Source organism: Loxodonta africana, chromosome 16 (genome assembly GCF_030014295.1).
Source record: "Loxodonta africana isolate mLoxAfr1 chromosome 16, mLoxAfr1.hap2, whole genome shotgun sequence".
In the NCBI taxonomy this organism is placed as follows: Eukaryota; Metazoa; Chordata; class Mammalia; order Proboscidea; family Elephantidae; genus Loxodonta; species Loxodonta africana.
In genome coordinates, this window is record NC_087357.1 from 69336371 (window position 1) to 70302821 (window position 966451).

Consider the following 966451-nt stretch of genomic DNA (forward strand, 5'->3'; position numbering starts at 1 on the left):
CTTAAAATAGTGAAATCTGAATGGCCTTCCCCCTAAGAGCCAGAACATGGTAAGAACGTCCACCCGTTCTTACCACTTCCGTTCAACATTGCACTGGAAGTTTTAGCCAGTCCAATAAAATAATAAATAAATAAAATTCATAATGATTAGAAAAGAATGAGTAAAACATTTTTTATTCATAGATGATACATTTGATATGTATGGAATCTAGAAAAAAAACACTAGAATTAGTAAGTGAATTTAGCAAGTCTCAAGACACAGGTCAAGGTAAAAAATCAATTATTTTTCTACACAAACAATTAGAAAATGAAATAAAAACACTTTAATGAAGCATAAAAATATAAAATATCTAGGAATAAGTTTAATAAAAATATGTGGGACTGCTACACTGAAAACTACAAAACAATGCTGAGAGAAATTAAGAAAATGGAGAGAGACACAAGGTTTGTGGATTGGAAAACTCAATATTGTTAAGATGCAATTCTACCCCAACTGATTTAGAGATTCAACGCCAATCCAATCAAAATCCCACAATTTTGTTTTGTTTGTAGAAATTAGCAATCTGGTTCTAAATGTAAAGGCTAATGATATAAAAATAAAAGAAACCAAGATCATACTGAAAAGGATAAACAAGGTTAGAGGGCTTAAAGATTTACTATAAAGCTCTAGTAATGACAACCTCGTGGTATTGAGGTAATGATAGACAAATTAATAAAACAGAATAGAGAATCCAGAAATAGAGCCACACATACACAACGCATTGACTTTTTTTTTTTTTTTTTACAAGGGGACGCAAAGCCTTTTCAAAACTCACGCTGAAACAACCGGTTAATTGTATAGAAAACCTCGGCCTCTACCTCACACTATACCCCAAAATAAGTAGAGATGTATAATAGATAGCCTCGTAAGCACATGAAAGCTGAACAATGAACAATGAAGACTGAAGAACTGACGCCCTTGAACTACGGTGTTGGAGGAGAATACTGAATATACCACGGACTGCTAAAAAAAACGAACAAATCTGTGTTGGAGGAAGTACATCCTGAATGCTCCTTAGAAGAGAGGATGACAAGACTACATCTCACATACACTGGACATGTTATCAGGAGGGATCAGTCCCTGGAGAAGGGCATCACGCTTGGTAAAGTAGAAGGTCAGAGAAAAAGGAGACCCTCAGGGAGAAGGACTGACACCGTGGCTGCAGCAATGGGCTCAAGCACAGCACTGATTGTGAGAATGACGCAGGGCAGGGTAGTGTTTTGTTCCATTGTAGAGAGGGTCCTTGTGGGTCAGAAGTGACTTGATGGCACCTAACAGCAGCAACGAAAGATCTAAACATAAAGGCTAATTACTATAAAACTTCTGGAAGGAAACATAGGAGATACTTTTACGACAAAATGCACTAACCGTAAGAGGAAAAAAGTAATAAATTGGTCTTTATTGAAATTTAAAACTTAAGCTCTTTGAAAGACACAACTAACAAACTGAAAAAAGCAGACTACAGACTGAGGGGAAATAGCCACAATATATATCTGACAAAGGGTTTGTATTCAGAATGTTTAAGGAATTTCTAGAAATCAACAATAAAAAGACAAACAACCCAAGAAAAAATAATCAGCATCACCAGCCATCGCTAGGGAAACACCCATTCAAACTAAACCGAGGTACCACTTCACACTCACTGCTAATATTAAAAAGACAGAAACATCAAATTTTGGTGAGGCTGTGGAACAACTGGGACTCTCATACATTGATGGTGGGAGTGTAAAATGGTAGAACAACCTCGAGAAACAACTTTAACAATTTCCTAAAAAGTTACACATACACTTACCTGATGACCCAGCAATTCCACTGACAAGAAATGAAAACATACGTCCACACACACACAAAAAATTGTTCAGGAATAAAGAGTATAAGCTTTCGTCGTAGTAGACTACAATGGGAAACAATCCCAACGTCCACCGATAAGAAAATGGATAAACAAATTGAGATATATTCATACAATAATACTACCTGGTGATTCACTTCTGAAAAATCAGTCACCGAAAACCCTGTGGAGCACAGTGCTAGGCCGACACACATGGGGTCCCCATGAGTCGGTGTCAGCTCAATGGCAACCGGTTTTAGTAACAACAAGGAATCAACTTTCATTACCCACAACAATGTGGACAAACCTCGGTCATTATGCCAGTCACAGAAGAGCTCCATTTATGTGTCATTCAGGAATAGGCAAAGCTAATTGATGGTTTTAGAAATCCGAACACTGGTGAGGATTGACTGAAAAGAGGCAAAGCAGAGTTCTCTGGGATGAAGGAAATGGTCATATCTTGATTGGGATCATGGTTTCTGGGTGTTTTCACTTGTCAGGTTTCGTGGGACTGTACACGTAAGATCTGTGCCCTTTGCTGGTTGGAAGTTATACTTTCATCAGAGAAGAGAGGGAGAAGAGGAAGCACTAGGCAGGAACATGAGTATGTTACTTCTTTTATTTATTTGTTTGTTTTTCTGAATAAGTATAGGTTTTTAACTCCCACTTCCCTACAGTTTCTCCCCTGGGGATTTCCTCTACTCCATAACCTTCTACCTCCTGGGCAAGAGGACCCTGGTGTCCCCAAGCTCTCAAACTTTACACATCCAATATGGAGCTTTCCAGTGTGGACTCCCCAAATCCGCCCCAGCTTCCCAGTCTCTTCCAAGGACACCATCCCTTCTTCCAGTCGAGTGTGCTTCATAATGTGAACTGGGCTTTGACCATCCTCTTCCTCCTTCTCACACCCCAGATCTGGTCACCTCTGGAGTCCTGTCCATTCTACTTCTCACATCCACCCCCTCCTATTGTCTCTAGTATGGCCTTAGATCTCCCCATCCTCTTCGTTTTACCTGAACTACTTCAGTAAACTTATAACTGCTTTCTATTGTGATCCGTAGGGTTTTTACTGGCTGATTTTCAGAACTAGATTGTCAGGCCTTTCTTCTTAGTCTGTCTTAGTTTGGAGGCTCCACTGAAGCCTAATCAGCACATAGCAAAGCCTCCACTGAACGATGTGTGGTATGAGGTCCACCGGCTGGGAATTGAACCCAGGTCTCCTGCATGGAAGGTGAGAATTCTACCACTGCCCTATTTTTGGTCTATATCCTGAAAATAATAGCGAGCTGTCTCCAGTGTTGGCGGTTTGAAGGTTCAGCCTTCAAACAAACCTACTCCTGCGTATCCAGAATGCGGACAAGAAATGCAGCCATTTTGTATCTATTAAAAATCAATTTCAAATTCTCTCATCTTCAGTTTAAGGAACTGCTATTATTTAAATCAATATACTTTTGTCCAAACAAAAGCCTTACAAATGATAATTCTCAAGATAGTGTTTTGTAAACAGTTGATTAAAATATTAATCTCAGTGCATGAATTATTACATTATCTTGTATAAATATTGTGTTTAATTTGATTAACACTCCATTATTATACAAACAATACTGGATGCATCACGTGAGCTGTATTTGAGACGGCAAATAGCGTTCTTACATGCCAAGAGCAGGACTTAAACAGTTTTTTGACAAACGTGAAAGTACCTTGATGTTTTTATTAGACAAAGTAACTTGATGTTGACTTGAACACATTTTAATTGGAATGTATAAAAAAATAGAGTATGAGACAGCCTAAAAGATCTAGCTTGGTGTTTTAAACTATCTTAGATTGTACGCTCTTCTTTCTCCCTTTCCCCACATAGATAACTCCCATCCACAACTCCAGGCAGGACCTGGAAGGGGCTGGCCATGTGGCCTAGGCTTGTCCATTTCCCTCTCTGAGCCTTACTTTCCATTTTAGTGGGTCGACCCATGATTGACACCAACTTCCAAGGACAATGGAGTTGGCTGATGGGAACTATACAAAGGGAATTTAGAAAGCCAGTGTCTGCAATGGACCAAAGGAATGGCGCAGGACCAGGTAGCCTTTCATTCTGTTGTACATGGAATTGCCATGTGTCAGGGGCCAACTTGACAGCAGCTAACAACAGTCATGAATGTGTTAGAAGTGTGAGCTCTGAACCAGGCTGCCTGGGTTTGAATCCTGCCTCTCTCTCTAGCTCAATGTTGAAACCTGAGCCTCAGTTTCTCCATTTTCAAAATGAGGATAATGACAGCATCTACCTGGTGGGTTATTTTGGAGACTAAATGAACTAGTTCCTGTAAAACCCTTGGCATGGTGGCTCTCTGTAATTGCTCAGTATACGTTAGCTAGAATTGTTGTTTTTTAAGATGATGACCACTCGTGCAAGCACCAGTCAGTCCTGTGTTTGGAGCTGTATGCCGGGAAGTCAACAGCACCTCCAACTTGCCACATCCAAACCCAGATTCACCATCTTCTCCCCACCTCCTCCTCCACATTTCACTACTTCTGCCATTTCAATGCTCTTCCCTCTTCTCCTTCTAGCTCCCAGCTCCACCTCTCTCCCTATCTCCATACTCAATGAGGCTCAAAGTCCACAGACCTCTTTCTGCCTCAGTAGGACCCAAACCCCCACCCTCTCCAGCCCTGAGTCAGGGTCTCATTGCCCAGGGCCATGTAGTGGCAATCCTGCCCCCACACCATCCTTCTCAGCCTGCCCTGCCACCACAGCCCAAAATACGCCCCCCAGCACAGCTCAGATAAAGCTTCTCTCCAGCTCAGTTAGCACCCATGGCTCCCCATTTCCTAAAAAATCAAATCTTGTCTCTAGCAGAGCAGCCCCAGCCTTCACCGGGAGATTTCCCCACCTGCCTTCTCTGCCACTTCTTCCCCTGGCGGATGTGCTTTTAAGGGGAAGGGCCAAACCAGTTGCCATGGAGCTGACTCTACTCACGGTGATGCCATGTGTGTCAGAGTAGAGCTGTGCTCCATAGGGTTTTCAGTGCCTCTTTTTTTTGAAAGTAGATTGACAGTCCTTTCTTCTGAGGTGATGCTGGGTGGACTCAAACTTTGGATAGCAGCTGAGCACGTTAACCGTTTGCACCACCCAGGGACTCTAAGTGGAAAGACCAGTACCTGGCTATTTCCTGAATACGCTGCCCACGCTCCTGACTCATGCTGTTCCTTCTGCCTGGAGAGTCCTCCTGAGTCCCTTTTGTGTTTATGACTTCCTTCTCACTCAGGTCTAGCTTCCAGGTCTCCTTCTTCAGAGCACGTAATGCCCTGCAGGCAGTACTGAGATCTGCCAGCCAGTCAGCTGTCATTCCATCCCTGCTGATCTGCCTTTTCTCTGCCCCACAACACGTAAGCAAGGCCAGTTACATAATTTGTGGGACCAGTACAAAAAAGGTAGCCCTGATGGTGCAAATGGTAAAGAGCTTGACTGCTAACAGAAAGGTCAGCAGTTCGAACCCACCCAGCGGCTCCTCGGGAGAAAAAACCTGGTTATCTGCTCACATAAAGATTACAGCCTAGGAAACCCTATGGGAAAGTTCTAGTCTTTAATCTAGGATTGCTATGAGTCAGAATTGACTCGACGGCACACCACAAGAACAGTGCAAAATGAAAATGCAGGGCTCCTTATTCAAAAAGTATTGAGAGTCTTGAAATGGACAAATCTACAAAATACCAGACCAATAATCCTCATAACTGCCAAGGTCATCAAAAACAAGGAAAGTCTGAGAAACTGTCAGAGCCGAGAGGAGCCTATGGAGTCATGACTACTAAATGCAATGTGGGATCCTCCATGAGATCCTGGAGCAGAAAAGACATTAGGGAAAAGCTGCAGAAATCTGAATTAACTTTAGTTAATAATAATGAATCAATATTGGTTCATTAATTGCAACAAATGTACCATGCTAATGTAAGATGTTAATAATAGAGAAACTGGGTGTTGGGTATAGGAGAACTCTCTGTACTACACCTCAATTTTTTTCATAAATCTAAAACTATCTTTTTTTTTTTAAATTAACATTACAACAACAACTAAAGAATCTGGAGATAGACACGGCAGAGCGTTAAGCCCAGTGCAGGTTCTGTGCTATCGCACAGTGAAAGCCCATGAAGCTGGCCCTGCCCAAAAGCCCTGCATGGTCACAGTCTAGCCCCCCTCGTTCCTGATTCTGCAGCCCCAGAACCAGGCCACACAAAGAGGGCGGTTTGCAAATGCTGGCTGAGGGAGAAGGAACAAACGAATAAATGGTAATGAGTGTCAAAGTCCCTGCCAGGGAAGGTCAAATGAATAGTTCCTTTATATGTTCCCAGCTAAAGGGACTCCATTAGCCCCTCACTTCCCTTGCCTCATAGTTAACAGAATAAGGGCCCAGGAAATAGTGAAGGTAGACAGCTTGGCAGTAATAATGATAACAATAGGATTACCAAGGGTGCTAAGTGCTTCACACATATTTTCTCCTCTTCCTTCAACAGTTCTCTGAGGTTGGCACATTGTTGTGCAAATGCAGTTGAGAATCTGAAGTGGTTTTAGAGACAATGAGTAAATTGTCCGAGACAGAGCCAGGATGTGAACCCAGATGGGCCCGAACCCAAGGGTTGTGTACCTAAACCAGTTGCCATTGAGTTGATGCTGACACATCGTGACTCCTGCTGTGCCCGAGTAGGACTGTGCTCCACAAGGTGTTTCAACGGTTGATTTTTCAGAAGTAGGTCACCAGGCCTTTCTTCCAAGGCACCTCTGGGTAGACTTGAATCTCTAACCTTTAGGTAAGCAGCAGAGCACATTAGCTGTTTTCACAACCCAGGGACTCCTTGTGGTCCTAATCACTGCTTATGCTGCCGGAACACCAATGAGAAGGCCCTGGTGGGGGAAGAGGGACTGAGAAAAGACAAGCGGGGAGTGGAGGCATAAGAGAAGGAGGGTGTCACAGTATTTTGTAGAGGTTAACCTACAAATGGAAACCCTGGTGGAGTAGTGATTAAGTGCTACGGCTGCTAATCAAGAGGTCAGCAGTTCGAATGCACCAGGCACTCCCTGGAAACTCTGTCAGGCAGTTCTACTCTGTCCTATAGGGTTGATATTGAGTTGGAATCGACTCGACGGCAGTGGGTTTGGTTTTGGTTTTTTTAACGAAATATACCCTACAAATATACCCAAGAGAATTGAAAACATGTTTACATAAAAATTTGTACACAGATGTTGATAGCATATTCATAATAGCCCAAAAGTGAAAACAACCCAGATGTCCCTCAACTGATGAATGGATAAACAAAATGTGCTATAACCATGGGATGGAGTAGTGTTCAGCTATGGTAAGGAATAAAGTGCTGATAAAAAAAAAAAAAAAACTGGATGAGCCTGTAAAACCTTGTACTAAGGAAGGAAGCCTGACAGAAAAGGCCATATATTCTATGACTCCATTTATATGAAATGCCCCGAATAGGCACATCTACAGAGACAGAAGGTGGATTAGTAGTTGCCATCGGCTGAAAGGAGGAGGGAATGGGGAGTGACTAATGGGTAGGGGATTTCCTTTTGGGGTGAGGAAAATCCTCTGGAATTAGATATTGGTGATGGTTGTACAACCTTGTGAATGTACTAGAAACCAGTGAATTGTACACTTTAAAATGGTTAAAATGTTACCTGAATTCTGTCTCAATCTAAAAAAAAAAAAAGAGTACAAACTTGAGATCCATTTTGTGTGAACTTGAATCTCCACTGCACTGTTTACTAGCTGTGTATGACTTTGGGTTCTGTGCCTCAGTCCCCTCGTCTGCTAAATAGGGGTATTAACAGGACCTATCTCATAAGGTGGTAACCCTGGTGGCGTAGTGGTTAAGTGCTACGGCTGCTAACCAAAGGGTCAGCAGTTCGAATCCACGAGGCGCTCCTTGGAAACCCTATGGGGCAGTTCTACTCTGTCCTATAGGGTCGCTATGAGTCGGAATCGACTTGACAGCACTGGGTTTGGTTTTGGTTTATCTCATAAGGTTGTTGTCGGTATATAAAGGATTTAGAACAGTGCCTGGCACAGATGAAGCACTCAACATTAACTATAGTAATATTGTTAACGATGGTAAAGAGTTAAGGACTCCATCCTTAGGCTAGTCCTCTTCCCAGGGCCCATGCGTTTAGGTCTGTCCTGGACTGGTTGAGTCTTGGGAGGGATCAGGAGCTCATTCCCACCCAAGATCCTGCAAACCGAGTCATCTGGGAGCCTCCTCTCCCTGACAACCCTGCGGCCCAGACCCACTTTTGGGCGGTCCCTAGACAGGACCTGTTAGGCGGAGTGTGGCCAGAGGGCTTCTCCCATCCAGACCAGCCGCCTTCGAGACTGAAGCTGCCGAGGAGGCTTCAGCTGCCGGGCGCCGCCTAGTGGCACCTGCGAGCACACAGGCATCGGCCAGAGAGGGAGGCGCCGGCTTAGAAGGTGACTGACTCAACGCCGCCACTCCCCGCAGAGCCCCCTGGCCGCTGCCTTTAAATCATTACTGAAAAACAAGTAGCTTTTATTCAGCCAGACTGGGGGGCTTTATACGTATTCTTCATAATCTTATGGGGTAGTTACCATTATTTCTATTTTACAGTTGAGGAAACTGATGCTTAGAGACGTTGAGTAACCTGCCCAGTGTCTCCCAGCAGGTAAGAGCAGCCCCGAGTCAGCTTGGATCCAGACTCCCACCCTCCTGAAGTTTAGGGGAAACAGGAGGGGGGAAAGGTAGCCCGTGGAAGCATCTGCAGCCCTCTCTAAGGGTCAGAGCTGGCTCTGGGACTGATTTCAAAGCAGCTATATTTCACAAGGAGTGCCTGGGTTGTGCAAACAACTGCTAACCAAAACGTTGGAGGTTCGAGACCACCTACAGGCACATCAGAAGAAAAGGCCTGGATATCTACTTCTGAAAAATCAACCATGGAAAGCCCCCAGTTCTACTGTGACACACATGGGGTTGCCATGAGCCAGAGTTGACACCATGACAACTAATTACATAACCCCCCCACATCCAGCTCAGCCCCCTCCCCAGAATCCCAAGAAAATGGCGGGAAGGTGGGAGACTCCTTCCAGGGCTCACTGCGCAAGGGCTGTAGGCCCTTTGACCAGTAGCCCCTCTCCCCCCTCCCCATTAATGTATCCACTTAACCAATATTGGTTATATCCTCATTATTACCAGAAACCATCTTAGGTGCTGGGTACATGATGCTGAACAGGAAAGACAGGGTCCTGCCTTCAAGCAGCTGACGGCCTAATTCCTTTTCTTAACTCACAGCAGGACCTCTTTGTGGTGAGTCTGATGGCACTGTGGCAATACCCTGGTAAATCTTAATCCAGCTACTCCAATGTGCCATCCCAAGGGCAGGGTCTGGCCCACTTTTCACCCACCCTGGGAGAAGGCATGGGCTCAGGGCAGAGTGAACACCCCCCTACCCCCCGCACCAGCTGGGGGCCAGCCTCTGAGATGCCTGGGCTGGAGAAGAACCAGGTCTGCAGGGAGGTTGCTTAGCTGCAGTGGCTGGAGAAGGCACATTCTCTGAGAGGTAGACTTGGATGGGGTGGGGGTAGGGGGTGGCAGGAGAGTTATGGGGGAAGTCCCCCACCTCAGTATTGGAGTCCTAGAGGGAAAGCAGGGCCCAGTACCTGCCATGGACATATTTCAAGAGTTGAGTTTTCAGGCTGGGGAGAGAAGTGGGGCAGGGACTGGCAGAAGGAGAGGGGGAATGGCCACCTTTCTTCCCACCCCCCCCCCCCATCTCCAGCCAGGACTCAAGCAAAGCCAGGAAATCTGACTCTTAGACTAGAAGGGCCTGCCTGGTACAATTTCTGCCTAACAGCAAAGTCCCAGGAATTGGAGTTTTTTTTTGAAAAATTTCCATATCCTTCTGGCCTTCTGATCTTCAGAGATCAGGGAGACAGCCTGTGCTCTTGACCTTACCTGGATGGGTGGAGCTGTCTGGGTGTGATGAGCTATTGACTCTCTGACCCACTGCCCTGCCTGGGCGGCCCCAGGCCAAGCTGAAAACAGCCTGTTCACCCTTGCCCACAGGGACCTTTCACAGTTGGCAAAGTCCTTCCCCAAGGAGTCCCACTCACTCCACCCATGTCCACCTTCCTAATCCTGGGTGTCCAGCTAGAGAGGGCTGGGAAGATTGACTGGCTACTTCTACCACCTCCCCCAGATGCTCCAGACCCCATCCTGTGGGGGGTGTCAGAGGTGGAGGGGACTGGGCACTGGGCAGTCCCTGCCTTTATCTCCAGGCCTCTAGGGAAACGGCTGGGACAAGTCTATGCTGCTTCCCTGCCCCACTCTTACAAACCAGAACCCCTGTCCAGCCTGCAGGAGTGGTCCCCAAACCCCCTCCCCCAATCTAGGTAACACCCTTGAGTACACTTTGGTTCTACTGCAGCCCATCCCCCACTGGCTCCTGGGCCTGGCTGGACCTCTCTCTGGCTTCCTTCATCCCTCCCTGAAGCAGCCCACTACATCTGTATCTGAGGGATGATTCCAGATACCAGCTCTGGAAGGAAGAAAATCCCAAGTAGTAAACAGATCAGGACTGGGAGGAAGGGGCATTCCTGCTGGCTGCTGGCTGCTGGCAGAAGGCTTCCTCCCCCACGGAGGGGCAGGAACAGGACAGGCTCCTTCTTATAACCCAATCCGGCCCCAGCTCAGATCAGTCGGTTTCTTTCAGATCCCATCTCCCCTGCCCCCTTCTCCTGCTCCTTCACTCACTTACTCAGAGCTGTCTGATCTTGGGCAGATGGCTTTATATCTCTGTGCCTCAGTTCTCTCATCTGTAAAATGGGAATACAAATGGTACTTACCTCAGAAGGCTATTGTAAGGATTATCTGAGGTGATACATATGAAGTCCCTAACCCAGTGCCTGGCACACAGTAAGGTCTCTAGTGGATCAATGCAAGCTGATCCATCCCTTCTGACGTCTCCGGGTTTCAGTCCCAAGACGCCATCCATCCACCAAACCACACCTGGCCCCGCATGCTCCTTGGCCCACCATTGGTGGTCAGGACTTCTCCCAGGAATCAGACAGGCCGGGAGGGCAGAATCTTAGAAAGATAGATTGTTGACATCTGTGAAGCCATTTCCACACATTTTTTCATTCAGTACTACAACTCCCTTTGTTGTTGTTGTTGTTGTTAGGTGCCGTCAAGTCGGTTCCGACTCATAGAGGCCCTATGCACAACAGAACGAAACACTGCCCGGTCCTGCGCCATCCTTACAATAGTTGTTATGCTTGAGCTCATTGTTGCAGCCACTGTGTCAATCCACCTCGTTGAGGGTCTTCCTCTTTTCCACTGACCCTGTACTCTGCCAAGCATGATGTCCTTCTCCAGGGACTGATCCCTCCTGACAACGTGTCCCAAGTATGTAAGATGCAGTCTCACCATCTTTGCCTCTAAGGACTCCCTATGAAATAGTTATTATCATTATTCTCCATTTTACAGATGAGAATGAAGGGAGCATCAGAATGGTTAAGTAAGTTGTTCCAAGTCACACAGCAGGTATGGGGCAGAGTCCAAGTTCACACTGGGTCTGCTTAGATTAGAGCTCAAAGTGCCTGACCTCCACCCTCTGCCCTACTGTAACCTGGGGGAGGAGAAGGGGGAGGCGTTTACAACATCCTGGAATCTGGGTGCTTGAGGGGGCTGATAGGGGGCCTGGCCAGCAGCTCTGCCCAGGATCATACAGACAAATAGGGCCAATCAGGATCATCCAAAACCGTGCCCAAATTCACAGAGCTGTTAACCCCAGCTTAACCAGAGCTTGAATGTTTGCGATTTTTCTCCTTCAGGGAGTCGTTTTGTGGCAAGAACCCCACATGCAGAAGTAATGAAGTGTAATGCAGAGCAGGGAGCCCAAAGGGAGAGTCCCTCGCTCCAGCAGAGAAGGCTGACAAAGCTGAGTCAAAGGATGGTGCATAGGTGTACAGGTAGTCCCCGATTTACGACGCATTTGAGTTACAAGGAATTGCACTTAGGACCTTTCAAAAAAAATACATCTTATCCTTAGTAATATGTACTACATACAATGTTGCAGTTCATAATTTGCTGTTATTCCTGGATGTTCATTTGCAGATGTTCAAAGATGGAATTTATAAAGACATTGATAATAAAAGGGAATAATAATGAAAAAAATTGGTGTTCGACTTACGTCAGAACCGATTTACAACAGAGTAGTCGGAATGGGGAACCCTGGTGGCGCAGCTGTAAAGAGCTTGGCTGCTAACCAAAAGGTGGACAGTTCGAATTCACCAGCTGCTCCTTAGAAACCCTATGGGGCAGTTCTATTCTGCCTTATAGGGTCGCTATAAGTCGGAATCGACTGGAGGGCAACGGGTAGGGTAGTCGGAACGGAACGCGGTCGTAAATCGGGGACTACCTGTATTACCTTCGTTTTTTTGAGACGAAGGTTGTGCACACTCCGCTCCCAGCGTTGCTCCACCGGCCGGGTTTTCCAAAGCCCGGGCGCTGCGCCTCGCACGGACTCCCCCTGAGGGGCCCCCAGCTCCGCAGAGGCCGCGCCCAGTCGGCTGCTGGGTCCCCCCTCCAGGTTCCCCTGCCGGCTCCGCCCCCGCCGGCCCGGGCCCCGCCCAGCCGCGCGCTGTCCTGCTCAGGCGCGGACTCACCAGGGCGGCAGGCGGGACTGCTCGGCATTGTGGCAGGCGGCTGGGGCCGGCGAAGGCGCCGGAGCCGCGGGTGGCGGCGAGGCGCGGCGGGGCGCGCACTGGGGCTCAGACCGGGCGGCGCTGGCCGCTGCGAGCGCCGCTGAGCGCACTCACCTTCGGCCGCACAACTTCACGGCCAGGGCGCCGGAGCCCGGGGAGCCCCGGAGCCCGAGCCGCGCGCAGCGGGGCGCTCCGGAGCCTGGCTGGAGAGCGGGCGCCGGACACCCATCGCGCTCCGAGTGCCGGGCGGCTCTGAGCGCAGCGTGGCTGCCGCTGCCCCCACGGAGGGCACGGGCTGGCGCGGCCGGGCGCCGGGGAGGACGGCGAGGAGGAGGCGGCGGCGGCGGAGACGGCGGCGGCGAGGCTGGGGCCAGGGAGAGAGCCCCGGGGGAGAGGCACCGGAGCCCGGCGGCGGGAGCATGTGGGCCCGGAGCGGAGCGCGGGGCGCGCTGCTGCTAGCGTTGCTGCTCTGCTGGCACCCGAGGCTGAGCCAAGCAGGTAGGGAACGCCTGGGCGAGAGGGAGGGGGCGAGGGGACCCCTTCGCTCACTCTGCCCGAAGTTGGGATGGTCCTTCGCGGCGCCGGTGCGCGCAGGGAAAGCCGCAGGAGCGTCCAAGTTAGAAGGCAGGTTTCTCTGCTCCTCCGAAGTGGGCGGTGGCGCAGCTACCTTGTTGAAGGCGCAGGCCAGGTGGTTAAAGTAAGCCGGAAGCTTTCTGAGCCCTCCTGGAGGCGTTAGCTTCTTTTCCCTGGAACAGGGTGTCTGAGTCGGGTCTATGCCTCCGGGAGGACCTGGTTCCAGGGAACCCCTGGCTCTCGCGCGCCTGGCCGCGGCGTCGAAGGAAAGCTCTCGCTGCGCTGGCCAGGTGCGCGCTTGCTGCGGTTCGCCGGCAACTTCCTGCTCCCGGTCTCGGCTCGCTCGGGCTCCAGCGCGCTTCACAGACACGAGTCGGCAGGCTAGAGGGAGAGAGCAAGAGACCTGGGGCGCACGGGAAGCGCCGGTGCCTTTCGGCCAGCCGGAGGAGGCCGGGTTGAAGGGCTTTGATAGTTGAAGGACGAAGGTTGAATCCCAGGCACACAGCTTTCTCCCCCAGATCGCAGGTCCGCGTTTCTGGAGGGATTTTCTTTCTTTTTTTTTTTCGTGGGGGATGGGGAGGAGGTACGTAGTGTATCCTGCGGAGTTTCCGTTTAAATGGGTCGTTGACATTCTCCCCCTCATTGGAGCAGCCGAGATACGCTCGCCTATGGACAGAGCTGGATACCTTAACCGGGTTGGTGGGCTCCTAAAATAAAGTCCCTAACCCCCCTCTCCCGCTGTGGAGCTGGGCGAGGCGTCGCTGTCTGGGCTGCGTCTTCCCGGGGAGCCGGTGGGCACAACATCCCTTTGGTGCTCAGCCCAAGCAGGTGGGCTGGCCGGGGTAGCTGGCCGTCTCAGCTCCCCGGAGAGGGGGGCGGGGGAGGGTGGATAGGAGGCGGGGGGCGTGGGACATCCTGCGCCAAGTCTTGTGAGTTGAGGCTGAGAATGGGGCAGGAAAGCTGATGCACAAAGTGGACGAGATGACGCAGCTCCCCCCCCCCCCGCCGCACCTTCCGCTGAGATGTTGATATCCGCTCCCCCCTCCCCATTAGCCAAAGATCCCTCACTCTGCAATAAGTGATTCCCACGGCCCAGGAGTGAGGGCTTGGTTCTAGCACATCCCCCGCTTTTTTTCAGCCGTGTTCTGCAAAGTTATGACACTCAGTCATTTGATCCTAGTTAATTATGATTTGGGCAGACTCTGGTATTTAAAACAGCGTTTTGAAGTTGGAAGGTAATGATGGGGGGTGGGGGCGGGCTGCTCAATGACCAGCCTTGTTTTAAAGGTTGCAGTTGGTGTGGGAGGTGCTGTGCTAGGTTGTTGGTTTCTGGTTTGAGGGTGTTTTGGGGGGAGGTTATTGAAGGGTTGGGTGAAGTCTCTGTAAACGGTACATGGGCAAGGTTGGGTCTTGGAAGCTGTTTTTATACCAGCAGGGCCTTGGGATCTGGAGTGAATACTGAGGTTACTGGGAGTGGGGGCTCGGGCAGGCAGAAGAAAGACCAGACTGGTTAGCCTAGAGTTCTCCGGGTTCAGCTGACAGGGCTAGGGGTTGGCCTGCCTTTCCTGCTTAACCAAGCATCCAGCCCCCACCTTCCCCAGAAGAAACCCCAGGCCCAGGGCTTTGGTGGATTTGGGTACAAATGGTGCCCAGCTAGAAATGGCCTCTAATACCAGGCTTTGATTTCTCACTTGCGAGTGGAGCGGTGTTGGAATTGTGCTCATTACTTAGTGTGCCAGGGACCGCCTGCCCACCAGCCTGTAGGGGGACCAGCTGGTGGGTCCGCCCGCAGCCTCCCTTTGCCCAGAATGTGTGGCCCTTAGAAACCTTGGGGAGGAAGAATATGCCCCTCCCTCCCACACAGCCCTTTTTCTCCAGTGCCACAGGTACAGCATCTTTCTTTCACAACGTTGTTAAGATTTCCCAGTGGCTTTCATTTTTTTTCCAGAGTCCCATTTCACTGGTGGGAAGAACCAAGGCCAGGGTGTTGGCTTTCCCCAAATCTTGCCTTGACTTGGCAGCAGGTCACAGACATGTATTGTATGCAGGGTTCCTGTCCAATAGCCAGGCCAATTCAGGCCACGTGGAACTGTCTGCTCACAGCAGTGTTTGCCTCTCTGCCATGAGCCTCAGATTTAGGGGAGGTGGGGAAAGTCATCCTCACAGAGGGGACTCTTTCTTGGGGGTGCCCAAGGCGATTCTCTCTCCTTTTTCTCCCCCCAAGCCCCAGGAGTATGGGAATGAGCTTTCTTTACAGCACTGATAATTTTTTTTTTTAAGTCACAAAGTTTGATGATGCAAAAATCAAAACCAGAACCATAAAACCCCAGAAGCTGAGAAGGAGATGTCAGCAAGTGACTGGCTAGGAGAGGCCACTTCAAAAGCCAGTCGGCCCTGGGAAGCTTCCCCCACCCCACCCCTCAGTCCTTCCTGGGGCTTTTGATGATCTTTTCTTTGGCTTCTGCCTGGGATGGTTGAGAAGGAGCTGATTTGTCATGATAACACTTCTTTTTAAAGTGCAATTAAAATCAGGGTTTTTCTTGTGTCTCTGCTTACTGCTTAGGCTGTGTGTGTGTGTGATGCCCGTTCTTGTCTGCCTCCACACTATAGCAAACACCCATCTCACTTAAACAAATAGAAAATCAAGTGTGTCTTAATGGGTTTTCTCGTTAAAGTGGAAGTACCACTGCATGGGAGGAATTTTGTCTGTAATCTCACTTCTTCCTCCTCTTCCTCCTTCCCCTAAACGGAATTCTGTAAGTCAAAATAAATCCTCCTTTTCTAACCCACTTATTTAGCAGTTGAAGCTTTGGGACAGGCCCTGACTTGCCCAGGGTCCCCTGGGGATTCAGGGGCAGAGCTGAGACTTGAACTCAGACCTTGCAAACCTCAGTCTAGCCCTCTGGGCCCTTGGTTGCACTTGGGGTGTGGACTGGCCACTGAGCTTCAGGTGTCGAGATCTTGAAATCAGACACCACCTAAAGATTAGTTTGGTTTGGTAGCTAGGATGGACTGGGACTTGTAGCAGGATGGGGGAAAGAAGGTTGAGCTGGGAGCAGGGACCCAGGGGAGATAGAGCAGGGCAGGGCCAGAGGTCCCAGGTGAGGCCCTGAGGCCAGGCAGGTGCCTGAAGGTGGCTCCACCCTTGGACCCCCCAGCACTTCATCTTCTCTGCAGCTGCCCCACCTGGGCAGGGTAAGACAAATAACAAGCCGGGCTTCCCTGTTACCATTCTTGAGCTCCACATCCATTTGTAGAGTCAGGGACAGGATGTGTCTTTACTCTTTAGGGTCTCGTTTCCATCCCTTCCTGCTTTGTTGAGTTTCTCCTGTAGGGAAGATTCTGGTGACCCTATTCCTGGCTGCCAGGCCTGACATGGGGCATGCCTCCCATATCTTCTTATAGCCACAAATGCCTTCTGAGGAGGGTGGCGGACTGCCTAGACTTTGGGGATGGGACTAGGGGAGGAGTGGACCCCCTCCACTCCAAGCACTTAGAGAGCAAGGTTAGCAGTTCTGATGGACAGTCCTGGGAGCCCCCCAGACCCTCACCCCAAGCCTATGGAGAGCAGTTAGCTCAGCCCACTGAGGCCTGAAGGAAAGGGAGGAGAGGCACAGTCCTGGGCTGGGAGGTGGGGCTTGTGGTGCTGGAACTGGACTGGGGAGAGTAGAGGGAAACCTCTGCCTGGGCTTGATGGTGGGTAGGGAGGAAAATGGGCAGGGAGGCCCAGCGCTTTCCCTTCTCCTGGCGACCTCCTCCTCCTCTTTCTCCTCCTCACCAGTTTCCTAAACAGCTTCCACAAATGGAGTCATTAAAGCTGTGAAGGCAAAATGAAACCAAGCAAGTGCTTTTCCGTTTCTTTTTTTTTTTTTTAAAGAAAAATTAAAAATACCGTAATTAGGGTAGTAGAAGGAGAGGGCAGTTTCAGGGGGGCCAAGGGAATCCGGCACTCCACCTTTTCGGCTTTGCTCCTGAAGTTGGGGTTGGCGCGCCACCTCCTGCCCCCTCTGGACCTGTCCTTAGCCAGGTGCCACAGGAATGTCGCCACGGCGGGACAAATTTTAGTGAGACAGGTCGGGGAGCCCCTTCTCTGGGCTTTTTGGGAGAAGACTGGCATCCCGGGGCTGGCCTCGGGTCCCCGCTCTGAGTTGGGTGGGGGACGCTGTGTCCCCGCAGGGCAGGCAGAAACCCGGGCTGAGCGCGCTGCCCAGCTGCCGCCGAGCGCTGAAAGCCACAGGTCCCCGCCGCGCCCCTTCCTCGCGGCGCCCCTTCCTCCCGGCTCCTGGTCATCGCCAAGGCTAGTGACAGCGAAAACATTTGCCGAAGTGCAGGCATTATTAGCCGCCTCCCTGCTCACCACCCCCAGCCCCTTTGTTTCTTCTTTCTTCTCTCCAAAAGCAGCGAGTTGCTGGAAGCTCCCAAATTTACCCCTTTCCACAAAGCGGCCTGATTAGCGTCGCTGCAGCTTGTGGGTTTGATTCAGCGCCACTGCACCAGCGCGTGGTTACTTGGTGTCCGTGGGAGCCTTGGCACAGCGCCCCTCTGCCTCCCAGCTCCCCTGCGTCCTCTGCTCACCTTCTGCCCCCTGTCCCCCGCCACCTGCCTGCCCTGTCCTAGCCAGCCGAGCTAAATCCCTCTGCTGGAGCCCCGGGAGCTCTCACACCGCGGCCTAGCCAGCCCACCGCCTAGTGAGGGAGCCTAGCCGCTCCCCTTCTCACCTCCCAGAACAGGCTGCCCCCAGCCCTCACAACTTCCCTGCCTCCGCCGCTTGTTTCTTGTGAAGAAGGCAGGCTTGGGGGTGTGAGAGTGCGTATTAAGCAGTGTGTGTTGGTGGGAGGGGTGAGAGTGGGTATTGAGGAGGCGAGCGGAGGTGGAAGTATGTAGTGGGAGGTGACGGTTGGGGTGTTGGGGTGTTAGGTGCATGGAGGTGGAGTGTGTGCATGGGTGTGTGCAGAAGTGGATGTGTGTGCTGAGGAGGGTTGTGCCTTTTGTATATGGGAATGTGAGATGTGGGTGGCAGTCTGTATGTTTGGGTGTGGGAGGGTGCGTTCAATATGCATATGGGTGCGGCTGGGGTGTGCTTGTGTATAAATAGGTGTGTGTAGTGAGGGGGACCATGAGTCACCACGAACAAGGGACACTCCAACCATTAGATTGTGTTGGAGATTCCTCTTCAGGGCAGCACCCAGGATCGGTCCCCTTCAGTGCTAAGGAGACCTCATTTTACCCTGCCCTGAGGGTTGGCCCTGGGGGGCACAAATGGTTTGCGCTTGTCTGCTAACCAAAAGGTTGTCAGTTTAAACCACCCAGTGGCACCATGGAAGAAAGGCCTGGCGATCTGCTTCCGTAAAGCTTACAGCCAAGAAAACCCAACAGAGCTCGGAATTGACTGGATGACAATGGGTTGGAAGGCTGTGAGCAGCGTTTTGCCTGGGTGCCAGTTCTCGAGTTGGGAAGGCAGAGGTCAGCTTCTGGAGCAGAGGGCACATGGGACAGGCCTGCCTGAGGGTAGGTCCTCGTGCTTCAGAGGGAGGAAAAGTGGCCAAAGATGGACCCTCAGTCAGCCCAGGAGCGTGGGCTGACACACCCAGGAGAGCAGGGGTCTTGAGTCCTGGGTCTCCTGAAGTCGGCTCCTGTTAGCCCAGAGCAATGTAGAGGGCTGTGGTTTGGGGATCTGCCCTGTGACCTGTCCAGACTCACACTTCTTCCCATCCCTCTCCTCCAGGTCTCCTCTGGACTCTGTTGGAGAAGGGGCAGGGGCATGGCTTGAGTCGCGGCATCTGCAATGGAGAGTAATATCTCAGGAAGGCGTGGCTGGGGCCTGGGACTCCTAGTGTAAGCAACTGAAAGAGGAGGAGGGCATGTACATGCACACACCCATGTGCTCACACACATACACACTGGACTCCACTCTCCTTACCACCTCCTTTGTTGGTGAAGGGCTCCCCAGCTTTCCAGTTCTGTCCCTACTAAGGTCTGCCATCACCTTGACTCTGGGATAAGATATGCCATTCAGAAACAGGGAGACCTATAGGAAAATCACAACCCCATGTATGTGCATAGTATTTAGAGTTTACAAAGCCCTTTTAGATGTGGGGCCTCACTTCTTCCTCCTAGGAACCCCACTGGGGTGGTGGATGCCTAGCTAGGAAGCTGAAGAGACAGGACTGGGACCCAGGTCAGAGCCAGAGCAGCCCTGGCCCTAGCCCTCAGGGAGATGACTGTCCATGGAGGAGGCTGATATTCAATCCAGAAAATGTTAAATGACATTTAGAGAGTTTCGGGTGCCACACAAGGGCCATGGGCAGTATATGCAGGGAAGAGCACAGCAAAGAGCGAATGAGGAGGTGATATGAACCAGACTTCGAGTCTCTCCTGTTCAGGTCTTTCTAAGAGCATTTCCTGAAGAGAGGGTGGCTAACTAGCTGGAGCACCTGGGCAAGAGTGTCCAGCCTTGGGCCTCTCCTCGTTGCTCTGGGAATTTGGCCTGATCAGCATCCACTCTGGCCGCCATCTTGGGGTGGGCACCAATCCTTGGTGAATCAACCCTTGGCCATATTTTCATTCCAGGGCTTCCTAGGCTCAACTGAATAGGTGTTCCTTGGGGTACCTGGCCCTCTCAGCTACCTCTGATTCCGTGGGATAGGACCTGGGCAGGGGACAACTCAAGAGAAAAATGTTTCTTTTTCTTTGATTCTCTCTCTGTGGCTCTCAAAAATGGAGTGAGCCCCCCCCCAAAAAAATAGTTCTGAAGGACTGGTGGAGATTCTTTTGGTGGTGGCGGGATTGGGAGGTGTACTTATTTGCCCTCTGCCACGCCCCCCGACCCAAGACCTCAAAGCCAGTAAGAAGGGAAAGACAGAATCCTCAGCCAGTTAGTCCCATGAGCCAGTGAGAGCAGGAAGGCTCGTTTGTCACCACTTCTACTAAACCCTCTACCACCACACACCTCACGTTACAGAAGCTCCTCTGCAGGCCCTCATTTGGGGGTACAGAGGGGTGCTTGGCGTTGCCAACAGAATTTTGAAAAGGTTAAAATAGCTTCTCAGCATTGCCACTTATGAACTCTGCAGCCTTGGGCAGCTCAGTTAACTGTGTTGTGCCTCAGTTTGCTTATCTGTGAAATGGGGAAAATAATGATAATATCATCATAGGGTTGTGTTGAGGATTGTATGACCTGATGCACAGTAACGTGCTCAGCATGGTGCCTGGCACATACTGAGCACTCGGGGATTGTTATGGGTACAGCCTCCTCAGGAGAGAACCCTGCAAAGCCAGAGACTTCCTCCCCAGGGGAGTGAGAAGGGTGGAGAGCAAGCAGGAGTCTCAGAGCCTGGTGGTCCAGTATCTCTTGGCCTTGGAGTTAGGAGGCTCTGGTTCTTCTCCTACTGTGTGACCTTGAGCAAGTCCTTTTCCCTCTCTGGGTCCTGGTTGGTCTCCCCATCTGTAAATTTGGGGTGGGAGAGGTGAAGGGATGATCCCTAAGGGCTGCATTTTTTTTTCCATCTGGTTCCATCTGAAGAGCCCCCAGCAGCCCCAAGAGACAGAGGTAGCCAAGGCCCAGAACCACTTGTATTTACAGAGGCCCCTCCAGAAAGTCAATATATTGACTGGAATGCCCTTGTGCACATTATGCAGCCCTGGTCTCTCTCCAAAGCCATAGATCACCCTCCAGGACCTCAGTCCCTTTTTACTGCTCCATAGGCATCTCCTGCCTCAGAGACCAAGAGCCCCAGACACCAAGCAGGCCCAGGAGGCAGAGGAGGACCCCACTGAGCAGGCAACCTGGGCTTGGGAGAAAAGAAGTCCTCGCCACCCTCCATCCCCCGGCTGAGGCTCAAAGCTGTGGTAGGAACCACCACCCAGACCTGGCTCCTGTGCCACGCACTGTTCCGTTTCTCAGAAGGCATGCGGTAGCTGATCTAGGAAGTGGGAGGTGAGACATGCTGTTCCCACATCAGGTAGTGGAACATCTGGTCCAGCCCTAAAGCCTGCAAATGCTGGGCTCTGATGTTCAGAGGTGGGCAGGACACAGGCCTGGACCTTAAGGAACTGACAGGCTTTGTGTGACTTCTTGATTACGAGGTATGGGCCATGTGCCAGGCCTGTGATGCTGGGGTTGGGGAGGAAGGGGGCAAGAGAAGCAAAGATGGTGCAACAGAGAGGAATCCACTCAATGAGCTGTGATGTATACATACTGGGAGGGGTCTGGTGTGGTGCTTAGAGGCAGGCTGTGCAGACTACTTGGGCTCAAACTCTGACAGTGCCGCTCTCTGGCTGTGTGTCTTAGGGCAATTTTAGCCCCTCTGAGCTTTAGTTTCTTAATTTGTGAAATGTAAGGAATAGCACCAATTTTATCATATTGTTGTGGGGATGAATGAGATCATGCATAAAAGTTGTTTGTACATTCTAAAGTGCTCAATAGCATTTATTATCATTATCGTCACCGTCGTCATCCTTATTGGTGACAAGTATTGGGTGTACAGTGGGAAATGCCTATGATATTGAGAGGAGGCAGAAGTTCCCAAGGGCCTGGGCAGTCAGGAAAGGCTTCCTGGAGGAGGGGAGGATGGAGCTTGACCGACCCTTGAAGGATGACTAGAGTTTGGCTAAACAGGGAAGGGGGCATTCCTGGCAAGGGGATGTGTGCTCACGTGATGTGAGGTAGGAACCCCTTGCACGTCTGCACAGGAAAGATTCTGGTGAAACAACGGACCTGCGTTGCCAGGGGGCCCTTCTTATGCAGCGAAAAGGGCCGAGGCTTCCTTGGAGTAAAAAGGATTTGAATCCTGAGTGCCTGGGTTAGGTGGCTCAAGCTCTCTGAACCTGTGAGACAGAGCTGATACCACCTACTGCACTGGGCAGTGGTTGATACGGGAGATAACATACATGCAGGCTATCACAGAGCAGGTGTGCCTCCCCCGAGTCCAGCTGACTGCTGGCGGGGGCTGGGCCCTGCTCCTCTCCTGGAACCTCTCTGGGCAGGTGAACAGGGGGCAGAGAGTCCCCAGAGGGCAGCTTCCAGGTTGTTCAGAGAGCCAGGGAAAGAGGCAGGAAGAGAAGAGACGGCTTTTTCTGGCCCCTGGTGCCCACCTGGACCTGCACCAGCCCAGGAGGTATCCCTAAGGTCTGGGAGGAACGCCTTCTGCTGAGATCACCCAGGAGCCTGCAGCCCCTAGAGGCCCTCAGTGGCGCCTGGAGGCATTATTGGCATCAGGAGACAGAACCGAAAGAAAGCAGCTCTGTAATGCGATCAGAGGCGCCTGCCTGCCCAGCCTGGGGCCTGGGCACCCATGGAAGATGCACAGCTTACAAGAAGTGGAGTTAGAATGCCAGGAAAGTGGTTCCTGACCCCCCGCCCCCACCCCACCTTCCATCATTCTGTGGCTCAGCTGGACAGAGTGAGACTCAGGGTTAGAGTAAGCAGTAACCTGGGGTTGGGCGGGGTACGTTATATGGGGCAACCTTGGACCCTTTCTCTTTCTTTGCCACCAAGCCAGGGCAGTGGGGATAGGAGGCAGGGTCAGTGTGGGTGGCGGCAAGATGGAGTGGAAACAATTAGGGGATGGGGGTGTAGCTGTGGCATTAGATGACTAGGAGGCTGGGTCTGGTTTTGCGCGTCCACAAGACCATGGAGCCCAGCACAGTGCCGGGCACACAGAGGTAGTCAGTAAGTATTTGTACAGTGGATGAATGAAGACTCACGGTCAGGCGTACTCAGCTAAGGGGCTGCTGTGATTCATTCCCTGCTGCGCGCTGGACTCGCTGCTGTGGACAGCTTGCCAAAGAATTAATTAGAAGATTCTCATTCCTCTGCTTAAAAGCTTCCCCTCCTGCTTGTCTGCTGCTTTCTGATTTTCTTTCCTTGAGCACTTAGTATGTACCAGACATGGTAGAAGTCAGAGCCAGGTCTTCAGTGGTCAGTCCCTAGCATTTTCGCACTAAGTCCAGTGGAGCCACGAAGCATTAACCAAGCATCGTAGTCAAGTACCCTCAGGCCCTTTGTGTGCAGACAGCAGACCAGCAGACACTCGCTGGGCTAGGAAACTTTGTACTTATCTGCAAGATGGGCTTGCAAGGCACAGTTAGTCCAGGCCTCTTTAAAACGTTTGTTTCCTACGTGCACCCCACTCCATTGATAACTTTTCTCCACCTTACCTTCTGGTGGCTCCAGGTAATGCCCACTACATGGATGTTCACCCTGAGGCCTCGAAGCAGGTGTGGGGCCAACCCCAGCCCCCCCATGACAACTGCCACCAGCTTCTTGGCAGAAGCTGGGCAGCTGCAGGGTCTGGCTGGCCAGGCTCACCCTGGCACCATGTCCAGTGTGAACATTCAGGGAGTGTCCCTGGGAGATTAAACATCCCCAAGGCCGTTGGCCAAGGTGGCAGTAGGCCTGGCCCAGATACCACCGTCACAGCTGGGCTCCTGCCGGCCTGTGCCAGGAGCCCCCACCATAGGCGGGTCTGGAATTCTAGCCTGGCAGCCAGGACAGCCATGACTGCTTGGCACAGTGACCCCTGCTGCAAATGTGCTCTGGCCCCACGTGCTCCTCGTGTCCATCCCATGTCCTGCATAGAGACTCACACACATGCGAAGGAGACAACAGCAGACAGCCCCGAACTGAGAATTGGGAAGCCTGGACCCTAATCATAGCCATGCAGCTAATTTGCTGTGTGATGTTTGGCTAGTCCTTTTGCCTCTCTGGGCCTCAGTGTCCTCACTTGTCTAAATGAAGAGGGTCAACCCTGGAATCAGAGAACCTGGATTTAAGATCTACAGCCATCACTAACTGCAGTTCTCTGGGTCTGTATCTCCTTGCTGTGAAATGAGATCCCTGATAGTTGGGGAGAGTCAATGGTCAATGAAGATCAGTTTCCTTTTCTCCCCACCTGGAAAGAAATGGATCCACAAATTGCTGGCTGCTTCCCTCCTCCCTCTTCCTTCTCCCTCCTCCCTCTTGACATGGAGAGGATTTCGGTAAAAGGTGGGGCAAAGGTCGTTCCAATGAATTCTGAGATTCTGTCCAGCCATCTAAGGCCATGACTATAAAGGCACCATGCATGTGGCTCAGGATGGCCCATGGGGTGACCTACCTGGGGTTATCCGCAAGGGGAGGAGCCCTCATTGTCTTCTACCTTTGGAAGGAGTGCTGGATTAGGAGTCAGGAAGCCTCAGCTCTAAGGCAAACCCTGTCACTGTGTGATAGGCAAGTTGCTCGCCTTCTTTGAGCCTCAGTTTACCCGTTGGCAAAAAGAACAAAAGAAACTGAATGCCGGGTAGGGCCAAGTGAGGAAACAGCCAAGGACGTGCTTTGGAAACTTCTCCAGACCCCCAGGGCCTGCAGATCTGAGGTGGAAGGAGGCGAGTGGGGCAGGGTCTGGTACCCCAGGACTTATGGTGCACGCTGAGAGCCGTTCACTGTGGAGGAGAGCAGGGGAAGGCCTACGTTTCCATTTCCCTGGCTGGAACCTGCCTGTTGGTGGGTTGGGCCCTGGCATCTCCCCGTGTCCTGGCCGGCCACGGTTATTGAACTAAATTACTAGAGTTTGGGCCAGTTCCCGTCCTTCTCTGTGCCCATCCCCTGCCACGTGCCACGTACTCCGGAGCAGAGAAGACCGAGGTGCCACGTCAGAGGAGGTTAGTGCTGGATTTGGTGCTGTCCAACCTAGCACGCCATCTGCCATGCCCACCAGAAATTACATAATCCCTCGGCCGGCTGCCCATTCTTAAAAATCAGGGCAGGCAGGACAGCAGGGAGTAGGGAGGAAGAATTTTCTTCTCTCCGCTTTGTTCCCTCCCAGCCCGCTACCCCCTTGGACCAGTCTTCATTCTCCAAGTTGCTCCCAGAGCCTGAGACATAAGTGCCAAGATAGAGTGAGGCTGAGGGCGGCAGGGGATGGGGCAGGCCTGGAAGACGCAGTTTGTTACCTTGCCTTGTGGACTCTGGGGCATCCTGCAGATGGCTCGCGGACTGCACACCTGTCAGGCAGCCCCTTGCCAGCCTCACTCCATTCCTCTGCCAGGCTTGGATGGTGTGGGGTGAGGAGGACAGCTCAAGCTTCTGGGAAGTAGGGGGAGAGCCCCTCAGTTCCTACAGAGATTTTCCCCTTCCAACATCTTAACAAAAGTAAGCATTTTTAATAACTAAATTATAACTGGTGGGTTCAAATGGCCAACTTTCCAAGCAGCTGGGCACTTAACCTCTGCACCGCCAGGGCTCCTTCACAGCCAGATACCACTGCCCACATATCAATCACTAGGACCTTTGGAATCAAAGAGACTCAGGATATAATCCTGTCTGTGTTATTTGTGTGATTTTTAGCCAAGCTGCTTTATCACTGTTGGCCTCAGTTTCCTCACCTGTGGAATAGGAATAAGGAAACCTTCTCATGTCTGTCTTGAGGATTGAATTAGTTAATGTGTATAGAGGACAGAGAAAGAACACATACCAATAAATGGTAGTTGTGATCGTTGGTACCCAATTCCGTTCTCTCTCTATCCTTTAAGAACATAATATATGATGACCAAATGGGATTTATTCCAGGAATGCAAGGGTTGGTTCAAAATTAATCCATTAATATTAATAACATACATCACATTAATATCATACACAGTATTAAGCTAAGGAAACAAAATCATCCATAGATGCTGAAAAAGCCTTGAACAAAATTCAGCACCCATTCATGATATACTCAATAAAATAGGAATTAAGAGATAATTTTTAGCACAGTAAAATATATATACCTTGGTCCTAAAGCTAGTGTATTTGATAAGGAAACACTAAAGGCGTTTTTACAAAGATCAGTAATAAAGCATGGATACCCACCATCTCTGCATTCAACACTGTACTAGAGGCATTAGCCAATGCAGTTAGACAAGAGAAATCAATTAGAGGCATAAGAATAGATAAAGAAGAAAAATTACCCCTACCTGATATTAATACATACTACAAAGCCTCTATAATTAAAACAGGGTGATACTGGTGCATGAATTGGCAAATACACCTGTCAAAGATAACAGAAAGTCCAGAATTAGACCCAAATGCGTATGGAAATGTGGTATATGACAAAGGTGGTGTTTCACATCACCGGGGTAAAGACAGACTTTTAATAAGTGATGCTGGGACAAAAGGGGAGCCAGAAAAATAAACTCGAAATACATTAGGAATCCAAATGTAAACAATGATATCATACAATTACTAGAAGAAAATATAGGTGAATTCCTCTTTAACCTTGGTTTGAGAAAGGCTTTGTAATTATAACTAAAAATCCAGGAGCAATAACATAAAAGATTGATAATTTTTATTACATAAACTTTTTTTTATTAAAAAAACCCTAAATAAAGTAAAAAATTCTGACAAATTGGGAGAAAATATTTGCAACATATACCGTAGACAAAGGGCTAATAGCCCTAGTCGATACAGTACTCTTTTTGTGTGTGTGTGTGTGCTTTTATTCAAAGTTTACAGCTAAAGTTAGTTTCTCATAGAAAAATTTATACACACGTTATGTGACCCTAGTTGCCCCCTCCATAATGTGACAGCACATTCCTCCTTTTCACCCCAGATTTCCTGTGTTCATTCAACCAGCTCCTGTCCTTTTCTGCCGCCTTATCTCACCTCTGGACCGGAGCTGCCCAGTTAGTCTCATGTATCTACTTGAGCTAAGAGGCACAGTCTAAATGAGTATCATTTTATGTGTTATATAGCCCAGTCTAATCTTTGTCTGAAGAGTTGGCTTTAGGAATGGTTTTAGTTCTGGGTTAGCAGAGAGTCTCGGGGCCATGACTTCTGGGGTTCCTCCAGTCTCAGTCAGACCATTAAGTCTGGTCTTTTTACTAGAATTTGAGTTCTGCACCCCACTCTTCTGCTTGGTCAGGGACTCTGTTGTGTTCCTTGTCAGGGCAATCATTGGTGGTGGCTGGGCACCAACTAGTTCTTCTGATCTCAGGCTGATAGAGTCTCTGGTTTATGTGGCCCTTTCTGTCTCTTGGGCCAATATTTTCTTTGTGTCTTTGGTGTTCTTCGTTCTCCTTTGCTCCAGGTGGGTTGGGACCAATTGATGCATCTTAGATGGCAGCTCGCTAGCTTTTAAGACCCCAGACGCCACTCACCAAGTGGGATTCAGAACATTTTCTTAATAAACTTTGTTATGCCAATTGATATAAGATACTCTTAAAGGTTGAGGGTCAAAGGACCAAAATCTGATGAAGAAATGGAAAAAAGGACACGCACAGACAATTCACAAAATAAGACATGTTGTTGTCCATTGCTGTCGAGTGGGCTCCAACTAATAGCTACCTTATGTATAAAAGAATGAAACGTTGCCCAGTCCTGCAGCATCTTCACGGTCACTGGTATGTTTGAGTCTGTTGTGGCTAATGTGTCAATCCATCTCATTCACGGTTTCTCTTGTTTTTTTGCTGATCCTCTACTTTACCAAACACATGAAAAAATATTCAAACTCATTTATTATTGCTGTTGTTAAGTGCTGTCGAGTTGATTTTTAGCTCATAGTGACCCCATGAGACAGAGTAGAACCACCCCATAGGCTGTAATCTGTATGGGAACAGATCACTAGGTCTTTTTCCCACAGAGCCGTTGAGTGGGTTCAAACTGCCAATCTTTCTGTTAGACACTGAGTGCTTAACAGTTGTGCCACCAGGGCTTCCTCACTTATAATACAAATGAAAACAACCCAGAGATAGCATTTCTCACTTAGCAGACTGGAAAAGGTTTTAAAAATATGACAACCCGTTCTGCTGGGGAGGCTATGGGAAAACAGGTCCTCTCAGACAGTGCTGGTGGGAGTGCAAACTGGTACAACCCTTCCGATAAGTAATTTAGTGATACCTAACAAAACTACGTAGGCACTTATCTTTCACCCCAACAACCTTACTTCTAGAAATCTCTCTTTAAGATATTCCTCCATCAACACAAAAATACATGTGCACGAGATTACTCATTGCAGCATTGTTTGTAATTGCAGAGTATCGGAAACAGCCCAGACGTCAGCAGAGCAGTTGCATAAACTCTGGTATGTCCATAAAATGGAGTACTGTGTAGCTATGAAAAAGAATGATGAAGCTCTCCGTGAACTGATAGGGACAGATTCCCAGGGCACACTGACAAGTGAAGGAAGAAAACACAAAGGTCATACGCTACCTTTCTGTGTAAGAAAGCCCATACCCAGACCTCTCCTCTGTTCTCTTTTGACGGCCTCTTGAATACATTCAGCTTACCCCTTGGATAGATGCCCCTCCCCACTGTGGTTATAGATCCAAGCAGTAAACACTTCTTGGGGGATGGGTTCTCTGTACTACCACCAAGAGGGGCAGGACCCACAAGTGCCATCCCTACCCCAGCTCTAACTGAATCTTCTGGCTCCACGTGGTCCTGGGAACATCGCTTCAGCCCTCTGGGACTTGATTTTCTCTTCTGTGACGTAAGGGATAATGAATCCTACACCATCCTTTCACAGAGAGGAGGTCGGACCGCGTCACACTTAATTCATGTGCACGATGTGGGATACAGTTTCATTTTCTATTTACCCATAGGGTCTGCAGGTTGCTTCTTGGGGCTCAGGTAAGCTCTGGAGCATCCTTTTCCAGCCCCTTACCCCCCCCACCACACACACACACACACACACACACACACACACAGAGCCCCATTCTATCCAGAGCTTCAGGAAGATGCAGGACATGGAGGTGACTACTTAATTTGCTGTTACTTTGACCAGTGGGGTTCCATCCACATACGCTACATCCGCATACAGACATGCAGTGGGCCCTCCAAGCCCCTGGACTCCCTCACACTCCCAGCTTGGGCACACGTGAGATGCCCACTGACCCTGCCCTGAGCTGGTTGGCCATTTTACATGCATTGTCTTTCTGTCCTTGTAATGGCTCTGAGAGGAAGGTCTTACCAGAGGAGCAAACTGGGGCTCAGGGAAGGGAAGTGACTTCTGGGTTTAGCCCTAGTCTCTGGACTCCAAATTCAGTGCTCCTTCCACAAGCCCACTCTACATCCAGTCCCCGAGGCAGCGACCAGGTCACATTCCCCGGCGAGCCTTCCTCGATGTCCCAGTGAGAGGTGGATGCTGAGTAATTTTTGCAGTGGCGGGTGGAGAGTGAATGGGAGAACTGGAACTGCTTTGTAAATGCAGAACCCTCCACAGAGGGAATTCTGATCTCAATATATAGCTGTTGATTGGTGGACAGAGCTGGGCTTTTCCCCCAGGCCTGTCATGCACGCATCAGGAAGCCCTCCCTCCCTGGCCTTTGCCATTTTAAGAATTCGTCAGAGAGCGAGCATGTTCCCGCGGGAGCTGGGGAGGAACATGGGTGGCCCCAGGGGCACCCCCAGAGTCCTGCAGAGGGTTGTCTAAACATTGCAGGCCCCAGTAGATCAGCAGGTCTGTGAGGGGAAGGGGCCGGACCAGGCCTCAGCCTCTACAGAGGAGGGGGCCTGGGGCAGGATGGTGGAGGGCATAATTGCCGGAAGGTCACACTCCAAGCCCTGAGAACCCTGCTTACCAGTCAATAAGTCGTTTATTACACCCTTGACAGTGTCTTCCACCACTGCCTCCCACTGGATCCTGTGGAGCCGGCAGAGGGAAGAGCAGGGCCTCTAGGGAGAGGCCATTGGAAGCTTGTGCTGGCCGGCCTGAAGCAATCCATCCTCCCCCGCCTTCTCATCTCAGCCTACTGAACAGGAGTGCTTGCCCAAGCCCCTGGAAAGAGTCAGCCAGAGGTTCCAGGGGACTCCCAGCGTCTCTTCCTACTTCCCTGGATTTCCTTCCCAAGGCTCCTTCTAGGGAATTGTGAGGGCTTGGGGGGAGGGCCATTTCTCAGAGCTTCTTAGGACATTAAAGGAGCACATGAGGGCCCTACATTCCCTCTGCTTTGGTCAGAGCTGGTCATGAGAGTAGCCTCATGCCATTTCTGGCTTTGCGGCCCCCTCACATGTCAAGGTGATGACCAGGTTCACAGGCATGAGACATTTCACATGCAAAAGGCTCTTTCACATTGTGAATCTGAACTGCTTGACAACCCCAGAGGTAGCCAGGGTGAGTGTGTTACTCCCCCTTTTACACATGGGAAACCGAGGCAGAGAGAGGGGAGACAGCTCACCCTAAGTTATCCCCGGATGTGCTTTGTCACTGCCTGATATTCCATCAGCAGCGGCCCCTCTCCACTCTTGCCTCAGGCTGCCGGCTGAGAAAGATTGAGCCAGGAAGCCTTCACTATTCTAGATTGTCCTTCAAGGGCACCCTGTGTTACCTCCCGGCTTAACTTCAGGGAACCCAGCGGGGCGTTAAGGGGAGCCATTAGGGCCTTAGCTGTGATTGATCAAAGAGGGTAGGGGTGTATTCCAGTTCAAGAACTCAACATTGTCTCCATGGCCCAGCAAGGGAAGCTGCTGACCCCCAGAACAAGCAGCCAAGCAGAGGCCATACAGGCTAGAGACTGGGCACCGCCAGCCCCTCGCCCTCCTGGCTGCACCACAGTCAAAGGTGGAAATCGGGCTGGGGCTGAGCAGGAGCAAGTCAGTGGCTAAGTTAAAAACCATTTCAGTGGTCTGTCTGTGGAGTCACCTGGTGACCCAGGTTGCCTCTCCTGGGCAGGGACAGTCCAAAGGCAGCCAGCCACGTTCTCTGCCTACTCCGCCCTCCCCCCACATCAGGCCCCTGACCCTGGGTACCTGGGCCACCTGCCCCATCCCCAGGGCATATCATATCCTTTCTTTGGAGGCTCACAATGTGTGGACAGCTGGGACCAGCCTTCTACAAGAGGGAAATTCCAGATCCCACCAAATTCCAAATTCCACAGCCTTATCTGGCGCCATGCTGTCTGGCCTTTGATGGGCTTCCTGGTAGGGGAGGAAGGACCTCCTCACCCTCAGAGAGATTATAGGGGCGGGGGTACCCCACCTTCCCACCCCCCAAGCTCCCTAGGTGTGTCATGACCTGGGAGGCAGCAGGCTTGTACTGTGGCAGGAACACCCATGTTGTTTGTACCGAGAGTAATAGCAAGAGGGAGTTGAAGGGTGGGGTGGAGGACAGAGTCGACCAGACAGCAGCAAGCATGATCCACAGTGACCTCATTCTACCCCATTTAACCCTTTCGGAGGTGAGACGCCATACCAGAGCAAATCCCTTTCTCTCTCTGAACCTCAGTTTCCCCATCTGTTAAATGAGAGGATTGGACTAGTGGATTCCAGGATCCCTTACAGCCTTCGGTTCTATGTTTTCCAAAGTCCTCTCAGCCTGGTAGCCTGTAGAATTTCCTGGGGCAGAAGATGACATCCCACTGGTCTATTCTAAGCGTTTCCTGTCTACACCAAAACCAAAAATAAAACCGAACCTATAGCAGTCAAGTCAGTTCTGACTCATTGTGACCCCATGTGTTATAGAGTATAACTGAGCTCTATAGGGTTTTCTTGGCTGTAATCCTCACAGAAGCAGATGACCAGGCCTCTCTCCCGCAGTACCACTGAGTGGGTTCGAACCGCTGACTTTCAGGTTAGTAAGTTGAGCACAAACTGTTTGTGCCACGCAGGGACCTGGTAAACTTGAGGGTTGACGATAGTGGGTTCTGCTGTCACAGTTTCCACGTCAGCAAACAGGCCTTGTCTGGAGCGTTTCCCCGCTGAACTTCACATGGCTAGTGGCACCTTCTTATCATTCAGCTCTTCACTAATATGTTCTGTCCTCAGGGAGGCCTGCCCTGATCCCTCTGCCTCTTTTTCTTTTTTCAAAGCACTTGTTACCATCTGGAATTATTATTGTGTATTCATTGTGTATTGTGTATTCATTGAGGTATTATTGTCTGTATTGCTGCTAGAATGTAACCTCCATGCGGGCAGGGCCCTGCCACTCACTCTACCCACTTCTCAGAACAGTGGCTGGACTGAGGAGGCCCTTGAGGGGCAGGTGCTCAGTGAATGAATAATCGGGGTTGTATGTAAGAATCTCTTAAAGTGTGTTCCTGTCCTTCCCAGCTAGAGGTTCTGGTGTAGGAAGTCTGGATGGGGTTTGGGTATATGGATTTTAACAAATCATCCTAAGTGACCCTGCTTCACAGCTCTTGTTAAAAAGAGACTAGCTCGATGCCATGGCTCTCAACCTTGGCTGAACGATGGGGTCACCTGGTAAGCTTAGAAGTCCTGCTGCCTGGGCCCCACCCCACAGATTCTGATTGTATTGATCTGGAGTCTGGCCTGTGTGTTGGGGTTTCCAGAAGCTCCCGGGTAGTTCCATTGTGCAGCTAAGATGGAGAACCCCAGGATCAGATCATCCCCAAGGCCTCTTCTGGTCCAAAGTTCTGTCATTCTTGGAAGGTTCTACAAGGTTAAGCCACTCTCTTTGTTCCATGTGGCAAACCCAAGCTTAAAACGGAGAGTAATCTCCCTGACAAACTCCTGCATGGATTAAAAAAAAAAAAGTTACTGCCTAGTCAATTCTGACTCATAGCGACCCTATAGGACAGAGTAGAACTGCCCCATAGGATTTCCAAGGAGTGGCTGGTGCATTCAAACTGCTGACCTTTTGGGTAGCAGCCGAGCTCTTAACCACTGCACCACTGCTCTGGATAAAGAAAGGGATGCCCAGTTTGACCTCTGCAGATGACTCGTGCGGGTTGCCTTGCGGCTTCTGTTTGCTGACTTCCCCAATAAGACTTTTTCTCTCCGTGCACGGCCCCCAGTCTCTCCTTTTCCTGGCAAGGCGGCCAAGTTATGTTGGAACCTGTCTCTTCTCCTCCCCTGATAGCACACAGTTTTTTAAAAATAAGATCTTCATTTACCAGAAGTTCACACCACAGTATATGTGTTATATGAGAAGCAGCAATCTTACGTTCACAGGGAAATGTTCTGAGACACAGTTGGGGGCTGGAGGAGAAGTGATTGCAGGGGGCGTACAGGAGGAGGAAGGGCCGGTTCTCGTGGACCGGAGCCGGTGCCCGGCACCGCTGCCCCAGCCCTGGTAGTGCCTTGCTCCTCTTGGCTCGGCCTGTGGCCTGTGGGGGAGGTGTCGCCGATCTGTGAGCTGACCTCAGGGCTGCTGGAAGGCTTGGAGCCGGGTGGAAGTGTGATGTCACCACGCACTCTGCCAGTTGGCACCCCCAGTGTGGCTCTGGGTCATTTGCATGTCTTCAGTTGGTTAAGAAGGTGCTGTTGCTGCTGATTTATTAGTTTGTCTCCTGCCTTGCCTAGGAAGCTGAGGGTGAAGAAGGGGTTTGGGAGTGGACTTCACCTCACTCCCAGGACCATCCTATCCGGCCAGAGATTCCTGCCTCTCTTCTCCCCCACCCTGCCCCTGCAGCTTGTAAATAAACCAGCACGTTCCAATTGTACAGGACTTTACAGCTCCCCAGGTGCCTTCAGGTAGTCCTCCCAATAGCTCGGCTGCTTGGATGTGATTACCTTGCTTTTGCAGAGGAGGTAACTGAGGCTTGGGGAGTTTGAGTGCCTTGTACAAGACGTTGGTGGCAGAGCTGCACCCTTACCCCAGGACTTCTGTCAGCTCTGCCTGCACCTGGTGGGGGGATGGTGGAGAGGTCCCTGTCCCATCTCTGAATGTGGCCTGGAATGTTTTTACTCTGGTGACCTTTGTTCTGATGGCCTTGAAAGCCAAGAGATCAGGGTTCAATATCAGTGTGCCTTGTGACCTTTAGCAAGGCTGATTCTCCCTCTGTAAATGGGTTTCCCGAAATGTAAACAAAAAGAGTTGGATTTGGTGGTCTCTCAGGGAGGTGGGGACCCTTTAGACCTTCCTGACAGGCTTTCAAATGTGTCCTGGCCATGAAGAGGAAGAGGGCCCTGCGGTGGCCCTGACACAGGGTCCGTGGTCCAAGGCCGATGCACTTGTAATAAATTTTGAGCCGACGGATGCAAAGCCGCATCCCGACCCTCTGAATAAATAAAAAGTTGCCCAGAATAACAGCCCAGAAAATGCTGGAGGCTCCAGCCAGCTCTCACCTTGGCCCCTCCTGTGAGCCATACATTTGCCCCTCCTCCCTGCACCCTACCCCCTAAGGTCCATCCCTCCAGCCCCGAAAGGAGGCACTGCCCTAGACTGGCTTCAGTTCACAGCAGCCACCAGGCTCTGCAGCCTGGCCATCCCCCACTGCTCAGCTGCCAGAGCAGCTAATGAGGACCAGGGCCTACAGATGACAGCTGGGGGACAGGCCAGCCAGGCCCTCCTGGACTGGGGGTGGGCACAGGGGAGCGTGCCTTTAATCCCCAGCACCGGCCAGAAGTCTCCTTCTTTGTCGAGACACTCACCGGCATTTCCTCCTCCAGCTCCGTCCCTGGGAGATGAACTAGCCCAACCCCAGCAGGGGCCCAGTCCACTAGAAAATTAAGACCAGGGTCCATGTGGGTGTTTACAAGATACTCCAGGATACGAAGGTTCCATAGTTGGATGTTTCTTTGACTCGTGTGTGTTTCCCGGCTCTCCTGTGATTACGGTTTAAGTGTCTTAGGGGCAGAGACGTAACTGTGAGTTAGGTCAAGCGTAAGATTGCAGACTGTTAGAGCTGAAAAGACGTCTTTATTTTATAGATGAGGAAACTGAGGCCTGGATGAGGGTGAGGAGAATCACTTGTCCAGAGTCACACAGCCAGCACTGGAGATCCTGGATTGGAATCCAGACCTGGAGCCTTGGCTCTTAGCCCCAGCTTGATGCACAAAAGCAAAAGCCAAACCCACTGCCGTCAAGTCAATTCTGACTCATAGAACTGCCCCATAGAGTTTCCAAGGAGTGCCTGGTGGATTCAAACTGCTGACCTTTTGGTTAGCAGCCGTAGCACTTAACCACTACGCAACCAGGGTTTCCCCCACTTGATGCAGCCCTCCACAAAGAGGACAGCTTGTCCTTGGGATTCAGCACAGCCCCCTCAGAAGAGAACCAAGGCTTCTGAGTTCTGTTCTTAGTTTATGGGCCAGCCTGGGAGAATGCACCCATCAGAAAACCTGCCTTCTGCCCTGTGAAAAGCAGCCATGTTGTAGGGCTTTACTGGAAGTGTTCAGGGACTAGCCCGAGATGTGAAGCCACTGGTATGGCCATCCTTGGGCTCCCAAGCTCTGTGAGAACCAGCAGGGAGGCCCCCTTGGGGAGAGCCTGGGGGATGGGAGGCTCAGAGCACCGCTCAGTGCACACCCCCACGTAGCACATTTTAGTTTTCACAGTGGGTAGCTCCATGGAGGATCCCAATGGGTCTGCAAGAGGCCACATGAGGGTTTTAGTCCCCAGTCCACAGGTGAGAGCACCGAGGTGCAGTGCAGTCAGGAAGTCCCGTGGATGAGCTGGAGGCAGAGCCAGTGCCTGGGCTGCTGGGTCTGGGCGTCTTGCTACCTGGCTGGGCCCCCTCCCTTGTTCTGTTTGTGGTCTGAAGCCTGAGGGAGGCCTTCCTGAGAGCTGGACCCTGAGAGGATTAGGTATGCAGGCCCCCTCCCCCAGCAGGCCTGATTCCCATCGGTCCTCAGCTCTGCTGGCCTAACAGACCACGTCCTCCCCTCGCCTCCAGTGCCCTGGACAGGTCCCTCCTCCCCGTCTCTGGGCTGCCGATGCAGGGCCTGGGTTGCAGGGCTCCCTGCCCTACTGCCTGCGCTGCCTCTGACATTCCGCCTAGAAGATAAGGATCCAGTCTGGCTCCTGAGTGCTTTTTTTCCTCCTTTCCAAATCTGTTCCCTGGTTATCTGCAGACAGCCCCTCACTAGGGGGCTGCCAGGGAGGGGCCCAGACCACAGAGAGGCAGGAGGTGGGGTGGACCAAGTCGTCTGCAGCCACCAACAGGCCCCATGGGCCAGACCTCCTGCTAGCCGCCTGTCTCTCTGAGGGCTTGAGGCCATGCCCCCACCATAGCCTGAGTCCTCAGCTCAGCTCAGTGGAGAGCCCAGGCCTGGTTTCCTGGGGTGGGACTGACCCTCTTCAGCAGAAAGAAGGGGGTGTGTGGACTGGGGGCCATGCCAGAGTGGGCTGGGATGGGGACGGAGGGTGGGATCACTTCCATGGTCAGCGTTCCTCAGCTTTGGGACTGGACAGTGCCCAGAGGGGATGTGGTAGAGGCTGCAGCCAGCCAGACAGCCACATCCTGTGGGAGACGCTGGCCCTTCCCAGGCAGACAGGACTGAGGACACTAGTGGGCAGGGGGTGGGGGGAAGATGTGCAAGAGGGTTCCCAGGGCCCAGCTTCCGGTTTTGGGCACTGGTCTCAGAGGATGGCCAGGGCTAACATGGACCCCTGGCCTCAGTGTGAAAAGGAGAGGCAGCTCCCTGGGCTTTAGGATGGGGGAGGGGAGAGCAAGAGAGGCACTATATACCAGGCACCCTAGACCAGATACCATGGTAGAACACCAGCCTTAGAGTGGCAGAGCTGCCCAGGGCCCTAGACAGCATCTGGTTATACCTGGCCAGTGTACAGACCGGGAGACCCAGTTCCAGAAAGAGAAGGGATCATTCCCATGTGGCCCAACCATGTTAGAGTCTACTCTTCCCAGTGTGTCTCGATCCCTACCACAGTGGGCGTTAGGAGGCCCAGGTCTGGGCCCACGCTTTGCTACTAACATGCTGTGTGACCTTGGGCAAGTTCCCTTCCCTCTCTGGGCCTCATGCTCTTCAGCTGTAAACCGAGGAAGCAGGTAACATATAAGAATTCCAGGTCCTGGGGTAGCCTGGGTGGGGATGCCAACTCACAGTCATCCTTTGGTGGGGGCAGGAGGGGACAGCAGAAACACCACCATTCTAAATCCTTTCAAACTTCCCAGTTACTGTGAAGATTAAATGAGAAATTGGAGTTGATGCCCCTGGCTTAAAGTAGCTTCTTAAAGCAGCTCAGGCCAGGGACTCCAGGACCAGGCAAAGCCTACTGCAGAGCCTGCACAGTTGTTTGTGAGGACTGAGGGGTCAGCAGCTTCCCCAGGAGTATTGGCTTGTGCAGGCTTTGAAAAACACCCTACACCTTCCCTGCCCCCAACCTCAGTTTGCCATCCCCACCCCCACCCTTCTTCAAAAACCATTTGGGGGAAGGGAAGCGATGCAAGATCATTTTTTATGGCTTCCTGGCCCCGGAGCCAGAGGGCTGAGGATTGGGTGGTGTGGGCTGGATTCCTGAGCCTCCCCCTCAGAGCCTTTCAGCTCGTAAATATGAAGCCGGGCCTGGGAGGAGCTGGCTGTTAAGCTGTCAGCAGAGCTCCCACTTAGAAAGTCGTAAAGCGTTTCTCGGATCGGATCTCGGAGATCCTAGGAGCTGGGCCCTGGGCTCTCCAACCCCCACCCTGACCAGCAGTGGCCTCCCCACTTGTGGGTGCTGGGCTTCCCCTGCCTGCGCCCCCATTTTGAACCACCAGTCCCTCATGCATCTTCCCCGGCTCCCACTGTTAGCTGTGCCTTGGTTTCCCCTCAATGCAAAGGAAGTCTGCTTATGCCCTCTTCTGGGGCCATGGTTGGGAAGGCCCAGGCTCAGGGAGCTCTGGAGTTCTTGGAGGCCAGTAGAGGCCTCAAGAGACCAGGACTTCTCCTGAGAATAGTAAAAAACCCATTGCTGTTGAGTCCGTTTCAACTTATGGCAACCACAGGTTTGTCAGAGTAGAATGGAGCTCCGTAAAGTTTTCAATAGCTGTAATTTTACGGAAGTAGATGGCCAGGCCTTTCTTCCACCATGCTGCTCGGCGGGATTGAACCACTAACCTTTTGGTTAGTAGCCAAGTGCAAACCACTTGTGCCACCCAGGGACTTTAGCCCCCCATTATTTATAGAGTTCCTTCACTGCACCTAGGCCCAAGGGGGACCCAAAATTCCGGGTTGGGAGAGAAGATGAATGCCCCAAAAGAGAGAGAATGTACCCTTTGAGTAGCTCAGAATAGTTGAGGTCTCCAAGGCTGGAATTAGTTAGGGAAGGCTTCTTGGAGGAGGCAGGATATGGGTAGGGTTCTAGAATTTGTAGAGGTGGAGGGAAGTGGGGCTCTGCCTGGGGGTGAAGGACAGCTAAAAGTTCCAAGCACAGGCCAACGAGCCCATACTTGATCCTGTTCACGAGGGAACCACGGAGAACCACAGAAGCCTTGAAAGCAGAGGTCTACCCTTGCAGAACAAGTGCACTTTCCCCAAGGACCCCTCCTTGGCCACCAAGACATATGCTTATGAGGACAAGCTATGGCAACAGACTGGGTTCAAATTCTGTCTTCCTCACCCCTTCACTGTGTCCTTAGACAAGTTATTTAACTCATGTTCCTCAGTCACAAAATGGAGTTAATAATGATCTGCCCATAATGTTATGAAGTTTAAATGAGATTGTGTAGAGAGGGTATGGGTCTTTGGAGTCAGGTGTCCTGGATTGGACTCTTAGCTCTAGCACATACTGACTGCAGGACCTAGGACAATTATTTTACCACTTGAAGCCTCAGTTTCCTCATTTGCAAAATGAGGGTAAAAATACAGTTAAATGAATAAGTATACAAAAAGCCCTTAGCATAAAACCTGACTCTTATTAAGTGCCAGTTACTGTGTTAGCTTTTATTAGGTAAAGTGCCTGTTCAGTGCCTGGCACACAGTAGGTGCACAGTCAAGGTTGCGTGGGAAGCCTCCTGCCTCCATCCGAAGCCTGGGGCCCCATGAGGGGGTGACTTTATTAGGGGAAGGAATGGTCTTTATTGGGACTTCTTAAGCCCTTTTTTTTTCCCTGAGAAACTTTGCTTACCTTAAGGCAGGTTAGAACAATAAAACGCCAGCTCAGTCCATTCTCATTTGTGGCCAGTTGGGTGGGTCTGGGGGAGGCGGGGTGGTAATCTGAGCTGGGAAGGACTGGAGAAGGTGGGAGAGGCCCCTGGCCTGGCAGGTAATTGGTGAGGAGGGGCCTCCTCTGTCTTCCCACAGGGGGGCGGGGAGAGAAGGCGGCTTCCTAAGAGTCGCCTCCTCGTTAACTTCACCACAAATAGCCTGACTGCCTGTAACTCCCTCAGGCAGAAATCTGGGGCTGTTCAGAAACTGAGTAAATAGTAGTGTGATCATTAAAAATAAGAAGGCGCTGGCAGTGCTGCCCCCCTCCCCAGGTGGAAAGCCTGCTTCCTGTTGGAAACACCAGTCTCCTCCCAGTGATTTGGAGGCCCAGGAAGGGACTGCTCGTAGAACTCAGGGATAGACTGTTCTGGAAATTACCAGCTGGTACAGAAAGGAACAATATAGTCAGGTAGAGTCCATCACAGACACCTGCCCAGGGTAGGCTAGCCATGGACCACAGAAACAGAACTGTTCATGGATCACTTTCCCACAGCTGCCCTCCACTGCTCTTTTCTTCCCAAGGCTTCTGATGACCCCAGGTTTGCTGCTCACACTCACCCTAGTCCGCCGTGCTTCCCCCTTAATTTCTGCTTGACGGTAGACTTTGCCAGGGATCTGAGGTTCCTACTTCAGGCTGTTTCTTTCCCATTGCCTTTTCAGTCTTTTGCACGTATTCTCAGAGGCTTTGGGGGCCGGCGGGGAGTTGGGTCTCCTCTGGCTCAGACTTACAAACTGAGGCCTGAGGACCCTCACTCATTTCTCTGCTCTTGAGACCCCTGAGGTGGTTGGGGAGAGGGCCGGCTCGGGTTCCAGTGGCCTGTCCTGCAGCCACCCTACACCCACTCTCAGCCCCAGGGTGTCTGTGACCCAAGGAAGGCTGACTTCTTACCTCCCTAAAAGTGGAGCCTGGAGAGCCTCTCACCTAGTAAACACCTAGCAGCCTGGGGTTTACAAGACTTTGGGGAGGATGAAGGGGCAGGTTTTAACAGAAGCCCTTGGAATGGGAAATCTCTTCCATAAAAGGTTAACAGAGGCACTGTGCCTTCACTCCCCTCCCCCCGCCTCCAAAAAAAACAACTCAGGAGAGTCCAGTTTTGGGGAACAGGTTCCTGAAGTGGCAGGAGGCCCAGGCTGCAGGGAATGAGTGAGGCAGAGTACCCGGCTCATATGCAGTATAGATGGGGCAAGGGACAGCTGGCCGCAGGCATCATGGAGCTCCTCATGCGTGTCACCAGGCAGACCACTTAACCTCACTGAGCCTCAGTTTCCCCATCACTAGTAGCTCCTACCTCACAGGAGGCTGTGAGGGTCAGTAAGAAGATTCCCTGTGAAGTGTTTACTACCAGGTCTGGCCATTTGGAAGTGCTCAGGAAATGTACACTGTTTCTCTCCATGTTATTATCAATATTATTATTTGATACTAAGGGGGACAGGGCCCAGCCTAAACAGCCGGCTCCACCCCCAGTTCTCTTCAGCAGTGAGAGAGCAGGGGGCCTCCTCAGGTGGGTGGTGGGTCTACAAGTGCCTGCTGAGTGAGCACTGGGGCGTGCAGGCCCCTGGGCTTCGCATAGTAGATGGGGCCAGACGGGGCCTGGGGTGTGACCTCAAAGCCCATGTGTCTTGAGTCACCATCACAGAGTGCTGTCCTGTTGTCTCCACATAAACACATCAGAAAATGTGAACCTTATAAACCACTGGGCCTGCCCTCAGGTGCTGCCCATTTTGGGGGTAGAGTGGCCTTGGGCTTATGGAGAGATAAGTAGGTGCCTCATGTGGGATGCTTGGACGCAGGAAAGGCGAGGCCCCAGGGAGCTTCAGACAGGTACTAAGGGGCAGCGCATTAGATACCTGCCTGCCTTCCGTGCCCCACCTTTTACCCCATCGTCTCTCCTTCCTTCTATGGATGCTGTGCCCCAAGTAGGAGCCCCAGAGACTGAGCGCACTTCTCACCTCCTTTAAGGGCCCCCTGACAGGAGAACAACCTCTGCCCCCTGCCCCCACCCCAAGAGGCAACTTCACTGCCCCGCCATTACGCCTGCTCCATTGTTGGATGACTTGGACAGCTGTTGGTGTCCATCCCTAAACTGCCTCCTCTGGCTTCTACCCCTGGCCCAGGGCCGGCAGCCACTGCCACGAAGAACACATCAAGTCCTCTTCTGATGTAACCTCCCTGAGCCTTGTTTTCTCCTCCCTCAAGACCCTGATATTCCAAGAAGGGAAGGAAGGATCTCAAGGTGGCGGGTGGTGCCCCCAAGAACCAGAAGTCCCTGCCGCGGAGGTGATGAGGGTGGCCCCTGCCTCTGAGGCCTGCAGAGGGCAGGTAGGGTAGGGGCAGGGTGGCCAGTCACGGAATGTCCAGCCTCCGTCCCTCAGCCTAGCCTTCTGCTCTCGCTGACTTCAGCCTCACAGGGGCCCATGCAGTCACTTCCTGTTGGGGTCACTGCTAAGCAGAGGGCAGCATCAATGACTTCCTCCCTGCCCGGGCAGACACCTGCTCCTTTCTGACCAAGGCATCCTCCCCCATACAAATACATGCCTACTACCCCTCCTCCACTCAGTCTCATTTTTAAAAGATCAGGAGGAGGGGAGGGGCGGGGGACAAGCAGAAGGTGCATTTGATATTTCTGGCCATCTTTTGGTCTAGACTGAGAATGCCTGTGACTACCGAGAAGCCAGAAAAGGGCTCCCTGACAGCTCTTAGAAGATGAGGCAGGCTCCCTGATCCCAGTCCCCAAGGGCCAGGAAGAAGGCTTTGGCTGGGATTCCTGCCTGGAGGCAAAGTGTGGGATGGCCCTCTAAACTTCTTTTAATGTAACGGCCTGGAAGTTCAAGATTCTGTGATTTTTTTTTTTTTTTTCCTGGACTCTCTGTTTCTAAGAGTCCATCATAATGGCAGAGTGTCTGGGTGGTGCAAACAGTTAACTCATTCGCTGCTAACTGAAAGGTTGGGGGTTCGATTCTACCCAGAGGTGCCTTGGAAGAAAGGTCTGGCTTTCTGCTTCCAAAAATCAGCCATTAAAACCCTATGGAACACGGTTCTGCTCTGACACACATGGAGTCATTGTGAGTTGGAATCAACCTGACAGCCACTGGTTATCATAGTGGCAGCTGCATGTTTGCCAGGAACACTGCCCCCTTAGGCTGGAACTATGTCCCTGTCTTACAGATAAGGAAACCATCCAGGCTCAGAAAGCCTGGCTGCTGTCCGTGTTTCTCCGAGCCTGTCTTCTAAGACTCAGTTAGCCATGATTCACTTCAGCTGGAGGGGAGGTTGCCCAGGCAGCCCTGAGAAACGTGGGGTGTCAGAGATGCCCAAAGGGCCCTACAGGGAGACTAACTAGGCGGCTGCAGGAAGAGCGCCCCCTGGACCTCCCAGACAGAGCTCTGGTTTATTATGAAGGCATTTGAAGGCCTTCTCAAGCACTCTGTTTCTCACTTCGGGTCAGGAGATAGAGGTGGCTTGCATCATGGAACTTGGTGGCTGGCTGTGTCTAAGCTTAGTGGTGTCTTCTGTGGTTCTGCTCAGCTCAGGGAACAAGCCAGAGGCCACAGTGAATGCGTGAGCCTCAGAGTCCAGAGCCGGCCTAGCTGCCCTTCCCCTGCAGAGCACCACCCAGGTAGCGCTGTGTTATACGAGTAGGGGGAGGCGCAGAGGCAGAGCAAACATGCTTATCCAGCATATGTAGCTTTGTCCCTGGGAGGATGGGCTGGACTTGAACAATAACTGTAGTAACTGGCAGCAAGACAGAGGCCGGTCTTCTTCTTGGCCTGGCACCGCCCCAGGAGATCTCTATCTTTAAATCACAGGCTGTTGGAGCTGGAAAGAGCCTCCCATTACCACTGCCCAAATCAAGGCCTGGAGCCATTAAGTGCCACTCAAGGACGCAAGATCATGATGGGGCTCCTTAGCCATTAGAGTGGGTGAAGGCCAGGTTAACACGAATCATAATAAACTTTTAGCAGTGGGGATAACAGCCCCGGCCGCTGCCTTGTTACCTAGTACATCACCTCAGATGACATGGCAGCCCAGAGAGGCCATGGGGCTGGCCCAGAGTCACAGAGCTAGGAGGTGTGAGAATCGCCCCGGTGTCCCTGGCTCTTGGTGAGATTCTCCCACTCTGTCTGTGCTCAGAGCAGCTGCAGAGAGGCCCGGCTTGCTGACCTGCTTGCTGAGCCTGAGTCCCTCCTTTTGGGGCCGCTGGGAGCACTGGCCTCAGACTGGAGTGGCCAGGGGTCCGTGGAAGTGGAAGTGAGCACTGTCCATGGGCATGGTGTTTGTTGCTTCACATGTGAGCTTACCTGCTCCTGCCTGTGGGGGAGATGACCCGCTTTGTACAGATGAGGAAATGAGGCTGGAGAGGGTAAACGATTTACCCAAAGCTACATGAACAGAAGTACTGGAATTCATGGTAAGGTGCTTTGAGATCCTCTAAGCTAGTTCAGCTGCAGGTGCAGGCAGGAAACCCATGGTGGGAGAGTGGACTGGAGGGGGTTCCTTTACAGCAGCCAAGGGGGCAGGACCGTCTTCATCTGGTTATGTCTTGCAGCATATGGTCCTGCCTCCCTGCTTCTCCGGGGGGTGGGGGTAAGTGCAGAGGGGCTACTGTCTACTTCTTTAACCCTCAACCCTCTGCATAGACAGGGAGTGTGGATACCAAGCTCCCAGGAGGCTTTGCAGCTGGAATCTGGTGATCGTGGATTCAGGCCCTCCTGTAGTAGTTGTCCCCTGTGAGGCCCCGGATGGCCCCTGCAGGGGGTCGGAGCTCTGGCGTGGCAGATACTGAGGAAAAGCTAACTAAAAAATGAAATCTACACCCAACCCAAGAGAAAGAAAAGCTTTATTATTGAATAAGCTTAAACCGGCATGCAGTCCATCACAGGCAATCTGCCAGAGAGATTGCAAAGAGAAAGCAAGCTTATACTCTATATAGTTAACAGGTACAGCCCATTACATTTTTTCAAGGTAATACTGCTAATTTGCTAGTATCTTTTTAGGATACCTGAAATTACGCTGAACTCTACAGGAAACTGGGAGGTAGGGGTGATCTTCCTTGATGATTGCATTTCAAAAGAGGAGGTCCCCAAGCACTTGTAGGAAACATCCTTGATTTACATACAGCTTTTCAAAGAGACAGGCAAAGAATTTACAGTTAAAGGTATCAGGAAGAACCAGGGAAGAGGGAAGCCTCTTCCTTTATTTTCAAGAAGGAGACTTAAAACCTCTTATTTTCAGTCTGTGCTTTTCCTTACACAGGCCAGGAGTGCCTCGTGGTTCCCAGAATCACACACACATCTGTAGGAGGGAGCTGGGTGAGACCGCGGCCAGGGAGAGCAGGGCATGTGTACCACCAGCTCTGTCCTGGGCATGGCGCTGCCAGCAGCAGGTGGGACCGTGGAACCCCTGGTGAGGCCCTGGCCCTTCTGTTGAGGATTTTGGGTGTAGGGGATGGTTTCCGCAGCTATGCACTGAGGCCCTCACACCTTCCTCCAGGGCTGCTCTGTCCAGTGGAACTTTCTGTGATGGTGGCAGTGCTCAGTACCTACACTATTCAGTATGGTAGCCACTTGGCACATATGGCAATTGAGCGCTGGAAATATGGCTAGTGTACCCAAGGAACTGAATTGTTAATTTTTGTTCATTTAAAATTCAACAGACACACGTGGCTGGTGCCTGCCATTTTGAACAGCACAGCTCAGAGGCTTCTTGGAGGAGGATGTCCATCAAGTATGGGCCCAGAGAGGGCACCCAGCCAGGGTTAGTTTCCCTCCCTGCCCGCCTGAGGGGCTCAGGAAGCCTTCACCACCCCACCTGCTCACAGCCCACCTCATCCCACCTCACCTGAAGAGCCAAGGCCAGAGAGTCCAGGGTGCACCAGAAGGCCCCTGTGACTGTCACCTTCTGCAACATGGAGGGAAATAACAGCTACAACATCAGTGGTCACGTACGATCATTGGTGGGTACTACTTTTGAAATCTCTTCTCTGTCTCATAATAATGACATTTATTGCCAATGTTTGTTGAGTGTTAGCCAAGCAGCAGGCACTGTGTAAAGGGCCTTATATGTCATGCTATTAACCCTTGGGGCTAAACATTGGCCCTCCTGTTTTATAGATGGGGACACTAAGACCCAGGAAGGTAAAGTGCCTTGCCCAAGGTCATATAGCTAGTGTGCAGCAGCCACAGGGGCGGATTAACCAGGAAGCAAGGTATGCACAGGCTGTTTATTTACTAATCAAAGATGTGGTGAAACCCATGTGAGATTGAAATTGTGCACTACAGATTGGGAAGTAGGCACAAGTCAGTCCCAGGATCTGCGCTGGATTTGTCTGTCTCCAGTGTCTGTAACTTTTTCACGACCCCTTACCACTCCCATTGATTTACCCAGCCACCTATTCTGCTGTGCCCAGTACTGGGATAGGCATTTTTGGGGACATGAAATTGTATAACACAAGGTCCCTACCCTTTGGAAGTCTCCTCGGAGGAACCCCATACACACATACCCTGTACAGAAAGGGTGAAGGCACCCTGGTGCACAAGCAGGAGTCTGAACCATGGTCTTCACGGGGTGGCTTGAGCCAAGGTCTGCAGGGGGAGGGCCAGCCCCCGAGACCACTCTAGCATTATGACTACGCCCCACACCTGGCTGCTCAGGTGTGAATCATCATCTCTTAACCTGACACCTGGCGCCTGACACATAGTCTAGCACCACAAAAGGCTTGCGGTAATCATCATTCGAATGAATGTTCTCTAGTGTTCTCTCTCTAGTGAGCGAGGTAGGAGAGTCACATCCCATTTTGCCGAGAGGAGATCAATACCTAGAGGATTGCCCGAGGTCATGCATGTGCTCAGGGCAGAGTAGGACTGGCCCTCAGGTCTCCTGACGCCTGCTCCAGGGCTCTCTCTACCTCCTGTACTGCTTTTCTGGGGTAACCAGTGAGCAGGTGGAGGAGAAACCCTCAGCCTGGGTAGTCAGAGAGGCAAGTTGTAAATATAAGAAAGAGGAAGGCTGCAGGCGGATGCTGAGAGCAGGGATGTCTGCTTCTGAGAACCCACGTTCTCTGGCCCACTGTGAGTGAGGATCCTGCCTGTCTCCAGACTGTTGTGCCTGCGTGCATATGTGTGCGTGCTCCAAGCTGTGCGGCAGGCGGTGCTGCTGGCGTGGCAGAGTGTGTCTGTGGCAGTCACGACACACGGACTGTCTCCAGCTCTCTGGCCCTCCCCACCCCACTTGTTAGTTCTCCGGCAGCCAGATGTCTCCCAGATGTTTCTCACTTCCTGCCTGGCTCCGTGCAGTGCGTGTGTGTGTTTATCTTGGACAGCCCACTAAATAATGACCATTTTAAGAAAAGCTTTTCATAACCCCGTTCCCACGAGGAGTCAGAGTTCAGGAAATAATCCCAACCCTATTCACTATTGTTCCCGGGCTCCTTCTCTCTGCGCACCCCCTCACCGGCCCTCACCCTTGGGGACCACTTTTGAAAAGATAATTTTATCCTACATGACGTGTCTTCTCTCTGTGCTGCCGGCTCCCTGGGAAGCTGGGGCTTGTGTTTTGAAGAGTGGGGTGAGGCTGGAAGCCCTGGGCTGGGTTGGGCAGAGCTTTGGAGCTTTGCTACTCAAAGTGTGGCCCACGGATGGGCAGCATGGGCATCCCCGGGAGCTTGTTAGAAAGGCAGAGTCTCAGGCTGCACCCAGACCTCTGGAATCAGAGTCTGGATTGTAACAGGACCCCAGGAGATTAACACGTACGTTCAAGCCTAAGAAGTGCTGATCCACGCCCCAGCTCTGCCTTGTTAATGGGGTAATGTGTGCCCACCCTGGGGCGAGAGGCCTTCCGAGCAGAACCCTGAATCCTCAGAGGTTGGGGGTCTGAACTGCCCATCTCGGGGGAGTCGGGGCGGAGGCAGGGGGAAGGGAGCCTAGCTAGCCCCTGGTGGGGTGAGGGAATGGATTGGTTCTGAAAATCTGCCATCCCACCCCTGACAACCAGTAGGGCAGCAGGCTAAGTGTTAACGCCAGCATGGCCACGCAGAATGTTTGAGGTTAAGGCCCGCCCTGCCCTCTGCTTCTTGGCTTCTGGGGGCCCTGCCCTGCCCCCAGCTGCCTTCTGGAGATTGGAGTGGCCTCACTTTTGCCAGGGTGGCACAGAGTTTGTGTTCTTCTGTCCCCATCTGATAGGACCTGTGGTCCTTCCTCCTATTAAAATAGAGCAGATACTGTCCTACACTGAGAGGGGGGAGGGGGCGGGTCAAAGGGGCCCAGGGGTGTGAGTGTGCTTCATGCACTGTCAGGTGCTCTCCAGATTCCTGGGGCCCTGTTTCCCCTCCACTCTTCCCCTCAGAAGGGTTTGCTGAAGACTTGGCACGCCTGGCTTGGGCAGAGGCGGTAGATGCCCTTGAGAGAAAGGAGACCCAGGCTTGACCTCGGGCAGCTGGTGGCTTAGCTGGGGAACTAGGCTCCTGCCTGTGGAAGGTTAAGTAAAAATCAAACCCCAGTTCAGGAAACTACCATTTGGTGAATGCTGCCCCTCATGGGAATAATTCATTCATGAACATGACGGGGTACTGCAGGCTGGGAGGTGGTGATCCTGAGGGGAGTGAGGGGACAAGCAGAGGACCCCAGGGTGAGAGGATCCAAAAGTTCCTTCCAGAGGGATGACTTTGTGGCTCTCAGCCCAGGGGAAGATGAGATCTTGGTGAGAGAGGGTCACGATGATCTGGGAGGTGTCCCTGAGGAGGTAAGGGCAAGGCAGGGAAATGCCCTCTTGGCACTCAGCTTGTTTTACACAGAAGATGACTAAGTCATGTGTCAGAGTAGGTACACATTAAATAATTATTGATGAATCAGTTGATGAATGATTGGGTGAGTGATGAAAGGGGGAAAGGGAGGGAGGGAGGGAAGGGCAAGTGGATGGATGGATGGATGGATGGATGGATGGATGGATGGATGGATGGATGGATGGATGGATGGATGGGAAGGAGGGAAGGAGGGAAAGAGGAAAGGGAGGGAGGGAGGAAGGGAGGGAGGAAGGAAGGAAGGAAGGAAATAAAGATGAAAGAATCATCCTAACATGCCACACCTTTCGTGTTGATCATCCTTTTGATCTCCATACTCACCATCTGTGGAAGATAAAGCCAAGAGTATTATAACCACAAGAGTGCGAGGAAGACTAAGGCCCAGACGCAGAGAGGGGAGGCCAGAGGCCAGATGACCAGTCCTTGGCAGAGCTGACTCCCAGCCAGAGGGCCTCATATGAAGAGTGCGCCTTTAACATATCAGTTTAGCTGTGCTCCCTGCAGCAGGGAGGAGTTGGCACTGAGTCATCTGTACTCCCTTGCCCATTCCCTGTGTGACCAAGGATCCACGCTTCCAGGCTTTCCAGGACCCGTCTGATCATGCCCCTGATGCTGGGAGAACGTCGGCGCCAGCAGTGTCTCAGCCTCTACCCTTTCCCCAGACTACAGAACAAACCCAGTTAGACAGTCAGTTGCCCTGATTGACCACTGGGGGCATGTCCAGGCCCAGCAACTTTGTCCAGGAAGCTTGCCACTTAACATTTATTGAGCACCAGCTGTTTGGCAGACCAGTGTCAGGTTCCCAGGGATAATGAGGATAGTAAAGGTCTGTCCCTGCCCCCAAACACTCTGGTGTCGAGAACAGAGATGGCAGCAGCTCCAGTGACAGAAACTCCCCAGAACAGCGGGGAAAGCTTCCTGGCCATGGTGCCTTTGAAGCTGTGATGAAGGGGTCCTAGGAGAGGGTGCTGTTCATCTGGCCAGCCCAACCAGTGGCAGCTTCCCCACCTCCATCGGTAATGTGCAGGAGAGGAGAGGTGGCTCAACAGGCCTGGCTTGTTTCTTTCTCACCCGCTGAGGGCGCCACTCTTGGACAAGCTCCCAGGCCTTGCAGAGGCTGTCAGCTGGAGGCCTCACCCTTGGTGAGTTCCCAGGCCTGACCCTCTGCACTTCAAACTTGGCCCCCACGCCCGAACACAGCTGGCTGTTCAGAGACCTGAGACTGGGCCCACCTCACTTCTGTGCCTCCAGGCCCTGGTATATCCCCCAAACTATAACTTTTGCATGGTTGAGAGTTTTATGCCAAAGGATAGTATGGCCGCCCACAGTCTAAGAGAAAGGCATATTTCCTAAGGAAAGGCATATTTCCTTATTTGGTTTGCCCTGGAATCTGGGGGGCTAAGCAAGGCTCAGTAGTGATTTGATGACCTCTGGGAGACCCATCTCAAGGCCTCAGGGAGAGGGAGAGAGAAGACAGGAATATCACCCGCCTTTGGCTAGCTGCCAAGTCACTTCCTCCTACGTGGTCTTTATTTGCCTCCTTTGTGTAATGGGCATGGACCAAATGACCCCTTCAAAGCCCCTCTTCTAGCCCTGCTTTGCCAGCCTTGTGATCTTAGGGAGGGGAGTGTTGGCTTCTTCTGGGACCCCAGGCCCCTGGCGCCAGCTCTCATCTCCTTGTAGGAGAACCCTGGGGCCTCTCTGGGTTCTGACTCCCAGGTGTGGGAGACCTGTTCAGCTCCCTGCACCCACACATACCTGCCTCGAGCGAGCAGCCTTGCCTGTGGCCTCAGCAGAGCTTACTCACGCAGGAGTGCCAGGAGGCTGTGCCACCAGGAAGGGGTGAGGAAGAGAAGGATGAGGCAGCACAGACAGACCCCAGAGAGAACAGGCATGAAGCAGGAAGAGGCAGAGGGCACTTTCCTCTCCCCCTTCCCATGGGTGCTTTTGGGGGCCAGAAAACTCTAGCTCCCCAGGTAGGAGGGGCTGAACCTCGGGCGGGGGGCCGGGGAAAGGGGTGGTCCTACCTTCCTCTCCTTCCCCCGAGTTGGCACTTTTTTCTCTGGATGTTAAACTCAGCTCTTCCTCCCTTTTTCTCCCATTCCTGATTGCCTGTTACATAATTTAAATATTTGGGCCTAAAGGGCTTCAATTACCCTTTAATTTACATTAGTAATTTATGTTTTAGGTAGAATGGACACTCAGTTAGTGTAACAGCCCCCAGTAGACCAGCTAATATCTGCTGTACTCGCTGTTCTTAAGAATCTCATCATTTTTACTTGCAGCCCAAGGTCTTTGTTTTAAAAGTGGCTCCTGTACAGGCTCCCTTCCGCAGAGCCATGCACACACACGGTGCACACAGGGCATGCCTGTACTCGCCTTGAACTTGGCACACTTGGGCAGTGGGCAGAAATTCCCTCCATATACAGGCTGGAATTAAGTCACCCTGCCTATTTAATATTGTCAGGTGCAATTTTCTTTATTACCACCCCCCTAAAAGACACACAGAGAAATATGTAAAAAAAAATGCACACCTAGTCAGACCCATAATCTCCACCTGTACGCCCTTTCTTGGTACTGCGGGCACTGTTGGGCACATCAGCTTGAATTTGCCTTGGCTGGCCAGCCCGGTGGTCCCAAACAGAGCACCCTCCAGCAAAGGGCCCCCAGCATGGTGTAAAGATGGGCCATGATGTGCCTTAAGTTTTCAGTCCTTCCTCGTGCCACCCACAAAGGCACCTGGCCAACTCTAGGGTTGAAAGCACACGAGAGAACCATGTACATGGCCATATTTCCAGGCGACTCATATGTCACGTGCTGGCACCAGCTCCAAAGCCCTCCTGGTCTTCTCAGGCACGCTGCCCACCTGGGCCTTGGCACCAGAGCCTTGTAGCCTGGGTACCAGCAGCCTGGCACGGCCTGAGCTCTCGCCCTAATAAGCCAGGCTGCCAAGGGGGCCCGCCTGGTTTTGCCAGCTCCCAGCTGCCTCTTGAATCCTGCCCAGCTGCCCCAGTACCACCTTGCAAGGGCTGGGGGCTCCCCAGGGGGCGGGGACAATAGTGATAAGGATGTCCCACGTTTAAGTGCATGTCCTTGAGCTTGTTCAGCTAAGCTGGACCCCTGGTCTTACAGGAACACACCTCACAGCTTGGTGCTGAGACCATGCTTTCTGGGCAAAGCTCTTTGGATCCAGAACCATCCCAGTTGCCATCTCTCATTCCAGAAGAGCCCCCTGGAGTGGTACCTGGCCCCCTCACCACCCCGTATCTTTCCCCTATTGCCCCAGAAGACTAGGAGATGGTTGTCCAGTGGGCAGAGCAGAGATTTGATTGGTGGGTGGTCCATTATATAGAGGGAAAAACCAAGGCTGCAGGGAGCTTAGGCCACAAGACAGAATGCTCAGAGAGTCCCACAGGGTCCTAGTGCCCATGAGGCCTCTTCAGAGCCCAGATTTCCCTCTTCCCACTCTGGAGCTCAGGCTGTGGCTCTGTTGCCTGGAATGGAGTGATGTGATTCTCCTCTCAAGCATGTGTCCAGGCTCGGGAGAGCAGCCCAAGGGAGTCAGGTGGGAGCATGGAGGCCACAGGTGCCCATCTCCCCATCCCCTCATGGGACTGCTGTGGCACCAGGCATCCACCACTCCTGAGCAGGGAGGGGCACAGGGAGCCATTCTGCTGAAGGCTGTGTCCGTGTAGTTGTCCCGGACCCTGTTGCCCAGGATGCCTTTAATGAGAGGACAGTGCCAATGGCGCAGGCCTTAGAGCCCCTTTCCCCTGACCCCCAGAGATGGTCTTGACCCCCTCCACACCTGTTCTGCTCCATCCACACAGGATGCTCCTTGGTCAAGTACGCCACCTGGGAATCCCCACCGTTGCCTCTCTGCCATCCTTGGCCTCTTCCTCTTCCCCATCTCTCTGGCCTGGGATGGGAGTTTGGGTCGTTTCTCAAGTCCCAGCTTAATTCCTGGCTCTTCCAGGAAGACTTCCCTGATAACCCCAGCCTCTCTGGGCCTGTATAGCCTGAGCCTCTAAATCTAGGGCAGAAGTGGCAAAAACAGGTCATCTTTGTGGGCAGTTTTGAGAGCCTGAGAGTGACTACCTGGTGTCTTCCATTGAGAAGAATTCTAAAGCCACATCTGGGTATATTTGGAAAGAATGTCAACATTAATTAGTGATGTCTGCAGTGGGTGTGGGATGGGAACATGGTGCCACTGATGCCAGGTATTTGCCATCACACATCCAGGGCCAAATTATGATGTCTTGTTATTGTTCCCTAGTGGTTTCACGAAGGGTTATCTCCTCCTAGCTCCCAGCACCCCAAGATAGATGATAGCTTTTCTTGTGAGCAGGAACATGTTTTCAGCTGTCCACAGATTCTAACATAGGTCTAGATACATAGGAATACTGAATACTTACGGCATGCCAGAAGTGGAAGAAATTCTAGAAGACTTGAATTCAGGGATGGCGAATAGGCTTCCTTTTGCCTATCAACTATGAACAAATAGTAATGACTTCCAGGAGCTGTGTTGATTCTGAGACATTAAGATCAGTTGGAAAGAGTGCTGTGATCGATTAATGATGTCTGCCTGGCAGCAATTAAACCGTGGTATTGCTGTCTCTCGAGCCCTGGTGGTGTAGTTAAGAGCTTGGCTGCTAACCAAAAGGTCAACAGTTTGAATCCACCAGCCACTCCTTGGAAACCCTATGGGGCAGTTCTGTTCTGTCCTATAGGGTCCCTATAAGTTGGAATTGACTCAATGGCAACAGGTTTAGTTTGGCTTATTGCTGTCTCTGTTTAATTCAATCTCCCAAATGTATTGCTGTAGAAACTAGGGCCCAGCAAGGGGTAGTCTGTCAAAGGCCACTTCATTGCTTGTCGGGGGTTGAATGATTGGATAATCCTAGCTTCTGCCCAGCGAGGTCCCCTATGAGGGAGTCAGGATAAGGAAGGCAGGAGCTTCTCCATCACGTGCTCACACATTCTCACTTGTGTTTAAGCCAGGAGCCATCAGGTCGACTCCAACTTTTGGTGACCCCATGTGTGTCAGAGTTGAACTGTGCTCCGTAGGGTTTTCAATGGCTGATTTTTCAGAAGTAGATCACCAGTCATTTCTGCCAAGGTACTGCTGGGTGAACTCAAACTTCCAACCTTTCGCTTAGCAGCCAAGCATGTTAACCACTTGGACTTGTGCTTACATATTCTTGTTCTCACTGAGACACACATGTGCACACACACATCCAAACATACACAGAAAACAGTCTCACACATACATGCTCACACACACACGCTCACTCTCATTCCCACACACACGCACACCACTTTGCTTTCTTTCCTGACAAACCCCATCCTTCCTCTGTCAGTCACTGGGACACAGAGGTGGCTCAGAGAAGCCTGGACACACTGATTTTAGTTATGTCTGTCTGAGCTGGTCCCTAAAGGTATGGTCTTCATAAGTCTTCGAGCAGTTTTTAAACTTCTACACTTTTACCTTTTACCCTTCAGTATTGTAGGTGGTTGCAATAGAAACAATCTGTAAATGGCATTTAAAGGCAAATTGGATTTTCTTCTGGCAGCTGGCCTTCAGGCTCACCGGCCACAGAGCACAGCTTACCTTTCTGTCTGTAAGAGCAATTTTCCATTTACCCCACGTTGGGAAATGAGAATCCTTCACGTGCCACAGTGTCAGGAAGTTGTCTCCACTTTAATAAGTTTGCTTTTTAAGTGCTGTGTCTCTCCAGCTTGTTTCACTAATGCCTGCAGACAAAGTGATTAAAATTTCAGAATGCACGTGGTCCATACCACGACCCTGAGCTCTGTCCCTATTTGAAACCCCTGACACACAGCCAGTCCTGGGTGGATAAAGGAATGAATGAACCAAGAAATAGCACTTGTCCTGTGGGAGTCTCACAGCCACACACTGGAGCACAGGCAGGGACAAATTTGGGATGGTATTTATTTTTCCTCAACATTTTTTTTTTCCTCCTGAGAAAACTTCAGAGACTGGGGATGTATATTTCCAGCCACTCGTTTCATTTCCTCTCAGATTGACCTCACTTTTCTGAGATTTTGCATCTTTAAGTGTGCCAAGTGTGATCGTTTTATAAGTAAAACCAAAACCAAACCTGTGGCTGCCGAGTCGATTCCGACTCATGGCAAGTCCGCGTGTCACAGAGTAGAACTGCTCCGTAGGGTTTTCTCGTCTATAATCTTTATGGAAGCAGATCACCAGGTCTTCCTTCTGTGGTGCCACTGGGGGGTTTGAACCACCAACCTTTCAGCTCATAGTCGCAGGCTTAGCCATTTGCATCACCCAGAGACCTTTTTCATAAGTAAACGAGGTGATACGTAGTGTATGTGTTGTTTTTTTTTCCCTCAGCAAAAAAAGTGACTTGAGATCAGAGTCGAAATCAAAGTCAAGGTGGAAACAACTCAGGTGTCCCTCACCAGATGAATGGATAAACAAAATGTGTATATAGACAGTGGAATATTATCCAGCCATAAAGAGAAACGAAGCTCTGATACATGCAATGACTTGGATGAACCTTGAAAACATTGTCTTCACTAAAATAAGTCAGACACAAAGGGACAAATGTTGTATAATCCCACTTAGGTGAAATAGCTGTAACGGGCAGGTACTTAAGAGCCTAAAGTAGATTAGTGGTTACCACGAGCTGGAGAAGGAGAGATGAGGAGTTATTGCTTTCAAATAAATTATGAGATTCCAAACCCTGGTGGCGTAGTGGTTAAGTGCTACAGCTGCTAACCAAAGGATTGGCAGTTCGAATCCTCCCGGCGCTCCTTGGAAACTCTATGGGACAGTTCTGCTCTGTCCTATAGGGTCGCTATGAGTTGGAATCAACTCGAAGGCACTGGGTTTGGTTTTGGTGTTTTTATCTTAAAAAAAAAAAAAAAGTATCTTATTATTATATTTTTCCAAATGTCTGTGCCTTTAAAAAAAGTGGGGAAAAACAGTTAATTCTCTTTCCAGTGGTGACTGAGTCTTGAGAGTTTTCTCTTTCCAAGCTCTAGTCCCTTCAGAGTTGCTCATCCGCTGTGTGACTCTAGACTGGTTGGTTGCCCATTCTGGGCCTCAGTTTTTTCATCTGTCCAGTGGGTTGATTTGGGAGCTGGGGCAGCAGAAGCCCTGATAGACACCAGGCTACAGAGGGAGGCTCCCTTTTGTGATTGGGTACCAGGGTGGGGCAGGGTTCCACCTGCTGCCAGCCGAGGGGCCCAGCATCAGCCCTCAGCAGTGCTGATAACAGCAGCACGTACCCTCAGCTTCACCAGCCTTCTGTTTACAGTGTGTTCCTATCTCATCTCTTTCTAATCTCACAATTACCCTGTGAAGGCGTGATTAGCGTGTGCATTGTACAAAAGAAGAAACGGAGGCCTAGCGAGGTTACTAATAATAGCAGCCACTAGCAGTTTATCAGCTTTTATTATGTCGCAGGCAGTGTGCTAAGCATGCCTTATCCATTGCCTTATTTAATCCTTACAACAGGGAGGTGCCATTTCTCCCATTCTGGAGTGGAGGGCACGTCCTCAGAGGAAGTGGCTTGCCGAGGGGACTTGCCTCATAGACAGCACTGTGAGCCATGGGTACAGTGAAGGTACTGGTGACATTAAAGTGTGTTCCAGGGAGAAAGAAGAAAGGCTGAGGGGCCCCAGAGACTCCCAGGGCCTGACTTAGAGGCCTGGCAGCCTGTTCTTCCCCAGGGAGTGGAGGGCAGGTGGGAGGGGGTAGGGTGCTTCGGGGGAGAACTCAAGTATAAGGAGAGAGGGCATAGCTCAAGTCTCAGGGTCCCAGGGTCTGAAGGAATGTCCCATCCTGTCGCTCTTAGCTCTTTGCTTCTTTGCACCTCAGACCCCTAACTCTCCCCCCACACCTACCCACCCCCCACATCATCACCTGCGGACTCTGGACCCTGCACTCTCTACTCAGGGGGAGCCGCAAAGGCCCAGCCTCCCCAGCACTGAGGATCAGAAGTGCCACACCCTGCCATGACAGTCCCCCCACCTCCTTTCCCACACCTGGCTGTGGCCACAGTAACCACCCCCTCCCTGGCCAGGCCCTGGCATAGATAGTACTGGTGTTTGGGCCTCGTGCCTGCCCTTCCCCCTACCCTGTGCCCTGGAGATCCTGATGCAAGGAGCAGCAACGCTGCCGTGGAGCTTCCCAGGAATGAGGTTTTCTTTCCACTCTTCCTTTTCCATTGCCTGGAAATACCTGCAGCAGGTTGGCAGGCTTGAAGGAAAGGCCAATGTGGCAGATATTGGGCACCAGGGCCTGATATCACTGACCCCTACCCCCCATTGCTTTGGTCCAGGCTCCAGTGGCAGGGGTGGAGGGTTTGGGGGCCGCTCAATCCCTGCACAGCCTGGGGCTTTGCCGCTCTCTCCCTAGGGCCCCGTGAAGCTCCCTGGCACCTGGCTGAAAGCCTTTCCAGGGTGTCAGAAGCTGCTGGCATCCCCAGGGCTGCCAAGGGGGGCAGGGCAGGAGAGCTGGGCAGTAACTCCTGGGACTTCGGGGTAAGACAGGCCCCACAAGGCCAGAGCAGCTAGCTCAGAGATGTCTCCCAGCGGGTGTTCAGAGAGCACCTGCCCCAGATGGGCATCACGGGGTGGGAGTGGGGGGCCCAGGGACTCCCTCCCTGCTCCAGGTATGTCCTTCCTGCCCACCATATCATTGCAACCCCACCAGTTGCCCAGCCAGGTGAGACTTACAGACTAGCAGCCCTGTCCCCCAACTCAGCAGATGGGGACACTGATACCTAGAGAGGACGGAAACTTGATCAAGGTTACCTGCAAGGTGGCAGTATTGCTAGGTCTAGACTCCCAGGTTTCTGACTCCTGGGTCAGTGCTCTTTCCTTGATAGCAGGAGGTAATGCAAATGAACACAAATTACATGCAAAATAGTCATGGCTTCCTACATCTAGAATGAGGGAGAAGGTATAGCCTAGGGGAGCTGATGGGGTCTTGTCTCTTCACAGAATATCGATCTGAAAAGGCCTGTGGAGGTCATCTTAGCCACTCCTCCCTGCTCCAAGACCTGGGCCGCACGGCCGTGGTGATAGGGGACTGCAAGGTGGCCCAGGGACTGTGGGCGCCTGGCATCCTGCTCCTGTGGGGGGCACAGGGCTGACAATACCAGGAAACAGCCAGAGGAAGCCTCCGGGCTGGGCCCCCAGAGAGTCTCCCAGGCGGTGTGGACTGGCGCAGAGAGGTTTTCTCATGCGCCCAGGGCAGGAGGCTGGCTCTTGCCAGGCCCCTTGGGTTCCCATCAATAAGCTGGCCTGAATGGAGAGGCTGGGTTGGGAGTGCTGGGGGTGGGGGATGGGGTAAAGATTTATTTCCTGGCTTTGGAACCAGTCATTCTCTCTGCCCACCCCCACCCCCCCCTCCACCTTCCTCTGGCCAGAGAACAATGGGGCATCCCCAGAGAGGCCTTCCTGTGGCAACAGGTGCACAGAGCAGGATGGCTGGCCAACACGCTCCCACACACTCTCAGCCGAGGCTGTTACGCACTTGATGAGCCCAGCCTGCTTCCTCTCCTTCCAGAACAGTAGGCCCCGGTCACTTTTTAGAGTCCCTGGAACCTTTGAAATAGCACAAGGCCCTGGCCTTCATTCCAATATCTGGGTCCAAGAAGTGTTATTTTTTTATACATATGTATCAGATGATGTTGCTGTATTGCCCCAAATAATGGAGAATAAAAAACCCCAGTGCCATCAAGTCGATTCCGACTCATAGCGACCCTATAGGACAGAGTAGAACTGCCCCATAGAGTTTCCAAGGAGCGCCTGGCGGATTCGAGCTGCCAACCCTTTGGTTAGCAGCCGTAGCACTTAACCACTATGGCACCAGGGTTTCCAATGGAGAATAAAGGCCTGAAAAATAATCACTCACAATCCCACCAACTACTATTTGCATATTTGTATATATGCCCAGGTTTATTTCATGTTGTAATCAAGTTTTATACCTTGGTCTCTTCACTTGTATTTGCCATGAGTCTTTCCCATGTAATTACATAGACTTCATAACTGGCTTTCTTAAGTAGCACTGGAGTCCTGGTGGCGCAGTGGCTAAGAGCTGTGGCTGCTAACCAAAAGGGCGGCAGTTCAAATCCACAGCCAATCCTTGAAACCCTCGGGGGCCGCTCTACTCTGTCCTGTAGGGTTGCTATGAGTTAAAATTGACTCGATGGCAATGGGTTTGGTTTTTTGGTAACATTATCAGTAAAAACCAAAACCAAACCTGCTGCTGTTGAGTCAGTTCCAACTCATGGCTGCCCCGTGTGTTACAGGTGGAATTACTCCAGAGGGTTTTCCTGGCTATAATCTTAGAGAAGCAGATCTCTAGGCCTTCCTTCCACGATGCTGCTGGGTGGGTTTGAACTGCCAACATTTAGATTAGCATCAGAGTGCAAACCGTTCGCGCCACCCAAAGACCTAGCACTACTAATAACTGAGAATAATCCATATGGAGAATATACTTTAATTTACTCACCCAATACTGCCATTGTTGGATGTTTTACTCTGGTAAATAACACTGTGTGGAAGATCTCTGTGCATACAGCTTGGTTGAGCTTCTCGAGAGAACTTCCCAGAAGTGGAATTCTAGGTCAAAAGACATGCCCTTCTCATGTGTGGTTCTGGACATGTGTTGACAGATGGCTCTGTGGATTTGAAGTAAGAGTCATCCCAAGTTGCCATTCTCAAAAGTCCCAGCAGACATGCACGGGTCCAGGAGGCGGTGAGAAGCATTTCTTAGACAGCATAGACTTCCAAACTTCACCAGGTCCCAGTAATTATGGGGGAAGGTAACCTGAATTAGAGACTAAAGGAGCTCAGGGCTCTAACGTCCGGAGTCCCTAACTTAGAAATACCGGGGGCCCTAAGGGACCTGCTTTCCAGACAGGCCACATTCCTTGTCCGTAATTAGCGCCATCCATCCGAAGTCAGACCTGGAACAGGCGGGAGCCCTTTAAAGCAATTTCCTCTTTTAATATTGCCCTGTGATCATTTAATTTCTCAACCAAGCTTTGTTCACTGAGGATGCCAAAGGCTCCTGCGTTCCACCAGCCAGGCTGAATTCTCACCGCTTCCAAAGAGTGGGTCTGACTTCCGGAAACTCTGCTGAGATTCGTTTCGCCTCTGACCGCTTGGAGCCCAAACAGAAGAGCTGCGTGTCCCTGTCCAGTACAAAAGGGGAATCTGTAGTGTAAAAGGTGTAGCTTTCAACAGCGGCTAGCAGGTCGCTGCTTCCCGCTCCGAGCCCCCACAGCGGGAAGGGAAGCGATTAGTTATTGAGTCATACACTGCGGTAGGCCCTGCACTGGGCGACTTTGTGTGTGTGAGCGTGAGTGTGTGTGGAAGGCATGTGGGAGAGGTGTCTCAGGTAATCCTCATATGAACTCTGTGGGCTTGGTATGATTACCCCATTTTACAGATAACGAAACTGAGGCTCTGAGTCTCAATGACTTGCCAGTATCCCTGCATGCCCCCTTCCTTTAGTAGCCACCAGGTGACACTGCATAAGAAGCTGGAACGCTCTGCTGTGATGTCATACCCCACAGGTGATGGCGTGAGTGGTTGTATGCCTGCCCCACCCCTGTCACTGTCCATCACACGCCCACTCCCTGCCTGGCCCCAGCTCCTTCAGGAAGGGAGACAGAGCTGAGCCAGCGACTCCTCACAGACCCCCCAGGCTGTCAGCAGCAGGGCTAGGAGAAACAGCCTAGGTGATTTATGGCCGCCTCATCTCCCAGTGCCCTGCCGGCCCAATGTACTTACTGACTAATGGAAGCACAGCGTGGAGGGAAATAATTCTGCCAGGAGCTGCTCCAGTGACAGGGGCAACCACCATTGCCTCAGGCCGAGGATGGGTTAGGAAACAGAGAGAGCTGGGAGAGGCCAGAGCCAGAGGCCCGGGAGGCACTGAGAGAACAGACGGAGCCCAGGCAGGGACTCAGGGTGTGGAAGGTGGCACTGCCTGGCAGCCCAGTCCTGATACCGGCGACTCCAGGGCCCCGGTGGGAAGCGAGAGGCGAGCCAGAACTCACTGTCCAGGTGCCTGCCAGCACAATAGCCTGTGCATGGGCTGTGTGGTTTTTAATATTCATAGAACATCAGTACTTCTTGCCTGACCCCTCAATGACAGAAGGGAAAGCAGGGGCCCAGAGACGGTCAGGGACTTGCCCAAGGTCACACAGCATGACAGTTATTGAGCTGAGGTGAGAGCCAGATCACCTGCATCCCTATGACTTCACAGGCACACTCAGGCCAGAGTGGAGCATAGTGGGATGAAGACAGACCATGAAGAGGGCAGAGAGAGTGGGAGGCCATGATGGGAGTGTGGCGCTGGAGAGGACGAGGAGTGAGGGGTTTAAGGAAGCTTGCTAAGGAGGGAAATTGGGACGGTCCAATAGCAGGACCCAGGAAAAGGCATCCAGCAGCCAGGGTAGACCATCTCGGCAAGAGGCAGGGGTATTGGGGGGCCTGGAAGCCCACCACCCCAATGGGCTGCTTCTGCTCATCAGCAGGTGCTTCCTGAGGGCTCTGCCAGGCACTGAAGGCCAAGCGAGGGAGAGTCAGCATCACCTCCAAATCTCGCTGTTTTCCTCCCCACTGGCATCAGCCTGCCAGTGTGCCCGGCCTCGTGTGGGAAGAGGGGAGTGCTACGCACCAACCCCAGCTCCTCCACCAGCTCAGCATGTGAGCCAGGCCAGCCACTCACCTCTCCCAATCTTCTGCTTCCTCAGCAGTTAAATGGGGACCATATGCCCACCTCCACAGGTAGGTAGGAGGTACCAACAGGGTGGTGACTATGCAAGTTTGGGCTAAGAGGAAGCCTAAGGGATTCCATAGACAGTTCAGGTGCCTAAGGGACCCTGGCGCCTCTCTTGGCCCCCTTTCCCTCCAGACCCACCCAGGCCAGTCATATAGGTGGCCTGTGCCTCAGTGATGTGTTCCGTCTGTGAAATGGGCAGGCTCCCGGCTCCCCTCCCCAGTCCCTGGCAGGAAGGCCTTGAAGGCAGAAGTCACCCGGGCTGTGTGGTGAGCAGGTGCTGCGCAGAGGTGCTGCGTGGGTTTGGAAGGGGTTGCCCCTGGCCAGGGCCCAGCAGCCATCTGGGGCCTGACCAACAAGACAAGCCAGAAGACAACCAGAGCCTGTTGCAAGGAGAGACAAGGCTTGGTCCTGTCCCTGGGAACTGGGGCAGGCTGTGGCCAGGTGTGCAGGGAACCCTGCCAGGTCACCGGGCCTCAGCAGCTTCCGCAAACACCCAGAGTGCCTACGTGCACCAGGCCTGTGCTGAAGCCCTTTTGTATATGTGCTACCTCGGAGGTGCACAATGTTCAGATACCCACTTTACAGATGAGAACGCAGAGGCCCAGAGACTTGAAGCAATGTGCCCAGGGACAGTTTAACTGGGAACTGTTTTTGAGGCTTACTTTGTGCCGGGCCTTGGACTAAATATTCCACACATGATCACCCTTGTTTCTCCCAGTTATTCTCTGGGCTAGGGACTTTTAACATCTCCATTTTACAGGTGAAGAAACTGAGGCTTGGGGAGGCAAAAATCACTTGCCTAAAACCCTCCAGCTGTTGGTGCTGAGATTCTATCCTGAGGGTTTCCACTGAGAGCAAGAACCCTCCCAGGGAGACGTGGTTTGCTCTCAGCCCTGGTCAAGGCAGGGCAGGGGTAGGGCTTCCGCCTCTTTGCCCAGGCTGGTGGAATCTGTACATTGCCCCATGCTTGTCTCTGCCCACCTGCTGGCCAAACCCAGGACAGGAAGGGGAGGACTTGCAGATTGGGGAACCATGGGGTGAAGCCCTGGTGGTCTTGAGGGTCCACAGGCCACTCTTTGCTCTTCTAAGCCCAGCCCTGCAGCGTTTCCAGGAAGCCTGAATTTTTCTTGAGCTGTGTGGAGGGGCCAGCTCCCTTGCCTGGTACCTTCCCTAGGGCCCTCCACGCCCAAGGGCTGGAGAACAGCACAGCAAGCATGTCCTGGGAGCAGGGCTTCAAACTGGTTCTTTCTGGCTTGACCCAGCTGAGAATTTGCCTTTCCGCCCCAGATATACAGCTTAACAAGACACCCAGGTGATTCTTATTATGCATAGTAATCATAAGATTATTATTCTTATGCATAAGAATCACCTTGTTAAAAAGGTAGATTCTGATTCAGTATATCTGAAGTGGGAAGGTAAATTGTCAGCAGGGGGTCGACATGAACTGGTTCAAAACCATGTTCTGGGGAGCATCCTTTTAGAGGAAGGGAAGGAACTTGTCCAAGGTCACATGGTTTGGGGCATCCCAAGTAGCCCTTCTCAGACATAAGGCTTTGCCTGGCTGGCTCCCTCCCATACCCATCTTGCCACCCCACCTCAGCATTGCCTAGGTGTCTCTGGGGACATCGGGCTCACCTGGCCCCACATGGGCAGCCCATCCTGACTCTCAGCCTCTCCCTTGTTATCTGCCACCTGCCTCCTGGGTAGGGAAAAGGAAGAAGGCCTTTGGATGCTTTGTTCTTTGGGAAAAGGAGTCCCCAGGGTATGCTGGGGTAGAAATGGCCCAGCCTCACCTTGTGGGCAGGTTGAGTATAGCTGTTCGTTGGAAATAAAATAATGACTAATCTTAGACTGGAAACGCTGGTGGCGTAGTGGTTAAGTGCTACAGCTGCTAACCAAGAGGTCAGCAGTTCGAATCCAACAGGTGCTCCTTGGAAACGCTATGGGCCAGTTCTATCCTGTCCTGTAGGGCCGCTGTGAGTCAGAATCAACTCGATGGCAGTGGGTTAGGTTAATCTTAGACCAGGACAGCTCTTTACAGTTTATAAAGCGCTTTCACATCCATGAGAAGAATGTGCTGTTCATCCCATCTGAAGATGAAAAGCTGGGGCTCAGAGAAGTGAAGTGGCTTATCCAGGGTCACACAGCCACTTAGCATATGGGCGTGGGTTTTCTGGGCTCCCCAGCCAGGCCTGTTCTTATTACTTTCACATACCTGACTCTGTTTACCTTAACAACGGTTCTGGGAGATCAGTGCGGCTCTCCCATTTTACAGAGGAGGAAGGTAGGGCACAGAGGAGCCTTGTGACTTGCCCGGGGTCATACAGGGAGGGGGAGTAGAACATAGCGTCTTAGCCCCAGCCAAGCTCAGCCCAAGGCAGTGGACCCTGGCCCCTTTCCAAGCTTGACCAGAGCCCCAGGCAGCTCAAAGTTGGCCCATCTTGGATGTGGGGGGACACCGTCTGCTGGGGACAACTCGGGACAATACAGTTTGCACTCGAGCCGGAGCCTCTAGGAGACAAACAACCCAATTAACAGGCAGGACCTTTGTCCTTGTCCCTTCCAGTGGAGGGTGAGGAGGACACACAGGGTCAGGCCCCTTGCATGGCCCAGCATAGGGGTATACCCACTGCTCTGCACCTCCTGCCCAGAGGGCGGATTCCCTGCTTTTGCCAGCTGTCTTCAGCTCCCCTATTTCCATGCCTGAGATCCAAGCCCAGCTTGGGAAACCACACCTGAGAAGACTGTGTTCCTCTCCAGGGGACCCACTCTGGGGGGAGGCACACAGGGGTGCTCTGGGACCCCCTCCTCTTAACCCCGGGAGGAGGTGGCTGCAGGCAGAGGTAAGAGGGGTGGGCTGGGCTTGGCTTCAGAGAGGCCTCTGGCACCGGGTGTGGCCCATGATCCTGCTGGCTGGCTGCCCTGTTTCCTAATTAAAGTGTCCTTTTGAAAATGCCCTCTAGTCCAGGCCCAGAGCTGCTGGGTGAGGCAGGCACCTCCCAGAGCTCTCCGAGATGTCTGTGCCTGCCCTGGATGGGCCCCTAGGCCGGGGACCTTTGCTCCTCCAGGTCTGGGATGGCCTGAGTGGGGCTAGGGAATGAAGTGAGAGTGGGGGACCGCAGGACTGTGCCCACCATCATCATGACTGTCCTCCTGGACCCACCTCTTGCCCTTAACCCACACCCCTTACTAAAGGCAGCACGCGTCCTTGTTAAAGTGCCTTGAGAGCTGGGATCAAAGGCATTATTGAAGAGGCTTGTTAGAGCCAGGGGGACGCCAGGGGCAGAAATCAGGGAGGAGGAGGAGGTAACACTAAGACTGAGTCACCACAGGCCAATTGTGGTGAGTGGGCAGTGGGTAGCTGGAGCCAGGTTTTCGGGCAGGGAGGAGAGTCCAGCCAAGAGGCCCAAGAAGGGGCAAGTGGGCAGCTCAGAGCCATGGATGCAGGGCATCTCAGCTGGTGAGCAAGGCTGTGTCTCCGCAGTCCCTTACTGAACTGCCAGCTGGCTCAGTATTGAGGGCCTGGGGATGGCCTTGAGTCTCCCACCAAGGAAGCCCAGAGTGGATAGGGCTAGCTGGGGTGCACTGTGAGTGGCAGGTCGGCAGTATACAGAGGAGTAAGGGCCACTCAGTTATTGAGGCAAGTCATCCCAACTCTCCTTGGGTTAAGTGAGAGTGTGTGGGAGTTAATCAGACACCAAGCAAACAAACCAGCAAACTCTTTGCCATCAAGTTGATTATGACTCATAGCGACCCTATAGGACACAGTAGAACTGCCCATAGAGTTTCCAGGACTGTAATCTTTATGGAAGCTGACTGCCACATCTTTCTCCAGTGGAGCAGCTGGGTAACTTCAAACCACCAACCTTTTGGTTAGCATTTGAGCGCTTAACTACTGGGCCACCAGGGCTCCGTTAATTAGCTAGGGGAAGATGAAAAATCTGCCTCATCACTTGATCGGTAGTAGCTAAGTGCAGTCCTGTGCTGAGAAAAAGTCTGAGGCCCTGTCCAGATGTGCTGTGATTGATTAGTGATGTCTGCCACAGCCTCAGGATGAGTCAGGTGGCCTGTTTGCTCGTAGACTAGATTTTCTCTAAAGCTCTTGTACAGTGTCACACTCTGAGATTCTGAGGCCAACAGGGCTGAGGCTGATGTGGAAAAGGCCTCCCACATCCTGGCTCTGTCTCTGGGGATCCTGAGATACCAGTTGAAATCTGAGCCTCAATTTCTTTGTCTCCAAAATGGACAGAAGGACTCAGCTGGACCTGAACTTGCAAACTATATAATTCTTGGGATTAACTGAGCCCTTCTCTGTGCCCTGCTGTGTGTCCAGGGCAGTGAAAGGCACAAGATGGAGTGTACCTGCCCTCCACAATCTACCCTAACATGGGCCCTGCCTCGAGCCCTGGATCTGCCTCTTACTGGCTGTGATTCAGGCAAGTTATTTAAGCTCTGAGCCTCAGTTAGTCCGATAGGGACAATGGTGACCATACCACACAGGGCTGCTGTGTCCGTTAAACACAGCTGCATGCAAAGCAGTGACCCCAGGCCAGGCCCAGAGGGCTCAGTGCCCGGCTGGGGACTCTGAGTATCAGGATGAAAGAGAAACCTCCCTTGGCTTCTTTGCCCATCCCTGACCTCGTCTTTGGGTGGGAATTTTGACGGGGGTGGGAAGGGGTGGTGGGAGGACAGTTTCAAAGCAACACAGACCCAGACTGTCAGCTCTCAGCTCTCCCCCAAGACCGCAGCCCCAGCCCTAGCCGGCTTTTCCATAAACTTCCCAGTCCCTCCCTCTAACCAGCCCCATAAAAAGGGAGCAGAGCGGAGGGAGTCCGGCTACAGACTTTGTAATTTGGCTTGGAGGCGGCTCCTGTTCGTTTTCACCAGGCTGTAATTACAGCTGGCACTGGACACCCCCTCATTACAAGCCTGGAAGGAGGACTCTAATTATAGCATGCTGGGTCCTGGCTGGAGCAGTGGGGGACCAGGGAGGAGGCCTGTGGAGGCTGGGAGGGACCCTGAGCCGGCTTGAGGGCCAGGGGCAGAGCTGGGGGTGACGAGGCCGTATACCAGCCTCCGGGGTAGGGCCGCTTCCCCAAGCTGCCTCATTTCTCCTGTTCCCAGAACCATCTGTGGGAAGGGTGGGGTGTGAATGAAACTGAGGCCTCTTCTTCAGGGAGAAAAGGACTCAGAGGAGCCCAGTAGGTACACCCATTCATACAAGAATCATTTATCTACCGTGTGCCTGCCTGGCACCGGAGGTATAGCAGTGAGCAAACACATGCCATCCAACCCAGGATGGCACTCAGTGCACCAGGAAGGCCACTGTGCCGGGTAAAATGTCTAAACTTTCGCACTGTCCGGGTCGCCCCAGTACTTCCCCAGTCCAGCAGGGGCTCCACAACCCTGCCCCATGGGTCCCTCGGTTTGTTCAGCGCCCATGTTGTTGTGTGTGTGTGTGCATCAAGTTGATTCCAACTCCTAATGATCTTATATGACAGAGTGGAACTGCCCCATAGGTTTCTAGGCTGTAATCTTTATGGGAGGAGCCCTGGTAGCAGAGTGGTTAAGTGCTCGGCTGCTAACCGAAAGATTGGCAGTTCTAACCCACCAGCAGCTCTGTGGGAGAAAGATGTGACTGTCTGCTTCTGTAAAGATTACCCATTGCCGTTGAGTGCCTGGTGGATTCGAACTGCTGACCTTTTGGTTAACAGCCGTAGCACTTACCTACTACGCCACCAGGGCTTCCCAGCCTCAGAAACTCTGTGGGGCAGTTCTGCTCCGTCCTATAGGGTCATTGTGAGTGGGAACCAACTCAACAGCAGGGGGTTTAATCTTTACAGAAGCAGATTGCTAGACCTTTTCTCCTGCAGAGCAACTGGTGGGTTCCAAACACCGGCCTTTCGGTTAGCAGTCGAGCGGTTAACCATTGCACCACCAGGGCTTCTTTTGGTTAATATCGTGACTGTCACCATGCATCTGTCCTGTAGTGTCCCGGGGCCTGGCTGGGATACAGGCATTGAACAAGGAAATACACAAATGAGTATGTAGCTTACAAAGGTGATGAGAGCAATAAGGAAAAATACCAGAAGAACCAGGGCCCCTGGTTTAGTTGGGAGGAGCACAGTCAGGGCAGGACTCTGTGAGGAAGTGACCTCTAAGGGGAGACCTGAAGAAGGAGCAGAATTAACCAGGTAATGGTGGGAGGGGGCAGCATTCCAGGTGACTCCACTAGAGGCCAAGAGAATGGGGGGCTTGCAGTCTGAGCACCTGACACTCGGCAGCGGCCCCACCCAGGGTGGAAGCAGCAGACAGTAGCGGGGTTTCTCCTGCATGTATTGGAAGGAACACTGGACTGGGAGTCTGGAGACGTACACTGCAGACTCAGTTCTGCCACTGAGTGCTGTGTGACCTTACACCAGTCACACCCTTGCTGGGCCTTGCCTTCCCACAGAGAGGCCCCTTCAAGGTCACAAACCCTCCCTCTCTGGCTGTACCCCTGAGGATATGAGGAGACTGTGGCCCCGAAGTCCTATTCAAATGCCACTTTTCGGGACACCCCTGCCTGTGTGGAGCAAGGGGGCTGTGCAGCTGGGGCAGGGGGTGGAGGCTGGTGCAGCAGACCGAGAGCTCCAGGCTGTCCTGTCCCCTTTGCTGAGTTATTAAGAGCCGCCCGGAAGCAGACACAAAGGGAATTGTCCTCAGCTGGAGTCAACCCCCAGCCCCCAGCCGTGAACAATCGGGGAGGAAAACTGAGGCCATTTGTCCAGCACGGAGTGCGGCAATGGCGGCGGCTGGGAAAATGAGTATTTCTCAGCTAAAATTAGCCACCTGCCAAACCTTTACATCAAGGGCAACCTGAGGCCTCTATTGTTTGGAGCTGGGGGATCTCAGGAGACTTGGGGGCAGGGGAGCTCAGAAGAAGCAAGTGACTGTCCCCTTTCCCAGGAGCTGGGCCAGACCAGCCAACACAGAGCCAGCCCTCGAGCCTCGTGGGTGCCCGGTCAGGTCAAGGACAGACGGACAGAGGGAGCAAGTCTGGCTGCCCATGCTCCCCGAGTGACAGTGGCTAATACAGCCTCTGGGTTCCCCATTTGAGACAGTCTCCCCTTCACCAGTGACATTTATTATACTCTGGACTAAGCCTGGGGGTCTGGAAGGAATTACAGGAAACATGAGAAAATAACTCCCCATCTTTTTCTGGGGGAAGGGCAGAAGCAACCATCTCTTTCCTCATAGAGGACAGTCGCTCCCTCTGGGGTAGCAGACCCGGCTTAGACACCCTCCTCTGCCACTTGGTAACTGTGTGGCGTTAGGCAAGTTACTTATACCCCTGGGTGACTTTAACCAAACAGTGGAAGTGGATGTTGTTACCAAACCCACGGGGTTGTTGTGAAGATTAAATTAGATAATATAGCTGATGTAGACATTAAGAGTGGTAATAACATTGATAGTCATGTAGCTTATATTTATTAAGCCTTTTCAATGTGCCACACATCTCTCCAAGCTCTTTAGTGTGTGTAATGGGCTTAATCCTTACTATAAATGTTACTAATATGCCTAGATTGCAGATAAGGAAACTGGGGCCCAGAGAGGATAGTAATTTTCCTGAGAGGTAACAAGAACGCAGGTGATGGCCATCGTTATCGCTGTTACCCGCATACTGGCTGTTACCCGCATACTGGCTCCCGATTCAGGCTTAGGTAGCTAAAGCTCTTGGCCCCATGCTACCATATCATTCCTTTCGTTCCTTTTGAGAAGTCCCCAGCTGAATCATAGACGTGCTTAGAGAAAGGGCGCTGACACATGTTAAGCACACTTACATGCTGTAAGTGTTTTCTGTATCTGTTCGGAGGCAAGAGAACGTAGAGCAGTGGACCAGTGTCAGCACCTGGGAACTTGCTAGAAATGCATGTTCTCGGTCCCCATCCCACACCTCCTGCGAGGGGAGGGGAATGAGCACACTGGGTTTTCACAACCCCTCCAGGGGATTCTAGTGCCTGCTACAGTTTGAGGACCACAGGCAAGGGCTTTGAGTCGGGGAGACTCTGATTCAAATGCTGACAACCCTGCCTCTGTGTTACTTCAGGCAAGTTGCTTAACCTCCCTGTGCCTCAGTTGCCTCATCTGCAAACTGGAAATGATAACAAGAGCCTTTTGGGAGGATGAAATTAATTAATGTATGTATGCCAGGTTCCTGGCACAGTGTCTGGGACTACTTAGTGCTTATAAATGGTAGCTGTTGCCAGTTAACTAAGTTACCTGCTAGGAGTGAAGGCAGTACTAATGGGAAAGGTGGATCTTTGTGGGCAGGGAAGCCCATGAACCCCAGACGGAGTGAAGACCCTCCTTTAGAGCCACCTGGTGGAACTGCGGGCCAGTTAGGGAAGGTAACCCCACTCCCACCCCAGGCTGAGGGGCTGGGATGGTTGAGATGGACATCTCCTCATTATCTGGCCTGTCCCTTCCAACGGAGCCTCCCTATCTTCCTGGAGCCGAAGGAACTTCCAGGAAGGCCAGAGATGCAGGAACTAAGTCAGGCTCCTTCTCCTCCCCTTTCTCAGGAAAAGAACAAAGGTTAGTCCTTTGAAAATTACAGTCTGGAGATGGGACCACAGGGTGGCGGTCCCCAAACCCTGGGCACATGACTGCATGCAGGGGCCCGGGCCCTTTCCAGGAGTCTGCCTTTGCCCTCCCCCTCTCCACTTGCATGTTTTTGATGGCTCTTCAGAGGCCTCCAGAGAGCAATGTGCTCCTCTTCTGAGCCTTCCTCTCTGAGCAGTGAGCAGCGGCTCCTGGGGCCAGGCCAGGCAGAGAGCAGCAGCTGACAGGCCCCCTCTTCCTGGCGGCTGCTCAGGACTGGGCTTGGGCAGGGCCCACTCAGCCTCTGGGGGCCCCAGGCCTCTGGTGAGGCACCCCCTGCCTGCTGTCCCCAGGTTCCCTGAGCTGCCTACACACTTTGGTGTCATGTTATACTTCTACGCCTCTGGCCCCCACAACTATCTGGCAGTGGGGCACAGCGGATGTCTTGCCCATTCTACAGATAAACAAACTGAGGCCTAAGGAGATGAGGGAGCTGGCCCAGAGTTACCCTCTGAGCTGGTGGCTGGCTGGGACTGTTCTGGGGTTTTCCTTCCACTGAGCCATGTGTCCAGACCTTATCTCTCCTTGGGGAATCTCTGGAAGGGAACTGACACCCACTGAGTGCCTATTATGTGCCAGGCTCTGGGCTGGGCACCATACCTATGTCATTTCATGAGGTCTTTGCAGCTGTGAGGAGGAAACAGGCTCAGAGACATGGGATGCTCTCCTGAAGTGACACAGTAGCAGAACTGGGGTTTGAATCCAGATTCTGCCGGCTCTGGAGTGCCTGCTCTTCCCATAACCTCCTGCAGCTTTTCAGGCTCTTGCTTCCCCTCCAGCCTCCCTGGGAGCCAGCCGCTCCTCTCTACAGGAGAACCCTCTCCTGGCCCACATCTGCCCAGCCTCCTGGCCCACATCTGCCCAGCCTCCTGGCCCCCTGCCCTTGCACCCTTCCTCTGGCTCCTAGCCCTGAGCCAAGGTGGCCCAGTGATTACATCAGCAGGTGCAAACAAGCAGGCGGGAGCAGGCACGGCGTCCCCGGGGGCTGGTGATGGAGCGCCATCCGGCCCCATGCGAGTCTGTTTCAGTCCCTCCTTCTAGCTTGCATCAGCCTTTTGCAGCTCCGTGTCATCAGAGTGGGCCAGGGCAGCAGCGGGGAGGCTGGGGCAGGTGCAGCTGCTGGGGCAGGGTGTGGGGTGGGAAATGGGATGCCTGGCTGCCACTGTGATTGTGGAAGAAAACTCTGGAGCTATTGGTATGTCAACCAGTACCCCTGGGAGCGCCAAGAAGGCATGCCCACCATTACTTATTATGAAAAGCAATGCTAAAAATTAACAAGACCCCAAGCCTGCCCAGCTGGCAAATTAGCTTCACAGTTATGACCTTGATGTTCCCAACAACCTAGGAGGCAAAGCAAGTAAAATTGGCCTCATTTCCCGGAAGGGAAGATTGAGACCCAGAGAGAAGTGGCTTTCCCAAGGTCATCTTACGAGTCAGTAACATTGTCAGTATATTTCAACCAAGAAATATGTGGGGTTATGGGACCCTGGAGAATGAGGAATCCCTACAGTAGTTAGGGTGGTAGTAGTCAAAGCCTGCTCCCTGGAGGAGGTGAGCTGGCTCCTTGACCGAGGAGGAGAAAGCTACAAACGAAGCTATAGATTGATTTCTGCACTGATGGAGGTTCACCAGGCAGTGGTTATCAGCATTCCATCACTCTGAGGCTAGGCCGAGGTAGATTGAGCAGGAGTGGGTGAGTCAAGATGTCTGGCGTGTTAACCTTGAACCTTTGCTGTGAGCCTCCCATTGGTGGGACTGAAGCTTATTCGTTACTCTTTATCTAGGCCCTACCTGGTCAAGAGGAGGCACTCAGATGTTTGATGAATGAATGGATGAGGAAGGAACAAATGAATGAATGAATGGGGTTGAGTCCCCACCTCCCTGTGGTGCACCAGAGTAGCCATGTAGGCCTCAACCTTGGTCATTGCCACCTATCTCCCCTTATTCCACAGCTGAGAACTCAGCTGTCTACCCCAGCCCAGGGCCAGTTTTCCCCACCACTGGGGCAAAGAGAGGCCAGGTCAAGAGTACTGGGCTGAGTGCCAGGATGCCCACATTCTGGTCTTAGTTTTGCCTCCAACCTACTGTGTGACCTGAGGCAAGTTACTCACCATCTCTGATCCCCAGAGTGTTCCTGAGAGCCTGAGTCTACAAGGCCTGCCCTCCCTGGGGCCCACAGAACCTTAGCCCCAGTTCTGCCTTGTGGACAGTGGCAGAGCAGGAATATGGATGAAGATCACAGGTGGCCGCCTTTCTCCCTCATCCCCAGGGACTGAGCAGGCACCTGAGTGGATTCCAGGCTCAGAAAGTCCAAGGAGATGCCCCTACTCAGTTGCAAGGGCCCTTCCACTCACCCTGGTGGCATAGTGGTTAAGTGCTATGGCTGCTAACCAAAGGGTCGCCAGTTCAAATCCGCCAGGCGCTCCTTGGAAACTCTATGGGGCAGTTCTACTCTGTCTTATAGGGTCACTATGAGTCGGAATCAACTCGACGTTACTGGGTTTGGTTTTTTTGGTATCTTCCATTCACCCACCACTGCCGGGAGCTCTCAGGAGCCCTTTCTCCTCCCTCTTCCCATGACTCCATCTCTGCCCATTTGTTCTCCTCTCTCCCCATGCTCCATTTCACAGATTGGCCAAGTCCAGAGTCCAGGTACCCCTTTTTCTCTCCCTGCAGTGGTTCCCTTTATGCCAACACAATGTCAACACACTAGGGGCACTGCAGCCATGATTGGCTCTATGCCCTTGGACAGGTCATCGCCCCTCTCTGGCCTAGGGTCCCTATCTGGAAGGAAGCAAAGGGGTTGGACTCAAGGTCTGTGGGCCCCTGCAGCCCAGCCTGGCCAGGCCCTGGGCTGAGTGCCTGCTGGTGACTGCTAGGTGGCCTATAGCCAGCACCAAGGCAGGGCCTGGCCCGGGCTGTGCTGATGGCAGTGGGCAAGGATTGCAGCCGGTTTTCCGTTTTGCAGTGTGTTTGGCAGTTGTCTCCCCACTGGTCCTCTGGAAGGAAGGGTTGTTCAATTGCAGAGCATGGTGCTGAGGAAGATGGGACATTTGTTCCTCGAGGCCTCTGAGAGCAAGCCTGACCCTGGGCTTTGCGGGGTGGAGCGGGGACACCTGGCCTGTAAAGGCAGCAGGGACGTAACCACGACCTGTTTGGTTAGCCAGGTAGCCCCTGTGCCAGAGGCTGTACCCGGGAACGTTTTGACTTTTCCGAGAGAAAGGGAGAGGACACTGGGCATCTTCCTGCCCGGTGCCAGAGGTGCCGAGCCAGCCTGATGTCATTTCCCAAGCCAGCTCCAGGCACCAGCTCTGCATCTCGGGCGCCTCCGATGACCTGGACACGGTGCCAGGAGCAGCCGGCTTAGCTGGCCCGTGCTGTCTGATGCGTGTGACCATGTTGCACGAGAGAGATGCCTGGTGCATTTTGCTTGTGGTTTGTCCTCACTTAACAGCTTTTAAAGGAAAACATTGGCCACAAAACTGTATCTGGCAAGACGCTGTCTAAGTAATAAAGTACTTGTGTGTCTAAAAAAGTCAGAGAGGACCCACATCCAGTGTTAATTCTGGTAAACTGGGGTGGGAATGGGGTGATTCTTATTTTCTTCTTTGTTTTTTTCAAAATTGTTCACAATGCACAGGTATTCTTCTTTGTCATCAGAAAAGTCCAAAAGAAGTGTCTTCACTAGAAGGAAAAGGAGGATTTATTTCAATGAAGTCACTCCTTGGGTGGCTAGTCCCCAGTTTCTATTTCTGGCTTTGGGCTCAGATGCTGTGTGACCTGAGGCCAGGCCACACCTTCTCTGGTCTCCGTCTTGGAGAGTAGTGATTCGATGGTTTCTGAGGTTTCATCAAGAGGCCCTGGGTGGTACAAACTGTTAATGTACTCAGCTGCTAACCAAAAGGTTCAAGTCCACCCAGAGGTACCTTGAAAGAAAGGCCTGGCAACTACTTCCAAAAAATCAGCCATTTAAAACCCTTTGGAGCACAGTTCAACTCTGACACACATGGGTTTGCCATGAGTCAGGGTCGACGCAAAGGCACCTGGTGTTTTAGAGGTTCCATCAGCTGGTGACATCCTACAGGATGGGGTTCCCAAAGGGGACCAGCTCAGCCCAACCTGTGCCCACCATCTCTGGCTGTTCCCCTCCCCTCCACCCGCACCTATTTCCAGAGGGACTGGGTGGCACTGCTGGAGGAAGTTCTGCATCCACAGGGGGCCCAGGTATACAAGCAGATGGGATTTTCAGGCCCTCAAGGATAGCAGACCTGTCCAGAGATAGACAGCAAGCAATCAAACAAATACATCAACAATGTAATTCCAGAGAGAGTCAAGCACTGTCAAAGACAAAAACAGGATGGCCTGGAGGTAGAGGATAACAAATTTACATTGGGTGGTCAGGCAGGCCTCACTGGATAGGTGGCATTTAAGCTGAGATCACAATGACAGAGTTAGGATATCTGGGGACCTGGGGACGGGGGAGCATTCCAGAAGGAGGAAATAGCAAAGGCCCTGTTGGGAGAATAAGCAAGGTATCTTCAAGAGACAGAAAAAAGGTAACTCAGACACAGTGAACGATGGACAAGCATCTGACGTTTAGAATTCAGGGCAAGTTCGGACTGTATTCCATGTGCGAAGGGAAGCCTCCGGGGGGTGTAAGCAGAGGAGTGATTCCTATTTTAACAGATTGCTCCCACTGCTTTGAGGAGAGTGAATTTGAGGGGGCAAGAGGGGAAGTGGGGAGCCCATGAGGAGGGTCTGGGCAGGAGACATGGGGCTTGCAGCAGACATGTTGTGGTGGAGGTGGTGGGCAGCCGTGTGGTTGAGGCACGTCTGGAAGATCTATCCGGTGGCATCGGGGGCCAGAAGGCTTCGGGGCCTTCCAGTGTCATGGGCTGGCTGTGGGAGAGGAGAAGGAGGTACCAGGAGGCTGAGCAAGTAGGTATGTAGCGGAGTCTGAAATGGCAACTCAGAACCAGCCCATCCCAACTCTGGATGCGGTAGAGGCTGTCAAATAAAAGAGCAGGTGCTTGGGGCTCTCAGGATGCCCAGGGCAGACTCTCATGGCTCGGGCAGAGTGTGCGTGGTCCTGTTGGTGTGAGCGTGTGCGTCTGTGTGTGATGTCCTGGGGGCCATGCCAGGCTGGCATCAGGCCCCCCCCAGCCTAGGCGGGGTAATGTCATCTCTGTTTGCTGGGACATCTCCGAACAAGTCCAGGGCTCAGGAAGGTCAGGCCTGCACAGGAATGGAGGCCAGGTACTGGGGTTAGGAAGCCGAGACCCTTTCCCCTCCAGCAAGCTAGTGAACTCTCAAATGACTCCATTTGCCCATCTGCAAAGTTGGGAAAAAAAAAAAAAAAGCTGCCAGCCTCTGACCCCTCAGAATTATTGTGGGTCAAAGGAGAGGCTTTGTGGTTTAATAGCAAGAGCTTTGGATCTGTCAGTAGCTGTAACCGTAGGCGTAGCCTTTCACGGCTCTAAGCCTCAGTTTTCTCATCTGTGAAATGGAACACCTACTTGGCAGCTGTTGTATTTATGATCATGTGTTATCACATTAAAAACATGCAGGTTTTTAATTATCTGGTGCCCTGGTGGTGCAGTGATTAAGTGCTCAGCTGCTGACAGAAAGGCCAGTGGTTCGAACCCACAAGCTGCACCAGAGGAGAAGGATGTGGCAGTCAGCTTCCATAAAGACGAGAGCCTTGGAAACCCTATGGGGCAGTTCTGCTGTGTCCTATAGGGTCACTGTGAGTCGATGGCAACGGGTTTGGATACATGAGAGTGGCTGTGGTTGAAGTGAGAGGGACGAGAGGGTTCTGAGCTACCTGAAAGGAAGAGGAAAGGGAAACTGAACGCCCCCCTCTTCAGGGCTGGGGCCTCCAGGCACAGTTACCTTCCCAGGCCTGGGACTAAGAAGAGGAACCAAACATTAGCCCTAGAGAGACCTAGGCCCAGCAAGGGGCCCCGTGGCCTGAGGAAGGGTCTGGAGGAGAGCTTGGGCCTGTGGTGTGGCATGCAGCCTCCCTAGGCCCTATCCCCGATGCCACTGTGAGTCTAGGGGATGACCAATGAATCAGCAACTGTAATGTCCCTACTTACTTTGTGGGTAGTGTGGCCCCCTATAAAATAGGGCCTGGGCTCCCTCCAAGGCATCTGTGCCTGCCCTGGGGCCTCCTCCCAACAGCTCTTCTGGTTGCCCCCAGAGCCCTTCCAGGGGAGTGGTTTCACAGGATGCCCCCTTCAGGATACAAGCTCCTACCCCAGCTGGCCGTCTTGATGAGGCCACTTCCTGTGGCCAGTACAGGAAGTGATGTCATGGGCACCGGCAGGTCTGCAGAGGGTATGGGAAAGGGGCTGTGCAAGGGGCCTCCTTTGTTAGGAATAACTTGATGTCCCCCAAGCCCGCCAGCCCCCATTTGTCATCAGTAACAGCCATTGTAACTGCCTCTGAGGGGGGCCCCAGCCTGAACCCCCCCAAGCCACCAGGCGCCAGGGCCAGATGGAGGAAGGTCTTTGTGTCCAGGGAGGGGTCCGTCCATGTGGGGTTTGTGTATTTTTAAAACATAATAATAAACTGGCCCCTCTCCCCCAACCCTCCCCACTCCCCACTGGGCATGTTAGCCAGTGGTGAATGGAAGAGATTTTCCATGCAGTGGGAGGCCAAGTCTGGCGGGAATTAGCCGGTGTCCAGGGACTCGAGAAAAGACTGTGATTGCTGATGATGAATGTCCCCAGCATGGGGTACTTCTCTCCACCTCCCCTCCTGCAGGCTCTCCCTCTCCCCTCCAGTCTTACCCCTCCATGTAGGCATCACCTCTCACCAACCAGCCCTGGCAACACACACCCTGCTCAGCTCCAGATGCCCCCCCACCCTTGTGCCTGGCCTTGTCACCCACCTGCGGATAAAAGCCAGAATCGGGGTTGCTCAAGACTCTGCTACCAAACTACTGAAGCCGCATGCTGAGGCCCCTGCCCTGGGTAACACGGTTACCAGAGGGGACCTGGCTGAGATGGGTGGAACCGTGAGCCTTCACCCATAGCCCTGCCAGGGCTGTGCTGTACCTCTGGGCCCTGAATCAGAGACTGGGCTCTGGCTGTTCACTCATTATGTGATGTTGCAGGAGTCACTTTCCCTCTCTGAGTCGCTGGAATGCAGAGCTCCAGGCCCTTCTGGGCATCAACTTTCTGAACCGGCTGGGGCTCAGGTGTCAGTAGGCTGAGGAACATGCCAGTGTGGGGCTTCAGGGCTCCCTACACACAGTTTAGCCTGAGAACAAGTCCCTGCTCAGTGCAAGGGGCCAGAGTTGCTGCCAGGCCTTTCCCCGGGCACAGCACTGGCCAGTTAATAAAACGCCTTTACATCCATTTCACATTTGACCTTCACAACAACGCCTCCAGGTTGACAGGGCAGCATCGATTACCCCCCTTTTTTTTTAGATGGGGAAACTGAGGCCCTGAGAGGTAAAGCGGCCTTCTTAAGGTCTCATGGTCCACAGTGAGCCCTTGAACTAGGCCTGCTATCCACCCATCCAGCCCGGGCCCCAGCCTCAGGGTCACGGTAAAGTCACGGTAAGGGGAGCAAAACCTCTCTGGGTTCCCCAGCAGCCAGTTACAACCTCCCATCCACTTCATTTCGGGCAGCTCAGGACAACAGCTTATTCACGTTGGTCCTGAAACCGCTGCCTTCACCTCCAAGCCCCTCATTCCTGCTCCTGTTTATTTGAGGGTTATGGACTCTAGCACCTCTTAAACAAGCCTGTGGGCCCCAGACTCAGCCCTGGAAAGAAGCCTCCGAACTGATAACATCCTGCTGTGGGGTAGAGAGGAATCCCAGGGTGGCTGAAATGGTTAGGTGTTTGGGTACTAGCCAAAAGTTCGGTGGTTCGAGTCCAGTCAGAGGCACCTCAGAAGAAAAATCAGCCAGTGATAACCCTGTGGAGCTCAGTTCTACTCTTACACACGTGCGGTCACCACGAGTCGGAATCAACCCCATAGCAACTAGGGTTTTTTTCATAGGTGGGGTGGAGGTGGCTCAGGCTCCTCCCCCTGCCCTGCAAGCTCCTCTCCGCTCTCAGAGGACAGGTGCCCTGTGTCTTGGACTCCGGGAGACACAAGGAAGGGCGTGGTGTGCTCCCTGCTTTCTAGAAGCAGCCACCAAAATTGCTAAGGAGCCTTTGAATTGCCTGACTCAAAATAAATTTCCCAGAAGTGGTGGTGCCCACAACCCAGCCCTGCTCACCTCACCTCCTGCACTTAAAGTAGACTGTGAACAAAATGGAGCTCGCCCATAAGGAAGCCAGGATGGACGAGAGGGTGCAAAACTGTGTCTTGTCGAGGGTATTTAAAAGAAAGAAGGCCTGGGAGGGCAGGCAGCGGCCTCCAGAGACTGCAGAGCTGTCACAGGGAAGAGAAAGTGCACTTGTTTGGTGTTAGAATTATAGCAGTGACTGAAACCTCAGAGAGCACATTGCAGCTGAAAGGAAGGAAGATTTTCTGTTAGGTCTGTCCAAAGGAAAACCTGATGGAGAAGGGCAGTGGTGAGTTCCCCATCCCTGGAGGTATGTGAGTGAAGGCTGGATGAGTTGTTGGGGGATGTTGGATGAGATGCCCTTTAAGTGACCTCCAACCCTCCAGTCTGTGTCTGGGTGAGATAACAGAATAGCTGACAAGAGACACCATACAGGCAGGGAAAAGGTAAATTAGATGTGAGAGTTTTAATGGCAGCACAGAAGGTCCCATCCAGAGGCTTTAGGTGACAGGGGTCATTTTGATCGCAGGCCTGGGTGGGTAGGCATGGGGCATGGTTGGGAAATCCCAGAAGCAAATGGTTACTCTCCTCCTTCCCTGGGCTCTACCCACACTCTGCCTTAGGACCACGGAGTGTGCTGGGTTTTTAAGGCAGAAATAGCAATGGCAAGAAAGGGACCCCATGTAAAGCAAATTTACTTTGTGAAAAAAAAACTGTACCCAACACAGCACTTTCATACCTTACCAGATTCCCCATAAAGTGTCCTGAAACCTCAGTGTTAGAACCAGAGTGGAGCTTGAGAGATGGACTCAGCCGGCATCCTTATTTTACATATGGGGATTAGAGGCCTAAGAGAGAAGGCCACCTAGCATTGTCAGTCCTCAGCTGGGATTAAAAAGGAAGAAAAAAACAGGACTCCTGACTTAAGTAGCTTTTCTTTTCCTGTCCTGCTTTTGACTATCTTTTGGTTACATCTGTGCACGAATTGTCCTCTTTTATACTTTCATCTCGGGATACCTAGACCACTCTTGTATAAGGCTTTATTTAAAGATGCAGTGCATTTTTGCAACAGTAGGCCCAAGTGAATTCTACTGTTACAAAAAACACATTCTATGGGAAATCTACGGAAATCCAGATCCAGTCTGCCAGAGGCAAGTTCTCCCAGGGGAACCCTGTCTCCGCTATTTCATTCTCTTCTGTGATTTATTCTCCTCTGTGATGATGGAGCCAGTAGGGAGAGCCATATCAAAGCAAAGGAGACAGGGACTGAGTTGAAAGCAGCAGACAGACATGGCTCAAAGCCCAGCTTTCTCCAACTGACCAAGTGATCCTAGTCAAGTCCCTCGATGCCCCCTATCATGTCTTCACCTGCTGAATAGAAAGGTAGTCCCCACCTTGGAAGTTAGGGGAGTAAATGAGGTGAAATCCTTGAAGCACTTGGCACGTAGTAGACATAAGTGCCATTTCCCAGCTTAGCAGAGACTCCAGAAGGCAGATTCAGGTATCAGAATACCTGGATTTGCTCCCCAGCTCTGCTACTTACTCGTTTTATAGCTTTGTGCAAACTACTTAACCTTTCTCAGTCTCAGTTTCCTCATCTGTAGAATGAGGATGATAATAGTACCTAACTCATAGGGCTGAGGTTCCCAAACTGTGTGCCAAGGCACCCCAGCATGTTGCAGCAAACTTAAAGGTGCTGCAGGATATTTTTTACTTTCAAGGGAAATGTGGCAATATTGGATGGCTCTCAGTTAACACAGAAACTACTAGCTCAAGATAGCTCAGTTTCAACATTACTTCGTGCTGTTTTCTTTAGACGACGCCACGTCTTTGCAAAGCTGGGTTTTTGGCATTTGCACATACTGTGAAACAAACAATGTGGAACAGTGCCCAACACGTACACACATCCCATTAGTAAGTAATTATGGCTAGTTAAGAATGAAATTAAAATATTTTTTCTTTTAATTTATATTTATTTTTTTCAAACGGCTGGTCACAATGAGTTGAAATCGACTCGACAGCAATGGGTTTGGGTTTGGGCTTTTTTTTGGTTAGTAGGTTGTTAGGATATACAAGGATATAAATACCTACTAAGTTGTTTAGACATAACTACTTAATAAACAGAACCATGAGGTATTTGTTTTGGCCTTGGGGCGCCGAGAAAAAATTACCGAGACACTGTTGTTATGTGCCATCAAGTCCATTCCAACTGATAGTGACCCTACAGTACAGAGTAGAACTGCCCCATACATAGGGTTTCCTATTTCCTAGGCTGTTACAGGAGCAGATCGCCAGGTCTTTTCTCCTGTGGAACCACTGATGGGCTCCAACCTGTGACCTTTTGTTTAGCAGCCAAGCACTTTAACCATCGCACCTCCAGGACCCCTTCACTGAGACACAAAGGACCAAAAAAGTTTGGGAACCTCTGTCTCAAATGTTAATATGAAGCACCCTCTGAATGATGCCTGGCAGGGTTAACACCCAGGAACCATGGTCTCCCTTATTCTTCTCTCTCCAAGCTGGCGCCCACAGGCCCTGGCTCAGCTGGCTCTCTTCAGGGACACCTGTCAAGTCTCCCTCCACCATGGGGCCTAAACCAGGACTGAGAAGCTGGGGAGTGACCAAGTAGCTAGGGCAGGGGGCCCTATTCAGCTTCTGTACACTCCCTGGCACCCCCTACACGCTGCTTTAATTTCCATTTATTGAGCACCTACTGCGTGTCAGCCAGCCAGAGTCTGTGCTGTGGTCCCTGGAGGGAGGGAGGGTCTCAGGTCTGCCATCAGTTCTTCCTCGTCTCCTGGGAGCATCTGCCTCCAGAATGCCCAGGGCGTGGGGACGCTGGCAAGGGGGCAACAGCGACAGCAAGCCAACCAGCCCAGCCCCGACAAGGAGGCCCTGCAGGGCCGCAGGCGTGTTCCTGCCCAGGCTGACGAAGAGGAGGGGTGTGGCGTGAGGGCGGGGCTGTGGGGCTGCCAGAAGCACGCCCTGCTGCACTAATGGATGTCTAGTGTTTGCTTTCCCCCGTCGCATCTGTGCCTGCTTTATAAATGAGCCGCATTAGGGTTATAAAACAGTCATAAATACAGCCTCCATTGCCGCAGAGACTCACGGCAGCTTCACCTGGGGGCTGGGGGTGGTGCGGTTAGAAGGCAGGAGGGCGCATGCGTCTTGTACCTGGATAGGCTGCACCCTTGTCTCATGGCCACTACCCCGGGGGGAGGCCCTTTGCCTCTGTTTCACAGGTGTGAGGTACCTGAGGCCAGCGCCCAAGGGTGTCTGAGTCTAAAGCTGAAATTCTGCCTTACCTCCCTGTGAGATGAGATACTAGTGGTGGGGAGGTAGGCATGGAGTTTGGCCAGCTCTGTGCTGTCCAGGGAAACCCTGGTGGTGTATTTGTTAAGTGCTATGGCTGCTAACCAAAAGGTCGGCAGTTGGAATCCACCAGGCGCTCCTTGGAAACTCTATGGGGCAGTTCTACTCTGTCCTATAGGGTCGCTAGGAGTTGAAATCAACTCGACGGCACTGGGTTCTGTTTTGCCTGCTGCCCAGATGCCCTCCTGGCCCCACCCTGCTCTCCCCAGAGCTGCCCATTGTGGCGAGGAGGCCACAGTGCCATCTTAGTGTGGGCACAGTGACCACCTCTCAGGCCACTGGGAGACCAGTGTCCAACCCTCTGGGTTGGGATCAAGTCCCCGCCAACTACCCAAGCTCCCAGGCCCTAGGGGCCTGCCAGTTTAGCTACAGAGAGGGTGTCTCCCTGACGGTCAGGGAAGGGGATGTAGGGAGCCCCAGCTCGACCTCAGGAACCCTCAGTGCTATGCCAGACTTGGCTGCCCAATCACTAGGTGGCCTTGGACAAGTCACTTGTCCCATCTGGATGGTCTTCAGCTTTGAAACGAGAAGGTTGGTCCAGCCCTGCTAGCCCTGTGAGAAAGCCCCTGTAAACTGAAGTCATAGCCAGTGCCATGGTGCTATTAAGATTGTCAGGTGTTGCGACACCTAGAGTATCATGGGGTATCAGGAAGTTTGGAGTCCTGGGCAACATCCCAAACTTTGAAATCTGTTTCTTGGGTTCAAATCTTGGCTCTGCCTCTTGCTAACCGTGTGATGTTGGGCAAGCTGCTTAACCTCTCTGAGCCTCAGTTTCCGCATCTATAAAATGGGGACAGTAATATAACATTACCTTATAGGATTGTTGCAAGAATTAGATAAGTTAGCTAAGTATTGAAAACACAGCAGCTAATTTTAGGTAAGCATTGGTTGTTATTTTGATGCAGCAAAATGTACCTACGATGTGCCTGGTTGTGTCCTAGAGACCCTTGCATGTTTATCTCACACAGTCCTCAAAACAGGTCAGAAAGCGGGGGGAAAGTGGCCATTTCCTGCCCTCTTCCAAGACGAAGCTTCAAGGCTTGGAGAAAAGGGCTCTCGGAATTAAGGGTCCCACGGCTGTGCAGGCTGGAGGTAGATCCACACTCCATCCTGCTGGCTTTACCTTGGCTTCTCCAGGTGGCGCTCCGCCACCCAGAGCCCAGGGCCGATGAGGACCAGGCTTGGTCTCAGTACTCCCAACATCCAAGTCTCAGGAGGGGCTCCTCGTCAGCAAAGAGAAAACCTGGTGCGTGACTCAGGCATGTTAGGCATGTTTGTTCATTCTGCTCTGGGAAAACCGTGCTCCCCTGGCCTCTCTGCCCATAGGGACATTCCCAAGGGCCAAGCGTGCCCCACTGTGGCCTCTGACCTGGGGAATAGTGCAGGATGCCAGCTGCCACGTAGGACTTCTGGGACCCGAGCCCTGGCTGAGGTTCTGGGGCATGGGGGTGGCGATAGGGGCGGTGACAGGGCTGAGGCTGGCAGGAAGGGCTGGGCCAGCGACCTCACACCCGCAGCTTAATTCCTTGTTTCCTCTGGAGCAGTTAGCAGAGGAGGATGAGCCTGTTTGTCCCTGGCTGCCCCATAGTTTGGCTTTGGAAAGTCAATTTTCCTAAGTGGATTGTGCAGCCTGGCCTGGCCTGGGTTCCCTCCCCTTGGCACTGATGAGGCTGACCCTCTCCCTTCCTGTTTGCCTCACCTCCTGCGGGGTGTTCTTTCCAGGGAGGCCTGCAGACCCTGGTTTCCATCTGACTCCCTCATGGGGTGTCAAAAAATTTAAAAGCAGACATCTTACTTTGAGTTCAAAGGGTTTCTCTTTCCCAGAAGCTCAAAATTAAGCGGAAAAGCCTGACCCAAACTGCAAAATTATTGACTTGTTTTTTCACCAGGAAATGCAGGCTACTCAACAATATTGTCCATTTGCCTTTTCCAGCTCAGAAAAGGTAGTCAATAACAAACTCATTACCTTGTGATTTAACGCGAAAGACCGTGTGCTGCTTTAATTTTTATTTCTAGAGGTCTCATAGGTACAAATATGTAAAAGGCCAAATTTTCCAGAGATACTTTTTTAATGTTACTTGAGAACCTTTGAGTACTTTGTCACCATGGAAACTTAAATACTATATTTGTCGTCGTTGTTGGTAGTCGCCATGAAGTAGATTCCGACTCCTGGCGACGCCATGTGTGCAGAGTAGAACTGCTCCGTAGGGTTTTTCTTGGTTGTGACCATTCAGAAGCAGATCACGAGGCTTGTCTTCTGAGGACCCTCTGGGTGGGTTCAGACTGCCAGCCTTTCAGCTACTGGTCAAGTGCTTAACTATTTGCACCACATGGGGACTCCACTGTCCAATTTAAGTTTCTGTAAAATCTCCAGTTGTTGAGAAGGAACCCCGGAAGACATGGCACCCAGACTCTCTGTTCACCCAGAACTAAAACCATTCCCAAAGCCAACTGTTTAGACAAAGATTAGACTGGACTATTTTTATAAGACATAAAACGATACTCGTGAAGAGTGTGCTTCTTAGTTCAAGTTAGATACGTGAGACTAAATGGGCAGCTCCTGTCTGGAGGCGAGATGAGAAGGCAGAAAGGGGCAGGAGCTGGCTGAATGGACATGGGAAATGCGGGGTGGAAAGGGGGAGTGTGCTGTCACATTAGGGAGAGAGCAACTAGGGTCACCTAACAATGTGGATATCAGTTTTTGTATGGGAAACTAACTTGAGCTGTAAACGTTCACTTAAAGCACAATTTAAAAAAGAAAAAAATTTTTTCCAGTCATCAGGAGTGTTTTTTTTATCTTCTTGCAGGGGTTTGCGCATTCCCCCAATTTACAAATCATAGAGCAATTAAGTATTGTATTATTGTTTTGAGCTAATTCAAAGGTTTATTTTTTTTTTTTAATAATTGTAACTAGCTTACTCTGAGCCACTTGTTTTTAGAAACAAAATGATCTCCCTGCATGCTTACAGATTAACTCCTCGAAATAACCCTATATATTCATTTCTTTGGGTTTTGATTATTTTTAAAGGAGGGGGTGGGGGAGGGGATTGCCTCAGGGCAGAGCCTTCCTGTGTTCCTAGCCTGTGAAGTTCCTCACATCTGGTATGGAGGGTGTGGATTTGGCCAAGGTGGGAAGAGGCACCCTGTCTGTCCACCTGGCTGGCTGGGGCTGCAAAGGGCAGCTGTGGCTTCGGGGTAGAGCTGGCCTGATTTGAGTTCCGTACTCAGCCCTGTTTCCAGCCTACCAGCACCCTGGCATCACCACGGGAAACTAGAGCAAGGCTGGGCAAGGGCAGGGCCAGGACAGGGGGCTTTGGGGAGGGCTGAGGGAGTATCCTTGCTCTGATAGATGGCCTCACCTCTCTGGGCTGACCTAACGTCTACATCTGTAAAGAAGTTAGGTCTTTACATCATAGAGCTGAGGCTAGCTCCTCAAGCCCTCTCCCAGCCTCTTAAAGCAGGGCAGGAGGCGGGCTGAGGCCCGGGAGTGCCAGGCCTCGCCAGGTCACAGAGAGCATCACTGCAGGCCTGCCCCATACCCCCTGTACCCCTCTGCAGTGGGCCCCCAGCAGCCCTCACAGAGCCCTTATCTTCCACAGGTGCTGATTCTGGCAGCGAGGTGCTCCCGGACTCCTTCCCATCAGCACCGGCCGAGCCCCTGCCCCACTTCCTTCAGGAGCCGCAGGACGCCTACATCGTGAAGAACAAGCCCGTGGAGCTGCGCTGCCGCGCCTTCCCCGCCACACAGATCTACTTCAAGTGCAATGGCGAGTGGGTCAGCCAGAACAACCATGTCACCGAGGAAGGCCTGGACGAGGCCACTGGTGAGCCCGCCCACTCAGCCAGGCACCCAGACCACTGGCACTGCGTGCCCTCAGATCCAGGAGAGGGGACAGAGAGGACACCAGGTCCCAGGTCTGACTCTGCCACAGGGTCTGTGTGGGACTTCCCACAGCCATGGTGCCCCTCTGGCCTTGGTTTCCCCTCTGAGGTTTGCCCTGGATCAGTATTTCCAGCCTGACTCGGTGACCATGTGCCACTGCAGTAAAGAACATGAATCCCTTGCTGAGCAGTTGTTCCATTTTCCACTGTCATTCCATCCCTCTGCCTACAGTCCCGTCCTAGGATTCTTTAACCCCTTCAACATTTGCTCATCTCCCTGTTTGACAAAAAGGGACATGCCTCTGCCTCACAGCCCATATGCCCAATAGCACCTGGTGTCCCCTAACCAGAATTTAGTGCTATTGTTATTTTTATAGTTCGTTTTTTCTGTTTGTGGAAAGTGAAACTGTTTTCCATTCACAATAATATGACATTTCCTTTATAAAAATAAATTGTTTTAGGTTAAAAAAAAAAAAAAAGAAATAGTATTGGGTAAGTGCTGGCACCAGGTGGTGCTGGGGTATAGCCCAAATCCTGAGGCAGAGAAGATAGAGGCTCGAACTTGGGAAACAGGGGAGGGGCCTGTCTTAGTTACCTAGTGCTGCTGTAACAGAAGTACCACAAGTGGGTGGCCTGAACAAACAAATTTCTTTTCTCACAGTTTAGGAGGCTAGAAGTTGAATCCAGGGTGCCAGCTCTAGAAGGAAGCCTTTTTCTCTCCGTCAGGTCTGGGGGAAGGTCCTTGTCTTTTCTGAGCTTCTGCTCCTGGGCCATCTTCTTGTGACTTGGCACCTCTCTTTCCCCATCTCTGCTCTGCTTGTTTAATCTCTTTTTTATCTCAAAAGAGATTGACTCAAGATAAATCCTACAGTAATCCTGCCTCATTAACGTAACAGACAACCCATTCGCAAATGGGGTTTCAACCACAGACGTAAACCAAAAAACCAAACCCGTTGCCATTGAGTCCATTCTGACTCATAGCAACCCTATAAGACAGAGTAGAACTGCCCCGTAGTGTTTCCAAGGAACAGCTGGTAGATTCAAACTGCTGACCTTTTCATTAGCTGCCAAGCTCTTAACCACTGCGCAACCAGGGCTTACCCCAGACATAGAGGTTAGGATTTACAACACATATTTTTGGGGGATACAATTCAACCCATTAACAGGGTATGAGACCCTTCCTTCTGAGGTGTGTGTAGAGTCCTGGGTGCCCCAAAGGATGGAGACAGAGCTGGGGCTCCTCACATTTCTGGGAGGCTGAGGGGCAAGGGCCTGCCCTGCAGTGACCCAAGTCTAAGTTGAGGGCTTGCCTGCCACCAGGCCCTGTTTACAGGGCAGGAACCCCTAGAGACAAAAAAGCCTTTCCCCGGGCTTAGGACAGGAGGTGGGGCCAGCAGAAGGGGAGCCCCAGTTGACCGCCAGGGCTCCTGCACCTCAGCGACCTTCCTTCTTTTTTCTGTTGTGTTATTTTTTACCATCTCTTTACTTGTTCCTCTTTCTGATGCTTTTCTCTTTACTTCTTTTTCAGCCCTCTCTTCCTTTCTTCTGTCTCCGGCCTCTTCCATCTAATCCCTGTATCTGTGTCTCTCCACAAGTGTTTCTTTCTTCCTGTCTCTCTCTCACCCTGTCATTCTCTCCTCTCTTTATTCTCTCTCTCTCCCTTCCTTGTATACACCCTCTCTTTCTCCCTCCTTCAATTTTTCCTTCTCTCTTGTTTTGCTGTGAAAAACACAGATTTCAAAGCTACCTAGGCTTGAAACCACACCCCAGCTGCCCCCCGCCAGCTGTGTCACCTTTGGGAAGTCACTCAACCTTTCTGAGCCCAGTTCCTCTATTTGTAAACTGGGGAATATTAACAAAAGCACTGGGCGGGGGGCTGGAATGAGGGGGTGCATTTCAGCCCTGAGCACAGTCCCGGGACCCAGCAGGTGCTCAGTAAATGCCTGTTTCCTCTACCCTCTTTTTGGATTTTTCTTGGTCTCAGCCAGGCGTCCAGGCAGTGAGGGGACAGTGTGCCCTGCTGGGGTCCCTCATGACCCAGCGATTATTGGTAATGGTAACAGCATGACTCTTACCCCTGTGTCACCAGGCCCTGCCAGCCCTGGAAATTGGGGCTCTGTTGTTCCCATTAGCTGCAAATCATGGACAATGGCCCTGCAGGCCACCCTCTTGGCCGCAATGGGCAGACTGGTCCTACTCCACCCCCAGGCGTTCCGGGCACTCTCTGAGGCCCTGAAAACAGAGGATGAACAGACAAGTGGGGGGCCTAGGAAGGGCAGGATGGACCCCACAAACCAGCTCATGCCAAGTCTGGGACAGGCACTCCCACCTCGAGTGTGCTGGCCCAGGCACCCTCTGCCACTCAGCCAGCAGGCTGGCTCAGGAGTGAGAGACCAAAGGCTTCCGTCCTCATCCTCTCTGCATCTCCTAGCTGCCGGTGACCATTGATAAGGTGTCAGCCTTCTCTGAGTGGTGGCCTTCTCCCTGTCCAACTGGTTGGGTGCTGCTTAAACCACCTTGGGTGGATAAGCCACTTGAAAGAGCTGCTTTTCCAGGGCCACAGCCTGAAAGTAAGGCATAGGGGCCACTGCTGTCCTGCCCTGGCTGTGGCAGCATCACCCCTCCACAGGCACATCGCAGAAGCAGCTCCTTTCCCCTTAGTGCTCCTCAGTGGCAGCCCCTCGGTGTTCCCCGTTTAGATCCCTGGCCGTCAGGATCGGGCTCTCCTCATCGTCTAGGTGTGCAGTGCAAGGGCCCCTCCCCCATGGTGCAGGAGAATTAAAGCAATAACTTCACTGAGAGAGGTTCAGAGAGGCCTCATGGGTGAGGGGACAGAGAGATTACCTGGGAAGACAGTGTACAGCTGATCTCAGCTCTGCTGGCAACTTGCTGTGGGACTTGGGGCCTGTCACCTGCCTACTCTGAGCCTCAGTTTCTCCAAATGGAAAGGGAAGGGGTTGGATGAGATCCAGATGGCCCGCCAGGGTGGTTCTGCATCCAGGCTGGGCTGGGCGCAGTGGTAGAGTAGTCACCATGACTTACTTAGATTTTATCCCTAATGTGTTAGTATGATGAGAAAACTGGGACTCAGAGAGGCTGAGTAACTTAGCAGAAGTCACACAGCTGGGGAGTAGGGTGGGGCCAAGATTCAAACTTGTCCAGCTAGTCAGCCCTACTCTTAACCACCATGCCACAGTACTGCATCATATGCAATCTGCAGTCCTGCCCCTAAGGGGCTTAACAGAGTCTGTGTACAGCTGTGACAGGATGAGATAGGACAACTTACAGCAAGGAGGAGCAGCTTTAGGAATTCTGAGACAGGCAAACCTGGTAGTCAGGGAGGGCTTCCAGGAGGAAGAGGCCTAAAGTCTTCCCACAAGCTTTGGTGAAGAGCTTGGGATGGGAGCCCGAACCCAGGAGGGCTCACTCCTTTCCTGAGCAGAGAGGACTTTGTGGAGGCACAGGGTTAGGAGAGGGGAGTGAGCAACTCCCTCTGTGTAAGCTAGTGGATCTGGTTATCCAGGGAGGCCCCTTAGGCTAGGAGAGGCCGGCTTTGCCCTTCTGCCTCACTCTCTTCAGCTATCCATTGAGCCCCTTTTCTGTGCCAGGCCTTGGTCAGGGCAATGAACAGGGCAAAGCCCCATCTCATTCTTCTTCAGGAGCTAGACAATTAACACATTAACACATAAATAAATAATATGGTTCCAGTAACGGTCAGCGCTGTGAGGAAATGGAGCTGGGTAAGGGAAGGGCAGTTACAGTGTTGAAGTAGGAATGCAGACGTGCAGTGGTGAAGTGCTGAGCAGTGCTTGGGTCAGGAGAGGCTTCCCACAGGAAATGGGGCCCCCCTGAGAACTGAGGGGTGACCTGAAGTTCACTGGGCAAAGAGGGGACTGAAGAGAGTTCCAGGCATGGCAGGGGACTGCATGTGACTAGAGGGGCCCAGCAAGTGTGGGGGACAGGGAGATGGCCAGTGAGGCCACAAGAGGTCAGGAAGCGGGTATAACATGCCAGCTGCTTGGGAGCTGACTCACATGGGCCCCGTGGAGGGTCTGGGTCTCTATGCTGAAAGCACTGGGGATGACATGCCATGTGTGCGTTTTGAAAAGCGCACACTAGCTTCAGGGGGAAAATGGTTTGGAGAGGCCAGGGTGCTTGCATTAGAAAGCCACTGCAGTGCCCAGGTGAGCGGAGATGGTACCTGGCCAGGTAGAGGCAGTGGAGCGAGAGAAGCTTTGGCAGCAGAGCCAGCAGGTCTTAGGGGTGGAGGAAGAGAAGGGTCCAGGCCAGTGCCCCGTGCCCCACGTGCCCAGACCTGCCCCGACGGCGTCTCTCTCCTCCTCCCAGGCATGCGGGTACGAGAAGTGCAGATTGAGGTGTCAAGGCAGCAGGTGGAGGAGCTGTTTGGGCTGGAGGATTACTGGTGTCAGTGTGTGGCCTGGAGCTCTGCAGGCACCACCAAGAGTCGCCGTGCCTACGTCCGCATCGCCTGTATGTCCCCCTGACACCCCTCCCCCCGGGTCAGTCCCCCCTTTCCCTTGGGTCCTGGAGAAGGGATTCCACATCTGTGGCAGCCTCTGCGGGCATCCCTGGCTGAAGATGACCCCCACAGAGACACCTAGGCACATGATGCTAGGTCAGAAGTTGGCTACTAGACCCAGACCCCAGGCCATCTCTGGCCCTGGTTTTCTAAGCCCCCCTCATTCTCCTACTTCTGTTTAAAGAAGCTGCCAGCTTCCTCACCCATCCTGGGCCACTATGCCAGGGAGGGAACCCTGTTCGCCCAACTCTACCTGGCGAAGCCTCGCCTTTGGGAAGGGAAATTCCACAGATAAAGACCAGGTGTCCCTACAAACAGTTCCCTAGGTGGACACTGCCACCTAGTGGCTAGAAATGGGCACTTCAGGCTCCCACTGCTTGGCTGACTGCCTGGGGACTCTCTCCCCTCTCCCAGACCTGCGCAAGAACTTCGATCAGGAGCCTCTGGGCAAGGAGGTGCCCCTGGACCATGAGGTTCTCCTGCAGTGTCGCCCTCCGGAAGGGGTACCTGTGGCTGAGGTGAGTGGGGTGTGGGAACCACTGCACATGGAGGAGGCCACTCAGGCCTGCTGTTGCCACCAGCCACGATGCCACAACATTCCAGAGCCCTCCCATTTTATAGATGGGGAGACTGAGGCTTGGGAGAGAGAAGGGAACTGCCACCTCTGCAGAACCCAGCACATGTCAGGTCCCAGCTGGGACAGGACAGAGCTGGGGCAGGAAGCCCTGGGGCTTCTCTGCCAGCCCATGCTCAGTATCCTGCAAGAGAAATGCCCATAGGCCGTGCACACTGTCTCTGCCTGTCCCACCCAAAACTCCAGGCCTCAGCATTGTGGAAGCCAGAGGAGCTCATAATGTGTGTGTTCAAGTGTGTTCCCACCCCACGGGCTGACCACTCCCCTCCCCCCACCACATTTGGGTATCTACCCACCCCTCCCTTCCACTCATGTTCCAGACATGCACCCTCTTTCCCACTCATGAGCCTGCACTGGGGGCCAGGAATTAGAGCAGAGCATTGGGAAACCTATGGAACCCTGTGGGACAGGGGTTGGAAAAAACCCTGGGCTGCTCGGGAGCTGCCCTGTCTGACCCTGAAACCTCGTACTGATCACTTAGCCTCCCACAGCCCATGACCTCATCTGGAAAATGGGCTCAGACAAGCACTCTGTTTAATCACTACCTCCTCTGGACTTCCACATACCGCTGGGTGTTAAGCCCACAGCAGCCCTGCAAGGTGGATGGGAAAACAGTACCGGGTGAGATGATATGACCACCCAGGGTGGCCCAGCTAGTAAGTAGCAGAGCTGGATTTTGAACCCAGGTCTGCCAGACTCAGGGATCATGTTCTTAGTCACCATTCCAGGCCACTCACCTTGTCTGATGGAGCTGATTTGCAAAGTTAACGAGAAATGCATGCTGCACCAGCTCGTAGCCGTGTAGTACTGACCACGAGCCAGGTACTGTGCTCAGCGCTTCCCGCGTACTGACTCAGTCAGTCCTCACAGCAGCACTACGGGGCATATGCCCTACGATTCCCATTTTACAGTGGACATAGTTGAGTCTCTGAGCCGTTAAGTCACTTCCCCAAATGGCGCAGCCGGTTAGTAGATGCTCCGCATAACCACTGTACTCTATACGGTGATTGGCGCTGTGCCTGGCTCCGCACAGGTCCTGCCTCATCACATCACTGTGGGTAGACGTGGACAGAACTGCTGTTCCTCTGTCTAGGCCACACCTGCCCCCTCCCCTCCGTAGTGGGCCCACCGCCCAGTTTCCGAGTGAGCAGGCACTGTGCCCTCATTGTGTCCCCTCCCCCAACCCCACTTCTGCAGGTGGAATGGCTCAAGAACGAGGACATCATCGACCCCACCCAGGACACCAATTTCCTGCTCACCATTGACCACAACCTCATCATCCGCCAGGCCCGCCTCTCAGATACAGCCAACTACACCTGTGTGGCCAAGAACATTGTGGCCAAGCGCCGGAGCACCACCGCCACTGTCATTGTCTACGGTGAGGGAGGCTCGGGATGGGGATGCAGGCACAGGCCCAGGAGGAAGAGAGGGTCCTGGGGCTGTATGTCTCACCTGGCCTGCCCTGCCCCGGGAGGCACAGCACCTGGCCACCTAGTGAACAAGTGGGGAAGATGAGGCCCAGAGAGGGGAGGTGACTTGACCAAGGTCACACAGCAAAATTAGTGGTCAAGCCAGGCCCTCCTGGGCCCCCAGCAGGAGCACTGCCTCCTTCTCTAGGCCCCTTGCCTGACCCTAAGGGAGAAACCTCATTCTCTTGGGGTCAGAGTGTTGGGGCAGGGTCCAGTCAGAATCCTCCAAACCCACCTGTTTTCCTAGCAGAGTTAGGGACAGCTTCCCAGGCCTCTAAGCTGTTCCCTGCTGTCCCCCTGGGCCCCATGGGCAGAGGGGCAGAGCCACAGTGGAGACGACTTTGAACTATTGTAATCCCAGTCCCGGGTCCCCATAACTCAGGGTGGCCCTGGGTACACGTCAGGCCCTCCCTGAGCCTCCATTTGCCGTTGTACAGTGGGGACGGGGAATAGTCAGTGACCTCCCAGGTCTGCCCTCTGGTGTGTAAGCCCTGCAGGCGTTGGGTTCTATCCAGGCAGTGCCAGGCCTGAGTGGGGGGCCTCATCAGGGGAGAGGGTGGAACTGGAGGGCAGGAGGTTCTCAGAGCCAGGCCCACCGGATGATGGGCATTTGCTGCCACTGCAGTGAACGGTGGCTGGTCCAGCTGGGCAGAGTGGTCACCCTGCTCCAACCGCTGTGGCCGCGGCTGGCAGAAGCGCACACGGACCTGCACCAACCCTGCTCCACTCAACGGGGGAGCCTTCTGCGAGGGCCAGGCCTTCCAGAAGACGGCCTGCACCACAGTGTGCCCAGGTAAGGGTGGCTGGCCATGCAGCATCTCCCCACCCCCAGCCCCACTCCAGCCTCATCCCACCTTCCCTGGTGTCAGACGGAGTCAGGACAGCCATTCTCTCCCCATCACCCCAGGGGCCCCCAGCTGGCTGGCCAGGCTGAACCAGATGCTGTGACCTCTGACCTCTTGTTCAGCCCTGGCCCCAACTCAAGCCCTGCCCTAGTCAGTTGGCAAGATGGAGACAGAGGCCCTGAGGGGCAGGCTCTTCCCTCTGACTGCCTAGCCTGGGCTCTCCTGCCCTCCAGGCCCAGGCTTCTCAGTGGCAGCCCCCAAGCCAAGGTCCCACAGCTGCCCAGAGCCACGGAGAGCCAGTGCTCTTGCACAGAACTGTGAAGACACCTTGTCTGTGGCCACGGTCCTGAAACATTCTCCTCTCTTTTTGTCTTCTTCTCACTCTGTGTTCCATCTGCTTGTCTGTTTTGGCCATCTGGCTGTGGTCCTTTCCCTTTGGCTATGTGTTTATGTGAATGCTGTGGTGTTTTTCCATGCTGGGTTGTGTCTTTGTGTGTGCACTGGGCTGTCTGGGTGTGTGACCATCTGTGTCTGTCTGTGCTCTCTGTCCCCTCGGCGTGTGTGTTCATTGGCATGGGGTCGCGTGGCCGTGCTATGGATTTCTCTGTATGGTGTGTGTGTGTGTGTGTTTATGCGTGCATACCTTGTCATGTGCACACATCTGTGATGCACGTGTCCCTGTGTGCGCTGCGTGGCTCCTCCAGTGGACGGGGCGTGGACCGAGTGGAGCAAGTGGTCGGCCTGCAGTACCGAGTGTGCCCACTGGCGCAGCCGTGAGTGCATGGCGCCCCCGCCCCAGAACGGAGGCCGCGACTGTAGCGGGACGCTACTGGACTCCAAGAACTGCACTGACGGGCTGTGCATGCAAAGTGAGTCCTCTGGGGGGTGGCCCTGGGGGTCTGGAGCCTGGTAAGGGACCCCCAGCCCACTCCCAGGCCTCAGTGCCCGGCTTGCAGTGGGGTAGCCCCTCGGGCCCTCTGCCTGCCCACTACATCCGTCATCTCATCTGCACCATTTCCCCATCACCTGCTCTGCCACCCTGTCACTTGCATCATTGTCTTTCCCTTTATTTCCCTCTGACAGACAAGAAAACTCTAAGCGACCCCAAAAGCCACCGTAAGTCTCATTTCATGGCTGTTCTCTTTCCTCTGTGGGACCCCTGGCGCTCCTTGGCTGGCTTTTCCAGGGTGTGGGGCATAGGGCAGCACAAGGGGCAGGGAGAGCAAGGGGCATCCCCCTACCAACAACTCCCTGTGGGGTCCCCGCCACCCAATGCTGCTTGTACCCATGTCTGACTGGCAGGCCCTTGGGCAATATCCTGACCCTGCCCTTACAGGGGGGAAACCTGAGTCTCAGAGAGGCCAAGGGACTTACCCAAGGTCCCATTTAGGAAGTAGGAGAGCTAGGATTTGAACCCAAAAATTTTTGTGGCCAAAGCTGGTGCTCTTAACCCTGTCCCCTCGGTATTCCTGTCTAGGACAGGGCCGGGGTCAGCCCCACACCTGTCCACCCCCAGTGCCTCTCACTGGACCTTGGCAGCTGAAGGCGAAGGCCTTCCAAGTTCTCTGTGAGTGCCTGCTACCCTGCATCCCCCAAGGGGCTTGTCCTCCAGTCCCCAAGGGGCTGTGCTGTTGCTGCAGTGACACCAGAGCAATAAGGCCACCATCGGCCAGCTAGCCTGTGGTGATTAAACCACCAAAACCAACCAAACCAAACCCACCGCCATCGAGTCGATTCCAACTCATAGGGACCCTATAGGACAGAGTAGAACTGCCCCACAGAGCTTCCAAGGAGCTCCTGGTGGATTCAAACTGCCGACCTCTTAGTTAGCAGCCATAGTACTTAACCACTATGCCACCAGGGTTTCCAATTAAACCACAGGTCCCAAATAATTCTGGAATCTTAAAATCAGCAGTAAGGTCCTTGGCCCAGCTCAATGGGGGACCAGGCTGGTGACTAATTAGAGATGGTAAATCAGCCGGCAGGTGGCCCCAGTGGTAGATCAAGAGCCAGAGCCAAGCCCAAGAGAGCCATTGCTGCTCTCGCCTAGGGAGATGGGCACCCGGCCCTGAAGGAGCTTCTCTGGCAGCTTTCTTGGGTGCCAGGGTCCTCTGGGGAGCCCTGGAATGAGGGCCTCTGAGGAGAGCCAGACGAGGCCAGGCAGGTGGTAGAAAGCCATGCCCAGGCTGTGCTGTGAGGCTCTGGTTGGCCACAGGGGATGGGAGCTTAGAGGAATCCAGGAAGGGAGGGCAGCCTCTCTCTCCAACAGCTCCCAGGGAGGGGAGAGAGTGGACAGGTGCTTCCTGGAGCTCCCAAAAGAAGTGGGCGGGAAGAGCAGCCATCTTGCTGGCCGCCATCTTGGCTCTACCAAAGCCGCCCAGTATAGTAGCCACTAGCTCTATATGGCTATTTAAATTATTTAAAAGTAAATAAACTTAAAACTTCAGTTCTTCAGTTGCGCAACAGCCACGTGTGCTAGTGGTTGTCTTATTCGCTAGCACAGATATAAAATCTTTCCATCATCATAGAAAGTTTTATTGGACGGCCACATAGACCCTGCCTCTCTGACCCTGGCAGCTTCTTGCCTGGCTATCAGCAGTTATGCCCAACTGTGCAGCAGCCTGCCCTGCCCCACCCTGAGCTGGGTGCCCTCCACCCAGCAGCCTGCCTGGGGAGGAAAGTGTAGCCAGGGTTGCCTCCAAGCCCCATTTTTCTCACCACCCACTCACCTTCTCTCTACCCCCATTGTTGTGCGTCTCATTCCACTCTCCCTGCTCCCCTTCCACCTCCATCTCCCACCCTAGAGCCTAGAATGGGAAAAGAGCTTAGAATGACTACTGGCGCAGATTTCTGGGAGCTGGGCTTTTGGTCTTATGAAAACTGCTGCAAGACTAGGAATGAGGCTCTCTGGGGTTTAAATCCAGCTCTGACAGAACAAACCATGTGGCCCCTGGGTCTCTGAGCCACGGATTCCTGTCTCTCAGCGGGGATCAGGGAGCTAACTCATGGGAGCGAACACATCTGAGAATGTGACACGTGGATGCATCATGTAGCCTATCGTTTGTTTGCCTCTTGTTGCCACCGTGGGGGGGAAGCAGAGCAGGGCTTTTGAGACCATTTCACTGATAAAGAGACTGAAGGCCAGAGTGGTTGCAAGGCTTGGCTGAGGTCACCCATCCTGTCGTGGCGGGGCTCGAATAGAAGCCAGTCAGTGCCCTGTCCATTGAGCACCTTCTCGTCTGTGCTAAGCACTCTGTTTGAGGTCATGGGGACCCCTGGGACTCAGTAGCTCCCCAGTGTCTGCCCCTCACATGTCTCTCCTGTCCCTGCAGTCCTGGAGGCCTCAGGGGATGTGGCACTGTATGCAGGCCTCGTGGTGTCCATCTTTGTGGTCGTGGTGGTCCTCATGGTGGTGGGGGTGGTGGTGTACCGCCGAAGCTGCCGTGACTTCGACACTGACATCACCGACTCATCTGCCGCCCTCACTGGTGGCTTCCACCCAGTCAACTTCAAGACTGCAAGGCCTAGTAAGCACCGAGGATGCCTGGGGTGGCAATGGGGGCAGTCAGAGAGGCGTGGCAGTGAGCCAGACCAGAGCTGGGGCTCCAAACTCCCTCCTGGGCAGAGTTTGTTCTAGAGATAACTGTGTATGTGAGTATGGACTAGAGGAATGTGGAAAAGGAAGGGAGTAACCCAAGCTGGGGAATCCCAGAAGGCTTCCTGTAGGAAGTGGCAGCTGAGCCTTTGGCAGCTGGACATGTGGGTGGGATTTTCCAGCAGGAGGGCCCCTGACAGGACCAGAGGGTGGGTCAATGGAGCATGGCTGGGTCTGACTTTAGCCCCCTCCCTGCAGACAACCCACAGCTTCTTCACCCATCTGTGCCCCCCGACCTGACAGCCAGTGCCAGCATCTACCGTGGGCCTGTGTACGCTCTGCAGGACTCAGCCGACAAGATCCCCATGACCAACTCGCCCCTGCTAGACCCCCTCCCAAGCCTCAAGATCAAGGTCTACAGCTCCAGCACCACCGGCTCTGGGCCAGGCCTGCCAGACGGGGCCGATCTGCTGGGGGTCCTGCCACCTGGCACTTACCCTGGAGATCTCACCCGAGACACCCACTTCCTGCATCTGCGCAGCGCCAGCCTCAGCTCCCAGCAGCCCCTGGGCCTGCCCCGTGACCCGAGTAGCAGCGTCAGTGGCACTTTTGGCTGCCTGGGTGGGAGGCTCAGCATCCCTGGCACAGGTGGGCCCCTGCCTGCAGCCCCTCAGCCTGGCCTCAGCATGTGGCCCGTCCCATCTCACAGAGGGGGGTAAAGTGAGGCTTGGGGCGGGGGGAGGGGAGAAGCAACTATAAAATAGAGGTCTGCTTAGGAGGCCAGGGTTCAGCCTGCCTCTGCCTCTCACCAGGGCAGGGAAGCATTGGGCCCGCCACTCTAAGCCTCAGTTTCTTCATCTGTTAAGTGGGAGTTTGTATATAGTTCAGCAAACCTACTTAGCATTGTCCTAGGTTTTAGCAGCGAGAGAAGGCAGGGATGCCCATCTCGGGTTGGCAAAGCCAGTGCTTTACAGCCTTATAGCACTTGACAGTTTTCAACACTGAGCTAGGGATGAAGCTGGCACTGGGACCATCAGACTCCAGATCTTCGCCCATCTCCACCCTGTAGAAAGTTTAGGCAGTGGTGGCTCAGTGGTGGAATTCTTGCCTTCCACAAGGGAGACCCAGTTTTGAGTCCCAGCCAGTGTACCTCGTGCACAGCCATGACTGTCTATCAGTGGAGGCTTGTGTGTTGTTATGCTGCTAAACAGGTTTTGAAGGAGCTTCCAGACTAAGGCAGACTAGGAAGAAGGGCCTGGCAACCTACTTCCAAAAATCAGCCAGTGAAACCCTGTAGATCACAACGGTTCCATCCACAACTGATCATGGGGGTGGTGCAAGACCAGGCAGCATTTTGTTCCATTGTGCATGGGGTCGCGGTGACTCAATGGCAACTAATAACAATGACACCCCATAGAAATGTTAGAGGCCCCTGTGTTACTGGAACAACCTGCTGTGGTCCGAGGCCTGGTCTCTCCCTGCACCCAGTCCCAGGCCCTCTTCTGCCACCCCTGCTGGCGATCTCTGGAGTTCCGGAGCTGTCTCTCTCTGCCCCAGGCTGAGGCCAGTCACCACCCCCATCGCCTGTTCCCCTAGGCTGCTGGCCTCCCTCCCACCCTCCCTGCTGACCTCCCTCTGCCCCCCAGGGGTCAGCCTGCTGGTGCCCAATGGAGCCATTCCCCAGGGCAAGTTCTACGAGATGTATCTACTGATCAACAAGGCAGAAAACACCCTGTGAGTAAAGAAACCCCGGGCTGCACCGCCCCCCGCCCCCCCCCCCGCCCCTTCGTGGCTGCTCAGCCCTCTCTGCCCCCTCCTGTGACTTCTCACCCAGGCCTGCCCACTTGGGCTCTCATATTACCGTCTGCTCATCTGGAGCCCTGGTGGCACAGTGGTTAAGAGCTATGGCTGCTGACCAAAAGGTTGGCAGTTTTAATCCACCAGCAGCTCCTTGGAAACCCAGTGGGGCAGCTCTACTCTGTCTAATAGGGTCAGGTCGCTATGAGTCAGAATCAACTCAGCAGCAGTCGGTTTTGATCATCTCTTCTAAGCCTGACCCTAAGGCCAGAGGTAGTCCTCAAAGGAAGATACTGAGGTTGTGCTATGTCCACATTTAAAACTTGCAAAACCAGCACCACAAATCGAAAAGCTAAGTATGGCAAAGGGCTGATAGCTTCACTGCATAGAGAGGTTTACAGACCAATAAAACACTCTTGAGTGCCCCAGTAGGAAAGCCAGCAGAGGATATGAACACATGATGCAGACACAGTGGCCTACTAGAAGGCCAACCTGATTTAAAGTCAAAGGAACGCTAATTAAAGCAGCCCTGAGATACTGGGAGGTTTTTGCTCACAAATTTGTGAAGATTTTTGTGAAATGATAATGCCTCGGTGTGGTGCCGGCAGGAGCCTGGGAAGCAGGCCCTCCCCTAGCAGGTTGGGGGTGTGAATTCGTACATTTCCGGAGGGCAGTTTAGCAACACCTATCAAAACTGAATTCAGAAAGTGCTGAGCCTTTAAAGACAGAGACCTGGCTGTGAGAGCGTGGCAGTGTAATAGCGGAAATCTGGAAACAACTTCAAGGTCTATGCCATTTTCTCCGCCTCTTCTTGCTGCCCCCTTGATCTCTGGGGATTTGGGGGCAGACGTGCCCTCCCTCACACAGCACCCTGGGGCAGAGTTGAGGGCCCAGCAGGAGCCCAGTGCCCCTGCTGAGCTCCACTGACCCCCTCACTGCCCCCTCCCGCCCCACCTGCAGCCCACTTCCAGAAGGAACCCAGACAGTATTGAGCCCCTCGGTGACCTGCGGGCCCACTGGCCTCCTGCTGTGCCGCCCAGTCATCCTCACCGTGCCCCACTGTGCTGAAGTCAGTGCGGGCGACTGGATCTTCCAGCTCAGGACCCAGGCCCACCAGGGCCACTGGGAGGTGAGGGCCAAGGCTGGGGAGCAGGCACCTCTTCCAGGCGGGCAGGGCCCAGCTATCAGAACCTGCCCTGGGAGGCAGAGTGCCCCTTTCTCCCTGCTGCTGCACCAGGACCCCTGGGGAATAGGGAGCCTGCATGGACCCCTCCAGACCTTGCCTGTGACCCTCCGCCCACCCCCACTCTCCCCCTGCAGGAGGTGGTGACCCTGGACGAGGAGAACCTGAACACCCCCTGCTACTGCCAGCTGGAGGCCAGGTCCTGCCACATCCTGTTGGACCAGCTGGGCACCTATGTGTTCACCGGCGAGTCCTATTCCCGCTCGGCTGTCAAGCGGCTCCAGCTGGCCATTTTTGCCCCCGCCCTCTGCACCTCCCTCGAGTACAGTCTCAGGGTCTACTGCCTGGAGGACACGCCAGTAGCACTGAAGGTAGGGCCAGGCCACAGGCACCCGTATACCCCCCGCACCCCTACCGGCCAGCTGCATGGTTCCTTCCAGCTTCCCCCCACTCCCAGGCTCAAGGTCTTTTCCAGTCACCCCCCACCATGGGCCTCATTCATTCACTTGTTAATTCCTCAAGCATTGACATGGCCTCCTCCTATAGGCTGGAGGCAGAAACCCCATGAAGTTCTTTCGCACAGAGGGGGAGAGGGCATCGACTGGGAGGGGTCTGTGGTGCCTGGTAGTGGGGGACAGTCTAAGCGGGCTTCAGCAGAGCCGACCTTTGACCTAAGCCCCAAGGGCTAGTAGGAGTCCAGGCAGAGAAGGGTGAGGGGATTCCAGGCAGACCTAGTAGCTTCTGCAAGACCAGGGAGGGATGGGGCTGGAGACAGGGCAAGGTACGGCTTCCTAAGAGCCTCGTGGCCAAGGCAGGGCGGTTGAAACCTATCCAATGGGTAAGGGGTAGACCTGGAAGAGACAAGTTCACAGGTGCTCTTCAGAAGGCCTTCTGTGGCTACACTGTGGGTGGAGAGAAGAGAGGTGGAGAGGCTGGGTGAAGAGCTGGGGCTGGACCCTGGGCAGTAGGCAGTGGCAGCCGCAGGAGTGGAGGGGCTGGACTCGGTTTGGTCGATAGAATGGACAGAACCAGAGATTGATGGGAGGGGCAAGAGGAGAGGAGAGGGGCCAGCTGACAGCCAGGCTCCTGCTTATGCAGTGGAGGTAGACAGCGATGCCCCCAAATGAGGGGGACCATGGCAGGAAGGGAGAGAAAGAAAGGGGATCAGTTTTTTCGTCTAGAGCTGATGATGGCAGGGTGTGGAACCCAGTGTTACCACCCCAACCCCATTCCATACCTACAGCCTCAAGCACCTATCTATTCCATCCCCAGGCCTCTGCCCAGCTCCCAGGACCTCAGTCTCATCCTAACTTAATACTGGAGGAATACACATACTTGGCCCTGTTTAAACCCTTTTTGTTTCTCCATCCTTCGATCCACTCCCTGCACCTAAGCCTCACAGTGCTTTCCTGCAGCCCCATACTGCCTTCCACCCATGTCCTGTGGTCCCTTCCAGCTCTTTGTCTCAGGTGACTTGTCTCACACTCCAAGTTATGGACTAATGCAACATGAATAAAAAGGCCCAGTGGGAGGGCATCTCCTGCTGGGGCCAGCTGGCCTGAAATTCCAGGAGGCCCACAATGAGTTGGAGGCTCCTGGGAAGTACTCTTGCAGCCTGGATCTCTTGGTACCAAGGCATTGGCTGATGCCCACATTTGGCCAGAGAATGGAGTGGAGATCAAGTGAAGGACAAGAGGGAAGTTGCCACATTTTGGTTTGATGGCATATTTGTTCAGCCCCCATCCAGCCACTTATCCATCCATCCATCCATCTGCCCATCCGCCCACCTGCCCACCCGCCCACCCACCCACCCAGCCAACAATCGGTCTGTCCCCCCAGCTGTCACCAATCCATTCATCATTTGTCTTTCTTATCGTTCATCTATTTATATACCTATCCATTTGTATATCTATTTATCTATTTACTTGTCTACCCATCTATTCATCTATCCAGCCATCAGTTCATCTGTCCATCCAGTCATCTATAATCCATTTATCCATCCATCTGTCCGTTCATCCATCTATTTTCCATTCATTTGTCCATGGTTTAAACCTTCTATGAGCACCTACCAAGTGCCTGACCCTGTGCTCAGGTGGGTCCCTGCCCTCACTATTACAGCCTGGTTCCCTCTGCCTGCATCTGGCAGACCCCCATCCCCACCCCCACCCCCCACCAACAGCTTACAGGAGAAAACAGCCGGTTGGCCAAGTATGACACTCTGCCTTCTGATTCCTCGCGGCCCACAGGAGGTGCTAGAGCTGGAGCGGACGCTGGGTGGCTACCTGGTGGAAGAGCCCAAACCGCTGCTGTTTAAGGACAGTTACCACAACCTGCGCCTCTCTCTCCATGACATCCCCCATGACCACTGGAGGAGCAAGCTGCTGGCCAAGTACCAGGTGAGGGCTGGGCCTAGGGGCAGGAGGGGTGGGTCCAGTCCGCCCTCCAGGCCCAGCAGGAGCTGCCCCCTGCCTCCGTCCTGCAGCTCTGCTGCTCCCTGGAGTCTCTCCTTGCCTCTAGATCTTACACCCCATGCTCCTGGAGATCCTCAGGCACGTGCCCAAATTCATTGCTACCGACAGCCACATGCACACTCCCACCCCGTCACAGTCCCATGTACACCAGCTTCAAAGAAGCCTCACCATCTATAAGAGTACACACCTGGCAGACTGTCTTATCTGGTCTCAGATGGGCCTGTCCCTCTGCCCTACCCATCCATGTGACACCATTGAATCCACGAGGCTTTCTCGGTCCCAGACACACATGTACACGCAAGCATTCAGACTTCTTCTCTCCCACATGCTCCGTTTCTCAGCTCCCTTCTGGAACTAAGGGTCTGTCATGGCCCAGCCAGCTAAAGGGCCCTTGACCTTGACCTTAAGGATGCCTCTGTTCATCTGGTTGGAGAGGCCTGAACTAACCCTCTGAGTGGTCCCAGCCTTCCTGGAGGACAGCCCCATGACCCACCTCTGCCTCCATTCCCCATGAGGGCAGGGCAGGCTGGGCCTCACCTCCATGTCCCTGGCCTGCTCTCCCCCACCAGGAGATCCCCTTCTATCACATCTGGAGTAGCAGCCAGAAGGCTCTGCACTGCACCTTTACCCTGGAGCGGCTCAACTTGGCCACCACGGAGCTCACCTGTAAGATCTGCGTGCGCCAGGTGGAGGGGGAGGGCCAGATATTCCAGCTACGCACCACGCTGGCAGAGGTGAGGCCCAGAGGACCCGACGAGAGGGGGTGGGGGCAGCACACAGACCCACTCCCACTCCTCATCTAGGTGAAAATGCCATCTCCATAAAGACATCCCCACCCCTCCCAAGGCTGAGCTGGGACTTGATCATTTTTTGCCAACAGCTACCATTTATTGGTCTCTGGGTGGTGTAAACAGTTAATGGACTCAGCTGCTAACTGAAAGGAGGTTCAGGTCTACCCAGAGGTGCCTTGGAAGAAAGGCCTGGTGATCTACTTCCAAATAATCACTAAAAACCCTATGAAGCAGTTTTACTCTGACACACATGGGGTCACCATGAATCAGAATCAACTTGACAGCCACTGGTTAACTGGTTCACCATATACTGAGTGCCAGCCATGCGTCTGGCATGTGCCAGGCGATGTATTATCTCATTAAATCTACACAACCACCTGGGGAGACAGATATGATGATCCCCATCTGGGAGGTGAGAAAGTGGGTTTTAAGGAGGGCAAGCATCTGTCCATAGTCACACAGCAAGTGAGTGGCAAAACCCACACTGGAACCCAGGTGGGAGCCAGGTCTGAGCCTGTGGCTCTCAACCACTATAAACACGGATTGAGGTTGACAACCCAGGCACCCCATGCACTGAGAAGAGCACTGAATACAGGTTCGGGACCCAGCCCTGCCTCTAACTTGGCATGTGGCCATGGGCAAGTCACATCCTCTTTTTAGACTCCATTTTCAAGTGTGTAAAGTGGGCTGATGTGGGCAAGATTGTGGCTGAGGCCCCTCAGGCTTCACTGTCCTGGGCCTGCACCAGCATTAGCCCAGGGCAGCGTTCTTGGTGCATATCCCCGAAGCTGGGAGTCGGCCTGCAGCCCTGGCCCTGAGAGCCAACCCTCAAGGGGAGAAGGCCTTTGACTGGGCTCTGGAGCCTGCCCGGGGAGGCGGTGGGAGGGGACCATGAGCCTCAATGAGCTCAGGGCCCAGGGCAGGAAGAATGGAGGGAAAGCTGCCCGGAGCCATGCCGGGGAGCCCTCTCCCCTCCTACCCATGCCCCTGCCCTTCCAGACAGCTGCTGGCTCCTTGGATGCCCTCTGCTCTGCCCCCAGCAGTGCCGCCGCCACCCAGCTGGGGCCCTACGCCTTCAAGATCCCACTCTCCATCCGCCAGAAGATATGCAACAGCCTTGATGCCCCTAACTCGCGGGGCAACGACTGGCGACTGCTGGCCCAGAAGCTTTCCATGGACCGGTGAGTGTCAGCCCTGCCTCCTCCCAAGCTACGGGCCACACCCGATCCCTTCGTCTCCAAGGGCTATCAAGGGCAGGCAGGCAGGCAGCCTGCCAGCCCAGAAACAGATCCCAGCTTGGTTTCCTATTGGCTGTGATCTGTGGCTGCAATCAAGCCTGGGCTCAAATCCTTCACCTGGTTTGGATGCGGGAGGTCACAAACCCCTGTGCCTGCAGGTCAGGGGAGCTAAAGAGCTGCTGGGAGGGTCGTTGTAGGGGGAGAGCACCCAGGTGACCAGCAGTGCTTGTGCCCTGTCTAAAAGTGGCTGCTACTTTTCAGTCCCAGCGGGAAGGCTGGCTGAGCGTTGCTAGATCTTTTCATTCTTCAGAAGTCAGAAATCTAGTTTTTTGTGTCAGACCTACCAATTTTTAAAGTTGTTAACTAATTTTAAAAAAAAAAAATTTTAGCAATGCAAGCCAAGCAAACCCCACCTGCTGCGCACATCCAGCAACATGCCTCCCATTTGTGTCCTTCAGGTTAAGTGCTTGCTGAGAGGTCCCGTCAGACACTCAGTGGCTTACAGCCAGCCCTGCTGGACTCTGGCGCCTCTTTCTGATTTCTGCGGCCCCTCCTGGTTTAGGAATCCTAGCTGTGCTCCCCGTGGTCCTCCTATTTGCAGTTTGGGTGCCCATGTCAGGTCCCTAAGAGCAGGGCATTTATTCAGGAATTATTTGCTGAGCACCTACTATGTGCCGGGCACAGTCCTAAGCACGGAGGATCCAACAGTGAACAAATACCACTCCCCCAGTTCCTGTGAATGTTACATTCCAGTGGAGGGAGCCAGACAATAGACACCCGTAAGGTACAGAATGTCAGATGGTGATGAGGGTTGTGGAAAAGAATAAGGCAGGGAAGAGGAATGGGAGAGGGGAAGGTCGCAGTTGTGGACCAGAGGGCCTCACTGAGAAGAGGACATTGATAGAAAGGTAAAAGAGGGAGCCATGCAGGTATCTGGAGGAGGAGCTCATGCAGAGGGAGCAGCCAGTTCAAAGGCCCTGGGGCAGGAGCAGGTCTGATGTCTTGGAGGGACAACAGGAGGCCCTGTAGGTAGAGTGAGCAAGGGGGAAGAGGTAGGAGACCAGATCAGAGAGGTAAGAGCAGGGCCATATCGGCCTTTTAAGACCTTTGGAGTTGCCATATACAAAAAGGGGGAGGGCTGAGGGATGGGGGCGCATCTTAGGCTGGGCTATGCCAAACCTGAGAAGCCTATTTCTTTGAGGAGTATCATGCCCAGAGCACAGCTGTGAGATGATAGTAATAGTAGCCTCAGAACCTGTCTAATCTCGGGGGACAATGTGAACCAAGATCAGCCCAAGGCTGATCCCTACGAGATAGAGGTCAGACATACCTCCACTCTTCAAACTTTTTACCAATTCTGACACCAGCCATTCCCTCCCACGACACTCTCTACTTCTCTGCTGGGTTCAGTAATTTGTTGCAGTGTTCACACTGAACTCAAAGACCATACTCACAGTTAAATGGTTTATTGAGGAAGTAACAGGCTACAATTCAGGGTCCGTATCAAGAGTGTACAACTTAGGGTAAGGATCAGGAAGCATGTGGTCTGGAAGGCTCCCCTGTAAGAGGAGAGCACACCCCTCCCTTCGTCAGTACAGGGCAGCTCTCTCAGCTCCCTTCGGCCGTGCAAGCAAGCAGGCCCTTCTCTCTGCAGAGCACATCCCTCTTAACTCTGCGGGCCTCCTCTCAGGCCCCACAGGACTGGCCTCCCTGTCTTCAGCCTCTCCACTGCTGACTGACCCAGCTCATAGCCAGTGTAGCAGTTTTGTTCAGCTCTCTTAGCAGCATTCTTAGCAGCTGGCTTCTGCCATCACCACTGGCAGAGCTTCCTTCTCTCATTGTCTTCAGTGTTACAGCTCTTAACCTTAGGAGGTTCCTTGCTTTCTCTCTCCGCTTCTCTTTCCTTTTTCCTCCTGCTTCTGTCTACCAACCTCTGAGGGTTTGGCTGCATATATAAGCAAACTCCTTGTCAGTTTCAAAGCATGGCCTTCCCACCAGGATCACGAACTGACCAATCCCCTCTAGGTAGGCCACAGACATTTCATTTGCATACTAGGCTATAGTCACTTAATTTGCATAAATATTTTGACCAGTCCCTGCAAGGTGCATAAAATAGGTTGATCACGGGGCAGGCTGCAGCCCAGTGCTGGATGAAAAGTATCAAACCCCAATTTGTTTACAGTTTGTGCAGGAAGTGTCAATCAGCTTGGACTAAAGTAACAAACCCTTTAGGGTAGAAAACTAGGGCAAAGGTAACTCCTTAGAGTTTAGGGGAAAAATCTCTTAAGGTGTTTTTCCAAAGAACCAAGGGAAAAGGCCGCATAAAGGAACTCATTTCACCACAGCGGCCCTTGGCGGGCAGACTTTGGGAGGCCGCCACGCTTCCGAGGGCCTTCCCTTCCCCCGTTACATGAAATACTGCTTCCCCTGCCCCCATCCCACATCCAGAATAGTGTAAGAGCCAGATAAAGCCGGACACTGACCCTGCGTGATTCCATCAGCAGCCAGCGCCGGCCAATGCCCAGGACGGGGCAGGAGCTCCGTGAGCACTGGCCGAATGAAAGGGTAAACCCCACGCCAGAAGTTCTAGAGCACTTAAAATGCTGGATAGGTATAACGGGAAAAATAACAATAGTATTATCATGACAGCGTTAAAAAAAACTCCAGTTGCTGTCAGGTCAACCCCAACTCATGCTGATGACCCCGTGTGCATCAGAGTAGAGCTGTGCTCCGCAGGGTTTTCACTGGCTGATTTTTCAGAGGTAGACCGCGGAGGCATCACCAGGGTAACGAGTACCCGGGGCAATCTCTAAGTTTGCGCACCCCCCTGCCATCAGGTATCAGGGAGATGGGGTGATTGGCCATCCAGCCTCGTCCGGCACCCCCTTGGACTCGTGCCCAGGGGCAGGTGCCCCCCTTAAGCACCCCCTCACGATGCCTCTGATAGATCACCAGGCCTTTATTCCAAGGTGCCTCTGGGTAGACTCGAACTGCCAACCTTTTGTTTATCAGCCAGATGTGTTAACCGTTTGCGATGCCCAGGGACTCTTTTACACTTTTTGAAAAATCGCTTAACGAAACCTGTATGGAGCAGATGCCATGTACCAAACACTGTAGTCAAAATGGGTAGGATTTATGCAGCTGTCAGAGGCCTTGTTCCTGCATCAAGGCAGTGCATGGGGCAAGACCAGGCAGAGAACGAAGGTGGGAGCAAGAGAATGGAGTGCTGGGTTTGGGCAGTCTCTCCTGGTACCAGTGTCTTTCAACAATAATAATAACAATTATGATGAACAGTGATGATGAACAAGACAGTGCCATGCCAGAGACAGCACTAGATCCTTACTTTATATGTCTGCAGGGTGAGAGGCACCATTCCCATCCTAAAGATGAGGAGATGGAGGGTCAGAGAGGTGCAGTGCCTTGCCCAGGGCTACACAGCTTGGAAGCAGTAGAGCCAGGATTGAGAGCCAGAACTGTGGGATGGCTAGAACCTACTCTTTCCACCTTCCAGGGCTCCCTCCACCTCCAGGCTCCTGAGAGGTGCTGAGTGTTCAAGGAGCCCAATCTTTCTCCCTCTGCCAGGTACCTGAACTACTTTGCCACCAAAGCTAGCCCCACAGGCGTGATCCTGGACCTCTGGGAAGCTCTGCAGCAGAACGATGGGGACCTCAATAGCTTGGCGAGTGCCTTGGAGGAGATGGGCAAGAGTGAGATGCTGGTGGCCGTGGCCACAGATGGGGACTGCTGAGCCTGTCCAGGACACGGGCTGATGGGACCGGCAGAAGGCGGGCACAGGGAGGCCTGGGGCAGCCTCCCAATGGGGACATTCAGCCTCTGCTGCCCCCAGCTCCCAGCTAGAGCGGCTCCTCTCCTCCTCCCCGTGCCCCAGCCCCCAACCACGACCAGCCTTAGAAAATCCATGTATTTTGTTGTCTGAGGACCCAGGTTCCCTCTCCGTCCCCGGCCGGCTCTCTCTGGCCTCAGCCCTCCATGCAGGGACCGGGGATGGAATGCAGGTAGGGAGGGAGAGGAGGTGGCTCTCCGACTCCCCAGCCTCCGCCCTGGGACTTCCAGTCACAGCTTTCCGTTTCACTCCATTTTCTTCCCCAGTTGCTGATTTCTCCCTTCTCCCTGAACCCCCTTCTCCTTCCGCACCATCTTGCTCTTTCAAGAGTTGAGTACAATTCAGACAACCTGCTTTCTCCTGTCCCAGAGGAAAAAAAAAAGAAAGCTTCAGACCGCTAATAAGGCTCAAAGAAGAAAAACACCAAAACCACAAGGGAAAAGAAAAACCCAGTTTCTTAGGAAACGCAAATTATTTATTATCCAGATATTTGGATAAGTCCTTTTTAAGAAAAAGAACATGAAAAACAACACACACACACACACAAAGATAGAAGACTCTTTTCTGGAGTGGATGAGAGTGGGCATGCACGTGGTTCTGGCCAAGAGTGAGTGTGTGTGTGTGTGTGTGTGTGTGAGGGAGAGAGAGACTGAATAGGGAACACATTGCTACTAATGAGTTCATCTTGTACTAAATTCTGGCCAGGCCTCAGTTTCCCCAGTTGTACAAGGAGTAGGTCAGACTGGGTTTTAGCTCAGTACCCTGTTGCCCTCTAAAATCTTAAGTTGACTCTGAATTTGTGAAACAAAGGAGCACTGTGGGCTGCAGTGGGGCCCTCCCTCCTGTAGCCTCAGGCAGATGCCCTCAGGCCCCTCCGGGGACACCAGGGCTCCGGGGCACCCAGGCTAAGCACTGCAGTGGAAGATGTGGCCGGGCCAGGTCACCTCTGAGCCAGAGGGAATGCTTCCAAGGCCATGGCTTGATGGCTCTTCGTGGGGCTCGAGCAGAGATGGGAAATGGGGGGATCCTCAGGGACACCTCTCTCCTAGGGTGTCCACAGGGAGCCAGGAACCCTTCCCCCACCCAGCAGCCTCTGGATCAGATGGGCTGGGAGGTTAGAACAGTTTCCTAATGCTCAGGAATCCGGAATCCGCCCCTCATGGGCTTCAGTTTCTGTAAAACAGGAGGGTTGGATAGAGGGGGGCCCCTCTAGCCGCAGGAGGCCGAGCTTCCTGGACTCAGGTGGGCCTTGAGGAATGAATTAGCAGTCAGCTCTGTGTGGTGGGAGGCTGAGAGGTGGGTGGCCTGGGGACAGGGGATGGAATGCAGGTAGGAAGGGAGAGGAGGTTTATAGCCCAAGAGTGGAGGAGGAAGGATGGAGAGCTATTTTCCCTGCTCTGATCTCCATGGGCACCTCCCTTTAATCCTCTTCTGGTCCTCCCGGTTTGGGAGATCTTGAAGTAACTTTCTGAATGGGACTGCTGGGTTGCCAGAGTGGAAGGGCTGGCAACCCAACCAGCCTGTTTCAGAATGTTCTGAGAGGCCAGCAGGGTCCAAAGTATGTGGAGGTGTGAACCTCCGTCCATTTCCAGGGGCAATAGCTGGACCGGGATCTACACCTGGCACAGAGGACTCACGGCAAGGCGAGTGCCAGCTTTCCAGCAGCTCTGTGAGCTGACCCCACAGGCTTGCCCCAGCAGGCCCCTGAGCCGCTTGTGGGACCAGCCTGGGCACATCCTGCCTTTGAAAGTCTTCTCCTGAGAGTAGGGTGGGTTTAAAGCCACGGTCCCAGCCAGCGTCCCTGCCTGGCTTCCCTACCATGGGCTTGCATGTTTGTGGGCGTTCTCACCACTCATCCAGCCCCGGGAGCAGGGCCTGGCTATGGGCGACCTGCCAGGAAATTTGAGGGAGGATTCCTTCTATCAGGGCTGCTGGATGGGCCAGGCCTACACTGGGGCTGGGACCTATCTGGGCCCCCACCTTGGACAGAGGCATCACGCCTTCCCTGCCAGAGATGCCCTCCCCTGTGGGCTTGGCCTCTGGTCACTTTACCTGAGAGTTGTGAGTATGGCTTTGGGCCACACCAGGAGGGGCTTTACTGGTGCCATTCCTGTCACTGACCTCTGAAGATGCAGGCCAATATGCAGCCTTAGGTTCCGAAGACTGGGGTTGAGTCCAGCTTTTCCATTAATGAAACGGCTGCGTGACCTTGGGCATGTCGTTGCCTTCTTGGGCCTCAGTTTCCTTTTTATACTGAGGAGGCCCTGTGGCTGCTGTCTGAGCACCTCTTGGGTTCTAATACACTGTGATTCTTGGCTTCTGAAGGGAACCCTAATAGGTTTCCCCCAAAAAAGTTGACCACGGCCTGCCATAGCCCTGCCCTCCCCAACCCCATTCAGACAAGAGCTCTTGGGGGTGGTGAGGACTGGCCAATCAGCCATGGTCCATTTCCAATCTGATTTCCAGAAATTGTGTACCAGGGTCTGGAGCACAGAACCAATTGGCTGGAGCCTCCTGGGAGGGTTCAAACTGTCCAGCTTTATAAGGAAAACACGGAAAGGTGTTCTGACTCCATCGATCTGCCAGACTGCTGTGACTGCATCCCCACGCGCCTGCCTCGGCGGTGGGGTTAGCAGTTCCTCCTCCTCCTCAGAACTGAGAGTCAGCCCCTGGTGTGCACCTACGTGGGCTTCAGGAACTGCTGACTAGATGCCTTTGGAGGCGTTCAGGCCCCGCATGTTTAGGTCTCTCGTCTCTGGAGTGTGTTTGCACATGCATTTTTGTGTGTGTGGTGTGTGTGTGTGTTTGTGTGTGTGCTTGTCTTGTGGGCACATCAGGGTGCTTGTCTGGGACCTTGTGAGTGTTCCCACATGTGTGGGGTGTGTGCATCCCAGGTTCGGGTGCCTGGAGTTGGTGCACCAGTGTCCTGCCCTCTGAGTCCACAAGGTCAGTCAGTGTATCTTCTACGTGCCTCTCCCTCTGCCTTCCCCTCTTGCGACGCCCCAGGCTCCTGAGTTGGGTGGCAGGAGTTCCCCAGAAAATGTGGGGGACACTCCCCATCTCCTGGTCAATCCAGACCCTCTGGCCCCCTACCCTCAGCCCCAGGCAGCTGAGCCAGGTCCCTTAGCTGGCCCTTGAGGGGAGGTGACCAGGAGCTTGGGTGCAGGGAGAAGCTTTCCTGGGGGGCAAAGGGCTGGACCCCTGCCTGGGCCGTGGACATGGTTATATGTCCGGGGGGTACAGGGCTCCAGGGATGGCCCCCAATCCCACTTCCGTTTATTCTGTAAACTACAACCTGTAAATAACGTTTAGCATTCCTATTGTAACAAAATTAATTTTTATGAAATAAATTATATTTCCTAGTCTAATAAAAAAAAAAAGAAATCCAGGTTGTATTCTGCTGTGTTCTTGGCTGCCTTTATATCAGCAATCAGGAATAACCTTCTGGCCCTTCCCAGAATTCCCACAGGGGGACAGTCACTATTGGTTCAAAGCTCTGGACCCCTGAAGGTGATCATACTCAGCTGCTTCATTTTACAGAAGAGCCCAGAGAGGTCTCAGGACTCTTCCATCAACACACAGCAAGTTAGAGCTGGGGCTGGGACTGGGTCCTGGTCCCTGCTCCCTGGGAAGTGCTCTCAGTGCATAAGCAGTTATGCAGTGTGCTAGGGGTCAGTCATTTGAGTCTGCATGGGCTAGGTGATGGGAGGGGATGGTATGCAGAGACAAAACCCCCAGCATCCCTGTCAGCCTCCAAGGAGTTTTGGAAGGTGTATCGTGGTTGGGCCTGAGGCTGAGGGGTCAGTTCACCTCAGAATCCTGCAGGCAGAAAAGGAATGATGGGCTGGCTGAGATCGTGTGACTTGGGGCCCACGGCTACCCTGCACGGTTGGGCAGGTTATGCACTGGGCAAGGGCACCACATCTAAGGGAAGAGGGTATGCCATTTCCAGATTTTAGATTGTGTATCTACTATATCTCCAGCAGATGGCAGCAAAGGGTCCTGTCCTAATAAATTTTGCCACAAATGCAAGGAGCACCTTTTTCTAATTTGCACCAAGGTGCCATATGACAGGTGGTCACCTCTGACCCGCGGACCGCAGGTCCCCCCGTGTGAGTTGAGTCAGGACACAACATTTCTTAGGGCACATTCCCAGCTCCATAAGTAGATCCCGTGGTCTCCTGAGTTTAGTGTGAGGGCACTCTGGCCCCTCCTGGAAAGTCAGTGGCCGTCTGCACTGTAAAGGCTCTGAGAAGGCCCGCATGAAGAAGCTGGACTCCTTGTATTAACAAAGGGTGTCCCAGATGTATTTGGCCTTGGAGTCGTCTTTCAACCTGCTCTCACCCTGAAGCATGTGATGCCCACAGGCCCCACCGGCTCTGACTTTCTGGGGTCTGTGCCCAGCATCACCGAGCCGTCCCCTTGGGGGTGGGAGCACTCTAAGGACCACTTCTGAGCCTGGAAGTACCAAGACAAGGGAAAGCCCACATCCCTCCTCAGGGAGTTAATGGCCTAGTGGGTGGTGGGACGGGGAGGACTGGGCAAGCAAGGCACACTTGCACACACAGCTGCACACACTCACAGGCTCAGGTTTCTATTGCTCTCTGGAGACCCAGAGTGCCTGAAGTGGGTCAGTCAGCGAGGACTTCCTGGCAGAGGCAAGTTTGGAAGAAGGATTTGTAGGGGAGAAGAGGAAGAGGACAGCACCCTGTGTGTGTGTGTGTGTGTGTGAAGAGATGGGGGTTGACTTAAGAAAGGAGCAGCAGCCCAGGGAGGGGGTGGGCAGAGTCAGGTGTGGAGGCAGCTATTTCATTCAAGTACCCCCTCACCCTTTTTATATGAGAGACTGACTTGATTTGTAAACTTTCACCTAAAGCACAACCAATAATTTTTTTTAAAAAGGTAGCCCCCACCCATAGGCAGGCAGACTGTTTGGGACCCCCCAGGAGTCCAGGGTTCTCACTCGAACCCCCTCATCCACCCACCAGCTAACCGGGCAAGGCATCTCCTTGCCATCTGTCCCTTGGTAGGTCACCTGAGCATAACTTGGGCAGCAGGTGGGGTGCAAAGAGTTTTAACCCGAAAAACACGGGAACTGGGTTCAAGTCCTGATGCTGTGTGTTCTGGGGGAGTCACTGTCCCTCCCTGAGCTTCAGTTTCTTCATAAAATATGGGGCTTGGACCTCCTGCTCTGTAAGGGGCCTCTGTTTGGTGTGATTCTGTAATTTAGGGTCCTGGTTCTAGGCAGAGGTGTGGAAGCCCCACCAAGGGGAACCTCCTCTCTGCACAGGCCCGGGGTGGGTGGGGGACAATCAGGAGAAGGTAGAAGAAGAGTGGTCCTAACCTTCTGGCAGCCCAGTGAGGTCCTGGGTCTGGCTCTGCCGGAGCAGGGCAGCAAGATGACGCAGCTGGCTCACGTGACCCCAGCCGGCCAGCCTGGCATGGCTTAGCAAGCTTTAGGCCATGAGCTGTTGTCCATGAAGGGTTACTGGGTGGGAGGGGACAGCCCTCCACTAAGGGGCCATAACCAACTGAAGCCAATTGCCATCAAGTTGATTCCCACTCACGGCAAACCCCTGTGTGTCAGAGTAGAACTGTGCTGCATAGGATGTTCAATGACTCTGGCCTTTCAGAAGGCCCATGTATCTGTCAGTTTGTCGTACTGTGGGGGCTTGCGTGTTGCTGTGATGCTGGAAGCTATGCCACCAGTATTCAAATACAGCAGGGTCACCCATGGTGGACAGGTTTCGGCTGAGCTTCCAGGCTAAGTCAGACCAGGAAGAAGGACCTGGCTGTCCACTTCTGAGAAAAATGAGCCGGTGAAAATCTTATAAATAGCAGCAGAACATTTTCTGATATAGTGCCGGAAAATGAGCCCCTCAGGTTGGAAGGCACTCAAAAGACAACTGAGCTGCCTCCTCAAAGTAGAGTCAACCTTAATGATGTGGTTGAAGTCAAGCTTTTGGGACCTTTATTTGCTGATGTGGCACAACTCAAAATGAGAAGAAACAGCCGCAAACATCCGTTAATAATCAGAATATGGACTGTACGAAGTATGAAACTAGGAAAATTGGAAATCCTCAAAAATGAAATGGAATACATAAACATTGATATCCTGGGCATTAGTGAGCTGAAATGGACTGGCATTGGCCATTCTGAATGGGACAATCCTATGGTCTTTTTTTTTTTTATGGTCTACTCTGCTGGGAATGACAAGTTGAAGGGGAATGGTGTCGCATTCATTGTCAGAAAGAACATTTCAAGATCTATGCTGAACAAAATGCTGTCAGTGATACCCATATGCCTGCAAGGAAGACCAGTTAAAATGACTGTCATGGATCGAAATGTGTCCTCCCCAAAACATCTGTCAGCTCGGCTAGCTCATGACTCCCACTAGTGTATGACTGTCCACCATTTCGTTATCTGATGCAATTTCCCTATGTGTTGTAACTCTTATGACTAGGATGTTAATGAGATGGATTAGCGGCATCATCATATTGATGAGGTCTGGAAGATTAGATAGTGTCTTAAGCCAGCCTCTTTTGAGATACAAAAGAGAGAACCGAGCAGAGAGAGATGGGGACCTCATACCACCAAGAAAGCAGTGCTGGGAGCAGAGCACATCCTTTGGACCCGAGGTTCCTGTGCTGAGGTGCTCCCAGACCAAAGGAAAGCGTCACAAGGACCTTCTCTCCAGAGAGAGAAAGCCTTCCCCTGGAAGTGGTGCCCTGAATTCAGACTTCTAGCCTACCGGACTGTGAGAGAATAAACTTCTCTTTGTTAAAGCCACCCATTTGTGGCATTTCTGTTATAGCAGCACTAGATGACTAAGACAACAACTGTTATTTAAATTTACACACCAACCACTAAGGCCAAAGATGAATAAATTGAAGATTTTTACCAAATTCTGCAGTCTGAAATTGATCAAACATGCAATCAGGATGCATTGATAATTACTGGTGATTGGAATGTGAAAGTCAGAAAGAAGAATAATCGGTAGTTGGAAAATAAGGCCTTGGTGATAGAAACAATGGCAGAGATCGTATGATAGAACTTTGAAAGACCAACGACTTCTTCATTGCAAATACCTTTTTTCAACAACATAAACGGCGACTATTTATACATAGGACCTGGCCAAATAAAATACACAGGAATCAAATCGACTATATCTGTGGAAAGAGGCGATGGAAAAGCTCAGTATCATCAGTCAGAACAAGGCCAGGGACCAACTGCAGAACAGACCATCAATTGCTCATATGCAAGTTCAAGTTGATGCTAAAGAAAATTAGAACAAGTCCACAAGAGCCAAAGTACGACTTTGAATATATCCTACCTGAATTTAGAGACCATCTTAAGAACAGGTTCGATGCGCTGAACACTGATGAAGGATATCATGCATGAAGAAAGCAAGAGGTCATTAAAAACACAGGAAAGAAAGAAAAGACCAAAATGAATGTCAGAAGAGACTCTGAAGCTTGCTTTTGAAAGTTGAGTAGCTAAAACGAACAGAAGAAATGATGAAGTCAAAGAGCTGAACAGAAGATTTCAAAGGGCAGCTTGAGAAGACAAAGTAAAGTGTTATAATGACATGTGCAAAGATCTGGAGTTAGAAAACCGAAAGGGAAGAACACACTCAGCATTTCTCAAGCTGAAAAAACTGAAGAAAAAATTCAAGCCTCGAGTTGTAATACTGAAGGATTCTATGGGGAAAATATTAAATGACACAGGAAACATCAAAAGAAAATGGAAGGAATACACAGAGTCACTATATCAAAAAGAATTGGTCAACGTTCAACCATTTCAGGAGGTAGCATATGATAAGAACAGATGGTACTGAAGAAAGAAGTCTGAGCTGCACTGAAGGCATTGGCAAAAAACAAGGCTCCAGGAATTGACAGAATACCAATTGAGATGTTTCAACAAATGAATGCAGCACCGGAAGTGCCCACTCATCTATGCCAGGAAATTCGGAGGACAGCTACCTGGCCAAAGGGCTGGAAGAAATCCATATTTATGCCTATTCCAAAGAAAGCTGATCCAGGCGAATGCAGAAATTATTGAACGATATTATTAATATTACACACAAGTAAAACTTTGCTGAAGATCATTTCAAAAGCGGCTGCAGCAGCATATCGACAGGGAACTGCCAGAAATTCAGTCCAGATTCAGAAGAGGACGTGGAACGACGGATGTCATTGTTGATGTCATATGGGTCCTTGGCTCAAAGCAGAGAATACCAGAAAGATGTTTACCTGTATTTTATTGACTAGGCAAAGGCATTCGACTGTGCAGATCATAACAAATTATGGAGAACATGCCAAGAATGGGAATTCCAGAACACTTAATTGTGCTCATAGATCAAGAGGCAGTCATTCAAACAGAACAAGGGGATACCGCGTGGTTTAAAGTCAGGAAAGGTGTGCATCAAGGTTGTATTCTTTTACAATACTTATTCAACCTGTATCCTGAGCAAGTATACAAGAAGCTGGATTATATGAAGAAGAACACAGTATCAAGATTGGAGGAAGACTCATTAACAACCTGGGATATACAGGTGCCACAATCTTGCTTGCTGAAAGTGAAGAGGACTTGGAGCACTTACTGATGAAGATCAAAGACTACAGCCTTCAGTACGGATTACACCTTAACATAAAGAGAACAAAAATTCTCACAACTGGACCAATAAGCAACATCATGATAAACAGAGAAAAGATTGAAGTTGTCAAGGATTTCATTTTACTTGGATCCACAATCAACACCCATGGAAGCAGCAGTCAAGAATTCCAATGATGTATTGCATTGGGCAAATCTACTGCAAAAGACTTCTTTAAAGTGTTCAAAAGAAAAGATGTCTCCTTGAAGACTAAGATGTGCCTGACCCAAGCCATGGTGTTTTCAGTTGCCTCATATGCATGCCAAGTCTGGACAATGAATAAGGAAGAGCGAAGGAGAATTGATGCCTTTGAATTATGGTGTTAGCGAAGAATATTGGATATACCATGGACTGCCAAAAGAATGAAAAAATCTCTCTCGGAAGAAGTACATCCTGAATGCTCCTTAGAAGCAAGGATGACGAGACTACGCCTTGCATACTTTGGACATGATATCAGGAGGGATCAGTCCCTGGAGAAAGACATCATGCTTGGTAAAGTCGAGGGCCAGCAAGAAGAGGAAGACCCCAAATGAAATGGATTGACACAGTGGTGGCAACAATGGGCTCAGGCATAACAACGATGGCGAGGATGGCACAGGACCGGGCAGTGTTTTGTTCTGTTGTGCATAGGGTCGCTATGAGTCAGAACCGGCTCGACGGCACCTAACAACAACAACAATATGGCCTTTCAGAAGTTGATCGCCAGGCTTTTCTTCTGAGGTGCCTCTGTGTGAGTTTGAACCACCTACCTTTTGGTTAACAGCTGAGTGCTTAACTATTTTTTACCACATAAAAAGGGAGAATCAGCTACAACTCCCTCCAATGGCTTGAGGTTAGAACAGGAAGACCTTATCCACTTCCGTTTAGTAAATTTTTTTAAGCTTTTGCCTATTTTAACTGACACTATTTGGGATGACATGCCTTGGAAACCCTGGTGGCATAGTGGTTAAGAGCTATGGCTGCTAACCAAAAGGTTGGCAGTTCGAATCCACCAGGCTCCCCTTGGAAACTCTATGGGGCAGTTCTATTCTGTCCTATAGGGTCGTTATGAGTCAGAATCGACTTGGTGGCAATGGGTTTTGGTTTGGTATGATATGCCTACAGTTAAACACACACACACACAAGGTACAAAAGAACAGGTGGAAAGTAGATTACCCTCCTTCCCCTGTCCCCAGCCCCCTCCATCCCTCCTCTGTCCCTGGCACCCAGTTCACAGAAGCAATTGTTACATTTCTTATCCACCCTTTCAGGAAGATCTGTGCTTCTATACACATATATTTGTACGTGTAAATATTTAAATGTAATGGATTTGATCCAGCAGTCTCAACCCCTTGAGGTAGAAACATGAAACAGCTTTATTTTTGCATTAACTGCTCTGAAATCCATTTTGCTGACACCCTCCTTCCCCGGGTGGCACGCTTCCTTAACGACGTCTCCATGGAGGTCCCTAACTTCCCCAGCCTTGCTGTTAGGAAGACAGTCTCTAAGGCTCAATCCCATCTATCTTGGAACTCCAGCCTCATCTGCAGCTAAAACCCTCAGAGCCTCCCAGGCAGAGCACCTGGAGGCTCAGGCTGCTTGCTCTCCTCCCCCCACCTCCCCTCCTCACAGCCTCATCCAACCTCCCACCCACCCCCAGGAGGAGTCGCTCTCCTCCCTCTTGGCCTCCTCCTGTGTCTCTCAATGGCTTCCACCTACACAGGGACACAGGCCTTCTTAGAACTGGGCCCTGGAGAACCGAGTGATGGTTCTCAGCAGGCTCCTGCTTCTACCTCAATCCCTGGGCTGCATGGAAAATTCCAGGGACAGGAGGCACCCCCCATCAGGAACTCCCAAGTCCTAGTTTTCAAAATACAAATGGCAGGGAGATGAAGTGTCCCTGCTTGTTGTTCACAATCATTAGGCAGTTATGTCTCCTGGGGCAGGGCTAGGCCACGCACACTGCCCTCTGGAGCCCTCAGTCTAGAGGGGGATGGGCCACAAAAAGGCAGACAGTCCAGGCAGCTCTGGAAGCTCAGAGGGCTCCCAGCTAAGCCCAGGGTCCAGAAAGCCTTTCTGGAGGAGGTGAGATCTTAAAACACAGGGGTTGGTTTCCCCAAGACGGCTTTAACACAGTTTCTCAATTATGCATTTCATGGAAGACACTTTTAGGCAAAAGTTTGCAGGAACCTTCTTTCATGAAACTTCTTACTAAGAGAAAAGGCTGATGCCTTTTTAGTAGGTGGTGGGCTAGACCGCAAGGCTGCTGTCTGCCAGAGGTGACACCTGGGTATGTGTGGGTATGGGTGGTTTAAGTTGGTGTCCTCTCTATGACCCTTAGCTGGAGTGAGGGTTGTGGGGAGTCAGGGTGGGGGGACAGTGCATCAGTGCTATCCCACCAGCTACAAGGAGCTGGCCCAGCCCAGACCTCATTGAGGTGGTTTGAATCTGTCCATGTGTTACTTGATCCAAGAAGCTTCCCCAAAGAGAAGGCCTGGGATAGCTGGAAACTCAAATATTTGTTGACCTAATGAACAAATCTGTCTTGGAAGAAGTACAACTAGAATGCTCCTTAGAAGGAAGGATGGCAGGACTTCATCTCACATACCTGGGACATGTTATCAGGAGGGATCAGTCCCCAGAGAAGTACTTCATGCTTGGTGTGATGGTTAAGATTGTGTGTCAACTTGGCTGGGCCATGATTCTCAGCGTTTTGGCAGTTGTATAATGTTGTGATCACTTCCCTGTTGAAATCTGATATGTGATCACCCCCACGATGGAATCTGCTGAGTAGTACCGGCGGGAGCGGGGTCTGTGGCTGCTCACTGTCCCCTCAGCCTTCATCTCTCCGCCTTCTACCACCTATTTCCTTCCTACTCACCTTGCCAAGGTTTTTGGATTGTTCTGGATCCAGCGGCTGGCTCTTGTCTGACCTCTGGTTCTTGAGACTTGAGGTAGCAGCTTACCTGTCCACCTTGGGAGTCGTCGATCTTCACAGCCTGCGAGCAAGAGTCCTGCTCCCTGACCTGCCAATCTTGGGTTCGCCAGCTCCTGCAGCTATGTGAATCAAGAGAAACTTTGCTGTCTTGCCTGCTGATCTTGGGATTCCTTGACCTTCACAGCCTGTGAGCGGGAGCCCTGCTCTCTGACCTGCAGATCTTGGGTTCACCAGCTTCTTCAGCTCCATGAGTTGGTAAAGGCCTCTATCATGATCCATGGACTTGGAATGTTCCAACCTCTACAATCTCGTGAGTGGTTTCTTTGATATAAATCTCTCTATATATATATTTATACACTTTACTGGTTTTGATTCTCTAGAGAGCCCAGCCTAAGACACTTGGTAGAGAGTCAGCAAAAAAGAGGAAGACCCCCAACGAGATGGATTCACACAGTGGTGGCAACAACGGGCTCAAGCATAACAACGATCATGAGGATGGTGCAGGACCAGGGATTGTTTCATTCTGTTGTACATAGGGTCATCATGAGTCGGAACCAACTCGGTACCTTATAGCAACAATAATCACAGGGGGCAAAGCACTGGGTGGGGGGGAGGGGATGAATCAGTCTGGACTCGGCCCAAGGAGCTCACCACAGAATAGAAAGGGAATTCCCATAGCTGGGGCACAAGGACCAAGTAGCAGGAACCCGCCTTGAAAGATGGTTACACTTAGGCAGGTGAAGATGGAGGGTAGGGGACCACATAATGATGTGATCACAGGTAAGGAGATGAGAAAGCCCAGCATGGGGAAGAGTGAGCCAGTGGACTCGGAGAGAGCTCAGGACTGGGCTGAGGGAAGGCAATGTTGACCCAGCTGCCACAGGGGCAGCAAGTGCATGGCCTCTACAAGGCCTCTGTTACAGATTGAGGTGTGTCCCCCAAAAGATATGTTGAAGTCCTAAATCTCCTTACCTGTGAACGTGACCTTGTTTGGAAATAGGATCTTTGAAGATATTATCAATGAGGTTGTACTAGAGTCCAAAAAGTCAAACCCATTGCCGTTCAATTGCTTCTGACTCATGGCAACCTCGTGTGTTACAGAGCAGACTGCTCCATAGGGTTTTCTTGGCTGCAATCATTACAGAAGCAGATTGCAAGGCCTTTCTTCTGCAGCACCACCAAGTGGATTTGAATCACCAGCTTTAGGTCAATAGTCAAGCGCGAGCCATTTGCACCACCCAGGGACACTTACTAGAGTAGGGTGGATCTTAATCCCATTTGAGTAGTGTCCTATAAAAGAGAAGAGACAGAAAGAGACAGACAGAGGGAAGACGGCCAAGTGAAGATGCATCAACAAGCCAGGGAATGCCCGGGGCTACCAGAAGCTGGAAGAGTCAAGGAAGAATCTTCCCCTAGAGTGAGCAGAAAGAGCATAGCCCTGCCGACCACTCTGAATTTAGACTTTCAGCCTCCAGAACTGTGAGACAATAAATTCCTGTTCTTTAAAGCCATCCACCGTGTGGTACTTTGTCCCAGCCAACCTAGGAATCTCAAACAGCCACCCATTCTAGGTTGGCGCAGTTCTGCTCCTTGATGTTGGGGTCGGCTCACAGAGGCCCCCATATGCTGGGCCTTGGGACTTTGTCCATGGCAAGGGTCAAAGCCATGAACGTTTCAGGGTCCGGGCAAGTCAGGCACGTGAATGAAGCAGCCACATTGTCACTTCACCAAAAAAAGTGCCCACTTGGCTGATTCTTGAAGCATTAAACTGTCTCAGCACTCATTTCCCACCTTTGTTAGCAGCAAGGATGTGAAGAAATGTGTCTCTGCTAGAGTGAAACAACAAGATAAATGCTCTCTAAAATCACCTTTCACATTTGGCCTCAATGTCAGAGATAATAGGGAGAAGTGGAAGCTGTGGCCAACCGGAGACCACAGGACCCAGATGAAGCAGAAGGGCCTCGCCATTTGGCTTTGCCTCATGGCTGCCAGGCGGGAACATGTGCCCAGGAATGCCCCAGCGTCCTGCTGTTAGGAACCAGCAGTCAGGATTTGTATCTGAAGTCACTCAATTTGTAATTGGCTCAACCTTTTTTAAACACCATGTGGGCCAAACAAGACCCACCAGCTCAGTACTTGGCACTGAGGGGCTGCAGAAAGTTTTGAAGCAGTGCAGGGTCAGGCTCAGAGCTGCCCTGGCTCAGGGGATCCCTGTCTGGGGCAGGACCCCGACTTCTGAAGCTTTGGCCCTCTCTGCAGATAGCTAAGGGCCCCTGCCTGGGCACTGGTTTCCCCAGTTACATCAGGGGGAGAGTGGTGCCTATCCCAGCTCCTTCCCTCCCTTGACCCCCATGGGATGGGTGGCTTGGGCTGGGCCTCCCCCAGGAGCCACTCCTCTGCCTAATGAAACCCGTGGCAGGGCTGCACCGCTAGGCCCCAACAATTGCCTTGCGACCAGGTGCCCAGAGACAGATGCCCAGCACCTGTAACTACTGTCATTACCCAAGGGGGACACACTGGGCAGAGGTTGCCCCTGAGGGCTGCAGAGATCCATCTGGATCCATTTCCCAGGCTCCAAGGATGGCAGAAGTGGGGGCCTTGGCCACCATCCAATCTATCCTCACCTAGTGCCAGAATCCCCTCCACAACGGCCCAGATGTGGGCATGCCTAGTGTCTGCTCGAATATCTCCAGAGATGGGGAACTCACTACTTCCTAATAGTAATGCACCCACTCTTCACTTATGGACATGGTTAGGTTCCAAAGACCAGGTGGTTACGTGAAAATTGGCATTATGCAAAAATAGAGCATGACTATATCAGATCACAAAATGGAGGATTTTTTTTTTTTATATCAGATCACAAAATGGAGGATGGCTACGTCATTACACAGCTGGCAAATTATATCATTATGTAACTGCCGAACCACTGAGAATCATGGCTCAGCCAAGCTGACACATAACCTTAACCATCACAGCCAGTGTTATTCTTGCTTCACATCTCTATGTTTTTAATGTGCAAAATAGTCGGATAATAGATTTCTTACTCTTGCTGTAAATTCGAAATGTTGCATAACGAGATAGTCAATAAGTGAGTAGTAATGACGCTCGTGGTGGTGGTGCCGTTGGGTCAGTTCCCACTCATAGCAACCCCCTGTGACAAAGAAGAACTGCCCCAGAAGGTTTCCTTGACTGTAATCCTTACAGAAGCAGATCGTCAGGTCTTTCTCCTGCAGAGCCACTTGGTGGGTTTGAGTAATCAAACTTCAGATTAGCAAGCACTTAACTCAATATTGCACCACGAGGGCTCCTGTAATAATAATAAAAATAATAGCTGGCATTTATTGAGTACTTACTTATTTTCCTGTAGGGGCTTATTTTACCCTCAGGAATTAATAGGGATAAGTCTCAGGCCTCGCACACAGCTAGACTGAATCTTCACCACACAGAGTCCATCCAGAAGCCCAGACAAGAGCCTCGTCCCCACCTGACATCTGGTCGACTTGAGAGGCCACTGCTGGCCTTCTGGGACTTTGTCCCTGGGGCACCGCGCCCCAGCCAGATCTGATCCCTTGCTGCTGTTGACCACAGCTCGGGAAGAACGATATAAAATGCCGCCAGGTGGCGCCCAATCACAGGTGCGACCTGGACAGGGATGGCTCTGGATCACCGCTGGCTGAGTTCCTTGGCGATCGTCTCATGTGCCATCCGTCTTCCTCAGTTTGTGTTTGCTTTGGTGTCTAATATGCTCTTTTAATAACTGAGAAATGATTAGGCTTTGAGCATACCCAACGCTGATAAGGCCAATTTACATAAGAAAGAAGACTTTATTCCCAAATGGGATTCCCTCTGCAAGTATAAAAAACCAAACCAAACCCGTTGACGTCAAGTCCATTCCGACTCATAGCGACCCTACCGGAAAGAGTAGAACTGCCCCATAGGGTTTCCAAGGGGTGGCTGGTGGATTCGAACTGCCAACCTTTTTTGGTTAGCCGCCGAGCTCTTAACCACTACACCACCTGGGCTTCTCCACAGGTATAGCAGTTAGGATTCCAACACATATTTTGGGGGAACACAACTCAATCCATAACAGTTGGTAGCCATGAATTCAGGGTGGCGCCACTGGCCTTGCTGGTGATTTTCTCCCATAGGACTCACTCACTAAGGCGTTGGTGGGTTCACCTGGGGTTGGCCACAAGGAAAGGAGGGACAGGGGGTTAGGGTATTGCCAAGAGTTTTAATGAAATGGTGGACCTTGGAATATAAGCTGTTTTAGGGTGGAAGAAAAGAGGTGGATGGAGGGGAGACAGAGGGATGAAGAACAGGAGTCTCCAGGAGGTCCAGAACTTTCTTAAAGTGGGTGGTTGAACCAGCACACAGTAAGGAGAGGTGGTTAGGTTCACAGTGGGGGATTTGAATTAGTGATGTGAGGGTAGAGAAATTAAGAGAAACCCTATGGGGCAGTTCTACCCTGTCCTATAGGGTTGCTATGAGTTGGAATCGACTTAATGGCACCCGGTAACAACGGTTATGGGTGATACCTTACTTCCAAGGATCCACATGCCCTGCTTACCAAAAACCAAAAACCAAACCCGCTGCTGTCAAGTCGATTCCGACTCATAGTGACCCTATAGGACAGAGCAGAACTGCCCCATAGAGTTTCCAAGGAGTGCCTGGTGGATTTGAACTGCCGATCTCTTCGTTAAGAGCTGTAGCACTTAACCACTTCGCCATGGGTGATACCTTACTTCCAAGGATCCACGTGCCCTGCTTACCCAAAGGATCCCAATAAACACTGGAAAGAAGGAAGTGATGACCCCCAGTGAGCAAGCCCATCTGGAGAGCATGGGCAGTGACAGGTTATAACCACAAGATGGCAGCATCCACCTGCGAAATCCCAGCATGGAACCCAAAGGCCTCTGCATTCAACAGGCTTACATCTGTGCTGGTGCTGGAGGTTCAGGGGTGATTAAAATCACCTGCACATACAGAGGCTATACAAAATACTCATGCTACTCCTGAATTGCTTAATCACCTGTGGATCAGAGATCTTTCTTGGGTAAGGGAAGAAGAGGAGAGCTTGCAGGACTCCAGTCTTCATAGAAGGGGTTTGTGTGACTCCCTACCCCGCCCCCCCCAACCCCAGCCACCTTTGATGGAACCCACGGGAGGGCTCTGGAGACAGAAAGGCCTGCATTTAAATCTTAACTCTGCCACTTATTAGCTGTGTGACTCTGAACAAGGTAATAACCTCACTGTACCCCAGTTTCCGCGCATGCAAAATGAAAGTAAAAATAATGCCTGCTTCATGGGGGTGTGCGGTGGATTCATTCAATGGTCCCTGGGGAAGGCAAAGCCAGAGCAGCTGATCAGTGTTTCCTTCTTTGACAGCAAGCAGTACTATTTATTGGGCACCTATGCTGAGCCTCATAGAAGGCTGTTATGTTGGTAGTATCACACCCTTTACAGGCGGGGAAACTGAGGCTAAGCTTGCCTACGAACACATCATCTGCATCCAAGCCCAGGTCTGTCTGACTCCACAGCACAGTTCTGTCCACCAAGTCAGGTGGCCACCCCATCCGGCTTCCTGACCAGGCCTTGGCATCACTCCCCCAGCATCCTGGGGGTCTTGAATCAAGTCCTTCTGTAATGGTTAGACGTCTTCTACCCAGCACTCAGAACCTTCTAGGGCATTTCCAAGCCCAGGAGTGGCAGGATATTTTTCTAAAGGACTAAAGTAATCAAATATTAGCTTGGTGGAGAGTGCTTTGAATGTTTTAAATTTTTCTTCCTTGCCCCCTTCCTTCTTTCTTCCCTCCCTCCATCCCTCCCTCCCTCCCTTCCTTTATTCTGTCCATCCTTTCCTCCTCCTTGTTATTCTTCTTCCTCCTCTCCCTCCCTCTCCACTCTTTGATCTCCTTCTCCTCCTCCTCCTCCTCCCCTTCGCCCTCCTTCTTCTTCCTGTGTGTTTAAGACCAATAAAGGCTTTTTTTTTATGGCTGTAGATGGTTGTTCTCATCAACTCTATTCAGTTGCAATAACCCACAGTCCTCATGGTCACCCCAGACACAGAGCGGGGGGACCTTCAAGGTGGAAAAGTGTGGCCACTCCATTCCTAGTCACTTATCAAAAAGGGCCCGTGTGGGTATAGGAACCCCCCACACCCCGCCCATTTTCCGGCCCCTGCTTTCTAATTCTGCCCCAGCCCCTGCTTTCAAGTCTGCCTTGTAAGAACACATGTATCTCTATCTAGCTCCTGCACTTGAACCTGGCTCCGTCTTTTCTGATCATCTGTCAGGATGGATATTTTTATTACCTCATCACTGAAGTGCCCAAGGGAGGAGACTTGCTCAAGGTCATTCAGCTGGTCAGGGGCAGGGGCAGAACTAGAACCCAGGGCTTCCACCCCCACTTGGGTGCCCTTCACCTGATGCCCTGCAGCCTCAAGCATTGCCTGGGAAGCTGAGTGTACTCAAAGCTGCCTGACTCATCTTGACCCTGAACTAGACACTCCCCTTGCCATCAGTCCAGATCCTGAAGGAGAAATGAGTCCACTCTGGCTGGGAAGCAGCCCAGCAGAGGCATTAGCTACCTGTTCCTCCCAACCCAATAACAACAGCAAAGAAGGCTAAAACCCAGGCCTGAGGAAACCCACCCCCAATAAGCCCTCTATGCATCTGCAGTAGGTGAAGTCCTTCCTTGGGAGTGAAGGGAATTTGCAGCAAGGGCTTGTCATTCATTATCACCTCCTTTGATCCTCCCTATAGTCCTTTTTTTTTTTAATAGTCCTAAGAGGAAACCCTGGTGGTGTAGTGGTTAAGAGCTACAGCTGCTAATCAAAAGGTCGGCAGTTCGAATCCACCAGGAGCTCCTTGGAAACCCTAAGGGGCAGTTCTACCTATAGGGTCACTATGAGTCGGAATTGACGCCACAGCAACGGAGAATGACAATAGACAACATAGTCCTAAGAAGAACCTTGGGTTTCAGATATGTTCAGTAACTTTACCATGATTCCTCAGCTCACAAGTGCAGTGCCAAGATTCACACTGGGGGCTTCAAGCCCCTTCCTGTCCTGGGTTATGGGGCTTGTTGGCAATTTAGGGTGCTGTTTCCCAAACTTGCCTGCTGGAGGAGCTTGTTCAATATATCGATTTCCAAGCCCCAGCCACGAACGACGCACTGAATTACTGATCGCATCTATTCATGAAGTATTTATTGAGTGCTTATTATGTGTTTTATTATGTGTCTGGAGCTGAATATACAGGATTAAACTCTGGGGAGCAGGGGAGTCGGGGAGCAGAGTCTCTAAGAAGGGCCCAGGACCCAGGTGAGTGCCCAGGGACTTTCAGTATTCAGGCACGCGTTTCAGAATACAAGAGCCTGGGACAGGGGTTGTGGACAGGGAACCAGAGGCTCGCTCTGACCTGGCTGAGCAGCTGGGATCCAGGGCTCACCCGACAGCACTGAACTGGCTGAGCGGCTGGGATCCAGGGCTCACCCAGCAGCGCTGACCTGGCTGAGCGGCTGGAATCCAGGGGCTCACCCGGCAGCGCTGACCTGGCTGAGTGGCTGGGATCCAGGGGCTCACCTGGCAGGACAGCCTGCACTGGTTACACGCAGGGGCCTGAGGTCAGAGCCTGAGGGCACGGCCGGCTGGTGGTGCTTCAGGACAAGCTCTGGGTCACCTGAAAATGTCCTCCCAGCCCCGGGAGGCCACGATTCAGCCTGGATGTGGGTCCTACTCCACCTCTGGAGCTGAGTGACCTTTGCAGAGTTGCCTGACCTCCTTGAGCTTTGGAAGGAAGACCTGTTGGGCTCCAAGAAGGAAGTGGACAGGGCCCAGGGTGGGAGCGCTGATACCTCCCCAACCCCAGAGAGCCCACCTCCGGCCGGATGGACCTGCCTCCTATCCCCTCCCTAGGTTCCTCTTCCTTCCCCCATCTCTCTCAGTGGCAGTGTCTGGGGAGGGTCTTCAACCACCACCACAGTCCCCCAGCTCCAAAACCCCCGCTTTGGGTTCTCACGATTTCTCTGTGAATGAAGGGCATTTTCTTAGTGTACGTAAGTGTGAATAGGAACATCTTAAGAAAGAAACATGGCTGGTGGTATTGGTCTGCATGTAACATAATCTAAACGGAAACAGCAAGCTTGCTGAGCAAATGCTGATTCCAGACAAGTCTCCTGTCCTCCCCCCACAACCAGATACTGCCCCAAACCCTGCTCCTGCAGCCCTGCAACTCCCTCCTGCCCACCACCTTCCCAGCCGTCAAATGGATTCTGACTCAGTGACAGAGTAGAACTGCCCCCATAGGGTTTTCTAGCCTGTAATCTTTACGGGAGCAGATAGCCAAGTCTTTCTCCCCCAGAGCCACTAGGAGGGTTCAAACCACCAACCTTTCAGTTAGCAGCAGAGCGCTTAACCATTGGACCACCAGGGCTCCCTTAGCTTCCCAGTAAGGCCCAGGTATTCTGGGTTGGGATATTGCAAACTGCACTGAACCCAGTTAAGGAGGCCAGGATGAGGGCTGGTATAGTTTAGGCTTTAGAAGAGTAAGATGAAAATAAAAACTTTGCAAATGAGGGTCTGTTTCTCACAGGTCTGCTGAACAAATAAGTCAGACCTTCCAGCCAAGTGGCTTCAGGCTCCAGTCCATCACCCTGAGCCTGCAGGGTGACATCCAGATGCCCAGTCTGGCTCTTGGGAGCCATCCGATCTCACACAGCCCTCCCCCACGGACATGCCAGGGTTCTCACACCTCCAGGCCTTTGCTGCAGCCGCTTTTGCCTCCTGGAACACAGTCTCAGCTATTAGCTTCTCAATGGGGTAAGCGCAGCCTTTAGGATTCCACTTCAGGATCACCTCTTCTGAGAAATCTTCCTCCCCCATTCACTCCCTTCACCCACCTCCATGCCCTGAGGAGGGGCTGCTCACGGAAGAGAAAACCAGGGACAACTTTAAAGTCAGACAGACAGTCCTGGGGTCAAATCCAGGCTCCTCCATTGTGTGACCGTGGGCCAGCTACTTAACTTTACAGAGCCTTCTCCTCTATAAAATACAGGTAATAGGGGCATGGGGTTGCAGTGTGGGCGAATGAGATAGCAGAGAGAGAGTGCCTGCTGAGGCTGGTTGCCCACCTGCTCCTCCCTGCCCTTTGTACACAGGCCTGCGGTGCTGTACTTGCTTACCTGTGCCTGCAACGAGGCCCCAGCCCTTTGCATGTGTGGGCCCATTGCAGGGCCTGACACGCAGTAGGTCTGCTTAATGAGTGGACAGCTGAGCCTCACCATGAACCGAGGCTGCCATTTGACTTGCTCAGAGAGCAGCACCCAGCATGGAGCTCACCCTTGCAGGGTGGGTGGGCTCGTGGGCAGGGCCTTGAGAATCAGATCTGGCTTTACACGCAAGCTGCATCGCGGCGTCCCCATGTAAACGAGGCCATGTGACTGTTAATGAGACACGGGATGTAAAGGGCACAGCCCAGGGGAAGGGTTGGATAAAGGTGGTGCCCTTAGTCTGTAAGCTGAAGTGAAGGTCTGGTGGCTGGTGGGATGGGGGTGTTCCTGAAACCTTTCCCTCACCACCTCCTCCAGCTGTGTGTTCTGTGCACTCAGCCACTATGCCAGCCAGGCAGTAAGTGTCTTGAAGGCAGTGACAAGAAGGCACTGACCTGGCACACGGGTGCTGGTCTGAATCTGTGAGCAAAGGCTGGGTGGCTTGGGACAGCTAAGGCTCTCGGGCAGGTGGTGGTGGGTGGGTGGGGGCAGGTGGTGGTGGGTGGGTGGGACCAGGAGGGGGCCAGGGAGGAGTGCGGTGGCATTTAAAGGCGGACTTCTGCCGGGTCTAGGGAGAGGACGAATGCTCTTCTGCGTCCGAAGGAGCACTCCTCTGGCTCTGGGAGCAAATGGGACCGCCCGAGACAATGGGGTCCGGTCCAAGGTGGAGGTGGAGGGGGCGGCAGCTGGGAGACCTGGCTCACCGCGCACTCTAAGGCGACAAAGTGACCTCGGCCAGTTCATTCCACCGATCAGCGCCTCACTTTCTCCACCTGTGAACCTGGGCGAATGTATACAGCCCAGCCCTGGAGCGGGAGCGCAGGGAGGAGACAAAGGAGAGTTTGCAAACGGGAAGCGAGGACTGGGCGGCCCGGGGCGGCCCGGGGCGGGGCGGGCGGCCGGGGCGGGCTGGGAGGCGGAGCCGGGCCCGCGGCCTCGCCTGGACCCGAAGTTGCAGTGGCCGCGGGCCCGGGAGGCTGCGGTGGCGGCGGCTTGGCGACAGTAAGTGCGGGCCGTGGGCGGGCGGCCGGCTGGGGCCCGCGGGGGGCGCCGGGCTTGGCCCACCGACACCTCTTCCGGCTCCTTGCCGCGCCCTGGGCTCGCGCTCGCCATGGCCGCCCTCCCAGGCCCTCCTGGGCGCTGCTGCGGCTTTCGGGCCCCCAGGCCCCTCCGGTTTGGGACCCCTCTGTATCCCCTTCTCAGCGGCCCTCTTCTTCCTCCTTGCTCTCTACCTCCCCCCAGCTCTGCCTGTCTCCCCCTTTTTGTGGTCTCCGTCTCTCCCCGCCAGCGTCTCTGTGCGCCTGTGCCCTGTGAGTTTCCTGACGCTGGACCTCACTGCCTGGATGTCGGGGGCCTGGGTATCCAGAAGGTGGCCGATGTGTTTGTACAAATTGGGGCTCCCGAGGCTGGGGGTGTCCACAACCCTAAAGCAGATTCTGACACGGCCTTTGGGCGGTGCCCTGTGCTTCTCAGCCTGCATTCCCATAGGTTAGCTTCCCATCCCCGTTTCACAGGTGAGGAAATTGAGGCAGGGAGAGGAGATGGACTTAGCCAGAGTCGGAAACTGCCTTGGAACCAGCACCCAGGTTTCCCAGCCCAGATGGGGTTCTGCCCTGGCCTGAGGCCCTACAAGCCTCTGTCTTTTTTTAGTGCAGGGGCTGCCCCTTGCTCTGGCTGCCACACAGGGAGGGAGGAAGGCCAAGCTGGCAGCTCCTGCAAGTGTTTTGAGGAACACACACCAGGTCCCAGCAGCCTATCCTGAAGGAAGCTCAGGCTCTTAACTTTCTTTTTTAATCCAAAAGTCAGTAGCTAGCTTTTATAAACAGTAATAAGGCTTTGCTCACTCCAATGCCCTGGCTTGTGACCCGGGTTAGAGAAAATTCCTGGCTTCTCCTTCAGAAGCTCGGTCAAGCCTGAGTGGTCCTCAACAAATAGACACCAGGAGCTGAGACTGGGCCCTGGCCAAGTGTGGGCTGAGTGGCCCACCGTGGGCTGCACACCCACCCCGGTAGCCAGGGTATCTGGAAAGAATCACTTGTCCACTCTGTATTGTCCTGCGTGGATCAGAATTACTTTTTACATTTTAGGTTACTAATTTAAAAAATTGCGTGTGTGTTGTGATGTCTGTTAGTCAGAGCTGGGCTCCTTGTGAATGAAGGCTAGGGAAGGACTCTTCTCAACCAGGGGAGTTTAAATAGACTTGCTGACTTGGGCACTGGGACCTGGGCATCCAGCAGCCTCCCGCCTACCTGCTCCTGGGTACATACTGCCCCAGCAGGTGAGAATATCCTGGCCGTAGGGTGTCTGTCCATTCAGCGGACATGGATGAAGGGCCTCTGCCCCTGCTCACAGCACAGCGGCTGTGCGGCCTTCAGAAAGGAGGCCTGTACTAGGAGCCAGAAGGCCAGGGTTCAGATTTCCAGCTCGCGTCTAGAATCTCAGGGAGGCCGAGGAGGCTGGCGTGGCCTCAGACTGCTCGGCTGTCGAATTTCAGTCTTGCCATTTGGTAGCTGTATGACCTTGGGCAGGTTACTCACCTTTCTGAGCTTCAGACCCCTCATCTGTGAAATGGGTTTTAGAGTTGTATCTGCCAGCGTAGTGGTTAAGTGCTACGGGTGCTAACCTAAAGGTTGGCAGTACGAATCCACCAGGTGCTCCTTGGAAACTCTGTGGGGCAGTTCTACTCTGTCCCATAGGGTCACTATGAGTCGGAATCGACTTGATGGCAGTGGGTTTGGCTTTTTGTTTTTTTCTACCAGACTGTTGTCAGGCCCAAGTGCTAGCCACAAATCTTGATATGCATGAGTGCCAGATTTCACTTTAGCTGTTGGTAATACTTACTGAGTGAACATGGGACAAATCAAGGGCCTTCAAAGCCTCAGTCTTTGCATCTGCCACAACCCATAGCCGTCGACTTAATTCTGACTCATAGCGACCCTGTAGGACAGGGTGAACTGCCCCCACAGGGTTTCCAAGGCTGTAATCTTTACGAAGGCAGACTGCCACATCTTCCTCCCACAGATCGATGGGTGTTTCAAACTGCCAACCTTCCAGTTAGCAGCTGAGTGCTTTAACCACTGTGCCACCAGGGCCCCTAGCATCTGCCAGAAGGGGGCAGTCATTCCTGCCCTGTCTACTGCCAAGGGCTACCATGAGGCTGTCCTGAGAGAGTGGACAAAGCTCTGTGCCCACTCTGCCTGGCCTAATGCTCAGAGCTGAGGCTTAGCCTCCTATGTGAGCCCCGGTGCCTTTATTGATTGATTTATTGACTAGGGAGGAAGCTTATGTAGAAGGGACTACAGTGTCCCATCCTCAGCATTATGGAAATATTCACCATTTATCAAGCTGCTGCCACATTGTGGGTGCTATTTAGAGCGTAGAAGTAGACATGCTACTTTGCAGCCAAATTCAGCAGCCAGCCAGCCAAGCCAGGTGACAAGCCCAGGATGCCGGGGAAGATGCTGACGTTCGTTCGACAGCTGCTACTTCGGACCAGGCCTTGCCGGCCAGTTGCAGTTGCTTCACAATTGTAAAAAGGCTTCCCTAGGTTTTTGTTAGTTGCCACCGAGGTTGCTCTGACTCATGGCAACGCCACGTACCACAGAGCAAAATGTTGCCTGGTCCTACGCCATCCTCATGACCATGGGTATGTTCGACTCCGTTACTGAACCACTATCGTTGGTGTGCTCAAGTCCATTGTTGTGGCCACTGTGTATTTTGAGTGTTTTCCAACCTAGGGGACTTGTCTTCCAGCACTGTATTGAACAGTATTCTATTGTGATCTACAGGGTTTTCATTTACTAGTTTTTAGAAGTAGATCACCAGCCTTTACTTCCTAGTCAGTTTTAGTCTGGAAGGTCCACTGAAACTGTCCACTATGGGTGACCCTCCTGGTATTTGAAATACAGTGGCATAGCTTCCAACATCATAGCAACACGTGAGCCACCACAGTACAACAAACTGACAGATGGGTAGTAGTCCCTATGTTTACAGATGGGGAAACCAAGGCTCAGAAGCATGATGACTTCCCCAAGGTCATGGCTGGCAATCTGGCAGCCCAGAATCTTCCATTTGTCTTAGTTGCTGCTATGGGTTGGGAGCGACTGTCTCCTAATGTGATGAACAGAGGCAGGGACCCAGGCAAGAGCAGCAAACCAGGCTCAGCCATTTACCTGTGACCTTCTACTCTTTGGGCCTCAGTTTCCCCACAAATGAAATGAGGTAGTAGACTATCACAGGTCACAAGTTGGCCTTCTGGAAGCAGCATTTGATGCAAAGGGAGTTTTAAATTATGATTTAATTTGAATGCCGTATTTTTAATTTTTGTTTATACTGTTAATTTTATTTTTTGAACACGTAATAAGCCATGTGGCTCAAAATTCAAAAGGTACAAAAATGTGCAGTGAAGTTCCCTCCCTCCCTGTCCCCAGCCCCCTCCAGACTTGGCCACTTTTTAGAAATTTCTTATATATTCTTCCAAAGATATTCTGTTCATATAAAAATAAATGTGTGTGTATGGGTATGCTCCTCCCCCTTTTTATGCAAATAGTAGCATATTCTACACGCTGTCTTGGTCCTTGCTTTTCTCATATAAAGTAGAAAAGAATTTAGGGATTATTCTTTGTCTGTTCACTAACAGCCCTGACTCTTTTTTCTGTGGCATAGAAATGTGAATGCCTTTAGGCCAGATTGCCTTTCTGAACTGATTGCCATAGGCCCCTCTGTGCTGCATTGCTTATGCCCAGCCTGTCCACATTTGTGTGTTAGCTAGGTAGCCCCAGGGGCGGATTATCCAATAGGCAAAGTAAGCATGGTGCTTACGTTGCTTACCAGATCATCCATGGTGAATAATTTCACTTTTTTTTTTACACATCAAAGATTCTGCCTCTAGGTATGGCTGGCATCTGTCTCTCTCCCAGCCCCACAGCACCTTCCTACAGAATCAAAGCCTCTTTTCAAATTTACAATCCCTGACAGGAATGGATTACCCAGGAAGCAAGGTTAGTATGGGCTTACTTGTGCTACTTCCTAATCTGCAGTGAACAATTTCACCATGTGGAATTGTTCACTACAGGTTAGGAAGTAAGCACAAGTAAGCCCATACTTACCTTGCTTATTGGGTCATCTGCCCCTGGTAGCCCCTGAGCGGGGGTGGGGGTGGTCTCCGAGGTCACTTACAGCTCTGACATCCGTCCTTCTCTGCGTCTGACTTCTGTCTTTCTCCCCGTTCCTTAAACCTGAAGCTCCCAGCCGGGCTGATCTTATAGACCCGGGGTGGGCGAGTCCTCAGCTGTCCCTAGACTCAGCTGCTGCTCAGCGTTCTGTCTCTTTCTCTTCCCACTCCAATAGTGGCCATTGTCTCAGAGGACAGCTTTCATCACAGTGCAAACTCCACCTACAGAACCGGAAGCAGCTCTCTACTAGCTGACCAGGAGACACTGCTGGAGAAGCTGCTGGACAGCCCGCCGTCTGGCCTGCAGAGGCCTGAGGACCGCTTCAATGGCACCTACATCATCTTCTTCAGCTTGGGCATTGGCTCCATGCTGCCATGGAACTTCTTTGTCACTGCCAAGGAATACTGGATGTTCAAATTCCACAACTCCTCTAGCTCAGCCACACAGGGGGCCGCCGTGGGCTCAGACATCCTGGTAAGGGCGTGTTCCTCCCAGGGGGCTGTGGGAGCAAGCAGCCTGGGTGAGCGAAGGGGGAAGCTTTACTTGGGATGCACCATTCCAGGGAGGTTTGCAGCGTGCTAGGAATACAGCTGTGGATTAGGAAGCTGTGTGGAGTTTAGTCAAAAGAGTTCTATTCAGTCCTAAGCCATGCCTTGTATTATGTATGAGTCTCGTGCTTAGTGTGGCGGGCAAGATGGAGCTGGATAAGGCCCAATTCCAGCCTTCAGGTTGCTTAGTTTTTAACTGGGAAGAAACTGCGAATGATAATTCTATGTAACAAAGTACAATACACCCAAGAATTCAGAGTCCATGCCTCCAGGGGTTTGAAGTCAAGAGTGGATTTAGTAGCATGAATTATGAAGCAGTGGCTAAAACAAAGTGGAAGGTCATTTTTCTCTCACATTCAAGTCTGGAGGAGGCAGCCTAAGGCTGGTGCCGTATTCTACGGTATCAGAAACCTAGTTGCTCCACCATGTCTGGATTCTATTCCCAAGGTCACCCCATAATCTAAGACGGCTGCTGGAGCTCCAGCCATTACACCAGTAGGAAGAAGGGGGGAGTGGAGGAAATGCCCCTTGCCTGTAAGAACACTTCCTGAAAGTAACACACACTGCTTCTGTTTACATAGCATTGGTCAGAGCTCGGTCATGTGACCACATGTGCTGCAAAGGAGGCTGGGAAATGCAGTCTTTATTCCAGAGAACCCATAAAACCACAAACCAAACCCGTTGACATCGAGTCGGGTCCAACTCATAGCGACCCTATAGGACAGAGGAGAACTGCCCCATAGAGTTTCCAAGGAGCACCTGGTGAATTTGAACTGCCAACCTTTTGGCTAGCAGCTGTAGCACTTAACCACTACGCCACCAGGGTTTCCAGAGAACCCATATATTCAGCTAAAATGGTAGATTCTGTAGTTATGAAAAAGGAGCCCTGGTGGTGCAGTGGTTAAGTGCTTGGCTGCTCATTGAAAGGTTGGCGGTTCAAACCCACCACCTGTTCTGTGGGAGAAAGATGTTTTGTAAATACTTACAGCCTCGGAAACCCTATAGGGCAGTTCTGCTCTGTCCTACAGAGTCGCTATGAGTTGGGATTGACTCGATGGCAGTGGGTTTGGTGTTTTCGTGTGGTTATAAAGAAGGGGAAAGAGTCTTGTCATGGAGGAGGGAACCCTTGAAGGAGGGGGGATTTGAAGAACAAGGAGGAGACATTCCATGTGGAAGAAAGAGCCTGGGCAAAGGCGTGACGGGAAGAACAGTCCGGCACGGACGAGCAGCAGCGAGGCGCTCAGTTTTACCGTGTCAGGGGTACATGTAAGAGAGAAGTCAGGTTGGAGCTTGTCGCCTGGACCTTGAATGCCTGGGTGAGGAGTCTGAATTGTTTTTGGCTGGCATTGGCACTAAACCCCCTCCAAGTGCTGCTCCCTTTCCGGGGTGACTTCTCCTGGGTCACTTTTTGCAGCTGATGTTGGCCATGTCTGCTCTCACTGGTTTCCCCATAGGCAGGGGAAACAGTAATTTCTGAAGGCTTCTCAGGGTAGGGGGTAACCAGGTGCCTGACCACACCCCTTCTCCTCCAGGGGTGCCCTCAGGGACAAGGTAGACCCCAGCCATACCCCTCCCACTAGCCTGGGGGCTCACCACCTCTCTCTGAAAGCACCTTTGAAGGAAAATCAGAGTGGCCTAAAACGTACCAACCCAGGAACCAGCCTAGGGATCCTGAGTGGGTTAGCCTGAGCTAGGGTGTGGGTGATGGTATTTTTTAAGACCCCCATCCAACCCCACCCCCATGATTCTGATCCCCACTGAGGGCCTGTTTCGACCTACCCAGGAGGAGATGGAGCAGTGGGGTATAAACCGTCTCGGCAGCTGAAGAGCTGTTATGGGAATGTAGACTCCATGGCAATTAACAGCAACAATGGTGTAGAAGGTTAGAGCCTCAGGGTGCTGTCCACTCCAGGAGCTTGTTAGAAACGCAGAGTCTCAGGCTCCGGCAGCCCTCCTGAACCTGCCTGGTGACAGGATCCTCAGGTGATGGACAGCCACGGTGGACTAGAGCAGCACTAGCTAGAGTTTCTGGAAACAGATGGGCTGGGCTCCAACCCTGCCTCTCTTGCTCTGTGACCGCCCTACTGCCTCGTTTCCAGACACGTAGAATGAGAATAATAGTACCACCAACTTCTTAGGGTTGTCCTGGGGAGGAAATGAATTAATATGTGCAAAAAGCGCTTCGTGCCGTGTCTGGCACCACTATAACAAGTGCTTTGTAAGGATTATCGTCATTAGCATTTGGGAGTCTGGGCAGCACAGGGATGGGCCCACACTTTTGAACCGCTGGTGGCCCTGGTGTGTTTCTAAGGCGCCAGGCTTAGCTGGGTGCTTTAGGTCTGTTTTTTTTTTCCCAGCGACTCGAGCATCCCAGCTTTCTGTTGGCCTCGGTAAACCATCCGGCCCGCTGGGCTTCCTCCAGGACACCCTCTGCTGGTTCCAGCCAGCGTCCAGCTGTGGGTGGCCCAGGCCTGGATTTTGTGCACCTGGTCCTGCCCCCCCGCCCCCCTACCCAGTGCCAGGAGCAGGCTGCCTGCGGGAGGGGCGGGAGCAGGCCGGTCGCCCTCACACAGTGGACCTTTGGCGGAGCTGCTCTCTCGCCTAGGCGATCCCAACCCAGCTGCAGGCACTTAGCATTCCAGGCCCTGCTCCGATGCTTTATTACTCTTTTCCAAGTGCTGGCAGGTGCGGCTGTAGTACCTGCGGCTGCCCGGAGCTCCTGGCTCTTGGCATCAGAGATGAGAGACCTGTCACCCCTCGATTCATGGGCCGGCTTTGGGAAGTAAGCATGCTGAGGCGTTTCTGCATTTTGTGGACCATTTTTCTTTGCCTAATTCCTCATTTCTGCCACCACGCCCCCAGTTCTTTCCCCCTCTCTTCCTGATTTCCCTTTGCGAGGTATCTGGTCTCCCCTGTCGCCTGAGGGCCATGCTAGGGTGGGTAAGGAGGTCCAGTGGGTCTGTCTCTACCTACCACCTGCAACTCAGTTAGCTGTGGGCCTGGATGTTTGGCTTTTTCCTGTATTTTCCTTTTAATGGGGAATTACCATTTGGTGAAGAATTTGACCCAGTAGAAATGTTTGCACAGATAACCCTCCCCCCGCCCCATTATGTTGCTTTCAAGGTCACCTCCCCTCCCAGGCGCAGTTCCTTTTGGCTGGACAATTTTTTTTTTGCAGGGAGGGCAGGCGGTGGGAACTGGAATGGTTCAGCAGGAATGTATCACTTCCTGCTAGCCCTGCCTTCTCCTCTCTGTTCTCTGGAATAAGAACTTCGAATAAACCCACCACATGTCTGTGGGCCCAGGGCCAAAAGAAACTAGAGCATAAACGAGGAAGAAGTGATACAAGAAGGTGGTGCGGGGGGAAGCCACAACGGCCACCGTTTCCTGTGTACAACCTGGGCCCACCAGGCTGGGGGGGTTGTTATGCATTGTCTCTCATTAACCTTGCAAGGCAGGTCTTATTCACCCTATTTTTTTCACACAAGAAGCCAGATGCTCAGAGAGGTAAAGGAACCTGCCTGAGATCACGCAGCTATAGGGAATTCCATGAAGAAATTAGGTGGATAGATGGCTGCAAATCTGGTCATACTCAGAGTGGTATATAGGAGACTGTTGTGGAGACCGGCCATCCCACCCCACACCAGGACTCTACGAGATGCCGCCATTCTTGCTGAGAGCCTGCCCTTGGTCCTGGCCTCTTTTTCTAGCCTGGAACCCCGGCCATCTTAGCTCTACCCCTGGGCACTGGATGCAGCTGTCAGGGTCCCTGCTCCCTTCCCCACCCCACCTCTGTAGCCTGAGGTCCCAGTGTCCCAGCACCTGCCTCCCAGGTCCTCCCCTGCACCTGTAGCTGTAACCCATCCCACTTCCTCTCAGTCTCCTCACCTTCCCTTCAGCCTCTCCTGCACACCTGTACTAGGGCCCGGGACAATAGCCAGACAAGCCCCCTTTCTGCCGCAGAATGGGGGTGACTGTACCTACTCCTGGTCGTTCCCTGCTGCGAGACCTCCATGGCCCCCTCCCCACACATTCCTCCCATGCTCCTTGGCCTGCCCAGGAGCTCCTCTCTGAGGAGGCAGCAGGACATGACTAGAATGTAGGTGGGACCTACAGTTTGACTTGGTGTCAGCAAAGTAGGGACCCAGGCCTGGGTATCGAACACTGCCCTTGCCTACCCTGAGACCACTAGGGGCACCAACAAGTCAGTCCCAGGGAGTCAGAAAGCAGGCGAAAGCACCTCTTAGTCTTGGGACCCTTGTCCAACTCCGTTCTTCTGAGCCCCCTCCACACAGCTCATGGGTCCTGAAGGCCCATGTTGGGGTGGCATGCTCTCAGCGCTTTGCATGCATGCCTCTTAACCCCATAGCACCCTTGGAAGGCAGGTACTGTTCCTATCCACAACAAGAATGCCCATTTCACAGATAAGGATGCTGCCCCAGTTGACTGTTAGCTCTTTGGGGGCAGTGATTGCAGCTCTCTTACTGTGTATTCCTGTGCCCCCAGCACACCTAGCACGGCGCCCAGCACATAGAAGTATGCTATTAATATTTGACGTATTACTTATTGTATGGCTGGTGAGGAAAGCTCCTTCACCTCCATCAAAGGGAGCAGACACTCATCTACGGGTCACAGTGGCTACCACTTAAGGGCTTATGATCTGTCTGGTGGCTTAGCACCGATATGAAGTAGGATTCCTACCATAGGGAAGGAAGCTAGCTTGGCCGGTTCAGCAGGAAAGGGCTTGAGGCTCTTCCTCCCCTTATTTACATCACCAGTGTCACCCTTGGAGCTGGTTCAGCCCCTGAGTGCCCCAAGAATGCAGGATGGCATGACTTGGGAGCTGTATTTATGATCAAAGGGAAGATACCTCACCTTGCTAGGAAGGGTTAAAAGCAACCAGGGTCAACTGGTTTAAAGAAGAGGAAGTTGGAGGATGGATGATCAGAGGTCTTGGCAATGATGGGCCAGCTTTACCAAGCCCATGCCTTGCAGCCCATACCCACCCCGCTTTGACCTACCGCCTTACTTCACCTACATGATGACCTGGTGAGTTAGGTACTTTCATCTCCAACTTCCAGATGAGGAAATTGGGGCTCAAAGAGGCTAGGCCACTGACCCAAGGTCATTTGCTGGTAAGTGACAGGACTAGGATTTGGACCAACATGGAGGTCAGCAGAGCCCAGGCTTGTGACCAGCCTGCTCTATGGCCTGTCCTTTGCCTTGGTGCTTCTCAGCCCGGATGGCACATTTGAATCACCTGGGGAGCAACTTTAAAATCTTCTGCCTGCCCCACGCCACCCCAGATTCTGATTCAGCCTGCGGTGGGGCCTGAGTACAGGCGTTTTTAAGCTTCCCTAGATGAGGCTTACACAGTCAAGAATGCCTTAGCGTAGTCAATAAAACACAGGTAAACATCTTTCTGGTATACTCTGTTTTCAGCCAGGATCCATCTGACATCAGCAATGATATCCCTGGTTCCACATCCTCTTCTAAATCCGGCTTGGATTTCTGGCAGTTCCCTGCTGTTGTAATGCTGAGACCGCTTTTGAATGATCTTCAGCAAAATTTTGCTTGCATGTGGTATTAACGATATTGTTCGATAATTTCTGCATTCGGTTGGATCACCTTTCTTGGGAATAGGCATATATATGGATCTCTTCCAATCAGTTGGCCAGGTAGCTGTCTTCCAAGTTTCTTGGCATAGATGAGTGAGCACTGGCAGTTGTCTGTCGATGTACTGCTGCAACCGTTTTTTGAATTATCTTCAGCAAAATTTTACTTGCATGTGATATTAATAATATTGTCTGATAATTTCCGCATTCTGTTGGATCACTTCTTTGAAATGAGCATAAATATGGATCTCTTCCACTTGGTTGGCCAGGTATCTGTCTTCCAAATTCTGTGGCATAGTCAAGTGAGCTCTTCCAGTGTCGCATCCATTTGTTGAAACGTCTCAATTTGTATTCTGCCAATTCCTGGAGCTTTGTTTTTCACCAGTGACTTTAGTACAACTTGGACTTCTTCCTTCAGTACCATTGGTTCTTGATCATGTGCTGCCTTCTGAAATGACTGAATGTCAACTGACCAGTTCCTTTTGGTATAGTGACCCTATGTATTCCTTCCATCTTCTTTTGATGCCTCCTGTATCATTCAGTACTTTGCCCATAGAATCCTTCAGTATTGCAACTTGAGGCTTGAATCCTTTCTTCAGCTCTTGCAGCTTGAGAAATGCTGAGAGTGTTCTTCTCTTTTGGTTTTCTAATTCCAAGGCTTTGCACATTTCATTATACTTTACTTTGTCGTCTCATGTTACCCTTTGAAATCTATTCAGCTCTCTTCCTTCATCGTTTCTTCCATTCACTTTAGCTACTCAACATTTAAAAGCAAGTTTCAGAGTCTCTTCTGACATCCATTTTGGCCTTTTTTATCTTTTTAATGACCTCTGTGTCTCTTGTGGACTTGTTTTAATTTTCTGTAGCAACTTGTAATTTGAAAAACCCTGCTCTATCTGTTTGCCTCTAACCTCACCGCCATCCCACAAGGACGCACCATGTCCTCATTCTGCAGAGCAGGAAAGTAGAGACAATAGTAACTTACTGATGCCACACGAACACCAGGATGAGGGGGAAGGGGCTAGAGGGAAGGGGCTGCAACCCAGCTGTATTTGAGTCAGCTTCAGATTTCCTGGGGCACTGGGCAAAAACCCAGTTTCCTAGGCCTGGCCCTGCTACCTCCCAAGGTGAGGCCTGAGCACTTTGTCAGGTGGTCTTGCCATGGCCAGCTGATGGAGTAGAGACCCAGGAACCTCCCATCTGTGCCACACTGCTGCTGCTTGAGAAGCTTGTACCCTTCTGGGTATAGCAGGTTTTTTTTTTTTTTAATTTATTGTGCTATAAGTGAAAGTTTACAAATCCAGTCAGTCTCTCACACAAAAACTTACACACACCTTGCTATGCACTCCTAGCTGCTCTCCCCCTAATGAGACAGCAGACCTCTCCCCTCCAGCCTGTATCCCCCGTGTCCGTTCAGCCAGCTTCTGTCCCCCTCTGCCTTCTCACCTGGCCTCTGGACAGGAGCTGCCCACATAGCCTCATGTGTCTACTTGTGCCGAGAAGCCCCCTCCTCGCCAGTTTCGTTTTCTGTCTTATCGTCCAGGCCGAGCCCTGTCTGGTGAGTTGGCGTGGCAGGTTGTCAATGCTCCTATAGGCTGAATCTCACTGCAACCCCCACCAAACCACTCGCTGTCAGGTCCACTCTGGCTCATGATGACCCCATGTGTGTCAGAGTAAAATGTGCTCCATAGGGTTTTCAGGGGCTTTTTGGAAGTAGATCACCAGGCCTTTCTTCTGAGGCACCTCTGAGCGGACTAAAACCTCCAACCTTTTGAAGAGCAGTTGAGCCCATTACCTGTTTGCACCATATCACAGCCCAGATCTCTCCAAATCCAAGAGATGTGTAAACTCCACTTGGCAACCCACTTTTGAAGAGTCAGATTCCAAACACTGGTGCTAAGTGAGTGGAATATCCGTCATGAACCCAGAACGGGATGGAGGTGGCCATCTGGGCAGGGCGAGGCTGGGCAGGAGGGGGTCAGGTTCCTGCCCCAAGGTGTGAGTGAGCGGTCTCCAGGCAGAGAAGGAGGCCAGCCTCCCAGCTGCCCAGTCACTCGGGCTGGCAAGGTTGGCTGCACTAAACCATTTTTTAGAATCAGAACCAAAAGTGAGTCATTTTTTTATTCCCTTATCCACCCTCTGATTCTAACTGCAGACCCAGCCAGCGTGCCATTCCTGATAAATACACCTGTGATGGCTTTTTCTTTTGCTTTTAGCTCTTGAGCATCCTACAGAGGGAGAGAAAAAAACCCAACCTGAAGTGCTGTCAGTCAATGCTTTTGGCTACCTTGACTTCTCTAATTCTCTTTTTATTTTCTCCCTGTACACTCACAGCCGCCTCTCCCCCGCACGGTGTGCCCTCACCCTCCTGGGCCATCGATCGCTCCCTCTCTGCCTTCGATTTTATTTCTTCTCTCTCACGTCCTTAGAATCCAGAGGCGATTTCCCCGACAAATTGGAACATGGCCTGGGCCTTAAGCGCTCAAGCATCTCTTTAACATGATTGATCATCACAAGTATCCAGAGAGCATAACCCAAATTAGAGTCTTTACACCAAGAAGCCCAGTGCCTCTGTTACCGTGAGTCATTATCCTGGAAGGCCTGTGGTGGTGGCAATGCCTGGGGGCCCCGGCCAGCCTCTTGCCATTCCAGGATCTGGTGTGTCTGCCCGCCTGTGGCAGCCTGTGGTTTCCACCCACGTGGGCCTCCAAAGAAAAGCAGCCTCCCCATGGGGAGATGGCCGTAGGAGGAAGTGTCTGCCGGGTCCGGCTAAGGACTCCCTTTTCCTGGTGGTTCCCTCCTATGGAGAGTGACTGGAGGACCCCATGCCTCCTCCCCCGTCCCAAGGCCATGTTCCTTGTCCTTTGCCCCCAGCCTTGTGACACTGATGCCTGCGGGGGCTGCAGAAGCCACTCCAGTCAGGCGAGGGTTATGCGGGTAGGTGGGGAGGTTTCATGGAAGGCCCTCTTCCTCCTCACCCTGGCCACGAGGCAGAGATCAGGCAGCAGCAGAAGGAGGACAGGCTGCTCTCCCCCAACCCCATCAGAGCCCAGGAGCCCTTGGGCATGGATGTGCCGGGCCTCTTCCCCCAACCCCATCAGAGCCCAGGAGCCCTTGGGCATGGATGTGCCGGGCCTCCTTCTCTGATCCTTCTCTCACCGTCTGTTCTGAGCCATTTCTTTACCCATTACGGGTCCAGCCTGAGGGTGCATAAAAACCAAACCCGTTGCTGTGGAGTCGATTCTGACTCATGGTGACCTCATGTGTGCAGAGTAGAACTATGCTCCGTAAGGTTTTCGATGGCTGTGACCTTTTGGAAGTAGATGGCCAGGCTTTTCTTCTGAGGGACCTCTGAGTGAACTTGAACGGCCAATCTTTTGGTTAGTAGCAGGGTACTTAACCTTTTGCACCACCCAGGGACTCTTCAGGGCACATGGGGAAATAAAAAAGAACAAAAATCACAGAGACTATCTTGTCCTTGTTAGAGAGCCTGAGGAAGGGGTGACAGAGGAGGGGATATAAGGGGTGACGGAGATAATGTCTCTGTTTTCCTTGTTTTCCGTGCCTGGTGATGTGTGGTGGAAAGGCCCTGGGCTTCAGGAGAGCTGGTTCTGACTCTGCCTCAGACTTGCTGGTGACTTGGGTACATTTCCTTCTTTAAGAAATGAGGTTAGATCAGGGCTCTGCAAACTTTGTATGCAAAGGGCCAGGCGGTAAATATTTTAGGCTTTGTGGGCCTTAGATCTCTGTGGCAACTGCTCGCCTCTGCCAGGGTAGCGTGACAGTAGCCACAGACAGCATGTAAGCGAGTGAGCTTGGCTCATTGGGTGCCAGGATTTAGAACAACAGGTGGTGACCCAGATTTGGCCTGGGGCAGGAGTTTGCCGAGTCGGGACTAGGTGCCCTTGTAGCTCTTCCCAGCAGTGGTGTTCCATGAGGACCCTGCCCTGCTTTAAGTCCCTGGTGGTGCAAATGCTTAACACTCTCAGCTGCTAACCAAAAGGTTGAGATTTGAATCCACCCAGATGCTCCTTGGAAGAATGGCCTAGAGATCTACTTCTAAAAAATCAGGCCTTGGATACCCTATGGAGCACAATCCTACAGTGGCACACACGGGGTCACCATGAGTTGGAGTCTGGCACTGGTAATGTTACCCCATTTTAGTTTTCTTTGTAGCACTTGTCACTACCTGGTACGTTATCCATTTGTCTGTTTATGTGTTTACTGATCACCTCCTCTACGAGACCCTTAGTTCCATGAAGGCAGGGAACTACGGCTAAGTCTCCTGTGTTGAGAATATTTACTGAACTCAATAAATATTGGCAGAGTGATGAATTAATCTGTGTTTGTAGAGGGCCTATCATGCTGGACCGGAGGGAAGGGAGAGAAGGGGAGACTGGTTATCCCAGGACTCTGCACTTTTGCCTAGCACCCAGGAAGTTTATAAGCCTTTCGTGGAGTCACCCACCAGGCTAACCCTGTTTCCCTGCCCAGTTAACAGGACACTACACTCCCAGCCTGAACACATAGGGGTACCCTTTATTTCCCTCTGTCCTTCTACCTCCACATTCAGTCCATAGGTAAGCCCTGTCAATTCTGGAAGTAAATCCCTCTAATTTTCTTTTCCACGCCTGTTGCCCTGGTCTAAGCCTCTCTGGCAGCCCGGCTTCCATCACGCCCCCTCCAGTCTATGCTCCGTGGAACCCACAGAAGTGATCTCTTTAAGACACAAAATGGGAGGCCACCCACTGTGCCAAATCAGGGCACAGCTCTGGAGACAGGTGGCTGGGTTTGAGCTGTGGTGACCTTGGGAGAGTTACCTAACCCCTCTGAGCCTCAGATTTCTCATCTGGAAAATGAATCTTCCCTCAAAGGGCAGCCGTGAGCATCGAGGGAATCAGTACGTGAAGTGCGCTTAGAGCAGCAGAGCACGGGGTTGTTGTTGTTAGTTGTCGTTGAGTCGATACAACTCCCGGCCACCCCGTGTGTGCAGAGTAGAGTTGCTGCAGAGTGTTTTCAAGGCTGTGATCTTTCAGAAGCAGAGGGCCAGGTCTGTCTTCTGAGGTGCTTCTGAGTAGGCTCAAACCACCAACCTTTGGGCTAGCAGTCGAGCGCGTAACCATTTGGGCCACCCAAGGACTCCTTGGAGCGTGGGAAGGATTCAGGAATTGTGCACTGCTACCAAGTTTCTCAACTAGTTAAAATCCTGCAGTGGCTTCCCTTTAAGATCCAAACTTCGACCATACCTGAATGCCCTGCCTTGTCTTCCCGGGTTAACCTGGTTTTTAGTTGCTTGATCACACAAAGTTCATTCCTGCCTCAGAGGCAAACATATGCTGTTCCCTCCATCCAGAATGCCTTTCCCTTCACTCCTCACACAACTGACTTTGTGGGTCTCTGCCCAAACGTCTCTTGGCTCCTCTAAGAGGCCCCTTCTCCTTCTCTCTACCTTTGCTAACATAGATCTTCCCTACAAGTCTCTATTTCAGCCCCCCATTTGGATTTTCTTTTTACTGCAATTATCATGACTTGCAGAGCCTTGGTGGCACAGTGGTTAAGAGCTATGGCTGCTAACCAAAAGGTTGGCAGTACAAATCCACCAGCTGCTCCTTGGAAACCCTGCGGGGCAGTTCTGCTCTGTCCTGTGGGGTCACTATGAGTTGGAATCGACTTGACGGCAATGTGTTTTTTTTTTTTTACTTGCTATGTACTCATTTTTTGCCTGCCTTTTCCACTAGACCAGGGACATCTGTCTGGCTCATCCTGGCATCCCCAGCCTCTAACAAGTGTTGGACACATATAATGTGCTCAGCTGTTATTTGTTGAATAAGGAATGCACTATAGGTGGCCAACTGCCTTTAACGTCTATTGAGTGAGTAAATGAATGGACAAATAAATGAGTGGCCACTATCACCTGCTTCTTGTCCTCCACTCCTTGCACTCACTCTTGGCCGGTGATTCCCTCTATGCATAGCACCAGGCATATCGTTTGCTATTCAGAAGCCTTCTATAAAAAAAAAAAAACAAAACTATAGTAGCCCCCTAAAAAAAAAAACACTGCCATCGAGTCGATTCCGACTCATAGTGACCCTATTGGACAGAGTAGAACCGTCCCATAGAGTTTCCAAGGAGCACCTGGTGGATTTGAACTGCCGACCTTTTGGTTAGCAGCCGTAGCGCTTAACCACTACGCCGCCAGGGTTTCTCCATAGCCCCCTAGTACCTTCTAAAATAAAAACCCTCCTTCAGCCCAGTACCTGAGACCGGCCCTTAATCTCCCCTCTCAGCCTCTCTTACCTCCATGTGTGCCTTCATTGAACCAAAGAGGAGCCCCCCGAGGTATCTTGGAAAAGGACCAAAAGAGAGGGGACAGTGTGTGGAGGAGCCCAGGGGAGGGGCAGGAAGGGAAAACTTCATGGAGAAAAGGGCATGACAGCTTGAGAGGCAGATGAGCTTTGGACACATGGGTCCAGCCTGGAGTTGGGGAGGTGTAGGGGGTGACCAGGCCAGGCCCGCCAACAGCTTGGGCAAAGGCGTGAAGGTGGGCTGCCTGGGGGGTGGGGCAGTGGTCACTTTTTTGTGTCTGGAGCCCTGGGTGGTTATGACAAGTCTTGGGAGATTGGGCTGGGATGACTGTGCGGAGTGGAAATGGGAGCCACAGGCAAGTGTGGAGATGGGGGGGTCAGCACATGGACTGAGCCTTGAGGTGAGGATGGAAGGATGAGCCACGGGGCCTTGGAGGAGCTGCTTGAGGACTCCCCTCTCGAAGGGGTTTTTTTTTTTTTGTATGCCTGAAAATGTTTTTATCTATTTTTTTAAATTGTACTTTAGATGAAGGTTAACAGAACAAACTAGTTTCTCAACAAACAGTGCACATATTGTTTTATGACATTGGTTAACAGCCCCACGACATGTCAACACTCTCCCTTCTCAGTCTTGGGTTCCCTGTTACCAGCTTTCCTGTCCCCTGTTGCCTTCTAGTCCTTGCCCCTTTAGTTCCATGTTGTTTTATGGGCCTGTCCAATCTTTGGCTGAAGGGTAAAACTAAGGGGTGACTTCATTACTAAGCTGAAAGGGTGTCCAGGGGCCATACTCTCAGGCTTTCTCCAGTCTCTGTCAGGCCAGCAAATCTGGTCTTTCTTTTTGAGTTATAATTTTGTTTTATATTTTTTTCTAGGTCTGTCCAGGACCCTTTCTTGTGATCCCTGTCAGAGCAGTCAGTGGTGGTAGCCGGGCACCATCTAGTTGTACTAGACTCAGTCTGGTGGAGGCTGTGGTAGATGTGATCCATTAGTCCTTTGGGCTAACCTTTCCTTTGTATCTTTAGTTTTCTTCATTTTTCCTTGCTCTTGAAGGGGTGAGACCCTGGAGTATCCTAGATGGCTGCTCACAGACTTTTAAGACCCCAGACGCTCCTCACCAAAATAGAATGTAGAACATATTCTTTATAAACTATGATATGCCAGTTGAGCTAGATGTTTCCCGAGACCATGGTCCCCATAGCCCTCAGCCCAGCAATTCGGTCCCTCAGGGAGTTTGGATGTGTCTGTGGAGCTGCCATGACCTTGCCTTGTACAGGTTGTGCTGGCTTTCCCAGTATTGTGTACTGTCTTACCCTTCTCGAAGGGTTTTGATTTGAGGCACCTGGAGTTTAGGCTCAGCAGGCCGCCTGGTAGTGGTGTCCTGCAGGCAGTGGAAATTGGTCTGAAAGCAGGTACTGGTGTGGAGTGGGGTCATCAAAGCCAGTGGTGGTGAGCATCCCGGGAAGGAGCTGTAGCAGAAGGAGGGGTGGAACTGAGGATGGAGCTCAGGAGGCACCTTGTCCGGGTGGCAGAGAGCCAGAGGGGGATGAGCTGATGAGGAGAAGAGCAGAGGGTAGCCTGAGGGGCATAAGGACTGAGACCAGGCCTTGGTTATGAGGAGGGGGGCTGCTGAGAGGACACTGGGGACCCTTGGAGGGAGTGTTTCCCCAGCCAGGCTGGGAGGCATCACAGCGTAAGCCGTTGGGGCACAGACTGCATCTTCAGCGAGTGTGGCATCTAAGGGAAGGAGCAGCCTGGTGCTGGAGGCAGCAAACTTGGCTTTCTAGCCCGAGGGAGAACTGAATGACCCTTCTGTCTGGTAGCGGGGGAGGAAGGACCAGCAGTGAAGGAAAGAGAAAATGCAGGCAAGAAAGCCGGGTCCTCAGCGGGGCACTGGAGAAGTAGCTTAGGCTGGAGGAAGAGCCCTTTTGCTCCAGAAAGCCTTGTCCAGGGCAGAGGGAGGTGGAGAAGAACATTCCAGAAAGCTTCAGGAGCTTTATCTTCTGGCAGGCATTTCAGAGGAGACTTGCATACGGAAATAGAGAGCAGGAGAAGACCTCTGAGTTATGGGGAGCAAGATTTATAGTGAGTGGCCCCTGTGAACACAGGCCTGAGCGTGGCCTGAGAGGCTGAGGAACAGAGGGCGGATGTTGGAGCAGCATGTGTCCTTGTCCTTAGGGTGCCTGCAGGGGTGTGTTTTGTCTGGCCAGCATTCCTCCGGGGCATATCTGCCTGAGTCCCACCCCAGCTTTGCTCTGCCTCCTGGCCCCTGGATGCCCCTCCAAGCCTAGCTGGCCCCTGGGGCAGCCATTGCCCCTCCCACCCTGTTCAGCCAGCCTTCCCAGCTCATCCATGCCCTTGGCCACACACCCATTTCCTTCCTTGGGCCAGGACCCCAAACACGGGGCCTTGGGACTCACTGACAGGACATTAGCTATACCCCTTATAGGGGCACCTGCCCTCTGCCCACTTCTTAGCCTGCCCAGGAATGATTCAGGCTGATGCTAAGAGTGAGGGCACATCCCAGCAACTTCCCAGGCCACAGAACTCGGCGATCCAGAGGCAGCAAGTTTGCCATGGCAGACTATTCTTGGCTCCAGCCTGCTTGCTGCTGCTAATTTCATGCCCCTGTGATCCAGGTAACGCTCTGCTGCCTTGAGCTGCCACCCCCAGGCTTGAAGTGCTTTTGCTCGCCCAGCAGGAGCCCAGCTGCCTCTGCTGCCGAGTTCTTGAGGTGGGGGCTGCACAAAGCTGCTCGCAGAAGCCACCGGGCGGTGCGGGCTCAGATTCTGCCGCAGCTCCTGACTAATTTGCTGCACTTTTTTCCGAGTGCCCAAATGGCGTTCAGGGGAGAGAAAGCTCAACCAGGGCCTGCCGGAGATAAACGGGCTCATTTCAGGGCCTCCCTGCCTGAAGAAACCTCTTTACCTGGACCCTGAGCCTGGAATTAAATTCTTCCAGAAGAGACGCTTAGCACGGAGCCTCTCAGCGTGGCGGAGGAGAGGAAATGTCCCCCGTCGTAGAATGGGCCTCACATCTGGCCAGCCGGCTGTAGTGGGCTTTTAAATTGCATTTGAAGAGAGCGTCTCCCCTCTTTCCTGGTGTTCCCGAACTGGGCCGGAGTGTTACGGATGAAGATGAGTTTCCTCTTCACCATCGCAAGTGAATTTTAAGTACCCACCCCCCTGTCCACGCCTGAAGAAGCTCGCTCATACTCGCTCGCCATCTTGGGGACCACTGGCGCCTGACACCCCTGGTCAGGCTCTGTCCACAGGCTAGATTTTGAGCCTTCCCCTCACCCCCCACCTCCAGGAGGCTCTGCTGAAGTTCACACAGTTAGGAGAAGGCTTGGCCATCTGCCTGGGGCTTCCTGATGATAATGTCCTACTTAGCATGGGCTGTGCTTATCAGCGGGACTGTCTGTCCATTTGGAGAGGCTGACAGAACTAAGTGCTTTTTTTCTTAATCTTCTCATTTTTTGTTTTTAAAGCTACCCAGATGCAAAGGCCTATGGACATGCCCAGGGAGAATGAGCAGTGAGGTTTGAGGAGACAGAGAGGAAAGAAATCAAACCCCACTGTTCGCTGGCCAGGCAGGTCACCTATGCTTAGGGGCTGGGGCGGAGGGAAGATGTTACCTGAGAGAGACGTGTCTCACATTCATGGAACCTCAGACCCTGCAAGCTGGGCCCTGTTTTCTTCAGGGAAGGTGTGTAGGCTTCTGGCCCCAACCACTGGGACATCCTTTGATCCCAGGGACAACGTGTGGGTTCGCACGTCTGTGAGGCAAGCAGCCTCGGCTAGGATGGCTGTTAAGTTTGTGAGGTGATGATAAATCTCTTCCCACCCCATCCTTGCTCTGCCTGCATCCGAAGTCCCCACCCCCAGCACTCACCAGGTGCACGCCTCTGTGCAGTTCATCCACCTTTGTTAGCCTCAGGCTCCTCATCTGTAAAATGGGAGCAGTCCCAGCCCTGTCTCTCTCTCACAGGCTGTGGTAAGAGCAAATGGACTGAGGCCTGTACAGGCCACATGTGAGCTGCTTTGTTCAAATTATCGGAGTTAATGGGTGTCTACAGTGCTCCCATCTCCTACTCCATTTCCTGGCAGGTGCCTCTGATGATCTCTGACGTCCCCGCTGCCAGAGGCTGGGTGCTGAGTGCACCTTGCCTCCTGAGCCTCAGGTAATTGCAGGTACAGATAATGCTGGGGAGATAGTTGAGAGTAGGGAGATTAGAGGAGACACTCAGCAGAAGAAAGGGCCGTGGATCTCCTGCCTGGCCCAGCCTGCTGAGGCAGAGAAATCAGCCCGGGGAGGCCTCCTCATCTCATAATGCCCTTGCCTGTTGTCTCTGTCTGCCTTCCAGCCCTGCCTTCTTGCTGGATCACCGTCTTTCACCTGTAATTACAAACTGACCCCCGGGCCTGAAGGCTTCACGAGCTGTGTAGTATAAACAGGGCTGGCGTGTTGCGTGGCCCTGAGGGGCTCCGTTCATATTCTGGTCTACAGGGATGGTGCCCCTGGTAGTTGTGCTGAGCACAGCTGCTTCTGTCATGCACGGGGGCCCCAGGCCATCAGCCTGATGATCATTTCTTCCCTTCACTCCTCTGTGGCTGGAGCTGGCCTTTGGGTTCCTTGTGTTCACCTCTGAGTGGTCACAGGGCACCTGGTGGGATAAATGACAAAGAGCCTTTTGAGGGAGCTCTCAGGAGTCAGACTCAGTGGAGGTGAACTGTGGCATTGCCCTGTGCCACCCCCTGTTGGATGGACGGTCCCCATCGTTTCCGAGAGAGCAGTGCTGTCACGTCCTAGCTGCAGTGTATTCATTCCCTGAGTAAAATGGGAGAAGGCAGCTCCAGCACCTTCAGAAGCAAATGAGATGAACCCAGGGAGGAAGTGCCAGGTGCACCTCCTAAAGTGCCTAATCAGGAACTGACCTTGGGGCATCCCTGATGGGTGTTTCTTAGGAAGGTGTTGTCTTTGAGAACAGAGCCTGAGGCCAGGCCTGATGGGCTGGTACTCTGCTAGGGAATGCAGTCCTGTGGAAGTAAGAGTGAGGGGGAGAGGGAAGTGAGGCAGGGATGGAGAGAGAGGACAGACGAGGTGCCCAGGACTGAGCCAGCCACAGGTTTGCGACACAACACAGTTGGTTGCTCTGGTATATGGAACATCTCCAGAGAAGCCATATGGTTATCAGGAGAGAGGAGGGGCACGTGACTTACCTGCTGGCTCCTCCCTGTCTCCTATTTCCTGTTGGTCAAAGTCTGCATCATGGGGCTCAGGGATATTACCTGGCCCCTCCAGCAGCCACTTGGAAAGCAAGAGCCCCTGGGAGAGCAGCCTGGTCAGTGCACAGGTGCAGGGGTCTCTCCTTGTCAATCAGTTCCTCCTGTGGTGGCAACAGTGACAGTAGCTTTATGACCATGGGAATGACCCCTATGACCCCTGTGACCAGGAAGCAAGGCAGGTGCCTGAGGGGCAGAGGGTGAGCAGCCCAGGGGTGGCCCATAAACTAGGTCCAGTTTGTTGAAATCAGTGCATGCCACTTCCAGAAATAATCCCAATCTCTGCAAAGGGTTTGGTGAGGAACAGCTAAGCGTACAGATGAGGTCAGCAAGCACAGCCTTTGGTCCCCTCGGGGTAGAGAAATTGGTTCTCTTGTCTGGCAGGAAGTTGAAAAAAGGATCATGAGCATCTGTTCTTGTTTTCATCAAGGAACTGAATTTAAGTTGAAACAGGAAGGCTACAATATTCAGGAAAACCCTGGTTTGTAGAAAACTAGCTATCCGAAACCCTCATGTATTAGTTTGCCATCTGTGGCTACATAACAGAATACCACAAGCTAAGTGGCTTAAAACAACACACATATCTCATCTCACAGTTTCTGTGGATCAGGGGTCTTGGCACGGCTAGGCGGGGTCCTCTGCTTAGGGTCTCACTTGATTGTCTGCTGCAATCAAGGTGTCAGCCAGGGCTGCAGCCTCAACTGAGGCTCAACTGGAGAAGGATCTGCTTCTACACTCACTCAGGTTCTTGGCAGAAGTCAGTTCCGTGCAGCTGTGGGATTGAAGCTTCAGTTTCTTGCTGGCTGTCGGCTGGAGGCCAACCTCAGCAGCTAGGGGCCATCTGCAGTTCCCTGCCATATGGGTTTCCCCAGCAATGCCACATGCCTTGTCACAGCCAGCAAGGGAGAGAGAGAGCAAGATGGGTGCTACAGTCTTATGTTATACAGTCACATAATCATGTACACGTAATCGTGTGTATGTCACCTTTGCCATATTCTGTTGGTTAGAAGCAAGTCACCCACAAGGAGAGGTGATTACACAAGGGGATCAACACCAGGAGGCAGGAATCATAGGGGCCACTTTAAGAGTCTGTCCACCACACCTCATTTTTCTAGAATTCTGCTTACAGGAGGTCCCTGAGCGGCGCAGATGGTTTGTGCTCGACTACTAACCTGAAGGTTGGCAGTTCAAATCCACTCAATGGTGCCATGGAAGAAACACCTTGGAGATACGCTTTTGTAAAGATTACAGCCAAGAAAACCCTGTAGAGCAGTTCTACTTTGTAACATTGAGGTCAGAATCGACTCTACGGCAATGAGTTGTTTTTTTTTTTTTTCTGTTTACAGGCAAAAGCAGCAAATAGTTAAAATAAAACCTACCACATGCTTATATCAGGAATTAAATTTTTTTTTAAAGTTCTGTGTAGGTGCCAAGTCATCCTAAGTCACCATCTGCAGCCTCTGATCTGTACCTATACAGAGATGGCCCAGGGCCATGTCCCCTCTACCCACCAGCTTGTTCTGTGAAATGGGCTCGGTCAACAGAGGGAGTCATAGCCTCATCCAGTTGTCAATGTTTTTTAAATGTTTCAACATTAAAAGAAAAGTTTTCTGCTTATATATCAACAAACCAGCACATTCTATTACCTGGAAAATCCCCATTCCTTAAAACATTCAGGGAACCTGAACCCACTCGGAAAAGCAAAAACAGAAATTCCCTTTCCCCGGTGATGTCCGTTCACAGACTTGCCTCGGGATGAGCAACCATGGACTGAAGGGAGCCTTATCCGGGGCTCAGACTGGGGGCAGCCTTGGCCCCCAGCTGCAGCCCTGTCTGTGCTTGGGAGGCTAAGCCCCCGCAGGCCTTTTCCTATTGCTCCTCCTGATGCCGGCCGGCCTCGCGTAGGCCCAGCCATTGTGTCAAGATGTATTTGACAGACTGCCAGGGCCAGTCCAGGCTCGACTGAGCCCATCAGGGCAGGAACAATGAGGGGCTCCTCAGAGCAGGACGGCCTTTTCTAAGGCTCATGGTTGATGGACCACACTCGCTGCGATTATCATTTTAATGGCAAGGGCCACTGTGACCTTATATTCAGGGTATAGATTTCAAAGACCACAAAGCACTTTGCCGGCTTAAAAACAGACCAGGGAACAGTATGTGCTTGAGACTAGAAGTTGCCTGTTTGTGAGGTCTCTCTTTCTTGGCCCCCAGGTTGCAATCATACTCTCCCCCCAAAAAAACAAAGCCCATTGCCAGTTGAGTCGATTCCGACTCATAGCGACTCTATAGGACAGAGTAGAACTGCCCCCATAGAGTTTCCAAGGAGTGCCTGGTGGATTTGAACTGCCACCCTTTTTGGTTAGCAGCCATAGCACTTAACCACTGTGCCACCAGGATTTCTCATACTCTCCCAGAGAGGAGAAATCCAACATTCAGCCCTCTGTTTCAAGGTCCGACTCAAACCTCACCTCCTCTGAGAACTTTTCCCAATCCATACTCATTCCTGTCCTCTCAAGTGCTCTATCCTCCCTTCCCCTCCCCCCCAAACTCCCTTAACACCCTCTGCCTCTGAACTGGCCAACCCCCCAACACACACACACACACACACACACACGCACACAGAGTTCTGACATCTTTTCTAGTGGTGTTTTGAGCTGTTACAAAGCCTTCACAGTGCGCGCTGTCTTACATCCCCAATGGGACAAGTTCCTAAAGAGTAAAAACCATGTCTTAGACTCTGGTGCTCCCTTCTTTGGCGGAGTTCTTTGCACATTGATAGATACTCAAAGTATTTCCTCAATTAAATTTCTTAAACTTTCCAAAGCAGAATACACACACAGCTTCTTCCTTTTTTTTTTTTTTTTTGTCGCGGATTGAACAGTGTGACTCAGATACAGCCCTTGTATTTGTTACATAGTAAACGCTTAATAAAAAAACCGAAAGCCCTTTGCCTTCGAGTCTTTTCCAAGTCATGGTGACGCCGTGTGTCACGGAGTAGACCTGCTCCGTGGAGTTTGCTTGGCTGTGATCTTCACAGGAGCAGACCACCAGCCCTTTCTTCTGTGGTGCTGCTGGGTGGACTTGAACTGCCAACCTTGAGGTTAGTAGTCGAGTGCAAACTGCTCGCGCCACCTAGGGACCATAAATGCTTAATACGTGTAAGCTATTTTCAGGGCTTAGAGCTCATCATTACTGACCTGCTGTTCATGGTGCGACACAGTGACCAAAGCCAAAATAGGTCAGCTCTTCTCAAGGGCTTTTTTTTTTAAGTTGAGTATATGGAGGTATAATGTACGCCAGTAAAGCCCACCCTCATCAGTGGACAGTTCTCTAGGTTTTGACCAGTTCATACAGTAGCCGTGCAGCTCCTTTGGCCAAGAGTTCCAGGAGAGTCTTCACCTCGCTATGGTCTTGTGCACTCTTTGTCTGTCACACCTGGGAGCTGATCCCAGGAAAATGCCCTTTTTCCTCATGCTGTCCAGTCCAGGAGCCACAGTCCAAAATGGTCCTGGCCTTTTATAGCAGCACTACTGAGGGAGCAAATCCAGACTTGGGGCCCAATGTATTCCTAAGGGGTCCCACTTGGCTGCAAGAACGTGAGGACATGGTTGGGTCATAACAAAACCGGTTTGGATAACCCTGCAATCTGACAAAGGACTAAGAAGGTCGATAAGGCAAAAGTTTTATTTTTTTAGAAATATACTGAGTCCTGCCCCCATGGCCTCAGTCCATGGGGGACAAGTAGACTGGGTGGAAGCATGGGCTGCAGAGCGTCAGAGGCCTCACCGAGGGAGGGACAATGTATTATCCATCCTTCAGTCCCCAGCATGGGCTGCAGGGTGTCAGAGGCCTCACCGAGGGAGGGACAATGTCTTATCCATCCTTTGGTCCCCAGAATGGGCTGCAGAGCGTCAGAGGCCTCACCGAGGGAGGGACAATGTCTTATCCATCCTTCGGTCCCCAGAATGGGCTGCAGAGCGTCAGAGGCCTCACCGAGGGAGGGACAATGCCTTATCCATCCTTCAGTCCCCAGCATGGGCTGCAGAGCGTCAGAGGCCTCACCGAGGGAGGGACAATGTCTTATCCATCCTTCGGTCCCCAGAATGGGCTGCAGAGCGTCAGAGGCCTCACCGAGGGAGGGACAATGCCTTATCCATCCTTCAGTCCCCAGCATGGGCTGCAGAGCGTCAGAGGCCTCACCGAGGGAGGGACAATGTCTTATCCATCCTTCGGTCCCCAGCATGTTGCTGCAGAGCATCAGAGGCCTCACCGAGGGAGGGACAATGTCTTATCCATCCTTCGGTCCCCAGAATGGGCTGCAGAGCATCAGAGGCCTCACCGAGGGAGGGACAATGTCTTATCCATCCTTCTGTCCCCAGCATGGGCTGCAGAGCATCAGAGGCCTCACCGAGGGAGGGACAATGTCTTATCCATCCTTCTGTCCCCAGCATGGGCTGCAAGGTGTCAGGGGCCTCACCGAGGGAGGGACAATGTCTTATCCATCCTTCAGTCCCCAGCATGGGCTGCAGGGCGTCAGGGGCCTCACTGAGGGAGGGACATTGTCTTATCCATCCTTCAGTCCCCAGCATGGGCTGCAGGGTGTCAGAGGCCTCACCGAGGGAGGGACAATGTCTTATCCATCCTTCGGTCTCCAGCATGGGCTGCAGGGCGTCAGGGGCCTCACTGAGGGAGGGACAATGTCTTATCCATCCTTCAGTCCCCAGAATGGGCTGCAGGGCGTCAGGGGCCTCACTGAGGGAGGGACAATGTCTTATCCATCCTTAGGTCCCCAGCATGGGCTGCAGGGTGTCAGGGGCCTTACCGAGGGAGGGACAATGTCTTATCCATCCTTCGGTCCCCAGAATGGGCTGCAGGGCGTCAGGGGCCTCACCGAGGGAGGGACAATGTCTTATCCATCCTTAGGTCCCCAGCATGGGCTCCAGAGCATTGGGCCTCACTGAGGGAGGGACAATGTCTTATCCATCCTTAGGTCCCCAGCATGGGCTCCAGAGCATTGGGCCTCACTGAGGGAGGGACAATGTCTTATCCATCCTTCGGTCCCCAGAATGGGCAGCAGGGCGTCCAGGGCCTCACTGAGGGAGGGACAATGTCTTATCCATCCTTAGGTCCCCAGCATGGCCTCCAGAGCATCGGGGCCTCACCGAGGGAGGGACAATGTCTTATCCATCCTTCAGTCCCCAGCATGGGCTGCAGAGCGTTGGGGCCTCACTGAGGGAGGGACAATGTCTTATCCATCCTTCAGTCCCCAGAATGGGCTGCAGGGTGTCAGGGGCCTTACCGAGGGAGGGACAATGTCTTATCCATCCTTCAGTCCCCAGAATGGGCTGCAGAGCATCGGGGCCTCACTGAGGGAGGGACAATGTCTTATCCATCCTTCAGTCCCCAGAATGGGCTGCAGGGTGTCAGGGGCCTCACCTAGGGAGGGACAATGTCTTATCCATCCTTCAGTTCCCAGAATGGGCTGCAGGGCGTCAGGGGCCTCACCGAGGGAGTGACAATGTCTTATCCATCCTTAGGTCTCCAGCATCCAGCACAGTTCACACTGGTGTCTGTTGAGTGATGGAATGAGTGGACTTAGGTTGGAGATGGCGGGAGGACCATACTATCTTGGGATAGATTTACTCATCCCTCGTAGGTGTCTGAAGACAGTGGGGAGAAGCCTCACCTCCCCACTAGTCTGCTCTCTGGGGGGGTCCCTCACCTCCACCCTGCATGTGACCTCAGTGGCCTCCTCACCTCTGTGCTTGCAGAACTACTTTGAGAGCTATTTCGCCGTTGCCTCCACCGTGCCCTCAGTCCTGTGCCTCACGGTCAACTTCATGCTTGTCAACAGGTATGTAGCTTTCAGGCCCCAACCTTTGTCTCTGGCCTTCTCTACTCCCTTTTTATCCACAGCTGCTTTTTTTCTGCCTGCTTAAGTCACGGCTACCAAAGTAGGGGGCAGGCAGCTCAGACTCATCCATGAAGATCAAGAAGTCAGATCAGTTACCTGGGCCTTGTTGATAGAATCCCCATTTAGGGGCTGGATGTTCACCTTCCAACCATGTCATGACATCCTGTCAGTAAACAGGTGGAGGCGTGTGGGGACACATGGGTCTTCCCCCTGCTTCTCTCAGGGAACGTTGGCCTTGTAGCCAATGGACACCATGTAGATGGAGTGGTAGGGCCAGAGATCAAAGCTGTGGAAGCTGGCATTTCTGAGAGCAGTTAGAAGCCAAGAGCCTGAGATCCCCCAGCTCCAGCTTTCATCACATGGGAATGGGTCACTTAACTGCTCAGTGCTAAGCTGGTGAAACCAGCTGATATTTTGACCATTCACAAAGGAGGCCTGTGGGGAGTTTCTGATGTTGTGTTGGTGAAGGTCTGAGAAAGCCTCCATCTGGATGCACCATGGAAGAAGGAGTTACCTAGGAGCTGGCCGGGCAAGTTAGCCTGGCCCATTGACCCCACTGCTGACTGTGGCCATCCATTATCAACTTAGGTTTACAAGGGCAACTTTGCCTGCATTTCCCCCATATTGCCACTAGGGGCTGACAGTAGCTACATGATGACCCAGAAACTCAGGCATCTCCTGGGCATAGCCTACTGCAACCTAGACCACTCATGGCAAACTCCCAGCTCTGACCAGTCTGTAGTGAGTGCCCGGATCTTTGACTGGCTTCTCAGGCTGAGTTTCTAGAGAAGCAAAACCAGTGAAGTGTGTGTGTGTGTGTGTGTGTGTGTGTGTGTGTGTGTGTATAGAGAGAGATTCGTATCAAGGAAATGGCTCACGCAGTTGTAGAGGCTGGAAAGTCACAAGTCTGTGCATCAGGCGTCAGGCTGGAGGCTTCTCCTGACTCACGTAGCTGCAGGGGCTGATGAACCCAAGGTCGGCAGGTCAGACAACAGGCTGCTAGCTCATAGACTGTGGAGGCTGATGAATCCAACATCAGGAGGTAAGATGGCGGCCGCTGGCTCAAGTCCCAAGAACCAGAGTTCAGATGATGATGAGCCAAATCCAGGATCCAGCAAGCTTTGCTAGAGAGTCCATATATATTGAATGCAAGCCATAGCCCCAAGGAAATTCCCTTTCAAACGACTGGCTGTTCGTAGCAGATCTTACTATGGAGGAGATTACCTTATATCAGATGTCATCATGGAGGTAATTACATCATTACATAACTGCTAAACTATATCATAATTGCCAAATCACTGAGAATCATGGCCCAGCCAAGTTGACATACAACTGTAACCATCATAGTCCACCCCTTGTCAACTTGGCACCTGTACAAAGCTCCTTAAACCATACATAATACCTAAATAAAGACAATTATAAAGTCATACTTGTGCCTAACATAATACAACTAACACGTATATAATGGAAAACGCACTAGCCCTGTTCACATCTTATATTTTATAAATGAAGAATACAAAATATTTGATGCACACATACAAGGAAGAAATACTCATAACAATGACAGTCCTCATTTCTGCAACTGGTCACATGGTCATGGCGGGTATTTAGAACTACCTTCTTCCACCACCCTTTCCATATTCCCTTTACCCTCAGCAAGCACCTCAGCTAGTTGTGGTTCTTTGTCTGGTGGGGTGACTCAAATCTTCATTCTTGAAGGGTCTGGGCCATTAGTAGTCATGTCGGAATTGGGTTGCTGTAGTTTTCCATTGATTTTAATCACAGGGCATGGTGGTACTAAGCGACACCCTAAGGGATCTCCTGCTTCCCAGACATACTCTTCTTTACCTCCATTTTGTAATATCAATCCAGTTTCCTCTGGGTGATCAGGATCAATCACACCAGCCAGTGTGGTACCTCCCTTCTTTGCCTGTCGACCCAGAAGCTTAAGAATCCCAAAGTGGCCGGGTGGCATTCCTCACTTTCAGTTCAGTAGAATCAGTGATGTGTCTCCAGGTGGGAGCACTCCTCCCTTTGGAACTAAGACCTCTAGATCTGCAGAGCATAGGGTTGTGGGGACAGGAAACAAAAATTTTGTGAGTGAGTCATTAGAAGTAATAGTGAATGGTGTCACTCCCATTTCCACCCCTTAATTCCTGGACTCATGAATCCTGGCTATGGGAGAAACAGCACTATATATTGGATGCTAGTTGAGAGCATATACAGCCTCCTGGAGAACATTGTCTTCCTCAAGGGGACCAGGCCTCTCCTTCATTCAAGGGGCTGTGGGTCTGTAAACTTGCTCAAGTCTGGGAATTGATTGAAGGGCTGTGGCTCTCCATTTTGGCAATTTGAGTTAGACTGCCTTTCACTTGACCTAGATTCTTCTGCTTGTACAAACAAACAAAAAAAAAAACCAAACCTGTTGCCCTCGAGTCAATTCCAACTCATACCAACCCTACAGATCAAGTAAAGATTTAGTGGATTTCCCATGTTTCACTCCTAGGGACACAATGACTGAGTAGCCAGTGTCATAAGTCCATACAAGTCAGACTATTCTGATTACTGCTTTGACTCTGCTGTCCATTACAGTGACCACACCTACTCTGTCTTAGTTGATTGAGTGCAGCCACTGGGTCCAGTCAGCCCCATTGTAGTTAAAAAACCCAGTGCCGTCGATTCAATTAGGTATCTTAATTCAGTTACGGCAGTCCCCACTGTCAAATCTGACTTACATAAAATAGCAATCACACCAGTCTTCAAGGATGCAGATCTCCCTTCACAAATTTGTTCCTCACCGCTGTGGTAAAATGTTTGTCCTCTGGGCACTCCATTTATGGGTGTATGGCTCTAGCCTGATAAATCCACTCTAACATGCCAGTTTCCCTAAGCCTTTGGGTATCTTCTTCTATAATAAATCAAGGCTGGTCTGGTACTTCAGCTTGATTTAGTGTAGGCCACCGTGTAACCTGTGCTTCAGCGACCCAACCAAATAAACTATTAGATTCCTTCCTAACCTCTCGAGCTCAAACATTGAAGAATCTATCCTTAGTGGGCCCATATCAATAAGCGCAGACTGATCCACCTTTATGTTCCTTGCACCATTATCCCACACTCTTAATAGCCATTCCCACACATATTCCTCAGGTATGTTTGCACATATTAGAAAAATCAAGCAGTTCTTTTGGAGTGTAACATACCTCCTCCTGGGTCATGCTTGGTACTTCAACTTTTGGGGCTTGCTGAGGCTTAAGCTTAGTTATAGGTCTAAAAGCAAATATGGGTGGTGGGGATGTGTTTTGATAACATTCAGCAACTGTCTTATAAGGCATCTGCCTCAGGCAATGCCCCAGGCTATGACTCAGATGCCGCCCAGATGATATCTCAGCCAAAGGGTCTTCAGACGCAGCTGGGTTAATCTCATCAGATGGACATCACAGTTGGACAGGATTCTGAGGCAGGTATGGTCTCAGGGAGGGTGCCTTGATTCCTTAGTGGTATCTGCTCTGAGTGCAGGAGGAGAGAGGGGACACCCTGTGTCTCCTGTGTGCTCACCCTGGATAGACCAGCCTTTCCAAACATTATGCTGTGGGGCAACTCCAGTTATCTATTGCTGCATAAAAAAACTAGTCCAAATCATAGCGGCTTCAAACAATAGCAATAATGAGCATCTCTCGTGGCTCTGGGGGTCACCAAGTCTTATCCAGTGGCTCAGGCTTGCTGTTTCTCGTGCAGTAAATGGGTCTGGAGCAGCCAGGGCCCCTTGGGCATCTCCCTCCGTGTTTCTTCTCTTAATGGCTCACATGTCAGCTCGGTGTAGTGGGACTTATACTGCATTGGGGCTGAAGGCTCCAAGAAGTGTTCCAAGAGAGCAAGGCGGAAGCTCATGGTTTTTGTAACCTAGTCTCAGGAGTCATGTAGTGTCACTTCTGCCATATTCGATTGGTCTGGGGAGTCACAAAGCCCACTCACTTTCAAGGAGACACAGGCCCCACCTGTCAATGGAAGGAGTGTCAAGGAATTTGCAGCCACCTTTTAAGACCCTCACAGGGGCCTGCCCACGTGCAGGCTGGAAGAGCGAGAAAGATAATGACCCTCAGATGGGCCTGAAGGCCTTGCAGCTCCTCTCACGAGCCACTGGCCCCTTGCCTGCCTCACCTGTGCCTTGCCCTGGCACACAGGACTATAGTCACTGTCCTGCAGGTGGGGGCACAGCCTCCAGAGACCCTGCCCCAGGAGAAGAGTGGCACCAGCTGCAGGGTCAGGTGTCTCTTCAGCACCACAAGACCTTGAAGGACAGAGGTGGGTCACTGGCACTACTGGCAGAAGAGTAAGTGGGAGAAAAGGCGGGGACACAAGAGGAGGAGGGCGAGGAAGAAAGGGGTGACAGAGCCATAGCAGTGGGGAGGCCTAGGCTTCTCCCTGCTCTGTTTCCTTCCCAGGCCTCTCATGATGCTCTCTGTCCCCTCCCTCGCCTGACCTGGGAGTGGGAGTGTTTTGCAGTCAGGATCCTCCCCCACCAAAACAAAAAAAAACACCAAACTTGTTGCCATCAAGTTGATTCTGATTCAGCAACTCTATAGGACAGGGTAGAAGTGCCCCATAGGGCTTCCAAGGCTGTCATTACGGGAGCTGACAGCTACATCTTTCTCCCGTGGAGCAGGTAGTAGGTTTGAACTACAGACCTTTTGGTTAGCGGCCGAGCATTTAACCACTGCGCTACCAGGGCTCCTTCAGGATCCCACAGGCTCACATAAATGCCTCATCTCTTTCCAAGCTGTGGGAAGACGGTTTGAGGCTAAGCTTTTTTTTTTAAGCTGTTTTTTATTTAATATGTGAGATTGAAATGTCTCCTTTTCTACCCGCCTGAAGAACCCTGGCCTTCCCCGACTGGCTTATCCATAATCGCCAAGTGTTTTATTATGTTAAGTCTGCAGCATCATAAATACTTATGAGGCAGATTTACATTTTACAGACTTTTGAAGAAATCAGACCCTTGGGGTCCTGAGCTCTCACAGCCAGGGAGGGAAGGTGGCACCTGGGGACAGCTGGCAGCCCTCTCTGACTCCCCTTGGTAGAGTGACCTGTCCCAAGATCCCAGGGCTGGGGTCATCTCGGCCATCCCATCCCAGAGAAGAACCATGGGCATCATCAGGGCAACACTTGTCTGGACTTTCCCTAAAGCCTCAACAGTGTCACCATCCCTTGGGCCACTTCGCCCGGAGTGGAAGCAGCAGAGGCAAAGCCAGAATGCTCCCATCAGCAGGTGTGGGCAGCTGACACGTGGCACCATTTCATAAGTTGTATGAGTGTTGAAAACAGCCCCGTACAAGATCCCTGTGGGCTGGTGGGAGCCCAGGGGTGGAGGCTGGGCCAGAGTGGTTTATGCAGTAAGCAATTAGCGGGCAGGAGGGAGGCCTCTGCAGGTAAGGGACCTTAGGGGATATAGAGGCAGCCTTCTAAATGCACTGCTTTTTAATTTAATGCGTTTGGCGCGTTTGCATCCTCATTGCCTACTCTTTCCTTGTCTCCCGCCCTGGGGCTGCCTGGGTAAGAAGTCCCCTAGCACTCTCCAGAGCCACGTTCCTATTCAAACAACGAATTACCTTGTAGTGACAAACTTGGGAGTGCTTCCGTGATGCCAGCAGCATTCCTGGAGTGGACTTTTTGTGCTCTGGGTTCATGAGGAGCTGGTTAGAGGCAGGGGCGAGTCCCAAGGTGGGCTAGAAACACTGCAGATGTTTACAGCTGGACTCCCTGTCATGCTGAGAGGGCCCAGAAGCAGGGAGGTTTGGCCCTGCCGTAGAAGCTGCTCCTGCACTGCTCATGTCCCTTGGTTGTCAATTTGTGCATCCAGTGACTATTCACCTACCAGGTCCCGATGCTTGGCACAGGATGTGATGGAGAATAGCCAGGCCCTGCCCTCATGGCACTGGTTATGGCCCCCAGTCTGTCCTTTGTCTCCTTCTTCCCCCAGGAACTGGTTCAGATTTTTTGAAATTTGACCCCAGCCTATCTCTCCACTTGAATTTCTTCAGATTTAGAATCATAAACTGGAAGGGACCTTCAGATTGTCTTGTCCAGCATCTTCTTCTTAAAGATGAGCAAATTGAGACCCAGAGAGGTTGCATATTTGCCTAGGGTCACAGAGCGAGTTAGTGGCAGAGCTGGGCAAGGGTCTGATCGATTGCATGACCCAGGCTCCACGCCCCTGCTGGCTCTTACTTTTGGGGTGGGTGGGCAGGTCAGGCTGTGTGACTGGGTTACTGCAGGCACCAGAGGTGAGGCCTGACTGCCAGCCTCCAGGACAGCTGGTGTGTGCTTACAGTAGATACATCGGGCCCCCCGGGATCTGTCCAGGTGCTGGCCTCCAAGGCTGCCCGCCAGTGCCTGCCCAGGCTGAGTTCCCTACAGATCCTAGGAGGGTGACAGAAGCCCCAGAGTGAGCCTTGGTGTGGGGCTCACAGAAGCCATCCCTGAGACAGGGATTTGAGTGCAAGTAGTTTATTTGAGAGGTGAAAGTGGAGAGTGGGGAAGTGAGACAGGCCAGGGAAGGCAGCTGATGAAGCGTACTTCATCAAGCCAGCTCCCAGAGGGTGACCAGAGCTCAGTGCTGCCAGGGAATTCTGGTAGCCAATGTAGACTGAGGGGTAAGGGAGCTGGGGTATTTATCCACTGACTTACCCCAGTCATTGGTTGAAGGTGTTCATTACCTGTCACTTCCAGCCTGCTTCATGGACCAGCGGATCCCCAGATGGTAAGAGGGAGGGCACATGGGCAGAGCCCTGACAGCATTGCTGTTGACTTTGACCATGTCACTCCCCAGCTTAAAACCCGAGGTACCTCTTTGTGTTAAGGGCACTCTTGGTAACAAATGACGCCTTTACCAGTTGCCATCGGGTTGATTGCAGCTCATGGCAACCCCATGTGTGTCAGAGTAGAACTATGCCCCATAGGGTTTTCGATGGCCAGTTTTTCAGAAGTAGATAATGCTCCATAGGGTTTTCAACGGCCAGTTTTTCAGAAGTAGATTACCAGGTCTTTATTCCAGGACACCTCTGGATGGATTCGAACCGCTAATCTTTTGGTTAGCAGCAGAGCATGTTAACCCAGGGACTCCAACAAGTGATAGAGATGCAAAATTGGATTTAGTCATTCTCTAACCGGAAAATTAAAGTCAGTTCTGCCTTCAGGCATATTTGGGCCTAGGGGATTGCAAACGTCAACAGGCCTCTGTCTTGCGCACCATCTCTGGGATATGTGTGCCTCTACTTGGCTCCCTTCCATAGGTAGTCCCTCCCCACGGAGCTGGCAAGACGACCAGCATCCCTGGATGCAATCACAGCAGAGAAAGAGCTTCTCTGCCGGTTTACCTGGACCAGACCCCGGGAAGACTGATTGGCTCTGCTTGAATTGTGTGCTAATCCCTAAATCAGTTCTTGTGGCCAGAGGCTTGGAACTCTATAATCACCCCAGATTGGGTGGTGTGCCCATCATTTGCAACTGGGCTGGTGTGGGCGATGTGGCTGACAACCTCTCTAGGATTTGGCCTGGAGGAAGGAGAGGTGTTGGCAGATCAGGACAGCATGTCCACTCCACACCCTACTCTTAGGACCAAGCCCTGATGGTTATCAGGGTGGACAAGGCCTACAGGATGGGGCTCGGTGTTCTCCAGACACCTCCCTCTGCACTCCAGAGTCAGTCCTCAGTCTGACGGTGCCATGAACGCACATCCTCTCTCTCACACATACTTGCACACACATACAGACACGTCTCCCCCTTCATCACTTATGTTTCAGCCCCATGATGTGCTGTGGCTCCCCAGTGGACCACTAACTTCCATCCTACAATGAAATGGCCTGTTTCTGGTATGTTTCCCCTTGGTCTGTCTTGCGTCCCAGGCATCTAACACGGTCCTTGGCACACCACCCCATTAGTTGCTCAATAAATGTTTGCTGACTGAACACATAGAGAGGACACACTTCAGCAGACTGAGTGCTGGGCGGGGTGGGGGCGTGGCGGTCAGTGGACCTGGGTTCTTATCCCAGCTCTGCCCCAACTCAGTGACCTTGAACTGTCCCTTCACTTCCTTGGGCTTCCTCCTCCTCCTTAGGAAGTGGTGGCAGCACCTGCTGAGGATCAGAAGGAAACTCAAACCCGCCTGTCGCTGCAAAAACGCTTTGAAAACATCCTTTATTTTTTGGCATTTCACACTCATCGTTTCAAACCCGTTTAAGTAATATGTGTCTTTTCTACCTTTCAAGTTTATCTTTCACTTTTTTTAATCCAAAATTTCTGGTATACTTCACCTGGCTTTTTGCCCAGTCCCCACCCAGTAGTTAGCTGAAGAATTAACTAAACCTTCAATCTGGTCTAATCTGATGATTTAAACAGCCTGTCTAGATGGTGTTCTCTCTCCCCAGAGTAACGCCGTGCAGTTTCCCAGAGCTGTGCTCCTTACCTCTCTGCCCAGGGCGGTGTCTGGGTGGATGGGGCCTGGGAGGAGTGTATGGATGACGTGCAGGCATGGTATTGGCAGTGTGAGGAGGCCTCTGGTCCTGGAGGGCACTAAAACTGGCATCAGCTGCAGTCCAGGACAGTCCGAGACCATCTCAGGTGAACTCTTCTGCCCTGTAGTGTCTTTGTGCCACCACGTTTCCTTTATTGCAGGGAAACACTAGAGTGTCTTTCTGGGGTCACAGCCTGGAGCAGACCTCCTGCGTTCAGAGCCCAGCTCTGCCGTTTACCAGCCGAGTGACCTTGAGCAAGTCCCTTAAGCTGTCTGCACCTCAGTGCCCTTATCTATGTGTGGGGTGGGTGAGAGCGCCTATCCTACAGAGCTGGTATGAGAGTTGAGTGAATGAGTACATAGCCAACGCTGGGAAGAGGGCCCAGCACCAGGTCAGTACTGCGTGAGTGTTTGCTTTGGTGGTAATGATTGTGTTCTTCCCTTCTTGCCTCCACCACACTCCACTGCTAAGTTTTGCGGGACGGAAGTCCAGTGGGTGGTTGCTGTGTTTAAACAGCAGACAGAGCCGGCAGGAGCTTGGCCCTGTGGCAGGAGGAGCAGAGGGCTTGCTCTGACAGCCCTCACATCCTGCTCTTGAATTTCACAGCAAGATTGCAAGATGCAGAATTTATTGAGCGTTTAGCCAGAGCCAGGCGCTCTTAGCACAGCTATAACAGAAAGACCACAGGTGGGTGGCTTTAATCAACAGAAATTAATTTTCTCACAGTTTAGGCGGCCAGAAGTCTGAATTCAGGGCGCCTGCACTAGGGGAAGGCTTTCTGTCTCTGTTAGCTCTGGGAGAGGGTCCTTGTCTTTTTTAGCTTCTGGTTCTCGGTCCCTTGGTGGTCTTCATGTGACATAGCATCCATCTTCCTCTGTCTTCGCTTGCTTGCCTAGTCCTCTGTTTTATGTCGCGAAAGAGATTGACTTAAAACACCCTTGCATTAATACTGCCACGGTAACCTAACAAAGAAAGCCCATTCCCAGATAGATTTACGATACATGTTTTGGGGGGACACAATTCAACCCATAACAGTTCTCCTCCCCGTTGTACAGTTACAGAAGCTGAAACCAGAGCAATTGAGTAACTTACCCAAGCCCACACACCTAGTGAGCCGGGAAAGCCGGATTCACACACAGGCCTCCTGACTCCAGAGGGGACACTGCCAGCCACTGAGCTCACCCGTGTCCTCTAAGGTGGCTCAGCAGTCCCGGCACCATGTGGCGAGGCCCGAGGGGGTGTCTAATCACCTCCGAATCCTCACCCCAGGGTTCCGGTCCGTGTCCGTGTCCTGACCTCCCTGGCCATCATGCTGGCCATCTTCGTGGTGATGACTGTGCTGGTGAAAGTGGATACCTCCTCCTGGACCTGCAGCTTCTTTGCTGTCACCATGGTCTGCATGGTGATCCTCAGCGGCACCTCCACCATCTTCAGTAGCAGCATCTACGGTATGACTGGCTCCTTCCCGATGAGGAATTCCCAGGCGCTGATATCAGGTGAGACCTGGGGTCCAGACAGTTGACCGGGTTAATCCACCTAGGGGCTCATGAGAAGGAGCCATAGGTGAGCACACGACGGCCCCTCCGGAAATGGAAACGTGTGTTAGGTGTGTAGGAGTCCCTGGGTGGTGCAAACAGTTAATGTACTTGGCTGCTTACTGAAAGGCTGGTGGTTCAAGTCCACCCAGAGGTGCCTTGGAAGAAAGGCCTGGCGATCTACTTCTGAGAATCAGCCATTGAAAACGCTGTGGAGCACAGTTCAACTCTGACGTACGTGCGGTCTCCGTGAGCTGAAATCCACTTGACAGCAGCTGGTGGTGGTAGTGGTGGTGGTGGTAGTGGTGGTGGTGGTGATGTTGGGTGTGTATCGTTTATCTATTGCTATATGATAACCCACCCTAAAACTTCGTGACATTTATTCTGTTCATAAACCTGCAATTTAGGCAGGGTTTATAAGGACAGCTCATCTCTGTTCCACTCGGTATCTGCTGGGCTAGCTCGTTACTGTGTGCTTACTGGCTAGGCTGGCATGTTGGTACTGACTGTTGGCTGGAAGCTCAGCTGGGACTGGGCTGGAGTTGGGTTATTCCTCACACGGACCTCCCTGTGGCTGGTTGAGCTTCCTCATGTCATGGTATCTGGGTTCCAAGAGCGAGCATCCCAAGGGAATCAGGCAGAAGCTTTATTTCCTTCTGTAACTTAGCCACAGAAACCATATAGCATCACTTCCTCCATAGGCATGAGCCTAGCTAGATTCAGGGAGAGAGAGCATAGACCTACACAGCTCAGCTGGAGATGGTGAAAGTCACATTGTAAGAAGAGCGTGTAAGAGGGGAGATAGAGCTGCAGCCATTTTTGGAAAATACAGTCTGCACTTCCTGAAACCAACATTCCTTTCTTTCCTCCCTCTCTTTTGCCCTTTCTCCCTCTTCCTGTTTTCCTCTTCTCCTCCCATTTGTTTATCTTGTCTCCTTTCCTTTCTGTCTTTTCGTCCTTTTTAATTTTATAGAGGACCTACTATGTGCTGAGGATTCAAAGATGAATGAGACCCCATCCTCTCAGGGGCTGATAGCCTATAAATAACTCCTCTGTTACCCCCTGACCTTGGCGTCTGGTGCACGGTAAACACCGGGGGAGGGCTGATGTGTGACTTGGGCTGTCCATCAGAGCTGGAGTTTGATGCTGATACTGAACCTGTTGTCTAGACCTTACCGATTTTGTTCTCTAAGCCGGAGCAGCATCCAGATGACCCAACAAGATAACAAGGGTCCGTAAGAGTGCTTTGCCAGGAGACCACAGCCCCCTAAAGCAAGAGTGGAGGCTCAGCTGCTCTGTTCTGTGTGCCTGCTTGAGAATCTGCTCAGTGCCGTAAATAACGCCAGGTACTAGTATGTATAGTATGTATAGTAGGGTTGACAAAGACTCTGACAAGTACACAAACCCTCTGCATTCCCATGCCAGTGCCAGACATCACTAATCGATTGGCATCTTTCCATCTGAACCTCTATATTCTTCTCAACACAGCACTTGAGGCAGTTACTTGAACTGATAAGAGTTTAGATGTGAGCTCAGATCTGTTTGCCACCTTTGATACAGGATTAGCCACTGGCTCTCTCCTGGGAAACACTTGATCCTAAAAAAAAATGGACTTGTTGCTAAATTTCCTGAGTACAGGCAATGTGCCCTTGGCACTGCTTCAGGAATGTCATCTCTGGGCCGATGGTACTGGCCACCACACACTGGATTTAATCCCTCTGTTACCTCTGGTTTCAGAAAGCGGCCCTTACCTTCCCATCTCCCTCCAACCTGCTAGAAGTTGTATTTTTAAAAATATAATTTTAGCCTTGCTGGCTGTCTCTCCAGGACCAATGACAAAACACGCCATTCATGTTGAAAAGCGGCCCTTCGTGTTCATCCGGCCACCAGAGTATCTCCTAGGGAAGGGAGCGAATTGCCACCGGGCCAGCCCCGACGCATGGCGACCCTGTGTGTGTCAGAGTAGAACTGCGCTTCGTGGGGTCTTCACTAACTTGATTTTTCAGAAGTAGATCACCTTTTTTTTTTTTTTAAGATCACGAGGCCTTTCTTCTGAAGCACCTCTGGGTGGACTGGAATCACCAACCTTTCGGTTAACAGTTGAGGGGATTAACTGTTTGCACCACCCAGGGACTCTCCAAATTTTTTACAAAGTCCGTTTTTAAAAAGGTGGGGGAAATTTAGTACTTACGCTTCAGTATTAATTACCCTTGACCCTAAACCATTGTCATGGCTATGTGAGGCCCCCCTCTCCGACTGTGAGCACCATCACCCTGGAGAGTCCAGGGGCTCTGATCCCCCAGAGGGCCCAGGCCACCTCACCAGCCCCAGTTCTTTTTTTGTCCAGAGGAGCCAATGTGTGGATTGTATGTGTGTTGGCATCTTAGGGAACAGCTCATTTGTTTTGTATCAGTGTTTTTTTAAGCCCCTCATTTGCATGTATTTCCATAACTGATGAGATAAAAGTAGGGAGTTATGAAGGATGAGCTCCCCGGAGGCCTGGCTTGTTGTTGATGATAATATTGTAAATTCTGTACAAGTTGGAAAGGGGGAGAGGAAAATCAACAGGCAGTGATGTTAAGATAGTGTTCCTTGGGGCATCCCAGGAATGTCTTAATGAGTTTAAACCCAGTTCTAACAAAACGCCCAGGTGGGGATTACAGCTTCTCAGATGTGGGCACCCTTTTGGCAAGAGGTTTACCCCGTTGTTGCTGCTTTGATGTGGGAAGGACAGAAATAGCCAAATACTTACTTGGGAATCAGAGAGGATTTGTATGTCATTTCTCTGTACCGGGGACTGTTCTAAGCGCTTGACATATAGTAACCCTTTTAATCTTCATAACAGCTCTAAGAGGTAGGTGTCATTGGCATCCCCATTTTACAGACGAGCAAAGGGAGACACAGAGCTGTTAAGTGACTTGCCCAAGGTCACACAGCTAGAAGTGGTAGAGCTGGGATCGGACTCAGATGTCCTGGTTCTCGAGTCTGCGCTCTTAATCACCATGCTAATTTTTATATCTTTGCCCTACCCTCAAATCCCAGCCTCTGGCCACCCAGGCTAATAGGAGCTTCTGTTGGGAGAGCTGCGGGAAGGATGGTTCATGAGGGCTGTGGCTGTTTCCTGGAGAGCCACAGAGATGTTGGCAGGGTGTGGGTGAGGCAGTGAGGGTGAGCATCACGGTGGACCAGGGCCTGGACTACCGCCTCCCACTTCTGCTCCAGGCAACAATGGCAGGAAAGTGGTACCAGGGAAAAGCTGCCTGGTGACGACAGAGCGCCTCGTGGCCACACATGGGCCAGTCTGCTGTTCCCAGGTTGGCTGTGTGCAGTCAGCCTTCTTGCCTCCATGAGAATCGATGTCCTTTTTCTCTGAAGTGGCTAATTCGTTCACTCAGCCAGTCAGTCCGGCATCTTCACTAGGCACTCACTGTACTTTAATAATAGTCCTGTCTGTGTATCCAGTGCTTCCTCATTCCTCATCCCATTTCCACCTCACTGCTGTCACATGTGATGGATAGGACAAGTATTAGCCCCACTTTCCAGGCAAATAAGCTGAGGTAGAGAGGAGTTCTATGGTCTGCTCACACTTACAAAGTACTCCCCAAGCTGGTGCTACACCCAGGCCTTCTGACACTTGGCCAGCACAAGGTGACTACCAGTGGCCGGGAAGGTTCCAAAGAAAAGCAAGACACATTCCCGGCCTTCCAGAAGCTGCTGTGTGATTGTGGCAAGGAGGGGAACTAGCATTTGTTGAAAGCTTACTGTGTGCCAGGCCCTTTCCCAACATCTCATTCAGCCTTCAAAGTAGTTATACAAGGCAGGTGTTATTACCTCCATTTTACAGATGAGTAAACTGCGGCTCAGGGAAGTCACTTTAGCCCACGGGGTCACACAGCTAGCAAGTGACAGAGTCACAGGTCAGACATGCATCTCTTTGGTTCCTGGACCCATGATCCCCAAGGCTAGGCTGTCTCCTGTGTTAGGGAGCAGTGAAAGGGTGTGGCAGCCCCACGGTCTGATGATACGAGGTGCATCCGAGACCTCGGCAAGAGGGGACACTCCAGGTGGTAGGGCCGTTGCACGCGTATGTGAGCGTGAGTCTATGTACGTGTGTGAGAGACAGTGTGTGTACGTGTATATGTGTGTATGTGTATGCGTGCATGTGTGTGGGAGTGTGTGTGTATGTATGTGTGTGTGTATGTGTGTGGGAGTGTGTGTGTGTGAGAGTATGTATAAGTGTGTGTGCATGTGTGTGAGAGTGTGTGTGAGTGTACGTGAGAGCATGTGTGTGAGAGGATGTGTGTGTATGTTGTGTGTATGTGCATACATGTGCTCACACGTGTAAGCTGTCCCAGCTGCCTCAGGTGCAAGTTCTGTGAGCTCATGGGTGGGAGACCTAGTGGGGTTTTGTAACCAGAAAGGGCTCCCCAGATAATAGCCCTGGAGGCAGCAGGAAAATCAAGGCTAGGAAATTCCCCGAACCTCTCTCCCAGTTTGCTTGGTGGCTGATTTGGGCCAGGGGCAGAGGAGAGGAAGCCCAGGGCTCTCGGAGATTTCTGGCCCCTGAATTAACATTTAGAGCCCAACAGGAAGGGGTAAAGAGAGACAGATGGTAAAGGTTAGAGATGAAACCAGAAAGTGGGTGGGGGAGGGGCTCCTGGAACCCATTTGCTGCCTCAGGCAGCAGCCTCTTAACAGGCACATTGGAGAGAAGCCCCAGACCCGGGGCTGGGGACATCAAAGAACAATACCCTCTTAAAGCCAAAAGCTTACATTGTAGAATCCCTCCATGTTTGCCAAGGTCTCGCGAGCTGTGAGAAACGCAGCCATTTTCTCAGTAGGAAGAATTTTTCATTTCTGTTAAACCCAAGCATCTCTGGAGGGACAAGGCCTGAGGTGCCAGGAAGATGGACCCACAGCCATGGCTCCTCCTGTCCTCCTTCACTGACCACCTCCGTGATGTCTACTGGTCTCTGCAGGAGGAGCCATGGGCGGGACCATCAGCGCCGTGGCCTTGCTGGTGGACCTGGTAGTGTCCAGCGATGTGACGGATAGTGCCCTGGCCTTCTTCCTGACTGCGGATGTCTTCCTCGCTCTCTGCATCGGGCTCTACCTACTGCTGCCCAGGCTGGAGTACGCCAGGTGAGGGCACCTTCCACTCTGTCGGCTCATAGTAGAGTTACGTTATATGTTTGCATTCTTACATCATCTAATTAGAACATGTGTCTGTTTTCTTGTTGTTGCCTGCCTCCCCCACTGGAGGTGAGACTGTGTGAGTTTTGTTCACTGCAGTGTCCCCCGTGCCTCAGGCTGTGACTTGGCCACTGGTTGTGAGACGTCTGCTCCCTCTGCACCCTCAAGCATTTGGAGTCTGCAGGTTTTAGGATGGAGAAGGCAGGTGGTAGGAGTTGGACTTGAGGAATAATAATAATGAATGATAATTCTTGTTCCTTGAACACCTCCCCAGCTCCAGGCATGTGTCCTATCTCATTTAATACCCACATGCTCTGTTCCTCTCAGGGTGCAGTACTACTACTACTGTTATTCTACCCCCCATCTGTCAGTTTGTCAGACTGTGGTGGCTTGAGTGTTGCTGTGATTTCAAATACCAGCAGGGTCCTCCACGGTGGATGGGTTTCAGGGGAGCTTACAGACTAAGACAGACTAGGAAGAAAGGCCTGGTAATCTGCTTCTGAAAAATAGCCAGTGAGAACCTTATGGATCACAACAGAACACTGTCCAACTCACTTGCTTTGGACACACTATCAGGAGGACTCAATCACTGCTGGAGGATGTCATGTTTGGTGAAATAGAGGGCCAGCAAGGGTCAGGGAGACCCTCAGTGAGGTGGATGGGTACAATAGCCACGACAATGGACTTGAACAAGTTGGCAGTTGTGAGGGTGATGCAGGACCAGGCAGTGTTTCATTCTGTTGTACATAAAGTCACCATGGGTCAGAGTCCACTAGACATCCGCTAACAACAACAACGTTATTACTATTATTCCCATCCACAAGCAAGAAGACCCAGGTTCAGAGAGGTTAGAGAACTTGACCGAGTCTGTTGCCAGTAGGAGCACAGCCAGGATCCGAACCTGGATCCCAAACTGTGCTTCTAACCACTGTCCTACGGGCCTTTCTCTCCACCGTATGGTATCTCTTTGCTTGCCTTGACTCTCTTGCTTTCTGTTTCTCTAGTTCCCCCTTTTTCTTCCTTGTTTCCTACTGCCGTTTAAAAAATAATAATAACCCTCAGCTTTTTCTTGTGTTTTATTCTTTTCCATGCAGTGTCTTATTCATTATCTTATTGGATCTTCAGATTAGCCTGTGAGGTAGGAAAGGCAAGAATTATTACCCCCATTTTACAGGTGAGGGAGCTAGGACAAAGAGAAGGCTAAGCGCTCTGTGGCCACAGAGTGTGTGAGCTGGCACAGCTGGGGACCATTCCAGTCCGGATCTTCCCCGTTCTACCAGGAGCCTGCTCTGTGCCTGCACTGAGCCGGGCAGGACATGTATACCTCTCTCAGTTGCCTTTGAGTTGGCTCTGACTCAGGGCGACCTTGTGTATAAGAGTATGGAACGTTGCCTAGTCCTGCACCATCTTCACGATTGTTGGTATGTCCACTGTGGTGGCTCTCGTGTCAGTCCATCTCACTGAGGATTTCCCTCATTTTTGCAGACCCTCTACTTTACCAAACATCGTGTCCTTTTCTAGCAATTATTTGGTCTTTTCTGATGACGTTTCCAAAGTAAGCAAGTCTAAGCCTTACCATCCTCGCTTCTAAGAAACATTCTGGTTGTATTTCCCATTTCAGAGCATTTAAGGTGGCCAACCATCCCTATTTTCCTGGGACTGAGGGGGTTCCCAGGACGAGGGACTTTCAGTGCTAAAACTGGGAAAGTCTCAGGCTAACTGGGACGACTGGTCACCCTAGTTTCGAGTCTTGCACGGGCAGGCCAAGGTCCTCTCCAGCCGGGCACGTGAGACAGAGAACACCTGGCTGTGCCATCCCTTGCAAGGTTCTGTTTCTTTGCTGATCAAAACTTAGGTCAAGACATCTGGGTTTACAGAAACTCATTTGAGGATACAGCTTGTAGAGACCTAGGCTTCGGGAGCTGCTCAGACTAAATCCTCCTTAACGGGGAAGCCACAGGTGCTGTCTCCTGGAGGGCTCAGCTGTCTCCCGGTCCGGTCCGGTCCGCCCAGGAAGGACCGAGCCTTACTCATCGCTGCACATTCGTTGATGTCAGATGTTACAGTTCCATGGTGGCGGGGCGGGGGGCCTAGAGGCCAAGGGTGAGATGAGCCTGGGAGATTTGGAAGACCGCAGGAGGAGGGGCTTCAACCAGACGAACTTGATGGGAGCTGTCTCGGAGCAGACTTCAGGCGAGGACCCAAAGCTGAGCAGAGGGGGAAGTAAGAATGTCCTGCTCCTGGGATAGTGATTGTGAAACAGGACAAAGGTCAGGCAGAAGCGCCCTGCTCAGCATCACGTGGAAATGTAATTCCGGGGAGAATCCTCCCCATGACTCACTTGCTATCTGTAGGCTTTTAGGATAGAAAAGCTGGCAGGAACTTCCAGTTAATCTCCTCCATAACTTAAAAGCTCACGGCTCCATTTTACAGAGAAGGAAACTGAGGCCGAGGAACAGGAGTGCCTAGCCCAAGGTCACACAGGGAGGCAGAACCCAGCTATCACCAAGCCACTGTCCCCCAACCGCCACACCAAGCCCTTCTGTTTGAGCTATGTTAGTTAATACAGCATTATGCCTCCTGGTTTTCTAGCACCTGAGGCCCAGAGAGGTCAAGTGACTTAGGCAAGATCACACCGCAAGGCAGAGTGACCCAAGCTTTGCACTGGTCAGAGTAACTGAAATTGAAAGGACTGATAATATTCGGTGTTGAGGGTATAGGGGAAAGGCCCTTTTATAGGTTACTTATTCTTTCAGTAAATATTTTTTGAAGGGCTGCTCTGTACCAGGTAGGGTGCTGGGGATTAGCTGTGAATAAACAAATGTGGTCATTGTCCCAGGGAGCTGCCTTCTACTGAAAGAGACACACAGTACACCAGTAACAAGCCAGCATGTGCAGTTATTACAGGTGTGGTCAGTTTTTTGAAGGAAATAAACCAGCGATAAACAGATTAATCAAGCGGGTTAGGCAGGGTGAATGGGAGGTCGAGAAGCAGAGATAAATTGGCACTGTTGGGAGAGCAATTATCAGTATCAAATTTTCACATGGGCAGACCTTTTAATCCAGCCCTTCCTCCTCAGAAACCTGCCTTACAGAAATGCTGGGGGAAGTGTGCCAGGATTTAGGGTTAGGGAGATTCTAGGCGACATTATGTGTAGTAGCGAAAAGCAACGTAAATGTCCCTCAGTAGGGGAGCAGTTCAGCTGTATGTCCATACAGTGACACATTATGCCCCAACCCAACAGAGATTTAACGTCACATGTATGTGTACTCCTGTGAGGCAGTGGCCACAAGATACTGTTCCTCAGGCAATTACATGTATGTATTTTTTATTTATGTTTAATAGTTACGTCTGTCTGTAGGCCCCATTTCACTGTTCTGCTGCACAAAGTTTTACAATGTGTACAGTTTGATCCCATCTTTGTTTAAGAAACGTGGCAACGCGTGCACATGTGTTCCTGTGTGTCCTGTCTGCACGTGGGTGGAAGAGTATGCACCAGGTTGTTAATAGTTGGTACCAGGTAGGAGCACTGTAGGAGGTGGGCGTTGAGAGTTCCCTTTCTGCCCTAGCATTTCTCGTCTGTATCATTTAAGTTCATTGTATCAAACATGTTACTTTTATAATTTAAAATAAATTGTATTTTTAAATGCTATTTTATTCCCACCTCCCCCCTCCAAAACAAAACAAAAACAGGTGAGCCGGGCTGGAACCCAGGCTGGCTGTGTCGTGGTCAGTGCTGGTTTCCTCTATCCCTGCACCTGGCATGGCCACCACCACAGCACAGACTTTCGGCCAGTGTCAGGTAGGACTGTGCAGGCCTTCCTCTGGCCATCAGGTAATGGCATATGTCAACTCAGGGGTCCTGGGGCTGATGGGCCCTATGGCCTTACATGCTGGGCCTAACTAAAGGTTCTGTTTTGAATACCCACCCCGGCTGTGCTGACTCTGAGGTCCCCTCAGTTAGTCTTATACCTCTCGGTTTTCAGATGCTTGAGACCCAGAGAGGTCAAGTGACTTAGACAAGGTCACACAGCAAGGCAAAGTGACCCAAGTTTTTGTACTGGTCAGACTAGCAGGAATTAGAACTGACAATATTTGGTGTTAAGGGTATAGGGAAAAGGCACTTTTTTTAGGTTACTTATTTGCTCAACAAATACGTTTTGAAGGGAAATCCCAAGTGAGCCTGCTTTATGGCTAGCCCTCTGACCACTTACCTTCTCTCCTTCCCACAGGTACTACATGAGGCCTGCTCAGCCAGCCCATGTATTTTCTGGTGAAGAGGAGTGGCCCCAGGACTCTCCCAATCCCTCTTTGTTGGCCCCCAGGTCCAGTAACCCCCACATGCCACCCCTCCGCCCCATCCTGAAGACTACCGCTGGCCTGGGCTTCTGCATCGCCTACATCTTCCTCATCTCTGCCCTCATCTTCCCTGCCATCAACGCCAACATCGAGTCCCTCAACAAGGGATCAGGCTCACTGTGGACCACCAAGTTCTTCGTCCCCCTCACCACCTTCCTCATGTACAACTTCGCTGACCTGTGTGGCCGGCAGATCACAGCCTGGATCCAGGTGCCAGGGCCCAAAAGTAAGCTGCTCCCAGGGCTTGTGCTCCTCCGGACCTTCTTCATCCCCCTCTTCATGTTTTGCAACTACCAGCCCCGCGTGCACATGGAGGTGGTGGTCTTCACGTCTGACATCTACCCGGTCCTCTTCACCTCCCTGCTGGGGCTCAGCAATGGTTACCTCAGCACCCTGGCTCTCATGTACGGGCCGAAGATTGTGTCCAGGGAGCTAGCGGAGGCCACAGGGGTAGTGATGTCTGTTTACATGTGTTTGGGTTTGCTGCTTGGCTCAGCCTTCTCTGCCCTACTCGTGCACCTCATCTAGGGCAGCGGCCAGGGCATCAGGGCCACGTGACCCTTCGGAGCCTCTGTAAGGTGGCGAGGAAGTGCTGGCAGGGCTTGGGTGGCGTGGAAGAAGGGGCTGGAGCTTCATGGGTGCAGAAAGCAGAGCCCACCCAGGCCTCATCTCTGCCCGCAAGGAACGAATGAACCGTCTTATGACATTCCAGGCACTTTAACAGGACATTCCGGAGAATAGGACCAATGAAGACGCAGTTCCATAGTTACAAAGTGAGAGAATCACTTTCATAGCTGATTCTTAACATTCCACCCTTTATGGCTTCATGCTGGTTTCCAGCTCTTCTAAAATGTGTTGCCAGTGTCTGAGCACCACTGAGTTGTTACAGAGCCAGTGTCAAAACCCAACCACAGGCTTTTTGCACTCTCCCAGCCTCGCTCCTTCCATCTGACAGGAGGAAGCCAGAGAATTCTAGAATGGAGGTCCCCTTGGGATGGCCAGGCCCCAGGCCCAAGCCCTGAGCCTGTGCAGACCCCGACATGCTGCTTCTGAGACACTACCCACTAACCAGACTGGAAAACCCAGAAAGACAGGACTTCCAGGGATCTTTCATTCCATAAACATGGTCTCTGGAGGGCCTCCCTGCCCCAGGGACAGAGTGCACAGGGCCTGCGGCCTGTGGCTTGGGTCAGAGAGGGGGTCTTTCGATGTTCATGTTTACAACATGTCAAGGCCATTGGTTCAAGGGCATAATAAATCCCTGGGTATTTGATAAGAACCTTGTTGGTGTACTAGTCAGGAAACAGAAGCATACTCCATTTGAGTCATTCGAGGATTCTTTAAGAGAAGGTATAGGAAACCCAAGGTGCACTATATTCCGGAACGGGCAACAGTGAAGTAGTGAGGGCCTGATGGGTAAGGAAAGGAGTCGTTCTAGAACCTGGAGATGTGACCTTGGCCTGGAGTAGGGGGCATGCCCAGCCTGCAGGGACCCTCAGGCGGGAGCTGAGGAAATGCATTCCCTCTCTTCCTCCCTCTGTCCTCTCCTCTGTGTTCCCTGTAGACTGAGCCACAGCCAAGGAGCAGGCTGAGTGGGTGGAGAGAGGACCTAGACGGGCAATGGAAGGCGACCGGCCCAGGGTCCCATCCAGAATGGGGCCAGCGAGCCCCTTCAGTGACCTGTTTTTTACCAAAGTCAGTAAGTGCTGTGAAACTGGTCAGCAGAATTGGCTGTGGTTTTGTCCTGGTTTGCTTTGGGTGGTTGTGTTTTGATGTTGTTGCTTCAAAGGACACCCCCAGGGTTCCGTTTCCCCACCCGGGGAGACACATTTACAATACCTGACATGAATCCTAATTTATATATTAGGTTCCTCGAAGGCCCCTCCTACAAGGCTGTTCCTTGGGGGAGCAGGCTGACTTGGGAATCAGAGAGAGAACAGAACTCCCTCAGACCAGGAGTTCCTTCTCAAGAACCATGCAGAAAGAAGAGCTTGCCCAGAAGAAGTGGCAGCCACGAGAGCACAAGTTGGCTGTGTCTGTCCAGCGTGCAGGCTCGGTGGGCTCCAGCAGCAGCCGATGGCACCGGGAAGCTGTCAGTAATCTACCCAGCGGCGGCAGCTTATATTCCCCGCCTGTCTCAGTCTACTACACAATGCTTTTTTGGCCAGAGAATTGAGGAGGACACCCTTGAGAGGTTTTCTGAAACTCGATACCTTCTCCCCTGAGCTTTTTTCACCCTGACTTTAATGATGTGGATGATGGCGGGGATTGCCTTGTTGGTGACTCATCGCAACCTCGGGTGCTTCAGAAATGGGCAGTGTTGTTGGTTTGAAAGCAAAACAGCAGTCTCTGAGAGCCCAGATGGGGTGGCCCTGGAGCTGACGCAAAGGAGTGGTGAGGGGTCTTGCAAGCTCTGTTGAAGAGGGGATAGCGTTCAGAAGAAGTAGGGGAGGAGGCGCCCTGTTGGTGAAATGATTTGAAATGAGCACGGAGTGAAGGGGAAGGGGGTGATGACGCAGTGTAGGGGTGCTGATGATGGACGAAATCAGCAGTGCCAGCTTCACTGTGCAGGGGCTGGCTGCTTGGCAGGGAAGGGGGATGAGCCAGGCCTTTGCCCACTCCTTCACTCGCCTTGGTGGGCATTTCACAAAGGATCACTCCCTCTCAGAGGAGGAGGAAGGGAAATTACGCCTCTCCAGGGAGAGGGGCAGATGGTGGCTTCTTCAGGTGTCCTTGCCTCATGACAGCAGCTCCTGGGGCTTGGCTGTTCTACGTCTCAAGTCTCCTGTGCTCCCAGCAGGCGTGTGGAAGCAGCCCACATGCTTTGGGGGGAACAGAACTTGCTGAAGAAAAGGTGATTCTGAAGACTTACCGTCAGTGAGGGGGTACTGGGGGGTCCCTGAGAAGTTGCCTTTGTCTAATAATTTTCTTTGATTTAATCCCAAGTGGCAGTGTCTTTTAGTGCATATTCTAGTATATTTCCAGACCATCCACATTTTCATTTTCCTAATTTTATTCAATAAAGCAACCCAGAGGCAACCAAACTAGGTGGCTGTTCAACTAGTGGATGACAGGGACTTCTAAGACAATGTTTGCGCCTACATGCACGGGGACGTGAGGGGGTGTGACCAGGGCAGGTATTACTAGCAAAGGCTTCAGCTGCCTTCTACCCAGGACTCTACGGAGGAGACGTGATGCAGGAGGAGGTCCCTGCAGGACCATGGCTTCTGGGAAGACTTAATGCTTTTATGGAGAACTCTAAGTAGAAGGAAGGGGGACAAACATAACTTGAGATACCTATTCCAGTGTTTATTTCAACACTCTGGGCTCCCTGAGTGAAAGCATCTCGTGTCTATGGTACCATCATCACTTCCTTGGTGGCAGCACTGTCAGTGCCAGTTTTGCCCATGGTCTGAGTCACTGCTGCCCACACCCACTGGCTGAGTCACCCACTGCCCCACATCCCAGTTCCCAGTCCAGCCCTGACCCAGGCAGGATCCCAGAAGGCCTTTCAGCACACACTCCCCTGCTCCCCTATAGGTAGACATTGGGATCAGGCACATGGCCACAGACCTAGGATCCAGGGCAGCCTTCCCACCATGCTGCCTCAATCCCTGGACCAGTAATACTGCCCTGTGCCAGCTTTACATGCATTATATCCCTCATCTGTAGATGAACATAAGAACATGGTGAGGTTGAGTAACTTACCCAAGGTCACTCAGGAATCAAACCTAGGTCTGCCTAAACTCAGAAGTCGTTGTCCATGCTGCCTTCTTGGTTGAGCCCTGACCCTTTCCTTGGTTCTTGGCACCTGTCACCCCTATTCCGTGCTCCGTGGTCTGGCTGGAGTCTTGTGGCAAACAGATGATGGATTACCCAGAATTCCGGCACCGACCTTGGACTATGTTGACCTGTTCAGGGTAGCTGCCTGCTGGACTGGGCCCCCATGGACCCTGACCCTGTGCCTACCGTCTTCAGCACAGGATCTTGGGCTGTTGACAGGCCCTGCCATTTGCCCAGTCTAGTCCAGTCCCCCAGCCCCTCCTAGTCCCACCATCCTCTTCCTCCCCTATGCCAGCCCCTGCTGCTCAGGTGCCTGTGTATGTGGACCTGTGTTGGGACAGCAGGCATGTAGGTAGGGCATAGAACATAGTTTAGGGGGTCAGGAAGTCTTGCCCCCAGCCCCATCAGGCACTGGCTGTGTGTCACTTAATCTTCCGGAGTCACACTTCCTCAACTGTAAAATGAGGATAATGGTTAAGTACCAGAGTTGTGACTGTCTGCTGTGCCACTGAGCCAGCCCATCACACCCGGTCACGCCCACGCACCAGCACACAGATCCACAGACTGCACCAGGGTTCAGGCCTATGGAGCAGGATGACTCAGGACACGTCCACACCCTCGGCCCCCACCCATGGTTCAGCCACTCAGGAAGGTGAAGGCAGCCTCAACCTGAAATAACAGCTGGCTGCTGGGGCTGAGACCCTAAAGGAGAGTGACCAAGATGGCCATACTCTGCCCCCACAACAGGCTCCAGCCAGCTGACCCACTGGCCCTGCCTGGGGGCCTGGCTGTACCCCACTGACAACAGTTTCTACCCTGGCCTGGAATTTAGAGGGAGCTCTGGGCCATAGCTTGGAATAGAAGAATACAGACACAGCCTCCAGTCACCCAAACCGAGGTTTGAATTCTGGTCCTGCCAACTAGCTGTGTCACTTTGGCCAAGTCTTGCTGGAACCCTCTTTTCTCTTCTCTAAAATGGAAAACCTCCCAGGGCTGTTGTAAGGATAAAAGTGGCCTCAGTATTCAATGTAAAAGTATCTGGCACATAGTACCAAAAACCAAACCCACTGCCGTCAAGTCGGTTCGTTTCTTGCACTTTTTGCTGCCACCTGGACAGTTTGCTGTGATGTCAAAAGCCTTCCTGTGGCAGATTGTGCCCTCTACCCCTGACCCCACGCTGTCTATCTTCTCCAGTTTTGACCCCCGTTGTTTGATGGTCAAGCCCCCAGCCTGGGTCTGCCTACCAGTCAGGGTCAGGAGACACTAGGCAGAAAGCTGGAAACCCAAAATACTAGACCAAGTGCACTCTGACCTTTGGCCAAGCCACTGCACTTTTTCCCTCTAAGCCTCAGCTAGAAAAACAAGCAGCCAACACCTATCCTACCTCCATCATAATACACGTGGATGCCCTCTGGAAAATGGTCATGTCGGAAAATGGTCCCGAGAGCCTGGGCTGGAGCCAGACTGGCTAGGTTTGAATCCTGACTCACCACTTCCTGGTACATGACCATGGTCCAGGTTAACCTCTGCCTCCGTGTTCTTACTCGGGCCTCATATGTGGTTATTGTGTGCAATAAATGACGTATTGGCAGTGCATAGAAAGTATTTATAATTGAGCATGGTACATAATCCATGGTAATTACCAGCTTCTGGGAGGCTGTGTGCTTCAGACCTTTCTGGTCTACCCGACTCTCCACTGTCAGTACATCACCCTCATTTCCCTTCCTTACTAGGTTCTGGGCTTGCCCCCTGAGCCCAGAACACACATTCAGCTGCTGGGTCTGTCTTAACATTCAGATGCTTTCCTTCTCTCCTCACCTACCTGCCTTGCCTACTTGCCTTTGATGGAGGCAGCCGGAAAAGCATTTCTTGCAGATGTGCCTCAGTTTCCTTATCTGTAAAATGGACGGCTTACATAGTGCCTACCTCCCAGGGTTGTTGTGGAAATTAAATGCACTAATCCTTATAAAGCTATGTGCCAGTGCCTGGAATGTAATAAGCTCCTCACACCTGTTACATTACTACTTCTCCTCCCCACCGCCCTGTGAGGCTGGCAGGTCAGGAGTTGTCCTCATCGTTTTTTAGATGAGGCAGAATGGCAGAGAACGTAACTCAGTTACTGAGGCTCAGGCTGCCAACGGCAGATCCCCTGACTCTGCAGTGAAATAGCTGCAGACGGGAAGTCTGCACGATGCTCTCAGAGGTCCACTTCTCCTGCTGGTGGGAGGGTCCCCTTTAGAGAAATGAGAATAACCAGCTCGGCCAACAGTTTCAGTCCTGAGGATCAGTCCCAGGACGCTGGATGCAGGAGGTGGCTTCAGACTGAATGAGTCAGAGAGCCACCCAGCTGAGGGGCCTGACACCGGCCTGCTGGCACCTCCACGAGGGCCCTCCTGAGGTCGCCCTGTCTCATTTGATTTCTGGTGCACAGTCACTGTGAGAAGTGCTGCTTATTGGGCACCACTCCAGGACAGGCATGTGCCAAGCATGCGGGTGCGTAATCTTACACAATCCATTCAGCCGCATTATGAGGAAGTAGTAGTATCCCCATTTTAGAGACGCCGAAACGAAGACTCAGACACACAGCTGCTAAGTGGCAGAGCTGAGATTGAAGCCCAGGTCTGGCTGACTCCAGGCCTCGGGCCCCACAGCAGCAGTCCTCATCAGCCTCACCTGACGTGCTCGGTACCCGCAGACTGCTGTGCCCACCCCCAGGGTTTGAAAGTCCCAGGTAGAACGCATGCTGCTGGTCAGGGAAGCCCGCTTCAAGCACCACTGTGCTGGAGCACCAAGGACTGGTTGGGAGAGAGAGGGCCCAGGAGGGAGTCATTAGAGGACCTAACGCACGGTGAACACTTGCTCCACCTTCCTTACAAATGTGCGCAGCCTCAGGGCAGAGCCTCTGCATTTTAAGTGCCAGACTCATCTTCTCCACCAACCCCCAAGGGTGGCACCCAGTGGCTTTACTCCTCATTCCATCTTTCCCACCTGCTCTCTTCAGCCCAACACCGTAAAGTCACAGAAGGGAGAGAGGAGGGAGGGAGTGAGAAAGGAAGGGGCCCAGGGCATGTCTGCCTCAGCCCATGGCTAGGAGATGACAAACTGGAAGGAGTCCGGGTCTCACCTCCTCCCAGGCCCTCCTCCAGCTGGGGAGCAGCAGGGTAGGGTGCGGGGCTGCCTCCTGCCAGGGGCGGAGTCACACCTTGTACCTGCTCTTGAGCTCATTAGCTGTTGAGGTGGTGGTAAATGTTTTTCATTTTGCTGAGTCTTTGCTGAGACTCAAAAAGGGAAATGAGCCATTACCAAACAGCAAAGCTTTTTGAAACAGAAATTCAATCGACTGCATTTTCTCATAACATTTTTTGAGCTAAGAATGCAGAGGTCTGGCCTTGCTTTATCAAAATTGTCTTTGAGAGTTGTCTCAGGCTTGCCTTCTGCTTGCAAAGTTCTGGGAGAAAGGAATAGGAGAGGTTAGATGCTAAAATGTGCCAGGCTGGTTAATGCCACACCAGATGGTATTTAGTGGCTGGTCCCTGGCTTGTTGTTGAGGATGTTGGGGACTTTCCCTTTCCTTGCCTTTTGTGGTTAAGACCCTCAGCCTTTGCCCTGTGGGGTAAGAATCGGCTTCCCCAATTCTTGAACTAGGGGGAGCCAGGCCAGAGGGCTTAGAAACAGGGGTCAGGGCCTGAGTTTGTCTGACTTTGGGCCAGTCGCTAACTTTTCTGAGCCTGTGTTCTCATCTGTGGGGATATCGATCTTGCATACTCAGAGTTCTGAGGTCAGAGTGCCTTGTAAACTGCACAGGTGTACAAAATATTAGCTATTGTTATTATCATTATACTGCCCTTAAACCCATTTGCACCCTATTCCAACAGGCAAAGAATCTACATGACCAAGGGAACATTACAGCCTAGAGCCCTCGCCCTCTCCCCCTCTTCTGGACCATGCTCTGAGTACCTGGGACTGCTGAATTCCTTGCCCCGATGGGCCCGAGGCCACTCCAGGGCCTGAGCAGACCCTTTCCTAGGTCCATCCTCCCAAGGCAGACGGCTCAAGACACTCCTAGCCTCCAGTAGTGGCCGTGTGCACGTGATGCAGGCAGTTTAGACATGTGAGTTGCATTGTTCATACTTGTGCACAACCTCTAGGCTGTGCACCATCACATTCCAGAGCAGAACTCTGAGGGGTCGGAGGATTCTAGATTGAAGCCTGGCCTTCCAGGCTGTTATAAAGCTGTATGTGTCAAGGCAGAAGGAGGAACATATTCTAAGAGTTTGTTACTTGATTTATAACTTTTACATACTCAGACACGTGGTATACGGGCCTCCGTTTGTACTCTTGCCCTAGGCCCCACCAATGTTAGGAGCAGGGCTCCTTTGTTACCAGAAGACTGAATTTCCACTTTCCCCTATTTAAGCCAGACAGACCTCTTATTTCCCTCCTCGGTCTTTCTAAATTCGCAAAGCTATGCCTTATTAGGGAATGTGGCTAGGTTTAGTAGAGATCGGTGGCAATTCTAAGGCCTCTCTTTCTTTTCTCCCTTAAACCATTTCTCATTCCCTAAGGACTCACAGGGAAGACCACAGCAGGGACCAAGGGTCCTCCCTGGTCAATGGCCCTCCTCTTCTTTGTCTCCCGGCAGTGGGGGTTTGTGCTACTTCAGGGTAAGATCGAGCTCCATCCTGCTGCTGCTGTGGTAACCCTAAGCCATGGGGACCAGATGATACTTAGAGAAGCCGTGTTTCCATCCGGGTCAGGAGGCCAGACCCTGGAAGCCTGGATTTCTGTGTAGGGAGCAACTACAGGAAGAGTGGTGCTGCCTGTTCCTCCCTCATCTCCATCCTGGAAGAGCACAGGGCCTCAGCTGGCAGAGGGGCAAACTCGGTTGGTTGAAGGTAACAGCCAGCCACTTCACCAAGATCATCCCATGAGTTGGGGCCCTTTCTGGGGGTAGAACCTGGATCTCCTAACTCTTCCTTAGACTGCTGCTGATGGCAACACTGTCCACACTTTGCTGCACATAAAACCCTTTACCCATCTCTCCTTCCCACTCAGATACCATCTGGCAGTGCAGACTCTGATCCAGAGGTGGGGTTGCTTGCCTCTGTGAGTTAAGCCCCATCCCCATCCCAGAAGGTTAATATAGGAATAGTTGCTCCTCCCTAGCCCCCAACTGGGCTCCTGGGGTCCTGGGAAGAGGCAGCAGCTGTGGAGGAACAGCTTTGGGTGCGCATCCCCTTCTGCTGAATGGCTGCTCATCTCACGTGTGCCCAAGATGGCTGCAGTGTGGAGGGGAGTGGGGGGAGGCTCGCACTTACCCTGGAGACCCTAAAAGAATCCGAGCAAATGCTAGATATGAGACATGAGCACTAAATCAGGCTCCAAATATAGAAAAGATCTACCGGTACTGAGCTGGGTGATGTTGGGTGCTACTGGGCAGGGCATGAGACAACGCAGAACTTCAGCATGTGGAAGTTCTTCCCTTTTCAATTGCTTCTATCCTGATTACGCACAAGAGAGTTTCAGTTTTGCGTTTGAACATCTTCAATGCCCCACTAAAACTTGCTACTCTGCCTTTGCAACAAAAAGAGGATCAGGCCTCAGTTCAAGGTCTTGCCCAGTAGGATTGAGAACGTTTTGTTTCCATTTGTATTTCTTTTTATGGTTTCTTAACTTCTCCTTATGACAAATGTTACTATAAAGTTTGCTTCATTTAAAGAAGAAAATTAAATAAAAAATATACAGGTGGTACTTGGGTGTGGTGAATATCATTCAAGTTTAGCACTGTATAGGCAGGGAAGCTGAGACCCAGGTAAAAAAGGCCCCAAAGCCCAGAATGGGCAAGTGTCTGGGATGTTTAGAAAGAACCTAGATAGCTGTCTGCCCTGAAAACCACAGTCTTCTGCTTGAAGGTGAACTGGGTAAAGTCCTTTCTAACTTCAGGCTCCCCATTATCTCCTTTTGGGATTGGTGTTTCATTATTTCCATTTTGGCTAAGAAAAATTAGAACTTGTCCCCTTTAAACTCAGGGCAGAAACCTGACCATTTCTCAGAGGCAACAGGCTCCAGACTTGGCCACGGAGTTAGCCATAACTGGTAGAGGAAAGAGAAGTGCAAGTAGAAGTAGAAGACAACGTCACAGTGCCAGGAATACTTTTAAGGACTTGAAACCTTGGGGAGAAGCAGAGATGTCTTCCAGATTGCCCCTGTCCTAGTGCACACAGCAGCACGTCCTTAACAAAGTCCTGGAGTCACACTCCAAAGGCCACTCTCCGATGTTGATATGACTTGCCACATGCTCACCAACCTTGAGCACGTAGTAGGTGTCAGGCACCTGGCTAAGCCCTTTACGTCCTCTCCTCAATCCTCACAAGAAGCCTGTAAGTTAAAGTCACCGGCCCTGGAGTCACACTCACACCAGCTGGGGTGGAAATCTGGCTCTCTCGCCTAGCATGCTATGTGACGTTACCAAACCAAATCCGCTGCCGTAGAGTTGACACCGACTCACAGCAGCCTAGCAAGGCAGAGAACTGCCCCAGAGGGTTTCCAAGGAGCAGCTGGTGGATTCAAACCGCTGACCTTTGGCTAGCAGCCGAGTTCTTATCCACTACACCGCCAGGGCACCATGTGAAGGTTAGTGCAAATTAAATTCCCTCCCTGAGCCTCAGTTTCCTAATCTCTAAAACGAGGACAACATTACACCTCTGAAGACAGTAAGGTTTCAGTGGAACGCTTACGAAGGTTAGGAAGTAAGCAATCAGCAGCCATGTTACTTATTATTCACTACTGGGGAAAGCGATACCAGGGAGGCAAAGAAGCTTCTGGAGGTCCTGCGGCCCCAGGTCACCAAGCCAGGCCGGGCCGGCCTGATTGATTGGCGGGCCCGGGGCTGCCTCGCCCACCCCCTCAGGGCCCGGAGCGGAGGTGGCGGCAGGGGCTGCGCGCCAGGGGCCCCGGGCGTCCCGCGGGTCGTCTGAGCTTCCCGCCCCGCCGTCTTCGGGGACTCAGCTCCGTCCTCCCGGGCCTCGCACTGGCCACTGGCTCCGACGGCAACGACACGTGGCTTCAGGCCCCGCCATGCCCGCGGCCAGGCGGCCTACCGACCCTCAGCCGCAAGGCCGTCCCGCCCAGTGCCGTGCGGCGATGCCGGGAGGGCTGCGTTCACTTACGGCGGCACAGCTCCCGACGCCGCAATCGCAGCGCCCGCCAACGCCTCTCTGGCCCGGCATCCACCGCACGGACCGAAACGGACGGCGAAGGCCAGCTTCCGGGCCGCCCGGGGCGCTCCAGAGCGGCCGCCACAGCCGCGGGGCATGCCGGGAGCCGGCCTCCACAGCCAACCCGGAGCGGGGGCGGGCGGTGGTTACCTGGCAACGGGGCGGGCGCCCAGGTGAGGAGGCGGGGCCAGGGAGGGAGGGCGAGCAGGGACGGAGGCAGAAGGTGGGAGCCCGCCAATCCCTGAGGAGCCTCGCTTTCCCCCCTGTACCCAGTTCCCTCACTTGCACCTGGACTCGGAGGAAAGGGAAGGTCATCAAGGCAGTGATGAAAAACAAGAACAAATAAAGAACTAATAATGACGTTGTTGTTGTGTCCCCGTTGAATGGATTCCGACCCAGCGACCTTACAGGACACAGTAGAACTGCCCCACAGGATTCCCTAGGCTGTAATCCTTAGCGGAGAAGAAGGATCTCCAGGTCTTTTTCCTGCGGAGCCGCTGTGTGGGTTTGAACCACCAGCATTTCAGTTAGCAGGTTGCGACATCAGGGCTCCTCCCATAACAATTACAGCCGAGAAAACCCTATAGGGCAGTTCTACTCAGTAACACATGGGGTCAGTATGAGTCATAACTCATACTGGACTCCACGGCCATGGGTTTGGTTTTTTTAGTTTTAGGATGGGCCTGGCTCTTTACAAGCATTCTCTCATTTTTTCCTCATTGTTCTTGTAAGGAAAATATGATTGCTCTCTCCAGTTTCTACATCAGTAAACCAAGGTTTAGACAGATTAACCATCTTCCCAAACTAACTCAGCTAGGGAGTAGCAGAGCTGGAATTTGAACCCAGGTGGCCTGTGTTCTTAACCAGTCAAGCAGTGAGCATTCCTTTCAATTCAGCAAACGTAAGTCTGCGCTCTTACTAGGCCCTGCAAGTGTTCCATCCAGGTTTTATGGGGCCTGAGGCTTATAGAATTTGGGGTGCCCTCTTGAATAAAAAGTTGCATAAAACTAGGTACCAAAAAGATTATTTGTTTAGAATGTAAAAGAATTCACCATAAAATACTTTTGCAAACTTTACAAAAATATATGGCCATATGAACACATTGCTAGGGGCCCTACGCAGAGGCATCCTTGACCCTGAGTTTGCCATTGAAGACGTCAAACTAATTTGTGGGCTTCTCTACTGCTCCCCTCCCAATCCTGCATCTCAAGTCCCTAGCAGTGTGTTGAGAAGGGCTTTTCTGGCTGTAGGAGCAAGCTTGGCCTGCTGAGTGAGTAACGCTGTTGGAGGCAGCCCTCAAACATCTTGAACAGAGAGGGATGGTCATGCTGAGGCAGGTTCTACACTAGTGGCTCTCAGGCAGCTACATCTCTCAGGAACTTGTTAGAAATGCAAATTCTCACATCCCATCTTACATTTATTGAATCAGAAACTCTGGGGGCAGGAGGTAAAGCCCAGCTTTGGGGAGCTGGTCTTGGGTTGGTTCCCTCCTGGACTCTGGTCTGCCAGGAGGCTGCAGACAATGCTCCAAAGGTAAGACCCTCTGTCCAGGACACTGTCAGCCTACCCTTAGGGTGGGAAGAGACAGAAAGGGTGACTTTGGCAATCACTAGACTTAAAGTTGCCCCAGTGCCTCATTCTGCCAAAAACTGGAGCTCAAAGTGGCTAGCTCCTTCTAATCCCTTGACCCTCCTCAGTCAAAACCAGGGCCCCTCTATGATAATGATAATGATAATGATAATCTCTTGTCACACCATTTACTTTTCCTTCGTGGCACTCATCATGAGTTGTAATTATCTGCCTGTGTGTTTTAAAACTTTTTATTATGGAAAATTTCAAACACAAAAGAAAACAGAAGAGTATAATGGGCTCCCCCCCACACCCATCACCCAGCTTCAACAATGATCAACTCCAGACTAAGCTTGTTTCATCTCTACCCCTACTCATTCCCCATCTCCCCGTATTAATTTGAGGTATCATATCACTTCATCTATAAAGATTTCAGTATGTATCTCTATAAGATAAGAGCTCTTTTTATAAAACAAAACCACAATACCATTATTACACCTAAAAAAATTAAAATCATCCCTTGATGTGTGATTATTGTGAAACATCTGCCTCCCTCTACTAGTCTGGGAGCTTCATGAGCACTTTCTGTCTTGTTCTCAGCTGTATTTCCAGTGCCTAGCACAGTGCCTGAGACCCAGTAGGCACCTAAGTATTTGTTGGATGAATGAATGAATGAATGAGAAAAAGGCAAAGGGAGCTGGAGGTTCGCCCTGCTTGCTTCGGATGCTGCCCTGGTCGCTTGACACTGGGGCACAATCAAGGGGCCCAGGAGTCACTTACTCTCCCTGGTGTGAGTGAAGCTGTGGAGCTGTAAACCTCTCTGTTTCTTTCCTCCTGACTTGCCTTCCGCTTAATTGGGCAGCAAGTCACTAATCCTCTCTTGGTGGCCGCAGCCTGCTCCCCCTGCGCAGCTAATTCCACCTTGCGAATTAATCATCATACTTAGCACTTTCAATAAAGGCTTTTCATTTTCAGAGCCCTGCTCAGGCATTAGCTGATTACTGTAATCTGTCTGACTCCCAAGGCGTCAACCAGGATGGCGGGGGAAGGCCTGGAGCTTCCCTTATCCTCTTCCAGCCTCAGTTTCCTTATTCGTAAAAAAAAAAAAAAGAAAAAAAAAAAAACCAAAAATTCTTTGCCCTTGAGTTGATTCTGACTCCTAGTGACCCTATATGACAGAGTGGAACCGCTCCATAGTGTTTCCAAGGAGCAGCTGGTGGATTTGAACTGCCAACCTTTTGGTTAGCAGCGGAGTTCTTAACCACTGTATTTGTAAAAAAAAAAAAAAAAGGGGGGGTTAATAATGCATTACCTAACTCAACCAGCATGGTTGGTGTAGGGATTAAGTAAAATAAAGTATGTAAAGTGCCTGCCACTGTTCCCTGACCCATATTATTCTTTTTTCCCAGTATAATTTGGGGTCCTGGTGGCACGGTGGTTAAGATCTATGGCTGCTAACCAAAAGGCCTGCAGTTCAAGTCCACCCGCTGCTTCTTGGAAGCCCTATGGGGCAGTTCTACTCTGTCCTATAGGGTTGCTAGAAGTCTGAATTGACTTGAGGGCAATGGTTTTTTTTTTTGTTTGTTTTGTTTTGTTTTTTTCCCTAACCCAACCAGCACAGTTGGTGTAGGGATTAAGTAAAATAAAGCATGTCCAGTACCTGGCACTGTGCCCTAACACATATTATTCTTTTTTCCCAGTATAATTTAAAGGTTAAGACTCCCGTTGGAGAGCCATACACATTAACATTGGAATTCAGCTTCTTCCACTTGAAATTAAAATTTTCTGAACCTCAGTTTCCTCATCTCTAGACTAGGAGAACAATGCCTATCTCCTAAGTTTGGAGAAAGGATTAAATGACCTTGTTTCCATCACAAATATTAGTTGAAGACCTGCTATGAGGTCTGGACTCTTCAGTTTGGTCTCAACTTGGCCACTAGCTGGTTGTGTGACCCTGGGCAAGTCACTGCCCCTCTCTGGGCCTCAGCTACCTCCCTTGTAAAACGCAGGTTACAACTAGAGCAGCATAGTGGGACCTGCAGTTAGGCAGACTTGAGTGAGTCCCAGCTGAGCAACTTGCTCAATGTATGACCCGCTGGATAAATTACTTACCATCTGTGTGCCTCAGTTAACCTATCTGTAAAATGGATCAGTGATGACTATTTTGGACCTTTATTATCAAGATTAAATTATACTTAGACATATATAATATAGTATAAGAGGTACCTAGCTCAGAGTTTTGTTCCCTTCCTCAAGTTTTAAAATTAAGGTTCAGTTCCCAGGTCTTTCCCACCCTTCTTCCTAAGAAGGGTTGAGATCAACCTCTGAGGTGCTCCCTATCTAAACATGGGCCCTGCCCACATGTACCAGCTTGGAGAGGTGCCCAGAAGCCCTGGTTCCTGAAGCAGTGCTCCTGAGCCAGTTCCAGCCAATGCATGGGGAGGCCCACCCACCTCCTCCTAGAGTCAGCTCCAGCTTCACGGTGGGGACTTACTTCTATGCTGATTAATTGCTTCATGGTTGATGGCATCTGTCCTCTGTAGTTGCACAGTGTAAAACCTCAGCAACTATTCATGGCAGCCCTGATGTTGAAAGTCTCAGTAACTGAAAAGAAGTGCATTGGAATACAGCCCAATATCAGGCACAGTGGGAGGAAGGAATAGGAGGTAGAGTCCTGTCCCTTTAGAAGGTCTTAAGAAGGTCTGTAACTCTAGTGTAGACAGAAGTCCAGCTCGTCAGGAGGGCAATGCCTGCATTCCAGATTGGAGTGGGGTGGTCCTAGCTTTTAATATCCACGAGTATTATGTCCGTCTCCCTAAGCCTCAGTTTTGCCATCTTTAAAATGTGAGGGTAACCCCTGACCTATTTATTTTTGTCTGGTTGTGAAATAAAGAAAAATCTTCAAAAGTCCTCAATGAATTGTCAAGTCTCAGAATCGACTCGATGGCAATGGGTTTGGTGTTTTGGTTTTACGCAGATACAGGAAACTGACATTATCCCATCCCCACCTCCCCAGAGTCATTCACTTACTGAGCACACAGTCAGGCAAAGGGCTAGTTGACGGGGATATAATGGTGAGTACAACAGGCATCTTCCTTCAACTTTAACACCTTTGGGGGAACAGAGGACAAAATGAGTAGCTAGCACCTTGCCAGAAAGCTCAAAGCCTCCTCCTTTCCCTGCCTCCACTCCTTCTGGAAACAGCAATAAGCACAAGCACTTATTTAGCACTTACTGTGGAGCCCTGATGGCGCAGCGGTTAAGAGATCAGCCGCTAACCAAAATGTCCACAGTTTGAATCTACCAGTTGCTCCTTGGAAACCCTAGGGGGCAGTTCTACTCTGTCCTATAGAGTCACTATGAGTCAGAGTTGACTGGATGGCAATGGGTTTGGTTTGGTTTTGGTATAGGACAGTAGTTAAGAGCTCATGCTGCTAACCGGAAGGTTAACAGTGGGAATCTACCAGCTGCTCCTTGGAAACCCTATAGGGCAATTCTACTCTGTCCTGTAGGGTTGCTATAAGTCGGAATCAACTTGACGGCAACGGTTTCTTTCTTTCTTCTTCTTCTTTTTTTTAATGTGCTGCCATAGGTTCCTGGTACAGTTTGTGCTCAAGTACTAGCCTAAAGATTGGTGGCTAGAACCCATTCAGCAGCACCATGCAAGAAAGGCCTGGCAATCTGCTTCCATAAAAATTACAGCCAAGAAAAACCTGTGGGGGCATTTCTATTCTGTAACACGTGGGGTCGCCATGAGTAGGAACCAACTCAGCAGCAGTGGGTTTGGGTTTTTAGTTTTAGATGCTGGCACTGGCCAAACCCATCTCATACATATATATATATCATTTAATCCTTTTTGCAAACCTATGAGGTAGGCACTGTCATCCCCATTCTAGAGATGAGGAAACTGAAGCTCAGAAAATTTAACTTTAAGTGGAGGAAGATAAATTCCAATGGATATCTTTTTGACTCTCTAATGGGAATCTTAGCTCTTAAATTATGCAGGGGAAAAAATCCTGAAAGAGACCCAGGATGGCTGGGGTTAGGAAAACTGGGGAGTGTGTGGCAGGTGTTGAAGGACAGGCATCGTTGGAGACCACCGATCCGATGCGCTTTTGGCCCAAGTCTCTCTAGGCTGAGCCCTGAGTCTTCCCTCCATAGCAGGGCTGCAGCAGGAGGTGGGGAGGGAGAGAGTTGTCATGCAGCGCTTCGCCTCCAGGTGGCGCCCTGCACTGCGGATCTGGATTCCCTCAGGAAGCAGAGCCCTGGGGGTTTTCCTGCAGCTGGTGAACCGCATGGCCCAGGGTGTTGGTCTCTCCCCAGTTTTCTGAAGGTCCCCAGACAACAACTCCCCTTTTCCCCTAAGCCACCTCTGCCCCAGCTTTGGCCAATAAGGGTTGGCAGAGCCCAGACTGGGAGCTCACACCTCGACTTCATCCTCCCTCCCAGCTCTGGATTTGGAATGGCCAACTGGCCAAGCCCTCTGCAGGGATCTGGGTGGGAACCTAGAGGGGCTTTGGGGACCCTCCAGCTGCTTCCCAGCTGCTTGACCATGGGCAGTTTATTCAACCTCTTTGAGCCCCACTTTCCTCATTTGTAGAGTGGAAGTCGATTTTATTTCCTGGATATTGCAAGAATTGAATGGCATATTGGTAAAGTGCCTGGCCCATTGCAGGTGCCCAACAGATTGGAACGATTAGAGTTATTACCGTGAACAGTGGCTGCCTGATGTGACTTCTGCCTGGCTCCCATTTCTTCTTGGTCTTTCTTATCTCATGATGCCAGTCCATCGCATTGTGCCTTACCAATCCAAAAAACCAAACCAGTTGCTTTCTATTTGATTCTGACTCAGTGGTGACCATGTCTTACCAGTCACTACCAATCTCTATGACACATCTCCTATGGACTGGGTACCATTTTGGAAAGAACACAGAACAGCGATGAAGCAGAGGTTTTCAGTCTCACTCTCTGAGTGCAATTCCTTGCCTCTACCACTTCTGTGTGGTCTTGGGCAAATTCCTTAGTTTCTGTGCTGCAGATTGTTAGCGCTCACGACTAGTTCTGGCCAGGGAAATAAGAGAATAATTGGTGTGTGTGTGTGTGAGAGAGAGACAGGGAGAGACTCCAGACCAAGACAGTTGGAGCCTGTGTACCCCCTCCGCCCTTCTCTTCCCCTGCCATGATGATCTGTGTATGGCCACAGGGACATGTGCAGCAGATTGTAGAGCCCTAAGATGGAAGCTGAGTCCTTGGGCAGTGTGAATGGTTAATGTGCTTGCTGCTAACCGAAAGGTTGGCAGTTCAAGTCCACCCAGAAGTCACCTCAGAAGAAAGGCACCTCTGAAAAAACAGCCACTGAAAACCCTATAGAGCACAGTTCTACTCTGACACGCGTGGGGTCATCGTGAGTTTGAACTGACTCAATGGCAAGTGGTTTTTACAGGTTAAGACGGAAGCAGCCTCGGTCCCCAAGTTGCCCTTGGAGGAGTGCCATCCCATCAGCATTGGACTATGTGTGAGCAAGAAGTAAGCTTGTGTTGCCACCGAGATTTCAGGGTTTGTTTATACTGCAGTATAGCTTAGTTTAACTCCACTCACACAGCCTCCCTGTGTCTCAATATTCTTGTCAGTAAAATGGGACAATAATAGTACCACTCTCTCTTAGGTTGTTGTGAGGATGAAATGAGATCACATATGTTGCACCTTAAGATATAAAATCTTAGTTTTTATAAGATACAGAAAAGTATGGAATGGCCTTAGGTGCTCAGAGCAGGAGGGACCCTTGGAGGACCTTGAACTCACTCCTCATGTTTAGATGAGGAGACAGAGGGTTAGGGGAGAAATGACTTGTTCGAAGTCACTTAGAGAGAGTGGTAGAGTCAGAGCTGCATCCTGGGTCTTTTGGCCCTTGCCTGGTGTTGTTTCAGATACACCTCAGTCCCTGTCCTCTTGATTAGAACCATATGTATATAATATGAAAATCTCACTAAAGATTCCATGCTAAATTCAGCTGTACTTAGGGAGACATCCATATAGCAAAGGTTCTTGGGACAGAAGAGGCAGAGGACCTGGGGGTTTGGGAGGTGGGCAGGGAAGGCTTCTAGGAGGTGGTGAGATTTGAAGAATGGGTTTCAGCAGGGAGGAGGTGAGGGCAGTGGCCAATGGCAGGGGACTAGGATAGTATGAGCCGAGGCCAGGAGCTAGGGAGGGCCGAAGAGCAGAGTAGTCCATAGAAGAGATGATCAAAGCGTGGAATATTTAACCAATCCCTTATTGTTGGACCCATTGGTTTCTTCCCCCCTTTTTTTTTCTCCCGATTACAAAGGGGCTACACTAAACATCCCTGTACCTACCCCTATGTATCTGTATATTTTGTGGCTGAGGTCGAGGCTTTGTGGACAAGAGAGGCTGCATTCAGGCTGGAAAGCTATGTTGGGCCTGTTGTGGGAGTGAGGCGGTTGGGGGTTTGAATGCTACGATGATACTTTGACTTAATTCTTCGGATCAAAATTTATAATTTCAGTCATTTTCTTACTTCATTTACCAATTTTAGCCTATTTATATGCCAGCCGTATACTTTTATTAAGCTAATTTAAATTTTAATCCTAATCTTTAAATCTCAACATTTATTTGTAAAAACTTTGTATCACCACCATAAATGAAAAAAAAAAAAGGTGCTAACTGCAATAAATGAAAGATAACTATCAAAATAAATACAATGAAAACAAACAAACAAAAAATATTATTAAAGACAGCCAGACAAAGTTGACTACCAGAGGCTGACCAGGAGGCCTGACCTCTTCTGGTCGAAAAGAGAGGGATTATCAAGTGTTACTTGGAAGGAAGTCCTGGTAACCTGCTTCCAAAAATTAGCTATCGAAACCCTATGGGGCACAGTTCTGCTCTGACACTCATGGGGTCGCCATGAGTTGGAATCAACCTGACAACTGGTTTGGTTTTTTGTTGTTGTTGTTTGTTTTGTCAAATGTTAAAGACGTGAGCACAAACTGAGACTTTCTCCTTTGCATGTTTATGTATAGACTATGATGGAGTTGAAAATAGAATAACTTTCTCACTATGGATTCAAAGAGATAATCTGAAGATGGCCTGCGTCTAGCAGGAAGTAGCTGGTAGACCATGTCTAGATGATCAAAGGCTGCCCCTTCTTTTAATGGACATTAGGATGTCTAGTGTGTGATGGGTGGGGCCCAGTAGGGGCTCAGGGCCTGGATAGAGTATGTCTCGCTTACTGTGCCAGAGTCCAGGTTGCGGGTTGTGGGCACCACAGTCTGTGGTCTGCAGTCAGGACAACCTTCATGGCACGTGGTCTGAGCAGCTGCACAGGGTCCTGCACTTGGAAGGGCCCCCCGCTTGCTTTAATGCTTGAGTATCACCTTCTTGAAATTCTTAGTAATCTTTAAAAAAGGGTCCCTCGTTTTCATTTTGCACTTGGCCTGCAAATTATGTAGCCAGTCTTGTCTGCAGTCACGAGAAGGTTGGGGTGGAGGGAAAGATGCCACATCTCTTCCTGAAGCCTTTCTTGGTGTCTGGTAGCAGTGACATAGGAGTCCCTGGGAGGCACTGATGGTTGGTGGTCTGAACCCATCCAGAGGCACCTTAGAAGAATGGCCTGGTGATCTACTTCCAAAAGGTCACAGCCTTGAATACCCTATGGAGCACAGTTCTATTCTGATACACACAGGGTCGCCATGAGTTGGAATTGACTCTATGGTAACTGGTTGGCAAAGACATTTGTCAGTCTTTCAGGGTTATAAGTGATCTTTTAAAAATTTTTTCTAATTGTACTTTAGATGAAGGCTTACAGAACTAGCTTCTCATTAAACAGTTAGTACATGTATTGTTTTATGACATTAACAACCCCTCGACACATCAGCGTTCTCCCTTCTCAATCCTGGGTTCCCTCTTACCAGCTTTCCTGTTCCCTCTTGCCTTCTAGCCCTTGCCCCTGGGCTGGTGTGAACCTTTAGTCTCATTTTGTTTTACCGGCCTGTCTAATCTTTCGCTGAAGGGTGAACCGCTGGAGTGACTTCATTACTGAGCTAAAAGGGTTTTGCCTGGGCCCCATACTCTGAGGGTTTCTCCAGTCTCTGTCAGGCCAGTAAGTCTGGCCTTTTTTTGTGAGTTAGAATTTTGTTCTACATTTTTCTCCAGCTCTGTCCTGGACCCTCTGTTGTAATCCCTGTCAGAGGACTCAGTGGTGGTAGCCAGGCACCATCTAGTTAAACTGGACTCAGTCTGGTGGAGGCCATGGTAGTTGTGGTCCCTTAGTCCTTTGGACTAACCTTTCCCTTGTATCTTTAGTTTTTTTCATTCTCCCTTGCTCCTGGAAGGGTGAGACCAGTGGAGTATTGTAGATGGCCACTCACAGGTTTTTAAGACCCCAGACGCTACTTTGCAAATCAGAATGTAGAACATTTTCTTTATAAACTGTTACGCCAGTTGAGCTAGATGTTTCCTGGGACCATGGTCCCCACAGCCTGTAAGGGATCCTTTAAGCAATATTTTAGTCCTGATTGTCTTGGATGCTTGAAACCTTTCCACAAATACCCTACCAAAGAGTTCAGACGACCTCCAATTTCCACAGCAGTCCCACATTTTAACAGTTCTCATAATTACAAAGTTACGTTGTCTAGACTGAGCCAGATCTGACTTCCCTGATTAGAAAGGGCTCTGGAGGCACAAAGGGGCATCAAGCACAAGAATGTTCAGCAAAGCACTGATATAACAGAAAAACAACCAGTGCGAGCATTCACCAGTAAGGGATGGCTACGTGACTGTGGCTTAGTCAGTCTACAGAACATATACCAGCAGATAGAAAGACGGAGGCAGATCTCTGTGTACAGATGTGGAAAGAGCTCCGGGATGTATTTTAAGAGGAAAAAAAGCAAGTTATAGAACAATATGTGCAGTATAATTCTATTATAAACAAAAATCAATTCTTTAAAATTTTATTAATTTATATATATGTATATATATAAAAACCCACCACCATCAAGTAATTCCGATTCATAGCAGCCCTATAAGACAGCCCTATAAGAGTAGAGCTGCCTCATAGCTTCCAAGGCTGTAAATCTTTACAGCAACAGGCTGTCACATCTTTCTCCCACAGAGCGTCTTGCTGAGTTTAAATCGCTGACCTTTGGGTTAGCAGCTCAGTACTTAACTGCTGTGCCACCAGGGCTCCTTCATATATATATGTACATATTTACATATGAGGTCCCTAGGTAGCACAAACAGTTTGCACTTAACTGCTAACCAAGAGGTTGATGGTTCAGACCCACCCAGTGGCACCATAAAAGGAAGGCCTGGTGATCTGCTTCGGTAATGGTTATAGCCAAAAAAAAATCCTATGGGGCAGTTCTACCGTGTAACACGTGGAGTTACCATGAGTCAGAATAGACTTGATGGCACCAGGTTTTCTTTTTTTTTTTTTTTTAATGATTATTATTTTACTATTCAATTTTCCCTCTATTGTTTGGCAAGTTATACATCAGCTTATCATTTTTGGGGGGTTAGGCCAGAGAGAGAATAGGCATCCTGGATTTATTAACATTTAGTATAATTCATATTTTTACCTGCTTCCTGGACGATGCAAAGACCTTAGAACATTTTAGCTCCATTTACCCTCTTCTTGACTCTTTTTTTTTTTTTTGACTCATAGGCTATTATGTTTTTTATTTTAATTCTGTATATGTATTATAAGCATTAGTTTTATTGTTTTATACAACCAAGATTCATTTGTATTTACCCGTTATTTTCCTTTCTATTGTTCTTCTTTCCTTCCCAAATATCCAAGCTTCCATCTGGGACCATTTTCCTTCTGCCTGAAGCATACCCTTTACACCGATTTATATTTTGAATCATTCATATGGTTCAAAATTCAAAAATACAGAAGTGTACCATGATCTCTCTCTCCCAACCCTTCCCCTAGGCAAAAATGATATATTAACACATATACAGATATATACATAGAATATTACTTGGAGAGATACACACCACGCTGAGAACAGTGGTTTGTCTACATGGTCTGAAATATTTGCGATTATAATACAGTTTTATCTTCTATGTGCAAAGAAAAGAAAGCCAGGGCCCAGACAGAAAGGCAGGAGACCCAGTGCTGACTGATATCTCTCACTGTGTCCACAGTGCACCCAGTCTCTCTGTGTTATATGTGTCCTCTTTTGGTCCTGACCACAGGCCTCTGGGCCAGGAAGAGGGGAAGGAGTCCCCATTCCCAGACAGCTATTGACTGTGACTCCCATTTTCATGAGTACTTACTATATGCTGGGTACCAGCTAAATATTTTATATTCATCAGCTCATTCAATCTTCACAACAGCTCCTCTAGTATTGCCACCATTTTACAGATGAGCAAACTGAGGCAGAGAGAAGTTAGATAACCTGTCCAAGGGGCAGAGCCAGGATTTAAACCAAACCCAAACAACCCAACTCGAGAATTCATGCTATTACTAACCCCATTTGACAGATGAAGAAACTGAGGTCCCAAAAGGCTGAGCCATATGCTCAAAGTCACAGTCAGTAAGGGCAGAGCAAGAGCTCACATCCAGGACTTTGAAGGGCAAAACCCATCTCCCCACCCCACCCCAGGCCATTAGTTCTCCTCTGCACATTTGAGTCATCCAGGGAGCTTTCAAAAATGTCTGTGTCCAGATGTCACCCCAGACCACCAAATGTGGATTTTGGATTCTATTTTCAGGCCACACCGCCCCCCACCCCCCCGCCAACCTCCTGGGAAAGTTTTAAAGTTTGCCAGAGCTAAGAACCTCAGCCCTGGCCAGCAGATGGGCAGAGCTTTGAGTTGGGCTGCCTGGGTTAGTTCACTCCAGGGTTTGGCCCTAACTAGCTCAACGACCTTTGGCAAGCTGCTTTACATTTCTATGCTGCCTCAGTTTCCTCACCTGCCAAGTTGGATAATCATCATATCTTTTCACATAAGAATTGAATAAAATAATCCACGCAAAGCACTTGGAAGAATGCCTGACACAAAATCAGCTTGAAGCAAAAGCTATCAATATTATCATTATTATTTGCTGTGTGACCTTGTCTAGAGCCTGTCCCTCTCTGGGCCTCAGTTTCTCTATGTGTGTGTGCATCCTGAGGTTTGGGCTGGGATGTGTCCCAGTTGGACGCAGCTCTAATGTGTCTGTGCCACTAATTAGCTGGCTGGCTCTCCAGCCTTCTCTGCCCACCCCCGCTCTGTTTGGAAGCCCAGGCTATCCCACTTTGCAGATCCTGCTGCAGGCACATGCTTGGAGAACCAGGGACTGGCTTCTGTGGGACGAGTCTGGCCTTGGATTACGGCGTTGATGCCTTTCACAGCCAGGATGTGCTGGGCTGTGTAGAGAGAAGTTGCCCACTGGGGTAGTGGCTGGCAAGGCTCCAGCTGCCCCCCAGAGAGCGGCAGAGGGTCCTGAATGGAGGGCCTCTCAGAAATGCAGAGTGGGGGACCCAGGTGGGGCTGAGGCCCGTGCCCACTTCTCACGAGTGCCCAGGGCACTTGGTGCCAATTCTTGCCACAAAGCACCATTCTGCACCAATGCATAATTCATGCCTCATGTGCCAACCTGTGCCAGCTTTAATTAGCTCCTAACTTTTTGTCATTCATTTTACTATGAACACCTTATAAATAAATTATGGAAGAGAGGAGTAGGGAAACGGGCAGGAACGTGAGGGAAGGCTCCTCCCTCTCCAGGCCACATGGGGCGGGGGGGCAGGGGGGACTGCGACCCAGGCTGGGCCCAGGGACACCCATGCTCCTTTGCTGGGGTTCCTGGGTGCCCTCTGCCCTGCAGATGGGTGGTCCCCGGCCCACCTTGTTTGCCTTCTCAGCCTTGCTCTTTCACAAGCCAAGTTGAGCTGCCACAGCTGTGCCAGGCTCCAAAGGCCCACAAACCAAACTCAGGAGCACACGTCTGGTTTATGGTGGCAGGCGCAGCCCCGGGAGAGGGGAGCCAGCCGGGATGGCGACAGGAAGCAACGAACAGCTTTCCACCAGCTCAGTGATGGGAATTAAGGGGAGTAGGAAACGCCTCATTGTGAGGTCGGAAAGGGAAGCTGTTATGGAGGCACCCAGAAGAGGGAGGCACTCATGTGTTTTAAAAATAATAGCCGGCCCTCATGGGGCAAGGAAGGACTTGTGAGTGTTGTTTTCACAGTTTATAAAGCACTTTAATGTGTGTTTTTGCTTTCGACCTAAATAGCTGCTTTGGGAGGTATTCAGGGAGGCTGGGGGCTGTTTACAATCGAGGAAACTGAGGCTCAGACAAGATGGCTAAGGCCCAAGTCCACTGCATCTTAGTCTAGTGAGCTTTGCATTATACCATCTTAGTCATCCAGTGCTGCTATAATAGAAATACCACAAATGGATGACTTTAACAAAGAGAAATTTATTCTCTCACAATCCAGGAGGCTGTAAGTCCAAATTCAGGGTGCCAGCTCCAGGGGAAGGCTTTGTCTCTCTGTTGGTTCTGGGAGAAAGTCCTTGTCATCGATGTTCCCCTGGCTGAGGAGCTTCTCAGGGCAGAAACTCCAGGTCCAAAGGATGCTCTATTCTCCTGGCTTTTGTTTCTTGGTGGTATGAGGTCCCCATGTCTCTCTGCTCACTTCTCAATTTTGTATCTCAAAAGAGATTGGCTTAAAATACAATCTAATCTTGTAGATTGAGTCCTGTCTCATTAACATAACTGCCACTAATCCCATGTCATTAACATCATAGAGACAGGATTTATGAAGGATGGGAAAATCACATCAGATGACAAAATAGTGAACAATCACACAATACTGGGAATCATGGCCTGGCCGAAATGATACACATATTTTGGGGGGCCACAATTCACACGGCTTCTCCTACATTTCTATGGAGAAGGTAGTGGGGACAGAAGGCACCCCAATGGGGGCTGGAAGCCCAGGTGGGATCAAATGGAATCCCAGGTGGTTGAATAGGCTGGACATGTTTAAAACAACAGATTTGGATTCCCTCCCTCCCTTGTTCATTAATTGACAGTGTCAGTAAGCCAGCTGGTTATTGGGTGTTTGGGGGTACAAAGACAGTGAAAAGGAGATACACTTTGAGCCAGGATGCCAGCCCAGACCACCCTGGGACAATGCACTGTCCTCCTCTCCATCCTCAACCGCAAGCCTATCCCATACCCTCACCCTCATCATCACTTGCCGAATGAAACCCAAGGTCCTCAGCATGGCATCGCAGGCCCTCCGTGGTTCAGTCCTTCCTCATTTCCTGAGACTCATCTCTCAGCTGTGCCCAGCATGCTCCTTAGTCCAGCTCTACCACACTAAACTGTTCAACAGTCTCTAAACTGTTCAACACCCGTGACAAATGCCCTTTCTGGCCTTTTCTTGCCAGATGCTAAGAACCACACTTAAGAATGAATCATTCCCACTCTCCTTTGGCCTACTTCTCTGCTTTGCCACCCTGACCTTGCTAGATTATAACTGCTTAGTATGTCTGCCTCCCTCTTGGACTGGGAGTGCCTCAAAGACAGGGGCTGGATGTTGTTCGCGTCCATGTGCCCAGTGTGCGGTCATGGGCCCGTTTCTCTTCAGATCCCTTCCCCACCTTCCTCACTGTGCTCTGTATCCCAGCAGACCTGACCCTGTATGCTGCAAGACCTAAAGTCCTGAGTCTGCTGGGGCCAGCCAATGGGAGGCCCCGAAGAAGCCAGTCTCTTCTTGCATTCTGCCTCAGACAGCCTCTCTGGCAGTGGCTGGGTTGCCTCTGAAGCTCAGCTCCCACCAGATAGGTCCACTGTTGTTTCATCTTCCACTGAGTGACCCCAATCCTGACAACTTTGCTTCCTCCCTTCCTCCAGCCTAGGGGTGACAGTAACTTCCCGCTGTTGCTGAACTCTGGGTGACCTACCATGCCCTGTTTGAATTCTCAGCTCTTTCATTGCCGTGTGACCAATTCTTGCATTGAATTCCCTCTCTGTTACACATTCGAATGGCTCTGTAGCTGACTGTACCCTGACTGACACCCCAATTTCTAGCAAGGTGTTTGGCACACACTGGGCACTTGACAAATGCCTGTTGAATAAGAGTGGCTGCCAAGAGGTCCTATGAAAGGAAATATGGTGTCCACATCAGAGGAGATGATGGTCCCACTGAGCTCAGTGCTGTTTTGCCCATATGTAAAATGGTTGTGGACCATTTTGGGAATCATAGCTTAAAAGAGATAGTGACAAACCAGAGAGAAAGGAGGTTTAGGGTTGGAAAAGCCTAGAAGAACACCTCTTCTAGTACTTTTGTTTTATGAATGAGGCACATGAGGCAAAGTGAAGTTCAGTGTGCAGCACCAAGACCATCCATCTAGAGAGTGGTAGGGTCTGGTGTAGAACCCAGATCTCCTGACTCCTGACTCTATCACCCTGTCTACAACCAGGAGTATCTGAAGGTGTGAAATCATAGCTCCAGCCCTGCCCTTTCCCCCCAAGTCCCGGACTCATTTGTCCCATGGCCTACTTGACATCTCCACTCAGCCATCACCAGCCTCTCACATCCAACATGTCCTGACTGAACACTTGGTCATTTCCCCATGGTGGCCCTCCTCCAGCGATCTCTGTCTCAGGGAACAGCACTTTCCATCCATTCCACAAGCCAGAAACCAGGGGGTCTCCTTGATACTTACCTTTTTATCTCACCCCCAGATTGCTCCGTCTCCTAGCCATGTCCGTTTTGACCTCCGAATCATCTCAGGCCAGGTGTCCATCACCACCCACCTGGGCAACTGCAATAGCCCACTGGAATGCAAGCTCCACCAAGATAGGGATTTGTGTGTGTGTGTGCATGTGTGTATTTTGTTCACTAATGTACCCTAAGTGTCTAGATTCACAGGGGTCAGCAAACTTTTTCTGTAAAGGGCCAGAGAGTAAATATTTTAGGCTTTGCAGGTTATACAGTCTCTGTTGCAACCACTCAGCTCCACTGTTGCAGTGTGGAAGGAGACATAGATAATACTTAACTGGTTGCTGGTTGGACGTGTCTTTGTTCCAATAAAATTTTAATTATAAAAACAAGTGGGGAGATGGATTTTATCTGTGGACAGCAGTGTGCTGACCCTTACTCTAGAAAAGTTTCTGGCACATAGTAGGTGCTACGTACACATGTATTTTTTTTTAATTTTTATTGTGCTTTAAGTGAAAGTTTACAAATCAAGTCAGTCCCTCACATATAAAATTATATAAAAAAAATTTTTTTTTTAACTTATATACACCTTGCTAAAAAAAAAAAAAAAACATACTCCCAATTACTCTCCCCCTAATCTCTCTCCCTCCACTCTCTTTTTGTGTCCGTTTTGCCAGCTTCTAGCCCCCTCTACCCTGTCATCTCCCCTCCAGGCAGGAGATGCCAACATAGTCTCAAGTGTCCACCTGATCCAAGAAGCTCACCCCTCACCAGCATCCCTCTCCAACCCATTGTCCAGTCCGATCCATGTCTGAAGAGTTCGCTTCGGGAATGGTTCCTGTCCTGGGCCGACAGAAGGTCTGGGGGCCATGACCACCGGGGTCCTTCTAGTCTCAGTCAGACCATTAAGCCTAGTCTTTTTATGAGAATTTGGGGTCTGCATCTCACTGTTCTCCTGCTCCCTCAGGGGTTCTCTGTTGTGTTCCCTGTCAGGGCAGTCATCGGTTGTAGCCGGGCACCATCTAGTTCTTCTGGTGTCAGGATGATGTAGTTTCTGGTTCATGTGGCCGTTTCTGTCTCTTGGGCTCGTAATTACCTTGTGTCCTTGGTGTTCTTCATTCTCCTTTGATCCAGGTGGGTTGAGACCAATTGATGCGTCTTAGATGGCTGCTCGCTAGCGTTTAAGACCCCAGATGCCATTCTTCAAAGTGGGATGCAGAATGTTTTGTTAATAGATTTTATTATGCCAGTTGACTTAGATGTTGCCTGAAACCATGGTCCCCAAACCCCTGCCCCTGCTACGCTGACCTTCGAAGCATTCAGTTTATTCAGGAAGATTCTTTGTTTTTGGTTTAGTCCAGTTGTGCTGACCTCCCCTGTATTGTGTATTGTCTTTCCCTTCATCTAAAGCAGTTCCTATTCGCTATCTAATTAGTGAATACCTCTCTCTCACCCTCCCTTCCTCCCCCCTCTCATAACCACAAAAGAATGTTTTCTTCTCAGTTTAAGCTATTTTGTAAGTTCTTATAATAGTGGTCTTATACAATATTTGTCCTTTTGCAACTGACTAATTTCACTCAGCATAATGCCTTCCAGGTTCCTCTATGTTATGAAATGTTTCACAGATTCCTTACTGTTCTTCATCCATGCGTAGTATTCCACTGTGTGAATATACCATAATTTATTTAACCATTCATCTGTTGATGGGCACCTTGGTTGCTTCCATCCTTTTGCTATTGTAAACAGTGCTGCAGTGAACATGGGTGTGCATATATCTGTTCGTGTAAAGGCTCTTATTTCTCTAGGGTATATTCCAAGGAGTGGGATTGCTGGATCGTATGGTAGTTCTATTTCTAGCTTTTTAAGGAAGCACCAAATCAATTTCCAAAGTGGTTATACCATTCTACATTCCCACCAGCAGTGTGTAAGTGTTCCAATCTTTCCACAGCCTCTCCAACATTTATTATTTTGTGTTTTTTGGATTAATGCCAGCCTTGTTGGAGTGAGATGAAATCTCATTGTAGTTTTGATCTGCATTTCTCTAATGGCTAATGATCGTGAACATTTCCTCATGTATCTGTTAGATACCTGAATGTCTTGTTTAGTGAAGTGTCTATTCATATCTTTTGCCCATTTTTTTAATTGGGTTATTTGTCTTTTTGTAGTTGAGTTTTTGCAGTATCATGTAGATTTTAGAGATCAGGCACTGATCAGAAATAGACATGTATTTTTTAATTGAAGTGGTCTCTTACCTTTATTGCCTCCCAATCAATTTCTCATTTTTCTAACTACAAATCAGTCATGTTATCCCATCCCTCAATCCCTACTCCACCTCCCTACTTTGAAGCCTCATGCTTAGAATAAAGATCAAACCATCGTCAAGGCCAACAGGGCCCTGCACAGTGTGGCCCTCCTTCCCACTCAGCTTTACCATGGTCCCTACCCTCTTTGTGCTCCATTCTCTCTGGCCTTCCTTCAGTTCCTCACATATGCCAGCTCCTTCCCACCACAGGGCCTTTGCACACGCTGTTTCTCATGCCTAAAACTCCACCCTCTCTCCATTGCTCATCTTTCAGATCTGAGTTCAGTGTCACTTCCTCCAGGAAGCCTGCCCTGATCTCCAAGGCTAGGTGTCATTAAAGCACTCTCCTTCCTAACACTGATTCCAGCTGTAATTTTGCCTGCTTGTGTGATTCACTGATTAATGTCTGGTTCCCCCGCTAGAGGAGCTCCATGAGGCACAGAAACCAAATGTGTTTTGTTTCCTCTCATATTCCAATTGCTAAGACATAGTAGCAACTATGAATGAACGGTAAAAAGAAAGAAAGAAAGAAAAAAAAAAAAGCTGGAGCTCTGGAATCAGTATACACTGGGTTCAATACCTGGCTCCACCACATGAGTAAGTTGTTTACCTCCCGAAAGCCTGTTCTCAGCTGTATAACAGGGATAATGACAGGACCTACGAGAAAGGCTGTGGGGAGGAAGGAATGAGTTGAGGCTCCAGGCAACTATTGTCAATATGCTGACCAGGACAGTGACAGGCCCAGGAGTCCTGTCGCAGGAGGAATAATTTAAAAAAATCATAACGTTAGCCTGGGTAGGAAAAGATCAAGGGCAGGCAATGACCCTCTTCAACTACAGGAAGAGCCAGGCCTATTAAATACGAACACCCCCAAAGGCCAGAACAAGGAAGTTACATGCGCAGCATTTTGTAACAATTAAGCTGTGGCAGAATGGAACCGTTAGAAGTCGTAAAATTGCCCGTTCCCGTAGGTAGGCAAAAAGAGGCGGGGAAACCAGCACTCAGGGTGCTGAAGGGTCTCCTGCGTGGCTGAAGGTGCATAGGTGACCTCAAGGGATTCTTTCAATCCGGGGTCCCCCATTTGAAAGCCCTTGGGGCATCTTGGGCTCGATTGACGGAGGTGGGCAGGTGGGAGCACATGAATAAGGTGGGCAGAGGCAGCTGGTTGGAGCGAAGCTCGGGCCAAGCGGCCAAGGAGTAGAAGGACCGAGCCCAGCGCGGCGCTCAGCAACTCTGGGAGCAGAGAGGGGGCGCTTAAAGCCAACAGATGGCGCGGGCTCACCGAGGCCGAGCGCTCGCTCCGGCTTCCCCGGAGCATTTTCCCGCTTGGCCGGAGGAATGGAGCCGGCGGGAAGCTGGCCGGGCCGCCACCCCTCTGCGCGCCCCTCTGCGGGACGGCGGGAGGCCCTGAGGGCACCGCTCTGGCACGCACCTGAGGCCGCTTCCGCTGGCTTCCTCTCGGCGCCTTCGGGGGATTCGTCGAGTTGCCACAGCAGCCGGTGCCATGACATCGGCAAAGAGCAGCTCCGTCGGTATTGAAATATTCACGCCCTGAGCGCCCGGGCCGCCTCTGCGCAGCCGCTGGGGGCTCGGGGGGGAGCCGGACAGGGGGCGCAGGGGTCTTGGCGCCCACCTTTGCGAGCGGCGAGGCCCGGCGGGTGCGGGGCGTGGCGGGAGGTGAGGGCGGGAGCGGCAGGAGGCGGGGCCTGGGGCGGGGGCCGAGCGGGGCGGAGGCAGCCGGGGAAAGTTGATCGCGGACTTGAGCTGCGGAGGCTCGGGAGAGAGGCGCGCGGGCGGCGGGCGCGAGGCTCGGCCAGAGGACGCGTCCGACGGCGGCCGGGCGCTGAGCTGGGCGGGGCGGCCCCGGGCATGGAGCGCGGGGGTGCAGGGCCACGGGGCGTGTGGACCGCGCCTCGTCCGAGCCCGTGGCGCGCCTGAAGTTGCCGCCGGCGGGCGGCGAGCGGGGGCCCGAGGGAAGCCCGAAGCGGCCGCCTGGCCGCGGATGAGCCTTCGCACCGGCGGCGAGACGCGGCGGCGGCCAGAGCGGGAGCAGACGGCCCGAGAGGGCCGATCCGGCGGAGGACAGAACCCGGGCGCGGCACGGCGCCGCTCGGCACACGCACACGGTACCTTGAGCCGCGCGCCGCCCCTACCCTCCCGCTTCCCTCTCCTTCCCCGCGCGGTTCGCTCCCCGCGCGGCAGGAAAGTTGGAACCGTGGGGTCGCGGCCGAAGCCGCCGCACCACTTGTTCCCGGCGCGGCCATCGCCCGTGGCAGGCGCCCTGCGCCTCCTCCAGTCCCGGGCCGGTGGCCCTGTCCCTGCACCACGCTCCGAGCCCGCGGCCCGACGCGCGGCAACTTTGATTCCCGGGAACTCGAATTCCCTCCGCCTTGGGCTTGAGAAGACAGGCACTCCCTCCACCAGGTTCGTGGGACCGCAAACATTCCGGCACATTTCTCTGCGTCTCAGAGAAGGCCCGGGTCTGGGGTGGGGAGAATTCCAGGGGTTAAGAGGGGGTTAGGATCCAATCCGGTCGCCTTTTGCCCTCTGAGTTTCCACTGAGCAGTGGAGGTGGAGCGGGGCTCACCGCCTACCGTGGGGTGGACAGCGGCGCTGGAGGGAGCTGAAGTCATGTAGCTCCCCCCTCCGCTAATCACCTCCTTGTGCCCTCGGGAGACCCCAGAGGACTCCTGCAACCTCCCCAATCCTTTCCGGCTGTTGGAAGACAAGTCCCTTGCGAAGATGGGAGCCTTGTGTGGCTCGCACCTCACCTCCCCCGCCCCAGGGCTGGCCCGCTGCGGTCCGTGCTGGCTGTCCCCATGGTCCCGCGCCCAGGAGCGCTGCCCCTCGTGTCCCCCGCAGGCCATTCCGGGCTGCGCGTAGAGCCCGCGCGTTCTAAGGAGGTGGCGGCGCCGGTCAGTGGGCACTCAGTGCTTTGGTTTCCCGGAGCCGGCATCTACGCCGGCTGCCTCCGTGCCGCGAGCGGAGATCCTGTACCCTCGCCGCTGGCCACCACCCAACTGCGACCCCAGCCCCAGCCCAGACGCAGTCAGCTTCCCAGTGAGGGGAAATGAGCCTTTCTTGGGTAACACGTCGCCCCTCCCCAGTAATTCAGAAAGCAGCGTCTGCCTGTTCACCGTACTTTGCCCTCTAGAAGTGGACCAGACATTGACCCTTTTTCAGCAAATGCCCCCACCCCAGTTTGGATTTGAAATAAACTGGAGAGACACATGGGGCTGGAGTGTGTGTGTGTGTGTGTGTGTGTGTGTGTGTGTGTTTTGGGCAGAGTCAGACCCTTGCATAGAAAAGAATGGCTGCCCCGGGGTGGAGGGTGGTTTGGGGCATGAAGAGCCTGGTTGGGGCAGGTGTGAGGGCCGATGAGTCAGCCAAGGGCTTGGGAGAGCTGGCTTGGAGTTAATGTGTGGTTCACGGTGCAGGAGGAGGCGCAACTTCGTCCACACCTATGGGGATGGGGGACCAGACGTCACCCTGCAGAGAAGGGGACTGGGAGGGGCCCCCCTTGGCTGGGGGAATAAGAATGGTTGGCACTGTCTCCCCAGGGCTGGGGAGGGTGGGAGGCAGAGTGCCCACATGGCAGGGAGTAAGTGTACCCCGCAGGCTGGGAAGGTGGCACTACAGAAGTGTCTTGTGTGAATGGGGAGGCTCTGCCTTGGGCGTTGGAGGGGCTGAAAGGCCAAGAGCTGGCGTGCTGGCCTCACCTGGGCAGGGGCCACCTACGCATGTCTGTTTTCACCTTCCTGACCCCGAAACAGCAGGACTCCTCACATCTGCTTGCCAGAGGCTTGATTTGAGGGTGTGGTAGCAGATGGTCTTGGTTGACTCCTTAACAGCTCCCCCATCCCAACCGATCTTACCTGCAGTTTTACCATTTGAGATTTATTTATTTGAGCTAAATATTTTAAAGGGCACCTTTCTGAAGTCCTATTTTAAATGCACCTGCTTCTGGGAGGTGGAGGTCTAGTGGAGCCTTGTTATTTCTAGTGGATAGTGTGGTCTGTGAACAGGCAGCGTCAGGCTCACCTGGGAGCTTGTTAGAAAGGCAGACTCTTGAGCCCTACCCTAGACTGCTAAGTCAGAATCTGTCTTGAAAAGATCCTTGAGTAATTCATGTGCACAGTAAAGTTTGAGAAGCTCCCGCCTTCTGAGGAATGAGTATTTCCTAGTGTCTTGATGTTGGTGGATGAGAACTGGACCCGAACTTAACTCCCTAGACAGTTGTGCTGGGCTTGGGTTAAGAGTTCACCTCTGGCTTCTCAGGGCTGCTCCCTGCTAATGTCAGGAGGACCTTTGTGTTTCAGGGAGCTTTACACAGATTCCAGTAGCAGCTCCACTTCTGGTGGAATGAAAACATGGCTGTGTGTGCTGCACACGGGCCACGGGGAAGTGGGCGGAGGGGACAGGGTTTCTGGAAGCTGGATGTACGCTCTCCTCTAGGAGGCCTGGGGCTGAATGAATGCTGTCCCCCAAGGGGAAGTCATTAAGCAAATTGCCATCCACTGGTCTGTCCCCCCCAGGTAGGTGGAATGGCCCATTGATATTTCCGTGGGCCACAAGACTCACGCCAGGATGCTCCAATAGGCTAATTTGGGACAATGCACAGAGAAGAGACTGGCTGTGCTTCACTTCTGCTGCCCTCGGCCAGTGGGAAGCCCCTAGCCCCGAGGGCAGAAGGGTAATGCCAATGCATGGTGGCAGGTCACTCCCCTGGTCTCCTGGAGGAATGACGACCCCGAAGCCAGCAAGGCTGGCCTGAGAGCTGGATCTGAAGGACTGTGGGAGCTATTTGGATCAGAGGCATGGTGCGTCATTGGTGTCACAGGTGAAGGGTCACAGCATGCCACCCTGGCCCTGCCAAAAGTGCACTGTCCTTCCCCTAAACTGACTCTTTGCCAGGAAGATGGACAACTCAGCCAGGGTGCAAAGTGGCAAGTGAGGGCTGTAGGGGGACACAGATTAGCTGAATCATGGGTTGTGTGGACAGTGAGGTTAAATGTGGAAGCATTCTCTCATCGATTTGAAAATCAGTGAGTTCAAAAGTAATTAATAAAAGGCTTACTGTTTTCTTGAATCCCGAGGTCTTTAAATATTCATTGCTTTAAAGTGTAAAGATGGTTTTTAAAAAGAATTTAATTGGCTTTGAACTCATTGGTTTTGAATGCAATTAGGGTGTATTTTTAAAAAATTCATTTGTTTTATTTTGGGCCTCTATTTGAGTTCTTCTTGGCACTAGTAGAAGCAATGTTTGTCCATTAATAGGTGAGCAGTGTCGTTTACAAGTTGGACTCTGATGGATAGGTCATTTTAGGATAGAAGCGTTTTGCCTCCAGTGGAAGAGAAGTAGGTTCTAATGTGGGTCTTACGTCCTCCAGGAAGCCTTCACTGACTCCTTAGGTTGGGTGGGTGGGGTGGGATGGAAGCTTGGGCTTCCCTCTCTCACTGTCCTTCCCTGTGACTTTATAACTCCATGTGGTCTGGCCCATCACTGGACAGTAAGCTTCTCCAGGGCATATTGTTGTCAGGTGCCGTTGAGTCGGTTCCGACCCATAGCGACCCTATGTACAACAGAATGAAACACTGCCCGGTCCTGCGCCATCCTCACAATCGTTGTTATGCTTGAGCTCATTGTTGCAGCCACTGTGTCAATCTACCTCGTTGAGCGTCTTCCTCTTTTCCACTAACACTGTACTCTGCCAAGCATGATGTCCTTCTCTAGGGACTCATCCCTCCTGACAACACGTCCAAAGTATGTAAGACGCAGTTTCACCGTCCTTGCTTCTAAGGAGCATTCCGGTTGCACTTCTGCCAAGACAGGTTTGTTTGTTCTCTTGGCAGTCCATGGTATATTCAATATTCTTCGCCAACACCACAATTCAAAGGCGTCAATTCTTCTTTGATCTTCCTTATTCTTTGTCCAGCCGTGGACTCTGTCTTATTCATCCTTGTGTCCTCGGTGTCCACCACACTGGCTGAGTTGGTGCTCAGTCACTTCTCATTGACTGAGTGAGCTGTTGCTAACTAATTGTTCTACCACCTACCTACAACCAATTTCGAGCACTCACGTTAGTTAATTTTAAGACTCTAGGCATAGGCCCTTTTAGTAGAGGTTGTGAACTCGAATGCCTAGAGGGGCCCAGAGGCAGACAAAATAGTAGAGCAGGGCCAATCGTAGTACAACAGGGAGCAGTGGAGACTGTGAGAACTGAAGAATGCAGGCCCCGTATAAAAGGGGGCGACTGTAGGCAAAACCCATCTATGTGACAGAAGTCAGGATAATGGTTACCTCTGGGGTGTGATGGTTGGAACACAGGGGGGTGCTTCTGGGGTGCTGGAAATTTCTGATTCTTGATCTGAATGTCTTCAGCAGTAGTGAAATGATCATTTTTGCAGAAGAGCCAATTCAGAAAAAATTAGAACATTTATGGGCCATATTTATTCTGATTCAATATGAAAGCAGCTTTATTGAATCCCACAGGGCAGAAAAATGCATATTCTTATCAACTTTATTGACTACAGGGTTGTCAGCGAGAAAATCAGCATATTTAAGAAGTAGCCGCACGGAGATGGCTTTCTAGTCTTTCATTCTGAAATTGGATCTGGGTCTGTCGTGGGGAGTGAGGCGGGCTGCTGCAGCTCCTCTCTGGCCAGTACATTTCAGCCACGAGATTCACGCTTGCGGGGCTCTGTCTCCCCTCGGCAGTGAAAGTCTATGTGGCCTTAGATTGCTAGGAGAATGCCAGATATCCCTCCTCAGCCTCAGGGGCTGCAGGCTGTGTCACGAGGATGACACAGCAGGCTCAGTTTTAGCGTTCATATTTTTACATTTCCTTTGCATATTCTAAAGCCCCACACGAGTGTAGATTATTATTACGATTGTAACCTATTCCCTTCGTGATTCTTATAAGGCAGCTTGGCGGCAGACAGAGCTAGGACTGAACACCAGCTCTTTCATTCTCCAGCTATGAAGCCTTGAGCCCTGTTTGTCATCTTGCCCAGGCCTTAGTTTTCTCATCTGTAAAATGGGAATCGTTTTCATTACTTCGTGTACTTGCTATGAACGTTAATAAGATGAAAACTGTATAGAAAGCCTTTTGCAAAGTGTCTGGCACACAGTACACGTACAAAATGCAGTAGTTTTATTATGATCCCTTTCGACTAAGTCATGTGCTAGGTACAGTATATTCTACTGACTGGTAAAAAACTGAATCCTCTCCTTATTTTGGGAATCTAACCATCTGTAAGTTTATAAGTTGACTTCTGCGTGAAAGAGATGTGTGTGTGTGTGGTTTCATTTTGAATTATATTACTAACAACATTTAAAACTCCAGCAGTTTCGCATAAAAATCTAGATTTCTGGCATCTCTTTTTAGAACTGGCAACGTTGGGTTTATGTTTCCAGTTGGCAGTTGTTGATTGGAGCTGAGTTGCAGCCCCTCTTTATTTATTTGTTTTTTTTTTTAATTTTTAAAACAATTTATTGAGGAATACACAATACAATAAACAAATCTTACATGAAATTGGTAAGTTTTTACATATTTGCATTTCTGAATTGAGGTATAGAATATTTCCAGTACCTTGGCTGTCTCCCTTATGCCCCTTCCCACACAATGATAGCCCACTCCAGAAGTAACCACTCTTCTGACTTCATTTTGACTTCTGTCATGCATATGAGCTTTGCCTGCAGTCCCTCTTTTAGATTCAGATGGACATACAGTCTTCAGTTCTCTACAGTCCCCACCATTCCCTATTGTCTTACATTTGACCCCACTTTGCTTGTTGGTAGTACCTCCTGACCACTTTAGGCATTTGAGTTTGTGACCTCAACTCCAAGGGCTGGAAGGGTCGTTAGAGATTAACTAGCCCTACCGTCTCTTATTTTATAGGTATGGAAACTGAGGCCCAGAGTAGGGGAGTAGGCTTGTCCAAGGCCCTCAGATGAACCTGTCCTGGGTTGTGGCTGGTCAAGGGCAGAGCCCTGCTCCTCCTGCCTCAGCATGTGATATGTTGAGAGGGACAGGCAGGTCCTTGTCTCCCAGCGCCCTGCAGCCCAGGCCTGTCCCTGCAATCACAGACACATGGCCTCCTGCAGGCTGATCAGCCTCAGAAGGAGTGAGTCTTTCTGGCCTGGGCCTTCCTGGAGATGCATCTTCCCTGAGGCAGGCTGTTAACAGCACTGACTTCCACTCTAAAGGCCATTCTCCGTTTGGAGAGGACCTGAGATGCCATTTGTGACAAGGGCCCAGCTCATCACCTTGATTGTGTCTGTTTCTTAAAGAAGGCTGTAATTTGGGAGCCAGTGAAAGTGAGGGTGAGAGGGAAGTAGAGGAGAGAGCAAGAGAGAGGGAGGGAAGACAGAGAAGACAAAAGGGGCAGCTGAGACCCCGCCTGGGACTCCGGTATCGCTGATCTGTTTCCCAAGGGATACTGCTTTTCCTGGTTTGCGTCAGGGTGGGCTGTGTCCCTCCAGATGACATTTTTAGCTCTGCCCCACTTCTGCTCTTTGCCTATAGAGATGGATAGGCGCCTTGCCATCCTGCCCCTGGATTCAGGGGAACTTCCTTCTCTTCCAGCCCTCTGCATCCTTCTCCTGCTCTGATCTGCCCTCTGCACCGGAATGAAGCTGATCTCACCCTTCTTTCCTGGGGCCAGGAGAGCTGATATAATTTCCAAGGAGCCAGCAGTGACAGAACTCTAAGCCAGGACTCCCTCGCCCCGTCAGTGGGACCTTGGGCTTTGTCTTAGAGGGAGCTGCGTGGGTGCGCTGCCTCTAGAGATCCCAGCACGTACTGAGCAGCAGGGTGAGGGAGCCTTCCAACCCAGTTCCTTTGTGCTTGCGGCTCTCATGTCCTGTGTTGGAGGAGGCCCTGCATTCGGCCATTCATTTCATCAATATCCAGCGTCACCTATGTACCAGGCTTTGTCTGGTTGCTGGGCATTCATTGAGAGTCGACAGCTGTGCTGTCCAGTAGAAATACACTGCAAGCCACAAATGTGTAGTTTTACATTTTCTAATAAACAGGTGAAATTATTTTTTCTAAGTATTTAATGCAGTATGTAAAAAAATTACCATTTCAACGTGTAACCAATATAAAAATTATTGTATTTTATTTTTTTTGAAATTACATTTTTCCTTTTTTATAACACATTATTGATGAGCTATTTTACATTCTTTTTTTTGTGCTAGGTCTCTGGAACCTGGGGTGCAGTTTGCATTTACAGTACATCTCAATTTGAACTTGGCACATTTCAAGTGCTCAGTAGCCACATGTGCCTGGTGGCTGCCATATTGAACTGGGGGAGAGAGACAATAAATACGCAAAGCAATTACAGATGGTCACAGATGCTATAGAGAAAACAGAAGGGGGTAATTCATTTGCCAAAGAGTGACACCAAAGATGGGGTGTCAGGGGAGGTCTCTAGGAGGATGAGCTCTATCCCTGTGGAGCCTGGCAGGGATGGGAGGGGAGTGGTAAGGATGGCGGGTCTTTCTCACAGCCCGTGTGTCCCCAGGCAGCCTCCTCCCAGCACCCCATCACACTCAGACACCATGGCCACCAAGCCTGGGATGCGTGCTTCCTCTCCACAGAAGACTGAGTACCCAAGTGCAGTGGGGTTGGAATGGATAACAGAATATTTTAGGAAACCACTTTACTTCTGTTGCTTTTTTTCCCCATCATCTCTGTGCTCTTTCTATGAGGAGGATAAAGATTAAATTCACCTTCACGTTGCTTTGTACACTCAGGGATTTTTCAAGCAGGGAGTAAGATGGCCTGGAAAGGAGGTTGTGGTAGCTTGGAGAATTTGAGGATCCAGTTCTTTGGTGGAGAAGGTTCTGGCCTGTCCACAGCAGAAGGGGTTGGATTCCAAAGGGTCTCAGAGTGCTTATCAGACCTGGAGGCCTGTCTCCTCTCACAGACTTGGTGTGGGAGGTGGGTTGTGTGGGAATCTTGGGGGTCAGAAAAGTCCTCACGCGTAGATTGTGTTGTAACTGGGTAAATGGGAGCCTCCCTTGCTGTGTGGACATCACCTGTGATTGACTCTGGGCTGGGGTGGAACATTCAGGTGCCTGCAGTGTCCAGGCAGCAGATGGAAGAGATCAAGGCTGGCTAGGGAATAACTCAGTTTGACTATACACTCTTTGCCCCGTCTAAAGGGGGCACTGCTGCCACCATTCTTGCCTGTGGTTGCTAAGCTGGTGTGCAGGACAAGTGTGGCCAGACACTTTGATTTTTTTAAAAAGAATCCAGAAATCCAGATATTTAAAAAAATGTGAAATATCCTTATTTTAGATGTTAGCAACTGATTAAAATATTTAAAAACATAGTGAGTCCATTCATTCACTTATCAAATGTTTATTGAGCCCTTACTCCATGCTGGACACTGTTCTAGGCCCCTGGGATCCATTAGTGAGCAAAACAAGGGCTGCTGACCTGTGGAGCATATATTCTAGGGGAAACCCTTCAGCAATTGGGATGTGGCCCATGGATGCCCAGTTTGTGACCTCTGTCATTGACTTAGAGAGTGTCAGAGCTGACAGTATTAACAGGAAACATTTATTAAACACTTACTGTGTGCCAAGCCCTGGGCTTAGCACTTCACATAAAACACCTCACTTTGTCTTCACAACAACTCTTTGGTAGCTACTGCTGTTACCTGTATTTTACAGATGAGACATTTGAGGCACAGAGAGGTTGAGCAACTTACCCATGGTCACACCGCTAGCAAGTAGTGGAGATGGAATTTGAGCCAAGGCAGCCTGATTCCTTAATCATCACTCTGTACTGTATGTAGAGAAGGCCAGTGCCAAATCTCTGCTTAGACAGATGGGAAACTGAGCCCAGAAAGGACAAGCGACCTAGCCTGGTTCCATAGGGAGGCAGAGTAGTCCTGGGTCTGGATCACTTCCTTTCATGAAGAGTTGCCAGGTGTGTTTATTGCTGTCTGAACTTCACCTGAGGTTGACCCTGGAGCAGGTCAAACATTTGGTACCTACAGAGTCCAGAGAGGGGATGGAAGAGAGTGGATCATGAGGACATCTCACTACTTAGAAGCCACAGGAGCAGGCCATCTGCCCTGAGCAAGTTGCATCTTTCTGGGGAAGACCATGTACTTCAGTGGTCTCTGTACTTGCCTGAATCTGGAGACCCTAGCTGGACCCCAGTTCTACCAGGAGGTAGCCTAGCGGGCCTTCTTGGCCTCAGCTTTTACACCTGTAAAGTGAGGGGATTGGGTGCAGTTACTCCTGTGATTTAATCCCAACCTCACACCTTTCCCCCACTATGGGCCAGGCTACCTGGTGTTCAGCCCTCCATATTTCTGGCTAAGTGTTAGTCCTGAGCTTACCTCAGCCTGGGCCTAGGCTCTCGGGGTCCTGAACCAGCTAACCTCAGTGGTAGACTGTAGACTTATCTCATTGCTTTATTATGTTGGTGTGTGCATGGTAACCCCGAGGCAGTGAAATATGTGAGCGTGCTGAAGAAAAATGCCCCTGGACAAACATTCAAGTGCTTTCATTCTCTGAGCTTTAGTTTCCTTGTCTGTAAAGTAAGGAGAAACCCCTCCTTGGCCAACCCTGTTGATTCAGGGAATGGGGGAGCTCTCATGAGGTATGTGAAAGTGCTTGGCAAAATGAATCATGCTATATGTATATTTGTCACTTTTATTCATTATCTCCATGTGTTAATGATTTGAACTGTGCTGAATTTAGAAGATATATGCAGATAGATATTTACATAACATGACAGTCTCTCAACCCAAACAGCATGCCTTTTGAATGGCTTGATGATTTATGCCCACTCTATCAATTTGACATCCATCTTTTTGGGAAGGTTCACAATTCAACAATTTTTTAAAATAATTTTTATTGTGCTTTAAGTGAAAGTTTACAAATCAAGTCGGTCTCTCACATATAAACTTATATACACCTTACTACATACTCCCACTTACTCTCTCACTAATGAGTCAGCCCGCTCCTTCCTTCCAGTCTCTCCTTTCCTGACCATTTTGCCAGTTTCTAACCCTCTCTACCCTCCCATCTCCCCTCCAGACAGGAGATGCCAACATAGTCTCAAGTGTCCACCTGATACAAGTAGCTCACTCCTCATCAGCATCTCTCTCCAACCCATAGTGCAGTCCAATCCGTGTCTGATGATTTGTCTTCTGGAATGGTTCCTGTCCTGGGCCAACAGAAGGTTTGGGGACCATGACCACCGGGATTCTTCTAGTCTTAGTCAGACCATTAAGTCTGGTCTTTTTATGAGAATTTGGGGTCTGCATCTCACTGTTCTCCTGCTCCCTCAGGGGTTCTCTGTTGTGCTCCCTGTCAGGGCAGTCATCGGTTGTGGCCGAGCACCATCTAGTTCTTCTGGTCTCAGGATGATGTAAGTCTCTAGTTCATGTGACTCTTTCTGTCTCTTGGGCTCATAATTACCTCGTGACCTTGGTGTTCTTCATTCTCCTTTGATCCAGATAGGTTGAGACAATTGATGCATCTTAGATGGCCGCTTGTTAGCATTTAAGACCCCAGATGCCACTCTTCAAAGTGGGATGCAGAATGTTTTCTTAGTAGAATTGACTTAGATGTCCCCTGAAGCTATAGTCCCCAAACCCTCGCCCTTACTCCTCTGACCTTTGAAGCATTCAGTTTATTCAGGAAACTTTGCTTTTGGTCCAATCCAGTTGAGCTGACCTTACCTGTATTGAGTATTGTCCTTCCCTTCACCTAAAGTAGTTCTTATCTACTATCTAATCAGTAAATAACCCTCTCCTCCCCTCCCTCCCTCCCCCCCTCGTGTTCTTCTCAGTTTAAACTGTTTCTCAAGATCTTATAATAGGGGTCTTATACAATATTTGTCCTTTTGCATCTGACTAATTTCACTCAGCATAATGCCTTCCAGGTTCCTCCATGTTATGAAATGTTTCACAGATTCATCATTGTTCTTTATTGATGCGTAATATTCGATTGTCAACAATTTTTTATTAAGTGCCTGCTGTGTGCAGGACATTGTGTGAGGCACGTTAAGACACCGAAATGGTCTTGTGTTCTGGGATCTCTAACTCTTATTCGGAGCACAGTGTCTGGACCAGTTCATTTGGGGTGTGTGTGTGTGACTGTGAGTGAGAGAGAGACACTGGTGGCTCAATGGTTAAGAGCTTCGCTGCTAACCAAAAGGTTGGCAGTTCAAATCTACAATCTGCTCCTTGGAAACCCCATGGGGCAGCTCTACTCTGTCCTATAGGGTTGCCATAAGTTGAAGTTGACTGATGGCACTGGATTAGGAAATTTCAGCATCTTGTTCCTGACTCTGGCAAAGTTTTACTTCTTTGCTCTTTCTCACTGACCCCAAAGTTCTCACCTTTGCCTGAAGCGTGACATTTGGGGCTGAGTTACCACAGGGATAGCTGCATTGTCTGAAGAGGATGGGAAGGGCATGGGGTATAAAAAGTGGGGGGTAGCTATGGGCCAGACCAGGCTGGCCTGGCTGAGCTGCCACGCCGAGCTGCTGCCTGCCTGAGGGCTGTTGGAAACTGGAGCTCAGGCCTGACAAGGGAGCCCATGAATAATACAGCGGGAGGGAAGCTGTTAACTAGGTGACCTCGTTGCACCTGCGTGTTTCACAGCTTCCTAGGAGCCACTTTGAAGGGCCTGGGTGTCAGAAGCGAGGGCAGAGGGGAATGGGAAACGCCAGATGGAGACAAGCTTCTCCCTTTTCCCTTCCTGCCTTCCTCTCAACTGCCCAGCTCAGAAGTTCACCATGTTAACGTGTCCCTCCCCACTCTGGCATTGACCCAGATGGCCTCAGCTGTGCGCATGCGCATGCTTGTGTGTGTGTGTGTCTGTGTCTGTGTGTGTGATCATATGCACGCACATACTCACAAACAAGTACTCTGAAGCCGCGTGCACCTGGATGCTTGCCAGGAATGGCTGCATTTACAAGTGGGTCTGCTCTAGGGCCCTGCCTCCCCTCCTGATTTCCAGATCTATTTCCTGAACTGGGTGTCTGGCCTGTCCCTGGTCTCTGGCACTGATGTGCTGGGTCACCTTTGCCAAGGTGGCCCCCTCTCTGGACTGCTTCTAACCATGGAAAATGAAGGCTCCTGAGCAGGGACTGTTTGATCTCCCGAGGGTTTAGGTTCTGATGGGGAAGCATTGCTTGCTGTGGGGGTGGGTAACCCTGGCTTTACCTTCTAATATTGTGGGGTCTGTCATTACTAAGTTTGTCACTGTAGCCCTGGCTACACCCATCTAGACCTGGCACATACCTCCCAGGCAGACAAAGTCTCTGTGGGCAGAGGTGAGCTCTTGAGGACAGAGCTAAGGGAACTGAGCTTAAACTGCAGCAGGAGAGGTTGAAGGTAGACTAAAGGAGAAACTGATTACACAGTGTGTCAGGGGAGGGATGGAGGGTGGCCAGACACTACAGTACATTCCCAAGGGAGACTGCCTTTACTTTCCAAGGGGCTGTTCCCCAGTCCCCTGGCCTGGGAGGTGGGAGTGGGTGAAATGAGTGGGATTAGATTCAGAGGGAAAAGCAGGCAGGAGAACCCCCACTCCCACCCCCCAGGACCTGGGATGGGAATGGGCACCCCAGCTGCCACCTCCTCCTCTGCCCTTAGTGCTATGGGGCTGACCTTCCAGGAGCTCCTAGATCCTCCTCCTCAGGAATGGGAAAGGGCTTCTCCCAAATCCCACGCTGCAGCTCAGCCTGCTTCCCCAGAGCCTTTGGAGACCAGGCCCAGCCACCCAGGCCTGGCTTGATGCCCTCCAGTCTTAGAAATGAGAGGTTACGTCCCCACACTCTCCACACCTCTGGCCACAGACACGTTTTCCTGCTTGGAAGAGATGGGAGCACGTGGGCTTCTTGTGCTCAGTCTGGGTGGTCTAGCCAGGGCGTCAGGCACCAGACCTCATTCTTAGCATTTGTGGACCCATCTCCTAAGCAAGAGGAAGTGCTTTGCAGCTCTGGAGCCAGACAGACCACCCAGGTTCAATCCTAACTCTTCTACTTACTAGCTTTGTGACATTAAAAATTAAATTAATCACTCTTTTCTTTAGTTTCCTTATCTGGAAAATGGGAATAAAAATTGTACCCACCTCAAATCGTTATTAAACCAGAAAACCTGTTGCTGCCAAGTCGATTCCGACTCATAGCGACCCTATAGGACAGAATAGAACTGCCCCATAGAGTTTCCAAGGAGCGCTTGGTGGACTTGAACTGCTGATCTTTTGGTTAGCAGCCTGAGCTCTTAACCACTACATCTCCAGGGTTTCCCCAAGGGTTATTAGAAAGATTAAATGAGTTATTGCATGCAGATAGGAGCCCTGGTGGCACAGCGGTTAAGCGCTCAGCTGCTAACTGAAAGGTTGACTGATTGAACCCACCCAGTGGCTCCGCAGGAGAAGGACCCCGTGATCTGCTCCGGGAAAGACTGCAGCATAGAGAACCCTGTGGAGAGTTCTAGTCTGTCACAAAGGGTCCCTAGGAGTCGGAATCAACTCAACAGCATTCAACAACAGTAACAATGGCACACAAATATTTAGAAAAAGTGCCTGCCACATGTTAAATGGTCAGTAAATGTTGGTATTTATTATTACGCTGCTGATACTCTCAGCTCCTGCACTGCAGGAGCTTGCAGTCTTGGGGGAGTCTGGGGGTGCCAGGAGTATTACACCTATGAAAAAGGCTATGTTGGTTCACAGGAAGGAGTCCTAGGGTGGTGCAAACAGTTAAGCTTGACTACTAACCAAAAGGTTGGTGGTTCAAAGCCATCCAGAGACACCTTGGAAGACAGGCCTGGCGATCTGCTTCTGAAAAGTCCCAGCCTTGAAAACCTTATGGAGCAGTTCTACTCTGCACGCGTGCAGTCGCCGTGAGCTGAAATCGATGGCAACTAACAAGAACTGTAACAGGTTCAAAGGAAGGGGAGGGGGGTCCTGGAATACTTTCTGGAGGAAGAGTTCCCTTGCGCAGAGGCTGTGGCTTCTGCCTGGGCCCACTAGCCCTGTGCTTCACATGGTAGGCGGGCTGAAGGAAGGCAAGGCAGTGCAGTGGTTAGTAGTATTGATGTTCCTACCAAGCCAACTGGGACTTTTTAAAGCATAACATACATACAGAAAAGTGCAGAAATCATACGTGTACAAGTTGGATTATCACAAAGCGACCACTCCCATGTCACCACCACCCAGACCAGGAGCATTACTAGAAGCTGCCTTTTCACCTCCCAGTTATTACCCTCCAGAGTTCACTCCTATCCTGACTCCTAACACCGAAGATCAGTTTTCTCATTTTGAACTTTATATAAATTGAATGATACAGTATGTTTTTTGTGATGTCTTCTTCACTCAGCTTGTTTGTGAGATTCATTATGTTGTTGTTTATGGTTACGTTTATTCATTCCTGTTTCTGTATAGTATTCTGTTGGATGAATATACAATGATTTATTTAGTCTACTGTTGATGAAAACTGGGTGGCTTCCGGGTTTTGACCATTACTAATAAGGCTGCTATAAACACTCATGTGTGTGCCTTTTGGCATTTCTGTGTGTATGTGTGTGTAAACAGGATATGTATACACACACATGCATTTCTGTGGGACGTATACCTAGGAGTATAATTGCTGGGTCCTAGGGTATGTGTACGCTTGGTTTTAGTAGATACTACCAGACCGTTTCCAAAGTGGTCGTACCAGTTACACTTCCGTCAACAAAGGTTGAGAGTTTTAGTGTTGTACGTCCTCATCACCACTTGTCATCAGTTTGTATTAGTTATCTATTACTGTGTGGCAAATTTCCCCAAAACTTAACAGCTTAAAACAACAAACATTTATCGTCGCATGGTTTATGTGAAGTACATTGCTTAATTTGCAAACATTTGGGGATTTCCTAATTTTTTTTCATGGCTGCTCTCGAGCTTAATTCTGCTGTGATCAGAGAACATAACTCTGAATGACTTCAATCCTTTGAAATGTTTCAAGACATACTTTATGGCTCAGCATGGTAGAGTTTGGTTAATTTTTCATTGTCCTGTGAGAAAGATACTTATTCCGTTAATGGTATGCAATGTTCAGTTTTGTCAATAAGGTCGAATTTGTCAACCATGCTGTTCAGGTATCTGTAGCCTTACCTACGGGTTTTCCTCTTTTTCTATCAGTTATTCAGAAAGTGTGTTGGAGCCTCCTGTTATGATGGTGGATGTCTGTTTTTCTTTCTAGTTTTGTCAATTTTCGCTTTATGTGTTTTGAAGTTGTGTTACTACGTAGGTAAAAATTTAGAATGGTTTTATCTTCTGGTGGATTCACCCTTTGGTCGTGTTGAAACGTCTGTCTTTATTTCCAATGATACTTTCTCCTTAATGTATAACTTGTCTGCTCCAGAGTAGCCAAGCCAGCTTTCTTTGGACCAGATTTTGCCTGGCATAATTTTTCATCCTTTTGATTTTGATGTTTATATGTCCTTATATTTAAGCTGTGTCTTTTATAAACAGAAAGTATTTTTTTAAAATCCAGTCTGTTCTTGTCTTTTAATATATTTATCCAAATACATTTAGTGTAATTACTGATAAATTACGTTATGTCTACTGTCTTATTAGTTGTTTTCTCTTTGCCTACCTGCTTTATCTTCCTTTTTCACTACTTCGTTGCCTGCTTTTGGATTCTTTGAATATTTAATATTACTCAGTTTTTGCCCCTATTAACATCTTAGTTATACAATCCTTTACTCCTCTTTTAGTGGGTACTCCAGAGATGATAGCCTGCATCCTTAAATTACTGGAGACAACATTTTACAACCCCTAAGTCAATGTCAACTCACAGCGATTAAGAGCTCGGCTGCTAACCAAAAGGTCGGCAGTTCGAATCCACCAGCTGCCCCTTGGAAACTCCACGGGGGCAGTTCTACCCTTGTCCCACAGGGTTGCTATGAGTCGGAATCGACTTGACGACAACGGATTTGGATGGTTTTAAGTCAATGGTAGGACTTTAGAACACCTGCCCTCCGTTTACCCTTCTTCTGCCTTTTGTGTTCGTGTCGTTATAGATTTTAATTGTACATATGTTCTGGAAATATTCCATGAGAAATTACTCTTACTTTCTCTTTTAGCCAGTATTCATTGACTTACATGTTCATCCTCTCTTATGTTCTTTGTTCTTCTCTGTAGTATTTCTGTTTTCACTTGGATTAGTTGTCCATTGCCTGAAGATCTCCCCTTTTGGTGTGGACTAATTTTAGTGTCTACTTAATTTTCTCAGTTTTTGTTCATGTGGAAATGTCATTTTACACATTCCCTTTTCTTTCTTGAGGTGAAATTCGCGTAACATAAAATTAACCATTTTAAATTGTACAAGTCAGTGGCGTTTTTACATTCATGTTGTTGTGCAATCACTACCTCTCCCTGGTTCCAAGACATTGTCGTCACTCCAAAAGAAAACCTCGTATTCATTAAGCAGCCACTCCCTATTCTTCCCCCCCACCGCAGCCCCTGACAACCACCAGTTTGTTTTTTATCTCTATGGATTTACCTCTTCTGGACATTTCATGTAAACGGAGTCATACAATACGTGGCCTTTTGTGTCTAGTTTCTTTCGATTAACATGTTTTTGAGGTTCATCCCCGTTGTAACATGTATCAGAACTTCATTTCTCTTTATGGCTGAACAATATTCCATATTTCATCTACCACATTTTGAACCACATTTATGCATCACATTTTATTTATTCTCATCTGTCGATGGACACTTGGGTTGTTTCTACCTGTTGGCTACTGTGTATAATGCTGCCCTGAACATCGGTGTACAAATATCTGTTTGAGTCCCTGCTTTCAGTTCTTTTGGGTGTATACCTACTAGTGAAATTGCTGGGTCATGTGGTAATTCCTTGTTTAACTTTTTGAGGAACTGCTAAATTTTTTACCATAGCAGCGACACCATTTTACATTCCTACCAGTGTTGGACAAAGGTTCCAATTTCTTAGCATCCTTACTAACACTTATTATTTTCTGTTTTTCTGATAATAACCATTTTAGTGGGTGGGAAGTGGTATCTCATTGTGGTTTTTATTTTTATTTCCGTACCGACTAATGATGTTGAGCATCTTTTCATGAGGTTGTTGGCCATTAGCATATCTTCTTTAGAGAAATATCTATTCAAGTCCTTTGCCCAGTTTGTCTTTGTTGTTGAGTTGTAGGAGTTCGTTATATATTCTAGATACTAAACCTTTATCGGATATATAGGTCCCAAGTATTTTCTCCCATTCTGTAGGTTTTTCTCTTCATTTTGTTGGTAAAATCCTTTGATGTACAAACATTTCTCATTTTGATAAAGTCCAATTTATCTATTTTTCCTTTTGTTGCTCATGCTTTTGTGTCATATCTAGGAATCTATGGTCAAATCCAAGGTCATGAAGATTTACCTATGTTTTATTTTGCATTTATAGTTTTAGCTCTTATTTTAGGGTCATTGATCCACTTTGGGTGTTTTATATGGTGTGAGGTAAGGCTTCAGCTTCATTCTTTTACATGCAGATATCCAGTTGTCCCAGCACCATTTGTTAGAGATACTATTCTTTCTCCATTGAATGGACTTGACAACCTTGTTGAAAATTAATTTGCTGTAGATGTATGGCTTTATTTCTAGACTCTTAAGTCTATACCGTTGGTCTGTATGTTTATAGACCATGTTGTTTTGATTACAACAGTTTTATAATAAGTTTTGAAATAGGGGAAGTGTGAGTCTTCCAACTTCGCTCTTTTTTTTTTTTCAGTGTTGTTTTGACTCTTCAGAGCTCCTTCAATTTCCATATGAATTTGAGGCTCAGCATTTTCATTTCTGCAAAAAAGCCTGTTTGAAATTTGATATTGCATTGAATCTATAGATCACTTTGGGGAGTAGTCCTATCTTAACAATATTGAGTCTTCCAATTCATGAACATGGAGGTCTTCCCATTTATTTAGGTCTTCTGTAATTTTTTTCAACAATGTCCAGTGTACAAGTCTTTTACCTCCTTGGTTAAAGTTATTCCCAACTATTTTTTTCTTCTGGATGCTGTTGTAAATGGAATTGTTTTCTTAATTTCCTTTTGGATTGTTCATTGCTGGTGCATAGAAACACAACTGATTTTTGTGTATTGATCTTGTATCCTGCAGCTTTGCTGAATTTGCTTATTACCTCTAATATATATATGTGACTGTGTGTGTGTGTGTGTGTGTGTGTGTGTGTATTGGGATTTTATATGTATATATGATGATGTCGTCTGTGAATGGGGATTGTTTTACATCTTCCTTTCCAATTTGGATATCTTTTATTTCTTTTTTCTGGCCTAACTGCTCTGGCTAAAACTTTCAGTACAATGTTGAACAACAGGGGTAAAAGCAGGCATTGTTGTCTTGCTCCTGATATTAGGGAGAAATCTTTCAGTCTTTTGACTATTGATTATGGTGTTAACGTGGATTTTTCTGTAAACACCCTCTGTCATGTTGAGTAATTTCCCTTCCATTCATAGTTTTCTGAGTCTTTTTATCATGGAAGGATGCTGGCGTTGGTCAGATTCTTTTTTCTGTGTCAGTTAAGATGATCATGTGGTTCTTTTCCTTTGTTCTATCATTGTGGTATGTAACATGATTGATTTTCGTATGTTAAACCATCCTTGCATTCCTGGGTAAATCGCATTTGATCATAAAGGTGAGTATTAAGTCACTGAACTGTATATGTGAAGACTTTGGACATGGCAGACGTTTTGTTACCTATACACTTATCACAGTAAAAAAAAAAAAAAAAGGGGGAAAACCAAAGAAAAAGAAGGAAGTCTTAGAGATTAGAATAAAATTGCTGAAATAAAAAAATTACAATAAAAGAGAAAAAAATTAAAAAATATGTATTGAATTAAAAAAGGTGGTTATTAAAAGATATATTATCTTTTTAATATGGTGTTGGATTCAGTTTGCTAGGATTTTGTTGAGGAATTTTGTATTGGTATTCATAGACCTTCACTTTAAATTTTTTTATTGTGGTGAAAATATATGTTACAAAACATTTTCAAATTCAACATTTTTCACATGTACAATTCAGTTACATTAGTTACACTCATTGTGTTGTGCAGCTGTTGCTGCTTTTTACAGATTATTAGCAGAAACTCAGCCCCTAAGCTAAGACTCCTCCTTTGCCCTCCCTCCTCTTTCCACCACTAATAAACTTTGGTCTTTATACATTTGACAATTTCATAAATGTGTGATCATACAATATTTGCCCTTTTGTTACTGACTTATTTCATTTAGCATGATGTTTTCAAGGTTTATATGTGTTGTAGCAAGTATCAGGGCTTCATTTCTCTTTATGGAAGTGCAATATTCTATTGTATGTATGTACCACATTTTGTATATCCATTCATCTGTTGATCTAGATTTCCATCTTTTGGCTATTGTGAACAGTGCTGTGATTGACATTGGTGCACATACCTTCACTTTTGAAGGTTTTTTTTTTTTTTCTTTTACGAAGTATAGCATTTTCTTCCTGCACTTTAAAGATGTCATCCCATTAATTTTCTTCTGGCTTCCATAGTTTCTTTTGAAAAGTCAGCAGTAAGTTTTATTAGTTCCTTTGAAGTTACTGTGTCTTTTTTTTCTCTGGCTTCTTTAATTTTTTCGCTTTTGATTTTCAACAGTTTACTTTGATTTATCCAGCTTTGTATTCATAACAATTCCATCTTTCAGCTTCTTCTGCTTGATTCCTTAGCTGCTGCTTTTTACAGCTTCAGAAATGGCAAATATCTCAAGGAGAAAATTGGTGCTATGCCTCCCTTATCTCTGGGATCTTGGCTCCTCAAGTCCTGGCTGCCTCGTTAGCCCCAAACTCCAACTGTTATCTCTGTCACCTTATGAGATGGCCAGACTTTTGCTGGCTTCTCCACTCTTATTCCTTGCCAATGCTCTGAGTGGAAAACAGGCTTTCATAAGGCTGGGCTCACCTCCATGAGCTTCCTTTTTGTCTGAATCTTGGCACCTCAGGTTCTATCTGCCTTGACAGCTCTCCACGGCCTTCAAGTGCATTTTTTTTTCTGTCCAGCTTTTCTTGACTCATTGAGGGTATTGATCTGCTACAAGTTATTTCATCATGGCTAGAAGCAGTACCCAATGGGGTTTTGAATCCCGGTTAATAATTTCTTGGCTATGTAGCCTTGGGTTCAAGACCTCTCAATCTCTTCATCTTTGAAATGGATATAACAATACTTGCATACTCCTCATCAGGTGGTGATGGAAATTATATAATAAGTACAGTGATTGGCAGATAGTATGTGCTCAATAAGTGGTGGCTGCCATTATAATACTAATTGTCGTTATTGTTCTTGATTTGTTTTACTATAAAGTAAGCAAAAACTCTTGGCAGGTGTTAGGGATTCCATAGTCAGACTTTGAGGCAACAGAGGGTGGCATTCCTTCATAGTCCCCAGATGGATTCAGGGACTGTCCCAGCCACCCAACCCCTATCCTTGCCCTAGCGAACATGTTATTGCACTCTCTTCTTCCTCTCTTTCTCCCTCGTCTCCTCCTGCAGTACCAGAGTGTGCAAAGCTTTCTTCTCTTTAGCTGCTGGACCAGTCCCATGCTCCTGGTGCTGTTCAAACAGAGAATGGGCTGTCTGGAGAACAAAGTGACCTTTAGGGGGAACAGAGAGGAGTCCTTCCAGCCTCTGCTCTGGCCCTGCTCTCTGTACCCCATCAGCCCATTAGTATGGTTTTCTTATGGGGACTGGTTTGAGAAGGACTCTGGAGGCAGCTTCCAGGCCCTTCAAGATGGATAATGCAGAGCCATTTCCCCTGTGGAAAGTCCTGGACCCATAGGAGAAGGGCACTGGAGGGCCACCTGGATGCAAAACGCCACATGAGGATTTGTGTAGTTTTAAATTTTTCTAATTTCCTCCATCATTTTGTTATGAAAATATTCAAACATCTAGAAAAGTTGGGAGACTTGTACGGTGAACATCCATATACCCTACCACGGGATTCTACAGTTTACATTTTGCTACATTTCCTTTATCACGTATTTGCCCATTTATCCACTCCTCATCCGTTCTTTTTTTCATCCATTCATCAAACCTTTTACATTTTGAATGCATTTCAGAGTTAGTCATGAATATCAGTACTCTTCATCTCTAAACACTTAAGCATATGTGTCGTTAAGTGGCCAACTACCTAAGTTTTCAATCAAGAGTGGGAATCTGAAATGTAATTCAGGCACAACAGCTCCTTATGGGAGAGCAGGTATGGAGGACAGAAGAAGAGGAGATGTTACCAGAGGGCTTTCACCTGGAAGACCTGGGGCTGTGATGGTGAGGCCGAGCATCCCTCTCACTTGCTAGACTGGGGGATGGGGTCTGTCCTGCCTTCTGCTGGACTCCTCACCCTCAGGGCAAGCTCAGGGCTGGTGCTCAGGAGGAGCTAGTTGTGTGAATGACGACTGAGTTGCTTCAAAGAGCAGAAGGTGACTGTGTGAATCCCGAGGCTGAAAGCCCAGCCAGGGAATTGAAGTGACTGGAAGGCAGACTGGATCCACTGGAAGAAATTTGTCTTTCTCTCTTCCTCTTTTTTGAAATAACAACTTATCTTCTACTTTTTTTTTAAATTTATTTTTGGGTTGGCAATATAGCACATGTAGAAAATTTAAAAGGTCCAAAAAAGAATACAGTGGAACATCTCTCTCGCATCTTCTCTCCTCCAGCCACCAGGGTTTTCCTTCCAGAGGCAGTCAGTTTCAGGTTTCCTAGTGTCTCAAAGGTAGCCTATGCACACACACAGAATAATAATGATGATGATGATGATAGCTGACAGTTACTGGGACATTGCCATATGTGAAGTTATATTCCAAGTGTTTTAATGCATTACTTCATTTGATCCACGTAGCAAGCTTATGAGGTAATGTATAAGGTACTATTATTTCTATTTCAGAGATGAAGGAAGCTGAGGCAGAGAGAGGTGAAGTGGCTCACCCAGGCTCACACACCTAAAAAGGGAGTGGAGCCAAGATGGGCGTCCAGCTGGTCTGGCTGCTCTCTCACCACTTGCTGTGTCCCTTTCAGCAATTCTCAGCAGCAGCTCCACCTAGAAGGTCCCTCCAGTGGCCTTGTGGGAGTGCACGCTCAGTGAGCCAGGCAGGCTGAAGAGGTGGTGAGCTCCCCATCCCTAGGGAGCATTCAACCAGATGAGCCCCAGAGGCTTCTCCACAAATAGCTTTGCTGCTTTTCTCCCCTAGCTTTGAATTCTGCTGCTCCCCTGACTGCGGGGCTCTGTAAGTCTACTCTTCTGTATACAGGGGTCTTTGGGTCATTAACACACTCCATTTAACCCCCAAATAGGAGCCCTTTCAGCACCTTATGAAGCAGGATGAGACCTGACTTCCTCTCCCTTTTTGGCAGGAGGCAGTGGTGAGGCACAGAATGGCCCTGGGGCACTGCTTGGTCTCACAACAAGGCTACTTCTGGCCAGGAGTTGCATCCCCATGCCCTCATCCTGATCCCCTGTTGCCCTTCTCCTCAGTGTTTAACCTGGCTTCTCGCCTCCTTTTTACCCCAATCTTCGCCCCAGACCTGGCCTATGGAGAACCTATATGCCTGGGGAGGTGGGTGGGGGCGTGTGGGAAGAGCCGAGTAAAATTCTTCACTGGGAACAAATCTCATTTTCAAGAAAGTCTTGACAAAATGAGGCATTAAATTACAATATTTCGGAGAGCATCGTAATTCTATTGCAGACAGCCCTTCATCATGGAATCTGAAAGCTGGGAAGATACAAAACTCATTAGATTAAAATAAACCACCTACTGCTCTGGAGAAAAGCTTATTTATCAATATCAATTTACTTATGATTACCCCGGCCTGCAATTTGTTATTTTTAAGAATTATGATTTGTGTATTGCTCATACAGATGTGAAATGCTTTTTCTTAAATTGAGTATTTTTTGAAAAGATATCTTTGTCCTTAGTAAAGGTTAGAAAGTGGCCACTGGGAAAAGGAACCCCCCCAACCCCCCCCCCAAAAAAACAAAACCCGTTGCCGTTGAGTCGATTTTGACTCATAGCGAGCCTATAGGACAGAGTAGAACTGCCCCATAGGGTTTCCAAGGAGCAGCTTGTGGATTTGAACTCCTGACATTTTGGTTAGCAGCCAGACACTTAACCACTATACCACCAGGGCTCCTGGGGAAGTGAAGAGGGTCAGAAAAAATAATTAAAAGAGTCTGGGGTAGGAGACAGTAAGGAAGTATTTGTGCAAGGGGCTGGTTGGGAAGGGGTGTGGACAGAGTGAACCAGGAGTCACACTGAAGTCTTTGGGTCTTTAAAACAGGCTTTTGATTCATTAAGAGGAAGAACTTCCTAATTAACCAAGTCTTCCAAAAGATGGAGTGAGTCCTGAGTAGGTAGTGAGCTCTCTGCCACTGGGGGTGTACAAGTCCAGGTGGAAGGCAGGATGCTGTAGAGTACAACAGTCAGATGAGGAACCAACTATAGTCTTCTCCCATCCTGGCATGCAGGGATTCTCTGAATTGGACACATTGGGTTTGGACAGTGCTGGGCAGCTCTACAGTGTGTAGGAGAGCTCTGGATTGAGCGTCAAAGAACCCATCATCTTGAATTTGTTGGCTCTGGTGCTCCTGAATAGTGACTCTGGAGCCAGGTGACCTGGATTTGAATCCTGCTGCTGTCACTTAGGAGAACCCTGGTGGCATAGTGGTTAAAAGCTACGGCTGCTATCCAAAAGGTTGGCAGTTTGAATCCACCAGGCGCTCCTTGGAACCCCTATGGGACAGTTCTGCGCTTTCCTTTGGGGTCACTGTGGGTCATAATCGACTTGACAGCGATGGGTTTTGTTTCTGTTTTTTTTGCTGTCACTTTCTGTTGTGATACCTTAGGTTATGGATTCTCCTTGAGCCTGTTTCTTCATCTGCAAAATGGATCAGTAACATCCCCATTACAGGTATTGGTGAGGATTTATTAAGTTGTATAGAAAGTCTAGCACATAGTAGGCACACACAGTGCGTTTTAACGTCTTTCCCACTTTCCTTTCTGGGCGTCAGTTTCCCTATGTGCACAAACAGCCTGTTGATGCACTCCAGGTCTTTTCTGGCTCTAGAATTCTGCCCCAGTTCTTCATTGTTCCTTGTGTGAGGAAGGAAGGTGGTTGGGGTGGGGACTAGGCCCCCCGCATCTCAAGGCCTCCTCAGATCTGTCCAGCAGCTCCCAACACCTTGGACTTCCTCAGTGCCACCTGCATCGAGGCCGGCGATTTTCCTGATCGAAGAACCAGCTCTGAGTTCTCCACATGCTTGGTCTGCCTTTGGGATACTGGATCGCCATTTCATAGGTGGGAAAGTGGAGCCCCAGGAGGAGAAAAATAGTGTGCTTATCTGCCTCCCCACAGCTCAGTGTCCCCACCCTCTGGTCCTATCTCTTGTGAGCCCCCTGGGAGCAGAGGGGAAGGCCTCCAGAAGTCTTGGGAGTTTGGCATTGAGATAACCTACTCTAGTCGCTCTTTAGGAGAGGGACTTGTTCTCTGGTCCCCCCTTCTCCTCTTTCTCTCTGTACCTCCTTTCCATTCTTTTTAACTATTTTTTAAAAATAAAATATATATAACACAAGTTGGCACGTTAACCATTTTTGAGTATACAATTCATTGGCCTTAATTATATTCACAGTGTTGTCCAACCATCACCACTATCTATTTCCTGAAGTTTTTAATCATCCCAAACAGAAACTCAGTACCCATTAAGCAACAACTACCCATTGTCTCCTCCCCAGCCCCTGGTAACCACTCATAAACTTTTGGATCTGTGCATTTGCCTATTCTAGATATTTCGTATAAGTGGAATCATACAATATTTGTCCTTTTGTGACTGATTTATTTCACTCAGCGTAATGTGTTCAAGGTTCAGCCATATGGTAGCGTGTATCTGAACATCATTTGCTTTTATGACTGACCAATATTCCATTGTATGTAGAGGTCACATTTTGTTGATCCATTCATCTGTTGATGGACACTTGGGTTGTTTCCACCTTTTGGCTATTGTGAATAATGCTGCAGTGAACATTGGTGTACAAGTGTCTGTCTGAGTCCCAGCTTTCAGGTCTTTTGCGTATGTACCTAAGAGTGGACTTGCTGGGTCATGTAGAAATTCGATGTTTAACTTTATGAGGAACTGCCAAACCCATGTATTCTTTTATATTTTCAGTCACTACTATTGAGCACCTGCTATGTTATATAGCCCTGTGTTAGGCTCTGAAGCTATCAAGGTGAATAAGGTATGGGACCTATGATCCTAGGGCAATTCATGGCCCATTGAAGGAGACGGATGTACACACACGTATACACACACAGTATGTGGAGTGTTCCAACAGGGAGTCTGTAAGAGGCCCAGTGGGATGGAGGAGGGCATGTGGAAGCCTAGCTGATGAAATTAGAGAAGACTTCTCAATGGAAGGGATCGTCAAGCTACCTGGTGAAGGAGGAGAAGGAATTGGCTGTGAATTTTGGGCCTGTACAGAGCTGGGGCTCAGTGACAACCAAATGGCTGGCCTTCTTGAACTTCAGCTAGGGCCTGGGTTTGAAGACATGTGCTGCCCTAGGCTCCAGAGCAGAAAGGTGACCTCCTTGAGTGGGCCCCAGTGTGAAGAACATCTGAGCAGGGGTTGGCAATGGACAGACAGATGAGAGAGCCAGCCAGAAGGCTGTGGAGGGCAGCTTGGCCTCCATGGTGGGTCCATTTACTGGGGAGTTGAGATTAAGGCAGTCGAGGAGGGCGGTGGCAGAAAGTGATAGCTTTGGGGCCTCAGCCCAGACTCCATATTCTTAGTTCAGTCCATTATACTGGGGTCCAAGTACGTTTGGGGGACATGCCTCTTATCCTTCCTGACTTTCATTTTCACCATCTGGAAAGTGGGGTGATGTTGCTACCTCCAGCATGCCGTGAGGGCCAAATGGCCTAAAAGCCTGGACAACAATCTAAGCCAGCAAGGGCAGGATGGTGGCATTGTCTGTCCTGGTGTGCCTCTCCCTGCAGTCCAGGTGGCAGGGTGGGCTGTGATGATCATGACAACAGTGGCATTGCTGCCGCTACTACTGTGATTAGTGTTTTGTGAATTGGACGGGAGAGATGGGGGACTGAGAACTGGGCAAGGAAGGAGAACATTTGACTTGATCGGATGCTCCCGCTTTGTGGGTGTGCTTGCAGGCTCTCTCAGGTGTGTTCTCAGTTAATCCTCCCACCCTCCCTACCAGGTTAAAAAAAAAAAAAACAAAACCCCAAACGCATTGCTGTCGAGTCAATTCTGACTCATAGTGACCCTATAGAACAGAATAGAACTGCCCCATAGAGTTTCCAAGGAGCACCTGGTGAGTTTGAACTGCTGACCGTTTGGTTGGCAGCTGTAGCACTTAACCACTACACCACCAGGGTTTCAGGTAGGTACTGTTATCTTGTTTTTACAGAGAGGAAACAGAGGCAAAGCAGGCGTTTGGACCTAGATCTCTTGCTCCAACCTTCAGGTGGTTCCCCGTTGGAATCCCCCCATCCCCCATCCCGCAATAAGACAGTCTGGTGAGACCCCAGTTTTCTCACTGATTTCCAGGTTTGTCAAGCCAGCACTGGATCTGCCTTTCACCCTTTGGGAGCTGTGATATTAATATGCATAAAAACAATGCGAAGAGCGTCTTCCACAATTTTGTGGGGAGGAAGTGACTGTCACAGGCAATCTGGAGAAAAGTCATCACTTAAAGGGAAAACTATCAACCGACTGTTAGAGCACGAGCCTTGCTCTCTCCCTTCTTCTTGCTCCCTGGGGTGGGGGGCTCAGCCCCCCAAAGGGAGGTAGGTGCCCATCTGTCTCTATGGGGATCCCCTCCCCCACTGACTGAGAGCAGCTTTTCCTGACTGGCTGGGGAGTTCGTGCCTGGACCTTCCCCAGACCGCAGCCTCAGGCTTTTCAAGCTGGAAGGAGCCTCCCCCATTTATTCGTCAGTCATTTTATCCATCAGATGCTCGCTGAGCCCCTATGATGTGCAGGCTCTGGGCTGGCTCGGGGAGGAGCTCAAAGCGTCAGTGAACCAGCCACGTGGACCAGAGCTCACTCTACGCCTGTCCAGTGCCTTAAAGCAGTGTGCATCACATGTTAGAGGACCCCAGACAGGATGGAGGGACACTTCTGCCTGGGGGGGAGAGAAGAGGGAGGGGCTCAGGGAAGGCTTCTCACAGGAGGTGACACTTGAGCCTCTCCCTAATAGGTGACGTCCCCATGTGGCCAGGGTGGGGAGTAAGGCCTTCTGGTTGTGGGGCTCTGCCCATGCACAGGCGTGAGCTGTGGTGTCCTAAGCGGGAGCGTGCCCATGAGAGACTGGAGAATGTCACGGAAGGTGTGCTGGAGGGGTGAGGACAGTGAAGGCAGGGAACCAGCTTGCTGAAAATCACAGTGGGAGAAAGAGACGCGCACACACACACACACACACACACACACACACACACACAGAATGAGAATGAGTTGGGATTATGCCTCAGGATGAAAGATGGAAACTTCTAGTCAACATCTGACTAGGGCTGTGGGTCCACTCACCCACCTGTAACTTAATATAATAGTGGGGGGAGACAGAGTTCAGGTCATTATTCCCAGGCATGTGGGTGAGGAGCCTGGGAGGGGCCTTTGCCTGGGACTGTGGCCAGCCGGAGCCCACCCTGCTCATCTGGCAGGACAATGCCTGTTGCATCCTGGATTTTGGAGCACCTGTGTGGGTGAGACACCTTGCATGCTCCTTTTCTCTCCCTCTCACTCACCCACACACCCTTTCTTTCTCACCTTCACTCCCTGAGTCCCTCCTGGGGTCCCGTGCCATGTGAAAGGCTCAGACTCTGCCACTGATGCCCTGGGTGATCCTTAGTGTCATTTGACCCTCTCAACCCTTAGTTTCCCCATCTGTGAAATGGGCAGAGCATCTGCTGTCTACACGGCAGGTTTGCAGTCATGGAAGCCTTTGCAGAGTTAAAGTCACCAGAGAGATGTTCTTGTGGTGGCTACCTGGATTTGGGGGTTATGGCTCAGGACCCAGGATGGAAACTGCTGGACGAAGGCTGTGCAGCATTAGGACTCCTTTTGGGAAGGTTTTGGGGTGCAGGGGCTAAGGATAGAGAGAAGTATGTGGAGGCCTGGAACAGGTGTGAACCTCTCCATCTGTCTGGGGAGAAGAGGGAAATAAAGAGTATCCTGGCCTCCCTCCTACCCCTTGGCCCTGGGGACCCTCCCCCAGAGTGGAGGAAGGAAGAGAGGCCGAAGAGTCCATGGTGCAGGTTGAACAGGTGGCCACAGGTCCGCCTGACCATTTGCACAGCCCCTGCGTAGTGGTCTTGACTTTGGAGTGTGTGGGGAGTCAGCATCAGAGAAGCAAAGAAGAGCAGAGCAGGAAATACCCAGAACACCAAGCCCACCTTGCACTGGATGGAGAGGGCCAGGACTTGCTGAGGGATCACCCAGGTGAGATGAGCTCAGGACCTGCATGTCTCGATTCCCATCCTTGGCTCTTAAACTGACAGCCTGGACACCAGGGAAGGCAGTCCCTGTGGGCCTCAGTTGCCTTGTTTGTAAAGTGAGCTTGGCTGCCCAGGTGTGCTTGCCATGGGGAATGGGCTTCAGGTATGGCAGAATGGACCAGGTGAGTCTCAGCTGCCTCATCAACATGGTTGGGGGTAGGAGGCAGGCCAGAGCTGTAAGCAGTGGGCCCAGCAGGAGGGTGGGCCTGCCTGGTGGGTGAACTTGGCCAGGTTGACGTTGATAAGCTTCAGTTTCTGCACTGTTGTTTTTACCTACAGACGAGTCACTCCTGACTCATAGCGACCCCATGTGCTACAGAGTAGAACTGTTCCATAGTGTTTTCTCGGATGGAACTTTTACAGAAGCAGTTTGCCAGGCCTTTCTTCCACGTGTTCGAACCACCAGCCTTTAGGTTCACAGCTGATCGCAGACTGCTTTCAGGAGCCAGGCATCTACTCTAGCTTTATTTTAAATGGGGGAATTTGCAGTTTTATTTAAATGCTAAAAGTAACCCAATGCAGATAGCTTAGGAAATACAGAAAAGCATGGAGGATAAAGCAAAAATCCCTGTAATCTTACCATTCAAACCTAACTTCTGCAAACGTGTTGTTGTATGTCCCTCCTGTCTCTCTTCTATGAAGATATATACACATAGAATTTGTGGTTCTTTTCTCAGTTAGGACCACACTATGCATACTGTTACGGTTTACATTTTCTGTTCAGCGATTTGTCACAAACATTTTTCTCTCAATAAGTGTTTTCTGGGCACATGATTTCCAGTGGCTCCTTGATTCCCTTGAGCGAATGTGCTGTAACTGATTCATGTAAACCCCTGTCATTGATCACTGAGTTGCCTGTTTTTACTCCTATAAACAGTGCTGTTGTGAACATCCTCGAGGTGGAAGTCTTCTTTCTGATTCTTTCCTTAGGGAAAATTCCTACCAGAGGAATTGCTAGGTCAAAGGGCATGAATGTTTTTAAGGCTTTAGTTTTATTGTGCCAAATGGCCTTCCAGAAAGTAGTTCTAGTTTATGCTAGAGGATATTTTCACAGAGCAATGAATATGTGGAATAGTCTGACTCAAAGCAGGAGAACTAACTGACCTTTCAGGGTCCCTTCCTGTTGTCATATTCCAGGTCCTGCCATTAAAGGAGATGGTGGGGAAACAAGCTAGAGAGACCTGAAGAGAAGGTGGTCAAAGGGGGCCCACCCTGCCGCAACCACCCCATGAGACCCTTTCCCTTGGTCAATACCTGACTAGGGCTCTGGGTCTGCCCACTGCCTGTAATTTAATCTAATGGTGGGGGCTGGGGGTGGGGGAGACAGACAACAAACCAAGAGATTAATATACAGCTAAAAAGCTATGAGAGGAAAGAACAGGTACAATGAGAAAACATAAGGATGGCCAGTTGTTGTGGTGGCTGGTTAGGGAAGGTCTCCCTGAGGAAGGGACAGTTAAGCTGAGATATGACAAAATAGGGGTTAGAGTGTAGTGACTGGGTTGACTTTCAGTTGGTCACACCCATAAGGCTAGTTTGATTGGGCTGGTACCCTGCTGTACCAGTACCAGTACCAGTTGCAGGTGAGTGAGCTCTAACTCATGGCGACCCCATGTGTGCCATAGTAGAACTGTGCTCCACAGGGTTTTCAGTGGTTGAGTTTTTGGAAGTAAATCGTGAGGCCTTTCTTTCAGTGTGCCCCTGGTGGATTTGAACCTCTAAACTTGCAGTTATCAGCCAAATGCATTAACCATGTGTACCACCCACAGACTCTGTACTCTGTTGTACGGGTTCGACTCGATGGCAATGGGTCTGGTTTTGGTGTTTTATATATACATATATACACATATATATATACACATATATATGTAGCCATGGTGGTTCAGTAGGAGAATTCTCACCTTCTGTGTGTGAAACCTGTGGGACACTGGGGTTTGATTCCTGAAACCTGTGGGAGACTGGGGTTTGGTTCCTGAAACCTGTGGGAGACTGGGGTTTGATTCCTGAGACCTGTGGGAGAGTGGGGTTTGATTCCTGAGATGTGGGAGAGTGGGGTTTGATTCCTGAGATGTGGGAGAGTGGGGTTTGATTCCTGAGACCTGTGGGAGAGTGGGGTTTGATTCCTGAGATGTGGGAGAGTGGGGTTTGATTCCTGAGACCTGTGGGAGACTGGGGTTTGATTCCTGAGACCTGTGGGAGACTGGGGTTTGATTCCTGAGACCTGTGGGAGACGGGTTTGGTTCCTGAAACCTGTGGGAGACTGGGGTTTGATTCCTGAGACCTGTGGGAGACTGGGGTTTGATTCCTGAGACCTGTAGGAGACTGGGGTTTGATTCCTGAGACCTGTGGGAGACTGGGGTTTGATTCCTGAGACCTGTGGGAGATGGGTTTGGTTCCTGAAACCTGTGGGACACTGGGGTTTGATTCCTGAAACCTGTGGGAGACTGGGGTTTGGTTCGTGAAACCTGTGGGAGACTGGGGTTTGATTCCTGAGACCTGTGGGAGAGTGGGGTTTGATTCCTGAGACCTGTGGGAGAGTGGGTTTTGATTCCTGAGACCTGTGGGAGACGGGTTTGGTTCCTGAAACCTGTGGGAGACTGGGGTTTGATTCCTGGCCAGTTCGCCTCACGCACCCATTTGGCTTCCCTATGGAGCCACTATCCACCTGTCAGTGGAGGTTCGTATGCTGCCGTGATGCTAAAACAGGTTCCAGTGGAGCTTCCAGACTAAGACGGACGAGGAAGAAGGATCTGGCGATCTATTTCTGAAAATTAGCCAGTGAAAGCCCTATGGATCCCAATGGTGCATCTGTAACTGATCATGGGGGTGGTGCATGAGCAGGGGGCCGATTTGATGGCGGCTAACAACAGCAAGCCGTGGTGTTTTCAGCCGCCTCATATGCGTGGGAAAGCTGGGCAGTGAATAAGGAAGACCGAAGTAGAACTGACGCCTTTGAATTATGGTGTTGGCGAAGCATATTAAATATACCGTGGACTGCCAAAAGAATGAACGATTCTGTCTTGGAAGAAGTACAGTCAGAATGCTCCTTAGAAGCGAGGATGGTGAGACCTTGTCTCACATACTTTGGACATCTTATCAGGAGGGACCAGTCCCTGGAGAAGGATGTTGCTCTTGGTAAAGCAGAGGTCAGCAAAAAATAGGAAGACCCTCAACGAGATGGATTGACACAGTGGCTGCAGCTGTGGGCTCAAGCATAACAACAATCATGAGGATAGTGCAGGACCAGGCTGTGTTTTCTTCTGTCGTACACAGGGTTGCTGTGAGTCAGAACCGACTCGATGGCACCTAACCACAACAGTATAACAAAAATATCATATCATGTATATATATATATATATATATATATATATATATATACACGTAACCTACAGCAATGTATCTGTCAGTTTTTGCCTCAATAAAGCTGCATAACAAATTACCACAACTATCATTATTGCTCATGTGTTTAAAGGATGGCTGGGGTCAGCGAATCTTGACTTGGTTTGACTGAGTTTGGCTCTAGGCCATGGGTTGGGTTCAGTCTACTCACTCTTCTGGGGCCAGGGGGCTGCCAGGGGTATGTTCTCAGGTTGAAGGGCAGGAGTGCAAGAGGCACACCCAGCTGCGCAAGCAGGTTTCAAGCTTCTGCTAGTGTCAAAGTTGTGAACGTTCCATTGGCTAAAGTAAATCACATGGCCGAGCCAAAGTAGAGATACTCCGCCCACTTTGAGAGCCCAGCATGGGTGTGGATGTGTAATTCTATGGAAGTGGAGTGAAGGGGTGGGCCAATAATCCAACCAACGACAGTGATGCACAAGGGGTGGGAACGAAGTTGGCAGGTTTGAGGCTGAGAGAAGGAAGGCTGGTGTGGATAAAATACCATGATCCTGGGGGTAAGGACGAAAGTAGCACTTAACTAGATGCATAAAAGGTGTTTGTTGAATGAATTAATCAAAAGAAGGTGTCAAGACTGAGTGGGTGGATGAAGGTGAATTTACTGAGATGGAAAGATGAGGACAAGAACCTCTCTGAAGAAATCAGATCACGGCTGGCACGCTAAGTATTAGAGACACATCTAAGAGGAGACATTAAGTGGGCAGATGGCTGTAGGAGATGAAGTAGATCGACCTGCAGGGAGCTGAGGGTCTGCTAGGACGAGGAGGATGTGTGCATGTGTGACTGCCTTGCGGCTGGGAGAGATGCCTCCCAAAGCTTGTAAGGCCGACGAGAGCTGAGGATCCCACTGCCAGCGGGGTCTAGCATGGTGTCATGGAAGAGCTGGAGTTTCAGTTGTGCCTTGAAGGTAGGATAGGATCTAGACATGCAAGACAGAGCCCGAGGGTGCTCCAGGCAGCGGGGACAGCTGGCCAAAGGCACAGGGGGAGGTACAGGGTGTGGTGACCCATGGTGCAGACACACCTCTCCTCCAGTGAGGTGGGAGTGCAGATTTCAGCAATAGGTGGAGCTGGACACAGGCCTCAGCCTGCTGTTACCCTGCTGGTGGGCGGAGGTTAGGAGGAAGTAGACATGGATCAACTCCATTCTTGCCTGATGTGGATGGGGACCCAGATCAGGAGCCTCAGCTGTCTGTTCTGAAACTCAAAAAAAAAAAAAAGTGAGTGCACAGTGCTGGCCGAGGCATGGGGATACCGGTTCTCTCCTGTCGTTAGAGGGGGTGAAACTTGTTGTACCCCCTTTGGAGGACAGCTTGTCAACAGCTATAAAAATACCAAACTTTTCTACTTCTAGATGTACCATGTTGTTGTGCGCCATCGAATTGATTTCGATTCATAAAAAAACAAAAAATTGCAATTGAGTTGATTCTGACTCATAGCAACCTTATAGGACAGTATTGAATATTAAATATACCATGGCCTGCCAAAAGAGCGAACTAATCTGTCTTGGAAGAAGTACAAACAGAATGCTCCTTAGAGCATACTTTGGACATGTTACCGGGGGGATGAGTCCCTGGAGAAGGACATCATGCTTGGTAAAGTAAAGGGCCAGCAAAAAAGAGGGAGACCCTCAAATGAGATGAATTGACCCAGTGGATGCAACAATGGTCTCAAGCTAACAACGATCGTGAGGATGATGGCACAGGACCACTCAGTGTTTTGTTCTGTTGTACATAGGGTCGCTATGAGTCAGAGCTGACTCAGTGGCATGTAACAACAACAAAAGACAGAGTAGAACTGCCCCATAGGGTTTCCAAGGAGTGGCTAGTGGATTCGAACTGCCGACGTTTCGGTTAGCAGCCTAGCTCTTAACCACTGCACCACCACCAGAGCTCCATCTCGACTCAAGCGACCCTGTATGACAGACAGCGCTTCCTAGGCCGTAATCTTATGGGAACAGAACACTAGGTCTTTTCTCCCTTGGAGTGGCTGGTGGGTTTGAACTGCCAACCTCTCAGTTAGCAGCCAAGCACTTAACCACTGCGCCATCAGTGCTCCTTAGATGTACTGTGGATGTACTCAGATATCAATAAACAAAAACCCAAACCAGTTGCTGTAGAGTTGATTCTGACCATGGGGAGCCCGTGCATGTCAAAGTAGAACTGCACTCCATAGGGTTTTCGAGGCCGTGACCTTTTGGAAGCAAATCACCGGGCTTTTCTTCTGAGGCACCTTTGGGTGGGTTTGAACCGCCAACCTTTTGGTTAGTAGTCAAGTGCTTAACTGTTATGCCACCCAGGGACTCCTAGGGACAAAGATATTCATGGTGGCTTTATTTGTCAAAATGAAAGATTAAAAACAGCCCAGATATCCATTGCCAGGAGACTGGTAAGGTTATGGCCTCTCTCCTCCCATAGAGTAGAACATTCAACCCCTGCTGAAGAGAATAAGGCAGCCCAGTATGTACTGAGATGGACCAGTCTCCAGGATATACTGTCTTACGTAGGGTAGCATGAATAGTAGGCTGCTGTGTGGAATTTTAAGGGGTGAGAAGACCCTCTATACTGTGTTCTTGTATGTGCATGTAATGTTTCTGGAATGGTACCTCTAGAATTGCCTCTGGGAAGGGAGTTGTGGGCCTTGGGTAGAAGGGAGACTCACTTCCAGCTGTACCCCTTTTTGTATAATTATTTACCGTGTTCATATATTAATTCCAAAAATAATAAAGTAAAATAAAGCTCCTTTTGAATGATTTTTTAAAAAGTGTAGGTCGAGGGGACTTAGATACCCCAGGTGTTCCCTGGAGGGTGCTGGATGACTGGGCCACCCCAGCCTGGGAGTCTCAGGTTCTGTCCAGCCCAGCCTTGCTGGCCTCACTTTCTCACCCCCAGGTGCCGCTGGATGGAAGCTTCACAGAGGGACCCAGGCAAGGGCACAAGAACAGAACAGCCAGCAGGTGGTCTTGTCCCCTCCTTGCAGATAGGGTCCCTCGAGTCAAGTGACTGTGCGTCACAGTCTCCTCCCCAGCTAGTGAGGGATTTGATGTGTGATCATAGGCGGCCAGCAAATGGCTTGTCAGTTAGTGGTCCTAATGGCGTCGTCTGCAGCCTTCTTGCATGCACGAGCCTCTCTGTGTGTAGTGGTGGTGAATAATCCTCAAATTGTATTTGATTTCTGCAATGTATTTCTGTATTTCTATTCGAAGTTGAGTGCATCCGATTTTATGGGAATTCTTACAGTTCAAACGAAATCGTGGCACCCTGCTGTGAAAATCTCTCACTCCAGAGAAACTGAATTGCCACTCAGATGGCCCCTCCTGCCCTCTCCCTTCCCCCGCTCTGTTTCTTCTTGTCCCCTTGCTTCCTGAGACAGAGGGCGTTGTGTTTCGACACCCTTCCTGCCCTGGCCTCTGTGGTGCCCCTGGCTGGGCTGTAGGGAGAGTGTCCTTGAGGCCCTGCCCTGAGAGTCAGGCCCAGAGGGGGCTGGTTTTGCAGAATACAGGAGTGTGCTTTGCTCTGGCAGCAACAAACCAAAAAAAAACCCAAAACTAATGTCGTCAAGTTGATTCCAACTTGTAGGGACCCTATAGGAAGGACGGTAGAACTGTCCCATAGTGTTTCCAAGGAGTGGCTGGTGGATTTGAACTGCTGACCTTTTGGATAGCAGCCGAGCTCTTAACCACTGCACCACCAGGGCTCCAAGGAAAATGTTTTCCAGCCCGTCTCCCAGGAAACCAGATGAGATGGGCTCATCTTGGTTTCTTTTTCTAGGCCCCAAAGGGGTTGGGGCACCCCTACAGATTTGAGGGAGCTTTGCAAGGTGCCTGGCTTCCTTCAGGTTGGGGAAATGCATGGAGGCAGAAGAAAGGGACCCTCCAGGGCTGTCAGGGGCCTGGATGGCTCGGTGGGCATCTTGTGGGCATGTCTGGAGGGGCTACAGAACCTATCGTGTGGGTGTGTGGGTGTGTGTGGTGTGTGTGTGTCTGAGAGAGAGAGAGAGGATGAGAACAGACTGGCACACACCTTTCTTTTTAAACTGTTGGTCCTGACCTGGGAGAAGGAGAACCCACAGTACAGGGCCAGACTCCAGACCTGGGCCTTGTTTCCAAGGCCTCCTGGTGCAACCTGTTCTGCTGCTCGCGGGTCCCTGTTGTGAGTAATCAGACCTCCTTGTCTCAAGTGTGGGAAGGGAGTGCCAGCAAGGCTTACAGGCCAGAGGGGCAGGGATCTCCCCAGTTGGGATGGTTACCCAGAAGGGAGCAAAGCGGGGGTTCCCTGTCCCTAGAAATGTCTGAGTGGCAGCAGAGGGAATACAGTGGACCCTCCCAGCTCCCAGAGTGTCCTCTGGTATTCAGACCTGGGACTGTGGGCTTCGGGGAGGCAAGGTAGAGAGTAGAAAAGAACTTTCTAAGCAGAGTTGTCCACCTGTTCACAGGCTGCTTACATAGTTTTAGTAGGGCGGACATGAACCAGGCCTCTGATTGTGAAGAGATTGTGTGTTTACTATAGAAATTTGGAAAATGCAGGAAATATGTAGAAAAAAATAAAATCACCCGTAATACACCACTCATATAAAACCAAACCAGTTGCCTTCTACTCACAGCGACCCCATGTGTGTGGAGTAGAACTGTGCCCCATAGTGTTTTCAATGGCTGATTTTTTTGGTGGTAGATTGCCAGGCCTTTCTTCCGAAGTGCCTTTGGGTGGACTCAAACTTCTAAACTTTTGGTTAGCAGCCAAGCGTGTTAACCATTTGCACCACCCAGGGACTCCAAAACCAGTTGTGGTGGAGTCAATTTCAACTCATGGTACATTAACAGTCCTTAATGTACTTAACCCTCCCCTCCACACACACACACACACACACACACACTTTCATATAAGTACACATCTATACACAGCCCTCTGATTCCTGTGCATGTCCCACAATTGAACAGTTCCCTGTTGGGCATCTGGGATGTTCACTGACATAAACAACACAGCAGTGAACATCTCTGTGATTTCAGGCTCATGCACAGCCATGATTATTTCCGTAGCTAAAGACTTGAAAGTAGATTGCTAGGCCACAAGGCTATATGTGTTTTCAGACAATTTTTGAATATTGGTGGGTTCTCAGCCAAGTTTCCTCAGTTCTAGGGTGTGGGAACCTTGGTCCCATCTCAGGGCTTTAAGTGCCATCTATATGCTGATGACTCTTGGGTTCATATCTCCAGGCTGAACTCAGGCCTGAACTCTAGTTGAGAGTATCCAACTGCTTACCAACATTATCAACAGGTATTCTAGACCAACATGTCCAAAATGGACTTCTGATCTTGTCCCTCCACCAGCTCCATCTGCAGCCTTCCCCTGGCCTGGTTAATGGCAATTCCGACTGTCCAGGTGCACCATTCTTTCTCTCACAGCCCACATTCTCTCCTTCAGGAAACCCTACCTTGAAAGTTACCCAGAATCTGCCATCCCTCCATGCCACCATCCTGGCCAGAGCCACCATCAGCTCTTGTCTGATGGTCACTGCAGTGACCTCCATACTTACTGGTCTGCCTTGCCCCCTATAGTGTGTACTTGACCAGGCAGCCTGAGGGCTCCTTTAAAAGCTGTCATTCATGTCAGTGCTTGGCTCCATGGTCTTAAGACCAGGACTCTTAGCTCAGTCACAGACAGTGGTCTACAAGGTGCCCCATGGCCTGGCCCACTTAGCTCTCTGCCTCCATCTCCTACTACTCTGCCCTCTGTGCACCCCATTTCAGTCACCCTGGCCTCCTCGCGGTTCCTCAAGCATGCTAGGCACACTCTGTTCCTTCTGTTTGGAGTGCTTTCCAGATATCCCAGTGGCTCACTGTCTCACTTCTTCAAGTTTCTGTTCATCTATCTCCTTCTGAGCCATACTCAGACTGCTCTTACCCTGCATCCCCCCCCCTTTTTTTTTCTTTTTCCATTGCACTTACTATCTCCTAACAACGATGTAATTTACTCACCTACTATGTCTATGCAGGAAATGTCAGCTCTACCAAGACAGGGGTCATTGTTCTCTTCTGCATCCCCAGTGCCTGGCACAGTGCCTGGCACAAAGTAGATAATGTCAGGTTGGACACGCCCTGAAGTGTGGTCAGACCCAACCTGTGCCCCCACTCCCAGAAGCTTCTCCTTGCAGCTCACCAACTCTCTAGGTATAAGTGGAGGCTTTGATTTGATTTGGGGTTTGTGATTCCCATGTGGGGGTGACTCCTTGGATGCTGTAACTGTACCACCTCCCTGAGCCTCCCCAGCCAGCCCTCAGCCCAATGCCTGTCTGAGTAGCACTCTTTATGGGCTGACAGCAGGAGAAGTAGAGATGAGTGGGAACAGGTGGGCCACTTCTGAAGCTGAGGAATTTTGTAGTCAGCTCCCATTGGTGACAAAGGTGTTAACCCCTTGAAGATGGTGCTGGAGGGAGGTGGTGGGGGGTAGGAGATAGAGGCTTGGTCATCCCTGGTGGTACTGGCTTCAGGGGCAATGTCTATGAGATGCCCACAGCCTGGAGGGCAGGCTAGACAGAGCCCCCTCCAGCCTTAGCCATGCCCCTTCCTCCTGGCACGTGCTGCTTGGCCTCCCTGTTGGCCCCAGTGTGCTTCAGCTGGGAGGCACATAGGATTCTCACCCAGGGTTGCTTACCGCCTTGCTCAGTGGATGCAGGCTCTGCCCAGACCCTCCCTATCTGGTCTCAGCCCAGGCCGTGCCCTGGGGGCGTGTCTGAGCTCAGGGAGGGTTGGGGCTAAGACAATGGTTTTGTTTCTTTGTCTTGTTCCTGATTCCTTCTCTCCCACCTCAGATGCCCTCCCTGCATTTCTGGCTTGGTGGCCAGGAGGCTGGCTTTGATGACCTTCAGATGGGGTTCAGTACAGACTTGACCCCTTATTAGCTCTGTGACCTTGGGCAAATTATTTAACCTCTTCAAGCCCCAGCTTGTAAAACACATTGTGAATCGCAGTGCCTTGACTGTGACAGACTCTCCGTAAACATTACCAGTAGCAGCTGCTGTGAAGTCAGTTCTGACTCACGGCGACCCCATGTGGGTCGGGGTAGAATGGTTCCATGGGGTTTTCAAGGGCTGCTTTTTCTGAAGTGGATCAACAGGACTTTCTTCCGAGGTACCTCTTGGTGGACTTGAACTGCCAACCTTTTGGTTAGCTGCAGAGCGCATTAACTGTTTGCACCGCACAGGGACTCAGTAAGTGCTAATCATTATGAATTCTTTAAACCTTGGGCAGCTTACGTCTCTTCTGCCCAGAGCCTTCTCTCACCAGCCTTCTACCCTGCTGCCTTCGCTTCCAGGATTTCTGTCCTCTGATCGCCCAGGGCAGTGACAGTCTAAATCACTATATGACACCCACCACAGATTTCTGGTCATTCTCATGCCCCCGCCTCCCCCCACAGTACCTGGCAGGGACCTGGCGTGAAGAAGGCTGTTGGGAAATGGCAGCTTCAGGGCTTCGGGGCCTGACTCTGTGTCTCTTTGGCAGTGTGTATGCTTGAAAATTTCTGGAAGGCTTCCTGCAAGAAGGGGGTCTAAGCCAGGCACCTAAAAGACCTAGGGAAAGCCTGCTGTGACCCTGCTCGCACCTCTGGGGCAGGTCTCTGGGCATTCGTCCCAGGAGCAGGTAGGAAGCCCCAGCACAGACGGTATGTCTGTGTGTCCTGTCCCAGTGCAGAGAGGCGAGGGTGGTGCAGCCTCACACGGTAGATGAGGCTGCGTGGCTCTGCTGGGTGGAAGGCGGAGGGCCAGGAGGCCTTAGGAATAGCTGTTGTGCAGGGCATAGCGAGGTCAGGCTGTCCCGGGGGACCCATGCTGCTTGCTGCAGCCCTGGTGCCCCGGGAATGCCAACCAGTGAAGGCAACATCTATCACGATGCCTGGACTGGAGGTCGGGCCCAGGGGCCTCTTCCCACTGTCATCACCTCCGCTTTCTCTGGGCCTTGCTTCGCTCCCCGTAGCCAAAGGGGCCAGGGAAAGAATAAGACCTAGGGATCTCAGGGCAAACCCAGTAGCAGAATGGATCCCCCTGGCCTGGCTACTCTGCTTCCATCTTTGGAGCCTGTGCCACCTCACCCTGAGGTCACGCCATGAGCAGGATGCAGGCAGAGTCAGAATGGAGCTATGATGGCCTGTTTCTGGGTACTCTGGAGGTGGCCCCTGCCAGTCTTGCAAAGTTGGAGTGTGCCCTTGACTGACAGATGGGGGCACTGAGGCAGTGGGGTTGCCTCTGAAGGGGAAAGGAGATGGGAACAGAAATTTAGGGAGAGGCTGGGGGTCCAGTGTACTGGGCAGTGTCAGGGCCTGAGCCAGCACTGTGGGAAGTGAGGCGTATAGTATGGGCGTGTGTTATGCGCACAAGCTTGTTCTTTGCAGACACCCATCCTGTGTTCATTGTGTTGTAGGAAAGCTCTTGGAGGGAGGGGCCACCCTTCCCCTTTTATAGATAAGAAAATGAGTCAGAGAAGCCACAGCCTGGTGGGATGGAAGTAGCATGGCATTTGGGGTCAGGCCGACTTGATTCCAATCCTGGAGTGACCCCAGCAGGGCCAGATTACCCAATAAGCAAGATATGCATGGGTCCAATTGTGGCTTCCCACCAACCTGCAGTACACAGTGTCACCTGTCCCCTACCACATCAAAGATGTGGTAAAAGCCATGTGAAATTGCTCACCACAGATTAGCAAGTAAGTACAATTAAGCCCTTGGGAACCTTGCTCAGTACAAGCCAGTACATACCGTGCTTACTGGTTAACCGCTCCTGGACCTTGGCAAGTCATTTAACCTCTCTCAGCCTCAGTTTCTTCGTCTGTAAAATGGGGGACACTACTATTTACTTCACAGGTATCTTAGAGGAGTGAGTAAAAATTATACCCGTGAAAGCCCCTGACCGGTGAGAATTGTCTAATTGTTCATTTTCTTCCTTCCTTCCTTCCACTGCAAACTTCCTGCAATGCCCGGCAGCATGGTGTGCACTCCCCAGCTATTTGTGAATGATATGCTTGGCAGATGTTGTCTTATTCTCCTCACAGCTGGTTTGGCAAAGCAGAGGGCTGGAGTTCTTCCTTTTTTTATTTTTAAGACACTCACTCACTGTTAGATGTCAGGTTGTCACTTAATTGCTGTGTGCCTCGGTTTCTCCACTTGTAAATCAGGGATAATGCTACCCATGCTAGCAGGCTGTTTTGTAGGATATGGTGGGATAAGGCAAGATAACAGATGGCAAGTGGTTTGAGTGTTTAGAAAAAGGCATCATGCCCAACCTCACTTGTAGTTAGGGAAATGCAAACGAAAGCAACAACACGGTACCATTTTTCATGCGTCAGATTGGCAGCCATTTAAGAGACGGATAACTTCCGGGTGGGCACGCAGGCCTTCTCCTACGCTGCCCGAGGGAGTGTGAACTGCCACAACCTTTTCTGGCTGCGTGTAATAAACGTTTACCTGCATGCTCTGCTTTGGGTTTAATTGACTCAGCAGTCCGACTTTTGGAGATTCAGATTCAGGAGAAATCAGAGTTCCCTACACAGTTATGTGCAGAGGGATGATGTCCACTGTGGCATTGTCTGCAGTGGCAGAAGTCTGCAGACATCAAATGCCCATCCACAGGGGATGGCTGTCTCCGGTATGGCACACCATACTATCAACTATCATTATAAAGAAAGGAGTAGATGCAGCAATGTTGACCTGGAGGGTCGTCCGTGAAATGTCATGATGTGAGAAAAGCCAGTTGCTTTGTGTAGAGGGCGACTCCATTATTCTAAAGGTAAAGAGCAGCCACGTGGTACCATCCGTGTATGTAATGCGATTATACATGCTTGAGTGTGAGGGAGGGCCTGGTGGGGTGCATGCCAGGCCAAGCCCACCCACTCTGGCCCTCAGGTGGGTCATGTTGGGCTCACAAAATATTACTCACAAATTTAATTATTTGCCAACACTTAAAAATTTATTTCATATAAGAAGCCAGATTTCTAGTTTCTCATTGAAAACGATCAGCAGCTCTGGCCACACTGGACCCGCAGTCCCTCTTGGCTAAAACACATTAGCAGATGCCACTTTTGGACAAGGCTTGTGGCCTGTAAGTGGCCATTGTCTCCACCTACCAGCATTTCCTTCATTTATATTCCCACCTGGGTCACTATTGACTTGATGGAAACCCTGGTGGGGTAGTGTTTAAGTGCTACAGCTGCTAACCAAAGGGTCGGCAGTTCGAATCCGCCCGGTGCTCCTCGGAAACTCTATGGGGCATTTCTACTCTGTCCCGTAGGGTTGCTATGAGTCGGAATTGACTCAACGGCATTGGGTTTGGGTTTTTGGTTTTGGTATTGACTTGATGGCAACAGGTTTGGTTTTTTGAATAAGTTTTTATTCTTCAAATGACCATTTCATACTTAGTAATTAGGACTTTCTTTGAAGATTTTTTTTATTGTGGTGAAACATACATATTTTAAAATCTGTGATCTTAATCATTTTTAGAGAGGCATTTTTAATACAATATTAGGAGTGTCTTGTTGGTCAGGAACCATCGGTGGTGGTCACCTCATTGTCCCCTGAGGAGACGGGCTGAGAGAGGTCCTGGATTAGAGATCTCAAGTCTGAGCACTTTCTTAATCTCTTGCCCCTAGATCTTGGCAGAGATGAGGAAGTCTCTCAAAAAATGTCCCCCTCAGTTCCGTTCACCTCCTCTCTGCCTTTTCTGATTATTTACTGATGAGGGAGGTGGTATGTCAACTTGAGTCCAGACGCTGCCCCCACCGCTCACTAGCCGAGGGTCTCTGGGCAAATCATTTCACGCTTCTAAGCTCCATTTCCGCCTCAGTAAAATGACCCTGACAGACGGTACCTTGTGAACCAGGAGGCAAGGCACACGGTAGGTGCTCACTGAAGGATGATGTACCCCTTGGCTAGGCCTTTAGGGGATGCGGAGGTGAATGAGCCGTGTAACCGCCCTAAAGGGGCTGAGAGTTCAGTGCGGCCCCCACCCCCATGTCACTGCTGGGCTCCGGGGAGGCCTGCTCCAGACCACACCCTGCCATCATGGGGCTGCGCAGCCACTGCCTTGGTGAGAGGGAGCAGCCCACCCACCCCAGCCACCCTTAGAGGCGGAATCCTGCCTCTGCTGAATGCTAGGCCCTTGATCTCTCTAGTGGGGAGTTCTCAGCCCCAAAGATTGGGCCCCAGCTTTCCATGGATGTCTTAGTCACCTAAGGCTGCTGTAATGCAAATACCACTAGTGCGTGGCTTTAAAAATCAGAAATTTATTTTCTCATAGTTTTGAAGGTTAAAAGTCCAAATCAGAGTCTTGGCTGTGTGGATTCCTTCCTTGTTGGTAGCCTTGGTGTTCCTTGAGTCCTTGGCATTCCTTGCTTGTAGACATTCCTCACATGGCGTCTGTCTTCCTCCTATGTGGTGTCTGTGTCTATTCTGTTCTTTTTATACCTCAGAAGTGATTAGGTTTAGAACCCACCTTAGTCTGATATGACCTAGTTAACATAGCAGAAAACTTGTTTCCAAACAGGATCACATCCACAGGTACAGGGGTTAGGATTTCAGTTTTGGGGGGACACAATTAATTTCACAATAGACTTGCTGTGGGACACTGGGCAGGTCACCTCCCCTCTCTGTGCCTCTCTTCCTGCCTCTGTAACACTCATCGTTGGACACTATGATCTGCTCTTCTTTTCATGTCCAAGGTTATAGGATCATATGGTGGATATAAAAGAACAGGAAAAGACATGCCTGCGGGGCACTTGGACTGGGGCATGAGGGTACTGGACCTGCCAAGCTCACTCTTGGATCACCATTTTCCCACTCAGCACTCATCTCCCTAACCCTGTCTAACTAGACTCTGTGGCTCATGGGGGATGCCATCCTGGGGGGATGCAATCCTGGGGGTGCCATCTGGGGACTGTGGTCCTCGGGGATGGAGGCAGCAGCCCATCCCTTTATCCACTGAGCCAGACTGTGTCGTGGACATATACTCTGTGCCAGCCACTGTGCTGTGCCCACGGACTCCCTCGACCAAGGCGGCCAGCCCCTATGAGGGCAAAGATGGCAGTCGTCCCCCCCTGCCCAGGGGTAACCTCCAGTTACTCTCAGGCCACCGTGTTATGCCCAGGATGGGACAATGATAAAACCAAGTGATACAGACTGTCTCTTCTTCCCCATTTTCCTTTGCCCCCTCACACTCTTTTGAGTTGATTGCTCTCCTCCCTCTCAGTCCCAGTTCTCCCTGGAGCTGTCGGGGCAGGTAAGTGCTGGAGAGCCTTGAAGAGCAGGGCACCACCAACTGGAGGCTTCTCACCTCTTTCTTCTTTGTGCCCACAGGAGCCATGAGGTGCCACATCACCACAAGCTGCCACTTGCTCTGGCTTTTTGTGCTGATCTCTGGGTGCTGGGGTAAGTGTGACCTTCTCCACATGGGGAGCTGGGCTGGAGGGCACTGGCCAACAGTGTGGCTTTGTGCTCTGGGACATCGGGGTGGGAGCGGGCAGCTCTAGAACCATGGAGACCTGGCCTTGCTGTGTAACTGAGCCGTTCACTTCCCCTCCTGGGCCTCAGTTGCCTTCTGCAGCACTCACAGGCCTGAAAATACCAGATATCCCTGGGGCCTGGGACTCCTGTGAGGGAATGGGAGGAGCCTTGAGAAATACTTGAGCTTGAAGGGAAGGCGACATCTGTGATGGTGAACTGTTCTTCTCTGGGATGCAGGGCCCGGCCACAGTTCAGATTCATTTCACAGCTATTTTTTGGGCACCCTGACCACAGTCCCTGGGTAGCGTAGGTAGTTTTCGACAGGCTGCTAACCTAAAGGTTACCTGTTCAAACCCAACCTGTGGTGCCGTGGGAGAAAGCCCTGATGATCTGGGTCTGTAAAAATTACAGCCAAGAAAACTCTATGGAGCAGTTTTCCTGTGTAACCCCTGGCGTTGCCATGAGTTGGAATTGACTCGATGGCAGCGTGCTTGGTTTTGGTTTTTACTGGGTGACCCTGTATGTGCCCACTGTGCCCGACCCTGGGGGTGTGGAAGAAAGAGCACATTCTCAGGGTGTCCGGATTCTAGTGGGGGAGAAAGACAAGTGTGGGAGTTATTATAATGCAGGGTAGATGGAGTGGTAATAACGATATACCTGGCCCCAGAGAAGCCCATCAGAAGAAAAGGTTCATTGGGTTTGCAGGGGCTGGAGGAATCCAGCCAGAGGGGAGGCAGTTCATCTGGGCTTTGAAGGCTGAGGAGAGGGTTTAGAGTAGGGGAGAGGGAAGAGGGGCACCCTTAGGAGGGAGCAGCCTGAGGACCAGCCCTCCTCCCTCTTGCCTGTACAGCAGAGTGCTGGCTCTGGCACCCATGGAGGAGGCCAGGAAAGGCCCGGGCATTGCCTCTCCCTTGGCTGTGGTGATCAGGTGGTGAGGAGCAAAGCAGCTCTGGGCTGCGCTGAAGGAGGCCAGGACAGCAGCATGCCTGGCAGGGTGTCCCTGGAGGCTGCTGTGTCCCCGGGGAAGAGCTGTGGGCACAGCATGCCTGGCGACACAGGCAAACACATTCCTGTGGGGGGCCCAGCTCCTGTTCTCCCCCGAGGGAGCCAGGGGAGTCTCTAGAGGAAGCTGCAGCCTTGAGCTTGTTCAAGTGCTAGCATCTCGCAGCCTGAGAGTCCTCTGAAGGCCTCCTACCCTGGCCTCCATGTTTGCAGGGATCTCTGCTGGAATGCCCCCTGTGATGGGGAGCTCACTCCCTTAGAAGTTGCTTAGGATTATGGCACAGCCTCAAGGACTCTGAGGAGGCAGAGAGGAGAGGAAGCTAAGAGCATCTCTCAACTCCTGACCCATTTTACCCAAGGAGAAACTGCATCCCCGAGAAGCAGCTGGCCCACAGTGGTATAAAACAGGGCCCAGCTGAGCCTCGATCAGGTCCCTGATCTTCTTTGGGGGCATTTGTCAGGATAGCAGCTCCTGTCTGCCTGTCTCTGGCCCCATTCAGGGAGGCTTCAGTCGGGGGTACCTGAGACTAGCTCTGGCACTCTGGGTCTGCTGGATGGGGAAGTCAGGGTAGCTTGCTCAGCCTCCCCGGGGACTCTGTGACCCTGGACACTCATACCCTTCCCGGCTCTGTTCCACTCACTTTCTTCATCTGTTAACAAAAATACAGCATATACATGAAAATAGACCAGGGCCAAGACCTTGCTGCCTTCCTTGGTGAGATGTGGGAGTTGCCCCCAGCTCTCCACATGAAAGATCGTTTGTGTATCCTACGTGGACACAGGAGAAGCATCATAGGGCTAGGACTTGTGGGTTACACTTCTGTCAAGGGCTTCCCTAGGCCAAGCTTCTTAACCTCTCTGCTTCAATTTCCATATCTCTAAACTGGGAATGATAAAAGAACTTTCCTCCTTGGGTTTTCAAAACAGCCAGACGAGTTAATACATATAAGACAAAACCAAAACCAAACCCGTTGCCATCGAGTTGATTCTGACTCATAGCGACCCTGTAGTGTCCCATAGAGTTTCCAAGGAGTGCCTGGTGGATTCGAACTGCCGACCTTTTGGTTAGCAGCGATAGTACTTAACCACTACATCACCAGGGTTTCCCCTAATGCATATAAAGCACCTAGAATGACGCCTAGCACAAATTAGGTGCTACGTAAGTGGTAGTTCTTTTATTATCAGCAGTGATCTTTCTCTAGTACCCGCTGCCATTGAGTCGATTTTGACTCATAGCAACCCTACAGGACAATATAACTGTTTCCAAGGAATGGCTGTTGGATTCGAACTGTTGACCTTTTGGTTAGCAGCTGAGCTCTTAATCACTGTGCCACCAGGGCTCCAGTTCTCTAGGGGGGCAAAATGGTACACAGAAAACAGAGACCTTAAGTGAGTTGCCTGAGTCCACCCAGCACTTCTGGGCCCAAGGAAGGTGAACAGCCTGCCCCTGGGCTAGCCTGCTTTGCACGTATTTACCAGGGTCCTTCTCTTTCTCATTGCTGCTACAGTGCTCTCTTGCTGATCCCTGTCTGAGGTGGCAATGTTGTTCCTTTAGCATGGTGGGGGCAGTGGCTGACCTTAGGGATTGGAGGGAGGGTGGTACTGCACCATCTTTCCACCTTGCCTTCCCAACACCTGCCCCTGTCCTCTGTTGCCTGGAGCATCCCACTGGGCCAGGTAAGCATCCTGCTGGGTTGTACAGGTAGTCCCCAGGTGCTGGGCGTGAGTTGTGTGGTGGGTTTCCTCACTGGACACCAGCATGCCAGGCTCTTGTCAGCTGGAGCTCCTGTGGGCCACACTGCACCCCGACCCCAATAGGACAGTGGTGTACAGAACCCCATTAGCAGAGAGGCAGAGAGGGAGGGCAGGGCTTTTGTCCCCATTTTAAGGCTGGGAAACTGGGGGCCAGAAAGCTAGAGGGCTTTGCCCAAGTTCACATCACACAGCCAGCGAGTGGCAGAGCGTGTGGGCCCTGACTCCTGGAAGGCTACTTTGGACTCCGGGTCCAGTGCCCCTTCCTTGTCTTGGGGAGGGGTCTGAATGTCCCCCCTGACGTGGAGCTCAGTGTGAGCGACTTCTCCCAAATATCCTGGTTCCCTTCAGCCCCTCTTGATCACTCTGATGCCTGGGGAGGTAGGACTAGACTTGGGTTCAGGCTCACCTGGGTTTGAATCCAGACTCTGCCCCTTGCCAACTTCCTTTAAGCCCTAGGAGGAATCCCTTTCTGCTACGATTCTGGATAAAGTTCACACTTCCTGGCTCGGCATTCACACACCCCACAATCTGGCAGGAGCCCTCCCCACACAACCACACCCCAAATCTGGGCATTCCCAGAACAGGCCCTGTGGACACATCCCACCCCTGTGTCTTTGCCCAGGCTTTGTCGCCTTCCCGCTGGCTTTTCCTTCCATACACCATGTGGAAATCCTTGTCATCCAACAGCTGCAGCTCAAATGCTGGGAACCTCCCCCAGCCTCTGTGGTTAAAAGCTGGATTCCTATTGTTAGCTGTCATTGAGTTGGCCCCTGACTCATGACGACCCCATACACAACGGAATTGTACAGTTGTGATCCATAGGGTTTTTATTGATGGGTGGGGGCTGCATTTGAGGTGCATTGGCTGGCAATGGAACCTAGGCCTCCAGAATTCTACCACTGAACCACTGCTGCCCCCTTCCCCATTCCTACTAGGGCATTTGAAATACTTAAAGTCATGCTTGGTAAAGTGGAGGGTTAGCAAAAAAGAGGAAGACCCTCAAAGAGATGGATTGACACAGTGGCTGCAACAGCGGGTTCAAGCATAGCAGTGCTTGTGAGGATGGCGCAGGACCGGGCAGTGTTTTGTTCTGTTGCGCATAGGGTTGCCGTGAATCAGAATAGACTTGACGATACCTAACAACAAAAATCTAGTGGATGTTACATCTACCTTTGTGGAGCCAGGTAGGGAAGTTCAAAGTGAGAGCTGGTCGGGGGGGCGGGGAGAAGGGCAGACCATGGAGGAGGGGGTGGATGGGCGGGGCAGGGGTGCTGAGCTTCTCCCCCTTACCAGAAAGCACCCACGCCCCCTTTCTACATTCACTCATGTTCCTGCTTTGCCTCAAAGTTCCTGAGGCAGCGGTTTTGTCTTCATGCTTTAAAAGTGGCTTTTAAGAGAATAAGCAACCTGTCGTTTCCCTCTCCCTCCACTGCCTCCCACCAGCTCCCTCTCGTCCCCAGATGCCGGTGCTGGCAGCTCAAGGCCACCAGGCCTCTGAGTGGGGTAGGCCTGTTCCAAGAGCAGGGAGCCTGCTTGGTATGTGGCAGGCGATTCCTCCCCGAGTCTCTGCCCAGCTGCCCGTGCAGAGCGCTCAGTGCTGATTATCGGCAGGTCCCGTAAAATAACATTTAAAAATGAACGATGCTGCTGCAGGTGGGTTTTTTTTTTTGTTGTTGCTCTTGCTGGTTTCCCTCCCCCATCAGCCCAAGCCCGCTTTCTGAATTCTCTCTGGGCAGCTTGGAGCCTTCTGCCTTAGCTTAGCCACTTAATGGTCTCCTGAATCTGGAGCCCAAGGCTCCCAGCAGGAACCAAAAATGTTCCTCTCTGACTGTGAAGGTGGCACTGCTATTAATACCAATGTTAATAACAGCTACCATTTATCGAGTGCTTGCTGTGTGCCAGGGGCGCTGCACTAAGCGCTTCATGTATGTAATCTCATTTAATCCCCAGGACAGCCATGGAATAAGTCCTGTGATTGCTGTTTTTCACATGAGTAAACTGAGGTATGGAAAGGTCACATGGCTAGAAAGAGGCACAGGCAGATTTCAAAGGAAGGTGAGACCCTTTACCACCAGCTTCTTTCTAAGGCTGTTGTGTGTGCAGGGGCCACAGGTTCCTGATATGAAAGGGCAAAGGGGTGTGTACGTGTGCACATGCACACTTGTGTGCGTAGGTGAGGTAGCCAGGGAAGGCTCCCTGGAAGAAGGGACATCTAAGATGAGACCTGAAAAATGAATAGAAATTTGGCAAATGAAAGCAGAACGGTCTGGCCAGGAGGTGAGAGAAAAGTTACAATGTTTGCAGGACCATTAATGGTATCTGCCTGGCTGTCTGAGCAGGTTTGGGGGAGGAAGTCAGGCTGAGGCATGAGAGATGGCCCAGGGCCTTGTCACACTGGCCTCTTGGGCTGTGTAAGGCTCCCAAGAACCAGGGCAGCCCTTAATGCTCTACTAAGACTCCAGGCGGAGGGAGCTGGAAAAGATGCCAGGGTCTCTTAGTTTTGCCCTTGTCCCCTAGAAGGCAGCTCAGGTGGGAGGGGGAAGTGCCCATCCTGATCCTCACCTTCTTGGTTCTCAAGCCTGGCACAAGCCCCAAGGGAGACCCAGGTCAGCAGACATGCAAGAAGGGAGAGCATTACCCCTGCCATGTTCAGAGCCCCTGGAGGACCCAGCAGGAGGCGGGGTGGCAAGTGCTGAGCAGTGGGCCTGCAAAGAACAGATCAGCCCCCTGGTTGGCAGTGCTGGGGGAAAGGGCCCTCACTTGCTTGCTGAAGGCCACTAGGAAGGGCATGGGGGGACAGGTGAAGCCAACCTCAGGGAGGCCTTCGTGTAGGGGACTGGTGGTATGGGGGGCCCAGCCCAATGTGGGTATCACCCTGCCTCTTCCAGACCCAGGCCTCACCCTGAGGTGGCCATAAGGCTGGCTCAGGGGCTGACGGCATAGCTTTGGAGCTGGTAGGTCTGGGTTCCAGTACAGCCTGCCCCACTTACTCACTCTGTGACTTGGGCAAATTACTTATTCTTTCTGAGCCTCGTTTTCCTCAAAAATTAAATGGGGATAGTGATAGTGCCTGCCTTACCGTGAGGATTGACCAAGATGATGTGAGTGGCTGGTACAGAGAAAGGGTTTCATATATGGCAACTGTTATTACTATTATTTATTCTACTGGATCAGCAGGCCATTTGTCCACATAAGAAATACGTTTTGAGGGCCTTCTTAATGCCAGACCCAGTTTTGTCACCAGGGTTACAGCGGCCAGCGAAGGAGGCAGTCCTTGTCCTTGCCAAGCTCACCCGCTGGGTCAGTGCCACCCAGTAGCAACACAATGTGAGCATACCTGCCATTTTCAGCTTCCTAGTCCAAGCTACACTGAAGGCATTGGCGAAAAGCAAGGCTCCAGGAATTGATGGAATACCAATTGAGATGTTTCAACAAACGATGCAGCGCTGGAGGCGCTCACTCATCTATGCTAAGAAATTTGGAAGACAGCTTCCTGGTCATCCGACTGGAAGAGATCCATATTTGTGCCTATTCCCAAGAAAGGTGATCCAGCCGAATTCGGAAATTATCGAACAATATCATAATATCATCCAACCACACGCAAGTAAAATTTTGCTGAAGATCATTTGAAAGTAGCTGCAGCAGTACATCGACAGGGAACTGCCAGAAATTTAAGCCAGATTCAGAAGAGGACGTGAAACCAGGGATATCATTGCTAACTGATGTCAGATGGATCCGGGCCGAAAGCAGAGAATACCAGAAAGATGTTTACCTGTGTTTTATTGACTATGCAAAGGCATTTGACTGTGTGGATCATAACAAATTACAGATAACATTGCGAAGACTGGGAATTCCACGACACTTAATTGTGCTCATGAGGAACCTGTACATGGATCAAGAGGCAGTCCTTCCAACAGAACAAGGGGATACTGCGTGGTTTAAAGTCAGGAAAGGTGTGCGTCAGGGTTATATGCTTTCACTATTCCTATTCAGTCTGTATCCTGAGCAAATAATCTGAGAAGCCGGACTGTATGAAGAAGAATGGGGCATCAGGACTGGAGAAGACTCAGTAACAACCGGCGATATGCAGATGACACAACCTTGCTTGTTGAAGTGAAGAGGACTTGAAGCACTGATGAAGATCAAAGACCACAGCCTTCAGGATGGATTACACCTCAACATAAAGAAAACAAAAATTCTCACAACTAGATCAATAAGCAACATCATCATAAACAGAGAAAAGATTGAAGTTGTCAAGGATTTCGTTTTACTTGGATCCACAGTTAACACTCATGGAAGCAGCTGTCAAGAAATCAAAAGACACATTGCCTTGGACAAATCTCCTTCAAAAGACCTCTTTAAAGTGTTAAAAAGCAAAGATGTAACCTTGAAGACTAAGGTGCGCCTGACCCAAGCCATGGTGTTTTCAGTTACCTTATATGCATGCAAAAGCTGGACGATGAATAAGAATGACTGAAGAAGAACTGATGCCTTTGAATTGTGGTGTTGGCCAAGAATATTGAATATACCATGGACTGTCAAAAGAATGAACAAATCTGTTTTGGGAAAAGTACAGGCAGAATGCTCATTAGAAGCAAAGATGGCGAAACTGCGTCTCACATACTTTGGACATGTTATCAGGAAGGATCAGTCCCTGGAGAAGGACATCATGCATGGTAAAATAGAGGGTCAGCAAAAAAGAGGAAGCCCTTCAACAAAATGGATTGACACAGTGGCTGCAACAGTGGGCTTAAGCATAGCAATGATTGTGAGGATGGCGCAGGACTAGGCAGTGTTTCACTCTGTTGTACTTAGGGTCGCTATTATTTGGAACTGACTCGACGGCACCTAACAAGTGGCTGCATTAAAAAAGTAAAAAGAAATGGGTGAAATTCATTTGAATATATATTTTATTTAACCAAATATACCCAAAATATTATCATTTTAAATATGCAACATAAAAATATTGAGATTTTAAATTCTTTTAACTTTTTAAAAAATAGTTTTTATCGTGCTTTAAGTGAAAGTTTACAAATCAAGTCAGTCTCTCACACAAAAACCCATATACACCTTGCTACACACTCCCAATTACTCTCCCCCTAATAAGACAGCCTGCTCTCTCCCTCCACTCTCTCTTTTCGTGTCCTTTTCGCCAGCTTCTAACCCCCCCACCACTCTCTCATCTCCCCTCCATGCAGGAGGTATCAACATAGTCTCAAGTGTCCACCTGATCCAAGAAGCTCACTCCTCACCAGCATCCCTCTCCAACCCATTGTCCAGTCCAATCCATATCTGAAGAGTTGGCTTCGGGAATGGTTCCTGTCCTGGGCCAACAGAAGGTCTGGGGGCCATGACCACCGGGGTCCTTCCAGTCTCAGTCAGAGCATTAACTCTGGTCTTATAAGAATTTGTGGTCTGCATCCCACTGCTCTCCTGCTCCCTCAGGGGTTCTCTGTTGTGTTCCCTGTCAGGGCAGTCATCGGTTGTAGCCAGGCACCATCTAGTTCTTCTGGTCTCAGGATGATGTAGTCGCTGGTTCATGTGGTCTTTTCTGTCTCTTGGGCTTGTAATTACCTTGTGTCCTTCATTCCCCTTTGATCCAGGTGGGTTGAGACCAATTGATGCATCTTAGATGGCTGCTTGCTAACGTTAAAACCCCAGACGCCACTCTTCAAAGTGGGATGCAGAATGTTTTGTTAATAGATTTTATTATGCCAATTGACTTAGATGTCCCCTGAAACCATGGTCCCCAGACCCCTGCCCCTGCTACACTGGCCTTCGAAGCATTCAGTTTATTCAGGAAGCTTCTTTGCTTTTGGTTTAGTCCAATTGTGCTGACCTCCCCTGTATTGTGTGCTATCTTTCCCTTCACCTAAAGTAGTTCTTTTCTACTATCTAATTAGTGGATACCCCTCTCCCACATTCCCTCCGTCCCCCCTCTCATAACCACAAAAGGATGTTTTCTTTTCAGTTAACTACTTCTCAAGTTCTTATAATAGTGGTTTTATACAATATTTGTCCTTTTGCAACTGACTAATTTCACTCAGCATAATGCCTTCCAGGTTCCTCCATGTTATGAAATGTTTCACAGATTCCTCACTGTTCTTTTTCGATGCGTAGCATTCCATTGTGTGAATATCCTGTAATTTATTTATCCATTCATCTGTTGATGGGCACCTTGGTTGCTTCCATCTTTTTCTGTTGTAAACAGTGCTTCAGTAAACATGGGTGTGCATATATCTGTTCGTGTAAAGGCTCTTATTTCTCTAGGGTATATTCCAAGGAGTGGGATTGCTGGATCGTATGGTAGTTCTATTTCTAGCTTTTTAAGGAAGCACCAAATCGATTTCCAAAGTGGTTGTACCATTTTACATTCCCACCAGCAGTGTGGTAAGTGTTCCAATCTTTCCACAGCCTCTCCAACATTTATTATTTTGTGTTTTTTGGATTAATGCCAGCCTCGTTGGAGTGAGATGAAACCTCATTGTAGTTTTGATCTTCATTTCTCTAATGGCTAATGATTGTGAACATTTCCTCATATATCTGTTAGCAACCTGAATATCTTCTTTAGTGAAGTGTCTATTCATATCTTTTGCCCATTTTTAAATTGGGTTGTCTTTTTGTAGTTGAGTTTTTGCAGTATCATGTAGATTTTAGAGATCAGGTGCTGATCAGAAATGTCATAGCTAAAAACTTTTTCCCAGTCTGTAGGTAGTCTTTTTACTCTTTTGGTGAAGTCTTTGGATGAGCATAAGTGTTTGATTTTTAGGAGCTCCCAGTTATCTAGTTTTTCTTCTACGTTCTTAATAATGTTTTATATACTATTTATGCCATGTATTAGGGCTCCTAACGTTGTCCCTATTTTTTCTTCCATGATCTTTATCGTTTTAGATTTTATATTTAGGTCTTTGATTCATTTTGAGTTAGTTTTTGTGCATGGAGTGAGGTATGGGTCTTGTTTCATTGTTTTGCAGATGGATATCCAGTTATGCCAGCACCGTTTGTTAAAAAGACTGTCTTTTCCCCATTTCACTGTTTTGGGGCCTTTGTCAAATATCAGCTGCTCATATGTGGATTGATTTATGTCTGGATTCTCAGTTCTGTTCCATTGGTCCATGTATCTGTTGTTGTACCAGTACCAGGCTGTTTTGACTACTGTGGTGGTATAATAGGTTCTAAAATCAGGTAAAGTAAGGCCTCCTACTATGTTCTTCTTTTTCAGTAATGCCTTATTTATCGGGGGCCTCTTTCCCTTCCATATGAAATTGGTGATTTGTTTCTCCATCTCATTAAAGAATGTCGTTGGGATTTGGATCGGAATTGCATTAAATGTATAGATCGCTTTTGGTAGAATAGACATTTTTACTATGTTAAGTCTTCCTATCCATGAGCAAGGTATGTTCTTCCACGTATGTAAGTCTCTTTCGGTTTCTTGCAGAAGTGTACTACAGTTTTCTTTGTATAAGTGTTTTACATCTCTGATAAGATTTATTCCTAAGTATTTTATCTTCTTGGGGGCTACTGTAAATGGCATTGATTTGGTGATTTCCTCTTCGATGTTCTTTTTGTTGATGTAGAGGAATCCAACTGATTTTTGTATGTTTATCTCATATCCCAATACTCTGCTGAACTCTTCTATTAGTTTCAGTAGTTTTCTGGAGGATTCCTTAGGGTTTTCTGTGTATAAGATCATGTCATCTGCAAATAGAGATACTTTTACTTCTTCCTTGCCAATCTGGATGCCCTTTATTTCTTTATCTAGCCTAATTGCTCTGGCTAGGACTTTCAGCACAATGTTGAATAAGAGTGGTGATAGAGGGCATCCTTGTCTGGTTCCCGATCTCAATGGGAATGTTTTCAGGCTCTCTCCATTTAGGGTGATGTTGGCTGTTGGCTTTGTATAAATGTCCTTTATTATGTTGAGAAATTTTCCTTCTATTCCCATTTTGCTGAGAGTTTTTATCATGAATGGGTGTTGAACTTTGTCAAATGCCTTTTCTGCATCAATTGATAAAATCATGTGATTCTTGTCTTTTGTTTTATTTATGTGGTGGAGTACAGTAATTGTTTTTCTAATGTTGAACCATCCCTTCGTACCTAGTATGAATCCCACTTGGTCATGGTGGATTATTTTTTTGGTGTGTTGTTGAATTCTGTTGGCTAGAATTTTGTTGAGGATTTTTGCATCTACATTCATGAGGGATATAGGTCTATAATTTTCTTTTCTTGTGGTGTCTTTACCTGGTTTTGGTATCAGGGATATGGTGGCTTCATAGAATGAGTTTGGTAGTATTCCATCCTTTTCTATGCTCTGAAATACCTTTAGTAGTAGTGGTGTTAACTCTTCTCTGAAAGTTTGGTAGAACTCTGCAGTGAAGCCGTCCAGACCAGGGCTTTTTTTTGTTGGGAGTTTTTTGATTACCTTTTCAATCTCTTCTTTTGTTATGGGTCTATTTAGTTGTTCTACCTCTGTTTGTGTTAGTTTAGGTAGGTAGTGTGTTTCCAGGAATTCATACATTTCTTCTAGGTTTTCAAATTTGTATGAGTATAGGTTTTCATAGTAATCTGATATGATTCTTTTAATTTCGGCTGGGTCTGTTGTAATATCGCCCATCTCATTTCTTATTTGGGTTATTTGCTTCCTCTCCTGTTTTTCTTCTGTCAGTTTGGCCAATGGTTTATCAATTTTGTCGAGTTTTTAAAAAAACCAGCTTTTGGTCTTGTTAATTCTTTCAGTTGTTTTTCTGTTTTCTATTTCGTTTAGTTCAGCTCTAATTTTTATTATTTGTTTTCTTCTGGTGCCTGTGGGTTTCTTTTGTTGCTCTCTTTCTATTTGTTCAAGTTGTTGGGATAGTTCTTTGATTTTGGCCCTTTCTTCTTTTTGGATGTGTGCCTTTATTGATATAAATTGGCCTCTGAGCACTGCTTTTGCTGTGTCCCACAGGTTCTGTTAGGAAGTGTTTTCATTCTCATTGGATTCTCTGAATTTCTTTATTCCATCCTTAATGTCTTCTATAATCCAGTCTTTTTTGAGCAAAGTATTTTTCAGTTTCCAAGTGTTTGATTTCTTTCCCCTGCTTTTCCTATGATTGATCTCCAGTTTTATGGCCTTATGGTCAGAGAAGATGCTTTGTAATATTTCAATGTTTTGGATTCTGCTAAGGCTTGCTTTATGACCTAATATGTGGTGTATTCTAGAGAATGTTCCATGTGCACTAGAAAAGAAAATATAGTTGGTTGCTGTTGGGTGGAGTGTTCTGTATATGTCTACGAGGTCAAGTTGGTTTATTGTGGCATTTAGATCTTCCGTGTCTTTATTGAGCTTCTGTCTGGATGTCCTGTCCTTCACCGAAAGTGGTGTGTTGAAGTCTCCTACTATTATTGTGGAGCTGTCTATCTAACTTTTCAATGCTGATAGAGTTTTTTAATGTAATGTAGGCTGTAATTGCAGCCCTGTCATTGGGTGCATATATATTTAATATGGTTATATCTTCTTGGTGTTTTGTCCCTTTAATCATTATATAGTGTCCTTCCTTAGCCTTTCTGAAGGATTTAACTTTAAAGTCTATTTTGTCAGAAATTAACATTGCCACTCCTGCTCTTTTTTGATTGTTGTTTTGTGGATATATTTTTTTCCATCCTTTGAGTTTTAGTTTGTTTGTATCTCAAGTCTAAGGTGTGTCTCTTGTAGGCAGCATATACACGGATCTTGTTTTTTAATCCATTCTGCCACTCTCTGTCTCTTTATTGGTACATTTAGTCCATCTACATTCAGGGTAATTATGGATAGGTATGAATTTAGTGCTATCATTTTGATGTCTTTTTTTGTGTGTTGACAGCTTCTTTTTCCCACTTGATTTTATGTGCTGAGTAGATTTTCTTTATATATTGTCCTTTCCTCATATTTGTTGTTGTTGATTTTGTTTCTGCTGAGTCTGTATTTTTCCCTTGTATTTTATTTTGATAAGTAGGATAGTTTTTCTCCTTTGTGGTTACCTTATTATTTACCCTTATTTTTCTAAATTTATAACTAACTTTTATTTCTTTGTATTGCCATATCTTCCTCTCCATATGGAAGGTGTATGATTACATTTCTTAGTCCCTCTTTATTATTTTAATGTTGGCTTCTTTTATATAATAACATCACCGTTACCCTGTGTTGGGCTTTTTTTTTTTTTTTAATCTTGCTTTGTTTTTTTTGTGTGTGTTTCCCTGTCTGGGTTGACTTCTGGTTGCTCTGCCCAGTGTTCTGGTCTTGGGTCGATACCTGATATTATTGATTTTCTAACCAAAGAACTCCATTTAGTATTTCTTGTAGTTTTGGTTTGGTTTTTACAAATTCCCTCAACTTGTGTTTATCTGGAAATGTCTTAATTTCACCTTCATATTTAAGAAACAGTTTTGATGGCAGGCAATTTTTTTCCTTCCGTTTTTTAAATATGTCATCCCATTGCCTTCTTGCCTGCCTGGTTTCTGCCGAGTAGTCCGAGTTTATTCTTATTGGCTCTCCCTTGTAGGTGACTTTTCTTTTATCCCTCTCTGCTTTTATAATTGTCTCTTTATCTTTGGTTTTGGCAAGCTTGATTATAATATGTCTTGGTGACTTTCTTTTAAAATCTACCTTATGTGGAGTTTGATGAGCATCTTGGGTAGATATCTTCTTATCTTTCACAATATCAGGGACATTTTCTGCCAACAAATCGTCAGCAATTTTCTCTGTATTTTCTGTTATCCCTCCCTGTTCTGGTATTCCAATCACTTGTGGGTTATTTCTCTTGACAGAGGTCCCACATGGTTCTTAAGTTTTCTTCATTTTTTAAAATTCTTATATCTGATTTTTCTTCAAATATATTAGTGCCAAGTGATTTATCTTCGAGTTCAGAAATTCTAGCTTTTACTTGCTCAATTCTGCTCCTCTGACTTTCTATTGAGTTATCTAATTCTGTAATTTTATTGTTAATCTTCTGAATTTCTGATTGCTGTCTGTCTATGGATTTTTCCAGCTTATTAAACTTTTCATTATGTTCCTGAATAATCTTTCTGAGTTCTTCAGTTGCTTTATCTGTGTGTTCCTTGGCTTGTTCTGCGTATTGCCTCATTTCCTTCCTGATGTCTTGAAGGGTTCTGTATGTTAAACTTTTGTATTCTGCCTCTGGTAATTCCAGGAATGCACTTTCATCTAAAAGATCCCTGGATTCTTTGTTTTGAGAGCCCGTTGAGTTGATCATGGCCTGTTTCTTTATGTGACTTGATATTGACTGTTGTCTCCCAGCCATGTATAAGTTATTGTATTAGTTTATGCTTGCTTACTGTGTTGTAGCTGCTTGCTTTGTTTTGTTTTCGTATACCCCTACGGGTCGCTTGAGTGAGCTAGCTTGATTATTTTCGCCTTTGGAGCTCTGGTGTCCTGTCCCCAGCTGGCTAGAGCTGTTATCAGGTATATCAGTCTAGGAGTCCATTTAGTTTTCTTGTATGAATTCAGCTCAGGTTTCCAGGTAGCTGATATCAAGTGTATGGTACAGGCTCTGTCCTACAGTCTTAGAGGGGCAAGGGTGATTGGCGTATATACACATACCTGATTGCAGCAGGGGGTCACGGTCTGAACAAGGCAGGGGGCTGAGAACCGACCCCCAAGTGTCTCTGAGGAAAACGTGTCTCTGTTCCCTAGAGTGTGCTGGTGGGTGGGCTCTGCAGAGGGACCATGGGCACCCAAAGATTTTGTTGTAGGGACTGGGAGGTACCAGTTATCCCTGGGTCCCTGTCGCGGGTGGCTGGGCGACCAAAGTGGAGGTACCAGTCCTTAGGTCCCTGTTGTGGGTAGGTGAGGACCTTGTTTAATAGGCAAAGCAATGTCAAACGTCAAACACCCACCTCTCCACTGCATAGCTGAAATGGTTGGAGTTTGCCAAAAGAGCCTATTCTCCTGAAATAGGTCCACACAGGTCCATGCAGAAGGGAAAGGTGCTCAAGGTCCACGGACGGTTTATGCCTGGACAGGAGCCGCTTCTGTCCTGAGCTCCCCCAGTTAATGGAGCTAGCAAATTATCTTTTCCCCCCAGTTGGAAAATTTTTTCCTTCCCCAAGGCCGGGAGGATGGCTCCAGGTGCTCACCAGGGCCTATCTCAGGCCCAGGGATTCAGCCGCTGAAGCTGGGTTGGGGGTGGGGGGTGGGGCGCGGTAAAATATATGCAAGTACTTAGCTTTTGCCGAGAGCGCCCTTCTGCTCAGGTTCCGGAGGTGTGAGTGGGCTGTGTGGCTGGCTGCTTCTCCCTAAGGAAACTGCGGCTGAACGCTAGGACCAGCCCGCCGCCACCGCCCAGGGAATGGTGCCTGAGGGCTCCCTGCGATTCAGGTCCGGCAACTCTTCTCCGCTTCGCTTCTGAACGATCTCTTCCTCCCCCTGCCCCTCAGTTCGTTGTCTAAGCCTGCCTTTGATGCTCAGGGCTCCCAGCTTTTCACAAATATACTCGTTTCACTTGTTTTTTCGGGTCTTTGTTGTAAAGAGGGCTCAATGGAAGCGTCTGTCTATTCCGCCGTCTTGGCTCTGCCTCGTTAACTTTTTTTATTGAAGTGAAATTTATATCACATAAGATTAACCATTTTAATGTGTATAATTCAGTGATATTTAATACATTCACAGTCTTGTGCAGCCATCACCACTACCTCATTCCAGAATATTTTCTCACATCAAAAGAAAACCTGGTACCCATTAAGCAGTCACCCCCATCCCCTCTACCCTCCCCCTCTGGGAAACACCACTCCGCTTTCTGTCTCTATGGATTTATCTATTTATGGACATTTCATATGAACGGAATTATGCAGCATGTGATCTTTTGAGTCTGGCTTCTTTCACTCAGCATAATGTTTTTGAGGTTCATCCATGTTGTAGCATGTATCGGTACTTCATTTCTCTTTATGGCTGAGTAATATTCCATTGTGCAGATGTACCACATTTAGTTCATCCATTCATCTGATGATGGACATTTGGGCTGTTTCCACCTTTTGTCTGTGTGAGTAATGCTGCAGTGAACATTGGTGTACAAGTGTCTGTTTGAGTCTCTGCTTTCAGTTCTTCTGGATATATACTTAGGAGTGGAATTGCTGGGTCATGTGCTAGTTCCATGTTTAACTTTTTGAGGAACCACCAAATTGTTTTCCATAGCGGCCGCACCGTTTTACATCCCCCCCAGCAATAGACAAGGGTTCCAGTTTCGCCGCATCTTCGGCAACATTTCTTTCTTTTTTTTTTTTTTATTGTTGTTAATTATGGCTGTCCTTGTATGTGTGAAGTGGTATCTCATTATGGTCTATTTTTTTTTCTTTTAATTTATTTTTGGTGAAAGTTTACACAGCAAATTAGGTTCCCATTTACCAGTTTCTATACATAGTGTTCAGTGACATTGGTTACATTTTTCAGTGTGTCAGCGTTCTCATTATTTCCTTCCTGGTTGTCCTTTTTACATTAATCTAGCTTCCCTGTCCCCATTTACCTTCTTATGTTTGCTTTAGGGTAAAAGTTGTCTGTTTGGTGTTGTATACTTGATTATTTAAGGGAGCACAGTACTCATGGGTAATATTGTTTATTTTATGAGCCAGTCTATTATTTGGCTGAAAGATGGCTTCTGGGAGTGGCTTTAGTTCCAAGTTTAAAGGATATCTTAGGATAGTGGTCTTGAGGATCTCCAAGTCTCTACTGGTCCAGTAAGTCCCGTCTTTTATAGGAATTTGAGGTTTGTTGTACATTTTTCCCGATTCTCTCCACGGCCATCTATTACATCCCAGTCAGAACAGTTGTTAGTGGTAGCTGGGCACCGTCTAATTCTTCTGGTCTCAGGATAGATGAGGCCGTGGTTCCTGTATGCTATTAGTCCTGTAGACTAGTTTCTTCTTTGAGTCTTTGGTTTACTTATTTCTCTTTTGCTCCAGATGAGTACAGACCAATAGTTGTATCTTAGATGGCCACTTGCAAGCTTTTAAGACCCCACACATCACTCACCAAACTAGTGTGTAGAACAATATCTTTATGAACTATGTTATGTTGTTTGACAGAGTTGTCCCACAAGACCATGGTCCCAAGCCTTCAAACCTAGTGCAGTGCAATGAATTACTTAATATGGCCCTTCTAGCCATAGTCTTTGTGACCCACACACAATGATTGAGTGGGACCATGCAAATAAGTGTATGAAACCCTAAGAAGGCAATTGGTGAATTTCGCCATCCCCCTGGGCTTAAATTGAGCCATCCTAGAGGCGAGAAGAGAGGATCTCACTACTACCAAAAAAGAAAGGCCAGGAGTTGAATGTGTCCTTTGGACCTGGGATCCATGTGGTGAGAAACTCCAAAACCAGGAGACCAAGAGAAAGAAAGAGAGAGAAAGAAAACTATAACCCTGAAGATGGCAACAAGCGGTGGCAGAGAAACAGCAGCAGCAGAGACAGGAGACTGGCAGGAGATGGCTCGGTGGGCATCCAGGCCCATGAAGGGAGAAAGCTGAGTGCCTTCAGGCAGGGGGCTTGCTGAAAGAGTAGGGTGCCCCTGGGCACTTGATGGAGATAGGTTTGCTGACCCATGGAGCCAGAGCTGAGTGCCTTCAGGCCAACACTTACTGGCAGAGTGGGGTGCCTCTAGGCACTTATCAGCAAGGTAAAAGAGCTCCATAACACTTGTCTGAGCAGGGCAGAGGCCGAGGGGCCAGAGAGAGATGTGGCTGCAGCATAGCTGAGAAGCTGTGCTAATGGAAGAACTGTATCCTGCATGTTCCTGAACCTGAATTATAACCTGTTACTTCCCTAATAAACCCCATAATAGTGAGTATGGTCTGTGAGTTCTGTGTGGCCATTGCAATGAATTATCAAACCCAGCGGAAAAGTAGAGAGTGCTGTGGGAGGGACAGCTGGTGTCAGAACTGGTAGAAAAGTTGGAGGGTGGAGTTATGGCTTGGGCTGTTGATCTTGATTCTCCTTCCCTTTTGTAAAGTTAGAGGTCAGACACCCCTACCACACCATTTTTACATCTAGTAAACCAAACCTGTGAGGTGTTTGGTTATGTCTAGGAAGTACAGTCTGCCCTCTGTATCTGCGTGTTCCACATCCGTGGATTGAACCAACGCAGAAGGAAAAAAAAAAAGTTCCTAAAAGTAAAATTTGAATTTGCCATGCATTGAGCACTACACTGAATCCACCAGAATGAAGTGCTGTGTCGGCATCCCCTGCTGTAGCCGTCCGCCATTTCACTTCACTGCTCCTCTCTTAATTTTTTTTTTTTTTCTCTCTCTAGCACTCATCATTTAAGCATTGTTCACCTCATGACTCATTTGTTTGCTACTGGTGTTGTGTGCGCTTTTTGTTTCTGTGAAAAAATGGCTCCTAAGAAGCAATGAAGTGGTCAAAACAATCCCTCAAAGGCTAAGGGTGAGGGGGTTGAGGAGAGCGAGAGGAAGGAGTTTCAGGCTAGTAAGGGATGGCGGCTGGTAGCTTGTAAAGCGCTACAGCCTCCAGAACTTCAAGGTCAAGGGAGAATCTCCATTGGCTGGTGCCCAGGCTGCATCAGCGTTCCCAGAAGGGCCCCAGGAACTCATAGAAGAGAGAGGCTACCTTCCAGAGCAAGTCTTCAGTTCTGATGAAACAACTATTTACATAGCATTTATAGTGTGTTAGGTATTGTAAGTCATCTAGAGATGATTTGAAATATATGGGTGGATGTGTGTAAGTTATACGCAAATGCTATGACATTTATATGTAAGGGGCTTGAGCATCTGTATGGTGTCCTGGAACCTATCCCCTGCGGATACCTCGGGAAGACTGTGTACGCAACTGTGTCCTATGTGCCTTATTATGTAAATGAATATATATGCAGCACACACAGACATGTATATACACATGCCTATAGGTATGCCTGGAAACCTTGGTGGCGTAGTGGTTAAGTGCTACGGCTGCTCCCCAAAAACTGGCAGTTCGAATCTACCAGGTGCTCTTTAGAAACTCTGTGGGGCAGTCCTACTCGGTCCTATAGAGTCACTATGAGTTGGAATTGACTTGATGGCAATTTTTTTTTTATAGATGCCTGTACATACACACCCATATGCTCACATGTGCCTTCCTATACACGTATATACATACATGTCTACCTATGGTAACCACACATATTTTTGGTTGTTATTACTGTTGTTGCAAAATTGTGTATGTTATAGCATTTTCCAAAATTGTGCTTTATTTTTGCGTACTTCTTAGCGTCATCGTTTACCTTGGTGAAGTTGTGCAGACTTTACCAATATTGAGTATTGCCTTTCCCATTACCAAAAATGACAGTGTCTACTATCTAAAAAGTGATTCCCCCTCCCTCCGTTTCCCATCTCTGGTGACCATCAAAGAACATTGCTTTCTGTGTGTATACCTATTCTTGTCTTTTTGTAAAAGTGAGACCATGCAGTATTTGTCCTTTTGTGATTGACTTATTTTATTCAGCATAATGTCCTCCAGATTTATTCACGTTATGAGATGTTTTGAGGATTCCATCATCCTTTATAGCTACGTTGTATCCCACTGTGTGTATGTACCACATTTTGTTTACCCATTCACCTGTTTTTGGGTACTTAGGTTGTTTCCATCTTTTTGCTATTGTAAATAGTGCTGCAACGAACATAGGTGTGCATGTCTATGTGTGTCACTGCCATTAGATATCTAGGGTATATACCTAGGAGTGGGATTGCTGGAGCATAAGATACTTCTATTTCTAGCTTTTTGAGGAAGTGCCATACAGTTTTCCGTGGTGGTTGTACTCTTTGTGATTTATTAAATGCTTTACACCCATTTTTCTCATAGGAAGTCTTTGAAATCCTGTGTGTGCTTTACATCCACAGCACATCGCAGTGTGGACCAGCCACATTTCAAATGCCCAGGACCCACATGGGCCTGGTGGCTGTTGTATTGTACAGCACAGAGTAGCTGACCACATGACTTGACAGCTGTCTGCCTGCCTACTGGGTATTATTTCTCATTTGCCTCAAAACAGGACATTGACCTGCCGGGGTCCTGAAAAGTTGGTGGTAGCACTGGACTCAGGCCCAGGGCCCATTACTCTTTGTCACCTTGCAGAATGCATGAAGCTGGCATGGGAGTGCGTGACTGACGCTCTTATCCTCTGACTTCCAGGCCAGGTGAACCGGCTGCCCTTCTTCACCAACCACTTCTTTGACACATACCTGCTGATCAGCGAGGACACACCTGTGGGTGAGTTGGAACAAGGGCTGATGATCATGGGGTGGGATGGGGTGGGCTCCATTCCCAGAAGCGAAGAATACCTAAGAGGTTGAGAGCATGTTCCACTTCTTATCAGAATCTCTTCCATGGCATCCCTGACGGGTGTTCATCCAGCCTCTGCTTGAATGCCTCCAAGGACGGGGCACTCAGTACTTCTCGTGATGGCCATTCCACTAGAGGGGAGTTCTAAGTGTCAAAGAGTTCATCAAATTGCACACAAATTGTGGCACATTTCTCTTCCATGTGAAGCCCTTGGAGATGTTTGAAGATGGCAGCTGTCGTGGAATTTGTTTTGTGGCCTTTTGTGCTTTTTTGTGATTATGAAGTTTTCTGCATTGAATATGCCTGTTTTTGCAATTAGAAAAAAATAAACTAGGAGATGACCACAAGCATCCTGGTGTCCCTCACCCCTGCATCACCCAGATCTGTCCTCATGGGCCCTTCTTGTGGCCTGTCTCCAATGCCCACAGTGTAAGATGTGTGCTGTGTAGCCCTGTGGCCCTAGCACACCTCTAGGGACCCAGAAGCTTCTCAGGAAATGATAGTTGAATTGAACAGACCCATCTTGCAGCTGTGCTGATGGAAGGGAGCTGGCGTTCTGGGCACTGGTGCCTGTGAACAAGTATACAAGTAAAGGCACCAAAAAAGCCTCTGCCATCAACCAAAACTCTGTTGTCCATCCTGCAATGCTTGTTGGTGTCCTTTTAGGGTAAGTGCCTGTGGTACTTCTTCACCTCAGGTCTGTGGGCGCCTACTCTCTGGGCATAAAGGGCAGTGGCTATGTGCCATAGTCGTTGTCAGTCAGGGCATCTGCATGGCGCATCTTTGTGGAATACCACTTGAACTTGAAAACAGGGAGGATGGTTTGGAGAGGGGATGGGGTATTAAGATATTTAACTAATTGCTGTTGTTAGCTGCCATCGAGTTAGCCCCTGACTCCTGATGATCGCATGTACCATGGGATCAGACCTTTGTGATCCATAGGGTTTTCAAATAGATCACTTAAAACACTCTTTGATACAGAACCAGTGTGGGTATATGATAGAGCAGATGCAGCATTCTTCAAAGGAAATCTCCACCTGAGGTGGGGAGCCCTAGGCAGCTGCAGACCCTCCACTGCTGTTCACGGGGCAATGCAAGCAGCCCATGAAGCGGTCTTTCCTTTTGCTCTTCCTGGTGGATCTTTGGTGCAGGTGGGTGCTGGGCACAGCAGGTGTGTTCCCCAGTGTTGTGGGACTTGTCCTCATGGTCCAAACCCTTTGCCCTTGAGTACATTTCAACTCATAGCAACCCTGTAGAACTGTCACATAGGGTTTCCAAGGAGCAGCTGGTGGATTTGAACTGCTGACCTTTTGTTTAGCCGCTGAGCTCGTAACCACAAAAATACCACAAGTGGGTGGCTTTAAAGAACAGACACTTATCTTCTTACAGTTTAGAAGACTAGAAGTCCGAATTCTGGGACTAGCTCTAGGGATAGGCTCTCTCTTTTGACTCTGGGGAAGAGCTTTGTCTCAGCTTCTGTTGCTCTGGCGTTCCTTGGTTTCTTGGTGATATTCGTGTGTCATGTGTCTCCCCCGCCCCTACTCTTGGTGCTTATCTGTGTGTCTGATCTGCTCTTTTTATAACTCACAGTGATTAGGTTTAGCACACACCCTGTGCTGATATACCCCAACTAACACAACAAAGAAAACCCTATCCCCAAGTGGGATTGCATCCACAGATATAAGGGTTAGGATTCCAACACATATTTTGGCGGGACACAATTCCATCCATAACACCATTTTAACCTCACCCTCCTGGAGAGTCCTTTGGGGTAGAGGGAGTATGTTTGGGGCAGGTGGGCCCATTGTGACAGATGTGTGACCAGCCACTAATAGACCAGGGTTGCTGGTTGGAGGAGATGAAGGCCTCTCCCAGGTCAGCAGTACTGGCACCATCTGAGACCTCGCATTGTTCCATTCACCCTGGGCGTGGGGTCTTCAGAGGCAGAGGTGGCACGGTGGGATGGCGTGGGTTGGGCATTGCTTGGCCACTGCTGGTGGTGACAAACCCTGGGCCGATGCCCACCTGCAGCAGGCCCTGCTCCAGACCTTTGGCTCTGACCCTTGATTGTCTTTTGCAAACACCAGGTGGTATTGATCAGCCTCCAGGAGCAGCTCCCAGAATTCGGGCACTTTAAGGCTGCATTTGGCCATCACAGAGTGGGGATCCATCCGGTGCAATGGGGATTGATCTCTGGCTCCAGGGGGCTGTAGGAGCAAGAGGGAGCTTAGTGAGTTGAAAGACAGCTCTGCTCATCTCTCTGGGCAGGGGTGGGTGGGTGCACCTGAGATGGGCCCTGCTGACCCAGCACCCTCCCAGCCTCCTCCCTTCCTTTTGCATCAGGATGGGGCAGCAGAGACAGGCCTAAAAATCATGAGCCCAGTTTCTGTTCCTTGCTGTGTGACCTTCAGCACAGCACTTCTCACCTCTGGGCTTCTACCTCCACATCTTGTTAATGAGATGGCATTGGAAAGATGGACCCAGCCTAACTGTGACCACTGGGGCCTTACATACTAATACTAGTGCTATCACTAATAATAATAATAACATTATTTTAGTTATATGACATATGTATATTATGTACTATTATGACAGCAACATTTATTGATTACTTGAGGCCATGTACTAAGTATTTTTATGTATTAATTTGTTTTTTAAATTTTGTTTATGAATTGGCAATGGAGTTTGGGTACAGGCTCTAATATGTAGTTTGTGCTATGTCGTTCCTGTGAATACACTCTCCTGGGTTGGAGGTTGGGACTTTAATCCGCCTTAGACCGTCTGAGCCTCTCCATTCTTTATGCTCCTGCCTCAATTCCTGGCAGTAGGCCAGTGGCCCTGTGCTCAAGAGTGGATGGGGCATGGCAGGGCCATCTGAAATCCCTTGCAGAGGCTGCACTTTCTGTTACTATCTCCTCACCTATCTTGGGCTCCAATTCCCTCTGCACAATGTTCTCTTTGAAGACCAATCTCCAGCAGGAGAAGACAGAAGCAAAATGAAGTCATTAAGTAGCTCTGCCTTTCCTGAAAGGGTCTGTTAACATTGCTGACTTCCTCAGATGGCACCCCCCATCCCCCAGCCCATGAGTGTCTTGCTCCAGATGCATGGGTGGGGCAGAACAAGGGCAGAACAATGGCTCAACCCTGGTCAGGCTGGTTGGCATCGGCCACCCCTTGGCCCTGGCTATCGCAGTGAGTGGCTACATGCGCCTTTAGGACAAAGGACACCCCTGGAGAGTGCTGTCTCAAGTTCACCTCCTGAATCCACTCCAAACACTGTACCAATGCTGCTCATATCCAGGTCTTAACAGCAACCTCCACGTTGCTGAATCCACTCATTAATTCTCAGACCTCATGAGCTTCTAGTGGTTGATGTTGTCCTCCTCCTTGAAATACTTTCTTCCCTGGGCTCTTGGGACATCATACTCTCCTGGTTCCTCCTGACTTTCTTGCTGCTCCTTCTCGGTCTCCTTTGCTGGTTCCCTTATATCTCATCAACACCTCTTAACGTGGGAGGGCTCCAGGGCTCAGCTCTTGTATCTCTATTTATTTATTTATTTAGTTGTTGTTGAGAATATACACAGCCAAATATACACCAGCTCAGCAGTTTCTACATATACAATTCAGTGACAGTGATTATGTACTTTGAGTTGTGTAACCATTCTCACCCTTATTTTCTGAGTTGTTCCTCCCCCATTAATACAAACTCAGTGCCTTCTAAGATTCCTATCCGATCTTTTGAGTTACTGTTGTTAATTTGCTCCCACCAGATAGTTCTTAAAAGAGCATAATGCTCAAGGCAGACATTTAAAAAATAATAATTTTTATTGTGCTTTAAGTGAAAGTTTACAAATCAAGTCAGTCACACCTAAGCCTATATACGCCTTACTACATACTGCCATTTCCTCTCCCCCCTAATGAGTCAGCCCGCTCCCTCCTTCCAGTCTCTCCTTTCGTGACCATTTTGCCAGTTTCTAACCCTCTCTACCCTCCCAGCTCCCCTCCAGACAGGAGATGCCAACACAGTCTCACGTGTCCACCTGATGGAAGTAGCTCACTCTTCATCAGCATCTCTCTCCATCCCATTGTCCAGTCCCTTCCATGTCTGATGAGTTGTCATCGGGAATGGTTCCTGTCCTGGACCAACAGAAGGTTTGGGGACCATGACCGCCAGGATTCTTCTAGTCTCAGTCAGACCTTTAAGTCTGGTCTTTTTATGAGAATTTAGGGTCTGCATCCCACTGTTCTCCTGCTCCCTCAGGGGTTCTCTGTTGTGCTCCCTATCAGGGCAGTCATCGGTTTTGGCCGGGCACCATCTAGTTCTTCTGGTCTCAGGATGATGTAAGTCTCTAGTTCATGTGGCCCTTTCTGTCTCTTGGGCTCATAGTTATCATGTGACCTTGGTGTTCTTCATTCTCTTTTGATCCAGGTGGGTTGAGACCAATTGATGCATCTTAGATGGCCGCTTGTTAGCATTTAAGACCCCAGGTGCCACACTTCAAAGTGGGATGCAGAGTGTTTTCATGATAGAATGTATTTTGTCAAGGCAGACATTTTTTACTAGCAAAGCGAGACTATTGTTTAGTTTTAGGAAGATTTCAGGGAATATTTTTGGTTTCAGGTTTAAAGATTATCTCAAGGCAATAGTTTCAGGGGTTCATCCAGCCTTCGTGGCTCCAGGAAGTCTGGAGCCCATGAGAATTTGAAATTCTGTTCTGCATTTGCTCCCTTTTGATCAGGATTCTTCTGTAGACTCTTTGACCAAAATGTTCAGTAATGATACCTGGGCACCATTCACTTGTTCTGGTCTCATGGCAAAGGAGGCAGTTGTTCATGGAAGCAATTAGCCACACATACTACTTCCTACTCCTATTCCTGACTCTTACTGTATTGCTTCAGGTGAATAGAGACCAATTGTGCCTTGGGTGGCCAATTGCAAGATTTTAAGACCTCAGGTACTATGCAACAAACTAGGAGGTAGAACAGAAGCTGTAAACACGTTATTAGGCCAATTAACTGAGACGTCTCATGAAACCATGACCCTAAAACTCCAGACCAAGGAAACAAATCCCATGAAGCGTTTGGTTGTACATAAGCAACCCCAGCAGCTACTCTCTCTTTCTTTTTTTGTCATTGTTGTAAATATGCCTGTCACACAACTTTTGCCAATTTAACTTTTTACAGGTGTGCAACTTACTGACAACAATTACAATAATCGACTGAGTAGCCTTACCCTTAGTCAATGTGATGTTTCCATCACTGTAAACTAAAACTCAATACTCCGTAAGCAGTAATACCCCACCCCTACCCCTGGTTTTTTTTTTTTTTTTTAAAAAAAAGCCACCAATAAACTTTGGTCCCTATACATTTGCCTTTCTTGTCTTTTTATATAACTGAGGCCATACAGTATTTGTCCTTTTGCGGTTGGTTTATTGCACTCAACATAATGTCTTCAAGCTCCATCCATACAGTAGCATCTATCAAGACTTCATTTCTCCTACTGACTGAGTAGTATTCCATTGTATGGATGTATCACATTTTGTTTATCCATTCATCTGTTGATGGGCATTTAGGTTCTTCCCACCTTTTGGCTATTGTGAATAGTGCTGCGACGAACACTGGCATACAAGTCTCTAAGCCTCTGCTTTTAAGTCTTTTGGGTATACACCTAGGAATGGAATTGCTGGGTCATATGGTAGTTCTATTTTTAGTTTGTTGGTTTCCACAAGAGCTGTATCATTTTGCATTCTCACCAGCAACTGATGAATGTTCTAATTTCCCCGCACCCTCACCAATATTTGTTATTTTATTTTTTTTAATCTTAGTCATCCTAGAGGGAAAAAAAAGGTATCTCATTGTGGTTTTGATTTGCATCTCTCTGATGGGCAATGACATTGAGCATCTTTTCATGTGTTTGGTGGCCGTTTGAATGACCTCTTTGTTGAAATGTCTATTTAGATCCTTTGCCCATTTTATGATCGGGTTGTCTTTTTGTTGTTAAGTTGTTGAAGTTTTATCTGTATTTTGGTTATTAGATTCTTTTTGGATGTATAGTTTCTGAAGATATTTTCCCAGTCTGTAGCTTGTCTTTTCACTTTTTTTGTAAAGTCTTTTGATGAACAAATGTTTTTAATTTTTATGAGGTCCCATTTATTTATAGTCTTTTGCTGTTTGTGCTTTTGTTTTTATATTAGATAATCCATTGTTAAAAGCTAGGTTCCCGCATTTACTTCTAAGAATTTTATGGTATTAGTTTGCACATTTAGCCTTGTATCTCTTCTTTATGTTCTTATTCCCTTGATGATCTCATCTGGTCTCACAGCTTTAGCTACTATGCTGACAACTCCCAGATTTTTCCACTTGGTCCTTTCCTAAGAGGAGACCCCGGAGTCATATTCAGCATTTCCTTTTTACTCAACATTTCCACTTGGATGTCTAAAGAACTCTCAACCTCAGCATCTCTAAAGCTGAACTCTTGGATCTCTCCCCACAAAAAACCTGCGCTCAGTTAGTCGCAACTCCATTGTTCCAGTTGCTCAGGCCAAAAACTTGGAGTCAGTCTTGCTTCTTCTGATCTGACTTAAGTGATGGATGGATGAAAGGTTACTCCTTCTCTTTCTTCCTCACCTTATGTTCAGCATTAGGGATGTTGGCTCTGTCTTCAAAATATTTCCAGAATCATTCCACTTCTCACCCCCTGTACTCCTACCACCATGGTCCAAGCCTGGATCATTCCAGAAACTTCCTAATGGTGTCCCTACATCTGCCCTTGCCCTTGCTACACTCTTTTCTCATCCTTGCAGCCAGAGTGGTCCTTTTCAACCTAAGACAGAGTATGCTCATGAGTTTGGCTCAAGTCTCTCCATCTCACTTGGAGTAAAAGCTGGCCTCCTATAATGGCATAAAGGCTGTATGTAATCTGGCCCCTGCTACCTCTCGGACCTCAGCTCCTACCCTCTCCCCTTTGTTCACTCTTCAGCCACACTGGTCTATTTGTAGTTCCTTAAGCATGAAAGGCCTGTCCCTAGCTCCTGGCCTGTGCAGTTGCTGTTCCCGCTGTCTCCGTCCATCACTCAAGTTAGATCAGTTGCTGCTCCCTCTGTGTAGCCTTTCTGAGTCTCTCCAGGCAGCCAGGCTTAAGTGCTGCTGCTTTTGCTCTCTCCAGAGCCTGATTTAGCCTCTCATTTACTCCTGATCGTGGTGCTGTTGTTACTTGGTGGCTTGCCTGTCTCCCTTGTTGGGCTGTGAGTCATTCCAGATGGCTTGGGCCATTCCCGTGTCCCCAGGGCCCAGCCCTGTGCCTGGCTCATGTCTGGGGCTCAGGATGCCTCTGGGAAGAGTGAATGTCTGCAGTGTATGGGTGCACAAGGGAATCTTGCAAGGCAGTAGCTGGGGGCTGGCTCCCTGCCCACCTGTCTGCCCACCATCCCTTCTGGAGTCTCAGGCCCTGTGCTCCCCTCCCAGGGGTGTGTCAGGAGTGAGGTGTTTGTGATGCCCCGGGGGTTGGCTGCTGGGGTGGGGGAGTGGGCCCAGGAGAGCATTTCCCCCAGATGGCACAGACGTTGTACGTGCTGGTGCCTTGTGAATGACGAGGCTGCACCGTGGCAGGAGTTGTGTTTTATCACCCCACATGCTCACCGGGACTGTATGTGGCGTATTTGCTTGGGGCCTTTGTGGTGCAGAGCCCTGGGTGATCCCAGGGGGAACGCCACAGACACAGCAGCGTGAGGCTGAGCTTGGAGGCACCAGGCTGGCCAGGAACCTCCGAGAGGGGTCCTAGACAGCATTGAGCTCATCTGCGTCAGGCTGCCACCCTGATCCTCATACCTCAGGACCTGAAGGGGTGGTGTCTCTCGAGGCTGGGCACTGAGGCACTCCCCCACCCCAAGTCTAAACACCCCAATGCTGAAAACTGCTCAAGTGCCTGAGACATGGAGTGAAAACTCCTTATCACAGCATTCCAGAGTCCTCCCTACCCTTCGGCCTGTCAGCCACCACTTTCCAAAGACGCCAGCCGCTCCCCAGCCACACTGGCCTCTCGGCTCCAACACTTCTCACTGTCTCACCGCTGTGCCTTTGCCTATGGTGTGGTCTTTCCCCTTCCCTGCCTGGAAAATTCCTCCTTACCTTCCCCAGGTGTCACCTCCTCTGTGAGGCCCCCACAACCTCCCCCATCCTCACCCCTTCCCTCAACTCCTTTTATTTTGTTCTGTTGTGGTAATTGTAACTTCCCACTGGACAGTTAATTTTTACTTATTATTCATAGTGACTTTATAATTAATTGTAATTTTAGTATGTATGTCTAATATAGCATGATATTGTGATAATATTAGCTGGCGTTTATTGAGTGCCAGCCCCCTGCCAGGGTCTTTGTTAAGCATTTTGAGTGCATAGCTTTTTGTAGACGTCAGAGTGTCTCTGAGAGGGAGGTGTCGTTATCTCTTTTACAGGTGAGCAAGCTGAACCTTCATATCCCCTGCGCTGAGCATGGTGCCCTGTGCAAAGTGGCCCCAGCAAATGCTTGTTGAATGAGTAAATGGATAGATGGATGAATGAATGAATGTTCGTTGAATGTCTTGTTGATTCCCCTCCCTTTTGGTCCCTGTCCCCTCATATGTCACCAAGGTGGGTGCACATGGAGCTGACTTCCCCAGGCAGAACCCCCAGCACCCCAAAAGCATTTTAAGCCACAATTAAGGTGATAATGCCCATGCTAATCACCAACACGAGTAAATTAGTCTTGTCAGGAGCCATTAAGGCGGGGGCTCGGGATTCATTAGGATGGATTGGGCCCAGGCAGCGCCTGGCACTGCTGCCAGTTGGAGCTGATTAATTTCTCTGCAAACTCCATCAATGCCCAGCTGTTTCGTCTGGACCCAGGGAGAGCAATTTTCAGGTGGGCTGACCCCGCATCAGCGTCTCAGCAGACGGAGGAGCTGAGCGCCTGCAAGCTCAGGGACAGCTCCCCACTGGGCGGCCCCCACTGAGTGGGAGGGGGGAGGGCGGACATGAATGGCGGGCTGTGTGGGCAGAAAACGCTCGAGGACAGGACTGCCAGCTGGCGGGGACTTGGGCAGGTGCGGAAATGGGCAGGTGTGAGGGGAGTCTGGGAGGGTTCTTGCCCGTCCCTGGGAGGAGTCTCAATACCTAGTATCTGGGAACGGGCTGTCCTTCCTTTCCTGTCCCCCACTTCTCTTTGTCTCTTTAAAAGAAAGAAATCATCTCTCAGGAGGGAATGGAGAACCATAGAGTGAAAATTATTTTTCTCTTAAACAGGGGTTTCTTGGGACTGACCCGGGGAGGGGGCTTGTGGTACCCTAGAGCAGTCCCTCGGCAGGGACTGGTGCCAAAGCTACAGGAATTGGGGCACCAGAGGGACGTGGGTGTCAGGGAGCCAGACATCAGTTGGGTGTGTACCGTATGCATGGTTTGACTACACCTGCGACCACCTATACAAAGGCTTCTAACAGTGTAGGTGCTGGAACCAGACTGCCTGGGTGTGAATCCCAGCCTGCCTAGCTGTGTGCCTTAGTTTCCTTATCTGCAAAATGGGAATAATAACACTAAATTTACTTCTTCTGGTTTGTGTGACTACTGGATGAGCAAATTGTAAAGTCCTTAGGATGGTGCCTGGCACAGAGCAAGCACTCAAAAATGGAAGCTGCTATTTCGCTTTACCTACTCATTTTTAAACTTGCAGAAACATACTTTTCAAAAGAACCTTTCATTTATCAGTCAGGCCTCATGGTTGCCCACTGGGGAAAATGCCTCTGGCTGTCCATTTTATTGGAAGCTACTGAGGACTCTCAGAATTGACTGAGCTAAAGGACCGAGCTTTGGAAGTTGGCTGGACAGTCTGGCTAGGCGACCACTGCTGTCAACAGGAGTGAACTCTACCACCCACACCCAGCAGCAGTGCCCACTTGGCCAAGCCCAGGACCTGTGCCTGTGTCCACACTGGAAGGGGGTGGGATAGTGAGGGGCAGCACCTCCCAGCTACACCCAATGGAAGAGTCTCCAAAAAACAGGAGGGGATGGGGCTAGACACAGCACCCATAGAAAGAGACAAATGTCCACTTATAACAGCAGAGATGCTGGCTATATTTCCATAAAAAAAAAAAATACGTTCTAATAAATACATAGCATTTAAAATTAAACAAAAATCTTCTTACCCCAAGATCACCTTAAGTACCATCACTGCCCTTCAGGGAGCAACGTGGCTGTCGTGTTCATGCCAGCTCATGGCGACCCTGTGTGTATCGGAGAATTTTTAGAAGTAGATCAACAGGCCTTTCTTCTGAGGCACCTGTGAGTGAACTCAAACCTCCAACCTTTCAGTTGGCAGCCAAGTGTGTTAACTGTCTGCACCACCCAGGCATAGAGTATGTTCCAAACCAAAAACCAAACCCATTGCCATCGAGTCAATTCCGACTCATAACGACCTTAGAGGACAGAGTGGAACCGCCCCAGAGGGTTTCCAAGGAGTGGCTGGTGGATTCGAACTGCTGACCTTTTGGTTAGCAGCTGTAGTCTCAACCACTGTGCCACCAGGGCTCCACAGAGTATGTTAGTCATAAATGCTAAGAAGAAATAATCAACTTTGGTTGAAGTTAAGGTCAAGGGTAGACTGTGGGGGTGGGGAGTATAACAGCCTCTATTCTCCCTCTTCACTTCTATCACCGTTACACCTGAAGGATCCTCAGAGGGCCTGGGTGAGCCCACTAGGACCCCCTGTAGTACAATCTGATGAGCACTGTTCTAGCCAAACAGCCCCCACCTTTACAGATGGAGAAACCGAGGCCGAGAGGGGGGGACTTGCCCAAGGTCCCCGGTCAGTGACTGTTGGATTCTGGACTGAACCCTGCCCTGACTCCACATACCATCTGCAGAAGAAATTCAGTGGAGCTTTGCCCAGGGGGTCAGACTGTGCCTTAGGGCCTGGGGGGAGAAACAGTGTCCTCCTGGGTGGGTGGGCTGTGAGCTTGGAACTTGCTCTTTGGATAAAGGGGTCTGTGTGCCTCATAGCTACCACAGTTTTGGGGTAGAGTTCTTGAGGAAGGGAAGGAGGGCATCCCAGTGGCCCCCAGGCTTCCTGATAGAAAGGGGCACATGGTTTTAGAGGGAAGAAGTGATCCAGTACCTGTCCAGCTGCTCAGATGCTGCGGTCCAGGGGCCTGAGGCCCTGAGACCTGATGCCCTTGCGGAGCAGGGATTTTACTCTTCCTTCTGGGAGATGGGGGGATAGCTTGCAGGACACTTGGAAGGCTCTGGATGCTTCTGTGGTCCTGTCTCCTCTCTGCTTTTCTCCTGGGCAGCACTGGCCCTCAGAGGAGCTCATAGGACAGATTGGAGCCCTCTTGGGATGTCCTGTGGGCAGCAGCCAATCCCAAGAGGCCCCTGCCTAGGCCCATCTTGTGCCTGTGACAGCACCAGCTGTGGACTTTCTGACAACACCCAGGCACAGGTGTGGGGTAGGGCCAGGTGCCTGGATGCAGCCACAGTAACACTAATGATAATGATGATGTGCCACCTGTCGTGTGGCCATGCCGGTAATGGCATGCACTGTGCACCTGTGCTGCCAGGCTGTGCTGGGGGAGGGGGTTATGTAGACACACATTGAAGATAACCAGGAGACTAGCAGCTATCATTTATTATGCACTTACTCTGTGTTGGGCACTGGGTAAGCCCTTCATACATATTGCTTCATTTAATCCTCATAGCAAACCTAGAAAGTGGATCTTAAAACGCCCACTTTACAGATGAGGAAGTAGAGGCTGAGAGAGGTTATATTAAGTAACTTGCACAGGGTCACGCAGCTTGCATAGGGGAGAAGTTGAATTTGAATCCAGTGCTGCTTAACTCCAAAGCCCATGTACTTAAGCACAACTCTGGGATTCTCTACGTGGGTCTTGCTTTTAAGGAGCTCCCATCTGGAGAGGAGAGGTGATCAGTCCCACCCCAGCCTGAATCAGTCTTAGTCAGGGTTCTCTGGAGAAACAGAACCAATAAGATACAGGTAGATATAGATTAAAAAAAAAAAAAAAACGCCAGTTGCCATTGAGTTAATTCCAACTCACGGTAACCCCGTGTGCCAGAGTAGAACTGTGCTCTGTAGGGTTTTCCACGGTCAGACCCCTTTTCCAAGGCATCTCTGGGTAGACTCGAACCTCCAGCCTTTTAGTTAGCAGCTGAGTGGTTTAACCATTTGTATCACCCAGGGACAGGCATAGATATATAAAAAGAGGTGTTTATTTTGAGGAATGGCTCATTTGATTATGAGGCCTGGCAAGTCCAAAATCTGTAGGTCCTGCAACAGGCTAGAGATTCCAGCTGTCTTGTGTCCTAAAACCAGTAGTCCAGGCGGCAGTGGGGAGTCCTGCAAATGCCCAGAGGAGGAAGGAGTTCGTTCTGGGCTCAAGGATGGAGAGGGCTTCATAGTAGAGGTGGCATTGGAGTGGCTGCGTTTTGACAGACTGAGGCCACAGGGAAGTCGTTTCAGAAGGTATGGAACAGGCCGACCACAGTGGAGCAGGCAATTTTTATGTGTTTTCAGTGGCAGAAATGGGTCGTTGTGGTTAAAAATAAAAACAGTAGTAATTTTTTAGTACTTGTGTTTTGCTAGTTAGGTTACCTGCGTGATCTCGTTTAATGCTTAGAGCAGTCATGAGAAGTCTGTTCTATTATTGTCTCCAGTTTAAAGGCTCAAAGCTATCAAGCAAGCTGCCCAAGGCCCCACAGCTAATAACCAGTAGGGTCAGGACTTGAATTCCAGGTGTTCAATCTCCAGCACCGGTGCTGGTGGCCCAACTGTTAAACACTTGGCTGCTCACCTAAAGGTTGGTGGTTTCAACCCACCCCGTGGCTCCACGGGAGAAAGACCTGGCAATGTGGTCCCAAGAAGATTACAGCGTAGAAAACCCCATGGGGCAGTTCTGCTGTGTCACACAGAGTCTCTATGAGTCAGAATCCACTCAAAAGCACCTAACAACCACCAGAACAGTGTGCTGCCCCTCCAGGTTGTGTTGGGCCCCTTCTCAGTTCATTACCCAGGAAAGTGTCTCAGGGACCAAAAGTCCAGACTGGGGAGGTGCTAGGTGAACGGGCAGCTGCTGCGGGGAGTGGAGAGTGGCCAGCACGGCTTGCTCTGGGATCACAGGCCCAGAATTGGGGTATGAGCCTGGGTCCCAGGCCTGGCACTGCTCCCAAGCAGTTGTGTGGGCTTGGGCAAATTGATTTTCCTGTCAGGGCCTCAGGTCCCCATGTTACACAGAAGGTGATAATCTTTGCTGAACATGACATACCGGAGTTGGAAATACTGCTGAAAAATGACTGTGGGGAAAATAGACAAAAGTATGAGGTTTGCCACGTCTTTTGCTCTTGGGTCCACGGCCTTTTCCGGTGACCAGCAGTGGTGGGGAGGGGGCCTTGGCCAGCTGTGCTGGGGCCAGGCAGCAGGTACCCCCATTAGGGGGCTGGGGGCTGGCAGATGAGCCTAGCCCAGCCATGCCTTTGGGAGGAGGATGTGCTGAGCTTGCAGCCAACCGGGAACACTTGGGCTCTCTGGGAACCAGCCGAAGGTGTAATTTATAAGAGCTGAAAATCCTCCGGCTGGTTGGGGAGACAGTGACAGGCAGAGCCGACTTGGAACTTGTCATTACTCCCCTCACCCCGACTGTTCTTTACAAGCCTCAGGGGACCTGCGGGCCTGACTGTCCAGCTACAGCTTGGCCCAGAATACAAGATCAAGTTGTGTTTTCAGCCTTGACCAAGGAAGAGTCTGGACACCCAGGGGAATTGTCCTTTGGTGCAAGGATCTCCCTCCACCCAGAGCCTTCCCTTTCCTCCTCTCCCCATCGGGATAGCATACCCAGCACTGTGTGGGAAGACACAGGGACTGTGCCCAGCTCCTGTAGCCAGCCCTGTACCCAGGACAGATGCTACGTACCTTCCCCCTCCTGGTCAGCCTCCTGCGTGCCAGGTGCTGTGCTAAGGGATTTGCATGCTTTGCTCATTTAATCCTCACAAAGCTCTGTGAGGGAGCTAGTTATTAAGTCCACTTTACAGATGAGGATGACTGAGGCTTGGAAAAGTAATTATTTGCCATTAAGTTGCTGGACTGGATTCAAGCCCAGGTCTCTCTCCCTCTAACCAGCTCTTCCCTGCCTTTCTAGCTCAGGCCAACTCTACCATTTATTGACTGTGCAACCACAGACAAGCCCCTTAGCCTCTCTGGACCTCTTTTTCCTCCTCTAAAAATGAAGATGACATACTTGCCCAACCAACTGCAACAGAAAACTTATAAAAGCTCTTTCAAAAGAGTTTTGAAATGAAATTGCTGTATAAATGGTCTTCAAGGGCCTCCTCTTCCAAGAAGCCTTCCCTTGTGTCTTCAGCAAATGTAGACTGCCTTGCTGACTACTTAACCTCTCTCTGCCTCAGTTTACTCAGTTGGAAAATGGGAATGATAATAACACACTACATAGTCATAGGTCTCTGATGAGGACTTAATTAATTAATGTTGGGCATTTAAAACTGTGCTTGGCACATAGTAGGCACTGATAGATATTAGCTATTTTCATTGTTGTTGTGGGCTGGTGCTAGGTAGAAACGGTTTGGGACAAGAATGATGCCCTGTATGGCCCAAGCCCACTGTGCTCAGCACATAGATACTTGGTGAGGTTTTATGTTTCCAAGGGGCATTTTCACTTTTCAGGTAGGAGAGGCCTAAAGGTCCCTGGTCCAGGAACCCCCTTGGCACAGCTGCCTGACAGCAGGTAGTACAGGCTCTGGGTGGGCCCACCAGGCAGTGAGCTCCACCTGCCTCTTGCCACTATCACCCATCTGTCCTGATCTGCCCCAGTGCACCCTGGAATCCGCTGTTCCCTCTTTACATGACGGCCATGCAGGGTCTGCAGTCTTCTTTTTTTAATCCAAGCATCCCCAGCTCCTGTAGCCAGCCCTCCTACTCAGGACAGACACTGCTTACCTCCTGTGTGCCAGCTGCTATGCCAAGGAGATTGCATGCCTTGCTCATTTAATCCACAGGAAGCCCTGTGAGGGAGCTAGTTATTAAGCCCATTTCACCGATGAGGAAACCGAGGCTTACAGTGGTTGTCACTTTCCCAAGGGCTCTCAGTCATTAAGTTGCTGAGCTGAGATCAGCCCCAGTCCCTCTCACTCTAGTACCAATTGTGCCCTGCCTCTCTGGCATAGGTTAGTGTGGGCAAAGGGGAGAACCTTCCAGCCCTGGGACTGGCATGGGGATCCTCACCCACCATCTCTGGCCTCTCTTCTACTTCCTCACTCTGTCTTCATACCAAGGGGGACAAGAGCCTCTCACTCTGGTCCCTTCTGGCCCCTTGACTGTGGGTGAGGGAAAGGGTGTGCCTCAGTACACCCCGCCACACTCATTTCCCATACCCTGGCATGACAGCACTGCCCCTGGACCCTCCTTTGTTGGGCCTGCTTGGCAGCAGAGCTAGGTAAGATGAGAGCCCTAGTGCTTCCTAGGATTGATTTGGCCTTCGAAGGGATAATTTAAGATAAATATGTTGGCATCCACCTGGGGTGAGATGGAGGGATTATTGAGTGTTGAACCTGCTTTGCTGCATCGGCTGCTTTTTGAGCTCTCTGGAGAAACCCTATGTTGGGGATAACTCAGCTCTGGTAGACAGGGAGGTGGTGTTTGTCTCCCACACACCCTCAACGAGTCATGCCAGCCAGGGCCCAGGCACTCGGCTCACCCCACCTGGGCCCCAAGAAGTGGCTTCCTGGCCCATTTCAATGTGTGTCGTTGTCCCTCCCTCCCTGCTCATCCAGCCCAACTTCTCACTCTGCACAGCCCCAAAATGTGGGAATTAGGGGCAGTGGTGCCCAGCTGGGGGGACCCTGTGTGGCCTCTGGCCCCCAGACTGCCTTGGATGGTCCAGATAGGTGGAGATGAGTGGGCCAGAGACTGCAGACACATTTCTGATTCCTGACAGCTGTTGCCCAGGCACATCCCCAGCCTCTTGCTGGAGACACCACCTCTGCTTTGGCAGATTTCAAGGGAGAACAGAGTGGACCCCTAGTGCTGGGACTCAGTGGGCTACTGGGGAGGCTCAGAGGGCCACTGATCCCTTGGGTGACCAACCTTGCTCAGTATGGATGCATAGGCCATGAGGTCAAGGGATCAAGGCCCCCCATGGGGCCCTGGCACCTCAACATGACCTGGTCCACCAGGTGTTGGTCCTGACCATACTTCTGCCACCCTTAGAGCCCCCTGGTGTCCTAGGGAACCGCTTGGAATGGAGACAGGGAATGGACCAAATTGCAGACTCTGAGGGCAGGGTTGGAGTGTGCAGGAGGCTAACAGTGAACACTGATGGCCTGCCTTCCTCAGTGTCCCCTGTGGTGCCCAGCACGGGAGGGGAACATGGGGAGGGGATACCTGGGAGGTGCTAGTTCTATGTGTAATGCTTTAAGTCTGTCCCTGCCTGAAAACACACTCGTTCCTGGGCTGCGACAGCCTTAGGGTGGGGAAAGCCTTGTCCCTGGCAGAGGTGTCCAGGAGAGGAGGTGAAGGGGGAGCCATGCTGCATGCAGGAGGTGCTGCCTGGGGACAGGAGGCCCTGTGTGGCACCAGGTGGCAAGAAGGTACAGGGACTAACCAGCAGCAGAAGGCCAGAGGGCAGCTCTTGGGTAATAATTAACATCTACTGTCCTGGGGTGAGGAAACCCTGGTGGTGTAGTGGTTAAGAGTTCGGCCGCTAACCAAAAGGTTGGTAGTTCAAATCCACCAGGTGCTCCTTGGAAACCCTATGGGGCAGTTCTGCTCTGTTGCTATGAGTTGAAATCAACTCGATGGCAATGGGTTGGTCCTGGAGTGATAATCTGAGGATGGCATCAGCTCTCAGATGGGCTGTCGTTTGAACACAGTAATGCCTCCCCTCATTCCTTGCTCATCCCTGTCCCCTGTCACCTCACAGGGCACAGAGTGTGATGGCAGCAACTTGAGGATGAGACACGACAATAGAAGCTCATGCTAGTGAGTGTTTCCTCAGTGCCAAGCACTGGGCATGTTGCCCAGGCACCTGGTCCTCACAACAACCCACAGAACCACTATTACCCCACTTTATACATGCGCAAACAGAGGCTCAGGTAAGTTAAGTGGCTTGTCCAAGGCCGAGGAGCTGGTTAAATGCCAGCGCCAAGGTTTGAACCCAATGGTTTGACCCCGGGGCAGGGCGTCAGTGCCCTGCAGAGCCCTGTTGCAGTTCCCAGCTGAGCCCTTGGAGAGACTGCCTTGGTGGCTTCAGGCCTCAGTTTCCCCATCTTTGTAAAATGAGCATAGTGGGCCTCATCCATCACATTCTTTTCTCTTCCATCAGTGATTCTCTAACTTGAGCCTGCTTCAGTACCATGTGGAGGGCTTGTTGCAATACAGAGTGCTGGGCTCGGTTTATGACTCAGTAGGTCTAAGGTGGTCGTGTTGTTAGTGGCCATTCAGCCCCCAACTCATGGCGACCGCACGTACAACACAACAAAATGCTGCCTGGTCCTGTGCCATCTCCATGATTGGTTGTAGATCAGACTGCTGTGATCCATAGGGTTTTCATTGGCTAATTTTTGGAAGTAGATCACCAAGCCTTTCTTCCTAGTGTGCCTCAGTCTGAAATCGTTGTTGAAGCCATTTCAGCGTTATAGCAACACGAGAGCCTCCCCTGACAGATGGGCAGTGGTTGTGCTTGAGGCGCGTGGGCCAGGAAACGAACCTGGGTCTTCCCCACAGAGGGGGAGAACTCTACCGCTGAACCACCATGAGGTCTGAGGTGGGGTCCAAGAATTTGCGTTTCCAACGAGTTCTTAGGTGCTGCTGCTGCTGTTACAGCTGGTCTGGGAACCTCACTTTGAGAACTGCTGCCCTCACACTGGAGCAGGCTCCCCGAATCTGGAGTCAGTGCTCCATCGTCTAGGCCCCTGTCTGTTCCTGCAGTCCCTGGCAGTGTCTGCCCTTTGAGCATCGTGCTGGGTTCCCTGGACCCACTCTTGCCTGCCTGCCCATCTTGCAGACCCCCCCCCCCCCCCGGGACGTCTCCTCTGTTCTCTACACCTCATCTGTGGCTCACTGTGGGGTGGGGAGGCCGGGGAGAGCCGGGAGGTGCCCACAGCAGCCTGCCCCCCACACCCCGCCTTGTGTGTTTACACAGAGCGGCCTCGCAGCAGCGGACATAATTACTCCTGACGGCCTTCATTAAAAGCTCTGGAGCAATTTACGGTCAATTAAGGAGAGGGAACTGCTTCCCTTCTCAGGCGCCACTGCCACCTGCTTCAGGGGGAGTCCTGCCGCAGGAGATGTGGATCAGATCAAGGCGGGGGCTTCGGAGACCGAGCTGGGAGGACCAAAATCACTGAACCTGCTGCCCTCAGTCAGCAGCCCAACAATCCATCTCCCGTGCTGGATGGAGCACGCTCAGTGTGGTTTGAGGGGCTGTGTGTGGAGGAAGGAGCTCAGTGCTGGCTCTGCCCCTACGGCTTCTGAGGCCCAGGCAGTTACTTCACCCCTGAGCCTCAGTATTTGCATCCATAGAATGGGGCTGGCCATGTGTGCTTTGCAGAGTTGTTGTGACTGTTCAGTGAAACTGGTGTGCACAGGGACGGCCCCTACCAGGTGCTCCGTAGTTGGTGGCTGGGGTGGTAATTCCTGTCCCCCCTGGGGAACCTCACCTGCCTCTGAGTCAGCTCTTGATCATCCGAGGTCCAAGGGACACACGGTGAACCTGGCTCCGTCACTGCCCTTACCTCTTGGGATACAGGAGATCAGAAGACGCTTGTGGGGAGTGCCCTGTGGCTCCTGGCTCATCTGAGCAGGGCCTTCAGTTTTACAGATCAGATCCATGGGTGAACAACCTCTTTTTTTTGCCTTAACGGCCAATTTAGAAAAATTAAAATGTTTGCCAGCTGCATTTTCCGCCATCTAAAATGAAAGTAGCTTCATCATATGCCATGGGAGGGAAATGTATATTTTTACAACTTAGATTGCTGACTTTATTGACTCGAAACATGTCAATGAGAAAAGTGGCACTGCTTTTTAGCTCCAAAAATATAAATATCTGGGTCTATTTGAGAAGTGGCAACAAGGAGACGGCGTTCTAAATTAGATCATGGGCCGTATCCAGAAGACAGGTTGCTGGCAGCCTGGGAGCCACAAGGGGGCTTGCCCCTACTCTGGCCTGGGCCATCATTTGTTGAGATAACATGTGAGCTGTGAAATGACGTAGGACACATGTCCAGCACAGAGTCTGGCACAAAGTCAAAGCCAGTGAATCTCAGCCTGCCTTCACCTGACCGGCCAAAGTGCTGTCTTTTCCTTTCCTGAAATCCGGTTACTTTCTGTCCAATCCTCTGCCCATTAAAAGAATAATGAGGAGTGAGGACAGAGCCAACCCCTACCTCCACACCATGCCTCCTGTTCTTCACCTTTGTAGAGGGTCCCTTTCTCAGCCTCCCTCAGCTTGGGGACAGGCGGGTTGGGGGGAAGGGCAGGAGGGAAGGTGGAGAATTTAGCATTCTACCAGCCAGCTCTCTCTCCTGCAGACAGTTTTCTCATCCACAAACTAGGGCATTAACTCTCTTGCTAGGAGGCGACAGTGAGTGTAAAGCCCCCAGGGCGCTCGAGAGCAAGGACCCTCGAGACCAAAGGCTCTTCAAGTTTGAAGGGCTGAGTTCCTCATCCTCAGACCCTCTGCTTCTGTGGGGCCGTGTCAAAGCCCAGGCAGCTGGGGTGGATGAGTTTCCTAGAGCTGGGTGACTTATAAGAACAGCAATTTATCTTCTCACAGTTCTGGAAGCTAGAAATCCGAATGAAGGGTGTCCGCCGGGTCGTGTTCTTTTCAGAGGCTCTAGGGGGAGATCCATTCTTGTCTCTTCTGGCTCCTTGACTTACCAGTGCATCTTCACAAGGCAGTTTTCCCTCTGTCTGTCTCTCTGTGTCTGTCCCCGTCTTCTATAAGGACCGCAGTATGATTGGATTAGGACCCACCCTACTCCTGCTTAACCCCATGTTAATTTAGCTGACCCTATTTCCAGACTGGAAACCCTGGTGGCGTAGTGGTTAAGTGCTACTGCTGCTAACCAAAGAGTTAGCAGTTTGAATCCACCAGGCGCTCCTTGGAAACTCTATGGGGCAGTTCTCCTTTGTTCTGTAGGGCCGCTATGAGTCGAAATCAACTCCACGGCAATGAGTTTGGTGTTTTTGTTTTTATTTCCAAACTTTTCACAGGTACCAGAGGTTAGGACTTCAAAAGATCTTTTGGGGGGACACAATTCAACCCCAAACATGGGATTTCTTGGATTGGTAGCTTCTTTTTGAGGAAGGTGTCGACATTGTCCACTATCTACCCCTTACCCTATCTTTTGAGCCCTCAGTAGAATATTTAACTTAATTAATATGTATGTTGTTGTTGTTAGCTGCCATCAAGTCAGTTCCAACTCATGGTAACCCTATGCACAACAGAATGAAACACTGCCCGGTCCTGTGCCATCCTTATAATCGTTGTTATGCTTGAGCTCATTGTTGCAGATGAGGAAACTGAGACTCAGAGAGAGTAGTTAACTTGCCCACGTTCATAGAACTAGTAAACAGTTGTCTTAGTCATCTAGTGCTGCTATAATAGAAATACCACAAGTGGATGGCTTTAACAAAGGGAAATTTATTTCTTCACAGTAAAGTAGGCTGAAAGTCCAAATTCAGGGTGTCAGATCCAGGGAAGGCTTTCTCTTCTGTTGGCCTTCTCATCAGTCTTCCCCCAGACTAGGAGCTTCTTGGTTCAGGGACCCAGGGTCCAAAGGACAGGCTTTGCTCCTGGCACTGCTTTCTTGGTGGTATGAGGTACCCCCTCTCTGCTCTCTTCCTTTTCCTTTTTATCTCTTGAGAGATAAAAGGTGGTACAGGCCACACCCCAGGGAAACTCCTTTTACACTGGATCAGGGATGTGACCTGGGTAAGGGTGTTAAAATCCCACTCTAATCATCTTTAACATAAATTACAATCACAAAATGGAGGACAACCACACAATACTGGGAATCATGGCCTAACCAAGTTGACACATATTTTGGTGGGACACAGCTCACTCCATGACAACAGTGGAGCCAGTATCGAAATCCAGGGCAGCCTGCCTGTGTGTCCTGCCTGCGAGGACTCAGGAGACAGTAAAATGGTCATTCCCCTGCCTTGCTGCATTTTCTGAATATTGCAGCTCCAGAGAAAGGGGGTCTTCTGAGACCCACCAATGATCTGTGGTGAGGACCTCTGTCAAACAAACAAAAATGGAGATATAATCATAGTACCCTTATCCTAGGTTGTCAATTCGGCTCAGCCCCACTGGGCCAGAGTGTGGATGAATGGTGTGAGCAATGCCAAGTACATGAGGAGGGGTTTGGGGTTGAGGGGACCTGAGGGGATCATTGATTGTTGGCCCTGGTCATGAGTTCCATGTGCCCCTCGCTGGCGGCATCTAGATTTTCTTGCCAGTTGAACTAAAAAATAATGACAGGGAAGTAAGTTACATTAAAGTCCTTTATACCCTGACATTCTTGAATTCAAATCCGCTTCTATCCTGTGTTAATAATGGCTGTGAGTCCCTGGCGGTACAAATGATTAATGTGCTTGGCTGCTAACCAAAAGGTTGAAGGTTCAAGACTACCCAGAGGCACCTCAGAAGAAAGGCCTAGAAATCAACTTCCGACAACCCTATGGAGCACAATTCTACCCTGACACAAATGCGGTTGTCGTGAGTCAGAATCGACACAAGGGCACTGTTTCTTTTTTGGTTTTAACTAGGTGCTAACACTTTATATGCTTTATCTAATTCAATCCTCATGACAACCTAGGCTAAGGGCACTATGATTATATCTGCATTTTTGTTTGTTTGTTTTGCGTGAGATAATCCCAGCATCTGGGAAAGTATAGAGCTACATTGTTCAATACCGGAGCTGTTAGCAACACGTGGCTATTTCAATTTATTACAATTAAATACAAATTAAAAATTCAGTTTCTCATTCACACTGACCACATTTCCAGTGTTTAGTAGCCACATGTGCTAGTATGCTGGACAGCGCAGATACAAAATGTTTCCGTCATCACAGAAAGTTCTGTTGGACAGCGCTGGTCTAGAATATTTCGATTTTATAAAAGTTTGCTCACGGTTAGCTGGTGACAGGCAGCCCCTGGATTTGAACCCCTGAGGAAACACCTGGGTTCTTGACCACCCTTCTCTGTACCCGGCTATCTTCCCCCTGGCCCTGAGGACAGAGAATACTGTCTCCGGTTAGCAGCTGGGGCACTTGAGGTACGAAGAGGCAGTGTGACCTACTCAAGGTCGTCCGGGAGGCTGGAGTCTGGTGGGTAATAGAATTTGAGGGCCCTGAGTCAGTGAGTGCCACCCAGCTCTTGGAACACCTGGCCGGGCCATTTCAGAGCTGGGGGCCCGTGGGCGTTATGCCCACCCCTCGGCCCGAAGGCAGCCCTGCTGGTGATGAATTTTTACAGCTGTTTACTTGAAGTTGTTCCATCCAGGAGTGAAATAACTCTCCCCACGGCCACTATGAATTTTTTGCTTCCCTGGGAAAAAAACAGCCCCTGTGATTGGAACATTGTCTGCAGTCCTGTCAGGCAGCCAGCAGTGAGTGACAGGTGAGAGAAAGCAAAGCGGCTGAAAGCCATTACCCTCTTACTTCAGTGGAGTTGGAAAAATAGTCATAAATTAGTGCCGTGTGCTGAAGGAGGGGAGAGGAAAAAATACGAAAAATAAAAAAACTCCTCCTTGAGAAAGTTGTAATTTTCCTCCCCCGGGTGGGAGGAATGAGATGTTCAGAAGGTAATGGCTAAGAAGAGCCAGCGTGTCACCCCCTGCCTTTGCTGGTCACCCTTGCTGCCACACCCCAGAGGGAGCCAAAGCCAGGCAGGGTGTTCCTGATGGACTTCACTCCCCCCACCCAGGCCACCTTCTGCAGGGGCCTGTGTGTGCGTGAGACTGTGAGTGTGTGTCCCTGCCTATGTGTGTGAGTACACACACTTGCATGCATGTGTAACTGTGTGTGTCCTTGCCCAGATGTGTGTGTGCATACGTGTGCATGTAACTGTGTGTATGTGTCCCTGCTCGTGTGTATGCATGTGTATGTGAGTATGTGTGAATGTTTGTCCCTGCGTGTGTGTAACTGTGAGTGTGTCCTTGTCCATGTGTGTGTTTGTGTAAGTGTGTGTATGTCCCTGCATATGTGTGTGCACATGTATGTAACTGTGTGAGTGTGTGATCTTGTCTGTGTGTGACTGTGTGTGTCCCAGCCCGTGTGTGTGACTCATGTGAATGTGTGTGACTGCATGTGAGTGTGTGTGTGTATGTTCTGATGTGTCTTTGGAGTGTGGTACCCTGTTCGTGAGCACTTCTCTGTCTCCTTGCACAGTGTGTATTTAAGGGTGTGCAGCGTCACTTTTTTTTCATAGTTTGCTTGTTCTACACATTTGTGGTGACTCACGTGGAGCCCCTCAGCCCACTGACAAGGCATTTTGAGGGGTGTGTGTGTGGACACACCCTGTGGGGGCTACAGACCACCTTGGAGGCTGGCATTTAGTGCGAGGTTTGAATCTGCTGAGAGCAAAAGGACAGCGTGCGAGCCCTATAGAGCACTTGTGCTCCGTAAGGAGTTATTTTATTACTTAAAGGATGCTGGCTCTTTTTTCTTTCTGGAGTGAAAGGTGTTCCTTTGTGGAGGTGGTGTGAGGAGGTAAGGCAGAATGGCTCAGCGAGCCCCTCTTGGAGACCCCAGAATTACGGATTGAAGGGTATCCTGCATCTGGCTGCTGGCAGCAGCCATCTAATTTCACAGGGATAAACTTACACTGAAGTGTGAACTTGAATAAGAACGTTTTGTAGGTGGATGATGTGGCCTGGTGGTTCTCAGACTTTAGTGTGCATCAGCATCCCTTGTGAAAACACTGATTTCTGGGCCCTACTCCCAGAGTTTCTATTCAGTAGGCCTGGGGAATCTGCATTTCTAACAAGTTTCCAGGTGATGCTGATAGTGCTGGTCCCAGGACCCCACTTGGGGAACCACTGATATACACCTACAGAACCCTTTAATGAATCCCAGTACCACAAGCCTATGAGGCCAGCCAGAGCGGTAGCGTGTGCAGTGGTTAGCAGTTAAGAGCACATGTTTCGGAGCCGACTACTGAGGTTCAAAGCCTGACTGCCACCTGCCACCTGTGTGTCCTTAGGCAAATTACTTAACCTCTCTGTGCTTTGTCTTCCAGAGCCATGAAGTGGGGATAATGATAATATCTGCCTCACAGGGCTGCTGTGAAGAAACTTACTTCGTGCAGGTAAAAAAGCTTAGACTAGTGCCTAGTACCTAGGTAACCTGTTGCCATCGAGTCGATTCTGACTCATGGCGACCGCATGTGTGACAGAGTAGAACTACTCCATAGGGTTTTCTTGGCTGTAATCTTTATGGAAGCAGATTGCCAGGCCTTTCTTCGGTGGTACTGTTGGGTGAGTTTGAATCGGCAACCTTTGGGTTAGTAGTTAAGCGCAAATTGTTGATACCACCCAGGGATCTTTAGTATCTAGGTAGCAAGATCATGGGGAGCCCTGGTGGTACAATGGTTAAGCGCTCAGCAGTTCAAACCCACCAACTGCTCCATGGAAGAAGAGACCTGGTGATCTGTTCCCATGAAGATTACAGCCTAGGAAACCCTATGGGGCAGTTCTACTCTGCCCTATAGGGTCGCCGTGAGTTGGAGTTGACTTGATGGCACACAGCAACAACAACAGCAAGGTCACACTTCAAGTTAGACAAAGCTGGAGTGAGAACCCAGGTATCCTGGCCCCCAGTTTTTGCACCTCTTGTCCCTGTACTCATCAAGTCTTTGTTATCTGGGCCCCTGGGTTCTAAATGCCCCTGTGTCCTGCCTAGCAGGTTTGTTCCTGAACCTCCCTTCAGAGTGAGTTGAGGCAGACCCTTACTTCTTCCTTCTCAGAAAGGAAGTGAAACAAACCCTGACAGCTGGGTCTGGCCTCTGCCCCTGCCCTCCACCACCCCCACCAGCACTCCCAGCTCTGCCAACGCAGCTCCACATCCTGCAGCAAAATCGCATTCAAGTCAAGCTCAGAACTTGCCTAGGGTAAAAACACACACACACACACACACACACACACACACACAACTGTGGGGCCCGAAATTTCAGTCCCCCTCTTTTTAAGCACAAAAGGAAGCTGGTAGAAAACTAGTTCGTACCTGTGCTGTCAGCAGCTGTGAGTCAGAGTCTCCCATTTGCCCCTCTGCCCCATGGAACCTTCTGGAGAATAGACTGGGGCCTTTTTGTGGAACAGGATCTCCTTGGTAGGGGAGCAGGGAGGGCAGAGAGCTGAATTAGAGGGGAGGATCCCCAGAGATTCCCATTCACCATGCCTGGGGTGGGCCTGGAGATGTGAATTTTAGGCAGGTTCTCTGGTGATGTTGACCTTTGCACCTTGGCAAAGGAGCCCGCAGTACAAAAGGAGTTTTTCCCTGGGTAAATGGAGACTCCCAGGGAACCACCTGGGCTGGAAGTGAGCTCCATTGGCTTTTGAAATATTGTTCTGTTTCACAGTGTTTCCCGAGGTCCTGCTGGGTACTGGAGATGCTTGGCAAACCCAGTAACCCCTGCCTGCCAGGGAGTCCCGTCAGGGTGGGAGGGTCAGACACTTCTCAGCTGACCATGACAGTTATCCGGCTGGACTTGGGTAGCAATGAGGAACAACCCAAGAGGGATGGGAGAGGACATGGGAGAGTGTGCCCAGTGGAAGGAGCACAGGCATTGGAGTCATATGCACTCCAAATCAGGGACCCCGGAAATGTACTGGACTCCGTGTCCTCATCCTAACGCTGTTGGTCTTTCCTAAGGATTAAAGGAGCTAAGGTGTGGGGATGACCCAGCTCAGTGTGCAGCTGGTGTGAACACTACACGGGGTCAGACCCACGGAGGAGGTAGGGTGTAAGCCAGGTCTTGAGGGATGCTGGGCAGAAATGAAGAGGAAAGACAAAAACTCAGAGGCAGGGAGTTCTTGGTGGTTGTTGGAGAATCCAGGGTTCTGAATGAGCATGAAATATAGCTTCACTCACGGCACTGTCCCCTTTCAGAAAGCTCCCTCTTGGCTATGACTGAGCATATCATCAGACAGCATTGGCTGCTCCTATGGGCTTCCAGGGCTATTCCTATGCCACCCGTGTTTCATACTTAGCACGCTATGTTCACTTATTAGTTTCGTATCTATTCTCCCACCTCCACAGGAGGGTCTGTCCTTGCGAGAGGGATTGTGACTCTGTTATCCTTGTTGCTCCAGATCCCTGTTTCAGCAAGCCCCACCGTGCCCCTTTTCTTTACTTTCTCTTTCTCCTCCATGCTCCTTTCCCTCTCACCTATCGCCTCTGTTACTGTCCACCTTTCCTCTCCAAGATGTCCCTCCCCTGGGCCTTGCCTCCCTGGACCCCAGGACCTCTGGGTAGTCCTTTATGTGGTACCAGGGAAATTCTCTCCCCCAGTGGTGGACACCTCAGCCCAGCCAAACCAGGCCCACTGCTCCACACCCTCCCCATGCTTGGTATGGACAGTCTCTTTCATTTTAAACTTTCTAATAGGTGTGCAGTGGTATCTCACAGGATTTTAATTTGTGATTCCCTAATGACTTATGATGTTGAGCAGCTTTTCATGTGCTTATCTGCCATCCATATATCTACTTTGCTGTTCAAATGTTTGTTCAATTTTTGTTGCTGTTGGGTTATTTGTTTTCTTATTGCCGAGTTTTGAGGGTTCTTGTATGCATCCTGGATACAAGTCCTTTATCAGATATCTGATTTACAGATATTTTTCCCAGTCTGTGGCTTGTCTTTTCATTCTCTTAGTGTCTTTTGAAGAAAAGAAGTTTTAAATTTATGCATTGTTCGGCCAAGCTTCTTGAAGGGTGTCCACTTGCTTGCTCTTGACCTCAGGTCCTTGTTTACTCCTCTGCCCTTTGCAGCCTGGCTTCTGCTCCTTCCACCCCACAGACATGGTGCACACCAAGGCCAGCCGGTGGCTTCCACCTTGCCCAGCTCAGTGGGCGTTTTCAGATCTCCTCTCCTAGGATGCTCCACTGCGTTTGACCTTGCAGACCACTCACCACCTGACCCCACACTGCTCTTCAGGCTCCCTGTCCCTCTTCCTTCTTGCTTCTCTCCCACCTCTGCAACCATTCCTTCATGGTCTCCTCCTACTCAGCATGGGTGCTTTCTGTGAATGTGCCCTCTGCCCTCTTCACGTGCTCTTCATGGTGGAATCACTATCTTCCACTTGTTCCACGACTACTTCCAAGTCAATGATACAAAATTGCCTTCCCCAGCCCCACCACCTCCTTGGGCTCCAGATGGACATGTCTAGCTGTGCCCAGGCAGCTGCACTAGGAGGGCCAGAGGCACCTCCCTCCAACATGCCCATATGTGAACTCCTCCTCCTCCAATGTGCCCTCCTCCTGGGCATTTCTCCTCCAGCTTCTTCGGCTCCTTGAGCTCCACCTTGAACCCATTGTTTTATAGCACCACACATACTCTGCTGTTCCTACCTTCCTGCCTTGTTCATACAGGTGCCGCCTAGGTTGCCTTTCCTCTTTCTTTCCCTTCCTGGATCATCTCAAGCTGACACTCTTCCAGGCAGCCTTCCTGGAATTCCTTCCCAGGGTCTGTCCTCTGTACTCTCAGGGCCTGCAGTACAGCTTAGCACATACCATATTACGTGGAAATGATCTGTTTATGTTTCCTTCAGCAGACAGCAATTGCCTGGAGGGCTGATATGACTTCTAATTCATGTTTCTTGCCTCTATATCCTGTACTCAGTAAATGGCAAGATAATAAAATTTCAGGGCTGGACAGCCTTGAACTTGTCTGCTCTTGGATCCATCCTTCACCTTCTCCGGCTCTTCTCTGAATGGCAGGGAGCAACCCTGTAGGCTCTTTCCTGGCCCCTGGGTCAGCTGGATTCCATCTGGATTTAGCCACTGGGAAGCCCTGGCAGGAAGGGAGAAGCCAGGACATTTCTCCTCCTCACTCGCTCGGGTCGTGGCTCCAGCAGTTGTGTCTCTTTCATGGCTCCAGCTCCGGCCAGGTGAGCCTGGTCCCTGGGCTCTAATGACACTATCTCCTGCCTTGTCCCTCCAGCCTGGAGCTGGTGACAGCTTCTTCCTGATCTCTGGGTTACTGCATTACCTCATTTGGCTTCTCAGCTCCTCCATCCCCTGTGGAACTGATGCCCTGAGTTGAAGTCCCTCTCTGTAAACACTATCTCTTGGGTGGACCCTCATTGACACAGACTATCAGGGATATGGAGGGCAGGCTCCCCTCTGCTTCCTGTCTGCTGCCCTCATCTTGTACAGAGCGTTGGCCAGGAGTCATTGATCAAATGAAGATGTGGACAAACGAATGGCAGACACACAGGCCCCAGCTTGCTCTGCCCCCATCCTCTGGCCGCAGGTCCTGTGGCTACTCCACAGCTAAGTGGGGCCTGAGCCCTGGTGTTGGGGTCACCAAGAGGGATGTCTGGAGCTGGGCTGAGTGGTGGGCAGTGCCAGTGACTCCATGTACTCTGTACCTGGCCCTTTTATCTGTTAAGCGTGCTGGGTGGTAAAAGCCAAAGTGGCCCCAGGTGGTGGGATAATAGCATTTTTAATTGTGCTCTGAATAAGATTAACTTCTTATCTGACAGTTTGACATCTTTATTGTTATTAATGCCCGAAAATAATGCATTGTTATTTTTATAAACTCCAAGGCGGCAAACATTTTATTTGGATTAAAAATAGATATATCTGTTACTTCCCCTCATAACCCCGGGCTGGAACTCAAGGTCCCCGGCTGGGGAGCAGGGAATGGGGTGAAGAAAAGCCACATCAGCCTAGCCACCTCCCAAGTGGCCCGAGGGGTAAGGCCCCAGAGCTGGTCACTTGGCAACAGCACAGCCAGGGCTTGGGTGAGCTGAGGCCCCCAGTCCTCCAGTCATCTCCTGGGAATACTGGTGCTCCTGGGGGCCTTTCCTGTCAGAAAGGAAGCATTCTGGGATATAGAGTCTGGAGACTCTGTATTATATAATGCATAAATATATATGCAATATATATACACACATATACACATGCCCATAGATGGGATAACCAAAAACAAACAAACAAACAAAAAACAAAAAACCAAACCTGTTGCTGCTGAGTGAATTCCAACTCATAGTGATCCTATAGGACAGTAGAACTGCCCCACAGGGGTTCCAAGGAGCAGCTGGTAGATTTGAACTGCCGACCTTTTGGTTAACAGATGAATGCCTAACCACTGTGCCACCAGGGCCACTCTGGAAGAACTCAGAGCCCCCTCTGTTTATTCATTTGTTCATTTGTAAGTATTTGTTGATCACCTATTACGTGTCAGATATGGTGTTAGCTGCTGGGTGTACTTTAGTGTGCTGGTCTTTAGAGCGCCTCATTTTAGAAGGTCGGGGGAAGAGTAAGATAATACAGAGGTCAAGAGCATTGGCTCTGGAGTCAGACTGCCTGGGTCCAAATCCTGGTACCCGTATGTCCCAGAACAAATTACTCAACCACTCCAAGCCTCAGTTTCCTCATCTGTAAAATGGGGATAATAAAAGCACTATCTTCCAGTGTTTGGGGGAGGATTAAATGCATGAGAAAACATTGGCTACACTACCTGGGGCAGAGACTAGCCAATCAGTTTTAGGGATAATTATTATAGCTGCTGTCTCATTGGTGTCAGCTGTTGCCAGGACTGGTCTGCCTGGGTATCCCATGGGACAGCTCTGAATGTGGGGGCTAGGCCCCTGAGGAAGGACTGCTGGAGGGTCAGGTGAGCCGTGGGAGAGGCCAGGGTCCCGGTTGAGAGCTGCCGACACAGTACACCAGAGAAGCCTGTGTGCCCTCCCCGCGTGACCCGTTGCCCTCTCCCAAGCCCCCGACACCTCAGCGTACCTAGTTGTTAGCCCAGCTGACAAGGTCGATAATGGCTCTGCCTCAGAGAGCTGGCGCCAATGTCTTTATCAAAGCCAATATTAATTTTCACTAATTAGGAGCTGCCGCTAATGAGCGTCACAGTTAATTTAGCTCATCTATAACCCAGGAACGGCGCCGTGCGTGTGCCAGGCTTCAGAGTCCAGGATGCCAGCGCTCCCTGCCTCCCTGCCCCCTCTCTGCAGTGCTGGGCACCAGCTACCAGTGCAGCCTGCTCCTGCACGGCCGCCCTGGCCAGCTCATTCTGCAGAGAGCCCAGTGGCCTCCACCTCCGAGGAGCCCCACAAGTGGCGCCTATGGGGTGGAGTTGCTCAGGAATGGGTCAGAGTATGTGCCTGCCAGCCCCAAGAGTGGGGTTTAATACAGAGGTTTTCAGTCTGGGAGGCTCCTCCTCACCTTTCTATGACAGTGCTCCTACTGAGGCTCTGGCACCGTTCTAATGCCTCTGCCTGCTACGTCCTCCAGGAAGTCTTAACAGACTACCCCAGCCCACCAAGACTGTTTCCTGCAGCTGATTGAGGCTGTCTTATGACAGTGTTTGCCATGTTCTCTTCTCCTGAGAGAAGGAGCATGGTGGTCAGAGGTGCCTGTGCCTCAGTCTCCTCTTTGGTAAAATGGGAGGAAATAACATGTTACTCTCAGGGTCATTGTGAGGGTGAGATGAACTTGCACTGTTAGCTGTTATCATTGCTTCTAACTCCCCCTAAGTCTTGCCTCTGTTAGATTCTCTCTTCCCTGGGAGAACTTATCTGTCCTGTGCCCACCTCCCTCCCAGCTCAGGGCATTGCTCAGAGCAAGGCATCTAGTCAGGAGCCCTGGCTGCCAGTGCAGTGCCAGTATTGGTTGAAAGAATGAATGGACCTGGGTCCTCATTTCTCCTCTCTGGGCCTTAAGTTTTCTCATCTCTAAAATGGGACCATTGGACTCATCAGTCTCTAAGGCAGCTCTTAGCTCTTCCATTCCACGATCCTGGGAGACTCTTGGTAAATACTAGTGATTGGATGAACGTGGGCCTCTGACCTTCACAAAGAAGACCAGAGCAACGACTTATTTGACCCTCCAGGCCCGAGAGGTGCTTCCTGGTTTCAGTCGGGGCCTGAGATCTGACACTGGTCTGAGCTGTGAGCCTCGGAGCAGGGCCATTTGTCTGGCCTAGGCATTGCTCCCTCTTCCCTCTCAGCACCCCACCCACCACTTCCGGGGAGTCAGGGCCGTGGTTGACCAGTTCACCAGGTAGGACACACAGTTATAGCCCAGGAGCTGCCCAGGACTGTTGGCCTGCCTCGCCAACCTCCTCTGGCCCTCCCTGGCGCCTGCCTGCCACATGTGGACATATATGAGGATCAGGGGGTAGGGGGTGGTGAAGGGGCAGGAGGGCCCTGGATTTAGATGCTTGAAGAACTCCCTGTTCCTACTTCTTTTCTCTCACTTCCTACTGTGCAGCCTGAGCCCTTGGCTCCTGAGAGGGGAGGGCTCAGGAGGGCGGGTGAGGACATCTTTTTTGCACTTATCACCTAGGAAAAGCGACCTTCAGGCCGAGCCAAGTTTGGGGGAAGTGCCTTCAGCCGTGACAGATTTGACTATAAATCTTTGGTATTAATGCCCGGGTTCCCAAGGACTGTCATCCTGTGTGCCTGCGTGACAAGTGAAAACTGTGTGCGGCCCATCCGTCACCTGGGGCTCCACCCCCGCTGGCTTTGCCTGAGGAGGGCAGTGGGCTGGGGGGCAGGGGTACAAAGGAAAAGGAAGGGTAGGGAAAATCTGGTCAGGTCAGGGGGCAAGGTTGCCCCTGGGAGCCCTGGAGCACAGTGCCTGAGGGCCCAAGAAGCCCAGTTTGGAGGCTGGAAACGCAGGGTTAACAGTGGGCAGGTTCCATGCCTGGCTCCCAGAGGCTTGGTGGGGGTGGGAAGAGCTGGGCCTTTGAGTTGGGGCCTGGGTTTAGCTCTGGCTCCATTTTCAATCTACTGTGTGACGTAGGCAGATTAGTTGACCTCTCTGGGCCTCAGTTTCCACTCTTCAAAATGAGAGTGTGGTCAAGATGATTTCCCAGGTCCTTCGCCCTTCTGAGTTCCCACCTCCCAGCTTCCGGGTCTTAGGGACTATTTAAATAGGGTATCAACAGTGGGAATGCCATTTTCCTTTCTCTTCAACCCTCTCACACATGGCATATGCAGACACTGGTGTTCATGGCTGGGTCTTTATGTGGGTGCAGGCGCGCCCACACGCACGTATACATATATCACTAACTCTTACATGCATACACACAGGGCTGGGTTACCCAATAAGCAAGGTAACTCGTGGGCTTACTTGTGCGTACTTTCTAATCTATAGTGGACAGTTTCACCTGTTTTTCACATCTTCGATGATGTGAAATTGTTCACTACAGATTAGTAAATATGCACAGGTAAGCCTGTCCATACCTTGCTTAATGTAAGCTGGTGTGTACCTTGCTTACTGGTTAATCCACCCCACTACACATACTCACAAATGCATACATAGACACTTATTCACATACATACACACACACACTCACATACACACTCACTCACACTCTTTCTTTCTCTCACACACACACTGACACACACACACACGTGTACACAGAAAGACTTTAACATCCTTGCTCTTTGAGGATGTTTGTTCAATATTCCTTGAACCCAGCAATATCAAGTCAGCAATTTGGGAGAATTCTGGGCTCATGGTAGAGGGGTCTTTAGGTGTCTCTAGTCCAACCCTCTCATTGAATTATAAGGACCCCAGGGCTCAGAGAAAGGAAGTGATTTGTTCAAAGTCACACAGCAGTTGACTGTGTGGGAAGTCAAAAAAGGCTAAACAATGTGTTCCAGGCTCCGATTTGCTTCTTAGGGCTCTCTGGAGAGATTTGGGGCTAGAACAGATACTTCCGGCCAAATGGAAAACCACTGACCCGGCTGAGACAGGCAGCATCGGGATGGGAACGCCAGACAGCTTAGAGAGGATTTGTCTGTTAGGTCTGTTCCCCCTTTACTCCTGTTTTCAAATTATTTTTTCTTTTCACTTAAATTGTGCAATATATCACATAGATGGAAGCATGTATAAGATCTGAACATACAAAATAAAGAATATTTTAAAAGCCAAACTTGCGTGTGCTCACCCAGAACATCACCAGGGCTTGAAAGCCCCCGCCCCCCCCCCCATAGACCTGTGCTTGCCTGGCCTGCTCCCTCCTCCTCAGGAGTTAGGACACCCCTCCTTTCAAGACTCCCCAAGAGCGGGAGTGCCCTTCCCCTCATGACTCCCCAGGAGTGAGGACACGGCTCCCTTTGTGGCTTCCCAGGAGTGAGGACACCCTTTCTGTCATGACTCCTGGGGAGTGAGAACATCCCTCCCAACAAGACTGGGGAAGAGGTGCAGAGAAGAGCACTGGGGATGTGTTAGAACTACTTTTCTCTCAGAAGGGCAGTGGTGGCTCAATGGTAGAATTCTCACCTTCCATGCAGGAGACCCAGTTGAAATCCTGGCCCAGGCATCTCATGCATAGCCACCACCCGTCTGTTGGTGGAGGCTTGTGTGTTGCTACGATGCTGAACAGATTTCAGCAGAGCAGGCAGACTAGGAAGAAAGGACTGGTGATCTCCTTCCAAAAATCAGCCGGTGAAAACCCTGTGGATCACAGCGATCTGATCTGCCACCCATCACAGGGATGTGCAGGACCGGGCAGTGTTTCGTTCCGTTGTGCGTGGGGTAGCCACGAGCCAGTAGCAGCTAACAATGATGGCAACTTTACGCTTGACCTTGAATGAGATCCCAGAGGATGTTGCTCTTCAGTCTTTGTTCCTGAGTGCTGTGCAGCATTGCACTTGGCTGCCAGTCCCACTTCTTGATCTGCTCTCCCAAGGCTCCCCTCCCACCTCTCTGACTGTCCCTCCTTGGTCTGCATCTCTGGCACCTCTGTCTTCAGCCCACCCCTTCCTCCCTCTACAGCCCTTACCTGGTCCTCACCACTCCATGGCTTCAAATGCCATATGTAAGGCCCAGATTTATAAACCACCTCCAGTCCAGCCCTGTCCCCCAAGCTCTAAACTCCTATGTCCACCTGTCTCCTGAATCCTACCTGAGGTATTTCTCAGGCATCTCAATCACAGGTCTAAGCCAGAATTTGTCTCCTTCCTCTCTCAAAATTCAGTTAGCGGTACTGGTTGCCAAAGCCAGAACTTCGCATGTAAGCCTTCCTGTTCTTAATCCTATTTATTAAGTTACTAAGTCTTACTGTTTCTACATCTGGAGTGTCTCTCACTTGACCTATCCCTTTCTTTTTCTGCCAGGTTCGTATCAGCTGTGCTTAGCCCAGATTGGCAAATCCCTTGCACTTATACCACATTTCTCCTATCCTGCCCATGCCAGACATCACTAGTCAATGTTTCTTTTTTTCTCTTTTCACCACAGTGTCCCAGGCAGCCATGACCAACCTATCAGAATTGGCACATGAGATGAAAGCAATTTGCTATTTGTGACCTAAGTTTCATGAAAACTTCCGAAATAGTCTCCTTGCCTTCGGTGTCTGTCCAGACAAATCTATCTTCTACTCGACTGCCAAAGGAATCTTTTTAAAACTACAAATGAAACCATGTTAGTCTTCTGCGTAAAATTCTCCCATAACTCTTCATAAAGGTCTCTGGATGGTGGAAATGGTTTGTGCTCCGCTACCAGCCTAAAGCTTGGCGGCTGGAACCCATTCAGCAGTGCAAGAGGAGAAAGGCCTGGCCATTGGCTTCCATAGATTACAGCCAAGAAAACCCGATGGGGCAACTCTACTCCGTAACACTTGCGGTCGCCAGGAGTCGGAATTGACTTGACAGGTTTTTTTTTTAATTATTCTTCTTATTTTAATCTATAGCCTTCTATTGCCAACAGGATAAAATGAAAGCTTCGCCCGGCATTCGTGGCCCTTCATGGTCCAGTCTCTGCCAGCCTCTCCCAGTGGGTCAGCCTCATCTCCTACTGCTGCGTCATTTGCCCCCTCCACTCCCGCCACGCCTGGGAGTTTACAGCTGTCTTGACATGTCATGCAACCTCATGCCTCTGGGCCTTTGCGTCTGCAGTTCCCTCTGCCAGGAATGCCCTCCCCTGTCCCTCTGTAGCTTGCTGTTTCCTTCTTGTCCTTCAAGATCTGTCTTCTTGACTCCCAGGCCCACCTCCCCCTGCAGAGTGAGTGGCCCACCTCTGTTCTCATGGAGCATCCTGAGCGTCCTGGCATCGCAGAGCTTGTCACCCAGGTCTGTTTGCAACTCTGCATCTGATTCATCTTCACAAGCCCAGTAGCTGGCACAGGACCGGGCACACTTGTAGTTGATTGGATGCTGTTGGGACAGAGGCTCAGATGCTTTATCTCTCACCACTCCCCATGCTTCTCCCTGGTCTCTGCTACTGCCCCCTAGAGCTGAGGGTCGCCCAGGTTCAGTGGGCCATTAGTAACTCCAGTTGCTGTGGAGAAATCTCAGATCCCAACCCAAAAGGCTGGATCAGTTTCTTCTCTGCGATTCTACCTTAAGCCAAGCTCCAGAGACTGCCCCTCATTCTCCCACTCCCTGACCCAGTCTTGGGAGGTGCTATGGCAGGGATCTTGGGGGCAGCTGGGGCTCTGGCTCTGAGTGGGTGGTCAAGCTCCCCACCAACCTGCAGCAGGTGAGGGCCACGTTCCTGGGCAGGGAGGAGGTGGAGGCTGTGGGCCAGTGATGCATCTTGACTGTTTGAGGTCAGATTTGTTGCTAATGGTGCCCTGGGCCTGCCAGGAGGGCTGGTCTGCCCTTCCCTGTAAGAAGGCAGGGGCTGAAATGAATCCTCCCACCCACCCTCCCTAGTTTGTGGGGGCTGGGCAAAGTCCTGGCTGTCCCCACTCTGCCTGTCCATACCCCACTCCCTCATCTCCAGCAGCCTGAGCTTCCAGCCATGAGGGCCACTGCCGACGCCTCTTCCCTTCTTTCCTACTCCTTTCTACTTCTTCCTTCCTCCTTTTCTTTTTCCCTTGCTCCCTTTCTTCCTTCTCTCTCTTTCCCTTTCCTCCTCTCTTCTCTTTCAATAGCGACCCTATGCAACGCCCCACAGGGTTTGCAAGGAGCACCTGGCGGACTTGAACTGCCGACCATTTGGTTAGCAGCCATAGCAGTTAGCCGTTATGCCACCAGGGTTTCCATTTCTTTATATCTTCTACATATCGAGCCCCCAAAGTAGAGTTCCCTGACATAGAGGACCTCATATCCCAGAATCCCTTGCTCCCTCCCCTCCTACCCACCCCTGCCCAGGAGAGAGACCTCTCACCCCATTCTCTCAGCCATGGGCTTTGACATCGATAACAGAAGTTTCTGACCCCTTGGGAAACCTGGTCTCTAGCTGTGGTAGACAGCTGTCGTCAGAGGATCCAGACCCCAGAGGTAAGGGAGAGGCTGCCTTCTCCACCCCAGGAGGACAGCAGTGGTGTGGGGTCCCCAGTGTTCAGGACCACCCAGGGTGGGGCTGCACTGATGGGCACTTTGAGGGGTCAGGAGCATTCTTGATGTTTTTGGGCTGGCGTTTCAGATCTCTGTCCCTCTTACCTCCAAAAGGACCTGGGTGGCTTAACAGGAGGAATTCAGTGTGACTGGCGTCACCGCAAGATAAAACATAGCCAAGTATCCGGAGGAAGCAGAGGGATTTGGTGGCTTTAAGCGCCTGAGTTGAGCAAATTACACCATTTGGGGCGTTGCATTTGGTCCTAAGTTTTCTGACAGTTAAATCCAAAAGGGAGCCACACAGAGGTGTTTCCAGGCAACAGAAAGTGTGCCCATTAATCTACAGAGACAGCTTTTCTCCCTGGAAGTAACAGATCGTGTGGGTCTTAGTAAAAAGGGTGTGGACTGACATGGGCGACAATGTCCTCGGCTGTGGTTTTGCAGAAGATGGGGGAATGCTGTTTGGTGGCCCATCTTTGTGTTGTCTGTGGCTGAAGGAAGGGGCCTAACATGAAGTCACAGTTCAGGGGTGCCCCGATTCCAGGCAGGACTGAGGCTAGGGCTGGGGGCTTTGCCTTCTGGGAGGCTCACGTGGTACCAGGTGGTTCTTAGGACTCGATGGCCCGCCCTGGCACACCCTGCGCCCACTCAGGTTCTGAAACCACACTCTCAACCTTCCCAAGATAATATTCAAGATGCTTACTAACCTCTTCAGCATGGGACACATAGATCTGAACAGACACTGGCTGAGGGGCTGGAGCAGGGTCCCCCAAAACCTCTAGTAAGAGGTTTGAGCTCTTTGGGTTGGGGGCCAGAGCAGCGGGGATAGGGAGTGCTTGGGGCAACAGCTCTTTATCAGCTAGCACATGGTACTTCAAGTGTTTAGCCACCAGCTTGGCCATTCTGGGGTCCCAGCTGGGCCTTAGCCCCGCCCCTTCCTCTGTTCCCTCTCTCTGCCAGCCTCTCGGTTCCGTTCTCAGCATCCCTCCCAGACTCAGCATGCTCATCTCTCCCCTTTGGCTCTGTGCTAGCTTCCTATGGCTGCCGTAACAAAAACCCCAACACAGTGACTTCAAAGAGCAGAGATGTATTATCTCACAGCCTGGAGGCAAGGAGTCTGAATGCAGGTGTCGCAGGGCCATGCTTGCTCTGTCCACTCTGGGGGACTTTCCTTGTCTTTCCCAGCTTCGGGCAGCCCCAGACGTTCCTTAGTTTGCAGCTGCAGCATAAGCCCATTGTCACATGGCCATCTTCCCCTCATGTCCCTTCTCGTTTATAAGGACACCACTTGGACAGGATCAGGACCCGTGTTAAATTATCACATCTTCAGTGACCCTATTTCCAAACAAGGCCATGTTCACAGGCACTGGGGGTTAGGAGTTCAACCTGTCTCTTTGGGGGGACACTATTCAATCCATAACGCACTCTGGTGCTTTCTCTCATACCCTTGCTCCCACATGCAAGTTTGCTTCAACAGTTATAGTGACAGCAAGAAGAAAGTCCCCACCCTTTCCTGGGGCTTCTCCATGCTTGATATGTCTTTATATGCATTAGCACATTCAGTCCTCCCAGAGGCCCCTTCTGGTGAATTGGATTATCACTCCCATTCTACAGATAGGGACACTGAGACTTAGAGAGTTTAAGTCCAGGTTCCAGGACTGGGTGAAGCAAAAATCACTCTGTTGATGGACACATTCACTCCCACACACTGCCTACATTGCTGTGTTCACATGCACACATGCACATACCTGTGTGTGCAAACACACACACACCCTCTCACATGCCTGATCTTACATCCTCACTGCCTGAGCTCCAGAAGGAGGTGCTGGTGTCTTGTCCTCCAGCCAAAGCACCCCTGTCACAGTCCTGGTTCTGCGATCCTCCCGCCATTCCACACCTCCCACGACCTCAGTGTGTGGCTGCTGTTGTCCCAGGGCCGCTACCTGGATGTGGGGCGTGAGGGCCTGAGGCACTGTGGCCCCATTACTCACAGGTGGGAGAATGGGAGAACAGTCGTGCCCCTCTTAAATGTCTCTCCACGTCGTCCTCATTAATACTGCAATGCCGGCATCACTCGCTCTTAAATAGCCTCATTTATCAACAAGCAATTTGCCGTGGCGAGGTGGCAGGGACGCAGATAAGCAGACGGGGCTGAGGTGCTTGCAAGACACCTGCCAAGTATCTTCCTCCCTCCTTCTTCATCTCCCGGGGGAGCGGGAGAAAGGAGGCAGTGGGCAGGCAACGAGAGGCGTTTTTCCAGCCTGGAGAGGAGCTCTCAGAATCACCTCTTTCTCTGAAACCAGAGGAGTTGGCCAGTCCAGGGCAGACATGGCTGCTGGAAAGACCTTGATCCTCTCTGAACCCCAAGGCTTGTGTGGAGCTCACAGTAGGTCCCCTGTCCTAGGGATCTATGCCTGTCTGTCTGACAGCTTCATCAGCTGAGAGCTCTGGACTGAGTCAGAAGGCCAGTGTTCCAGCCCTACTTTGCCACCTCTTGGCTGTGACCTTGGGGAAGTTGTTAACCTCCCAGTGTGCCATCTGTAAACATTAACATTGATGGTGGGCACCCTTGTCTTGTTTCTGATCTTAGAGGCTTTGGGTCTAAACATTGAGTATAATACCTGCTGTAGGTTTTGGTGTATAAATTCTGTTGTGCTAAGGAACTTCCCATCTATCACTAGTTTGCTGAGTTTTTATTGCAAGTAATTGTTGACTTATCAAATGCACTGATAGACTCCTCGTTTATGAAATGGGCCCCTCATAGTCATTGTGAGGACTGAATAAACAGTTTACATAAGAGTTCTTTGTACACTCTAAAGAGATATATTGTTAGGAATGCATTTGGCTGCAAGTCACAGAAAATTGACTTACAGTGGTATAAACAAATAGGGGTTTGTATTTTTCCTATAAAGAGAGGTTTGTTGGTGCAAACAGTTAATGCACTTCCTACTAAATGAAAGGTTGGAGGTTCGAGTCTACCCAGTGGTGCCTTAGAAGAAAGGCCTGGCAACTTACTCCTGAAAAATCAGCCATCGAAAACCCTATGGAGCACAGTTCTACTCTGACACATATGGGGTCTCCATGAGTGGTAATCGACTTGGCAACAACCAATTTTTAAAGGTAGGCAGTTGCTGGCTTTGGTTGGTTCGGCAGATGAATAACCCCATCAGAGAGCCAGGTTCTTTCCAGCTTTTTGCTTCACCATCCTTACTGCGTTGACCTTTTTCTTTGTTTGAGAAGACATTGCCACCCACACCCCAGCAGACTTTCTCTCACACCTCACTGGCCTGAACGGTCATTTTCTCGTCTTTGGACCAACCACCAGCCAAGGAGATGAGACTGCATGACCGATTTAGCCTAACTATGATTTATCTCCTGAGGTCAGGCGGTGGCCCTGCCCTGTCTGGGGCCGAGGGCCTACACTGGCTGCTGAAACAAGAGACCCAGTGAGGGGTGGTGGTGATGGGCTTGGTTGCTGGGCAGGCACATTCGCCTGTTGTCCTTTGGGTGACAAGCACTCAACTGGAGCCCTTTGCTTGCCGTCCTTTGTGCCCCCAGTACATTCAGATTCCCTGACAAAGCCATAAGCAAACAGGAAGTGTTGTCTGGGTTACTCATACTGGAATAGGTGGACTCAGCTGGCACACAAGAAGCCAAAGGTAACGTTGATTCATTTTCCTGGAGGATTGATTTTATTTGACAGTGGGTGGAGAAAGAAAACTTTATATTAAAACATACATGGGTGTATCAGGGAATAGAAAGCAAGATTTATGCTGATTTTTAGAACAGGGCCACTTGACTCTCACCTCCTGGAAGACGGGAGCCATGTCTATCCTGCTCCATGTTGTGTAGCTGCTTAATGAAAAGACATGGAGTAAACAATAGAGCAAATGAAGGTGCAAACAAATAAAAGATTAAACTCCAGGCTTCAAATTAATTTCAACTCTGAGGTCTGCTTCCTTGGGCCCCAGAGTCTGGAGGGATACAAGCTCCCTTCTCCTCTGCGTTTGGGGATGTTGGTGGCGGAGCCCTGAATTAACTAACAGGTTATTTGGTGGAGATCCCAGTGCTCTGAGAGAACAGACGAGAGGGAGGAAGAAGAGTGCTGGACCACCAGGGAAGGCTTCTGAGAGGAGATGGGCCTGAGCGGGAAAATGTGAGAACATGTATGATGACCCGGAGGAGGGGAGGAGCGCGGGGCCTTTGTAGCATGGGCCTGCCAAGGGCAGAGTAGGGGAAGATTGCGATGGCAGAAATGACGGGGCTTCACCTGCTCAAGGTTCCCACAGATCACCTCATACCTGGCCTCCGACAGAGGCAGGACAGGTATCATAGCCCTCATTTTAAAGGTAGAAAATGGAGGCTTGGGACATATCCAGAGTTACATAGTACAGGGTGTGGCTGGACTTGAACCTGGTCTTTCAAGCTCCAACTCTTATATTCTCGGACCATTTCTCATCATCTCAGGCCAAGTTCCCTAGAAACAGACTCTTAGATGGACATTTGTGAGCAGGAGGTTTAGCAAGGTGTGTGGGAGTGAGGGGGCGGAGTTGAGCAGAAGGAGAAGTTGACCCGCGATGCAGTTGCTACAAAGGCTCAGCTGATCTGCAGCCGGGATGGTGCAGATTGAGGCAAAGCCCCCAGGCATTTGTACCCTTCCCTCCATTGCTCACTAGGCACAGACTGCTCCTGCGAGAGGACGCAACTTTGAGCAAGGCTGTGCTCTGTGACCCTTCCCCTTGATGGCTGAAGCAGCTCCCCTCCCTCATCTTCCCAGGGTGGATCCGGAACAGGCTGTTTCCATTGCCTGGAACCGTCCTTCCTCCCCTCTCACCTACCCAACTTCAACTTATCCTCCAAGTCCAAGTTCATATGTCACTTCTTTTATCTTTAAAGTCTACTGTCAGAGATATATCAAAATGTAGGACAGTAGATTATCATTTGTATAAAAAAAGTATAAATACACAAATATATATCCGCATGCTTATATACACATATAACCAACCAGCTGCTGTTGAGTGGATTCTGGCTCGTGATGGGTCCGTGTGTGTCAGAGTAGAACCATGCTCCACAGGGTTTTCCTGACCGATTTTCCAGAAGCAGATCACCCGGCCTTTCTTCTGGGGTGCTTCTGGGTGGCCTCAAACCACCAACCTTTTGGTTAGTAGCCAAGCGTGTTAACCATTTGCACCACTGGGAAAATATACATACGCACACACAGAGAGTATATATATATATATATATATATGCTTGTATGTGCATAACGTAAACATATTGCTAGAAAGATACATAAGAAACTGCAAACAGCAGTTGCTTGTAAGGAGGCGGGACAGAAAAGGAGGGAGGCTTTTGTATCTTTTGCATTTCGAACGATGTAAATTATTTGTTGTTGTTGTTGTTGTTAGGTGCCATTGAGTCAGTTCCGACTCATAGTGACCCTATGCACAACAGAAGGAAACACTGTCCGGTCCTGCGCCATCCTTACAGTCGTTGCTATGCTTGAGCTCGTTGTTGAGCCACTGTGTCAGTCCACCTCGTTGAGGGTCTTCCTCTTTTCTGCTGACCCTGTACTCTGCCAAGCATGATGTTCTTCTCCAGGGACTGATCCCTCCTGACAACATGTCCAAAGTATGTAAGATGCAGTCTCGCCATCCTTGCTTCTAAGGACCATCCTGGTTGTACTTCTTCTAAGACAGATTTGTTCGTTCTTTTGGCAGTCCATGGGATATTCAATATTCTTCGCCAACACCACAATTCAAAGGCGTCAATTCTTCTTCGGTCTTCCTTATTCATTCTCCAGCTTTCACATGCATATGATTCGATTGAAAATACCATGGCTTGGGTCAGGCGCACCTTAGTCTTCAGGGTGACATCTTTGCTCTTCAACACTTTGAAGAGGTCCTTTGCAGCAGATTTGCCCGATGCAATGCGTCGTTTGATTTCTTGACTGCTGCTTCCATGGCTGTTGATTGTGGATCCAAGTAAAATGAAATCCTTGACAACTTTAATCTTTTCTGCGTTTATCATGATGTTGCTCATTGGTCCAGTTGTGAGGATTTTTGTTTTCTTTATATTGAGGTGTAATCCATACTGAAGGCTGTGGTCTTTGATCTTCATTAGTAAGTGCTTCAAGTCCTCTTCACTTTCAGCAAGCAAGGTTGTGTCATCTGCATAACGCAGGTTGTTAAAGAGTCCTCCTCCAATCTTTGTGTCTGGCTTCTCATATAATTTGTTCAGCATACAGATTAAATAGGTGTGGTGAGAGAATACAACCCTGACACACACCTCTCCTGACTTTAAACCAATCAGTATCCCCTTGTTCTGTCTGAACAACTGCCTCTTGATCTATGTAAAGGTTCCTCATGAGCACAATTAAGTGTTCTGGAATTACCATTCTTCGCAGTGTTATCCATAGTTTGTTATGATCCACACAGTCAAATGCCTTTGCATAATCAATAAAACACAGGTAAACATCCTTCTGGTATTCTCTTGCTTCAGCCAGGATCAATCTGACATCAGCAGTGATATCCCTGGCTCCATGTCCTCTTCTGAAACTAGCCTGAATTTCTGGCAGTTCCCTGTTGTTGCACTGCTGCAGCCATTTTTGAATGATCTTCAGCAGAATTTTGCTTGCGTGTGATATTAATGATATTATTCTATAATTTCCACATTTGGTTGGATCACCTTTCTTGGGAATATGCATAAATATGGATCTCTTTCAATCAGTTGGCCAGGAAGCTGTCTTCCATATTTCTTGGCATAGACAAGTGAGCACCTCCAGCGCTGCATCTGTTTGTTGAAACATTTCAATTGATATTCCATCAATTCCTGGAGGCTTGTTTTTCGCCAATGCCTTCAGAGCAGCTTGGACTTCTTCCTTCAGTACCATCAGTTCCCGATCATATGCCATCTCATGAAATGGTTGAATATCGACTAATTTTTTTTAGGTATAATGACTCTGTGTATCCCTTCTATCTTCTTTTGATGCTTCCTGCATCATTTAATATTTTCCCCATGGAATCCTTCACTAGTGCAACTCGAGGCTTGAATTTTTTCTTCAGTACTTTCAGCTTGAGAAACGCTGAGTGTGTTCTTCCCTTTTGGTTTTCCATCTCCAGGTCTTTGCACATGTAATTATAATACTTTATTTTGTCTTCTCAAGACGCCCTTTGAAATCTTCTGTTCAGTTCTTTTACTTCATCAATTCTTCCTTTTGCTTTAGCTGCTTGATGCTCAAGAGCAAGTTTTGGAGTCTCCTCTGACATCCACCTTGATCTTTTCTTTCTTTCCTGTCTTTTCAGTGACCTCTTGCTTTCTTCATGGATGATGTCCTTGATGTCATTCCACAACTCGTCTGGTCTTCGGTCACTAGTGTTCAATGCGTCAAATCTATTCTTGAGATGGTCTCTAAATTCTGGTGGGATATACTCAAGGTCATATTTTGGCTCTCGTGGACTTGCTCTGATTTTGTTCAGTTACAGCTTGAACTTGCATATGAGGAATTGATGGTCTGTTCCACAGTTGGCCCCTGGCCTTGTTCTGACTGATGATTTTGAGCTTTTCCATCGTCTCTTTCCACAGATGTAGTCAGTTTGATTTCTGTGTGTTCTATCTGGTGAGGCCCATGTGTATGGTTGCTGTTTATGTTGGTGAAAGAAGGTATTTGCAATGAAGAAGTCGTTGGTCTTGCAAAACTTTATCATTCAATCTCCGGCATTGTTTCTATTACCAAAGCCATATTTTCCAACTACTGATCCTTCTTCTTTCTTTCCAATTTTTGCCAATGCCTTCAGTTTCCAACTTTTGCATTCCAATCGCCAGTAATTATCAATGCACTCCTTGGAAACTCTATGGGGCAGTTCTACTCTGTCCTGTAGGGTCGCTATGAGTCAGAATCGACTCGAAGGCACGGGTTTGGTTTGGTTGTTTTTTTCTTGATTGCATGTTCAATCAATTTCAGACTGTAGCAGCTGATAAAAATCTTCTATTTCTTCATCTTTGGCCGTAGTGGTTGGTGCATAAATTTGAATAGTAGTCGTATTAACTGGTCTTCCTTGTAGGCGTATGGATATTATCCTATCACTGACAGCGTTGTACTTCAGGATAGATCTTGAAATGGTCTTTTTGAGGATGAACGCAACACCATTCCTCTTCGAGTTGTCATTCCCAGCGTAGTAGACTATATGATTGTCCAATTCAAAATGGCCAATACCAGTCCCTTTCAGCTCACTAATGCCTAGGATATCGATGTTTATGCATTCCATTTCATTTTTAACGATTTCCAATTTTCCTAGATTCATACTTCGTACATTCCAGGTTCTGATTATTAATGGATGTTTGCAGCTGTTTCTTCTCATTTTGAGTCATGCTACATCAGCAAATGAAGGTCCCGAAAGCTTTACTCCATCCATGTCACCAAGGTCGGCTCTACTTTGAGGAGGCAGCTCTTCCCTAGTCATCTTTTGAGTGCCTTCCAACCTGGGGGGCTCATCTTCCAACACTATAGCATACAGTGTTCCGCTGCTATTCATAAGGTTTTCACTGGCTAATGCTTTTCAGAGGTAGACTGCCGGGTCCTTCTTCCTAGTCCATCTTAGTCTGGAAGCTCAGCTGAAACCTGTCCTCCATGGGTGACCCTGCTGGTATCTGAATACCGGTGGCATAGCTTCCAGCATCACAGCAACACACATACCCCCACCGTACGACAAACTGACAGACGTGGGGGAAATTTTATTTAATAAAATTTTGTTCAATATAATTAAAATCAAATAATTGTTAAAAACACAAAGAAAATGATTGTTAAATCATTTGGTGGGGATGAGGCCTATCTGCTCACTTTTCTCTATATGACCCTTAAAACCAAAAACACCAAACTCGTTGCTATTGAGTCAGTTCCTACCTATGGCGATCCCATGGGCTACAGAGCAGACTGACCCATAGGGTTTTCTTGGCTGTAATCTTTATGGAAGCAGATTGCTAGAACTTTCTTCTGTGGTACCGCTGGGTGGAGTCAGACCACCAACCTTTAGGTTAGTAGTTGAGGGCAAACCGTTTACGTCACCGAGGGACCTATATGGCCCTTGTCACTGCTGTAATTAATTCATGGTGCGATTACTTAGTGAGAGTCCATCTCTGCCCCCAGGTCATAAGCCTGGGTAGGCCCACTACTGTGGTAAGCTTCTATCTAGCAAACCTTCATGACCATTTGAGGATTTCCAGTCTAATCTTCAGGCTGGCTGCTGCTTCTCTTTCACCTCTCTCCTTCCTCCACCCCATGCATGAAAAGAACCTACTTTCTTCCTGTTTTTGCTTATTAATGCTCTTTATGATCACTTATGCAACCAGCCTAGAGGCACTTTGCATAATATATACACCCTGTGCATGGGGGAGAGTCATTATATACATAATGTGGAGGAATCTGCATTCCCCTCGTGATGGCCCTTGCCTCTTTCTGGACCTTTCTGAGTCCACTGGCTGCTTACCCTGTGCCCTCAAAGAGCAGGGCCCTGAGCAGGGCCAGGCCCTGGAGGGTGTAGGCAGGTGGACCATGGGCACATTATTTCAGGTGGCTAAGTGAGTGCTCTGATCCCTGTGTGTGCAGGCAGCTTTGGGAGTGGGTGAGGGAAGCTGCACTCTCCCAGAAGATGTCTGAGCTGAAATGTGGAGGAAAAGGTATTTACTAAAAGAAAGGAGTTGTCAGGAGGGATCAGTCCCTGGAGAAGGATATCATGCTTGGCAGAGTACAGGGTCAGTGGAAAAGAGGAAGAGCCTCAACAAGGTGGATTGACACAGTGGCTGCAACAATGGGCTGAAGCATGACAACGATTGTGAGGATGGAGCAGGACCGGGCAGTGTTTTGTTCTGTTGTGCATAGGGTCTCTGTGAGTCGGAACTGACTCGATGGTACCTAACAACAACAACAACAACAACAGAAGAAAGGAAGTGAAGGGCCTTCCAGACAGAGGAACTTTGGCCTGACACCTTTTCCTGGAAACAGGATGCTGTGAATTTGGACATAGTTCTTCAAGAAAATGTTAGGAACCCTTCTATGCAGAAATGAGGGCTCCCAGCCAGCCCCGGGGCCTCTCTGATCTGCTGGGTTTGTCTCCAGAGCCTTTTTCTAGAGCTGCTCTGACCACTTTGACAGCTCTTACACTGTTCCTTTGGTTTTTGTATTTGTCTCCAGTCACCTCCCCACCCCAGTATTATATACCAGTGATCCATTTGATGTGTTTTGTTCCCTGGCTTGTTTTGTTGCGCACACTTAGTGTTATTTTACATGGATTTCTAGCTTTTGTTGAATGATTGGCTCTGGAAACTGTCACTGGAGCTGAGGAAGCGGCCCCATTTAGATGGGATACGTACTCCCTGCAGTTCCCCACAGCCCCCATCTGAACCTCTCTGCTCATCTACTTTTCCTTTCTGGCCACTATTGACTTTGAGCTTGTGATTTCATTGATTCCTAAAGAGACCACTTAAATAGCCTGAAAATGCCTTTGTTTCACTCTTGTCCTTGAAAGATATTTTTGCAGATTCTAGGTTGGTGTTTACTTTCAGCACATTAATTGTGACTTTGACACCAATTGTTGTCATTGAGAAATTAGCTCCCAGTTTAAATGTTGGTTCCTTGGAGGTAATCTGTTTTTCTTCTCTGGTTGCTTTTAAGATTTTGTTTTTCTTTGTTGTTCTACAGTTCTGCTATGACCTGGCTGTGTGTGAATTTCTGTTTACTCTTCCTGCATGGGTTTGGATCTGTGGGTTGGAGTCTTTGATCAATTCTAGAACATTCTAAGCCATTATTTCTTTAAATATTGCTTCTGTTCCATTCTTTGTTTCTGGAATCTCATTTAAGTGCTTCTTGGTCTCTTTGTTATATTTTGTTTCTGGCCCTTTGGGCTGCATTCTCTGGAGCCCTGGTGGTGCAGTGGTTAAGAAAGGGTGGCAGTTCGAATCCACCAGCTGCTCATGGGAAACCCTGTGGGGCAGTTCTGTTCTGTCCTATAGGATTGCTATGAGTCAGAATTGACTAGACTGTAAATTTTTGGGGGGGAAGGGAGCTGCATTCTGGATGATTTCTTCAGTTTTATCTTCCGATTCACCAACTTTCTTTTCAGCCATATCTAATCTTCTGTAAAACCAGTGAGTTTTCTGTTTTAATTATCATATTTTGATTTCTAGGAGTTTTGTTTGATCTTTTCTTTAAATTTCCTTGCTCTTATATTTGCAAGCCTCTCTTTAAGTTCTTGAAACATATGAAATGTATTTTATAGTCTATGCCTGATAATTCCAATATCTAAAGTATTTGAGGGTATGATTATGCTGTCTTTTTTTTTTTTTTTCTTCAGGTTTTGACTCATGGTGCTTTGTTTAGTGTGTGTGTGTCTGTGAGTTAGTCATTTGGCTGCAGGAGGGCGTAAGAGGGTGGGAGGAGGGATTCTTTGAGACCCGAGATAAAAGTGTGTTACTCCCGAGAGGATTTCTATTTGTTTTTGTTAAGCATATGGGCTCACTACTTGTCTGTGACCACTCTAAAATCTGTTCTTTGCTTTTGGATTTTTAGACACTCAGGCAATGGGAATTCAGGCTGCAAATACGTATGTGGGCCATTTGTGATTGTGAATCGTTAAGGGCTGTGTTCCCTTCTCTATTCAGCACCACAGCTTTAGAGAGGCTTTTTTTTTTTTTTTTTAAGACTTCTGGTGTATGTGGGAGTACAGATTTATTTCTAGTTCACCTTACACTAAGAGCAAGGTTCTTTGGAGTTTCTGCTTTAGTGGGAGTAGTTTCCTATTAGACTCCCTACCTTAGTGGGCTGAGGATGGGCTCTGGGCTTTTCCCCCTCTTCTCCAAGCCCTAGAAGCTCTGAAAACTAAAACTCAGATTTACCTGTCAGCAAATGACCTCGAGGCGTGAGCCTGCCTCTCTAGGTTTCTTGCTTCATTTAGCATTTGGCCCGAGTATTCCTTACTTTCTGCCAACTCAGTGTTTTATCTGGTATTTTTAGTTGTTTTTGGCAACTTAATCCCGGTACCTACACCATATTGCCAGAATTAGAAACCATGACCAATTAAACTATGGCCTATTTGAGGGCAGAGATTTTTTCCTTGTTATTTGTGTCATGATTAATGTAGACTCTCATTGTCTAGTTTGTTTCTGGCACACACCTGAGGCCACCAGGTAGACCCATTGTAAACCTTAACTGAGTAATAAATGAGTGATTAGGCAAGTGAATGCATAAGTGAATTAGTTAATAGAATGGAAGACCATCATATTACAGATGAGGAAACTGAGGCCAGAGAGGTCAGGTGACTTTCCAAAGCTACATAATAGTTGATAGCTGAGCCAGGGCTACTTGAACGAAGGCTCATTAAGGGCAGCCCAAGGCCTGGCTCAGGAACAGCCAACTGACAAATCCTTCCAAATTGGCTTGGGAAGTGATGCTAATAACCATTTAAATAGAAGACCCAGCCAGAGAGGGAGACCAGAAAGAGCTCAGAGTCTTGATCACAAGTTTCAGGAAGGGAATTATCCTCAATATTCAGGCAATGAGGGCACTGAAAACCATAGGTGCAAAGGTGTATAGGGCCAGTCTCTCAGCAGTTCCTTGGCTAAATGGCAAGGTGACCCCTCTGCTGCCCACCCTCATTCCCACTTGCGTGTCCTGGTCTCCATGTCACCAACACCCAGCATTTCCAGGACATGTGTCCTGAGAGAACCCAGCTCTGTCTCCAGGGGGCTGGGAGGCAGGGCCCTGATTCCACTGAAAAAGAGGACCTCTGGGGATGCCTGCAGTTCCATTCTTTGCCTAATTAAAAAATAAACATGCCCAGTTAAAGAACATCCATCCCAGTTAGGCAGGCCCCAGTCAGGTGGGGCAGTGAGAAAGCTGTCTGACGCTTGCTCCCTTATCTCTGCTCCTCCAACTAAGACAGCAAGATGCTCCTTGGAATGTGCCTTATAGAAACTGAGGCTGGGGTCCTCGGTATACATTTTGGCATTATAAGGACAACACTCCTTAAACAGTAATAACCGTATTGCCTTATGATTGCACAGTGATTTATCACTCATTCATTCGTGTATTTATTCATTCACTTATTCATTTAATGGACACTGACTGAAGGCCTGCCCTGTGGGGGACTCTGAAGATGTATCAAGGAGCAAGGGTTGCAGTCTTCACCCTCAGGGCACTCACAGTCAAGTGGGAGGTGCAGGCCAGAGGATCATTGTCTTAGTTACCTCGTGCTGCTGTAACAGAGATACCACACGTGGGTGGCTTTAATAAACAGAAATTTATTTTCTCACAGTTTAGGAGGCTAGAAGTCTGAATTCAGGGAGCTGGCTCTAGGGGAAGGCTTTTTCTCTCAGTTGGTTCTAGGGGAAGATCCTTATCTCTTCAGCTTGTTTCCTGGTTCCTTGGAGAGCTCTATGTGGCTTGACATCTCTTTCCCCACCCCCTCTGCTTTTTAGCTTCCTTTTAATCTCTTTTCTGTCTCAAAAGAGATCGACTCAAGGTACACCCTACCCTAATCCTGTCTCATCAACATAACAAGTGGGATTATAACCACAGACATAAAACCCACTGCCCTCGAGTGGATTCCCACTCATAGCGACCCTATAGGACAGAGTAAAACTGCTGGTGGATTTTCCAAATACCGACCTTTTGGTTAGCAGCTGAGCTAGAGGTTAGGACTTGTAACACATATTTTGGGGGGACACAGCTCAGCCCATAACATTCAGCAACACAAGAGTGTGAAGTGCTTTGATGGGCTCTGCCACGGAGCCCCGAGCTGATGCCAGGCTGCTCTGGGCTGTCTGGATTTATGAAGTACTTCCTCTTACGGCATTTGGCTTGACCCTTTCCGCAGCCTTCTGAGCAGGAACTGGTTGCTTTGGACAGATGTAGACACAAGTCCCAATGAGATGACAAGACTTGCTTGGGCTGCATTGGTGGGGCCAGGAGTGGAACCTGGGCCTCTAATGCCAATTTCAGGAGTCACACCAGACGGCTGTGGACACATTGCTTAACTGCCCTGAGTAGTAGTCTCTATGCCTTTTAAGAGAGTGTGTAGCCCCTGGACAGCCCATTGCTTGGGGTTGGGGGAGGACCCCAGAACCAATGGCTAGGAAAGTACCTCCTAAATCTCGGATGTCATGCACATATTTAGAGTTATTACGATTATGATCCCAGGTGCTCAGGATTTAGCCCAAGAGAAAAGCAGCTTCAACTGTCCCACCTCCCCCCCAGCTAAAGAGGCTCAGGTTCGCTACTCATGAAGCAGCGATTTATACCTGATAGGGAGATGGGCAGAATCACCCAGGGGAACTTTCTAGACTCGGCACACATGCATCCCTATCGCAGCAAAGATTCTAATACGTTCCTTAGGTGAGAATGGCTCATTTGTTTGTTCATTTCTGCCTTTACTCAGTTGCTCATTTACCTTATCCATCTATCCATTCATTTATTCATCCACCCAAACATCCATCTGTCCATTTATCCATCCATCCATTTATCTCTCCATCCGCCCCCCTGCCCCAAGAAAAGATGCCTGAAGTACAAACAGCCAGAAAGGCTCCCACCCCAGTCTTTTCTGAATTGTTATTTCCTGAACCACTAGTGTCCTTTGAAACACTGTTGGAAAAGGGGTTTCTTGGCTCAGTCAACCTGGGGAAAGTCATGTAGTCTCTACCATTTTTTGGAGCTTCACAATGCACGTTAGCTTCACAGTGCACTAAAGGCTCTGAGAAGTCCTGCAGGAAATTAACCTGATTCATCTTTTTTTTTTTTTTTAATGTAAAGTTCTCTAGATCTTTTTGCCCAAAGAACACTTTTTCTTTGGAATACCCATTAGTTTCCTAGGGAATTAATGATTCGTGAAATGCACTTTGGGAAACATTCCTTTAAGCACAAAATCTTTTTTTAATTATAATGACTTGCGTGGAATATTTATAAGATATATTATACATACCTGCCTTCTTATACAGGGATGACTCATCCTTTGGCACCTCCTTGGCACCTCATTGAGCACCATGACCAGAACGATCTATTCTGATGCACTGCCGCCAACAGGAGCAGCAAAGGGACCCAGATTATTTTACATTCTCGCTTTTCAGAGGTTTTTCTCTTTTTTTTAAAATATCTTTCCCCTATTGTGAGCAAGAGCCCTGGTGGTGTAGTGGTTAAAGAGCTTGGCTGCTAACCAAAAGGTTGACAGTTCAAATCCACCAGCTGCTCTTTGGAAACCCTCTGGGGCAGTTCTTTTCTGTCCCATACTGTCGTTATGAGTCAGACTCGACGGCAATGGTTTTTGCTTTTTTTTTTATTTTGAGCAGAAGCTTCTTTTTACTTCCAGTTATTGTCCTTCTGTTTGTTTACTTCCAGTTATTGTCCTTCTGTTTGTTTACTTCCAGTTATTGTCCATATACCTGCTTTGGATTTCTGTCAGTTGGAAAAAACAAAGAACCAGACTCATTATAATTGTACCTAAAATAAGGGTAAACAGGCTCTGAGTGAGGACCTGACCATATCTGTCTTTTTCCTAAGGGACTTAAAATTGGTGCATGTATTTTGTGCCAAGACTTTTAGCTGCTCCAAGGTCTTTGGGGCTAATTGCCTGCTTTTCATTTATGCCGTGTGGCAGGCTGAATAATAACCCTCCCCCAAAGACCTCTTCATCCAAATATATCACCTTACAGGGTAAAAGAGGCTTTGCAGGTGTGATTAAGTTAAGGCTCCTGAGATAGTGTCCTGGATTACCCAGGTGGACCCAGTGTTATCACAAGTTTTCATGTAAGAGAGAAGGTTATATGGACCACAGAAGCAGTCAGAAAAGGAGATGTGAGAGTGGAAGGAGAGGTTGGAGGTGCTATGGGGCCACCAGCCAAGGAATGTGGGTGGCCTCCAGAAGCTAGAAAAGGAAAGGAAAAAGATTCTTACCTAGAGCCTCCCGAACGAATGCGGCCCTGCCGACCTATGTTAGACTTCTGACCTCCAGAGTTATAAGAGAATAAATTTGTGTTACTTAAAGCCACAAAACTTGTGCTAATTTGTCACAGCAGCCATGGGAGACTGATACAGTCTGGGTAATCGAGCATCTGGGATGTGACCCTTGGATATGTGGAGTGTTATTGAACCCCCAGCTGAAGGAAGGCCTTCTGTGAATCACTGGGGCAGTACTGGCTAAGGACATTGCCTTTGGGGTCAGAGAGCACTAGATTTGAATCTCAGCTCCCCTTCTTCCAAGCTGTGTGACCTTGGACAAGTTGCTAAACCTCTCTGAGACTCAGTGCCCTCACTTGAGCGCCCTTGCAGGTTGTGGTAAATACTAAATGAGGCCTACATACCAAGTGCTTACAGAGTGTCTGTCATAGTAGGTGCTCAATAAATGGCAGTTAGTTGGCAAGGGCAGGATTAGGGTGAGGCAAACGAGGCATCACCCTCAGACTTGTACATGTGCAGAGTCAGACCCTGAGAGTGAACGCCTTCTTAAATTTTGTACCCTGGATGCCTCACTTGCCACTCCCTAGTCCTGGCCGTGGCTAGAGGGATGCTGTCACCCCACCCTTGCTCTCAGAGACTGAGAGCCTGGAAGGCCTCTGATTAGATGAGCGAGCCCCACACTCACCTAGAGAACCAAGCTCACAACACCTGTAACTGCTCCGTGGCTGAAGCAGCATGTGAGCCACTGAGAGGACTTGGCCTCATGAATGAAGGGGGTGCCTGGGCAGAGATGGGACACGGGAACGTGCCAAGCGAGAAGGCTGAAGGGGTGGGACCCTCCATGAGCCTCCCAGAGCCTGTGAGGTGGGGAGACCTTGCCAACTAGGCCGGACCCCCACTTCCCTGTCAAAACTTTTAAAAACGCAAACAGTAGCAAGAGTGGCATTTGCATAAATCTCATTAGAAAAAGTGCAAGTTTCATAAATCTTGTGATAAATTAGTGCGATATCCTTCTCAACGTGATGTATTAATTTTAGGGTAAAATGAATGGTGCTGTGATCATTGTGGGTAATTATGAGTCTCCCCAAAGGGGAAGTGATTTCTGGAGGGACTTTGCAGGCCTCCTCCTCAGTGGGAGGATGGGCGGGAAGCGGCAGCAAGGGGAAAGGTGTCTTCTCACCTCTCTTCTGATTGCCCCTTTTCTTCCTTTCTTTTTCTGCTGTTGAGAAGTGAAAAGCCACTGGCCCCTGGGGTTGGGTCTCTAAGTAAGTGATGGGGCGGGTGGGGAGGGATGGGATTCTGAAGTCGGGGCTTCAGATTCCCCAGAGGCAAAGGATCTTTTTTTATTGTGGTAAAAATATGTATAAACGACAATTCCACATTGTTTACATGTACCTTCCAGAGACATTAATTAATTATGATGTGCAGCCAGTACCCGTATCAGGTGCCGCATTTTTCATTTCTGGTAACAGATACTCAGTGCCTCCTAAACAATGATTCCCCCTCTTTCCCTTGCCCCCACCCCTGGTAACCACTAAGAAACTTTGGTCTGTATACATCTGGAGCCAAATTACCTTTGGAAAGAATTTTGAAAGGCCAGGAACTGAGCCCATGTAAGCTCCGACCCAGTGGTTCCCAGAATTGTGGTCCTGGACTAGCAGCGTCACCTGGGAGCTTGCTGGAAATGCCAGTTCTGCATCAGAAACCCTGGGAGGGGCCCATGAATCTGCATTTTAAACAAGCTGCCTGGTGATTCTGATGCCAGCTAAAGTTTGAGAACTGCTGCTTTAACCTGCTGGTTCTCAGCTTGGCTGCTCACTGGAATCTCTTGATGAGTTTTAACAAAATGGTGATGACTGGGCCTTGCACTAGACCAATTAATAAAAACAGAATCTTTGATGACTGCCCTGACAAGGAACACAGCAGAGAGTCCCTGATGGAGCAGGAGAAAAGTAGGGTATAGAGCTCAAATTCTAGTAAAAAGACCAGACTTAATGGTCTGACTGAGATGGAGGAACCCCAGAAGACATGGCCCCCAGACTCTCTGTTAACCCAGAACGAAAACCGTTCCCAAAGCCAACTCTTCGGACAAAGATTAGACTGGACTATAAGACATGAAATGACACTCTTGAAGAGTGTGCTTCTTAGTTCAAGTAGACACACAAGTCTAAATGGGCAGCTCTTGTCTGGAGGCAAGATGAGAAGGCAGAATGGGATAGGAGCTAGGTGAATAAAAAAAAAATCTGGGGTGGAAAGGAGAAGTGTGCTGTCACATTATAGGGATAGCAACTAGGGTCACATAACAATGTGTATAAATTTTTGTATGAGAAACTAACTTCAGCTGTAAACTTTCACCTGAAGCACAGTTAAATAAAAATGTTGTCAACGGGTCAATTCTGACTCATAGTGACCGTATAGGACAAAGTAGAATTGCCCCACAGGGTTTCCAAGGAGCGGCTGGTAGACTTGAACTGCCAACCTTTTGGTTAGCAGCTGAGCTCTTTAACAACTGTGCCACCAGGGCTCCAGGAGCTAGTTAGGCTTGTAGAATGTCAGGCCCACTCAGAGCTAGTGAATCAGAATCTGCAGTTTAACAAGACCCCAGGTGATTTGTGCATATTGGAAAGTACTGGTCTGTGGACAACCAAGTTCATCATCAGTCTGTACATCCAAAATATGTAGCTGAGAAGCTTCCTAGACACAACCAGACACCTTGAGGGACTGAGTTACTGGGGCTGAGGGCTGGAGACCATGGTTTCAGGGACATCTAGGTCAACTGGCATAACCTAGTCCGTAAAGAGAATATTCTACCTCCTACCTTGACGAGTAACATCTGAGGTCTTAAAAACTTTTCATTGGCCATCTAAGATACATCTACTGGTCCATTCACAGCAAAGGAGAATGAAGAAAACCAAAGACTCAAGGAAAATATTGGTCCAGAGGACTAACGGACCACATGAACCACAGCCTCCACCAGCCTATGCCCAGAAGAACTAGATGGTGCCTGGCTATCTACCAATTGCTCTGACAGGGATCACAATAGAGGGTCCCAGACATAGCGGGAGGAAAATGTAGAACAAAATTCAAATTCACAAAAAAGACCAGACTTCCTGGTCTGACAGAGACTGGAGGAACCGTTGAGACTGTGGCCCCCGAACATCCTGCTAACTGAAGCCACTTCCCAAAGTTCATCTTTGAGCCAAAGATTAGACCCATACTCCATTGCTATGGAGTTGCTTTCGACTCATACTGACCATATAGGACAGAGTAGAACTGCCCCATTGGCTGGTGAATTTGAACTGCCAACCTTTTGCTTAGCAGCAGAGCTCTTAACCACTGTGCTACCAGGGCTCCAAAAAGATTAGACAGACCTATAAACTAAACAATAACACACGTGAGGAAGGTGCTTCTTAGTTCAGTCAAGTATATGAGACCACATGGGCAACACCTGCCCGAAACCAAAGACAAGAAGGCAGAAAGGGACAGGAAAACTGGACGAATGGAAATGAGGAACATGAGGTGGAAGGGAGAGAGTGCTGGCTGACATATTGCGAGGATTGCAACCAATGTCGTGAAACAATTTGTATATAAATTTTTGAATGAGAAACTAATTTGCTGTATAAACGTTCACCTAAAGCACAATTAAAAAAAAAAAAAACATATAGCTGCCTGGCACAAAAAGGTGATGAAGAAACCATCAACTTAACCCGTCACTGTGATGCTACATTTTGGGCATTCCTTAGGCTAATGTTTGAATTGTTCATATTTACTGGATCAATAAAAAAAATTGTCAGAAAAGAAAAAAAACACAGAATCTTTGGGTGGGGGTGGGGCCTGGGCATCATTATTTTTAGAAGCTCCCCAGGTGATGCTAATACAAAATCGGGTCGAGATTTACTGCTTTAAAGCCATGATTTTTTTTTTTTTAATTGGGATTTAGAAATTTTTGAACAGGAAAGGGCAACAAAGCATATAATTTTTTCCTTTTTTTGGTCCATCTATGGAATTGGCCTAAGTTGAAGGTACCTGGGGTAACCTCACTGTGGTTAGGGACCCCTGTGTTTAAGTGTGTGGAGACCCCTGTAGGAGTCTTCTACCTCCCCGTTTGCCAAGTGAAAACATGACCTATGGCAGTGAGTCCCTAACTTGCCCATCCATTATAATGACTTGGAGATCTAAAAATCTTCCAAAGCCCAGGTTGTACTTCAACTGTGGGGTGTGGGGCACAGGCATGTTTTTTAACTCTCTGGGTGGTCCCAATGTACCAGCAAGTTTAGGAACTCTGACCTATAGATTTTCCTACTTTGTAGTTTCTTATTTGAGTCCTGAACCCTAAAGGAACCTCAGAAATCATCTAGACCCGGGTTCTCAACGTCAGCTGCACATTAGAGTCACTGGGAGTTTTAAAAGACCTTGAAGCTTAACCCTTGTGCATTGCTGGTGGGAATATAAAATGGTACAGCCATTGTGGAAAACAGTTTGAAGTTTCCTCAAAAAGCTAAACACAGAATTACCATATGACCAGCAATTCCACTCCTAGGTATATACCTAGAAGAATAGAAAGCAGGGACTTGAACAGATACTTGCACACCAGTGTTCACTGCAGCATTATTCACAATAGCCAAAAGGTGACAACAGCCCAAGTGTCCATCAACAGATGAATGGATAAACAAAATGTAGTCTATACATCAAATGGAATATTATTCAGCCATAAAGAGAAATGAAGCCCTGACACATGCTACAACATGAATGATGCTTGAAAACATTATGCTGAGTGAAATAAGCCAGTCACAAAAGGATAAATATTATATGATTGCACTTATGTGAATTATCTAAATTAGGCAACTCCATAGAAACAGAAAATAGATTAGAAGTCACCAGGGACTGCGGCCACCACCCCCTGTCAATTTGTTGTACTGTGATGGCTTGCGTGTTGCTATGATGCTGGAAGCTCTCCTACCTGTATTTTAAATGCCAGCAGAATTACCCGTGGAGGACAAGTTTCAGCAGCACTTCCAGACTAAGATAGACTAGGAAGAAAGGCCTGCTGATCTGCTTCCAAAAATTAGCCAATAAAAGCCTTATAGTTAGATCACAACAGAATACTGTCTGATATAGCCCTGGAAAATGAGCCCCCTATGTTGGAAGACACTACATACTGGCCACAACAGTGGACTCAAATGTATCAACGATCATGAAGATGGCACAGGACCAGGCAGTGTTTCATTCTGTTATACATAACAACACCCTGAGCTAGAGCCAACTCCATGGCAACTCACAATAACAACAAGGGCTGGGGAAGGGGAGAGTGGGGAGTTATTGCTCAGGTGTTACTGAGTTCCTGTTTGGGATAATGAAAATGTTTCGCAAATAGATAGCGGTGATGGATGCACATGTGGGTGTAATTAATGTCTCTGATTTCATACTTCATAGTAGTTAAAATGGCAAATTTTATATATATTTTACCACCACTACTCGTCTGTCGGTTTGTCATACTGTGGTGGCTTGTGTGTTGCTGTGATAACGGAAGCTGTGCCACCAGTATTTCAAATACTAGTAGGGTCACCCATGTTGGACAGGTTTTAGTGGAGCTTCTAGACTAAGACAGACTTCAAAGAAGGACCTGGCAGTCTAATTCTGAAAAACTCGGCCAGTGAAGACCTTATGAATAGCAGCAGAACATTGTTTGACATAGTGCTGGAAGGTGAGCCCGTCAGCTTGAAAGGTACTCAAAGTAGAGTCAACATTAATGACATTAATGAAAAGCTTTCGGGGCTTTCATTTGCTGATATGGCATGACTCAAAATGAGAAGCAATAGCTGCAATCATCCATTAATAATCGGAACATGAAATGTACGAAGTATGAATCTAGGAAAATTGGAGATCATCAGAAATGCAATGGAACACATAAAGATCGATATCCTAGGCATTAGTGAGCTGAAATGAAATGGTATTCACCGGTTTGAATCAGACAATCTTATGGTCTACTCTGCTGGGAATGACCAATTGAAGGGGAATGGCACCGCATTTATCTTCAAAAAGAACATTTCAAGATCTGTTCTGAAGTACAGTGCTGTCAGTGATAGGATAATATCCATACATCTACAAGGAAGATGAGTTAACACGACTATTGTTCAAATTTACACAACAACCACTAGTGCCAAAGATAAAGAAATTGAAGATTTTTGCCAAATTCCGCAGCCTGACATTGATCTAATTGATCAAACATGCAACCAGGATGCATTGATAATTATTGGCGATTGAAATTCAAAAGGTGGAAACAAAGGAAAAGGATCAGTAGTTGAAAAATACAGGGTCGGTGATAGAAACGACACCGGAGACCCACGGTAGAATTTTGCAAGACCAACAACTTACTCATCGCAAATACCTTTTTCAACAACATAAACAGTGGCTATACACATAGACCTCACTGGGTGGACTGTATAGGAATCAAATCACCCGCTACATCTGTGGAAAGAGATGATGGAGAAGCTCAGTATCAGCAGAACAGGGCCAGGGGCTGCCTGCAGAACAGACCATCAACTGCTCATGTGGAGGTTCAAGCTGAAACTGAAGAAAATCAGAGCAAGTCCATGAGGGGCAAAATATGACCTTGAGTATAAACCAAAACAAAACCAAACTCAGTGCCATCGAGTCGATTCTGACTCATAGTGACCCTATAGGACAGAATAGAACTGCCCCACAGAGTTTCCAAGGAGTGCCTGGTGGATTCAAACTGCCGACCCTTTGGTTAGCAGCCGTAGCACTTAACCACTACGCTAGCAGGGTTTCCATGACCTTGAGTATATCCCACCTAAATTTAGAGACCATCTCAAGAAGAGATTTGACACTTTGAACACGAATGACCAAAGACCAGATGAGTTGTGGAATGACATCAAGGACATCATACATGAAGAAAGCAAAAGGTCATTAAAAACACAGGAAAGAAGGAAAAGACCAAAATGGATGTCAAAAGTGACGCTGAAACTTGCTCTTGAAAGTAGAGTAGCTAAAGCGAATGGATGAAATGATGAAGTAAAAGAACTGCATGGAAGATTTCAAAGGGCGGCTTGAGAAGACAAAGTAAAGTATTATAATGAAATGTGTAAAGACCAGGAGTTAAAAAACCAAAAGGGAAGAACACACTCAGCGTTTCTCAAGCTGAAAGAACTGAAGAAAAAATTCAGGACTTGAGCTGCAATATTGATAGTTTCTATGGGCAAAATATTGAACGACGTAGGGAGTGTCAAAAGAAGATGGAAGGAATATAGAGTCAGGGTACCAAAAAGAATTGGTCCACGTTCATCATCCATTTGAGGAGGTAGCAAATGATCAAGAACTGATGGTATTGAAGAAAGAAGTCCAAGCTGCACTGAAGGTATTGGTGAAAAACATGGCTCCAGGAATTGACAGAAAGCCAGTAGAGATGTTTCAGCAAATGGTTGCAACATGCAACACTGAAAGCGCTTACTCATTTATGCCAAGAAATTTGGAAGACAGCAGGCAGCTAGCTACCTGACCAACTGACTGGAAGGGATCCATATTTGAGCCCATTCGAAAGAAAGGTGATCCAACAGAATACAGAAGTTATTGAACAATATCATAATATCACACACAAGTAAATTTTTGCTGAAGATCATTCAAAAGCGGCTGCAGCAGTATTTCGACAGGGAACTGCCAGAAATTCAAATCTGATTCAGAAGAGAACATGGAACAAGGGATATCATTGATGAAGTCAGATGGATATTGGCTGAAAGCAGAGAATACCAGAAAGATGTTTACCTGCATTTTATTAACTGTGCAAAGGCACATGACTGTGTGGATCATAATAAATTATGGATAATGTTTCAAAGAATGGAATTGCAGAACACTTAATTGTGCTTATGAGGAAGCTGTACATAGATCAAGAGGCAGTCATTCAAATAGAATGAGGGGATTCTGCATGGTTTAAAGTCAGGGAAGGTGTACGTCAGGGTTGTATCCTTTCACCATACTTATTTAATCTGTATGCTGAGCAAATAATCCAATAAGTTGGACTATATGGAGAAGAATGAGGCATCAAGATTGGAGGAAGACTCATTAACAACCTGTGATATGCAGATGGCACGACCTTGCTTCAGAAAGCAAAGAGGACTTGAAGCACTTGCTGATGAAGATCAAAGAGCACAGCCTTTAGTATGGATTATATCTCAACGTAAAGAAAACAAATATCCTCACAACTGGACCAATAAGTAACATCATGATAAAAGGAGAAAAGGTTGAAGTTGTCAAGGATTTCATTTTACTTGGATCCACAATCAACACCCATTGAAGCAGCAGTCAAGAGATCAAATGACGCATCGCATTGGGCAAATCTGCTGCAAAAGACCTTGAAGTGTAAAAAAGCAAAGATATCACTTTGAAGACTAAAGTGCACCTGACCTGAGCCATGGTATTTTCTATCACCTCACGTGCATGGGAAAGCTGGACAATGAAGAAGGAAGACTGAAGAATTGATGCCTTTGAATTATGGTGCTGGTGAAGAATGGACTGCCAGAAGAACGAACAAATCTGTCTTGGAAGAGGTACAGCCAAAATGCTCCTTAGAAACTAGTATGGTGAGACTGTCTCACGTACTTTGGACATGTTTTATCAGGAGAGACCAGTCCCTGGAGAAGGACATCATAATTGGTAAAGTAGAGGGTCCAGAAAAAGAGGAAGCCCCTCAACGAGATGGATTGACACGGTGGCTGCAGTGGTGAGCTCAAGCATAGCAACGACTGTGAGGATGGTGCAGGATTGGGCAGTGTTTTGTTCTGTCCTACACAGGGTTGCTTTGTGTCAGAACTGACTCTGTGGCACCTAACAACAACAACATATTTTAACACAATAATAATTAAAACTGAACAGAGCAGTAACATACTCTTGATGCTTGAGGCCCTCCCCCAAGGAGTCTGATGTAGTTGGTTTGGGGTGCAGCCTGGGCACCTGGGTTTCAAAGGTACCACGGTGACCTAACGTGCAGCCAGGCTGAGACTCCCTGGAGCCGTTGTTTGCGCCAGGAAGGAGGCCCAGAGTGGAAGGATGGCATAGAGATCACAGCCCACTAGTGGAGAGCCATGCTCAGGTGCTGCCTCACTGCTGGAGGCCCTCACCCTCCTGCCAAGGTTGCCATCACTCCTGAATTCTGGGGAGGGTGACTTTTGACCCTGGCTACCAGCTCAGGATGGGAGGGGAGCACCAGGTCCCTCCTGAGCAGGAAGGAGGCAGTGTGTGCCTAAGAGTGTTTGGATAATCTCTTTGTGAGCCTTTAAAGGCCTGCAGTGCTCTGTTTATTTTAATGATAATGTCAAGTTCAATTTGCCATCATTTTTCCACATTTCGTTTTGTAAAGTTAATTGAACAGTTCAATGAATTGAAAAGTTTCAGGAGAGGGGGGAAAAACCCACCCCATTATTATCACTGTTATTAAATCTAGTAACTACCACTTGGCTCTCCCAGTCCCAGTGACAGGGCTTCAGGCCCCGTGGGGCTGGGATTTGCAGCAAGGACTCTGAAAGGTCAAACAGAGCATTCCAGAGGCTCTTTTTTTTTTTTTTTTTTTATGGCTGTTTCATGCTCAGGCTGCTATTTCTGGGCAGAAAAAATATCCAGTCTACCATGGACGTTGGCTCCCAGGCCTCTGGGTCAGGGAACACCCTAAATGTTTTCTTCTTCTCTCTCAACCAGATTGTAAACTCTTGAGATCTGGGACTGTGTTGTACATACCCTTCTATCTTGCACCCACAGAAAAACCAAAACCCAGTTGCCACTGAGTTGATTCTGACTCATGGTGACCTCCTGTGTGTCGGAATGGAGCTGTGCTCCATATAGTTTTCAATGGCTGATTTTTTGGAAGTAGGTTGAAAGGCTTTTCTTCAAAGGTGCCTGTGGGTGGACTCGAGCCTCCAACCTTTAGGTTAGCAGCCAAGCATGTTGACTGTTTGCACCACCTAGAGACATCTTGCATCCATAATAGGTGACAGAAAGAATTGTAACATTATAACTGTTTTCACTGATAGGGCCTTACTGTGACGTAATGGCAAGAACATTGGATTGGGACCCCCAGGGGCCAACTGGAGTCTGAGTTCTGCCACCTGTTAGCGACTACCTGGGTGGCTGTGGACTAGTCACTGAGCCACTCAGCCCTGCTTTCTCCTTTGTAGGATGGGCTTGTCGGCCACATCAAGAACGGCAAGTGAATGTCACATGTGTAACTACCGCTGCATGCACCATCATGTCAGCTGTCACTGATGTCACAGTGCCCTGTCCTACCAAGCTCAGGGCAGCCTGGAAATCCTCCTCCATACAATGCCCACAGACCCGTGACCTGGGGCCAGCATTGGCACATGAACTGCAGCTCATTGCCAGACTTGGATTTGATTCTCTCCACAGACCCCTGAGCTTTGACATTGACTCCAGCCCCACATAGCACCAGAAAGGGGAGCAACTTACCCATGGCCATGCAGCTAGTGATGTCTGTGTGTAGACCAGGCCCAGCTCATGTTTGTTCTGCTATGTCCGGACGGCTGAGTCTCTCCATCGTAATAAAGGGGTTTCATTGAGCTTCCTTATTCCCAAAGCTTCTCCTGTGTCCTCTGATCCTATGTCCAAGTCCTCAAGCCCCTGCCCTAGGACTCCACAGAGCACTCATCCTGGAGGTCACAGCTTGTGAACAAAGGCCAAGGATGGGGAACATAGTTCTACATATACCCAGCCTTTGAGTAGACCCTAAACCCATGCTTGTTCTTCTCAAACGTTCCAGCGAAAGGCCAGGAAAACCATGGGGCATAATAGATATATAGATCTGTCCACTGGAATGTCAGCTCCAGGAGGGCGGGGACTTTGGTCTGTTTTGTTCATTGATGTATCTCCAGTGCCTGGAACAATGCCTGGCACAGAGCAGGAGCTCAGGAAGTGTTTGCTGAGTGAATGAATGACTGTAATGGAGGGATGGGAATGAGAAGGGCTGGTGAACAATCTCAGCTCTCCCATTCATGAGCTGTGTGTCTTTAGTCAAGTAACTTAACCTCTCTGTGACTGTCAGTTTTCTAGGGCTGCTGTAACAAAATACCAAAAAGTAGGTGGCTTTAAAGAATAGAAACTTATTTTCTCACAGCTCTGGAGGTTAGAGGTCTGAGTTCAGGGAGTCAGCAGCGCAGGGCTCTTTCTCTGTGGTTCTTTCCTTGTCTCCTTCAGTTTCTGTAGCTCTGAGCACTTGTTGGCATTCCTTGGGTTGTAAACAAGTCCTCACGTGCTCACTTCCCCTTGTGTATGCCTAGTCCCTTGTCTGTCCTTCTCTGTCATCAAATGCCACTCAGAAGGGATTAGGATCAGGGCCTGCCCTACCCCCCATATGACTCCATTAATTTAACTGATAACATCTGCAAAGAAAAACCCTATTTCCCAAAACAAGGCTATGTTCTGATAGCCGTTGGTGAATGGTAGCTCTTAAGTTACTGCGTTGCACCAGAAACAAAACAGCTCCAGATTTCTGAGACTGGGGGCCAGGTCCCTCAAATGTTGGCATTGAATGTCTCATCTTTTCTTCTGGGCCTTATTAATGAAACACACATGCGCACACTCTTCTTCCACCTCCTCCCTGCCCCAGAGCCTTCTGAGTTTGTATTATCCTGCTCTGTCTAATGGCTCCTTTCTCACTGGTTAACTAGAACCTACCCTTCTCTGACTCTTGGGAGGGAATCAGTGTTGCTTGCTGCCAGGTGATAATTGAGGTGTGGAAAGCCAGGTAGTGGAGGGGGGGCCCCCCACAGTTCATATCTCAAGGGTGCTCATCCTCAGGCCAGCCAAGTAACCCCAGAGCAGCCTGAAATATGAAGGGGTTTGTGTGGCCTGGGGCCCCCGTGAGGGTCAGCCTTTGTTGGACAAGGAGGAGGCTGCATTCAGCTGCTCATTTTTGGACTTGGTTAAAAGGCTTTGTGAGAAAAGCCATGAAGTAGTGGACGGAACATGAATTCTGAGCTTAGTCAGACTTGGATTCCAATCCTGACTCAGCCACCTTTAGCTGCATAACCTTGGGCAGGTCAATTCACTGCTCTGAGCTTCAGTTTTTTTCATCTTTATAGTAGGGATGTTAACCACTTTCTCTAGGTAATTTTGAGAAACATATGATAGGGTGCATGGTACCCAACAAACAGTAGGTGCTTAATAAATGCTATTTCCTTCCCCCATAAGGTTCATGCTATCTACTGTGAATGGACTGAGCTGCGGGAGAGAGAGGGCGTGAAGGTGGCCTGTGGGTTTTGGAGACAGAGTTGATTCCCTTCATCCAGGGCAAGGATTTTCTGATGAGAATGGGGGCATCAGTCAGTAAAGGGTGGCTTTGGAGTTGACGTGCTTCTCAGGAGAGTGGGGGGCTGAGGTCAGATCTCACTCTGCCTCCTCCAGGTCAGTGTAGGCAGGACCTAGAACAAAAAGCAAAACAAAACCCCAGCTCACCTGAGGTCAAACCCAGTTCAGGACCCAGGGGGATTAGAGAGAAGGTACCTGATGGAAGGCAGGGGAGTGGGGAGGGAAACCTAAAACAAACGAGATTATCCCCAGGAATTAAGGCACTTAACTGGCCTGTCTGATCCTGGAGTGGAGACAAACGACACTGCAGGTTCCAACCCCAGCTCAGGCCCTGGGGGGCTCCTCCTTGGGGAGAGAGGAGGACAGGAACTCCCGGCTATGGCAGAGACCTAGCAGAGGCCCCTCCTCGCCAGGAGGAGAATGAGTTTCCCTTCTGAACGGGGGTGGGGAGGTGTGCAGCAGGCTTGATGGCCATGGGCTGGAGTGGAGTGGCTATTCACAGAAAACCCTAGTCATAACCCATGATATTGGAATTTGGGGTTGGAGGCCTGCCATCTGCATCTCCTGGCTGGCTCAGCCACTTACCGACGCATGGCCCTACCCCAGGCAACCCTCTCCCCGCCGGGACCCCTACTCCCCACTCTGCAAAATGAGAAGGTGCTTTGTCTGTTTGGATCTTATTTCCAAAGCTCCTCAGCCTCTTCAAGCCATAACTGCTCCCTGTTTTTGTGCTTACCTGTAGATGCCACGCCTGTCCCTCTTGCTCCTGACTGCCATGACCGTGGCCCCTGGACAGGAAGGGGCAGAAGGTCAGCGCTAGTGTGAAGGCCTTTTCGCTCACAGATGGCAAAAGCTTGGTTCTCATGTGCCTTTTTTTTTTAGTGACTATGTGGAGCTATAACCCATAACCCCTTGCCGTCGGGTCGATTCCGACTCACAGCGACCCTATACTGGAAACCTTGGTGGCGTAGTGGGGCAGTTCTGCTCTGTCTTATAGGGTCGCTGTGAGTCGTAATCGACTCGACAGCTGTGGGTTTGGTTTTGGGTTACGTGGAGCCAGTGTTGTGAAGGATTCTGAAGTTGAATATGGACTCAACAGGAGAGGGTGCTGTGATTGATTAGCAATGTCTGCATGGGCAAGGGACTGGCACTGCTAGCTTCTTGACCCCAGAGGAACAAGGGTTAATCATGGAGCGTGGGGAGGGGAGAAGAAAGATTTGCCCAGTGTGTCCCGGAACATCGGCCTCCACCTTCATGAATCAGGGAGCACAGAGGAGAGAACAGTGACTCTGACTGAGAGAACTTTATGGCAGAGGTGGCGTCTGAGGTGTGCCTTTAGGGGGGACTTGGATTTGGAGAGGCAGTGAGAGAAGGAAGGGCTTCCAAGGCTGAAAGAACAACCGCAGAATGGGTGTGGAGCTGCACAAGGCGCTGTGAGCTGGGGGGACGGCAGCAGCCTGGTGGGCTGAGCCCAGGGCTGCAGTGGGAAATGCGACTGCCAGGGGAGGCTGGGGACACCTTGGAACGTGATTAGACATCATGGTGAGGAACGGGGTTTTAGTTCTGAGGGGACCCCAGGAGATGTTTGAGTAGGGTGTGGCACAATCAGAGGGATGCTTTAAGAAGACCCCACTGTAAGGAGAAAGCATGGTGTGTGCTTCTTACCCTTTATTCTTCCCACAGTACCCTCTTCATATTTTGGGAACAAACATAGCATTTATCCTTCCCCCTTCCAGAAAAAAAAAAAAAAAGCCTTGCAACCTGCCTTGCCCTCCTCTGCCAGTGGCCAAAGACCCGCAGCTCCCCAGGAGCGGTGTGACAAACCATTCCAGCCCTGATCCCGCAGTGCAAATAACAACAATAATAGTAAAGACAGCCATCTCAGTGATCAGCATGGGCCCAGCAGGGGCTGTAGGGAAGGCTGTGATTGTCTGCCCCTTGCCTGGAAGATGGATGTGGCCTGCTGCTGAGAGGAGATATGTCACTAGCCCTGAGCCTCCCAGGGACTGTGCAGCCAACTGAGCACGGCCCCACACCCACCAGAGCCCCTGGCTCCCGGATGGAGTACCTGACTCCCAGGATGGGATACACAGCCCCAGGATACATATCTCAAGATAGGATACTTAGCTCCCAGGATGGACTAGGCCCCAGGATGAGATACGTAGCCCCTAGGATGGGATGCATGGCCCCAAGGATGAGGTACGTGCCCCAAGATGGGGTACCCAGCTCTCAGGATGGAGTACATGGCCAATTCTGAGAGCCTGGACTCCCAGCCAGTGCCCAACTATGATTCTGCCTGCATCTCAAGCCAAGTGCTACAGTTTGGTCATTATTAGGTTTCTGTTAGGCATGCTTTTTCCTGTCCATTAGTGTGCATAATTAAGAATTAACTTGCTACACTCTCTCCTCTTGGTACGGCTCAGAGATCTTCATGACTTTGGGGGACTATCTTCTAACACCTCTAGGCAGGTGGTAGGATTCATTTATCTATCCAGGAACTATTTTTTGAGTACCTACTAGATGCCAGCTTCTGTGATAGGCTTAGAGATACAACAGAGGACAGGCAACACAACAAGCAAGGCCAGTGCTCCCATGAGAGTGCTGGGTGGTGGGTAGGGCCAGGCAATCCGTAAGTCAAGTGGATAAAGACGATAATTTCAGAGGGGTGAGGGCTGTGAAGTCGATAACAGACTTCAGATAGATTATCTGTCTGATTGAGTATTTGGGGTAGGTAGCTTTTGACCTGAGAGGTGAACAATAAAAAAGCTGGCATGTAGCAACATAGACTAGGAACATTCCCAGCAGAAGGCCCAACCGAGGCAAAGGCCCTGTATTCATTTCCTAGGGATATTTTGTTACGTATCTCGTAACAAAATACCACAAACTGGGTGGTTATAAGAACAGAGATTTGTTGTCCCACAGTTCTGGAGGCTGGGAGTCCAAGACCAGGGTGTTGGCCATGTTGATTCCTTCTGAGGTTCTGAAGGAGAACCTGTTCCATGGCTCTCCTCTGGCTTCTGGGAGCTCCAGATGTTCTTGGCTTGCAGCTGCAGCCTCACAAGGCTCCTTTTCTCTGTCTCCCAGCCCTCCCAGCCTCTGTGTCTCTTTTCCTCTTTTATAAGGACACCACTCAGATTGGATTAGGACCCACTCTCATGTTAACCTGATAACATCTTCAAAGACCCTTATTTCCAAACAGGGTCACATTTACAAGTACAAGGGTTAGGACTTCAACATATCATTTGCAGTGGGGGGGAGGGGGCACAATTCAATCTGTAAGAGGCCCTGATGCAGCAACAAACTTGGCCTGTTCAGGGGCAGAAAGGAGGCCCATGGGGCCAGAGTGGAAGTGAGCCCAGAGAGCCTGGTGTTTGATGCCCGAGGATGTGTGACCCCAACCAGAGCACTATGGCCTTGGCCATGATCAGATGTAAGTCATTATTTAAGTGCCTTAAAATTCTACTTTCTACCCATGAGTTAGGCTGGGCTGTAGCCTGAATTGGGTTGGCACAGTGCAGGGACCTCAGGCCCTCTGAGTTACCCTTCACCATGAGGGTAGAGGGAGGCCAAGTACACAGAGGTTGTCCAGCTGCACTGATTGAGCCTGGAGCCTTAAGACTGAGCCTTTAAATCATCCTGAGACCTGAGGAGCTTTTCCCTGCATCTGAAATGTGTGCCATAAACCAGACTGACTTACAGTCAGTCCTCACTGGTCCATTGTTTATGGCCAGCATCCTTTCTGATTGGTTGATGCTTGTACTGTGGCCGTTGTTAAATATTTGAATATCACCTGCTATAAACTAGCCAGGATTTCCAAGCCTGGCCATGCATCAGAGTCTTTTGCAGGGAGCGGAGGGAAGCTCTTAGAGAGTAGACTCGGGCTATACTCCAGTCAACTGAGTCAGCAGGGCCTGGGCATTTGTATTGAAACAAGCTCCCCAGGAGGCTCTGATGCTAACCTTTTTAGGGAGTGTCTTTTTTTTTTTTTTCTTATTTGGGTTCCCCAGAAGCAGATGTTGTGATGAGGATTCAAGTGCAAATAGTTTATTGGGGAAGAGGATTCCAGGAGACACAGGTAGGGAGGGGAATCAGGACATGAGAGGGAAGGCAATGAAGTCATGAAGATGCATTATCCATCAAGTTGCCACTTGGACAACTGGAGATTAATCCCAATGGGGATCTCTAAGACCCAGTGTAGAACAGGTATCTCTGAGTTACCCCCTCAAAAGGGGAGGAAGCTGGGCATTTATCTACCAACTCTCATCTCTATCCACCATCTTCTATCAGTCATTCGCTGAGTGCTGCTACCAGTGGCTTTAGTTCCTTGGCACTTCCAGCCTGTCCTGTGGGGGGATAGAGTGGACTCCGATGGCCAGAAACCCTCAAGCAGATTCATAGGGTCTGGCAGTTGGAAGTCAGGCTGGTGTGCATGGAAATGGTATGTGCTATGGGGTAATGGCTGAGGTACCCAGAATGGCTGAGGTACCCAGAACACTGCTACAGAGAGTATCCCACCTCCTATTTGTCCACCATACAGGGGGCACCCCAGTGCCTGTGAATCCTTAAGTATCCTTACCACTGGAGAGAACAATAGGTATTCTATAGCCCTGAGATCCTGGTATATTCTCTGTTTCTCAGGTGGGACCAAACCCAGAGTGTGGCCTCTGTACCCCAAGGTCATAGCCAGGGGTGATTCCCATGAACAGTAGGTTGGAGCTGGGCCCACAGATTATCCTCATTCTTGTCAAAATGGCGCAGAGGTCCCTGGAAGCCTTCCCTGGTGGAGACAAGCTTTGTTTTCTGGAGAAGCTGAGGCTGGACCCAGTTTCTGCAGAGTGGCAGAACATAGCTGGGTGGGGTGGGGGGGTAGGGGGGAGGGTATGTGTGCTGCCCAGCTGGAAAATTGTGGGGCATCTTGTCTTAAATATAATATTAAATCGGCACCTTTAATTAGTGCACTTAGAAAAGGTCACTAACAATTACCTGGGACACAGAGAAGGCGTGAGCAGGCAAGAGCCCGTGAGGAAGCCAAAAAGGACCATTTTGAGCAGCACATAATTGAGGGGAAAATGGATAAAAAGTCCAGGAAATTACAGGGTGGGTGACAGCAGCTGATGGCCCCATCCCTGTCCTGCCCAGAGCCCCCCCTCTTGAGAGGACCTGAGTTTTGGGCCTGGAGAGCCATTTGGGGTATTGGCTGAGTTATGTGACCTTGGCTGGAGGACCACTTAGCCCTCTCAAAATCCCTTGGCCAGCCTGGAGCTCAGCTCCTCACCCACCTTGGGCTGGGCCTGGAAGGAGGTTGGCAGGGGAGGTCTGCCTTGCGGAGTATGTGGGTGGGGGGTGAGGGGAGGCTGCAGATTTCCATGGACTCATTGTTGTCTTTGGACTGGCAGGGACCCCCAGTTTCCCCATGTAGGCTCTCCCCAAGGCATTGGGAAGTAGCTCAGTGTTTCTCAAACTTTGTCACTAAAGGACCCCTGAGGGCAAAGGAAAGAGAAGATATGTCCTTGGAAGTCTGGGGAGGCTAGAAATTTCTTTATAGCTTTCCATGGTGTTTTTAAAAAATAAACTAAATTTTACATTCCGCTCCTAACGTATTCCTGTTTGTTTTAGTATAAAATAATTGCTTGTCATTGAGCAATATGGACGCTTTGGGAAGATGTCCTTGGTTCATTTATGACTTCATAGATCTCCATCCTTCTCCATCTAGAAGGAACACTGGACTGGGAATCTGGAAACTTGGGTAGAAGTCCTGACTCTGTTGCTCACCGTCTTACTTTGGGCAACTTGCTAAATGCCTTTGTCTTCTGTGTCTCTAAAATGAAAGGTTGGGCTCCCCAGAGGTCGCTGAGGTTGTTCCAACTCTGTTCCATGGTTTTACTTCTCCTTCTCCTGCTTAGTACCTCCTCCCATCATCTTAGCTGCTACCATATCCAGTCTGCTGTTCTGATGTGTGACCTTGGTGAGGCTACTTTGCCTCTCTGAACCTTGACTTTCTAATCTGTGAAATGAGTAGAACAGTGGCTACCAAATAGAGAGAACTCATGTGAATGGGCTTAGCTTGGTGTCTGGCATGTCATAAATGCACTAAAATGACAAGTATCTCCCTTTTTAAGTGTTTGGCTTTCAGTTAGGGCCTGATAAGGTCATTCCCATGGAAGTCTCAAGCCTTGAGCCCACACATCAAGTGTTGAAATGTGAAGGCTATGGAACAAACATGGCCTCTGGCCCAGAATGCTTGAATTTGAATCCATCTTACTAACTGTGTGGCCCTGGTTAAGTTACTTAATCACTCTTCCTTGCCTTGTCTCTTAAGTGGAAATAATAGTAAAAATTAAGTGAGATAACAGTAAAAATTAAATGAGATAACAGTAAGGATTAAATGAGATAATACCCAAACCCACTGCCGTCGAGTTGATTCTGACTCATAGTGCCCTCTAGGACAGGGTAGAACTGCCCCATAGAGTTTCCAAGACTGTGAATCTTTGCAGAAGCCAACTGCCACATCTTTCTCCTGAAGAGCAGACTGGTGGGTTTGAACTGTTGACCTTTCTGTTAGCAGCTGAATGCTTTAACCACTGTGCCACCAGGGCTCCTCAAATGAGATAATACCCACTGCTGTTGAGTTAATTCCAACTGGTAGTGACCCTGTAGGACAGAGAAGAACTGCCCCACAGGGTTTCCAAGTAGCCACTGGCACATACAAACTGCTGACCTTTTGGTTAGCAGCCAAACGCTTAACCACTGTGCCACCAAGGCTCCAAGTGAGATAATAATAAGGATTAAATGAGAAATTGCTTTCCCCAGTGCCTGGCATATGGTTAGTCCTCAAAAATGGTAGCTGTCATTGTGTTAAAACTGAATTGTCCTTTTAAAAGTTCCCTTAGAAAAGCTTATTAGCATTCTTTTCTAGATAAAATTGTCAGAGTTTGGAATCCTTCCTTACTTAGCTTGATCTTCAGAGCTGTTTAGTAAATATGAGAGTCAGTATTTGGGGACATCCCACTTCCTAGGGTAAACTAAAGTTTTAAAAGATGCGATTTGCCTGAGGCCCTGGTTTCAAATGTAACCTCCCCTTTGAGAATCAGGTGAAGATCACAGACCCTCTCTACAGAAGATGCCTCACTGTATACTCATAGTATTTTGCACACAGCCCCTGGGGTGTAAGGACACCCTGAAGCTAAGGTGATCTGCTGTCCTGGTGTGCCTGTGACTTTTCTGGTTTTAGCACGTGTCCCAGTAAATGCCTCAGTCTCGGACAAACTAGGGCAGTTGACTGCCTTACCTGAAGGCTACGTAGAGGGGCTGTGGACCCAAGAGAAGAAGCCCTGTGCTAGGGCCTCTCACGCAGGGCTGCAGGCCAGGTATCCTGGCACACGGCGTAGCCTCTGGCCAAGGCTTTGCTTCCTTGTGCAGGGTGACACCCACCACTTCATTCCCTTCTTGAGGACAGGAATATGATGATGATTTCCAGTTAAAGGCACATACACCATGACGAGTGGGCAGGTGGAGGTGGGAGCCTGGGTCAGAGCCCAGGGACTCACAAGTGTCTTGGGATTGTCAGTGACCAACTAGAGGTTCACTAGGTAGCTCCTCCCTCCTGGGAGCCAGGTGCCAAGGAATGGCCCTGACCTTCCATTTCTGCCCTCTGCTCTCTCCCTTGATTACTCCAGGCTCCTCTGTGACCCAGTTGCTGGCCCGAGACATGGACAATGACCCCCTGGTGTTTGGCGTGTCTGGGGAGGAGGCCTCCCGCTTCTTTGCCGTGGAGCCTGATACCGGTGTGGTGTGGCTCCGGCAGCCACTGGACAGAGAGGTAAGGCCTGCCCGTACCCCTTTCCCAGGGAGCAGGAGCAGACCCTGGGGAAAGGGTGGCTCACCGTCTTCCAGGGGCTTTCCCCTGAGATTCCATTCTGACCCTGAAGTCATGTCTTCCTGCCTAAATGGTAACCCTCTTCAAGAGTCAATGCTGATGTCTTGGACTTGGAATGGAATAGGGTGGTTGGGGGTGTCTCTAAGTGTCACCATCCAATTGAATGGGCAAAGGGGACAGTAACCCTGGGCTCATTCCCTGTAGAACGGGGCTCTGTGGGGCACAGAAGTCTATCCCCCCCAAACAAACATTCCTCAAAGCGTGTTTCCAGAGAAGCAGGAATTGATGACATAAACAAAAACCAAACCAAATGTGTTGGCATCAGATTGACTCTGACTCGTGGTGACCCCATGTGTCTCAGAGTAGAACTAGGCCCCATTAGTTTTTCAGTCGCTAATCTTTCAGAAGTAGATCTCCAGGCCTTTCTTCTGAGGCACCTCCGGGTGAATTTGAACCACCAACCTTTCGGTTAGCAGCCAAGCACTTAGCGGCTTATGCCACCCAGGGACTTCAGTGACATGGTGCCCCTTAGCAAGTTAAGGTAGGGATTTGAACAAAACCTCAATTCCTGTCATCTTTTTACATTTGAGAAGGTGGCCCCAGAGATGTTTAGTGACTTACTAAAGATTACACAGCAATTTAGTGGTAGAACCAAGACTGGAATCCAAGATTCCTGACTTCTAATCTATTGCTCTTTTATGGAAGGAATCAATATCCTAATCTGCTTCATGAACACGTAGGTCAATGCTGATTTTTTAAGAGAGCCTTTAGAAGTCGAGCCCAGAAAAATTCCTGGGGCAATGCTGGAGGCTCTCCTGCTCCATTTAGGATGCAGGACCTGGAAGCTCCACCCACCTCTCTAACTCTCTCCTTTTCTTTCAGAGCAAGTCAGAATTCACGGTGGAGTTTTCTGTCAGCGACCACCAGGGGGTGAGTGTCCTCTAAGGCCCCTGCTGCCCTGGGAGGCATGTTCCTGGGCTTGGCAGGTTCCCTGGGCTCCTGGGTTGGAGAGAGGCCAGAGGCTGATGCCTGCACTAACTCTCTGCCCTTCTCTTGCCAGGTGATCACACGGAAGGTGAACATCCAGGTCGGGGATGTGAATGACAATGCGCCCACATTTCACAACCAGCCCTACAGCGTGCGCATCCCTGAGGTAGGAGCCTGGGGAGGGTCCTACTCAGGGGGCTGCTGCTCCCCAACTGTCTGGGGGTAGGCTGAAGAGTCAGGTAGGGACAGCAGCTCCAGCTCTTCTCCTGCCCACGCCTCTGCTCAGGCAGGTGTCAGCTCTGGGCAGGCTGGTGGCCATGCTGGACATGGGGCCCATCTGGCAGTCCAGAAGAGTGGCTGGGCCAGTGGATCAGTGAAGCCTCAAAGCTGAGCCAGGCCTGACTTGGTTGAGTCCCCAGTGGAGCCAGGGGTGGGATAGGAGTTGGAAAGCAGGTGTCGTGTCCTCTTTCCTTCCATTCGTCATCAAGTGTGGGCTGTGAGCAGGGTGGGTTGGCAGGCCTCACTCTAGGCCTTCTCACTTTGTCCAGAATCAGGTCCTCCAGGACACGGAGATGCCATGGTTCCAGAAAGGGGCTTTCCCCAGCCCTTTGATCCACCCCTCTCCCCACCAGTCTCCTTGGCCCCAGTTCCTTTGGGTTGTCTGTGTACTCTGAGTATGTTTGCATGAGTGCATGTGTGTAAAATCAAGCCATTGCTGGTAATTGAGAAGTACAAATTATTGCATTACAAACGGTTCGTTAATAAGCTGGCTGCTGGCTCTCGATGGCACCAGGGTTCTCACTGCTTGCTGTCCGTCTCCCGGGTGGCTGATAGTAGTCTTCTGGGTTGGCAGAAAGCAATTTAAAGACCCCGAAGGTGGTGGATAAAGAGATTCTAACCAGGTTGGGAGGCAGCAGTGCAGGGTTGGGATGGGAGCAGAGATGGAGTCCGTCCGAGAGGCAGGTTGGCACCCTGGCATTTGAGTTCTAGTTCCTTTGTATTAAAGTCATTGGATGAGGGAAGTACAGAGCCTTTTGGGAGCATCCTATTGAATTTATAGATGAGAGAAAACTGAGGGTCATCATGGGAGCGTCGACTTACCCAAGGTGACACAGCCTTAACTTTGAGCCTCCTAACTCCAGGGCAGACTCAGATTCCCTAGAGGATGAAGAGACCTCATCTCCTTCCCCCAGGCCCTGGCCCTGGTCCTGCCTACTCACTGTGCGTCAAGGATCCTACGCTTGTACCACATGGAGGAAAGTGTCAGATGTGCAGATGGGAAGGCCCAGAAGTTGCCCTGCCTTTCCCCTGCCCAGGGCAGGGGTACAGTAGGAAGAGCCGCAGTGCTCAGCATGGGGACACATTTCCCTGTGTTGTGGCCAGTGTGTCCAGGGACTGCAGCTTGGCTCCAGGCTGCCTCTCATTTGGAAGTCTCCCTAATTTAATTAAGGGTCTCTACGTGCCAGCCTGCACTCCGGGCCTGGGCTCAGAAACCAAGGGCACTGCTCAGAGTTAATGAGCCTTGGACCCATTGCTCAGCTGTCATCCTGGCAGGCATGGCTGCCCTCTGTCTTCCACATAGGGGGGACGCAGGCAGCAGCAATGGTGAGGGGATGAGGGGTCACATCCCTTTTCCCATGCCCTTGGGCCAGAGGCCAGCCTTTTCCTCTCCTCTGTGGCATGAGATGTGGCCCCTAACACCCAGGCCTGTTGGAATCCCTTGGGATTCTCCAGAGGTCTCTGCCTCCAAGGGTAGAGCCTCTTCAGTCATTCATTTATTTAACAAATATTTATTGAGTGTCTGTAGTGCTCTTGGCTCTGGGCCAGGCTCTCACTTTGCAGAGACCTGGGAGGCTGCAGCAATGGAGAATGACAGGATCTGGAACTAGAAGGCAATGGACCCCAGGTCTAGTCCCCTGCTCTACTACCAAGTTGCTGGATCCATTGGGGCATATCACTTAACCTCTCTGGACCATAGTCCTCCTTACCTAATATAAGAAAAATAAAAGGGCAGACTTGGAGGAATGCCCATGCGGCTTACTCGCTCAGTGTAAACATCCATGGTCACTTCGGTGGCCTGACACTTGATGCCCTGCTTGGGCTACCCAATGTGGCCAATGGAGATGTGGTGTCTGCTGGACAGAGGCCGGGCCACTCATGACCCAAGGTGGCCTGGCACTGACCAGCCTTGGCCTGGGATGGTCACCTGAGCTGGAACTTAGCTGCCTGGCTCAGGCTCTTGCTGGGGTGTCAACAAAGAGCCTGCTGGCCCCCCAGCCCAGAATTGAGCTTAGGGTCTTCTGCTTGCATTTGAGGCCGCTCTGGAAACTCTAGGCCCCTGCCCTTGAGAAGTGTGACTCTGTGGAGAAGCCCTGCAGATGTGAACAGGGTAAAAATGCAAGCCAGAGAAACTGAGTGCTGCAGACCCTGGATGGGTGAGTGCGGGGCTGTCAGAGTGATCAGAGAAATCTCAGCAGGCTTCCTGGAGGAGGTAGGTTTCTATCAGACTCTTGTCTAGGTGAGAAGTGGACACTCTGCGTTGTATTGTGGGACGAGGGAGACTGGAGGTCACAATACCTGGATTCTAGTCCTGGCTATGCCAACAACTGGATGGGTAAGACTTTAGACCTGTCCCTGCCCCTCTGCTGGCTTCAGCCTTAATGGCTGTCAAATTAGGGAGTTGGCCCAGGCCCCTTCGAGGGCCAACATCTATGACCTGAGGATGAAAACCAGTGGGAGAAGCATGTTCTTATCCTTAGTACATTATCGTTCCTCAAGGGATGGTAGAGAACCCCGGTGGCTGCAAGAGGGGCCTCTTCTTGAACGGGCTCCCATCCCTCCTATCCCAGGCCTGAGGGACTTGGTTTTCTGGGGATCATGTCTTCAGGCAGCCAGCTTTCATCAAAGATGGACTGTCTTCTAGCATGTCCCAGAACCCCTCAGGTGCGGAAGACCATAGAGCTCAACCCCCAGGGCTTCCCAAACCTCACTGCCACTGAGAGAGTTTGTTAAAAATGCAGCTTCCTGGGCCTCTCCCCTACCTACTGAATTGGGGTTGCTGTAGGGGCCTGGGAATGTACATTCTAACCAGTCCCCCAGGAAATTCTGATGGGGCATGTCTGGGACTCTCTGAGTCAGCCCTAGCACTTAGCGCTGAACAGCTTCTAAGACACGTGGTCTTCCACTTTCTGCTTGCATAACTCCAGGGATGGGGAGCTCAGTACATCCTCTGTGGACAGGGAGTAGATTGTGGGGCAGATCTCATTGTTAGAAAGTTCTCCCTCATGTAGATGGAGACTTGGAATTTGCCTCCCTGTAACTGCCTGTGGACTCTGGGCTTAACGGCCCCAATTATCAGGGCTCCTAGGGCTGGGGAGTGGAGCTTAAGAAGGTAAAAGGTAGGGGACAGGAGGCATGGAGCAGGGGGCTAGGACAACCAAAAGAGAACCTGAGTGGACAGGGGCCAGAGGAGTGCACCTGCCACCCTGCACACCGTACTGTGGGCCCCATTCTCTCTGAAGGCCCCGGCCTGGGCCCAGCCCTGCTTAGAAAAAGCCAGGCAGGTGTGTATTTGGGTTTGTTTGTTCTTGGTTCCCCTCCCACCCACCCCTCTCCCCTCGCTAAGCTGTTCTACATGTAATTATCCATTTTATCAGGGTGAAAGGCCCTGCAATTCACTTGTCGAAAGCCCTAACGAGGCAGCGTGGATGCTTTCAAGTCTGTAAAGAAAAGGGAAATCCTGCTAGAATTGGCAACTTAATTCACCAAGCCAGCCTCGACAGACCTCATTAAGTCTCCGTGTATTCATTTCAGGCTAATGGCTGTCATGCTGACTGCTGTTTGATTTGCTGTAATAGACTTTTATGGCGTTCCAATTTGCTCAAACGTGTTCGCCTGTGTCTGTGCCCAGCAGTGCCACTCCAGTACATTCTCGAGGTGCACACACCTGCCTCAATGACCTTCAGTGGGGCCCCTGCTCCACCCCACCCCCCTCCTCCCAGGACTCACCCCCTCGGCCCTTCAGGGGTGTGTGGGGAGGTGACCGTGAGCTTAGGTATTGGGACAAGAGGGTAGGTGTGAGGTTAGAAGTCAAATGGTGCCAGGTGGCTCATTAGGTCAAGGAGTCCAGGAGTGCCGTCTGGAATCTCAGGGACGGCCGTTCTGACAAGTTGAGCCTCTGTAGCTGGGGATTCAAGGCTTTTACTTATCTGTCCTCATCCTTCCTTTCTGAGCCTACCTCTCGGTTATCCTCCACGTGAATCCTTCCTGTCACCCCAAAGGCCAGTTCTCTGCATCTGACGTGTCTGCGTCTCTCTCTTTTCGATCTTTTTCTTTCTCTTTCGAACACACACACATTATGCTTTTCTAACTAGCACGGGAGTGTTTTCCCTCTTCTCTCAGCCTCAGTCATTTCCACGTGTCCTTCGAAGTCTCAATCTGATCCACTGTGTCATGAGCCACGCAATTTTTTTTTTTTTTAATTGAGCACACAAACATTTTTTGAACCAGTACCTAATAGGCCCCAGGGATCCTAAGCTGACTTGGCTCCAACATTGTCAGCTGCCTTAGCCAGGTGACTTAACCTTTCTGGACCTCAGTTTTATTTTCGGTAAGGTGGACACTGTGTGCCTGCATGGTTATTGTAAGAACTGTAATAACGTAGGTGAAAGTCCTTTGCTTGGTTTGTGGCTCGTAGTGTAGTCAGTAAATGGTGGAGATTAAGACCAGGGTCTTTGTCCTCAGGAAGATAATTTTACAGAGACGGAGACAAGTGCATGTCTAATTACTTCCAAATGTATTAAATGCCATGGTAACTTAGTCTGTGCAGAGGGCAATGGATGTGCTATGGACAGAGTGATCTGTTCTTTACAGGGGGACTATTTGTTTGGGACCTTATAGGATGTGTAGGAGTCTGTTAGGCAGAGAAAAAAGTTATGGTGTCTCTAGTATCATGTATTTTCTGAGATTCTTTAGTCTCTTTTCATGTATTGGAATTTCTCAAAGAGTGAGGTGAACTCTAATCCCTGACTGAGGCCCTGCAGAGGAGGGACGGTGGCTGTGTGGGTATGTGTGTCCCTTGCAGACTCCCTGCTGGTTACTTCATGGGAACAAAGCCAACCTGGAAGTGGGCCCCTCGGTCCTTGCCCAGGTCTCTGTACCAGAAAGGTCCTACAAGATCCTTGTCACCTGTGGCTTCAGGTGACCAGCTCTGAGGTAGGGAGGAGGCTGCTTACGAGGAAGGGTTGGAGCTGGGATGAGATAAAGGAGCTGAGATATTGAGGGTCCTTGCCTGAGCCTCAAAGCTGGCTGGCGCAGGGGTAGAGCTGGAATCTAGGCCTTCTGGCCCAGGGTCCCATGAGACCACACAGTGTCTCCATGCCTGTTAATAAGAATGGGCTCAAAATTAGTCGTTCCCTGTGCCTACTTGCTAGAGATGGGGAAACAGGAAAGAGAAGAGTATTCCTTGAGATCATTTTGTTAATGAAATAAAATTATTTATTTTTATAGTAGTGATAAAAAAGGCAAAATAAACCCATTGCCGTCAAGTCGATTGTGACTCATAGTGACCCTGTAGGACAGAGTGGAACTGCCCACAGGGTTTCCAAGGCTGTAATCTTTATGAAAGCAGACTGCTGCCTCGTTCTCCCATGGAGTGGCTGGTGAGTTCGAACCACCCACCTTTTGGTTACCAGCCGAGTACTTAACCACTGCACTACCAGGGCTCCTCAAAACCAAACCCATTGCCTTCGAGTCAATTCCAACTCATAGCAACCCTGTAGAACAGAGTAGAACTACCCTGTAGGGTTTCTGAGGCTGTAAATCTTTACAGAAGCAGACTGCCACATCTTTCTCCCAGTGATAGGCTGGTGGGTTCGAACTGCCAACCTTTCGGTTAGTAGCCGAGCACTTTAACCATTACGCTACCAGGGCTCCTTAATGATAAGTTTTTAGTAGTAGTAGTCATTGTCATTGTCATCGTAGCAGTAGCACTGATAGTTTCATGTGTGCCTAGCACCATGCTTTACTTGTGGAATCTCCGAGAACTCTCACCATCACCTTACGGGGTGGGTACTATTGTTATTCCCATTCTCCAGATGTACTCATGGAGGCAGAGTGTGACTGAGCCCTGGTGGTGAAGTGGTTAAGCGTTCCGCTGCTAACCAAAAGGTTGGCAGTTGGAATCCACCAGCCACTCCTTGGAAACCCTATGGGACAGTTCTACTCTGTCCCAAAGGGTCGCTGTAAGTCAGAATCGGCTCGGCAGCAATGGGTAGTCAAGGGATGGAGCCAAGACTAGAATACAAGTCTGGTTATGTGATTTTTGGCAAGGACCTTCAAATTCTGCTTGTAAAATGGAAATAACTGTATCTGCCTTGCAAAATTGTTTTGAGGATTAAATTCAATGAGGCCATGTATGCAAAGTTCTGAGCAGAGGGCCTACTATAAGAAAAAAAAAAAAGAAAGTGCCCGATAAATGGTTGTTTTTGCTGCTGTTTGTATGCCTGTCTCTCCCGCCAGCCTGAGTAGGGTCTGAGCTTGGCATCTTTGCATCCTCAGCCCCCAGTCCGGTGTGTGCAGAAGGTGCTCGATGAATGAAGGAGCTTCGCAAATGGGTGTTTGTGAGGATCAAGGGAACATTTGTACAAAGGTGCTTTGCCCCGGCCAGCTTGCTACGTGGAGATGAGGGGTCCCTTTATTGCGCACAGTGCGGAGCTGGGGTGAGGACCAGCCAGACTGGGTACTGAGCAGGAGAGAGTGTGCTTACACAGCCCCACACCTCCCTTGCCTGCCAGGATACTTGAGGGCCAAGCTGCCCTGAGCTGGCGCTCACTGGTGCCCTGTGTCGCCTGCCAATGCCTGGATCTCAGCATGGCACTACTGTCCTCTGTGGCTGAAGCATGAGGAGGCCAGACGAGACCCAGGGCAGGCAGAGGTGGACTTTGCCAAAGAGGCCGCCTCGTTAGCACCCACCGGGGCTGGCGGCAGTGCCCCAGCTGCCCTCCCACGCGGCGTGCCCATCAGACACTGAATGATTTATAAACTGCATCCTCAGGTTGCAATGGGGGGAGGGGGCTCCCACTGGCCTGTGCACGCCGTTCTCCCTGAGGTGTCAGCTCTGCTCATGAGAGAGTCGTCTCCCATGCCAGGGGAGCCAGCCCCTTGACAGGCCATATTAATTTATACCTCAGGGCCATGGGGCCCAGTGGCCCCCTCTGCATCTATAACCACCTGCCTATTGATCTGGGAGAGGGAGACCAATAAATCATCTTGGGGGCTCTGGACTCCTGCTGGCCAGACCAGAGTGGCTTGTTCTAGCCGGGTGGCAGCCCTGAACCATGTCTCTATGCCGTCAGTGAACACCCACAGGTGCTTGCTCCTTGTCTGGCCTCCTCCCTTCTGTCAGTGCCATGACGAACTTGCTGGACCCCTCCTCGCTCACAGCGGGCAGATGTCCCAGCCTGCAGCATCTGGGACAGTGAGCTCTGGGCTTGCAGCAGTGAAGTGACATATCCATGTGGGCAAAGCAGCAGGGCAGCCTGTTTCTGTGTAGTTCTGAGGCTCTGTGTGTGTGTGTGTGTGTGTATGTGTGACATCTAAATAGTATCATTTCCTGTATCTCCGAGTGTTTTCATTATCTTTCATTTGTCCTCATGACAGCTCTGTAGCTTACGGAAGAGTTATTCTTCCCATTTCATACATGAGAGAAATTGAGGCTGAGATAAGTTCACTGACTTCTCCAAGTCACCCAGAGTTAGAAAAGCTTGCAACTAGAATCATAGTCTTCTATCCAGTGCCCTGCCTTCTCCAGAAGCACTTTTTACTCTTTCTTATTTTCAGCACTTCTGTGGGTGTCTTTTTGTAAGACTTTGCCATGCTTGCTTATGATTTGACAGAAGTTGCAGGGGCGCGGCTGGGTACGCCCAGATGGAGGAAGACTGGCTGAGAACTCTTAGGTTCCATCCAAGGCTGCAGGCTGTCCCACAAAGTCCCGCACAGCTCAGAGGGTGCAGGGGAGGAACTTCACTCAGAGCTTGCTGCCAGCGCCCGAGGTGGAAACAGACATGGTCGTAGTGATGCCACTTTCTTGTGCCCTACAGGGTTAGTGTGCCCCCAGGGCCAGCCTCCAAGATCTCAGTCATCAGTTATGGACACCACGTTGGGAGGGGAGAGGTAGGAAACCCACCCACTCAGGCTAAACACCAGCCTCAGCCTCAGGGCAGTGAAGATTCAACATCTCTTTGGTGTCCGGGAGGGAATACATAGAGTCCCACAAAATCCAGGGCTCAAAGGAACTCAGCCCAGTTGTATGCTCCAAAGTTCCCAGCTCGTTCTCCCCCAATGGGATGAGGCCAAGGACTCCTGGTCCCCAGGACCCTTGTGGCACCTCCTCCTTCTTTGCCCATGGGGTCGGGGTCAGGGCTCCTCCACCACCTCAGTGTGGGAGCAAGAAACGAAAGGAGCCCAGATGTAATTAAAATTATTATTTTGTTTTAATGGTAATAATGTTCTTAATTACACCGGTTTCCTCGCCGATCCGAGCTGGGAGTCTTTGGGGGCCCATATAATTCTATCGCAATGACTGCGGGACCCTCTGCTGTGAATATGAAGCAGGGGCCCTGTGTGCAGAGCCCAGCTTTTGTGCATTAGGGATTCTCTGGTACGTGCCAGGACACCTTTTATTGTGCCCCCGCCCTTTAAGTAAAGAACCTCTAAATGGAAGTGGGTGAGAGCGGCCCGCTAGGAGCTGTTCCTGCTGCATTGTTAGGCTGTCAGCCTCACGTGCCTGGAGTCCATCTGTCGTCTGTCATCTTCCTTTCTCTTAAATGGTCTCTTCTCCCCCACCATGGAGTCTGTTGGAGGGAGAATGCTGGCCCCCTGCTGTACCTCGCTTCCTCCAGGAAGTGGCATCTCCTTGGACCCAGGGTGGAGGCAGGCTTAGGAAACCAAGGGTCTTGGAAGGCCCAGCCTGCCACGAGGAGCAGCTTTGGTGTTTCTTCATCCCCAGAACCTGTGCTGCATCTGAGAAGTGGGGACACTGGTCTCTGCTGTAGACATCGTGATGGAGCCCTGCACACAGAGGTTCTGGCTCCAGCCTGGGAGGCCATAAGCAAGGTGCTTAGCCTTTCTGAGCCTCAGTTTCTTCATCTATAAAATGGGGTTGTTGTAAAAGTTCAGTGAGAGCATGTATATAAAGCACGGCACGCATAGGGACCACTACTGGGTATTATCATTACTATGAAAAGTCCTCTGAGAACTTTGGGAAAGTTGCTTGGAAATTTAAGGAGCTCAATAGGTAGGAGTCCCTGGGTGATGCACACAGTTAATGTGCTCACTGCTGATTGAGAGGCTGGCGATTCGAGCCTGTCCAGAGGCACTTTGGAAGAAAGGCCCGGCAATCTACTTCCAAAAACTCAGCCATTGAAAACCCTATGGAGCACAGTTCTACTCTGACACACATGAGGTTGCCAGAAGTTAGAATCAGCTTTACAGCAACTAGTGGCTTTTGTCACTACAAGCTGGTTGGTTGATATGGGGTGTGTATTAGTTTTCTATTTCTTGGCTGTAACACACTAACATGAATGTAGTGGCTTAAAACAAAGCAAATCTATTGAGATCACAGTTCCCAAAATCAAGGTGTCAGCAGGGCTGTATTCCTTCTGGAAGCTCTAGGGAAGAATCCATTTCCTTTCCTTTTTAGCTTCTAGAGGCCACCGGCATTCCTTGTCTCGTGACCCCTTCCTTCATCTTCAAAGCCAACAGCATAACATCTTCCAATCTCTCTCTCTCTCTGACCCTCCTTTCTTTCTTTTATAAGGATTCTATGATGACATTGTGCCCACCTAGATAATCCAGGATAATCTCCTCTTCTCAAAATTCTTAAATTAATCATGTCTGCGAAGTCCCTTTTGCCATATAAGGTAATGTGTTCACAGATCCCAGAGATTAGGCCGTCGACATCCTGGGCGCCATTGTCCCAGGTAGTACAGGATATTAGCGGTCACGAGTTTACAGTCCAGTGGAGACAAGACATGAAACATGAAACAAAAACATGGGGGAAACAAAGGAAACAGTCACCAAGAATAGCTAGTAATAGGTCCAGGCTTTTACAAATAGACTGCTTGAAACCAGCACCAGAAGGGACCCTAAGGATGATTTAGTCCAACCATGCGTGCGGTAGATGGTCAGCAAATCCAGAGAGAGTAAAAGATTTGCCCACGATTACCTGCTAAGGCAATGACGAAACCACAGAAAACCAGAGGGAACTAGGGAAGATTACTGGAGCAGGAAAACAGTTTCCAGAACCCATGAACAGAGCCCATCTCTGTTTCCACACCTGTTTTCCAGGTGGGGCCTGAGTGCCCAGGGCCAGGCTAGGGTATGAGAAGGGTGCTGCCCCCCAAGAGCAGTGACTGGCAGTGCTGGGGTACGTTCTAGACACAGATCGCTGGTGCCCATGTGAGTGACTGACCACGTTGCTGGTATTTTTCCTGCTTGGGGAGACTCTAGGATTTGGTCTCAGCCCCTCTGCCCACCCTAACAAATTATAGTACTGTCAAAACAGCCTGGGGAGAGGCCTGCAAGCCGCTGCCCTCGCCCCCCCCGCCGCCCTCGTGACAGTGAGGCCCCACGCACAATAGGCTTGTTTTGATGTGTTTGCAGGCTGCCTGACCCACCTTGTTTTCTCCCAGGAGGTGGAAAGTGAGAAGGAGTGGTTGATGGAATTATTATAATTTCTCTGATTCTTTAAAAAAAAAAAAAAAAACTGATTCTTTAGCAGCCTTTAATTACTTTGCAACTTTGTGGCGCTGGCTGGAAGCCTTGAGGGGCTGAGCCCTCCCTCTTTGTAATAACCTTAAGTGGAAGCCTCCTGTCTGTCTATTAAAAAGCCTGCTCTTCTCTTCAGATGAGATGATGCTGCCCAGAGATTTCACCCGGGACATAATCACTAGGTACAATGTAATCTTCCCTGCTGACTGTCTTCACCATCCGTCAGACCAGCCCACCTCTGGGGTCCGCCAGTCAGAAGATCCCACTGCCAGGTCACATCCTTGTCCAGGCCTGCCCCCCAGGAGAGAGCAATGGCACACCAGACCTTTTTGCACTTAACCCTTCCCGTCTCTGTCACGCCCAGTCCGAGCCCAGCCTCGTCTCTCACCATTCTCAGCACAAGCCCTACGTCTCAGGAACGGGGTCACTCTCCTGCTGCCCAGCCGTTGTTCACACTGTGCCCTCTGTCCCCCCAGGATGCCTTCATCCAAGCCCACTGCTCCATCGTCCTTCCCACCATCTGGCCAAACCTACTCCTCCTTCCTCTGAATGATCTGGTGGAGGAGGAGAGGTTGGTCCTCTCATTATCCCCATCTTACAGATGAGCAAACCAAGCATTAGGGAAGCCAGAAGACTTGCCTATATTACCCGCCTTGGAAGGGGCTAACTGGTATCTGACCACAGGCCTTTCACTTGGACTTCTCTCTGAGGACTTGAAGGCATGGGTCTCTTTTAGTCCCTGCTCTTGGGGTTGCTCCCTATACCCACCCCATCCTAGCGTCTAAGCCTGGGCTAACCCCCTGCCTGCTGACCTTGGCCTGGGTGTTCCCAGCCCCCTCACGGGCAGTAGAGGCCAACCCAGCCAGGTCTGGGTGCTGAGCCTTCCTCAGGCTGGCTCCGGCCAGGGGACGGCCCTCCTGTCTCTGTTACCTGTCTGTGCACACTGAGGTGGGTGTAGCTGAGTGAGTTGGAGTGGGACGAGCTCTAACCTAGGCAGTAGCCCCACCGCCTGCGGCTGGGAGACTTGGGCACTTAGCTTTGCCCTTCCAGTGCTCAGTTTGCCCCTCTGTTAAATGGGACTCTTAGTCTGGGGCCTGCCCACCTCCCACCCACCCCCAAAGTGGTGACGGGGACAGGAAGGCCTGGAACGTAAAGTCTTATAAATGGATTAACCCCTGGAGTATTTTCTCTATAACTTCCATAAGTTTTCTTTCTCTCTCCCTCATCTTTTTTTGTTGAGCACACATATTACTTAAACGTACATATAGAGAAGGGAGCAATCCTAGGTGTTCAGCTCTATGAATAATTATTGCAAAGTGAACACTTGTGTAATTGCCCTCAGATCAAGACACAGGACCTCTTAGCACTTAGAAAGCCCCCACCCCCCAGTTCCTTCCAGTCTCTCCCCTCCCACTACATGGAACCACTGTTGGCTTCTAACCACGTGGATTAGTTTTGCCCATTTTCACCCTATTATATACATTCCATTAGTTTTTTTTTTTTTTTCTGTTTTGTAGTAAAATATCCATAACATAAAATTTGCCATTTTGACCATTTTCAAGTGTACAGTCCAGGGGCATTAATCACAATCACAATGTCCATTAGGTTTTCATTATTGCCTAAGGCCTGGGGACCTGGCAGCCAGCTTCCTCTTGGAGGTCACTTCTCACAGAAGGAGTACTGTATTAGGAGCCTCATAGACCTGAGTTCAAATCCTGGTCTCACCACTTATATCTGTCTCTAATAAAGTGAGCATAGTACTGACACAGGGTTACCTCTGTGCAGAGCACATAAGAGGTCAAGGGTCATCTCCGCAGGTATATAGGAGCTACCCAGGTGCTGGGACAGGAGGCTAGATGGGAGAACAGGATTCATGGGGAACTGGATGAAGAGAGGATGGGGTGAAACCTGAGGTGAGAGGATTTGTTTGATCCTTAGAGCAACCTTTCATGTTGCTAAGAAAGGTATGACAATCCTCATGCCATAGCCGGGGAAGCGAACCCAGACAGGTTAAGATGCTTGCCCAAGGTCATACAGCTAGTCCAGGATCTTGTTCTCTTTGTACTGCCCCCAAAGCGAGTCCAAATGCACTTGACCCCAGGCTACTCCACTCAGACTTTTGGATTTACAGTAAGGCTTCTGCCTTCAGAGGAGCAGGTCCCTGGATCTGGAGGTGGAAGGGGGAGGATGTGTGGTGATGGGAAGAATTCTTACGAAGTGACCTTTATTTTGTTCCACTGCACCTTCAGCCTCACACAAAGCTGCCGTTCATATCAGCAGCCCAATCTCAGGCCTGCACAGGAAAACGCAAAAATCTTTAAAGGCTCTTAGCAGTGACTGCTTTTTTTCCTTTCCTGGTCAGGGCTGCGGCAGAGCTACGGGGAAGAGGGGAGAATAATAAATACCTCTAAAATATAGCCTGACTCTCACCTCCCCCAAGTCATCAGATCCCCCAAACCCAGGGACCACCAGACCTTAAAAAACAACAACAGCAAAAAAGATCGCCCAGCACAGCCCCAAAGATAGAGATGCAACAGCAGCTATTGGGGCGGAAAGCCCTAAATGGTGTGGAAGTAATACCCAAAGTGTGCTGGCGATTACAGGCATTTCCACAGAGCCCCGCCTGGGCTGCGCAGGTCAGTGCCAGCCGCCGAGGGGAAGTAAATAAGCGCAAGCCGTGGAGATCCCAGTTAACCATTGCCATACAGAAGGGATGGGACCAGTCCCTGGTGATGAGGTAGGAGGGTGATAAAGAAGGCTTGTTCATTCATTCTTCCATCCATTCATTCATTCAACTAAATGCAGTCCCTACGATGTGTAGGAATGTTGCTGAAACCTTTCTGTGGTGCTTCAAGGTTGATGGCCGAAATCCCACAGGACTGGCAAGGTCTGGCCCAGCCCCCTCTGCAGCCTCCTTGACCATGCCTCTCCTCTCTGCCTTCCTGCCGCCTTGGACTTCTTTCCATTCCCCCAGTGCACCAAGCCCCAGAGCTTTTGCAAGGGCTATTTCCCTCCTCCCAGACCAGAGCAGATCTTTTTGTTCTGTGCCAGCAGTGCTGCATAGCTTTGGTCTTGGGATGCAATTATTCATTTGTTTGCGGGACTACTTGACCACTTATCCTCTCTCAGGACGCTGTGAGCTCTGAGGGAGCAGGGGTGCATCTGTGCGGCCATCTTTCTACTGTGGGGCCCTCAGGGCCTGGCGCTTTGTGTAACTGTGTCCTTTAAAAGAGAAATTCCACCAAGGAGTGCTGGGTGCCCACTCTCCCTCAGGCCCAATGCTGAAGGCAGCTCCAAGCTGAGCGCCCCACTCAGCCTGTCTCACCAGAGTTGCCAAGTGGCCCTGGGAGAAATGAGGCACCTCATCCAGGATTGTTGGAAGAAAAGGTATCATCTAATGGGGCTGTGGAAGGCAGAATAGTGGCCCCCCAAAGATGTCCACATCCTAATCCCAGGAACCTGTAAATGTGTCCTTATATGGCAAAAGAGACTTTGCAGATGTGATTAAATGAAGAATCTTCTGGTCGGAAGTCATCCTGGATTATCCGGGTGGGACTAGTGTATCAGAAGGGTCCTCGTAAAAGAGAGTCAGGGGGATCAGAGAAGGCGATATGATGACAAAACAGAGGTCAGAGAGGGAGAGAGGGGGTGATCTGAAGATGTTATGCTGATGGCTTTGAAGACAGAGGGAGGGGCCACGAGCCAAGGAATGCAGGCAGTCTCTAGAATCTGGAAAAGGTGAGGAAATGGATCCTCCCCTAGAGCCTTCAGAAGGAATGCAGCCCCACCAATACCATGATTTTAATTCAGTAAGACCCATTTTGGACTTCTGGCCTCTAGAACTATAAGATAATAAATCTGTCTTGTTTTTAAGCAACTAAGTTTGTGGTATTTTGTTATAGCAGCCATAGGAAACTAATACGGGGTGCTTTGGAGGCAAAGCAGTAGGCTCATGAACTGTAAAGTGCACCCTTCCAACTACACCAAACTCTAGTTCACTCACTCCCTTGAGGCCCTTTGGGCAGGAGGGTAGTGACACCAGAGACGGATTGTCAGGAGACAGGTGTGAGGCTGGTTCTGTTGGGAAGATCCAGGAGGGCCAGCCATGGTCAGGGACATCCAGGGCCAAGGAAGGCCCTGCTGAACCCAAGAGGGGCGATGTGGCAGGATCTGAGGACCTAGAGCTGCCAGCTTAAGGCAAGAGCCCATGCATGGAACTGAGGAGAGCGAGAGCTGGTGGGTGAAGGGCTAGGGAGTGGTGCTGGAAGCTGCTGCATCCCAGATGTGGCTGCCACGCTGTTGGGACACCAGGGAGACCCACACATTCCCCAGAGGAGGGCTCAGCGGGGGCCTGGGCTCTGGTGACCCTTCTGGGAAGTCTGGCCTCTTGGCACCAGCTCAGAAGCCAGGGAGAGGAGCCCTTGCTTGGTTTTCACAACAGATGCAGAAGTGTTGGTTCCATGTACCTGACTCCACTCTTCCATTCACTCATTCGTTCATTCACCTACTCATCAGACATTGCCTGGGTGCCCGCTGGGTGCCTGGCCCATGCTGGGTGATCCAGGCTTACCCCTGCTCACCCAGTGAAGAGGATGAGAGGCCCGGTGCTTAAGACCTGAGCAGATGCCACTGGGACTTGGCTCTCTGTGTGCCCATCCCAGCTTTGGTACTGCAGGAAAGCTGGGCCCTGCCCCCACCACATCCTGTCCTGGCTCCCAGGCCCTTTGCCCTCCCACAGCGTGTATGCACATCAAGCATGGCTCCCTCCAGGCAGCAGAGTTGAACAAATGAGCCCTAAATGGGCCTGGCAAATTGGTTCTCTCCGCTCTCTGCCATCCTCCATCACCCTGCCCTACAGCAGACTGGATCTACCCTCAGGCCCTGCTCTTGATCTGGGCCCAGAAGGAAAGGCAGAGGGACCTCCCCTATCTCGGGGCTCACAGCTACCCTGGGCTTTCTGGCTGCTTTTTTATTTCTGGGTGGATGGAGACCCAGAAAGACAGAAGAGGCATTCCTAGAAGAACTTCCACCAGCCTGGTTGGTTTGAGTTGGGTGTTATGGGGATGGGACAATACTAGGGACTTGGAAGGTGGGGAAACTGGGCTCAGGGGTTTTAAGGAGTAAGGAGCAGGTCTTAGGAGAACTGGCCACCCCCTCTGACCTCCTGTTTCGATTCCTGTTTATACCACTTGTTGGATATGTGGGATCTCCAGTTCCCAAGTTCCGGGATTCATAAACTCATTAAGAAAAGGGCCTGTGTCTTATACATTTCTTGTACCGCACAGGTCCAGGGTTACTGGAGATAGGGAAGGCACTGAAAAATAATCATAATAACAATAACAGAGACTATACCTGCAGTCACCCATGTAGTTTTTATGACCAATATGTAACGCAAGTAATGGGATTGCCCCCGTTTTTAAGATGGGGAATAGGAGGCTCAGAGGGGTTAAGTCAGTTGCCCATATCACAGGATAGAGCTGGGATCTGATCCTAGCCAGGTGACCATTGTGAGGTGTATGCCAGGCTCCTCATGACAGAGCTGCTGGGCTGTGACACCTTCTCAGGGTCCCCTCTTGTACAGGCCCAGTGCCATCAGCTGGCACAGGACAGAGAGGGGGTGGGATGGCCAGGCAGCCACTCCCAGTCCAGGAGGGCTGGGGAGGGTAGCGTGTTCCTGGAGAGCCAGCCTCCCGCCGCCTGCACCAACGCACGCATGCATGCACACACCTCCACCGCGGCGTCCGACCTGCCTCCCTCTCCCCCTTGTGTCTCCCTCACGGGTCAGCGCGCCGGAGTGCTAAATCATGAGCAAATTGGCCACAGTCAGCGGGAGGCCAGGAGGACACAGGGAGGGGATGCTGCCATCAAGGCCATTAGCACAGAGCTGGCCAGGCAGACGAAGCATAGCTAATTGGGAGAGAGCAGCCCAGCCTTCTCCACGGTGGGACGTGGGACGTGGGACAGGGTACATGAGTGAAATGTGTGTGCTTACTGAGAAATTCCCCAAACACTCACTGATTCATGGCATGGACACTTGGCTGAGCCTTCCCCATGAGAACACTTTTCAGGTGGGGACAGTTTCTCCCCTAGAAGAGGAGCAAGACTAGGATACCAGGAGTCAGACAGACATGGGTATGAATTCTGGTCTGGACCCTGACCCTGGACAAGTGATTTATCCTTTCCAAGCCTCAGTTTTCTCATCTGTAAAATGGAGGCAATCACAAAATCTACTTTCTAGGGCTTAACAGTAGCACTTAGCAGTAGGGCTTGCTTGGCACATAGTAGCTGCTCCATAAATTGAGAAAGGGCTGGGGGACCCCTGCACGTCACTTCGAGTGTAGATAGTAAAGCTCTGTTTGTACCTAGAACCAGAGACTATTAGGACTGGAGGGGACGTCTCCTCTACCCATGGCAACAATGTATCCTAACGGAAACCTGGACTGGGATTCCTCCATATATCTTTGGGCCTCTCCTCTCATCTCTCTGGGCCTCAGTTTACCCATCTGTGCAGTGGAGTTAGTGGCCTTGGTTTTGGGTAGCTACCTGTCAGGGTTGTTATAAGAAACAGATGAGCCGGTAGGTACGAAATGGCCTGTAAACTAGGACCCGCTCCCTGCTCGTGGCCCAGCTGAATTATACCCTCACACCTTGGTGGTATGTAAAGGGGGGTCTGGGTGGCATAGGGAAGACCATCCTGGGATATGCCACTCCATGGTGCCTCTTGGGATTTGAGTCTCCATGTTCTTTCCCCAAGGTTGTGGGTCAGGGAAGTCCGGATAATTGATGAGCGGAGGGGGCCCTGTGTTGGTAAAACAAGGCCCTGGGCCTCAGAGCCCTGTCTGCTTGGTGGTCCGGCTGGTGCCTCGGCACAGGTGTCCCACAGTCTCACCTGGAGGCCCGGGTGGGGGCTGTCAGGCGGGCAGGCCCATCCGTTCTGCACGGCTGGCCTTGCAGCTGGCCTGCGGCAGACTCGGTTTTTTTGTTTTTGGTTAAAAAGCCTCATCGGAGCGTTATGATATTGGAATGTGAAGGGTAATTGAGCTGAAAGCTATTCTCTTCCTGCGACCGGCGTGATAGGAGTGATTGAGGCTCCGGGGCCTCTGCATCAGGCTGGGAATTCTGATGAAAGGGCTGTGCTGAGATGGGGGGCAGCTGGCAAGGAGTGGAGCCAGCACCTCCAGGACCCTTGTCTTCGCCCCCTGGGGGCTACGCCCTGCCCTGTAGCATGCTTCCCTGGTACTCTGAGCTGCTGGGCCAGACCTTGGCTCACCTGGAGCAGATAGATATGTGTGGGACAGGTGGGGGTCTCCCATGACAGATGTTTGAGGAGGGGGCTGGGCTCCAGACTGAATAAGCAGAATAGTCTCGTGCCTTTGTCCCCAGCCACCTCTTCACTGCTTGCTTCTCTCCTAATAGAACATGTCCCCTGCCCCTACTCTATAGAGGGTCTCTTTTTCTACTTTCGGGATCTCTCTCTCCCCACGCTCTCCCCCACCTCTGCCATGTCAGTGTGAACAACCTCGGTGTTTTCTAAGCCAGTGCGTCTCAGATTTTAATGCATGTGTGAATCCCCTGACGACCTTGTTAAAAAGCAGATCCCAACTCAGTAGTTCAAGGGTGGGCCTGAGAATCTGCATTCTACCAAGCTCTCAGGTAATGCCGATGCTGCTGGTCCTTCCACCTCATGTTTTAGGCTCTAGGAAGCAATCAGGGCTTTGGGCTAAGTAAGAGTGGCCCAGCTGGTCAGCACAGGGCCAGCTGTGAGGGAACCACCCAGTGCATCAGCCAGTCCCAGCAGAGCCTCCCCCTGTGGTTGTGCAGGTGGTACACCGTGCAAGGAGGAGAGTCGGAGGAAGTCCAGCCCAAGCACTGCTTACGAAGCCGTGCGCTCTGGAGCAGGGTCACACTGCCTGGAGAAAGCACGCTTTCTTGGAACAGAGGGGCTGTTTGCTCACCAGGCTGGGTACTCACAGGGTAGGGTCCCCTCTGGAGGGGCACCTTTTTCTAATTTGCACAAAGGCACCATAGAGGCTTGGTCTTCAAGCTTGAAGCTGTTGCTGCATGCGAGTTTCTGCAGACCCCCGTTCCTCCCTCCCTCACACCCACCCAATCTCACGACCTCTCCTGGTGGAATATGGGAGTCTGAGGAGAAGGGAGAGTGGAGTGTATCGCCCTCATGCTTCAAGACTCAGTTTCTTCCTTCAGTCAACCCCAGGCTCCCCCCAGCACACATGAGGGGAAGAGCCCTAGAAGCCCACAAAGCAGGCACTGTCCTGCCTCCTGTGCCTCCTTGCCCGTGGAGCTCAGCTGGAGGGATAAGGCTAGGTCAGACCCCCTGTCCCAGCCTTGGGTGGGGACCAGGCCTGCTGAAGAGGGGGGCTGTCCTTGAGGGAAGATACTATTTCCCCCAGCCAGAACTACCCCCCAGCACGCATACATACACACATGCACACAAGCCCATCCCGCCCAAACTCAGCCTCTCCACCTGGTCCATTATTAATTGCCACACAGACTGAGCTGAATGGGCCCCATTAATATGTGCCCCGGCAGCTCTGAGGAGACTGGGCTTGTGCTGGGATGCCACAGCTTATCTCTCCCAGCCAGGCTTTCCTCGCACAGGACTCCACTGGCATATAACTAGCCCTCCTCGGGGACTTTTGGGCCCATGTGCCAGGCCCAGGAAAGAGTGGCGCATCTGTTCCCGCCTCTGTCCCACCGGCTTCCAGCCAAGCACAGGCCTTCCTCCTACCTCATGGGTGCCTCACAGCAGGACAAGCTGCAGGACAAGCACACTGGCCCCTGAAGGTGGCTAAGTCCATTTTCCAACCCCCTCCCCAGCCCCGCTATAGTGCCGCCTTTCCACTCCAGACCTGACTTTCCTCATCCCTCAGTGTTTTCAGCCTAAGGGCTCTGGGTGACTTGTGGGTGTCATTCGTCCTGTCTGGTTGGCACGTCACCAATGGGCAGGTATGCAAGGCTGGTCTCTGGCAGTCTTGCAGGCAGGCAGACCATTGTATCCTCTTGCCCTTGCTTTCTAAGCATCTGCCGCTGACCAGGGTGGGTGTTCCACGGCCGTGACCATCAGAAGGAGGAAGGAGTCTGAATGCTCATCTTCCTACCTCTCTGTCCAGGCAATGAATGGAGTCAAACGTGCAATGAATGGAGTCAAACGTACAATGAATGCTTAGCAGATACTTCCCATGCACCAGGAGCCCTGCTCAGCACTTCAGGCATCATTTCACTCTGAGACCACCTTAGGAGAAAGATGCTGTCATCTGCCTATTATGCAAATGAGGAGGCTGGGGTTCAGAGACCTGCAGGGACTGCCCAGGGCCACACAGCAGGCTATCAGACACCACAGTGTGAATGACACATAGTATAGTACCTCTCTTTGGATGCTTTCCTGTGACCTGGAGCTCTTGGCTCGCTGAAGTCATACTGGACAAATTCAGGCATCTCTGAAGGGTAAAAATCCTTCCTGTGTTGCGTTGGAATATATTTCCCTGATGCTTGCACCCATTGGTCCAGGTTTGCTGGCTGGGATTAGGATCAGTTTGTGATAGTACAATCCGGGGGTTGTGGGTTCAACCTACCTCCTTGGGCCCATTAGCACCAGCATGTGAATCTCTAACCAGCTGTGAGTGGCTTCTAAGGACTTATAACTGCAGCTTAGTCCTTGTGCTCCAGGACATCCCAGCTATAGATCCTTGGGCTTCATCTCCTCTTTCTTTGTGTTCCATGTTACTAGCTTTTTGCCAGGGAAACAATCTGCGTCCTTCACAGTCACCACTTCCTCCTTGAGGTCATTAGCCCAGCATCCCCAGGCATGGCTCAAGATTTTCTTGCTATGTCTCCCCTTTGCTGGGGGTGCCCAGACTTCATTGACATTAATTCACACTTCCAAAAATATTTTATTTCATCAATCCCAAAATGCATGTTTGCCCTTCTTTTTAAAATTTATGAAATTAAAGTTTGTTGAGTTAGTCACCTGCAGTCTTTGCACACCTGGCCAGAGTGTGACTGCTTTTTCTTCTTTGATCCTTCTCCCTAGGAAATGACTCAGGGCCCCTGCCCTTAAGAGTGTGGCCATGGCTTATCCCCCATCTAGTCCTAGGGGCAAAGCCAGGTGGGATGGTGAGGAGGACAAGGTAGGTGGTGAGGACCAGGAGCCTTTGTAGGCCATCACTGCCCTGATCCTCCTAGCTTTAGGCAATGCCCACATTTGGCACTTCCTGTGTAGACAGGAAGTTCAGACATCTATGACTCCTATAAACGCTGGGGTCCTAGTGGTTAAAAGCTATGGCTGCTAACCAAAAGATTGGCAGTTTGAATCTATCAGGCGCTCCCTGGAAACCCTATGGGGCAGTTCAGCTCTTTTCTGTAGGGTCACTATGAATCGGAATTGACTCAAAGGCAATTTTTTTTTTTTTTAATGAGTCGAAAATAGACTCGTTAGCACCTAACGACAACAACAACAGCATACTTGGCCTATAGCCCCTGAGAGGTGCAAACGGTATACTCAGCTACTAACCAAAAGGTTGGACGTTTGAGTCTACCAAGAGGCACCTCAGAAGAAAGGTCTGACTATCTAGTTTTGAAAAATCAGCCATTGAAAACCCTATGGTTTTCTTCTCTGACACACAGGAGTCAACTGGTTATGCTTGGACAGGTTCAGCATTAGCATGGTACCTCAGTGTCAGCCTATTTGCACCAAGATTTTCCTTATCCCCTGACCTCTGAGATTGTGGTTCAGCACTAAAGAGAGGAGCAGCAGTGTTTACATTTTCATTCTGCTCAGTGTTTGGTTTTCTAAGGTGTTGAAGAGTTTTAGGCTGGACTCGATGTTTCTCGTTCATAATCAGCAGACCCTCAGTCCCCAGGGAAACTACTAGCCAGACCCTCCCTGGAAGTGGGAGCCCCTGAGAGAGACCCTGATATCTACAGTAAAAGGCAGAAGGAGATGACATGATCTTATACACAGAAAACCCTAAGGAATCCTCCAGAAAACTACTGAAACTAATAGAAGAGTTCGGCAGAGTCTCAGGTTACAAGATAAACATACAAAAATCACTTGGATTCCTCTACATCAACAAAAAGAACATCGAAGAGGAAATCACCAAATCAATACCATTCACAGTAGCCCCCAAGAAGACAAAATACTTAGGAATAAATCTTACCAAAGATGTAAAAGACCTATACAAAGAAAACGACAAAGTACTAGTGCAAGAAACTAAAAGCGACCTACGTAAGTGGGAAAACATACCTTGCTCATGGATAGGAAAACTTAACATAATAAAAACGTCTATTCTACCCAAAAGCCATCTATACATACAATGCACTTCCGATCCAAATTCCAATGACATTTTTTAATGTGTTGGAGAAACAAATCACCAACTTCATATGGAAGGGAAAGAAGCCCCGGATACGTAAAGTGTTACCGAAAAAGAAGAAGAAAGTGGGAGGCCTCACTCTACCTGATTTTAGAACATACTATACAGCCACAGTAGTCAAAACAGCCTAGTACTGGTACAACAACAGGCACATAGACCAATGGAACAGAATTGAGAACCCAGATATAAATCCATCCACATGTGAGCAGCTGATATTTGACAAAGGCCCAGTGTCAGTTAATTGGGGAAAAGATAGTCTTTTTAACAAATGGTGCTGGCATAACTGGATATCCATTTGCAAAAAAATGAAACAGGACCCATACCTCACACCATGCACAAAAACTAACTCCAAGTGGATCAAAGACCTAAACATAAAGACTAAAACGATAAAGATCATGGAAGAAAAAATAGGGACAACGTTAGGAGCCCTGATAAAACACATAAACAGAATACAAAACATTACTAAAAATGACGAAGAGAAACCAGATAACTGGGAGCTCCTAAAAATCCAACACCTATGCTCATCTAAAGACTTCACCAAAAGAGTAAAAAGACCACCTACAGATTGGGAAAAAATTTTCAGCTATGAGATCTCCAACCAGTGCCTGATCTCTAAAATCTATATGATTCTGTTAAAACTGAACCACAAAAAGACAAAGAACCCAATCAAAAAGTGGGCAAAGGATATGAACACGCACTTCACTAAAGAAGATATTCAGGCCGCTAACAGATACATGAGAAAATGCTCTCGATCATTAGCCATTAAAAAAAAAAAAAAAAAAAAAGCCATTAGAGAAATGCAAATTAAAACCACGATGAGATTCCATCTCACTCCAACAAGGCTGGCATTAATCCAAAAAACACAAAGTAATAAATGTTGGAGAGGCTGCGGAGAGATTGGAACTCTTATACACTGCTGGTGGGAATGTAAAATGGTACAACCACTTTGGAAATCTATATGGCGTTTTCTTAAAAAGTTAGAAATAGAACTACCATACAACCCAGAAATCCCACTCCTTGGAATATACCCTAGAGAAATAAGAGCCTTTACACGAACAGATATATGCACACCCATGTTTATTGCAGCACTGTTACAATAGCAAAAAGCTGGAAGCAACCAAGGTGTCCATCAACGGATGAATGGTTAAATAAATTATGGTGTATTCACACAATGGAATAGTACGCATCGATAAAGAACAGTGACGAATCTGTGAAACAATTCATAACATGGAGGAACCTGGAAGGCATTATGCTGAGTGAAATTAGTCAGAGGCAAAAGGACAAATATTGTATAAGACCACTATTATACGATCTTGAGAGACAGTATAAACTGAGAAGAACACATTCTTTTGTGGTTACAAGATGGGGGAGGGAGGGAGGATGGGGGAGGGTTATTTACTGATGAGTTAGTAGATAAGAACTACTTTAGGTGAACGGAAGGACAATACTTAATTCAGGGAAGGTCAGCTCAACTGGACTGGACCAAAAGCAAAGAAGTTTCTGGGATAAACTGAATGCTTCGAAGGTCAGTGAAGCATGGGCAGGGGTTTGGGGACTATGGCTGAAGGGGACTTCTAAGTCAATTGGCAAAATAAATTCTAATATGAAAACATTCTGCATCCCACTTTGAAGTGTGGCTTCTGGGATCTTAAATGCTAACAAGCGGCCATCTAAGATGCATCAATTGGCCTCAACTCGCCTAGATCAAAGGAGAATGAAGAACACCAAGGTCACATGATAACTATGAGCCCAAGGGACAGAAAGGGCCACATGAACTAGAGACTTACATCATTCCGAGACCAGAAGAACTAGATGGTGCTCGGCCACAACCGATGACTGCCCTGACAGGGAGCACAACAGAGAACCCCTGAGGGAGCAGGAGAACAGTGGGATGCAGACCCTAAATTCTCATAAAAAGACCAGACTTAATGGTCTGACTGAGACTAGAAGAATCCTGGCGGTCATGGTCCCCAAACCTTCTGTTGGCCCAGGACGGGAACCATTCCCGAAGACAACTCATCAGACATGGAAGGGACTGGACAATGGGACGGAGAGAGATGCTGATGAAGAGTGAGCTACGTGTATCGGGTGGACACTTGAGACTATGTTGGCATCTCCTGTCTGGAGGGGAGCTGGGAGGGCAGAGAGGGTTAGAAACTGGCAAAACGGTCACAAAAGGAGAGACTGGAAGGAGGGAGCAGGCTGACTCATTAGTGGGAGAGTAAATGGGAGTATGTAGTAAGGTGTATATAGGCTTATGTGTGACAGACTGACTTGATTTGCAAACTTTCACTTAGAGCACAATAAAAATTATTTTTAAAAAAAGGCATAAGGAGCTGCTTTGGAGCCGGGAAGCAGGGGCTGAGACCCCTCCTGGGCCTGAGATTTGGGGAACTGAGTCAGCTTGAGGCGTCAGAACCTTCTGGAGAGAATCCAGTCAGCCTGCTCCCTCCCCCGCCCTAGCCTTTCCCAGAAGCCCTTGGGCAGGAAGGCTCTAATTGATGGACTTGTTCCTTGGTAGCTGTCACATGTCTTCAGTTCATTACAGCCCCATCTGCCTCTCACTGAGGCTACTCTCCTGCCAGCCTCCTGGCTGTGTCTGAGGAGAGAGCACACGCAACAAGAGCAGCTGGGATCTAAGACCCCAGAGATTATCTTGAAGAGTCCAATCAGGACAATGGCAGGCCCTTCTTCAGGGGAACTGAGTGTCAGGACAGAGGTGGGAGGTGGAACCTGAAGTGGCAGGTTAACCCTTAGCCTTCCAAATGTGGGGCATCGGACCACACTCAGCCAGGCACACCTCACTAGGGCAACCCTGTGTATGGACTTGCCCTGAGGTTCACTGGTGACACCCTGGGGGGCTGGATGGCGTTTCAGAGAGCCTGGCCTTTCGATTCACCAACCTGAGGTTTTCTCGAACTAAGGAGTAGAGCTTTCAGACTAGTAGTAGTAACATTGATCACCAGCGAATATTTTGTACTTGTCTGCTCTGTGATGTTCGCATGTTCTGGCACGTTCCTAGGGCAGGGGTGTGCACATCTTTGTAGACTGTGGCTCCCCATTACTGCCTGCAACATAGATGGTGCTCACTGAGTGTTTGAATGAGCAAGTGGCTGGAGCAGCAGCAGAACGTGCTCCAGAAATCACAAGATTCCACCTGTGGTCCCTGTGTCTCTGCCACCAGCCAGGTGACTTGGGGTGCCATTTAATACCTGCACGTTGAGGATACCTGCACTCCCTGCCCACCTTATGAGGTTGTCCTGATGGGAACATGCTTTGGAGACTGTAAAGGGCGTTTTATTGTTGTTGTTGTTGTTGATATAGACATAGCCCCTGTGCTCCAGCAACTTACAGACTTCCAGGAGGAGGAGGCCAGTGCATAGAGCAAGAGCTGACAGCTGAAGGCAGAGTGTGCCTGATGGCTAAGTTGAAGTTCAGCAGAGAGGGAAAGAGAGAGACCAGAGGCAGTTGGAGTGGGCGGGAAAGGTATATGAGAGAAAGTGGGACTTGAATTGGGCCCTGAAGTCAATAGGTGTTAGTCGTTGTTAGTTGCAGGTGAGTCAGCTCTGACTCACGGAGACCCCGTGTACAACAGAACGAAACGTTCCCTGGTCCTGCACCATTTTCACAATCCTTGGTGTGCATAGGTCCATTGTTGTTGCCACTGTGCCTTTTAAGTACCTTCCAACCTAGGGGGTTAGATGTTTACTCCCTTTTAATAATAGTGATAATAATAGTAAAGTTGACTAATATTAACTGATGCCTACTCTGTGCCAGGCACCTTACATGTATTTCCTCTATTAGATACAAGGTAGACATTATTGTCCCTGGCTTACACATAAGGAAACTGACAATCAGATTTATTAGCAATAGGTGGCTGGCCTAGGATTCTAATGAGAATTGGCCTCCTTTGCCCATAGGATAACATAACCTCAAGCCTTTGGCCAAGAACCTAGGACCCGGGAAATTCCAGATCTCCTCCTGTCTGCCTTTGTAGATGGATGGCACTGGTCATGGGTCCAGACAGGTGAGAGGACTGGAGAATCTGGACTTATTCATACTGTCTTGCCCTGCAGAGCCAAGGCCCCGGGGTAGTGGTTTAGACCCCAGTGGTTCTCTTGGGTTGACAGGGAATGCAGGTCCAAGGGACCCCACCGGTTGGGAGTCTCTCTCTAGCCCGAGGAGGGACAGGTCAACTTCCCAGCTGCCATGTGTGATCCCAGAAATTCATTGGTTTAAGCCAGGGCTTCTTACCAGTTTGAACCCCTGCTGAGAATTTCCGCTCCAAATATACTGAATCAGAATCTACATTTTAACAAGATCCCCAGGTGATTCTTAAGTTTGAAAAATTTTGAGAACCACTGCCCTGCTAATGGCTGTCAGCATTGGTCCCTAACCAACTGCATTAGCATTTGCCTGGGGAACTTGTTAGAAATGCAAATTCTCAGCGGGGTTCGAACCTCAAACCCAGTTTGAAGCCCTGGGGTAAGCACAGCAGCATGGGGCTTAAGAATTTGGGACAAAAAGACAGCTAATCTTTGCCTTTGGAAAGGACCTCCACCTAGACCATCCCAGGCAAGCTGGAAAATGGTTCTTTTTTTTTTTTTTCCTTTCTAGGATCAGGGTTAGGTTTAGGGGTTAGGGTTAAGATTCTGGTGAGGGGTAGATCTAGAAAAAAAAGATCTAGAGTTAGGTTTAGAAAGATCTAGAGTTAGGTTTAGATTTTTTTTTTTGGCCACCACTCTCCCCACTTCCCGCCTGGGTTTCCTGTTTCCCTTCGCCCAGCTTTCCTACCTCTTCCTGCCTTCTGAACTGTGCTTTTGGGCAAATGCCAACCCTTTGGTCTGGTATGGTTGATTGTTGGGAGGTGTACCTTCCTCACAGATGTTATCGTTCGTTTTATAGGCCTGTCTGTTGTTTGGCTGAGAGGTGATCTCTGGGAGTGGGTTCAGTTCATCGTTTGAAGGGTATCTAAGGGCCATAGTCTTGAGGATTCCACCAGTCTCTATCAGACCAGACTGAGGATTCCACCAGTCTCTATCAGACCAGCAAGTCTGGTCTTTTTTTTTTTTTTTTAATGAATTTGGATTTTGTTCTACATTTTCTCCCACTCTGTCCAGGATCTTCTATTGTGATCCTGGTCAGAGAGGTCAGTAGTGGTAGCCTGGCACCAACTGGTCCTTCTGGTCTCAGGCTAGCAGAGACTGTGGCTCATGTGGTCCGTTAGTCCTATGGACTAATTGTTCCCTTGAGTCTTTGGTTTTATTCACTCTCTTTTGGTCCAGATAGAAAGAAACCAACAGTGGTATCTTAGATGACTGCTTGCAAGATTTTAAGACCCCAGCCGCTATTCACCAAAGTAGAATGTAGGACATTGACTTTATGGACTGTGTTAAGCCAGTTGGCCTAGATGTCCCTGGAGACTAAGGTCCTAAGCCCTCAAGTCCAGTGCTTCAGTCCCTCGAGGTGTTTGGTTATGGCTAAGAAGTTTTCGTGACTGTGCCCCCTGTGTGCTGTATTATGTACACGTACAAGAGCTTGGCTGCTGACCAAAAGGTCAGCAGTTCGAATCTACCAGCAGTCACTATGAGTTGGAATCGACTGAATGGCAGTGGGTTTGGTTTGGTTTCATATATTTACAGTATATAAAAATATGTATGCAGAAAAGTCCACTGCCAAACCTATATAGGCTCGTGGGTGTCCTCCCATGCGCCATCCCACACCTGTTCAGCTTACATACCTGCCTGTGTATCTGTTCACAAACTATTGTCTGTTATTACTGTTGTTGCAGGATTGTGTATGTAATAGTGTTTACAGTTGTTGCCTAGTACTCTTGCGTGCCTCTCAGTGTCTTCCTTTGCCTTGGTCATATTGTACCCGGTTCTGCTTTTACAGACCAGGCAAAGCCATCTCCTCCTTCTCCTCTTTCTTCTTCTCCTTCCCTTCCTTCTCTCCTTCCCCCTTTCCCTCTCTCTGCCCTAAGATTAGAAGGTCCTTTCCCTGAGCTCACTAAGAGTCATCCTTCAGTGTAAATCTCAATTCCACTTGTTCCGATTTCTGTAGAGGTGATTCCGACATAGACTAGAGGAGCCTGAAGCCAAAAAGAAGGGGAGCAAAGTGAGTACTGGGATCTCGGCTGGAGGAGGTTTTCATCAGATATTTATTGGGCATTTACTGTGTCCACCTCCCTCCCTGAAGTTAGAGTCAGGGACCTTTTAAGGGATCCAGCCCGTAAGTACACGACAGAGACTTTAACCCTGAAATGACCACAGTGTCCAGATTTAAGGCCTTAGTTACAACCTTTGCTGTTCAAAATCTAGATATCTCAGGGAATAAAAAACTATAATTCAGACCCCTACTCTCTTGTTATTCAAAAAAATCATAGAAATTTAGAGTTAGAGGAGCCTTAAAGAATCAGATAACCCAATACACACATTCAACAGAAGAGGCAACTCGGGCCTTTTTTTGTTCAGGACTATCTGTTAGGCTCTACCAGGCTGTGTTTAACCTTAAATTTTATGGGTAATAAGTTCAACAAATACTTATTAGCTCCTGTGATAGAGAAGACACACAAATGACAACACAGCCCTACCTTCCAGGATCGGCTGGTCTAATGAGAGAGACAAGTGTGGCCCACAGGATTGTGAGCCACGGTGGCTTGGACAGGGCAAATGCAAATGCCGGTTGTGGGTCGCAGAGACCGGAGGCACTGAGGAGGGAAACAGTCTTCACACCCTGCTGAAGAGGAACAGGTAGGCCCTAGTACAAATGGTTAATGTACTTGGCTGCTAACCAAAAGTTTAGAGGTTTAAATCCACCCAGAGGTGCCTCGGAAGAAAGACCTGCCATCTACTTCTGAAAAATCAGCCATTAAAAACCCTATGGAGTTTTGTTCTACTCTGACATACACGGGGTCACCATGAGTCCGAGTTGACTCAACAGCAAATTTTTATTTTTTTTTTTAAATGGGAATGGATGAGATGGGTGGTGGGGCTACCCAAACAGGGGATCAGCTTCAGGAGGAAAGCACAGAACCTGGAAAGTGCAGAGTGTATTTAGGGGCAATAAAAAGAGGGTGGTGGAACAGACCCAGTGGACGTAAGGTTAAAAACTTAGGTGGAAAGGGTGAGCCTTGAAAACATTCTGCTGAGGGAAATGAATCCATCACAAAAACAAAAATACTGTGTGATCTCCGTTATATGAAATATTTGGAAATAGGCAAGTGTATAGAGACCAAAGTTTATTAGTGGTTATTAGGAGGGAGGGAGAAAGGGCAGATTGTTGTTGAAGGGGCACTGAGTTTCTGTTAAGGGCGATGGGAAAATTGGAAATGGATAGCGGTGATGGCTGCCCACATGATGCTTGTAATTAATGTCGCTGGGCTGTCCATGTAAAAATGTTAAACTGACAAATGCTTTGTTATATTTAAACAAAAAAGTTGCTGTCGGGTCAATTCCAACTCATGGCAACCCCATGTGTTGTAGAGTAGAAATGAGTTCCATATGGAGCTGTGATCTTCACAGAAGCCAATTACCAAGCCTTTCCTCTGTGGTGCTGCTGTGGATTTGAACCCCCAACCTTTCAGTTAGTAGCTAAGCCACCCAGGGACCTTGTTATGTGTATACTTTCTACAATTAAAAAAATAAATAAAATGTCAGAAAACAAAAACAAACAAAAAAGTGTAGGTTGACTGGAGCCATATTATAAAGGACCCAGTTTGGACCTTTCTGCTCTTCAGCAGCGGAGAGTAGTGGGCTTTGGAGCAGGAGAGGGCGCTCTAGAGTTGTTTTGGGGAAGACCTCTGGTGGCTGCAGAGGATGGATCAGGGTGGCGGGGTGAGGTGTGCAGAGATTCTCTGCCCCCACCCCCCATCATCACAACTGTCTAAATTCATAACTGTTTCAGAAAAGGTATCTTGTCCCACTTCCCATTTCCCTGCATTAGTTTTTTCCTGAGGTTTCAGAAAGCATATCTTTTGAGGCTCCTGCTGTTCCCTACTTGTTCCCAGGACAGGGTCTGAATTTTAACCATTCTATTTTCTCTACTGGTTTTATGATAAACAGCCCAATGTTTTCCAGTGCCTTTCCTAAGTGTGTCAGGCTGTCCCTTGAGGCATTGCCGCATCCCTCCTCTCCAAGACGCCCAATCTCATCCCCACCCCAGATACGTTAGCGTCCCCAGATCCTACTGGTTCCTTCCAAGTGGCCAGCACATCTCAGCCCACCCCAGATCCCTAAAATTTGGGGGCAAGTGTCCATCATCTCAGGCTGAATCTGGGTCACACTGCCTCACACACTACCCATGGAACAAACACCCTCAAGTTGACCAATGGACATTTGTCCTGATTTTTTGCGTTTTTCTTGCCACTTTCATGTCTGGAAGGACTGGCTGCCCCTAGCAATCACTAAAGCGCCGTCACTTTGCTGAGTAAAACTTTCCATCACTGTGGAAACACCCAGGCCAGTCTTTTGCTGCTGCCCTAGCCTTTTGTTGCTGATACAGAACTGAAATAACTTTATTTAAAACTCTCTGAGCCCAGTACTTTCTTGAATTATCTCTTATTCATAGGGTTCAGAAGATTCCAGCCAGCTTGATAAGCACTCCCATCTCCATTGCCCCCCAAAATCTACCATCATCCCCACCCACATCAGAACCAAAAGTTAAGTACATAAAATCGTCAGACCACCTGATCTGAAGTGTTAGACCCCAGGGACATTTTAATGCTCTTTCCCCTGCCCTGACTCCCACCACTACTGGCCCCATTGCACGGATGTTTGTTGTTGTTAGCTGCCATTGAGTTAGCCCAACTCATGGTGACCCCATGCACAACAGACCAGAATACTGCCCAGCCCTGCACCGTCCCCGTGAGCAGTTGCAGGTGGAGCCATTTCGATCCACAGGTTTTCACGGGCTGATTTCTGGAAGTAGATCACCAGGCCTTTCTCCCTAGTCTGTCTTACTCTGGAAGCTCCACTGAAACCTATTCAGCATCATAGCAACATGCAAGTCTCCACGACAGACACGTGGTGGCTGTGTATGAGGTGTATTGACTGGGAATCGAACCTGGGTCTCCCACCTGGAGGTGAGAATTCTGCCACTGAGAGTAAGGCAGGTATGGACACTACCACAGGCTCTTTTGCTTGGGTCCAGGGAGCGAGGCTTAGGATCTATGAGATTTGCTTTTGCTTGAAACTCCAGGATCCTGGCAGTCAGTGTGTTTGGAGGCCCCGCCCAGCTTGGCATCACCTTGGACAGGCAGAGGGAAGAGGTCCTTTGAGCTGAGGAAGTCAGTAGTTCTCAGCCCCATCACCCCTTCCTGCACAGGCGGCCAGGAGAGACCCCTCTGGGCCAAGCTCATTCTGCTGCAACCGGTGTCCTCCGCAGCTCTGCAGGGAAGCATAGCTGACTGCCCGCTCCATGCCCAATCTCTTCCATCCAGACTGCTCATTGCACTTTTTATGGCTTGGAGCCGGTGGTTTATGGAGCAGGAGAAAGACAGCAGTAGAACTGAAAGAAGGGCAGACTGGCTGGGGGCGGGGGTGGATGGTGCGTATAACCTCTGGTTAAATCCAAAGACACTGTATAAATTAAGGCGCATGTCTGTCTTTCCACCCCACCTTGCATTCTTGATCAGATCTCCACTTTCTGCCCCAGGCAGGCTGAGCTCAGAGTACCCCCCCGCCCATCCCGTGCAGGGCCAAGGCCCCACCTGCTTCCTGGGGCTTGTTGCAGGTGGTGAAGGGTCTCCAGAACCACAGGCACAAAGAGTTTGCTCATTTTCAAGTTCACCCTGTTTGTGGCATCATAGAAGGCTTTGGTAGCTGGGAAAAATGACCTTATTTTTATTTTTTTTAATTTTCATTGTGCTTTAAGTGAAAGTTTACAAATTAAGTCGGACTCTCATACAAAAATTTATATACACCTTGCTATATACTCCTAGGAAACCCTGGTGGGTTAGTGGTTAAGTGCTACGGCTGCTAGCTAAAGGATCGGCAGTTGGAACCCGCCAGGCACTCCTTGGAAACTCTATGGGGCAGTTCTACTCTGTCCTGTAGGGTCACTATGAGACTGAACCCACCAGGTGCTCCTTGGAAACTCTATGGGGCAGTTCCACTCTGTCCTATAGGGTCACTATGAGTCAGAATCGACTCGACGGCACTGGGTTCGGCTTGGGTTTATATACTCCTAATTGCTCTCCCACTAATGAGACAGCACACTCCTTCCCTCCACTCTCTCTTTTCGTGTCCATTTGGCCAGCTTCTGACCCCCTCTACCCTCTCATCTCCCCTTCGGACAGGACATGCCAGCATAGTCTCATTTGTCTGCTTGATCCAAGAAGCTCATTCTTCACCAGTATCATTTTCTATCCCCAAGTCCAGTCCAATCCCTGTCTGAAGAGTTGGCTTCGGAAATGGTTCCTGTCTTGAGCTAACAGAAGGTCTGGGGACCATGACCTCGGGGGCCCTTCTAGTCTCAGTCAGACCATTAAGTCTGGTGTTATGAGAATTTGGGGTCTGCATCCCACTGCTCTCCTGCTCCCTCAGGGGTTCTCTGTTGTGTTTCCTGTCAGGACAGTCCTCAGTTGTAGCTGGGCACCATCTAGCTCTTCTGGTCTCAGGCTGATGTAGTCGCTGCTTTATGTGGCCCTTTCTGTCTCTTGGGCTCGTAATTACCTTGCGTCTTTCATGTTCATCATTCTCCTTTGGTCCAGGTGGGTTGAGACCGATTGATGCATCTCAGATGGCCGCTTGCTAGCGTTTAAGACCCCAGACGCCACTCTCCAAACTGGGGTGCAGAATGTTTTCTTAATACATTTTATTATGCCAGTTGACTTAGATGTCCCCTGAAGCCATTGTCCTCCAACCCCTGCCCCTGCTACACTGCCCTTTGAAGTATTTAGTTTATTCAGGAAACTTCTTTGCTTTTGGTTTAGTCCAGTTGTGCTGACCTCTCTGTATTGTGTGTTGTCTTTCCCTTCACCTAAAGTAGTTTCTTATCTAGTATCTAATTAGTGAATGTCCCTCTCCCACCTTCCCTCCCTCCCTCCCCCCTCATAACCATCAAAGAATATTCTCTTCTCTGTTTAAACTGTTTCTCGTGTTCTTATAATAGTGCTCTTATATAATATTTGTCCTTTTGCAACTGACTAATTTCACTCAGCATAATGCCTTCCAGATTCCTCCATGTTAGGAAATGTTTCATGGATTCATCATTGTTCTTTATCGATGTATAATATTCCGTTGTGTGAATATACTGTAATTTATCCATTCATCCATTGATGGGCACCTTGGTTGCTTCTATCTTTTTTGCTATTGTAAACAGTGCTGCAGTGAACACGAGTGTGCATATATCTGTTCATGTAAAGGCTCTTATTTCTCTAGGATATATTCCAAGGAGTGGGATTGCTGGATCGTATGGTAGTTCTATTTCTAGTTTTTTAAGGAAGCACCAAATCGATTTCCAAAGTGGTTGTACCATTTTACATTCCCACCAGCAGTGTATAAGTGTTCCAGTGTCTCCACAACCTCTCCAACATTTATTATTTTGTGTTTTTTGGATTAATTCCAGGAAAATGGCCTTATTTTGAGACCACTCAAGGAGTCTTGAGGAATAGGAAGAAAGCTTAGTTGGTAGGGAGATACCCATTATCATGGGCTTTTGCTTTACAGAGCTGTGGGAGTAGGATTTGACCTTTGGCCTGGGTAGTAGGGTTTTGAGTGTTCCCTTAGCCCAGTGTTTGCTCTGGACTGGTTAGCTGGAGGAGACTGGCCCCTACTGGGACCACCTAGGTCGGGGCCTTGGTTAATGGTGCCAGGGCACAGCCAGGGCCCACACCTTACCCATGTGTCCTGGGAATGTGCTATTTATGTTAGGCAGATAGCATCACATTTTCACTTGGTTATCACCCAAAAATGCTGACCAGGCAGCTCTCTGCATGTGGCATTGAATTTGGACAACAGAGGAAGTGCCCATAAACAAAACAGACATTTTCAGCCCAAGACCCACAGTCATGTAAATCACTGAGGGAAGGGCTCACACTCCAGCTGAAGTTCTCACACTGTACTTTGAGGGATTGGCTGCTCTTGGCTCCACACTGGGCTGGGACTGGGGCAGGGAAAAGCTGTGTTCCCCTTGGCCTCTGTGTGGTCCCTGCCTGCAGGGAGCTTCCATTTCCATCAGGGGAGAGAGAACCAGAAACAGAAGAGACAGAGAGTGGGGAGGTTTTGAGGGCCAGTGGGGGAGATGCAATAGCGTTGGACAGGCAGAGGGAAGGCCTTGAACATGAGATGAGGTCTAGACAGGTGCCGAGGAGGTGATGGGGGCACACTGTAGGAAGTGGGCAGAGGAACAGAGGTGGGGATGAGTGTGGTACGACCGAGGCTGGTGAGGAGGAGACTGGTGTGGCCTCGTCATAGAAGGCATCATGGCTGAGGGAAGGCCCAGCTGGAAGTGACTGAAAGGAGCCAGGCTGGGGAGGGCTGTGCAAGGAAGGCAGAGGGGTTTGCCCTCAATGCAATGGCAGGTTCTGGAGTGATGTCATAAATGATGAGAGTGGGGTAGGGAGAATTATTCATGAAAACAGGAAGCAAGTAGGGTAAGGCTGTGAGGATTTGGAGTGCAGCTTGAGTTTGGAATGGTGCTGGGCACTCCATTTTGGGAGGAGCAGAGCTAAAGGGCGTGGGTAATGGAAAATGATGACCCATAATCAATCCGTAGTCCTTTTTTTCCATCCCAAAAGGGATCAGTGGAGTAGAGGGCACCCACTCTAATGGAGGGTTGTTGGGGGACAGGCCTTCGCGAGAGTATGTCACAGTGAGGTGAGAGGTTAGGAAGCTCAAGGGGCTGGGATGGCAGAAGGGACCAATCGGAGTGCAGTAGGGTGATTGAGGTGAGGGGACTATTGAACATAATAAGATGGTGAGGGTCTCAGCCATGCTCCTCGTGGACCAGGAGACCTCTGTTGTCCTGGATAGAGGACAAAAACCCGTTGCCATCGAGTCGATTCTGACTCGTAATGACCCTATAGGACAGAGTAGAACTGCCCCCACAGAGGTTCCAAGGAGCACCTGGTGGACTTGAAGTGCCAGCCTTTTTGGTTAGTAGACGGAGGACAGTCTGGCCTGTAACCACTGAGACAAGAGTCAGCACTGTGCTCTTGAAGGTTCCATGTTGCATTTGACGCCATGCATTTAACAGAACTGCTGCGGGAGCCAGCCCTGACCAGCAGACTGGTCTCATGCTTCCTCCCCTCCTTCCAGCTTCTACTGGGTCCCCTGTTCCTATGCCAGAGTCTCCACCGCTGAGGGCCTTGGGTGAGAGCAAGAGGCAAGTGGCCACCTTTTGGGGCCAGCAGCCCCTACTCCCCAAGCACAAGAGCAGCTTGGTGCTCTAATTGAATAATGTGTGGAAATAATGGGATTTTTCCCGGAACCATCGGTTATGTTTTGGAGCCAAGTCATAACGAGAAAGTCATTAGTAGTAATAAACACAGCAGAGAGCCTGGGACGCGATCCGTCAGGGGCCTGATGGAACCACTGGGGAGGGGGAGCCATTGCATTTGCATTTTCGTTAGCTTGTAGAATGTCAACCCCCCAGCCCCCTGAAAAATAAAGTCAGGATGTGAGAAAGCACATTAATACAAGGGATTTTTCTCTGGCGTCATTGATGCTGAGGACAGTGCAGCCGGTAATAGCTTTGCTTCTTTCTTAAAAACAGAGTGTTATCAAGGTAATTTCTACATCCTATCCCTCCTCACTTTACATGCCCCGGAGGAGCTTGGTAATGAATGAACTGTGCCTGCCTCTCCTGAGCCTGTGGGAATCTCTGGTTCCTGCCATCCCATTATGGGGCTCCGCCATCCCTCCCCAGCCCACCCCAACCCAGAAAAGATCCAGCTGAGGGCGGCCTGTCATTTACCCAAAATTTACAGTGTTGACAACCATATAAAACTAAAACCAAACCTGGTGCTGTCAAAAAAAAAAAAGGCAAACCCATTGCTGTAGAGTCAATTCCGACTCATAACGGCCTTATAGGACAGAGTAGAGCTGCCCCACAGAGTTTCCAAGGAGTGGCTGGTGGATTTGAACTGCCAACCTTTTGATTAGCAGCCAAGCTCTTAACCACTGCGCCACCAGGGCTGCAGTGAGGAGCTCTTACTGTGGGCCAGCTCTTACCGTGGGTGCAAGCAGTTTGCTTTCAGCTACTAACCTAAAGATTGATAGTTCGAGCTCACCTAGTGGCGCCAAGGAAGAAACTCTTGGCAATCTGCTTCCAGGAAAGATTACAGCCAAGAAAGCCTATGGAATGCACTTCTACTCTGTAACACGTAGAGTTGCCATGAGTTGGAATTGACTTGACGGCAACTTTTGTGTGTGCGTGGGTGTTGACTGATTTCAAACATCCCTTCATTTGCTCCTCCTGACTCTTATGAGATGCTAGTGTTATTATCCTGTTTCATAAAGGAAGACACTGAGGCCAAGAAGTTAAGTCAGCTAGTCACGTTTACCCAGCTGGTATAGGTCTGAGTTGGGACTCAAACCTGTGGTTTTCCCACTCAGATAGAGAGCCTTGCACACAGTAGGTGCCAAATAAAGGTGTTGGTTAATTTCTCTTTAAGCCCCCTTGAGTATGTCCCAGCAGCCAACATTGTCCATATCACCAGGTCCATTTTACAGATGGGAGTAACTGAGGTGCAAAGTCAGGGCCAATATTATAGAGTAAGGCAAGGAAAAAGATCAACCTTCCAGAATTCCAGAATCCTGATTGTTAGAGTTGGAGGCACCCTTCCAGCCTATCTGGTCCCACCCCCTCCCTTGACTTTCGGGGAAACTGAGGCCCAGACAAGAGAAGTGACTTATTCTAGGGCACACGATTGGAGGAGCCATTGCCCCTTCCTGCGAATCATTTCTCTTCCCACTCCCAACATAATTTTTACTGTTCCTCAGATTAATCTGATTTTAGCAAAACAGAGTACAAGGCAAGTGCATCAAGACTGTCTGATACGAAGGCAAATACGTCCTGGCAAATGACAGGCAGCTATGAGAGCTGCCTGCTCGGGGGATATGGAATGCGATAAACTCCAGGAATTAGCCATCAATCATAACCGTTGGTGCTTTCTTTTTCTTTAAATGAACACATTTGGGTTTTGAAACTGTACTAGGTGCTTTGGCTTGCCCCACTTTATTAAAAAAAAAAACTTTATTAACGCTTCATAAAAACCTTGTGAGGCTGGCAGGGCAAGAGTTCTTGCCTCTACAGTACAGATGGGGAAACTGAGGCCAGAGGCCGTGATTTGGCTGAGTTTACATGGCTGGTAAAGGGGCAGACTCAGAACCTGGGAGACTCGTTTAGGGATCAGAGAACTAGAGCCCTGGCTCTGTAACTGCTCTACACACTAGGCTTTGGACCCTGGGGAAATGGCTCAGCCTCCTTCTAGTAACCTAGAGAATTTCCAGTGCCTTCCACCCTTGTCCAGACATGAGCCCCCAGGGAGAATGGATGGGCGATGCTCCCCAAGCTGTGTCCCTACCGCTCACCACTTCCTGTTTCTCGCTTCCCAGCAGGTGGGTCAAGCAGGTGACAGCACCCGCTAGAGGGCAGAGGTCTGGACTCGTCCTCTTCCCTGGGCACCGCAGCCAGGAACCCAGAGTGAGCACCTGGTCTTGTGCCCCTAGGCCAGAACCGACTCCTCTGCCTGTCCAGGCTGGACCTAGCCTAGTGAGGCTGAGCCCTCCTGGAACCTGGCACTTTGCACCATGTAAACGTGGAATTAACCGCTCAGTATAAAAATCAGGGGTGTCACTTAAAGCACAATAAAAATTATTAAAAAAAAAAAAAATCAGGGGTGGCAGCACAGTGTAGAGCCTCGGAGGGCCACTATCCCGTGCTCCCTTCCTCTCTGTTTGCCTGTCTCTCTTCAGTGTCTTTCTTTCCCTGCTTGTGGCTGTGTTTGTTAAGACAGATGTCAAGCCTGATGAACTAAATGATGCAACATTGGAGATATAATCCTTTTATCTCCCATTTCAAAACCCAGTTTGTTAGTTTGTTCCTGCTGTCTCCGGAGGGCTGCACTGCAAACCCAGCCTCTCCTCATTGGAGAACGCTGCGTATTCAGGTCCCTCTAGCTTCTCCTCTCACCTTCTCTTCCTTTTCCCTCTTCTTGCTCTCTTTGCTCTCACCTCTCCTCTTCCCGTCTGGGTCTCTCTGTCCCTTTCTCTGTATCTTTCCCTTGTTTCTTTCTCTTTCTCCCTCTCCTGCTTGCCCCCCGACCACATTGCCTTTTCTCTCTCCTTGGGCACAGGTTACAAGTGGGTTTGCCTTCCTGGGAAACTGTTAAAGAGCTCCATCATCGAGCACGGGGGCTTCATAACCCTCTCTTTGCTACCTAGATCCTGGTTGGGGACTGATGGGGGAGGGGTCTCTTTTAACAAGAAGCCCCTGGGGCTCTGGGGGGTGCCCACCTCAACTTCAGGGCAGGCCAGGACCTTCTCCTCATTAAGGCTGTAGAGCACCAGGCTATCTCAGATGTTAAGTGTTCAGCATGGTGGGGTTTTCCTCTTATCTCCCCACCTCCAGTAGTGGGGCTGGAGGGGGCCAAGGCTGGATCTGCACTGTGCAGCCCATACTGTAATCAGCCTGGCCGTGGACCAGCAAGCATCTCATTTCCCATTGGTTCCCCGCATCTCACTCGGCAATTTCGGCTTGAATGGGTTATTCAGTGCAGTGCTGAGCAGTGAGGGTCCTGGGAGCAGTGCTTGTGTGACCAACCAGTGGACTGTGGTCACAGAATGTTCTACCCACCCCAGGCTCCCAGGCTTATTGCTACCAGCCAGTGGGGCCTGCTGGTGGAGCGGAATTGCTTTGTTTCCCTGCACAAACCACACATATGCTGTCGGTGAGGACTTAATATTCTCTCCACTAGTTCAAGAGCATCCCCCTCTATATTTCCCAAGGGATCAGATGACAGGGTTACCTTGTTTTATTGTTGTTGGGTGCTGTCAAGCTGCTTTTCAACTCATAGCGAGCCCATGTGACAGAGTAGAACTGCCCCTAGGGTTTTCTAGGCTGTAATCTTTATGGGAGCAAATTGCCAGGTCTTTTTCCTGAGGAGCCACTGGACGGGTTTGAAAGACCACCGTTCAGTTAGCAGCCGAGTGCTTAACCGTTATACTACCAGGGCTCCTTTACCCTGTTTTACCCTTCCCCTAGCCCATTCAGACAGAGAAAGGAGAGGAAGGCCTTGAGGTGGGCCTGGAGGAGACACTTTCAAGAAGGAACCTCTCCTACCCTCTCTAAGTAGAGCTAACCAGTGCTCCGGCTCAGGAATCCCCGGCAGCCCAGTTCTGTACTAACCCCAGGTTCCCAGGTAACGTCCCATCCCTTGGACCTCACTGGGGACCACATGCCCCTGGAAGGGTTCACCTAGAATGACACAGTAGATCACACTGGTGCCTTCTGCTTGCTGTTACCTGGGTCAGGTGCACACTTTGGGTAGGTGAATGGGTCTCCCACAGGTGCCCCACTGCGTTCATCCCATGGCCTGGCTCTTGGGATCCCACATTCTTCCTAAGGAGGTCCCACCCAACCCCATCCCCTGGTCCCCAGGAGGCAGATGAGGAGAGGCCCCAGCTATGCCGCAAAGCCCTGCCTTCCCTCGCACAGTCTGCCCGAGCTCTGCTCCTTAGCACACAATTCTCAGCAGCTGATGGCCCCCTTGGAAGCAGACAGTCATCAGGCCCTTATGGATCTTTCAAACCCCCTTCTGTCCCTAATAATCCCCCCTCTTGGGGCGGTATTGATTCCCAGCCGCCGGCCGCCTTTTGGTATGCCAAGGCCCAGTTTGGGGGGAATAAATTGCTGTACTGTCACTTTCACACAGCAATTACCCGCTCTGATTCCTCTCCTCCTGGGTCCCCACGCCAGCCACACTGCCACCCGCTTATTGGCAGCACTCTCAAGGCCTGGCCAGCCAGGTAGGGAGCCTGTGGACCTGTGAGCAATGGAAAGTTAGTAGGAGTGGAAACTTGGGGAAAGCAGGATGGTGCCCTGGCTTGGGCCTGGAGGGCAGGCAGGAGGCAGGCCCCAGGGCTGCAGGCTGCTGGGAGGAAACCTCTCCCCTCCCAGGCACTAAGCGTGCAACAGGGAGTGTGCACGTGATTTCGCACAGCATTTTTGTGTGCCTCGTTTGTTCACTTGTGAATAGAGAGCTTCCATGAAGAGCTTCTTCACCTAGCTTCAGCTCTGGCCACTTTGGGGATTTGGAGCCCAGACCCAGCTCAGTCTTTTACATCCTGTTAAACCTGTTTCCATTGAGTTGTTTCTGACCCATTGCCATCCTGTAGGGTAGAGTAGGACTACCCCATAGGGTTTCCAAGACTGTAATCTGTACGGAAGCAGGCTGCCACCTCTTTCTCCTGCAGAAGCAGGCTGCCACCTCTTTCTCCTGCAGAAGCAGGCTGCCACCTCTTTCCCTCTTTCTCCTGCGGAGCAGCTGGTGGGTTCAAATCGCTGACATTTGGTTAGCAGCCGAGTACTTTAACCACTCAGGAGTCCGCAGACATTGTCTTTAAAGGGCCAGATAGTAAATATTTTTGGCTTTGCAGGCCGCACAGTCTCTGTTGCAGCTACGCAGCTTTGCTGTTACAGAGCGAAAGCAGCCACACACGTATTTGAATGAGCGTGGCTATGTTCCAGTAAAACTTTGAGGGCGCTGAAATTTGAATTTTATAGAATTTTCATGTCATGAAATACTATACTTCTTTTTTTTTTTTTCAACTATTTAAAAAAGTAAAAACCATTCTTACCTGGTGCGTAAAACAGTCGGTGGGGTGGACTTGGCCCACAGGCTATGGTTTGTCAACCCCTATTTAGACCTAAGAAGGAGTATAAGGATATTTGAGTCACGACTCCCCTCCTCCCCATTTTCCAGATGAAGAAACTGAGCCTCTGAGAGGAAGTGTCATGGCCACGTGGAAGAGGAAAGTACATTATAACCAGGGATCTCTCAGCATATTAAGACCTTCTTGGGAGCTTCCATGTAGGTTACTCAGGGATAGGGGCCATTGTTTAAGGATTGACAATAGGGCTCTGGGCCGCATGATCTGGGGCTGAATCCCAGCTCTATCGGTTCCACAGTGTCTCGAGCAGATTATTTCATTTCCCCAGGGCTTCAGTTTCCCCATCTGGAAAATGGGGAAGAGTGGGCTAGCGGATGAAATAATCTCTAAAATCTTCTGGCTTTCAGAGTAATATTAATCTGTGCTTTGTGATTTCCAGCCCTTGATCCTCTGTCTTAGGGTCTTAAAGCACTTGGCGGTTCTTAGGCATTAGGCCCCCGCCACCTGCGTCCTCCAGAGGATGTCAGTGCTCCAGGGCTCTGTCTGCCCACAAGTCTTGTCCCTGGAGCAGCTGGTTCTCTGGGCTTTGCAGGGAAGCTGAGCTCAGCAGGCACCCACCTGGTCAGGAGGCAGACGAGATAAGGCCAGCCAAGGCCTGGCCACTGACACCTGGCGTGAAATTGAAAAGCACCAGACTCCTGCCTCCACAGTCCGGTGGCTGAGTGAACGAGGGCTGGGATGGTGAACGACACTGAACTGCCCGCTGGCAGCTGGGCTGGACTCCAAGTAGCCACACTTCAGTTCTCCTCAGCCCTCCTCCAGGGAAAAGCGCAGGGAAAGCAGCTTCTTAGAAGTTCAGCTTCTTTGAGGATGTGAGTGGCTCTGAGCAGGGAGCCCCCTTCCAGGGATTCTGGCGGGGGGCCTCCGTGGGCCTGGGGGTTTTAATAGAACTTGGTTTAGGTGGCCCTTTGGTTTTGGAGCAGGGGGTGCTTATCGGAAGAGGGGTTTGGGTGTGTGTGTAGACTGTGCCCTTGTGAAAGTGTGCCTGCCCCGAGGCCAGAATTGTGTGAGGACCTTGGTCGTTGTAATGCGAGGGTAGCAAGTTAGAACTTTACAGGATAACCCGGATGCACAGACTCGTGGAGGGATCCTCCACCACCTCATTCAGCAGGTGAGGGATCAAGGCCAGATTGCTAAGCACTGGCCCAGGGTGCACAGGGAATCAGGTGGGGGGCTTGGTCCTGGTACGGGTGCTCATATCTGGAGCCCAGGGTGACCCAGTGTCCCCCTGCCCCCAGTATCTCCACTGTCTGGAGAGCCCTGGAAGAATCATTGCTATTGTAGATTTGAGGATGGGGCCCTGGGCCCACTCCCCTTGCTCCATACTCTCACTGCTAAAGAACTAATAGGATGTGACATGTGCAGTGGCCTCCCCAGGACCCAGCCCCCAGGGGCACCTGGCCAACTAGATGGTTATTAGGGTCCATACACAGGTGACACTGCCTAAGCCGAGTGAAACCATGCCAGGTGATCTCCTGTGCAGACACCCAGCTCCTCATAGATGCTGGGGGTTACAAAGGATAAGGAAATAGGGAGCAAGACCACCACTTTTCTTTCAATCAATAAACTGAATTTTACTCTTCTGAATCCTTGTCCTTCTCCTGGGCACACTAGCTAGAGAAAGTTTCTCCCCAGTTAACAGATGGGAAAATAGAGGCCCAGTGGGATTCTAGGATTACTCTCAGGCCCTACAGAAGTTCGGGGGGCAGAGTGGGGGCTGAAATTCCCAGCATCCTATTCTCAGTGCCACCTCTACCCGCACACTGGTGTAAGTGAAGGTCCTTCTGGCTGCCGGGAACTATTGCTTCAAAGCAGGTCAGTTCTTCCCAAGTTGTTAAGTCCTGGAGGGCAGGGTGACCTGTGATCCTTGGGCCTCCCTGAGAGCGCCCTGCGCTTGTAAAACAAAGCCTGAGAAGGAGAAAAAGCATGAGAAAAAAGCCAACTGTAGGTGAGACCAAGCGGTATTTTCTATCCATTCGACCACCTCGATCTTTAAAGAGCTGGCCCATCTTTGTGGGATGGGGTAAGTTGAGGAGGCAGGTCTCAGCTTTTAATCAAAGTTACATTAGATGAAGCTTTTGTTATTCACCCAGCTTTATCAGAGCTATTTTTACTCTGAGGTTAGAAGTTAATTTTCCTGGTTTTTACTGGATTCTGGTCTGCACAGCTGCCACAGACATAGGCAGGGTAGATGATGGGAGCAGAGGAAAAGGAGGAGGTGGGGAGAGAAATCAAATCGAATAAGCTCACCTCATCCAGTGGACCCAGAGAGCGGACGGAAAACAACTTTAATAACAGGGGTGAGGTTCCAGAGGTGAGAGCAGGCTGGTGAAATCAGGCCTAATCAGCCCTAGCAGGAGGGGTTCCAATCACCCTGGCTTCACCGAGGGGAGGGTGGAGTGGAGGAGGCTCTGAGGTGGGAACAGGCTGGGGCTGGACAGCAATCAGGCCTGGGGAGCACAGCCTGGACCCCCTGCCCCTGCCCCCACCCTCTCCTCTGTGGTCTGGCTTTCCGGTGGAAAAGCTAGCAGACAGGTTAACCAGTTAGTGACCGGGACGAAGAAGAGGAATGACATACCCACCCCAGGTCGGAGGCCACGGGCGGAGTGCTGCGTGGCACCCTCTAAAGCAGGAAGTAGAGACGACCAGTGCCACAGACAAGACCCTGTCCACCACAGTGGTCTGGGGGAAGAAGATAGCCCTTCTTTTCTAACTTTCTCTTCAAAGGGGGGTCTTGTCATTTTAAGTTGACTTCTTAGCCAGCCAAAACCAAACCTGTTGCTGTTCAGTCGATTCCAACTAGCAGTGACTCCGTGTGAGACTAGAACTGCTCCATAAGGCTTTCTTGGCTGTAATCTTTACGGAAGCAGATCACCAGGCCTTTCTTCTGTGGCACCCCTGGGGGTGTTCAAACTGCCTATCTTTAGGTTAGTAAAAAAAAAAAAAGCAAACCAAACCTGTTGCCATCGAGTCAGTTCTGACTCGTAGCAACCCTATAGGACACAGTAGAACTGCCCTATAGGGTTTCCAAGGCAGCAGTCTTGACAAAAGCAGACTGCCACATCTTTCTCCTGCACACTTGCCGGTGGATTCCAACCACCAATTTTTGGTTAGCAGCCAAGGGCTTAACCACTGCACCACCAGGGCTCCTTCAGGTTACTAGTTGAGTGTAAACCATTTGTACCGCCCAAGGGCCCCAGCCAACCAGAGGCCTGCCAAATGATGTCCCAACTTCTTCATTGTTAGGGAGTCATTTTATGGCTAGGTTTAGAGGTTCGGGGGTGGCCTGTGGCCAAGATCTGGTGTCCATTTGTGACTGGTGCAGTGTGTGGCTTGGGGTCAGCGTGGGGCCAGGGTCAGGACTACCCCCTCTTTCATCACAGCAGTGGCAGAGAATGAGACGTGTCCACTCTCTAAGTTACTGTTGAAGGAGAGACTCATGCCACTAAACAGGTCTTCTGAGCCTTGGCCAGTAGCCCAATAGCAGCAGATGTAAGAACTTGAAAGAGACTTTCTCGCCCCAGCCCCGCCTGGCGTTTGATCATTTAATCTTTAGTTCCTGCTGAAAGGAGGAAAGAGGGTGCAGAGAGGACTGGAACAGGCATGGGTACTCCCAGGCTGTGTTTTCATCTCCTGAGAAAATAGCAGGCAGCGGGGGAAGGAGGAGCTATGGAGCTGCTATACCTGACAGAGGTCAGGGCCTAGAGAGAAACCCATTGGGCTGATTTTATGTACCTTTGTGTTTCATTAAAAGCCACCAAGAGACAGTTCACACCTTTAGCTCCCTCAGGTTGTCCTCAGAGTCAGCCATAAGCACCCAAGGGGTCTCCTGGGCAGGGCGGCCTGTCACAATTTCTCTTTTCTCCATAAAGGGGCCTGGTTCTTATCCCGAAACAGTGTTTTTACTATTTTAGCCTGATTTTTATCACCTAGTCCCTGGGTGGTACAAATAGTTAAAGAGCTTGGCTGCTAACTGAAAATTTGGAGGTTTGAGTCCACCCAGAAAGCATCTTGGAAAAAAGACCTAAAGACCTACTTTCGAAAAACCAGCCACTTGAAAACCCTATGGATCACAGGACTACTCTGACACACGTGGGGTCTCCATGAGTCAGACTCAACTCAACGGCAACTGGTTTATATCTCCCTGTTCGTTCATTTGTTCATTTATTCATTCATACATAACAAGAAATGGCTCTTGAGGGCCTTGTGTGTGTTGGATGCTGTTCGTAGCACTGGGGATTCAGAACCAAACACAACTGACCAAGTCCCTGCTGCTGGTAGCTTTCATCCTACTGGGGGAGATGTGAGGTCCAAGAGATAAATCTATGTTGGTTGATGGTCAGGGCCGTGAGGAAAAATAAAGCCAGGGAAGGGGCTAGAGTGGGATATGTGGTCCAGAAAGGGTCTCTGAGGACACGTGAGTGGAGAACCAGAGAGACGGAACCACATACCAGCATGGGGGTGGCAACTCCAGGCAGAGGGAAGGCGATTGTGGAGGCCACCCCCCATATAGTGACAGGCAGTACCAGAAGCGGGAGGGACACAGAAGTAAGGGACACTCTGGACATCTGGGAGTGGTATAGATGCCCCCTTCCCTGCCAAGGGAGTTTCTGGACCAGGCCTGGGTGAGGCCAAGAGCAGAGGGTTTGGAGTTTGTGATAACGGGGGAGTCCCAGCTTGCCTGTCTGAGGACTCCTGGTATCACAGCCTCCTTTCCTCTCTGACCTGGTGGCCAGATTCAGGGAAGGGAAGTCCCAGTTCTCCAACTTGCATCCTGTCTCGGTGCCTTGTCTCAAAGCCACCAGCTCCTTCTCTTTTTCATTGTTCTCAGGCTTCTCAAAAATGCCCCTTCTTCGTGGCTTTTCAGCCAAGTGTGCCTCTGTCCCAAGTATCTCTCCCGTTACCTTCAGAGCTTTGTGGAGAGGCAGTCGAAGGAACAGAGGCATTTATTCATGCAGAAAATATTTTTGATGGGCTACTGGGGGTGCAATGGTGAGCAAGGCAGTCTAGGAATTTCAGTGCAAGGCAAGCAGTGCCAGAACCCCTGACACAGGGGAGGAGCACCTTGCCTGCACACCTGTCTGCAATGCCTGGAGACTTCCCTCCAGAGCAACAGCTGGGTGTGCTTTTACCTGTCATTGTACCTTCACTGCTTAGCATGGAGTCTAGAACATCGTGGGTGCTCAGTGAATATTTATGGAGTGAATGAAAGGGAGAAACTTCAGAGCCGGTATCACTTACTACCTCACTAGATACGAAAATGAGCAGAGGATGAAGAGAGGGGTGTCCAGGATGTCATTTATCCAGTAAATATTTATTCCCTGCAGCCACATACTGGCCCTATGCGGGGCTCTGGGGACACAGTGGTTAGCAGAACCAGATATGGCCCTACCTGCATGAGGCTTAGAGTCTAGTGGGGAAGACAGAGGAGACAGAGGGCAAAGAGTTGCATAATTATAAAGGGAGGTCTGAGCCCTCAAAGAAAGGCCTATGGAGCCTGAGTGAATACAGCCAAGGACCTGACCCAGACTGGGAGTCAGAGAAGGTTCAGGAAGAAATGGCACTTGGTTTAGATGTGAAGGTCAAGTAGACCTTAATTGGGGTGGAGATGAAAGAATTCCGGGGGATGGACAGCACAGGCAAAGGCTCAGAGGCAGAAGGACACTTGGTTCGTTTGAGGAAGTAACAGTGGCCAGTGCTGAGTGAAGTGAAAGGAGCTGGAGAGGTAGATAGGGCTGGTGGTGCACGGCCACAGAAAGGTCAGCAGGAAGCTGCTGGAGGGTGATTGGAGGACAGGGCCGGGGTTGTGGCAACACAGTTGGAGGTGTGTTTCAAAGAGTTCATAGCAGCCACAAGTGGAGTCCACACTATAGGGAGCTGGAGAAGATGTGGGAGCCCAGTTAGGAGGCTGCTGCCGTGGTCCAGGTGAGAGATGGGGGTGGGCTGGGGAGGAAGAGGAGCAGACTAATATTTGGAGGAGGAAATGGACTGGACTTGCAAGGAGTACTCTGGTTTCTGACTTAGTAATTGCGTGCAAATCCCTAGGTGGTGCAAATGGTTAGCGTGCACCCGGAGGCACCTTGGAACGAAGACCTGGTGATCTACTTCTGAAAAATCAGCCATTGTGAAAATTTTATGGAGCACAGTTCCATTCTGAAACACATGGGGTCGCCATGAGTTGGAATTCTCTCATTGGCGGCTGGTTTTTGTTGGTTAACCGGATGCAGAGGGAATATATTGCCGTTCGTAGAGCCATTCTCACAGTTTCCAGGGGAGGTGTAGTTTGTTCTTGGATGACGTGAGTCAGAAGTATCTTTTCGACATTCGTAAGGAAATATCAAGCGGACAGTTGCTTGCTGGAACCCAGAGGGGACCTCCCTGGACGCTGGGGGCTCCTCAGCTGCTATGGCCAGAATGAAGGAGTCACTCACCCTGCCTGGCCCCAGCCAATGACAAAAGCCAGAGAGAGGGCCGGTGGAGTGGGACCCATCAGGGACTGGCTGCCACTCCTCCAGCCTGCTCGAGCCTGTCAGCTGCATGGTGACGGAGTGCATTTTTGCGAACCGTAATAGATTTGGGCTCAGCAGTGGGCTCTAAGTGCTTTTTGCCCTGATGTTAGGAAATGAGCGCTGGGGGCAGCGGGAGGGCTGGGGGTGGAGGAAGGAGCCCCGGGGACGGGAGCCACAGTCTGCTGGAGCCTGCTGCTTGCCTGCATAAATCCCTGTTTACCCGACAGCCACACACCCGCCTCACATCACACACTGTCACCCTGGCAGTGGGGGTGGGGGTGGGCCAGGGGGTTGGAGGGCAGAGAGAGAGGAGAGTGTGTCTCTGTATGAGGGCGGTAGACAGAGCTGGCCTATGGATTTGTTCTCCAAAGTCCGGTGGCCCCAGAGGACAGGACTAGCTCAAGCCCCAGGTGGGATGGACCGAGCCTGACAGCTTCTTCCCCCTGAATGTATCTTCTCCATCCTGAAGTCTTTCATTCTGCAAAGACCTTGGCCAGAAACACTAGCTCTCCTCCAAGTAGGGGGTACTGGGAAATAGAGGGAGCAAAGTCTGGAGCAGGCATTGGGGTAAGGCTGGGAAGAGGAAATATAGAGCCCTGGCTTGAGGAAAGAAACCCTGGTGGTGTAGTGGTTAAGTGCTGCTGTGGCGAACCAAAAGGTCGGTAGTTGGAATCCACCAGGCGCTCCTTGGAAATTCTGTGGGGCAGTTCTGCTCTGTCCTATAGGGTCGCTATGAGTCGGAATCGACTCGATGGCAATGGGTTTGGTTTGACTTGGAGAATCCAGGAGGAAATTTTAATCCAATACGCATATCTAGCCTACTTGTAGATCTCTGGCAGTGTTATCCAACGCCTAGCCAAAGAGGGTGCTGTGTACTCACCCACAGAGATACAGGGAAAAAGGAAGGAGTACAATCCACCAGGGTAGTACTTAGAGGTTGTCATCTCATCTTTTGAGGGAAAAACTTTTGTATAATAAAGACATCAGTTAAGATCAGAGTTGGGCTGCCCCTTATCAGATTACAAAGCCTGCTGCTCCCTGTGTGAAGAGGCCCCTGTCTTTGTCATATCTGCTTGATGTCACCTGGGCTCAGCCAAAGCCCCCAGAGAGTTCTCCCTGAGAAACCAGCTCTGAGCCTGGCTCGGCTTCCTCCGTCTTGGCTCAGGAGAAATGACGGCCTGCCTGCAATCACCATAATTGATAGCTTGGGAGGCAGAGACAGTAAATAATTTTTCCACAAGTTGCAAGAAGGAACGTAATTAGTACAGTTAACAATCTTAGATGATTAATTGGTTCATTCAGTAGCAGTGTGAATGGGGGAGAATGCAAGCAGGAGAAGGGGCTGGAGCCCCCCAAACACCTAGCTGTGGGCTGTGACCCACTGCTACTCAACCAGGACCTGGCCTCTGGAACAGCGTCTGACAGCCAAATGGCGTTGACCTCAGTGAGCGAGGACTCCTTGGGCCAGAGCGGAGGGCAGGGCCGCTGGGCAGGGGCTTACAGAGCACGGCCACGATGGCAGAGACTGAAGGGTGAGCAGAGCTGGATTTGGCTTCTGTGTTGCCTTCACCTGTTAGTCAAAGATCAGAAAACTGTTTTAAGTGGAAGATAATACTAGCTGATTCATATGGGAGGGGAGGAAACAACTGATTTGCAGAATTCTAGACTCCTGAGGTTGGAGGGACCCCAGAGAGGCCATTTAACAGTCTCTCGGCCACTGAGCTAGGCTGCTTTGAGGCATCACCATCAGAGGAGACTGGCTCTGATTTTAAAGTCCTTCAGGGAAAGATACTCTAAAACAGCGATAGCAAACAGCACTCAAATCAGGTACCAACTCCAGTCCACTGACAGAAGCCGCCTACGGTGCTGAGTCTGGGGTAAGAGCTCTGTGATTGTTTGGAACTGTCTGCCCTGAGCGTGGAATTAAGGAGAGGCAGTCTGCTTGCTGACGATGTACAGATCTACTCTAAAACCCACCTAAGTCATTCGGGCCAGTCTTCCTGTTTGTCCAGTATAGCTTTTTGGGACCTTACCCATGGCCCCATGGAAGTGAAAGTGGTCTTGACGGCAACTTCAGGGCACCTTGGAAGGGCATGAGAGACCGCCAGCACAAGAGCTGTAGACCTTGCTTGTCGGTGGTCCCTCTCTTGCCCTGGGGAGATTCATGGCCTTGGGACCAACCTGCCAGGTTTATCCCAGCTGTCCGCTGCCTCTACCGGGGTACTCGGCCAGATGGGAGCTGTTCCCTGGGGTGTTGGGGGCACGTGCTCTGGGATGAGCAGAGCTGAGTCCTGAGCTTGGCGCCTCCTCTTACCAGCTGTGAATAAGCCACTGGACCTCTCCAAGGCTGTTTCCTCATCTTTGTTGTTGTTGTTGCCATGGAGTCAACTCCGACTCATGGTGACCTTATATAATACAGAACAGAACATGGCCTGTCACGTGCCATCCGCATGGTCATTGGTATATTTGAGTCCATTGTCGTGGCTATTGTCAATCCATTTCATTGTGGGTTTTCCTCGTTTTCACTGACCCTCTACTCCACCAATCGTGATGTCCTTTTCTAGCGTTTGGTCTTTCCCGAAGACATGTCCAAAGCCGTTCTCCCTTCCCAGGAGCATCCTAGCTGTATTTCTTCTAAGACTGATGGATTTGTTCTTCACCTTTACAATGGGGAGAGAACCTCAGGGACTGTTGTGAGGACCAAAGAGGAGAAACTATGTATTACTTCTGGCATAGTCCTGGTCACTGGACACATTTGAGTTCTCTCCCCAGGCCCTGCTGAGGTTTGAGGTGAAACATTAAGACCAATCTGTCTGTGAGCCAGAGTCCCCGGGTGGTGCAAATCATTAGCATGGTTGGCTGCTAACAGAAGGTTGGAGGTTGGAGTCCATTCAGAGGCAACTGCGAAGAAAGACCTGGTGACCTGCTCCTGAGAAATCAGCCGTTGAGGACCCTGTGGAGAACAGCTCTCCTCTGACTCAGATGGGGTCTCCAGGAGTCGGAGCTGATTCACTGGCAACTGGTTACTGAACTGTGGGCAACCTCCTGAGGACAAATGGCTATCGCAGCCACACCCCTTCAACCTTCTCCAAGCCGTGCTCCAGCCCCAGGGCCCACGTTGGTCTTGTTCCATGCCCCACATCCCTGTCCTCAGGGCAAGAGAGCATATACTGGGTGTAATGGATTTGGGGGGGCCACCCTAATCACAGCCATGATTGGGGTGGTCACTAAGCCTCAGGGAGGGTTCTGGTGAGGGGAAGGAGAGGAGGGGAGGAAAAGCAAATGCAGAAATGTCTAGAAGAGGCTTCCCCCTCCACCACCACAGAGCCAGCCCCTACCAGCTGCCTCCCCCAACGAAAAGGCAAAGGCGCCCTCGCAGCAGCAACGTATACACATATTTGCAAGCTACAGTACAAACGAGCGGCAAACCTAATGACTCGTGATTATTATTTGAAGGGTCCCACTGCTACAGATTTATTTGTCATTTCTTGTAATAACACCGACGGTAATGAATTCATTTGTATTAATGTGAGTGTCACGCGGACTTCCGTCGAAATTCCGCATTAATTAATGTACCATTAAAACAAAGTGTCGCCCAATTAATATCAAATGGAGGTAAGGCTGCCAGGGTCCTCTTCATCTGGGTTTCATTTGTAATTCATCGTATTAGCACCCCACTTAATGAAAGTCATTTGCAATTCCAACCGATGGTCTCTCCCACTTCCTGGGGGAAGGCCAGTGTGCCCTAGGAGCTGCCAAGCCCTTTGATGGGCACCCTGCGACCAGGAGGAAGAGGACTGGGGGGAAGGAGTCTGTTTCTCAGTAGAACTGGCCTCTTGCATTCTTAATTACTGGAGAAAGTTGGGGAGACTCTCTGAACTTCCTGACCCAGTTGAGACGAACATCAACTTGAGCCACCCAGGAGGTGTGTGGAGGCACCTTTTCTGGATTCTTTTAGGGTAAGGGGGCTGATTTATTTCTTGGACAAGTGTGTTGGTCTTAACAGATGAGATTATGGCTGTCCTAGAAGAGGTGGAGCTGGGGCCAGCCCCCTTGGAGAAGGTGGAGGAGTAGAAGGCAATGGCATTGACGTTGTGGTCCATGTGGAGAAGGTGCCCGATGTGTTTGGCCCCAAGGCTGGCCCCACCCAGGGCCGAGGAGTGCTTCAGCTTCGTCAGGGTGAAGCTGGAGAAAGAGTTCTGAGCCTGGATCTCTCTGCCCTGGGTCAGCACCAAAAGGAAACCTTCCTTCAGCAGCTCCCAGCTCTTCCACACAGAGACCACACACAGGATGGGGAGGCCAATCTCCCCTTGGGGCAAGACTGGGTCAATCTCAGGCAACACCTTGGAGCAGGATATATCTAGGATTCTGGGCCCCCACTTTTTCCTGGGGTCAGCCTGGTGGTCTTCTCCTGGTCCTTGTGTGCTTGACTTCTAGCTGTTCTTGAGCCAGTATTGGAGCCACTGGGCCTTGGTCACCAGACATAGTATATGTCTCCCAGGACCTCTTGATTCCATCCTGTTTCTCCCACAGCACCCCTGCTCTTCAGGGGATCCAGCAGAGGGGCCCCCACCTCCCCAGAGCAGCAGGAATAGACACAGCTTCCCTGTCTGAGGCTTTGGAACTCCCATGACCCCTAAGGACAACATAGCAGGGCACCCTCCACCTCCCTAAGGTACGTTCCTTGGGTAGGTGGTTCTCCCTGGGCTGCCCCCCAAACAGGAGAATGTGCAGCTGCTGTCATTTGGTGATAATGAAATTTATAGCAGTGACAGCAGCTGCCACCGCAATTACTGTGGGACAGGCATGGGGCTAAATGCTTCCTAACCATTACTTTATCCAGGACCCACAAAACCAGGAAATAGGTGTCTTCATCCCCATTTTACAGATGGAAAAATAGATTCAAAGAGCTTAAGCAAGTTGCCCATGGTCACACAGAAGGGGGAGAGGGGATCAGGATAGGTGTCTGGGGCTGGTGCACTGATGTCTCAGTGTCATCCTGTCCTTTCTGGAATGGTTATCCATTTGGGAGCTGGCGAGACAGAGGCGCAGGGGGTAAGACCTCTGACTTCCTGGTCCACGGTGCCCTTTACTTTCCACCGAATGTCCTTCCACAGCTGATTCTTCACACCCAGGGGCTGCGCTTGGCATTCCTGGTGCCAAGTGAGCACCTGCGGCCAGCAGTGGGACATTTTGCCTATGTTTTGTCCTCCTGAAAGTGTCACATATCTCACCTGAGAGCAAGACTCTGAAAGAAAGGAAAGGGAGAGAACAACGTCTTTATCGATTTTCACTTCAGAACGTGCTACCTTTATATCTTCCTAAGAGAGTCCTGGAGCAAAGGGGCTGGCTTTGCAGCAAGAGAGCCTTGGATTAGATCTCAGGAAGGACTTACAATCATATTCTCAGAGAACAAGAAGGGAACATGGAAATAATGTGGTTCAGCTGCTTCATTTGGCAGACAAGGACACGAAGGCCAAAAATTTTGTGATAAGTCCAGGATCTCACAGACGCCTCATTTGACACTAGATCCTCTGACCCCTAGCCCAGTGCTCCTTTCACCACCCCACACTGCTTCCCAGAGGATAAGGATGATGCGGGTTTGGAGAGTCACCTTGCATCCTTGTTAGGACAAGGTAGGGGGAGACCAGGGAGTCAGCACTGAGGCGGGAGTCTGCAGCCTGTACTCAACCACCACAGATCACCTGTGTGGCCTTGGTCCTGTCCCCTCCCCTCTCCAGTCTCAGCCTTCCCATCCACAAAACAGTGACTGGGCTAGGGCAGTGCTTCTCAGCCTACCCGTACAGGAGAATTCCTTTGGGAATTTAAAAAACACAGAGAGCTGGATCCCACCCCCAGACTCGTCGAATCCATCTCTGATATTTTTTAAAAAGCTCCCCAGGTGATTCTAATGTGCAGCCAGGGTAGCACACCTTTGGACTAGGCAATTTCTAAAGTCCTTTTTATCTATGATAATTCCACTCTCTTTCCACCTATTGAAGCTCGATCTGTTTTCCCAAGACCCCCAGGGCCCATAGAATTTCTGCCACTGACCTCTCCCTGCCTGGGTCCTGTGCCTACCAAGTCCCCTCTCTTCCAGCCCTCACCAATCCTCATATCCCCTGCAGCCAGTGTGAAGCCTCCCCCAGCTCTGTCGCCCATAAGCCCCTAGGCATCAAGTGACAGGTCCCACTTATCATGTCACACTGCCTGAACCGTTGGCAGCAGTAGCCACAGACACTGCAGAGGCAAAAACTGCACCAGGCCTAGACAGCACTGCTCACGTCCACCCAGGCCACTCTGGCCTCCTTCATCCACCCCTTCAGAATGGACACCGTGGCTGTGGACAAGAGGGCGCCTGGGTGGGGAGGGCCCCCCGGGGGGAGAAGTGGCATTGCTTGAGCTGTCTTCTTACTCAGAATCCATTCATTAGCTGTAGCTTCCCATGGACATAAGGCCCGCCCCAAGGAGATTTGCATATTCATTTTGTTTTACATGATTCATCATCATGCAGGGGAATGTATTTGGGGCTGGGAGATAGAACCCCATTTGTGAGCAATGGGTTGTGCACAGAGAGCTGAAGGCAGTGTTAGAGGCGCTGCACACTCGGAGTGGGCCCCTTTGGGAGGGAGGGTTCATGCCACAGGGAGGGTTCCCCCAGGCCTTTCACCTGGGGCTTTCATCTCTGCAAAGAGGTGGGCAGGGACCTTAGCCTTCAGAGCCATCGCCTCTCCTAGATCCCCCTCTACTATAGTAACATTTGCAAAGCACTTTACAGTGTACAGACCCTTGTCTATGCATATTTCCACCCTTAACCCTACACCCCCCCTCCACAGGTAATAATAAGGGCACTTGTTTTATACTAAGCACTTTGCATGCCTTATCTTCTATAAGCCTCACAGTAACTCCATGAGACAAGTTTTATTATGCCCATCTAAATGATAAAGAAACTGAGGCTCAGAGGGGCTGCCTAACTTCCCTAAAGTCACACAGCAAATAAAGGGCAGAGCTGGGACTCAAACTGCGAAGTCCCTGACACCCTTACTCCCTCAAAGCTTCCCTTTATTATGTCTGCTTTCCTCCCCATAAATAACTACCTACAATTACTCCTAACCATTTTTCTGTCAGAAACATAAGGGGTGTGAGCATGGCCTTGTGCTATGTCGCTCTGTAAATGTGTGTGGGATGGGTGGATGGGTGGATAGATGGATGGATGAATGGATGGCTGTATGGACCTGACAGCACCTGATAACCGACTCCGCCGCTTCCAGCATCTTCCCGGTGACTACTGATACCTGTTGCCTTCTGAACCTGGACTTTCTGGTTGACTTAAGTCATTCAGTAGCAACCCCTTTAAATATCATCACTTCATCAGAAAGACAAGAATCTCAATTTTTCAAGGTCATCTTGGCCATCCCTCTGCCTCCTGGGCCTATTAAACTTCATTCACCCATAACCGAGAATGGTATCTCCCTCTGTCTCTCCAGTTCGACCCCACGTGTGTCCGAGTAGAACTGTGCTCCACAGGGTTTTCAGTGGCTGATTTTTCAAAAGTAGACCATCAGACCTCTCTTCCGAGGTGCTTCTAGGTGGACCTGCACCTCTAGCCTTTCAGTTAACAGCTGAGCATGTTAACCGTTTACACCACTCAGGGACTCTGAGACTAGTATAGTGTGAGGGTTAAGAGCTTAGGTTCTGGAGCAGCCTGCCTGGGTGTGAATCCTGGAGCTCCTGCTTAGCACCACAAGGCCTTGGGCAGCTTACTTAGCCTCTCTGTCCTTTAGTTTTCTCATCTGGAAAATGGGAACAGGAATAGCGTCTCCTTCACAGACTACCACGAGGATTTTAAAAGATAATGCACGTAAAGCCCTTAAAACAGGCCCCAATACATAGACGTCTTTGACAAATGAAAGTTCTTATTACCCTAACAAAAAACCACACCTGCTGCTGTCAAGTCAGTTCCGACTCGTAGCGCGACCCTAGGACCGAGTGAAACTGCCTCGCAGGGTTTCCGAGGAGCAGTCGACTGGTGCATTCAAACGGCCAGCCTTCTGGTTAGCAGCTGGGCTCTTTCCCGAGGCCCAAAGAGATTATTTTCTTATTTAAAAAAACCTCAAAGACTCCATGCATCTATCAGTCACCACTTTCCAGAATCTACCAGGTCTCAAGGCTACCTCATACCTCAGCTGAACCCTGTTTCTGTCCTGGTCTCAGCACCCCACAACCCTGGGCTCAGGGATAGGGTTCTGCTGACCAAAGCTCAGGGTGACTTTTTAAAGAAGGCCGTTCTATATGTCGCACCAACCGTTTCCCTGGATTTTTCTCTGGAATGTTCTGCCTCTCTGCACATAGTTGGGAAGAGTATAGTTCTGGCCTTTGATTTTTCTAAGTACTTTTCCCTGTTAACTCATCTGATCTCCACCCCAGCCTTATGCAGAAGGCATTGCATGAAGTGCTATACCCATTCATGGGTGACGAAACTGAGGTAGCAGATGTTTAAACGAGTTGATGCCCTGTACCAAGAAAGAAAGAAGTCATGCAGATTGTTGTTGCAGAACCGTGTGTGACCTAGGGCCTTGGGAATTTTTTTTTTTGCCCCCAATCAAGTCAATGTGTATGGAGGGTAATTTTTACCCAATGGATCCTGGCCTCTGATGTTGCCTTCCAAGTCCCTGCTGGGAGGACAAGAGGGGTGGAGTCCCTCAGCAGCCAATCAGATTAATCTCTCAGGTACGGGGAGGGATGGAGGATCTTCAGGGAGGAGCTTGGAGTGAATGATCAGAGGTAGGGAAGACTTTGGACAGCTGAGGATTGGATTCTTCAACTTCTCCATCTACTCTCAGTTATTCCTCCCATTCCATAGAGAGGAAAGTAGAGGGCCAGCCTCAGGGGTCAGGGTGGTGGTATTGCCTTGTATTGAAAACAACGTGTTGTCAGGGCTGGGGCTGGCCATCATGGGCACCAGGGCTGAACTGCCATTACGGCCCTTCCTGTCGCCTTCACTCTTCCCATACGGCCTTCAGTCAACTGCTGGGGAGGTCCACCAGCCTTTCACTATTTATGATGCATAAAACCCTGCATTGCCACCAACTGATCACAGCTCCCCCCACCCCCAGCACCTGTGGGTCAGAATGTGAGAGGGGGCGAGAATGCCAGGAGGAAGGCAGGAGCATGGATGGCTATGGAATGTGGATGCCAATAGAAGGTGGTGCTGGGGCACATTTCCTAACTCCAGTGTTGCTCATTCTACAGGAAGGTCAGTGGGCTGGGGGCGGTGGGGGGCGGGGGGCAGTCTGCAATGAGGGGGTGAAGAAAATTGCCTTGAGGCTTTTTCATCTCTGGTTAAGAAGGAGCCAGGGCCATTTCACACTTGGGTATCACACCTGGCTGTGGAAACTAAGCTTCTAAGAAGGAAGGCAGCCCCACATGCCCCTCTGATGACCTTCCACCAAGCCCTGCACACCCAAAGTGTGTGTGTGTGTGTGTGTGTGTGTGTGTGTGTGTGGCCTAGGGAGTACCTCATATGTGTCTGAAAACCCAGGTGGAATGAATAGCCTCTTCCTGGAAGAGAGGGACCATCTGTCCCCACTCACTGGCTGGTGAGATCTGCTCTCCAGGGGAAATATCAGAAGGATACTGGTGGAAAAGAAAGAAGCACCATAAGCAAAGCCCTAGAGGTGGGACCATGCTTTGGGGGCTGGTGCAGTCTGGCTGAAGCTGAGGGTCCTGGCAAGACAATAGTGAAAGTTGAGTCTGGAGGGGGAAGGCTTGATCAGACTATGGTGACGTTAAAGGCCTGGGGGAATTTGCCTTGGAGGTAAAAAAAAAAAAAAGAAACCACTGAGAGTGTTTGAAGAAGAAAAGCTGAGAGAGTAGTGCTTTAGGGCGACAACTTTCCAGGATCAATTACAGGGGCCTCAAGAGGGGAGACCACTGCAGTGGGCAGGCATAGGGAGATTCAAATTTTTTAATATATACTAATTTTTGCCAACCTAATTTATGTACAGCATTTAAAAATCAAATAGTACAGTTAGGCTTATAATTAAAAGCTGCCTGGCTCATCCCTTCCCACTCCTGATTCCTACCCTGAGACAACCTCATTCAATTTCTGGTATTTACCTTCTTTTTTCTAAATCACATGCTTATAAATTTTTCAGTTTTAGACATTATCCATTGACTTCCAAGTCCAGAAGATGAGAATTTCACTCTTTACGTACCCTCTACTTCATCTTTGCTGTACACACACACCCCACTCTTAATGTTCTCTACCCATTCTCCAAACATAATTATGGCCTTTCTTTTAGCTAAAACGGTATTTAGTCTAAACACTATTATGGTTACATAAATGTTATTCATACTGAACCACATAAACCCAGAAAACCAAACCCACTGCCATTTAATTGATTCTGACTCATTGCGACCCTGTAGGACATAGTAGAACTGCCCGGCAGGGCTTCCAAGGCTATAATCTTTACAGAAGCAGACTGCTGCATCTTTTCCCCGTGGAGCGTCTATTGGGTTCAAATCCCAACCTTTCAGTTGGCAGCCAAGTGCTTAACCACTGCACCACCAGGGCTCCTTGCTGAACCACATAGTATACCGTACACCCACTCCACACTTTCGGACATGGTTAGGTTCAAAAGACAAGGTCGTTATGCAAAAATGGAGGATGACCACATTAGATCACAAAATGGAGGATGACTACATCATTAGATAACTGCCAAATTATATCATTATATTAACTGCCAAATTACATCATTATGTAACTGCCAAACCACTGAGAATCATGGCCCAACCAAGTTGACACATAACCTTAACCATCACAGCCAGCGTTACTCTGGCCTCACGCTTCAGTGTGTATGCCATTAATGCACAAAATAGTCAAATAAATTTGTTACTATTGTCGTAAATGTGAAACGTCAGATAAGGAGATAATCGATAAGCTAGGAGTAGGTGTAATTATATTTCCTCTTTTGTTTTCCCTGGAACTGGTATTGTTTGCTTAGAGTTCTGTGAACCTATCATTTATTCATCCATAAACACTCTGACACAATTGAACACATCCTCTCAGTATATTAAAAGTAATTGATTTTTTATTTAGTGTGTATATTTTTCTTGGCAACATTCTGCTTTAATCTGGACTGGCTTTGCTCTGACTTGCTTGCTGTTCTGGAAGCCAGATGGCTAAAGAGGCCTGATGTGGGGTGATACGGGAAGGTGGAGTCACCCTGGGAATTCCTTTGCCGCTTTCCTGTATTGTATCCCCTGTTTCATTAGTCTTATATTTTCTTCTTTCTTGGTTTACACCCTCGTTTTGGTTGGGTACATTCTTCAGTGATTTCCTAAAAAAAGGGCTCTTGGAGAGTTTTTCTTTGTTTTTTAACTTTGTCTGAAAAACATTTTTATTTTACATACATATTTGTTGATAGTTTGACTGGGTATAAAACTCTAGAATGGAAATAGTTTTCCTTATAATATGAAAGGACTTCTCCTTTGTCTTCTGGCCTTTGTTGCTGTTAAGAACCCTGATGCTCTTCTGATTCCTGATCCTTTGTATGTGGCCTTTTGTTTTCTCTTGGAAAGCCTCTAGGATTTTTTTTTAATATTTAGTGTTTTGAAATTTAATGGTTTTATGCTTTAACGTGGGTCTTTTTTTCTGAACACATAGTGGTCTCTTTTGATCTGGAAATACACCCTTCAAATCTGGGAGATTTATCCTTATGTTATTTCTTGAGTAATTTCCTTCTTTTCATTTACTCTGTCTTTTTCTCTCTGGAATTCCTATTAGTTGGATGTTGGACCTTCTGGACTGCTCCTCTAATTTTCTTACTTATCTCCCACATTTTCCATCTCTCTGAGTTTTTGTTCCACTTTGGGGGAAATTTATTTAACTTTACCTTCTAACTCTTCTGTTAAATTTTTATTTCTAATAGCTCTTGCTTCTTCTTGGAATATTCTTGTTTCAAGGATGCTATGTCTTATCTCTCTAAGGATATTAAAGGTACTTACTGTTGGTGGTGTAGTGGTTAAGAGTTTGGCTGCTAACCAAACGGTCAGCAGTTCGAATCTACCAGCTGCTCCTTGGAAACCCTATGTGGCAGTTCTACTCTGTCATATAGGGTTGCTATGAGTCTGAATTGACTCAGCAGCAACAGGTTTGGGTTTTTTGGTTACTGTTTTCACTGGGTGGATTCTCTTTTACTACCTTTTCTCCTCTGTCTTTTACTTGAGAGGCTCTTCTCAAATGTCTAATGATCCTTGGTTGTCTGTTTATATTTAAGAGTGAGGCCACATTTAGCTGCCTGGAAGCTCACTGAATGTGTTTGGGAAGGGCAAGTTGGGGAGCTGCTTGTTAACTGGTGGGCTTCATGATAGGGTGATTAGGTGAGGACCTGGCTGTTTCTTTGAGGCAACCCCAGTGTATTGGTATTCGTGTTTTCTCTTGGGCCAGCTTTTCCGTCTCCTGCCCGGCACTCAGTGTGCTCTGGAGGCTAGTGGTTAAAGAGGCCTGATGAGGGTGGGGGTGAGGGTTGTATTATCATTCTGTAGATTTTCACTTGACCTCCCTGTTCTCAGCCTCACCTAGCTACCAGCCCTGAGTCCAGAGCTTGACTTGCTCAGCCCCTCCAAAAAGTAAACCTCCTGTCTTCTGCAAGAGTGGGGTCAGGGACTTGGGAGTTTAACTGCTGTTTTTAAGTATTTTCAGCCAGTCTTCCTATTTCTAGTCCCACTCCCTTCCTTCACATTCAGCATTACCTGGTGTCTCCAATTCCTGAGCTTTTCCAGGGTTCGGAGACTACAACTCTAGCTTTCACCTGTCTCCTAAGGCAGTCCATTTGTTTCCAGAATTTTGTTACCATCACCTACCTGCTGTAGGCTACTCTCTCTTTTATGAATCTTTAATTTATGAATTTTTAATTCCCTTATTATCATTTTAAGGAGCCCTGGTGGCACAGTGGAGCCCTGGTGGTGCACTAGTTAAGAGCTTGGTTGCTAACCAAAAGTCGGGCAGTTTGAATCCACCAGCTGCCCCTTGGAAACCCTATGGGGCAGTTCTACTCTGTTTTATAGGGTCTCTATGAGCCAGAATCAACTTGAAGGCAATGGGTTAACGGGTGGCACCGTGGTTAAGCACTCAGCTGCTAACTGAATGGTTGGCTGTTTAACTGACCAGCTGGTCCACAGAAAAAAAGACGTGGCAACCTGCTGCTGTAAAGATTACAGCCTAGGAAGCCCTGTGGGACAGTTCTTCTCTATCGTGTAGGGGTCTCTGTGAGTTAGGATTGACTCAATGGCACACAGCAACAACATTATCATTTTCGTGAGAACCAGAACAAAAATGGAAGTAAACAGATGTGTTCAATCTGCATGTTTCACAGGAAGCCCCAATTCTTTTAAAACACTTATTGAGTGCCTTCTATGTGTCGTAGTGCTAGGACTCAAGTGGTAACCATGGTAAATAAAAAAGAAATTCAAGAGAGATTTGAAATCAGAAACTCATATTTGTTCCCCAATGTTTATCGCAACATTATTGACGATAGCCAAAAGTTGGAAACAACCCAGTGTCCATCAACTGATGGATAAACAAAACGTGGTAGAGCTGTACAATGGAATATTATTTGGCCATAAAAAGGAATGAAGTACTGATACATGCTGCTACGTGGATGAACCTTGAAAACATTACGCTGAGTGAAAGAAGCCAGACACAAAAGGTCAAATATTGTATGACTGCACTTACATGAGGTGTCTAAAATAGGCAACGTCATAGAGACAGAAAGTAGAATAGAGGTTAGACCAGGGGTTGGGGGTGGGGAATGGGAAGTTATTGTTTAATGGTGTATTAAATTAGTTATCTAATGCTGCTATAACAGAAGAAACCCTGGTGGCGTAGTGGCGAAGAGGTATGGCTGCTAACCAAAAGTCGGCAGTTTGAATCCGCCAGGTGCTCCTTGGAAACCCTATGGGGCAGTTCTGCTCTGTCCTAGAGGGTCTCTATGAGTCAGAATCGACTCATTGGCAACAGGTTTTTGTTTTTTTTTTTTTTGGCTATAACAGAAATACCACAAGTGGGTGGCTTAAACAAACAGAAGATTATCTCTCACAGTCTAGGAGGCTAGAGGTCCAAATTCAGGGCACCAGCTCCAGGGGAAGGCTTTTTCTGTCTCTGTCAGCTCTGGGGGAAGGTCCTGGTCATCAGTCTTCCCCTGGTGGAGGAGCTTCTCAATGCAGGGACCCTGGGTCCAAAGGACACGCTATGCTCCCAGCGCTTCGTTTTTGATGGTGTGAGGTCCCCTGTTTCTCTGTTCACTTCTCTATTTTATATCTCAAAAGAGATTGACTTAAGACACAATCTAATTTTGTAGATTGAGTCCTGCCTCATTAACATAACTGCCACTAATCCCATCTCATTAACATCATAGAGGTAGGAGTTACAACACATAAGAAAATCACATCAGATGACAAAATGGTGGACAGTCACACAATACTGGGAATCATGCCCTAACCAAATTGATGCACGGTTTTGGGGAACACAATTCAATTCGTAGCAAATTGTATAGAGTTTCTGCCTGGGAAAAAAAAAAAAACCTGAAAATAGGTAATAGTGATGGTTACACAGTATTGTGAATGTACACTTAAAAATGTGAAACCAAACAGAGAAAGAAGGATTTGGAAATGCTGAAGGAAGAAATGGCTGGCCCTGGTGACTAATGAAGAGTGGAAAGCAGGAGACGGGGGAAGTCCGAGATCGCCCCTGTAGGTCAGGACACCAGCAGAAACCGGGGAGTCAGAGTGGCATTATGTAAGCACTTTGATGAATGTCTTCCTTGGATTCAGCAGAGCCAGTGCACAGCTGGAGAGCTGAGAGGAAGGAAGGATTCAGATGCAAGAAGTCTGAGCTGGCTCCGGAGGAGATGGGTAACAGCTGGGAAGGTAGCCCAGCCCCATGGAAAAGTCCTCGGGCCGTGTCAGGGTGTGTGTGACTTAGGGCCCAGCCTTTTGGGGCTCCTTCTGCCCACAGAGCTCGTACCTCCCCCTGGCAGCCTGCCCTGGTCTGCACCTGTTAGACTGCAGTGCACATCAGCAAGGGAGAGCAGACACTGGTTGAGTGTCTGACACTGACAGAAGCCGTGATGTGATCTTTCCCTGACTCCTCTGCAGAGAGGAGCTGGTCCTGGAGCACGTGTGTGTGCACGCATGTGTGTGAGTGTGGGTGTGCATGTGCATGAGCGCACACGAGTGTGCCCAGATGGGGCCACCAGAGACATCCATCAGGGCCTGGTGGGCACTTGCCTGTCTGGGGTTCTCTTCCCTGCTTCATTTCTCTCTTTGGACCTTGACCTGAGGTGGTGCCCAGAGATGCCTCCTTGCCTGTTTGAAGGAAAAACCAGCCCGTAGCTCCCATACTTCCCCCTCTTTTTTCCTCTTTCACCCTTCTCAGGAGCTGGACTGCCACAAAACCTCCAAAACTTCCTATTTGGAAGTGACACCTTCCCAAATGGCCCCAGGAGGTTCTGCCTTCAGAGTCACCAGTGAAGAGGCACCAGTTTTAGCATTCAGCAGAAACTCTTTGTTCTGGGGGCTCTTTGTTCAGAAAATTCTTTACTTCTAACTTTGATTCTTGTTACAGCGGAAACCCATTTCCTTATTCCCAATGAAAATGTGAACATGTTAAGGTACTCTCTTCTGAGGTTCTTTATGGGCTACACCTCCTTATCATCCCTCTCTTCTCCAGCCTAGACAACTGAAAGCACCCCTCTTTGGCTCCCACCAGCATCCCCCAGCCCTGCCATGGAGGGAGGTAAATGAATCAGGCCAAGCCACCCTCAGCTACAGGAGCCCCACTGAACAGGGCTCATTAGCCCACTGCCATCCTCCTATCTGGGGCCCTGCGGTTTGGACACAGACAGGTGACCTGGGCTTGAATCCTGATGTGACCACTTATAAGCTGTGTGACCTTGGACAAGTCATTTCTCTGAGCCTCCGTTTTCCTCCATCTGGGAAAAAGAGGTAATGAGATAAGATGTATAAAAATGCCAGTCCTTGGGCCTGATGCATGGTGGGTTGAATCAGTGGTAATTCTGATCTCTACCCCTCCACCGCCTCCAATTCTTTCCACCACCACCCCTCCGCCCTAGCCTCTGAGCAGTGCATACGTGTTCCACAAGGGTCTATTCCCAGCTCTGATCCATGGAGGTGCCCGCACCTTGCCGGAACTCCATCTGTCAGGAATTTATTACCAATGCATTTTATAACAGGCTTTATAATAAGATATTAAAGACTGTAGCAGCATCTGGCAAGCATTCCATAAATATTAATAATGCCTTCAGAGATGGCACCTACAGTGGAAATGGTAGGGTTTTTTGTTGACATTTGGTCAGAGATAGAGAATAAATATAATTGGTGAGGGGACACTGAAGATGAGAGGGTAGGTGTGGTTTTTTTTCTTCTTTCTCTCTCCTCCTACCTACCTTTCTCTTGCTTCTTCAAATTTGTCTACTTTTTCCCCCTTTGAGCACAGCTTTCACTCTACAATGTCCCCTTTTCCCCTTTCAGTTTCTTTCTCTCAACTTTGCTTCCCTCTTTCAAACCCTCTTTCCCATTTCCCCTTTGCTCCCCAGTCCTCCCCCTTTCATTGCTCCTGCCCTAGTTTTCTTTGCCCCCCATGGCTTTCCCTTCTGCCCTCCCCACTCAACCCCTTTCCCCTTTATTTACCACATTCTCCACCTCTGTCCTCTCCTCCTTCCCTGCTGCCTCTCTCTCTGCCTGGACCTCTTTCTCCCTCGCTGCACTCACGCTCCCACCCCGTTCCGGTGAGCACCCCAGCCCCCTCCATGGAAGCCCGGGGTGTAATGTAACTCACACTGCATGTGAGAAGTGAGCTATTTATCATTATTATTAACGAACAAGATCCCTCGTACGGCAGAACTTTCCTGGAGTCTATTCCCTTGTCACTCCAGGAGTAGCAAAAAGATTTATTTGTCTTGGAATGGCATGGGGTGGCCCATTTACAGCAGGTCCATCAGAAGTGATGTGGAGCTTAAATGAGGACTTGAAGGAGGCAGGGGCCTGCCCTGCCTGTGGCCTGCACAACACGCAACTTGCCGAGAGGGACATCTTGGCCAATGTGAGGCTTTTGAAGAGGATGATGCTGCATGGGCAGTGCATTTTGGGAGATTTCCCTTGAAATGATGCAGAAGCAGTGAGGGAGTAGGTACGACTGACTGGTGGGTGCCCCCAGGAAGGGGCACTGGAAGCAGGATTGGGGCAGAGAAGTGGGCACAGAAGTTGCTTCTGGAGGTCCAATGGGGCCTTTCCTCCAAACCCCACAGCTGCTCCCTTCCACTGAGAAGGTGGACCCAGCACCAGTTTCCACAATGAATGTTTGGGGAGAAGTTGCCCTAGAAAGCAGCAGGCCTGTTCCTAGCTGAAATGGCCTTTGGGCCCTCCCTCCACAGCCCTGGCCCACCCTGGCCAGGGTTCTGTAGACCCCCAAACCCTAACTCCGGATATCAGAAGGGAAACTTCTCCTTGGTCTCCTTGTTCCCAGGCGGGCAGAGCCTGACTCTGCTGGGCATCCCCCTCCAGGCCTGTCCTGGCTGATGGTGTGAAGGCCATGATCCACCTGTCCCCTGTCCTCCCCGCTGCCCTCCACCTGCCCATTTCCGTGGATGCTGATCATTGCCTAAGTGGATTTGCATGTTAAAGAGGTGTCTGGGGATACTTAAAAGGAAGAGGGAGCCGGCATTCATCCGGGCTGCTTTATTCTTCTCCCCGTTATTACCTCCCAACCATGCGGCAGTCATGTGCCCTCATTAGTAGTCTAGGTGCAGCGGCCAGGAGCTTTGCTTTCTGTGGCCCTGCAGTGGCCATTAAAGAGGCAGAATCCCAGCAGGAGAGGGTCCAGGTGAGCCAGGAGGCCTTGCCCGTGGCTGGAAAGATTCTGGGGATGCCAGGTAGAGCTGGGCCCCAAGAGGCTGGTGTGAGCAAAGGCAGTGCCCACAGGAAGGATGGCCCAGATAGTGTCGAAGGCACCACAGCCAAGGACAGGAAATGACTCCACACAGGGCATGTGAAGACCAAGGCTGAGGAGGCTCACAAAACCCGATATCTCCATTTTTTCTTCTCCGTGCTCCATTGCCCTCACTGCAGATGGGCTTCCACTGCCTGCCCATAACTTCTCTGCTACCCTCTAACTGGGGCTTTTGGCCTATCATAGTGCCCACTCCAGCCCTAACCTAATCTCTGTACAGCTTCCCACAGGAAACTAACTCAATTTCCAGTATTCCATCTGATTGGCCCATTTGGGTCAGGTGGTTACTCCTGGACCAATCAGATATGGCCTGAGTCTGAAGTCACTTGGTACAAACATGGCTGCCTAGATCACTCCCTTTGAGGAGAGCTGTGGGGACAAAGAGCACCTTTTCTTAGAAGGGGGGTGGGTGGAGAGGCAGTAATTGGCATTCTTTGGGTGAGGTAGAAAGAACACTATGTATGAATCAAGGCACCAGATTTCCAGTCATGACTGTCTTTTCCCATCTATAAATGGGTAAATTGGACTGGGTAATTGCTAAGATTCCTTTCAGCCCCTGCACTCAAGCCTTCCCAGAGTACTATATAGTCAGGAGTGTTCTTATTTAGGTTCTTCCTTTGCCTTTAGGTGCCCTTCTCACCCCTGGCTTAGACCCACCCTTCCTCTCACAGGCTGTCCACACCTATTGTGGAGGGTTTCCTGACCCTGTCAGGAGCAGCCATGAACCAGTGGACATGCTCTCTTTCTGAATGTGAAAATGCCCATTTGTCCAAGTTCATAGTTAAGAGACTCATTGGCTCTTTATGCTATTCCTAATGCCCCCTTTAAAATGGGGCTCATCCCATCCTGCCTGTGATATTTTATTACTATTATGGTTTATGGTTATAATTATAATTACAACTACCATTTCTTGACTGTTGCTCCATATTGCTATGTGCCATGCCCAGCAGGAAGCTTGTCTTAGTTATCTAGTGCTGCTGAAAAGAAACACCACAAGTGGGTGACCTTAAAGAACAGAAACTTACTTTCTCACCATTCAGGAGGCTAGAAGTCCAGATTCAGGGCATGGCTGGGGAAAGTTCTTCTAGTAAGTGCCAGTAATCCTTGGCATTCCTGGGCTTATGGATGCATCTGTCTCTGTCTCCTGTCTTCCTCTCCACTCTGTGTGTGTCTCTGTGTCTGTTCTGCTCTCTTTAAAGCTCAGGAGTGATAAGGTTTAGAACCCACTGTACTCTGGTATGACCTCATTAACATAACAGAAGAAACCCCCTATTTCCAAACAGGGTCATGCTTACAGGGACAGGAGTTGGGATTTCAACACATATTTTGGGGGACACAATTCAGTGCCTAACAAAGAATTTTATTTTTTATTTCCTTTGCATCTTATCACATGTAATTCTCACAGCCACCCCAGGAAGTAGGCTCTGTTAATAGTTCCATTTTACAGGTAAGGAAACTGAGTCCAAAAGAAGCGAAGCAGCCTTTTTCTGAGGTCTCCCAGCCAATAAGTGGAAAGGCCAGGATTTAAACTTAGGGGGTCTGACTGAGAGCTTGTGCTCTGAGCCACCAGGCTTTATGCCTGCAGTATACTTGGAAACTTAGACGCATCCAGCCCCATAGAAGAAATTTCCTTCCATTGAAGCTGCAGACCTGTGTGCACACCTGAGCATTTCCATGGAACAGCAGCCGGGTGCTCGGAGAAGCCCCAGTATATGTGCTGATGAGTTCCTTCCTCCTTGTTCCTGATTGAGCATGGCAACCAGGACTTGAAATGCAGGAAGTCAGCATTCTTTTCCCTCCACTGGCTTGTCCCTTCTAAGAATATGAATGGCTCTTTGCCAGGCCCATTTAAAACCCTTTCTAAGTTATGCAGAAATTAAATGGGTTTTCACTGCAGGGCATGAAACATAATTCAAGAAGGTCAGGCATGGGACCATCACCTCTTTCCCCCTTTCCACTGTCTTCTTGAATCTGGCTCTTAAATCCTCTAATCAGTTCCTCAGAGAGCCTTCACCCTGGACCACATGGAGTGGATGCGGGAAATGTCCTCGCCTCCCCGAGGCAGGGAGCTGGAGAGCTGACATTCTCGCAGGAGCCAGCCCTATCCTCCTGGCGCTGATTCCATGCAGGGTGTGCTGTCAGGCCACCACACAGGGGGCTGCTGCTTGGAGCTTGTCTGTCCCTTCTCGCAGCAGGAGCCGCAGGCCCTGGTGGAGTGCGTTGTTCAGGATTCAGGGCTTCGTTCTTGTGCCTGTGTGTGCTACACGTGTTGGCTCTGGGGAGAAAGAGAGGGTGAGGAAGAGAACTGTAGGTTAGATGAGAACCTCCTGAAGCTCTCATGCCCAATGCCAACATGGTGGGCATGGCAGGGCAGGGGGTGGCCTCAATGAGCCCAGCGCTGGGCAGTTCAGTGCCCTGGGCTTTGCACATGGTGAATTGGGGTAGGCATTAGCAGGGCACCGGTATCAGTCCCGGCAGGAAACTGCACCTCAGGTAGTTCCAATAAAGGCATTTCAGGGAGAGGACAACTTAGAGAGGGGAAGAGAAGGGCGAGGGGGGAAATAAATGATGTTGAGGCACCCAGAGGCGAACAACAGTGGGAAGGTCTTCCTACCCCTAGGGCTGAAGGGGTGTGGAGGGAAATAGTGTTACTGTTTAAAAAATAAATTAAAAAACCCAAACGCATTCCCTTGAGTTGATTCCGACTCACGGAGACCCTGTGTGTTACAGAGTAGAACTGACCTCCATAGGATTTTCTTGGCTATAATCTTAACAAAAGCAGATCACCAGGCCTTTCTTCTGTGGCACTGCTGGGTGGGTTTTAACCACCAGCCTTCCGGTTGGTAACTGAGTGCAAACCGTTTGCACCACCCAGAGACCTTAATATTACTGTTACTGGAGTCCAGTGAAAGCTGGGGCCAGGGCAAGGAGCTGCTGGGCTTAGCTGGAGAAGTAGGGAAATAATAGCCCAAACTCTTCTCCTGCCCTCCAAGCTCCTACCAGTGCCTCCCATTGACAGAATCCAGCTGGAAGCCAGCCAGCATGAAATCCTGGGGAATTCAGTCCATTGATGTGGGAGGGGGTGGTGAGGAGGGTAGAGCAGGATTCCCAGTGGATCTGCGGGGTGGGGACAGACAGACTGTTAACATTCAAGATGCTCCTTGACAGCTCTTTGCCCTGCCCTCGTAAGTATTCTTGTCAGCACTCCTCTAGAAGAGTCAGAAATTAAAATCACAACTCCCATCTTCTATGCTGGGCAGTTGCCTTAGTTATCTAGTGCTGCTATAACAGAAATACACAAGTGGGTGGCTTTAACAAACAAATTTATTTTCTCACAGTTTAGGAGGCTAGAAGTCCAAATTCAGGGTTCTGGCTCTAGGGGAAGCCTTTCTGTCCCTGTCAACTCTGGAGGAGGGTCCTTGTCTCTTCTGAGCTTCTGCTCCTGGACAGTCTTCATGTGGCTTGGTATCTCTCTTCCCTCATCTCTGCTTCTCTTGCTTTCTTGTTTAATATCTTTTGTATCTCAAAAGAGATTGATTTAAGATATACTGTATGTTAATACTGCCTAATTAACATAACAAAGACATCCCATCCCCAAATGGGATTATAAACACAGACATAGAGGTTAAGAATTACAACATATATTTTGGGGGGACACAATTCAATCCATAACTTTCCACCCTTTTGCCCTCCAAAATTCATGTCCTTGCCACATGCAAAACACATACACCCCATCACATCATCCCAGAAGTCTTAAATCAACTCCAAGTCCAAAATCTTATCTCCTGAAGCATCTAAATCAAATATGAATAAGACTTTAGGTGTATTCCATCCTGGGGCAAAATTCCTCTTCACCTGTGAACCTGTGAAATCTAGAATACAAATAATCTGTTTCCAAATTACTATGGTGGAATGGGCACAAGGTAGACATTTCCATTATAAATGGGAGAAATTAGAGGGAAAGAAGGCATAACAGGCACTAAGCAAGTCCAAAACCTAGTAAAACAATTTACAATGGCTCTCAAAACTTGAATATAACCCTGTGTTCTCTGAGACCATCTAGGCAATGGCCCCATCCTCCAGACTCTACGTGTTGGCTCTGCCCCTTGGATTCTGGGTGGAGGACCCTCAGCCCTGGGCTTCAGCTCCGTCTTCCAGTCCTCTGGAATGGCAACTCTGCTCCCTCAGCTTTAGGCAGCCACATTCTCCTAGTACATCTAAGTGGTGACCCTGCCCCTTTGGCCTCAGCAGGCCCTCTTCTCCTGCCCCTTGAGCATGGCAGCCCTGCTCCGTCAGCTTTAGGTGGTAGCCCCATCCCCCTGGCACACATTAACAGCACGCCCACACTCATGGTGAAGATCCGGCTGTTTGAAATCCAGGAGGCTATGAACCCACCCTTTGAGACCCAGGAGACTTTGGCCCCACCCTTTGAAACTGAGAAGATCCTGCTTCCTGTGTTCCTTCCAACAGTTCTGCTGATCTCTGAGCTGCTCCAAGGATGGTCTTTTTCTTTTCTTGGAGGACAACAAATGTATCTCCTTTGGCCTTTTTTCTGCCTGTAGAATTCCAAGGGGCAGACAGCATTCATTCCTTTCGTTCTTTCTCTGACCCCTTCAGTCTAAGCTGATGGGTTTTCTGCTGTGGTAGTTGGCTAGGTCCATCAGTCACAGGCTTAATCTCTTTAACAAAAGATTGTGTAGTCATTTCCTTGGTGAAAATTCTGGGACATGTGTCCTTAGTTTGTACAACAGAATTTTCCAAATCGTTAACTTTTGTTTTCATTTTGCACAGTTTGTTTTTAAGTCCATCTCTTTCCTCTTGCATTTTATTATAAGCAGCAAGGAGAAACCACAGAGCCCCTTTAAGACCTTGCTTAGAAATCTCCTCAGGTAAATATCCAAGTTCTACCTTCCACCAAACGTTTGAACATAATTCACACAAGTTCTTTGCCACTGCATAAAAAGCATCACTCTTCTTCCATTGTCCAATCACACGTTCATCATTTTCTTTTAAAGCCTCACCAGAAGCACTTTTAATGTCCACATTTCTAGCAACATTCTCTCTATAGCTCTCCTCACTTCCTTCTAAGCCCTCATCAGAACTGCCTTTGACATCCATAATTCTACCAACAGTCTCTTCAAGGCAATCTAGGCTTTTACTATTAGGCACCTTAAAACTCTCCCAGCCTCTACCCGTTACCAAATTCCAAAACCACTTCCATATTTTAGGCATTGTTACAGCAGTACCCCAGCTTTTTGGTACTAAATTCTGTCTTAGTTATCTATTGCTGCTGTAGCAGAAATACCACAAGTGGGTGGCTTTAACAAACAGAAGTAGATTTTGTCACAGTTTAGGAGGCTAGAAGTCTGAATTCAGGGTGCTGGCTCTAGGTTCTTGTCTCTTCTGAGCTTCTGCTCCTGGACAGTCTTCATGTGGCTTGGTATCTCTCTAACCCCCATCTCTGCTTCTTAGCTTGCTTATTTTAATCTCTTTTATATCTCAAAAGAGATTAACTCAAGATACACCTTACACTAATGCTACCTAATTAACATAACAAAGACAACTCATTCCCAAATGGGATTATAACCACAAACATAGAGGTTAGGAATTACAACCTGTATGTATGGGGGACACAATTCAATCCATAACAGTAGTTTACACTCATGAGGTCATTTACTCTTCACACCAACCCAATGAGAGATGATTAGAGAGGGCTCAGTGGCTCAGAGAAATTGAGTAACTTGCCCAAAGACACACAGCCACCTTGGGATTCCAACAGAGCTCTGTCCATCCCTGAAACCCTAGTACTTACCTGCTCTGCCTCCTTGCAGACTTGACTCTCTTTTAGAGATAAGAGAGAGTACTTGTTTTCCAAGCAGCTGAGATGGGGAAGGCAGACCTAGCAAAGGAAAAGCACGTTCGGAATCCCAGAGGTATGAAAGAGCCTGCTGGGTTAGAGAAGTACAAGGAGCTCCAAACCATCTAGACATAATGTGTGAAGAGGCGGTCAGGGCCAGACCATGAGGTGCCTGTGTTCTGTGCAAAAGGACATTGAAGGGTCAAAGATGATCTGAATGAGAGGGGCCTCCACTCTCTACCGCCTGCCCCAGGACTGGTTATGAGCCTGTCCACTCATTCCGACATTTGCCTGATGATAGAAGAGAATCAACAGACTCAGAAAGGAGCAGTGGTGATTCCAGGCACTGCTCTCAGGAGGCACTGGCCAGTCCAACTAGGGACCTTATAAAGAACACACTTGCCACAAGTGGTTATCCGAGGCTGGTCTTCAGACAAAGAAGCTGCTTGAAGGGGTGCAGGGCCCAGGTGGTGGCCAGCAGCATGGAGAGGTACAGTGATGTGAATGCCCACCTTGATTGGAGCCCTGCAGGTGTCAGAAGGGACACAGTCATTGTCCCACTGTAGAGAGGACATAGAGAACCGGGCATACCATCCACCCTCAGGGAACTTCCAAGCCAGTCACACACTCTTGGGTAGAAGGTGCCATCCATGCTGGAAGCTAACATCAATATCATATGGGAAAACCAAAAGCCATTGCTGTTGAGTTGATTCTGACCCATGGTGACTCTCTAAGACAGAATAGAACTGTGCCAAAGAGCTTCCAAGGCTGTAATCTTTACAGAAGCACACTGCTATATCTTTCTCCCATGGAGCGACTGGTGGGTTCAAACTGCCAGCCTTTCAGTTAGCAGCCAAGCACAGTAACCACTGCAGCACCAGGGAACAGCTACCAATGTTTTAGACAAGTGTTTAGTACAGGGCTTAAACTCATGGGCTTAGAATTAGCTAAATCTGAATTCCAGTCTGGCCCAGCTGTGTGACTTTGGGCAAGTTGCTTAACCTCTCTGAGCTCAGCTTCTGAAGCAGGACAAGAGCTATCACACAGAGAGCTCCTTGTTACAGAGTTGACAGTGGCAGCCTCTAACACAGTACCTAAAACAAAAAAAAAACCCGGTGCCGTCAAGTCGATTCCGACTCACAGTGACCCTTTAGGACAGAGTAGAGCTGCCCCATAGAGTTTCCAAGGAGCGCCTGATGGAGTTGAACTGCTGACCCTTTGGTTAGCAGCTGTAGCACTTTACCACACTACTAGCATATAGCAATCAATCAATGGGAGCAGTGAGGATTTTTACTTTTTGTTTCTGTGAATAACCTCATTTGATTGACCCTCAAATATGTCCAGAGCTTCTTAACTAAATTATGAGTAAATTGATTCCCTCATCCAACACTTACCAGGCAAAGCTTACATGCCAGGCACTGTGGGAGTGCTGGAGTCCCTGAGTGGTGCAGACGGTTCACATGCTCTGCTGCTAACCAAAAGGTTGGAGGTTCGAGTCCACGCAGAGGCACCTTGGAAGAAAAGCCCGGTGATCTACTTCTGAAAAATCAGCCATTGACCCTGTGGAGCTCAGTTCTACTCTGACACCCATGGACTCACCATGAGTTGAAGTCAAAACAGCAGCTGGTTATACTAGCTGTGGTGGGCACTGCAGAGATGAAAGTGTGCCATCAGACAGGGTGCAGACCAATATTTAGAAGTGATGTGCTAAGGGCTTTCATTTGGAATTCATTCCTTTACTCACAAAGGGCATTTATCAATCACCATGTGTCCGGCACTGTGCTGGGCAAGGTGGTTAAGAGCCTGTGGCCTCTGAGGAGCCCATATGCTATGCAAGAAAATAGGCACTGTGCACAGAGTTCTAGGAGAATTGTGAGTGAGAAGAGGCCTACGGTGCTGTGGGACCCTTCATCTGAAGAGTAGGGGGAGGGCCGTGGTGGGGGAGGGCCATGGTGGGGGAGGGCAGTGGTGAGGGGATTACCTGCCTTAGGTGGGTGGAAGGCCTCCATGAGGAAGCTGCCTCTAACCAGAGACCCCAGATCAGGAAAGTGCAAGATGTATTACATGGTACAGCAGAGGGAGTCATGGAAGGCTCCCAGGAGGTGGTGACACTTGAGGGGGTGCTCTGGGCCCCCTGGTAACAAGCTGCAATGGTTTGGGGATGGCATGCAGATACTGCTTCCCAGGGCAAGCCAAGTAACCTCTGTGATGCCAGGCAAAGCCCCCGTGGTGCCCTGCCAGGTCCCCGTAGCACATGCCTCCTTGCTCCTGCCCTTGAAACCTCTCCAGCACGCCACCTCCCAGTCGCCCTGTAGAGCAGCCTGGGCTGAGGCTTGGGCAGCCAAGGGGCACTGGGCAGAGGAAGCGAAAGTGCCAAGAAATAGGGGTTTGGGGACAGAGAGGCCCCTCATCCAGAACTCCAGGATGAGCTGCTCATCATTGGAACTGGCGCTGTTAACAGCCACCAGGAGGCCATCAAAAGGAGAAAAAAAATATAGATACTGCATTTTAAATTCCTCCGAACCCTCTTAGAATAAAAATGACAAAGCCCGGGGTCTGGTTGGCTGGAGGGATGTGGCTAATGGGCTTTGGGGGAATAGTCACCGATGAATGCAGCTGCTCTAGGCTCCCACTCACCCTTCTATTTGCTTTTCTTTCCCCCCAGAACACACCGGTGGGGACGCCCATCTTCATCGTGAACGCCACGGACCCTGACCTGGGTGCAGGCGGCAGCGTCCTCTACTCCTTCCAGCCCCCCTCCCAGTTCTTCACTATCGACAGTGCCCGCGGCATTGTCACCGTGATCCATGAGCTGGACTACGAGACCACGCAGGCTTACCAGCTCACCGTCAATGCCACGGTGAGTCCCGCATGCTGTGCCCGGACAACCAGGGCTTTGCCTCTTCCCTCCCTCCAAAAGAGCAACTTGACACTCCGGATGGAACTTTGATTCAGTTCTCTGTGAGTCCAGGCTCTGTAGTAGTGACAGTAGTAAGAACAGCGACGACAGCTAACATTACCGAGGGCCCATGCTGTATTCCTGGCCCTGTGTTGAACACTCCAATGGGTTGTCTCCATTAAACCTCACAATAGCCGTATGTCATAAGTATTACTAAGATGCCCATTTTACAGATGAGGAAACTGAGGCATGGTGCCAATTCAGGGACTTGCCTGCTGTCACCCAGTGCAGCCCGGCACCAGACTCTGCTCTGGTAACCACCACAGGGCGTTCACAGTGCATGGTGTCCTCTTGCTCTCTGGGACACAGGATGGAGGTGTCAACCCCAGCTGTGTCCTGACACCACCCAAACTGCAGGAAGCAGAGGGGTCCATGTGTCCTATCCTCCCCCACCTGTACAGTGGTGACACCTGCATAGTAGGGAGTACCCTTCTTTGCCAAGCTAGGTGCTACCAAACCCATTGCTATCAAGTTGATTCTGACTCATAGCAACCCTGGCCCCTGGGAGTCAAGGACAAGTCAGCCAGGGGGGAGGCAGGACAGGGGTAGCGCCATTGTATGGCTGACAGTGTGGAGGCTCACAGAGCTGAGAGGGAGAATGGGGGCAGGGGGCAAGAACCAAGCCCAGGTCACCTGACTCCCAGTCCATTGCTCTGACCACCATGCTCCTTGCCCAGGGGTCTCTGAGTCTCCAGAGCATTACAACTGCTTGGCCTTTGTCACAGCCAGCTGTTTTCTATGGCCTGGGGGCGGGTGAGCCACACCCTCAATAGGGCCCTGCCCCTGCACTGCTGTGCTCTGGCTGCTGCCTTGGGGCCCAGCTGGAGCCATCAGCCACGTCAGGGTGACACTGTTGGTCTTAGATTTCTGTTTACAAAGCACAGTTGAGAGCAAAACAAACTATGTAAGTCCCTATTAACCCTCCAGTGTCACTTCACGCCCAGCCCCAGGTCCCTGCAGAGCAGGAAGCCAGCTGGAGGCTCTGTTTGCAGGTCACAGAGACCAGATCCTGGGTATGGCACATTAGACAATTTTGAAAGATGGGGCCCCACCTGGCTTCGCCAATATGCAGAGAGCCAGGAAATACAAACCTTTTGCTTGAATTTGGCTCAGCAGCTCCTCTGGTCACTGCACATGACACCCACACTTTTCTCTTCCCCCGGTTAAGTTGTAGTTGCTGGGAGGAGACGTGGGCTGCTGTTTGCCAAACTGACTTCTGGGACTAAGGGCACTTGCAAGCCTGAAATTCACTTCTATGCACACACCTGTCCCTTCAGCACTCTCACACCCACCACGTGGTGTCCACCCATCACTCTCCCTTTGCATACACTTGGGCACGGAAGCACGCAGAGGCTTGCTCTTTCTTACTCTGACCCTGTCTCTGTGGGATAGAATGGTAAGAATACGTGGTAAGACGGGCATAGGGCCATTGGGACCTAGACCGGAGAAGGGTCTTGCTGGGCCATGCAAGAATCTGGGTGGTCAGGCTAGGCTGTCAAGGCTGGGCTCAAGCTGGGATGGTGAATGCGGTGAGATTGCTGTTAATCTCCCAGCAATCAGGCCTTGAAGTAGTGGAACAAGAAGGCCCTAGAACTACCTTCTGTAGCCATTCTGTGCCACCTGAGCCCTGAATGACACCACAGTCCCTTTCAGGGCTGTGGTGCACCATTGGCTGCTGGGCATGTCCCCAAGAAGATTCTCCTCAGTGGTGTCACAGGGAGCCATGTGGGTTCCTAGCCACCACCGGGTGAGTACCAGAGTGGGGACATGTGAGGATTTCCCTGAGAACAAGCTCCTACTTGCCGCAGGCTGCAAATTCACAGCAGGAAGCTTGGGGAGTGCCTGTGCCACCAAATGTGCCCACTGCCACCACCTTTCCCCAGTCACAGAGTCCAGGGTGGACTGGACAGGGCATCTGTGGTGGGAACAGGACTGCAGCCACAGGTGTGGGTCAGGAAGGGCAGGGGCCAGGCTGGACAAAAGCCAGCTGCCTGCTGATATTTGACAAAGGCCCAAAGTCAGTTAAATGGGGAAAAGACAGTCTCTTTAACAAATGGTGCTGGTGTAACTGGGTATCCATCTGCAAAAAAATGAAACAAGACCCTTACCTCACACCATGCACAAAAACAAACTCAAAATGGATCAAATACCTAAATATAAAATCTAAAACAATAAAGATTATGGAAGAAAAAATAGGGACACGTTAGGAGCCCTAATACCTGGCATGAACAGTATACAAAACATTACTAACAATGCAGAAGAGAAACTAGATAACTAGGAGCTCCTAAAAATCAAACACCTATGCCCATCCAAAGACTTCACCAAAAGAGTAAAAAGATTACCTACAGACTGGGAAAAAGTTTTTAGCTATGACATTTCCGATCAGCACCTGATCTCTAAAATCTACACGATACTGTAAAAACTCAACTACAAAAAGACAAATACCCAATTAAAAAACGGGCAAAGGATATGAACAGGCATTTCACTGAAGAAGGTATTGAGGTAGCTAACAGATACATGAGGAAATGCTCATGATCATTAGCCATTACAGAAATGCAAATCAAAACTACCATGAGATTCCATCTCACTCCAACAAGGCTGGCGTTAATCCAAAAAACACAAAATAATAAATGTTAGCGAGGTTGTGGAGAGACTGGAATACTTATACACTGTTGGTGGGAATGTAAAATGATACAACCACTTTGGAAATCGATTTGGTGCTTCCTTAAAAAGCTAGAAATAGAACTACCATATGATCCAGCAATCCCACTCCTTGGAATATATCCTAGAGAAATAAGAGCCTTTACAGGAACAGATATATGCACACCCATGTTCACTGCAGCACTGTTTACAATAGCAAAAAGATGGAAGCAAGCAAGGTGCCCATCGACGGATGAATGGATAAATAAATTATGGTATATTCACACAATGGAATACTACGCAACGATAACCAACAGTGATCAATCCAGTCCGTGAAACATTTCATAATATGGAGGAATCTGGAAGGTGTTATGCTGAGTGAAATTAGTCAGTTGCAAAAGGACAAATATTGTATGAGACTACTATTATATGAACTTGAGAAATAGTTTTAAACAGAGAAGAATGTATTTTTTGATGGTTATGAGAGTGGGGAGGGAGGGAGGGAAAGGGGTATTCACTAATTAGATAGTAGACAAAAACTATTTTAGGTGAAGGGAAAGACAACACACAATATAGAAGACGTCAGCACAACTGGTCTAAACCAAAAGCAAAGAAGTTTCCTGAATAAACTGAACACTTCCAAGGCCAGCATAGCAGGGGCGGGGGTTTGAGGACCATGGTTTCAGGGGACATCTAAGTCAGTTGGCATAATAAAATCTATTAAAACATTCTACATCCCACTTTGGAGAGTGGCATCTGGGGTCTTAAATGCTAGCAAGTGTCCATCTAAGATGCATCAATTGGTCTCAACCTACCTGGATCAAAGGAGAATGAAGAACACCAAAGGTACAAGGTAATTATGAGCCCAAGAAACAGAAAGGGCCACATAAACTAGAGAATATATCAGCCTGAGACCAGAACTAGATGGTGCCCAGCTACAACAGATGACTGCCCTGTCAAGGAACACAACACAGAGAACCCCTGAGGGAGCAGGAGAGCAGTGGGATGCAGACCTCAGATTCTCGTAAAAGGACCAGACTTAATGGTCTGACTGAGACTAGAAGGACCCCAGAGGTCATGGTCCCCAGACCTTCTGCAGGAGATGTTCCCAGTGCCAACTCTTCAGACAGGGATTGGACTGGACTGTGGGATAGAAAATGATACTGGTGAGGAGTGAGCTTCTTGGATCAAGTAGACACATGAGACTATGTGGGCAGCTCCTGTCTGGATGGGAGATGAGAGGGCAGAGGGGATCAGAAGCTGGCTGAATGGACATAAAAAGAGAGTGGAGGGAAGAAGTGTGCTGTCTCATTAGGGGGAGAGCAGCTAGGCATATTTAACAAGGTGCATAGAAGTTTTTGTATGAGAGCCTGACTTGATTTGTAAACTTTCACTTAAAGCACAAAAAAAAAAAAAAAAAAAAAAAGCCAGCTGCCTGCAAAAGCCTGACAAGTCAGCACCACTGCCCAAGAGGTCAAAGGACTTCCTGCTGAGCCTCCCCCTCTGTACCTGTCTGCCTGGTGTCCATTCAGGTCCCTGGCTGGGAGTGGTCACTGTGGGCAGTTCCCAAGCCTGCGCTGTGGGCCCCATGGTCTTGAAGTGTGGGAGACTGTCTCCCCCATGGCCCCTCCTCTCAGCTCCTCCTACCTCCAGACTCTACCCTTCCCTACCATGTCACTCACTCCCTATCCGGGAAAGCCTTCCCTTCACTTTTTTGCTGCCCCTGAGGACTCTTGAGATAACTAGGACTTCCTTCTCTTCCAAGGCTCTGCAGCTCTACCCCTGGAGAGTAGGAGCAGGTACTAGGCTTGTTGTAATGTGAGGAATGCCTGGGACTCATTGTTCAGTCATCCCAAGCAAACCAAAGGAGACTGTACCGAAGGACAGTCCCTCCTCAAACCTCAGACAAGACAATGCACAAACCCAAAGGTCCACAGAGGTCATTCAATTCAGCCTCTTCATCTCACAGATAAAGAAACTGAGACTCTGAGGGGGAAGAGAACTTATTCCAGGTTACTCAGCAAGTTAGAGGCTGAGCTGATGTTGGGGCCCAAAATCAAGACAGTTAAAGGAAGGTTTTCATACCAAAAGGACCTGCAGTTGAGTCCTGTAACACACTTACGAGCAGTGTGATGACTCTGGGCAAGTTACTTAACATCTCTGAGTCTCTGTTCACTCATATGAGTAATGGGGAAAGTAATACCTACAATTAGGAAATTAGAACAAGTCCACGAGAGCCAAAGTACAACCTTGAGTATATCACACCTAAATTTAGAGACCATCTCAAGAATAGGTTTGGCACATTGACCACTAATGACCAAAGACCAGACGACATCAAGGACATCGAGGAATGACATCAAGGACATCATACATGAAGAAAACAAGAGGTCATTAAAAAGACAGGAAAGAAAAGAACAAAGTGGATGTCAGAAGAGACTCTGAAACTTGCTCTTAAATGAAGAGTAGCTAAAGTGAACAGAAGAAATGAAGTAAAAGAGCTGAACAGAAGACTTCAAAGAGTGGCTCAAGAAGACAAAGTAAAGTATTATAATGACATGTGCAAAGACACGGAGTTAGAAAACCAAAGGAGAAGAACACACTCAGCATTTCTCAAGCTGAAAGAGCTGAAGAAAAAATTCGAGCCTCCCATTGTAATAGAGAAGGATCCTATGGGCAAAACACTGATGACGCAAGAAGCATCAAAAGAAGATGAAAGGAATACACAGAGTCGCTGTACCAAAAAGAACTGGTCAAGTGTTCAGCCATTTCAGAAGGTAGGATATGATCAAGAACTGATGGTACTGAAGGAAGAAGTCCAAGCTGCACTGAAGACATTGGCAAAAAACAAGGCTCCAGGAACTGACAGATAGCAATTGAGATGTTTCAGCCAATGGATTCAACTCTGGAAGTGTTCACTCGTCTATGCCAAGAAATTTGGAAGACAGCTACCTGGCCAACCGTCTGGAAGAGATCCATATTTATGCCTATTCCCAAGAAATGTGATCCAGCCAAATCTGTAAATTATTGAATAATATCATTAATATCACATGCAAGTAAAATTCTGCTGAAGATCATTCAAAAGCGGCTGCAGCAGTACATCCACAGGGAACTGCCAGGAATTCAAGCCAGATTCAGAAGAGGACATGGAACCAACGATACACTGATGATGTCAGATGGATCCTGGCTGAAAGCAGAGAATACCAGGAAGATGTTTACTTGTGTCTTATTGACTATGCAAAGGCATTCGACTATGTGGATCATAACAAATTATGGATAATGTTGAGGAGAATGGGAATTCTAGAACACTTAATTGTGTTCATAAGGAATCTGTACATAGACCAAGAGGCAGTCGTTTGAACAGAAGAAGGGGATACTTTGTGGTCTTAAAGTCTGGAAAGGTGTGTTTCAGGGTTGTATCCTTTCACCGTACTTATTCAATCTGTATGCTGAGCAAATAATCTGAGAAACTGGACTATATGAAGAAGAATGAGGCATCAAGATTGGAGGAAGACTCATTAACAACCTGCGATATGCAGATGACACAACCTTGCTTTCTAAAAGTGAAGAGGACTTGAAGCACTTACCGAGGAAGATCAAAGACCACAGCCTTCAGTATGGATTACATCTCAACATACAGAAAACGAAAATCCTTACAACTGAAACAATAAGCAGCATCATGATAAATGGAGAAAAGATTGAAGTTGTCAAGGATTTCATTTTACTTGGATCTACAATCAACACCCATGGAAGCGGCAGTCAAGAAATCAAAAGATGCATTGCATTGGGCAAATCTGCTGCAAAAGACCTCTTTAAAGTATTGAAAAGTAAAGATGTCACTTTAAGGAGTAAGGAACATCTTACGCAAACCAAGGTGTTTTCAATCACTTTATAAGCATGTGAAAGCTGGGCTGTGCATAAGGAAGACTAAAGAAGAATTGATGCCTTCGAATTATGGTGTTGGTGAAGAATATTGAATGAACCATGAACTGTGAAAAGAATGAACAAATCTGTCTCGGAAAAGTACAGCCAGAATGCTCCTTAGAAGAGAGAATGGTTAGACTTCGTCTCACATACTTTGGACATGTTGTCAGGAGGGGCCAGTCCCTGGAGAAGGACATCATGCTTGGTAAAGTAGAGGATCAGTGAAAAAGAAGAAGACCCTCAATGAGATGAACTGACACAGTGGCTGCAACAGTGGGCTCAAGCATAAGAAGGATCATGAGGACGGCGTGGGACCGGGCAATGTTTCCTTCTGTTGTACATAGGGTCGCTATGAGTCAGAACCTACTTGACGGCACCTAACAACAACAACAGCAACAACAATACTTACAAATGCAAATGAGGTGCCTAGCCCAGTGTCTGGCATAAAATCTAATTTGTCATGTGGAAGCTATTTTTATTGGCTGTTGTTATTCAACGGCAGCAGGCTTCTCACAGGGTTTATCACCGTCTGCTGTGTATTTTAGGGTAATAGGTTTCTGGTTTCCTTTCTCGGTGAGCTTTTTATAGGACTTAATTCCTATGCTTGCCTGGCCACAAGGGGATTCCTTCCCAGTCTCCTAAATGTCATAGGCCCTGGAGTGCCCCCTGCTGGCTCAGCCGTTAAGTCACTTGACCAGTAAACTCAGACCCCAGAGCTGGGACTCAAGTTCTAGAGTAACCCACTCTGCAGCCAAAGGACCTTTTTTCCTGAGAAGTCCCCACCCCAGTCATTCCCCTGCTGCTCTGGCACAAGGGGGACTGGAAGTGGATACGGATAGGGGCAGTGGCCACCTGGCTGGTACAGCAAAGGAGCTAAGGACAGCACCATCTCTTCATCCCAAGCCAGTCATCCTTCCCACCAGATGTCGAGGGTGAGGCAGGAGATCTGGCTTTAACCTGGCCCTGCTCTGTGATGTTGGTTAAGCCACCATCTTGTGAGCCTCACGAGTCCTGTTTGCGTTTTCCTGCACTGCTTAGAGAATGATTGTGGGATCTCAGACTTCTTGAGTTCCACATACTAATGCTCTACCTTGTGGGAGAGCTTGAGTACATATGTATGTGTGCACACATGTGTGCACGTGTGTCACGTGTGGGTGCATATACATGTGCATGTGTGTATGTGTGCATGTCCACAACATCACTCAATCTAAGGCTATGTCCTCTGTTTTTTCTCTAAGGATCAAGACAAGACCAGGCCTCTGTCCACCTTGGCCAACCTGGCCATCATCATCACGGATGTCCAGGACATGGACCCCATCTTCATCAACCTGCCTTACAGCACCAACATCTATGAGCATTCTCCTCCGGTAAGACCTTCCTGGCCATTGAGGGATTCTCTTTGAGCTGCTGTTAGGGATGGGAGCCATATTTGGTGGGATGGCACATCCTACCCCCTAATCCTTATGGATGGCAGTGATGGGTCTCCTAGCAAGTGAAAACCCCAACCCCCTTTTCACACCACACCCATGTCTTCACCACTCACTTCATCTTTAGGGGTTCTGAGTGACAAAGAACAAAGACTAATGCATGCAAAGGAGAGGGTTCATAAGGTTTTATGTAGAATGACAGGGACTTATGTGAAAAATCTAACTTGGGCTAGAAGGTAGATTTGGACTCAGTCAGGCTCCACAAAACATCAGTGTGGCCCTGCCATGTCTCCCACAGGTCGGTCTGCCTCTCTCGGCCGGCCAACACTGCCCTTTTGCTCAGGGCTCTACTCTCCAAGATGGCACGGCTTGCCCTCCATTCCTCACGCCCTCTCAGGCCCTGGCTCTGCCTTGTGAGCTCACAGCTCCTGCTGCCCCTCCTAACTGCTCAGTCTTTGGGTTTCTCAAGTACAGATTTCCAAGAGAGGCGCCTAGTTGGCTATGCCCATGATTTTGTGCTTCAAGGTCATAGGTCATCAGCTAGCCTGTAGACTGGCTGTCCTTGGACCATGTGTCAAGCCCTCATCCAATCAGCTGTGACAGGGGGTCTTAGAGAACAAACATGTCTGCCCACTCAGCTGGGCTGATGTAGGGCACCTTTCCTCAGCTGTGGGCCAGGCAGGCAGTGCTAGGCATCTCTTATCTGGTAGCCATCATGCTTTTGTGCAAATTAGGATAAAACACTTGTGTTGAGCAGATAAGTTAGGAAAAGGTGCTTCGTCTGAGCAGACACAACCCCTTAGAAATGAATCTTGAGGAGAAGGTTTTGTAGAAAGAAATATGTGGCCCTTCTTTTGGGGGAACTCAGTATGCTTAGAGGAAGGGCACACGGCTTGGAGAGTAACTTGGAGACCCCCAGCTAAGGCTCAAAGATGTCAAGGCTGTACCAACTCTCGAGATTGAGCGTGACGGGGGGGCTTACCTGGCTGGGGTGCAGACCCCGCTCCCAGGCCACCCCAGGTCAGGGAGGCCTGCCCCGATTTGGAGACCATGGTCTGCCCTGACCACTGGCATACTTGATTTGGCAACTTTGGAATTCTGTGCTTCAGTCTCCAGGTGTGTGGGGTAGTAATTTGGCTACTTCCTTCCCGGGACTAGGTGTGGTCTGGAGGACTTGGGTGTTTGAACCTGCTTTGAAGGCAGAGAAGGGAATCTCAGTACCCTCCACCCGCTTTTCTGTCTTAGGGTTCCATTGCCAGCTTTTGGGACTGAGGCTGTCTCTGCTTTGGCCAGCCCACCCCATTTCCCATGCCTTCCCCAGACCTCTTTCTCCCTACATGACTACCCCTCCCTATGGCCAGGTCAAGATCTTCTCAGCTCTCAGGGCTGTCTTACACACTGTCTCCTCAGGAGGGCCATGTCTGACCTTTCAGATGAGGCGAGGCCCTACTATCTGCCTCCTGTTCCCTGAATGTCTCCTTCTTGGTGCTCAGAGCTCTTGAGACAGCTTGCTCAACCTCTGCTTCCCTGCTGGGTTGGAAGCAGGGTACAGCAGGTGGGGGGCTGTTTGTGGGCATAGTCATAGCCGGGGCTCAAGAAGTTTGTATGAAGTGAATGAATGACTGAGTGACCACATGCACTGGTCAGACCAGCCCCCCACCATCCTCCGATCCTCATCATCCCTCCTGTCTGCTCTCTTACCAACCTAAAGCCCACCCACCCATTAGTTCCTAGCTCACTCCCCTTCTTTCTTAAATTTTTTTTCTGGCTTCATCCCCACCAGCCTGCAGAGAGCAACCATTCTCCCCTCAACTCTGATAGAATTTACTCTCTCTAGACTGCATATTTACCACTTAATTATGGTCTCCTCTGTAATGTTCACCACTGGGTAAGCGGTGACTTTATGGCCCCTGGTATTCAAAGGGCCTGAGTCCCATGCGTTGAGACCTCGACTGGGGCTTCCTTTGGGTCACTCAGGGCATCTAGCCAGAGCTGAGTTTGGAGAAGATGTGCAAAACCAGTTCGTTGATGGACGTAAGGGATAGGATGCCAGCTGGGCAGCCAGGGGACTCAGAGTGAGTCCTCACGCTGCCACTCAGCAGGTCTGGGGACTTTGGCCAAATCACATGCCTCTCCATGGGAAAAAGAGGATAATAACACTTGTAATAGTTTCTCTCTCACCTGGGGTTTTAAGGATTGAAGATGCCTGTGTAAAGCACCCAGCAAGTGCTTTATCACAAGCAGGTGATAAAGAGCAGTGGTTAGTGGGTTGGTCGGTCAACTGGTGATAGAAGTCAGACTGACCTGGAGCTTCCAACTCCATCTTCATCTCAGAGTCACAGTAGTCAGCAAGAGGGGTGTCTGTGGTCTGTGTCCTCTGAGACCCCCCAGTTTCTCTTTTTCTGGCATCCCCACACCTTAACAGATTAATACTCAATTCAACTATTTTGTGTTTCCATATCCGATCTGCAGACTTCTGAGCTTGTCCATTCATTTATTGCAAGTTTTATTCTTTAACTCAGCCATCAGGCATTGATTAAACCCCTTGACTGTGCAGGACCCTGTGCAAAGCCACACCCTGTCCTCTCCAGGTGGTTCCATGGGCTTCTGCTAGGGTGACTGAAGGTCCCGTGTCCCAAGAAACCCCTCAAACCAGCTGTCATCGAGTCAACTCTGTTGCAGAGTACAGCTGCACTCCGTAGGGTTTTCCATGGCTGATTTTTCCAAAGTAGATCGCCACGCCTTTCGTCTGAAGTGCCTCTGGGTGGACTTGAACCTCCAGCCTTTCAGTTAGCAGTCGAGTGCGCTGTTGCCACCACCTAGGGACTGCGAGAAACCCTTCAGACCTGGACCAACTGGAAGGGTTGCTCACCTTAGCTCCTACTCTTTACGTCCATTTTCTTCACATCTGAGAAGATTCTCCTTACGCAGGTGCAGGAATCTTGAAATCTCTTTGCCCTGCCAGGGCTGCCCTTTTGCCCCTGCCAGGGCACTAAAACCAAATGCCCAGGAGCTCCTGGAGCCCCTCTCCTGGAAGGGCAGTCTGAGCCCCCAGCTTGGGACATGACTGGGCTGGGGAAGCCAGACCAGGAGGCAAGTTGGGGGTTTCAGACTCCCCTGAGAAGCACCCCCAGAATCATCCTCAGTGTTGACACCCCTCTGTCTTTCCTCCCTGTCTCCATACTTGGAAAGAATTCTCAAGTTTCCCCCTTTCTTCCACAGCTTTTTTTACAGGCTGATTCTCAAACATTCCAAGCCTGGTTTTTCCAGGCTTCTAATCAGTTTCTGTGCCTCCATCGGGCCCTCCATGTCCCTTTAAAGTGTGGAGCCCAATTTAATGCAGAAATTCCCAGGCCAGGCAGAGCTGAACGCTATCACCTGCTCAGCCCAGGGGCCCGAGGACCAGGTGTGCAGCGCTCCCAGCCTTGCCTCTGACACCCGGCCTCTGTCGGGACCCCTCCCACTTCCCTCCACCCCCTCTTTATCTGAGGCTCCCAGCATGTATGGCTCTCTCTATCAGTGTATCAGGCCAGAATGCCTCATCTAAAGTGTATATATTACCTAATAAAATCCTTCTTATTTGGGATTATTGCATCAAATTTTAATTTCCTCACTCGAGCGGCAGCATGTCAGCCTGCCCGTCAGTGAAGGGCCGATAGAAGGTGAGAAGAGCGGATAAACTGCACAAATTACCGCCGGCCGATGCCTATCAGCCCTTTGACTGGAATTGACTGGAATTAAGGACTGAGAAATAGGATTTTCTGCCTCAGAATCTGCTGTGGCAGCTCTCGTCGGAAGTCCCCTTCCGCTCCACCGCCCTCCGCCTCCTCAGGGTGCCTCCCCCACCTGAAGGAAAATGCAGGTTCACCTTTCAAGTCTTTAATCCTGCGGTGGAAGTAGGGGTGAATTGGGGGGGCTCCCAGCTGAGCAAAGAAGATGGACTGGTCTCAGTGAAGAAGATGGACTGAACCCTGGATGCCTGGTAGTTCCCAGTCCTGGTAGACGCCCCATAGATCCCTGCTTTAGCTACTGTCCTGGCGAGAGCTTCTTTGAAAGGCCAGGTCACAGAAGGGGAGAAACATGGTTCCTTCTAGAAAAGTCCCAGCTTCTCTCGACTGTGCCCTACCAGTGCCCAAGCCACCTTGCGTACCTCGCTGTAGCTCACCCACCCCTCACCTTGGCACGCCCACTGGGCACAGAGCCCTGGACCCTCTCACCTACGCTGGAGAGCCATGGGGCCTGCCCCAGGCCACCCCTGACACAGCCCTCCAGTCTGAGCCACTCGCACTGCACCTACTTACAGCACCTGCTGACCCTAAGCAAGTCCCTGAGCCCTCTGGGCCTCAGTTTGCTCACCACTTGCGGTTGTGAGGAGTAAGTGAGAGAATCTGTTGACTGTCCAGTGCAGTGCTTGGCACATAGTAGGTGCTCAGTAAATGCTAGTTCTCCTTGTGGGCTGTTAGCTCTTCTTATAGTGCACAGAGAACTCCTTACCTCTGGAATGAGATTATTAATCTAGGGTGTCAGGGAGTCTGAATTTGCCAGAATTGTTTAGAAAAATATTGCGTGTATGTACATTGTCTGGGAAGAGGCACCTTAGCTTTCATCGAGTAGTTTGAAGCCTCAGTTAGTAACAACAGTCACTTTTACAGCATTTGTTACTTATCAGGCCCTGTTTCAGTGCTTTACATGTTTCACATCCTGAGGGATGTGATATCATTATACCCATTTTATAGATGGGCAAAACAAAGCAGTGAGAGGCTAAGTTACTTACTCAAAGGATTCAAACAGGCAGGCCGGCAACAGTCCAAACGCTTAAGCACCACGCTGCACCTCCATCATGAGGAGTCAGGACCCCGAAGACCTGCGCACCTGGCCTGCCCAACCATAGCTGCTCTGGGGACAGCTTCACTCCCCAGCAGCTCCCCTTCTCCTTGGCAATGTGGGCTTTCATGAAGGGAAGAAGCCCCACAGGTCCTGGACCTGGGCCCCCGACCAGCCTGCCTGCTATCCCGGCCACGTGCTGGTATGGTCTCAGCTGAGACCCCCGCTGAGAGCCAGCAGCAGGCAGAGCAGCTGCAGCAAAGGTGCCGCTCCTGGCCCTCCACCCCCTTGTCTTTGGAAATAAGTTTTGGTATATTGAAAATATAATCATCGAGACTGAAACAAGAGCCACGGGTTCCCGAGAGCCCTCACTTCTCCCCGTTAATTCCTTCTCATAATGTTTCCAGTCTTTTTGGCTGCACTTGTATTAAGAGCTCAAGGTTTTATTAAAAATGGATTTATTTACCCAAAAAGAGATGAAACTCCAAACTTTGTCAGGAGCCCATCAGAGCTCGCTTTGTAGAGGCTCCAGCATGGCCCTTCCCAGGGAGAGCAAGCCACCTTGTCCTTTGGGCCTGCAGCCCGGCCGGCCTCCTGTGATCCCTGTCCACCCAAGATGGATAGCCCAGGGCAGGATGCCCAAGGATGGCTCACAGGGCTCTGAGGACTGAGGGTTCATTCGCAACCAGGTCCTGTCTTTGTGCAGGTCACCGCTGGCCCTGGTCCTGTCCTCCCAAGGCACACTATCCTAGGTCCAGTCCATTCCAGCCTCTCAATGGTGCTACACCTGGGGCATGCAGCTGCCCAAGAGGTTTATTGCTTAGTGGCTCTCTGGAATGGTGCTCTGATAGGCATTGGGCCTGTTAGCCTGTAGGCCAGCCCCTGGCCCTAGAGAGCAGAGACAGCCTGGAGAACATATGTGGGATCCAGGCCAATGGGGCCTTATCAGAGGGAGCTGCCCCTCTGTGCAGAGAGCCATGGGTGTCAAGAGAGCCTTTCCTGGCAGCTGGGGCCTCAGGCTAGAGTTTTGTACCCTTAGGACCTCCTCCTGGGGGCAGACCCAGGCCTCTCCTGTGACCCCGGGAGGGGAAGACCTACTGAGGTCTCTGGGGTGATTGGGGTTGGGTAGTTAGTGTAGATCCTTCAAGTCTAATGCAGTGCTTCCCAAATGACCTCCCATGGACCTCTGAGTCCGGGGCTCTTAACGCTGTTACTTGAAAGAGTCTGTCTTCAGAGAAGAAAGCCTGGGAAGAACAAAAGCTAACTGCTTTCTTTACCACTTTATTATTTCTCGGAGCCTTTACTGCACTAAACCAAAAAGCCAAATCAAACCAGTTGCCATCGAGACGACTCTGACTCGTGGTGACCCTGTATGTTTCCAGGTGGTACTGCCCTCCATAGGGTTTTCATGGTTGTAACCTTTCAGAAGCAGATCACTGGGCCACTAAAGCACGTTGCAAACCTCCAAGCGAGGGGTGACGTACGAAGGTTTTCCCAAATCTTACGTGAGTTAATGCTTGTAAATAGTGCTTGGCCGTAGCAGCGTCTTTAATAATGACTGTAATCGTTATTGTGGGGTCCCTGGGTGATGCCGATGCCCTCTGCTGCTAACCTACAAAGGTTGGAGGTTCGAGTCTACCCAGAGGCACCTCAGAAGAAAGACCTGGTGAACTGCTTTCAGAAAATCAGCCATTGAAAACCCTGTGGAGCGCTGTTCTGCTCTGAAACACGCGGATTCGCCCGGAGCCAGAGTCCACTCCACGGCAGCTGATCTGGGTTTTCTGGTTTATCGTTATCCTAACACGATCTTTTACAGAGTTTTACAGAGGCAGCGTTGCCAGGCAGGCTGGGCACCTTGGAGCCAAGGTACCTGCATTTGAATCCTGGCTTCACCATTTATTCCTCGCAGTGGAGACTTGGAAAAGTTACTTAACTTGTGTGCCTCAGTCTCCTCCTCTGTAAAATGGGAATGAGGGTGGGATTTGTCTCATGGGGTTGTTGTGAGGGTTAAATGAGCTAATATGCTCAAAGTGTTCACAGCAAGCTGGGCACAGAGTGAGCAGACAGGACAGCTAAATACAGCAGGGGATCCTGGATTGACTCTTGGTCCAGAACAGAGCATTAGTGGGACAACTGACAACGATTTCCTGTGGTCTATTTTTTTTTTTTTTTTAATAGGTTAGTCAGAGTGGTCTTGATCATTGTATGTGGTTATATAAGAGGTTAACGTTTGGGGAAGCTGGAGGACAGGCATAGGGAAATTCTTATATATATTTTAAACTGTGCTTTAACTGAAAGTTTACAATTTAAATCAATTTCCCTTACAAAAACGTATACACACGTTGTCATGTGACCCTAGCTGCTCTCCCTACAATGTGACAGCACACTCCTCCTCTCCACCCTGTATTTCCCATGTCCATTCAGCCAGCTCCTGTCCATAGCAGAATTCTTTATACTGTTTTTGCAACTTTTTTGTAAGGCTCAAATTACTAAGATTACTCAAAATACTAAGTTAAAATATGGGGGCTGGGGGAGATAGCTGCTGCTTTTGTTGGTATTTCACAGTTTGCCTCATGACTCAAGTCCCTCAGAGCCCACTTTGGGAGATGCTAGTTTAATGGCCTCTTTCTCTCACTTTGTAACAGTCTGTTTTCTCCAGGGGACCTGGCCGGAGCAGCTGTCCTTCGGGGAAGATGCCGTCTGAGGAGGTTCAGTCAGGGGAGGGTCAGGGCCTGCCTTCTGCTCGGCCTGGCCTCCGGGCTGTGTTCAGCTCTCTGAAGGGACATTGCTCCTGAAATACTCTCGCCTTCCCTTAGCCAAATGCAAAGGGGCCCTGGATGCTGCAGCCCCGGGCCTAGGAGAGGACGGGGTGGCAGTTGTGAGCAACACTGTCTGGGAGGAAGATGTGGGGGCCTCCTTCTGTTCTTGTAGAGAGACCCGGAAGAGCAAGAGGGGAGGGATCGTGCAGCCCAGGGCCCCACCCCCGCCCAGGGCAGACAGCCTGCCTGCCAGAGAACAAGCCTGTCTCACAGGAAAGGGTGCTCAGATGAGGCAGGGGTACAGCCTGCAGACTCTAGCTAATGAGCAATGCGTGGTGAGAGATGGTCAAGGCCACAGGAGCCCTTCGTTGGACATGCATATGCTGTTAGATATGTCCTCAGAGGGTGGGGACAGGGCCTGTCTTGCTCTGCATCACCCAGGGAAAGCTGCAGGCTGGGGCCAGATCTCAGGCAGGCACAGGTGGACAGACAGACACAGCTGGCATGCACAATGATGTGACGGGGCCTGGTGAGAAAGTGAAGGTCATCCTGGGCTAGGGGCAACTTGGCAAGTGGTGGGGGTGCAGCTAGGATGTTAGGGTCCTCTCATGTGTACATTCATTTATTCATTCAATCAATTAATCAGTTCAATCAATTAGTCGATCAATTGATCATTCAATGCTTGAATGTACCCATTGTATGCCAGGATCTCTTCTTAGAAGAACTGTTTATGCCTCATAGCCTTTGCATGTACGTGCTGTTATCTTCTACCTGGAGCTCCTTTGTTTTTCATTTCCTCTCCCTGGCAAACTCCTACTCATCCTTCATGACCCGTCCTAAATGTCACCTTCTGTACAACCCTTTGCAGCTCCTCCAGGTGGACTTCTGCATTTTTTTTGGACCTTTCTCCATATGAGCACCCCGTATGCGCAGAGCTGCTGTCCGTGCACATGGCCTTGACCCGTCCCCACAGGATTCGTGCTTCTCAAAAGCAGGGACCCCTGATTCCCCATGCTGGTAGCCTCGGTTGCTGGCCCCTTGTCCACCAGTACTCCTGGGAGAATGAACAGGGTGTGGGGCAGAGCCATTTGAGGCAGGAACTGCGGGTGCACTGCTGTATGAGCAAGGTTTGTAGGGCCATAGTGGGGATACTCACTTTGGGGATTTATGGTATCTTCATTCATAATCGATCTGTGACAGTCTCCTTTACTTACACCCTAGGGAAAACAATATGCCTTCAGTGGGGACTACCCATAAAGTCCCAGGGTGTTTGCTGTCACCCATAGTAAGGTGGGAAAACAGACCAGAGAGGGGCACAGCAATTTGAGGGGAGGTCAAGATAGAGACTTGGTATCTTGTCTCCCTGATGCTCCTCCCTCAGCTCTTCTCCTGTGGGTGGTTCATCCGAATGAGAGGAGCTGGGGAAGGGTGGGTGGTGATAGCACAGCTAGGTTGCGCCTCTCCAAGGGACACTGCAGAGTTTGCCTGGGGCCTTCAGCTTATGTCCCAGGGGCAATGGGGACAGCTGAAGCCTGAGCACTTGGCACCTACTTCCTGGGCTGGCCTTGCAGCCAGGAGTCTGCCAAGGGACGGTGCCAGCACAGCTACACAGAAAGACAGCAGCAGCCCAACACAAGTCCTCTTCTCTCCCACCCAGGGCACGACAGTACGCATTATCACTGCCATCGACCAGGATAAAGGACGTCCCCGGGGGATTGGCTACACAATCGTCTCAGGTAAGGTCCAGCAGCCATGTGCCTGCACCTGAGGAGAGTCTGGGTGTGTGGGATAGACGTATGAGGGGACCTGACCCCAGAGAGAGCCCTGACAGAGGACCCCGAAAGAGGACCTCCTGGTTGGAGGATGAGGGGGACAGGTGAGGAGAAGAGGCACAGGGATGCCGATGGAGCCTAAAATGTGTGGGCTCTGTGTGGGTGATGCAGGGCAATAGGGGTGTGTACCATGGTCCAAGGTCTGAGGCATCAAGTATTTGGGGCTCTGGGCCCAGGACAGTGGTGGCTCCCATCTAACCTCCTTCATGGTTTTCTTTTCCTTACTTGATGAAAAGGTGGCAGCTTTCACAACATTTTAGAGCCAATAGAATTGCCACTTTGGCTGATTTCATGCTCTTTTCACAGTTCTGTCACATTTCCAACCATTAGAAATTCATTCCCACTTGGAATGTTGCAGGGGGAGGTACATAAGCCTTCCTTCCCACCCAAATCCCTTGGTTGAATAGGCTGGTGACTGAGTAAAGAGATGGTTCCAGGTGATGGAATCCCTGATGCCCCATCCCCTCCCAGAGTCTGACAAAATGGCAGCTCCATTGGGCTGTCCCAGGGCTGGGTGGTTTTGGGGCAAGGGAGCTGGTGAGAGTCCACCCAGGGACTCTGGTTCTGTCCCGCCCACCCCACCCCCTACTCCCTGCCCCGATACACACTCTATACGTAGCCTCTCTGCTCACCCCACTAGTCGGCGAAGGGCCGGCCTGGTGCATCTTGGAAGGCCAGGCTGATGGTCAGGATGTCAGGTCACCAGGCTACTTTCCACCCTGTTGCCCTACACGCCTCACACCCCTGAGAGCAGAGAGTAGCATTATTGGGGCATTTCTGCCTAAAACTCAAAAGGCAGCAAGGCGTAGTGATTAAGAATGTAGAGGATGGAGTCTGGAACCAGATTGCCTTGGGCAGATCACTTAATCTCTCTATGCCTCAGTTTCCTCATCCATAAAATGGGTGGTTTAAGGGTCAGATGCCTTATATATGTAAAGAGCTTAATTAATGCATGTGATTTATAAGTGATGGCTATTACTGTCACTGCCAATAGCTAATAATACCCTTGGGAAGCTGGGGATTAGCTGGTAGGAACACAGGAAATCAGAGGTATTATGGGCTCCCTGTGACCTGCAGCTGCTGGTGTGACTATCATTGTGCCTTTAAGCCCAGGGTACCCGAAGGCCAGAGCAAATGCCAGACTGACAGGAGTGTGGCTTTGGGTCTCTGCTGCCACCCTCACACCCCACTCTTGTTTCTGCATTCTGGTGCCTGGTACAAAGTTAACTCCAATATGTACTTGTGGAATGAAAGGATGGATGGATGAATGAATGTCATCCCTAGGGTAGTGGGTTCTCAAAGTCCACTATGACCACGAATTGGCTGGAGAACCTACCAAAAATGCAGAGTCCATGGCACCCACGGGTTCTCATTCCATAGGTTCTTCCTCACCCGCACACTAGATGGTTCAGATGCAGGTGGTCCATAGGGGCTGACCCTAGGGGCAAAGCCATTCCTAGGAAGGAGAGCTGTTCTGCAGGAAGACAGAGCCCTGTGGGAAACGGGACCCTCGGGGGTGTGCAGAGGAGGGAGACCTGTGCTGGTGCTGGTCTCCTTCATGAGTTCTGCAAGTTGGGAAGCAAAGCAAGTGCCTCCCAAGTGACAAGAGGCTTGTGCTGAGGACCTGAGGGAACATCAGTGAGCCCGACTGGCAATGGAGTTGGGGGGCCAGGATAAGGTGGCAGCAGGAAGGGGACACCTGGCTGGGTGGGGAGTGTCTCCTTATCTCCTCACTACCTTTGGGCTGGCTCTAGGTATGTCCCACCATGGTTGGGATAGAGAGCAGGGAGCCAGGACCTGCCCAAGGTCATGCCCAGACCGGGACCTCTGCAGAGATTCTGGGAGCCCATCCTGCAGGGCACTGGTCCATTCCAGGTTCCTTCTGGGTGCCAGGCCATCAGCCCCAGACTCTCAGATCCTCTCCAACCTTCAAAGCTGGCTTTAGCCAGCCCCACCTCCTCACCCGTCCCCTTGGAGCAGAAGACCGGAGGGCCGAGCTCCTGGGCTCTGGAGCTTGGGTCTGGGGACAATTGCCTGCAGTAGCATCTTGCGGAATTTCCAAAGGCATAATCTCCTGGTCCAGGTTCCCAAGTGCAGACCACGGGATGAAAAGGGAGACCCAGGGTGTGAAACCGCGGGGAGAGGGTATATATGGAGGTGAACGTGGGAGGCAGTAACTTCCAGGAGGTCTGGAGCACTTAGCATAGCTTCCCATTGCCAGCACAGATGTGCCTTGAGGGCTTTTAGAAAGGATGACAAATGGGTTTCCTCTCATATGTCAACTTTGATCGATCAGTAATAGCTGCTTGAAGAAGCTCACAAAGGAAGCCAAACAGGCTGAGTGCAGAAGAGTTCAGTGTTCGATTGGTAGGGTCTGCTCTGAGTGTGGAAAGGGTAGGCGCAGCACCTGTGGCAAATATTTGCCATCCGTGGTAAATCAGTACTTGCACTGCACTCACAGGTGGCCCTCGATTGCCCTCTAACCACCTCAGGTGTATTAGCCCTGCCCCTACCCTGCCCCCCCATATCCCTTCGGGTTGGCAAGCAGCTTGAGGAAAGGGCAGTTCTCTTTGTCTCCCCCAGCCATCCTGAGCACCAGCACAGCCAGACTGGCCCCCACTGGTGCCTGCCCGCCTTCTCCCTAGGAGCCTCAGTGGGAGGCTGATGGGCAGAGAGGGCAGAGTCCCCAGGGGAGCAGTTGGACAGCAGCTAGGATTTGGCCTTGCCTCTCGCAATTGGCTGCTAACCTAAAGGTTCATACCCACTGAGCAGCACCATGAAAGAAAGGCCTGGCAATCTTCTTCCTTAAAGATTGTTGTTGTTAGGTGCCATCGAGTCGGTTCTGTCTGGTAGAGGTCCTATCTAACAAAGAATGAAACACTGCCCAGGCCTGTGCCATCCTCACAATTGTTGCTATGTTTTAGCCCGTTGTTGCAGCTACTGTGTCAGTCCATCTCCTCAAGTGTCTTCCTCTTTTTCACTGACCCTCTACCATAAAAATTACGGCCAAGAAAACCTTATGGAGTAGTTCTACTTTGTAACACGTGGGGTCACCATGAGTTGGAATTGACTCAATGGCAGCAGGTTTGGTTTTGGGTTTGGTCCACTTCCCTCAGCCAGTGTAGACTTTGCTGCAAGGAACATTGTCTGCCAAGAGCCTGATCCCACGTACCTGCCTCTTGGTAGCATTTGGTTGCAGTCCTCCCTTAGGAGGCTTGGCCTATGCATGTCTGGCTTGAAACAGGCAGAAGGGGTGCCTCATGTCCTAGCCTTACTGACAAGGGGATCTTCATGGTTAACGGCCCCACGCTGACCCTGAGTGCACGGCGGAAGCCTATTCCAGCCTGAGGTGCTCTGGAATGTTTCATTTGAAGGAAAGACCCGTGGGCCTCGGAGGCACCTGGAGCCAGGCTGAGTCCTGAGGGTCACTGGTGTGGGTAGCCCAAGTCCCTGGGCACCTTGAGAGTCAGCGAGAGCTCTGTTTGTGATGGGTGAGTCCGACTTGAGCCCCACTGACCCAGGGCACACATTTAAGCTACCCAGCCACTCAGAGGCCCTGTCCGCTCTGGGCCGTTTATCAGGCCTGCAGCCAGGGGAATTTATGTCTGCACAGCAGCACTTTCCCCAGTACTAATGACCCCTCTGTTTTGCCAAGAACAAAGAGGCCTTCAGCCGTAAGTTATGGCTCCATTGCCATCAATTTCTTCTCCTCCCCTCCTGGCCAAACTGAGACTGAAGAATGACAAAGTTCTTTTCCATGGACAGCCTGGCATGGGCCCCATCTGCTCTGTCCCCTGGGCCTGCACTCAGCACACACCAGGCCAGTATTTTGTCCAGGGCCAGACCAGAGCAGGGCGCCAGGGAGCTCCCATCCCCAGCGGCAGGCTGGCCTGTGGTCTGAGCAGACACCCTCCTCCGGACTTTTCCCTCCCCTGCTAGATAGAAGGCATCCTGCCTCAAGGAACAGCTGCATCCTACCCACTGCACAGCGCAGAGCTTGGAGCCCAGAGTTGAAGTTTGAGGCCCAGCTCTGCCACCAGCCAGCAACATGTCTCTCCACCCCTCGGTCATCATCCATGGAATGGAGTTAATAATCCCCGTGGTGGATAAGATGATGCTGGAGAGGGTATACCAGTTGCTGTCAAGTCATTTCCAACTCACGGCAACTGCATGTGTATCAGTGGAACTGTGCTCCATGCAGTTTGCAATGGCTAATTTTTCAGGAGCAGATCGCCAGGCTTTTCTTCTAAGGACTCCAGCCACCAGCCTTTTGGTTAACAGCTGAACGTGTTAACCATTTGCACCGCTCAGGGACCCCTCAGAGAGATTATAAGGGGTGATATAATGTAAAGAAACTCTCAGGACCCAGGGGTCCTGAAGGCCCTTACTCATCCAGTTCTTCCTCCCTTTACTTGTTTATTCATTTCAGTGTGGAGAAGCGGTTGAGAGTGCAGGCTCTAGAGCGGCCAGTGTTGCCTGAGACAGTGGCCACTAACCGTGCTGTCCATTATGGTAGCCCACATGGCTATGGCACTCTTGAAATGTGGTGTCTTAGTTATCTAGTGCTGCTATATAACAGAAATACTAAAACTGGGTGGTTTTAACAAACAGAAATTTATTTTCTCACAGTTTAGGAGACTAGAAGTTCAAATTCAGGGCACTGATTCCAGGGGAAGGCTTTCTCTCTCTATCAGCTCTGGGGGAAGGTCCTTGTCTCTTCAGCTTTTATTCCTTGGCTCCTTGGTGATCTCCATGTGGCATGGCCTCGCTCTTCCCCTGTCTCTGCTCTCCTGCTTGCCTGTTTGGTTTGAGTACAAAAGATATTGATTTAAGACACACCCTATACTAATACCGCTCGTTAACATAACAAAGGCCACCCAAGTGATTATAACCAATACAGGGGCTAAAGTTTACAACACATATCTTGGGGGGACACCATTCAATCCATAACTTGTGGCTAGCCTGAACTGAGATGTGCTGTTTCAGGATTTCAAAGATAGTACAACAAGAGTCTGTAAAACATCTTATTATAATGTTTTATATTGATTATATGTCGAAAAGATAACATTTTGGATATCTAGGTTAAATATAAGGAGCCCTGGTGGTGCAGTAGGAAAGCAATCAGCTGCTAACCGAAAGGTTGGTGGTTTGAACCCACCAGCCACTCTGTGGGAGAAAGACGTGGCAGCCTGCTCCCATAAAGTTTTCAGCCTTGGAATCCTTTGGGGCAGTTCTATTCTGTCCTGTAGTGTCACTATGAGTTGGAATGTGGTTTTTCTGGTTTGGGTTAAATACAATATATTATTAAAATTAATTTCACCTGTTTCTTTTTAATTTTTTGTTTAATGTGGCTACTAGGGAATTTAAGATTTCTCATGTGGCTCACATTCTGGGTCTGTGGAAGTGTTGTTCTAGACTAGACTGCCTGGTTTCAGCATCTACCACTTACTGGCTGTGTAGCCTTCTAAGGGTCAGTCTTGCAATCTGTAAAATGGAGCTAACACTGCCACAAGCTTCACAGGGATGCTGTGAGGGTTAAATGAGTTGAGACATGGAAGCATTTAGAAGAACTCCTGATTTTACACCAAGTGCTTAACAAACGTGGACTCAGTATCTGCCAACAGTTGACTGGGTCTTTCCTCTGGACCAAGAACTGTACTAACATCCTGAGAGATGGGGGTGACGGAGGCACTGCCTTGGCCTGGAGAACCTGAAGTTTGGTCTGGGAGACGGACCAGTAAATGGGGGACTTTAATACCCTGGTGGAATGCTATGAAGGGGAAGTGGGCTGTGTTGATAGTTGTTGACATGGAGGATGGCAGCCTCAGGTTCTGTTGGTCTGTTCTCTCTACGTGTGTGCGTTTTGGAAAACATCTGTAATGAGAAATGAAAAGGGATCCATGGGAGGGGAGCCTAACCCAGCCGTCTTAGGGGCCTGGGGAGACTCTCAGAGGAGGGGTCATCTAAGCCAGGAACTGACTGGGGAGTGGGAATTAGCCAGGAAGAGAGGCGGGAGGGTTTGTTCCAGGCAGAAGGAACAACGCATACAAGGATGCAAGAGTGCGAGAGGATGGTCCACTCGGGGAACTGCAGTAATTTGGCAGGGCTGGGTGCACAATCCAGGGGAGGTCAGGGGAGAGATGAGGCCACAGAGGGAGGCAGGGCCAGACCATGCAGCGTCTGCATGTAGGTTAAGGGTGTGGCCTTCAGCCTGGAGCAGCTGGGAGCCACGGGAGGTTCAACAGGGAGAGATATGGTCAGGTATGCTTGGTGAAGTTCACTGTGGGCTGCGCGGAGCAAGTGGGTTAGGTAAGGGCAGGCGGGAGCAAGGAGGCCAGCTGGGAGGCCATTGGAGCATCCAGATGACAGATGGTGGCAGCCCTAACTGGCCAGCCACAGTTGGGAGACAGAGAGAGAGCCAAAGGAGGCTGAGGGGGCAGAGCTGATGGAAGGTGACTGAGGGGACAAGTGAGGTTGGACAAGAGAGGAGCCTAGGACTGGCCCTGAGATGTACCTTTAGAGCCCCGTGGGGCCAGAGAAGTCATACTTGTTCCAGAGAGACACTTCTCTTACCAGCCAAGTGATCCTGAGTTTCTTAAACTCTCAACGCATCAGTTTCCCCATCTCTTCATTGGTGCCAGTGGTGTCTTTGTCACAGAGTTATGAAAATAAAAGGAAATAAGACTGTTGATACAAAGTGCCTGGCACGTGGTGAGTGCCTACCGTGGACTGGTACATAGTAGGTTCTCAACAGATGTCAGCCACTTCCCCTGCTGCCCACCACCCTTCAGATGAGCACGTGGCATGCCGTCAGAGCCCGTATTACCACAAGCCAGGCTTACCCAGGTGGGCAGCCCTAAAGGCCCTAAGATCCAGGATTCTGCCCTGCCATCCTCTTCTATCAAGGACCCCAGACTTTTCATCCTTTTTTTGTCACCCATCACGGACAGTCCGTCTACAAGAGGCTACAGAACAGTGGTTCCCAAAGCAGCGTCAGCATCACCTGAGAACCTGCTAGAACGGCACATGCTCCGGCCCCGCCCCAGACCTCCTGAGTCAGCACCTCTGGGGTGGGGCCCAGCAATGTTTGCTCAAGCCCTGCAGGTGGCTCCGATACTGTCTGAACCCCCCACCATTGGAAGCATTTTCAGTTTCCGCACAGACTAGACTGATGAGCTCTGTCATTTGATTCTCTCCCTCCCGTAACTGACGCTAAGCAGACTCCTCGCCAGCATCAGAAGGGCCCTGGCAGCCCTGGTGTGTGTGGAGTTGTCAATGAGCCCATGCTGGGGCTTTCCACTCGCTTCCTGCACCCCAGCCCCCATCCCAACCTAGACGCCACTCCACTGCCTTTTCTCCAGGCTGAAGAAGTCTCCTCTCTTCCCTTGTCTGTGCCTGGCAGCCCCCACCCCTCTCCCCAGCTGAGATGTTCTTCCCTGGGCCTTCTGCAGCTCTAGAACATCCCCCAGAGTAGGAGAAGGGACCTCTCCTTCTGGGATGCCGCTACGTGCCAGGAGCTCCAGTACCAGTTGCCGTCAAGATGGCTCCGACTCGTGGTGATCCCATGGGTGTCAGAGTAGAGCTGAGCTCTGTAGGGTCTTCAGTGGCTGATTTTTTCAGAAGGAGACCGCCAGGCCTTTCTTTCAAGGCACCTCTGGGTGGACTCAAGTCTTTCAGTTAGCTGTTGAGCACTTTAACCTTTTGAACCACCCAGGGACTCTGTGTTAGGCACCAATGGAAACAATTTACTCCTCACAACAGTCTGTAGGAACATATTACTACTCCCTTTTGTAGATAAGGGAAGCAAGACCCAGAAAGGTTACATAGATTGCTACTGAGTGGCAGAGCAGGGATTTGAACCGAAGTCTCTTGGACTCCAGAGCACACCCAATTTCCATGATGATAGTGGCTTTCAAAGCATGGTCTCCACCTGGGAGTTATTAGAAATGTACTTTTGGGGCCTTGCCCACTGAATCAGACATTCTGGGATGGGACCCCAGTTGATACTGATGCCACTGGTCTGGGGACTACACTTTGAGAACCAATGGTCTAGAAGAGGAGCCCTGGTGGCATAGTGGTCAAGAGCTCAGCTGCTAACCAAAAAGTCTACAGTTCGAATCTATGAGCCACTCCTGGGAAATTGTATGGGACGTTGTACTGTATCCTGTAGAGTTCCTATCAGTTGGAATCCAGTCGATGGCAACTGGTTTGGTTTTTTTGGTTTGGTCCAGAAGAGCAGGTATGATCAACAGGGGAGAGTATGGCCCCCAAGGGGGTGAAAATTTGTCCTTGGGGGGCTCCAAAAAAATCTTACTCTTTTATGTATAAAGCACAGCTCTACATCCTGATATACATTATACGTACATATAGGTATGAAACTTCATGGGGGAACCAATTAGGAAAAAAAAAAAAAACCTCTGAAAAGGCTCCTTAGGGAAGGTGATAATGAAAAAAAAAAAAAAAACCACTAGTCTAGAGTAAGGAATGAGAGTGTCAGGGCCCAAACTCTTCATTCCAAGCCAGGTCACCTAGGGGACCTGCCCAGGTATGTTGGTGAAGGACAAAGTCCTCACTTGCTCCTCTCTGCATTTCACTTTTAATGCTACCAAGAAAGAGGTTCCTTGAAAATGCATTTAGTGCTTTGAAGGGAAGGCTGTGCTTGTGTGTGCGTGTGTGTGTAAGAGAGAATAATCAGGTACAGTCAGACATGCACAAGCTCCCACCCCCACATGTGCCAATAACTTAACCGGGCCTGGGCCATAGCCTGGTGGGGGACAGCTATCACAGGAGACCATCATGCGAAACACATCAAAGCCCTTGTGATTAAGCCGCTTGGCATTTTTCTCTGCCTGAGAAGAGAAAACTCAGGAAAAGCAGAGCAGCTCTGGAAAGCCGAATCTGACGCCACAGCCCCTGGCGTAGGGTAGCACAGCAAGTGCCTGGAGCCCCAGTGACTTCAGGGCATCTGGACAGGCACAGGGGGAAATGGCCACCTGCCTGGAGCCAAGAGGTGGGCAGGGAGGAGTCGGGCACAGATCAGAGAGGTGTGGTGGGGCCGGTTGGTGGAAGGCTCTAAGGCAAAAGCTGCGAGCTCTTGAGTGAGGCTGGGATAGGTGGGTAAACATGGGTCATCTGCTGACTCATCTCCTGGGGGTTCTGGAGGGATTGGAACATGAAGCCCTGAGACGAAAGAGCTCCAGCAGCAGTCTAGCCTTGTGGAGGGAAGACCGGCGGGGTCCTTGCACAGATGTGCAGGAGGGAATTCATCAGGCTCTGGTGACTTACTGAGAATAGATGGTGCAGGAAAAGGAAGAGACGTGGAAGCTTCTAACCTGCTGAGGATGGGTTTCTGGGATCCTGGTGGTAGCTGTGGCAGGAAGGGGTACATTCAAAAGGAAAGCCAAACTCTTCACAGCTGTGAGTGCACCCTTAGATCCATGTCAGTACAGATACCAGAACTCCTCAGTCCCTCACCCAGGGGAGACATCAGTAGCTGATCCTTCACATTTTCCCACTAAGCCTGGTGTGGCATCCAGGCCTTTCTTACTTCGCTCTTTGGCAGCCAGTTGGTACATAGGCATTCTTTCTCAAGCTGGAACCACTGCTCTGTCCAAGGCTCAGCCCGTTTGCCCCCCATGGATCACTTCTTTTGAAATCTCTGGGCACAGAGCCTCTTGAGAGCTTTTGTTCTTTTAATTGTACGGTCCATTGGCATATTATTTACAGTTCTCTCCCACCACTGTATGAAACAATATGTCGCATCCACACTGAATCCCTCCTGGTGATAACTCCCTGCACTTCGTTCTTCCCCTTGGTCTCCCTCTGCCTCTCCATGGGTGCGTCTTCCCTGCCAGCAGGCCCCCTCCCATGCCTTTACACACTCTAGGTTTTGTGATAAACCAGAAGGTCTTTCCTGCCCCGCTCCTGACCCTTTGTTCTTCCTCAGCCCTCTAATGAGGCCCTGGGTGCGCTTTGTCAGTAACAGTGACTTGCTTGTCCCTGGCTTTCTTTCCTATAAGTAAAATTGGTCGGTGGACTTTAAAGAAGTTTCTCTGTAGCACAGTTGGAGACCCTCACTTTACACACCTTCTCTTTCTCATGTCCCCTTCCTGGGCAGCCATCTCTGTCCCTTGCACAGGACGAGATAGCCTCCTGGATGCCCACCGCACTGTGGGGGCACCCCAGGCCTCTCCCTTAGGCCCAACAGAATCTCCTCTGCTATGTCTGAGTCCACTCTCCAACATGGGCAGGGGTGGGCCTCACAGGGCCCTGTAATTGGCCAGCTCAGCTCGGGGAACCACCTTCCTTCCAGCTCACCTGGCGTCTGGCAGACCGAGTCATGGCTGGGGTTGGCTTTGAGCTGGGGGGAAGGGGATCATTTTAGTCTGGAATCTCATGTCAACAGGCATTTGTCCTTTTCCTTCTTGGCTCCTGTCTGCTTTTCCATTTATCTCTAAGATATCACATCAAAGCCCTTGTGATTAAGCCGCTTGGCATTTTTCTCCGCCTGAGAAGTGAAAACTCAGGAAAAGCAGGGCAGCTTTGGAAAGCCGAATCTGACGCCACAGCCCCTGGCGTGGGGTAGCACAGCAAGTGCCTGGAGCTCCAGTGACTTCAGGGCATCTGGACAGGCACAGGGGGAGATGGCCACCTGCCTGGAGCCAAGAGGTGGGCAGGGAGGAGTCGGGCACAGATCAGAGAGGTGTGGTGGGGCCGGTTGGTGGAAGGCTCTAAGGCAAAAGCTGCGAGCTCTTGAGTGAGGCTGGGGTAGGTGGGTAAACATGGGTCATCTGCTGACTCATCTCCTGGGGGTTCTGGAGGGAGTGGAACAGGAAGTCCTGTATTGAGAGTGGACTTGGATTTCCAAGGGCTTCGAGATCTTCAGAGGGTCATGAAGTCATTGTTAATTGCCATTGAGTCGGCTCCAACTCATGGCAACCCCATGTATAGCAGAATGAAATCCTACCCGGTCTTGTGCCCTGTCACATGATCATTGGTTTATTTGAGGCCATTATTGCAGCTATTGTATAGTGCCCTCCAACCTAGGGAGCTCATCTTCCAGCACCATATTGGACTATATTCTCTTTGATCCATAAAGTTTTCATTGCTAATTTTCAGAAGCAGATCTCCAGGCCTTTCTTCCTAGTCTGTCTTAGTCTGGAAGTTCCGCTGAAGCCTGTCCACCATAGGTGACCCTGCTAGTATTTGAAATGCTGGTGGTATAGCTTCCAGTATCACAGGTACATGTAAGCCACCACAGTACAACAAACTGACAGGGTGGTGAACTATGAAATTGTCGTTGGCTGTTGTCAGGTCCTGTCCAGTCGATTCTAACTCATAGTGACCCCATGTGACAAAGCTGAACTGCCCTACAGGAAAATTACCCACCGTTTATTTTGTGTTCTCTTGCTCTCTTTCCTTGGGGCACCTCAAATACACGGAATTGATTTAAATAAAACTGTTCGCTCTCAGTCAACATTGGTCCATACATGGCCCTCTTTTATTTCATTAATTTTTAATACTATTATGAACACCAGTGAACTCATCAACCAGTCCAAGAACTAGGCCCTTCGCAGTCCCTGACCTCTGCCTGTATGCTCCACCTCCACCCACCTCCAGTCTCCTCAGTCCCCATAACCATAGCTTGAGTCTTGCGTTTTTTCATTCCCTTTTCTTTTAAAAAATATTTTGCCATATATATATAGATCATATGTTGCTTCAATTTAGCTTTATTTGAACTCTATAAAAAGGGTGTCGTGTTGTACGTAGCCTCCTGGGGGGTGTGCTTTTCACTCAATATTCTATATCCGAGACTTATCGTGTTGTTTGGTGTAGGTATTGTTTGTTTATTTTTACTACTATATATTTCTCTGTGATATGAAAAAAATACCAGTTTATTTATCTATTTCCCTGTTAATGGGTGTATGGGTTGTATTCTGCTGTTACCAACAGTGATGCCACGGACATCTTGTGCCTGTCTCTGAACATGTGTGAGAATTTGCCTTTGAGTTACGTGTGTTATAAGCCTTTTGCCCTCACTGCTGCCCCGAGTACAGCTGACTGCAGCCATCTCACAGGTGAGGAAGCTAAAACTCACAGTTATGAGAGTGCTTAGGGTCAGCTTGTCAGTGGTGGACTCAGGATTCAAACCCAGATCTTCCTGCTTCCAAAACCCACATTCTTTCTGCCATCTTTGGTTCTCAGGAGTCCCTGAGTGGTGCAGACAGTTAATCACTTGACTACTAATCAAAAGGTTGGTGGTTCAAAGCCACCCAGAGGTGCCTTGGGGGAAAGGCATGGTAACCTACTTCTGAAAGGTCACTGCCCTGAAAACCCTTTGGAGCGCAGGTCTATTCTGCAACAAATGGGGTCACCATGACTTGGAACTGACTCGACAGCAACTGGTTTGGTTTTTGGGGGGTTTTACTATTCTCACTGAGAAACCACGTGGCTCGTGTTGACCTGCTGGTCTGTATGCCAGACTGGACTCCTAGGATGAAGTCAATCAATCAGTGAGTATTAATTGAGTGCCTACTGCGTACCAGGCTCCATGCTAGACCCCGGGACCAACTGTGAAACAGAAGCCACTGTCCCTACCCTCATTGGAGCTCAGATTCTAGTGGGGATGAGAGATCATGAACCCATCAGCAACAACAGTGTTTCCTGTTAAGTATCAGGAAGAAAATATGAGGAAAATGAGAAGAAGATAACTGGGGTGAGGGGCCGTTTAGGAAACGGCGTCAGGAAAGCTGGTCAGGGGAGATTCTGGCTGCCTGCCTCAGCCTTGCTAGTCCACATGGATCGGGGGGATCCTTGTCTCTTCCACCGCAGAAAAGGTCTTGAATATCTTTTTGGGGTTTGAACCTGAAAGGAGCCCCTCCAAACAGCTCAGCTTTCCAGCTCCCTTTTTCATTCGACTCCCTGGATGACTGCTCAGCTTTCAAGGCAGTCCCTAGCCGGGGCTAATCTGAAATAAAAGTTTTTATTTATCTAGCTTGATACCTGGTGCAAGGTTAAATCATACAAGAGAAAAAGCAATAAAAGAGAAAGATTAAGTGTAAGGCGCCGTCTTAGGCATGCCCTTTTGCAATATGGTTACAAAGATATTAAGCCTGATGTCGCCCACAACCCCGCACTGCTGTTCCCCTGTTTCTCTGGGTTCAGCTGAGCTGGAGCAGGAAGGAGGAGGAGAGGATGGGGTGGGGGCCTAGGAGGGAGGCACCCCGTGGCACCCTGCAGAGAGGGTAAGCGAAGCAGATGGAGTCATAGTAGCTCAGCCCGTCAGCTACCTTCCACCCCCGTGCGGCGCTGATTCATGACTTCCCGGAGGAACAAAAACGTTGACATCTGCACCTACGTTGCTGTCAAGCGTATCCATGTCATGAGTATTTATTGTGCCTGCTATGGGCAAGGCACCCTGGGGAGAGACAGGGTGGGAGAAGCCTTAGTCACAGTCACTGCCCAAAATCAGCCTAGGCTCAAATCTCAGGTTACTTCTGTGTGTGCCTCAGTCTCCTCATCTGTAAAATGGGGATAACAGGGTCATCAGGAAAGACCAATTGCTAGAAAAAGTCATCATGTTTGGTAAAGCAGAGGGGCAGCGAAAATGAGGGGAACTCCTTCAATGAGATAAATTGACACCGTAGCCACAACAAGTGCTCAAACATACCAATGATCATGAAGATGGCACAGAGCCTGTCAACGTTTTGTTCTGTTTTATGTGAGGTGGCCATAAGTCGGACCAATTCAATGGCAAGCAACAACAACAACAACATAGGGTTATTGTGAGGGTTAGATGAGTTAATACGAATAAAGCCCTTAAAATGGTTCCAGGCACATGGTAGACACTGGAGAAATTTATCTATTATTATTAGCAGTGAAAAAAATTATAGCTGGTTCGTGACAAACATGTAGAAGAAAAGATACCTGGGTTCTTTAGCATACGGCTATTAATGGGGTCTCAAAAACTCCACATTTCACTGGCTCATGTCCTTCCTCTCTACCTACAGAGCCCAAGACTTCAGCTTTCTGTAAAATCCCCACCAAGTGTTGCAGGGCCCTTGGAGAGTAATTCTAAGTGACCTGCCTGGTCTTTTGCTCCTGCCCCCTTCAGGGTGTCCACTGCACAACACCACTTGAAGTGGATAACTCACCCAGCCACTGCTGCCAGCACCCTCCACAGCTCCCGGAGCTCCCAGAGCCTCTGAAATGGCCCAGGATCCCCTGGACCCTGGAGTCAAAATAGACCCTGAGCAGAAATAGGGGCTGCTTCTCTTCCCCACTGCAGGCTGCACGTGGGGTCTGGGCCTCACAGCATCGCTGCTTGAGCCCCTGTGTGTGACTCCCATGTAAACAGCCTCTCCAGGTCCAGCATGCAGCCCTTCTCCCTGTAGGGCCCCAAACCAGGGCCGCAGGATGCCATGCCACCCTCCCTACCCCGTCTTTCCTGCAAAACTCATGTTATAAAACAATTAGAAGGAAAGAAAGAAACTTTCTTTTTAGCCAAAATATCAGCTATTGAAAGCCCACCCACTAGTTCACTAGACACGTCCAGTGTAGACCTCAGGGAGAACCTAATTGCACGAGTCATTCATCATAGAAGCCTAAAGCATGGCATAGGTAATAAATGCTTCAGGAGGTCCGTGTGTTCTTGGGAAAGGCAGACTTGAACAACTATTTGAGAGACTGGGAAAAACGGCAGGTATTGCCAGGCACAAGGTAGGATGTGAGCACATGTTCAGTGGACCCCCCTCTCCAGCCCTAACACTGACTCGTGAGTTGAGACTCACATTGGGAGAACTCTGAATGCCAGACTAAAGAGTACAACCAGTGGCCGTTGTGTCGATTCTGACTCATGGCAACCCCGGATGTGTCAGGGTAGAACTGAGCTCCATGGAGTTCTCAGTGGCTGACTTTTCAGATGTAGATCGCCAGGCCTCTGGGTGGACTCGAACCTCCAACCTTTCAGTTAATGGACAAGCGTGTTAACTGTTTGCACCACCCAGGGATTAGACTAAGGAGCACTAATAGCATAATAATAATAGCTAACACTTCTTGGGTGGTTAGGAACCTATCTAAATACTTCATCTGCATTAATTCTTTTAATGCTACTGGTAACCCCATGAAATAGATACTCTTATTGTTATCCCCATTTTACAGATGAGGAAACTGAGGCCCATTTGCCTAAGGTCACACAGCTGGTGGGTGGTAGAGCCAGGAATTGAACCTGCAGGCAGTCTCCAGCATGCACACTCCTTTACTACCCCAGCCACAGCTCCCTCTGTTCCTGCCCTGAGGACCTGCCGGGGCTCTGGATTTGGGAATCAGGGGATCTGCCTCTGGACTTGGCTGAACTTTCTGTGCCCCTGCAGCCTCTCTCCACTGCTGTCAAGTGCTCTGCCTGAGTCAATTAACTGGCTGCCTCCATTCAAATATTTGACCAACATCCTGGAAACAGAGATTTCAGGGCAGATAAGTTCACACATTGATTGAAGTGAACAAACATTCTCGCACAGAATGAATTTATTGCTCAAAGCCTCATTCTGCTGGGCTGCCTCCATCCCAGCTTCCCCCCGACCCCCACCTCATCCCAAGGTATTTTTTTGGAGGGAAGAGGGAAAAAGAATCAGGCTGCCTTGTTTTCCAGCTCACTGCTGCTCCCACCCCTTCCCATAGCCAGTGCTCGTGGACACCCCTCTGAAGGATCACATCAGTGAAGACTATCGAATCCACGAAAGCAAAGGCTGAAGGGCACTTCAGAACAACGTTCAGCATAGCAAGGGTTACTTTAAAGGGGCTGGTGACTAGTTTTTCTTCATAAAGACAGTGGGAGTCCTAAATGCCAGCAAGAGCAATTTAAACCAAAAAAAAACCCAAACCTGTTGCCTTCAAGCCAATTCTGACTCATAGTGACCCTATAGGACAGGGTAGAACTGCCCCATAGCGTTTCCAGGGAGTGCCTGGTGGATTCAAACTGTCAAGCTTTTGGTTAGCAGCCACAGCGCTTAACCACTACGCCACCAGGGTTTCCAAGAGCAGTTTAATTGAGATTTAAAAGGACTACTTTGCAAATGAGGATTTGAGGTCCTGGGATGCTGTCTGTCTTCCTTAGAAGCCAGGAAGAGTCCCTGGGTGATACAAATGGTTAAAGCACGTGGCTGCTAACCAAAAGGTTGGAGGTTTAAGTCCACCCAGAGGCACCTCGGAAGAAAGGCCTGGTGACCTCCTTCCAAAAAATCAGCCGTTGAAAGCCATATGGAGCACAGTTCTACTCTGACACACATGGGGTCACCATGAGTTGGAGCTGACTTGATGGCAACTGGGTTTTTTAGACGTCTCTAGGGACAGGAGAGCGGCCCATTACCCACTCAGCAGATGTTTAGCAAGGGTCTCAGTGAGCCAGCCCCTGTGCTTGGGGGTCTAGGGGAGACAAGGTTATATACGAGCACACCACTCCGCGGAGAAGCTGGAGGCTTTGCTGGGGAGCGAGCATATGAAGAGTTGCTTGTTCTTCCCAGCAGTGTTTGCTGAGCGACCTGTGTTCACAGTAAACGTTTCAGGAGATCAGAGGCGGCTGGGAGTGCTGAGGGCTTGGGTGAGGACGCAGCTTCACCCTGATTCCCCAGCTGTGAGATGATACTCCCAAGAGATGATCTGAAGTCTTGCACAGGCCGGGCGTGAAATAACATTGAACCACACAGCGTGCCTTATTCCTGTCTCAGATTCTCTTTTCAGAATTGCCATTTCTGTCAGTTATGGCATGGAGCAAGTCCAGCTGAGTGCTCATGCCTTCAACACCGCTCTCACCTTTGGCTCATCTCTCCATCTCACAAAAAGGAAGCAGGCCTCCCAACCCTTCAGCAGACAAGCTGGTGGGGCTGAGATCTAACCACACAGGCTCTTTACCTGTTTTACAGCTACCCTCTATTTATGCAAATACACTGCTTCTCCATTTGTGATACTCTTAATAGCTTCTTCTAGAATGATTTTTAAATGAAAAAATTCAGTCAAAAAAAAAAATTAGTGTATGATAATACAAGTTGCACTCAGATGTGGCAGAAATCGTGAGGGTACAATCGAAATGGCTGCCGATGGGGAAATCCTGCCATGTAGGCTTGAGTGGAACCTCTCCTTCTCTGTAGGATGGGAAGGACAACAGAGCTCGTGGGGGTTCCTCTTCCTCCTTCTTATAAAGACAGTTGTTACATTTAGGATAATCCAGGATAATCTCTCCATCTCAAGACCCATAATGTAATCACATCTGCAAAGTCCCTTTTGCTCCATAAGAAAGCCCTCAGAGATTCTGGGGATTAGGGCTTGGATGTCTCTGGGCCATTATCCATCCTACCACAGCGTCTTTGGCCCTCTCTGAACATTTGCCCTACACATCTCTCTGCCCCACTGGTTCCCTCATAACCTTGCCTGGTCCATGATGGCTACACCGGCCTCTGCTCTTAGTGTGTCCTTTCAGCTCCTGTCTCAGCTGTCATCCATCTCCGTGTTCTAATTTTCCTGGAAGGGGTTAGGTGGACCAGCTCATCATCACAAGCCGTGTCCGCAATCCATAGGGAGCTGGCAGCCTGAGATAGTGTACCCCAGGCAGCTGGCACAGAGATGGCAGCAGGGCCATGAGTACAGTGGGCCCCCAAAACACCTAGTACATTTTCAAAGATAGAGAGACCGGTGGGACAGAAGAGAGCCCTCAGAACCAGACCCATGTACAAATATAGGAACTTGATCTATGTGAAAGGTAGCACCACAAATCAATGGGGGAAGGCTGACTGGTTTAGTAGCTGGTGTTGGGAAAACTAGCTCATATATGGAGAAAAATAAAGCAAGATGCCTACCATACACCATATACCAAGGTGGACTCTGGATGGATTCAAGACCTGAATGTGAAAGGTAAAATATAAAGCTCGTAAAAGAAAATGTGGGGTATATCTTTGTGACCTTGTAGTAGGAAAGGACTTCTTAACACCTAAAGAGCACGCGCCATAGATGAAAAATTGATCCACGTCAAAATTTCCAATTCAGTAGGATTATATAGGCAATAACAGCAGATGGCATATACGGAGATATTTGCAACAGTTATAAGCAACAAGGGAGTAATACCTAAAATACATAAGGAATGCCTGCAAATCAACAGGAAAACGTTGGGAAATCCAGTAAAAAAATACGCAAAGGGCATTCACAGAGTAGGAAACCCCAGTGACTAGTGGATATATGCAGAGATGTTGAAACTGACTAGAAATCGGAAAAGCTATTATAACGACCAACTCCCTTATGCCCGTGAGGGCACATTGAGCAAATCCTCCTGCTGCCTGTTTTCAGAGCTGAAAGTGGTTTTTAAAAGATGAATATTTACAGTTGATTGGATTATGTTGTTGTTGTGTGCTGCCAAGTCAATTCTGAATCATAGCGACTTGATTACAGGGAGCATTATCTTTAAACTCCAGTTAAATGAAATGGTATCCCCTCTCTACCCCCCGCCCCCCGCAATTCCATTTCTCTCGTTAAACCCGTTGCCATCGAGTCGATTCTGACTCATAGCGACCCTATAGGATGGAATGGAACTGCCCCACAGAGTTTGCAAGGAGTGCCTGGTGGTTTCAAACTGCTGACCTTTTGGTTACCAGCTGTAGCACTTAACAGCTATGCCACCAGGGTTTCCTTTGTCTCATTAGTAGACCCATATTACAAAAAAATGTGCTCAATTATTATGATTATATTGACAAAATTATATCAATAAATGTTTTGTGGACATTTATTTCTCTCTTATTAAAAAAGTGCCAATGTAATATCCTCAAATTTGCCTCTTGGCCTGAAATTTCTAAAATATTTACTAACTAGCCTTTTACAGAAAAAAATCGCCTACCCCTTCATTGAAGAATATACTCTTCATCAGTTGGGAGCCACAATTAGGTCGAAGTACATGAAATCTCCATTTTTGTAGGTCAGAAATGGTCAAATGTCAGCAATTTCATATGGTTCAATTTAGTAGATGTGCATATAGCAGAATAGACAAATCTTTAAAACCTAGTGTTGTGATAAATGAAATAGAATGGGATAGCATGCCATGTCTGTAAATAAAACAAAAGAAAGCAAAATTCATAAATAGCAATATAAGGTAAGTGATCCCTTCTTATCTATGGGCGATTCTTTCCCACGGATGCTTGATACCTCAAATAGTACCAAACCCTGTATATACTATGATTTGTCTTCTACATACATGCCTATGATAAAGTTTAACGTATAGGTTAGGCACCATAAGAGATTAACAACAATAACTAATAATAATATAGAATGATTATAACGATATACTGTAGTAAAAGTTGCGTGAATGCTGGAGCAGGACGACGTGAGATTTCGTCATGCTACGTACTCATTTGAACTGCACTAGACTTTGGGAAACTGAAACTGTGGAAATTGAAACCGCGAAGGCGAGGGGATGCCACTGTATTTCACAAAGATACATGCATACCCAGGGACATATATCAAAGCGCTGGAACTGGGACGTCTTTTGGAGAAGAGAAGAGGTGGAAATGGGGGAATGACGAGGTAAACCCAGTTGTAAGAACACTAACGTTTCTGGGGTAATCACCGTGCACCTGGCACCTAAGCAGCTAACCTGTATTAACTCGTTCACTCCTCACAGCAACCCTATGAGGAAGATTATTGCCTTTGTTCCCAAGGATGAGGAAATGAGCTCAGAGAGGTTAAGTAACTTGCCCAAGGCCACTCAGCTTGTAAATATCAGAGCTGGGATTTGGACTTAGGCAGTTTTGGCTCCAGTTTTAAAGATCAAATCTGAAGTCCAGTGAGCAGATCTGAAAAAGCAAATCTCCTTTTACCTAAATCCTATCCATTCCCACCCCCGTACCCAGGAAATCTGTGGTATTTCTCATCTTGATTCTCTGGGATTCAGAGCACCTACCTCAGCCTGTGGCTATCCCATAGGCACAGGGGCCAAAGCATTAGGAGGTCTGGACCCTGTCCCTGCCTTGGCCCAAACTAGAGTGAGGGGATATGCCACCAACAGGGCAAAGTGACTGATCTGATGCTCCCTGAGAAAGGGCTCTGGCATTAGCATATCAGGGAACAGCTAGGGGCTTTGGAACAGCTAGACACAAGTTCAAATCCTGACTCTGTACAAACTGCCTGTGCGACCTGGGACAAATCACTCCTATAAATAAAGATCACCATGCCTACATCAAAGAAGGGTAATGTTTCAGTGCCTGGCATCTATTAAGTGCTCTTTAAACTGCTGTTGTTCATGAGTTCATCAACATTACCTAGGGAACTGACTGGCTTTTCATTGTGCCTTCTTGACCAAAAGACCCTGGGAAGAATAAGGAGGGGGCCTGAGTTATCCTAGTTACCTAGATACCTGCCTGTTCTCCCTTTCTCCATCTTTCTACATCCCTCCCCTCCTTTAAAACTTATCTTTCTACTCACCCCCTCCAGAAACCCTTCCCTGACTACCCAGCTTGCATCACCTGCTTACTGATAGGAAAAGGGTTGTAACGCCCTGTCCCATTTGTAACGGGAAAGTTCAGACTCACCAACCAGTGTGGCTTCCATTTTCTCTCTGACCCCCAGCCCCCTACCCCATGCCCAGGGCAGTGCACCCCTGGGCCTCAGCCATCTGGTTGGCTTGATTCATGAGCACCTGCCTCCCTTGCCTGTGGTGATCACTTGATCCCTGGAATCCTCAGGCCGGGGCACCTTCCCCTGAGCACCTGCCAGGGCCCTTCACATAAGTTATCCATTCTAAGACAGCCCTGTGAGGAGCAGTTACGTTCCCATCTTACCCATGAGAGCATGGAAGTCCAACCAGCGTGTGGCCTGCCAGGAGCCCCATATCGCTTGTGGCATGGCCAGAAGTTGGCACTAAGCCACCTTCATCCCACATCTACAACCCCCATCAGTCACACCCCAGCCACCTCCTAGCCCAGAGGTGACCATCTGACTTTCCACCAGGAACACACTTCCCCCTTAGTTTTCCATGGAAACAGAAGCTCACGCCAGCCGGCTTCCTCCATGGCCTGTGTGACTCAGAACCACTAATTGGGCTTGGCTGACGTCAAGCCTGGCTCCGGGCAGCCCGTCCTGTGATTAGCACTGATTTTCCTTGGCACCAAGGGTAGTGCCTTCTGCTTGGCTCCACTCAGGGGGGTGGGAGGGTTCACACAACGTTTGGGCTCAGCAGGGAGAAGGGACTGGCCTAGGGCGAGAGCAGAAAACAGAAAGCTACCTGGACCCCGCTTCTCTCAGCAGCTATAATTAGAATGTTGATGGAATCCCATGTAAGGATGTCACGAAAGGCCCCCATAGACATTGCAGCTTATGCTTAACAACAAGCACTATCAGTGTCCCTATTTCAAAGATGAAGAAACTGAGGCTTAGAAAGTTTATGCAACATGTAGTCCTGCCAGACCAAGAAGTGGAAGAGCCAGGATTTGAACCCAGGTCATGTGAGTCTGAAGTCCATGTGCTCTCCATGGTGCCACACTGCCTCATTGGATCCTGGTGACAATCCCATCGTGTACAGACCCTGCCTATACTAGTCCCATTTTACAGATGGGTAAGGTTGCTATGGAGCCCTGGTGGTACAGTGGTTAAGAACTACAGCATGCTATGGCTGCTAACGAAAAGATTGGCCGTTCCTCAGAAACCCTATGGAGCAGTTCTACTCTGTCCTAAAGGATCACTGTGAGTCAGAATTGACTCAACAGCACACAACAACAACAACAAGCTGAGGCTCAGAGAGCCCACGAAGCTCAAGGTCATATGGTTGGTGATGTGGTAGATGCTGGACTGGCTCCTGGTCCAGTCTTTATTTTGTCCAGTATACACACTACTTTCCCATCCATCCCAGGAACCCCCTCACCCCACGTCTGGGCAGTAGGAGTGTGACTAAGAGAGGAGAAAAGGTTAGGGTTGCCCTGGTTGGTGTGAGAAGCAGATGGGAGGCCTGTTGTTGAAGGGGTCAAAAAGGGCTAAGTTGCTGAAAGTGTTGGGAGCCAGGCGGGCTTGCTGTGTTGGGAGGAGGGAGCCACGTAGTGATGAACTGCTAGGTTATAACACCCACTTCTCTGGCTGCTCCCCAACCCCCCACCTGCCTCCAGGCTGGGGGCCTCACCTCCCTGCAGCCCAGTGCTCCCTCCCTCACAGGTTGGGGACATTCGGCCGCTGAGGTCAGGTCTTTGTTTGAAGGACAGATAATTAATCCCACAAAGTAATCCCCAGAACATTTTGGCAGATTTATGGAGATCACCTCTGTCCCGGGAACTCTGCCTTACCATCTTTCATTTCCCAGGCAAAGCGAGTGACTTGTTATTTCACAGGCCCACGCCAACAGGAGCTTCATTTAGGGGAGTTCTCCAGCTGGAGGGAGATTGATAACCCAGGCCTGGACAAGAGCTGATGGCAGTACTGGGGTGGGAGGTGGGGGGAAGAGGCTTCCTCACACCTTTTCCTTCCCCCTGACCTCCATTGTTCTCCAAGCTGGGGCCTAGTTTCTGGGGTTTACCTGTCCAAAGGTTCCCTGGATGGCACAGTTAAGCACTCGACTACTAGCCAAACAGTTGGTGTTTCAAACCCACCCAGAGACACCTCGGAAGACAGGCCTGGCAATCTGCTTCCAAAAGCTCACAGCCTCGAAAACCTGCACACATGCGCTCGCCATGAGTTGGAATCAACTGGATGGCAACTAACAACAACAACCTGTACCAGACCACAGGCACCCAGATATCCTCTAGTCCAACCCTCCCAAGTCACAGATGGGAAAACAGAGGCCGAGAGCAGTGGGGGAGGTGCCTGTTTGTGCCGATCCACCGCAGCTCTCCTCCTGTCATTGCTTCTCCCTACTCTCCATTCCCCTCCCCCTGCTCTGCCCTGAACCTGCCACAGGTACAGGAAGCTGCCAAGGTCCATGACTATGGGTCTCCCCACCGCCCCCCAAGGTAGTCCTTGGAGCCTGCCTCCCAAAGGGGCTCTTTCTGGTGGGGAAGGGACGCAGATGTTGACCTGGCCCTGGAGGTCAGGGTGGTTGCTTCTGGTCTAGCAGCAATGCTTCTAGTTTGCGGGCAGTTTGGGAACTGTCCTCATCACTCTTGGTAACATAAGAGATTTGGGCTAATTCAATTATTCAGAGATATTTATTGGGCATCTCTCATGTGCCAACTGCTGGGGATATAGCCACGATGAGATAGACATGGCTCTTGCCTTCCTGGAACTTAGAGTTTAGTAAGGAAGACAGAAAATAAACAAGTAAACAGCTTAACGCATGAGATCTTTTTAGATAGTGAGGAATGCTTTCAAGAAAATTAAACAGGGGGTATAATAGAGAAAGCCTGAGTTGGGGGTCACACTGGGTGGTTGGGGATGACCTCTTTGATACAGTAGCCCTTGAGAGTGGTCTGAGCCTTGCTGGAGGAGGTAGCCACGTGGAGTGTGGTGGGAAAGAGCCCCTTTGGGAGGCAGGCACACGCTGCTCGCTGAGGCATGAATGGGCTTGGTATATTTAAGAAACAGAAAATTAGAAGAAGAGGTTCAATGAGACTGCAATGTGGTGGGGGTTAGGAGATCCAGGAATTCAGAGTAGGAAGTGGGGTCATAGAGCTGGATGTCCCAGGGTCTTGCAGACCAGGAAGAGGAGTTAGGGTTTTATTCCAGTTGTCCTGGGAAGACATCACAATGGAGTGACTTGATCTGTGCCAGGCTTTTCAATGATCACAGAAAGACCTGCTTTTGGAGAATGGGTAGGAAGGGGCAAGAGGAGAAGCAGAGAGACCAACCAAGAGGCTACCACGGTGGCCCTGGCGAGAGACAATCTCAAGTGCCCTTCCTCCCAGTGGTCTCAGGGTCTGTGCGTTTGTCTGTCTGGCTGCTTACACCTCTTCATCACCATCTCCAGCTTCTTTGGCGACCATCTCTCTCTTGCAGGAGGCCCTGGCTGTTCTGAGCCCACTGACCTCGCCTGCTGTTTCCTGCCCCAGCTTTTCCCTCACTGTCCTCTCCCAGCATTCCCAGGGCAAAGCTCTCCCATGGGCTGGGCTCAGAGCTTTTCTGACACACACACGGACACTCCTGCTCTACCCCACCCTCACAGAGCAGGGACCAGGCTGCAGTCTCTCAGAAGTGAAGGGGGCCTGGCTACAGCCCAGAAAGCGAGGGGCGGGGTGGCAGCACGTAGACAATACCAACACACCCTCGCCAACTTGGCAGACCCCGCTGACAGGGACAAGCATGGTGGGGTTGGCTCCTTCCTGATGCTCACATCCGGGCCTCAGTAATTAAAGCCATAAGTCATCTTCCAACCAGGGGAGCTGCAGGCTGGGGTGCCACAGCTGGCATTGCTTGGGGCTTTGTGCCGGGAGGGAGAGCAGGCACATGTGGGCAAAGGTTTGGGGGCCTGGAGATCAAAGACTGATGCCCCTCCTTTCTGGCCTAGGCTCGGGTGCGTGCTTGGGCTTTGAGGCTCCGCTAGTGCCAGGGGACAGTGCCAGGAGTTTCTCCACAAGCAGAGGACTTATCTCCTCCTTTCTATGGGAGCTGAGAGTCTCCAGCTTGCAAAACACCCTCAAAAGATGCCATCTGTCTCCAGAGGGATCCTCTGCGCCCATTCCCCCTCCAAACGTGTCTATTTACAGAGTTGGGGGTGGGGGTGGTATAGGGTTACTCCCTTCAGCTTTGCTGGGGAGCTTCCCAGGGGAACTGCCCTCCTCCCAAGGAAGTCTTGAAGTCCCTGGGTAATGCAAACAGTTAATCACTTGGCTGCTAATCCAAAGGTTGGCAGTTCGAGTCTACACAGAGGTGCCTGAGAAAAAAGGCCTGGCAATCTACTTCCAAAAATTCAGTCATTAAAAACCCTGTGCAGCCCAGTTCTACTCTGACACACATGGGGTCACCATGAGTCGGAATTGACTTGACGGCAACTGATGTTGTGTGTGTCTGTGCCAAGAAAGTAGGGGATGGTAGCCCAGGAGGAGGACCGAGAGCCCCTGTAATTGTCCTGAGGCCAGTGGGAGAGACTCTGAACTCTGTCCTATGGCCTGTCTTTTTCAAGGCAGTGGTCAGAGGCATCGGGAAGATCCAGGCTGCTGAGCCTTCTCTGGCCAAGGAGGCAAGGACGTCCCCCCTTTTGCGTTTCCCGCTTGCTCAGCAAAAGTTAGTTCCTGCCTGTGGGAGCCAAGGGGCTGGGAGTGCCTCGGGACACCCCTCCCTGCCTGGCTGGATCCATTCATCAAGCATTCTCTGAACACCCACTTGGTACGGGGCACTGGGCCAGGGTCTGGGGACATGATGTGACAGCTGGGGCTGAGGCTCCAGCTAGGAGGATGAGGGACTTCTGGAGGCTGGGTTGCCAGAATAAAATGGCCAGCCACCCCATGACACAGACACATACCCTTCCCCACACACCACACACACCCCCACATACACACACACACCACACACCCCATACACACACCCCGTATATACACACCACACATACACACACATGCCACACATACACACACCACATACACACACACCACACACACACACGCCACACATACACACCCACCAAACACACACATACACACACACACACACACCAGTGCAGGACCCTGGCCTTCATCAGAGGGATGGGGCCAAGATCACTGGCAAATGTGACCTATCTAGAAAGGGCAGAAGCTGACATTACCCTCCCGTGTACCCACCTCCCAGATGACGTTGGTTTACTATTTGCTGTTTTTGCTACAGATCTTTTTTGTTCTTTTTCTTGTTTGTTGTTGCTTCAGAAATACAACATCACAGATACTGTTGGAGACACCGTTTCTTTCATTTTCAGCGATGTCAGAGGCCTGGTATCTGGGGCTGAGTAGAAGGACTCCAGCCGCTGATCCTAATACTGCCTTCAAAACTGGGCTCCCTGGTTTGGGCTGTGTGTCCGGTGACGTTAAGGAGCCGTTAGTTTTGTTTAGTGAGATAATGGCATGTCTGGGTGCATTTTTTAAAAAGTCCTTTTCGGGGGTGCAAACAGTATTTCAGAATGAAGTGAAACTACTGTAATAACTTGAGGAAAAATTCAGTGGTGGGGGGTTGCCTTTGAGTGAACTAAGATTGGCAGGATGCTGCTGATTGTTGAGGCTGGGCGATGGATGCGTAGGACAGGACTGTACTCCGGTCTTTACATTTGTGTGTGTTTGAAATCTTCCATAGTCAAAAAAAAAAAAAAAAACTGTGTTTTTTTAAAGATGTGGTTCCCCAAAGTGCCAGGGAGCCAACCACTGGTCTGGGATCCACATCTGATGTGTCCTGGATGGGTCAGGTAGGGTTAAGAGCACCTAGACTTGAGGCCAACCCGTTTGGTGCCAGCTCTGCCTCCAATTTGCTGTGTGATGTTGGCCGAGTTACTACCCATCTCTGATCCTCAGTTCCCCAGCAGTAGAAGTTTGGACCTGATGAGCTCTAAGAACCCTTCTATTTTCCGTCTCTGACACTTGATGCATCAAACTTAGCGGCTCAGAGACCCTGCTGGAGGATAACTGGGAATCACATTTTTTTTTAATTGTGGTTAAATACTCATAATATAAAATTTACCACTTTAATCATGTTAAAGTGTGTGATTCAGTGGCATTTAGTACATTCACAATGTTGTAAAATTACCACCTTTATCTAGTTCGGAACATTTTCAACATCCCAACATGGGGCGGCACCTTTTATACCTTTGGTTTCCTCCGCGAGTTTCGCAGACCACCAGCCCTCCAAAATAGCCTTTGCAAGACAAGATCAGGTGGGAGGACAGTGAATTGCAGTGTCCTTGTCCATTTTAAGTCACAATGCACATTAAAGGCTCTGACAAGTCCTGCAGTAAAGATCCTGTTCATCATTTCCCAAATTTATTTGAACTTTTTTTTAAGTTGGCCTTACCTCTGGAGACGTCTGTGAGTTGGAATCAACTCAACAGCAGTGGGTTTGGTTTTTGGTGTTGGTTTACCTGTACCCGGTGGCTCCAGAATTCCCAGGGACACTCTCTGGGAAACCATGGCTTTCCTGTTTGCAGATTGAGGGCTCCTGCCCCATAGGACAGATGTGCCATCTTTTCTTGTATACGTAATGATTCTGACTCATCTTCAGTAGAACGTGAAATTTTTGATGTTTTCCACATTGCTGGGTGGGTTTGTATGTAACTAATTCTGCAGTTTTTCCCCTCAGGCATTCTCTGACCAGAAACATCTGCTTTGATGTTATACTCTGAGTCACTGACCAGATGCTGGAGAACCCTCCAACATCAGGAAATGGGGCCTGGCATAACCTGCAGCCTTCCTGTGGTGCATTCTGGAAGCCATGTTTCTGGGGAGGAAGAGGAAAAAGAACACAGGAGAAAGGCTTTGGTATCAAAAGGCCATGGGTTCAAATCTCAGCTCAACAATTTAGCAGCCATATGACTTGGGGCCAGTTCTTTAGCCTCTTACCCCAGTTTACTAATCAATGATTTGATTATGAAAATTAAACAGCATTGTATGCATCAAGTGCCAAAATTCCTTCCTTTGCCAATAGAATTTATAGTAGCAGCTAATATTTATTGAGCCCTTAATATGTGCTGGACACTGTGCCCAACTACATAGATGCATTACCTGCTTTGTCACATCAGCTCTATAAGTATTATCCCTCCCCCTTTTTTTTTTTTTATAGCTGAGGAAACTAAAGCCCAGAGAGGTAGGTAACTTGCCTGAAGTCACACAGTGGGTAAGGGGTGCTGCTGGGATTTGTACCCTGATCCTAGCCACTACAACGTGCTGCCCTTTTCAGAAAGATCAGAGTCAGATAAGGACACGTTGACCCTCTGAGCCTTAGGAACCTCACCTGGTCAGTATTTTTTGATCCTAGGATGACCTAGATGGCATGATGTCAGGCCCTATGTATCCTTGGGTGGACACTCATAGACAACATGGTATCTTAAATCTGAGAGTCCTCAGGGACCTCAAGTTTCCCTGAAGTCCTGGGCTCCCAACCCCCTCCCACTGAAGAGAGGGGGCACTGAGTATGCTGGACTCTAGCACCCCCATTTGATTCAGGCAGGGCAGCTAGCTTTCTTTTTGGCTGTTTTGTATACCGTAGCTCTGTGTAAGATTTTGTTTGCCCAAAGGATTTGCTTCTAAAACTAAGACATCTGAAAAACCCCTGCATAGAAAAGCTTCCTCTTTTTTAAACAATGGAAGATTAGAGGCCCAGAAAAGTAATTTGCCCTGGGCCACTCAGCTGTTCTCCCAAGCCTGGGCAGTTCTCTGTCCTCTTTTCAGGACTGGGACTGGCGGTATGGTAGAGGGGGGCTTTGCAGTCCCCAGGGAGCTCCTCAAGGTCAGTTACTGGGGCTGGTCCTGCCAGCTGGTGGCCAGTCTCTATGAAGATAACTGTGTCTGAGGCTGGCTCCCTGAACCTCGTCTGACCACATCTATTTCTGGGCCGCGGAGCCCTGACGGAGCACAATTTGATTCATAAATTACCCAGCTCAAGGTGTGTGTGATGGGCTCTCCTTCTACAGATTTGAAAGTCATTCACTCTGGAACTTGGCAGCACTTGGGGTCGGAGGGGGGCAGCCGTGGGGCTGCTGGCATCAGTGCTTGTGGAGAGAAAGTGGCAGAGGGGATGGGGAGGACTCAGAGACCCAGGGAGCACTGCTTTGTGCCAGAATCCACTCCTGTTGTCTCTGTGGATTCTCCCAGCAACATGTTGTTGTTGTTAGTTGCCATTGAGTCAGTTCCAACTCATGGTGACCCCACGTGAGTCAGAGTAGAACTGTGCTTCATAGGGTTTTCAAGGCTGTGACCTTTTGGAAGCAGATTGCCAGGCTTATCTTCTGAGGCATCTCTGGGTATGTTCGAGCCACCAACCTTTCAGCTAATAGTTGAGCACTTAACCATTTGCGCCACCTAGAAACTCTTCCCAGCAACCCTAGGAGGCAAAGTCTTTTATTATCACGGAGGAAACTGAGGCTTAGAGAGGTGAAGTCATTTGCCCAAGGTCATGTGGCTAGAAGTAGTGGAATTGGGATTTGAACTCAGGACTCTCTGATGCCAAACTTCTTCCCTGTGGTCATGATGATAAGACAATGAACCGAACGAGCAGCATTTAGAAGAAGAGGTCAGAGCCTGCGAAATAGGATTGGAAGGGAAGGTTTGGGGTGCCGAGCCTCCTTGTGTGCATCTACAATTGGCCTTGCACCCCACCCCCTGCCACAGTCTTTTCTGTCTAATGTCATCCAGTTTCAGTCACTGTGTAGTTCCATCTGCCCCAGGCCCTTGGTTCACTGCCCTTGACATGTAATCATACCTAATGCAGGCATGGCACTTTATAGTTTGTAAGCATCTTCGGATCCCTTGTTTCATTGAACCTTCAAACAGCCCTGCGAGTAGGGCTAATGAGGTAACTCGCTCCCTAGAAGTGAGAATGGCAAGACGTTATCTCATGTACTTTGGACATGTTATCAAGAGGGACCAGTCCCTGGAGAAGGACATCATGCTTGGTAAAGTAGAGAGGGTCAGTGAAAAAGAGGAAGACCCTCAACGAGATGGACTGACACAGTGGCTGCAACAGTGGGCTCAACATAATAATAATTGTGAGGATGGTGCAGGACCGGGCAGTGTTTTGTTCTTTTTTACATAGGGCCGCTATGAGTTGGAACAGACTGGACAGCATGCAACAACAACGAGGAAACTGAGGTTCAGAAAGGCACACAAACCTGGAGAGCTGGGATGTAAAAAGGAGGAATCCAGTCTCCGGACTTCATGTCCAGTCCTTTTTGAGTTCTGTGGTTGGCTTCTTTATAAGTGTGCTTTGTCCTTCCCCTGGGGGACACCAGTCTTCCCCATTAGGCAGAGGGCTCCCTGGGGACATTACCCACATCCCTCGCCCAGTGCCCACGTATGTGGTAGGTGGTCTCTTGTTGCCCCACTCCCTGAGAAGCCTCATCCCTGGCCTGTCTTCTCCATGTCCCATTGCTGTATCAGCCACTGAGATGCCAGGAGAGCTGGAGCTGGAGGGGAGGCACAGAACTGCCAGAATGACAGACAGCACACACCCCCGCCCCTCACACCTTTTTCTCCTTGGGCATCAGATCACTGTCCTCTTTGTTTTCTTAAGTGTCTCCCCTCCCATCTACCCCCCTCACCTTCTCTCCGCTGAGACAAGGCCTTTCAGATCATCAAATATAACACGCTGCTTATGTGAGGACTGAGATGGCTTTATTGGAGCCCGTAAATCTCCCTGAGCCCTGACGCTTTCTTGAGTGCCAGGCCTTGTGTGAGTTATTGGGCCAGGCCCAGTGGCAGGCAGAACAAGCACCTTCTGGGGAATGTGGGCTGGGGACTGGTGCTCCTAGGCTCCCAACCTTGACCCAAGGAGGGCCCCGGATGAGGGAAGGCATGCAGTTTTGGCCCACCAGCCCTGCCGTCTCGGCTCCGGCTGGGTGCGCCTTCCCCAGGTGGTGGAGGTAACCAGGCTGCAGGTGAGTGAGCAGGTGGGTAGCAGAGGGATCTGAGCCCACTGCTTTCCTTCTCCTTATCTTGTTCATTTTGCGGCCCGTCTTCAGCCCCAGGGCTGAGGAAACAGCCCCATATAGGCAAAACCAAGCCCACAGCAGCCAGGAAGGCTGTTTGAGACTCAAAAGACCCAAGTTCTAATCCCAGCATGGCCACCAAGTAAAGATGTGTTCTTGAACGTGTTGCTTCACCTATCTGAGCCTCAGAACAGGCCCCTGCCCTCAGGGAGACAGAAATTCAGTGTTAGTAAAGGTGGTAGGGGAACAATTGCTCTTTAAAGTAAGTTAATTAACAAATCAGCCTGCACCTAGCACCAATTTAGAACACAGAGACACATTGTAGGTTATTTGTTAAAGGAATTTGTATTGGCTTAAAAAAAAAATTGTAGTTCAAGTAAGTCAAGAGGAAAAGTTGAAATGACTCTACAGCAAATAGTTGCCTGCATCTTGCCCTGGAGCGGACATTCGGCAGCGTCTGGAGATATTTTTGGTTATCACAGCTCAGGGGCTGGCATCTAGAGGGTAGAAGCCAGGGAAGCTGCTGAATGTCCTGCAATGCCCAGGACACCCCCCACAACAGAGAGTTATCTGGCCCGAAATGTCAGTAGGGCCAAGGACGAAAAGCCCAGCTTCGGTATCGCCACTCAGAGGCGACCCTCGTCAGCATTTTGTTAACATTTAATTCCTTTCTCTATGTATATATACATTTAAACAACAACAAAAAAGAGTATCTTACTGAATTATATTATTTTGTGGCTCCTTTTTATAAATGTTTTGAGCATCTATCTTTTCAAGTCACAAATTTCTCTTCTGCTACATTATTTTTCATAGCTGACCAAATTCCGTATCATAACTTATTTTACTAATCCCCTATTGTTGGGCATTTTGGTCATCCTCGGTTTTCCTTATTAGACAGCACTGTGATGGACATCTTAGTAGCTGTTTGTGAGCACGTCCATGATTACTCCCTTTGGAGAAATTTTCCCAGTTGCAGAGTCAAGGATTTTCAGGAAGTGGAGAGATTTAGATGCCTGCCGTTGCTCCTGGTGATACCCATGAAAGTGCCTGGAGGACCAGGTCTGCCTTTCTGCAGATGCCCTGGTTTTACGGGGAGCCGTGCGTGGTGTACTGCTGTGGGTGGGTGGGTGGTAACTTGACCCTTAGCAATCCTAACATCATAATAGGTTTTACTAGCCTTGGCTACTCAGGTTTATGTCTCATAAATTGGAACCATTTATTAGTAAATTAATCAGAGTCCAGTTTGAGGCCTTATTAGGAGAGGTAATCATTTGTTGGTTTAAGTGAGCTTGATGAAAACTGTCGTTCTGTGAAAACGCTGGCAAGACAAGCAGACTGCAATTCGCACCTACTCAGGGCCGCAAAGGTTGTCTTTCCCCGACTGGACAGTAATAACAGCAATTAACTGAGGCCGCTCAGCTCAAACCCACACATCAACGTGGTTGTACCAGGTGGGCGTGAGAGACCCAACTGCAGCTGCTAATTGGCTGATCCTTCTTCATTGGCCTTGGCGCAGTTGTGGTCTCTATGACGTGTGACATTGTGAGTCACCCAGCACCATTCTGCCCGATGGCCCTTTACACCAGCCTCACAGTGGCCCCCAGACGTCCCTGCACGAGTCTCTCCATTCATTCAAAAGAACATTTATTGGCACCTACTGTGTCTCAGCTGGGCCCTGGGGCCGCTGGTCCCCACCCTCCTGGGCTTACACGGCAGGGGAGGAAGACAGACAGTAAGTAAACATCTAAACAGATTGAAAAGAGCCCAAGAGCAGGGGTGCTTTGGAGGAAATAGTACAGGATAATGGACTAGAGAGTGACGGGGGTGAAGGTCGGTGTGGGGTGGGGGGGGAATCCTGAGGGAGGGGTCGTCTGTGAAGGTGATATTCGAGCTGAGACCTGAATGCGGATGAGGCATCCCAGGTGGCTTTCTTCAGGGGAAGCTCTGGGGGAGGCTGCTGACTTTAAACCCCCCTCCCCAGGGTCTCCATAGGCAGCAAGCTCTCGGCGGGCGGCTTCCCCTCTCCTGGATGAAAGCCCAGTAACCCACACCCCTGGTTGCCATATGTTGATCACGGAGCTGTTGAATGCAGCCCTGCCCAGGTGCTGCTCAGGATACAAGTCCCTTTAGTCAGCAGGCAGCTGGGTGACAATTTTTAATTCATAAGATACCTTGCCCAGAGCCCGTATTTGGACTCCCGCTTTTCATTATACAGTGATACACGTCTGTCCCGTTCAGAATTACATGGCCCACTGGACAGTGATGGGCCTGCAGGCCAGCCTGCCCCAGTCGCCTAGGCGGCTTTGGCTGCTCACAGCTGTTTAATGCGGCTACCTCTGGTAGATATGTAGGACATGAACCCTTTAGCTTAGTGAGAACCGAGTTTAACTCCTTGCTTTGCCCCCACTACTGGATGACCTAGCATCAGTTATTTTTAACCTTTCTGTGCCTCGGTTTCCTCATCTGTAAAATGGGGGCAGTGAGACTTATCTCATGGGTGTTTTAAAAAAAAAAAAAAAAGGAATCCCTGGGTGTTGCAAATGGTTAATATCCTCAGATGTTAACCAAAAGGTTGGCAGTTTGAGTCTACCCAGAGGCACCTTGGAAGAAAGGACTGGCAATCTATTCCAAAAACCCTGTGGAACACAGTTCTACTCCGCAACTCATGGAGTTGCTATGAGTTGGAATTGACTAGATAACAGCTGTTTTTTTTTCCTCCGTGGGGGTTTTGTGAAAGTCAAAAGATATGCGTACAAGACACTTTGCATAGTGTCAGGCACAGGTAAGAATTCAAGATGTGTTGGCTATTCTGTGGCAAGTTCCCTCACAACTCCTGCTGAATGAGATGTATCCCCAGTTGGGACTAACTTGTTCTGATTTTCCTTCTATTCAGAAAACAGATGTAACAGAGAAGGGAGCCAAAATGTGCACCTATTACACGCTTTGCTTCATGATACGCACTTTACATACACGGTCACACCTAAGCCTCACACAACCCGCAGAGGTGAGAGCTGTCTTCTGTGCTGGCTCAGAGGATTTAGTGGTTTGCACAAGATCCCACAGCTGGTAAGTGACAGAGCTGTGGGTCACAACCAGGCTTTTGTGACATCCAGTAGGATTACACGCAGTAAGCGGTCTTCATTCGGGTGTTAATGTGATAGACCTTAGGTACAGGCTGCAACTAAAAGAGAGGCCACGGGTGTGAAGGGGTGCAGGGCTCAGTTCTGCACACCTGCCTGGGTACCGACCCTGACCCTGGGCCTGGGGAGTGCCTGCTGACCACACCAGAGGGTCTCAAGGATCACGGTCTCAGAAGTCATCTTATCCAGCCTCTGTGCCCGTTCAGGACTAGCATTGGAGTGGATGGATGCTTAGGCCCAGAAGTTCGACTAGATTACAAGCTCCTCCTAAGCCAAGCTGTCTTCTTCTTTTCTTTCCCCCATGACCCCAGCACAGGGCTAGGCCCAAGGTGCCCTTTGCCTTCAAGTCAACTCCAGCTCATGGCCACTCCATGTCTATCAAAGTAGAACTACTCCATAGGGTTTTCAATGGCTGTGATCTTTCTGAAGTAGATTGCCAGGCCTTTCTTCTGAGGTACTTCTGGGTGGATTCAAACCATCTACCTTTCAGTTAGTAGCTGAGTTCTTAACTGTTTACACCACCCAGGGACTCCGCCCACACCCCAGTGTGAGTTAATTGACGTTTTTTAATCACTGCTGAGGGAGGAAGCCAAACCCCAGGCCATCCTAGATAATGAGCATATTCTGGGGACTGCAGGACACAGCGAGCAGGAAAACCCAGCTCTTATCTTCAAGGCACCCTCAGTCTCTGGATAGGAGAGTTCGGGAAGCCGCAGCCTAGGGCAGCCACCATGCGATCTCCTAGAGGCCAGCCCGGTGCTCAAGGGCTCGGGGGAGCCAGAAATGGCACAGCCTCTGGTTGAGAGATAAGGATGGGCTTCCTGAAGCAGGTGACAGTGAGGTGGGTTGTGAGAATGGGCAGGATTCAGGCCGAGATGGGAGGCCTTGGTTTCCTTTACCTCTGAGGGAGGGGAGAGCAACGGCAGACGCAGGGGCTGTCAGCCCAGCAGAGCAGACAAAGCAATTGAAAGTCACCAGCCTGTGTTCCCCACGCACCACCAGCCACTCACGAAACTGCTCTTCACCCAAACCGGGCCCCACCATAGGTCAAGATGCTGCCGGCAGGATAACAAGGGGACAAGATGTGGGACTGATGAGATTTGGCAGAGGGCAGAAGGAGGGGAGACCAGCTGGCCTCAGAAGGCATGGTGGCGGGAGCCTCCCACGGCCCCCCGCCAAGTCTAGCCATCACTCCAACCTGTACCCCCACATCCAATGTCCCCCTACCTTTCCCACTTGTGCCTTTCTGCTTTTACACCTTTGGCAACTTATAAAACAGCATAACCCCTTGCTTGACTCTGCTGCGCCCTCTAGCTGCCACTCTGCCTCTTTTTTTAAAACCAAACTTCTCTGGGTCCCCACTTCCAGTAATCCATGCTCTCCTCAGTGTCTTTAAGTCTGACCTTTAGGGGTGCCTCAAGGTCCAATCAGTGGCCTTTGCTGGATCTTCCTACCCAGGTGACTAGCCTATCTGCGCTATTCACCCTCTTAACCATCTCTTTCTCAGACCTACTCCTCTCCTGCCTCTGGGCCCCCAGCACCACGCTGGCTTCCCACCTACTCTCTGTCTCCTTCATGTCTTGTGAGTTTTCCTGCTTGTCCTTCATGCAACCAGAGGTCTTCCATAAAGACCGGCGTTGCCTTAGGCTGCTTGTCCCTGGTGCCCTGTGTATGTCACCGGTGCCTATATGTCTGCAGCCCTGCCTCCTCAGTCTTGTCCCCACTGTGGGCCCCACCTTTTCAGGTACCTGGAAGGCATTGCCACATGCACACCCTGCTGCTGCGTAAAACTCTATCATAAACGGATTATCTAGAGCCTTCCAAAATATATATATATATATTTTTTTTTTTTTAGTCTAAGGCTCTCTCTTGCAGAAAAAGCAACTCTGTACATTGACACTTCATTCTGTGAAGGATATGGTCTTGTATTTGTCCCTTAGTGCAGGGCTGGGTGCACAGTGGGTACCAATGTGCATGGGGCAAAGACCTGTGACTCTTGAGTCCAAGCTAGCACTTTCCAGCCCTGTGACTTTGAACAAGTTATTTAACATCTCTGAGCCTGCCTCCTCACACATAAAATGGGTTATCTTCTTATAACATTATTGTGAAGATCAGATAATGTAACCATGCAAATAGCTTAGCTTGATGCCTGGCACCCAGTAAGTGCTCAATAAATAGTAGCTGCTGCATCACTGGGTGGTGCAATCGTTTAACGCGTTTTGCTGTTAACTGAAAGGTTGGAGGTTCAAATTCTCCCTGAGGCCCCTCGGAAGAAAGGCCTGGTGATCCACTTCTGAAAAATCAACAATTGAAACCCCCCTGCTAGACTGTACATGTATAGAATGTTTTGTTACCTATATACTTATCACAATTAAAAAAAAAAGAAAAAAAAACACGGAGCACAGTTCTATTCTGACACACATGGGGTAGCCATGAGTTGGAATTAACTCAAGGGCAAGTGAAAAATGTATTAATAGATAGGACAGTGAAGGCTGAGACTCCCCTTCGCAGCCTTTCATGACTTTTCAGGCTCGATTTGCATCCTCTAGGCCTCCCTCTTGCAAACCTGAGGAGATTTTATTGATGCCTTAAGCTCTCACAGGAGGTGGCTGCCCCAGGAGAACCAGCAGGGCCAGTAAATGACCTGCTTCTTCTCTTTTATCAATACTTTGGCTCATCAGTTCCCAGCATCCTTAGGGCACTAAAGGTGCACCCCCATTCCACCCAAGAACCCCTCCCCTGCCAGGTATACCCTCTCCCCGACACACATACCCACCTCAGCACCTGTTAACCCAGGTGATGCAGCTGCCCTTCTGCTTAGCAGTGGGGGCTGAACAGGTGAAAGGCATCCTGGTGAGCCCCCCCACCCAAGTCCCCAACCCCCGTGGGACTTGAATAAAGATTGTCTAGGAGACCAGAGGGCTGACTTTGTGGTATCAGTTTCCAGGATAGCAGAGAAGTACACAGCCTCCTGGGGAAGGGAGGATGATAGGATAGGGGGATAAAGGCATGAGTCAAGGCAGGGTCCCAAGGCTGGAACCCAGTCTCAGGGTGAGTGACAGAGGAGCAGAGGCCAGAACTCTGGGTATGAGGCTTGGGCCTGAGGGTTGTGTTTGCCATCCCGACCTCAGGCAGCCATCTTGTAACCTCAGGCCCTCAGTGGTGAGGCTTTCCTAGCAAAAATGTGGGATTGGCTCAGTGCCTCACTGGGCACACAGCTCTAGGCACAGGGCCCTGGTGGTGGTAATGGGTGGGCACCACAGCAGTGTATCATTTTGGTGAAGTACAGGCAGCCAACATTTGTTGAGGGCTTCCTATGTGCCAGGCACTGTGTTAACTCATTTTAATCCTCATGTTAACCCTCTGTAATCCACTTTACAGACCAGGAAACTGAGACCCAGATATGTTAAGTATCTTGACCAAAGTCACACAGCTAGTAAGTAGCAGAGCTACGATGCGAACTTATGCAGTCTCTCTCCAGCGGGTGTAATCTTACCACCTCTGTATTCCAGGTTGCTTCTCTTCAGGGACCTTAGCTCAGTAAGTAATTACACGTTCAATACTGTGATTATAGCCTTGATGTCCATCTTTGCTGTAAGACTAAAGGCGTGAACCTTGCCTGCTTTTTTCTACTGATTGCCTAACACCTGGTATACAGTAGGTGCTCAGTATGAACTTCAATGAATGAGTGAGTGAACTAATCAATCAATCAACTCATCTTTGAATGAGACATGCCCTTGGCCTCTCCTCCTTGGGGTGTGGACCCACCAGAGCCTGGCATCCCAGGGAGTGCTGGTGTTACCATGGTGACAGTAGTAGCATCAGAGTTGGTACCTTTCTCAGGTGGCCTTGTCAGCTCCCTGGGTAGAACCCTTTCTGGCTGTTGGTCCTGTGAATTAGTCATTCCTTCTCAGCAGGAGGCTGGAAGGTGAATTCTACATAGATAGATGTGTGAACTGAAGTGTGTGTGTGGCGTGTTGTATGTGAGTGTGTGTGAGTGTGTGCATGAGTGTGTGTGGTGTGTGTGTATGTGAGCATGTGTGCCTGGTGTGTGTATGTGTGGTGTATGAGTGTGTGTGGTATGTGTATATGTGTGTTGTGTTGTGTGTGTGGTGTGTGTGTAAGCGTATTCATGAGTGTGTGTGTGGTGTGAGTATGTGTATGTAAGTGTGTGGTATATGTGCGACTGTGTGTGTATGTGTGTGTGGTGTGTGAGTGTATGTGCGAGTGTGTGTGTGTTGGGGGAGGATCCCTGAGGGTGACCGTGTGCCCACTGGGGGTGTTTGCCTGCTGGTATATTGGAGCAGGGACCTAGATCAGGAGAGGAGGGGTGTTGTACCTGGTGGGGCCAGACTTTGGGCTGGGGATTGGCAGTGTGACCATGAATGGGGTGTAGGTTTTGAGGGGTGAGACACTGTTGAGGGTGCCATGGCTGATAACCCTCTTTTTCAAATGAAAAATTAACGCACATCACTTGACAGCGGGCTTCTGAGTTGTGAATGATTTACAGGAAAAACCTTACAAAGATAAAAATTGAATCCTATCTAGTTAAACGTTAGAGAGGTTCCTTTATTGGAAAGAATAAATATGTATGAAAACCTGGAATGGTGGGACACTGGGCGTGCGTGGGCCTGGGGAGGTGGGACCCAGGCCAGAGTATGTGGTGGGGAAGGTGTGGGAAGTAGAGGCTCCATGGTCTTTCCTCAGGCAGGGTAGCCCTTCAGCTCAGCCTTTCGGGGGCTCAGAAACCTGAAAGGGCCCTGCCGATGTTGGGGGCTCATCTCTGGGCTTCCTGGCTCTCAGGTTCAACCTCTGGCCCTTGGGGTGGGTCAGCGCTGGGAGAGGCAGGGACACCCTGCTGCTTGGCTGCCATCTCTGGGCAGCCATTTCCTACTCCCCCCTTAGCTTTCAGAAGCTTTTCTCCCTGGCCCCCATGTCTGGGCTGGGATGGGCTCCCCATGTTCCCCACCCCCCATGAGTCATCCCATCTGATCACCCTGTAATGTGAGCACCTGGTTGGGAGCTGCATCCGCCACTATAATGTGTCCCTGGCACATAGTATGAAAAAACCAAACCCAACCCAATGCGGTTAAGTCGATTCCAACTCATAGCAACTCTATAGGACAGAGTAGAACCGCCCAATAGAGTTTCTAAGGAGCTGGTGGTGGATTCATCTGCCGACCTTTTGGTCAGCAGCAGCAGCTGGACAAATGTTTGTGGAGTGAATGAATTAATGAGGGAAGGGGTGAAACCCCCAGCCTCCTGTTTCCCCAGCAGCAGAGCTTCTGGCTAAAGACCCTCCCTTACAGCCTCCTTGCAGGCCTCTCCTCCCAGTGCACAGCCACAGCCATACATAACCCAGCAGGCAGAGTACCCAGGTCTCCCCTGGCCTCTGCACCCCTGCCAGCACCCTATGTGGCCAAAAGATGAAGCCTTAGGCAGGGCAGGGCTGGTTGGCCCTGTGTCACAGCCCTCAAAGCCCATTGTGAGTGACCTGAGACTGCTCCACAGTCCTCAGCAGCCTGTCTCCTGTTCTAGCAACCCCCTCACATGCTGGGAGGACAGGGTGGGGCCCCACTAACCCGGGTGGGCATGGGCTGCCTTGCTGACCAACACAGACAGGTGACCCAGCAGAGGGTTGGCTGAGAACAGCCTCGACCCAAAGCCTAAAGGAAGAGGAAATTGTCTCCCCTTTGCTTTTTTCCTGGTTAATCTGAGAGAGATTATGAGCCCCTACTGTGTGCAGACTCATAGGGACCCTATAGGACAGAGTAGAACTGCCCCATAGAGTTTCTAAGGAGCACCTGGTAGATTCGAACTGCCAATATGAGTCGGAATTGACTCGGTAGCAATGGGTTTGGTCTTGGTTTTACTGTGTGCAGATCCCATTAGAGCTGGGGAAGGGGAGGAGCTGTCTACTGCTAGCCTGTGCTCCTGAGTTCTCTGTTGCTGCTTCCGCTGCTCCTTGAACCAGCATTCACTCTAAGTTATTAATGAGTCCTTAATGCTCAGAGGAGCCCTGGCCCAGCCACATGCCCTGGGCTCCAGCCACACCCAGGAATGCCTCTTTCTTGCAGGGAACACCAACAGCATCTTTGCCCTGGACTACATCAGCGGAGCGTTGACCTTGAATGGACTACTAGATCGGGAGAACCCTCTGTACAGCCATGGCTTCATCCTGACCGTGAAGGTGAGGCCTGGGCGGTGAGCATCTCATCCAAGCAGACAGGGGCCAGGGACCCAGTGCCCTCTGGCCATGATGCCAGTCCCCATCTGTGTCTGAGGCTCTAACCTCAGATGGAGGCTTCAGGAAGCACACTGCTTCTGCCATCTCCCCCTGTGCTGACTCCTGGGACTTGTGCCAGGGCCCCTGTCTGGAAGAGACCAGTATTTGTCAAGAGAGGGCTGTGTCAAGTATCCTGCTGGGCACTTTGCTTCCATATTAACCCCATGGCATGGGACTTTCATCTCCATTTCGGGGATGGGGAAGTAGAGGCAGAGGATGGTTAACTTACCAGGCTTGTGAGACTGTTACAAGCTGTAAATGCACAGTATAAAGCTCCAGCACATGGTAGGTACTCAGCCCATGGTCCTTTCTGTTATCCCATGATTCTAAGTTCCTTGTGCAGCCAGCTTGAATTCTTGAGTTTACCCTACTTCTGAGGTCTTGCCTCATTTCAGAGTCTCCCAGCTTCCCTAGGGCTATTACCTGGTTAGGAAGCAGCAACAGAGTGGTGAGGGGGCCGAAGCTGCTGGAAGCCCCACCCCAGAAGGTATGGTGAAGCCTCAGCCCCGACCAGCAGTCACCTGCCACTCACGCCAGTTTTAATTAAAATCAATGACTAGCTGAGCCATTCCTTGGGAAACCCATTTAGGGGTATGGATCCTGCCTGGGCCACAGGGTTCTCCCCAGCTCCAGCTATCGATTGAGAGGAGGGGGTGACTCAAGGACTGAGGAGAGGGGCCTGGGAAGGAAGCCCTTCCATTGGTGTGGGGAGGATGGAGCCACCCAGCCTGATCCTTAATTGCCTTCCTTGACCTTGAGAGGCCTGGAGCAGCAATGAATTTATTAGTCCCTACTCAGCCCCTGGCTCCCCCACCCAGCGCCAGCCTCCCCTCCTGGTCTCTGCTCCCCTTTTTGATGAGAGGGGTCAGCTCCAGTGGGGCAGAGCTGCTTGCTGGTCCCAGCACTGCCAGCAACTCACAGTGAGACCCTGAACTCAATTCTTCTATCTTGAAATAGAACGTGAGGCGAGTTCCCAAACTTGGGTGCGAATCTGAATCCTCTGGGGAGCTGAAAGGTCCTATTCCTGGGCCTCTCACCCAGAGCTTCTGGTTCAGAAAGCTGGGGTACAACTGAGAATGGGTGTTTCTGAGCCCCAGAACTCTCCCTAGGGGCCTATCCACTGGATGCCCCGATGCCTCAATCCACCTACTCCCGAGCCTGACCCAGACCCTCAGTGCCTAGCACAGTGCTCAGTGCATAGCAATTGCTCAATTAAGTCTTGAGTAACTGCTTGCACAAAATATCTTTGCCTCAGTTTCTTCATCTGTCAAATTGAATAGAGTCATCTGTTATCCCTAGTGAGTCACCAAACCTGTCTCGTCCTTCCTACCCCATGTCATCCTCTCATCGGGTTCTAGAATCCTACCGCCTGAGTTTGAAACCTACCCTAGCTGTGTGATCTTGGACAAGTTACCTCACCTCTCTGAGCTTCAGTTTCCTCATCAGTAAAATGAGGATACTAATGATAGAATCTTCCTCCTGGGGTTATGATGAGGATTTGATGGGATAAATTGCCTAAAGTGTACTGCCCAGCATTGAGAAAGCCCTCAGTAAACAATAGCTGCTATGATCATGGCTGCCTTCACCCCTGGGTTGCTCAACCTCCATCTGCAGGGCACGGAGCTGAATGATGACCGCACCCCGTCTGACGCCACGGTCACCACGACCTTCAACATCCTGGTTATTGACATCAATGACAACGCCCCTGAGTTCAACAGCTCCGAGTACAGCGTGGCCATCACAGAGCTGGCCCAGGTCGGCTTTGCCCTCCCCCTCTTCATCCAGGTGGTGGACAAGGACGAGGTGAGTCCCCAGAATGCACGGCCTGTCCAGACCCACAGCCTTTCCCAGCCTGGGCAGCCTGGGTAGGACGTTAGATGTGTCTGGAGACCCTGGGCTGTTAAATAGATACAAATGTTGCTGCACCCCTCCCTGCTACGCCCTGAGAATAAATAAGGCTGTGAAAATCAATGGGCTCCCAACACCCGGTGAAAAACATCTGAGCACACACCTCCAATGTGTACCTTTATTAGAAATTATATACATGACTGTCATACTAATACAGTGTGTACATTATAAAACATACACACAAAAAATAGAAAATTTACAAGGTAGAAATAGCCATAAGTATATTTCCCACACCCTGTTGGATCCTCTCGGCCCTCTCTGGGGTGTGTGCACCCCAAGCTTAGAGGCGCCTGTGTTCATGATAACTTTGAAAGAAAGCCTTATTTCTGCTTTTCATGTAATGATGACCCACCTTACCTGCGTGAGGAGCACAGGAGACTTAAGTGCTTCTGAGAGGATCCCAGGCCCCAGGAAGACTTGGAAGGGGCTCAGGACATTTGCATCTCTTTGCCCAAGGGCCTGCCCTGGCTGAGTCCAGTCTTAAAAGGAAGGGACATGGGCCATTAGTGAGTGAACATTTGAGGGGGACAGAGGGAGGAGGAGGCACCGGGACCCTCATAAGCCCTGCCCACCCTGTGGCCATCAGGTGGGGTCCAGGCCTGGACATTGGCTGCTTTGTCCTTCAGGACCATTGGCCTGCCTCCCACCCCGGCTCCTTGTGTCCCATCACCCCTGCCTGTCAGCAGCAAAGATCATTAATAGGACTTCTATTTATTACCGCTGCTCCCCCAGCCCGGTCTGCTCAGGAATTCCATTAGGTTCTCCAGCCTGAGGTGCTTCTCTTCAATTACTCCTCGTGCAGGACCCCAAGCTGGCCTTGCTCCAGGCTGGGCGTCCTCCCTCACTCCCCTGCCCCTCTCTGGCTGTTCGCAAACCAGCCAGCATGCCTACATTAGCCCTTCCCCCACATTCTGTCCCCATCTCCCATCAGCTTCTCTTCACTCATCGTGATCCCCCCAAGTACTCAGGGCCATGTGGGCACATCAGTCTTATAACGTGTGTGTGCACGTGCACATGTGTGTGTCTGTGTGTGCACTTACGCACATGCGCACCTCCATTTCCTAAGTTACTCCGTATACGTGTCTGAGATAACTAAAGTATGTACTGAGCACCTACTATTTACAAGGAGCCATTCTGGCCCCTTGGCAGAGTCCAGGAAGTATAACCTGTGGTCCCCGTCCCAAGAGGCCAACAGTGTGTTTGCACAAATATAACCAAACAGTTGTCTTAGAGTCTATTCTGACTCATGGCGACCCCATGTGTGTCAGAGTGGAACTGTGCTCCATAGGGTTTTCAATGGCTGATATTTTTGGAAATAGATCGTTAGGGCTTTCTTCCAAGGCTCCTCGGGGTGGTCCTGAACCTGTAACCTTTTGGTTAGCAGCCAAGCACATTAACTGTACACTACCCAGGGACTCGTGTGCAAATGATTGTGTCCATTTAAAAACATACACAAAATATAGCAAATTAAAAAGATAAACAGTAAGTCATCTTGTATCCTCCTGGAGTGCAGGCCTCTCCTTTTAGATACTACCGATACCCTTGGCTTCAGGGTAATACCACCACCCGAGAGAAGAAAACCATTGTACCCGACTGTGGCTCAAGGGTCCAGGGATCACAGGCAGTGAGGAGTCCCAGGGTTCAGAGAGAAAGGGGCAATAGAGGCTGGGAGGATCTGGGAAGGCCTTATGGGGAAAGTGGGACAAGGACTGAGCCTGGGAGCACTACTCAGGTGGTGAAAGGGAGCACAGAGAGGCTGGAAGGCTGGCTGGCCGGGCCAGCACCAAGAGACAGACACCTGCGGGTAGATCAGGGAGCAGGCAGTAGCCCGTGGAGTGACACAGGCTTCACGTGGAGGGCTGGTAGGAAGGTGGGCTGGGGCACAGCCCTGGAGAGCCTCAAATGCCAGGTGAAGGAATTTGGGCTTGATTTTGGAGGCAGCCCAAAAGGGAGGCAGCTTGTGTAGTAATTAATAGCACAAACTCTAGAATCAGGCAGGGCTTCTGTTTGAGTCCAGGCTTACTGCTTACTGTGACCTTTTTTTTCTTTTTTGTATGAACATATATTTTTTTCTTTCTTTTTGAACTTGTTTTATAGTGGTAATAGAACATTTGCCAGTTCAACCTTTTTTACATATACAGTCAGTGACACTGGTTACATCCATCGTGTCATGCACCCATCACCACTGCCTGTTTCCCAGTTATCCTAGCACCATTAACTGAAACTCAGTGTCTGCCAAGCAGTGACTCCCTGTCCCCTGCCTTACCACTCCTGGTAACCACTAACAGACTTTAGTCTCTGTGCATTTGCCTATTCGAGATATTTTGTATAAGTGGGGTCATATGATATTTGTCCTTTTGTGACTGACTTATTTCACTCAGCATCATGTCCTCAAGGTTCATCCATGTAGCATGTATCAGACTTCATTTCTCTTTATGGCAGAGTAATGTTCCATTGTATGTATATACCAAAAACTCATTGCTGTCAGCTCGATTCCAACTCCTAGTGACCCTATAGGACAGAGAAGAACTGCCCCATAGGGTTTCCAAGGCTATAATCTTTATGGAAGTAGACTTCCACATCTTTCTCCCATGGAGCAGCTAGTGGGTTCAAACCGCCAACCTTTCGGTTAGCAGCCGAGCACTTTCACTACTGTACCACCAGGACTCCTGTGTATATATCTACAAATATATCTACCATGTTTTATTTATTCATTCCTCTGTTGATGGACACTTGGGTTATTTCCACCTTTTAGCTGTTGTAGATAATGCTGCAATGAACACTGGTGTACAATCACTGTGACCTTTGGTGAGTCATTGAGCCTCACTTTACTCATCTGTTTAAAAAAAAAATCAAAAAGAAAAAGAGTATATCAGTCAGTCTACAGTGCAGTAACAAGTTAACCCCAAAGCCTCAGTGCATTGATACCACAGAAGCTTCTTTCTCAGTCAGGCTACTTGTCTGTCCAGCACGTGTTGGCAGAGAGACCCCCCCCCCCCGCCGCCCCACCCCGTAGTCACGTGGAACACACAATCTGGAATTTCAGTCATCTCCACAGTAGGGAAGAGACCACTAGAGGGCTAAGCACCAGCTCTTCTGTGCTTCATCCCAGAAGGGACATTGAGACCTCTGCCCACGGCCCATTGGCCAGACTAGTTACGTGCCCCCACTTCACTGGCCTGAAGGCTGGCGGTATAGGGGAGCAGTCCGCCACGTATTTGTCTCTGCCATGGAGGATCTCAGCAGGCACGTGGAGAGGAGGAGATAAGATGATGCGTGTGTAGGGCTTAGCATGGGGCCTGCCATGCCTAGGTGTCAGCCAACATTACCATCCACAGAGCTGTAGCTCCCTGGCTTCCATGCATAGGTGTCAGCCATCATCACCATCCACAGAGCTGTAGCTCCCTGACCAAGGCTGGTACGGGGAGCGTCTCCGCAGACACCCAGAACCTCCAGAGTCCTGCTCACTGTGACCAGTTGGGGGAGCTCAAGGTCACCCTGACCCCTTCAGTTTTGTCCGCAGCTCCCTTTGCTAGAAGCCCTGTCTGAAGTGTCTGCAGGAATGTTGAGGGGAGTCTCAGCTCAGCCTGCTTGCCTGTAGTGACTGTCCCTGCCCAGGCACTTATGCTGTGGTCAGGGAGCCCAGCACCACCAGGGACCATTCCCTGGTCTCCATCACTGCTTTCCCAAAGGAATTGGCCAGTCTCTGACCATAGAGGACTGGCCTTCTCTCCACTTGGGTCCCACTGCTCCAGGGCCCAGCGATGTGCAGAGAGAGAAACTAACAAGGCCATGGAAGAGAGGTGGCCTAGAAGGCTAGACACCCCCACTGAGGTTATCTGGGCCGCTCTCTGATTCCTGGATAAGAGGAAGGGATAAATCACTTTCTACCTCCAGACCTGTGGTGTGTGTCTCCCACCCCCTCACCCCTCTCCAGAGCTCTGGAGGGATTCAGGACTGTCCGGGTAAATGCTCCCCGGGCCCCATCTTAGGTGTAGAGGAAGGAGCCCCCACGACTAAGGGCCAGACCCCGGTGCACATGTGGAGTGCTCAACCATGTTGCTAGCAGGAAGAAAAGAGAGGCCCCTAGCACTTGGGCACTGCCTCAGTGTCCAGGATCTGGGAAAAATCGGGGAACCTCAAAAAATAAATCAGGCAGCTATTTATTAATGAAATTTTTTGCATAGTCTTTTCTTGCAATTCCCTTTCTGGAGGGAGAATACGGCCATTGGAATTTGTGTCTGGGTTGAAGGTGACTCAGGATTTGCTGGATATGGCCGCAAAATATGTTCACTGAGCAAATTTGGAGGCGAGAAGGGAGAGTGAGGAGAGGAGAGAGTCAGACACTTTATTCTAGACTATAGAACCACATGGTTCTCCCCTGCACTTACTACCATCGTGGTCTTACGATCATTAGTGGGATGATTTCATTTATGTCTGTCTCCCTGATTAGACTGACCCATCCGCAGTGGGGACCTTGTCTGTTTCTGCTCAGCAGTGCAACCCAGGGCCTGGTACTCTGCCAGGAACTTGGGAGGCCCTCCCGAAATATGTACTAGTTGAGTTAATGCAGGGTGAAATAATAATAGCTGTACCTGGAACAGATGTGGAAACCTTGGTGGTGTAGTGGTTAAGAGCTTCAGCTGCTAACCAAAAGGTCAACAGTTCGAATCTACCAGGTGCTCCTTGGAAACTCTCTGGGGTGGGTCCACTCTGTCCTATAGGGTCGCTATGAGTTGGAATTGACTCGACGGCAATGGGTTTGGCTTGGTTTTGGGGGGACAGATGTGATCTATCAAATAGAAATGAGGTGGCTCAGGACTTTTGCAAAACGGGGTCCTCAGTGGCCCTGTGCTAAAGCCCAGTTCCTTCTGAATTGGTGTAGGAAGGAGGACCTCCTCAGAAGCCCACAATGGGGCAGTAGAGGATACTGATGGGGAATGGAAGGAGAAGGAGGAAGCTGTTCAACCTCTCAGTCAGGACTTTGCTGTAGTTGCTGCCAGGCACTCCTTGGAAACTCTATGGGGCAGGTCTACTCTGTCCTATAGGGTCACTATGAGTCGGAATCGACTCTACGGTAGTGGTTTATGCCTAACATGGATGCGAATCTGATTCACAAAGACCAGATACAGCCTGTGCCATCTCCCGCAGAGGGGAGATTCTGCTTAGTCCTTTTCTGAACTCAGGCTCCGCCAGACCATTCAAGACAACAAACGGGCTTGAGATCGTTTCTATCTTCCAGGGACTCCATCTGCTTGTCAAGTCTCCTGGGTAATTTCTTCTCTTTTGCCCGGCTACGAAAAACTCCGAGAAGCCAGGGAAGGAAGGGATGGGGCTGGGCTGGAACCAACAACAGCCCATTTGTCCAGTGTGACAGTTGAGATGCAAATAGATGGTTGTGATGCAAATCACACACACACACACACACAAAAAAAAAAAAAACCCTCTCAAGGCAAAGGCCTGGACATCAGCCTGTGGCCTAGCTCATCTCTGAGTTTCAGATTAAAGGCTGTGGAGCCTCGTCTCCCTGTGCCCAGCTCCTGGGCGTGCCCTGGGCAGCCGCAGTAAATAACTGCCTACTCACCTGTGTGGATTCCTACCACATCCTTACCCCACCCCCTTGCTCTCAACGTATCATTTGTATCTTCTCCTGTTTGGTCAGCTTTTCCTCTCCAGCCCTTGCCTGCAGCCCTCCCCAGCTTCCCCATCAGCATGGGGTGGCTTGGTTGGGATGGCTGGAATTCGCTGTTCTATTGTCCTAAAAACCACTTTGCTTCTTCGACAAGTAGATGATCTGTGTCCTGGGTCCTCTCTCCGAGGGGTTAGGCTAATAGAGGGTGGTGCTTGAGATTGTCCCTGCCTCTAGCTGCTTTGCGAATACCAGCCAGGGTTTTTGGTTTTAAATTTGTTTTGTATTATCCACGACCCCTCCTGGTTTACCCAAAACCAAAGCCAAACCCATTGCCATTGAGTCAATTCCGACTCATAGCGACCTGATAGGACAGAGTAGAACTGCCCCATAGAGTTTCCAAGGAGCCCCTGGTGGGTTCGAACTGCCAACCTTTTGGTTAGCAGCCATAGCGTTTAACTACCGGTTGACCCAGAGAGCTCCTCGCACTCAGGAGAATGCCATCCATTTACATCGTATCTTTCTTCTCAGGAGTTAAAAGGGTTTTTTGAGCCACTTAATTTCTGTCTCACTTCTGACCCACAGCATCTCAGGTTGTTTTAGCCACTGTCCTTGAGAATAGTTTTATGAGGGAGAAGAGTTGGAGTAGGGAGAGGGGTACCATTATCCCCCCGACAGCCCTGTACTGCCATGGCTGGATGCTTCTGGGAATTGGAAAGGCCTTCAGATCTCATTCCTGCACCAGCCACCTGGCCTTTCTGAGGGACTATGTTGAAACTTGGAGTCCCTGGGTAGTACAAATGGGTCATGTTCTCAGCTGCTAACTGACAGGTTAGAAGTCCGAGTCCACCCAGAGGTACCTCAGAAGAAAAGCCTGGTGATCTACTTCCAAAAAATCATCCACTGAAAACCCTGTGAAGCACAGTTCTACTCTGACACACATGGGGTTGCCATGAGCGGGCATTGACTCGGCAGCAGCTGGTGGTAACTGGTACGTTGAAACCTGTGCAGCTGGGGGATTATTCATTCATTCACTTGAACATTGTTGCCCACCTAGTACGTGCCTGACGCTGTGGTAGGTCTGGAGAGATGGGGCTGAAGACGTGGTTCCTGCCCTCCATAACTTTATATTTCCTTCTAGTAGGGAGCCCACGGGAACAAACCAGCATCGTCTCAGGGGACTGTTGGCAAGACAATAAACAGAGTGAGTGATGAGGTGGGGAGAGGGGCTGTTTTAGACAGTGGTCTGAGAAGTCCTCGCAGGGAGGTGACTTTTGAGCTGAGGTAAAGTGGTGAGGAGGAGACAGCCGGGAGAACCTGCAGAGGGACCCCGTTCCGGAAGCGGGTGCTCCCCTGCAGGGTCAGAGGTCCCGACGAGGTCCTGTTTCTGAGGAGCGCAAGAGAGGTCTGTGTGGCTGTGCAGGGGAAGGGTGAGAGAACGGGAGGAGGGGAGGCTGTAGTGGTCAGTAGGGCCAGGCCTTGTCAGCCACAGGAAGATGTTTTTTGTTACTGTGACCCCAGTGGAAAGCCAGGGAGCTGACATGGTCTGAGACACCTTTCTTAAAGATCCCCCTGATGGCTGTGCTGAAAGTGGACAGTCAGGGGCAAGATTGGGAGCAGGGAAATGCAATTCAGTCTCCTGCAGAGGAAACTCCCACCCCCTTGGCCACCTGTTCAGCAAGCAGGTGCTTTCTGGTGTCTAACTTGAGGCTTTCATGCAGTTTAGCCATTTTCTTCTTAACATGTTTTACAGGAAGCCTAAGAATCTCCAACCCCCAGGGTTTTGAACACTGGCTACCGTGTTCTGCTTCTAGGCCTACCCCAACTGCCCAGAGAAGGTGGGAGGGAGAGCGGAAGCCGGGTTCTCCCTTCAGGTCTGCTGCTCACTCGCTGTGTGATTTCAGGCAGGCTACACCCCCACTCTGTGCCTCAGTATCCACCTCTGGAAAACCATGGGTTGGACCGGTCAGTCTTGTTGAATCTCCGCAAATCCTGACATTCTTTTTGTCTAAGAGGACTTGGATGGAAAGGGGAGTGTGCCAGCCTCGTGCTTCCACCTCACTCCTGCCGCTGACATCGGGCCCCATCCTCCTTTCCCTTGAACTTGCTCCCCCTTCAGGCACAGGGACCTGAGCCTCTGTGGGCCTCTTCCCCACCCCACCTCTCCCAGCTGGCACGCATGCTTGTCTGTCTGGTACCACCTGGAGCATTCCTTCACAGGTTAATAAGTTGGAGGCAGAGGAAGTGGTTAAAAATAAGGGCTTTGAAGTCAGGCTGCCTGGGTTCAAATCCTGGCTCTACCACTTTTGAGCTGTGTGACCTTAGGGAACTTATCCAACCTCTCTGATTCAGCTTTCTTGTCTGTAAAATGGAGACAATAATAGTACCTACCTCACAGAGCAGTTAAGAGGATTAAATGAGTTAATACATGTATTTAGAACAGTGCCTGGCCTATTGTTACTATGAGAGAACTTGGGTGGTACAAACCGTTAATGCACTCGACTGCAGACTGAAGGGTTGGAGGTTCAAGTCCACCCAGAGATGCCTCAGAAGAAAGGCCTGGTGATCTAATTCCAAAAAAACCAGCCATTAAAAACCCCGTGGAGCACAGTTCTACTCTGACACACACGGGGTTTCCATGAGTCGGAATCAACTCTATGGCACCTGGGGTTTTTTGCTATTATTATTACTCGCATCCCTGGAAGATGTGTGTATTGTTTTACCCTTTTCGGAAACGAGGAAGCTGAGATTCAGAGAAGTTAAGGGAGTTGTTCAAGGTCGCACAGCCAGTGGGTGGTGGAGTTTGGCCTTTAGCTCTCAATCCTTGGCTTCTGGAATGTGCTACAGGGCCCCCCATTTGTGGCTGCGGCTCCCACTCTCTCCTATCTCAGCAGTGGTTTCCAAATGCTGGTGATTTCCACTTCTGCGTCTCTGTAGAGGAGATGAGCTTAAGCGACAGCGTAGACATGAGTGGCCATATCACGTCAGCACACTTAAATATGAGAAACAATGATGAGAGTGACCACCTTAAAAGGAAGTGAGGACCCTTCCGCCCCTGTGGGTGGACAGTCAGCCTCCTCCAGCACGAGGCGGGTCCCCTCTGGGGTCCCTGAGGACTATAGGGTTGAGAATTCCATCACAGGGTTTGGGGTCCACTGGGCGGCCATCTCAGAGATTTGGTCCTACCAGGCAGGGACCCTCCACCTCCAGCACGGCTGGTGGGGAGGTGAGGGCTGGAGATGAGGTGACAGGGAGCGCCCGCACCACAGAGGTGAACAGAGACACGTCTGCCACAAGCTAATTCCACACGATAGTGTTTCAGGCAGGAGATGACACGATTCATTTGTTTGAGGGGCATAGAAAAAACAGATGGAATTGCCCACCTCCCCAGGGAGAAAACATCACCGAATAAACAGATAAAAGAAAGCAACTGACGGAGAAAATGCCATATTCAGGAACACCGGCGGGGAGGAGGTTAGGAAGGGAGATGGCAACCCTGGCGGTGATTTCTCCCCATCACCCTCCTCGTTTGCCATTCCACCTGTGTTCCAGCCCTGTCGGGAGCCACAGCTCATAGCCTTGTGTTTACATTTGTTTTCAGGCTTGTTCCTGTTGTGTCAGTCTGTCCAGCCTCTAGCTTCTCCAGCCGCCCTCCCCATGCACCTCTGCAAAGGTCGTGCTCACGGGTGTAGACCCTATGGGCCTCTCCCCAGCTTCCTTTCAGTCCAGGGGTTCTTAACTCAGAAGCCCACCGGCCCCCACCCAAGGCATTCAGGAACCTGGAGAAAGAAACAGATGCATCTTTATTTTCGCTAACCTCTAACTGAAACTTAGCATTTCCCTCGATGACGAACGTAGAAATGAACCACCGTGGTATCAGCAGTACCTGTGACTTTGACCCCAAGAGAAATCTCAGATATTTTCATATCATATCACACACGTGGCAAGGATCACAAAATACCCTTGACGCTCATCGCTACTTTGCAGTTCCAGCAGTTGGTAGACCCACTGCTAAATCTTACTATGGCATGCTTTAGGGAGGCATACACAACGGTGGCGCCATTTTAACAAATACTCCGATAACTGTATTTCAGAATAATTAGTTGCCTTCGTGACCCTGTGTATTTTACTTCATGCAATTAACCACGTTATTCTGAGAAGGCGTCTGTGGGCTTCACCAGCCTGTCAGAGGGATCCTTGATGCAAAAAAGATTCAAACCCCCTCCTTATCCCTCTGTCTTCTATAGTTATGACTTCACCCCGCTCCCCACCTCGGGCTTTTCCTAAGGCTGACATTCCGCTAGCTTTTAGAGCTGGCTTTCTTAGCCATTCACCCATTTGGGGTGGGGGCGTAGGTGCAGGAGGAGACAAGACCAGGCAAGCAGTTTGCTCCGTGTCACACACTCAGCTGAGAGTCCGTTGTCCAGCTCTGGACCTGGCAGGCCCCTGCTCAACTGAGCCCCCTAAGTCCATTAACCAGCATCTACTTCTTGGTGGCGGTGTTAGCTGCCATCGAGTCAGCTCTAACTCATGGCAACTCCATGCACAATGGAGCAAAACGCTGCCTGGTGTCTAGGGTCTTAAACGCTAGCAAGTGGCCATCTAAGATGCAACAATTGGTCTCAACCCACCTGGAGCAAAGGAAAATGAAGAACACCAAAGACGCAGGGTAATTATGAGCCCAAGGAATGGAAAGGGCCACATAAACCAAAGACTACATCAGCCTGAGACCAGAAGAACTGGATGGTGCCTGGCTACAACTGATAACATCCCTGACAGGGAACACAACAAAGAATCCCTGAGGGAGCAGGAGAGCAGTGGGATGCAGACCCCAAATTCTTGTAAAAAGACCAGACTTAATTTTTTTTTTTAATGGTCTGACTGAGACTAGAAGGACCCGGAGGTCATGTTCCCCAGACCTTCTGTTGGCCCAAGACACCATTCCTAAAGCTAACTCTTCAGACAGGGATTGGACTAGACTATGGGATAGACAATGATACTGGTGAAGAATGAGCCTCTTGGATCAAGTAGACGCATGAGACTATGTTGGCATCTCCTGTCTGAAGGGGAGATGAGAGGGTAGAGAGGGTCAGAAGCTGGCCGAGTGGACACGAAAAGAAATAGAGGAGGGAAGGAGTGTGTTGTCTCATTAGAGGGAGAGCAATTAGAAGTATATAGCAAGGTGTTTATAAATTTTTGTATGAGAGTCCGACTTGATTTGTAAACTTTCACTTAAAGCGCAATAAAAAAAAAAAAAAAAACTCTGCCCAGTCCTTCACCATCCCCATGATCGGTTTTGGATCAGACCATAGTGTTTTCATTGGCTGATTTTCAGAAGTAGATCACCAAGCCTTTCTTCCTACTCTTAGTCTGTAAGCTCCTCTGAAACTTGTTCAGCATCAAGCCTCCACACACAGACTGGTGATGATGAGGTGCATTGGCCAGGAATCGAACCTGGGTCTCCCACATGGGCGGCGAGAATTCTACCACTGAGCCACCAATGTGGTGACACAGTAATCCTAAGTCCCTGCCTCCCCCGAGGATGACCCTGACCACCCTAAACTCCCCCTGCCTGCTGATGTGGCCCCGGCATGGGCCTCCAGTGTTCCTATTTTCCAAAGCAATTCTAATTAGAAACCAAAGTCTAGACACAGTGAAGAGAGGTAGGGGAGATGGAGGGGCAGGCCGCCAGCTTCCCGTGGAGGCAGATGTAGGTTTTTTCAATATCTGTAGCTGTATGATTTTGTGATTATCTAGACCCTTCTTTTCCCTCCATTAGGGAGATAATTGGGATCTGGCTGGAAATCGCCCATCCCCTGGAACGGTGGATCAGGGCCCACTGAATCCCCCCGGGAGGTATACAGGAAGTGAATGGAATGCCTCCAACATTCTCTCTCTCTCACCCAGCTTGTGATTTCATCCGCAAAGTATGCTGGGAGGTAGGGGGGTGAGGGCTTTTGTCCAGGGAGCAGCCAAGGCAAGGCAGGTGAGAAGGAGAGGCCAGCATTGCCGTACCCCCACGCCTTATGCCGGTGGGACCCCACCTGGCTTTGCACCAGGACCCTAAACCTAGGTTTCTCTTATTTAGAGAAGGTTCTCTGGTGATTCTGATGTGTAACAGGGGCTAAGAGCCAGCCCAAGGGATGTCATTGTAGGCATTCCACAGCTGTACCTTGAGTGCCTGGTACTCTGGTCCCCAGGTGACCCTCTTTCCCACCTTTGTTCCCCCTACTCTCAGTCCTGACATTGGGCAGGGGTCTGTTGCAATCCCTGTATTGCCTCACAGCTTCAGCCCATATTTCTCAGGTCCCTCCCCCAAGATTTAAACTCTCCAGGAAAGTATCTGTTGACTTCAAAGCAAATCCATTCTGGAAGCGAAGCCAGGGGGAGCAGATCGGTCTGCCTGTGCTGTTTCCCATTAATTTCTCCCCAGTTGCCTTTGCCGAGGCTCTTATTATGCCGATAATGATTATTAGGATTTTTCTGTCCGTGGCTGCATCCCATGGTGCGATTCCTCCCAGCATGCTAAGCTCCAACCTCCCCAAGGATCAGAGGGTGTCCTCGGTGGTAATTCAGACACCTCCGAATTTAGTCTCGTCCATAAATCTAATTAGCATGCTATTTACACCAGGCCCCGTAGCCCTGCAAGGGGTGTGAAGCAGAGCCTATTGGCGGCTCTGGTGCCAGCACCCATTCCGCACCCCCTGCCTGCCCCAGTTCCTTTGGCTCCCCGCAGCTGGAGTCCAGCTTTCATGTTGGATTTGGGGAATTGGTCCCCTTCGCTTACCTCCCCTTTGGCCTCCTTCCCCACTGCCACTGTCACCCACACCCCTGAGCAGAGCTGGCCTGGATGGAGGGAGTGGGAATCACTTTACCTGAGGAGTCACGCACCCTAAATGCAGCGGCTGGGTCTTCCTGAAGACACCCACCAGGATCAGAAGCAAAACTAACAAACTTCATCCTCATCCCTCTTCCTCCCTCCATGGCCTCTTGGCTGGCCCATGTCCGCCATGGTGCCCCTTCACCGTTGGCACCAGGGAGCCCCGTTTAGCCGTAGAACATGGTTTGTTGCTCACACTCCCCCTGCCTGCCCCGTTCGCCACAACTTGTCACACCCCCACAAGCATAGACGGTGTGTTTTGTCAACCCCTTGCCTTGAAGGATGGGGTAAGCTCAGCTCAGCTGGGAGGTGTGCCCGTGTGTCTCACCCTATCACTGTGATCATGCGCTGTGAAACATCCTAATCAAGAAGTAAGAGGAAGGCAGAGAGCCCCGCTGGGCAGCTGTGGAGAGGGAGGGGCCCCCGGAGGTCACGGAGGAGTCCCACCCCAGGTCCTGTGCCCGGCTTCACTTTCCCGACCTCCCGTTGGCTCTGTCCACTGGAACAGACAATGGTGCAGAGACTGGGGGTGGGGGAGCCCTGATTTGTAGCACTGGGTGATCTCCTTGGTGTAATACTACTGTGGCTGATTTGAAACTGCCCATGTGATGTCAGCAGCCCTTATAGATCCTGGAAAGTCCTGGGGTGGGGACAGGCAGAGGTTTCAACAGCACTGCTATCACTGTGTCCCCGAAGGCATGGGGCAGGCCCTCCATCTCCCTCTCCAGCCCTCAGTATCTCCATCTGTCACCCACTTAATTTGAGAAAGGAATTGAGAGTGAAAAGAAAGGTTCAAAATCAAGGTTGTTATCCATTTGCATCCTGGCTAACAGGCATGGATGTTTTCCTGCCCTTTGTCCTGACAGATGCCCTGAGTCTAGTGTCAACAGGCAGATGATATTGCTGCTCTTTTCACATGAGCAAAACTAGGCTCAGAGAGGGCATCTTTTACATAAGATCACACAGCAAGACAAAAGATAGCCAATAGCTGGCTAAGCACTTGAGGTAGCAGGTGCCCATAGGCCTGGGGCAGGAAAGGGAAGAGATGTCCTAGAATGGCTTCTCCATTGATTGGGAGATGGGGATGAATTTATTCATTCATTTGTTCAACAAGTATTTGTTATGCACCTACTAAGTGCCAAGCACTATTCTAGGTACTACAGATTCTTCAGTGAGTACAATGGACAGAGTTCTGCCCTCAGGCAGTGTACAGTCTAGTGGTGGAAGACAGACACTAAAGACACAAACAGATAATATATATGATGACGGGTAGTAATAAGAGTCATGGAGAAAAATAAAGCAGAGCAAGGGGCTTCAGGGAGTACTGGGGAAGGGGAGAAGGTGATCAGAAGAGGCCTCTCTGATAAGATGGCATTTGAGGAGAGACCTTGGTGAAGTGAGATGAGGAGGCAGGTGGATATTTGGAGGAAGGGCATTCCAGGCCGTGGGAACAGCAGGTGCAATGGTCCTGGGGCAGGAGTATGTCTGCATATCAAGGAAGAGCAAGGAGACCCATGTGACCCATGTGTTGGGAGAGAAAGGGCTGTAGATTGTAAACTTGGGAGCCGTTGTCAGGACTTGGGCTTTCACACCCAGGTAAGGAGCAGGGGAGTGGCTTGATCTAATTGAAGTTTCAAAAGGAACATCTGGCTGCCAGGGGGTGAGTAGACAGCAGGGGGCAGGGGCAAAGAGGGACACCAGTTAGGAAGCAGTTACCTTAATTGAGATGATACATGGTTGTGGGTTGAGTCAAGGTGGTGCCGTGGAGGTGTGAGAAGTGGTCAGCTCCTAAATCTACTTTGAAGGGAGCCCAAGCCCATTGCCATTGGGTTGATACCTACTTATACCGGCCCTAAAGGACAGAGTAGAACTGCCCCATAGGGTTTCCAAGGAGCACCTGGTGGATTAGGGGACCAAAAGTTCAGCAGAATATAGATCTTAACCACTGCGCCACCAGGGTTTCCTTTGAAGGGCGAGTCAGGATTTGCTGATATTTTTTATGGGGATATACATATGATTATGGGGAGAGGAGGCTGAGGGAAGGAGGGAGTTCAGAATGACCACACAAGGGTTTGGCCTGAGCAGTTAGAAGGACGGGGTTCTTAGCTGTAGAGATGGCAAGGAGCAGATTTGGTGAGGCAAAGGTGGAATCTCAGCATTTCAAATGGAAATGTGGGGTGTGCTGGTAAACGTCCAGCTGGCTCTGGGTGAGGGCAGGGGTTGATTTGTAGCCTTTGGTGATCTCCGTGGCATAGTACTCCTACCATGGCTGATTTCAAGCTGCCAATGTGAAGTCAGCTGGATCTCATAGATCCCGGGCATTTAACAGTCAGTCCTCACAAGCCTATGGGAGCCAAGCCGGCCCCAGCCACCACCATGTGGATCCAGGCTGAGAGGAGGGCTGAGGGCACCGTAACAGTCACATTAGGGGAGAGGAGGATGAACCAGCAAAGACACTGAGAAGGAGCTGCCACTGAGGGAGCCGAGACCCAAGAGGGAGCAGTAGAGGATGGAAGAATGACTGAGGTGGTGGAGGGTTAGCAGTAAAGAGACTGGATTCAGGAGATGGACTGGCAGCCAGAGGAGGCAGCCGCCCCCACATCTATCAATCTTTGGCCAATTAGCATATGTATCTGTGTTTACTTTTCTCTTTTCAGCATAATGACTCCCTTTAATTGCCTTCATTATGGAATGTCCAATTCAGCTAACATTTATTTACAGAGCAGGCCTTCCAGGCTTTTTTTTTTTTTTTTTAATCCATTTGGCCCTCTTCTCCCACTGCCTCTGAAGCCCTCCTCTGGCACACTGGGTGGCTAACCTTCTTAGAGTAACTTCACCTTCCCAGTTCTGTGGGTCCATGCGGAGATGCTACCAAGTCCTGGTAGGGATGGGGCTGTGCTCAAATAAGGAGGTGGTACAAATGGTTAACGCGCTTGCTGCTAACCGAAAGGTTGGAGGTTCAAGTCCACCCGGAGGTGCCTCGGAAGAAAGGCCTGATGATCTACTTCCAAAAAATCAGCCATTAAAAACTCTATGGAGCACAGGCCTACTCTAACACACATGAGGTCGCCATGAGTCAGAGCCGAGTCAATGACAACAACAACAATAAGGTGAAGTAAAAATTCAATGAGTCTCTAAGGCTTTATGCTGAGTGAAAGAAGCCAATCTCAAATGGTTACATTCTTTGTGATTACATGACATTCTCAAAAGACAAAACTATAGTGACTGAGGATAGGAGTTAGGGGTGGGGGAAGAGATGCCCAAGGGAGTTTTTGGGGTGATGGAGCAGTTCTGTGTCCTGATTGTGATGGTCGTATCACAAGTCTATACATGTGGTAAAAGGTATACCAAAAAAGTCCATGTTACTGCATGTTAATTAAAAATTGAATTATAAATTATTGAGAACCCTCTGCCCCCCCCCCCAAAAAAGTTGAAGTGAGAGATGTTAGCATGAACAGCACTGCTAGCGGACTTTTAGGCTCAGGTAGCACGGTCCTTTAATTCAGCAAGAATGTAATACACACCTTCTGTTGTTGTTGTCAGGTGCTGTCGAGTCGGTTCCGACTCATAGCGACCCTGTGCAACAGAACGAAACACTGCCCAGTCTTGCACCATCCTTAAAACAATTGTTGTTATGGTTAAGCTGTGTCAAGCCACTGTGTTGCAGCCACTGTGTCAATCCACCTCGTTGACGGTCTTCCTCTTTTCCACTGACCCTGTACTCTGCCAAGCATGATGTCCTTCTCCAGGGACTGATCCCTCCTGACAACATGTCCAAAGTATGTAAGACGCAGTCTCACCATCCTTGCTTCTAAGGAGCATTCTGGCTGTACTTCTAAGACACATTTGTTTGTTCCTTTGGCAGTCCATGGTATATTCAATATTCTTCGCCAACACTACAATTCAAAGGTGTCAATTCTTCTTCGGTCTTATTCATTGCCCAGCCTTCATACACACCTTCTAGAAGCCGGAAAGCTGGGCTTTCAGTGGAGGACCTTGAATGCCATGATGAGTTCGAACCTAATTCATCAGGCAATTGGGAGCCGTTGATGGTTTTTGAGTGTGAGTGTGATATCATCAGAGCTGTGCTTTAAACTAACTAACCTGGCCGCGAGGAGGATGTGGCTAATGACCCAAGGGTGATGGCAGAGAGTGTGGATGGGGGCGGGGAAGGACTGGGATAGAGATTGGGGCCTGCTTGCTTAGATGTATGGGAAAGGCAAGGGTTGGGCTGAGCCTGGGGTTTGGAGTCTGAGTGATAAGAGTGACAGAGGCTCAAAAGGGCAGGCTGGAAGTGGGCTAGATGAAAAGAAAGACGGGATTTGCCACCATCAGCTACCCCTGGTGGGCAGTGGCCAAGCCTTCCTGGTTTTGTCTTTACCTTAACTTGATTCGACTTTTGAATGCCTTCCACCCACCTTGTCTGGTGTTTCTGGCTTTCTGTCTCCCTGAGTCTTTCTCTAGTTCTGTCAGTCTCTCTCACTATCCTTTCCACCCTTCTTTCTCAGTATCTCTGTCGCTAGTTTCTTTTTGTTGGTTTCTCACACATTCACAGTTGGTTCGTTCTTTCATTCATTCCTTTATCCATTCAGCCCATCATTATCGTGTGGCTAACACATGTGTGCCTTCAAAGGTGCAGACTGTGTTGGGCAGGAGGGGCCATTTGCAGGCCCTGAGCAACTGAGCCCAGATTTGACTTTGGTCAGGGTGATGCTGGGATGCCCACGGGCACCCATCTGCCTGGAACGCATATCCTGTCCCACCCTAGGACCCATTCCTCAGGGCATTTGCAGTATCTTTGTCTGCTGGAAAGGAGCCCCAAGGCTGGACAGCTCCTCCATGTCCCTCTTGGCTCCCAGAATCCCAGGACATCAGGTTCATAGACTTACGCTGTCTTGAGCTCTGCCTTCTGCACCTCCTGAGGACAATAGGATCCCTCATTTTAAAAGGAAGCCCAGAGAGGGCAAATAATGTGCCTGAGATCACAGAACATGGCAGCTCCAGGGGCTCTCTCTCCCTTTCCCCATGGCCTCCGCCCCTCAGCCCCCTTCCGGCCACCCAGAGGCGTGGGGAAGAAGAACTTACTGCTGGAGGAGAGGCAGCGGAATACCAAGTGGTGTGATTAGAGGCTGGTGATGTCCCTTCCTGATTTCCATAGGCGTTTAGATTTCATTGCTTTGCCACACATTTCTCTCTCTGTGGGAACAGGGAAGTAGTTTTAGCATGGTAAGTAGAGCCAGGCAGCTGCTGAGGGCCAGGCCTGGCTCCCAGTTCTGCACCCTGCCCCTTCCTGATCCTCGTCCAGAGGAGGACTTGACCAGAAAACAGAGGGCTGGACATGCATCCTCCACCTGCAGAGCCCCTGCCCCAGGAAGGAGCCCCAGAAGAAGGGCAGGACAGCCCCTGGACTTGGAGAAGACTGGGGTGCACACTCCTTTCCAGTGTTTTGGACTTCCCACACTTCCAAGAACACTTAGACCCCTCTTTAGCTCCCTGCCCCAACCCCAGCCAGTGGAGTGAGGGAGGGTCTTGAGGCCAGGTGCCAGGAAGGAGTACAAGTTGGCTGATTCTGATCAGAATTTCTGACCTTAAGGCTAGAGGTGTGGTCCCATGAAAGTGTGCTCTGTGCTGGGAGGGTGCCCAGGCCTTCAAGGCAGGGCCTCACCATTCCTTTGTAAAGACTTAGGAAGCACCATCAGCTCTGTGACCTTGGGCAGGTTCCTTACTCCACCTTTCTAAGCCTTTGTGTCTTCACCTGTAATTTGGGAACAGTTAGAATAGCAGCTTCCCCATAGCCTATTGTGAAGATTAGATAAGATAAATTTGGTTAAGTATTTAGCACAGTGCCTGGCACAGACCCAATAAGAACTCAATACATGATAGCTGCTGTTGGCATGATAATTGTTATTATAAAAAGGTTGGTCATGGGGTCCTCCATCAGGCAGGTGGGGTGAACCTGGGAAGGCCTCTGGAGGGGACATGGTCTGGCTCCTGTGGGGTCTTGGTGGGGAACATAGTACCCTGAATTTAAGAGTTCAGGCCTCATAAATCCTATGTGGTCCCGTCTGTCTTTTGCACATGAATTACCAGTCCAGGTGGCCTGCGGCCACAGCCCTTGTATCTGTGGTTGCTGGAAATGTCCCTGTGACCCTTGGGCCTTCCGTATAAAGCCATACCCACAGGCTCTATTAATAGAACCTAGCCCCTGGCCAGTCCTTCTAAGGCCACTTCTAATCAGTAAGGACTACTGGGCAGGTTACTCTGATCCCCGGAGGTGCAGGGCAGCCCAAACTGTGAGTCCCGCCAGAAAAAGCCTCCTAGCCAGAAATGGCTATTTGCTTGGGGGTAGAGACGTGTTGCTGTCGAGTCGATTCCAACCTGTAGCGACCCTAAAGGACAGAGTACTACTGCCCCATAGGGTTTCCAAGGATTTGAACTGCTGACCTTTTGGTTAGCAACCGTAGCTCTTAACTACTACGCCACCAGGGTTTCCCTCACTGGGACAGTGGGCTGCCAATTAGGAAAGCCAACCCAAAAGCACCTGTCCCTCATTTACCTTAATGTAAGTACCCAGTGCAGAATTATAATTCAGTCTCTAGAAGAGCTTCAGAGAAAGGAGGGAGGGAAGGAGGGGTGTGTGTGCAGGTGAGGCGCACCTGCCGGCCTTGCTGCGCCCTCCTCTATGGACGGATAATACACACATCCACCAGATGAAATTGACAGCTCTCTAGCATTCTTTCCCCAAAGTGCCAGCTGCCAATCGGATTGAATTAGATTTCACAGGGGTTTTTGCAATACATGGAATTCACCAGCAAATTACTCTTAAAGAGGGAAAATCAATCATTTGGAGCAGAGATAAGCTGAAGGCAAGGCAGCCTCGGATTGATCCCATCTGTGCACGCGTGCGTGGAATTCGACAGATAACCTGGGGAGGCGGGGGAGGCTGGCAGGGAGGGGGACAGAGGAGGGGGGAAGGAGAAGAGGGAAACAGGTAGGGGCGGGAGAGGAGGAGGAGCCAGAGGAGGCTGAAGATGAAAAGAGGGAGAAAAAAGGGAAATAGAAAAGAGAAAGTGAGAGGGAAAAGAGAAGGAGAAGGAAGGAAAAAAGAGAAAAGAAGGAAAGAAAAAGGAGAGAGGGAAGAGAGGAGAGAAATGAGGGAAAGATAAAGGAGAGAAAAGACTTAAGAGAGACAAAGCTGTAACAGAGGAGGCAAAGAGAAAGGAGAACAGAGAAACAGAGGGCCCGCGAGCTGGAGGAGTGGAAAAGCAATTTGAAAGAGCACGTTGTGTGTTAATGGGGCCTTAGAGAATCACCCAGTCCAACCACCTCATTTTACAGACCAGGGAATTGAGGCCCAGAGAGGCAAAGGGGCCTGCCGCAGTCACACAGCAGTGAGTGGCAGGTCCACAGAAAGCAGGTTCCTGACCACAGACCCTTGGAGGAACTGGGGAAGGAGGGTGTGGATAGACATGAGCCTGAAATCAGGGTGGCATCCTGCACCCAGGAAATGCTGGGAAGGTACCAGCATCCGTCCTCCCAAGTTTCTGAAACTTGTAGGTGACTGGGGGCTGAGGGGGAGTTAGGGGTGGAGACCAGATGCTTCCTTTCCTCTGCCCCATGGACTCTGGCATCGCAGAGAGCAGCCTGGGTGCAGTGGGCTCAGGACAGCCACCCCTGAATGCAGGCAGGGGGCAGAGAAACTCAGTGCCCCTCTCAGGCAGAGAGGGCTACAGGGAGAAGAAGAAAGCTTTGAGGTGAACAGGGTGAGGAGGGGCCCCCTCCTGCCAAGGTTCATTTCAGAATGTCTGATTTGGGGTTAATTAAATGAAAGGATGGAGAAAGAACTGACAAAGAATACATCTTCAGTGGGCTTTGATTTCCTGTCACTCAATGGCATAGATTAGACCACAGTGGAGGAGGGAGGGAGACCCACAGCCTCCTGCCCACTGGGTGTCCCCTCACCCCTGCATACCTCTCAGCCCTTGCCCCTCTCAGCCTGCCTTCCCAGTTCCTGGCCCAGGTTTAGAAGTCAGCCCCTCCTCAGGGGTACCTCCCCCACTTCTAGAACAGTAATAATAGCTCTGCTTCACTGAGTGCTTACTCCCTGCCAGGCACTTCACCAAGGTATTGCAGCTCACCCACAATAACCCTATCACGTAGGCTTTATTCTTCCCATTTTACAGATGGGGAAATTGAGACTCAGGGAGATGGAATCGTTTGTGCAAAATCACACAGCTGAAAAAGGGCAGAGTGTGGACTCAGGTCTAACTCCACAGTTTGTGTTTAACCACCACACTTGAGGGCTTCACCCCTGGGATCTTTGGTCATGGCACTCTTCTCTGGCAGGCTGGGGTCTGAAAGAGCATCCTGTGAGAGTGGCACTACCTCTGGGGGCCCATCTCGGCCCCAGACCCATTCCTGGCTTGGGCTAAGGGTCTCCTGCCAGGCCACAGGGCTCCCTGGGTGCTCTGTGGTGGGGCTTGGCCCTCCTCTTGTTTCACAGCCTTGCCCCAGCCCTGCCGTTTCACAAAGATGGCCTTGGTCCTTGCTGGCCTTCCCTAGTCCACCCTGCATTCGCCTAACCCTGGTCCCTCCTTTTCCGTCAAAAGGAGTGAAGACCCCCTCCAGGGGCACACCATGGTTCACAGGGTGGGGTGGACAGCATTTGAAGTCCAAAGGAAAGAACAGTGCCATCAGGGAGCTTCCTGTCTCTGAGGCAAGAAAACACAATTCACATACCGGCCACCAAAACAGGGTGGGGCAAGGTGACAACACTGCTTCATTTAGTCCTGTGAGATACTTTCTCCTCCCCACTTCACTGATAAAGAAACTGAGGCTCCAGGAGGGAAAGTGAGTTGCTCGAGGTCACAGAGCTAGGATGTGACAGAACCTGTCCCCCAACCTGGGCACCCAGTCCCTGACTCCTGCTGTCTTTCCACTCCATCACCGCACTGGATCCCCAGCGCAGATATTACCCTCACCCTCACCAATAGCAGAGAGCTGGGCCTCTTTGAGGAATGGAGTCGGGTTGGTGTCACAGGGAAGTATCACAGGGTGGGGAGAACCGGGGGAGAGTCGGGGGGATAAGGAGGTATCTGCAGCCTCGTGTCCCAAGAGGGAGTCTGGGAGAGGTGGGTGTCAGGCCTTCATCCCTTTCGTGGTCCCTTGGGGGACCAAATGTCTGCAGAAGGAAGTGCCAGTGTCCAGAGTCAGCAGGTGACACCCCAGGGAAGCCACACTCAGAAGTCAGGCCACAGGTTCTCGGAGAACCCAAAACACACCCCAAAACCCCAGCATGTGCCCCCTGACTTGCATCTCCTGAAATGCCCTGTCTGTGCCATTGTTAGATAATGCAAACAAGCACTCTCCCCTCCCAGGCTGTGGTGAGCTTGTGGAGGGCTCAGCACAGAGCTGATGACCACTGGATGGACGCAGGTCGGCCAGCTTTGGGGGCTGCAAAGAGACCAGCGGGAGGAGTCCTTTCAGGACAGTGCCTGCTCTGACTGCTCTCAAGGCCACCAGGGGCAGGAGGCGGGGGAGGGGGACAGGTTTGGGGGAGTTGAGGGTGGCAAAACAACCCCTTCTGGCAGCTGGCTGATAACGTGGGCCCAGGGCTGTAGTGATGCCCTCCACGGGGGGTGGGAAGGCTTCAGTAACCAGGAGCAAAGTGAGGCGGGGGTGGCATGGGGCGGAGGCCAACAGGAAGCGAGAAGTTATTTTATGTGTCCTTCCCCCCCGCCCCCCCAATAAATAAATAAAGCGGCAGCGTCTCAGCGGCCTCCCCACAGGCCACTGGCCAGCTCCCCAGCCCAGTGCGGGGAGCGCCGGCGCTTCGGCTCCAGGACCTGCGGCTGCCAGTTATCAGCCTTCTCATCACCTCTCCCAGCTGGAGGAGAACTTAATCCACCAGGCTTCTCTCCACACACGCTGGGGCTCCTTTTGATGTTCTTCTTTATCTCTCTTCCCAACAAAATTGCCCCTCGACAGCTCCAGCAGGGCCTCCTGCCTCCCCCACTGTCCCCTCCCCACCCCACAAAGGCCGCCTTGCATGGGCCCAGGCAGTGGGCAACGGCACAGGGAGACACAGAGCCCACTCTGGCTCCCAGCCCAGGGCCCTACCGGCTCTGTGACCTTGGGAGAGGTGCTTTCCCTCCATGGGCCTCACTTGTCATTTGTAGAATGGGGAAGGATTATATGCTGGACGCCCTGCAAGTTCTTTGCCTCGCACCTGGAGTGGTGTTGGTAGTGGGAGAGGACACAAGAGAGACCAGGAGAGCGGGTGCTTAAGCACTTGGAAATCGGAATCACAACAGACCCAGTTTGAAGCCTTTGTTGGTAGCTGTGTGACTTGAACAAGTTATCCTCTCTGGCCTCAGTTTCCTTCTCTGTAAAAGGGGTGGATGGATGCTGATGTCCTTGTGTTGCAAAGATTCAGGTTCAGGTGTGTCAAGCAGTGACTCCTAGTTGAGGCTTGATAATGGAAGCTCCCAGCTGAGTGCTAAGGTTAATCGGGGTTTTGCACCAACGTAGAGGACTGGGTGAACATCTGACATGCACACCCATCCCGAGGGGCTGACAGTTTCAAGCCAGGTCCAAGCAGGAATTGACCCTCTGGGCAGCTTCTGGAAGGAACAGGAGGAGCATTTGAGGGGACTTGGCCAGAGGGTGGTCCTGGGTCTCAGGACAGCAGTGCACAAGTGTCCTGACTGCAGTGTCAGCCCGAGTGAACTCCCAGCCGTTCCCTGGCCGCAGATCAGGGGGAAGTGAGCAGGCCTCATGCACTGAGCTCTGGAGACCTCCCCTGAAGGGGCCAGGAAGGCTGCGGGCTTGTCCCTCCAGGTGCTCCTCTTCCCACCAGGCCTGAGTCAACGCTGAGCTCGGCACCGTCTTAGCAGGCTTCCCATCCTTATCCTCAGCCTGCACACTTTGGTTACAGCCCCAGCCCCAGCCCCAGCCTGACGATTACTCAGCTTGCCCCTGCTGATCACCGCCCTATCTTGCTGGCTGTTTTCTTCGCTTGCTTAGACGGCTCCTTCCTTGCCTTGCTCTAACTTAAGGATGTCTCCGAATCACCTGCAGGGCTTGTGCAAACGCAGGCTGCTGGACCCCACCCCCAGAGTTTCTGATTCAGTAGATCTGGGTGCTGGCTCGAGAATCGGCATTTCTATCAAGTTCCCTGGTGATGCCGATGCTGTCAGTCCCAGGACCACACGTGGAGCACCACGGTTGAGCCTAGTGATGCTCATCCTTGGACACACGTTGGAATAAGTAACCGGAGCAGTTTACAACATCCCAATGCCCGGATCCCCCCTCCAGAGTCTGATTTCCTTGGTCTAGGGTACAGCCCAGTGTTCTGCTCAAGAGCTTAGAGTGGCTGGCTTCCCGTTGCCCATGAAAACAGTTGTGTCTGGGGCGGGATGCCCTCCCTCGCATCTGTCTCACAAGCTTCCCTACGTGGACCCTTTGCACATCAGCTCACCTGTCTGCCTCATCCATGCCTGTGCTTACAACCAGTCAATTCCAAATCCTGGGAGCCCCATGTGTGTCAGAGTAGAACTGTGCTCCATAGCCTTTTCAATGGCTGATTGTTCGGCTGGTTTTTCAGATGTAGATTGCCAGGCCTTTTTTCAGAGGCGCCTCTGAGTGGACTCAAACCTCCAACCTTTGGGTTAGAAGCCAAGTGTGCTAACTGTTTGCACCACCTGGGGACTCCTTTGCTTTGTTGTTAGGTGCCATCGAGTTGATTCCGACTCATAGCGATCCTATGCACAACAGAACAAAACACTGCCCCATCCTGCGCCATCCTTACAATCGTTGTTATGCTTGAGTTCATTGTTGCAGCCACTGTGTCAATCCACCTCGTTGAGGGTCTTCCTCTTTTCCGCTGACCCTGTACTCTGCCAAGCATGATGTCCTTCTCCAGGGACTGATCCCTCCTGACAACATGTCCAAAATATGGAAGATGCAGCCTCTCCATCCTTGACTCTAAGGAGCATTCTGGCTGTACTTCTTCCAAGACAGATTTGTTCGTTCTTTTGGCAGTCCACGGGATATTCAATATTCTTCGCCAACACCACAATTCAAAGGCGTTAACTCTTCTTCAGTCTTCCTTACTCATTGTCCAGCTTTCACATGCATATGATGCGACTGAAAATACCATGGCTTGGGTTAGGTGCACCTTAGTTTTCAAGGTGACATCTTTGCTTGTTCAACAGTTTAAAGGGGTCCTTTGCAGCAGATTTACCCAATGCAACGCGTCTTTTGATTTCTTGACTGCTGCTGCCATGGCTGTTGATTGTGGATCCAAGTCAAATGAAGTCCTTTACAATTTCAATCCTTTCTCCATTTATCATGATGTTGCTCACTGGTCCAGTTGTGAGGATTTTTGTTTTCTTTATGTTGAGGTGCAATCCATACTGAAGGCTGTGGTCTTTGATCTTCATCAGTAAGTGCGTCAAGTCCTCTTCACTTTCAGCAAGCAAGGTTGTGTCATCTGCATAATGCAGGTTGTCAATGAGTCTTCTTCCAATCCTGATGCCCCATTCTTCTTCATATAGCCCAGTCTCTCGTATTATTTGCTCAGCATACAGGTTGAATAGGTATGGTGAAAAAATACAACCTAAAGGCCCACCTTTCTTGACTTTAAACCAATCGGTATCCCCTTGTTCTGCCCGAACAGCTGCCTCTTGATCTATGTAAAGGTTCCTCATGAGCACAATTAAATTCTTCGCAATGTTATCCATAATTTGTTATGATCCGCACAGTCTAATACCTTTGCATAGTCAATAAAACACATGTAAACATCTTTCTGGTATTCTCTGCTTTCAGCCAAGATTCATCTGACATTAGCAATAATATCCCTTGTTCCACATCCTCTTCTGAATCCAACTTAAATTTCTGGCAGTTGTCTGTCAATGAATTTGAATTATCTTCAGCAAAATTTTACTTGTGTGTGATACTGGTGATATTGTTCAATAATTTCCACATTCTGTTGGATCAAATTTCTTTGGACTGGGCACAAATATGAATCTCTTCCAGTTTGTTGGCCAGGTAGCTGTCTTCCAGATTTCTTGGCAAAGATGAGTGAGTGTTTTCAGCATTGCATCCATTTGTTGAAACATCTCAGTTGGTATTCCATCAATTCCTGGAGCCTTGTTTTTCACCAGTGCCTTCAGTGCAGTTTAGACTTCTTCCTTAAGCACCATCAGTTCTTGACCATATGCTACCTCCTGAAATGATTGAACCTCTAGCAATTCTTTTTGGTATAGTGACTCTGTATGCCTTCCATCTTCTTTTGTTGCTTTCTTTGTTGTTCAATATTTTTCTCATAAAATCCGTCAATATTGCAACTCAAGGCTTGAATTTTTTCTTCGGTTCTTTAGGCTTGAGAAACGCTGAGTGTGTTCTTCCCTTTTGGTTTTCTAACTCCAAGTCTTTACACATTTCATTATAATATTTTACTTTGTCTTCTCAAGCTGCCCTTTGAAATCTTCCATTCAGCTATTTTACTTCATCATTTCCTCCATTCGCTTTAGCTACTCTACATTCAAGAGCAAGTTTCAATGTCTCTTTCGACATCCATTTTGGTCTCTTCTTTCTTTCCTGCCTTTTTAATGACCTCTTGCTTTCTTCATGTATGATGTCCTTGATGTTATTCCATAACTCATCTGGTCTTTGGTCATTAGTGTTCAATGTGTCAAATCTATTCTTGAAATGGTCTCTAAATTCAGGTGCGATATACTCAAGGTCCTATTTTGGCTCTCGTGGACTTGTTTTAATTTTCTTCAGCTTCAACTCAAACTTGCATATGAACAGTTGATGGTCTGTTCTGACTGATGATATTGAGCTCCATCATCTCTTTCCACAGATGTAGTCGATTTGATTCCCGTGTATTCTATCTTGTGAGGCCCACGTGTATAGTTGATGTTTATGTTGTTGAAAAAAAGGTACTTGCAATGAAGAAGTTGTTGGTCTGGCAAAATTCTATTATGCAATCTCTGGCATCACCCCTGTCACCAAGGCCGTATTTCCCAACTACTGATCCTTCTTCGTTTCCAACTTCCACATTCCAATCACCAGTAATTATCAATGCATCTTGATTGCATGTTTGATCAATTTCAGACTGCAGAAGTTGGTAAAAGTCTTTAGTTTCTTCATCTCTGGCCTTAGTGATTGGTGTGTAAATTTGAATAATACTTGTATTAACTGATCTTCCTTGTAGGCGTGTGGATATTACCCTATCACTGACAGCATTGTACTTCAGGATAGACCTTGAAATGTTCTTTTTGACGATGAATACATCATTCCTTTTCAATTTGTCGTTCCCAGCGTAATTGACCATATGATCGGCCAATTCAAAATAGCCAATCCCAGTCCATTTCAGCTCACTAATGCCTAGTATATTGATCTTTATATGTTCCGTTTCATTTTTGATGACTGCAGATTTTCCTAGATTCATACTTCAAATATTCCACATTCCATTTATTAATGGATGTGTGCAGCTGTTTCTTCTCTTCTAATTTTGAGTCATGCCACATCAGCAGATGAAGGTCCTGAAAGCTTTACTCCATCCATGTCACCAAGAGGCAGTCATTTGGACAGAACAAGGATACTGCCTGGTTTCAGATCCGGAAAGGTGTGTGTCAGAGTTGTATTCTTTCCCTATACCTATTTAATCTGTATGCCAAGCAAATAATCTGAGACGCTAAACTATATGAAGAAGAATGCAGCGTCAAGATTGGAGGAAGACTCGTTAACAACCTGTGTTATGCAGATGACACAACCTTGCTTTCTGAAATCGAAGAGGACTTGAAGCACTTACTGATCAAGATCAAAGACCACAGCCTTCAGTATGGATTATACCTCAACATAAAAAAAAAATCCTCACAACTGGATCAATAAGCGACATCACGATAAATGGAGAGAAGATTGAAGTTGTCAAGGATTTCATTTTACTTGGATCCACAATCAAGAGCCATGGAAGCACCAGTCAAGAAATCAAAAGTTGCGTTGCATTGGGCAAATCTGCTGCAAAGGACCTCTTTAAAGTGTTTAAAAGCAAAGACATCACCTTGAAGACTAAGGTGTGCCTGACCCAAGCCATAGTGTTTTCAATCGCTCACATGCATGCAAAAGCTGGACAATGAATAAGGAAGACTGAAAAGAATTGACATCTTTGAATTATGGTGTCGGTGAAGAATATGGAATATATCATGGACTGCCAAAAGAACAAACAAATCTGTCTTGGAAGAAGTACAACCAGAATACTTCTTAGAAGCAAGGGGGCAAGACTACATCTCACATACTTTGAACATGTCGTCAGGAAGGATCAGTCCCTGGAGAAGGACATCACGTTTGGTAAAGTACAGGGTCAGCAAAAAAGAAGACCCTCAACAAGGTGGATTGACACAGTGGCTACAACCGTGGGCTCAAGGGTAACGATAATTGTGAGGATGGTGCAGGACCAGGCAGCATTTCACTCTGTTGTACATATGGTCACTATGAGTTGGAACTGACTCAGTGGCGCCTGACAACAACGACAACTATTTTGAGGAGGCAGCTCTTCCTCAGTCATATTTTGAGTGCCTTCCGAGCTGAGGGGCTCACATTCCAGCACTATATCAGACGTGTCCCACTGCTATTCGTAAGGTTTTCACTGGCCAGTTCTTTCAGAGCCAGATCACCAGGTCTTTCTTCCTAGTCTGTGTTAGTCTGAAACCTGTCTGCCATGGGTGACCTTGCTGGTATTTGACCTACCGGTGGCATAGCTTCCCTCTGTTTGGGGTGATAAAAAGCTTTTGGAAGTGGATAGTGTCACTGAATTATAACTTAAAACTGGTAAAATGGAAAACTTTTTGTAATATATATTACCACACTAAAAAAAAATTTTAAAGAGCTTTAAGTAGTACGAGGAAGCAAATCCTCTCTGAAAGAATAAGCCTCCAACACAGGCCCCTTCAAGGCATGAAGAGATTAAGATCAGGTAAGTGTGGACTCACAATCAAAATTTACCCAATGCAGAGAAAACCAGCGTCACTCACACACAGGCACACACACAAAAATCGGCTCTTATTTCACTTTGCTCTGCTAATTAGTACTGCTAACTGAGTGTCCAGTGCAGTCTGCATTGCGCTCTGGTGCTGCAGTTAGAAAAGACCCCAGAATCAGGCCTGGATTCCAGTTTCTTTGGCCTGGGAGGCAGCATGGGGTTATGTGAACGTGCAGTGGCCTGGGCACTGGGCCTGAGTTTTTATCTCTCCTTTTGTGGCACTCCCTGGGAGACCTGGGGCAGCTCGCTGAACCTCTCTGAAATCCGTGTCCTCTGGAGGGGTCTCCAAACTCTGGTGTTCCTTCATCTCCACCCCCTGGCCCATGGGAAGAGGGCCACACAGAGTGGCACATGCTGAAGACCAGTCACTTCCTGAACACCTTCTGCGCGCGTGGTCTGTTGTGGGATGTACTCTGTCCTGGCCTGCTCTGTGGCCGACACTCCGGAATAACCACACGGGACTGTGACTCAGTGGTGGAGATACCCTGCAGCCATTGAGAAAAACGAGGCCAGTCATTTCTGGATTAAACCATTACTTGATGCTTATAAAGTGCACAGAACAGTACCTGGCAGTGAGTAAGTGCTCAATAAGTGTGTTGTTCACCAGCCCTCTATCGGTTCGTCATACTGTGTTGGCTTGTGTATTGGTGAGACACTATGAGCTATGTCATTGGTATTTCAAATACCAGCAGGGTCACCTGTGATGGACAGGTTTCACTGGAGCTTCCAGACTAAGACTAAGAAGAAAGGACTGTTGATCTACTTACAAAAATTAGCCAGTGAAAACTCTACGGATCACAACAGATTATTGCCTGATACAGCGCTGGAAGATGAGCCCATTAGGTTGGAAGGCACTCAGAATACATAGGGGCTGCAGCAACGGACCTGAGCACACCAACGATTGTGAAGATGGCTCAGGACCAGGCAACATTTCATGCTGTTGCGCGTGGGGTTGTCATGAGTCAGAGCTGGCTTCCCGTCAACTAAAAACAACAACATATTATTACAGTTGTTGTTAACATTGTCGTCTATAGATACAGTTATGGAACGACCTTCAAGCTCTAGTTTTAAGTAGAAAAAGTCCGACACAGCATTGTTGATTGTGTGCTGCTGTCGGTGCCCGAGTGGGGCACACACGCGTAACGCTCATGTAGGCTGGATTTCCCGGGGAGAGGGGCCCAAGAATGGCGTACTGGGGAAGGTCTTGGGCAGCTAGGGCAAAGGGAACATGGGGACTTGGATGCTGTTCTCACTTTTGAACCATTTGAAAAGTGTCCAGGTCTGTTTTTCTTTTTTTATAATGTTAGGATAATTAAAAACAGGACCCTGTTTGAGGTTGTTGCCTGCAGAGGTTTTATCTGGGCTCCTGGGAATAGGACTCAGGGATATGTCCCCTCTCCTCCCAGCCCCCTCGTGTTTGTGGTAGCTGAGTGAGGGTGGAGTGAGCTCGGGGAACAGAGCCCTGGCCCCCCACTTCTGGCCTACTCACCTTCATGCCTCTGTACCTCTTCCTCTATGTCCCTTCTCTTGGTGGGGGCTGCATAGGCCTCCCCACTCCCTGGCACACCTCCCTTTCCTCAGGACCCCCAAGATGTGGCCCATCCAAGGCCAAAGGGGCTGTTCCTCTCAGCAGAAATGGTCCTGGGCTCCAGCTTGGCCCGCCTCCCTTAACCTGACCCAGAATCTCACTGTGTATTTTCTCTCTGGTTCCTTCCTCCTCTCGATACCTGTCTGGCACCTTCTCTCTGTCTCCATATCCTTTGACTGACTGACTCCCACTGACAGAACTTGGTAAGTGAGCCTCCAAAGGGCTGGGGTGGGGGCTGGGGAGGAGCTGTGGCACAGGAGGGAGGGGGCTCCTCAGAGGGCGTACTCAACCCCCTCATTCCCCCTCAGCCCCCTCAGGTCCTGTGATCAAGGAGCAAATGTCCAGGGGAGGGAGAGGTGTTGGTGTCACCTGCCCAGAGCTGTCACACTCCGCCAGCTTTGCCTATTAGTGCCCTTTCGGGCATTTTACTGGTCCCCTCTGTCTGATGGGATGGAGTCCACGCCAGCGAGAACTGGAAACTCCACAGCTGACCGGGCCAGAGAGTCGTTACCTCCGTAATCCACAGGGAAGCCACTGCACACTGGGGGCTTCGGAGACCCCACAGCTTGCCTGGACCCCTGGGTTGGCAAGAGGGCCTAGAGGAGCTCAGCTCCCACTTGACTTATTGAGACGCTCCATACCAGTCACAGGGCATGGGCCCTGCCCCCAGACCCCGAGAAAAAGCTAAAGGCAAGAAGGGCGCCTGTTTTGCCAATTTGTAAGATGTATTTGAGTGCCTGTGGGCCAACCCCGGGGGGTAAGAGCCAGGTCACAAGAGTTCCTGAGATTTCTCAGGCTTGGTGGAAGGTTTTATTTCCTGGGCAGAACTCCCTGCCCCACGTGGGGTGGGAACTGAAGCCTTGCAGGGAGCATCCCCACTTTAACCGGGACCAGGGGTAGGTTCTAGGAGGGAACCCCTCAACACTCCCCAGGCAGCCGAGAAGAGAGGGTACACTTCCTTTGCCAACCACAGGTTCAGCAGAAAAGGACCCGAGTGCCCAGAGGGGTTTCGGGCACTGGGTGAGGGGTAGGCTCCCCAGGGATGAACAAGAAGGACATGTCCTCACAGCACTGATCGCATAGTGGGGCATCAGGCACTCAGTCAGGCACCTGCTGCAAGGCCAGGGGAGTGGTTGGTTACAAACCATAAGGTGCCCCCACTCCCAGGTCGAGGGGATACCTTGAGAGTCATTTTCCCCAAAACAGGCAGGCAGGAAAAGGAAGTTAGGTCACTTTCCAAGCAGGCCAGACTCAGGGAGTCAGGAAGCTATATCTCCCACCTTCAGCAGGGGACCGTTCCTTCTGACCCAGGGACTTGGGTCAATGGACACATTGCACACTTTGTATGAGGATGGTTGGGCAGATCCCGGGGCTCTGTGAGCTTGGCCACAGCCCTGGTTAGAGTGATCAGAAATACCCAGCCCAGCCTAGGGTGAGACACCCTGAACTGATGACTTGGGCCCCTGGGATATGAGAAGCATGATGGGTGTGGCAGCTCAGTGCTTGTCCTCGGTCCAGTGTCCCCCAGGTCACCACACTGGCCACAGCAAGGAGCACCGGAGCTCTCCTTGCCACTCAGTCTTCTGGGTTGTTCCCACTTTGTGTGTAAGCCAACCCACTGTTCATGTAGAGCTGTCCCAGAGTGGAGGGGGAAGCAGGGGTGCTGCTTCGTCCATGGAGCCCCCCATCTCAGCTTCTCTTGCCCATCCCCTCCTCTGCTGCTTCCTGCTCTGACCTGCCTTCCTCTCTTCCCTCCATCTCCCGCTGGGTCTCTGCTGGCAGACCCTTAGCCAGTTGGGGTCACTGGGGCAGAGGAAGGAAGCAAGAGATGGAAGAGCCAAACCACCTGGAAAGAGTATTGCAGGCATCTGACGGGGTGAAGAAGGGAGAAGGAACTGGAGGAGGCTAGGCCTATGAAAAGGAAGCCAGGCCAGGACCACTAGGAGACGGGGACAGGCTAGCCTTGCTCCTGCTCCGTCTCATCCCTGCCCCACCCACATGGCTCCCAGCTCCACTCTGGTGCCCTCAGCTGCGTTCACGCTCTGGCCCTTGGCCCCCTGTGCCCTTTCTGACTGGTTTCTCTTCCATTCTTGCCATAGGGCCTGAACAGCATGTTCGAGGTGTTCCTGGTGGGGAACAACTCCCACCACTTCATCATCTCCCCAACCTCCGTCCAAGGGAAAGCCGATATCCGCATACGGGTGGCCATCCCGCTGGACTACGAGACAGTGGATCGCTACGACTTCGACGTAAGCCCTATTCCCCATCTTTTGGGGACAGGTGGGTGGATTTCAGGGAAAGCAAGAGGCGACACCATCCCCTGACATCCCTCTGCCATCTCTCCCACCCTTCCTTCATGTGGCTGCTCAGAGAAGCCCGCTGAGAAGGGTAGGGACTGGGCAGAATTGTCCAGGAATTGAGTGGAGTTTTCCTAGGCACCACCATGGGGTCAGAACCCCCATCAGAACCCTCTAAAGCCCATCTCCTGTCTGCCCAGCCCCCTCAGCCACCCCTCTCCACAGAATCACTGGCCACCCCAGCCCTGTGGAGCAGTGACAGAGGACCTGCAAGTAGCGTACACCTGGAATGGGCAGTGACTGACCCAGAGCAGGTGGGGACAGGCAGACCCCAAGGAGGACTTAGGGGGATGAGGGCTCTGGGAGCATGTGGGGGCTCACTTGGCCCCCTACTCTCCACACCCAGCTCTTTGCCAATGAGAGTGTGCCTGACCACGTGGGTTATGCCAAGGTGAAGATCACTCTCATCAACGAGAATGACAACCGGCCCATCTTCAGCCAGCCCCTGTACAACGTCAGCCTGTTCGAGAACGCCACGGTGGGGACCTCAGTGCTGACAGTCCTGGTGAGTCCCCGCCCTCCTCCAGGGCCCCTGAGCTCTCTGGGGCAGAGCAGACCAGCAAGATTTTGTCCAAGGGGTCTGGGCAATGAGGGAAGGGGACGCTGTCGTGGTATAATCACCCATCTGGGACTCTCCATGATGAGACTCCCTTAGCCAGAGCAGCAAAGTCAAAACGGAGACAACTTGGAGACAGATGAGATTGGGCTGAGGAGGATGCTTTGGTTTTCTGCCTTTTCCCTGATAGGGACTGAGCCTGGGTGAGCCAGGAGTCCTGGAAGGCCCTCTAATTGGGGGAGACAAATGCTAGCATCCTTGAGGGACGACCTTCCTGGTCTGAGGACAGGCACCAGGGAAGAATGGGTTCCCTGATGCTGTCTGGGCATCCCCAGCTGCCCTTGGATGGGACTTGCCCTTTGACCAGTGACTCTTCCCAGTGTCCATTTGTATCAGTTGGTACTCTTGGTTGCAAGGGACAGAAACATTGAAGTGGTTCAAGCAAAAAAAATACATATAGGCTCATGCAACTCAAAAGTATAAGTGTAAATAGAGGGCCTGGACAGAGCGGGAGAAAAATGTAGAACAAAATTCAAATTCACACACACAAAAAAAGACCAGATTTACTGGTCTGACAGCGGCTGGAGGAACCCCCAGGACTATGGTCCCTGAACATCCCGCTAACTCAGAACTGAAGCCACTCCTTTCAGCCAAAGATTAGACAGGCCTGTAAAACAAACAATAACACACGTGAGGAATGTGCTTTTTAGTTCAATCAAGTATGAGACCAAATGGGCAACACTTGCCCGAAAGCAAGGATGGGAGAGCAAGAAGGGATAGGAAAACAGGATGAAGAAGGGATAGGAAAACAGGATGAACGGACATGGTAACACAGGGTGGAAAGGGAGAGAGTGCTGACGCATTGTGGAGATTGCAACCGATGTCACAAAATACTTTGTGTATAAATTTTTAAATGAGAAACTAATTTGCACTGTAAACTTTCCCCTAAAGCATAATAAAAATTTTTTTTAGAAAGTGTAAGGGTAGATTTCAGGCATAGTTGCATCTAGGCGCTCAATTGCCTTTAGTGCTGGGCTTTGCTTTTCTGTGTTGGCAGAGGGGCACTAGTACCTCTAGGCTTAAAAAAAAAACCAAACCCATTGCCACCAAGTCAATTTCAACTCATACCGACCCTATAAGACAGAACTGCCCCATAGGGTTTTCCAAGGAGCAGCTGGTGGATTAGAACTGCCATCTCTTTGGTTAGCGGTTGAGCTCTTAATCACTGTGCCGCCCAGGCTCCCCTCTAGGCTTACTCCTTACCAATTCATCAACCCTAGTGGGAAAAAAAAATGTTTTTTCAATAATTCCAGCGGAAGTCCCAGGGCTACTGGAACAGGCAAATTCATAGAGACAAAAGTAGGGTAGTAGTTACCAGAGACTGGAGGGGATGAGGAGTAAGGAGTTATTGCTGAAGGGGTACAGAGTTTCTGTTTGGAGTGATGAGAAAGTTTTGGAAATAGGTAGTGGTGATACTTGTACAACATTGTGAATATAACTGATCCCACTGAATTGTACATTTAAACATGATTAAAATGGCAAATTTTGTGTTCTGTAGAGGCTCGCTATGAGTTGGAATCAACTCGATGGCAATGGATTTGGGGTTTTTTTGGTTATGTAATTTACCACAATTAAAAAAAAAGTCCCAGAGCTGATTCTCATTGGTCTTGCTTGTTGAACCATCCTGGAACCCATAATTGTGACTCTGCTATGCCAGGGGTGGGTCAAACTCCCACTAGTGGAGCCAGGGATTGGGGTCAGCCCATCCAAATTATATGGGCTGAAATGGGGAACGAGGCTTTTCCAAAAGGGCTTCTGTTTCAAGAAGAAAGGGAACTGAGCGTCGGGCAGATCAAAGTGGTAGATATGTACTACACAAGCTCAGGATCTTGCCCATAGTAGGTGCTCAATAAATGCGATGGCGTTTAACTCATTCTTCCCCCTGCCTGCCCACTCTGAGTCCCCAGACCCCAGGGCCCAGTCTTCCATTTCTTGCTGCTCCCCACTCTACACAGAGACATCTCTTGCCTATACTAGGGCCCCCACTCCAAAATGTGTTTACTCTACAGACATATGGTATGAAACTGTATTGAGCCCCTAGGCCCTTCCCATCTGACAGTTATTAATATTTCAAACAGATGTTTAGCTAGTCAGGGCGTCAGATGTAAACAATAAGTAGGCTGCTGCTGCTGTTTCTGTCACCCTCTGCCTCCCCCAGTCCCTAGTTCCACCAGCCTTCACCAAGATGCTCCCTGCAATAAATCACATGATGCTTGAGGCTCCCTGAGCCCTCTTCCAGCCTCCCAGGCCCAACTGGACATTAAGAGCCAGAGGCCCCAGCCTTGTGGATCCAAAGAGAACATCTCCAGCCCCCACCACCTTGGAATGTCAGGGTGAAGGGCACCCAAGCAGCCTGGGCTTCAGGGCCTCATATGGGGAAGAGATCCCAACCCCCATAGTACTGGGGCCACATAGCCAAGAGCTCAGGTGTCAGGTCCAAGCTTGGTGGGTGTCAGGGATTCATTCCTGGCGTTCTTGCTGTGGGTGGAAGTTCTCACTTTGCAGTGCCAAGTTCCCAGGGTCCTGGGGAGGGTTTGGGGGTAGCCTATGGAGCAGAAGTGAGCCGTGCAGTGTGGGTAGGGCAGTTGGCATGTGGCCAGCCACTGGCGCCAATGACAGGTGGATAAGGCCCGATCCAGTCTGGGGTTGGCAGTGGGAGTAGGTGCTGGTGAACATGAGCCAAGGCCCTCAAACCCAGTGTCCACGAGAGCAGGTGCAGGTCCTGGGCCGCTGTGTACCCACCTTCTCCGTTCCCTCTCCCAGATCCCGCTGGTATTCAGCAGATGAGCCTCTGTGGCTGCCTGAGGGTCTCTGCCCAGGGCGGCTGACCCGGCCAGTCTCCAGCTGCTCGGTCTACCTGCCCAATGCCTCACCCACCTCCTTCCCACTCCCCAATTCCAGAGTATGTAGAATCGTGCAACTCTTAAGCACTGAGCTGCTGGAAACTGTTGATCCCCAGGAAAGGGAAAGGATAGTCACCCCAGTGTGTCCCTAGACATGGGGTGGCCTAGCTCAAGCAAATCCCCAGTGAGCCCCAGGAAAGGGTGGCAAAAGGCCCTGGAGTCTTGCCCTGAGCTGGCTTCCTCATTAGTCCATCTTTCCACCCTCTAGCACCTGATAGCTGGCCACACTTAGGAGGAGAGCAGGAGCCTGAGTTCTAGTCCTGGGTCTGCCACTAACCTGCCATGGCTCCCTGGGCCTCAGCTTTTCCATCTGTGAAATGAGAGAGTTGGGCCAGGCCGGGGGGACCCCCACTGCACATTAGAGAATCATCTGGGGAACTTTTTTAAATTAGCAACGTGCAGGCACCACCCTGCAAAGATTCATATTCATTAAATCTGGGCAGCGGGTCCAAGCACCAAGAATTTTTTAAAGGATACCTCAAGTGACTCTAATGTGCAGCCGGGGCAAAGCCCGGGCTGGAGGAGGCCCAGTGTCCTCAGCTCAGAAGTTCTACAAGGACTCACTGCACTTGGGTCCAGGGCCCACTGGGGGAGAGCAGCCTGCACATACACTTCCACGAGGACCCAGGAGGCTGTCCGCCACAGTGGCCTAGAAGCCAGTAAGGAGGAGGTACTTGTGTTAGGGGCAGCTCCTGGGTCCATCCTCAGAAAGGAACTAGGCCAGGTCCAGATTACCAAAAAACAAACCAGCTGCCATCAAGTCGATTCTGACTCATGGCAACCCCATGTTCGCAGAGAAGAATTACTCCGTAAGGTTTTCAAGGCTGTGACCTTTCAGGAGTAGATTGCCAGGCCTTTCTTCCAAGGGCCCTCTGGGTGGGTTCAAACCACCAACCTTTCAGTTAATACTCTGTTAGTAGGGACCTCTAGCTGATGTTTACTGAGTCTCTGCCTGTTGCTGAACACTATTTTTACACCCCGTAGCTCCGTGAGTGGTACAAACGGTTAATGTGCTCGGCTGCCAATAGAGGTTGGAGGTTTGAGTCTACCTACAGGTGCTTCAGAAGAAAGGCCTGGCAATCCAGTTCCCAAAAATCAGCCAATGCAAACCCTATGGAGTACAGTTGTACTCTGACACACACACATCACCATGAGTCAGACTCAACTCCACAACAACTGAAACTGGTTTAGCCCGTTAGTCTTCCCCACAACCCTGAGAAGTAGGCATTATTGGCCCCATTTCACAGATGAAGAAACTGAGACCCAGAGCAAGCCAGTGCTGAAAGTGGCTTCTGGTGCCAAGTTAGGATTTCTCAAAGTGAGGCCCAAGACAGAGTCCAGGGAGGGCAGAAGAGAGGGGAATAGATGGATGGGGATGGAGTCAGAGCTGGAGCCAGACCCCAATTCCTCTCCAGACCCCTGGTCCCACCTTTTCTCACTGCCACCACCCCTTCTCCCAAGCAGGCAGGAGGCCTAGCCCTGGAGGCCTTTCGGATGGTGTCAGTTATTACATAAATGCTAGAAGAAAAGTCAGAGGGAGAGGGGAGGGGAAGGGCCCTGTTTCCAACTCCTCTGGGGCAGAGGTTAAATAAGGGTCAAAGTGCATTTGCCCCAGAGACCAGAGCTGGTGGCGAAGGGGCCAGTCCCCCAGCAGGAACGAGGGCAAGCCAGGCCAGAGTAGTGACAGCCATTCATTCATTCATTCAACAAATGTTTGTTGACTATCTCCTGTGTGACAGGGCCTGGGCTGGGCACTGTGGGTCCAGAGGTGAGTGAGGCAGACACAGCCCGTCCTCCTGTCACCCAAGGTGGGAATCTCACCAGGTCAGTAAGCAGGAGGGTGGTTGGAGGAGGAGAGACCAACAAGGAGGAAATGGAAAGCTGAGAAGGGGGCAGGGTTTTAAGCCATGACAGATGCCAGAGGATCAGAGCTGGAGGGGTGCCTGGAGGACATCTACTCCCTGGGGTTGTCTCAAAATGTGTTTGAAGCAAAGCCCCTTAATATAGCATATAAACCAAAAAACCCAAACCCATTGCCTCGGAGTAGATTCCTACTCATAGCTACCCTATAGGACAGAATGGAACTGCCCCATAGAGTTTCCAAGGAATGCCTGGTGGATTCCAACCGCTGACCTTTTGGATAGCAGCCGTAGCTCTAAACCACTACACCACCAGGATAGCATATGAGAGCATGGATTTCACAGTCAAGCTGCTTAAGTTCGAGTCCTGGCTCTGCCACTTACTAGTTGGGTAACCTCGGTTTTTCATCTGTAAAATGGGAATGATGATTATAATACCTACATATAAGACTGTTGGGAGAACAAATTGAATTAATAAAATGAAATGCTTCAAACAATGCCTGGCACATAGGAAGCAGCATAGATGTGTTTGCCATCACCTTTGTTGTGGCTGTTGTTACTACTTAGTCAATGGAAATCTCACATGGATCATTACAGATATAAAAACCAGTAACAGTTTGGCTGAAGCTGGGCTGAGGGAAGTGGAGTCTGCCTGCTAAGCCTCCATCAGCCCTTGGCACAGGCACTGTTTAAACACCATTGATCTACACACACACACACACACACACACACACACACACACGTACACACACACACACGCCTGCCAGTTCAGTGATGGGGATGCTGAGGCCCCGGGGAGGAGCAATGACTTCTCCGGTGTCCAGTCAGGAGGTGGTGGCAGGACCAGATCTACAGCCCAGTCTTGGGGGGCCCAGTCCACCTGCACTGTTTGCACCTGGCACATGGCGTAGACACACACCTCACCCCACACTCCATGGCACTGGGAAGCCGAGGGGAAGCCAGGCCCTACCACACAGTGGAGATAAGCTTACAAAACTCAGGGCCCCCAGGAGATGCACAAGGCAGGGAACATAATGGATTACAAAATGGTTCTGATGTTTAGATGTCACATATTCCCCAAACGGCCTTCAGAGAAGCTGGGATATGCTGAAAATTTATATGAAGTCGAGAAGGGGAACCAGACCTCTTTATATCTCCACCTTTGGTCCACACCACAATGATAACCTCTTATCAGCGTGCAGAGATCGTGGGGTTCACCCACACTGCAATGATAACCTCTTATCAGCGTGCACAGGTCATGGGGCTCACCCACACTGCAATGATAACTTCTTATCAGCGTGCACAGATCGTGGGGCTCACCCACACTGCAGTGATAACCTCTTATCAGCGTGCACAGATCGTGGGGCTCACCCACACTGCTCGTGCCTGCGAAGATCTAGGTGGCACGTGGACAGGCACTGTTTCTTTGTTTCTATCGTGGTAAGCACACATATAACAAAACATTAGCCGTTTCAACGTTTTTTAGGTGCACAATTCAGTGATATTAATTACATTCATCATGTTGTGCAGCCATCACCACTATCTTTTTCCAGACTTTTCCATCACCCTTAACAGATGCTCCGTAACTTGTTGCCGTCGAGTCGATTCCAACTCACAGAGACCCTGTAGGAGAGAGTAGGACTGCCTCGTAGGGTTTCTAAGGAGCAGCTGGTGGATTCAAACTGCCGACCTTTTGTTTAGCAGCCAAGCTCTTAACCACTGCGCCACCAGGGCTCAGTGTCCCGTAAACAGTGATGTCCTCCTTCCCCCTCTGTCCCATCCCTGGTAACGGCTAATGGACTTTGGTTTCAAAGGACAGCCATTCTTAACTCTAATAGTTACACATTTTTTTTTATAGCTACATTCTTTTTATAGCAACCAGTCCCAGCTTTCCATTTATGAATGATATAATATCTTTTATAGATAAATTGAGTTTGGTAAAAAATCAGTTTATTTAGAGAGAATTGTAAAGTGAATAATAGTGCAGGTCGTCCCAGGTGTGGCAAAAATCACCACAGTGCTAGAGTGTGGGGAACATGAGGGTGATGACAGGAGACTCATTGACCAGACAGGTGACGTTGGTCACTGGTTTTCCTTTTCTTTGAAAGTAATCCCTGCCCTGCCCTGCCCGCCTCCCAGAGTTGTTGCTAAAGGAGAGTGGAGTTGGTGTCTTGGGTTGGGTTTCCTAGAAGGGACGCCTGAGACAGGGATTCTGGGGCAAGCGATTTATGGAGTGCTCTCTTTTCTCAGAAGGAAGGGTAGGGCGTTGGAAAACATAGGACCAGGCAGAGAAGGGGCTGAGCAAAGTGTCTTCAGGAAACCCGGAGCCCCAGGCTGATCCCCGCGGGGAGCTCCAAGAGTAACTTGCACCATCACACCACGGAGGTTGTGACTCGGCGGCCAGGGAGCTGGGCTGCCCCAGGAGTGGAGTGGGCATAATCTCGTGCTTCTCTGAGCAAGAAAGTTCCTGTCAGCCCAGCCCCACCCTCTAGAGAAGGGCACAGGTGTGAGCCTTTCTCAGTCTACACCCAGACCTGGGGAGTGAGTGCACCACCTGTAAAGCCATCTGGGTGGGGCCCCAAAAGCACCCCCTACATTGTCAGGACCTCCCAGACTCCCCTTCGGGCAGGTTTGGTGAAAGGATCTATTCCCTGGAAGAGAATAGTGGGAGGAGCTTTGAGAGGGGGAGTGGGGAGAGCCCACAGCAGTGCTAGCCTGGAAGGGCTTTCAGGCTCAAGGGCTGCCATTGCCTGAAGGCCTGGGAGGGAGCCTGCAGAAACCCTGGTGGTGTAGTGATTAAGAGCTAGGCTGCTAACCAAGAGGTTAGCAGTTCGAATCCACCAGGCACTCCGGAAACCCTATGGGACAGTTCTACTCTGTCCTACAGGGTAGCTATGAGTCAGAATTGACTCCACAGCAATGGGTTTGGTTTTTGGTTTTTGGTTTTTGGGCATGGCCCAGTTGGGACTCCTTCGGTGGTGCAAACAGTTGATGCGTTCAGCTGCTAACCCAAAGGTTGGAGGTTCAAGCCCGCCCAGAGGTGCCTTGGAAGAAAGGCCTGGCAATCTACCTCCAAAAAATCATCCATTGAAAACTCTATGGAGCACAGTTCTACTCCGACACACATGGAGTTGCCATGAATCAGAATTGGCAACTGGTTTTTCTGGTTCCAGGTTCAGCCAGCATTCTGCTCGGACTCAGCGAGGCACCTGGAGAAAGGCACAGCCTCCCTCTTCCCTGTGCCCACCAGGCAGTTATCGAGGGCTCTGTAGGGGTGTGAGAAGAAGTGAGAAGCCGAATTATGGCCAGAGGCTTTGGAATTGGGCACACTTGAGTTTGAGATCTGGTTCTCACACTTACTTGCTGTGTGACCTAAGAGAGGCTACTTTATGTCTGTGAGCCTCAGTTTCCTCGTCTATAAAATGGAGGTTCCTACCATCTGGGACTGTTGTGAGAATTCAGCCGGGAATGAAAAGCATCTGCCCAGCGTTGGCCATGCAGTGACAGCCCAGTTAACCTTCATGGGGATCAGCTCCAGCAGCGGATCTCTGTACCTAAAGGACCTGAGACCTAAAGGGAAATGGTTGGGCCCTGGTCTCCCTGCCTTTGCCCCATACCAGTCTATCCACATCACCTCTAAGAGCCTTTATTTCCTCATCTGCAAAATGGGCACAATACCTCCCAAGGTTGCCATAAAGATGATGGGAAATGATGGTTGTGAGGGCATTCTGGATGGCCCCCACCCACCGTCATCTTCCAGTCTCCCCAAGAAGCTTCTAAAGAGCCCCTGCCGGGCAGCAGGCTTCCTCTCAGACCACAGCCTGGCCTCCCCACCTTCTTTGTCGCAGGAGAGGCTGAAGTTATAGCTGCTTGCTCAGGGACTGTGAAATTCCTTCTCCCTGACCTTTTCTGGGATGTTATTAAAATGTTTCATGGGCAGTTGTGTCAGAAAAAAAAATTATGAAGAAAAGGAGAATGTTTTAATTTGCACCAGAGGCCAGGGCAGAGGCTGCTGGGAAGGCCTCCCCAGCCCCCACTCTGGTGGGGCCCTGATTCTGTGGCTCCTCACCTGTCCTGGGGAAAGGCAGCCATTTAACAGTGGCTTGGGGAGGCTGGGATAGAAGGGGCTGTCACCTCCAGCCTGGACATCTCAGCTGGGGTGGAGGGGCCTGGCCTTCTCACCTCTGCTCCCTCAATCATGGCAGCACCTCCCCCAGCCCGGGTTTTGAGCCCTTACAGCCCCCCAGGTAAAGCAAAATGAGTTTTTACTGGTGGAGGGCAAAGAGGGAGGACCTGGAGTTCAAAGACTCATCCTGGAGCCTCAGTTCTGCTCCTGGCCGTCTCCTTGGGTGACTCAGGGCAGAAGCTGCTTCCCTTCTCAGCACCTGCTCTGTAAAATGAAGAAGATGAGTTAAATTGTGTGTGTGGTCCCTCCCAGACCTAGTGCTTGGGCAGTCATGCCCAGAGGTAGGAGGGTGGCTGAGATGACTCTGAGGACTGGTACTACTACTGCTATTACTACTACTACCGTCGCTACTAATAGTAACAATACTACTACCAACACAGCATTACTACCACTAATACGATAGCAAGATAATCAACAGCTGGCACTATTGAGAACTAACTCTATCCATACACTTTTATATACATTATTTCTAACCTGTTAGGTAGATGCTGACGTTCTTATTTTACAGAGGAAACTGAGGCTCAGGGAGATTAAGTAACTTGCTGAGGGTCCCAGAGCTAGTGAGTGATTGAATTGGAATTCAAACACAGGCTGCCACACCACAGCCTCTTAGCCACTAGGCTGCCTGTCTTGAACACTCTGTATTGGGCCTCGAGCTTTGTCCTTTGAGTAGAGCTCAGAGCTGACGGTAAAGAGAGGAACTGGAACGTGCTCTCTGCAGTATGTCTATCCAGGTAAACAGGCCACAGGGTGGCTGCAGGCATTGTGTCCCTGAGTGACACGCTGGACCCTCAAGAGCCTTTTGGCATGATCAGGTGAATTTCCAACTGTTCGAGTCCCAGGCCTTTCAGAGGTCAGAACTGTGTGAGCGACTTTATTGATGGGAAAACCAGGGCAGAAGGACTTGAGCACTTTGCTCAGGGAAGCAAGGCAGCCAGAGGTGGTGTCATTAGGATAAGAGGGAGGATGCGGATGAATGGCAGTGAGAGCCGGGCCTCTGAAGGCTGGCCACATGGTCGGGGGAGGAGGCAGGTGGAGAGCACCCACACATGTGTCTGTGTGTATGTATGAGCACATGCAGTGTGAACGTGTGTGTGTAGGCATGCTGTTGTGTGCTTGTATGTGTGCGTGTGTTTGCAACTATGTGCATTCAGGGGTATGTACGTACATTATAAACACGTGTGTATGTGTGTCCACGCAGGTTCATATATGATGCTGGTGGCTCCCCATCCTGTGAGCTATGTGGCTTATTCCCTCTCATATCACCAGACTGCTTCATGATTCTTGCCTTCCCGTCTTGACTCCTGACCTGAAAACACGAATCGGGTGGGAAGGCCATGGGATATCTTATCCTGGGACCCTGTTGGACATGGAGTAGCCCTGCAGCCTGGCCAATCAGTGCCCAGGGCCTGGTGGGGTTTGTGGGTACCCCTAGACAATAGGAGAGTAGGAGAGCAGTTCAACCATTCATTCGTTCGTTCAACAAATGTTTATTGAACACCAGCTATGTTCAAGGCATGTGGCCCTGAGAAGACAGTGGTGACATGAGCCTCACCCTCGTGGAGCTTACAGTCCCCTAGGGAAGCCTGGCATTAAGGAATTATACTAAGAAATAAATAGCTATAGCAAGTGTCACTTGCTGTGATAGAAGATCAGGGAGCTATATGAACCTATAACAGAGCACTTGAACTTGACCCAGGGTCAGGGCAGACTTCCCTGAGGATGTGGCATGTGAGTAGGCATTAACTGGTGAGAGAGGAAAGGGAAGAACACTGGAGAAAACAGGAACCGCATGTGCAAAGGCCCTGTGGCTAGAGTGCAGTGAGGGGAGTGTGGCATTCAGGGAGGTAGGGTCCTGCTCCCATAGGTGGGGCTTGGCTGTCTCTCTTCCTCTCAAATTGCCGCCCTCCCTGAATGTGCCCATTGGGATGCTGTTCTAATAGTGGGGATGACATGTATCAGACCATCTGCCCTCTCTTGCTTAGTCCCTCCTTGTGGCCCATGGCAGGCATTTGGGAAACAGCTGGCAGAGATTATGCCAGGGACAAGCAAGGAGCCAGCCTGTTCTCTTACAGCATGGAGCTCATGTCTCTGGATTTGTTAGCTTCGTGTACCCTGGGCAGTTGGGGAGGGGGCTGAGAAAGGATAGCAGCTAGGAGGGAGCTCATCCCTGGGGCAGGTCTTACTATACCCCCAAGACCTTCTCTCCATACTCTGGGGCAGGAGGGGCGGAACACAGCAGGAATGGGCAAGAGATGAATGAACAGACATGACAGAAATCTTCCTCAGGCGGAGAAACCAAGGCAAAATATGAGCCCTGACAGGGCAGGGCTGTGTGTGGGCCTCGTGACCAGCTCAGGGTTTGCCTAGCCTTGGGGGAGAGCACCACCCCCAAGCTCCAGGCAGGCAGAATGGTCTGTGGGGGCTGAAGGCATGTCTCCTCACTCCCCTCCCTCGTGCCAGCCTTTCCCTGGGAAGCCAGGACCATCTTCAGCAGGTCGTAAGCCACCCAGGAGGACCTGGAGTCCTGTTTTACTGGGGTCTGGTCACTCCTTCTCTGGGACTTGGTTTTCTTCACTATCAAATGGGGCAAACAGTGCCTGCCCAGCCTGCATTACTGGTTTTCGGGAGACCCCGGCGAGGTGCAGGGACATGGATGTAAGTAGTTAAGGGCTTTAAGATGTCAGGAAAGTTTTTGTTATCGTTGGCCTTAAAGGGCCCAGATCTGGCTGCCCTCCGCCCTTGGGCCTGTGTTCAAAGCATAGTTCTGCCAAGATGGACCCTTTGATAAGCCACTGAACCTCTCATTGAGCCTCAGTTTCCTCTTCTGTTACTTGGGGAAGATGCCATAATAGAATCTTACCTGGGAGGTTATTGTGGGAACGAGAATGAAATGATTTATGAAGGTACTCAGCCCAGTGCCTGACCTGGGACATCCTCAGGAAATGTCAGTGAGTCAGGGCAGACTTCCTGGCTGAGCCTTCCTGGTTGCACCAGCCCTGGCTGGGGACACCAGGCCTGGAGCCTGGCCCTGCCCCTGGCAGCCCTGTGACCTGAGCCAGCTGCTGGGCCACTGGGGCCCTCTGTCCTCCCTTGTAAAATGAAATGACTGGGCAGGTGCACCTTCAATGTCATTGAGGCTGTAATTCAACTCGCTCGGCCCAAGAAGACAGGGGACTTGCTCTTGCTGTTGGGTTCCCTTCCAGCCATGCAGGGTCTTCAGGCCTAAAAGTTGTCAGGAGCTCTTTTTTGGGAGGCTCTGGGTGAATTAGCAGACTTACTACCACCCCGATGTGCCTCCCACCCTGTGAGGGTCCTCGCCCACACACCAGTCTCTAGAGCCCCCTTAACTGGCCTGCCCTCCCTGGTAAACGTCCCTGAGGCCTTCACCTCCCCACTTCTGCCATGTCAACTGAGACAGCCCGTACCCACTGGGTCAGTGTTGGCCCCATTGCTGTTTGTCCCCCTCCCTTTGTTCTCCCCCACCAATACCAAGCACCATTGTCCCCAAAGGGAAGTAGTGTGTCATGATGTAATTGTCCCAGCTGGCCCTGGGGATGGCCACCATCAATCCTGGAGTACTTAGAATGCAGCAAGCTTCTTCCATCTGGTGTCAGAGGCAGGACCTCTCCCTGGCTCTGTGACCGTCAGGGCTCCCTCAGCTTGCAGTCTCAGGGACTGATGGCCCACCCAAGATGTGGGAAGGCCACAGGTTCTGCTCTCTGAGGCTCACCCCAAACATCCCTGCATATTCCAAGGGGCAGGTGACATAATGAACAAGGAAAGACAGACCCTCAGAGACGGGGGCTTGTAAACGGAGCCCTGAAGGAAGGGAGGGAAGATCTGTGTGGATAGTTCAGAGAAGGGCTATTTCAGGCAAAGGGAGCTACAGGTGAGAGGCCAGGAGGCAAGGTCCTGGCTGGAGTGTTCCAGCAGGTGCAGAGGTGTGGGTGGAGGGCAGCAAGCAGCAGGGAGAGAGACTGAGAGGAGACCAGGAGGTGACAAGGGAGGGGAAGACTGGGGAGGGGAGCGCATTGGAGGTGACTGAGGGGACACTCGTGGTGGATCTTGTGGCTTCTGTGTGGGGAAAATGCCCAGGAAGAGGGTAGCGGACACCAGGGTGGAAGCTCCGGTTATCTTAGTCATCTAGTGCTGCTGTAACAGAAATACCACAAGTGGATGGCTTCAACAAAGAGAAATCTACTCTCTCGCAGCCTAGTGGGCTAGAAGTCCAAATTCAGGGCATCGGCTCCAGGGGAAGGCTTTCTCTGTTGGTTCTGGAGGAAGGTACTTGTCGTCAATCTTCTGATCAAGGAGCTTCTGAGGTGCAGGGATCCTGGGTCCAAAGGACGCTCTCCACTCCTGGCAGTGCTTTCTTGGTGGTATGAGGTCCCCAAGTCTCTGCTTGCTTCCCTTTCTTTTTATCTCTTGTAAGATAAAAGGTGGTACAGGCCACACTACAGGGAAACTCCCTTTACATTGGATCAGGGGTGCAACCTTAGTAAGGGTGTTACAATCCCACCCTAAACTCCTTTAACATGCAATTACAATCACAAAATGGAGGACAACCACACAATACTGGGAATCATGGCCTAACCAAGTTGGCACATATTTTGGGGGGATAATTCAATCCATGACACTGGGAGACCAGCTACAAGGCTACTGCAAGAAGCCAGGTGAGAGGTGATGGCTCCAACCTCGCAGGTGGTAGTGGAGGTGGGGAGAGGTGACAGATTCAAGACCCCTCCCTCCACCCACCTTCCTCTCCTTACCCATGCTCAGCTCTTGAAAAGGCCTCACCACCTCTTTTCCCCAGGCCCAGCAAGGTACATCCATCTTCATCTCACCTTACTGACCAGATGGGTCTGGCACCTTGGCAAACATTAAGTAAACAGGGCTTGACATCGGCAGACTGCCCTGTGCTCAGCTACTTGCCAGCAGATTGGTCTTGGGCAAGTTACTTCACATCTCTGAGTTTCTGTTTCCTCCTCTGCAAAGTGGGAAGAATAACTCTTATCCCAGCAATGGTGTGAGGCCTAAGGAAATGATGTACATTGTCCACTGTACCCAGGGCCATGGTTTTCCAAACAGCGGCCTCTCCCTGCTTCTGATAGCATTGGCTCGACTCGATCATTGCATAAAGCTGGTGTCAGAAATTGCCAACATGAATTATTAGTAAGTCTGGGAGATGATAACAAGGCCCAACAGGTAGGCCCCTTCTGGGTACTTTATCAAAACCCAGAGGGCAGGCAGGTCAGCGAAGGGAAGATGGCCCTCGGTCTTAGCCTGAGAAATCTTGGGAGCTGGACTTCCTGACAGGCTTGGCCTCTCAGTCTGTCCTTTGCCACCCACCCCACCTCCTGCTCCTTCTCCCCACCCCATCCAAAGCCCCCTCACTGTTGGCATCTTAATTGATCTCATTGTTCTCAAACCTCTTGAGACCTGAGACTCTAGCTGTGCTTAAAGAGAACAAAATCTCTTCCAATTTCCCCACCGTTTAAAAGAAAATTGAATTCTTTATCTTTAGCCAGGGGAGGGGGAAAGGGAGGCTAAAAGAGGAAGAATGTCTCCTGTATACACACACACACACATACACACACACACACACACCACACACACACACAGGTAAACACACACACACACCCCAGGTAAATAATCACCTAGCCCTCCTCCCTAGCTGGCCTGGAAGGCCTTTGAAGATACAGTTACCCCCATTTTGGGGAGTCCTGGCTGTACTTTTGGATCCCTTTAGTCTGCTCATGGGTTCAGCTCTAGTCAGAAGGCTTGGGGTACGGGGTGCTGGTGGCCGGGAGCTCGGGAGGCTGCGAGCTGGCTGGCAGTGATTGACGGGTCCAGAGTGTCTCTGTCTGTCAGGCCTCAATGCTCCTAGGCTGTGTGTATCTCTTTCATCTAAATACCAATCCGTGAAACCGAAATGAACAGAATGAGAGGTAGGACAGGTGCTGAGGAGAGAGAGAGAGAGAGCACAGAGGGCTAAAGCCTTCCCACCACCTCCCCTGCACTTCTGGAAGGAGCCAGGACAGGGCTTGTGGGCTAGGAGGCCACAGGGGGTTCCTGGCCTGAGCTGAATGCTGGCGGAGGGGTACTCTCCTACACCCTGAAGTGAATTGTCCCAGACCTTGTTCAAGGCCTGACGGATTTCAGCAAATTGGACATTCAACTAATTGATTTTTGGCAAATTGATCTAAAGCACCATTGCCTGTGGAGCCTTTAAAGCACTCCACAGCCTCCCTGTGTAGGTCCCCAGGATCTGCCATCCTTGACAAGGAGAACCTCTGCAGACTGCTCCCTGCCCTCTGGCCTCTTTGCTAAAACAAGAGGGTGCTTGTTAATCACCACAGTCCTGGCTAGTGGGTGTTGTGAGCTTATTAAACACTAAGCCTGCGCCAGGCACTTCACAGAATGTTACTCATTTCACCCCTACTGCCCCCCATTTATCCCCATTGCCTGTAGAAATGGAGGCCCAGGGAGGACAAAAGCCACCCAAGGTCAGCCAGCTAGTGAGTGGCCAAGGCATCACTGTTCGAACCCAGGCCTGTCTAACTCCAAAGCCCCTGGGTTCACTATTGTGGGCCCCCCACCAAGCTGGGCTCTGCCTGTTGTTGGGATCTTTGGAATCTACCTTTTCCAGGTGAGCTGGGGGGAGCAGCCAAGCGCCTGCCTTCGAGTCGGGAGCATCTCACTCATTGGTGACCTTGAGCTCTGGGGGCCTCAGTGTCCTCATCTATAAAATGAAGAGGCTGCTCTCTCAGGCTCCCCATGCTAACATGTGACCGTCTGGGCCTCCTGCTCCAGAGCCTGAGACTCCCTGTAGTTTGAGCCTGTTACAAGTCACCCTTTGGTGGCTTAGCAGCTGATCGTTGCCGCTCAAATAGTTGCTCAGAGGACACTAGAGTGAAGAAAATGGACCCCCCAGGCAAGAGCCACAGGGTAGCCGTAAGAATGGCCAAGGCTAGAAGTGAGTTTATAAATGCCTGTACAGACCTCTCCCGCCGTGCCATGTACTGGACAGGTTATGAGTGCCAGCTAGGGGTGACAGGGAAGGGATGGGCCCAGAGCAGCCAGCCACCCAGGCCTAGGCCTGAGAGTTTGTCTGGGAAACAGTTGGGGGACAGGCTGGAGTATGCAGAGGTTTAGGGAGAAGTTGAGCTGGGCCCGTGTATTTGGGGTGATTTAATCTTGCTGTATAAGCCCACAGGAGGGGATGGTGGCTGTGGTTCCTGCCAGCTTATTTCCCGCATGGCTCAAAGTCCCGTATGCCCACTAGGTTGTTTAATGTTTTTCAAACTTTTTTCTTTTTTTGCCGTGATCCATAGCAAAGACTTCATTTAACTTTGTGACCCAGGACACATACTCGTACATACATATCTAGAAAAAAAAAAAACACTACTTCCTTACTACATGTGATATGTCCTAATATTTTCTGTTTTATTCCACTAGATTTTATTTTTTAAAATGCTAGTCTTGACCCACTAAAGTGATTTCATGACCAACTAATGGGTGGTGACCTAAAGTTTGAAACAATCTTAGTAGGAAAGCATCCCTTGAAGGTGCCTTCTCTCTGCTTTACCATCTGATGATGATGATATTAGTTCATTTTTCTCAGGTGCTCTTTACAGGCACAGACTGATAAAGACCCTGGGTGCCACACTTAGACCACCCAGGTTTATCCTGACCTGACTCAGCCATTTCTTAGAGCTAAGGGATTTTAGATAAATTACTTGTATCAGCAATAACCCAATACAGTTGCCAGTAACAGAGACCCAAAAAATAATTGTTTAAGCAAGATCAAAGTGTATTTTTCCCTTGTATAAAAGCAGTCTAGAAGTGAGCAGCCTAGGGTGGTTCCTTCAAGGTTTCTTCTCTGCCATCTCTAGTGTGTAGCCCTTATCTTCATGGTCCAATATGGTTGCTAGAGCTCCAGCCATCCCATCCAGATTCCATACTGCAGGATGAAGAAAGTGAATAAGAGCATTCCCCGTCTCTTTTAAGGATCCAAACCAAACCCAAACTCTTGCTATCAAGTCAATTGCAACTCATAGCAACACTTAGGGTAGAGTAGAATTGCCCCTTAGGGTTTCCACGGCCGTAAATCTTTACAGAAGCAGACTGTCACATCTTTCTCTCTTGGAGCAGCTGGTGGGTTCAAACTGCTGACCTTTCAGTTAGCAGCGGAGTGCTTAACCACTGTGCCACCAGAGCTCTGTCTTTTAAGGATACTTCCTAAAAATGCCTTGCGAAGGGCGGGAGTTTGGGGACTATGGCTTAAGGGGACTTCTAAGTCAATTGGCAAAATTTATTATGAAAACATTCTGCATCCCACTTTGAAATGTGGCGTCTGGGGTCTTAAATGCTGACAAGCGGCCATCTAAGATGCATCAACTGGTCTCAACCCACCTGGATCAGATGAGAATGAAGAACACCAAGGTCACATGATAACTATGAGCCCAAGAGACAGAAAGGGCCACATGAACCAGAGACTTACATCATCCTGAGACCAGAAGAACTACATGGTGCCCGGCCACAACCGATGACCCCCCTGACAGGGAGCACAACAGAGAACCCCTGAAGGAGCAGGAGATCAGTGGGATGCAGACCCCAAATTCTCATAAAAAGACCAGACTTAATGGTCTGACTGAGACTAGAAGAATCCCGGTGGTCATGGTCCCCAAACCTTCTGTTGGCCCAGGACAGGAACCATTCCCGAAGACAACTCATCAGACATGGAAGGGACTGGACAATGGTTTGGAGAGAGATGCTGATGAAGAGTGAGCTACTTGTATCCGGTGGAAACTTGAGACTATGTTGGCATCTCCTGTCTGGAGGGGAGATAGGAGGGTAGAGAGGGTTAGAAACTGGCAAAAATGTCATGAAAGGAGAGACCGGAAGGAGGGAATGGGCTGACTCATTAGGGGGAGAGTAAGTGGGAGTATGGAGTAAGGTGTAAAAAAAAAAAAAATAAGCTTATATGTGACAGACTGACTTGATTTGTAAACTTTCACTTAAAGCACAAAAAAATTATTAAAAAAAAAAAAAGTACAGGAAAAAAAAAATGCCTTGCAAACTTCTTTCATTTTATTGGCCAGAACTTAGTCATATGGCCATGCTTAGCTGCAAAGAAGGCTGGAATATGTAGTATTTTAATCAGGTAGCCTTGTGCCCACCAGGGTTTCTGTTAATTTGAGAAAGCAAGGAACATGGATGTTTACGTAGTCTCTGCCAGATAACCTCTGTGTGCCTTAGTTTCCTTTTCTGGAGAATGGTGGTGATGATAGTTCTTTATAGATTTGTTGTGGGGGTTAAATGAGATAACACACATAAAGTGCTCAGCCCAGTGCCTGACACAGAGTAGGCGGTAAACAAATTAGAGGTGCTGATATGGTGTGCCTGGTGCCTTGCTAAGCAACTTACATTCATTATCTCATTGAATTCTCAAAACAACCTGGTGGGGCAGAAATTAGCGTCCACATTTTAGAGATGAAGTCACTAAGACTCAGAAGTTAGGTGTCGGCCAGCAGTCATACACATGGAAGGGATGGAGCTGAGGCATGAACCCTTGTCTGTAGGATGCCGGAATCCTTTCCCTTAACCACAAGGCAACACAGCTTCGTTGTAGAGACTAAGCCCTTCCTGCCCTTCCCCCCTACCCCCCAGTGCTGGGCCAAACCATAGGGTCAAGAGGTACGACAATGAGACTGGCCAACATCCCAGCTGGACCCAAAGCCAGATCTCCCTCTGTCCAGCCACCTCAGGGGCACCCCACCCAGAAAGGAGACAGGAGCAGGACAAATGACCCCCTCAGGAACTTGGAGTCAGAACGCTAAGGTCTTAGACTTGCTAAATGACCCTGGGCAAGCCCATTTCTCTGCGAGCCTCAGTTTCTCCATCCGCAAAATAGAATGCTCCTGAATCCTTCTGGGGACGTTTTTAGAATAATGAGGCCAGAGTGTTTTGAACTTCTTGGGAAGCAAGTCTTTATACCTGAGAGATAGTCTGTTCTCTCTTGGTGGCGAGGGAGAGAGATTCTCCTTTCTGTATTAGAAACTTCTGGCCACTGTGGGTGGGTGGGCGGAGGAGTGGGGACCCAAATGTCGGGGGGTAGGGACTGCTTCTCAGGTAGAAGCGCTCCCTGCACCCCAGCCCTTCCTTACACACACACACACATACACAGAGAACCTGGCTGGTTCTCATCGTCAGGCCCTGGGCTAGGCCAGCCAGGTGAGAGGGTATGGGGCTGCAGCCCTAAGCTGATCTCAGATCGTGGGTGATTTATATTCCTGCATTGGACTTTGACCTTAATTTCTCCTGTCGGTGGAAAAAAAAACTAAAAAATTTTTTTTTTTTTCGGTGGGGGGCTGTAAAATTCATTAGGGACTGGAGGGCGGAGTGATGGAGATGTCAGGGGAGCAGTGGGGTGGGTATATTTAATCTATCAGATGTGTGGCTTGCCGTTTAGGGAAACAAGAGAATGTGGATCAATATGGTTCATTGGCGAGGAGCACGTGCCAGCCCAATCAACGCCTGCCAATGACAGCGGGCGTGGGGGGAGGGCCACCCAGCTGAGTCGCCTTGGAGTGAGAACATGGCCCAGGCGCATGGGCATTGCCCAGCCCTCACCCAGTTACCTCTGCACACCTCCACACTAGACCAGGAGCTGTCTATCCCATGGGGGCAGGGAGAAGGGGGAGGGGAACACGGTGGTGAGATACAGTAATAGGGATGTGCCCATCCAGGGTTTGACTGCACCCCAGGGGGTCGACTGGACCGTCTTCTCCCCACTCCTTCCATCTGCTCGGCACACAAGGTCCCACTTAACCAAGCCTCAGCCGTGTGTGACTGTCCCACATCTCTCTCACACTTCCCTCCCCTCCTTGACCACATAATCCCAGCTTGATAGCTGGCCCCAGAGAGGCTCAGTCCCTTCTGATTATGAGTGTCTCTATCGCCCTCCCCAGCCAGCCACCCTCCCTCCTCCTGCATCCCAGGGAAATGGCTTTCTGTAGCCCAGTTTTCTTTGTTTCGTGGTCAGACGTGATTTTTTTTTTTTTAAGTCACTCAGTCGAGTCTTCCTGAAACCCAAGGACATGAAGGGATGGACAGACAGTTTTGTGGAGGCTTGGAAGCAGGATTGTTTTTCACTTTGCTCTGTGTGTGTGAATGTCAGCCAGACGAGGGTTCAGACCCCTGCTCTGCCAGCGACTAGCTGGGCAACCTGAGCACTGGCAGTGTGAGCACCGCAAGGGCAGGAGTCACGTCTGCCTAACCATCCTATCCCAGCCCCCAGCACGAGGCCTGGGTCTTAGGCAGGCTGCCGCACGAGCAGATCCTGAGACAAGGATTCAAGGCAGGTAGTTTACCTGGGAGGTGACCCCAGGAAACTCAGGTGGGAGAGTGGGGCAATGAGGTTCAGAAGGGAAGAGCAATAGAGGATGTACTGTGAAGCCAGTTACCACTGTGGGCAGCTGGGGTTCACTCCGACTGAGGAACCCTGGGTAGAGCATGTGCCTCCAGTTACCCCAGTCAGGGGTGAGGAGGCTGGGGTGTTGACCCACCAACTCCCAGCCCTGCTGACTGAGGGCAGCTTCCAGGAAGGGGACTTCCCACCATCCCAGCGGCTTCCTTCCTTCACTGGGAAAAGCCCGCAGGCAGAGAGAGGCACAGGGATTGCAGTAAAGCAGCCCCAGCAGCTTCTGCCACAGTCAGGCTTGTAGGAAATGTTCCATGAATACTTGGGGAAGGAATGCCAGGTGAAGCCTTGGTGTCCTCCTCTGTAAAGGGATGATCAGAGGGTCCATGCTCTTACACAGTGGCTGCCAGCTCACAACACCCAATTCCATAGCTATAGTAATGCTTTCATCAATGACGATGATGAGGAGGGGGTGGGCTGGAGGTGCTGCCTCTCACCAGGCTGCTGCCCCTTGCCTGGGGACATGGAGGCTCACTAGGCAGGTCCTTGCACTGCAGAGGGAGTCTGGGCTCTGACCTATACCAGGCACTGTGCCAGGTTAAGATTTTTGCCTTGTCCCTCAGAAGGTACCTGTTCCGGATGGCCCTCAGGTGCGTTCCTGGGAGGCCTTGAGTGGGTCACTGGCCCCCTCTGGGCCCTTGTTTGGTCATCTACACAGGGAGATAATCATGCAACTCCCAGAGGCTTGGGAGAGCCAGGTGAAAAGCCAGCACAGGCCCTGGGCATTTGGAATGTGTTGTGCCCCCTTCCCTATCCCCATCCTTGAAGGAGTCTTAAGTAGTAACAGAGACAGGTTGATAGGACATTGTACCAAGGATGGACCCAAACATTCCTCCAGTGTGGCGCTAAGATTTTCTCTCCCTGCCCCCTCCTCACTCTGAAACACCCATCTCAGACTGTGTCCTCCTGGGCCTTGCTCACTCTGCACCCCACTTGCAATGCCTCCCACCTCAGCTCAGAGTCCAGCCCTCCTCCTAGCTTTGGCTCCCACACTGCCTCCTCCAGGAAGCCCTTACTGACCAATCCCCGGCCCCTCTTCTCCCAGCCCTTGGACTCTTTTACTGCTCCTGCCTGTACTATCCTTTGACTCATAGCCTCTGGCCTTGCCAAGGCCTTTCTCTCGGTCTGTGTGAGAGCTGTGTTTCCTCGCTGGGACAGGGAGCTTCTTGAAGGTCATGGCTGCACCCGACACTTCCCCGGCCTCCTCACTGACCCTAGTGCAGGGCCTTGTGTGGCCGATGCTCAAGGAATACGAGGGTTGCCTTGCCTAGAAGTGACTAGGCTGATTCAAGAGGAGTGCCTGGGGCTGGGGAGGCTGCTTTTCCAAGCCTTGCAAGATCAGAACCACAAGTCTCCCAGGGCGGAGCTGGAGAGAGCCCATTCCAGTTAGGAAAACTGAGGCACAGGGACAGGGAATGACTTTCCCAAGCCACACAGTCAGCTAGGGATAGCACCGGCATCCGACATCCAGCCCCACTGTATAAGGTCATGCTCAAGAGCCTCAGCTTTGGAATCAGACCCCAATTCAAATCCCAGCTCTGCCACTTCAGCCGAAAGACCTCAGGGGAGTTACTGAAACTCATCTGAAAAATGAGCGTAATAATACAGAGTCAATACGAAGAGAAAATGAAATAATGTATGTGCAGTAATATGTGACACAGAGTAAATCCTCAACTAATTATGAAATCAAGCCACCAATCACTCAGGTTATTTTAAAAAGTTAATGAAATACCTTATGTAAATCACCTATCTTCATGCCTAGTATGTAGCAGAATCTCAGAACTGCTGTGTGACTTTGGGCATGTTGCTTAACCTCTCTGAGCCTCATTTTCCTTGTCCGTAAAATGAGGGATATTATTAGTGCCTATCTCGTAGAGTGGTGGTGTTGCTATCTGCCTTCGGGTCATGGCAGCCGTGTGCGCAATGGGCTGGAACTGTTGTGACCCAGAGGATTTTCATTGGCTGATTTCTCAGAAGTAGGTCAGCAGGCCTTTCTTCCTAGTCTGCCTTAGTCTAAAAGCCCTGCACCATGGCAACATGTAGCATCATAGCAATAATAGCATCAGAGTAACACACAAGCTTCCACTGACAGGTGGCTGCGCTTGAGGTACATTGGGTGGGGCTGGGAATCGGACCCAGGTTTCTCACGTGGAAGATGAGAATTTTACCACTGAACCAATACTGCCCTCTCATAGAGTGGTAAACCTGTTGCTGTCAAGTCAATTCCAACTCTTAACGACCCAAGAGGACAGAGAACTGCCCCACAGGGTTTCCAAGAAGTGACTGGTAGATTCAAACTGCCGACCTTTTGGTTAGCAGCCAAGCTCTGAACCGCCATGCCACCAGGGCTCCCATAGAGTTGTAATAGAGATTAAATGTGTTAGTACACATACAGTTCTCAGAATAATGCCTGGAACCCAGTAAGGACCAAGTAAGAGTGAGCTATTGTTGCTATTTTTGCAGTTACTGTCATCGGCTAGAGTTTCCTGAGCTATTGTTACATCAGGCAGAGTTTCCCTGTCTGTAAATGGGATTGTGGCTCTGGTCTTACTGGTTGTTTTAAGGCTTAGGGACAGGTTGTGCCAAGTGTCCTGGGCTCACAGAAGGCGCTCAGCAAGGGCAGTAATCTTAGTTATCCTCATGTGTGTGAGTGGAGTCTCCCACAACCCTCCTCCAGGCTGGTCCTGGCCTTTCCCCAGCAAGAGACCCTCAGGGGGCCCCTGGGTAGTGCTAGGTGTGGGCAGCCACAGCCAACCCCCCAGGTAGTGCCAGGCGTGAGCAGCCACTGCCACCCCCCAGGTAATGCCAGGCGTGAGCAGCCACTGCCACCCCCCAGGTAATGCCAGGCGTGAGCAGCCACTGCCACCCCCCTGGGTAGTGCTAGGCGTGGGCAGCCACAGCCACCCCCCCCGGTATTGCCAGGCGTGAGCAGCCACTGCCACCCCCCAGGTAATGCCAGGCGTGAGCAGCCACTGCCACCCCCCCAGGTAGTGCCAGGTGTGAGCAGCCACGCCACCCCTCCGGGTATTGCCAGGCATGGGCAGCCACTGCCACCCCCTGGGTAGTGCCAGGCATGGGCAGCCACTGCCACCCCCCCAGGTTGTGCCAGGCGAGAGCAGCCACTGCCACCCCCCCCCGGGTAGTGCTAGGCGTGGGCAGCCACAGCCACCCCCCACCGGGTAGCGCCAGGCGTGAGCAGCCACACCAACCCCCTCCGGTAGTGCCAGGCATGGGCAGCCACTGCCACCCCCCCAGGTAGTGCCAGGCATGGGCAGCCACGCCACCCTGACGGCCTCGGACATACTGGAATTGCTTTCCCTCGACGACTCCTTTAAGCACGAAGCTGCTGGCCACAGCAATTTGCTCCCCATCAATTTTTATTTCCTGGTTTTGAAATAAAGGGCAATAAAAAAGGAGTGGGGAGCCCAAGAACAACGTGGCTTCTGCAATAACAACTTGGGGACCCCATACCCAGAGCGTGCCCTGTCAGCCCCGATTCCCATCCAGCCTCCCCGCCCGCCCCATGACTGACAAGGTAATAAGTGGCTCCTGCTTGAACACCCCGTCCCCCAGGCTTAGCGCCACTGCCCCCCCACCTCACAGCCCAGGCAGGTGAGAGGGCTGGACGGCGAGGGCTCAGCACGTTTGCAGAGGACTGGAAAAAGAGTTTAGAACTGAGGGTGAGGATGATGACAGTGGTGTCACGAGAGTTGGTGTCACCCCCCAGCCCCCACCATGGACCTCTTCCTGTGCCAGACCATACAGAATCCTTGGTAGTGTTTTTTGTGTTGATGTTACTTGTAAATTGTAATTCCCGTATATCACTCCTTCTTCCCCTTTAATTACTATTTCATTACAAAAAAGTTATTGGTATAGGTTCACAAATACTAATTACAACAGTATTGTAGCTGAAACCCTGGAAAATTTGACAAAATCAGAAACTATAAAAACACTGGCAGCAGCGAAAACAACAGTGTATGCTTGTAGCGCGTGCAGACAAAACCTCGTGAGTCGAAGCACAGTTGTAATTGGGTACCAATGACAGCTCTGCCCGGAGGGCATTAGAAAGCTCAAAAAGTAAATTAGCGTAGAGTTTTAGCCTTGTAGGTATATTGATACATGTAAACTGGGCTTACGAAAAATGTTTTTATTGTTATAACTGATTACAAGGATATTTTTATAAAAAATAATAAATTTCTGCTGAAACACTGCACAAAAATTTTATAGACAGTCATTTTGGTGTCACCCCCTCTGACAGTGCCACCTGGTGCAGTGTGCACCTCCCAAACCCCCCAGTGTCGCCACCTCCTGGTAATGACAATACTAGCTCCACTTAACAAAACAGTTCCTATGGTCTAAAGCAGGGGTCAGGAAATGAAAAGATGTATTGTTTTGGTCAAATCTGCTGCAAAAGACCTCTTTAAAGTGTTAAAAAAGAAAGATGTCACTTTGAGAACTAAAGTCCGCCTGCCTCAAGCCATGGTATTTTCAATCACCTCCTATGCATGCGAAAGCTGAACAATGAATAAGGAAGACTGAAGAAGAGCTGATGCATTTGAATGATGGTGTTGGCGAGGAATTTGAACCTACCATGGACTGCCAGAAGAACAAACAAGTCGTCCCGGACGAAGTATAGCCAGAGTGCCCCTTGAAAGCGAGGATCTTGAGACTTTGTCTCACATACTTTGGACATGTCATTAAGAGGGACCAGTCCCTAGACATCATGCTTGGTAAGGTAGAGGGTCAGCGAAAAAGAGGAAGACCCTGGAGAAGATGGATTGACACATTAACAGCACCAATGGGCTCAAACATAGCAACAATTGTGAGGATGGCGCAGGACCGGGCAGTGTTTTGTTCTGTTGTACATGGAGTCACTATGAGTCTTAACTAACTCAATGGCACCTAACAACAACAACAACAACAACAAAGCCTCTTACAGATACCGCCTTTTTTAATCCTCACATCAACACCATGAGGCAGGTACTATTATCCCCATTTTTGTTGTTAGTTGCTGTTAACTTGGCTGTGACTCATGGCAATCCCATGTACAACAGAACAAAATGTTGCCTGGTCCTGCGTCGTCTTCGTGATTCTTGGCGTGCTCAGGTCCATTGTTGCAGCCACTGTGTATTTTGCGTGCCTTCCAACCTGGGGCTCATCATCCAGCGCCATGTGAGACAACATTCTGAAGTGATCCATAAGGTTTTCATTGGCTGGTTTTTGGAAGCAAATCACCAGGCCTTTCTTCCTAGTGTGTCCTTAGTCTGGAAGTTCAGCTGCAACCTGTCCACCATGGTGACCCCGCTGGTATTTGAAATACTGGTGGCATAGCTTCCAGCATCATAGCAACACACAAGCCCCCACAGCAGGAGAAACTAACAGACAGGTGGTAGGTCCCCATTTTACAGATGAGGAACCTGAGGGTCAGAGTGGTTATTACTATAGTTGTTCCTTTTCTTCTTTTTCCCTCAGTCTCTGCCTCCTCCTCCCTCCCTTCCTCTCCCTCGTCCTTTACCTTCCCCTTCTCCCTCCCCAACCCCAACCATCATCCTTTTGGGGTCCTCTCCTCCCTAGAAGTTGATCTACTTAAGATTTGAGACTCCTGGCTTATCTCGACTAGGAAGGACCTCTAAGTTACAAATATAATCTCCTTATTGTTCTTTCATTCATTCAGCTGTCCTTTGTTGAGGGCTTCTGTGTACCAGGCCCCATAGACACTGGGGGCCCACGGGGTCAAGGCAGATTCAGCTCCTGCCCTGAAAAAGTTTAGAGTTTAGTGGAGGTTAGAGCCAGGAAACGTTCACCCAATGTTTGTGCCAAAACCATGTCCTTCTCTGCCTCATATCCATCCACCACAGGGCCTGTCAGCTACAACTGCAAAACATACCCTGAGCCCATCCTCTTTCTAGGACTTCTCTGACCACCGGGCCCCAGCTCCACCTCTCACCTAGAGGACTGCAATAACTGCTTAACCTCTTAGCTTCTGCTCCTGCCCTCAGAGTCTGTGCAGAAGGCAGGGTAAGCTGTTGCCGGTGTGAATCAGATCCTGCCCCTTGAGGCCTCGGGCATGAAAAGGAGCCAATTGCCAGGAGATGTGGGGAGGAGGGTTCTGGGAACAGTTAAAAAAAAAAAAACTGGGAACAGTTAGTGCAAAGACTGAGTGTGAAGACTGAGTGGCAGAGGCAGAGTGACCGAGGGGACGTGGGCTAGGAGAGGGGGTCAGAGGTCACAGGCTGGCCCACACGAGTCCTTGGGGGCCACAGCAGGCGGTTTGGATTTTGTCCTGAGGGTGACCAGCTGGTGAGGGGTACGCTTGTACTGTCAGATGTACCCTCTGACTCTGAGTGGAGGATGGACTGTCGGACAAGAGCGGAAGCAGCAGACCTCCGGAGGCTGGGCAGGACTCAAGGCCCAAAGGCTAGGGTCTTACCCAAGGCAGCACAGCTGGATGGTTAGGGCAGCACCTGGACAAGAACCCAGGCCTCGCTCTCCCGTTCTGGTGGTGTTTTCATGATTCCATATAGGCACAAATTCTTGCACTGTGCCCCTCCGGGAGAAGCATATTTCTGAACTTCACAGAGCAGAAAGTCTAGCAGGGACAGCAAAGACGGCTTCACATATGTTCCGCCTGCAGTTAGTGACCATTGGGAATACTGGGTTGACAGAGATCCTGAGGTCTTCTCTGGACTCAGTGCCAGGATCCATTAGTAATGTCTGCCACAGGCACGGATACTGGAGTAATGACTGCCTTTATGTCCATCCCGGGGAGTCTACGATGGAATGAAATGGAGAAAGTCCCCTTCCGTTTCTCTGCAGCGCCCACTACCAGTCGGATCCCCCACCCTTTCCTAATTGCCCTCCCATTTGCCCCTCCCTCCAGCATGTGCTCTGAGCCACTGGGCCCAGCCTTCCCAGGAGCCCCACATATTCTAGGTCCCTTACATGCTCAGAAGCCCAAAGCAGGCACAGGGGCTTTTCTGAATGTCTCCTTTTCCCTCTGATCCACAGTGTCCCTGTCAGCTCTTCTACACCCTACTACTCACTCCCCGGCACCTTGCCCACCCAAACACGCATCCTCTTATCTCCCACACGAAATTCAACGGGAGGCATTTTTCCTAGAGCCACCATCATGTCCTTTCCTCCCAGGAGGGTGGACACCCTAGGAGCTCCCCTGAAGGTGCTTAGAGCAGCAGCTTCCAGCCATACCTAACACCACCATGACCCCCTTCCAGCCCTGGCTTGCTCTTCAGATTAGTTTCCTTCTCCTGAGGTGACAGCAGGGAAAATGAGGTACCAGGCATTTCCCCCGAAGTGTGGTATTTTCTGGCCATCAGCTTCTACCTCGTGTCCTAGAGAGAAGTGAAAATCCTGGTCCCCATGAACAGGCCATGGGGAGGCCACTCCAGTCTCTGGGCTACTAGGTCCTCCAGAGGAGTAACCCCCTCCTGCCTCACATGGGCCACCCCAGGCCCCAGAGCTTCCATGAGTGCAGTTAATCTCACGTAGTGTAAGGAGTTGTTCAGAGGGGCTCAGAGAATGATAAATGTGGAAAGCGTTACCAGCAAAGCGCCGGGGCTCCGTAGAGCTGTTTAAAAACTCATTCTCCCATGTAAATTTCTGCTCCATCAATCCTTATGACATGTCAAACATTGCTATTGTTTCCTGAACAAATTGTACTGCGTGCCCTTCTCTGAAGATTTGTGCATGGGAGCAGAACGGCTCACAGCCGCCGGCCTCTGTGGCTGAGACCCAGGGCTGCTGGGGAGGCAGCTGGGCCCGCCTTGCTTCAGAGCAGAAGCCCCGTGCGGGGCGTCCGGGCGAGCGTGCATGACGGGGTGCGGGCACTGGCGGGGAGTGATTGAGTGTGTGCCTGCCAGCCTGCTAGCCTGGGGGAGAGGCACACAGGTGGCTGGAGGGGGTATGGGACGCTGAGACGTGGGGCATGCTTGAGACCAAGGGTGGGCATGAGTCTGTGTGCCAGTGTGCCTGTGAGTGTGTGTGCAGTGTGTCTGTGTGTATGACTGAGCATGTGTCCGTGTGGCTGTATCTCTGTGTATGTGAGTGTACCTGTGTGTGTGTGTAGCCAGGTGGGGATGTGGAGCCTCTGGGTAGAATCTACCTGAGTCAGAGAGAAAGAAGGTTCTGTGGGAGTGTGTGGGGGTTGTGGGGAAGAGTATGGCAGGAGTGCAGGGAGGTGTTGAGGGCTACCTGAGACACAGGGAGAGGAAGAGAGAGCAGGGGCGTGCGTGTCTGTGTGTGTGTGTGTGTGTGCGCATGTGTGTGTGTGTAGTGAGGGGTAGAGGAAGCCTTGGAGTGGAGTACCTGAGCCAGACAGAGAAGATTTCCATGAGAGAAAGAGGGTGTGTGTGTATGTGTGTGCACCCGCACGCATGCATGTGTGTGAAGAGGTAGGGAGTGTGAGGATGCAGGAAGAGAGAAGATACAGGATGGGATTTTCAAGCTATAAAGAGTCAGAGGGTATTACAATATGAGAGAGGAAGGTGTCTGTCCCGTCAGGAAGGGACCAGCAGTACTGGAGTGCAGCAGGCCTCCCAGGGCAAGTGGGTGGAAGGTCAGAGGAGACGCGGTGGAAGGTCAGAGGATGTGAGAACATAGGAGTAGAGGAGTCAGGTGGGGGCACAGGCCCAGCGTCATCAGACAGGCATCATGAGACCGTCAGGACAGCAGCAAAGTGCAAGGACAGGTGTGCACGGGACAGTACATCTGCAAGTTGGGGGCTCTGTAGTGGGGCACGAGTTGAAGAGGGTGAGAGGTGGTGGCTGTTCCTGGTGAAAACAGGCTGGGCAAGCAAGGGGCTCTTGGGGAGGGGGACTGAGAGACAGAAGATCTGCCACTGTTGAGGTGGTGGCCTCCAGGGAGGGCAGGAGATGTCATAACGTGGGAGGGCAGGGAGCTGGGCTGGGCAGGGAGCCTGGGTGTACAAGGTGAAGGGGCACTGTGTCCAGGGTGCTGTGTGAAGAGTCTGCTTGGTCCGGAGTGCATTGGAGCCAGGTCAGCTGCCCTGGCCTTTGGGCTGGATTCTGAGTCCTCCCCTGTACAGGACCTAAGCCACTTGGAAAGACTAAGGCCAAATTCTGGGCGAGGGTAGAGGTGAGGTTTCCTTGAGGGCCTGTGGAAGGCTTGGGTGTCTGAGGGTTGTGGAACCACAGCCAGAGACCCCTGCCACCTCCATTGATGGGTGCTGCCCACAGAGCTAGGGGCTCCCTGTCCAGGTGGAGGCTGAGGAAGGGGACCCACTGTGGCCGGAAGGAGAATATTGCCTGTGGACAGCCCATCTGGCTTCTGCAGGGTGAGCAAAATGACCCTGCAGGAGCGCCCTGGTCCTGCAGCTGAGCTCTCAGACTACAGCAGACCGTCTTCCCCAGCCCACCAAGGGGGAAGGCAGTGGGGAGGAGTGGCTAAGAGCACACGCCTTGGAGTTGCCCATGCTGGGCTCATACCCCAGCACTTGGCTTAACTGGCTGTTCAGCCTTGAGTAAGTTGATTGACCTCTTAGAGCCTTAGTTCCCTCCTTCATCTGTAAGATGGGGTGATAAAGTGCCAACCCCCACAGGGCCATTGGGAAGATGGAATGAGATAAAAGGTAGGAAGAGCCTGGCACAGTGCGTGGCACCATCTTACCACCTCCTCACCCTAAAGCCCGGATTTCTGAAAGTCTGCATTTCAGACTTGGGCCGGCCAGTCAGGGCATGTGGCTGTCTCCCACTGCAGTCTCCTCCACTCACCTTGTCTTAACCTTTGAAATTTTTCCCCCTGTGTGTATTTATTTTTTTCCTTTTTGTCAGCAAAAGAAAATTACACTTCTGCCAGCATTGTCCATCATGGAAATAAGCACTTGCAGATGCAATTGTAAAGGCCCAAATGAAGGAATTAGTTTTGCCGGTAATGCCAGCGTTGGGGAGAATCAGAGGAGATGCCTTATAAATCAGGCACTCAGCAGTGGCCGACCCTGGCCGTGCCCTCTCCCCACACCCTGACCACAGGGACAGGCGCTGGCCTGCTGGCGGTCCTCCTGGGGCTCTCACTGAGGAAGGTTGACTATGATGGGAGGCAGGGACATTCTGAGACCCTTCCAGCCTCGTGCCTCAGTTTCCATGAGATACAGGTCAGCAATTCTTACCAGGAGCTACCTCAGCTTCTCGGTGCCCAGCCAAGTGACTGTCCTTTAGAGCCGGATACACCTTCCTGAAAAACTCTTTCCCCAGGACTAAAGATCACTCGCCATCAAGTCGATTCCAACTCATGGTGGCCCCGTGTGTGTTAGAGTAGAACTGCTCCATACGGTTTTCAGTGGCTGATTTTTCTGAAGTAGATTGCCAGACCTTTCTTCCAGGACACCTCTGGGTAGATTCGAACCTCCAACCTTTCACTTAGCATCCAAGCATGTTACTGCGCCATCCAGGAACTCCTCTCCAGGAACTCCTCTCCAGGACTACTCAGTCGAAAATAGCAGCCCCAGTCACCTTCTAGCTCATTCTCTGCTTTGTGTTCCTCATAGTTCTTATCACTACCTGAAGTGACATTATCTAGCTATTTCTCTCCTTGTTCACTGTCTAACTCCCCTTTCCAGAATGTAAGTCACATACCAGCAAGAGCTTTGTCGTGCTTGCGTCTGTGACTCGGCACAGTAGCTGGCACATTGGTAAAGCTCAGAAAATATTTACTAAGGGACTGAGCCAGTGTCTGACCATTGTCTTCATGAAGGTTCTGTTAGTGGTGTGCCAGGAATCTTCCCTGTGCCCCTGCAGATCCACTCTGTTCCCTTTCTATCAGCTCTCTGCCCCTCAAGGCTGAACTGCATGGACCATACCAGTGAGTTCTCTGTCCCTCTGTCTGTCACTAGGGTTTGGCCAACAGGGAGCTTCAGCAGGCGATCAGAGGTTGGGAGATCATTGGAGATGCTCTATGAATCCCAGCTCATATCCCTGGGCAATTCATGCAGCCTTGCTCTCACTGTTCACTGCCCACCATGGCAGCTACTGATGGGTGGACAGCAGCCCTGCAGGTCAACGCCGGCCCTTGGTGGCTGGCAGTGTAATCACAGATTTTGCTAAATTACATGAAGATTTTGAGCCCTGTGCTGGGTACAACAGAGGATTCAAAAATGAGTTAGACAGCCTTCTTCAAGAGGGGGGAAATGGAGCATACACAGGAAGTTTTAAGGAATAGCTGATGGTACTGCCTGTTCTAAGAGAGGTACAACCAGGGGTTCCGAGGTCCAGACCAGAGAGCCGTCAGGAAGCTTGCTAAGGGAGGGGGCTGTATGCTGGAGGTGAGTCAGAGTTTGGACAGCAGTTGTGGAATGAAGGGATGGTATAACCAGGTGTCTTAGTTACCTAGTGCTGCTATAACAAATTCCACAGGTGCATGGCTTTAATAAACAGAAGTTTATTCTCTCACAGTTTAGGAGGCTAGAAGTCGGAATTCAGGGCACCAGCTCCAGGGGAAGGCGTTCTGTCTCTGTCGGTTCTGGGGGAAGGTCTTTGTCATCAATTTTCCCCTGGCCTAGGTTCTTCTCAGCTCAGGGACTCCAGGTCCAAGGGATGCACTCTGTTCCTGGCTCTTCATTCTTGGTGGTAGGTCCCTTTCCTCTCTGTTCGCTTCTGTCTTCTATATCTCAAAAGAGATTGACTCAAGATACAATCTAATCCTGTAGATTAAGTCCTGCCTCATTAACATAACTGCCTCTAATCCTGCCTCATTAACATCATAGAGGTTAATATTTACAACACATAGGAAAATTGTCAGATCACAAAATGGAGAACAACTACACGGTCCTGGGAATCATGGCCTAGTGAAATTGATGCACGTTTTTTGAGGACACAAGTCAACCCATAACCCCAGGAAATGAAGGGGGAACAGCCTGGGATGTATCAGGGAGAAGCGGATGCAAGACCTCAAAGGCCAGCCCAGCTATGGAGAGCCTTGACATCGGTATGTTGGCCTGGAGCTAATTCAGGAGGCAACGGGGAGCCATTGAAGGGTTTTGAGCAAAGGAGTAAGATCATTATAGCCATTGGCTTTGACTTCCTGACCCTGAGCCTCTTACGAGAGCCTCGACAAGTCATAAAATGCACTAGCGTGCACCTGTGGGTGCCAACCCAGAGGCTGGGTGGGAAAGGTGAGATTCTTGGCCTGGTAGGGTGGGGACAAGAGGACAGGTCCCATTTTCTCTGCCAGAAAGGCACCAGGGGGTGGGAGAAAAGATGAGCACTCACCTGGAATCTTGGTTTGATGTTTTTTGAGGTCCTCATATGTAATATGAGGGCCAAGGAGGGTTGGCCAGCTGGGCCATCCCCTCCTGTTACCCCTGTTACCCCTGCAGCCATTTGCCATGTGACCTGGGCAGTCATCCCTCAAGGAGAGAGACATGCTCATTCCTAGGACTGACTTGGGCAGGGGGAAGGATGTTATGCGCTGAGGAGGAAATTCTTTCTTTCTCCACAGGCCTTCGGCCACTCCACGAACCCTCCTCCCTAAAGCCGTGCCTAGGCCCCAGGGTCACTGTCTGTTATTCTGTCAGTCAGTCATCCCCTAAGCAAGTCTCTGCCCTGGAAGGAGGTTTTTTAAAATGTGCCATCCATAAGCAGAGTGAGGATGGGGTCTCCCCTGCCACCTGCCCCTGCCTGGATGGGCAGAGAGGGAGGTGGGGTGGGCAGTGGAGCAGCCCTGGCTGAGCCCTTCGGGGAGCCGGGTTAACCAGGCAATTCCAGGCTCCAGGCCTCAGTGGCACAGGCCTGCCTTGGGGGCTGTGTGTCCTGCCAGGGCACTAAGTGGTTGAAAACATGGGCATATGAATCCCAGCTCTGCCACTTACCAGCTGTGTGATGGAAGGCAATTTAACGTTTCTGTGTCTCTGTTCCCTCATTTGTAAGTGGGGGTAGGAGTGGGTGGGGCTAATAACAGCACCTGCCTCACAGGGATGCGGTCAGAATTAAACAAAGCAATACATTAATACGTGTTGTGTAGACATGGATGAGATGTAGCTACAGACAAAAGAGACATAAGATGGAGAGGTAAGTAAGTGCCTTTCAGGAGCCGCCTTTATGTTCAGGCCCTGGGGTAGGCTCTGGGACTCACCAGCCCCGTGACTCTGCCCTGCCCTCAGGGAGCCCACAGCCTAGTGGGGCAGAAACACCTCAGCAGACAGTTTCAGTGCTGAGCCATAAGGGCTGAGGATAGCTGAGTGCAGGCTGGTGCCCTAATCCAATCTTGGGACTTAGGCAGGGCTTTCTACAGGGCAGGAGACAGGGAAGCAACCAGGCAGAGGGAGCAGGTGGGCAGAGGGTTCAGACTAGAAGCTGGACCAGCCATGGACCTGGAAAAGGCAGCAAAGCTAGACCTGCAGTGATGGGATGAAAGGAAGGGAGGAGGGGTTTTCTCCTGAGGGCATGACCCCCCCACCTTAGGTCCTTGGGCCAGCCTGCGGACTGGTCAGATTTGCTGCCTTCTCCCAGGCACAGGACCCCTGAGCTGGCCCCTCTGTGTCGGCGCAGGCTGCCCCCAGCCCTGGCAGGCCACAGAAGCAGCTTTTCATTTTATTATCCTGCTTCGTGCATTTAAGAAATGAAAGCCCTCCCTCTTCTCCTCACTAGTCATACATATTTCATAGGGTTAGTAGACGGTGGCCCTAAAGGACTCACAGATCTTCCCTGGTCAGCATTGCGGCCTGGGTGAGCAATGAGAGGCCCAAGGGGAAGGGGTCACTGTGAGACCAACAAGGGGGGAGGAGGGCAAGGTCATAGTGGGGCAGGGAGTCGGGGGAGGCGAGGATCTACCTGGAGAGAGAAGACAGTCCCATCTTGTCCCCCAGGCTCGTTGCCTTATCTCCTTGGGTCTCAGCCGCTTCTGGCACCAGAGCAGAAGGGACTGGACTAGAGAACTTCAGGGATCCTTCCTGACCTGATAGTCCAAGTGCAATTCTGTAGGATACCCACATATGAAAAGCTCGTCCCCAGGGACAGATCTGACCTTCCCCAGGGAATCCCTGGGTGGTTTGACTCAGGCCCCTTAGTGTCTGCACTGCACAGCACTGTCTACTCTGTCTTCTCCCCTCTCCCGACCGGCTGCCCACTGTCTCCTCCTTTGTCACTACCTCTCCTTCTTTGCTCCCTTCCCCTCCTGTTCCGTTTGTGTCCTCTCTCTTCTTATCGTTGCCCCTCCTCTCCACTTTTGCCTTTTCTCTCCAACCACCTCCTTCATACTAGAGTTTGCGCATTCATTTTTCAAGCATTTGTGAAGCACCTACTATGTGCTGGGCCCTGTCTGTGCTGTGAGGTGAGCCCGCTGTGCAGGCCTGTCCTCCTGGAGCTGACTCTCTGATATGAGCTGGGAAGAGACCTGACAGTCTCTTCCCCAAACTCTTTCTCTTGACAAATGATGCTGAAGCCTGGGAGTTGGGGGTGAGGAAGGCTGTTTGGTCACACAGCGCCTTTGGCTGTTGGCACTGGCCTGGATCTGGAGTCTGTACCACACTGACCCCTCCCCAAGGGGCTCAGTGGACACACAGTCAGCTCTGCCCAAGACCAAGCTGCAGTTAAGCAACAACAACAACAAAAACCAGACCCATTGCCATCAAGTCAATTCTGACTCTTAAGAGACCCTATAGGACAGGGTAGAAATGCCCCCATAGGGTGTCCAAGGCTGTAAATCTTTTCGGAAGCAGACTGGCAAATCTTTTTCCTACAGAGTGGCTGGTGGGTTCAAACTGCCAACCTTTTGGTTCACAGCTGAGCACTTAACCAGTGCACCACAAGAGCGCCTAAGCTGCAGTTATTACATTCTAATTATACCATAAACCAAACCAAAATCTGTTGCCGTCAAGTCGATTTCGACTCATAGCAACCCTACAAAAAAAAAAACAAACCCAGTGCCGTCAAGTTGATTCCAACTCACAGCGAACCTATAGGACAGAGTAGAACTGCCCCATAGAGTTTCCAAGGAGCGTCTGGCAGATTCGAACAGCCGACCCTTTGGTTAGCAGCCATAGCACTTAACCACTATGCCACCAGAGTTTCCCATAGCAACCCTACATACCACAAACAAACAAACAAAAAACCCAAACCCACTGCTGTCAAGTTGATTCTGACTCATAGAGACCCTGTAGGACAGTGTAGAACTGCCCCATAGAGTTTCCAGGGAGCAGCTGGTGGATCCGAACTGCTGACCTTTAGGTGAGCAGCTGTAGCTATTAACTACCATGCCACCAGGGCTCCCCACATACCATACCTGATAATTATTTTATCAATAGGACCAAAGAGGGCTTAGGGGTGGGAAGGTCCTTAGAAGGGGAGAATAAAGGTGGGATTACTACAGGGGTCTCCTCTCCCCTGGAGTAACCAGGCTTCTTTCCTTCTGAGAACAAGTTTTCCTCTTGGTCTAAAAAAAAAAATCAAACCCATCACATCCAGTCGATTCTGACTCATAGTGACTATAGAGAGGCGGTAACACATAGAGGCTAGGGGCATGTGGCCTCTGGAGCTAGGCAGCACTGCCCCTTTACCCACTGGGAAGACATGGACAAGTTATTTACCCTCCCTGTGCCTCAGTTTCCCTATCTGTCAGTGGTAATAATAATAGTAAGGGAACAGAGGTGTTCAGGAGTAGATTTCTTGCCTTCCATACGGGAGACCTGAGTTCGATTCCTCGTAAATGCGTTGCTTGGGTAGCTACCACCTCTCTGTCAGTGGAGGCTTTTGTATTCCCGTGACGCTGAGTAGGTTTCAGTGGAGCTTTCAGACTGAGACGGGCTAGAGAGAAAGTCTTGGTGATCTACTTCTGCAAAGCAGCCAGCGAAAACCTTGTGATCACGGCAGCCCAGTCGACAAGCGGTCACGGGAATGGCGCAGAACCAGGCGGCGTTTCGTTCCATCGTGTGTGGGGTAGCCAGCCCCAACTCACAGCAGCTGACAACAATAACGACAGTACCTGCCTCACAGGGTTGTTGTGAGGATGAAAGGAGTAACGTGCGTACTGCCAACAAGCCACTGTTGTTGATATCATCATGGGTGGCTCAGGGTGGGGAGGGGGTGGGAGAACACATCTGGGAGCCGGTCCCGGGTGAGTTATGTAACTCAGCATATTCCTTTTTACTTATTCAGCATGCATCTACTGAGAGTCTATGAGGTACTCAAGCCTTGTGGGGGCGGTGGAGAGGACAGGGGTCCACACACAGCCTGCTGGAACATAAGCTGTGGGACAGAGTGGAAATCAGACACAAGAAGCAGTCCTGTAAAACCAGGCCACTCAGACCCCACGGAAAGGGCATCTTTCTCTACAGCCAAGTTTTCTGGATCACCAAGATCTTAACCCATTGGGCATCAACTTTTTTTTTTTTTTTCATTTGAATCATTTGGGTGGAAATGCATTATTCACTTATCTCCCTCCCTGAACTGAATCCACTGAACATAAATGAGTTTTTTCGTGAAAATTCAGTTTTATTATAATGAACATAGAATTTAATAGGAGTTTATAGAATCTAGGAGCTTTAAAAGGAACCTCAGAAAATATTTAGTACAGAGGTCTTAAAATATATTTTTAGCAGCGGAACATTTATTCAGTTACGATGTCATAGAGAAGCCTGGTGCATAAAACAGATCTATGTGGACCCCAAGGTCAGCCCAAGGGCTTTCTCTCCTGGAGCTGGTGGCCGGCAGCAGTTTGTGTAGCTCCAGGGCAGTGGCCTGGGAGGGAGCAGAGGTCACATCTAGGGCAGTACAACATAGTATGTGCTTAATGAATAATTATTGAGTGAAAGAATGGATGGATGGATGGTATTAGTTAGCCTATACCGTGAATTATAACCATGTGAGGGACACTGCAGGAGCCTAGTGGTCTCAGCTACAAAAGTCAAAACCCACTCGAAACTATAACCATCTCGGAGAAGGGAGGAGATGGAGCGGGGTCTTACTTGGGTAACTTAAAGGAAGGAACCCCAGGCTGGCAGTTGGGAGGCCCAGGTTTTGCTCTACTCTTCTTCTGATCTGATTGTGACATAGAGTAGAGACAGAGTTACACTGGGCCCCGCGGGGATCTGGGCCTCAGTTTTGTGATCTGTGAGATGGGTGGAAATCTGTCTTCCTCATCACGTGGGATGGTTATGAGGATAAAATGAGGTCATAATGAACATGGATATTTTTTCAAAGACGTAAGAGAATAGTGTCGTTAGCTGCCATCAAGTTGACCCCTAACTCATGGAGACTTCATGCACAATGGAATGAAACACTGCCCAGTCCTGTGCCATCCCCATGACCTGTTGCGAATTGGACTGTTTTGATCTACGGGGCTTTCACTGGCTGATTTTCAGAAGTAGATCACCAGGCCTTTCTGTCTTAGTCTAGAAACTCTGCTGAAACCTGTCAGCATCATAGCAACACGCAAGCCTACACTGACAGGCAAGTGGTGGCGACACATGAAGTGCATTGGCCAGGAATCGAACCCAGGTCTCCTGCATGGAAGGCAAGAATTCCACCACTTACATCAATGCCCTCGTGATAGTGGTACAGACTGGCAGTGGCCACCACCCAGCTGGACATGCGTCCGGAAGGATTAGTAGACAACAGAGCCTCTAGAGCTGCCCTTTCCAGGGTAAATTTAAGTAGCCATTTTCGGCTAGTGGCAACTGTATTGGAAAGCAGAGCTCTAGAAAATCCAACCAAGGTAAAAGGAATGGTGTGAGAAAACCATGGGTTTGCTGTGGCCATTTCCTGATGGGATCAGAAGTCTCAGCTGGGTCTGGGAGTCATGACTTCTCATTCTCTTCTTTGCAGGCAACAGACAATGATGTGGGCACCTTTGGCGAAGTCAACTACTTCTTCACTGATGACCCTGACAGGTGAGACCCTGCCCCAGCCCCCTACAGTGGCCTTCTGCCAATCATGTGATCCGCGAAATCTCAGTGCCCAGGGAGGGTGTTGTGTCCCCTCCCACTCCCCACTAAAGCTCTGGATGGAGAGTCAGGACCCGTGGACGCTGTTGCTGGTTTGGCCTTGATTGTGGCTCAGTCTCGGTCATGTCCCCTAAACTTTCTGGGGCCTAGTTTCTCTGACCCTCAAAGGACAGCTTGTGGCTTTGTGAAAGATGACTGTATCTCTGAGAGACTTTGACTCACTAATGATAGCACACCACCGTCACCACCACCGCCACCACCACCGTCACCACCGCCACCGCCGTCACCGCCGCCGCCGCCGCCATCGCCGCCCCCGCCACCGCCGCCGCCACCGCCGTCACCACCGCCGCCGCCGCCGCCACCCCTGCCACCACCATCACCACCTCCACCACCGTCACCACCGCCGCCGCCGCCATCGCCGCCCCCGCCACCGCCGCCGCCACCGCCGTCACCACCGCCGCCGCCGCCGCCACCCCTGCCACCACCATCACCACCTCCACCACCGTCACCACCACCGCCACCGCCGCCGTCACCACCACCGCCACCACCACCGTCACCACCACCGCCGCCGCCGCCGCCGCCATCGCCGCCCCCACCGTCACCGCCGCCACCACTGCCGCCGCCACCCCTGCCACCACCACCACCGCCGCCACCGTCACCACCACCGCTGCCGCCGCCACCACCGTAACCACCACCGTCACCACCGCCACTGTCAACACCAACACCACCACCGTCACCACCACCGCCACCACTGTCCCGTCACCACCAACACCAACACTACCACCGTCACCACCGTCACCACCACCGCTGTCGCACCACCACCACCGCTGTCCCACCACCACCGTCACCACCAACACCAACACCACCACCGTCACCACCACCACTGTCACCACCTCTACTAGCAGCAGCTGCTGGCATTTGTCAAGTGCTTTACACATGTTATCTCATCCTCACAACTAAATATGGGAGGAACTCAGTGATAGGCACTGGTATCATCCCCGTTTACACACGGGGAAACTGCAGCTCAGAGAGGTTAAGTCGCTTGCCCAGAGTCCCACAACTGGTAAGTGCCAGGGCAGAGACTCTGCATATAATTCACCACTAGGCTACACTGCCTCTAGGCAGGAGTGGGCCCTAACCACACAGCCGCTGTTAGCCAGGTTACTTCCTTCACCATCCGACCTATGCCAACTTTGCCCTGTCACCCAACATAGTCCTGGACCGTCTTTTTCCCTTTACTTCCTAACATCTTCAGTTCTTCTGAGCAAAGGGGAAGCTCTCTCATTTTTAACATGATCGAAGGCCAAGTTGAATTCAAAGGCAGGTCTGTTTCTAAAAACGAACTGTCTGATACATCTGGAAGCCCAACAGAATGAGTAAGACAGTGGCTGTCAGTTTGGATTACGGGCCCAATTATCCGTGGATAATCGTTCGGTTCGCCTGGCCGTTCTCTGCCCCTCTGCCATGGGGGGGCTTCAGAAGGGGAGGAGGGAACCAGCAGTGGGATGAACGCGTGGGACACCCCGTCGCTTAGGGGACCTGCATCCGCATGGCCTTGTCCTGACCATCTTGGATCTTCTCATCTCGTCCTTCTCCCAGGCCTGGGCTTGTCCAGGCTCTGAGCCAGGCCCTTCCAGGCTTGTCCAGCCTCTGAGCCAGGCCCTTCCAGGCTTGGTGGCGGGCACCGGGCCCAGGTCAGAGCACACAGATGCAAACTGACAACTCAGAAGAGGCCCGGGAGGGCACACAGAGAGGAAGGGAGAGGAACGTGTCCCGGGACCTTGCTCCTCCCCAGGAGACATTCAGAAGCCTCTCACCCAAGGCTCAGAGTCTGTAGGTGGTGCAAACCATGAACACGCTAGGCTTCTAACCAAAAAGTTGGAAGTTCAAGTCCACCCAAAGGTGCCTCGGAAGAAAGGCTTGGTGACCTACTTCCAAAACATCAGCTGTTGAAAACATTGCGGATTCTGATAAAAACTGTCCATCAAATAGGTACAGAAAGGAAATTCCTCCACGTGATAAACAGCATCTCTACAAAGCCGTCTACTGGAAACCCTGGTGGCGCAGTGGTTAAGAGCTATGGCTGCTAACCAAGAGGTCGGCAGTTCAAACCCACCAGGCACCCCTTGGAAACTCTATGGGGCGTTCTGCTCCGTCCTGTAGGGTTGCTGTGAGTTAGAATCGGCTTGATGGCAATGGGTTTGTTTTTGTGTTTTTGGGGGAGGTTTATACAAACCCAACAGCCAGTATCATTCTCAATAGAGGCTGAAAGCCTTCTCCCTGAGAACGGGAACAAGACAAGGATGCCCTTTATCCCCACCCCTTTGTGCTGGAAGTCTTAGCTAGAACAATAAAAGAAAGGGCATCCAGTTTGGAAAGGAAGACATAAAACTATCCCTATTCACAGATGATATGATCCTATGCATATAGAACCCTAAACGTTCCACAAGAAAACTACCGGAACTAGTAGAAAGGCTCAGCAGAGTATCGGGATTCAAGATCAACATGAAAAAATCAGTTGAATTCCTATACACCAACAAAGAGAACTTTGAAAGGAAATCAGGAAAACAATACCATTTATAACAGCCCCTAAGAACATAAAATACCTAGGAATAAAACTAACCAGGGACAAAAAAGACCTATGCAAATAAAACTACAGAACACTATTACAAGTGACAAAAAGAGACTTACATAAATGGAAAAATATACCATGTTTTACATAGTAGATAGTAGACAAGTGTTAATTTTGGTGAAGGAAGGGACAACACACAATATAAGGGAAGTCAGCACACTGGACCAACGCAAAGTCATAGAAACTTCCTAGACACATCCAGAAGCTTGAGGGACCAAGTTACTGGAGCTGAGGGCTAGGGACCATGGTCTTGGGGGACATCTAGGTCACTTGGTGAAACATAGTTCACAAAGATGTTCCGCATCCTACTTTGGCGTGTAGCATCTGGGATCTTAAAAGCTTTCGAGAGGCCATCTAAGACACATCTATTGGCTCCATCCCATTCAGAGCAAAGGAGAATGAAAAAAAAAAAAAAAAAAGACACAAGGAAAATATTAGTCCAAAGGACTAATGGACCACGTGAACCACAGCCTGAGCCCAGAAGAACTAGTTGGTACCCGACTACCACCACTGACCCCCCTGACAGGGATCACAATAGAGGGTCCTGAACAGAGCAGGAGAAAAATGTAGAACAAAATTCAAATTGACAAAAAAGATCAGGCTTGCTGGTCCGGCAGAGACTGGAGGAACCTCCAAGACTATGGCCCCAGGACACCCTGCTAACTCAGAACGGAAGCCACCACTGAAGTCCACGTTTCAGCCAAAGATTAGACAGGCCTGTAAAACAAAGAATAACACATGTGAGGAGTGTGGATCTTAGTTCAATCAAGTATACGAGACCAAATGAGCAACACCTGCCCAAAAGCAAAGACAAGAAGGCAGAAAGGGACGGGAAAACTGGACAAATGGAAACAGGGAGCCCAGGGTGGAAAGGGGGAGAGTGCTAACACATTGCAGGGATTGCAACTAATGTAACAAAACAATTTGTGTATGAAATTTTTGAATGAAAAACTAATTTGTGGTATAGCTTTCACCTAAAACACAATAAAATTTAAAAAAAAACATACTGAGCACAGTTCATCTGTGACACACATAGGGACTCCAGGAGTCAGAATTGACTCGATTAGCAACTGGTCCTGGGACTCAGTTCCTGGAGCAGAAGAGATAGAATAGCTCCTGAGAGAGGACCCCCTCCCCTTGCTGGTTGCCTGGCTGTCTGCTTAAAGTGTTTTGGAATAAAACCATTTGAGATGGCAGAACTTCTGGCCATTACAGTTCTTAAATATCTAAATATCACCAATTGGCAGAAACATCGGCTTCACGGCAAGAGAAAGATCATTTGCCTGAATTTCCTCCAGTTCCTCCTGCCCTTTCAGTACCTGACCACTCCATCCCTCCTGTGATCCTCAACTCCGCCCACCTCCCCCAACCCCCTTTAGAGATAAACGTTCTAAAAAACCAAAAACAAACCCCTGATGGAGTGGGAGAACAGTGGGATGCAGACCTCAAATTCTAGTAAAAAGACCAGACTTAATGGTCTGACTGAGACTGGAGGGACCCCAGAGGTCATGGCCCCCAGACCCTCTTTTAGCCCAAGACTGGAACCATTCCTGAAACCAACTTTTCAAACAGGGATTGGACTGGACTATAAGACAGAAAATGATACTGGTGAGGAATGAGCTTCTTGGCTCAAGTAGACACATGAGACTACGTGGGCAGCTCCTGTCTGGAGGGGAGATGAGAGGGCAGAGAGGGACAGGAGCTGGCTGAATGGACACGGGGAATACGGGGTGGAGAGGAGGAGCATGCTGTCTCATTAGGCGGAGAGCAGCTAGGAGTACCTAGCAAGGTGTGTATAAGTTTTTGTATGAGAGACTGACTTGAATTGAAAACTTTCACTTAGAGCACGATAAAATAATAAAATACAATGAAAAAAAAAAACCAAAAACTGAACCCGGTGCCGTCGAGTCAATTCCAACTTATAGTGACCCTATAGGACAGAGTAGAACTGCCGCATAGGGTTTCCAAGGAGTGCCTAGTGGATTAAAACTGCCGACCTTTTGGTTAGCAGCTGAACTCTTAACCACTATGTCACCAGAGTTTCCAGCTGTTCTCAGAGCAAGTGAGAAAGAAGGCAGACTTCAGACTTCACTCTTTTCTCTCTGTCACTTTGGGCAAGGACAGGCTGGTAAATGCAGGCCCTTATCCACAAGCCTGCTTTAAACCAAGATGTCCTCTTTCTCCCTCCTTTCTGCCTGGCCAGGTTCTCTCTGGACAAGGACATGGGGCTTATCATGCTGATTGCCAAACTGGACTATGAGCTGATCCAGCGCTTCACCTTGACAGTCATCGCCCGGGACGGGGGCGGTGAGGAGACCACAGGCCGGGTCAGGATCAACGTGTTAGATGTCAATGACAACATGCCCACCTTCCAGAAGGATGCCTATGTGGGTGCCCTTCGAGAAAACGAGCCTTCTGTCACACAGCTGGTGCGACTACGGGTAAGATACCAGGGCGTCTTGCCATCCCACCATTCATCTTGTCCTTTCCTCTGTGTCTTCTTCTTCACCACCTCCCTCGGGAAGTCACTGCAGGGAGTGCTAACCTCCCACCCACCTTTGACAAAGGATTCTGCCCAGATTAGGGGTCAAATCTTGAGTCTGTGCCAGGGCTCCTCTGATCCCTACCTCATGTCCCTGGTTATTGAGTGGGGCTGCATGGTATCTGTCTCAGCTCACATCTCAGGTCACCACTGAGCAGAGGGTCCCTCATCTCCCTTGGTAAGGACAATAAGTGGGGAGCAGTCCCTTGTAAGGACCCCCTTCCAAGCCCTTTAGTACCTGCTTAGAATCAGGACCTACCACAGCTGGAAGGAGCCACAGAGACCCTGGGATATAAACCCTACTTTACAGAAGGGAAACAGGAGGGGAGAGACTGAGCCCAAGGAGGCTCAGTGAATTAGCAGCAGAGCCAGGACTAGAACTCAGGACTCTATACTCCAAGTGCCTTCCTGTGTCGATCCTCACCATGCTTCAGTGACCTTTGACCAGAGACATCTTATGTGCTTACCCCTGTCCCCCAAATCTGCCCACTCTAAGTGACAGGACCGAGAGCCTCCACTTAGAACTTGTTTCTAAAGCAGACAGGTAAAGGCAAGGGTGGAGGGGTGGGCATAGGGATACAGAGAAAACAGGACCATGTGCCCACCCAGCATGTCCTGGCACCTATAAGACCCTCGCCTCCCCTCCCCCACTCAGCTCCAGTCTCACCCAGAGTCATGGGGTGCCCTGAGGCTGTCTAGGGTCAGAGCAATCTGGAAAGAAGCTGATTAATCCAGCCTCCCCAGAAAACAATCGAGGGGTAGTACAATACCTGACACCATTCCAAATGCCTTCCGCCATCTTTGTATTCATGCAATGTGCATTTATTATACACCTACTGTGTGCCAAACACTGTGCTGGACTCTAGTTGTGCAACAGCAGTCAAATAACAGACAGCCTAGCAGGGCAGGCAGAAATTAAACAAGTCATTCCAATCAGGTGAGAGGGGACTGGTGGGGTGCACAGAATAGGGGTCCTAACCCAGTCGGGAAGGCTTCTGTTGGTTGGGGTGTTTGAGCTGGGACTAAAGGTGTAGGAGTTAGTCATGCCAGATATGGGATGACCCTCTCCATCTTTGGAAACCCTGGTGGCACAATGGTTAAGAGCTATGGCTGCTAACCAAAAACGGTCAGCAGTTTGAATCCACCAGGCTCTCCCTGGAAACTCTATGGGGCAGTTCTACTCTGTCTTATAAGGTCGCTATGAGTCAGAATCGACTCAGTGACAACAGGGTTTGGTTTTCTCCATCTTCTGGGTAAGCCCCAGTCTTCTTGCATTCTTCCCAGGCCCCCAGCCTGCCCTCTAGATTTCCAAGGCTACCCCCACACACCAGCACATGGAGGGGAGCAGGGTGTCTGTGGGGGCCAAAGAAGGCCTCCAGCTTAGGAATGGGGGCCTCCTGGTGTCCCATGACTGAGGGCTGGATCACCCAAAGAAAGGCGCTGTCCTGTGTGGAGTTTTTGAAAGGGGCCAGCCCCATTCCTGCCCACCTTCATCTGGCCCCAGGGCCTCTGGGGTCTCACGGAACCCTGTCTGCTCTCTCCCTTCCAGGCAACAGATGAAGACTCCCCTCCCAACAACCAGATCACCTACAGCGTCGTCGATGCCTCCGCCTTCGGTAGTTACTTTGACATCAGCACATACGAGGGCTACGGAGGTGCGTATGGGATACCCTCTTGGGAGGAGGACTCTTTTCTTCTCCCAGATAGATACCCTGGGCCACTCAGGAAGCTGCCTGGGAGCTCCAATCAGCTGGAGCAGCAAGTAGCCTGAGGTTGTCCTTCTCCAGGGTCAGGATCTGTGTCTTAGATCAGCCAGGTCTTTCTCTAGGTCTTAGGCCCATAGCCAGCCCTGCAGACAAGCAGGTGTGTCTGATGTTACTAGACTCTTTCTGGGCACCTGTTTCTTACCAAGGCTGCCCTGGGAAGATCCATGATGGTGGGGCCTTGTTGGCTGAGCTTCCCCATCCTTTGGATGGTCCTACGGCTACCTGCCAGCCTTCCCAACAACAATAAAAAAAAAAAAAAAAAAAAAACAGATGGTGTCCAATCGATTCCAACTCATGGAGACCCCATGTGTTGCACAGTAGAATTGCATTCCATAGGATTTTCAAAGCTGTGACCTTTCAGAAGCAGATTGCCAGACCTTTCTTCTAAGTGCCTTTGGGTGGGTTCAGACAGGCAACCTTTGGGTTAACAGTTGAGCTCTTAATGGCTTGTGCCACCCAGGGGCTCCCCCAGCCTTCCCAGGCTGAGGTTTCCCCTGGCTTTTCACCTCCTACTCCAGGCCTACTAGACCCACGCATAGTTCCACACTCAGGACCCTGCCCTGCTGTGGGTCCCCATCCCTAGAGCCCCAGCAGGGAATAGCAGCAGCAATCTCAAGTTCAAAGATCCCAAGAAACCATATCATTTTTCAGATGAGACAACTGAGGCCCAGAGACAGGGAATGACTTGCCGAAGGTCACACAGCAAAACTCATGTTTAGCACTTGAGGCTTTGTGTGATCTGGCCCCGGGCCGCCTTGCCAGCCTTGTCCCTTAGCACACCCCTCCGCCATAAGAATGCAGCCTCTTTGACCCCTGGTGGCATCTTCTCCCCATGCAGTGGTCACCTCACCTCCATGCCTTTGGTGAGTCTGTCCCTTCTACTAGAAAGGCCTTCCTCCCTGCCCCTGTGCCCTGCCTCCCTTGGGCAGTTAAGCCCATTACTTATGGCTAACTTTGAGGACTCGTTTGGATGTCCTCTCTGCTAGGGAGCTTCCCTGGCCCTTGAGGACCAGGTTAGGTGCCCCCAAGGCAGAATGAATGTGCAATTGAATGATCCAGGCCCAGTGCTCATTCCATTCGCAGAAATTGCAGCCTTGGCCTCAGATGTCCAGTGATTTCTACCTGTTTAATCCATGCCCTCTTTAGAACACTTTAGAAGCTTCCTGCCTCTGAGTGGCGGCACACAGCTCTCTCCTCAGCTAGAGGAATCCCCCTAGGGTTTGTTTTACTAAAGCAATGATTTTGTTTCCATTTTCCAAATAGAAAGTTGCAATTCAATATTGTTTTATGACTTGACACACTATAGATGGCCCCCACCCACAAGCCGACATACCTTCCTTTCCCATTTGAGAATCCAAGGCTTAGCACAAAGAGTAGCAATGGGATTTCAGGTGGGGGTTCAGGCATGAGCAAAGGGGGTTGGGGGGAGCATTTGAGGGCCGAAACATCTGTCTCAGCTGCCCCCAAATCCTGCCTCTCGGCCTATGTCTGAGACAGGGCTTTGGTGCCAGGAGTTCTTCACCCATCTGCAGAGTTCTGCTGAAGGTAAGGTCTGCTACACCACAGCCCTGAGTGCCCCCACCCCAAGGCCCAGAGCAGGCTGCTGGATGGCCATGAAGAATCCACATGGGGAAGTGAGTGAAGAGGGGAGGGAGAGAAGAGGGGGAGAAAGGTGGCAAGGGAAAAAAGTATAGGTCAGAGGAGAATGAGGGGGGTGGCATCTGTATCCTGCTGCCTGGCCTTCCTTCGTAACCCCAATGCTGGGCAATAACTGGGAGAATGCTGTGCTGGTCTAGGGGAAGAGAGTAACAGGGAGAGATCTAGAGGGCCTAAGGTGTGGTGCTTTCTCCGAGCAGCTTCCAAACTAATCGGGAAGGATTTTAAAGAAAAGTGCCAGGTGAGTGGGTCGGACAGACAGACAGTCTAGCAGGTGATAATACCTACTGGGGAGGTACCTGGGCTCAGACAAACCCAGGCTCCAGTCCCAGCTCTATCACTGCCAGCTGTGTGGCCTTGGGCAAGTTAGGGAACCTCTCTGAGCTTGGTTTCCTCATCTGTAAAGTGGGGCTAATAATCATTACCGTTTCATGGGCTCAGCACAGTGCCTGGCACTCTTCAGGCAGGCAGTAAACATGAGAGCATGAGGCTTCTGCAATTCAGGGTCAGGCAAGGCAGAGCTGGCCCTGGCACATGGCCGCTGTGCCTTCTCTGCCCATCGGGGAACCCTGGCTGAAGGGCATCTAAAGTCTGCTTACAGAGGGCCTGGGGGCCCTGTTCCTGTCATTTCAGTGATCAGCGTGAGCCGCCCCCTGGACTATGAACAGATACCCAACGGGCTGATTTATCTGACAGTCATGGCCAGGGATGCTGGCAACCCCCCTCTCAACAGCACTGTCCCTGTCACCATCGAGGTGTTTGTAAGTACCCGGGGCACTGGCCTTGCCCTTCCAACAGCGTGGTGAGTGCTTCCTAGAGCATCCCAGGCCTGCCTGAATCCAGTGGCAGAGGACTGTGTCCCCATATCCCTAGCTGACCCCACAGCTCGGGGAATTGCCTGACAAACTGTCCCAAATGCTAGCCTCTAGCAAATTCTGCCACTGCGGCAGCAACCAGCTTGGCCCACCAGGGAAGGCCCAGGGCCCTGGAACTTCAAGAAGAGACGGATTGTCCTGCTGTGAGTTTACTGGGGACCTCAGGACACCCTCTTAGGGGAATAGGAGCTGGGGGTCGAGCAGGGAGAAAATCTCATGGGATTCCTTCACTTACAGCCACACTCTGTGGATTTCAAGGAAATTACTGGAAGGCCATCTTCTCTCTTCTATCTCTCTATTCCTCTCTCTTTTTTTTTTTAATTCCTTTCCACAATTCTGAAGATCTAAAGGAGCCTGAAACCAAACCACAGCTTGTCTGACATGAATATCAAACACACCTTAGTGATTTCCGTGTCTGAAATTATCAGCCGCTGAATCCATCTCCACACTGGCTCATTGGCCCGTGTGTTCCCCCAGCGATCCTGGGATGCGGAGCGTGGCCTGACAGCGGGCCGCTCCCCCGTGAGACCACCCCACACACGGTGCGCACACACAGGCCCCCCCCTCCCAACCCTGTGCAGGAGCCTTGATGAAAGAGTTAGTGCATTACCGGCTCCAGGAGGATTAGATGAGAGTGTCAGGTTAGGAGATACGCTGTGATTTGACATAAACTCAGGACAATCTCGGCCCGGAGCAGACTTGCTGGATAACCTTCCTGTCACAGGCAGCTTTGCCAACAGCCGCTGGCACTGCCCAGACCTGGCTTTAACAAGCCTTGTCCTCTTGACCTGAGGCCAAAGCTCCAGAGCCTGGCTCTCTCGGGAGAGGTCCTTGTCTGGGCCTACTTGCTTGCTGAATAGGTGGAGCTGGAGATAATGGGAAAGTCAAGGATGATGCCTGGGGAAGAGGCTTCCAGGTGGGTGCAGCATTTACAGGTAGCATGGGAGGGTGGGGCTCCACAGAACAGGGTGCATCAGAGGGAGGGCAGAGAGGCTTGCTTCTAGAGTCCTTGTATCTGGCACCACAGAGGAGAGTTACTGAAGCCTAGAAACTTGGCCCATCTTTAGCCCACGGCCTACCACCTCCCTTAAAATGCTGAGGGTGATACCAAAGAAGTAGAATGTGTTTCCTGCCAATCATGACTGTGTTCTTGTATTCTTGACATGGCCCTGACCTTGACACTGGCCACAGCTCCCAAGCCTCCCCTAATCCTGGCCACACTCAGCCTTGACCAACACCAGCCATCTCTTTTATCTTTGTTACCTAGTGTTGCCATAACAAAAAATACCACGAGTGGGTGGCTTTAAAGCATAGGGATTAATTTTCTCACAGTTCTGGGGGCTAAAAGTTCAAATCAGGGTCTCAGCCTTGTCGATCGCTGCTGTGAGTATCTCTCCTAGTTTCCGCTGACTGCTGTCAATCTTTGGCGTTCCTTGGCATCTGTCTGCTGCCTGTGTGTCTCTGTGTGTCTTTCCTGCCCTTTTTATAACTCAGAAAGAATTAGGTTTAGGACCCACCCCGCTCTGATATAACCTCATTAATATAACAAAAGAAAACCCTATTTCTAAACCGAATCACACCCACAGGTACAGGGGCCAGGACTTCAGTACCCATTTTGAAGGGACACAGTTCAATCCATAGCACTTTGCAACCAGCCAATATCCTGCTATGCTCTACAGTACTGAATTCCTCCTGTGTTCAAGGTGCAGTAGCCGGTCCTGGGTGGATACGAAGATGAATGTGAACCTGCTCTACCCCCAAGGAGACAATGTGAATGGAGGGAAGAGTGTGGCTTTGGAGCCATGTGGGTTTGAAACCTGGCTCTGCCATCCTCTGGCTGTGTGACCTGGGATTAGTTCTTATCCTCTCTGAGCCTCAGTTTCCTTACCTGCAAAATGGGGATAATCATGGCACCTGCTTCATGATAGTGTCATGAAGATTAAATGAGCTCATTCAGGTGGCACCTGGCACCGAGAAATGTTGGCCGTTGTTCCAGCTGACAGGACAAGACCCAGCTGTCTGTAGTGCAAATGGGAGTTGCAGAGTGTAGTCTGGGGCCAAGAAGGACCTTTTCCAGGTTTTAGGGAAGCGAACGAGGCAAAGGGTAGGGGAGGTTTAGGGAAGTAAGGTGAAGTGTCCTACACCGGCCCAGGGATGGGCAGGCCTAATTGGCCAAATAGAAATTAAAATGTGTTGAACTCCAGTGACATGCTGGGTGCTTTCACATTATGCAATCTCTTTCAGTCCCATTTTACAGATGAGGAAGCTGAGGCTCGGGGCAGGACATAGCTGGTCCATTGTCACCAGTGCCTTCATCGTTTACCAGCTAGTAAGTGGCAGCACTAGAATTTGAACCTCGACCAGTCTGGTTCCCGAGCTTACACTCTTCCCACCACATCCACAGGCCTGTAGCTTTGGAAATCCCTGTCTTCACAGGCTTGAGACCAGAACTTCTCAAACTTCCTTGTGCACCTGAATCACCTGGGGGAAATGACTAAAATGCAGATTCTCATGAGTACCTGTTCAATCTGTATGCTGAGCAAATACTCCGAAAAGCTGGACTATATGAAAAAGAACAGAGCATCAGGATTGGAGGAAGACTCATTGACAACCTGCGTTATGCAGATGACACAACCTTGCTTGCTGAAAGTGAAGAGGACTCGAAGCACTTATTGATGAAGATCAAAGACTACAGCCTCCAGTATGGAATATACCTCAACATAAAGAAAACAAAAATCCTCACAACTGGACCAATAAGCAACATCATGATAAATGGAGAAAAGATTGAAGTTGTCAAGGATTTCATTTTGCTTGGATCCACAATCAACAGCCATGGAAGCAGCAATCAAGAAATCAAAAGACACATTGCATTGGGCAAACTGGCTGCAAGACATCTTTTTAAAGTGTTTAAAAGGAAGATGTCACCTTGAAGACTAAGGTGCACCTGACCCAAGCCATGATGTTTCCATAGCCTCATATAATGTGAAAGCTGGACAATGACTACAGAAGACCGAAGAATTGACACCTTTGAATTGTGGTGTTGGCGAAGAATGTATCATGGGCTATCAAAAGAATTAACAAATCTGTTTTGGAAAAAGCACAGCCAGAATAATCCTCAGAAGCAAGAATGGCGAGACTACGTCTCACATACCTTGGACATGTTATCAGGATCAGTCCCTGGAGAAGGACATCATGCTTGGTAAAGTCGAGGGTCTGTGAAAAAGAGGAAGACCCCCAACCAGATGGTTTGACACAGTGGCTGTAACAATGGGCTCAAGCATAGCAACGATTGTGAGGATGGTGCAGGACTGGGCCATGTTTCATTCCATTGTGCACAGGGTCACTATGAGTCGGAACCACTCGACGACACCTAACAACAACACGCGGCGGGTCTGGAGTCGGGCTGAGATTCCACGTCTCCAGCCGGCTCCCAGGTGATAGTGACACTCTTTCAGTGGTCTACTCTTTGAGTGCCAAGGCCTTGGAAGATCTACTCCCATGGGATTTTGAATCTCAGAGATTGTCCCAAACCCTAGTCCCCTAATCAACCTGTGGCTCAGCTAAGGAAAGAACCCCTCTCTGAGGGTCCTTTTCCTAAGGGTGGAGCCCCAGCCCACCCTTAGCCCCGTAAATGGGTCCAGAGCAAAAGGAAGGCCCAGGGGCTGGACCTTTTACCCCCTGTGAATGAAAGAGAGTGGCAGGCTGGCCTCTGTCCCTGATACTAGGAAGCAGAGTCTCCATGAGCAGGGGCAGGTGGGAGGACTCCGCCCTGCCCTCCACCCATAAGCCAGGTCAGCCCAGTGGAAGGGGCACCATTTTCGAATTCACTCAAAGGTGCCCTGGCTCAGTAGAGGTCTCCAGCTTCCTTTCAGGTACCACCCGGCGGCAGAAGGGTCTGACAACAAAGACAGATACACCTTGTCTGTGAGTGAACACTGTCTCTCTAGTGGGGCATTTGGACAGTGTCTAAGGACCACACTTGAAAAGGTCACCGCCTTTGGGTCAATTTTGCACGTGGGTGATTTTTAAGTAGCTGTCACTTGGCCAAGCTGCCGCCTTCCTCCGCCAAAGGGATTTGCTTCTCAACTGAAAAAAAAAAAAAGCCAGCCAACGATGAAGAAGTTGATGGTGGCACGGGTTGGGGGTGGGGAGAGGTAGATCAAAGAGCTGGAGCTCTGGAAGGAAGGAAGGAGGAGGCAAGAGGGGCCAGGTGATTCCTTTTCATCCACTGCTTGTTGGTTTTTAATAAAGAAGTCAAACTTGGTTTGTAGATTTCCCATTAGGGGACAATAAGCTTTTGGAGCGGGAGCCGCTGAATTAGAACTAATAGCGAGTGCAGCGCCAGGATCCGGGGAAATATCACCGCTAATAAGTTTCTGCCTCGTGCTCTGTCACTGACATTCTCAGCGCCGTTTCGTGCAGTCAAGCAGAAGGTTTGAATATATATGTATATGGGCACCCGTGCCCACGCCACGGGCCAGGGCCAGGGCAGTGCCCAGGTGCAGGGTGGGGGCATTGGATGTCAGGTGAGTCCAGAGACCAACAGCTCTCAGAGGCTGGGGAGAAGGGCAGGATGATGTCAGCCAGGGTACAGTCCAGATCCAAAGGACAGATCAGGGAAGTGGGGGGAGCATTCTTTCCTGGCCAGTGCAATCCCAGCAGACAGATTCGCTAAAGCCCCAAGGGTGGGCAGCAGCCCTGGTCCCTCTATCTCTTTCATGTCACTCAGCCAGAAATGACTGCAGCTCAGAAGGGCTTCATACAGACATCTAGCCCTCAAAGAACTTTCAGTTTTATGGGGAGATGAGCCCTCAGAGAGTGAAGCCCGAAGAAACCCATACCAAACCCGTTGCTGTCAAGTCGATTCCAACTGTTGGAGACCCCATGAGTTACAGAGTAGAACTGAGCTCCATAGGGTTTTCTCAGCTGTAATCTCACGGAAGTAGATTGCCAGGTCTTTCTTCTGTGGTGCCACTGTGTGGGTTCAAGTGCCAACCTTTAAGTTAGAGTTAGAGTGCAAATTCCTTGTACCACCTAAGGACTGCAGCATAAAGACTGCCTGGGGGGTGGGTGCTGACTCAGGGTAACCCCTGAGCCACTGAGAAGCTGCCAAGCTGGCCGTGCAGGGAAGGGGAGAACTCTCTGAGTCATGTGGGCCAGCAGGCCTCCTGAAAGAGAGGAACAGGAAGATACTGGTTGAGTGATTACAGAAGGCCATTGGTGAGGATGAGAGCTTTAAAAGGTCGGGAAGCTTTTCCCTGATTGAAGAGGAGGGAGACAGGGTGCTGGAGGAAGAGTGGGAGCAGGAAGAGACAGCTGCTGCCCCTGGGACTGGTTCCCAGGGAAGGGGCCACCCCCACTGCCTGGTTCAGCCCCTCAGCCATGCCCCATGCCGACCACTGTCTGGGCACCTGGGCACCTGGTCACTGGGGGGTGAAGGCTGGACCAGAGACGGGATTGCTACAGAACTGGCAGGTGGTGGAGCTCTGGGCCAGGCTTTGGTCAGGGGGACAGAGGAGCCTCCTTGCTGTGTGTGAGGAGGGGGCTGGCTGTACCTGCGTGCAGCCAGCCCCAGGGGAGGAGTTGATGTCCCAGTAACTACTCCATCTGCCCACCCCTGCATTCTTCCGTATCTTCTGGATTTGGGTGCTCCTTTCTCCCTTAGTTTCTAGGAAGGCTACTAAAACTGTCTGTCATCATCTTGGCTGAGCTGCAAGGCCAGGTCCAAGAGACCATCCCTAAGGTGGGGGCTGATGAGCTAGGGTGGGAGTGCTGGAGCAGAGCCTGGAGCTCAGCTGGAAGCTAGGGCAAGGAGTGAGGCTGCACGGGGGTAAGGAGGACAGGAAGAACTAGGGGAGCTGGGAGTTGAAGGCAATTTCAGCTGCTTCCTCCTTCTTCTCCATCGCCCCTTCATGACCCTGTGTGTTTCCCAAGGCCTGCCCAGAGGGACACCTGACCCCCTGTGGCCCCCACCAGAGCTCCTTGGTGCCCGTGCCTATCCTGCCCCTTGGTACCAGCCTTGGACAGCTGACTGGCTTGCCTGCCTCTGTGGCTGCTACCAGCCTGTCTGTTTCCCTTCCAGGATGAGAATGACAACCCTCCCACCTTCAGCAAGCCTGCCTACTTCGTGTCCGTGGTGGAAAACATCATGGCAGGTACGGGCCTGGCAGGGAGGGCAGGAAGGCAGGAAGCCTGCCTTCATGGGGCACCTGTTGTGTGCAGATCTGACTTTGCACACAGGATGGAATTCAAAGAGGGCCTCAGTCTTCCTCGTGTCTGTTTCCTATGCCCACACTTCCTGTGGCAACTGAGGGGGACCTTTGGAGATGTCCAATTACCTGCCAGCCAGCAGCTATTTACAGAGTACCTACTATGTGCAGACACTCCTCTGGGCCTCTGGGCAGACCCTCAGCTTTTCCTTCTGGTCCATCTGCCCAGGATGCTGCCGGGAGGCCATAGTGGGTCCTTCCAGGCCTGGGCTTCACCAAGCTAGCAGCCCTTTCTTGGCCATGGCAGTGCTCCCTTCCCAAGGGAGGGCAGTTTCTGCCCCAAGCACTTTTCTTCCCACCCCCACCCAGGTAACATACACCCCACCCCGTCCAGAATCGACTACATAATTTGCAGGGCCCAGTGTAAAATGCATTGTGGGGCTCCTTGTTCAAAATCATAAAGAATTTCGAGACAACTGCAGAGCATGAACTCAAGCAGGGCCCTTCTAAGCATGGACCCCTGTGGACTGCTGCTTGGCCCTGCAGAGCAGGGACTCCAGCCTGGGTATAATGACTCTGTGAGTCTTTACCCCAATCAGCAGATGGGGTGGCAGGAAGGGACTGTGAGCCGGAAGCCCTGGAGGGCACGGCCTCAGGATGGGGAGAGGCTGAACCCCTGGATCCCCCGGAGGTGGAAATGGAAGGTTAAGGCCTTAACCAGACATTAAGGAGAAAATAAAAGCCCTTACAATTCTGTGGGTGAAGAAGATAAAATAAGACGGAAATTGAGTACAATAAATCTCAACGAATTTAATGTGGAGCTTCATTTCTTTTTGACTCAAAGTAAAAGCTGATAGTTTGAGTGTATTTAATGTGGTGGCCAGCCAGGGAAGGGTAGGGACAGGCAGCGGTGTGCTCGAGCCCTGTGTCACCTTCCCTGCCAGCCTTGTCCCCACACAGCCCAGGGATCTCGGCCACAGGAGCAGTGGTTGGACCCACTCCTATCCCTGGGATGTCCTGATGGGCAGGCTTCCTGCCTCCCTGAGGGCTGGTCACCAGGAGGGCAGTGCACATGTCCTCCCCTCTGGCCTGGGGCTGTGAGCCCAGGGTGAGCAGCTTTCCCCCCATCCCACCCCACCCCCTTGTCTCCCGGAAGGAGCCACGGTGCTGTTCCTGAATGCCACAGACCTGGACCGCTCCCGGGAGTACGGCCAAGAGTCAATCATCTACTCCTTGGAGGGCTCCTCCCAGTTTCGGATCAATGCCCGCTCAGGTGAGCCCACCTGGCCCCTTTCCTCTGTGCCCTTGCCTCCCCACCCCCAGCTCTGGGATCTGCATCTGGACCAGGGTCTCTTTCTTCCCTCTCACAGGAGGCCCTCAATGTGAGCAAACCAACTTTGAAGACCTGGCTTTATCTCTGAAATACTGTGTATGATAACTGGCTTTACAAAAAACAAGTCCACAGCATGAGTTTATCACTTAACGATTTCTTCCAATGGAAAGAGCCCTATAATGTTTAAAATGTGTTCTGTTTTACCGAGAGCTGTTTACACACCACTCTCCAGGGACACCTTTATTCAAACCTAAGTCTCCTCTTTTGTCAGCTGCCGACCTCATGCTCAGATCCCCGCTCCTCCTCCTAACACAGTTGTTGGCCTTGGGCAGGTTATACTCTGTGCCTCAGTTGCCTCACCTATAAAATGTTATTGTCGTTAGCTGCCATCTAGGAGACCCCCAACTCATGACGACTCAGTGCCCAAGGGGATTGGACCGTTGTGATCCACAGGGTTTTCATTAGCTGATTTTTCAGAAGTAGATTACCAGGCCTTTCTTCGTAGTCCATCTTAGTCTGGAAGTGCCGCTGAAACCGGTTCAACATCATAACAACCTGCAAGCCTCCACTGGCAGAGGGTGGTGGTCGCATGAAGTGCATAGGCCGGAAATCAAAGCTGAGTCTCCAGCATGAAAGGTGAAAATATTACCCCTGAACCACCGCTGCCCCCACCTGTGAAAGGAGGTTGATCATACTAGGGCTGTTGTGTCCATTAAATACACTTAGACTAATTCCTGGCATGTAATAAGTGTTAACAAAATTCAGTTATCATCATCACTATTACTCTCTTTTTGTCTTTTCACCAAGGGACCCCCAGCCCCAGCTCCCTGCTCAGCCCATGTAACTCTCTTCTTTTTCCTTCCTCTCTCTGTATACCTCCCTCTAGCTCTCTCTCTTTTTTGAGGCTGGGAGGGAAGAAGGGGGTACAGAAAAAAAGCAACACAAGATACCCGCAGGCTTTTCAGCAGAAGCTGGGAAGGAATATGAGGCACCTGTACACTCATGTATCTGGTCATGCCAAATCAATGGGGGCTGCTCTGTGCCAGGCTCTGTGCTGGGTGCTGGGGGTACAGGAAGGGATGAGATGTATCCCTGCCTTCATGGGGTTACAAGGCACACAAGGCATCCCACATCAAAGTACCCGTTTCTGTATCAGTTAAGGAAACTCTAGATGATAAAATAAGGATCCTTGGTGGCACAATGGTTAAGCAGTTGGCAGCTAACCAGAAGGTCAGTGGTTTGACCCCACCAGCCTCTCCACAGGGGAAAAGACCTGGCTGGCAATCTGTTCCTATAAAGATCTCAGCCTAGGAAACCCTATGGTGCAGTTCTACTCTGTCCTGTAGGGTCAATATGGATCAAAATCAACTCTACAGCATACAACAACAGATACTAAAAAGATAAACCCTGAAATCTCAGTGGTTTAACACAATAGAAATTTTAATTCAAACAGCAAAAAGTCCAGTGTGGGCGTTCAGTGGGCCGCCTTCTCTGTGATCATGCCGAGACCCAGGCTTCTGCCATGTTGTGGCTCCATGGTCATCACAGAAGGAAAACAAGCATGGAGTATCATGCAAGGAGGTCTCTGTGGGCCGGGGCTAGAAAGGACATAAGTTACTTCTGCCCAGTTTCCATTGGCCAAAACCAGGCAACAGCTCCACTGAGATGCGGGGAAGGCTGGGGGATGTAGTCCCTGGCCTGGAAGCCACTTTCCAGCACTTACCCTGGGAAGGGAGCATGATTCTTTGGTGGACATGGGCCATCTCTGCCACAGTTGGTTGGTGGCCCAGGATGGCAGGAGGTCTCCTGTGTTATCTACCCCTTGGTCCAAGTCTGCCTTCAGCCTCTCTTTCTTGGAAGCTTGGTGAGCAAGTGACTGGTGCTGATGTCAGTGATGTTTACAAAGACTGAAGAGAGGGATCCGTGACTGAGACTAGAAGGACCGTGGTGGTCATGGCCCCCAGACCTGTTGGCCCAGAACAGGAACCATTCCCGAAGCCAACTCTTCAGACATGGATTGGACTGGACAGTGGGTTGGAGAGGGATGCTGGTGAGGAGTGAGCTTCTTGGATCAGGTGGACACTTGAGACTATGTTGGCTTCTCCTGCCTGGAGAGGAGATGAGAGGGTGGAGAGGGTTAAAAGCTGACAAAATGGACACAAAAAGAGAGTGGTGGGATAGAGTGTCTCATTAGGGGGAGCGTAACTGGGAGTGTGTAGCAAGGTGTATATGGGTTTTTGTGTGAGAGACTGACTTGATCTGTAAACTTTCACTTAAAGCACAATAAAAATTATTAAAAAAGAGAGAGAGAGAGGGATCCAAGGCCTCTCCTTCTACTTCGGAAAAAAATGCTGTATGTCAGCCCTGCTCTCAGGAGCATCTGCCCTCAGTGAGCCTACATTTCCAAGGGGCTCAGAGTAACATCATTAGCTAATATTAACCAGGAAGTCCCTGGGTGGTGCAAATGGTTTACGCAGTCAGCTGCTAACCAAAAGGTTGGAGGTTTGAGTCCACCCAGAGGCACCTCAGAAGAAAGACCTGGCAATCTACTTCTAAAAAATCATCCATTACCCAAAGGACTAAAGGACCACATGAACCAGAGACCCTGTCAGCCTGAGACCAGAAGAACTAGATGGTGCCTGGCTACCACCAGTGACTGCCCTGACTCTCTTCAGAGAGCCCTGGACAGAACGAGAGAAAAGTGTGGAGCAGAAGTCAAATTCACGTAAAGAGACCAGACTTAATGGTCTGACAGAGACTAGAAGAACCCCTGAAATTATGGCCCCCAGACGTACTGTTAACCCAGAACAGACACCATTCCCAAAGCCTACTCTCCGGACAAAGATTAGACAGGACTATAAAACAAAAAATAATACATGTGAGGAATGTGCTTCTTGGTTGAATCAGATACCCAAGACCAAATGGGCAGCTCTTGTCCAAAAGCAGGATAAAAAGGCAGGAAGGGACAGGAACCGGTCGAATGGACACAGGAAACCCAGGGTGAAGAGGGGGAGTGTGCTGTCACATTCTGGGGATTGCAACTAATGTCACAAAACAATATTGTGTATAAATTTTTGTATGATAAATTAACTTGAGCTGTAAACTTTCACCTAAAGCACAATTTAAAAAAAAATCAGCTGTTAAAAACCCTATAGAGTGTGGTTCTAGTCTGACACACATGGGGTTACCATGAGTCAGAATCAACTTGATGCCAACTGGTTAATATTAACCAGGTGCTCAACATGAGCCAGGCGCTATTCTAAGTGCTTTGACCAGTATCTCATTTCACCCTCCCTGAAGCTCTGTGAGGAAACCTTGGTGGCATAGCGGTTAAGTGCTACGGCTGCTAACCAAAAGGTCTGCAGTTCAAATCTGCCAGGCACTCCTTGGAAACTCTATGGGGCAGTTCTACTCTGTCCTATAGGGTCGCTATGAGTCGTAATCGACTCGATGGCACTGGATTTGGTTTTTGGGGGGGAAGCCAGGCTCGGCCCAGTTCCCCCACCCGAATGCAATGCTGGGCACCTGACCTTTCAGCACCCCGCCTCTGCCTCCCTAGCCGGGGACTCCATCTCCCCCAGGGGCCTTAATGATGACATGGACATTTTCTTGCTACCTTTACCCTCCTTCAGCTCTAAAGGTGTAAGCCTTTTCCTCTGAGCTCCTTGGTCAAATTAGCCGGGTCTGCTCCGTAAAGGTGGCCTTAATTGGATCTAATTTCCCAGACAGGAGGAGCAATCTATCATGCCGATAAGTTCATGTTTAAAACTTTTTAGAAATTAATTTCTTCCTCGCCCTGCCAATTAATCGATGCCACCCTGGTAGGGAGCACGGCTCAGCGGGCAGACCTTTGCCAGTCTTCTGTTCCTAGTCTTAATACCTTAGCTGCCCCCTGGCCCCAAACAGGCCAGAGGACCGGCCAGTGTGCCAGGGAGGGAAGTGTCAGGGTGGGAGGGACACTAGGGACCATCTGGCCCATCTCCCTTGTTTTATGGTAGAAGAAACCAAGCACAGAGAATTGATGTGACTTGCCCCAGGTCACACAGCTCACTCAGGCAATGGGGATACAAAGATAAATAGCACATGATCCCTGCCTTTGGGGAACTTTCGGGCCATTGGAAGGAAACTAACATTTTGTGGGTGTTGGGAGCATCGCCTGCAATTGTTTAACCCTCACAACAGCTCTTCCTGGAAAGGATAATAACTTCCATTTTACAGATGAGAAAGCTGAGGCTTAAAGAATTTAAGTAACTTTCCCAAGACCAAACGTCTGGAAAGATCCATAATCAGAATTCACATCTGAATCTCGCTATCCTCAAAGGGTGGACACTTTGTCACAGCCCACATGAGATGGTAGATGGCCCGACCACCGGAACGTGATGAAACGGGCTTGTACTGGCTCATTAGAGCTAATTGTGCATACGCATCTCTCCCCAAGTCCATGTTCAATGCCATCAAGTTGGTAGTTTAAAGCAGGCCTTGGAGGAAGTATTTACACCATGGAAATTGGCAAAGGCCTTTTTTTTTTTCCTTTGGAGGGCCGGATGTTAAACATTTACCAGCACACCGCTGCTAGAGTGGCTTCCCTTTTTTAGTTATACCACAATACAAACAAACGCCAAAACAGGTGGACAAAAATGGTGGTGCATTTTAAATGATTATATTTAACAGAATAACTTGTTCACACACTAAAAAACACAAGGCAATACAATTGTGTTATGCACATGGCAATTCAGGAAATTATTTTAAAACTATTCGTTCTCGCTGTACTCCAGGTTGAACTGTCCAGTAATGAATCACAGACTGGAACCTGTGTGAAAAACTTGGTATTTTTCAGTCCTGTGGCTGTATCTCTGTGACTATCTGAATAAACAGTGTCAGGCGCTATTCTAAGCTTCCCATGACATTAACTAAAGAAATTCCCACAGCAGCGCTATGCGTAAGGTCCTATTATTATTCCCAAATGAGGAAACTGAGGCACAGAGGGTTTAAGTGACTATGAGGTAATGTCAAAAGTGCGAACGAGAGGTGCTTTGTGGCTATCAGTCTGAGTCCGATGGCCCTCCTGCCCTGCTCCGCAGCCTCCAGCCCCCCAAATCAGCCCAGGTTTTCCCAGGTCCGAAAAGACCTCTTCCTTGTGGGGTTCTATTGCCCAGCTCTGGGGTACTGGTTCCCAAGCCCCCCACCTCCCCGAGCGCTGTCTCTGTCTCCTTGTCTCCTGGTGCCTGTTGCACACATACACACACTGCCAGGCCACGGTGATGTGGTCAGCATCTCTCTCCCTCTGGCCCACCATTCACTCACTCCTCTCCCCTGCAGGGGAAATCACCACCACCTCCCTGCTCGACCGGGAGATGAAGGCTGAATACATCCTCATCGTGCGGGCAGTGGATGGGGGTGTGGCTCACAACCAGAAAACTGGCATCGTCACTGTGAGTGCCCCTTCCCATGTCCCCTGCTCCCCACTTTCCAGCCAGGTCGCTGCCCCCAGCTCATCTTAAGCGGCACCCCAAAACCCCTGGGCACCTGTGTCCTGAGACTTTGCGGGCCCTGTGGGATTGGAGGGAGGCAGGTCCCAGCCCGTCATCGGCCAGTGTATCCCTGGGGCCACCTCAGCTATGGGGAAGAAAGGGAAGAGACCAAAAGGCCAGCTGCACAGGTAGCAAACCCAAGGTTTACTCCCTGCCTTAGCACCTGCCAAGACACAGGAGAGGGTCTTCCCACCAGCAACAGCAGCTCAGAGCAGGAAGCAGGGCCCAGAGGGTCCCTGGGGACTTGTCTTCACCGCCCCTCGCCACCCCAACCCAGATGATGCTGAAATGTGATGCCTGGGTTTCCCATCCCTGAACCAGTAGGACAATGAAGACCCAGAACCCCCACCCAAGGCCTGTTACTCCCCCAAAGGTGCTGCTGAGAGTAGAAAGCTAAAGGAAGGCAGTTGGGGGCCTTAAATGAGCTCTTGGCTGCAGGAGAGAAGAGCCTCCATGGAGAGGAAGCTCCAGCCACCTCCCCTCCTGTTCCCCATTTGCTTTCTCTAGCTCTCCCTGGCGACCCCTCTAAACCTCTCCCCATGGCCCTCGCCCCACCCACAGAGCTGCCCCCTTCCTTGCCCAGCCAGAGGGGCTGGGGTTGGTGCCCCTTGGCCAGGGACTTGCAGAAAAGTCCCCGGTACCCTATTCAGTCACAGGAGGCCCCTGCTAATAGGAATCAGAGCTCTATAAATAATTTACCTGGGCAGCAAGTGAGCAGGGAAATTGCTTAGCTTGTAGCTGAGACTGGGAAGCTCAAGGGATTCTATCAGATCCCCCACCTGTCAGTCACCTTCAGCCGAGACCAAGGATTTCAGGGGTCACCTCGTCCATCCCCCTGTCTCCTAATGAGTCACCTCCCTCCTGTCCTTGAAAATCCAGGCCCTGCTCCAAAGCCCCCAGAGTGGTGGAGCCAGTGGAATTAATCTCATGGTGCTCCGTGGGCTTCTGAGTGTTGTTACACCTGGTAGGTCCTGCTCTTGCCCATCTCAGTGAGGTGTGCTCCACGGCACCCCTTGTGGCTTCACAGGTAAACATCACTCTCCTGGACATCAATGACAACCACCCCACCTGGAAGGATGCTCCCTACTACATCAACCTGGTGGAGATGACCCCGCCAGACTCTGATGTGACCACGGTAGGTGGTGGGATGGTAGAACTGCCAAGACTGCCCTTCCAAGGGTGTTTTCCATTTCCATCATGAGCCCCCAGCCCAAGGACATCACTAGGGTTGGTGTCACTGAGTATGATGACTCATGGTGTCACCCCCCATGCTAAATACCATAGTATTGTGCTAAAACACCAGGAAATTTGACAAAATCCAAAAAACACCAGCAGCAACAAAAACAGGCATGCTTGTAGTGTGCAGACAAAACCACGTGATTCAAAGTGTGGTTGTAATTGAGTAATAACGACAGCTCTGACCAGAGCACATTAACTACATTAGAAGGTGCAAAAAGTAAATTAGCATAGTGTATTCTCACTAACGACAACAAAATAAATAAAATTTAGGGAAAAAGTGAATTTGCATAAAGTTTTAACCTTGTAGGTATATTGATACGTGTAAGCTGGGCTTATGAAAAAATTTTTGTTGCTATAACTAGCTAACTACCTAAAAAAAAAACCAAGCCTGTTGGCATTGGGTCGATTCTGGCCCAGAGCCACCCTAGAGGACAGAGTAGAACTTCCCCATAGTGTTTCCAAGGAGCAGCTGGTGGGTTTGAATTGCCGACCTTTTGGTTGGCAGCAGTATCACTGAACCGCTACCCCACCAGGGCTCCATAACTAACTACAGGAGTATTTTTATTAAAAATAGTAAATTTCTGCTGAACCACTGCACAGAAATTTTTGTAGACAGCCATTTCAGTGTCACCCCCTCTGACAAGAGTCACCTGGTATGGTCCGCACCCCCTTTGTGACACCACTGCCCTGGCCTGCCCAGGTGGGGTGGATGGTCTTTATGTTCTGTCTGCTGACTCTTTGAGCAGAGTTCTGGAAGCCGTCCTTGCAGGGTTAAAGGAGGCAGAGGCCGGCAGAAGCCCTCACCCAGCCCCTGGTGGCAGTGGCCTTCAGGCTGTATCAAAGGGCATTTCTGGCAAGAAACCAAGGAACCAGGATATGGGGCTGGTTCAGCTTGTCAGCCACACTTCCCCTGAAGCCCTCAGCCTGTCCTCAGGACTCTGACCACCCCCTTGGGAGAGGACCCCTCAACTCCTGCCGAGGCACAGGCCCTGCCCTCAAAACACACAAACAGCTCTGTCCCAGTACCTTTCCTTCTGACTCTGCAGCTAGCTTCCCATGCCAGCTCCCCAACAGTTGGCCCCCAGGACTGCCCCAGTTGGGGGTTTGAGGTTCACTCCGGGAATTCTCTGGTACAGGATTTGCCTGGAGCACCCCTGTGCGGGCGTGTCGAGGAGCTTGTATGCAAGGAGTGAGCCTGTGCGGTCAGCACTGCCCCACTCAGTGGTGTGAGGAGGGTAGACGAGGCCAAAGCCAAGGGCATCCATAACGAAGACCAGCGTCCCAGGGAAGCTAAGGCCATCCAGGGTCGAGCACCCCCTTGTGGCGAGTTTCAGAGACCTCTTGAAGTACTCTGCTCTGGAATTCCCATTTGTGAGGCCCTCTCCCCTCCCACTTTGCCCCATTGGATCTCATTTGGGGAGGCTTGTTCCCAAATGTCTACCCCATTGCCACGTAGCCAGCCCTGTGGTGGACATGAACCCTAATAGCTCAGGGAGTCCATTTACCGAATCCCTGCCACATGCCAGGCACTGTGCTAAGGGCTTCTCCTGACCTCTCTCATCTTTATTATAGCCTCATGTGGCAGGTGGAGTATCACTCCCATTTCACTGTGGAGGAAACTGAAACGCAGAGTTTAAGGGATCGGCCCAAGGTTCCATGGCTAGTAGTGTCAGGACTCGAACCTAGGTCTCTCAGATTTTGAGACAAGGAATTGGAAACCACCCAGTCCAGCCCTTTTGCCTCTGCTGGCTCAGCAGTGCCCTGGCTGGTGGCCCAGATCCAGAATTCCAGTGGGGTGGGGGAAGGGATGGCATCCAGCTCTCCAGGAAGGCAGCCCCACCCTGAGGCCAAGCAACCATGCACAGGTGATGCCTGACCTCCCTACCACATCCCCCCATCAGCCATATCCAGGAGTGACAAGGTCCACCTGGATCTAGGTGAGAGATGATGTCAACCTAGAGGAAAGAGAGAGGGAAAGGGGTTGGCTGGCACGCCAGTCCTGCCTTCCCTTCTATGTGTTCAAGATCTTCTGAACAGGCTCCCCATCCCAGGCTCCCCTCCAGAGATTTCAGTAGAGTGGGATGGGGAAAAGGGACCTCAAATCTGTGATTTTCAAAAGCCCCTTGGGGGAGTGGGGGGATTCTTTCTAGCCACAGGCAGGTTGCATACCCCAACCCTGGGCCTTTTCCACAGGTTTCGCTAAGGCTCCGGGCCTGGGTGGCTGCTCTCTGCTGCCACCTAGTGGACACTTGGGTGCTAGCCCAGGACAACCTCCTCCCCTCTCAGTCCAGCATCCCAAGAGCTGCTAGGCTGGGTGCCCCCCTCTGAACAACTATCAGGTCCACTCTTACCTTTGCCTTACGTTTCTAGGAAATTTTTCCCAGAGGGAATTAAGGGTTATCTGATAGAAGTGGCTCTGGGAGAAAGTGGCCAAGTAGCCTTGCATGGAACACCAGCCAGGGGTGCCATCATGGAAGAGTCGGCCTGCAGGGCAGAGAGTAGGTCTGCTGGGTGAGGGCTCCACTAGGCCTTGGGCAATATGGAGCTCTGGTCCCCAGCGATCTTCTCGGGGTCTGCAGCTTCCTTACGTCTTTTTCTAAGCCATGAGCAGGCACAAACAGTGGGCCAGGGGCCTGTTGCCCAGTGCCTCCTCACTCTCCAGGAAACCTGAGCAAGCCTTCAGTGAATGCCTACTGTGTGCCAGGCCCCAGGCTAGGCAGGCTCAGGGTATAGGAGGCAGCAATCCAGCCCTGCCTCCAAGGAGCTGAGGGAGGAGTGAAGAGTAAGCCCATCCATCAGTACAGAGTGAGCAGGCCCTTCCTCCCCAGCACGGGATGGGCAAAGGGCCCGTGGTAGTGTTTGAGACCTGAAAAAAAAATGTGATGACTCAAAAATCCAAAAAGAAAATGGTAAGATTGAAATTAATACTTATGTTACACACCTACCAAATGTAATATAGCAACTTCAATAATTATGAAATTTAGTGTTTGTAAGCATTTCATGACACTCAAGGGCAAGTTGTAGGTTAGATTTTCTAGAATTGTCAAGAATTTTCAAGCATTCGCTCAAATTCCCAGTTATGTATTGCGATGGCCAGGAAATGAGAAATCAAGATGTCCATACACTGATTGAGTTTGTCATAGCCAAATAATTTCAAAAGGAGTAGTCAGATATGTCTTTATAGCCATAAATGTATATATACATATATATATAAAAAAAAATTTTTTTTAATACATATGGATATATCTGTATATATGTGGGTATATTTTAATACCTTTGAGAGGGGCCCTTTGAGGTCTTCTAAGGCCTTGCCTTGGCCCTCAGTGAGGTAGGGGCTGTGGCTGAGGCGTGAGGAAAGGGTGGGGAGGGCTGCCAGGTGACATCAAGGAGGAGGTGATACGTGGATGGGGCTGGCCCACCTCTCTTCCCACACCCACTGCACTCACCCCCACACTGGCCGCTCAACTTCCTGAACCCACCAAACTCTTTCCCACCTCCGAGTCTTTCACAAGCTACTCCCTCCCGCCGCGTTCCTTGTGCTCTTCTTTCTCTACTACCCAACGCCTTGCTCTTCTGGTGGCTGGCTCATTCTCTTCCTTCTGTCCCAGCTTAAAATGTCACCTCCTCAAAGAGGTCCTCCCTGACTACCCTACTTCAAGTAGCTCTGCCACCTCTGCATATTCTGTTTCCTTCAAAGCTGCTCCCACAGTCTGAGTTTGTTAAGTTACTTCTTTACTAAGAGGCACTATAGTTTGGGGATTAAGTGTGCAGGCTCTAGTACCAGAATGCCTGGGTTCTAATCCCAGCTATAGCACTTACCAGCTGTGTGATCTTGGGCAAATTGCTTAATCTCTGTGTACCCCAATGTTATCTTAGTAGGAGTCCTCACCCAATAGAGTTGTGAGCTAATGAGCCAATATACACAAAGCGCTGGCATATGGTGAGTGGCCGATAAATGGTGGCTGTTACCATGATCGTCACTGCCATCTTCCTCCCCCCCGGGCTTGTGTCTGTCTTGTCCACCGTTGAACCACTGTGCATAGCACCGTGCCAGGGACACAGTAGGTGTTCCAGATATTTGTGAATGAACCTTGTTGAAAGATTTGTTCAGCTGGGGAACATCTACCTTTTCCTCCTCTCCGCATCTCACCTGCCCTCCCCGTACGCCAGGTCAGGGTTGGGTCTTTCTTGACAGAGGGAGCCTAGGGGATGTAGCCCACGACTTTCCCAGGCGTGCCCTTAGAAGTGACCCCATCTCCATCCCCCTGGACTCTGAGGCCCTGGAGTAATACCAGGGAGTTTTCAGAACTGTGTGTAGATGGAGGAGCCCTGGTGGTACAGTGATTAAGAGCTTGGCTGCTAACCAAAAGGTCGACAATTTGAATCTCCCTTTATCCACTCCCTGGAAACCCTATGGAGCAGTTCTACTCTGTCCTATAGGGTCGCTGTGAGTCAGACTTAACCTGATAGCAACAGGTTTGGGTTTTTTGGTGCAGACCAAGGAGCCCTGGTGGCATAGTGGTTAAAGCGTTTAACTGCCAACTGAAAGGTCAGCGGTTCAAAACTACCAGCAGCTCTGCAGGAGGAAGATGTGGCAGTCTGCTTCCATAAAGATTCTTGGAAACCCTCTGGGGTCACTATGAGTCAGAATCGACTTGACGGCAGTGGGTTTGGGTTGGGGTGCGTAGACCAGCGTGTGCCCACGTGTGCCTGAATCTGGAGCATTCGGAGTTGGTGTGCGGATGGGCGTCTCGTGCTGTGGGCCAAGACCACGGACATTTCCCCCCAGTAATGCCCGTGTGCTGCATATGGGGCGAAATCTGTTTGCAAGTGAGATTTGGGCCCAATTTTCCCTCCCAGCTCCTGCAAACTCCTACAAGGACCTGGCTGATAGGCATTGATTTAGAGCCTTTCAAAGCCCTCCAGAAAAATAAAGGAGAGGGGAGATGGAGAGAATTATTCCCCATCAGGCCAGGAGAAAAATGACGAGCGTGAAATGGGAAATAAATGAGGGGAAAGTGGTGAGATTCTATGGAATCGCCCAGCAGGGAGGGAGGGTGCAGGAGGGGTCACAGCCCCACCCTCTCTGTGCCCCTACCTCACCCCCTGACCAGGGAGTGGGCTGAGAGGCCAGAAGTCAGGCGCCCCCCAACCAGGGCACCATCTGGTACTAAGGGTAAGGAAAGGGGACAGAAGAGAAGAGCAGACCCCCCCTACCCCATATGAAATTGATCTCAGCACTTTCACCAACAGGCTGCTGGCCTTGGACAGGTCATTTAACTGCTTTGCACCTCAGTTTCCCCACCTCTCCTCTAACTGTAGAGAGAAGCATTGTTGAAATTCAAGGGGTGCTGGTCTCCTTTGTTCATCAGCAGAGTGACTTTGCTGTAATTATGCCTTGAGCTCCTAGAAGCCCTGTACCTTGTTTTCAGAACAGGGGTCACTGGGCCCCCTTTGTGGAGGTTGGGGGAACTGAGGCAACGTGCCATAGTGCAGTGAGGGTACCTGGTGCAGCCAGGCCAGGAAGGTGGCGGAGAGCGCAGCTAAGAGGCGGTCCCCCACCTCTCTGAAGCAGGAGGGGGCTGGGGGCAGCTCAGGGTTCAGTCCCTGCATCAGCCTCTCTCCCTGGCCTCTTCAGGGCCCAGGGGCAGATGGGAGTCCTTGGCCAGGGCAGCCCATCTGTCTGTTCTGGTCTGGTGGCCCCAGAGACACCTCCGGCTGGGGATTAAGCCAGAAAAGGGACAGATTCTGCTGCCAAAGCACAAAAGGCCCCACATCAAGTAAGATGAAAGAGCTGACGAGGCCAGGCTGTCATCACCAAGTGTCCTGGAGTTAAGAATGATACTGTCCTGGTGCAGCCCCAGGGACTGCAGTCACCCCCTCCCATTGATCTTGTCCACCTCTGGTCCACAGTCGCCTCTGCAGCACGGGGTGGGAGGCCAGCTGAGGGTTGGTGTCTCTGCTGTCCTGGGACTTGAGGGACCCCTACGTGGTACCTGGGTCTTGGCTCTAAAGCTGGTGCTAGGTAAGCTGGAGTCTGGCCCTTGCCTCTCAGGCCCCTGCTTCTCCCTGTGGAGAGCAGGGCAGGAGGAGTTCCCTGCAGAGCAGGGGTCAGTGGGCACAGGGGACCTGGGAGAGAATAAGGACACCTCACAGCCCTCAGATGGGCCTTTTCCTTCTATTTACAACCTGACTCTGCAGTGTCTGGGAGCCTAGGGGACAGGGAGCTGTGGAGTTGGGGCAGCACTGAGCATTGATCCGTTTGTGGATGGGGGCTTATGAGTGAGGAGCCAGGGGGTGGGCTGGAGCGTTAACGGCCAGAGTTTCTGGGCCCCCAGTCCTGAGACCCTCTCAGAGAGGCTCAACCTTCCCCCTCCTTGAACCCACCCCACCCCAACCCTGTAACTGCCCCAGCTCCAGGGGGCCCACCCACTCTCGAAACTGGGGCCCAGCCCTTGGCTTCCTCCCCATGCCCTGTCATCCTTGCTGTCACAGAGGCCTAATTCTTTTGCAAATCAACTTACAATCAAAAAGCTCCAAAGGAAATTCTAACTCAAAAACAAAGACCAGGCTTGCTGGCCTGACAGAGACTGGAGAAACCCTGAGAGTATGGCCCCTGACACCCTTTCAGCTCAGTAATGAGGCCACTCCTGAGGTTTACCCTTCAGCCAAAGATCGAACAGGCCCATGGAGCAAAACAAGACTAAAGGGGCATACCAGCCTTGGGGTGGGGACTGAAAGGTAGGAGGGAACAGGAAAGCTGGTAATAGGGAACCCAGGGTTGAGAAGGGAGAGTGTTGACATGTCGAGGGTTGTTAACCAATGTCATACAACAACGTGTGTACTAACTGTTTGATGAGAAACTAGTTTGTTCTGTAAACCTTCATCTAAAGTTCAGTAAAAATAAATAAACAAATAAAAAGCTCCAAAGGAAGGAGAAGAGATTTGACCAAGAGGAACCAGCTTCCAAAGCCCAGGATTTAAAATCCTACCAAAGAATAACAGGTGTTGGCGAGGGTGCAGAGAAACTGGAGCCCTCACGCACAGCCTGTGGGAATGTAAAATGTGCAGCCGCTGTGGAAAACGTTCCGGCAGTTCCTCAAAAAGTTAAACATGGAACTACCTAATGACCCAGCATTTCCACTCCTGGGCATATATCCCAAAAGACTTGAAGCAGGGACCCAAAGAGATACTTGTCCACCAATGTTCATTGCAGCATTATTTACAATAGTCAAAAGGTGGAAACAACCCAAGTGTCCATCAGCAGATGAATGGATCAACAAAATGTGCTACATACATGCAATGGACTATTATTCAGTCATAAAGAGAAATGAAGTCCTGATACATGCTACAAAAAAAAACCCAAACCCATTGCCATTGAGTCAATTCCAAGTCATACTGACCCTACAGGACAGAGTAGAACTGCCCCATAGAGTTCCCAAGGAGCACCTGTGGATTTGAACTGCCGACCTTTTGGTTAGCAACCGTAGTACTTAACAAGTAAGCCATGAGGGTTTCCAATCCATGCTACAGCATGGATAAACCTTGAGAACATTACGCTGAGTGAAATAAGCCAGACGCAAAAGGACAAATATTGTATGATCCACTTGTGCGAAATATCTAGAATAAGGAAATTCATCGAGATAGAAAGTAAATTAGGGATCACCAGGGGCTGGGGGAAGAGGGAATGGGGAGTCATTGCTTAATGGGTACAGAGTTTTTCTTTGAGGAGATGAAAAATGTTTTGGAAATAGATAGTGATAGTCACACAGGTCCCTTAGTGGTGCAAATGGTTTGTGCACAGCTGCTAACCAAAAGGCTGGGGACTCAAGCCCACCCAGCAGCACTGAGGAAGAAAGGCCTGGCAATCTACTTTTGTAAGATTACAACCATTGAAAACCCTACAGAGCCTGGTTCTAATCTGAAACACGTGGGGTTGCTACACTCAAGGGCAACAGGTTTGAGGTTTTTTTTTTTTTTTAAAGTTCACACAACATTGTGAACGTAATTAAATGTCACTGAATTATACACTTAAAAATGGTTAAAATGGTAAATTCTATGTTATATATATTTTGTTGTTAGATGCTGTCGCGTCAATTCTGACTCATAGCAGCCCTGTGTACAAACACTGCCCAGTCCTGTGCTGTCTGAGCCTGGGTTCTCCAGAGAAACGAAACCAGTGAAGCAGAGAGAGAGAGAGATTTATCTCAAGGAAATGGTTCATGTGGTTGTTGCAGAGGCTGGCAAGCCCCAAGTCCATGGATCAGGCGTCAGACTGGAAGCTTCTCCTGACTCTCGTAGCTACAGGGTTCTGACAAACCAAAGATCAACGGGTCAGACAGCAGGCTGCTGGCTCAAGGGCTGAGACTGATGAATCCCAGGATCAGCAGATAAGCTCCTAACTCAAGTCCCGAGAACCGGAGGTCAGATAATGATGAACCAGATGCAGGATCCAGAGCGAGAGCCTTGCTGGAACATCCATTTATATACTGGAGGCAGGCCACACCCCAAGGAAACTCCCTTTTTTAAACAATGGCTGCTTATAGCAGATCTCATCATGAAGTTGATTACATCGTTACATAACTGCCAAACTATATCACAACTGCCAAACCACTGAGAATCATGGCCCAGCCAAGTTGACACACAACCTTAACCATCACACGTACCATCCTCACAATTGTTGCTGTATTTGACCCCATTGTTGCAGCCACTATGTCAGTCCATCTCGTTGAGAGTCGTCTTCTTTTTTGCTGACCCTGTACTTCACCAAGCATGATGTCCTTCTCCAGGGACTGGGCTCTCCTGATAACATGTCCAAAGTACGTGAGATGAATTCTCACCATCTTCACTTCTAAGGAGCATTCTGGCTGTACTTCTTCCAAGACCTGTTCATACTTCTGGCAGTCCACGGTATAGTCAATATTCTTTGCCAACACCGTAATTCAAATACGTTAATTCTTCTTTGGTCTTCCTTATTCATTGTCCAGCTTTCACATGCATATGAGGTCATTGAAAATACCATGCTTGGGTGAGGCACACCTTAGCCCTCAAAATGACGTCTTAGCTTTTTAACACTTTAAAGATGTCTTTTGCAGCAGATTTGCCTGATGCAATACGTCATTTGATTTCTTTTTCTGTTTTTTCATTGTGCTTTAAGTGTAAGTTTACAATTCAAGTCAGTTTCTCGTACAAAAACTTACACACACGTTGTTATATGACACTAGTTGCTCTCCCTATGATGTGACAGCACGCTCCTCCTCTCCACCCTGTATTTCCCCATGTCCATTCAACTGCTCCTGTCCCCGTCTGCCTTCTCATCTTGCCCCGGACAGGAGCTGCCCATTTAGTCTCATGTGTCTACTTGAGCGAAGAAGCACATTCCTTACCAGTATCATTTTATGTCTTATAGTCCAGTCTAATCTTTGAAGAGTTGGCTTCAGGAATGGTTTTAGTTTTGGGCTAACAGAGTCTATCTAGGAGCCATGTCTTCTGGGATCCTTCCAGTCTCAGTCAGACCATTAAGTCTGGTCTTTTTACTAGAATTTGAGTTTTGCACCCCACTTTTCTCCTGCTCCATCAGAGACTGTTGTGTTCCCTGTCAGGGTGGTCATTGGCGGTAGCCAGGCACTATTTAGTTCTTCTGGTCTGAGGCTGATGGAGTCTCTGGTTTATGTGGCTCTTTCTGTCTCTTATCTTCCTTGTGTCTTTGGTGTTCTTCATTCTCCTTTGCTCCAGGTGAGTTGGGACCAATTGATGCATCTTAGATCGCCGCTTACCAGCTTTGAAAACCCCAGATGCCACTCGCCAAAGTGGGATACAAAACATTTTCTTAATAAACTTTGTTATGCCAGTTGATCTAGATGCCCCTGAAACCATGGTTCCCAGACCTCCACACCTACAAAGTGTTTGGTTGTGTTTAGGAAACTTCTTAGCTTTTGGTTTAGTCCAGTTGTGCTGACTTCCCCATTTTTGTGTGTTCCCTTCACCTAAGATAATTCTTGCCTACTATCTAGTTAGTGAATACCCCCTCCCTCTCTCCTTTAAACCTTTTCTTGATTTCTTATAATAGAGGTCTCGCACAATATTTGTTCTTTTGTGACTAATTTCACTCAGCATAATGCCTTCCAGATTCATCCATGTATGAGATGTTTCACGGATTTGTTGTTGTTCTTCATCGTTGCATAGTATTCTGTTGTATGAATATACCATAATTTGTTTATCCATTCATCATTGATGGGCACCTAGGTTGTTTCCATCTTTTTGCTGTTGTAAACAGTGCTGCAGTGAACATGGGTGTGCATATATCTATTCATGTGAGGGCTCTTATTTTTTTAGGATATGTAACAAGGAGTAGGATTCCTGGATCGTATGGTAATTCCATTGCTAGCTTTTTAAGGAAGCGCCAAATTGATTTCCAAAGTGGTTGTACCATTTTACATTCCCACCAGCAGTGTATAAGTAAGTGTTCCAGTCTCTCTACAACCTCTCTGACATTTACTGCTTTGGGTTTTTTGGATTAGTGCCAGCCTTGTTGGGGCGAGGTGGTATCTCATTGTAGTTTTGATTTGCACTTCCCTAATGGCTAATGATGGTGAGCATTTCATCATGTATCTGTTAGCTGCCTTCTTCTTTGGTGAAGTGCCTGTTCCTATCCCATTTTTTAATTGGGTTATTTCTCTTTTTGTTGTTGAGGTTTTGCAGTAGATTTTAGATATTAGATGCTGATCAGATCTGTCATGGCCAAAATTTTTTTCTCAGTCTGTAGGTTGTCTTTTTACTCTTTTGGTGAAGTCTTTGGATGAGCATAAGTGTTTGATTTAGGAGCTCCCAGTTATCTAGTTTTCTTTTTTGGTGTTTGTGCATTGTTAGTAGTGATTTGTATACTGTTTATGCCATGTATTAGGGCTCCTAGCATTGTCCCTATTTTTTCTTCCATGATCTTTATCGTTTTAGATTTTATGTTTAGGTCTTTGATCCATTTTGAGTTCGTTTTTGTGCATGCTGTGAGGTATGGGTCTTGTTTCCTTTTTTTGCAGATGGATATCCAGTTATGCCAGTGCCGTTTGTTAAAGACTGTCTTTTCCCCAGTTGACAGACTTTGGGCCTTCATCAAATATCAGCTGCTCATAAATGGATGAATTTACGCTTGGACTCTCAATTCTGCTCCACTGGTCTATGTATCTGTTGTTGTACCAGTACCAGGCTGTTTTGACTACCAGCAGTATAATAGGCTCTAAAATCAGGTAGTGTGAGGCCTTCCACTTTGTTCTTTTTCAGTAATGCTTTACTTATCTGGGTCTCTTCCCTTTCCATATGAAGTTGGTGGTTTGCTTCTCCAATGCATTAAAAAATGTCCTTGGAATTTGGATCGAGATTGCATTGTATCTATTGATTGCTTTGGGTGGAATAGACATTTTCACAATGTTGAGTCTTCCTATCCACAAGCAAGGTATATTTTCCATTTGCATAGGTTTCTTTTGGTTTCTTGCAGTAGTGTCTTGTAGTCTTCTTTGTATAATAGATCTTTTATGTCTCTGGTTAGGTTTATTCCTAAGTATTTTATCTTGTTGGGGGCTATAGTAAATGGTATTGGATTTGGTGATTTCCTCTTCGAAGTTCTCTTTGTTGGTGTAGAGGAATCCAACTGATTTTTGTATGTTTATCTTGTATCCTGATACTTTACTGAACTCCTCTATTAGTTCCAGTAGTTTTCTTGTGGATTCTTTAGGGTTTTCTGTGTATGAGATCATATCATCTGCAAATAAAGATACTTTTACTTCTTCCTTACCAATTTAGATGCCCTTTTATTTCTTTTTCTAGCGTGATTGCTTTGGCTAGGACCTCCAGCACAATGTTGAATGTTGTTGTTGTTGTTAGATGCTATCCAGTCGGATCCAACTCATAACCACTTTTTGTACCACAGAACGAAACACTGCCCCGTCCTGTGTCATGCTCACAATCATTGTTACGCTTGAGCCCATTGTTGAAGCCGCTGTGTCGATCCATTTTGGTGCGAGTCTTCCTCTTTTTTACTGATCATCTACTTTACCAAACATCATGTCCTTCTCCAGGGACTGATCCTTCCTGACAACATGTCCAAAGTATGTAAAATACGGTCTCACCATCCTTGCTGCTCAGGAGCATTCTGGTTGTGCTTCTTCAAAGACAGATTTGTTCGTCCTTTTGGTAGTCCATAGTATATTCAATATTCTTTGCCCACACCACAATTCAAAGGCGTCAATTCTCCGGCCTTCCTCATTCATCGTCTGGTTTTCGCATGCATATGATGCGATTGAAAATACCGTGGCTTGGGTCAGGCACACCGTAGTCTTCAAGGTGACATCTTTGCTTTTCAACACTTTAAAGGGGTCTTTTGCAGCAGATTTGCCCAATGCAATGCATCCTTTGATTTCTTGACTGCTGCTTCCATTGGTGTTGATTGTGGATCCAAGTAAAATGAAATCCTTGACAGCTTCAATCTTCTCTCCATTTATCATGATGTTGCTTATTGGTCCAGTTGTGAGGATTTTTGTTTTCTTTATGTTGACGTATAATCCATAACTATGGTCTTTGATCTTCATCAGTAAGTGCTTCAAGTCCTCTTCACTTTCAGCAAGCAAGGTAGTGTCATCTGCATAACGCAGGTTGTTAATGAGTTTTCCTCCAATCCTGATGCCCCTTTCTTCTTCATGTAGTCCAGCTTCTCAGATTATTTGCTCAGCATACAGATCGAATAGGTATGGTGAAAGGATATGACCCTGACGCACACCTTTCCTGACTTCAGACCACGTAGTATCTCCTTGTTCTGTCTGAACAACTGCCTCTTGTTCTATGTACAGGTTCCTCAAGAGCACAATTAAGTGTTCTGGAATTCCTGTTCTTCAAAATGTTATCCATAATTTGTTATGATCCACAAAGTCTAATGCCTTTGCATAGTCAATAAAACACATGTAAACATCTTTCTGGTATTCTCTGCTTTCACCCAGGATCCATCTGACATCAGCAATGATATCCCTGGTTCCACATCCTCTTCTGAATCTGGCCTGAATTTCTAGCAGTTTCCTGTTAATATACTGCTGCAACCACTTTTGAATGATCTTCAGCACAATTTTACTTGTCTGTGATATTGTTGGAAACCCTGGTGGTATAGTGGTTAAGCGTAACAGCTGCTAACCAAGAGTTCAGCAGTTTGAATCTAGCAGGTACTCCTTGGAAACTCTACGGAGCAGTTCTACTCTGTTCTCTAAGGGTCGTTATGAGTCGGAATCGACTCGACGGCAGTGGGTTTGGTTTGGTTTTTTGGTGATATTGTTTCGTAATTTCCATATTCAGTTGGATCACCTTTCTTGGGAATAGGCATACATATGAATCTCTTCCAGTCAATTGGCCAGATAGCTGTCTTCCAAATTTCTTGGCATAGACAAGTGAGCACTTCCAGCACTGCATCCATTTGTTGAAACATCTCAATTGATATCCTGTCCATTCCTGGAGCCTTGTTTTTCGCCAGTGCCTTCAGTGCAGCTTGGACCCCTTCCTTCAGTACTATTGGTTCCTGATCATATGCTACCTCTTGAAATGGTTGAACATCGACCAGTTCTTTTTGGTATAATGACTCCGTGTATTCCTTCCCTCTTCTTTTGATGCTCCCTGCATCATTTAATATTTTCCCCATAGAATCCTATTGCAACTCAAGACTTGAATTTTTTCTTCAATTCTTTCAGCTTGAGAAATCCTGAGCGTGTTCTTCCCTTTTGCTTTTCTATCTCCAGCTCCTTGCAGATGTCATTATAATATTGTACTTTGTCTTCTCAAGATGCCCTTTGAAATCTTCTCTTCAGTTCTTTTCCATCATCATTTCTTAACTTTTGCTTCAGCAGCTCAACGTTCAAGAGCAAGTTTCAGTCTCTTCTGACACCCGTTTTGGCCTTTTCTTTCTTTCCTGTGTTTTTAATGACCTCTTGCTTTCTTCATGTGTGATGTCCTTGATGTCATTCCACAACTCATCTGGTCTTCGGTCATTAGTGTTCAACACGTCTAATCTATTCTTGAAATGGTCTCTAAATTCAGGTGGGATGTACTCAAGGTTGTACTTTGGCTCTCATGGACTTGTTCTAATTTTCTTCAGTTTCAACTTGAACTTGCATAAGAGCAGGTGATGGTCTGTTCTGCAGTCAGCCCCTGTCCTTGTTCTGACTGATTATATCGAGCTTTTCTATTGTCTCTTTCCACAGATGTAGTCGATTTGATTCCTGTGTATTTCATCTGGCGAGATCCATGTGTATAGTTGCTGTTTATGTTGGCAAAAAAAGGTATTTGCGATGAAGAAGTCGTTCATCTTGCAAAATTCTATCATGTGATCTCCCACATGGTGTCTATCACCAAGGCCATATTTTCCAACTACCGATCCTTCTTCTTTGTTTCCAATGTTCACATTCCAATCACCAGTAATTATCAATGCATCCTGATTGCATGTTTAATCAATTTCAGACTGCAGAAACTGGTAAAAATCTTAAATTTGTGGTTGGTGCATAAATTTGAATAATAATCACATTAACTGGTCTTCCTTGTAGGCATATGGATATTTTCCTATCACTGACAGCATTGTACTTCAGGATAGGTCTTGAAATGTTCTTTTTGGCGATGAATGCAACACCGTTCCTCTTCAAGTTGTCATTCCTTGCATAGTAGACCATCTGATTGTCCGATTCAAAATGGCCAACACCAGTCCACTTCAGCTCACTAATGCCTAGCATATCAATGTTTATGTGTTCCATTTCATTTTTGATGATTTCCAATTTTCCTAGATTCATGCTTCATACATACCAGGTTCTGATTATTAATGGATGTTTGCAGCTGTTTCTTCTCATTTTGAGTCATGCCACATCAGCAAATCAAGGTCCCGAAAGCTTGACTCCATCCACATCATTAAGGTCGACTCTACTTTGAGGGGGCAGCTCTTCCCTAGTCATCTTTTGAGTGCCTTCCAACCTGGGGGGCTCATCTTCCAGCACTATATCAGACAGTGTTCTGCTACTATTCATAAGGTTTTCACTGGCTAATGCTTTTCAGAAGTGGACTGCCGGGTCCTTCTTCCTAGTTTGTCTTAGTCTGGAAGCTCAGCTGAAACCTGTCTGCCATGGGTGACCCTGCTGGTATCCCAATACTGGTGGCATAGCTTCTAGCATCACAGCAATGCACAAGCCCCTACGGTACGACAAACTGACAGACACATGGGGGAATGTTGACTAACAGTGGTGATAAAGGGCATCTTGTCTGGTTCCTGCTCTCAAGGGGAATGCTTTCAGACTCTCTGCTTTTAGAATGATGTTGGCTGTTGGCTTTGTATAAATGTGGTTTATTATGTTGAGGAATTTCCCTTCTGTTCCTATTTTGCTGAGAGTTTCTATTGTGAATGAGTGTTGGACATTGTCAAATGCCTTTTCTGCATCAGTTGATAAGATCATGTAGTTCTTGTCCTTTGTTTTATTTATGTGATGGATTACGTTGATTGTTTTTCTAATATTGAACCATCCCTGCATACCTGGTATGAATCTCACTTGGTCATGGTGAATTATTTTTTTTTGATATGTTGTTGAATTCTATTGGCTAGAATTTTGTTGAGGATTTTTGCATCTAAGTTCATGAGGGATATTTGTCTGTAATTTTCTTTTTTTGTGATCTCTTTACCTGGTTTTGGTACCAGGGCAATGCTGGCCTCATAGAATGAATTTGGGAGTATTCCATCGTTTTCTATGCTCTGAAATACCTGAAAGTTTGGTAGAATTCTCCAGTGAAGCTGTTGTTGGGAGTTTTTTAATTACCTTTTCAATCTCTTCTTTTGTTATAGGTTTATTTAGTTGTTCTACCTTTATTTGTGTTAGTTTAGGTAGGTAGTGTACTTCTAGAAATTTGTCCATGCCCTCTAGGTTTTCAAATTTGTCAGGGTCCAATTTTTCGTAGTATTCTGTTATGATTCTTTTAATTTCCTTTGGGTCTGTTGTGATATCGTCCGTCTCATTTCTTATTTGGATTATTTGCTTCCTCTCCTGTTTTTCTTTTGTCAGTTTGGCAGGTGGTTTATTGATTTTGTTCATCCTTTCAAAGAACCAGATTTTGGTCTTGTTAACTCTTTCGCTTATTTTTCTATTCTCTATTTCATTTAATTCTGCTCTAACTTTTTATTATTTGCTTTCTTCTGGTGCCTGAGGGCTTCTTTTGCTGCTCTGTACTTGTTCAAGTTGTAGGGTTCATGTTTTGATTTTGGCCCTTTCTTCTTTTTGGGTGTGTGCATTTATTGCTATAAATTGACCTCTGAGCACTGCTTTGCTGTGTCCCAAAGGCTCTGGCAGGATGTGTTTTCATTCTCATTTGATTCTATGAATTTTTTTATTCCGTCCTTAATTTCTTCTATAATTCAGTAGTCTTTGAGCAAGTATTGTTCAGTTTCCATGTGTTTGATTTTTTTCCTTGCCTTTTCTGTTATTTATTTCTACTTTTATGGCCTTACGGTCAGAAGAAAAGATGCTTTGTAATATTTCAATGCTTTGGATTCTGTTAAGGATTGCTTTATGGCCTAATAAGTGGTTTGTTCAGGAGAATGTTCCATGAGGCTGGAAAAGAAAGTATACTTGGCTTCTGTTGGGTGGAGTGTTCTGTATGTGTCTGTGAGTTCAGGTTGGTTGATTGTGGCATTTAGATCATCCGTGTCTTTATTGAGCTTCTTTGTGTATGCTCTGTCCTTCACCGAAAGTGGTGTGTTGAAGTCTCCTACTATTACTGTGGAGCTGTCTCTCTCTCTTTTCAATTCTGTTAGAGTTTGTTTTATGTATTTTGGAGTCCTGTCCTTGGGTGTGTAAATATTTATTATGGTTATGTCCTCCTGGTGTATTGACCCTTTAATCATTATATAGTGTCCTTCCTTATCCTTTCTGGTGGGTTTTACTCTAAAGTCCATTTTGTCAGAAGTTAATATTGCCACCATTGCTCTTTTTTGATTGTTGTTTGATATATTTTTTTTCCATTCTTTGAGTTTTAGTTTGTTTGTGTCTTTAAGTCTAAGGTGTGTCTCTTGTAGGCAGCATATAGACGGATGGTTTTTTTAAATACGTTCTGCCACTGTCCGTCTCTCTACTGGTGCATTTAGTCCATTTACATTCAGCGTGATTATCGATAGGTATGAGTTCAGTGCAGTCATTTTGATGACTTTTTTTATGTGTTGTTGACAGTTTCTTTGTTCCACTTAATTTTCTGTGCTGAGTCATTTTTCTTTATGTATTTTCTTTTTCTCTTTTTCATTGTTGTTCATTTTGTATTTGCTGAGCCTTTACGTTTTTCTTGTTTTTTATTTTAATGTGTAGGATTGTTAGTTTCCTTTGTGGCTGCTTTAATATTTACCCCTATTTTTCTAAGTTTAAATCAATCTTTTATTTCTTTATATTGCCTTCACTTCCTCTCCATATGAAAGATCTATGACTACATTTTTTAGTCCCTCTTTTTTGTTTTAATGTTGTCATCTTTTACATAATGATATCTTTGTTTCCCTATTTTGAGTATTTTAGCTTTGATTTATTTTTGTGATTTCCCTATCTGGGTTGATAAATGGTTGCTCTGTCCTGTGTTCTAGTTTTGGGTTGTTATCTGATGTAACTGATTTTCTAACCGGAGGACTACCTTTAGTATTTCTTGTAATTTTAGTTTGGTTTTTGCAAATTCCCTAAACTTCTGTTTTTCTGGAAATGTCCTAGTTTCACTGTCATATTTGAGAGACAGTTTTGCTGGAAATATGATTCTTGGCTGGCCATTTTTTTCCTTCAAGCCTTTATATATGTCATCCCATTGCCTTCTTGCCTGCATGGTTTCTGCCGAGTCTTCTGAGCTTATTCTTATTGACTGTCCTTTGTAGGTGACTTTTCATTGATTCCTTGCTGCCCTTAAAATTCTCTCTTTATCTTTGGTTTTGGCAAGTTTGATTATAATATGTCTTGATGACTTTCTTTTGGGATCTACTTTGTGTGGGGTTCGATGAGCATCTTGGATAGATATCCTCTCATCTTTCATGATGTTAGGGAAGTTTTCTGCCGACAAATCTTCATCAATTCTCTCTGTATTTTCTGTTATCCGCCCCCCCACCCCCCCCCCACCACCCAGTTCCGGTACTCCAATCACTTGTAGGTTATTCCTCTTGATACAGTCCCACATAATTCTTAGGGTTTCTTCATTTCTTTTAATTCTTTTATCTGATTTTTCCTCAAATATGTTGGTATCAAGTGATTTATCTTCATTCTCACTAATTCTGACTTCTATTGCCTCAGTTCTTTTCCTATGACTTTCTGTTGTCTAATTCTGAAATTTTATTGTTAATCTCCTGGATTTTTGTTTGCTGCCTCTCTATGGATTCTTGCAGCCTATTAAATTTATCATTATGCTCTTCTCTAATCTTCTTAAGTTCCTCTATTGCTTTGTCTTTGTGCTCCTTGGTTTGATCTGTGTTTTGCCTGATCTCCTTCCTGATCTCTTGAAGAGTTCTGTATATTAATCTTTCATATTCTACCTCTTGTAATTCCAGGAGTTTTTCTTCTTCCAGAAGATTTCTTGATTCATTGTTCTGGGCTCTTGCTGAAGCCATCTTGGTCTGCCTCTTTATGTGATTTGATATTGACTTTGTCTCCGAGCCATCAATAAGTTATCATATTTATTTATTTAATGTTTGCTTACTGTCTCCTAGCTTCTTGTTTTGTTTTGTTTTGATATGCCCAAGTAGGCTGCTCAAGTGAGCTAGTTTGATTATTGCTGCCTTTGAAGCTCTAACGTCCTTTCACCGGGTGGTTAGAGCTGTTACTAGGTATGTGAGCCCGGGAGTCCGTTTACTTTTCTTGTACGGATTCAGCTCAGGTGTCCAGGTAGTTGGTCACCAAGTGTGTGGTGCAGGCTCTCACCTACGGTCCTAGACAAGCAGGAGTGATTGGTGTAGGCACAGGTATCTGGCTGCACTAGAGGGTCATGCACTGAGAAATGCAGGGGGCTGACAACTGAGTGTCTGTGAGGAAAGTGTGTCCCTGTTCCCTAGAGCATGTAGATGGGTGGGTTTTGCAGCCAGACTATGGGCACCCAATGCTGTTGGCTGTAAGGACTGGGAGGCACCACTTATTCTTGGACCTCTGTTGCAGGTGGCTATGTGGCATGGCTGGAGCCACCAGTCCCCAGGCCCCTGATATGGGTAGGTGAGGACCCTGCTTTATAGGCAGAGCAGTGTCAAATGGCACAAATTTGCCTCTCCACCATATAGCTGAAACAGTTGAAGTTAGACTTCAGATATATACCCTGTTGTACTGTGCTGATGAGGGCCTATGCTGTTGAAATGGGCCCACACAGGTCTATGCAGGGGTGAAAGGCATTCAAAGTCCATGGATCCCTTATGCCTGTGCTTAGGCAAAGGAGCTGTTTCTGCCCTGAGTTCCCGGCTTAGGGGAGCCGGCAGATTATTTTTTTCCCAGTTTGTTAATTTGTTTTCTCTCCAAGGCCGGGAGAATGGCTCAGGATGCATGATGGGTCCTACTTCCGGCCCAGGGGACACAGCAATCTCTGAAGCTAGCTGGCACCCAGTGTAGAGTGGGAAGGGGGCAGGTAAATGGGAGAGAGGTTTTTCCCAAAGGGAAATGCAGTAGGTTAGACACATGTACTTATCTTTTGCCAATCGAGCTCTGCTTTTTGCTGATTCTGGAGACTTGAGTAGACTCTGCCGCTCGGTCTCTCATGATGTGGAAAACACCTCTCAAATGTCACTGCTTGCGTCACTGCTGGCACCAGGTTTCCACCAGGTCAGGTCTGGCAACTCCTTGCTGCTCCTGAACCGTCTCTCCCTCCCTCTGCCGCTGAGTCTGCTTCCTCAACTTTGCCTTTGATGTTCAGGGCTCCTAGATTTTCATATATAATCAATTCACTTGTTTTTATCGGTTTTTGTTGTAAGAGGAACCACAGGAAGCATCTGACTACTCCACCCTCTTGGCCCCGCCCCCCTACCTGTGATTTCTTGACTGCTGCTTCCATGGCTGTTGATTGTGGATCCAAGTCAAATGAAATCCTTGACAACTTCAGTCTTTTCTCCGTTTATCATGATGTTGCTCCTTGATCCAGTTGTGAGGATTTTTGTTTTCTTTACGTTGAGGTGCAATCCATACTGAAGGCTGTGGTCTTTGATCTTCGTTAGTAAGTGCTTCAAGTCCTCTTCACTTTCAGCAAGCAAGGTTGTGTCATCTGCATATTACAGGTTGTTAATGAGTCTTCCTCCGATCCTGATGCCCCATTCTTCGTGTAGTCCAGCTCCTCAGATTATTTGCTAAGCATGCAGATTGAAGAAGTATGGTGAAAGAATACAACCCTGACACACACCCTTCCTGATTTTAAACCACCAGCATCCCGTTGCTCTGTTCAAGCGACTGCCTTTTGGTTTATGTACAGGTTCCTCATGAGCACAATTAAGTGTTCTGAAATTCCCATTCTTCACAATGTTATCCATAATTTTTATGATCCACACAGTGAAATGCTTTTGCATAGTCAATAAAACACAGGTAAACATCTTTCTGATATTCGCTGCTTTTTGCCAAGATTCATCTGACATCAGCAATATATATTTTGCCACAATTGAGCTTCCAAAAGCTCAACCAGAGGCTTGGGCCCCATAGTCATAGGCCTTCTGGGGCCCCCCTGCTTTCTCAAAAGGCTGTGCACATGTCACCCTGCATGTCTGGAAAGGAAGGACACAGAGACTGGCTGGCAGTATTGTCTGGTGGTTACTAGCATGGGCTCTGAAGGGACCCAGACCGGGGATAGAATCCCAGCTGTGCCACTCTCTGTCTACATGACCTTGGAAGCCTCTCAGGGCCTCATCTGTAAAATGGTCACTATTACAGGCATCCGCTTCGTAAGGCCATTGACTCGGTGCATGGAGAACACAGGCATTTCTGTGTCATTGGGCGCCTGCTGTATGCCACCATGTGCCAAGTACTGTCAGTTGTACTAGCTCATGTCATCCTCAGGGCAAGGCAGGGCTCCCCACCCTCACTGTTACCAAGGCCTAAATGGAGAAATGGTCTTGCTTAAGGTCAAAATTGCTAAACAAAGAAGCCAGGGCTGGAGGGAAGACCTCTACTGCTGATTAATCTTCTAAACCTCCCAGTGCCCCGCGGCTGGAGCCAGGAGAGAGGCCCCCTTCCTGGGCCTGAGCCAGGAGGCCTCCTCCTCTCAGGCAGCAGGGTTGCCTGGGCCAGTGCATGAGCTCAGATCAGCAAAGGCAGGCAGCCTTGGGCGCAGCGAGTCCTCCCCCAGGCTGGGCCAGGCTGCCCCAGGGGCACCAACCCCACCCCTCAGTGAAGGTGGTCTTGTCCCCTTCCCGCCTTGGCAGGTGGTGGCCGTGGACCCAGACCTGGGCGAAAATGGCACCCTGGTGTATAGCATCCAACCGCCCAACAAGTTCTACAGCCTCAACAGCACCACAGGCAAGATCCGCACCACCCACGTCATGCTGGACCGGGAGAACCCCGACCCCCAGGAGGCAGAGTTTATGCGCAAGATCATCGTCTCCGTCACCGACCGTACGTGCCCTCACGCCCCTCAGGCCCCAGACCTTGGGCTGTGGCCCCAACACTCGGGCCTGGGGATGTCCTTTAATGGCTCGTCTTTTGGCTTGTCCCCTGGGGTCCTGGGACCTACCCAGAAGGCTGTGGAACACCCATGTCCCTGTTGTGATCCCCTCAGAGCACCCTGAAAAGGGTGGAAGGGTGTGGGGGGATGCAAGGCCCAAGCTGCTTCCCAGAAAGGCCACCAGAATGGAAGATCGCTGAATCTGCCTCCCCCTCCCTCTCCCCACTCTTCTTTCTCCCTGCCCCTCTTTCTCTTACACCCCTCCTTCCCTCTCTCCGGTACCCCCAGGTGGCAGGCCCCCTCTGAGAGCCACCAGCAGTGCCACAGTGTTTGTGAACCTCTTGGACCTCAATGACAATGACCCCACCTTTCAGAATCTGCCTTTCATGGCTGAAGTGCTCGAGGGCACCCCTGCAGGGGTCTCCGTCTACCAAGTGAGTCTCTCTCTCCCGGCTCAATACCCTGCCCTCTGTCTCCCTCACCTCATCCTTGCCAGCCAACAAGTGGGCAGTGAGTGTCCATGTATGCCTGGCCCTGTGCTGGGATCTACATAATCCCATGCCAGCTTGGGGAGCCAGTGCTATGAGAGCTGGGCAATGGGCGGGGTAGTCTGGGAAGGCTTCCTGGGCTGGGTCTTGAAGGACAGGTGCATTTGGAGAGATGGAGTGAAAGCACCACAGGGACGGCTAAGGAGATGCATAAAGGCAGAAACAAGGAACCCCGGGGTGGCACAAATGGTTGAGTACTTGGCTAATAACTGGAAGATCGGAGGTTTGAATCCATCCAGAGGTACCTCAGAGGAAAGGCCTGGATATCTCCTTACCAAAAATCAGCCATTGAAAACCCTCTGGAGCACAGGTCTACTCTGACACGTATGGCAACACAGAGGAGTTGCCATGAGTCTAAGTCCGTTCGATAGCAACTGGTTTTGGTAAAGGTAGAAACAGAGAGAGGAAGGCAAGTTGGAGAGATTCTCAGAACAAGATTATGGAGATCTGGCCCAAGACCCTCAACACTCAAGCCTGCAGAGAGTTCTAGAACGTAGAGAAGTTCAGACTGAGTAGCCCAGGCACCCACCCTCCCAAGGCAGCCCTTGTTGTGGGTGGGACTCTGCCCATTTTGCAGGAGGCTTCAGAGGGACCTGCCCAGGTCCCTGAAGCCAGGAAGAGGTGGGACCCAATCCTGAACCCAGCTCCTCTATCTTCTGGTGCATTCAGGAGGACCCTAAAGATGCTGGTTCAGGGGAGCCGATACCCCTAAACAGGCCATTTTGAAAAACTGGAAAGCCCTAACAGTTAAGAACATGGGCTTTGGAATCTGATCAGCATGTATGTCGATTCCAACTCCAGCACCTCCCAGTTGCATGACTTGGAGCAAGGAACCTCTCTGAGTCTCAGTTTTCTCACCTGTGAAATAGTAGGACCTGCTGCTGTGGGAATTCAGTCAGAAGCACATCAGGCACTTGGGCTGCGGGAAATGCACGGTAGCTGTGCTCGTTACGCGCCTGTCGTGAGGCTTTATACCAGAGAGAAAGGGCTTGGTGGCAGAGGGCTAACCTGTTCCCATTCGAGGAAGGCTTGATTGTTTTTTAGGATGACAGAGTGGATACCCTTGGTGATGGCCTGTAAGCCACTGTGCCTCAGTTTCTTCATCTGTAAAAGGGTGTTAAGGATGTTCTGACTAGTCCTAGGGAGCCTTCAGCCTCTCCACAGAGCATTCTTCCCAAGCCCCCAGTAGGGGGCGTTGTGATCCTGGGAACAGCAGTCTGTCTCTCAGGAGGAGTCCCCAAACAGGAGTGGGGCAAGGATGGCGAGAATGCAAATAAATGAGCTCCCAAATCTGGTTCTTGGGGGTCAAAGACAGTGGAGGAAAGGAATGCCGACACCTCAACTTCTTAGTTCATGGAGGAACCAACTCCCAATCCTGAGAAGATGGTTGAGGTAGCTGGGAGTACCTTTGAGACTGTCCTCAGGTACAGGAAGAGTGTTCTGACTTGGGCCATGTAGTTCTCCTGGTCCGACCTAGGGCCTCAATTGATAAAGATTTCTGCTGAATGTGCAGAAGAACTTTGTTTTTTGTGCAGGTAAAATAGAGGTAGTGAGCCCCCTGTCCTGGAAAGCATTCAAGTTGAGCCCGGGCACCCTCCTGTCCAACTTGTTGGATATGAATTAGACCTGATGACCTCAATGTTTTCATCCAATCCTGAGAGCCTTGTCTTAATCAAAAACTCTTATTTTAACTGCTATTACACATTTTTTCTCCAATGTCTTAAACTCTCCTGTAAAACTTTCAGTGTATCAGGGTCCTGAGTTGAAATATTTCTGATCAGGACTGGAGGTGCAAATGGGAATGGCGTTTTGATTCGGGATGTGGCTCACCTACACATGGCTTCAAGTGACTTTTTTTTTAATAATAATGAAATCGTCAAGTGACTTTTTAAAAACAATCCTTGACATCCATCATCTTATATTTGTTGTCTTATAAATCAGAGAAAAGTGAGGAGGGGACTGCTATGAATTGAGCATTCTTAAGTTGAACTACAATAGTCAGGGGGTCTGGAAGCTGTAACCACTGCTCGGAGCCAGCAGGGTCAGGGCTGGGGGGTGGGGAGGGTTATTGGAGATTTTGGAGGGGTCAGAGCCAGCTGGAGTAAATCTGGGAGAGCTTCCTGATGGTGAGACCAGGTTTGTTTGTTTGTTTTTCAGTTGTGCTTTAGGTGAAAGTTTACAGAGCAAATTAGTTTCTCACTAAACAATAAACAGATTGTCTTGTGACATTGGTTGCCAACCCTGCAGTGTGTCAACACTCTCCCCCTCTCGACCTCAGATTCCCTGTTTCCACTCTTCCAGTTTTCCTGTCCCTTCCTGCCTTCTTGTCTTTGCTTTTGGGCTGGTGTGCCCATTTTGTCTTGGACACGTGGTTGAATCACGTGTGTTATTATTTGTTTTATGGACCTGTCTAATCTTTGGCCTAAAGGTGAACTTCAGGAGAGACTTCAGTACTGAGTTAAGTGGGTGTCTGGAGGCCATACTCTTGGGCTTTCACCAGTGTCTGTCAAACCAGTAAGTCTGATCTTTTTTTGTGAGTTAGAATTTTTTTCTACATTTTTCTCCAGCTGTGTCTGGGACCGTCTATTGTGACCCCTGTCAGAGCAGCCGGTGGTGGTAGCTGGGTACCATCCAGTTGTGCTGGACTCAGTCTGGTGGACGCTGCAGTAGTTGTGGCCCATTAGTCCTTTGGATTAATCCTTCCCTTGAGTCTTTGGTTTTCTTCATTCTCTGCTCCAGACGGGAAGGAACCACCAGTAGGTGTATCTTAGATAGCCACTCACAAGATTTTTTTTCTCTAGTTTTTTTTTTTTAATTATACTTTAAATGAAGGTTTACAGAACAAACTAGCTTCTCATGAAACAGTTAATACACATATTGTTTTGTGACATTGGTTACCACCCCCACGACATGTCAGCACTCTCCCTTCTCGACCATGGGTTCCCTATTATCAGCTTTCCTGCCCCCTCCTGCCTTCTAGTCCTTGCCACTAGGCTGGCGTGCCCCTTTAGTCTCATTTTGCTTTATGGGCCTATCTAGTCTTTGGCTGAAGGGTGAAGCTCAGGAGTGACTTCATTACTGAGCTAAAAGGGTTGTCCGGGGGCCATACTCTGAGGGCTTTTTCAGTCTCTGTCAGGCCAGTAAGTCTGGTCTTTTTTTGTGAGTTGGAATTTTATTCTACATTTTTCTCCAGCTCTGTCTGGGACCCTCTATTGTGATCCCTGTTAGAGCAGTCAGTGGTGGTAGCCGGGCACCATCTAGTTGTGCTGGACTCAGTCTGGTGGAGGCTGTGGTACTTGTGGTCTGTTAGTCCTTTGTACTAATCTTTCCCTTGGACTAATCTAACCCTGGTGGTGTAGTGGTTAAGTGCTACAGCTGCTAACCAAAAGGTCAGCAGTTTTCTTCATTCTCCCTTTCACCTGACAGGGTGAGACCAGTGGAGTATCTTAGATGGCCGCCCATAAGCTTATAAGACCCCAGATGCTACTCACCAAAGTTGGATGTAGAATATTTTCTTTGTAAAGTGTGTTATGTCAATAGAGCTAGATGTCCTCCAACACCATGATCCCTAGCTCTCAGCCCAGTAACTCAGTCCCTTAGGGCATTTGGGTGTGCCTAGGAAACTTCTATGACTTTGCCTTGGTCAACTTGTGCTGTCTTCCCCAGTATTGTGTACTGTCTTACCCTTCACCAAAGTTACCGCTTATCTATTGTCTAGTTAGTGTTTTTCCCTCCTCAACCCTCCCCTCCCTCATAATCATCAATGACTGTTTCTTTCTGTGTATAAACCTTTTCATGAGTTTTTACAATAGTGGTCTCATAGAGTATCTGTCCTTTTGCGACTGACTTACTTCACTTAGCATAGCGTCCTCCAGGTCCATCCATGTTGTGAGATGTTTCACCGATTCATCGTTGTCCTTCATTGTTGCATAGTATTCCATTGTGTGTTCCATTTGTGTGTATGCACCATAATTTGTTTATCCATTCATCTGTTGATGGGCACTTAGGCTTTTTCCATCTTTTTGCTATTGTGAATAATGCTGCAGTGAACATGGGTGTGCATATCTCTATTTGTGTGATGGCTCTTATTTCTCCAGGATATATTCCTAGTAGTGGGATTGCTGGATCATATGGTATTTCTATTTCTAGCTTTTTTAAGGAAGTGCCATGGAAACCCTGGTGGTGTAGTGGTTAAGTGCTACAGCTGCTAACCAAAAGGTCAGCAGTTCGACTCCACCAGGTACTCACTGAAAACTCTATGGGGCAGTTCTACTCTGACCTATAGGGTTGCTACGAGTCAGAATTGACTTGACGGCAACGGGTTTTTGTTTTAAGGAAGTACCATATCGTTTTCCAAAATTGTTGTACCATTTTGCATTCCTATCAGCAGTGCGTAAGAGCTCCAATCTCCCCACAGCCTCTCCGACATTTATTATTTTCTGTTTTTTTGATCAGTGCCAGTAATGTCGGGGTGAGATTGTTTTGATTTGCGTTTCTCTAAAGGCTAAGGATTGTGAGCATTTGAGAGCAGGATTTTGAGGGGAGAAAGCATGTGGAGACCAGACACTTATTCTAAAAAGTCCTTCCCTATCCCACATACCTTCAGCCTACTCAGTGTATCTGTCCCATAACCGGATGAACCAGAGGGCACCTGGATGCCCTTCAGCTCCAACATGCCACGCCTCCAGAGAGCATCTGAACGGGTGTGTTGGGGACAGTGGCTTGGCCTGAGGCTCTAAAGGGGGCAGGTGTGTCTGGCTGGAGCCAAGTAACAGAGGGAAAGAGGGGACACTTCTTGGGGGAGAAGCAGCAGTCCTGGAGTGCCCCCCTCACGTAGCCCCTCCCTCCTTCCCTCAGGTGGTGGCCGTCGACCTGGATGAGGGCCTGAATGGGCTGGTGTCCTACCGCATGCAGGTGGGCATGCCCCGCATGGACTTCCTCATCAACAGCAGCAGTGGCGTGGTCGTCACCACCGCCGAATTGGACCGCGAGCGCATCGCTGAGTACCAGCTGCGGGTGGTGGCCAGCGATGCGGGCACCCCTACCAAGAGCTCCACCAGCACACTCACCATCCGTGGTGAGAGAGGCGAGGGTCTGCTGCTGGGTGCTGAACACATAGGCACAGCAGGGTGGGGTGTGCATGCCCACCACTGCTGCCCACCATCACATGTGGGCATAGACCCTGGGGCAGTGCCAGGTGGGGCAGAGGGTGCCTGATGCTGCACACTATAATGTGGGCACAGGCCCCAGGGTGTGCCAGAAGTGGATGCCCATACCCACCATTCATGTGGGCACAGGTTCCCCAGGTAAGAGGTTGCCCTCCTTAGCTGCCTGGAGCCATTCAGTGGAGCAGAGGCTTCCCTATCTCCACCGTATCAGAAGTGCCAGCAGAGCCTTCTCCACTCCCAGCTACTGCCTTCAGTGCCCAGAGCCCAGGGGCAGTGGCCAGGACCCACTACCAATGTTCCACACACCTGTTGGCCTCCTTGGGAGCTGAGGTGTTGATCCAGCCACAGCCGAGAGAGCTTGAGTGGGGTGAGGCCTCGGATCATGAGCCAGCAGGTAGGGTTGAAGAACCCTTTACCTTTGTTGAAAGGCCAGAGTTTTTATTTTCAGGATGTGAAGGAAGCCACCTGTTCCCATGTGTGTGGAATAACAAGGTGGCAATGAGGGGACCTCTCCCCCACAAGAGAGCAGTTGGAATTTGCAGACACCTTGAGATTCCTCATCCCCTTTGGGCTCTCTCAATAAACACTGCTGCCTCCGCCCTCTAGTCTGGGGGCAGGTGGAGGGACAATGTTTCACATCACCTCTGGGTGTGTCTTTAGTTCTTGAGACTGTGGTAAAACATTGACATGAGCTAATGTTGAAAAGCCAGGAGTGAACCCAGAGAAATCATCACAGAGCCTAGAAGAGAAGATGTGGCCTGTTTTCAGGGACAGGCCTGCCCCATACCGGTCCCCGCGTGCCTCCAGGATCTGGGGAGGGGTAGTTATCTCAGCACAGACATAAACATTCACCCTCTTCAGTGTGGAGACCCGAGAACGTAAAGCCTAGAGAGAGCCTCACATTCTCAGTCCTGTTGGTCCAAGGCCAGTTGGAGGACCCACCTCTTCACCAATGATTGATGGGGAGGGAAGATGTCCACTCCTTCCAGAGAGGACCCCAGAGAACCTTTCTCCAAGGCCTCAACAAAAGCCACGTCATCAAATGACCCTATCATGTCTCCTGGTGATACAGTGTGGAATAGCCAAAGAGAATGTCATTTCACTATGCAGGTCACCCAGAGCCCCGCCTGCCCCAAGAATAGAGGCCTGGCATGCAGAGGTGGAAAAATAAATCCTTAAGGAAATCAGACCTTTTGAGGGGAAAAATCCTTAAAGCCAGCTCCCTCCCTTGGGTTCCCACCACAAACACAGGCAGGCCACCCCAAAACCCAGCCATGCTCCTCCCATGCTGTGTGGCTTTGGATAAGTCACTCAACTGCTCTGAGCATCCATTTCCTTCTCTAGCCACTATGTCTGATGATGCCTGCCTCACAAGGATGTTGAGGATTGCACGTGGCCCCGTATGGGAAGTGCTTAGCATGGGCTTGGCCTAGACAGCCATGGTCATTATCATTGTCTTTGTTAGGCCTATCTGGAGAGAGGCCTGGGGTTTTATCTCTTCCCTTGGCAGCAGGAGTAGCATCAGGAGACTAGGGGTGGGGGGAAGGGGGGCGTGGAGCTCCGGTCAGCTCTGTCCTGGCCCCAGCAGGCACAAGGGACCTCAGCTCATGACCAGGAGATGTTGACACAAATGCCGCCTAGAGGCTGTGTCTCCCGGAGAATTAGTTTTCTGCTCACTCTTTGGCTTAAGCCACTGCCTCTGGAGTTAGGTCATCCAAAGCGGAAACCAACCAACCCTAGCCGCCTGTGCTCTCTCTGTCCCACAGTGCTGGACGTGAATGACGAGACGCCCACCTTCTTCCCAGCCCTGTACAACGTCTCTGTGTCCGAGGATGTGCCACGAGACTTCCGGGTGGTCTGGCTGAACTGCACGGACAACGACATGGGCCTCAATGCCGAGCTCAGCTACTTCATCACAGGTGCTGCCCTGACTCAGTGCAGCCCAGCCTAGGCCTCCTGGAGCCTCTGCCCTCACCCCTTCCCCGTGTGGAACCAGACTGGGGGTGCACCCAAGTGAGGTTGGGAAAGACCCAGTTCTCTACCATCGGGCTTTAGCCCCTGCGGGTGCCTCCCTGAGGGCTTGCTCTTGGCTTTTCCCAAGAGCTTTGCAGCTAGGTGGTTCTGACCTGGCTCCACGGCCAGCCCTGGGGGCCCTGAACCTGCTGGTAGGAGGGGGAGGACTTACCGAGGTGAAGCCCAGAGGGAAGTGCAGCCAGTGACTCCCGGGGAGGAAGAAGGCATATCTAAGCCCTGTCACACACCTCATCCCAACTCAGGGTGGCAGAAGCTATGACTAGAGAAACGTGACCTTGTCCTTCCCTGGGGACCCTTTATTCATCGAAAAGGATTCCCGTCTGCTTAGAGGCAGATGGTCTAGATCTCTCTAAACCATTCCAGAAAGAAACTGTTTAGCTTAAAAATGTTGAGTAGCTACCACCTAGAGAGCTACCACTTGGAGAAAGCTATGAAGCTATGTCCTGGCTGAACAGGGGAGAGCAAGTCACGATCGATTAATAATGTCTGCCATGGCTCTAAGGTGGGTAGGTGGTGACAAACATGCTGTGCGTGTGCCATCCTTAGATTAGAACAATTCCCCAGTATTCTTCAGCCCCTGTCAAACCTGAGGGGTGCTGGGATACATGGTGGGGGGTTGTTCGTTCACATTGCTGAGCCCTCTGTTGGTCATTTTACCCACTTTGTGTTCTCTGTGGACATGACCTGCCTGCAGCCACTTACACACGTGCTGCATCTGTATATATCACCATGTACACACATGCAGTACACACTTCGGCCTCCCTGACACCTCTCCCCCCGGAGAGAGGAATCCTGGGCTCACAGCCTGTCCACAGCTTGCCATGGCCAAAGTGACCTCCGAACCCTCAACCTCTCTGTTCCAGAGCCTTCCCCTCCCTCCCCTCCCAGAAGGAGCCCAGCACCCTCAGGTCTTCTCCTTACAGGCTATCTAGTCCTCAAGGCTCAGTTATCAAAGACCCCACGGGTGACAAGGAGCCACCCCGTTCAGCTGCCAGCATAATCTCCATCTCGATTCCTCCCCCGCCCACCTTTGGAACCAGAATGTGTCCTTACAGGCGGTGCTTCAGACTCTGGAAAGTAGACAGTAGGGGTTTGGGGATCAAGGGCTTTACCCAGGGACAAACCAGTTAAGGACAAGGTAGTGCCTGGCTGGACGACTTCCTAGCACCCCAAAGCGGTGGGTTCCTGCTGACCTGCTAAGAGCCCTCCTGGCCCTGGGATAACCAGATTTTGTGTTTGTGCACTCTGTAAAGTGCAGTGTAGAGTCCTGGGCCAAACTCACCCCAAAACTAGTTCAGTAGCAGGCCCTGCTGCCCAGAATACCACATGCTGCCTGCCAACTGGCAGATAAAGGTCTCCCACACTGTTCTGAACCCTGTCCTGGCCCCAGTTCACCCCGGGGAGGAGACCCTCACACTTCTCACCTGCCCTGCAACTCCGGAAGACTCAGTAACACCTGTCTCCTGCCCACCTAACCCTAGTCTTGATCAGTCCCCTCTCAGAGAACTGTGGTTCTCAGTCCCTCCCCCATCCCCAGCACCAGAGATGACCAGCCTGGAGAATGCCCAGCTGACCCCCAAATCCTCAGCCATATATAAAAGCCCAGGCTAACTGCTCAGACACTTGTGCGGGACAGGCAGGTGGCTGAGGGCACAGAGGCTCGGGACTCACTGCCGCGTTGAAGTCCTACACCCCACTTAACCTGGGACCAGGTGCCGTAGAGTCGACTCCGACTCGTGGCAACCCCACATGTGTCAGAATGGAGCTGGGCTCCACAGGGTTTGCAATGGCTGATTTTTCAGAAGTAGATCACCAGGCCCTTCTTCCCAGGTGGACTCAGATCTCCAACATCTTGGCTAACTGCCGAGTATGGTAATCGTTTGAACCACCTCAGGCAATACACATAATCTCACCAAGGCTTGTTTTCCATATCTGTGAAGTGGAGATGGTAATAGGACAAACTTCACAGATCGTGTGGAGACTGAATGAATGGTCCGCATGATCAAATGAAATAGGCACTTAGTAATAATGACGCTGTTATGATTTCAGGCCTTCAGCACCCTGGCCTCAAACTCTGTGCTCAGGGGCAGGGTGGAGTGGGCAGCGCAGCCCTTCCCTCCTAGACCACCACTGGAATGTCCAGGTTCAGAGCAGAGTTGGGGCATCACCTCCCTTTCCCTGGCCAGTAGCTCTGTTTCCAGACCTGAAGCTTCAATCTCTTTTGCCTATAGGTGGAAATGTGGATGGGAAGTTCAGTGTTGGCTACCGTGATGCTGTCGTGAGAACGGTGGTGAGCCTGGACCGGGAGACCACAGCCGCGTACACGCTCATCCTGGAGGCCATCGGTAAGCACTGGCCCATCCCACCCACCACCATGGCTCTTTGGGGCAGAGTTCACCCCGGGTGCCCAGGATCCAAGCCTTGAGCCAAAGGCTGAACTCTGCCTAACACCAGTGGGAAAGGGCCACCAGCTGCTCAGCAGACATCACTGAGCACTTGTTGGGTACGATGCTCAGTGAGATGCTACATGTGAGATGCTGAGATGGTAAGGTAGGAGCTATGCCCAGCCAAATGGAAGACCCGCGTGTAGCCAAGTCACTGCAAAAGGAAGTGAAGGGCAGAGGGGTATCAGAGTAACAGGCACAGTGGGTGGTAGAAACAGGGAGGAGGGCTCATCCAGAAAGGCTTCCTGGAGGAAGTGGCATCTGGGACTGCCTTCAGATCAGTTAGGACTTTCTTGGTTGCAAACAAAAAATAATAATAAATAAACTGGCTTCAACAATATTGGCTCACAAAACCCATCCACATATGACAAAACCAGGCATGATAGGTGCCAGGCTCAGGTGATGCCAGTCTCCCATGGTGGCTCTGCCTCCTATGTGTGGGCTTCATTCTCTGTCTCACCTGGTGGTAAATCACTGCTGCAGCCCCAGCCTTACATCCTCCTGGTTCAAGTGCAACAGCAGGGAAGACAGCTGAAGCTCTCAGAACAGCTCTCATGAGCTCCAGTGTGTCCTGGTGTCCATCCCTAAACCCCTCATCCTGGCTGGGTGGGGGTAAGATGTGCTGTTAGTTCGGTCTAAGTCACGTGCCCATCGCTGGAGATGGGGGCAGTCAGACCACCCCACCAGGAATACCAGGCCTGAGAGACAGGAAGTGAGGGCTCTCCAAGTAGAATGGTGCCGATGAGCAGAAACACGGGATGCTCGCCACGCCCTGAAGGCCGAGTAAGGCTGCTGCAGATGGAGAAGCAGGGAGGGAGGGCGTTCCAGGCACAGGAGTCAGCCCACAAAGGACCCGGAGGTGGAAGGGGAGAGAGAGAGGCAGAGAGAGACAGAGAGACAGAGAGAGACAGAGAGAGAGAGAGAGAGTGTGTGTGTGTGTGTGTGTGTGTGTGTGTGTGTGTGTGTCAAGCTGTGGATGTCTGAATGCTGGGCTGGAGATTTGGTGTTTGGTCTCAGGCATGGGGAGCCCTGGAGAGCTCTGGAGGGGAAGAAGGGTGTGGTGAGGCCATTGCCCTCCAGGAGCACCCAGTACAGTGTTTGCATAAGCTCCTCAGAGGCCTCCGCTGGCCAGAAGGAAGTCAGCTCTCTGTGCCTCACTCTTCCTGCCAGTGGTCCCTCCCAGCCCACCCATGCCCTGAAGGCATCTGTCTCCTGCCCTGCTCTTCTCTGTCCTGGGGCCATCCATCACCTTCTGGCGACCCATCACTTCCCCGTCCCTCTCCCCTCAGAGTCCAGACTTTGCTTCAGGCTTTGACTGGCAGGAAGCTAGGGCTAAGTCTCAGCCTTCAATAGGGCCTCCCAGCTGACACTGTCCCCAACTGGGGCAGGCAAGCAGGACCCTCTGGGCCATGGAAAGTGGTCCTGGGATGGAGTTTAGGAGGGTGAGAGGACCTGCCCCAGGGTACGTGAACACACCCAGCATGTGGCCAGCTGGCCTGGGAAAGAAGGATGGAGTCACCCCTGGTCCCCAGCCAACTCCAGCCACCCATGCTCCTCCAGGGCTGCCCTTCCCAGAAGATGCAGGGCTGGGTACAAGCTCCCCTGAGGCTGAGCTGAGACTCCCACCTTTACCACCTCCCCAGCCTGGGAGGGACCTGCTGGGGACTGGAGGGGCAGAATCCCTGGATGTTAGGCTTGGAAATTAAGCAAGACCAGTGAACCTGAATGCAGGGTCCTGCAGCCAAATCTACTCTGCAGACATGCCCGTTTGCCCCACCCAGTGCTTTTTAAGTAACTCCAATTAGCTGAGAACATTGAAAACTCTGGAGATTTTATTTGAAAGTTCAGATATTCAGTGTCTCTTGAGAAATCAGAGATCTGGTGTTCCTAGGCCCACATTCTGCCTAGCAGCCATGGACTGGAGCAGAGAACAGCTGCCCCCTAACCCGGGCAGCCCCAGGTGTCCCCACTGGCCCTGACGGCAGCTGGCTTTGTGACCGTGTTGGTTTCCTAGGACTGCTGTAACAAATTACCGCAAATGGGGCAGCTTCAAACAGCAGACCAACAGTCACTCTCTGGTGGTGCTGGAGGCCCAGCTCCCTGGCTCACGGCACCATCACTCCAGTCTCTGCCTCTGCCTCACAGGGCTCTCCTGTCTATCTCAGATCTCCCTCTGCCTTTCTCTTAGAAGGACACTGGTCGTTGGCTTTAGGGTCCACCTGGATCATCCAGTAAGATCTCATCCTAAGATGCTTACCTCAGTCACAACTACAAAGACCCTTTTTCCAAACGGGGTCACAGTCACAGGTTCCAGGGATTTGACGTGAGCATATCTTTTAGGCAGCCATCATTCAACCCACGACAGTGCCTATTGCCTCCTCTGTGATGTATGATAAAGGCACCTGTATCTCAGGGTCATTGGGAGGACTGAAGGACTTAGGGTAGACTTGGCACATGGTATTATCTAAGTATTAGATATTATTGTTGTTAGCCCTAAGCTAAAAAGGAAAGGTGGATGGGAGGGACATCTCTGGCTGGAACCCTACAGTGGGCAAAGCCTGGGAAGGTTGTCCTTCAGGCAGCTGCTAACACCGTCTCTCTCCTCCCACAGACAACGGTCCGGTCGGCAAGCGGCGCACGGGCACCACAACCGTATTCGTCACTGTCCTTGATGTAAATGACAACCGGCCCATCTTTCTGCAGAGCAGCTATGAGGCCAGCGTCCCCGAGGACATCCCTGAGGGCCACAGCATCGTGCAGGCAGGTGGCCTGGGGCTGCAGGAGGGATAGAAGGAGGAGTAGCCGGGGCAGCAGGCAGCAGGAACCCGGGCCCCCTCCCTCCCTGGGAGAGTGGGCCCCCCCAAGCTGTGTAGCCCAGGACAAGCCTGACTCCCCCAGCTGGAAAGAAGGCAGAGGCATCTTAGCCGCCCTCCCCTTGCTCACCGCCCCACCCCAAAGGGAGGAGTCGGAGGTGTCACATTTTCCCGGAAGGGAGTTGAGAGCGCCAGGGCCCAGTGAGGCCAGAACAGAGCGGCTTTCATGGAATGCTTGGCCTGAGCTCCCCTCTTGAGAAGTAAACAGGCACAGGAAGAAAGGGCTCCTTTGCCAGGGGAGCAGAGTGACAGGCATGACGCTCAGAGGAGGAGGAAGGGAAGGACCTGCAGCACAGGCTTGCATGGTGCCATCCCCCACGGGCCCTGGAGGTCCCATTGCTGGGGGAGGAGGCCGGGAATGAATGAGTCTGTTTACCCAGCTACGGGGGTTTTCCCACTGGGAGGCTGGGCCAAGCACAGCAAATCCGGGCCTGTCCCTGGGGCAGGCTCCCAGGCTTGGGAAGGGCAGAAGAGTGGGAGTCTGGGAGTGCATCCACCAACCCCCAGCAGGGCCAGGGAAGGGGGCAGGAAAGGGCTGGAAGCAGGGTACTGATGCCCAGAAGTGGGCAGAGCCCAAGAAGTCAGAGAATTGGCAAGAGTTGGGTGGCTGGTGTCCAGAAGGGAGAAGGAGGAAGGAGGAGGGTTCCATCCCTCTGGGCCTCAGCTGGATGTGTCCAAACTCTCCTGGGGGCTTAGAGAGCGCCCAGCTGAAAGCTGTGGCACCCCACATCTCACCTGGCCTGGTACCTGCCTCCCCTGGCTCGTTGGTAGGGCCCCAGGACCACTAGGCTTGCCCAACCTGGGGGTACGGCCAGACCTTTGAGAGCCTTCCCATTCCTTGTCCTTCAAAGCTCAGGGCAGCCTTTGCCCCCGACCCCCAGCCTCCAGGAAGAGAACACCTGGTGCCCAGTGCTGGCCCAGGGGGATGGTGGGGGCCTCCTGCAGACTGAATTCAGCCTGGACATCTCAGGGAGACCCTAGGGGAAGTAAACCAGGAAAAGGTTAACAGCAGGAAGGGAGGAGGGAACACAGCCTCTTGGGAGGGGACTCACTCCACTTTCTAAACCCCAAAGCCTTGGTTTCTACTTAACACAGCGCTGCTCAGACCGAAATCCTATAGCCCATGGGTAATACAGGGTAACCCCAACTCTCCCTGTTTCTCAGCGAGAGGAATCTAGTGACTTCTGCAGGGCCCTGTACATAGGTTTCTTGCAAAGCTGCACACGCTCTTTGATGTCAGATTGATCTGGAAGGAGGCTCAGTGGGCCTCTCCAGCAGGGCCTGCTCCAAGAGAAATCTACCCAGGGACGTCTGAGGGAAGAAGAGGGCCCTTCCACCAGGACTCTCTCTGCTATGGGCTTTGGGGGTGGGGACGCATCCAGGCTGGCCTACCCTTCACTTAGTAAACAGAGGCCTCAGACTCTGTATATGAAGCAGGTGACTCCAAGTGAAGAGTCAAACAAGGTCTCGCTTTCTGCGAGCTTCCAGACTTGTAGATAAGGATGACCCACACTAACAAGAGGAGAGTGGCTCCTGCCCACCCACCCTTGGAGCGATCTGAGAGAGTGTGGGCAGCTCCAGGCTGCAGGTCTTTCAGCAAAGACGGCTTCTCGGAGGGGTGCCATGGGAGGCATAAGCCACAGCCAGGGAGAATGGTAGTTCAGTTTGCCTGGAGTCTTGGGTCAAGATGAGACTACAAAGATAGATTGAGTCATCTCCCAGAGGGTGCTGAACACCGGGCTAAGGAGCTTTGGCTGTATGCAGTTGGCAGTAGGGAGCCTGAGAAGGTTTTAGAGCCGAGGAGTGGCAAATCAGAGTTCACTTTGAGAAGACTTGGCTGGCCGCACTATGGATTACAGCAGGGTGGGACCAGCCAACTTTCTGGGACAGAAACTAGGCAGCTTAGGCCCTCCTCTGCCCAGGCTTCAAATCTGGGACCCAACCAAAGTATTTAGCCTCGTGGGATAAGAGAGGGCTAGGGCTCAGGATTCCGAAAAGCCCACCCTGGGTGGGATCTCAGTGAGGTGATCACCAAGAGCACGTTGCATGGCTAGTGTGATCCAGGTTCAAGGTCCCCAGCTGTCCTAGAGAGGACCCGAGGGGAGAGGTCTGGACCCTCCCACATGAGGGGGGCCACCCCTTTCCCTGGGAGAGGCCTGGAGCTGCTATGGCATATACTCCTCAGAGCCCAGGTGTCATCATCTCCAGCTGGGCACCCCCAACCTCCTGCCGTTCTGCCACAGCCCCAGCCCTGGCCTCTGAAAGGGGCAGCCCCTTCCTGATTGATCCTGATGTGGGCGTATTAAAAGGGGACCACCTGAGACAGCTGCCAAGACTGCAATTCTATAGACGGATTCGATAGATGCTGCTGACAGTCTCCTCCTTGCGCCCCTCCCTGCTGGTGCCCAAGCACCTCTAGTTTGGCCAGAGCAGGCCTGACACCAGCCAGCAGCCCCAGGGGCTGAAGATCTGGCCTGGGTGAGAGACATCTCTACGCCTCTAACGAGAGAAGCCCATTTGTTCCCAAAGAGCTGCTAGACCATCAGGACTGAGATGTTTCCTCTCTCAGGGCTCATTTATTCCTTCATTCAACAAATACCTATGAGGTCCAGGCCCTGAGGATACAGCAGTGAACAGAAGACCCAGGAAGCTCACAGTTCTCGGGGGAAATGGTCTTTGAACGAGGAGTTCCAAGAGGGCCAGGTGTGAGAAAACCACAGCATCCTTCAAGGGAGTTCAGCAGGTGGGCAGGTGCGGTCCAGGAAGGCTTCCTGGAGGAAGTGACACTTAAACTGAGTCCTGAAGGATGAGAAGGAGATTTCCACTCAAAGTGGGGAGACGGAGAGTGGGTGGAGAAAACAAGATGTTCAAAGGGCTTGGGTAGGAAAGAATGGGACATGCAGGAGAAACGTAGTGGTCAAAAGATGAGGCCAGAGGAGGGCTGGAGGCAAGGGTCAGACTGTGCAGGGCCTTACAGACCTTGATAAAGATTTGAGGCTTTAACCTAAGAGCTGGGGATGAGAGCAGGGCTGGAGGAACCACGTGACCAGATAGAAAGCCGTCCTTCCCACCCCACCTGAGGTAGGAGGGTTGGTCCCTTGTTGCAAGGGTTTTTCTGCTCCAAGCAGAGCGCCCCCATCTGGTGAAAGCCATTAGAATGGGGTACTGACCAGCTGGAGAGTGTCTGGAGAGACAGGCAGGGCAGTGAGTGTGTGCGGAGGGCACTGGCGGGACAGTGAGTGAAGGGCCACCTGTCACTTGTCTGGACACTCCAGAAACTCTGAGCAGAACCAGCATCATTGGTTTGTACAGGATATTCAAGGTGGGCCCAAAGCGCGTGCCCTGTCCATTCAGAGGACCTGTCATAGCTGGGGGCCACCCCAGTGCCAGTCCCACCTGCCTTCAGCTAAAGCTAACTCAGGTCCCTTATCACACTGGTCCCCAACCTGGATTGCTACAGGTTGTTTGGACGTCCGTCCTCCCTCTGGCTGAAGAATGGCCCACCCTCCTCCCCAAGCAAGGCCAGAGTATGGTCCATTGTAGACACCCTCCCGTATGGTCACCTGCTTTCATAGCCGTGAGTGCCACTATGCCAGAGAGGGAGCAGGCGTCTCTCCGGAGCAGTGGCTTAGACACTCAGTCCCACCATGATCTGCCCAGACCTCTCTGCAAGCTGGGCTGTTGGGAAGAACTGACCCCATGCACCCTGGAGTTGCAGGGCCGTGGGCTCCTAAGATCCACCTACGGTGCCAGCCACTCCCACAGAGCACTAGGCAGTTGGCCAGCAGGATCTAGGTGTCCAAGGAAAGGAGTCCCTGGGTTCCCTTTTGCCTTGGGCACTGAGTTGGCACAGGTGAGGACAGTACCTTGTCCCTGGTGTGGACTCAGCATTTCACAGGGCCCGAGGGAGCCTTTGGCCATTCTGCAACTCACATGGGAATTGGAGCTGGGCCTTGGCCCCAGGAGGGTGGGCAAGCAAGGATGCTGCTCCCAGGAGATGGTTGGTTGCCAGACAGGGCCCTGGGGAGCCCTAAGTTGAGCCCTTGAACCTCAGGCCAAGTTCCCAGGTGGCTCCGGGTGCTCAGTTCTTGGTCCAAGAGTTCTTTCAGCAGGGAGCAGCTAAGGGGTCTGCAGAGAGCAAAGTACTGCTTCCAGGAGCCCTCTCTGAGAAAGGGCAGAGGCTTGGATCCAAAGGGAACCACTGACGGTGAGGTGTGGCCCAGGCAGCTTGGGCTGCTGCCCTCTTGTGGCCTGCGGTGCCAGGCTCCGGCCTGAGGCAGGAGGATCTATGGGGCCTAGGGGGCGGACGCCCATCACATCTTGGTGGATTCCAGGCAGTCACAGTCGCTGTTGCCTTCGCGGCCCGGCAGGGGGCGTCGTGGGGCAGCGGGCCGGCCCCGGCGGAAGCTGTGCAGGGAGCGGCGCAGGGACCCCAGGCGCTTCCAGAGGCGGAGCTGGGGCTCGCTGGGGCTCCCCGGGTGGTGGGGCATGCGCTCAGGCGACCCGCGTCGGCTCGGGTCCAGCGCAGCCGGCTTGCAGAGGGTCAGGAACAGCAGACAGGTGGCTAGCAGGAGGAAGATGCAGGCCAGGGCAATGAGGGCGGGGAGGGGGAAGGCCGCCTCCGTGAGGGTCCCTGGAGTGGCTGGAGCTGTGAGGAAGGCGAGGGGGCTGGGGCCCTCCGTGCTCATGGCTCCTGCAACAGGAATGGGACAGAAGCCCAGAGGCAGATCAGCTGCACCCAGGACAGGAGAGGGAGGGGAACATGGATGGGGCGGGCACTATTTAACTAGCTGCAGGTAGCATCGTGGCCATTTTACAGGTTAGGACAGTGAGGCGCAGAGAGGTGACAACTCTAATGTCCCATGGCTGATAACTGATGGAGCCGGGTCTGAACTCAGGTCTCTCTACTACATCCCACTGCATCTCCGACTGGGAGGGGACAGGAAGGTAATCAGTTCTCATGAATTATAATACAGGTAGTCCCCGACATACATACGACGTGTTGGAATTACAATGAACCGCACTTAACAACCATCATTTTTTTGCTGTTGTTTTTGACATCTTATCGTTAGTAATATGTACTACGTTCAGTGTTGCAGTGCACAATTTGCTGTTATTATTTTCATGCCAACCCAAAAAGTTAAAGATCAGATCTATAAAGATACTGGTACTAAAAGGCAATAATAATAGGAAAAAAATGATGTATTCGACAGAACCAACTTATACCAGAATCGTTGGAATGGAGTCCTGCCTTAAGTCAGGGACTCCTTGTAGAGTCCTGGGCCTGAAAACTGGGGATCTAGGACCAACTCCAGCAACAACTTGTGGCCAGGAGCAAGTCCTTGTATAGGATGCTGCTGGCGGGGACCCTGGCAGTTACCTACAGCCAAGGCTGCAAACTGGAGGCCTGAGGATGTCTGTCACTGGGTCCTTGCAGTGTTTCTGGAGCCCTGGTGGCCCAGTGGTTAAGAATTCAGCTGCTAACCAAAAAGTTGGCAGTTCAAATCCACCAGCCACTCCTTGGAAACCCTGTGGGGCAGTTCTACTCTGTCCTATAGGGTCACTATGAGTCGAAATCTACTCTATGGCAATGGTTTTTTTTTTTCTTGTTGTTTTTTTTTTTGCAGTGTTTCTATCAGTTTTAATTAATTGTGAATATTAAAAAGAAACAAGAGATTTCACATAAGTATCTAGATGTCTGGCTTCTCTTGAAATTCCAAGATTTCAGCACTGGGCCTGTCTTCAGGCAGGGTACCCAGCAGCTAGAGCGGAGCAGCAGCTACCCCCTTTAGACTGGGCACTTCACACGCTATGGCACCTTCCTGGCCCCATGGGCAGTCAGACAGTCCAACCTGATCCGTGACAGATGAGGAAACTGAGGCCCAAACAGGAAGGCCACGCCCAAGGCCACAGTGGGAGCCAGCGGCCAAGCAAAAGCCAGATCCAGGTTTCCTGGCTCCTGGCCCGTGGTCTTTCCACCACTCTGGCCCCCAACTCTCTCCCTTTGAACTCACTGAGCTGCTCCGGGAAACATGAGAAATAACCCACAATGGGCAACTGAGTTGACAAGGCTGGGCTCTCACCCTCCCCAGAGACACCAGTCACCTGACCTGGGGCATTTCTGTTACCATTTAAGCTCATCCCACTAGTGGGAACACAGCAGGTGGTCCTTGTAGATGCGAAGTTAGGCTGAGTTTTGATTGAATGGGCCTGGGGTTGCAAATAGCCGTGCTTTCAGAGCCTGGCCAACAGTGACACATGATCTAGGAGGACAGGTGGGCAGGGGCTACCTGGAGAGTACAGCCACCTGGAGAGCACCTCTAAAGCAGGTAGAGGGGCGCGGGCTCAGGCTATGCCATTACACAGGCCCAGGGTGGTCCACTCTTCCACTTCCTCAAGAGAAGCCAGAAATCTGGATGTTTAGGCAAGTGTTCCTAACATTTAAATGTTCGAAAATAATTCAGATTAAGGGGGTAGGGGAGAAGAAGAAAAAGAAACCTTGCAAAGTCCAAAGTTGATGCTAAAAAAATTCAAAATGAATTTTAAAATATTTAAAACTGGACCCAGGCCAAACAAAACACATCCACGGGCTAAGTTCAGTTTGTGGGCCAGCATTTTGTAATCTTTGATTTCTATAAACAGAGGACAGGAAATCCAAAAAAGGTCTAATAAGAAATAACTATTTCTCTTTGACGTCAGATATTTCATGGGATGGGGGAGAACAGATCTCCCCCCTTCGTAACTTACACCTCAGTCTAACTCCCAGTCAAGTTTCTAGTACCAGTGCTTGGCAGGAGGAGGGGTTCCCCACCCTCCCCGACCCCTGTCCGCACCCCAGGCACTCACCAGCAGCCACAAGACCTAGCTCCAGGCTCCCTGCGCCCAACCTCCTTCCTGCCTGCAGCGTTGCCCTGTGTCCAGCCAACTGAGGATATCCAAAGCACCCACCCCACTTCCCACCCACTCCCTACTACCACCCTCCCAGCACTTCCAGACAGAAAACTATCCCTCCCAGCTCCTGACTGGAAACTCTGATGCCTGTCTTGTTGCCCAGGCCTCCTCCTTTCGGCCCTTGGGCCTAGAGAGGGCTGTGGCCAGACAGCTGAACATGGGCTGGCACTTCCTTGAGCCTAGCAGGGAGGAGAGCCAGGTGTGCCCAGGGCCATCTCCTACACGGAGAAAACTGGACATCCCTCTATCCTCCCCTGGGCAACGCTTGGCTGGGAGTAAAGACAAGGCAGTGTAATATGGAGAGAGGTCTCGATCCTGCTATGTTTAATGTTATTTCAGGACCTGCAGATGGGCCCGGAGATACCTTTTTAGGCTAGCAGTGCAGGCCTAGGCTCCGGTCCCGGGGACCTGCTTTAATGAAGCGATAATTGCATCTAGAAGCATAGATGGTTCAATGGTAGAATTCTTTCCTTCTGTGCGGGAACCTGGGTTCAATTCCTGGCCAGTGCGCCTCAGGTACGGCTGCCCCCTGTCTGTGAATAAAGACTTGCATGTTGCCGTAATGCCGAACAGGTTTTAGCAGAGCTTCCAGACTAAGATGGACTAGAAAGAAAGGCCTGGTGATCTACGTCTATAAAATCAGCCAGTGACAACCCCGTGGATCACGACGGTCTGATCCCCAGCCAATCACAGGGATGGTGCGTGGGGTCACCGTGAGTCCAGGCTGACTCCAAGGCAGCTAGCAAGAACAATTAGCATCTGAGTAGTTTTTGTGGAATCAGAAGGTTCTGAAGTGCTTGAAAACATCAAGCCACCCTCCCTGGAGCGGGTGGCAAGGCCAGCTGCCGGGCCTCTCTTGCCACCCCCTGCTGACCAGCCCGCAAAGCCAGCTGGTTCTGGGGGAAAGGAGGCCTCCACCGCACAAGGCTAGGAACCGGCTTGAGAGCGGTTGAAGCCCTCTGCCATCCTACTGGAGCCCAGAGCACCCTATGCAGACCCTACTCTGGACATATCTGTGCACGCTCAGTCTAGAACCTTCTTTCTCCCTGCACAGCTCCGGGGAGCGAGCCCTACTACGTGACCTCAGGCTAGTCAGCGCCCCTGACTGGGCCTTGTTTCCACCCTCTACACAACCCAAGGGATTCCCCAAGTCTGAGCACACCCTCACATCCTCCCCAGAGTGCCCCCCCCCACTCTCCACACCAAGCCTTCTCCTGCAGTCCTCCAAGCACTGACCTCAGAGCTAGCCCTCAGCAGTCCCAGGCTCAGTGGAGAGGTCTTCTCAGATGTCCAAGGGAGGCCCTCCGAACCCCACCCTGGGCCCTGCCGTGCCCTGAGCCCCTGTCAGCAGGCCTTCTCTCTCACTCTCCAGTGGACCTGGCTTTGTCTGGAATAGTTTGGGTCCTGTCTTGGGGGAGGGAACAGCCAAGAGGGTAGAGATGGCAACTGGGCTGGGAAGAGGGAGAGGGGAGCTGTCCAGAAGAGCCAGGGCGCTCTGTTCAGAGCCTTCCCAAGGCCTCGCTCCAGCTTGTCTCCCTGGAGCCCTCTCCAGGGGCGGGAGGCTCTGGGGTACCCAGGAGGAGGGTTTCCCTGGCTTCTCTTAGCCCCAAGACTCTCACCTTCCCCCGTTGGAAATCTGAATGGTATGGTCGGCGCCGCCAGCTATTCAGCGCCTGCCAGCTCCAGGTTACCGGGGAGAGGGGCTACATCTGCGCAGTGGGAGGGGAGCAAGCCCAGAGGCAGCCCCTGAGGCTCCTCCTGAAGCCTCTCCTTCCCGTCTTCTCGCTCAGCTTCCCAGAAAACCACCCTCTCTTTAAAGGTGCTGGCTGCAGAAGCGCGGGCTGAGAGGCATTTTCAAAGGTCAAAGAGATCACAGGGTAGAAAGCACAGGATTGAGGGGCAGCCTACAGTCTGGGTGGGCTATCAGAGACCTTCCAAGCGGCGGCTCCCCCCCCCCCCACACACACACTCCCACACACACACACACACACACACACACACACCCCACAGCCCCCTCCTCCACCCTCCTTTCCTCCCGGACGCCAGAGTTTCCCAGGCAGCCAGCTGCCTTCCTAGGTGCCTGGTTTAGAGCAGCTTCCCCATCAGGGACCCCCAAGCTTCCAGAAATACAACCTAGGGGAAGCAGTGGCTCTGCCCCAGACCTCAGCCTACAGCCCACCCCATTTCTAAAGCCCCAGTTTTGGGTGTCTAGCTCCTCCCTCCTCTACCACAAAAGCCACACCCTCTGCACAACCCCAAAATAGAAAGGAGCCTTCCAGGGACTGTCACAGCTAGAGAAACCCTTACCAAAAAAAAAAAAAAAACATGGCCATGAAGTCAGTTCCACCCGTGGGGTCAGTTCCGCCCATGGGGTCAGGTCCGCCTGTGGGGTCAGTTCCGCCCGTGGGGTCAGGTCCCGCTCATGGGGTTGGTCCCACTCATGGCAGCCCCAGGTGTCTCCGAGCAGACCTGTGTTCTGTAGGGTTTTCAAGGTCTGTGACTTTTCTGAAGTAGATTGCCAGGACTTTCTTCTGAGAGGCACCTCCGGGTAGATTCAAACAGTCAGCCTTTCGGTTAGTAGCTGAGTGGTTAACCATTCGTGCCACCCAGGGCTCCAGAGAGACCTTTAAACCCAACTAAATCCATTGCCAGCGAGTCGATTCCAACTCATAGCAACCCTATAGGACAGAGTAGAACTGCCCAGTAGAGTTTCCAAGGAGCTGCTGGTGGATTTGAACTGCTGACCTTTTGGTTAGCAGCCAAGCGCTTAACCGCTATGCCACCAGAGCCTGAGAGAGACTCTCAGGAGTCCTCTAATCCAACCTCCCCTTCACACAGCTGATGAAACAGAGGTTCAGAGAGGTGTGGCTTGCGCAGAGTCACGTAGCAGGGTAGCGATAGGGGATTTGATGGTTTCCCCTGAAATGGGTGGGTAGGCGTGAAGGGCAGACGTCGGGGGCTGTGAGATCATCCAGCTAAAGATGTCCTGTCTTAGTCATTCGGTGCTGCTGTAACAGAAATACCACAAGTGGAGGGCGTTAACAAAGAGAAGTTTATTTCCTCACAGTGAGGTAGGCCGAGAGTCCAAATTCAGGGCGTCAGCTCCAAGGGATGGCTTTCTCTCTCTGGCGGCCTTCCCATCAGTCTTCCCCCAGACTAGGAGCTTCTCTGTGCAAGGACGCATTCTGCTCCTGGTAGTACTTTCTTGGTGGTATGAGGTCCCCTACTCTCTGCTTGCTTCCCTTTCCTTTTATCTCTTGAGAGAGAAAAGGTGATGCAGGCCACACCCCAGGGAAATTCCTTTTGCATTGGATCAGGGATGTGACCTGGTAAGGGTGTTACAATCCCACCCTAAACCTTTTTAACATAAAATTACAATCACAAAGTGTAGGACAACCACAGAATACTGGGAATCATGGCCTAACCAAGTGGATAAACACATTTTGGGGGAGACATAATTCAATCCCCGATGTTCCCAGTGCCCACAGCCCCCACTGGATCCCTGCACCTTACATCACACCCTTTACTGCCCCTCATTTCTCTGAACGTTCTCTTCCTGAGCCAAACACCTCATCTGTGGCTCTTGTTCTTCCTGAGGGGAAACTGAGGCCTGTAGGAGCTGACATGCATAAAGCATGCAGATGAGGCTTCCCCCCGCAGCATCTAACACGATTCCAGCGGCCCAAGAGGGAACCCTCACCTCTCTGCTGGTGGTGACCTTCTGCCCCTACAGACCTCCAGGAGCCCTAGGCATTGTAGGAGTTTTCCAGCCTGCATCAGGAGGTCATGTAACCCAGACCCTCTGACCCCAAGCCTACCCTTTGAGACCTCTCCTCCCCCTGGCAAGGGACAAAAGGGGTAGGGGAGAAAGTCAGGCTCCTGGGAGGGCCAGACAGCAGGAGGCCAAACTTCCAGGGCAGTGCAGGCTGCTGTGGGAGGGAGACCTCGAGGAAGGCTCCTCCTCTGGACAGCTCGCCCTCCTGATGGCACAGCCACGCTTTCCCCTTTCCTGTCCTATCCTGATCTGGGCTGTGGAAGCATCTCACTACTCGCCTCCACCTTCCAGCTCTTCCAGTTGAATTTTTAAGACTTCTCAGGAAGGGGAGAGGAAGAACTCCGCAGCAAAGGGCAACCCAGCCATCCAGCTGCAGCGTAAATCGAAGGTGAAAGAACTCATAAAGTCCAACCTTTACTGCACTTATCCCTGTGCCAGGCACCAGACAAGATGCTTTGCAGAGATTGTTTCTAATCATCCCATCCACCCTGCAAGGCTGGTTTTCATTGTGCCCATTCTACATATGAGGAAACTGAGACTCGGGGTGGGGGGTGTTAAATTAATTATCCAGAGTCACATAGCCGGTAAGTGATAACTCCGGGATTCAAATTTGGGTCTGCCTGATCCCCAGCCCTTGTCCCTTTCACTCCGCGTACTTCCCCTCCCACCATGAACATGCTTCTCAAAATCCTTAGACATCACTGATCTCAGCCCTTGGAGGCCCAAGTCTGACCAGGACAGCACCTGCTGCTGGGTCCATCATTTTGTTACAAGCCTTCACATTCTGCTGAGGTTCCCACTGCCCAAAAGGGAAAGATCCTTTGCTATTTGTTTTATTTTTTGCTGTTGTTGATAATATACACAGCAGAACATACACCAGTTCAACAATTTCTACATGTACAAATCAGTGTTGTGCAGCCATTCTCACCTTCTGTAATCTCATAGTGCCTGAGCCTGTCTGCATTCAGGAGGAAGGATAAGAATCAAGATCAGCCCAAAGCTGACTCCTGTGAGGTGGACATCAGACATACCTCCACCCTCACTGTTCTCCCCACAGCACTCTCTGCTTCTCTGCTGGATTCAATAATTCATCGCAATGGCCACACAGAACTCACAGACGGTACTCACGATTATGGGGCTTATTAGGGAAGGCAACAAGGAGCCCTGGTGGCACAGTGGTTAAGTGCTCAGCTGCTAACCGAAAGGTCGATGATTTGAACCCACCAGCTGCTGCATGGGATAAAGATGTGGCAATCTGCTTCTGTAAAGATTACAGCCTTGGAAACCCTATGGGCCAGTTCTACCCTGTCCTGTAGAGTCGCTGTGAGTCAGAATCTACTTGATGGCAACAGGTTTTTAACAGGCTACAACCCAGGATCAGGATCCACTCGGAATAACAGTATAACTTAGGAAACAGGATACAGTTTGTTAATCAGGGCAGCTTCTGCCCAGGACGGCTCTCAATGCCTTCTCAACCATGCACACAGGCAGACTCTTCTCTTGGTGTACCAGCCGACAGGGATTCTCTCGGCCACACCAGCCAATAGTCCTTCTCTCAGCCTTGTCAGCCTCAAGGCTCTCTTTAGGCCTCTGCCTTGCTCAGGCCTGTTACAGCTCTTTAACTCTGCTGACGAGGCACTCCACTCCACCAACAAGCCTCCTGCCTGAAGGCGCTCAGCTATCTGTTGTCCCATGGGTCGGCAAGCCCACCATAGCCGTCTGCTGGTCCTGGGGTTCTCACCACTCATACTGTGCCACTGTTTCTCTGCCTCTGGGCTCTGCTGTGGTTGCCACCATTTCTCACCATCTCATGCCGTCTTCAGTGTTACAGCGCTCTCTCTCCTGGGTCTAGGAGCTTCACCTCATGGGGACCCCAGGTCCATAGCATGTGTTCTGCTCCAGGCTCTTTTTTAATTTTTTAAATTGTATTTTAGATGAGGGTTTACAAAGCAAATTAGTTTCTCATTAAACAATTAATACACATATTGTTTTGTGACATTGGTTGCCACCCTGAGGACATGTCAACACTCTCCCCTTCTCAACCTTGGGTTCCCTGTATCAGTTTTCCTGCCCACTCTTACCTTCTCGTCCTTGCCCCTGGGCTGGAGTACCTATTTAGTCTCTTTTTTTTAATGGGCCAGTCTAATCTTTGGATGAAGGGTGAACCCCAGGAGTGACTTCAGTACTGAGCTAAAAGGGAGTCTGGGGACCATACTCTCTGGGTTTCTCTAGTCTCTGTCAGACCAGCGTGTCTGGTCTTTTTGTGTGTGAGTTAGAACTTTGTCCTGCATTTTTCTCCAGCTCTGTCTGGGACCCTCTATTGTGATCTCTGTCTGAGCAGTCAGTGGTGGTAGCCGGGCACCATCTAGTTGTGCTGGACTCAGTCTGGTGGAGGCTGTAGTACTTGTGATCCATTAGTCCTTTGAACTAATCTTTCGCTTGTGTCTTTGGTTTTCTTCATTTGTTTTTGCTCTGGACAGGGTGAGACCAGTGGAGTATCTTAGGTGGCTACTGACAAGCTTTTAAGACTTTAGACGCTACTCACCAAAGTAGGATGTAGAACATTTTCTTTATAAACTCTTATATCTATTGAGCCAGATGTCCCCTGAGACTATGGTCCCCAGCCCACAACCCAGTAATTCAGTCCCTCAGGGAATTTGGATGTGTCTGTGGAGCTTCCAGGACCTTGCCTTGGTCAAGTAGTGCTGGCTTCCCCAGTATTGTGTACCGTCTTACCCTTCGCTATAGTTACCACTTATCTATTATGGCTTACTGTTTTTTCCTCCCCACCCCTCCCTCTCCCTCGTAACCATCAAAGATTGTTTCTTTTTGTGTGTAAACCTTTTCATAAGTTTTTATAATTGTGGTCTCATTCAATATTTGTCCTTTTGTGATTGACTTATTTTACTCAGCATGTCAGTCTCTGTCAGACCTGTAAGTCTATTTGTGTGTGTGTGTGTGTGAGAGAGAGAGAGAGAGAGAGAGTTAGAATTTTGCTCTACATTTTCTTCTAGACTCTTCTTGATGGTAGTGAGACCCTCTCAACCTCTGTGGGATTGTCCCTTATATTCAATTTCAAGGTATGGCCCTCCAGCCAGACCACGAACTGACCAATCCCCTTGGTAGACCACAGTCACTCAATTTGCATACTAATTGACTAATTCCCACAAGGTCACTTAATCCTATTGGGTGATTTTATGCAGTCTATTTATTTATTTTATTTACATAGTATACTGACCAATCCATTCCATGATTGTGGCTTAGCCAGTCATTTTGACCAAATTATAAATCCAAGGCCACAAAGGCCATATATAAGAGAAACCCACTGCGCTGCGTTCTCCTTTTCCAAATTGATCCTCCCCCATTAACATAAACTTACTGCCTCCTAAGTTTTCTGTCTAATCTTTTGAGTTAGTGCTGTCCGTTTGACCCCATATAGACAGTTCTTAAAAGAGCACAATGCTCAAAGCATACATTCTTTACTGATTAAGCTAAACTAATTATTATTTAAAGACTTCAGGGTATATTTTTGGTTTAAGGTTTAAAGATTATCTCAGGGCAATAGTTTCAGGGGTTTATGCAGCCTCAGTAGCTCCAGAGTATATGAATTCCATGAACATTTGAAATTCTGTTCTGCATTTTCCCCTTTTGATCAGGATTCTTGTATAGCATCTTTGATCAAAACATTCAGTAATGGTAGCCAGGCACCATCCAGTTCTCCTGGTTTCATAACAAAGGAAGCAGTTTTTCATGGAGGCAATTAGCATTCCATTTCCTCCTCCTATTCCTGACTTTCTTCTTCTTCTGACCTTTTGCTATTTATTGAGGCCCTTGTCCCACCCATGCAACGATACTACATCCCAGTGTGAACCCTTCATTCCAGACAGACTGGGGTCCCGTTCTGAGACTCAGCTCACTGCAGGAGCCTCTACTGCTCATGCTGTTTCCCATCCTGCGTGTTTTCTGCAGCCTTTTCTACCATGTCCTATCCATCCTTCCAAACCTAGCTCCTTCCTCTGGAAACCTTTAGCCAAGCCAATCCTCAATGGCCACTGCTTTCTTGATCTGTGCAAGCCATCTCCCTCTTCTCTAGATCCCTCCTAGTGCCTGGCATGTCTTCTGTGCACATGGCAGGTGCTTGACAGAGCTTGTCCAATGGACAAAGACAGGAAACCCTGTATTAGGGCCTTCGGTTACAAGCAATAAAAACTCAATTCAAATTAACTCAGGCAAAAGGGCACATGTCCCAAAGCAATACTGGGATACCCCACAGAATCAAAGGAAAAACCAAACGGTGGGAAAGATGGAGGTGCAGCTGGGCCTCTGCAATAACTGAGGCCAAGACCCAAACACAGCAGTGCTCTGTATTGTCTTTCATCTCTATTCGCCAAATGTCAGTTTTATTACCTCTCACTAGAGATCTGCTGCTTCAACCCTTCACATGTTCATTGAACAAAAATTTTTGAGCACCAACTATGTGCCAGGGTCACTGTTTTAGGGACTAGAGATTTAACAGTGAACAGAGATCTGCTGCTTCAACCCTTCACATGTTCATTGAACAAAAATTTTTGAGCACCAACTATGTGCCAGGGTCACTGTTTTAGGGACTAGAGATTTAACAGTGAACAAAGCCCCTTCTTTCATCAGGGAGCCAGGCAATAAATAAAGATATAGTGTATCAGAGGTGGGTGAGGAGTAGTAAAGTCCAGGGCATTGGAGTAGGGTTGTAATTGCATATAAAGTGGTAAGAAAAGGGCTAATAAGTAAGTGAGTAGATAAATGTGTGGAGAGGGATCTCACAAGGCAAGGGAAATAGCAAGGGCAAAAACCATGAGGCTGGCATGCACTTGGTGTTTAAGAAATAGCCAGGAGCCCAGTGAAGCGAGGACGGAGTTAGGGAGGAAGTGGCAGATGAGATCAGAGAGGTACGGGAGAAAAATACGCTGTCGATACTCCCAGCTCTTGCTACTAGAGAGATTGACTCACTCTGTCTCTCTGGGCCCAAGGTCAAAAATCCCAGAGAAGGCTGTGATTAGGCCAGCTTTGATCAGGCATCTACCCCTGGACCAATCCCCCCTGACCACAGTGGTATAGTCTGTAAGATCACAGCAGCTCTAGTGTGCACCATAGCACTGAAGTGGGAGGTGGAGAGATAATGAGGTGCCATTCCAGAAGAAGTGGGAGGTCAAGAGCATTACAAAGCAATGCACCACAAATGGCACCGGAACCATTTTCCCAGCCACTCAGTCTCAGGCTTGTTTCTATACCACAGCAGGGCCATTCTCTGCTTGTTTAGGTATATTGAGGGTAGAATACGTGTTCAGTACTTGTCTTCACGGGACTCGCCCTGGGGCCTGCTGTGGTTCTGCCAGTAGCCTCATGGCCGGTCTTTTTTTTTTTTTAAAAAAAGGGCTAAGCAGTGGGCAGTGTCTCAGAGTGACAGTAAGAACAACACACACCTCAAGTCCCACTTGGACAAAATACATCAGCCTGAGATATAGCCAAGCCAGTCAGGGCTGATCTGAGAGTAGACTGGAGCCATTGCGTGGTGAATAAATATGGAGCCATCATTGGGGAGATGGGATTTCTGGGCTCCACAAAGTGAATGTTACAGTACTCAGTGTCCAGCTGCTACCCAGTATGCCCAGAATGTCTTCACACCAAGAAAGCGTGGGTGTCCAGCTGGTACCCACTGTGCCCAGAATGTCTCCAGACCAAGGAATTGTGGGGAGGAAGCGGCCACTCTCCATGGAATCCTGAGGTCTCAGAAGGCTAGAAGCATAGGGACTTGTGGATGTAGGGAAAGACCTATTTGAGCCTGGATCCAGACAGAGAGCCTCAATGCCATCATCCACCTTCCCCTTACCTCCCCGAAGAACCTGGAGTAGAGTCTAGGACCAGAGCCAACGTTCCCCAACAGGGCAGCATGGAGACATCAACTGCTGATGTCCTCATGGGGGATGAGAAAGACAGACATGTCCCTCTCCTCTACCACACCCTCAGCCACTGAAGGAAGCCATGGGTTTGGCAGGGTGAGCTGGGGGTGGCATGGAAGGAAAGAGGAGGCTCCACAAACCTCTCTTCTCCCTGTGAGTGGAATTCAAAGAGTGACCTCATATCTCATTCTTCCTCAGCTAAAAGCCACAGATGCGGACGAAGGCGAGTTTGGGCTTGTGTGGTACCGCATCCTCCATGGTGAGTGCAGAGGGGTGGCCCTCCTGCCCCTTGGGATGAGCTTGTCTAGGCTGCCAAGGGTCTAGGGGGTGAGGCCAAGGCAGCCCCAAGGGCTGTACACATGGGGCGGGGCCAGAAGGAGGAAGCTGCAAACTCTCCAATATGTTTGCCATTGTTTGTACCAAGTCCAGCATTAAGAAAAGGTGCTTCTTGATTGCTATGTTCCCCAAGTCCTTCATGTCCCACAGTATAGCCCCTCCCCACTTGCAAGGTCATCTGAGATCAAATCTCATTGGTTCAACTAGAATCATGTGCCCACCTCTGAACCAATCACTTGGCCTAGAGAATAAAACATGTTGATCATCTACCCACCCCTGAAATCAGGGATAAAGTCACTCCTCTACAAACCACATGTATATTGAGAGTGGAGGAGAGTGAATCCCCAAAGGAAAGTTAGGGAGCTGTTACCCCAAAATGAGGGAATAGACGCTGGACCGGCCCGAAGATGCCCACTGCATCCTGGATTCAACCACCCACAAGAGAGTTTGGTTTGGGTCCCTCTTTTTTAGGGTAGATTTCTCTGAAATACTAAAAAATTCTCACTCCATCCACACCTGTGGAAGTGGGGGTCTAAGAGGACACCTAGGCTCCCCACAAGGAAAGGAATAGGGTGAGCTTCTGCCCCCTCCCCAAATCCTGCCAGGCTGGGATAGCGGAAGGCCGAGGACTTCTTGCCATTGTGGGTTTAGGAGCCAAGTTCACGACCATGACCGCTAGGCAGGGTAAGCATTCCAGGGTCCTGGGGCCCCTCCTCTCTCCCATCCCACCAACATCTTGGCGCAGGGCAGAGCCCATACCCCTCATCTGTCCCTCCACCAGGCAACCATGGCAACAACTTCCGGATCCATGTAAGCAACGGGCTCCTGATGCGTGGGCCCCGGCCCCTGGACCGGGAGCAGAACTCATCCCACGTGCTGGTGGTAGAGGCCTACAACCATGACCTGGGCCCCATGCGGAGCTCCATAAGGGTGAGGCTGGGGGCAGGTGGGTGGGTGAGGCCAAGGGCACAGCCGGATGGAGATGGCCACCACTGGTCCCATGCTGAATGACATCTGGGGCCAGGGCTGGGGTAGGAGTGTCACAGCCTCAGCCCAGCTTGGGATCTTGGATGTGTCATTTTGCTTTGAGCCTCAGTTTCCCCAGATGTAAAAGGGGGATACAGATACTGATCTGACAACCCTACGGACAAAAGAGGTCCTCCCTACCATGCTAACCTCTATAGCCATAAAGCTCTCTGGGATGAGCTGAGAAAATCTCACGTGTATTATTTTGGAGATGTAGATGTTACCAACTTCATTTTATGGTGAGGAAACTCAGGCACAGAGAGGTTGCCAGTGATAGAACCAGGACTTGAACCCAAGTCTTTGAGTCCACGTTTAGTGCCTTTCCATTGAAAATCTCCCTAAAATATTCCAGTCACCACTCTCAGTTGCCTCATCAAATGTATGTTTTTCTGATCTTTCTTTGAAATCAAACCAACTGTAATCTGCCCAAATGGCACTTTAAAAGACCTACACACGAATATTCCCACAGGATGGAGTGATTTATGCACACTCCAGCCCAGCAACAGGGGCAGGGCTGAGATGAAGGAGACAACCTCTCAAGGTCACCTCCACCCTACCCCACCCCCACCACACACTCAGCTGCTCACAGACCCTTCCCCTAAAGGGGTGGGAAGTGAGTCAGACCTTAGAGGTCACGCGTAGGAGGGAGGTGGGAGGTGGGAAAAGTTGGGGCGGGGAACAAGCAGGGACTTTTACCCAGAGCTGAGTGGGGCAGAATCAGCCCCTTATCTGCCCCATCTCTACCCTGCTGTTCCCTCCTCCCCCCACCCCAGCTGGAAACAATGAACGGAAGCCTACCTGGCCATCATCTGGGGTGCATTGGGGTGTGGGTGACTCAGCCCATGGCCCAGCTCCTGCCGGTGCCCCAGTAAGAGATGGGCCCTGCTTGGGGCCCAGCCGGGGTCCTTACAGCTGCCCCTCCCTCTGAGATCTGCCCAGGCTGAGATGGCTTTGGGGGGTAAGATCCCTAAGGCCTTTACCACTTTCCAGGGCCCCAGTTACTGAGGGCAAACACAGTTCCCTGAATGTACACATGGGCAGACCCATGTGACCCACACCCACCTGCACGAATGAATCATTTATTCACAGACTGATCTGTACTTGTGTGTCAGAACCTGCCCTTTGTGGGGCCGACTTCAGGCTGCAGAGCGACTGACGTCATTGTAGCGTGGGTTTGGGTCCCTGGACTTCAGGCTTCCTCACCCCAGCCCTGTGGCATGGCCCCTCACTCCCCAGACTGTGACGAGCAACGCCCCGCCTCCCAGGCGTAGCCACACACACCGCTCCAGGGCCTGCTGGTATCAGGGCCTCAGCACTGTGGTCGCAGGCCTCTTTTGTTTTAGCCACAAACCTTTTTTTTTTTTCTCTTAAAGAAGATGGTATACAGTGTCCCAGGATACTGTGTACGACAAATCAAAGCCAGGCTGTGCTGATTGGTGCCAGGGTGGTACACCCCAAGTCACCCCTGCCCAGCCACCCCCCTCTTGCTCCTTTTCCCATGAATTCTGAGGAATAATAAGCACTCACATGGCACTTACTAATTGCCAGGCACTTTTCTTTGTGCTTTATGTACTTTAACTCATTTAATCCTCAAAACAGCCCTAGAAAGTAAGCATTATTATTGTGCCCCTTGTACAGATGAGGAGATTGAGGCCGCTTACTCAGGGTCAGCAGTAAGTGCTAGAACCAGGCTTCAAACCCAGGCAGTTAGCTTGAATCTGCTCTTTCAAGCACTGCATATGCTGCCCCACCTAGGACTCTTCAGAGCACATTAGGAAACCACTGCCTCAGCGTCCAATAGTGATTTTGAAGGGAACTTGGGGGCTAGCCCCTGGGCCAGGGGCTTAATTAGTACACAGCCCCACACCCTTCAGACCCAGGACAGCTGGGACCTTCTTGAAGACAATGTGGGGATTCCAGTTGTGACCCTAGAATCACTTCCCCTGCAGCAGCAGAGACGGCTCGCACGGACCATCTGTTCTCTCCAGGGAGCCTGGAATAAACTGTTCTCCTGGAGACTGGCATCTCGGTATGCACACAGCATGTGCACACATACACATGCGTATGGGCACGTACACACACACACGATGTGTACGGGAACACACACCACATGCGCATACACATACCACGTGCATTAACACATATATGCAATGTGCCACACCACAGGTCTGCACTCACACACACGTGTACACGCGCACACCTTCTCTCACATCAGTACTGGGGGGTCTCAGCACTGAGCCGAGCCCACTGGACAGAGAGCAGTTCTGGCTCTGTGAGGAGCCTGGGGGGCCTCTGTGCTTCCTGTACATCTGTGTCTCTCAGGTTTGAAAACCACACAGCACCTTCCCTCCTGTCTCTGGTGCTAAATCGAGGCTGAAACTGACAAGAGAATTGTAGAGTGTAGCCAGCCTCGTGGAGGACCAGCCAGACCCAGGTTCCATGCCGTCCCTCCACTCCTTATCACACTGGCCCTGTTTTTCCCCATGACCCTTCCGGAGTCAGCCTGGCCAAATGGCAGCTTTGAAAGATGGATGGTTTGTTTCTGTTTATAGAAAGAGGCTTCCCGAAATTCATCCATGCTAATTCCCACCACACGCGCCCCACCTAGGACCTCCCCAGTCAAGTTCTTGGTGGAACCAAACCTAGAAGGCCCCAGCTGTGAACATCTGTGCCCTGGGATGGGCTTTTTAGTTTGCATAGTGGTTTCTGGGCATCTGGGCACGAAAATGCTGCTGACACAGCAGGGCTGAGGGAGACACAAGAACAGGGAAGTAGAGAAGCTTTTACTCCCAAATGTGTCTCCTCTCCACCCCCAGTTCTGCCACCCGACCCCACCCCTGTGTCCTCCGTGTGTCAGGCTGCCCTTTTCTGCATATACAATCCGGAAGCTAATTCCCCAGCTAAGTCCAGAGGAGACACCAGGGCCAGACCCAGAAGCAGTGGCCACTCAGAAGCCAAACACATATGCTCTCAGATTGCCCGTGCCTCTGGCCCGCCTCTGAGTGCTGGGTCCAACGTGTGGAACCTGTGTCAAGCGTCATTGCCCTGCCCCATTTGCTTCCCACCCCACTCTGCATTTCCTGTTGGCCCTGGCTCCATTAGACCAGGAGGAAGGTTCCTCTCCTGTTCTCGGGCCCTGGCTCCATTAGACCGGGAGGAAGGTGCCTCTCCTGTTCTCGGGCCCTGGCTCCATTAGACCGGGAGGAAGGTGCATCTCCTGTTCTGGGGCCCTGGCTCCATTAGACTGGGAGGAAGGTGCCTCTCCTGTTCTCGGGCCAGTTGATGCTCAAACCAAAAAGAAAACCCAAGTCAGCTGCCATTGAATTGATTCTGACTCACGGCAACCCCATGTAGGGTTTTCAATGGCTGGTTTTTCAGAGGTAGACTACCAGGTGTTTCTTCCAAGGCATCTCTGGGTAGACCTGAACTTCCAACCTTTCGGTTACCAGTTGAACACATCAGCCATTTATACCAGCTCATCCTCAGCACAGAGAGCAAACAGCAGTAAGGTCGGTAGACTCCCTCTCTCTCTCCAGCCCCCTAAGGTGAGGCCTTGGGCAAATCATGTCCCCACTCCAGGTTTCTGATCGCTCATCTGTAAAAGAGGCAGGAGTCCGGGGCCTCAACGTTCTGTGACTATAACTCCAACACGCTCCACGCCCCTCCAGGCTGACTCTGCTGGACATGACCCTGATCCTGCCCATACCTGCTCCAGACCGTCCCTGGGCCCTTGGGGCGGGGGGAGCGGCGAACAGAGAAGGGGCACAGGGAGAAGGATGGTGGTGCTGATCTCTAACCCAAAACATATCTCTCCATAAACACCTTTTCAACTTCATTACATTTGTGACGCAAGACGTACACGTTCATTAAAGAGAAACAAAGTACAGAGAAGCAGTGAAGAAAATTATCCCTAATTCCACAATTCAGAGCAGCCACTGTCTCAGAACCCTGAGGCAAGGATTCCCGGGAAAGTGGTTTAGGAGAAAGTTTCCCCAGGAAAAGCCGGAAGAGGCGTGGGACCAGGAAGGAAAGGCAGCCAGCGGGTAGCACGGGGTGACTGAGTCCCACAGCGAAGCCCTTCAGAGAGCCCCCTCCCTCGACCACTGCCCCAGTCAATGCCAAGGAGCCAGTCTATACCCCACGCCCATCAGTCACTGGCTTAGGGCGGCCCTAGGCACTTCTGCTGTCTGCAATAGATGGGGAGACTCCCAAGTGGGGGCTGGGAGTGAGAGCACAGGAGAAGAGAGGCTTTGGGGTGCATGAAGATACCCTCTACTACAACCACCCTTAACATTTTTATGTGTATTCTTCTAGATTTGTGTTGATATTTAAATAGTGTCACTTTAAACTTGTTCAAGAACTTTCGTAGGCCCTGGGTCATTTTGTAGTTAGACCTGCCAAACCCATTGCCGTTGAGTTGATTCCAACTCATCGCAACCCTGCCGGACAGAATAGAACTGCTGCATAGAGTTTCCAAGGAGCACGTGGATTCGAACTGCCAGCCTTTTGGTTAGCAGCCGTAGCACTTAACCACTACACCACCAGGGTTTCGATAACAAACCTAGAAGTGGCCTAAAGAACAAACCAAACCCATTGCCATCAAGAACTGCCCTATAGGGTTTCCAAGGAGTGGCCAGTGGATTCGAACTGCCAACCTTTTGGTTAGCGGCCGAATGCTTAACCACTGTACTGCTGCCAAGGCATCTGTATTATTGTTATATTAATATTACTGTCTCATAGCTGAGAAACTGATGCCCCAAAGGATAACTAATTAGGCATAGGTTACCCCACGGGTTTAGTAGCAGAGCCAGAAGTAAGGTAAGTATAAGATAAAATAAGTATGTTAACAAATAATTTTTCAGCACCTGCCATGCGCCAGGTGCCTTGCAAGGTGAGGGAACACAGCTGCCAACAAGACAGCCCCAGGCCCTCCCAGTGACCACACGATCAGATCCCCAGAGGCAGAAGCCCTGGACTTCCCCAGCCTCTGCCCCTCCCCACCTGACCTCCTGCCCCGGCCCTGCTCCCACAGGTGATAGTGTACGTGGAGGACGTCAACGACGAAGCCCCGGTGTTCACGCAGCAGCAGTACAGCCGCCTGGGGCTTCGAGAGACTGCAGGCATTGGCACTTCAGTCATCGTTGTCCGAGCCATGGACCGAGACACCGGTGAGGCCAGCAGAGGGAGCCAGGGATTCCCGGTTTGTCCAGCCCACTCCTGCAAGTCTTGGTCATTCCCAGGAGAAGTGCCTCAGACACTCCCATTCAGCCACCCCCAGGCCTGGCGGGGGGCTCCTGGCATGGTCTTGGTCTCTCCCCATCAGATGATCAAGACTAAAAGTATTGGAAACCTCTGGAGCTGTCCCAAAATCTGGGTGGAGAAGAGAGGTCGCAACCTTGGGAAGTCTGGTTTGTCATCCCGGACCTGGCAGCTCCAGGCTAGCCATTGGCTAGGGGCTGGTCAGGGCTTAGAGATGGCTCCCTGGGGCATTGTCAGGAAGCCAGCTGGGCCTGCTTCAATATCCCGAAGGCCCAGCTCAGAGCCTGGCACACCCAGGCCTCACTAGGGGTACTTCCTTTCCCGTTCCGAAGGCAGGGGTCTATCCCAAAGGTAGCCCAAACAAAGGCCCCAAGCCCCAGAGGTGGCTGACCACAGTGACAGTGCAAAATAAAGGAGAAACATGCCTGGTCGCTGTGGCCCTCTTCATGGGGCCTAGGCTGTCTGGGTCCATGCCCCAGGCCAAACAGGGGCTCTTCTTGGGGTCCATCTCCTCCCAAAGACATTCCCCTGAGTGCCTTCCCTCCCTTCCTGCCTGAACTGCCGTCTCCTCAGGTAGCTGCCAGCCATGCCCCTCTCAGGGCATCCCAGCCCACCTGGGGCATGGGAGGAGGCAGGAGAAATTCATCTGTGGAAATTCCTAGGAGGATTGTTCTCCCTACGTGGCATGCTTATATGGTTCAGGCCACATCCCTGCCTATCACCCAGTGGTCCATGAGCTTTTCTGGATTGGGAATCCCTTTGAGAAACTAGTGAAACTATGATCCTGCCCCAGAAAGATGCACACCCATCCAGAGTTTTGCAAATGATTTCAGAGAAGTCTTAGATTTCCTGAGTGGCTGTATGACGGTTCTTCTTCCCACCCCTCCCCCTCGAAGCCTGTGAACTCCCAGCTGTAGCTTCTGGTTGAATGGGGTCTCCTAAGGCACAGTGATTTCATGTGTAGGGAGCGTGGAGAATGGAAGGAGGTGTACCTGCCCCAAAAACCCTTCAAGTCAAGAGACCAAATGGAGGCTTGGCTGTCTAGATGCTGCCCTCGTCTAGCACTTTCTAGATCAAAACCCTTGTGTTTCTCCAAATATCCAAGAGAGGACCTTGAGCCTGAATTTCGAGGCTCCAGGAACAGAACCAAGCCCCTCTGGCATAATTCTTATGTCAAGGCCAACCCCCAGAGAGAAGGAGCAACAGTGCAAGGTGGACCTAGCCATTCACATAGCCCTTGAGCCCGTCCTCCACTTCATCTCTTGGGATGGTCCAGCCCACATAGGTGGGGGCAGTGCAGTGCACGCTGGGTGGGCCAGCCAAGGCCCTTTGCCATGTCCCTCAGAGCTGCTACCAGATGTGCATGTGGGCAGGTTGAGGAGCCACAGGGCAGCCCCACTCCCACCTGGGACTCCACAGCCTCTTGTCCCCCCTGCAGGGGATGGTGGCCTGGTGAACTACCGTATCCTGTCAGGAGCAGAGGGGAAATTCGAGATTGACGAAGGCACGGGACTGATCATCACTGTGGATTACCTGGACTATGAGACCAAGACCAGCTACCTGATAAATGTGTCCGCCACCGACCAGGCGCCTCCTTTCAACCAGGGCTTCTGCAGCGTCTACATCACTTTGCTCAATGAGCTGGATGAGGCCGTGCAGTTCTCCAATGCCTCCTATGAGGCTGCCATCATGGAGAACCTGGCACTGGGCACCGAGATTGCGCGGATTCAGGCCTACTCCATCGACAACCTCAACCAGATCACCTACCGCTTCGACACCTACACCAGTGCCCAAGCCAAAGCTCTCTTCAAGATAGATGCCATCACGGTGAGCACCGAGGGGGCGGGCACAGCAAAGGCTCTCCCTGGGGGCAAGGAGCTCAATTCATTTAAATCTAACCAACATTTGTAAAAAAAAAAAAAAAAAGTAAAGCTCCTTCTATATACACAGCACCGTCCTCTTTGTTATAAAGTGTGCTTAAGATAAACCCCTATAATGCATTCCTTTTAATTTTTACTGCTGAGATTAAGTTCTATACCTAAGCAATCTGGTATCCATTTTGTTACTTGACAATGAAAACTATGTGAGCCGTCACATTACCCTTTTTACCTTGGCTGTTAGGAAGCTCAGATATAAATTTTGTGCTTCATTGCAATAGCTACTCTTAGCTAGGTTTCTGGTGCAACTATCTCATCACCTTCCACCCCTGTCTACTGCCTGTCTTTACTCCTCCGTCTTTGCTTTCGTGTGTCTTTTTATCAGAATCCCTTTCAAATCCTTTGGAAATAGGCAAGGTATGAATTAATACAGTGTGCCAGGCCGTGTTCTATAGGACATTGGGAACACAAAGATGAACAAGACCCTTTCTGGCCCTCAAAGAGTTCTCAGGTTAGGAGACGAAGTGGGAATAATCAAGGACACAGATCAGAGCACTGCAAGGGAAGATGTGAAAAGAACTATTACAGAGTGCTCCTGGGGCCCAAATAAGAGAGCGGTCACACCTGGCTGGGGAGCGGGAGGCCTTCCTGGAAGAGGTGGTGTCGGAGAGGGATTTGAGAGAGAAGTCAGATTTCAACCGACAGAGCTTTCTGGGGAAGTTATGCTGGGCAGAAGGAGCCATGTGGAGGTTGGAGAATGGGAAGAATGTTCAAGGACTAGCTGGGGCATGGGACTGCTTGGGGGTCTGGTGGGTGTGATGTCATCACTTGCCCCATCTGGCCCCTCCCTGCAGGGCGTGATCACAGTCAAGGGCCTGGTGGACAGGGAGAAGGGTGACTTATACACCTTGACAGTGGTGGCGGACGACGGCGGCCCCAAGGCAGACTCCACCGTGGTGAGTGGGTCCCTGGATGAGAGCCCCACAGGTGCAGCCCTTGACAGCCCCAAGACACCTCGAACCCACCTTTTCACCAGCTACCCAACAACACATGGCCAGGCAGCGGGCATGAATCTCGGAAGCCCAGGCCAACACATGTGCAGAGTTGCTTCAGAATCTCAGGCCCCTTTTCCACACCCATAATCCAGGGGAATGTGCTGTGGGCAGTCTGGGCCAGGGAGGAGACCTCGGACAGGTGGGGATGACACTCTCCACAGCACCGATGGCTCACATCTGCATCTTTGCCTTTTCTCTCTCTCGCCCTCCTGCCGTCTCTGCCTGCAGAAGGTGAGTAGCTTGTAGACTGGTCTTCTCCCCCAAGCCGCTGGCCGTGGCCAGTGCTGACTCAGGCCCTGCGTGGTACTGGAGCTTCCCACCTCCCCCAGAGAGAGGGCACATGGACAGGCCTGCAACGAGTCCCTGCTCAGGCCTTTTCATGGCCTCCCCGGTCCAGCCACTCTCACGCCCTGAACCCAGGCCTTTCTCCAGCATATTCCGTATGTCCAGCCCTGCCCTCATGTCCAGGCCAGTCATCTGTGTCCTTCCCATCCCTCCCTGGGGACCTGGGGCAAGGGCTGTGCTAACGTAGGTATAAAGCTGAAACACACAATGGAAGGAACACTGAGGCTTCATCCTAGCTGTGCTCCTCACTGGCTGTGCGATGCAGGCAAGTTGCTTAACCTCTCTGTGCTTCCCCTTCTGCAAGTCTAAAATAAGGCTCATCCCAGCAACCCTGCCTTTCTCGGAGGATGTGATAAAGGTAGATAGGAAAGCCCTCTGTGAACTCCTCCCTGGAGGAGGGTTGTGATGAAAGCCTGCTCTGTCCCCACATCTCAGGGTGCATCTGTGCAGGGGTACCTTCCCTCCCTTGGAGGGTGAGTGTAAGGACTGTGTTGTATGAAAGACCATGTGAAGTGGGGTGCGTGGTGTCAGGACCTGGGCGGGTGCTCAGGGAAGGGTAGCTCTGAGCTCGGTGAGTCGCTGCTCTCGAGGGATCTGAGGTCATGAACCCAAACGAGGGGAAAGTAAGGCAGCTGAAGGTTCCATGCTGGGAGCATCAGATATAACAGGGGAAAGACAATGATCAAGTAGTCGCACCAATAAATATATGCCACAAGGGACAACCACTAAGGTCTGAGGTGTCAGATGAGGTGGCTGGGGGGTGGGGCAGGCTGAAGCATGGGGAAGGTGGGGAGAGGCAGGCAGAGGGACCTTGGGCTGGGGGTTGACTTGGATAGACACGTGAGATGGTCCCACTGGGGGTGGGATCCTGAGGGGATAATCGGAACATTTGACAACCCATTCTGCCTGAGCACCGGTCAGTCAGATCACACATCATCAGTAGACCGCCTGTGTGCCCACGTGGGGTGCCCAGCACATCATCAGTGTTAGTTATGGCCACATTTTCACCCCTGCTGAGTCTTTTTAACCTCAGTCTAAAGGGTCAGAAGCCGACCAGTGTCCAAGGTAAGAACTGCACACAGCTGCTTGGGGTCCCTGGCTCCACGGCTTCTTGGCGACACCCAGTTCCAGTGGCCCTGGTTGTGGCTTAGCTGAACCCAAAGGCACAGACCCCCTCTATCCATGGGGCCATCCTGGGGGTGAGTGAGCCTACAAGCAGCAGTGACCATACTGGGGGAGGTCTCAGAGGCCAGCTAGTAAGCAGAGCCCCCGAGCAGTGAACAGTAGGCTGGTGCCCTGTGTCCTGCAGCTCCCAGGACAAGGGCCATCTGTCCCGCAGCTGGCCTTCCCAGCCAGAGGCTCTGAGGCTCAGAGAGGCTAAGTGGTGCCTGCTTACCCCACCTCAGTGTCCTCGTCTATAGAATGGGCCCAGTTGCTTTCAGTCCTTGGTTGTCATGAGGAATCTGGGAGTCGGGGCCAGGCTGTGCTCAGTAGGCAGTAGGGATGGTGGGGTGCTCCACAGGGCTGCTGGAGCCACTTCCACAGCCAGGGGGCCTACTTCCTCTGTGTGGGCTACTGGCCAGGGTGCTTCAGAATATGCTGTGGCCCCGGTACTTCCAGTCACCCCGCCCTTTTCCAGAAAGTAGGACTCACCCCCCATTTACTCTTCCCTGGCTGCCTCTCACAGGCTCCCAGGGTCAGCACCCCAGGTACGCCAGCCTGCTTAGCCTCAAACATCTCAAACGGTGCCAGGGTGGAGGCAGGTTGGGGAACCTTTTAAGTGTGGCATTTCCTTTGCAAGGCCGGAACCCCTAAACCACAGCTCACCTACACCTGACTCCTCCCCTGCCCTAGCAGCCTCCACGGGCCCTGGGGTGGGGGTGGGGAGGCGGACAGGAAGGGGCAGGCCTGGGTTCTGCTGTCAGGGCTCTTGAGTAACACTCTTCGGCCCTCAGGGGTGGGGAGGGAGATTTGGACCACAAGGCCCGGGTGGGGACGCAGACCGTATCTAATTCCTGTAGACCTTGGCGCCTGTCCTTCCTCTTTACTCACTGAGGCTGGCTCCCCCTGAGTGGGAGGCCTGACAGCCTCCTCGCCCCCACCTCACGATTGTCATCATCAGAGCAATCATCATGGAAGGAACACCTACTGTGTGCCAGGCACTGGACTGGGCACCAGGGTAAAATGAGAAACCAAAATCAGACACAGCCCCTACCTTCATGAGCATGAGATATAGTTGTTAAGTGCCATCAAGTCGATTCAGATTCATAGTGACCCCATGTGACAGAGTAGAACTTCCCCACAGAGTTTTATTGTCTACAGTCTTTATGGAAGCAGATTGCCAGGTCTTTCTTCTGAAGAGCCCTGAGTGAGTTAGAACCATCAACCTTTCAGTTAGCAGCTAATCACTTAACCATCAGTGCCACCAGGGCTCCTTGAAGATAGGAGAAAGATAGTGATCAAATGATCACATCTATAAATGTACGCTGCAAGAAAGAACCTGTAATAAGATGTCATCTAGTCAAGGAAATCAAAGAGGGCTTCCCTGAGGAGGTGACTCAAGATGAGATCCACAGGATGCATAAGAGTTAATGCAGCAAAGAGGGAAGGGTGTTTCAGGTAGAGGGAACAGCATGCGCACAGGCCCTTTGGTAGGAAGAAGCAAGGTGAGTCTAACAAGGCCTTGACCAGAGGGAAGGATCCTGGGAGGGATCAGATCCCAGGGGCCATTTGTTTTCGCCCTGAGAATGGTGCAGTAGGCATTATTGCTCCATTTCACAGGTGAGCTCAGGGACCTCACGGAACACCTTGACCAAAATTCATGACAAATGGGCAGAGCCACGGCCTCGACAAATGAGATTGAGAAAAGGGGGCCAGGAACCTACTACGTGCAACCCCATAACTTTTTGTTTTGCTCGTTTATTCCTTCCAGCATGCTGGGGAGGTGGGTGGTCTTGCTTCCATTTTCAGTGAAGAAATGGAAAATCAGAGAGTTTGCATAACTTTGTCCAAAATCACACAGCTAGTAAGTGGTAGAGTTGATCCCACTGTAAAGCCTGGGCTTGGTCCTCCATGGTTCTGCCAGCAGCCTCCAGATATGGGGAGCGTGGGCAGACCTGAGAAGAAGTAAAACCTGACTGGGAGAGACAATGAAGTGGAATTTCTTGTGCAGCGTGGAGGGATCAACAGACTTCCCAGGGGGTCCTGTGCAAGTGGGGAGCTCCAGAACCTGGGGCCCTGGGTAAGGAGAGGACACGTCTGGCCAGGGCAGGGCAGTGGGAAAAGCCCTGTCCTGGAAATCCTAAAGCCCGAGCCCCGCGCTCCATCTCATCAGTGAACATAAGCACCCCTGTGGCTCCGGCTCTGTGGCCATCGTGGGCTGGAGGCTTCCACAGAGGGGCCTCCTCTCCCTACTCGTGTGCAGCCTCAGCAGGAGAAACCTGCTCCATAGACACAAAGCAGCGTGCTCTTTGCGTGCAATTGTCCCAATCCCAGTTTAGCCTGAAGGTTGGAAGATCCCCTCCCTTCCCCATCTGCCCTTCCCCCCTAGTCCAGCCACCAGCCCTACTCCTGTTTCTGGGCCCCAGTTCCTTCCCTTTAATCCAGAGGATGCAAACAAGGAGGGCTTCAGGCAGTAACTGTCAGCCAGATGTGTTTTAGCTGGCCAGCACTTAATTTCCATCTTTAATTTTTATTGCTGGCTGATTCAGTGGTAGACTTTTCACTTTCCATGCGGGGAACCCACGTCCAATTCCCGGCTAATGTACCGCATGTGCTGTCACCACCTGCCTTGTCTGTGGAGGTTACATGTTGCTATGATGCTGAACAGGTTTTGAAGCAGAGCTTCCAGACTAAGACTAGGAAGAAAGGCCTGACTATCTACTTCTGAAAAATCAGCCAATGAAAATCCTTCCATCACATGATCTGAGCTACAACCTATCATGGGGATGGCACAGGACCAGGCAGCGTTTTATCCTGTTGTGCATGGGATCGCTGTGAGTCACAGGCTGACTTGACAGCAATTATGACAACAATTTCATATAAAAATCTAGCTTCCTAGTTTCTCTTGAAAAGTAGGAAGCTATGCCAATACCAAGCCAGCATTCTCTGATGGATTTAGAGCTGAGTAGCCACAGGGCAAGTGTCTTTCAGTTCTCCCAGTGCCCACCACCTCTTAGGGTCTTAGAGTCTCCCTACCAGGCCTCTCCCCTTGTTCTCCTGGCCCCTAGCATTTGGGTACAGACCTCCCTAACCAGTCTCTTGCTCCTTTGCTGCTAGGAGAAATGAGCTCCAGGCTGCCTTTGTAATGTCAGGGGTTGGCCCAGGTCAGCTCTGAAAGCTTGCCAACATTCTAGAGCCAATTAGGGGTCTGGTGCCTGCTGGACCCACAGCAGGGCCCCAGTGTTTAGGGCCAAGGAGGGGAAGGAGGCAGGGGTTTCTAACTATGCCCCTTCCCGCAGGTCTATATCACTGTGCTGGACGAGAATGACAATAGCCCCCAGTTCGACTTCACCTCCGACTTAGCGGTCAGTGTACCTGAGGACTGCTCTGTGGGCCAACGTGTGGCCACCGTCAAGGCCCAGGACCCTGATGCTGGCAGCAATGGGCAGGTAGGCACCTAGTGAAATAGCTCAGCTCTTCCCTGTGAGTAGGAAGTCTCCTACCACTCCTTAGCTGATGGGAGGTCATGGAAGCCATGCCTGTGTCCCCAAGCAGAAGGCGAGGATCATCCAGGCCTGCCCCTGTCCCTGAGCAGTACCGCCCTGCACACATCTGTTCTGCAGACAGGAGAAGAGGCAGAGCAACTTCATAGTGTTGTGTAGGCTGTTGGCCTCGGCCTGGGCCACATGGACACAGAGCCTCCACAGTTCAGCGAGGTGACAGCAAGAGAGTTAAGCTCCTACGTGACTTTTTTATCACCCACGTGGCATCTCACACCCATGTGCTAACCCTGAGGTCAACCCTCCTCACACAGTCCAGCTCCCTGTGATGACACACTCCTCCTGCCTCTTGGTATCCCATTGCTCCAGGTGAGGTATGTGGGTTCAAATCATCATTCTTTTTGACACTTGCAAGCTGTATAACCTTGGCCAGTTGTTGAATGGCCTCTCTCTGAACTGAAGACAATAGTTCCTCTCAGGCAGGGTCGTTGCAAACCAGATAGAACCACGTAGCATCCCTAGCACATGCCTGCCTCAGAGCGTGTGCTCTGTATTGTTAGTATTTTTCCCCTAGGCCCCAGGAAAATGTCAGTGTGGTAGTGCTCACACTCAGCCCTCCTGGCCCCTAGTCCAGTGTGCTGACTGTTCCCAGGCCTAGGAACCTGCCACAGACCCTGCACTGTCACCCAATTTGAGGGACATAAACCACTTCTGCATAAAACACTCTATTCTCAAGTGCCCTTGCTGAGCAGAGGGCCCAGGTGGGCAGCAGGGACCATGCTGTCCCCCTTGGCCTGACCTGGCCACCTCCTCTCCCCACTTCCTCACCCCCTCACCCTCTCTCTTCCCTGACAGGTGGTCTTCTCCCTGGCTTCTGGCAACATCGCTGGGACCTTTGAGATCGCCACCACCAATGACTCCATTGGCGAAGTGTTTGTGGCCAGGCCTCTGGACAGAGAAGAGCTGGACCACTACTTCCTCAAGGTACATTCTCAGGCTGGGAGGTCTCTGCTATCCGTCCAGAGGAGGGCTTGGCTCATCAGCACACCCTCGTGGGCAGCTTCTCTGCTGTCACAAAGTGACATGGTGGCAGCGTGCACCCCTCAGGGCCAAGAGCACAAGTGAGACCAACCCAAGAGAGGGCATCTTGGAAGGATCTCGGGACTCAGAGCAGTAAGCCACTGAAGTGACTAAAAAAAAACCCAGTGCCATCGAGTCGATTCCGACTCATAGCAAGTGACTACCCATCTGAAATAAGAGCCTCGAACAATCTTTTCAGGAATGACCATTGTCCTAACCATTGCCTGAGCCTGTTCCTGTGAGTCTCAATGCTTCCCAGATAACTACGGGGTAGCAGTAAGTGCTCCAGCAGCTCAGCCCCCTTCAGGAGTGCCACCCTAGGGCCCCTGGCTCCCCAGGAGACGTGTCAGCCACAGCAATTCAGCAGTAATGGTGGCCTTCATGACTCCTAACACCTGCACTTACATCTTACCTCACAGAATAAGGGCCAGGTAGGGGCTCTTCTGCCCATTGCATAGGTGGGGAAACTGAGGCACAGTCAGGGTAAATAACTTGCCCAAGGTCACACTGAGTTTGTGGAAGAGTTAGGACTCTCTCAGCTCTGCCAGGCTTTCTCTCCTGGCTCTTATCTCAGATGGGGCTGGCACAGACCAGAACACGGTCAGGATCAGAAGGTAAAGACTTGGGCACAGTGGAGTCAGATTCCAAACCAGGATCCCAAGTCATACAACGGTTAGGCAGGGATTGTTTGCAGGAGGGAGGAAGAGAAGGTGGAAGCCAGGCCGCCCAGGGGCGGGGATGGGCCAGCAAATCTCTCTGTACTCCCAAGTCCTCTCAGCCAAGTGACAGCTCTTAGGCTCCCCATTCCTGGTCCTCCCCAACTTCCCTTTAGTTCTGACTTCAGTCATCCTTCCTTTTTGCAGATCATGGCTTCTGACCTTGGCACCCCTCCAAGGAAGAAGGACCACATCCTGCAGGTGACCATCCTGGACATCAATGACAACCCTCCCGTGATTGAGAGCCCCTTTGGATACAATGTTAGCGTGAATGAGGTGAGGACAGCTCCTGCCAGACAGCCAGGGTGGTCAGTGGGCATAAGTCGACCTTGAAGCCCACGGGTTCACTGAGCCCCTGTTTAAATGTCAGCATCCCCCACTAGACTCTCAGGTCTTGGAGATGGGGACTGTGGCTAACTCAGTTATGACAATATCCTGGTGCCTAGCCTGGGTCCTGAAACTCAGTGTCTTTGTGTCTCAGGGGAGAAGAGGAGGGAAGAAGAAAGAAGAGAGTTTTCTTTCACCTAACAGAGAACTCATGGTAACCCCATGTGTTACAGAGTAGAACTGTCCATAGGGTTTTCTTAGTGGTAATCTTAAGGGCAGCAAATGCCCAGGCCTTTTCTGCCATGGAGCCACTGGGTGGGTTTGAATCACAAACTTTTAGGTTAGCCATTGAGCACAGTTTGTGCCACCTACAGGATCACCATGAGTTGGAATCAACTTGACAGAAACAACAACAGGGAACTGAGGTTTACCTTTGGAAAGCTGCTTTAAAAAGCAAAGCAGGAGAGGTAGAGCCAACACGGCGCCCTAGACAGACACACCATGCCATCCCCCTGGAACAAAGACCCGAAAAACTAAGTAAAACAGATAAAATTGTCAGTCCTGGAAACCTGAGCATCAAATGGAGGGATAAAGAACTAGATCAAATACCAGGTGGAAGAAGAAACTGACAGAAAACAGAGAAGAAGTAAAGACACAGAGTGGAGGTCCCCTGGCAACTAACATGACACAGCATCACCATCTTAAAAAACAGCCAGCAACAATGCCAGTCCGGGAATATGGAAAGGCAACTTCACGGAGCCCCCACCAGTAACCAGAGAAACACACTTTCCTACCGCTCACCCTTCTGCCCCGTGTACCACCTCCATCCCCTTCCTGCCAGCCCTTGCCATGCTGCTGCAGCTAGAGAGTCACTGACCTGTCACCATCCCAAGTCTCCCCCACCCCCACCTGCTAGCTCCTGCCATGCCACTGTTTTTTTCTTTCTTTTCCTTTTATTTTTCTCGGCCACCTAGTCTCATAAGCCACATCCCCTCCCTTCCCATCAGCCCCTGGGTCTGCTCTGTTCTCACTTGCCAGCCTCCACTGTGCTGCCATTTTTTCCCTCATTTTTGTCATATTTTTCTTTCTCCCTCCCATCTAGTCCTCCCTTCCCACCAGCCCCTGTAGCACCATCACTAATAGAGTGCCACAAGCCCACCAGCCCGCTGCTGCCCCAGGTCCCCCCTGCCCCCAGCCACCAGCTCCCACCACACTGGCCTTTTTTCTTTCATTCTCTCTCTTTTTTGTTCTTTCTTCCTCCCACCTAGCCATGCATGCCACCTCCCCTGTTGGGCCTTGCCACACCACCATGACTAGAGTGCATCTGGCACTCAGGCCGGCCACAACACCAGGTCCACACTGCCCCTCCCCTCCCACCACTCAACCGGCTGCCGAAGAGTGGGAAGCGAGCCCATACCACTCACTGTCTGACACCCCTACCCATCTGCTGAGGGGCTGTGAACACTCCCACACCACTGGACCAACATCAGGAGGCAGACGACCCCGACACAGTCCACTCTCAACTACCTTGCCAAACCAGTGTACAGTGAAGCAGGCTCACTGTCTGCTGCTGCCATGCCCACTTGGATAAGGTGGTGAGCGCTGTCGTGCCCATAGAAGACCAAGCAGCAAAGCACGCTGGGCCCGGCCACCCCGACGTATCAAAACAAAACAAAAAAAGCAGGACAGAGCAAATGAACATACAATTAATAAAGAAAGAAAATAATACCTTGAAGTCTCGGAGACAGCAGATAATATCAAAACATATAAAAAAGCAGGACAAAACGGCTCCAGCAAGTGACCAAAATAAAGCATCAGATAACCTCCTAGTAGAAGAAAAGGCATCGTAACTATCTGATATGGAATTCAAAAGACTAATATTTAGGACTCTCCAAGAGATCAGGAAAGAGCTCAAGGAAAACACAGATAAAACCAAGGGAAAAATAGAACTACATTTTAGGCCACAGAGCAACCCTCAATAAAATCCAAAACATTGAAATAAAACAGAGCATTCTCTCTGAACACAATGTCATAAAAATAGAAATCAGTAACAGGAAGAGCAAGGGAAAAAATTAAATACATGGAAACTGAATAACACCTTGCCTAAAAACAGCTAGGTAATATAAGAGATCAAAGAAGGCATAAAAAAATTCCTAGAATCAAATAAGAATGAAAACACATCATAACAAAACCACTGGGACACAGCAAAGGCAGTGCTCAGAGGTCAGTTTATAGCAAAAAAAAAAAAAAATGCACACAGCGAAAAAGAAGAATGGGCCAGAATCAAAACATTAGCCTTACAATTCAAACAAATAGAGAAGAGCAAAAGAAGCCCGTGGAAACCAGAAGAAAGGAAATAAAGATTAGAGCAGAAATAAATGAAAGAGAGAACAGAAAAACAGTAGAAACAATAGAAAGAGTCAACAAGACCAAAAGTTGGTTCTTTGAAAAGATCAACAAAATTGACAAACAATTAGCCAAACTGACAAAAGAAAAACAGGAGAGGAAGCAAATAACCCAAGTAAGAAATGAGATGGCAGACATTACAACAGAGCCAACCTAAATAAAAAGAAGCATAACAGAATACTATGAAAAATTAAACAAATTTGAGAACTAGAGGAAATGGACAAATTTCTAGAAAGACAGTACTTACCTAACCTAGCACAAACTGAGGTAGAAAATCTGAACAGACCCATAACAAGAAAAGAGATTGAAGAGGTAATTTAAAAAAAAAACTCACAACAACAACAACAACAAAAAAGCCCTGGCCCAGACGGCTTCACTGGAGAATTCTACTAACCATTCAGAGAAGAGCCCACACCAGTACTACTCAAGCTCTTTCAGAGCATAGAAAAGGAAGGAATACTCCTGAATTCATTCTGTGGAGCCAGCATAACCCTGGTACCAAAGCCAGGTAAAAGATCACAAAAAAGAAAATTATAGAACAATATCTCTAGTGAACATAGATCCAAAAATTTTCAGCAAAATTCTAACCAATAGAATTCTGCATCGTATCAAAAAAAAATACACCACAACCAAGCAGGATTCAGATTAGGAATGCAAGAATGGTTCAACATTAGAAAATCAATCAATATAATCTACCACATAAATAGAACAAAAGAAAAGAAACACATGATCATCTCAATTGATGAAGAAAAGACATTTGATAAAGTCCAACACCCATTCCTGATAAAAACTCTCAATAAAATAGGAAAAGAAGGGAAATTCCTTGACATAATAAACAGCATCTATAAAAAACCAACAGCCAACATCATTCTCAACAGAGAGAGGCTGAAAACATTCCCCTGAGAATGGAAACAAGACAAGGATGCCCTTTATCACAACTCCTATTTAACATCGTGCTAGAAGCCTAGCTAGAGCAGCAAGGCAAGAAAAAGAAATAAAGGGCATCCAGTTTGGAAAGGAAGAAGTAAACTGTCCCTATCCCCAGATGACATGTTCCTATATGGAGCTAACCCTAAACATTCCACAAGAAAACTACTGGAACTAGTAGAAAGATTCAGCAGAGTATCAGGATACAAGATCAACATGCAAAAATCTGTTGGATTCCTATACGCCAACAAGAGAACTTCAAAAAGGAAATCAAGAAAACAATACTATTTGTAATAGCCCCTAATTTTTTTCTAAAAAGATAAAATACTTAGGAATAAATCTAACCAGGACATAAAAGACTTATAAAAAGAAAATTACAAAACATTACTGCAAGAAACCAAAAGAGAGCTACATAAATGGAAAAACATACCATGGGGTCCTGTACGGGAAGACTCAACCTTATAAAAATGTCAGTTCTAACTAAAGCAATCTACAAATATAACGCAGTCCTGATCCAAATATCAACAGCATTCTTTAACAACATGGAAAAACTAATCATCAACTTTATATGGAAAGGAGAGATGCCTGGCATAAGCAAAGCATTGAAGAGAAAGAACAAAGTAGGAGGCCTCATACTACTTGATCTCAGAACCTACTGTACAGCCACAGTAGTCCAAACAGCCTGGTGCTGGTACAATGACAGACACATAGACCAATGGAATAGAATTGAGAACCCAGATGTAAATCTATTCACATGTGGTCAGCTGATCTTTGACAAAGGACTAAAGTCCCTTAAATGGGGAAAAGACAGTCTTTTTAACAAATGATCCTGGCAAAATTGGATGTCCATCTGTAAAAAAAAAGAAACAGGACCCATACCTCACACCATACACAAAAACTAATTCAAAATAGATCAAAAACCTAAATGTAAAACTTAAAACGATAAAGATCATGGAAGAAAAAATAGAGACAGCACCAGGTGTCCTAATATATGACATAAAGAGAATGCAAACCATAACTAACAATGCACAAACACCAGGAGATAAACTAGATAACTGGGAGCTCCTAAAAATTAAAAACTTAGGCTCATTGAAAGATTTCACCAAAAGTGTAAAAAGAGAACCTACAGACTGAGAAAAAAAATTTGGCTTGGACATATACAACAAGGGTCTAATCTCTAAAATCTATACAATATTCAACACCTCAACAACAAAAAGATAATCCAGTTAAAAAATGGACAAAGGATATGAACACACAGTTCACCAACGAAGACATTCAGGTGGCTAACAGACACATTATGAAATGCCCGTGGTCATTTGTCATTAAACTCATTGCCGTTCAGTTGATTCCAACTCCTAGCCACCCTATAGGACAGAGTAGAACTTCCCCATAGAGTTTCCAAGGAGCGGCTGGTGGATATTGGAACTGCTGACCTTTTAGTTAGCAGCTATAGCACTTAACCACAAATGCAAACCAAACTATGATGAGATACCATCTCACCCCGACACTATTGGTACTAAGCAAAAAAAACAGACAATAACAAATATTGAGGAAGTTGTGGGGAGCTTGGAACTCTTATGCACTGTTGTTGGGAATGCAAAATGGTACAACTACTATGGAAAACAATATGGTACCTCCTTAAAAAGCTATAAATAGAGATACCATATGATTCAGCAATCCCACTACTAGGAATATATCCTAGAGAAATAAGAGCTATCACACTAATAGACATATGTACACCCATGTTCATTGCAGCATTAGTCATAACAGCAAAAAGATGGAAACAACCTAAGTGCCCATCCACAGATGAATGGATAAACAAATTATGGTGCATACACACAGTGTAATACTATGCAGCAGTAAAGAACAATGATGAATTCGACAACAACCTCACAACATGGATGAATCTGGAAGGCATTATGCTAAGTGAAATAAGTCAATCACAAAAGGACAAATATGAGACCACTTACAAAAACTCAAGAAAAGCTTTATACAGATAAAAAACAATCTTTGATGGTTATGAGGTAGGGGGGCGGTGGAGAGGGGAAATCACTAACTGGATAGTAGACAAGTGTTCGGCTACAACCAATGGCTGCCCTGACAGGGAGCACAACAGAGAACCCCTGAGGGAGCAGGAGAGCAGTGGGATGCAGACCACAAGTTCTCATAAAAAGACCAGACTTAATGGTCTGATTGAGACTAAGAAGGACCCTGGAGGTCATGGTCCCCAGACCTTCTGTTAGCCCAAGACAGGAACCACTCCCAAAGCCAACTCTTCAGACAGGGATTGGACTGGACTATGGGATATAAAATGATACTGGGGAAGAATGAGTCTCTTGGATCAAGTAGACACATGAGACTATGTTGGCATCTCCTGTCTGAAGGGAGTCGAGAGGGTAGAGAGGGTCAGAAGCTGGCCGAATGGATAGGAAAATAGAGAGTGGAGGGAAGGAGTGTGCTGTCTCATTAGGGGGAGAGCAACTAGGAGTATATAGCAAGGTGTTTATAAATTTTTGTATGAGAGTCCGACTTGATTTGTAAACTTTCACTTAAAGCACAATAAAAATTAAAGAAAGAAAAAAAGATCGTAGACAAGTGTTAACTTTGGTGAAGAGGAAGACAACATACAGTATAGGGGAAGTCAGCACAGTTTGACAAGGCAAAGTCACAGAAGCTTGCTAGACACAACCAAACACTTTGAGGGACTGAGTTAGTAGGCTGAGGGCTGGGAACCATAGTCTCAGGGGACATCTAGGTCAATTGGCATAACAGTTCATAAAGAAAATGTTCTACATCCTACTTTGGTGAGCAGGGTGTGCAGTCTTAAAAAGCCTGCAAGCAGCCGTCTAAAATACATCTATTGGTGCCATCCTGTCCAGAGCAAAGGAGAATGAAAAAATCCAAAGACAAAGGAAAATATTAGTCCAAAGAACGTGAACCACAGCCTCCACCAGCCTGAGCTCAGAAGTAGTTGGTGCCGGCTACCACCACCAATCACTCTGACAGGGATCACAATAGGGAATCCCAGAGAGAATGGGAGAAAAATGTAGAATAAAATTCAAATTCACACACACACACAAAAAAAAAATGACTGGACTTACTGGTCTGAAAGAGACTAGAGGAACCCCCAAGATGATGGCCCCTGGATACCCTGCTAACCCAGAACTGAAGCCCCTCCACATTGCACTTTTCAACCAGAAGATTAGACCGGCCTGTAAAACAAACAACAGCACTCGTGAAGAATGGGCTTCTTAGCTCAATCAAGTATAGGAGACCAAATGGGCAACGGTTGCCCAAAATCAAAGACAAGAAGGCAGGAAGGGACAGGAAAACCAGACAAATGGACAAGGGGAACTTGGGGTGGGAAGGGGGAGAGTGCTGACACATTGTGAGGATTGCAACCGATGTCACAAAACAATTTGTATATAAATTGTTGAATGAGAAACTAATTTGCACTGTGAACTTTCATTTAAAGCATAATACTTTTTTTTTTTTTTTTTTAAGACAGGGCACAGGAAGGTAAGTTGTAGTGAAATAGAAAAGTACAAGAGGGTTTCTAATTAAAGTGCAAGAAAACTATAGAATAACAAAAACAAAGAAGTAAGCAAACCATAAATCTCAAAAAAACTGGGGGTTGGGAATAGGAAAAATACTGTAAAATTAGAAGCAAAGTAAATTTGAAGGAATCGAATGAAGTAAATGACTCCTTACACTAAATGTCACTGGGCCCCAGGTTCTGGGACTGGCGTTGGGTGGTAGGAAACAAGCCAGCAAAAAGGAAAAAGAAGAAAAAAAGAATTCAAAAGTCACATGGGGGATGGTTGCATTTATGCATTTATGTAATATTTTTTATGTTTGTGGGAGTATGCATTTTTCATGTTATTTAAAATATATGAAAAAAAAAAAGTATCATGTTTATTATTCAGTCCTAAGATTGAGACACTCCAGGAGAATTTCTGCTCAGCATTGCTGGTTATCAAGTCAGGATGGCATAGGGTTTTAGAATCCAGCTCTTGGGCCAATCCAAAAAAACCCATTGCCATCAAGTCGATTCCAACTCATAGCGACCCTACAGGACAGAGTAGAACGGCCTCATAGAGTTTCCAAGGAGCGCCTGGTAGATTCAAACTGCTGACCTTTTGGTTAGCAGCCGTAGCGCTTAACCACTACGCCACCAGGGTTTCCATCTCTTGGGCCAGACTCCCTCAATTCAAATCCTGGCTCTGCCATGCCTGGCTGTGTGGACTTGCACAAACCACTTCCCTGTGCCTCAATTTTCTCATCTGAAAATAGTGATAACACCAGCGTCTAACTTCGGTTGTAGAGATGATGCACTGAGTTAATGGAGGACCCAGCACAAAGCAGGTGCCCACAAACTGTTTGCCACCATGGTCTGCACCATTATCATCTCACTGTTCCTGAGCAGACAAAACCAGGCTTTCTAGAGGTCCACTTTAAGGCACAGCACCACCAGGAGTTGGTATGTGTGCTAGACTTTGCCCCAAAGATGTCGAATCCAGAATGACCACTTTCCTGTTCTCCCAGAACGTTGGTGGTGGCACCGCCGTGGTCCAGGTGAGAGCCACCGACCGTGACATCGGGCTCAACAGCATCCTGTCCTACTACATCACCGAGGGCAACGAGGACATGACCTTCCGCATAGACCGAATCAGCGGTGAGATCACCACACGGCCCGCGCCTCCAGACCGGGAGCACAAGAGCTTCTACCACCTGGTGGTCACAGTGGAGGACGAGGGCACACCTACCCTGTCGGTGAGCCATGGGGGATAGCCACAGGGAGGGAGGAGGTGGACGAGGAGCAGCTCTGCCTCTATACAAGGAGAGTCAAGATGAGTGGACGTGGGACCCCATGCGGTGGGGAGAGTCCTTGAAAACTCCTTCATGACGTGTTTAATCCATCAGCCTACAGTATTTATGGAGTGCCTGTTGTATGCAAAGCTGGAGTCTATTTCTCCCAAGTCCACAGCCACTTGAAGCTTCTATTTAGTGTTCTTTGCTCTCACAGAGCAGTTCCATATGATGGCACAGGTTGCCTACCCAAAGAAGCAAGTGGGAGCTGAAGTTCAGCCAACACTCCGTTTTCCAAGCTGTGTGCCTTTGGGGCCACACTGACCAGTATGGCACCCTTGTGCCAAAATACCAAAGGTGTCCTCTTGCCCTCTTCATTTGAGTCCTGTTGGTGTGACACTCTGTCACAACGCATCAGGGTTGGAAGGAACTTGATGGGTCCCGTGGTCCAGTCTCATGCTTGCTTCAGGATGAACCATCCCTCCTGGTCATCCTTCCAATAACATTTAGAGATGCATTTGGCTGCAAGTAACAGAAATTTAACTGTGGAGTCATAAATAAATCAGAATGTATCTTTCTTACTGAAAAATCCTGAAGAGAAATACGAATGTTGGTTTCATGCTGAATGATGTCAGAGCTAATGTTCCTTGGGCTTTCCCTCATGGTTGCAAGATGGCTATTATAGCTCCAGCCATTGCTCAAGGTTATGTTCAAGGTTTGCAATGTCGGAGAAGTGGGGGGGGGCCTGAGGAGCTGGATGGTGAGACTGTCTGGGGGTGATGGGTGATGGAGTAGGAAGTGAGTGGGGGGTGAGAGTACTTTGCAAATTGAGAGCAGGAATTTGGAATCAGGACACTGAGCCCACTGTGACCTGGTTGTGTGATGACAAGCAAGCCAGAATCTATCATAATATCGATTTTGTCATCTGTAAAAGAGATAATAGTATTTACTTCATAGGAGTTGTTTGGGGGATCAAATTAGATCATGTTTATGGAAGTACTTGGTAAACCATGAGGAAGAGGAAGAGAATTGTATCCGCCCTCTATTGCCACAATAAGCTGCGTTACAAACCAAACAGACCTTAGAGGTGTAAAACAACCACCGTTTATTTAACCCCAATGTGGCAGACTGGCAGTGCGGCCTGGCTCAGCTCAGTGATTCTTCTGGCCTCAGCTGGGCTCCCTCTGTCCTCTGGCATACTCAAGCTCAGGGCATTATTACTTTTGAGAAGACCCTGCCAAGGCCAGGCGAAGTTGCTAGAACTAGAGCTGCTTGTCAGCTGGGTGGCTGTGCTTCTGGGGCTTGACTGGTATTAGCTGGGGGGCACAGGCAGCTGGGCCACATATCTCTCCTCCTCCAGCCAACAGAGTCAGGAGCCAGGGAGAGTCTTGTGGAGGAGGCATCCGTCGAGTCCATATCTAAAAGGATGAAGCTTTCTGAGTAGGGGGCCTGGGAAAGCCAAGAGAATCCTACTTCTGAGCCCTCTTTCCATCTCTCATTTCTTCCCTATACCTACCTTCCCCCAGTTTCCTGAGAGCTGGGCAGTCCTGTAAACAGACTGGGCCGGCTCCACCCAGCACCCAGCTGTGTATCACCCAGGGCTCAGAACATCTGTGCTACAGGGGGCATCCGGGCCAGCCCCCAGCCTGTAACACAATGGTGCACTGCCCAGCCAGGGAAGTTATTGTGCAGCCTCAGCCTCCCATGCCAGGGACGCCAGGCATAGGGAGTAGTCTAAGTGACCACCAGGAAGGCCCCTGCAAGAGGAAGGGTTGGACCCAGAGAGGAAGGACAGAAGGCAACTAAGAGGTCAGAGGCTGAGCCCCAGGCTCAAAGGCAGCTTAGCGGGGGCGGGTGGGGCGGTGGGGGCGGGCCAACGGCAGCCTCCCTGCCACGTGAATCGTGTAAGCAGGTTATACAATCCTAGATCACAAACCCTGGCTTCTCAGACAAGGGCGGGGGTGGGGGGGGGTGCCTACAGGAGTTCCCTGTCCACTCAGGAGAACAAAAAATCTCCCACCACCCCCTTCTGGCACAAGAGTCCTCTGCAGCAGCCTCTTGATAGTCTATGAGCTGGGGACGCTGCCCTTGGCAGCTCACTTCATGTCTTTAGGGCAGAATTTAATAAACATTAAACTTGAACCTTGCCGCTGCTTGTGAAGCCTGCTTCCCGGGCTCCAGCTCAGGAAGCCCCAGCCTGGCCCCTTCTCTGTGCTGCACACAAATTAGGCCATCCTTCTCTGGACCAGGATGAATAAATCCAGACCCTGTCCTTAGCCCTGCTCCATGACCAATGTTCTGCAGCTGCTCAAATACTGTGAATGCAACTAGTCGAAAGCTTCTCCCTTCCCCATCCTCTTCTGCTGCAAGCAAGTGGGATGCGTGGACCACCACACCCAGCAGGAGTCCTGTGGCTTCAGGGTTGCCAGGCAGAAAGGGGGTGGCAGGAGCCGATGTGGAAGGAGCCCACCACATCAGCAACAGGGTCTTCTAGACCCTCCGAAGGCCTCAGCCAGGTCAGGCAGAGCACAGACAGGAACATTCTGGTTCAAGTGGGGTAGAGTCATGAGAATGACAGGTTCATCTCCCAGGGCCCTGGTATGTCCTGTAGGCAAGTCCACAGTGAAGGCCAAGCCAGGCCCTGGCCTACAAGGACATTCAATTCAACAAAGAGGAAGGAGCACTAGCCTGGGAAGCAGGAGACCTGGATTTTAGCCCTTTAGCCTCAGCTTCACCACCCATTTGATATGTGATAAGACACAAACCTCTTGGGACTTCAGTTTCCTCTTGCATTAAACCAAAACCCAAAACCAAACCCACTGTCACTGAGTCAATTTCAACTCATAGCAATCTATAGGACAGAGTAGAATTGCCCGATAGGGTTTCCAAGGAGCGGCTGGTGGATTCGAACTGGCGACCTTTTGGTTAGCAATTGAACACTTAACTACTGTGCCACCAGGGTTGCCCTCTTGCATTAAAAGGAGCAGTAAAGCCTCCCAGGGTTTGCTGGGAGTGGGGGTGGATTGAGGAACAAGCAAGAAATAACACAAGTGGAAGTGTTTTGGAAAGCATATAGTGTTATAACAGGAAAGACGAAGATGTGGCACACGTACTAACACTTCCTCTCCGGTGCCCAAGGCAGACATTGCCAGCTGATCTCCGCACTTTCTCACTAAGCTATTGATACCTCAGAATCCTTCTCAACACATATTCCAAGAACCCATACCAATAGATTAGAGTTGCTAAACAAAATCAATCCTCTGCCCTCTGGCCTGCACAAGCTCAGGGCATTATTGCTGTTGAGAAGATCCCCCAGGGCTAGGCCAAGTTGCTACAACTAGAGTTGGTGGCAAGTCGGAGGTGGCCCTGCCAATCGTGGGTGGTCCAGACAACAGATCCCTGTATCCTGGTTCAGCCATCAACCAGTTGCTATGTATCAGTGACCAGCTCGGCAACCACATCCGTGGATAGGCAGTTCCTGGACCCAGCCCCCCTGAGCCTCACAGAGGTGTTGTGGAGACAGCATCTATGCAGGAGGAAGAAGCGACAATGCAGAGTAGTGAAGGTGCAGTGAATGGGCCTGACAATCAGTGCTCCCCGGCGGACACTCACCTGGGTGGTGTCTGTTTCTCAAGAGGCCTTTGCACCCAGCGTCCTGACTGGCAATCCCAGTTCCCCTTTCCACCCACTGAAGTTCCCTTTGGGTTCCCTGAGCAAATCTGACCCCAGCCCCCAGCACGGTCGGGCCAGGCCTGGGCTCTAGCTGATGTCCAGGAAGGCCCGGTGGCTACGGTGCCCAAGTGAGAGGCACAAGCCCCCCTTTCGCTCCCCCGCATCTTTCCAAGTTCCCCCACCACGGAGCACTGCCTGCAGAAGGTGACGCCACCAGCCGTTCTGCCCCAAGGCCTGAGCTGCTGCCAGGCAGAAGTGAGGGCAGCCCCAGGGCTAAGGTTCCTGAAGGCCCACCCAGTGCCCATTGCCACAGACTCGCCAGGCAGGGCCAGCCTCACCCAACAGCAGGGTCCTAGGTGGCCTTCATGGCACGTTTTCAGGGAGTATCAAGCAGCCCCCGCTGTATGCCCAAATCTTCCCTAATGGTGCCTCAAATTCCATTCCCTTCTCCTCTCCCTGCAGGGAGTAAAAGCTGGAGGTCTTTATTAAATGTGAATGTCAGGAGACAGGTAGCGAGGCCCCTAATTCCTGACTAGATGATGCGGCTTGTTTGTGCTGGATGGCTAACCTAAAGCACCACCGCAGAAGGAAGGCCTGGCAATCTGCTTCATTAAGATTATGGCCAAGAAGACCCTATGGAGCAGTTCCACGAGGAGCAGTTGACATGAGGTCTCAATGAGTCGGAATCTACTCCGCAACCAACAATTCCTGATGTATCTCCTAACAGTGACCAAGTTCCTAAAAGCATAAATTTCCCTCCCAGGGCCTCAGGTGTGCCACGAATCCAGTACTCCCTGAGCCTCACCCTGCAAATGTCCTCGAGGCTCCACAGCTCCCCCTAGCCTCCTGGAAGGCACCCTGGCCCTGCTCCCCACACTGCCCATGCACCAGCCACAGGTGCCGGAGCTGGGCCATAGGGACAGCCACTAGGGCTGGTGTCTCCGGAGGTGCCGCCACACCTGGACTCTCCAGCGCCCCTGCCTGCCCTGGCAGCAGCAGGAAGGGCCCTGGGACAGCTGCTGAGGGCGGGCCCCGTGGGGATGGATGAAGAGGGAGCCCAGAGCTCAGAGGAAATATCTCTGAAAACAGGAAACCGCGAAGTTGAGCTGCCTTCACTAGTAAGGGTCCGGAGAAGAGCAGCATGCGAAGCCAGGAGGAAGCTCTCAGGAGGAAGTATAGTAGCTGTTCTTCTCGGGGCTCCTCCCTCTCGCTGAACAGCACCAGCGGGCCTGGGGTCTGACAGCCAAATTCTTAGAAGTCATCTCTGCTCTGAGGTCAGAAGCTGAGGGCCGGGGTCAGGCCAGCCTCCCAGAGGAGCAGGAAGAACTTTCTCTGTGCTGGGAGACAGGGAGGCCGCTCTTTCGGCTCGCCCTTCGACCCCAGGCACAGCCCAGCCCACCAAGGAGCAGGTGTCATCCTGCCCACCCCTGCCCCGTGGACCCCCTAGAACACTGAGAACAGCACCCTCTTTCTGTGGCAACTGGCACTGAGCATCCATGGGGGCAGATGGAGTAGAACAGGGGACCCCCAGAGTTGTAGCGACTTGAGTTGTCTGTTGCATCACAGGGCCTGGGCTCACCCTCTCCCCAGGGACCCCTGGCCTCAAGCACAGCCCCAGCATAGCCAGACATCCAAATTGGCCTATGCCCTCAGGCCTGACAAGTGGGCTGGGTAACAGCTAAGTGGCTCACTGCTGCCCCAGAGCCTAAAAAACAAAACCAAACCCATTGCTGTCAAGTCAATTTCAACTCGCAGCCACACTACAGGACAGAATAAAACCGCCCCATCCTAAAAAAAAAAAACATCCTAGGCCTAACATTTTTCCTAGAGGTGATTGGGTGGACTTCTCCCTGCCTGCTGGTCCTGAAGTCCTGGCTCTCTACTCCCAGGCCCAGCTCAGCAGAGGCAGCAAAGGCTGCTGGAAGACAAAGGCCCAAGAGAAACTGCTCCCTCAGAAGTCCCGAGTCTCCTGCCCCACTCGAGGGAGATTTACCCAACTCCGACTTGCCCCCCACCCCCTCTTGGGCACTGCCTTCCCTGTTTTTACCCCAGAGTGTAAAGACACCCTACACCTCTCCCGTGCTTTAAAGTCCTTTAATCGCAGTTCTACAAAGGGCTCCCCTTGTGTGCGTGTGTAAAAACAGATCTAGGTCATGCCCTGAAGCAGAGATGGGAGCAGAGAGTCCAGAGTGAACAAACCCTTCTATGTACACAGTGCAGGCACCTCCTCCTCCCAGCCCACCACGTCTCTGTGAGGGGAAGACTCGGCACAGATTGTGTGGAACAGAAGACCCAGGCCGGGAGAGGGGGCAAGGAGGTTTCCCAAGGCTAAAGGCACTTCAGTAGCACAGTGGGGATTTCAACTCATCCTTCTTACAATCCATTGACAGACTCACCATATGTCCCCATTTGCACCTGTTACCCCAGTGTAGTTTTTGATAGCACCTCCTTTTCACGCTCAAAAGTGTCCCAGTTTGGACAATGCATCATGTGGTCACCTTTCTACTGACCATGCTGACTGGTGGGGGTAGGAGGTGGGGTGGCCGGAGATGGAGCCCCTCCTCTCACTTTCCCAGCAGGCCCCGCCCACTCCCGCCCCCATCTGCGGTGGATGGTGCAACCCTGGCCTCGCATTGCCCAAGACGCCAGTTGGCTCACAGTAGCACCAGTGCCCCGGTGTGTACTTCCTGTTTTGGGGTCTCTGGCCACTGAACTCTAGAGACCAGAATGCAGGCAGTAGGAGCCCCACATTTGCTTAACTTGCTGCCAGTTCCTCAGAGAGGTTGTTGGTAGGAAGCATGGGGAAGGCTCCAATGACTAGGCAGGCCAGCCCAGCCCCCAGGCCCCCATGGGTGCCAAAAATTAGTCTCCCAGATAAACAGCCTCAGCCAAAATCAGAAAGCCAGGTGGACCACAGTAGGGAGGGGTCTCTCTGCATCTTGTCCTGTGTCTTATGCCTAGGAGGGGTGGCAGTGGCGGTCTGCCTGGTGCCCATGTGGTCCCATTGATGCTGCCAGGTCCCATGGCTCATGTCCTGGGAAGAGAGGCTGCTGCAGGGCTGGAAATTGTAGGGCCTCTTAGGATGCGGGTCATCTGGAATCTGTTCCTGGTTAATTTCAGGTCTCTGGAGTGGGATTCCAGCATCCCAACATCCTTGGGACAGGGCTGAGCGATCCAGCGTTTTCTTTCTTCCTCCACGTAGCATCCAGTGGGTTGAGGGTCTAGGCTCAGAGCAGCAGAGAGAAAACCAGGGCCCAGGCCAGGGAGGCTGACTTCTCCGAGGGCCAGCCCTGGCTCAGATGCACCTGCCCCAGTCTCAGCCACAACTGCCACTGGCTCCCAGCTGGTCTAGACGGCCTCAAAGTTTGGGGAGTCAGGGACAGGCTCTGCAAAAGAAAGAAGCTGAGTGAATGGGGGCTCCTCTGTCCCTCACCCCCCAGCGCCACACCATGAGGCTCTCACAGCCTGGCACATGGCCTGGCATATAGTAAAACCAGTTGCCATGGAGTTAATTCTGACTCATGGTGACCCCATGAGGCTGGAGTAGACCTGTGCTCCGTGGGGTTTTCAATGGCTGATTGTTCAGAGTAGATCACCAGCCCTTTTTTCTGAGGCACCCCTGGGTAGTCTCACACCTCCAACCTTTTGGTTAGTCACTGAGCACATCCATTTGCACCACTCATTCCAGCATAGAGTAACCATGCAATGAATGTTAGCTATCATTATTGTCATTATTATAATTACATTATTTATCATTAGGAGATACTGTTCTCCAAGAAAGTTTCCACTGGGGCTCCTGCTTACTGATAAAAATCTAGAATGATTAAAGATTGTCAGACCTGAAACCAAGGGAGAGACACAGCGGGAATCCTTGCCAAAAACCATAAGTCATCATATGTCAGGCACCGACTCTGTGCCGTGTTTCAGGCACAGTTGTGGTCTCACAACACCCCGTGAGATACGTGCTATGATTATCTCCACTTTACAGATGAGGAAAATGAGAGGTCAGGTCACTTGCCCAAGGCCCAGAGCTAGTAAGTGGGACCGGCAGTGTTTGTATCAAAGACAGGCTGATTCTGAGGTCCTTGCTCTTCTTCCTGTATCACAGGCAGGCCCACAGGCAGGGCACGGGGGGCCCAAGGTCATGGTGCCAGAAGGGTCAGGAAGCACTCACCCAGAGATGGGAAGAAGACGTCCCCGGGCCCCGGAGGAGACAGAGGCGTGTTGGGCTCGGAGAGCAGGTGCCGCCCCGACTCAGAGGGCTGCCGCTGTGCCATGTAGGACAAGGGGGGCCTGGGCTTGGCCTCCAGCATCCCCTGGGCAGGCGGAGAGGTCTCAAAGCCTGGGTTTTCAATTCCTTGTATGTTGCTGCCAGAGAATCGGAATTGAAGGTCATTTGTGCTGCCTGAGGTACGGGCTTTACCCAGGCTCCCTGACCCCCCAGCCCAACCCACTTCTCTCCCCTCCCTTCCCCTCACCTGCCTTCCCAACCACAGGCCACAGCAGCCTCTCCCCGCAAGAAGGGCCAGAAAGAAAAGGCTGTGGGCTGCACTCTGCCACCTACCCTGAGCTGAGGGAAGCAGGGCAGCCATTAGAACCGACCCCAGCCCCACCCTGTGGTCTGACCATGAGCCCTGGGCCAGCCAGCAAGCCCAGGGACAGAGGACATCCGGGACACCAGCCTCAGGACTTGGGGGACAAGTTTTCCTGTGGTCAGCAGAGCTAACAGCATTACGATTGAACATCCCCAAAGCTTGTCTTGAGATGGGTGAGGGGTTAGCAGTGGGACAACCTCAGAAGCTCCCTCCAACTCAGATTCTAGCAGGATTGCTAGTAGGACTTCCTTTGACTTGTCCTAAAAATCACCTCTCTCAAACACCCACAAGAAGCTCTGGGTTGGTGTTGCAGGTACTGGGGCTGAGTCCCTGAGTGGGGCTCATTCCCTGAGCACACCCTTTGTGCCAGGCCCCATGCCAGCCTTGTGCCCAGAGTACAGGAATGCACACCCTCCTAGCCGCTGTGCTCTGAGCTGCTGCACATTCTGGACCCTTTCAGCCTCTGCCCTTGTCGCCTGCAAGGCCTGGCGGTTTCTCCATGGAGGGCCCTGCTGGGAGAAGCCACCACTCCGGGTGTTTGGTTGGACTGGGCCCACGCCTCCTTTGCATGCCCTGTTTTCAGTGTCTGCCCAGCTCAGCTGCTTCCTCACTCTCCCCTGCCCTGGCCAGGCTGACCCCTGAGGCCCAAAGGTGGGTGCATGGCCCTTTGGAGTGTGACAGGGAGAACAGCCAGGCCAGCACAGGTGTGTGGGCCTCAGGGGCAGATGGCAGCTGCTCTTCTGACCAGCTGTGGTAAATGGTTAAATAGGGACGCGCTCTGCTACACAGAAATATCTGCCCTCTGACAGCTGGGGCCAGGCACAGGGAAGCCCAGGGAGGTCTCCCACTCCTGACATCTGTGTCCTGAGCCCCTTCATGATACAACCAGTTAGGAGGGACAAGATGGGGAAGGATACTGGTGGGGGCTTGAGGGAAGAGTAAGTCTGTCATTGGCAAAAGTTACCCTCCCCTTCCTCATCAACTCCAGCCACAGCCTGGGTGTAGGTGTTGCCCTATGGGCCACAGCCCAGGGAGGGGCAAGAGAAGGGAGACCCTGTCAAGCTGTGAGTCGGGGTGGGGGGTGGGAAGTAGCTGTGGAAAGTTTTCTCCGAAGGGTCTCCACAGGCCTTACTTGTCCATCCGCACTAGCTCCTGGGCACCTAGAGACAGACAGACAGAGGATTCCGTTACAGAAGGGAAGGTTTTCCCACAGCATCCCCACCCCTGCTGACAGATGGCCCTGGGGAACTGGAGCGGGCCCGGACAGGACCATGCTCAGGCTGGGGTTCCCTTTCTGTTCACCCGGGAGGGAGGCTAGACCGCAGTGCTCTGTGCTCTGTGTGTTTATCCAGCAGGTGGAGGGGTGGCCTGTTTTGACCGTTGACAAAAGAAACTCGTCCGCACATTACAAGTATGCGAGACCACATCTGCCACCAGGAACCCAAAAGCAGCCAGGGGTTTCTCCTACAGCTTGACTTGGTCAGTGTTCGACTTGTGGAATTTAAACAGAAGGCCTGCTCCTGGATTTGCTCTCGTTTCCTCTTTGGACACTTGCCAAGTTCTGGTCTTTAACTATGATTTACAGGGTGGAAATGTTGCAAGGTCATTTCCTAATTAGAGGGTTCCTAGTCCACTCTGTCTCTTCATGTTGCCTAATAGGGTGGCTTTAGAAGGGCAGGAGGTGACATTTCTCAAGGGAACCTTAGGGGTCTGCATACTCCATCACTTCTCAGACATTCCATCCACTTTCTGCTCCTCATCCAAGCTGCTGCTGCCCTGTCCAACTCTTGGGGCTCCCCACCCCCAAACTGGCCGCCACCTGGGATGCAGTAGCCCCAGCTTCCCTCTTTCTCACAGCTCCACATAAACTCCCACAGATCCTCATCCTGTTAAAGGCTTCACCCCCGATTACTGGGGGGGGACAGATGGTGGAGGAGGAGCAGAGCAGGAACATACACGAGGAAGTTACACAAAGGTTCCGGAAATCTCGAATCATGGCAACTCCTACGTGTCAGGCCTCATGCCTCTCCACCAGCCTTTGGGGTGAGGCTTGCTGGTCCCATTGTAGGGCTAAGGAAACGTTAAGAATCCATATCCATCAGCCACCTTGTCACCAAACTGCCTCCCTGAGTGCTCACAGCCCTCTTTTTCCTCTTTTATTTTTTTTGGGGGGGCGGGGGGAACTCAAAAATATTTTTACTAGAAGATCAATCACTGACAACTTTTTCTCACTACAGACATTAAATCTGGGATAAGGGCCCACTGAGCAGCTGCCCATCACAGAAAGGGGGTTATTTAGAGTTTTGGAATATGTGCTCAACATGGGCCACAGCGTTTCCCTCACTGGTCACGGTACCCCTCTTTCAGTTCAGTTTATCAGTGTCCCCCTGTTTTTCCTGGGACATATAAGGACCCTCCTAGGAAGCCCCCAAGGAGTCAGCATTTAGACGGGAGTGTCACAGAGAGGAGGAGGGGGACTGAGAACTACCACAGGCACCTCATGTCCTCAGGACACCCCCACAGTGTCTGGCCTGGGGCTGCCCCTCTCTGATCTTCTTTCCTTGGCTACCAGCAGCCTCCCCTGAGGAGAAACCTTGGTGTCCTTCTGCCTCCATCCCTTCCCCACCCCAGAGAGGCCTCAGCTGGGACATGGGGAGAGCCTTAGGGCCACAATGGCGACCTTGTGAGGAAAGCTGGGAGGTAACAAAGGCAGGCACACCCACCACACACACACACACACACACACGCGTGCGCGCCATGTCCCCTCGACTTGTTTGTTTTCCTAGTTCCTGTTCCCTGTTCTGCTCAAATGGCGGAGACAGCCTGTGGTCTGGAGTAGGGGACCAGAAAGTACCTCTTTATCTGGAAAATGCTGAGCCTAGCTGAGCACTGTCACCCTCCTCACACCTTCCCTCCTCACACCTTCCCTCCTCCACGGAAATGTTACGGCAGGAGCCAGCGGTGCCATTTCTCTGCCTTGTGGAGCCCTGGGCTCCTCTTTTTGTTCCAACTCCTTTACCTACCCCTACCCCGACCTGCTCCTACAGGTAGGCTGAGGTGGATTTTGTGAGAGGAATACAGGCATCCTGAGAGTAAGGGCCCCAGGAGAGAGCCACAGGAAATCAGGTGTGAGCCAAAAGCCACACAGTGACAGAGCAGGCTTCCCACAGTTACCTTCTGGAGCCAGGCTGAGGGGAATAGGCCAGAGAGGGTGGGCAAGGACGAAGGACAGGGGACTGACTGCCTTCCCTCCTGCTCATAGGCCTCATGAGGGAGGAGAGGGCAGGGCAGGGCAAAGGTGAAAGATGTTTGTAGCTGTGACTGGAAGCCTGGCCCCACCACTTATCCCATGTGCATTTCCTTAGGCAAGTTAGTTAACCTCTCTGTGCCTCAGTTTACTCATCTGTAAAATGGGAATAATAGTAATACCAAACTCTTAGAGTTGTTATATGGAATAATCAAGAGAATGTATATAACAAGCTTGGCATAGTGCCTGGCACAGCAACCCCATCAGTTAGGAATTATTGGCTATGATGATCATGTTGCTACCATGTGCTGTCAAGTCTATTTCAACTCATAGTGACCCCATGTGATACAGCAGAACTGCCCATAGGGTTTTCTAGGCTGTAATCTTTATAGGAGCAGGTCACCAGGTCTTCTTCCCCTGGAGCTACTAGGTGGGTTCGAATCTTTCAGTTAGCAGCCGAGCGCTTAACCATTGCACTACCAGGGCTCCTAATGATGGTCATGTTATGAGCATTTTTATTAAATGGTGGGATTATATTTTCTGGAAAAAGTGTGAGTTGAAAGCTGTGTTTGAGTGCCAGCTCTGCCATTTGCTAAGTTATATAATATTTGGTTAGTTATTTAACCCTGCTGATTCCTGGTGGTGCAGTGGTTAAGAGCTCAGGCTGCTAACCAAAAGGTCTGCAGTTTGAGTCTACCAGCTGATCCTTAGAAACCCTATGAGACAGTTCCAGTGTGTCGTATAGGGTCGCTGCGAATCAGAATCGACCTGACGGCATTGGGTTTGGGTTTTTTTTTTCTTTCCGGATCTTCTACTCTGTAAAAGAAAAGGTTGATCTGAGTTATCTCTGAGGTCATTCCTGGCTCTGACACTCCACAGGTTTCTGTCTTGATGATTGCTACACTAATGACAGAACAAGTCTACTCACACATCAAAGCAGGTCCCCAAAGGATCTCAGAGAGGCAGCATTTTCATAAGCCAATTTGAGCTGCTCCATATTCTCATTCACTCATTCAACAGATATTTCTTGAGTGCCAAGCCAGCACAGCCTGGGAGCCACAGGGGCTGGTGGGTGCACAAGCCCCGGAAATGGCATGTCTGGGTCCCCTCCTCACTCTCTCACTGAGCCCAGCTCCTTGCAGGGACTGCAGCAGCTCCCGTCTCTGGAACAGAGATGGCATTGTGCCCGCCTCTGGCCTTTGCTAATCGCAGGGGCTGACCGGGGGCTGAGGCAGGTCACTCGCGCCTCCCACCCACCCCCCAGGTGGGGCAGGGATACTCACGGCGGTTGGAGGCCGCCTGCCTCTGCTTATAGACCAAGAGCAGGATGAGGGGGAGGCACAAGATGCCCACGATGCAGGCGCCCGTGGCTAGGGCTGCGGCCGTGATGTCTGAAAGGGCAGAGGCAACCAAAGTGAGGGCCTGGTTCCAACCTGAGGGGAAACTGAGGCCCAGGGAGGGAAGGCGGGCAGCAGTGAAGACCCACCTTTATCCAGCCCCTCAGTGACCTGTAGAAGCACTGGTGCCTCTACTGAGAGGCAGGAAAGATCTGAAGAACCCTTTCCAAGAGAGAGCTCCACGCCTCCTCCCCAGGTGGGCCCAGAGCACATAGAAACTGTGTGCTTACAGCTGAGGCAGCTCCAAAGAAGAGAGAACCAAGCACTCATACCACCCCACAGGGCGCAACTTTACCCCCTTGGGCTGCAGGTGGTTCCCTGAAAAGGGGAAGCAGGCCCTTCATAAACCCCAGGCACAGAGTTCAAGGTCAAAAGGAGCCTCTGGAAGCTCCACTTCTTGATCATGTGCGCGCACACGCACACACACAAATCACAAGAAAAATTACTTGTGGGATCCTTGCCTAACACTTCTAAATTTTAAACTTTTTAAATTACAAAAATAAAAGTCCATGTTAAAAAAAAAGTCCACAAGGATCCTCCACCCTCCACTGAGGCTCCGTCCAAAGAGATAATCACAGTTAGCAGGTTCTTGTGCCTCCATCTAGATGTGGTCTTGTATATACAGTGCATATAGGATCATACAACAAGTGTTTTTCCCACTTCATATAGTGGGGACATCAGCACCCAGGCTACTTCATTCTGTCTTGGACTTTATCATATAAAAAAGCCAACCCAAAATTTACTGAAACAGTGCTATATTGGTAGACGTTTAGGTTACTTCCATTTCACGACACAGCTCGTAATTCAGTGGTGACCCTCTGTGCGTGTATCTTTGCTCACTTGAGCAGGTACGAAAATTGATAATAAGCTGTCATCAAGTCAGCCCTAACTCGTGGCGACCCCATGTGTGTCAGAGTAGAACTGTGCTCCACAGGGTTTTCAATGTCTGGTTTTTCTGAAGTAGATCCCCAGGCCTTTCTTCCAAGTCTCTGCTGAGTAGACTTGAACCTCCAACCTTTCAGTTAGCAGAGAGTGCATTACCACCACCCAGGTACTCCTGGGCAGGTTACACGTGTATGCGGGTGCCTAGCAGTGCAAGTGCTGAGCCTAAGAGTATGGGCATTTTCTTTTAGGCGATTGCTAAATCACCCTACAAAAAAGGTAGTACTACTTTACCATCCCACCAACAGCTTGGGGAGGCTCGATTTATTTTAGTCCATCTGCTGACTCCAGGGGTTTCGCTGGGAACAGAAATGCCCACGGAACCACAACCGGCATAAACCCATTTCCTTCCCAATTTCAGCCCTTCCCTCGGCCAAAAAGTGAGCGGGGATACCTTGTCACAATGTCAAGCCCTCCTCGGAGAGCTTTGGGAAGTTGGAAGGGATGTTGCCGCTGCACTATTTATGGGAGAATAAAGGCTGCTTTGATTTTATTGCACTGCTCCATCACTTGATGGTGTAAACAGGCTTTCAGGGGTTTGTTCACACCCACTGCCGAAGAGAACAAACTGTTTTCAGGCCCTTTAGAAGTCCTGGATGGTACAGGAACAGTTGCTAGGCTAATTACAAAGCGAGTGCGTCTCCGCATTAGATCAGGCTCCCGTAGACCTAGCAAAGCTGCATTCTGACGTGAAAGATTGAAAGTAAAAAAAAAGAATTCTACAGTTCAGACGTCTTGAATTTCTGAACCGCATCAAAGGACCTTATTGTGGGCAGTGTCTCAGAAGCTGGTTGCAAAGTGCTCTTTTCTAGTCGTCAAAGCAAGTCTCCTCCAGGCTGCTACTAAGCAACATTTTGTAAGGTTTGTCAGGTGCTCACTAATCCTGCCCCCTATCTGCTTTGGGACTTTGGGGGGCTCCGCCCCAGCTCCCTGCCTGACTCCCTCCCTCCTGGCCACACTAGGGATCCAGACTTGTTTTCCTTTGGAGAGCCTGAGGTGCCTTTACACCCTGGGTGGAGAACTGTGGCTGGGGCAGGGGTTTGGGGCCAGTTCTTGTGGGCCCAGCTGCCCTCTGAAGCCGGGGGCTCCTCTGTAGCATCCCCCCGCCTCCACCTGCCATATGACCAATGCCTGGGCTCTGTCCCTGAAGAGGAGAGAGCTTAGCAGCCATCCCGAGACCAGCTTATGCTGGGAAGATGATCAGGTGCTGGCAGAGGCACCTGCCAGGCCAGCTCAAAGGAGTGTCCCAGGTCCTTATACATCAGGATGAGATGGCGGGCAGGGGGCGGCGGTGCAGCCTGCTCAGTGGGCCTCTGTCCAGGGCCTGCCACATATCCCCTGGGTATATGCAGAGGAAGGTTGAGCCGCCTGGTTCCCCAGAGAGGGGCTGGATCAAAGCAAACCACACATCCTGCCATGGCGGTGGAGGGGGTGCTTATGGGGAGATGGGCTGCCTGGTCCCCTCCACTGGGCTAAGGGCAAAACCGCAGCCTGTTGGCAATGTGGAAACTGCTTGGGCACCAACTTCCCTGGTCTCCCACCCCTTCTTACCCACTCCCACCCACCCGCAGGCGGACTTGAGCTTTCAAATTATTCCACAGACCAGCTATCCTCCCACCACCCATTAGAGACTTGTGATGAAGTTAGGGAAGGAAACACAAAGAGTTTCCTGGCCGGAAGCATTAGCTGAGCAGGTACCAAGGCTGGCTGAGGAGCACTGTCTTCGAGCCAGCAGGGATTGGGATCTTTCCAAAGGCGAAGAGCAGTGGAGATGGTGCCCAGCTGCAGGCCCCAAGGCCCACTAAGCACTTAATGGGCAAATGTTTCTAAAGCCGCTAGAAAACAGGACAAGTGTCTACCGTCTGCTGCCATCTCCTCGACACCCTGGCTTGGCACAGAGGCACGGATGAGCTGACTTGGGAAGCCAGGCTAGAATTCTGCATCCAAATTAATAACAGCCAACACTTACACAGGCATGGTTGTGAGCACTTTACATATTGTAATTGGGTGTGATCAAGTCATTTAGACTCATACAGACCCCACGTGACAGAGCAGAACTGCCCCATAGGGTTTTCTAGGCTGTAATCTTCACGGGAGCAGATCGCCAGGTCTTTCTCCCACGGAGCCCTGGATGGGTTCGAACCACCAGCCTTTCTGTTAACAGCCAAGTAACTGTTGTGCCACCAGGGCTCCTACTTTACAGATAGTATACAGTACCTCATTTTAGCCTTGTAACAACCCTGGAAAGTAGGTACTATTGTAATCATCATCTCCATTTTACAGATGAGAAAATCAAGGCACAGAGAGGTTAGGTAAGTTGGCTGATTCCAAGGCCTGTGCTCTTAACCACTTCACCACACTGTCTTTCACTGGAATGGACTCAGGTTGCAAACATGTCCCACACAGAACCTAGTTTTTTGGATTTTTATTTTTTTAGCCAACATTTTAAAACTGAGGGAGCTCACATAAAATCTGTTCTCTGGCTTTGCTTAAAAATTTTGTGGCTCCGGCAACCTGGGCCCCCATCTGGAGGGGCAGCAGTTGGAACTGCCCTGCAGTCTCCACCCTTCCCTACTATCTTACTCACCAGCTCCCTGGCCCCAGGGCATTTGAGTTTTTGATGCCTGACCCAAACCAAACCAAGCCTGTTGCCATCGAGTTGATTCCGACTCATAGCGACCCTATAGGACAGAGTAGAAATGCCCCATAGGGTTTCCAAGGAGCAGCTGGTAGGTTCAAACTGCCAGCGTTTTGGTTAGCAGCTGAGCTCTTAACCACTGCTCACCAGGGCTCCATTCCTGACCCAGCCCCTTAGATAACACTGATCGCCTCCCTGGTAGAAGAAAAACGACACATGTTCCCATTTCTCGATGGGGAAACGGTACCCAGGGAGTGGAAATGCTGTCCTAAAGCCCCCCTCCCCACCCAGCCCAGTACATCAGGTTTCTTCCTATCAGGAACCACATGCCCTCAGTGGCAGGACTGCTAATTTTCAGATTCAGGTTCCCAGAACTAAGAGTTTGGGGAGGGAATACAGAGGTCATCAAAGCCATCCCCCTGCCCTCAACAGCTGGGATGGAAGCAAACATGTACCTTTAGCCCTCTAAGTGCTGATTCACTCAGGACAGCACCTTGGAACACGGAGGTGGGGCCAGAGTGAGGTTTCACACCCCGCGAATTGGAGAGGAACAAAAACATCAAAAACTGAGAGTGGAGGTGCCCAGCACAGGAAATCTGACCCAGTCTAGCACTCAAGTTCAAGGTTTCTGCCTGACCTCAGGGCTTTTATCAGCCTGACCCCTGGGATTTCCGGGGCAATTTCTTTTCCCTGAATTCCTGCAGCTGCTTCTCTAGATCAAGAAAAAAAAAACAAGCAAATCTCTGCTCTCTGTCCCTGTGCACCTGGTTTCTCCAGCATCATCTGCTCTGGCATCTCTCGTCTCTGCCCTCCCAAGGATGAATTTTCAAAAAGTCACGTTGACAGAGGCGAAGGCAGCCCAGTGCTCAGGCAGGGTTCGCAAACTCAGTTAGGCCTTCTGCTGTCTTCTCTTGACTCTGGGTCTGAGAGACCAGTAGCAAGTCACTTCACCTGGCTGGACCTGTTTCCCCATCTGTGAAGTAGGGATGGTAGCAGAGGTGCTATCTCTAAGGGCCTTGCAGCTCTGCAAGGGTTAATGGAGGAAGAAGTGGGACTGGGGGATTGCACAGAGTGGAAGGAGCAATGGGGAAGTAAACATGTGTGTGCCTGGCCAGGTGTGAGTCACCCTGCTCTGTACACAGGCCGGCATGTGCGTGCATGCACGGTCGTGAGGACTGCTATGTGGGAAGGAAGAGGCCCGTTTGGAGGGCGTCTCTCTGCCAGCACCAGGGAGGCGCCATGGAGGAAATGAGGACAATGGTAGCTTGGTGCTGCAGGGACATGTGAGCTCTGCGGTGTGCAGGGAGAGGGGCTTGAGCCAAAGAGTTTCTTGGTCCCATGTGAGTCTGGCTCACACCAAAATGTGTGTTCTAATTTCACTCCTAGCTAGTTTGTTTGTTGGTTTGGAAAAAAGGATAGTTTGAATAAAAGGTCACCGTGTCCTTTAAATTGGGTCCGCCTGGAGTGGGAGCTGCATTGTAGCTGTTCCCGTCACTGGTTTAGGTCTTTGTGCATGTCCTCCTGGAGGGAGGGCCTGTGCACACGCTGGTCTACGCCAGGTGCCCAGTGAGCGCTGCCTGGGTGGAAGGATGAAGAAGCCCAGAGCCTCTCCTCTCAGAAGGGTGGGCGTCCCTAAAATGTCTCCCCCTTGCCCACTATCTCCAAGCTGCTGGGCATTCTCACCTGATTCTGAGGCCCTTACAGCAGTGCCCCCTCCCCTACAGGGTATCTCTCTGGGCAAACACCAGGGGGCTCACTGCCACCAGCTGCACTGTGTTTCCAGTCTCCTCCCCCAGACCAATGACTGTGGGAAGAAGGTGAGGTGGGCACAGCTAGGCAGGCCTGGAGCCCAGTCCCAGCTGTGCCTGTCCTTGCTGGCTCTGTGAATTTGGGCAGGTCATGTCACCTCCCTGAGCCTCACTTTCCAGGTATGTAAAGTGAAGATGATAATGCCCACTTCCTAGGGTTCTGTAGGAATTAACTGAGATACTAATACTTAAAGGACCTAGCACACTGCCCGGCACGTAGTGGCACACAGTAGGAGCTCAAGGAAAGGTAGCTCTATTTCCTTTCTGGAGTCTCTCCCTCCTCCCCACCCCCCACCCCCAAAGAACCAGGGAATTCTAAGTGATGGAATCCTAAACCAAGAAGGACCTGCCCTCCCTCCCCCCCCCCCCGCCAGCCCTCCAACCTCCTCTTGTCACAGAGGGCTGGTGAGCAGGGGTAGCACTCACTGACAACAAGCTCAGTAGCCTGTGGCATCTAGTACCTGTCACGGGGGCACCTTCCAGAGCCAAGGACTATTGTCAGTGTGCCTCCCCACGCAGGGAGTCAGGAGCAGGGACTGCCTGAGTTGGGGTCTCAGCCCTCTTCCCCTCTCCAGGAGTCAGCTCCTCAGTCTGAGGGCCCTGGAAGGGGGAGTGGGTTTCTAGAGGCTATAGCACAACGGCTTAGGTGAAGGAGGAGGCAAAAGGGGCAGCAGTAAGGGAGGAGTAACAGGGGCTCCATGGGCCAGGGGTGATGAGGCCAGGGTTCAGATGGGGTCTGGGTCCAGGATGAGAACAGAGAACTGAGAAGGGCAGGAACGCAGATGCTTACTTTCACTCTCCTGGGGGGAGGGTGGGTATGCAATGCACTTGGATGACGCTTCTGTGCCTGTGGGAGCAAAGAGAAGGGTCGTTAGACTGGTGTCAAGGCCGGGGGCCAGGGAAGCTTTCCAGGTCACAAGTGCCCCTTCCAGTCACAGGCGCTCATATTATGGCCCAGCTGGAACCTGCACACGTGTGCAGGCATGCACACACACATCCACACTCACACACACACATCCACATATGTATACATATACACACACGTATATGCACACATACACACACATTCAAATACACATACACTCGTACACACACTCATGTACACACACACACACACACAGGCACATACTCTCCACACACCCGGGCATCCTCTGCCCATTCTCATGCCACCCCCAGGGGCTCGTGGATACCTGCTGCCGCCCACAGCTCTCTCCAGCCCACAGCCCCTTATACTCTCACCTGAAGAGGTGCATGTACCTGTTCCCCACCCACCGTCCAGCCTTTCACCACCTCACACCCCAGGTCACTGGGCATATAATGACCGTGGCCACAGTGTTGCCAGGAGCAGAATCTCGCTCCCAGCCCAGGTTCACATATCCTCCCCCATCAAAGTCTCATGGCAGATGGGAACTCTCTGTACTTTCTGCTCAGTTTTTCCAAAAGCCTAAAACTTCTCTAAAAAATAAAGTCTGTTATTAAGAGCAAAAAGTCCCATTGTCACAAACATCCACATACGCCCTCCCTCCCCATCTAAGAGAGCTAACCCAGTATCACCACCCTCTATCACAGTGTCACACAGGGTCACGTCATCAGCTACCCAGCCTCACACCCGTGTCACAGCACCACAACACACTCTCCCTGAGTCACACTGCCACATACACAGCAGCGGTGTCATTCTCGCCACCTGCCCTTCCAGCCTGCCACCCTCACGGGCCTCACCTGTCTGCACCTGCAGCTCTATGGCCCCGTGGACCCTCTGCTCTGAGTGGTGGTGCCGGATCTCCACCACCAGGCAGCAGTAGAGGCCACTGTCCAATAGCGTCAGGTTGTGCATGGTGATAGAGAAGTTGCCGTGGTGGTCCGAGGTTGACTCCAGCCCGTGGCGCTGGGCCAGGTCCTGGGTGGTGTTGGCGGTCTCATGGGCCCCATGGTGCACGTGCAAGTCCTGGAAGGTGAGGTTGCGGATAGGCCGGCGCTCCGAGCAGGCCTGCACCTCGCCCCGTGAACTGCGGTACCATGTCTTGTAGAAGGTCACGTCGTGTCCCCTGGACGTGGGGCCCAAGAGCCGGCAAGTGAGAGTGACATCCTGCCCCTGGGGGCACACATACAGGGAATACGGTGTGGCGACCTTGAAGGCTGCCACCAGACCTGTTCAGAGAGAAAGAGCTCCATCAACAGACTGAGCCGGCAGCACCAGCACCATTCCCAGTGCCCCCAGAGCTGGAAAGAACCTTTGGGAGCAGGGGCTCCAAAGACGTGGGTTCTAGACCCCCCTCGGCCATTTCCCAGCCGCAGGCTCTGAGCATGTCAGTAGACCTCCCAGCCTTAGCTTCTTCCAGTGTTTTTAAGCCCTGCCCAACTCCATCCCAGGCTGTGGGGAGGGGCCTCCAGAGCTTCCCCAGAGGGCTGGGGCAGGGCCACTCAGGGGAGTGAGAGAAACTCCAGGGCAAGCAGGCCGCAGCCCTACTGAACAGGCCGGGTGTGTGTACCTCCAGGTGGAAGCATACGTCCCGGCTCCAGCTCCCCATCTCAGCCACCCTGCTCTGCACAGGACTGGCCCGGGCACTGCCCAGCCTCCATGCCCAGCACTGTAGGATGGGGAGCAGGAGGCATTTAGGACCAGGAGCTTTTTGCCCTTTGCCACCCTTCTGGGGGCCATCTGCACTTTTTGCCCTTCCCTCTCCTGTGAGTGGACACGTTTTCCCATCCCCTTATTACCCAAAACCCAGTGCCGTTGAGTCGATTCCTACTCATAGTGACCCTACAGGACAAAGTAGAACTGCCCCACAGATTTTCCAAGGAGCGCCTGGCGGATTCGAACTGCCGACCCTTTGGTTAGCAGCCGTAGCACTTAACCACTACACCGCTATTAGTGCACAGTAATGGAGCACCTGCATGTGCAAGGCCTGAGCCTGGTGCTACAGCTCACCTGGATACCTCCTGGTGGGTGCTTACAGCCTAGCTCGGCAGACAAGATCTGCATTCGGGATGAAGTAACCCCACAAGCCATCAGGGCACTCGGAGGAGAGGGGAAGCAGCCTCCTGGGGATAATCAGGGACTTTCTGAAAGAGGGAGGGTCTCTGGGGCTTGATGGACAGATAGGATTTCAGCAAGTGGAGAGGGAGCCCTGGGCAGGATTGTGGAGAACCAGGCAAACCCGAGATGCCTGCTGAACAGGGACGAGGATGCATGGAAGGTCAGCTCATCCCTGCACCTGCCTCCCACCCAGTCTTCTTAGAAACATGTTCTAGTTCATTTTTTTCAATAAGCAAATGAAGCAATCCCTTGATCCTCTTTACCCCACCCCCATCCCCCAGCATTTAACCGTGTGGATCCCCCAAAGCACTGGCCCTGAGAACCGATTACTGGGCTGGAGTCCTAGCTTTTCTATCTAGCTGCGTGAGCCTCAGTTTCCTCATCTGTATGATGAGAAAAATATCAGCTACATGACAGGGTTGCCGAAAGGACTGAATGGCAGACATTCGAGGACGGCAAGGGTTGTTATACGTTAGTGTTTTTTCTCTTTTCATTGGCATCTCAGAGCCACTGTAAGGTCAGCCAGAGAGGGAAGGAGGGTCTGGAAACGTACAGAAACCCAGTGGACATGTCCTCTGCGTCGCCTGGCCAGGGCACCGCCTGGACCTAAAATAACACTGCTTCCTCCTCAGATGCCCCTTCTCTGCTCTGCGGTGCCCGGGACCCTGGCAGCAGGCTGGGACCCACCAGCACAGCCAAAAGCCACCGATCAGGGAGAGGCACCCTGATGTCGCCTTTGGACTTGGACCGGCCTGCCCGGAGTCCGATAGCTGTGACCACTTAAACTCTGAGCCTCACTATAGAATAGAAATGAAAATATCTACCTGATGGAGTTGGGGCAGGATGAGTGATAATTTTCAAAAGGTGGTCTGAAAGTGCTTTGCTCATCGTTGGTGCTTGACACATGGGAGCTAGATAGGTCTCTAATCCATCTCAGCAGCTCAATAAACATTCCCTAGAAATGAAAAGTTGTTCTCCTAGACAGTGGACCAGAAAAGCCAGCGTCAGAGTCTCCCTCACTGAGCTATGAATGACTGGTAACAACTTGGGATCCAGTTCTGAAGTGCTCGTCTATTTAAAGGAGAGTGGTGGGAGGCAGCAAAGCCTTGGCCCCCAAGAGTATGTCTGTAGGGGTGGAGTTTCAGGCCCCAGAAGGTAAGGAAACCAGACACACATCCAAGCCCCTCCTCTCACTCTGCCCAGATGTGAGGGGAGCCACGTTTGGAAGCCCTAGAATCTTGAGAAACCATTGCTAAGGTGGGCAGAGATTTTAAAATGTCTTTGGCAAGATGCTAGACTCCTTTGTCAGCTGAAAACATACCTCTTGCCACTGAGTCAATTCCAACTCCTGGGGACACTATAAGACAGAGTAGAACTGCCCCATAGGGTTTCCAAGGAGCGGCTGGTGGATTCAAACTGCTGACCTTTTGGTTAGCAGCCAAGCTCTTAACCACTGTGCCACCAGGGCTCGGCTCCTAGGTTAATATAATCCCTCTTAAACAACTGCTCGTGCTTATACCTGCTTGTCCTTTTATAAGGCTTGCTCACATTTCTGTTTCCTTTGACAAAGTTGTTAAGTAGCACAAGTGTTAAATGGAAAAACATACCATGCTTTTATTCTAAATTATATCCGAACACCAAAAAAAAGGGGACTTGGATACCTTCAGTTAAAAGCCAAACCAAACCCATTGCCATTGACTTGATTCCAACTCATAACAACCCTTTAGGACAAGAGAACTGCCCCATAGGGTCTCCAAGCCTGTAAACCTTTAGGAAAGCAGGCTATCACAGGTTTCTCCTGTGGAACAGCTGGTGGGTTTAAACGCCCAGCCTTTTGATGAGCAGCTGAGCACTTTAACCACTGTACCACCAGGGCTCCTATAAACAACCTAACAACTGAATAAGGCAGGTACTACTTTTACTCCCATTTCACTGATGAGGAAACTGAGGCACACAGAGGTTAACCCAATGAAGATCACAGAGGAAGGAAGTGCTAGAGCCAGAATTCAAACTCAGGCGCTTAGACGCTACTAAAGGAAAAAGCTCAGAAACTGGCAGCTTACAGTCCACTTCCAGCCTGCACACATTTTATTTGAGCCTCAAGGTATTTAAATTTTTTTTAAGATTACCAACATTTAAAAACTCTGACATCTAACTGTTCTTCGACAGTCAGAAGATAAGACTAAACTGTCTTTCCAACAAGGCAACCATCAGCTGGAGCTGAGTTGCAGCCCCTCCCTTAGAGAGGCATCAGCACTCCAGTTTGCCACAGTCCCCACTGCTCCCTGATGCTCCACTGGTCTGCTTCACTCCCTCACCATAGTTGCTTGGCCCTGTGGACATTTGGGGTGGAACTTTATCGCCCATACCCATCATCCTGGCAGATGTGACCCTCGGGCTCAGGGAGGAGACAACCCACCCAAGACCCCAGCAGGAGCCTAGCAGAGCAAGGACTGAACCAAGTCTCCTCTGACTGCCAACCTATTGCCTGTATTTGGCTGCACCCCTAGCTTTGTCCATGCTAGCCTAGACTTCCCTGACATAGGCCTGTGTGGGATGGGTGTGGCTGCAGAGCTATGGCTGTGCCAGGAAATGGAGGTGTGGAGTAGCTAGGGAAAGGGCTGTCCCCAGGAGCTCCCAGGAAGACCTGAAGCCCACCTGAAGATGGACCCCAGAGCTATCTCTGCCCTGTGCCCGCCCCCCCCACACACATTCCCCAGCAGAAGGCCACATGGCAAGTCCCACCGTTACCAGCTGGCGTCCCGTTTTCCCTTTGCCCAACATGATCATCTGCCCCAGCACAACCCAGGGCCGGGAGCAGGTGCAGAATGCAGCACGGACAGGCCTCGGGGGTCATGAGGAGGGCTGGCTCCACAGACTGGGCTGCAGCTCTGGGGCGGGTGGAAGGAACAGACAGGGTAGGAGTGGAGGCAGGAGCAAGGAGTGCAGCTTAAAGCTGAGCAGGGGTGGGGGCGGCTGACCACTAAGTGGGCAGAGCACGTGGATACAGAGAGGTGTGGATGGGTAGGGCGAGATGTGGGCAAGGTGGGGTTAGTGTGGTGGGTGGAGAAGGTATCATTGTGACAGGGCTTTGGGATGGGGTGAGAGCAAGCAGTGGGCCTCCAGCCGGGCACCAGGGCCCAAGCAATGGTGCTGGAAAGTGAGGGGAGGAAGTCTCACTACTAGAGGCATTTCCTTGAAAACCCACAGGGGGACACAGAGAACCGGGGATCTGGGACAGTAGGAGGGGGACATTGCTCAATACCCAACACCCCACACATACTATCCACCCCAAGGCCCCAGGACCTCTTCTCCTTTTAGAAAAAGGAGAAGCACACTGGGATTCAGGTTTGGGGCTCAGGGAAAAATGCTGAATTCCAAGCTGAAGTACAGGGTCAGACAGGAGTGGGCCAAGGGTCCAAAGGGCTTGGGGGGTGGGGTGGGGAGGCAGAAAACATCCTGTTTATTGTGTCTGAGACTCCAGCTGGGACAAGGCCCTGATCAGCCTGTCCTTGAGAGGACACTCAAGGGCAGTGTTGGGGAAACAGAACACACACACACAGGGCCTGCACACGCCCCACGGGCACCCACACCACCCCTGCTCACGTGCTATGAGGGAATATATACAGCCTGGCTGGGATGATAATTATTTACAGCAGGATGTTGCTTATTGTCGAGAGCAGATTCTTTCAGACACCTGGGTCATTGTCACAGGCCCAGAAGAGAGGACGGGGAGGAAGGCCCCTGGCTCCAGAGTGACCAAGAACATGCAGGACAGGAAAACAACCCCGGCCCTGGGCCTGAGCATGTGCCCAGGTGGGAACCATCCACTCATTGTGTTGCTCTTGGGGCCCCCCCCATCTCTGTCTGCCACTGGGTAAGGAGGCAGGGGGCCCCTCAAAGAAGAGTACTGTGAACCAGGAAAATTCTGGGTCTCATGATTGAAACTCTGGCCTGGGTAGTAAGATCCCTGGGTCCCAGTCCCTCTTAGCTGCACCCTTGCCGTGTGGCCTTGGGCCGGTCCCATTCCTTCTCTGGGCTTCCCTTTCTTCATCTCTACTGGAAAGACTCTCCAAGTTCCTAGGCCCCTTCCAGCTCAGAACTCCTGTGGGCTGGTGGAAGGGTTGTCATTCCTCAGTTGGAGGAAGAGGGCAGGAAATGGGCCACAAAGGTGATCATGGGTGATTGCCACTACTCACTATGTGTGAGGCACTTGCCGAAAGAGGACATTGGTAGCTCAGTGGTAAAATTCTCACCTTACCTGAGGGAGACCCAGGTTCGATTCCTGGCCAGTGCACCTCACGCACAGCTAACACCGTTCTGTCAGCGGAGGCTTGAGTGTTGCTATGATGCTGAACAGGTTTCAGCGGAGCTTCCAGACTAAGATGGACCAGGAAGAAAGGCCTGGTGGCCTACTTCTGAAAATCAACCAGTGAAAGTGCTGTGGAGCACAATGGTTGGATCTCCAGTCGATCACGGGGATGGCGCAGGACCCAACAACATCTCGTTCCATTGTGCATGGGGTCACTGAGTCAGGGCCAACTCAGTGGCAGCTAACAATAAGAGGTGCTTGCTGAGCACTTTAGACTTGTGTCATTTAATTCTCACAGCACCCCCGAAACAGGTATTATCATGCCCATTTTATGGATGAGAAAACAAACTCAGAGAAGTCAAGGGACTTGCCCAAGGCCACACAGCCAGTTTGTGGCTCAGCTGAGATCCACACCTTGGACACCCTAGGACTAGGGACAGGAAGAGTCCCAACCCCTCCAGCAGGTGGGGCTGACACCTCATCCTCAAGCTAGGAGAGGGTGGACTGACCTCTAGTTGACCTCTCCACACAGCCTTTTTGGGCTGCCTCAGACTCAAACTGAAAACATCATTCTTGCATTCCACAAATATTTACGAAGGTCCTAACGTAAGCCAGGCCCAAAGTGGAGAGGCCACGGGGAGGGCTGCTGGAATTTAGGGCCACGCCTTCCACTTTCTGGCCATGGACCCTCAGCCACAGGGGAGGCTGAGCCTCAATAAAGCCTGTGCAGTACAGGGCAAAGAAGTTCTTGCTTGGCATCTTCTCGGGATGCCAGTTTTCGTGACCTTCACTTCTTTCTGCTAAGCAGGCGCCTCTGTGAAACGCTGTGGGCCTGCAGGAGATGGGTGTGTTTGCATGTGTGGTTGTGGGCAGGCCTTTTTTTCCTTGATGGGCCTGCACTTACCCTGCTGTCGCCAAGGCAACGCCCCAGCCTTTGGAGGTGGTTCCCAGCTTGATTAGTCAGCCCTGGGAAGCCCCACCCAAACAGCTGCGCTTTGTCCAGCTGCTAGGAGTTACGAGTAAATAGTTATCAAGGGCCTGTGCCAGAGTCAAAGGGCCTGGTCCTTGTCTTCGCGGGGGTAATAAGCGGACATGGAAGCTGGTCTTCAGCTCCCTGCCAGCCCCCTGTCCCCCAGGATGCTCCAGGGGGTGTAGGGAAGGGCTAGGCTCTGTCTTTGTCAAGATGTGGTGCACAGAGAGAAACAAAGGCAGGGATCAAGCAGGGTTGAATTGGCCAGCGCAAAGCTCCAGGAAGTGCACCCGGGTCAAGGGGCTGAGAGCCTGAAGCCAGCAGGCCCACCTGAGGGGCTCTATGGCCAACAAGGACAAAGGGCATCTCAGATGTGTTTATTGATGCCCACACCCTCAGGAAGTGTCCATTCACATTGGACCAAGGGGGCCGGGAAGGGGAAGCCGGGCTCTATTGGAGGAAGCAGCACTTCCAGCACCTTGGGAATGCATCCATGCATCCAGGGCTGGGGGCTCAGCCAGCATGCCTCCCCAGGGAGGGCCTGGGCAGCTGGCCAGGGGAGATTCTCTGGATGACCCCTTCGCAGACTCCCCCAGGCCCTCCCTGTATGCAGCCCAGCCATCCACCCTCCGGATCCTGTGCTGTGAGGACTTCCCAAGCTTCAGGTTCAAGTCTCCTTCTGAGCCCACCCTCAGTGCAGGAGGCTGGGTGGTGGTAGTGATAGCTGGCAGTTATCTGTGCAGGCATCATTCTAAGCACTTTCACGTGGATTTGTTATTTAATCCTCACACACTATGAGGTAGGTACTATTAGCATCTCCATTTTACAGATGAGGTAGCTGAACCATAGAGAGGTTAACTCGCATAACTACTAAGTGGTGGTGCCCCAATTTGAACCCAGGTAGTCTGGAGTCCCTGGGTGGCACAAACAGTTCAACACTTAGCTACTAACTGAGAGGTTGGCAGTTCAGACCCACCCAGAGATGCCTCAGAAGAAAGGCCTAGTGATCTACTTCCAAAAGGTCACGGCCATGACAAGCCGATGGAGTGCCGTTGTGCTCTGAAACACATGGAGTCACCGTGAGTCAGAATAGACTTGATGGCAACTGGTTTGGTTTGGGTTATTTTTAGTCTGGTTCCTGAGTTCTGGTGCTATTCACTCCCTCTAGAGTCTAGTGGTAGCCAAGGGCTGACTGGAGGTCCCACCTCCTCCTTGTAGATGACAGCTGGACTGGACAGTGCAGATCCAGCTGGCCTGGGCCTTGTCAGTGAAGCTGCTGGCTCCCTGTCCTGTTCCCTCTTCTGCCGTGATTCCTGGGACAGCTGGTTGGCCCCAGCATGGGGAGGACCCGACAGGAGCTGCTGTGTTTATTTGGACGTGAGCTCTGACTGGGAATGTACAGGGCTGAGAGAAACCTAGAGAGGCCCCCTGGTCCCGCCTGGCCTCCAGGCCTGTCAACTCTAAGGATGGGGAGTGCTGCCCTGTCTCCCTTCCCCTGGGAGGGTGGCACCTTCCCTGCACGGCGGTGAATTTGCTGCTGGGGTGATGGAGAAGAGCTGACAACACCTAAAACATAGGAAGTTTTACTTTTCATTTCATAACATTAAATAACATTGAATCACCCAAAAACCAACCTAACCCATGGCCGTTGAGTCGATTCCAACTCATAGCGACCCTATAGGACAGAGTAGAACTGCCCCATATGGTTTCCAAGGAGCGCCTGGTAGATTCGAACTGCTGACCTTTTGGTTAGCAGCCATAGCTCTTAACTACTATGCTACCAGGGTTTCCCATTGAATCACACAGAGGTTATTCCCCTTTCAATTCTGTTTCAGTCCTGATTACATCAAAAAGAAAGTGCCAGTTTGAGGCTAATATGTCTTCAAAACACCTCTGTCACTTGCTAATCTCCTTTTTTTTTTTTTTTTCCTTTGCCACGGACAACAGGTTTCAGGGTCTGAGCCGTCTCCAGACCATAGTTTCCAACTAGAATTTAATCTCCTTATTTGGTTTTCCTATTATGTACTTTTATGATTTTGTTCTATTTATGGCAAGTGATGCTGGCTTTCCATTTATGACAGTGATACGAAGTTCCCCTTTAAAATCTGTTTACTTAAGTAAAAGAGCGAGTAGATTTAAAGTAAATATGATACGCAGCTACTGCAGGAACTGCAAAGGTAACGAGAAAATCCCTGAAGCTCGGGAAACACCTTCATGGAATTACCCTTCAGAAGGGAGTGGTGAGCCTCGTAGAGACTCACCCAACCTGCCCATTGTACAGATGAAAGGGTGTGTATGTTCATGACCCCATATTGAGTGAAGAGCAGAGGCAGGACTTGACCCCAGGTCCCCATGGGAAATAAGACCTGACATAGAAAGGGTAAAGGAACTGGGCTGCTTGGTCAATAGCAGATCAACCTCATTGTTGAGTTATGGATAAGCAAGATGGTGGCCGTTGTCGTTCTCTTAGGGGAGGGTCAGCCAAAGTAAACAGGCTGAATGTAAAGGTCAGATACAAGAAAGATTCCACTGAGATAAGCAAATGCTGGACTAGGTTCCCCTTGAAATTGCAGAGTCCCCAGCTCTGGAGAACTTTAAGAGGAGGACCTACAAGCACCACCATGGACATGGCAGGCTGTAACTGCCTATTAGGTGGGTGGCTGGCCTGAGCCTGGGCACCCTTCAGACCTCTAGGATTCTGAAGAGTCCAGTCCCAGTGAAACCAGTCAACGCCTTCCCATGCCCTCCACACTCAGCAAGGAGCTTAGATGGAGGATTGATGGCACGTAGTTTCCAGAACCAAGAAACAACATAATATTAAACAGCACTCACATGTGCCAGGCACTGTGTTAAGTGATTGTTCATTGATTCCTCACAACAGCCCTCTGAGAAGGGTGCTATCATCTCCCACACTTTAGAGGTGAGAGAACTTGCTCAGAGATGCTAAGAAACTTGCCCAAATACACAGAGAAGTAAATGGCCAGTTTAGGATTTAAACCCAGGTCTGACTGACTCCAGAAGCCAAATTTAAGCAAGAGGCTATACAGGAAGCCCTTGTCACACAGGCGTCACAACTCCAGGTCCTTGGCCTCGATGATCCCACGGAGGCATGCCAGCAGGAAGGCCTTGGGTATGCCAGTGCTGCTGCTGAGGGCCCTCATTATGAAGCCTCATTGCTAATCCTGGGTCACCCTCCCCTGGTGAAGCCCAGCTGCTCCAAGATGAATAGTTGGCCTAAAACCTGGGGCCTCAAGCTCAATATGTCCACCTTGTCAGTGCCTGCTGAAGTGGGTTGGTCCAGGTGGGCAGTAAGGACCCCTCCTTTCCTTCCTTCCTTCCTTCTTTTCCTTGGTACCGAAGACCCCCTCCGCTGCCACCCCCTGCTGCATACTCACAGGGAGGTGGCCTCTTCCCAGCAGTGCACCTCCTGCCTGGGCCACATTCTGATAGAGGACACCAGGCCCCAGCAGGGAACCTTTGTCCCGTTTATGAGGAAATTGAAACAACAACAAGGTGCTCCTGGGGGCAGCCAGCCCAGCTGGGTGAGTGGTTCCCTAGTACTGCTGGCCCCTGGGTGTCTCCTGGCATTGAGAAGATGCCCTCATGCCCGTGGCCTGGCCCCAAGGCTGTTCCTCTCCACCCTAGGGCCTCTGGGCAGTGGGGTATGGATTTCCTAAGACCTGGCCATCTCTTCGTCAGAGGCTTGCGCCACTGGGTTACTCAGCAAGGTCCTACAACCTGGTTTCCCCTGAAGGGGAAGATGCTGCAGGGGGAGGTGCGAGTCTCCCCTCCCTAGCCCCAGTGCACCCTGTGAACTTGAATGTGTTAGCCCCAGAGTTGGAAGCTCTTGGGTCAGCGGTCGGCCTGTGAGGGCAGGCTATAGGTGGTAACTTCTGCAGGCCCTGGAAACGCCTGTAGAGTTAGAAGAGGCTGCACTCCCTTTGGGGTCTAGTGGAGTCCTGGCTCCCTAGGTGCTTCCCTCTGCTCATCTTTGGAGGCATGTTCAGTCTTTCTGGGCTCCTTGAGCAACATACTCATCACTACTATTCTCCCTGCTGCTGGCCCAGCCCCAAGAATTGGAGAACAGCCCTGCACCAGCCACCTCCATCTCAATGCCCCAGACATAAAGGCTTTGACCTTGAGCAATTGGTCATGCCCAGGGATTCCGGCACCTCAGCAGGGATGAGCAGGTCTTCCCTGCTGTTCCGAGGCACTAGGAATCACACAGACTCACAGACCCTCCTGACCATGCCTGTGGCCTGGCTTCCCATCTGTTATCTCCCTCATTGCACACAGCACTAGGTAATAGTAGGGTGAATATACATTAACGTGCCATTACAGCTGAGAATACCGAGTCCCAGAGCAAATCAAAGCTAGGTAAGTTCTCCTGACCCCTTTCAGGAGTCAGGCTACTTCGAGTCAGGAGTTTAGGGATGCTTGGAGCCCTAATTCTCTCCCTGAGCTGGACCCAGGAAGAGATGGCCCTTTGGAGCTCCAGGATCTCCAGGGGATGGAGGTTCCTGGAGAGGTAGATGGTGGGGAAGGGGCAGAAGGGCCTTGAGCTCCTCCTCTCTGGGCCTCTCTGCCACTGGTTGGCTCTCTAAAACTCAGCTTCCCAAATTGGGGCTGCTGAACAGGGAGCAGCCAGCAAGGTGAGGGGTAAAAAAAAACAGAAGGGGCTTCATGGGGTCACTTGGGGGAGGATGGGGCAGAGCAGGTAGCTTGTGGTGGTGGGTGCTGGCATTCCTGCCTGTCACAATCCCCTGCTTTTTCTGGAAGCCATGCCCTGCTGGTGTTGGGACAGCCCCGCCACCCCATATCTCAGGGACGGTTCTCCCTTCCTTAGCTGTCATCTTGGGGGGCATCCAGGCTGGGGTCAGGCAGCTCTAGTCTGCAGGGTGTGGGCTCCTTCCTCCTTATCAGAGGCCCAGGCTAACCTCCAAGTCCCGAGATAATACGAGGCCTACGGGTACCCCAGTTTGTTTCTGAGGTGTCTTCCAGGTTCTCTCGGCCTCCTCCTCTCCCCATTACGCTATGTTCCCCCTCCTCTTCTTTCAACCCACCCATTGGGTCCCTCTGCCAAGCCTACTACCTCCCTCTACCCTCCCTCTGACTCCCTGCATGACTCACACTTTCCCTGGGCCCTCCCCATAAAGTTTGGTCCCACAGGCTGCCTGCCAGCCCCCTCTTCCCTTAAGGTCCAGCCTCTTCAGTTCTGGGTAGGCCAGAGCCAGGGCCAGGCTGTGAGTACCAGGGCCTCTGCCCTGGCCCCCCATGAGCCACCACTGTGTCCTGGCCAGGATACCTCCTGGAGTAGTGACAGTCTGGACTTCAGAAGCAGAAAGTGGTGCTCCCTGTGTGGAGCTTCTGTGTTTGAACTGACAAAACAGGTCAGAGAGATGCCACAAGTTATTCAAGGACCCACAAGGGGCTTGTGGCCACGCTGGAAGTGTCCCACACTGGCTCTAAGCTTCAGCCTCACTAGGGGGCCAGGGAGTCAGCTGACTACTCACTCTTGGCCATCTGACCCTCACAATAGGAACCAGTGGGCAATGATGCCTGTGTCTGGGAGTGGGCCAGTGCCCACCCGGAACAGTCCTTTCTTTGGCTCCCTGTGCCCAGCATGGCTCAGCCAGAAGGGTCACTAGGGCACAGGGCACTGGCTGTCAGTGCCACACGCCGCACACCCTCCAAGATTCCGGAGCCCTGTGAAGGGCCGGGCCAGGAGGTGCCACAGGTATCAAAAGCTGGTCACATTGGCAAGAACACCCTGGGGCGGCCCCCACCATGCCCATGTTCGGCCCTGCAGAAGCTGTCTCTGCCCCAGCTCTCTAGGCAGGGGACGGTGGGACAGGCAGTCCTGGGAGGAGAGCCCTGCCTGCTCTCCGGCAGCTGTCGAAGCTTGCTGCTGTGCCGGCTGCTCAGCCACAGCACTGGCAGAGACGTCCCTGCACCCTGCCAAACGGCCCGAGCAGCGCTCCTTGCCACGCAGTGGGGGTCGCAGCAGGCTCAGGGGCTCCCAGGGCTCCCCCACCCCGACCGCGGCCCCCTCCGGGGCTCTTCTGAGCGCCCAGCGTCCCGCCACCGGCCTTACCTCGCGAGGCAGCCAGGAAGAGAGCGAGGAGCACGGGCCCCCAGCGCCGACCGCCGGCCTCCGTGGGGACGCCCATGTCGCCGTCGGGCGGGCGGAGCGGCGTCTGGCGCAGCCGGCCTGAGCCGCGCGGTGGTCGCGGCAGGGGAACGCCTGGTGCGCGGGGAGCGGGCGGGACGCGGCCGGCCCGGGAAACCTCCCGGCGAGTGAGTGCCGAGCGGCGGGTGCGGAGGGCGGCGGGTGCCGCCGGCTCCGGGGCGCCCCCGGGGGGCCGCGGCCGGCACTGCCTCTCCGAGAGCCCCGCGGGAGGGGCTTCCTGGCGAGCTTGTACCAGATCCCCGCCCTAGAAGGGGGGAAACTGAGGCCCAGACCGGGGAGCCCGCTGGGTGTCCTAGAGAGTCAGCTCCCCTTTCTACACCCTTCCCTTACTTTTGGGAGAGGATTGTTATTGTCCACAGCCTAAGGGATATATCTACATCTAACTTAGTACCATTTTTTAAAAAAAGTTTACAGAGCAAACTAGTTTTTCATTAAACAGTTAATACACATATTGTTTTGTGACATTGGTTGCCAACTCCACATGTCAACACTCTCCCCTTCCTGACCTTGGGTTCCCTATTACCAGCTTTCCTGTCCCCTCCTGCCTTCCATTCCTTGCACCTGGGCTCGTGTGCCCGTTTAGGTTCCTGTCTAATCTTTGGCTGAGAGGTGAACCTCAGGAGCGACTTCGGTATTGAGTTAAAAGGATGTCCAGGGGCCATACTCTCAGAGTTTCTTCAATCTCTGTCAGACCAGTAAGTCTGGTCTTTTTTTGTGAGATAGAATTTTGTTCTACATTTTTCTCCAGCTCTGTCGGGGATCCTCTATTGTGATTCCTGTCAGAGCAGTCGGTGGTGGTGGCCGGGCACCACCTAGCTGTGCTGGACTCAGTCTGGTGGAGCCTGTGGTAGTTGCGGTCCGTTAGTCCTCTGGACTAATCTTTCCCTTGTGTCTTTGGTTTTCTTCATTCCTCATTGCTCCAGACAGGGTGAGACCACTGGAGTATCTTCGATGGCCACTCGCTAGCTTTTAAGACCCCAGACGCTACTCACCAAAGTAGCATGTAGAACATTTTCTTTATAAACTATGTTATGCCATTTGAGCTAGATGTTACCCAAGACCATGGTCCCCACAGCCTTCAGCCCAGAAATTTGGTCCTTCAGGGAGCTCAGATGTGTCTACAGACCTTCCATTAACTTAGTACCATTTCTAATGGTTGTAGTTTGTGTCTGCCCTCGCCCACCAGCCTTTGAGTTTCCTGGGGCAAGGACTTTTACCCTATACCCCTCAGCTTGGCCCAGGGCCTGGTATATGATAGGTGCTGAAAGGAACGAATGGATGAATGAATACATGGAATCTGACCTTTGTGAAGAGCTAGGCAAGTTGGGACAGGCTTGGCTGTAGGATTCAGAGCCTGGGTGGGCCCAGGGACATCCTGTGCTCACACACACACACACACACACCACGGAACACATGAGGGCTTATGTACAGCTGGGTACATCCTACACGGAGACACGTGTGTGTTAGCATTTGTTAGTGCGCCAGTAGGATATCATCCCAGCTCCTCTCCCCGCACGGCCCTAGGTTTACCTCCCACTTTGCACCTACTCTCCATCCCTGGTGCCTCGGTGTCTGCAGAACAGGCTTCTGCATTTTCACCCCGAGTGCCTCTGCTCTTGTGGCCGTACCCAGCCTGTCACCATCACTGCGGAGGTCTCTCCTCTTGTCAAAATTCTTCTCATCTTTCAGGGCTCAAGTCAACTTCTTTCCCCTTCGCAAGTGTCCTGGCCCTCCTCTGACCCCTCCAGTCCTTACTGTCCACACCCCCGTCCAGCTGTCACACCAGGCCTGGGGTTATCTGCCTGGCAAAGAGCCTGGGCTCATCTGCCCTCCCAGGCTGTTGGGGGCCGGGGCTTTTTCCTGATGTTTAGAGTCCCTGGCACTAAGCTGGGCATGGAGAGGGTATCTAATGCACTCTTAAAAAAAAAAGTTGCTGTCAAGTCAATTCCGACTCATAGTGACCCTATAGGACAGAGTAGAACTGCCCCGTAGGGTTTCCAAGGAGAGGCTGATCGATTTGAACTGCTGCCCTTTTGTTTAGCAGCTGTAGCTATTACCCACTGTGCCACCAGGGCTCCAGTGCACCCTTAACTGGATGACAAACCAATGAATACGTGGATGACTGAGGAATGACTGCCTGGATGGAAGAGCAGAGGTGACTGGCTGGGGCCAGGGCTCAGGGAGAGGCAAGGGCAGCACAGCCATTCTACCCAGTTTATACCAGACTGGCTGAAGCTCCCAGGGGCTTTGGTGGCCCTTTAGGGATCCTGAGCTCAGGCAACCCCCAGGCTGAAGAGCAGAGAACAGAGTCCAGCTGCATCAGGAATCGGGAATGAGGCTGAATGGGAACTGGGAATTCTGGGTGCTGCATGGGTGGCCTGATTCAAGTCACAGGCTCCCTGGGAGCTCTCTGGGATGTCCTCCCTGCCCTCGCTCCTGAGGCAGGGGAAGGCCACATCAGAGGTGACCTTGTTCCAGCTCAGCCCCTGGAAGATGGGGAAACCCAATGGGATGGGCCGATGGGACATAACCGCAGGTCCTTGGGCATAGCCCTGACCTCGTGACCCCACCTGGGAGACAGCAGGAGCCTTCCTGATGGCAGAGCGTGAGCTTTATTTCACCAAGAGAAAGTGCAAAGCTAGAACTGAAAGCAGATGGGCACTGGGCTTTCTCCCCACCTCAGCTGTCCTCAGGCCTGTCCTGGGTCACTGAGGAGTAGGACCCTAGAGCACCTCACCCCTCTCCCCCAGCCCCTTCATGGCCTGGCCTTGCCCAGACCACCCTTGAAACCAGATTCCATCTACCCCAGGGCCTAGTAGATGGGTGCTGAGAGCCTGGGATTGGGGGAGGGGAGGCACTACCCTGCCAACCCTTTCCCCGGGGGGGGGCTAGAGCAACCGAGCTGGGCCCGGCCCCCGCCCCCCACTTCCTTCCTCCCACCACACTACCCTCCCCTGAGCCTCCTGGGGTTGCATAAGAGTGAGATGCAGGCATCTGTGAGGGGCAGAGGGATTGCTCAAGGTGAGGGCATGCTCCAGAAACCTCAAGCCCTGTTTCCTCAATGCCAAGGCAGGGCAGGAAAGGCCCAGCTGAGAGGGCCTTCTGGGTCACTGACTTCCTCCTGACTGTAGAGACCAGAGAAGGTCAGACCCACCTTCCCCCACCCAAGCCTAGGACCGGCCTCAGAGCAGGAGGGGCTGCATGAGGTTACTCTGTGAGACACTCCCCCCGCAACACACACAGCCTGCACTATGGTTAGATCCACTTCCAGAGAGCCTAGGAGGTGAGTCTGGGCACCCCTGACATGTCAGCACCCCTGCCCTCCCCTGAGAGGCTGGAATCCAACCCCTTCCCTGCAGCACCAAGCTCTTGCTGGCAGAGGGGGAGCTCAGGGAAACTCAGTGCTAGGCTCACATAGGGCAGAGAGCTCACTGCTACATCCAGGGCCATGCAGAGCAGTCAGGTAAACACTCAAATATTTGAGGGCTCCTACCACTATTTGGTGGAGCCCTGGTGGCACAGTGGTTAAGAGCTATGGCGTGCTACAGCTGCTAACTAAAAAGGTCTGCAGTTCAAATCCACCAGATGCTCCTTGGAAACCCTATGGGGCAGTTCTACTCTGTCCTATAGGGTCACTGTGAGTTGGAATCGACTTGAGAGCAATGGGTTGCATTGGGTTTGGGTACCACTATTTGTGTGTGTGTGTTAAATACATATATAACAAAACATGTGCCAATCAAACAATTTTTACAGGTGTAAGTCAGTAATATTGATTACATTCTACATGTTGTACAGCCATTATCAGTATCCTTTTCCAAATCATTCCACCACCATTTACAGAAACTCAGTGCCTCCTAAGCAGTAACCCCTCCCTCTCTGCCCGCTTCTCACCCCTGGTAACCACCAATAAACTGTGGTTTCTATATATTTGCCTGTTTCGTATACGTGAGATCATGCCCCCACCGCTACTTTTTTTTATTGTGCTTTAAGTGGAAGTTTACAAATCAAGTCAGTCTCTAATACAAAAACTTATATATACCTTGCTATGTACTCCTAGCTGCTCTCTCCCTAATGAGACAGCACACTTCTCCTCTCCACCCTGTATTCCCCGTGTCCATTCAGCCAGCTTCTGGGCCCCTCTGCCCTCTCATCTCCCCTCAGGACAGGAGCTGCCCACATAGTCTCATGTGTCCACTTGAGCCAAGCATGTCACTCCTCAGCAGTATCATTTTCTGCTTTACATAGTACAGTCCAATCCCTGTCTGAAGAGTTGGCTTTGGGAATGGTTCCAGTCTTGGGCTCACAGAGGGCCCAGGGACCATGACCTCCGGGGTCCCTCCTAGTCTCAGTCAGACCATTAAGTCTGGTCTTTTTACAAGAATTTGGAGTCTGCATCCCACTGCTCTCCTGCTCCCCGAGGGGTTCTCTGTTGTGTTGCCTGTCAGGGCAGTCATCAGTGGTAGCCGGACACCATCAAGTTCTTCCAGTCTCAGGCTGATGTAGTCTCTGATTTATGTGGCTCTTTCTGTCTCTTGGGCTCATATTTACCTTGTGTCTTTTGGTGTTCTTCATTCTCTATTGTTCCAGGCCCCACCACTATTTTTAATGAAAATAACCACTAATACATTGTGGAGAAGGATATAAAATCCATATGCGATTGCAAAGGTAACATAAGAGATTTCAAAGACATTTCATTCTTGAGACTGACACTTCAGGTTATTCTCCCAGACTTGGTACAAGCTTCCTCTCCAGTCTTTGGGGAGAAAGTTTGAGAAATGTTAAAATAATGCATTTTTTCTCCCTGAGTGTCAGAATTCTAATAAAGATTTATTGAGACTACAAGACCCAAAGGAATGCCTCCCTATGATGGATTTTAGTCCACGTGACTAATGACAAGAGACCAGAACCCCAGAATGTCTGAACTAGGAGGGACTCCAGCGATCAAGTCAAGTCCTTTATTTAACAAAGAGAAAAGCCCCAGAGAGAGGAGGTGGCCTGTTCAAGGTCACACAGCTCCATTTCAAGGCTGCAAACCCAACCTGCTTTGGAAACAATTTCCAACAACCATCCAATACACCTTCCAAAGAGCCAGGACTCAGGCTCAGAGGAATCGTTGCCATTCCAGGGGCAGCACCAGCCTTCCTGGGTTCAGACCCCTGTCCCTCTGTCTGTCCCTGCAGAGGTGGCTCCAGAGCTAGCCAGGCCCAAGGAAAAAGTTGCACACAAGTTTTTTGTATCACCTGTTTTCTGATCTCCGGCCTTGGCAATAGCTTAGTCACGTTCTCTTTATGCAGACATCTTTGCAGTTGTTGTAGCCTTATTATTTTATCATTAGTCATCTTTGTTAGTTTCTGAGAACTGTCATAACAAAGTATCACAAACCAGGAGACTTAAAACAGCAGAAATGTATTCTCTCACAGTTCTGGAAGGCTAGTAGTCCAAAATCAAGGTGTCGGCATGGTTGGTTCCTTCTAGAAGCTCCAAGGGGCAAACTATGCCAAGCCTCTCTCCCAGCTTCTGGTGGTTGCACCAATCCTTGGTGTTCCAGCATTTGCAGCTTCATGTGCCTCCATCGTCACGTGCCATTCTCCCCGTGTGTCTCTGTGTCTTCACATGGCATTCTCCCCGTGTGTCTCTGTGTCTTCACATGGCATTCTCCCCGTGTGTCTCTGTGTCTTCACGTGGCATTCTCCCCGTGTGTCTCTGTGTCTTCACGTGGCATTCTCCCTGTGTGTCTCTGTGTCTTCATGTGGCCTTTTTACAAGGACACCAGTCATTGGTTTAGGGTCCACCCTAATCCAGTATGACCTCATCTTAACTAATTACAAATAAGGTCACATCCTGAGGTTCCGGAGAATATGCGTTTTTGGAGGACACTATTCAACCCAGTACAGTCACTCGTTATGGTCTGAATTTGTCAAGATCCTGGCAGGAAACAGACAGCACACTCAGGGCTCAACTGGAGAGAGTTTGATGGAAGGACTGTTGACAGCAGGGTGGCAAAGCACCAGGACAGAGCGATTGCAGGAAGCCATTGCCACCCCCAGGTACAAAAGGGCAAGAAGAGAAGATGATGTCCCTGGAGCTCAGTGAGAGCTGGAGCCGTGATAGAGGGCCCTCCTCACGGGAAAACTGAGCCACTGGCAGAACTGCAGTGAGGGAAGGAGAGAGTAAGGGCAATAAGCCCCCACCTTTCTCTCCTCCTTCGTCCTGTTTTCTACCAGGGCCTTCTATTGGCCAAACCCATTGGGAAGCCAGATAAAAGAGAGCCCAGGCAAGGCAGTCCAGAGGGAACATTCTCCCAGGTGGAGAAAGGCAGAGAATGGAGGAGGGCAGGAAGAGGTCAGAGAATACCAGCACATGGTTAATTTCCTTGTGAGGGGGACATTGGTGGTTCAGTGGTAGAATTCTCACCCTACATGCTGGAGACCTGGGTTTGATTCCCAGCCAGTGCATCTCTTGTGCAGTCACTACCTGTCAGTGGAGGCCTGCATGTTGCCAGGATGCTGTACAGGTTTCAGCAGAGCTTCCAGGCTAAGATGGACTAGGAAAAAGGCCTGGTGATCTACTTCCAAAAACCAGCCAATGAACACTCTATGGATCGCAACAGTTTGATCCCCAACTGATCATGGAGATGGCCCGGGACCAGGCAATGTTTTATTCCATTGTCCATGAGGTAGCCATGACTCAGGGGCCGACTTGTTGGCAGCCAACAACAGCTCTGCTCATGAAGTGCCACATTAGTCATTAATATCAGTTCTTGAGTGCTGATCACTGAGTCCTGATTGGCTGGGAATTCCTGTGGTCTGATTGGCTCAACCATCGCCAGAGATGGCCAATCACAGGAGTGCATGCTGCGTGCTGCAGAAACTTCCGGCAATGAAGTTTTGCTTTGTGAGTTTACTTCATCACAGCTTATGAAATGTCCCCAAATCCAATGTCTTCCCCTTTAAAAATGCTGAAAACACGTATTTCTTCCATCTACATGAGCAATGGGTGAAGTTTAAATACTGTGTGGGGCTTGAGTGTTCCATTCTTGTCTCACGTGGTCTGGCAGGAGGCCCAGGGTCAGTAAGGCCCTGGAGCAGGCAAAGCTATGGGCTGGGGGTGACTACTGGGGTTCATCTCGTATACCAATTTTAATCATGAGATCACTGTGCTGAGAAGGAGCCTGAGGTTGCTTGTGACTTCAGCGGTGCTATGATTGATTACTGATGTCTGCCATGGGCACTGGACAGAGGAGTGGTGGTAGTAATTCAATTTTGGACTTAAGAAGTTACCTAGCTTGGTTTTTAGTGGAGCCTCATGTGCTTTCTTTTGTTTGCCTTTGTTTTGTATTTTGGTGGCTCAAAAAAAATAAACCATGCGCTTTCATGGTTCAGTGGTAGAGTTCTTATCTTCCATGTGAGCAACCTGGGTTCGATTCCCAGGCAATACACCTCATGTGCAGCCACTACCCATCTGTCACTGGTGGCTTGCATGTTGTAATGATGTTGAACAGGTTTCAGCGGAGCTTCCAGTCTAAGATGGACTAGGAAGTAAAGCCTAGTGATCTACTTCCAAAAATCAACCAGTGAAAACCCTGTGGATCACAACAGAACACTGTCCAATAAGCAGTTGATCATGGGGATGGCACAGGATCAGGCAGCATCTCATTCCATTGAGCACGGGGTCACCATGAGTCAGGGACCAGCTCAACTACAGATAACAGCAACGTGTGCTTTCCTCTTCCACCAGCCTGTGATGTCCCTCTCTCCCATCCTTTCTAAGGTGGGGTCATGCTGAGTGCGCTCAACCTAGGAGAACATCTAGCTGGCTCCACCTCAAACCCTTTAGCCACCTGACAAAAGAACCTGACTCTGCTCTTCTCCACAGGCCACCACCCACGTGTACGTGACCATCGTGGATGAAAATGATAACGCGCCCGTGTTCCAGCGACCCCACTACGAGGTGCTGCTGGATGAGGGCCCAGACACCATCAATGCCAGCCTCGTCACCATCCAGGCGCTGGACCTGGATGAGGGGCCCAATGGCACAGTGACCTACGCCATCGTCTCAGGCAACATCATCAACACCTTCCGTATCAACAGACGAATGGTCAGCAGCTGATGGCAGGGTCCAGGAGGAGGGGCAGGGATTGGTTGGGAGCCCAATGACATGGGGATTGGGGAGAGAAGATGGAGTCCGAGAGGAAACCTGGGAGGCAGCCAGTGCTGGGAGAATGAAAATCTCAGGTGGAATGGTGACTGGTCTAGAAGGCAATGGGGTTTCACCACCGTGGCCAGGAAGTCAGGGCCTTGCTCCTGTGGTGATCAGAGGGTGCCCCATGAAGGAGCTGATTTCCAGGGTGCTCAGACCCACCATTCATTGATCCACCCTTGCTTTCTCTTTGTCCCCACCCAGGGCGTCATCAGTGCCACAAAGGAGCTGGACTACGAGATAAGCCATGGCTGCTACACCCTGATCGTCACTGCCACGGACCAGTGCCCCATCTTGTCCCACCGCCTCACCTCTACCACCACGGTGGGTGGAGGGGAACATACCCCAACTTGAGGGTGGGGAGAGGACTGTACTCAGAAAATTCCATAGCAAGAGGAGGAAAGATCGAGTGTCCAGAGGAAATGCCTAAATCTAAGAGCCTTGTCCTAGTCTCAGCAACTCAAATTTGCTGTGTGTCTCTGAGGAAGTCACTGAACTTCTCTGTGTGGCTACATCTATCAGACCGGTCATGGCACTTGCCTTCCTCCCCTTCACGGGAAGAGCACGAACTCTGCTCAAACCAGCAGAGGTTCATATCCCTGCACCTCTACCTCCTAGTGCTATGGCTGTAGGCAAGTCACTTAACCTTCCCGTTCTCCAATTTCCTCACCTGTGAAAGGGGGATAATAAAAGCTGCATTTCAGACTCTGGGAAAAACAAATGAGACCGTGTGAAATGAGCTTGGCGCAGTGATAACTAGAAGTTCATAGCATTATTAACGTGATTAATATGCCCACTGAAAGGCTTTGACAATAATAATAACTCATCCACAGGCAGAGCTTAAAAGACCCTTCCACTTCCGTCATCCTTTATGATTCTTGCATCAGCCCCAGAACGCAGGGTTATTGGGTCCAGTTTATAGATGAGGGAACTGAGGCCCCATGAGGGGCCCCAGGGCTGGCTGGGACACGGCCTCTGGCTAAGCCTGTCCACTGGCTTAGGTGCTTGTGAATGTGAACGACATCAATGACAATGCGCCCACCTTCCCCCGGGACTACGAAGGGCCATTTGACGTCACCGAGGGCCAACCGGGGCCCAGGGTATGGACCTTCCTGGCCCACGACCGGGACTCAGGCCCAAACGGCCAGGTGGAATACAGTATCATGGATGGAGACCCCCTGGGTGAGTAGAGCCTGAACTGGGGGCAGGGTAGATATGACCTAGAAGGCCTCTCCCCCTCCTACTCAAGAGCAGGACAGGTCTAAGGGAAGTCTCAAGGCAGTTGGCCCCAGTTTTGTGTGAGCTCTCTCTAAGCCTCAGTTTCCTCAACCACAGATGATGGCAATAATATCCTCCTCACCCCTTCTTCACATGGATACGGAAGAACACTGTGAATTCTGGGGACAGAGGTTTGTAGCCCTGGAGAAGGCCTTAGACCTCTTTGAGATCCGATAGGAAATATAGAACTTCTTCCCAGAGGACAGAGGAAGGGTCATCCTTGCCACTTGTGAGGAACACAGCCCAGAGGGTTAGCCGCAGACCACTGGGTGAGGGGACATGCTCAAGGCCACCCAGCTTACAGGTCACCTTCTCACCTGCAGCCTGAGCTTAGGGAGACGTCAAGGGTGACTGGGCCCTCACAGCTCCAAGGAGGAGATGTGCAGCCAAAGAACAGATGAGAAGCAGGCCAAGCCCCTTCAGCCTCTTCTGCCAAGCCTGGCCTTCTCAGGAACTCCCACTGTCCCTTCTGGTCAGGCCCACTCTTGAGGCCCCCTTCTTGTACCCTCATCCTTCCTGATAGCTCCCGGTGCCTTCTGCTCCCTGGGCTTCCTTTCAAGGCCCCATGATGATACCAAGAGCAGCCCTGGATCCAGCACCCACAAGGCAGACAGGCTTTGTCCATTACCAGCACAACCCTGCCATGGCAACTCTTGATTAGCCTCATTTTCCTGAAGAGAACATCAAGGCTTAGTAACATACCCAAGAGCACACAATGGTGAAGTTAGGAGGCAGACCTGGATATGAATGAATCCAAAGCCTAAGCTTCAGCTTCCCGTCTCCAGAAGATATGGCGTGGGTGGGGAGTTCAGGCCCCAGGCAAGCTGGGGAGGAGGATCACTTGCAACGGGGTCCTTTGGCCTGCCTGCTCCCTTCGAGTTGACACTGTATGTGGTCTAGCCTGGGTCCAGCCCTCCAGCCCTTGAGCCTTTCCCCTCTGAGCCTTCAGGAGCCTCTTCCCTTTCTCCAAGGAGTAGGCGTGGGGTCTTCCCTGGCCTTGAAAAGAGGGCAGGAAGCCATCTGTGCACACTTGGTCAGGGACTGAGACAGGGCTGGGAAATGCCTAGAAAGGGAATCCCCAGTTCTTTGGAGACTTTGGAGTACCAGGCTCAGGAAATCCTGCTTCAAGCAGCTTCCACCCCTCCAGGCAAGGCCAAGCCTGTGAGGGCCGAGGAGAGGCTAAGAGCAGAAAGTTCAGTGGGAAGCCCCAGCTGCAGGTGGGACTTGGCAGGCTATTTGTAAATCACATCCACATCGGCAGGAGCTGGGGGCAGGGAATGGTAGGGTGGGTTGTGAAGAAGGAGGCAGAGAAAACTAGGGGAGCCTGGGCCTCTGTTGTTGCCCTGCCCCTGTGCTGTGTGTCCTTGAACAAGTCAGTGCCCTACTCTGAGCCTCATATCCCCACTTGTCAAAGTATCTTCCTCCAAGTTCCTGGGGGAGTGCAAAAAGGCCACCCCTCTTCCTTAGGCTCTCCCCATTCGCTTGCTTACCTTCTCTCCCTTTTCTTTTTGCCAGAGCCTCACCCCCTCTAATGTCTCCACTCCAACTGGGATCCCACTTGCCCCCTAGCTCCCTTTTTATCTGCCCCTCGCCCTCCACCCCATCCTTTTTCCCACCCCTCTCTCCCTCCCACACCTCCTGCCCCTGTCAGCTCTGGGTGGTGTGGTCTGGAAAGACCACAAGCCCATGGGATGCAGTGGGCCAAGACTCAGAGCCCTGGATTCAAATGCGGTTCCTTCATTAACATACTGTGGGAGCTTGGATAAGTCACCACCTTTCTCTGGACTCCAGTTTCACTTTCCAAAGGATTATCTTTGAGGTCCCTTCCAACTCAGAGTCTGAGAATCAAGCTTCTTGACATCCTCAGACATCTGGCCACTCAGCGAGGCTACAACAAGGGCTGACCCAAAGGGCCAGCTGAGGGTTCTTCAAAAGGTCAGAGAAGGGAAGTCAGGACAGACTAGGGCTAAGGGACAACCACAGCCTGGGAGAGCCCTCTCTGCTGTCCACCTGTGGCTCAATACCTGGGATGAATGGAGGGCAGGGGGGGCTTACTTCTCCAACTCTGTCCTGTCTCAGCGCCTACAGGCTCACCGTTAGCAAGACTTTCCTCTGTGTTAAGCTTTGCCCTTCTCCAATATCCTTTTTTTTTATATAATAAGACGTGGTATCCAGGAGGGATCACACATTAAAAAGTTTCTAAGGCTTTCAATAATCCATTTCTGATCAAGGGTGATTAGAAAGAGGGTGGTGGTGGTGTTAAGTGCTGTTAAGTTGATGCAGCCCAGTAGAACTGCCCCGTGGAGTTTTCTAGGCTATAATCTTTATGGACGCAGGTTACTAGGTCCTTCTCTCACAGAGCTGATGAGTGTGTTCGAACCACCAACCTTTCAGTTAGCAGCCGAGCATTTAACTGTTGTGCCACCAGGGCTCCTTAGAAGGAAGGTACTTGAGTAGAAAGCGAGAAAAAAAAAAGTTGGCATCAAGTAGACTTTGACTCACGCTGATCTCATGTGTGTCAGAGTAGAACTGTGCTCCATGGGGTTTTCAGTGACTGATTTTTCAGAGATAGGTTGCCAGGCCTTTCTTCCAAGGTGCCTCTGGGTAGACTCAAACCACCCCCAAACTTTTGGTTAGCAGCCGAATGCTTAACCGTTTTCACCATCCAGGGACTGTAGAAAGAAAGCCTCTACTTTTTCAACGTAACTATCTTAACCAGAGTCAGTCCCTTGCCTGCCCATTGTACAGATAGGAAGAAGTGACCCTGTCTGTTCTACAGATGGGGAGGCCATGCCCAGGAAGGAACCGTTGGTCTGGCCTCACAGGGACATCAGGGGTGTGAGTGGCCCATGCCCACCTGCACCCCTGGCAGTTCCTATTCCTCTCACTTCTTCACTTCCCAGCCCTCGGCAGGTCCCATGAGGATCTGAAGCTGGGGGTCCACCCTGGAGAGTAAGGCTTGCTAGAGGAAGCAGGGAGAGGCCCGGGCTCTCCGTAGCTACTGGCCATGCCTGCTAACTCTGGCCTCTTCTGGGCATACCCAGGGGAGTTTCTGATCTCTCCCGTGGAGGGGGTACTGCGGGTCCGGAAGGATGTGGAGCTAGACCGGGAGACCATTGCCTTCTACAACCTGACCATCTGTGCCCGCGACAGGGGGGTGCCCCCTCTCAGCTCCACGGTGAGTCTGGGGGGTTCCCTTCTGCTGGCTTCACCCCACTGCCTCTTGTACACTTCAGAGATACTCCACTGACAGCCAGGACACTTTTTCTGTGGCACCCTCGTGGCAGACCTTAGCACCCACAGCAGACCTCCGAGTCCTCTCAGGGCTCACCACATGGAGCCTGGGCCTGGGCCTGGCAGCTGTGCCTCTTCCCCCTCCCCTCCAGCCAAGCCTTTGCACCCAGCCCAAAATGCAGTCCTTCCCATCCCTCCCTCTGTCCCACCTCTGCCTTTACCTTTCCTGCTTCCCTCCTCATCCTCATCGTCATCCTCTTTTGCCTTTTTTATTATCTTTTTCTTCCTCTTCTTCTTTCTTCTCCATCAACTCCACTTCCTCTTCCTCAGTGACCACCCCTCTGCTGTCCTGCTCCATCTCGTCCATCACCTCCTCTCCTCTGCCTCCATGTCCACCATCACTTTCTCTTCGTCTCCTTTCTTCTCCCCCTCGCCCTCCCTTTTCTCCTGGTCCCGCTCCTGCACCACTTCCTCCTCCCTCCTCCTCTGGCCTCCAGATGCTGGTAGGGATCCGGGTGCTGGACATCAATGACAATGACCCCCTGCTGCTGAACCTGCCCATGAACATCACCATCAGTGAGAACACTCCCGTCTCCAGCTTTGTCGCCCACATCCTGGCCAGTGACGCTGACAGTGGCTGCAACGCGCTGCTCACCTTCAACATTACGGCTGGCAACCGAGAGCGGGCCTTCTTCATTAATGCCACGGTAGAGCAAAGACTGACCTAGGAAGGCCCACTAGGGTGTCCCTACCAAAGAGGACCCTGTGCTAGGGGGCTTGTTTTCTACTGCTGCTATCTGGGCTCCTTTTGCTCCAGGCTTTCTTCAGGGATTCTCCTTCCACTGGGATAAGAGAATCTCTAGAGGAAGCGTGGAACCTTGGATTCCCCAGCTGAGCCATCTCTGGGGTCCACCTAGAGCCAGCCCTGCCTCCCTGTCACCTCTGAGGCTTGTCATATGTAGAGGCGGTGCCAGAGCCTCTGGTACACTTGGTTGGTCTGTACCAAGATGCACCAGGAAGTCCCTACTTGTTCTCCTGGAATATGACTTAACTGTCCACACCACATGGTCATAAGAGGGTCCATACCTTTGAGGTAGCAAGACCTGGGCATCAGTGGGTCACTGTGCCCTGGCAAGGCCCTGCAGGTCTAGGCCAGAGCACAGTGTTGGGAACAGGTCACTACTCAGCTCACCAGCCTTTCACATCCCAGACAGGGATCATCACTGTGAACCAGCCCCTGGACCGTGAGCGGATTCCAGAGTACAAGCTGACCATCTCCGTGAAGGACAACCCAGAGAACCCACGCATAGCCAGGAGGGTGAGACTGAAGGCTCGGGTGAGAGCAGGGTTGGGTGGTGCCAACAGAGTGACAAAACATCTCCCCTCCAGGAGGCGGCATGGCCCGGGGGTTAAACACACAGGCTTTGGCATCAGCAAGTGCTGGATTCAAATTCCAGTGCTCCCTGGCATAGGCGTGTGGACTTGGCAAGCTCATTTCTCTCAGCATTCATTTTCTGTCCTGCGAAATGATCATAGCGCCTACCCCAGAGTCGTGGAGAGGATGGAAGGAGCCAGTGTATTTCAAGTATTCAGCACATTACCTAAGAGGGCAGACACCACAGCTGTGTGTGCACATGGCCTGCACGCTCCCACAAACATATTCCCTGAGCCCTGGAAGGACTGCGTTTTCCAGTCAGCTTTCTCCTCAAAAAACGAAGTTGGCTCTCTTTACTAGGAGGAGGTGGCCACTGCAGAGCAAACAGTCCCTTGGAGGTGGGGGTCTCTCCCACTAGCCCGTGAGGTCTAGAGCAGAGCCCCAGCCGGGACTTCTTGGGCCTGGCTCAGCTCAGCTCTGCTCCTGACTAACAAGCCGCTGCCCTTCCTGGGCCTCAGTTTCCCCATCTATCTAGCCAGCAGAGCCTTCCAGTTGCAGGTATTCATAAGCCACCTGCCTCTCTTGTTCCCTGCTCCTTCCCTCCCCCTTCTCTCACTTCCTGCCTCCCCCTTTTTCTCCTGCTTTTTCTCTTCCTTGCTCTCCTTCCTTCGCTCCTCCACCAGTGCTTTAGGAGGGGCCTGGGTTATCCTGCAAAGCAGCAGCATAGAGAGGCAGGAATCGGGAGACTTGGGTTCTAGTCCCCACTCAGCTGCTAACTCACTGTGTGGCTTCAAGGGATCACCTCCCCTCTCTGGGCCTTGGTTTCCTCAGCTCTGAAATGGAGATGGCTGCCAGGGGTCCTGAGAGGCGGGAATGTGAATGTGGCTTGAAAGCTATAAAGTGTGGCAGAGGGTAAGGGTTTGAGTGAGCTCTGATCAGGCACCAGGCAGGCCTTGAGGTGTCAAAAACAAGACTGATCTTCCTGCCTGAAGTGCTTCCTTACACGAGATGGGACACGATTAAATACATTTCACACCCACTGTCTCCTGTGAACTTTGCAATACCTCCATGGAGGAGTTAACATCCGCATTTGCCAGACTGGAAAACTGAGGCCCAGACATGGGAAATGACTTGTCCAAGGCTACCTAGTGAGCTGCTAGCAGAGCAGGAACTTGGACCCAGCTCTCTGGACCCCTGGTTTGGGCTTCGTAATCCCCAATCTCTGTGCCCTAAACCCCTCACCAACCTCCCAGCCCCCCTCCCACTATGGCGCTTTGCTAGAACATGGCCCACAAGCTGCCCTCTACCCTGTCCCCCACAGGATTTTGATTTTCTGCTGATCTTTCTTGCGGACGAGAATGACAACCACCCCCTCTTTACTGAGAGCACCTACCAGGCTGAGGTGATGGAAAACTCTCCCACCGGTAGGTGCTGGGCCCACTCAGGAATCCCTACCACTGCCAGGCACCACTGGGGCCTCGGATACCTGAGGACCCACCTCCTGCCTGATGGGGGCCCAGCTGAGGCCTGAACACAGACCCTAGCGGGTGCGGGAGGGTACAGGAGGGGAGAGAGGGGCACAGCGCTGAGGGGCTGGTGGGCCAGGCCACCAGACCTCTTAGAAAGCCTTCTAGTTGGAAGAGACAGCCAGCTGTGGTCACGGGTCCCCAGTGTGGTCTGAGAGCACTGCGCCCTCAAAACGGCATTTTAGGTGTGAGGATTGGCTGTAATCAGAGATGGGGGTCGAGGCCCCAAGTAGGTCAGCCTGGCCCTTTCCCCACACCTCCATTCAAAGGAATTAAGTCCCTGTGGGCAGTGCCCCCACTCCTCCTCCAGCCTTCTCACTCCCTGAAGCTTGAGTGTCGAGTCACAAAGAGATGAGCTGAGATACTCCTAGTCTCTGGCTGAGTGTCAACATGCACTTCACTCTTAAGCCTCGCCTGTGTGTATGCTCACACACATGACAGGTGTGTCCGTATCTAGCACATGCGTGAGCTTACCCACGTGCACAGACGTACATAGGCATGGACGTCTACACCTTGCATGGGCTTACCCATGTGCACAGACATACATAGGCATGGACGTCTACACCTTGCATGGGCTTACCCACGTGCACAGACATACATAGGCATGGGCACCTACGCCATGTGTGGGCTTACCCACGTGCACAGACATACACAGGCATGGGCACCTACGCCGTGCGTGGGCTTACCCACGTGCACAGACATACACAGGCATGGGCGCCTACACCGTGCGTGGGCTTACCCACGTGCACAGACATACACAGGCAGGGGCGCCTACGCCGTGCATGGGCTTACCCACGTGCACAGACATATGCAGGCATGGGTGCTACACCATGCACTCACGCATGCAAATGTGCACACCTGCAGAGAAAGACATGCGCAAGACCAGGTGAATCACATTGTGAATGTTACCACGTGTATGCACACACTGTATTCCTATTCAGCTATAGGAACTCCTGTGCATAGAGCATTGGGCACGCATGTATGGGCAGACTGGGCTGTATGTGCAAACCCAGGCAGGGCCCACACACCACAAGGTGATGTCAGGGAGCCCCCAGACCCTCCCGGGTGTGGCCAGCCTCAAAGGCTGCTGGGAAGGCAGGCGTGGCTCAGGACAGGCCAAGGGGCTTGCTCACCACTGTTGTGTTTTCTCCCCAGCAGGGCTTTGAGGCCGCTCCCCAGGCAGCTGCGTTCAGTCTGCCAAGGCTGCCGCAGCCCCGCCCTGGGACCTCCCCTCCTACCCCCCCCCCACCCTCCCCTCTCATCCATCGTCAGCCATGGCTCACCGGGAAGGACAGGGAGGAGGGAGGGTGGGGGCTGGGTGGGCCCTGCAGTGACCTCTCTCCCCTCGGCCCAGGGACACCCATCACAGTGCTCAATGGGCCCATCCTGGCCCTGGATGCGGACCAGGACGTCTACGCCGTGGTGACCTACCAACTGCTGGGCGCCCAGAGTGACCTCTTTGACATCAACAACAGCACTGGTGAGGCCTCTGCTGCCATCACCTGCCACCACCCCTGGCTGGCTTGAGACTCTCCTGCTAGGGTAGGGGTGACCCTGCTGCTACAGCTGGAGCTCCCGTTCTCAGTGCTGGATCCCGGCTCTCTGTGAAACCCTCTCTCTCCAGCCCAGAGCCCCCATCTAGCAGCTGGATTAGGCCACCCCCAAGGGGTGACAGGCAGGAGGACCCAGGAGGAGGCTTGGAGACGACAGGCAGGACCTGCTGGTGTACATGCGCTCAGCCTAGGCAGAGAGCCCATGCCACTCCCTCCATCTCCCTGTGAGCATGCTAAGGCACCACCCCCCATATCAGCCAGAAGCTCTCAAAGCAGCTCTCCTGACCTCACACCAGCCCCGAAGCTCCTAGAGATCAGGTCACATCAGTCCTGGCCAGGAGGGTGATTTGGCAACATGTGGCAACAGGGAGGGACAACCATGTCTGTCAGTGGAGTCCTTCACACTGCTCACTCATCCCAGGCAGGGCTCTTGAGGACTGCAGAGGGCACCCAGGGAGGAAAACCATGGATCACACAGCCTGGCATGTAGTAGCCGCACACTCAACATGGGTGGTTAGACCTTTAGAGAAGAAAGACATTGTGTTGACTCGAAATTTCTCTGCTTCTGGTTCACCTCTTTCCCCACCATGTCCCTCTCTTTCTCTGTCACATCCTTCTTGGCTCTTTCCCTGTCTCCCTATTGCACCCTTTTTCCTTGATACCTCCTGACTGGTGGCACCGGGTGACAGGCATGGTGACAGTGAGGTCAGGGGTCATCATTGACCGGGAGGCTTTCTCACCTCCTGTCCTGGAGTTGCTCCTGCTAGCTGAGGACATCGGGCTGCTCAATGGCACAGCTGACCTGCTGATCGCTATTCTGGACGACAATGACAACTGGCCCACGTTTAGCCCCAATGCCCTCACTGTCCACCTGCTGGAGAACTGCCCACCAGGTAAGCTGGAGGACAGCCCCCCGCCCCTCCCCAGGCTGGCAGGAGCTGCTTGGTGGTTGTGGGGACTGGAGCCTCACAGGGTGGATGCAGAATTGACCTCCAGTGGGGAGAAGGATGGGCCGCAGGGTGCAGTGGAGAGCACCGGACTGGGAGCCAGAGACCCGGTCTGCACCCATTTCCCTTCCCTGAGCCTCAGTGTCTTGTCTGTAAAATGAGATGATTAGGATATGTTCCATCTGTGTTCCTGGATGGAAAGGTGGACTATTTTAAAATCAAAATAGGGTGGACGTGATTTCCCTCAAAATAAAAATATGATTTTGGGGATAAATTGGATGCTAAACATTATCTAGAAGAATAAGAAATTTTTGAAAAATGAGTATAATAAGCCAGGTTTCTCTTACCAAATATTAAAACTATCAAGCCAGTTGCCATCAAGTCAACTCCAACTCATGATGACTCAATGTGTATCAGAGTAGAGCAGTGCTCCACAGGGTTTTCAATGGCTGATTTCTCTTTTTTTTTTTCTGGAAGTAGATCACCAGGCCTTTCTCCTGAGACATCTCTGGGTGGACTCGAACTGCCAACACTTTGGGTAGCAGCCAAATGTGTTAACTTTTTGCACCATCCAGGGACTTCATTAAAACATAATACAAAGCTACAATATTTAAAACCATGTGATATGAGGTAGATGCTGGTAAATTAAAGAATGTGCTATTGTATGAGGAGGCCTGGTGGCACAGTGGTTAAAGGACTTGGCTACTAACCAAAAGGTCAGTGATTTGAACCCACCAGCCGCACTGTGGGAGAAAGATTTGGCACTCTACTTCCATAAAGGTTTATAGCCTTGGAAACCCTATGGGATGGTCCTATTCTGTCCTATAGGGGTGCTATGAGTCCAAATTGCCTCAATAGCAGTGGTCTTCTGAGAGTTTGGGCTTGGGTTTTAATATTATATGATGAAGGAAACAGTGAAACCAATGGGGAAAACCTATTATTTAGTGTGCAGCAATCTTAGGATTTAGATTCATTATAAAGAAAATAGAAAGGAGTAGAAAACACTAAAAAATAAGAGAAGAAAATTTAGGTGAGTATTTGTCTGATTTCTGGATAAGAACGTTCTAAGCATAAAAGAAACAGAAGAACCCATAAAGGGAAAAGTCCAGTTTCAGAGCACACAAATTTAAACTTCTTTACGTCAGACAAAGAATCGATAATAAAAGGCAAACAACAAACTGAGAAAAAAAAAATTTGTCACAAGTTATCACAATTATATAATTTGCATAAATTGACGGGAAAGAACGGGCAAAGGACAAGAAGAGACAATTGGCAGAAGACACAACCAACCATTAAGTGTATAGAAAGTGTTCAGTCTCGACTAGAACACTTCAACACTGTTGGTGGGAATGTAGAATGGTACAACCACTTTGGAAATCGATTTGGCGCTTCCTTGAAAAACTACAAATAGAACTACCGTACGATCCAGCAGTCCCAGTCTGGGGAATATATCCTAGAGAAATAACAGCCTTTTTTTTTTTTTTTTTTTACACGAACAGTTATACACGCACCCATGTTCATGGCAGCACTGTTTACAATAGCAAAAAGTTGGAAGCAACCAAGGTGCCCATCCACAGATGAATGGATAAATTATGGGCTATTCACACAATGGAATATTACATGTCAGTAAAGAACAATGATGAATCCGTGAAACATTTCATAACATGGAAGAATCTGGAAGGCATTATGCTGAGTGAAATTAGTCAGCTGCAAAAGGACAAATATTGTATAAGACCACTATTATAAGAACTCGAGAAATAGTTTAAACAGAGAAGAGAATATTCTCTGATGGTTATAAGGTGGGGAGAGAAGGAGGGAGGGAGTGAGAGGGGTTTTCACTAATTAGATAGGAGATAAGAATTTTTTTAGGTGAAGGGAAAGACAACACACAATACAGGAGAGGTCAGCACAACTGGACTAAACCAAAAGCAAAGAAGTTTCCCAAATAAACTGAACACTTTGAAGGCCAGCGTAGCAGGGGCAGGGCTTTGGGGACCATGGTTTCAGAGGATATCTAAGTCAATTGGCATAATAAAATCTATTAAGAAAACATTCTGCATCCCATCTTGGAGAGTGGCATCTGGGGTCTTAAACACTAGCAAGTGACCATCTAAGACGCATCAATCGATCTCAACCCACCTGGAGCAAAGGAGAATGAAGAACACCAGAGACACAGGGTAATTATGAGCCCAAGAGACAGAAAGGACCACATAAACCAGAGACTACATCATCCTGAGACCAGAAGAACTAGATGGTGCCTGGCCACAACCAATGACTGCCCTGACAGGAAACACAACAAAGAACCCCTGAGGGAGCAGGAGAGCAGTGGGATGCAGACCCCCAATTCTCATAAAAAGACCAGACTTAATATGGCCTGACTGAAACTAGAATGACCCAGAGGTCATGGCCCCCAGACCTTCTATTAGCCCAAGACAGGAACCATTCCTAAAGCTAATTCTTCAGACAGGGATTGGACTAGACTATGGGATAGACAATGATACTAGCAAAGAATGAGCTTCTTGGATCAAGTAGACACATGAGACTATGTTGGCATCTTCTGTCTGAAGGGGAGATGAGAGGGTAGAGAGGGTCAGAAGCTGGCTGAATGGACACGAAAAGAAATAGAGGGAAGGAGTGTGCTGTCTTATTACGGGGAGAGCAATTAGGAGTATAAAGCAAGGTGTTTATAAATTTTTGTATGAGAGTCTGACTTGATTTATAAACTTTCACTTAAAGTACAATAAAAAATAAAAAGAAAGAAACACTAGACTTGCTGGCCTGACAGAGTCTGGCGAAACCCTTCGAGTATGCCCCCTGGATACCCTTTCAGCTCAGTAATGAAGTCACTCCTAAGGTTCACCCTTCAGCCAAAGAGTAGACAGGGCCATAAAACAAAATGAGACCAAAGGGGCACACCAGCCCTTGGGCAAGGACTAGATGGCAGGAGGGGACAGGAATGCTGGTAATAGGGAACCCAAGGTTGAGAAGGGAGAGTGTTGACATGGCATGGAGTCGTTAACCAATATCATAAAACAATATGTGTACTGTTTAATGAGAAACTAGTTTGTTCTGTAAACCTTCATCTAAAGTACATTAAAAAAAGAAAAGTAAAATAAAATACAAAAAAAAGTGTTCAATCTCACTAGTAATTAAAGAACATAAAATACCATTTTCCTATAAACTTGCAAACATGACAAATGTATAAAAACTAAATGCTGGCAAAGCTGTGGTAAGAAGGAGCCTCTGTGCACCACCAGTAAGCATAGCTTGATGCAATCTTTCTAAAAGACATTCTGGACTTACGTGTCATGAGCTTTTACTTAGCAATTCCATTTCTGGGGATTTGTCCCAAGGTAATACTAAAGGAGGGCAGTGGTGGTCCCGTGGCAGAATTCTCACCTTCTATACACGAGACCCAGGTTTGATTCCCAGCCAGGGCACCGCAGCGCTGCCATCCCCCACCTGTCAGCAGAGGCTTCTGTGTTGCTGTAATGCTAAGCAAGTTTCAGAGAAGCTTCCAGACTAAGATGGGCTAGGAAGAAAAGCCTGGCAATCTACTTCAGCCAATGAAAAAAATGAAAAAATCAGCCAATGAAAGCCCTAAGAGTGTCTGCCTTAGGCATTACACTTTTTTTAGACCTATATAGACTTATGTTTTATATTTTTGTATTTATATATCATCTAAATGGGATCAAACTGACAACAGCAACTCGAAAGATTAGATAGGAACCTTAGGACCCAATGAGTTTATGTGAATGGGGGAGGAGCAACTCAGAAAGGCGCGGTTGTGGTTGCACAGCTCAAAGAATATAATCAACACCACTGCAGTGTACATGTAGAAACTTGAATTGGTGTAGGTCGTTGCTGCATATATTCCCAAAAACAACAACGAAACAAAATTATTTAAAAAAGAAAACTCTGTGGGTCACAGCAGTCCCATCTCATTGTGCGTGGGGTCACCGTGAGACCTTGATGGCAGCTAACAACACAACACTCAAGGATGCAAACAAAATCTATATGCAAATAAGTTAATTACATCAGTATATACAATAGTGAAAAATAAGACAGGAATTAAATATCCAACAACAGACATGTTAAATAAATTATAGTCCATTCTTATAGTGGAATATTACTTAGCCATTAAAATGTATTTTGAAGACTTTAAATTTACAATATAATTCAGAAAAGTAGGTTACAAAGGCGTACATCCACGTATGATCCTAATTTTGTAGGAAAACATGCAGAAAAAAACCAGAAGGAAGTATGGCAATGGTTATTGCCAGGATATAGGGTTACACATGATTTTTGTTTTCATCCTTTCATTTTACTATATGTCCAGGCTTTTTCTAATGAATATGTACTACTTTTATTATTAGTTACTAATTTATAAATCATATAAAATACATAATATATAAATACAAAAATATATAACATAAATATATAAATTCTGTATTTCTAATGGTATAAAATAATACTGATTATTTGATTATTACTTTTAATTTTTTGTTTTGTTTGTTTTTATTGAGGAGTTAGTTCAGATGATCTCTGCAGTCCTTTCACACTCTGACTTTATAGTGGTTCCAGAAGACAGGTTTAGACAGGAAAATAACAGGTTGCATAAGGAATTGCTTCTCTGCAGCAAGGTAAATGTGAATCACTCAGTCAGGCTGAGCACTTTCTTGGGGCTCCAGAAAAGTTGGGGCACTGAAAAAGAACATTTGAAAGAAGTTGATGATAACTGAGATTCCAGTAAATGTCCAAGTAGTCAGTCATCATGGGAAAATTAAGGATTTGTTCAACTTTCACAATAATTTTGTGGTTTATTATTGTTTTTATCTTGAATTACCTATCTCTTTAAGGTTTTGGATTTCTAAAGGATATTTTTAGATCCTGGATGCTCTGGGAATTAGTTACTAGGACCAGTCTTGTGTAATTTTTAGATGCAGTGTTTTAAGTGACCCTGAAGAGAATGCATTTGGTGAAAGGGCCCCAGGGGCACTCTGGGAGGAGGCCACTGCGGGGTGCTCAGCTCCTCCCCTTGCCCACCCCTACAGGATTCTCAGTCCTTCAAGTCACAGCTACGGATGAGGACAGTGGCCTCAATGGGGAACTGGTCTACCGAATAGAAGCAGGGGCTCAGGACCGCTTCCTCATCCACCCCGTCACCGGGGTCATCCGTGTCAGCAACGTCACTATCGACAGGGAGGAGCAGGAATCTTACAGGCTGACGGTGGTGGCCACCGACCGGGGCACCGTCCCTCTCTCGGGCACGGCCATCATCTCCGTCCTCATTGAAGACATCAATGACTCTCGCCCCGAGTTCCTCAACCCCATCCAGACAGTGAGTGTGCTGGAGTCGGCCGAGCCAGGCACTGTCATTGCCAACGTCACTGCCATTGACCGCGACCTCAACCCAAAGCTGGAGTACCACATCATTGGCATCGTGGCCAAGGACGACACTGATCACCTGGTGCCCAACCAGGAGGATGCCTTTGCCGTGAATATCAACACAGGTACAAGGGCTGGCTCCTTCCTGCCCCTCACTCCTGACTCCCTGTCCCAATCTGCTTGCTCTTTGCTTTCTTTCCTACCCTCCCTTCTTTCTTATTTTTTCTCTTTCTCTGCCTCTCTTTTTCCCTTGACTTCTGCTTCTACTCTCTTCTGTCCCCTATTGACACCATATCCTTCCCTCTCTTTCCCCTTTCTCCCCTTGCTCCTTCCGTCTCTGTTTTCTCTTCTTCCTCTTCCCTTGGCAGCTCCTTCTCTCCTTGCTGATTCTCTCCCTCCACCAGAGTTGTATGAGAGCACCCATTATCACCACACTCTTGGCAATATTAAGTATTATACATTTTTCATGTTTGTAACTTTATAGGAAAATGGTACCTTGTTTCAATAGGCACTTCTTTAACAACTAAGTGGTTGAGTACTTTCTTCAGTATACTCGTCATTTAAATCGTCTGTAAGTCATATTTGTACCCTTAGTGACTTTCTTACACTATCCTGAAACAAAGAGAACCGTAACTTATCCTTCACAATATATACAACTGATTTCATGAAAGTTTGATGGTTTTATCTTTTGCCATCAATGTTTTTGTTCCTCTGGGGAATTAGGGAGGGGACGTGGGACCTTACAGGAATGCCCAGCAGTGACAGAAAAACTAACATGGCTATGACAATATGCTTAAAATCATTGGTAATCAGAAAAATGCATAGTAAAACAGCAATGAAATATCAGTTTTCCTTGCATAATTAGTAGACTTTAGGATGCTGGACAAGGTTGAGTATTGGTAACAATGTGGGGACACTGGGACCCTCGTACATGACTGACTTCACCGTCTGGACAGCAGCCTAGCACAAAGTGCATGCATACTCTATGACCCAGCAATTATGCCCCTGAGTATATGTCCCAAGAAAATTCTCAGGTCAATAATGGGACTTTAACAAGGATGTTCGCTGCAGTGTTGTTAGTGGTGGTAAGTTGGAGGCCATCCAGGTGCTCATCCTAGGATACTGAAGAGTAAAATGTGATGGGTGCACACCATGGAGAACCAGGCAGCAGTTAGAAACAATAGATTAAATGTACACGGAGCAATGTGGGTGGATCTTAGATGGTGAGCACTTACTGAAAAGAGTGAAAAATAGGATGAGAGACATACCACAATACAATTTGCATAAATGTAAAATATATACACACGAAACAATACACGATTTGTAGGAACAGTTTCAAGTAAAAAATGTACTTCAATACATTACAATGGTTTTTAATGAAATGGTGTTTAAGAGGGGAGAAGGGAAGAGGAGAGGGATATAAAAGGGAATAGATACATACATAAAACAAGAAAAGCACCAATGATCAAAGTATGCAGTGCACCAAAGAGTGTGATTAACTCAATCTGTGCCTGAGGCCCAAAGGAAAAAACAAAAAAGAAAAGCTATTAGCACTAAGAGAAGGTAGTTAGAATCGATCATATCCCAGATTAGAAGCACTCCCGTGCTGCATTGGTTGTTCAGGACCTTGGAGAGCTGCTCCACACCCAAGCAACTTTATGCTATACTGTTGTCTCTTCCACTCTTTTCTCTTTTCCTTCCTGCTGACTGACTTCTCTCTATTTTTCTTTCCAGTGTCTTCTCTGCCCCCTCTTTCTCACTCTCTCCTCACCTCCCTTGCTCACCTTCCCTCCCTTTTCTTTCTGCCGGAGCCCCGACCCCCTGTTTTCTTTACTTCAACTGGGCCCGACTTGCTTCCCTGGCGCCCTTCCCCTCTGCCTCTCCCCTTCCACCACCTTCGCACTCTCACCTCTCCCTCCCGCACCTCCTACCCTGGTCAGCTCTGAGCCCCCGCCTTCCCAAGCCCTGCCCTGCTCCATCCCCACTGTACCCTGAACTAACTGATGTTACCCTCTTCTCTCTTCCTCATGGCTGGCAGGCCCGCAGGTTTGAGCTCTGTTTCTCTGTCACTTCCCACCTCATCTCCTCTCTGCTTCACCCCATTGCCTTCCTCCATGCCCACCACACCCCCACCACCCCTTCCGTCCTGTGGGGCCCCGGGCCAGGCCGTGGCCCAGCCTTTGCAGACTGAATGCAGCCACCCTCTCCCCATCCTCGCTCCCCAGCCTGGGGGACAGGGAGCGAGAGTAGGAAGAGGAGGAGGAGGAGGAGGCAGCGGCCCAGGGTAAGTGACTACCCCATAGCTGGGGATCCGCGGAGGACAGAAGCCCAGCAAGGGGATCTGTCAAGGGGGGACCCTAGAGGCCCTGGTGCCTGAAAGGGAGCTGGAAAGGAAAAGAGGGGACTTCACTCTAGGATGGGGCCACTGCAAGGAGCTTCCAAGCCTTCCAGCAGGCAGGAAGAGAGGTCCTAGCAGAGCCAGCTCCTGGGTCAACCAAACTAGGTCTGTCCACTCCAAGCCCCAAGCCTCTGGAAGGTCCCCCTTTGCTTCTAGGGGGTAGGCTGGGACTCTGGGAGGCAGCGGATAGGAGAGAAGGAAGCAGCTCCTTGCTAGTACAAAAACAGGACCTGACACTCCTTTCTCGTATCACTCCCCACTTAACCAAGACCAAGGGGTAGGCCTGGGATATCTGGCGTGTTCTGCCACTGCCTCCTCCAGGGGCTGCCCCCCACCCAGGGCTTTTCAGCTGCACATGACCTTCTTTTGTAATTGATCTCCCCTGAACATAAGCATTTTTTAAACAAGTAGTTACACAGAGCTTACTGTGTGCCAGGCACTGCTGTAATCACTTCACAAATGTAAAGTCATTTAATTTTTCTAATCTTCAAATTAACCCTACGTGGTAGGTACTGTAATTACTCCCATGTTACAAATGACGAAATGGAGGTTAAATAACTTCCCCAGGGTCACCCACTTGGCAAGCATTGAGTGAGGGGCAGTGTTGTGCCCCCAGCTTGCAGGTGGCTGTGAGACTCTCTCAGCCAGAGATGAGACAAGCAAGTCCTGGGGCCCACTAGGGACTATTGTTTTCTCTGGGGATTGGGAAGATTGGCCAAGAGCACCCTCTGGGAGGCCCAGCTTTTAGGGGTTTCCCCTCGGGCTGAACCTGACCTGGTCTGGTCAACAGGGTCTGTAATTGTGAAGTCCCCCCTGAACCGGGAGCTGGTTGCCACCTATGAGGTCACTCTCTCAGTGATTGACAATGCCAGTGATCTACCAGAGCATGCTGTCAGCGTGCCAAATGGTAAGGTTCTCCTGCAGGCATCTCCCATTGGTTACTTGGAGCAAATCAGGGCAGGGGGGCAAGCTGGAGGCAGGCACTGGCTGGGCCCCCAGAGAGGGAGCAACAGGACGCAGGTGCGTGGGCTACCAGTAGTCAGGCAACACTACAGGCAACTTGGGGCTGGCAAGTTACAGTGAGGCTCAGGGTGGCCGTGTGTCCAGTTGTTATACACGCTCAGCAGTGGGGGAATCCAGAAGCCCAGAATTGTGTGTGATCTGAATCCCATGGCTCAGAGACGGGAAGGAGGCCTAGTAGAGCCTGGACGGGGATTGAGAAAAGGATGGGTCAACAGAGACTTAGTCCAGAATGCAGTTGCCATAAAGAGTAAAGAGGGTGAGGCTAGGATGTGAGACAGGAACCTTGTGATCTGTTAGGAAGCCACAAGGTCAGCCACAGAGGAGGGGAAGAGCAAGGAAAGGTGGCTCGAGGCCACAGACACAGCATAGGGAGGGGGTTGCGCAGGCTCCACGATAGAGAAGAGAGGGGCACAGTGCCACCCTCTGAGGGAACAGGCCACCCTGTCTGCAGCCTGAGGCACAAGCTGGGGCAGGAGGCTGCTAGAGGTGTGGATTGAATAAGCTGAGCAAAGGTGGGGTGGGGATGGGGTAGCCTCAAGTGGCCTCTGCCATAAAGTGAGGATGGCTGCTGGGGTGGGGAACCAGCCTGGAAGATAGTGACCACTTATCTTCACAACCCAGAGGCCCAAGTTTTCAGGAAGGAAGGGCAGACTTAGTCATCCCCTTCATGTCCCAAGCTCAAAAGGGCAAAGGGCCAAGGATGTAGAAGGGATGACGCAGAAAACAGAGGCCAAGTCATAGGGAGGGTCTTAATGACCATCTAGTCCTACCTCATTGAACAGGTGAGGAAACTGAGATCCAGTGAGGGCCAGGGGCTCACCAAGGTCACTCAGCCAGTTGGTAGAACCCAGGCCCCTTCCCTTTATGGAAGAGCGAGTGACCAGAATGAGAAAGAAGGGCCTCATGCCACAGCCTGAGGGATGATGAGTCAAGCTTCAGGGAGTCCTAGGAGGGCTGTGAGATATGCCTTCCTCTCCTGGCTTGGCTGAGGCTTAGCAAGGCCTGAGCCAGCCACACTGGAGCCCCTTCACCTTGCCATCCCACTGCCTTCACCCCAGCGAAGCTGACAGTCAACATCCTGGATGTCAACGACAATACACCCAAGTTCAAGCCCTTCGGGATTACCTACTACACAGAGCGTGTCCTGGAGGGGGCCACTCCAGGCACCACGCTCATTGCTGTGGCCGCCGTGGACCCCGACAAGGGCCTCAATGGGCTGATCACCTACACCCTGCTGGACCTCGTGCCCCCAGGCTATGTCCAACTGGAAGACTCTTCCATGGGTAGGTCAGAAATCTGCCAGAGGAGGGTTGGGGAGATGTGTCCAAGCCTGCTTCTCATGCTCCAGTTGGGCCCCAGCTGGTCCTTCAGTGGGCTGGGCCAGATCTAAGATGGTCAGTATTCTACTCCCAGATGCCCACATTAGAGGATAGGACAGTGTGCCTAGTCCTGGGTAAGGATGGAAACCCCCTTGAGGTCTGTTGGAAACCTGGAATACTCTACCACCATCTCCACCACCCAAGCTCATACTATTAGCAACACTTAGGGAGCAGAGGAGGCTCACCCCATTGGCTTGTGAGAAGGTTTCATCCCCCATCCCCAGTAAGGAGAACCACTGGACACCAGTCCCTCTTGGCCCAATGGCCAAGTGCTGCCTAGCCACTCATCATCTTAAAGACCACACTTGCCCCTCAGAGTTCCAGATCCTTCTCTTTGTACTAGGGAGAACTGCCCATGAGTAAGGAATGGCTGAAATGGTAGTGGGTGCCTCTGTGTCTCAGGAAAGGTCATTGCCAACCGGACAGTGGACTATGAGGAGGTGCACTGGTTCAACTTTACTGTGAGGGCCTCAGACAATGGGTCCCCACCCCGGGCAGCCGAGATCCCTGTCTACCTGGAGATTGTGGACATCAATGACAACAACCCCATCTTTGACCATCCCTCCTACCAGGTGGGTGGCCAGGCAAACATGTTGGGTCCAGGACCTGTGCCTGTTTCTTGGGGCCTTTGAGCACTCCCATCCTGCCAGCCTCTAAGGCCCCTGGGAGTGACCATCCCATAAACAGCTTGATCCCCTGGGTTCTCTGCATCACTGAGTTCCTAGGACAGGCACAGGGGCAGAAGCTTTAGAACTGACCTTGACCCACTCTCTGTCCCTGCCCACTGGGCTCCAGGAAGCCATCTTTGAGGATGTGCCCGTGGGCACAGTGATCCTGACAGTTTCCGCTACCGACACCGACTCAGGCAACTTTGCCCGCATCGAGTACAGCCTCGTGGACGGAGAGGGCAAGTTTGCCATCAACCCCACCACGGTAAAGGCGGGTGGAGGTCCTAGGTTTGGGGGAAGTAGGAGGGGCCTGGGGTCATAGATAGAAAAACCACCAAAGGTCATTGCAGCCATCCCCCTGTTTCTGGGTCCCACCACCTGGACCTCTACAGCCTCAGAGGTTCTTTAGCCAAGTCAGCAAACCCTTTTCTCAGAGCTCCAGACATCTATAGACTGAGGCCTTTCTATCCCAGAAGATATGGAAGGAAGCAGCCAGAGTCTTTTGGAACTAGGCCTTTGTAGGCACAAAGACTTCTAAGTCTCCCCACCAGACTTGATTCGGGTCCATGAATCTGCTTTTTGAGACTGTCAAAGGAGAGGCATGGAAAGCTGGGCAGAAAGTGGGCACAGTGTTTGAGCACCTACTGCATGCACGGCTGTATACTCAGTGCTGGGGTAGGGAAGAGGCCCAAAGGGTGCGTCCCCCCTTCCTTAATGCTTCTGTGAGTTTCGGGCTTGTAGCGGGGTAGAAATTCAGGAAAAAAGATGAATGAAGATTTCAAAGTTGCTGTTTCCAGGAAGAGGGCCCCATGGCCTGAGGACGGTTGGTCAGGTAGGACCTTCCCAAGTTGCTGGGGCTGGAACTGGACTTTTCCCCCTCCCCCCACTGTCCCTCCCTGCCCCCTTCCCCCTGCACTCTGCCCTTTCTGCAGAGTTTGGTCCTTCCTGCTTGGTGTAAGCAATCTGACATGGCTCCCGGCCTGGCACTAAGAACAAGGAATAATTATGGAGCAACTACTCTATGCTAGGCCCTGGCCTGGCAATGAGTGCCAGCCTGGGCTGTCGTGCCATCTCCAGGAGGATTGGAGTAGTGAGAGCAAGAAGAGCCACTAGAATGTGAGGTCCTTGGGGGCAGGGCTTGTTGTCTCTCTGTTCATACCGTATCTCCAGAGCCTAGAACGATGCCTGGCACATAGGAAATGCTCAAGAAATATCTGTTGAATAAATGAAGGACCTGAAGCCATCCTCCCCCATTAGGGTGACATCTATGTGCTGTCCTCACTGGACCGGGAGAAGAAGGACCACTATATCCTGACTGCCTTGGCCAAAGACAACCCTGGTGATGTAGCCAGCAACCGTCGAGAAAACTCGGTACAGGTGAGAGGTGCTAACCTGGGCCAGGGACTTTAGAGATTGGGCTTGTGGAGGGAGCAAGCAAACCTTTTAGAGAATAACTGCTTCAGAGTGGGAGCAGAGCCACCCAGTCCCCTCAGAGACATAGTGGCAGGAAGGAGGAAGCAAGAGGTTAGCTGAGTGGGTTACAATGGCTGTGGCTTAAGAAGACAGGGACTCTCTGGGAGAAATCTCTTGTGCCAAACCCCTACTAAGGCAGCTAAACATACCTGGGTATAACCCAAATAAAGCCTGGGGCTCCACATGGCTTGGTGTCTCCATAGTGTCACATTGAAAGAAACAGTCCAGCATCTGGACATAATTATAAAGTAACTGTTTATATCTCTTGAAGAACATTAATGAGGGACCAGAGTCACAGCCCCACTGCCATGCCAGCTCTAGCAGCCACACAGTTGCTCTGAGGCCAGAGTCTCACCTGAGCCCTCTTTCCCCATTTGTTTCCAAAATCCCAACCCTTGAAGTTTTACTTTCTCTTTAGTTCTCCTCCCACCCCCACCCTTTTTTTTTTCCTTCTCCAGTCTGTCTTTTTGGACTTATTCTTCCAATTCCTCCACATAATAACCTCATCACTCAGAGGGCAAAAAAGAAAACTCTCCTGAAGGGTGGGAGAAGGGGAGAAGCTGAATGAGCAAAGATAAATTCTCTTTGGCAGAATTCTCAGAGTCTCTTTAGCAGGCAGAGGGAAAGAGCTGGGGGCACCCGCAGGGACAGTGACATTTGAATCTTGTCCCTTCACATATGCACGTGCTGTGTGGTGAAAAGCACAGGATTTGGAGTCAGAAGACTAAGATCCCACCAGCTGAGCACACTGCATTTTTCATTTAACCTCTCTGGGCCTCAGTTGCCAAATCTGTAAAGGGCAGCCATTGGTGATACCAGCCTCCTAGGGTGGTGGTGAGAAGTCAGGGAGATAAGGGCTCGAAAGTGCTTTGTGCACTGAAAGCGTTCTAGAAAGTGCTGCCGTGAAGGGCTGTGATATGGGTGCAGTCAGGCAGGGGCCCCACAGCCAGGAAAAAAAGGACTCACGGCCTGGTGTGTCCAGAGGACCTGCCATAGTCTGGTGTCAGACACAAGTCCAAGTCAAGAGGATGCCTTAGGGAGTGGAGGAGTCACAGCAATCCAGCATTAAGGTCCAGAGACTAGAGTCAGATTCATAGGGCCGCTGTTGGGAGTAACCAAATGCCAGAGTAGAAGGGACAAGAGGCTCCTGCTTCAGGGCCTGACACAGATTACTTGTGAACCACATGTTGCTGAGTACTTACTCAAGCCAGGCACTGCACTAAGGATCCAGTGTACATAACCACGTGGGTGCCTCACAAGGACCCTGAGAGATAAGATACTATTATCCCCAGGATACAGCTCAGGAAACTGAGGCACAGGCAGTTAAAGAAGGTGCTTGAGGTCAGACTCCAGCACACCAGGAACAGTACCTTGGTTCTCAGCCCCCAGTGGCACCTGTCCGCTGCCATCCCAGCTTACTCTTGTGTGACCCGGTCCCCAGAAGCAGCATGCTCCTGACCTTTGACCTCAACCACTACCCTAGGTAGTGATCCAGGTGCTGGATGTCAATGACTGCCGACCACAGTTCTCCAAGACCCAGTTCAGCACGAGCGTGTATGAGAACGAGCCAGCGGGGACCTCAGTCATCACCATGGTGGCCACTGACCAGGATGAGGGCCCCAATGCGGAATTAGCTTACTCACTGGAGGGCCCTGGTGCGGGTATGTAGCCTGTCCTGGGAACCCACAAAGCCCCGTGGGGATGGGAAGGGGCAGGCTGCTATGCCTGCAGCCCCACACCAGGAGGACAAGGAGGGATGGGAAGGAGTAGCCAGAGCCATGCCCCTGCTCTCCTGCCCCATCTGCCAGAGGCCTTCCATGTGGACATGGACTCCGGCCTGGTGACCACCAAGCGGCCACTGCAGTCCTACGAGAGGTTTAATCTGACCGTGGTGGCCACAGATGGTGGAGATCCTCCTCTCTGGGGCACCACCATGCTCCTGGTAGAGGTCATCGACGTCAATGACAACCGCCCTGTCTTCGTGCGTCCACCCAATGGCACCATCCTACACATCAGAGAGGTACTGCTGCCCCTCAGGGCCCCAGATCTGAGCCTCCTGTCCACCAGCATCCCCCTTCCAATATCCAGTCCCCCTCTTCATCCTCCAGTCATTGCCTGGGAAAGTGGAAGGGACCCCATTGTGAAGGTAGGAAAACTGAGACCAGTGAAGGGATCAGATGTACCCAATACCACACAGGGCAGTACTGAACAGTGGTTAGTAGCATGGGCTGTGCTAACAAAAGATTTAATTTGAACCCAACTCTTTTACTTACCAAATGACCTTGAGCAAATTACTTCTCTGAGTCTGTTTTTTCATCTGCCGAGTGGGAATAATAATAGTAGACGCCCCATCTCTTGCTCTCAGATGTCTGCCAAGGACAGTCTCCCCAGCCGCCACTTCCCCCATACTTGTCTCAAAATAAACACACATGCCCCTTCTGTCTGTCTGTCTGTTCCTGCTGATACCAATGTGGAGACAGCCTGGGGCTGAGGATAGGCATCAAAATAAAAAACAAGGGGAAGTGGCCAAGGTCCTGGAATCTCTCCAGTTCTTTCATTTCTTGGTCTAAATTGCCATCTAAAATGGAGGAAGTACTCTTTTGTCTGCTGTTCTTCCCCTCTTTCTTCTAGCACAGGCCCCAAATGCTCCTTGGTGGTACAGTTAGGATGTCTCCCACTCATTCCTGGCCCCCCCGACTGCAGCAAGTCTCTGCGTCTCTGAATGCCAGTACTAAGGCCATGTTGTCACTCACTGTCCCTTTGAGTTCCCACAGGAGAAATTTCTCCCAGGCCTGAGCTGTAGGAAACACTATGGTTTCACCTTGTGATTTGCCTTTACCTTGTATCTAGTGTCACATCTGCAGTGATTGAGTGGTCTTCTTTGCTTTGCCCACTAGGGAGCTCAGAGTAGTCAGCCCGCCTTGAATGATCCTGCAGGGACTCAGGGCACACACCTTGCCTCCCACTGCTCAGCTTCCAACTTCTTGCTAAGCCTTTTTTTTTTTTTCTTTACCCTCAGTTTTTAACATGTTCAATCCTACTATAAGTTACACCTTTTTATAAGCTGCTTCAAATCTTTTTCATGAAATGAAACAGGATATAAATTGCTAATAATCTAGTTCTTTTCCACTCCAAAGGCCCCATTTACTAAGTTTTTCCCTCAAGGACCCTGTGTTTGGAAAGATTTATGTCTCCCAAACAACCAGCATTTGTTAAGTAATTATCTATTTGTCATCCTGCTTTTTATTAATTAGATGTAACTTCTATTTGGAGCTTCTGATTGTCATGACCAATGAGATAAACAATGAAGCCATGCTGAGCTGATAATTTTTCAACCAAAAGCAAAGAAACTTGCTCTCTCTTTTTTTTTTCTTTTTGCCCTGGGCGGCCTTATCATGGGTCGATGTACAATTTGTTAGTTTTTTTTATGTCTTAGACTTACGAGAATTCAGGAGATGAGACTCTGAGAGGTGAAGTGGCATGTCCAGTTCACATGGTACATTAGTGACAGACTAGAACCCGGGCATACAATCTCTATCTACCATGTCACCCTGCCTGTGTGCCCCCCTTTCAGCCACCCCCTGGGATGGATGGTGTCATTTGGGGATACCCAGAGTCTCTGTGATTAGGGTAACAGAGAGAGCAAGACAGAAAGAGAGACAAAGGGTGGCTGTGGTCTCAGCTTTTGGACTCCCCTTCTGTCCCCCCAGCCTCAGCATGCAGTGGGGCTGGCGGGATGGGCATAGCTCCAGGAAGGTGGTCACCCTGAAGCACGCTGGGGCCCATGTCAGTGGACAGTGGTGTTAGCTGGAGGACAGGGGGACAGCTAGCACATGCTCAGACTCCAGGAGAGTCCAGTCAAGCAGCCAGCGTGTTCTACACATGCTGGAAGGGGACAAGGACTTTCTGCTACGGGAAGAGAAACAGGAAGGCGCTCCATCAGGGCCTGGGGGCTGGAATTCTCTCAGATGTCCAGGAGCCTCCCTCCCCATCCTCAACCCCCCTCCAGGAGATCCCGCTGCGCTCCAACGTGTACGAGGTCTACGCCACAGACAAGGACGAGGGCCTCAACGGGGCAGTGCGCTACAGCTTCCTGAAGACAGCAGGCAACCGGGACTGGGAATACTTCACCATCGACCCCATCAGCGGCCTCATCCAGACCGCGCAACGCCTGGACCGTGAGACGCAGGCGGTGTACAGCGTAAGGGGCGGGGCCCGACATGGGGCGGGGGCGGGGCCGAGGAGGGGCTTTCCTAGCTGGGTGCAGGGCTCCACCTCTCCACCGAGAAAGTCGGGACTTCCAGGCTTGGGCCCTAAGCCGGTGACCGCCCCCGCCCCTCGCAGGCACCAGTCACCCCTGTGACTGCGCATCTTTCCCCCCAGCTCATCCTGGTGGCCAGCGACCTGGGCCAGCCGGTGCCATACGAGACAATGCAGCCGCTGCAGGTAGCCCTGGAGGACATCGACGACAACGAACCCCTCTTCGCGAGGCCCCCAGTGAGCTGCCTATCCCCTGCGCCGGTCACGCCAACACGGGGACTCACCACCCTGCCAACACACACGTGCACAGGCTCCCCTACACACACAGGGCCAGTACGAGCAAGTGGTTACACCCACAAATGTCTGCATGCATTTCGCAGGAGACTAGTTATTTATTGAGCAGCTACTATTTCCAGGCGCTCCCCAGCGGTCACAAGACCAGAGAAAAATGCCTGGACTCCTGAAGCTGATACTCTTAAATTTGCACACAAACACCCACCCAAGAGGCATGAAAATCAGCTGGGCTTTACTGAGCAGGGGCTGGAAGGAAGCCAGGCAGCAGGGTTGGGGCCCTCCTGTGGATGGAGACTCTCTGGCTTGCTTGTTTTTTCTTCTTGTGTGCACCTGTGAAGTGATGTTCTTGGGTGACTGTGTGAGTCTGTTACTCCACGGGCTGAGCACCCACCGCTCTGCCCGCCGCTGGTCTAGGTGCTAGGGATACTTATGAGGACGTGCGAAGCTCCGCCCTGCCCTCATGGAGGATGTCACTAGGTGACACTCCCTGGGGACAGAGCTGGCATCTCGAGCCTTTGCTCCTTGAGGTTACAGCTGCTCTGCTCACCCCATGAGGCCTGGGCAATAAACTCCCTGAGCACCCACAGAAAGGCACTATGCAGAGCCCCCTGGCAGGGGGTGGACGCCCAGCCTTCTCCTCCTGTGATGACGGCTGCCTCCCCTGCAGAAAGGCAGCCCCCAGTACCAGCTGCTAACAGTACCTGAGCACTCGCCACGCGGCACCCTCGTGGGCAACGTGACAGGCGCTGTGGACGCAGATGAGGGCTCCAACGCCATCGTGTACTACTTCATCGCAGGTGGGGCCCAACAGGGCTAGTGCCAACCTACCCTGGGGCTGGAGATGGCCTGCGTGGGCCCTGACCCTGACCCCGTCCCCTGGTCCCATCCCTAGCCGGCAACAAAGAGAAGAACTTCCATCTGCAGCCTGATGGGTGTCTCCTGGTGCTGCGGGACCTGGACCGGGAACGGGAGGCTGTCTTCTCCATCATTGTCAAGGCCTCAAGCAATCGCAGCTGGACACCTCCCCATGAGCCCTCCCTGGCCCTTGACCTGCTGGCTGACCCCACCCTGCAGGAGGTGCGGGTTGTGCTGGAGGACATCAATGACCAGCCGCCTCGGTTCACCAAAGCCGAGTACACTGCAGGTGCAGGGGCCAGAGCCTGGGCTTGGGGCATGGGAGGTGGGTAGGTCTGGCCCACCACTTACATCCACTTGACTGCTCCTGCAGGAGTGGCCACCGATGCCAAGGTGGGCTCAGAGCTGGTCCAGGTGCTGGCCCTGGATGCAGACATCGGCAACAACAGCCTGGTCTTCTACAGCATCCTGGCCATCCACTACTTCCGGGCCCTTGCCAACGACTCTGAGGATGTGGGCCAGGTCTTCACCATGGGTAGGAGTCTGGCCACACATGGTAGCCTCCAGCCAAGACCTCAGTCACTGCATGCACTGTAGTCAGGAGGAGACGGAGTCTCTGTGGGCACCACAGGGTGTGGGTGGCGGTCATCCATCCACCCAACCATGTCAGTCCTTTCATTCATCAACTCGTCCATCCTTCAGTAGTCCGTCCAGCTAGCTAGCCATCATTTGTTCATCCATCTACTTTTCCTTCCATCCATTATTCAGCCAGCCAGCCATTTTTTATCATTCCATTCATCCATCTACTCACTAATTTATCCACTGATCCATCTCTGGATCTGCCCAGCCACCTTTCTTCTTTCCTCTCCTCCTTTCCATTCTCTCATCCATCCATCTGTTATTTGTCCAACCTTCCATCCATTCAGCAGTGCATCCTTCATCCTTTGGTTCATCATCTTTCCACCCATCTACACATCTGTCCATCCACCCATCTACACATCTGTCCATCCACCCATCTATACATCTGTCCATCCACCCATCCATCCATCCACCCATCCATCCACCCACCCATCCATCCATCCACCCACCCATCCATCCATCCATCCATCCATCCATCCATCCATCCATCCATCCATCCACCATCCATCCATCCATCCATCCATCTTCCTTTCCATATATCCTCCTATCTTTCCATGTGTGCCCCTCACTGTCTCCTGTAGCAGACACTGTGCTAGGCACTGGGAAGCCAGAAATCAAAGTGGACACTTGTACCTCTCACCTTACCTCCAGCCCCAACACCTTCCTCACTCTTCTGTGTTTATAGGAGTCAATTCAGACTCCTTGGCCTGGCGTTCGAGGCCTCCCCTAATCCCTCTCTCCAGCTCCACACCCCGCTACTGTTCTCAAGGGCCCTGTGCCCAGCCAAGCTGAGCTGCTCAGTTCCCTCACCCTGCTCTATACCACCCTCCCCTGGGTCTCTGCACCCCCATCTTCACTTCCTAGAATGCCATCCCTACTCCCATCTTTGCCTTCTGATACTCCCTCCCATTCTTTGAAATCCACTTCACGGGCCACCTCCTCCAGGAAGGCTTCTCTGACCATACAACCAAATACTATCCCTTCCTCCTCTGAGCACCTACTGCTCTTGTTTTAATAAAGCAAGGTGCAGAGATGCTAAATAGTTTGTTGAAGGTCACAGAGCTAGAAAGTTGCAGATTTTGAACCCAGGTCTCCTGTCTTCTAAGAAAAGACTATGCTGTACCACCTCCGGTAATGGCTCCACTGTGTTTGTAGAATTCTGAGTTGTGTGTGTATAGTATGTGAAAGAGACAGACACAGAGGGAGAGGCACTGAGGGGGCTCAGCAGTGTCCCACAGCACAGCACCTCAGGATGGTGCAGGGGAGGTCACTAACTCACCATCCTTGATTCTGCAGCCTACAGTTGTATCTAACATGCAAAGTATTTAAATAAAAACTTAGGTCAATAGTTTAAAATCAAGGGATTTTGCATAAAAATGTGAATGTCTGATTTCTCTAGAAAAAGTGAAAGGTTTGCCCCTCCCCTGTGGCAGTAATCAGCCAGACTAAGGCGCAAGCCGCTGCCCCTGGAGATGTGCACTCCTGCCCACGGGTCCCGTCCACTCTGTCATCTCTGCTGCCTGCTGGGCCCTGCAGCATATGTGCCCTGAGTTACTGCAGACCCATGCTGCCCCTTGATGTGCCCACCTGCCCTGGCCCTTTGCCCCTTCCGGTGGCTCCTGAGCTGCGCCCCTCTTGCGGGCTCTTCCCTCAGGGAGTGTGGACGGCATTCTGCGCACCTTCGACCTTTTCACGGCCTACAGCCCTGGCTACTTTGTGGTGGACATCGTGGCCAGGGACCTGGCGGGCCACAGTGACACAGCCATCATCGGCATTTACATCCTGAGGGATGATCAGCGTGTCAAGATTGTCATTAACGAGATCCCTGAACGGGTGCGCGGCTTCAAGGAGGAATTCACCCGCCTGCTCGCCAACATCACAGGCGCCATCGTCAACACTGACGACGTGCAGGTGTCCCATGGGACCCACCCAGCACTGGGGCATTGAGGAAGAAAGAGGGCCAAGGGCAGGCCACAGGAGGACCAGGGTGTTATGGAGATGTGTGTGTGTGGGGAGGGGGTGCCTGTGTATGCATGACATGGAGTATATGCCCCCCTCAGCCATTTCCTAGCTGTGTGGCCTCAAGAAAGTCCTTCTAGGTCTCTGGGCCTCAATTTCCTCATCTGTAAAATGGGCTGACCCAGGGCAGGCGAAGCGATTAGCATCATGCTTGGTTCTCAGGATTCAGTAGAGATGGGTTTAGTACTAGGCTGGGGCAGCAGGGGTTCCTAGAAGAAGCCTGCCCACTCCATCCCTTGGCCCGTCCATGCAGCAATGCCTATAGTCCACAATGCCCCTTCTCACCTAGTTTCACGTGGACAAGAAGGGTCGGGTGAACTTCGCACAGACAGAGCTGCTCATCCACGTGGTGAACCGGGATACCAACCGCATCCTGGATGTGGACCGGTGGGTGGGGGCCTTCCCTCAGACTGTCTACCTTCCTGACCTGGAGGAGGGGTGGGGACCCACCAAAGGAGGCACATGCAGCACCCTCAGGCCTGCTGTGTGGGGCTCCTCCCACAGGTGGGCAGGGCTAGTGGAGAGAGCATGGTTTGGGATATAATCTGAGTTCTGCCCCTCTGAGCCTTAGTTTCCCCATCTGTGAAATGGGAGGATTGTAGCTAATATAGGATCAAGCCGGGTCCTTTATGAGGGTGTCAGGAGCCCTGTAAGATACAAAGCTATATTAGCCAGGTAGGCTTTTGTCCTTTGTTTGTTTGTTTGTTTTGAACATTTTGTTGTGGTTTGGGTGAAAGTTTACAGAGCAAATTATTTCCTGTTGAACAACTTATACACACCTCGTTTTGTGACATTAGTTGCAATCCTCTCAGTGTGACAGCATTCTAGCCACTTCCTCCCTAGGGTCCCCATTTCCATTTGCCCAGCTTTCATGCCGCTTCCTGCTTTCTGAACTTTGTTTTTTGGGTACATGCTGCCCTTTTGGTCTCGTATGGTTGATTGTTCTGGGGAGCACATTCTTCACAAGTGTTATTGTTCGCTTTATAAGCCTGCCTATTGTTTGACTAAAAGGTGATCTTTGGGAGGGGGTCCGGTTCCAGGTTTGAAGGGTGTCTAAGGGCCATAGTCTCAGGGGTTCCACCAGTCTCTATCAGACCAGCCAGCCTGGTCTTTTATATGAATTTGAATTTTGTTCTACATGTTCCTCTCATTCTGTCCAGAACCTTCTGTGATCCCAATCAGAGCAGTTGGTAGTGGTAACCAGCCATCATCTAGTTCTTCTGGTCTCAGGCTAGTGGAGGCCTGTGTATCATGTGGTCCATTAGTCCTCTGGACTAATTGTTTCCTCGAGTCTTTGATTTTCTTCACTCTTTTTTGCTCCAGACAGGAAGAGACCAATAGTTGTATCTTAGATAGCTGCTTGCAAGCTTTTAAGACCCAGTTGCTACTCATCAAAGTAGGATGTAGAACCTTATCTTTATGGACTATGTTATGCCAATTGGCCTAGATGTCCCCTGAGATTATGGTCCTATGCCCTCAAGCCCAGTGACTCTGTCCCTTGAGGTGTTTGGTTGTGGCTGAGAAGTTTTCAGAACTTTGCCCCCTGTGTGCTCTACTATGTTCATAGATGCCCTGTCTATGCTCCTGGGTGTCCTCCCATGTGCCATCCCACGCCTGTTCAGCTGACATATCTGCCACTCGTAATTTATTGTTTGTTATTCCTGTTACTGCAAGATTTTGTGTGTGATAGTATTTACCACTGTTGCCTTTTACTTTGCATACCTCTCAGAGTCTCCCTTTACCTTGGTCATGTTGTGCTGACCTCCCCCTTATTGTGTATTACCTTTCCCTTCACCCAAGTTAATATGTGTCTACTATCTAGTTAGTGATTTTCCCTCCCTCTCCCTCCCATCCCTGGTAACCATCAAAGAATGTTTCTTTCTGTGCGTAAACCTTTTCTCAGCTTTTTAAATAGTGGTCTCACACAATGGCTGTCCTTTTGTGATTGACTAATTTCACCCAGTATAATGCCCTCCAGATTCGTCCATGTTGTGAGATGTTTCACAGATTGGTTACTCTTGAATATCTTATAGTATTCCATTGTGTGTACACACCATACGTTGTTTATCCACTCGTCAGTTGATGGGCGCTTCAGTTGTTTCCATCTTTTTGCTATTGTGAGCAATGCTGCAGTGAACATGGGTGTGCATATGTCTATTCATGTGACAGCTCTGAATTCTCTAGGCTGTATTCCTAGGAGTGGGATTCCTGGATCATATGGTATCTCTATTGCTAACTTTTTAAGGGAGCGCCATACCGTTTTCCACAGTGGTTGTACCATTTTACAGTTCCAACAGCAGTGTATATGGGTTCTAGTCTCCCCACACCCTCACCAGCATTTGTTGTTTTCTGTTTTTGATCACTGCCATTATTGCTGGGGGTGAGATGATATCTCATTGTTGTCTTGATTTGCATCTCACTAATGGCTAATGGGGGGGGGGCAGTCCTGGTGGCACAGTGCTAAGAGATATAGCTGCTAACCAAAAGGTCAGCAGTTCAAATCTACCAGCTGCTCCTTGGAAGCCCTATGGGGCAGTTCTACTCTGTCCTTTAGGGTCACTGTGAGTCACGATCAACTTGATGGCAACGGGTTTTAATTGCTAATGGGAGCCCTGGTGGTGCAGTGGTTAAGAGCTCGGCTGCTAACCAAAAAGATCAGCAGTTTAAATCCACTAGCCACTCCTTGGAAACCCTATGGGGCAGTCCTGCTCTGTCCTGTAGGGTCACCATGAGTCGGAATCGACTTGACAGCAACAGGTTAATGGCTAATGATCGTGAGCATCTCTTCTTGTATTTGTTGGCCACTTTAATGTCTTCTTTGGTGAAGTGTCTGTTCATGTCTTTGCCCATTTTTCAATTGGATTGTTTGTCTTTCTGTTGTTGAGGTGGTGGACTTTAATTTTAAAAGGCTTGCAGGGGGTGGTGAGCTCTGAGAGCTCAAGGTGGGAGGAGGGCAGGCTGTCCTGGGCGGGACGAGGTCTTGGTGGATGGCCGAGGATGGGAGCCGGGTTCCTGGCCTCTTGTCCAGGGTGATTCAGATGATTGATGAGAACAAGGAGCAGCTGCGGAATCTTTTCCGGAACTACAACGTCCTGGATGTGCAGCCGGCCATCTCTGTCCGGCTGCCTGATGACATGTCTGCCCTGCAGGTACCCCTGGCGGCCCACCAGCCCCCACAGCCCCTTGCTGCCCTCACTGCATGTGGAGGGGCACTGCTACCCGGGCTCTGGCCCAGGCGTCCCACTCGTGCCTGTCCCTCCCTCCCCCAGATGGCGATTATCGTCCTGGCTATTCTCCTCTTCCTGGCAGCCATGCTCTTCATCCTCATGAACTGGTACTATAGGACCATGTGAGTGCCCCCACGCCACCCCACTGCCCAGAGATAGGGCCTGACCTGTCCTGCTCCTGGGACGGCCACAGAGGCAGCAGGGCCGTCTGGGCCTCTGAGATGCCAGCCTGGCTCCCCCACCAGCCCCTCTCTCTGCTTCTCTGCAGACACAAGAGGAAGCTCAAAGCCATTGTGGCTGGCTCAGCAGGTGAGTGAGGGCTGCAACAGAGGGGAGAAGAGGAAGGAGTGGGAGGGGCTGGGCCCAGGCTCCCCCCACCCAAAGCTGGGTGTACCCCTCCTCTTCTTGCCCAACCCTCCCAGGGCCCCTTGCTCCCAGCCCTTCTCCCTGCAGGGAATCGCGGTTTCATCGACATCATGGACATGCCCAACACTAACAAGTACTCCTTTGACGGGTGAGTGGGGTCCCCAAGCCCGGCCCTGTCCACTTTGGGAGCCTGCGGAGGACCCAGCTGGCGTGGAGGACTCCCTGCAGGCCCTCAATGGCTGAGGGAACGAGGCTGACTTAAACCTGAGGTGTGGGCGCCCCCTGCTGGGCTGACCATCGCTCTCCCCTCACCCTCTGAAAGGAGCTGGGCTCCCTACTCCTGATCCAGCCCCTAGTTCCAGGCAAAGTAGACTGTGGTCACCTGGTGCAGGGTGAGGCCTCTGCACCAAAGCTGATCCAGACTGATATGTCATCCTAGTTCTAGCGGGATCCTAGGGTGGAAGGAGGCACCCAAGGGTGACGAGGCGCTGCTTTCTACAGCCCCACGCCCCAGCTCTGTGAAACACACTGCAGTTGGCCAGGGGAAAGGGCAGGGGTTACGGGTGAGACAGGGAAGGCATCTTTCCCCTTGAGCCTGCCCCCACCCCACCCACTCCGCACCCACAGGGCCAACCCCGTGTGGCTGGATCCTTTCTGCCGGAACCTGGAGCTGGCCGCCCAGGCCGAGCACGAGGATGACCTACCAGAAAACCTGAGCGAGATTGCTGACCTGTGGAACAGCCCCACCCGCACCCACGTGAGCTGGGCAGAGGGCGGGGGTGGGGCACGTCTTCGCCGCTTGCCAAGGAGTTGGGTTCTTTGGGGGTCATTGTCTGCCGTGTATGTATCTGTGTGTTTATGAACGTGTGTTTACATGTATGTGCGTGTTTTTATGTGTACGACTTTGTGTGTCTGCGGTGGGACAGGGATCTCCTGCTCCAGCTAACGTCCCCTTTCCCCAGGGAACTTTTGGGCGTGAGCCAGCAGCTGTCAAGCCTGACGATGACCGGTACCTGCGGGCAGCCATCCAGGAGTATGACAACATTGCCAAGCTGGGCCAGGTCATTCGGGAGGGGCCCATTAAGGTGAGGCCCTCCCAGCAGGCTCCTGTACCCAACCCCCAGGCTGAGCTTAGACCCCACTCCCAAGGACGCAGGGAGGGAGGTGCTTGGGAAACACTTCTGTTCCCCTGCAGGCTCAGTGACACCCATCCTTCCACCAGGGCTGAGAGGCTCCTGGGCCCTGGGGTTGATAAAGAGCTGCTTCGGCTGCAGCAGCTGAGGCTGAGGTCTCAGGTGTGAGCTGACCTGGGTCCTGGCTGAGGCTTGTCACCTGCTCCACTCCAGTCCTCTATTCTAGGATCGGACACCCATGCACCCTTAAATTCAGTGACTCCCGGAGTCACCTTCCATCACCTCCATCCAAGTGATGGGGTGAGGTTGGAGCAGGCAGGGAAGGGCCTCGGTTGGGGGTTAACCCTCTCCTTCCCTCAGGGCTCACTGCTGAAGGTGGTCCTGGAGGATTACCTGCGGCTCAAAAAGCTCTTTGCACAGCGGATGGTGCAAAAATCCTCCTCCTGCCACTCCTCCATCTCTGAGGTAGCGGGGCGGGCAGGGAGCTGTGTGCCGTGCCCCAGCCCTGGGGGTGCTCTTTCTCTTGCTCTCCTGTCACCCTTCTTGGTGTCAGAGACTCCGCAGCCGGGCCACACAGCAACGGCAGGCATCCCGGAAGTCAGGCAGCTGGGTCTGTTTTCTGGGCTCTGCAGGGGGCTTTCACAGGGATGGGGGATCCTCAGATCTTAGGAGCCCCAAAAAGATACCTCAAAAGGGTGGTTATCATTTTGGGAAATTAGCTATCAGGGTCTGATAGGCCTACATGTTGTGTGTTTGCCTGCAGTGGTTATGTCAACATTTAGGCGTCAGATTTTATATGAAAACCCAGATTGCTTGCCAGGCCCACATTCCCAACTGGAATTGGCAAGAGCTGAATATCCCCTACTTTAGGCAGGATGAAGAGGAAACTTTTTGGTTTTGGTAGGCAGGATGAAGTCCACCACACCCTGTTAACCCTTCCAGCTTCATCCATGGGCACTTTCTACCCGACCCCAAGAGAGGTGATCCCACCTCAAGCCAAGTTGGTAACAAACCCAGACACCACTGCATCACAGAATTTTTATAGATCATCAAAACGAATAGAAAAAAACTTCTCTTAGGCAGTCCACACTCCGAAGAACACACCATTCACACCCTAAGTATCCACAGTTCCCTTGTGCCCCCAGTTTGAGAAACACTGCCTGAGGCTGGACAGCCTGCGGTGGGAGCCTGGGTCCCTTGTCTGGGGAGGACAGGACAGAACACGAGGGTCTCTGGGGCCACACACCTCCTTGCCCCTCGGCATGGACCTGAGTAATGTGGGGGTCCCTGAGGCATGGGGGGCTGGCCTTTTGCAGCTGATCCAGACCGAACTGGAGGAAGAGCCAGGGGAGCGCAGCCCAGGCCAGGGCAGCCTGCGCTTCCGCCACAAGCCGCCCATGGAGTTCAAGGGCCCCGATGGGATCCACGTGGTGCACGGCAGCACTGGCACGCTGCTGGCCACCGACCTCAACAGCCTGCCCGAGGATGACCAGAAGGGCCTGGGCCGCTCGCTGGAGACACTGACGGCTGCCGAAGCCAGTGCCTACGAGCGCAACGCCCGTACTGAGTCCGCCAAATCCACACCCCTGCACAAGCTTCGGGACGTGATCATGGAGAGCCCTCTGGAGATCACCGAGCTATGACTGTCAGGGGAGGCCTCACTGGTGTGAGCAGCGCCTGTCCCTCTGTGCCTCCCTGGGCAGGGCCAGCGGGGTCTGAGTCCCTCCCCAGGCCAATGGGGGTAGACGACCTCGGGTTGGCCCCCGCATCAGCTGCTTAAATGGGTTTTACTTTTACCAGACACTCATTCAGCATCTGATCTCTACCTTCATAAAATTTGTTATTTTTTTAAGAAAAAACAAATGCTAAGCATCTAAGGTAAGGTCACTGGGGACCCAAGAGTCTGACCAGCTTAGCTCTTCCCCTCCCCATTCCACCCGCAGCGAGCACGCCTTGCGCCCCCCCCTCCACACACAGAGCAGGGGCCCAGAGCCTGGGGGAGGCAGGCCGAGCGCTGGCACCCCTGCCTGCCCAACACCTTCACTTCAGCTCGCCTCTGCCACATCCCCAGCTGGACTACATCCCCAGCTGGACATCCAGGTGGGGGCAGGAGTGACCCCTGCTTTCCACACAGACACAACGGTCAATGGCAACGAAGAGCAGAGTGTTCATTTCATCGGCTTCCCAAACACACCCAGCTTCTGAAATGACTGATGTTCCTTGGATTTTGAATGTAGAGTATTCGTGTGTATTCCTTTTTTAAATTAAGTTATTCCCTTGATATCTGCCCCTTCATTTTGTTTAACTGGTACTCGATGAAGTTTTTGGAATGGTCTGTTTAAAAAGAAAAGGAACTCATGAGGAACCAGCAATATACTCTGGCTCTGGGCAACTCCTGGGGGGCTGGCCGGAGGGAAGGGGCAGGAAGCTCTGGCCTGGGGCTGCCGCTCGGTCTCTCTGGAAGGACATGGGGGGTTTCTTTTGGCCACTTAGCTTTCTTTCTCTGGCCAAGAGGAAATGCAGGACTGCCGGGCATGAAAGAGGCCATAGCCTCAGAGCTAGTCGGACACCAAACTCTTCTGGCTGAGGCATCCCAGAAACACTCAGGGTCCAGGTCTGGCTGAGAGAAGTTTATTGTTAAATCACAGAAACTTTAGTGCAAAACAGACAAAAATCATTAAGTCCGTTTACTAGTAACAGCCCATCTCCCTGCCTTTGCTTGGTATCACCTGGCAACCAGAAGCAGAACAGATGCTGTGGCCAAACAGAAGAGGCGGTGGCGCAGCACAGCAGCTGAGGCCAAGGGAGGCACCCACTTCCACACCCAGCAGAGCCCTTGGCCTCTCACCATCCACCAGGAAGCTCCTCAACCACATTTGAAAGGGAAGATCAAAAAGAGCATCTATGAGTGGGGGAGGCTATGGCTGCCCAAAGCAACGGGGCCCGCGATGGTTGGGCAGACACTAAACAGGCATGGGGTGGCACCAGTGTCTCTCACACACACACACACGTGGAAGCCAGGCCCACAGGGTCGCCACACAGAGCTAGCAAGTTACGTTCAGCCAGAGTTTTCCCTCCCACCCAGACCGACAGAACCCCGAACAAGGAACCACAAGGAAAAGACACATGGAAGCTGAATCAGGGTGAGCCCAGGACAGCAAACTCTTGGTCCAGCCACTTCCCCTGAACCATCAGTAGCTTCTCTCTGAATCTGCGCTAGTACAGCGGGAACTACACTGTTTGAAAACCCTAACTAGTCTGAGCTTCTGTTCTTTCATATATAACTGCCTTTGTTTTGCTTCTTTGTACAGCAGCCAACAGACCTGGGAAGGGGGAGGGTCCCTCCTTAGCGTGGGTGGAGCCCTCAGAAAGCCCAAGCCCACAGATGTCCAAGCACCTGGCCAGGCTCAGAACAAGGCCCCGGGTACAGAGAGGGTGGACAGCCATCTGTCAGGAAGCACTGGCTCATGCCAGCACCAAGTGGCCCCCCCACCCCATTGTCACTATGCAAGGGCAGGCTAAGACCCCCAGGCGCAAAGAGAGGAGAGACACTGAAGTGCTATGTCAGCGGGAGGGAGGTGCCTCCCACATTGACAGCAATGTTACAACAGGGACTTCAGAAACGGGGTGGGGGAAGAAAGTCTATTTTTAAAACAAAATCGATAGATGTATGCGTTCATTCCCCCCCAGCTACACAAGTAGGAAAGAAAAGATGCTGCGGCTTCTCCAGGATGGAACATTCCCTCTAGTTCCACACGTGACGTTTGCAGTGCTCCACAGCCTGGGAGGAGAGAGGAAACTGGTTTTAATCTTCAGATGACAGACTCCATTCCTGGCCTATTAGTATCAGACGTCACCCAGAAGGGGGACCCATTATCTTGCCCCAGGTCGGCCAGATGGATCAATGCTGAAGACCCAGGACAGTATCTCATTTAAAAGCTGGCAACTGTGGGCACCAGGGTTTTGGGGGCTCTAAGACAAGGTCCACAGCAGCAGACACAAAGCCCTCCCATGTTTTACAGAGGCACACCCAGTGCGGGTAGGCTGCAGAGGCCCCCGAGGCAGCCCCTCCTCACCCAATGGTCTGAGGCACACACCAGCTAGGCTTGAAAAGTGCAGCCACGGACGTTTACCCACTCAGGACAGCAGCAGAAACCAGTCCCACCACTGACCTCGCTGGGGTAGAGGTGAGGTATAGACAGCTGGAGCCTTGTAGGAAGGGGCTGGGCGCGGCCAGGGTGTGGCCTCTCCGCCCCTACCTGAGGTGGCCCAAGACCTGAAGCAGATGTTGTAACCTCCCCTAATACGGGTACACTCAGCCCCACTGATCACGAACCCCAGCAAAGAAGAAAAAGTTGCGCAAAGGAAAATTAAGCAACGGGCCTGTGCAAACCTCTCCACCCAAAAAGCAGCATGGCCACCCAAGTGGTGGTGGCTCTACTGGGCCAGCGTTGGCCATTCAAGAGGAGCTCTGGTTGGCCAGGGAGTGAAGACCCGGGCAGGGGCCAGGCAGCAAATTCGAAGGCGTTGAGCAATCCCTGCTGGTGACCTTGTGCAAGTCTGACACTGTCACAAAGGACATGAAGCAAGGAAGTAGACATATCCCCAGCCCAGATCCCCCAAAGCCAAGAGTATATATAGTCAGCCCTGTCTTTGCTGCTCCTTAGCTAGGTGGCCATGAGTAAGCCTACTCCCCTCCCCGGGCCTCAGCTTTCTCACTAGACAGAGGTGGGGGAGAGAGTGATCACTAAGGCTCCTGTTAAAGCGAAAGGTCAAGAGGGCAGGATGGGAATGCAGAGCTGCCCTACACACAGGCAGGCTGTGGAGCAGGGCTGAGCTACTTACATTGCACTGGGCTGCTGTCTCCATGTTCTGGCACCAGTAGCTCGGGCCCCAGACACACTTCTCAGTTCCCAAAAGAGGCTTACTGACTGAGGGGCAGGCTCCCACCTCCTATACAGTGAAAAAGGGCAAAAGAATTAGATCTGCCCAAGTAATCCTTTTCAAAACTTCTAAAAGCAGGTAGACTCAGGGCTCTGACTTAAGACTTTACACACCAGGGTTGTGAATCAAGCAATCGGCCTACAGCCTCCATTCCCCACCTCCTTGGCTCTCCCACACTCACTCAAACACCCCCAAGGCCCCCGAGACTGCCCTGTGGTCAAAAACTCTGAGGAACCTGTCCAGGGTCCACGTAGTGTCTCGCAGGTCATACCCGCCCAAAGGAACTCACCACCTGGCAAAGCTTACCAGGCACACGAAGGACGGGTCCATCACCTCCACCAGGATCTCAATCAGCACGGGCTCATACTGGGTCACAAACTCATCACACTGTTACAGAAAACAGAGACAAGGGTCCAGGTCAAGGCATGCCCAAGCAGAGTAGGGCATTATGGGCCCAGAGGGGGCTGGACATGCTCTACTTCAGAGACCCTGGGGTCTCCCCTCCCAGCTGGCCCACCTCCCTCCCCTGAATATGGTCTCATGAGCTCTCACATTATTTTCTTCCAGTGGGTCCACCTGAGGCAGGAATTACCTCCATGGACTCCAAACCTCCATTGGGAGTACCACGTGAGCTTTCCTAGCCTCTACAAGCCCCAAGCCTGCTCGGACATCGGGCTGAAAGCAGCCCTGGGCATACCTGCTTCTTGTAAGGGTCGGGCAGGAAGCTGCAGCCTTTCTCGAGAGCAGCCAGGATCTCCTGCTTTGTGCTGTTCTTCTCCAGGTTGTGATCCAAGTAGCTAACCAGCTTCTTGCACACCTCACAGAAGCCACCATTCTTCTGTTGAGTCACGTGTGCTACAGAAGAGAGTGCAGGCTCAGTGCGGGCAGGGCCCTCCTGAGGCCCCAAGGGGTGGCCGCCCCACCAGCCCAGCCCACTGGGCTCACCCGTCAGAGCCGGCAGCCCCTGCGTGGAGCAGAGGTGAAGCATGCTGCACACCAGCTCAGGGCTGACCTCCTGCAGGAGGATGGACAGGATGGAACTGCCATATGTGTCCACCACTTCCTGGCACTCTTCAGACATGGAAGTGGGCAGTTTTGAGCATACTTTCTCCAAAGCACGGATTATTTCTTCCTGAAAGTCAACACAGGATCATGTGAGAAGCTGGGAGGCTGAGCAGGAGTGGTAAAGTCGGAAAATACTAACTAGGAAGCCAGCCAACAGCCAGGTGTTACTTCCTCCCCAAAGACTACAGCCACAAAGCAGGGCAGAATGGCCTGCTTCAACCCAGCCCAGAGGGGCCTCGTGGGGCAAAGGGCCTTCTAAAAGCTGGGGCAGCGGTTGTACATATTCCCAGTCCAACACCAGCAAGGGCCAAACCCGCCTCTTCTGTTAGATTCTCCCACTAGGACATTTTGGCTCAAGGACAAGAGAGCGGCGTCCGCTGCAGAGGGCAGCGCAGTCCACATACCTCAGTCTTATTGTTGTCGATGAGTTTAGCCACCTCCTTGACCACGTACTCACACACCTCACAGTAGACGCTCGCCTTCGCAGGGGCCAGGTCCTTCTGGTGAAGGGTGCAAGAACATTTTAGTGTGGAGCCCTCACCCCTGGGTCCTGCTCCCCTGATGGAGAAGGGACACAGAGGCCAGGGGCAGGTTACAGGTTACAGTCACACAAACAGTCCCACTAAATTCAAAATGATCTGCGCTAGGCGCCCGCCCCTGATCCAGGCCTCTACCACCGCCACCACCCCCTGCCTCCCCAAACAAGACAAACTGATACTTGAGCAGACAGGAACAGTTCCTCTAGAACTGTCCGTGTGCTGCTCTGTTCTGTTCTAATTATTTCAGGTTCATTTTGGAGGCCTCAGGACAGAGATAGCGTGAGGGACTCTAACACTATTTAATAAAGACAGAGTTTTAAGCACATTTTCAGGTCTGTTGGGCTTCCCAAGTCTCATGAGCACCTGAGACTGCTTTTCTAGCACTTCCTGTGACAGGGAAACACTCTTTGCCCACACATCTAATGCCAAGTCGCTAGCCACAGGCGTCTACTGAGCACATGAAATGTGGCTAGTGTAACTAAAAAAATTAACTATTTAATTTCATGTCATTTTAATTAAAGTAGCCATAGGCAGCTAGTGGCTACTGCTCGGGGTGGTGCAGCTTTAGAGTGTAACTCTGCAGTGGTTCTTCAGGGCCTCTGGCCATTACTTAGGTCAGCAGGAAGGATCTGGAACTGCGAGCACCTCGACTCGGGAGACAGCAGGTGGCAGTGCTTCCCAGACGCCACGGGGCACCTTGGCCCTTCCTGTGGGCCACGCTCTGCACGCACAGAGCAGCAGACCGGGAGAGAGACGGCTGGCTGTCCAGTGAAAGGGGCAGTGTGGCAGGTAAGAAGCCGTCAGCCTGGGCCTAAGGAATTAGGACGCGAGTCCCAGGAAGGCAAGGATATCATTTTGCTCACCTCTGTGGCCTCACCCCTAAAACAGTGCCTGGCCCACATGGTGTGCTGAACACAAATTCAGTATGGAAAAGAAGTAGGATTTTTACAAAGTGAAGGAGAACACGCACACGCACGCAGCAATCCCACAGAGGCTTCTGCCAGAGTGCACAGGGTGTTCCCAGGGTGTCGTTTTTACAGTGGCTACAGTACGGGCAAGGACCCAGGAAGTGTATCTGAAAGGTTAGGCTGCAGCAGACGCAGAAGAGGCACCTTGAATGGCATGCTGCAGGACGGAGACTTACTGCCATGAGTGCCTGAACTCCAGGCGGCTGCAGGTACGGAAGCAGCCACAGGCTAGAGGCTCACTGTGAACGCGGGACGCAGCCCACCAGGCAGTGGTGGGACAACAGCCCCTCTGCAGTTGGAATCAGGACCATGCTGGGACACCTGGTACCTTAATGGGCTCCACCAGCTCCAGGGCGGGGATGACATTCTCCGCGGCCACCTTGGCAGGAATCAGAGTCTGCATGGGCATCCCCTTCACCTCGTCACAGAATCCAGCCAGCCCACAGATCTCCTTGGGTTGCTGAGGAGAGCATGCGAAACCCATCAGTTGCAGGCCCACGCCCCACCTCCCCTCACCCTACTCTCTCTACACAGGCCAGAGGGCTGGGGACCCACTCCCCACCAGAAGGGCAGAGTCCACATTAAATTTAAAGGGGCAGTTACACCTGGAGGAGGGAGCCCAGACAGAACCACTGTTCTCTGCTGCTCCAACCAGGGGCATCGTACGGAAGCGAAACTCCCCACACCTTTACCAGGCAACTGCAGCGTCTTCAGGCACCACTGGTCTGCTCTAGAACCTGTTTTTCAGTTGAGCTGGCTCCCTCTCGGTAGGAAGTAAGGTGTATATTCTTTCAAGAGGATGAAATACTATCCCCATAAGCTAACAGCCAATTTCAGAGGCAGGACCATTTCAATGCTGCATTAAGGGGAATCAATGACTTTCTAAAAACCACATTCCAGGTTCACAATCCCACAGACACAGTGCACATAAACCCAGGTTCTCCCAAAGTGGTCAATCACTGCAATTCACAACGTCCCTGGATTGGACCCCTTCCACTATCCAAGCACCAAATCAGAGAACTAGACAGTTGGGACATCATCTTGACCATGACACTGTGATGATGGCTGAGGGAGAAAAGTACACATACTTTGTATACTCCGCAAACCAAAAGTAACCAGCACCCAGCTCTGGGCCTGACGGCATCTGCCTCCCATCACCAAACCATAAAGCCGCTCACAGAAAATGAGACCTGTGACAGGAAGACAGCTAGACCATGACTATAGTTCCTCTTGTTTTAACGCCTAGAAGGCTCTAGAATTAAATAAAGTTGGGTAGTCTAGAAAGTATACCCCAAGTAACCCTGTCTTTGACATGCCTTAAGAATGAAAAAAAATAGACTGGGGTGGAAGTTATAGCAAATGTTTTAGAAAAAAGACACCAAGATTCAGTAGATATGTGGAGACTTAGTTCAGGATCAGGCATGTTCTACTTCAGGAGGACACTTAAGGAGGCCCAGGCGAAAATTCAGGTGTTTTACCCAAAGGCCTCTGCCTTTAGAGCTCAAGGTACTTTGGGAAAATCTGTAACCCAGAGACAGCTGGTGGTGCTCAGAAGCGGGCAATGCTCAGTATGGCCCCCAAATGGGAGAATTGGCCCTGTGGCCCTATCAAGCATTCATCAGATGGAGGAGCACGCAAGGCCTGGGGGCTCTGTTTCTGTGTCATGAGTTGATGGCCTGGTTATCAAGTGGTCTGGTGTGGCTCCCGATCCCACAGATCACCCCATCACCCAGAGAGACAGAAGCTACAATCAAGAGATAGTTTCCAACTCTCCGGATCCAACAGACAGGGGAACGGTCCGCTAGCTGTATGCAAATTATTTGCTCATGCAACAGATGCATTTCTAAAAACACGGCTAAAGGCATGCAAGGCTCACTCGTTGAGACAGACACAAGGTGTGCCACTGAAAGTCAGGCCTCTGCTCAAGAAAGCCTAGGCTCCCTCCAGGGCCACCCATGGTTCCCTCACCACACAGCCATGTTGACCGTGAACTCTGACCAGAGTGCAAGGCTCTGCTGGCTTACTGACCCCAGAGGAGGTGGTGAGACCCTAACATGGAGAGTTCTGGATCACAGGGAAGAGATGCAGACGTTCCCTGCAGCCTCTGAGCACAGAGGGAGGGACCCTGCCTTTCCTGATCGTTCCTTGTATCTGTCAGAGCTGATGGCACCAGACAAAAGCAAGGTGAGCAAAACAGCTGAGAGAAGCAGCAGACGGCTACTACAAGCAAATCCCCACCACATACCTGGTCCTGCTGTTGAGAACAAAAAAAAACAGGAAATCGGAGGTGAAAACCAGAGAAAGGAAAGGACACAAGAGTTAAGAAAAATTAAAATAACAACAATCAAGCAGTTCACCAGGTATAAGGAGGTCACAAAGTGGCTTAGGGAAAATACCCTGGCAGTCAGGTATAAGCAACCTACCTGTTCCTACTAGTGTATCGTGTGGACAAGGGGTCCCGGAAGCCACTCTGGGCCCAGCTGCTGCACCATCCCCATGTCCCTGACACACCACATTATGCTCAGAACTCGGGGCAGCAGGGTCCCCTGCCCAGAAACGCCACCCTAGGAAAGGGTCTCCAACCTCAAAGGCCCTCTCCACAGAGCAGTGATCGGCAGCAAAATGAGAAACACGGGGCTGCCCAAAGGAGGAACAAAGTACCCCAATTACATAAAATACACCCAGAAGGGTCTCCACCGCCCGAGGCCTCGTGGCAATCTACCCCAGGGGGCCTAATGCCAGCCAGGAAGGAGGACGTGACAATACAGCAACAGCCTTAAAACATGGCTTCCCTTGGATTCAGCAACTCAGTCTTCAAACCCACTGCCGTCTAGTCAATTCTGGCTGGACAGAGTAGAACTGCCCCACAGGGTTTCCAAGGAGTGGCTGGTGGATTCAAACTGCCGACCTTTTGGTTAGCAACGGAGCTCGTAACCACTGGGCCACCAGGGTTCCAGTTAATTATACTAAGGCGAAAACAGGGATATGCATATACACTTGGCTGTGAAGATCCCTATGCCTTCTACTCCCAAGGGCAAACAACCTAAGCATCAAATAACAGGGGAATGGCTACATAAATTATGTTCTATCCACACAGGAGAGTATTATGCAGCCACTTAAAAAGCATTTGTCAAAGACTATTTAATGAGCAATATATTTTTAGGCAAAAAAAAAAACTACAAAGTACAAAAGCGTATACACAATATGATCTCATTAATGTTTTTAAAAACCCCAAATGATTTCTGCTTTGGGAATTACTACCCATATTTTTAAAAAATTTCCATACAGCATAACTTTTATAACGAGAAAAATATTTTTAAGTTAGCTCTAAGGAGCCATAACTAAACCAAGCCACATCAAAGGCTGACTTTCACCTACTTCAGGCACATGTCTTTTTAAGATGCCTTTAAACTTTTTGGACACCCTTTGTTCTAAAAAATGTGAATAACAATCCCAAATACACTCTACTGGATTACTTCAGTGGTTAGACCAGGGGTCACTAAGCTTTTTCTGTAAATGTTTTAGGCTTTGTGGGCTCTAAGGTCTCTGCAGCAACCACTCAACTGTGTTAAACGAACGGGTACAGCTGAGTTCTGACAGACCTTTATTTACAAACACGTGTGACGGGCCACAGTTTCTGACCCCTGGGGGTTGGGAACAAGCTCAAGGACTAAACGTAAAAGTGCAACTTCATACACTCTCGGGTTCAGACAGCAACGTCAACTCTTAAGAACTTACGAACCTCTGGTCACATAAGACTTTGCTGAGAGCAGCTCAGGACAAGGGAATGTCATCTCAAGGACGTGTATTTTTCTGCCGTATGGATGCTTTCAGAATGCCCGGCTCTGGACAAAGATTTTCTGCATGGGGTTGGCTAGCCTTGAGCAAAGACTGTGATCAGTACTTTCTACTCTGATTATGAAGGAACGCCCCTACCACCTGAATGCATCAGAAGCACGTGGGTTAGGGGCAAGAGCAGCAACTACTGCTAACACTGCCGCAGTGCACAGGGCCAGCTCTAGGGGGCAGGATCCTCCTCCAGAACTCAGGCTTGCTACAGAGCAAACTATTTCTACAGGTCCCAGGGTTAAGGCCAGATCCTAGAAATCTGATGGCCAGCTCACATGTGCAGAGGCGAACGGACTGCCAGGAAGCCACCACGGCAGTCCTGGGGGTCCGGCTGCTCTGGCCTGTCCCGTCCCCTGGGAAGGGGCAGTTACCGAGGCTGCAGGGGAGAGTCAGCGGGTCAAAGAGGGCTTGTCTGGGCCCAATTCAGTAACCCTGTGGTAAAAAGGGGCAACTGATCCATATGATTTTCAAAATTCCTGGGAAATACAAAGTGTGAGACCAAGAACAAGGCTGTCACCTACCATATGCATCACCATCTGGACAGCAATCTCTGAATACTGGTTGATGTAGTTCTTGCACTGGGGAGAAAAACAGGCTGTTAGTTAAACTAATCACTGAAACAACACACAAAAATACAGGGGGAAAAAAACTGCATTTCCATCAGTGACTGGTAACTATCAAGCAAGTTTCTAAGATGGGACAAGGTGAATGTCTGTTCTCGGCAAGTTTTAATGACAATTTGGTCATTCTGTAACTTATCATAGAAAACGTGTGCAATAGGTGTTTTGAAACCATTTTCAAGGCCATTTAATGGGGTCTTACAGATTATGTCTTCCAATCTCCCTATTTTATAGCTACGCTTGTCCCAAGATCATAGAGCAACTACTGAGTAACAGTTTACAGGGAACATGGCTACACAATACAGCGTTTAGCAATTACTGCTCGAATCTATTACACAATCTTGGTCTGATTAAGGCTTAAATCTGATAGAACCAAGTTATAATAATTTTGAAAACTGCCTATTTTCATACAAATCAAGGCAGTCCCTGTAGCACTCACAGACTAGCTCCTCTCATACTTGGGGCACCTCCACGGGGAGGCCTCACAGAGGGTTAAACTGAGGAAAGCAATTAAAACAGTAACATGCAAACAAACATACTTTAATAAGGCTTAAGAGATATGTTAGTGGCTCCCAGCCTTTCAAGTACCAATATCTCTAAAGAGTTTATGTCAACAGAGGGGAACCCTGAACTCCACAGCTGGCCATTCCCTCCAGTAAAGGGAAGAAACAGTCAACTTGATCCCAAACGGGAGCTATTACAACTACCTTCCCCACATTCCAGTCTAGCAGAGGGTTCCAGGCATATGGAACTAAAGCACTAGATTGATGGGTTTTACACATCAATCTCACGAGCATGGTTAATGGAACAGGCTTCCAGAAATAAAACCACCTAAGGTGCTGACAAAGAGTTTCTGAGCCTGCAGGACTAACACTTGCCAAGGTAACAAAGGCTTCCCGGGTGAGCCTTCTGCAAATCAGCCTGCCAGCTTCTGATGGTCAAGAACCCTGCCTGCTACAGGGGTACACCACCTTAGGAGTACAGGTCATATACAACAGCCAGTCTTAAAAACAGGGTTATAAACGGTTCTGGTGGGAAAAGAAAAAAAATTCTTTCCAAGAGTGTTTTTCTTCCATGATTTTATGCCCCAAATTTTGCTACCTAACAAAGTACTATATCCAACCAAGTATTAGGAAGTAGCCACCACCCATCCTGGCTGCTTTCTGGAAAGAGGACAAGGGAGTGGTATGAATAATCTTAACTTCAGTTAGGTCAGAACTTAAAATGGTACTTCAGGAAGTGGTGGGTAGTTCTCTAGGTTCACCCCCACGGTTTCCCTGGCCCAGAACACCCTCTAGTGTGTGAAGAGGTCAGAGGTTTACCACGTCAGCCAAGCTAGGCCCCAGGCGGTCACACTCCTCCTTGACATGTTCCACCAAGGCCTCGACAAAGGTGGAGTTGGTCCTTATGGCAATCTGGACGTCAGTCACCATCTTAATGCAGTCCTGACAAACGTCCCCATTAGCCTGAAGAGACAGGGGCGGTTAGGTTGTAAACACTGCACACTTGTATAGCAGCTGAGAGGATTCAAATTCCTATTAAGATGTCCTTAAATACCCATGCTCGCAGTACAAGAGGGTGAGTTCAAACCAGCTCCTAATGTGTTTTTACAGGCTTTAAAATTACTGACAGGTTTAAAATCAACTGGGCATTCACTATAGTAAGACTTAATAGGAAAGGGGAAAAACTCGTCTGTTTTGGAGATCCCATTCTTCTGAACCTCCAGAGTCCAACACTGAAGACTGGCCTGTGCTACCTGCAGAGTCAAACGCAGGCCTAGGCCTCCAGGAGAACCATGCACACTGAAGCCAGGCCTCACTGCCCCTGGTCAGGTGTCTCTAATCCCACCAGAAGCTGGGCCCCCACCAGCCTGGCCCACTGCCTTACCTTCGGCTGGGGCTTGCTGTGGGGCCCCTCCTGAGGGTAGAGGAGGAGGGGGATATTGGCCATGAAGGGAGCCACCACCTCAGACGTGTCCAGTTCCGGGATCTTGTTGGACTGGAGCTGCTTCTGGCGATTCAGCTCGGCCAGGCGCTTCTGTAGAGACCGGCAGAGCTTGAGAGCGGAGCACACCTCCTCAGGCCGGCTCTGGCAGGGAAAGGGGTCCAGCTGAGAATCCTCTCCCCGGGGGAACAACACAAGCCGCCCCATTCCTTCCAATTGGCCCCTTTTCTTAAATCCCAGGAAGAAATATAAAATGTTTCTGTTCAAGCTCAAACTGTTCAGTACATCTGAGAAGGAATGAAAATATTATCTCCACTGAACTCACACAGGCTCTTCTTCCTACGTGCCTGGTAGGGGGAAGGGCTACCAGCAGCTCTGGGCTCCGTCCCCGCCCCCATAAACAATCCACTGGTTTTAAATACCTGCCATATGCTGACAGCTCCCAAGGTTACTTATCTCTTACCCTAACTCAGGAGTCTCTGGATGATGCAATAGTTTAACACCTCTGGCTGTTAACCAAAAGGTTTGGAGGTTCGAGTCCACCCAAAGGCATCTCTAAAGAAGGCGTGATGATCTACTTCCAAAAAACCAGCCACTGAACACCTTACAGAGCACAGTTCTATTTGGTCACACGTGGGGTCGCCATGAGTCAGAGCTGGCTTAACAACTGGTTGGACTGGTACCCTGACCCACATACACAACAATCCCACCTCACCTCTCAAACTTAACACATCCAAAACGAAAGCGAGCCTTGATTCCACCCCGCCCCAGCCTCCTCGTCCTCCTGCGTATGTCTGCCGGCATAGAGCTCCACCACCACCTACTTAATCCTTCCCTCATGCACCCCCCCCAGCACATCAGTACATTTGTCCTCCAAAGCAGAACCCGCACTGTCCCAACCACACCTCACTTACCTGCTGTAACTTCCTAACTGTTCTGTCAGCCTCCCCTCTAAAAAAGACTCGCCAGAGGCGGGGCCAAGATGGCGGACTAGGTAGATGCTACCGCGGATCCCTCTTGCAACAAAGACTCGGAAAAACAAGTGAATCGATCACATACATAACAGTCTACGAACTCTGAACAACAAACACAGATTTAGAGACGGAGAACGAACAAATACGGGGAGGCAGCGATTGTTTTCAGAGCCAGGAGCCAGCGTACCAGTCAGATTTTCTGGAAAAACTAGTTTCCCAGTGATGGCTCAGAGACAGTGGTCCATATCAAACCACATAAAGAAGCAGACCATGACAGCTTCTCCAACCCCCCAAACAAAAGAATCAAAATCTTTCCCAAATGAAGATACAATCCTGGAATTATCAGATACAGAATATAAAAAACTAATTTACAGAATGCTTCAAGACATCACAAATGAAATAAGGCAAACTGCAGAAAAAACCAAGGAACACACTGATAAAACTGTTGAAGAACTCAAAAAGATTATTCAAGAACATAGTGGAAAAATTAATAAGTTGCATGAATCCATAGAGACACAGCATGTAGAAATCCAAAAGATTAACAATAAAATTACAGAATTAGACAACGCAATAGGAACTCAGAGGAGCAGGCTCGAGCAATTAGAATGCAGACTGGGACATCTGGAGGACCAGGGAATCAACACCAACATAGCTGGAAAAAAATCAGATGAAAGAATTTAAAAAAATGAAGAAACCCTAAGAATCATGTGGGACTCTATCAAGAAGGATAACTTGCGAGTGATTGGAGTCCCAGAACAGGGAGGGGGGACAGAAAACACAGAGAAAATAGTTGAAGAACTCCTGACACAAAACTTCCCTGACATCATGAAAGACGAAAGGATATCTATCCAAGATGCTCATCGAACCCCATTTAAGACTAATCCAAAAAGAAAAACACCAAGACATATTATCATCAAACTCGCCAAAACCAAAGATAAACAGAAAATCTTAAAAGCAGCCAGGGAGAAAAGAAAGGTTTCCTTCAAGGGAGAATCAATAAGTTCAGACTACTCAGCAGAAACCATGCAGGCAAGAAGGGAATGGGACGACATATATAGAGCACTGAAGGAGAAAAACTGCCAGCCAAGGATCATATATCCAGCAAAACTCTCTCTGAAATGTGAAGGCGAAATTAAGATATTTACAGATAAACACAAGTTTAGAGAATTTGCAAAAACCAAACCAAAGCTACAAGAAATACTAAAGGATATTGTTTGGTCAGAAAACCAATAATATCAGATACCAGCACAATGCAAGGTCACAAAACAGAACGTCCTGATATCAACTCAAATAGGGAAATCACAAAAACAAACAAATTAAGATTAATTAAAAAATATAAATAAATAAATAAAATAATACACATAACAGGGAATCATGGAAGTCAATAGGTAAAAGATCACAATAATCAAAAAGAGGGACTAAATATAGGAGGCACTGAACTGCCAGATGGAGAGTGATACAAGGCGATATAGAACCATACAACTTAGGTTTATACTTAGAAAAATAGGGGTAAATAATACGGTAACCACAAAATGCTATAACAACTCCATAACTCAAGATAAAAGCCAAGAAAAACGTAACGACTCAACTAACATAAAGTCAAACACTACGAAAATGAGGATCTCACAATTTACTAAGAAAAACGTCTCAGCACAAAAAAGCATGTGGAAAAATGAAATGGCCAACAACACACATGAAAAGGCATCAAAATGACAGCACTAAAAACTTATTTATCTATAATTACGCTGAATGTAAATGGACTAAATGCACCAATAAAGAGACAGAGAGTCACGGACTGGATAAAGAAACACGATCCATCTATATGCTGCCTACAAGAGACACACCTTAGACTTAGAGACACAAACAAACTAAAACTCAAAGGATGGAAAAAAATATATCAAGCAAAAAATAAGCAAAAAAGAAGAGGAGTAGCAATATTAATTTCTGACAAAATAGACTTTAGACTTAAATCCACCACAAAGGATAAAGAAGGACACTATATAATGTTAAAAGGGACAATTGATCAGGAAGACATAACCATATTAAATATTTATGCACCCAATGACAGGGCTGCAAGATACATAAATCAAATTTTAACAGAACTGAAAAGTGAGACAGACACCTCCACAATTATAGTAGGAGACTTCAACACACCACTTTCGGAGAAGGACAGGACATCCAGTAAGAAGCTCAATAGAGACACGGAAGACCTACTTACAACAATCAACCAACTTGACCTCATTGACTTATACAGAACTCTCCACCCAACGGCTGCAAACTATACTTTTTTTTCTAGCGCACATGGAACATTCTCTAGAATAGACCACATATTAGGTCATAAAACAAACTTTTGCAGAGTCCAAAACATCGAAATATTACAAAGCATCTTCTCAGACCACAAGGCAATAAAACTAGAAATCCATAACAGAAAAACTAGGGAAAAGAAATTAAATACTTGGAAAATGAACAATACCCTCCTGAAAAAAGACTGGGTTATAGAAGACATCAAGGAGGGAATAAGGAAATTCATAGAATGCAACGAGAATGAAAATACTTCCTATCAAAACCTCTGGGACACAGCAAAAGCAGTGCTCAGAGGTCAATTTATATCGATAAATGCACACATACAAAAAGAAGAGCGAGCCAAAATCAGAGAACTGTCCCGGCAACTTGAACAAATAGAAAGTGAGCAACAAAAGAACCCATCAGGCACCAGAAGAAAACAAATAATAAAAATTAGAGCTGAACTAATATATATATATTTTTTTAATGAATGAGAGAACAGAAAAACAATTGAAAGAATTAACAAAGCCAAAAGCTGGTTCTTTGAAAAAATTAACAAAATTGATAAACCATTGGCCAGACTGACTAAAGAGATACAGGAAAGGAAACAAATAACCCGAATAAGAAACGAGAAGGACCACATCACAACAGAACCAAATGAAATTAAAAGAATCATTTCAGATTACTACGAAAAATTGTACTCTAACAAATTTGAAAACCTAGAAGAAATGGATGAATTCTTGGAAAAACACTACCTACCTAAACTAACACATTCAGAAGTAGAACAACTAAACAGACCCATAACAAAAAAAGAGATTGAAACGGTAATGAAAAAACTTCCAACAAAAAAAAGCCCTGGCCCGGACGGCTTCACTGCAGAGTTCTACCAAACTTTCAGAGAAGAGTTAACACCACTACTACTGAAGGTATTTCAAAGCATACAAAATGACGGAATACTACCCAACTCATTCTATGAAGCCACCATCTCCCTGATACCAAAACCAGGTAAAGACATTACAAAAAAAGAAAATTATACACCTATATCCCTCATGAACATAGATGCAAAAATCCTCAACAAAATTCTAGCCAATAGAATCCAACAACACATCAAAAAAATAATTCACCATGATCAAGTGGGATTTATACCAGGTATGCAAGGCTGGTTTAATATCAGAAAAACCATTAATGTAATCCATTGCATAAATAAATCAAAAGATAAAAACCACATGATCTTATCAATTGATGCAGAAAAGGCATCTGACAAAGTTCAACACCCATTTATGATAAAAACTCTCACCAAAATAGGAATTGAAGGAAAATTCCTCAACATAATACAGGGCATCTATGCAAAGCCAACAGCCAATATCACTCTAAGTGGAGAGAACCTGAAAGCATTTCCCTTGAGAACGGGAACCAGACAAGGATGCCCTTTATCACCGCTCTTAGTCAACATCGTACTTGAAGTCCTAGCCAGGGCAATTAGGCTAGACAAAGAAATAAAGGGCATCCGGATTGGCAAGGAGGAAGTAAAATTATCACTATTTGCAGATGACATGATCTTATACACAGAAAACCCTAAGGAATCCTCCAGAAAACTACTGAAACTAATAAAAGAGTTTGGCAGAGTCTCAGGTTATAAAATAAACATACAAAAATCACTTGGATTCCTCTACATCAACAAAAAGAACACCAAAGAGGAAATAACCAAATCAATACCATTCACAGTAGCCCCCAAGAAGATAAAATACTTAGGAATAAATCTTACCAAGGAGGTAAAAGACCTATACAAAGAAAACTACAAAGCTCTACTACAAGAAATTCAAAAGGACATACTTAAGTGGAAAAACATACCCTGCTCATGGATAGGAAGACTTAACATAGTAAAAATGTCTATTCTACCAAAAGCCATCTATACATATAATGCACTTCCGATCCAAATTCCAATGTCATATTTTAAGGGGATAGAGAAACAAATCACCAATTTCATATGGAAGGGAAAGAAGCCCCGGATAAGCAAAGCATTACTGAAAAAGAAGAAGAAAGTGGGAGGCCTCACTCTACCTGATTTCAGAAGCTATTATACAGCCACAGTAGTCAAAACAGCCTGGTACTGGTACAACAACAGGCACATAGACCAATGGAACAGAATTGAGAACCCAGATATAAATCCATCCACATATGAGCAGCTGATATTTGACAAAGGACCAGTGTCAGTGAATTGGGGAAAAGATCGTCTTTTTAACAAATGGTGCTGGCATAACTGGATATCCATTTGCAAAAGAATGAAACAGGACCCATACCTCACACCATGCACAAAAACGAACTCCAAGTGGATCAAAGACCTAAACATAAAGACTAAAACAATAAAGATCATGGAAGAAAAAATAGGGACAACCCTAGGAGCCCTAATACAAGGCATAAACAGAATACAAAACATTACCAAAAATGATGAAGAGAAACCAGATAACTGGGAGCTCCTAAAAATCAAACACCTATGCTCATCTAAAGACTTCACCAAAAGAGTAAAAAGACCACCTACAGACTGGGAAAGAATTTTCAGCTATGACATCTCAGACCAGCGCCTGATCTCTAAAATCTACATGATTCTGTCAAAACTCAACCACAAAAAGACAAACAACCCAATCAAGAAGTGGGCAAAGGATATGAACACACATTTCACTAAAGAAGATATTCAGGCAGCCAACAGATACATGAGAAAATGCTCTCGATCATTAGCCATTAGAGAAATGCAAATTAAAACTACGATGAGATTTCATCTCACACCAACAAGGCTGGCATTAATCCAAAAAACACAAAATAATAAATGTTGGAGAGGCTGCGGAGAGATTGGAACTCTTATACACTGCTGGTGGGAATGTAAAATGGTACAACCACTTTGGTAATCTATCTGGCGTTATCTCAAACAGTTAGAAATAGAACTACTATACAACCCAGAAATCCCAATCCTCGGAATATACCCTAGAGATACAAGAGCCTTCACACAAACAGATATATGCACACCCATGTTTATTGCAGCTCTGTTTACAATAGCAAAAAGCTGGAAGCAACCAAGGTGTCCGTCAATGGATGAATGGGTAAATAAATTGTGGTATATTCACACAATGGAATACTACGCATTGATAAAGAACAGTGATGAATCTGTGAAACATTTCATAACATGGAGGAACCTGGAAGGCATTATGCTGAGCAAAATTAGTCAGAGGCAAAAGGACAAATATTGTATAAGACCACTATTATAAGATCTTGAGAAATAGTAAACCTGAGAAGAACACATACTTTTGTGGTTACGAGGGGGGGAGGGAGGGAGGGAGGGAGAGGGTTTTTTATTGATTAATCAGTAGATAAGAACTGCTTTGGGTGAAGGGAAAGACAACACTCAATACATGGAAGGTCAGCCCAGTTGGACTGGACCAAAAGCAAAGAAGTTTCCAGGATAAAATGAATGCTTCAAAGGTCAGCGGAGCAGGGGCGGGGGTCTGGGGAACATGGTTTGAGGGGACTTCTAAGTCAATTGGCAAAATAATTCTATTATGAAAACATTCTGCATCCCACTTTGAAATGTGGCGTCTGGGGTCTTAAAAGCAAACAAGCAGCCATCTAAGATGCATCAATTGGTCTCAACCCACCTGGAGCAAGGGAAAATGAAGAACACCAAGGTCACACGATAACTAAGAGCCCAAGAGACAGAAAGGGCCACATGAACCAGAGACCTACATCATCCTGAGACCAGAAGAACTAGTTGGTGCCCGGCCACAATCGATGACTGCCCTGACAGGGAGCACAACAGAGAACTCCTGAGGGAGCAGGAGATCAGTGGGATGCAGACCCCAAATTCTCATAAAAAGACCATACTTAATGGTCTGACTGAGACTAGAGGAATCCAGGCGGCCATGCTCCCCAGACCTTCTGTTGGCACAGGACAGGAACCATTCCCGAAGACAACTCATCAGACATGAAAGGGACTGGTCAGCGGGGGGGGGAGAGAGATGCTGATGAAGAGTGAGCTAATTAAATCAGGTGGACATTTGAGAGTGTGTTGGCAACTCTTGTCTGGAGGGGGGATGGGAGGATAGAGAGAGAGGGAAGCTGGCAAAATTGTCACGAAAGGAGAGACTGAAAGGGCTGACTCAATAGGGGGAGAGCAAGTGGGAGTAGGGAGTAAGATATATGTAAAATTATATGTGACAGACTGATTGGATTGGTAAACGTTCACTTGAAGCTTAATAAAAGTTAATTAAAAAAGACTCGCTGCCATGGAGTCCATTCCGACTCATAGCAACCCTACAGAACAGAGCAGAACTGCCTGCCCCATAGGGTTTCCAAGGAGCAGCCGGTGAATTCGAACTGCCGACCTTTTGGTTAGCAGCCAGACTCGTGGACCTAGACCACAGCCATGTTAGTCTCCTCCTTAAAAGCCTCGAAGGGCTTTCCAGTGTATCTGGAATCCTTAAGCATGGCCTGAAAGGCCTTGTATGATGTGATCCTTGCCCACCTCGCCAAAACCTTGGTCCCACCGAGTGACACTCCTGCCCCACTGGCTGCCTCAGTTTTTCAAACACCTCTTACTTCTCAGGACTTTTCCTGATTCCACAAAGCTGACTCCTGCTAAACACCCAGCCTCAGGCACATGGTTTGTGTCCATTAAGACATGCTGACTAAAAGACAAACATCCTTGTAGCTAAGCCCACAAGTACAGTCATTGACTGATTTGGGATAAATTCACAGAAATGAAGTTAAATGCTTCCTCAAAGGGGCAGCTAAAGATCTGAGATGAGTTATCAAACTGACATCCACATATTTACATTCCCTCAGCCACTCCACGAGTTCCCACTTCCTGACCCTCGACAACCCTGGAAAAGCATATTTTGGGTAAAAACCATTTGTCCGTCCTCTTGCCCTGGAAGAGGCAGACTTTCACCAAAGCCTCAGGCAGAGTGTTCTGCTATGCCAGGGCCATCTCAGATCTATGCTATCCCTCTAGTCTGGTCTGACACCTCCCCATAGCCCCAGAAGTGCCTTAAGCAAAGAGTCTGCTCTCCCTTCACCTACCGCTTCTCCTTTGATCATGTCCAAGATGACTGGTAAGTAGGCATCAACCATCTGCTTGCAGGAGGCAGTTAAGTTCGGGTTAGGAAGCCAGTCACAGGTCTTCTCCAAGTTCTCAAGGATCTCCTCCTGAGAGGCAAGGGTAAGAATCAGGATGGGCTGCTTTCCTGCAAGTGGGCTGAGAGGAAGTGACCCTCCATGGCTCCCAGAAACACAAGGATGGAAAACTGCCAATCCTTGGGGTAGGGGGCTAATAATTGCCCTTGGTTCCATCCCAACCATTAGGCAAAAAGCAGACATGAAAATTCAAAAGAAAGACCCTCTGATGTGCAGTCTCACAGGCACAGGGAATTGAGAGCAGAGATAACAAAAAGGACCTAGAAATTAACAGCATACAACTGGAAATCCCAATTTGCCTTGTACATTAAATAGTAGTCCAGGGGTCAGCCTGTTTACATACAGCTTGGAGCTAAGAATGATCTTCACATTTTTGAAGCGTTTTGCCTAGAATATTTACTGCCTGCACTTACCCCTGGACTTATCCATTCCTCTTTTGCACCCAAGTCACAGTCCTTCTAATAAACCCATGCACGTGACCATCACCCACACAAGTCTACGCACTACAGCTCACCTCGGTGCCGTTGTCTTTCAACATGCTGCCAGCTGCCACGATGACGTCTTTGCATATGTCACAGGGAAGGGATTTCTAAGAGGAAAGAACATGAGGGAGGGGCATTTGTATTTGCAGGATACAACTCATGCCCCACACAGATGAAATTAACTGCCTTGGCCCTTTTCATATTTTACGTAACCAGGAATATATGGATCATGGCCATGTTCTACAAGGGCCCACATTCTGACCCACCCAGGTTCCCCAGCCTAGATGAGAAGCATAGGCACCAAGGCGGGGGGGATTAGATGACGTTTACCAGAACATTCCGTGCTTCCGTAGGACAGATACTGTTCTCCTGCACCTTCGACCCCTCAATCCTTTACTGGGTGTATGTGTTGCAGATCAAACTTCCTATTTAATCCTGACAACAACCCTGAGAGCAAAGTGGCACTTAGAAAGGTGAATGGCTCAGTGTCACCAAGAGTAAACAGTGGGGGGCGCTGCAGGAGATCTCCAGCCAGAGCCTGGTGTTTACACACACTTGTGGGAGCACTGCTCACCTGTACTGTCTACCTTCTACCCCTCAGGTGGTGCTGTGTCCAAGTTAAGGCCAGACAGCCTCCCTCCAAAACTTTAGAGACATTACACCATCCATGTTCTGATAACCTGGACATCAGGGCCCCAGAGGGCCCAGAAGCCATGGAATTCTAGCCAGTTCTCCCAGCTCTTGGGCAGGGAGGCACCTATCAACACGTTCTGGATGTCAATTGACTTCTGACCCATGGATAAGGAACTAACATGGCTGGACACAATTAATAGACACCTGGGAACTTGATGACATTCAGATAAACCAACATGAACCTCTGAACCTCATCAGGCTAATACCGTGCATGGGGCCATACCAAGAGAGACTTAATCCTATCAAACAGTAAGATTCAGAGTTCTCCCTTAACACACATTAAGCCTGGAAAGAGGAAACAGTATTAAAAACAAGATCGAAAGCAAATTAGAAACCAAATCTGAAAGTAATTTTGGCCAAAGACAGCAGTTCTCCAATGAATAATTCAGAATGTTATTGTTGTTAAAAAGCACAGTATTAATTAAATAAGTGCTCTTCTTATGTATTCTTCTCTTACGGAAGGAGTACTAGTTGCCCCTGACAACTTTTAGAACCCAAGCTCCACTCAGTGAAACATGGCCTGTGCCATTCGTTGGTCAGCAGGTTAAACATGTCCCACAACGAGCCAAGAGCAACATCTGCATGTGGCCGGCACCATCAGCAATGCTGGGGCATCTCCCAGGAGGGCTCAGGAATCCTGAAGAAAGCACACTAGGTTTTTATCATCTTGGAGACAGACATGGTGATCTACTCCCATAAAGATTACAGCAGAGAAAACCCTACAGGGTTTTTCTACTCTCTCACATGAGGTCCCTACCTGTGAAAATCATCCCCACAGCAGCTAACAACAGAGTGTGTCCCGGGAGGTGTCAATGACCCCACATTAAATTGTTGCTGTTAGCTGCCATCTAGTCATCCTCCAACCCTCAGTAAACAGACCTTAACCCTTCGGAACAAAACACTGCCAAGTCCTGCACCAATGCCATGACTGGTTGTGGATTGGACTGTTGTGATCCATAGGGTTTTCACTGGCTTATTTTTGGAAGCAGATTGCCAGTCCTTTCTTCCTAGTCTTAGTCTAAAAGCTCTGCTGAAAGGTGTTCAGCCGTCATAGCAACAAGCAAGCCTCCACTGACAGAAGGGTAGTGGCTGTGCTTGAGATGCACTGACTGGGAATCGAACCTGGGTCTCCAGGATGGAAGGCAAGAATTCTACCACTGAACCACCAATGCCCACCATCCATATTAAATCAATATGCTATATTTAATATCCTGCAGATTACAAAACTCATCAGTGGTACCTTTCCGAGTTTGGCTACAGCTGGAAATAAGACTTTAAAATTATAGCTACTGAGCTCTACGGTCTGAATCAATGATTTGCCTGGGAAGATAAAAATCAAAAAGGCCTGAGCATATACAAGGGACGGAACGGAACCCGTGTGCCAATGCTTGGAATAGGCTCTGCAAACCTCTGCATCCCTTACGCAGGGTGAAGTCTCCTCTGCAGAGGCCTGAAAGGCGTCACAGAGCACGCACAGTGGCCAGCGTGGTAGGACATCATTATCTCTGCCGCCCAGAGACTGGGCGACCTTGGGGAACTGGACCTTAACCTCTCAGAGCCTCCATTTCCTCTGTGGTAAAATGGTGGCACCCATTGTCATGCCCTGCCTCCCTCACAAGGACACCACAAGGAGCCAACAAAATGGGGCGAGAGAAAGTGCTTGTGGATAGCAGTGCGTTTCATACACTCTAAAGGCATCGGGTGCAGCACAGAGGAGCCCCTGAGAAACACTGGGGGCTCTGAAGCCAGGACTCACCACTGCTGGCTTGTTCCAGACCGTCTGCAGGCAGTGCTTCAAGGCCCCACAGTCAGAGGCCGTCTTCACATCCTGGCACCACACTGCCGAGCCTTTGGTGCATTCTTTTAAGCCGAGGACCGGGCTGCCCAGAGCTAAAAGGAAAACCAACGTGAGGAGGTGGCCCACTCCCCAGCACACCAGGTCCGCCCCACTCCTTTACCCTGGGCTAAGGGTCCGGTTCACGTCTTCTCATGGTGACCCCAGGTCCAGTTCACAGGAAAACCAGCGTGAGGAGGTGGCCCACTCCCCAGCACACCAGGTCCGCCCCACTCCTTTACCCCGGGCTAAGGTTCCAGTTCACGTCTTCTCATGGTGACCCCAGGCCAGTCAGAGCGGAACTGTGCTCCCCAGCACACCAGGTCCGCCTCACTCCTTTACCCCGGGCTAAGGGTCCGGTTCACGTCTTCTCATGGTGACCCCAGGCCAGTCAGAGCGGAGCTGTGCTCCACAGCGTTTCCAGTGACTGATTTTTTAGAAGTAGATCACCAGGCCTTTCTTCTGAGGCACCTCTGGGTGAACTTGAACCTTTGACCTTTCAGTCAGCAATTGAGGACATTAACCATTTGCATCACCCAGGATTAAGGGTTAGCCATGGCATTTCAGGGGGACACCCTAGCTTGGCCCCTAACCCAGCTGTATGAAATGCTGACCACGCAGCAAGTGGCACCGCTGTCCCGGACAAAAGTTGTGTTTTCATAAGTGACGGGGCTGGAAGGGACTCATTTATCTGATGCACTTTTCTTCCTCTCAAACTGTATTTAAACAGTATCAGGGAGGAGCATCAGGCCTTTATAGATCTTTATAATCTTAAAAAGTTTCCATGAGGTGATGAAAAAAATTACAGGAGAAAAGACTGCAAGATTGAACTACAGAGATTTCAACTCCTCTAGGATGAAGAGTAGCCAGAGTTAAACCAATCTGTAGCAAAACCATGGAGATTCTTATCCTTATCAAACAGAACAATGATTCTTAAAGTTGCTCAAGCAGAAGAGCACTTGAAAACATGTAGTTGTGCTGGATAAATCTCTTTTTGCACGTAAACAAGTCTGCTAGCAGAAAACAAGACTATATATAGCCCCTCTGAGATCACAAAGTGAACACGTGTCCACTGGAAACCAAGTAAGCAAGCAGAGTTCCATCAACCACGGTGGCGAGGAAAGCCCTCAGGCAGAAACGGGATTAGGAGAAGATACAGGTAAAGGTTCAACTTCACCTGCAGCCAAAGAAATAAGAAGGTGACATATCTTGAAATTTAAATTAGCTAAAAAAAAAAAAAATTTAAGAAGTCCTAAACCAGATAGTGACAAGTTGTAGTACAAGTCACTCTTATAACCCAGCGTGACTGGAAAGAATGTCTCAAAATCACATATTTCGAAAACAAAAACAAAAATAAAAAATCCTTTCTTCATATAAACCCTTCTAGAAAAACATTTTTAGGAAACACAACAATTCAAAAGAGGTCAAACAGGATGTGGGCAAACATTTATTGTCACTTGCAATACTAAAAAACAGATGTAACCTGAATAGCCAAAACTAAACCCATTGCCACTGAGTCGACTCCAACTCCCAGGGACCCTACAGAACAGAGCAGAACTGCCCCACAGGGCTTCCAAGGGTGTCATCCTTACAGGAGCAGACTGCCATGTCTTTTCTCCCACTAGCCAAAAACCAGAGGGGAAACAATTGCCATTCTTACTGAGATACTACATAGCTATTAAATATTAAGTATCAAACAGAGAAGAAAATGGAAGTATTCAGAAGTTGTATAAAGGTCAGAATACACAAAACAAAGCAGGGCGGTGGCTGAGTTATACTTTTTTTTTTTAACTCCTAACCCTATGGCAGTTGGTTTTTTTTTTTTTTAACCCTATGCTGTGTGTATATAATTTCATATATAAACATATTTTCCAAACTGCCTTAAGCATGCCTATGTTCCTTAAAACAGGTTCATGGTATCCTCAATTTTGGAACAGAAAGTTGAAGGGAAACCCTGAGACTCCCACCTCACCTCTGACCCACCAGCCAATCAGACGGATGCAGGAGGGCTCCAGCAGCAAAGCACAGCAGGCTCACAGGAGGGGTGAACCAATTTCCCTTTGTTTTTCTTTGTGTTCATTCAAAACGGAAAAGCACTAAGCTATCACCACTTGAATTTTAAAGCATGATCAAAAAATCTACTTAGTACAGAGTTAAGTTCCTTTTAAGGGACAAGTCAGGGCATTTGGCTCCACAGCCACCTACCATTTTTGGAACCTCAAGAGTCAGGCTGTAGGTTGCTTCAGTTTGCAAGCCCAATGAACGCAACAGTGATTCTATCCATACATGAGACACACACAGGAGAGGGAAAGAAATAAAAGGCTGTCATTACTAGTTCCACGGGCTCTTCAAACAAAGACCAAGTCACAGGCCCCCAAAAAGGGGAAGTCAGACGTCACAGATTGAATTATGTCCCCCAAAAATGTGTGTATTAACTTGGTTAGGCCATGATTCCCAGTATTGTGTGGTTGTCCTCCATTTTGTGATTGTGTAATTTTATGTTAAAGAGGATTAGGGTGGGATTGTAACACCCTTGCCAGGTCACATCCCCGATCCAATATAGGGCAATTTCCCTGGGGTGTGGCCTGCACCACCTTCTCTCTCTCAAGGGATAAAACGCAAGCAAGCAGAGAGTTGGGAATCTCATTCCATCAAGAAAGCAAACCAGAGAGTGTCCTTTGGACCTGAGGTTCCTGCACTGAGATGCTCCCAAACCAAGGGAAGACTGATGACGAGGACCTTCCTCCAGAGCCAACAGAGAGACAGGGCCTTCCCCTGGAGCCAGCGCCTGAATGTGGACTTCTAGCCTACTGGGCCGTGAGAGAATAAACTTCTCTTTGTTAAAGCCATCCACTTGTGGCAATTCTCTTACAGCAGCACTGGATGACTAAGACACCAGATTACCTGCTCCCTTTCAGCACCAGAGAATGAGTTATTAATCTGCTGCACAAGTTCCGGCCTTCCTCGCCCCTTGTGGGCAAAATCACAACCATAACCAGCTCACAAACTGTGAACTGGACGCATTCCAAAAGCAGTGATTTAGACTCTGGTTTCTGTGGGAAAACGTGTGCCAGATTCAAAGCAGTACTAAGCGCCCCTGATAGCTCATCAAAGTTGTGTTAACCCATAATACAGCCAAACTATAATGGTGCCAGCCCTCAGTTCTAGGTCTAGGGGGTGAGGGGAGCGGGGGGGGGGGGGCACAAAAATTTTGTCTCTGGGAGGCCCAAGACCCGGTAGCCTCCACCATGCCCTCCCCAGCCCCAGGCCCCCAGCAATCCTGAAAAGCATCCACCAAGCTACACAGCCTGGTTTTACCACCCAGTTAGGAGGAAGGAGTCCAAATAAGGAGCAGGAAGCTAACAAAGCGAGTCTTCTGGAAAAGCTGGCAGAGAACACACACCTCTCCTGTGATACACAGGGAAGCCAGGAAGGGGATGAAATCAGGAACCAGCAGATCAGAGACAAGATGGAGGGTTTCACAAGAAAAGTGGGGCCGCGTGAACAGTCCTTTAGGCTATCCTGCCACTGCCCTGCACAAACTCTGACCTCCACTCTCCATCTTTACACGGAAGTCTTGGTCTTAGCAGGATCCCGATATTTCCTCCAACAGTCCCTCCTGGAAACTGGATACAACTGACCGCAACCTGTCAGGTGTGGGAACGCAGCTCATATCACAGCCTAAGCAACAAGCAGCTTTGTAGGTTGTTTACTCCTTCCTGAAACAGTGACCGTTTTTAGTAGTGATATTGTTGTTTTGGCCAAGCTATTCTCGACTGAAAATAATCTTGCTAACTCCTTCTATATGCGATTGGTCTCCCTCGCACTAACCCAAAACTGTCATTTCCCAACCCCAAAAGGTTAAATCCCTGTTGAATGCCGTCAAGTCAGTTCCGACTCAGAGGGACTCCACAGGACGGAGCAGAACTGCCCCGCAGGGTTTCCTGGGCTGTAAGCTTTCTGGGAGCAGGTCGCCGGATCTTTTCTCCTGCAGAGCGGCTGGTGATTTCAAACTGCTGGCCTTTCAGTTAGTAGCCTAGTGCTTAACCACTGTGCAACCAGGGCTCCTAATCACTGGCCTTCTGAACTAAAAAAAAAAATAAAAAAGAATGTGGTAGCAAGCCTCTACCTTAGAGCTAGAGGTCGTAAGGAACACCATGGTGGTGAACATGGCAGACCTATGAAGTCATCAGGTGTTCAAGCCTAAAAGAGATTCCAGGACCAGAGAAATAAAAGCCCTAACTCCGAGAAATCCAGCCCTTAGGAAGACATCATCAGCCATCTCCAAACTAAAGCCAAATTTATAGGCACATGTTATAAAATTGGTCTTTGAATGATTTCCTAAAATAAGCCGCCACGTATCAGAGCAATGTCTGCATGCCTCAGGATGGGAACTGCGAGTCTGAGGCACAGTCTGGAGAGATGCCAGGGAGCTACCTGCCTAGGGGTACATGCGCTGATTTTGAGAGCTCATCTCTGGACAGGGAAAAATGCTCATCTGTATCAGACAGCAGAGCAGAACTTTTTGGGGTCATAGGTCCATTTCCCAGAAAATGTATTTATTGACACAAGATTCTCGCACCATTTCAGGGTGCTCTCAGGCACTCCACCACGTGTATGGGATTCCCGTTGTGGATTACAACACAAAGCTCTGGAGATTAAGTGATTCTTCTCCACACAGTGGATGAACAGGTCAGATGAAGGCTCAATTATCAACTCCATGGATCCAGCCAAGTACAGAACCTAAGTACAGGAGACCCAGGTGAACAGGCACGGGCTCGCCTGGATCCCCAAGAGTACGAGGCAGACGCCTAAGTAATGGTGATGTGCTATGATGTGATAACAGAAACACAAGGTGAACCGCACCAGGGAGTGGCAGAGAATGACTGGCCTTTTCAAGATGAAATCTGAACTGGCACCTGAAAGATGAAGATGAAGATGCAAAAAACTGGCTCATGGAAAGGGGATGGGGGAATTCCTGCACATGTGCTCGAGACAGCAGCTCTATCTGGCAAAGGGGAAAGCTCTCCTTTTTAGGACAGGGTCACGTGGCAGAAGCCAGGCTGCAAAGGCAGCTAGACCTCAGGCACTGAGAAGGACCTCACCCAACACACTCATCCCCAAGCGATGGATTCATCCTGTGAGCAACATTACAGGAACCACTAGGGATTTCTGCACAGGAACAGGGCAAGCAAGCTCATGCCCACGTTGTTATGGTAGCAGTGTGGCAGACGACTTGAAAGGGAGGTGGGAGATGATCGCGATGGTTACACAACACTGTGGATGTACTCAACGCCACGGAATTGTACACTTAAAAATGGCTAGAAAGGTAAATTTTATGTTATGTATATTTCACTACGACAAAAATAAATTAAAAAATGAGGTGGGAAACGCTGGTGACGGGGAACCTAACTGGAAGGCTAATTCAAATACGCCCAAGCAAGAAATGGTGAGAGCAAGGGCTCAGAGAAGCTAACAGAAAGATTCCAAAAGAATGAGATAGAGATGGATGAATAGATGGAAGGAAGGAAGAAATAAAGGAAGGAAGGAAAAGGAAGTTAACAGGGTTAAATGTGAAGTCTTTTAGGCTGAGAGTGACAGCACAACAGCAAGAGCCGACAGCAGGACAACGAAGGTGGCCGTCAGAAGCCGCAGAGGTCTCAGCCCGCGTCAGCGGACAGAGGGCTCGGGCCACAGGATGGGCACTCTTCGTCAGCGAGACAGTGACATCCTAGGAGCACCACAGAGGTCAGGAAGGTAAGGGCGCTTCAGAGTCCCCTAGAGGACTAGAGATGTTCAACTGGAAAACAGAATGTTTCAGAGGTACACAGGGTCACACAAATAGGTGAAGGGCCACCTCCCACCCACCACATGGAAGCGTATTTGTTCTGTGTGGTTCCAGACCACAGGCCTCAGACCACTGAGTAGAGGCTATAGGGAAGCAGAACATGGGTTTAACCACCAACCCGTAACTCACTGATGTCGAGTAAATTCTGACTCATAGCAACCCAAAGGACAGAGGAGAACTGCCCCACAGGGTTTTCAGGGAGTGGCTGGGAGATTCGCACCCTGGGCTCTTATAACCACTGAGCCACCAGTGCTCCGTTCAACCACCACGGGGGTATTAAAAGGGAATGAAGTGCCTCATTAGATGAGGACCTTTCCAACGGCGGAAGCAACCAAGCAGAAACAAAATGCCCAGCCTACAAGGAATGCTGCATAACAGGAATCCCTGAAGTCGCAAACTGGACTAGAAGGCAGGCTAAAAAAAAAAAACAGGCTACCAAGTCTTAAATAAACAGGCAAATGTAATTTTCAGGATACAGATAACCAATATATAAAAATCGCCCTAAACCATGTTCTTATAAGTTATTTCTCAAAACGTGTTTCCAGCAAAGCTCTAATCTCAATTTTCATCCTCCCCATTCTGTCCCCAAATACCAACTTCCTTCTCTTAGAGCCCTGGTGCGGTACTGATTACGCACAAGGCTGCTAACCAAGAGATCGGTAGTTCAAAAGTACCAGCTGCTCATTGGAAACCCTACGGGACAATTCTCTATCCTACAGGTGCGCTAGGAGTCGGAACTGACTCGATGGCAACAGGTTTGGTTTTCTCTCTAAAGCAGTACGTTAACTCTTAAGAAAGTTCCTTGGATGTTTGCCTGACTCCCTGGAGATTTCTGATTAAATGTGTCATTAAGACAGAAATACCACTTAGCGAAAATCAAGCACTATGCTTCTTAGTTCACGGGCCTGGCAAAGCTGGTAAAGAGAGGACACTGGTAAGCTGGAATTCTAGATGTCATGACTTCAGAGCCACCAAAACCCTACAGAGAAGGGCAAGCTCCTTGGGCTACACACTTTATTAAGGAAAGGCAGGCCTCCATTTTTTGTTTTATGGCAAAGATGTCAATCATATTTTCTTAGGAAAGGGGTTGATGTTCTGTTGCCTTTTCATTCCTCAGAAGAAAACAGAAAGACACGTTCCTGAACCACTCCACATGTAGGTCGTTACACCAAAAACAGGTTGTAGTGGAATTTTACTGCACTGAGGAGGGCTGCCATGAGCTGGACCCGACAACAGCCGTGAGCTCTACGGCGGCTCTCGACTCTACACTCTGGACCCAAACACCCCGGTGAGGCAAAAGCAGGAGGTAAGGAGAGCTCACCAGAGCTGGGTGTGTTTTAGGTGCACTAACAAGAAGGAACTAAATCTCAAGGTTAGACTGAGACTTCTAAGGTAATTCACCAGCCCTCTAAGGGGTTTCAAGGAAACTCTGGTGGTGTAGTGGGTAAGTGCTATGGAGGTTAACCAAAAGGTCAGCAGTTCAAATCCACCAGGTTCTCCTTAGAAACTCTATGGGACAATTCTACTCTGTCCTATAGGGTCGCTATGAGTTGGAATCAACTCGACAGCAGTGGTTTGGTTTTAAGGGGTTTCAAAGGGTCCCTGGGTAGTACGAATGGTTTCTGCTTGACTACTAACTCAAGGTTGGCAGTTGGAACCCACCCAGAGGCACCGCGGAACAAAGACCTGACCATCTGTTTCTGTGAAGATCACAGCCAAGTCAAGAAAACCCTGAGGCAATTCTACTCTGTAACGCTTGGGGTCACCATGGAGTCAGAACTGGCTCCACGGCAAACGGTTTGATTTTTTAAACGGGTTTCAAACGTGATCCAGCGGAGGCAGGAAAAAATGAGTGGACTCCAAGACTGCTCTGCGACTTCATGACCAAATGACCTCAGGCAAATCACTGTCCCTCCGAGCTTGTTTTTTCATCTGTAAGATGACGGTGAAGCAAGCCACCCATGTCACTAGATTGCTGTGAGAATCAAGAAGAATAAGTACGTATAAACCCTCTGAAGCGCCAGGGTGCTCGGCCACTATGCCCTTGCCATTCTCGCTCTGGTCTCTAATTTATTCACGTATCTCAACTCCCCTACCAACCTGGCTTTGAAATCAGACATCCAGGGTTCAGATCCTGGCTCCACCACTTCTAATCATGTGTCCTACAGACACTGGTCTTCGAATCTGCAAAATGGGCCTATCACTAGTACCTACTCGAAAGGGTTTATAAAAATTAGATATGTGTAAAACGCAAACAGCACAGTTACCAAAGTAATGACACACTGTAAAAGCTCAGTAAACGCCACTGTTACCTCAGTGGCAACAGCAGCAGGCTCTTCCTCTGAGCCACCCTCTTGCCCAGGCGCTCCCCAACAGCTGCATCAAGGCTGTTCTTTTACTGACTCTACATTTAATCAGGTAATTAACTGGCAGCCCAAAGACCTGGAGAGCAGCATTACACCAACCTCAAATTTCCAGTGACTGAATTAGAAACCCTGGAGTAGCAAGTGGAGAGTGAAACATAGACCAATGTAATGCACCCAGGGAGTTTATACTGTCTCCAGGTGCTAAGCAAGTTAGTTCTACAGAAGCAAGGATGAGACATGTCCCAGAGGGCACTACCGTCACAGGGAAACGCCCTCAGCATTTCATGTAACTGGTGCTACAGGTTGATTCTACTGCAAGAATGCAAATCCCAATGAAGTGGTCAGTGTTCAAAATGTTTTTGAAATCCACCTTTCTGAAGGGCCTCCCCAGAACGTCATTGCTTCAAAACCTCTCCTTTTCTGGAAAGGCAAGGTGGTAATAGAGGAACGGGATTACCACCCTGAGTTGGCAGACAGAGCTGGATTAAAAACCCTGCTCTGCCACTTACTAGCCCCACAATCTGGACAACTTACTTAGGCCACAATTACTTGCAAGTTATGGAAAGTCGTAGTGCCCCTTCATCAGGAGTTCTATGAGGAATAAGTGAGAAAGCACTTAGAAGTGACTGGTCCCTAGGAAGCGCTTGGTTAAATGTACAACTAATTGCTAATGGTCGACTTGAAGAAGGTGTTCACATTTTAATTTTTATATTACACCACTGTTTTTTTTCCTGTTACCTTGGCGATCAGAAAAATAATTAAACCCAACAACCTGTCTGGAGAACAATCATCACCCAATACAGCAGACATCATAAATTGCTCCCCTATATCCAATTCTCTCCTTCTCCCGTAAGAATACAACTACAGATTTTCAGCTAAGCACGTGGCTGCCAAGATTAAAGACTACATTTTCTAGTCTCCCCTGCAGTAGGGTCTAACAACGAAACCAAGTTCTGGCCAATGGGATATAAGTAGAGGTCATCGCATCTTCCATTAAAGACAGGTGTGATGGCTTGAACTTTAGCAGCCACCTTGGACCATGAAGAAAAGGGTCAGACGTCAAACGATGCAAACATAGAGTTGGAAGAGCCTGGGTCCCTGAGTTCTTCAGAGAAGACTGCTGGCTCCTGATTTTCCCGTGATGAGCAGAAACATTTCTGTTTTACTTAAGCTGCTGTTATTCTAGATCTCTGCTGTTTGCAGCCGAACCTAAGCCTAGCTAATACACTAGCTTAATCAACTACTTCATTCAACAGACGGTAGTCTCCAAATGACTTTGCACCTTCACTAAGGCTTACCTCCATTGAGGATATCTAAAAGCCCATGTACAAAGTAATTACTAAAGATTTTCAAAAACATAATCTCAGAAGGAAGGGGATACTCTTTCCTAGAACGTATACTTTATGCTCTATTTGTTACAACAGTCTTATTATTTTAACCACACAACACGTGTTTCCTTTTAAATATTTTAGGTAACATGCTAAATACCCTTCAAGCCTAGCTACAAATGAAGAAAAAAAAAAAGACAGCAAAATGCATGCAGCCTCCCAGGGCGGACAATCAGAGCAGACATTCCACAAGGCAGTGCATCTGCTGCCTGGGTAACGCATCGCCATGGCAACGGGCAGGTTGCTAGGAAACCAAGAGAGGTTAACCCCGGGAGGGGCAGCATCTACCTCAGGTCTCCCGCATTCAGGCGTTTCTCAGAGGAATTCATGCACTTAGATCCCTCAAGAGCAGGAGGTAATACACAACGCTCCACACAACTACTCCATCAGCTAGATGGCATCACAAGTAACATATCCTATGGCAGAGGGCACTCGTCTCTACAGAATCCTGCCTCCGGAAAACATTCTGCACAGCAGAAAGCCCCGCCCATCTAACCACTCAAAACCGCCTCCACCTGGAGGAAACAAGTCAGTCCAAATATTCCTCTGATGGCGAAAGAACTCAGTGGCAATGAAGCTCTGAAGCTCTCCAGGCTGACATCCCATCACCTCTGGCCCCAATACACTTACTTAAGACAAAGGTTCTTTCTTCCCTGCTTCTTCCCCACTACTGTCTCGGTTTTTCATTTTCTTCACAAGCCAAATCATTCAAGGGCAAGAAACCTATCTACACAGAGAAGGCAAAAGGTCCTTAGGTTTGCCTTACCTTCTCAACGAAGGCTGAGAGATTACGGGACAAGGATGCAATCTCTTAAGACTGTGTAAGAGGGGTGCAACTGAGCTTAATTAAGGGAAGTGAAATTCTTAACTCATTCATTCGAGAGCACTCCAGTCCAACGAAAACTCTGCTAACAAAGGTCTTCTTCCAAAGCCTCAACGTTACCGGGTGATGATCAGAGATGAACTTAAAATGTCTGCGATTATGCCACAGCACCTGACCGTGAAAAAGTGAACCCTGGTCAGGTGAACAGAACAGGCAGGGGTCAGAGACAGCATTTGGATGATCCTAGCCCTGCTGGTGCAACAGTTAAGTGCTTGGCTACTAACTGAAAGGTCAGCAGTTCAAACCCACCCAGCGGCTCTGCAAGAGTCTAGGAAACCCTTTCAGGCAGTTCTACTCTGCCCCATAAGGTCACTACGAGTCGAAATCGACTCGATGGCACTGGGTTTTTCTGGGTTTAAGTATCGCAAGATACAACCCACACGAACAATAGCTCTTTGGGATCCTCAATAACCTGTAAGAGTGTATACGGGTCCTGAAACCAAAAAGCTTGAGCACCACTGGCCTAAACATTTAGGAACACTCAACTTTTGGAACCAAAAGTGGAGAAAAACTTCCTCAAACTGTAGCTGGTTCCCGTTTCATAATTACTTCAAATCAGAGCCACGAGGGGCATCTAAGTCTCCCTTCCCTCCCATCTACATAAAATCTTCCCTACCTGGTTTGCAGCGTCCTCTAACCTGGGCACAAACTATCACAAAGGTAAGCGGTAAGCACTTCGCATGCACCCAAAGTCACTCCTGACTTGTCAACTCCTAAAACCAATTTCTCAAAATTAATTTCAATAAATAAAGTTTTCCTTAATCATGATAAAGACTTGGCCCTATTAACATTTAAGTTTCATGCACACCAACTTATCAACACTTCCCTGAGTTGAAGCCTACATTGCTACACCTCAAGGAGCCCTGGTGACGCAGTGGGTGAAGTGATTGACTGCTAAGTGAAAGGTCGACGATTTGAAACCAACAACAGCTCCGTGGGAGAAAGATCCGGCAGTCTGCTTCTGCAGAGGCTTACAGCCTTGGAAACCCTAGCGGGTCGTTATGAGTCGGAATCGACTCGATGGCAACGGGTTTGGCTGTTATGTAGGACGCCAGGTAGTAGCAAGTGTTACGAAGAAAAGCAAAGCCAAGTTCAAAGGAGAAGCAAGACCTGGGCAAGGTGGAGCAGTCAGGGAGTTCTGAACAGCACCATCTGAGCAGAGCCCTGAATGAACAGACGGTGCGAGCCACATAGATGTGGATTAATTTCCTGGTGAGGAAGAGGGTCCAGAAAGACTACTGAGTGCACAAAGGCTCTGAGCAACAAAGGACCAGGTGGTGGGACAGCAGTCCTGAGGGAAGAGAGAAGAGCTGTGACAGCAGCCGGGGCCAGACAGTGAGCAATCTTGCAAAATAAACCTTCGGGTTTCACCCTAGTGTGGTAGGGCACCACATGGCCCTCTGGTACCAATGCCTGGAGAAGAGACCTACAGGTGCAGGGCAGTGAGCCATCACAGCTGCGAAAGGGCTGTTCTCACTGTGGTAAGTGAAGTCACTGCTATAAGACAAATACCACGAGTGCTGGGTGGCTTTAAAGACATTTATTTTTTCACAGTTCAGTAGGCTGGAAGACTGAACTCAGGGTATGGCTCTAGGGAGAGATCCTTCTCTTCGTGGATTTCAGCTTCTGTTGACGTTAGTTGCCATGGTGTGGGTTCCAACTCATGGTGACTCCCAGTGTAGCTGGCCATCCTTGGAGTTCCTGGTTTTGCAGATTCATCTCTGTAGACATTTATGTCCAATCTGCTCTTTTTATAATTCAGAAGTGATCAGGTTTAGGACACCCCCTACACTGATATGATCTCATTTAACATAACAAACCAAACCTATTTCCAAACAGGATTACATCCACAGGTCCAGGGGTTAGGATTCCAACACATATTTTTGGAGAACACAATTTAATCTATAACAGGCCAAAAGAACTTTCTAGAGTATTCCTTCAATCTTCTCCAGAAAGTTTCCTCTAATGCAAATAATTTCTTTTTAAAAGCAGTTATTTATCTAAACATGGCTAGAATTCAATTTTAAAATTCAGAAATGTCACTAAAATTCATCTCACTTTTTCTGAGGCATAGATGTCCATCAATAGGAGTTAACCAAAATTGATAGCTACATCTGGACAATGCAATACTCTGCAGCTATTTTTTTAACTAGCTGGGAGAAGGGAGAAACTTAAGGGACATGAGGACTAAACGCAATGTGGTAGGCAGCCAGGATTGGATCCTGGAACAGGAAAACTGGTAAAACTCAAATAAAGTTTGCATTTTAATTAAAAAGTACTACACGGGTGTTAACACTCTTAGTTTAGACAAATGCACAGTGTTTATTTAAGATGTTCCCGGTAGAGGAAGCTGGGTAAAAGGTATACAAGAACTCTGTACTACTTTTAATGTTTCTGTAAATCTAAAATTATTTTAAAAAGTTAAAAACAATAAGGTAGATCTATTTGTACTAGCATAGAATGATCTCCAAGAAATAAGAAAATAAGAGAAATGTAGATGAAAATCCCTGCTTTACTCCCATCAAACTGGCAAAACTTAAAGGTTTCACAGCATCCACGTTAATGAGCCTGTACAGCAGCCAGAAGCTGTATATACTGAGGGATACAAAATGCCAAAGTCACTTTGGAGAGCAGTTCAGCGATTTCCAGTTAGGTTGAAAATACTTATATGCCACAGCTCAGCCCTTCTGTTCCTAGGTACATCCTCTAGAGAAATTTTTGTCCATATACACAGGGAGACGAATACAAGGTAGTTTATAGCAACAGTTTGTGACAGGAAAACAAAAACAAAAAAACTGGAAATAATCCAAATGTCTAGCAAGAGAATGGTGAGTAGGTATGATACATATGAAATACTATACTGTAGTAAAGGAACCCTGGTGGTGGTAAAGAACTCAGCTGCTAACTGAAAGGTCAGCAGTTGGAACCCACCAGTTCTGCCTGGTGATCTGCCTAGGGAACCCTATGGAGCAGCTCTACCTGTCCTACAGGGTCACTATGAGTCGGAATCAAGGCACACAACAAATATTGTGGTGCAAACAAATGAAACAGAGGTGCGTATTAATCAACATGGCTGAACCTCACTAGCAAAAACAAACTAACCCAAGAATACATACAATATCTGTAAAATGTTTAAAATATGCAAAACAATACTACATATTTTATAAAGACCTCACAAGGCAATGATGAGCAACAAGTCCAGAGAGGTGGTTATCTATGAAGGAAGGTAGGCTGTTTGACTCTATAGCTTAATCTGGGTGCTGTATATATGGTGGTTCGTTATAATTACTCTTCCACCTTTCTGGATGTCTAAAAGGAGCCAGGAGCAGACCAGTCAGTATAATATCCTACCATCTGTGTTAAAAAGGGAACAGGGAACTCACACACACTGCCTGTAGAAGTTGCTGGAGAGTTCTAGAGAGACTGGTGACAGGTTGGGGAAAGCCTGGAGGACAGGAAGAGGAGGAAGACATACTTTTTTGCTCTAAACGCGATTATGCTGATTGAAATGTTTACTGCGTGCAGCTATTGTCTATGCTATAAATAAGTTCATCTTGGTTTGGAGATGGGGAAACCAAACTGCCGGGCTTAGACATGCTCAGGCCAGGTCCCATGGTTAGTGACACCTTGGTGATAGAGTATTCAGGTTACCAGAAACCAGCCCCAATGTGCTGGGCTGCTCTGCTAACAGGATTGACCTAGTACCTAAACCTAGTTTTGCTCCCAGGAGTATGAATCCACGACTCCCTCCAAACTGTCGTCTACCTAACCCAGCTTGTATTCCTGACCCAACAATTATGTCCAGCATATATATTTATAGTAAGTCTATTTAATTTGTTCATTAAACCTACAATGTTCTTTGAGATGAAAACTGACCAGGGGAAATCACAAAATCAAGGGCAGAGAAGGGTCACTGTGCTAGCTGGTCAAGAATACTAACGAACACGACAATTTTGTTAGTGGTATAGCAGCAAAACACTTCAGGGTGCTTACTACCCAAGCCCTTTCACATATTAACTTCTTTATTAAAGCCTCACAGCAACCCAATGAAATAGGAACGATTATTAATCTCATTTTACGGATGAGGAAACAGAGACACAGGAGTTTAAGCAACTTGCCCAAGGCCATACAGCTAGTGTCAGAAATGAGATAAAGTTAAGCTTCTATTCCCAAGTATCATCTCTGCTCCCGCATAAACAATTACAGATTCCACAAGAAAACATGGAGTTTGGACTTTTTTTTTTCAGTGCTCAGGTCATAATTACCCAAGGCCATCATTCAGATTATTCTTTGGAACTTCAAGGAATAAAAAAGCAATTAGTACTTTTTCAACAGCCAAGTTCTTCACCCTAACCACTATATTGTTATTGTTTAAAAAAGGGGGGGGGGCAATGTAATTAATATTCTGTACTGATAATTTAAAGTCTAGACCCTCCTTCTTGGCAGCAGAACCAAATAGGAGCCAGACAGCAAGGTTTAGAGCCTAGAGAGCCCATGATAGAAGCCTGCTTCAAAAAGCTGCCATGCACTTTGGCCTCGGCCTTGAGAGCATCCCAAACCTCACTCACTAGGTGCTTTCCCCAGTAAAGGACAACCTTCCTCTTTCAGGTTCCTTCAAGGCCCAGCAGCTGCCTGGGTGTTCCAGTTTCACACTCCAAGAAAAAGGAGGTGCACGTTCTCCTTCCTTCCCCCAATACAGAAATGTCCACACCTCTCAACCCAACACCCACGCAGCTATTCAATACCAATTGTCAAGTGCAATTAAAGCGCTTGCCAAATTACTGACTGGCTGATACAAATAAACCCTTCATGAATTACACTTATTTTCACAGAACAAAATTGGTTTGCTAAACTGGATTTAACCAAAATTCCTGGCTGGTGAGAGACTTGTTATTAAACAGGCTAGGCCATAAAACTACATGTTTCCCATTAAAAAAAAAAAAAAAAACTATCAATTACATATTTGTACATAATACCTTCTGGCTCTCCCTAGAGAACCTACCTGGCTCAGGGCTGGGCAAACACCACTCTGTTGGTTAACCTCTCCACAAATAACAGCAATAAGGGACACTAAGCTACACCACGTGCTTTTTCACATAATAACTCATTAACACTGGACTCACCTTTTCTACCTGAGGAACCGCCCATGAATTGGGTGTCTGATTCCATTTATACAGAGTTCAAAACCAGCAGAACTAATCTATGGTGTTAGAAGTTAACAAAGTGCTTTCCTCTGGGGCAAATGAGACAAGGTAGTCAATGGGGAGGGATAAGGGGGCGTCTGGGTGCTGGTGACCTTGGGGGCTAGTGACATAGGTATCACTCTGTGATAATCCATTAAGTTGGATGCTTAAAATCTGCATGGTTTTCTGTATGTAAATTATTGCTCACTAAGTTTACTTTTTTTAATTAAGAGGTGTGTCTTTATGGAAGAGTGTGGGAAGAGCGACCACTGTCAGGAGCCTGGCTTCCCCACTAAATAGCCTATGATTCCGGAAAGTCACCTTGGAAGGCCTCAGCGTCTTCCTCCTTTAAAGAGGCAGAATTAGCTGCTCTCCAGTTCTCATTATGTCATGACTTCACTGTCTTTTTCAGGTAGAGAAAAGGGAGAGGATGACTGGATGGGTAGAAAAATACATGTAGTCCCCAACTTACAATGTATTCGAGTTACACAAACAGCATTTACGATAGTCTTTTTTTCCCCCCACATCTTAATTGTTAGTAATATGTTCTACATACAATGTTGCAGCTTGTAATTTGCTGATGTTATTTATCATTCTCAGACGTTAAATGTTATGACTTATAAAGATACTGGTAAAAAAGGCAATAACAATAAAAAAAAAAAAAAGAGGTTCGACTTACTCAGAACCGACCTACCACAGAGTCATCAGAACGGAACCCTGTCATAAGTCGGAGACTACCTGTAACTCAGAAGAAGGTCTATCTACCACCAGGACACCCCTACAACATGAAACGGTAAAGCAGATTCAGGATGACGCTCCTGGTACCAGAGGAGGGCCAAGTTAAGCTGGCAGGTTCTACAGCCTCCCAGGAGCAAACTCGGACATCGATGTTATTAGCATCTTCGTTAGCAACAGACACAGCATGGACGTTACTAGGAACTTTACGACTAATGCTTCCAAAGAGCCACAATGTGGCCAAAGCTGTCAAGGCAAGTGAGCATTCATACACTGTAATCAGCATACCCGTGCAGTAACCCTAAAGGCCCGATGAGAAGGTCAGACCGAGGCCATTGCAATGGACTCCCATTTACTCAGGTGTCTAGTCAAGAGGTCTCCTGGTTAACCAAACACTCTGGTTAGTTAGCACTGCTCCTGTATATACCAGAGGTGAGCTGCACATTTCAAAAAAACAAAAAACACTTAGTCCTTCTTTGAGTGATTCAGAACTGTCTTGTGAGGAGTGACTCACTACCAACATGAACAATTGTTTGACACTGTTTAAAAAAAAAACTGTTCTGAATCAGTATAGAAAATTCAGAGACACATTCATTTACCATACAGACTGTGGAATAAGAAGCAGGAGCAACTGCAGCCAAAAATCTGTCTCCTTCAGTACTACAAAACCTAAAGTCATCTTCCTCTCCAAGCACAGCACCTTTCATAATCTACAAGTATAAAAAAGTCTGGACCCCTCAGTTTGAGAAAGTCAAGACATTCTTGGGAGTTACTAAAAGCTAACAGGAGAAAACATTTCTTCAATCCACTCAGTTGCATAATACCTTATTTTTTTTGTTTTCCATCAACTGTCATCCACCTTCTGTTACTGTTTATTAAAAATTGGGCGACTGCATGATAGTTAGAAGTTAGCACCTATGTGACCTAGCTGGAGCTGGGCTCTCAAGGGCTCACAAGAACACATTAACAGGGCCCTACATCTTTCAGGGAACCTTTCAGGTAATCCAATCAGTCAGAACACTGATGACTTTCCACTCTTATCTTCTTCTATTAGCATTTAGTGAACAGTAAATTTGTTGGACTAGTGAAGACCCTCCAGACTGTCCTTACTGAAACCCATTAACAGTGATTGTTAAGAAAGACAATTCAAAAGGTAGGATCAGTGAGATGTGGCCAATCTGTGAAAAAGCAAAGCTTTTGATGATTTTGTCCATTTGTAATGCTAATATATACTGATGACTCTTGACATTCCTTGGCCTGGGGCAGACATGCTTATGGCAGCATGCTTGTTTTCCCACTTTTGACTGTGCTGTAATATTTCCTTGGATTCAGGCAGACGTTAGCTGTGGCACATGCTTGTCCGCTTCCTACTTTTGCCCTTTTGAATATATGCCAAATAAAACTTTCTTTTTGCTTTAAAAAAAAAAAATTAGAAGAAGAAGAGGTTAGTCCCTAAGCTACATACTGTTAACTAGGAAATCTGGTCCTGAGCAATTCAGGTTCCAGAAGCTAGAGAGGATCAGGTTTTACTTCTCCTCCGTGGGGTACAGATCAAAGACCCAGAAACTATTATATGAAAACACCCACACTTGGGGTCCTCTCCATATAGAAATTAAAAACCTGGCTCCACGACTATCAAACCACGGAATTGCTGTAATTACTCAGCCTCCTTCCTTTCACATTACCTTGATTATTTAAAGGAGGAAGATGCGAGGAGGGCAAGGGTCAGACAAAAGTAAGAAGGGTCACGATGACACTGAAGAATTAGTCAAAAGGAGGTCAGAGGTAGGCACTGCAGCGGGTTCCCAAAGGTTGCCCTCTTAACCTGCAATGGTTTTCACAACCATCAGTTCGATTTCAGGACAATAACAGGTATAAGAATACTCCCTGGGCACGTCAAGTTCTCAGGTACTTATGTTTTCCTGCAAACAAAGGCCACTGTGGAAATGAGCCAATGGCTGTTCAAGACATTTTAAAGGAGATGAAATGGGGACTCCATTACAAAATAATCAGACCATAAAACCCCATACCACCTTCGAGATGTAGGATCAAGAGTAAACACGTAAGAGATGATATACTAACGTGCTTCCTGCAACTTCAATACCTTTAAAGACCGGGGCAACAAGCCAAAAGCCCATGTCCCGTCCTGCAAGACAGAGCTGAAGAAATATGCTGAGTGAGGAAGCCCAGGTTCCACTCCATCTTGGTCACGTGCATCCGGGAGGCACAACAAAACTGCCGGACGGGTCACCCTCCGTGACCCACCCTAAGAGGCGCAAGGGCAGCCTGAACAAGGTCCCGGCGGCCCCAGCAGCGCTGGCACCACCCTAGCTCCTGAGAGACGCCACCTCCCCGGCCCTGCTCGCCTCGCCCACTCGCCCCCGCCCCAGCTCAGGAGGGGCCGCGGGTAGGCTCCCGCAGCCGGACTTCCAGCCATCTCCGCAGCCCCCTCGGCCGCCCCAGCGGGCACCGGCCTGGCACACGCGCCTGCGCACTGCGCGTCCCCGCGAACCCGGTAAAGGCGGCCGGCCTGAAGGGCGAGACCCGGCACGGTCCGCTCCGGGACGGGGTACCCTTTCCCCTTTCCCCAAGCTGGGGGTCCCAGGGCTTACCCACGCCCAGGAGGCTGGCCAGGACCAAAAGCGCGTACATAGCGCTGTCTGAAGCCGCAGTCTGCAATGCAGAACGTCAGGTGATCCTCCGCCGATATAAACCCGCCCCGCCCCAGAGCCGCTCACTGCGCAAGCGCAAACCCCGCCCCGGCCGGGCCTGCCCGGACTCGGGCGCCCTGACTCAGCTCCGCTCAGTGCGCCTGCGCGAAGGGATGCGTGCGCCAAGGGTCGTGGGGGGCGGGGGGCGAGGGTCTGGGGAGAACAGGTAGAGGAGGGGGCGAGAGAGGTTGTAAGAAATGTTGTTAATAAATGTTAGGGATTATGTATGTAAAATATCTTTTAAGCCTCACGTTTTTTCTATGCTGTGCCATTTTCTGTTATTAATATCATTTTACAGGTGAGAATCAATACCGATCACTGTTAACGACTTATCCAAGGTCTCACAGTAAGGATTCAAGCTCACCACTTGACCAGCACTGTCTCCTAAATCATATTTATGGTACTGACCTGCCTGAGGTCAGCGTGTAGCTGCATTATGTGCCCTGCTTTTCCCCTTTAACATTTCATATAGGTAATCACCCGGGCGGTGTACTGGCTACGGCAGTTCAAATCCACCAGGCGCTCCTTGGAAACTCTATGGGGCAGTTCTACTCTGTCCTATAGGGTCGCTATGAGTCGGAATCGATTCAATGGCAGTGGCTTTGCTTTTTTGTTTATACGAAATCACCTCTCTCTATGACCCATAAACGGGGTTTTTCAATATTACATACAATCTCTCCCAAGGTTCCATTGTGGTTTCTCCAACCATTCCGTGGAGTTGGAGAGAGTGAAGGAAAGGCACTGAGGAGTAAGATGGGAGAGAATAGAACGTGACTCAGCCATTGCAGAAGGGAGGCCGAAATCAAAGCCTGAATTTGAGAAGCTGGGATCAAAATCTGCCTGGGATCCTAAGGGAGAAGGAAGCGGCCCCACCCTGCCCAGCTCAAGCTGATACTGGAATCAGGGTATGCTTTGTGCCTGTCCAAGCTTGGTAGGGAAAAGAAGGATGAGTTCCCCCCACCCACTTCAGGGACAAGTACCTCCCAACCCCAAGGGAAGAGAATCAGCCCGTTAGAGCAGGCCCTGAGACATCATCTAGTCCCGTTCCATCATGGCATCAATGGGGAGACTGAGGCCTGAAGAGGGGAGGGCTTTTGTTCAAGGTCACACAGTAGATTGGGAAAGAACCTGACCTGAAACCAGATCCCCCGACCCAGGAGGGGCAAACCAGGGCTCCCTCAACTGCCTACTATCTGCAATCCTCTCTCTTAGAAACAACCCGCAGAAGAGAGGACAGATAGCTTTTGGTTCTCCATCCCTGTCACCACCCCCACACTATGGCTCTTACTTCCCCCTGGGGAACTGGATGGGGAAGTGTACACCACAGTGGGGAAGCCCCTGAATCAGTGTGGGTTGGGAAAGGGACAAGATTTGGTCTAATCCAGATCCTCACATGTTGCCCCCTCCTCCCCAGGCCAGATGGAGACAGTGCACCTGCTCCACCCGCAGGCTTCCCAAGGCACAAGCATGGGGCAGACCAGCCCAACAGCCAGTTAAACAGGGAGGGTTCTGAGATAAACCTTCCTCCCCCAGCTCCTTGCCAAGGGTGGGAGCGAAAACCCCTGGTGTCATACACAAAGGTAACAAGTCTCCAAGGCAAAAAGAAGCTTAGAGACCTTCAGATCATACCCAGAAAACCAAGTATACCGGAGTTACTGAAATCTCAAAGCTAGTTAATGAGAAACCTTGAACTTGAACTCTTTTATAATGCCCCCCTTTCAGAACTTGAACTAACTCTTTTAAAATACTCTTTCATAACAAGAGGAATGTGTCATGTTTATAAGGTGAACTTTTGATGCCTTAATTTCCTCTCCTGTAATGCAACAGTAATATGGTAGTTCATCTTACTCCTTCTGAATCTTAAAAGGGCAGAATTTTAATAAAGAATATAAAAGCAGTAAGTGGATTATTATAATTTTTTGCCAAGTCAGTGGATGCTTAAATCCTCTTAAAATACCTTCTTAGCCATCTAGGCAACAAGAGTTATGAAGCTATTCTTACCCTTTGACCCTATAATATCACTCCTGGTTATATACCCACCAGAGAAATAACCCAGAAGCTAAGAAGTATTTTATCCCAAGTGTTCACAGAGGGCCATTTATAACAGTGGAAACTGGAAAGATCCCAAATGCTGAACGCGATGGAATGACTAAGGAGCAGGCAGGACAAACAATAGTACTCAACACAGCTTTGAAGCATGGGGCCTAAGCAGCACTCACCAGTGTTCAGGAGGGGTCATCGTAAAGACCCACCCCTAAGAGCTGCCTGGGTTCCCCTGAGAGGGGAACAGGTTCCATGATCTATGGCCAGGACAAGGACCCAATGCCCCACTTCTAGTTCTAACCCTGCCACTGACTTCCCACAGGGGACTGCAGAGTGAGTGAGGGGGCTTCAAGGTCCTTGTGTGGGGCAGCACCACACAAAAGGGAATGGATGCCCTGGGAGAGCAGGGCCTCCCCACCAGGCCTCTCTCAGAAGTGGTGGGATTTTCACTGCGGAGAGGAACAGGGAGTTGCAGATGGGGAGAGTCTAGTGACTTCAGGTTAACTCCTCTCTGTATTATTTTACTCATCAAAATGTCCACGCCACTTTATAATTTTTTAAGAAAAAATTTTTTTTTAATTTTAAGGAAGATTTTAAAGAGGAAAAAAATTCCCTCCATCTCACCCTCCTGTGGGCTCCATTCTTCAGGGGACTGAAAAGATACTTTTCCTCAGGACTAGGATCCACCCTGGAAACCCTGGCAGGGTTGGGGACAGCTTTCCAGTTCTGGGTCTCAGTTCCACAGGAGGCTCTACTTTTCGTCCACAGGATCTCTTTAGACCTCCTCCTGCTAGCACATTTTAATAAATTTCCTTTTGGTCCCAGAGGGCTTTTATCTGTTTCTGTTTCTACAATCAAAAGAATCCTGAGGTAACTGTGCCCTCCACTATGAAGGCCCAGCCCCACCTCGCTTCCCGCTAGGCCCCAAAACTTGCTCTGGCTTCCCAAACAACCCCACCACTATGTCTCAAACACTTTTCTTTCCCATCTGCTCAGACTCCCTCTCGGAGACCCTCAGACAACCATCAAGTAAGTCTCAGGCTTTCCCAAGATCCCCTTTCCCCCTCAGACTTGGGTTACCCCACCCACCAATCCCTAGGCTTAAGCAGACCAGAAGTCTGATTTTTCCTCTTCTACCCCTACCTTGGAGCCCTGGTGGTACACTGGTTAAGAGCTATGGCTGCTAGCCAAAAGGTAGGCAGTTCGAATCCACCAGCCGCTCCTTGGAAACCCTTTGGGGCAGTTCTACTCTGACCTTTAGGGTTGCTATGAGTCAGAATCAACTTGACGGCAACGGGTTATGTGTAGTAGAGTCAAAGGAGCCCTAGTGGCACACTGGTTAAAGTGATCTGCTGCTAACTGAAAGATCAGTGGTTCTAACCCACCAGCTGCTCTGTAGGAGAAAGATGTGGCAGTCTACCTGTAAAGATTTACAGCCTTGGACACTGGATAAGTAAAGCAGTATTGAAGACGAATAGAGTAGGAGGCCTCGCACTACCTGACCTCAGAACCTATTATGCAGCTATGGTAGTCAAAACACCCTGGTACTGGTACAACGACAGACAGATTGACCAACGCAACAAAATAAAAAATCCAGATATAAAAATCCATCCATCTATGATCAATTTCCAAACCACTGAGGATCTTGGCCCAGTCAAGTTGACACACAACCTTAACCATCACAGAATTTTTATTGGGATCGAGTTCAATCTACGGATCACTTTGGGTATTATTGATTTAAGTTTTTCAATTCATGAACATGGAACATCTTTCCATTAGTTTAAGTCTTTAATATCTTTCAGCAGTGTTTTTTTTGGTTGTTTGTTTTTTGTGTCCCCCCAAAATATGTGTTGTAAATGCTAACCCCTGTATCTGTGGTTATAATCCCATTTGGGAATGGGTTTTTTTCTTTCTTTTTTTAATTGTACTTTAGATGAAGATTTACAGAGCAAATTAGTTTCTCATTAAACAATTAATACACATATCGTTTTGTGACGTTCATTGCCAACCCCATGATATGTCACACTCTCCCTTTCTAGACCTTGAGTTCCCCATTACCAGCTTTCCTGTCCCTCCTGTCCTCTAGTCCTTGCCCCTGGGCTGGCATGTCCTTTTAGCCTCATTTTATTTTATGGGCCTGTCTAATCTTTGGCTGAAGGGTGAATCTCAGGAGTGACTTCAGTGCTGAATCAAAAGGGTGTCCAGGGGCCTTGCTCTTGGGGGCTTTTCCAGCCTCTGTCAGACTAGTAAGGCTGGTCTTTTGTGTGTGTGTGTGTGTGTGTGTGTGTGTGTGTGTGTGTGAGCTAGAATTTTGTCCAACTTCTCCATCTCTGCCTGGAAACCTCTACTGTGATACCTGTCAGAATAGTGGGAGGTGGTAGCCAGGCACCATCTAGTTATATTGGACTTAGTCTGGTGGAGGCTGTGGTACTTGGCCATTCATCCTTTGGACTAATCTTTCCCTTGTGTCTTTGGTTTTCCCTTTCATTGCATAAGTCCTTCACATGCCTGGTTAAATTTATTCTTAAGTATTTTATTCTCTTAAATGCTGCTGTATGAATGATTACCTCCTGATCTACGTACAGGTTCCGCATAAGCACAATGGAGTGTTCTGGAATTTCCATTCTTTACAATGCTACGTATAATTTGTTATGATCTACATGGTCGAATTAACTGAGTTTCATTGGCTACGCAAAGGCATTTGACTGTGTAGTCATAACAAATTATATGTTCTTGGGTGGGGTGATTAGAATTCAGAGAGTATGACTCCTTCAAACTCTTTTTTTTAATGTATAAAATGTTTATTTTAAATTTATTTCAGGGTTTTTTTAAATCACATTCATCATTCAGAGGCTCATCTAATAACTCATTTTACATTTTATTTTATTTTTTTATTGTGCGTTAGGTGAAAGTTTACAGAGCAAAGTAGATTCCCATTTGATAGTTTATACGTACAGTGTTTCATGGCCTTGGTTTCATTCCCCACAATGTGTCAGCACTCTGCCCATTTCCGTCCTGGTTTCCTGTAATCCTTTTGTCCGGATTTTCTACTCCTTTCTGCCTTCTCATCTTTGCTTTTGGGCAAATATTGCCCTTTCAATCCTGTGTAATTGATTGGTCTGAGAAGCAGTCTCCTCTCCAGTGTTTTTTATTTTGTGGGCTTGTCAGTTGTTTGGCTAGAAGGTGGTCTCCGGGAATGGCTTCAGTTCCAGATCAGAAAAGCGTCTTAGAGCCGTAGTCTCAGGGTTCCTCCAGTCCCTGTCAGACTAATAAGTCTGGCCTTTTTTGTCAATTTGAATTTTTGTTCTACGTTTTTCTCCTGCTCTGTCCAGGACCCTCTGCTGTGATCCTAGTCAGAGCAGTTGGTAGTAGTGACTGGGCACCATCTAGCTTTTCTGGCCTCAGGGTTGTGTAGGTTGTGGTTCATGTGGTCCTTTGGACTAATTGCTCCCTTGCGTCTTTGGTTGTCCTCATTCTCCTTTGCTCAGGACAGGAAGAGACTAATAGCTGTATCTTAGATGGCAACTCACAAGCTTTTAAGACCCCAGACACTACTCACCAAAGTAGGATGCAGAACACTGTCTTTATGAACTACGTTGTGCCAACTGATGTAGATGTCCTGTGAGCCTATGGACTTTTGCCTTCAAGCCTATGAACTTCATCCCCTGGTTATGTCTAAGAGGTTTCCCGGACTGTGCCCCTTGTGTGCTCTATTGTCTATATTAATGTATGAGGAGAACCTACAGTCATGTATGTAGAAATATATACCACAAAACCTGTATCTTCCAGTGGATGTGATACTTTACACCCTCCCACACCTCTTGGCATATCTATCTATGTATCCATTTGTAAATTATATATTATTTATTAATACTATTGTTGTGGATTGTCTATGTTATAGTAGTTACTGTAGTTTTCCTTCATTCTTATGTTCCTCTCAGTGTCCTCTCTTGCCTTGGTCATGTTGTGCTGACTTCTCCCATATTGTGTATTGCCTTTCCCTCCACCAATGTTAATACATGTCTTCTATTTGGTAATTTTCCCTCCCTCTTCCTCTCCTCTCTGGTAACCATCAGAGAATTTTTTTTCTGTTTGTAAACCTTTTGTTGTTACTTTATAATAGTAGTCTCATATAATATTTGTCCTTTTGTGACTGACTTATTTCATTCAGCATAATGTCTTCCAAATTCATTCATGTTGTGAGATGTTTCATTATTCTTTATCATTTCATAGTATTCCATTTCGTGTATGTACCACAGTTCGTTAATCCATTCATCTGTTGGTGGGCACTTAGATTGTTTCCACCTTTTTGCTATCGTGAATAATGCTGCAATGAACATTGGTGTACAGTCTCTTTTTGAGTCTCTGCTTTCAAGTCTTTGGGTATATACCTAGGAGCGAAATTCCTGGAATATATGGTAGGTGTATTTGTAGTGTTTTGAGGACCTGCTACACTGTTTTCCACATTGGCTGTCCCATTTTGCATTCATACCAGGGATGAATAAGGATTCCAATTTCCCCACATCCTCGCCAGCATTTGTTATTTTGTGTGTGTGTGTTTTTAATCTTAGCCATCCTAGTGGGAGTAAAATGGTATCTCATGGTGGTTTCGATTTGCATCACTCTGATGACTAATGACACTGAGCATCTTCTCATGTGTTTGGTGGCCATGTGAATGTCCTCTTTGGTGAAATGTCTATTCAAGTCCTTTGTACATTTTATGATTGGGTTATTTCTTTCAGTGGAATTTCCAGGCTAAGATGGACTAGAAAGAAATTCTTGCCAATCTACTTTCTAAAATCAGCCAACGAGAACTCTGTGAATCACTGGGTCCAGTGTGCAAGCGATCATGGAGATGGTGTGGGACTGGGTAGCATTTCACTCCCTAAGTATAGTGTTATGAATTGAATTGTGTCCCCCAAAAATATGTGTTGTGAATCCTAACCTCTATCCCTGTGGTTATAATCCGATAGGGGAATGGATTGTCTTTTTCATGTTAATGAGGCAGGATTAGTATAGGGTGTATCTTGAGTCAATCTCTCTTTTGAGATATAAAAGAGATTAAACAAGCAAGCAGAGGAGCAGAGATAGGGGACAAGAGATGTTAAGCCACATGAAGGTTGCCCAGGAGCAGAAGCTCGATAGAAACAAAGACCTTCCTCCAGAGCCGACAGAGAGAGAGGCTTCCTCTAGAACTGGCACCTTGAATTAGGACTTCTAGCCTCCTAAACTGTGAGAAAATAAACTTCTCTTTTTAAAGCCACCCACTTGTGTAATTTCTATTACAGCAGCACTAGATAACTAAGACACGTGGGGTCACCATGAGCCAGAGGCCGATTTGACAGCAGCTAATCTTTTTTTAACAACATGTAGAGTGAACAGCAGACAGTCTGGCGTACAACAGGCAGTCAATTAATGTCAGGCGGTGTCATAGTTGTTGGTTTGTCTTTTTGATTATTATTATTATACAATGCCAGTTTGCCTGCTTTTTGATTATTACTATTATTACATAATGCTGGCTTGCCTTTTTGATTCTTCTCTTTTTTCTCCTAAATGCCAAGCTCCTAAGGAAGGCTCGCTGCTTTTAGATATGCTAATGCAGTCATTTGCAGTCATTTGATTCTAGCCCAGTTCTTGCCTTTTTTCAGGCTTTTAGTCCCCGAACTCGCCTTTGTTATTGATAACCTCCCAACTTGGCTGACAGTGAGGGCTTGAGGGTACTCTAGAAGCTGAAGGAAGAAAGAGACCCCAGAGGCTAGAGGAAGCTAGAAGTTGGGGGCCAGTTTTCATAGGTGTTTGTGGCGAAACTATTAGCTGATTCGCCTAGAGGACTAGGATTCAGGAGAGCCGGCGCTGGGCTCGGTTCTGCCCTTTCGTGGTTGTGTGACTTAGCTCACTCACTTCCCCTCCTTGGGTTTACTAAGGTTCTTGCTCTGGCCTCCACAGATGGACGGCGGAGGCCTGAGAACCTCCTGACACTGTCTGGGCCTTTTTCTGGTAGAGTGTTCAGATTCTCCGACGAGCTCTGACCTCAGCAACTTGCAGCTGCCTTAGGGTGACTCTTGTCTGCTTTGCTGCTCCTGCTGCTGCTGACTCACCAGCACAACACTTTCTCTCTCAGCATCTCTTGTTTAAACTCCCCAGGGGAGCGCCTGATTGGCTCAGGCAGTCACAGTCCAATATGGAATACCCCTGTGGGGAGAGCTCTGAGGCCAGGTCATTCATTGGGTGGCATGAGTCCCCAGAATAGACTGAGTACCTGGGCTGTGCTCACCACAGTCCTGTTAGCTGTGGCTTTGAGGTACTAAGTGGGACCTGTGCATAAGGAACCCCTTGGAGGGAGCTGTGGACATGGCACCCTCCCTGGCTTCTCTGGAGGGGATAAAGTAACAGCAGGCCCCTCACATGCCTTCTCCTTAGCCTGTGTCCTCAGCCTCTAGTACAGTGCCTGGTATATAAGAGCTCAATAAATGTGTCGCTAAAACAATAACAAGACAACATGATAAATGCCACTTGAGAAGGGAACAAAGTACTGTGGGAGCATGGAGGAAGGAGCCTCTATAAGTTCGTAAAGCATAGAAAAGGTTTCACTCTGGTAGTATCACTTGGGCTGGGTTTTGAAGGTTGAGTAAGAGTTCACCAGGAAGAGAGATAGGAAAGGAAATTTGAAGTAGGGGAGGGTATATTTACGGGAGTGCACAAATGTGAAGCCTCAAGGCTGGGGAATTTGAGGGAACAGAGTTTGCAGAGTTAGCTTAGGACAAAAGCATTGTATTCTGAAAAGAATTGGTCAAGAAGGAGGACTAGACCAGCAGTGTCAGGCTAAAGGGAGCAAGAAGTGCTAGTGGACTTTCCAAGTAGGAATTCACTGTCTACTTTGAAAAAGCCATTCAGTGGAGGGGAAGGAGTAGATATGGAGAGTGCAGCTGACTGAAGAAATGCGGCAGTGAAAGGCAGGTGAGAGAAAGCACAGGAGCTTAAGTGAAATTCAGGGATGAGGAATGATTCCTTGGGCATATTTATAGTCTGAGGGGGAAGAGTCAGTGGCAAGGGGGAGACTGAAGATGTAAAAAAGAAAAGGCAACTAATGGAGCTAAGTGTTAAAGGGATGATATTAAACACATTTAACAATGGGTAGGACATGGGCAAGGAGCTCTGGTAGCACAGTGGTTAAGCACTTGGGTGCTAACTGAAAGATCAGTGGTTTGTATCCACCAGCCGCTCCACAGGAGAAAGATTACAGCCTCAGAAACTCTATGGGGCAATTCTACTCTGTCCTATAGGGTCATTATGAGTCAGAATTGACTTGACGGCCATGGGTTTGGTTTTGGTGCTTTGGTTGGGCCATGGGCACTCTACAGTCAGGATGGACAGAAAATCAGTCTCTCTTAGAGGTCACAGAATTCACTGATAAGCAAATGCACAGGAGGCTAAACTTTAGCTCCACAAAGAGGGAATAGGGCATTTCCTCCTCAGAGACAGAAGGGAAGGGGTATAGTGGTAAATGAGAATGGAGTAAATAAAGATGAGCTAGGGGCTTGAGTACTCGGACAGTTTACAGAGGGTATAATCATGAGTGACCTGGGCTCCTACCTTGTTGCTCTGTCATTCTCAGGGCCCAGAATGGATGCCTGAGCTCCTGCCATCATCTCTGCATTCCAGGCAGCATGAAGAAAAAAGTGAGTTGTGCCTGTAATATGAGTTAAAAACGGCCTCTGTAAATTGGTCCCCAAGTTGTTTACTTCTATCATAACAAGCTGAGGCCCATTAGCCCAAAATTTAAAAAGCCCACCGGCCCAAAACACAAATTTCTACACACCCAATTGTTTTTAAAATAGCCCGGATAAACAGAGTTTTAGCCACTTAGAGCTTGCCTGCCTTACATATCCTGCAGAACTGCACCCAACATCTGCTAGTCCTGGATAAGATAAAACACTAAAGTTATAAGGACCCTAAGGTTCTGCTCCCTTTGGAACTCTGACCCAGAGACTCTCCACCTTGCTGTAAAAGGACATCTTATAGGGACAGGTAAGCTCCACCCCCTCCTCCTCTTTTCTAGGAGTATCGAGACCCTAGTCCCCCTGCATACTGCTGTCAATGTGTCAACACCAATAAATAACTTGTTGTACAAATTATTTATTTTTTTATCTCCTGGTCTTATCTCTTTCCTTGATCAGCCCCAGATTCCCTCCAACTCACTACAAGTGGTGATCAAAAAAAAAAAAAATCCATTGCTGTCGAGTCAATACCGACTCATAGCGACCTTAAATGACAGAGTAGAACTGCCCCATAGGGTTTCCAAGGAGTGCCTGGTGGATTCAAACTGCCAAGCTTTATTGGTTAGCAGCCGTAGCTCTTAACCACTACACCACCAGGGTTTCCACAAGTGGTGAGGGGATGAGATAAAAGGAGAATTTTGGCATTGAACAAGAAAAAAAAAAAGATACGCCCAGTCAGTAGGACAACAAACTGGCCAAATTTCCTGGAAGCTTTTAAGTGATTGGGACTCAAGGTTTAGAACGCTGCCACCTCAGTTTGGTGAGGTGTTGCTCTCTGGTGTGCTGTGCTCTATATTTTTCATGGTTCCCCCCCCCCACCCCCGCCAGAGTGAACCCATGCCAGTGGAATTGACTTTTGGGGTCAGAGGCCCCGAGTTGCCCAGGAAGAGAGGTCAGCCTGACCGCCTGGGTTCCTCACTAGGCAGCTGCTGGACTTTGGCAAGACCTGAGGCCTGGATAGAAAAAGGGGAGGGGTACATGCCTGTAGACCTAGGTTGGGCTGCCCCAACTCCATAACAGGCTATATAGCGGGAGGAGAGCCCTGCAGCCAGGCCCGTAACTGGGGGTACCCCAAGACAAAAGGGCATCCTCATCCTTGGGGATGATACGATCCTCAAATGAGCCAAGAAGGCAGAGACATCTGGCAGAGGCTGGTCTCATAAACACAGATTGGGGAGGCATCTTTGTGAGCAGCTAGCGTGCTTCTGTTGCTGTCTAACTCTTACATGCTGCCATGGACAGTGTCCTTCCAGGCCCTCTCCCAGGGATATCGAGATCCCTGCCCTTGGGTTGAGCCAGCTAAGGCTTTACTTAAAGTAACTAAAGGCAAGGGAATTCATATTCCTGCCCCTACTAGACAGGAGCCCTGGTGGCGCGGTCATTAAGTGCTACGTTGCTAACAGAAAGGTTGGTGGTTCGAACCCACCAGCTGCTCCTTGGAGAAAGACGTGGCGGTCTGCTTCTGTAAAGATTTACAGCATTGGAAATCATATGGGACAGTTCTACTCCGTGCTACAGGGTCACTAGGAGTCAGAATCGACTCAACAGCAATGAGGTTGAATTGGTTTTGGCTTGACTCCTCCCAGGGCTTCAAAGAAGGTCACTCTCCTACTGAACAGATGCTCCGACCCACGAGAACCATGTCGGGCCCTGCTCAGGGCTGCTTCTCACCAGGATGCCCCCAAAGGAGAAGTGGAAGCTTTTACTCTTGGGGGGGTGAGAAGGAGTAGGGGACCCTGGGGAGATAGACAGGGATTCTCTAGAGGAGCAGGCAGCATGGCCTCACCACAATAATGACTAGGATAATTTACCCTCTGCTTTGCCAGTAAAAACCAAAACAAACCAGGTGCTGTCCAATCTGCTCCAACTCATGGTGACCCCATGTGTGTGGAGTAGAAAAGTGCTCCATAAAGTTTTCAAGGCTGTGACCTTTCAGATGGAGACGCCTAGACCTTTCTTCCTAGGTGCCTCTGGGTGTGTTCGAACTGCCAACCTTTCAGTTAGTGGCTGAGTGCTTAACTGTTTGCACCACCCAGGGCCTCTTTTGCTTTGCCAGTAACCACCCTCAAGGTGATAAAGACAGAAAAAGCAAAAGAGGAGGACCAAGAAGGAGGATTGTCTTTTGGTCGAAGAAAGAAGCCATACTCCCTCTTGTCTAGAGGCTCATTCTCTCCCTGAGGACCTTACCCCAGAACCAAATGAGAAGGGGGCTGCCAGAGTAAGCGCCATGTAACGGGGCTGAAATTAAACAATTGGCTGCCATACCCTGAGGTGGAAAAATGGTGTCCCTGCGAAATGATCCTACAGAGTTAGTATGCAAAGAGGAGGTATGACACAACTGGTCTGACCCACAGAGGAGGCTTTGGACCCTGCTCCACATATACTTTGCTGATGTGGATTTTTATGGGTTGGACGGCTGCCCACCCTCCATTAAGCCTCATAACAGGCCAGGCAGACTATTAATGGACAACACTGGTGAAGGCCAAAGGTCTCCTCCATTAGCTAGGGATGTTGGACTGGGCTTCTCAGGCAAAAGATGGCATGCATGATAATTTTTAAAAAGATAGCATGCTAACTTAGCAAATCCATAGCAGGTAGACTTGAGCCCTGAGCCCACCCATTTCTTTCTCAGGGGAGCTCATGACAAACATAAGTCCTCTTTGTTGGCAATGATGCCTAGTACCAAAACAGTTCATGAATGATAATTGTCAAGTGACGCCTGCTAATTCTACAAACAATGCCCCTCCTGACCTAAACCAAAATTACTACCAGCAAGGAGGCCACTTCCCTCCTAGGCCAAACAGGTCCCTTATAGCCAAGTTCCTGCCCGGAGATAAACAAGAGAGGTTATACTGGGCCCTAAGGGACAAAGCAGTCCCAAATTGGGTGATCTCTGGCAAATTGGTGGAGCAATGACATTACTTACTAAACCAAAAAACCCAAACCAGTTGCCCTGGAGTGAATTCTGATTCATGGTGACCCCATATCGTGTTCCCTAGGGTTTTCAAGGGCTGATTTTTTGGGAGCAGACCACCAGGCCTTTTTTCTGAAGTGCTTCCGGGTAGGTTCAAACCACCAACCTTCCTGTTCACAGCCCACGGATTAACTGTTTCTAGCAGCCAGGGCCTCCACAGTGCTCACTTGCTAGGGTTAGATGACAACTCACAACAGGTGTGGGAGATACGCCCCTCTCCTGTATCTGATCTCCTCCAGGGGCAGGGGCACAGGCCCACAGAGGAATCATGTGATCTGGAAAGTGGCTCCCTTTTGACAGGACAATTCCCCTTTTACCACATTAACTGTAATATGGGTTCCAAAAATAAACAACACTGGCTAGCCCTCTTGGACATGGGTGCCCAGATAGCCCTAATCCCAGGAAGAACTCATGCCTTAATGGGACAGCCACAAAGAGGAATAACCGAAGGGGTAATTACCTGCCTCACTGTTAAAACTGGCCCAGTTTTGCTAAAAGAGGCTTCTGATATATTCCTTTTTCCCATTGTTGGAATGGACCTCCTCAGTCAGAAAGCAACCTCATGGAACAAGTCTAAGGCTTTCACACTCTGGGTGGACATCACCTGGTAGGAACCAGTTAAACTTCTCCTACCGGTTGTTGTTAGGTGCTGTCAGGTCGCTTTTGACTCATAGTGACCAGGTGTGACACAGTAGAACTGCCCCATAGGGTTTTCTTGGCTGTAATCTTTACGGAAGCAGATCGCCAGGTCTTTCTCTCAAGGCTGGGTTCAAACAGCTAACCTTCTCAGTCAGCAGCCAAGTGCTTAACCCTCTGTGCTACTAGGGTTCCTTTCCCTACTGGTAAAAACAAAAAAACCAAACCCAGTGCCGTCAAGTCGATTCCGACTCATGGTGTAGTAATGGTAGATACACAATACGGGCTAAGGTGAGGCACTGAAGGCCTACAACCTGTCACAGCTGACATTAAGTAGGAGTACAGATTCCTACCATCTCACCTTTCAATCCCCTGGTATGGTGTGTGCTTAAAGCCACTACTACTGAGTACAGACTATAGACTAAATCTGTTCCTTTTTTTTTTTTTTTATTAGAGCACCTCTACCAGACATCATTACCTTAATGGATGGCATTCAAAATAACATGAGTTACGGACTTGGCTACCATGTTTTATTCAGTAAAAAAAATTCATAGGAAAGTCTAGCCACTTCTCCCTCAACCTGGATGAGGACCTGAGTGGACCACAGACTCTGGGACCGTCCTCAGTCTGCATCCGCTCATCATCCAGCATGAGCCAAACAAACGAGCCACTGCTATCTGGAGAGAGAGGTGTCCTCATCTACCACCCACGTACTCTGCCCCGCTCGCAAGCCTGGACCTGCTCCTGACACCCATAAGTTAGAACTAATTGCCCTTTGGACTGGGTGACACCACTTGGGCCATTCCCAGGGGATAATCAGATTCCCTACCGCTGGCCACTGATGACCTCTGACTTGAACCCCTACTCTGTTGCTGTCCCCCTTCCTTCAATCAGTTCCTGCCCTCACCTGTGTTAACACGTGTTGCTCTATGTGGGTACATAACACTCACCAAGTATCACAGGTAGCTAGGGACAGGCACCATAAAAGACATAGTATCATTTTATTGATTGAACAGGTTGAACAAATTAAAGTTATCTCCTTTTTTGATCTATTCTCCTACTTTCTCCCACTAACAGCTTTGAAATTCTAGTTTGCACACTTACGGGGTTCTAGGTCTTGTAGCTGCTCTGTCGCTGGTTCCATACCCAGGCATTACAGAATAACAGACGTCTTAGATTATAAAACAACGTGGGGCCAGGGGATGAACTGTTACGTAAATGAGCCAAAGATGGCCTCTGTATACTGGTCCCCAAGTTGTCTACTTCTTCATAGCAAGCTGAGGTCCCTTAGTCCCCAGATTAAAAAGCATGCCGACACCAGACTGAAATTTGTACATATCCGATTGTTTTAAAAATAGCCCACATAACCAGAGTTTTAGCCACTTAGAGCCTGCCTGCTTTATGTACCCCACGGAATTGTACCCAACGTCTAGGTGCACGCATGCTAGCCCTAGATATAAAAAAATCCTGTAATTTTAAGGATCCTAAATTCCTGCTGGAAACCTTGGTGGCATAGTGGTTAAGTGCTACGGGTGCTAACCACAAGGTCGGCAGTTCGAATCCACCAACTCTCCTTGGAAACCCTATGGTACAGCTCTACTCTGTTCTATAGGGTCAGTAGGATTCGAAATCGACTCAACAGCAGTAGGTCTTTTTTTTTTTTTTTTTTTGGTAAGGAGCTGCTATGAGTCGGAATCGACACTACGGCAGTGTGTTTGGTTTTTTGGAAGGAGCTGCTGCCTTCAGAAATCTCTGACCCAAGACTCCCCATCTGCAAGAGGACATTGCATAGGGACACGTGAGCTTCTCTCCCACCAATCCCTTCTCCTTGTCCCTGAGAGTTTCTAGGCCCACTTTCCCTTCTGGTGGCTACTTGCCTCTGGAAGGCCTCATGCTGAGGGACCACCCCTTGCATGCTGCTGTCAATAGATACGTAAGCTCCAATAAATATCTTGTTGTGCAAGGCTGCTATCTCATGGTCTTTTCCTTGATCAGCCCCAAATTCCCTTGGACTCACTATAGTAGTACCCAGGGCTGGTATCACCTGGTACACGTCAGTAGAGATGTACCAGTAGTTAAATTATTACCAGTTGAAACACAGCTTCTGGTCCCTGCTGCTCCTCCCTCTGCAGTTTCAGACACTCTGACTCATTCCCAGGGGCCACCCACCCTTCCAAGACAACAACCTTCTGGAACATTCTTCCAGCATTATGGCCTGTATCCTGGCAGTACCAGTTGTTAAATATTTGAATATATGCCCTGGATGTGTCCCTTCTTTTTAAGTAGAGTTCCCAGAAGTCACAAAATGAACACTTGTTTCACCTCATTGGCCAGAATGTAGTCCTACAGTCACACCTAACGCCAAGAGAAGTTGGGAAACGTAGTCTTTATTCCAGGTGACCATGTACCCAGCTAGAAATGGGGGTTTGATGATTAACGCTGAAGGAAAAAGGGGAAAAGAATATGAGAGACAATAGCATACTCTACTACAGGTAACCCTTTGCTGTCAAGTCCATTTCAATTCATAGCGACCCTATGGGACTGAGTAGAACTGCTCCATAGGGTTTCCAAGGCTATACATTTTTTTTTTTTTTTTTTGCGCTTTAGATGAAGGTTTACAGAGGAAATTAGTTTCTCATTAAACAATTAATGCACATATTGTTTTGTGACATTGGTTGTCAAACCCACGACGTGTCAACACTCTCCCTTCTCGACCTTGGGTTCCCTGTTTCCATTTGTCCAGCTTCCCTGTCCCTTCTGTCTGATCTTTGCCCCTGGGCTGGTGTGTGTGCCCTTTTAGTCTCGTGTACATAGATGAGCTATGTGTATTATTGTTTGTTTTATGGGCCTGTCTAATCTTTGGCTGAAGAGTGAACCTCAGGAGTGACCTCAGTACAGAGTTAAAAGGGTGTCTGGGGCCATAGTCTCAGGGTTTCTCCAGTCTCTGTTAGACCAGTAAGTCTGGTCCTTTTTTTTTTAAATTGCGCTTTAGGTGAAGGTTTACAGCTCAAGTTAATTTCTCATTCAAAATTTATACGCTTATTGTTTTGTGACATTGGTTGCAACCCCCACAATGTGACAGCACGCTCCCCCTTTCCATCACAGGTTCCCTATGTCTACTTGTCCAGTTCCTGTCCCTTCCTGCCTTCTTGTCCTGCTTTTGGACAGGAGCTTCCCATTTGGTCTCGTGTATTTGTTTGAACTAAGAAGCATGTTCCCCATGAGTATTATTTTTTGTTTTATAGGCCTGTCTAATCTTTGCCTGAAAAGTGGACTTCAAGAATGGTTTCAGTTCTGGGTTAGCAGAGTGTCCAGGGGCCATAGTTTCAGGGGTTCCTCCAGTCTCTCTCAGACCAGTAAACCTGGTCTTTTTTGTGTGAATTTGAATTCTGTTCTACGTTTTTCTCCTACTCTGTCTGGGACTCTTTGTTGTGATCCCTGTCAGGGCGGTCACTGGTGGTAGGTGGGAACTATCTGGTCCTTCTGGTCTCGGGCTGGTGAAGTCTCTGATTCATGTGGTCCTTTAGTCCTTTGGGCTAATATTTTCCTTGTGTCTTTGGTTTTCTTCATTCTCCTTCACTCTGGGGGAAGGGACCCATAGCTGTATCTTAGATGGCCACTCACGGGCTTTTAAGATCTCAGACTCTAGTCATTAAAGTGGGATGTATTTTCTTTATAAACCGTGTTTTGCCAGTTGACCTAGATGTCCCCTGAGACTATGATCCTCAGGCCTCAGCCCCAGCTACTTGGTCCCTCAAAGTGTTTGGATGTGTCCAGGAGACTTCTATGTTTTTGCTTTGGTCTGGTTGTGCTGACTTCCCCTATATTGTGTGTGTCCCGCACTTCATCAAAGTTGATACTTGTGCACTATCTAGTTAAATCTGGTCCTTTTTTATGAGTTTGAATTTTGTTCTGCATTTATCCCCAGCTCTCTCTGGGACCCTCTATTGTGATCCCTGTCAGATCAGTCAGTGGTGGTAGCTGGGCACCATCTAGTTGTGCTGGACTCAGTCTGGTGGAGGCTGTGGTAATTGTGGTCTATTAGTCCTTTGGACTAATCTTTCCCTTGTGTCTTTGGTTTTCTTCATTCTCCCTTGCTCCAGACGGGGTGGGACCAGTGGAGTATCTTAGATGGCTGCTCAACAAGCTTGTGAGGCTCCAGGCGCTACTCACCAAAGTAGGATGCAGAATATTTTCTTTATAAACTGTGTTACGTCAATTGAGCTAGATGTCCTCTGAGACTATGGACCCCACTAATTCAGTCCCTCAGAGAGTTTGAATATGTCTAGGAAGTTTCTAGGACTTCGCCTTGGTCAAGTTGTGCTGACTTGCCCAGTATTGTGTACTGTCTTATCCTTCACCAAAGTTACCACTTATCTATTGTCTAGTTAGTGCTTTTGTCTCCACCCCTCTCCTCCCTTGTAACCATCAACGGCTGTTTCTTTTTGTGTGTAAACCTTTTCATGAGTTTTTATAATAGTGGTCTCATACATTATTTGTCCTTTTTTGATTGACTTATTTTACTCAGCATAATAATGAGATTTTATATAATGTCTCCATCGTGGGATCTGCTGTGAGTAGCCAATCAGTTGAAAGGGAGTTTCCTTGGGTGTGTGGCCTTTATTGAAATAAGTGGACATTCTGGCAAGGCTCGTGGGCTTTGGTCCACTCTGGTCTTGCAGCTGGCTCCTGTTTGTCTGACCTCTGGGTCTTGGGACCAGCTTACCTGGGGTCTTGCCTGCCAATCTTGGGATTTGTTGATCTTCACAGCCTGTGAGCAAGAGCCCTTCTCTTTGACCTATTGATCTTGGATTTACCTGCCTCTGCAGTTACGTGGATCAGGAGAAGCCTATATCCCAACCCAGGGAATTGGGATGTCCCAGTCTCTACAATCGCATGAGCCATTTCCTTGATATAAATCTCTCTCTATATATATAAGACAGAATGAAAAATCTGTCTTGGAAAAAATACAACCAGAATGCTTCTTAGAAGCAAAGATGGTGAGACTACATCTCACATACTTTGGGCATGTTATTGGGAGGGATCAGTCCCTGGAAAAGAACATCATGCTTGGTGAAGTAGAGGGTCAGTGAAAAAGAGGAAGACCCTCAACGAGATGCATTGACACAGTGGCTGCAATGATGGACTCAAGCATAGCAACGATTGTGGGGATGATGTAGAACCAGGCAGTGTTTCATTTTTGTTGTGCATAGGGTCTCTATGAGTCAGAACCAACTCGATGGCACCTAAAAACAACAACAGATATATATACATATTTATATGCTTTACTGGTTTTGCTTCTGTAGAGAACCCAGCCTAAGACAACTTCTTTACAGAAATAGAAAAACAAATCCTCAACTTTATATGGCAAAGGCCTCGAATAGCTAAAACAACATTGAAAGAGAAAAACAAAGTAGAAGGACTCACACTTCCTAATTTTAAAATATACTATACAGCTACAGTAATCAAGAATCCCTAGTCACAAGGTGGTTAAGAGCTCAGCTGCTAACCAAAAGGTCAGCAGTTTGAATCCACTAGCCACTCCTTGGAAACTCTGTGGGGTAGTTCTATATCTGACAAGAACCTAATAAGCAAAATACATATAAAACTTCAACAACTTAACAATAAAAAGACAAATAACCCAATCATAAAATGTGCAAAGGACTTGAATAGAGATTTCACCAAAGAGGACATTCAAATGGCCACCAACACACGAAAAGGTGCTGAGCATCATTAGCCATAAGAGTGATGCAAATCAAAACCACAACGAGATGTCGTTTCACTTCCACTAGGATGACTAAGATAAAAACACACACATACACACAAAATAACAAATGTTGGTGAGGATGTAGGGAAATTGGAACCCTTATCCACTGCCGGTGGGAATGCAAAATGGTACAGCCATTGTGAAAAATAGTGTTGTGATGCCTCAAAAAAACTAAAAATACACCTACCCTATAATCCAGCAATTCCACTCTTAGGTATATACCCAAAAGACTTGAAAGCAGAGGCTCAAAAAGAGACTTGTACATCATGTTCATTGCAGCACTATTTACAACATTCAAACGGCACCCATCAACAGATGAATGGATTAAAAAAATGTGGTACATACATACAATGGAATACTACACAGCCAGTAGGAGGAATGAAGTCTTGATACACGCTACAGTATGGTTGGAGCTTGAAGACATTATGCTGAATGAAACAAGCCAATCACAAAAGAACAAATATTGTATGACCTCACTTGTATAAAAAGACAAGAAAAGGCAAATGTATACAGACCAAAGTTTATGAGTGGTTACCATGGGTGGGAGGGTGGAGAAAAACAAGGGCTAATGATGGTCTTAGGTTGGTTTCTCTAGAGAACCAAAGCCAGTAAAGCATGTGTGTATATATATATGCACAGAGACAGTTATATCAAGGAAATGGCTCACGCAGTTTTTAGAGGCTGTAACGTTCCAATTCAGTGGGGTGGGAAAGAGGCTTCTCTGGATTCACGTAGCCACAGGAGCTGGCAAACCCAAGATCAGCATGCCAGAGAGCAGGACTGTTGCAGGCTGTGAAGATGAATGAATCTAAAGATCAGCAGGCAAGATCACAGGTAAGCTGCTAGCTCAAGTCCCAAGAATCGGAGGTCAGACAAACAGGAGCCAGCTGCAGGACCCAGAACAAGCAAAAGCCTCAGCAAGGAAAGTAGGAAGGACTAAGCAGTGGAGGGCGGAGAGATGAAGGCTGAGGGGGTGGTGAGCCACCACAGACCCTGCCACTGCAGAGCCCATTGTAGGGGTGATCACATACCAGATCTCAAGAGGGATGTGATCACAACATTGCATGACTACCAAAACTCTGAGAATCGCGGCCCAGCCAAGTTGACACACAATCTTAACCACCCCAGTACACACCCCTTGTCAACTTGGCACCTGTACACATCACCCCAAACCATACACAATCTCTGAATAAAGACAATTACAAAGTCATACTTGGGCCCAACATGATACAACAAACACACATACAACCAAAAATGCAATAGCCCTGTTTACATCTTATATTTTATAAGTGAAGAAAACAAAAATATTTGATGCATGTGTACAAAGCAGAAATACAACAATTACAGTCCTCATTTCTGCAGCTGGTCACATGGCTGTAACTGGTATTTAGAACTACCTTCTTCCACCACCGATTCCATATTCCCTTTGCCCTCAGCAAGCACCTCAGCTGGTCACGGTTCTTTGCCTGGCAGTGTGACCCAAACCTTCATTCCTGAAGGATCTGGCCATTAGTAGTCAAGTCGGAATTCTGTTGCTGTAGTTTTCCGTTGACTTTAATCACAGGGCATGGTGGTACTGAGAGATGCTCTAAGGGATCTCCTGCATTCCAGACATACTCTTCTTTACCTCCACTATGTAATATCAATCTGATTTCCTCTTGGTAATCAGGATCAATCACACCAACCAGTATGGTTAACTCTCTGCTTGTTGATCCAGAGGCATAAGGAGCCCAAATTAACCAAGTGGCATTCTTAGTTTCCACCTCAATGGAATCAGTGATGTGTCTCCAGGTGGGAGCATTCCTCCCTTTGGAACTAAGGCCTCTAGACCTGCAGAGCATAAGGTCACGGGGACAGGAAGCAAAAATCTCACGAGTAGGTCGCTAGGGGTAACAGTGAGTGGTGCCACTTCCATTTCCACTGCTTGATTCCTAGACCCATGAATCCTGGCTATGGAAGATACGGCACCATATATTGGATGCTTGTTTAGAGCATATACAGCCTCCTGGAGAACATTGTCCCAACCCTGCAAGGTGTTGCCACCTAGCTGGCATCATAATTGTGCTTTAGGAGGCTATTCCATCGTTCTGTCAAGCCAACTGCTTCAGGATGATGGGGAACATGGTAAGACCAGTGAATTTCATGAGTATGGGCCCACTGCCACACTTCATACGCTGTGAAGTGAGTCCCTTGATCCGAGGGAATGCTGTGTGGGATACCATAATGGTGGATAAGGCATTCTGTAAGTCCACAGATGGTAAGTTTGGGCAAAGCACTGTGTGCAGGGAAGGCAAATCCCTATTCAGAGTAAGCGACTCTTCCAGTAAGGACAAAACGCTGCCCTTTCCATGATGAAAGTGGTACAATGTAATCAACTTGCCACCAGGTTGCTGGCTGATCACGTTGAGAGATGGTGCCACATTGGGGACTCAGTGTTGGTCTCTGCTTCTGGCACACGGGCATTCCACCGTGGCTGTAGCCAAACTGGATTTGGTGAGTGGAAGTCCATGTTGCTGGGGCCATGCATAACCTCCAACCCTGCCACCATGGCAACTTTGTTCGTGAGCCCATTGAACAATAACGGGAGTAGCTGGGGAAAGAGGATGAGTGGTTTCCACAGAAAACATCATCCTATCCACTTGATTGTTAAAATCCCCCTCTTCTGAGGTCACCTTTAGGTGAGCATCCACATGAGACACAAATATCTTCACTTCTTTAGCCCATTCAGAGAGGTCTATCCACATACCTCTTCCCCATAAATCGCATCTCCAATTTTCCAGTCACGTTCCTTCCAAGTCCCTGACCATGCAGCCAAACCATTGGCCACAGGCCACAAATCAGTATACAATTGCACATCTGTTCCTCCCAAGCAAAGTGGACAGCCAGGTGCACTGCTCAAAGTTCTGGTCACTGGGAAAATTTCCCTTCACCATTGTCCTTCAGGGAGGTCCCAGAAAGGGGGCTGTAGTACCGCTGCTGTCCACTTTCCTAGTGGTGTCTGCATATTGGGCAGAATCATCTGTAAATGAAGCACGAGTTTTCTCTTCTTTAGTCAACTAATCATGAAGAACTTCCATGAGGCCATAGGTGTAGACTGGGAGACAGAAGGTAACGTGATAGGAGTGGAGACCATGAGCATTTGTGCTGCTTCCTCATACAACTTACTTGTGCCTTCAGGTCCTGTTGGGGCCCAATCTCATATATACCACTTCCATTTAATGGTGGAGTGCTCCTGTGCATATCCAACTTTATGACTCTGTGGGTTAGACAACACCCAGTTCATGACGGGCAGCTCAGGCCACATGCTGACTTGGTGTCCTGTGGTTAAGCATTCAGTCTCTACTAAGGCCCAGCAACAAGGCAAAAGCTGTTTCTCAAAAGGAGAGTAGTCATCTGCAGAGGATGGCAGGACTTTGCTCCAAAATCCTAAGGGTCTGAGCTGCGATTCCCCAGTGAGGGCCTGCCAGACTCCAAACAGCATCTTTATCTGCCACAGACACTTCAAGCACCATGGGATCATCAGTATCATATGGCCCAAGTGGTAGAGCAGCTTGCAATTGATCTGGTTGCAGAGGCTTCGCTTGTTCTGGACTCCACTCAAAACTAGCAACTTTTTTGAAGCACTTGATAAATAGGCCAGAGTAGAATATCCAAAAGAGAAATACGCTGCCTCCAAAATCTAAAGTGGCCCACTAGGCATTGTATCTCCTTTTTAGTTGTAGGAGGAGCCAGATGCAGTAGTTTTTCCTTCACTTTAGAAGGAATATCTCAACATGCCTGAAACCACTGACCCCCAGAAATTTCAGTGAGGCAGAAGGTGCCTGAATTTTTATGGAATTAATTTCTTGCCCTCTAGCATGCAAATGTTTTACCGATAAGTCTAGAGTCATTGACACTTCTTCCTAACTAGGTCCAATCAGCATAATGTCATCAATGTAATGGACCAGTGTGATGTCTTGTGGAAGGGAAAGGAGATCAAGTTTCCCACAGACAAAATTATGACACGGGTCTGGATAGTTGATGTAGCTCTGAGGTAGGCAACTGAAGGTGTATTGCTGGCCTTGCCAACTAAAGGTAAACTGTTTCTGACGTCCTTCAGAACAGGTATGGAGAAAAGGCATTAGACAGATCACTAGCTACATACCAGGTACTAGAAGATGTATTAATATGCTTAAGCAATGAGACTACATATGGAACATCAGCTGCAATTGGAGTCACCACACGGTTAAGTTTTCAAAAATCCACTGCCATTCTCTGAGATCCATCTGTTTTTTGCACAGGCCAAATAGGTGAGTTGCATGAGGATGTGGTGGGAATCACCACCCCTGTATCCTTCAAGTCCTTGATGGTGGCAGTAATCTGCAACTCCTCCAGGAATGAACTATTGCTTTTGGTTTACTATTTTCCTAGGTAGGGGCAGTTCTAATGGCTTCCACTGTGCTTTTCCTACCGTAATAGCCCTTACCCCATTTGTCAGGAATCCAATGTGGGGTTTCTGTCAGTTGCTGAGCATATCTATTCCAATTATGCATTCTGGAACTGGGGAAATCACTACAGGATGGGTTTGGGGGATCACTGGACCTACTGTGAGACTGACATGAGCTAAGACTCCATTAATAACCTGACCTCCATATGCCCCCACTCTGACTGGTGGGTCACAGTGATGTTTTGGGTCTCCTGGAATTAGTGTCAGTTCAGAGCCAGTATCTAGTAATCCCTGAAAAGTCTGATTATTTCCTTTTCCCCAATGAACAATCATTCTCTTAAAAGGCTGTAGATCCCTTTGGGGAAGGCCAGGAGAAAAATTAACAGTATAAGTTTTGGGCAATGTATTGAAGTCCTTCCTCAAGGGAATTCAGCCTCCCTTTCAATCAAGGGGTTGTGGGTCTATAAACTCACTGAAGTCTGGGAATTGTTTGAGGGGCCGTGACTCTCTATTCTGGCAATTCAAGTTATACTGCCATTCACTTGACCTAGAATTTAACCGCTTGTGCAGATGAAGTAAATATTTAGTAGATTTCCTATCTATTTCAGTCCTAGGGACACCATGACTAAGTAGCCAACACCATAAGTCCATACGAGCCTGACTATCCTGATTACTGCTTTGACTCTGCTATCCATTGTGGTAACCATGCCCACCTTGTCTTTGTCAATTGAGTGCCACCACTTGACCCCTACCACCACAGGCTCCAGTTAGCCCCATTGTAGTTAGGTGTCTTAATTCAGTTAGGGCAGTTCCCACCGTCAAATCTGACTTACATAAAACAGCAATCACAGCAGTCTTCAAGGATGCTGGGGCTCTCTTCATAAATTTGTTCATCACCGTTATGGTAAAAGGTATGTCCTCTGGGCACTCCATGTGTGGGTCTGTGGGTCGAACCTGATAAATCCACTCTAGCATGCCAATTTTAATAAGCCTCTGGATACCGTCTTATACAGTATACCAAGTTAGGTCTGGCACTTCAACTTGGTTTAGTGTAGACCACCTCATAATCTATGCTTCAGCAACCCAACCAAATAAGCTATTAGATCCTTTCCTGACTTCTCAAGCTGAAATACTGAAGGAAGAATCTGTGCTTAGTGAGCCCATATCAATAAACTCAGACTGATCCATCTTATGTTCCTTGCACCATTATTCCACACCCTTAATAGCCATTCCAATACATATTCCCCAGGTTTCTGTTTATACATACTAGAAAAGTCAAGCAGTTCTTTTGGAGTGTAGCATACCTCCTCCTTGGTTATACTTTGTACTTCACCTTTTGGGGCTCACTGGGGCTTAAGTCTAGTTATAGGTATAGAAGCCAAAATCAGTGGGGAAATGTTTTGAAAACATTCAGTATTGTCTTGTAAAGCCTCTGCCTCAGGCAATGTTCAAGGCAATGACTCGGACAAAGGAACTTTAGATGTAGATGGTTAATCTCATTAGATGGGAGTGAAGGGGCTAATGGTTCTGTTGGCAGGGGTGATTCAATGGAATTTAGGGGCTCAGTGTCTACAACTTCCTGATTATCCTGATATGTGACTCATCCCAGGTTTCAGGATCTCATTTCTTCCCAATTGATGCCCTCATTTTAACTTCAGGCACCTCTCAAGATTGGTGGTTGAGTTGGCATTGTAATTCAGCCACTGTTACAATAGGACTCTGGATTTGGTTTTTGGCAATATCAGCTCTAGTATTACAAGAAATAAGGCTTTCTTTCAAGATACAAGTGGAAACTTTAAGGTCGTTTATGTGGTGCTTGGGCTTTGACTCTGAAGTCCTGAGCTTGTCACTTTCACAGGTTTGCCTAGTGAAAGTAGGACAACTAATCAGCTTCCTTATACTTCTCATTATGACAAAATTGTAGAAAGATATCATCTGTGCAATTGCCCAGAGCCAATACCTGATCTATTGGTGGTGATTTCTTGTGTATTTGAATTGCCACCTCACGCCACAGATTAGCAGTGCCCTCTCTACTACTGGAAGCAGAGCCATCAACATCTTTAAGACTAACCAGATCTAAGGACCAATTTAGAAAGTTTATCCTTACAATTTTGTTTCTCTAGAACCACTCTTGGTACCAAATGTCTTAGGCTGGGTTCTCTAGAGAGGCAAAATCAATAATTATATTTATATAAGAGGGAGATTTGTATCAAGGAAATGGCTTATGCAGTTTTTAGAGGCTGTAATGTCCCAAGTCCATCAGGCAAGAAAGAGGCTTCTTCAGATTCACATAGCCACAGGAGCTAGTGAACCCAAGACTGGCAGGCCAGAGAGCAGAACTGTTGCAGGCTACGAAGACAGACGAATCTCAAGGTTGGCAGGCAAGATCGCAGGTAAACTGCTAGCTCAAATCCCAAGAGCTGGAGGTCAGACAAACAGGAGCCAGCTACAAGATCTAGAACAAGTAAAAGCCCCAGTAAGGAGAACAACAAGGACTCGGGGGCAGAGGGTGGAGAGATGAAGGCTGAGGGGGAGGTGAGCCACCACAGACCCCGCTCCTGCCAGTACCACTCACTGCAGATCCCCTTGAGGGGGTGATCACATATCAAATCTCAGGAGGCAAGTGATCACAACACTATATGACTGCCAAAACACTGAGAATCATGGCCCAGCCAAGTTGGCACACAATCTTAACCATCACAATGGTGATGAAAAAATCTCATTGATTAAGGGTAGGGTGGCAGAGACAATTATTGTAATTGCTGTCAATAGGTCATATGCCTATGAAAAGTTGAATTGGCAAAAGTTGTATGATAGACATATTTACAATAATGTGGGGGAAAAAAGTATCTGCTAGGCTGCTTATGTACAACCAAACACTTCTGGGGTTTGGTTCCTTGGTTTGGAGGTTTAGGGTAATGGTTTCACGGGACATCACAGTTAATTGGACTAATGTGTTTATTGCTTCTGTTTTACTACCTAGTTCATTTCGTAATGCCTGGGGTCTTAAAACGTTGCAAGTAACCATCCAAAACACAACAATTGGTCTCTATTCAACTGGAGCAACAGAGGAAGAGGGGGAGTCAGGAATAGGAGGAGGATATGGAATGTGTGGCTAATTGCCTCCATGAACAACTGCCTCCTTTGGCATGAGACCAGAAGAACTGGATGGTGACCAGGTACCATTGCTGAACATTTTGACCAAAGATTCCATAAAAGAATCCTAACCAAAAGGGGAAAAATGCAAAATAGAATTTAACATTTTCATGGACTGCAGACTTTCTGCAGCCATGGGGGATGAATGAACCCCTGAAACTATTGCCTTGAGATAATCTTTAAACCTTAAACCAAAAATATCCCCTGAAGTCTTCTTAAAACCAAACAATAGTTTAGCATAATAGTAAAAAAGATCTGCCTTGAGCATTATGCTCTTTAAGAGCTATCTATATAGGACCAAATTGACAACAGCAACTCAAAAGATCAGATAAGAACCTTTGGGGCATTGAGTTTATGTTAATGATGGAACAACAACTTTGAAAAGGAGGGGGAGATAGTTGTACAACTTAAAGAATGTAATCAATGTCAGTAAATTGTACATGTAGAAGCTGTTGAATTGGTGTCTGCTTTGCAGGTTTTGGGTTTGCTGTGTACATTTTCAACAACAACAACATAAAAAAAAGAGGCAGTCATTCAAACTGAACATGAGTATACTGCATAATTGAAAATCAGAAAAGCTTTGTGTCAGGGTTGTATTCTTGCACCCTACTTATTCAATATGTATATTGAGCAAATAATTTGAAAAGCTGGACTGTATGAAGAAGAAAGCAGCATCAGGATTGGAGGAAGACTCATTAACAACCTACGCAGATGACACAACCTTGATGCCGAAAGACTTGAAGCACGTACTGATGAAGGTCATAGACTGGAGCCTACAGTATGGATTACACCTCAACATAAAGAAGACAAAAATCCTCACAACTGGACCAATAAGCAACATCATGATAAAAAGAGAAAATCTTGAAGTTGTCAGGGATTTCATTTCACTTTAATCAAAAATCAACACACACTGAAGCAGTAGTCAAGAAATCAAACGACGTATTGCATTGGGCCAGTCTGCTGCAAAAGACTTCTTTAAAATCTTAAAAAACAAAGATATCACTTTGATGACTTAAGCCAAGCCATGGTTATTTTCAATTACTTCGTATGCATGAGAACACTGGACAATGAAAAGGGAAGACCAAAGAAGAATTGACACATTTGAACTATGCTGTTGGTGAAGAATATCGAATATGTGATAGACTGCCAGAAGAGTGAACAAATCTTTCTTGGAGGAAGTACAGCCAGAATACTCCTTACAGCGAGGATGGCGAGATTTCGTCTTTCTTCCTTTGGCCATGTAATCAGGAGGGACCAATCACTGGAGAAAGGCCTCACACTTGGTAAACTAGAGAATCAGTGGAAAAGAGGAAGATCCTCAAAGAGATGGATTAACGTAGAGGCTGCAACAATGGGCTTAAACATACCTACTATTCTGAGGATGGCACAGGACTGGGCATGTTTCATTCTGTTATACCTAGGGTCCCTATGGGTCAGAGCTGACTCAATGGCACCCAAAAAAAAAAAAAAATTCCAATAACACAACCCCCAACCCAAACTTGAAAGTTTTGCTTAGAGATAGAGGACTGGCTTTGTAGTCAAGACACCTGGCATCTAGTCCTTGATCTGCTTCTTGGTGAGTAACATTTGGAGAGACCTTTCAACTCCCTGGGCCTCAGTTTCTCCATCAGAACAATAAACGTGAATGTACTTTGCCAACTGAGAAAGAGGAATCCTTGTGAACTCTGGGGACTTAAGCCTGTTTCAAAGTCAAATGCACCCAATTAATCACAAATTAAATTAATACATATTCATAGCCAGCCTTGGGCCAAGACATGATAGGACAGATGTGTTCCTGTCCTCAGGAGTAACACCTGGGTGGGGACTCAGAGGAGTGAACAACAACCTATTATGAGAAGAGACAATGGCTGACAATTTCTGAGCAATCTCTTCCCCCCTACTCCCCACAGAAAATTAAGAAACTTTGCACCTCCAGAGTTTCTTAGTGGTTACCAGGGGTGGACGAGAGGAGGAAAGGGGTGGGGGAGGGTTATTATTTATGGAGCACTGAGTTTCAGTTTACAATGATGGAAAAATCACAGTGACTAAAGGTAGAGTTGCACAGGTGATTAATAGAATTGCTATCAATAAGTTGTAAACCTGTGAAAAGTTGAATTGGCAAAAGTTGTGTGATAGATATATTTGCAACAACAATAACAAAAAACATCAATGGCTGAGGCTGCCTACGTACAAACACTTCCTGGGATTTGGTTTCTCGATTTGGAGGCTTAGGATCATGGTTTCATGGGACATCCCAGTTAACTGGCTTAATGTCTTGTTTAGTGCTTCTGTTCTATCTCCTAGTTCATTGCATAGTGCTTGGGGTCCTAAAAGCCTGCAAGTGGCCATCCAAGGTATAACAATTTGTCTCTATTCACCTGGAGCAACAGAGGAAGGAGACTCAGGTATAGGAGGAGGAAATGAAATGTGTGGCTAATTGCCTCCATGAACAACTACCTCCTTTGGCATGAGACCAGAAGAACTGGATGGTGCCCGGCTACAATTTACTGAATGTTTTGATCAAAGATTTTATACAATTGTGGGGATTGCAACCAATGTCACAAAATAATTTGTGTATAAACTTGCGGATCCAAAATTAATTTGCACTGTAAACTTTCACCTAAAATACAACAAAATTAGGGAAAAAAAAGAATCTGTAGAAGACTCCCAACACAAGGGAGAAAATGCACAGCAGAATTTCAATTTCTTATGGAACCCAGGCTTTCTGGAGCCATGGAGGCTGGATGAAACCCCAAAACTATTTGCCCTGAGATAATCTTTAAATCTTAAACAAAGAATATCCTCTGAAGTCTTCTTAAAACCAAACAATAGCTTGATTAATAAAGTATATCTGCCTTGAGCCTTGTGCTCTTTTAGAAACTATCTGTGTGGAAGCAAACTGACAAGAGCAACTCAAAAGATTAGACAGGAACCTTAGGAGGCAGGGAGTTTACGTTAATGGAGGAGAAACAAATCGAAAAATGATGAGAATTGTTGCACAACTCAAAGAACATAATCAATGTCACTGAATCGTACATGTAGAAATTGTTTAATTGGTGCATGTTTTGCTGTGTATATTCTCAACAACAAAAAATAAAATAAATTATTTTTGTAAAAAAGAAGCTTGCCTCTCATGACAATTTTAAATTTGAGACCCAAATCCTTCACCAAAGAGATCCATGCAGCACCAGACTCTTTCCCAAGTACACAAGAAGGTTGGTTTTCAGTGGAGGATCGCCTCAACTGTGTCCCCAACACCTTGCCACCTTTCTCACCCATCATTCTTGTCTTGCTTCTACTTGGCGCCAGTGAATCCCAGCACAGCAGGCTTTCCTTCAAAATCCTTCACGGAGATGGGGCCTTAAAAGCCCTCCCAGGGTCATGAAGTTGGAGGATGCCTCATTTGCCCCAGAAGTAAATCAAATTAAAATTAAAGGGTCATGATCCTACATCACTAGTGCAGTGTTGAAACATATAATAATATAAAATGGAAAAAGCAGATGCAGAGAAGTTTAATAGGCTCTATTTTTGTTCAAAAGAAGAACATACAGGGTGACATTACAACAGACTCAACTGAAATAAAAAAGGATCATAAAAGAATACTATGCAAAATTATACTCCAACAAATTTGAGAATCTAGAGAAAACGGGCAAATTTCTAAATGGGAAACACATAACCTACCTAAACTAACACAAACTGAGACAGAAAATCTGAACCAATCCATACCAAGAGAAGAGATTGCAAAGGTAACTAAAAAAAAAAAAACTCTCGACAACAACAAAAAAGTCCTGGCCCAGATGGCTTCACTGGAGAATTCTACCGAACATTCAAAGAGCTCACATTGGTACTACTCAAACTGTTTCAGAAGACAGAAAAAGAATATTCCCAAATTCATTCTATGAAGCCAACATAGCTCTGACGCCAAAGCCAGGCAAAAACATCACACACACACAAAAAGAAAATTACTGACCAATATCTCTCATGAATATAGATGCAAAAATTCTCACCAGTAGAATTCAGCATCATATCAAAAAATAATACACCACGACAAAGTGGGTTTCGTACCAGGTATGCAAGGATGGTGTCTTAGTTATCTAGTGCTGCTATAACAGAAATACCACAAGTGGATGGCTTTAACAAAGAGAAGTTTATTCTCTCACTGTCTAGCAGGCCACAAGTCCAAATTCAGGTCATCAGCTCCAAGTGAAGGCTTTCTTTCTCTGTAAGCTCTGGAGGAAGGCCCTTGTCATCAATCATCCCTTGGTCTGGAAGCATCCCAGCATGGAAACCTAAAGTCCAAACAATGAGCTCTGCTCCCGAGGCTGCTTTCTTGATGGTGTGAGGTCCCCAACTCTCTGCTTGCTTCCCTTTCCTTTATCTCTTGTGAGATAAAAGGTAGTGCAGGCCACACCCCAGGGAAACTCCCTTTACTTTGGATCAGGGAGGTGACCTGAGTAAGAGTGGTGTTACAATCCCACCCTGATCCTCTTAACATAAAATTACAATTACAAAATGGAGGACAACCACACAATACTGAAAATCATGGCCTAACCAAATTGATACACATATTTTTGGAGCAACATAATTCAATCCATGACAGATGGCTCAACATTTAAAAATCAATCAGTGTCATCCACCACATAAATAGAACAAAAGAAAAGAATCACACGATCTGATCATCTCAAGCGATGCAAAAAAAAAAAAGCATTTCATAAAGTCCAAATCCCATTCCTGATAAAAACTCTCAATAATTAGGAATAGAAGGGAAATTTCTGAACATAATAAACGGCAGCTATACAAAATTAGGAAACCCTGGTGGTGTAGTGGTTAAGAGCTACAGCTGCTAACCAAAAGGTTGGCAGTTCGAATCCACCAGGCACTCCTTGGAAACCGTATGGGGCAGTTCTACTCTGTCCTGTACAGTCACTATGAGTTGGAATCGATTCGATGGCAATGGGTTTATACAAAACTAACAGCCAACATCATTCTCCATGGAAAGAGGATGAAAGCATTTGCCCAGAGAATGGGAACAAGACAAGGATGCCCTTTATCACCACTCCTATATAACATCGTGCTGGAAGTCCTGGCTAGAGCAATAAGGCAAGAAAAAGAAATAAAGTCATCAAATTGGAAAAGAAGAAGTAAAACCATCCCTATTCACAGGTGATATGATCCTATAGATAGAGAACCCCAAAGATTTCATAGGAAAACTACTGGAACTAATAGATTTGCAGAGTAGCAAGATACGAGATCAACATACAAAAATCAGTTGGATTTCTATACACCAAAGAGAACTTCAAAAAAGAAATCAGGAAAACAATACCATTTATAATATCCCCTAAAATGATAAAATACTTAGGTATAAATCTAACCAGGGACGTAAAAGACCTACACAAAGAAAACTACAAAACACTACTGCAAGAAACCAAAAGAGAGCTACGAAAATGGAAAAACTTACCATGCTCATGGGTAAGAAGACTCAACATTTTCACATTACCCAAAGAGATCTACAGATATAATGTAATCCCGATCCAAATACCAACAGCATTCTATAACGACATGGAAGAACTAACCACCAACTTTACATGTAAAGAAAAGATGCCCCAGATAAGCAAAGCATTGCTGAAGAAAAAAAAGGTAGGAGGCCTCACACTACCTGAATTCAAAACCTACTATACAGCCACGGTAGTAAAAACAGCCTGATACTAGTACAATGACAGACATGTAGACAAGTGGAACAGAATCGAGAACCCAGATATAAATCCATTCCCCTGTGGTCAGTTGATCTTTGACAAAGGACCAAAGTTCATTAAATAAGGAAAAGACAGCCTTTTGAACAAACGGTGCTGGCAAAACTAGAGGCCCATCTGTTAAAAAATGAAACAGCACCCATACCTCACATCATACACAAAAGCTGACACGAAATGGAACAAAGACTTAAATATTAAACCTAAAATTATAAAGATCGTAAAAGAAAAAACAGGGACAACTTTACGGGCCCTAAAACACGGCATAAATTCAATATAAACCATAACTAACAATGTACAAACACCAGAAGATAAACAAGATAACTGGGAGCTCCTAAAAATTAAACACTTATGCTCTTCAAAAGATTTCCCCAAAGGAGTAAAAAGAGAACCTACAGACTGGGAAAATTTTTTTGCTTATGACATATCTCACAAGGGCCTAATCTCGAAAACGTATAGAATACTGCAACACCTCAACAACAAAAAGACAAATAATCCAGTTAAAAAAGGGGCAAAGGGTATGAACAGACACTATCAAAGAAAATATGCAGGCAGCTAACACACATGAGAAAATGCTGGCAATCATTAGCCATTAGAGAAATGCAAATCAAAACTACAGTGAGATACCATCTCTCTCTGACATCGCTGGCATGAAACAAAAAAACACAAAATAATAAATGTTGGAGAGGTTGTGGGGAGATTGAAACTCTTATGCACTGCTGGTGGGAATGAAAAATGGTACAACCACTATGGAAAACAATATGGTACCTCCTTAAAAAGCTAAAAATAAAAATACCATACAATCCAGCAATCTCATTACTAGGAATATACCCTAGAGAAATAAGAGCACACCCATGTTCACTGCACCATTATTCACAACAGCAAAAAGATGGAAACAACCTAAGTGCCCATCGACAGATGAATGGATAAACAAATTATAGCACATATACACAGTGGAATACTATGTAATGATAAAGAACAATGATGAATCTGCAAAACATCTCACAACATGGATGAATCTGGAGGGCATTATCCTGAGTGAAATAAATCAGTCACAAAAGGACAACACTGTATGAGACCACTATTATAAAAACTCATGCAAAGGTTTACACACAGAAAAAAACAACCTTTGATGGTTACAAAGGAGGGAAGGGGTAGAGAAGGGAAATCACTAGCTAGATAGTAGACAAGTGATAACTCTGGTGAAGGGAAAGACAACGCATAATATAGGGGAAGTCAGCACAACTTGACCAATGCAAAGCCATAGAAGCTTCCTAGACACATCCAAACACCTTGAGGGACCAAGTTACTGGGGCTGAGGGTTGTGGGCCATGGTGTTGGAGGACATCTAGGTCAACAGGCATAACAGTTCATAAAGAAAATCTTGTACATCCTACTGTGGTGAGTAGCGTCTGGGGTCATCTAAAATACATCTATTGGTCCCATTACGTTCGGAGCAAAGGAGAATGAAAAAAACCAAAGACTCAAGGAAAGTATTTGTCCAAAGGACTAATGGACAACATGAACCACAGCCTGAGCCCAGAAGAACTAGATGGTGCCTGGCTATGTACCAATCGCTCTGACAGAGATCACAATAGAGGGTCCCAAACATAGCGGGAGAAAAATGTAGAACAAAATTCAAATTCGCAAAAAAAGACCAGACTTACTGGTCTGTCAGAGATTAAAGGAATTCCGGAGACTATGGCCCCCAGTCACCCTGCTAACTCAGAACTGAATCCACTCCCAAAGCCCAGCTTTCAGTCAAAGATTAGATAGGCCTATAAAACAAACAATAGCACATATGAGGAATGTGCTTCTTAGTTCAATCAGGTATACGAAACCAAATACGTAACACCTCCCCAAAAGCAAAGATGAGAAGGCAAGAAGGGACAGGAAGACTGGACAAATGGACATGGGGAACCCAGGGTGGAAACGGAAAATGGAGAGTGCTGACACACTGCGGGGATTGCAACCAACGTCACAGAGAAATTTTTGTGCAAATTTTTGAATGAGAAACTAATTTGCTCTGTAAACTTTCACCTAAAACACAATAAAATAAAGTTAAACAATTACAAGTCCAACCACAAAAAATAATGCCTATTAAAAGAAAAAAAGGAATACCAGGTATTCTCTAACTTACGACAGGGTTGTGTTCCAGACTCCATTGTAAGTCGGTTCTGATGTAAGTGGAATATCTCTTTTTTTTTTTTTTTTAGTTTTCATTATTATTGCCATCTTTATAAATCTGATCTTTGTCTTTGGGGATTGGAAACATCAAATATAAACATTACCTATAAACATACATACAGGCTACAACATTGTATGTATGTAGTCTCTGACTTATAACAGGGTTCAGTTCTGACAAGTGAACTTCAGTGCGGTTTGTCATAACTGGAATACATCATAAAGTGGGGGCTACCTGTATATACATATTTGATTATATTTGCATAGAATATCTCTGGAAGGATATAGGGCACGTGAAAGAGATTTACTAAACCTTGTTTTGAACTCAGATCATGTAGAGGTAAACCAGCAGTATATAACAACTGGCATTAATTGACTGCTTGCTGTATGCCCATAAAAGAAAGAAAATTAAAACTATTTTTGAAAAAGATGCAAATGGCCAATAAGAATATGAAAAGATGCTCAATGTCATTAGCCAATAAAACCCAAACACACTGCTGTCAAGTCAATTCCAACTCATAGCAACCCGATAGGACAGAGCGGAACTGCCCCCATAGGGTTTCCAAGGCCGTAACCTTTACGGAAGCAGACTGCCACACCTTTCTCCGGAGGTGCGGCTGGTGTGTTCAAAACACCCATCTTTCGGTTAGCAGCCAAGAATTTAACCACTGCACCACCAGGGCTCCTTCATTAGTCAACAGGAAAAGCAAAGCAAAACCACAATGAGGTACCACTTCATACCCTCTAGGATGGCTAGAATGAAAAAGACAGACGAGGATTTCGAAACCTTCAGTCATTGCTGGTGGGAATGAAAAATGGCGCAGTCCACTTTGGAAAACGGCCTGGCAGTTACTCAAAAAGTTAAACATAGCGTTACCATTTGACTCAGTAATTCCATTCCAGGGTAAATAAAAACATATGTGCACACAAAAACTTGTACACAGATGGTCATAGTAGAGTTATTCATGATAGCCACGAAGTGGAAACAACTCCAATGTCCACCAGCTGATAAATGGATAAAGTGGGTTACAGCCGCCAGTGGCTCCTGGGGAGGAAGACGTGGCAGTCTGCCTCCACGGAGGTTTACAAGCCTTGGAAACCCTATGGGGTCACTATGAGTCGGAGTCGCTTGACAGCAGTGGGTTTGGTTTCGTTTGTGTATCTGTCAAAGTAAAAGTAGAGGTTTATTGAGGTTCAAAACAGTCGGAACCGAGGATAGGCCTAATTTCACAAAGTGAAACCAAACGCTTCCAGGTACTGGAGTTACAGAGACACCTGTATAATGTAAATCTGGAACTTGGTGTACAATATTCTCATTGGTGGGTCAGTAATTAGGGAAGTTAGGGGCGGGCTAACTGCAAGTGGGGAAGGCTACCTGTTTGGCTCGTGGAGGACACTCCGAGCTTCTCAGATTGCTTAGTATTCATGATGGTGGAAGTACTGACTAGGGGGAACTTCAGGGTGCTCGTAAGCCAGTCACAGGGCATTCTTTCCTGAGAGCATTTTGTTAAGGTCGGTACTCCGGCAAAACACTTCCTGAGGGCTCTTTGCTCAGGAGATTTCCCATAAACCATGGCGCCAAGACCCCTTCCCCTAAGACCATTCTTTCTACCTTCTAAGCTGAACCTTAAAGACAAAAGTTTTCTTAGTTACAGGTTTAAATCTATTCAAAGGTTAATGGTTGTTAGAGAAGTACGCTGGAGCTAAGATGGAGTCGGGCCCAGACCTAGGCCAGCCATTTACTAAAATCAAGCACCTTAATTCTGAAGCGCTCCCATATATCCATACACAGAATATTATGCTGAGTGAAGGAAGCCAGACACAATAGGCCAGAAATTAATGATTCCGTTTATGTAAATGTCCATAGACAAATCCTTAGAGACAGAGAGTTGTTTAGCGTCTGACTAGGGCTAAGATGGGGGATTGGGGTGACAGCTAAGGGGTGCGAGGCCCATTTGTGGAGTAGTGAGAATGTTCTAAAGCTGATTGTGGAGATGGATGCATAACTCTGCGAAGACACTAAAAGTCTGTGAATTGCACACTTCACACGGGTGAATTGTATGGTATATGAATTATATCTCAATAAAGCTGTTTAAAAAAAAAGGAAAGAAATTATTTTCCTTAAAAAAAAAAAAAAAAGAAGAAATGGATAAACAATCTGGGCACTAAAATATCCAGAGGAAGAAACTGAACAAACAAAAAATCCCGTTGCTATTGCGTTAACTCTGACTCGTGGCAAGCCCGGGTGTTAGGGAGCAGAACTACCCCATACGGTTTTCTTGGCTGTAGTCTTTACAGAAGCAGATCACCAGGCCTTTCCTCTGTGGCACGGCTGGATGGGTTGGAACGGTCAACCTTTAGGTTAGTACTCGAGAGGGAATTGTTTGAACCACCCAGGAGGAGAAACCAGAGCCCATATCCCGGCTCCGTGACTTACTGTATCAATCGTGAGATGCTGGGGAAACTACCAAGCCTCAGTGTCCTCATCCACAGAATGGGGAGAACTTCTGCACCCTCCTGGTGGACTGTCTAAGAACGAGATGAGATCAGCGCGTGAAGTGTCTAGCCCAAGGATGGCACGCGATTAGTCGGCACTCCATAAATGGGAACCAAGAGAAGGATGAGGTTATAGGTGACTTATGATGTGGGCCTTTTGTTTCTCTTTTACTTATTAACAAGGGGAAGAGGAAGTAGCCTCAAGTGGAGAAAGAAAACCGGAGAAACTGTCTCAGAGCCTATGGTTCCCAGGGGATAGTTGTTCTCCAGAGCTGCCCTCCTCACATGGGGTCCACGATTTTGGATTCTTCCAGTTCCTGGAACCACAACCCTCTGCCCACCCTTCCTCCCACCAAGCTTAACCACTCTACGGCCCCAACGCCACGGTCACCTTGGCCCTGTGCTGGTGGCAGAGTGAGGGGTCTGCAGTGGTGTCAACACTGGAGAACCCCAGATCGTGCCACCAACCCTCCAACACCACTCAGTGGCATCACTAGGGCTGGTGTAGCCCCGTATGGTAACTCATGGTGTCACCCACCCATGGACCTGCTCCTGTACCAGACCAAACAGAATCCGTAGTAACGTTTTTTGTATCGTTACTCATCAATTGTAATTCCCGTACATCACTCCTTCTTTTCCTTTAATGACTACTTCGTTCTCAGAAAAGTTACTAATATAGGTTCACAAACAGTAATTACCACAGTGTTGCAGCTAAAACACCAGAAATTTTGACTAAATCAGTGACTACAAAAACATTGCCAGCAGCAAAAACAGCAGTGCTTACTTGTAGCTCGTACAGATGAGACCACATCATTCAAAGCGCCATTGTAAGTGGGTTATGACGACAGCTCTGACCGGAGTTGATTAGAAAGTTCAAAAAATACACTAGCATAGAGTTTTAGCCTTTTGTATACTGATACATGTAAGCTGGGCTCACAAAAATTGTTTTTGTTGTTATAACTAACTACAGGGATATTTTTATTAAAAAATAATAAATGTCTGCTGAAACACTGCACAAAAATTTTGTAGACAGTCATTTTGGTGTCACCCCCTCTGACAGTGTCACCCGGTGAGGTCAGCACCTCCCCCCCACCACCACACCCAGTGAAGCCCGTTGCACCAGCTGGCTGAGGGCTGGGACTCTTACTTCCCCAGCTTTGCCCACAACCCGCAGGTGCTCCTGGCAGCCCCCTCCCGCAAACCTGCCCAGCAGGTGCTGAGAGAGCGCCTGATAACATTCAGTCTCAACATGGCTGGTGCCTGCCTGGCATTCCTGGTCTATCTAGGAGGTTGTGGTCCCCAGGAAAGGTCCTGATAGGAGTCAGGAGACCTGGTTCCAGGCTCCTGCCCACCACGACTGAGCTGTGACCTTGGCCAAGGCATTGCCTCTCTCTGGGTGTGATGTCTTCATCACCAATGGGGTCATGAGAGGCTGGGGTGCCCACAGTCCAGTCCCCATGCAGCTCTCAACCCTCACATGGTAGAGGGGACATGGTGCTCCCAAGCCCAGTGCTCCCCATATAGTAGGTGCTCTGGATGTTGCTGGCCTCTGGGCATTTACACAGGTTCACTCCAAGCCTGGGAGGATGAGGGGAAGCACTACGACACTACTACGGGCTGGGCTCTGTGCCTCTGCACACAGCAGCTCATTTAAACTTCACATGAACATGAAAGCCCAGTACTAAAAAGGAGGTAGACTTGCCCAGGCTCAGAGGCCAGACAGCCTGGGCCAGAGAGCCTGGGTCGGATACCCTGGACCAGCTGAGTGACCTGAGCGAGAGATTTAACCTCCCTGTGCCTCACTTTCCTCAACTGTAAAATGGGAATAATAATAGTACCTTCCTTATAGTGTTAGAAGCCTAGTGTTGCAGTGGTTAAAGCACTCAGCTGCTAACTGAAAGGTAGACAGTTCAAAGCCATCAGCTGCTCTGAAGGAGAAAGACGTAGCAGTCTGTTTTCATAAAGATTACAGACTTGGAAACTCTAGTCTGTCCTATAGGGTTGCTATGAGTCGAAATCAACCTGCCAACAGCGGATGGGTTTCTTATAAAGTTGTTATGAGAGTTAAATAAGCTAATGTATGTAAAGTGATCCGAACAGTGCCTGGCACATGGTAAATGCTCAATAAGATTGACTGGTATTATTTTATAAGGGACCTGGGGCTCAGAGAAGCTAAGTAGCTTGCCCAAGGACACACAGCTAGCAAATGGTAAAAAACAAAAAACAACAACAAAAAAACCTGTTGCTGTCCAGTCAATTCCGACTCACAGCAATCCTGTAGGACAGAGTAGAACTACCCCATAAGGTTTCCAAGGAGCTGCTGGTGGATTCAAACTGCTGCCCTTTTGGTTAGCAGCCGATCTCCTAACTGCTGTCAGCCAGACCTGTGTGACTCTCAAGTCGTTATTTCAATCAACACTAGACTCCTTGTAAAAAATCCTGAGGGGGCAGAATTCCATTCCATTCCAGCGCCACTGTGTCAGCTCTGACTCATGGCGGTCACATGTGTGTCAGAGTAGGGCTGTGCTTTACAGGACGATTTTTCAGAAACAGATCACCAGACCTTTCTCCTGAGAAACCCCTGGGTGGACTTGAACCTTTAGCCGAGCATGTTAACTGTTTTCACCACCCAATGATTCCACCTTAATGGTTTCGGTGGTATTAAAACATAATCAGGACAGTTACTTTTTCCCCCTGATTACCAGAGCAGTGTATCTTCATTGTCAAAAACTGAGAAAATGTGAAAAAGCATAAAGAGGGATGTAAACACCCTTTCCTCCAGGGCTTTATGAAAACCTTAGACTATAACAAGAAAGATGGCCTCCACAGGCCTTACTTAGATGATCCCAGAGAAGATACCAGCAGCCTCACCTTCTACAGAGTGAACCCAGCCCCTGGATCTCTTTTCCACCCCCTTCCCAAGCTTCCTCCTGGAGTCACAGCCTGGAGGAAGAGCCCTGCAAGCCACAGCCCAGGGAGGCCAGGGTCACACGCTCGGGGCAGATTGCCAAGCCTCAGGTCCGCCCTCCACTCAATGGCCTGGGCAGCTGAGACCGCCTCGTGTGGGCCAAGTGATTCAGTAGGATCACATGCTGAGCCCCAGACATAGGCCCAGCGTCTCCAAGCCAAATGTCACCACTTTCAGAAAACAAGTGACAATCGGGGGTGGATTACTCAAAAAGCAAGGTACTCGTGGGCTTACTTGTGTTTACTTACTAATCTACAGTCCGCGGCTTCACCTGTTTCTCCCCACATATCTGAATTAACAAGATTAATAAGTAAACTACAGGTTAGCAAGTAAGCACAAGCAAGCCCTGCGTACCTTGCTTACAACCCTTTCAAGACTCAATTATTTTCTCCTTTGAATTTTTTGTTAATACTATGTGTTTTCACTAATGAAGGCATGCTGATTAAAGGACAAATTCAGAATGTTTGTTATGAATGTATGTATGTATGTTATAGATTTTGATACTTGTAATCTGGGATCACGTACATCTCAGCAGACGGTAGGTAACGTAAGTCTTGCTGATATGAAAAAAGGAAAAAAAAAAAAACTACCATTGAGTCAGTTCTTACTCATAGCACCACATAGAACAGAGTAGAACTGCCCCATAGGGTTTCCAAGTAAGCGGCTGGTTGATTGGAACTGCCGACGTTTTGGTTAGCAGACCAACTCTTAACCACTACGCTGCCAGGGTTTCCCTGCTGATATTGGCACTGGGTTTGGATGAGTCAATGATAAAATATATATATTTTTAAATAATTTTTATTGTGCTTTAAGTGAAAGTTTGCAAATCAAGTCAGCCTGTCACATATAAGCTTATATACACCTTACTCCATACTCCCATTTACTCTCCCTCTAATGAGTCAGCCTGCTCCCTCCTTCCAGTCTCTCCTTTTGTGACCATTTTGCCAGTTTCTAACCCTCTCTACCCTCCCATCTCCCCTCCAGACAGGGGATGCCAACACAGTCTCAAGTGTCCACCTGATACAAGTAGCTCACCCTTCATCAGCATCTCTCTCCAACCCATTGTCCAGTCTCTTCCATGTCTGATGAGTTGTCTTCGGGAATGGTTCCTGTCCTGGGCCAACAGAAGGTTTGGGGACCGTGACCGCCGGGATTCTTCTAGTCTCAGTCAGACCATTAAGTCTGGTCTTTTTATGAGAATTTGGGGTCTGCATCCCACTGTTCTCCTGCTCCCTCAGGGGTTCTCAGTTGTGCTCCCTGTCAGGGTGGTCATTGGTTGTGGCCGGGCACCATCTAGTTCTTCTGGTCTCAGAATGATGTAAGTCTCTAGTTCATGTGGCCCTTTCTGTCTCTTGGGCTCATAGTTATCGTGTGACCTCAGTGTTCTTCATTCTCCTTTGATCCAGGTAGGTTGAGACCAACTGATGCATCTTAGATGGCCGCTTGTTAGCATTTAAGAACCCAGACGCCACACTTCAAAGTGGGATGCAGAATGTTTTCATAATAGAATTTATTTTGCCAATTGACTTAGAAGTCCCCTTAAGCCATAGCTCCCAAACCCCTACCCTTGCTCCGCTGACCTTCGAAGCATTCAGTTTATCCCCGAAACTTCTTTTCTTTTGGTCCAGTCCAGTCGAGCTGACCTCCTCTGTATTGAGCGTTATCCTTCCCTTCACCTAAAGTAGTTCTTATCTACTAACTAATCAGTAAATAACCCTCTCCCATCCTCCCTCCCTCCCCCGTCTCGTAACCACAAAAGAATGTTTTCATCTCAGTTTAAACTATTTCTCAAGTTCTTATAATAGTGGTCTTGTACAATATTTGTCCTTTTGCATCTGACTAATTTCACTCAGCATAATGCGTTCCGGGTTCCTCTACATTATGAAATGTTTCACAGATTCGTCACTGTTCTTTATCGATGTGTAGTATTCCATTGTGTGAATATACCACAATTTATTTATCCATTCATCCGTTGACGGGCACCTTGGTTGCTTCCAGCTTTTTGCTATTGTAAACAGAGCTGCAATAAACATGGGTGTGCATATATCTGTCCATGTAAAGGCTCTTATTTCTCTAGGGTATATTCTAAGGAGTGGGATTTCTGGGTTGTATCGTAGTTCTATTTCTAACTTTAATGATAAAATATTATTTTTTAATTTTTTAACTTTATCTCTTGAAAATTTGCAAAACATGAGGTAAAACGTGAAGGCACTTGGCTATGAGTGCACATACGTTTTATTCTAGTCTCCTTCACCTTTCTACCTTTTTTAATGAAACTTTTCAAAAAATGTGATACAGTACATTCTTCCTTACTGCAAAAGTGGTACTTATAGCCCAGATAAATAAAGCCAAGGAATTTTTTATCTCATGAAAATTACCGCTACAACGCATTCTTCCTTACTGAAAAACCAGTACTTACAGGCCAAATAAATAAAACTAAAGGAATTCGAATCTCAGGAAAATGACCACTACTGTGTATTCTTCATTATAACAAAGCAGTACTAACAACTGAGAAGCAGAAACAGCTGCCCTGGAGTACTGCAGAGCTGCTCACAGTGAGCGATGCATGTCACCTGCTACCTGTGGAAGCAATGATCGGGCTCTAAGATTGAAGGCAGAATTTGTTACGGCAAATTGCAGATTCGAGCAGCCTGCAGCAAGCCAATGGTGAGACAGGAGGAGGTAAGCAGCAAGAGGGCTTTATTGAACACCGTGTTCAAGAGACAGAGGGGGCAAAGTTTCCCCCAGATTCTATCTGCCCCAAGAGGGCTACGAAAGGGTTTTATAGGGAGAGGGTCAGGGTTTAGAAATTCCCAGGAATGTTGATTCTTCTTCGAGGGGGACTTAATGACGAAGTGACTTATTGTTGACGTCTTGCAGGCCTCTTTAGGCCATCCTGGTTTCAGTCACTGGATGGGTCCGGGTTTTGCTCAATTATCTCGGGTGCTGATGGTATCGCCCATTGTTTTTGTCACGTCGGAGAGAAACATGGTTTAATGAACAATAAAAATCTTGATTACCTTGTTTTTCTACAACGAAACAGTCGTGAGACAGATTCCAGAGCAAATAATCGATGTTCTCAAAGACTAAAGATTTTAATCACAGCTTATACAGCTAAACTAGAAAATATATTCTCCCTTATTTTAATACTAAAACACTACAGAAAACGTATTTTCTCTGCTTCAATAACAAAAGCAGTACTAACAACTAAGAAGCAGAAACAGCTGCCCTGGAGTACTGAAGAGCTGCTCACAGTGAGCGACGCGTGTCACCTTCTACCTGTGGAAGCAATGATCGGGCTCTAAGATTGAACGCAGGTTAAGAATAATTTATAGGCGTTCTAATCTCTTGAAAAGTGCCATGGCGATGCGTTATTCCTTATTGGAAAGGTATTATTTGCTGTTCAAAAGCTAGAAAAGAAGGGAGCCAGTAACACCTGGAAACAATGAATGGCGTCAAGGAGGAAATGGCCACTATGACTCAATGAAGACTGGCAATAGCTTATTCTCTCCACAGGTACATTCTCCTGAGAACAGAGTAACTGCGAAACATAGTGAGGGGGCTTTTCTCACAGAAATAAAGGCAAACCTGTCAAAAGTTTAGAAAATTTATGCAACCAAGAGGCATCGCCTAAGACAATGCTCAATCTACACAAAAAAGAGGCTCCCACTCAGGATTTTTGAGTTTCACACATTTCAAAAGGCCCCCACCTTGAGACTAACTGCATTAAAATCAGGCTATCCGCTTTCCAAAGAACTCTAGGGGCATAAAAAGTGGGTGGGATACCATTTGTCCCACAGGTGTTCAAAGGGTTACCTGTGCACATTCAATATCCCACGTTATGGTAAGGCCCTGCGCTGTGTAACTTGTTTACTGATTAAACCACACCCGATTAATCAAAGCCCCCGCCCCGCCCCGTTTCGTTCCCTGGCCTTGGGCCATCAGTAAGGACTCACTGGAGCCCAGGTTGGTGCCCTGATGTGGTAAGGCACAGTGAGGGGCTGAGGAGACCTGGGCACCTAAGGCACCAATACCCATTAAAATAGAACTTACAGTCCCCTGAGAGCCCTTAGCCCATTAGCCTCCTTGTATATAGAAAGGGAAATTAAGGCCCAGAGAAGGCAAGGGACTTCTCTGAGGGACTAGAGCTAGAGACAGATCTAAGTTTCCTAATGCCCTGGGTAACACTCTTTCCACTACTTTGGTCTTTTGCCTTGGAGATAATCTGCTAAAAAAAAATTAACTTGGGTTTTCCTTTAATCTAATCAAAGCTTTAAGGCTTTGTCCAAGGAATAAGGAGAAGCTATTATGGAGCTCAGGTTCTGGGTGTTACAGGGACAAGGCCAGCTGATGTGTGCCACCCTCCCCCTGGGCAAGTAGCAGTTTGTATTTCTGGAAAGGGCCAGCAGGCTTGTTGTTGGATGGGTGGGGGGAGAGATTGCCTCACAAGTCACATGACCTGGTGTTATTTGCTCAGTTTCCATCCCGTATTCAGGGTGACGGTTAGTAGAACAGTGCCCAGTGGTTTACATCCCAACCAGAACACCTTTGAGAGTTAGCAGGGGCAAATTGTCACGACCCTCCGGCAATGAATGTCAGCACGATGAAGGCAGGGATAAATGGCTGCATTTCCAGCCTCTTGATCAGGGCCTGGCACATAGCAGATGCTCTGGAGACATTTGTAGCCACTGGGCATGGGGTCCTGCACCTAATGAGTCACTTTCTGAGGGAACTCACGCCCACCTGGGGGAGCCAAGCACACAGGGTAAGACCAGGAAAGCAGAACTGAAACCATCAAAGCAGAGAGGGGCCTTGAGATCTCTAGATGGTCTAGATTATTGCTCTTATTGTACCAATGGGGACCTGCAGTGTGGAGAGGCCAAGGGCCTGGCCAGGGTCACCCAGCAGAGCAGGGATTCAAACCCAGACCCCCAACTTGCAGCCCAATGGTCTTTATGCCACCCAGGTCCATTTCACCTGCAAACCAACAACAATCTAGAAACTGCACCATCTGGAGGGTTTGCTAGCATTGGGTTTTAGAAGTTCTTACCCTAGGCTTTGTTTTTGTGTGGAGCTGCCCAATCCTGCAGTTCCCATGGGCAGGGAGGGCATGCACACAGTAGGGCCCTGAACACCTAGTAGCTCTTTATAGATCTACATAGAAGATCTATTTAAAAACAAAACAAAACAAAACCCACCCAGGGAACTTAAAAAAAAAAATAAAAATCCATTGCTATTGAGTCAATTCCAACTCCTGGGGACCCCATGGGTCACAGAGTAAAACTGCTCCACAGGGTATTCTCGGCCGTCATGTTTACAGAAGATCACCAGGCCTTTCTTCTGCAATGCTGCTGGATGGGTTCGAACCACTAACTTTTTGGTTAGTGGTCTAGCACAAACTGTTTGTGCCGTCCAGGTCTTTATAAACTTCCGGGGACCTTAGTAGGTCTATAACCTTCCCCATTTGAACCTCAGGACATCACCTTCAGAGGTTGGCCTGGCACACAGCTGGACACTAGGACCTCAAGTGGGGAAACCAAGGCCTGAGGGCCACTGTAATGGAGACAAAGGTTGATGTGGGCCAAGCCAGGCACCTGTGGCCTGTTGGCAGCTCTTTCTGCCTCTCTCGACCTGTGAATTGGGCCTTTCAGATCATAATGAAGCAATATTACCGATTAAGGAAATGCCCTTGAGTGGTGAGCTTGGGCCATGGGAGCTCAAACAGTGTCAGGAGTCACAGCCGCACCAGCCAGCCGACCACTCAGTTCCTAAGTCCATGACCCTCTCTGTCCCTGAATCTTTGGGCCTCAGCACAAGCTGAGGCTGGGCACTGGAGTCTCCCAGAAGCACCCCACGCTAGCCCTTCCAAAGCTCATCCTCTCACCGGCTCCCTTTACAACACCCTGAGAGTTGGGCAAGGCTGGGCTGACTTTTCCTGCTTGTCAAACAAGCCCCAGAGAGGCTAAGCAACTTGTCAAGGTCACACAGCTGCAGAGGGGTGGGGTTGGGCCTCAAGTTCCTAGAACTTTGCTCTTTCCACAAGACTTGGGGTCAGTTATCTTTTCAAAGAGGTGTGCCAGGCTTCAGAATACAAGCACACAGAGGCGGCCAGGTATTTCGGGATGTTAGCCTTACCACCTCCACTGTGACCACCTAGTCCAGGCCACCACTGCATCCCACAGTATGACCTCACTGGCTCTAGGTGGTCTCCTGGTTCCCTCCTTTGTCCCTCTTGCCCTCTGCCCATTGTCAGGAACGTAAGTGTGTGGCAAGGATTTCACAAAGTTTTCCCTTAAAGCTATCCATGCCCAAGTCCCCTGCTTTCTTCCCACCTTCCCTTCCCCATGACCCTTCTCCCACTTCACAAAGGAAAGGCACGCCTCCCACCCAACCCAAGTCTTCTGTGGGTTACTGCCTCTGTGAAAAACTTCCCAGCACCCACGAAGAGGCAGTTTGAGAGAGGATTTCGGCAGACGAGTGAGAGAAGAAATGGAGACCATGTGCACTTCTCAAACTCTTCATCCAGAGCTCAGGAAGGCAAAGGTTGTCACGGGGACGCAGGCTTATTTGAATTTAAACACTGAAGTCAGGTGTTTTCTGACAGAAAGCAGTCAATCTTGGCTGACTGCATGATGACAAAGATATTTTTCTTAAATCAAAGGAACTTAATCTATAGCCTCAAGTTTGGATGAAAATACATGTAAGGAACACACACCATATACAGCTAGCCACAACATGCGTCGTTTGCAGCTTTACACTTACGATAAAAATTTTAAATGTCTTTTAAGGAGTGCCTGTGAGGGGAAAGGATCCCTGGATGGGGCAAATGATTTGCACTCAGCTGCTAGTCTAAAGGTTGGTGGCTCAAAGCCACTCAGCAGTGCTGCAAAAGAAAGGCCTGGCAATCTCCGTCCATAAAGATTAGGGCTACAAAAACCGCGTGGAGCAGTTCTAATCTGTAGCACACCGGGTTACCATGAGGTCACTATGAGTCATAATCAACTCTACGGCAATGGGTTTGGTTGGTTTGGTGGAAAAAAGCATGAAATCTTGTTAAAATGATCTTTTATAAAAGTAAATCAGATCCCAGCACTTGTCTTTCTACAGTTCTTTCTGAAACACACCCAGCTCATCCCCACGAAGGGGCTGTTGCCTTTTGCTCTTCCTGAGCCTGGAAAGTTCCTCCCACAGATACACAGTCCTGTGTTTGCTCCCTGACCATCCCAAACAAAATGGTCTCTGGTATAGTTTTCTTCTTGGTGTTATCCTTGGTGTTCCAGCATACGTGTATTTACTACCTTCTCTATTTGAATGTTGTGCAAAGAGTTAATGCACTCAGCTGCTAACCAAAAGGTTTGAGGTCCAAGTCTACCCAGAGGCACCGTAGAAGAAAGGGCTGGCAATCTACCTCTGAAAAATCACCCTTTGAAAGCCCCACGGAGCACAGTTCTTCTCCGACACATGTGGGGCTGCCATGAGGAGGAATCGACTTGACAGCTACTTGGATGTAAGTGATTGATGAAGGCAGGGATAACCTGGCTGTATCTCCAGGTTCTAGATCAGGGCCTGGCACATAATAGGTGCTCTAGAGACATCTGCAGAATGAAGTAAGGGAATAAATGAAGGTGGGAAGGAATGTGGACTTATGGGCTGGAAGGTCTGTGCCCTTTTCCTAGCCTGATACCTCCTTACCCGCCCTGTGCACTCCAGTCTAAGCACCACCTCCTTTTTGTGAAAATGTCATCAATCTTACTGCGAGCAGATCACTTTTCATTGTACATTTTCTGTGGGGCTCCAATCACACAGCCTCGCCAGAGCCCATACCTGCCTCCCCACTCCCCAGCATTGGAGCTCAGGCACCGCTGGATCCAGGCTCCTAGGACATAGATGTCAGTTGCTATCAAGTCGGCTCTGACTCGTGGTGCCCCATGTACAGCAGAATGAACCGTCGCTGGCTCCTGCGCCCTCTTCACCATCCCTGGCTTGCTTGAGTCCGTTGTTGCGGCCGCTGTGTATTTTGAGTGCCCCCCAACCTAGGGCGCTCATCTTCCAGCACTGTATCAGACCACTGGCAGATTATCCAATAGGCAAGATAAGCACATTTCACATTTTTTCACCACATCAAAGGCTCTGCTTCTAGGTATGGCTGGCATCTGTTTCTCTCCCAACCCTACAGCACCTTCCTACAGAATCAAAGTCTATTTTCAAACTTACAATCCCTGACAAGGGTGGATGACCCAGTAAGCAAGGTAAGCAGGGGCTTACTAGTGCTTACTTATTAATCTGCAGTGAAAATGCTCACTACATTGAGAACAATGAGATTTCTGAAACAAATCTCATTGTTCTCTCACTATCTCTAAGTCACTTTATCTGGGTGTAGGGACACAGGACTCTGTGACAAGCTAGGCTTCTTCCTGGGCAGGGAGTCAGCTGAAGACTGTTTGACTCAGTCATTTCTCAGCAGGCTTTGTGGAGGACCCGGCATGACAAGGCCACAGGCGGTGCTGGGTATTCAGAGGTGGGTACAGCTGAGCCCCTACCTTCAAGAGATTCTCCAGGGGGCTACCAAGATCCCACGTTGACAAGCGATGACCTTCCTACACCTTCTCCCTGACCTATCCATCTCCTGCAGGGTCTCTAGGGGACTTTCTAAATCTTAGCTCTGACATCTTCACTGTTGTCTCTACAGCCACCAGAAATGACTTCACATGGGCCATCTCATGTGCTACTCACAAAGACGACGCAGATGAAATTTGTTGTCTTTTTTTTTTTTTAATGGACTTTAGGTAACAGAATTTTACTATCACAGTCGTGGCTCACAGCATAGTCCTCATTGCAGGTGGTATGGTGTGAACAGGGCCTGGGCCTGCCACGTTCATCACCAAATCCCCAGTGCCCAGAACAGTGTCAGGCATGTAGGGACGAAAAATTTTTTGTTGAATAAATGGAATTTGGAAGACCTTAAAAGATTTGCCTACAGAGACAGGATTTGAACCCAGGCCTCTGGTCTGATTGTGTAGAACTGGGTTCATCATACCTCAGTTGCTGCCATTTTGTAGCTCAGTAATTTTCGCAGGCTCTCTCATGCCTAGAGGATCAATGCCAAACTCATTTGCCTAGAGGTCAATGCTCTATTCATGGGGACCCCAACTCATCTTCCCACCTCATCTCTAACTATTCTCCAGTACGCCCCCTCAACTTGCTGCCCCATGGCTACGACCCGCAATGCTCATCTTTCCCACTGACCTCCCTGCCCAAGCCCTGCACTTCAGCTGTGCTGGCCCACCCACACATATCATGCTGGGGCGCCATCTTGTCTTTGTTCACACCATTCTCCTCACCTGGGATGTCTTTTCCTCTGCCCATCTAATTCCTACCCAACTTGAAAGGCCCAACTCATATCCCATTTCATCCTGGAAGTCCCCCTTTTCATCCCAGCCCCACCAGGCTCCCACTCTATTTTCAAGGTCTGCATCTTTCAGATAGGTATACTTCATATGGTCTGCTACTCTTAGTTCTCCTTGTACCATTTATTGAGCACCTATGGCATGCCCCAGCATTGCTCTGGATAAAATGGATACAAGGCTCAGTGAGACAGACATAATCACTACTCTCGAGAGGCTACAGTCTAGTGGGACAACCAAAAAGAAAAGGACCAATATGATAGAGCATGGATCAGATTTAAAGGGAAGGGCTGCCTTGGAAGTACATAGGAACTGCCTAACCCAGAGTTGAACAATCCTAGAAGGCTTCTAGAAGGTGGCTCTAAGCTGGGACCCAGGGATAAATAAGAGCCTGGCAGTGGGGGCAAAGCATGGAAGAGTTATAGGAACATCAGGTGTCTGGTCAGGGAAGAGGTGAGTGGCTCAAGGTAGAGGTAGAGGTGGGGCCAGATTCTGCCTAGTTTTGCAGGCTGAGGCAGTTTAGGCTTGGTTGCAAGAGAAGCCTGGATAGTCCTGCACTGCCTCACTCAACACACACTCATAAAGGAGCAGAGACAGTTCCTCTGCATTTCCCAGAGTGCACCAGGCCAGGCACCCTGTGGGAGGCCTCCTTTAGCCCTAGTTGAATATGTGATCAAGTGACTGATTTAATGAAGGAATATAAGAATGAATGAAAGGATGGGTGAATGGGTGAATGAATCTAGGGGTTCTAGTGCTATTTCCTTGAGTCTTAGGTAAGAATTTTTTTTCATCTCTGGGTGGGCCCAGGAGAAAGAAGCTTACTTCCAGCTTCTCTGTATTGATTTCCAAGGAAGGGAGAATGTTCTCTTTCTCTCTTCTGTCAGTCAACAGTCAACAGGCCCCCTGCTCTTTTTCTCCTGGGAGAGAAATGGCCTTCGGGAAAGGCTCCAAGGAAAGGGAGATAGGGCACCTTCTCAGTAGGAAGCAATTCCCATGGTGCCTGGAGGAAACCAGGACATTCGCTTACAAAACAAGAGAGCATTTTCAGCCAGATCCCTGCCTTTTGAAGGAAAAGAAATAGAATAATAATATCTGGAGAAGAAATAGAATAATAATATCTAACCCTGCCTGACCTCTGGAAAGAAAGTTCAGGTACATGGGCAGGAAGGCAGGAGCTAGAGAAGGAGAAAGGAGGCTGTCATGGGTTGAATTGTGTCCCCCCAAAAGTGTGTCAAGTTGGCTAGGCCGTGATTCCCAGTATTGTGTGATTGTCCCCCGTTTTGGCATCTGATGTGATTTTCCTATGTGTTGTAAATCCTACCTCTATGATGTTAATGAAGCAGGACTCAATCTACAAGATTAGGTTATATCTTGAGTCAATCTCTTTTGAGATATAAAAGAGAGAAGCAAGCAGAGAGGAGAGGCATCTCATACCACCAAAGAAAAAAGAGCTGGGAGTGAGTATGTTCTTTGGACCCAGTGTCCCTGTGCTGACAAGCTCCTAGATCAAGGGGAGATTGATGACAAGGACCTTCCCCCAGAACCAACAGAGAGAAAGTCTTCCCCTGGAGCTAGCGCCTTGAATTCAGACTTCTAGCTTTCTAGGCTGTGAGAAAATAAGCTTTTGTTTGTGAAAGCCACCCATTTGTGGTATTTCTGTTATAGCAGCACTAGATGACTAAGACAGAGGCCCAGAGAAGTTTAGTGATTTTCCCAAAGTCACACAGCCAGTCACGAGCATAGCCATGATTTGAACCCCCAATGTCCACTAAACCAAGGGGAAGGAGGACAGAAGTGGAGAAAACCTGGTCTGTTTGCAGGGAGAAGATTCAGAAAAGGAACCAGACTTCTCAGAAATGAAATGGCAAATGACCTCTCAGGGGCACGCTCAGGCACTGCTGTTGGTGTAGAGGCAAGATCCACCCTTTCAGAGGACAATTTAGCGATGAGTATTGGGGACTTCCTGTTTCCTTCATTTAGCTCAGTAATTCAGCTGCTGGCAATCAGTCGTAAGGCCTAAGGCTAGGAAGAACACTGTGTACAAAGATGCCCTTCGCGATACTCCTCAGAAGAGTAAAAGATTGGAGACGATCCAAATGCCAACAATAAAGAAATTATTTTAAAAATCGGGACAGTCATATAAGAGAACATTACGCAGCCAATAGCAGCGACATCTGCAAAGGCTTTTTCGTGACGGGGGAAATTGCTTGCATTAAAACGTAAGGCAGGGAAAAAACAGGATGGGAAATTATTTATTCTGAAGGACAAGAGCTAGCTAAGACCAGAAGCAAATGGGGCAAGTGGAACCACGGTGGCTTCATGGGATAGAACCGAGGGGGATCTTGATTCTCCATTCCCATTTTCAGTATTTTGCCTAGTAAGTTCTTATTACTTTTATTTTTTCCTCAAAAACTGGGAAATACTTAAACTTTTTCACTGATTATACATTATACTTTTTATTATACAAAGAATTAACATATTCTTTTGGTAAAAGAAAGTTGAAATAATACAGATGTGTAGGACAGTAAAAAAGTAAAAGAACCCTTGTAATTCTACCACCCAGAGACAACCAGTGTTAATATCCTCTTAGTTTCACATATATGCACACTTACACATATGCTGCAATACATATACACACGTATACATACACATATAGTCATATACACACATGTATACATTCAGATATATATATAGACATACACACATATATATTTACTTTTAAGCAAAAATGGGACCATACCCAAATGCTGTTTTAGAACTTGCCTTTTTTTTCATGTTACAATATATTTATTTCTCTATATCAGTGCACACAGGTCAGCCTCTTCTCTTTTGATGGCTATTTCATGTTTCACTATGAGAGGCAGAATAATAATTTTTGTAACAAATTCCTTATGGCTGGACCTTTATATTGTTTCCAATCGTTTTTACCCTGACAAACACTCCTGCAGTGAACCTGTGTGTATACCTTAGACTATGTGTTTTTCCTAGACATGGAATTGCTGGGACAAACAGAACGCAATTTTTAATGCTTTTGACCTATATTATCAAATTCCTTCTAGAAGATTGTACCAGGACAAATTTAAAGGACATACTCATTTCTCCACATTCTTGCAGCCTAAAACGTTTCATCCTTCTCAAAGACAAAGGTGGGAAAATGTTTCAGGGTTCATTTAATTCACATTTCTTTTAAATCTTGGTGAGAATGACTCTTTTCCCTTGTTTACAAGTCCTTTGGAGTTCTTTTGAATTGCCTATTCATGTCTATCTTTTGATTCTTATTTATTTACTAGAACCAGGTTGCCTTAATAATTAAAACAATAATATAAATCGTAATTTACGTATGTATATACACATTGCCGTCGAGTCAATTCCGACTCACAGCAACCCTATAAGACAGAGTAGAACTGCCAGATAGGGTTTCCAAGGAGCGGGTGGTGGTTTTGAACTGCCAACCTTTCGGTTAGGAGCTATAGCTCCTAACCATTGTACCACCAGGGCTCAGTAGGTAGGTAGGTAAGGTAGGTAGGTAGGGTAGGTAGGTAGGTTAAGTAGGTAGGTTAGGTAGGTAGATGAACATATCTATCTATCTATCTATATGTATATATACGTACCTTATATATGTATAACTACACCGCACACACACATATACCTCCTTCTTTACCCCATGTTCTCAAAATCCAAAGACAGAGCTGTTTGCACCAAGGATACATGCTCGAAGCGTCCCCTGACAGACAGCACCTTGGGATGGGCAGCAGGAGCTCTGGCTCTGGCCCAGCTTCACTCCAAACCTGCTGGGAGGGCTCAGGGGGATGTCGCCTCTCCCAGGGACCCCACTTCCTGCTCCAAGGTCAGTACCTTTCAGAATCTTAATATGGAACACTGGCTGCACTTGCGAGAAATGTAAGAAACTTTAAACACATACCCATCCCCAGGCCCCACCCCGGAGATCCTGGTTTAACGTTTTAAAAAGCTGCCCAGGCGATTCCGGCATGCAGTCACGCTGAAGGCCGTGTGTCAACGCAGGGTTGCTCCAGCTAAAGGGAGGCCGAGCCCCAGACCCCACCCAGCCCCTCAACTCGCTCCCCAGAGGTCCCCCAGGATTTTCCAGGGACCACTGGGACTCCAGGAATCCATGGAGAGTCTGATTCAGCAACTTCACGTCTGGAAATCTATCCGACTGAAACAGATTCAAGTGGGCGAAGACGCGTGGATAGGGAGGGGCCTTGCGGGAGCGTTTACAATTGTGAAAACCTGGAGGCAGCTGAACTGTCCACCCATGAAGGACGAGTTAATAAATCATGGCAAATCTGTAGGATGAATAAAAAATTTCCCTTGACACATTTTTAGTTGAGAAAAGCAAATCGCTGAACAATGTGCATTACATAAGAGCCTTATGTAAGCCAAAAAAAAAAAAAAAACCTTATATATATGTGTGGGGCCCTGGTGGTGCAGTAGTTAAGAGCTTGGCTGCTAACCAAAAAGGTTAGCAGTTCAAATCCACCAGCCGCTCCTTGGAAAGCCTATGGGGCAGTTCTACTCTGTCTTAGAGGGTCACTGAGTGGAAGTCGACTTGGCGGCAATGGGTTTATGTATGTACACACTACACAGGATGCTATGTGCGTTCGCACATACATAGAATTTTTTTGTATCTTCACAATCCTCACCATGCTTTGTAGCTACGCATTCACTAGGCTGTACACTCCTGGGGAGGAGGGGCCAAGCCTCTTCGCCAATGGAGCCCTAGAGCTCAGAACATCCACCACCACAGGGTGGTTCCTCAGTAAGTATTCGTTGAAAAAAAGGCCAATATAGAGAAAGAAAAGAAGAAAGGGAGCGAGAGAAAGAAGGAGAGAAGCAGAAAGAAAAGGGAGACATGTTGAAAGAGAAAAAAAAGAAAATTAGAGCTGGGAGAATTTCACTTTTACGCTTCCAATGGATTGGATTTTCAAAAATCTTTCAATTGTAGGATAAAGCACAGACACAGAAAACCCCATTGATCACAACCCAAAGGAATGGGATCATAAGGTTTGCTCCAAGCAGCTATTCTATGTGAAGGTAGGAAGGTCTTTCTGATTCCAAAAAAAAGGCGAACGGCTTGAGGGAGGCTAGTTACCAAGAAGCTTATAAAAGAAGAAGGAAAAAAAAACCCAAACCCAGTGCCATCGAGTCAATTCCGACTCACAGCGACCCTATAGGACAGAGTAGAACTGCCCCACAGAGTTTCCAAGGAGCACCTGGTGGATTTGAACTGCTGACCCTTTGGTTAGCAGCTAGAGCACTTACAAGCTACGCCACCAGAAGAGGAGGAAGAAAAAGAGAAGACCAACCAATCTTAACGTGATAGATTGAACCGTGTGTCCCCCTTTTACTGAGATCAGTTTATCAAGTTACTGGGTGGCCTTTGGCCTAGCTGCTAAAAAATTTGGCCCTCCGTCCACCTGCAGCCCTGAGACTTTTTGAGATTTAAAATAGGAACCTAGAGTTTCTTCAGAGCCCTGGTGAAGCAGTGGTTAAGAGCTCCACCAGCTGCTCCTTGGAATCAGGCGGTAATTTTTTTTTTCCTGTCCTTTTCTAAGGACAGGGCGTGCGCAAGGACTCGAACTCCTAGCCTCCTGATGCGAGGCCGGAGACCTTATCTGTTAGGCTATATACCCCCTGGTGGCGTAGTGGTTAAGTGCTCCGCTTCTAACCAAAGGGTCGGCGGTTCAAGTCCTCCAGGCGCTCCTTGGAAACTCTATGGGGCAGTTCTACTCTGTCCTATAGGGTCGCTATGAGTCGGAATCGACTCGAAGGCACTGGGTTTGTTTTTTTTTTGTTGTTGTTGTTTTTTTCTAAGGAGCCATGGTGGTGCAGTGGTTAAGCACTCAGCTACTGAAAAGTCCGCAGTCGGAACCCACCAGCGGCTCTGTGGGAGGAAGACGGGGCAGCCTGCAGTGGGCTCCTGTAAAGATTTACCGACTGGGAAGCCCTGGGGACAGTTCTCTGTCCTGCAGGGTCGCTAGGAGTCCCCACTGACTGGACCACAGTGGGTGGGTCGGGTCCTTTTCTAGCCGGAAAGACAATTCCACATTGCCGTAGAGCAGCTTCTGGTGGAAACAAAATCAATGCTCTCGCAATTTGGGCCAGGCTTTTTGGGTTAATATTCGGCTTTGTGGATAAGAAAAACCTTAAAATCAAAGTAAGATGTCTGTTATAAGTTTTCCTCTTCAACAGATCTACTGTATGGCTTAACGAATTACTACAAGGAACAGCCACCCAAGCCAAGAAAAGAACTTGGCCAGCCACCGCAGCGGCTCCTAGGCTTGCCCATCTCGGTAATTACCCATTACCCTGGCTTTTATAGGACACACTGATTGCATTTTTAATGGCAAGCTGGGGTGGGGGGAAGAAGGGAGCTGCTCAGCGAAGCTTCTCGGCCATCAGGGCCCAGTTCTCTTTGCTGACTCCCACTCTCGCCTTCGCAGCTTTCCCAAGACGGGCCACTGCCTCCCCGACCCCTGCGGCGGGGTCTGCAGTCCTCACCCTATTTCAAAACGCCACTTAATGCAACCGTAGCGGCCGGAACTGCGGGTTTCCCAAAAGGGAGAAGTGAAAGAGGATCAGAAACTGCGCGCTGAGTGATTTCAGGATCGCGCCTGCAGAACGGGGCCTAGGGCCCTGCTCCCAGGCTTCGCACCTCGCCGGCCGGCCCCGCAGGTGCTCCGCAGCCCCGGAGGAGAGCAGGCCGGTCGGTGCGGAGGGAGCGGGAAGGGCCCCCGCTGCGGGACCGAGCTGGGAGCAGAGCGCGCAGTGGGATCGTGCATCCCGTGAGCATCTGTGTATGGGCGTGACCGTGGCCTGCAGGAGGCACGGGAAACCGCTGGCGGGCTTAGTTTTCACTTCACACCTTTCCATAGTGTTGACTGATGGATTTTAAAAGTGGAAAAAACAAAACAAAAACAAAAAATCCACACATAATTCCCGTTAGTGTTTTGGAGCGATCTGCTCTGCCAGAAGTCTCTGCTCTCTCGCCTCGTGGCCAATTCTCTCTCCTCGGAGCTTCTGTTCAAGTGCCTTGCCACTTGGTGCCTGTGAAACCTTGGGAAAGTTCCCCCTTGTCCTGTGCCTCAGCCTCCTCCTCTATAAAATGGGGATGTGTGTGAATAGCTGAGAGTTCGCGTCACCTTCCACGTGAGAAAGAACCACGAGACCTGAACTTGAGGCCCCTTCTCCCCTTCTCCACCCCACATGGGGCCTACCCCCAACCTGCCAGTCCTTGCGCAAGCCAGCCCCTTCATCAGTCTCCTTTTTCTTAGCTCTGGAGTCTCCAGGTGGTGCAAAACGTTAACACGCTCTGCTAACCCAAAGGTTGGAGATTCGAGTCCACCCAGAGGCACCTCAGAAGACAGGCTTGGCAATCCATTTCCCTAAATTCAGCCATTGAAAACCCTGTGGAGCACAGTTTTACTCTAGCACACATGGGGTTGCCATGAGTTAGAGATGACTCCTTGGCAACTCGTTTCCTTAGCTCTATCATAAAGGGACTGGAGAACCTCAAGAATATTTTTAAAACTCATTATTATGGAAATAACATAAATATTATAAGTCATAATAAAGAGGCCTGCACTGGTGACTCTGACCCATTAGAAGGAAGGAGGTTTGTTCTCAAGCCCTAACTTCCCCTCTGCTTCCTCCCACCCCCACCCTTCCCTCCCTATCATGCCCACCCCACCCCCAACAACCCCCATCCCACCCCCAACAACTTCCACCCCACCCCTAACAATCCCCACCCCACCCCCAATGACCCCCACCCCTAAAGACCCCTACTCCACCCCCAACAACACCCACCCCTAAAGGCCCCTACTCCACCCCCAACAACCCCCACCTCACCCCAACAACTTCCACCCCACCCCTAACAACCCCCACCCCACCCCCAACAGCCCCCACCCCACCCTCAACGACCCCACCCCACCCTAAGGGCCCCACCCCTAACGACCCCTGCCCCAACAATAACTGCCACCCCCCAAGCCTCCTATTGGAAACACCCAATAGGACAGCCCACTTGCTGTGGACAGCCAGGCTCATCACCACTCGGGGGCTTCCCAAACTAATGAGGCCAGCTGAAGCTTCCAGGCTGATGGCCATCCTGTCTGTCTCCTGAAGGACTTGGTGGGCCAGCAAAGTCTTGGAAGTGTCTTGTTGTGTTTTAATTAGGCACCAAAGTTTAAGATGAAGAGATTACCCAATGAATTTGGGTTATTTTCCTTCAGGGCTGCAGTCACTCAGCTGAGCCATCTGACCTGTGGCACTCAGCCCCTGGGGGAACCCCTATGGGCTTTTGAAATTGAGATTTCTGTTTTAAATAAATGCATAGTTAGCAGTGGAACTTGGGGCAGTGGTAAGCAAGGCAGAGGAAGTACTTTGGAGTCAGGAACCCTGAGATTTCACAGAACAATAAATTCTAAAGGACAAAGGCTGGCCCTGCCCTAGGAAATGTCACTTTGGGCTTGGCCCTCAGTTTCCCCATTTGTACAATGGGTCAGTCAGACAGCTGGTCCCAACATTTTAGACATTTTAGTGAACATAGCATGAACTTTGTCTGTGATGGTTTCTTGCTTTTGTCCTTCCTTACTCAGAGGGTTCATTGCTCTGGCTGGTGGTCTAGGCCCCATCATCTCAGAGTCTCTGGGGATCAGTCAGGCCTGGAATCCTGCCTCTCTCCCTTCAGCACCCTTCCCTCCCTCCATGCAGCAGTCTGACACCCTCCTCCTCAGCAACCTGGCCCCTGCAGCCCCTGCCTGGGTGACTAGACATCTCCCATTTCTCAGGCACCCCCACATCCTTCAGGTACTCACAGAGGGGACACTTGTCCTCCGTGGGAAAGCTTTTCATACTGCAGCTCTTTCTTGACACTGGCCAGGAGCCAAGTGTGGGAGTGCTGGCCACGTCTCTCCCTGGGAGAAGTGCCCTGTCTTCCTCCTTCCAAGCTCCCACAGCCCTGCGCCCTGTGTGGCCTTGTTCTTTGGGCTCAGCCACCCTGGCTACTTCTCACAACTTGTCAGCCCCTGCTGCCCTCCCCAAAGAAGCCTCCTCTAGTTCCACTGGAATTACCCACACCTTCTAGGCTTCTCCACTCATTTGCCTCATCCACCGTGCTATGGATTGAACTGTGTCCCCCCAGAATGTGTATCAAGTTGGCTAGGCCATGATTCCCAGTGTTGTGTGGTTGTCCTCCATTTTGTGATCTGATATAATTTTCCTATGTGTTATAAATCCCTGGTGGCACAGTGGTTAAGAGCTACAGGGAGCTACAGCTGCTAACCAAAGGTCGGCAGTTTGAATTTACTAGCCGCTGCTTGGAAACTCTATGGAGCAGTTCTCCTCTGTCCTATAGGGTCGCTATGAGTCAGAACTGACTCGAAGGTAACGGGGTATTTTTTTTTTGGATGATGTTAATAAGGCAGGATTAGAGGCAGTTATGTTAATGAGGCAAGACACGGTCTACAGGATTAGGTTGTATCTTTAGTCACTCTTTTAGATATAAAAGAGAGAATTGAGTAGAGAGAAAAGGGACCTCGTTACCACTAAGCAAGAAGAGCCAGGAGCAGAACACATTCTTTTGGACCTGGGGTCCCTGTGCTGAGAAGCTCCTAGACCCAGGGGAAGATTGATCATAAGGGCCTCCCCGCAAAGCCAACAGAGAGACAAAGACTTCCCCTGGAGCCAGCACCCTGAATTCAGACTTCTAGCCTCCTGAACTGAGAGAGAATAAGTTTCTGTTTGCCCAAACTATCCACTTGAGGTATTTCTGTTACAAGCAACACCAAACTAAGACACACCATTTCACAATCACAGCCCTGTGTTGGGCCTTCGGGGATTCAAGAATCAACTTGAGCCATCCTCCCTTCAATAAGCTCACAGGAGGAAACCCGCAAACACGGAGAGAGGGTGAGTGCCGGGACTGCTAGACAACCAACTCAGATGTAGGAGATCAGGGAGTGCTTCCTGGAAGAGGTAGTATCTAAGGCAAGGCCTGGAGGGTGAGTTAGTTAGGCAAACACGCAAGTGGGGAAGAGGGTTACAGGAGGAGGGAACAGCATGTGAAGGCCCTGAGGAGAGAGAGAACATGGCGCATTCAGGCCACAGAAAGAAGATACAGATGAGGCTGGACGTGGATGAGACCTGAGCCCTGAGGCTGAGAGTGGGTTTAGGAGCTTAGAAATACTACGTTGCTGTTGGCTGCCATTGAGTCAGCCCCTGACTCATGGTGACCCATGCAAAATAGGATCAGACCGTTACGGGTTTTCATTGGCTGACCCCATTTATAGGAAATGCCCAGAACAGACGAATCTATAAAAACAGAAGGTATGCTATTGGTTGCCCAGGGCTCAGAGGAGAGGGAGAACAGGAGTGACTGCTATTAGTAGAAGGTTTCTTTTGGGGATGATGAAAATATTCTAAAATTAAATTGTGGCGACGGTTGCACAATTCCGTGAATATACCAAAAACTATTAAACGGTACACTTTAAACGGTTGAAGTGTATGGTATATTTCAATAAAGATATTTTAAAAATAATCTACTGAAAAAGGAGAGGGGGAAGCATTGGGTGAGATAGTGTTGAGAACCCTGCCCTCTGGTGCCCAGTTTCGACATAGCCTCAGAACGATTAGGCGACCGGCACTTGTTATTCTGGAGCTCATCGCAAGAGGGCAGGAGAATACAACACTTGCTGCATTAAATAACCCCTGGGAAACCCCTGCTTTGAATCTCTCCAGTTTGGTCCCCTGAAGCCTCACGCCCATCCAGGTGCCCAGGGATTGGAATAGGAGGTTAGAAAGGGTCAGCACTGAGCAGGAGTCCCCTTAATAGAGCTGCTCACAGTAATGATGCCTGAAGTTGCCTCCGTTAGCGAGCTAAGCTGTGTTTTCTCTGGCTTCCATGGAACCCAGAGCAACTTTATGGCAGCAAGTGTACTACTGGCTCCTTAACCCAGAGGGGCTGAGAAGGATGCAGAGTTAGGCAGCTTGTTGTTAGGTGAGGTTCTGACTCATAGGGACTCAATGTACAACAGAACGAAGCACTGCCTGGTCCTGTGCCATCCTCACAGTCACTATGCTTGAGCCCATCGTTGCAGCCACTGTGTCAATCCATCTCGTTGAGGGTCTTCCTCTTTTTCACAGACCCCCTACTTTACCAAGCATGATGTCCTTCTCTAGGGACTGATCCCTGCTGATAACATGTCCAAAGCGCTGTAGACAAAGTCTTGCCATCCTTGCTTCCAGGGAGCATCCTGGCTGTACTTCTTCCAAGAGAGATTTGTTTGTTCTTTCGGCAGTCCATGGAATATTCAATATTCTTCACCAACACCATAATTCAAAGGCCTCAATTCTTTTTTCCTTATTCATTGTTCAGCTTTCACAGGCAATTGAAAACACCACCATGGCTTGGATCAGGCGCACCTTAGTCTAGTGACCTAGAAATGTATCAGATGCCAACTCAGGCCACCACTGCGCTTGGCTGTGGAAAACTTGATATATCCATAAAACTTTTAGTCCCTAGTAAGTGCTTAATGGAGTCCTTGGGTGGCGCAATGGTTAATGTGCTCAGCTATTCACCAAAAGTATAGAGGTTCAGTCCACCCAGAGGCAGCTTGGAAGACAGGCCTGGTGATCTACTTCCAAAAAATCAACCACTGAAAAACAGTTTATACTCTGACACACATGGGGTCACCATGAGTCACAGTCCACTCGAGGTGACTGGTTTGTTTGTTTTTTTGTAACTGCGTCACCAGGACCTCACTGAATCAAGAGCTCTGAGCCTGGGGTGAGTTAGCTGTTAGTGAGGTGTGAAGAATTCTACAGCCCTTTCCGTTCTACACTCTGCCCTGAGAGTTGTCCTGTATCGATCACCTACAGTGATGGGTAACTCAGCACTTTCACACAGCCTGTTCTGTCACTAGGCTATTCTGATGTCACTAAGAGTGCCCTTCCACTGAGCTGAAATCTGCATCTTCTCCGTGTTGATATCACTTCTGTGCCCTGGGAAGCCTGCACTGCTTTCTCACAACAATCCTTAGCTAAGTCAGGGACCAAGTCTCCCCTCCACATTAAACACCTCCTATTTTTGCTTCTCGCTCCTTACCTGACCTGTTGGGTCAAGTGGTCCCCCCGTCACTCTTCCCTGGACACGCTCCTGTTCGTTAATGTCTCTCTCCAGGGGTGGCATCCAGAACTGGCCGACTTTCCTGGTGTGGCCTGAGATGGGGGCCAGAGAGTATCTACCACCTCCTTTGTTCTGCACACCATGCTCCTGTTAACGCAGCCAGAGAACCCATTTGCTGACTTGGATCAGAGTTGATACCAGCTCAAGTCCTTAAATCTTGTATTCTCATATTCTCAGTTAAGGCACATTGACCCTGTCCTGTAGTTCCAGGTTGATTTTATGGAGATGTTGGACCTACTATGCTCATTCTGCTAGGCCTGGGCTAGCTTTCTGGTGAGGACACAGTCAGCCTGGTTACGAGGGCTGACCACTTACCTGTGTAAACTTGTACAAATCATTGACCCTTTCTGGGGCAGCCAAACAGCCACCAAGCCAGGTGGACCTAGGTTAGACTCTGCTGTGCCTCCCACTTGCTGTGTGACTTTGGACAAGTGACTTCACCATCCTGAGCCACAGTTTCCCCATCTGTAAAACAGATAATGATAGCAGTCACCCATTCACGTCAGGACTGAGTGAAACAGTGATAGGAGTCTGCACACAAAAGCGGAGGGAACTGGGTTCTGGCTCTTCCCAGGCCGAGTGGTCTCGAGTGTCCTTGGGCAAGTTGTGTCACCTCTCTGAGACAGATGATGGATAAAGACCACCCATTCATTCAACCAACACTTTTTGGGAGCCCACTGTTACCGACCCTGAGCACTGGGCAGATGCCAATAGCAAGGTGGGGTCCCTAAGGCCCAAGTTTTCCTGTCTACCAATGAGTATGGACACAGACTTGTGAACATAGTCATGCCACTGTGGCCTAAGGGACCTGGGAGGGCTCAGAAACCAAATCCTGAGAATTCAGTCCTGGACCCTTTGCCCCGTTCTCTGTCACGACCAGGATCTGCTGTCGTCGCACAGTCTGGGGATTGGGGTGGGCACGGCCGGCCTGGGGAGGTGAGGAGGGTGGCACACAGGCCCCTCACCCCTGGCCGTGCCTGGCTTGGGAGAAGATCAGTCAGTAGGCTTCAGCTTTTTTTGTCATTTGCTTCTTTTTCTTAAATGTGACCACAGGCAACAAAAATGTGCTACTGGTTGTGGCTTGGCCCTTCCTCCCCCCAGCCTCCCCGTTCCATGTCCCATTTGCAGAGTTCCTTACATTTTTTCAAAGCAGCAACCCTGTGAGTTAGTTTGGGCCAAACTCATTGCTGTTGAGTCAATTCCGACTCATAGCAACCCTATAGGACAGAATAGAACTGCCCCATAGGGTTTCCAAGGAGCGCCTGGTGGATTCGAATGGCAGACATTTCGTTTAGCAGCTGTAGCTCTTCACCATTAGCCACCAGGGTTTCCAGTTTGGGCCAGGCAGGGTGAAAAGGAATAGCATCAATTCCATGTTCATTGTTGGAAAGAAGGAAAGAGACAGCACCCCTACTCCAGCTTCTCAGAAGAACCACTGAGAATATTTTGGAAAGTATCTTTCTCGGCTTTCTTTCCTTCGTGTAGGTGTCATTTTCTAAAGTGACATGCATTTTACACAATTGGGATTATATTGTGTACACTGTTTAATAACATTGCCTTCATAATCCATGCAATTCCCATTTAGAGACAGGGAAACCAAGGCTGAGAGTGGCTGGTGGTTGTCAGGAAGAGTCAGAGGCAGAGTGAGATCTGGAATGCTGCTCCTCTCTGGGACCACTGGTCTGAGGGCTGCAAGGGTTGCCCTCGCAGCAGCTCCAGGGTCCCGCTGGAGCCAGGAGAGCAGAGCTGGGCTGCCATCCCCAAGGTGTCCTGGCTTCAAGCATCAAGGACCCAGAGGCTTGGCCCAGTCACAGAGGCTTTTGCCTGCAGACCTTTGTCAGCAGCCACCTGCTGAGTGACTGAGAGCCAGCCCCACAAGGAGCGCCTCCTGGGCCCCCCTGGGACTCCTGCCTTCTCTTAGCTTCTCTCATAGAACTGAGGCTTCTGACTTATGGCAGCCTCATGTGTGTTGGAGTAGAACTGTACTTGGTAGGGTTTTCAATGGCTGTGATCATTCAGAAATAGATTGCTAAGCCTGTCTACTGAGGTACCTCTGGATGGATTTGAACTGCCAACCTTTTGATTAGTAGCCAAGTGCTTAACCGTTTGCAAAAGTGTTCTTAATTTTTTTCTTTAATATTGAAAGATGGGGGAAAAAGTTAAAAATCACCCCAAATTCCACCACTCTACAAATTATATGCTGTAAGAAGTGAAAATTTCCATCCTTGCCCATCAAATCCCAACCTCACCCTCCTAACTCCCTACCCTTACCACATTCTAATTTCTATAATCTGTTTGCGGCATAATCTTTCCAAACTTTCCCCAACTTTATGTAGATATATCTTTATTTATAAGTTATACATACTACATAGCAGACTACATTTTTCCTTTTTTAAAAAATAGGCTTATGTTATTCATATTGATCTTTTTTTTTTTTTTTTCCTTTCAGTAATACATCATGGACATTTTTTTCAGGCCAGAATTTATAAATCTACTTTACCCTTTTAAATGGCTACATAGAATTCCATTGCAGGAATGTAGCGCCATTTATTTACTCAGGTCTCTACTGGTGAATAAGTAGCTTATTTTCAGTGTTTTTTTTTTTTTGTTATTATGATGTTGCAACAAACATTTACATCTGTGACTATAACTACATATTTGCCGCAGTCTCTAACTGATACGTTGATGTTACTCTAACTGATACGTTGATGTTACATTTCTATGGGCTCACCTCCTAGGCCTGAAATGGCTAATTCAGAGGCTATGTGGATTTTAAATTTCAATGCCTGCTTTCAAATCGTTGAGCAGGTTGTACCAATTTACACTCCCACCCACGGAGTATGAGACTGCCTCTGTCCTCACACACTCTTCAGCACCAAGCATAATCAGTCCTCAACATTTTCGCTCCCCTTTCTCCTTCACGAAGGAGCCCTGGTGGCACAGTGTTTAAGTGCTCAGCTGCTAACCAAAAGTTCCGGTGGTTTGAACCCACCAGCCACTCTGCAGGAGAAAGATGTGGCAGTCTGCTTCCATACAGATTACAGCCTTGGAAACCTCACTCTGTCCCATCAGGTCGCTCTGAGTCAGGATGGACTCAACAGCAGCGAGTTTTTGTTTTTGGGTTCTCCTTCACAAAGCCTGAGACCGCTGTGGTGGAAGCATGTTGCCCCCACAGGCTGGGGTAGGAACTGAGAGGGACAGGTGTGATAGGCTGGATAATGGCCTCCCAAAGATGTCCATGTCCTAATCCCCAGATCCTGGGACTACGTTACCTGGTAAAAGGGACTTCACAGGTGTGATTAAGGTTAAAAACCTTGAGATGGGAGATTATCCTGGATACTCCAGCTAGGCCCAATTTAATCACAGGAGTCCTTAAAATCCAAGGATCTTTCCCAGCTGTGTTCAGAGGGAGAAGTGACTAGGAAAGAATAGTTAGAGAGATACGGTGTTGCTGGCTTTGAAGGCGGAGGAAGGGGCCATGTGCCAAGGAATGTGGGCGGCCTCTGGAAGGTGAAAAAGGTAAGGAAATGGATTCTCCCCTAGAGCTTCTGGAAGGAACGCAGCCCTGCTGACACCTGGATTTTAGCCCAGTGAGACCGGGGCCGGACTGTACAATAATACATTTTGTTGTTTTAAGGCACTCGGTTTGTAATCATTTGTTACATCAGCATAGAAGACAAACGCAGCAGGCAAAGTGCCACAGGCTGGTGTCTCAGGACCCCCAAGGCTCAGCGGCCTCTTCGCTCCAGTTCCCTCTCCCTGGGGAGAACCCTTTAACCCCTCTGGTCTCCTCACCACACCCAGAACACACCAGGCTCTTCCTGCTTCTGTGCTGGCTCTCCGACCTCGAGGCTGCTTCCTTCCGGTGACCTGAGTGTTTTGCCTGTTCGCAGGCCAGCCACAGGGAGCTGGTCTGAACTGACACAGTTCGATCCGGCTCACTGTTTCTTCTCTTTTGTCTGAGGAATGGAGAAGAGAGAATGATGTGACGCAACCTCTGCTCTTGCGAGGCCTGAATCCACAGAGAACACGTGGTCACTAGGTTTGGGACACTTCTCCAGGCCAGCACGGGGCAGGCACTTTTGGGATCCCAGTCTTGCCCCTCCAGACAGAGCTTTTACTCCAGTAAGCCAGCACTGTAAGCCTTTGTCATGCCCCCTTGGCCTCTCTAACTGCAGCCACAGCAGTGGTGGACAGTCTTATGCGTGCTGGTGGCATCTCACCCACCAGCAGGTTGCTGCATGTGGCTCTCCACTTTGCTGCTCTAGGACTTTCTCCAAAGCGGTGGAGGCTTGCTCCACCCCTGACTAGGTGCAGCTAATGGGTGAGGAAGCTAATGGCTCTAAGGCAATCCTCAACCAATGGGGACACAGTCAGGGGATGAACACTCCAATCACCTGCTCCTTGATGGGCTGTTCTGGGAAGCCTCTGTAAGAGACAAGCCCCGGTTGCCCAGAGCACTCCCTTGTGGCTAGAAGTAGTCCTGTGACCTGGTTCTGGCCAGTGAGGGATAAGCAGACACCTGCTAAGGAATCCTGGAATTCTGGTTACAAATAACCTCACCTGCCACTTTCCCCCACCTCCCCATGCCTGGACTCAGTTGGAATTTGTAGAATCCTGCACTCACCAACTGTCAAATGCATATTCTTTCCCAGTGCACAGGGAATGCTGATCAAGATAAACCATATGTAGGGCCATAAAACGAGTCTCGATACATTAAAAAGGATTCAAATAATACCAGGTACGTTCTCTGATACAATGGACTCCAACCCCTGACTCCCCGAGCCAGTGCTGCTGTGACTTTCAGCTTGCATTTATCCCCTGAGCACAGTACGAACTGGGGTGCATCCCTAGGGGAAAAGCTGGAGAGACATGGATCCCAGCTTTCAAGAGTCAAATACACTTCCCTTCTTTCCTGCTCTCCAGTGTCTTCAAACAGTTGGCCTTTATATTTCATCCAGAGTTATAATTGCTATTGGCAGATGTGATTTTGCCATTCCTGGAAGCCAGACATCACCCTTAGCCTTTGGACGCTCATTTCGTCTTAGTTTCCTAGTGCTGCTGTAATGGAAATGCCACAAGTGGGTGGCTTTGAAGAAGACAGATTTATTTTCTCACAGTGAGAAAATCTGGAGGCTAAAAGTCTAAATCAGGGTCTTGGCCAGGTTGATCCCTTCTGGGAGCCTTTCTCCTAGTTTCTGGTGTCAGTGGTCCTTTGCTTGTAGATCTTCACATGTTGTCTGTCTTCCCTTGTGCGTATATGTCACGGTGTCTGTCTTAGTCATTTAGTGCTGCTGTAACAGAAATACCACAAGTGGGCGGCTTTAACAAAGAGAAATTTATTTTCTCACAGTCTAGGAGGCTAGAAGTCCAAATTCAGGGTGCCAGTTCCAGGGGAAGGCCTTCTTTCTCTGTTGGCTTTGGAGGAAGATCCTTCTCATCAACCTTCACCTGGACTAGGAGCTTCTCCATGCAGGAACCCCAGGTCCAAAGGACACATCCTTCTCCTAGTACTACTTTCTTGGTGGTATGAGGTCCCCAACTCTCTGCTTGCTTCTCTTTCCTTTTGTCTCTTGCAAGATAAAAGGTGGTGCCGGCCACACCCCAGGGAAACCCCCCTAGGTTGGGTCAGGGATGTGACCTGAGCAAGGGTGCTGCATCCCACCCTAATCCTCTTTAACCACAGGCAGAGATTATGATTTATAACACACAGGAAAATCACAAAATGGAGGACAACCACACAGTACTGGGAATCATGGCCTAACCAAGTTGACACATATTTTGGGGGGACATAATTCAACCCATAACAGTACCTATTCTGGTTTTATAACTCAGAATTGATTAGATTTAGGCTTCACACTACACTGGTATGACCTCAACTGATTGATTTCATTACATTAGATTGCATTATGGGAAGTGATTATATTATATTATATTACATTTGATGTAAGGCCATTATTACATTACATTTCATTATTGAAGGTAACCTGCTCTACCCAAGGTTAGCTGACTTCATCACATGTAACTAGGATAGCAACTAGACTAGTGTCTGGCCAAACAACTGGGAACCAGAGCCTAGTCAAGTTGATTCACCACCACGGTCATCCTCCCAGGTACCTGTCCATGTGCTCACCCTATGATGTGCTATGTGCTCACCATTTTTATATCAATGGAGCTGTACACTTCACCCTGTTTTATATCTTGCCTTTCTCCCTCAACGATGACATGAATGTCTTTCCATGTCAGAGTTTACAGATCTACATTGTCCTGTTTGACAGCTACATAGTTTTCCATGGCCATGCTATAATTTATTTTCTTAATCTCCATTTTTCAGAATACAAACCACACTGTAAAATCCTTTTGCAGACATCTTTGTGTATTTCGCCAATGATCTCTTGGGACAAATTCCTAGAAATGGAAATGTTGAGGCCAAGGCATGTTTCCATCCCCTTTTTACCTCTTCTGAGCCTCTCTATGGTAAACAAAAGAAAAACGCAGACGTTTTCTACCCACCTGAGGCAGTTCCCCTCCCTGAAGGTGACTAATGTTATTAGTTTCCAGGGAATTCTTCCAGAGATAATCCATACTGCTCTGTGAAGAGACGTGTATACATTCCTTTCCCAGCCCTTTTTTTTTACACAATCGTAGCCAAGTAAGCACACCGTTCTGTCCTTCTAGCACATTTTAAAAGAAAGGATCCTTCGTTCCAGAAGAGGGAAAACTATAGAAACAGTAAAGTGCAGTGGTTGCCAGGGGCTCCGGGAGGGGATGGGGAGAGAGGAACAGACGGAGCACCGGGCATTTTTAGGGCAGTGAGACTGTTCTGCAGGACACTGTAATGGCAGACACGTGACATTCTGCATTTGTCAAAACACAGAGGACTTAGAACACAAAGAATGAACTCTAATGTAAGCTGTGGACTTTAGTTAATACTAATGTATTAATATTGGCTCATCGATTGTAACCAATTTTCCATAAGAATGCAGGAGGATAATAATAGGGGAAGCTGAGTGCAGGGAGGAGGGGGGTGTTTAAGAACCTCTGTACTTTCTGTGCAATTCTGCTATAAACCTAAAACCACTCTAAAAAATAAAGCCTATTTTTAAAAAGTAAGGATCCATAAGAAAAGACAGCACTATACTTTATAATCTGTAAACAAGAATCAAAATATTACGTGAAGGTTTGTTTGTTTGTTTCAATCCCCAAAGTTGGGAGAAGAGTGAAATAACTTATATTAGAATTCTAAATCCTGGACAAGGGGCTCTCAGCCAGCCCAGCTGAAGTGAGCAGAGCACTTGCAGGGCAGGGGTATAGTGGTCACCCGGGGTGGACCAGGCCTCTGGCAGAGACTCAGGACAGAGAGAGCGGCTCCATGGCAGCCCATCTGGCTACAGAGCTACATGCAGGAGTCAGGGGGGGATTCTGCCCCTCACCTCCCCCTGACCTTGGCTGTGGCATCTCCTGGGGTTATTTTTACCCATCCCAATTTAATCACCAGTTAGCATGGCAGCCCTGTAATCTGGGAGCCTGGCCTCGCCTGTCCTGTAATTCCCCAGAAGACACTCAGATCTCAGCAGCGGTAGCCCCTTGGACGTGCACTTTGGCAACACTCTGGGGCCAGGAGTCTCTTCTGCACATTAGCGTCAGGACTTGGTACCGTTGAGTCAAAGCTGGAATAGAGAGGAGACAGGGGGCCTCGATTTCCTGCATAAGCCCCGCCTCCACCATCAAATTGCACTTGGCCATTTTGGAAATACAGGTGTGCCATTTCTTCTCAAAGGAGATGGGTAGGTGCTGAAGGTGGGGCTTGCTTTAAACAGAGAGGCTGGAGGGGCAGCCCCACAGGGTCAACCAGGTACCAGATGCCTTTTGTAAAGTAAGTCCCAACTTCCCACTGCCTCGGTCAAGTTCACATTTCCAAGGTGTTGGCCAAGGTTACTAGTTGGCCTGCTCTCCCGCCTAAGCAAGACCTAGCGACCCTTTGTGTGCCGGTGATGGTTGTGCCACCCCTCTCTGCTAACACTTTGAGTGGCTCCCTAGTATCCTAACTCCTTAAGAAGAATGGAATATCCACTTATGTGAAATATCTAGAATAGGCAAGCATACAGAGACCAAAGTTTTATTAGTGGTGACCAGGCATGAGTGGGAGGCAGGGGAAAAGGGGGACTCAGTGTATAGGAACACTGACCTTCTGATAAGGGTGATGGGAAAATTTGGAAACAAATGATGTTAATGGTTGAACAACATGATAAACATAACTAATGTCACTGACTTGTACACATGACAAACTTTGAAAAAGCAAATGACGTGTTATGTATGTATTTACCACAATTAAAAAGAAGGAGGGAATCTGGTATGTTGTTGATGCACAGGGTGACTGACACTGTTAAGGTTCTGTGCTGTGACCTCCTTCAATGCTTACAACATCCTTGGGAAGTGGGCATGCTTCATTCCAGGTCATGGATGAGGAAACTGAGGCACAGGTGAGCCAGGAGATGGCCCCAGGCCATAGCTCCTTCCCTGAGCATATTATCTAAAGCAATCTCCCCAACTCCTTCTCTGTCCCCTGCCCTGTGTTATATTCCTTCATAGCCCTTGCCTCTCGCAGACACCATGTCATACCACGTTACAGTGCCTTACACTCCATTACGAGATAGTGGCCTGTCTCTCCCTAGACTATAAGCCTCTTGAGAACAGGACTTGGTCTGCTCAGATCACAGCTGAACTGCAGAACCCAGGACAGGCTGGTACACTGAGGACATTCCACAGGTTTTGTTGAATAAGCACAGGGTGAAGCCTAGTTTTGAAACCAGGTCTGCCTGGTTCCAGAGTGGGTGCTTTTTTCATCCCACCATCCTGCTAAAGAAACCGAGGCTCAGAGAGGTTAACTGACTGGACAGAAGCCACATGACGAGCTGATGGCTGAGCTTGGGATATGAACCCAGGTCCTCCGTTTCTGGGCTCTCCTGGTGGAGCCCTTCATGGGTGGAGCTGGCAAAAGAGTTGGCCAAACACCCATGCTCCTTCCTCCCACCTCCTTCCTGGGAAGTTCAGGCAAAGGGGTTGGAGGGAATAGCGGATGCCTGGAGTATTTTGGGTTATGGCAGCAAGACCTATTCAAAGTGTTCCAGGAGGGTGAGGGTTACTAAGACAACCCCCCCCCTCCATAAAATCTCCCTCCACAGCCAAGGAGGCAGACCCTTGGCCAGCTTGGACTGAAGGCAGGTTTCAGTTGCCAGGCCTATAATCGAAGTCAGATGGGGCTTTGTGCTCTTCTTCCACAGCTACCAGAGGCTTTCTGGTCACCATGGAAACCAGGCCCTTGCCTTTTTTTTTTTTTTTTTATATTATGTTGTTGTTATTGAGAATACACACAGCAAAACACACATCAATTCAACAGTTTCTACATGTACAATTCAGTAACCTTGATCACATTCTTCACCCTTGGCTTCCTTCTGATGGCGTCTTTGGACAGCATCCCATGGGCCCATAAGGCCTATTGCCCCAGCTGGCACTGAGGAGAGGCTCAGAGTAGGCTGGGGCCCCTGGCGGTTTCAGGGTTGACCTATTGGAGAAACTGTATCCCATCAGGATCCCAAGAAAGGAAAGAGAGGCAGGCATCGGCTCATTTGTCAGCAGGTTGTGGTGACTGGATCCCGCAGGCATGCTAATGAATGGAGGACTGCAGAATGGCCAATTCAGAGCTACAAGGATCCCAAGCGTCAGCTTGTCCAACATGCCTGCACAGATGGGGAGTGTGAGGCTCATAGAGGGGAAGCGGCTTGCCCTCACTCACACAGGATGAGTGTCACGGTGGGAAGGGCTCTAAGCAGACCCTGAGTCTAGGGTGCTTGTGAGAGTGGTTGTTTAGGAGTTGCTCCAGGAAAGCCACAGGGAGTGGGAGGGGAGGCAGCCAAGCAAGAGGCGACGTCAGGCCAAGCCCCACGGAGGGGAGCACAGTCCCACAGGAGACTCTGAAGGCAGAGTGGGTCACACCTTAGGGTTGTCCCAATCAGGCAATGGGGCTGGAGATTCTATAGCTCCCCTGTTGCAGGTTGCAGTTGTTGCTGAAGGGCTGACCCCAAAGGATATGCATCCCAGGCACTTCCAGAGCTCTCTGCAAGAGCTCAGGCCAGGCGGGTTCTGAAAGCCTACGGCATCTGCCAACAAAGAGACACAGGTGCTGGCTGCCAGGGGTCACAGCACACCAGGAGACGGTGTGCTCAAACAGGGTGTGCCATGTGTGGGAATCAACTCAATGGCATGTTGGTGGTTGGCTGCTATAATTTGAAGACGGTCAGAGGTCCCTCACCCTGTGCTCACCCTCGCTTGGACGCCTCTCTGTTCACCACTGAATCAAACAATTAATAAAGTCCCTGGGTGGTCCAAACTGTTAACGAGATCAGCTGCTAACCAAAAGGCCTGTGGTTTGAGTCTACCCAGAGGTGCCTTGGAAGTAAGGCCTGGTAATCTAGTTTTTAAGACTCAGCCATGAAAACCCTATGGAGCACAGCTCTACTCTAATGTACATGCGGTCACCAGTAGTCAGAACTGACTCAATGAGACCTGGTATATCTATGTCTACATCTACATCTACACCTATACCTACACTTACACCTATACCTATACCGGAGCACTGGTGGCATAGTGCAAAAGTTAAATGCAAGCATCTAACCTATCATGTGGGATCAAAAAAACCCTTCTTCTCTCTGGGAAGTACTTCTCTCCCATTTACCTGCCCCCTCCCTGCTCTGCTCCAGTCCCAGTCTGGCTTCAGTGATTGCCACACCCCCTGGGCCAGAAGTGGGACCCATCACTTGCCCCAGGCCATTCTCCTGGCTTTGGAAAGGGGACACATTAACACTGCCCTTTGTCTAGGCATAGGCATAAGGGGTCCATGGTCTTTGAATGCCTTTCTCCCTGCCTAGACCTGTGCAGGCCCCTTTCAACAGTGTAGGCCCTCATTAGCACAGTTCAACAATGTATATGCCTGAAGCCTATTTTCAACTGCAACAGCTAAGGGGGAGTGGCACGTTAGTGACGTTTGACACTCCCCTGCCCATTAAGCAGGGTTCTTACCTGCCCACATCAGGGGCCTGAGGGCTGGTGGCTATACTCACTCCACCTAGCCGCCCCTGGCAGATGTCTGAGAATAAGTCGTGCCTCCTAGTCCTCATAGCCAACAGCATTGAGTGTCCAAAGTCCCTCTGCCAAACCTACTCACCTACAAACTCTAGGGAACAGGGACATGCCTTCCACCCAGGCACTCAAGGGTAGCCATTAGCCTCCTACCTTGCTCAGCACATGACCCTCTACTGCAGCCAGATACCTGTGCCTACTCCAATCACCCCTGCCCATCTAGGACTGTAGATGAGAGCCTGCATCACACCTCAGTGACCAATGACCTGGACACCTGAGCTGAATCCACACAAGAAAAGCAAATGGACTCCTGGGGTCACATACTTAGCAATAGCTCTAACCAGTTGGAGACAGGACATGGGAACTTCGAAGATGCCAATAAGCAAAGTAGCTCACATGACCAGCCTATTTGGGCATATCAAAACAAGGAGCTAGGAAACAGTAAGCAAGCATAAAATAAATAATTATAAACTTATCGATGGCTTGGAGACAACAGTCAATATCAAGTCACATAAAGAGGCAGACCATGATGGCTTCAGCAAACTCCCAAAACAAAGACCCAAGAAACCTCCCAGAGGAAGAGAATTTCTTGGAATTACTGGAGGTAGAACTCAGAGGTTTACTGCACAGAGCTCTTTAAGAGATTAGGAAGGAGATCAGGCAAAACTGAGACCAAGCCAAAGAACACATAGACAAAGCAACAGAGGAATTATAAGAAGGTTATACAAGAGCATAATGACAAATTTAACAGGCGGCAAGAATCCATAGACAGAAAGCAAAAAAAAAAAAAAAAAAAAAAATCAAATGATTAACAATAAAATTTCAGAATTAGACAACTCAGTAGAAAGTAATAAGAGCAAAATCGAGGCAATGGAAGTCAGAATTAGTGAGATTGAAGATACAGCACTTGAAACAATTTATTTGAGGAAAAATCAGATAAAAGAATTAAAAAAAAAATGAAGAAACCCTAAGAATTATGTGGGACTGTATCAGGAGGAATAACCTGTGAGTGATTGGAGTACCAGAACGGGGCGGGGGGGGGGGGGATAAAAGAAACTACAGAGAGAATTGTTGAAGATTTCTTGTCAGAAAACATCCCTGATATTGTGAAAGACACGGAGGTCTAGCCAAGAAGTTCATCAAACCCCACACAAGGTAGATTCCAAAAGAAAGTCACCAAGACATATTATAACTTGCTAAAACCAAAGTTAAAGAGAGAATTTTAAGAGCAGCTAGGGATGAGTGAAAAGCCACTTACAAAGAAAAGTCAATAAGACTAAGCTTCAACTACTCAGCAGAAACCAGGCAGGCAAGAAGGCAATGGGATAACATATATAAAGCCTTGAAGAGAAAAAATTGCCAGCCAAGAATTACATATCCAGCAAAACTCTCTCTCATATATGATGGCGAAATTAGGGCATTTCCAGATAAATAGAATTTTACGGAACTTGTAAAAACCAAACCAAAATTAGAAGAAATACTAAAGGGAGTCCTTGGTTGGAAATCCAATAACATCAGATAACAACCCAAGACTAGAACACAAGACGAAACAACCAGATTTCAACCCAGATAGGAAGTCACAAATAAATCAAAGCTGAAACACTGATAATAGGGAAACAGAGATGTCAGTATGTAAAAGATGACAACATTAAAACAAAAAAAGGGGACAAAATGATGTAGTCATAGATCTTTCATATGGAGAGGAAGCCAAGGGGATATAAAGAAATAAAAGATTAGTTTAAACTTCGAAATATAGAGGTAAATATTAAGGTAACCACAAAGGAAACTAACAGTCCTACACATCAAAATAAAAAACAAGAAAAATATGAAGACTCATCAAATACAAAATCAACAACAATGAAAATACATAAAGAAAGATGACTCAAGCACAGAAAATTAGACAGAACAAAGGAACTGTCAACTACGCACACAAAAATACATCAAAATGACAGCACTAAACTCATAAAAAAAAAAAACCTATCAATAATTAGGCTGAATGTGAATGGACTAAATGCACCAATAAAGAGAGAGTGGCAGAATGGGTTTAAAAAAACACGATCTGCCTATATGCTGCCTTCAAGAGAAAACACCTTAGACTTAAAGACACAAATTAAAATTTAAAGGATGGAAAAAAATACATCAAGCAAACAACAATCAAAAAAGAGCAGGAGTGGCAATATTAATCTCTGGCAAAATAGACTTTAAAGCAAAATCTACCACAAAGGATAAGGAAGGACACTATATAATGATTTAAGAGTCAATACACCAGAAGGACATAACCGTAATAAATATTTACGCACCCAATGACAGGGCTCCAAAATACACACAACAAAATCTAGCAGCATTGAAAAGAGAGATAGATAACTCCACAATAATAGTAGGAGACTTCAACACACCACTTTTGGTGAAGGACAGAACATTCAGAAAGAAGCTCAGTAAAGACATGGAAGATCTAAACATCAATCAACCAACCTGACCTCATAGCACCTACAGAACACTCCACCCAACAGCAGCCAAGTATACTTCCTTTTCCAATGCACATGGAACATTCTCCAGATTAGACCACATATTAGTCTATGAAGCAAGCCTTAACAGATCCGAAGCATTGAAATATTACAAAGGATCTTTTCTGACTGTAAAACCATAAAAGTAGGAATCAATAACAGAAACAGCAAGGAAAAAAAAAAAATCAAATACATGGAAACTGAGCAACACCTTGCTCAAAAACTACTGGGTTATAGCAGAAATTAAGGATGGAATAAAGAAATTAAAGTGGGATAGCAGAAATTAAGGATGGAATAAAGAATCAAGTGAGAACGAAAGCACATCCTACCAGAATGTTTGGGACACAGCAAAAGCGGTGGTCAACGTTCAGTGTACAGCAGGAAATCCACACATACAAAAAGAAGGAAGGGCCAAAATCAAAACATTAACCCTACAATCAAACAAGTAGAAAGAGAGCCCAAGAAAAGCTCACAGGTACCACAAGAAAGGAAATAATAAAAATCAGAGCAGAAACAAATGAAATAGAGAATAGAAAAACAATTGAAAGAATCAACACCACCAAAAACTGGTCCTTTGAAAAGATGAACAAAATCAATAACCCAACGGCCAAACTGTCAAAAGAAAAACAGGAGAGGAAGCAAATAACCCAAATAAGCAATGAGATGGGCAATATCACAACAGACTCAACTGAAATTAAAAGAATCTTAACAGAATACTATGAAAAATTGTAGCCTAACAAATTTGAAAACCTAGAGGAAATGGTCTAATTTCTAGAAACACACTACCTACCTAAACAAACAAAACAGAAGTAGAACAACTAAGTAAACCTATAATGAAAGAAGAGATTGAAAAGGTATTTAAAAACTCCCAACAAAAAAAAAGCTCTGGCCCTGACAGCTTCACTGGAGAGGTCTAGCAAACTTTCAGAGAAGAGTTAACACCACTACTACTAAAGGTATTTCAGAGCATAGAAAAGAATGGAATACTTCCAAACTCATTCTATGAAGCCAGCATATCCCTGTGACCAACACCAGGTGAAGACACCACAAAAAAAGAAATTACAGACCAATATCCCGCATGAATATAGACATAAAAACCTGCAACAAAATTCTAGCCAACAGAATTCAACAACACATCAAAAAAATAATTCACCATGCCAAGAGGGATTCACACCAGGTATGCAGGGATGATTTAACATTAGAAAAACAGTAAATGTAATCCATCACATAAATAAAACAAAAGATAAGAACTACACGATCTTATCAATTGATGCAAAAAACACATTTGACAAAGTCCAACACCCACTCATGATAAAAAAAAAACTCTCAGCAAAAGAGGAATAGAAGTGAAATTCCTCAACATAATAAAGGGCATTTATACAAAGCCAACAGCCAACATCATCCTAAATGGAGAGAAAATGAAAGCATCCCCCTTGAGAACAGGAACCAGCCAAGGATGCCCTTTATCACCACTCTTATTGAACATTGTGCTGGAGATTCTAGCCAGAGCAATGAGGCAAAGAAAAAAAAAAGGCATCCAAATTGGTGTGGAAGAAGTAAAAGTATCTTTATCTGAAGATGATATGATCTTATACACAGAAAATCCCAAAGAAGCCGCAAGAAAACTACTGGAACTAATGGAAGATACCAGCAAAGCATCAGGATACAAGATAAACATACAAAAATCAGTTGGATTCCTCTACACCAGCAAAGAGAACTTCAAAGAGGAAATCACCAGATCAATACCATTTGCAATAGCCTCCAAGAAGATAAAATACTTAGGAATAAATCTTACCAGAGATGTAAAAGCCCTATACAAAGAAAACTACAAGACATTACTGTGAGAAACCAAAAGAGACCTACATAAGCAGAAAAGCATACCTTGCTCATGGATAGAAAGACTCAACATTGTGAAAATGTCAACTCTACTGAAAGCGATCTGCAGATACAACGCAATCCCGATCCAAATTCCAAGGACATTTTTTAAAAATAATTTTTTTGTGCTTTAATTGAAAATTTAAAAATCAAGTCACTCTCTCACACAAAAGCCCATATACACCTTGTTACACACTCCCAATTACTCTCCCCCTAATGAGACACCCTGCTCTCTCCCTCCACTCTCTCTTTCTGTGTCCTTTTCACCAGCTTCTAACCCCCTCCACCCTCTCATCTCCTCTCCAGGCAGGAGATGCCAACATAGTCTCAAGTGTCCACCTGATCCAAGAAGCTCACTCCTCACCAGCATCCCTCTCCAAGCCATTGCCCAGTCCAATCCATGTCTGAAGAGTTGCCTTCAGGAATGGTTCCTGTCCTGGGGCAACAGAAGGTATGGGGGCCATGACCACCGGGGTCCTTCCAGTCACAGTCAGATCATTAAGTCCGGTCTTATGAGAATTTGGGGTCTGCATCCCACTGCTCTTCTGCTCCCTCAGGGATTTTCTGTTGTGTTCCCTGTCAGGGCAGTCACAGATTGTAGCGGGGCACCATCTAGTTCTTCTGGTCTCAGGATGATATAGTTGCTGGTTCATGTGGCCCTTTCTGTCTCTTGGGCTGGTAATCACCTTGTGTCCTTGGTGTTCTTCATTCTCCTTTGATCCAGGTGGGTTGAGACCAATTGATGCATCTTAGATGGCTGCTTGCTAGTATTTAAGACCCCAGACGCCATTCTTCAAAGTAGGGTGCAGAATGTTTTCTTAATAGATTTTATTATGCCAATTGACTTAGATGTCCCCTGAAACCATGGTCCCCAGACCCCTGCCCCTGCTATGCTGGCCTTCAAAGCATTCAGTTTATTCAGGAAACTTCTTTGCTTTTGGTTTAGTCCAATTGTGCTGACCTCCTCTGTATTGTGTACTGTCTTTCCCTTCACCTAAAGTAGTTCCTATCCACTATCTAAGTAGTGAATACCCCCCAAGGACATTTTTTAATGAGATGGAGAAACTAATCACTCACTTCATATGGAAAGGGAAGAGGCCCTGAATAAGTAAAGCATTTCTGAAGAAGAAGAACAAAGTGAGAGGCCTCACACTACCTGATTTTAGAACCTATCATACTGCCACAGAAGTCAAAACAGCCTGGTACTGGTACAACAGATACATAGACCAATAGAGCAGAATTGAGAATCCAGATGTAAATCCATCCACCTATGAGCAGTTGATATTTGACAAAGGCCTGAAGTCCATCAAATGGGAAAAAGACAAGTCTCTTTAAGAAATGGTGCTGACGTAACTGGATATCCATTTGCAAAAAAATGAAACAAGACCCATACCTCATACCATGCACAAAAACTAACTCAAAACGGATCAAAGACCTAAATATAAAATCGAAAATGGTAAAGATCATGGAAGAAAAAATAGATACAATGCTAGGAGCCCTAACATATGGCATAAACAGAACACAAAACATAACTAACAATGCACAGTCAACAGAAGAGAAACTAGATAACTGGGAGTTCCTAAAAATCAAACACTTATGCTCATCGAAAGACTTCACCAAAAGAATAAAAAGATGACCTACCAACTGGGAAAAAATTTTTGGCTACAACATATCCATTTAGGATCTAATCTCTAAAATCCACAAGATTCTGCAAAACCTCAACAACAAAAAGACAAATAACCCAATTTAAAAATGGGTAAAGGATATGAACAGGCACTTCACCAAAGAAGACATTCAGGTGGCTAACAGATGCATGAGGAAATGCTCACGATCATTAGCCATTAGAAAAATGCAAATCAAAACTACAATGAGACTCCATTACACCCCAACAAGGCTGGCATTAATCCAAAAAAAACACAAAATAATAAATGTTGGAGAGGTTTTGGAGAGACTGGAACACTTACACACTGCTGGCTGGAATGTAAAATGGTACAACCACTTTGGAGGTTGATTTGGTGCTTCCTTAAAAAGCTAGAGATAGAAGTATCTTACTATCCAGCAATCCCACTCCTTGGAATATAACCTAAAGAAGTAAGAGCCTTTACACGAACAGATATATGCACACCCATGTTCATTGCAGCATTGTTCAGAATAGCAAAAAGATGGAAACAAATTATGGTACATTCACACAATGGAATACTATGCAACAATAAAGAACAATGATGAATCCTGGAAATATCTCACAACGTGGATGAATCTGGAAGGCATTATGCTGAGTGAAATTAGTCAGTTGCAAAAGGACAAATATTTTATGAGACCTCTATTAAAAGAACTCAAGAAAAGGTTTAAACACAGAAGAAAATATTCGTTGATGGCTACAAGGGTGGCAAGGGAAAGGGGAATTCACTAAGTAGACAGTGGACAAGAATTATCTTAGGTGAAGGGAAGGACAACACATAATACAGGGGAAGTCAGCACAACTGGACTAAACCAAAAGCTAAGAAGTTTCTTGAACACAACCAAACAGTTCAAAGGACAGAGTAGTAGGGACAGGGGCCTGGGGACCATGGTTTCAGGGGACATCTAGATCAATTGACATAACAAAGTTTATTAAGCAAATGTTCTGTAACCCACTTTGGTGAGTGGCATCTGGGGTCTTAAAAGTTTGCGAGTGGCATCTAAGAAACATCAGTTGGTCCCAGCTCACCTGGAGCAAAGGAGCATGAAGAACACCAAAAACATAAGGAAAATGTTAGCCCAAGAGACAAAAGGGCCACATAAAACAAAGACTCCATCAGCCTGAGACCAGAAGAACTAGATGGTCCCAGGCTACCACCAATGGCCCCCGGACAGAGAACAAAACAGAGAGTCCCTGACGGAGCAGGGGAAAAGTGTGGTGCTGACCACAAATTCTTGTGAAAAGACCAAACTTAATGGTCTGACTGAGACTGGAGGAATCCCAGAAGACATGGCCCCAGACTCTTTGTTAACCCAAAACTAAAACCATTCCCAAAGTCGACTCTTCAGACAAAGATTAGGCTGGACTATAAAACATAAAAATAATACTCATGAAGAGTGTGCTTCTTAGTTCAAGTAGATATAAAAAAAAAGGAGACTAAATGGACAGCTCCTGTCTGGAGGCAGGATGAGAAGGCAGAAAGAGATAGGAGCTGGTTGAATAAAAATGGACACAGGAAATGTGGGATGGAAAGGGGAAGTGTGCTGTAACATTATAGGGATTGCAACTAAGGTCACGTAACAATACATGTATAAATTTTTGTATGAGAAATTAACTTGAGCTATAAACTTTCACCTAAAGCACACGCACACACAAAAAGTTTATAGGGGAAGCAAAAAAGAGTTTATAGGGCCGAGATGGCTCCAGCACTGTCAGACCTTATCGCACCAGTGGTCCCCTTTCACTCATGTGCAAACTGGATCCTGCAGTAGTGTTTTCCAGGTTCAGCTGCTGTTTTCGGATTGGCCTGCCATGCTTCCAAGTGAGTGCTAGCTGATGATTTGGGTGTTTTCCTAATCTTTGCACTGACAGAAGCCCAACTTCCTTCCTTCTACTTCCTCCCACAGGTATTATCACATGGGTACTGTAACTGCCTGTGGTTTCTCCCTACTTATCTGTATTTTGGGGTATTTTGGGGTTTGTGGATGTGAGACAAAGAATTTGGTTTGGCCTTTTGACTCTGGTTTCCGAACATAACCGGAGCAATCAAGATGCTTTTGTTTTCCAAAATAGCAGGGCAGGTGGGGGCTACAGAGGCCCTCCCAAACCCAAAACCACTCCCATCTAGTTGATTTTGACTCATAGGGACCCTATTACCTGGTGAACTAACTTTAGGAAGGGAGAGGGGCTTAATGGAACCATGCATATTCATTTATTGGATTGATCGTAACTCATTGATTGGAATTGAACGTAACTGTGCATTAAAAAAAAAAAAAAATTTTTTTTTTTTTTTGTGCATTAAGGACCAAGTCATGCATATTCATTGAGGTCCCAATGACTAGGAGATCTAAGACCTAAGAGCTCTCTCATTGAGGCCTTCTGGATCAGTGAAAACATCCATGCATGGGACAGGGAATGGCATGTCCTGGGGACGATGGAGGCCTCGTGCCAGAAACTCTCCAGGCATTTGCCTGATAAGTTTCTATGCTTGTATCCTTTCTAGTTATAATAAATAACTAAGCATAGGTAATGGCTTCCATGACTTCTGTGAGCCCAACCCATGGGGGGAAGGGAGCAACGGGAGAGGTGGCAGTGACAACCAGCAGAGAGGCTGTCATTTGCCTATTAGGCAGGGGCTGGAAGGACAGAGAACTCATGGAGACCTGACTCTGGGCGGTTAGGGTCAGAGAGAGAAAGTCACGTGGGTGGCTGGTGTCAAAATGATGAAGTGGGAAAGTGGGGATATTGAGTTATTGTCACACTTTGGAAATTAGCCTTATGTTGGCTGTTATTCATGCAGCGGGTGAATTTTGTTGCAGATGTTTTCTGTGGGTCTTCTGTTTGTTTTATTTTTAATCCTCTAGTTCCTCTATTTTTATTGAGAGGTTTGGGGAGTTCAAAAACTGCATTCTGCCAGCTTCCCAGAATAAGACACTTTTGAAGCAGTCCTAGGTGGGTCAGCCTCCCAGGACAAGGAGCAGGGTGAAAAAGGGTGTGGAGTGGATCTGGAGGGGTGCACGGAAGATGTCCCGCACATTACGAAAGCCCTCCATAGCCTGGGTCCTCTATCTTGCACTCTCGCCTTCTCCTGACACCCACTGCCTCCCTCTTCATGCTCCAAACCAAAAAACCCAAACCTACTGCCAGCCTTCAGGTCAATTTCCATTCATAGTGACCCCACAGAACAGAGTAGTTTCCAAGCTTTTATATCTTTACAGAAGCAGACTACCACATCTTTCTCCCCTGGAGTGGTTAGTGGGTTCAAACTGCTGACCTTTTGGTTAGCATCCAAGTACTTTAACCACTGCCTCAGTGGGGCTCCTTCTTTGTGTTTTCCCTGCACAAAGGCCCCTCTGCCTTTGCTCACACAGTTTGGAGCAAGGTTTTCGCTGCCTGTAATGCCCTTCTTCCCTTTTTCTCACCGCTTCTCTCCATTGCAACCAAGAAATCTTATTTATCCCTTAACACCTCAGGCATCTGCTTCTCCAGGAAGTCTTCCCAGATGTCCAGCTGGCTGCAGGGACCCCTCCCCATGCTCCCAGAGTGCATGTATACACCCGCATTCTCATGCCACACACCTATGCCTCCTTCCTGGACCTGACCCTATTGCTTTGTAAGTGTGTGTTTCTGCACCTTCCCGCTAGACTGTGAGCTCCCTGAGGGCAGGGCCTGATTCTCATCACCTGTGGTAGACTGGCTCATTGCTCCCAATTCCTTATGTTCTCCCTTCATAGAATTGTCTATCCATGCCCTTACTATGGCTTTGTGGGAAGCAGAATATCCTTCTCTTCTCTGATGTTTGGATTTGTCCTTGGGATTTGCATTAACCAATGAAGAAAGCAGAGACTTTGAATGTCCCACTAGTTCAAGGAGAATGTGGAGTCCTGAAGAGCAGGCCTGAACACAACCTGAAGACTGGAGCCAAGTCCAGCCAACGCATGGTCTGAAATAGAATCCCTGATGACCCACCAGCCCGCAAATGAAGAAAATAAACATTTGTTTTTGTTGAGATTTGGGGGATATTTGTTATGCAGCATTACTATAGCAATAGCTAACTAAGACATCATTCAACCTCGTGTTTCCAAGCCCAACACAGTCCTGGGCCTAAAAATTTTTGTTAAGTAAAGAAGTAAACAGATTATTTGACCCAATATATTTGCAGTATGATTCTGGGCAAGTCATTGCACCCCTTGGCACCTCTGCTACCTTTTTTTTTTCCCAAAGGTGATAACAACGGAGGAGCCTCTTTTTGTTCTTCTTCATTCTCCTTCACCTCCTCCTTTGCACCCAGGGTTCTCCGCCCAATCACTGCCCAACTAACTCTTCCTGGCCCAGAGAAGAGAATTTACCTTGGGTCCAGGGATGGTTCAGCAAATTCCTGGCCCAACACACAGCTGCCTGGGCCTCTGTCTCCTGGGATAGATGGGGCTCCCAGCAGTCCACGGGACCCCAAAGCCCAGCCCCTGAGCTGAGAGGTGGGGCCTACAGGATCCAGGACCCTATACATTTCCACTAGAGGTAAAAGTAAGAAGGAAGAACTAGTGTCCAGCTTCTGATACTGGTTCTAAAGCCTTGCTCACAATTATGATTTTTTTTTCTATGCCAGAGCTATTTTAGGCACTTTATACTCCTAACTCATTTAATCCTCACAACAACACGGGAAGTCAGGTACAATTATCACCACTCCTGCTTTACAGAAGAGGAAACTAAGTCAAAGTGGTCAAATGCCTTGCCCTAGGTCACAGAGATATGATCTGAACCCAGGCAGTCTGGACCTAAGTATCTAGACTTTATTTTAACTTTCATTAAAAAAAAATAAACAAAAACTACCCTTCACCTAGATTCACCAGTTGTTAACATTTCCCCACATTTACTTTATTCCTTCCTGTCTCCAAAAATGGCTGCCATCGATTGCTTTACTCCACGTACTTGCATGCTGCTTCTCCCAGCTAGAGATGGATTCTGTTGTCCCTCCCCTTAAATTTAGACTGGCCTTATGACTTGCTTGGACCCGTTGATTATTCTGGGACTTTAAAGCCCAGGCCTCAAGAAGACTGGCAGTTTAAACTTCCTCCCTCTTGGAAACCAACCATCATGGAAGAAGCCTGACTACCTGAAACTACCATGCTGTGAGGAAGCTGAAGCTAATTCCACAGAGAGAGAGAGGCCATGTCCAGGACCACTAAGACCCTGCACATGTAAGTGAAGCCTCCTTAGGCCTTCTAGTCCAGCCCCACCCAGCCCAGTTACCAGCTGAACGCAGCAGACTGAGTGGTCCAGTTGCTCCAACGTGGAGCCAGAGAACTTTCCAGCTGAGTCTAGCTATTCCTCAGAAAAAAAAACCCTCAGAGTCATGAGAAATAACATTTTTGTTGCTTTAAGTCATTAAGTTTTGAGGTAGTTTCTTGCACAGCAGATAAATTAACGGATAAATGAAAGTATCTATAACATATATAACATGCACTATATGTTATGTACACACACACACACGCACACACACACATATACATATGTTGTTGTTAGGTGCCGTTGATTCAGTTCTGACTCATAGCGACCCTGTGCACAACAGAACGAAACGCTACCAGGTCCTGCGCCATCCTTACAATCGTTGTTATGCTTGAGCTCATTGTTGCAGCCGCTGTGTCAATCCACCTCGTTGAGGGTCTTCCTCTTTTCTGCTGACCCTGTACTTTGCCAAGCATAATGTCCTTCTCCAGGGACTGATCCCTCCTGACAACATGTCCAAAGTATGTAAGACACAGTCTCACCATCCTTGCTTCTAAGGAGCATTCTGGTTGCACTTCTTCCAAGACAGATTTGTTCGTTCTTTTGGCAGTCCCTGGTATGTTCAATGTTCTTCGCCAACACCGCAATTCAAAGGCATCAGTTCTTCTTCGGTCTTCCTTATTCATTGTCCAGCTTTCACATGTATATCATGTGATTGAAAATACCATGGCTTGGGTCAGGCGCACCTTAGTCTTCCAGGTGACATCTTTGCTTTTTAACACTTTAAAAAGGTCCTTTTCAGCAGATTTACCCAATACAATGCGTCATTTGATTTCTTGACTGCTGCTTCCACAGCCGTTGATTGTGCATCTAAGTAAAATGAAATCCTTGACAACTTTAATCTTTTCTCCTTTTATCATGATGTTGCTCATTGGTCCAGTTGTGAGGATTTTTGTTTCTTTATGGTGTGGTGCAAACCATACTGAAGGCTGTGGTCTCTGATCTTCATTAGTCCTCTTCATTTTCAGCAAGCAAGGTTGTGTCATGTGTGTAACACAGGTTGTTAATGAGTCTTCCTCCAATCCCGATGCCCCATTCTTCTTCATACAGTCCAGCTTCTCGGATTATTTGTTCAGCATACAGATTAAATAAGTATGGTGAAAGGACACAACCCTGACGCATACCTTTCCTGACTTCAAACCAATCAGTATCCTCTTGTTCTGTCCGAACAACTGCCTCTTGATCTATGTAAAGGTTCCTCATGAGCACAATTAAGTGTTCCGGGATTCCTATTCTTTGCAATGTTATCCATAATTTGTTATGATCCACACAGTCGAATGCCTTTGCATAGTCAATAAAACACAGGTAAACATCCTTCTGGTATTCTCTGCTTTCAGCCAGGATCCATCTGACATCAGCAATGGTATCCCTGGTTCCATGTCCTCTTCTGAAACTAGCCTGAATTTCTGGCAGTTCCCTGTTGATATACTGCTGCCGCTGCTTTTGAATAATCTTCAGCAAAATTTTGCTTGTGTGTGATATTAATGATATTGTTTGATAATTTCCTCATTCAGTTGGATCACCTTTCTTGGGAATAGGCATAAATACTCTTCCAGTCAATTGGCCAGGAAGCTGTCTTCCAGGTTTCTTGGCATAGACGAGTGAGCACCTCCAGCGCTGCATCTGTTTGTTGAAACATCTCAATTGATATTCCATCAATTCCTGGAGCTTTGTTTTTCACCAATGCCTTCAGAGCAGCTTGAACTTCTTCATTTAGTACCGTCGGTTCCTGATCATATGCTACCTCTTGAAATGGTTGAACATAGACTAATTCTTTTTGGTATAATAACTCTTTGTATTCTTTCCATCTTTTTTTTCGATTCTTCCTGCGTCGTTTAATATTTTCCCCATAGAATCCTTCACTATTGGAACTCGAGGCTTGAATTTTTTCCTTAGTTCTTTCAGCTTGAGAAATGCCAACCGTGTTCTTCCCTTGTGGCTTTCCATCTCCAGCTCTTTGCACATGTCATTATAATACTTTACTTTGTCTTCTCGAGCCACCCTTTAAAATCTTCTGTTCAGTTCTTTTACTTCATCATTTCTTCCTTTTGCTTTAACTGCTAGACATTCATTCATGAGCAAGTTTCAGAGTCTTCTCTGACATCCATCTTGTTCTTTTCTTCCTTTCCTGTCTTTTCAATGACCTCTTGCATTCTTCATGGATGATGTCCTCGATGTCATTCCAGAACTCGTCCTGTCTTCGGTCACTAGTGTTCGATGGGTCAGCTCTATTCTTGAGATGGTCTCTAAATTCAGGTGGGATATACTGAAGGTCATATTTTGGCTCTCGTGGACTTGCTCTGAATTTCTTCAGTTTCAGCTTGAACTTGAATATGAGCAATTGATGGTCAAAAGTAGACTGCTGCGTCTATATATAGCTAATATATATATTAGCACTGGTGTTGCAGTGGTTAAGAGCTCGGCTGCTACCCAAAAGGTCAGCAGTTTGAATCCACCAGCTGCTCCTTGGAAACCCTATGAGGCAGTTCTACTCTGTCCTATATGGTTGCTATGAGTTGGAATCGAATTTATGACAATAGGTTTGGTTTTTGGTTTTTATGTCATATATAATATTATTACTTTTGAACCATCTGAGAGAAAATGGTAGAAATCATGGCCCTTTGCTCCTAAGCATTTCAGTGTGTATCTTTAATGAGCAAAAACATCCTCTTATAAAACCATAGTATGGGTATCAAAATCAGGAAATTTAACACTGATACAATATTTTAATCTGTACAGTCCCTAGTCACATTTTGTCAATTATCTAAACAATATCTTTTATAGTAATTTTTTTCAGTTCCAGGATCTAGCTCAGGATGACACATCGAATTTAGTGGTTATATTAGTTATATCCACCACCAGTCTACGATTTCGTTATACTGAGGTCGCTTGTGTGTTGCTATGGTGCTGGAAGCTATGCCACCAGTATTTCAAATACCAGCAGGGTCACCCATGGTAGACAGGTCTCAGCAAAGCTTCCAGACCAAGACAGGGTAGGAAGAAAGGCCTGACAGGCTGCTTCCAAAAATTAGCCAATGAAAACCTACTAGCTCACAACAGAATATTGTCTGATATAGTGCTGGAAGATGAGCCCTTTAGATTGGAAGGCACTCAAAACTCACAGTGGCCACAAGAATGGACTCAGACATGTCAATGATCATGAAGATGGCAAGGATTAGACAGTATTTCATATTATTATACGTAAGGTCGCCATGAGTTGGAGCCCACTCAATCACATCAACAATATTAGTTATATATTGTTGCATCACAAATTACCTCAAAACTTAGTGTTTTTGTATGTTTAGGGAACAACATGGCCTTATTGAATTAATTTAAAATATATTAGAATATTATATTGATATACTTTTTCACTTTATCTACTTTCTAGGCAGATTCCTGCTTTGGCTTGTAATGCTAATAGGGAGAAGACCAGAAGTAGAAGAAGCCTGGGCCAGTTATGAACTCGTTGTCTCTCAGCTCCAAACTTACCCTTCTAGACTCTGCTTTGTGATATTGGTGTCCGACTCTGCAAACCACATTTCTGCTTTGCCAGCTGCTCCCTGTTAGGCTCTGTCACTGAGGGGCATGAGAGGGAGATCACAAGGCTGAATGCGGTGTAGTGAATTACTTAATATGGCCCCCCCTTTTTTTTTTAGCCATAGTCTTTGTAACTCCCACCAAATGACTGGGTGAGGCTATGAAAATGAGATGCTTTTGGCCCACCAAGGGGATTGGATAACTTGCTAATAATGTAAATACAATGCATGGCAATCTCGTGGGGGTGGGACCATGCAAATAAGGAGTATAGAACCCTAACAAGGGGATTGGTTGGTTTTGCCATCCTGCTAGGCTTAAAGGAAAGCCAGTCCCAGAGCAAAGGGGGACCTGACCACCACCAAGAAAAAGAGCTAGGATTGGAGCTCGTCCTCTGGGCCTGGGATCCCTGTGCTGAGACCTTCCTAGATGAAGGAGACAGAGAGAGCTGTAACACTGGAGACGGTGAGTGATGATGAGAAGCAGCGGCAGAGAAAGTGCAGCAGCAGAGGCAGCAGAAGCAGGAGATGACACAGTGGACGAGTGATGTTAGTTTGCCCCATTATTGGTGACATTAACTTGAATCTCTTGGTTACAGTGGTACTCAAGCTCCCACATTCTTAACCACTCTGCAATTCTGCCTCTGGCCTGGAAAGTTCTTTCAGTGGGGGGGAAAAAAAAAGAGTAAAAAACGAGACCAATTCTCTTGACAGAGCAATTCTGGGAAGAAAATGAGCCTTAACCCTATTTTAGGCTGAAAATTCCCAATACCCTGGGTTAGCCTTTTACCCATCCCTCTCACTGGCATCCACAACACCTTCACTGAAGGCCCAAGTATGGGCTGACATGCCTGCCCTCAGTTTGGGGAATGAATGCCCTTTCTCACCTTTCCTTTACAACTGCTGGGTCTTTCACCTCTGACTAGAAGCCCTGGTGATGCAGTGGTTAAGTACAAATCCTGGACTAGACCCAGATAACTAAAAGGGACCTCTCACTCACACCATGTGGATCTTGGGAAAGCCAGGGCCAGGTTCAGTTCTATTCCGCTCCTTGATTGCTGCCCAGGGCAAACACTTTGAGGATGTCTGTTGCCTGTTTCTCATCTACAAATGTTAAGAATGACGGAGAGAGGCCAAGTGCAGACGTTGAGCTTTTGCTTCACTTATTTATTTATTTTCCTACTTCTTTACAGGAGATATTGCATCTAAACCCTACCATATCCCACTGAATGTCAGGGCCACTGCCTTGGAGGGGTCTGAACTGGCTCCTGCCTATAAGTGCTGGGAAGTCCCAGGAGGAACTCCTGCGACTCTGGTTCAAAAGCTATTCCAGGACACGGGCAATACTAGCACTCAGGCAAATAGAAGGCTGGGTTCGTGCTCCAACTCTGAGCCCTTTACCACGCTCCTCGCGAAGCCAACCCGGGTACCCCAGAGTCGGCGCTGCCCAGCCGGTCCACTGCTTCACGCGCGGAGGCGACAGGGACCCCATGTACCCGGGAGCCTCCGCCGGGACCCTACTTCCTTCCGGCTTTCCGGGTCTCACTTTAAGCGGGTCCTAGGCTGGAGGCGCGAGAAGATCGAGAAGGGCTGGTGGGTGACCTGTCACCGCCCAGGGAGGGGTGCCGTGATCTTTCGAAGCCTTGGGGGCACGAAGATCCTCCCCCGCTCAGGGTGGGCAGAGAGCCCGCGCAGTCAGTGGGGTCCCTTTGGGGAGGGACGGAATGGGTGCCGGTAACGGCCTGGGCGGGGAGGCTTTGGCAGTGTGAAGCTGCGGGGATCTCGGCGCAGCCTCTCCCCCACCCAGGGCCCTGGAGCTCCTCCCAACATCGCCCGGGAGAGAGGCTGGGGGACCCCGGCGGCCCGAATGGAGTCCCGGGGGAGGGGCGGCCCGAGGTGCTGCTCCCGGAACAAAGGCCCACAGAAGGGTCCCGGCGAGCGCGGCTCCCCGGGGCGGGGGCGGCTCCCCTCCCACCCTCAGCTCCTCCCCCTGCCCCCTCCCTGCACCCCGCGGCCGGGCCGGCTCGTAGCCCCAGCAGCTCCAACTTCGCCAGCCGGTCCCAAGTTGCGGGGCGCGCGGTTGGTGGGAGCTGGGTGGGGTGAGGAAGAGGAGGAGGAGGAGCAGGAGGGCTCCCGGGCGCCTTGGCCGCGGTTCAGGAATCCGCTGTCGCCGCCGCGGGCCGCTCGCTGCCTCGGGCCGGAGCGGGAGGACGCCAGGCAGGACCGCTCGCTCGCTCCCCGGCTCGCAGCGCACGACTGCGCCCGCCCGGCGCCGATTCCCGCCCGGCGAGGACCCGGCGGCCCGCGCCTGCCTCCCTGTCTCCCCGCCGCCCGCGGGGCGCCGAGCCCGGCCCGCACGGGAGCCGGAGCCCCGGAGCCGCTTGGGCCGCGCTCTTCCGAGAGGAGGAAAAGTTGCGAGCGGATGCTGCCAGCGGCCGAGCCCAGGCGCGGAGAGTCGGGTCCGCCCCCGCCGGAGGAGCCTCGGCGGCCGGGGTAAGTAGGGCGGCGGCGCCGGAACCGCCTCCCAGACAGAGCCGGGGAGGCGGCCCAGCCGTGCGCTCCCCGCCTTCGCGGCCCGGGCCCGCGCGCCAAACTTTGGAGGCAGAAGGGGGCTAAGCGGAGCGTGGGAGAGGGAGTTCCCGCCTTGGGGAAGCCCCACGCGGGCACCCACAGACCTGCTGCACCCAGATTGGCAACTGCCAGGTACGCACAGCTCATCAGCGCTTAAACCACAGCCTCACGGCGCACAAGGTCTGGGCACATGCCACGCCGACCGTGCACACGCCGCAAACGGAAATTTACGATCCTGAGAACGCGGGTGGGGGGTGGGGGGTATCGATCTGCAAACCAGACATGTCCTCCTGCTCCTGAAATCGACCCAAGGTCTTTGTCCGCCTCCCCCGCAGCACCCCAACCCCCGCCCCCCGCGCCCCGGCGAGAGGGAGCCCCCAAAGCGCGACGGTCAGGGGAGGGGCTGCCCTGCCTTTGGGAAGTCGTGGCCGGGACCCCGCGGCCGAGGAGTGGAGACGGGAAAGCAGACTTTGCAGTCGGTTTTCAGGGTTCAGCAGGAGTGCGTTTTGATGGGGGCAACTCGGTGTCTGGGTGATGTGACGGGCGTGCACAGCCCTTCCGGAGGCGAGGCCGGGGGAGAGGAGGGACTGATTCATAAACTCAGAGCCGGCGTGCTCAGGTCTGTCAGCGAAGGGAAAAGGCTGGCGGGCCGGCGAGGCTCTGGGCAACGGCGCAGCCGGGCAGCTGGGCGGCCGCGGTGACACGGTCTTCGGGAAAGCCAAGACCCTTCCCCCCAGCGGATATGCTTCCTCGTAGGGACTTCCTGACTGGGCAAGGTGAGGAGATTCCAGCCCTGGGTGTGTATATGTGTAGGGTGGGGGGTGTTTCAGACTCAAGGTCATGAAGAAACCAGGGTAAGTTCTCTGAAGCCTTATTTATTTTCCTTGCACCCAAAGTTGTGTTTGGTTTCTGATGCTGTGGTATCCTGGGGGAGCCAAGCATTTTCCTGGGCCTAGCACAGTTCCTGGCACTTAGTGGGTACTCAGTAAATCATTGTTTGATGAATAACCCATTTGACTGCTAACCAAAAGTTTGGAGGTTCGTGCCCACCTGGAGGCACCTTGAAAGAAAGACCTGGCAGTCTACTTCAAAAAAAAACCCCAGCCATTGAAAACCCATGGAGCAGAGTTCTGTTCTGACACACCTGGGGTCATCATGAGTCAGAATTGACTCTCCAGATGACTGGTAAAGCACAATAGCTGGCACATAGTGGGTACTCAATAAATAGTTGTTTGGTAATATTTATTGTGGACTGACTATGAGCTAAACTCAGTGGACCTGAGATGGGTTGGAATCAGTCTTCCTGCAGGGGCTCCGGAGAGCCCCGCCTGATCTGTTTGGGGAAGCGGCCCAAGCACCACTGTGCCCTATATGCTGGCATCAGGGACTTGAGTCTCATCATTGGCCTCTGACCCCCAAAGAGGGACAATAGGAAAAGCTCCATTTCTTGTCTGGCTAAGCTGGGGGAGAGTGGGGTTTGTGTGGGTGGGGTCTGTAGCTTGCAGGCATCTTGGCTATCAACGTGGGATCTCAAAAGAGAAGTGAGTGTCAGTACAGAGACAACCCAGCAACAGCCATCTGGTGTGCCCTGGGCCTGCCATATCCCGGCATGATTCTAAGAAGGTTAGAGCCCTTTGTGGGAAAGCCCCAGGATCACACCTTCCAAGAGACAGATCCTGCCTAGGGGCCACTCTTTCCTCCCACCTGCAGACTTAGAGAACATTTTAGACCTACAGCAGGGCGAGGGTTCCATCCCATCAACCCTCCCATCTCCTAGCTTCACGGAAGAGGGATGGGTAAGTGGGAAGAAGAGCTGGGCCAGGCTGGCGGGCATGTACAGGGGTACCTGGATCATGGGAGCCGGTAGAATTGGCGGGGCACCTGTTTCCTTCCTAGCTCTGCTGGCCTAGCTGGAGATGGGTCTCATGAAAGATCTAGGAGCTGTGTCCTCCAGCAGGGGTTTGGCTCTGTGGTTGTGGTGGTGGCAGGTGGAGGGGCGGTCACAAACAGTCTCTGCATTGAGCCCTGGAGTGGGTTCCTCCATGCCAGCTGGCATGAGCTTCCCAGAAGATCAGAAACATCCCATGTCCTGGAATTGGGATTGCAAGCAGTTTTGGGAATGATGTGGGAGAGACAGCATGCAAGGATATGGGGGTGGCCTGGGCATGTAATGGCAAAGAAATGTGTCGTTCCCTACCCCCAGCCCCTTGTGGAGAATTCTGATTAGATCCACTGTGCTTTTCAAGCTTCTGAATGGCCTTAATGTGAAAATAAGCAAAGTATGTGAGCAGTGTCAAGGACTGTGGCCCGAGAACGAGAGGGGCCGGTCTGGGCTTAACCAGCTGCCATCAGGTTGATCCTGACTCATGGTGACCCCATGTGTGTCAGAGTAGAACTGTGCTCCGTAGGTTTTCAATGGCTGATTTTTTGGAAGGAGATCACAGGCCTTTCTTCTGAGGCACATCTGGGTGGACTCAAACCTCCAACCTTTCAGTTAGCAGCTGAGCACGTTAACCTTTTGCATCAGCCAGAGACACCAGTCTGGGTTTGGCCACCCCTAAATTCAGGTTGAACTCTACAGCCAGTCCCTTCCCCACCATCTTTCTACCTTAATTTTGCCTTTTGTGCACCAGAGGCTCTGCATACATTATCTCATTAAGCCCTTGCATCTGTAGAAGGTTTGTGTTTTATCTCCCATTTTACATATTAGGAAACTGAGGCTTAGAAAAGTTGAGTAATTTTTTCAAGGTCACCTAGTTGGTTAGGGACAAAGCTAGGATTTGAACCTGGGCAGTGTGACTCAGGAATTCTTGCTGTCTCCGTCATGCCAGGCTATCTCTCAGGTCCCTCCTAGTTCTCCATGGCATCAAGGAAACAGCACCCATTCCACTTACTGACATGGAGGTTGTTTTATAGGTAGACTGCGGTCCTCTTTTTCCACACACCCTGCTTAGCCTGTCAGGAGGTATAAGTCCCTGGAGAAGGAGGTCATGCTTGGCAGAGTACAGGGTCAGCGGAAAAGAAGATGACCCTCAATGAGGTGGATTGACACAGTGGCTGCAACAATGAGCTCAAGCATAACAACGATTGTAAGGATGGCACAGGACCAGGCAGTGTTTCGTTCTGTTGTGCGTAGGGTCGCTATGAGTTGGAACCGACTCGATGGCACCTAACAACAACAACAGCGGTCCTCTTTTTCCACACACCCTGCCCAGCCTGGGTTACACCATGGCCATGCCGTCAATGGCTGGGTGGCCCAGGTGCTGGAGACTTCCAGTGACTCAGGAGTCAGGAAATGATTAGGGGAGGGCAGCTCAGGGGTGAATGCAGGGAGATGCTGCAGTAACTCAGGTCAGAGATCTCTGCTTACCTGAGAAGTGGGGGCTCAGGTGTCTCGTGGTCACCCCTTGGGTGTGGGAGAAATTGCCAGGTAAACTAAAACATTCTCAAGTAGATTACCATACTCCTTTCTCTATCGACCCTTGCCCTCAACTACCACCTCCTGCTGTCACTTACCTTGTGAATATAAAGGGCCACATCCTGGCAGTCTTTCCCTGGTGCCCATCCCGTGTCTGACACTTAGAGGTGGAGTTAGGTGATGGATGAAGCCTGGGGAGGGTCTGTGAGTGCCTTTGCTGGGAAGTCAAAGGAAAGCAAGGAGCAGGAGGAAGCTGTCCTCAAGGAAACAGATTCAGAGAGGTCTTTATGAAGCCATGCAGGCAGCAGGACTGTTCTCCTTCTCATTCCTTAAATAGAAGTGATGCTGGTGCCCTTTTCTTCTCTGATGGCTAAAGAAACAACAGAGTAGTGCTTGCCCACACTGAGCCTGCGGGTCCCACAGCTGGGTGTGGGTTGGCCCCTGGCGGGCCCAGAGAGTTCATGCCATGGTGGAAGGGAAACAGACTTCAGCCTTGTTTCTCCATCACCCCGAGTCACCCTGGTCATTCCTGGCCCCCCGCCAGGTGGAAGGATGGGGCCACGGGAGCCCCTGACCACGATCAGGGACATACCACTAACCTCATGTCTCCCCCAGCCCTCCCTTTCCACGTGCCCAGGCCTGTTCACAAAGATGGCTTGTGTTCTGAGGGACTGCAGTTTCTCTGGGTCCTGGGAAATCTATCACTGGGACTGGGAGGGCTCTCTGAAAGGGATTTGGAGGAAAAGTGTGGAAAATAAATATGCCAGTTCTCAGTCAGCCTCTCCTGAACTCCACAGTAAACAGGCGCCTCAAAACCGACCTGGGAAGCGATTTGGCCACCATTCTTACACCTGGCTCCCTAGCTGCCTCCCACCCTCCTCCCTCGGTCCTGTCCCTCCTCTTTGACTTTGGAGCCTCTAGTGGGGAACATGGGAATACGCTGGCCACCGCCAGTCCATGTCCTGCTGGGGCAGGTGGACCAGAGGAGCATATGGGAGAAAAGATTTGTCCCCCAGGGGTTCCATCCCAGCCCTACTCTCCCTGGGTGAGTCTTTGAGCCCTGGCCCTGCTGGGAGTGGTAAAGGTGGTCTATCCGTCCATTGGGGCTCTAGTGGCGCAGTGGTTAAGAGCTGAGGCTGCTAACCAAAAGACTGGCAGTTTGAATCCACCAGCTGCTCCTTAGAAACCCTTTGGGGCAGTTCTATTCTGTACTATAATGTCACTATGAGTCAGAATCGACTCAGCCGCAACAGGTTTGGTTTTGGTTTTGGTTTTGGTTTCCGTTGGTGGATGAATTTTATTTTGATGGTGGAGAACCGTGGGCCTTTTTTCCAGTTGTGTGGCACCTGATGGAACTTTGCATCTTAAACATTGGTTTCGGATGGACAGGCCAAAGATAGCTTTCCCCTCTGAGTCCTTTCAAAATGGGGTCCTTTTGCAAAGAAACCCTCAAAACTATACACGTACCATGACAGTGCTTCCCAGACTAACTAAAATGTCGGGCTGCTTTGCTTTGGGTGGGAGTCGTATCAGTTCAGCGGTGGGGTGGTGTAAGACCACTCCAGTGATTTCAAGAACCTCAGAAGCACTATTGTAATTACTATGTCTGTGGAATGAGAAGCAAATTCATGATAACTTAATAACTTCAATTTATCCGGTTGCCCAACTCTAAACCCAGCAACTGGTGAGAAGGGGAGGGCTCTAGGGTGGAATTAGCAGCTGAGGGCACCCACCTCCGGCGCCAGGAGTGGCCGAGGGACCTCTTTCCATGGTATGTGGCTGTGCTGCGTTGGGTCAGCAAACCCTGAAACCTCAGATGTGGGGAGCGGTGCACTGCTTGAAGGCTCTAGGTCCTGCCTCCAGGCGGGGAGCCTCTTTGTCCTGCTGCTGCCGGGCTGCCAGAGAGGGTTCTCCAGAGATCCAGAACCAATAGGAGATGGTAGACAAACAGGCGATAGGTGCACGTTGTTACAGTTAGTTGCTGTCGAGTCGGCTCCGACTCATGGTGACCTTTGGCAATCTTATGTGTAACAGAGTGGAACTTTACCCGGTCCTAGGCTATCTTCATGACCACTGGCATGTTTGAGTCCATTGTGAAGCGCCTTCCCACCTAGGGGGCTCATCTTCCAGCACAGTATCAGACCATGTTCTCTTGTGATGCTTAGGGTTTTCACTGGCTAGTTTTCAGAAGGCGATCACCAGGGTCTTCCTCCTAGTGTGCCTTAGTCTGGAAGCTCCATTGAAACCAGTCCACCTTGGATGACCCTGCTGGTGTCTGAAATACCAGTGGCGTAGTTTCCAGCATCATAGTAACATGCAAGCCACCACAGTATGGCAAACTGATAGATAAGTGGTGGAATAGATATATAAATAAATATAGATAGATCAACTAATTTTAAGGAGTTGGCTCATGCGTTTGCGGGGGCTGGTAAGTCTGAAATCTGCAGGACAAGCTGGGAGGCAGAAAACTGCAGGAGTTGATGCTGTAACCTTGAGGCAGAATTTTCTTGTTCCCTGCAATCTCAGTTTTTGCTCTTAAAGGCCTTCAACTGACTGGATGAGGCCCACCCACATTGTCGAGAGTAATCTCCTTTACTTAAACTCAAGTGATTGTAGATGTTAATCACATCTACAGAGTGTCTTCACAACAATACCTAGATTAGTATTTGATTAAATAACTTGGTCTATAGCCGAGCCGGAGCCCTGGTGGTGCAGTGGTTAAGTGTTTGGCTGCTAACCAAAAGATTGGCAGTTTGAATCCCTCAGCTGCTCCCTGGAAACCCTACGGGCCAGTTCTGCTCCGTCCTAGAGTCAGACTCCACAGCAGTGGCTATAAACCAAAAAACCAAACCCACTGCTGTCGAGTCCGACTCATAGCGACCCCAAAGGACAGAGTAGAGCTGCCCCGTAGGGCTTCCAAGGAGCGGCTGGCGGACTCGAACTGCCGATCTTTTGGTTAACAGCCACAGCTCTTAACCACTGCGCCGCCTCAGAAACAACTCAGCAGCAACAGGTTTTTTATAGCTGAGCCAAGTTGTTGTCACATAAAGTTAACTCTCACGAGAGGTGAGCACCACATCCTGAAGCCTTGTGAGAGATGGGCCGGTGGTCTGGGCTGCCCGTCACATCCTCACAGACCATCACATATGTTGTCATGGGCAGACTTGTACAAATACATGCATAGCCTGCACGTGTACACGCGACTCAGATACGCTCCCCCCCGGCCCCAGTAGATAGCCAGACACGTCACAGGTGCACCCTGAAGCAACATTTGCAGGTACGAGTACATGCGTGTACACACACAGACCCAGGTAATCAAACGCAGGGCATGCTCATCCTGAAAGGCAAATTATATAGTGGTTAAAAGCGCAGATTTTCTTTTCTTTTTTATGATAAAGGACTTGTATTCAAAATATACAAAGAATTCTTAAAACTTAACAATATACAAAACAAAACAATCCAACTAAAAAGCAGCAAAGGATATGAACAGACACATCACCAAAGAAGATATACAGATGACAAATAAGCACGTGAAAAGATGTTCAACACTATATGTCATTAGGGAATCGCAAGTTAAAACGATACTGAGATGCCACTATACATCTGTTTTTGCTGTTAGCTGCCATTGAGTCAGCCCTGACTCCTGGCGACCCCATGTGTGTCAGAGTAAAACTATAAGAGCGCAGATTTTCTGAAGCCAGGTTGCCTGAGTGGGAATGCCCATGATACAGTTTAGTAACTGTGTGACCTCAGGCAAATCCCTTAATCTGTCAGGTCTTTGTTTCCCAAACTGTAAGAGGGGGCGTGGTAGTAGTAATTTAGCTCAGAGTATTGTAAGTGAATTAATGTGTGTGTTATGGATGGCATTGTGTCACCCCAAAGTGTGTATTGGAATCCTAACCATATACCTGTGTGTGTAATCCCATTTGGAATAGGGGTTTCTTTGTTATGTGAATTAGACCCTAGCAGTGTAGGGTATGTCTTAAACCTTATCACTTAGGAGATATAAAAAGAGCAGATTAGGCATAGACACAAGCAGGGACAAACAGGGGATGATAAATGCCACAGGGAGATCACCAAGGAACTGAGGAACAGAAGCTGAAAGAAGCGAAGACCTTCCCCAGAGCCAACAGAGAGAGACAGAGCCTTCCCCTAGAACCAGTGCCCTGAATCTGGACTTCTAGCCTCCTGAGCTGTGAGAAAATAAACGTCTGTTCACCGAAGCCATCTGCTCAAGGCATTTCTGTGACAACAGCACCAGGACACTATGACGGAACTTAAGCAGTTAGAATTGGCCCGCACAGCCGAGAGCGTGGTCGTGCTGTGTCGCTGTTCACCACGCGTTCCCTGCCTGATAGCCCCAGGCCCGAGTGCACGGCCTTCTCTGAGGAGTACCACAGATGTGAGTGGTGGGTGGGGCCAGTCACTGCGCTTTCTGAGGCCCGATTCCTCAAGAGCTGTGGCATTCGCTGTATTAGGTTCTAATCAGAATTTCTTAGAATGATAATCTCATCTTCCCTCAGGAAGTTATTATTTTAAAACAATTTGACATTCACTCCACCAAAGAAAGGTGTGAGTCCTTTAACAGGGGTTTTCAAACTAGGTTCCGAGGAGCCCCAGAGCTCACAGGGACCCCTCAGAGGCCTGGTCGGGGGGGCTTCCAGGCACCTCACCGGTTTATTTGTTCTGCTTACTGGGTTTCTGAGGAAAGTCCCAGTTCGTAACAAGGCTCTACAGGTTGATCTGCTGTGGGTGTGCGCACTCTTGTTCACACTTGCGTTGCCACCTGGGCACAGACGAGTTCCCATAGCTACCTGAGGGTTGGCTTCGGCCTCTCACGCTCCCCTCCCCACCGCACGCTTCCCGCTTCCTCTCCAGCTGCTGTACCATCTGTAGGATTCTGGAAGGTGCTAACATGTCTGAGCCAACGCGGTGCTGTCTGAGGAAATATTTTTAAAACAAACTGGGCCACCCCTCTAGCTGAGGCTACACTTATTTTCAGCAAGGAATTTCACAACTCAGACAACACAGGGTGGGGTTGGGGGCGCCCGGCCTTTTTCTGGAGAAGAGCCCAGGGCTTGTGAGGGAGACCGAGAGAGACTTGTGGGCCTGTTGCTGCAGGGTTAAGGACAGAGGTGTTTGAAGAGACCCTGAGATTAGAAACCTAGAGCCTGGGAGTCAGGAAGGGGAAGGCACTCTCAAGAGGAATGAAGAACCAAAACATTCTCCACTATAAAGGACAGGCAAAACCAAACCCACTGCCATGGAGTTCATTCTGACTACTCAAAGCAATCCTATAGGACAGGGTAGAATTGCCCATAGGGTTTCCTAGGCTGTAATCTTTACGGGAGCAGATTGCCACATTTTTCTACCATGGAGCAGCTGGTGGGTTCAAACCACTGACATTCTGGCTAGCAGCTAAGTGCTTTAACCACTGCGCCAGGCGGCCTTGACCTGTTTTTATTTTGAGTCATGCTATTTCTTTTTCACTTTTCCTCCTTCTTTTGAATTTGGTACAGGTACCAGGGGGTAGGGCTTAGAAAGGGAACATGACAGCCTCCACTGTACACAGGAAAAAAAAAAAAATATATATATATTATTGTACTTTAGAAGAAGATTTACAGAACAAACTAGTTTCTCATTAAGCAGTTAGTACGCATATTGTTTTATGACATTGGTTAACAATCCCACAACACAGCAACAGTCTCCTTTCTCAACTTTGGGTTCCCTGTTACCAGCTTTCCGATTCCCTCCTGCCTTCTAGTCATTGCCCCTGGGCTGGTGCACCCCTATAGTCTCACTTTGTTTTATGGGCCTGTCCAATCTTTGGCTAAAGGGTGACCCTCAGGAGTGACTTCATTACTGAGCTGAAAGGGTATCCGGGGACCATACTCTCAGGGTTTCTCCAGTTTCTGTCAGGCCAGCAAGTCTGATTTTTCTTTTTGAGTTAGAATTCTGTTCTACATTTTTCTCCAGCTCTATTCGGGACCCTCTATTGTGATCCCTGTCAGAGCAGTCCGTGGTGGTAGCCGGGCACCATCTAGTTGTACTGGACTCAGTCTGGTGGAGGCCGTGGCAGATGTGGTCCATTAGTCCTTTGGATTAATCTTTCCCATGTATCTTTAGTTTTCTTCATTCTTCCTTGCTCCCAAAGGGGTGAGACCAGTGGAATATCCTAGATGCTACTCACCACAGTAGAACGTAGAACATCTTTATAAACTCTGCTATGCCAATTGAACTAGATGTTCCCCTAGACCATGATCCCCACAGCCCTCAGCCCAGCAATTCGGTCTCTCAGGGAGTTTGAATGTGTCTATGGAGCTTCCATGACCTTGCCTTGGACAAGTTGTGCTCACTTCCCCAGTATTGTGTACATGGGAGATATTAATGATAGCACCTAGCATGCCCAGTGCTGTCCCAAGCGCCTTTCAGGCATTAATGAGTTTTCACAGGAAACTCATGAGGTAGGTACCGTCGTTATCACCGTATTACAGATGGGAAAACAGAGCTACACAGACAGCTGGTGAGTGGCAGAGCTGGGTCTGAGCCCAGCAGCCTGGCCCCAGAGTCTGTGCTCTTAGGCCTGCCAGGAAACCACCTGATTGTGTCTGCCCTGTTTGTGGCAGCAGCCGAAAGGAGAAATGGCACACTTGAATGGCCATTTAGTAACCATGAGCAGGACCCGCCCTGGTTTCTGGCTAGGAAGTTCTGGAGAAGTTGGCGTCAGGGGTAGCCCTGGGCCGGCTGTGGGCACTGAAAGTGAAATTTTGAACCTCAGCCTTCCCCAAGTCTGATTCTGGCACCCACCAGCTGACCTGGGCAGGACCTTTCTGATTGTACAACGACCTCTTTTGTTTTATTTTTTAAATAACAGCTTTGTGGAGATATAATTCACCCACTAAGTGTACAATTCAGTGGTTTTCAGTATGTTCACAGAGTTGTGCAACCATCACCACGTTTCTAGAACATTCGCAACACCCCAGAAAGAAGCCCGTGCCCGTCAGCAGCCATTCCCTATTATCTTCCACCCCTTTTGCCCCCAGCCCTAGGCAACCACAACTACCAATTTTCTTTCTGTCTCTGTGGATTTGCCTATTGTGGACATTTCATACAAACAGAACCACACACGATATGGTCCTTTGTGACAGGTTTCTTTCGTTCAGTATAACGTTCCTGAGATTGGTCCACTCAACGGGCCTCTTGCACGGCCTGGCCATCTGCTGGCGCTGCCCCGTCTGCTCTGACCTGCTCTCAGACAGCAGTGCAGATGGTGGCAGGAGGGATTTAAGTTAAAAGGAGGAGCTGGTGTGAGCGGGGCTCTGTCTCCACAGTGGCTGCCCCAGCAAGACCAAAACCCCACCCTGCTTGGAACACTCAGCCTTCTGCAGTCCCGGTGATTCTTCTGCAAATATTTATTCCCTAGCCCCTTTGACCAGTCCGCACCTTGTCGGCGTGCCAGCGTCCCAAGCTGTCCTCGTCTCTCAGACAGACACGTCTTGCTCTCTGGGGCCTTTTCAGCTCCTGAGAACACTGTTTCCTGCCCACTTTCCTCTGGCAGCTCTCATGCACCTCGGGCCTCAGCTTAGATGTCACGCTCTCCTGGGACCCATCCACTGACCCCAAGTCTAGAGTGGTGGCCCTCCCCTGGGACTGCCTGCGCTTCCCTCCTCATCACATTTCACAGTGTTAACGCTTGCTTGCTTCATGGTCTGTGGTCTCCACAAGGTTTTGAGCACTGTGAGGGCAGGACAGTGTCTACATTATGTCCCCAGAGCTGGGCACAGCCCCAGGCAGGCAGAGGTGCTCATGCCTGGTGATGGAGCAAATGAGTGAGAGATATGACGTGGGACCTGGGATGTAGAGACTTCTGGCTGGAGGATGACGGATCAGGGTGACCTGTGTCTGGGCAGAGATGATGGATCACAGTGATTGGGGGCAGCTGATGTGGGCCCAAGACAAATGTGAGACAGGAAGGGAACTTGGAAAGCTGGCCCCAGGCAGACCACCCCTCATGATCATCACCCAGTGGGCACTCCGCTGGGATCCTGAGCCTGAACGACCTGCTCTTCTGTCCTGGCCAGACTGAGGATGGGCCTGAGACCCTCTGAGAGGCTCTACCAGGCCCCCTACTGCCTACCTTCCCCTAGATGACACCCCTGTGAGTTACTTGGGCTTGTAGATGGTTGTACTATGGGCCTCACGACCTAACACCGCCAGCAAAGGGGGCCCAATTCTGTTGCCTTGTGGATGTTGGTTAAACTTCTCCAGGGTCCAGTCCTGACCTCTAGGCAAGAGAAGCCACCCATGCCTGAGTCAGTTCCCCTGAGCAAAGAAAAGGATGCTGGGCTGGCAGTGGCTGCCTCTCCCAGGAATGGGAAGGAGCTGCTCTGTAGTTCCAGCTTCATCCCTCTGAGCTGTCCTTGTAGAAGGAAGGGGACTCCCAAGTGCTGGACCCAACCTCCATACCACCTACCACATCACCTGCCTAGGGACTACGTGCCTGGTCACACCTGACACCATGCAAGGTGGGCTTTGGGTAACAGGAGGCACCTTCAGGCTAGGTAAGAGAGGAGATCAATTGTGATGAGCCCACAAAGGTAGACATGACGGAGGAGCTGGGGAAGACTTTGTGGAGGAGGTGGATGTTCTGCTAGAAGCAGGAAACCCTGGCAAAGCATGGAGATGGGAAAGTTCAGATCTTATGCAATAATGGTGTGCAGCCCAGCTGGCCTGAACTGTAATTGGTAGGGTACTCAAAGGAGAGAGAGAAAGAGGTGAGGTAGAATGGAATAGTGGTTACATACCCAGGCCCTGGAGCTGGGCTAACCTGGCGTTATGGATTGAATTGTGTTCCCCCAAAATGTGTATCAGCTTGGCTAGGCCATGATTCCCAGTATTGTGTGGCTGTCCACCATTTTGTGATCTGATGTGATTATCCTATGTGTTGTCTCTATGAGTCGGAATCGGAAATCAACTCAACAGCAAAAGTTGATTGGTTTTTTAATGATGTTAATGAGGCAGGATTAGAGGCAATTATGTTAGTGAGGTAGGACACAATTCCCAGGATTAGGTTGTATCTTGAGTCAATCTCTTTTAAGATGTAAAAGAGAGAAGTCAGCAGAGAGGAGAGGGACCTCTGTACTACCAAGAAAGAAACACCAGGAGCAGAGTACATCTTTTGGACCCAGGGTTCCTGAGCTGAGAAACTCCTAGACCAGGGGAAGATTGATGACAAGGACCTTCCGCCAGAACCAACACAGAGAGAAAGCCCTCCCCTGGAGCTGGCGCCCTGAATTTAGACTTCTAGCCTCCTAAACTGTGAGAGAATAAATTTTTGTTTGTTAAAGCCATCCATTTGTGGTATTTCTGTTATTGCAGCACTAGCTACTCAAGACATCTGGCTTCCCACTTACTGGCTATGTGACCATGCCCAAGCTACTTAACCTCTCTGTGCCTCAGTCTCCTCATCTGTCAATGGAGCTTCCAGTGGTACATACACATACCACATGGGGGTGATAGGACAATACAGTGAGTTTCTCTGTAAGCATTTAGAGCAGTGTCTGGCATACAATAAACACTCAAGAAGGATGTGCCGGTCCCTTTTTTTTTTTTAAGGTAGCTAGAAAAGCAAGTTGTGGTCAGATTGTAGAAGGCCTTGAATGTCATGCTTTCTATTTACTAAGCACCTGCTCTGTGCCAAGTGGTTAACAGACTTCTCACTAAGTCTCATACAACCCCGCAAGGTTGTTAGTAATGTCTCCATTTTACAGATGAGGAAACTGAAGCTCAGAGAGGTAGAGTAACCCATCCAAGGCCCCTCAGCCAGGAGGAGTCAGAGGTGGTAATCAGACTCAGGTCTGTCTGACACTTGGGTCTTTCCTCAATGTGGAGATTGGAGAGACAGGGTAGAGGCAGTGGTGGGGACTGCACCTACTCCTGGGGTCCCTGGGACGGGAAGGATGGGGGTGGTGGGAAGGAGAGATGCCGGGCAGGCCTGGAGGGCAGGACGCATGGGGCCGGAGTGCACTGCTCACCCTTCACAGCTCAGGGCATGCTGTTGAGTCATTTTGGGAGAACATGACATCACTGAGTGTCACCATCTGCCACCCACCTGCTAGTCTGCCTTCTGTGTCTCTCCTGGTGACCTCAGTGCCAAAGCCCCAGGTGGCAGGGTCAGGCCAGCTCCCCCTCTCTGCCCTGAGTTCCCCTCCTGAGCTGCTGTCTCCCACCCCCCACCTCTGTCCTCCCTGCCAGGAGCTCCCTCCCCAGCCCTGCTCTGAGGCTGGAGCTTCTGGAAGTATTGATGGGCACAAAGAGCTTCCCATAAGGCCATCTGATCGGGATCCTGGGCACAGGACGTCTCATGAGCTTGTGTTATGTCTGCTTTTCCTTTGAGAATAGTGCCTGCTGTTCTACTGGGATCACTCTAAATATATAAAGGCTGGTTGAGGTGTGTGCCCAGCACTGTGCCATGTCCTAGAGGGGATTTAGAGACTGATAGACATAGGCCTCGACTTCCAGAGTATACAGCTGAGTATCTGAGAGCTCTTTATGTATTACGCATCTGCGGGCTTAGTACTTTGTTAGCATCAGTCTGATTGTATGAGGTAGCCCCATTTTACAGATGCAACGCTGAGACCCAGAGAGGTTAAGTGACTTGCCCAAGGACACACAGCCAGAACTGGGACCCACGGTTGTCCAACTCCAGAGACTCCAAAGCCTGTGCTTTTAGCTACTCTACCATCCAGCCTCAAGTGAAGAGTGATAAGAGGTGGGGTACCCGACCTGTGCCTGTCAGGTTGTGTGGTGCAGTCAGGAAGTGCCAGGGGAGTTTTCATCTCAGAATGTGGGTCACTCCAGAGCTTCTTAGAGATTGTAGATCCATCTAGGGGGTGGCAGGGAGTGCCCAGCTTTCTTGGCCATGCAAACCCTGCTGACATGGTTGTTTGGGGTGAGAGGGTCTCTTTAAAACTTCTGTTGACTCTCTTCTCTGTAAGGAGCACAGGGCTCAGGAGGCGGTTATAGAGTTTTTGATGGGCGGGACCTGGAAAAGGAGAATGAGTCAAGCTGGAGATGTGTGCCAGTCTCTCAGCCTGGACTGTGGGCACAGGATGCCAGGCTGCTCCAGCTGCTGCTGTGCCTCGGGCCCCCTCCCCACACAGACCACAGCCGGGCCAGAGCTGGGGGGCAGTCACTGCACCCACACTGACTGGCAGGCACATTAGTGATCTCCCTCACCACAAACTTGCAGAAGAGACACGATTATCCCCATTTTCCAGGTGAACACAGTGAGGCTTAGAGAGCTTTCCTAGCTTGCCTGAGCTCCCTCAGCCAAAAGAGAAGACGCTGAGACTCAGATTTTCAACGTCTCAGTCTTGTTCTGCAGAGGCGGGGATAGGGGCCCAGTTTCTTCTGGAAGGAGGAGAGGAATTGGCTGCTCTCCTACCCTGAGCAGTGCAGACCACGCTCTGTCTAGGGCTAGCATTTCTGATTCATTCTGCAGTCACCGGGGCAGGCAATGGGTCCCTCTGTTGTAGTGTGAATAACTGTCCAGGGTGAGAGAAAAACTCTTATTTCCCTTGGGCAATGAGTCATGGTTTTTCCTGGAGCGCTTCTGAAGCCATAGGGGCCCTCTGCGAGGCATTGGAGGCCAGCTCCTTCTCCACTCTGGTGCCAGTCCCACCCTGGCCCGAGCAGTGCCTGTCTGTGGAAGAAGGCCTGGAAACAAACGGCCTCCATGACTGGGCCTGGCCCTGGTGATTACCCGGCATGCAGTGCTTTGCTGTTGCTCTCAGTGGACAGATGCCAGACACCCAGAGGTCTGTGGGGGTTGCAGGCTTCAGGGGTCCCTGTTCCCTTTAATACCCAAGTAAGCCCATCCCAAGCCCCAGTCCCACGTGGTTAGCACTTCAGTTCCTTCTCCCCAAGGATTTCTGGGAATCCCCCAGATGTACAGGTGGCTCCTCCTGGGACTGCCCCCTCAGTCTACATCAGGCTTTGGGGGTGAGCATTCCTCCCCCACAGGAGCAAGAGGAACATAAACCAGATATTCCCCCTCATCCTCAGTCTTAGGCCCAGTCACCACAGTAATAATTTCTGGACAGCTGTCACTTTTCTAGCAGAGAAGGCAGACTTTTTTTTTTTAATTGAGGTAAAATTCACATAATTAAAGGGAACGTTTCAGCGGCATTTAGTACATTCACAATGTCAAACCGCCACCTCTAGTTCTGAAACGTTTCCATCACTCCAAAATAAAGCCCCTGTGTATGTTAAAAGGAGTCCTGATGACGCAGCAATATAAGCGCTCGGCTGCTGACCGGAAGGCTGGTGGTTTGGACCAAGTGCTCCTGGGAGAAAGATGCAGCAGTCGGCTTCCATAAAGATTTACAGCCTTGGAAACCCTATGGGGCAGTTCTACTCTGTCCTCCAGGGTCGCTATGAGTCCTTTGGCTTTGGTTTTTTGATATATATTAAGCAGTTTCTCCCCAAGCCCCCTGCTGCCAGCCGCTGGCATGCACTGATCCCGAAGAAAAGGTAGACTTGTAAGCTAAACTCTAGGGGCAGTTTTGCTTCTCATTACCCCCCAAATTTCGTTTTCTGGGGTAGGATTTGGCTTTTCCTCTGCTTCAATTCCAAGGCCTGTTGAAAAGGCCTTTCCAAACAAGGGAGTCTAACCTCAGAAGAATTTTGCCTCTACTTCTCCAGGTGGGAAACTGGTTATCAGTTGATGCCGAGTCAGCTCCAAGGCATGGTGACCTTACGTATAACAGAAGGAAATGTTGCCTGGTCCTGGCCATCTTCGTGATCGTTGGCATGTCTGAGTCCGTTCTGGCAGCTGTCGTGCCTGTCCATCTCTTTGATGGTTTCCTTCATTTTCATTGACCCTCTACCAGAAAACTGGTACCTATTTTTATTTGATTTTAACCTTATTTTATAAAATAGGTAATATGTGCCTACAGTACAAAATCCCAAAGGTACAAAAAGGTATCCAGTACAGCCCCTTTCCTGGGCCTTACCCAGACAGCCAGGGCTCAGTGGAGGCCACCAGCATTGTCAGTTTCTTGTCTGTTTTTTTTTTTTTTTTTTTTTTTCTGTAAGCTGCTTTTAAATTGTCCGTTTTGTTTTCTTTTCTGGTGAAATACACATAACATAAAATTTGCCATTTTAACTATTTCAAATTGTCCAATTCAGTTGAATTGTCCGCGTTTGTTTTTTTAATTTTTATTGTGGTAAAAATATACACAACAAAACATAAAACAGTTCAATAATTTCTACATGAATAGCTCAGCGACATTGATTACAGTGTCTTCAGGTTTAACTTGTCCAGTTTTAAAACAGTTAAAATCCTATTCTGTTGGGCTCCCAGTTCCACTCTTAGGTACACTGAGGCCCAACCTGGAAAATTCCAGGCCCTGGAAATAGCATCTGGCTCCCTGCAGAGCCAACTCTGCCCAAGGACTGTTATTATGATAATTGCCTGTGATCGCTGCTAAGTGGTCGCTCTCTCCCAAGCCGCTTTGGCTGCCCTGAGTCCCAGTCCCCATCCCTCAGCTGTCACCTTTGACTCAGTCGTCACACCACACAATGGAGACCCCTTACACCCTCACCTCCAGGGAGCCAACCCCAGCCAGTCCCCTTGGCTTCCAAGCAAATTGTTCTCCAGGCTCTGGGTTAACCCTGCCCTCCTGGCTGCCCCTCCTTCCCCTTCCCCTCTTGTCCAGTTGGGCAGGGAGCCAGGGCCTGTGAGGTCAGCCGATGTCAGTGGTCTGGCAATGGTTCATCTGACTAGACCATGCCGCCCCTTGGCCAGACTGTATGTTCAGAGTTCTCAAGGTGTGTGTGTGGGGGCGGTATGCATGCAAGAAGGGCCTGCCCTTCCCCATGCCTATCCTGAGTCTGACCAGAGACCACTCCTCCCTTGCTCCTGCTCTACCTCCAAAACTTGATTTTTTACAAAAGCCTCCCACAGGTCGGCTCTGAGGCACTTGTTGAGAAGAGAAGTTCAAACAGCATTCAATGATAGTAACACCACCACCTCCTCATATCACCCCTGCCTCTGTGCCAGGCACTGCACCGTGCATTTTAATGTATTGCCCCATTTAATCTTCAGGACAACCCTGTGAGGTGGCATTGCTGTCCCCTTTGACAGAGTGAGACCGGAGAAGCCTAATCACAGTAGAGAGTGGCTCAGCCATGCTACTCACTAAGCTCCTAACCCCAGGCTGCACGGCTTCCCAGGAGGGTGTCTCTGTGTTCAGAGACCCACTCACTTCCCTCAGCAGGCCAGCCTCTCATTCCCCACCCATTGCCATGGAGTCAATTCCAACTCATGGCGACCTCGTGTTACAGAGTAGAACTGACCCATAGGGTTTTCTTGGCTGTAATCTTTACGGAAGCAGATCGTAGGCTTTTCCTCTGTGGTGTCACTGGGTAGGTTTGAACTGTTGACCTTTAGGTTAGTGCCACCCAGGGACCTTCATTCCCCACAGACTAGTAATAATAGTAAATAACTCTCTACACCCTTTACTCTGAGCAAGGCATTGTTCTAGAAGCTTGATAAATATTCATCGTTTAATCCTCACGCGGGGAGTCCCGGGTGGGGCGTCGATACCTATCTTGTGCCCTTTTTATAGATGAGGAGGCTGAAGCACAGGGAGCTTGTCAGAAAAGAAGCTCGCATTTAAGGGCAGTGAGGGGTGCAGCCCTTAGGAAATGCAGGGAGGGCTCCTCCTGCACTCAGAGAGAGAGCTGGCCTGTCACATCTCTGCCTAGCCCTTGAAAATAGCCTTCAAGGGAATGCTGTTCAGCACTGCTCAGTGGGCCAAAAGCAGGAGTGTGAGAGGCACAGCTGGGTGAAGTCTATAGACCCTTTGTGCCTGATCTTGGGGTCCCAGTATCGGGGGAAGTTGAATAACAATCTGTTCCTTGGCCCTGGAACAGATTCCTTCCTTCCATATTTATTCATCACTGCATGTATTTATTCAGTGCCGTACGGCGACAGCTCATGCACGTTCCCTCCAATACAAGGTGGAAAGTGATAAGTATGGTGCCAGGTAGAAGGATGGTGCTAGAAGTGGAATGTGCTTGAGGGTTGCAGTCAGGAGACCCTGCCCCTCATGTCCTGGCCTTGCACCTCCAGCTGTGTGACCTTGGACAGGTCACTTAGCTTCTCTGAGCCTCCATTTCTCCTCTGCCCAGATCATGGAGATAATGGAGGAGAGGATGGTGGGCAGGATCCAGCCTGCACAGAGGGCTGGCCTGAGACTCAGGAGAAACAATAGGGCTTTCGAAGGAGGAGAGGGTGACAGCTGTAGGGGTTGGTGCTGGTCCTCGGGGACTGATTATGGCTGTGGGGGCAGGAGCAAGGAGGCTCTGGGGACACATGGGGTTTGGCTCATCCACAGGAGATGGGTAGAGTTTGGTGAGGCAAGATGGGGAAACCAGTAAACCAGTTGTCATTCACTGTTGACTCTGATTCATGGTAACCCCATTGGTGTCAGAATAGAACTGTACTCCGTAGGGTTTTCAATGGCTGACTTTTTGGAAGTAGATCTCTAGGCCTTTCTTTCGAGGCACCTCTGCGTGGACCTGAACTTCCAACCTCTTGGTGAGCAGCTGAGGGCATCAACCATTGGCACCACCCAGGGAGAGCACAGATGAAGAAGGGAGTGGAATTTTTGGCAGGCACCAGCCTTGGGCTGCCCGCCCTCCCTCAAGGGAATGAATACCTTCCATTTTCTGTATTTCCACCAAAGAGATGGACCCTCTGCTTTGCATTTTTTAAAGCAGTGACTTTATTGTTTTTATAATAATGATAAATGCTTAGTACACAAAATTCACGTAAAATAGGTAAATACAGAGAAAAAGCAACAAATCACCCCCAACCCTACCACCCAGACATAACTGGCTGGTTATTTGGTCCACATACGTCTGGACCCTCCCTAGGCATGTTTACACAGAAGGTGGGGTCAGTGGAGAGACAGAACGTGCTACAAGGATGGGAAAAATGCACCAGTTTAATTTAATTTTAGGCCAGCATTGTACCAAGGCTGTCTGCTCTCAGCAGACCCAGGAAGGATTCCTTTGGAAGGAAGATTGCCTGTCACATCCTTCTCGCCTGTTCAAGTAAATTCCATCTCCATCATGGCTGCATCCTATGGGGCAAGGGGAACTCTGACTCTGTGATCTTAAAACCTTACCAATTCAGACAAAAAAACAAAAAGAAAAAATGGAGGTGGGGGAGCCGGTCTAAATTAGTACGTTCCTGCTCTAGAGTAGCGGCTTTCGCACTTTTTTGACCAAAGCCTGAGACAAAAGTTTTATGAAGCCCGTACCACCAGTTTAGCTGGCGAGTCGGGCCCAACTTGTGGCGGCCCCATGTGCGTCAGAACAGAACTGTGCTGTATAGGGTTTTCAGTGGCTGATTTTTCAGAAGTAGATCTCCAGGCCTTTCTTCTGAGGCACCTCTGCGTGAGTTCAAACCTCCAACCTTTTGGTTAGTAGTCTGGTACTTAGCCATTTGTGCCACTAAGGGACTCCCATGAAGCCCATGTTTATCCTTATATTATCCTTATGTGATGCACTCTGATATTTTCTAGTCTATACAATTTTTTTAAAGCTTATCAGACCTACCAAATTGATTTCACAACCTGCAGTTTGAAAAATAGCACTCTAAAATCAAAATCAAACCCGTTGCCGTTGAGTCAATTCTGACTCATAGCGCCCCTATAGGACAGAGTAGAACTGTCCCATAGGATTTCCAAGGGGTGGCTGGTAGATTCGAACTGACAGCCTTTCGGTTAACAGCCAAGCTCTTAACCACTGTGCCACCAGGTCTCAAAATGTTGTTTTTGTTGCTAGGTGCCATCGAGTCGGTCCCGAATCATACCAATCCTATGCACAACAGAATGAAACACCGCCCAGTCTTGCGCCATCCTCACAACTGTTGTTATACTTGAGTCTGTTGTTACAGCCACTGCGTCAATCCATCTCGTTGAGGGTCTTCCCCTTTTTTGCAGACTTTCTACTTTACCAAGAATGATGTCCTTCTCCAGGGACTGATCCCTCCTGATAACATGTCCAAAGTATGTGAAACGTAGTCTTGCCATCCTTGCCTCTAAGGAGCATTCTGGTTGTATTTCTTCCAAGACAGATTTGTCCCTTCTTTTGGCAGTCCATGGGATATTCAGTATCCTTCACCAGCATCGCAATTCAAAAGCATCAATCCTTCTTCGGTCCTCTTTATTCATCTTCCAGCTTTCGCATGCATATGGAAAACACCATGGCTTGGGTCAGGCACACCTTAGTCTTCAGGGTGACATCTTCGCTTTTTAACACTTTAAAGAGGTCTTTTGCAGCAGATTTGCCCAATGCAATGGGTTGCTTGATATCTTGACTGCTGCTTCCATGGGTGTTAATTGTGGATCCAAGTAAAATGAAATCCTTGACAACTTCAGCCTTTTCTTTGTTTATCGTGATGTTGCTTTTTGGTCCAGTTGTGAGGATTTTTGTTTTCTTTATGTTGAGGTGTAATCCATACTGACGGTTGTAGTTTTTGGTCTTCATCAGTAAGTGCTTCAAGTCCTCTTCACTTTCAGCAAGTAAGGTTGTGTCATCTACATAGCGCAGGTTGTTGATGAGTCTTCCTCCAATCCTGATGCCCCGTTCTTCACATAGTCCAGCTTCTCAGATTATTTACTGAGCATACGAATTGAATAAATATGGTGAAAGCTCACAACCCTGATGCACACCTTTCCTGACTTTAAACCACACAATATCCCCTTGTTCTGTTCAAACAACTGCCTCTTGATCTATGTACAGGTCCCTCATGAGCACAATTAAGTGTTCTGGAGTTCCCATTCTTCGCAATGTTAGCCATAATTTGTTACGATCCACACAGTCAAATACCTGGAACAGGATCAAAATCACCTGGAAGGCCTATTAACACAGGTTTCTGGACCTTACCACTAGAGATTTCAATTCAGTAGGTCTAGGTTGGAGCCCAGGAATTTGCATTTCCATCAAGATTCCCAGGTGACGCTGACGCTGCTGGCCCTGGGACTGCTTTGTGACCCACCTTCCTAGAATATTTTTTAAGGCAGTGTGCTCCCTCGGCCAAGACCCCCAGGGGATTTGCTTTATTGAACAGTTCAGAACCGCTGATGACTAAGCATAAGCACTGTAGGTCTCTGAGATCTTTGGGGATGCTGGTCAGACATTGTCTTTGGGATCTTAAACACCAGCCTCCTGAAATCCGGCTGCTACTAATAATATAAAGCGCTGAACGCAGAAAAGGGCTGCTAAGCAAAGGGATATTTGTGCCCAGCCCTGGCTGAATTACCTGCCTCTCCAAATCCCAAACCCACAGAACATAAAACCCTCATAGCCCTTCTGAGAACACTGTTCTTCTATAGAGCAATGAAAGGAACCATTTACCATGTGGATTGCACCTTTTTGTGTTTTTTAAAGGGAGGAAGGTAGGTCAAGCATGACCACCCCAGGGGAAGGCTGTCCCCCACTGGCCTTGGTTGGAGCCTGGTGAGTTTCATTGGCTCCCCAGGTTCCCAGCTTTAACCCGAACCTCTTCCAGGCACTGCAGCTGAGTGCCAGCGTCAGCACACCCAGCTTTCCCGCCAGCTGGCTGCAGAGATGCCCAGATTCCCAGCTGCCTCTCTTCCTCCAGTTCAGGAGACTCTCAGCCCCCACCCTAATCCTCCTCCCCCGGAGTCTCTGGGCTGGACGGCTTAAGGTCCCCCAGCCCCCTCCCCAGCCTCACTGCCCTCCAGATGCCAGCCCTAAGCTGGGAGCAGCCTCAGAGGGAGGAAAGTGTTAAAATGGGACAGAGCCCCACTGTTCTGGTAACAATGGCCCGTTTATGATTGGATTCTACCCGGTTGGCCCCCTTGACTGGACTTTGGGGAGGAGAAAGGACTCCAGCCCCCACCCCACCCCCACCCCCCGGCAGCCGTTTCTGGGTGTGAGGTTGATTCAGAAGCTTCAGCCTCTGTCCGCCCACAGAACCTTATTCTTCAGGCCTTAAGGCATCAGCAAGAAGCCCCTTGTCTCTCAGCCCAGCTCAACAAACATTCATTGAACAGCTGCTGGGCACTGAGGTACCGTGCTGAGTAGCTGTGGGAGTGAGAATAAGCGCTGACGTGAATTCGGTGCCTATCCCAGCCAGCTCACCCCTGGCTGCCCAAGAGTCACTAGGGACCTTATAAAAACTCAGATGCATAGCCACCCTCCTCAGAATCTTCAGGGGCGAACCCCAGGCAGTGATATTTTTTTAAAGCTCTCTAAGTGATTCTCTGGCCCGGCTGGGAGTGAGCACCTCCCCCTCCTGTTGGTTAGACACTGTGCTAAGCCTTGAACTTGGAGCATCCCATTTAAGGAGCTGAGTGCTTGTGTAGGCCTCCTCAAAGATGTCTTCATCCGAATCCCCAGGACCTGTGAATATGTTGTCTTACATGGTAAAAGGGACTTTGCAGTTAAGGATTTGGGGATGGACAGATCATCCTGGATTACCTGGTGGGCCCAGTGTAATACAAGGTCCTTTTATAAGGGGGAGACAGAGGGAGATTTGACTGCAGAAGAGGGGTGTCAGGGTGCAACCTGAGAAAGACTCTGCCCGCCATTGCTGGCTTTGAAGATGGAGGAAGGGACTATGAGCCAAGGGAAGCAGGTACCTTCTAGAAACTGGCAAAGGCAAGGAAACTGATTCTTCTTTAGAGCTTCCAGAAGGAATGCCACCCCGCAGACACCTGGAGTTTAGCCCAGCGAAACTGGTTTCAGGCTTTTGACCTCCAGAATTGTAAGATGATAAATTTGTGTTGTCTCAAGCCACTAAATTTGTGGTAATTTGTTACAGTAGCAATAGGAAATTAAAACAGTGCTATTGCTAACCCATTTTACAGGTGGTGCACAGAGAGGTGAGGCAGTTTGCCTGGGGTCACACAGCCAGTAAGTGGCAGAGCTGGACTAGGAAGGCCTCAGGTGTGTCTGCCCCTCGTTCAGTGCTCTCTGTACTGTCCCTTCTGGAACTAGACAGACATGGGTTCATAATCCTAGCTCTGCCATGTCCTGTCCGTGTGTCCTTGGCCAATGCTGGGGCCCATCTGGCCAGGGGGGTGATTCAAGGAGAGGAGGAGCGGCGACCAGTTGGAAAGATAGCACATTCCAGGTAGAATGCCAGAGGAGTTTGAACTTGATTCTGGAAGGATGTAGCCCACAGGAAATCACCCCTAGTTTCTTTTGTGGTATTTCACAATGGCCGCTTCAGACTTTCAGGCCTGCTCAGTCTTTGGGGTCTGGCCTAATGCATCAACCTATCTCTCGTTCAGAACCCCAGGGTTAGGGCCAGGAGCAGTGCTGTACTTCCTGTTACCCATAGCCAGTAACAACCACTTATCTGGGACGGACAGTGGGCACCCGTGTCCAGGGAGGCCAGCAATGGCCTTGTGCTTACAAACCATGTTTCCTCCAAGACTCTCCAAGAACCTGAGTTTGGAGCCCTGCATATTTCTTAAAGAGGGAGTGTGAGACACACAAAGAGGTCCAGAGAGTTGTCCAAACTCACACAGCAAGTTGGTGACAGGTCTTTGGAAGACCAATTCCTGGCCAGGACTCTGATCTGCCCGCTGCTGTACAGCTACCTCCTTCTGGCAATTCTTGTTCAGCGATAGAGTATAGTGGTTGAATCTGTGGGGTATGGGGTCAGACTGCCTGGGTTCAAATCCCAGCCCTGCCGTGTGAGTGAGAACAAGTTGTTTTGCCTCTTTGCCTTAGTTTTCTCATCTGTAGGATGGAGATGGTGATAATAGTATCCTCCTCCTAGAGTTGTTCTGAGGACTAAATACATTTGTGTGTGTGAAGTGGTTGGAAAGGTGCCTGGTTCATTGTACGTGTTAATTTGTTGTGGTTAAGCTCCCTCAGGGCAGGAACTGTGTCTTTTCCCCCCTGTAGTTCCCAGAGCAAGTGCTTAGTAAATGAGTATACTTTTGCTTGTGAGCTTTTATCCTTTAGAATTCCTTTAGATATTTTTTACTTCTAAAAATCTGCACCTTAATTCTTCAAACCCTTCTTCTTTCTTCTTGCCCCATTGAGGACTCCCAACCCAGGGAACTGCAGAATTGCCATAAAGCAGTCTGAAGCTTGCCTTGTCCCTCGGTAAATTCAGTGAGCAGTTCAGAGATGACGCAGGTGTCCCCAGGTCTCATCTACCAGTGAGCGCTAGAGTCAAATGGTTAGCATTGCGGCCCAGATCTCTTTTACCCTGAGGCCATGCCTGATGGACCCACTGAGGTCTCCCTGGTATTTCTGGGCCCTGCCCAGCACAGCTGGGCACCCATTCTTGTGTGGCTTCACATTGAACTCAGTTCTGCAGCCGCCCGTCCCAGCTCCTCTCCTTTTTTTTTTTTAAATAATTTATTTTATTTTGTTGTTGCTATTGAGAATATACGCAGCAAAACATATGCCAATTCAACAGTTTCTGCTGTCAATTCAGTGACATTGATTACATTCTTTGAGTTGTGCAACCATTCTCACCCTCCTTTTCTGAGTTGTTCCTCCTCCATTAACATAAACTTACTGCCTGCCAAGGTTCCTATCTAATCTTTCCAGTTGTCAGTTTGATTCCACCTAGACAGATCTTGAAAGTGTCTAACGCTCAAGGCAGACATTCTTTATCAGTTAAGCCAAATTATTGTTTGGTTTTAAGAAGACTTCAGGGGATATTTTTGGTTTAAGGTTTAAAGATTATCTCAGGGCAATAGTTTCATGGGTTTATCCAGCCTCCATGGCTCCAGAAAGTCTATACAGTCCATGAGAATTTGAAATCTTGTTCTGCATTTTCCTCCCTTTGATCAGGATTCTACTATAGGATCTTTGATCAAAATGCTCAATAATGGTAGCCAGGCACCATTCAGTTCTTCTGGTCTCATGGCAAAGGAGGCAGTTGTTCATGGAGGCAGTTAGCCACACATTCCATGTCCTCCTTCTTTTCCTGACTCTTCTTCTTTCTCTGTTGCTCCAGGTGAATGCAGACCAATTGTTGTGCTTTGGATGGCTACTTGCAAGCTTTGAGGGTCCCAGGCACTATGCAACAAACTAGGAGGTAGAACAGACCAGTTCTTGTCCTTAAGCTCACATCAGGTTCTCTAGCTGGATCATGTCATTCCCTGCAAAACCCTGTCCCCTTTTTTTCTCTACTCTAGTATGAGGGAGCCCAGGTGGGCTTGGCTCAAGTTAGAGCTTGACTGCTAACTGAAAGGTTGGTGATTTGAACCCACTGGCGGCTCCATGGGAGAAGAAACCTGGCAATCTCCTAAGAAACCCTATGGGACAGTTCTGCTCTGTCCTACAGGGTCACTATGAATCAGAATCAACTCAACGGCACACAACAACAACAGCAACTATAAGGATAAAGGGTCCCTGAGTGGCACAAATAGTTTGCACTTGACAACCAACCTAAAGGTTGATGGTTCAAACCCAACAAGTAGGCATCATGGAAGACAGGCCTGGCAGTCTGCTTCTGTAAAGATTATAGCCAAGGAAAACCCTATGGAGCAGTTCTACTCTGTAACACATGGGATCACCATGAGTCGGAGTTGATGTGATGGCGAAGGGAGCATGAGGATGGGGCTTCCTCATCAAGTTCCTACCTCTTCAGTTAACCTCCCCCTAAAAAACCCCCAGGCTTATCTTCACACTGAATAGACCCCCAGGAGGGGAGCTGGCCCATAGTTCTGGAATAAGCCAGAATGATTTCTGGTTTGGACTCAACTAGTTCATTCTTCCGCCCTAGGAAGTCCATTTCTATTTCCCCCAAAGGTAATGTCTTACAGAACTATAATACCAAAAAAACTTGTTGCTGTCGAGTTGATTCCAACTCATAGCAACCCTACAGGACAGAGTAGAGGGGCCCCATAGGATTTCCCAGGAGCAGCTGGTGAATTTGAACTTCGAACTTTTGGTTAGCAACCGAGCTCTTAACCACTGTGCCAGCAGGGCCCCGAACTATAGTACAGTAGTATCACAATCAGGATATTGACATGGTCAAGATACAACACATTTGCACTGCCACCTGGAACCCTCATGTTACCCTTTTATAGCCACACCCACTTCTTTCCCACCCCATCCCCTCCTTAACCCCTGGCAATCACTAATTTGTTCTCCATTTCTACCATTTCATCATTTCCAGAATGTTATATAAATGGAATCATACATAGCATGGAGCCTTTTGGAACTGACTTTTTTCATTCAGCAAATTCGTCCAGATTGTTGTGTGGGTCGGTAACTTGTTCCTTGTTATTGCTGAGTATGGTACGGGCAGCTGGCTTTAAATGGATTATTCAAACATGGTCCCAGAAACTCCCTAAGCACCTGTGACCACTGGACGTGTCTCCCCAGCCTCAGACTCCATCTTTCCTCTTCCAGGGCTGGGCATACATGGGGTCCATGGTGACCAGAGATGAGTCTAGACAATAGCAGTAGAGACGAGTGAGCAAAGACCCCTGCTGCTCCTCTCTGTCCTTCCCTCTGCCACCTCCACAGTACTGCGCTAGGATGGTGGGCAGAACTCCCTGGTAGAAAAGAGAAGAGGCTGGGGTTCCTCTTTTATCACAAAGAATCAACTCCACCCTGCTATAAACCAGTGAGTGAGGACTCAAGGAAGCTGAAGGCTTCGTCTCTAAGATTCTGTTTCCTTTGCATTGATGACAGGAAATACCCATAAGTAGTTCTGGAAGAAAATGGAGCAAAAGAAATTCTCCTCTTCATCCTATTCCTTCCCTGGACATTCTCCAGAAGCAGAAAGACTCAAAGTCTCCTTAGGGAGGTCAATAAGTAGGATAGAGCAGGAACTGGGGGTTCTGGGCAGGGCTGTTGCATTGAGGGCTTTTCTCTACTCTACCCAGTTTTCTCAAAGACTCTAATGGAGCTGTCTGCATTATAGAGGTGCAGAGCAAAATGGGAAGGCTATGTCCTCACATTGAAGGCCAACGCATGGTCACTCCACAGCTTCCATGGGCTTCTCCTGAAGATGTTTAAATATATGCATGGATACATATATATACACATCTCTGGTTGAAAGGTTGCTGACCAATGAAACTAACAAGAGTCCCCAAACCCACAAATGAGCAGAGAACTTTTCAGTAATGAGTATGACCAATATGGAAATAATAGGGCACATGACGACTGCGGAAAGAACCCTAGGGTCCAGAAGATTCCTAGTCTTACTTAGCCTGTTTCTCCGAAAGTAGGAATGGCAAATATGTGACACACATGCCAACCCTTCCCCTATCCTACACACATGAAGACATCACTAATCAACCACCCCATTCTTTCCCACCAAAAACAAGTCTGGTCACAGAATTCTTTTGATCAAAGTGCTCCAGGCAGCCAGTGTCAGTCTCTTCGCTTTGGCACATGAGATGAAAACTATTTGCTGTCCTCGGCTTAACAGCATTCTATGGCTCAATATGGAGTCCCTGGGTAGTGCAAACGGTTGATGTGCTCAGCTGCTTATTGAAAGGCTGGAGGTTTGAACCCGCCCAGGGGCACCTTGGAAGAAAGGCCCGGCAGTCTACCTCAGAAAAATGAGCCATTGGAAACCCTGTGGAGCTCTACTCTGACACACATGGGGTCTCCATGAGTAGGAGTCAACTTGATGGCAACTGAAAATAAAAATGGTCCAAGATGCTGGGAACTTGATACAGTCCTCATCTATGTCAAAACCCCTCTTGGCTGTGCTGGGTTAGGCTCATAACAAAACTCCTTAGCTAGGGTTTGTCATCCAAGTAAATATTAAGCACTAACTGTGTACAGGGCAATGGATTGGGACACAACCCCCTTCAGTCTTTTTATTCCAAATTTACTTTATAACCACTCCCTTTTATTTTGAGAAGGTAATAAGTAAACATAGGGTAACAAATTCAAACAATACAAGTGAGTATAAGTGAAAGGCAAGTCCCCATTCCCATCTCTATTTCCCAGTCCCCCTCAGCCACTTTTGCCAATTTTGTCGTTTCTCTCTTAGAGATATTCTGCGCACATACCACCATTTGTGTGTACCCACCCCCTTCTTTATGTACTTGGCAGTATACCACACACACTTTTGCTTCTTTTTTTATCATTCGTATCTTGAATAGCATTTCATATCAGAGTATACAGAGCTGCCTCAAGTGTTTTAATCATTACAGGGCATTGCACTGATAAATGCATGATCATTTATTTAACTATTCATTTAAATAATTCAATCAGGCATTAAGGTCATTTCCAGCCTTTTTAAATTACAAACCTTTAACAGTTGTATGTGTCCTGGTACCTGTGCAAGTACACCTGCAAAATTAACTCCCAGAAATGGAACCACTGGGTCAAAGAGTACGCATATTTAAAATTCCGATGATTTTGCCAGAATACCCTTCAAAAAGAACACTCCCATCAATGCTATGTGAGAATCTTATGTATTAGGATAGGCCAGGCCGTGCAGCAGTAACGATCTGACCTCCAAATCTTAGTGGATTTACACAATAAACGCTTCTTCTTCACTCACATCACATCCGATGCAGGCTGGGTGGCTCTCCAAGCGGCAAGTCAGGGATCTGGGTTGCTTCCATGTTATACTAAGCCAGTTGGAACACGTGGCCTCCGAAGTTCCCGCAACAGGGAAGAGAGAACCAGAGGTGTGTATAGGCTAGGTTTAAGGACCAGCCTTCAGGGTGGCTTCCAGCACTTTCACCTACATCTCACCCTGTAAGACAAACTGACAGATGTGTTACTATGATGCTGAAAGCTATGCCACGGATATTTCAAATACCAGCCGAGTTACCCTTGATGGACAGGTTTCAGTGGAGCTTCCAGACTAAGACAGACTAGGAAGAAAGGCTTGGCTACCTACTGAAGATTAGCCAATGATCACAACAGAGTAGTTTCTGATATAGTGCTAGAAGATGAGCCTCCTAGGTTGGAAGGCGCTCGGAATATCCAGCGGTCGTAGCAGTGGCCGGAGCACACCAGTGATCATGAACGTGGCGCAGGACTGGCAATTGCAATGAGTTAGAGTTGACTCAGTGGCAATTCACAACCACAACTCACATCCCATTGATGAGAACCCAGTCCATGATGTCAGATTTACTGCACAAGAAGCTGGGGACCAGAGGAGCTCATGGATACTGGTTGAGCACCAACTCTCTGCCACAGTCAGTCTCCCCAGAATTTCACCCACACAGTATACTCTAGGACATTTTGTTCTTTGCCAATCTAACATGTAAAAAAACAAAACAGTATTGCATATAGTTTTAATTTTCACTTACATATTGTCTTTAGGCAGTTGCCCTCGGCCTCTTCTGCTGTCTTGCCTGTAGCAGACACACTCCCATGGACTTGCCAAAATTTCCCCAAAACCCAAAAAAAATTTTTGTGGGGAAGCCCTAAGACTTTTTTCAATAAAAAAAAAATCAAAACATATAAAGACATGTGAGTAATAATATAAAATTAGCCGTTTAAAGATCTTTGCCAGCCGTGGTGAGGAACGGACCTGCGGTGGTTCTGTACAATTCCCCAGGCTAGCTATAACCCACCTCCTCCCCTGTTCATGAAAGCACAAGGCAAACAACAGAGAAAAGGATAACCTTGCACCCAGTGGCTTGCAGTTGTTTCTAAGGAGCAGTTTTTTTTTTTTTCAAACTTTGATGCTTTAACTATTCTTAGTAACCTCACAGTTAATGGTGACCTCTGGTGTTTTGTTCAGTGAAGGGCTGTGTGGGCTAAATTACAGGCTTAGAGGCTGGAATGCACGAAGCATGTGTGCTTGAATGGAGGGTTTATGTGAGGAAGAAGAGAGCTGGAATTCAGGCTGGCGTTGTGGTGTGACGTCTCGCAGTGGAATGCCGACTTTAGGGGATAGTGAGGAATTTTGTTTGGTAGCCAGTGAGGATTCTCAGTAAAGTTGGAATGGCCAGTAGGCTTTATCTCACATCCAACTCTAATGGACTGGCACTGTGTTGAGAAGGCGCATGACGCTACATCCGGCCTCAGCTGAAAAGGGGCTGGTGATTGATTAGTGATGTTGCCCCAATCACACGACTGCAAGTGGGGAAGTGTGTGCAGTGTTTGCCATCCCTGTGCTGAAGGTTTCTGGATGGGGTAAGCTATGAGAGCCAGGGTGGTGAAGCTGGCCTGGGCCATCACTAACCTGGGACACAGGAGACCTAGGTCGTAGTTTGGGTTTTGTCACCACCCAGCTTTATGGCCTTGGCCAAGCACTTCCCTTGCTGAGCCTAAATTTCTAGAAATGAAAAGTGAAAAAGGGTAGTCAAGAAAATTTCCAAGCCCTTTCCGCCCTGATATTTTGCAGTTTTATGACAAGAGCCATGTTTTGTCATGATTGGTAGGATGTGAACAGATTCTTCTTGAATCTTTCAGAAATAAATGCCCACTCCGACCTGCACATTGAAGCCAAAAGCCAGTTGCCATCGAGTCAGTCTGACTTATGGCGACCCCATGTGTGTCAGAGTAGAATGGTGCTCCGTAGGGTGTCCAGTGGTTAATTTCTCGGAAATAGATTGCCAGACCTTTCTTGTATGGTGCCTCTGGGTAGACTCGAACCTCCAGTCACTCTGTTAGCAGCCAAGCACCTTAACTATTTGCACCATCCAGAGATTTCACACATTTAGAAGGAAAGAACAACTAAAATTGGAAAACCAAGCTACTTTGTGTGGGGCCGCTGACCTGAGCCCCTGCTGACAACATGATTTTATCTTGGGCCCAAATCCCGTGGCATTCAGCTTGTTCTCGGCCTGATAGCTCTTGGGTCTGCTGGGTTGGGCCTCGCCCACGGGACGCACAGTGCTGTCCTTCACAGCAGTCAGGGTCCATTGTTCCCACGCCCTGTCCCATGAGTCCTGCCATTCCTGTGGCCATGCTTCTCTCAGAGTCTTCTCAGCGCTTCTTGGCCACACCTGCCACATGGGATTTCTGAACCACTCTGGCCTTCAGAGGAGCTGAGGAGAGAACAGCTTTGAGGGTTCTGGCTGTGGTATTTTTGGGTCCCTCTCTGGCTGCCCTGCTGCCTCAGTGCCAAGTCAGTTAGTTTATGCCCAGATGGGGCCGGAAAGACAGGATGGGATCCCCAGGCCAAATACCACCCATGAGCGGATGGGCCACCTGGCAGCGGTTCTGCCTGAGGGCCATTCTCAGCAGGTGATCAGGTCAGGTTACCACTGTTTCCTTCGTCTTGGTGTGTTGGGAGCTCATGACCCCCATTCCAACACTTGCCACCAGAGTGCAAGCCACTGAGTCTGCTGCATCCCTAAAAATAGGTCCAGCAGCCCCTTGCTAGCTACCACTTGCTGCATCTTAGGCTTGGATGAAGCATTTTACCAGTATCATCTCACTGAATTCCTCGTAACCATGGATGCAATAGATGATGTCAGTGTCCTCATGTTGCAGATGAGGAAACTCCACCTAGAGAGGTTAAATTCCTTGCTCAAGGCCACAGGGCTTCAAAAATAATATGCAAAAGGAAGGAAGCCAAAATCACCCACAACTCTAGAGAAAATCACTCTTAACATTTTCTGACTTTTTCCTGAGTGTGTATATTTGTGTGTGTATATATAAATTTTTTTTTTTTTTTAATGGGATCTTACTTTAGAAACTGGCATGTCCTGCTTTTTTGGCATGACATCATAGCTTGAGCATCTTTCTGTGTAATCGGTTAACTTTACCAACATTCTTTTTTCAATGGGGTGTTAATTAAGCATCTTTTATGTGCTCAGTACTCTGCCAGCACAGGGGAAGAGAAGACCAGCCTACAGAAAACAATAGCCAACTCTTCAAGTCAGTGTAAAAGTCCGTCCCTTCACTTAACAAATTTTTATTGAGCTCTGCCATGTGCCAGGTGCTGTGCCAGGTACTGTCATCCAAGGACAGAGCTGGGTCCTCCTCCATTCCACTGTTCCCCTGAGCTCCCCACCTGTAGGCATCCTTTTGACCTCCAAAAGTCTCACGCATCTGCCTCCCTTGCCACCCCTCTGCCACCACCCTGCTCTGGCCACCTTATCCTTCCTGAACCATCCCAAAGGGTACCAGCTGGCCTCCCAGCCTCCAGTCTTGCCCTTTTCCAATGCATTCTCCATGCCATTTCCATTTCTGTTTTAAATTTGAGATCAGGTTTTAAAGACTATTAAAGTGATACATGTGCACGGTTGCCAAAAATTCAAACAACGTGACAGGGTATAAAGTTAAAAGAATCAGCACGTATTAACTGTATGAGTTTCCTAGGGCTGCTGTAACAAAATACCACAAATTGGGTGACTGTCTTAGGCTGGGTTCATTAGAGAAGCAAAACCAGTGAAGCCTCTATATATATAGAGAGAGAGAGAGAGGGAGGGATTTATATCAAGGAAATGGCTCATGTAGTTGTAGAGATTGGAAAGTCCCAAGTATATGGGTCAGGCTGGAGGCTTCTCCTGACTCACATAGCAATGGGGTCTGGTGAACCCAAGGTCGGCAGGTCAGACAACAGGCCTCCGGGCTCACAGGCTGCGGAGGCCAGCAAATCCCAGGATCAGCAGGTAAGCTACTAGTTCAAGTCCTAAGAACTGGAGGTCAGATGAACAGGAGCTAGCTGCAGTATCCAGAGTGAGCAAAAGCCCACGAGCCTTGCTAGAAAGTCCACCTATACTGGATACAGGCCACACCCCCAAGGAAATTCCCTTTCAATTGATTGGCTTCTCACAGCAGATCCCATCATAGAGGTGATCACATTATATCAGATCTCATCATGGAAGTTATTACATCATTATATGACTACCAAGCTACATCATAACTGCCAAACCACCGAGAGTCATGGCCAAGTTGACGCACAACCTTAACGATCACAGTAGCCAAACTATGTCCTCTCTGAAGCCTCTAAAAGAAGATTCTTGTCCGTTTCAGCTTCTGGTAGCCCCAGGTGTTCCTTGGCTTATAGATGCATCTTCACATGGTGGTCCTTCTTCTATCTGTCTCTTTGTCTCTCTTTTTAAAGGACATGACTCATGTTGTCGGGAGGGATCAGTCCCTGGAGAAGGACATCATGCTTTGTAATGTAGAAGGTCAGCAAAAAAGAGGAAGACCCTCAATGAGGTGGATCGACACTGTGGCTGCAACAGTGGGCTCAAGCATAGCAACAATTTTGAGGATGGCACAGAACCAAGCAGTGTTTCGTTCTGTTGTACATGGGGTCGCTATGAGTTGGAACCGACTCAACGGCACCTAACAACAACAGCAGATTGGATTAGGACCCACACTACTTCAGTATGACCTCATGTTAACTGTCTGAGTTATCTAGTGCTACTATAGCAGAAATACCCCAAATGGATGGCTTTAAGAAACAGAAGTTTATTTTCTCAGTCTAGTAGGTTAGAAGTACAAATTCAGGGCACCAGCTCCAAGGGAAGGCTTTCTCTCTGTGTCAGCTCTGGAGGAAGGTCCTTGTTGTCAATCTTCCCCTGGTTTAGGAGCTTCTCACCGATGAGACTCCAGGCCTAAAGGATGTGTGCTTCTGGCTTTTCCTGCTTGGTGGTAATGAGGTCCCCCTGTCTCTCTGCTCGATCAAGATACAACCTAATCTTGTAGATTGAGTTCTGCCCCTCATTACCATCATAGAGGTAGGATTTACAACACATAGGCAAATCACGTGAGATGCCCAAATGCTGGACAATCACATAATACTGGGAATCGTGGCCTAGCCAAGTTGACACACATTTCGGGGGGACACAGTTCAATCCATAACATTAACTCTTAATTTTTAGCTTGACATCAGCATTTTTAACCCCTGTGTGACATTAATTCACTGTGCCAATGCCCTGCAATTACTCAACCAGCCCCTCGTATGGAACACTTGAGTTGCTTCTCCTTTATTGGACATCCAGGGCTGGGTGTACATCCTTGGCCATGAATCTTGGCCCATGTCCAGCTCTGTTCGAATGAGCCAACAGAGCTTCCCTAGGAGGCCCTGGCTGCATAGTTACAGACATCACGGACACCGCAGCTCCTGACTGGGTGGTGCAGCAGGAGCCCAGAAAGGCAGATGGGCTCTGACCTGGCCCAGAGCCCAGGGCCCAGGGCTCAGCTCAAGAGGTACAGGAAGTACCTTCACTAACAGAAGAACTGAGACCGTTCTCTGGGGACCTGTCTTCCGTGCAGCTGTTAGCTTTGGGATTTATACAGCTAAGCAGGCCCCAGTGAAGTGACTTCTTGTCAAATGGGGAGAGAGAAACAGCATAGTCTCCCATGTCCCCACCCAGGCAGCAAGGGCTGAGGGCAGCTAGGCCTGTCCCTGAGACTCTGTGGTAGCCTCACCCCTCACCGGGCTGAAAGCAAGCCCAGCCCAGGGAGGAGGCAGAGCCCAGGACGTGAGTGTGGCGGGCCAGGCTGGCCTCCACCCCATGGTCCACCCCGTGGCTCTGGCCCACAGCTTCACACAACTATTTGGGCATCCACAGGCCCTCAGGTGACACGTCTTCCCCTTCAGCTGCCTCTACTCTATCTCTCTCTTTGCTGGGATTGGACAGATTGTTCCTTCAAGGAAGTTAGAGATTGGTTCGTTTTTGGAAAGGAAGCTGGAGTCCCAGGATGTGAGGATGCTCGGGGAATACCGGTAGCCTTGAGCTGCAGAGAGGACCATCAGCTATTCATCCTTTCATTGGCTTCCTCATTCATTCATTCACTCTCCATTCACTCACTAGTTAATTGAACAGCCACTGGCATTACGCCAGACACTAAGCTGGATAAATTGAGCCATATCTAGTGTGGATGTCCCTTTGTGAAAAAGAACCTAGCCTGACAGGCCACTGGATGGACTTCTGTGTTCCCCAAGCTCTTCTCCTCTAAGACAGAGGCAGGCCCACCATTCTCCCTGGTCAAATTTGTCAATGACTCTGGGACAACTCACAGAAAGTCTCCCAAGGCCTCCCCTCCCAGGTCTTTGGGATGTGGCAGGGGGCAACCTCCCAGCCCCCGAGGGTTGCGTTCCCTGAGCTGGCTCCGGACTTTCACACAGTGGGATTTGGTGTTCTTATCTCTGCCTGTGGAGCCTTCTAAATCTCCGGCTCTTGCCCTCCCTCCAGCCCTCTCCTCAGTCAGGCTCCTCCTCTAGCCCTCCCTTCAGTCAGGCTCCGCCTCCATTCCTCCCTTCAGTCAGGCTCCCCCTCCAGCCCTCCCTTCAGTCAGGCTCCCCCTCCATTCCTCCCTTCAGTCAGGCTCCCCCTCCAGCCCTCCCTTCAGTCAGGCTCCCCCTCCAGCCCTCCCTTCAGTCAGGCTCCCCCTCCAGCCCTCCCTTCAGTCAGGCTCCCCCTCCATTCCTCCCTTCAGTCAGGCTCCCCCTCCAGCCCTCCCTTCAGTCTGGCTCGTCTAGCCCAGCAGAGAGGCTTTATGAATGCGGCCTGCAGCAGCTGAGGAGGCCCCTTCCCCACTGTGCTCCTGGCACAGGGGAGTGGAGTTTTGCTGCCTGATGCAATGTTTGGCAGGGCCATCCCCTTATCAGAGCTCTGTTGGAATTGTTTCTCCCCTTTCCCCACTGTGGGGGAGGGGCTGAGGCAGCCACAGCCCACAGGATCGCCAAAGGCCATCTGGGCCCCAGTGGAAGGCCTGGGGAAGCCAGGGGCCTGGCTGGAAGCCGTCCAAGTAAAGAACTCATTCTCTGTAGTGCCCTTTGCCAGGTCATGAGGGGGACCTGAGCAGAAAGACCCCGAGGGGAGAGCAGAGAGGGAAGCTGGGCCTCACTGGTTTGGTCTGGATGCCTGAGGCCGGTTTCTGCCCTTCCCCTACCAGCATGCAGCTGTGAGAGGCTTGAACTGAAAAGTCTCAGAGTTCCTCTTTTGCAGAAAGGGGTCCCTGGAGATTGATACAGAAATTCAAGGGGCTGATGCACATGAAGCATGAAGTTTTGTCCATAGTGCACACTCAGGGTACACCGTCATAGCACACACCTATAGTATATAATCATAGTACACGCTCACAGCACACACGGATGGTTCACTCAATATATGGACCAACTGCTTTGTCGACCTCTTTCTCTTCATATTTTCTATCGAGTTGGAATGATTAAGCATCTTGCACTAGGCTAAATGCTTGGGGAAGGCATCCGTTTGTTCTTTCATTAGACAAGTATTTATGGAGCCCCCCCTCTTTGCTGGCCGCAATTCTGGGCACTGGGAATACAGAGGTGGAGCAGACAGCTCATGGAACTGATATTCCAGTAGATGAAACCAGCAATAAACACGTCCATTTCCATCTCTGCAGAAAAATGACGGGAGTGGTCAACATTAGGCCGGTGGTCGGTCGGTGGTCGGGGAGGATTTCACCAGAGGAGGCATGTGAGCTGAGTCCTGAATGACTAAAAGGAGCCAGGCACAGAAGATCCAGAAGAGCCTCCCAGGCAGAGGGGCTAATGGGAAAGCCCCCAGGTGGGGGGTAGCAGGCAGGGCAGGGGGGCTGGAGCTGAATGAGCAGGGGCAGGAGGGGTGACCAGGAGCCATCACCAAGGCCCTGAAGGGCATGTTAAGGAATATTTTTTTAACAGGTTAATTGAGATATGATTCACGTAGCATACAATTCACCCATCTGAGATGCACAATTCAGAGTTGTACGTCCATCGCCACAATCGATTTTAGAATATTTTCATCATCCCAAAAAGAAACCCCGTATTTCTTAGCTATAATGTAATCTCCCTAACCCCACAGTCCTGGGCAACCAATAATCTACTTTCTGTCTCTATGAAGTTGCCTGTTCTCCACAGAGCTTCATATGAACTGAATCAGACAATGCAATAAAACCTGTGAAAGCCACGACTTGTGTAAGACGAAAACCCACTAAATAGAGAGGGATAGAAAAGTGGTGACTACACCCTGTCAGAGGCAGAAAACTTTCGAGACCCAGAAAAACAAGGCAGTCCTGTCAGGCTTCATCTCTCCCAGGTTTCACTGAATGTGCTCTTTGTGTCTGGCAAAATGTTTTCAAGGTTCGTCCATGTCTCAGCATGTATCAGGGCTTCGTTTCTTTTTATGCTGAATAATGTTCCGTTGTATACCACATTTGGTTTATCCATTCAGCGGTTGGTGGACATTTGGGTTGTCACACCTTAGCGATTTTTTTTTAACTGTGTGTGGTGCAGTGGAGTGTTCCAAGCAGGAGGAGATACCCCAGCAGTCAGGGCGTTGGCCATACCTCCAAAGGCTCCCGTGTGGCTGATGAACCAGCTATGCTCAGGGGCTCCTCGGAACTGTCTGTCAGGGCAGGAAGAGTTGGTGGGGGGCGGGTGGGGACCCCTGCAGGCTAGAGGAGCCAGAGCACCTGCAAGGAGAAATAAACCCCCAAACCCATAGCCATCAAGTTGTTTCCAACTCATAGTGACCCTGTAGGACAGAGTAGAACTGCCCCATGGGGTTTCCAAGGAGTGGCTGGTGGATCCAAACTCCGGACCTTTTGGTTAGCAGCCTGAGCTCTTAACCTCTACGCCACCAGGGCTTCTCATGGAGGGGAAAAAAAAAAAAAAAAAAACCACTGCCTTGAGTCAATTCCGACTCATAGCGACCCGTACAACAGAAGGATTAAATCCTGAGAACCAGAAAGCAAAGGAGAGAAAGGAGTGAGGCCTTGGTGGGGGGAAGGTGGGGGAGGAGATGCTGTTGCCTAGAGAGAGGATCTAAGATGCAAGAGAGGACCAAGACCACCCACATGTGGAGAGGAGGCCAACAGGGTGGGGGGAGGCAGGAGGGAGGTGGGCTGAGAGGAGGCTGGATCCTGGGCCTCAGGAACGAGGGGGTGTTCTGCACAGCAAGCAGGTGAGAAACTCAACAATGGCGTTATTTCAGTGGAAGGCTGGGGGCAGGAGCCAGGTGGGGTTAGAGGAGAGGTGAGAGCCAGGTGAGAAGGTGAGACAGAGGGAGGACTGTCCTTTTGAGAAGTTCAGCTGTGGAGAAGAGGAATGAGTAGGATGGGAGGGACTTGAGCAGGCTTGAGTGTCGAGTGTCAAGGGGCAGCATTCCATCGAGGAAGGAAGAATAATGGATCATGTAGGACCCCCGAGAGGGCTGGGAGCACTCGATGGAGGACAGCCAGCTCTCACCTGGTCCCAGGAGGAAAGGAGCCTTGGGGAGAGAGGCTTGCCAGGACAGGCCTGAGCAGGAACGCTGCTGGTGGACAGAGTGGGCTGGATCACCAAAAAAAAAAAAAAAAAATCCTAGCCCATTGTCATCGAGTCAATTCCGACTCATAGCAACCCTATAGGACAGAGTAGAACCGCCCCATGGGGTTTCCAAGGAGCTCCTGGTGGATTCCAACTGCCGACCTTTTGGTTAGCAGCCGTAGCCCCCAACCACTGCGCCACCAGGATTTCCCAGCTGGATCATGGGGGTCCCAAAAGCTAAGCAGAGGAATGGGAACTTGCGGGCCATCAGGCAGAAAGGCATAGTGCAAAGGCTTTGGGATCACAGAGACTCAGGTTCAAATCCTGGCACTGCCACTCAGGGCTATGAGGCTTTAGCACTGTGACCTAACCGCACCAAGCCTTCATTTCCTTATTAGTACCTGACCATGGAGCAAGAGCACCTGGAGAAGCAAATGAATGTTAAGCACCTGGCACACAGTAGGTGCCTCATAAATGGCTGCTATGATTATACCAGGCAATAGGTCATTTAGTATCTGAGGAAAAGGTGAGAAGGGCCTCATGGGAGCTGGGAGGGCTTCAGAGACCACCAGTTCAGTATCCTTTAATGAGGGACCCAAGGCCCAGAGTCAGGGAGGGACCTGTCTAAGAACACACAGCAGGTCAGAAGGGAGAGCTAAGACTGCAGACCAATGCGGGCATTGTGGGGTCTTGGTCAACATCAGGGACAGGGACTATGGGGTTGTGGCCAAAGCATAAATCCTAGGGGTAGGCCACCCCCACTCCCAGTCTCCTGTTGTTAGGGCTGTGTGGCCTTGGGTAAGTGGTCAGGGAGCAGAGCTTGGGGGTCTGCCCTGCACCTCTGGGACTCTGAAGCCCACTCCCCGTGTCCTCCCCCCCGCCCCCCACCAAGCGTGCACTGCTTCTTTGGCTGCCATGGTATTTGAGGCCTGGGTTGCAGTTCTAGGTGCTGAGTGAGGGGTGTCCAGCTGACTTTGAGCTCCTGCTGGGCCAAGCTGGGCGCTAGTGCCTCAGGTTCCTCGCAGCGCCTGCCCAGGGCCTGCCCCAGTGTTCATTCTCCAGACTGTCACTGCCCCGAAGGAGCTCCATGCCTCATGCCCTCTTCTCTCCTTTGGTGTTTGCTCTCAACATGCAAAGCTCTGGGCACACCTGGCCCGAGAACGGCTGCCCCACCACCTGCTGCACCCGGTCAGTGCCCCTGCAGTCTCTTCACCGCATCCCCACGCCCTGGCAAGGCAGCCCCCGTGGGACCTAGGCTCCACCTTTTCCCTTGACTGTCACGTAGTTGTTGGGGCATTGTTGGGGTGTTCCTCCAAGAGAGGGAGGAAGAGATGTTTCTTCCTGTGAGCCAAGCAGCAGAGGCAGGCCCAGCCAATGCACACTGAGAGCTGGGAGGGAGGCAGCCGGAATGCTCGTCCTATGTGACAGATGTCACAGGTCACTTCTTGCAGAGGTCCTCCCGTAGGGCAGCTTCTGCTGAGGGCTTTGCCACATGAGATCCCTGTCCTCCTCCCTGATGACCCTGTGACCTCCTGGCTCTGGGGACCTCCTGCACCCCCCTGGGTCCTCTAAATCCCCCCCCCCCGACCCCACACCTAGATTCCATAGCTGAGCACAGGGGCAGCCTGCCCGGGGCGGGGCAGGGCAGAGCGGCCAGCCACTCGCCTGTGCTTCATATTCCCCCTTGCTTCTTCCTTTCAGGGAAATGTCGGGAAGGATCTTATGAACCCTGCGTTGTCGTGGAGGTGGGGGACTGGAAAGGCAACTCAAAAGTAGAAACAGCCCCTGGAAGGTGGAGAAGGAAAAGGTTCAGGGGCTTTGTCACCAAGGCAGCCCACGGTACATCTTAGGGAGGAGAGGGCAGCGAATGCACCCCCACCCCACCGTTTCTCCTCTCTTGTATGTAATGAGCACTTGCCGTATGCCAGATCCTGCTCCTTACAGCAACCTACGGTTGTAGACATGGCCATTTCCATGGAGAAATTGAGGCCCAGAGACATTGAGTCAGCTATACAAGGTCACACAGCATGGCAGAGACACAGGAAGAACGAATGCAGGACTTCTGATCCCCTGCTCCTCTGCTTCCACGCCAGCCAATCTGGTCCGAGAGCAGAGATGGCAGCCCATTGTACATGGAACTGAAAGCCAGGATTTCAGCATCTTTGCTCTGCAGACTCAGGGTTGCGTCTCACCCTCCCGACTAGACAGGCAGCTTCACACCCACTACTGGGTGAACACGGTGTGTAGGGAACGTGGCCCCTGAAGTCATTCTACGAACTCAGCCTGTGCCAGGCTCCCACCCTGACACGTCCATTCTCCAGTGGTTTGCTGGATGCCTGGTATGTGCTAGGCACTAGGCCCAGGTTCAGGGAGCTTGCAGTCTGGGAAAGGGAGACACATGGCCATTAGAAAGCACTCGCATACATGCTGTAATGGGGCCACTGGGCACACTTTTCAGAGCCTTGGACCTGGGAGGGCAGCCGGGGGCACAAGGATGTGCTAACTCAGCTCACCTGAGGGATGAGTAGGAATTTCTGAGGTGGGGTGATCCTGGGGAAAAGAAGGAAGGGGAGGATGGTTTGGTGCCGAGGGAGTGGCCCAGCGGTCAGAAGATGGAGGGATTCATGTGACTAGGGGGCCTGAGTGGGCGGGTGAGAGACGAGGGGAAAGGCAGACAGGGCCACGTCTCTATGACCTGCGGGTCTCCTCAGACGACGGTGAGTGTGGAGGCTTTCTAAGCAGAGCAAGTTGCCCTGTCCCCCTCTCCTCTGCCTCCGCCCACCCACACCCTTTTCCTCCCCTCTCAGATTGGGGGCTGCTCGGCCTCTCTGAGATGGGAATTTCCTGTTCTTGAGGAGGCCCCCAGTTTTCCAGGCAGGGTCCCCAGACCAGCAGCACCAGCATCATCTGGGAGCTTCTGAGACATGTGAAATTATCAGGCCCCACCCCAAGCCTACCAAGTCAGAAACTCTGGTGCTAGGGCCCAGCACCCTACTTTTTCACAGCCCTGTGGGTAAGTCTGATGCCCACCAGGTGTGAGAACCAGTGTGTCCAGAAGACAGCTGAGGTGGGGGAGGCCCCACCTCAGTTGCCAATGTAGAAATGAGCCTCACCTGCCCCAGGGAAACTCCTGGACCGGTTTCAGGTCAGCTCCCATTACTGAAGTTCTGTCTCTCCACTCTGACAGCACGCTCGTCCTTGTAAACCGTTTGCTTCACTTTGTGGACCAGAACCACTCATGGGACCTCAGTCCCCACTGCTGCGGCTCCTCAAACCGGACGAACTTCCTCTTGGAAATATCTTTTCTCTCTGGAGCAAAGCAGGGTCATTTAATTAAGGTCTCCTGTTAGCTGGCCATTTTCACTTTTCACACAAAGCTTATTGTAATGACAGTTACCGAACTTAGATTTTACAACTAAGCAGAACGCCCACGTTCCCTCACCTAACCTGTTGGTGATTTCTGGGCTTATGTGCCCTCTTCCAGTATCTGTTCACAGCTGCTTAGACCAATCTCAGGCAGCAACTGTGGCGAAGACACAGCTTTCAATTATGCTTTCTGCTGTGCTGGTAACTAGAATTCTCCTAACAAGGATTCCCCACACACCCGGGGGACTTTCTGAGTTGAAAGGGCAGAGAAAACCCTTGGAGCACACGGTGCTGTGGATTTGGGTGCAGAGGTTAAGAGCACGTACTTCGGAGGCCGGCTGCCCGGGTCAGGTCCCAGCCGTACTGTCTGCTGGCTGAGGGACCTCGGGCAAGTTACTTCACCTCTGTGCCTCAGTATCTCATCTATAAAATAGAACAGCTGCCACCTCCTAGGGTTTTTATGAGGATTTGATGAGAAAATGCAAATCACGTGTTTAGCATGGCACCTGGCACATAGCAAGCACTCAATAAACGTCAGCTACCCATGTCATTCCAATTGGCCCTCCCAACTGTAGGGTAAGCCCCACGAGGGCACAGTCAGTGTCTGCTTATTCACTGCTGTATCCCCAATCCCCAGACCCAAGGCTGGCACATAGTCGGTACTCAGAAAACATTTGTTTAATGAGTGCATGGGGAAAGGGTCAGGAGAGTTAGGAAGAGTCAGGAATATTCCAGTTGCCTTAGGGTTGGCCTTGTGGTCCTCCTCCTTCTTGGGCCTGTCCTCGCCCAGTCCTCATCTGGGGAGCACAGCCGGCACCCCAGTCAGGGAGAGCCAGCCCTCTACTCCACCACCACGCTTCCTGGCACAGCTTAGGGACTTTCCCCCCAGGGAGGAGTACCAAGGTGCACATCTGCCCCACCCACATTGGGAGCACCCACCCCACTGCTTTCCCCAGAGAACCGATTATCAGGCTGTCCCTGAAGCCACTTCCATTGTGTGAGCAAGGTGTGGTCCCGGAACCCCCCTCCCTGCCTCCTACTCCCCCATGTGAACATCAGCCACTTCCCTTGGGGACCTGCATCTTTTCCAAAAGGGAACGAGCAGGGTTGGGGAGCAAGGGCTGCCCCAGAGTACCCATGAGTACAACAAGATTTTTCCAAACTCCAAATTGGAGCAGGATGTCTCCAATGGGTGAATGTCCTTATGGAGACAAGAGATAGACTTTCAGAAGTGGGGGCTGTGCTGAAACCTGGGACCCGTGGTGCTGGACTGAGTGTGTGTGACATTGCTGATGGTGATGAGAACAAATGAGAGAAATGGTGATCCAGGCTCCACTGGGCAGTCCTCTATTTGCTTGCTTTTAAAAAATATGTATAAGTTTCATCAAGGGTCATCTATTCGTTTATCCATTCTGTCATTGTATGTATATCTACTAGGGGCCCGAACTCCCTGTCCTCTCACAGAGATGATCAGCTATTACAAGTGGGTTTGCTTTATGACAATGTATCTAGTGCTAATAGGAATCTTTGTACAGCAGTGGGGCTGTAGGGGGACCCTAACCTAGCCTGGGGGGAGCTATCCCAGTAGCCTGAGACCTGGAGGCTGAAACCTTGTTAAGGATTTTGGTTAGAATTCATGTGTCATCGTGGATTTTTTCTTTAGGTAAAGATCATTTTTTAAATTGTGGTAAATACATATGTAATAAAACATTTGCCATTTCATCACTTTTTACATGTATAGTTCAGTGACATTAAGCACCTTCAACTTGTTCAACCATCACCACTATCCTCTTCCAAATGATCCCATTACCCTTAACAGATGCACAGTGTTTCTTTAGTAATCTTAAAAAACATACACAGAGGGGCGGAGCCAAGACAGTGGAGTAGTCAGATGCTTCTGCTGATCCCTATTACAACAAAAAAAATTACAACAAAGACCCCAAAAAACAAGTGAAACGATTATGACAAGCAAGGAGCCCTGAACACCAAAGGCAAAGTTAGAAAACAGACTCAGCATCAGGGGGAGGGAGAGACAATTCAGAAGCAAAGAGGAGCTGCCGGACCTGAATTGCTGGGAACCCTCAGGTACGGTTCCCGGGAGCGACTGTGGGGGGCTGGTGGTAGCATTTGGCTGCAGTTTCCTCGGGGAGAAACAGCCAGCCGCACAGCCTACTCACACCTCCAGAACCAGAGGAGAACGGTCCCTTCAGCAAAAGCTAAGTACTTGCGTATATTTTACCACGTCCCCAGCCCCCAAGCTGGCTTCAGTGGCTGTTGATTTCAGCTGCTGAGTGTTCTGAACCATTCTCCTGGCCTTGGAGAAGGAATAAATTCACAATTGGGGGAAAAGATAATCTGCCAGCTCTACTAACCTGGGAACCTCAGGACAGAAGTGGCTCCTATCCAGACATAAATGGTCCGTGGGCTTTGAATACCTTTCCCCACTGCATGGACTTGTGTAGGCCTATTTCAGGAGAATAGGCCCTTGTTGGCAGACTACAACTGTTTCAGCTGTGCAGTGGAGAGGTGGGTGTTTGATGTTTGATACTGCTTTGCCTATTAAACAGGGTCCTCACTTACCCATATCAGGGGTCTAAGGACTGGTGGCTCCACTCAGGTCACCCAGCCACCCCCGACAGGGGTCCAAGGATAACTGGTACCTCCCAGTTCTTACAACCAAAAGCATTGGGTGCCCATAAAGCACTTGGCACCAATATATTTGAAGAAAAATCAGATAAAAGAATTTAAAAAAATGAAGAAACCCTAAGAATCAGGCGGGACTTCATCAAGAGAAATAACCTACGAGTGACTGGAGTACCGAAACAGGGAGGGATAACAGAAAATACAGAGAGAATTGCTGAAGATTTGTTGGCAGAAAACTTCCCTGATATCGTGAAAGATGAGAAGATATCTATCCAAGATGCTCATCGAACTCCACATAAGGTAGATCATAAAAGGAAGTCACCAAGACATATTATAATCCAACTTGCCAAAACCAAAGATAAAGAGAGAGTTTTAAGAGCAGCTAGGGATAAAGGAAAAGTCACCTACAAAGGAGAGTCAATAAGAATAAGCTCGGACTACTTAGCAGAAACCATGCAGGCAAGAAGGCAATGGGATGACTTATATAAAGCATTGAAGGAAAAAAATTGCCAGCCAAGAATCACATATCCAGCAAAACTGTCTCTCTAATATGAAGACGAAATTAGGACATTTCCAGATGAACAGAAGTTTAGGGAATTCATAAAAACCAAACCAAAACTACAAGAACTACTAAAGGGAGCTCTCTGGTTGCAAAATCAATAATATCAGATATCAACCCAAGACTAGAACACCAGTCAGAGCAATCATATGTCAACCTAGAACAGAAATCACAAAAATAAATCAAGATAAAAAAACACTCAAAACAGGGAAACAGCAATGTCATTATGTAAAAGAAGACAACATAAAAACAATAAAGAGGGACTAAGAAATGCAGTCATAGATCTTTCATATGGAGAAGAAGACAAGGTGATATAAAGAAATAAAGTTAGGTTTAAACTTAGAAAAATAGGGGTAAATATTAAGGTAACCACAAAGGAGACTAACAATCCTACTCATCGAACTAAAATTCAAGAAAAAAATGGGGACTCAGCAGAAACAAAATCAACAACAATGAATAAGAGGAAAAGACAATATATAAAGATAAACTACTTAGCACAAAAAAATTAAGTGGGAAAAAGAAACTGTCAACAACACACAAAAAAAGACATCAAAATGACAGCACTAAACTCATATCTATCCATAATTACGTGGAAAGTAAATGGACTAAATGCACCAATAAAGGGACAGAGAGTGGCAGAATGGATAAAAAAACACAATCCGTCTATATACTGCCTACAAGAGACACACTTTAGACTTAGAGACACAAACAAACTAAAACTCAAAGGATGGAAAAAAAATATATCAAGCAAACAACAATCAAAAACGAGCAGGAGTGGCAGTATTAATTTCTGACAAAGTAGACTTTAAAATTAAATCCACCACAAAGGATAAGGAAGGACACTATATAATGATTAAAGAGACAATATACTAGGAGGATATAACCATGTTAAACATTTATGCACCCATTGACAGGGCTGCAAGATACATGCAACAAACTCTAATAGCATTGAAAGGTGAGATAGACAGCTCCACAATTATAGCAGGAGACTTCAACACACCATTTTCGGTGTAGGACAGAACATCCAGAAAGAAGCTCAATAAAGACACGGAAGATCTCAATGCCACAATCAACCAACTTGACCTCATAGACATATACAGAACAACCCACCCAACAGCAGCCAAGTATACTTTCTTTTCTGGTGCAAATGCAATATTCTCTAGAATAGACCACATATTAGGTCATAAAGCAAGCCTTAGCAGAATCCAAAACATTGAAATATTACAAAGTATCTTCTTTGACCATATGTCCATAAAAGTAGAAATCAATAACAGAAAAAGCCGGGAAAAGAAATCAAACACTTGGAAACTGAACAATACCCTGCACAAAAACATCTGGGTTATAGAAGACATAAAGGATGGAATAAAGAAATTCAGAGAATACAATGAGAATGAAAACAATTCCTATGAGAACCTTTGGGACACAGCAAAAGCAGTGCTCAGAGGTCAATTTATATCAATAAATGCACATATCCAAAAAGAAGAAAGGGCCAAAATCAAAGAATTATCCCTACAACTTGAACAAATAGAAAGAGCGCAACAAAAGAAACCCTCAGGCACCAGAAGAAAGCAAATAATAAAAATTAGAGCAGAATTAAATGAAATAGAGAACAGAAAAACAATTGAAAGAGTTAACAAGACCAAAAGCTGGTTCTTTGAAAAAATGAACAAAATTGATAAACCATCGGCCAAACTGACAAAAGAAAAACAGGACAGGAAGCAAATAACCCGAATGAGAAATGAGATGGGCAATATCACAACAGACTCAACTGAAATTAAAAGAATCATATCAAATTACTACAAAAAATTGTACTCTAACAAATTTGAAAACCTAGAAGAAATGGATGAATTTCTAGAAACACACTACCTACCTACAGTAACACAAACAACTAAATAAACCCACAACAAAAGAAGAGATTGAAAAGGTAATCAAAAAACTCACAACAAAAAAAAAAAGCCCTGGCCCGGACAGCTTCACTGCAGAGTTCTACCAAACTTTCAGAGAAGAGTTAACACCACCACTACCAAAGGTATTTCACAGCATAGAAAAGGACGGAATACTCCCAAACTCATTCTATGAAGCCAGCATATCCCTGATACCAAAACCAGGTAAAGACACCACACACAAAAAAAAAAATTACAGACCTATATCCCTTATGAACTTAGATACAAAAATCCTCAACAAATTTCTAGCTGATAGAATTCAACAGCATATCAAAAAAATAATTCACCATGACCAAGTGGGATTCATACCAGGTATGCAGGGATGGTTCAACATGAGAAAAACAATTCATGTAATACATCCTATAAATAAAACAAAAGACAAGAACCACATGATCTTATCAACTGATGTAGAAAAGGCATTTGACAAAGTTCAACACCCATTCATGATAAAAACTCTCAGCAAAATAGGAATAGAAGGAAAATTCCTTAACATAATAAAGGGCATTTATACAAAGCCAACAGCCAACATCATCCTAAATGGAAAGAGTCTGAAAGCATTCCCCTTGAGATTGGGAACCAGACATGGATGCCCTTTATCACCCCTCTTACTCAACACTGTGCTGGAAGTCCTAGCCAGAGCAATTAGGTTAGATAAAGAAATAAAGGGCATCCAGTTTGGTAAGGAAGAAGTAAAAGTATCTCTATTTGCAGATGACATGATCTTATACACAGAAAACTCTAAGGAATCCTCAAGAAAACTACTGAAACTAAGAGATACAGTATCAGGTTACAAGATAAACACACAAAAATCAGTTGGATTCCTCTGCACCAACAAAGAGAACTTTGAAGAGGAAATCACCAAATCAATACCATTTACAGTAGCCCCCAAGAAGATCAAATACTTAGGAATAAATCTTACTAGAGACGTAAAAGACCTATACAAAGAAGACTACAAGACGCTACTGCAAGAAACCAAAAAAGACCTACATAAAAAAAAAAAAAAAGACCTACATAGGTGGAAAAATATACCTTGCTTATGGATAGGAAGACTTAACATTATAAAAATGTCTATTCTACCAAAAGTCATCTATAGATACAATGCAATTCCGATCCAAATTCCAACAGCATTTTTTAATGAGATGGAGAAACAAATCATCAGCTTCATATGGAAGGGATAGAGGCCTTGGATAAGTAAGCTAAAAAAGCCAAAGGCAGTGCCATCGAGTCAATTCCGACTCATAGCGACCCTATAGGACAGAGTAGAACTGCCCCATAGAGTTTCCAAGGAGCACCTGGCGGATTCGAACTGCCGACCCTTTGGTTAGCAGCGGTAGCCCTTAAGCACTAGGCCACCAGAGATTCTGGATAAGTAAAGCATTACTGAAAAAGAAGATCAAAGTGGGAGGCCTCACTCTACCTGATTTTAGAACCCATTATACTGCCACAGAAGTCAAAACAGCCTGGTACTGGTACAACAGATACATAGACCAATGGAACAGAATTGAGAATCCAGACATAAATCCATCCACATATGAGCAACTGATATTTGACAAAGGCTTGACGTCAGTTAAATCAGGAAAAGACAGTCTGTTTAACAAATGGTGCCAGCCTAACTGTATATCCATCTGCAAAAAAATGAAACAAGACCCATACCTCACACCATGCACAAAAACTAACTCAAAATGGATCAAAGACCTAAATATAAAATCTAGAACAATAAAGATCATGGAAGAAAAAATAGGCACAACGCTAGGAGCCCTAATACATGGCATAAACAGTATATAAAACATTACTAACAATGCAGAAGAGAAACTAGATAACTGGGAGCTCCTAAAAATCAAACACCTATGCTCATCCAAAGACTTCACCAAAAGAGTAAAAAGATTACCTACAGACTGGGAAAAAGTTTTTAGCTATGACATTTCTGATCAGCGTCTGATCTCTAAAATCTACATGTACTGCAAAAACTCAACTACAAAAAGACAAATAACCTGATTAAAAAATGGGCAAAGGATATGAACGGGCACTTCACTAAAGAAGACATTCAGGTGGCGAACAGATACATGAGGAAATGCTCATGATCATTAGCCATTACAGAAATGCAAATCAAAACTACCATGAGATTCCATCTTACTCCAGCAAGGCTGGCATTAATCCAAAAAACATAAAATAATAAATGTTGGAGAGATTGTGGAGAGACTGGAACACTTCTACACTGCTGGTGGTAATGTAAAATGGTACAACCATTTTGGAAATAGATTTGGTGCTTCTTTAAAAAGCTAGAAATAGAACTACCATATGATCCAGTAATCCCACTCCTTGGAATATATCCTAGAGAAATAAGAGCCTTTATATGAACAGATATATGCATACCCATGTTCATTGCAGCACTGTTTACAATAGCAAAAAGATGGAAGCAACCAAGGTGCCCATCAGCGGATGCAATGGATAAATAAATTATGGTATATTCACACAATGGAATACTACACATTGGTAAAGAACAATGATGAATACGTGAAACATATCCTAACATGGAGGGATCTGGAAGGTATTATGCTAAGTGAAATTAGTCAGTTGCAAAAGGGCAAAGATTGTATGAGACTAGTCTTATATGAACTCGAAAAATAGTTTAAGCAGAGAAGAAAATATTCTTTGATGGTTATGAGAGTGGGAAGGGAGGGAGCGCGGGGGGGGGTTTCACACAATACAGGAGAGGTCAGTACAATTGGACTAAACCAAAAGCAAAGAAGTTTCCTGAATAAACTGAACGCTTCAAAGGCCAGCATAGCAGGGGCAGGGGTTTAGGGACCGTGGTTTTGGCACAATAAAATCTATTAAGAAGACCATCTACACCCCAGTTTGGAGAGTGGCATCTGGGGTCTTAAACGCTAGCAAGCGGCCATCCAAGATGCATCAATTGGTCTCAACCCACCTGGAACAAAGGAGAATGAAGAACACAGAAGATACAAAGTAATTATGAGCCCAAGAGACAGAAAGGGCCACATGAGCCAGAGACTACATCAGCCTGAGACCAGAAGAACTAGATGGCTCCCGGCTACAACTGATGACTGCCCTGGCAGAGAACACAACAGAGAACCCCTGAGGGAGCAAGAGAGCAGTGGGATGCAAACCTCAAATTCTGGTAAAAAGACCAAACATAATGGTCTGACAGAGAGTAGGAGGACCCCAGACGTCATGGTCCGCAGACCTTCTGTTAGCCCAGGACAGGAACCATTCCCAAAGCCAACTCTTCAGACAGGGATTAGACTGGACTATGGCATAGAAAATGATAACTGGTGAAGAGTGAGCTTCTTGGATCAAGTAGTCACAGGAGACTATGTGGCAGCTCCTGTCTGGAGGGGAGATGAGAGGGGAGAGGTGATCAGAAGCTGGCTGAAAGGACACGAAAATAGAAAGTGGAGAGAAGGAGTGTGCTGTCTCATTGGGGGAGAGCAACTAGGAGTATGTAGCAAGGTGTATATAAATTTTTGTATGAGAGACTCACTTGATTTGTAAACTTTCACTTAAAGCACAATAAGAATTTTTTTTAAATGTATACATATGCATGATAAAATTTCAAACAGTACAGAATTTTACCTAGCAAAGCTAAGACTCACCCCACCCTTTCCTCCTGACCCACAGTGCCCCCTTCCTAGAGGCAATCATTGTTACGCGGCCTTGTGTCTTCCTGCAGTCACTGTCCATTTGTGGGCAGGCATCTATAGTTTCTCCCACTTTTTTTTTTTTCAAATGGGATCAGACTACATCAGTGGTTCTCAACCCAGAATGTTTTTCTACCTTCCCAGCCCACCCTACCCACCCCCCCACCCACTCCAGGGGACATTGGGCAATGTCTGGAGACATTTTCGATTGTCCCAACAGGAGTGAGGGTGCTACTGGCATCTAGTGGGTAGAGACCAAGGATGCTGTTAAACATCCTACAATGCACAGGACAAGGCATCCCGCCCCCAGGTGGAAGGTCCCCAGGATGTGGTATGACGGAGGGCTGGCTCCCTGGCTGAGATGCTGGGCAAGCTCCCAGTCATGGGTTGAACTGTGTCCCCCCAAAATATCTGTCAACTTGGCTAGGTCATGATTCCCAATAGTGTATAATTGTCTGTCATTTTGTCATCTGATGTGATTTCCCCAGATGTTGTAAATTCTATCACTATGATATAATGAGACGGATTAGTGGCAGTTATATTGATGAGCTCTACAAGATTAGACAGTCTTAAGCCAATCTCTTTTGAGATATAAAAGAGAGAAGGGAGCAGAGAGACATGGGGACCTCATACCACCAAGAAAACAGTGCTGGGAGCAGAGTGTGTCCGTTGGACCCGAGGTTCCTGTGCGGAGAATGCTTCCAGACCAAGGGAAGACTGACAATAAGGACTGTCCTTCTAGAGCTGACAAAGTCTTCATCTAGAGCCAGCACCCCGAATTTGGACTTCTAGCTTACTGAACTGTGAGAGAATAAACTTCTCTTTGTTAAAGCCATCCACTTGTGGTATTTCTGTTACAGCAGCACTAGATGACTAAGACACTCCCCTCCTGCCAGGAAAGAATTATCCAGTCCAAAATGTCAATAGGGCCGAGGTTGAGGAAACTTGTCCCACATAAACACACTGTGTCTGCACTTCGTGTTTTTTTTTCTTTCTTTTTTTAATGTGTTTTGTAGGTTATTCCACATCAGCATTTATAGATCCACCTTATTATTCTTTGTGGCAACATAAGAATCCATTGTTTGTATGCACCATCATTTTTATTGAGGTGTTTTCAGTCTTGGGCTATTGCAAACATGTGCGCTACAAGGAACATTCTTTTCCATACATACGCCTTCAACCTGGGAACCAGTGTGTTGATGGGATAAACTTCTGGAGGTGGAATGAATTAGCCCAAGGGTCCACTAGCATCTTAGATGGTCTGATTCCAAGTCTCTGGGTCATGGTGGGTGGTAAGAGTGGGTCTGGGGTTCTGGCTGCAAAGTTGGGCCAGATCTGGTGGAGAGACGTCCTCCTCGTTCCCTGTCTACGAACGGTGTCCTGACTGCCTGTCTCTCCACAGGACGAGGGTGTCCCCCACCTGAAGTCGATGAGCCAGCTCCCAAGGGACGCCCCTGAGCTGAGTCCCACGACTGGCCGGAGGAGCCCGTTGCCCACCCCTCCCCATGGATAAAGGACTCCCTCTGCCCCAGGACTGCCGGGACTTTCTGCACAGCCTGAGGATGAGGAGCAAATATGCCCTTTTCCTGGCTTTCGTGGTGGTAGTTTTTGTCTTCATTGAAAAGGAAAATAAAATCATATCAAGGTGAGAGATGCTGGCACAAGTCTTCCTTATCAAGGTGGGGTGAGGTAGGGACAGAGAGCCACCTGTAGGGTTCCATGGGGACCTGCAAACTTATACATTTGGCAAGTAATTATCCAGCACTTCCTGTGTCCCAGTCAGTGGGTCATCAGATGTCCTTATGAGGAGAGGGTGGCACGACTGCACAGTGGTAAGATCCTGGGCTCTGGACTTGGGCACCCTGGGTTGGAATCCCAACCCTGGCTTTTCCAGCCATGAGATTCAGGGTGAGTTACTTCACCTTTCTGAAACTGTAAACAGTATAAAAGGTGGCTAACGATGTGAAGATTAAGTGAGAAAATGTAAAAACATTTAGCCCAATGTCTGGCATACAGTTGATATCCAGTACTTACTGGCTATGATTATTATTATTTACTTACTTTTTTGGCCTAGAATAATGCCTGACGTTAGCAGCCCCCCTTTACCAGTCTTGGTGTCATGGGTAAGGGTGAGCCCATGGAAAGGCAGGTCCTGGTACGGATAGCCTGGTAGGCGGGGCTGCCCTGTGCAGCTGCCCAGGTTGTGAACTGCTGAACCCCAGGGAGTGCCACTCACATAGGCTACACTGGGAACGCCGCTCCCTAGAGTTGGCAGTGTACCACTGTGGCCAGTGGCCCTGCTAGTGGGCCTGCTAGACAGAGTTCTTAGATCTGCCCTCCTCCCAGGCACAAACCCTGCCAGGAAGCACCAGCCAAGATGGGTAGGCTAGGGATTGGGCTGTGTAGACACTACCAGTGCCCCACCTGGGTCTCCTCAGCATGAACTTCCAGTTCATGCCTACAGGGACCTACAGCAGGCTCCTGCAACCTTCTACCTGAAGGCTTTCTCTCTACCCCCACACTGTCAACTAGTAGTGCCAGGGAGTTAATGCCTCTGGGAGCAGCTTTCTGCAGGCCAGGTGGGTATATTCCACCCCTTGGGGAAGACAGTCCTGTGAGGTGCTCAACACTGTCTCCCCGAGTCCCCCAGTCAGACTGAGCCTTGGTTGCCCAGAAGGGTAACCTGCTCCATAGCATCATACCCTTTATTGACTTCTTTCCTTCCCTGCCTCACTTCCCTACTCCTCTATGAATTCTTCCTGTGATTTCTGTCCCAAATTAACTACTTATTCTTGAATCATTGCCTCCACATCTGCTTCTGGGGAAACACAATTAAGGCAGGCTTAGGGTAATCAGTCTGGGAAGCTGCTTGGAGGAGCAGGCTGTGCAGTCTATGTGAGTGGCACTCCCCGGGGGTTGAGCAGTATACAACCTGGGCAGCTGCACATGGCAGCTCTGCCCATCAGGGTACCTGTACCAAGACCTGCCTGTCCATGGGCTCCCACCCTTGCCCATGACATCAAGACCGGATCAGTCACTGACCCCTGTCTCCCTCCTCACAGGGTGTCAGACAAGCTGAAGCAGATCCCCCAGGCTCTGGCAGATGCCAACAGCACCAACCCAGCCCTGCTCTTGGCCGAGAATGCATCCCTTTTGTCCCTGAGGGAGCTTGATTCTGCCTTCTCCCAGCTACAGAGTCGCCTGCGAAACCTAAGCCTGCAGCTGGGCTTGGAGCCGGAAGCTGAGGCTGAAGGGGAGGAAGAGGAGGAGAAGCCACCCCAGCCCGCTGTGGCCGGGCCCCGGCGCCACGTGCTGCTCATGGCCACCACGCGCACTGGCTCCTCCTTCGTTGGCGAGTTCTTCAACCAGCAGGGCAACATCTTCTACCTCTTTGAGCCGCTGTGGCATGTCGAGCGCACGGTGTCCTTTGAGCCCGGAGGCGCCAATGCCGCCGGCTCGGCCCTGGTGTACCGCGACGTGCTCAAGCAGCTCTTCCTGTGCGACCTTTACGTCCTGGAGCACTTCATCAACCCCCTGCCGGAGGACCACCTGACGCAGTTCATGTTCCGCCGGAGCTCCAGCCGCTCGCTCTGCGAGGACCCGGTGTGCACGCCCTTGGTCAAGAAGGTCTTCGAGAAGTACCACTGCAAGAATCGCCGCTGCGGCCCCCTCAACGTGACGCTGGCCGCAGAGGCCTGCCGCCGCAAGGAGCACATGGCCCTCAAGGCCGTCCGCATCCGGCAGCTGGAGTTTCTGCAGCCGCTGGCCGAGGACCCCCGGCTGGACCTGCGCGTCATCCAGCTGGTGCGAGACCCCCGAGCCGTGCTGGCCTCCCGTATGGTGGCCTTCGCCGGCAAGTATGAGACCTGGAAGAAGTGGCTCGCCGAGGGCCAGGACCAGCTGAGAGAGGAGGAGGTGCAGCGGCTCCGGGGCAACTGCGAGAGCATCCGCCTGTCAGCCGAGCTGGGCCTGCGGCAGCCCACCTGGCTGCAGGGCCGCTACATGCTGGTGCGCTACGAGGACGTGGCGCGCCAGCCCCTGCAGAAGGCACGTGAGATGTACCGCTTTGCGGGCATAGCCCTGACCCCACAGGTGGAGGACTGGATCCAGAAGAACACCCAGGCGGCCCAGGACAGTAGCGGCATCTACTCCACGCAGAAGAACTCCTCGGAGCAGTTTGAGAAGTGGCGCTTCAGCATGCCCTTTAAGCTGGCACAGGTGGTGCAGGCCGCCTGCGGCCCCGCCATGCGTCTCTTTGGCTACAGACTGGTACAGGATGCTGCGTCCCTTACCAACCGCTCCTTTAGCCTACTGGAGGAGCGTGGTGCCTTCTGGGTCACGTAGGGGGCCCCGGCCACCCGTACCCCTCCTCATGGTAGTCGGCCTTGCCTTCCTCACTCGCAGGCCAGCAGTGAGACTGGCGTGCAGAGGGCAGGCGGGAGGCGTGCAGTGGGCAGGGAGCCCCTCTGCTGTAGAAGTAGGTCCCATGCCAGCTAGCTTTGCCAGCACATCCGGGGCCCTGGGGTTTCTCCCTGGCAGCAGGACGGTGCCTGCAACCCTGGGGGGCCATCAAACCCAGACCTCAGGGGCTGCGGTCTCCAGAGCAGGCCCGGGCAGGCCTGGGCCTATGACAAGCCTATCACTCACACAAGCATGCATGCGCACACACACGCAGACAGAAACATACATTAAACACAAATAATGCCGCTATGCCTGTGGGCAAGAGTCCAGACACATAGCAGCCAGGCAGAAGGTGGGTCCTGGCCAGACACTTTTAGACCTCCTGAAATGCCCAGTGTTAGCCTTTTAGTTTCTGGGTTGTGGAAGTCTGGAGTCAGGGCAGGTCTTTGGGGAGGAGCCAGCACAGCCCAGGGTATGGAGGAAGAGAGGGCATTCGGGGATCACCAGGTGACAGCAGCTGTTTACCAACCAGTACAGAATGAATGTTATTTTATTAGCTGGTATAACTGTGCCGAGTCCATGGTGGTGCAGACAGTTTACAGTTCGGCTGCCAACCGAGAGGTTGGAGGTTCGAGTCCATCCAGAGGTTCCTTAATGAAAGGCCTGACTATCTACTTCTGTAAGTTCAGCCCTTGGAAACCCTGTGGAGCACAGTTCCAATGGCAACTCGTTTTTGTTTTTTTTTTTTTATAGCTGTGGCGGCATTCTGATGAATATGAACCCTTTTTTATAGAGCTAAAAAACACATAGCAATGAATACCAACATGCACACCCCAAACACAGACGTGAGAGCATCATGAAAACCCAAGTCCACACACATACACACACACACACATAGGCAAGCTTCTCATTGCTTTATGTCCACAGGGTTCATCTGCACCACCCACCTAAAGAGGAGCCTTTAATTATGTTTTTAGAATTATTTGGGGAAGCGGGGGAAGGGGACATGGTGACATGCCAGATCCACTTCCACCCAATTCCCTGACCAGTTTCGACTGAACAGTGGTGTAGAACAGCCAAGTCTGCGATTCCTGTCCACCTTGGCTTCTCCTGGCTACCTCCTCTGACCATCCACGTCCTCGTTGCTGGCAGACAGGATGTTTTGAAATGGCGTGGCCAACGCTCACGTGACTGAGCCCAAAGGCCCCGTGGTAGCTTGGCCAGCTCTGAGAGCTTGTCTGTGCTTGAAGGCTGCCTTCAGCCTGACCAGCCAAAGCAGCTGGGGTCCCTGGAGGTGAAAAGCAGCCCATGGCCCCGCCATTTCCAGCCAGGCCTCAGCTGGGGCCGGGCCAGGAAGAAAGTACAGTGTGCTCTTCGGGGAGAAGTCACATCAGGATACCCCCTCCCCTGAGAAGCCAGCCTGCTCCCTATGGACAGAGGTCAGCCAGCTGGTCGTCATGGTTACAGCCAGTGTCTGGAATTCTTCCTTTAGGGCTCTGGGAAGAGCATTGCTCAACTGGAGCTGGGCTGGGTGTTTTATTTGGGTCTTTTTTAAAGCTGTTTATGGTTTGGTGTCTTTCTTGTTTGGTGCCTGTGTTTTTGGTTTTGACTCGAAGGAGTGCCCCTGGGAGGCAGTCTGGGACTTAGGGAGACTAGAGAACCAGCAGGGAGCACTTGGGAGAGGAGAGGAAGAAAGAGGAGAGGGAGCGGGGATGCTTCCCCAGAAGGATCTAAGCTGAGGGGCCACGTGGGAGCCACTTTGCCCCAGGCCTTTCTGTTTGAACCCCATGTGGAACGAATCTCAGAAACCACCGATGTTCTTGTTGAATGCCCAGAAGCAGCATGAATGAGCAGTCTTTACCCCCTCCCTGAGAAAAGGCCAGCCTTGAAAAGTCCTCGAAAATCCCCCCGAGAATCCAGCACATTTCCTTGGGGGCCAGAGGCCCCATCGCCAAGCAGCACATCTCCCCAAAGTGGAAGTCCTTCCCTAGCTCCCACACCCAAACCCAGAGCAAAACTCAGTACTGGGCCCAGAGCTTGCAGGGAGGGAACTATGACAGCTCACCAAGGGCTGCGGGCTTAGGGAATCCATTCAAATACTCTGTTTCTGATTTCCTGGACAACTTCTACATCAGACGTGAACCGTTGTCAAACCCAGAGGGCTTAGTTTTGGTTTGAGTAATGCAGACACCAGGGAAGTACAGGATCCGGTTGCTGCTGCTGTGGGGACCAGTGAGTGCGTCCTGATAGGAAGTTGCTGTTTAAAAAGGTGAGGACAGCCGCCATCTTGTGGGATTTGTCGTAATCAGCATATTTGAGCCTTTCTGAGTCTCCAATACCACGGACTTCAGCCACTCAAGGATGTCTCCGTTCTGGGTTTTACAGTCCAAGGAGAGGCTGTCCAGGGAGCTGGCTTTAATGTCAAAAGGACTCCAGCTGTGAACACTTGACTTGGAGTAAAGTGGAACCTGACCTTTCTGGCAGGCCCAGAAGTGCTGGCTTTTCTTCCCCAGCCCCCAAACTACCACCTCGTCTGTTCCCCAAGTGGGGCGGGAGTGGGAGGAGCAACCTCTATACGGGTTCTTCCTAGGGAAGCTCCAAGTTTGGACAGCAGATCTGTTCCTTCCTTCCAGCGTCTCTGGGGCCACCGCCTCAATCCCTCAGCTAGCCCTCTGAGGACGGGACCAAGAATGGACCTTTGAAACTTCTCAGGACATTGACATTTTGTACACTGCAAGTTGACTTAATTTATTTATTTTATGAAAAAGAAGAAACAGAAAATACCTTATTATTGGCAGGGACTCAAAGCTGTACCAAAATAAAGACAAGATAATAATCATAGAAACCATTCACACACTGCATACCCACAAGGACATCTGAAGACAATTCAAAATATGAGGGGGGGAGGGGAGGGAGATAAACCAAGAGCCCCTGGTCTTGGTCACCCCTTGGTATTGTGTAAGGGTTTTTGTTTGGTTTGTTTCTCGCACATTTGAAGATGTGACATTGGGGCCCTGTGCCCGGGTGTTTGAGACAGGACACAACCCAAGTGTGTGTTGCCATGAAGTGTATCCCCCTGGGGCTCAGCAGTGCTCTGGGAACCCTCAGCGTTTGGGTGAGAGTAGTGGGGGGGTGGGTAACTACCAACCTTATGTACCGTGGGACATGACGGGTCGTGCGTTTGGCGTTTTCAGCGGGGAGCTGGCATGGGGAAGGTGGTAGAGCTGGGGGCTGTCCCTCCTTTTCCAGTGAGACCAGCTCTGGTTTCCCCTCTGGTCTTGCTTGCCCACCAAGAGCCTTCACCTCCATAGTACCCACCACCTGGAGTCAGGGAGCAGCTGAGGCCTCACCACTATGGGCCACCAGCTTCCTCAGCACAACAGGCTCATTCAGCAAAAAGCGTTCATTCATCTTCTCTCTAGTTGATGAAGACCTCTTTAGCCCAGCCTATTTAAATAGTGCAGAACATTCCAGGCCTGGGTGAGACAGGGGAGTGTCCACCACTCGCAGGCCCTTGCCACAGCTGTCTATTCCTGGCTTCACCTCTGGGCCTGGTTTATAATTATAAACCTGGGAGTGGAGAAGAGGCACTGGGAGGTCCTTGGGGACAGTCAGTGGGGGGCAGGATTCCTGAGGCACTAGACACACAGCTCTGTGTATCACATGCTGGCCGGACCACCAATTATTACTAAGGCCAATTCCATCCTTTTGTCCCTGTATGTGATACACACACTTGAAAATAAATCATGAACAGAAAAAAATTTTTTGTAGTGAATTTATTCACTGTCTGCTAGGGCTCTCAGCCTGGGACCTACTGCCAGAGGCTGGTGTAATTGGGCAGCTGCTGACTAAACCCCAAAGTAGCAGAGGGTACCCACCCAGCCCATCACAACTGCATCTTTTCCTACCATCCCTGCCATGTGTCCGATGACAGCAAGAGGTTGTGCAGCCCCAGTCCCGAAGAAGGGCGCTTAGCTTAGATGGTGGAGAGAGAGGCGAGCGTCAGATCATGGTCTGGACCTGATCTTTAAAGCCCCCTCCAACCCTGGGTGATCCCCTCCCACACTGGAGCCTATTTTAATTGACAGTTGGTCCAGTTTCCTGATAGACCCCAGACTGTGAAAGACAAGTACTCACTGGGTGACTCTCTCCAAGGCAGTCTCGTTCTGTTGGGCATGACCCCTCCAACCTCACCTCCAAAGTCTGGAAGAGCAGGCAGGTCTCAGAGGGATGGGCTCCTGGGCTAGGCAGGCGGAGCTGAGAGGAAAGAGCATGGGGGACAGATACCCAAAGAAGCCAACTTGAAGGGAACTTTTGGTAAAGGTGTTGTCAATCTAGATGTATGGACTGAATGGAGGAGCTTCTGCTGAAGCCCAGGAGCCCCCAGCGAGTAGGTTTGCTTGTGGCAATCCCTAGGTTCATGTTGTCTGTTTGGTCGAGCATGGGCCCAGCCCCAGCAGCCATCTGAACGCCCGTTAGTAACTGCCCCGCCTTGGAGCATGGGTCCAGCTAGACAGGAAGGAGAAAGCCCAGGATTTTCTGAATGCGGGCCTCATAGCCTGTCAGCTGCCCACTGTTTCAGGAATAGCGGAAGCTACTCTTTACCTCACAAGGATGAAGGAGCATCGGCATCTTCAGATGTCTTAAGAACATCAAGGTCCTTTGGTCTCATCTCCTTTGTCACTCCGTGACTGTGCATGGGAGACATATTATGTGTTTCCAGGGATACAGACAGGTGCCGTGGTCACAGGCCTTGGCTTGGATTATAGTCCAGGTACTATGTTTGGGAAACAAATGGCCTGCATCCTCTAGCCCTGGGCTGGAACAGGGCACCCCCTGATGTCTCCATCTGTGATATTCCAGCCTAAGTTGGCCTGGCTCCCTTTATCCTTCCTGAATCCTGGAACTCTTGTCTTCTTGCAAGACCTGAGTCCTGTGTCATAGCCACAGTGGTGCAGGACACCCCCTCCCCATGGCCATACGTGGCCACAGTATGTACATATGTGCCCACACATGTGCACATGTAGCACGTAACTCCGCTTGGCCTCTGGTACCGCTTACACTGCTCCCAGACCCGTTGCTGTCAGTGTCCCGATATTGTGGCTGTGGCTGTGACCACAGACGATCTGCCGTCTCCTGGAAATGCAGGGACTGCCCTTCAGAGAGTGCTGGTGGCCGCTGCCAGTCAGGGTCTGCTTTGCAGAACAGAATGTGAACCTTGTGGCCCATCATCTGATGGTGTACTTGACTTATTTAATTAAAAACAAAAACATGCAACGAGCAAACTCTGAAATGTGTCTCTGCTTTTCTTTGACATTTTTCTCAGTAAGAAGAGAAAAATTAACAGTTGTAACAGAGGGGTGGGCTTCCTGGGAAGCCCTTCCCCCTTCCTGAGTGATAAAAAGCAAGGCAATTAGGATAAGTGCAGGGGGCAAAATGAACCTTTTTTTAGTACTGAGATGTCAGAGCTGAGGGTAACTGCTTGGAAGAGATGACTGTAAGAACGAGGTCGGGAGCAATACCTAGGCCTTGTGGGGCAAGGACAGGAGTGTTGTTACCGGATTAGGGTCCGTGCTGTGACCCCAATACTTCTCAACATGTTTTCTCCTTTTTTCAAAATGGGCAACTGAGAGCTTGACACAACTAATGCCATGATGAACCTATAAGTTCTTCTCCTTGCTCTGCCTTCCTCCTCCTTCACAGACCTCTGTTAATGACTGTTTTGACCAAATGTTACCCTAATCTGGTAACAGTGCCCTGGAGCAGTCGAGCCAATGAAACAAACTCCAAGTCAGAAAGAGTGAGAAAGTTTATGAAGGAGATGCATACATCACCGGGAACCAGCAGCAACACAGGCTGCCTTTATGGAACCCCAAAGAGCAATTTTACATTAGAGCTTATACAGAATCTTACAAGGGTTACAGGTGTCTTTGTAGTCCCCTGCCAGACGTTTTTTTATTAGGCTAAAGATATTCATATCAGATACCTGGGCTCTGATTTTCCTGTGGGGATTGTAGGCCACAGGTGGTCGGACATAATAAAAGGTTATTTGCATCAGTTTAAAACAAAAAACAAAGTTATTAACAGAGGTATGTGAAGGAGGAGGCAGGCAGAGCAAGGAGAAGAACTTATAGGTTCATCATGGCATTAGTTATGTCAAGCTCTCAGTTGCCCATTTTGAAAAAAGGAGAAAACATGCTGGGGGGTATTGGGGTCACGGTGTTAAGCTCGGGGTTAGGGGACCTGGGGACAAGTCCCATCTGGCTGTGTGACCTAGGGTAAGTAATTTCCCCATTTGGGCTCTAGTATCCTTTAGAATGAGGGGAGTAATCAGTAGTTTACAACCACTGTTCCAGTAGAAGCCCCTTTAAGGAGTTCCTGGATAGTGCAAATGGTTAACATGCTCAACTGCTAACCAAAAGGTTGGTGGTTGAAGTCCACCAAGAGGCACTCTGGAAGAAAGAGCTGGTGATCTGCTTCTGAAAAATCCAGCCGTGAAAGCCCTATGGCGCACAGTTCTACTCTGACTCACGTGGGGTCACCGTGAGTCTGAGTCGACAGAAACAGGTGGCTGGAAGGGCAGGCATTGTCCTTTCAACCAGAGCAACTGTGTCTTGATCTGCTTTGCACATTGAGATAAGCATCTTCAGTCAAAACAACTTTAATGCAAATTAGATTCCAGAACTCTTGTGTCCTGACAGCACGTGGAGGGAATGGGCGTTCCCAGCAAGAAGCCAGCCTTCACTTTGGTGCTCAGAGGGACAGCAGGCTGGAGCTCTGTGGTGGGGAGGGGAGGAAGCAGGAACAGCGGCAGCAGTGGGGGCGGCAGGGGAACTGAGCACAGGACAGTGGAGATGTGGTGGGTTGTCTCATGGGGGAGTGAGACCCCTTCCCCTAAACACCACCGCTGTATCCCTGCATTTCACCATTTCCTTCCCAAACCTTAAAATAATCTCGAGTCAGGGCAATTGACATCCCAGCCTGTATAGAATCCCCCCGCCCCCACCATCCACCCAGCCAGGTGGGTTGCTGTCTCCACTTCCCTTAGGTCTAGGTATATTTAGTTTAATTTCTGGGTTGTGTTTCCTACCACAAATGACCCCCTAGAGAAATAAATAGATTGCCCCTAATCATAGAGCAGAGAAGCCTGGACACACCCCCTCACCCTCGGCCACCAGCCCAGGTGGGGAGCCATCTTTCCCCTCTTCCCCTGTCCCTCCCAGACCCTTTGGGCTTCTGACCTTCCTTGCTTCCCACCATGAGCCTTCCTGCCACGCCTCCACTTTCTTATGCTCAGCTTCCCAGCCTCCCCACTTCCCAGGCCCTGGGAAGGAGTTGACACCCCACAGGGTCTCTGAGGCAGTGACAGCAAAACCAGTCTGGGAAGTGGTTTGGTGAGCAGAGGCCTGCCGGTCCAGCCCTGGGGTCAGCAAGCCCAAAGTGTGTTTGAAGGAACTAGGGTCACATAAACAGCTCTTGGGAAGTTACAGTCCCCATAAGCATATTACAGACCCTAAGAAGCCCTGCTTCTCTTTGACTCACCTGGCATTTAACACGTTGACCAGGGTTTGCTAACAAAACCATTTTTATGGGTGAAATTCTTTTTTCATGGGGACCTTTTTTTCATCAAACAATATTTTCAAGATAAGGTGGTGGGCAAAGTGCATGGGGAGAAAAAAACAAGGGCTCTATTGCACATGTGAGGCACAGTCATGTGAGCGGCAGGCTAAGAGGTAAGAGGAGGCCTGTGGAGACTTGGGGATCCCTATGGATAAGAGTTCACTGCCCAAAGGCATCGAAGCTGCTGCCATACAACCTCCTGGTTCCTGAAACTCCTGGTCCTTGGCTACCTGGCCTCCATGGCATTACCAAAAGATGTGGTGACCACCACAAAGAATGGGGATCCTGGAGACCCAGGCCAGGCATAAACACCCTTGGCGATATTTATCCGAGAAACCAGAGCTTTGGGTATTTCTTAAAAGAGCCATTTCTGAAACAGCTGGACAAAGGTTACCATTAGTAAACAGGTTCCCTGGAGGTGTAATCCTCTAGTAGCTAGTAAAACTCTAACTAAATGCTGCCGTGCCGTTTATTGGCAGAATGAGCAGGTAGTAAAAGCTCAGCAGGAGAGTCTTGCCCAAAAAATCGGAATGGGGAAAAAAAGGAAGGAAGGAAGAGAAAGAGGGAGGAAGGGAAAGTGGCAATGGGGGCAGGGGCCATCCTCCTGCCAACGCAGAGAAGAAAGACAGCCAAGTCCTGGCAAGAACCCCCGTACGGCTAGCCTCAGCCACCACGCCGCAGGGTCAGACCAGGCCCGGGAACATCCACAGCCCTGCAGACAACTGACCACGGGCCACATCTGTCCCATGGATGTGTGGCCCATGGATATATGTTTGGTTTTGTATTTAACAACTGTCACTAGAGGCCAACACTTAAAAATTAAGGGGTTTTATATAAAATCCAGATTTCTAGTTCCTCTTGAAAGTTGGCATCCTCACTTGGGTTATGCCGGAAGCAGACTCTGAGACAAATATTTCAGAGCAAATGGTTTACTGGAGCAGCCAGCAGCCCAGCAGGGGAGGAGGGGAGGGTTTTCAATGGCTGGTTTTTTCTGGAAGTAGATCACCAGGCCTTTCTTCCAAGTCACTTTCGCGCAGACTCAAATGGCCAACCTTTCGGTTAGTAACTGAGTACTTAGCAGTTTGTGGCACCCAGGGGCCCTGGAGGCTGCTCTTAAAAAAAAAGCTCTTAGGGACCATTAATTTCCTGGCAGTGTCCCACAGGCACCAGCAGAGCAGCGTTCCAGAATTCTGGAAAAAGCCTGGGTCGAGCGATGATGATGATACAGGCAGTTGGAAGATGTCCAGGGCACCCGGAAAGATAAGGGGTGAGAGGTGAGGAGTGGAGCTGCAGCGTCTGCTCCCTGGGAGATCTGTTAACCTCAGCTTTCATTCCGCAGGAACAACGGCCTGCAATGGGGAGAAGTGGAGAATGGCGTGGTCCCCAGGGTCCCTGTGGTCCCCCCAATACTGAGGCAGTGTGCCCATTGCCATTTATCAAGCGCTTGCACTGATGGTGGACTTATAGTGGAGAAATCTCTGTGAATCCTTTTCTGTCAAAAGTGAGATACGGCTAAGTGGTGACTATGGTGAAGGGTAAGACAGTACACAATGCTGGGGAAGCCAGCACAACTTATATGAGGCAAGGTCATGGAAGCTTCATAGACACATCCAGACTCCCTGAGGGGCCGAATTACTAGGCTAAGGGCTGGGGACCATGGTCTTGGGGGACATCTGGCCCAACTGGCATAACATAGTTTATAAAGAAAATGTTCTACATGCTACTTTGGTGAGTAATGTCTGGAGTCTTAAAAGCTTGTGAGTGGCCAGCTAAGATACTCCACTGGTCTCACCCCGTCTAGAGCAAGACAGAATGGAGAAAACCAAAGATACAAGGGAAAGATTAACCCAAAGGACTGATGGATCACAACTACCACAGCCTCCACCAGGCTGAGTCCAGCACAACTAGATGGTGCCCGGCTACCATCACTGACTGCTCTGACAGGGATCACAATAGAGGGTACCAGACAGAGCTGGAGAAAAATGTAGAACAAAATTCTAACTCACACAAAAAAGACCAAACTTAATGGTCTGACAGAGACTGTACAAAACCCCAGAGTATGGCCCCCCAATACTGTTTTAACTCCATATGAAAGTCATTCCTGTGGTTCACCCTTCAGCCAAAGATTAGACAGGTCCATAAAATAAAATGACTAAATGAGCACACCAGCCCAGGGGCAGTGACGAGAAGGCGGGAGGGGACAGGAAAGCTGGTAATGGAGAGCCCAAGGTCTAGAGGGGAGAGTGTCTACACATTGTGGGGCTTGCAACCAATGTCGCAAAACAATATGTGTATTAATTGTTTAATGAGAAAACAATTTTCTCTGTAAACCTTCATCTAAAGCACAATAAAAAAGAAAAAGTAAGAAAAGGCCAGGCCAGGAGAGCTTCTGCTGGTCCACTCCATCCATTAGATACCTCTCCAGCCCCGATGGTGTTTGGGTTTCCAACCTCAGCTTACATTCCTCGTGGAATGCTGAGGTCTAGGCTGGCCTTCCCGACAGCACCCACCACAGGCTCCTAAATGGCTGGACATCGAGAATGAGGCGGCTAGTCTGAATCAGGTCTGCCTGGTGAGGACACCATGAAAGTCAGTAGTGGGGCTGGGGTGACCACACTGATGACCATCTGTCCACACAGCCACGCTAGATTTCTCCTGCTCTACCCTGTCATGGAGCAGCTGCTGCCCGCCTGAGTGGGGACCAGCGTAAACAGCAGGAAGGACATAGCTGGTTTTGCCTACCTGGAAGGTAGGCAAAATCCTTCCTTCTTCCTGCCGTGATGCACTTGGTGGAAGATGCTCACCTGTGGGGCACCCAGATCCCTCAGGCACCCTCTTGCTATGATCACTCTTGTAATTCCCAGAACCTGAGCTCAAATGCTGTCCTGTTCTCTCCCTGCCAGGAAAGCTCAACAGAGTGACTGAGGAAACAGTGTCTGCAGAGGCCTGGAGGATGGTGAGAACATGGAGGGCTTGTGGACCAAGAAGCAGTTTGCTCTGGCTGAGGCAGTGCTCAGACAGGAGGCTGGAGAGGAAAGCTGGGCCCTAGATGTGCAGGGCTCTGTCAGCCATGCTAAAGATAGCTGTAAGGAGCTGTTGAAAAGCAGAGTGAAGCAGCGTGGCCTGGTCTGATCAGCTGTATCCAATTTTACAGATGAGAAGAGCAGGGCACAGAGAGAGGATATGACCAGCAGTGTCAGGAGGTGAATCCAGGCCTCATCCTCACAGGCCCAGAGAGATTCCAGGCCTCAGACTCCTCTGCCCCATCCTTTGCCTGTCAGTCTCCCATCTCAATCTGTGAAGACCCAGTAGGCCATGTGAGTGCCTACTGTGGAGGAACAAACCCAGACCCAGAGTCTATCCTTTGGATCACACGGAACAAGCCTGACCCCTCTCCCATGTACCAGCTTTTCAAACATATACCTGCGAGCCTGCTCTTCTCTAGGCTTAAATAGCAGCAGTGTGCCCCTGCTCTGTGACAGTGGGGCAATGACTTACCCTCAGAGCCTGGGGTTGCTCATGTGTGAAATGGGGATAATAATATCACTATGAAGGATGGGGTGATGTACATAGCATGCAGGGATTCACCGTGAGCCCTGAATAAACAGTGGCTGCTAATTCTTTTTTTTTTCTTGTGCTTTAAGTGAAAGTTTACAAATCAAGTCAGTCTCTCATACAAAAATTTATATACACCTTGCTATCCTAGTTGCTCTCCCCGTAATGAGACAGCACGCTCCTTCTCTCCACCCTCTACTTCCATGTCCATTCAGTCAGCTTCTGTCCCCCTCTGCTTTCTCATCTCCCCTCCAGACAGGGAGTGCCCACATAGTCTCATGTGTCTACTTGCTCCAAGAAACTCACTCTTCACCAGTATCATTTTCTATCTTATATTCTAGTCCAATCCCTGTCTGAAGAGTTGGCTTTGGGAATGGTTCCTGTCCTGGGCTAACAGAAGGTCTGGGGGCCATGACCTCCGGGGTCCTTCTAGTCTCAGACCATTAAGTCTGGTCTTTTTTTACAAGTATTTGAGGTCTGCTTCCCACTGCTCTCCTGCTCCATCAGGGATTCTCTGTTGTGTTCCCTGTGAAGGCAGTCATCAGTTGTAGCCTGGCACCATCTGGATCTTCTGGTCTCAGGCTGACATAGTCTTTGGTTTATTTGGCCCTTTCTGTCTCTTGGGCTCACAATTCTCCTTTGCTCCAGGTGGGTTGAGACCAATTGATGCATCTTAGATGGCTACTTGCTAGCATTTAAGACCCCAGATGCCACTCTCCAAAGTGGGATGCAGAATGTTTTCTTAATAGATTTGATTATGCCAATTGACCTAGATGTCCCCTGAAACCATGGCCCCCAAACCCCCAACCCTGCTACACTGACCTTTGAAGCTTTCAGTTTCTTCAGGAAACTTCTTTGCTTTTGGTTTATTCCAGTTGTGCTGACCTCTCCTGTATTTTGTGTTGTCTTTCCCTTCATCTAGAATAGTTCTTGTCTACTATCTAATTTATCTAATTAGTGAATACCCTTCTCCTTCCCTCCCTCCCCACTCTTGTAACCACCAAAGAATATTTTCTTCTGTTTAAACTATTTCTTGAGTTCTTATAATAGTGGTCTCATGCAATATCTGTCCTTTTGCAACTATTTTCACTCAGCATAATGCCTCCCAGATTCCTACATGTTGTGAAATGTTTCATGGATTCATCATCATCATTCTTTATCAATGCATAATATTCCCTTGTGTGAATATACCATAATTTATTTATCCATTCATCCGTTGATGGGCACCTTGGTTGCTTCCATGTCCATGTTTTTGCTATTGTAAACAGTGCTGCAATGATCATGGGTGTGTGGCTGCTAATTCTTGAGGAGTGGTGCAAACAGTTTGAACTCAGCTACTAACTTGAAGGTTGGTAGTTCAAATCCACCCAGTGGTGCCATGGGAAAATCCTGGTGATCTACTTCTGAAAGATCATAGCTATTTAAAACTTTAGGGAGTTCACAATAGCCAGAAGGCAGAAACAACCTAAATGCCTATCAATAGACGAATGGGTAAACAAAATGTGGTGAGTGCATACAGCGGAATACTACTCAGCCAGTAGGAGAAACGAAGTCTTGATACATGCTACTGTATGGATGGAGCCTGAAGATATTATGCTGAGCAAAATAAGCCAATCACAAAAGGACAAATGTTGTATAACCTCACATACAAAGATAAGAAAAGGCAGAAGTGTAGAGACCAAAGTTTATTAGTGGTTACCAGGGGTAGGGGTGGACTGTGGAGGCGGGGTTAATGGTAATGGAAAAACTGCGTTGATTAAGGGTAGGATTGCACAGTAATTATTATAATTGCTGTCAGGAAGTTATACACCTGTAAAAAGTTGAATTGGCAAAAGTTGTGGGATAGATTATTTACAACAATGACGAAAAACAAAAAAAAGAGTAGCTGATTCTGAGGCTGCTTATGTTCAACCAAACACCTCATGGGATTTAGTTTCTTGATTTGGAGGTTTAATTGGCCTGATCATGTGTTTAGTGTTTCTGTTCCACCTCCTAGTTCATTGTGTAGGGCCTGGGGTCCTAAAGACTTGCAAGTGGATAGGAGGAGGATATGGAAGGTGTGCCTAATTGCCTCCATGAATAACTGCCTCCTTTGCCGTGAGACCAGAAGTGGATTGTGCCTGGCTACCATTACTGAACATTTTGATCAAAGATTTCATAGACAAATCCTGATCAAAAGGGGGAAAACGTAGGACAGAATTTCAGATTTTCATGGACTCTAGACTTTCTGGAGCCATGGAGGCTAGACGAACTCCTGAAACTATTGCCTTAAGAAATGTCTGCCTAGAGCATGTTGCTCTTTTAAGAACTATCTGTATGGAATCAAACTGACAACAGCACTTGAAAGATTAGATAGGAACCTTAGGTGGCGGCGAGTTTATGCTAATGAGGGAGGAACGACTTAGAAAAGAAGGGGAGAATGGTTGGACAACTTGAAGAAGGTAATCAATGTCACTAAATTGTACATGAAGAAACTGTTGAGTTGGTGTATGTTTTGCTGTGCTTATTCTCAACGACAACAACAGAATAAACTTTAAAAGAAAACCTTATGGAGTGCAGTTCTACTTTGAAACACATGAGGCCACCATGAGTTAGAATCAACTCGATGATGTGGTTGGCTGTTAGTTGCTATCACTTGAAGGTGGTCAGAGGCCCTCACCCTGTGTTCACCCTCTCCTGGGCCCCTGTCTGTTAACCATTGCATCAATCAATACTTTAGAGGCCAAACTGAGCCGAAGTAGAGTTTATAACTAACCAGTTAACCAGTTGCCACCCAGTCAGCTCCAACTCTTGGCAACCCCATGTGTGTCAGGTAGAACTGTGCTCCATAGGGCTTTCAGTGGCTGATTTTCGTGAAGTAGATCACCAGGCTTTTCTTCTGACGCACCTCTGGGTATTCTAGAACCTTGACCTTTCAGTTAGCAGCCAAGTGCATAAACCGTTTGCACCACCCAAAAACCCATTGCCATCGAGTCATTTCAGTCTAAAATGAGTCCCTCAGCATCTCCCCCAGGCAGGCTGACCCTTGCAGGATAAACACTGAAAACAAGAGCTGAAAGTCCCAGGGGCAGACCCCAGATGCCCCTCAAAGCTCCTCCCAAGCTTGGGTATATGAGTAGGGGCTGAGTTTCTCTTTCCTTTAGGAAGCTTTCATTAATATTCTACTACTGCTTTTTAATACTGTTTTTCCCCCGACTTGACGTTGATTTATTTTAGCAGTTTCTCTTCCAGGAAAAAAATGTCCTCTGCCTTCTGTCTCTGCGAGTGAGGAGACTGACACTTAAGAACCAGAAGAAACTGGTTTAAATCAATTAATTGAAAACATTGCCTGATGGGCACCATGTTCACACTGGTCTGGAGCCCACGTCTTCCTGACACATGTCCTGCTCAGCTGGGGAGCTGCAGAACCTTCCAGAGACATGTGTCAAGACTTGCCCACGGAAGTAGGAGTCCAAGGAGCACATTGCAGGGAAATGTTCCTGACACCTTGCTTCTAGATGACAGGGCCTTTCTCTTTGTCTGTCAGGACCGATTAAGCCTCAGTCCCTGATGTCATTACTCACATTGTCTCCCAGTCTGCCTGACACAGCGAGAGTGTAGTTGAGTGAATAAATGAATGAATGGTGATGAAGTGAAAGAAGCAGTTGGAATAAACACTTTTTTTTTTTAATAATTTTTATTGTGCTTTAGGTGAAAGTTTACAAATCAAGTCAGTCTCTCACACAAAAACCCATATACACCTTGCTACACACTCCCAATTACTCTCCCCCTAATGAGACAGCCTGCTCTCTCCCTCCACTCTCTCTTCCTGTGTCCATTTCACCAGCTTCTAACCCCCTCCACCCTCTGATCTCCCCTCCAGGCAGGAGATGCCAACATAGTCTCAAGTGTCCACCTGATAACACTTTTGTTTTATAAGTTGGAATTGAACGATTTTATTTTTGTGTTGTGGCAAAATATACATAACATAAAATTTGCTGTTAGTGGCTGTGGAGATTTAATTTTGTCCCCCAAAAAGATATGCTGAAGCCCTAACCCCTGATACCTGTGTCCACAACCTTGTTTGGAAATAGGCTCTTTGAAGATATTATCAATTAAGTTAATAGTTAAGTCAATAAAATGAGGAATTGAGGAGGTGGGCCCTAATCCAATGTCAGTGGTATCCTTAAGAAAGAGGAGAGTAGACACAGACAGAGGACAGGCACCCATGTGAAGATGCATCTATACACTAAAGGACGCCTGGGACTACCAGAAGCTAAGAGAGATGAGAAAAGGTCTTCCCCCGGAGACTTCAGAGAGATATGGCCCAGCTGACACGTCAGCCTGGACTTCTAACCTCTAGAACTTTGAGGCAACACATTTCTGTTTTTACAAGCAACACATTTTAGGGTATTTTGTTAAAATGGCCCTAGGAAACTAAGAAATCATGGCTGTTATTTAGACTCTGAGGATCTTCTCATCATCCCAAATAAAAACCCCATACCCATTAAGCATAACCCCAAATTCATTAAACTCATTTACTCCCTCTCTCTAACCCCTGGCAACCACTAACCTGCTTTCTGCCACTGTGGATTTGCCTATTCATATAAAGGGACTCCTATAACATGTGGCCTTTTGTGACTGGCTTTTTTTTTTCACTTAGCATCCCGTTTTCAAGGTTTATCCATGTTGTAGTGTGTATCAGTACTTCATTACTTTTTATAGCTGAATAATGTTCCATTGTATAGATCCACCACATTTTCTTTATCCATTCATCCGTTGACAGACAATTGGGGAAGTTCTACCTTTTGGCAGCACTTTCATTTTAATAAGCATTTGTTGAGCACCTACTATGTGCCATGCACTGTGCTGGGCGCTTGTTCATTATTTCTTATTGAGCCCTCATAATTACTCAACAGGGTAGATATTATTTCCCCACTTCACAGATGAAGAAACTGAGGCTGAGAAAGGTTTAAGGGACTTGCTGAGATAGAAAGCGGCAGAGACAGTTCAATCCACCAAACATTGACTAGGTGCCTCCTGTATGCCAGACCCTGTGCTGGGTCGCACAGGGGAACAGAAACGACAAACACAGTCCCCGGCTCCTGAAGCTCACAGCATAGTAACGGACACCCCCACATCAGATGTTTCAGGGCAGGTTCAGTATTGCCTACTTTTATACTTTCCAATAAAGGAAACTCATCAAAGATTTCAATGAGGCTTAATTTGTAATAATTTATACAAATTCGTAATCAGGGAAAAATAACAGCCATCATCAAACCCTGTGTCTGTATCAGTCCCTCCCCACGTATGACTCATGTGATTGCCCAGTCCGAAGTGGTTTGGGCTTCTCTGGTTCAAGTGCAACTCACCAACTCCATCTGCCCTTGGCAGTGAAAATCACTCCCTCCATCCGTATCTGCATTAACAGCTGACCAAGGGGGGCTTTATCTTACTCCTCAAGAGGCCAGGAACTCTGCTGCGGTGCTTTTATCTTGGGGATAGAAGCAGGGTGACCATTTCCCCACAGTGGCTACTCACTGTTTTCTTGACATTGCCCCAGGAGAGCCCTGTGATCATGTGGCCGTAGAAGCAGAAGCAGAGTAGAGGCCTGAGCACATGGAGAAGACTGGCCCATGGCTGCGCCCTGCAGAAACTTGTAGTCATTAAAGGTCTCTGGACAGGATCCAACAGAGACTCATAAAGTATAGGGTTTGGAGGGCTCAGGGCCCAACACCACCCTGCCGGCATCTCTTTTCTCAGAGGCTGAAGGAGGTTCATGGCCTGCGGTGGGGGCTGCTGGCTGAGCAACCCCGTAAATGGCAAACTGGAGCAGAGTTTAAGCGAGGTGGGGCATTTTTCTTGAATACACAGAGATGCCACCACCTTTGAAAATATTAGCATTTGTGTAGTGCGGAAGATAAAAACATGGAATCTGGAGCCTGGCTGCCCGGTCCCAAATCCTCGCTGTGTGATCTTGGGCAAGGTACTCAACCTGTCTGATCAGCAATTTCCTCACCTGTAAAATAAGGAAAAGGATAGTAAGTACCTACCTCACTGGGTTGTTGTAAGGATTAAGTAAAGTTAATACTGTACCCGCGAATGGTCTGGCACATAGTAAGTGGTCATTAATGTTAGTTATTACCTTAAGAGACTGTTCAGAGGCAGGAATAAAGAGTAAAACTGTATGTGTGTAATTTTTTGATGGATACAGGGTGGGGTGGGAGAAAGAGGCGTATTCACTAATTAGATAGTAGACAACTATTCTAGGTGAAGGGAGAGACAACACACAATACAGGAGAGGTCAGCACAACTGGAATAAACCAAAAGCAAATAAGTTTCCTAAATACAACCGAACATTTTAAAGGTCAGAGTAGCAGGGATGGGGGTCTGGGGACCATGGTTTCAAGGGACATCTAGGTCAACTGGCATAACAAAATGTGTTAAGAAAGCATTCTGCATCCCACTTTGGTGAGTGGCGTCTGGGGTCTTAAATGCTAACAAGTGGCCATCGAAGATGCATCAATTGGTCTCAATGCACCTGGAGCAAAGGAGAATGAAGAACGCCAAAGACACAGGGTAAGTATGAGCCCAAGAGACAGAAAGGGCCACATAAATCAGAGGCTACATTAGCCTGAGACCAAAAGAACTAGATGGTGCCCGGCTATAACCAATGACAAGGAATACAACGCAGAAGCCCTGATGGAGCAGCAGAACAGTGGGATGCAGACCTCAAATTCTCATGGAAAGACCAGACTTAATGATCTGACTGAGACTGGAAGGACCCCAGAGGTCATGGTCCCCAGACTTTCTGTTAGCCCAAGACAGGAACCATTCCCAAAGCCAATTCTTCAGAAAGGGATTGAAATGGACTATAAGACAGAAAATGATACTGGTGAGGAGTGAGTTTCTTGGAACAAGCAGACACATAAGACTACGTGGGCAGCTCCTGCCTGGAGGAGAGATGAGAAGGCAGAGGGGGACAGGAGCTGGCTGAATGGAGACAGAGAATGCAGGGTAGAGAGGAGGAGAGGGGTGTCTCATTACGGGGAGAGCAACTAGGATCACATAGCAAGGTGTATATAAATTTTTGTATGAGAGTGACTTGATTTGTAAACTTTCACTTAAAGCACAATAAAGAAATAAGAAAAACCCTCCAGATACTCATAACTGAATGACAATAATAATAAAGGTAATTTGTGGAGCATGTACTTTCTGCCAGGCACTGTGCTGAGTGCCTTCTATGGGTTATCTCACTTGATAAGCCACACAACCTTGTGAAATGGGTGCTTGTTTATCACCCATTTTACTGTTGAGGAAACCAAGGCTTGGAGAGGTGAAGTGAGGGGGACCCAGCTGTGCCACACCATTGCCAGAACACCGTGTGCTCAGGGCCTTTGCACCCTCGCGTTTTGCTTTGGTGACAGGACAAATTAGTCAGCCAGGATGTCCGGGATCTTGGGCAATCCCTGCAGGTGTTGTCTGCTTCTGTGAGCAGTGCTTGTATTAGTTTTACTTAATCCTTCCAACAACCCAGCGAGGCAGATACTACCTTCTCCCCATTTTACAGATAAGGAAACTGCAACTCAGACAGGTTGAGTATTTTGCCCAAGGCCACACAGCGAAGATTTGAGACCAAGCAGTCTGGCTCCAGATTTCATGTTCTTATCTTCCACACTACACAAATGCTGACAATTGCTCATGGGATCCTGATTTGGCCAAGAAAGAGTGAGATTGGGAGATTCTCTTGAGAACTTGGCTTTTGCCACTAGCAATGAGGAGGGAAACCTCACACGTGAGGCTGGCCCCAAAGAGCTCCCAGGTAATACAAACCCACTATAAGCATAGGAATAAGGCTCAAACCCGGTAGAGACCAAAGAAGCGCAAACCCAAACAACAATGACCTCTTAAATTAGCAAAAAATTTTAAAAATAGTAAGACCCAGTGCTGGTAAAGGTACGGGGAAACATCAACTCAGCTAATGGGACACCAAATGGATGCAACTCTTCTGGAAGGCAGTTAGATCATGCGTATTAGCTACCTTAATGTTTCCATACCCTTTTATCCAGCAAATCCAGCCATAGGAACCGATCCTAAGGAATTAAGATGATTATCGAAAACGTTGTTTATAATAGCGAAAAGAAAAGATGCACCTAAATGTTGAATAATAAGGGATCGGTCAAATAAATTACAGCCACACATATGATGGGATTCTCTGTAGCCATTAAAATCATTACATGGAAGAGTCTTAAGACAGTTAATAATGTTCAGGAGATAGTAGGTGACAGAAAAAAAAAAAGGAGGCTATAAAACAGCGAGCACCTCAGGACTCCATTTTTTAAAATCAAGTATTAGCTATAATGGGAGTGTATCTGCACAGAGAAAGGATTGGAAGGACATAAAGCAAAAGGTTGGCAGTAAATGCCGAGTACTGTATGGTTTTTCCTTTATTTATGCGAACATCAAACCGCTTCTTTAACCAACATGTGCTCCTTGCATCCATCTCTCACTGGTTATGAGCACAGGCTCTGGAATCAAGCTGCCTGAGTTCAAATCCCAGTGCCACCCCTGACTAGCTGAGACCTCTTTGAGTTTCAGTCTTCAAGTACAAAATAGGCATAACAATATAGCCAAAGACCCTGGCTCACATAAAACCCAAAAACCAAACCCGTTGCCGTCGTCGAGTTGATTCCGTCGTCGAGTTGATTCCAACTCAGTGACCCTGTAGGTCAGAGTAGAACTGTCCCATAGAGTTTCCAAGGAGTGCCTGGTGGATTCAAACTGCTGACCTTTTCATTAGCAGCCATAGCGCTTAACCACTATGCCACCAGGGTTTCCGGTGGCTCACATTAATCTTTATCAAAACCCATAGGACTATACCACGCAGAGTGAAGCCTGATGTAAACTACGGACTGTCGTTAGGTTATAATAACGTCTCAGTGTTAGTTCATCAATTGTAACCCAGGAGTGTAAGATGCTAACGATAGGAGAAACCACGTGCGGGAGGGAGGAGGGTATATGGGAACTCTCTGAACTTTCTGCACAACTTTTATGTGAAGCTAAATCTGCTCTAAAAAAATACCCTGTTATTAAAAAAAAAAAGGGTTATAAAATATGGGACTGCGGTGGGAATCTAGGGAAACTTCAACTGTATCTGTCATGGCTGAAATTCTTAAAAGAATATAATTAAGAATGCAATTACCAATTAAAAATAATTAAGTCTATTAAATGCAAAATTTTTAAATTAAAACAATATTTTTAAAGAGTCTGCTCAGAGGGATGTTGGAAGGCTGCAAACGGGATGATGCGTGCAAGGTTTCAGGCATAATGCCTCCAGTTATTCGTTATTACCACTGCTGGTATCACTATTACTCATTTCTCTTAGGATTACTATTATCAAATTTGCAATTAAGAAGGAGGAAAGCCAGAGCCCGGCCCACTTCCTCTGCCCACCCCATCACACAGAAGGCCATCTCTGCCAGCTTGCCAGCTCTCTGCTCCACGAGGTGAGTGCATGCTGTCCAACTCCTCACGCTCGCCAGCCTCCGGTGTGGTGTTCGCGTCTCCTTGCCCCTGTTTGTGGAAAGGACTTGAAAGGAATGGTCCAGCAAACACTGGTCTGCTGGCCCCAGAGTGAGACGCGGAGGTTTACAAAAATGCCTTCTGAGGGAAAACATAATCAAATGTTTGCTTTGGGAGGAGAAAGGGAGCAGAGCCTGTACCAGGAGCAAAATGAGAGGGGAAAGGGGGTTTTCAGTAAGAGCCTGCCATTCATAGCTGGGCCTCATTTTTTTCCTACTTTGTTTCCTCATTTTGGTCATGACCACCTCACTTACCATGGAGCATCTGGTCCCAACATGGGACTGATTTTAATAAATCCAAGACATCTCCCTCAGCCCAGCAGACTTGGAAGAAGCCAAGGAGAACGCTGCAGTGTTGCCAGCAGGAGCCCTGAGAGGCAGACTCAGACAGGAAAGAGGAGGGAGGTTGGTAATCCAGCGGGGATCGGTGGGCATCTGGAGGTGAGGTGGTTACACATGACTGGTGTGTTCAGAAACCCAGATGCATGGCCAGAGAGAGGCCTGCCCATGGAGTCAACATTGGCCTCTGGGGAGTCCCACCTCTCCTGGGTTTCTGTCCTCTCCTGTCACCCCTCACTGGGCAGGAGCTAGCTCACATAGGCTAGAGATTTCTCCTGCTGACGGAGAAGAACAGAATGGAGGGACATGTTGTTCCCCTATATAGACACACTCTCACACATTCACATGCACTCTGTCTCTCTGTCTCACACACACGCACACACACACACACCTCCTCCCGGAAGGGTTACAGAGTTCATCCAGGCCTCTTTCTCCAGTCTGTTTGACCCAGAAGAACGCTGCAGTACCTGAGCTTGAAGACACCAAGGCAGGTGTTAAGTTCTGGTGACCCAGGACGGAGCAACCTGAGAAGCACCAGGAAAGGCCAACAGGAACATTAGATAGAAAAGGAGAGAAAGGAGTGGAAAATAAAGCTGTGATTCCTAGAAAGTCCCACTCCGCCCACTTCCCACAGTGTTCTATTACTCCAAAGTGAGGAATTACTTCCTCCAGGCTTAGGGTGGCGAAGAATGTGCCAAAATCCAGGAAAAGGGTTTTATGAATGCAGGGCATGAACTTGGCTTAAACGGAACTCACTGAGACACAATCAAAGGACTCTGTGCTGGACTTTGCATTTCAGTAGAGCCACAAAATACAGTTTTTCAAGGATGCCCCGAGCAGGTTTTGGGCTCATCTCTTCTGTTACTGGTGTTGGTACTAGAACAAGGTAGGCAGGAAGATTAACTGTGACACTAATTTTTGTCTCGGTCTCACTTTTGTATGTAGAAGATGTTCAGATAATGAGATCATTGTTTGCTCTCCCCTACGGGGAGCAGAGACAAGAATTCCTCATTCTGAACTCTGGGCCCTTTGATCGAGCAACGTCAGGGCCCAAAAGCAGAAGCTGTCATGACCCTGAAACAAAGCCTCACGAAAAAGATGGGCTCTGAACAGGAGCTGCCCCAGTGGGGACACGATGGAGGCCAGGGCTGGGGGATCTTGGCTTGTCTGGGCCTCGGAAAAGTATTGTTGTTAGCTGCCGTCGGGCCTGTCCCTGACTCATGGCAGCCCCATGCACAATGGGATCGAACCCTCACATATACATAAACACATACACGATCACACACACGTCACGTATACACTCACAAGCTGGGTGATTTTTGGAGGTAGATTGCCAGGCACTTCTTCCTAGTCTGTCTCAGAAAGCGCCCCTGAAACCTGTTTAGCATTGTAGCAACCTGCAAGCCTCCACTGACAGACAGTGGTAGCTGGACTTGAGGTGCTGCACCGGCTGGGAATATAATATGGGTCTTCCGCACGGAAGGTGAAAATCCTGCCTCTGAACAACCAGTGTCCTCAGGAAGAATACAGGGCACGATTTTGAGGCCTCTGGTGTATTAAAATATGAAGAACTGTAAGAACAGGCAAAACTATTCCACGGTGATAGAAGTCAGGATAGTGGCTATGTGGGGCTGGAGGGATAGTGGTTATGAAGGGGCAAGGGCTGGGCTCCTGGGGTGTTGGTAATTTCTATTTCTATTTGGGTGGTGGTTACACAGGTGTAGTGGATACTGTTGGTGTCCTGATCAGACCTGCTTACCAGCCAGGTGCACCCACCACCAACATTGTGGTGTTGGTTGTCAACACTCAGCTTGTAGGTTCACTGCCCACTGCATGCCTCTCTCCCCTTCCCTTGGTTCTCAGAGACTCGAGCACAGAGGAAGCCCACTCACTCCCCTTTTCTGTGGAAAAGTGGCGTCCTGTGAGCACCCAGTCCTTGGCCTGGCCACACCGGCTCGGGAAGGACGCCTGCGTAGCCTGCAGCTGCTGGCCAGCCCCTGGTCTTTATGGCCATAAATCACAAGGATGCCAAGCTGGCTGTGGGGGCCCTAGCTTGAGGCCTGGCAGGACGGGGACTGCGGGCCTCCAGCCCCTCGGTGGGAAAATTTACAAAACAAAGAGCAGACGCTTCAAACAATGACTTGGCTGCAGAATGGGGCCCAACACATTCACATCAGGAAGGGGCGGGTCAGTGCAGGCTAGCCAAACAGCTCAGAGGAGCCTCAAAGAAAGGCAGGCAGGCACGTGGACAGACAGGCATGCAGGACAGGCACACGGACAGACAGGCACAGTGAGGAACTGAAGGAGTTGCTGGGCCAGGCGCTCAGCTGAGCACCTACAAACATAATCCTATTTAATCCTTACAACTGCCTCCAGGGTAGATACCGTCGTTGCTCCTGTTTTGAAGATGAAGAAAGAGAGGCTCAGAGAGGTCAAGCATCCTGCCTACAGTCACACAGCTGGTAATAATATTTATTATTTCCTATATGACAGGCATGGCAATGGGTGTATGATAGGCACTGCTCTAGTTCCAAGTAAAATGAAACCCTTGACAACTTCAGTCTTTTCCCCATTTATCATGGTGTTGCTTACTGGCCCAGTTGTGAGGATTTTTGTTTTCTTTATGCTGAGGTATAGTCTATACCGAAGGCTATAGTCTTTGATCTTCATCAGTAAGTGTTTCAAGTTCTCTTCACTTTCAGCAAGCAAGGTTGTGTCATCCGCATAATGCAGGTTGTTAATGAGTCTTCCTCCAATCCTGATACCGCGTTATTTTAAATATAGTCCAGCTTCTCAGATTATTAGCTCAGCATACAGATTGAATAAGTATGGTGAAAGGACACAACCTTGATGCACACCTTTCCTAATTTTTAACACATAGCATCCCCTTGCTCTGTTTGAAGAACTGCCTCTCGGTCTGTATAAATGTTCTGCATGAGCACAATTAAGTGTTCTGGAATTCCTATTCTTCCCAGTAGTCAAGAAAACAAATGGCATATTGCATTAGGCAAATCTGTTGCAAAAGACCTCTTTAAAGCGTTAAAAAGCAAAGATGTCACTTTGAGAACTAAGGTGTGCCTGACTCAAGCCAAGGTATTTTCAGTTGCCTCATGTGCATAAGAAAGATGGACAATGAATAAGGAAGACCGGAGAAGAATTGATGCATTTGAATTATGGTGTTGCAAAGAACTTCGAATATGCCATGGACCGCCAGAAGAATGAACAAATCTGTTTTGGAAAAAGCACAGCCAGAATGCTCCTTAGAAGCAAGATGGCGAGACTTCGTCTCTGTACTTTGGACATGCTATTAGGAGGGACCAGTCCCTGGAGAAAGACATCATTCTTGCTAAAGTAGAGCGTCAGCGGAAAAAGAGGAAGACCCTCAACGAGATGGACTGACACAGTGGCTGCAACAATGGGCTCAGGCATAATGATTGTGAGGATGGTGCAGGACCAGGCAGTGTTTCGTTCTATTGTACACAGGGTCGCTATGAGTCGGAACTGATTGCACCTAACAACAAACGACAACAGCTCTAGTTGCTTTACACAACAACCCTAGAGGTAGTGTGTTAGTCTGCACAGGCTAAGTTGTGCTGTGGTAACAAACGGTCCCCAAAGTCTCAGGGCCTAACATACCTCAGGCCTCGAACAGTTGAAGTGTGGCAGGGAGTTAATGCCCCGAAGAGATGGGAGATGGTGAATACATGCCTGGTCATTTTTTGTTCATGTGTTTTGTTTTTGGCAATAATTTATAAAAGAGAAACAGCTGAGTCAACAGGAAAAATATTTTTGAGGATAAAGATGAGGACCAAATAATAACAATAGCAACGTCTATTTAATTACATTCCAGGTACTGTTCGGGCCTCCTCATAAAACAATTTCATATCAACTCTGCACTTATTCCCATTTTACAGATGAGGAAACTGAGGTTTGGAGATGTTAAGGAACTTGCTCAAGGTCTTACAGCTGCTAAGAGCTGGGCTTTGAGGAAAGCCTGTTCTTCACCTCCTGGGAGGGCCAGTGTGTGGGAAATGGGGATAGGGAAAGATTAAATGACTTCCCCCAGGTCTTGTAGAGCCCCAAGCCAGAACTCCAGGGGAGATGGGTTCTCTGAGCCCCTGGGAGCCCCAGAGTAGGGCCCTCCTTCCAGGCCCCCACTCCCAGCATTCTCTGGGCCCCTGGATACTGCCATATTCTAAGTACTCATACACACACTGGACAACCTCCATGGGACTTGGCCTGGAAGTGAGGCTGGGGGTAAGGCCAGTGTCCCAAGCAAAGCCACAGAAACTATTGCTTTGCTATTACTACTTAAAAGGAAAAAAAAAAAAATCCCCCCTTGGCCAAGCCCATTCCCCCCAGAGAGTCCCAGCCCCAGACTCTGGGCCTGCCCTGTTCCCTAGGGGTGCTGGGACCCTGTCCTGAGGCATGGCCCTCCCTCAGGCCTACATCTCCTCTCAGGGCACTTTCTACCCAGCGTACTAAGTCTTTAACCTCTTGTTAGCAACAGATCCCCTTTTCTCCCCAAAAAGCCCTGATATCTCACACGAGGCTTTAATCGATTTAAAAAAAAAAAAAAAAACTAAAAGCACAGCTGCTATGGTTGAAGCCTTCCCCTCTGACCTAGTTCTAAATAATAATGATGATGATGATGATAATAGCCATTATTTGTTGTGCTTTGTTCTGAAGACTTTACCGACTATAATTCAATCCTCACAACCACTCCAGGGGTAAAAAAAAAGGTAGGTAGTATTATTATCCCCATTTAACAGAAGGGGAAACTGAGCCACAGAGAAGTGAACCTCTTGCCCAAGGTCACCTAGACCAGAGCAAGGATTGTATAAAGGCCCCCAGATGCCCCCGAATGCAGACACTTGCATGCCCTCAGGGTCTTGTGTGACCATCTTCCTGCTGGTCCCCTTCTGCTCAGGGAGAGGGGGCTACAGAGAGCTCTCCCGCTGGCCACAGGCAGCTACCATGTTCTCAGCGAAATGCCTGAGGAGCCGCTGTTCGTCTTCCTATGTTTATCCTGAGGCCACCCCACCTCAGACAAAGGTCCCTCGTCATGGGGGGTGGGGGGCGGTAGTGGTGGCAGGCCTTTAAGGACATGGGTTTAATGCCAGGGCTGTTTGTTACCAGGACATTTTGTCTCTCTGATGTGAAGACTCTGTTGTCACAGGCTATGTGGAGATGGATGTTATCCTCACTACCCCTACCCCTGCTTGCTGCCCCAGGTCCCGGGAGAGAGGTCTTAGGAAAGCTGGGGCCCGGTGGTCCTTGGTGGCCCTTATTTCCCCTCAGGCTCCAAGTGGTGGCTCCTTAGGGGGCTCCATGCAGCCCCACCGACTGTTTCCCCCGGGTCTGCTGGCCTTACAGGGAGAAACACCGCTATTACCCGGCATGCCCCCTCTCCCTTCCCCAGCCTGCTCTCTCGGCCCCTCTTCACCTGGTTCAGGGGTGTAGGCTCCAAGTGGAAGGAGGAGTGGGGGGCTGGGCTCTGGGCTCTGCACTGAGTTCCCCAGTGTGATCTTAGGGAAGTCTGTGGCCTCTTTGGGGTCTCCATTTCCGTATCTGTAATACGCAGATGGGGCTGCTTTGTTTTTGCCCTGGAGAAACACTCACCCATGTGCCTAGGGAGGCTTTTCAACAGGTACAACGTGCCTTTTTGTACAGATGAGAAACGGAAACAAACAAATGTCCATCAAGAGCAGCTGTTGCGAATTGCTGTTGAGTCGACCCCAACTCATGGCGACCTCTTGTGTACAGAGTAGAACTGCTCCATGGGGTTTTCAAGGCTGAGGCGTTTCAGAAGCAGATCACCAGGCCTGTCTCCAGAGGTGGCTCTTGGTGGGTTTGAACCGTCAATCACTTAACGGTGTTCACCGCCCAGGGACTCCTCCATCAAGAGGGGAGTGGGTAAATAAAGAGTGGTATAGTGGACGCTGTGCAGCAGTTCTTAAAGGCTAAGTGGACTGACATAGAGAGGTATGCAGAATACAGTTTTCAGTTAAAAAAAAATAAACTGCAAAACAATACTTACAGTGTTCATCATTTATATAGAAAAATACAATCTGTAAACATATATTTATGTACAGGAAAAGGTCTGGAAAGATATATTTCAAATTGATCATAGAGGTTGCCTCTAAGAAGGGAAGAGAGCTAAGGGCTAAAAGGATAGTCGAGGAGGGTTTTCACCCATCCTTCTGGAGCCCTTGCCCCACATCTCCCAGACCCCCCAGATGGTATGGAATTCCTAATCCCTGGGCCACAGCTATGCTGCACTGTTGGCATCTGGGGTAGGAATTCTGAGTGGCTTATAAATACCAACTTCCTATTCACTGATATCAAAATTATTATCACCGTTTTTTACCTATCCACCAAGGGCTAGCATCACTCCTGTATCTCCCCCTCACACTGACCTTACAGGGTGGGTGTTATAGCCTTGCAATTAGCAGTCAAGAACTGTGGAGGGTCTGAGATTTTTGCCCTGCTTGCAAGCTTCTGCTGTGGATGCTGGTAGAAGACACGAAACTCCTGGGTCAGAGACAAAGAACTTTATAACTCAAGTCGCAGCAGGCGGCATAAGCTTCATGTTTGCAGCAGTTCCCCCATGCCCCCCAAGTCTCATGGGGCCAATTCGGAGGTGGGCTAGGTGGATGCTGTATCCACAGTGGGTTTATGTCACAGTTGAGGAGCCCTGAGTTAACATGCTCCCAATCTTATAATCTGTCACAAAACGTGCAGGAATATGAGAGACCCATGGAGAATGGTCTCTCAACATTGACAGACTGGGGAAGTGAGACTCTCAGAAGTTGAGTCACTTCCCTGAGGTCACACAGCTAGAACATAGCACAGCCAGATTGTGCCAGATATTCCGACTCCAAAGCCCTTGCTTTTTCCTAGCTACCTCCAAAAAGGGCTGCAGATTTGGCCTGGGAACCAAACAACCACATACAATACTGCTTCAGATGGAAAATCCACTCTGTGTTCTCAACACTAACCCACAGGAGAGGTGCGGACACGGAGCCTGTCTGTGGTTTGGGGGCTAATACTGCCCACACAGACCTAGTCTGCCTCCCACCCCCAGGAGAAGGGAAAATTCGTCCCATGCTGCCCCTGGGTGATGTCACAGAGGAGCTAGAAATAAGGAATGAGCTTCTAGAGACGGCATAAATGTTCTTTTCTTTGGCAGAAGGAAAAAAAAAATGCCATGTTGTTCTATATTTATTTAAAAGTGGAATTTATTTATGGAGCAAAAGAAGTTGGTATTGACTTTCAGCGCCACACCAGGAAATGGTCTGGGCTTGTTTTTGCCTCCTTAGAGCACCCTGTCCCCCGGTGACCTAATCCGATTTTTCGGAATTGGAGGCTGGGTCCTGTCTCCTTCTGGTCTCTGGAGCCCACTCATCCCTGTCTGTAGAATGGACAAAGGGGGCATTGGGGTTCCTCTATTGCATATTCTCTGTTATGGATTGAATTGTATACCCCCAAAATATCTCTCAATTTGGCTGGGCCATGATTCCCACCATTTTGTAATCTAATGTGATTTTCCTATGTGTTGTAAATCTTATCTCTATGATGCTGATGAGATGCGATTAGCAGCAGTCATGTTAATGAGACAGGACTCAATCTACAAGACTGGATTGTGTCTTGAGCCTCTCTCTTTTGAGATATAAAAGAGAGAAGCCAGCAGAGAGACATGGGGACCTCAAACCACCAAGAAAGCAACGCCGGGAACAGATAGCATCCTCTGGACCCAAGATTCCTTTGCAGAGAAGCTCCTTGTCCAGGGGAATATTGATGGCAAGGTCCTGCCTCCAGAGCTGACAGAAAGAGAAAACCTTCCCCTGGAGCTGACGCCCTGAATTTGGACTTCTAGCCTACTAGACTGTGAGAGAATAAACTTCTCTTTGTTAGAGCCATCCACTTGTGGTATTTCTATTATGGCAGCACTAGATAACTAAGATACTCTTCTCATCTGCAAAATGGAGCCACACATCCCTGCCTCACTCCTTTCTTATAGATAAAAAGCAATCAAATAATAATAACAGCTCCTAACTTGATGATTTGCTAACATCTGCATCTCCATGACATATCGGGGGGCATCGGTGGTTCAGTGGTAGAATTCTCACCTTCCATGTGGGAGACGTAGGTTTGATTCCCAGCCAATGCAACTCAAGCACAGCCACCACCCGTCCATCAGTGGAGGCTTGTGTATTGCTATGATGTTGAACAGACTAAGACAGACTAGGAAGAAAGGCCTGACAACTGACTTCTGAAAATCAGCCAAGGGAAACCCTCTGGGTCACAGTGATCGAATCCACAACTGGTCATGGGGATGGCGCCATGAGTCAGGGGCTGACTCGACAACATCTAATGACAACAAAACATGAAGTGTTGCTTTTGTTGTTAGCTGCTGTTAAGGTGGTTCCAACCCATAGCGACCCTATGTACCACAGAATGAAACACTGCCCGGTTCTGCACCATCCTCAAAATTGTTGATATGCTTGAGCCCATTGTTGCAGCCACTGTGTCAATCCATCTTGTTAAGGGTCTCCCTCTTTCTCCATGACCCTCTACTCTACCAAGCAGGATGTTCTTCTCCAGGGACTGGTCCCTCCCAATAACTTGTTCATTTATAGATGAGGAAACTGGGGTTGGGGGGTGGCAAAGTCAGCGAATGTTTCATGGATGCCCTTGAAGAACACCTGCCTCCATCGACATCGTCCCTTCCGATTTCTCCTGGCCACCAACGAAGATGCCTTTCCAGCATCTGCTCCTTTGACCTCTGCAGTCATAGGGGGTCTATATGCTCAGAAGCCTGAGTAGGGCTGAGGCCGGGGTCTCCTCCTACAGATGTCAAGCCTCCTTACCCAACAACTGCTCTTTATGAGTCCTTTAACATTGTTTATCTCATTTTAACCTCACAGCAAACCTGAGAGAAAGAAAGCCTTATCTCCAAATCACAGATAGAAAAACTGAGGTTGTGAAAGCCTTGCATGGCCAGGCCTCATGGCTAGTGGGAGTCAGAGATGGGACTAGAACACGGCCTTCCATCATAAAGGCTCTGAACCAGGACACCAGACTGAACACCTGCCCCGTGGACGTCAGTGACACCTTACTCTGTCATAAGGCCTCTGTCCCCCTCTATAGTGTCTGAGCATTCCCCAGGCTCCTGCCATCTGAGATTCTGGGGGGCTTCTACGTTCCCTTCAATTGAACTCTGTGCTATTACTTTGGAAAGACCCAGAGAGGGTCAGTGACCTGCCCAGGGTCACTCAGCAAGACACAGCAGTGCCAAGACAAGGTTCGAGCCTCCTGCCTCTGGCCAGTGCTCTGTCACCCACATTCTTTGGCCCAGGCCTCTGCAGGGAGGTGATGGTAGCAGTGGGTGGAGGCTCTATCTCAGGGAGGGGGCCTAGGGCTGTCTCTCTCACTGAGTGAGACCATTCTTGGGTAAGTCCCAAATAAGCTCCCATAGCAGACGGGGAAATTATAGGCTGGGTTGGTGGTGGGGAGGCCAGGGTGTGGCTGGGAGGAAGGAAGAACAGGCAGGAGCTGCCCAGCTGCCCACACTTTCCCTGGCCGCTGTGGATACACCTGCATCAAGGTGTGCCGGGGGGGGGCCTCTGGGAGGGCTGGGCCCCTACCCTTAGGAAATCCTGCCTGAGCTGAGGCCCGCAAGCCTGGGGTGGGGAGATGACCATGGGGTTGTTGCTCACCTCCCTGGGCAGGGTGACGAGCTGTTGTCCCCTCTCCTGGAGCTCTGGCTGCTTCCTCACCCTGCAGGTCTCAGTGCAAATCCCTTTTCAGGGATCCCTCCCTGGCTGCCTCTAGAGCATGCCCCCACAGCCCCCATGGTGGCATTGTCACACATTGTGGCTATGACTCTTGGCTTTATGTCTGATTTCTCTTCGAGGCTCCACCAGCCTGTGAGCTCCACAGAGTCTAGGGCTTTGCCTGGTTTCGCTTCCCCCCTGCCTCCCAGCTCCCACCTGCACCTGGCGGGTGCATCACCATCCACTTGTTTATTCAATGATGAATTGGGAGGATGCGAGGCACTTGTCCTGTGTTCTCAGGACCTCTAAGAGGGGCTGGAACCCAGGTTTTAAGAGAGCCCAATTGGAGCCAAACACCTCCCCCAGAGCCCAGCAGGCCGCTGCACTGACCCCACCCGAGAGCCCCCACCCCACTCGCAGGCAGAGCGTAGAGGGAGGGGGGAAGCACGTGGGTGAGGAGCAGGTATCGCCACCTGGCCACCTGGTGGGAAGATGGGCTCACCTGTCACCACCCAGCCAGTGTCGGGAGGACCCTCAGAACCCCACCCACATGGAGACTGGGGGATCCCACATAGGGGAGAAGCTGGCATCTGGTGATCCAGAGAGGGGCTTGGGTGGGGTTCTCCAGAGGGCTTGACCTATGCGCCTTTGAGGTCGCAGGTGCTGGAAAAGGGAGAAGCTGGTGCAGGCATCAACCTAGCAGAGCTGACAGTATTTGGATGAAAAACAGCAAGGCTTCATATTTATACCCAAACTGATTCCTCAGTGGTTCCTGATTAACTCTGTAAAGGGCGCAGCGAAGAATATGCTAAGGCCTGAGTTCTGGTTCTCTTTCTTTGTTGTTAATTTGCTGTGTGGTTTTGGGTGATTTTCTTGCCCTGACTGGGCCTCAGCTTCCTCCTCTGAACAGCAAAGGGGGTGGTCCTGGTGAGCTCTGGCAGGCAGGGAGGGAGACAGGCTGGGTGAAGGAGGGTTGCAGAGGAAAGAGGGGAGGGAGGAGCTGTCACGGAGATTGCCCAGGCAGTGTGGACACAGCGGCTACGCAGAGGTGACGTGAGGCACTGAGGGGCAGGCTGCTGCCGTGAACTCAAAGCTGGGTTTGAACCCCAGCTCTGCCATCTACTAGCTGGGTGGCTTTGAGCAAGCAACTTAATCTCTGAGTCTCAGTTTCCCTACCTGCAAAGTAGACAGAATAACTGCCTTCCTCGTGGGCTGCATGAGTAGATGAGCTGAGACGTGTAAAGGGTTTAGCCCAGTCCATATAAAGCACTCAGCAGTGGTTGCTGTGGCTGAGGACAATGACCCTCATGCGTGGGTGCGGCACCTGACAGTTTGTAAAGAGGGTACGCGGCAGCTGTGGTCTTCCTTACGGGAGTCCCTGGATGAAAAGAACAGTCAAGTATTTGGTTACTCACCAAATGGTTGGCGGTTGAAACACACCCAGAGGACCCTCCAATAAAGGCCTGGTGATCTGCATCCAAAAAAAGGTTGCAGCCTTGAAAACCCCACAGGGAAGTTCTACTTTGCACCCAAGAGATCCCCACAAGTCCGAAATGACTGGACAGCAACTGGTTATTGTCTTACAACAACCCTGAGCAGTGACATTGTCACCGCTTGAAGGCTGAAGAAACTGAGGCTCTGAGCGAGGAAGTGTCCCCCAGCAAGAAAGCAAAAAGGACCCAGGCTTCCCCCACACCACGAGAGCCTCCCCAGAGGTCTCTATAAACAGGAACTGAGAAGCAGACAGCCAATGGCCAATAAACATTTGACAAGATGTTCAACCCCCTCCAAATTCAGGAGAAGGAAAGTCAAAGCAACAGTGAGATTCTGGTTTTCACCCACAAAATGGGCAAACATTTTAAATAAACCGTAACAGCAGTGGGTGATGAGGATGTCTGGAAATGGACAGCTGCACTTTGTTGTGAGCACGTAAATTGCAACTCCCTTTTGGAAAATAATTCGGCCTTCTCTTCTGATACTGGAAATACGTGTACATACTAGCTGTCCAGCTCCGTGACCAGGGGATGTGTACATGTTATGACGTTTTGAAAGCATGTCACAGTGTTGCAGCACTACGTGAATCGTGGGCAGAGCAACTCGAAGGACAAGATTGTCTGAAACACGGCAGGACGCTTAGAATCCCTGGTTCCTTCTAATACAGGTCGAGTGCCCCTTCCCGCCCCTAGTCATGGTGTCAGCTGATCAATCAATAAAGCAAGCCTTCGCACATTTCCATATATTCCACGGTGAGAACCACTGCGATGGTGACCCTGGTACCTTTTTTTTTTTTTTTTCTGTAAAAGCAGACAATAGCAAGACTCTGGATGTGTGTGCGACGTTTGCGGCACTTGTGAGACCGATGTTTGCGGCACTTGTGAGACCCGGGAGTGTGGAAGGGCCTGGAGGTGAATAGCAGGCAGAATGGAGGGGGCAGAGGGAGGGAAGAAAAGCCTTCTCCCTTCTCCATCTTTGCATGGGTTCCATGGAGCACGCGTTACTCTTGTAATTACAGATTAATAAAGAGAAAAACCTTTTGAAAGAGAATGAAGAAAGAACAAAAGAACGGAGAGAAGGGAGGGAGAATGGGAAAGAAGGAAGGGAGGGAGGGAGGAAGGAAAGAAGGGAGGGTGGGAGAAAGGAAGAAGGGAAGAAGAAGAGAGGGAAGGACAAAAGAAGGAAGGAAGTGTCTGGAGACCAAAGCCCCCAACCCCTAACACAACACACCCTCTCCCCGTAATGAAACAATATGGGGGTGGCCAGGGGGTAACACCTGCTGGGCTACTTCCCTGGCCACCCAGTGCCTGGCATCCTCCCTCCAGCCCACCAGCCATCCTGGACTGCTGTAAATGCCCCTTTCTCTGTGCTATTTGTGTTGGGCCCTGCCCGCCTTCGGGGCAGACTCCAGACGCTGCTGCCAGGCACCAGGACAGGGCCCCCACCATCCGCGAAGGGGTGGGTTTATGGACACAAAGTCTGGCGGCCCGTGCACCAGGTCCCTGGAACCCAGCTGTTCCCACCCTCCTGCTCATCCAGGAGGTAAGTCTCTGCCACTGCCTCCTTCCTGCCTGCCTTCACCCCAGCCCTCAGTTCTCCTGGGTGCTGGCTCTAGGAGTGAACACACAGCCCCTGTTCTTCCTCAGCCCATGAAATAAATCACTGCTCCTTAGCTGGGCAGCTTGGCCAAGCCTGCATCACAGGCGCCATTGACACCTTGCTGGTTCAGCTCACAGCCAGCACAGCCCTTGAGGAGCAGTGAGTGTGTGGGGGACCAGGAACCGCTGTCCAATGCCACGTTGAGGGTAGCTGCAATTCATACATTTCTCATTTTAGAAACATTGTGTTTATTTAAACAGGCGCTGCCTGGTTCCAGAGAAGATATACTACTGCTACAAAGACGCACAAAACCTGTTATAGTTGTTAATTGCCATAACGGCCAGGCTTCTGGGTGACCTTTTGTATAAAACATTGTCCCAACCTGTGCCATATTCACGATCGTTGGGATGCTTGAGCCCATTGTTGAGGTTGCTGTGTCAATCCATTTCATGGAGGGTTTCCTTTGTTTTCGCTGACCGTTTACCAAATATGATGCCCTTCTCTAAAATAAAGCCAGCATGAATTAAGACTGGGACAAGATGCTCATAAATGATTTTGCTACAGAGGTGTTTAGTATAGTTTGTAACAGTAGAATATTATTAGAAACCACTTAAATGTCCAGTGATAGGGGATTGGTTAAAAAGTTCACTATTAAAGTGTTTTGGGGTTAAAAGACATAATCTAGGATTTGCTTTAAAATATGCCAGCAAACAAACAAAAAAATACATATTTGATGGTCTCAGGGGACATCTAAGTCAATTGGCATAATAAAATCTATTAAGAAAACATTCTGCCCCCCACTTTGCAGAGTGGCATCCGGGGTCTTAAACATGAGCAAATGGCCATCTAGGATGCATCAATTGGTCTCAATTCACCTGGAGCAAAGGGGAATGAGGAACACCAAAGACATAAGGTAATTATGAGCCCAAGAGACAGAAAGGGCCACATAAATCAGAAACTACATCAGCCTGAGAACAGAAGAACTAGATGGTGCCAGGCTACAACTGATACCTGCCCTGAAAGGGAACACAACAGAGAACCCCTGAGGGAGCAGGAGAGCAGTGGGATGCAGACCCCAAATTCTCATAAAAAGACCAGACTTAATGATCTGAGACTAGAAGGACCCTGGTGATCATGGTCCCCAGACCTTCTGTTAGCCCAAGACAGGAACCATTCCCAAAGCCAACTCTTCAGACAGGGATTGGACTGGACAATGGGATGGAAAATGATGCTGGTGAAGAATGAGCTTCTTGGATCAAGTAGACACATGAGACTATGTTGGCATCTCCCATCTGGAAGGGAGATAAGAGGGCAGAGGGGGACAGAAGCTGGTGGAAAGGACATGAAAAGAGAGTGGAGGGAAGGAAGGAGTGTGTTGTCTCATTGGGGGAGAGCTACTAGGAGTATATAGCAAGGTGTATATAAATTTTTGTATGATTTATAAACTTTCACTGAAAGCACAATAAAAATTAAAAATAAAAGTACATGTTCAAGGTATGGGAGGGTGGGAGGCAAGTTTGGTCCTGAGTTGATAAGTTTTTTTTTTTTTGGAGCCTCTAATACTCATTTAAAAAAAAAATAAATCCATATGTGGTGTCATTGGTTTATCTATTTCCTTGCCCTCTTTTTTTTTTTTTTTTTTGTGTGTGTGTGTGTTTTAGGTGAGAGTTTACAGAGCAAGTTAGTTTCTCATGAAACAATGAGTTGATAAGTGTTGAAGCTGGGTACCTGCTTATATTATTATATTATTATATTATTATATTATTATTATATTCTCTCTATTTTTGTGACTGTTTGAAAATTTCTGTAATCAACCAAAACCAAAAAAGTAAACATAAATGTATGAAATCCTGGAAATATGTCATTAAACATTGGATCTAAAAGTCAAAGTATGATGAGGCGTATTTAAGTGTAATTACGTTCCTGGAAAGGTCCCTTCCCCGTAACTATTAAGTGTATCTTTTGTCTCTTCTAAGGATTATCAGGCTCATATTTTAGGTTTTTGCATCAAGCTGATTCCAACTCATGGAGGCCCCACCTGTGTCAGGGTAGAACTGCACTCCATAGGGTTTTCAAGGCTGTGACCTTTCGGAAAGAAGTCACCTTCTTCTGAGGTGCCTGAGTGGACTCAGCCTCCACCCTTTCAGTCAGCAGCTGAGCCCTTTAACCACTGCACCACCCAGGGGCTCCTCTTGAATCAATGAGGGAGGGTTAGCAGTGATGAGATGATGAGAGATGCTGGGAGTGGGGGCAGTACTACTTCCTACTGTTTGGATTTTTTTTTTTTTTTTGCAGTGCACATGTGTGCATTTTTAAAATGAATTGATTGATTTAAAATAAAGAAAAGCTATTGCACAGGTACTATTGACTATTTCTCTTTTTCCTATAGTAGTTTCTTTGCTGCTTTTGAACTCATTTTGTCTGCCAAGGGAGCAGATATCATGAGCGGACAAGAGGTAGCAGGCATCAAAGATTAAGAGGAAAATGATGGAAAAGTAAGTTCTAAATGGAATAAAATTCAGCCATTAGCTGAATTCCTTCCCCACCACCTCCTGACCCCCTGGAATTGGGGAACGCCTTCGTTGTTGGATTTCAGCCACTAGACCATCTCCCAGGTCTGTTCGGAAGAGGCCACCGCCTAACACAATGACCAGCGCGCCCTCTTGTGGCTTCTTGCGGAAGCGCATGAGTTCGTGCTCTTCTGAACTCGCGGAAGCCGAGTTTTAGAGTTTCCACTCCAAAATAAAACCAAACAGGTTGCCGTGGAGTTGATTCCGAGTCATAGCGACCCTATAGGAAAGAGTAGGACTGACCCATTGAGTTTCCACGGAGCGCCTGGTGGATACAAACTACCAACCTTTTGGGTAGCAGCCGTAGCTCCTAACCACTAGGCCACCAGGGTTTCCAGTTTCTGCTAGAGGTCACAAATTTGGTGCTCCACAGGCCAAATTTGACTTACGGATGTTATCTGTTCACGTGTAGATCACAAGGCTTTGGAAGGTTTTGAATATGTTCCCAACATTTAAAAATCTGATATTTTATATAAAAATCTGGATTTCTGGCTTCTTTTGAAAGCCAGATCCGATGGTCCCTGGGGCTGAGGCCCATGCTCTCCAGTTCCCTGTCTGGCCACTAGCATAGCCACTTGATTTGTGTTCAGGTTGTCCTACACACAACATCCCCCATACAGACCTGTACTGCAATGCCTCCAGGGACAGGGAGCTCACTACCTCCCATCTGTGTGATGGACTAATTATTGGAGAGCTTTTTCTGTTAAACCAATACACAATACCAACAACATAAAATTAGGTCCGAGTCTACAAAGAGTGGTGTAAACCAAGGCCTAAAAAGAAGCAAATTCTGCCAGTTGTGGGATCAGAGAAGGCTTCGTGGAGGAGGTGGCATTTTTTTTTTTTGTATTGTACTTTAGATGAAGGTTTACAGAACAAACTAGTTTCTCATTGAATAGTTAGTACACACATTGTTGTATGACATTGGTTAACAAACCAACAACATGTCAGCACTCTCCCTTCCCAACCCTGGGTTCACTATCACCAGCTTTCCTGTCCCCTCTTGCCTTCCAGTCCCTGCCCCAGGGCTGGTGCACTCCTTTAATCTTGTTTTGTTCCATGGGCCTATTCAATCTTTGGCTGAAGGGTCAGAAGTGACCTCATTACTGAGCTGAAAGGGTGATGGGGGGCCATTCTCTCAGGATTTCTCCAGTCTCTGTCAGGCCAGTAAGTCTGGTCTTTCTTTTTGAGTTAGAACTTTGTTCTACATTTTTCTCCACCTCTGTCGGGGAGCCTCTATTGTAATCCCTGTCAGAGCAGTCAGTGGTGGTAGCCGGGCACCATCTCATTGTTCTGGACTCAGTCTGGTAGAGGCCGCGGTAGATGTGGTCCATTAGAGAGGGTGGCACTTGAGCTAGACCTTAAAGGATGGATATGATTAAAACAAGCAGAAACAGGCAGGGTGGGAGGCACTTTCTAGGTAACAGAGTAGTGGGTGCAAAGGCCCAGAGGGAGGAAGGTGTGGACCATGTACAGGAAACACTCATTCACCCCTTCTATAAATATTCACTGGGCAGTAAGAAATCAGCTGAGTTGGAATGGAGATGTGTGGCTAGATGGGGTTGGGCATAAGGGGAAAAGTAGGTTAGAATTAAATTGTGAAGGATCTCGGTTTTAAAAATCCTGGGCTCCCAAACATGTTACATAAGGTATTTGACATTAATCTACATCCTTGAGTTTTTTGTTCAAGCTAAACTACTCCACTTTCCTCTTGTATAGAGGACTGTGTCCACTGTTGGTTTTGTATCTTTGTAGGAAGCTTCCCTGCCTCCCTTCCTCTAGCAACTAATGTGGGCATGTGACCGACCTAGGGCTGGCCAATCACAGCACTCCATCCACTCAGCAACAGTAACGGATCCAGTCAGAGCCCTTCCCTGGGATTGCTATACAGTCTCTGGGAGGAAGCAGCTCTCATTCTGCCGGGGCAGTCATGTTTTCCACCACATGGAGAAGACCCATCAGGAACAGGAGAAAAGGGGGACAACAGATGAAAAGAAATAGCAAAGTGGAGGTGAGAGATGGCCAGCTTGGGAAAGCCCAGGGGCACTGGCCTTACATTGCCATCCCCGAGACCCCACCAGTTCCTAGACTGCTTCCTTCGACTTCAAGAGCTGCCTCAATTCCCCACCCCCCACTCCTGTTTATGAGACCAAATAAATTCCTCCTCTGTCTAAAAAAAAAAAAAAATTTTTTTTTTCTGTCTAGGCTAGTCTGAGTTGGGTTTCTGTTGCTTGCAACCAAAGGGTCCTTGCTGATACGGTCCTTTTTCCAAAACACTCATCCTGTGACCAAGCAGCCAGTGAAAGCAAAGGAGGATGGTGCCTTCCAGCCCAGCAGCCCTCCCTCCACTTGAAAGAGGTTGTGCCTGGACACTTTCTGGTGAGCATATGAGCACTTGGTGCTGTTAGGATAAGGCTGAAAAAGCACAGAGGTGTGAATCCAAGTCAAATACAAATGAAGGCAGAGAAGATGATGAATGAAAGCCTCTCTGCAACATTTCTGCCTAAGAGGACACATATGTCCACCCTTAGAGATTCATTCCTTTGGATTAGAACTTCTTTTGAAATAGAATTATGAGCCAGGAGTGAAGTTTAGGAAGCAGAAAGTAGACCAATTTGCAAAAACATCAATATGCTATAGATGAATGCACCGAATTGACTGAGTTTATGAAATTACCAAAAACTTGCTTCTTTGAACTCAATATAAAGATTTCAGCAATTCGTATAAAATGTTGGCTTGGTTTCCAAGAAGAAAGAACTGAGGAAAAAAATCAAGCCTTGAGTTGCAAAGAGAAGGTTTCTATGGACAAAATGCTGAACGACGCAGGAAGTATCAAAAGAAGATGGAAGGAATACACACAGTCACTGACCAAAAAGAACTGGTCAACATTCAGCCATTTCAGGAGGTAGCATATGATCAAGAACTGATGGTACTGAAGGAAGAAGTCCAAACTGTACTGAAGACATTGGCAAAAAAACAAGACTCTAGGAATTGATGGAATACCAACTGAGATGTTTCAACAAATGGATGCAGCTCTGGAGGTGCTCACTCATCCATGCCAAGAAATATGGAAGACAGCTTCCTGGCCAACTGGCTGGAAGAGATCCATATTTATGCCTATTCCCCAGAAAGGTGATCCAACTGAATGTGGAAATTATAGAACAATATCATTAATATCACACTCAAGTAAAATTTTGCTGAAGATTATTCAAAAGCAGCTACATTGACAGGAAACTGCCAGAAATTCAAGCCAGATTCAGAAGAGGACATGGAATGAAGGATATCATTGCTGATGTCAGATGGATCCTGGCTGAAAGCAGAGAATACCAGAAGGATGTTTACCTGTGTTTTATTGACTATGCAAAGGCATTCGACTATGTGGATCATAACAAACTATGGATAACATTGTGAAGGACGGGAATTCCGGAACACTTAATTGTGCTCATGAGAAACCTTTACATAGATGAAGAGGCAGTTGTTCGGAGAGAACAAGAGGATACTGATTGGTTTAAAGTCAGGAAAGGTGTGTGTCAGGGTTGTATTCTTTTACCATACTTATTCAATCTGTATGCTGAGCAGATAATCCAAGAAGGTGGACTATATGAAGAAGAATGGGGCATCAGGATAGGAGGAAGACTCATTAACGACCTGTGAAATGCAGATGACACAACCTTGCTTGCTGAAAGTGAAGAGGACTTAAGCACTTACTGATGAAGATGAAAGACCACAGCCTTCAGTATGGATTACACCTCAATATAAAGAAAACAAAAATCCTCACAAACGGACCAATAAGCAACATCATGATAAATGGAGAAAAGATTGAAGTTGTCAAGGATTTCGTTTCACTTGGATCCACAATCAACACCCATGGAAGCAGCAGCCAAGAAATCAAAAGACGCATTGCATTGGGTAAATCTGCTGCAAAGGACCTCTTCAAAGTGTTGAAGAGCAAAGATGTCACCCTGAAGACTAAGGTGTGCCTGATCCAAGCCTTGGTATTTTCAATCGCCTCATATGCATGGGAAAGCTGGATGATGAATAAGGAAGACCAGAGAAGAATTAATGGTGTTGGTGAAGAATATTGAATACACCGTGAATTGCCAAAAGAACAAACAAATCTGTCTTGGAAGAAGTACAACCAGAATGCTCCTTAGAAGCAAGGATGGCTAGACTGCGTCTCATATACTTTGGACGTGTTATCAGGAGGGATCAGTCTCTGGAGAAGGACACCATGCTTGCTATGGTAGGGGGTCAGTGAAAAAAAAGAGGAAGACCCTCAACAAGATGGATTGACACAGTGGCTGCAACAATGGGCTCGAGCATAGCAACAATCATGTGGATGGCGCAGGACCAGGCCGTGTTTCATTCTGTTGTACATAGGGTCGCTATGAGTTGGAACTGACTCGACAGTACCTAACAACAACAACAACAAAGTTTTCAGCAATTCAAATAAAATGTTGACATAGTTTCCAAGAAGAAGCAGTTGGAATATGTTTGGCTTGGAAACAATTTGTAGAAAGATCCCACAGGAAAGGGTAAAATCGTTCAAAGCAACTGAAGAGAACTGAATCTCCTCTATTAGTGGTAATCAGCCCCAGGAGTGATCACAGGTATTTTAGACAAAGGTGATTTTCAAATAAAAGCAGGTAAAGGAGATGGCCTAAGGGTGCTGTCAGGGCCAAATTAGGAGAAGATAATTCATTCAGTCATCCATTCTTTTAATGTGTAGGTCATGGTTACGTACTCTGTGCCAGGTCCTGGGCTCAGGGGTACAGATGTGACGAGACACATTCCCTGTTCTCAAGACACTCCAGCAGGGGGAGCCCCAAGGGAGCCCCAGGGACTCCAGGGAATGCAGCCCGGTGGTCTGAGGGCAGAATAGAGGCCTCCACAAGGCTAGGGTGGGGCAAAGATGTCTTGGTCCTCTCTGCCTGAGAAGGGGAAGGAGGGAAACATGATGTTTGAACTGGGTTTCTAAGGGAGTGTAGAAGTTCATCAGATAAAGAAGGGAAATGATGGAAAATTTCAGGCCATGGGCAGACAGCTTAAGCAAACCTTCTGAGACACTGCGGGTGAAGGAGGAAACAAAAGACAACGGGGTGGAGGTGGGGGTGGGGGGGGGTGTGGCAAATCACCAAGCTTCCAGAAGGCCATTCAAGGGAACTTGACTTTTACCCCATGGTTGATAGGGAGCCTCTGAAGGTTTTATGTAAAGGAAGGTTGTGTTAAAGATGGACCAGACCAGGGGCCAGACAGAAGGCAGCTAGAAGACCAGGCGGGAGGCTGCTGCAGTCGTCCAAGCGAATGCTGATCAGGGCTGAGCTGGGAATTCATTTATTCAACAAATCTTTATGAATTACCATTTGATTAGAGGCAGCCATTAGCTTGGATGCTGGGGACTCAGCAGTGAATAGGAGTTGGGCTACCAAGAGTGAGGCAGAGGAAGAATATCCCAGGCAGAGGGAATAGAATATGATGGTCCCGAGGTGGGAAAGATTTCCATTCTTTTGAGGCACAGAAGATGGCTAGCGCGTCATGACTTGGAGGCTGGAAGAGAGTGACACTGAGGCTGGAGTGGAGCTGGGGTCAGTCCTGCAGGGCATTGCCCTTCCACATTTACTTCCAACCTTCAAGGCCCAGGGCAAATGCCACCTCCACAGGAAGCTCACTGGTCTCTAGCAGTCAGATTCATCCTTCCTCTCTTGGCTCCTTGGCACTTTTTACCAGGATGATGCTGGAGCCGTTTCTGCCCAGAGGGGACCTCCACAGACATTTGTTGAGTGAATGATGGCTTGAAAGAGGGACTAAAGGGTGGTGGTAGGGGACAAGCAGGTGAGGTGATGCCAAGGCGGGTAGAGAAACAGAAAAGCTGGTGGCTTGAGGGTAGCAGGCTCAGCCTGGGCAATCGTCAGGATGACGTCATTCAGAGTACAGGCCACAACCATGGGGTGGGAGCAGAGGTTTGGGTCAGTTTAGAGAGCATGACTAGTGTTTTAAAAGAATCTACGTAGAATAGAAATAATAGAGTGCAGAACACGTAGTAAGGGTTAGTATTGCTTCATGCAGTCTTGCTCTAATTTGCACACACACACACATACACACACGGATGTGTGTGTACTGGGTCACAAGACAAAATGTTCTTTCTTTGTCACAGTAAAAAGTTTGAGACCCTCAGAGCTGGGATACGGATTTGGCTCTTATACCAGAGAACTAAAATAACAATAGCTTAAACAAAACAAGCACTTTGTTTCTCTCTCCTTAACAGTCTAGGCCTAGGCAGTCCAAGAGCAGTGACTGTAGGCTGTTTGGGTTCCAGGGGCCTTCCTCCTTGTTGCTGCCCGTCCCCAGGTGTTGCCCTCGACCACATGGTCAAGATGACTGTGATGTCTACCTTCCTGTCAGTGGGAAGAGGCAAAAGGAGAGGAGACAGTGCTCACTCTTGAGTGCCATACTCCATACTCTGGCAACAGCCTCCAGAAATTCCCAACACTTGCTGCCTGCCAGCACCCACCCCTGGTGTCACAACGGAAGAAGGTAGTCCTTGGAGCCTCAGGAAGATTGCTAGTGGTGCTCACGGTTGTTCTCCAGTGTTCTTCTTCAAGTACAGTTAATTTAGCTTTGTAAATGTGTGAGCCCTTGAGGTTAATTAGAGCAACTGTGGAATGTTGTAAAGAAAACAAGAAAATCCTGAACCTAACAGAAAGCGATGTCTGGATCCGAATTTTGGCGCTGTTCCTTAGAATCACAAACGGGCAATCTGGTCCAATCCCTTCATCTGACCAATGGGGAAACTGAGGCCCAGGGAGAGTTGCCAACCCACGTTCTCAGGCAGTGCTGGGCGGAATCCAAGTGGCCTCACTCCTTTCCTGCTTCTTTCCCCAGCACCCACACTGCCTTCCAGCCACATCCATCCATCACTTGTTTCCGGAATGTGTGGTCCTCCGGGCCATTTGTCTCTCTGTGGGGGTGACAGAGAAGAGGCAGCTAATGGGGACTGATCTTGTAGGCCAGTGGCTGGGTGAGAGGGCAGCTCCACCTGGTCCAACTGCATAACCAGGTCACCCTTTCAAAGCTTAGTTTTCTCTTATATAAATTGGTGGGGGGGGGGGGTGGAGGAGGGGTAAGGGTGGTAATAATATCTACCTCGTGGGGTTGTCGGGAGAAGGATTAAACAAATAGTGTGAAATCCCTAGAACATTGATGGGAACAAAGAAACATCTGTTTTTTCCTCCTTTCTGTCATCTATGTTGCTCAAAATATAAAGTCAGGGTTTTTTGTTGGTGTTGTGTTTGCTTTTGCTCACAGGCACCCCCTGTGTGAGTCACCCCAAAAGTGTGTGACAGCAGCCACAGATGTAGTAATAGGGGGCTCTGGGGGGGATCCGAGGTCCCTCTAGCACGTATGGGTTTGTGTGCAGTTTGTTCTTCTTTCACATTTGTTCTCAGATCCTGGCTATTCACCTGAGAGAAGTAAATGTGCGGTCCCTGTCCCCTGAGAAAGCACAGAGTGCCAGAGGAGGTGGTTGGCACACACCATGCAGGGAGCCTGGAGGGAGGCTGGTGCTAGGAATAGGACCGGGCCAGGTGCGGGGTGGGCAGTGGGTGCTCCCTCTCCCAGCTCGGCTCCAGCAGCTGTGTCCTGAATGGCCTCAGCACAGCCCAGTACCCAGGCCTGTCTCTGGGAACCCTTTCTGCCACTGGCCCTAAGGGAGCCTGGGAACCCAGGTTGCTGGGATATGGTGACAGTGGCTGTATTGTTCCAGAAGCCAGGGCCTGGCTATCTCCCCATCACCTGAACAAATGTTATTGATCACCAACTGCATAAGCCAACGTTTCCCTGGAGGTTGAGAACTCTCACTCAGAAGGTTGCTGTGTCAGTTGGGATTCTCCAGAGAAACAGAACCCATGGGAGATGTATAGAAAGAGAGATTTATTTTAAGGAATTGGCTCACGAAATTGCGAGGGCTGGCAAGTTCGAAATTTGTAGGGCAGGCGGCAGGCTGGAAACTCAGGCGGGATGTCTGTGCTGCAGTCCTGAGGCAGAATTCCTTCTTTTCCTGGTAAGCCTCTGTGTTTGCTCTTAAGGCCTTCAGCTGATTGGAATGAGGCCCATCCACATTATCAAGGGTAATCTCCTTTACTTAGAGTCAAGGACTGTTAATCACATCTAAGTACCTTCACAGTAACATCTAGACTAGTGTTTCACCATAGCCTGGCCAAGGGACACATAAAGTTAACCATCACAGTCCCCAAGGGGTGGACTTGGGTACCCTCAGCAGGCAGCAGGCTCCCCAGGCTGCTCTGACCACCTCGTTGCAATGACCCTGCGTGGAGAACTGGGTTGGTGATTGACAAGATGTTGGAGGAAACAATAAAATGGAAGCCCTGACCACTGGGCTTTTAAAACGTACTAATAATCAAGCATAGAGACCAAAATTCATTACTGGTTAACCGGGGTGGGTGGGAGAGGAAAATGGGGGTGGGGGGTGGGGGACATTGCTTAAGGGCTACAGAGTTTTGTTCCGAGCGATGATAATGGTGATTGTTGTACAACATGGTGAATGGAATTATTGCCACTGAATCGTACACATAAAATGGTTGAAAGGTTTTGTTACATATATTTCGCCACACACACACAAAAAAAGCTATGAAACTGAGTTTAATGGGGTTAACAGTTGTAGAAGAAACTCCTAGGTGGTGCAAACAGTTAATGTGCTCAGCTGCTAACTGGAAGATTGGAGGTTTGAGTCCTCTCAGAGGTGCCACGGAAGAAAGGTCTGGCAATCTACTGACCCCAAAAAGCAGCCATTGAAAGCCCTATGGGGCAGAGTTCTACTCTGACACACATAGTGTCACCATGAGTCAGAGTCGACTCAGCGGCAACTGGTTATTGGTTAGGGTTGCAGGACACAAGGTCACTATATTAAAAAATCAAGGAAAGTCTCAGAAACTGACAGCCAAGAGGAGCGTAAGGAGACTTGACGACTAAATGTAACACGGTGCTCGGGAAGGGGTCCTGGGACAGAGAAGGGACATTAGGACATCAGCTAAAAACCAAGGAAATCCGAGTAAAGTAGGAACCTCAGTTAATCCTAAAATATCGATACTGGTTCATTAATTGTGACAAATGCACCTCGCCAGCGTGAAATGCTAATAACAGGGGAACTGGTGTGGGGTGTATGGGAACTCTCTATCTTTGCAGCTTTTCTGTAAATCTCAAGCTCTTCTAAAATGAAAAGTTTATTTCAAAATTATAAATAAAAAATAAATAAATAAAACAAAAAGCTATACTGATCCCTGGGCCCCACCCAGAGCACCAAAATCAGAGTCCCTCAGGGTGCAGCCTGGGCACCACTAGTATGATTTGGGGTTGGGGGGTTGTTCTTGTCTTTATTATATTATGGTAAAATACATGTAACAAAAAGTTGGCTACTTTCACCATTTTTAAGGGTACAATTCAGTGACATTAATTACTTTCACCAGCTTGTGCTGCCATTACTACTATCCATGTCCAGAAGTTCTCGTCACCCAGACAGAAACTCAGTGCCCCTTCAGCGGTAACTCCCATTCCCCACCTCCAGCCCCACGTAGTCACTAATAAACCTTGGTCTGCCTGCATTTGGCCATTCTAGATATTTCGTATAAGCCCTTTTGTGTCTGATTTATTTCACTCAGCGTGATAATTCATCCATATTGCAGAGTATATCAGGACTTCATCTCTCTTTTTGGCTGTATAATAAAGCATTGCATGGATAGACCACATTTTACTTATCCATTCATCCACTGATGAGCACTTGGGTTGTTTCTACCCTTTGGCTATTGTGAACAATGCTGCAGTGAGCATTGGTGTACTGACCAGTACGTTTTAAATACCACCCCCCCACGAATGATGCTAATATCCAGCCAGGGCTGAGCCACTAGATCATTCCTACCCATCTATAGGGCTAGCTGAAGTCCCCCTCCTCCAGAAAGCCTTCCTGGACTTATCCAGCACCCAGGGACGTTATGATGAGTACAGTCATCCAGCACTGATCACAGCCGGCTTTGCGTTGGGCAGTACATATGGAGCAGAATCCGGGCCTTGCCTCTCACTAGCTGTGCATCCTTGGTCAATTCCTGAACCTCTCTGAGACTCAGTTTCCTCATCTGTAAAATGGGAATTAACAGCAGTACCTACCCCACGGGCTAATGTAAGGTGCTTTCTTGGCATAGGGTCTTGCGTATAGTAAGTACTGAGTAGTTGTTAGTATTATTATTTCCAAATAAATAGTAAGGCTTTGTATGCATAGTACAAGTAAGCTCACCATACCAGAGAGTTAACTGAACGACCGATTCCAGCCTCACCCTCCCACGTCTCCTCTATTTCCAGAACCACAATCTCCCCCAAGCCCAGCAAGCCAACCAGTCTCCACCCACTTTCTTCCTCACCCTGGGTGCTGGGAGCAGCTCCTTGGCAAATCACATCCCTCCTCACACTTCCTTCTAGGAAACTGCTAAGCCTCCAAGTTTGAGACTGTGGGTGGATATGAGAGAAAAAAAGGGTGGGAAACCACCCCTCACCTCCTTCCACCCCCAGGGGATAGTCCACCTTCCTTAGGATCGGCTTCAGCCTGCTGAGAGGGCCTGCCCAGATCGTGGATGGCGCTGGGGGAGGAAATAAATATTTATAATGTTTAGAAAGGGCTGAGCCGGGTTATAATAATTGATTCTTCTGAAATGGGTTATTCTCTCCCACTGTCAGATGACTTGCTCAAGGTCACGGTTAGCAATTTCTAGGGCTAGTTTAGTTTAGTTTAGGTACTCTGATTCCACACACATCCGCATACAAAAGAAACAGTTAAAAGCAAGACAGGGTCTAGTGTGTGTGGGGGGGGCGGGGGATGGGCAAGGCCTATGAGCAGAAAAGTCACAGAGTGCTGTACATGACAACAGTCCCTACACCTAACTCTGATTTAAAAAAAAAGTGAAAAAACAACAACAACAAGAGACATGGTTATTCTGTCAAACTGATAAAGCTTTTTAAAAATTATAACTCATAATGCCGGCAAACATATAAGGATCCTGGTACTTGCTTTCCCTGCTGACGGGGGTGTCTACTGGTATAACAGTTCTGAGATGCAATGTGGTAAGATGTAATTAAAGTCTTTAAAAACTGTGTAAGATTTAACCCAGTCATTCTACTTCTAGCAATCTGGCCTGGGGAAATTACTCTAAAGTGGGCCCCAAGGCGTACGTACAGGATGTTCATCACAGCATTATTTATACCGAGAAATTAGACACAACATAAAAACCCAAAAATAGTTGTCGTAGTTGTTGTTAGGTACCATACAGTCAGATCCAACTCGTAGCAACCCTATGTACAACAGAACGAAACACTGCCCGGACCTGTGCCTCCTCACAGTTGTTGCTATGTTTGACCCCATTGTTGCAGCCACCATGTCAGTCCATCTCGTTGAGGGTCTTCCTCTTTCTTGCTGACCCTCTGCTTTACCAACCATGATGTCCTTCTCCAGGTACTGGTCCCTCCTGATAACATGTCCAAAGTATGTGAGATGTAGTCTCGCCGTCCTTGCTTCTGAGGAGCATTCTGGTTGTACTTCTTCCAAGACAGATTTGTTCCTTCTTTTGGCAGTCCATGGCATAGTCAATAGGTTCACCAACGCCACAATTCAAAGACATCGGTTCTTCTTCAGTGTTCCGTATTCATTATCCAGCTTTTGCTTCCGTACGAGGCAATTGGAAACACTGTGGCTTGGGTCAGGCACACCTTAGTCTTCAAGGTGACATCTTTGTTTTTCTATACTTTAGAGAGGTCTTTTGCAGCAGAGTTGCCCGATGCTTCATCACAGCATTATTTATATCAAGAAATTAGATGCAACATACAGCCCCAAAATAGGGAAACAGTTAAATAATTAGAGTATGTGTATACTGTGGACTACCGTGCAGCTGTTAAAATCACACTCTCACGTTACACTAGGTGAACAAAGCCAGTATGACCACATAGTGTGTGATTCTATTTACATGGGTATTCAGAATAGGTTAATCCATTGAGACATAAAGTGGATGCATGGTTATCTAGGGCTTGGGGGGCTGGAGGGGCTGGAAGGATGAGAGTTCAGGGGTACAGGTTTTCTTTTGGGGGTAATTAAAATATTTTAAAATTGATTGTGGTGATGGTTGCACAACTCTGAAAATATACTAAAAGTTGTTAAATTGTACACTCTAAGTTGGATGAATTGTATGGTAAGTGAATTAAAAAAACAAACAAACAAACAAACCCCGTTCCTATTGAGTCTACTCCAACTCACGGTGACCCCATGTGTGTCAGTGTAGAAGTATGTTCCATAGACTCTTCAATGGCTGATTTTTCAGAAGGAGATCACCAGGCCTTTGTTCTGTGGCACCTCTGGGGTGACTGGAACTTCCAAACCTTCAGTTAGCAACTAAGTATGTTAACCATTTGCACCACCTAGAAACTCCATGGATGGAGCCTTGGTGGTGTAGTGGTTAAGAACTTGGCTGCTAACCAAAAGGTCAGCAGTTCAAACCCACTAGCTGCTCCTTGGAAACCCTATGGGGCAGTTCTACTCTGTCCTATAGGGTGGGTGTGAGTCAGAACCGACTGAACGGCACCTAACAACATGGAACTCTATATCTCAATAAGGCTGTTAAAAAATAATGTTTTCAAATAATTTTAATAATATGGGG

General features: G+C 49.5%; 7 protein-coding genes and 2 long non-coding RNA genes across 35 annotated transcripts; 5 read left to right on the forward strand and 4 right to left on the reverse strand.

Moving 5' to 3' along the window:
• Positions 1-12642: 12642 nt before the first annotated feature.
• On the forward strand, positions 12643-111031 carry UNC5B (unc-5 netrin receptor B). 2 transcript variants are annotated; one of them, XM_064269671.1, is made up of 17 exons: positions 12644-13074; positions 84379-84603; positions 89009-89152; positions 89616-89719; positions 91033-91213; positions 91930-92097; positions 92854-93018; positions 93233-93265; positions 95482-95676; positions 96003-96392; positions 97391-97478; positions 98502-98670; positions 98862-99095; positions 100971-101120; positions 101765-101929; positions 102986-103167; positions 106807-111030. In XM_064269671.1, the coding sequence occupies exons 1-17, from the start codon at positions 12996-12998 to the stop codon at positions 106970-106972; spliced, it is 2838 nt and encodes a 945-aa protein (XP_064125741.1). In that variant the 5' UTR covers positions 12644-12995; the 3' UTR covers positions 106973-111030. The 2 variants fall into 2 exon arrangements, with proteins under 2 accessions (XP_064125742.1, XP_064125741.1); XM_064269672.1 differs by lacking the exon at positions 93233-93265 and having other exon boundaries at positions 12643-13074; positions 106807-111031.
• A 17791-nt stretch (positions 111032-128822) lies between these two features.
• SLC29A3 (solute carrier family 29 member 3) lies at positions 128823-187040 on the forward strand. Of its 2 annotated transcripts, XM_010589203.3 has the most exons (6): positions 128823-128910; positions 133258-133556; positions 156604-156686; positions 166526-166752; positions 171771-171933; positions 176218-187039. In XM_010589203.3, coding segments are annotated over exons 1-6 (1428 nt in total). In that variant the 5' UTR covers positions 128823-128909; the 3' UTR covers positions 176873-187039. The 2 variants fall into 2 exon arrangements, with proteins under 2 accessions (XP_010587505.1, XP_010587506.1); XM_010589204.3 differs by lacking the exons at positions 128823-128910; positions 156604-156686 and having other exon boundaries at positions 133289-133556; positions 176218-187040.
• A 19771-nt stretch (positions 187041-206811) lies between these two features.
• Positions 206812-730857, forward strand: CDH23 (cadherin related 23). Of its 21 annotated transcripts, none has more exons than XM_064269677.1 (68): positions 207863-208022; positions 252190-252261; positions 272244-272321; positions 344851-344993; positions 345933-345980; positions 346111-346203; positions 420156-420350; positions 428249-428377; positions 437678-437756; positions 477614-477726; positions 479437-479625; positions 486504-486563; positions 511975-512124; positions 512579-512737; positions 551074-551138; positions 556028-556265; positions 557916-558021; positions 560422-560549; positions 566746-566818; positions 568029-568145; positions 573525-573637; positions 574764-574871; positions 596376-596565; positions 596903-597048; positions 602020-602239; positions 604097-604249; positions 606596-606709; positions 609420-609568; positions 626542-626602; positions 627461-627609; positions 632738-632873; positions 634403-634791; positions 635696-635797; positions 640702-640851; positions 641758-641886; positions 642846-642974; positions 650904-651131; positions 691851-692072; positions 692379-692498; positions 693176-693356; positions 696497-696630; positions 697184-697393; positions 697897-698004; positions 699383-699485; positions 700942-701067; positions 701830-702033; positions 707142-707600; positions 710664-710780; positions 711955-712179; positions 712678-712847; positions 713071-713208; positions 714201-714320; positions 715900-716077; positions 716225-716436; positions 718426-718617; positions 718800-718913; positions 719638-719767; positions 719863-720114; positions 720199-720360; positions 722119-722375; positions 722773-722870; positions 725512-725632; positions 725753-725832; positions 725979-726019; positions 726164-726224; positions 726704-726833; positions 727039-727161; positions 728526-730857. In XM_064269677.1, exons 1-68 carry the CDS (start codon positions 207899-207901, stop codon positions 728850-728852), a joined length of 10140 nt encoding a protein of 3379 aa, XP_064125747.1. In that variant the 5' UTR covers positions 207863-207898; the 3' UTR covers positions 728853-730857. The 21 variants fall into 21 exon arrangements, 19 of the variants coding, with proteins under 19 accessions (XP_064125745.1, XP_064125747.1, XP_064125760.1 ...); XM_064269690.1 differs by lacking the exon at positions 486504-486563 and adding an exon at positions 727570-727674; XM_064269675.1 differs by lacking the exon at positions 207863-208022 and adding an exon at positions 206812-206867 and having other exon boundaries at positions 725512-725832.
• On the reverse strand, positions 612222-616638 carry C16H10orf105 (chromosome 16 C10orf105 homolog). The gene has a single exon (XM_023547045.2). It carries the CDS (start codon positions 614367-614369, stop codon positions 613995-613997), a length of 375 nt encoding a protein of 124 aa, XP_023402813.1. The 5' UTR covers positions 614370-616638; the 3' UTR covers positions 612222-613994.
• VSIR (V-set immunoregulatory receptor) lies at positions 656915-684070 on the reverse strand. Of its 3 annotated transcripts, none has more exons than XM_064269693.1 (7): positions 683880-684070; positions 671186-671614; positions 670257-670313; positions 663965-664072; positions 660567-660594; positions 659014-659207; positions 656915-658225 (listed from the first exon to the last, which is right to left on the reverse strand). In XM_064269693.1, the coding sequence occupies exons 1-7, from the start codon at positions 683953-683955 to the stop codon at positions 658188-658190; spliced, it is 930 nt and encodes a 309-aa protein (XP_064125763.1). In that variant the 5' UTR covers positions 683956-684070; the 3' UTR covers positions 656915-658187. The 3 variants fall into 3 exon arrangements, with proteins under 3 accessions (XP_064125763.1, XP_064125762.1, XP_064125764.1); XM_064269692.1 differs by lacking the exon at positions 683880-684070 and adding an exon at positions 673328-673466; XM_064269694.1 differs by lacking the exons at positions 663965-664072; positions 683880-684070 and adding an exon at positions 673328-673470.
• PSAP (prosaposin) lies at positions 729825-771735 on the reverse strand. The gene is made up of 14 exons (XM_010589207.3): positions 771604-771735; positions 752511-752644; positions 750094-750168; positions 749466-749591; positions 741082-741282; positions 740517-740660; positions 739096-739152; positions 735054-735185; positions 733623-733718; positions 733099-733285; positions 732851-733008; positions 732460-732540; positions 732055-732162; positions 729825-730990 (listed from the first exon to the last, which is right to left on the reverse strand). The coding sequence occupies exons 1-14, from the start codon at positions 771641-771643 to the stop codon at positions 730955-730957; spliced, it is 1575 nt and encodes a 524-aa protein (XP_010587509.2). The 5' UTR covers positions 771644-771735; the 3' UTR covers positions 729825-730954.
• Positions 771736-771864: 129 nt separating this feature from the next.
• On the forward strand, positions 771865-774033 carry LOC135227943 (uncharacterized). Its single transcript, XR_010318121.1, has 2 exons — positions 771865-772607; positions 773117-774033. It is a non-coding gene; the product is annotated as an uncharacterized LOC135227943 (long non-coding RNA).
• A 55359-nt stretch (positions 774034-829392) lies between these two features.
• LOC135227944 (uncharacterized) lies at positions 829393-839996 on the reverse strand. The gene is made up of 3 exons (XR_010318122.1): positions 837295-839996; positions 833799-833948; positions 829393-833570 (listed from the first exon to the last, which is right to left on the reverse strand). It is a non-coding gene; the product is annotated as an uncharacterized LOC135227944 (long non-coding RNA).
• A 21844-nt stretch (positions 839997-861840) lies between these two features.
• Positions 861841-922521, forward strand: CHST3 (carbohydrate sulfotransferase 3). 3 transcript variants are annotated; one of them, XM_003408885.4, is made up of 3 exons: positions 861841-861991; positions 914230-914472; positions 915890-922521. In XM_003408885.4, exons 2-3 carry the CDS (start codon positions 914333-914335, stop codon positions 917169-917171), a joined length of 1422 nt encoding a protein of 473 aa, XP_003408933.1. In that variant the 5' UTR covers positions 861841-861991; positions 914230-914332; the 3' UTR covers positions 917172-922521. The 3 variants fall into 3 exon arrangements, with proteins under 3 accessions (XP_003408933.1, XP_010587510.1, XP_023402816.1); XM_010589208.3 differs by lacking the exon at positions 861841-861991 and adding an exon at positions 862050-862845; XM_023547048.2 differs by lacking the exon at positions 861841-861991 and adding an exon at positions 862050-862201.
• The last annotated feature ends 43930 nt before the right edge of the window (positions 922522-966451 follow it).

Coding starts and splice junctions, on each gene's coding strand:
- C16H10orf105 (XM_023547045.2), bottom strand. CDS start 614,369: ATGAGCACGGAGGGCCCCAGCCCCCTCGCCTTCCTCACAGCTCCAGCC.
- UNC5B (XM_064269671.1), top strand. CDS start 12,996: ATGTGGGCCCGGAGCGGAGCGCGGGGCGCGCTGCTGCTAGCGTTGCTG. Junction 89,720..91,032: donor AAGGGGTACCTGTGGCTGAG/GTGAGTGGGGTG, acceptor CCACTTCTGCAG/GTGGAATGGCTCAAGAACGA. Junction 98,671..98,861: donor CCCACCAGGGCCACTGGGAG/GTGAGGGCCAAG, acceptor CTCCCCCTGCAG/GAGGTGGTGACCCTGGACGA.
- CDH23 (XM_064269673.1), top strand. CDS start 207,899: ATGAGCCTTCGCACCGGCGGCGAGACGCGGCGGCGGCCAGAGCGGGAG. Junction 573,638..574,763: donor AGAAAACTGGCATCGTCACT/GTGAGTGCCCCT, acceptor GTGGCTTCACAG/GTAAACATCACTCTCCTGGA. Junction 602,240..604,096: donor CAGCACACTCACCATCCGTG/GTGAGAGAGGCG, acceptor TCTGTCCCACAG/TGCTGGACGTGAATGACGAG.
- VSIR (XM_064269692.1), bottom strand. CDS start 673,409: ATGTGTCAAGCACCAACGATGAGCAAAGCACTTTCAGACCACCTTTTG. Junction 671,615..673,327: donor TCCTGCCCCAACTCCATCAG/GTAGATATTTTC, acceptor CTCTCTGAACAG/GTCTGGTGGCAGCCTTCAAG. Junction 664,073..670,256: donor CTCCCCCCAGGAGAGTGAAA/GTAAGCATCTGC, acceptor CTGCCCTTTCAG/ACATCACGGCCGCAGCCCTA.
- CHST3 (XM_003408885.4), top strand. CDS start 914,333: ATGGATAAAGGACTCCCTCTGCCCCAGGACTGCCGGGACTTTCTGCAC. Junction 914,473..915,889: donor GAAAATAAAATCATATCAAG/GTGAGAGATGCT, acceptor CCCTCCTCACAG/GGTGTCAGACAAGCTGAAGC.
- SLC29A3 (XM_010589203.3), top strand. Junction 156,687..166,525: donor AACTTCATGCTTGTCAACAG/GTATGTAGCTTT, acceptor TCCTCACCCCAG/GGTTCCGGTCCGTGTCCGTG. Junction 171,934..176,217: donor CCCAGGCTGGAGTACGCCAG/GTGAGGGCACCT, acceptor TCCTTCCCACAG/GTACTACATGAGGCCTGCTC.
- PSAP (XM_010589207.3), bottom strand. CDS start 771,643: ATGTACGCGCTTTTGGTCCTGGCCAGCCTCCTGGGCGTGG. Junction 735,186..739,095: donor TCCAGATGGTGATGCATATG/GTAGGTGACAGC, acceptor TGCTCTCCTCAG/CAACCCAAGGAGATCTGTGG. Junction 730,991..732,054: donor AGACAGCAGCCCAGTGCAAT/GTAAGTAGCTCA, acceptor CTCTCCTCCCAG/GCTGTGGAGCACTGCAAACG.